The sequence below is a fragment of the Stegostoma tigrinum genome, chromosome 15, assembly GCF_030684315.1.
Source record: "Stegostoma tigrinum isolate sSteTig4 chromosome 15, sSteTig4.hap1, whole genome shotgun sequence".
Lineage (NCBI taxonomy): Eukaryota > Metazoa > Chordata > Chondrichthyes > Orectolobiformes > Stegostomatidae > Stegostoma > Stegostoma tigrinum.
The window spans coordinates 19553869-20707301 of record NC_081368.1 but is presented as its reverse complement, the minus strand read 5'-3'; the positions used below and the strand labels follow the sequence as shown (position 1 = coordinate 20707301).

At 42.1% G+C, this 1153433-nt stretch overlaps 4 protein-coding genes and 1 long non-coding RNA gene across 11 annotated transcripts; 3 read left to right on the top strand and 2 right to left on the bottom strand.

Moving 5' to 3' along the window:
* The first annotated feature begins 109178 nt into the window (after positions 1 to 109178).
* LOC125458607 (insulin receptor substrate 2-A-like) lies at positions 109179 to 182718 on the top strand. The gene is made up of 2 exons (XM_048544016.2): positions 109179 to 112800; positions 175407 to 182718. Exons 1-2 carry the CDS (start codon positions 109185 to 109187, stop codon positions 175409 to 175411), a joined length of 3621 nt encoding a protein of 1206 aa, XP_048399973.1. The 5' UTR covers positions 109179 to 109184; the 3' UTR covers positions 175412 to 182718.
* A 28790-nt stretch (positions 182719 to 211508) lies between these two features.
* Positions 211509 to 220407, top strand: LOC125458678 (uncharacterized). Its single transcript, XR_007248893.2, has 3 exons — positions 211509 to 211651; positions 212196 to 212323; positions 216038 to 220407. It is a non-coding gene; the product is annotated as an uncharacterized LOC125458678 (long non-coding RNA).
* On the bottom strand, positions 219067 to 470077 carry col4a5 (collagen, type IV, alpha 5 (Alport syndrome)). Of its 2 annotated transcripts, XM_059651364.1 has the most exons (53): positions 469942 to 470077; positions 469579 to 469731; positions 372017 to 372076; positions 356992 to 357081; positions 355041 to 355085; positions 353393 to 353437; positions 351380 to 351442; positions 351233 to 351286; positions 347950 to 347976; positions 347764 to 347844; positions 345024 to 345086; positions 344510 to 344545; positions 344373 to 344414; positions 342133 to 342222; positions 340753 to 340806; positions 340607 to 340666; positions 338498 to 338542; positions 337525 to 337578; positions 334891 to 334932; positions 331514 to 331604; positions 331377 to 331412; positions 329829 to 329993; positions 327828 to 327920; positions 326315 to 326404; positions 325705 to 325775; positions 325107 to 325298; positions 320520 to 320688; positions 318503 to 318595; positions 315695 to 315799; positions 309156 to 309253; positions 308289 to 308439; positions 306516 to 306629; positions 290545 to 290712; positions 286898 to 286987; positions 285940 to 286086; positions 280918 to 281016; positions 278691 to 278780; positions 276065 to 276204; positions 273541 to 273667; positions 272327 to 272407; positions 269513 to 269611; positions 266825 to 266875; positions 264849 to 265034; positions 251081 to 251214; positions 247515 to 247587; positions 245170 to 245241; positions 241059 to 241187; positions 240808 to 240906; positions 239009 to 239221; positions 235807 to 235984; positions 232318 to 232432; positions 222688 to 222860; positions 219067 to 220391 (listed from the first exon to the last, which is right to left on the bottom strand). In XM_059651364.1, exons 2-53 carry the CDS (start codon positions 469672 to 469674, stop codon positions 220310 to 220312), a joined length of 5061 nt encoding a protein of 1686 aa, XP_059507347.1. In that variant the 5' UTR covers positions 469675 to 469731; positions 469942 to 470077; the 3' UTR covers positions 219067 to 220309. The 2 variants fall into 2 exon arrangements, with proteins under 2 accessions (XP_059507347.1, XP_059507348.1); XM_059651365.1 differs by lacking the exons at positions 469579 to 469731; positions 469942 to 470077 and adding an exon at positions 417452 to 417505.
* A 92-nt stretch (positions 470078 to 470169) lies between these two features.
* On the top strand, positions 470170 to 864034 carry col4a6 (collagen, type IV, alpha 6). Of its 4 annotated transcripts, none has more exons than XM_048544120.2 (48): positions 470170 to 470380; positions 470827 to 470944; positions 471127 to 471175; positions 605086 to 605169; positions 713356 to 713490; positions 715050 to 715094; positions 716922 to 717038; positions 717972 to 718040; positions 721760 to 721795; positions 722900 to 722962; positions 724691 to 724726; positions 726855 to 726896; positions 734456 to 734557; positions 737758 to 737811; positions 738157 to 738219; positions 747882 to 747926; positions 755738 to 755791; positions 758234 to 758303; positions 762940 to 763050; positions 765894 to 766034; positions 769143 to 769244; positions 771471 to 771631; positions 773950 to 774022; positions 780751 to 780857; positions 781157 to 781340; positions 784385 to 784438; positions 787418 to 787489; positions 787979 to 788086; positions 792612 to 792833; positions 793584 to 793745; positions 802943 to 803113; positions 805427 to 805570; positions 806951 to 807064; positions 811395 to 811576; positions 814624 to 814687; positions 821353 to 821427; positions 825298 to 825405; positions 825884 to 825991; positions 827982 to 828053; positions 831738 to 831863; positions 834487 to 834603; positions 841711 to 841872; positions 843431 to 843529; positions 844853 to 844999; positions 847452 to 847568; positions 853344 to 853535; positions 854746 to 855032; positions 857674 to 864034. In XM_048544120.2, the coding sequence occupies exons 2-48, from the start codon at positions 470934 to 470936 to the stop codon at positions 857932 to 857934; spliced, it is 5118 nt and encodes a 1705-aa protein (XP_048400077.2). In that variant the 5' UTR covers positions 470170 to 470380; positions 470827 to 470933; the 3' UTR covers positions 857935 to 864034. The 4 variants fall into 4 exon arrangements, with proteins under 4 accessions (XP_048400077.2, XP_059507345.1, XP_059507346.1 ...); XM_059651362.1 differs by lacking the exon at positions 734456 to 734557 and adding an exon at positions 733792 to 733884; XM_059651361.1 differs by lacking the exon at positions 470170 to 470380 and adding an exon at positions 470513 to 470703.
* A 25195-nt stretch (positions 864035 to 889229) lies between these two features.
* eda (ectodysplasin A) lies at positions 889230 to 1128615 on the bottom strand. 3 transcript variants are annotated; one of them, XM_059651274.1, is made up of 8 exons: positions 1128152 to 1128615; positions 969609 to 969765; positions 933014 to 933037; positions 927903 to 928082; positions 918949 to 918983; positions 913711 to 913762; positions 904986 to 905116; positions 889230 to 890392 (listed from the first exon to the last, which is right to left on the bottom strand). In XM_059651274.1, exons 1-8 carry the CDS (start codon positions 1128452 to 1128454, stop codon positions 890147 to 890149), a joined length of 1128 nt encoding a protein of 375 aa, XP_059507257.1. In that variant the 5' UTR covers positions 1128455 to 1128615; the 3' UTR covers positions 889230 to 890146. The 3 variants fall into 3 exon arrangements, with proteins under 3 accessions (XP_059507257.1, XP_059507258.1, XP_059507259.1); XM_059651275.1 differs by having other exon boundaries at positions 904986 to 905107; XM_059651276.1 differs by having other exon boundaries at positions 969654 to 969765.
* Positions 1128616 to 1153433: the final 24818 nt, after the last annotated feature.

Genomic DNA, 1153433 nt, shown 5'->3' with positions numbered 1-1153433 from the left:
TGTCAGAATTTCCCTTTTGTGCCCCCCCCCCCCCCCCCAGTTATAAGTTCATGCTGCTGATGTTGCTTGTTTTTATGTAATTTAGGAAGTTTAATGCTTGTTCCTAAGTTTCTTTAAAAGAGTTCTGAGATTTTAATACAAGATTGAAGCTTTGACATTGCTGAGGAGATCACTGTGGATTGAAATTTTCAAGATGGATTTGCGGGCTGTTTGAAATAATAAGTGAAAATGTAGTGTGCATTGTTCAAAGGTCAGAGCTGTGGTATTGAGATGGGGTAGTAGTGTAAGCACCATGAATAGAAAGACTGACATTTTAAGAAGATATTTTGACATTATGATATCACATAGTTGCACCTTACTGACTAACAACACGGGAGGGCTTGTGGTCTGTGAGACCTTTTAGATAAAGGGAAGTTTTAATATTTACAATTGGACAAAGAATAGAGAGAGATATTGTACAGGTTGATACTCCTTTTCTTTCATTTCTAGGCTCTGGGCTCATAATTCAGTCCAGACTTAATTGTTAAATAGAGAACAAAGTTGTTCTTTTATAAGTTAATTTGAAACACAGTGACAACACTCAAGTTCATTGTCCACTCTATAGTGTCTTGTTATACTGACTGAGGGGGTCAAAAGTTAACTATGACTGATGTCTGCAAGGAGCCCTGTGATAAATGATGGGTAATTTCAATACCAGGTCCCTGTGCGTTGTGATCATAGGATTACACTCTCCTTATGTGATGTGAATTGGCACTGACCACACAGTCTGAGTTTGGGGTGGAGGTGGAGTGGGTTTCAATGGATCGTTGGTGTGAGAAATTCACACAGTTGCTATGAGGAATTGTTTATTGAGGTGGGTTTGGGCATAGTAGACAAATATCTTTGATTTGTACCTGAACTTGGGTCTAAGAATTCTTGATGCTGACCATAGCTTGTTCAAAAGTCACTTTTTAAAAATTCATTGATAACATTCCTTAACTTGATAAGGACAATATTCAGTGAAAGTATTTATGGGTAAATTTTTATCTTTAGGTCTCTTTAATAACACAGACATTTTTCACCCAACATATGAACTCCTTTTGGCTTTGTGCTAATATCTACTGTTAACTTCATATTTTTCCTAAAATGGGCTTTTGGCTAAACATTCAAAAGACAAACATTCTCTACCAGCCTGAGCCTACACTGCAACATAGTCCCCTAACTATCAAGGTCCACAGAGAGCTTCTCTACAAGATCAGTAAGGGCAGAAACTGATGATAAAATGTATTACGTCCAGTATGCCAGTGCAGCCTTTGACTAGCTGAGTAATAAAATGTTTGATGACAAAATCTCAAACCCGGAACCAAGCTTGTGGTCTACAGGGCAGCAATATTACCTGTCCTCTTGAGTGTGTCAGAGATATGGGCCATATCTTATGCTTTTTCTGCCTAGGTGTGAGTTGCAACAAGTATTTTGAAGGGTACTTTACCACAAGGTCCAGGGCATTTTCACATCTTACCAAACTTGTCTCATTAATTACAGAATTATGGTATTAGGGTGAGGTATCCCAATAACATCCCTCATGTTGAATTCCAGCCACAACTCTGAAACAGCTCCCCACTACCGGGATATACTGGAATTAATGACATCTGTCACATCCATGCCACCGTTAAAAGCTGGCTCAGCACCTGGACAAGAGCTGTCAGCCTGGAGATGCCCTGCACAGTTCTTGACATTTACCTTAGACATGGCAGAGGGAGGGAACTGAATGTGCTGCTCTGCAGACTGGGTCTTAAAGTGCCTAAAGGGTAGGGTGGCGCAGAGTTAGGGCTTCCTTTTTGCAAGACCAGCGCTAGAAACTACAGCACCAGACTATGCCAACCTTTTGTAAAGTTGCCACCTGGATGAGTTCAGTAGCAGCTGTCTGGAGGAATACTCAGCACTGTAGGAAGAAGGTCAATGCCTTTCTCCACTCTGCCAGTGCAAGTGCCATCAGCTCACACTCAGTCTATCTCTGCTACTGTATCAAGGCCCATGCCACTACAGCCTGCAACATCTTCCCTCATTGGCTGTCACCCACTGCACATGAGTTGATGCGAATCTAAAATGGAATCCTAAGATTTTATTCACATGTTGTTCTTTGTTTAATTGCTACAGCTACTTGGTCAGTTGAGCATTGAGCTTGCCAAAGTAAAATCACAGAAATTTTGAACAAAAATTTTAGTTCATTTGTATGTGTTAATGACTTCACATGTATAAACTGCACATTGGATTGGCTAAAGTCTGACAATTCACTCATTACTTTGTGCTGTATGTTTCAAGACGTATATCTGAACAAGTAACAGCAGACAATTCACTTCTCCTGCATATGACACAATCCACATGTATTTCTGTGTCAATTCCCAAAAATACTGACAAAAAGTAACAGTTCTCTCATGCCTGGTGTCATATGGCTTGTGCTTGCATCAGTTTCTATTCCTGTAGTTACATGTACACCCTTTGTAAAAATAGCAAATTACTAATTTCCAGCTGAGTAACTCCTCTAAATAATTTCCTCAGCAATATTAGTATTTGAACAAATGCAATAAATTTCCTTGGGGATTCTAATCAGCCACTGTAACTCTGCTTACATTTCTATCCAGAATTTCCACCAAACTTCCTCCAAAGTTATGGTTTCTTCTTACATGCGGGATTTGTAAGATGATTGGAAAGGCAGTGAGATTCCGCTTTTAATGAAATGAACCGTATCTTTGTCTCCCACATATATTTTGTTACAGTGCAGATTCAAATTAATATTTCAAATTCAGAACACTTTAGACACAGAAAGGAAAGAGCAAAAGAGTCAAAAACTGAAGCTGAACTTGCCAAGGAACAGACAGGTTCATCTCAAAACCATTTCTGTTTGAAGAACAAAAAGTTAGGTTAGACCTCGAGGACCATTTCCAATTATGATTGCCGAATCATGGAGGCTGTACTTACTGTGGAGGACCTTGCAATTGTCACTGTATTAATACTACAATAGATTGATGTGACAGTTAATTTGATAGAAAAGAGATCAAGTGAGGAATTTACCTTGGTTTCCTAATCATAAGAAGCAGAATAAATCTTGCAGCTTTTTCTTTAGCACATCCATCAGATCCATGTGTGATAGAACTAACAAGCTATTGTTTTTGGTAAATGATAAAATCCACCATATAGAACTCATTGTGGGTGTTTGTGTTCCTGAAAGCCTGCTCTAAGTTATGTTCAAGATTGAGGAGTATGGATTCATTTGTTGAGTGGATCCACAAGGGGTTTTCTTGACCTTGTTTGACTTCATTTGGTCTGCTAAGCATCACTACATTAAACTGGTAATTAACCTGTTCTATTGGGACAATTCTGCTAACTTGATAAGTGAGGAGCATTTTGATGGAGCAACTGATCTGAAATTCCCAAAATCTTTTCCTGATACATCATCTGAGTCATTGTCAATATATCTGTCAGATCTTTTCTTACTGTTGAACTCGGCAGCAATTACTCACAACACAGTAGTTTGATAGTTCACTTCAGTGTCATTAAGTGCCAATTTTTTAGTGTGGGAATACAGTAAAGTATAGAAAGGTGTGGCAGACTTCACTTATTATTGAACCAGTTGGTTACAAACAACTAAATCACAAATAAAATCAGAAATTGCAGGAAATACACAACCAGTCTGGCAGCATCTGTGGAGAGAAAGAAGAGTTAATGTTTCGGGTCCAGTGGCCGTCCTTCAGAATTGGCTGTTTTTCCACCAATTTCTGATTTTGATCACGAACAACTAGTAGCTTTCACATTTTTTTCTGGTATAAGCTAACAAAAAGGAAATTTCTTGATTTCAGTTTCACCTGGTATGATCTGGAATAATGCTACCCACTACATTATCATATGGAGAGGTTAGGAAGAAGCATGCAGTTGGTATGGTCCAGATGAGTTGCGCGGTAATTGCTGTCACATTTCTGATGGCTTTAAGTAAATAAATACGCCTCTAAAGGCTCTACAGTGTGATAACTGCAGAATCCCCTTCTGAACAGTTAAATGGAGTGGCAGACCAATGTTTCAGTCGTCTCAAGATGAGTGCCTTTGATATAAAGGTAAGAAGTAACAGAGGTTAGTCAATGGGCCAGAATCATACAGCACACTCATGACCTCACAGGAAATCCTTTGAGAGTGCAAACGACAATACTGGCAAATCACATAATGACCTTGAATATCCGGAAAAGGCCTGGTTATGAAGGATAAAACAGGAACTAATCTTCCTGCACTTCTTTAAGCATGTATTCACAATCCAGAGGAAGACTCATATTTGAATCAAAACATCAACTCTGTTTTTCTCCCTCCGCAGATGCTGCCAGACTTTGCTGAATATTTCCAGCACTTGTTATGTTTATTTCTAAAAAATTCCACATTGGATCCTTTGGTTTTACAAGTAACTTCACATTGGCATCTGTGCTTAAGCGCTTGATAGGGAAATCTCTGCCAGTCTTCTACTCCTGACTGATACCTAGTGAATTTGCTCTGAAATATACGCATATGATGAATAAGCCTTAAGGATGACTAGCAGCACCTGTGGAGTGATCTCACAGCACCATTCAGCAGAGCTGTGAAAGAACCTGAGGAAGAAAATTTAAACAAAAGAAATCAGGCATTTTAGCTGATACTCTAGCACTGAAAATTCTGCTGTTCTCCCTTAATTCACAGTATTATTGTTAATCTTTGCTTGGCAGAATCACTCCCTGAACCTGACCTTTACCAGACACAGCATGTTCCTGGAATTAAATGTATTTTTTCTAAACTGTAAAGGGACAATGAAGCAGGCTCTGTGGAACAGAATGCTGAAAAGAGCACAGCACTAAGGTACAAAGTGTTCTGATTGAGACAGTGTGGAGCATCAGTCACTGAAATCACTTCACACATTATATCATTATTGGGAGTTCATCTGGTCTTGTTATATATCTTTCTCAATGTCAAAAGCTCAGTGCCAAATAGTTCACAGTGATCATCAAGTGATGCTTCAACGTGTCAATCTCTTAAGCTGTCATATTCTTTGCATTTTACACACTGTTCATTCCTTTGGGAGTATTTGCATTTTCTTCATTCTGGTTGCTGTATTTTACATTCCTTTCCCTTTCATTTTATTCATTCCAGGATGCTGAACACGTTCAGGGCTAAATTTTACACTTGTTAAGTAGGTGATATTTTCAGAGCCATTGCAATGTTACTTTTCTCATTAACAATGAGGAGCTAAAACAGTATTTCCCCTCCATAACACAAGCCGCCTTGGATTTGGCTGTTGCTGCCACTGCTAAAGGCAAGTTTTGCAAAAAATAAACTTGAATATCTGAGGATCCATAAAATTTTTTTATAGCTATTTCAATACTTGCCCAAATGTCTCACTTATTGCATACAATTTATGGGATAACTCTGATCTCTTTTATTTTGCTAATTGAGCTAATTCAGCTGTTCCCATGGGGTGAAATAGACACTGGCATGGCAAATGAAATTTATCACAGAGAAGTGTGAAGTGATTCATTTTGTTGGAGAAGTGAGGAGAGGCAATATAAACTAAATGGTACAATTTTAAAGCAGGTGCAGTAACACATAAATCCGTATCCTTTGTACACAAATCTTTGAAGGTGCTAGAGCAAGGCAAGTTGCGAAGGCTGATAAAACAAAACACAAAGAATCTATGGCTTTATAAATAGATGAATAAAACGTGGAAGTTATGTTAAAACTTTAGAAGTCACTGGCAAGGTTTCAGCTGGAGTAGTGAAATGAATTTTCCCAGCCCTATAACAGCAAGGTTCAGAAGCAGAGGTGAGGAAAATAGGGCAGAGCCTTTTCAGAAAGACTCCACCAACCAGAGAAGATTCACATGGATCGTGGGACTTTGACTGAATGCCTGTATCACACAGGCACATAATTGGTTATATTAATTGTGGACCAAATTAGATTCCAGTTTTATAGCCTTGCCAGCATTCTGCCCCAATGGAGTGGGTTCATTAAAAAATGGCAATTGTTGCTCACGGCACCCAGGGACCTGGGTTCAATTCTAGCCTCAGGCAACTGTCTGTGTGGAGTTTGCATATTCTCCATGTCTGCAGACATTTCCTCCCACAGGTTTCCTCCCACAGTCCAAAGATGTGCAGATTAGGTAGAATTGGCCATGCTAAATTGCGTAGAGATGATTAGGCTGTGTTGATTGTCCATGGGTGATGAAAGGTTAGAGGGAGAGTGAAGGGGATGTGGATGTAGGTGGGATTCTTTTCAGAGGGTTGATGTGGACTTGATGGGTCAAATGGCCTGCTCCCACACTGTAGAGATTCCAAGATGGTATCATTCCTGAGGATGAAGTACAGTGGTTTCTGTTATGCTCCAATAGGCCTAACAGTGTAGGCACTAACAATTTTAACATCATGTTGAATCAATTTTGCAGTTTACAACCTCCAACCGGGCTTGTAGCAACAAAAGTATATTCACTGCCCACAACAGGAAGACATTGTTTTCTAGAAGATTACGGAGCCAACGTCGTTGCAAAGTTCCACACTTGGTCATGCCATCAGGTCCCAAACCAGAGTTTTGTAACGATCGCAAGACTTGGATACAATGGTAGAGTTTGTTAGAATTGTGTCAGAAATGGTGTGGACGCTGCCGGGAAGGTAAGGGTTTTTCCCACTTTAAAAAGCTTACCTCGAGCGGGAGCGGTCTTCATTTTCAGGAGGAGAGCGAGAGCCAGACAGAGAGAGCACCAGGAAGGTAAGGTTTTAAAAACTTACCATGAGCATTGGGGCCCTTCATTTTTGATTCAGCAGCAGGAGGAGCGGGAGCGTCGACCAGGTAGCTGCCGGGAAGGAGAGTCACTGTTTTAAAAACTTACGGTGAATAGGCGGAACGTACGTTGAGCAGGAGTGGACACGGGACTGGTGAGTGAGTGAGGTAATATATTTGTGTGATAACAAAGTGTGGAGCTGGATGAACACAGCAGGCCAAGCAACATCTCAGGAGCACAAAAGCTGACGTTTCGGGCCTAGCCCCTTCATCGGGCATTCTACAGCATCTGCAGTTCTTATTATCACTAATATATTTGTGTGGTTGCATTACCCGAAACACTACTCGGGTAGTGTCTCCCACCCATCCTCCTCCTCTAACCAAAAAAAAACGTTCTGTGTGCCTGATTGGTAAGGTAACTAGTTTATTTTTTATTCTTTATTTTTCAACAGTCTCTTTGGGAATTTAGAATAATGGGAACGGAGCTCAGGGCAGTTGAATGTTCCTCCTGCAGAATGTGGGAGGTAAGGGTCACCACTAGTGTCCCTGCTGACTACATCTGCGGGAAGTGCACCCACCTCCAGCTCCTTGAAAACCGCGTTAGGGAACTGGAGCTGGAGCTGGATGAACTTCGGATCATTCGGGAGGCAGAGGGGGTTATTGAGAGGATTCCTGGGAGGTAGTCACTCCTCAGGTACAAGAAAAAGGCAGATGGGTTACGGTCAGGGGACGGAAAGGGAAAGGGCTGGCAGTGCAGGGATCCCCTGTGGCCATTCCCCTCAACAATAAGTATACTGTTTTGGATACTGTTGTGGGGGATGACTTACCGGGGAAAGCAGTGGAGCACAGGTCTCTGGCACAGAGTCTGTCCCTGCTGCTCAGAAGGGAAGGGGGAAGAGGAGCAGAGCAGTAGTCATTGGCGACTCCATAATTAGGGGGACAGATAGGAGGTTCTGTGGGGACGAGAGTGTTGGCGTGTTGCCTCCCAGGTGCCAGGGTTCGTGATGTCTCTGATCGTGTTTTTGGGATCCTTAAAGGGGAGGGGGAGCAGCCCCAAGTCATGGTCCATATAGGCACGAACGACATAGGTAGGAAGAGAGATGGAGATTTAAGGCAGAAATTGAGGGAACTAGGATGGAAGCTGAGAGCTAGGACGAACAGAGTTGTTGTCTCTGGTTTGTTGCCCATGCCACGTGCTAGTGAGGCGAGGAATAGGGAGAGAGAGGAGTTGAACACGTGGCTACAGGGATGGTGCAGGATGGAGGGTTTTGGATTCTTGGATAATTGGGGCTCTTTCTGGGGTAGGTGGGACCTCTACAAGCAGGATGGTCTTCACCTGAACCAGAGGGGTACCAATATCCTTGCGGGAGGGGGAAATTTGCTAAGACTATTCGGGTGGGTTTAAACTAATTCAGCAGGGGGATGGAAACCAAAATTGTAGTTCCAGTATAGAAAAGGTTGAGAGTAGGGAGGTCCAAAATAAAGTTTCAGGGATGCAAGATGGCACCGGCAAGCAAGAAGTTGGATTGAAGTGTGTCTACTTCAATGCCAGGAGCGTCCGGAATAAGGTGGGTGAACTTGCAGCATGGGTTGGTACCTGGGGCTTCGATGTTGTGGCCATTTCGGAGACATGGATAGAGCAGGGACAGGAATGGTTGTTGCAGTTTCCGGAATTTAGATGTTTCAGTAAGAACAGAGAAGATGGTAAAAGAGGGGGAGGTGTGGCATTGTTGGTCAATGACAGTATTACAGTTGCAGAAAGGATGTTTGGGGACTCATCAACTGAGGCAGTATGGGCTGAGGTTAGAAACAGGAAAGGAGAGGTCACCCTGTTGGGAGTTTTCTATAGGCCTCCGAATAGTTCCAGATATGTAGAGGAAAGGATAGCAAAGATGATTCTCGATAGGAGTGAGAGAGACGGGGTAGTTGTCAAGGGGGACTTCAACTTTCCAAATATTGACTAGGAGCACTATAGTTCGAGTACTATAGATGGGTCAGTTTTTGTCCAGTGTGTGCAGGAGGGCTTCCTGACACAGTATGTAGATAGGCCAACAAGGGGTGAAGCCACATTAGATTTGGTACTGGGTAATGAGCCCAGCCAGGTGTTAGATTTGGACGTAGGTGAGCACTTTGGTGATAGCTTTTGTTCACTTTTGTTCATCCAGCTCCACACCTTGTTATTGCGTGTTCCTTCCTTGGCCAGGTGCGGAGGTGTGCCCAACTCTACTGGAGCTAACTTTCCTACCAACATGTCAGTATCTAAGCTGGTGGGAGGTGCAGGATGCAGCCTTGCCAAAGATTCATCTAAAACCTTGATACTCCCATTCTCAGAGGTCAAGGAGCTGGTTTCTTGGTGGGCTGACCATTTTGTCATGGTGGTGGTAGACATGCTGGCATTACTTACGATTCAAAAGAGAGAGATGGAGTTGCAGTTGAAGGTGATGCGTAATGGATGACACTGTCAGCAGAGTTAATGTAAGCTTTGTACTTAACTATGTTCCTTCTTTTTTGTTCTCTTTCCCCTTCTCTCCCCCCAACCCCCACCTCCCCAGAGTGTGGAGTTGTGGAGCAAATGGGCCGAGACCCGTGGCAGGCCGGAGACAGTGGACAGAGAGAGAACCGGAGTGAGCAGCTCACTCATGGGCCCCAGAACACTGTGAGCAGTGAGCCCTGGAGCAGTGCAGAAAAGAAGGCCCACAGCAGCACATGGGAAGCTGTCCCCAGAGCAGCACACAGGCAACAAGTCCTGGGCATGGGCCAGTGTGAGGGGACCACCATTACCTTAGAACACTGTAAGATTAACCCCTTGACATAACTCTTAGTATAACCCTATTTTTTAACTTACTTTCCATTCTGTAATTAATCAACTACTTTTATCCCTCTGTTGGATCCAAGAATTGTACCAAGGTATTTGTGCCTAAGATGTCACCATAAGAAGGCAGACATTGTAAATGATTTTCACTGTACTCCTACAATGGGGCACATGTAACAATAAAAGGATATTGTATTGTATTGTGATAATGGGAACTGCAGATGCTGGAGAATCCAAGATAATAAAATGTGAGGCTGGATGAACACAGCAGGGCCAGCAGCATCTCAGGAGCATAAAAGCTGACGTTTCGGGCCTAGGCCCTTCATCAGGGTATTGTTGGTGGGATATGAATGTCTCAGCTTCCCCCACAGGAATGGTCATGACCTTCTTCTGTGAGGACTGGGATTCTCCACATGAATGGTGTGAGAGCTTCATGTCCACTACCCGTGCACCCTTGTGGGCTCTCCACGCTCTGTTATGAACTATCTTCACCCAAAATAAGAAAGTGATTAGCGAGATTGAAGAAGGTGGTATAAATTTCGTGCTGGTGGGCTAAAGATAATGACGAGGCAGGACACAGACGATGCAGGGTTGGTGGTCTGGCAAGTTGTGGAGAGCTGAGTGAGTGAGGGAAGATTTACAGGCAATAGGCAGAGAATGAGCCTTCATCAATGCAGTAGAAGGTGGTCGAGTGACAGATGCAGCAGAGAAGGTTCTTATTACAGCACTGCTCACCTATTCTCTGTACCATGAAAACCTCACTGACCTTGCTTGCAACCTCAGACTAGGCTGGCAGGATCTGATGGTGTGGTCTCCTCTGCCAGTCCTCTGGGAAAAAGACAGTTCACCATCATGCCCTCAACCAGGACCTCCAGGTTCTTGTCAGAGAATTGTGGTGCCATCCTGCCCTTCCCTGATATGTCCAGAATCTGTCCTTGACCTAGCAGGCAGCTTTGGATTGCTTGTTCTCTTCTGTGTGCACAGCAGTCTTTTAAAGGGCAAGCTGTGCCAGATTTCAGTGGACAACCACTGAGTGGCAAGTTATTCTGGAAACAGTGCATGGGGCCAGAATTGGTCATGACAGATGCCATGGGGGCGAGGTAGCTAGTTAATGTGATGAGTTTTGGTGAGGTATGGCGTGGAAACTCACTAGGCCTCACAATGGAAAACCATCCAAATACTTAGTCAAAAGGTGTAAGATTTAGCCATCTGTAATTAGCACATCAAACAACGTTATCACTTTAAAGATCTAATTTAGATGAATTCTGAACTTCTTTAAAAACCAAAGGAACTGTGGATGCTGTAAATCAGAAACAAAAACAGAAATTACTGGAAAAGCTCAGCAGGTATGGCAGCATCTGTGGAGAGAAATCAAAGTTAATGTTTCAGGCCGAGTGACTCTTCCTTCTGAGGAAAGGTCACTTCACTCGGCCTAAAATGTTAATTCTGATTTCTGTTCGCAGATACTGCCAGACCTGCTGAGCTTTTCCAGTAATTTCTGAACTTCTTTAACTCGGCAGCATACAAACTAATTTGTACAATTTTTTCAAAGTTTAACACTTTAAGCCCTGGGTTATCATATGGGAGAATCAGTACTGCATCCTTCCAAGACCAGTACCTCTTTCTGGAACTCAGTGCACAAAACTAAACACTGTACTACAGATGGGATCTACTCAAATATCTGTAAAACTGAAACATCATGTCCTCACTTTAATATTTCAACTACTTGACAAAAACAAATATCAACCATCTTTATGATCCATATGTTTACCTTTTAGTGACTTTGGTACACAGACGCTTAAATCTCTATATAGATCTAAAACTCCTGGTCTCCCATCATCAAGAAAGTATTTTGATTCATCTTCCTCACAGCAAAAGCTTCCTATAATATATAGCATACATATTTGACCTGGAATATGTTAATATAATCACATCTATGACATATTAATCAGGTGAAGTCAGCCATTCAGCCCCTCAAGCCTGCTCCCCCATTCAGTAAGACCACGGCTCACCTGCTTACTCCACATTCCCATCTACCCATGATAACTTTTCACCCCTTGTCTATCAGAAGACACGTAGACTTTCAGTGTCTGTGTTAACCTGCATGGAAATAACATCACCCATCAATGTATTATTGTGTTTGAACAGATTGTAGGTTATCACATGTAACATATATAGGGCAAATTGCTACAAATTTATTTTCTTATTTTAGTTTAGATGTTGCAAACTCCGGAGACTATAGTTTCCTTGGTTACGAGGGATTAGCAAGAGGTTTTGCTTGAACAAATCATATTGCCGAGGGAGTCATATTGGGAATTACAGCTTGTGCATAGAGAGTGGGAGAACAAATCCAAGTGTGTAGGAGGTGTAAGTGTGGGCACAAAAGTGGGAGCATTGCTTCAAACTGGAAGTGTCATCAGGTAGTGTGTTACCTCCAGTATTGGCACCAACCTCAACACCTCTGACTGACAACTGCTTTCAGCTTGGAAGAAATACACAGAAATTGTTATCTTATACAGAAGGAATGTTCAATGTCCTGTACAAAAGTTAACAGTTACAAGTGCTCTTTTTGATTAAAACAGGCAAATAGGATTGAAATATCAAATCTCAAAATTTTTATCCTTTTATTTTATCATTTCACAGTTGTGAGTAATGACGGTTTTGAGATGATTTTGAGAAAATTTCACACTTGTTTCTGCTCTGAATTATGTGTTAATACTGCAAAATTTCTAGTTACTGAATGAACCAAATTTTTCTTCTTCATTTCCAATGAGCTGCAAGACCTCTTTTAAAAACAATTAATTTTGATATTCGAAGGAAACTGTTGACATTCTAACACAATACAAACATGGGAGTTTGCTGGAAGTAGAAGTCATATACTTAGAAAGGTTTAGAAAGGCACACACCAAACATTTAAAAAGCTTCAATGAAAGTTAATGCCGGTGCAGATCCAGATGGATAAATTCTTGTTCATTTTGGGAATCAAGAGTTATGGGGAAAACACAGGCAAGTGGATATGAGGATTGTCAGAACCGCCATAATCTTATTGAATGGCTCAAGGGGCTAAACAACCTACTCCTGTTCCTATTTCTTATGACCCATGGTCTTATTGTCTTATCTCCTGTAGAAGAGTACATAGGATTGTCCGGTGTCCATTTGGCTGCTGCAAAAATGGCATGTAAATTGTAAAAAGCTGAATGACTGGAGAATCACCAGTACAGAAGGCTATTTTTCGATCTCACTTTCACAATAAGAATCACATTGAGTTATCGGGAGAGGCTAAATAGGCTGGGGCTATTTCCTCTGGAGTATTGGAGGTTGAGAGGTGACCTTATAGAGGTTTATAAAATAATGAGGGGCATAAATAGGATGAATTACCAAGGTCTTTCTCCAGGGTAGGGGAGTTCAAAACTAGAGGGCATAGGTTTAAGGTGAGGAGAAAGATTTAAAAGGGACCTAAGGGGAAACATCTTCACAGTGTGGTGCATGTATGGAATGAACTGCCAGAGGAAGTGGTGGCAGCTGGTACAATTACAACATTGAAAAGGCATCTGGTACAGCCTGTTGGTCAACTATAGAGTTACCCCTGTGTATAAACACTGTAATAGGCTAAATTTATAAATCACTGAATTGCGTTGTGATTTGCCATGAGAAGTTTGTGTAATTTTTGAACTTCAAACTTACAGTACAGTAATATGACTTTTTGTTTTCAAGGACAGTGCACAGCAGTATACAATCAGGAAGATTTGGACTAGGAATATTCAATATTGACTCCAGGCACGAATATGTCTCATAGTATCAGGTTAATTATTGGCACAGAAATATCCTGTAAAACAGTATCAAATGTCCTCCCTCAGCTGTTAAATCAATGTAAACCAAGCTGAACACCAACCATAAAAAGAATTGAGCACAGGACAAAGGACAAAACTGCCAGATTGAATCTGTGGTAGGAGGTGAGAAAACTTAACACGAGGTTACATAAACCACCTTAGTGTTGTCTTCATTTATTTACCTGTTGGAGATGGATCTATCCAGAACAGTTTTGGTAGCAGTGATCACATCAGTTCTCATAGAAACAAAGACTCATCTTCACACTGGCTCTATGTGTTGTGCAGTTCTGCCACTGTGACAAATGGGATAGATTCAAAAGAGAAAAATCCATTCTAAGCTAAGCTTTCATGAGGTGCTGTGCACCTTCAGAAGCAGCGGAATTACATTCCACCACCATTTATAAATTCATGGTCTTGAAAAATTCTTCACTCTACCAGTATCATCACACTTAAGGGCCTTATATTGATTTAACGAGGAGTGCAGGAGAAGATGCCAACCTGGTGAAATGATAACACGGGAGTATGATATAGCAAAGCCTTTGGGGCCCCACAACATCTTGATGCTGAAGATACATGCTCCAAAACTAGCTCTGCCTAAGCCAAGCTATTCTGGTACAGCTGCAATACAAGCATTTTGCCCTGCAGTACAGAAAGTTGCTTAGGTGTGCTCTGCCCACAAAATGTAGAATGACCATAATTATTCTATTAGATTGTTAGACCCACCTACCGTTCACACTCACAGTGCTATTTTTGAACCCCTAAATATCAACATCCAGGGGGTCACAATTGACCAGAAACTAAGCTGGATGAGCCACGTAAATACTATGGCTATTAAAACAAGTCAGAAGCTGAGTATTCTGTGATGAGGGACTTTCTGATTCCACAAAGCCATTCAATAATGCACAAATGAAGATTGGAAGAATGTGATGGAATACTCAGTACTTGCCTAGGTGAGTTCCAAAAACACTCAAGACGCCAAACACTATCTGGAAAAAAGCAGCCACGTAATTGGTGATTCATACACCACCAGCATATCAAGTTGCATTGTGCGCCATCTAAGCACTAGAGCAACTCTGCCTGAAGAAGGCCACTGACATCCTGGTACCCAAGAAAAATCAGGCAATGTGCCTTAATGACTACCGCATGTTGACTCTGACATCCATCATTATGAAGCACTTTGAGAAGTTATTGGTGGCACATCAACTCTAGCCCCTCAGATTGCCTTGATCCATTACAATTCACCTATCATTCCATCCATCCCTTGGTTGATGCCATTTCCCTGGCCCTACACTCATGCCTGGAACATCTGGATAACAAGGCCATCTACATCGGTCTACTAGACATTGAATTTAGCCCTGCCTTCAGCACCATAATTCCATAAAAAACTCATCTCTAAACTCCGAGACTTAGGACTCTGTTCCTTCCTCTGAAACTGGATCCTCGACTTCCTAACCCATAGACTGCAATCAGTAATGATAGGCAACAACAACTCCTCCACTATAATCCTCCACACTGCTGCCCTGCAAGGCTTTGTACGCAGCCCCTTACTATACTTCTTATACATTTACGACAGTGCGGCCAAATACTGCTCGAACTCCATTTACAAGTTTGTTGATGGCACCACGTTAGTGGGACAAACCTTAGACAGTGATGATATGCAATACAGGAATGACATAGACATTTTAGTAACATGATGAAAAAACAACAATCTCTCCCTCAAAGTCAGCAAAATGAAGGAGCTGGTCATTGATTTCAGACGTGGAGTAGAGGGCACCCTCATGTATGTGTCAATGATACTGAGGTGGAGGTGATAGAGAACTTAAAGTTCCTGGGAGTAAAGGTCACCAACACTCCGTCTTGCTTCATCCATGTTGACACTACACTTAAGAAAGCACACCATTGCCTCTACTTCATCAAGAGGCTGAGGAGTTTTGGTATGTCCACAAAAGAATCTTACAATTTTTTTGTAGATGCACCATAGAAAGTGCCCTATCCAGATGCATCACAGCTTGATGTGGAAACTGATTTGCCTGAGAACACAAGAAACTGCAGAATGACCCAATCCATCATGAAAACCAGCCTTCATTCCATTTATTCCTTCTACACTTCCCGCTGCCTCAGGAAAGCAGCCAAAATAATCAAAGACCCCTCCCATACCGATTATATTCTCTTCCAAACTTTTCCATATGGCAAAAGATATAAAAGTTTGAAACACATTCCAATAAATTCAAAAAACAGTTTCTTCCTGGCTGTTATCAGACTTTTGAATGGATCTTTCATATATTAATGTTGAGCTTTCTCTGCATCTTCTCTGCAGTTGTGACACCATATTGTGCATTCCATTCTATTACCCCGATGTACTTATGTGTGGAATGATTTGTATGGATAGCACTGAGAACAATATTTTTGACTGCACCTTAATACTTGTTACAAAAATCAAATCTCCAATGCCTATTCAACAACATCTTTCAACTGTTATCACTGATGAAGGACAACAGGCACTACAGTCTCAGTAAGTTCAACTCTTGACATAGAACATATTGGCATCATAGTGGTTGCAGAGGCAGGTGTTCAAGAAGGCTCATCTCCATGCTCACAAAGATAGCTTGAGAAATAATTGCTGGCTGTTTTGTTTTCAGCGCTGCTCCCAATCAGAGGGCCTGCAGCTCTGGAACTTGGGTGACATAGATGCCGTGGAGAGTGGTTGAAGTTGGGACACTTCAAGATGGAAGTGCCCTCACTGGCTGCACAGCAGTAAAGTATTAACGCCTGAAGATCCATTGGGATGGAGGGAAAGCTCTTTCACTGGAGAAGATCAGCTGCAATTGTGATCTGTTATGCTCATGGGACTGTCAATGGGGAATGGAGAGTCTGCCTTTCATGGCTTTAGGCTTGCTGCACAGAGCATATGTACATAGATAAATATGAACATACAGGGTAGGGGCAAGAGTGCCGCTTAGCCCCTCAAGGTTGTTCTGCTGTTCAATGAATTCAATAAATTCCCACCTACCCCCAACAACCTTCAGCTATTTTTTTTAAATCAACAATCCATTTATCTTTATCTTAAAAATATTCAAGGACTTTGATTCCACCATCTTGAAGGGAAGAGAGTTTCAAAGGTTCACAGGTCCACAAGGAAAAAAAAATCCTTATCACTGGCTTAAGTGGGTGATTCCTATTATTTAAACATTCTCTCCCCATTGACCCTATCAATAACTCTCAGGATCTTACACGTAATAATCAAGTTATTTTTTACACTTCTAAACTCTAGCAGACACAAGCCTGACCTGCCCTCCCTCACACACTAGACATGCTACCCTTTCCAGGTTTTAGGTGAGTTTCTCTAAAATACTTCCAGTATATTTACATCCTTCCCTAAATAAGGCGACCAATAGTGTACACAATACTCCAGGTGTGGTCTCACCAGTGCCTGTACAGCTGAAGTACGACCTGCCAGTTTTCATATTCAACTCGCCTCATAATAAATTATAACATCTCATTAGTTTTCCTAATTGTTTGCTGTTCATTCATACTAGTGTTCAGTGATTCATGTACAAAGGCATGCAGATTCTTCTGGTATCACAGAGCTCTGTGATCTTTCACCAGCATGTTTTTTTTTAATCTTCCTACCAAAATGGACAACTTCATATGTTCCCACATTATGCTCCATTTACTAGATCTTTACACACTCACTTGACCTATCTATAATCACTATGTCTGCCTAATGGAGGCTGTCTCAAATTAGATGGTGATCTTTGTAAGCAGTGGGGTGCCTGCTCCAGAATAGCAATATGTCAGTAAGGCCATAAAAACATCTTGAATTGAGACCTTAACCATTATAATGGGCTGCTTCATATGTGAAAACAAAATCCAAACTACTTCCCAGTCCATCCTTGGTAAAGTTCCTCAGTGTTGGGAATACATCAACAAGCCAAGCCGATGAAGCTTTCCTTATCTTCCTAGCTCCACAAGAGCTGAATCTTGGCACAAATGATTCCACAAATGATGAGTGATTTTCATCTATACTGAGACATAACAGTTCCAATCTCAATGGTTTTGTTTCACTTCTACCCACTCCTTTGCAGTCCCTGACCTATTTCAGCAGTGTCCATCTTTCTCTATGGCTTGGCCAGATTTCAAAATCTGCCTGAACTCTGACTGACCTGTAACATCAAGAGCCTGCTCAAGGATATTAAAAGTCTTATCTCCCAGAAGATTCTGCTGTTGATTTTCCTTATACTGTAACAACATTGGTGTTACAAAGCCTTTGGGAAAAGAAAATCTAATGGTGGAGTTTAGTTAGTTTACATAGAGAAGATAACATATATCTGAGAATATAGGTGATGGTATATACGATACCCATCGATCAATTGTCATTAATTTTGTAACTTGGGGCACAACATCAGCTTCCACATTTCCAAATCAAAAACGTTGATCTGTCTTTCCTCTTTACAGATGCTAAAGTATGCAATGGATCACTTTTAAATGAAATTATTAAACTGGCTGTATATCAGCTAATAATGGCACATAACCTTAAAATGATCAATCAATGTGCTTGGAGCATGTAGATCAATTTATACACATTGCCTTCTCAAAATCATCCAATTCGTGTGGAATGCTGAACAGCAATGACAGCAGCATACATGTGCCAGGGAACCAGGAAAGACACAAAACAAAAAAAACAAAAGACCTGCGGATGCTGTAAATCAGGAACAAAAACAGAAATTGCTGGAAAAGCTCAGCAAGTCTGGCAGAATCTGTGATGAAAAAATCAGAGTTAATATTTCGGGTCCGGTGACCCTTACTCAGAACCAGTTCACAGGTTCACAAGAAGTAAATTCCTTATCCCTGACATAACTCCTAATATGTAAACATCCTCTCCACATCAATCCTATCAATAACCTTCAGGATCTTATACGTATTAATCAGGTTATCTCTTACACTTCCAAACTCTCGCAGACACAAGCCTAACCTGTCCACCCTCACTCATTAGACAGCCTACCCTTTCCAGTTTTAGGTGAGTTTCTCTAAAATACTTCCAGTGCGTTTACATTCTTCCCGAAATAAGGTGACCAGTAGTGTACGCAATACTCCAGGTGTGGAAGGGTCCTTCTGAGGAAGGGTCACTGGACCCGAAATGTTAACTCTGATTTTAAGACAAAACAAATTGAGACAAATGTCACCTAAGTCCTTGACGTCTTTGTCAATAAATGTATTTCTAAGCAACAACAGCGGTCTTCAAAATAAAACAAAGAAACAAAGAAACCTACAGCACAGGAACAGGCCCTTCGGCCCTCCAAGCCTGCGTCGATCAAGATCAAGATCAAGATCAAAATGCCTATGATCCGTTCAATAATTATACATAAATGGTTTATTTCATTTATAGTTTCTCCTGGTCTTTCAATTGCAGAGTGTGGTTAATATGAGTAACCGCTGGTTTCCAAGCAACACTCTTTACACATTGCCCTGGTTGAACTGTGCAAAAAAGAAGTTACTATCAGAGAAATTGTGGTAGCTTTCAGAGTAGCACGTGTTCACATGCGGAATGATTTGTGCGGTGTGTCTTACAAGCTGTTTTTCATTTTCCTTTAAGGATAAAGTTTTGAGTGTCTGTATTTGTGGTCTTTCTGCTACATCCATGACATTAAAGGCATTGTGTGCTTGGATAAATTCATCATGCAATAAAATACCAATACATACTCTCTTTGCTCTGATGGGTGCTTAGAAAGGGTATGAGATCTGAACCAAATTTGAACAGGGTATCCAACAGCCGTGTAAATTTTGCAAAGGGTGGAATTTTCCCCTTACTGGTGTGGTGAGAGTAATAGTGATTACAGTGACAAAATACAAACACAACAATAAAGCCACAATGATGCCACCCGAAGGTTGCAGGAACAGCAACTCATATTCCGCCTGGGAACCCTGCAGCCATATGGTATCAATGTGGACTTCACCAGTTTCAAAATCTCCCCTTCCCCCACTGCATCCCTAAACCAGCCCAGTTCATCCCCTCCCCCCACTGCACCACACAACCAGCCCAGCTCTTCCCCCCCACCCACTGCATCCCAAAACCAGTCCAACCTGTCTCTGCCTCCCTAACCGGTTCTTCCTCTCACCCATCCCTTCCTCCCACCCCAAGCCGCACCCCCAGCTACCTACTAACCTCATCCCACCTCCTTGACCTGTCCGTCTTCCCTGGACTGACCTATCCCCTCCCTACCTCCCCACCTACACCCTCTCCACCTATCTTCTTTACTCTCCATCTTCGGTCCGCCTCCCCCTCTCTCCCTATTTATTCCAGTTCCCTCCCCCCATCCCCCTCTCTGATGAAGGGTCCAGGCCCGAAACGTCAGCTTTTGTGCTCCTGAGATGCTGCTTGGCCTGCTGTGTTCATCCAGCCTCACATTTTATTATCTTGGAATCTCCAGCATCTGCAGTTCCCATTATCTCTAATAAAGTCAGATTTCTCAACATTGAGAAAATAATATCTATTGTTCCGCATGCTTTAAATGAATGCATTAAAATCCTGCCCTAAAGTGGTCACTGTTCTATTTGGCATCTGCTTAATGCTCCAACTCACCCTATCTACGTCGCACTTCCAGTTCTCTTGTTTCAGACTTCTGACATGTACATCTGCTTCCCAGTGACTGGAGGCTGCAGCTTTGCCACATGTTTGTTCTGGCAATCATTCCCATTAATTCCTCTCTAAAATGTCCCTGTGCGTTCCGTGGCCACCAACCTCTGCGAGCCATAGTTTGCACAACTCTCTTCTGGACAAACCACCAGCCTCACTACATTATCATGACTGCTCTTGGACCAAATGCTTCACTACTTCAGATCTTCAACACTTTCCTTTGGAGCCCAGGAATAACTACAACTTGTATGTTCCTGTCTAGTTGAGTGCAGGTACACCCTTGCATTTCATGCTTTTGTCATGAAATGAAGATATTGATCTTATGGCTTTTTGCTTGCTTTCTTAGCACACACTGACTTTAGTGCTGAGTTATAGGCTAACAACCTCTGCAGTTTAGCATACTCTTAGTGTAGACAGGCAGGCAGCTTGTAATAGTGGGGCTCACTAAACAAAGGTGGACATCTCATTCATTTAGTATTAATTTTGAGAGGTCTAGAATACAAGAACAGTGTTGTACTGCAGAGGCTGTATAAGTTTCTGGCCAGACTGCTTTTGAAATATTGTGAGAAGCTTTGGGCCCAACATCAAAGGAAGGATGTCTGATCTTAGAGGAATTCCAGAGGACATAAACATGAATGATCATGGGGATGAAGAGGTTGTCATATGAAGAGCTGTTGAGGACCTTGGACCCACAATTAACGGAGTTAGGAAGGGAGGGGGATCTCATTGAAAGTTACAGAATACTGACAGGCCTAGACAGAGAGGACATGGAAAAAATGTTTCCACTAGTAGGGTAGACTAGGACCCAAGGGCACAGCCTCAAAGTAAAGGGACGACTCTTTAGAACTGAGATGAGAAGGAATTTCTTTAGCTGGAAGGTGGTGAATCTGGGGGAGTTATTGCCACAGAGGACTGTGGAGACAGTCATATTTAAGACAGAGAAAGATCGGTTCTTGATTTTTGAGGGTGTCAAAGGCTACAGGGAGAAAGCAGGAGAATGTGGTGAGAAACATATCAGCCATGATCAGATAATGAAGCAGACTCAGTGGGCTGAATGGCCTAATTCCAACTCCTGTAGCTTATGGTCCTTATGCCATCATCCTACAGCAACATTAAAGCTATAGCATGTGCCAAGAGTTTATGTGGCTCTTATTTTAAGGGGGTTGGAGTATAAGAGTAAAGAAGTCTTACTGTAATTGTACAGGGTGTCAGTGAGACCACAACTGGAATACTGTGAGCAGTTTTAGTCCCCTTATATTATGAAACATATTGTTTCATTGGAGGCAGTTCAGAGAAAGTTCACTAAGATGATCCCTGATATGGAGGGATTGTCTTATGACCAAAAGCTAAACACATTGGGGCTATACTCACTGGAGTTTAGAAGAATGAGAGGTGATCTTCTTGAAACATATAGGATTCTTAACGGCTTGACAGGGTAAATGCTGAGAAGATATTTTCTTTGTGGATGAGTCTAGGATCCAGAGCAAAAGGTTGCCAATTTAAAACTGACATTGGAAATAATTTTTTTCTGACAGGATTATGAGTCTTTAGAACTCCTTGCCACAGAGAGCTGTGCGGGCAGAGTCTTTGTGACTGAGATAGATAGATTCTTGATAATTAGGGCACTCAAGGGTATTGGGGAAAAGGCAGGAGTGTAGACATTAGAAATGTCGCATCAGCATTGATCCTTCTAAGTGGCAGAACAGGCTCAAGGGGTAGAGTGGCCTACTCGTGTTTCTATTTCTTCTGTTCTTCTTCCTTTACTTCAAGAAAGTGGCTATTTAAGGGGAGAAACCCCTTAGTTGAGTGAAAGTCTACAGTCAGTGGATACCACCATAGTCAGTTAAAAGGTTATGCAACATTGTACTGGCTACATTCAGTCCTGCAGGTCAAATAAAGCAGTCCAGAGATTATGAGTAGTTCAGTGAGGTGCAATGAGGCAAAGGAAGGGACTGAGTATGGCAAAGAGATGGTGAGCTGTGCTGGGTGATCGAGTAGGAAATATAGAGGGTATCAAGAGTTAGTAATTTGGTAGGGTGAGATGGTTGGGAGCCCTTGAGTAGACACACTGCATATATTCTTAAGGGTTGTAGTCCATGAGCTTCAGTGAATACACATGCAGTGGCAGAGTTAAAGTGAGTGATGGCCTGGCGACATAGCAGAGGTAGCATGCATGGAAGATTATTGACTGTGTTCTGGCATTGCTTCACATTCTTTTTGATGTAGGACACAGCACTGATGTATGTTGTAATTGCTGTCCAAACCAGTTGGACCTATTTGTCTGCCTTGACAGTCAGCAGGACAAAGAACAGTCCTCATCTACATTATCCCATCCACCAGCACCTCTAGATCCATGTCCTGGAAGTAGGGATGTCGCTAGCCTTTCTCCTGAGATATTTTCCGGATTGAGCATCACAGTTGGGAAGGTAGTGTCTAGTTTGCAGCATCTGAGGTAATGTGTGGCTGAGCTTTAAATATGGCAGCAGAGAAGCATGAGTTGGAAGATCTACGCAGTGGAGAGCACTTTTGACTCCTTCAACATGTAATTTCTCAAGAAATGCACGCAACAACTTTGATGTATAGTTAAAACTTGGAATGCAGAAAACTGTGAGAAAAAAAAAGTCCTGGGTTATGGTGGACCAGGCATCATGAAACTCATTCACCGCCAGGCTTTGACTACAAATGGAAAAGTTCAACCATCAGTCTCAGAATAGGGGTTGGACCATTTAGAAAAAGAAAGATAAGGGGGAATTTTGTCACACAGAGGGTGCTGAATTTCTGGAATTGTCTTCACTATAGTTCTACAGAGACCTAGTCATTGAATATACATAGATCCATAGATTTCTAGATTAAAAACATCAAGGGGGATGGAGGTATTGAGGGAAAATGCATTAAAGCTAATGATCAGCCAATAATGTATTTGAATGGCAGAGTAGGCACAAAAGGCCAAATAGTCAACTACTGCTCTTATTTAATTCTCCAATATCACTTAACAGTAATTAACAAGCTTGATAATAAAAAAAATGAGTGATCTCCCCCTTTACCACTTTAACTATATGCATTGAGATGCTAAGGTCAATCGAGGAACTTTAGAATGGGCACTTTTTGGGTGCACTGTTGATACAAATTTCCTTTCCAGACCACCTTAACAATTTACATCAAGACCCACTTCAGTGCAAATCATACAGCAAATCATGTGGTCTTTCTAGTTATATGACAAATGTATTTTGTTATCAGTATTCATTATTATGAGCTCTGGTATGAAGGGCTGTCATGCTACAGTGTGAGCGTACCTACCCCTGGGTCACGTAGCCCAGGTTCAGGTCCCACTTACTCTGGAGGTGTATCATAACATATTTTAACACGTTGACATAAATATACCTAAAATGTAGTCACTATATAATGCATGTAGTTAAAATTTTCAAGGTCCCGTTCTCTTTATATAGCTATTATACACTGTAAATCACAGTGGGAACACAAAGTTTCTGCAGTATTCAGTGTCTCCTTAACGACGGGGCACCTGAAATAAAATCAAACTAACCAATTTTTATTGGACCTTGGAGATTCAGTACCACTGACACATATTTGTGCCAAACTCTGTCTATTTTTGTCTTTCCATGCAATTGCCCTCTGATGGTGATGAATTTGCTTCTGCACAATTGCATGGATACTAACAGTCTTCCACGTAAATGGTAGTATTGCAAGCTTGAGGCTAGACAGTGAAGTGCCGATTTCCTTCTGTCATTCCATTTAACCTCGGCTGTAACTCTTGCAACAGAAGTCCCGGCAGCAGGTGGCAATGGTGAGGGAGGATACTGAGGAGGGAAGCTGAAGCAGTTCTGCCAGCACTCCACAGCAGGTGGCAAAGACAAATGAAGGATCAAGGGGTGACATAGCTGATTCTCAGACTAGGATGCTAAATCCAAATAAAGTGATGGCATGATGTGTGAGCTAGCTATGATAAATTGTGGAATGTTACTTCTTTACGAAGTGTGCCAGGACCTCCAGCAGCAAGAAATGATAGTAATGGAGGTCACTGAGCAGGACAGCCACAGCAATTGTATTAGGACCTTCAAAAGCAGGTGGTGATTGTGAAGGAGGTCACTGTGCAGGTCAGCTAGAGCAGATAAACAGACTGTTCATGGAGAAAGGTATGGCGGGGGAAGGAAGCAAGATGGTCAAGGATAGAAGAGATAAAGAACTTACTCAAGGAGATGTAAACAAAAGGCATGATTGCTTGATTCCATTAAATACTGTGTCTTCTACGTTTAAATTCAATTTTCCTTCATGTTTATAATGACCAGATATCAGTGGAGTAAAGAATTCTGCTTAAAAATTTTTAGGTAGTCTGTGTGTTTAAATTTTACGTTGCACTTCAGCAGATATCTGTTACAGCAGATGAGGACTAGCTTGATCACAATGTAAGAAAATGACCTACAATTGCCTTAAGTTTTTCTTCAAATTAAAGTCAGTACTCAAACTGAATATTAAGAAGGGGGCTCAAGCTAATTCAAGCATCAATGCTTATACAAAAAACTGAAATGTATTGAAATGCGTCTCAATTTAAGTGTTGAGATGGTCTGGGAACGACTGACCACACCGTTACTTCTACTTCTGTCCACATCGGCATTCTCATACATGCACCCACTCCAGAGACAGTTTCCACCCTAGTAATATCTCCAGCTTAACACTAAGGCCCAGCCACAAGCCCTGTCGGGTATTCACCATCCTCTCAGTCCTCTCCCTCACTGAAGATGAATGGTCAATTCTTTGCAAAGGACTCAACTTCATTTCCCTTCACCCACCTGTTGACAAATTCTGCACACATCTAGACGTCTAACTCTTTTTCCTCTGCCACCGCCTCTGTGCCTATTTGTTCAAACAGGAATCCAACACACCCTCTGCTGATCACTTCTCCTGCCTCCAAAAAACCCCATCCTCCTGGACACCACCCTATAGCCTCCTATCTCCCTTGACCTCTTCATCCCCAACTGTTGTCGCAACATCGATCGTTCTAAATTCTCCACCCTTCTTACTCACTCTGACCTCTCCTCAACAGAATGCACAGCCCTCCGCTCCAACCCCAATCTCACCATTAAACCGTTCAGTTTCTCTACACCTGTAACACCCAAGAGGAGGGTCCAAAAGGCCTCTGTTTCTTCCTCTCCTGTATGCCCACCGATTCTCTTCCACTGACACTGTCATCCCCTTGGTGGGACTTATCCTCACCCTCAACAATTTTTCATTTAACTCTTCCCACTTCCTACAAACTAAAGGCGTGGCAATTAACACCCACATGGGTCTGGTTTATGCCTACTCCTTGGGAGGATATGTGGAACAGGCCCTCTTCCGCAGCTATACTGGAACCATGCCTCATGTCTTCCTTCACTACATTGATGACTGTATTTGTGCACCTCCTGGTCCTCTGAGGAGTTTGAACAGTTCATCAACTTCACCAACACCTTTCAACCCAACCTCAAATTCGTTTGGACCACCTCTGACACCTCCCTATCTCTCCTGGACCTCTCCTCCTCCATCTCCCGTAACTGATTTAGCATCAACACCCATATCAAACCCACTGACTCCCACAGCCACCTCAGCCGCACCTCCTCTCATCCTCCTGCAACGATATGATCCCATATTCCCAATTCCTCCACCTGCACTGCATCTGCTCCCAGAATGAAGCTTCTACTCCTAGATGCCCCAGATGTCCTCTTACTTCAAGGACCATAATTTCCCCTTTCCCATGATCCATTAGCCCTCAACCACATCTCCTGCATTTCCTGCACTTCTACTCTCAAAACCCCTCTCCCCAACAACAATATGGATAGAGTATCCTTGGTGGGGTGGTATGTGAGGACCAATCTCCAAATCGAGCACGTCACCCGCTGCCATTTTCACTACCTGCAATCCAACCCCATCACCAAAAACATATTTTCTTCCCCTCACCTATCTGATTTCCGTAGGGTCTGCTCACTCCGCGACTCCCTTGTCTGTTCCACACTCCTCATCAGGTACCTATCTCTGCAACTGCAGGAAATGCTACACCTGCCCCTACACCTCCTTTTACACCTCCATCGAAGGCCCCAAACAATTCCAAATCCAACAGAAATTCACCTGATTCCAAATCCCACAGAGATTCACCTGATTCCAAATCCAACAGAGATTATGTCTTTTAACCTGGTCTATTGCATCTGTTGCTCCCAATGTGAACTCCCCTGTATCAGAAAGACCAAACACAGACTCCATGGCTGATTCATGGAGCATCTGTGCTCTGTATGCTCCAGTCAACATCACCTTCTAGTTACCAGCCATTTCAACTCCCACTCCGTTGGTGACATGTCCATCCTGGGCCTCCTCCAATGTCACAATGAGACCACACATCAACTGGAGGAACAACATCTTCTAATCCATCTTAGGAGCTTATATCCCACTGGCCTCAACAAAGAATTCACCAGTTTCAAAATCTCTCCACCACTGGCTTCATCCTATGTCCAGCCCTCCTTCTCCAGCATCTGCAGTTCCCATTATCTCTGATCACAATTTTAACCTCACTGCGAAGCCTCTTCCAGGGATGCCTAACCTGAAGAAGTTACCCTCGTCCCTCCACATCAACCTCAGGGAATGTCTCTCCCACTGCAACTCTCTTGTACCTGTCCGTCTTCCCTGGACTGACCTATCCCCTCCCTACCTCCCCACCTATACTCTCGTCTCCACCTATCCTCTTTTCTCTCCATCTTTGGTCCGCCTCCCCCTCTCTCCCTATTTATTCCAGAACCCTCTCCCCATCCCCCTCTCTGATGAAGGGTCTAGGCCCGAAATGTCAGCTTTTGCGCTCCTGAGATGCTGCTTGGCCTGCTGTGTTCATCCAGCTCCACACTTGGTTATCTTAGATTCTACAGCATCTACAGCTCCCATTATCTGTGGGTCTTTGATGATGGTGGCTGCCTTTCCTTGGCAGCGAGCCATGTAAATAGATTCCATGGATGAAAGGTTGGCTTCTGTGATGGTCTGGGCTGTGCACATGATCTTCTGTAGTTTCTTATGGCCCTGGGCAGAGCAGTTGCCGTACCAGGCTGTTGTGCGCCTGGCCTGTATGCTTTCAATGGTGCCTCTGTAGAATTTGGTGAGGGACCTTATGGACAAGCCAAATTTCCTGAGCTGCCTGAGGAAGAAGAGGCTTTGATGTGCCTTCTTGACTATTGCATTTACATGGTTAAGATATCACTGGAAGGGGTACAGAGAAGGTTCACCAGGATGTTGCCTGGGATAGAGAAATTGAGCTCTAAGGACAGTTTAGATACGCTTTGATTGTTTTCTTTAGAACAGAGAAGACGGGGGGACATGATTGCAGCATAGAAGATTATGAGGGGTGAATAGAGAGCCACTTCTCCCCTTGGTTGAGGGGTCAGTTATGGGGGTAAAGGGCAGGAGATCCAAAGGCAATTTAAGAAAGAGCTTTTTCACTCAAAGGGTGGTCATGAGCTACCTGGGAGGCTAGTGGAGGCTAGAAACCTTACAACCTTTAAAAAATATTTGGACGAGCACTTGAAATATCATTACACTCAAGGATATGGAACAAGTGTAGGAAGTTGAGATTAGCATGCTTTTGGTGATAGTTATGTCAGTGCAGAATTGGTGGGCTGAAGGTCCTTTTCTGCACTGTATGACTCTGACAGTATTGCTTTGAATTTGCTAGTCCTTTGTTAATTCCTGTTTTTATAGTCTCCTAAATGAATGAAACATTTCATTGTCTACCACTGCAAGGTTTAAAATTACATTAACCAAATAAATTAATCTGTTGATAATGCACAAATATTGGTGCTCACTGTTGTTAAAAGTAAATTGTTTGAAAATACCTATCAATCATACATGCATATTAAGCCTGGAAATCAGGATGTTGCTGTCTTAATTACCTAACACATCCACAGCCTCTGTTGTATCTCTCTGATATCTGAGTTCAGCGGAAGCGTCACTGGATCTGAAACAGCAACTCTGATTTTTCTTTAAAGCTGCCTCCAGACCTGCTGAGCTTTTCTAGCAACTTTTGTATTTGTACTTGAAACCTATTTTTTATTAATGATCATCTTAAGACCTTTCCATCCACTCTGACTGGGCCCTTGTAGTCTTATGCATATTATTATGATCCCAGCTTATGTCACTACTGGAAAAAATTATTGTAGAATGAAATCTAGCTTGATGGATCATTTTTAAAAACTTAATGGGGCAATCATTTACTGAAACATAGGCACATTTTCTTTACAATAGGGCAAGCATTTATTACACAAATAAAAAGGAAACGCACCAAGTTATATAAATGTGGTACATGAATAGGAAAGATTTGGAGGGATATCAGCCAGGAGGAGGCAAGTGGGACTAGTTTAGTTTGGGAATATGTTCAGCATATATTGTTTGGACCGAAGGGCCTGTTTCTGTGTGTATGATTCTATGACTCCAGATAGCAAAAATAAGTATTGTCTACTCCCCAAAACTATTACTTCACAGTGATTCAAATCCAGAGGAATTACTTGCCTGTGGCAAACTTTTAGATTTGACTTAACTGTGTCACCTTAGCTCTATCCTGTGAACTGTGAAGTTTTTTTTATGTGAAAAATCACAATAATCACAAAGATTTCATTTTCTCAGTGTTTTAGTTACCCACCATTTCATAACCAAATACTCCTGGTCTGGAAGTTTTAAACACTCACACAAAGAATACTGAGTTTCATTGCACTATCCCGTACTCCTTCGTAGGAGATAAATTGCATTTGCCTCTGATCCAGTCAGGCATTCTCAAGAACGCCCTAAAATACTTCAGTATCCAGGTAAGATAAAATTACTCCTCGATTATTTTATACCAAAAGGAAGCTAATATTTTTCAATGTTTCCTGTCCCTGCTGAAAGCCCCATAATCCACAAGCCACAATGCATCCACAGTCGTCCATTAACACTTTAGGGGTTTAACAGTCATATGACTTTCATCAAAACTTCAAATAAATCTCTCGTCTGCCCACTCTGTTCCAAAGGAAGCAACCTTAACTTATTAAATCTTCCCTCATTCTTTCCACATTTCCTTTCTTCATAATTCTCTATACATTCTTGTAAAACTCTATTCCTTCTCTTGATCAATCACATTGTTCCCGGAACACAGAGAGTAAGTCATACTCACTACAATAACTGCAGTCAAACTAGTATCTTATGCACTTTTTGATTAGCATCCCTGCTGTTATATTCTAGGGCTTAGCTAAGAAAAGAAATTCTATATACCGTACCTTCTTAACTGGCCTGCTTCCTTGAGGGATCTGTGAACGTCCAATCCAGGGATGCTCTCTTCCTCTATCATTCTCAGAATTCTACAATTCTACTCCTTTGCCTTACCTTCCTCTGAACTAAATTCTATTTGCCATGTTTCTGCCCAGTTGATTAGTTCATTGATAACTTCATGTAGTGAGCAGTTTCCTTCCTCATGATCAACAATGTAGACAACTTTCATACGTTTGCTAACCTTTTAATGTTCCCAGTACATTTAAGTCTAAATCATTGAACACCAGTGGCTCAGTACTGAACTGAAGAAATACAGCTTTCCAATCAGAAAAACAGAATAGTCAATCATAACGCTATGCTTCCTGCTACTAAACCAATTTTGCTGAGTCAAAACTGGCCACTTTCCTTTGGTTCCTTGAGCTTTAAACCTACTCGTCCGTGTGTCATGTGGCACTTTGTCAAAAAGCTTTGTTAAAATGCATGTAGACTACATCAAGCACCCTATCTTCTTTGGCCCTCCTTGTTACTTTTGCAAAAACAAAATCACACAAATTAGTCGGAACTGATTTTACCTTAACAAATGCATGTTGACTGTACTTGGTTAATCAAGTCTTTCTTAAGTCTTTCTTTTGGGGTGGTATGGTGACTCAGTGGTTAGCATTGCTACCTCACAGTGCCAGGGACCTGGGTTCAATTCCAGCCTCAGGCAACTGTTTGTGTGGAGTTTGCACATTCTCCCCCTGTCTGCATGGGTTTCCTCCCACAGTCCAAAGATCTGCAGGTTAGGTGAATTGGCCATGCTAAATTGCCCATAGGACGTGTAGGTTAGAGATAATAGGAACTGCAGATGCTGGAGAATCTGAGATAACAAAGTGTAGAGCTGGATGAACACAGCAGGCCAAGCAGCATCTTAGGAGCAGAAAAACTGACATTTTGGGCCTAGACCCTTCATCAGATGTGTAGGTTAGGTTGGTTATAGGGGGGGAGTCTGGGTGGGATGCTCTGAGGTTCAGTGTGGATTTGGTGGGCTGAAGGGCCTGTTTCCACAGGGGTTCCATGATTCTATTCTAAATTACATTTGATATCATGTTTCAGAATTTTTCCAATATTTCACTCACCAAGGAGATTAGGCTGACAGGCCTATAACTTCATTGCTACACATTTTTAAGCAATAGGCCAATGTTAGAAGTTGCTTAATTCACATTCTTCCAGCCTTCTTAAGAACATTCACAGAATTCAAGTTATTTGCAAACAACTAGTCAATTGGTTTTTTTCTTTTGAGTGTTCACTTGCACACTCAACTGTTTGTTCCTGCAATGTAGATGAAGGAGAATCACCTCTCTCCTTTCTCCTTCACTTTTATTACAATTGTTGTGTGCTGGTTTTAGAAAGAAAGAAAGATGAAAGAAAAAAATTCTGCTTCAGTCTTTTACTATGGGCTGATAAAGAGCCTTCCTATCCAGCATGTGAACCGAAAAGTCGATTTGTCTCTTCAAATAGAACTTGTTCTTCTTTCTGAGTGCTACTTTCATCTCAGCTGGAAAATATGCATGCATGGGCATCAATGAGCATTTGGAAATGTCAGCTTTGATCCAGTTGGTAACTTTCTCGGTACAGAATTACAAGGTTCTGGTTTTAAATTCTACAACAGGGCTTGAGCAAAAAATCAAAGTTAATGGTCCAGGACAGTACTAAAGGACTGCTGCCCTGCCATCTGCCTTTAAAGTGAGACCCACTGTATCTGATTGGGATGGTGCAAAAGATGTCTGAGTACTGTCTCGAAGAAGAACAGTGGAGGTCTTGACCAATTCTTATCCCTCAACCAAATGACAGGAACAGATTATCTAGTTGTTATCATCACATTGCTGTTTGTGTGCACTTTAGCTCCTGTGTTTTTAACATTACAATTCTATCTACATTTCAAAATTACATCATTGGCTATAAAGTGCTTAAGACGGCCCATTGTCATAGGAAGTGATATAAAAATGCAAGCCTTTTTTTTCCAGATGTAGAATCTTCTAATGCAGTGTTGTGTACTACTACTCACTTTCTAAAATGACAAATTGAGCAAAATAATGGACAGCTGTCAAACTCATTCATATTTGCACATGAAGTAGCACCTTCAGAAATGAAACGGGGCAAAAGAGCAAAAATAATCAACTTTTTCCAGCTGTGTTGTCTCCAAATGTGAAGCATAAATCTTGCAATTCCACTTCACAGAAAGAAACTGAGAGAAGACATTCAATGTTAGTACCTGTAAGTGCTATTAGGATTTTTTTATATAAATTGCTCCAGAAAGGAGAGTTGCCGTAGAAACTAGTTGACAGCATAAAATTTAGACACTCTTCTGTTCATTTAGAGTGTCTGAAAAGATATTTCTTTTTGCTTAGGAGTGTCAGGATGATTTAAGGTTTATGCGAGATAATTGCACATGCCACTACTTGTTTCAGTTTTAGCTGAATGACATGGGAAACAATATATTCAAAACATCTGCACCCTGTGTCAGCTCTCTGGACTGCTTACATGTGAATCTTATCCGTCATCTCTTTCTGATCAAGATACAACAGGGCCTCTCACAAGATTAGCAAATCTGTAGCAAAAATTTATTTTTCTGGAGCTCTTAAAGATCTCATGCTTAGCCGCTCAACCTATATATTTCTCCTTGTTCACATATTCTGCAGGCATGGGATTTGCTCGCTGGCAAGACCCAACACACTTGTCCATTATTCTCCTTAAATGCTTCAATAATTTGGAATGAACCAATTTGAGTGTTTTAATCCCTTCCCGAGGCCCATAGCAGGCAATAGAGAGGTCTGGACATAAGTTGAAATTTTAAAAATTTGAAGGCCGATACCATCTGACAAGGAACACAGTAACTTCCAATTTTAAGAGATGTTCTTTGGGAATGCAGTCTGCTGAACTGCTTGAGTAGTGGGTTAGTTATTTAAAGAATGCCAATAAGGATGTGTGCCTAAAATAATGACATGCACTTAGATTTACTAGCCGTGGGACAGATTTAGAATACCTGGCAGCTAAAGGTGACAATAGCCAGTAAAGGCACTTAATTGCTGGGCACGAGAGTCAGGAGGAGCAGGTATGCTTCCCCACTAACTACTCCCATTCTTTCCAAGCCACGTCCCCACTGGCCAGCCCCAATCCAGTCTGATCGAGGAAATCTTTGTCAAAAAACACTCCCCATATCACCACTAGGATTCATTCAACCTCCTTCAATATTCTGAAGTCCCTCTCACCTCCCAAAAGAACACAGTCTGGTGTCATGGCCTCCACTCCTGTGCCTGTGCACCACCCTGTCAGGCTAGACCTCCAGGTCACTGCCCACAAAGTGGGTGCCAAAGAGGGCACCTGAGACACTGGTCAGTTTTGGGATATACTGGCAGTGGCCAGCTGTTCCAAGATTGGCACATGATTGATGGGGCTGGAATCAGGCAAGAAGGATGCCTTAGGGAACAGGTAGGCAGTACAGTAATTGAGTTTGATATGATATGGTGATAACATTTGCTGGTCTTATAACAGAAAATTCCTCCCAACAGCTCAACAAAATTTACACTTCAAAATGTCAGAAAAATGTCAGACTCAGCTTCTAGTGTTTCAATCCTGTAAGTTTAATGGTATGCATATATGTTGTCTTTGGTTGCTCATTTACTATTTATTTATTCTGAGGCTAACATTCCTTCTCCTGGGAATATTGTTCCCGTGGCGAGTGTTGTTGCCATGACAATTATTGTTGCTGTTCCATTTCCTTTTCTGGGGAATGACAGACCTTTGTGACTGGTCTTTTTGTATACCATGCTGGTGGTAAGTTCATATCTTCCTGATCAGCTGTCTGCAATGAAGGAATAGTTTCTCTACTTTTATGTAGATGTCTTCATTTGCAAGGATAGATCTGATTATTCACATTCACACATATAATTGAGGTGACAACTGCTCCCAAGTTGTTAATGCTACCACTTAGTTTGACTTTTGCTGAAAGCATTAAATGTTTGTACTCTGACTAGCCCTTCCATGGTCAGCTCAGGCAATGACTTGGCAGTATGTACAAAGTGAAATTTGGTTTTCTGTCTCTTTACTTTGTCACTCATACCTGCTACTACTTCTGACTCTTACACTATTTGGAAGAATATTTCAGGTGTGACATATATTAATCATTGAATTGGACTACTTTCTAGGCCTTTAGTTGGTGCATTTCTTCACTCAATGACTGCCTTGTACAAGTATGTGCTGGATTTGCTCAATTTATTTCTGAATCTTTGGAATCTTCATTGTTGTCTCAGTATTTTCATTTTACTGGGGATGGTGTGGAGATGATTTATGGTGTTGAATTTTTCAAGCCTTTATGAATTAGTTGAGTTGTTCACTCATGAATTGGGGCCCATTGTTACTCATCACAATGTCTGAAATGCTTGTGATGACTGAAGAGTAATTTTAGGCACTCTACAATCTCATTGATAGTTGTCAATGCCAACCAGTCTAATTCTCAGAGTCAGATTTTTTAAATCAGTTGTTAGATGTATTATGACCCACTTCTGTTGCCATCACATTCTGAGGTGGGACTTCAACCAGGATGTGATGACCCAGAGGGAGGAACATTATCACTGTGTCACAGACCTTAGTTGTTAGAACATTAGTCAGTGGTGACAAGACAGTAAGTTTCTGTATTGAGTGAAGTGGTCTACTTGAAGCTTCAACCAAGGCCTATCTGAGATGTCATGGGACATAACTGACTCTTTAGTTTGCTAGCTTGTTATTCATTGTAAGTACTCCACTGGCTGATTGATCTTTAATTTCATTTCTCATGTTCGGCCAGTCAAGCACTTTGTCTGCCTTCTTCAGAATAGACTCAATTTCTTTATGAATGGGCTCAGCATCTATTTTCTCACCTTCTAATGGATAACAATGCTGCAAACAAATAGTATTTGCAGTATTTGGGAGCAGAAAGAAATGGTTTGAAGAAGATAATGTGAAGTAGTTTGTGGTCAACGCCACTGTGTTATGACCACGTAAGGAGTGATGGGCTACAACAATGAATTTTAATTATTTTTAACAAAGCTATATTATACCAATTGGAATGTAGTACCAGTCAAATTTTAGAAAACTACTTAAAAATAAGAAAAAGGAATTTTATTGTTCAATGACTACAAGAAAAATACACACTCTTCTAACACTCACCAAAAATGGTGCAAAGTTTTAAAAGGGGAGAGTATCTTGTATGACAGGAAGATAAAAAAATTCAAAGTGCAAGTTCTTATAATCCTTGCATCTTTATAGATGAAGCTAAAATTATGGCTATTTTAACTGATTTAACTGTTTCCTCAGCAATAGCAAAATTTGTAAAATTCTTGAGATCTCAGCAAAGGGGTATTTCCATGACTTACTTAATCTCTGATGCTAGCTTTGAGATGCTGAAATGAAAAACAGCAAGATAGAGTCTCTTCTTTCTGTCTGCCTCTCTGCCAAGCAGCTTATAAAATACTGTCATTCATTTTGGCTTCACTGTCTTTTCAAGCTGGATAATTGCAAACACATCCAATATCTGAAACTTGCCAGACAAGTGGAAATTGAAACAGGAGATGCAAGTTTCTTCACAACAGACTGATTTGACTGGTTTCAATGTCTTGAGATAACATGGTAGCTTTAGTTCATACGATTTCATTTATCAATTAGTTTCCTAAACTTGTTTCAATCTGTGGTCTGGTGATTGCTGCAGCCATTTTTTATCCAGGTTTCTTTCTTTTTTAAAATCACACTAGTCCAAGAAGCATTCAAATCAGGTGTGGGATCTGAAAATGGATAGTTCATATTTTACTACTATTGCAACAACTGTAACTTTATCTCTCTCAAACAGGTAGACTAAAATTATTACAAAGAAAGATAATACCAAGTATTTTTACTCTATACGAGCTTAACTTTGTTCAGTTTGAGTTAATGCCCTGAATTTAAATGCAAATGGTATCATTGCTGCATATAGTACTACAAGTCCTGACCTACCAGCATCACGCTGCAAAGTAACTTCACAATACATACTGAACTATTGCAGCACTGGCATCTCTAGCATTTCATTTTAGTGACAGTTACTTCTTGTTCTGCGCCCCAATACCACTTCATATCCTCAGCACTGAACTTGTATAAAGTGGGGATTGAATCAGGAAAAACATATCAGATCATGTAGCCTAAAAAGGCTTGAGTTACTATTTTATTACACAAGCATTGTTATAACCATATAAAATTATCAGAAGAAATTGCGAAAAATCTTTCTTGAAGGATGCTTATTAAGAAATTTCTTAAAACCAGCCATATAATTTGCATAATTAGACTAAAGAAGTGTTTATTAAATATCACAATTTTTAAGTTTAAAAAAGATTTGTTGTGCAACTGAACATGATCTTTTAGGTGTGAAAACTTCCAATGAAGTGGCCTTATCCAAAAGGAAGACAAAAATGTAGGTTACTGTAGGCCAGTAAGCATACCATTTGTCATTGGGAAAGTGTTAGAGTATGTTAAGTGTTAGTGTATCGTATATAAAGGATGTAAAACAGAGCATTTATCAATACAAAAATAAGCAAAGTCAACTTGGTTTCATGAAGGGGAAATCATGCCTGGCAAATATATTAGAATTCTTTGAGGAGGTAACAAGCATGATAGATAATGAGGAACTAGACAAGGTAATATATTTGAACTTCCAAAAGCATTCAACAAGGAACCACATATAACACTCCTTAGTAAGACTAGAGCCCATGATGTTGGGGCAGAGTATAATAAGAGATAGAAGCTGGAGTAGGTCATTTGGCCTATTGAGCCTGCCCCACCATTCAATAAGAACATGGCTAATATATATATATATATAGATAATAGAACGGTACAGCACTATGCAGGCCCTTTGGCCCACAAATGTTGTGCAGAACTTTTACCCTAATCCTAAGGTCCATCTAACTTCCACCCCAACCTTATACTATCATCCATATGCCTATCAAATAGCCGCTTAAATGCCCCTAATGAGGCCGATTCCACTACCCTCTCCGGCAATGCATTCCACCTCCAGGCCATTCTCTGAGTAAAGAACCTACCTCTGACATCTCCCCTATATCTACCTCTACTCACTTTAAAACTATGCCCCCCTATAATAGCTACCTCCACCCGAGGAAAAAGTCTCTGGCTGTCCATTCTATCTATCTGTCCATGGTCTCAGCTCCTCCCACCTGCATTATCCCCATGACCCTTAATCCCCCCCACCATGCAAAAATCTGTCCAACATATTTAATGAAGCTGCCTCTACTGCTTCCTTGGGCAGAGATTTCCATAGATTCACCATTCTCAGGGAAAAGTAGTTCAGCCTTATCTCTGTTGTAAATCTATTCCCCTTAATATTGAGGCTACGTCCCCTAATCCTGGTCTCCCTCACCAGTCCTAAATGACCTACCCCGTATCCTTAAACTTACCTGAACTCTTCAGTCATTGGGAATATCCTTCCTGCACTTACCTCTCTAGTCCTGTTCTAAATTTACAGGTTCTTATGACACTCCCCTGACTTTGTTCTTTTATAGTCTACTGAAGATAGAACTACCCAAATCAGTCTCTCTTCATATGTCAGTACTACCACCCCAGGAATCAGTCTGGTATATCTTCATCGTACAGTTGGTCCCCAACAGTTCGGACCCCTCTTCTAAGGAGACATAGTCTAGTACTAGAAGGAGAGCAACATAGGATCACCAGATTAATTCCTGGAATGGGGTAATTGTTTTATGAGGATGAAGAGATTAAGGAATAAGGTCTGTATTCCTTCGTTCAAAGATGACGGTTGACCTCAATGAAACTTTAAAGTGTTGGACAGAATGTGGCAGAGTGTAGCCAAAGTATTTCTCCTGGCTCCTGAGTTAAAAATCAGAATATCATCTCAGGATAAAGAGGAAGCAATTTAAGGCTTAAGTGAGGAGGAACTGCTTCACTCAGAATATGTTGAATGTTTGGAATTCACCATCTCAGAGGCCTTTGTAGGCTCATTGATTGAGCATGTTGAACACAAGAAATGATCATTTACTGGAGACCAATGACATCAAGGTATTTGGGGATAGTGTGGGAAAGTGGAATTGAGCTGGATGATCAACCATGGTTTAATTCAAAAATGGATGAGCTTCAATCGGCTGAATGGCCAATTCCTAATACAGCATTCCTGTAACACTTGCAGTAGAAGCCCATGCATGAAGAATGATAATTGAGGTGCACACAAAGAACTTCACTTCTTTAGAACCACCGTCCTGTATGAAAGGCACCAACAGGAAAATTTAGAAAAAATACAAATTAATTACTGACAACAAAATCAGTTTCCCCCTCCAGGTTGGGTGTTTGAAGATTACATTAGCAATATGAGGATTAATATAAATAAAATGAGTTTGTCTGAAAAGCTTTAGTCTAATAACATGCTTTTGAAATGCTGCTTAAAATGTCACTCAGCCAACATTGTCTATCTCATATGCTGCAGGCTAGCACATCCCAAGGCACCGTTCATTCGCCAAACCATACATGCCTACACCAATGTGTGAGTGGTCACCAAGCAGCAATTGCCAAACAATGATGTCCCTTCGCAGTGGGGGAACACTTCAGCTGACAAGGACATTTGGCCCCGGATTTTTGGGTAAGTGTCCTCAAAGTGGATTTCGGGATACACAACAACACAGAGTCACTGAGCAGAGGCTGATGGCCAAGCTTGGTAACCCTTGAGGACGGCCTCAACCGAGATCTTGAGTTCATATTCCACTACAGGTGATTCCACCAGACTATACACACACACACACACACCCTCTCTCATTCACACACTGTCTGTCAAGTGCACACACACTCACTCTTTCTGTTTTTCTCTCTCTCTCACACACACACATTCACACACAAATGAATCTATGGGGTGAATTTGTATTTGCAGATATATTTTATTTTGTTCAAAAAGTACACAATTTGTAGACAGTCAATCAATGTGGCATTTTATAAATTCCTATTTTAGAAATAAAACCAGTTTGACTCCAAACCAAAACACACACAGATTCTAAACAAGACCTCACAACTAACATGCACTGACTGACCTAAAACGTCACCTCTTCTTTACATTGACAAAACCTTTAGATCTCTCAGGACAGTAACTTGAAAGGAATTCGGGGTTTTAACGATACATATTAATCAATTAAAACTTTCTAACTGATTTAAGATTCAACAGCATCTTATTTTTGTTTAGTACATCCTGATCAGTGTTGTGACTCTTTGGTCTTTTACTTATAAATTCTGTGCCTGATGCTATCTCTCTCACTAACACCTGAAGAAGGAGTGAGGCTCCGAAAACTTGTGTTTTCAAATAAACCTGTTGGACAATAACCTGGTGTCGTGTAATTTCTGAACTTAAAATTAATTCTAAAACTTAATTTTATGAGATACTCATTTTCTTACTTCCCTGAAATCCTCCCCTAACCAGCACATTGACTGTAATACAGTATGACAATATAACATTCTGCTGCAGTGATTCATGCACTGCACACAGCAGGGTGGTGAGTATTGATTTTTTTAAAATTCACTGCACTAACAAGCCTGTTTTTTATTTTGTGAGTAAAACCTCTCTGAGTCACAGCAACAATCAGCATTTTGGTTCTTCTTTCTGTTTCTTTTCCGGCCATGTGAGTTATCATTTGCCAACATGTACTCTTTCTGGTCTGAAAAAAAGACAATTCTGAAAGATGCTTTGTGTATCTGTAGAAATTTTTCAATTAGTATTAGTGCTATTGTGAAAAATTGATATTTTTACAACAAGCCTTAAATGATAGAAGGAACCTTATTATGAGCAATGATTTATGCCTGAAATACTGCTATGGACTATCTTACACAGAATTTAAAGCAAAGGGCTATTCATTTGTATACGGCCAGATAACAAAACCTTTTGATGCCTATTTGAAACTGAAATAAAATAAATACACATTTTTGCTATTAAATTATTGCTGCCAAAGGTATTTTCCAAGGGATAAACTTGCTTGACTTTGTCCTCACTAATCTACCCATTGCAGATGCACCTATCTATCTAGGCAGTTTTGATTCACGGTACAGATGAAGTCTTGTCTTTACATTGAATATACTCTCCATCATGTGGTGTGGCACAACCACTGTGTAAAGTGGGATAGGTTTCAAACAGAAACAGCAACTCGAAACTGGGCATCCACGAAGTGTTATGGGCCTTCAGCAGAATTAAAACAATCTGTAATTTCATGACTCACGTATGCCCCATTCTAGCATTGTCATCAGACTGGGAGATCAACCCTAGCACAAGGAAGAGTGCAGAAGGGGAACACCATTATGCTACCGAGAAATTAAATACCAGTCTCGAAAAGCTACAATACAGGACTTGCAGGCCAAACAGTAGAAGCAGCAGATGACAGACAAAAGTAACTAATCACACAACCAATAGATTAGACCCAAGGTGTGCAGTTCTGATACTTCTAGTCATGAACATTGGTGGACAATTAAACAAGTAACGTGAGAAGCTTCCCCAAATATCCCCATCCATGGGGGACTCCGCACTTTGGTGCACAAAACAAGGCCGAAGGTTTTGCTATCTTACGCTAGACATGCTGAGTTTAAAGAAAAAGCATATAATTATGCAAAGATGAGTGGCAGGTCAGGTCACTGATCAGTATATAACAAACAGCATATGAGGAGGGAAACAAAACTAGAATATGAGACAAAGCTAAGTAGGTGTGTAAACAAGGATTGCAAAGAGCTTTTACAGGCTTTTAAAAAGAAAAAGTGTAAGTGAATGTGGATTTTCTAGAGAGTGAGAATAGGGAGTTAACAGGAGGTAATAAGGAAACAGTGGATGAAATGAAGAAATATTTTACTTTATCTTCACTCTAATTGATACAAAAATAATTTCAGTGACAGATGCAAATCAGGAGGTGTTTGGGCGAGTGGAACTTAATGAGATTACTGTCATGAGGGAATGGCATTCGACAAGGTACTGCACAAAAGTCTGCTGCATGAGATAAAGGTGCACAATGTTATGGATAATGTATTAACATTGATAGAAGATTAGTTAACTAACAGAAGGTAAACAGTGTGGATAAATGTGTATTTTTCTGGTTCGTGATCAGTGACTAGTGGTGAGCCTCAGTGATCAATGTTGGGACTGCAATTGTTTACAATTTAGACTGATGATTTAGACTTGAGGACCAAGCGTAGTATGTCAAAGTTTGCAGAAGACACTAAAGTGAGTGACAGAGTAAAATGTGAAGAGATACTGAAAAGCTGCAGAGAGATATTGATAGGTTAAGTGAGTGGGTAAGGGTCTGGCAGATGGAGTACAATGTTGGTAAATGTGAGGTAATCCATCTGGTAGGAATAACAGCAAAATTAACTATTATTTAAATCGTAATAAATTGCAGCATATTGCTGTGTGGAGGAACCTGTGTATCTTCTTGAATCATAAAAAGTTGGTTTGCAGGTGCAGTAGGCAAATGGAATATTGTCCTTCATTGGTATTAAAAATGGGGAGGTTATGCTGCAGCTGTATAGGGTCTTGATGAGGCCACGTTAGGAGTACTGTGTACAGTCTTGGTCTCCTTATTTGAGAAAGGATTTACTGGCACTGGACGGGCTTCAGAGGAGGTTCACTATGTTGTTGCTGGAATTAAGAGGGTTACTTAAGGGGAAAGAATGAGTAGACTGGGACTATTCTCATTGGAGTTTAGAACAATGAGGGGATATTTTATAGAAACATATAAAATAATGAAGGGAATAGATAAGATAGAAGCAGGGAGGTTGTTTCCCCTGGTGGGTGAAACTAGAACAAGAGGGCATAGATTCAAAATAAGGGGGAGCAGATTTATGACTGAACTGAGGAAGAACTTCTTCTGCCAAAGGGTGGTGAATCTGTGGATTTCCCTGCCTAGTGAGGCAGTTGAGGCTAACTCATAGAATGTTTTTAAGGCAAAGGTAGGTAGAGTTTTAAAAAGTAAAAGAATTAAGGGTTACGGTCAGAGGGCAGGTAAGTGGAGCTGAGTCCATGAAAAGATCAGCCATGATCTTATTCAATGGCGAAGCAAGCTCAATGGGCCAGACGGCCTGATCCTGCTCCTATTTCTTATGCTCTTATGGTGGAAAGCTGCACATTGATGAGGTGATATTTTTAGATAGGGAGAGTGATAACAAGCCATAATCCCTGCTAATACACTTCTCTGGTATGATCTTGTCATGACGCCTGGAGCTCTGTTCAGAAATGCGACTTGTTGCTCCCAACATTGAGAAAGGCCTCACTTGGCTTCTCACTCAATTCTCTGTAATCTCTCGCCGCAGCCCACATCAATCAGGGTCCTGTAACATTCCACTGTCAGAAATTCTTCTCTCCAGGATGCCGATTAACTGGCATCTAATGTGACAGCACATTAGGAGAGGGTGAACTATTAATGCCCTTTGAAGACTGTGGGCCACAGCCAAAAAAAATGACTGTTTGAGCCCCAAGCATGCTGCCTGGCTGAAGTTGTTTTTACATAAAATGGCAGTAAGCTGAAATATTTCAGCAACACAGCAGGAAGCAAAACCTGTGGAAAGGGTAAATGGTAGATTAAATGAACAGAGCAATCACAATACAGAGGAAATGAATTAGCCAAAGTACTACTTTAAAAGTCAAGTACCATAATACAAATGACTTGATTTAGGAGAAAAACAATTATGTTCTTTAAACAGCAGCCCCAGCTAGGTTTGTGAATGCATAAGTACTAAATTAATAGGATGTGTGGGAGACAGAGATTTCATTTTTTATGCTGGTCATCTACTATTTTAGTCTCACACTGATTACAATGATTCCACAGTGAAGGTGCTGCAAAATGACACATTCAAGCAAAGTGCTGGAATGTGGGATTGCACACACCTTTCCCATAATATCACTCAATTACTCATCTCTACCACACAGCCATGAGGTAAGTGGTCCAGAAATTTGTTCATGCTGCAATTGAGCACCATGATTGATCCAAGCACCTGTATCATTGGACCTGAAGACTATTCAATATTACTGTTCAGTTCTGGGGACTTGAGACTGTTGAGCAGCGGGGAAGCAGGGAACTAAGAGCAGGGAAGTTGGGACAGAAAGCTGAATTAGGTGTGGGTAACCAAAAACAAAAATGGAACCACAAGGAAAGGGAAAGACATTGGGTCAAGGGAATCAACTGGGTCAACTGAGACGGAGAAAGTGAAAGAATTGGGATAAAAAGCTATTCTGATGGCTTGAGATTAGAATTTGGTGGGGAGTGCAGAAGGAGTGTCAGATTGGAGGGGTCATTGAGATGAGAAAGATACTGAACCTTGAAGACAGCTACTTTATTTAATTTTTCCAGTTTCTGTAAGTGATAATTTTTATTCATAAATCAAAGATCCTCATCAGCATGAACCAGTTAGGTTTTTTAATTCATTCATGGGGTTAGGGCTTTGCTGGCTAGGCAGCATTTATTGCCCATCCCCAGCAGGCCATTAAGAGTGAACCACATTGCTGTGGGTCTGGAGTCACATGTAGACCAGACCAGGTAAGGGTAGTAGTTTCCTTCCCTGAAGGACATTCGTGAATCAGATGGGGTTTTCCCACAATCGACAATGGATTCACGGGTGTCATCATTAGACTCCTAATTCCAGATATTAATTGAATTAAAATTACACCATCTGCTCTGGCAGGATTCAAACCTGGGTCCCCAGAACATTATTTGGGCCTCTGAATTAACAGTCCAGCAATGATACAACAAGGCCGTCACCTCCCCATACTCTATCCTTCCTACAAACAAGTGAAAGTGTCTGGAGAAGGAGGGACAAAAAGTTGCATTCTGATCAGCAGAAGGATCATCACTGGACAGAGACCAGTGAATTGCCTTCTGAAGGCTTTCCCTTCACCCATGATACCCTATCTTTCTTCCCTGTTTGTGTCCATCTGTGTATGTGTGTAAAGAGGGAGTTTATAAAGGGGAGGTTAGACTTTCCCTAGTACAGTTATATGCCAATGTTTCACAATTGTTTACTTTAGTCAAAATTTGTTTATTTGTAATAAGTAGTCATTTTTGTTAAGGGCAGAAATCTCCTTTGTATGTTCTGTCAACCTGGGTCTGAAAGGCAGGTAGATTGAGCAATTTTGCATACCTCATAAAATCTTCAATTTTTGCAGTGACTCCAGGAACAGAGGTGCTTGACTTCCAGTGCACTACCCCAGTGAGGCAAAACATTCAACCATCTGCCTGCCACAGAAGCATCTGCCCATGAATATATGCATAAGAATGAACATTACACAGTCTTTCTGGAGATCAAGTACCATTTTCACACTGAAAATAGCCTTCCATTATGTTACGCGAAACTATCACTGTGCTAAATAGGATAGGCTTTGACCTAGTAACTCAAAATTGGGCATCCAAGAGGCACTGTGGGCCATCAGGCAGCACCAGAATTGTACATCAACGCCAAGTGCAACCTCATGACCAACACATCCCCCAATCTTCCATTACCCATCAAGCCAGGAACAAACACTGGTTCAATGAAGGGTGCAGGAGGACATGTCAGGAGCAGCATTAGACATTTCCAAAAATGATGGGTCAATCTGGTGAACTATAAAACAGAACTGCTTCTGTGCCAAACAGCATAAGAAGTAAGTGCAAGACAGAACCTGGCAATTCCACATTGGATCAGATCTACTACTTGCAGATCTGCTACATCCAGTCATGAATGGTGAAGAAGGCAGCTCCACAAACTTCCAAATCCTTAACAATGGGGGAGCCCTGCACATTAGTGCAAAATATAACACTGAAGAAATCACAACAGTCCTCAGCCAGAAATGGTGAGTGGACAATCCAGTTTGGTCCCACTGGAGGTCCCCAACACCAAAGATGCAAGTCTTCAGCCAAATTGATACACACCACATAATATCAAGCAACGGCCGGAGTCATTGGATACTGCAAGGACTCTGGGATTGTCAGCACTCTGGCAATAGTACTGAAGACACATGCTCCAGATCTCACCATGTCGCTAAACAATTTGTTCCTGTCTTGCTACATTACTGGAATCCACCCAAATGCCTATATATGACCTGTACACAAAAAGCAGGATATCCAACCTGGCCAATTATGGCCCTATCAGTCTATTTGTAATCAACAGTAAAATGATGGAAGATGTCATTATCTGTGTTATCAAGCAGCACCTGTTTAGCAATAAGCTGAACAACTGCTCACTGACACCTAGTTTGGTTTGTTCCAATGCTACTCAGTTTCTAATCTCATGATAGCCTTAGTTTAAACATGGACTGAATTCTCACAGAATTTTAGAGGTAGTGTGAGAGTGACTGGTGTTGATACCAAGGCCATATTTGACTGAGTTTGGCATCAAGGAAACCTGGCAAAACTGGAGTCAACTGAAATGGGGGACGGGGGCTGCGGTTCAACTGGAAAGCGGTGAGCCTGTCAAATTTTCTGTCACAGAAAATGGTTGAGGCTGATTCATTGAATTTTCAAGAAGGGGATAATATAGTTCTTACGACGAAAGGGATCAAAGGAGATGGGAGAAAAGTGGAAAATGAGTACTGAAAGATGATCAACCAACCATGCTGATAGTGGAGCAGGCTCAAAGAACAGAATGGCCTATTCCGGGTCCTATTTTCCATGAAGACAGCTAGTGGTTACAGGGGATTTTCGTACCTCCACACCAGAGAGAGAGAGAGGAAGATTTTTTGATACTTTCAATTGCAGACTGAGTGATGCTGTGCTGAACTGGCCCCACAAAAACCATGGTCACTGGTAAGGAGCCAATCGGAAGTTTGTTGCTAAGTAATTGTGCCTGAGCTCAGAACCCACTGTCTCCAATGGTGTCTGACTTTGCTTTCTCTATTGTAACAAAAGGCGGCATCGCATACAACTAGCAATGTGTTCCAGTAAATGTGATTTTTAAAACTGCAGCCATTTCTTCACACAGTCTCCTTGACAGCAACATCAGTACTAAAATGCCCTGAACTAAATGTTGAAGTTACCCAACAGTCTGACCCCTGTGATTCAGAACTTGGGAGAAATTCTAGTACAACAAAGACAATCAGTTATATATGTGTATATATATATATATATATATATATATATATATATATATATGCTGGTGAACATTTTCATCACTGCTTATTTGGAAGGTGCGAAGTGACAGTTGAGTCTAACTACAAGCCATTTCAAAAAATTTCCTCTAGTCCCTACTAGCTGCTCCAAAATGTCTGCAAATAACATTAGTTGTGGAGATATAATCTGAATATAAAAAATAAGCAAGAAAACTAAATGTACATCGCTGGCCTGCTGGCAAAAGCAGTGCTCCCTTTGAAGAAAGTAGAGGATGTTATTGTGTGAGATAACAAAGTGTGGAGCTGGATGATGACATTTCTCAAATGCATAAAACAGCAGGTAAACATGGTCAAGAAATGATTAATCATTAACCCATCTGAAACATTGAACCTTATGGATAAGTGCCTTACTGAAATCAAATAAACTACCTGATAAGGTGCGACTCTCCAAGTGTTGCAAGAGGTCATGATGAAAGGAGAACCCTGACAGAATCAAGGACACTTCAAGAGCAAAGTTTAGAGCTGGATGAACGTAGCAGGCCCAGCAGCATCTCAGGAGCACAAAAGCTGACGTTTTGGGCCTAGACCCTTCATCAGAGAGGGGGACGGGGAGAGGGTGCTGAAATAAATAGGGAGAGAGGGGGAGGCGGACCGAAGATGGAGAGAAAAGAAGATAGATAGAGAGGAGAGTATAGGTGGAGAGGTAGGGAGGGGATCGGTCAGTCCAGGGAGGATGGACAGGTCAAGGAGGCGGGATGTGGGAGGAAGGGATAGGTGAGAGGGAGAACAGGTTAGGGAGGCAGGGACAAGCTGGGCTGGTTTTGGGATGCAGTGGCAGGAGGGGACGAGCTGGGCTGGTTTTGCGATGCAGTGAGGAAAGGGGAGATTTGGAAGCTTGTGAAATCCACATGGGAACCCTGCAGCTCAATGGTATCAAAGCGGAATATGAGTTGCTGTTCCTGCAACCTTCGGGTGGCATCATTGTGGCACTGCAGGAGGTCCATGATGGCCACGTCGTCTAAGGAATGGGAGGGGGAGTTAAAATGGTTTGCGACTGGGAGGTGCAGTTGTTTATTGCGAACCGAGCGGAGGTGTTCTGCAAAGCGGCCCCCAAGCCTTTGCTTGGTTTCCCCAATGTAGAGGAAGCCACACCAGGTACAGTGGATACAGCATACCACATTGGCAGATGTGCAGGTGAACATCTGCTTAATATGGAAAGTCATCTTGGGGCCTGGGATGGGGGTAAGGGAGGAGGTGCGGGGGCAAGTGTAGCACATCCTGCGGTTGCAGGGGAAGGTGCCGGGTATGGTGCGGTTGGAGGGGAGTGTGGTGCGGACAAGGGAGTCATGGAGAGAGTGGTCTCTCCGGAAGGCAGACAAGGGTGGGGATGGAAAAATGTCTTGGGTGTTGGGGTCGGATTGTAGATGGCGGGTGTCGGAGGATGATGCGTTGTATCCGGAGGTTGGTGGGTGGTATGTGAGGACGAGGGGTATCCTCTTAGGGCGGTTGTTGCGGGGGTGCGGTGTGACGGATGTGTTGCGGGAAATGCAGGAGATGCGGTCAAGGGCGTTCTTGACCAAGGGGGGAAAGTTGCGGTCCTTGAAGAACTTGAACATCTGGGATGTGCGGGAGTGGAATGCCACATCCTGAAGCAGATGCGACAGAGGTGAAGGAATTAGGAATAGGGGATGGAATTTTTGCAGGAGGGTGGGTGGGAGGAGGTGTATTCTAGGTAGCTGTGGGAGTCAGTGGGCTTGAAATGGACATCAGTTTCCAGCTGGTTACCTGAGATGGAGACTGAGAGGTCCAGGAAGGTGAGGGATGTGTTGGAGATGGCCCAGGTGAACTGATGGTTGGGGTGGAAGGTGTTGGTGAAATGGATGAACTGTTCGAGCTCGTCTTGGGAGCAAGAGGCGGCGCCGATACAGTCATCAATGTAATGGAGGAAGAGGTGATGTTTGGGGCCTGTGTAGGAGCGGAAGAGGGACTGTTCCACGTAACCTACAAAGAGGCAGGCATAACTTGGGCCCGTGCGGGTACCCATGGCCACCCCCTTTGTCTGTAGGAAGTGGGAGGAAGCAAAAGAGAAGTTGTTGAGGGTGAGGACAAGTTCGGCTAGGCAGATGAGGGTGTCGGTGGAGGGGGATTGGTTGGGCCTGTGGGACAGGAAGAAGCGGAGGGCCTTGAGGCCATCTGCATGAGGAATACAGGTGTATAGGAACTGGGCGTCCATGGTGAAAATGAGGTGTGGGGGGGCCAGGGAATTGGAAGTTCTGGAGGAGGTGGAGGGCATGGGTGGTGTCACGGACGTAGGTGGGGGGTTCCTGGACCAAGGGGGAGAAAATGGAGTCCAGATAGGTGGTGATGAGTTTGGTGGGGCAGAAACAGGCGGAGACAATAGGTTGACCAGGGCAGGCGGGTTTGTGGATTTTGGGAAGGAGATAGAAGCGGGCGGTGCGGGGTTGGGGAACAATGAGGTTGGAGGCTGTGGGTGGTGAGGTGCTGAGGTCATGAATGGTGTTGGAGATGATGGTTTGATGCTCAGGGGTGGGGCCATGATCAAGGGGGCAGTAGGAGGAGGTGTCAGAGAGTTGGCGTTTGGCCTCGGCGATGTAGAGGTCAGTGCGCCATACTACCACTGCGCCACCCTTGTCTGCAGGTTTGATGGTGAGGTTGGGGTTGGAGCGGAGGGAACGGAGGGCTGCCCGTTCTGCAGGGGAGAGGTTGGAGTGGGTGAGAGGGGTGGAGAGGTTGAGGCGGTTTTTGATGGTGAGGTTGGGATTGGAGCGGAGGGATTATCTCTGATTACACTTCAAGAGCATATCGAGTATACAGTGCTGAACTGACAGCTGAATATGGTGTATTACACTAAGGAAATTATCCACTATCCCTCAGAAATTTGCAGGAGAGATACAAAGGCACAATTGTGCAAGCCATAAAGGAATTGATTTAATCTAAGAAAGGCAAAAGAAATGTTCTTCTGCCCAAATATAAATGATGAAATCAAGGATTATATCAACTAGTAAAATGCGTGTAATGACGCCAACAACACATCACATCTGAGACAGCCTACGGATGAAATTGGGAGTAGACCTCTTCAGTGGCACACAAACCAGTTATTTCGTCACCAGAGACTTCTATTCCGACTACTGAAAGGAATACCAGCTGACTTTAACAAATACTAGTTTGAGGATGGAATGCCTAAAAGCAGTAACAGTAACAAATTGTAACAGTATTTCAGGCATCGTGATGACTGACAAAAAATCTCAATTCATAAATGAGCAATAAGCCATTTCATACAGGAAGAGAGATGTTTATGGTAGAAATGCAATATGGAACAAATGTGTGTCCTGGCTAGCCACAATATGTGACCGCGACCGTGACGCTCACACACTGTGGGCATCCTTTTTAAGGCCAGTTCAGTAATGACACAGTACAAGCCAGACTGTTGTTTTGCAAGGTCCTTATAAATTAAGATTTTTAAAAATTTGTTCAAGGCACTTGGGCGTTGCTGGCTAGGCTAACATTTATTGACCATCCTTAGTTGCCCAGTTAAGGTAAAGTTTAATGCAGAGAACTAGAAAATTATTCATTTTGGGAGGAAAAGTATAGAGAGGTGATATAAAATAACGGAGTTTAGGTTGCAAACATCAGAATGGCTGGCAAAGATGTCCACCATGTCAAAGCAGCACAAACACAGCTTTCTGTCTGTTCCCCTGACTGCCCTGCAAGCCTCTGTCCCACCCCTCACTGCTGTTGGCTGCTAGCTGGGAGACGACTGTCGCCATTCCCCATCCACTACCTTTCCAGGGGGCTACTGCTCCACACCATCATAACCCCAACCCCGACCACCCCAACCCTGCTGCTGCTGCATCTCTCTTTCCATCATTGCTCTGGTTGCAATCCTTCCACACCACCCCATCCTACCCCTGCACCCCTTTCTGCATCCCTCCAATCATCACTCCAGGATCTCTCAGAGTATGCCAGATACTATACCACATAGTGACAATAAACACAACCATAAAATAATGAGTAGAATTTTAAAGGGGATGCAGGAGCAAAGGGGCCTGGGCATAAATCATTGAAGGTGACAGGACAAGTTGAGAGATTGGTCAATAAAGCAACAGCGTCCTAAGCTTTACTAATAGGAGCATGGAGTATACAAGCAAAATATGTGAATAATTGTAAATGTACTGGTTTGCCTTCAATGTTTTCAGTTCAGACTGCTACACAGCTTATGAAAGCTGTGAAGGAGAGCAGAAAATATTCACAAGATAGGTCCCAGTGGTGAGGCATATGAGTTACATAAATAGATTGGACACACAGGAGATTTGACAGAGTTATTCAAATCATGAAGGATCTAAACAAAGCAGGCAGGAAAAGAAAACTCCTCCTAACTGTGGAAGGATTGAGAACCAGAGGAGACAGATTTAAAACAGTTAACAAAAGAAGCAATGGTGACATGAAGAAAAACATTTTCATGCAGTGTGTTGTTAGGATCTGGAAGGTTCTGCCTGACAGTGCGGTGGAGGCAGATTCAGTAAAGGCACTCAAGAGGGAATTGGATAGCTACCTGAAAAGAAAGCATGTGCCAAGCTTTAAGGAAAGGTTAGGAGAATGGAAGTACAGGTAGTTCTGCTATAACGCATGTTTTGTTAACGTGAATTGACTGCATTGAGATTGATGCATAGTGGATACTGTTTGGATAAAGCGAAATTGCTACTGCACAGATATAGCAATTTTCTACAGTGATTTCACTATAACACAATTTTCTACGGCGATATTCTATCATGTGAGGTCACACAAAAATGCAACGATCATGTTATAGGAGAACTACATGTACATATAACGTAGGAAATTAAATTCTGAGTGTTTCAAGCATTGGCTGGTCGCATATAGACAGTGCTTTGCCTTTGGTGTAACAGATGCAGTGATCCACCAGTCAAAGAACAGTTTTCATAGAACCCTTACAGTGTGGAAGCAGGCCATTTGGCCCATCCAGTTTATACCAACCCTCTGATGAGCATCCCACTCAGTCCCATCCCCTACACCATCCCTGTATTTCCTACCCTAGACACTATGGGCAATTTAGCATGGCCAATCCGCCTAACCTGCACATCTCTGGACTATCAGAGGAATCCGGAGCATCCAGGGAAAAACCGCACAGACACAGCAAACTCCAACAGACAGTCATCCAAGGCTGGAATCGAAACTGAGGCCTAGTGCCTGTGAGTGGGATCCTGAAGTAACCCAAAGATCCGCTGTTGCATGCTTCTGCACAAATCGTTCGTGAAAGTACACCAGTTTTGCATCCTTGACTAAAGATTTGAAATAGGGAATGACTACAGCAAAAGATTGAAAAGACTGATGCAAATTTGACAGAAACAAGTACACAGTGTTCCCCAGCAGTGACAAAACACAAGATAGCTGTCCACACAAACTACAAAGACCATTTGTTCCCAAGACAATGTGTCAACAACTTACATTCCCAAGGACAATCCCACAGTGGAACAAGATGCCAGAGCGAATGTTCACAGTTCCATCACTTGAAAACTTCAAGATCCATCTCTAGATTATTTACATTTATATGTTTTACATTATCAAAACTATCATTTCAGTAGATCATGTCTGGTTCAACTAGCTGACCATATAAATGCTGGTGCCATGCAGATGTTAGTCTGTCATGCCAAAGAAGTGGCTGAACTTTTGACTCCAAATCTAAATGATATCTGAAATAGGCTAGCAAGCCATTCAGTTCTATTGAAGAAGGTGGTGTGAGATTAATTAGAGATTGGCAGTAATTCCTGGCTTTAATTGTGATGCTCATATCGTACTGTTGGATAAAAATGAGCATACAAATTTCAGCTGATAATTCGCAGTCATAGCTTTCCACTGTCAGTTGTGATATCAAAGGATAAAGTACAAAGAACAGTGTGGGATATTTGTTGCATGGGAAAGAGTAAAAGCAGAGGTGAGTACTGCAAAACCACTATCATACATACCCTGTCAGGTTATTGTAGAATGGTCTGGCAGATGTCTTAGAGCAGCTTGCCTTTCCACCATCTCCCTCTAACTTATTGTCAGTGGTAAATGATGAATGAAAATGCAGAAGATATGGACAATAACTGCCTGTGTTAATGTGCAGTTAAAATTCAGACACTGTTACCTGCTGCAAGTTAGATGATACAACCATTAGAATTTATATTCATGAAAAGCAATCTTTAAGTCAATTATATGTCATGAATGATCCCAAATAGAGCGTGCAGAGACTGTGCAATAACAGTGACGGATTGGAACAAGCTAAATTATTGCCTTCATGCAAATCAGATAAGAAAAAGAAAGAAGGCACGACAAAAAAAATGCCAGTCTGCTGTAATCTTTTCAACTAAATATTGTTATTGTAAACCCTGAATAGGAATTTGCACATTTTTGTTGCACTTAAACGAGGTTGTCATTTATTTTCAAACTGAATACCAATACTTGAAGGTATTAAATGATATCATTCAAATTTTCTCAAATTTCTCTCAAGTATAAATGATGATGGCTCACAAATTGTTTTTGCCAGACATTCAATAAACTTCAGTATGATGATAAAAAAACTTGAGCCAAGGGTATCATCCTTCTACGCACTGATATCCAGAAAATGTTTAGCTCACTCTAAAATGTAGTGAAGTGAAACATATTTCTGGAAGTTTTGCACTTGATCCACTGAATGCATTTGTAGCCATAGTTATTTCAAACACACATTCTGGATGCCACAAGTGTATGAAGATTTATGGGAAAAGAAAACACAGAACTATGACATTAACTACATTTTATTTCGAAATAACAGCAAGCTTATTTAACCTGTAACTAATCTATTGAATGATGCAGAGGTGCCAGTGTTGGACTGGGGTGGACAAGGTCAGAAATCACACGACACCAGGTTACAATCCAACAGGTTTATTTGAAAATACTTTTTGAAAAGCTTTTGAAGCCTTGCTCCTTCTTCAGATGCTAGTGAGAGAGATAGTATCAGACACAGAATTTATAAGTAAAAGGCCAAATTTCGACACCATTGATGAGGATGTACGAAACAAACCCAAGATGCCGTTAAATCTTTAATCAGTTAGAAGGGTTTAATTGATTGATATGTACATGTAAATTCTCAAATTCCTTTCAAGTCACTGACCTGAGCGAACTAAAAGTTCTATCAGTGTAAAGAAGAAGTGACATTTTAGGTCAGGAAATTCATATTATGTATGAGGCCTTGTTTAGAATCTGTTTGTGTTTTGGTTTGGAGTTAGACTGGTTTTATTTCTAAAGTAGGAATTTATAAAACGTGACTTTGACTGACTGTCTACAAATTGTGTCATGTGCTTTTTGAATAAAGTGGTAAGGTGTGGAATGCCCTGCCTGCCAATGTAGTTAACTCAGCCACATTAGGGGCATTTAAACAGTCCTTGGATAAGCATATGGATAATGATGGGATAGTGTAGGGGGAGAGGCTTAGATTAGTTCACAGGATGGTGCAACATCGAGGGCCAAAGGGCCTGTTCTACGCTGTATTGTTCTATGTTCTATGAACAAAATACAATGTATCTGCAAATATAAATTCACCCCATATATTTATGTGTATGCGTGCATGAGAGTGTGTGTGTGTGTGTGTGTGTGTGTGTGTGTGTGAGAGAGTGACAGAGACAGAGTGTGTGTATGTGAGAGGAAGAGAGACAGTGTGTGTGCATGTGTATGTGTGTGTGATGGGGAGGGGGGGAGAGAGAGAGAGAGAAATATTGTACGTGTGGGACAGTGACTGAGTGTGTGTGGGTGAGGCGGTAGGAGAGTGTGTGCGTGTGTGTGTGCGTGCACGCGCGTGGTGTGACTCTTTGATCTAATTTGTAGAACACAGATTACTCCCTGGTGGTCTTTTGTCAGAATTATTGTAAATTGGTTGATAAACAGGAAGTTAATTGAGGAGTAAGTCCCTTGTTGGACCATGATTGTTCATGACACTACGTAACCAATAAGTAAATTGCTCTGTGAAGATTTACAACGTGATAATAGATAAAAGCGATCTGTCTAAATGAACCCTTTTGGGACCAAGGGAAAACCATTTGCCTCAAAAGTGACTGGTTTGATTGTTCAATGAACAGCAACAAAGAACATTAATTTTTGTGCAGTCCACCGGACTAAGGAATACAAACTAAGCACTGTTTTGCAATCATTAAGAAGTGAATGCTGTGAGAGTATGAAAACCTAAAATCAATGTCGTCCACCCATCACAGATGTTTAAGTAACAGTTAAACATGAAGCAAATTCAGTAGCCAAACAGTTTGCTTGTTCTAAAATTAAGCATTTCTAAACAGAACGTCATTGAGTTGCATTTTACTTTGGTTTAAGCAAGTAGGCGATATGCTGCCTTTGGATCAGTCAGTAGATTGTGGGTAAGTGCACTGTACCATTGAAAAGTTCTCTATGGGCAGCACACCTTGGAAAGGGAATGTAATGACATAGTGATAATGTGATAATGGCTCAGTAATTCAGAAACCTGGACTAATGTTCTAGGTCCATGGGCTCAATTCCCACTATGACAGATGATGAAATAGGCGATTTTTTGGATTGAATCCAATAAAAATTGTGCCTTAAAAAGGTTATCCGAATCATAGCTACGAAAATACAGTCACTTTTCTGAAAAAGCCTATCTGTATCGCTAATGCCCTTTAGGGAAGGAAATCTGGTCTTACCTGATTTAGTTTACATGTGACTCCAGACCTATAAATCTGTGGTTGACTCTTAGCTGCATTAAACTGATTAGCAAGCCACTCTGTTGCAGGATAATTAGGTGGAGCGATAAAAACAAGCCTAGCCAGCAAAACAAAGATCCCGAGAATGAATAAAAAATTTTCAGAAAGAATCTCCGAGTCTAAAGGAAATTTAGCAGAGTGAACATGAATTGCACCAGTTATGTGGAGTAAAGACATGTGGGAATGATACTGTTCAATATCAGAAATTATAGGGGAATTTAATAAAGATGTTCAAAATTTTGTGGTTCTGCAAAACACGATCCTCAGTCCAAGAATAAACATTCTCTTTGGGGTCATAAGCCATCAGACTCTGTACTCCAGAGAACAGTGGAGGCAGTGACATTGAATACTTTTAAGGCAAAGGCATATTTACTCACTTGTGTTCAAGAATCTAAAGTTATCAGGAATTGGAAGGAATGTGGAGTTGACTCAACAAATTAGACATAATCTTATGGAATGGCAGAGCAGGCTGAAGGAGCCAAATAGTCTATTCCTGCTCTAAATTTGTATGTTCGTACCTCTATGTAAAAAAAAATCATAGTGTTAGAAACTTAGAATACATTTTGATGATAACTATTTTAGTTAAGCATTTGATAAACTTTTCCTTGATAATTCACTAACAAAAATGAATGTATACTGATTATTTCTAACAATCATCCTGGTACAGTGGCTGGCGATCCAAGAGAAAAGAAAGATGTATGCATCTCTCTAACCATTATAGAAGGAATTGATCATTCTTCCAATGTATCTTCAGAGCGAATGCTTGACAGCTTTTGAAATTAACTTTAGGTCATTCACAATGCCTCACTGATACAGTTTGGAACCGAATTTTTAGACAGCATGAACTGTATACTGTACAAAAGATTTGCTTGAAAAGCAATATTTTTATGAAGAGAAGGGAAAAGTTCAATTTTGCAAGTAATGGGGGCAGTGAAATGATTAAATGCTTGTCTGCTTTACTGTACCGTGACTAATCTTTCAGGTGTATTACATTGGTTGAGAACACACTGAGATATGTTGAGGTAGTGAAAGGCATTATACAAACATAAGCCTTTCCTTTAATTTTACTCAAATTCTGTGAAGGTTTGTTGAAAAATATAGAAAGCAATTTGCATTGTAGTTAAACCATTACATGACAGAATTTTGGAAAAATGTAATTTTTTACTCAATTTTGTTAAATTTCATAATATGCAACAATGCCATTGTTACCACAATTAAATAAAAGTTGTTTACTCGGAACAAAAATCTTTGCATCTTCTAAAGGTTTGTTAACACAATTAAGAGAAATAGAATGAATTCAGAAACAGCATGGTTGCAATATATAAGTTTTCCCCATTGAAATTTTGAACTGAGCTTGTTCTGTTTAGTTTTTTGGAGGGTGTGGTGTTGGGAGCTGGGGTTGGCAATAATGGACTCAAAGTAGATACAACAGCATAAAATAGTTAACCCCAATGTTGCAGGTGGCACCATTTTGAAAGGAATCGACCAAAAGACACCCAAAAACTTCTCCTATTTCAAGTATGGATGTCAATTTACCCAACGATCTGAAGACTCTCAGAATAAAGGGCAGCTTCCCAAGCACTACTCTGTTCTTTACATTGTTCAAACCATAATAGCCAGCAGTTCATGTTCCATCCACTTCGTTGTCCTGCTTGTATCTTGGATTTGGGAACAGGATATCACAGTCATAAGATCTGCTGCAGACACAAAGAGTGGGAGTTCTGTAAAATAACCAGGAAAACAATAAAAAATTGAAGAACACATGCACAGATCACTGAAATGGACAGATGCAACTGTAAGATGCAATGAAAAAGTGTGAATTAATATATTCCAGGCAGAAAATAAGGAATTGGCTTTGACACTCAATGTAAAGATGTTGAAGGTTGAAGTCCAAATGCTGAGAAGCACGGTAATAAAAAAGCAATAGCATTGGGGTTATAATTAGAGCCATAGCATGATCAAAACCATAACAAATTTGGACCAGAGAAAATAAGCAATAATAATAAGCAGAGACAGATGAGTGGTGGCTGAAAGCAACTGCACTTTATCATGCATCGTGTACAAAGGTGATATTTCAGTGAGAAGAGTCAAGAGTGCAAGATAGCCTCAACATTACTGGAAGGTCTTGCCCTTGACGTGACTATCCCTGCAATCTACTTATGTTCTTTCTGAATGGTAAGAGGAACTCTCCTCCTCTTTACTGTTTGCAAGCTTGGCCTGCCTTAAGGAAAGGTGAGTATTGTGCTACTGTGTTGAAGATGTGCATAGAAATTAGATAGCAGATAGCCGTGTGCCTTGACAGATAGATTTCCAAAAATAACCTCCAAAAATGTTACTTACATAGTATAGTAAAAGTCGCCATCGTCACACAGGACCATAAAGTTGTCGTCTCATTAAAGTATCCTTTATTGTTACGTGTACTTAATTACAGAAGTACAGGAGTACAGTGAAATATTTTGCAATGTCTCCCGTTTTATGGTGCCAGCTTAGGTAAAAGTGCCTAGGCACAAATCTTAGATACAAAAAGAGGAATAAAAAGAAAAGTAGTTGCACAGTTTTACAGTGATTTGTAGTGTAAGTTAGTTAAAAGGCTAGACATTAATGTCAGATAAACAAGTTACAAACAAATATTACATTGCAGTTCCTCAGCGGACGGGCTTCTACACATGGTCTGACAGCTCACACCAGACCCCAGTCCAACAACCTTCCCCTCACCACTCCAAGCCTCCAGTCCGCTCTGCACCAGCTCTGAGCTGCTCCAAAATACATCTTCTCCAGAACTCCTTGCTCTTGCCAGCCTCCACTCTAAGATTCACCTCCAGGTAAGTCCAAGTCATCAGTCGAAAAAAGAAGCAGAAAGGAAGGGGAAAATGTAGATAATTTAAAGAAAAATAAAGAGAAAGAATGGGCAGAGCAGGGAAGCTCCAGCTGGAGCATCTTATTCTGCTGCCCACTTGCCAAATATTGTGAGCTCTAATTTGTGGTGGTTTGATCTGAGCATCACCATGCCTCAGATGAGGAGAGAAGTTGAGAAGCAAGGAACTTCATGGTAACCTCAGAGAGAATAGGAATCGAGCAGGCACTGTTAGCATCATTCTGCATCATAAACCAGCTGTCCAGCCAGCTGAGCTAAGCAGCCCCCAGGAGATTGCTACTGAAAGTCAGACTGAGAAGACGTCGCTGTAAAACTTGAAGACAAAGGAAAAATTGACTTAGGAAGCGAAGGATATTTATCATAGAACAAGTCATTATAGCACAGGAACAACTAAAACAAGATAAATAAATAATGATATTGCTAAATTAGGTGAGTATAAATGTGAGCAAAGAAAAAACGCGTAAGTATCTGGCATTAGGCAGTGCCTTGGGATGGTGGGCAACTTTTTTTCACTCTCGTGTAGTGGGTTACCAGGTAACTAAATAGTCCAAAGCTGGATGTGCATACGTCATCACACATGGGATAGATAATATTTGATGAGGTGAATAAGTGAGATCATTGAGTTTTTGCATACTTATCCACTGTTTAACCTTGGCCTTTATCTGGGCCTTTTAGAGATCCTCAAAATGCTTTCCACCTTTAGAGATGGTACTTCCCCACTTTGGGTGGTCTTGGACAAGTGGAGATACTGCAATTTTAAAGGTGGCTTTGAGAACATATGAATATGGAACAGGAGTAAGCTATTCAGCCCTTTGATAAACTGACGTTTTCCCAGTCACCATCAGTTCTGAGGAAGGGTCACCGGACCCAAAACTTTAACTCTGTTTTCTCCTCCACGGATGCTGCCAGACCTGCTGAGCTTTTCCAGCAACTTTGTTTTTTTTCAGCCCTTTGAGCTTGCTATTATATTCAAAAGTTCATTGTTAATCTGATTTTAACCCCAAGTCCATGTATACCCCTTTATGGATGATAACCTTTCAAGCCTTGCCGAGTTCCTCTTGAATCTGAGAGAAAAGATTTTGCCTAATCTCTGTTTTAAAAGGACTACCCCTGATTTTTAAGAAGGAATATTTAGTTCTTGATTCTCCGATAAGAGGTAAGATCCTCTCCAACCTACAAAGACACCTCAGGACCTTGCATTTCAATTAAGATGGTTACGACCATTCTAAAGCCTAGTATTGGCATAAGACAACCTATTCATTCTTGATAACAAAATGTGGAGGTGGATGAACACAGCAGGCCAAGCAGCATCTCAGGAGCACAAAAGCTGATGTTTTGGGCCTACATCCTTCATCAGAGAGCTCTGAGAACCATGCCTCCAGGAATTCCCATGCATGTCTATATTTGGCTTGGGCTGCTACAGTTACTTTGTCCCAGTTAAACAGATGACCTTCAGTGTCTGGAAGTACTGATATTAAGGAGAGGCTAGAGTTCAAAGTAAGTTGGGATATCTCACAAAGGCCAGTCAGGTGGCCACCAGCAGTGTGATCTGATTGAGACGTAAAAGATAATTAAAGGATTGGACATTCTGGAGGCAGGAAGCATGTTTCCGCTGATGGGGGAGTCCAGAACCAAAGGACACAGTTTAAAAATAAGGGATAGGCCATTTAGAACAGAGTTGAGGAGAAACTTCTTCACCCAGAGAGTGGTGGATATATGGAATGCTCTGCCCCAGAAGGCAGTGGAGGCCAAGTCTCTGGATACTTTCAAGAAAGAGATGGATAGAGCTCTTAAAGATAGTGAAATCAAGGGTTATGGGGATGAGGCAGGAACAGGATACTGATTGTGGATAATCAGCCATGATCATAATGAATGGTGGTGCTGGCTCGAAGGGCCGAATGGCCTACTCCTGCACCTATTGTCTATTGTCTATTGTGTGAGGAGGGTTGTGGCAAATAAGAAACTAATTGAATTCAAGAAGTGGTAGTTATTTATTTGCAAGGCTCTCCTGGATGCCCAAAGCATAAAGCAGAGCCCATCATTTTCCAACCCTATAACCTGATCTCCAACGTTTACTTACTGGTCTTGCAATGTGATGTATCCATGCCCTACTAGTATTAAAATAAATATCTGCAGTGATGGGAGATGGTCGTATTTGGCCCAAGGTAGTAACAGGCACAGGTCAATTACCACTTGACACCTGTCATATCATCTTGTCAAATACAGAGGATTTTCCTATAACACGTGCTCCGGCAATGCGAATTGGCTATAACGCGTTTGATAAACAGGGGAACATTATTTGTAAAACATGAACTTGTGTTGGCTCTAAAGCATGGACTCCAAGGCTAAATTGATGGTATAAGTAAAAAATGAAGTCCAGTTTAAAACAATGAGTGCTGTTAAAACATGCACCTTTGTGTGCAATACCTTTGCCCAGATTTTATTGCTTATTTAATATGTAAGAAATTTTGGACTTGCTCATCAAATCATTTATACTAAAAGTTGTCTGTTACAGCCTGCTCTTTTCCAGCTCTATTTTGAATATGTTACTCAGGTTTACAACACATTTTAATCCTACATTAACTTCAATGCCAATGGGCTACACAGTGAAAGAAAGGTCAGATTCCTCTGCTTCACTTATCTGCAAATCTATCCAGAAGTCTGTGCCGATGGAATGTCAGGTCAGATCAGCATTTAAATGGAGGAGGGAATTTTGCTAAAAACTGCCGACATGTCAATTTTGGGGAGTTTCATGGAAGATTGCTGGCTGTGAGGTCTATCTCTCTCAATTTTGCAATGCTCACTTCTTTTGGAACATGTTCACACTATCATACAATATTGACTATTGTTGGGATTTCTAGTGACATGAATTCTACTTAAAGACCAGCTGTCACTTGTTTGCAAATACAAGGTCAGATTTATAAATGTATTGCCTCTTTGCAGCATCACCTGTCTGATAAACTGTCATTATAACGGCAGCTATAAGAATGAAGCTACACAGATGAGGAAGAATTTTGAAAAATACAATTTTTATGTGTCCTTCATGCCCCTAGCCTTGTTTTCCCATTGGCCCCATTATGTATTTAGCACTGGATTGCAACGATCATGTTATAGCTGACACCTCTGCATCAATACAGACAACTAGGTAATGGATACAAATTTGTAAACACTCTCCCCAGCCATTTCATCCATACCAGCACCCTATTGGTTGGTATGGGAGCAAAGCTTATGCAGAGCCATTGGACAGAGTGATGGTACTGATCCAAGTTCCGCCATAGATTTTGAGGTATGAAAATTCAATCCCTGATTTAACAAACTTATGCCTGAATATATAATAAAATATGGGAGTTCATCAATGAAGTGATGGAAAGTGTGATAAAAAGTACTGTCAAGCAGCACTTCCCCAGCAATAACCTGCTCATTGATGCTCAGTTTGGGCTCCACTTGGGCCATCAGCTCCTGACCTCATCACAGACTTGGTTCAAACATGGACAGAAGTGCTGAATTCCATAGGTGAGTTGAGATCAAGGCCTCATTTAACAAAGTGAGGCATCAAAGGGCACTAGCAAAACTGGACTCAATGGGATTGAGGAGAAAAGTCTTCGCTGACACAGAGGAAGATAGTTATGATTGCTAGAGGACAGTCATCTCAGCTTGAGGACATCACTACAGGAGTTCCTCTGGGTAGTTAATCCCAATCATCTTCAGCTGCTTCATCAATGACCTTCACTCCATCATAAGATCAGGAGTGGGTATGTTCGCTGATGAGTGCACAACATTCAGCACCATATCGCAATTCCTCAGATACTGAAGCAGTTCATTTCCAAATGCACCAAAATCTGGACAATATCGAGGTGTGGGCTGGAAAGTGGTAAGTAACACTTGCGCCACAGGCAATTACTATCTCCAATGAGAAATAATCCACCCACTGCCCCTTAATATTCAATGGCATTACCATCACTGAATATCAACCTATCAACATTTTGGGGGGGTTACCACTGACCAAAAACTCACTGGACTCGTTATATAAATACTGTTCCACAAGAGTAGGCCAGTGACTAGGAATACTGCAGCAAGTAGCTCACCTCCTGACTCTCCACAGCCTGTCCACTATCCATAAGGTACAAATAGAGGAGTGTGATGGAACACTTCCCAGTGGTCTGGATGAGTGCAGTTCCAACTCTCAAGAGTGTTGTCACCATTCAGAACAAAGCACTCTACTCATTTGACATCACCTCCACCAATATCTACTCTCACTATCACCAATGCTCAGTAGCAGCAGTGTCTATTATCTACAAGGCGCACTGCAATAACTTGCCAAGGTTCATGAGAAAGCACCTTTCAGACCCACAACTACGTCTAAGTAGAAGGACAAGGGCAGCAGGTATGTGGGAACACCATCTGCAAGTACCCCTCCTTGCCGCTCACAATCCTGACTTTGAAATATATCATGGTTTCTTCATTGTCACTGGGTCAAAATTCTAGAAGTGCCTCCCTAACAACATCATAGGTCTACATACTGCAGCAGTTCAAGGAGGCAGCTCACCACCACCTTTTCAGGTGCAGCTAGGCCCAGGCAACAAATGTTGACCCAGCCAATGGCCACAGCTTAAAACACACACCAGTCTGTCTCTGATAGCATCTTTTAAGTGTCTGCAAATGTCCAACATTTTACTTCCTACAAACTAGGAGTTGGATTGCTGATTGTGTTTGTGGAATCAGACCTTTTTAGCAAACACCAATGGTTTTGGTGAAAAATGGTTCTGTAAAATCCCTACTATTTCCAAAACTTATTTCTTCTTAAGTTTTGGAACACAGTTTCTCTGGTTGTACCAGACTCCTCGTGAGTTTCAAAGGATTCTCCTCATTATACTGAGGAAAACAGGGAGGACTACATTTGCTTCAATTTTTTAATAGTTTGAACAAAATAATGGAGCCTCTTGTGTAGGTGTTTCAGCTCTTTATATTTTCATCATATGGGCCCGCAGCGCCGGAATTTCCTGCTTTTTTTTTAAAATGGAAAGTGCCTGCATAGCACAATGTGCCCTGGAAAATTTAGTACTTCCACGCTTTTTCCCGTTTAAAATAAAGTATTTCTGAGGCCGTCCATTTCTTTCCAAGTTTATCCCCTTAGCTCAAAACATTTCCTTCCATGTAGAGTACTCGTCACTCACAGTGTTCCTTCGGTGTGGAACACATGGTGAGCTTCTTCTGCACTGTTCTCTTCTTCACTTGGGTGAATTTTCTTTTATCCTTGATGACTGCATCTGTCTTCTTTTTTCCAAAGTGCCTCTGAGATCTGTAGAGAGGACCATGGCTTTTTTTGATGAATCAGTGGTTTATCCCAATGGATTTCAAAGCAGCTTCAAACTTCATTGCCAGATTCCTTTTTGTGAGACACTTTAAGAAGGATTTCGGGCTGTAGTGTTTAAAACAACAAGATTTTATTGAGGAAGTGTTCATGCTAGAATATAGCAGCTGCCAAAGCAGCTGATCTCACAAAATAAACTCCACTCATCAGAATACAAAAGATTGCTTCTGGGAGGAACTAACCAGTTTCTAAATTGCAAGCTAACTGTCATACGTACCTTCTCAAGTATCAACCTGATGTCTGATAACATATATATATTACATCTGAGATGCCTGAAAATAAATACCTATTCAGTTACTATGTAATAAACTTATTCTGTTTATCAGGATTGGGCCGAAGTACTGCCAAAGATGTTGTATGGGCATTTTTCCCAAAAGAATATCAATAACTGAGACTGATACCAGTAAGAAGGACTGGTGACAATGAATCAGCACAAAGTAACTCAGATGGTTCTGGTGGATATGACAAAAACATTGCAGCTTACTACCATCTTCTCAAGGACGTCCAGGAATGAACAATAAATACTGTACCCAGACGTGGCCACATTCCGTAAGTGAAAAAAAACACATACCATGTTTGCAGTGGTGTGAATTTCACAATATATACCAATGGTAACCTCTGGAAATTGTAGAAGAGATTCCATTATATCTTTGCCAGTACAACAGCAGGAAATACCCAAGATAATTGATAATGCAGTGTAGTATGATTCTTAAACACAACATTCCTAGTGCATGTTGTTTAGTACAGCAAAACCGAAAGAAATGCCTTTCATAACTTACACAGAATCCTTTAAGAGAGCAAACAGCATTAAATAATTTGGTATACTAGATTCTTGCAGCAGTAAGGCATAGTTCTAGATGCTTACTCATACAAGTATGTCATTACAAATAACAATTGTTAAGATTAGTAGAATAAATTATTCATCTTTTATTTGTAAATGCTGTGCTTTATTTAAATATCAATTTTATTTATATAGCAACCATCAATTACATCAGAAAAATGACTGCGTGGAGTTCATAAGCTCAATCGCTCCATCCTCAGAAGTGCCAAGTGGATGGATTGGACTAGACTGGACTGAACTGAACTGAACTGGAACTGAACTGAACTGGCTTTATTGTCACATGTACTCAAATGAGTACAGTGAAAAGTTTGTAAGTCTCCACTTACAGTGCCATCTTAGGCACAAAGGTGCTGAGGTACAGCTTCATCAGTTACAAGATTAGTTACAGTGTAACAAAGTCACTAACACACAGTGCCATGATAATAAAATGTGAGGCTGGATGAACACAGCAGGCCAAGCAGCATCTCAGGAGCACACAAGCTGACGTTTCGGGCCTAGACCCTTCATCAGAGAGGGGGATGGGGAGAGGGAACTGGAATAAATAGGGAGAGAGGGGGAGGCGGACCGAAGATGGAGAGTAAAGAAGATAGGTGGAGAGAGTATAGGTGGGGAGGTAGGGAGGGGATAGGTCAGTCCAGGGAAGACGGACAGGTCAAGGAGGTGGGATGAGGTTAGTAGGTAGCTGGGGGTGCGGCTTGGGGTGGGAGGAAGGGATGGGTGAGAGGAAGAACCGGTTAGGGAGGCAGAGACAGGTTGGACTGGTTTTGGGATGCAGTGGGTGGGGGGGAAGAGCTGGGCTGGTTGTGTGGTGCAGTGGGGGGAGGGGACGAACTGGGCTGGTTTAGGGATGCAGTAGGGGAAGGGGAGATTTTGAAAATGGTGAAGTCCACATTGATACCATATGGCTGCAGGGTTCCCAGGCGGAATATGAGTTGCTGTTCCTGAAAACCTTCGGGTGGCATCATTGTGGCACTGCAGGAGGCCCATGACGGACATGTCATCTAGAGAATGGGAGGGGGAGTGGAAATGGTTTGCGACTGGGAGGTGCAGTTGTTTGTTGCGAACTGAGCGGAGGTGTTCTGCAAAGTGCCATCTTAGATAGTATCTAAGTACAATCCTTTGTTACGGAATAGAAAACTGAAGAAAACAAAGTTACATTGCACCTGTTAACAGTATAACCATAGGTCAGAAGAACAAAAAGCAAAGTTTTAAAGACAATCATCACAGACTCTTTCCAAGGCCTCTCTGCAGGAGACCACTGCAGGGACCTCCATGTGGTCTGACTGCTGGCTAAAGCCTCACTCCGCATTGGGCCTTTGCCCTGGTTCCCATACCGGACTGCGTGTCACTGCTGTCCCCATTTGAGGCATGCTGGTCACTGGCATCCCCATTTCAGGCCACTGAAGAAAAATCACAGCAGGGAGGAAGAGAGAGAAGAAAATAAGGGAAAAGAACAGACAGAGTGGATAAGCTCCATCTGGAGTATCCTACTCCGCCACCATCTTACTGGAAGTATCAAATGATCCATTTGATCTTCTCTTCAGGCAGATCATAGACGCCAGGTTTCAGCAAATTTGAATCACTTCACTCAAGAAACAGCTTAAGGCATTGAATACAGAAAAGTCCATAAGTGTCTATAGAATCCTAATACTACTACTGAACATTTGTGCTCCAGAAATATTCAGCACCATTTGCAGCTCCTCAGATGCTGAAGCAGTCTGTGTCCATATGCAAAACCTGGACAACTTTCGCGCTTAAGCTGGTAAGTTGCAAGTAACATTCAGGCCACACAAGTGCCAGACAATGGCTACCAGAAACCAGAGAAAATCTAACAATCTCCCTTTGAAATTGAATGGCATTCCCAACATTGAATCTCCTGCTATCAACATCTTAGGTCCTAGCATTGGTCAGACACTAAGCTGGACCAGCCACATAAATACTGTGGCTACAGAAGTGGGAATTCATCTCCAGTCTCCCCAGAGCCTGTCTACCATCTAAGGCACAAGGCAAGAGTGCAATGGAATACTCACCATTTTCATCAACTAGCGCAGCTCTGTATGCACAAGAAGCTCCACACTGTTCAGGACAAAGCAAACTGCTCCACTGGTATCCCATCCACCATTTTATTCATTTACTCCGCTCACTGCCAATGCACATTAACAGCTGTGTGCGCAATCTACAAGGTACACCGTAGCACCTCACCCACATTCCTTTGCAACTTCCAAACCCACAATCACTACTACTTAGAAAAGCAGCAAAAGCATGAAAAATGACCAAACCTGTAATTGCTCTTCCATGCCACACATCATCCTGACTTGGAACTATATGCCACCCTAATGTTGCATGGTCAAAAGCCTGGAACTCTCTTCCTAATGGCACTGTGGATTTAATTACTATACCCCAAGGACTGTAGCTATTCAAGGCAGCAGCTCATGACCAGCTCCTCAAGCATAATTAAGCATGAGCAATAAATGCTCATTGAGCTACTGACACCAATATCCCATTAATGAACAATAAAACAAAATTTCACTGAGACATCTTAGCTCCTATACTCTTATAATAAATGCCAACATATCATTCGCTTTAATTGCTTACTGTAACTGCATGTTAACATTCAATAACTCATGAACAAGGACAGCTCAGTCCCTTTGAAGTTTAGCATGCCCCAGCCTCTTGCCAATAAATATTCTGTAGCTCTGTTTTTCCTACCAAACTGTATAACCTTATAGATCTCCAGATTATACTCCATCTGCCAAATTTTTGCCCACTTACTCAGCCTCTCTAAACTCCCTGGAAGTGTCTTTGCATCCTCCTCATAACTCCCACCATCTAGTTTTGTAACACCTAAAAACTTGGAAGTATTAAATTAATTCCCCATATACAAATCATTGATATAGATTGTGAATAGCTGAAACACAAGTGCTAATCATTCAGTGCCTGACAAGTTGCAGCCTGCCAATTTGAAAATGATTTGTTTTCTCCTACTCTTGGTTTTCTGTCTATTAACCAGTTCTCAAATCGTGACAGAATATTCTCTCTAGCCTCATGCACTTTAATTTCATTTAATAACCTCTTGTGTGGGAACGTATCAAAAGCCTTCTAAAAATCTAATTATACAAGTTGCCCTGAAGCCAATCACCATTCTGACTCAGAAACATATTGCCATTCCTTACCTGTTGTTAGATCAAAACCTGGAATTCCCTCCCAAAGGGCATTGTGGGGCAACCCATAGCAGGTGGACTACTGCGGTTCAAAAAGGCAGCTCACCACCATCTTCTCAAGGGCAACTAGAGATGGGCAATAAATGCTAGCCAGCCAGTAATGCCCATGTCCATGAGTGTCTAAAGATAAAAACACTTCCACCTGTTCACCTTAATCTATTTCCATTGTTACATCCTCAAAAACTTAACAACGTTGTCAACACATTATTTCCTTTTCATAGATCCATATTGACTCTGCCTAATCCAATCATTATTTTCAAAATGCCCAGTTCTTTATATGAACATATGAACAAAGAATAAGAATAGGCCACTCAGCCCTTTGAGCCTAGTCCACTATTCAATAACATCATGACTGATCTGATTTTAACCAAAACTCTATATTCCTGTCTATCCCTGATAATCTTTCATGTCTTTGATAATTGAGAATCTAACAACCTCTCCCTTAGAAATATTTTAAAATTCTGCTCTGGTACAAGAGGTTAGTAAATGAAATTAGAGCACACGGGATATCAAGGATTGAGAACTGGTTAATAGACAGAAAACCAAGAGTAGGAAAAGAATGGCAATTTTCAAATTGGCAGGCTGCAGCCTGGAGGGTACTGTAATTATTAGTGCTGGGGTTTCAGCTGTTCATTATCTATATCAACAATTTGGATGCAGGGAATAAACATGATATTTCCAAGTTTTCCTTTTGAGGAAGGGGATTCCAAAGACTCTGAACCCTATGAGAGAAAAAAATGTTTCCGTACCTCTGTTTTAAAAGGGCGCCCCTTATTTTTAAACTATGACATCCAGGTCTAGATTCTCACACAAGAAGAAACATGTTTTCATCATTCATTCGATCATTCCCTTGGAATCTTATCAATTAAAATTAAGTCACCTCTTAGTCTTCTACAATCCAGTGGATACAAGCTTAGCCTGATTAGCATTTCCTCACAAAGCAAGCCATTCATTTCCAGGCATTAGTCTAGCATACTTTCTTGGAAATGCTTCAATTGCATAAAAATCCTTCCACAAGTAGGGTGACCAGCAATGTATACATTACTCCAGATTCAATCTCTCCGATGCCCTGCAAAATGCAGCAAAGCCCTCCCCAATATTGCATTCAATTCCCCTCATAATAAAGCTTAACATTAACATGGAAACACAGAATTTAGGAGCAGAGGTAGGCCATTTGGTCCTTCAAACCTACTCTCCTATTGAACATGATCATGGCCAATTATTCAACTCTGTACCCAATTCCTGCTTTCTCCCCATATTCTTTGATCCCATTACTAAACCCTGGTAATTATAGACCAGTGAGCCTTACCTCAGTTGTTGGTAAAGTGTTGGAAAAGGTTATAAGGGATAGGATTTAAAATCATCTAGAAAAGAATAAATTGATTAGGGATAGTCAGCACGGTTTTGTGAAGGGAAGGTCGTGCCTCACAAACCCTATTGAGTTCTTTGAGAAGGTGGCCAAACAGGTAGATGAGAGTAAACCGGTTGATGTGGTGTATATGGATTTCAGCAAGGCGTTCGATAAGGTTCCCCACAATAGGCTATTGTACAAAATGCGGAGGAATGGAATTGTGGGAGATATAGCAGTTTGGATCGAAAATTGGCTTGCTGAAAGAAGACAGAGGGTGGTAGTTGATGGGAAATGTTCATCCTGGAGACCAGTTACTAGTGGTGTACCGCAAGGGTCAGCGTTGGGTCCACTGCTGTTTGTCATTTTTATAAATGACCTGGATGAGGGCGTAGAAGGATGGGTTAGTAAATTTGCAGATGACACTAAGGTCGGTGGAGTTGTGGATAGTGACAAAGGATGCTGTAGGTTGCAGAGAGACATAGATAAGCTGCACAGCTGGGCTGAGAGGTGGCAAATGGAGTTTAATGCAGACAAGTGTGAGGTGATGCACTTTGGTAGGAGTAGCCGGAAGGCAAAGTACAGGGCTAATGGTAAGATTCTTAGCAGTGTAGATGAGCAGAGAGATCTCGGTGTCCATGTACACAGATCCTTGAAAGTTGCTACCCAGGTTGACAGGGCTGTTAAGAAGGCATACAGTGTTTTAGCTTTTATTAATAGAGGGATCGAGTTCCGGAACCAAGAGGTTATGGTGAAGCTGTACAAAACTCTGGTGCGGCCGCACTTGGAGTATTGTGTACAGTTCTGGTCACCGCATTATAAGAAGGATGTGGAAGCTCTGGAAAAGGTGCAGAGGAGATTTACTAGGATGTTGCCTGGTATGGAGGGAAGGTCTTACGAGGAAAGGCTGAGGGACTTGAGGCTGTTTTCATTAGAGGGAAGAAGGTTGAGAGGTGACTTATTTGAAACATATAAAATAATCAGAGGGTTAGATAGGGTGGATAGGGAGAGCCTTTTTCCTAGGATGGTGACGGCGAGCACAAGGCGGCATAGCTTTAAATTGAGGGGTGAAAGATATAGGACAGATGTCAGAGGTAGTTTTTTTACTCAGAGAGTAGTAAGGGAATGGTACACTTTGCCTGCAACGGTAGTAGATTCGCCAACTTTAGGTACATTTAAGTCATCATTGGACAAGCATATGGATGTACATGGAATAGTGTAGGTTAGATGGGCTTGAGATCGGTATGACAGGTCGGCACAACATCGAGGGCTGAAGGGCCTGTACTGTGCTGGAATGTTCTATGTGCTATTAGTCCCAAGAACCACACCTACATATTTCTTAAAAGTCTGCAATGCTTTGGTCTCAGCGGCTTCCTGCGACATAGAATTCCACAGGTTCATCATTCATCTTCATCCTAGAAGTCCTAGCCACTATCCTTAGACTTAATTCTAGACTTCCCAGTCAATAAAAACATCCTTCCTACATCTACCCTCTGTATTCCTGTTATAATTCTATAAGTTTCCATGAGATGGCCCCTCAACTTGTTGTTTTCTCTCTGCCTTCCTTTTTAGATAGTGGGGTTACATTTGCCAACTTCCAATCCATGGGAATTGTTCCAGAATCTATAGAATTTTAGAACATAGCCACAAGCACATCTTCCACTTCCAGAGTCACTCATCTTAGTAGTTTGGTATGAAGGTTAACAGATGCTGGGGATTTATCTGCCTTTACTCCCAGTAATGTCCCCAACAATATTTTCCTACCAATATTAATTTCTTTCCATTCCTCCTTCCCATTCAGACCTGTGCTCTGCGATTTGTTTGGAATGCTATTTATGTGTTTTCTTTGTGAAGTCAGAGCTAAAATATGTATTTAATTGGTCTGCCATCTCTGCTCCCTATTCTAAATTCTTCTATTTCTGACTGCGAGGCATCTTTTTTGTCTCTATTAATCTTTTTCTTTCACATTTCTATACTAATTTTAGTATCAGTTTGTATGTTCCTTACAAGCTCAATCTCGCTCTATTTCAGATTCTTAATCAGTCTCCTTGTCTTCCTTTGCTGGAATCTAGACTGTTCCCAATCCTCAGGTCTGTTAACTTTTATAGCCAACTTGTCTGCCTCTTCCCTAGATTAATACTATCCCTAATTTCCTTTTTAGCCATGGTCTGACCATGTTTTCCATTTTGTTTTCATGCCAGACTGGAATGACTTTTGTAATTCATCCATGTGCTATTTAAATGTATACCATTGCTATCGACCATCATCCTTCTAAATTATGGTGCACAACTTGTTATAGCTAGCTTATGCCTCATACCCCATCGCAATTTCCTTTCTATAAAGTCAGGATCCTGGTCTCAGAAACAACTACTTCACTCTCCATCTTATTGAAGCATTCTATCTTGTGGTCACTCTTCCCTAACGGCCCTTATACACACAACCAGACAATCAATTATTTCTTCCTCATTCCACAATACCCTAACCAGGATGGGCTTTTCTTTAGTTGGTTCCTCAATGCATTGATTCACAAAACTATTGTATATACCCTCTAAGAATTCCTCATCTACATATTGCTACTGATTTGATTCACCAAATCTATATGCATAATTACAGCTGTACCTTTACTATTTGATCGTAAATTTCCTTTTTAATGGCCTCCTCAATATCTCTACTATATACATTCCCTACTATTGTTTTCTACCCCTTGGTGTTTCTAAGTTCATTATATACAGATTCTAATTGACCAGAACTAACGTCCTTCCTCATGATTGTCCATCTTTTAAAATCAGCAGTGCTACCCCAACTCCTTTCACTTTCATCTGACCTTTCTAAAAGCTGAAAACCCCTGGATATTTCACTTCTCAGTTTAGGTCACCCTGCAACCACATCCCTGTAAATCCCTGCCATTTCATAGCTGTTTAAATCCATTTGCACAGCTAATTCATATATTTTATTGCAAACACTCCTTGCATTAAGGCTCAAGTCTTTTTAGCATGATTAGTCTTGTTCATGTGGCCCTAATCAATTCTAGCCCTTGAATTCTCTGCCTATCACCTTCCTCATTTCCCATTCTAGATTTTTGTTTGAATCCTTATTTCCTTGTCATCTGACTGCCTACAGGTTCCCACCCCGCTGCCGTGTTCGTTTAAATCCTCTCTGACTGAACTTGCAAAAACATTCTGTAGGACATCAAGTCTGGTTCTGTCCAGGTACAGAACTGCTGCCTTGATTATAAGTAATCGAACATTGCCTGTACTTGGACCTTAAAGTTATAATGAATCACCGTCTCATTGCACTTGCGGTTTAATTTGTCATTTTCCCAAATCTTCAAGTTTAAACTTATTTCTGTCAGCATTTTAAGAGCGATGTATGTTTTTCATTTGAAACAGGTAGGCAGTTTTTGTCATTTCCCTTGTTTGGCATACACCTGAAAGAATACAGAATACACACACATGCCTATTGATGGTGCAAGTGAACCCCCCTGAAAAAAAAGAGCTCAGTTAACAACTTTAAATCTGAGATTGACAATTTATTGACAATTACCTTACGGTTTTATAGTCCAACAAAGGCATAAAAGGATACGCCAAAACAGGTCAATGAGTTAGGATACAGATTAGAGATAAACTAATTGAGGGGTTTGAACAGGGTCGAGGAGCTGAATAGCGAACCCTGTATGTCTTTCTTTCTAAATTTGGTTGCTTTTTTAAAAATTAACTTTCTTATATTTGTGCAGAATGAAATTTCAGTTAGTAACCCATTCAACAACTGGGGACTGTCAAGTCAACTCTATGGTTTAATAAATACCAGTGCTCCTGACCTGTCATACTGATCTGAAGCCCATCAAACCTACACTATTCCATGTACGCCCATATGCTTGTCCAATGATGACTTAGATATACTTAAAGTTGGCCTTCCTGTGTATGGTTATGTTTTCAAGCAGTTTAGTTTAGAACAAGCTACTTTCTTTAAAGTAGAACTCAGTTGAAATCCCATGTGCTAGGTGAAAAATTTAAAATTTGATATTTGTGGGTCTTTAGAGAGAGCTTAATTTCTGAGCTAGCCAAGATAAAGGAGAAGGGAAGAGTTGAGAAGTGCAAGTGTTCTGAGTTAAGGAACATTAGAACCATGAGAGTTTAGTCACAAGATAGCTAGCATCACAAGAATCTAGCAGCACTTAAGAGGCTTGTGACACTTACGATGAGCCATGAGTTTGCAATCATGAGGCATTAGGAGATTTGAAGGGACAACCTTAGAGCAAGTAAGAAGACAACCTAAGAAATTTCAACCCTTAGAAGAATTTTCGAAATGTTTGTCAGACCAAATGAGTTTATCTTCGTCTTTCTGATAACTATCTAATTGTTTTTGGGAGGGCGCAAATCAAATTTCAGAAGGAAATTTGAGCTAATAAATTTGATTTAGAATAAGCAACTGTACTCACTGTACCTTTAATATCTTTGAGAATATCAAAAGGTAGTACAGTAGTTAGCACTGCGTCAGAGACCCAGGTTTGAATCCAACCTTGGGCAACTGTCTGTGTGGAGTTTGCACATTCTCCCTGTGTCTGTGTGGATTTCTTCATGGTGCTCCAGTTTCTTCCCACAGTCTGACAATGTACAGATTAGGTGGAGTGACCATGCTAGAAATTTCCCCATAGTGTCCAGGGATATGCTAGGTGGGTTAGCATTTGGGGTTGCGGGGATGGTGTAAAAGGTTGAGGGAATGTGGGTTGGGGTGGGGTGCTCTTTAGAGGGTCAGTGCAGAGTTGATGGGCTGAATAGCCTCTTTTCTGCACTGTAGGCATTCTATGATTCTATGGCATCCTTGGAGTGTTTCCTTTGCCCTTCTGGTAATTGTTGCAGTGATGATGCTCTCAGAGTAGAGACCATATTTTGGATGTCTTCTGTCAAACATGCTGTGCATAGTTCACTCAATGCACCGAATTGACCATAACCAATGCATTAATGTTGGGGACGTTGACCTGACAGAGGTTACTAAGACTGGAGCACCTTTTCACTTTGAGATGCGGAGGATTTTGTGGAGGAATTGCTGTTGAAACCTTTTTGTGAATTTGAGCTGTCTGATATACATTGTCCATGTCGCCAACACATACAAAAGAACAGGTGACATTGTTCCCTGGAGACCACATGCTTGCACCCATAAAAATGCAATACCCTACTGACTCATGGGAATCTACTGCTCTAAGGTTCAAATTGAAGCAGAAGCAACTGCAAAGGCAGCAACCATCTCAGACAAGCTCAGATGGAGACCAAGTGTAAACAGTAAGATCATGTGAAAATCTGAGCATCCCACTTGTTTGCTACATCAAACATCAATTGCCCCACCTGCAACAGGGTATTTGAATCCAGCACTGGGCTTTTCAGTTTGAAGTTAGCACCTACAACATCAAAGTGGAAGGAAGTCATCCTTGGTCCTAAGAACTGCATAAGAAAAAGATTATTTTTAACATAACTACTTAATTTGAGTACACTTATTCATGCTCATGGTTTTTTATTTTTGTCAGCAAAATTCTTCTGTTTCCAACAATAAGCTTTAAAACTTAAAGGTTTTAAAGGAGCAATTAAGCAAATTTATTTCCTTTCCCTTTTTCATATTTCATATTTCATGACTTGCTTAAGGTCAAACAAGAAATAAGCACAACTAGAACTGCAACTCAAAAATTATCATCTCATCTGTACGCACATCTTAAAACATTTGATATTTGTAGGGCTTTAGAGAGAGCTTAATTTCTGAGCTAGCCAAGATAAAGGAGACGGGAAGAGTTGAGAAGTGCAAGTGTTCTGAGTTAAGGAACATTAGAACCATGAGAGTTTAGTCACAAGATAGCTAGCATCACAAGAATCTAGCAGCACTTAAGAGGCTTGTGACACTTACGATGAACCATGAGTTTGCAATCATGAGGCATTAGGAGATTTGAAGGGACATGTTCATGCGTAATCAATAGTCAAGAGTATAACATCTGATTGTGATTATTTGTAACAGTCTTTGGGACTACCGTCCAATCAATTAGTTTGATACTGACAATTTCAAATTTCAATGACAAAGCTGTTTGAATCATGCAACATGCTGACAATCCAATGGTTTAAAATATAATCATCAGCTTAAAAAAATTGATGATTTGCTTACTTGGTTCCAATCTCTTTACATGCCATAGTTGGAAAGATAAGCAGGCTGATAATCAACCATGTGTAAATCACACCATTAATGCTCCTTCTGATGTAAACTGGTACATGTAAAGGGGTTAGTATGTTCACATATAAGATCCTCCAGTAGTATGAGGAGCAAGCAGATCATGGCGCAGCTGATTTGATGCCATGCTGTCATTTTGGATTTTCACAGTTCATCCCACATCTTTGCTTAACCTCAAACAGCTGAACCGAACAATGGCTGAGGCTCATAATGTAGTTGGGAGGATATGGCATTTGAGGATGCTTTTACTGCTATTGATTAACTTTGCGAATGAACTACACTCTTTGTACAGCGCCTAGGTCATTGGAGCTGTACTCTTGGTATTACTTCTTCAGATATTTATCTACCTTCGTGTCCAATGTCTGCGCGTCTTGTACTCTCAAGCAGGAAAATAGTTCTTATATTGAAGCTAGACATCATTTTATGACAATAATATTGAATAATAATTAAACTCATACAATGACCTAATTTAACTGTTGAAAATTAAAAGAAAATCAAATTCCTTCAAAGCAGCTTCCTGTCAGGCTGGAACACCTTTGTGGGATACTGAAGGCACATGTAATAATGCAGCCTAGAAGAATTTATGCCTGTAATAGCCTACAAATATATGTGCTGCACTCAACTTATTATAGCTTGAAAAACATACCAATTAGGATAGGTCCAATAAATTTGTTTGAGCACTAGAGACTCATTGTTCATTTAAAATAGGCCATGCAAGACATATCCTATCAATTATGAGATAGTAGGAACTGCTGATGCTGGAGTCTGAGATAACAAGGTGTGGAGCTAGAGGAACACAGCAGGCCAGGCAGTATCAGAAGAGCAGGAAAGCTGATGTTTTGGGTCTGGACCCTTCTTCAGAATGATGTTTCTTTTGTTACAATTTGGCTTTACTTTTTTGACTCCTGGCAGGTCGTTGCTAGATTTATTTCCATCTATTTAATCATTTCATTACTGCTTTGTTGATTCGAACCAATTAAAGAGTGTTGATAGTGTCTCAAGGTTTTATATTATCCGTTTGCCTGCAGCAACCTGGTGTAGTATGATTCCCCAGCTAGTCTGCAGTTAAAGAGCAACAAGTTTCTGCTCAAGTAACATCATCCTAATTTGCATAAAATCATTACTTTGTTGGCATATTTCCATCTGGCCTGGAGCTCAACTGATCTGTCTACTTTTTTCTTTTTCTGCTTTTTTTCCCAATGTTTCCAGTTAGTAAGATTCATCCCAACTTCTTCAAATGGCTTCGGTGGAAGACATCTCCCGGGCCAGTGTGACAGTCTCGTCTCAGTTTGGAGGTCTTCTTCAGCATTGGCTTCCAGGTATTCCAGTGTCCCAACAGACGGTCATGTACAGGTTTGGCCGTCTCAGCCTGGTAAGGCAGTGTTCTTCTATGGAGGCTTCCAGTGGCCTGGCATGGTGGTCTCATCCCGGCTGCATCTTCCGGGTAGTCCGTTGTTCCTTATTCAGCTTTCCCCAAGCTCGGGAGCTGTTGCCTGAACTGCGAAGAACTTTGTCTTAATTTTACTTTTCAAAAAAAAATTAGTACGTTTGACTTCTGTTATTAATGTACGTGCTGTGGGAGGGCAGCTTATAAAACTTTTCACTGTATTTTTCATATTGAAAAAAATTCTATTTTACTGCCTAGTTTAACATTAAATGTAAGATGGGTGTGGTTGCATCTTAAGTGATTTGAACTCTACCTGTCCATGGGTATTTCCAGGGCCAAATAATTATACCTTCGGATATTTAAAATTTTTAAGGGCTGAAACTGGCCTATGCTAGTAAATTTGAACAAAATCAAAGTTGTTGGAAAAGCTCAGCAGGTCTGGCAGCATCTGTGAAGTAGAAAACAGAGTTAACGTTTTGGGTCCGGTGACCCTTCCTCAGAACTAGTAAATTGGAAGCTTGGGTATTCACTATCTTGGCTATTACAACCCCCTTCCATGGTGCTTTCGTTATTTCAAAGATGAAAAGGGTGAATGAATGGCTAATAGATAATCGTTGTCACTCATCCTTCTGGGAAACACACGCCACAACACCTAAACACTAAATAGCAAGGCACAGAGGTAAAAGAAATTCTGTGCTGATTCTCAATATTAAACTGATCCATCACTGACAATCAATGGCTTGCCAGTGACTGTTGTTTAGTCGCAATACAGCCAAGATATATATTCATTGTTTTGAAGACATTTAAGGAAAAGATCAGTTAAAACTTGATTTATCTTAACAATATTAAATAATTTGCCTTTAATCAGCAAGATACGTTTCATGCTATGCAAAGAAAAATATAAATAAGAGTAAAGATGCTATGTCATAGTTGAAACATGTTGGGAAGTAGTTAAAAATTTTATCAAATAGGTAAGTTTTGAGAAGGAGACAAAGAGGCAGTGTGGTAAAGGCAAGGAATTTTCAAAGCATTTCGAAAGGAAAAATATCAAACCTTGTGCTATTTTTACACTTCCAGTTGACCTTGATATCTGCATTTAATTGGCCTCAGAAAGGCACAACAATTAGACACTGTGGCCTTAAAGGGTATTCACTCCACCCGAGCAGCTGAATACATTGCGCATTCAATGTTATATCTTACGAAGCAAAGTATCTCCCAAAGGAACTTCCATAGCAATGCCATAAAAGAAGCTTCCCATTAAAATTTAAGATGTTGTACATTCCAGTACATATTACCATCTGACAGACTTTGTAAATTGCAGTAGTAGAATCACCCCAAATATCCTTAATCTACTTTTACTGTAGATCATGGTATAGCAGCTGACACTGCATTCAAAATAACCCAATTTTCTGAGTGCCAAAATGCATGTATAGGTGGCGAGGATGTCAAATCCCACCACTATTTTCAGCTCATAAGTGTATATTTAGAACTGCACTCATTGGGAAGCAGCCTTAACTTTTCAACTCAGAAATACTTGTGGAGGATTATACCTGTTTCGTTAGTTGAGATCAAGGAGGTGACATGGGCCATGATGCAAAGAAGATGTGCAAAAGTCTTAGTCCACACGGGGTAGACCGCACATGACAGGAATGGGTCCACCTGCAAAGTGAATGAAGTATAAAGCTGGCTTCAAGCTCAATACCATAATATTTGTGAACTGACCAAATAACTGTGCTGCAGCTTGTGTCTTATTTGAAAAACCATTGTGAGAATTATTTTGGAAAAACGAACCCATCCAAAAGTGGGTGCACAAGACCAAATGTACAATGATAAGGGAGAACACCAGCCAACCTGATCTTGAGACCATAACTGGGAATGAGTCCTCAAAAATCATTAGAATGGTTCCATTATCACCAGAAATGTCATATGTATGTGTACGTACACATTGTGGGCTAAATCAGATCCTGACCCCACTAAAGATTTCAGAATAGCCAATAATTAGTGCAGCCACTTTGTAGAACAAAGGTATCTAGCATTGCTCAGAGGCTGTCAAAAAGACATCGATGCCCAAATCTCCAGCGATTCATTATCGGACAGCTGCAAAATGTAAGTAACAATTATGTCACATCAGTAACACATACTTTGATATGGCCAGCAACTGAACTGTAGAATGGAAAGGTTTTGAGAACAGCCCAAGTGAAAACTAATCTGTATCAGATCTGAAGGTGATGAATTTAACGTATTTTAAAACGTTATCATTGTAGTTTAAACCATTTGTTGAGAATTATTCAATTGAATAAAACAACACGCTGATTTCATATGAATTACTGGTGTTTTGCTTTTTAATCACATGCCAAAATAGAGACCACTTACACCAGTAGTACTGGTTTACCTTTTATACTTGGCATATAAATGAAGACTTGTTTTTGAAAGGATATTTCAAAGCAGTAAAGTTCAAATTTAAAAACTGCAATCTATAGTAACAATAAATTTTTAACTTGCAAGATCAATTTTTACAAGATCAGTTCACCCAAAACTCTACGTTACACAACAGACATGCAACTACCTATCTGATTAATAATTGCAAGACCAAAAGCTGATTACTCAACAGGAAGCAAGCAACCTGTCTACAAATTAATTAGTGTGATTGACTAATACCTATTACATTACTGGTGGAAACGAACCCATTACACACAGAACAATCTTAGAATCGTACAAAAAAAAGGAGACAACACTGCACATGGTATCTTTGAATGAGGTACTCAATCAGTTCCACTCTCCTCATCTCCCTCCACTCCTCTGGAAATTTCTGAAAGTTGCTTTACCACCACGTTTTCAGGAAGTGCATTCCAGAACAATGAAATAAAGTGATAGCAAAACATACTATATGCAGAAAACTGGATCAGTGATAATGGGAACTGCAGATGCTGGAGAATCCAAGATAATAAAATGTGAGGCTGGATGAACACAGCAGGCCCAGCAGCATTTCAGGAACACATCTCCAGCACATCCCTCACCTTCCTGGATCTCTCAGTCTCCATCTCAGGCAACCAGCTTGTAACTGATGTCCATTTCAAGCCCACCGACTCCCACAGCTACCTAGAATACACCTCCTCCCACCCACCGTCCTGCAAAAATTCCATCCCCGAGTCCCAATTCCTCTGCCTCCGCCGCATCTGCTCCCATGATGAGACATTCCACTCCCGCACATCCCAGATGTTCACGTTCTTCAAGGACCGCAACTTTCCCCCCACAGTGGTCGAGAACGCCCTTGACCGCATCTCCCGCATTTCCCGCAACACATCCCTCACACCCCGCCCCCGCCACAACCACCCAAAGAGGATTCCCCTTGTTCTCACACACCACCCACCAACCTCCGGATACCACGCATCATCCTCCAACACTTCCGCCATCTACAATCCGACCCCACCACCCAAGACATTTTTCCATCCCCACCCCTGTCTGCTTTCCGGAGAGACCACTCTCTCCGTGACTCCCTTGTTCGCTCCACACTGCCCTCCAACCCCACCACACCCGGCACCTTCCCCTGCAACCGCAGGAAATGCTACACTTGCCCCCACACCTCCTCCCTCACCCCTATCCCAGGCCCCAAGATGACTTTCCACATTAAGCAGAGGTTCACCTGCACATCTGCCAATGTGGTATACTGCATCCATTGTACCCGGTGTGGCTTCCTCTACATTGGGGAAACCAAGAGGCGGCTTGGGGACCGCTTTGCAGAACACCTCCGCTCGGTTCGCAATAAACAACTGCGCCTCCCAGTCGCGAACCATTTCCACTCCCCCTCCCATTCTTTAGATGACATGTCCATCATGGGCCTCATGCAGTGCCACAATGATGCCACCTGAAGGTTGCAGGAACAGCAACTCATATTCCGCTTGGGAACCCTACAGCCCAAAGGTATCAATGTGGACTTCACCAGCTTCAAAATCTCCCCTTCCCCCACCACATCCCAAAACCAGCCCAGTTCGTCCCCTCCCCCCACTGCATCACACAACCAGCCCAGCTCTTCCCCTCCACCCACTGCATCCCAAAACCAGTCCAACCTGTCTCTGCCTCCCTAACCTGTTCTTCCTCTCACCCATCCCTTCCTCCCAACCCAAGCCGCATCTCCATCTCCTACCTACTAACCTCATCCCACCTCCTTGACCTGTCCGTCTTCCCTGGACTGACCTATCCCCTCCCTACCTCCCCACCTATACTCTCTCCACCTATCTTCTTTTCTCTCCATCTTCGGTCCGCCTCCCCCTCTCTCCCTATTTATTCCAGAACCCTCACCCCATCCCCCTCTCTGATGAAGGGTCTAGGCCCGAAACATCAGCTTTTGTGCTCCTGAGATGCTGCTGGGCCTGCTGTGTTCATCCAGCCTCACATTTTATTATATGCAGAAAACTGTTTGCATTGTAGTTTATTTACTTTGATCATTGTGCTATTCATCCTATTATCAACTAAAGAAATCAAATATATGAATCAAAAGAAACTCTGGTCTTACTTATCATTCACTGCCCACTGTCAACCTAAAATATATCTATCGTATTGAAGCAAAAAAAGTTTAAACTAAAACAAACAGCTCACATTGATTGCATCTCTAATGCCGTTTTGAGATTTGATGGAATATTCACAAGTAAAATGACAGGCAGGGGGCTTACAGTTAGCAGTAATTCACAAATTGCTAAACAGCCGGACATTTATCTGCTTCAGTTAACACATTAAACAAATTGTTTACAAACAATTACAGCTCATCTGTAAATCTTAGTATCCCTGCCATGGCAGGGTTGGCATTTCAGCTGTTGAGGTTGGTATACAAAACAGACAAGTAAAAATATGAAACTTTGATATTCTGTGCTCCAAAATCTTGCAATTTCATCAATACTACTGTTAGCAATGAACTAAAACAGAAAATGCTGCAAGAACTCAGCAGGCGTGGTAGCATCTGCGGAGAGAGAAGAACAGTTAACTTTCAAGTCCAACGTGACTCCTCTTCAGAACTGCAGTCATATCAGACTCAAAACATTAACTCTGTTTATCCTTTTAGTTCTAATGTTAAAGTAGATTTTGGACATTCTGCCTTCAAAATGACAGGAATATTGTTCTTGCAAGCTTCAAACAGTTTGGGAAATAAAATCATATTCTATCATGCACATCCAACTTTGAAGTCTAGCTCATAAAGCTAATGTAAATTCCATGTTAGCAAGTGGAATACCTACAAAAATGAAAAGGGGATTTGAAGAGTAGATATCTCTGCCGTGTATATTCACTCATTCTTAATACAATTGTATATCTCTTCATTGAAGCTTTTTGGCTGCCTGGTTGAAGATCTGTAACTACAAAAAAAACCTTTTATTAAGAATCTCCATCTCTCTAGAGAACTTCAGGTCAATCCATGTACAACTGCTCTGAAAATTCTGGATGTGAGTTTGCGCGCTGAGCTGGAAGGTTAGTTTTCAGATGTTTCGTCACCATTCTAGGTAACATCATCAGTGAGCCTCCGACGAAGCGCTGGTGTTATGTCCCGCTTTCTATTTATCTGGTTAGGTTTCCTTGGGTTGGTGATGTCATTTCCTGTTCAAGAACACTGACGATGTTACCTAGAATGTTGACGACACGTCTGAAAACTAACCTTCCAGCTCAGCAAGCAAATTCACATCCAGAACCTCAACCTGAGTTACAAATCTTCTCAAAACTCGCTGCTCTGAAAATGGTGTCCACATATTGTGTGAGAAATTGCATTTAGCAATTGAGTCAATCCTCAACTTCATAAAACAGTCAACAGTTTAAATGGTACACACAAACCAAAAATATACTAAAAGAAGAACAATTCACCCTACCTCCCAATGTTAATGACCCCTTTAAATCTGATCCTGGATCTGTGTTTGTACCTATGCCAAAAACATCAATTCTTCTTTGGCACGTTTGTGGACCCAAAGTTTTTTTTTGAAATGCATCCATTAATCTTGGAGACATAGTATGTACAACAAATAGACTAACAAAAGGAGGAAATATGTTACCACACCTTCCAAAAGTGTTAATTTATGTACACATTAAGAGTTATGTTCTCTAATTGTAATACAGGAAGGAAAATGTGAAAAAGAAAGATGTGTATTTATACAGTTACTTCCACAATCTTGGGTCTTCCCAAGCCATAGGTGTCAATGAAGCGTAGTAACTGTTGGAATACAGGAATTGTTGTAATTTTCTCTCTTTTTCCTGTGGGAATACATCTGGGCCCTCCAACAGGCTGTATTTAGTGGTTTAATTCAATGAACTCAGTATTCTCAAATTATATATCTCAATAAGACCACTTTAAATAACTTTAATAGTTGCTTGGTAGTGCAGAATTTGAATATTGCTCAGAAAAAGAGGCGTCAGTCAAAGAGAGCAAGTGTTTCCACTAAAATAGAATACAGCAGGTTACGTTGAACTCTCATGATTATCTGCTTTGAGTAACTAGGAATGAGCAATGAAGTAGCCTTACCAACTTCTAAACATACTCTAATTAGTTCAAAAATACTGCTTTCACTCATCGTTTTGCAATTAATGACTGGGAGTTTAAAAAAAGCATCAGGTATATGAAAAGCTGCACACGTGCACATATGACAAGGTTCTCCATGGTGAATTCTGAAGAAGAGTCAAAGGATTTAAAATGTTAACTCTGCTTTTTATCCATAGAGGCTGCCAGAACCACTGAGGTCCTCCAGCAATTACTATTTTAGTTTCAGACCTCTAGCATCCACAGCTCTTTGCTTAGTTTATCTCCATAGTGAGTTATTGATTATAAACTTCATTTGAACATTGACCTTTCTTGACTTGCCCACATGAGTTAGCCGACATCTTTTAATCATGCAATAAAAGCGCATGTAACAATTATTTATATAGCATATTATCATATGAGTAGGACACATAACTTGGTATGTAGCAATATTAAGGATAAGGATGGCAAGATTCAGATACGTTGCACGACAAGAGAAATTGTGAGCTTAGTCAAAAAGGAAAAGAAGGCCAATATTAGGTTTAGGAAACTAAAGTGGGAAAGAAAACTTGGAGAATGCAAAGATAGCAAGAGGGAGCTCAAACAAGGAATTAGAAGGGCTAAAAGGGGCCATGAAATGTCGTTGGCAAACAGAATTAAAGAAACTCCCAAGGCATTTTATGCATTTATATGGAGCAAAGGGGGTAGCTACAGAAAGGGTAGGTCGAGTCAAGGATAAAGGAAGGAATTTACGTGTGGAGCCGGAGGGTGTGTGTGAGGTCCTGAATGAATACTTTGCATCAGTATTCGTAAAGGAGAAGGACATGGTGAATGACAAGGCTCGGGAGGGGTACATTTTGAAAAACATTAAGGTGGATAAGTCACCAGGATCTGTTGGGATCTATCCCAGAATACTGGGGGACGAAGGTGGGGGAGATTTCTGGGGTCTTGTACGAAATCTTTGCATCCTTTTTAATCACAGGAGCGGTCCTAGGGGTTTGGAAAATAGCCAACATTGCTTCTCTGTTTAAGAAGGACAACAGGGATAATCAGGGAAATTACATGCAGGTGAGCCTTACATCAGTGGTAGGGAAATTATTGGAGAAGATTCTTAGGGATAGGATTTACTCACATTTGGAAAAATTATGCGCTTGTTAGTGATGGGCAGCACTGGGGAGGTCATGCCTCACAAAATTGAGTTTTTTGAGAACGTTAAGAAGATATGGGTAGAGTAGTTGATGTTATCAAAAAGACTTTAGCAAGGACTTTGATAAGTTCCCTCATTGCAGGCTGACATAAAAGTTGAAGTCACATTGGATTTGTGGTGAGGTGGTAAGATGGATACAGAACTGGCTTAGTCATAGAAGATAGAGAGTAGTGGTGGAAGAGTACTTTTTCTGACTGGAGATCTCTGACCAGTGGTAGTGCTGGAACCCCTCTCGTTTGCAAAATGTATAAATGCTCTGGAGGAGAATGTAAGTGGCATTATTAGTAAGTTTGTGAACAACACAAAGATTATGGAGCTGTGGAAAGTGAGATGATTGCCCATGGATATAGATATGCTGGAGACTTGAGCAGAGGAATGGCAGATGGATCTTAATGCTTACAAATGTAAAGTGATGCATTTTGGATAATTTAACACAGGAGGTAAGTATACAGTGAATGGCAGAACCCTTAGTAGCATAATCATACATTAGGATCAGGGTGTACAGGTCCATAGTGCCCCAAAAGTGGCACACAGTGGATAAGGTGGTCAAGAAGGCATATGGCGTGCTTGCTTTTGTCAGTCTGGACATAGAGTATAAAAATGAGCAAGTCATGTTGCAGCTGTATCTCGAACTTTAGTTACATTTGGAATATTATATATAGTTCTGTTCCCCACACTACCAGAAGGATGTGGAGGCTTTAGAGAGGATATAGAAAGAGTTTTGTCCAGTTTGGTAGGTATTAGTTATGAGGAAAGATTTAACAAACTTGGTTTGTTTTCACTCAAACGTTAAAGGAGAAGGGATGACCTGATAGGAGCTTACAAAATTATGCAAAAAATGATAGGGTAAGTTTAAAGGAGATGAGACAAGTTTTCTTTTACACAAAAAGGTGGTAAATGCCTAGAATGGGCTGCCAGAGGAGGTGAATACAATAGCAATGGTTCAGAAGCATCTTGACAGATACATGAATAGAGGGAGATGGATCGCATAGAGGCAGAAGGTTTTTCATTTCAAAAGGCATCATGCGTCAGTGCAGTCTTGGTGGGCCATAAGGCATGTTCTGTTCTATGTTTTCTGTTATTCCAAGACAACAAGGAACATTGGTGGCTGGGATTGGGGTGGGGTAAATGGCATTATGGTATTGTCCCTGAATTATTAATCCAAACACCCAGGTAAAGTTCTGGGGACCTGAGTTCAAATCCCACAATGGCAAATGGTAGAATTTGAATTCAATAAAAATCTTCAATTAAAAGTTTAAATGATGACCATGAAACCATTGTCAATTGTTGTAAAAATTCAACTGGTTCACTAATGTCCTTGAGGAAAGGAAAAGTGCCAAATCTGCCCGGTCTGGCCTACATGTGACTCCAGACTCACAGCAATGTGGCTGACTCTCTGGAGTAGCCTAGGAAGCCACTCAGTTCAAAGACAATGAGAGCTGGGCATCAATTGTTAACCCAGCCAGTGACTCCCACATTCTATTAATGATTTTTTAAAGTATGCATATTTCTGGACATTACAGTACAAGACCTGCTAATTTTGGAAGAATCATAGAATCCCTACAAGGTGGAAGCAGGCTATTCAGCCAATTGGGTCCACACTGCACGCACCCCACCCCCCCCCCCCCCCCACCCCCAAAACAGCATTCCTACCCTATCCCCGTAACCCTGCATTTCCCATGGCTAATCCACCTAGTCTGAACATCCCTGCACACGATGTCCAATTCAGCATGGCCAATCCGCCTTACTTACACATCTTTGGACTGTGGGCGGAAAGCGCAGCACCCAGAATAAACTCAGGAGGAGAATGTGAAAACTTCACATAGTCGCCCAAGGGTGGAATTGAATATTGGTCCCAGGTGCTGTAAGGCAGCAGTGTCAACCACTGAGCCACAATGCTACCCCACATACCATGAAAATATTATGTTTTTCAATAAAATCAGCAAATAGCTAATCACATGCCCTGCTCATGCATGTCTTTCATGAACAGAACAAGATAGTTCAATCCTGTCCATTATCATTTACATGTCTGCTCTTATAACTCCCCCTCCTTCAAGAACCACACAATAAGGTCCAATTTGTCTTTAATTCCACTCAACCAGCTTCAGTGTTCAATCAATCAAATTCTGCTGTATCTGCCACACAAAACACTTCTTTCATTCCCATATCAGTATTCTGAAGGGACCATTTCCAACATAACTGCAATGCCTATGCTTCAGTCATCCCCAGAGCCATCAAGCCCACCTTTGCTATAACATATTCCCATGCAATTGATAAAGACATAATACCTGCCCTTTTATCTTATCTCTTCGCATCATCTGAGACCACTAACAATCCTTCCAGGTGAAACAGTAGTACAAATATTAAAACACTGAACATAAAACACTGAAGGAGTAGGCCATTCAGACCTTTAGGTTTGCTTTGCCATTTAATACGATCATAGCTGATCATCCAAATTAGTATCCAGTTCCTGCTTTTTTTCCATATCTTTTGATTCAATTTTTCCTAAAACTGCGTCCTTCTTAAAATTCTCCAGTGTTTCAACCTCAACAGTTTCACCTGGCAGGGAATTCCACAGGCTCACCACTCTTTGGATGAAGAAATTCCTCATCTCTGTCCAAAAAGGTCTACCCCTTATCCTTAGCTGTGACTCCTAGCTTTGGATTTCCCAGTCAAGCAGGTCTTTTCTGCATCTACTCTGTCTAATGCCTGTTAGAATTTCATAGGTTTCTACAAGTTGCTCCCTCATTCTTCTAAAGTCCCATGGATATAATCCTAACTGATCCAGTGTCTCCCCATACATCAGTCCTCCCATCTTAGGAATCAGTCTGGTAAACTCTATTGCATTCCCTCAATAGTCAGAACATTCTTCTTCTGATTATGACCGAAATGGCTTATAATACTTCAGCTGTGGTCTTACTAATGCTCTATACAGTTGTAACACAACAGCCCTGTTTTTGTACTTGAATCCGCTTGCTATGAAGGCCAAAATACCATATGCCTTCTTTACCACCTGTTGCACTTACATAGTTACTTTCAGCAACTAGTGTACAAGGACACCCAGATTTCATTGCATCTCCCATTTTTCCAATCTATCCCCATTCAGAAAATAATATGCCTGCCTGTTTGTACAATCAAAGTGCATAACCTCATATTTATCCACATTATATTGCATTTGCAATATATTTCCCCACCTAACTTGTCCAAATTGTACTAAAGCTTCTCTGCACTCTTGTCAAGGCATACTCTCCCACATAACTTTGCGTCATCTGCAAACTTGGAGATATGACAGATAGTTTTCTCATCAAAATTGTTAATATATATTATGAATAGCTGGCATCCAAGCACTGACTCTGAAATACGCCGTTAGTTATTGCCTGCCAATTGAAAAACACCTATGTAATCCTACATTTTATTTACTGCCTGTAAACCCATTCTCAATCCAGTTCAGTAGAAGACCCCCCCCTCCTATGCACTTTAATTTTGCATGCTAATCTCTTATTTGGGACCTTATCAAAAGCCTTCTGAAAATCCATGTAAACTACATTCACTGACTCTCTCGGATCTACTCTACTAGTTACATTCTCAAAAAAATCCAGCAAATTCATCAAGCAGAACTTATCTTCAGAAATCCATGCTGATTATGTCCAATCCTGTCACTTTCTTTCAAGTTCTCTGCTCAATATATCTTTTATAATGGACTCCAGCATTTTCCTCATTTCCAATATCAAGTTAACTGGTCTATAATGTGTTGTTTTTCTCTTGCCTCCCTTCTTAAGTTGTGCAGTTATATTAGCTAGCCACCAATCTATAGCAATTGTACCAGAGTGTGCAGAATTTTAGAAGATGAACACTAGCATATCTGCTTTGTTTCGGGCTACCTGCTTAAGTACTCTGGGATGAAGGCCCTGGGGATTAATCTGCATTTAATCCTGTTAGTTTCCTCAATATCAATTCCTTATTAATTAATTTCTTGCAATTTCTCCATGCCAGTCAACCATGAGATTCCCAATATTTTTATGATTTTATTTGTGTCTTCCTTTGTGAAGACGGAACTAAAGCATGTATTTAATTGGTTAGTCACCTATTTCAGAACATCGGACATCGATGTCCATCTTTCTAATCTCTTTCTCTTCACATGCCTGTAGAGATTTTTACTATCGGTTTGTATGTTCTTTGCAAATTCACTCTCAAACCCTGTTTTCTCCCCAACATTCAGTCTCTTTGTCTAATTTTGCTGGAATATAAACTGTTCCCAATTCTCACATCAGTCGCTTTTTTTTGGCCAATTTGTGTGCGTATTTCTCAAAGTTAATAAAACTTCTAACTTTCCTTTTCAGATATGACTTCGTTTCCTGTTTTATTTTTATGCCAGACTGGAATGAAGTTTATCCACGTGCTCTTTAATTGTACTATATGCCATTGCTTACCTACTATCATTCCTTTAAATAATGACCCCCATTTACCTATAAATTTGTCAAATTTAGCATACTTCATTCGCTATTCACAATGTGGCTTCTTCTACATTGGGCAGATTAAATAAGGCAAAGATGGTCAGTTTAGAACATCTCTGTTCAGCTTGCAAGTGTGAGACTAAGCTTTGGTAGCTTGTTATTTTGAATGCACACTTTGCTCCAGGTTTGACTTTTCTATCTTGGCCTGTTACAATGTTCCAAAGATACTCAATGCAAGGTCAAAGAACAGTGTATTATCTTTTGACTGGGCATTTACAGGTGTTCTGAACTAAACACTGAGTTCAATAAGATTAGATCACAGGGTGGAATCTTAGGGGGTTTGAACGATGTGGCAAGATTTGTGACAGAATCAGACAAGAAATCCGATGAGACCTGCATTGATGTCAGGAACATCTTGTTGCATTTTTTATGTTTTTGCCAAAGGGTGAGGCGTGTTTCTCATGTGGCAGTTGAGAATTGCCAATTAAGGGGAGTATTGCTTAAGAAACATCTTGTTAATGCTGGAACTCACCTAATTAATATTCAATTCTCTATCTTACCAAACTGACGAAACAAGCCAGACATTGTTCAGCGATGTTAATACACACTTCTGAAGCAGTGAGAACTTTATCCGGGCTTCCCGGCTCAGAGACAGTGACACTTCCACTGCACCACAAGATCCCTGGGCTGCAGCACAGTCCAACGGGTCAAACAGCAACTCATGTTTTAGAATAGGATGTATCTCAGGGCTGTTCAATTGCTCTCTTGAGGTTCACTCACTTCGTGCCTAGTGGCATGCTCATACAGGCCATGAGAGGGTTGACGCTTCAGCCAGAGCCACAAGCTACCAGAACTGCTATGTTGATGTGGTCCTTAGACACACAGAATGCTTGTGAAGCTTATCAGTACGAATCTGTCTGGTATGCAGTATCTGAGATAACAAGGTGCAGAGCTGGATGAACACAGCAGGCCAAGCAGCAGAGGAGCAGGAAGGCTGACGTTTCGGGCCTGGACCCTTCTTCAGAAAATGTTCCTCTGATGCTCCTTGGCCTGCTGTGTTCATCCAGATCTACACCTTGTTATCTCAGATTTTCCAGCATCTGCAGTTCCCACTATCTCTGGAATGGAGTATGTCTTTATGTATAGCACACACCGAGGCATGAACCTAACACCTTCTCCATGTTCCAGCTGCCTGCTTGTCAAACACACTGCATGTGTAAACATCCAAATGGACATGTTGGAAACTGGATGGGGCCAGGCCTCGATCTACTCTATGGAATGCCACTAACATTCAGGAGGTTTCAACTGTATCTGTCAGAAGCATAGTCCACACACATTGCAGGGACTTGGTCACAGTCAGTCATCAGCTTCGGATATTCATCATCAAGAGATCTGCCCAAGTACAATCAAGGGATTTGGCAACGGTCCAAGCTTTAGGGCGAGCACCGCAGTCAGGAGGATACAATCCTTCAGCCTAGGAACTGCAAAGAGAGTGATCAGGAGTCAAGTCAATCAGATTTAAGGGCTGTTTGTTGAAACAGTCTAGGGTACATTCATTGCTTGTGTCCATCCATGGATCATTAAGATAGGTCTGAGGGGGACCTGAAGGGGCAGCAAGGTGGACAGAATCACTTCTAGAAGGGGTAGGGGGAGTGGCGACAAGGCTGAAAAGCAGAAGCATTTGTGGAGGTGGGAATAAGGATGGTAACTGGGAGGAGTGGGAAGGGAAACACAAGATGAGATATGGAAGGAGAAGTATGCAGAACAGAATCACATGGAAAAGGAGGCTGTGGGAGCATTTATCCAATGGCAGTGACCGCTGCCATGACCTCCAGAAGAGGAATGTGGAGGGTCGACATAATTTAGGTGTAATGCCAGGGTTCAGGGGAGGAAGAACATTTTCAGGGGTGTTTGTATATACGTGCTGATCATACTTGGCTTAATAATAACTGTGTCCACTTAGATTTGTATTACCTGCCAGACGTTACCATTCTCCAGTTGCACAATGCAACTGAGAAATGGCTTGGACAACATCCAGGGTGGAACAGTGCCAGTATTATTTTGATGGGTGAAAATGAGGGACCCACATCTGCTGGAATATTAGGACCCTGAAGGGCAAGTACATGGAGCACTGGTTTGCAAATAGCAGAGTAGGGAAGTTGTATTCCAATTATTAATGGCATTGGTGAGACCACATTTGGAGCACTATGCACAGTATTGATAACCTTGTTTACAGAAGGATGTAAATGTGTTGGAGGCAGTTCAGAGAATCTTTATTAGACAAATAACTGAAAAGGGAATGGTAGTTGGTGTCATATGAGGAGAGGTTGGACAGACAAGAAATGTTTGTGCTGGAGTTTATAAGATTAAGAGGTGACTTGATTGAAAAATAAGAGCTTGATGGATCTAGACAAGGTAGAGGGAGAGAAGATGTTTCCTTTTAGGGGAGAATCTAAAACTTGAGGTCACTGCTTAAAAATCATGACTGATGATATAGCTTTATTCTCTCAGAATCTTGAGGTTTGGGGATTCTTTGCCTGAAAAGGTGGCATTTTTAGGGCATAGGTAGATAGATTCCTGTTTAGTAAGAGAGTGACAGGTTATTGGGGAAGGCAGGAATATGAATTTGAGATTACATTTTCACAACATGTTAGTAGAAAGGTCCAGAGGACCAGCAGGCACCACCAGTCCCTACCTGCAGAGGAAAGGTCAGCAATGCAGAAGGAAGGGCAACACAGTGGCCCAATGGTTGGCACTGCTGCCTCACAGCACCAGGGACACAGGTTTGATTCCAGCCTTGGGTGACTGTGTGGAGTTTGTATGTTCTCCTCGTGTTTACATGGGTTTCTGCTGGGTGGTCCGGTTTCCTCCCACAGTTCAAAGACCTACATGTTAGATGGATTTGACATGCTAAATTACCCAGTGTGCAAGGATGTGTGGATTAGGTGGATTAGACATGGGAAGTGCAGCATTCAAAGGATAGAGTAGGGGGATGGGTCTGGCTGGGATGCTCTTTGGAGGGTTGATGTGAACTTGTTCAGCTGAATGGCTGTTTCCACATTATGGGGATTCTATAAAAAAACGTCAATGACTTTCTCTGTTCTGCCAGAGTAAATGCCACACTCGTTACCTCATGACTCGCTCTCTATGACTATATTTCTCACCAAGGCTCATGCTTCACCACCATCACAGTTGCCTGTAACATGCTGGGGTGAAGCAATGGCCTAGTGGTATTATCACTGGACTGTAAATCCAGAGACCCACAAAATGTTCTGGGCATCTGGGTTCACATCGCAGCGTGACAGATGGTGGGATTTGAATTCCATAAAAACCTGGAATTGAGATCATGATGAATCCATTGACAGTTGTCAGGGAAAACCCATCTGGTTCACTAATGTCCTTTAGGGAAGGAAACAGCCATCCTTACCTGGTCTAGATTATATGTGACTCCTAGCCCACAGCAATATGGTTGACTCTTAACTGCCCTCTGGGATGGATAATAAACGCTGGCCTAGCCAATAATGCCCTCATCCCATGAATGAATTAAAAAAGAATTCTTTCACTCTTTTTTTCCCTCAGCATCCTACTACTTGCACGCCCTTGGATGCCTTCTGCAATGTTTCCTTTGTTCTTTAGAACACCTCACCATCTTTCACCCACATGCACCAGCGTCAACAGCGATACCACCCACAATCATCTCATTCAATTCACCTCTTCTCACTAGAGGAGAAGCCTTGTGGAGAATGCCCAACATCCATATCCTCACCCCCTCTGAGGAGACAATCTAAGTGTTTGCAAGAGAAAACCGAGACTACTCCTGCAGAGATGCCAAGGCATCCATGGCCTGCCAAACAGGAAATTACCACTCTGCCTGCCACTGCCACTCTCTTATTAACCTCGCGATCATTCCCAATCTCTAAACATCAATTTCAACCACTGATCACAACACTTTCTCTATCTTTCATTTTGGAGGTCTCACAAGCTTCCAAATGATGGCTATGGAACAGCAGCTAGCTGCAGAGCTACAACCCTTCTGGACCTTTGAGGACAACAGTACCAAGGTCTGACAGGAAGAATCAGCAGGCTGCCTCATGCACCCCCCACCCCCAACCAATCCAAATATTCAAGAGTTCATTAAAGAATCTTGGTGATTTCTTTTATTCTGCATAGCAGCATCAAATATTAAATTGAACCATTTTAGTAAGCGAATAAACATATTTACACCAATGGAACAACTGGTGGAGTTGCAGGTTTGATTATTGATACATTCCTGTCACAGTCATAACACTAGGGGTAAAGAACTTTAGTTACATAGGTAGGTTGGAGAAGTTTGAGTCATAGCACGGAAACAGTCCAACCAGTCTATTCCGAACATAATTTCAAACTAAACTAATCTCACCTGCCTGCTCCTGGCCCACACACCTTAAGCCTTTCCTATTAATGAACTTATCCAAATGTCTTTTAAACATTGCAATTGTACCCACATCCACCACTGCTTCAGGAAATTCATTCCACTCGTGAATCACCACTCCAGTCTGTGTTGATTATCAATCTTTATGGTTATCACTGTGCCTTTATGGTAAGGTCTAATTATTTCTCATCTTATGCTCAACCCAGCAGTACAGTTACTGTTATAGATTTATACAGAAGAGAATCTTCAACCCATTGAGTCTGCGCCAATCTATCTACACTAACACCACACTAGGCCCATTGCCTTGAATGTTGTGATATTTCAAGTGCTCATTGAATCCCTACAGTATGGAAGCAGGCCATTCAGGTGATCAAGTACACACCAACCCTGCAAACAGCATCCCAACCAGACCTATTACCTTTCACTAATGCTGTAACCTTGCATTTCCCATGACTAATACACCTTGCCTATACTTCCCTGGACACAATGGGCAATTTAGAATGGCCAATCCACCTAAACTACACATCTTTGCACAGTGGGAGGAAATCCATGCAGACACGGGGAGAATGTGCAAACTCCTGAGGGTGGAATTTAACCCAGATCTCTGTCACTGTGATACTGCAATCCAAATCAGTGACCCACCATATCACCACACATACTTTTAATTTAAAAGTTGAGAGGTTTTCCAGAGTCTGACCACCCTCTGGGTGAGAGTTTTTCTTCAAATCCTGTAAACCTCCTATCCTTGATCTTAATGTTATGTCACTTGGTTATTATCCCTTCAACAGTGGCTTCCTATCCACCCTGTCCATGCTCCTCAATCTTGTAGACCTTAATCAATCAAGCTGTTAGCCACCCTGTACACAATTCTCACAAGTAATTTCTTGCCCTTATTTTTCATCTCTATCTAAACCGTTTACACAACCCAATCTCCTGAACTTCAGTCATTCCTCTCTATTATGCTTGTATCAGTGCTAGCTGATAAAGTCAGCCCTCCTTCACCTTATCCTACTTTCTCATCCTTTCTGCGTGTTCTGTGTCATTCAAGATTCCAGTTCCAATCCATGTCATCCTGCAATTACATCTCTGTCATGGTTATCAGATCATTTGTGCTTCTTTAAATCTGCTCTCAGTTCATCTGCTCTTCTTCAAATGTTTTCTACATTTAGACACAGCATTTTTAATTTTATCTTTTATTGTTTTGTCCGTTCAAGAAGGCTGAGAAGAGATTTAATATAGCATTTCAATAACATGCATAGTCTGGATAGAATACATAGGGAGAAACTTTCCATTTGTGGTAGGATCAAGAAACAGAGAGCACATATTTATGGTGATTGGTGAAAAGAAGTAATGGCAAAATTAGGCAGGTTCAATTGTAGCAGTCAAAAAAAATTAGGTCATCTTAAAAATGAAAGTGTGCTAAACTACAGGGAAAAAAACAAAGAGTGGCACTCGGTGAATTGTTCCTTTTAGATGGCCAGCACCCAGCCAGCTAGTTGAATGGCCTTGTTCTGTGCTCTACTTCATGATTTTAAGATTCTACAATTCAAGTTTTTCTCAGTTTTGACGAGAGGTCACAGCCTGATACACAGCCTGTTTCTTTCTCCACCAATGATGTTTGACTTGCTGAATATTGCCTGCACGTTGTTATTATTTCCAAGCAGAATTTATTTAATGGCCTTGCAGAACCACCATGAAGAAGTTTATCAAGATATCTTGCTGTTACTCATAAGCGCTAAATCTGAATGAGATACTTGGGTTATGGGAAGAGCCTATAATTTCAGAGAACACATCCACATTGTTCACCCCTTGTAACTTCCACTTTAAAATTTAAACAGATTTCTTTGAAAAAACTAAAAGGACTAAAAACTAACTTTGCTCACATATATAGAAAAATATGTTAAAAAAAACCAACGTAAAATATATGTGTGTGCTTTCAAGAAAGACAGTGGTTATGTGGAAACTAACTGCTTTTAGTATATATGCTTTAAACTTCACAAAACGCATAAACTCATTGAATTTTGACCAAATGTAATTTGCTTATCACCCATGTTATTTTGTCTTCTAGAAAATGTAAACCTTCTAACTGCAAGCAAAAGCCATAGCGCACAGGAAATCAACTTGGTCCATTGCATAGGAAAGGTGATAGTAAATCTACCTTCAGCCTGGTTTGATTTTCAAAAGAAAAATCTACAGTGGTGTAGAACAAGATTGCTCATTATTTAACCCCCTCAGCTCACCTTACACTCCATGTCTTTTTAGAAGAGAGAATCTTCTGGAAGACTTGAGCTGAAATTTGGCAAGAGAAAATCACTGTTATTAAATGAGAAGTGTTCCTTTTTTTTTGCAAACTGTCATGACAATGGCTTAATAACCCCAGAATACGGATATGATTGCAGATGTAAGTTCAGTGCCGATCTGGGGAGTGGGACAGTTAAATCTCACGCTTGTTGAGGTATCAATGAAACTTCAAAAGGGACTAAATTAAAAGGCATTACAAACAGAATGGTACCTTCCTGGGAATTTTCTCAGACTGAACTTTGGAAAAAAAGACAATAGTCTGGGCAAGAAACTTGTTTTTGCATCTTCCTCTTTCAAGGATACAGAAGAACAGGGGTTAAAAGCCAATTCAACACTTGTCTGTGTGTGCTAGTGGAAGTAGGTCAGATAGTGAGCTGAGTTCAAGTCCTTGCATGTTCTGAAGTTTATAGTTGTAGAACCACTTACTAATCACCCCTATGCTGCAGGTAAAGGACTCTCTTGCTCTGAATACTGCTAATCTCTCACTAAAAATAATAATCAAAAGAATTAGAATCAACTGCTCAATGATAAACTCTCCACCATCTATTCTTCATGATAAACATTCTGATAAACTTTTTTAAAATCACTTATCATTTCTGTTCACGTGTGTTGCATTAGTATTTAATTCTCCCATTTAGTAACCAATAAACTCACACTTTTGTTAACCCAAAAAATTTAGGTCAAATTGGCTCCTTTTACAAAATGAATTCATAGGTCTGGGAGAAAGGTACCAACAGGGAGGGAAACCTCCATAAACTAACTTTGTTAAATTAACCCATGACCAAATGAAGGGGCAGGTAAATAAAGAAGTCAATTCATCATGCCTTATCTCGAAACTTGAGAACTTGCAAGATCCCATCTGAAATCATAAGAACTTGGGAATCTTGCATAGGGTCTGGTTGAAAAATGTAATAGCAGTTATTACCCTGAGTAGAAACAGGTTCAGGGTGATGAAAAAAACAAAAGAATTTGAGGATATTGGTTTAGTGAACATTAACAACTGAACAGCGTTGTTCAGCCAACACTGAAAAATGCTGATAAACCTACGACAGCATCTTCTAGTCCCAAAACCACATTGCTTTCCCACCTCCACCCAAAATAAAAGTGGTCAATCAATAGCCACTTTAGGATTAATTGAGCACTTATTCTCCTCTATAGCAATTTTCCCAACTCCAAGAATACAAATAAGAATTGCCCCACTCATCTTCCCCCTAGTGGGAGGTGATAGCCTAATGCTATTGCTTGTCAGTTAATCCAGAGACCCAGGTAATGCTCTAGGGACATGGGTTCAAATCCCATCATGGCAGATGATGGAATTTGAATTCAATTTTAAAAATATGTATTTAAGGCTCTAATGATGACCATGAATCTATTGTCAATTCTCAGACAAACCCAACTGGTGCACCAATGTCCTTTAGAGAAGGAAACTGTCATTCTTACATGTGGCACCAGACCCACTGCAATGTGATTATCTCTTAACTGCCCTCTGGGCAATCAGGATGGGCAATAAGCGCTGGTTTAGCCAATGTCCTTATCCCATGAATGTATATTTTTAAAAAAACTTGTAAACCTGTGCAGGGAGCCAACTACTTTGTAAGATGAGAAAAGTGTGGCTGGGAGGAATCCCTGATTTGCAATTATTTTTACATGACTGAGGGACTAGTCATAGAGCAGGGTACAGGTTGACTGCTGAGAGTCAGATGCCTGCCCTTGCTTCTGACGACCCTGCCTCCCCTCTTCCTATCATCCCCCAACCACGGACCCATTCCAGAAACCTTGAGAAATCACTTACCTGACACCTTAGTCCTCACTGGCTTCTGGAAATTTCTCAGTGAAGATACCAGCCTCTGATTGGCCAGCAGCTATCACTGGGCCAGACTTCAGTCCAAGAGGACTCGATTTCAGGGAAAGGCCTACCACTGCCTTTAAACTGCCTGACTGGAGAAGAAATGGCAGACCCTGCTGTGAAGAGTCATCTTGCATGTTTCAACAAGTTATGAGCAAGTGATCTGACCAAAAACAGAAAATGCCACACCTAGTTTTCTGCCAAGATTATAGTGTCTAAGAGCTAAATGACAATAATTTCAATAATGAATATTTAAATTGTGGAGTTAGTTGTTCAAACAGGAACTATTCCAACACTCATGATTAGATTTGATAGGTAAATGAAGAAAACATGGTTGAACGGAACTGGACCGCAACATAGAGTTGCGGGAGGGGAAGGGGATCCTGAAATAAATGGGGAGAGAGGGGAAGGTGGATAGAAGATGGATAAAGGGGAAGGTGGGTAAGAGAAGATAGACAGGTTAAAGAGGTGGGGTTAGAGCCAGTGAAGGTGAAGGTAGGTGGGGAGTTCGGGAGGGGATATGTCAATCCAGGGAGGATGGATAGGTCAAGGAGGCAGGATGAAGTTAGAGTGTAGAGGATGGGGTTGGGGCTTGAGGTGGGAGGAATGGTTAGGGAGGCGGGGACTAGCTGGACTGGTTTTGGGATGTAGTCGGGGGAGGGGAGATTTTGAAGCTTGTGAAATCCACATTGATACCCTTGGGCTGCAGGGTTCCCAAGCGAAATATGAGATGCTGTTCCTGCATGTTTTGGATGGCGTCATCATGGCAAAGCGGTAGGCCCAGGATGGACATGTCGTCCAAGGAGTCTGCGGTGGGGGGGGGGGGGGGGGGGGAGGGGAGGTGAAATGGTTTGCCACAGGGAGTTGTAGTTGTTTGTTGCGAACTGAGTGTAGGTGTTCCACAAAGTGGTCCCCAAGCCTCTGGCTTTGCGGAACACCTACGCTCAGTTCGCAACAAACAACTACAACTCCCAGCCACGAACTATTTCAACTATCCCCCCACCACTCCTCGGACGACATGTCCGTCCTGGGCGTCCCGCATTGTGTATGTGTAATAGGGTAAAAGAGTGAAATACAAACATGCACAGACATGCACAAATGAAAAAGAAAGCAAAGATACATACACAGACTCAATTACTAAACATCAAACATAGAATTCCTTTAGAAGGCACAAGTCACTGCTTGTGAGTCTGCTTCACCGTGCAGGCCCATCTTCTTCTCGGTGCTGACTGACATCAGGAACACATCAATAAGCAAAATTTCAATTAATTGCCGGCTAAACAAAGTGCAGTGCAGCTCTGCATTGCACAGTTTTCCTAAAACCCAGCCTTCCACCTGCTGCCAAACTCCAGCATTTCTACTGAAGCCCATTTTGCAATGTTGCCAATGCCTAGTTCTGCCTCTATTTCTCTAAGATGCAGGGTAGAACCCCAAATGCTTTCCTATTAAAATCAAATATCCAACTCAATTGTTGCATCTTGTATGTTGTTTGAATTAAAAAAAGCTCACCATTAAAACAGTGAGGAATAAAACTTAAATTATAGTACATAAAATATAAATATTGACGACTCATTTCTGGTTTGCACAAATAATAGCAATGTTGTTAAATTCAACTCTCGGAACACAAAAAAATAACAGAATATGACTAAATAATAATGGAATTTTAATTGTTCAAATACTATCAGTTAGTGCTTCAGATATTATCTCTCCGTTTTCGCCATACTCCAATGTGTAGAAAACATTGAATCCTCTGAGTCAGGCAATGCCATGGGACATCTATTCGCAACATATCTAAAATCTTCATCTACCCTGTCAGCTTTTCCAATGAGTCAGGTGTTGCTGCAAAAATAATGGCAAGGATAATCATGCTAACTATTATTAATGCACTCATCAGAAAACTTCTGGTTGGCGCATTGCTTTGAGCAATTGAACTTCAAAACCCAGAAATTCCTCTCCATGATGTATTGCTCTTTCACAGGTCATGAAAAATGACATCACACTGTTTGACTCTCCATTCAAAAGTATTCAATGCTATGAACCTCCTGTATTGACATGATGACAGATTCTCCTGTTGTTTTCATGATCTACTGAGATGGTTCATGTATTAATCAGAAAGCTGCTTCTCAGGCATTGCCTTCTGGATGCTTTCACAGGTGTGCAAGAGGCATAGGGTGTCCGGTTCACACTTATAAAAGGTCTCTGACTTATTAACTATAAATCACAGTTTACAGCAACTGCTGGAGGAAAAATAGACTGGTTTCCTTTATGTTTAAAGCCACTTTTATTGCAGCAAACAGAGAGAGTTCCAAAGCTGGTGGAGGTCTGAAGGTTTTTCACAATATTATTCATAGCCCTAAGGAGTTTGGCTGCTTGAGAATTGATCAAATAGTTATTGGCACTCAGAGGGCTTTTTTCAATCAATAACTGATCATTAGTCCACAGGTGAATCAGCTACTTTCTGCCAGTGGAATCTCTAATTATATACACTCCTTGGTTTATCAGCACACTACTTTTCAACTATGCTTTCCATTTTATTTCTGTCTATAACAAGACTTTTTCCCCTTTCTATGTTCACACACGTGCTTGTGTGTGTGAGAGAGAGCAAGATCATGAGAAAGAGGGGAAGTGTATAAGATGGTTAGACTTTTAACTGATACTTATATATCAACAGTTCATGATTGTTCATCTGTAATGAGTGTCTATATATTATTTAATAAATACAGAAGTATGGGTCTGTGCTTCCTGTCAATCTGATCTGAAAAACATCAGGTAAATTGGAGAATATTGCACACTTCTATATAAGCTTTAACTTTCATGATAACTCTGGGAAAAGCAGGGCTTGATTTCCAGTGTAGTACACCAGAGAGGCGTAACAGCATTAAGAACGTTGTCATTGGCAAACAAGTGTTCACATAGCAGCTGTTGTATGATCTTTGTGAGACTTAAGCATTTGTAGATTGAAGAGGATGCTGTCTCTCATGTACTTAATCTTTGAATGCATTCAAGAGCATGGCCACAAAATTAATGGCAAACAGAACTAAAGTCTTTATACAACTTTGCTTTGTACCACTCACCGATAATAAGAAAGGTATCTGTTGGCGTGCCATTCTGCATCATGCTGGCCATCGGCCGGTCATGATTGAGCAAATAATGCTGATATTATTCTCAGGGCAACCATTTGTCCATTGCACCGTTTAAACTTTCATAATTTGCTATGTCATGTAGAAGTATTTGATTTGTTTGCATGATTTAAATTTTACATGCAACAAGGACCATGTCAATTATTTCTCATTTAGCACAAATTCAACACTGTGTTCCTGGCTATGCTGAGTCCGTAAGATCAGTCACAAGCTTGCTGAGAATAATCCTCGTGAAAGCTTTTTCCCAACGCACACCCAAGTGAAAATATCACCATGCTTGTCATAGATGGACTTGCCTCCTTTTAGTTTTTACAGGTGAGTTTTGGAAACATTTTTTTGGATACGATGTCCTGAATTCAGAATAAGCAGGATAGGTTAGTGAGCTTCCTAACCATACAAACCTATCCTTGAATATTTTGCATGGAATGTCATTGGCTCCCAGATATTTAACCACAGAAAGCAGCTTCATAATCGTGGTAACTTCAGCTTGAGATGGTTCAAGGGTAAGCTGTGCGGAATCTTGATTCAGGAACCTGGTAAACTGCTGTCTAGAGAGATAGAATCCCATTCTTACTCACTAGGAACTGACTGTTATAAAGTGGAGGTTGACCACTCCCTGTTTATGTCTAAGAGGCGTCATACTATTTTGGCACAACAGAAAAATCAGAGACCTTCATGGAGAGCCTTGAAGTCATATTTATCAGCTGCTTCTCGAAACTTTGCAGCCTGGCTCTCATCATTTGTTTTTCATATCTCTTAGTTTTGCCTGCAGTGTCTGTTTTGCTTAACAGTACCCGACTTCTCTTGCTGGAGACATTTGGTTTTAATCCAATAAATAGGTTTTGCTATCATCGTACACATCATCTAGTTGGATACATCTTGGTGTTTGTGTTCGATGGATCCAAGTGTCAGGGTTGCCACAGTGTGAGTGACATCACAATTTTTTTTTCAATAATTTCCAATGTCTATGTTAAATTGTGAAATGTCAGCAAGCTTTGCAGCTAAGTTTTGGTACCAGTTCCCATCTCTTGGTCAAGTCTTTTAGAATAATTAAATCAAGTGTCCTTTGTGGTTTGACTCTATCATAGCATTTTTTGATGTTAACTTTAAGGACATGATGCTTTTGACAAGCCAGGAGTCTGGCTATTCAGTCTCTAAGGCTGCAGGTACAATGCAAACATGTCCTTGATGTCTCTCTGTTGCAAAACAATATAGTCCAACATGTGCCAAAATTTATATCATATATACATTCAAGTTGCTTTCAGTTTGATAGCTTGTTGTTTTATCACTTTGCAAGGATATTAGTGATCGACTCATGGTACTTTCACTAAGTCCTTTTAGAAGCCAGTACGCAATAATCAGCAGTGCCTGAACACCAGCAACAACATGCAGAGATGATATCAAAGATCTATTTTTGATGACCTTAGCATAATCAGAGCAGCGCCTCACCAAAAAAAACTCATCATCTTTAATGACTTCAATGCCTGTGTTGGTACACACTGTAAGACATGGAGTGAAGTACTAGGACATCATAGTATTGGTAAACTGGCCAACATCATCTCTCTGCAGTGAGTCTGATTTTTCTATCTTAAACACAGGCAAGAAGTTTACAAAATGAAAGCAGCAGGATGGTGGTGTGGGGAATAGTGTGGGGCAGTAAAATTATGAGGATCTCTGTTGTTTTGGCTTCCTGACAGGTTCCATTGCCATGAAGTTTATCAATGGCAGAAAAGCCACGGTCTAAATATTCAAATGCCCTTTCAAAGATAATGATAGATGTTGTTGTCATTTTGTCAATCTACCCCGCTCAGATATGAAGCCAACAATTGAATGCTGTAGGTGTCATAGCAGCAGCCCAGGGAGGCAGGAGGCACTTTTTTGTTCAATTGGTGCGAAGTTTTCCTCTCCAACAATTTAGTCTTTAATAAATGTGTCTGCCCTACCTGGAGATTGCTGCAGGACATACCTTAGCAGGGTCATACTTCTTGTGACACTGATGAGGGTGCTGAGACATCCACCATTCGAATGGGTCAGCAACTCTAGAAGGCAAGTGCAAATTCATACATAATTACAAACATTCTCAAAATGTCTATTTAAATCCATGCTACATTGGTTCAATGTGTTCCCTGTTTTAAAAGGGGCAACAGTGCATAATCTTAAAGGTTCAAAGCAATACCATGAACATTGAAATAAAAACAGCATATGCCAGAAAATGCACCAGTCCAGTTGGCTTTCAAGAAGACATCTCAGATTTAGGGTAGAACCCTCAGTCAGAAGTGGACTCAAGACTCTACACAAAACAATAAAATTTATTCCCTCTTCCCAAATCCTGAGAGACATTGTTTTCAGTTCAGCAAAAATGATACTCTCTTTTTAAAGCAGTTTATTTAGAATGAATTTATCAATTAATTATCCTGATTTTGGTTTTAGGATATAATATAATATAATATTAGGATATTTCCAAAAAAGAATAAATAAAAAATTGTGTGGTCTTAGGCTTGTTTGACTCGGAATGTGCAATCACGGTTATTATGAGCAGTCAACAGATAAAGCCTTGTCATGAAGCACTTACTCCCACCATAAAAGGAAAATTGGAAGAAGTATAGTTATGGAGATGGCATTTCTATATTTCATAATATCTCCAGTGCAAATTACTTTTCAGCCTAACTACTCAGCCACATGGCCAGCATGCTCACTCAATTCAAAAGGGAATTAAATGATAAGTTGAACAAAAAGAATGTACAGGGCCAAAGGAAAAAGGCAAGAAAATAGCACTATGTGATAATGCTCATTTGGAGAGCTGGTGCACCCATGACTGGACAAATGGCCTTCTTCAGCACAATAATAATTCTGTGCATGGTTTACAGCCTATTTGCTTGCTTCCTGACCCAAGTAATTTGTAGCCCACCTGTTTGTTCCCTATCTCAGCCTATTTATTTGCCCACATATTTTACTAAACTGTGAAACAGAGAGTTGGAAGATGGGATCAAAACAAGGAAAAGCTAACTACGAAGAACAAAAGGGAATGAAATCTGAGGTATGGCAGTGAAGGAAATGTGGGGGAGAAAAACAGAAGTGGAAGAGGAAAACTACAAATGTGGCGGAAGAGACAAAAATAATTAAGTGATTAGCAAAAATGTATTTGCAGACTTGCTATCTTAAACACAGGGAAGAAGTTTACAAAATGAAGGCAGCAGGATGGTGGTGTGGGGAATAGTGTGGGGCAGTAAAATTATGAGGATCTCAGTTGGATTAGCTTCCTGACAGGTTCCATTGCCATGGAGTTTATCAATGGCAGAAAAGCCATTATCCTGAGCAAGAGGGACATTAGCTTTAGGTGAAATTTTCAAGTGCATAAAATTGTTTTTAAAACTAAATTATCAACAATTGTGAATGTACAAAACACAAAATATCTTCTAACAATTAAACTTTGGTATGCAAGCCCAATGAGATGCAATGGCTACACTCTAGTTGTCAAGACATCACCACTGAAAACCTGCTCTCTACCTATAAACACTTTGTCATCTCTTCACTTATACATTTGATAAAGCATTTCTCGCTTACCAACCAAGCAAAGTTTGGAGTCTTGCCACCAACTAGTACACTGGATTAGCACCTCCATTGTATGTGCTCGTAGCACTTAACTCTGTTCTGTGCTTTGGTCACATCCAGATCAGGACATGTGCTTGGAACAGGTTGCATATTCTAGACTATTTTCCCATTTTTCATGCATTCAGCTCCAATTCTTTATCCTTCAGTATCCACACAGTACACTACCTAGCCTACGCATTTGTCCTTGAAGTTTTCAGCTTACTCATTTCATGCTCCAGCTGTCCCACTAGTCTCAATCTTCAGCGTGGCAGCCCTGCATGAGTAAGAAAAAGAATGTTTGGCTTGAAGACATATTTTGTATTGCTAAGAGCACTGCACAGATCAGCTTTGAGACAATCACATTAAAATTGCACACCCCCAAACTCAAAGAACAATTTGCTGTGAGAAATACTAACACACATATTCATTGACTGTTCTTATTAAAAATCTTACATCTATTTACAAAAAACACTTGCTTGTTGTTGCGCCTTTGCCTCGATTTATAAATTCCTACATCCACAGTTATGGTGGAAACCATGTCTGGCACTCAGTAATTACATAATATTATCACCAGGTGGCAGTGTATTATTCCCTCTTTCATAACATTTTCGATTTTTCTTTCATTTCTATTTTTCCTTGGTAAATGAAATTTCTAAAATCCAGAAAGAGTTTAAACAAAGTTTAAAACCTACGTGTTCCACAATAACACAAATAACAATTGTTCTTTGAATTTCCTTTTATGTAATTCATACTTTTGATAAATGATCCTCTTGAAGGCTCACTTTCTTTGAACAGCTGAGTTTGAACTTGGTATTTTTGCCAGGAGAATTGATGCTATTAGGTAAGTGTTAAGCGTGCAGTCTGAGCATGTGGAGACTCCAGAACAGTCACAGCAGATTGGACATTAACAAATAGTAAAACCACTATTCAAGAATGAAAGCTGAGAGAAAACAGAACTACAGGTTAGTTAGAGATAATGGGAACTGCAGATTGTGGAGAATCCAAGATGATAAAGTGTGAATCTGGATGAACACAGCAGGCCAAGCAGCATCTCGGGAGCACAAAAGCTGACGTTTCGGGCCTAGACCCTTCATCAGAGACCGGTTAGTTAACCTGCCATCTATCATCATAAAAATGCTGCAATCTAATATTAAGGAACTCTTACATAGTATTTTGGTATTTTATACGAGAAACATATTTGCAGCTCAAAGGCTGAATTGCAGTGTCATTTCCATTTGAAATTTCATTATGTATATAAGTTTGCAGATGATACAAAGAGAGGTGCGAATACAAGCTGTGAAGAGGTCGCAGAGATACTGCAAAAGGATATAGAGAGGTCACATGAATGGATGACAAGGTAGCAGATGGAGCATAATGCAGAAACATGAGGTTGTTCACTTGGAAGTTAGAACAAAAAAAAGGCAGATGTTTTTAAGGTATGAAATTTATAAATATTGATTTTTAGAGGGTATTTTGTATTCTTGTACATGAAACATAAAGTGTTAGCACACAGGCACAGCAAATATTGAGAAAGCAAATTGCTTGTTGGGCTTTATTACTGCAGAATAGAGCACAAAATTAGGGAAGTTTTGGTTTAACTGTACAGTTCTTTAATGAGACTATACGTGGAGCACTGCATGCAATTTTGGTTTCCATACTTGATTGAGTACATCATTTCAACGGAGGGTGAGAGAGGGTTTGAGGAAACCTTTTTCACTCAGAGGATGGTGGAAATCTAGAATGCACTGAGGGTAGTAGAAGTGGGAAATCTCCCAACATTTAAAAAGTATGTGGATGAGCACTTGAAATGTTATAATATGCAAGGCCGTGGGCCAAGTGCTCGAATGTAGGATTAATGTAGATAGGTTGGCACTGACTCAAGGGACCAAAGGGCTTCTTCTACGGTGTATTACTCTCTGACTATGACTAGATTGAGTTATGGGCTGAGAACATTTTTGACCTATGATAACAGCTGAGTAAATTGGGCCTATTCACTGGCATTTCCAATGATAAACAAAGGTACAAAAATTGGCTTAGCAGGAGGAGACATAGAGTGGTGATAAAAGGTTGTTTGTGTGACTGGAGGCTGGTGTCGAGTAGCATGCCACAGGGATCTGTGCTGGCCTCCTTATTGTTCAGGATATATACAAAATATATAGATAAGAACTTGTGGGAGATGCCAAGTAATTTATAGATGACAAGAAGATTGGACAGGTGGTTAATAGTTAGAGGAAGAGTGTTTTAGGTTACTTGTATGGTAGGCACTGGGGTTGTTTCTCATTGTTGGGGCATCTGAAACATGGGATCACAGTATCAGGATAAGGGACCAGTCATTTAGAACTGAAACGATAAATTATTTCACTTCAAGGATTGTGACATTTTCAAATTCTTTACCTGAAGTTGTGGATGCCCTATCACTGAATATATTTAATGATGAAATCAGCAGATTTTGGTCTCTCAGAGAATCAAAGGATGTAGGGAGTGGACAAATAAGATTCTGGCCGAAGATCAGCCGCAGACATACCAAATAGCCAAGCAGGCTCATTGGGTCATATGGCCTTCTCATAGAATCACAGAATTCCTGCAGTGCAGGTAAAGGCCATGTGGCCCATCAAGTCTGCACCGAACCTCCAAACAGCATCCCAGCTAGACGCCAACTTATCCCCAAACCCCACATTTACTATTACTAATCTACCTAGCCTGCACGCCTCGGATACTGTGGACAATATACCATGGCCAATCCATCCAACTTGCACATCTTTGCATGCAAGAGGAAACTGCAGCACCCACAGGAAACCCTGTAGACACGGGGAGAACATGCAAACTCCATACAGGCAGTTATCCAAGGCTGGAATTGAACACAGTCTCTAGTGCTGTTAGGCAGAAGTGCTAACCACTGACTCACTATACTGCCCTTATCCTTGTTCCTATGCTTTTAAGTTTACAGGTGAGGGTTCGATAATCCCCTCCACTCTTCTTGTTAGTCATGAGGCTGTTGATCATAATTTGCAGATATGTCAAGGCTATGGAATTTTGCTTCGATCCAACAAGCTAAATGAACTACCTTGGCTAAATTGGTACCTCTTTCGAGTAAATATTTTGTGCTGCTTTCGGTATTCTCTTGTAAAGTCTTCAATGAACCAGGAAAAAGAGAATCCTGGTTTGTAGATTTTCCAAAAGTGAGATATAAGACAAAAAAAATTTACAAAATTTGCTGGTAATCCATTATTAATGGCTTTAGCGCTTTACAGCTGTTCAGATTTGGGCTTCCGGATCTGTTCTTAGCTGGTTCCGTGTTATACAATTAAGACCAGTTAATATGGTTACAAAATTTTATTTTTACGATTACTCCTAACAATCCTTGAGTAGACAGATATGCCTATAGATGGGTTCACAATCATAGGATTGTTATGGACTGGAACAAGCCCCCGTCAAAAAATGTGTCAAGGATGTAGCCTAGACCCTAACATTTATCTTACGTAGAGGTAAGCGTAATGCACTGTGCTCCAGATGTGATTTGACTGGTCAAACTACTCGATTTAGGCAAAAATCTCCTTTATTCTTACACCACAGTTAAAATACAAAGAAAATACTTGACATAACTTTCTTAAAGGATTTAATAAAATATTGTTTTAACTACTACTCATCAATATAGCAACATCGAATAAACACACTCTTGCTAAAGGCAAATTCAACAAAACAGATTTCCCTCACTTGTTATCTCCTCCAGTCCAGAAGGAACACCAATTGAATGAATCTAGTAACAGAGAGAGCTCAAGCTTTTGCAACAACTGAGATAGCTGTATCAAGCAGCTTCAACTCCAGAAACCTCAACTTTAACAACTGAAAGCAAAACTAAAACCCGGGTCTGTATGAACCTGGCTCCATCTGCTCATGTTTCGTTCATTTAATTTAAAACAAAATCCAAAGCTACTTACTCTGCTTTCCATGGAGCCTTTCCAGTTACAATACAGCCCTTCAAGAGAATCAAGACAAACAAATCCCTATTATATTATTACAGGATCAATTTGTTTACTTCTTTCTCACTTCACATTGTGTAAAGCTGAGTCTCTCTCTCGCAGGATTTGGCCAGAGGGTGAACTACTGCTGTACTCACTGTAAGTGGTAAACATCAAAGTGTGCCAGGAAGAAAACATCTTGCACTACTGTTTTCCTAAAAGCTTCATTCAGGTGATGTCAAACATCCAAGAATAATGCTTCATCAGTCTTTTTTTGGTGAAGATGGGCTAGCAGAAGGCAGAAGATATTGATCAGATAAATGTTTTGCTGACCTCGGTTAAGCTGAAACTGAAACTTCATGGAATGTGTCATCAAACTGGAGGAATCCTGAGAACACACTCTTACTCAATTGTTTACCGCTGTGTGACCACGGATCAAACTTGCTGGTTATGTGGCAAATACTTACTTCTCGTATGTATGTTGTAACAATTCTTGGCTATGGATTGTTTTTATCAATACCTCACATTTTTGTCATTGAATAAACAATTAAGTAATATCATGGAATACAACAAGTTGATATAAAGACTGCCTGTTTCACTGCTTGTCCTGAAACATGATTCCTTTTTTATGCGCATAGGATAATTAATCTGTTTTCATCTATCCACTGGTTAATTTCTCAGTTCACAGATGCTGCCAGACCTTCTGAGCTTTTCCAGCAACATCTGTGTTTGTTTAGCTTACAGCTGTCCTTGAGGTAAATGAGTGAAGCAGTGTTTCTGTTCTGTAGCATTTATGCACATGTTTTGGGAGTTAGAAATAAGGCCCTTGTTCAGTAAGGTAACAACCAATTTTTTTTATCAGTCACAGATCTGAAAAAAAGCATTCCAGAAGGTTTATCTTATTTTATCAACCCAGTGTTTCTTCTTTGTAAAAAAAATCTCGGGAATAATGGCGTATAAATAAGTGCTGTGCAAGACATATTTAAAGTTATCAATGAATCAATAATGTTACAACTCGTGTAAAGGTAACACCCATTCATACACCCTTTTCTCGATTAGTAGTAGGAAGCTAAAGCGTGAAAAAGATCAGAATAAGAGTATACAATAAGCTGTGGTTAGCAATGTAGATATGATTCATCGTCCTGATTTCTAATAGATCAAAGTACACAGGCAGAGAGGCGACAGCGTCTCCTTTTCATTGCATACACGCACCAAATGCTTAATCATCTTGATTTTTGGTGTAAACAACACATGCATGCGGAGGGGGCTGGGAGAAATCAGCACGCCTGCGCTTACACAGCTTTCTGGCAAATGCAGTTTTCTCAAAGGATTCCCTTCCGCGGAAAAGAAACGTGTTTGTCAACTACAATTCCCGGGAGGGCTTAGCACAGTGTATCGTCCTATTTATTCAGGCAATGCACCAAACAAAATTAAACCGAAATACATTATATAGAACAACTTTAGTAAAGCTATACATCCATAAAGGGACGGACGCTGAGATGGTGTGGTTACCTTTCAAGCCTATATGCTATGCCCCCACTTAATAGTTGGCTCTGCACTCCTCAACGCATTTGTTTACCTTTCATTCCCTCTATTAAAGTGAATCAGTCGTTGATGATATGAGAAATGGGTATGTGCTGGATGAATATGAATGAGGGAAGCTTTTTTAAAAAATCTGTATTTAAGCTTTAGCATCACCACTTGCCTGATGGCCAACAAGAAGTGAAATTGCACAATCAGAAACTCATTTACACAATACCTCACACTCATCAGCAAAGCTTTGCAAGTCCAACGAACTTGGCACAGGAAGAGGGAGAAGACACAGAGAAAGATACACGCCAGCCGCAGATCCCGCCCTCCTCTCAGGTCATTGGCGCGTCATGCGCCCTACGGAGACACCCCGCCTTTCCCCACACTTGATTGGCTTTCGACGCTTGAGTGGCAACGTACCTGGCGGAAGGCCTATTTTCAAGTGGTCGGTACGACTGTCCGTCAACGGCAGACTCCGCCCTCCCTCGTTAGCATAAGTGAGTATGGTCCGCTCCATTAAGTGTACGTCACAGGTTGTTTTTTTTACCGTGATTGAGAAAGGGGAGTGTGTGTTTCTGTGAGTGAGTGAGTGTGTATGTGTGTGGGGTTGGGAGGGGGGAGGGGTAAAATCGTTCCATTTAGATGTTTGTTTTCTTTACGGGCAAGTTGGAGAGATGTTTACGGAGCCAGAACCTTGACTGGAAGAAAGAGAGAGAAAAAAAACCCTTAGACAACCGCGCGGTGAAGAGGTGGCGGGGTTTCCTTCCATCCGCAGGCGGCGGCGGGGGTGGGGGTAGGGAGGGAAGCACCCGGTTACAATGGCGAGTTCGCCCAATTATTACCACCAGGAGCAGTTACTACTACACCGGCACTACAACAACGAAAATGACCGACGCGCCGGGGACACGGCTACGAGGAGAAGAACGACGACGGTCGCGGCGGCTAGGACGGTGGTAACAACAACAACAACAGCAGCAGCGGCGCCAGGATTATTACCAGCAGCGGCAGTATCGTCGTCAACGGTTAGAAGCGGACACGCGACGACGGAGCTGGCACAGCGCGAGATCCCGGTCGATCAGCACCCCCCGGCACGGCTCGAGCGGGCGCTTAACGTTACACAGCCTTGCAATGTGCGCGACGCCGCCGTCAGCAGTGGCGGCGGCGGCGACGGCGACCACAACAACAGCAGCAGCAGCGCGCGCGAGCCGGCGGTTTGCTCCACGCAGCGCGAGACGGTTGCCCCCGCGGGGCGCGAGGTCTCCGCGGCGCGAGGGGCGGCCAGCACCACCGCGACCGCCACCACCTCGACCACCATGGACTGTCACGAGGACGTGAGGAAATACGGCTACATGAGGAAGCAAAAGCACGGCCACAAGCGCTTCTTCGTGCTGAGGGGGCAGAGCCACTTGGGTCCGGCCAGGCTCGAGTACTACGACAGCGAGAAAAAATGGAGAAACCGATCGACCGCCCCCAAAAGGGTCATCCTGCTCTGTCAGTGCTTTACGGTCAGTAGGCGAGCTGATGCCAAAAGTAAATACCTCGTAGCTCTGTACACAAAAGATGAGTACTTCGCCATGGTGGCAGAGAATGACCAGGAACAAGAGAGCTGGTATTTGGCCATAAGTGAACTAATGAATGAAGGGAAGAAGGTACCGCTGGAGCCCGACGAAGTGGAGAACTATGGTAATTTAACTCCAGGCACCGTTTTCAAAGAAGTGTGGCAGATTAATGTGAAGCCCAAAGGGCTGGGGCAAACCAAGAACCTGACGGGGGTGTACAGGTTGTGTCTTTCCAGCAAGATGATTCATTTTGTTAAAATCAATTCTGACGTGCCTTCCGTGCATTTGCAGCTGATGAACATCAGGAGGTGTGGTCACTCTGAGAACTTTTTCTTTATTGAGGTTGGCCGTTCTGCCTCTATTGGCCCTGGTGAGTTGTGGATGCAGGTAGACGATTCAGTGGTGGCTCAAAACATGCATGAGACGATTTTAGAGACAATGAGAGCTTTGAAAGCTTTTACTGAGTTTCGTCCCAGAAGTAAAAGTCAATCCTCTGGGACAAACCCCATATCATTTTTGACTCGAAGGCATCTTGGTAATTTACCGCCAAGTCAGACTGGATTGCAAAGGCGTTCCAGGACTGAGAGCATGACTAGTGCCTCGGCCTCAAGGAGTGAAGCATATCGTTTTCGAACATCCAGTGAAGGTGAAGGTACCATGACACGACCCTTTGGATCTGTTACTGGAAGTTTAATCCACCTAAATTCTGCAAGGATGGGCTTAAGCAGGGGTGACGGAGGTGGAAGGTATGTAAAGCCGCCTTTTGGTCCCTCGAACCATAGTCGATCAGTATCTCTGCCTGTGACATACCTACCATCTACGACAAGCCCTGTAAGTGTTTCTTCCAGCAGTGGACATGGTTCTGCATCTGATCCTCTTACACGACCATCTAGTTCATCCATTTGTGGTTCTCCAAGTGATGGTGGATTTATTTCCTCTGATGAATATGGATCAAGTCCTGGGGACTTTAGATATTTCCGTGTACGGAGTAATACACCAGATTCACTTGGTAATACACCACCTATTCAAGAAGAAAATTGCTTGTGTGATTATATCTCAATGGACAAACATATAAATGCTGTAAATTACGAAGGCAGATCCAGAGATGATTATGTAGTTGCTGAGAAAGGGTACAGAAAGAGAACCCACTCTCTGACCAGTTCCGGTGCTGTGGTAATGCATCAAAAAACAACACAAACGACTTCGTCTTTAGATGAGTCTAATGTTGATTCAAATCGTGTGGTTATTAACAGCCAGTTATCCTGTTCTGCATCACCAAAGTTGACCTCTAATTCTTACCACAAAGATTGTAGTGACATTGAGATTGGGACATCAGTAAACCAAAGCCAAAACAAAGCAAGAGGTGATGGTTATATGCCAATGATGCCTGGTGTTGCATCTGCTAGCCATAATAGAAGCCAAGATTATATGCCAATGAATCTTAAAAGCATTTCTGGTCCGAAACAAATTAGTTCTTTGTCACCAAGTCAAATGGACTCCAGGGGATACATGGTGATGTCCCCCAGTGATAGCAGTTCTCCAGTGCGATGCATGTTTACAGAGTACAGTTCAAAACTAGGGAGCAACAATGAAAAATTATCTAGTGAATACATGGATATGTCCCAGAAAAACCTGAATACACAAAAATTATCCAATGATGGCTTCTATAACCTCAATAGCCCTGATGCTCCTAAATCCTACAGCTCGTATTATTCATTGCCTCGATCATTCAAAACTCCCTCAGAGGAAAATGGTGAACATGATGAGTATGTTCCTATGTGTTCGCCAGGAAAGTTGATATATGGAGAAACATCAGTGTTTACTGGCAGTGTTGGTAACAGTGATTTAGTTCATGATACTTCTCAATCTCCAAGGACACAAAACCAAGATGAGCGTGTTTTCCAAAAAGGAAAAGTTGAGAGACCCACGAGATTGTCCCTTGGCACGCCAGAAGTAAACACTTCACCAAAACTGTTTGAGCATAGTTTGCTGCCAGAGCCAAAAAGTCCAGGAGAATACATCAACATTGCTTTTAATGAAAAAGCTAGTAATACACCATATTCTCTATCAGCCGAAGGATCCCCATCTTCACTTGGCTCCAGTAGTGAACATAGACGGTCGCCGTTGTCAGACTACATGAGTGTTGATTTAGATGTACTGTCACCAAAGCCAGCTATTCTTTCCTCAAATCCTTTGACTAGTATGACCATTGCTTCAGGTTCTAGTATAACCAGAAGCCAGCCAAATGATGCTTACATCAGTGTTCCTCTTGGTGCCACATGTGTCAACACGCCTGCTGTGATGGATGATTACACAGAAATGACATTTAATTTGGCAGTAACAGCCTCTCATCCTACTTCACCAAAGTCAGACAATGTAGAGGTGACCAGTCCTACAGCCATTGTGAAGAGGTTGTGCATTATTGATCAATATCCCAATATAAATACATTTCCTATCTCTAAACCTCCTGATGCCAATCATGGTCCGAAGGTAATCCGTGCTGATCCACAGGGAAGAAGGCGGCACAGCTCAGAGACATTCTCATCTACACCCACAATGGCACCCTCTTCTCCTTTTTTTGCTGATGGTGGCAAAAGGCATAGTTCTGCTTCATTTGATAACGTTTGGCTTAAGCCAAATGACTGCCTTAGTGATGAGCATCGGAGTACCATGTGCAGAAATACATCTGCTGGATTTCAGAATGGATTGAACTATATTGCGTTGGACTTGAGGGAAGATCACGGATGTTGTGAATCAAATGGAAGTGTGCAGACTTCAGATCACCTCCAAGTTGCCAGCAGCACAGACTCTCGAGGTTACGCCAGCATAGACTTTACCAAATCAGATGGACTGAACTATGCATCTGCAACTGAAGGTTTGTTCTGTTTTTGTTCTTCCATATTTCGGGTGATCAAGGTACCAAGTTTTATGTGAGGTTAACAAAAATTAACTGGATATCAAAATGGTAGGTGGAGATTTCAAAGTGACTTGGCAGGTTGCAGGAAGTGAAAAGGTGGTTTGTAATCCTGGTGCACTTTAAACCTTATTTTAGAAAGTTAGAGCTATATTAGTGGGAGGGGCTAGTATCAAGAGAGATGAAACTAAATTTTGACTTTCTCCTATAATAACAACAGTTTCTTCCCTGTCACTATCCTTCTCTTGAATTAGTTTTCTGGAAGTGATGAATTAAACTTAGAGAAATTTTCTCTGAGAGTGTGTGTGTGTGTGTGTGTGTATTGTATCAATGAATGTACCACTTGCCCTGGGTTTAATGCAAGTTTGCATGACCAGTCATTTTTCTGCTGTGCGTAATTGCATACAAGTTTTGGTCAATAGACTCATTCTCCAATGACTAACCAAAAAGGCATTTGACTGAAATGGGAGGAAGAAGTTGTGTTTGTAGCCATATGTTTCACATAAACAAATGTAAAAGTATGGTCTTGAATGCAGATGGGAGGAGATTATGTTGCACTGTTTTTGTAATGCTGTATTTATTCAGGTTAAAATCAGTTGCAGTGTCATTTTGAATTTTTGACACATCAATATAGTTTTCCAGATACGAGCAGAGTTCTGATTAGTATAAATGACCAACTGAGATATCTGGGTAACTGCCAATTGCTACTAATGATGCTGTATCCCTGTTAACTTTAAAAGGAATTCATTGTCTGCTGAATTAATTGTTGTCTAGATCATGCTGAAAAAGCTGACTTGGTGATCTGTTTGCTTATTGATCCATGAGCTCAAACTGCATGAAGAGGTCATAAGCTGTGGATTTAGTGATAAATACAAAGAGAGCAAATGTTGCTCAGTTTCCCAACCTGTTGAAACAACAGTGCGCACTGAGTGAAAGAGGAGTGTTGTGAGTTGTCATGTATGGAGGTGATTCAGGTGAAATGTTCAGTTTTCTGTTTAAGAATTTTGAAAGTTTTCTTTCAATCTACTTTTGGGCACTTTATGGTAGACCATCTTTGTTCTAGTGTATAATTACACCTGTTCATAGGGCTGTTAAATACTTGACACTTCAGTATGTGTTTCTGTAGAAGGAAAGCAAATTATGAAGTCACTGTCATAAAGCTTGATGTGATATTGCTTTCTGAATGTGAGTATTACAGATTTAAAAATATCATTGTTGGAAGGCTGAATTTGATTTGAATGAGAGTAACTTTCCTACTTTCGGAATCTTGTATTCAGTAGTATTGTGTAATAGACACAAGTTAAACTGCATAATGGTTGAAGAAAGGGTGAATTTAAAAAGAATGTTTCCTTGTGAGAAATTATTACTTAAATGTGAAGATTTATTTCCTTTTTATTAGTACGTAGTAAAGCAAGTGATTGATTTATTCTCGCAATGTTGTTTATGGACAAGGGAAAGAAATATACATGTTAAGACATTTTGCTGCAATTGTACATGGCATTGGTGAGACCAAATCAGGAATATAGTGTAGAGTTTTGGTCTCAAATTTTCAGAAATGATAGTATTTGAGACAGTTTAAAGAAGGAACCAGTTGAATGATCTTATACTGAAGGGATTATCTTTTGAGAAAACTTCCATTCTTTTGGGTTTAAGCTTGAAATATATGAGGCTCCGAGAAGAATTTACAAGTTTGATGCCAGAAAAATAGCTTCCCCTTTTGAGGAGAGCAAGGAACTATAGAATACAGCTCATGTTCAAGGGCTCCTATTTAATACTAGGAGAAATTTTCTCTGTCAGTTGATGATTTGTTGTGGCCTTGACTGCCTTTAGTGGAAGAGAACATGTCACTGCTTTTAAGGCTGAATTAAGTTCTTGATTGCAACAAAATCAAAGTTGGGAGAGGAGGCAGCAAAGTGAGGTGAGATTTCAGTCAGATCAGTCATGGTCTTATGGAATAGCAGAGCGGACTTGAGGTGCTGGATGGCAACCTTCTGATAGTACTTCCAATGCTAGTATGCTCTTCATTGATTGTGGTAGAGAAACCTTTTTGATTTACTAGTCAACAGCACATTTATGCAATAGACCAAACATATTCACAACACAAAAGTAACATGCAGTTACATCTGACTAACATAAGTACTTAGCTCAAGACTGAAATATTGGGATGGATTATGTAGAGATTTGTCAAATGTTTTGGTGGTAAAGATGACCTTCCAAGGAGAAAAGGCTGGAGATCATTGTGCAGAGACTTGCTGAACAGACACCCAGGAATGTGGCTGTGACAATAAGAATGGGGAGCAAGGAGGCAACAAACGCCCAATAAGAACAGCCTGCAGGGAAGCCAAAAGGGCTCGGGTGGTTGGAGGAAACTGGGCATGATAATGAAGATAACAAAGTGTGGAGCTGGATGAACACAGCAGGCCAAGCAGTACCTTAGGAGCACAAAAGCTGAAGTTTTGGCCGTAGATCCTTTTCTGATGAGGGGTCTAAGCCCGAAACGTCAACTTTTGTGCTCTTAAGATGCTGCTTGGCCAGCTGTGTTCATCCAGCTCCACAGTTTGTTATTTTGGATTCTCCAGCATCTGCAGTTCCCATTATCTATGATAATGAAGATATTTGAACACTGATATGAGAATTCTTTTACATTGGAGGTGTCGGTCAGAAGGACAGGTCAACCAGAACACGTTACAGCAGAACCACACTTTGTGCAGAATACAAATAGGGAGCAAAATTTTTTGAAAGTGAAGTTCACTGTATCTGGAGTTAGGGAGTCTGAAGTTCATTAAATATTAATTTTTGATTGTTGAAATACAGTTCTACCTGAGCGTTACTGAATGGGTTTTGTATTTTGTAATTTTACTCAAAGAAATGAATTGTATCACATGATCTTTTGATGTACGAACTTAACTAATACTGTTATCATAGATTTGGCAAAAGAAAAAACATGATTAAAATACATCTGTGTGACACACTGATATCATAGATGTGAACATAATCTGATTTTTGAAACAGGAAGGCAATACAAATTGGACTGTTGTGGGACCTCTGTGGTTATGGCATTTTCTTTTATACTTAAGCACTCATCAGTTTTTGATTCTTGGTGGGTAAAGAGCGAGGTCACTAGCATATTGGTGACCAACCATATTGGTCCCCAGAATGTGCTGGTCATCAATCAAAGGTTGAGCAAGTTTCAGAACGGGGTATAAATATGGTTCTGTCTGTTCCCTCTGGTTGCCAACAATTTGTTATTCTTCCATCATATTTAACATGATTAATGTTAAACCAATGAATATGTTTCTCAAATTTACTTCATTGTTATGTTGTAATGAGTAGTTGTATCATTTTTTTAGCTTTCGTTTTCTAAACCTGTTGCTTGTTTTGAATTTAATAGATATCAAAATTTTGTTTGTGTCTTCATGTTGACCTGTCGTTTTGGCTGTGGCCAATTTTTCTATTGAGGTTTTGACTATTTTTTGGCTTGCAAAAAACTTACAAAAACATCTTTTTTAAATTAAGAAAAACTGTTGTCTTTAATGGGCTTTTTCCCTGAAATTAGAGTGGTGCTCGCTTCTCGGTCTGTTGATCCTTTTTTTTCACACTGATTCCCTCTTCCCAATGTGGGCTCTCCCTCATTTGACTAAGTGGGTATGCTGCTCTCCTTACTTCAAAACTGTTGAACTATGGTGATGTAGAGTGGAGAGCACTACTTGGAAGACCTTTCCAAAGTCCAGATCCATAGAGTTGAAGTAAGAGAAAAAAGTAAACCATAAGCACAAGTAACAGAAGTCACTGGGACTTTGCTGGCAGGATGGCTCAGGCTTACAGACTGCATATTGACTTTGTGCTGTGCTGCAGTTTGGTTAACTCCTAAATTTTTCAAATTGCAAAAATATTGTTTTATTAATTAAAAAAAATACTTTATATGCATACACAGTTGGTAAAGCAATGTCTTGCCCCTTACCTTTAAAACTATGCCCTCTTGTGATTGACTTCTCAACCAAGGGGGACAACTACTGACTATTCATACCCATCATAACGTTATACACCTCAGTCGTGTCCCCACTCAGACTTCTTTGCTTTAGAGACAACAACCCAAAAGCCTATCTAGTCTCTCCTTATAGCACAAATTTTCTATCCCAGGCAACATCTTAAGATTTTTCCACATCCTGTTTGCAGTTCCTTTTTCTTGCCCCTTTTTGTTCTTATGATTGCTGTCATAAGTTCCCTCCTGTGCTTCTGTATTCCTCTAGGGCTATAACTATCTTGCTCCGTTTGGATTTGCTAGAATCCCTACTCCTCTTCCTTATTGCAACCTGAATTCTCCTAGACATCCAGGGTTCTCTGAACTTATTGCTCCTATATTTCCCTCCGAAGGGTACATGTTGGAGCTGTCCTTTCCCCGGCTCCTTTTTGAATGCTCCCCACTGCTCTGTTGTGCGTTTATCCACCAGGAGCTGTTCCCAGTCTGCGGTGGCCAGATAGAGTCATATAGCATGGAAACAAGCCCTTTGGTTCAACTAGTTCATGCTGACCATGTTCCCAAATTTAACTAGCCCCCCTTGCCTGCAGTTAGTCCATAACGCTCCAAACCTTTCCTATTCATGTACTTATCCAAATGTTTTTAAAATGTTGTAACTGTACCTACATCTACCACTTTCTCTGGCAGTTCATTCTACACACAAACAACTTTGTTTTAAGAAAAAGGTTACCCCTCCCAACCCTTTTAAATCTTTCTCCTCTCACCTTAAAAATATGCCTCCTAATTTTGAACTTCCCCACCGAAGGGAAAAGACCTGATTTTATAAACCACTACAAGGTTGTCCCTCAACCTCCTACAATGCAGTGACAAAAGTCCCAGCCTTTCCAGACTCTGTCTTTTTTTTAATAACTCGAGCACTCCATTCCCAACAACATCCAGATAAACCTTCTCTGAACCCTCTTGAATTTAATAATACCCTTCCTGTCACAGGGTGACCAGAGCTGCACACAGTGCTCCAGAAGAGGCCTCATCAATGTCCTGTGCAACCTCAACATGACTCCTGCTTTATCTTAGTAAAATCTGTCTTTTCACCCAGTCCAAAGCCGTCTTTTGCAGGCCATCTTTTTTCCTTGTCCAGGTTGAGGTTAACCCTTTGCACTGGAAGACCAACGGGTTTTGGGCATGCCAAAGTACATCAGCCCAGTGAAAGACTGTCTTCCAGCCACTGTCACCATTTGTCTTGGTGTGCTTCTGGGAGCAGATGTATAGCACAGACCCCTGTGCTCAGGCTAAACCTTAACAAAATTCACTGAATCCCTCCCCTGACTTTCCTTGTATAGGCACATTCTTGGAGGAGATGTGTGGCAGACCCCCTCCCACAGCCACTTAAAGGGCAGCATGCAGTAGCTTAGAGTTTGGGCATGTAATAAAGAATCTGTCAGCTAGTGTGCCCTTCTTGCTGTCAGCCAAGCAACATCTTGGTGCTTATTGTAATGTTCTCGTGATTAGGTGTTTTGCTAAATGACCCTGACTGTTTGTTCTGGGAACAATGCAACGGAATCCACTGTCTCCTTTATCTGCAGAGTCTCGATGATGCTACATGCTGACCACTGCCTGATGGACTTGTAGTGAAAGGTGTTTTCCTTCACAGATTTTTGTACGAAGGACAGGTGATGTGGAAATGTCTAGCTACTTGGAATGTTCTTGGCAACAAGACCAGGCCCATTCTTCGTGACACCAGGGACATGTATAACCTCATTACACAGTGATACTTGTTATTTGTGTCCCGAGGGTCTGCACGCAGATTGTCGCAGCCACATAAAGGTGATAATCGGGATAAGGGTGGCATTGGGTACACTTCTGTCTGTGTCTCTCTTGCTTGCGCTCATGCTCATTTGCTCATCGAATTTCCCCCACCACCACCACCACCCAAAACGCACTGTTTATGTAGGAGGAGATCAGTCATTGAATGAGCTGGAAGCGTTACTGTGGTTGGTCATCGGTAACATGCAACAGAAGGCCAGGCTGCTCAGAGAGATGAGTATTAAATATTCATCAGAGATGGATAAATGGCTGTACAAGGGGGGAATCTGTCCATCTTTGACCTAGCCTTTATTTCATCTCTGTCCGCCACTGTGAGATTCCCCCACTAGTACATGACTTGACATTTTCCTACATAAAGCTCCATCTACAAAGTCTTTGTCAGCTCATTCCGCCTATTGATTATATCCTTGTAGATTTCTCATTTCCTCATCACAGCATGCCTTCCCCACAGTTGTCTATCCTCTGCAAATTTGGACAGACTGCCCCGTCGTCCAAGACAGTCGTATGAATGGTTAGTAATTGAGGCCCTAGAACTAATCCTTATGGCACTCCACCAGGGGCAAAAAAGCACCACTAATCCGAACTACCTTCTGTGCATTAACCAATCATCAATCCTGGATGGTGCAAGAACATTGCCCAATCTATCACTATTTAACTAATATCCTACCATTCTGTATTTTTTCCTACCAAAGTAGATAACTTATCTACATTCTTTTGTTGCATATCTGCCCACTCATTCAACTTGTTTAAGTAGCATTCCAACCACTATACAACCTTCTCATCACTCACAATTCCACCCAGCTTTTGTGGCATCACATTTGGAAATATTACATTTAACTGTTTCATCCAAGTCGTTGATACCTGTTATGAGCAGATGGGACCAAGCACTGATTCCTGTCATATCTTGCTAGTCTTCCACTGTCTTTAATTCGAAGACCTATTTTTTTCCTGCTCTGTTTCTCCCTACAAACCAATTCCCATTCCATACCAATACATTTCCCTCAATCCCAGTGCTTTACTTTTATCTGCTAACCTCTTTTATGTGGATCTTCATCAAAAACTTTCTGAATTGAAAGTACAAATGAAAGTGCAACGCCATCCCCAGAATCGATCCCAGTGCTTCAGATCTAAACCACCTCCTCCTACATCATGTCACTAGCCATGTACATGTCCATCTATTTTCCTATTCCTGATCTCGCTAGCATGTGGCTCCTGCAGTTATCCTCAAATTGCTACCTTTTGAGATCTTGCATTTTTAATTTATTTCCTAGTTCCGTATATTCTGCTTGCAGGACCTCAAGCTGCTTTTTACCTATACAGAGGGTTCTGCTATAATGCTGTGTTCCTGTGTAAAATTGCATTGTAGAACATCAAGCCTTAAAAATAACAGGGCCTATGGGAAAAGAGGGGTTAGGGCAGGCCACCAAAAAAATCACAATTACTCAAAAGCCTAACGCACAGAATAGTATTGTTTGAATAAATGTTTAATTCATATTTAATAATGAAATAAAAGTAAATCTAACACCTTATCTTGTAAAAATGTCAAGATGACTTGATGGAGAAGGAGACTTTGAGGTTACTCTGGTGTTAATGCAGGGGCTGAGGATCATCGCCTCCAAGTGCAGTTGTGGTTGCAGTGTTATAATTAATCCAGAAGTGGATTAGATTAGATTCCCTACAGTGTAGAAACAGGCCCTTCGGCCCAACAAGTCCACACTGCCCCTTGAAGCATCCCATCCAGATCCATCCCCCTATAACCCACACATCCCTGAACACAACAGGCAATTAGGTGGCCAATCCACCTAACCTGCACATCTTTGGACTGCGGGAGGAATCCAGAGCACCCGGAGGAAACCCACACAGACACGGGGAGAATGTGCAAACTCCACACACAGTTGCCCATTTTGCTGCTTTGCCCTTTTTCTTCTTTCATGAAGAAGTTGTTCCAAGGGTGCCAAATAAGATCGATCTTAACGAATTGCTACCCTGCTGCGTTCTGCATTATAATCGTTGTCCTCTAAGAGCTGGAACTGCTTCTCAATTTCCCTCTGGATAGAAGACAAAACAGAAGTGGAAAGCTCTTGTGGTGCTGCATCCTGGACGACTTCATCTTCATCTCCAGCTTCCACTTCCCCCTCAGCGACAAGTTATTGTAGATTAGCCGTAGAGAGGTCTTCACAGTTGGGCTTAGGTATCCTTGCTCTCCACTTCTTCATATCCAACTTGCTTTGCAAGATCAACATAATGTTCTTTGATTCTTCGGAGCTGCTCTGACTGATCAAGGGTTTTAAAATTTTGAATAAAATCTGGGAGAAGCTTCTGGCAAACTGCATGCAAGCAGTCCTCAGTGACATCACTGCAGGCCTCCTCGATAATGTCAATTGCATTCTTGATGGTAAATCTTTCATAAAATTGAAGTATACTGGACAAAGCCCACAAAATGATCATGTGGATTTCGATGTGTACTCCTCCGTGCACTGATGGAATCTTGTTACAGCTAGCACAAACTCGCGTTTTAAAAATAATAGTGTTCCCCTATTCATCAGACACGTTATAGCCAATTCGCTTGGCTGGAAAACACCTTCTAGCAGAACCTCCTTTGCTGTTGATACTAACATGACAACTTTTGGTTGTTCGCCCTCTAACTTCAAAATGTCCTGCAGCCACTCTGAGTTTCTTTACCCTGGCACCAGTGAGGAGCCATATCCTTCTGGTATTACATCTCTGATGTAGAAAAATGTGTTCCCCTCAGGATAGAATCATCTATCACTCTTACTTACCTACTGCCCATACATCAACAGTGTTCAAAACTGATAATCTGTTTGAGTGGACGAAGGACGTAGAGGATTCCTGCAGTACCTGCTAAATGATCTTGCCCTGTTTGCTATTTATCCATTCCTACCCTGCCTGTGCATTCTTACCTGCAGCTTAACCACCTCACTGTACTCACTTTCCATGAAGATCTTGATGTTGATGCTCTGTGGTGACTGTAACAACTGCTCCAAATCGAAAATGTGGATTTCCAGTTGCTGCAGCTGGACATGCCTCCTTTTCACATGGTTACTGAGGGCTCTTGTGACAATGTTTTCCCCACTGCTTCCCCTCTCTGAGTCAGGATGCAAATCCTGGGTTGAAGTCCCACCTCCTCTAGAGAGTTCTAATAACATCTCTGAACAGATTGATTAGAAAATACCACCCGAGCACTAGAAGTGTGCTCGACTTCCTAGGTGGCATGGGAGATGACTTTTGTATGACTGAACTGTCTTGCCGTGACTTGGCCTTAAATTACTCATTTGCTTTACCTAGTTTAAGGAGCATTAAATAAACAATAGGGACCTTGCCTTAGTGACTATTCTTTAACACGCTACCTAATTAAACTTAAGACCAATTTTTTTCTTTTAAAGACCAAGTAGTAGAAATATTCACTTGATCCTACTTACCAAAGCCACTGCTCTACTCACACCAGCTCCCAGTCTGTCTCAAACTTATGTTTTCATTGTGGTATCACTTTTTAGAGTGTTTCCTAAAAACATTTCCCTTGAGCAGTTTTTAAACTTCTAGCCCTCTTGTGGTTACCAATAACTTTCCTTTCTCTTTGATATTATTTTTTCTTTTTCCAAATGAGACCCACTTCCAGATTCAGGATCAGCTCAGCTGTTAAACCATTCTCCCTCAGTGCTGTTTTCAAACTGCCAAGTCACTTCTTATCTCTGGTATTTCATTCTTTGTTTGTCACTTATGTGTAGCTCCTTAAAGATAGTTCAAAGGTAGTGCTGTATTTCCGCTCCATTCACCATCTGTCACATTCTGTGAAAGAATTTTGACCAGGCCGACCAAGTAAAATCCTCTTATTTGCAATCTCTGTTAGTTATTTCCTGTTCACGTAATTCAGGTATTTAGTAACTTTATCTTAAATATTTCGTCACATTCTGCGGTGCAATTGTTAAGCAAATGAACTTTGTTATTCAGGTTAACTTTGTATTTTGGCATACTTTTAAGGGAATAACTTGACTGGAATATTATTGCAAACATGGATGCAATTGTATTTTTTTTGTTGAATGTGAAATGTTGTTACAGACTTAAATATTATATGTTTGGTATGTTGAAGATTGAGAGAAATTGTACTGTGTAAGTTGACTTTCTGCACCCAAGCGCATTTCTTGGAAGCTGTAGTTTATCAACTATGTCCCTCTATAGTAATGACAGACAGACAGATTTTTACTTGTATGTTTTATAACCAAATGACATTCTGAAGTGCTTTTCAGCCAATAAGATACTTTTGAAGTACAGTTTCTGCTGTAGTATAGGAAAGAAAGATACAGCCAGATTACATAAGTAACAAAAACTTGAAGATTTTATTTTGGTGATCTTGATTGAGGGTTGGAAATTAACCAGGCTAACCTACTTTTCTTCAAAATAAGACCCTTCACTTACATGTGAAATAACAGGTAGGACCTCTGTTTGAAATTTCATTTTGAAAAACAACAACTCTGACAGGACAGCATTCCTTCAATACTGCACTATGTTGTCAGCTTTGATTTTTGTGCTTTGCAATGGTACTTAAAATATTAAATGTATTACCAGGAAAATCATTTTATGAAGTTCAGTAGCTCAGATTTGATGCAGACTCTTCAGATATTTACACAATATAAGGTTACAGCAGCAGCAACACTGTCTTTTTCTATGACTGTGCAATTTTTGCTCTAATGCTAGCAGTTTATGATCTATGTAGCTTTGCTTTGTAAGGCCACTAGTCCTTGTTGGCAGATATTTGCTTCTTCAGAGGTGTTATTACACAGCTCCAAAGCAGGTAGGTCTTGAACCTTGGACTCCTGTCTCGGAAGTCGAGATCCTACCACCGCACCATAAAGGACCTTTGTATGTTGTCTAAAGAATAGTTTAAATTACAAACAACAGGAATGTTTGAAGCAGCACAGTATAGTGATTGGAGTCAAATTTCAGCTGGATTGGAAGAGTTCTATCAGGGGTACAATGGAACCAAAAGTTGATGAGCAAAACCAGTTGGACCATGGGTGATCTTTGAACAAGACGCTTCAAGTACAAGCTAAGAACATTACGTACTAGCAAAACCCATTTCCATGAATGAACGTAAAATAAAGAAATGGTTTTATAAAATGTACATTGTAAGACAGATGGATTCTTCAAGCAGGAACTGGGTCAACTACTGTGGGTTGAGGGTGGACGTGAAGAGGAGAGACTGGAGTAGCAGAAAATAAGAATAGAATGACAATCCTCGTTTAAAAAAAACTAAAAATCTGCTACCAGCATGTTAATAGTTAGCTCTTACTAAGAGTTGGAGTGGATTTTACCATGGACAGAGGTCGTGATAACACGACATGTGTGAGGTACAGGGCATGGCTTGAGTTATTGATTATTAAGGAAGTGGATGTTGACAAAATATGTCAGAAGTGGAGGTTGTAGAGGTATTGGATGAGATATTAAATTATTAGCCTGCCTTTCCAGCACACTATCCCTAAGTCACCACCAGGTTTATATTCCAGGTTGCAAAACAGCTGAGGCTAGAGATAGGGCAAGGGCTTGCCATAACCTTCCAAACTTCCCCAGGCATGGGGGAGCTACCAGAGGATAGAGAGTGACAAATGTGTCACCCTTATTCAATAAAAAGTGTAAGGGCAATCTTAGTAACTACAGTCTGGTTAGCTTAACATCAGTGTTGAGTGAGGATTTGAAAATAAAAGTTAGGTAGAAGTAATATTAAAGCCAGTTAAGGGGAATGCAATGGGTGTTACCTAGCTGGATTTTAAGAAAGCATTTAATATAATACCAACTTAAAGGTTGGTTAACAAAATTATGAATGTGGAGGTCAGTGAATGAGAAACATTGGTTTAAGGCCAAAAAACAGGCAAGTACAGTCAATGGTGGGTAGACAGTAGTCTTCCCCAGTGGCCAGTAGGACCATTGCTTTTTGTTTGATATACATTACTTTGATATCAGAACACAATAAAATTTCCACGTTTGCCAAGGAAACTAAAATTGAATGAGTGCTAAACAGTGAGGAAGATGCAAGTGAAGAGCAACAGAATATGGATTAATGGAATGGACAGACAGGGGACAGAGAAATGTGACATGGGCAATTTTGTCAGTCTGAATAGGGGTAGGCATTCAGAATACCCAGGGGTGATGGACAAATTTGCCCCTGAAAGGTCAGTTGCAGGCATCAAATTTCTTGTGCGCGCTCTCTCCTTCTCTCCTTCCTCCTTCACCACTGTGCTCTCCACCCCCCCCCCCCCCCCCCCAATCTGATCTCTCCCTTGTCCTTGGTCCTCAGTGCGCTCTCTGTTCTCAACTCCCTCTGTTTGCCTATCCTACCCCACCCTCTCACCTCTTGACCAACGTAACATCCATGAATACTCCCAGTTTAATGGACGACCTGATTTTTGTGAACACCCTGCCACTGTTTGTTGAAAATACAGTGAAGCATCCAGTGATGGCTAAAACCCAGGAGATTTTTGAGAGGAAAGGATGGGGTGATGACCCATAATGATGATGAGTTGTGATGAGTTCTTCCTTTCATAATGTAATATTTAGATTAAAATTTTTTTCTAAAAAATCTTAGCAGAGTCGTAACAGCTTTTTATGTCTGAATCGTTAATTCCCTTGCGAATGTTCATGGGAGGTTGACTCCGAATGAAGTCAGCTGGTGAATGCAGGTTAGAAGAGCAATGTCTTATTGTATCAATATGTGAGCTTTATTTTCCCATTTTCCCCTCTTTAAGTTTTGGACTTTATACAATGTAAATAAATTCTATGTACAGCTTTGGTTTGTGGCTTTATTCATGAACAAGAAATAGGGCGTCACTGGCTGGGTAACATGTATTGCCCATCCCTAATTGCCCAGAAGGCAGTTCAGAGTCACCCATGTTGCTGTGGGTCTGAAGTTACGTGTAGGCCAGACCAGGTAAGGATGGTAGTTTCCTTCCCTGAAGGCCATTTTAGTGACTGGGTTTTTCCGACAACTGACAATGGATTCATGTTTGTCGTTAGATTCTTAGTTTCAGATATTTCTTATTGAATTTAAATTTCACCTTCTGCCATATTGGGATTTGAACCTGGGTCTCTGGATTAACAGTCCAGCTGTAATACCACAAGACCATCCCCCGCCCCCCGTTAATAATTCAACAGAATTTGCAGCTGTTGTAGAAGTAGAGAAATGGGTTCAAGCAAAGAATATTTTCTTCTGGATAGACCGAGGAGCAAGAAAATGCAAAACTTTAGCATTTATTGTGTTTAACCAGTAGCGGGTATAGCTATGTTGTGACAACTCCAAATAGATGGTCGTTATAAAATGTGGATATAAAAATTTCTAATACAACATGTTAATGCGATAAAATGTATGCTTGTAATGTAGGTATAAATTGGGTAGAGATTTATATTCATAGACCTGAAGACTTGTATTATCGCACAAAGCATTATTGATCCAAATGTTCCATAGCATCCATGAAGAAAAAAATGTTTCACTGGAGTCAAATTGGCCAGAGTGGTGTTGACAGGGGCTCCTGGCTTCATAGGCCTGACACACAGACTGCTGGAAAGGCAGCAGGGTGTTGGCTGCAGCAATGGCAGAGCGAGGACTCCTGGCTGTAGTAGGCCTGGAGCGTTCACATTTTTCAGACGTCCCTGAGCAGTGCTTGAGACCTCGGCTAATGAAGACAAACTTTATTTAGGACTTTCTTTTCATCTTCTTATACCTCAATGGTGCTGGAATCTGACGACAGAACACTTTCTCTGTATCTCCCTATGTGACAATAAAGAATTCATCATTCAGCATTATAGTTTTACCAATTCTATAACAGTAAAATTTAAGTTTTATTCTGCAGAACCACTGACCTTTTTTAAAGTATTCTAGCTCAAACAATAATTGTCTACTTAATTAGTTGACATAAAACTATTCATTGGATTTTGTTGTATATTTATCTATCGGAGCAAGAGGTTGGCTAAGTGAACCAAGATAATCAAATCACTCAATCAATAAGGAAGCAGGAACGCTTAGCAGCAGTTGTCCTTTCTCCCCTCTTTAATTTTGGCTTCACTGTCAAAGAATTCTTGTTTTTACTCCTGTGTGTATTTGTATGTTGTCTGTCCCCCTCCCACCCCCCCCATGAATCCCTGCCTGCACATCCTTGTGTACTTGACTATTTCTGTGCTGTGTGTCTGAATATGACCTCCTAATGCTCCTGTGCACTGCGATTGTCTGCTTCAATGCAGATAAAGCCTGTCACACCCTTCTGAGAAATGTCACTGAAGTATTTGTATGCATGCTGTATTTTAATGTAGGTACAAAACATTCTTTTTCATCTTTAGACTAGTGTTGCCACAAGAAATATAAAATTCATATCCACAAGTGATTTTATATTACTAAATGATTGGATCACAGTAAGACCTTGCTTAGTAAATTTCGTGAAAATATAGCAACTGTCCAAGCTGCTCATCTCATTGTATCTGCCCTAAACATAGTTGATCATCCCACCTATATCCTTTAATGTCATTATTCTTAACTAATCTATCTATTTCTGTTTTGAACCTGGTTCTGTGATTGAGCTTCTGCAGCTTTCTGGCAAAGAGAATTTTAAAGACTCACCACCCTCTAAAGTGAAGAAATTCTTCCACACACCAGTCTTAAATGGCCTCCATATCCTAAAATTATGAACCTGTATCTAGGGTCACCAGCCAGCAAGAACACTCAGATATAGATGTTTTTGCTCTGCAAAAGTTTTAAGTTTCAGTCAGATCTCCTTTCATTCTTTGGAACTCTAGAGCCTGTGGACCCAGTTTCCTCGGCCTTTTAATAGAAAATCATACCATCCCAGGGATTAATCTGATGAACCAGCATTACATTTCTCCTTTGGCAAGTATAATTTCTTCCTTTTCAGAAAAGGCCGTAATTACATTACTTCAGATGATACCTCATCAAAGCTGTATACAACTGCAGCAAGATAGCTTTTGTTTTGTGCCCAAATCCCCTCAAAATGGACACCAACACAGTTTGCATTTCTAATTCCCGATTGCACCGGCATTCAGCTTTTAGCAGCTCATAGCCATGGACACCCATATCTTTTGCATTTCACAACCCCTCAACATTTAATAAATGCTCTGCTTTCTATATTTTCAACCAAACTGAATAATTTCACACCTACTCTGATTATATTCCGTCTGCTATATTCCAGCCAATTCATTTAGCTTGTCCAAATCATCTTGAAACCTTAATTGCATTTTCCTCACAACTTGTGTTCTTATCTAGTTTGGTGTCATCAATAAATTTGAAAACATTACAGTTGGTCCCGACCCCACATCCAAATCATTTGTATTGATTGAACATATTGGACCTGCGACTCACCCTTGTTGTACCCCACTAGCAACAACCTGCTATCCGAAGAATGGTCCATTTCAATTCATACTAATATATCGTCCCAACATCATGTGCTCCAATTTTCTTACTAATCATCCCTGTGTGACTTTATCTAAAACCTTCTGAAAATCCAAATAGACCACATCATTGTTACAGAGATAGTATGAACTGCAGATGCTGGAGAGTCTGAGAAAACACGGTGTGAAGCTGGATGAACGCAGCAGGCCAGGCAGCATCGGAAGAGCAGGAAAGTTTGACATTTCGACTTGAAACGTCAAACTTTCCTGCTCTGATGCTGCCTGGCCTGCTACATTCATCCAGCTTCACACTGTTATCTCAGACCACATCATTGGCTTTCTTTTGTCTATTTAAAAAGTAACATCTTCAAAAAACTCCAAGAATTTTATCAGCCTGATTTCCCTTTGATAAATCTCTGACTGTGCCCAATTTTGCCAATTCTTTACTAATTGTTCAGCTATCGTGCTATAATGGTTCTGTAGATATCCACTCCCCTCCTTCCTCCCTTCTTAAATAACCCAAACCCTCCTTAAATCATGGGGTTACGTTTGCTGCCTTCTTGCCAGAAGGAACCCTTCCACACTCTGTAAAATTTCAAGAAATAACCACAAATGCATTCACTATCTCTATTGCTGTTTCTGTCACTGCACTGGGATGAAGCTCATCTGGTCCAGGACAATTTATTAACCCTTAATTCAGCTAATTTTTCAAGTGCTATCTCTTTACAAATTTTTCAGCATTCAGTTGCACAAGCCCCTTGATCATGACTATTTCCACAAGACTTTCTTTATTTTCCATAAGGCAAACACAAAGTAACTGTTTTTTGTTTGCCTGCCGTGTTTCTGTTCACTATAATTTCTCCTGACCTCACCCATTATAGATTCTTATCTATCCTCACTAATTTTTTTCCTCACGTTTTGATAGGAGCTTTGACTATCTGCCTTTATGTTCCTTACTAGCTTGTGATCATATTCTCTTTTTTTTATTTCCCCCCTTTTTGTTCGTTCTCAGTTTCTTGGACCTTCTATTTTCTGGGTTCTAAGTGGCTCCAATCCTTAGGCTTACCATTATTTCAGGCATTTTTGATACGTTCTTTCCTTTAATCTAATATTGTTTTCAACCTCAAGTTTTAAAAAAAAACTGAAAGAAGTGTGCATACTGAAAATCAGAAACAAAGGCAGAAATTGCTGGAAAACCTCCGGTTGGTAGCATTTGTGGAGAAAAGCCAAAGTTAATGGAGTTCTGAAGAAGGGTCACTACAGCCGAAATGTTGTCTTTGATTTTTCTCCATAGATGTTACCAGACTTGAGATTTTCCACCATTTTCCGCTTTTGTTACAGTTTTCAAATTCTTGTGTTAACCATGGTTAACACACCTTTCCCTTAAAGAAATGTATTTCTTATGGACCTCGTAGCATTCCTTTAAAGACTTGGCATTGAGTGTCTACTGTAAAATCCCTTTGTATATTTTCCAAATCCACTTGAACCAACTTTTCCCTCATAGTTCCCTTTGCTCAGATTTAAGACCCGAATTTCAGAATTGACTGTCACGTTCAGACTTCAGAAATACAACATTTCTGCGTCTGGATTTGTTTAATGACCTGAAGAAGCTTTCAAGTGTTTCCTCCTACCTTCTCCACTAAACGTGGTTGGATCTAAAGAAAATTTTCTTCAGTTATTAATCTTTGCTAAAGTGCATCAGTAATTGACAGGCGGTTTTGAATAAGAACATCAAAATACATGTAGTTCTGCTTACTGAGAAGTCTTCATTCTCTTGATTTACATAATCCAAGAATCCAGTCTTCAACTTACTGTTTTAATGAAGAAATTACCAGTGGTAGCCACTCGTGGCATAGGAACAAGAAAGAGCATAAGACATAGGAGCTGAATTTAGCTGTTTGCTTATGACTAATATACATTTCTCAATCCCATTCCCCCGCCTTCTCCCCTTTCTAATCAAGAACCTACCTCTTTTGGTCTAAAAGACACTCAATGACTTGGCCTCCGCAGCAGCAATGTCTTCCACAGTGTTGCAATTTTCAGTTGATTTAATCTCAAAATTCCAGTGTTGCAATATGTTTTAAGTGAGCAAGTCCATACTGAAGGGTTCAGCTGTAATGCCTTTCCAATATAAGGGAAAGTAGTGATGTGATTATGTCGTTGGACTAGTAATCTATAAATTAAAACAGATTCTGTGGGGACACTGGCTCAAATCCCAACAGGGTGGCTGGTAGAACTTTAATAAAATCTGCAGTGCGAAGCTACAGTCAGTAGTGTCATGAAATTACTGTTGATTGCTATTTTAACAAAAAATCTTGATCACTAAAGTTCTGATGGAGAAGGAAATCTAGCATCCTTGCTTGGTCTGACCTCCTTTCAAAAATTAACACAAATCAGGAGTAATCAGCCCCTTAGGCTTGCTGTTATCATTCACTAAGATTGTGGCTTATCCGATTGTAACTTCAAATCTATATTTGTGCGTATCCCAATAACATTTCACCCCTTCACATATATCTACTTCTGCCTTAAAAATGTTCAAGGTCTTTGTTTTGCTTTTTATTCATTCGTGGGATATGGACGTTATTGGCCAGGTCAGTATTTATTGTCCATTCCTAATTGCCCAGAGGACAATTAGGTCAATCATATTGCTATGGGCTTTCAAAAGTTATTTACATTAAGTGCAGTTTAGTGGATAATCTTACAGGGAGAAGAAGAAAAGAAGATAGCTGTTTAAGGCCAATTTTACTTTTACTGAAACACCAGAGGTGGACTGTTCCCTTTTCATTCATTCACGGGATTTGGGCATTACTAGCTAGGCCAGCGTTTATTGCCATCCCTAATTGCCCAGAGGACAGTTATGAGACAGCCACATTGCCGTGGGTCTGGAGTTGCATGTAGGCCAGACCAGATAAGGATGACAGATTTGCTTCCCTAAAAGACATCAGTGACCAGATGGTTTTTTTTTCTGATAATTGGCTACAGTTTTGTGGCCATTATTAGACTCTTAATTTCAGATTTTACCTTTTGGTTGCGTTCAAAGTCTGACATCTGCCATGGCAGGATTCGAACTTGAGTCCCAAGGACATGAACTGGTTTCTGGATTAGTAGTCTACTGATGATATCATTAATAGGCCAACACCTCCCCTAATTCCACCACCATTTCAGGAAGTTTCACCGTCCTCTGAGAAAAGAAATTCATCTGTTCAAAATGATCCCTGACTTTTAAACAGTGACTCTAGTTCTAGATTCTCCCATTAAAGGAAACATTCGCACCATGTCTATCCTGTTCAGGTTAATCAGGATTTTATGTTTAATCAAATCACCTCTTACTGATACAAGTTTCACCTCATTGAAGCCTGGCTGTTCTGAGGAAGGGTCACTGGACCTGAAGCATTAACTGATTTTTCTTCACCGATGCTGGCAGATCTGCTGAGCTTTTCTAGCAACTTCTGTTTTTGTTCATGACTTTTAGCTTCTTCATTTCTTTCGGTTTCTACTTTTTGTACTCAACATTCTATCAGCTTTCCTATTTACTTTCTGCACATGCATACTAATGTTTTGTCATTCGTGAATGAAAACCCCAGATTCCTGTCCCCCTCTCATTTAGATAATATACTGTTTTGTTCTTCCTGTCATAATAGATAATTTTCCAATTTCTAAATTATTCTCCACTTGCCACGTTTTGACTGCTCACTTAATCTGTTATTTTGGGATGTTCTTGCATCCTCTTCACAATTTGCATTCTTGTCTATCTCATATCTTAAGCAAATTTGACAACTGTATTTTCATTGAAGTCATTTGTGTGAATTGTAAACAGTTGAGGTCCCAGCACTAATCCCTGTGGCTTACTACTCATTAGATCTTGTCAAAAAAAAACAAATAAAACTGTGGATGCTAGAAATCTGAAACAAAAACAGAAATTGCTTGAAAATCTCAGAAGAACTGTATAGGGATCCTGGATGTGAAACATTAACTGTGATTTCTGTTCATAGCTCAGCCAGATCTGCTGAGATTTTCCAGCAGTTTTTGTTTTTGTTGCATCTTGTCAGCTCAGGGGAAAAAAGCTATTAAGGTTACTCTTTTCTTCATATTAGCTGGCCGATCTTCTCTCTTGCCACTGTGCTACCTCGTACGCCATGAGCTTTTATTTTCTGCTGTTTCCTTTGTGGCACCTGATCAAGTAGAAATCCATTATTTCTGTTTTATCCATAGCATATGTTATCATCTTAAAGAACTTCAATAGACTGGTCAAACTTAATTTAAATTTCAACAAGTCATGTTGACTTTGCCTGGTCAACTTGAACTTATCCTGCGGTAGCTTCTGACATTTTCCCAATGACAGATGTTAAGCTAACTAGCCTGTAGTTTTCTCTCCCTTTTTGAATGAAAATGTTACATTTGCTAAAGAGAAAGTTCCCTTGATTTGGACCGTTGTAAAATTTAAAACCAACGTATCAATTATCTTAATTGTCTTTAACATTCCACATTAACCATGGATGCTGGGTCTATTTAAAATTTTCTTGCTTGTTGGAGTGTATCTGTTCTGTATGTTATGTAATACATTGACATTGCATCTCTACTGACCTACCCTTTCACCTAATTTGTCAATTAACTTTCTCGCCCCTGATTTTGTGCCCTCGTAATTGCCCTTATTTAAATTTTTAAAATGGTAGCCTGAGACCTAATATTTGTTTTCCAACTGAATGTAAAATTCAGTATTACAGTCATTGCTATCTTTGGTGCCTTCTCTATGAGATCATAAATTCAGTCTCATTGCATAATGTCAGGTCTTATGTAACTTTTCCAGTTGGCTCCAGAACATACTGTTCTAAAAAACTATTGTGAAAACATTCTATGAGCTCCTCATCTAGGTTACCTTTGCCTACCTAATTGGTATGTAGATTATGATCTCTCATAATTATCACTATCTTTCTGATAAATTCTTCCTTTATGGCCCGTTCTACTGTGGTTACTGTTTTGGGGTCGGTTCATCACTCCCACAAGGGACTTCTTTCCTTTACTATTTCTCATTCCAACAAAACCATTCCACATCTTGGTGTCCTGAACTTGGGTCATCCTATTCTTTGTGCTAAGATGACTGTAGATCCGCAGCAATATTATTGACTCTTAACTGCTTTCTGAAAAGACCTATCAAGCCACTCAATTCAAGGACAGTTAAAGAGGGGAACAAACAGTAACAATCACATTCTATGAAAGATTAAAAAGATCCTGCGGTCTTCGTCAAACCTGTATAGCCTCAATATCTGAGATAACAAAGTGTAGAGCTGGATGAACACAGCAGGCCAAGCAGCACCAGAGAAGCAGGAAAGTTTTGGGTCTGGACCCTTCAAGAAACATCAGCTTTCCTGCTCTTTTGATGTTCTTTGGCCTGCTGTGTTCATCCAGCTCTACACCTTGTTATTTCAGATTCTCCAGCATTGGCAGTTCCTGCTATCTCTAGCCTCAGTATCAGTCTGGTGAAGTTGTACTGCGTTTCTCCAGCTCAAATGTTTTATCCATTCTGAGTTTCATGCCCAGAACTATGCTTAACATCACTTGTAATGGAACATCTGCTCTTTAGATATTCTAGGATAATAGACTGCATTCTATTGTCCTTGTAAAATGATTCATTCTGTGACCCCTAGTTTAAAAAGATTTCAAGCCCAAGTTCTAATGCATTGTTAGAGATCAGTGTCAATTTGTAAGGGGCACCAAATTACAGCCTATTACGAGTGAGACTGGGGGGGTGGGGGAGTGCATTGAATTTCTCTAGTTCCAGTACTCAACATATCATAATATAAAAGTAATTGATTTACCTGGATCCTTACAGAGCCAGTTGTACCATTTTCTCTGTTTGAATTTGAAAAGATCCATTAGCTAAGTTTTTAGTTAATAAACACAAAGTTATACATTTGTGAAAGAAATGTATTAAAAATTGCAAAAATTGAATAATATGATAGTTTGATTTTAATTTAAATTTTCTGGACTTAATATGATTGTATAAATATTTGCATCTCTAAGGAACCAAATAACTCAAAACATACATGTACGTGAACAAGATAAAGGGAAAGAACAGGTTTCTCCTTGCAGTGTTTGACAAGGGTTAGGGGAAAAATAACACTTTAGTAAGCTTTAGTTCATGAAGATAGAACAATAAGGATTAGATTTCAGGGGCTGTTATTCTGACATTTCTGGACCCAAAGATGGATGTCAGCAAACATATGCAATTGTCTCTGGGACCTTCCCTGATGAAACTACTCTGGACCTGGAACATTGAATCTGCGTGCGCTTTCTCACCACAAATGCTGCAACACTCAATGAATTTCAGCAGCAATTTTTCTTTTTTTTTGATTTCCAACATCAGTTTTGTTTTGTCCTGTATCTAGCTAATTTGAATGTCCAGGATTCATTATTGTTCTTTGTCAAAATTTAACATGGGTAGTTGTATGGTTAAACGAAATTCAGTTAACTAAATAATTCATCACGAAATCATTTGGATAATGTGGATTTTTTTCAGGATATCAAGAGCCCAAAAATTATAGTTTGTCATGAAAATGAATATTGGGATCTGAATCCTAGAGCATAATAATAGTGACGTTGGTATTTGCCTTGTGAACTGTGCTGAAATAAAAACTAATCATGTTGAAGCTGCACAGCAAAGTTTTCTTTTTTCCAAATCCTGATAGATTACTGTTCCATGTGATTTTTTTTCAGCAAAACTGTAGACATTCTACTTGATCTTCTCTGGGGGCGGGGGCGAGAAAAAGAGTTGCTTCTTGGAATCAGATGACAATTTGACAATGAAAGAAGCTTCTACCTCCCCATCAGATTATAATTCATATTTTTTCAACAAGGAGATTACTGCTAATATCAAATGCCAAAAGTCCACGTTGGTTAATTCACTTGCATGCAATTTCTCACTAATCATTGTACTGTTAATTGCTCTTGGGTTGAGTTGCGTTGTGGTTGTAATACAGACCTAGTAATCTGGAGGCCTGGATAATTGTCCAGAAAATGTAAATTAAAATATCACAATGAGAATTTAATTTAATTTTTGAAAAATTATTTTAAAGTAGAGGCTGTTAACAGTTAAAACAACTGTGAAGTGTGTTGTTGCTGTAAAAAGCCACCTGGTTCCTTGATATCCTTTAAGAAATCAAATTTGGGTTATCTATGACTCCAGTGTCAAACTAATGTAGGGATTGGTTATCAACATAATGTGGATTAAACTAAAAGCTTTTTGATGAGGACTAGGAGACTATTTTGCTTTAAGAAACCTCGTGAAGAAGGTTGCCAGCTGTTGCCTTCTCGGAGACAATTTGGATGAGCAACAAATGCAGGTGTTGACTACAATATTATGTGCACCCGTTGTAGGAAAGATGTGAACGCATTGGAGAAAGTGCAGGAGCAATTTACAAGAAGGATTCCGTGATTGAGGGTAGAATGAAGACATTGAGACTGTTCCTCCTTGGAGAGGAGGAGGCTGGGAAGAGATTTGATGGCGGCTTTCAAAATCATGAACGGGCTGAATAGAGCAGATATGCAGAAACAGTTTCTGCTCACTAAAGAAAAAAGAACAAGAGTGCTAGATTTGAAGTGAAGTGTAAATGAAGCAAGGGTGATGTGAGGAGGAAAAGTTGTGTGTGGAATACATTGCCTGGAAGAGTGGTGGAGGCAGGCTTAATTGAGGAATTCAGGGGAGCATTGGGATGATTATGCCTGCAAACTATTTATATATAGGGTAAAGGTAGGAGATCTGCACTAGACAATAGACTGGTGCAGGCACAATAGGCCAAATGGCCTATTTCTACGCTGTAAAAATTGTGTGAAATTGCAGCCTTGCCAGCTATACATATATCCCTAGAATGAAGTTTTAAAAGAATTAACTGAGGCTTGAACTATACTTCATTAACTATTCTTCCTCCATTTTTCCCTATTTCCCCTTTTTTAGTCCAATAAAATTTACTCCGTAATTGTACTTCATGGAACGGGGCAATCAGAGCTGCTGATAATGCAGATTATAATCCACTTGATACATGAATAAGATAAAATGTTGTATAATATCCAATTGCAACTGGTATGTGGTTGATTACCATTTGGTAATATCGTGCCAAGACTGATAGGGTAATACTTGTGGATTGACCTAATGCCATTGTTATACTTTTTTAAAAAATGTTCATTGGATGTGGGCTTTGCTGGCTGGGCCAGCATTCATTGACCATCCTTAATTGCCTATGAAGATTTTGCTGCCCCACCTCCTTGAATCACTGCAGCCTGTGGCTTGTGGAAGCACCCACAGTGCTGTTGGGAAATTCCAGGTTCTTGACCCAAAACAGTGATCGTGAGGTCAGAATAAGGTGTGGATTGTAGGGAGCTTTTAGGTGGTAATGCTTCCATGTAACTGCTGCCCTCATTACCTCCAGTTGTTAGGGGTTATGTATTTTTCTAAGGATGTATCAAAGGAATCGTAATTTGCTGCAGTACATCTTGCACCTGGTACACACTGATCTCATTATACATCGTTGGTGAAGAGATGTATGTTGGAGGTAAATGGGACAGTTGAGTGCACTGCCTTGTCCTGGATGTTGTAGAGTTTGCTGAATGTTGTTGGCACTACAGTCATCAAGGTAGATAGTGGACTGCCTTTGAAGTTTAACAGCTGTTTATTCAATTGAATGAGAAAACTTCTTTGCTTTTTGTTACGTTTTGTGTTCCCATTATCTCTGGCTGCCTCTACGTGACAATTCATTTATATTCAGCACTGATAAATGTGAAGTAGTACAACTCAGGAAAAAAAAAGGGAGGTCACTTGTTAGTTGAAAACTGCAAGCATTGGTGGGGAGAGGATGAAAGGGACCTCAGTTTACAAATACATAAAAATTGCTGAAAGTCGAGCAAAGTTGTATGAAAACATTTCCTTTTAAAAAAAAAGTAGAAAATAGGGAAATCACATTTTAACCTTGGTTAAACCATACTTAAAATACGACATGTGGTTATGGTCACCATTATTACAAAATGATATAGAGAATTAGGATCTGGAGTAAATGCAGAGAAGGTTTACAAGAATAACAAATATTGGGAAAGAGTGGACAGTCTAGGTCTTTTATGACAAAACGCTGAGATTGACTGACCAGAGGCTTTTAAAATTATGAATTGGCTTTGAGAGATTGGAGTCAAGAAAAATCTTCTTTGTGGGGAAGAGTATAAAGAGAGGCCACTAATATGAGCTAGTCACTGAGAAATTATAATGGCATTTAGAAGAATCTTGTTTACACAATAAGTGACAGGAATATGCAACTCCAAAAGGGATTGATTAAACCAAAAGTATGATATATTTAAGTGGAAACTAGACAAGCATGTACTGGAGAAGGGAGTAACTGTTTACAGTGATTTAAATGAGGGGGGAAAAAGATGGGTGTAGGCTTAAATGTATCTATTTTAATTGGTATGGACTGGTTGGTCTGAATGGTATGTTTGTGCTAAATATCGTATGTATGCCTACAAGAATCACTCCTGTGAAACACGCATAATAGGGCCAACTTTCTGAAAGACAGCATTTTGATTCTGTGGAAGATTTTCACGTGATGTCAAGTGAAGAAATCTGCTTTTCATATAGCTTACACTTGTCGATGTTTGCAGAACAATTGAGTTATATCAGCATTGGCCAGCATTGGATGGGTGCTAATGAAGTTCGAGATGTACAGTCTGATGAGTGGCCGTCAACTCAAAATGTTGACTTTCTCAATCTACCGATGCTTCCAGATCCATTGAGTATTTCCGTCATTTTATTTTTATTTTTATTTTAGACTTCCAGCACTGCAGTTCTCTGCTTTCTAAAATGTGCTATCTTTGCAAGCCAGTGTAGCTCAAATCTGTTGAGCCTTAATCTTAATGGATCTGTTGAAACGAGTGGGTGAAAGAAGTAGGATGCTATTGGCATTTAAAAAGTGGATTACAAGAAGTTAGCCATGAGCCAACGGTCCGAATGAATGACCAGATGCTGTGTTTGGAAATGGTAGGCGACAAGAGTGTAAATAAGGTAAAGATCAGAGTAGAAGTCGATATATGAAGAGTTGCCCATTCTTTTCTCTGTGCAACACTCCTAGTACATAAGTTCTAATAAAGTAGATTACGCTTGAACAAATTATTTTTAAAATAATTTTGAGCATGCTGTCAAAATGGGAACACTCCAGTGATTGTTAGTCACCCTACCCCTCAAAGAAAAGCCCTGAGAGTATATGTAGCAGGTTTTTTTTGAAGCGGTTGGATTACTGAAATCTTTTGAAAGTGTTCTCTATGGCTCTGCCAATGATTAATCAAGACCAATACACTGAGTTTTAAACCTTCAACCTATTTCCAAAAAGTACATTAATTTTATTAATATTGTCATGTATTGTGTCATGGAACAAATAGTGTGAACCTGATTGTCACAAGATTTCAATGCTTGGAAACCAATTGGACAGTCTAATTGAGACAGTGTGGATGGAGGGAAACTGTTTTCATTGGCAAAAGGGTTGATTTTCAGAGGATAACGTCCTTGGCAGAAGAAGCAAAGATAGTGTGAAGAAAAACCCTTTTTATGCAATGCGTGTTTAAGATCCAGAAGTGCTTCCTAACGAGTTGATTGAGAAGATACAAAAGGGAAATTTAATATGCATCTGAAGAAAAGAATTATGTAAGAAGGGAAAAAGGAGGTGAAATGGGAACAAGCTGGCGTGGACCTGCGGCCTCCTGGTATATAACTGTTCAGTGAACCTAACTTATGCTCCTCATGGTATCAAATGATGTACTGTTGCCACTTTAAACCATCTACTGAATCAGCTGCTGCGAATTGCATCTAAGGTGACAAAGTTATTTGTTCTATTTTTTAATTTGATCTTTTCATTTTTTTTCTCTGGTTGAAATGGAATACTGTATTGAGAAGACTTGTAGCTCAGGTTGAGTTTCTGGATGTGAGTTTGCTCGTTGAGCTGCAAGGTTAGTTTTCAGACGTTTCGTCACCATTCTAGGTAACATCAGTGAGCCTCCGATGAAGCGCTGGTGTTATGTCCCGCTTTCTATTTATCTGTTTAGGTTTCCTTGGGTTGGTGATGTCATTTCCTGTTCTTTTTCTCAGAGGATATTAGATTGATTTGGAGCCAATGTGTTTGTTGATGGAGTTCCGGTTGGAATGCCATGCTTCTAGGAATTCTCGTGCGTGTCTCTGTTTGCCTTGTCCTCAGATGGATGTATTGTCCCACTCAAAGTGGTGTCCTTCCTCATCTGTATGTGAGGATACGAGTGATAGCGGGTCATGTCATTTTGTGGCTAGTTGGTGTTCATGTATCCTGGTGGCTAACTTTCAGCCTGTTTGTCCAATGTAGTGTTTGTCACAGTTCTTGCAAGGTATTTTGTAGATGACGTTCGTTTTGCTTGTTACGTCATCTATAAAATACCTTGCAAGAACTGTGACAAACACTACATTGGACAAACAGGCAGAAAGCTAGCCACCAGGATACACGAACACCAACTAGCCACAAAATGACATGACCCGCTATCACTCGTATCCTCACATACAGATGAGGAAGGACACCACTTTGAGTGGGACAATACATCCATCTGAGGACAAGCCAAACAGAGACATGCACGAGAATTCCTAGAAGCATGGCATTCCAACCGGAACTCCATCAACAAACACATTGGCTCCAAATCAATCTATCATCCTCTGAGAAAAAGAACAGGAAATAACATCACCAACACAGGTAATGACATCACCAACCCAAGGAAACCTAAACAGATAAATAGAAAGTGGGACATAACACCAGTGCTTCATCGGAGGCTCACTGATGTTACCTAGAATGGTGACGAAACGTCTGAAAACTAACCTTCCAGCTCAGCGAGCAAACTCACATCTGGAATACTATATGTGAGGATGTCTTTTGAGAAAATATGCTATACTATAAAATTACTCTCTTACTCTTGGAAGGGAGGATAGGAGTGTAGTTCCAGTTTTGTTATGCATGTTGCAGCCTGAAAATTAGTGCTATTGGGACTATGGCTGTGCTAAAACTTGGTGCAGCTGATTGACTGCACATTAGAAAGGAGGTGGTATTTTAGTACTAATACCACAGGATTTGTAACCCCGAGCACAGAAAACAATACAGGACAGAAACAGGCTTTTCAGGTCACCACATCTGCACCAACCATGATCAGATTCTAATCTGCCTGAACATGGCCTGTATCCCTTTATTCCTTGCCTGTTCGTTTGTCTGCCTAAATGCTTTTTAAAAATTGCCGTGGTATCTAGTTCCAGCACCTCCTTGACGGTGTATTCTGGGCACCTGCCACTGTCTGGGTAAAAAACTTGCATCACATACTTGCTTTAAACTTTCCGTCTCTCACCTTAAACACTCTGGGTGGGGGGCGGGGGGGTGACTCCAATTATCCACCCTGCCCATGTCCTTGTAATTTGATATACTTCTGTCAGATGGCAACCAGCCTCCAACCCCGTGGCAAAACCTCTTCTTGTAGCTAATACAATCCAATCTGGCTGCTCATCCTCCCTTTTCAGATATCTTGTGCCACTCGGAGACTGTCCACTCCATGATAGTAGTGTCCCCATTCCCTCCCTCCTTCCCTAACCATATCCAGAACAATATAATTGTTTGAGATGTGAATAGCCACCAGGGATTCCATTTCTGAAGAAGGGTCTAGGCCCGAAACATCAGCTTTCCTGCTCCTCTGCTGCTTGGCCTGCTGTGTTCATCCAGCTCCCCACCTTGTTATATCAGGGATTCCTGCACTGCCCTTCCTGGCAATCACCTATTTATCTGGCTGAACCTTTGGTGTGACCGCATCCCTGAAAATCCTCCTTCATGAGTCCAGCTGCCATTTCAACGAATCCTTGCAGTGTGAGAGAAGTTACAGGAGGACACATTTCCTGCAGGCTACGTTGTCAAGAGCATTTAACTTCTCCCTGATCTCCCACATCTAACAGGAGGAGCATACCACTCGACCAACTGCCATTGCAACCCTTCTTGTAACTGTTGGATGAAAAGCAAAGGTAAAGACCTTACGTTGTCTTACCTTTTAATGCTGCTCGCCTTCCTCAGCGAAGCCAGATACTCGCCAAAGTCAGGATTTTGACCTCGATATCAGTGCTTTGACTTCTTAGCCACGCTCCACAGAGCTTGTCTCCTTTTTTCAGGCTGCCAGTAAGGAAATTCTCCCAGAATCATCCTCAGTCAGTTCTCACTACTCCCCTTAGTTGGTTGCTCATGCCTCTCAGTTGTGAGCCGACTTCTCCCAGAATTTTTGCCCACTTCTCACTACTGCCCTCTGTTCTAATATTCTAGAGAAGCCGATTTAAATCACACTATGGCAGCTGGTCAAACTTTGTCATTGAGGAATGTCAAATCAGAGAATTTCTACATTGTGGATGTAGGCGATTTGGCTCCGGGTTCACAGTGATCCTCTGAAGAGCATCACCACCCCCACTGCTTGATTACCCACTGCTGGTTACCAACAACAGGCTCACTTTGTAGCAGGTGGCAAAGGCAAAGAATGTACCCTGGGTCGGGTAGTGCATTGTGTGTCACAAAAAGTAGCTTGATTGCAACACAACTAACCATAGTTAGACCATAGATGCTAGGTCTATGGAAGATTGTGAGGGCAAAAAATGTACTTGATCTTGTTCTCATCAGTCTGCCTGCAGCAGATACATTTGTCTATAGCTGTGTCAATAGTAGTGGCTAGCGAATAGTCCTTATGGAGACAAAGTTCTGTCTTCATGTTGAAGATATTCTTCATTCTATTGAGTGGGACTAAACTGTACTGAATGGGACAGAACTGCAAATTCAAGACTGTAGCCATAAGGTGCTATCGAACAGTCAGTGGTGTTCAATCACAATTTACAACTTCATGGCCCAGCCTATCTTGCACTCTACCATTATCACCAAACCAGGCGATTAATGCTGTTTCAATGGAGAATGCGGGGGTCATGACAGAAGCAGCACCAAGCTTAACAGTGTCAACCTGGTGAAGCCAAACAACAGAGGTAGCATTCAACAGATAGGGCCAAACCATTCCACAACCAGTGCATTCTATCGACACTGTAAGGTCCTGACCATCTAGTCCTGAATGGTAATGGACAGTTAAACAACCGACCATAGAGAGGAATATTTGTGAATCTCTACTATGGGGAAGCTCAGCATATTGTGCAAAGACAAAGCTGAAACTAAAGCATTTGCATCCATTTTTAGCCAGAAGTGCAGAATAGATTTCTATCTACACCATCTCCTGAGGTCTCAAGCATAGAGTTTCCAGTCAATTCAATTCATGCCATGTGATATCAGAAATCGGCTGAAGACTCTGGCAATGCAGCCTGAAAACACACCAGCAATAGTACTGAAGACTTGTGCTCTGCAACAAGTAGTATTCTTAACCAAGTTATTCCAAAACAACTACAACACTGCCATTTATCTGAAACTGAAAAACAAAAAACAGGACATTTCAGACCCTGACAGTTACTGTCTGAGTGATGGACTGAGTTGTTGACAGTACTACCAAGTGGTATTTGGATAAGAATAATCTGCTTATTGGCACTGTTTAGGTTCTGCCAAGGCCAATCAGCCCTTAATCCAAGTTTGGACAAGAGACCTGAACTCCATGGATGAGGTCAGAGTGACTGCCCTTGATATCAAGGCAGCATTTGACTAGCCGAACTGAAATCAGTGAGAGTAGAGTAGAAGTCTCAATTGATCAAAGCTATACGTACCAGCAAAGGCAGATAGATGTTGTTTTTGGAGGCCAGTGGTAAAGTCATAAAGCCATACAACATAGAAACTGACCCTTCAGTCCAACCAGTCCATGCCAAACATATTCTCAAACTAAACTAGTCCTACCTGCTTGCTCCTGGCCTATATCCATCCAAACCTTTTCCTAAACATGTACTGACCTAAATCTCTCAAACGTTTTAACGTGCCTGCGCCCACCATTTCCTCAGGAAGTTCATTCCACACATGTACCGCCCTCTGTGTTAAACCTTTGCCCCTCATGCCTTTTTAAATTTTTCTCCTCCTCACCATAAAAATATGCCCCCTAATTTTGAAATTCTTGCCTCCACCACCACCTCTGACAGCTTGTTCCATACAGGCACCACCCACTAGATGGAAAATGTTGCCCCTCAGGTCCCTTTTAAATCTTCCCCCTCTCACCTTAAATCCATGCCCTCGAGTTTGGACTCCCCTAACCTGGGGGAAAAAGACCTTGGCTATTCACCCTACCCACCCTCATCATGATTTTATAAATCTCTATAACGTCACCATTCAGCATCTATGCTCCAGGGAAAAACAAGCCGTAGCCTATTCAGCCCCACCATCAACTGTAGTGTGATGCCACTTTGCATAATATGGTGGGATTTGGAAAATATGTAATTCAATCTGAAACTAGGATTTTAAATATAAACAAGGGTACTTATAATGATAGCAAGAGGAGATTGGCACTGGTAGGTTGTTATTACTGGACAAGTCAGATTCCAGATTGAAATCTGGTTAAACAGATCACAGTTTTTCTTTTGGTCTTAAGGTGGTTTTTCATTGAAGTACAAGCATGCAATTTTGCAGGTCTGGTTTTGGCAAGTTTGTAACATAGAAAAAATGAAATACAATGGAATAGAGCAAACTGTTTACATAGAACACACTTAAAGATTTTGAAACATGTGGTAAAATAGCATTCATTTGCAATATTTGTAGTAGAGAGAATTTCCTCTATTACATGCTTTATTTAACAGTGGCTTCAATTTCGTGTTTTGAAAAACTGATATAGCCTTATCCTGAAACCTTTGGACAGCTGAGATTAGATTTTCTCCATTCAAGTAACTTTCAGAGTTATAGGCAAACACTTCTGGTCTGGAGCTTGCAAACTCATCCCCTTACACTGAGGTAACCTTTGGCAAAGCAGTTCTATACTATCTCCCTTTCTCTGGTGTTTTACACATCCAGCTTCAGCTAAGACTCCTGAAAATCCTGCCAGACTGAGACTAAACTTTATTTTTAACCAAACCGATGTGTGTTTCCCCTAATCAAAAGAAAGAAATCAATGTGACTTTCTAAACTGAAACCTAATGTACCACTGTTTATTTTATTGCTAGAAAAAAATTTTGTTGTGAACAAATTCCTATTACCTTCCCTGAGTGATCTCTTTGACAGTTTCTAAAAAAGATCACCATGTCTCCAGAAACTCCTATGAAATACCTCCCTCAGCAAGTTCATTCCACATGCTTACGATCCTCTGTGTAAAACATTTGCCCCTCATGTCTTTTTCAGTCGTTCTCCTCTCACATTAAAAATATGCCCCCTAATTTTGAAATCCCCATCCTGGTGGAAATTGTTCTCTAAGGTTTTAGAGTAGATTTGTAGCTTGGGTTGTGGATGTTGTAGTTAGTTGGCTAGCCGAGCTGTTTCGTTGTTTCACAGACTTTTTGTCATTGTGCTGGGTAACATTATCAGTGCATCCTCCAGTGAAGCACCTTTGTGTTTTCTAGCCTGTTATCTAAACTCTGGAGTCCGTTTGAGCTGGATTACTTCACCTCCAGTTTTCCTTTGCAGTGGAGTCTATGTGGGGTTGATCTCTGTTTGTTGATGGCTCTCTTCATGAAGTACCACTCTTCTAGGAATTCCTGTGCTTGTCTCTGCTTCGTTTGTTCCAGGATCTTGGTGTTCTCCCAGTCAAATTGGTGGTTCTCCTTATCCATGTGGATGGAGATGAGTGAGTTTTGGTCATGTCCAGTTGATGTCATATACCCTTGTTAATTTCCTTCCTGTTTGTCTTATGTAGTGTTTGTCACAGTCTCTGCAGTGAATCTTGTATATGACATTGGTCCTGTCCATAGTGAGTAATGGGTCTTTGGTTCGGATGAGCAGTCGTTGTAGAATTGATGTGAGTTTGTGTGCTACTCTGATCCCCAGTGGAGAAACTTGTTCTTGCCGCCACCACCTTCTCTGACAGCTTGTTCCATTCATGTACCATAAATCCATGGGTCACCAGTTGAAAATCCACATGCCTGAAACCACAATTGGAAAAAAATAAGCCTTGACAATAGATGGCCAATGGCTAATATTTAAACAATTGATGCTTGCTTAGCAAAAATATGCTCTCCATGAAAGGAAAAATACTCAACAGCAAAAGCGAGAGCCACGAGGTGAACAGCAGAAACTTATAATGGTATTATATCAAAGCAGGAGGCTTATGAGGTGGCCATAAAAAAAATGTAGGTCTGAGGATTGGGAAAGTAAAGGAATTCAGCAAAGAAGGATCAAGGAATTGAACGAGAATAGGTTATGAATGTAAAATAACAAGCACATAATTGTAGAAGTTTCTACAGATTATGTAAAAGGGAAATAATTAACAAAGACAAATGTAAGTCCCTTAGAGCCAGAGACAGGAGAATTTATAATGGGAACTAGAAATGAAGTAAAACTTAAGTTTGTTGTCTGTCATCAGAGGAAGACACATTAAGTTCTCCTTGAAATAATTAAGATCCAAGAGAGAAACTGAAAGAAATTAGTATTGGTTACAAAAAGTAGTATTAGAGAAATTAAAGGCACTGAGTTGACACCCCAGGATTCTCTGGACCTCACCAGAGTGTGAAAAGAGGTGGCTTCACAGATGGTGGATGCTTTGGTGATCATCTTGCAGAATTCAATTAATTCTGCAGCAGTGCCCCAGGGACCATTGCAAATGTTTGCACTGTTATAAAACAGGAATACCATCACCTGTAAGTTCCTATTCAAGCCATTCACTGTCCTAACACGGAAATACATTGCCTTTCCTTCACTGTTGCTGAATTTAAAATCCTGGAATTCCCTCCCTAAGGGCATTGTGGGTCTATCAACAGTACATCAGTACAAGAAGGCAGTTCACGATCGCCTTCTCAAGGGCAGCTAAGAATGGGCAATTAATGCTGGCCAGTCAGCGACACCCAAGTTCCACAAGAATTTAAAAAATGCTGTGCTGCAGAACAAACTTATTTGATCCTTATGATCCTCATCTCTATTTTATACCACTTTAGAAAAATGGTTAGCAAATGGATTTTTTGTCTCTAGGCAAAAATGTTCTCTTACTGCAGGATATGGAAAAACTTGGAGTGATCATCCTTAAATTGTTTTAAAATCAGAATCTAGTATTTTGTGATGATGGTATACAACAAGAGTGCATACCATCATCACATTGTTTCCTAACCTCTTGCTCTTCCCATTCCCAGCCTGCTGTCTAGCGCTAGAAGTGTGCACTCCTGAAGATAAGAATTTTTTGGGTCACAGTTGACAGCTGTTGCCCTCTTTGCACTCAACATACCAATGGGAATGAATAAAATAGACCATAAGCCAAATGAGTTAAAGCTGTGTGCAGTACTGCAATTGAAAACTGGTCATTTTAGTTAAGTGGTCAGTTTAGCACTGTAGATTGAACAAATATAGCTTAAAAGCTGGATGAAGAATTTACTGATTTATACCTAGCATTCATATGAGGAATTCTCAATTTGAGAGGTAGTGGAGAGTATTACAGTCACTGAGTAGTTCAAGAGCTAATTGACATTTGAATTCTGAATAAGTATTTCAATGAAAAGCTACAGTTGAATATAAATAGATTAGTTTGTTGTTTTATTTCATTAGCCTGAGAGAAGGGCTGCCTATTAAGTTAGACTGTTTGAATAAACATGACTGCTCTAAATGACAAGTGATTGCCTCATAAGCCACAAATTATGAATATTTAATATGTTGTGGCCTCATGCAAAATGCCAGAAATCTTATGTGGCTATAGGAGGGAAATGGCCAAATGTGGCCCAAATATTCCCTTGCCACACCTTACTGTCTTAGGACAGAGAATGTCAAGTCCCTTATGGTTAAATAATTATTTGCAGCTCTATTTGAAGTTTTACCTTCTTTTCTGCACCTTAAACTTTTGATCATGTATTGAATTTTAATCTTATTCAAAAATAGTGTGTAATTCTTATGGATTTAGGAAGGAAATTTATGGGATAAAGAGGGGCTCTTCAGACAAGTGATTGGGTGTCAATGATGGGAGAGATCCTTTAGTACTGTACTTTATATTAATATCCGAAAAGCTGCTGGCAATGATGAGCGTAATGAACGTGAGCAAACTGGGTTAAAATCAGTCAGTAAAATCCAACTGGTTTTTAGTATCAACACCCTTGGATCAGATTTTTAAGGCTATGTTTCAAAGAATGGCAAAACCCAAATTATAACAATTTGTATCAAAAGTTCTGCAATTGTGATAAACTGTAAATGCCACTTATATGGATAGTTTTAACTTGTCACAGTGTCACAAAATGAAATTCAAAACCAGTTTTAAATGCAGACCTGTAATAATACAATTCTACCAATCAAAATGGCAACTGTCATTCCACACCCATACCATCTCTTTCCACCATCCTAGCAAGTTTAGAGAATTGTTTTGCTTTCTAGCTGATCGCTGCTGGGCCTTTTCTGGAATCCTAAGGTTTTCCAAAATGTTTGTATGTTAGGAAGGAGAAGGTCTACCCAGTTGTTGCATCAATAACCTTGGTTTACTGGTGGCTTTAATGGAGCAAAAGAGCATATTCAGACAAAAATAATATTGTGCAATGGAGATTTTAGTTTAATAGCTAGATCAGCGTACACAGATAATAGGTGAACATGTCAGTTTTGCAACAAGGAATCTGTATGTCATGTAGTTCAAATATGGTCTGACTTGACTGGTAGTTTTTCTCCCAGGTTTTCTATCTATTTATTATTAGAAATGAAGATCTTCAGTTAATCAGCTTATCCATTTACATTGCCACTTCCCGGGAACTGTGGACCTGTATGCCTAAATCTCTCTGTCAGTGTACCTCAGGGTTCTGCCACTTACTGTGTACTTCTCTTCTGCGTTCCTAAATACATCACCTAGCATTCATCCAAATTAAATTCTACCTGCCATTTCTCTGCCTAAATCTCCAGCCTATCTTTATCCTGCTGTATCCTCTAACAATCCTCTTCACTATCCTCAGCTCCCCCCAAACTTGGTGTTGTCTACAAACTTACTAATCGAACCACCTACATTCTGTTCCACAGCATTTCTACATATCTGAAACAACAGGGGTCCCAGCATTGATCCCTGTGGAACATCACTGGTCACAGATATCTAGTCAGAAAAATGCCCTTCCATCGCTGCTTCCATTCTTCTATGACAGCCAGTTCTGTATCCATCTTACCAACTCACCACAGATCCCATGTGAATTCACCTTCTGTATCAGCCTGCCATGAGAGACATTGTCATAGGCCTTGCTCAGGTCTTTAAAGATGATACCCATTCCTCTGCCCTCATCCTTCATTTTTTGTCACTTCTTCAAAAAAGTCAATCAAGTTTGTGAAACATGACCTCCCCTGCAAATAGCCATGCTGCCTGTTGCTAACGAGTCCATATTTTTAAGGTTTTGGAGTAGATTTGTAGCTCGAGTTGTGGATGTTGTGGTTGGTTGGCTTGCCGAGCTGGTTTGCTGCTGTTCTGCAGCATTTCGTTACCCTGCTGGGTAACGTAATCAGTGTAGCCTCTGATGAAGCGCTATTGTGTTTTCCCGCTCGGTTTTTAAACTTTGGAGTCCATTGAGCTGGATTACCCCACTTCTGGTTTTCCTTCACAATGGAATGTATGTGGGGTTGAGTTCTGTGTGTTTGATGGTCCATGTTGATGTGAATTTACCCCCAAATACTGTGGCTCGGGTGTGTGGTTGCAAATGGAGTGTACCAGGAGAAGTAGAGGGTGCAAGAGAATGTGAATGTGACTTTATTTCAATAAAGAGAGAACAGCTTCAAACATAGTAATAAAAAAAACGCAACTAAGTGGGATCCAAGAAACCCCTTAATCACGGAGATAATTAATTGTTTGAAAATGAGTGTGGAAACTCTAGATTGTGTACATTCAGGAGTTACAAAAAGAGTTGATTCTGTAGCAGACACTTAATAATTAAATTTAGATCCAAGATGCAGTTTAAAAACAGCAGTAACTGCTGGGTTAAAATGTTGCAGCTTTGTGCGTATGCAATGGAAGTACATTAGCTGTGATTTCAATCACTCAGTTTAGAGAAAAAAAATTTCAACTTATGGGAGGTATTTTATACCCGTTTAAATACAGTGGTTTCTGGCACATTGCTGTTTTCTTGCAGCTTTCAGTTTAATTGAGCCTTGGTACTTTATTGAGTATGTGGATAAACAAAAACAAAGAACAAAGAAAATTACAGCATAGGAACAGGCCCTTCAGCCCTCCAAGCCTGCGCCGATCAAGATCCCCTGTCTAACCTGTCATCTATTTTCTAACGGTCTGTGTCCATTTGCTCCCTACCCATCCATGTACCTGTCCAAATATATCTTAAAAGACGCTGATGTGTCTGCGTCTACCACCTCTACTGGCAACGTGTTCCAGGCACCCACCACCCTCTGTGTAAAGAACTTTCCACACATATCTCCCTTAAACTTTCCTCTTCTCACTTTGAACTCATGACTCCTAGTAATTGAGTCCCCCACTCTAGGGGGGAGAAAAGCTTCTTGCTATCCACCCTGTCTATACCCCTCATGATTTTTTAGACCTCAATCAGGTCCCCCCTCAATCTCCGTCTTTCTAATGAACATAATCCTAATCTACTCAACCTTTCTTCATAGCCAGCACCCTCCATACCCAGCAACATCCTGGTGACCCTCCTCTGCACCCGCTCCAAAGCATCCACATCCTTTTGGTATTGTGGCGACCAGAACTGCACACAGTACTCCAAATGTGGCCGAACCAAAGTCCTATACAACTGCAACATGACCTGCCAACTCTTGTACTCAATACCCCACCCAATGCAGGAAGCCATGCCATATGCCTTTATGACCACCCTATTGACCTGCATTGTCACCTTCAGGGAACAATGGACCTGAACACCCAGGTCTCTCTGTTCATCAATTTTCCCTAGGACCTTTCCATATACTGTATAGTTCGCCCTTGAATTTGATCATCCAAAATGCAGCACCTCACATTTGCCTGGATTGAACTCCATCTGCCATTTATCTGCCCAACTCTCCAGTCTATCTATATTCTGCTGTAATCTCTGACAGTCCCCTTCACTATTTGCTACTCCACCAATCTTAGTGTCATCAGCAAGTTTGCTGATCAGACCACCTACACCTTCCTCCATATCATTTACATATATCACAAACAACTGTGGTCTCAGCGCAGATCCCTGTGGAACACCACTGGTCACAGGTCTCCAATTTGAGAAACTCCCTTCTACTACTACCCTCTGTCTCCTGTTGCCTAGCCAGTTTTTTATCCATCTAGCTAGCACATCCTGGACCCCATTTGACTTCACTTTCTCCATCAGCCTGCCATGGGGAACCTTATCAAACACATTACTGAAGTCCATGTATATGACATCTACAGCCTTTCCCTCATCAATCAACTTTGTCACGTCCTCAAAGAATTCTACTGAGTTGGTAAGACATGACCTTCCCTGCACAATACCATGTTGCCTATCAACAATAAGCCCATTTTCTTCCAAATGGGAATAGATCCTATCCCTCAGTATCTTCTCTAGTAGCTTCCCTACCACTGACGTCAGGCTCACCAGTCAGTAATTACCTGGATTATGGATTATCCTTGCTGCCCTTCTTAAACAAGGGGACAACATTAGCAAGTCTCCAGTCCTCCTGGGATCTCACCCATGTCTAAGGACACTGCAAAGATAATGGTTAAGGCCCTGGCTATTTCCTCTCTTGCTTCCCTCAGTATCCTGGGATAAATCCCGTCCGGACCTGGTGACTTGTCCACCTTAATGTCTTTTAGGATACCTCACAATTCCTCCTTCCTTATGTCAACTTGACCTAGAGTAAGCAAACATCTATCCCTAACCTCAACATCCGTCATGTCCCTCTCCTCTGTGAATACCGATGCAAAGTACTCGTTAAGAATGTCACCCATTTTCTCTGACTCAGCGCGTAACTTTCCTTCTTTGTCCTTAAGTGGGCCAATCCTTTCTCTAGTTACCCTCTTGCTCTTTATGTATGAATAAAATTTTCCTTAACCATGTTTGTCAGCAATATCACATGTCCTCTCTTAGCCCTCTTAATCCCTCGTTTCAGATTCGCTCTACATTCCCAATATTCTTGCAAAGCTTCGTCTGTCTTCAGTCGCCTCGACCTCATGTATGCTTCTAATTTCTTCTAATTCTGCGTGAGTTCAGTATCCAGTATGTCAACCCATATGCAAAAATATTGAGTATTTACCTTGAATCTGTGCCATCTGCCAGTGAAAAACATAATTTCATAAAAGTAAATAGTCCAAAATATTTTTTAAAAAACCAAAAGAACTGGGCATGCTGTAAATCAGGAACAAAAACCAAAGTCACTTGAAAAGCCCAGCAGGTCTGGCAGCATCTGTGAAGGAAAAAACAGAGTTAACGTTTCAAGCCCAGTAACCCTTCCTCAGATAATAAAATGTGAGGCTGGATGAACACAGCAGGCCCAGCAGCATCTCAGGAGCACAAAAGCTGACGTTTCGGGCCTAGACCCTTCATCAGAGAGGGGGATGGGGAGAGGGAACTGGAATAAATAGGGAGAGAGGGGGAGGCGGACCGAAGATGGAGAGAAAAGAAGATAGGTGGAGAGGAGAGTATAGGTGGGGAGGTAGGGAGGGGATAGGTCAGTCCAGGGAAGACGGACAGGTCAAGGAGGTGGGATGTGGTGGTAGGTAGGAGATGGAGGTGCGGCTTGGGGTAGGAGGAAGAACAGGTTAGGGAAGCAGAGACAGGTTGGACGGGTTTTGGGATGCAGTGGGTGGAGGTGAAGAGCTGGGCTGGTTGTGTGGTGCAGTGGGGGGAGGGGACGAACTGGGCTGGTTTTGGGATGTGGTGGGGGGAGGGGAGATTTTGAATCTGGTGAAGTCCACATTGATACCATTGGGCTGCAGGGTTCCCAAGCGGAATATGAGTTGCTGTTCCTGCAACCTTCGGATGGCATCATTGTGGCACTGCAGGAGGCCCATGATGGACATGTCAACTAAAGAATGGGAGGGGGAGTGGAAATGATTTGCGACTGGGAGGTGCAGTTGTTTATTGCGAACCGAGCGGAGGTGTTCTGCAAAGTGGTCCCCAAGCCTCCGCTTGGTTTCCCCAATGTAGAGGAAGCCACACCGGGTACAATGGATGCAGTATACCACGTTGGCAGATGTGCAGGTGAACCTCTGCTTAATGTGGAAAGTCATCTTGGGGCCTGGGATAGGGGTGAGGGAGGAGGTGTGGGGGCAGGTGTAGCATTTCCTGCGGTTGCAGGGGAAGTTGCCGGGTGTGGTGGGGTTGGAGGGCAGTGTGGAGCGAACAAGGGAGTCACTGAGAGAGTGGTCTCTCCAGAAAGCAGACAAGGGTGGGGATGGAAAAATGTCTTGAGTGGTGGGGTCAGATTGTAGATGGCAGAAGTGTCGAAGGATGATGCGTGGTATCCGGAGGTTGGTGGAGTGGTGTGAGAGAACAAGGGGGATCCTCTTGGGGTGGTTGTGGCGGGGTCGGGGTGTGAGGGATGTGTTGCGGGAAATGCGGGAGACGTGGTCAAGGGCGTTCTCGACCACTGTGGGGGGTAAGTTGCAGTCCTTGAAGAACTTGGACATCTGGGATGTGCGGGAGTGGAATGCATCATCGTGGGAGCAGATGCGGCGCAGGCGGAGGAATTGGGAATAGGGGATGGAATTTTTGCAGGAGGGTGGGTGGGTGGAGGTGTATTCTAGGTAGCTGTGGGAGGCGGTGGGCTTGAAATGGACATCAGTTACAAGCTGGTTGCCTGAGATTGAGACTGAGGTGTCCAGGAAGGTGAGGGATGTGCTGGAGATGGCCCAGGTGAACTGAAGGTTGGGGTGGAAGGTGTTGGTGAAGTGGATGAACTGTTCCCCCCACTGCACCACACAACCAGCCCAGCTCTTCACCTCCACCCACTGCATCCCAAAACCCGTCCAACCTGTCTCTGCTTCCCTAACCTGTTCTTCCTCTCACCCATCCCTTCCTCCCACCCCAAGCCGCACCTCTATCTCCTACCTACTAACCTCATCCCACCTCCTTGACCTGTCCGTCTTCCCTGGACTGACCTATCCCCTCCCGACCTCCCCACCTATACTCTCCTCTCCACCTATCTTCTTTTCTCTCCATCTTTGGTCCGCCTCCCCCTCTCTCCCTATTTATTCCAGAACCCTCACCCCATCCCCATCTCTGATGAAGGGTCTAGGCCCGAAATGTCAGCTTTTGTGCTCCTGAGATGCTGCTGGGCCTGCTGTGTTCATCCAGCCTCACATTTTATTATCTTGAATTCTCCAGCGTCTGCAGTTCCCATTATCACCCTTCCTCTGAACATTTTTAAAATTTGAACACCTGTATCAAACATCTCTTTTAATATCTCGGCTATTTCCAGAGAGCCTCCAGCTTTTCTCGTCTTTCTGTAAACAAATTCCTTCGTTCCTGGTGTTATGATCTCAGCTGATATTAGTACTGGGCAAGTCCAATCCTAGAGTAAAATCTGTCTTTATGGATCCTGTGTTTTGTTTCTTTGTTATTTTTATATGGTGGTCTTTCACTGAAACATGAGCATAAAAGGTAGCACGTTTGGTTTTTAAATATAAAATAGAAGCTTATTTGACAAAAGAATTTGGGAAAATAAAACAAACAAATATCTGAATACAATGCTGCAAATTAAAGTTCCATCTGTACCCCAACACCATCACTTAACAGTTTATTAAAAACCAAAGAAATTCCTTTCCTGTTAAACCAGTAGATTTGACTTGACATCTTTTCTCAGATCCAAACCAAAGAACTGTGAAACCATTTTTTTTGAATAATCTCACAACTGAAATCTTAATGTTTCTCGGCTCTTAAAAACCATTGCAGATTCCTAACCAAAAAACTCTTGGTCTGGAAGATTCACAAACTACACTGTTTCCCTGAGGCAACTTATTCCCTTACTGCTCTGAATAACCTCCTTTTTGCAAGGAAAGACCAAACTTTTGATCTCGGTCAGGTCTCTTTCGAACAGCCTAAAAGCGTTTGATTAAATTAAGGAAAAAAACTTGCTCATCCTAGATTCTATTAAAATATTGGGATTAATTTTTTTCTCTCAAGTTATAAACATGCATTAACTCCTTTTAACGTAGCAATACAGTTCCAGAAAAACTGATCCTGGTTCATTTTTAAACCCTTTCAGTAAAATAGACTAACACCCACATGTCACTAGTTTGAAATCCAGACTTTAAATTAAAGCAATGTTACGGTATATGAATAGCACACCTTTATCACACTGGTACATTTTGAGGGAATTAACATTTATTATGTATTTGGATAAAATGAGTGTCCATTGGTTGAAAAGAATCATGAACATGCATGATGGATTGGGTTCTACTGATGATCAGAAAGGAGAAAGATTTCGCTGTGATTGTTTACGGTTTTGAAAAATGTTTGGTCATTTAGTTGCATTTGAAAAAGAAATGACTTATTCAGGACAATTATTATGGCTCTGTACCAGGGAGGTCTTGTCTTGCAAATTTGAGTTTTTTTTGAGAAAGTGACAAAGATGATTGAGGATAGGGCAGTAGATATTGTTGACATGGACTTTACTAAAGCATTTGATATGCCTGCTCATGATAGGCTGATCCAGAAGACTAAGCCACATGGAATCCATAGTGAGTTTGCAAGTTAGATGCAAAATTGGTTTGAAGGCAGAGAGTAGTTGTTGAGTGTTTTTCTGACTGGAGGTCTCTAATCAGAAGTGTTCCACAAGGAGCAGTTTTGGAACTTGTGTTGTTTGTAATATATAAACAGGATTTGGATTAAATTGTAGGTAGTCTGATTAGTAAGTTTGCAGATGACATGAAACATGGTGGAGTTATGGATAGTGAGGAAGCTTGTCAAAGGATACAGCATGATATCATTTGGAAAGTTGGGTGGAGAAATGGCATATGGCATTTGATTGGGTATGTTGAGGTGATGTATTTTGAGAGGTTAAATGCAAGAGCAAAGTATATAGTAAATGGCGGGAGGGATCTTGGGGTCGAAGTCAATAGCTCCCTGAAAGTGACAATCAAGTAGACAAGGTGGCAGAGTTGTACGGCATGCTTGCCTTTTCAGTCAGGGCATTGAGTACAAAAGTTGGCAAGTCATGCTGCAGCTTTATAAGACTTTAGTTAAGTCACATTTGGAGTATGTGCTCATCTGGTTGCCATACTAGGAGAAGGATGTGGAAATTTGTAGAGGATGCAAAAGTAGTTTACCAGGCTATTGTCTGGATTGGTGCACATCACTTATAAAGAGAGGTTGGACAAATTTGAATTATTCCTGCTAGAGTGTCGGAGGCTGAGGGGCAACCTGATAGAAGTATATAAAATTATTAGAGGTCTGGATAGAGTGGATAATAGTTGTTTTCAGTGGTAGAAATGTCAAATATTTTGGGCATAGGATTAAGTTAAGGGCAGAAAGGTTTAAAGGAGATGTCTGAGGCACGTTTCTTTTTAAACTGAGTGGTGGTAGCTGCCTGGAATGCACTGCCAGCAAAGGTGTTGGAAGCGGATACGACAGCAACATTTAAGAGGCATTTGGACAGACTCATGAACAGGCAGTGAATGGAGGGAAATGAACTATGTGCAGGCAGCTGGAGTTAGTTTAGAATGGTATCGTGGTTCGGCACAGACGTAGTGACCTGAAGGGCCTTCTCTTGTGCCGTACTGTTCTATATTCCATTGCAAGATAACTCAAGTTTATTTGAAGTGGATGTCATGAATATTTGACGATGATAATTGTTTTTTGAACTGTACCTTCAGTAAAGAGCTCCCATTTAGAGTATGAGGACCAGTTTTTCAATACCTTATCATTCAGGAGACAGTGTTACACTGGAGCAAAGTAGATTAAAAATGATTTTGCTGGAATTTAAAGCCCTAAATTATAAGAACAGCCTGGAAAAAGAATAAATGGGCTTTCACTGGGTAAAACAAACCAACCTCTTATCTTAAAAATGATACAGAAAAATGGTTAATACAATTTTGTCATTAATCGTCATGAAATTATAGGGCATAAAATTAGCCCTCAACTAGTGAACATAATTCTAATTCATATGTAACATGTGCTCTGATTGATGTCATATTTGCTCGGTGTCAAAAAGGCAGCAATGAAACGAAAGTGGAGCTTATAGCCCTACATTTACCCATTAACACTCGCAATGTGGAGACACCATTTTAAAGATGACCTACTTTTGGGTGTCCAAAACACCCATCTATTTTAGGCAGTGGGCTTACTTTAATGTTGAAGTTGAAATCCTGTGATAGAAGTAGGACGCAGATTGTTATTCACAGAAAGAACTGGTCAGAGTCCCAGCAGCATCTGTAGTGAATGTAAATGAGGCCAGAATCTTGATAATACGGCCACGTCGGAAGTTAGCCCACTGAATCAACATAGACTCCAGCCACTGCTAGTTCACTAATTCCTTGCAAGAATAAGTTGAATGAGTCTTTTATTTTAAACATACAGAATTCTGAGGGGGCTTGACAGGTTCGATACTGAGTTGATGTTTGCATTAGTGAGGAAATCTCAACTAAGGGGCATAATTCCAGATTAATGGGATATTCATTTAAAACTGAGATGAGCAGGAATTTCTTCTCCAGGAAGATAGTGATTATTTGGAATTTTCTACCCTGGAGAATTGTGGAGGCTAGAACAATGAATGCATTGAAAGTCAACATAATGCTTTAAAATATGGGGGTGTTGAGGCTATAAGGAGCTGTTACAAACAGGAAGTTGAGGCCTTGGGCTGATCAGCCTGATCTTATCTTATAGAGTGGCTGTGCAGTGATGAGATGCTGAATGGCTTACTCCTGTACCTATTTATTACGTTCTTATAGCAGAGAGTGGGTTTAAATGTCATTTGAGGGGAAAGCAAGCCTGCCGTCTGATTTATAAACCATCTGAGAAATAAGCCTCAAGCTCTCAAGAAAGCACCATCTGTCCACAAAAGGCACCTTGACATTTTAGCTCAAAGTCCGAACTGAAGAACTTCTAGAGAAAAACATCTCTGGCAGCAGTATCAGTGGAAGAAAACGAGAGAAGGAGCAGTCTGTGCAAATTTGGAGAGATAATGTTTTAATTTATTGTTGTCTTTTAATTGGGATTATATAAATGGGACTTGTTTATTTGAATAACATTCCAGTAGGATTTAGGCCTCTTAGCGAGTAGTCAGTTGTCTAAGGGGGAATTGTTTGGTTTGTGAGCAAGTCTGTTAATTTGTTCACTGTTAGGGTTAAATAAATAAATTGTTACTTATAAAGTGGATATCAGCGATTTTTCTTTCATTTTACCACTCTTCTAACAGACTATAAACATGAGTCAAACTTCTCGAGTTGTTTCAGGTTTAAATATTAGAAGTGAATCTCTATTTCCTGCCAGAAAAAATTGGGGCTTGTGTTTCAGTTTATCAATCGGAGTGGTTTGCTTGCCCCTTCTCTGTAGAGTTCTGTTCAGTGTATTATTAAGGAGGAAACTTGTTTTGGCTATGTTAAGAATTTTAGATTGGCCCATCTGTAATTTATCCATGTGTTATGACACTGACTGAAGAATACAACTCCAGCTGGGAGCCAGAGTGGTCCGTTCGGCTTGTCAAGCTTTATTTGCCATTTGATAAGACTATAGCTGTTCTGATCGTAGCCTCAACTTACTTACTCTATCAAAAAATTTTCAAACATCACCTTGAGCATACTCGGAGACCCAGTTCAAAAGAGAATTCCGTAGACTAACAAGCCTTGGAAAAAGTTTCTTTTCAACGGAGTTCAAAAATTAGGGGTCTCCTTTTTAAGACAATGTTCCCTTGTTCCAGACTCCCCGAGAAAGGAAAGTATCCAGTCAACACCTACCTGCATTATTTTGTATGTTTCAATAACATCACATCTCACTTTCCTAAACACTAATGAATATAGGCCCAATCTGTCCAACTTTACCTCATTGGACAATTCATTCATCCCAAGATATGCTTGTTACATTGGAGAGAAGTGACTTTATAGGTTGAATGGTCTTTGAATGGTATCTTCCTGTTTCTCATCAAAGATTTTACATTCAAACATAAATGTTTATTTGGCCCTTCCTCTTGGTTTCTTTCTCAGGACGTTTTGCCTCTCTCTTCAATGTCATGAATGTACAGCCCTCTTTACTCCTATCCTTCTCGCTATATTCATCCACAGCACCACTCCCTCACCGTAGTTTAGATAGGCTTTTTATATTGATGAGCATTCATTATTGCAGAAATATGCTACTTTTAATGGATGTTTGGGAAGATATGTAGCACGATGACATAGCACTGAGGCCCACATCTTCTGATCAGGGTTGGAATTTCAGACGTAGAACATAGAACAGTACAGCACAAAACAGGCCCTTCAGCCCACAATGTTGTGCCGACCATTGATCCTCCTGTATGCACCCTCAAATTTCTGTGACCATATGCATGTCCAGCAGTCTCTTAAATGACCCCAATGACCTTGCTTCCACAACTGCTGCTGGCAATACATTCCATGCTCTCTCAACTCTCTGTGTAAAGAACCCGCCTCTGACATCCCTTCTATACTTACCTCCAACCAGCTTAAAACTATGACCCCTCGTGCTAGCCATTTCTGCCCTGGGAAATAGTCTCTGGCTATCAACTCTATCTATGCCTCTCATTATCTTGTATACCTCAATTAGGTCCCCTCTCCTCCTCCTTTTCTCCAATGAAAAGAGACCGAGCTCAGTCAACCTCTCTTCATAAGATAAGCCCTCCAGTCCAGGCAGCATCCTGGTAAACCTCCTCTGAACCCTCTCCAAAGCATCCACATCTTTCCTATAATAGGGCGCCCAGAACTGGACGCAGTATTCCAAGTGCGGTCTAACCAAAGTTTTATAGAGCTGCAACAAGATCTCACGACTCTTAAACTCAATCCCCCTGTTAATGAAAGCCAAAACACCATATGCTTTCTTAACAACCCTGTCCACTTGGGTGGCCATTTTAAGGGATCTATATATCTGCACACCAAGATCCCTCTGTTCCTCCACACTGCCAAGAATCCTATCCCTAATCCTGTACTCAGCTTTCAAATTCGACCTTCCAAAATGCATCACCTCACATTTATCCAGGTTGAACTCCATCTGCCACCTCTCAGCCCATCTCTGCATCCTGTCAATGTCCCGTTGCAGCCTACAACAGCCCTCTATACTGTCAACGACACCTCCGACCTTTGTGTCGTCTGCAAACTTGCTGACCCATCCTTCAATCCCCTCATCCAAGTCATTAATAAAAATTACAAACTGTAGAGGCCCAAGGACAGAGCCCTGTGGAACCCCACTCACCACTGGCTTCCAGGCAGAATATATTCCTTCTACTGCCACTCGCTGTCTTCTGTTGGCCAGCCAATTCTGTATCCAGACAGCTAAGTTCCCCTGTATCCCATTCCTCCTGACCTTCTGAATGAGCCTACCATGGGGAACCTTATCAAATGCCTTAGTGAAGTCCATATACACCACATCCACAGCTCGACCCTCATCAACTTTTCTAGTCACATCCTCAAAAAACTCTAAGGTTTGTAAGGCATGACCTACCCCTCACAAAGCCGTGTTGACTGTATTTGATCGAGCCATGCTCTTCCAGATGGTCATAAATCCTATCCCTCAGAATCCTTTCTAACACCTTGCAGACGACAGACGTGAGACTTACTGGTCTGTAATTGCCGGGGATTTGCCTATTTCCTTTCTTGAAGAGAGGAATTACCTTTGCCTCTCTCCAGTCCTCAGGTACGACTCCAGTGGAGAGCGAGGATGCAAAGATCTTCGCAAGTGGCGAAGCAATTGCATTTCTTGCTTCCCAAAGCAGCCGAAGACAAATCTGGTCCGGGCCTGGCAACTTGTCAATCTTAATGTTTGACAAGACGGTTGTCTTTGGAGAAGTTCTTGCAAACTTATGGGCCAGGAGGTTTCCCAGCTGAAGCACTCTAACCAAGGCCAGACAATTAGCTATGGAACAGATCAGCTTTTAAACTATCTTCCTTCTTCAGTGCTAGTTACAAACTTCTGAGACTTAAAGGTTTCAATGCCACTTTGACAACTGCTGAGAGAAGTTAAATGTGTAAGTGGGAGAGGGGGATAGAGTGGCAGATGGCAGATGGATTCACTAGAGATCATAAGACCGTAAGAAATATGAGCAAGCGTAGACCATTCAGCTGTACAAGTCTGACTCGACATTCAATAGGATCATAGCTGATCTGATGTTCATCACATCCACTTTTTTTTATTTTCGATTTGATCTGATTTATTTATGCCCTTCCCCCATATTTCTTGATTCCTCTGCTGATCAGAAAGCCATCAATTTCAGCCTTAAATATTTAAAAGGATTCTGTCTCTACAGCTCTCTGTGGCAAGGAGTTCGAAAGACATTCATTCCTCAAGGAGAAGAAATTTATTCTCATCTCAGTCTTAAATTGGCCTTCCTTAATTCTGAGACTGTGTGTTGCCTGGTCCTAAATCCTTCCATGAGAAGAAACATCCTCTCAACATTTACCCTATTAAGCCCCTTAAGAATCCTATATGTTTCAGTGAGATCATCCCTCATTCTTCCAAGCAAAGAGGGGGAATCTATCCATTGGAAGACAATCCCCCCCCCAATACTGGTGATGATCCTAGTGAACATTCTCTGAACTGCCTCCAATAAAATAATACTTTTCCTTAAATGCAGGGATCAAAAATGTTCTCAGTATTTCAGATTTGGTCTCACCAGCACCTAATGCAGTGGCAGTAAGATTTCCTTATTCTCATACTCCAACCTCCTTGAGAAACGGGCTAACACTATTAACCTTCTTGATTACCTGCTGCACATGTTTGCCACCTTTCTGTTGCAGCTTTCTGCAGTTCTTCTTCATTTAAATAATAGTCTATTCTTTTGTTTTCCTCTCCAAAATGACGAATTTCATGTCTTTCTGCCCAATTACTTTACAATATCTTGCTGAAAATTGATTGTATACCTCTCTCAATTTGCCTTTCTATCTATTTTCTGTTGTCTTCAAATTTAGCTGCTATACAAAAGAATAGTGTCAAGTAACTGTCCATTAGAAGTTTCATATTGAGAGAAATTCCCAAGGAATCATCTGTGTCAGGACTTCCACATATAACTCATGTCTAAACTGTTGCTAAAGACTCTCTTTCTGTGGGAAAGTTTGGACTCTGATTTTTGTCCTTGATCAAAACCAAATTGCAAATGAGACATGTGATAATGGGAACTGCAGATGCTGGAGAATCCAAGATAATAAAATGTGAGGCTGGATGAACACAGCAGGCCCAGCAGCATCTCAGGAGCACAAAAGCTTCTGAGATGCTGCTGGGCCTGCTGTGTTCATCCAGCCTCACATTTTATTATCTTGCAAATGAGACATTCACATTTATGTATAATTTGCTGCTAGACTGCAATGGGTGCTTGAAAGTGGAAAGTTTACTCTAGTTTAAGAAGGAATATATGATTTTAAAAATGTTATTACTTTAGTTAATTTGTAGTCCAGCAGAAAATGATAGTGAGTGTTTTGTCTTAAATTTGGGGTCCAGATTTTAACTATCAAAAAAGTAGATAATGCCTGAAACCATTATTACAAAGAATAGGAAGTTGTAGGTTGAGGTGTGTTGTATGGAAAATGAGCTATGTTTTTCTGAATATTGTATTAGGTTATAGGCTACACAGGTTCTCGAGGGCAATTAATATGCTGTGAAAAAATAAAATAAAAGTTGGTGCTGAAATTTTCATTCAAGTACAGTCTAGAGTTTGGGTGCTGTTTGAGTTGTCTGACATGCACTTGAGCGGTAAATCATTATAACAAGCTTCTGTTTCTCAGCTATACTGGAAAATATCCATTTGGAGATTCTCCTCATTGATATACAATAACTCCTGTTCAAATTCACAGATTCGTAGCCCTTGGGTATAGTATATTTGATAGACCAGAGTTTTCTACCTTTTCATATAAGTTCACAGGTGAAAAGTTCTATCGCAAACATGGTTTTAGATTTTTTTAAACAAATAACATTTGACTGATAGATATTTGTAAATATGTATACAATTAAATGTTTTTGTATTCTAAAAATTTACATAAATGTAACTAACATTGCATACGTATTTGCAAAGATGTTCAGTGTAGAGTTAACCTCACCAACTCTGGCAGGTCTACCTTTGGTGGGTATGACATGATTTGTCCTTGATTGAATTTTTCTTGGCATTCAAGGGGCTTTCAGGGTTGAATTTACTTGCTGCCCTTTATATTTTGAGCATTGGCAACAGAAGGATTTTGGTGACTTATTGCTCAATTAATTAAGGTTTAGGATCCAATTACGGCAAATCTTAGAAAGGCACATACTTGTTGCCTTTTGCAATAGGTTACATTATCAAAAAAGGAAGTCTTGCCACAGTTGCATAGGACATTAATGAGACTCCACCTATGGTACTATGTACGTCTTTGGCTCCCTGAAGAAGTATTTGAAACTTTGTAGAGAGGGTTCACTATGCTCATTCTTGGATTGAAGAGGCTACCTTATGAGGAAAGCTTGAGCAGGTTGGATCTGTACTTGACTATGAGGACAGTTGACAGGGTGGAAACTTAAAGGCTGCTTTTAAACTCAGCTGCCTAGTTTTAGATTTTCGTAAGTAAGGGAACAGAGTTTAAGATGCAGATAAGTATCTTCTGAGGATTATTAATCTGAAATTCTCTTCAAAGAGGACATTGGATGCTGGATCATTAAATGCATTCAAGGTTAAAGTAGACTTTTGATTGGCAAGATTTAAGGGTTATACGCAGAAAAATTGAATTGAAGCTGTTATCAGTTCAATCATGATTTTGTTGAATGATGGAGCAAGCTCAATGGATCGAATGGCCCACTTCTACTCTTATTTGTTATCTTGGCATTCTTTTCCCAGAGTTTAAATAGCTCCATTCTCCATTTCACATCTCCCACCCCCAAAATCTCTTGCCTCCTTCAGCGCTACAACTGAAATACCTTGCATTAGTCCACTTCTAGTGTGTTGCGAATCCTCACTTTTCACTGTCGCATCATTGGCATCTCTGTCTTTGAGCTGCAGAGGTCCTAAAGTTTGGAGTTTATTTCTCTGAAAGTTGATGATTTTATCCGATCCCCAACACCTAATCATTGGTTACATTTCCTAATATCTCTTTTATTGGGCCCTTGCTTAGAATTTTCTGTGATCATACTCTAATTCCTTGAGGTGTTTTATTCTGTTAAGGTTAGCTATAAATATTTTTATAAATGCTTCCATTTCAGTGCTTTGACTTGGAACAGTGGAGTTCGCTAATGTATTTTGATAAATGTCGATTGCTCAGTGAATTTCATTTTATTTGAACAAAAATATCTGATCTTTTAGCTATTGCTGCTTGTGATATTTTCATGTATGCAGATTGACTGCTGTGTTTCCTGCATTTCAATAGTTATTAAACTTCAGAAGTACGTAATTGATCATGAAGTACCTTAGAACTTCATGAAAGGCACCACATTAATGAAAATTACTTTCTTATTCCCTTGCCTCTAATTTTAAACCTACAGCCATAAGTTCGTATGGAGGACGTTATTCAATAGTACTGATGGGAGTGTAGAAGTTTACTAAACTAAGCCTGTTCTTCAACACAAATAATACTATTTCTCTATCCCCATTCTGGGCAAAAATTAAGCCACTGCTCATCAGTGACAATTAATAAATACTATGTGCGGTTTTCGAATAACACTTGTAAATTTGGTGACCAGATTGCAAGTGTTGGCTATAATACAGAACATTAATAGAAAATAAGTGTACATTGCAAATTCTTCTTGCCTTAGGTGATAAACAAAAATTTTTCACATCGAGACTGCTGCAGTAACACAAACTAGTTCAGTAAAAATTAATCTCCGCATGGTGAACTGTCAAATTTGCAGAACCCTTATTTTTCAAAGTGACATTTATTATCTGGGTTTTCTGAGTAGGACAGTTCCTGCTTAAGTGCAGGATCATGTGCTATTATTTGGTCAATCTTTCCTGCCTTGCAGTAAATTACTCAATCAAAACATCCTGTTTTATTGTACCAAATGTGTGGATTAGCCAGTTCAATGTCAACATACCAGCATATGAATGTCCCGTTTTGTTAGTTCAACATAAAATTTTAAGATCATGAACTTAATTCTGTCTGTACAGTATATGTTATGAAATCTGGTTATCATTGTTACCATTTATATAAAAAGCAAGTCTGGGAATAAAAGTATGCTATAGCAGTGACAACAGTTGGAACACATTTGGCCCAATCCAAAAACAAATTGAATCATCAAAGAGATGGCTGGAATCAGAAATATAAATGCCGTCATGCAGTAGAAGATGTGATTTAAGGTTGTGTTTTGAAAACACTTAGCCCTGAATCTTGATACCTTAACTGCAAAATGTGTATTCCACATATTGATGCCCTCATCTTGACAGAGTACCCAGTGTTGTTCATAAGACCATAAGATATATTGGAGCAAAGTTAGGCCATTCAGCTCATCTGTCTGCTCCAATACTCAATCACGTTTCTCAGCCCCATTCTCCTGCCTTCTCCCTGTAACCATTGATCCCTTTGCTAAGCAAGAATCTGTCTAAAATGCACTCAGTGACTTGGTTTCCAAAGCCTTCTGGGCCATGAGCTCCACAGATTGACCACATCACTAAATGTTAACCTTGAGAGAACCCTGAACTGAGAGTCCCAAGTCCCTTCACATTTCCAAAGCCTTTCCCGATTTAGACGTTAGACTATGTCTCCATTCTTCCAAGAAAAGTGCATAACCTTACACTTTGAGATAGCAAGACCTCCAGATACTGGAGTCAGAGTCAGTACAGTGTGGAGCTGGAGGAACACAGCAGGGTCAGGCAACATCAGAGGAGCAGGTAAGTCGATGTCTTTGGTCAGGATCCTTAATCACACTGCCATCTGCCACTTCTTCATTCACTCCTAGTCTGTGCAGTTTCTTCTACAGCCTCCTCACTTCCTCAATACTACCTGCCCCACCACCTATCTTGTGTCATCTGCAAACTTACCAAAAATGCCCTACATTTCTTCTTGCAGATTGTTAATGCACAATGTAAATAGTTGTCCCAAAACTGACGCCTGCGAAGTTCTACTTGTCACTAACTGCCATCCTGAAAAAAAATCTGTTTATCCCTACTCTCTGCTTTCTGCCAGTTAGCCAATCCTGTATCCATGCCAGTACCTTGCCGCAATACCATGGGCTCTTAGACTCATACAGCATGGAAACGGACCCTTCGGTCCTACCAGTTCATTCCAAACATAATCCCAAATTAAACTAGTCCCACCTGTCTGCTCCTGGCCCATATCTCTGCTTTCTTTTTCATATACTTATTCAAATGTCTTTTCAAAGTTGCAACTGTGCCCTCATCTACCGCTTCCTCTAGAAGTTCATTTCATTACATGAGCCGCCCTTTGTGTAATAAAAAAAATTGCACCCATGTCTTTTTTTAAATTCTCTCTCCTCTCACCTTAAACATGTGCCCTCTAGTCTTGAAATCCCCCCATCCTAGGGAAAAGACACCTACCATTAACCCTATCTATATCCCTCATGATTTTATAAACTTGTATGAGGTCACCCCTTAACCATCTCCTCTTGAATGAAGAAAGGTCCCAGCTTCTCCAGCCTTTCTTTGTAACTCAAACCTTCCATTCCAGGTGACGTCCTAGTAAATCTCTACTGAACCCTCCCCATCTTCATATTATACTTGCTATAACTGGACAACCAGAACTGGACACAGTATTCCAGAAAAGGCCCCACGATGTTCTATACAACCTCAACATGACTTCCTATACAGAAAGGACTTAGCAATGAAGGCAAATGTGTTTAACACCTTTTTAACCACCCTGTCTCTATTAAATGCAAGTTTCAAAGAATTATGTACCTGAACCCCTAGGTCACCCCACTACTCCAGGCTCTATCATTAATTGTATAAGACCTACCCCTTTTGTTATGCCACAATGCAGCTCTTGTCATACAGGAGGCTGCTAAATAAATCACCTTGCCAAAGGACATCCACTGGCTCTCCTTTGTCAGACTTGCTCATTACCACCTCAAAGTATTCTAACAGGTTAGTCAGATGTGACCTCCGCTTGATGAAGCCATGCTGACTCAACCCTATTTCACTATGCACTTAGAAGAACTCTGCAATCTCGTCCTTAAGAATGGAACCATTTTCATCTTATCAAAGTCCGTGGCCAGGCTAACTGGTCTGTAATTTCCTGTCTTCTGCCTCCCTCCCTTTTGAAACAGGGGTGTTACATAAGCCAATTTCCAGTCCTCTGGGACCCTTCCTTACTCCAGTGGTTCCTGAAAGATCATCAATATCTTCACGATCTCCTCAGCTCTCTCCTTCTGAAGTCTGGGGTGTAGTTCATCTGGCCCAGGTGTTTTATCAACCTGCAGACCTTTCAACTTCACCAGCGTTTGTACAGCGATGGCCACTGCACTCACCTCTGCGCCCCCCCCCCCCCCCCCCCCAAGTTTTGGTATGCTACGAGTCACTTCTATTGTGAAAACTAATGCCGAGTACCTCTTCCATTTTTTTGTTCCCATTGCTGTATCTCCAGCCTCATTTTCCAGTGGCCTAACATCCACTCTTGCCTCTTTTATCTGTCATATATCTTAAAAATCATTGCAAGAATTTTTTTAATGCTATTAGCCAGCTTACCCTCATCTACTCCCTTATTGCTTATTTTTAAAAATTATCCTCTGCTAGTTTTTAAAGAATTCCCAATCATCTAGTTTCCCACTAGTCATCGCCACTTTGTATGCTGCTGCTTTTGCTTTTTTTCTGTCCCTGACTTCCCTTGTCAGCCAAGGTTTGTCCTCCCCTTAGTATGTGTCTTCTTCCTTGGAATGCATTTCTACTACACTTCCTGCATTACTCCTAGGAACTTCTGATATTGCTGCTCCACTGTTTTGGCTGCTAGGCTCCCCTTCTAATCAACTCTGGCCAGTTCCTCCCTTGTGCCTTTGTACTTACCTTTATTCAAATGTAATACCATTGCATCTGATTCCTTTTATAGAACATTACAGCACAGTACAGGCCCTTCAGCCTTCGATGTTGTGCCGACCCGTCATACCAATCTGAAGCCCATCTAGCCTACACTATTCCATGTACGTCCATATGCTTGTCCAATAACTTAAATGTACTTAAAGTTGGTGAATCTACTACAGTTGCAGGCAAAGCATTCCATTCCCTTAGTACTGTCTTGAGTAAAGAAACTACCTCTGACATCTGTCCTATATCTTTCACCCCTCAATTTAAAGCTATGCCCCCTCATGCTCGCTGTCACCATCCTAGGAAAAAGGCTCTCCCAACCACCCTACCTAACCCTCTGATTATTTTTCTTGGGATCCACCATCAACATGATTTTCTCGTCTACCTGCAAACTGAAGGGCCCCATGATTATTATAATAGTTCTTTCTGTGCATACCTTTTGTATCTTGTGATTTATTTGCTGCCTGCTTCCTGACTACTGCTAGGCAGCCTATACATAACTTCCTTCAGGTCTTTGCTGCTTTGCGGTTCTTCTCTTTTTTGCGGTTTCTCAACTCTATCCATATAGATTTGTATACTTTCAGTATGTATTACTTTTTGCTGTTGGTTTAATTTCATTTCTTAGCAAGATAACCCTGCCTCCTACCCATCTGTCTGTCCTTTTGATAGGCTCCATATCCTAGGATTTTTAGTTCCCAACCCTGGTCCCCTTGCAGCTATGTCTTTGTGACACCCACAATATCATACTGACCAATTCCAATCTGTGCTACAAGTTCATTTACCTTTTTTTTGTACATTGCATGCATTTAAGTACACCGCCCCCTCAGTCCTGTGTTTTCATTCTTATTCTGGAAACTTTAATAACTTCTGCTGAGCCCTCCCTTCACTTCTGTCTCCTATCCCTCCCTCAACATTTTCCATGCAACACAACCCACCTCACCTGCTCTGCCACTATGTAGTTCAAAGCCGCATCCACAGCCGTAGTCGTGCGATTCGTCAAGATTCTAGTCCCAGTATGAGTCCGGTATAACCCATCCCTATCAGAACACCTTCCTCCTTCCCCAGTACTGTAGCCGATGTCCCACAAATTCAATCTGTTTCTCCCACATCAATCTTCGAGCCACATGTTTACTTCTTTGGTCTTGGTGACCCTATGCCTAATTTTCTTGTGGCTCAGGTAATAATCTGGAGATTACCACCTTTTTGGTTCTGCTTTCTAATTTAGCCCCTAACTGTTCATATTCCCTCAGAGCTTCTTCTTACCTATATCATTGGTACATACGTTGACCATGATATGGATTTGTTTCTCTTCCCTGAAAGTTTTTCTGCAGCCCATATGAGATATCCTGAACCCAGGCACCAGATAGGTAACACAGCCTTCAGGACCCTCAATCCTGGTACAGTGTCTATTCCCCTGACTATACGATCCCTGATAACAGTTACATTTCTTATTTTTCTGTTTGAATGGCTCCTTCGACTATGTTGCAATGGTCAGTTTCCTCATCCCTCGAAGGTCACTCTCGTCCACACGGAGAAAAACTTTGACACCTGTTAGATAAGCATGAAGGCTGAGTCTCCTTCAGCACTATTTCCTGGATCCCTTGACCTGCCTTGCTCGGTTGCAATCTTCTGTCCCTGACCGCTGACTGAATTAGAGGTAGTTAATCTAAAAGGTATGACAGACTCCTAAAACAACAGCATTCAGATCACTCTTTCCCCCTCCCTGATATGATAAAGTGTTCAAAGTTGAGAGTCCAGCTCATCAAGCACCAGCAGTTTCTGCAGATGTAGTTACTATGAACGACAGTGGGGTCCACCAGCTTCCACATCACACAGGTACAACACATCGCCTGGCCCTATATTTCTATTTAACTGATTCTTAATTTGATTTTTTTTAAAAATTCCTACTGATTGCTTAATTTTTAATGTGTAAATGTTGCCCTTATTTACCTTCAATCAGGAAGTAATTTGTAATAATCAAGTTCGTAGCAGTTATCAACCAATGAACTTGCAGGTTTTCCTGCGGCGGCATTCTTTTGTTTGTTTTGGGTTCCCAATCCTGAGCTTCAATTTATTCTGTAAAAGACCTTACAAACTACGAACCAAAAATGCAAACAAAAAGAAAACACCTCTTCCCCTCTGCACTCTGCACTGCCTCAAAATTCGCTGAACTATATACTCACTCAGTTGTGTCTCACTCCAGATGTGATCTCTCCTTCCTGACCATGCACAGTGTGTTTTCAACAGGTCCTTTTTTTAAATAGAGCAGAGGTAAACTGAGATGTTTAACGTTAGTTCAGCTTCAGTAGTAAGCAATCCTACTGAGGTCCTATTTAGGCTTGAGGTTAAGCCAATGATAATCATTCCTCGTCAACTAACTTCTTAATTTTTTTAACTAGATGGCTGAATTCTAAGCTTTTTAAAAAGTCTAAAAAGTGGGAAGAAAGCAAATTATCAGAGCAAAAGGCTAATTGAAGAAATGCTTGCTTTGATTTTAAAGTCCTACTTATGGACTTGAACACCTGTATTATATAAGTCAGAAACAATTTCTACAGATGTTTAGCCTGTCTTCTACATGAAGATCAAAGGTACAACTATATAATGTTTAACTGTTATTAATTGCCAACATAATGTGTTTATATTTTGTCTGTTTTAATACATCTTACTGCTAAAATATTCATTTCAACAATTTCAGGACTTTACATACTTTTATTTACAATGATAAAACTATACTTCAGCAGAAATTGAAATTTAGGGATGGAGGTGATGATGTGGTGCAGGATTAGTCCTTAACTTGTTGAATGAAGACTGTTATATATACTATTCTGTGTGTTGGCATGTTTAGAAATAGATAGCTCTGCTATGTCATGGAAATAAGAGAAAAAAAAATTAGTAGATAACTTAGTGGTTTACTAAATTTTTTACTTGGAGACCTGAAAGTTGCAGGGTGCTTCCTTCTCCAATGAAGTATAAACTGCTAAAGGTTAGTGAGCAGCTACAGCAAGTAATTTGGAAAGTTAACAATGTTGTTATTTATTATGAGTCAAATTGAATGAAAATACAAGGATGTTATGCTTCAATTGTATCGAGCAGTAGTGTGCTCACATCTAAGGTACAGTGTACATTGTTGGCCTCCTTATTTATAGAAGGATGCAGGTGCATTGGAAGTCATTCACAGAAGGCTTACTAGACTAATATCTAGAATTGTTTCATCTGGACTTTACAGAAGTAAGAGATAAGACTGGATCATGAGATTCTAAGGTGTTTGACAGGGTCAGTGTGAAAAAGCTTCCTCTTGTGGAAGAATCTAGGCATTGGGCGGGGTGGGGGGGTGGTCACTGTTTCAAAATGAGCAGTAACTCATTTAAGACAAGGAGAATTCACCCCCCCCCCCCCCCCCCCCACCCCGAGATGGTTGTGATGGTGGAAGCAGAGATCTTGTACTTTTAAGGCAGAGGTAGATAGTCTTGATAAGTCAAAGAATGAAAGGCTGTTGAGGATGAGCGGTGGAGTGATCAAATCAGCCATGACATTTGTTGCAAGGCAGAGAAGGCTCAAGGGGCTGAGTAGCCCCCAGGGAGACAATGGTGTAGTGGTATTATCGGTAGATCTATTAATCCAGAAACTCAGCTCATGTTCTGGGGAGTTGGGCTCGAATCCTGTCAGGGCAGATGATAGAATTTTAATTCATAATGTTTGGAAATGTTGATGGCACATAAGGGGTATGATCGAGAAGTTTTCAGACGGCATGAAGATAGATAAGGTGGTGAAAAGGATCAGGATAGCCTTAAATTATAGGAGGATATCAATGGACTGGCCAGGTGGACAGAGCAGCGACAAATGGGGAAAGTGAGATGTAATTTGCTTGGAAACTGCTAACAAGGCAAAGGGCTACACTATGAATGTTAGGACCTTTACCATATCTATAGATCCTGAAGGTTGCAAAGGTAATTAAGGTGGCTAAGAATACATATGGGATGCTTTGTTTATTAGGCGAGGCATCGAATTGTGAGCTGGCAGGTTATGGTGGAACTGTGTAAAACACTGTTTAGGCTACAGTTGAAATGGTGCGTGCTGTTTTTGTCACCACATAATAGGTGTGATTTCATTGTGCAAGAAAAGTTGCAGAGGAGATTTACCAGGATACAGATTGCTCAGGCCCTAAAGCCCTATGATGAAAGGCTGAGTAGGCTGGGTTTGCTTTCAATGGAGCAGCAAATGTTCAAAGAGGAGTTAATATAGTTGTAGTGGTTATAGAATGTGGTGGGGATAAATATGATTAATGAAGGCAACTTTCCATTAGTAGAGGGGTCAATAAATGGTGCATAGATTTAAGGTAAGAGGTAGAAGACCAAAAGGAGAGTTGAGACTTTTTTTGGTAGAGTGGTGGGAGTCTGGAATTTATTGCCTAAAACTGTAGCTTAGTTAGAAAGCCTCAATATTTAAGCAGTATTTAGATACTCTCTCACATTTCTGAGCCAAGATCTAGAAAATAGGATTAGCATAGTCAGATTTTTGATCAGTGTGGACATATGGGCCAAATGGCCATATTTTTGTGCTTTAAACAGAGTCTGTGGACAAATGTGTGTGGAACAGCTAGAGTAGTTGGGGGCAAAGATAATAAGGTGTTCCGTGTGAGTGAGTAAGTAGTATAGAGGGCGCTTGGTGTTAGTAGCATGGATGCGGTTTGGGCTTGGGGAGACCAAATGACCAAAAGATGTTGCATGCAAATTTGAAAATAGTGGACTATGAGTCTTGGTGGGAGATGGCTGTAATAGCAGAGAGAGAGAGTAAGTATACCGTCACAAAGAGGTGGTGGTGGTCATACCTTGGCAGAATTCAGAAGGTTATTGACCTTCTTACACACTCGGCCAAATGGCCGAGACTGCACTGAGCTGGATGGTAACCTCAGACCTGGCTGCCAAGGTCTGGTGTTACTGCCTCCAGTGCCAGTCTTGTCTCTGTAACAAGCAATCCAACAGGACCTCCAGGTGCTTGCTCATAAAGCAGGTGGCTAATTTCCCTTCACCTGCCAAGCCTGGGGAAAATGCCATCAACCATGCATGGTGGTTATGGACTGATGTACAAGCCTAGATGTGCAGTGGTCTTTTGAAGATGGTGCTAGCACCAGGGTTGTTAGTCTATTCAAAGTTCTCTGGGTGCAATGACTGATAGTTTGGCTGGTATCAGATGAGAGGGATACCATGAAGATTTATGTAATTACTGCATTGGATTTATGGACATTTGTGTGAGACAACTTGCTCGGTCTCACAGAGCCTCCATGAAACTCTTTTATTAGTCTGTATCAAATGGCAAATTAAAATATATAGGGCACTGCAGAACGTTTGAGTATTTTTCAGTGTTCCTTTTTAAATTGAAAATGTATTATTTTTATAATTTTACAATTGGAGATAATGGGAACTGCAGATGCTGGAGGATTCAAGATAACAAAGTGTGGAGCTGGATGAACACAGCAAGCCAGGCAGCATCTTAGGAGCACAAAAGCTGAGGTTTCGGGCCTAGACCCTTCTTTTCTGATGAAGGGTCTAGGCCCGAAATGTCAGCTTTTGTGCTCCTAAGATGCTGCTTGGCCTGCTGTGTTCATCCAGCTTCACACTTTGATACATTTTCAATGTTTGATTGGGAATTATGTAACTATGGGCTTTTCAATTGTTGAAAGGGAAAGGCAAAAACACCCATACACATTAAACTAAATTGCCTTTTATCTTATTTGTTATGATTAAACAATTCCTTGGTGATTGTAGGAGAGGGAGATGAAGAGGTTTAGGGAGGAATTCAAGAGTGTGAAGACTAGGTGTTTAATGAAATGGCAACCAGGGTGTGACAAAATAGACAAAAAGTGTTCTAGTGTAAATGTACCAGTGCGGGCGGTTAAAGTAGTGAACTGGGTGGTTGCAGGAGGCAAGGTCTTGAACATAGTTTTGCAAATTAATAACACTTATAAGTTTGAGACAATTGGTCAGCAAGGTGAAGGAACCACAGGTGATTGGAATTGAAACAGGATAGGACACCAGAAGTTATGGATGGACTGAGGTGTATTGAGACCAGAGGTTGCAAGGTTGACTGAGAACATTGTTTCCTTCAGACTAGATTATTTCAAAGGGGTAAATGAATATTTAACATCATAATAGAGACACAATGTTATGGATGAGGAACTAATCAGCATTTTTGATAGAGAATGAGAGATCAGCAGTTCAACTGTTGTAAATCTGTTGTTAAAAACAAACTGGAAGAACTGCAGGTACTGGAAGTCTGAAACAAAAATAGACATTGCTAGAATGTATCAGCAAGTCTGGCAACATCTGTGGAGAGAAATCAGAGTTAATGTTCTGAATCTAGTGACACTTAAGGACATAAATCTGTTGTGAAGAGCAGCTGAATTTGAGAGGGTTGCAGGTGAATAGTAAAATCAGCAGGAAAGGTATAGAGATTGCATTGGAAGTCGAAAACATTTTTTTCCTCTCCCACAATCTTTAGTTGGTGGCATCGTTGTTCATCCAGAACTGCTGAGCTAGTAATTTTTACTATATAGGCAAATAATGAGTCAAGAATGGTCGCACAGAGGTCTGTATTCAAGCAGAAGCAGACCGTGTCTTTCATTGACTTGATCAAGGAAAAGCATGGGACAAGAATAGCCCTTGAGGCATTGGCGCAGCGGCATGAAGCCAGACAGTATGTTCTGGTCACAGTTGGTTATGTAAAACTACTGTTTGTGTTAACTGTTCATAACTCCTTTGAGAAATTGTATTGTGTACTGCAGAGGTACTGAAGTCCACCGCATGTGGCACTAAGATCTGGAGTTCAGGTTTGAGTGTGTGTACTATTCATGTGGATGCAGTGTTATAATTGGCTTTAATGTGAATATATTTGGTAGAAAATCAAATATGCCTTTTCCACCCTTGATCAGTGTGGATTTTATGCCTTTCAAGCTCAAGAAGTCTGCTGATACTGTCCAAGGTTTTGTCTGTAAGCTTTGAGGTTGAAAAATTGTTTCTGATGCCCATAATTTTTGAGTAATATTTAATACCATTAGGAAAGAACCAGGACTGAGAATGTAAGCGTAAAACATTTTGGGATAAGTGTGTGACAATACTATTTCTTTGAGAGGCAGATTTTGTCCTTTCTCTTATTTGAAGAGAAGTTTTAAAACAGAGGTACAAAGTTGTCTATTTGAATCCAATTAAGTAACAATAGAAGCCACAAGAATGCGTGGGATCAAGCTCCCTGAGACCAGGAATTCTAATTTTAGTTTTTCTGCAGCAGTTGCTAGAGTCTTGAAGTTGGGTTTGGAAGCTGAAATACATCTCTTCTTGCTACTTTCTTTCTGTTTTCTCTCGATTGTTTTTCTTTCTGATTGTCTCAGGCAATTCTCCAATCTATTTTACAGAATTTCCCTTTGCCAAGGGTGTGGTTATGGGATGTTGCTATATTGGAACAGTTACTGTTTAGTAGTTAAATAATCAATTATTTTGTTACATTTTCCAGTAGAGTTAGGTTATTCCAAATTCTTCTTTTGTTGTACTTTAACAATAGTGCATGAATAATAAGTGTGTTTTGCTTCAAATATGGTTGTTTGACCAGTTGATTTGCATTCAGAATGCAACTCCTGGCACTTGGCTTTAAAATAATAAAACATTAGGGTGTAAGCTTTTTCAATATATTTTGAGTTCAGTCTGGTCCATAACAGGGGTAGCTAGATATTTTCTAATCAATCTGTTTTGGAGGATATTTTTAATCACAAGTTTTTGAGGCATGTGCAACTTGAACCCAGTATCCTGGCTCAGGTGAAGTGTAAATATGTTGTGTCAGGGATAAGAGGTGTTTATACCTAATAGTAATCGTATAATTGTAAAGGCTTGGAAAAAGTTATCCTGGGTCACGAGTGTGTATCACTTCCAAGCTAGTTTCATAACATGGGAAAATAATGTAAATGCTCTGCTTCAAAAGAAGGCAAGTATTTTCTGTTCTTTAACACAAGTAACATTTTGCAAAAACTCATTTTTGGAAATAAAACAAAGAACAGACTGCACTTACTGAGCAGCGCTTTGTAATCACTCTCTTGCCCAATTTGCGTTGGAAGAATATTACTCTTATTTTAGATTTTCATGGATTGGTCATACCTGGAATATGTTTTATGTTCAAATCAGACTAGAATATTGAATTGAACAAGGCAGAGTTTTCTACTGTACTTACATTTTTAGTATTAAATTTTAACTATGTAAATATTCTGTTTCCTGCAGACTAAATACATCAACGTGGTTTAAATCCGTGTCCACAGAGGAAAGGGCTGAATGCACCTTTTTTCCATGGTACCTACCATGCAGTTTTAGAACTCGCTAGATGGAATTGGTACTGTCTGAAACAGTCACCTTATTGCAAGAATACACACAGACCTACTTCCCGTGAGGACCAGTGGGAAAAGCCAACATGAATCTCAACAGAAACACAAATTGCTGCCTTTTTGGTACTTCCTTCAACAAAGACACCACTTCCTGCAAGTTTCAGCTGAGCAAAAAAGAAAAAGAGCCATAGCTAAAGTGAACCAATTTACTGAAGTGTTTTCAATTCAGTTGCATGTAAACAAGTAACATTTAAATGTTTTTTCCAGTACAGCTGTTCATAAAAATATCTGCTAAAAATCATCTTTAAAATGTTCCCCAGGTCAAACAATGAGCTTTTATTTTGACTAGTGCTATAAAGGTAATCAATTGGTGTCACTGCTACCCAACCCTGATGGAGCATGAAAAGTGTTTCACAAGTGGTTTGTATACAATGTTGCAACCAATCACGGAACATCTCTGTCCCATGGCATACTTTTAAATATATCCTGTTTCGCTCTGTATCCAGATTGAAGTATTTTGAAGTGGTAGCAATTTTAAAATTAACCCTTACAAAGGACTAGTGGGTTTACTAGTCCTTTAAATACCTGTATTGCACATTGGTTTTCCAAATGTGGGGTAATTGAGCAGAGCCCTGGAGCATTTAACCAGCTTTTGAGAAGGGTGTACATAGTCCATTGCATTCTTTAACTTGTGGTAAGTTTCAAGCGGTCATGTTACAATTGTGAGGCCAGCAGCCAAGTTGGCCAAATTGTGAAACCTCTAGTGTGAATACAGCATAGGCTGACATAAAGTTTACATTTTTACAGGCCAGTTACCGTCTCCACAAGGTTTCAAATGACAAAAAGTATTGGTATTCAAGTTTCATTTATTAAATATTTTGACACGTTCACTGCCGGTTATGCCTTGGTGAACTTCATTTTACAAGATACTTATTTTCTGTTTAAGAAGCTACTTCATTTTGCATTAAAAACCAAGTTTGTTGGGTCCTGATCTACATTATGTAAATGCAAATGAAAATCCACTTTGTGTTCCCAACTACCCAGCACCTCACAGGTAGAACTTATCCTGACTTGGATATACAAATTTTATTCTCCCAGAAGTGATCATTTGAACATGGCTTTAAAGTTTGAACATTAACGATTAGTGTTCGTTGGAGTTGTCCTTTGTAGGGTTAATTAACTTTTGTGACACATTGTATTTGTGATTTCATTGATACATCTCCATGTCCTCTTCTGCTCAGCTGCAGAGTGAACGATGCCAAAAATCCATCAATATGATTTTTCTTTTCCATGTCCCCTTCATTCTGTTTGCCCACAATGTACATCTCAAAGACTAAATTCGATCTGTGTGAGAGATGCCATTTTTGTTTTTTTGTCAGAAACAGTAGCTAGCCATTTTAAAGGTGCATTTTCTTTTACATTGGGTGTAGTTTTGGGCAGCTGAAGCTGCAGAAAATACTTCTGTATGTTTAAAACTAAAAGATGTGAGAAGACTTGAGCATTTATTTGTATGTATTCTGAGAAAGGAATAGTACAGATTAAGTACTTGTGCACAATGGACTATATTTATTCTAGATAAGGGAAATTAATTTTGGCTGCAAGTAAAATTTCACCCAAATTCTGTTGTAGCTTTCAAATACCGCTTAAGAAAGCACATCAGCAGTGCCCAAGTTTAATTGAAACACAAGTTAAGTGGACTGTTCTGAATTGAATCGTAAATGATGTGCTATGTCCAATACAGAAAATCCCACTTTTTAAAACCTGTGTTTTTCAGAAGGTACTAGATGTTGCTTATTTGGTTCATAACTTGTAAAATATTTCATGTCACATTTAATAGATCTATTTTGAGTTAATGACTTAAAAATTGTTTTCCTATCACTCATGCTCCTGTATCATTGAGACATGATGATTATTTCTATGAAGATCATGGAGTACGGTGCTGCCCTTAAGTAGTGTGTTGAACTATAAGGAAATATGAAATCCCCTGGCTGCTTTTCAAAGGTACGCTAGTGTTCATATGTAAGCAATCAGTAAAGCTCCCACCAAGTACAAGTTAATCCATGCTGTTGGGTGTAGTATTCATTTTGCACCGTTATTTGTAAACTTCTAGTTTATATGTACAAAAATCATGCAGCATTTTAAGTGTGGTTTCTGTAAAATTGTATGAAAACTTTGAAAATCAAATTAATCCAAGTTCTCAAAAGCTACAGGGCTAGATGTTAACAGAGCCAGTCTGTTTCCAAAGGGTTTTAAAATGGTGGATGGGACATTTTAGATATTCTCAGTCTGGTAGTTTTATTGGTACAGGATTCACTACCAACCTTGACTGGCTGCATTGAAAGCATAGACATTTTTCTCATCCTCCTCCACCCCAGCCGACACGTTTGAAATTTTTTCCATGAAGTTGGGCTAGTTTCTCAAGGACATATGGTTCTCGGCCCGTTAGTGGAACTGTTAAACCATAATCTGGATTCTGGAATTGTTTTGAAAGGTATGATTTGAAGGTCTTACCCATGTTTCCTCTGCATTCTGCACACTCATCTGGAAAAATGGATTCCTGGCCATTTGTTCATGATAATACAGTTGATAGATGGCTGCATTATGAATGCCTAGCTGAATTTAAGGCTTAGTATTTGATTAGTTCAGCAGCAGTCTGTTTTCACAGGTGGAAGTGGAGTCTGCTTTGATTAAAAGAAAGAACAAGTTGGCTTTCTTTTGAATTATTTCTTTCAATATTTGTTTATTTGGATAAAGTGAGCTGTTATTGCTATTTGTAAGCACAACAATTTTTTTCAAAGCAGATTTCTGAATGGGTGCTTTTTGTTACAGTGTACTTTAAAACGTACCATTCTATGTCTCATTAGTTCTGTAGTGTGTACTGAGTGAGTGGGCATGGAGGATATGGGGTCACATGGCAAAGTCAGGGGGAGAACTGGAGGGCTGAAGTAATTTTGGATAAAATGATATCCCAGTGAAGCAAGGTGAGCCTTCTAAACAGCCGGCTTCCAAAGGGATAGATCTGACTCACCCTGCCCCAACCTCCCTATAATGAAAATTGTGGTGAATGACTCATTTTAAAGACACCTTTTTTGAGTTGGGAAAGCTTAATGGAAATCTGACTCTTGGTTTCACAAAGTCTGATATGCATCAAATAAATACTTCTCCATAAGCAAACTACTGAAATACTGGAAATCTGAAATACCTGCAAATTCTGAAACAGCAGGTCTGACAACATCTGCAGATATAGAAACGCAGTTAACATTTCAGATTGTGACACTTCAATCCAACTACGAAAGTTTGAACTCTCAAACTTTGAAGTGATATGGGAGAAAGGTGGGAAATTTCAAAAGACTAGGCCTATTTACAAGAAACTAATTAGAGAATTCATGCAACAACGCTGAAACAATAGGTTATAGGGGAAGATAAGCACATTCATAGAGAAGGAACCACATGAGAAGAATATGGAATATAACCCTGACTCCCATTTTGTTTCCTTTATTTTGCTAGTGTCAAATCTCCTCTTCTTGTTTTCAGTCATACCTCTTCACTATCCTGCAATTTGCCACTGATCTGGATCCATCTTTTTGTTCCATTACCACTCCCTTTGGTTCTTCCCCAGAAATATTTTTGGCACTCGATCTTCTACCTTTCTACCTTATCACAGACATTCCTTTTTTTGGTTATTTTCCTACTTTTCCCCGTTTCATCTAGTAAAAGCTCTTGCAGTTGTAGGAATTCCTAGCTCTGATGAACGGCTATAATCTGAAGCATTAACTTAGTTGCCGTTTCCACAGATACTGCCAGACCTACTGAATGTTTCCAAGATTTTCTGTTTGAACGCCACATTCAGTTGTTTGTATCATAATCTTTGCTGTCAGTAGGCTATTTTCATTTTCAAATACTGTTCAGTTATACTGAACGCCAATCCTACTTGGGAGAGGAGGACATACAACGGAGGGTTTGAGATGCTGACTACTCATGGTGAAAGATAAGTCAGTTTATCATGCCACAGAGTTATAGGAACTTAGTTTGCTTATCTTTTTAACATTGTATATCCCCCGATTTACCCACCAAGTTCCACTGGAGGCTCATGGTCTTGCTGTCAGATGCTGTGTTGAATGCCTGGTAAACTGAATCACTTCCCCCTGATGTAGAGGAAGGCAGAAGTGGAAATCTGTTGGGTTCTTTTTGCACCTTAGAAATATATAATGCATGCATTTTTCCTGCTTGCTTGCTCCCTTTATTTAAGAATAGTAGTTAGGAAGGAAGATAATATTTATTTAAATTTATGTAGAAAACTATTTGGGTGATTGGCAAGGGATTAAGTAACTGGTTTCTATTCCATTTGCATGCAGAGAATTGGCTATCTTAATTTATCTACCTTTATTTCACTAGTTACAGTAATTGTTCAGACTGTATTGGTAGCCTGATATCTATTGAGACAAGTTAACCAGTTTGGTGGCTTTCTGTCATGAGGCATGTTTCAAAATACCATAATAAATTTTGATGCAACAATATTTATTGCAAGAGATACTCTCAAATAAGTAATCATTAAAGTGAAATGGTTTCTTCAGCCAATCAACTCTACTGTCACCAATTTCTAATGGTATTTTGGCTACACTTTCTGAATTATTTTAAAGGTGCACCCGTCTCTTCCCCAATTTCAGTACTCGCATTGTAATAAGTTTTCATGTGGGGATACTTTCAGAAATATTTAACTATTTTCACCTTCCTCTGATTATTATTATAACATCCTATTAAAGTTTTCTGTACCAAGCTTTACAGTTTAAATGGGAATGCACTCTTCGAATGAGTACTCTGGCGTCTTTATTATGTTCAGTGATTTTAAAATTCTCTTTTCAGGATTTCTTTGAGATGGCTTATATCTCTTACATTTCATTGAAATTGGCACATGTGAATGATTAAAGCAGATGATTTTAATGTATCTATTTTCTAACATTGGTGATTATGTGAACTCAAACTGATTGCTGCTGATCATACCTTTTACAGTCAGTAGGTGGAATAGTCTGAAAGCAGGTTAATTGCAGCAACTTCTCCATTAGGAAATTTGGATATTTCAAGCAATTTCCTTGGCCTGTGTTACACTGCCAGTCTGCACGATTCTTTTAAATTCACATCATTGTAATTAAAAAAAAAAATCACTTACTACAAATCATAAACAGCACGACTGTTGAAAGAAACAAAATTATGTCTCGGCCACAACTTGGAATAGAAAGTTGATCACCGACCACTTTTCCAATTTGAGCTTCTACCCTATTAAAAATGTTGTAAAGATGATATGCATCAATAAGGAATTCATATTATTGTATATTAAATGTGGCCCACGTTTAATTGACCAGTGAGGGTGATATCATACTTGAGAAAAGTTTCAATACTGCAGTACCCTGACACTTTTGTTTACTTTCTTAAACTCCTAGCCACACATGATGTATGCACTAAATAATTTTGAGACTGCGATGAGGCTGCATGATAGAGACAGACCTATGTTCTTGAGAGGTAATAAAGCTGGTTGTTATAATTAGAAAGTAGAGCAACAAAGTTGATTGTTATTTTCTCTGCATCACGTTACTGGTAACTTCTGCAAAAATATATTGGTACAAATAACTATAGTAGACTTGTACCCAGATAATGTAGTTCTGTGGTTTGTACCAGTAACTGCAGATGGTACCAGTAGTAACAAAGGTACGAAAATACGTGCTGGCTTCGTAACACAGACAACACTGTGTGAAATGCAGTAGATACACATTCTAGATATTGACCCATCCCAATGAGTACTTTGTGATTCAGTGATAATTATAGACACCAGATACTGCATGAATCTGGACTAGTAGAGATAGGAATACCACACTGTTAAGAGATCTTTACTGGTTTTCAAAAAAATAGTTGGAGGGTGATTCATGGGGTTCACGCTACACGTTCACTGTAAGCCCACAATAGTTCTAACTTGAGGATTTTGAAACCTATATAGTCTCCTAAATTTAGTATAGCTAGAGATAACATACTGGTACCAGTAGGTACTGAATGAAAAATGTAGCAGATCTATCTAGACTGATACATTTTGGTACTAATTTTTATTTTGGTTCTTTTTGATAGTTAAGAAATAGTCAACGTACGCTGAAACAGGACTACCAGCATCATCATGCAGTTTAGCTAATAATCACCTAGGTACTGAAGGCTACTAGTGTACGAAACTGAGCACTGACTACCTGTGTTATGATTTTATACAGTAACCTCAAAAGCCAACTTGTGGCTAAATGGGTATGGCATACACAATATGCAATTTTTTTCTTGATCTATTTGTAGCTTATGAGTTACTAAATTATTCAGTATTGTGCTGGAAGTCTATTTCTGGATAAGAATTTACATATCATTTGATAGGTACAGAAGAAATTATTTCGTAAAAGAAAATTAGTAGTGGAAGGCAACGTGAAAACAAATGAGGGCAGGTACCTGCATAGATGTTAAGGGAAAAAGTGTAAATGAAGAAGTTGGTTTGATTGGACTTTGATAAATATTTTGTATCTTTTTTTCATATTGATCAGTAGCTCTCAAAATTGTGCATGAAAAAGAAACTTTCATTGTCCCTTTTCTTTCCATTATGTTGGAAATTATACATACACTATGGAAAAGCAAGTGGGAGATATGGAGAGGAATGAAGTACAAATCTCAGTAATCACCAGGTCATTATTCATAAGTGATTCACAAAATTACTGTCACTGCTACAAAAAACACTTATTAAGGGGGAAAAAAAGGATAATTACGAACTATTGGCAGAGGTGGAAGTGGAGAATTCCTTTCCACAATTCCACACGCAGGTACCTTTCCTCATCTCATGCAAAGTAAAAGTTGCATCTTCCAGACAATAGTATGCTGCTGTATAATAAAGAAAAACAAAGGTGGAACAATTATATTCCTTCTGTAAATTAATTTGACAAATGGACATAGTTTTTTTGGCTGTACAGAGAAGCAGACGGTTGATGCTCTATATATTGCAGTTCCTGCACCACACATGACAGAAGGTTTAAAATATCTAATTTTATCTTGCTGTGTCTTCCACTGTAAATATTGTTTAGCAGTTAAATGTTAATCCACCATGTATGTGAATGGGAGACTGGCTTAGAGTTCTGTATAGTGTTTATATTTATCACAAATGCTTTCCATAGAGCTACATGCAATAAAATTGTGTTCATGTTATTGCCAATTGACCATGTTTTGTTCATTTTTACATTTTCACCGTTTCCACAGTTGAAGGTGAGAAGGGGTAACTTCACTCAAACCCCTCATGATAAGGAGTCAACCGTAACAGTTTGTACAATGGGTAGCTCTGAATAGCCTTCAGTATGCCCTGATCAGGTGTTAATATCCATCCTTTATTTGTTTCATAGCAAAAACCTCTCCGTCTCTGACATAGTTGGGGTCAAAACTTTCATTTTATGATGCAATTGTGTATTGCATTGAAATTTCATATGTCTGGATTTAACGCAACAAAGTTCTAAATATTCTGCAGCAAAATAACATGCAAAAAGAAATGGGCATTCCTGTATTGGTCATTTTCACTATCTGGGCATTAGACTGGTTTCTCTGCCACGTTATGATAAAACTAGGGATTAGAAAACAGCCACTGAGTCTGCTTCATCATTCAATGTGATTATAGCTGATCCAACTCCACTCTTCTGCCTTATTCAGTGTAACTCTTGATTCCCTTTCTGATTTAAAAAAAAATCTGCCTGTACCTGAATTTAACTAATGATCTCTCCTCTACAGCCCTCTTTGGTAAAAAAATTCACAAAATCACTACTGCTGAGAAGAAATTCTTCCTCATGGTCTTAAATGGACAACACCTTTTTCGGAAATTACGTCCTCCGGTTTTAGATTCTCCCTCAAGAGAAAATAATGTTCTGCATTGACTCTGTCAAGTCCCGTAAGAATTTTGTAAGCTTTGGGATGCTTGTGTTTAATTCTCCAATAGCAACAGAGCCAGCCTCCACTCTTAAGACTGCCCTCCATATCTGAGATCAGACTGGAGAATGTTTTCTGGACTGCCTCTAATATTATATCTTGCCTTAGATAAGGAATTATTCAGTGTTCCAATGCTGACTGGTGTGGTGTATAAGTTTAGCCAGACCTCCTTGGTTTTTATACTCCATTCTCTTAAAGGCCAACATTTCACTTAGTTTCCCTATTATCTGCTGAACTTGTACATAACCTTTTTGTGTTTTATGCACATGTCCCTACCAGCTTTGTACAACAAGTCTATCATCTCCATATTTTGATGCTCCCGTCCACAGCAATACCTTTTACTCTTACTCTTACATTGCAAACATTTCTGTCAGCTATTGTTCCCATCTTCATTACCCCAAGTTCATGAGGTGCAAATGTGAACATTTGCTACAAAACTGGCTTGTCTATTCATTGGTCTTAAGCTGACTGGTGCCAGTCCATCTAAAGATGAAACATCAGAAATAAATGCATGGCTTAAGTAGTGACAATAGAGTGCATAATAGTGATTTGCAGTAGAAAATTCCTATTTGTGTCAGTTATGTGATCACAGTGGGTGGTGGCAATATACAAATGACTTCTGCAGTGGTGACCAAGCAGATTTAACCACATATTATAGTACTGCTAAAGGTTCAAAACAATTCTTCCTAAATATTTAAGAAGTTGAGTTGAAGCATTTCTTGCACGGTATCATTTTGTAGCATGCCATTTGTGTTTATAGAACTGGTGTTTATAATCGCATAATTTCTCCTTGGCTTGTAGGAGAACGCACAGTAACAGCATGCTATCTAACAAACTTGGTTACCATCAAGGAACTGGTGTAATTTCCTGTAGAGACAAACGTCTTCTTTGTTTTAATACAAGCAGCAGGGTGAAGACTGGCCTCAAGTTCTGGAGAAACTGAAGTTACAACATCCTTTTTTCCTGCCTTCCACAGACAGCAATTGAACAAATAAAAGTCACAAAATCACTGGTTTGCTGACCTAAGCTGTTAGAAACCGGTCAGCTCCACAGCTTCAATTTTGATTTTAGTTTTTAAAAAAGAAGTTATCTTTCTTTGCATCCTAATCTTTAAGTCACATCCTATATAATTGATAGATTACCACAATCATTTGTCATTCTTCTGCATAGCCTTTTCTTTGTGTTAGTGACTCGCCTCATCTGGTTTTATTCCTAACCAATTATAGCCATAGAATCTCAGGCAAAAACTTTCTACGCCCACATTATTTTCTCTGATGTCTTTCTCCACACCTTGTCCCTCCTTCAAAAAAAATATAATTTTGAACTGCTCTTGTTTCTCATTCATGTGCTGTATTTAAGTAACATTTGAAAATGTGACAAAAGAAAGAATTGTGGATCCTGGAAATCAGAAACAAAAATTGCTGGAAAAAAACTTGACAGGCCTATCAGTGTATGTGCAGAGAAAGCAGAGTTAATGTTTTGAAAATGTGACAATAGTTTTTCTGTGCACTCACCGAGGGGGCTCAACTCTGCTGTCTGATTTGTCATGACTTGTCTATCATACAGTATTGGATGACAAATTTCCTCCAATCAATAATGGAACTACTGAAACAATTGGTTTTGTTCCCTGGCAGAAATTCCATTCTCCCCCTGCTCATCTCACTGGCCAATATCAGGGATTGAACTGACTATTCAAATACGGGCATGCCAACTCCAGCCACAAGACAAATTGAAATGTCCATTTTCACCAAATTCTTAAAATTTAATGGAAGAGAACCAATTAGTTCTGGAATGAAAGGCAATTGGCATGCTACAATTCAAGCCCATTTTGTGGCATAATGAGTTAGTGATTCCTGACCCTTTCTGATTTAAATATTCGTCACTGTATTGGGCAAACAGTGAAAAGTAAGTACTTGCAATCTGACCCCCACTACCAAAGATATTTTTTTTCCGTCCCATCCTTTATCTGCTTTCCAGAGAGACTACTCTCTCCGTGACTCCCTCGTCCGCTCCACACTTCCCACCACCCCCGGCACTTTTCCCTGCGACCACAAGAAGTGCTACACCTAACTCTAACCCTAACTTCCCACCTCAGCCCTATACCAGGTCCCAAGGAGACCTTCCACATCAAACAGATGTTCACCTGCACATCTGCTAATGCGGTATACTGTATCCACTGTTCCCGATGTGGCCTCCTCTATAGCGGGGAAACCAAGCAGATGCTTGGGACTGCTTTGTGGAACACCTATTCTCAGTTCACAACAAACAACTGCACCTCTCAGCCGTGAACCGTTTTAACTCCCCCTCCCACTCCTCAGACAACATGTCCATCCTGGACGTCCTGCAGTGACAAAACAATGCCACCCGAAGGTTGCAGGAGGTTCTGGAATGAAAGTTTCACTTGGGAACCTTGCAGCCCAATAGTATCAATATGGACTTAACAAGCTTCAAAATCTCCCCTCTCCCAACCACATCCTAAAACTAGCCCAACTTGTTCCCACCTCCCTAACCTGTCCTTCCTCCCACCTATCCTCTCCTACCTCAAACCCCACCCGATCTCCCACCTACCAGCCTCATCCCACTCCCTTGATCTGTCTGTCCTCCCCCCCCCCCCATTCCCCCCCTACACTCACCTTTACTGGCTCCACCCCTGCCTCTTTGACCTGCCTGTCTCCTCTCCATCTACCTTCTATTTGCTGCCCCCTTTCTCCCTATTTATTTCAGATTCCCCTTCCCCTCCCCCATTTATGAAGAAGGGTCTAGACCCAAAACGTCAGCTTTCCTGCACCTCTCCTGCATGGCCTGCTGTGTTCATCCAGCTCTACACCTTGTCATCTCAGATTCTCCAGCATCTGCAGTTCATACTATCTCTGAAACATTTTGCTCAGGCTATTGTCTTCCTGTTTTCTGTAAGATTTCACCCTCCTTTATCAAAAATGCTAACCCCTTGAAGACTGGAAACTTTCTCATCACTAACTAGAGTGTGCAATATTGTGCTCCTGAGATGCTGCTTGGCCTGCTGTGTTCATCCAGTTTCACACTTTATTATCTTGGATTCTCCAGCATCTGCAGTTCCCATTATCACTGTGCAATATTTGTCTGTGTTTAGATAGTGAGTTGCTTAAAAAGCTGTTTCATCACAGTAGTTAACACCTAACACAAGTTTCCTTGAGAATGCAGTTCTGAAGATTAGGAAGCAGAATACTGTCGATGCTGAAAATTTGAAATAAAAGCAGGAAGTATTATAAGTACTTGGGTCAGGTAGCATTTGTGGGGAGAGAAACAACCAATATTTCAGGCATGTGTTCTTTTACTAGAACTGGAAAAAGTTAGATTTTAATAGGTTTTGAACAGGAAATGGATGAAACAAAGCATTATAGAGCATAAGTCAGGAGGGATTGAATGAAAGAAGAGTTAGCCATTCAGGGTCAAAGGAAGTGGTGATGGAACAATAAAATAACAAATTATGCACCTAGAACAGGTATGCTGCTGACTGAAGACAAAATTAAAGGAAAACCAAACCCTGCAAAGAAAGGAAAACAAAAATGGGGCAGAGGTTATAATGGAACTACATTAACTCTAGAAGGCTGCAAATGCCTAGTTGAAAAGTGAGGTACTGTACATTAATAGAAACATAGGAGGCTATTCAGCCCTTCACGCCTGCTCTGTCATGCATCACAACCATGGCTCATAGTCCAACTCAAAGCCTAATCCTGCTTTCTCCCCATAACCTTGATCCTTTTTGCCCCAAGTGCTATATCTAGCCATCTCTTGAATACATTCATTGTTTTGGTATCAGCTACTTCCTGCGGTAATGAATTCCACACTCACCATTCTTTGGGTGAAGAAATGCCTCCTTGTTTCTGTCCTAAATTGTCTAACCTGAATCCTCAGATGGTGACACCTGGTTCTGGACACACCCTCCATCAGGAACATCCTCCCTGCATCTACCCTGTCTAGATTTTTATAAGCCTCTATGAGACCCCTCCCCCCTCATTTGTCTGAACTCGAGCGAAAACAATCCTAACCCAGTCAATCTGTCCTCATACATCAGTTCCACCAAACTCCAAATCAGCTTGGTAAACCTTTGTTGTTCTCCTTGAGAGCAAGACTACCCTTCCTTAGAAAAGGAGACCAGAACTGCGCACAATATTCTAGGTGTGGCCTCACCACAGCTCTGCACAACTGCCACTAACATTTCTCTGCTCCATACTCGAAACCTCTCAATGAATCTTACATGTTGTGATTCAGTTGGCAGAGGACAGAGATGCTGAGATGAAGTGGAAAGTTAAAATAACAAGTCATTGAAAACTTGGTATCATGCATGCAGGGTGGCCATGTTCCATTCATTAGAAGGTGCACTTGGCTGATTACTTGGAATTAGAAGGCTACACTTGGGATGGGGGGAGGTGGGCGGGCTGTCATGAGGAAAGACTGGACATGTCACTGTATCCATTTGAGTTTAGATTGAATGAAAAGTAATCATACTGAAATACAAGATCCTGAAGTAACTTGACTGAATGGATGCTAAAATGGTGTTTGTCCTTGTGGGAGAGGCAGACCTAGCAGAAGGTAGGGTCTACTATTTTATTTCCTCCTGCCCCGATCCTCATGAATCTGTGCAGCTGTCTTTTCCATCAAGGAATGGAGGCAAGTTGGAGGATTTTTAAGGCTAATTTGTCAGTCAGGAATATAAGGGTGTCAGAGTTTTTAGATTTTTTTTTAAATTGGTGACAAATGTGTCTCAATAGAAAAATACAAGTTTGTATATTATCCTGACTTTTATATGTTATGCTCTTTCTTTATTGTTGCTGCATGAAAATTCTGGAACCCCCTACTTAATGCTTAGTAACAGGGTGGCACAATGGCTGAGTGGTTACCATTGCTGCCTCGGCACCGAGTTTGATTCCACCTCAGGCGACTGTGTGGAGTTTGCGCATTGTCCCCGTGTCTGCCAGGTGCCCCAGTTTCTTCCCAAAGTCCAAAGATTTGTAAGTTAGGTGGATTGGCCATGCTAAATTGCCCATAGTGTTCGGGGGTGTGCATGTCATGTGGGTTAGGGTAGGAGAATGGGTCTACATGGGGTGCTCTTCGGAGGGTCAGTGTGGCCCCATTGGACCAAGTAGCTGGTTTCCACACTGTAGGGATTCTATGATTTAATGAACCTCACCACACATTGCAGTGATTCAAGAAGACAGCTAGCACCTACCTTCTCAAGTGTAATGAGAAGTAGACAATAAATGTTTGCTAATGTCCACATTGCAAAAATTGTAATGTGGCGAGTTCTGATGCAGAGTCGTACGATGCATACTTGTTTCAGAGCAATTATATATACCAGAGGGTAAAGGTGACTATTCTACAATGTAGCTGCCTTGTAATGCACTGAAATACATTCATACAGGGTGGTCTGTGAGAGGAAGGGTACTTTTCACTTTATTATCTTCACGGCTGTAACATTTGCCTTAAACTGAGAAGCTTATTTTCAACAAAATCTGCTTTAAAGTAAAGTTCAGCTGGCCTAAAGACTCAAAGGAAGCAAAGCAACAAGATTAATCTTAATTCTTACCAAATTTCCTAACTGTAGATGCATGTTATACTTGAATTAGGCTTTTGTGGTCTTACAGAAATATAGAGAAAAATATTCGTATGCATTTTCTTCACACACAACAAAGTTTTGTATTTATAATATTCTGGACATGTGTTCCTGGTCTCTATCACTGCAAATTGTTGTGTGCCCTGATGATGCTATCAATCCCGCCACCTATTGATATTAATTTGAATAGCAGCAGTGAATTGCTATGCTACTTAATTCTGTTGATGTAAAATCTGACATTAAAACTACAACTTCATGGTTATTCCAATGTTTATATTTTAGGTGTAGAATGAGCTATTTTTACAGAATCAAAGAATTATTTTGGTGCAAAAGGAGACCATTTGTATCATTATGCCTGCACTGGTTCTGTTATCTAGTGGCAATTTCCTGCCTTTTCCACTTACCCCTGCACTCCATTTCCATTCAAATAATTACCCAAAGTCCTTTTGAATCCCTCAGTTGAACCTACCTCTGCCACATTTCCAGCCAGTGCATTCTATGCCCTAGCTACGTATTGTATGAACAAGAATTTTCTCTCAACACCCTTGCATTGTTTGTACATCACTTTAATTCTCCGCCCTCTCATTCTTTGTCTTTTATGACATGAAACAGCTTCTCTCTATCTACTGTACCCACCCAGTTCATGATTTTGAAAACCTCTAACAAATCTTCTGTCAGTTGCCTTCTTTCGAGGGGAAACAGACCAGCTTCTTCAGTCAATCCTCATAACTGAAGTTTTTCATTCCTGGAACCATTCTTGTAATTAGTTTCTGAACACTCTCCAATGCATTCTCATCTTTTCTGTAATGGAGTGCCTATAACTGTACACAATACTTCAGCTGAGTGCCTTGTACTAGTTCAATATCACCTCCCTGCTCTTGCACTCTGTGGATCTATTAATAAAGCTGGGAACACTATGCTTTATTAATCACTTTCTTCACCTGTCCTCCACTTTCAATGATCTGTGCGCATATACATCTAGGACCCTTTGCTCCTGCAGCACCTTTAAAATTATCCTCCCTATTTCATGTTGTCTTTCAATGTTCTTCCTCACACTTGTCTGCTACCTGTGCTCCCACTTCACCAACTTGTCAGTGGCCTTTTGGAGTTCCACGCTGTCATCCTCACAGTTTACAATTCTTCTAATTCTAGTGTCATCTGCAAACTTTGAAGTTGTCAATTCCACCATGCTAATAGAAGGATGTTATTAAACTGGAAATGGGGCAACAAAGATCTAGAGTGGGTGGACACAAGCTGTTTTCACTTGTAAAGGAGAAAAGAATGAGAGGGCAAGGATTTAAAGTGTTGTGCAAACAATGCAAACGTCATAAGAGAATTTTTTTCCATACAATAAATAGGAAGGGCGTGGAATACACTGGCTAGAAATGTAGCTGAGGTAGGTTCAACTGAGGCATTCAGAAGAGCATTTGGTGTTTGTTTGGATAGAAATGAAGTGCAGGGATAAGTTGAAAAGGCAGGAGATTGCCACTAAATAATAGAACCAGTGCAGGCATAATAAGGAGAGGCTGGACAGGCTAGGACTTATTTCTCTGGGGTGTAGGAGGCTAAGGTGTGACCTTATAGAGGTTATAAAATCACGAGGGGAAATTGCCAATGTCTTTTCCCCAGAGTAGGGAAGTCTAAAACAAGAAAGCATAGAACAAAAACAGAAGTTGCTGAAAAAGCTTAGCAGGTCTGGCAGCATCTGTGAAGAGAAAATCAGAGTTAACGTTTCTGGTATGGTGACCCAGAATGTTAACTCTGGTTTTCTCGACTTTTCCAAAGGATGCTGCCAGACCTGCTGAGCTTTTCCAGCAGCTTCTGTTTTTGTTCCTGATTTACGGCATCCGCAGTTCTTTTTGGTTTTTACAATAAGGCATAGGTTTAAGGTGAAAAGGGAAAGATTTAAAACAGACCTGAAGGGAAACATTTTCACATGAAGCGGTGTGAATATGTAAAGGGCTGCCAGAGGAAGTGATTGAGGCAAGTACAATTACAACACATTAAAGACATTTGGACAGATACATAGATAGGAAAGGTTTAGTGGGATCTTGGCCAAATTGAGGTAAATGGGACTAGTTGGTTTTAGGAAATCAGGTCAGCATGGACGAGTTGGACTGGTGAGTCTGTTTCTGTGCTATGTGGCTTTATGATATTGCCGCAGGGCTGGTAATACAGCAACATAGGCCACTACTGTAGGGACATGGATTCAAATCAACTCAAGGCACTGGTCAGATTCAATAAAATTAGTAAATTCTGGAATTGATGACTCGCCTCAGTAATGGCAACAAAAACCACTATTGTTTGATTGTTCTAAAACTTTTTCTGGTTAGCAAATGTCCTTTAGAGAAGGAAATCTGCCATCCTACCTCAACTGAACTTAAAATTACTTGAGATCTGCAGCAATATTGGTGATTTCTGCAATAGCTCAGCAAGTTATCTGTTGAAGGGCAATTAGGAATGGATAACAAAAGCTAACCTTGAATTTAGCATAGCCTCCAAACATGGGTAGACAAAGATGGGCACATTGACACAGTTGGAATATCCATGTATTTCTACTTCTGTGAACCTCTTGTCCCAAATAAAATGGTCAAAGTATATACTCCAATATTCAATATGTACTCCTTTCTTTAGTTCATGTTATCCACTAGTCAGCAGCATCATGCCTTCAACAGTCCTACATCTTGTGATACTTAAAAATTGTATTAAACAAGATGCAACTAGTAGTCCGGCCTTGGCAAACTTCTCTCTGATAATCTTGTGAAGTGATAATTGTATCCTGTGTTCTGCACTCCACTTCAGCTTAGAGCACACAGGGAAGTCATTGAGTACTGGAACTCCCTTCCTGTTCCCATTTAGCAAATTGAGTCAATCTGATTCGGAAGTTACAGCTCAGCCAAGACTAATTTGATTGTAGATGGCATTGTGCCTGGAGTTAAGTAAGTCTAGCCAGATTAGTTTACATTAAAGGGAAACTGTTTTAGGATTAATTTTATCACTTGTCTTCAAAAAGTAATAAAATGGAATGCTTCATTTTTTAAAAGCCAGTTAATTGTGATAAGGGGAAAAATGTTCATTCATCCCCGTGGGAAAGTTGAGAAAGTATTGATAGTCTACAAATGAAACTTACTGTCATCAAAAGAACAGAACGAAGTGACTCAGAAGTGCTTATCAAATTAAACACTTTGTAGTTGGTTTATCTTTATAGTTACCTATTTTTCAGCATTGCTATACCTTATGAAGGGAATGACTGAATCACCTTAAGAGATCCTTGACCAGTTTTGTCAGAGTTTATTTACAAATGCAAACCAGCCATTGACTGAGGTTGCCGTAAAAGATTATCCTTCTCACCCCACTCAAGACGTGGTGACCCTTATGTTAGACCACGCCAGTCATCTCTCTCTAATGAGAGAGCAGCGGTATGGTCCAGAGATAATAGGAACTGCAGATGCTGGAGAATCTGAGATAACAAGGTGTAGAACTGGATGAACACAGCAGACCAAGTAGCATCATAGGAGCAGGAAGGCTGATGTTTCGGGCCTCGACCCGTCATCAGAAATGGAGGAGGGGAAGGGAGTTCTGAAATAAAGAGGGAGAGAAGGGGAGGTGGATCGAAGATGGATAGAGGAGAAGATAGGTGGAGAGGAGACAGACAAGTTAAAGAGGCTGGGATGGAACCAGTAGAGGTGAGTGTAGGGGAGGTAGGGAAGAGATAGGTCAGTCTAGGGAGGACAGGTCAAGGGGGTGGGATGAGGTTAGTAATTTGGAAATGGGGGTGCGGCTTGAGGTGGGAAGAGGGTATAGGTGAGAAGAAGAACAGGTTAGGGAGGTGGAGTCGAGCTGGGCGTTCTGTCTAGGGTGTTCTTGACCACTGCAGGGGGAATGTTGCGGTCTCTAACACCTCTCTCAACTTCCTGGACACCTCTGTCTCCATCTTGGGCAAATACCTAGAAACCGATATCCATTTCAAAACCACCAACTCCCACAACTACCTTGAACACATCTCCTCACACCCACCTTCCTGCAAAAAATGCTATCCCCTATTCCCAATTTCTTCGCCTCTGCCGCATCTGCTCCCAGGATGAGGCATTCCACTCCCATACATTCAGATGTCCTCGTTTTTCAAGGACCGCAACATCTGCCCCCCAACGCCCGCCGCAGTGGTCGAGAACGCCCTCAACTGTGTCTCCCGCATTTCCCGCAACTCATCCCTCACACGCCGTTCCCACAATAACAACCAAAAAAGAATCCCCCTCGTCCTCATGTCTCACCCCACCAATCTCTGGATCCAATGCATCATCCTCCGACACTTCTTCCATCTGCAATCTGACCCCACCACCAAAGACAATTATCCCTCCCCACCCTTGTCTGCTTTCCAGAGGGACCACTCTCTCCATGACTCCCTTGACCGCTCCACACTCCCCTCCAGCCCCACCACACCCAGCACTTTTCCCTGCAACCGCAGGAAGTGCTACACCTGCCATCCTCCCTTACCCCTATCCCAGGCCCCTAGAAGACATCCAACATCAAGCAGATGTTCACCTGCACATCTGCTAATGTGGTATACTGCATCCGCTGTACCCCTTGTGGCCTCCTCTACATAAGGGAAACCAAGCAGAGGCCTGGGGACTGCTTTGCAGAACATCTATGCTCGGTTCATGATAAACAACTACACCTCCCAGCCGCAAACCATTTCAACTCCCCATCCCATGCTTCAGATGACATGTCCTTCCTGTGCCTCCTGCAGTGCCACAGCGATGCCACCCGAAGGTTGCAGGAGCAGCAACTCATTGGGAACCCTGCAGCCCAATGGTATCAAGGTGGATTTCACAAGCTTGGGACCCTGTAGCCCAGTGGTATCAATGTGGATTTCACAAGCTTCAAAATCTTCCCTCCCCCTACCGCATCCCGAAATTAGCCCAGGTCCTCCCCGCCTCCCTAACCTGTTCTTCCTCACACCTATCCCCTCCTCCCACCCCAAGCCGCACCCCCATTTCCTACCTACTAACCTTATCCCGCCCCCTTGACCTGTCTGTCCTTCCTGGACTGACCTATCTCCTCCCTACCTCCCCACGTACACTCACCTTTACTGTCTCCATCCCCGCCTCTTTGTCTGTCTCCTCTCCATCTGTCTTCTCCTCTATCCATCTTCGATCCGCCTTCCCGTCTCTCCCTATTTATTTCGGAACCCTCTTGCCCTTCCCCATTACTGATGAAGGGTCTAGGCCCAAAACGTCAGCCTTCCTGCTCCTTTGATGCTGCCTGGCCTGCTGTGTTCATCCAGCTCTGCACCTTGTTATCTAGCCCTATGGTCCAGTAGAGCTTTGGCAACTTTTTCTCACGACATGCAGAAGGGTTCAGGTTCATTTTTATCTAAAATGACTTACTTCTGAATGCACAGAATATCATATTAATTGTATGTTGATGTGAAACAATTTAAGTGGTGCTCCAGTTTATGTAAATTCAACTTAATGTTGGAGTCTGGGCAAACTGGAGTGAAACTCCCAAGGAAATGGACTTTAACACAAACTTTATACCACAGAGGCTGCTTCACACCTGTTATATTTTTTTGTATTGACTTGTGCAAGATTCCTATCTACAGCTGGAAGGCTGTCATTAGTGATCACTAACTGGATCTTAAAGGCCAGATAGTCTTGTTCAAAATAAATCTTTGCACAAATGTTGATTTGATAATCTATTGTGCTATAATTATTTTGTTTGCTGGACATTTTCCATTTTAAATTGTTAGCTCTGTTTTACATTAAAACTGCTGAGTGTCTCTTGTGTACGGATGGTGTTAATGGGCAGCACAATCAAGGCAGCAGTGCAGAAAGTGTGCCCCTTCACTATGTCTTTAAAATATGCATTTCCATTTTTAGGTATGATCTTTCAAAAACCGCTGTTATTCCTGATAGAAAATCAAACACTCTTGAAATATAGTATTAAAAACACTTTTCTGAATTACTCAATTCCCCAAGAACAAAATTTTGACTTGGACTGCTTTTTGTTGTTCTATGATTAAATTTTATACAATGGTTTCACATTCCTCCCACCACCTTACTATCATCATGTCTTATTAAAATCCAAGTGACAAACTGCTTTGAATTTGTGTCACCGTAACTTTGGTGTACTAGAGAAAGGAAGTGCCCTGATAGTTTAGTGAAGTCGTGCAAATGCAGGATAATATGTGGATTAGCACTTTATAAGAACTGATAACACTTTCACCACATTAAGGGAATTGGCCAGAACCCATGGATGTATGGAGAGACATCTTTTAATCCTCTGCTAAGAACACAATACTCTGCATTGTAGGTATCGGCTTCTGCCTCCCTGGTCAACCACTCAATCACATCCAAATTCAAGATAATCTAGCTAAAGTACACATCGTCCCACCTTCTGTTATTAGCCAGCCAAATGTTAGAGTTGTACCTAAAGTTTTGCTACTCTCAACCCATTTGCTGCTGAAACTAATACCTTCAGTACTTCCAGACAATGCTGTCCTGATCAGGCACCAATCCTAAACTGTAAGCTGCTGCCCTTATTCTACCCCACACCCTGTTGTCCTAGCTGATGGTTTTAATTGTCAATTTTGTGTTCTCAACCCTTGCCTAGGATTTTCCATTTTGGAGCTGAAGGTTGTTGGTGGCCATCTTAGAGGGCATCACATCCACCATGACCTGCGCTGAGTTTTCCCAGAGCAATCATTTTCATCTCAATTCATACGCAAGTGATTTCGACAGCAACTTTGATGGCAAGTTGTATGTGGATGGCAGGCAGATATTCTCATCCGTCACCAGCACCTTTCAGGATCAAAGGTTCTGCTGCTATATTTCAAGGTCACCTGAACAACTTTCACACACTGCAATCTGGGAATTCCAGAACAGGTAATTGATTCCAACACCAATCCTATCACATGTCAAAAAATGGTTTTAATGCCTCATTCAAGTTTCTGCTGCAGACCACATGGACCAAAAATGTATTGAAAACAAACCATCCCAGTGGACCCACATGCAGTTAATTCAGAGCTTAGAGGTCTCTTCCCACCTTAAAATAACCACACCACATGAAGATAGAAGAACTTCCTTTTTAGTCCAAATACTAGTGCAAAATGAAAGTCTCCTGAGTCAAAGGTGTACTGAATAGAAGCGCAGTGACTTCCCAGCCAGCTGGCCCATAACAAAAAGAATGGTAAAAGAAACATGACTCAGTTCTCCCTGGAAGTGGACATCCATAAGGTTGTCATGCATCTCTCTAGTTTCTTGGACCGTTCTGTACCATCACAGAATGCTCATGGGAGATCTCTCGCTCCTCCATTTTGCCTGATCCCAAGACATTTTGCCAGGGGTGCAGCAAGTAACTACCATGGTAGACATTCTCCAGGGTATACTGCACCACCTGACTGGCCTAGGCCTCTGAATCTCATCATTGTCCTCATGGAAGCTTGAGCAATGTCTTGATTTCAGTATGTGGATTCTTGTCAGGATTGAGGGGTACCCCTTGTCATTGACTAACCTTTCTGTCTGTGCCAAGGATGCTGAAGGATGCAGTTACCTGTGAGTGTTTCAGATTCACGGTATTGTGACAGCTCCCTGGATAACGTTTGCAAACCTGCAACATCTGGTTGGTGTGGTCGTAAATGATCTGAATACTTGTGGAGTGGAAGCCTTTCCTATTCCAGACCATGGCTGGTGCTAATAGGGCACTTAAGTGGCAACATGTGCAAAATCAATTGCAGCCAGCATTGCACAAATCCTGCAATGACAACACAGATACTTGCCCTGACTCACAGCATCCAAGGGGAAATCAATAACTAGATTTGCCTTAGCAAACAGCGCATCATGTTTTTACTGAAGAAAGGTCTCGGCCCGAAACAACAGCTTTCCTGCTCCTCTGATGCTGCTTGGTCTGTTGTGTTCATCCAGCTCTACACGTTGTTATCTCAGATTCTCCAGCATCTGCAGTATCTACTATCTCTCGAGCATCATGATCTCCTCGATACATTCATGAGTGGATGCATGTCAGATTCCACAGAGGTCTCCAGTGTCATCCTAAAGTGATCCGCTGGGTATAGAAATAACTAGGATGTGATTTCTCCCAAGCCATGAACAGCTGGCAGATATTGGACACAACCCACCAGTATATCCGGAGACCTTGTTGACATTGACAGCCTGTCATAGGCTACAGGTTGCATCAAACCCTGTGAACTCTGTTTTAGGCCAACAAATTACAGCCCTAAAATGAAAAGTTTGGTGAAAGATTAAAACTTCCTTATGTTAATAAAGAGATTAATTTTTTACTGATGAATAAGCTATAAGTGTCAGAAGTTGACCCCATTGATCTTGCTATGCTGAAATAAACCTGTCTAATACATAGATATAGCTAGATCCATTTGGTAACCCACATACAATTTCTGGAGCCAAACATTACACTGATGATGCCAGAAATGAAGGAAATAAGGTTGTGCTCCAACTAAAAATATAAAATTAGTATAGCTCAGTCCTACACTGGTGCATTTACTTACAAAGACAGTAGAGGTGGATTTGTGTTAATTATTATACACTGTAATATTGACCAACTATTTGATCTCCTTCCTACTAAATCTAAACTTTTCTTTATCATGAGATAGTAAGAACTGCTGATGCTGGAGAATCTGAGATAACAAGGTGTAGAGCTGGATGAACACAGCAGGCCAAGAGCCTTCATTTTCTTTATCATTCTCGCCATTCCATGCCAAATAAGATTGTATATTTTATATTATTAGACTCATGTTGTCTGTCTAATGAGTAGATTTAAACTATAGTTTAAGTCAAGTTTCTGTATTCGGTTTAGAAAAGTTGCAGTTAATGTCACATCAAGGTGGAAACCCAACTTCTCCAAGCGTCAGAGATAATGGGAACTGCAGATGCTGGAGAATCCAAGATAATAAAGTGTGAAACTGGATGAACATAGCAGGCCAAGCAGCATCTCAGGAGCAGTCACATGTGTTTTTGCCATTCCCGTATGTCATCCATGAGCTGTGAATGATAAATGGATGCAAACACTTATTCTCCATGTCTCTGACCTTTGTTTGTGGTACCATCATAAGATATATTCCAATTGCTGGTGAAGATGGAAACTTGCCTGATTAACATTGGAGAGTGCAATCATTTTCAGAAGTAGAACACATTCTTTCACTATTAATATAGAGGTCAAGCAATGGCCACCACATTGACAGAAGTTGTCCTTTTACTGTGGGAAATGAATATGTAAATTTGTTTCTGTGACATTAGCTGCCAAGTCTTTCTGACAGTGGTGATTAGAATTGGACTTCAACAGCCTCCAACCTCAAAGAATAAAATTAGAATATAATCTAAGCAGAAATCAAAAACTTTTTCTTGATAAAATCTAAGGACATCAATCTTTTATATAGGCCACAATCCAGCAATGAAGTCTTTCAATTCCATCTCTCTCCTGCCATATATCTAATTATGAGACGGGAACCATTACATTATGTGCTCCACCTGTTTTAAGAAGCCCAAAGTTATGTTTTTTTTACAGGCAAAGAGTGAGGATGATAATTCATGGTGTGCCCTTTGTAATCTATTGTAAAACAGGACAGGTCACTGTGATATCCATGGGAACGTAAATTGTTAAAAATTGTAATTTCCTTTTAGCGGCATACAGTCCAATCAGTCCAACTAAACTAGTCCCATCTGCCTGCTCCTGGCCCATGTCCCTCCAAACCTTTCCGATTCATGCACTTATCCAAATCTCTTATAAACATTGCAATTGTACCCACATCCACCACTTCCTTAGAAGCTCAATCCACACATGAACCACCCTCTTGTGTAAAAATTTCATACCCATTTCTCTTTTAAACCTCTCGCCTCTCACCTTAAAAATGTCCCCCCACTCTTGAAATCCCCATCCTAGGGAAAAGACACCTACTATTAAATCTTTCTATGCCTCGTATTGTTTTACAAACAGCAACCAGGTCACCTCTTAATCCCTTAAACTGCGTTGAAAAAGGGTCCCAGCCTAGCCAACCTTACTTTATAACTCAAACTTTCCATATCCAGCAACATTCTTGTAAATCTTTTCTGAACCCTCTCCAACCTTATACTATCCTTCCTATAACTGGGTGATCAGAACTGGCCACAGTATTTCAGAAGAGACTTCACCGATGTTGTATACTGCCTCAACATGACTTCCCATCTCCTATACTCAAAGGACTGAGCAATGAAGGGAAGCATGCCAAATACCATTTTAACCACCCTGCCTATATGTGACACAATATTCAAAGAATTATGTACCTGCACCCTTTGGCCTCTGTGTTCTACAACACTACCCAAGGCCCTACCATTAATTGTATAAGCCCTACCCTTGTTTGTTGTACCAAAATGCAATACCTCACATTTACCCAGATTGAACTCCATTGGCCCATTTTATCCAGATCCCATCGTAATCCTAGAAGACCTTCTTCACTGTGTGTTTTTCCTTTGTAGAATTGGCGTTGCTGAGCTTTTAAAATGGCCGCCACAGCTCATGTGACTTACAATTTGGCCAAATGATTTGGAAGCTTCTGTAGTGGATGCAGAAGGACAGGAATAGAGATTTTTCTTACCTGCCATTGCATGGGTGGACTGGAAAACATTGAATTGAACAGATCAGAATGCTGCTCTCTGAGCCTGTCTCACTAAAAATAGAGACATTTCTATTCTCTTTATGCCCACTGAGCAACTAAAAGCAACTATCCATTTCCTAAAGCATGTTTAATGGATATGACGAAGCAGTAGAAACTCTTCCATTAACATAAATAACTCATTAATGACTGTCCATTATCCATTAACAACCAGTGTCACATGAGTTAAACACCTTTAGAATTTTGGAAAGTCTTAATCACTCAGACTGAGCCTTCAAATCAGATTTCAAAAAAAAACTGTGGAATCTGAAAATCAGAGTCAAAACCAAAATTACCAGAAAGGCTCAACAGATGTAGCAACATCTGTGGAGAGAAAGCAGAGTTAATGTTTAAGATCCAGTGATTTTTCTTCAGAAGAGGGGTCATTGGACTCAAAACATTAACTCTTCTTTCTCTCAACAGATGCTGCCAGATCTGCTGAGTTTATCTAGCAATTTCTGATTTTTTCTTTGAATCAGATTATTTTTAATACCACGGTAGAAAACAGATCTTCAGGTTGGTGTCCATGTTTGTCTGAACTAACTGCCGAAGTGAAAGTTGAAACCTCTTCTAAAGCTTTTTCTGAAGAATTTGAAATTCACCTGCAAAAGAAAACTAATCTTCATTCTAGTTCTGAGGAAGGGTCACTGGACCCGAAACCTTAACTCTGATTTCTCTCTACAGATGCTGCCAACCTGCTGAGCTTTTCCCACAATTTCTGCTTTTGTTCCTCATTCTAGTTACCTCACTAGAATGTATACTGTCCTCAACTTATCATATAGTATACATTTACTTTATTCACTCACAGGATGAGAGTATTGCTGGTTAGGCCAGCATTTATTGCTCATCCCAAGTTTCCCAGAGGGCAGTTAACAGTCAACCACATTGCTGTGGGTCTGGAGTCACATGTAAGTCAGACCAGGTAAGAATGGCAGTTTCCTTCCCTAAAGGGCATTAGTGAACCAGCTGGGTATTTTCTGCAATCAACCATTAGATTCTTTAATTCCAGGTATTTATCGAATTCAAATTCCACCATCTGCTGTGGCGGGATTCAAACCCAAGTCCCCACAACATTGCCTGGGTCTCTGGATTACCACTCCAGCGATAATACCACAAGGCCATTGACTCCCTGCATATTGTAGATTCTAACTTATTTAGTAAAGTTTAGTTTGTTTATTGAAAACCGTGAAATCTTATGGCTTTATTCTCTTTGATATTACTTAGGATCTCAAACTTTGTCAATTTTTTTAAAGTTGTTGGTGCATAACCAATAACATAAATTTGGTAGTTTTGACTGGGATCATAACACATTTGATTAACTCTTTTGTGGTAAATGAGAAATTTCTTTGAATTACATTCTTGATTACATTCTGGATAAGCATATGGACGTACATGGAATAGTGTAGGTTAGATGGGCTTCAGATCGGTATGACAGGTCGGCACAACATCGAGGGCCAAAGGGCCTGTACTGTGCTGTAATGTTCTATGTTCTATGTTCTATACGTTTGTAATTTTTTTATAAACTGGTGCCCCTTCATACTTAAACTCAACACTAATTTTTAATTCCTAGCCCAATTATGAAAACTTGTTTAGGCCAATTTCTCAAACTTTATTAGTAGCTTAATTTCTTGATCCCTGGGATCTCTCTGGCTACCTTCTGAGCAGTGATATTTTTCCTGTGATTACATGACTAAAGTCTAATCCTAGGAGATGATACAATCATTACAAACACAGTTCACTTCCCTACCTACTTCCAAATTTGTTTTATACAGCAGATTTGACCAGTGGAATTGCCAATTACTTTGAATCAAACCTTCTAACTTATCATATCTTGCAAATGCTTCTCTAGAAAACATAAAATGCTATTTGGTCTATTGAATCTAACCTGGCTCTTTGTGGAAGAGGAATCAGCTTATCATTCACCACCTCTCTCCCTGTATGCTGGAGGTTTTTTTTCTTCAACAATTATTTATCCAATTCCTTTCCAAAAGCTAGTGTTGATGTTGTATCCACCACTCCATCAAGCACTGCAATTCAAATTCTAACAATTCATTTTGCAAAAAAAAAATTCTCTTATTATCTCTGGTTCTTTTTTGTCAATCAGCTTAGGTTTGTATACTCTGGTTTTTAACACCACCTAGAGCTAACAGTTTTTCTTTATCTTCCACGTGTGAATCATTCAGGATTTTAAACACCAACATCCAGTCTTCCCTTCGCTTTTTCTATTCTTAGGAAAAGAACCCCAGCTTCTTAACTGACACAGGTAAAGGGAATCCATCATCTCTGGAATCAGTCTAGTAGTTCCTTCTCCACCGTCTCCAATAGCTTCATGTCTGAGCAAAAAGATTCTATACATTTCATTGCCTCATCCCTGCCTCCCTAACCTGTTTGTCCACTCCTTCCATCTCAAGCCCCACGCCCACCTCCTACCTACCAGCCTCATCCTGCCTCCTTGACCTGTTCGTCCTCCCTGGACTGACCTAACCCTGCTCTAACTCCCCACCTACACTCACCTTTACTGGCTCCATCCCCACCCCTTTGACCCGTTTGTCTCCTCTCCGCCTATCTGCTCCTTTATCCATCTTCCATCCTCCTCCCCCTCTCTCCCTACTTATTTCAGAAACCCCTTCCCCACCCCTCACTTTTTGAAGAAGTGTCCAGACCTGAAACATCAGCTTTCCTGCTCCCCTGAAGCTGCTTGGCCTGCTGTGTTTGTCCAGCTCCACACTTTGTTATCTTGATACATTTTATTGACTGTTCTATTACCCTGCCCTTTTATTTCCAATGATTTTTAGGCATGCATCCTCAGGAGCCTGGTTTTGCATTCTCTTTAAAATTGAACGATTTGTATAATTTCTCCTATTTTAATCTCATCAAAATGTATCACCTAATACTTTTGTGCATTAAATTTTACAGACTATGTACCTATTTGTCTAAAATGAAGAATTTGTTGCCCTTTATGACTTGCACTTTAGCTAATAACTGCTGGCCTTCTGGATAATGGTCAAAGCAAAGGGAACTTTCTGGAAGGTAAACTGTTTAAGAGGTATGCTATTTTTAATGTATTGCAGATTGAGAATTAGGGGAGGAAACTGCCCTCCTTACCTGATCTGGTCTACATGTGACTCCAGACCCACAGCAATGTGGTTGACTCTGATTTGTGTCTCAACTAGGATAGCAGATTTCCTTCCCTAAAGGATATTAGTGAACCAGATGGCTTTTCCCATCAATTGATGGTTGATTCCCAGACATCATTAGACTCTTAATTCCAGATTCTTACTGAATTTTAAAATTCCACCATCCGCCATGGCAGGATTCGAACCCAAGTCTCCAGAACATGAGCTGAGTCTCTGGATTAACTGTCCAATTTTAATACCACTAGGCCATCACTTCCTGCTTTAGTCCCTATCCCTTGATACCCTTACCTAATAAGGTCGATTCCAAGAAGGGAAACTTCATTTGGACCCCATTGTTGTGATTTTAATGAGGTCAGTCAGATGTGCATCGTAGAATATAAGGTCCCTGATTGGGGCTGTTAGCCTGGTTCAAACAGGGAGTCTTGGCTGACAGACATAAATAGGAATGTCTTGTGGTACAGTTGTATTGTCCCTAACTCTAGACGAGAAGATCGAGGTTCAAGCCCTACCTGCTGTAGAAATGTGCAATAACATGTGAACAGGAAAAATGGGTTATGTATAATCATGGGTGTTATGGTTCTGTTCACTGTAGGAGCTGGCTCTGAAGTAGCTGAGTCAGAGTCACATACCATGCACATGAAAATAAAGGGCAACTTGGTTATGGGATACTGGCCTTCATGGAGTTATCTCACCCAGTCTTTTTAACGTATTGCAAATTGAGAATTCCTCCAGAAGATTCCAGACCGTCACCAGCTTGTGTGATACTGTGTTTCCTGATTTCACGCCTAAGTGGTTTAGCTCTAATTTTAAGGTAGTGCTTCCTCAGTCTGGATTAAATGCCCTTCAACAGAAGAAACAGTTTCTCCATTCCATCAAATCCTTTTACATCAATTAAATTACCATTTAATCTAATCTCGAAGGAATACACAAGTCAAATGTATGCAACCTGGCTTCATAGCTCAACCCTTTAATCCTGGTGTCATTCGGTTGAATTAATACCACTTGGGGAGGTGTTGGCCTACAGGAATTATTGCTGAACTGTTAATCTAGAGATCCAGATAATTTTCTGGTGATCTGGATTCAAATCCCACCGTAGCAGGTGGTGGAATTTGAATTTAATAAAATAATTGACAACAATGAAGTTACATTAACTCTTTGGATATCCCCAGTTAAGTCAACAATTTCCTCTCTATGTGTGAGCTGTCCATGCGAATTTAAACTGCTGAATAATTGGACCAAATCAAGATTGGGCACATACAATTACACACATATAAATCAGATGATCTGGAATTGAGAATCAAATGATGACCATGAATTCATTGTCAATTGTTGGAAAAACCCACCTGGTTAACTAATGTCCTTTAGGGAAGGAAACTGCCCTCCTTACCTGATCTGGCCTACATGTGACTCCAGACCCACAGCAATGTGGTTGAGTCTGAAATGCCCTCTGGGCAATAAACTGCCTGGTCAGCGACACCCTCATCACATGAATGAATTTAAAAAGAAAACTCCAAAACCAGCATAGCATTCCTGAGGTGTGGTACCCAAAACTGAACTGTGCTTCAGATGACAGGAGTAGGATCTGCAATTTGAGAAGCGTAGGCCATTTTAAAATAAAAAAAGTTGGGATTCCTCATTGAATTTATACCCCGTTTTCATCACTTACATTAGAATTCATTTGAGAACAGGCTTAAATGCCAAGGTTGAATCAGATTAAATTGGAAGTATGGAATTTTCCAGATCTATTTTTCTAATTTGTTGTAAAGTTATTAGGTTACAAGCTTATTTAGTGTTTAAGTACTGTTCTCCTACTGACAACAATGAATTTACATTAACGCTTTAGATATTCCCAGTTAAGTCAATAATTAAGACATTCCCTCTTTACGTGTGAGCTGTCCATGCAAATTTATACTGCTGAATAGTTGGACAACATTAAGATTGGGCACATACAATTACACACATGTAAAGAATCACTCAATGGAGCATCCTTAGACATGGGTGAAGTCCCGGAGGACTGGAGACTTGCTAATGTTGTCCCCTTGTTTAAGAAGGGCAGCAAGGATAATCCAGGGATTGATCGACTGGTGAGCCTGACGTCAGTGGTAGGGAAGCTACTGGAGAAGATACTGAGGGATAGGATCTATTCCCATTTGGAAGAAAATGGGCTTATTGTTGATAGGCAACATGGTATTGTGCAGGGAAGGTCATGTCTTACCAACTCAGTAGAATTCTTTGAGGACGTGACAAAGTTGATTGATGAGGGAAAGGCTGTAGATGTCATATACATGGACTTCAGTAATGTGTTTGATAAGGTTCCCCATGGCAGGCTGATGGAGAAAGTGAAGTCAAATGGGGTCCAGGGTGTGCTAGCTAGATGGATAAAAAAAACTGGCTAGGCAACAGGAGACAGAGGGTAGTAGTAGAAGGGAGTTTCTCAAATTGGAGACCTGTGACCAGTGGTGTTCCACAGGGATCTGCGCTGAGACCACAGTTGTTTTTGATATATGTAAATGATATGGAGGAAGGTGTAGGTGGTCTGATCAGCAAACTTGCTGATGACACTAAGATTGGTGGAGTAGCAGATAGTGAAGGGGACTGTCAGAGATTACAGCAGAATATAGATAGACTGGAGAGTTGGGCAGATAAATGGCAGGTGGAGTTCAATCTGGGCAAATGCGAGGTGATGCATTTTGGACGATCAAAGTCAAGGGCGAACTATACAGTAAATGGAAAAGTCCTAGGGAAAATTGATGAACAGAGAGATCTGGGTGTTCTGGTCCTTTGTTCCCTAAAGGTGACAACGCAGGTCAATAGAGTGGTCAAGAAGGCATATGGCATGGTTTCCTTCATTGGACGGGGTATTAAGTACAAGAGTTGGCAGGTCATGTTGCAGTTGTATAGGACTTTGGTTTGGCCACATTTGGAGTACTGTGTGCAGTTCTGGTTGCCACATTACCAAAAGGATGTGGATGCTTTGGAGAGGGTGCAGAGGAGGGACACCAGGATGTTGCCTGGCATGGAGGGTGCTAGCTATGAAGAGAGGTTGAGTAGATTAGGATTATTTTCATTAGAAAGACGGAGATTGAGGGGGGGATCTGATTGAGGTCTACAAAATCATGAGGGGTATAGACAGGGCGGACAGCAAAAAGCTTTTTCCCAGAGTGGGGGATTCAATTACTAGGAGTCGTGCGTTCAAAGTGAGAGGAGGAAAGTTTAAGGGAGATATGCGTGGAAAGTTCTTTACACAGAGGGTGGTGGGTGCCTGGAACGCGTTGCCAGCGCAGGTGGTAGACACAGACACGTTAGCATCTTTTAAGATATATTTGGACAGGTACATGGATGGGTAGGGAGCAAATGGACACAGACCGTTAGAAAATAGATGACAGGTTAGACAGAGGATCTTGATTGGCGGAGGCTTGGAGGGCCGAAGGGCCTGTTCCTGTGCTGTAATTTTCTTTGTTCTTTGTTCTTCTTAAAAGAAGAATTTTTTAAAAAACTTTGCATGTGATTGATGCAACATTTTATTTGGTCAAAATAAATGCCAGGATAAAAAAAAATTCCCTTAAACTTAACTATTTTCCTCTGATTTTTGCGTATCTCTACAGACTACCCCAGAACATGAGTTCCACTCTATACAAACAAAAACAACTGACAAAGAGATGCATCAGAGCCAAAGGAGACCAACCGTAGCTGTCTCAGAGAAAAGCCCATTTGAGTGGCAATGTAGGATGATTAATAAATTTGGTTTCAATCAAATTCACATGCATTTCTGTCATTTCTGTGTCACTTCCACATTTTGATCACAAAGGTCTGAATACCCTACATCATTGGCCTTCAAGTTGCCTGGGTAACATATATACTTATTGACAATGACAACTGCATGCAACACATCAGGTACTGAGAACTTATAACAATTTAGAAGAGTGTTTTATTTTGCCTTCTTGCTTCAAATAATAAGGCATTTAGATTTCTTAAAAATTATCTCATGATTAGCAGTCTAAGGTTTGTGTTTAAAGATTTTATAATCACAGATAAGGGGGGAGAACAGAATTTATTTTAAACCTGCTCCAACTGCTGTAATTTAATCAGAAATCTTGTTTCTGAACACAAATAGACCAAATTACTGCCAGATTTTCACCAAAGTTAGAGCTCTGGAGAATATGAATGAGGAACGTATCCCAAGTTGTCAGGGGAGGTGAAAAGTGAAGGTCGTGCATTTCCTCAAAGAGAGAGGAAATGTCTGAAGATAATCATCTTGGATGATGCTTGGAGCTGGTTATATGAAAGTACTTCCAGAGACATGCGCAGAAATCTTCAGTCATGTTTTTGAGTAGGGTAGGCCTGTGTGCAAGAAAAACATTGAGCACAAGGCAGCAGAAGTTAACTAGTGTGGCATTAAAACACCAACAGTAATCTCCAATGATGGAACAGCGAGCAGCTATATCCTCTGGTGTGATACTGAGCCATATATGGTAGGATGTTATCTACGCTCATCTGAGTGAACATTAACAGGCTTTATTAAACATTGTTATTTACAAAGGGTTGTAAGAGACGGCATTTTTTGTATTTATTTCTCTATTTTCTAAGATCATGTAACTAAAGAAGCTGTACCTAGATACCTTTGAACCTAAGACAGCGCGGTAAATGGCAATATATAAACTTTTCACTGTACGCAAATTTGAGTACGTGACAATTCAACTTTACTGAATCAGTCTCCAGTTGCATGAAATCTGATGTTATAATAATGTAGCTCCTTTCACGTATGCTCAATGCTATTTCAAGATTAAGGGTACATTACAGAACAAAATGCACCCAGGTTTAATCACTAATCTAGAATTGTAACTGATCTTACCAGTGAAACTTCAGAAGTGCCGCAATTAACTCAGCACTTGGGCTAGAATGTTGAATCTGTAAGTCACAGATCTTTCTTGTGGTCACTAGCATCACCAAAACCCCTGCTGTAACAGAGCTGCGATGGATATGAGTCAACTGACAACATGAATTTGCATCTTCACCAACAGCAAAAAATGCTTTAATATAACACCAATTCACTTAGATTTAAGAGCTGCAAGACACTTCACAGATTAAATGTAACAAAGATTTTGAGCCTGGATGGTGGTAGTGTTTGCAGGAGGTTTCAGAGATACAGAGGGGCAATGCCATGATTGGTTTGAAATTCAAGGTTGAGAATTTTACATCTGAGGTGTAGATGACAGGAAGGTTAACATAGATATGTATACATGAAGTGAGAAGACAGCTGTGATTAAGTGATCAATTAGGATAGAGAGAGCAGAGTTTTAGGCAGGTTGAAGTTCATGGAGTTTGGTATTGAGAGGCCAACCAGGAAGGCATTAGAATATTGAAGATTGGAAGTGACCATACCTCGGATAAGGGTGCACAGCAGATGGATTCAGGCGGTGGTCTAGTTATGTACTGTTACAGGTTGGGGCAGATATTCATCCTGTCTGAACGTGAAGAACTTAGAGGAAAATTGAGCCAGAAGGATTGTATGCTTGTAGAGGACCCTGCCATGTTTTCATCAGACACTGAGTCTAGGCAATCCTTTATGCACAAGTAGAAATAATTCTGCTCGATAAACATTTTACATTAAGAACACCAAATGATTATTGGAAAATTTTAAAGATTTTTCTCAAAGAAAATATTTTTCTTTATGTTTAAATCCATATATTATACATTATTAGGAAACATCACTCAAGATATAGGGCATGGTGTGATACTGTACTTTGTGTTCAGACATGCAAAAATGTTTTTGTAACATTCCTTACAATTCTGCACAAGTTGCCATAGAGATCTGCTTGCTGAAACAAGTAAAGGCTAACCAATAATACTGTGACAAATCTGTGTGGGTGATGGTGAGAATAAGGGCCAGTGTGATTCATGTCATTGCACTTGTTCACTCAAATTACTCTGCACGTGATTTATTTTCTACCTTCTCTGCAAGGAATGAAATGTACATTATTTCCAAACAGCAACTGTTCTGTATAAAGTGATGAAAATTCTTTTGTTCCCTGACATTTTGGACTTTAGGTATAAACTAGAGCTAAGCTTGACAAAGTTATTTTACTTCTGTAAGTGAACGTCTTTGAGAGAAAGCCACATTCTCAAGGGCAACTAAGGGTGGTAAATAAACTTCGGACTTGCCAGCAAAGCTCACATCTCACAAATGGATAAAAACGAAATTATCCTAGCAGATCCAGAAATGCATTCACAAAAAATGTGTACATCCTCGCTCATACATAGAGTCAAATTGTTGTATAAGCTTTACTTTAAAGAGGACCATTTGCCTATACCATAAGATTTAGGAGGAGAAGCAAGTTATTCAACCCATTGAGCCTGCTCCAATGTTATCATGTCTGATCTGATAATCTTCAACTCCACTTTCCCTCTTTTGGGCCCATAATCCTTTATTCCTTTACTGATTAAAAACCTGTCTATCTCAGCCTTGAATATACTAATGACTCAGCGTCAATAACCTTTTACAGAAAAGAATTCTAGAGATTCACAATTCTCTGAGAGAAGGAATTCCTCCTCATCTTCGTATAAAATGGGCAACCCCCTATTTTGAAATTATGCTGTCAGGTCATGGACTCTCCCAAAAAGGAAACAAACCTTTTTGCATCTACCCTTCAAGTCCTCTATGAATTTTGTATCCTTCAGCAATTTTATCTCTTATTCTTCTAAACTCCAATGAGTACAGGCCCAACCTAGTCAATCTTTCTTCATGTAAAAGCCACTACGTACCTTAACCTAAATGCCTTACTGGACCTTCTTTGAAATACCTCCAATGCCAGTATATCTTTCCTTAGGTAAGGGTAGTATGATTAGTATTTCATGAGACAAAGTGAAATACTGGGGATAAGGGAATGCCAAAGTAAAAAATACAGAAAATACTGGAAATATTAAACAGATCAATCAGAACAATGGTGAGAAAAACAATTAAACTATTCAGATTGATGTACTATCATTAGAGATTTTCCATTTTTCTTATTTGTTCATGTGATCCAGATATCACTTGATTGACCAGGATTAATTGCTCTTGCGAAGATAGCGATGAAATACTGATGTCCTTGGGTTTAGGTACAACTATAGCACCGTTAGGAAGGGAGTTCCAAGACTTTAGCACAGAGAAAATGATGGAATCATGATATAATTGCAAGTGAGGATGATGTGTGACTTGGAGGGGAACTTTCAGGTGATGGTGTTCCCAAGCACCTTCTGGATTCTAGGGAGAATAGATGGAAGGTTTGAAAAGTCGAAGGACAGTTGATGAATTGTTGCATTGCATCATGCTGATTGTACATACTCCTGCCACTGTCAGTTGTTGATGAAGAGAGTCAGTGTTTGATGTGAATGTGGTGCCAATTAAATGGTTTGCTTTGTCCTGATGGTGCTAAGCTTCTTGAGTGGTGATGGAGTTGCATTGATCCAGACAAATGAGAAATTTTCCAGCATGCTCCTGAGTTGTGCCATTTAGCCGATGGATAAGCTTTGCAGAGATGACCTGAAATATTAACTATGTTTTGCCCCTCCACAAATACCTGATCTGCATGATAAAGTTGATCAGAAAAGCAATATGATATAACTTTGCGACTCCAAAATGAAAGTTTAAGCTCAAAGTGGTGATTGTGTGCCACAAATAAAGAGGTTTAGCAGGTACATGATTTGAAAGTATTTGTTTCTCACAAAATCATTGCGGAAAAGATGCTCACTATACTGTCAGCTGAGGCTGCGCTTTCTTCCACTTCTGGTATTAGTCGCTTTTGACAACTGTGCTAAACCTCCCGTAATGTGAAAAGAACACAGCATTTTCCTTTCACAATGTCTTCAAATTGCTGCGAGAGCTGACTCTGTCTTTATTGGTTTCATCCAGCTCATCAAAGCAATTTCTTTCATACAAAGATTAACTTCGCATTTGGCAGACTGGAGAAGAGGCTGAACAGTTTCCATCTTCACTGTCTCAGCCATATCCTCAGCATCTGTCAACAGGACAAGGTAACCAACTTTGAGGCCCTTGATTGTAATTGTTCAATTAACATACATTCACTACGAAATCACTGACATCTCCATCACGTCAGGTTGGACCACGCCATGTTGCACAGCATTGTGGTGACTTGGTTGCCAGGGCTGATAGATGATAGATAGGCCAAAACACATTGTTCAGCTGCCTTATCTACCCTGGGCTTTTCAGTGAGAGCTATAATCTACAGTTACTCAAGTGGGTAGTGTTGCCAATGTTTAGTTCTTCAATGGAAATGCATTGTGTCTTGTACATCGAAATGTTAGACTTCTGTGTCTTCTGAAGCATGTGGTCAATATACCCGTTTATCTTCTTCTGCTTTCATTCAGAGAAGGTGGGATAATTTTCAGCATGCTCCAGAACATGATCGCCAATCCAAAGTGAAGTGATAGCTATTAGCTGGAGTTAAACAGCCTTGTGTGGATAATAATTTATTGGGCTAGTTTACAGTTAATGTTGGTGATGTATTAACCATTGCCAGCATAAGGATTTTCAACAATAGTTAATTGAAATAGCTAATCAATTACTTGGAAAAGCCAATAGTAATTAACACCATAGAGTGCAATGCTTTTGGCCGCATAACCGTCGATTTGTGTTCAAGTAGCTGATCTCAGACTTGAAGCATTAGCTCTTATTCTATCCCCACCTGGTGACTACTTATACACTTCTTAAGATCTTTTTTTGCCACCAACAGTAATGTCATGCTTTTGCACTTCTGGAATAGTCAAATTTGCAGGTGAGTTCCGACTTCATTGATCCAAAGCTTCTCACTTACAATATGCCTAGCATGATGGTTCCAAAGGAAACTTAGCCCTAGAAAGCTGTACCGTGTGGAGCTCCATATATCTCCTTTGTCTTCTTTCTCCTTTCCAATTCTCATGCTGTTGAAATATGTGTAAACAAATGCGGCACAAATTTGCTAAGTGTGAAGCCGCCATAAGTGAACCGTGCACAATTAAAACCGAAGAATAATTTTTTAAATCATGATGCAGCCAATTCATCCTAATGTAGCAGGATACACTCAAAAAATATTCCTTACACAAAGGCTAAGTATCCCTGGAATGTGTTCACATCAAAACTGAATGTTAATAATCAAATAATTGGACACATCTCATGACTCGTTATCCATTGGAATGCATGAATGAGGTTGCTGAATTAGAATTCTGTGTTTGTGTCTACTCGTAGTCAACTGTATCAGAAGTTAAAACATAGACAAATCAATTGAATGTTGAAAAGGCCTTAGTTCTCTAAAACAAAATCATTTTCTGTGCTTACTGCAGGACAAAGTGCTGTTTCTTTTGAATGCGTGTTATTGGAGGCAAATGATATCATTCCACAAGAAAACTGAAAAACACTTTCTTCAGAAGTTTGCATTTCTGCTTTTCAACTTTTCAAGAACTTCTCTCTTGTAAGTGTTGATTCATACAATTTTGCAGACTCCTGTTACCATTCATTAACTTGGATAAAGTTCTATTTCTTACCAAGTGATAAAGAACGGGACCATTGCAAATGTTTGGCTCAGGGCTAAATCACAAAATGTAAAGAAATCTGCGCAGTAACACACCACAAAATTTAACCCTGAATGTAACAAGGTTTTGGTGTTGCTGGTAAGGTTTTTTTAAATCTTCTGAATGAGTCAGACAGATTACGCATTTACCAGAATTCCTTGGAGGGGTTTGCTTGAATACAGTTTATATTAAAGTCTTACTTTTCTGAGGCAATGCTGTTGATTGAGTAACTTGCTGATGGTGGAGACTCAGAAAATTTATCACTAAAAGGTATTCTGGAATTCTTTTTAAATGTGCTTTTTCTACTATTGGTAAACATAGATAAAAAGTCATTACCAGAATTGAAGGAGAAATAAATCAGACGTCAATGATTAAAGAATGTGCAGTTAGCCTCTTGTAGGTTTGAAAACTGTAAAAGCAGCTCTCTGATGAAGGGTCTAGGCTCGAAACGTCAGCTTTTGTGCTCCTGAGATGCTGCTAGGCCTGCTGTGTTCATCCAGCCTCACATTTTATTATCATAAACTAGATGTATCGAGTTTTTGTTATTGGCTCATGGGATGTTGGTATTGTTGGCTGAGCCAGCAATTATTGTCACCAAGAAACTGACAATTTATAAAATGAGATTTAACTTCTAGGTGAAAGAATGCATGACCAAATCTCACATTTTTTCAAGTTTTCATCACAACAAATGACTATAATGCACTGTAAACTTTTTCTGTAGGTAACTCATCTTCAAACTACAGAAAGGAATATTCATTTAGATTTAAGATGATGATAGGGTAGAAAAAGTACACCTGGAAAAGATGATAATGCCGCAAGATGGTGTACGTGTTCATAGTTCTGAAAACTCAAATTAAGACTTGTTCAGAGGTATTTGTTGAAATTGTGTGATTATCAGCTGGCTATGTTGCCTTGAATGACAATTGAAACCAAGACACCAGACTGTTTTACCACTATAGAGGAGACATCAGAGGGAGGTTCCTCACCCAGAGAGTTGTGAGCGCATGGAATAGTTAACCAGTGGTAGTCGTGGAAGCGGAGTCATTAGTGACCATTAAGTGACTGCTGGACCTGCACATGGACAGCAGTGAATTGAGGGGAATGTAGGTTAGGTTATTTTTGGATAAGGATTATTTGACGGCACAACATCGTGGGCTGAAGGGCCTGTACTGTGCTGTACTTTTCTATGTTCTATGTTCTATAATATTTGCCTGTCTTCAGCCAATTTAATATTCCATGTCATATCAAGAAATGGCTGAAAGCACTGGATGCCGAAATGTCATTGGGACAATATATTTACAAATCAGGATGGTGAGCAGCTTAGACAGGAATTTTCAGATGGTGATGTTCCCTTGCCTCTGCTGCCCATGACGTAGGAGGATCTGACACCGGGTTTGGAAGGTGATGGCTGAGTATCTTGGGTGAATTTCTGCAGTACATCTTGTGCATAGCGCAGACTAGAGTTTCTATGCCTTGTAACTACAGGTGGACTGCTTTGTCATTAGAGTCGTACAGTCATACAGCACAGAGACAGACCTTTCTGTCCACTGTGTCTACGCTGAGAAGTAAACACCAGACTATATTAATTCCATTTACCTGCTCTTGGTCCATAGCCTATTGTGCCGGAGTACTTTAAGCGCTCATACAGATGATTCTCAAAGATTGCATGAGTACCTGCTTCAACTGCAGTCTCAGGCAGTGCTTTCCACATATTTTCACCCAGAAGCTGGTATATATTTTTCCTCAGGTTTCCTGTGAACTGGGTAGGATCAAGGAAAACCCTAAGGCTTTCTATCGGTATGCCAGGAATAAGAGAATGACTAGAGTAAGATTAGGGCCAGTCAAGGACAGTAGTGGGAAGTTGTGCGTGGAGTCCAAAGAGATAGGAGAGGCGCTAAATGAATATTTTCGTCAGTATGCACACAGGAAAAAGACAATGTTGTCGAGGAGAATACTGAGATACAAGTTGTTAGACTAGATGGGGTTGAGGGTCATAAGGAGGTGGTATTGGCGGTTCTGAGAAGTGTGAAAATAGATAAGTCCCCTGGGCTGGATGAGATTTATCCTAGGATTCTGTGGGAAGCTAGGGAGGAGACTGCAGTGCCTTTGGCTTTGATCTTTATGTCATCATTGTCTACAGGAATAGTGCTAGAAGACTGGAGGATAGCAAATGTTGTCCCCTTGTTCAAGGAGGGGAGTAGAGACAACCTTGGTTATTATAGACCAGTGAGTCTTACTTCGGCTGTGGGTAAAGTGTTGGAAAGGACTATAAGAGATAGGATTTATAATCATCTAGAAAGGAATAATTTGATTAGGGATAGTCAACACGGTTTTGTGAAGGGTATGTCATGCCTCACAAACCTTGCTGAGTTCTTTGAAAAGGTGACTAAACAGGTGGATGAGGGTAAAGTGGTTAATGTGGTGTATGTGGATTTCAGTAAAGCGTTTGATAACGTTCCGCACGGTAGGCTATTGCAGAAAATACAGAGGCAGGGGATTGAGGGTGATTTAGTGGTTTGGATCAGAAATTTGGCTAGCTGGAAGAAGACAGAGGGTGGTGGTTGATGGGAAATGTTCACCCTGGAGTTCAGTTACTAGTGGCGTACCGCAAGGATCTGTTTTGGGGACACTGCTGTTTGTGATTTTGGTAAATGACCTAGATGAGGGCATAGAAGGATGGGTTAGTAAATTTGCGGATGATACTAAAAGTCGGTGAAGTTGCGCATAATGCGGAAGGATGTTGCAGGTTACAGAGGGATATAGATAAGCTGCAGAGCTGGGCTGAGAGGTGGCAAATGGAGTTTAATGTGAAAAAGTGTGAGGTGAAGGAGTAACAGGAATACAAAATACTGGGCTAGTGGTAAGATTCTTGGTAGTGTAGATGAGCAGAGAGATCTAGGTATCCATGTGTATAGATCCCTGCAAGTTGCCACCCAGGTTGATAGAGTTATTAAGACGGCATACGGTGTGTTAGGTTTTATTGTTAGAGTGATTGAGTTTCGGAGCCATGAGGTCATGTTGCAGCTGTATAAAACTCTAGTGCAGCCGCACTTGGAGTATTGCATATAGTCCTGGTCGCCGCTTTACAGGAGGAATGTGGAATCATTGGAAAGGGTGGAGAGGAGATTTATCAGGATGTTGCCTGGTATGGAGGGAAGGTCTTAAGAGGAAAGGCTGAGGGAGTTGAGGCTATTTTCATTAGAGAGAAGAAGGTTAAGAGGTGACTTAATAGAGACATTCCAGATGATCAGAGGGTCAGATATGGTGGACTGTGAGAGTCTTTTTTCCGAGGATGATGACGTCAGCTTGTACAAGGGGGCATAGCTACAAATTGAGGGGTGATTTTTTAGGACAGATGTCAGAGGTAGGTTCTTTACTCAGAGAGTAGTAAGAGCATGGAATACCCTGCCTGCAACAATAGTAGACTCAAACAGGTCTAACGGCATTTAAATGGTCGTTGGATAAACATACGGATGGTAATGGAATAGGGTAGGTTAGATGGGCTTCAGATTGGTTTCAAACGCCGGCGCAACATCAAGGGCCGAAGGGCCTGTACTGCGCTGTAATGTTCTATGATCTATTCTATGATCTAAAAATACCAATTTTTTTGTTAGTTTCTACAGATATCATAAGTTGAGCTCCTTTGAGACACTCAAATGGACCAAGGACAGAAAGGCCCAGTCGGAACAAGATGATGAACTAAAATGACAGAAGACTGAAAGCTGAGGAGGCCTGTGAATGAGCAAAGGTGTTCCCGAAAGTGATCAGTCTGTTTGTCTTCCTAATGTCTATGAGCAAACAACATGAGCAGCAAATACAGTAAACCAAGCTGAAAGAAACACAAGGAAATCGCAATTTATGCCGGGATGAATGTTTGCAATTTTGGATAGTGAGAAGAAGTGGCTAGCAGGTGCTGCACCTCCCGCAATTACATGAGTAGTCCCTCAGGAAAGGCAGAAGGTGACTGGGAGTGGATCAGGGTGTTGCAAAGGTAATTTGTAATTGTGAGAAGGAGGGGAAGATGTATTTGGTGGTGACATTACACTGCAGGTGACAAAATAGCAGCAGTTGATTCATTGAAGACATAGGCTGGTGGAGTGGGAAGCAATGTTCTCTCTAAGCTGCGTGCTTGTGCCGCAGACTGCCACTCCAATCAGTATAGGCACACCATTCATGGCCTTGGTTTCTCATTCAGGATGATGTTGACGTGCTCTGGCATCAGAGGCCCATCTTGTCAGTAAGAAAATTCAAAGGAATGCTGGTTGAAAGTGAGGTTAATGGGAACCCCATCATAATACTGGGAGGAGAAAGTGTGGTACTGGAAGAGTGTGAAATAGGATAGACATAGATGAGAGGCCTATCGACCAGAGTGTGAGTGGAACTCCCTCATTAAGGAGAAAGAAACACATACCAGAAGCACTAGCATAGAAGGATACATATTCATAAGAGGTTTTATTGGAGGTTAAAACTTTCCTGCAGAATTTTGATTGACATAACTTTACTCAATCTATGTAACACGAGTCAACATTTCCAATAATTTCAGATTTCCAATTGCAAATCCTTCTCTATAAATTTTATACTTGATCCAAAGATGGACATCTTGCTGAAGAATGGAATCCCCTGCCATGCTTGAAAATCTGATGTTTTATTGAAGCTATTGAAAGTGCATACACCACCATACGATAAAAGCCTGAATTGTATCTAGAGTTACAAACAGTCATAGGGAAATGCAAAATAGTTTAGTCAGTAACAATTAGAATGTAGAATTACTAAAATGTCAATCACAAGGCAATTCAAATTGAGAAAGCATGTTGTGGCTGTTGAAACAATTGTTTCCATAGCCACTACTAACAGCCTCAAGAGTGAACAGTTTATTTGGGGGGGATAAATAAATAGAGAATTTAAATCTCTTCATTCTAAATGCTCCAACTTGCTCCCCTTTCTCCTGTGAGATGTGCATGGTGTCAATGTAGCGAATCTACCTTCAACCCAGTCTATTAGCCAAATAAATGAAGATGACATAGGATAATATCCAGCTTTTGAGTGTACTCTTGCAAGCTTTATAGAGTTGGTTCCACACATTTAGCCTGATCAATCAACCGTACTCATAAATTATTCTCTTCACATTATAGATCTGCTGTTTTAGGATGCTGTAAAGCAGGTAAAAATTCAATAATATCATGCTCAATGATTCACCAATAATCTGAACAGCAGATGATGATGAAACATTTGACTAGGTTCCATTTGCAATTCCCCACCCACCCACCATCCCAGCCAACTTTCCAGTTTCTCCCAATAACATAGGTTAATTATCTTGAATAATAATCAGTTCCTTCCTGTGGGCATGTTTCTGCTGCAGACTATAATAAAACAACTTAATGTGGGTGACACATTAAAATATGAAGGGCTGAATTCACCCAGGCTTTAAGTTGCAAATACAGGAGAAGAAACACAGATGAGAACTGCAGTATGGTCTAAATATTGTTTTAGAATTCAAGGTGAAACAAAACAATAATCATGGGAAGCATTTTCATAGTAAATCTTTATTTGGTTTTTTTTTGTAAATCAGGCTTTTAAAACAGAAAGATTCACTACTTCAGGAAAACAATCCAGGAGAGTTGGGTATAAAGTTTGGTGATATTACATGCAATCAGCCTGAGGTTACTTGAACTGCATCATCCTCCTCAAAACACCATCCTAATAATTGGATATAAAGACATCCAGAATTATTTCCGCAACTTTTCAAGGGCTTTTAAAATTGAGTGGAGGAATATCTGTGGCTGTGCATTAGGCATGAATCACAGTCATAGTTGAGGCATCTCCTGTGGCTGCGATGAGGCGACATTTGGTCCTGTCTCATGTTAATGAGGAGCCTAATACCTGTTTTAAAGCTCCAGTGCCAAACTGGACAGTGTAATGTAGAACAGGAACCATTGTTCTAGAGACAGCAATATTCCGGTGATTTCAAATTGTTGACTATCAGTTAATTCTATTTCTGACCAAGCCCCAGCTCCATGCATCTTGGCAGAATCACAGAATTGCTTTGGTGCTGAAGAAGGCCATTCAGCTCATTGACTGTACTGCTTAGTACTGCTGCTGGCAAGTCAAAGGCCTGACATTCGATAATGTAAATTGGTAGACATACCTGAGGAGGTGTGCAAAGTGCTAGCAGCTTGTCCAAATAATGTGCAATTGAACTAAATTTCAGTCAATAACCATCAGTGCACCATCATTGGCCGGGTGCACAGGAATGAACCATAACGAATTTCTAGGTTACTGAAGAGAGGCAAAAGGTCTCCAACAGGCTACAGGCCAGTGGCTGTACAGCAACATTTTTAAGAGCTGGAAATATCAGTACAGCTGGGCAAGGACAGCATACAGCAGGCAGACTGTGAAACTGGCAGACAGACATGCACTGTACGTCTTGTGTTGTGGGACTTTGGATTACTACTGTCATTCATCAATACGCTGCAATTAATGAGGTTATTGGGGCACATGGTCTGTGAAGGTGGGTGATCATATACAGTTGGATGGGATGTGGGTGGGAATGGAAAACTAACTAATAACAGCTAAAACAAGAGAATAAAATTACTTTACAAGTCACTTTTCTAAGTTAATAAAAAGAATAGTTAGACAACGCAACTTTAAGTCAGTGTTTCCTTTATTTCAGATGTGTTTTTTCCTTTGTATTTTTTGTTTTATAAAGTTGTTTGGAACTGTCCTGGATAATATACAAGAAAGAACACTTTTGGAGAGAGACATATCTTTGCTGAAGTAAAATAAAAGAACCTTTGGTAACCTTTTTGTGTTTGCTGTACGGTAACAATGCTAGAAGGAAGGCAGAAAGCTAGCATAGAGTCAGGGTACGATTTGAATGCAAATGGTTTATAAACACAGTTTAGTCTCTCTTCACAGGCACTTTTTATGGCTAATCATTTTACATAATTTCAGACAATACAAAAAAGTATATTTAACATTTAAAGGCCCTTTAGAAAAGCTGTAATTATGTAGCACAGTGTATATTTTTTTCATATTAAAAACCCTGATCATAACTACAAATACAACTTTTTACAATTTCCAAAAAAAATTTATTAACTGAAATCTGCAGCCCATAATGTTTGAAAAGGACAAAGGGGTGGGAGGAAGGATAATTTTCAAATTGTCTTTAAAAAGCAAAAAAAAATCAGTAGTTTGATAGTAAAGTGGGAAATCTCGTAAAGTGAATCCAATATAAAATACTGCATTTTTCCACAATTCTGTTACTTTTAACAAAAATATGTAAAAATGCTAATTGAGCTGGTAATATGTGAAGCACAAATTGGTGATAACTGTGATGCTGAAATTCTTCAAGTGATTAAAGCCTGGATACATCATATACACATTTTTCAGTACTTACAAAAAAATCAAGGAAATAACAGGTTGATTATTAATTATTAATATTTAAGAACCTGGATGCAGTAGTTGGTTAGTAGCACCATGAGAAAAAGTTGCTTTCAAAAACAAACAGAAATATAATGTTGGTGTAAGCAGTCTTGTTGTTGTAATGTTTTCAGTGCATTACTCTTAAATTGAAGAAAGTGCCATTTCGGGGGGTCACCTCTTCCCACTCATAATCAGAAGAACAGGAGCACCACTGTTTCTCATTCCACAACACTGCAGTTTCTCGCTTGTTCCTTTCCAAAATGCACTGATTACTCTTTACATGAGGTACGTACAAATGTTATGTATGAACAGTTATTTTTTGTTTTTTTTTGTGTTTGTTTTTGCTTCGCACAGTAGCACCATTGTAAATGGAAGACAGAGCGCCCTACAGTTTTTACTTATTGAGCTGGATATTTTCTTCTCAGCCGATTTCTCTTGTTGTCTCAATGTCGGAAGCCAATGCATTACGTCCTTTTCATACATACTTGACAGCGGCTCACACGTGTTCGGAGTTCACCCGCTTTTAGAGTCTCGGGCTGCGGTTTACTGTTGTAAAAAAGAGAGAGAAGCAAAAACAAAATCTGGATTTAAGGAGAGGCACTGGCACAAAAAAAGTCACCCTTCGATACATCCCACCACTAACACAGCCACCTCTCCATAAGGCACTCCCACAAACTAGAAGACATGCCCTGAGATTTTGCAGGCCGTTCAGTTGCAGTCACAGTGAGGGGCGGGGGATGCAGATTATAACATCATATGATATCCATGCCAACTTGTTCAAATATGAACAAAACAGCTGAATTCAAGAGGTGAGAATAACTGTGCTCAAATTCAAGGCAGCGTATGATCATGTGTTGCACGAGTCCCTCGCAAATTTGACATTAAACCGAACTGGGAGAAGATGGTCCACAGGTTGGAGTCACACCCAGTACAAAGGAAGATGGTTGTGCTTGTTGGAGCTCAATCATCTCATTCCTAAAACATCACTGCAGGAGTCCTCTGGATGGTGAAGTTGGGCCCTAGGCCTAAAACTCCACAGCAGCTTCATTTATGACCTTCCCTCCAACATAAAGTTGAGTTTGAGAGTATTTGTTGATGATTGTATAGTGCTGAGTGCCGCTGCAATTTGTCAGACACTCAACTAATCTATGCTTGGGGGCAGCAAGACTTGGATACCCTTCATGCTGGGGCTGATAAATGGTGAGAAACATTTCCATCGCACAAGTGCCAGGTAATGATTATCTCCAACAAGAACGAATCTGATCGTCTCTAATTATCTGCAGTGCCATCACTTAATTTCCCACCATCAACATCCTGGGGCTTACAATTGACCAAAAACACAAGTGGACCAGCTACATAAATAACAATGGTACAAGATCAGGTTAGAGGCTACGAATTCTGACATGAATAACTCACTCACCTCCTGACTCCTCGAAAGCTGTCCATCATTTACAAGGCATAAATCAGGAATGTTATGAATATTCTCCACGTGCTTGGATGAGTGCAGCTCCAACAATATTCAAGAAGATCAGCATGACCCATTACAAAGGTTCCTACTTGATCAGTAACCATCCATCACCTGAAACATTCACTCCTTTACCATCTGTGCATAGTTCCAGCAGTGTGCACATCTACAGGATACACTGCAGCAATTCACACAGGCTCCTGTAATAGTATCATCCAAACTCTTGGCCTCCACCAGTTAGGAGGATAAAGCAGTAATGTATGAGAAGTCTCCACCCACAGTCTTTCCTCTGAGCCATCCTAACTTAAAATCACAGAATCACAGAATTCCTGCAGTGTGGAAGCAGGCTATTCAGCCCTTCAAGTCCACACTTACTTTCTGAAGAATATTCCACCTAGACCCACCCTGCTCCCCCACCACCACCACCAACATGATCCCTGTAACCCTGCGTTTCCCACGGTTAATCCATTTAGCCTGCACATTACGTCAATTTAGCATGGTCAATCCACCTAGCCTGCATGCCTTTGGACTGTTGGAGGAAACCAGAGCACCCAGAGGAAGCCCACACAGACATGGGGGATCACACAAACTCCTCACAGACAGTTGCCTGAGGTGTAATCGAACCTGGGTCTGTAGCACTGTGAGGCAGCAGTGCAAACCACTGGACCATTGTGTTATATTCCTGTTTCTTCATATTCAAAATCCTGAAACTCACTTCCTACTGGCACTGTGGGTGCCCCTCATCACATGGACTGCAGCAGTTCAAGAGTACAGTTCACCACCACCTTTTCAAGAGTAACTACAAATGGGCAACAATTGAGGACCTTACTCATGAATGAAAAAAACCAAGAAAGCATTCAGACATTGCAGGGTCAATTTTCCGGTCCATGCATGGACATGGGAGACAGTCGCTTGAGGGTTGGGGTGGGTGGTTTCAGCCAGCTTTGAGGAGCAGGGGCCATGCAGTAAACAAAGAAACATAGAAAACAGGAGCAGTAGGAGACGATTCAGCCATTCAGGCCTGCTCTACCATTCAATACGCTCACTTCTAGAGACAGTTTAATTTTACTCATGGCAGAAGGATCTCATTGTCAAGATTATTTGTCATGGGGAAAGTTGGGTGGAAAATCTAATCCATCTTCCAAATGTTAAACACTGTAGAGTCTAACATTTGCTGCCAATTTTTACATCTAAAGAGTGACCACTTAAGTGAGTTAACCAGAGGTTTCCTGGCAATATGGAAATACAACTTGACAAAATGCAGCAGCTTCGTTTACAAACAAAAAAACTCTCTCATAAACAGCAACAGTAAACTGTTTAGCAATTTGCACTCAAAGGTGCACGTAACTCATTGCTCCACGTTAAGGTATCTCTCACCTGAACATCTCCACTGTTTCAACTGTGGCGAGCCAGAAACTGTACGAGTTGGCATAATAGTTGCACGTGCCTCGACCGTGGCATTCGATGAATGGTGCAGATCGGAATTCCTCCAGGCAGGAACCAGGAGAAGCTAAAGCTTGGCCTGATCCTTCAGCACCAGCACTGGTGTGCTTGAATAGTAACAAAACCAAACAGAAGACATTTGTTTGACATTTCAACACATTTAATGGATAAGTGTCAGATTTGCTAATGTTATTAACCTTTGAATGATAGTTTGGGTGCAAGTTAGTCAGCCCAAATCCCCAATTAGGAGCCGCACCATCGGAAGAGTACCTGTTTGAGCTAAGCATAATGTTGGCGGGCATGAAAATTAGGTCCACTCAACTGCCTCACATGGGTGATGTGTTCCAACATGTTTGACAGGAGTTTGGCAGTTTAAACTTTGTCATTTCCAACTCCAACAACATGTAAAACAGGAGACCATAAGGATTGCAGATACTGGAAGCCAGAATCTATAGGTGTGAAGCTGGAAAAGCACAGTAGGTCAGACAGCATCCGAGGAGCAGGTAAGTCAATGTTTTGGGCCGAAACCCTTCATCTGTCCCCAGTCCTGACGAAGGCTTTTGGCCCAAAACATTGACTTACCTGCTTCTCAGATGCTGTCTGACCTGCTGTGTTTTTCCAACCTCATCCTATAAAGCAGGATCTGGTGATGGTGACGAAAAGAAATTCTGAAGCCTCAGCACGGTTTCTCATATAGGAAAGAGAATCAGCAGAAAGGTCCTCAAGTGGTGGGATCTTCATGTCTGGGCAGGGAGATGCATGTCAAAGTTAGGCCCACGGCTCCTGGAAGAAGATCTGAGGTTGCCTATGGGTCGGTCAAGTGCCAAGGCAGCTGGTTAAACAGTACACCTGAGCTCCCTAGGATTTTATATGTTAGGCCCTCCGGCCCTCACTTTGGAGGACAAGGTGGTTCACAGCTAGTGTGAGATTCAGAATGGTGCCTTTTCTTCCCTTTATTCATTCATGGGGTGAGGGTGTCGCTGGATAGGCAGCATTAATTGCCCATCCCTAATTGCCCAGAGGGCAGTTAAGGTCAACCACATTGCTGTGGGTCTGGAGTTACACGTAGGCCAGACCAGGTAAGGATGGCAGTTTTCTTTACTAAAGGACATTAGTGAACCAGATGGGTGTTTCCAACAATTGACAATGGATTCATGGTCATCACTAGACCCTTAATTCCAGACATTTATTGAATTCAAATTCCACTCTCTGCCATGGCAAGATTTGAACCCAGGACCCCAGAACATTATCTGGGTCTCTGGATTAGCAGTCCAGCGATATTACCACTAGGCCATCACCTCCCATAGCATGGATTTGATCCCTATTTCAATTGAGATTGAGCAGTAGCCTGCCTCCTCACCCAGCCCTGTTGCAAAGCCACTTAGCAACTCTCACATTTGAGGATCTCACAAAAAGAGTCCTAATCCTTCACGTCTATTGTCCCTCCAAACCCCATCCACTATCTATGCTTCCTCCATGCTCCCAAGCAAACTGGAAGAATGGGCATGCAAGACAAGGGGTTGGCAATGGAGCATTTGATGGGTAGGTAGGGGTGTGTGGGGCGCAGGGGGCATGTGGCCGTATGTTTGTAACAATTTTGCATAGGGCCTATGAGAGGGCATGGGGGTAGGTGGAGGGGTTGAGTTGATATTGTGTTGGTATGGAGGAGCAATGGATCAAACACCTTGAACATACCTTTGAAACGTTCTCAAATCCATGCTAAGGTCTATAATTCTTCTGAGGGGCTGTGAACCATGTTATGGAAAAGGGACCACTTTAATGAAGAGTGTGATTCTGATTATCTCAATGTTTAAACGGAAATTATATTAATGTGCTTCTTGCAATAAGACCATGACCATAAGACACAGGAGCAGAAACAGGATAATCAGCCCATCGTGTCTGTCCTGCCATTCAATGAGATCATGGCTGATCTGATGACCCTCATCTCCAGTTTCTTGCTTTTTTTCCAGAACCTTTTAATGTCTTACTGCATGGGATGAAGTTTTAGGAGAGTGACCATGTGGAGAGGTCAGAGTATGTCTCTAAAGTCAACAAGATTACATCAAACGAATCAAGCAGTGAACGTACACAGCTGACTGACTGTGAAATTACAAACATCCCTGGAGATTGGTCAAAGTAAAACAAATAGTGCAGCGCAGTTTCACAGCTGACGTCAGGAGACCTAAATATCAGAACAATACATAGCAGCCAGGAATGATCAGTGATTTCAGAGCCTAATGAGCTAGGCATTTGATTTTAAGACATATAAAACTTATATATGGTAATCTGTTAGTCTTTTTTGTAAGTCGACAACAGCACATAGGGCAAGGGTTTTTAAAGATGTTTTATTGAGATCTATCTCTTGATTAATTTTTAATATAAAAGATAGGTATTAAGTTATCCTACAGCAGTATTTTTGAGCAGTAAGATTATGCAAACGCTGAGTTTTTGAGGAAGTGAGTTGTGATTGTTTTTTGGGTATATTCTTGGTTTGTCGATTGTTTAAGGTGTAGAAATGGCTTTAATAGAGTGATGTGTTCTTCCTGTCGGATGTAGGAGATTAGGGAGATTATGTCTTCAGGAAGTGTGTTTGGATGCGAATCCTATCGGATTGCATGGATCGGTTGGAGCTCCAGTTAGTGGTAACAAGGGATTTACAGGAGCCGGGGCGGTACAATGGATGGCAGTTTCAGGAAGTCTGAAAAACTGCAGATACAGTCAGATAGATGGTTTACTGCTAGGAAAGGTAGGAGGGATAGGCAGGTAGTGCAGGAGTCTTCTGTGGCTACCTCCATCTCAAAAAGGATCTGAATAATGTCAGGGGTCAACTGACAGTGGAATATAGCACTGACAGCCAGATTTCTGGTACTGAGACTTGCTCTGCTGTAACATGGGCTATGTAGGTTCCAAGTAATCGATTGTGATAGGGGACTCTGTAGTCAGGGGCGCAAGCAGGTGTTTCTGTGGACAACACCGAGACATCAGAATAGTGAGTTGCCCTCCAACCCCCCCACCACTGCTGTCAAGATCAAGGATGTCTTGAAGAGATTGAAGAATATTCTCAATGGGGAGAGGGACCAGTAGGAGATCATTCTACGCATTGGTATAGGAAATTAGGTAGGAAGTTAAAAAGTAGGTCCTTGAGGGTAGTAATGTCTGGATTACTCCCGGTGCCATGAGCTAGTGATAGTAGAAGGATAGAGTAGATGAATGCATGGCTGAGGAGCTGGTGCAGAGGGCAGGGATTCACATTTTAGGACTATTGGGATCTCTTCTGTGGCAGAAATGACCTGTATAAGAAGGACACATTACACCCGCATTGGAAGATGACAAAGACCCTGGTGTGGAGATTTGCCAGTGCTACTCAGGAGGCTTTAAACTAGTAGGAGGTGGAGGGCATCCAAAGAGGTAGTGAGAGGAGAGATAAGTCTGAGGCTGACACTGCAGACAAGAAAAGTGAGTTAAATAGTCAAGGTAGGCAAGGTGGACAACAAGGTAAGGCTGATAAATTAAATTGCATTTATTTCAATGCAAGAGGCCTGACAGGTAAGGTGACAGGTAAGGCAGGTGAATTCGGGTTGGGAACATCGGACTGGGATATCATAGCTATTACAGAGATGTGGCTCAGAGAGAGGCAGAACTAGCAGCTTAATGTTCCAGGGTATAGTTGCTCTCAGAAGGATTGAAAGGGGGCAAGAGAGGAGGAAGAGTGAAGTTTTTGGTTAGGGATAACGTTAAAGCTGTACTTAGAGAGGACATAAAAACCGAAAGAGTTCTGAGGAACGTTAATTCCAATTTCTCTCCACGGATGCTGCCAGACCTTCTGAGCTTTTCGAGCAATTTCTGTTTTTGTTAGTGAAGATATTCCTGAGCGAATGTCCATTGAAGTTATATGGGTAGAACTTAAAAATAAGAAAGGGAAGATCACCTTATTGGGATTGCACAGTAGGCCCCCAAATAGTCAGCAGGAAACTGAGAAGCAAATATGTAAGGAGATCTCATTTATGTGGAAGAATAATAGAGTTGCAATGGTAGGACATTTTAACTTCCCAAACATAGACTGGGACTGCCATAGTGTTAAGGGTTTGGATGTAGAGGAATCTGTTAAGTGTGTACAAGAGTATTTTGTTATTTAGTATGTGCATATACTTAGTAGAGAGGGGGGCAAAACTTGACATTCTCTTGGGAAATAAGCAGAGCAAGTGACTGAGGTGTCAGTGGGGAGCACTTTGGGGTAAGTGATCCTAATTCTACTGGTTTTGAAATAATGATAGAAAAGGACAGACCTGATCTAAGAGTTAAGGTTCTAAAATAGAATAATACCAACTTTGATGCTATTAGGAAAGAACTTTCAAAAGTTGATTGCAAGAGGCTATTCACAGGTAAAGGGACACTTGGAAGCCTTTAAGAATGAGGTAACGAGAGTTCAGAGACAGTATGTTCCTGTTAGTATGAAGTGCAAGACTGCTAGGTGTAGGGAATGCTGGATGACTAGAGAAATTGAGGCTCCAGTCAAGAAAAGAGAGGCATATGTCAGGTATAGACAGCTGGGATCGAGTGAAAGCCTGGAGGAGTATAATGGCAGCAGGAGTATATTTAAGAGGATTATCAGGGAACTGAGGAGGGGAAAAGGGGGCATGTGAAATATTTGGCAAATAGGGTTAGGGAGAATCCAAGATATTCTACAAATACTTTAAAGGAAAAATAATAACTAGGGAGAAAATAGGGTCCCTTAAAGAGCAACTAAACCATTTGAGTGTGGAAAGTGCAGGAGATGAGTGAGAAACTTGTAGTGATTGTGACGAGGTCAGCCAGGTGGATCCCTGACTGGGGTTGTTAAATCTAGTCCAATCAGGGAGTCTCAGATCAGTGTCAAGGACTCTCCATGTGTAAATAAAGGGTGACCTGGTGATGGGATATCAGCCTCTGTCAAGTTACTTCAATACTAAATGAGTATTTCGCTTCAGTAGTTACTGTGGAGAAGGATGTGGAAGCGAGAGAATTTGGGGAAATAAATAGTGATGTCTTGAAAAGTGTCCATATTACAGAAGAGGAGGAGCTGATGTCTTAAGATGTATAAAGGTGGATAAATCCGTGGGACCTGATCAGGTGTACTCTAGAACTCTGTGGGAAGCTAGGAAAGTGATTGCTGGGCCTGTCACTGAGATATTTGTATCATCGATAGCCACAAGTGAGGTGCTGGAAGACTGGAGGGTGCTAATGTGGTGCCACTATGTAGGAAAGGTGTTACAGAAAAGCCAGGGAACTACAGACCAGTGAACCTTACATCAGTGGTGGGTAAGCTGTTTGAGGAGATTCTGAGGGACAGGATTTACATGCATTTGGAAAGGCAAGGACTGATTAGGGAGAGTCAACATAGTTTTGTATGTGAGAATACCATGCACTGATTTACAAATATGAGGTACAACTGAGCAACCCAATAGAAACTACTATACAGGTAATTTAATCAAACTCTTCCATGCTAGTATTTACCCTCCACCCAAGCTAGAATTAAACATGTGATAGAATTCTGTAAAATAACAATTCTAGTGCTTCAATGGATATGAGATTTACTGTGGTATAGTGAAGTCAAAGTATTATGCATGATTGTGTTGTACCGCATGTGAGATGCAGACTACACATGGAGCTGCCAGAGGAATTTTGATCTACACTATCTTCGAATGCCATGGGCATGGCATTCTCACATACAAAACCATGTTGACCCTGCTCCATCTTCCAAAGAGATCGTGGCTGACGTGATTATGTCCATAACAACACCTTCCCGCTTGCTGTTTCGAACCCAAGACTTCCTTGTTGATGAAAATCCAAATATATTTAAGGCTGAGTTGGACAATGACCTAGCCTCCCCTGCTCATTGTAAAATGTTAACAACATTCAGTGAAAGAATTCCTCATCATGTTAAATAGGAGACACCTTATTCTGAAACTATGCCTTCTAGTATTAGCTTCCCTTCTGAGAGAAACAGCATTTTATTTTAGGTCAGTATAATTTTGATTTTCTGTTGTATATTTTACATCTAACTTTCTACTTCTACAGAAAATCCTGTTTGAAATTTGGTTCCAATGCTATTTAGATGTAGAACAGGGATTAGTGTATATCACTTAAGCGTAAGGTCATAAAAAATATATCCAGTAGTAGCCCTCTGCAGGAAAAGATTCCAAGATTTACAATGCTCTGAAAGCAGAAATTCCTCCTCACCACTGTCTTAAATGTACAACCATTTATTCTGAGATGATATCTTCTGGCCGTAGACTCTCCCACAAGGGGAAACAACCCTTCCTGCATTTACGTTGCCAAGTCATCTAAGGACCTTCTATTTTTCAATAAGGTGACCTCTAATTCTTCCGTAATTCAATGTCTATAGGCCCAATTTACTCACTGCTCCTCATAAGACAGTCCCTCCATACCTGATTTTAGCCTTGTGAACCTTCTTTGGGCTGCCTCTAGCTTTCCTTAGCTAATGGGCCCAAGACGTTCCACAGAATTCCAGTTGTGGTCTGGCTAGTTTCTTATACAGCTTTAGCAAAACCGCCTTACATTTATACTCTATTCTCTTTGAAATGAAGGCCAACATTTGCTTTGCCTTCCCTATTAGCCCCTGAACTTTGATGCTAGCTTTATGTGGTTCACGGATAGGGACTTTTAAATCACTCTGCTTTGCGGCTTTCTGCAGTCTTTCTCCTTTTATGTATACTTAACTCCTCTGTTCTTTCTGCTAAAATGCATAACCTCACATTTTCCCAATTGATATACCATCAGTCAATTTTTTTCCCATTTGCTTAACCTATTTGTATCCCTCAGTAGACTCTTTGGGTTATCCTCACTAGTTGCCATCTCATGTCACCCACAAACCTGACCATTTAAAGTTTCTGAGAAGATCTGCAGCTTGGGTTGTGGATGAGGTTGTAGACTTGCTCGCCGAGCTAGTATGTTCGACTGCACACTTTTCATTACCCTGCTAGGAAACATTGTCACTGTGCCTCCGGCCATAGTATGTTCATTTTTCTCATCCAAACCATTAATATACGAAATAATTGTGGTCCCAGCATTGATCCCTCTGGCACTCTACCTTTAGCCATGCAATCTCTGACACAGGACAATCGCTACAGGCTTCCATTTTATAAACAATTTAATAAAGTGACGGAACAAACAAATTATTATCCTGTGAGCTGGTAACATGGTCCCAGAATAGCACTGAGACTGAGTGTCAAAGAGCTACACAGAAGCACAGCTACTAAAAGCAGAATTAGGAATGTTTAGAGCTGTTGAAACTGCTGCAAGTCACAAGAAGACACAGAAAAGGAAACAAAGACACAGGTTGCTGCTGGAAGAATAGGTAAGACACATCAGGTATAAGTCTTGACCCCCAGTGTCACCTGAACTGAAAGGCAATATGAAACCAAACTGTCATTTTTCTACTTGCTATCAGATCGTGACAGATTCAATTAACAAGCTGGCGCAGCTACACTCTTGTTACTGTTGGAGAGAGTCAGTTACAAAGCATATCAATCGCTTCAAAGAACAGAAACAAAAACATATTGCAAAAAATTTTAAAGCCTTGAAGGCCCACGTCAAACCTAAGGTGAATGCAACATATGAACAGAATGCGTTCAATAATAAGCTCCAAGTGAACAAGAACCCATTGATAGGTATATGACCACATTAACGTAGCTCACCGAATCCTCTGAATGTGGACAAGCAGAAGATCACCTCAGGCAAGAAATCATTCTATGACAGCATAACTGCTAAAAGAAAAGAATCTCTTGCTTAAAGAAAGAGGTATAAACACGTGCAGAAGCTCTGTGCTTGTAAATCAACAGCCACAAAGCATACATGCAAGAGCTGACAGGAATTGTCCACAATGTGGAAAAACAGCCCAGAACTGTGAGCTATTTTGATAAGCACCTCAGGCCTATCCACTATGTTGGACTTATCAAGGTCAACAATGTGGAGAAGTGCAACAAATGACCATAGAAGGACCAGCAAAAAGATCAAGGCCAAAGGACAAGTTACAAATATTGTGGAGGTCATCACATAAAACAGAAGAGAGCATGTTCAGTGCGGGTAAAATAGTGTTTTAACTGCAAGACAAGTTTTGAGGTAGGAAGACAGTAAGCCTATTGAGACAACTGCCACAGAGATGTCGGAAAACAATTCTGTCAAATCAAGCTTGGGTATGGGAGAGAGATGGATGAAGGTTCAATCTCAACTTATAGCAGGTTAACAGTGTTAAGTCTAAAGGAGATGAATGGTTTGAAATTTTTGTGAGAAAAACAGCAGAATCAGAGCAACAAGTAAATGTGAAATGCTAAACTCAGAGGAGGTGATGGCCTAGTGGTATTATCACTGGATTGTTAACCCAGAGACCTAGATGATGCTCTGGGGACCCGGGTTTGAATCCTGCCACGGCAGACAGTGGAATTTGAATTCAATAAGTATCTAGACCTTACAGTCTAGTGATGACCATCAATCCACTGTCGATTGTTAGGGGAAAAACCCATCTGGTTCACCAATGTCCTTGGGGGAAGGAAATCTGCTGTCCTTACCTGGTTTGGCCTACATGTGACTCCAGACCCACAGCAATGTGATTGACTCTTAACTGCCCTCTGGGCAATTAGGGATGGGTAATAAAGGCTGGCCTAGCTAGTAATGCCCACATCCTGTGAATGAATAAAGGCAAAAAGAAACTGGTGCTGGTGCTTCCTATGCCATAATGATCTTTGCAGACCCCCATGTAAAGTTACAACAGACAATGATTCAAAACTGAAACTGTCAAAAGTAAAGCTGAGGCCCTGTGAAGGAATAATACTCAACCGAGAGAACAGATTAATCTGAGAGTCCAATGCTGTGACATGACTGTGAGGCTTCATTGACTGACAAACAGGTGAACAAACAGCATCACACAGAAAGAGTCCAGCTGCAGGAGTACAAAGGGAATTGCTACCAAAATTAAAAACAAAAATGACAGTTAATGCAACTAAAAGAACAAGGTGTCTAGGCGACAGCATAAGTTGACAGCGTCAACTGGGAAGATTTTGAAATAAAACCAGAGCGCACACCGTTCTAACCAGTACACATTACAGCAAACATCAACAACCTGCATGCTGTAAAGAGACTGATAAAGGAGAGACTAACTCTAATAATGTATGGGGTTTTACTAATGCATGAGAACAGTTGGTTGGGTACTAGGTAAACTGAGTGACTCAACACAAAAGATAGTCTAAGCAAGTTTGTTTAATCTTGATTTTTGTGAAAAGGAGGAGGTTGGTTGGAAATTGTACGCTTCCTGACCTGTGATAGTTAAATGATTTCTGTCTTGAGGCACTCACTGCAGGCATTCACCTGCCAGCCACTCTAATAGCAAGAAAACACATGCAAGACTGTTGTCCTCCAAACTTGTAACACTAAACAATTATGGACAGCTTTAACGCCTGTCTGTCTCACAGTCTTTTATAAAAGATATGTTGATAATCCTGATAAAAGGGATAATTGAGGTAGATAGACAACCAAAGAAACACAAATAAAGGTCAAATCAATGCCTACCATCATGAAAGAGTATCCAATCCACAGTGAGCTCCATCCCTCCGGACATTGCGGGATCTGAATAGTCTGACTGTGAATGGCTATTACTAATGCTGGGGCTTCACACACACTGCACCTATAACAAGCAAAATCAAGATTAACATTTACATTACAGACAGTAGGAACTGCAGATGTTGGAGAATCTGAGATCACAAGGTGTAGATCTGGATGAACACAGCAGGTCAAGCAGCATCGGAGGACCATGAAAGCTGACATTTCAGGCCTAGACCCTTCATTAGAAATGGGGGAGGGGAAGGAGGTTTTGAAATAAATAGGGAGTGAGGGGGAGGCGGATAGAAGACGGATAGAGGAGAAGATAAGTGGAGAAGAGACAGACAGGTCAAAGAGGTGGGGATGGACCCAATAAAGGTGAGTGTAGGTGGGGAGGTAGGGAGGAGATAGGTCTGTCCAGGGAGGATGGTCAGGTCAAGAGGGCAGGATGAGGTCAGTAGGTAGGAGATGGGGTGGACTTTGAGGTGGGAGGACGGGATAGGTGGGAGGAAGGACAGGTTAGAAAGGCGGGGTCAAACTGGGCTGGTCTTGACATGCGGTAGGGGGAGGGGAGATTTTGAAGCTTGTGAAATCCATATTGATACTATTGGGCTGTAGGGTTCCCAAGCGAAATATGAGTTGCTGTTCCTGCAACCTTCGGGTGGCATCGTCGTGGCACTGCAGGAGGTCCAGTATGGCCATGTCGTCTGAGGAATGGAATGGGGAGTTGAAATGGTTCGTGACTGAGAGATTTCAGGAACAGCAACTCATATTCCGCTTGGGAACCCTGCAGCCCAATGGTATCAATGTGGATTTCACCAGCTTCAAAATCTCCCCTCCCCATACCACATCACAAAACCAGCCCAGCTCATTCCTGCCTCCCTAACCTGTCCTTCCTCCCACCTATCCCTTCCTCCCACCTCAAGCCCCACCCCCATCTCCTACCTACTAACCTCATTCTCCCCCCCACCCCACCCGAATGTCCGTCCTACCTGGACTGATCTATCTCCTCCCTACCTCCCCATCTACACTCACCTTTACTCACCTCCATCACTTGTCTGTCTCCTCTCCACCTATCTTCTCCTCTATCCATCTTCTATCCGCTTCCCCCTCTCTCCCTATTTATTTCAGAACCCCATTCCCCTCCCCCATTTCTGAAGAAGTGTCTAGGTCCGAAACATCAGCCTTCCTGCTCCTCTGATGCTGCTTGGCTTGCTATGTTCATCCAGCTCTACATTACATTACCTGTTTTCCTCTTTCTTAACTGTCTTTCTTTCTTTAGGTACAGCATGAAACCAAACTGGCCAACATGTTTGAATGGAAAATTAGGCATTTGCTTTGAATATTGGTATTTTTGAGCGAGGCAGAATAATGCCTGAAAATGTTCCTTGTGATCCGAAGTCCACATCAAAGTGGTATTCCAAATAAGGAAGAAAAGACTAATCTCAAGAATATTGGTGAACGTTGAACTTATGGTGAGTGATTCTAGAGCATGAGATGATGGCCCTGGTTTCTGATTTGGGAATATATAAAATAAGATGTGAATAAGTATTTGGACTTCAGAAGCTGAAAGGATCAAGCGAACAACATTTTGAATTTGGTAGGAAGGGGGTCAATAAATTGGCTGTGGGATAGCTCATTCCACCAAGGCCTTTGACAGTCTGAGACTGCAGATGGGGACAGAGCTGGAGTAAGGACGAAGAGGCACGTAGATCCGACTGGGAGCTCAGCAGAATATCTACTTAGCAGGAAGAAACTTCCCCTCATTCGAGTTCTAAAGGTTGGCCAGTAGATGGGTGCATGTAGTAGCTGGATGATGGTAGACATTAGCACGTCTGTCTGGGCTTTGTCAGTGTAAATCTGCAAGCTGACAGCTCATTCTCAGGTGATGTCACTGTGGGGAAATGTGAATTATTGTAGGAGGGGACCAAATATGGAGCAGATACAGAGTATTCTCACCAGATCAGATGTAAGGTGGCATTGGAATAGCAAGCAGCCAGCTAGATTCCTCTGGCCAGAGATCCATTCCATTTAGAGGGTCAGGTCATCTTAACATTTCAGTATTTAGAGTGCAGATCCCAAACAGGTATTAGATTTCAGCTTGCCAGTTTCAGGCTGCTGTATTGTCAATGGCATGGAACCATCCTGGCTGCCAGAAACGTAGGTCCATCAGAGATAATGGGAATATAGGTCCATCAGGTTGGCAAAGCCTGGAGGAGCAGCAGCCCCCACTCTTCATGCGGAGGTAAATGAATACACTTGCTCATCCTTTTCAGGTGTCTTTATATTTTCCTACCAGCGTGTAACAACATTTAAGCTACTTGGGATCTCACATACATTGTAGTCTGCTTACAGCCAGAAGGGTCTTGCTTATTTTGGGGAAGAGTTTTCAATGGTGTTTTTGAAATGTGAGATTTAGTTGGTAGACTGTAATAGTTTGTTTCTGGTCCTGACACGTTTTCAACATGAAGAATTATTTAACAGAGTTTAGAAATATTAGACTATTGAATGCATTACAACATTGGAGATAGCTAAGGTATTACATAACTGAGCTATGCAGAGCATGGTGATTCAGTCAACAATGTGTGTTGCATTAATCTTTGATTAGGTGACAACAACAGAACTATAAGTGCTCACAATGTGACTGGGTTAGAGAAGATAAAACACTGCAATTCCCAATTCTGGTCATTAACCAACAATTCCCAGTGAAATGTATGGAAATTGGATATAGATGCAGCAGGATTTCATTTATACTTATTCATGGGATGAGGCCAGCATTTATTACCCATCCCTGAAGAAGGCCAATTAGTGATGTATAATAAATGCTGGTCCAGCCAGTAATACCCTTTAGCATGGTTGATGTCCTGAGGAATCACCCATAGTGCTATGCATCAAAATGATGATCACCACAGTCAACAGCACTGTTAGCACACAGTGTAGTAGCTTCGCAGATGGAAGAATGGGTAATATCCCTAAACACATGGGAGTATTCTTCAGCATGAGTCAACACTTTCAGCGGAGGAAGGAAGATGATTGGATTCGGAAATGAGATACATTAATGGTATTGTTTGCCAAAGTACAAGGGAAGTAATCTAACAGTCTACCAAGTTGTGAACCTCAGCACTCTGTAAGAAGAATGACTCAGGGCTGTTCAGTTTAGAACAACATTAGTGGAGACTTTCATCAGTCCCAATCCTAGGGTGCATTAACTAAATGAAGAAATACACTTGAGTCTTATAAAACAGAAGAGGGAGGAATATCTTTTTAAAAAGGTTCATAAAAATTGTGGATCTTTATGATGGGTCTACATTGTATGCTGTATAGCATAACTATTCACGTCTTCCATACCATGCAGAAAATGATTGAATTAATATTAAAATAGTGAAGTGCACTACTATTTTGACCCATTATACATGGTATCTGTGAGCAGCTCAAACCAGTACAGGTATACAGGCTTACCTGCTAATGAAGGATCGGATGTTTTCCCCATTTACTGGGGCCATGCTCATTGGCATTGGCTGAGGCGTTGAGAGCCAGTAGGAGTAGTCATTCCTTGAGGCAAAGTTACAGACGTTGTTGATGTTACAGAACATAAATGGCATTGTACTGAAACGCCGCAGACAGCTCCCAGCAGTTCCTGAAACAACACAGTGTTGTAAATAGAAGAATACGGAACAAAAGCAGCCCATTCATCCCACAAAGCATTTTTCAGCTCTTTGGGCAAATTATTCTATTAGTCGTACTCCTCTGATCTTTCTGAATTGCTCAACAAATATTTATTTTTCAAGAATCCAATTCTCTTTTATGAGATATTCTTGAATCTACTTCCTTATTTTTACAGGAAATGCATTCCAAATCATAACAACGCACTGCTTAAAAACATAGTGATTTAAATCTGCGTCCTCTGGTTACTGACCAAGACCGCATTGTAACTGGTAAGTGAACATTCAACTCAAGAGGAAGTGGGATCCCTCATCAGTTTATCAGTTAGCTTTGTCCCCTGCATAGCTGATGGCTCTGGATGCTCTTTCACTTTGTATTTTTTTTCATTTCAACATTGCAGTCTTTCTCGTTTTAAACCTTTGTATTCAGCTATATTACTTTTCATCATCAGGTGTTTTTGCAAATGTTTATCTAATTGACCATACATTGGCTAGTCCTGCTAATGCTTGTTTCTCCTGCTTGGATCTGACCCATACTTTGGAACATATTCCTGAAAACTTCATGTTAAATTACTATGAATGTGTAATGATCTTACTGTGATATCCTCCTTAAATTCCATTAGATAGACCTAAATAAGAGCCCATTTGATGCAATAGCCTTTTTTCTGTACTACCTAGTTTCAGTTCTTATTATTTCAATCTTAAATGTTGTAATTAGAAACATTCAATATAACCTACAAGTACCCCTGAGGTTGTAGGCTTGCTCGCCGAGCCAGTGTGTTTGGTTGCAAACATTTTGTCACCCTGCTGGGTAACATTGTCAGTGCGCCTCCAGTGAAGCGTTGATGTTCTGTCCCGTTTGTTATTTATAGTCCTCAGTTTGCTGGGAGGGTTGGCATTCTTCTAGTTCTGTTTTTCAGTGGTTTGTATATTGGGCCCAGTTCAATGTGTTTGTTGATGGAGTTCCAGTTGGAATGCCAGGCCTCCAGGAATTCCCTGGCATGTCTCTGTTTGGCTTATGCTATTATGGATGTGTTGTCCCAGTCGAATTTGTGTCCTTCTTTGTCCGCATGTATTGAGACCAGTGAGAACTGGTTGTGTCTCTTTACAGCTAGTCGGTGTCCCTGTATCCTTATCATCAGTTTTCTTCCAGTTAGGCCTATGCAATGTCACAGTCCTCGCATGGTATTTTGCTTATTACGTTAGCTTTATTGGTTGTTGGTATGGGATCCGTTATGTTCATCGGTAGATGTCGCAGGATGGTTGCTGGTTTGTGGGCTATCCTGATACCTAGGGGTCTGAATAGTCTTGTGGTCATCTCTGATATGTCTCTGATGTACAGTAGGGTGGCCAGTGTATCTGGCCATGTTGTGTTTTCTTGTTGTGTTCTGTCACAGAGTTAACAGCAGATGGTGTTTTACAGTATTCCATTCCTTTTAAAAACCCCGTATAAGTGGTCCTGTTTTGCTTTGTGCAATTCCAGGTTTCTGCAGTGTATTATGCCTCATTTGAATAATGTCCTAATGCAGCTCCATTTATGGGTGTTGGGGTGATGCTGGTGTAATTAAGCATCTGGTCTGTTTGTGTGGTCCTTGCTCCCTCCGCAGTCTCCGAGGCTCTAGATATACCTTCCAGGCGAAGCAGTGATTTATCTGCACTTCTCTCAATCTAGCCTACTGTATTCACTGCTCACAACGTGTGTGGTTGCCTCTCCACCGGGGAGACGAAATGCAGACTGGAAGTGACCGCTTTGCAAAACACCCATGCTCTGTCCATAAAAATGTCCCTGAGATCCTAGTTACCTGCCACTTCTGTACACCCTTGTGCTCTCTGGCCAGCATTTCTGTCTCGTGACTACTGCAGTGCGGCTCAATACAAGCTGGAAGAACAACATCCCATTTTCCAATAGGTAACCATACAGCCTTCAGGACTCAATTTTGAGCTCAATAATTTTAGAACATGAACACTCTCTACTCTGTCCTTTATTCACCCTCATATCCCAGGCCCTGTCATATGACGTGGGCTACTTGGGCTACTTACAGCACAGCCAACCCATTTTCACATTCTCAGGGTCCCCATTAGCAGCTTTTCTTTCTCCTTGGTGTACTGTTATCCATGCTGTTGTCTCCTCCCTGAGCTCCATCTCTGCCTATTCACACACTCCCACCACACAAACACACACACACACCACTCCCCGCTACGTCCCCCACTCCCCTGCTCCCACTTCTTGACGCCTTCCTTTCTCACACCCTTTCTCAGTCCTTTGCTCACAGTATAACTTGAAACCGAGGCGACTAGTGAGGTAGTGAGTATCATCAGCTGAGGTTGAGGGGTGAGAAGCAGGAGAATCAATTGGAGGAGCAAATGGGTGTGTTGGGGAGGAAAGAAACAAGTGAGATGGGAAAAGGAAGTTGGAGATTCAGGGAGACATGTGGGAGGTGGGAGGATTGGGGAAATATGAAACAGTTAGCAACAAAAACAAAGTTGCTGGAAAAGCTCAGCAGGTCTGTCAGCATCTGTGAAGGAAAAAACAGATGTAACCTTTCGGATCTGGTGACCCTTTCTTGGGCACTGGACCCAAAATGTTAACTCTTGTTTTTTCCTTCTCAGATGCTGCTAGACCTGCTGAGCTTTTCCAGCAGCTTCTGTTTTTGTTCCTGATTCACAGCGTCTGCAGCTCATTTGGTTTTTCTTTAAGAAACAGTTGGCTCTTAGATGTACAGAAAAAAATTAGCAAGCTAATAAGAGTTAGCAAGTTTGTACAGGGACTTTAGGTCAGATAGGTTCAAGGCATTCAATAGGTCATTAATATTAAAATGACAAGTCAAGAACATTTCCAGCTGTTATTCAATTTTCTTTCAGGAAATGCTTTTTGTTGAACACGCTAATTTTATGGAACATGTTTTGTATACTGAAGGAGGGATAGAACTCCGCTCATTAAAACACAAAAGAAAGTGATAACATCCACTCATTGTCATATCCTATGACCTAACTCTTACCCAAATCTTGACCATGTGCTCTTTCATTCCCTTGTACATAAAGCAGAGAGTACCCATCATAGATGGTTAATGTTCCAGGAGGACATCGTGGCACGTCTGTTGACTGACTGTGTCGGGTAACCAAGAATCCATGAGCTACAGAAGGAGATCCAGGAAGGCCTGGCACTCCAGGAGTCCCATCTGGACCAGGTGGGCCTGGAAAACCTCTGTCACCTGTTTAAAGAACATACTGAAATCAGATACATTAGCTTGGCCGAGGTACTAATGCAACATTAATAAAGAGAAGCTTACGATTTCAGAAAGGTGCATGAATAAGACAATGGGGGTAGAATTTAACTAGGATCAAGATAAAAAGAAGGAAGTGTTAGCAATTCTAATGATTTGCACTGTTTAACACAGCGGTCAAAGTTATTTCCAGGCTGCAATATGCAAAACAAAATTGGATCTCTTATTGAAACTGAGAAGGCGATGGCCTAGACTATAAACCTGGATTGCCTAATGTTTTGGGGATCCGATTCAAATCCTATCATGACACATAGTGGAATTTGAATCCAACAAAATTCTGGCATTAAGAGTCTAATGATAACATGTAACCCTTGTCAATTGTCAGGAAAACACATTAGTTTCACTAACATCCTTCAGGGAAAGGACCCCACTGTCCTTACCTGCTATGGCCTACAAGTGACTGCAGAAACAAAACAGTGCAGCTTTCTTTTAACTGCCTTGTGACCAATTGGGGATGGACAATAAATGCTGACCTCGCCCAATGATGCCCGCATCCCATGAATTAATTAAAAATAACTTAGTGGTACACACCTTTGTAGGTAAGTTGTGTGACATTTAGATCCAAAGTTTAAACCTGGTTTGAGAGGTTTTGCCACTTTGGAATGTGATGAGACCATAGAAGATACTCTTATAAATGCGGATTTTTCTTACTTTGGCTTGTACTGAATTAGCTGGACTAACTTAGGTGATGTAGCATATAGACATGGATGAGGGAGGTCTGAGTATGAGCTGCATCCCTTTTCCTGATACCAATGATACCTGTTAACATTTTCATGGGAGGGGACTTTCTGAGGACAGTTCATTACCCATGATCAAATAGTCTGCTGATATTTTCGAGGCTGATATGTGATGAATAGTTGTTTGTTGCATGCAACTAAGTGTTCATTATATCCACTGTAACTAGATCAGAAGATTTGCATGAGAAGTACATGGCAGTAGTATGATTCAAACACAGAGAGTGCTGGAGAAACTCAGCAGGTCACACAGTGGAGAGAGAAACACACAATATTTTGAGTGGTATGACTCTTCTTTAGAATCAAGAAGAATCAAATTAGATTCAAAACATAGTTCTGTTCCTCTCTCCACAGATGCTGCCAGACTTGCTGAGTTTTTCTGGCATGCTCTGTGTTTGTTTCAGATTTCCAGAATTCACAGTATTTTGTCTTTATTACAGCAGTGTGATTGACTGGATTTGATATAGTAAGATCAGACCTATACTGCTGATTTCCATGCAGTGACTCATTGCCTCAGTTGGCCATGACAAAAAGATACTAAGCAGATACTAGTGTTTCCTTGTTTTAAAGGAAAGTGGAAGGACAAAACTTTACTAATTGCTGTAACTACTCATTTAATTCTGATTATAATCATCAAGGTGGTGGAGGAATGAGCATAGATGACCTACTCACCATTGGGGTTGAAATTTCTTCAAAATTACACCTAAATATTGGAAGGGAAAAGAGATCAGCCACCCCCCCTTTACGAATAAAGAGAAGAAAACATGCTTCTCTTCTTACCCGTATCCCCTGGAAAGCCTCTTTCTCCCTTTAGTCCACTTGGTCCATTAAACCCAGGAATTCCATCTTGACCTGGGTCACCAGGGGGTCCTGCTGGACCTAGACAAATGAGAAGACATTAAAGAAAGGAATGTAAACTTTTCAAACGCTACAATAACTGAACAGTTATTTTGAGCTGATGAAAGAGCTCTGCTGTAGTCATGGGGTCTGCACGTCAGCGAACAAATTTGTACAATTTGGTGATGCCTTACCTGGAGGCCCTGGCAGACCAATTGGACCAGGTAATCCTTTAGTGCCAGGCTGACCTGGTGGTCCTGGGTAACCCCGTTCTCCTTTGACAATTCGAGCTGGTACTTGTGGTCCAGGTGGACCAGGTAGACCTAAAACCAAAGACTGCAGGTTAAAGTGGGGAATTCCAAAGCAAGGATGTTCCTGTTCAATATTCTATTAGTTATCATTTTTCAGTGTCTTCCAGCATGCAGTGTCATTGGGTGTAACTTCTTTCTCAATTAGTTAGTGAACTTTTGAATTCAGAGTGGAGGCTTTTAAAACCCTATTTGTTCTTACAATGTGGCATCACTGGCCATATCATCAGTTACAGCTCATCCCTCATTGCCTGTGAAAAGGTTGCAATGATCACTGAAAACAAAAAAAAATGCTGGAGATCACAGCGGGTCAGGCAGACTCCATTGGGAGTAAGCAAGCAAATGTTTCGAGTCAAGATGAATCTTCATTAGAGCTCATCTAAACTCAAGATGTTAACTTGCTCTCCCTCCATGGATGCTACCTGACCCACTGTGATCTCCAGCATTTTTTATTTTCAGTACAGATTCCATCATCTGCAGTAATTTGCTCCTACGTTATGTAGCAATGGCTTTACCTGCTGTGTCAGGCCTTCTCAATTTCACTGGGTTTGCAAACAAACACGTGCATTGTTAGACGGAACATACCACTACGGGTTCTTTAAAGTCTGACCAAAATGATTATAAGAAGAGATATGCACTTGACATATCATTAATTAATTTGTTTAAAGTACTTTTACTAAATATTGTATTTAATAATTGTTAGTTTATGCTATATAAATTAAAGCTAAATGATTTGGTTAAACTACTGAGATATATATTAAACAAACAAGTCTTATATTGCCTTTCTGCTCGTCAGGCACTTGGGTGATGGTGGCTCTTGGAGCTCTATCTTAGATACCACAGCACTGGTCTTGTGAACTCCAGATGGATGGTTAAAAAGTCCATGTGGGACAAAGTCCCTGATATTAATACTATTCTGAATCCAAAGCTACATGCTGTATCACCACGTTGTCCTAGTTTCAATACTTTTCCAGACATTGTACAGAAAGCAAGTTGAAAACATCTCCAGGCGGTTCTGTGTTAATTGCATAAAAGAATGGTTCCCAGCGCCCCCTTACCCTCCACCCTCTGCCAAGGTCAGTGCAGTTCTTCCAGCCAAAACAGCTGTCTTTGCACTCAGCCTGCTTTCCACTTTCTTCAATTGATCATTGTCATGTCCAAATAACCACAATGATTAACCTTTAATAGCCTGGTTTGGGGATAGCATTTTTAAAGCCCAACACTACAACATGTTTAAAGTGTCTTCCTGGCCACTTGAAATGAAGGCAAGCTGCCTTTTGTGCTCCTTAACCACTCTCATCTGAGGCGATGGTAGAGTGGAGTTATTCACCCATGGTTCAGGTGTGTGTGCACGCCTGTGCGTCCTTTCTACGTTAAAACAATGAAACAAAAATTAGACAGCCTCCCCAAGCACCATGTTTAGCCTTTGATGGTGTCAGTGATTCTGTTTCATTTAAATGCCAGATATATTTGAAAAACTTGGTGAAATTGTTTCAGACATTTCAGACAGGAAACACAGAAATCTGAATTTCTGTGAATTTTTAGCTTTACAGTGTACATCTTTTGCACTTGGTGGGGCCATAGAGTCGTACAGCATGGAAACAGACCCTTTGGTCTAACTCATTGAAGCCGACCAGACATCCCAATCTCAGCTAGTCTTATTTGCCAGCATTTGAGCCATATGCCTCTTAACCCTTCCTTTTCATAGACCTAATCAGATGCCTTTTAAATGTTGTAATCATACCAGTCTCCATCACTTTCTCTAGCAGCTCGTTCCTTACACACCATCTTGTGCATGATAAAGTTACCCACCAGATCCTTTTAAAATCTTTTCCCTCTCACCTTAAACCTATGTCCTCTAGTTTTGGACTTTTATACTTAAGGAAAAAGACCTTGGCTATTCACCCTGTCTATGCCCCTCATGATTTTATCAACTTCTATAAGGTCACACCTCTGTTTCTGACACTCCAAGGAAAAATGCTCCTGCCTATTCAGCCTTTCCCGATAGTCCAAATCCTCCAATCCTTGTAAGCCTTTTCTACATCCTCTCCAGTTTACCAACATCCTTCTCATAGCAGGACGACCAGAATTGTACGCACTATTCTAAAGTGGCCTAAGCAATGTCCTATAGTGCCACAATATAATATCCCAACTCCAATACTCAATGGTATGACCAATGAAGGCAAGTGTGCCAAACGCTTTCTTCATCATCCTGTCTATCTGTGACTTCACTTTAAAGGAAGAATGCACCTGCACCTTTAGGTCTCTTTGCTTGGCAACATGCCGCAGGGCCAAACCATAAGGTGTCTAAGTTCTGCCTTGGTTGCCAAAATGCAATACCTCACATTTATCTAAATTGAATTGCGTCTGCCACTCCTCACCCATTGGCCCATGTGATCAAGGTTCCATTGTACTTTGAGATAATCTTCTTCATTGTTGACCACACCACCTATTTTGGTGTCATCTGCAAACCTATTAACCATAACTCCAATATTCACATCCAAATCAATTATATAAATGATGAAAAGAAGTGGATCCAGCACCAATCCTTGTGGCGCACCACTGGTCACAGGCCTCTGGTACCATAAAAATCACCTTCCATCACCACTCGCTGTCTATTACCTTCAAGTAAATTTTGTGTCCAATTGGCCAGCTCCCCCTGGATCCCACAGGATCTAACCTTACTAACCAGTTTACTGTGCAGAATGTTGTTGAACACTTTGCTGAAGTCAATAGAAGGGTCTACCACTCTGCCTTCATCAATCTGCTTTGCCATAATTCTTCCTTGAAGACAGCATTCACTGCTCTGCTCTCATCTACCTTTGTTGGTCATGTCCTCAAAAAACTCAAACAAATCAGTGGGACGTGATTTCCCATGCAAAAAGCCAACTTAACTATCCCTAATCAGTCCTTGCCTTTCCAAAAGCATGTAAATCCTGTCCGACAAAACCTCCTCCAAAACTTATCCACCACTGACGCCCAACCCAAAGCAATCCTGCTCCTCTGATGCAGCCTGGCCTGCTGTGTTCCTCCAGCTCCATGCCTTGTTATTTCAGACTCCAGCATCAGCAGTTCCTACTATCTCAGAGGTGCAGGGTCCCAATCATTTACAGGATATGAACATTGCCAGCTAGACCAGCATTTATTGCCCATCTCTAGTTGCTCACAGTTAGGATTCAATCACATTGCTGTGGATCTGGAGTTATATATAAACCAGACCAGATAAGGATAGCAGATTTCCTTCCCTACAAGACATTAGTGAACTAGATGAGATTTTCTGGCATTTAATGTAGCTTAATACCAGATATTTCTTGAATTAAAATTCCACCATCTGTGTTTACAGGATTCAAATCTAGGTCCCCAGAACAATATCTAGGCCTCTGGATTGATAGTTATTCATAATATCACTGGGCCTTGCCTTGCCTTGCCTCCCTCCCTTTTAATCACCTGTTTGTGACAAGATGCAAGGCAAGCATTATCACAAGAAATTTGGTCCTCATACCCAAAACAGTTAACACTACCCCATATTAGGTCATTTTAAAATGGGTTTAATTGTGAAACTGGTGAATGGATATCCAATGCTTTATACCTGTCTCAATAGGACAGATGCCAACAATTGTCCTTTGAAGAGATGGTGGAGATCATGTGTAAAAGTGACTTAGTGAAGCTAACCCCTCACTGATTATTGAATCCTCCTGGTCTTCAACCAATGGGATCCTGTTAGTCCATGGTCACAGGCAGAATAGAAGGGAGTTTTGGTGGGCTGCGTCACAGTTGGCTGATTATCCACCGCCCCTTTTCAGTCCAAAGTGCAAATAACCCCAATGGGTTCCAGGCAACTTTTATGTGCAGAGATCATTATTCTTTCATCATGCCATCTCTATTAAACATCACCAAATTTTAAACAGCTGCAGTTCCACAACTGTAACAGGTATGTTAACTTTCTGGAAGAACAGAAGAAAATCAAATCTGAATGTTTGAGAGAATCAAAACCTACCTCGAGGGCCAGGTGGGCCTAAATCACCCGGCAAACCCTTAGGACCGGGAGATCCAGGAGATCCTTTCATTCCTGTGAAGCAAATGAGAGCTTGGATAAAAACTAGCCTTCTGATGGAATAATTAATATATTGTATATTGTACATAAGTATGCACAGCATATCAATAGCCAATTACAGTGAGATGCTCAAGTTGGCTTCTGTGAACAGACAAGAAAATAAATCCTCCCAACTGTGACCATTGAAGTCTGGCAGGTCCTAGTTGTGTAAACCTTCACAGAGACTGTCTGTTATTCAACCACCATGTTGTTTCTAATTTTTAGAACTATATGCATTTAGAAATATAAAATATGAAACAGAATGTGCTGAAAACAATCAGTAGATCAGAAAACAACTGCAGAGGAAGAAACCGAGTTACGACCATTTGGTGCATCAGTCCTGATGAAGGTTTGCTGACCTGGAACTTTTGGCAGTTTAATGGAGGCAACAAGGATGTTGCCCGTCAGATGCCGGGCCAGCAATAGAAGACCCACCAACCAAATGCCAGTCAGGCATCTATGTAGGTAACAGTGGGCTTTCCCCAGGATCACTGACTCAAGGAGAGGCATGGGGTGGAGCTGGTGTCGGCAGCTGGTACTACATCTAACTGAGGCTCAGGATCACTCACAGACCCAGGTACATGTGAGTGATCGTAGAATGGGTATAATGGGGATTGGTAACAAGGAGAGTGGTGTGGCTGTCAATGGGCAGTCCCCTTCCCAATGCTGAGTGCTTCAATCAAGCACTTAGACCCTTTGGATGAGGATGCAACCCTGGAAGCCAGCAAGCAACTTCGTCAGGGGCTTGTCTTTTGGGCTTCCCCATGGTAAATTCCCTGCCTGTTACTGAATAAGTGCCAGATTGATGTCCCTAAGCATACATTAATTGCCTTCCATGGATATTCTGGGGCAGTACCCACTATTAGCCTCCCAACTATATAAAAGTCTCCCCTACCAGCTTACCACAGAGTAGAGTATTAACAACTGTGTCCCTCTCTCTACAGATCCTACCTAAACTATTGACAGCCTCCAGAATTTTCTGATTTTGTTTCAGATTTCCAACCTCTAATTTATTTTTCTTTAGCCCCGCTCAATAATGTGCAAGTTTTCAAATGAAAGACACTGGCAGCCCTGCAATTAGGAGCCATTTTATGAGCTGGTTGCTACGGGAGTACATACTGGAAATTCACGTAGTTGTGCCATAGCTGTTCCACAGTCATGGACAATATGTACCCAGCTTTTCTGCAAGAGCTATTGCTGACCAAAGCAGCCGATGGAGATTAGGCATAAAATTATTGCCACTACTTAATTCTACTTATCCCAATTCCAATCTTCAGGGTGTTTATTTATAACCATTTCACTGCACACTTACCATTCACCACAAAGAGCTTTATACTCTTAAAAAAAAACTTTTATTTGGTTCAAAATTCAGAAAGAATATTCATGTCACATATCAGATTTGGACCAGTTAAATGATTCAGATTAAATTGAGGCTAGCCACAATTCATCAATAGTGTGTGTGTGTGGATTTGATTTCCATTTCAGAATCTGAAGCACATAATATAGACTGATAGGTCATCGTAGTGCTGCACTGTCAATGGTGCTGTGTCTCAGATAAGATGAAATATACCCAGATTACACTCATAAAAGAGTGTAAAATATTCCCACTGCTGTAGTTTGAAAAGGAAGAGGGGAATCCTTCCCAGTAGCCTGGCCAATATTTATCATTCATCACCACATGGGATTCTTAGAATCTCATAGAATGACTGCCATGGCATTTCATAGCATTCCTTTAGTGTGGAAATAAACCAATCAGCACATCATGTCTTCACCGACCCTCCAAAGAGCATCCCACCCAGACCTACCTATTCCCATAACTCTGCATTTTCCATGGCCAATCCACTTAATATCTTTGGACTGTGGGAGGAAACTGGAGCACTGGAGGAAACCCACACAGACATGGGGAGAATGTTCAAACTGCACACAGATAGTTGGCCGAGGCTGGCATCAAACCCGGGTCCCTCGTGCTGTGAAGCAGCAGTGCCATCCACTGAGCCATCGTGTCGGGATTATCTTGTTAATATCTTTATGCTGATTCTTGTGTTCATGCAGTGTGCAAACTGGTTATCACTCTTCCTCGATTGCAAGGTGAAGATGATAATAGAGTGCCTGCAGCAGGTGGACCACCACAACTGGGGTGGTGTGTGCCAGGGAACCTTTCCATACCTTCAGGGACCTGGAGGCCCCATTGGGGTCAAACATTCTGCCCCAAATAAGGACAGGCAAGATACTGGAATCTTCACTCTTACCTGGAAAGCCTGGCAGGCCTGTTGAACCTGGGTCGCCTTTCAGCCCTGTGAAGCCTGGTTGTCCTGGGCTACCCTGGAATGAAGACAACAAACAGTTCTAACAATGGAAGAGATAAGCAGTTAAAATGGGCTGGATTTCTATCAATCCTTCGGACATGGGCTAGGAAGCAGGATGTGGAGGGGAAGATGGGGAAGTCGGGTACAATTATGAATGAGGGGTGGATTGCCCATCATCTTTTGTCTGCCAATTCTGAAGAAGGGTTATTGATCCTGAAAGATTAAGTCTTCTCTTTCTCCACAGATGCTATCAGACCTGCTGAGTTTTTCCAGTAATTTCTGATTTGGTATTTTCCATCTGCCATTGGATTTTACTGCTAGTAGCTTAAGCCTCTGTCACAATGATTGCCTGATGAATCATGGTGGACCTCCTGTGGATGTGGGAAGTGGAAACCTTGATCCTAATTCAGCACTCTTGGCACAGGCTGGGTGCGCTGAGCTGTGGCAATGTGTCAACCTTCCCTCAACAACATACCCACCTTCTATAAAGTCCTACTGACTTCTGCTTACCTGACCAGAAGGGGCCTGCTCCAAAGGTGACCTCTTGAATGAAGTGGGGTACAGCCCAAGGTCAGGTGATGCTCCTCAGCTACTGACCCTCATAATGGGCGGTAGCCCCTGAAGGTGGGCATTGGCCTTGAAAGGGATTGGAGCTTCACAACAATTGATTACTTGTCAGACGGCTGTACAATTGGGCCTGAGGAAACTACAAATGACCACAAAGGGACCATTCCCCAGCTTTTAGGCTTGTTTTTTGACTCCACTTTGCCTTACAAATTCTACATTGATGAAGTCAGAAGTTGCATTTATTAAATATAATTATGAATATATCCCATTCCTATCATCTGCTGTATTCAGAGCAGCTTATTTTCATGAAGGGAGCATAAACCAGGCATGATGCACCTCATTAATGTATGAAGAATTATTGCCCACTTGAACATCTAAATAAAAATTGGCCCTGTTGTATCAGGAATAAACAGAACTGTATAGTTGTGTGTAAGAGCATTTTTGAATATTATGAAAAAAGCTAAAGTAAAAAGGCCCTGTGGATGTGTTGATCAGACTGAGTGCAGACCATCTGACAGTGTAATAAGCATGCTTTAAACTGACTTTACACGAGAAAATGATATAACTCATGAAAGCTACCAAAGCTCTTGGTCTTTGGTTGCACTAATCATTTTCTTCACTTTATTAATTTCAATTTTCTGTATTAAAATTATTTCAACAGAAATACCACACCTGACTATATACAGCAGTAGACATGTGATATTAGGATATTGGTAAGTTTTCTAAGGATATTCAACAATTTTTCCATTGGGAAAGATTTTCAAATTCACAAAATACGGAACTGTGGCTACTCAGCCCATTGTGTCACTGCCAGCTCTCAGAATAAGCCATCCACTTTGAGGCAATTCCATCTTCTCCCTGTAATTCTGCACATTCTTGCATTTTGCGTAACAGTGTAAATTTCTTTGGAATGCTTCAACTGAACCTGCCTCCACCAAATGCTTAGGTAATGCATTCTAGATTTCAACTACTCCTTGCATGAGAGAGAAAAAAAATTCTTCTTATGGCACGTTTGTTTCGTTTAAAAATTACTTTAAATTTTTTTGTTCTTCACCACCTGCATGTGTAGAAAGTTTTTTTCCTATTTATTCTGTCCGGACTACTCATGATTCTGAAAATTTCAATCAAATCATCTCTCTGCTTCTTTTTTTCCAAGGTAAATAGTCTTACTTTGGAGAAGTTATCTTCATAACTGATTTTCCTCATTCTTGGAATCTTTCTTGTGAATATTTTTCGAATTCTCTCCAGTGCCATTCCATCTTTAGTAAAGTGCAGTGCCCAAAATGAGGCCAAATACTCATTCTATCAGCACTTTATATAAATTCAGCACACACTATGTTTTATTAATTGTGTTCTCAACATGTCCTTCCAACTTCAATGAGTTACATACATGTGCAAATGTCTTGTTGCTCCTTCACCAATTTCATTGGATCCTGTTGCTGTATAGGCAGTACTACAAATTTATGATCAATGTGCAATAATTTGCCCTCTGATATTTTCCCCCTTTCTGTGATGGAAGTTTATTTTAAATAATTTAGTGGTAGCATATTGAAGATTGTGAGAAGAGCAAGGGTAGTCTTGTTTCTCGCCTTGAACTGAAGTGAAAAGATATAAGTGGTCATTCTGAAGACTTTTCGGTAGATTTTGAGGGTGTATTTTAGAAAAAATTAGATATTTCTGTTTACTTCCATAACTGAATACTGCACTCCTATGTGCAGGAAGTAACTTGTTCTTCCCACTTAGCTCGATAGGAAAGATTGCACCACCTGAACTGTTCCTAATCTTACACTCACATTCTTCGGCAACTTGGCAATTCAGCCTTATTCTGAAACTTTGCTATTTTTTTATTCATGCGTGGGAGGTGGGCACAGTAAACTGGCATTCATTGCACATTCCTCATTGCCCTTGACATGCTGCAGTCCACTGGTCGTGGGTTGACTGACAATGCTATTAGGGAAGGAATTCCAGGATTTTGACCCAGCGATAGCGAAGGAACTGCGATATATTTCCGAGTTGGGATGGCGAATGGCTTGGAGGGGAATTTGCAGGCGGTGATCTTCCCATATATATGTTGCCCTTGTGCTTCTAGATGGAAGTAGTCATAGGTTTGGAAGGTGCTGTCTCAGGAACTTTGGTAAATTTCTGCAGTATACCTTGCAGATAGCACACTGCTGCTACTGAATGTCATGATGGAGGGAGTGAAAGTTTGAGGATGTGGTGCCAATCAAGCGGGCTGCTTTGTCCTAGATGGTGACAAACTTCTTGAGTGTCGTTCAGGGTGCACTCATCCAGACAAGTGGGGAGTATTCCATCACACACCTGACTTGTGCCTTGTAGATGGCGGACAGGTTTGGAGAGTGAAGTGATGTTAGTCACTGGAGTATTCCTAGTCTTTGTTCTGCTCTTGTAGTTACTGTGTTTACTGATGAGCCCAGTTGAATTTCTGGTCAACGGTAACCCCCAAGATGTTGATTGTGTGGGATTCAGTGATGGTAACCCATTGAATGGCAACAGGCAGTGTTAGACTATCTCTTATTGGAGATTGTCATTGCTTGGCATTTATGTGGCATGAATGTTATTTGCCATTTGTCTGACTAAGCCTGGCCATAGTCCAGGTCTTGCTACATTCGAAGATAGACTGCTCCAGTATCTGAGAAGTCCCTAGTGGGGCTTAACATTGCGCAAACAGCCAACATTCCCACTTCTGACTTTACAATGGAGAGCAACTGAAGATCATTGGGCCTAGGATGCCACCCTGAGGAACTCTCTGGAGCTGATATAACTGACCCACAACAACCACAATCATTGTAAAACAATGCTGTCAATCATTATTTTGTTGAAACTTATCACCTGCTTTTTGACCAAGAGTTGAAACAAAAGAATCTTACACAAAGTACAGTGATCATGGTTAAGAATGTATGCATATCAAATTCTTGACTTACTGGAAGTCCTGGTGGTCCAATTTCCCCTTTTAGGCCAGAGAACCCTGGTGGTCCTGGAAGACCAGGATTGCCTTTTTCTCCTTTGATACCACCAAATCCTGGTGGGCCTCGGGGACCCATTGAACCTTGTGGACCTTAAATCAGAAACAATGTCTTTAGATTTTAATATAGCTGCATCAACAGTCGTTCTTTAAGTTTCACTCTAGTCACATATTGGACAGCTATTTCACTAAGTTATGGTTACAGTTCCCAAATGTTAGGTACAAGATATGTAGATTGCATCTTTTTAAAAATCAAATCCACCATGCAGGAACTGTAAACTATTTGCACAGGGCACAGTTTTCCCCAATATTACCCCATTTCTTCTGAAAGGGCAGATTCTAGCTTATTTTATTGTATCAGCAATCCTTCATTCATTTACCCAATAGACCATTCTTCCTGTGCTAATGTAAAGTCATTGCAAAAGAGGAACAAAGGTCCAAGTCTGGCCTTTTTCCTGGTTAGTGTGTATTCTCCTGTAGGGAACGCTGCATTATGATAGTGAGATGGAATGCTGTGTGGCTTTTCAAATCCAGTGCTTCAGGCTGCTGAGGTCACTTACAACTGCCCATGAGATTACAGGGAATCGTGGAATGTCACAACACATTAAGAGATTGTTCAGCTCAAAGTTCATGGCTATGCTGGCTCTTCAAAACAGCCACAGTTCTCTTCACTCATAGCCATGCTAAACCTTCTCCTTCAACTACACATCTAATTCCCTTTTGAAGTTTTGAAAGAATGTGTTATAATATTCAACATTGTTAATTATACCTCTGTACATATAAATGTCACTTTCTCATGTAATTGCTTTATTGCAAGAACAGATGATTATCGGTGGGCCTGTAAGAATACAGGTACAGAAATAAAAGTGATATTATAATTGTGAACTTTGTCATGAAGTGTAAACAGTAGACGCTCCAGGTAAATAGGGTGCAGCTACAAAAATGTCTGATTTTATAACTAACATTCCTTTCCTTTACCCATCCCCGTATCCATTAAGTCCCAAAATAATTACAAATTTATTGTCTTTGCCTTGAATGTACGTAATAATGAGTATCCATGGCTCAATAGAATACAGAATTGCAAAGATTCACATCCTTTGATTGGAGATCAGATCTCTCGAACATCTATTGAAACGAATCACTGGGCCACACATGATTATGAACTCATGTCAGGCCTCATAAACAAAACGTTAGACCACACAAGTCACTATTACATCTTTAGCCATTATCCCTCTATCCTTGTTCCTAAACCTCCCCTCTCTATTTTTCCACTCGACCACAGTTATTTTCCCCCTCTTATTCTTTGTCCTTCCACCCCTTCATTTGGCTATCATACTTTCTCTCTTCAGACCTTTGCCCCAGTGCCAATCCATGGTGCTCTCTTTCTCTACCAAATTTTAGTTTTCAACTTTTAATAGAAGATTCAGAACGAATGCAATAAATCACACACCATCACAATGGTCCACATATTCAACACTGAAGCAGAACAGAGTACTTCAATGTGATATTTACTTGCAAAGAACATAATTACAATTCAAGTCAAGAATTCTTATCTCTTGGCACACTCTTCAATTCAGAGTAATGTTTATAATGAATCTGCCCAGATACTAAAAAAAAAGTAATGGGTAATATGTGCACCAATTAAGCATGACGAACAGTCTGTCCACTTTGCTGAACAGTGTGAACTACAATTTATTCTTTTCCACCTTGTATAGCGTGACCTCTTCAAAAGTACCCTGCACAACCAGAGTTAAAACAGTCTATTTCACAAAATTACAGTATCACTTATAATAGAAAGATCAAAACAGAAGTTATTTTTTATGAAATGTGTACACAGATGGTAAGACTTTGAGAAAGTCTTGTGTATTAGTCATATGTAAATATGTAAAAGGGATAATCACTCAAAAGTAAGAATTAAGGGCAAAACATATCCAGTGTTCTTTTCCCAGTGGGAAAATTATTGAAAAAAAACTCTTGATCCAAAGCACCTCAGCTAGTTCCATCCTTCCAAGTTTGTTGACTGACAGAAACAATATTGAGTCTACAGATGCTCTAATGCCTGGGGAAGTAAAATGAGTAACAGATTTCATGTGGTTGAGAACATCCAACTGAAGAGGCTTTTCACAACTGATGCAAGATGTTCTCGGGAGTCCTTCACCATTTCATAGGTCTTAAAAACTATGGCTGTGCAATTGGCAAATGAAAGCATAGCAGTATTGTAACAATTAAAACAGAATTTCTTTTATTCATATTTCAATGCTTCCAGTTCATTAATCATTGCTTCTCCTCATGATTCTCATCATTTTTGTGATTTCACTAAGGCTAACATGGTTAATTCCACCACTTTGAAAACACTCACAGCATGCCAAATAGCAAGCGCTTACAGAGTTAAAAAATCTAACCTTGAGGACCTGGGAAGAGTCAAAGTTAAGTAAGATCCAAGGCCATCGTTTGGCGAGTCAGTCACATCGCACAGTACCGAAAGAGAATGTTGGTTAGAAACTCCATTAGCCTGTTACAGGACTATTTCAAAAGCAAAAATTCTCTAGGTTTTAAGCACAGAGAGTAACATTTTTGCTTCATTTATCATGACAGGAACAAGATCAACCTATCCACGCCTTCTACAAGAATAAAGCTGGCCAATATTTTTTCTACGAAGGGAATTTGGAGCATTTTTAAGAAGATAGCAAAGACTAGTTTGAGCAGGAAAGTATTAAACAAGGTTAGTCAATAAAAATTACAGAGCCAATTATCTAAGGAATTTTAATTTTAGTCAACGTCTTTTAAAAAAGTGTGCAAATAAAGCAATGCTGAAACAGTAGCTTATAATATTATAATGTGAGAATTATACATAATATAAAGATTGGAATTGAAATTAGTGATAAAAGTAGGTATGCCAAATAACGTTGCAACCTTGATCAATGTATTTAAAGCTAGGGTAGATAGAGTTTTAGTCTTTTGGCAAATCAAGGGAAATCAAGGGAGAGGACATGAAAGTGGAGATAAAACCCAAAATCAGACATGATCATTTAGAATTGCAGGGAAAGATTTATGAGCCCAATGGTTTACTAGTGCTCCTACTTCTTGAGTTAAAAAAGATCAGCCTCAATTGTTGGGACCAAAATTCAATTAGTCTTATTGTTAACTTCCACTTTAAACATTTCCATTGAGTTGAATTTACTGTTGATGGCATTCCTGTATATTTCAAAAGGTTTGTGCTTGTATTAAAGTAGCAGAGTGAGGAATTTGCTGCTTTTGTAAATGAATATTGATCGCGGTTTCTACTTATAAAGCAATGGATACCAGCTGCACTGAATGCCAGCTATTACTGGGATTGACGGTGATTGGCAGCATTGGTCAATGCAGAGGGTCAGATCCATGTTTTGATATGATAATCAATGATGCGATATCCACACAGGCTATTGGTTGGATCAGGATGCTGTTTCTTCATGTTTATTGTGGCTCATTGCAGCACTTTTACCTTTCAGCCAGACTAGAAGAGAAAATGTTAGCTAACACTTCAGGCCAGTACTAAGGGAATGAACACTGTTGAAGGTGCCTCCTTTTGGATGGGGCATCAAACCAAAAGCCCATCTGCCCTCTTACCAGGATACCAGGGATCCCATAGCATTGTTCTGAACAACAGCGGTGTATCCTGATCTCCTGGTTAATATTTATCTGTCGGTGTTATGCTTAAAGGAGCATATGCAATTAACAAAATTGGCAAGAAACTTCCCTACATTTCCAATCCCCTGCCCCTGTCATTGTTACATATCTTTCCTAAAAGCATGATTGCTCATCAGGGCATGGTTCCCTGTGGCCTCATATCAGACTGCAATTGGTTTATGTGTGAGTTTTCAATAGGGAGACATCAAGGCTAAATTTCCAGGAGACAGTGCTGACCAACTCTCCCCTAATGCACCCACAGCACCAAATTGATTGGAGCACTCTAACGACTGTTGAAAGCAAGATTAATGCGGCAATTAAACAGCAGATTAAGGTGGGACAAATCAATGCCAAAGAAAATAGCTAGTGGGATACTCTCAGGATCAGATTGCCCACTTGTTTCACATCTTGTCTGATTTCGGAAATTAAATTTTATGACATCATAGAATCTCAGAATTGTTATGGTACAAAAGAAGGCTGTTTGACTTATCACGTCTGCACACGTCTCTAAAGTAACATTATAACTTAGAGTATTCCCTTGTCTTGTTCCCAAACCCCTGCACATTGTTTCTACTCAAACAATAATCTAATGCCTTCCTGAATGCCCCAATTAAACCTGTCTTCACCACACTTCCAGGCATGACAGTCCCAAACTACCCCAGTGAGAGAAACTTCTCACATTGCATTTTCTACTTTTACAAATTGCTTTAAATCTGTGCCCTCTTGTTCCCAATCCTTTTATGACTGGGGATAGTTTCGCCTCGACCCCTTACGTTTCTGAAAACCTCTAACAAGTCTGCACTTGGTTTTCTCCTCTCCAAGTAAAATATTCCCACCTTCTCCAAACTATCTTCTAAACTGAATTTTACTCCCTGAAACTATTCCTGTAATCTCCTCCACTCTTTCCAATGCATTCACATTCATTCAGCCTGGTGCTCAGAGCTGTACACACTACTTCAGCTGAAGTTTAACTTGTTTCTTGTACAAACGGATGTTTCCCTCGAGATTTCTTTCTTGGTTTTTCTCAGAGGCTGCCAAGTGACTCCAAGTCAGTGGATTTCTACAGCAGCTTTTAACTTTCAGCTTTTTGTCTTTTTTGCCAAACGTCCACTGCCCCACAGCCCCAAGACCCATACATTCACCACACATCAATATTATTGCTGACGAATCCATCTGTCTTACTGTCAAAGTGTCCTACCTTGCAGTCACTCACACTGACCTTGTTGCTATTCCATCAGAGTTCGTGCTGCCAGTTTTGCTAACTCAGTCTGGCTTTGGAATAAAATGTTCACAGGTTAGGACTGGGGTTAGGAATAAGATGAATTTCGTGCGGTAGTGGGCTTCACTTCTTTGAAGAAAAATGCCAATTTTGGTCGTGAAAACCATACACGGTTAATTTTCCAGAGTTGTGGGATCTGCTATAATGAGTTTCGTGAAGTGTACAGCTTGTCAAGAGCAGCCATGCTGCTTCTGTGCCTCCACGATTAAAGGTCACAGGATCAAAGATGTATAACAGGTAGTTCAGCAATTGATCCTAATGTCTATTTGGTACAAACAGGGTGGGTATAGGGGATCTAGAAGCTTTGCCAATTTTAATGGAAAATTCTAATTTAAATGACATAATGCAGGCTCCCACTCAATAGCTGACCAGATTTCAACTTTTTGCAACAGACTCATTTGTGTCTGTAAAATTAAAGATGGGCAGGGATGGTTAGGTTGTCTGATCCAAAGTTTAGCCTCCCACCTGCCCACGCCCTCTCCTCACCATTGATTCAAATCAAGATCTACGTTTTTGACTTTAAGCCTATTTCAAGAACACAGCCCAGCAGCGTTTTTTGTAAACCATTTCTTTGGGTGCACACTCAGTCAGTTGGCATACCGAAAAAAATGCAAGTCATCCTTTCCTGCACATTTTGCTCTGCCTTCACAGCTCATACCATTTATTTTTCACATTCTTCAGTGGTGCAATCTTATTTTGCTTAAAAATTAACGGAGAGGCACAAACTTTGTGTCTATTTAGGAACATAATATACAATGCCCTACTTTACAAGTTGGTGATTGGACTTCAAATTTTGTAGCATTAATTTTGGAGGAACAAATTTGTGTACTATTTGCAAACTGTGCAGGAATAGTCCAGCTCTTGCTTAAAAAGGAAATGAAAATTCATATTATAGTCAATTGTTTACTGTTATATACATTAATGCAGTTATAATCTCAACTCATCCAAGTTAATTATTGCTGAAAGATCTAACCTGGAGGACCTGAGGAGGATCAGGGTTCAACCAAAGGTCATCATTAGATGCGTCAGATATACCATATCACAAAACAAGACTGTTGGTTAGAAACTAAATACAAGCCAGTTAAAGGATCAAAGTACAACAGGAGTATTCTCAATTTTAGGGTAAAAGAAGGACCCAGCCATCCCCAATTTAATTTTTAAGATAGTGATTGAAAACACAACGTTCCATTCCATATTGAGAATTCTGCAACTTAAATCCTCTTCCTCAGCCAAAGATCTTCCCTTTAGGTTACTGAAGTGTGTCCAGCAGTACTCAGCTGAGTGGATGTCATGCTATGTGACTGTGCATGGTATATTGCACAGCATCGCTGTCCTCAGGAAATGGCCAACCACCAACCATCAGGTGAGAAGCTTAAGAGCAGCAGCACATAAAGGAGGTATAAGCGAAGCTTGAGGAAGTGAGGCTTTCTAAAAACTAGTTCATGGGTTACAGAAATCTCTGGCTAAGCCAGCACTTATTGTCTATTCAGCATTTGTGAAGGAATAGTGATATAGCTCCAAGTCAGGATGTTATTTGTAACTTGGAGGGAAATTTACAGGTGTGTGCGAAAATGCATCTACTGCTGTTGTTCTTCTTGCTGAGGTCATGGGTTTGGAAGATGCTGTTAGAGGAACCTTGATGAATTACTGTAGTGAATCATGTAGATGGCACATACTATTGCCACTGTGTGTCTGTAATGAAGGAAGTAAGTGTAGAAAATGATAGATAGCATCCCAGTCTCCTGGACAGTGTCAAGCTTCGAGTATTATTGGAGCTGCACCTATCCAGGAATGTGAAATGTATTCCCTCACACTCCTGTCTATGCCACGTAAGTCGTAAACAGGCAGTGGGGAGGAAGGAGCAGAATTTCTAGCCTCTGATTTGCTCTAGTAGCCATAGTATTTAAATGGCTGTTTAAGTTCAGTTTCTGATCAATGGGATCCTCCATGATGTTGCTAATGGGTACTTCAGAGATGGTAGTGCCATTTAGTGTCAAGTGATAGAGGACTAAATTCCCTCTTGCTTGAGGTGACCAGTGCCCAGCATTTCTGTGGCTGTAACATTACTTACTACTTGTCACATTAGGCCTGGATACTGACCAGATCTTGCTGCAAGTGAAACATGAGCTAGTTAAGTATCAGGGGAGTTATGAGTGGTGCCGAACATTGTGCAATCATCAGGAAATAAGACTGCTTCTGAGCTTAAATTTGAGGGAAGGTTCTTGATCAAGCACCTGAAGGTTTTAGCACCAAGGTCACGACTCTGAGGAACTCCTGGAGAAATGTCCTGGAGCTGAGCCGGGCCTCCAACAACCACGACTATTTTCCTTCGTGCCAGGTATAACTGCAACAATAGAAAGTTTTCTCTCGATTTGTATTAATTCTGAGATAGTACGAACTGCTGATGCTGGACAATCTGAGATAACAAGGTGTGGAGCTAGATGAACACAGCAGGCCAGGCACCATCGGAGGAGCAGGAAAGCTGACGTTTTGGGTCTGGACCCTTCTTCAGATTCCAATTTTGCTAGGGCTCCTTGAAGACATATTCTTTCAAATACTACCTTGATGCCACGGGCAGTGACTCTCACCTCCGGAGTTCAACTCCTTTGTCAATATTTGAAGAAAGGCTACAATGAGTGCAGGAGCTGAGTGAACCTGGCAGAACTCAATCTGAGCATCAGTGAGTAAACTTGTTGAGCAAGTGCTGCTTTGACAGTACTCTCAATGCTCCCTTCCGTTACTTTGCTGATGGTTGCAAGCAGGTTGATAGGATGGTAGGTGAACAACTTTGGATTTGTCCTGCTTTTTGTGTGCAAAACATACAGAGGTGATTTTCCACAATGCTGGACAAACACCAGTGTTGTAGCTATACTGAACTAACGTGGCTAGGGGTGTGGCAGGTTTTGGAGTATATGCCTTGGCTAGTCTTACAGGCACTGGCTCATAGGCTTGCAGAATACTGCAGTAATGAAGCCCCTTTTCTGCCGGTTGTGTCTGGATTTAACTTTGGTACCAGTAACCTCAACGCCAATTTTCCATGCACCAATAATTCCACACTTTATATCTTCCCTTTGCTACAGTCCTTCGCAGTGTCCACTTGGTCCCAATTCAAACATTAGAGCCTCACATAATGCATATTCCAAACCAAATTTATAAATAAATAAACACAAAATGAAACGTGTCACTCCAGTTCAATCTCTTGGTGCCTGTCTTCCATGTGGCTTTTGTTTACGTTACTACTCCTACAGGGCACTGTCCCAATGCTGCCACATAGCTAGTTGAAGGCTGCTGGCTCTCAGTGGGGAGATCAGATGTTCTTTGAGGAAGACCTTGAGAAGCAATGAGTCTCAGAGGTTTTGATTTCACATTGAAACATTTTAACATGGGTGGCAGTGGTCTGGGCTGGCAGACAGCGGCCAGGGACCTGGCAGAGCGGTAGGGCGGGATTTGAAATGCTTTCAGCCTGAGACGAGTGTGGGCTCATGCTCCAAGGAGCACCTCTGGCACAGCATCCCAGCAATCCCAGTGATCTGATACATGACATTTACTGTGACACCTTGCAAGTTCCTTTGAAAACTAGTACACATTGTCATGATGGCAGCAATCTGAGTGTGCATGGCAACAGGTTTAGCTGGTAGAGTGTACAAGCTCTGAGGTATGGAGGTAAGACTTGTAACAATGTGTAAAAGTGAGGTCCTGAAGATATGAATGTTTAATATGAGTCTTGATTGTTAAAAAATTGTTGGTAGGTGAATGAAATGAGCTGTGGATGACAGAATTGATCCCATTGGCGGAATATGGTATTCATTCACATGAAGTTTCTTCCAGCACTGCAGACACGTCCTCGGAACTGAATTCCCAGCAATCACCTCCTTGACAATTTGCTCCCGTTGGAAAATAAGTAGGGGTAATCAAAGATGCCCTGGCACTCAAGTCTGTACCAGAGCTTAGATCTTTCCTTCAACTGGTGAATAATTACGGCAAGCTCATATGTAATGTGGCATCCATCCTTGCACCCTTACGTCTGCTACTGAAAAAGGGTCAGCCTTGGAAATGGTCTCGTAGCCAAGATGTAGCCATTAGGGAAACAAAGAAGTAACCGTCATCGTTAAGTTGTTGGCATTGTATGATTCCAAGTGAGATCTGGTACTGACGTGCAATGCCTCCTCATATGGTATCGGGGTAGGGTTGGTTCACAGATGGCCCAAAGGAGATGAATGCCCAATCGCATATGGTCCCCAGGCTTTGCCTGATGCAGAGCGCAAATACGTTCAGACAAAGAAGGAAAGTTTGCCAGTCAGTTTTGGTGTGAGAAAGTCCCACTGATACTTTTACGGATATAAATTTGTAATAGTAACAGAACACATACACCTGTCAGGGTTACTTAAAGAGGGCAAGGCTGTGTCACCATAATTCAGGTCAAATTCAACGGTGGGCTATCATTCTAAGTGCATACAAGTACAAGTTAGAACAAATGCAGATGCCCTGAGCTGCCTACCCACTGGCAGATACCCTATCAGTGGTTCCACCAGTGGAAGAGTTCACTTTGATTTTAAACTTCCTGCATACCCTTCCGGTCACCGCTGAAAACATCAGACTGTGGATGTGAAGAGACCCAGTGCTGGCAAAACTAAAGCAGTCGGTACTGAGCAAAATGGCCATCGCAACCAGAGTTGAAACTTTTCTGGACCCGGCAAGGCCAGATCATTTTATTATGGGGGAGCAAGAGTGATTGTTGTGAGTAAAGGTCACTGCCAGATACTGGCTGAACTCCAAAACGGTCATGCAAGCATGTTCGAAATGAAGATGTTGGTGAGGCGTTGTGCCCGGTGGCCAGGATTGGATGTAGACATTGGCTGCATTGGTGGGGCAGTGCCCGGAGTCCCAAAAAAGGACAAAAATAACAGAAAGTAGCACCTCCCAAACTCACAGTAATGGCCGTATAAACCTTATAGATCACTATGCTGGCCCTTTCATGGGCTCAACATTCTTAGTCATTATGGACACCCGCTCGAAGTGGCTGGACATGCATAGAGTTCATTTATCAAATTATGGGGAGAACAATAGAAAAGCTGTGAGAATCTTTTCCAATACACAGGCTCCTGGAAGTGTTGGTCACTGACAGCAGGCCATCATTTACTAGCTGGGAATTCGAGTATTTCCGAAAGTTGAATCGCATTCGGCATGTAAGGACAGCTCCATACCATCCATCATCCAGTGTTCTGATGGAAACAGTAGTCCAAACTTTGAAGGCAGCATTAAAGAAACAGCGTATTGTTTCACTCGATATCAAACTGTTCATATTTGATTATCGGACCATCCCTCATGCACCTACAGGGATAGCTCCAGCTGGGTTGTCACTGGGGAGATGACTCTGCAGCAGGTGAAATCTGGCCTTCCCAGACCTGGGGCTAGGGGGTGGGGGAGGTGAAATGGCATCAAGAACGCCGATGCTGGACACAAGACTCCTCTAAGCAAGAGAGGCAGTTTACTTCAGGGGAGGTTTGCTGCAAAAACCATAGGAACGGTCCTGCATGGGTAAGTGGCATGGGTTGACATGAGATCAATTCCTTGTTGTGCAAACTTTGGGTAGGTGAGGCGGTCCTAAGCAAGCATGTGGACCCCTGTGAAACTGTAAACTCACAAACTGGTCAGGAGCAAAACATGCTCGGCCCTTCAGAACAGTTGGAAAGCCTGTCAGAACCCGTGGGCTCTCCCACTCCATCTAGCATCGAAGGTACCTCAAGAGTCTGAGATGGACTCAGCAGATGTTGGAGCCTTGATGCCTTTAAATGCCTGAAGAAGACAATAAATTTATTCCAAAACCCTCTGGGTGCAAGACGCAGGCTACAGTCAAGTACATGCCTCTTGTATCCGATGCTGAAGTGGATGAACCAGACCTGGTGTGTAAACACCCGAGGAGACGCTACAAGAACAAGAACAGGCCTACATAACTACAGAGCGGTTCTGATCACTCTGACAGCTGGCTCTGAGGAAGCCGGATCAGTGTCAAGTACTATGCACATGTAACTAAAAGGTGATTTGGTAATGCAATACCAGTTTCTGTGGAGTAATTTCAGAGGGCACCAAGAGATATCCCCCTTAAGCAGCCTTTGCACACCCCCACCCCCATTACACCACTAACCTGGCATCTTCTAAGGATGCCTACCCTGAAGAAGTTACCCTCCTCGAAAAAGCATTTCTGATGAAGGGTCTAGGCCCGAAACATCAGCCTTCTTACGCCTATGATGCTGCTTGGCCTGCTGTGTTCATCCAGCTCTACACCTTTTTATCCTGACATTGTATGTGTCTGGTAGCAGTCGCAGCTATTGCCTCGGAGATGGTGCTGATGTTTAATTGAGTTGATTGACCAGCAACTCTTGGCAAGGCAGCGCTTCCGCCACTCAGGTCCTTGATCACAGTGGAAAGCCCACAGCTGGCCTGTAAATTGCTTGATTGGCTCATGATGCAGTGGGCCTCCCAGAACAGAGGCATTGTGGGGCTTTCTGACCAGTTGCCAAGACACCCAATAACCCCAACAATGTTCCATCAATTGAACTTTGTGTGCAAAGCATGAGACATTCAAAAAAGGCTCCATTCTATACAGGATGGGAGCGGAAATTACCTGCCTGGACACTGTGGGAGCTAAAACCATATTCTTAAAACAGGTTAAAAGCATAATAGCACAACTTAAGAGCAAATAGTTTGAACAACTTACTGAAATGGAATGTCTCCCAATAAATTAATGAATTGAACAAAAATATTACTTTGAGGCTGGGTTCCCCTTTTCATATTAAGAAGATAAAACAAACAACATTTCACCTTAGATTGCAGGAACTGTAATGATGTTAGTCTATGGAAAGCCAGCCATTAAATGGAAGTAGATTTTAACTGCGTTATCATGCAACCAATATGCAGATGGAATTAACTTGCTCAGCAAATATTCACTGGATTCCCCCTGACCTACTATTTGATTCAGTTCTATTTCATTTATTAAATATGAGGAGATTTTACTCAGAAGCGAGGTTGAGCATGCTTGGCTATTTAATTTTTGTTTGTCTTTCCTACTTTCAATTCTGAGCTCCCTCTACTGTTTTCCAAGAAATCTTCAACCCAATCTTCAGAAAACATTGTCTCAGTGTGACATTTGCATTTTCCGAAACCAACTCCCCTGATTCTGCTCAATAAGAGCAGATTTAAATGTGGTTTGATGTCCACTGGGAATTTGTTCAAGATTCTGCAAACGTCTAATCCTTTCACTTCAGCAGACTGGGCTGAATCCTCAGGTTTAACTCCATTTCAATAGCAATATAAAACATGCTTCTCTGTCTAAAACCAGTGAATAAGGTTCTTTTAAACTTTGTAGAGATTCTCTGGTAGATCGGGATATGGTGCATAATTTTGAATTTTGTCTGATTGAGAGATCGACTTGCTGCCAGGTCCTCAGCACAAGGATGCAGCCTGGGAGAAGGATTGCAAAGGGCTGGGACAGGGTATGTTGGGGACAGGAAGCCAGGGCAGAAATGGAAGGTAGTCTGTGATCTGAAGCAGTTGGGGAATTAAAGCCCAGAGGCAAGTCTGGGTGTCATACTTCAAGGCAGATCCAAGGTAACAGGGGAGATTAAAAGCTAGGATCAGTTCAGATTGGAGATCTCCTGGTGAAGACCACATTTAAGATCTTTTGGCGGGGGGGTGTGGGTGTCAGGTTGTGGGGGGATTGGAAGAGGAAGGGACAACATCAGAAGGGAATGCAGAGAAATCAGTGAAGTTCGTTGACGGGGTGGGGGGGATTTTGAATGTGTCAGGAATGGGCAGATTGAAATTGTCATATGGGGGGGAATTTACGGAACATAAGAAACATTCCTGTTGGGTTTCAATTCCTGAATTTAGCTGGTTCGCCATGCAGCTCCCTCCAACCCTTCTCATAAATATCTCAAACTGTGTGCCTCTGCATTCTATTAATGCATATTTATAATTCTAATATAAATAGCAAGCTAAGACACTGCCCACAAATCTAATTATAAACACATCACACAATTAAATAAAATGAATTCTTAATCTGGTATTTCAACTTCAATCAAACCCTTAATCTTAAGCATTGAACAATCACCCCAGTTGCCTTTCATCTGCTTAAGGTGTCTTTTTCTCTGTATTTTGACTGAGAAAATATCCACTTCTTACAATAATGCCTAAGGCTTACTCAGTGTTCGGATACAGGTGCAAAAATAAAGCTCAAAACTGTACTACAATACTTAAGCAAACATCTTTCCTATTTTAGTCTAGACAAAGATTGATGTCCTGCCCTTGTACTGCCTCCAGCTCCACACAGTACTTTCCCCCCCACACCCTTGTCTTTTAGCTGGCATCTGCTAACTGAGATATTCAAAAACAAGAACTGTTGTATTAGAAGCTACAGAGGCCCAAAACATTTAGAATAAAATAAATGCACCACTGATCTGCCCAGAGACGGCGTAGTGCCCCCAGTGAGATGACCTGAATTGAGACTGAGCCAGCAAGTAAAGCGAGATGAAATGAGAGCATAACATTGTGAAGATGCTCTACCAGGATGATATAGAATAAACATAGACAAATGTGACCGTGTTTGGCATTAAGAATGTTCGATGATGAATGACACTGTGGTTTCTGTGAACTGTGACTCACATTAAGCAAGTGTATCCTACACATGCAGAAACAGCTGAATGAAAATAGTGCACAAATGTGTGAGACAAGGCGTTAAACTCATCTTCCACTTGTGAAAGAAATACCTTTCTTCTGATCTTACCTGTTCTTCCAGGCTGTCCTGGAGATCCGGGTGAACCTTTTGGGCCTTCCAATGGTCGTCCTGGTGGGCCAGGGGGACCTGGTGGGCCTTGCTGACCTGTGAATCCTGGGAATCCAGGATCACCTTTAAGACCTGGAGGTCCTGGACCTCCTGGACTACCTGGAACACCTGGATCTCCTTTTGGTCCTGTATGAGAACACATTAGATGGTGAGTGGCTTGAAATCATCCATTGAAATACATTTCACAAGTCAACAATTTCATAAGCAGTTTTTTTCTGATGATAACCAGCACGCTTTACATATTCAGATAATTTAGTTTAGAATTTTGATACATTTCAATTTATTTAATTATAGAGAATAGCAAATTTTGAGGAACAGAGAGAAAAAGTTAAAACTACTTCTGTAACTCTACAGTGTGCAGGTGATGATCATAAATCATGAAAATTTTGTTCTCCCAATTTATGTGTTCTGAACCTTTGTATTGGGAAGAACCCATGCCAATTTCTCTGGTATTCATTATACAAGTGTGAGGTGATGCACTTTGTAGGAACAAGTGTGAGGTGATGCACTTTGGCAGGACAAGGGTGAGGTGATGCACTTTGGTAGGACAAGTGTGAGGTGATGCACTTTGGTAGGAGTAACCGGAAGGCAAAGTACTGGGCTAATGGTAAGATTCTTAGTAGTGTAGATGAGCAGAGAGATCTCGGTGTCCATGTACACAGATCCTTGAAAGTTGCCACCCAGGTTGACAGGGCTGTTAAGAAGGCATACAGTGTTTTAGCTCTTATTAATAGAGGGATCGAGTTCCGGAACCAAGAGGTTATGCTGCAGATGTACGAAACTCTGGTGCGGCCGCACTTGGAGTATTGTGTACAGTTCTGGTCACCGCTTTATAAGAAGGATGTGGAAGCTTTGGAAAGGGTGCAGAGGAGATTTACTGGGATGTTGCCTGGTATGGAGGGAAGATCTTACGAGGAAAGGCTGAGGGACTTGAGGCTGTTTTCATTCGAGAGAAGAAGGTTGAGAGTTGACTTAATTGAAACATATAAAATAATCAGAGGGTTAGATAGGGTGGATAGGGAGAGCCTTTTTCCTAGGATGGTGACGGTGAGCACGAGGGGGCATAGCTTTAAACTGAGGGGTGAAAGATATAGGACAGATGTCAGAGGTAGTTTTTTTACTCAGAGAGTAGTAAGGGAATGGAATGCTTTGCCTGCAACGGTAGTAGATTCGCCAACTTTGGGTATATTTAAGGCGTCATTGGATAAGCATTTGGACGTACATGGAATAGTGTAGGTTAGATGGGCTTGAGATCGGTATGACAGGTCGGCACAACATCGAGGGCCGAAGGGCCTGTACTGTGCTGTAATGTTCTATGTTTTATGTTCTATATTTTGGTTAGATTCTGTTTGAACTGTTCGATTTCACTGCACATGAGTATTACTCTATGACATTTATTATTTGATAAAAATTCCCTTTTCAATATTCATTCGGTTGAAGCCTACAACTCACTGTCTCCTCATTACAGCCTGTTGTGAATAATACAACAGAACTCCGCAAAATGACCTTACAGTAGTCTCATGTTTGATCAGTGCTACTTCAGCTTTACTTTTAGCTGTCATTACAGATGCTTTCATTTTCCTGAATCAGCAGTATGCACTATGTAAAATGCATGATGCATGAGAGAGGCTAAAGGGCCATATTGAATTTCAGAGATCAGATTAATTTACAGCTTTGTTATTCACTTTTGAACACAGATATAGTTCTGCTTAATCAGCAGATTCTGCATTATGGCATTTATCACTACAGGCATAAAATTAACCTTTACTCTGATTATTGTTGGATTAAAAGGTAAATTCAATGGTAGTGAAATCTTTTAACTGAAAATTAGTAAGACTGTACAGTGCTGCTGATGTAAAATTAAAGTCATGTATCCTTCAATTACGAGTTGAAGATTTTTCTAATTTATTATTTACCTGGAATTCCTGGAGGACCAGGGGCTCCTGGGCGTCCTAGGCCTGGAGGACCTACAGAAAAAACTCACAATGATTAGGGCAGCGAAAAGAAACACTGGCAAAAATGAAAGTGCACTGTTGACCTTTTATAGTTTAGATTTTTCTTCAGTTGTGGACACACCAGAATCAAAAGCTGCTTTGAGGCATTGTGAACTTTAAAGGAAAACTGGCCTAATAGTGATTCTTTCAGGAACTCTAATTATCTGCTAAAATGGTATTTAACACCCTTTGAAATGTTCGATACCTAGAAAGTCACCACTTTGAGGGGGAGAGGTAGTTTTTTACATTTCATCTTCTTAAATCAGGCACCACAATCTTTGGAAGCTGCCCGGTAATCCACAAATGGTGTTCTGTACAAGAGGCGATTCAATAGAACATAGAACAATACAGCGCAGAACAGGCCCTTCGGCCCTCGATGTTGTGCCGCCCTGTGGACTAATCTAAGCCCATCCCCTTACACTATCCCATCATTATCCATACGCTTATCCAAGGATTGTTTAAATGCCCCTAATGTGGCTGAGTTAACTACATTGGCAGGCAGGGCGTTCCACGTCCTTACCACTGTCTGAGTAAAGAACCTGCCTCTGACATCTGTCTTAAATCTATCACCCCTCAGTTTGTAGCTATGCCCCCCTTGTACAAGCTGAAGTCATCATCCTTGGAAAAAGGGATGAAGCTCATCAAAACTGCATCAATGGAGCCCTCTTTGAAACATGCCAAAGCTGCCCTTTCAACAATTCTACTTGACATGTGTAATCCCCATGAATTTTTACCAAATTTCCCTGCAAACTAACAATGCACTCGCTTCTTTTCCTTGTAGGCATATTTGGATGAATGTGTCATAACGGTCAGAAATCACACGACACGGGCTGGACTATAACCTGGTGTTGTGTGATTTCTGACGTTGTCCACACCAGTCCAAAACCAGCACCTCCTCATCATAAGAACATAAGAACTAGGAGCAGGAGTAGGCCATCCGGCCCCTCGAGCCTACCCCGCCACTTAATAAGATCATGGCTGATCTTTGAGACTCAGCTCCACTTAGCCGCCCACTCACCATAACCCTTAATTCTTTTACTGTTCAAAAATTTATCTAGCTTTGCCTTAAAAACATTCAGCGAGGTAGCTTCAACCACTTCACTGGGCAGGGAATTCCACAGATTCACAACCCTTTGGGTGAAGAAGTTCTTCCTGACCTCAGTCCTACATCTGCTTCCCTTTATTTTGAGGCAATGCTCTCTCGTCCTAGTTTCACCTGCTACTGGAAACAACCTTGGTGCCTCCATTTTATATATTCCTTTCATAATCTTATAAATTTCTATAAGATCTCCCCTCATTCTTCTGAATTCCAATGAGTATAATCCCAAACTCCTCAAAATCCAACCCTCTCTACTCTGGAGTCAACTGAGTGAATCTGCTGTGCACCCCCTCCAATGCTAGTATATCTCCTCTCAAGTAAGGAGACCAAAACTGCACACAGTACTCCAGGTGTGGCCTCACCAGGGCCCTATACAGCTGCAGCATAGCCTCCCTGTTTTTAAACTCCATCCCTCTAGCAATGACAAACAAAATTCTATTTGCCCTTTTAATTACCTGCTGCACCTGCAATCCTACTTTTGGCGATTCATGCACAAGGACACCCAAGTCCCTCTGTACAGCAGCGTGCTGCAATTTTTTACCATTTAAAACACAGTCCATTTTGCCACCTCTGCATCATGTGTCATAATGGGCCAGTGTGTTTCCATATCCCACAGTCATGTTACCCAGTGAGAAGGTGTCCTTAAAGAGGAGGCTGGAAATTACAGGGGCATGAGTGGATGTACCACACATGGCCCCTCCCCACACTTGGAAGAAAGTTGTCAGCCATCTGACTCTGAAGACATAAAGGGCTGCCAGTGAGCTAAATAAGGTCCTTGAGGAATTTCATGCATGGAAGTCCCACTCTCTCTCATCAATTTGATTGCTGACAACTCCAACAGTGCCAACAATGCCAGAGCTGTGCAGTGGCGATTGTTAGGATTGCAGGCAGGCTCATGCAAGAAGTTACATGAATTCTGAAGGAAGGTAAACCTTTGAGTGGGATGAAATGGGAATTGAGCAAGTGAATTTTTTACAATGGATAGATAGGAAGCAAAGGAGGGTATTTACATCTTGGCTGGGATTGGCAAGGAAAATCTTCCAATGATAACATTCTACTCTTTCATACTGCCATTTTAATATCTTAAAAAAAAACCATGATTGCCCAACAACTGCCCACCTGAAAACGCCAACCATATTTTGGCATGGACAGAATAATATTATAGTCAGCTGGCCTGTTAACATTCTCAATTGACTCTTAGTTATTTCATTACATATGGTGGGTGGGCTACTGGTTTTGGGGCCCATTTATCCCTGGTATCAATGGGTTGAGGAGGCATTGGGTGGTAAGTTTCCCAGAAGTCCCTCCACAAACTCCTTTGCTTCTTTGTCCTTTCCAAAACTGCCAGCTTTTCATCAAGCCTTTGGTGATCAATTCTAATCCTTCTTCAAGGTCTGGTCAACCAATCTGTAAAGTACTGTAATATTTCTTGTATAAGTGCAAATTGTCATAGAATCACAACTTCTATTCACACTCAAATTAAATCCATTTGTTTTAGGAAGTAACCAAACCTGGATCTCCCTTCAGACCAGCTCGGCCTGGAATACCATCTCGGCCTGGTTGTCCTTTCTCTCCTGGAGAACCTGGAATTCCAGGAAGACTTGGCTCACCTGAAAACAAAATAATTTGACACAGCTATTACTAATCATGATCTTAGCAATGATTTTAGGCACTCTAAAATACGAACCAGAAATATGAATCAAATAACAAGTTTTATTCAAAATAATTTCATTTTCTTCTTGCCCACTCATTTTCTCCCCTCACCCCCATCCAGAGCCAATCTTCAGTCTAATGGATGTGTAGCCCCCTCCCAGTCCTGTACCAAAAATACTTTGTGCCTAGTTGCCAAGAGAGATTTATGAACACATTGCTGTCAACTGCCTTCAGATTTTCCCATTTTCCTTCAGCATGAGGGCCAAAGGGCCTGTACTGTGCTGTAATGTTCTATGACTGACTTCCCTCCAACTGCAGGAAATGATGGGAATCCATCCTGTGAACTTGGATGCCTGACGAAATTGTCCAGTGCCCTGAGCTTGATGGCTAAACAAGCCAATTCTGGAAGAGCAAAATCTGACACAAGTACCATACATCAAGGTGTCCCTTGCTGGAGGGGCAGAACAATCTCTGCTGGTGTCTTGTTTGCATGATTGAAATGTGCTTTGAAACTTCTGAAACCATAGTGAAGATGGAGGTGAATTACCGCTCACAGCTGGGGTTGCAAATTGGATTGACCATCAGCTATTGTTTTAGAATAGTCATTGCTGATGTTGAGGGCTTTTATGTCTCTTTTGAGATTTTTGAATTGAACTTAGGGGGCCCCACTAGTGCCATCGCACTAGCTACCTTCCGTATTCCATATCTTTGGACATAGAGGCATCTTCCAACTTCTGTGCATGCCAGGCTAGAAAATTGACTTCACTCAATTAGAACCAGCATGCAAAGCACACCTGTCTTAGAAATGGGTGTTTCATTGGTACTTTTGAGGTGAAGGTTTATAATTTATGGTTTGGGAACTTGGGTTCTGAGGTTGAGGTGAACGGGTTTTTGGTTTCAAGTTCTGTGGAGGTAATTTCTTTAGTGTCAGAAATTATTTTAGCAGAGGGTCAAAACAGCATTGCCAAGAAATTGTGTGAGTTATGCTAAAGGAATAGATAGTCTACCTGTCGAGATAATTTCTGGAAAGTTTACTAAATTGAGTTTTTCTGGCACAGAGGCCAAATGTCAGTAAGTAGTTTCAGTTCAGAAGATCTGCACCAGCACATGTGCTGTTTAGCAGCTTCAGAACAGTTAAAGCACCTGGAAAAAAGCTCTCTGATTTTCTGATGTAGAAAGTTGCCAAGAGTCTTATGACCTCATTGGTGGAGTCAGAAATTAAAGAGTGAAGATAAGAATGACATTGCACTGGGGTTGACAGTCTGTGAAGGACACCACTGGGGAAAAGGCTCAAATCTCTCTTTTTGCTATTTATGATAGGCTGTCTTTGGTTTTGTACATGTACAATAAACCTGTCTTCCTTAGTTGTAAGTACATTGGCAGCCTTTTGTGAATATCTTCAGTGGCTGAAAATACCAAATTAGAAAAATTAAACTTAAGTCCATTGAGCTAAGTTTCACTTAAGAATCTGACTTGTTCAGTATTACCATCAGCTGGGATCACAGGACTTTTGTCTTCCTAGGTGATATCAAGGATATGTGATAGATATAGGAGATTAAAGCTATTTGAGCTTTTTCACTTTGCAAGTGTAAGCTGTTCAGCTTTCCCTCATTTGATGATGTGCTGAGGGTGTAGGCCTTCTAGAAAAGCATCTTGTTCCTGTTTGTCAGTTTGCTGCTTTTCCATGCCTGCCATATTAGTCAGCCACAGTTTGTAGCTACTTTTCCAAGGTCTACTCAACTCTTCATCAGGAGACCAAGGTGCCTGTCACGGTGGATCCAAGGGAGTAAAATTTGATGACTGCCTCCAGTGATGTGTTGTTCAGTCTGATCATAAGAAGGTATACAATACCTGATCCCATAACTACAGTTTTCCTCACACTAATGTTGGAGGACAAAATGACACAAGCATGTGACAAATGATCCATGAATCTTCGGGAACGGTCTACTCTCTGAACAACCAATGTAATATCACTGGCATAAAGAAGTTCTCTGATTATGGCCTACTGCACTTGTGTCTCAGCTTTCAATCTGGACAGTTTGAGGAATTTCCCATTGACTGGGTTTGTAGAGATAAAATCTTTCCATGTTAACATAGAAAACCACAAGTCATGAAGACACAGAAAAAGATTCCAAACAGTGTAGGAGCCTAAGACTATATCACCCTATTGTTGATCTCAAAAGTCATAGGTAGCACTTTAAACTGAATGGTGCTGTGTTTGTTATCACAGAAGCAGCATGAGATTGCAAAGTTTGAGAGGACAGCCAATTTTCTCCATTCATATATAAAAGCCTGTTTTGCTCACTAAAAAGGGAGATGGAACATTCTATTACTCTGAAGTTTTCTTCTGCCATTCACCAGTCTCTGGTCATGATGTCGAGTAAGCTAACTGTTCCTAAGCCTCTTCTGATGTTACCCTTGAACACGTTGGTATGGGATATATATTTACATGGTAATCTGGCCACAATTATGGTACATAATCCATACATCATCATTTTATGGCACAGCATTTCAGAGTTCAAATGGGGGAATATTTTTCACTGGGTTATTAATTCTGAATCAGAATCAAACTGGCTTTAATGGTTTGTGCCCAATGCTGATAACCTGATTTATGATCGCTTCAACCTACATTTCCAAACTAAATGGATTACATTACATTGTCCTTAATGTACCTGGTGGACCAGGTGGTCCAATAAGGCCAGGAGGACCTGGGAAGCCATCAATTCCCTTGGGACCAGGAATTCCAGGTGTACCTGCAAAACAGAGAAAAAACAAAATGTGGTTTGCATTCGCATATTTGATTGGTCTATTTTATTTTTGACTAACACAAATGAGATTTCAAAAATTGATAAAGATAATTACCTCCAAAAATACAATCTCATACTTAACCAAAAAATATATACATTCCAGCAAATCCACTCTGCTATCAAAATTGCAATGATACTCTACGTCTTGCTATTTCAGACATACACATTGCTGTTCCTGCTGTTTAGGATAGAATTTTAATAGATTTATTGGAATTGGTAGGATGTATGGTGGAATTCAAACTCAAGTCTCAGTTTGCCACCTGGGTCTCAGGATTTCTTGTCAAGTGACAATACCACTACAGCATTGCCTCCCTGTTTTCACTACCATATGAATTCCTCCTTTAATCCTCCTTTTCCTTTCTTCTGGTCCTTCCAAAATCAAATGCCCTTGAATATTTGGGTGCTAGCCATGGTCACTTTGCAACCCTGTCTCTCTGATGGCGATGACATCATTCTTATTTACTTCTATTTATTCTGTTATCTCATCCATATTGTTCTGAAAGCTACATGCAGTAAAACTTTTGTTTTGCATGCTATACAGGCAGATTGTACCATATAAAGTACATCAGATAGCAGAACAGAGTGCAGAAATGCAATCAATAGAATTCAATAGAGCATTACCTGATTAGCTACCCTGTACTGTAATCTTCCTCCTTTCTGTTATGTGAATCAACACCCCTCGATCCATCACAATTACTTGGCTTAAGTCCCTCTCTACCTCCTAGTTAAACACTATTCGCCAACAGAATGGTCTCAACATAGTCAAATGTAAGCTGTCCCAACAGTACAGTTCCCTCTTTCCCCAGCATTGGTACTATGCTCCTGAATTCAAACACATGTCTCCTGCCACAAGTTTGAAGGTGCACCTTCAACTCTGCCATATTATTTACCTTATGCCAATTAGTTTACAGCTATTTCTTACAATCTTATTTCTTTTTGGTCAACTCCTCTAGCACCTGAATCTGCACCTACCCACAGGTCACATTGCAACTGATCTTCCAGCCCAACTGATGACACTTTGGTTGAGCACAATTAAAATATCAAATCCTTGGGGAAAGCAGTGTTTTTTTGGGACTTACCTGGGAATCCTGGTTGGCCAGAATCACCTTTAGGACCAGGTGCACCAGGCAATCCAGGAAGACCAGTGCCACCTGGAACACCCTTACCTCCAGGATTACCTGGGAAACCAGGAGCACCTGGTTCACCCTGGATGAAAAGAGAATGAGAGTGTGAGAAAATACAGTGAGGAGATATTAATTAATATCTGTATTCAGGAACACCAGGGTTTCAGATTAATATATCCAACTTTATAACAAGCACATTGAACTGTTCATGATTTTAAATCATGCACAGAACACACTGAATTTTCTATTGCATGTCAACTTTAAGTGTGAGAAGCATCCAGTTACTAAATAAATTATATAAGCTGCCATTCTAAACATGGGCAGTTTCCGGAAAGAGCATTTTGTATTCAGCTAAAGTGCTTTTGGTTCTAAATCTTTTGCTGGAGGTGAGAATGATAGAAGGATTTGAAGATTAAGAATGAAGTGTACAGTACAGACTTAGCATCACAAACTTAAATCACACCAAGCTAACCAGTATGTCTTTCCTGATATACTGCAATGACAATTCTTCATCCTCCTCCCTGTATACACATTAGAATTAAACATTTTCACATGAAAAAGACAGATGAATTCAAGAATTCACAAAAAGAATCTTGAATTTACATATGAGCTCCATATTTAACTTTTTTAATCACTTATGTTGCCTTAACCTCAGTGCCTGCCAGTAGCATAACCAAACCCATTTATATCCCTATCCTCTGGGTCCCAGTCTAAATCAGTCCCAAGGCTTTTCATGAAGAAAGGCTAACAGCAGGTGTGACTTCCATCACCACATTCAGTTTTTGCTTAAGCTGTTCTGCATTTTCCCGCTTACCCCACTTCTATGACACTTCGTTTTGGCTTGTCCTAGTAGCTTATGGTTCCTTCCCTCCTATTGGACAATCCCGAGGATGAAGAATTTATCAAATGAGGAATGGTTGATTACTCTGGTTCTGTAGTCACTGGGATTTAGAAAGATGAAGGGTATCTGAATGAAACTTCAAGAGTACTTTAAGGCCTGGACGGAGTGGATGTGGAGAAGGTGTTTCCACTAGTTGGAGAGACTCAAGAAGCATAGTTGAGTAGAACATCCAACTCTTCACGAAGTCTGTTGTAGACCTGTCCCGGAATTTAGAGGCTGGCTATTACACAAAGGGCAGCAAGATGGCACCATGAGGATACATAAACAAGGTTTGACCCAATAGAAGTCAAATGACACCAGGTTACAGTCCAACAGGCTTATTTGAAATCACAAGTTTTTGGAACACTATGTCACCTCACCTGATGAAGAAGCAATGCTCCGAAAGCTTATGATGTCAAATAAACCTGTTGGACTTTAACCTGGTGTCATGTGACTTCTGACCTTGTCCACGCCAGTCCAACACCGGTGCTTCCACATCATGACTCAATAGATACACAGAAGTGTGCACTGCTGCTCTGACACAGCTCTTGGGAGCCTAGTTTTTCACAGCCTCCTCTAAAAGCTGCAGAATTTGAACAGAACTGGGTTCCACTACAGTTTTGACTTTCTACAGCATGTATACTAGTGGAGTACCTTTGCTCTGATCAGAAGTTAAAAAGGCTTAAAAGTAAGGTGAAAGGAGAAAGGAATGAGAAGGAAAAATGGATAGAAGCTCTTTCAGGGCCCAACAACCCCCACCTCCAAGACAGACAATGAATCTGGAAAAAGGTCTGCCCAACTCATGAATATTAACTCTGAAAATTTTGGATGATCTTCACCAGCAGTCCAAATTCATCTTCATGGGCACAATTCCAACCATTGGTTTTGCCCAGCTCTACACTTTGCTCTGATAAACAAAAGAAGCTTTGAAAGACAATAATAGATCCTTGAACACAAAATAGTGACAGTAGTAACTCAATGGAAGTAACAAATACCAAGCTGACAACGCTGTACCCCACTTAACTGTGCAAAACTTTAACGTCATAATGTTAGGCCTAAGTTAGCATGGACCAGGAAACCTCAATGTCACAATTTGGGCAACTTGGGTATCTGCTTACTTCTGATTAACCAAAAGTGTCATCGCTGAATATTAGCTATCTTGATCCCCTTTTGGAAAGACACTATCCCTAAGCAAAATTCCATCTAATTTTCTTACTGGCTATAGGAGCCTTGGAGGCCTGTGTGTGGCAGTGAATTCTAGAACCAGAATTCAATGCCGCAATCATTGTGTCAATGACAATATTCATGTGCAGAACAGTGGAGTGGCTGCACGTGTGCACAGCCACACAGCTTAGAGGGAATACTGAGCCTAAATGGCCCTCAGTGCAAGGTAGTGGAACTCTCCAAGAAATGAAAACTTGTACTTAAACCAAGTGAATGGAGTTACAAATTGAATCACCCTCAGCAGCAACTAAAGCATTTTACTACTTATTTAAATGCAGGTTAAAGCCTATTACTTTATATTTGTTTTCAAATACAAATAAACAAAGGTTTCTTCACACTTAATTTGTTTCCACTCATCAGTCGTTAAAGTCTTACCTTTTGACCAGGAGGGCCTGGGGACCCTAGTTCTGGAATACCTGAATCACCTTTTTCACCCTTTAAGCCTGGACCACCTGGAGTACCTGGCTGACCTGGACGACCAGGACTTCCTGGAGTACCTTTACTACCTGGTGGACCTATCAGGTACAGAAATGAATGCAAAAGATGGATTTTCAACCTATTGATTTCATTACTAATATTGGCTGGATAAAACAGCAAAACATACACTGCTTTGGTATTAGCTCTATCTGATATGCTGCTTACATTTTTTATTTTAAAATGCTGGTGATGAGTCTTCAGGGAGAGATTTTAGAAGAAGGAAATGTGTGAGTTTCTTATTACCTGAATGATGCCATCTCATTACCAAGACCTCATGGGTCATGTACAAATACAAGTTAGATACACCATAAAGGTCCCTCCATTTGGCTATCCAACAGTGCAAGAATGGTAACATGTTTAAGACATTCCACCCACAAAGATCCCAGATTAAATTGCCAGCCCATGTTGAGATGGCTTATTTTAGCAACATCAGGAAATGAAAACTGACCAGAATGATGCCTACTAGAATTTTGCAAGTCGGATTAGCAACAGGATCAGTTACAATTATTCCTACGTCTCTTGGCTAGATATCGAAAAATAATAAAATCCACTTAGGTGAGGCAACCGACAAAAATTGCAGTCTTTGTGAGCTCATATCTATTGAAATTTTGAAGAATTGGGAGTCATAATAAAATTAAGACCGCCCCACTTTTTCTGCTGACTGTTGAATGCATCCTCTATTTTTCCATGTAGTCATGTACAATTTCTTCACTAGTCTCTAAGAAAAATGGCTAATTTAGAGCTCGTGCTGACTTGTTACTGGATGGGGATCAATCACATCTGTTTCATGGTACTGGTACCTGATGAATGTTAGGGACATTCTTTCCATCTGTTTGACACTAAAGTTCAAAAGAAACTACAACACAACACTAATTCAGTGACCATTCTAGCTCCAGATGTCAGGGCGCATATGAAGATAATAAAGCGTGAAGCTGGATGAACACAGCAGGTCAAGCAGCATCTCAGGAGCACAAAAGCTGACGTTTCGGGCCTAGACCCTTCATCAGAGAGGGGGATGGGGTGAGGGTTCTGGAATAAATAGGGGGAGAGGGGGAGGCGGACTGAAGATGGAGAGAAAAGAAGATAGGTGGAGAGGAGAATATAGGTGGGGAGGTAGGGAGGGGATAGTTCAGTCCAGGGAAGACGGACAGGTCAAGGAGGTGGGATGAGGTTAGTAGGTAGGAAATGGAGGTGCGGCTTGGGGTGGGAGGAAGGGATGGGTGAGAGGAAGAACAGGTTAGGGAGGCAGAGACAGGCTGGGCTGGTTTTGGGATGCAGTGGGTGGAGGGGAAGAGCTGGGCTGGTTGTGTGGTGCAGTGGGGGGAGGGTTCCCAAAACCAGCCCAGTTCGTCCCCTCCCCCCACTGCACCACACAACCAGCCCAGCTCTTCCCCTCCACCCACTGCATCCCAAAACCAGCCCAGCCTGTCTCTGCCTCCCTAACCTGTTCTTCCTCTCACCCATCCCTTCCTCCCACCCCAAGCCGCACCTCCATCTCCTACCTACTAACCTTATCCCACCTCCTTGACCTGTCCGTCTTCCCTGGAATGACCTATCCCCTCCCTACCTATGCTGTCCTCTCCACCTATCTTCTTTTCTCTCCATCTTCGGTCCACTTCCCCCTCTCTTCTTATTCATTCCAGAACCCTCACCCCATCCCTCTCTCTGATGAAGGGCCTAGGCCCGAAATGTCAGCTTTTGTGCTCCTGAGATGCTGCTTGGCCTGCTATGTTCATCCAGCTTCACACTTTATTATCTTGGATCCTCCAGCATCTGCAGTTTCCATTATCACACATATGAAGATTGCAGTTTCACATCATTGCTTTTCACTTATACTATTCCTGAAGGAAATTTATACTGCCTGTTTTCACTTCCAGACTCAAAGGTCAGGAATATACCTTTTAGACTGCTCCAAAATTTTGAGGAGTGTTGGGGTTTGCAGAGCTCCGTCTAACCCTGCAGAGGGTGTAGGCCCACTAGCCCCAGGGCAATAAGAGACCAAGCAAATGCATTTCTTCCTCTCTTTTCTATTCTCTTGTTGGTTGTACAATCCAAGAAAAAGTGTCTTGTACCAGAACCTGTGCATGATTTGTGGGACTTCTAGGAACAGCTTGAAGAAAGAAACTGACAATAAGCTGTGTTGCTTCATAGTTTCCACTACTACAATCTACAGGTCTCAGGGTTGCTGGCAGCTTCTAGTGGCCAGGAATATAACTGCGAGCCTCTAGTTGTAATGTCTTTACTTGTTCTGCTTTCCAGCATGCAGCACAACAGGAACCATGTTCATAGCATAGGAGAGGAAACCACAGTGTTCCTAGACCAGCAAATTGGCCTTATTTCATGCAAAGTCACAGAATGTATATTGTGCTAAATTAGCATGTTAATACCTCCATATTGGAGGGGCTTTTTATGCAAAATTCAATCATTATTGGAACCATAACATTGATCCATTTGGTGCCCTGTTGTGCTTTTTATTGGGATCGGTAAATGAAATGGCTTTGATTCAAGTCAGTTCTGAACTTACCTGGAAGACCCATTTCACCCATTGATCCTTTTGGTCCTGGTAGACCCGGAGATCCTGGTTGTCCTGGGTACCCCGGGTCTCCTTTGATCCCTGCAAAAGTAATGTATTAAAATATTTCATCATAAACATTATAAAAGTTCTTAAACAGAATTCGAACTATGAAAACTGTTTCCATTTATTTCATGACATGTAGAGAAATCTTACTCGTGCTAACTGTAAATACTTGTATTTAGCACAATGCATTATAATGCCAATGTTGCAGGGTTTGGTGCAGTATAGAGTTCCCCTTTCCTGAAGATAATTTGAATCTGAGGCCAGATAATGGTCATCTTCAAGACTCAAACATACATAATAAAAACACTTTATAGGTAGCAAATCTGGAAGTAAAAGGCACCGATTGTCATTCAATGTCTGTAAGCTTCATAGATAGTAAAATAAATATCGGGACATTTACATTAAAAGCTGAGGTAAGTTTTTTTTGGCAATAGTTATGATTCAATATGCCACCTAAAACTCAGTTACATATAATTAGCAAGACTGAAAGTTTTCAGGGGGTTTTATTAACAATATTCTGATACAAAAGGGAAAGTTCTCATAAGTTCAGGAAATTGCAATTAATTTCTGTTGGATGGAGTACAATCTTTGCCCCTTTTTGGTACAGTTCTGGATCTGGCACATCTCTTTCTACTCTAGGTTAAGACAGATGCTAAAGACACCAAATGCATTTGAAAGACTGATCCGACTCTCTCAAAGGAATGGAGCTTGGTGAAAGTACTACATCTTCCAGACACACTTTTCAACAAGTTTCTACCAGTTAATAATATCTGGATGCTGTAAGACACTGGAAATTTTTCCTCAGTAACATATTCCCCACCAGAGATTATATAAAATCTTGTTGGGAGTTGGGTTCATGAGTTAGAGGTGAAGAAGATGAGACAACACAAGTTCTTAGCTATTCTGAAGTTTAATGAACAGCTGAACACAAAAATTTCAGATGGTGAGCTAATAAATCACAAGATTAATAGTTCTTGGGAATGATAGAGCATACAACCTATTTTGAGTAGAGAATCCAGTTTTTATATTCAATTATTGTTTCAGTAAAATACTTAAATAGGATATCTGTCACTTATTAAAGTAATAAAGACCACAGTGTTTATGAGATGATTTTGTAACAATTAAGGGGTGAATTACCATTACCTGTGGGAAGGGACAGAAATCAGAGACCTCCGCACCATTCCTGGTGTGGACTACTGGCTCCGCCAAGGCCCTGTGGCGTCACCCCTGCACCGAGCATATCTGCCGTCTTAAAGACTGAATTCTGGTTACTGGGCCTTGATGTATACCTTATCCCAGCCCCTGCCATTGCCTAGTAGTCTTTTCTATACTGTTATAAACATTGGGCTGAAGCTAAAGATCCAATGTGTGCTTTCAATATTTATTGTCCCTTTGTGTTCATAACTAATTTCTTATATACGCAGTGATCGTCTTAATTATAATTGCATTTGGTCCCTTTATATCCCAAATATAGGTGTATTATGGTTATTGATTTTCTTCATCATTCATCTAGCTCTGTTTCAAGATTATAATACATTTTGTGCTGGAGTAGCTTTGTTAAAAGAAAAATCAATGGTTTGGGGCTACCAGTATAAAACATTCTTATCAAACATTACACTATTGTAGCTCTTTGTGACAGTTTGCAAAATAAAAGTTCAATGATGTAATTTTGGGTATGGATCCCTCTTATTATCCTTATGGCTACAAAAAGAGGAAAATCCATTCATGTAAGGAAGATTAATGAACCCTTATTATATTTTAAAATAATTCATTCATAGAAAATGACTCTAACCTTTTAACTACTTAACATGGATGGATTCTTTGACACCATTCATGACGAATTCCACAATGAACCTTCTGAGATTCTATTTTTAACCAGATAAGTATGGACACAAGAAGTTGCTGTCAGTATTTTAGGTTAATGTCAGTGAATGATAACAACTTGGCCATCATTATAACTATAAAACCCAGGCCATAGGAAATATGAAAATTCAATCGGGAAAAGGCGTGTTACTTGTTAATCCACAATGGAAAATTGAACAGACAAAACAAGCATCTTCACAACTGATTGAGCTCAGAGGACTTGGGTAGCCCCAATGTTGTCTCTTGTCTATTTCTTCCAATCATAATTCTCATATGCTCTGGAGAAAAAGTGGTGTTTTTTTGCCCTTACCCGGACCTCCTGGCAATCCTGGTAAACCATCTTGTCCTGGTGCTCCTGGGTCACCAGATAATCCTGTGAAACCCTTTGCGCCTGGAAGACCTGGTGGACCTTTAAAATAGAAGCAAAAATCAAAAATTTTCTCATGAATCCTTATAACTGTGTAACTGATTAATTAAGTCACCGTTTATCAGAGCCAGTTTTATTCTTAGAGAGATATTGAATGGGTGTATGTTAAAATTCTAACCAACTTCGTTATACATCATACCAATGACATTGACCACTTTCAAGAACTAGTGCAACACAGTTTGAATGAGGAACAATATTGCCCATTCTTCATTTAGGTCCAACAGCCTAAGGGAAGTGATGGTCTAGTGATATTATTGCTGTGACAGTTAATCCAGAGACCCAGAAAACATTCTGGGGACCTGGGCTCAAATCCCACCATGGCAGATGGTGGTTTGAATTCAATTTTTAAAAATCTGTAATTAACAATCTAATGATGACCATGAATCCATTATTGATTGTTGGGGTGAAAACCGATCTGGTTCACTAATGTCCTTTAGGGAAGGAAACTGGCATCCTTACCTGGACTGGGTTATATTTGACTCCAGACCTATGGGTGTGTCTGAACTGCCCTTTGGGCAATTAGGGATGGGCAATAAATGCCAGCAATGCTCTAATCCTGCTGATGAATAAAAATATGTGCTTCTAAGTGGAGCAGGGTACTGTCATATGCTTTCAGTTCATCAACAGAGGCTACTTACTCATTTCTTATCTGGCCTTTTCCACTTGAGACCCATGGCCTCAATTCTTTATCAGACAGTTTTCTCTAGTCAGATGATGCTGCACTAGTATTCCATACCAAGTGACATCTTTAATGGCATATGCTTAGACTCTCTGAAGCTATGGCCATCAACATAAGCAAGACTAGTGCCATGACTTGGAATGTTGTTATATCACTATCGATCAGCATTTACAATGTGATGCTGGAGATTGATAGTTTCACGTATCTAGGCTCTAGGAGATAAGGCTGGACAGCTTTCACTTTTTGTCTCAAGACATATCTTTTGAATCACCAAGCAGCACAAGAATACAATTTCTGAGGTCCTGGAATGTGCTAATTTCAACAGTATATTATGGTTGCTAAGCCAATGAGGTTTGTACTAGCTCAGCTACATTTGCTGGATGATTATGATTGTAAAGGCTAAACAGGTTGGAACTCTGTTCATTTGAGTTGAGAAGAATGAGAAGTGATCTTACTGAAACATTTAGAATCCGTAAAGGGCTTGTCAGGGTAAATGTTTAGAGGATGTTTCCTTCCATAGGAGAATCTCAGGCGAGAGGACACAGTCTTGGAATAAAGGGACACCAATGTAAGACTGAAATAAGGAGGGATTTCTTCTCTTAGAAGGTTGAGAGTCTTTGGAACTCCTTGTCACAGAGAGTTGTGGGGGCAAAGTTTTTGCATATACTTAAGGCTAGGATAGATAGATTCTTGATCAGATCAGGGTTACAGAAGAAAGGTAAGGAATGTTGGATCAGCCATGACCTTACTGAATGGCAGAGCAAGCTTAAGAGCCCAAGTGGCCTACTCCTGTTCCTATTTCCTATGGTCTCAAAAACAATGTCCTTGTATAGGGTGAACTGGCTGTTGTGTCACAACCTACCAGCGATCACATCTCCACGACAAGGACACCTGAAAGTGAGATAACAGGATGGATCTTGACACTGATAATTGGCAGATAGTCCCTGATGGCCATGATCTCTGGAATTGGACTGTTTAGAAGGGCATTGGAAGGGGTTAGGAGAAATGGAAGCTCAGCTGGCTGGGAACAGAAACTAGAGAAAATGGGAATCATATTTTGTGGGCCTTCTCTGCTCAGTTTGTTTCTCTGCAGTAATATGCTGGAACAAAACAAAACATTGTTTAGCCACAGCTGGAGTCTTGTGTGTAGCTCTGGTCACACGTTCCAGGTAGGGCATAAAGTGAGAGTACAGAGGAGATTTACAAAAGCGTTGCCAGGGCTCAAAAAGTGCAATTATGAGGAAAGGTTGGATGGGCTAAAGTAATTTTTCTTAGGACAGTAGGGGCTGAGGGGTGGCTTAATTGAGGTGGACAACATAATGAGGAGCCTGAATCGAGTAGACTAGAAAGACCTGTTTCTACGAAAAGAGAGGTCAATTATCAGAAAGCACACAGTAAAGTTTATGGTAGAAGGATTAGATGGGATACAAGGAAAATCCTTTTCACCTTGTGGGTGGCAGACGTCTGGAATTCACTGTCTGGATTGGTGGTCGGGGTAGAAACCCTCGATTCATTTACAAGGGACCTAGATCTGTATTGGAAGTTTTGTAACCTGTAACGCTACTGACCAGGTGCTCGAAAATGGGATTAGAATAGGCAACCTGTTAAGTCAGCCAGCAGAGTGGGCCATTTTTAACAAAATGGGCTGAATAACATCTTTCTAGGTTATACTTTTTCGATGGCTTTAAACAAAGCAAAGAAAACCAAGCCAGAGTGAGGTTCCTGAGACACACGAGGTGGTAGCTAATACAGAGTTAAACAAGAAGATGTAAAGCATCATCTCATAGGCAGGGGTCGGCCAACAATAGGTGCTTCGATGGTTCTATTTGGTAACAAACTTCTCTCCAATTTTTTTGGTTGCGAAAAGGTTTTGAAGGCAGAGTGCAACAAATGCCAGTGCCACCAACCTCCCACAAATGAACAAGATGAAAATGAAGGTCTGGAGGCTCATAAGCTGCAAGATTCTGAAGGGAAACACAAGAAATAAAGGCACAAAACAGGCACCAAACAGTGATGTTATTCTAGGCTATGGAATTCAAGAACACAATCTAATACTAAAATTTGTATTCAATCAGTTACCACAGGTCTATTTAACTATACCTCTATTGAGTAGGGAGGCATGGTTAAATGGACACTGACACGCCAAAGGAAATGGTTTCCTGATATTAAAATTATCCTTGAGGTAGAGAGTCACAGGCTCAAGAATGACCTTCTTAATGAAGAAATAGCACTCATGAAGAAGAATTAGAAAGCAAATAGGGTAATCATCCTTGCATAGATTTGAGAATGAGCTGTAATGTTATATTCCCATAGACTGTTGAGCAATTCAGGTCCCTGCTGAAATGTGCTGCACGACTGAACAAAGGGAGAGAAACAAAATCAGAGAATCTACACAAACAGCAGCAACAACCTACATTGCTATGTCTTGTTTCATGTAGTGTCCTTGCTGACTGAAGATTGCTATTCATGGTTTAAGCTCAATTATCACTTAAATGGCAAGGTGAGGAGAAACCAGGAGTATTGATGATGGTCATATATTTGAGTGGTTCACATCGAATTAAAATAGTTTGATTGGGGTCACAATATTTATGCAGTATTTGGATATTCACTTGCATTGTCATAGTCTCCAGGGCTAGAGGCAAAAAACTGGAATATAGGGTCAGTGTAGTCAGATCTTTGTGGATATGTGTAGACACGAAGAGCTGTAATGTCTACGAGTCATGTGGAGACAGGGCCCAAGGTTACAAAATCTGTAACAGCATCGCTTCATGTTGTGTGATGCCATATACACATCATGTGTGTAATAATGTTACTAACTCAATGCTTGTGTAATCTGAAACCTGACATTTAGTTCCAAATTCAGGAAGGGCAATCTAAAGGAAAGAGGAAGGATGGTTCTGAACATACTCAACAATATTAAGAAATAAATATACAGAAATCACCCAAACTCCAGAGGAAGAAATCAATCACCCCTGCTCCTGTTTGCAAACAAGTTACATGAGTCACGACCATTAAAGACAATTACAGTCTGTTATCCTGCAACTTCTGTCTTGAATTCTAACTAAGCAAGTGCAAATTACTTCACATGAATTTGTGACTGCTTAAGCTTGAAATTCTTAAAAAGAGTCCAAAAACTTACTTCTGATACTCATTTGCTTAAGTCTGATTCCTCCTGATCTTAGTTGGACGTCAAGATATGTACATGCTGCATTAGTGCCTTCATCAGTTCATGTTATTTGATAGGCATATACACATAACATTTTGTGTACAATGACATCACTAATGCAAAACTTTCATATTCCATGACTTGATTATTGGATCCAGATGATGGAATGGAAATAATTTGAGACACATTCCACATTTAGAAGTCAATAAGAGAGAATTTTTAAGTGTTGTTTCATACCTGTGACCCCAAAGGAGTAATGAAGGTGGTTCTGGAGGCACGATGATTAGTTTAATAAGTTAACACACTAAGTATTGCAAGTAATAGCCTCAAATTCAATGATCAACATACAGAAGACTCAATGAAGCAAGGTAAGAGCATTTGGAATTGAAGAAGAAATGAATGAAAACATGTATGAAATGTATGTCCATTAAGAGATTTAATATTGGCAAAGATGACAGACTCCAAAGCAAAATTTCCAAAGTGATGGATACATGAGTAACTTTGATAATGACTAGAGCTAATGTGATGTAATAGGTGCACTATATATCTGAATATCAGAAATCTGAAGAAGGGTCCCGACCCGAAACATCAGCTTTCCTGCTCCTCTGATACTGCCTGGCTAGCTGTGTTCCTCCAGCTCCACACTGTGTTATCTCAGTCTTCTCAACCTGTTTTGTAAGGTGTATTATAAGTTATGTATATTTGTGTATTGGAGCTTCCGGTACAGGGTCAAATGGACAGAAGTTTGGACACTGATTGCATTATGGATTTTAGGCAGCTGAGTTGTACCCACATAGATGCTGAAGAATTATGAAGAAATATGTAAAACACTGGAGGACAAACAAGGTGTGTGAAGTCAGATGTGGCATTCACAAACATTGCTTATATATTGATCTCATTTCAAGATAACATCTATCCGCATTTGTGGGCTAAATTTCTAAATTTGTATTCCAAAGAAATGTAAGGAGAGATATTTTTAAGCCTCTTTTCTCGCACTGGTTCCAAAGCTACACATGCCAGTTAAGTCCACACAGCAACTCCACGAAGGTAATTCACATACCTGGGATACCCCGCTCTCCTTTCTGTCCTGCAAAGATCTGGCCTGGGTCAATTGTTCCTGGGGCACCTGGAGGGCCAGGGTCACCTTTGTCACCTTTAATGCCAGGTCCGCCTGGGTTTCCAGATCTACCTGGGATACCCTCATTACCTGGAACAGGTAAAACAGACCTTTTTTTTATTAGAAAGCCTGGAAAATAAAGTTACTAATTACTAAATTTCAACAGTACTGCTAATTTAAAAACTCAAGTTTCTTGCAATAATGTGGCATATGAGAAAGTAGTAAATTATTAGGGAATGATTGAAGTTAAAGGCATTTGTTGGTATTATTTATGTCTATCCTCAACTCCACATGATGTGACATAGATACTGAATTGTACTTTCACAGTTTGAAGTGAAATTTTCTTCCTGTGAGTAGACGTGTTGACTTTCTTGGGAGTTTGAGATAACAAGCAAGAGCTTTCAGGTGCTGGATTGGGTCTGGAGGTGAAAGGAGATTAGTAAAGCCAGAAAGTGCTGGTATGCCAGGAAACCGTGCCTAGGGCAGTCATTGTTGCTGAGGGAAGTTCAGAGTGGGCAGTGAATTGGGCTTGCCAGGAGCCTTATCATGAGTAGATCATGGAGGCCTACTGGGTTTTCCAACGACGCTCTAGTTTCCCAATGGTATGCAGACGTGGTCGTGGCAGCTGTGAATTCAGAATTAGAACAAAATAACAGTGCTCCTGATATACCTTACAGGGTTTCCCTTCCTTCCAGAGTGTGGGTGAAGCCAAAGGCCGTCCCCTTGAAGAATTTCTGTACCATACCACAACCGTGCCACATGACTCACTTCCAAATGATGGTTTGGCTGCTTTATACGATCGTTAAACCAAAGCTTAAAACTGCTAATTATTGCAGCCAGCTGTTGCTTTGTATCCAACTCCAAAACTAACAAATTTCAGCACCAGTGTAGCCAGGCTCACCTTTTGGACCGATAAAACCTGGAGCACCTGGAAGACCAGGAGAACCCGGAGGACCTGGCGTTCCCATGACACCCATTTCACCTTTAGGACCTAGGAACAGAGAAGAAATTAAATATAAGCCTAAATTACAAAGCTGAAGAACATCACATAGATGTAATTTGGTCTGTAAAGCTATTAGTTTAAGTGTAGTGCAGGGATGGTAAACTGGGCAGCTGGATTCCATCATAATACTTGCCAGGAAATGCCATTAATGGCGTTTGGGTGCCCCATCCCAATTCTCTGCAGCATGCTTTTGGCATCTTTCACATTCCCACTTGCTCTTATATCATGAAAGTTGCCTGTTCCATATCATTCCTTACAGTTTGCACTTAAAGATTGTGTCAGAGGATGTCAGGTACTTTTGTGAAAGCTTTTAAAAAATAACCAGGTCAGTCAGTCCTTCCGATCAGAACTTTGATCTAACCCAGTACGTGTCAGACAGCATGGATGCCTGACCTGTTAACAGAAGATTGTTAACACTGTACTGGGTTTATGACAGGACATGTTAACATTGACAGCCACAGCCTACTTTTGATTAAGGATAATCAAGCACTGATTTCTGGAAACCGAGATGGATGTTTTTAAGCAGCTTAGAAGCATCCTGACTGGGGTCCCAAGTACAATGTAACATTCCTCCCAGAAAAAAAAGTGTGGAACAGCTCGGGGAATAAATTACCTTGGTGGACAATTAGTATGCATAATTACCAAAGCAGGAGTTTTTGGTTAGAAATCTGTAGGCAATTGAAAGTTGAAGCTGAGTTCTCAGATTTCTGAGTGTTCACATACAAAGACTTCACAGTTCATAAAAAAGATGTGGATCAAACTTAAATATTTGAGATAAAGGAGTAAACTCTCTGAATTTTGATCACTGTAAAGTGATGGCATTGTGAAACAGATGAAACTTTGCTTTGGTGTTTGTTTTAGGATCTTTTAGGAACTGTATTCCACATTTAGATAGTCTAGTTAGCTGTATCATTTTCCTTCTATATAATAAACTTCTGTTTTATCGTTAAGAAACATCTGTAGCCATGTATGTTTATGGCTCTGTGACTGACCACTACACTAACTAATATAACAAAAAAGACACTATATCCAGATTTCATTCTGGGGTCTGGCCTGATTAGTAGTAGCATCAACTGGTGATCTCAAAAGGATGTACCAGAAAAGTCCATGTGCATCCTATCAACCCCTTCCCAATATACCCGTCACACAACGAACTAAAAGGATCATCCCTTTCTCTTTGAATGGGTTGAGTGAAAGGCAAGAACTTACGATGAGATTAGGCAAGATTTCGGGAGCATAGAATGGGGAAGGAAACTGCAGGAGATGGGCACATTAGAAATATGGAGCTTATTCAAGGAAAAGCTCCTGTGTGTCCTAGATAAGTACGTCCCTGTCAGGCAGGGAGGAAGCTGTAGAGTGCGGGAAACGTGGTTTATGAAGGAGGTGGAATCTCTCTTCAAGAGGAAGAAGAAGGCTTATGTTAGGATGAGATGTGAAGGCTCAGTTAGGGCACTTGAGGGCTATAAGGTAGCCAGGAAAGACCGAACAAGAGAGCTCAGAAGAGCCAGGAGGAGACATGAGAAGTTGTTGGCAGATAGGATCAGGGTAAACCCTAAGGCTTTCTATAGGTATTTAAGGAATAAAAGAATGACGAAAGTAAGATTAGGCCCAATCAAGGATAGTAGTGGTAAGTTGTGTGTGGAGTCAGATGAGATAGGGGAAGTGCTAAAGGAATATTTTTCAACAGTATTCACTCTAGAAAATGACAATGTTGTCGAGGAGGATACTGAGATACAGGCTACTAGACTAGGTGGGATTGAGGTTGACAAGGAAGAGGTATTAGAAATCCTTCAGAAGGTGAAGATAGATAAGTCCCCTGGGCCAGATGGGATTTATCCTCGGATCCTCTGGAAAGCCAGGGAGGAGATTGCCGAGCCTTTGGCATTGATCTTTAACTCGTCATTGTCTACAGGAATAGTGCCAGATGACTGGAGGATAGCAAATGTGGTTTTCCTGTTCAAGAAGGGGAGTAGAGACAACCCTGGTAATTATAGACCAGTGAGCCTTACCTCAGTTGTTGGTAAAGTGCTGGAAAAGGTTATAAGGGATAGGATTTATAATCATCTAGAAAAGAATAAATTGATTAGGGATAGTCAGCACGGTTTTGTGAAGGGAAGGTTGTGCCTCACAAACCTTATTGAGTTCTTTGAGAAGGTGACCAAACAGTTAGATGAGAGTAAACCGGTTGATGTGGTGTATATGGATTTCAGCAAGGCGTTCGATAAGGTTCCCCACAATAGGCTATTGTACAAAATGCGGAAGAAGGGAATTGTGGGAGATATAACAGTTTGGACTGGAAATTGGCTTGCTGAAAGAAGACAGAGGGTGGTAGTTGATGGGAAATGTTCATCCTGGAGACCAGTTACTAGTGGTGTACCGCAAGGGTTGGTGTTGGGTCTACTGCTGTTTGTCATTTTTATAAATGACCTGGATGAGGGCGTAGAAGGATGGGTTAGTAAATTTGCAGATGACACTAAGGTCGGTGGAGTTGTGGATAGTGACGAAGGCTGCTGTAGGTTGCAGAGAGACATAGATAAGCTGCACAGCTGGGCTGAGAGGTGGCAAATCGAGTTTAATGCAGACAAGTGTGAGGTGATGCACTTTGGTAGGAGTAACCGGAAGGCAAAGTACAGGGCAAATGGTAAGATTCTTAGCAGTGTAGATGAGCAGAGAGATCTCGGTGTTCATGTACACAGATCCTTGAAAGTTGCCACAAGTTGACAGGGCTGTTAAGAAGGCATACAGTGTTTTAGCTTTTATTAATAGAAGGATCGAATTCTGGAACCAAGAGGTTATGGTGAAGCTGTACAAAACTCTGGTGCGGCCGCATTTGGAGTATTGTGTACAGTTCTGGTCACCGCATTGTAAGAAGGATGTGGAAGCTTTGGAAAGGGTGCAGAGGAGATTTACTAGGATGTTGCCTAGTATGGAGGGAAGGTCTTACGAGGAAAGGCTGAGGAACCTGAGGCAGTTTTCATTAGAGAGAAGAAGGTTGAGAGGTGACTTAATTGAAACATATAAAATAATCAGTGGTTTAGATAGGGTGGATAGGGAGAGCCTTTTTCCTAGGATGGTGACGGCGAGCACGAGGGGGCATAGCTTTAAATTGAGGGGCAAAAGATATAGGACAGATGCCAGAGGTAGTTTCTTTACTCAGAGAGTAGTAAGGGAATGGAACACTTTGCCTGCAACGGTAGTAGATTCGCCAACTTTAGGTACATTTAAGTCGTCATTGGACAAGCATATGGATGTACATGGAATAGCGTAGGTTAGATGGGCTTGAGATCGGTATGACAGGTCGGCACAACATCGAGGGCCGAAGGGCCTGTACTGTGCTGTAATGTTCTATGTTCTATGTTCTACGTACTCTACATCAGCAGGAAGAAAAATTCAATGACCCAACCACACCACCCAACTAAAATCTGAAGCACTGCTCAGCAAGAGAACTAGAAACAAAAAAAAGGCTTAGCTAAGGATGCATTTTTTGCAATGCAAAGCACGTCCAGCTTCAAAAGTTACTTCTCACCCTTAGCCTTGTGTCTTACCTGGTGGACCTGGTAACCCATCCCTTGCTGGTTGACCAGGTATTCCTGGAGAGCCAACTGGACCTGGACTGCCTGGGAATCCTGTGTTTCCTTTCTCACCAGGAGGGCCTGGGATATCTAGCCCTGGGGGACCAGGATCTCCCTTTTCACCAATACGACCTGGCAATCCTAGTTGACATCAAAGAACAGATCAGCACCAATCTACATAAGCAGTAAACTCATGCCATGACACCGTGAATTCAAAATTTCAGTGTTTAATTTGGATTCTGCTGAATATTTTCTTTACTAACTGATTCTATCTTGTGTTTTTTATTTTACGCACTGAAGACATTATTACCACTCAGTATTCCAACATTAATTAAGAGGCATCTTATCTATTTGCTAGATTCTGAATACTGTGGGCCCACTGTTGGTATTTTCTGCAATAACTCTTTCCATGTCCAATGTATTTCTAAGGAACTGAACCACGGCTGGGCTCCAAATTGATATCCTGTAGTAGATTCTGATAATGATTTGTTAATATAACAAGTAAGGATTCAGTCTTAGGTATACAATAATGAGTTTACCTATTCCACTCTTTCCATTCCAATAGGAAATAGCTTGGAAATAGACCATGTACACTCCAAACACATGTTTCCCTTGGATGCATGGCACCAATGGACTTACCAGCATATCAAAGAAAGATGTAACTATTATCTTTAGTTTCCATATGCATGAATACAAATATACACACAGATAATTATAGATTGATAATCCCAGTTGTGACATTTACTTTCTCCTCTGATGATTCAATTTGATATTGAAATGACGAAACAAATCTTTCGACTTGTTGCAGCCACTCAACGGAGGTCCACATGCTACAAGAAACTGCAGTGAGAAAACCTACACAGCTTCAGATAAACAAAGTAGCCGACATTCATTCACCCTGTCTTAAATTACTGATTAAGCAACACATTCTACATAAGTAACATCTTGATATGTAGCAAGATGCTGTTTCATCTGATCTTCCCCTTCCCATCTTTCCTGTGAGCACCGTTGGAGCTGTTTTCATGCTTATTGTGACACAGGAGAGCAGTGTTCTCCAATGAAATTTTTTCAACAAGTATCAGGGTCAGTCACTTCTAATGAATTGTAGAGTGAATCTGACAGATCAAGAAACAAGACGAAAGCTCAGCAGGTCTAGCAGCATCTGTAATGAGAAATTAGAGTTAATGCTTCAGGTCCGAGTCCCTTCTTCAGAATTGATGGTAGTTTGGAAAATGTTGGTTTATGTGCAGAAGCTAGAGTGTGGGGAGGGGGTAAGGAGTAAATGATAGGTGGGGAGAGATCCCAGAGAGAGAAGAATAGTTGGACAGACAAAGGAGTTGATAACGATCTGCTAGGAGGGTGAATAGCTGTTAGGGGAGATTGTTAGTGGCTAACATAGGTAGAGTGTAATGGCTTTGCAGAACAACTACGTTCTGCCCAAAAAAAGACCTTCCAGTTGCCTGCCACTTTAACAGACCACCCTGTTCCCAGGCCAACATCTCTGTCTCAGGCTTGCTGCAGTGTTCCAGCGAATCTCAACGCAAGCTGGAAGAACCATACCACATTTTCCACTTGGGAACCCTGCAGCTCTCCAGACTCAATACTCAATACTCGTCCTCACACTCAACAACTTCTCTTTTGACTCCTCCCACTTCCTACAGACTAAGGGGGTGGCCATGGGCACCCGCATGGGCCCCAGCTATGCCTGCCTCTTTGTAGGTTACGTGGAACAGTCCATCTTCCGCACCTACACAGGCCCCAAACCCCACCTCTTCCTCCGGTACATTGATGACTGTATCGGCGCCGCCTCTTGCTCCCCAGAGGAGCTCGAACAGTTCATCCACTTCACCAACACCTTCCACCCCAACCTTCAGTTCACCTGGGCCATCTCCAACACATCCCTCACCTTCCTGGACCTCTCAGTCTCCATCTCAGGCAACCAGCTTGTAACTGATGTCCATTTCAAGCCCACCGACTCCCACAGCTACCTAGAATACACCTCCTCCCACCCACCCTCCTGCAAAAACTCCATCCCCTATTCCCAATTCCTCCGCCTCCGCCGCATCTGCTCCCACGATAAGACATTCCACTCCCGCACATCCCAGATGTCCAAGTTCTTTAAGGACCGCAACTTCCCCCCCACGGTGATTGAGAACGCCCTTGACCGCGTCTCCCGCATTTCCCGCGACACATCCCTCACACCCTGCCCCCGCCACAACCGCCCCAAGAGGATCCCCCTCGTTCTCACACACCACCCTACCAACCTCCGGATACAACGCATTATCCTCCGACACTTCCGCCATTTACAATCCGACCCCACCACCCAAGACATTTTTCCATCCCCACCCCTGTCTGCTTTCCGGAGAGACCACTCTCTCCGTGACTCCCTTGTTCGCTCCACACTGCCCTCCAACCCCACCACACCCGGCACCTTCCCCTGCAACCGCAGGAAATGCTACACTTGTCCCCACACCTCCTCCCTCACCCCCATCCCAGGCCCCAAGATGACATTCCACATTAAGCAGAGGTTCACCTGCACATCTGCCAATGTGGTATACTGCATCCACTGTACCCGGTGCGGCTTTCTCTACATTGGGGAAACCAAGCGGAGGCTTGGGGACCGCTTTGCAGAACACCTCCGCTCAGTTCGCAACAAACAACTGCACCTCCCAGTCGCCAACCATTTCCACTCCCCCTCCCATTCTCTTGATGACATGTCCATCATGGGCCTCCTGCACTGCCACAATGATGCCACCCGAAGGTTGCAGGAACAGCAACTCATATTCCGCCTGGGAACCCTGCAGCCATATGGTATCAATGTGGACTTCACCAGTTTCAAAATCTCCCCTTCCCCCACTGCATCCCTAAACCAGCCCAGTTCATCCCCTCCCCCCACTGCACCACACAACCAGCCCAGCTCTTCCCCCCCACCCACTGCATCCCAAAACCAGTCCAACCTGTCTCTGCCTCCCTAACCGGTTCTTCCTCTCACCCATCCCTTCCTCCCACCCCCAGCCGCACCCCCAGCTACCTACTAACCTCATCCCACCTCCTTGACCTGTCCGTCTTCCCTGGACTGACCTATCCCCTCCCTACCTCCCCACCTACACCCTCTCCACCTATCTTCTTTGCTCTCCATCTTCGGTCCGCCTCCCCCTCTCTCCCTATTTATTCCAGTTCCCTCCCCCCATCCCCCTCTCTGATGAAGGGTCTAGGCCCGAAACGTCAGCTTTTGTGCTCCTGAGATGCTGCTTGGCCTGCTGTGTTCATCCAGCCTCACATTTTATCATCAATACTGAGTTCAATAATTTTAGGGCCTGAACTCTCCTACGTCCCAGGCCCCTACCCCACACACCAGGCACTGTTATCACAGACCCTGCCGTTACACATTCCTATTGTTAGCCATCAACAATCTCCATTAACAACTAATCATCCTCCTAACAGATCATTATCTCCTCCTTTGTCTGTGCATCTGTTCTCTCACTCTTTGGGTTCTAGCCCCACTTATTGTATACTTCTTAGCTCTTTTCCACACCCTATCTTCTGTACATAAACTAACAGTTTCCTAGTTACCATCAGTTCTGAGGAAGGGTCTTCTGGCTCAAAACGTCAACTCTTGATTTCTCTTCCCTGATGCTGCCAGAACTGCTGAGCTTTTCCTGTAATTTCTGTTTTTGTTTCTAATTTACAGCATCCGCAGTTCTTTTGGTTTTTATTTCGATCGAGAATAGGGCTTCCATCACTCTGCTCCAGCAATGGACATTATACCTGTTTTCGTGGAGCACGTGTGTGATGTTTCACATTCCTTTACCAGCCATCCTTATGAGTTCTCTAACGAAGGATTGATTCTCCAAACACAATGTCTTGGGAAGCGAGAAACTTTGAAAAACAGCACTTTGCATCTAGAAAGATAGCTTGCTTATTTTGAAGTCAGTGCTCAAAGGACTGCGGAGTAAGGTGCAACTCAGACTGAAACAAGATGTAATTAAGACGAAGGCAACAGGTTAACGTTCCCCCCCCCTCCAAAATAAATCCAATGGCAGACCATTAAACCGTAGCCACGTTACTGATGCAAGTACCTGGTTGACCTGAATGGATTCAAGATTCACCGTATTGGGCCGCCAGGGAGACGGGAGTCACCAAGCAGTTACAAGTTGCGTATAAGAGGAAAGCCAGTCATTAATTAGAAAAAAGAAACCAAGCAGGTTGAAGTTTGAATTCAAATACATGCAAATAAAACATTTTAGATGCCCGCAACTACTTAAAATAAATTCACTAAATCCCGAGTATCAATACTGATGTTTTACATTTTGAGAAAAATCAAACAACTTCATGTAGGGTTGCACACACAAACTGGCATTGCTCATGCGTTGTAGCTCAGTTGGTAGCAGTGTTGCCTCTGAGTCATAAGGGTCCCACAGTTCAAGTCCCACTCTGGAATTTAGAAACAAAATTCAAGGCTGATTCTCCAGTGCAATAAAGAGGGAGTGCTGCCCTGCCAGAGTTGCTGTTTTACAGATGCGACATTAGCCTGTGGCCCAGCCTTCATTCGCTGGTGCACACACAATACGGTATTATTGGGAGAAGATATTCTCCCAGTGACCCAGCCAAGATTAATTTCACAATCAACATCTCAAATTGGATTATCTGGACAGTGGCAAGTTTCCATTTGTGGAAGCTTATTGTGATAGTCATTTTCTGCATTTTGCACCGGCAGCGCAGTAGTTCAGTGGTTAGCACTGCTACCTCTCAGCAGTAGGGACCTGGGTTGAATTCCACCTTCAGGCAACTATCTATGTGGAATTTTCACATTCTTCCAGTGTCTATGTGAGCTTCCTCCAGATGCTCTGATTTTTTTTCCCACAGTCCAAAGATGTGCAGGTTAGTTGCAGGTTAATTCTCTCACTTTCTCTATGCCCCTCAATACCATCCCATGAATTATATATTCTTGAACTTTGTTTGCCCTCCTCAAATGCATTGTGCACAGTTTTCCAAACGGAACTCCAGTTTCCACTTTTCTGTCCACTCAGTTAAACCATGGATACTATTCTGGAGTTGACAGTTATCCTCTGGTTTGCCAATTTTTGTCTCAACAGGAAATGCACGGTTACAGGGATGGGTGGGAGGGGGCTGGGATGCTCTTTTGAGGGTCACTGTGCACATGATAAGCCGAATGGCCTGCTTCCAAACTGTAGGGATTCTATCATTCTATCAAAATGGTAACTACAATTCAAATGTACTCAATTAACTATAAAATGCCTTGACAAATTTTGTTACTGTGAATTACACAATATAAATACAAGTTGTCGTTGCTATAGTTAAAACCATAGAAATGTTAGGACACAGAAAGAAGCCATACAGCTCATCGTATCCATGAAGCGTGCCGCTCATTTAATCCCATCGTCCAGCCCTTGGTCTATAGCCTTGCAACGTACTGCACTTCAGATTCCGATCTAGGACCTTTTTAAGTGATTTGAGCGTTTCTGCCTCAACCATTCATCCAAGCAGTGAATTCCAGACACTCACCATCCACTGGGTATGAAGAATTTTCCTCATATTCCATCTAATCACCTTAAGTGTGCTCCCAATTAATTGACCTCTCTGTTAGAAGAAACAGTTCTTTCCTGTCTATTCTGTCTAGGCCTCTCATTATGTTGTACACTTTAATTAAGTCACCACTGCACAAAGGAAAATAACTCTAACCTATCAAATTTTTCCATGCAGTTGCAATTTTCAAGCCTTGACAAAGTTCTTGCGATTCTCTGTACTCTTTCCAGATCAATTATATCCTTCCTGTAATGCGATGCCAGAACTGTACAGAAGATTTCAGTTGTTGCCTAACCAGCATTTTACGCAGATCCAGAATTATACCCCCAGTCTTCATAATCTGTAAATCATTCCATATGCTTTCTTTAACACCTTATCCAGCTGAACTATCATTTGCAGCGGCCTGTATACATGCACTCCAAATTCTCTGACTTCCTCTACCCCTCTCAATACTGTCCCATTAATTATGTTTCTCTAGCTTTGTTTGCCCTCCTCAAAAGCATTACCTCACAGTTTTCCAGGCTGTATTCCACTTGCCACTTTTCTGTCCACTCAATTAAACCAGCAATACCATTCTGGAGTTGACAGCTATCCTCTGGTTTGCCAATTTTTGTCTCAACTGGAAGTTTCCCAATAATGTCTTCCATATCTCCCACATCATTAATATATACAATGAACAGGAAGGCTCCCCACACTTGTAAAAGTCGATGACATCATCAGTACTGCTTCTCTCTCCGATTCCGAACAGGAAAATTTATCAATATAACAAAGTGTTGAGCTGGATGAACACAGCAGGTCAGGCAGCAACTTAGGAGCACAAAAGCTGATGGTTCGGGCCTATCAGATGAAGGGTGTAGGCCCGAAACGTCAGCTTTCGTGCTCCTAAGATGCTGCCTGACCTGCTGTGTTCATCCAGCTCCACACTTTGTTATCTTGGATTCTCCAGCATCTGCAGTTCTCATTATCACTGATACAAATTTATCAACATATCAATTTTGCTTCCAATTTCCAACTTGCCCCCAACTTCACCCAGTCCATCTCTGACTCCCCCTTCCCTTTTTTGACATCTGTTTCCATTTCTGGGGATAGGCTGGTCACTAACATCCATTACAAATCCACCAACTCTCACAGTTACTAAGACTGTACATCCTCACACCCGACTTCCTGTAAGGAATCCATCTAATTTTTTCCAGTTTCTCTATTTTTGTCGCATCTTTTCTGATAATATCACCTTCCACAGGGGAGATTCAAAAATGCCCACCTTTTTCTGCAACCAAGGATGCCCCTCCACCTGGTTGACATGGCCCTTAGCCACGTTCAACCAATCTCTTGCACTTCTGCTCTCACCCCTTCCCTTCCCTCCCAGAATAATTGATAGGGTTGCCCAGTCCTCAACTACCACCCCAACAGCTACACATTCAAAGGATTGCTTGGACACTATTTTTACCACTTCTATTAGGATGAGACCATCAGACATATATTCCCCTTCTTGTCAGCGTTCCTCATGGAAAAGTTCCTCCAGGTCACACTGGTTAATTCCTCCTCCATTCCCAAAACCTCCCCATACCCCCATATCACCTTCCCATGCAATTGCAGAAGGTGTAATATCTGCTCATTTATCTCCTGCCTCCTCATTATCCACGACCCTAGACATACTTTCTCGGTGAAGCAGTGATTTACCTACAATCCAGTTTACTATATTTGCTGTTCACTGTGGTATCCTCTAATCTGGGAGATGAAACACACGCAGAGCACCTGCATTCTGTCTGCAAAAATGATGCCCAGCTTCGTATTGCTTGCCACTTCAGCACACCACCATGTTGCCTGGCCAACATTGCTGCTACAGACCAGTGGAGCCTCAGCACAAGCTCGAAGAAACATCTCATTTTGTGCTCGGGGGCTGTGCAGCTTCTAGTACTCAACACTGAGTTCAATAACTTTACAGGCTGATTTCAGCCTTCCAATTATTTACGCAAGCCACATCCGGTCCAGTTATGACATGGGTTGCTTTTAGCACAGTCACCCATTCTCACATACTCCGAGGCCTCTTATCACATTTTATGGGTTGCTTTCAGTGCAGCTCATCCATTCTCTCCTACTCTTAGCTCTTATTATAATTTCTTCAGCTTTTTTTTTTGTCTAGGCCCGCTATCCATAATTTCCAGTTAACATATCGCTTTTATCTCACTCTCTCCCTCTCTCTTTGGGCTTTATCTGCACCTATGTGCTCACATCTCCCTTTTCTCTCTCCCTCCCCAACATCAGGTTTGGCATAAATATCACTTTTTTCCGAGCTGCTAATAGTTCTGATGAAGAGTCACTGGACTGAAACATTAACTCTGCTCTCGTCCCATAGATACTGCCAGAGCTTCTGAGCACAGGCATTTCTCCTAAAACGCGATAGTTGTGATCTTGTGCGACGTTGCGCTAGAGAAAATCATGCTGTAGAAAAAAACTATACCTGTACAGCAGAAAGTTTGCGTTATCCAACCAGCGACCACTATTCATCAACCGTGTACAGCCAATTGATGAAACACACGTTATAGCAGAAATGCCTGTATCACCAGTAATTTCTGTTTCATAGAATCTTAGAATCCCTCCAGCATGGAAGCAGGCCATTTGGCCGATGGTGTCCACACAGACCCTTTGAAGAGCACCTCTCACCTTCCAAAGAACTGGTCCCAATGTCTCACAAGTCTGATCCCCACCCCTCAACCCCCAACACCAGCCTCCCAGGCACACATTCACTTGCTTTATTTCCATGCTTGATAGCATATGGGATTTGGAGTAATTCTGAGATTATTTCTTTAGATGTTCTGCTTTACAATCTTTTTTCCATACATTCTGCTTTCAAGTATGCATCCCCATTCCTACAAACGTCATATTGGTACCAACATGAGCCATGGCCTCTGTATGATTACAGTCTCTCAGAAGAATTTCCTGGGATCCTTGACCCTGGTACCATGGAGACCACACACCATACTGCAGTCATGTCTATATTAATGGAAATACCTCTCTGTGCCCCTAACTAGTGTGTCCCCAATTATGCCTGCTCTTTCGCTATTCTCATGAAGCAAGGCGTGGAATGCATTGCCGGAGACGGTAGTTGAGTCGGCTTCATTAGGGACATTTAAGCAGCTGTTAGATAGGCATATGGATGATAGTATAAGGTAGACCTTAGGTTTAGGGTAAAAGTTCAACAAAACATCATGAGCTGAAGGGCCTGTACTGTGCTGTATTGTTCTATGTTCTATGTTCTAAATCCTCAGGATAAATCAAATTACTTTGTTTGAAATACATTGCTCGCTCTGCAAAATAGCAGCCAATAATTTACACGAAGGTCCCCAATAAAACAGCAAATTTGGATGAATACTAGTTAATTTGTATTTTGTTCCAGTAGTGTTCATACAGAGAAAAACGTTGGCTAGGATAAATGGGAGAACTTTCATGAGAGCGTTATCACTTGAAGAGGCTGACAGGGTCGTGGGGGTGAGGTGCTGTCTGCTCCAATCCTTTTCTGTGCATTAGCTGATGGATAAGGATATCTACTGCAACACAGAGCCTAACCTTCCCCTACTCTCCCTCTCTGCAGAAAAGTGAATTACATTCTCCACGTCCATTATCACCACTTACTTTGTGTAAAAGTTTTGAACCCTTTCATGATATTGCAAAACCAGATCCACTTGATCAGTATTTTGTTGGTGGGCATAAAGTAATAAAGAGCTCATGTGAAGCTCCCCATCACTTTTGAGTTCAGCGAGCCAAAGGAAAATGACATGAAGCTAGTATCTGATGATGACTGTCTGACAAACCCCATTCACCCAACCACAACAGTATTGATACTTGAACATTTTTCTGCTATTGAACTAAACACTACAAATTAAGAGGAGCATGGAAAAGCAAACGGTTGGAGTTAGCAAGTGCAATATATCAGGTGTCCAGCTGAAGCCATGCATCCATGTGTACACTGTTGTTGGGAGAGCTCTTGTAGTAGTGTTGCTATCTCTGGATCAGGAGACCAAGTTTCAAGTCCCACCTGCTCCACAGGTATGCAAAAACATCTCTGAACAGGTTGATTAGAAAATTACACTCCTTTTGGTAGTCACATGCATTAATCATGCAGTGTACGCATCATTTAGAACTTTAGTAGGGATCTACTCTTTAAAAATGCTTGTACAAGGTGCAATGGGTTGTTACTGTTTGTTGATTCAGATTCTGTGGCTGTGCATCACCACATCATTCCGGCAAATTTTCTTAAATTCTTGACACATTGTTAAAAGGTCTCTGATTGTAACTGTAAACTACAACTAATTGGCATGTAGGTATCTTTACCATGCAACTTATATGTGAAAATAAAGAATTAATTCTGACATAACTGATATAATAACTTCAGCCATGCGCACAGATAAGCAAATGTCAGCTACAATACAATGATTTATGTACCAGGATTAAAAGTGTAGTGATTTTCATGTTTGGCAAACTTTATTCCTGAGTTCAGGTTCATGTAGACGTTTACAAAGACATCATACACATCCACCTCATGCAACAAGAGAGGCCATATTCTGCACATGGCTTTGAGATAGTGAAAATTCTCTTCTCTCTCCACACACAGAAGCAAAGTTTGCCAAACATCCCAGGACATGAATGCTCCATTATCACAATTAACTTTTAGAATTTAACATCTCATTCTTAGCAAAACACAATGATAGCAAATTATATCACAGACAAAATAGTAACAAACCAATTTCTCTTACTTGTTCCTATACAAAAATCTAGGAAACTGTGTGTCAGCTTGGGGAAACAGCACATTTTCCAAACAGCACTGGATAGGATAGTCTAATTCCCTAGTTCATAACACCTTCAAAATCACAGTTGCAGTTTCATATTATTCCTCTTTGACTGTCCCCAGGGCTGTTTGCAGCCTATGATAAGTAAGCTTTGCATATGAGAAGCTGGGAGAACACATCCTGAGTGGGTCACAGCCAGAGTGAGTGTATGTTTCAGGGAATCTGCAGCACAGTGGTAATTGAACTCGTAAGTGTTTCTTTTTTCTTTGAAGTTCAGTAGGCTAGTTAAAAGGTTAATGAGGTAGCTGACTCAGCTGATTGAGTGAGAGATAACTGTCAAACACCTGAAGTGGAAAAAGAGCCTCAATAGATATTGATTTGTATTAAAGCTTAATTAGAGTGATCCATCTTAGCTCAAGTTAAGAAGGGAGCTGTTGGAAGTGCGTGATCAGTAAGTTTCATGCTCAAACGTTCGGGACACAGCACATCCTGAGTGAGTCACAGTAAGAGTGAATATCCGCGTCTTGGAAGTTTGAGCATAGTGGAAATCCGGTGCAGTGGGACAGAAATCTGTAAAAGGTCTGTAAGATCTTTTTTATGGTTTATCATTTGTATAATATTCTAATACAATAAGGAACAGGGAAGGAGGTCCCTAGAGTCATTGATATTATTTAATATTGAGCACCTTCCAAAAAGTTTAATTAAAAGGGGCAAATCATTATCGGAGAGCTCAAAGCTGTGGAGTACTCCTCCTGCTCTTGGTGGGAACATTTCTGGTGCCTACGGCCAGCACCGCTAACGCTCCAGGTTTCAGAGCTGCATTAGTGGCTGGGTACACTGGGCCATCTGTGATATGCACTGTATCATGTAGAGAGGCGATCATACCACCAGCAGGATCTCCACAGGCAGGAAAGGCATGGGTAATCGCCATGCAGAGCGAGAGGATTAGGCAGGCAGTGCAGGAGTCTCCTGTGGCTCTTCCCTGCAAACACAGGTATACTGCTTTGGATAGTGTTGAGGAAAATGGTGTCTCGGGGAAAGCAGAAGCAGACAAATCTGTTGCACCACAGTTGGCTCTGCTGCACAGGGGCGGAGTAAAATGTGTGGGAATGAAATAGTCATGGGGAACTCAATTGTAAGGGGAACAGACAGGCTCTTCTGTTACCATGAATGAGAATCCAGTTTGCCATGTTGCCTCCCTGCTGCTAGGGTCAAAGATGCCTAAGATCGTCGACAAGACGTTCTGGAGGGGGAGGGTGAACAACCAGTGTTCATAGTACATATTGGTATAAATGACATAGGTTTTAAAAAATGGGATGAGGTCCTAAAAGCAGAATGCAGAGAGTTTAGGACATAAGTTGAAAAGCATGACCTCAAGGGTAGTGATTTCTACCAGTGCCGTATGCTAGTCAGAATTAAAATAACAGGATACATCATATATTGCTAGACTGTTCATGCAAGGATAAGGGTTTCAGATTCCTGGGGTATTGGGACTGGTTGCAGGGCAGGTGGGAGCAGTACAAACTGGATGGATCATATCTAGGTGAGACTGGGACTGATATCCTGAGGAAATATTTGCTAGAATGGTTGGGGAGGCTTTACACAAAAATGGTATGGGATGGGAACCAATTCAAGGAGTCAGAGGAAGGGAATCAAGGCCAGAAGCAAAAGACAAAAAGGGGAATAAGAAACGCAATCAGCAGAGAAATCAAGACCAGGGTGAAACAGGGCCACACTGACAAACCTTAGGAATAGGACAAGTTGTGTTAAATACAAGCTTTAAAGGCTTTGTGCCTTAATGTGTGGAACATTCGTAATGAAGTGGACTGAATTAATTGCGTAAATGAATGAAAACAGGTATGATAGAGTTGTTGATATGGAGACATGGCTGTAGGCTGACCAGGGATGAGAACTGGAACAGCAAGGGGTATTCACTATCTAGGAAGAATGGACAAAGCGGAAAAAGCAGCAGAGTTGCATTGTTGGTTAAAGAGGAATTTTAATGCAATAGTGTGGAAGGACATTAGCTCCGGCAATGTGGAATCCATGTGGATAGAGCTGAGAAACCTAAAAGGACAAAAACATTAGTGTGGATTGTACACAGACCCCAAAACTGTACAGGTGATGTTGGGAATGGCATTAAACAGAAAATTCGACACACGTGCAATAAAGGAACACTTGTAATTATGTGTAACTTAAAAAAGCTGCTCATAGATTGGGTTAATCAAATTAGTAACAATATCATAGAGGAAGAATTCCTAGAGTGTATATGGAATGTTTTTCTGGCCTAATACATTGAGGAACCAACTAGAGAACAAAGCATCCTAGACTGGGTGTGAAATAATAAAAAAAGGAAATAATTAACAATCTAATTGTATGAGGCTCCTTGGGGATGAGCAATCATTATATGACAGAATTCCTCATCAAGATAGAGAGTAATGTAGTTGATTCTGAGACTAAGATATTGAATGTAAAGACAGGGAAGTATAATAGGAGGTGCAAGTCAGCTATAATAGATTGGGGAACATGACTTAAAGAGGCGATGGTGGAAAGGCAATGACAAACTTTCAAAGAGCACAAGGGTGAATGTCAATAATTGTTCATTCTATCTCATACAAAAATAAAATGGGAAAGGTAGTCAAACCATGACTTACAAGGGAAATTAGAGAAGAGGCATACAAATTGGCCAGAAATAAACAACAGGTCGGAGGAGTGGGAACAGTTCAGAATTCAGCAGAGGAGCACAAAAGGATTGATTAAGAAAGGGAAACGAGGGCAAGGTTATGGAGAACATAAACACAGACTGTAAAAGTTTCTCTAAGTATTTGAAGAGAAAAATGTTGGCTCTTTGGCTCTGTGTTCATGAAGGAGGACACAAACAACAAACCAGAAATTTTGGGGAATACCAGGATCTTGTGGGAGGGAGGAACTGAAGGAAATCAGTAGGGAAATGTTGTTGGGGAAATTGTTGAAATCGGACACCAATAAATCCCCAGGGCCTGATCATTTACATCCCAGAGTATTGAAGGAAGTGGGCTGAGAAATATTGGATGCACTAGTAGTGGTCATCTTCCAAGATTTTGTAGACTCTGGAACAGTTCCTACAGACTGAAGGTAGCTAATCCTTCCATTTACAATGGAATTAGAAAGAAAACTGGGAATTATAAAACAATCAGCCTGACATCAGTAGTGGGAAAAATGCAGGAGTCCATGATAAACAATGAAATAGCAAAGCATTAAAAAAAAAGTAGCTAGATTTGACAGGCTCATCATGAATTTACAAAACAGAAATTATGCTTGGCACATCCACTGGAATTTTTTGAGGATATAACTAGGGGAATTAATGACGGGGAGCCAGTGGATGTGGTTTATTGGACCAGGAAGGCTTTTGACAAAGTCCCACATAAGAGATTAGTGTGTAAAATTAACGTGCATACAATGGGCACAGTGTACCGAGACGCATAAAGAGCTAGTTGGCAGGCAAGAAAGAAAGAATAGGAATAAATGGGTCTTTTTCGAATCGTACGCAGTGACTAGTGGCATACTACAGGGATCAGAACTAGGACCCCAGTTATTTACAGCATAAATTAATGATTTAGATGAGGGAACTAAATGTAATATCTCCAAATTTCTAGATGACCCAAAGCTGGGTGGGAAGGTGAGCTGTGAGAAGATAAAGAGATGCTTCAGTGTGATCTGGAAAGCTGGGTGAGTGAGCAAGTACATGCCAGATGCAGTATAATGTGGATAAATGTGAGGCTATCCACTTTGGTAGCAAATATAGGAAGTTGGATTATTATCTGAATGAATGCAAATTGAGAGAGGTGAATGTGCAGCAAGATCTGGGTGTCCTCATATAACCAATCACTGAAGATAAGCTTGTAGGCAGGCCTGGCAGTGAAGAAGACAAATGGTATGATGGCTTTCATAGCAAGAGGATTTGAATACAGATCTAGGGACGTCTTGCTCCAATTATACAGGACCTTGGTGAGAGCTCAATTAGGATATTGTGTTCAGTTTTTGTCTCCTTACAGGAATGTTCTTGCTATAGAAGGAATGTAGCGAAGGTTTACCAGATTGATTCCTGGGATAACAGTGCTGACAAGTTGGACAGGTTGAATTGGTTAGGATTTTATTGACCAAGTTCAGAAGTAAGCAGAGGCATCTCTGAGCCTATGTAACTTGCTACCACAGACAGCAGCTGAGGCTAAAACATTGTATGATTTCAAGAAGCAGTTGGATGTAGTACTTGGATCTATAGGGGGCAAAAGAGAGACCAGGCTGCGAGTTGGATGATTAGCCATGATCATATTAAATGGTGGAACAGGGTCAAAGGATCAAATGGTCTGCTCCTGCTCCTATTTTCTATGTTTCTGTTTCTTTTTCACACATCTTAAGATCTTGTCATTTTGCCAACAAATAGGAGTTAGGCTAACTGTAATGTGACATTTAGTGCCACTGAAAAACTAATGAAGCCAAATTTATTAAGGTCCTGAACTTCTTTGAGAGAGCCACTGGACACTAGCCGTAGATTTGGAGGATTTGGTTTCTTAACTAGTAAAGGGTCAGCTTTATGATGGTTAATCTACCCATAAGGTGTACTACTGAAATTCAAGGCTCCTTAGGCCACATCTTTGAAACTCACAACCACTACCATTTAGAAGGACAAGATCAGGAGACATATGGGAACACCACCACCTGCATGTTCCCCTCCAAGCCACTCACTATCCTGGCTTGGAAATATGTTTCTGGTCCTTCACTGATATGGAGTCAAAATTGTGAAACTTTCTCCCTAATAGCACTGTGGGTCTATGTACACAGATAGAAGCCAGCAATACAAGAAGGCAGCTTACCACAACCTATTCAGGGGAAACAAGGGATGACAAATGAATGCAAACAAGGGAGTGACACTCACATCCCATGGGAGCATTAAAAATCCTTGCACACCATTACATGGCTAATGGTTAATGCTAATCAGCATTCTAGCCTCTGATGATTAATAGTGGTGAGACATTCATTGAACCACTTCCATCCATGTGGCAGAGGTACACCCACAGTGCTGTCTGGGAGACTGTTCCAAGATTTTGATCCAAACATAATGAAGGAACAGTGTCGTAATTCCATGTTAAGATTGTGTATGGAGGAGGAAAATATGCAGATTGTAATGTTTGCATATGGCTGCTGCCCTTGTTTTTCTAAGAGGCCATGACTTTAGAAGATGCTGCCAAAGGAGTTTTGGTGAGTCGTTGCAGAGTTATCTTGTAAATGGTAAATGCTGCTGCAATTTAATGGAGGAAGTGACTGTTTAAGGTGTTTAGTGGGGTTCCAAACAAGGGAACTGCTCCTTTTTGAATGGCACTGACCTTCGTGAGTATTGATGGAGCTGCACTCATTTGCACAAGTCGAACGTCTTCCATCATATTTTCTATCGGTGCCTTGTAGATAGTGTACAGATTTTGTGTGTCAAGGTAGGGACGATCATACATAATGTAAAGATTACATGGTTGGTGCCACCTAAGTGAAGTAATTCCCTCAGAATGGGGAGGATTGCATTTAAATCTCGGGAGGGGAAGGTGGGGTTGAATGACATGCAACTATCAAAATTCATACCTGGTTGACCTGGAAGCCCAGGTGGGCCTTGTGGACCTGGGATGCCTCGTCCACCTATTCCAGGGGGTCCTACTGCTCCAGGAGGACCTGGAGGGCCAGTAAAACCTGGATCACCTGAGAAAGGGAAGAAAACAGTTACAAAACAACCTGGGATCTTCTGACAATCAACATGCATTCTCAAACTTCTCTCCAGCGCAAACTCCCAACGCTTCAAGCATTTTAATTTGCCCAAAGCTCATCTAAAGACAAAAGTGGCTGATGGTTTCTGATTGAGGTGGTTTCTTCTGATGCCCAGATAGGCAAAGCAGGTATAGCTTGTGTAATGTGGAAGCGAGTTACAATGAGTTGTTAGTCTATCCTTTCCACAGCTCCCTGTCTGGAAGATCCAGTTTTGGTGGATTTGGCATGGGTGATCCTGATCTGTCTCTCGTTCTTTCTGGGCCAATCTTTTCTGAGGCCATATACAGGCAGCTGGCATGTAAACAAAGGAAACAGTAGCAGAGGTCATTTGCAATTTTGAATGATGAAAGCCGGAGTTGACTATAATTATCCAATGTTCAGAAGTCAGTGTAATGACCTCGGATCAACAAGGGAGAAGAGACTGTACAACTTGACAGCCATATACAATTGGTAACATTATCAGATTTGTGATTTTGCTCCCTGGGCAGAACAATAAATATACCACCTTCCAGCCATGGCAAGTACAACATGTTTCTGTAGGCAGAATAGCATAATTTGTCAATTGATGCACAGGAGATCACTGCCTGCATGGTAAGACAATGGGGTCAGTAATAATCAATCTCAGAACGTTTGCAGTGTAGGTGGAAGTATAGCCCCTCAGTGTTGTACTGCAATGTGTCCCAGTTAAACAGAGGGATGCAAACAGCCTTTGCCATAAGGCAAAATTAATGATTGAATATAGGCAACAAAGAAGTAAATTAGATCACTGTAGCATCAATATTTTTGTTTGCTTCCTCTGCATTGACTACTTGAAACACTATGTGGTTCTTTAAAGATTACTGTACAACAACTTAAATGTACAGTTGGTCGTCCTTGGAAAGTATGTTGCAATGCACAGATAGCTGTCTGACTGTGCACCCTAGAGGAAAGTTTGGGCAGTAAAATCACTATGGCAGGAATCAAAATCTAATGAGTCATTCTCAGCTGTGTAAGATATTTACCATGTCATATCCTGGGATAGAAACTACATGCCATTGTGCAACATCTATTCACATAAATAAACTGCAGAGCCATATATCTTTCTAAAACTCATCTGAATTCACATTTAAAATTCTATCTGCATAATGAGTGGACTATGACGGCTAACATGTATAAAGGAGATGGCGGTTAGTTCTCACAAAGTATCAAACTGTTTCTGCAAATGGTAACATGACACATAAGGTATAAGCTGGACTGTAAATCACTGTTGGTCTCTTGTCTTTTCCTGCATGTCAATTGACAGAAAAGAACAATGTTGGGCAGCCGCATATTTACACAAAAGTTGAAAGAGCAACTCAGTGAATTAAAATCAAAGACATAGTCATGTGTGAAATAGTGAGCAGAATCCTATGCTCCATCATTCTGAGGGGTTATAATTGACCATGTCACTAATTCAGACTAAGAAAAAGTTGGTGAGCAACATTGCTGTAACTCATCAAGAAAATACCACAATGATCTCATCTGACACTCCCTAAGCTGCCTTTATAATATCTCTATAAAAGAAAACCCAGTCAGTTTGTGAGATTCTTTCAGACAACATGTCACGCACAGTACCTTTCGATCCAAATGTGCCATCTAATCCTGGTCTCCCTGGTTGGCCTGGTAATCCAGGATTTCCTGGATCACCTTTAGGACCTGGCAGCCCATTGATCCCCTGTGGACCAGGTGGACCCGGTGGTCCTGGAAGCCCAAAGCCAGGATCTCCCTGTTTGGAAATGGCAAGAGTCACAACATAGCTCTTATGAGTTACTTTTCTGCGTTTATTCATTTTACATCCAAAAACTACAGACACGGTATAAAGAAATGATTGTTCAACATCTAAAGCCCATGATCAAGTTCAATGGTGAAACATGCTCAAGGGATTTAAGGGGTCCTAATCCTCACATTGAAGATCTCACAGAGCATCAAGGGACTTGTCTTTAGAGGGAGTGTGTTTTTCAAGTATGTTCCTGTTGTCACAGCATGACGTAAGACCCTCAGTAAGATACATGTTGTATGGCTAGGTTCTAGGAATCTACTATTCAATATAAAACTTTACTCCTCTTAGTTCCTTACCCTCAGTCATGATTGGGGAACCTTGCTGCATCATCTCTCAAAACTGATATTGACACATTTTCCAATTCTTCAAGAGTATTTTTGGGAAATGTAGTAATTTGCTTAGAAATCAAATTATGGTGACAGCTGTGAATGACGCATGAAAATTAGTTTAAACCAAACAGGAAACCCCTCCAATAAACAATAAATGGCTGAATAAAGTACTGGGTTACATCTGAAAGCACAGAGTGCCAGACAATTTTGTAGTCCTGAAAGCACATACCTTTTTACATAAATTGACACTTCTAAGTGAAATCATTGCACTTAAGCACCAATACTGGGATTAGGTTCTGAACGTCAATTGTTGACCAAACTGTAAATACACACCTTTGGTCCCGGGATTCCTGGTTGACCTAGATTCCCATCACGGCCTGGTCTTCCTGGACCTCCTGGAGCACCTGGTGATCCTGGTAATCCTGGCAAACCTGTAGAAGTATAAATCAAGCAGATATAAACATCGAAATGGTTTTTACACAGTCTAATTTTTTTTATTACAACAAAAATGGTGCACCAAGATGTTGGATTTTGCTAATTAGACAAGTAGCTTGAATCAGAAATTTTGTAACTTGGCAGATCTGTCTTGATTAAAGTGGCTGCATCGAACCCAACCTCAACTCCTGGGGTTGGGATAGAGTTGGACCCATCGACTCTGGAAGAAGCGCCGGCCTCAGTTCTCTAGAAGTGCACTACCCACCATTCATATTTCCTCCATTCCTTGAGTTCATGTATATGACACTTTCATGGTCATTCATCCAATAGGCAGAAAATAATATCACTTTTTCCTAGATGCTAACAAATCTGATGAAGAGTCACCAGACTTGAAATGTTAACTCTGCATTCTTCCTATTGATGCTGCCAGAAGTGCTGAGTTTCACCAGTAATTTCTGTTTGAGGCAAAACAGGACCACTGCTTTGTCAATGGGTCTGTGAGACTTGGAATTCAGCCAAGCATTCATGATGAGGCCATCTGGGATGTGTTTCAGTCAAAACAAGATGGTCAGATGTTATCTGTGGAGAAATGCAAGTGTGGTGGAGCCGGCATATACCTGGTGCAGGGGTTCATGGAGTTGATAGACAGCTGATGAAAGGAGATGAGACGGGGAACATGGGTAAGGTATTTTGAATTCACCTTTCAAAGGTTACTGAATTTAGACTATGGTTCATGACTCCTCCAGGAGGCCATGAACCATATAACATGGGAATGTTGGACTGACTTTATAAAAACTGTAGTGGGGGCAGGAAATACCCACCCTCCTAATTAAGTATGTTAGGGCCGGGTACAGCTCACTACAAACTTCTTTCACCCAAGTTGTTGAAAACTGGGGGGTCAAGGAATAAGGGCGATAATCCCAGAATCAAGTTGTAGAGTCATACCCATCCAATCTGTCCATGATGACCATAATCCCAAATTAGACTAGCCCATCTGCCTGTTCTTGGCCCATATTCCTCCAAACCTTTCCTATTCATTTACTTATTAAAATGTCTTTTAAACGTTGTAACATCTACCACTTCCTCTGGAAATTTATTCCACACATGAACCACTCTCTTGTGTAAAAAAAATTGCCCCCATGTCTTTTTTAAATCTTTTTCCCCTCACCTTAAAAATAATACCCTAGTTTTAAATTCCCCCACCCAGGGAAAAAGATATTTGCCATTCACCATTTCTACACCTTCCATTACCTTATAAACCTCTCTGTAAGGTCACCTCTCAACCTCCTTTGCTCCAGGGAAAAAGTCCCAGCTTATCCAGCCTCTCCTTATAATTTAAATCCTCCATTCCCAGCAACATCCTGGTAAATCTCGTCTGAACCTTCCCTAGCTGAAGAATATCTTTCCTATAACAGACTGACCAAAACTGGACATAGTACTCCAAAAGAAGCCTCACCAAAGTCCCGTACAACATAACATCCCAATTCCTGTATTCAAAGGTCTCTCATTTTCTAAAACACTGCTCAAGGCCTTATGTTAATTGTATAAGTTTTGCCTTTGTTTGTTTTACCAAAATGTAATACTTCACATTTACTCAAATTAAACTCCATTCGCCCCTTTTCAGCCCATTGGCCCAAATGATCAAGATCTCTTTGTAACCTTAGATAATCTTCTTTACCGTCCACTACAGCACCAATCTTGGTGCCACCTACACACTAAAAAAAACCTAAACAATGAGTTCTGCCTGCTTTTTCTCCAAATGACTCTGCAAAATCTTGTTCAAGAACAGAATTTCTTACAAAAGAAATGGAAAAATTGGGAGTAACAGATATAATTTTACAGGTACTTTTAGTCAGGTCACTTCGGGCATGTCACAATTTCATGTCCTCTTTAGCCTCAACTTCAGTTACCAAACACCCTGAAGCCTTTTTAACAGCTATAGGCTGGTGCTAACCAGTATTCATCTCTCTGTAGAATGGCACTAAGTCTTTTTAAACTATTATAATCTGTAGATCTTTAGATAAAACCAATACAATAGTTTTATAAGCATAAACACGATTAATAAAACCAATTTTCCACATGTACAATCTTTTTAACACTGATGTTGCATCTACAATTATTTTGACTGGTTCCACATATATTTCATACAGTCTGTGATAAGTGACAATTTCAAACTTCCCACTCAAATGCAGTCTCATGAAAATAAAGAAAAACCTTTTGGTTTTTTTTGCATCAGAATGAGTGTTAAATGCAGCAAGTTTAGAGGCATCACAGATACATTGTGAGCATAAATGATAAAGCAGAGGCAGAATTGTTAAGAAGATCAAGTGGCAGAAACTTTGTACAAAACAGGTACAGGGCATCGCCCTTATGCAGAATGGACTGGAATGAACACAACCTGATACTTTAGCCACATCTAAATAGACTGGCTTTGAAATTCAGGCCACACAGCTTCCCACAGGAATGTGTTGAGGGGACTAAGATATAATCAGGAGTAGCCAACACCAATCTCTTTGAGAGGCAACAGGTAAACCTACCTTTAAAAACAAACAATCATTTTAATGACAGCTTCCAACAATGTCCTTTACAAAAGGCTAGATAGAGTCAATTATTCTGAAGTGTTAGGCCACCTAGTAACATAGGAAAAAGACCCTGTATTCGTTTCAGGCATAAACCCTAGATTCCTAAAGACTCTAAAGCGTGAAGCTGGATGAACACAGCAGGCCAAGCAGCATCTTAGGTGTACAAAAGCCGACGTTTCGGGCCTAGACCCTACATCAGAGAGGGGGATGGGGAGAGGGTTCTGGAATAAATAGGGAGAGAGGGGGAGGCAGACCGAAGATGGAGAGAAAAGAAGATAGGTGGAAAGGAGAGTATAGGTGGGGAGGTAGGGAGGGGATAGGTCAGACATGGGAAGGTGGACAGGTCAAGGAGGTGGGATGAGGTTAGTAGGTAGGAGATGGAGGTGCAGCTTGGGGTGGGAGGAAGGGATGGGTGAGAGGAAGAACAGGTTAGGGAGGCAGAGACATGCTGGGCTGGTTTTGGGATGCAGTTGGGGGGAGGGGATGAGCTGGACTGGTTGTGTGATGCAGTGGGGGGAGGGGACGAACTGGGCTGGTTTTGGGATGCGGTGGGGGAAGGGGAGATTTTGAAGCTGGTGAAGTCCACATTGATACCATTGGGCTGCAGGGTTCCCAGGCGGAATATGAGTTGCTGTTCCTGCAACCTTCGGGTGGCATCATTGTGGCACTGCAGGAGGCCCATGATGGACATGTCATCTAGAGAATGGGAGGGGGAGTTAAAATGGTTCGCGACTGGGAGGTGCAGTTGTTTATTGCGAACCGAGCGGAGGTGTTCTGCAAAGCGGTCCCCAAGCCTCCGCTTGGTTTCCCCAATGTAGAGGGAGCCACACCGGGTACAATGGATACAGTATACCACATTGGCAGATGTGCAGGTGAACCTCTGCTTAATATGGAAAGTCATCTTGGGGCCTGGGATGAGGGTGAGGGAGGAGGTGTGGGGGGCAAGTGTAGCATTTCCTGCGGTTGCAGGGGAAGGTGCCGGGTGTGGTGGGGTTGAAGGGCAGTGTGGAGCAAACAAGGGAGTCACGGAGAGAGTGGTCTCTACGGAAAGCAGACAGGGGTGGGGATGGAAAAATGTCTTGGGTGGTGGGGTCGGATTGTAGATGGCGGAAGTGTCAGAGGATGATGCGTGGTATCCGGAGGTTGGTGGGGTGGTGTGTGAGAACGAGAAGGATTCTCTTACGGCGGTTATGGCGGGGGCGGGGTGTGAGGGATGTGTTGCGGGAAATGCGGGAGATGCGGTCAAGGGCGCTCTTGACCACTGTGGGGGGAAAGTTGCGGGTCTTGAAGAACTTGGACATCTGGGATGTGCGGGAGTGGAATGCCTCATCCTGGGAGCAGATGCAGCGGAAGCGGAGGAATTGGGAATAGGGGATGGAATTTTTGTAGGAGGGTGAGTGGGAGGAGTGTATTCTAGGTAGCTGTGGGAGTTGGTGGGCTTGAAATGGACATCAGTTACAAGCTGGTTGCCTGAGATGGAGACTGAGGGGTCCAGGAAGGTGAAGGACGTGTTGGAGATGGCCCAGGTGAACTTGAGGTTGGGGTGGAAGGTGTTGGTGAAGTGGATGAACTGTTCGAGCTCCTCTGGGGAGCAAGAGGTGGCGCCGATACAGTCATCAATGTAATGGAGGAACAGGTGGGGTTTGGGGCCTGTGTAGGTGCGGAAGAGGACTGTTCCATGCAACCTACAAAGAGGCAGGCATAGCTGGGGCCCATGCGGATGCCCATGGCCACCCCCTTTGTCTGTAGGAAGTGGGAGGAATAGAAAGAGAAGTTGTTGAGGGTGTGGACGAGTTCAGCTAGGTGGATGAGGTTGTCGGTGGAGGGGGACTGGTCGGGCCTGCGGGACAGGAAGAAGCGGAGGGCTTTGAGGCAATCTGCATGCGGAATACAGGTGTATAGGGACTGGATGTCCATGGTGAAAATGGTGTTGGGGGCCAGGGAGTTGGAAGTTCTGGAGGAAGTGGAGGGCGTGGGTGGTGTCATGGACGTAGGTAGGGAGTTCCTGGACCAAAGGGGAGAAAATGGAGTCCAGATAGGTGGAGATGACTTCGGTGGGGCAGGAACAGGCTGAGACAATGGGTTGACCAGGGCAGGCAGGTTTGTGGATTTTGGGAAGGAGATAGAAACGGCCCATGCAGGGTTGGGGAATAATAAGGTTGGAGGCTGTGGGTGGGAGGTCCCCTGAGGTGCTGAGGTCATGAATGGTGTTGGAGATGATGGTTTGGTGCTCGGTGGTGGTGTCATGATCAAGGGGGCGGTAGGAGGAGGTGTCGGAGAGTTGGCGTTTGGCCTCAGTGATGTAGAGGTCAGTGCGCCATACTACCACTGCGCCTCCCTTGTCTGCGGGTTTGATGGTGAGGTTGGGGTTGGAGCGGAGGGAGCGGAGGGCTGCCTGTTCTGCGGGGGAGAGGCTGGAGTGGATGAGAAGGGTGGAGAGGCTGAGGCGGTTAATGTCTTGACGGCAGTTGGAGATGAAGAGGTCGAGGGAGGGTAGGAGGCCTGGGGGTGGTGTCCAGGAGGAGGACTTGTGTTGGAAGTGGGTGAAGGGGTCAATGGAGGGAGCGTTAGGCTCCCGGTTGAAGAAGTAAGCGTGGAGCCGAAGGCGGCGGAAAAACTGCTCTATGTCCAAACGTGACTGGTATTCGTTGATGTGTGGTTGTAGGGGGACAAAGGTGAGCCCCTTGCTTGGGACTGACCGTTCGTCCTCAGTCAGTGGGAGGTCTGGGGGGATGGTGAAGATTCGGCAGGGCTCAGTGTGGATGTCTCCTCTGGGCTTGCTGGCTGTGGAGGTTGTGGGCGGAGCGATGAGGTTGTCAGCCATGGGCGGGGTTCCGTCGGCGTTGGCTGTGGGCGGGGTTCCATCGGTGTCGGCTGTGGGCGGGGTTCCGTCGGTGTATCGTTTTGAAGGGATGGGATATTTCTGGCACTCAGCTAGCTGGCATATGTTGCCATATTGTACACTTAGGTGCACATTTTATGCAAATAAACAAAGTTTACCAGCCACATGGGTTTATCTGTTCTTGTCGGGGAGTCATCGAGTCATAGAGCACAGAAACAGACCCTTCGATGCAAGCAGTCCATGCCAACCCTATTCCCGAATCTGCCTGCGTTTACCCCATTTCCCTCCAAACCTTTCCTATTCATTTATTTTTAAACATTGTATCTGCATCCACGATTTCCTCTGGCAGTTCATTCCACACACTCTGTGTTTTAAAAAAAAAATGCCTCTCATGTCCTTTCTAAATCTTTCTCCTCTCACCTTAAAAATATAGCCCCTAGTTTTGAACTCCTCACCCTTGGGAAAAGACATTTGCTATTCGCCTTATAATCCATAATATCATTACAGTGGGCACAGGAGGTCATTCAGGCACATCAAGTCAGTGCCCTCTCTTTGTAGAACCTTCCAATCTGTCCCATTTCCCTGTTCTAGTCCTGTAAATTTATTTTGCATGAGTGCCAATTTGATTTTCCTCAGAAATAATTCATCTCCAACCACTCAGGCACTGAGACCCAGATCATTACCGCTTGTTGAAATAAAAATTCTTCTTCACGTGCCGCCCATGTATCTTGCCAAAACCCTTAAACCTGTGTCCTTTAGTCCTTGTACTGGCAACTGGTGTTAGTAACAGTACCCCAAAGGACAGGGATCTCGCGCTGTGACCTTGTCAACATCTCGACTAACCCTAAACAGTTAGCTGATGGCTGTGCATGGGCCTTGACAGGCTCAGAGTCACTGCTGCAATTGTTCACATGGGACATTTCAGTGATGTGGTAGAGTGCTAAATGAATGAAAGGTTTGTTTTTAATCACTATTTCAACTTCAAGATGCATTATCAGTGAATAGGAGCCTACCTTTTGGGCCTGATGGACCAGGGAATCCAATGCCTGGCACTCCCCTATCCCCTTTTGGTCCCTGAAGTCCTGGTAAACCAGGTTGCCCTGGTTGGCCTGGGTCACCTTTAGAAAGGAAAACAAATTTAGTATATTGTTGTAAACACGAGTGGCAGAGAACTTTACTAATTTTCTTTCCATCGTCCCTTTCACAATTTGAAGGATCACACGTGGCTACCAACAAATATCAGCACACCATTAGGGATTAATAAATAAGTAATTTTAACAGAGAGAATCTCATTACTCAGTGCAACCAAGTCCTTTCACAACTAACATGGCATAACTGTTCTCATATAATCCATTTTTTCTACTTATAATACCACTAATACAATCAAACATGGTGAACTGTTTTATCATATTTCTCTTGAAGAGGGTGACAGGTTTTGGAAGATTGACGGCCTTAAAATGTCGAGTGATTCTTTTGAGGTGGGCTTGGATAGCCAGCACCAATCTACTTTTTAAGCATGAGAAGCATAACAGCTAAAGCTGAGGCTCTCCTTTATCATGAACACACTGGTGCACGTACTTTCAATTATACTTTCCAATGTATTTAACACGGATATGTGTATTTACTAAATTCTGTACTGCAGTTTAATAACTCCATCTTCAAACAGGATGCTTCTAAATACAAGAGATTTGGCAATGATTGCAGTCAAGTCTCTCCAAAAGATCTCAGAATCTCAAAAACCAGTTAAGTGTTGATAGCAAAGGTATCACGTAAAATATTTGCTGGCTTCTGAGATCTTAATGACAGGGCAATAAATAAAATTTGTGATACGTCAAGGAGCAGGGGGCATGCCCCAGATTTGTATTAAGCAGAGTAGCCCAGTTGAACTACAACAAGCACACAGTTATATAGTAAAGCTGTGAAAAATGTCTTTACTTTTCCACTTTTTCACACCTTACAATGGTCTGACCTTGTACAGTAGAAGACGGTGTAAAAGTCAGGTCACAGCTCCAGGAAAACTCACTAAACTGTTCCTGCTCAGCTTTGGAGCACTGTGATACGGCAAAAGATGGTGAGCAGTATTTCCCCTGCTCCTGGCCCAAGTGGGCAATGTTGAATCAGTTGGGAAAATATGGCGAGATTGGAAAAATAAGATGTTCAATATGTCTGATTTTCCATCCAATGGTTTAACAGCAGGATGAGAATTTCTCCAGTGAGTGGCAAGAGAATCTCATTATTACCTATTGTATCATTTATCAGCAATTTCCCAATCTCCCAGGCAGCAGGGAGGAACTAGGTAGACTCATTATGGAAGCAGGTACCAGGCAAACCTAAACTTCCACCTTGGCCAACTATCCCCAACATCTAAGGGCACGTTCCATGGGTAGCAACTGAGCATATCCCACGTACAACCATTGGCACTGGTCTTGGACTGACCTTACCACTTCAACATAGCCTTAAACTGTGATTCCTGGTCATGAGGAACATATACTCTGCAGGAAGAAGGTGAATGATTGACCATGCAAGGCTGCATATACTCTGTCCAGTTGTGGTCATGTCTAAAAGTCTGACGGAAATGAACCTCAGTTAAGTCAAAGGATCTGCTGTCAATAAGGATTCACTGGCACTGTAGGTCAACAGCAACATGGTACATCAGCCCAGGGGCTTGGACACAGTCTATCAGTTGCTTGATGTGTTTAGAGCTAGGCTTTTTGTCCCATTTCAGCACATAAAGGGGGCCACAGTCAGTCTTGCATGGTCAATCATTCACCTTCTTCCTGCATTACTGGGTATTCCTTTGACAGTGGGCACCTGATAGGCCAAGGTGGCAACTTCTGACCAGGCTTGCAGGGTCAGGTGACATGGTCTCAACTGGTGGTCCCGAGGGAAGAAGATGGCCCTCCTATCCATGAGGACTTCCAGGGCCCTGTCAGTGAAATGGGATACCAACTTCACTTCCTCAGCTTGACCTTTAGTATTGTGCAGCAACACATTGACAATTGCAGTTCCTGGCTTGTAGCAACTGAACTCGTGCACAGTTGGCCTTTAAATATGAGTGGAAATCTCAGAAGCAGTGAAATATTTCTGCTGCTTGTTGAGTGTGAACGGCATGGGACCAGCATCATAGAGGTGTCATTAATGAGATGTGCAGCTGAGATCTATACAAGATAACTCACTAGGGTTCATGGAGGGAAACCCTCTGACACACTTGGCTGACTTCTGGTCAAATTCAGAGCGGCAAAACGGTCTGGCTCCAACAGCGTTACAAATGTTTCTTGGTGCGTTTACTTTCAGGACATGGGCATGACCATTTTGTGGCCAATCGCCGTCATTGCTGCCACATGCGCACTGCATCATATGCAGAAGATGATGCCATGCCATGTTCTGAATGCCCAACCACTCATTGCTGAGGTGAAATTCTTGTGGCCCGGCCTCATTGCCAGGGAGAATCCCTTCCCGGCAGTATTGGACAGGAAATGGGAACATTCTCTGCTCAAGCGACCATGGAACATGTCAGCGAGCCTTCTTCAATGTCAGAATAAGTAACTGTTCTTACTTGCTGGACTGGTTGCCTGCTTGACAAACTATTCAAGAGGTTAGGTTCAGAGTGGTTGACAAATTCGACCTTCCACTCCATTCTTCATTTTGCACCACAGAAGACCAATTGCTGTATCAACTTCACTTTGTCTCCAATCAAAGACATCTTTAACTAGCATAATCCCTCCTGGTTAATTTTTTTTAGCGAAGCATGTGCAAATGGCCACAAACCTGTTTGTTGTACAGACAGTATACAAGTTAAAGAAACAGCTGAAGCACCTTACCTGGGCGACCTGCCAGCCCAGGTTCACCCGGGAGCCCAGGAGCACCTCTTGGGCCAGGCTCAGAGACTGTTTGACCTGGATCACCTTTAGCACCTGGACAGAACAGCAAAGCATTAAAAATCATTTCCATAAATGCAAAGTGCAGTAGGACATCGTCAACTCTGCATGGAGTTAAAAGCATTAACAACTTATGATCTCTGAAGACGTGGGGGATACTGTCTCCATGAAAATTCAAGAAGGAAATTTGATTGGTACTTGATGATGGGGAACAGGGTTCTGGATAATAATAAGAGTATGGGGCTAACTGCTCTATCACTGAGCCAACATCGGCATGATAGTCCGAACGGTCTCAATATAAGTTGGGTGATCTCAGGTGAAGCTTTCAGAAAGTTGTACCAAGTTAAAGATGCTTGGCAAAAATATTGCTCTTTATGCAATAAATGATTTGTGTTTGGATTCAATGCCTGATAACATGGTGGATATTGATTCAAAAAGGCACTTGGAAAAAATAATTGAAAGAGAAAAAATTCAAAGATATAGAGAGACTATAGGGACGAGATTGACTCGTTTGTTCTTGGAAAGAGCTAGTGCAAACTTGACAGGTTAAACAGCCTCCTTCTACGGGGTAGTGAATCTGTGGAACTCATTGTTACGGAAGGCTGTGGAGACCAAGTCGTTATATGTACATCAGGCAGAGGTAGATGGGTTCTTGATCAGTAAGGGGATCAAAGGTTACAGGGAGAAGGCACGAGAATGGGATTGAGAGATATATCAGCCATGATTGAATGGTGGAGCAGGTTGGATGGGTTGAATGACTTAATTCTGTTCACATATCTTGTGGTCTTATGATATTGCACAATGATTTCATGAACTTAGTTAAGAATATCAAGTAAGTTGAATCCCAACACACACCAGTTACATTAGTTAGAATCATAGAATCCATACAGTGTGGAGACAGGCCCTTTGGCCCAACAAATCCATACTGACCCTCAGAGCATCCCACCCTGACTCATACCCCTATAAACCACTTAATCTATACATTCCTGAACATTGCAGGCAATTTAGCATTTATAATCCACCTAGCCTGCACATCTTTGGACTGTGGGAGAAAACCGGAGCACCCGGGGAAACCCACGCAGACAAGAGGAGAATGTGCAAACTCCACACAGTCAGTCACCCTAGGGTAGAATCAAACCCGTGCCCCCGGCGCTGTGAGGCAGCAGTGCTAACTACTGAGTCACCATGCCGTCAATATTTTAATACTGCATGATTCTTCAAAAGAGAGTTGAGGAGTTACAATTGGTTTAGTTTAAATGTTTAAAATGTTTTATTGATAAGTGATAGTTTGAGTACAGCACAATTGGGGTAGACAAAGTAGACATAATACCCATGACAGGTGAAAAGGTTAAATGGTGCTAGATCACAGGGGTAGAATAGCTTGGTCCTGTTGTAAGCAAGAACAATTTCTTCTTTATGCGATAAGGATGTTGAGTAAAGCATTTAAACCCTGAAGAGTTCCCTCCCTTTGTCCATCTTCCCATTCAGTTGCCCAAACACTAAGGGACAGCTGGGAACAGTGGCACCTTTATCACAGCTTCCTTTTCCCTCGGAAACCAGCTTATTGTAAGAACATTGCGTTCATTTTGCGAGTACAGGCTCCATCTTGTCTGGCACAGGAAAATCTTCATGAAGGCCTGTGTAACATCCACCTTGGGAACTTTGGACAATTGACTGTGTTTTACAAGTTCCTCAACTTGGCACAGGGTGAGAAACTGAAGGCTAGCAAACCAGAACCATTTAACACAATAACCAAAACAATTCCTCTCAAACTATTCTTTAATAAATACAGGATTTTCTTGCAGTACCTACCTTGAGAAGGAAATAACTTCACGGACTTCTTGCAACTGAACCCTGACTAGCCAAGCTATTTCTAAGCTATAAGCTCATTTTCCTAACCTTGTAATTGACACAATGCACAACATATAACAATGATGTTAATTACATAATTCTAACTTACCTGGAGCTCCAGGGGCTCCGGGACGGCCTGATACACCTTGAGCACCTTTCTCCCCTGGATAACCGGGTGGACCAAATCCTGGTGGTCCCGGGGGACCTCTCTCTCCTGGAAATCCGATGGGGCCTGGATCTCCAGGGGGTCCAATTGAACCTTTGAGGGCCAACCCACCCTAAAAAATTCCATGTACTCATTAACACTGACGTGAGGTAGAAGATTCCACATTCCACAACTAGCACATTCCTCAAAAACAGCAATCTGAACACCTACTTATTTGGAATTTTTTTAAAAATCATATAAAATTTCAATTAAAGTTAAAAATTATCCACCCTGTTACAAAAGCATGCTGATTATCTCTTCAAGTGTCTGTGATTATATCTCCCAATTAATGTTTCTCAAATTTTACCCTCTACTGACATTAAACAGAGCTTTGAAAGTATTTAGATATAGTAAGAGTGGCCATACATTGAGCACCAGATATGTCTCTAACATCTTTTTTACTATCATTATTCACCTCACAGATAAGATGAAATTCAATAACTGAGATGATCTTCATCTCAGGATCAGCAATGAGCACCAGCTACAAGATGGGCAGTAGAAACTCACCAGAGATCCTGTAACAGCATCTTCCAATCCCAAGACCACTTCCATTTGGAAGGACAAGGGCAGCAGATACATGGGAACACCACCACTTTCAAGTTCCCATTTAAGCCATTCACCATCCTGACTTGAAAATATGTTGCCTCAATTCATCAAAAATAAGACCATAAGACATCAGAGCAGAAGAAGTAGGCCTCTTGGCAAATTGTGTCTGCTTTGAAATTCAATGAAGTCATGGCTGATGTGATAATTCTCAACAACAACAACAGCAACAGCAAAAACAGAAGTTGCTGGAAAAGCTCAGCAGGCCTGGCAGCATCTGTGAAGAAAAAGTCAGAGTTAACGTTTCTGGTCCGATAACTCTTCCTCAGAACTTATGGTACCTGGAAAACGTCAGTTTATATGCTGAAAATAGGGGTGGGGTCGGGTAGGGAGTAAATGATAGGATAGAGTCTAAAGAGAGAGAAGACCAGTTGGACAGATGAAGGAGTTGGTAACGATCTGGCTGGGAGGGTAAACAGTTGTTAATGGGGACAGTTAATGACTAACAATAGGTAGTGTATAATGGCAGGCTATGTGATGACAAGGCCTGGTGTATGGGGCAGGGGGCTAGGACACGGGAGAGTTTAGACCCTAAAATTATTGAACTCAATATTGAGTCCGGAGGGCTGCAGGGTCCCCAAGCGGAAAATGAGGTGTTGTTCCTCCAGCTTGTGTTGAGCTTCGCTGGAACACAGCAGCAAGCCTGAGACAGAGATGTTGGCTAGGGGGCAGGGTGGTGTGTTGAAGTGGCAGGCAACAGGTAGCTCTGGGTCTTTTTTGCGAGCAGAACATAGATGTTCTGAGAAGCGGTCATCCAGCTTATGCTTTTCTCCCCCAGTGTGGAGGAGACGCCATTATGAGCAGCGAATGCAGTAAACTAGATTCTGGGAAGTACAATCTATTGCAATCTATTTCCTGCATATAAACTGATGTTTTCCCAGCTGATGTGCAGTATCCGCAGTTCTTTCAGTTTTTATTTAGTGATAATCCTCAACACCGCTTTCCTGCTTTATCCGCATAGCCCTTGATTCCCTTATTGATTAAAAATCTGTCAATCTCAGTCTTGAATATATTTAACAACCCAACCTCAAAGGTTCTTTGTAGTAAAGAATTCCATTGATTCACTACCTTCTGAGAGAAGAAATTCCTCCTCATCTCTGACTTAAATGGGTGATCCCTTACTTTATGATTATGTCCTATGGTCCTAGACTCTCTTGCGATGAGAAACAACCTTTCTGCTTCTAGCCTGTCAAGTACTCTAAGGATCTTCTTTTTTTCACTCATCTTCTAAATCCAATGGGTACAGGCCAAACATACTCAACCTCATATAACAATCCCTCCACACCAGGATCAACCTAGTGAAACATCTCTGTACTGCCTCCACTGCCAGTATAAATTTCTTTGAATGGGGGGTCCAAAACTGTTCACAGTATTATTGCTGCAGCTGACCAGTGCATTGTTTAGTTTTAGCAGAATCTTCTTATTTTTATACTCCCTTCCTTTCAATTCAAAGGTCAACAGTCCATTGCCTTCCCTATTACCTGATGCACATGGAGGTTAGCTTTTTGTGATCCATACATGAAGAACTCCAATTCCTTCTGTGCTGTAGCTTTCTACTGTCTTTTTTCATTTAAATAATGTTCAGTTCTTCAATTTTTCTTGTCAAAGTGCATACCCTTACATTTTTCCACATTATATTCCATTTGCAAGGTCTTTGTCTGCCACTTAACCTGTCTGCAATCCTTTATAGACCAGGTGGGCTCAATATTACATTTTTATGTCTATATACAAGTTGTGTAGGGTTTTTTGAAGTGCTTCTTGCTATGAGGCCAAGTTTTTCCACTTTACCTTACAAAGGGCACCCCATTAGCTATCTACATTGCACCTTTTCATTCAATTCAAGCCCCACCTTACCGCACACCATTCTTGGAACAATTGGCCACTGCCCCAATATCCTGAAATTGAATAGCGTTCCTGGCACCAGTGTTATCTTTAGAAGGCTTGTGCAAACCTGGACAAGCAGTGTCAGTCCAGAGCTGCTCTGCAGGGATCCTGACATTTACTCCAGACGGGAGAAATTCATCTCTCCATTTGGTAGCAGGGTCCTTCTGGATGAGTTGGTGCACAGAACGGATGTCCTCTTTCCCAAGAACCAGCAGGTGATATCAGAACATGCCAAGCTAGTCCCCAGTTGCCTCCTAAGTTAGTGCTATGTCAGCCACCTGAAGAGATATCCAGCAATGTCGGGGTAAGTTCCACCATCTCCTCTCTGATACCTCACACCGAATTGATCTCAGCTACTGTACTCACCTCCCAATGAGGCTCATTGCTGTCACCTATCCCATACCCTGACGCCACTAACCCTGTGTTGCTCTCTGTGCTGCCTACTCACTCAATCAGGGTAAATCCCCAAAGTAACATCTGTGCTATCCACTTTCATCTGCTATGATACCTGTTATTCCAGATGGAAACCGAATCCCTCTGCCTCTCATCAGGGAAGATGAGTCAAGTCAGATGGCAGGCTGCAGAGCAAATAGCTCCTCATCCTTTATCAGGAGAGCATCCTGAATTTGGCCACTTTCAATGGCTGACTGACTGTGAACAAGCCCCATGACTGGTATCCCTTGAATTATTTGGGAGACCCCTTGCCAAAGACTATCTCCCTTGACTTGACTGAGAGCTCTGACGACCAGTATATGCTTCTCAGCTTTGTGTCTGTGATCATGCATGGCAGTACATTAGTATTGTGTGCCTGGCTGAGGGGGAGAAACACAAAAAGACAGGACAAGGCAAAGCAATGCAGGGATGCTGTGTGTATCTGGGCAGGGTCACAGTGGGTGTACACTATGACTGTAAGGCAACAGCCAGGAGATGGCCCAATCCGTGAGATGGGTGCATGTCCTGAGCACAGCGCTGTTCTTACAACATTACATTGATAGTCGCTGGTGCAGCCTAAGGTGTGGCATTGAAGCCCAGAAATGGCCTGCAAGCGGATCTTAGAGGCTGCCACATGTCAGAACCAATATTGGTAAACACAGGGTATTTGTGGCCAGTATCCATGATGGACCATACTCTGAGATGTTGGCGTTCAGTGTCTAACATGGGCTTTGAAGCAAGTGGTGAATTGAAGATGCCAAGTACCCACTCTGACCTCCAAGAGGAGAGTTCTCAATCTCTACCTTCTTTGGCACATCTAGTAAATAGGAAGCTGAACATTAATGAGGCAAGTTATGGCATTAATAAGGCAAGCTGTAAAGCCCCTTGGTTGGTAACTCACGATTACCTCATGAGGAACTCACCTTACTGCTGACAGAGACATGAAAGACGATGCAATGTTTTTTGAGATAAGCCTCATTGGACTAATCAGACAATTCTGCTACATATCACCCATGTCATTCAGCCCTGATGAGATTCTACCCTTTGTGTCATCTGCACTACTTGCTTTCCTACTTTTTCCATGAGATGACATGGATTATGTGTTATCTATACTTTCACATATCTTCTGTATGTTGCAATGTCTCCCCCAGTCAAGAACAGCTTCAGCTTTGTTTCGAAGACATACAGAAGTTACCACGCCAGACAGAAGCACGTTCTGACTGTAGATTATTTGAACTCATGTCCTCTAGACTTCCCCAGTAGTATTAACATGAAATAATCTACCAAAATGGATTACATCAAGCTCCTTAGTTGTTTTATAGATCTCTACCAGGTTGGCCATAAGTTCACACTGTTGTAAACTAAATAACCAAGGTCCTTAAGCCTTTTTCAGTAGTTGAATTTCTTTAAGCCATTCTGGCAGCACCCTTGTGGATCTTTACCAAGACCTCTACAGAAATCCATCATGTAGGAGGATAGTCAAAAATACTCAATTATCCTCCCTTAACATAGCAGATCACTGTTAATCACTTTCGATAAGAAATGTACTAAAGTAGCAGAACAACTACTCACAGGTAATCCTTTAGGACCAGGTGGTCCAGGCAGACCATTTCTTCCTGGTGTGCCATCTAATCCTGGAAGTCCTGGAGGTCCTGGGAAACCAGGGCTCCCTCGATCACCTTTTGAGCCTGGAAAGCCGAAGCCATCTCCACGGTCACCTTTCGGGCCACGGGCTCCTGGAATACCAGGAGGGCCTGGCAAACCCTAAAAATGGGAGAGGCAGAAATTTCGCTATGAAGTAAGATTCTTCCATTAAGATCTGAAAATGCACTTTAATGGCCAGAAGGTTATTAACCAAAGCTTTAGTTCTTCAAAATGGATACTATTAAATTGAGGAAGTTTAAAACATGCATCCAAAATTAAAATCAAAGAAATCAAGGGAGAGGTGGAGCATAAGTGAAGCACAAAGGTGCAAATCCTTTTATTTTTTGAAGCCATAATAATTTTTATTGATCTTTGATTAGAGGTCTCTAGTTTAGCCTGGAGCCCATACTGTCAATTAGATCAGCCTCCCAATGGACATCTAATGTTACCAATATAGGCAATGGAGATCTACTCTACATCTTCTGACAAAATCTTTGATAATATGCATCCTTCCTGAAGCACTTACAGGCGGTCCCAAAGTTCCAATCGGACCAGGTAGTCCACGATCTCCTTTCATTCCTGGCAATCCTGGTTGACCTAAAATCCAAAAACAAATGTGCACTAGCTACTTTTTACGCAGTTTAAATAATCAAATAGACCTGAGGTGATGCATTCATCGAGAGATCCAGATTGCATAAACTCGAGTCATCGGTCAGTTTTCCTTCTAGCCAGCACAGTTTGAGAGACCACACAAAGGTGTCAAATTCCAAAACCTTACCAAAGGAGCTGAGAACACATTTGCATAGATTAGTGAGATTACCATAGCAGTTATTCTTATTTGGTCAGACTCCAATGGGTAGAATCAGAGGCATAAGGGCTCAGGAAAATTAGTATAAAGGTTAAGTCCGACTCTGTGATATACTAATGAGCCAATATATATATCACAGGAGGTGATACAATGTCACATGATCTCACTCTGTCCTGCAGCCTTGTGGCAAGAAGCAACCATCGTAAAGTCTTTCTTCAATAACCTTCATATTTCCTGACTTTATCAAACTTAGAAAATATTTTTCGGCAGCACAACTAAACCAAGAATATTATAATACTGCAAGTTCCTCATTGTCCTGGTGTCCTACCTGGAAGTCCATGTGGTCCAGGAGGTCCTGGTAGACCAGTAGCTCCATTGCCAGTACCAAAACAGTTAAAGCATGTGTCTCCCTTATCCCCTACCAAAGTCAAAGGGAGAAAGGCGGGTGTTAATAATGTGTAAACACTATTGAAACCTCCGGGTCTTAAAAATCTTCTATCACTTCATAGATAATTCTCTGAAATAAATGAAATCGTTAGTGTGTGAAATTTTCATACGTTGTTCTTTTGAACTATGAAGAACACCCTACAGTTAGATTAGAGATTCTGTATTTATGAAACTTGAGTTATTTGTAGAGATGTGTTTTGAACTACTGGATGAAACATATTTAGTTATTGGTGGTGTGATCAATTTGAGGTGGCATGTTAAAAGGATTTCAAAAGAAGCATGTTGCACACTATTAAAGGCCATTAGCACTAGATTTGCTAGATAGTCCTGCTAGCAAAACCTGTATGAACAAAAAGTCAACACAACATTGTTTTAATGTTTTAGATTCTGGTCCCTCTTCCTTAGTATCTGTATGATTTTTGAACAATGAACTTTAGAGATGGATGCACATATTATTAACAAATAGGCCCTTCATTTGATTTAAGTGTCAGCTAATTCAATGAGAGGAAGGAAGTACTTAATTTACAACATATACAAGTTGTGACTATTGTCCTAAATCATCAGCAAATACATAATCACACAATAGTTTATCAAAAGTAAATTGTAATTATCCAAACAAAACAAAAATAATTCCCAATATGGAATGGACAATCAAGCTCCAATCATGCGAAACTGTTTACAGTTACTGACCATAACGCAGTAAGATAACACATGCTCATAATGTCAAGGTAGTAATTCAATCCCTGTACTGGCCAACAACGTTGGTTTTCAAGCCAGCCCTTATTTCTGGTGGAAGTGGCAGCATCATAGCAATGTCACTGGACTAGTAATCCAGAAACCAATGGTAATATTCTGGGGACATGGGTCTGAATCCCACAATGGCATGTAACTGCGGCAGATAGTGAAATCTGAATTCAGTAAACAGCCAAACTAATGGCAATCATGTAATTGCTGTTGGTTATGTGGACTAGAACCTCTCGTTCACTAATATCCTTCAAGGAAGGAAATCAGTTATCTTCGTCTGGTCTGGCTGACATGTGACTCTAGACCCATAGAAATATGGTTGACTCAATTGCCCACTGGGAAACATGAGATGGCCAACAAGTCTAGCCGAGCCAGTGACACCTGCATCCCAGGTATTATCCACACATTTATTTCTAACACAGTAAAAACAGCAATAGCTTGATCACAATCAAGGGGCACAAATACCAATGTTCACAAATTCGAGGAATATAGCAATAGCCCATTGCTTGGGTATGCCTGTTTATACTTTTACTACATAATATCCAACTATGGATGGGTGTGGCCTCATGTGGTAATACAGTCTTTCTGTGGTAGAGACTTACCGATCAGGACAATGCAACATGTGGCAGAGACAATGGGAAAAGTCTTACCTTTCAGTCCTCTCTCTCCGGGGAAGCCAGGTGCTCCTGGTGACCCTGGTAATCCTGGCTGCCCTGGCTGACATTGCAACCCAACGCCAGGAACTAAATAAATTAAAGGATTGATTTGATAATACAGTTGCATTGAAAACTCATGAAGCTGACATTTAATACAGTTGTCAGCCAAATTTTTGCAAATCATTTTAGGATATAAACTGAATCCTACAAGTTGACTTAAAAGGAACTGTCTGGTAAAATGTGCAAATTGGTTTTGAGTCGCCAATTATGACATTATAAAAATTGCACACAGGCTCTAGAGAAGCTTCAAAATAAGATTTACAAGAATGATACAGATATGTGAATTTATACCCATCAAGAAAGTAAGAACAGGCTGACTTCTGAGGAACAGTCACTTGAACAGAAACATTAACTCTGATTTCTTTCAACAGACGCTGTCAGTCCTGCTGAGCTTTTCCAACAATTTCTATTTTTGGCAAGAAAAGGCTGGAATGTTAAAACACGAGGAATTACCAAAGACTGTAATTTAAAATTCTGATAAGTTTGACAGGGTGTTTGCAATTGCAGAGGACAGAAAACCCAGTGGCATTAATAAAAGATCATCATCAAGGAAACAAATTGGGAATTAATGTGGAATTTGCTACTACAGGGACTGATTGAAGTGAATAGAGGTGATGCATTTAAGGGGAAGCTGGATAACATAAGGGGAGAAGGCAATAGAGCAAAATGCTCACACAGTTATTTAAGGAATGGATTGAGGTTTAAATGGGTTATCAATGGTCCAGTTGAGCTAAATGTCATGTTTGTGTCCTGTATATTTTGTGAGTTCCATGCTGTTTGGTATGGCAGTTTTACGGGAGAATAGGCATCTCACAGTATAAGACGTGAATCACAGTGACTAGGTGGTTTTACCATAAGTTACAGGAAAGTTTGTAACTTGCAGCATACCCACTTCAGCAAATTTCTGATGTTTCACACTGTTTATCTCTGGCTGCATGTCTTGTTTTTAGACCTCACTCAAGCCTGGTTGGATGTTTTAGTGCAGCAGGTAATAGATCTGATGTTCCTTTCCTTTGGTCAACACTATTGTACTTCTTCAGTACATTTACGCAAATCTCTGGCTGAACTGTTAGTAGCCTTCAATGTTTCTTGGCACATTTATTCTTTGAACAAATTGCATACAGTAAGCTGTCCATTCTTCCTTCTCAAAAAGCATTGTCATATTTTTCCTGATGAAGAAGATTCATGACCAGCAATCAATGGAACATCAATACTTTCTGAAACTTTCCTCAGGTTTCTTCCACTTCAATCTTACATGTGGAACATGTCAACATAGGAACACAGGGCTTAGGAGCAGGAGTGAGTGGGCTATTTGGCTCTTCAAGCCTGCTCTGCCTTCAATAATATGGTAATTGACCTGTTGTTGTCTTAATACCATTTTCATATCTGCACCCCATAACCTTTGACTCATTTGTTTATCAAAAACATCATCCGTTTTGTTTAATTGGCAACAAAATCATCTCCTTGCCAGAAAGAAGTGTGTTCGAGCCTCACCGTGGGACTTGAGCATATCATCTAAACTGATGCTTCAGTGGAAGAATGAAGGGTTTTGCCCTGTCATGAGTCAGATGTGATGCTAAAGTGAAGCTCCAACTGCCAGCTTAAGTTTATTAAATGATCATGTGGGATTATTCAAAGAGGATAGAGTGTTTGAACAGCCAACATCATCCAAAAACTGGTCATGTATTTTCCAATCGTGGGACATTGTTCTGCATAAAATGGCTATTTCTTGTTTTGACTTTGACCACTGATCACATTCTTTCAAAATAACTAGTTGTAAGTTCCAATTGGATGCCCTGAGTATTCACTTATCTGAAAATAAACCTGTTGTCTTCCCCACAGGAAATATTCCTTTGTGTTGATCTGGTGCAGAACTTGTATAATTACTTATTCCAGCCCACGTGTGACTAATGATAAAGGTATTTGCAAGTTTACCTGAATGCCCTGGTTGACCGGGAGGCCCTGGAGGACCACTGGGGCCTGGGCGACCAATTGCTCCTTGTGGACCTGGCAGTGCAAATCCAGGAACGCCTTTGTCCCCTTTCTGACCTCTTTCACCTGGGAAACCCGGGGTGCCTGGTGGTCCCGGACTGGACTGACCTGGTATCAAAGGTGAGAAGGAAAGAAAACAGGTTTAATTTATATAAAAGCCATTACTAGGGACTTCTTAAGAGAAAAGAAAACTTTTTGTTTAAATAAGAACTAAACAGTTTCAGTAGACACAATGTCAAGAAAACTATTTACTTGGATTGTCTGCTAATGTTCGGGCAACGGGAAATTATCTTAAAAAAAGAGCAAGATTCCTCAGAAGGGAAATCAGGAACAAGATGAATCACTCATTGGCAGTCAGAAATCTGGACTCTTTTCCTCTAAAGGATACAGATATCAAGATATAAAGCTTACAAGAAAGGACAGGAAAGTGAACATAAGGAGTGTTGGATCAGCTATGCTCCTATCAAAAGGTGGGGCAGGTTTGAGGGGCTGAATGACCCACTTCTATTCCAACTTCTTACAGTCAAAAGGTTAAGAACATACAGAATAGACTATTCAGCCTTTTAAGCCTGCTGTATCATTCAATAATGATGGATGGTCTTCCATCTGAACACATTGTTGTTACACCATTCCCATGTCCCTTCATTTTCACAGTATCAAAAAAATCTTTTGATCTCCAACAGGAATATATTCAGCCACTAAATATCTAGCCTTCTGGGGTCTAAAATTCTAAACGTCTATAACCCTTTGTGCAAAGGAACTTATCCTCTTTTCAGGCTTAAATGTTGATTGCGACTCCAGTGCCAGTGATCTCAAGTTTGCAGCTAAGGGATCCACCTTCAGGTCATGGTATCAAGAAATGTAAAGTTGACAAAATGGAGTTAATGTCAATCAGTAGTGATCTAATTGGTTGGCAGAGCAGATTCTAGGAGATGAATGATTTACTCTTGCTCCTAGTGTTGTACTGATATCAATCTACATTCAGAACAGCAAATATTCCCATGCTCCTTGGAATGTGGTAATATGTAAAGCGGATTGTGCAAACATTTTCTCATCTCCTCTCTCAGTAGTGCTAGGTTCCTAACGGAAATTTAGGATTTGCAAATATACCCATCTGAATGGTCCTCTCAATGTACTTTATGGCTGAACAACAGATTATATTTTGTTTGTTGTTACTAAGTACTCACTGGAAAATATAAATTTTAGAAAAAATTCAGAATGTTTAGTGCTTGTATGGGAGGTAAGTTTTAAAGTCTCATCTTCCACCAGATCTGGGCATATCTTCATTTGGATCTCAGCTCCTGTGTACGGAATGGCATTTCTATGACTGGCAGGAATGATTTGGTCTATGTTTGTCAGAGTTGGTGTCATCAGCTTCTAGCTTATTCCTGTAAGGAATGTGATATCACAGTTTGCATGCACTCTTTTCAGTATGAATTGGGAAAGCAGGAGATTTTTTTAAGGAATGTCTCTATGATTACTGGGTCTCACCTGCAGCACCTGGTGGTCCTTGTACTCCTGGAAGTCCTGTAAGAAAAGAATCAATAGGATAGTACACAGTCATTTTGAAGGAAAACTTTCAATGGAAAGAATTTGCATTCTTTGTAGTACTAAAAATGTTTAATGACCTGGGGGACCTCGATCTCCTTTTTCTCCAGGAGAGCCTGGAAACCCTGGATCACCTTTTTGTCCACCTGTAACACCTGGTCGTGGAAATGTCTGTTAAAAAAAGACAATATTTTATTGCAATAATTAACAGTAGTATTACAAAAAGATCTAAGAATTTAGCACCCCAATGTCACCAGCTGGAGTGAACAATATCATGGGTTTATTGCAGCTAACGAGTTCCCCCTACAAATGTACATGAAAATTGTAGCTTGCTGCTTCTCAAAACGTTGATCAACTGTCTATTCTTCTGTGGTGAAGTATAAAATGCGGATTCAGTCAGCTTCTCACCTTTTCTATTGTACTATTCTTTCAGCCGTTTGGAAAGAAATTAATTCTCCGAGCTCTACTTGCTCCAACTTTACAAGAACTTGCATTGGTCCCCTGGGGTAGAGAGACTGTATGCACTTTCCATTGGTGTCGGGACAGAATGTGCATGATGTAAATGTTTTATTTTGATGTCTTTTGAGGTATCTTTCATTTACTCAGGGTGTCTCTGGCTAGGCCAGCATTCATTGCGTGTGCCTGGTTGCCACTGAGAAGGTGGTGGTGAACCCTACAGTCAGTGCTATAGGTATATTCACATTAAGGGGGAATTCCGGGATTTTGTCCCAATGACACTGAAGGAACAACATTATATTTTCAAGTCGAATGGCAGGTAGCTTGGGCGGGAACTTGTAGGAGGCAACGGTCTAGTGGCATTATTGATGGATTGTTATTCCAGAGTTACAGGTAATGTTCTGGAGACACTGGTTTAAACCCTATCACAGCAAGTGATGCAATTCAAAAAAAAATCTGGAGTTGTGTCGAATAGTCACCATGGATCCATTGCCGATTGTTGCAAAAACCCATTTGGTTCACTAATGCTCTTTAAGGAAAGAAACTGACATTCTTACCTGGTTTGGCCTACATGTGACTCCAGACCCACATCAATGTGGTTGACTCTTAACTGCTGCCTGGAATAGGCAATAGGTTCTGGCTTAGCCAGCGATACCCTCATCCCATAAATAACAAAACAAAAAGTGGTGTTCCCTGTATAAGTGCTATTCTTGTCCTTTAGATGGAAGTGTCCATCATTTTGGAAAAGGCTGTCTGAGTATTTTTGGTAAATTTTTGCAGTACATCTGGTGGATGATGCACACTGCTGCTACTGAGTATCAGTGGTGAAGGAAGTGGATGTTTGTGGATGAAATGCCAATCAAGTAGGCTGTTTTGTCTTGGATAGTTCGTTTGCACTTGGATTTTTGAGTGGGAGCTTTGTGAAGATAACTTTTTTTAATAGATCAGAATGTCATTTGGAACAGTGACCTAAGTGTCTAAGTTTTCAAGAAACCATGTCACTGCAGTCAAGTGCTTGACTGGACCCCTGTAGTGGTCGTGGGTGGAATGTTTGTATTGCTGAGTTAACAACTGATCAGAAAGCCATCAGCACAGCTTTTGAGTTCAGTTCAGAAGATTCAGGAATTCTGTTCAGAAGGAAGAACAATTTGCTCCTAACAGGCAAATCAAGCTTTCATTTTAGAGGAACTGGTCAGCCTAACTGAAGGGTTTTAGTTTGTGGAGAATTGTTGGAGCTGAGAATTCCATCAGAATGCTGAAAGGTTATTGCAGCAGACTTGGAAAGGATTCATACAACTGTCTCAGCATTCCATGGAAAAGGAGTGGGGATGAGTCATTTCAGTAAAATCTTAAAGAGCTGAGATAGCTGTGAAATCTCTCTGGAATTAAGAATCTGTAAAAGGATAGTGTTGTAGAACAGGCAGAAATGTTGTTTTGTCATTTGTGTTAGGAGTTTTCAAACCATCCTACGTAAATAACCTTGACCCTTTAAAATCTCTTTTGCAAAATAACTTATACTCTGTTGTTAAAGAATATTTGTAAAGTCTTGCGGATACTTCAGTGACTAATCACCATGGGAGAGAACTGCAAAAATTAACCATAGGATTGATCAAGCCAAGTTTCATTCTGTGATCTAACTTGTTCATATTACTACCAGCTAGAGTCATAACAATATTATCAATGAACCTTTTGTAGGTCAGACAGGTTGCAGCCTGTGTATCTATCCTGGGGAATGAACATAGTCTACGCAGCACTACTAGATGTGGTGCCAGACTAATTCACTCCTCTGTCCATAAATGGTGTTCACTGCCTCAGAGAAACACCTGACCTTGCTGCATTAAAAGTAGACCATTCTTCCCGCAATGTGATTTTATGTCAAATTGCAAGCAATTCTCTGCTGTTGGATTGTGACCCATTGGAGGAGAGGAGAATACATAACCCATTGCCGTGAACCAGATTAAAATCCAGATTCTAGACATGAAAAGGTACTTTGTTAGACCAGAACTCCTACTCTCTCATTTCTCTCTTTCTGTTTATATCACATCCTCAAAAATTAAAGTTTGCTCAGAGATAGTAGGAACTGCAGATTCTGGAGAATCTGAGATAACAAGGTGTACAGCTAGATGAACACAGCAGGCCAAGCAGCATCAGAGGAGCAGGAAGGCTGACATTTTGGGCCGAGAGCCTTCTTTTTCTGAAGAAGGGTCTAGACCCGAAACGTCAGCTTTCCTGCTCCTCTGGTGCTGCTTGGCCTGCTGTGTTCATCCATTTCTACACCTTGTTATCTCTAAAGCTTGCTCATCCTGGTTTATGCCACATTTTTACTCTGGAGCTTGGAGGTAGACCTCAGCAACTATCTCTGGCACTATAGGGACTGAACCCAACCCTTTCGTGATATCTGAATTATATTCTAGCCAAGTGGGCTCATTGGACCCATTTCTCCTGGAGTTAGTGTAACAGAATAGAGATATTTCATTTGCTGCTAAAATACTTGCACCAGTTGCCACTGATTCAAATTTATAACATAAAGACAATGGTGTCTCCTTGCATGAACTTGCACTACTCGAGACCTCAAATTGCCATGGAACAAGAGGCTTCCATCATTCAATGATGCAGAATGATAACAGAATGCTTTTAAATGTCAAAGGAAAAGGACATTCTAAAAATACTGATCTACTTAACCTTTGTCTAAAAACGTGCATTCCCTACCTTGTTTGAAATTAGTGCCTGATCAGTGACCTCTCTCTATTCTGTCAGAGTAGAATCCACACCAAAAATATACATTCTTATTTTGTCCAGTATCCACAAAACTCTATTTTGGATATAGCATGTAACCAATTCTTACCCGAAGGAAAACTTTTGTGAATTGATTAACTAGATCAATACTTGAGTTCAGTCGTAAAATATCAAATGTTATGATGGTATAAAAGGTTCTTTTCCTTCATTAAGCATGCAATGTAACTGGAAAGCAGATATTGGACATTCAAATTTGGATACTTACAATGCCCGGTGGACCAGGGAAACCTCGTTCTCCTTTCTGACCCTGTTTCCAGATTAAATAAGGTAAGGATATAAAAATTTCAATGGAAAACATTAGATTTTGTTTTATGAAATATCCACTCAGCAGCCATAGAAAAATGTTAAGGTTTCAAGTGTAAACTATTCTTCATTTAAAATAGATGAGATTATTCATCAATCCGTCGGTTCAGCTCTTTCTCAAATAGTCCATCAAACCATTAACTTATTCCAAATTGCTATTTCTTTCATTAGCCCAATTCTCCACTCCAATCCATTGTGTGTTCTGAATCAATTTCCCACTAAAGGAAGCTATTACTACAAAACAAATAATCCTTTTCCATTTCGGATATCAGTGTTATGGACCATGGCATTCAAGAATCAGCCAGTCAGAGAGTGAAGTTTAATTTAAATAGGCAGACCAGTGATTTCCCCCGCCCATCGCCTTTTGACAGAAATGTACTTCATTCCAGTGTTGGCCGCGAACCAATGAAGCCTGCTGAGCTTTGATTGAGTTATAGACATCCTTGATCAAGAATATCCAATTTTTCATGATTTCCTGATCTTTCGGAAATGAGCACAAGCTAATACTTCAGGTTACAATTTGAACAAAATATTTTAGTTTCATTTTGATTAAGGAGTTGCTTCAATAATCATCCAATTGCCAATCTGGTACCCACATTAACACATTCCATAATTTGTTTTAAAAGCCAAATGCTGATGTTTCAGGTTGAATCTAGGACTCAGCACATTGCGGAGCCATCAAATACATGCTGATTTTTTAAACTGCAGCAGGAATAGATGTCGGGTTGTGGCAAAATCAAACACAGAACTGTTACAGCACAGAAGGCGGCCAGTCAGACTGTCCTGGCATACAACAGGGACAAAACAAACAGCCAGCATTTCTGCTCTAGATGTCTATTTCACAACTTCTTTAGGAAAGTGCAAGTGAACTGGGGACAGACTGTGATAACTTCATGGTAATCAGCCTGAAATGCAGAGATTCAGACTGGCCAGTTAGGGAATTGCATCGCCCAGAAACAGCAACTGACCCAGAAGGATTAAGCTTCTTCAGGATATAAATAAACATATGGTCACAGTAACTTGTAACAACCAAGAATTCTGACATCAACATTCTGACAAACATGATTCTCCTGCTCCAAATATTACTCAATGAGAACATTGCTTAATGGCCTGTTGTGGTGATGTAAAGGTCTATGCAATGTTACTTAGGAACATAGAGGTTAGGAGATGTAGGCTATTTGGCCTTCAAGCCTGGTCCATGATTTAATAAGATCATGTCTGATCTGGTTGTGGTCTTAAATTTATTAGAGTGTCTGCCCCTTCCTCGGACCCTTATTTCCTTTGTCTATCAAAAATCAATTCAACTTTAGCAACGCCTTCAACAAGGTAGATTAGTTAGGCAGGGTAGATCACACTGGATCCAAGGAGAGCTAGCCATTTAGATACAAACCTGGATTGCTGGTAGGAGACAGAGGGTGGTGGTAGAGGGGTCAGTCTGGAGGCCTGTGACAAATGGTGTGCTACAAGAATTGATGTTGGGTCAGCTGTTGTTTGTCATTTACATAAACAATTTGGATGAGAATATAAGAAGCACCATTTCTAAACTTGTGCATGACACCAAATTTGGTGCATAATGGACAGTGAAGAAGGCTATCTAAGAGTATAATGGGAACTTGATCAACTGGGCCAGTGGGTCAAGGAATGGCAGATGGAGTTTAAAGTAGATAATGCGAGGTGTTGCATTTTGGTAAAACAAACCAGGGCAGGACTTACACAGTTAATGGTAGAGCCCCGGGGAGTGTTGTACCCACGGGTGCATAGTTCCTTGGAAGTGGCATCTTAGATAGACAGGTTGGTAAAGAAGGCACGATTGCATTCATCGTTCAGAGCATTGTGCAAGGGAGATGTGGTGTTCTGTTACAGATATACATTCACTGGTAAGGTCACATTTGGAATACTGCATATAATTCTGGACTTCCTGCTACAGGAAGGATGTTATTAAACTGGAAATGGCACAAAATTGATTTACAAGGACGTTACCAGGACTGGAAGGTTTGAGCATTAAAGAGAAGTTGCATAGGCTGGGATTTATTTCCATGGAGTATAGGAGGCTTAGAGGTAACTTTATAGACATTTATAAAATCATGTAGGACATACCTAAGTAGAATAGCCAAGGTCTTTTCCCTAGGGTAGGGGAGTCAAACCTAGAGGGCATATGTTTAAGGTGAGAGGCAAAAATTTGAAAGCGACCTGAGGGGCAACTTCTTCACACAGAGGGTGGTGTGTGTTTGAGCTGCCAAAAGAAGTGTAATAGGTGAGTACAATTACAACATTTAAAAGACATTTAGACAGGTCTATGGATAGGAAAGGCATAAGAGGGATATGGGCCAAAAGCAGGCAAATAGGACTAGTTGAGTTTAGGAAAACTGGTCGGCATGGATAAATTGGGCCGAAGGGCCTGTTTCTGTGCTATGTGACTCTGATCCATAAATTGGTCTTGGATAAATTTAAGTGCCCAGTATTCACTGCTTTCTCGGGAAGACAATTCCAGAGGCTAAAGATCTTCTTAGAGAAATAACTTCATTTTAAATCTTACCTTGGGTCCATCTCTACCTGGAATTCCTGATTGACCTGGATCCCCTGGGAGACCCTGCAAAACAAATGATAGAATCTCTTGACAACTGCTGTGCATCAACCTGGCAGCACCTAGTATGTCCCTGTTAGTAGGCAGATGAAGAACGGCGACTTTTCGCAAATATGTGAAGTTACCTTTGACACAAGTCATTAGGCAGAGGTTCTAGCAAGGTAGCCAGGACAGTCTGCTGAAATTTACTAGAACCGCAAAAGAATCTCATCACCAAATAAATCCAAGTGTTGTTGAAAAGGTTTTCATTGTCCAAAATTCTAATGGAGGCTGTTATGCTGAGAAAACTGCAGAGTTTGTGGAGTGAACAATGCTACACCATCCCAAACAATGTTTCCCCACTCCATCTTCAGCTCACGACCAGGCTGGAAGGTTAGAGGTGGGGTGCATACTAAGGATGTATGCTGCCTCCATTGGTATTTTAACTAGCCGCTGGGTGGGGAGGAGAGGCAAGCCTCATAGAGGTAGGCCATGTGCTGAGTGGCAACGGTTCTCCTGTCAGGCACTCTGTACTCTAGTGCAGGACACCTAGTGGCAAAAGAACTACTGTTGCCCATCCATCCCTCCACCTGGCCTCACGATTATTACCCTTCCTCCCCCATTCCCCGGCACACCTGCCAGACTGGTCCCAGCAAAGTCGTCCCACCTACCTGGTTGTCCAGATCCATTATGGTTCCTCACAAGCACTGCCGACTCTGATCAGCTGACAGCTCTTGTGGTTGGGACATCGTCACACATGATGCAACCCTGCCCACACCTCCCTACCTCCTGCCCTCCGTAAACACTGGACCATCATAAAACTTAGTCATGCCTCCTCCAACCAGTAAAAGTGCCAAGCTCTCATCCACCTCCCTAGCCAGTGGACACAGCCCCTGTGACAAATTGTGGCCACAGACTCAGCATTATTAGGTATATAAATACTTACATCAAATCCAGGGCCACCTGGCTCTCCATCTTTTCCTGGTTTACCCTGTTAAGGCAGAAGTAGAAGGTAGGTGTGCAGGAAACAAATATTTGAACATTGTCAACTGCACTAACCAGAGGAAGGTTAACCAAAGGTGCCTTGTTGTTACAATCTTATTTTTGACTAAGTTATATACAGAATTGTTTAGTGTTACTTAATGACAAATTGTAAAATGTAACGGCGTTTTGACTCTGAAATTTATTTATTTTCTTGAGAAGAAATTTTTCTTTGTTATATCTTTCCAGATTTATAATCTAGGGATGCTTTGTTACATTATAGTAGAAACCTGCTACTCCACAGTCGAGAAGAACTCCATCAGCATCTGCTGGAGAGCACATGTCAATGAACATCAAATATTGACATAAAATACAATGTGTCCAATTATTAACTCATCAAACTAGTGTGATCATGAACAAGGCGATGGAAAACATTGCCAACAGTCCTACCAAACAGCATTTACACAATAATAATCTGCTCACAAAAGCTCAGCTTGGATTCCATCAAGGCCACTCACCTCCTGGCCTTATTATAGCCTTAGTCCAAATATGGACAGAGGCACTGAACTCCATGGTGAGGTGAGGATGACTCCCCTTTAATTCAAGACAGAATTTGGCCAAATGTGGCATCAAGGAGCTCAAGGAAAACTGGAGTTTGATGAAAATAAAGGGGGAAATCGTTCATCTAGTTGGGGTCAAACTTAGCACAAAGCATGATCTTTTGCTGTTGGAAGCTAATGATCTATGCTCCAAGTCATCATGAGAAGGGTTCTTCAGGGTAGTGTCCTAGCCCGAACAGCTTTAGCTGCTTCAGCAATGAACTTCTCTCCTTTGAGGATGTTTATTAATCATTGCACAGTGCTCAGAGCTGTTCATGACTCCTCACTTACTGAAACATCACATGTACAAATGCAGCAAGACCTACATCATGTCCCGATTCATGCTGATTAAGGGTAAGGAACATTTGCAACACACAAGTGCCTGGCAATGATCACCTCCAAAAGAAAATCTAATCATCTTCCTTGGGACCACAACTATTCATGTTATACATTAACAATCTAGATGAAAGAACTGAGGGATTTGTTGCTAAGTTTGCAGATGACACAAGGATAGGTGCAGGGATAGGTAGTGTCGAGGATGCAGGGAGGTTACAGAAGGACTTGGACAGATTAGGAGAGCCTCAAAGAAGTAGCAGATGGAATACAGCGAGGGAAGATGTTACATTATGTACTTTGATAGGGAAAAAAGAGACATGGACTGTTTTCTAAATGGGGAACGACTTCAGAAATCTTCAGCAACACCAACCTCGTTCAGTATTTTCTAAAAGTTAACGCGCAAGTTCAGCTGAAAGTTAGGAAGGCAAATGCAATGTTAGTATTCATTTCAAGAGGCCTAGAATACAAGAGGAGGGATGTACTGCTGAGGCCGCATCAGTCTCTGATAAGGCTGCATTTGGAATGTTGTGAGCAGTTTTGGACTCCATATCTAAGGATGGATGTGTCGGCATTGGAGGGGCCCAGAGGAAGTTTTTAAGAATGATCCTGGGGATGCAGAACTTGCCATATGAGGAGCAGTTGAGGACTCTGGGTCCATAAGCAATGGAGTTGAGGAGAGGGTATTTGATTGGAACTTACAGAATACTGAGAGGCCTGGATAAAGTGGATGTGGAGAAGATGTTTCCATGCGTAGAAGAGACTAGGACCCAGGGGCACAGCCTCAGAGTAAAGGGGCAACCCTTTAGAACTGGGACGAGGAGGAATTTCTTCAGTAAGAGGGTGGTTAATCTATAGAACTCAGTGTTGCAGACTGCTGTGAAGGCCAGGTCATTGAGTCAGTTTAAGACAGAGAGAGATAGGTTCTTGGGATCAAGGATGACAGAGAGAAGGCAGGAGAATGGAGTTGAGAAACATATCAGTCATGGTTGAATGGTAGAGTAGACTCAATGGGCCAAATGTCCTAATACTGCTCCTATATCTTATTGAATAAAATTAGCCTGGATGAATTACACTAAATTCATTAGGCTAGAAACTGCTACTTAACTACCATCTGGAAAGCTCTTCATTTCCTTACTTACTCTCTTTCCGTTATCTCCTGGCTCACCCTTCTCGCCTTTGCTGCCAAAGCCAGGAGGGCCCTGTAACAAATAGAATAGGGACTGAGTGGCAATCTGACAGCACTGCTCCAAACGCATTCTGTCTAAGCTCTTTAGACTATACTTACAGGAGGGCCAGGAAAGCCAATCTCTCCAGGATCACCAGGTGGTCCCATCTCACCCTAGCAAAAACAAAACGGAAATGAAACTTGAGGAATTGTCCCATTAATGCATTATTATTGCTGGAAAGAAAGGCAGACATTCTCACATTCTGTGCAACTAATGGATTATTATTAAAGTGCAATCTCTAAGATATAGGAAACTTAGCAGCCAATTTAACCCACAGCGAAGCTCCACAGACAGCAAATTAATGAGCTGTTGCCTGGGGAGAAATTTTGGCTGGAGTACTAGGAAGACTCTTTGCTCTTCACCCAAAAGCTTCTGAATGGGACTCTACTGTTTCAAATCTAATGTTGATCTTGCTTTTTGTGCATCTTCATTGCAGCCGTAACTTTGTATTCTTCGCTCTGTTCAATCACCCTATGATCTTTGTATGTTATGATCTGCCTGTACTGCATGCAAAACAAAACTTTTCACTGTACTTACGCACATGTGACAATAGGAAATTAATCCAAAAAGCAAAATTGCATTTTTTACATCTACTTCAATGGGGTCTTTGTTAACTGAATGACAGCATCTCCAATAACTCCTCTGGCATGGTAGATAAAATATCAGAAGATTTTAATGCTCTCTGTGCTTTTTCTTTCTCTTCTCATTATATCAGAAACTAAATTGAAAGGGCTCATCCTGTTGTTAAAATTAGTAAATGTCTTCTGAATCTCAAATAGTGGCATTAGTCAGAAAGGCTCCAGTTCCATCTCTGAAAGATGTGTGCTGAAGGGGTGGCAACAGGATTCATAGTTTTGACTTTCACACTTCCTTTATTCATTCATGGGATGAGGGCATCGCTGGTTGGGAATATTTATTGCCATCCCTAATTGCCCAGAGGGCAGTTAAGAGTCAACCACATTGCTGCGGGTCTGGAGTCACATGGGCCAGACCAGGTCAGGATGGCAGTTTCCTTCCCTGAAGGACATTAGTGAATCAGATGAGTTTTTCTGACAATCAACAGTGGGTTCATGGCCATCATTAAATTCTTAATTACAGATATTTACTGAATTCAAATTCCACCATCTACCATGGCGAGATTTGAACTTGGGTCCCCAGGACACTATCTGGGTCTCTGGATTAACAGACAAGCGATAATACCATTAGGTCATCACCTCCTCTTCCTTCCATCATAAATTGGACATTAGGAGGTGGTGGGGAGTGTGGGATAGGGAGAGTCAGTTGAAGAAAGATGTTTGGGAGTAGGTCCTCTTTTTCACTCACTCTTGGATGAATTCTTTCAAATGTCTCACCTTAGGAAACAATCTAAAACACTGTATTGGGTGTCCTCTGCAGATAGGTTAAAGACTATAATCTATGGAAACTGATGAAACAGGCACCTTTTCTCCTTTCTGAAAATCGACGCCAGGGGAATTCAGCTGTTCCAACTGACCCGGGGGACCTGGGGGACCTTGAAGACCTGGATCACCCTGGAAAAGATGGATATATGATTATTGAGCAGAGTAATAGTTAAGGTCACATACCATGCTATTGATAGCCCTCCGTTACAGTGATGATTAATTAAAGGTACAGTACTCATGTTTGTCGAAGAATGTTTTCTGCAGGATTCTGAACACTGTGATAACAAGGTGTGCAGCTGGATAAACACAGCAGGCCAAGCAGCATCTTCGGAGCAGGAATGCTGGTGTTTCGGGCCTGGGAAGGGCCCAGGCCCGAAACGTCAGCTTTCCTGCTCCAGAGATGCTGCTTGGCCTGCTGTGTTCATCCAGCTCCACACCTTGTTATCTCGGATTCTCCAGCATCTGCAGTTCCTATTATTTCTGAAGACTGTGGTTTGGATTTTCATTGTCCAGACAGTCAATAGAGAAAATCCCTGGTTTGCCTGGCCCACTTCGGGGATGAAGTGGCTTTGGAGGGGCAAACTTGTTTTTTTTGGTTTGGAAGGAGGGGTGGGGCGGTGGTTTCTGCAGCCAGGGTCAATTCATTGGGAATGAATTCTAAAACTGAGCTGGCCTGTTTGTAAGCTCCACCTCAGCCTTGCAGGACCTGACCCAATTATAATGCAAAAACACCAACATTCCCTCATAACATCTCTGCACAAACTCCCTACACCCCATTCATGCCATTTCATGATTCTCCACGCTCCTCATGGACATTCACAACAGCCCCCATGCCAAACCATGCCAACCACCACTGCACCTCAACAGTCCCTCATACTCTCATGTCTGGCCATGGCTCTTCATGCCTAATTACTATGTCACATTGTAAAACAATAAATTATTTACTAACAATAGGTTGTGCAATAAAAAAGCTTCTCCATTCATTACTTCCCAGATTCTTCAAAATAAATTCCTTTCATACATGCCAACAAAAATGTATGTCATTCAGACCTTTTAAAGTATCAATAGCAGAACCTGTGCTCACTTAAAACCACTTAATTTCAATGCAATACAAGAAGTGTGCAATTAACAAAACAGATAAGAGATCCAACTGTTTCAATAGATTAATAGATGTCTGGGCTCTCAGCCAAGAAAGTACAACAAAGCTTGGTTGAGAGCTCAGATGTTCATTAGCCTCTTGAAACATGAGAGGCCCAGGAACAATATTGCTAGATTTAGAGCTCTTGCTCTCTGATTCACTCATCAATTTTACAATGTTTATTTACAATTTCTGTCCTTTCAATTGCTGCTGGATACTTTAAAGGCCCTAGATGATTGACGATTTTTTTAAAATTCATTCATTGGATGTGGGTCAGGAATGCAGGATGTGGGTTTGCAAGCCAGAATCCCCCAGAATCTTATAATGCCCTGCTGAGGATCAGAAAGCATGGCAATAGGGTCAGTAATCCTGGAGTTGAGACCCATCTGCCATTCTTAAAGTTGCCACTCTAGGGTTCTTTGCTTCTATATCATGTATGGTCAGTAAATGGGCATAGTGACATGGATGCATGAGATGCCATCGATCAGATTGGTGGTGAGCATTGCCTGGCAGTTATGGGGAGTTATATCTCTTGGCAAAAATCCAGGATAATGTTAATCTCAGCATCTAAACTTGCCCTTTGTCAACAATCATTGCTATTGACTTTGCATTCCCCCTCAATCCAGTGATGAAAGTCATCCTAACTGTAAGAAACTCATCCTTTGCATATGGACCCTTGTCTCATCATTAGCCACCTCTGTCGGCTCTCTGGCTTCAAACAATATGACTTCTCTCATGCTTGTCCCTGTTGGCTGGCTAATTTTCTCAGTTCATATTTTAAGTTTTCACCCTTTTTGTCTTCCAATCTCGAGTTACTCTTTATTACCAAGAGGAGACTTTTCATCTCTGACAACCCTATCCTCTTGCATTGTAACCACTTTAAAAAACAGTATTCTGAAAGCTCTTCTCCCTCCAGCCTGCCTTTACTCAGTTGGTCCGAATTCTCATATTCCTTATTTGATGCTCATTGCTTCCGTTCTCAGGCACCAAGGTCTTACATGAATAGGAAGTTACTGTCCAATAAAGCAAACACTGAACCAGACATAGGAAAGGACTGCAGCCACAGGCCACAACGTAAGGATATTAATACTGAAGATACCAAGTTACAGCTGCTAAAAGGAATAAATAAGCAGATTCTCACCTTCTCCCCTTTAGGTCCTTGGAAATTCAAGCCCATGTTCCCCTACAGCAAAATGGAGGAAAGGAGGAGCAGTGAGTCTTTGGATGCAAATCTTCTATTTAACAAACAAACAGTCTGTTTTCCTTCCGTGATCTTACCTTTGGACCAGGTGGACCAGGAGGGCCCGGATTACCCTGCAAAAGATGAAGTAGTTTCACATGAATTTGACAAGGTAAGGTTGTAATGGCTCCATTCTGACAAACAATGATCAATCCTGCAAGTAACCAAACCCTCCAGACAGACCTTGCCTTGCACCCACCTACTCCTACTCTGTCCTCTTCGATGCAGGCTCAAGATATCCCAATCTTTGTCACTTAAATGTTTGTGAACCTGATATGTTGAATAACCTACGCTCAGAAAGAGTTTTGAATTTGCCCATCTTTGCAATGGCTTTTGTTATATTTCTACAACTAGATTTCTTAGCATCATGGTGCCCATTGGATACATGCTGAGAATTGTAAACCCAAAAGAGTGGAGAGGAGACCTTTTATATTGCGTCTATGTTTGAGGTTCTGAGAAAATCAATGCAATTCTTCACTTGCGATGTGAGATGTGTACACTGGGGTGCGGGTGGGATGACAGCAATTGTCTGCCACATCGAACTTTACGTACCGGCTGACCGGCTGGACCAACAGGACCAGGATTACCTGGAGCTCCCACTGGGCCCTGGGGACCCTGTGAAAGACAGAAATTCATTAGCTTCATACTTAAGTCTTACGTCAAATCAAGCAATAGTTTAACTTATTAGCAATATGAACTTGTACAATGTCAACTTTAAACACTCGTGTCAGCCTTGCTACAGCTGCGTATTTTCAAATATGCAAATTGTAATATGTCCTTATGCCTTTTGTCACCTGCCAAACAAAAGCAGTTTGTTATTGAAATTTTCCTTTTTTAACAACAGCAGAGTTTTCTCCACTTCTTTTGGTGGACTTTGACGTTAAAAGATCTGCAACAACGTTGTGGTAAAGTTAAACCAGAAGTAGGGTTTATTTTACATTCTTAGATGCAGGGAACACTTGCAAACATGTATGTTGAGATGGGATTAGAAAGGTTAAAGAGATGATTCAATTAGTAACAATTCAAGTACAAAGCATTAGTGGAACACCAGTTCAGCAATGCCCTTGCTTTTAAGGGAGAGTCCAAAAGTCTAAAACTGGAGCCAAGAGTTTGGAATTCCTTTGTGGTTATGGCTGATTGCCTGTTTTCATCAGCAAGTTCTGTGGAAAGGAGTGTTGAGAAATCTTGATAATTTTAGAGAAAGAGCCTTCCCATGACGCAAGAAAAATGGCAAAAATATTTTTAAAATCTCCTCTTTGAGGCTCCTCCCTCACTAACTGCAACGCCAATCAGCCTCAGCTGGTGCAAAACTTGCCTTACTCAGGGCACTGGATAAAAGAGCAGCAGAGGTCACTGAAGTTACATCAGCGTGTTTAAAGCACCCTGCAGTTTCCACAGATATCACACCTGCTCTCCTCATTAGATTAGGTTAATTCTTAAAGGATGTAGAAAGCAAGTGAAACACTGATCAGGAAATATCCTGGATGATTTTAACTGCTTAGTCTCTATGTTGGGCTGATTGGCTTGCAATTGTCGTCTTCTCTCAATCTCAGAGCAACATCTCTTAGTGCCATTTAACTGATGGATGTTTTGGTGTGTGCTGGCGGCACAGTGGCTTGAAGGGTTGCCGGGCAGCAAATATACATTATGTAGAATTGATTGTACAAGCCACAAGCCCAGTCAGGCTCTCGAATGCAATCTATGGGCAGGTTTTGCCCTATGACTGCAGCTAACAATTGCAAATAAAGGAATCCTCACCATAATTGTTATATTCCAAAGATATCTGCCCTCAGGTCTCGGTCCTAAAATGATCACCCTTTTAATATTCCAATCTGACGAAAGGACATTGACTTTAAACCTTCATCTTTTTTCACTGTGCCCACTGTCCAAAGATGAGCAGGTTAGGTGGATTGGCCATGCTAAATTGCCCATAGAGTTCTGGGATGTGTGGATCAGGTAGTTGCAGGGGGATGGGTCTGGGTGGGATGCTCTGAGGGTCGGTGTGGACTTATTGGGCCGAATGGCCTGTTTTCACACAGAAGGGATTCTATGACTCTCTACTGTGAGATTTGCAGACTGTTTCCAGAATTTTCGATACATTATCATCTTAGATATGTAGCAAATAATTTCCCCATGTAGTTATTTTCTCTCTCCAGAATCTGTTGTAATTATACTCTCCAAGTAAAGGCAACAGCAACCAACAATACCCAGGACAGACAGAAGCCTGTGTGTAAATATGTTAATTCCACAGATGAATCAAGAATATAAGTCCCATTTTATCCAGAGCTAAATATTTCTGATTTATAAAAATTCTAATAGGTAGCTATTTTTGTTCAACCTGTCCCTGACAGACAGGACTTTATTGACCATCCCTGCACTAATAGCGGCAAAATTTTACTATGTTTTAAAAGCACTTTATCAGCCAAGTACAATATGCTTGCCTCCACAAGTGATCAAATATTAAAATTATTGACCTGGATAAGAGAAACCCATTCAAAATGATTTTTTTTCTCAGTCGTCTCATTTTTAAGAGCTATTTTTGTGGCGACATTTTACCTCATAACAAACCAGAAATCAATCACACAGTCTCACATCGATCAATCATATTTGTGTCCACTTAAACTCATGCAAACAAACAGGAAAAGTAACTTGACACTGATTCTAGCAAACAAAGACAGCAGGGTACAAAACTGGCTTGACGGTAGGAGGTTGTGCAGGATGTTGGTCAGACCACTTCTGGAGTACTGTGTGCAGTTCTGGTCACCCTGCTATAGAAAGAATATTATTGAATTGGAGAGAGTTCAGAGAAGATTTACCAGGATGTTGCTGAGAATGGAGGGTTTGAGTTATAAGGTAGGCTGGATAGGCTAGGGCATTTTTCACAGGGGCATGGGAGGTTGAGGGGTGATCTTATAGAGGTTTATAAAATCATAAGGAGCTTGGATAAGCTGAATAGTAAAGGACTTTTCCCTAGGATAGAGGAGTTCAAAACTAGAACAAATATTTTTAAGGTGAGAGGAGAAAGATTTAAAAGGGATTTGCTGAGTAACTTGCTCCACAAAGAGGATGGTTCGTATATGGAATGAGCTGCCAGAGAAAGCGGTACATACACATACAATTACAACATTTAAAAAATATGTGGACAAGTACATGAATAGGAAAGATTTAGAGGGATATGGGCCAAATGCAGGCAAGAAGGACTCGCTTAGTTTGGGAAACTTGGTTGGCATGGATGAGTTGGATTGAAGGGCCTGTATCCGTGCTGTTCTGACTCAATGACTCTGCTACTTACTGGTAAACCAGGGACACCGGGCAATCCTGGATCTCCTTTGTACCCAAAAACCTGCGGTGACAGCACCTCACCTGGTTCACCCTAGTTCAGGAGGAGGAGAAACACAGAAAGGAGAAATTGGACAAATAAGTATGAAACCATCACATAAAGAAGAAACAGATGAACAACTCATGTCTTAGAACTTACCTTTTGGCCTGGAAGCCCAGGGGGACCCTGAAAAACATTCACAGATTATTAAAATGCTCTTGAGACCTACCTCTCAACTGCCACAGAATTTAATTCAACCAACATTTTTCTTGGTGCTTATGCCTCACTGAAGAGTTTAACCAATACTTGGGTGTTACATCTTCAGGAAGCGTCCTTTCCCTCCCAGCTTTTGCCCTTTCTTTGTGGCAGGGATTGACTCTTGCTGGGTAGACACATTCACACCACCCAGACAGACAAATGAGCAGGCAGATCTATGTGTCTGCAGTTAACGGTTTGGGTCTTGCAATCCAATGTGGATTTATTGATCACATTCTGAGGAAAGCGGCAAGTCCAACAGTCAAAAGAACGGATAAATACTCAAGACTGTGATCTGAGGCAGTCCTGATGCATCTCCCAGTGACAGATACCAACGAGACACAGGAAGTCTATACATGGCTGATTTATTACTCAGAGACACAAAGATGATGGATGTACTGAGAAAGAAGCCTGATTACCACAAAAAAGATAAAGAAATATCTAGGCTGCATTTACTGTAGCTGGCAGAAGATACCTCCAAACAGGCTGGCAACAGGGTAGAGGAATGCTCAGCCGAACCACTCACATGTACACTCTTTATAAGAACCTTCCCACCATAGTTAAGAAGAGCAGACCAGGTGCACTATTCCCGTTGTGTGATCTGAGTTAATTTGGGGTTTGCTCCCAAAGTTGTCACAAGATTGTAATTCATAGTGCATTCCCAAAAGTAAGCTGGACAATCACCCAGCTGTTCAGTTGTTGATTGCAACCTTCCAATCTTGAATTATTGCTGGAGGAGGCACTATTTATCTAACGTTGTGCTGACAAACAGTGGTTGCGACGATGGAATAATTTCAACCAATTAGGGGTCACAAAAAAAAATTAAGATCACTGTTAAAGCATGATTTTCTTCCTCTTTAGAAGGAAGTAACAAGTCACCTTTCAAAACAAAATAGGCCTTGCCATATGACAATCATTATATGGAGACACCAGCTTACTATACTATTCATGATGAAGGTTCCTACCCCTATTCTTTTTAAATGTAGGAATGTACTGGGTCTGCTTGGTCCATTGTGATTGAGAAAAAAACACTTTCTGGTCTAGCTGTCTTGTAGTGAATAAAATATAGGCCCAATTTTCCAATAGGAAGAAAGTGTAGACTGAAGATGCACATCACCACCATGCATAAGTCCCCAACTCTGAGCTACAGTCACAGACTACAGTTTCCGACTTGTATGAGCTTATAATGGCGAACACACTCCAAGTGCAGAGAGGAAAATCTAAAACACAGTGAAGAGATATATGGATGGAATGGTCAGAATGGAAGATTGTGCATTGAGATGCATCATAAAGGATTGGTTCTGGAACTTCTACTGTTTTCCATCGCGAAAAGACTCTGAACTGGACCAACCATATGTGTATTGTGGTTAAAACAGCAGGTCAGAGGTTAGGAAATCTGCAGTGAGTAACTCATCCTACTGGAACCCAGTGATTGTCCACCATCTACAAGGCACAAGTTAGGAGTGTGATGGAATACTCTCTATTTGCCTAGATAAGTACAACACTCAAGAAGCTGTTTCGGACAAAATAAACTAACCGGTAGCCCATGCACCACCTTCAATTCTCACTTCCTTCATCCCCAATGCAGAGTGACAGCAATGTGTTCTGACTACAAGATACACACAGTAACTCACCAATACTCCTAAACACCACTTCCAAACCTGTGACATCTACTACCTAGATGGACCAGGGTAACCGATGCCTGGGAACACCACCAATTGTATGCTCCTCTCCCAGTCACAACCATCCAGGCATGGAACTATCTCACTGTTTGTCCACTCAGGGCAGGGCAATTAGGGATGGGTAATAAACACGGACCAAGCCAGGGCAATTAGGGATGGGTAATAAACACGGACCAAGCCAGGGCAATTAGGGATGGGTAATAAACACGGACCAAGCCAGGGCAATTAGGGATGGGTAATAAACACGGACCAAGCCTGGGCAATTAGGGATGGGTAATAAACACGGACCAAGCCAGGGCAATTAGGGATGGGTAATAAACACGGACCAAGCCAGGGCAATTAGGGATGGGTAATAAACACGGACCAAGCCAGGGCAATTAGGGATGGGTAATAAACACGGACCAAGCCAGGGCAATTAGGGATGGGTAATAAACACGGACCAAGCCAGGGCAATTAGGGATGGGTAATAAACACGGACCAAGCCAGGGCAATTAGGGATGGGTAATAAACACGGACCAAGCCAGGGCAATTAGGGATGGGTAATAACCACGGACCAAGCCTGTGACACTCAAACTCCTTGACCCAATTAAGAAAAAAACATTGACAGAGACGTCAAGAGAATGGTCCTGATTTTTGATGATGATACCAAATTAGGAAAGAGAGCAGAGACTAATGGAGAACATAGAAGGTTAGACGAAGACAGAGTCAATGTAGTGTGGAGCTGGAGGAACATAGTAGGTCAGGCAGCATGAGAGGAGCAGGAAAGTCAACGTTTCCGGTTTACACCCTTCATCAACCTGATGGCCCGTAAATGTCACCTTTTCTGCTCCTCTGATGCTGCTGGCCTATTGTGTTCCTCCAGCTCCACATTGTACTGACTTTGACTCCAGCATCTGCAGTCCTTGCTATCTCCTATAGATGAAGACAGAGCTTAGCAGAATGGTGTATGGATGGCAGATAAGAACACAAGAGAGCTGGAACAGGCCTTTCTGTCCTTAAAGCTCTGCCTGAAATAGAGCTGAGTTTCCTACTCCACCACTCCCTTCACCAAACCCCCCCAAATTAAAACAGCTGGACATATTATACCTAAAGGGAACATCATCTGAGACGCCTTGACCTGTTTGAATTTAAATTGGTCAATTGTTTCCCTGACTAATCCCAACTCCTGGCACACCCATCAACTGGGAATAAGACAAGAGTTAGGGGAATATGGCACTGACGTCTACAGTAATAGAAAAAGCAATAAAGCAAAAAAGCAATTCCCTGAAATATGACAAAAAGATTGAGAGGCTTTCAGCGAGACATAGTTGAATTAAGGGAGCCTAGACAAGTTTTTCAGTATCTCTGCACCTCTACTCGCCACTTAAGATAAATATTTCCTGTTCTCTAGGACAAACAGGATCAAAGTTAGGACCACCGGACATCATACGCAGCAAAACAAACAGATCAGCATCCACGTGCAGTTATGTCATTAAACAGTGTAGATCATGTTTGGATTCACTTACTGGACGGCCCTGTGACCCAGGAAAACCAGGACCACCTGAAAATCCTCGTTCGCCCTGAGCAACAGAAATAAAAATTCATGGACATTAGAAAATGCTTAAAAAAATCCAAAACAAAAAAATGGACAAAACAACTTGAGAAGAGGGTACCTTTGTTCCGTTGCAACCTGGGATGCCTGGAGGACCCGGAGGACCATCCTGACCTGGTAACCCCTGGAAAATAAAATGTAAAGTAAATAAATGGCATGTCACTAGTATATAAGAAAAGGGGGTGGGGTGGGGGTGGGGTATGCACAAAAAGAAGAAAAGGCCACATTTTTGGATTAAATTACATATTTTATTCCATGTTTTCCACTCAGGGATAAAATGGCTAGAAACTGAACATTGCCAATCAGGCCACATGGGGCAAAGGGACAAGCGAGGTCACATAAGTTTGAAAGGAGTTGTAGTTTATAATGAAAATAAGCTGCCTGAAATGCTTATTTGTTACTGCATGAGGCTGTAGTAGACTGAAAAGCCTTGGTTTACTTTATTCTTTCACAGGGTGTGGGCACTGCTAGCACATTGGTTGCCCATTGCGTTTTGAGGGCAGTTAAATGTTAACCACATTGCTATGGGCCTGGAGTCACATTTGGCCAGACCAGGGAAAGATGGCCGACTGCCCACTCTCGATGACATGAGTGAGCATGACAAACATGATGACAATACAGGATGGTCTCATAGTTACTCTTGCTGAGACCAACTTTCATTTTTTTGTCTGATTTATTATTAGAATTTACTTTTTAAAAATATATTTCTCCACACAACATGGGCATTGCCAGCTGGTCCAAGGTTTATTGCCCATCCCTCACGGCTCTTGGAAAGTTAGTCCTGAGCTACCTTCTTGAACTGCTAAAGGTCTTGGCGTGCAGGTCCAACCACAGTGCTGCTACAGAGAGAGTTCTAGGATTCTGAGAGCTCACCCCCTCCAACAGTCAAGGTAATGCCAACATAATTCCAAGTCAGGATACCTTGGAGGAGACCATTCCAGGGATGATGTATCTATGTTTCTCCTCCCTTGCCTTTCCAGGTGGTATGGGTCACAGTGGGACTTGCTGAAGTAGGGTTTGAACTCTGGGCATTATCTTTGGTGTCTAGATTACTAGTTCCCTCACCTTAACACTATGCCACTCTGTATCTCTAAATATCTGATATCTTTTGATGTATGTGGGCTCTTCTCAGGTAACCAAATTCATTGGGATAATCTCTTGATTTGTGCATTGCTGATTTAGGGCAAGTAAATGAAAGGGACAAATGTAATTTGCGTTACTATCCAACTGTGTACTTGCATTGTCAGGTGAGAAGGGAATGGGCTCAAGGGCCTTTCGGTAAAGCAGCCATCTGATACTGACTCATTTGGTTCACAAAACAGAACAAAAATAAGTTTGCTACGAAACGGAAGCCAAATTTGCCACTGCAAACGTTTGGAGCAAATTTTGGACATTTACACTCAAAAGGCATCTGAATTGGAAAGGTTTAGAGGGATATGGGCCAAATGGGACCGGATTAATATGAGATATCTGATCGGCATGGATAAGTTGGATTGAAGAGTCTGTTTCCTTGCTGTACAGCTCTATGACACTGAGTGATGGGATATAAGTGACTCCAACTCTTAGTTTCCTTTTGCTGTTACTCCCATATTTCCCATGAGAATCCTAAGTGATGGTCCCAGGTTCATCATTCTGCACAGTGCCAGAATTAAACAGGGTCAGCTGGGGAGTGTGTAAACTAGTCCAGAATGGGTTAGAGGTTAAAAAAATCAAAAGATAGCTGCATGGATGGAAAATTGAAAATCAGTCAGAATTGACAGCTTTGAAGTCCCAATAAACATGGCATGAAACAGTGTAGCTAATCTTCAGTTCAATACATTCAACAACATTTAACAGGGGAAGAATTAAAAGCACACCTGGACCCGAGGAGACACAGTAAAGGAAATTTCAAAGGATATGGAGGTAGCTATGAGCAGATTTCATTAAGTTTTATCTTAAAACTAATTTTAAAAAATGCTAAATTCAAAACACTCACATAAAATGTTACCAACGTTAAAAATCAATGAGAAAAGCACACAGTGAAACATTGCAAAAGTTTTCAAAAAGAGTTGCTGAAATAAGCATTAATACTTACTGGGACACCAGGGGTTCCGGGAAAGCCTGGAAGACCTGGAGGTCCCTGTCAAACCAGGAAACAAAGGTGAAGTGAACAGGATAATGATACACCGGGATCATTTTGATAACCAGCTTGTGAAGAGACAACAAATGAAGATTTGTAACCCGAATCACTAGGTTATGCAGTGCAGCATCCCCTCCAATCAGATGAAGACATGACCTTCATCTAGTAGTACCCTCTGCGATGGCATCACTGCCAGTGCTGGTTAGCTGCAAATGCAGCCACATTCCTGATACATGCTTAGCTTTCACATTGTGGGCAGACCCATCCACCCCCACCAACTCTCAAAGGGAGCACCATACTAACTCGATACAGACATTTGTAGAGTGCGTCCTCCTAGCTCAGACCAACATTTCACATGAAGGGGAGTCATTAGAGCCCAATTCAGCCCACTGGCAGATGGGGTACGCCTAGTTCACACTCTTATTTCACAAAAGGGAAGTAACAAGATTTCACTAATCAATCACCAAAGGACAACTCAAAGGATACGACAGCACATTCACAAAGAGGGTACAACAGAGGAGACGGCAATACATTTACTAAAGGGTAGGTCCAGTGTACACACCATCCACATGTGGGAAAGCAGAGTACTTATCCAGACATACAGAACATACCAGACCTTCACAAGCTTTGTAAATATCAAAGTCAATGTTCTCCCTTCAGAATGGTGACCTCTGTGTCATCGTCCTGACCTTCCATTCCCTGCCCTTCAGACAGTGTGGAGAACACTCCCCTGACATATCATCACTGAACTGCACTGTTTCAAATCTCCATGCAGGTCGGAGAGTCACTGACTCTTGGCCTCTGCCTGACAGGTCAGCTGAAGTGAGGAGTTCAGTCTGGTTTCATCTATCCATGAGTGACAGGCAATTAAAACAGCTCCAGCTTCACTCCACTGTGAACTTCATCTAATGACTGTGTAAAGAAGCTTGCATCATCGTGGACATTTTGTGACATTTTCCCAGATACGGTACAATGTTTGTGCGAGCAGCACAGAGGGTGTCTAACACTAGCAAGAAAACTGGATGGTAAAATATTAAACTGATAGTAAGCATACGGTACGTGGAACCACTACAACACACCAACAGGCAAGCAGCCCATTTCAAGAGCTTTCCCACGCTAAGAATCTTTCAATTCAAACAGAAACTACAGCCTTTCTTGAACAAAATGTGCTGCATGATCACTATGTGATAGAGGTTCACAAAAGAGGCTGACTTTGTGCTGGCTCATTCCAACACAGCAGATGTGGGCACTCGAGATACCTGGACCATCTTTCCTGTAATCAAAATGATCCCTACACACAGCAAGATACACACTTGTCAGTGTACTCAGCTGGTATTGGAGGTGTTTGGTGCGTGGTAGCAAACTACCTCTGGGCCACAAGGTCTGTTCAAGCCCCACCTAACAAGGAATTGTGTCATAAAATGTCTGAAAATGTTGATTAAAGAACTTTATATTTTCCAAACAATGGGTGGTGTAGTAACACAATGGAACTGTGGCATTGTTGATCACCACCCACATTGCATAACTGAGGTAATCTTTGATGTCAAAGTGTCTAATTTGGTACTGCTTGAGGGCCACCCTCTCCCAGGCCTGTGCCACTTACCCTTATTCCTTTAGGTCCTGGTAACCCAGGTGGTCCAGTGTCACCCTGAAGAAAAAAAGAGAGAAAATTGGAGTATTTCTTGGCCCACAGATTGAGGCATGTTACATGTCTTTAGCCAATCCAGGCAGGAATCAGGCTCAGTAGTCTGCTACCTATCAGAATCTGGGCCAATTGACATTGAGCTGGAAAAGTAGAGCAGGTCAGACAGCATCTGAGGAGTAAAGTCAATGTTTCAGGCCATAACCCTTGGTCAGGGAGGGAAGGTAGCTCGAAACAAGTGGATACAGGTGGGAGTTGTAGTGGTTGGTCAGTGGGAAGGGTGGAGTGGGTGGGTGAGGGTGGATGGAATGGGTTGGAGGAGGGAAAATTTTTGACACTGGTGAAGTCAATATTTAGGCAATTGGTCTGTAATCTGCCAAAAGACGAAATATGAGGTGTTGTTCCCCCAGTTTACGTTTGGCTTCACTTTGACAGTGGAGGAGGCCAAGGATGGACATGTCACCAGGGGAGTGGGAGGACGAGTTAAAGTGGATGGCAACTGAAGTGCAGGCCTCGTATCCTGATGACGCGACTTGAGCTCTCGGATGAAGAATGGCTACTGGCATGAGAGTCAGATGACTCCCAAGACCTGTAGGAATCAAGCATCTGTGCTCTGCCCCGAAACAACTTCAAAAGATGATCGGAAACATTAACAAGTTATCAGTTCAAATAATGGCTGTGCCTGAGTTAAAAATATAATAAGAACAAAAATCACAACTTCATTCATCCCCAGAGGTGTTCATTTGGTCAGACCTGAAATAACTCCACAGAGGCTGGTATCCCATCAGCAAGTCATCCTTTATTGACATGTGGACAGCCCTGGACACTGACCCAGCTCTCTCAGAGCCAGCTGTCAGCGTGAACAGAACCTCTGACTCTTCTGTTCGTATCTGTCAGCCAGGGCACCCTGATTGGAGCAGGTCAAGATTCCCATCAGGGAACTCATACTCAGGGAGGTCCACCTGGCTGATCTCATTCCAATCACTATAATACCAGACTCTTACATAACCATTAAACCCTGGTGTACCCACTGACATTGAAAGATCTCATTTGGGTTTTCAGGTAGAAAAGCATGAAGCAACTCAAACACCTCCAAGAGCTGGAACTTACCAACGACAATTAGTACAATGAGAAGAGGCCAGGGTTTTGAATAAATTTTACATGCCAGGAATATTGGGAATGTTATTAGAAGGTGGAAAACTCAGTTTGCTGTTGCATAGATAACACACGGAGTGAATGTTGTCCTATGCCGTGGTACCAAATGTAGGTGGTCAGGTTAGAGTGTTGGCTGTTACAAATCAAACAATTGACCAAAACTGAACACAAAATAGGATTTGCAACCCTTGAACAACACTGTAACAAGAATACAGATCACAAATAAATTGCATAGGTTTAAATGAACATTTCACTTTGGTTGCAGTAATGATGCACTGTAGCACACAGGGTGCCCACTGGTCAGATAGGGCAGCAAGTGTACCAGAGGACACGGTGTGCTCCCTTATCAAGGACACCCTGGTGTCGGCGTAACAACCAAAGACAGGCAGGCAGTCACTGCAACTATCCCCTCTGTTGCCTGACGAATCCTCCTTTCTACTACATCAATTTCACCAAATTTAACTATTTTATGCTGAAAAGCTCCTAGTGAGCAGTGTAAGGAAAAGTAAACTTTCAAAGGGTCCTCACGAATCTCAAGTAAAATATCATTGTGGGGTAGGGGTGGGGATTGAGGGGAGGGGGGGTAAGTGATGATGTACCCCAGCTCCTTTTGGTGCCCACCAATCAAACTGCGTATTTGTAAGACTGGCCTCAGTTGGAAACTTGAGCTTAAGAGATACAGTATGAGCCTCTCTAGAACCCCTCCAGGGCTGCTGAGAATGAAATGAGAGTGCAACAGTATATTCCTTCCTCCTACCTTTAGACCTCTTGGTCCAGGTGGCCCCTCCGGCCCTGGGAAACCAGGTAAACCCATGTGACCTTCCAGTCCTGGCAGACCCCTCACACCCTGATTAAAAGAAAGCATCATTGCAAGCATGAAATTCGCATTTGGCCACAACTGGAATCTGAAATACAATCAGTTAATCACACAACAAAACACCAGCTATTATTTAATTCAAAATTCCCTCCAAAGTTTGGAACTCATTCCAATTTCTGATTGCATTCGGCTGAGATAGTGGGGTTCAGGCAGTTCATGACGGGCTTGTTCACGGTGGCTGACTGCAGCAGCACATTTGGACAAGGTGAAATTACCACCAGTTGTTTCAAAGTGCTGCTGTGCGGCCTCATTCCAATTCATTGGGCAGTGTCCCTTTGCAGGAGAGAGTTGTGTGGAAGAGGAAGAATCCAGGAATTCTGCACAGCTTAATGCCTGGATACGAAATCTCCCACAGGAGATGGGTGTAGTGGGAAGGTCTGACTGCAGGTCTCCTTTAAGCCATGATGTGGACTGAGGGTGGACAAGGTCAGAAATCACACGACACCAGGGTATGGTCCAATAGGTTTATTTGAAAACACCAGCTTTCAGAGCTTCACTCTTCCTTCAGGTAAAGAAGGAACAAGGCTCCGAAAACTTGCGTTTTCAAATAAACCTGTTGGATGAGAGCTGGGTGTTGCATGATTTCTGACCTCCTTTATGCCATCGATCGCCTGGTTGCTAAGAGACAGCAGGGGCACATGACAACAAGCTGCTGAGCCTTCTCCATTCAAGGGAGGGGCGATGATTGAGAATTCACCTCAGGACGAGGAGAGGATGCAAACTGATCTGGTGAATACGTACTGCACTCTACCAAGGCATTTCAGACAAAACCGTGGGGTACAATCTTCCCTCAGGATTTAGAAAAAAAGCCCCTCTGCCAGGATTACTCTTCCCATCCCTTCCAAAGACCTCCTGTCTTCATGAACTTTCCTCAGATGCCCCACCTGGGGGTGAAGTTGAAGAGATGAGGCCGTGACTGATTCAGTGATGGCGATACCTGCGACTGAAGCCATGGTCACATTATGTGAGCTGGAGGTCGTCCGACAGGAAGGGTGGGCAAGTTAATGTCGAGGGTGAGGCTCAGCGGGGACGCAGAGGCACTGAGATCACCGAGGGTGAGAAATCATTCGGTTCAAAGGCTGAGAAAAGGAGTGTGAGAGAAAACCTCACGCTGGGGCTTGGGAGGATTCTGAACCAGAGGCCATTGGATGGAATAAGGTGGAGAAGTGTTTGGGGAGATACCAGGGTGTTACTTTAACTGATCAGATCCATGGTACCCATTTGGACAGACTAAGTTGTGGAAGGTGAACCAGATGGGCAAGAGACAACATGACTTCACAGAGATAGTATGGACTGCTGAAGCTGGAGTCAGAGATAATACAGCATGGAGCAGGAGGAACACAGCAGACCAGGCAGCATCAGAGGAAAGGAAAGTTGATGTTTCGGTTCAGGACCCTTCTTCAGAAAAACCACACAGGGTGGTTTCATCTTTGAAGGAGATTACTGCTGCATGACTGACATCTGGTGGAATATGTCTGCACTGCACTGTATTGGAGCCTGAGGGTTCAGGCTGTAAGATCACACCACTCAGCCGGGTACAATATTTCATAACAAACAATATAACGAAACACAAAGCAACAAGGAATTTTGAGAAAATGGCAGGAAACGGTGTTAAGCACAGTGATGAGTCAGTTTGTCAGCAAGTTGGCTATCCTGCCAAGTCTCTGCTCGTGATTCACTGCTGATGCAGTTCGATGGGCTGAAGGGCCTCCTCCATACCATAACAGTTCTGTGATTCCGTGACTTTCTGGGACAGACATGGTGGCAAACCTGACACAAACTGAGGATTAGCAAATTAACCTAGCAACAACAGGAAATCAGAACAAGGAAATGCCACGCACCTTCTCAAATATATGAAACAGGAAACTTTATCTAGTCTGGAGTCATATGACCAGGAAACGGTGGGTCATTGTGATTGTAGCATGGACCTCAGGGCCGGGTGAACTTACAGCAGGTGGTGAAGAAACAGTGATCCTCTCAGGGATCGTGCTCCTGATTCACCCTCTGCACTGGGACATCAACTTGATTGGCCTGGTCATATCTTGCTTTCCAGTGGACAAAAAAATGGTCATTTTGGTGGGACGGAGGGGCTCTCAGTGTGGAATGAGAGGCATTCACAGTGTGGAATGAGAAGCATTCTCAGTGTGGCATGAGAAGCATTCTCAGTGTGGCATGAGAAGCATTCTCAGTGTGGAATGAGAGGCATTCACAGTGTGGAATGAGAAGTATTCTTAGTGTGGAATGAGAAGCATTCTCAGTGTGGCATGAGAAGCATTCTCAGTGTGGAATGAGAGGCATTCTCAGTGTGGTATGAGACGGGCTGTCAGTGTGGTATGAGAGGGGGTTCTCAGTGTGGTATGAGAGGGGTTCTCAGTGTGGAAGGAGTGGGGGTCTTAGTGTGCAGTGAGAGGGGGTCTCAGTGTGGAGTGAGAGGGGTTCTCAGTGTGGAATCAGAGAGGTTCTCAGTGTGGAAAGAGTGGGGTTCTCAGTGTGGAATGAGAGGGGTTCTCACTGTGGAATGAGAGGGGCTCTCAGTGTGGAAGGAGTGGGGGGTTCTCAGTGTGGAGTTAGAGGGGTTCTCAGTGAGGAGTGAGAGGGGTTCTCAGTGTGGAATCAGAGAGGTTCTCTGTGTGGAAGAAGTGGGGTTCTCAGTGTGGAATGAGAGGGGCTCTCAGTGTGGAAGGAGTGGGGGTTCTCAGTGTGGAGTGAGTGGGTGTCTCAGTGTGGAGTGAGAGGGGTTCTCAGTGTGGAGTGAGAGGGGTTCTCAGTGTGCAAGGAGTGGGGTTCTCAGTGTGGAGTGAGAGGGGGTCTCAGTGTGGAAGGAGTGGGGGTCTTAGTGTGGAGTGAGAGGGAGCCTCAGTGTGGAGTGAGAGGGGCTCTCAGTGTGGAATGCGAGTGGCTCTCAGTGTGGAATGAGTGGTGTTCTCAGTGTGAAATGAGAGGGGTTCTCAGTGTGGAATACGAGCAGCTCTCAGTGTGGAATGCGAGTGGCTCTCAGTGTGGAATGAGTGGTGTTCTCAGTGTGAAATGAGAGGGGTTCTCAGTGTGGAATGAGTGGTGTTCTCAGTGTGGAATCAGAGGGGCTCTCAGAGTGTAATGAGTAGTGTTCTCATTGTGGAATGAGTGGTGTTCTCAGTGTGGAATGAATAGTGTTTTCACTGTGGAATGAGTGGTGTTCTCAGTGTGGAACGAGTGGTGTTCTCAGTGTGGAATGAGATGGGCTCTCTGTGCAGAATGAGAGGTGTTCTCAGTGTGGAATGAGTGGGGCTCTCATTGTGGAATGAGTGGTGTTCTCAGTGTGGAATGAGAGGGGTTCTCAGTGTGGAGTGAGAGGGGGTCTGAGTGTGGAATGAGAGGGGTTCTCAGTGTGGAATGAGAGGGGCTCTCAGTGTGGAAGGAGTGGGGGGTTCTCAGTGTGGAGTGAGAGGGGGTCTTAGTGTGGAGTGAGGGGGCTCAGTGTGGAAGGAGTGGGGGGTTCTCAGTGTGGAGTTAGAGGGGGTCTCAGTGTGGAATGAGAGGGGTTCTCAGTGTGGAGTGAGAGGGGCTCTCAGTGTCGAGTGAGAGGGGCTCTCAGTGTGCAATGAAAGGGGCTCTCAGTGTGGAAGGAGTGGCGGTTCTCATTGTGGAATGAGTGGTGTTCTCAGTGTGGAATGAGAGGGGTTCTCAGTGTGGAGTGAGAGGGGCTCTCAGTGTGGAATGAGAGGGGCTCTCAGTGTGGAAGGAGTGGCGGTTCTCAGTGTGGAGTGAGAGCGGTTCTCAGTGTGGAGTGAGAGGGGTTCTCAGTGTGGAGTTAGAGGGGGTCTCAGTGTGGAGTGAGAGAGGTTCTCAGTGTGGAAGGAGTGGGGTTCTCAGTGTGGACTGAGAGGGGTTCTCAATGTGGAATGAGAGGGGTTCTCCGTATGGAAGGAGCGGGGTTCTCAGTGTGGAATGAGAGGGGTTCTCAGTGTGGAGTGAGAGGGGTTCTCAGTGTGGAATGAGAGGGGCTCTCAGTGTGGAAGGAGTGGGGTTCTCAGTGTGGAATGAGAGTGGTTCTCAGTGTGGAATGACAGGGGTTCTCAGTGTGGAAGGAGTGGGGTTCTCAGTGTGGAAAGAGTGGGGTTCTCAGTGTGGAATGAGAGTGGTTCTCAGTGTGAAATGCGAGCGGCTCTCAGTGTGGAATACGAGCAGCTCTCAGTGTGGAATGCGAGTGGCTCTCAGTGTGGAATGAGTGGTGTTCTCACTGTGAAATGAGAGGGGTTCTCAGTGTGGAATGAGTAGTGTTCTCAGTATGGAATGAGAGGGGCTGTCAGTGTGGAATGAGAGTGGTTGTCAGTGTGGAATGACAGGGGTTCTCAGTGTGGAAGGAGTGGGGTTCTCAGTGTGGAAAGAGTGGGGTTCTCAGTGTGGAAAGAGTGGGGTTCTCAGTGTGGAATGAGAGTGGTTCTCAGTGTGAAATGCGAGCGGCTCTCAGTGTGGAATACGAGCAGCTCTCAGTGTGGAATGCGAGTGGCTCTCAGTGTGGAATGAGTGGTGTTCTCAGTGTGAAATGAGAGGGGTTCTCAGTGTGGAATGAGTAGTGTTCTCAGTATGGAATGAGAGGGGCTCTCAGTGTGGAATGAGTGGTGTTCTCAGTGTGGAATGAGATGGGCTCTCATTGCGGAATGAGAGGTGTTCTCAGTGCGGAATGAGATGGGCTCTCAGTGCGGAATGAGAGGTGTTCTCATTGTGGAATGAGTATTGGTCTCACTGTGGAATGAGTAGTGTTCTCAGTGTGGAATGAGAGGTGTTCTCAGTGTGGAATGAGTGGGGTTCTCATTGTGGAATGAGCGGGGTTCTTAGTGTGGTATGAGAGGGGTTCTCAGTGTGGAATGAGATGGGCTCTCAGGTGGAATGAGAGGTGTTCTCAGTGTGGAATGAGTGGGGTTCTCATTGTGGAATGAGAAACATTCTCAGTGTGGAATGAGAAGCATTCTCAGTGTGGCATGAGAAGCATTCTCAGTGTGGAATGAGAAGCATTCTCAGTGTGGTATGAGAGGGGGTTCTCAGTGTGGAAGGAGTAGGGTTCTCAGTGTGGAATGAGAGGGGCTCTCAGTGTGGAATGAGAGAGGTTCTCAATGTGGAATGAGAGGGGTTCTCAGTGTGGTATGAGAGGGGTTCTCAGTGTGGAAGGAGTGGGGTTCTCATTGTGGAATGAGAAACATTCTCAGTGTGGAATGAGAAGCATTCTCAGTGTGGCATGAGAAGCATTCTCAGTGTGGAATGAGAGGCATTCTCAGTGTGGTATGAGAGGGGGTTCTCAGTGTGGAAGGAGTAGGGTTCTCAGTGTGGAATGAGTGGGGTTCTCATTGTGGAATGAGAAACATTCTCAGTGTGGAATGAGAAGCATTCTCAGTGTGGCATGAGAAGCATTCTCAGTGTGGAATGAGAGGCATTCTCAGTGTGGTATGAGAGGGGGTTCTCAGTGTGGAAGGAGTAGGGTTCTCAGTGTGGAATGAGAGGGGCTCTCAGTGTGGAATGAGAGAGGTTCTCAATGTGGAATGAGAGGGGTTCTCAGTGTGGTATGAGAGGGGTTCTCAGTGTGGAAGGAGTGGTGGTTCTCAGTGTGGAATGAGAGAGGCTCTCAGTGTGGAGTGAGAGGGGTTCTCAGTGTGGAATGAGAGGGGTTCTCAGTGTGGAAGGAGTGGGGTTCTCAGTGTGGAATGAGAGGGGTTCTCACTGTGGAATGAGAGGGGCTCTCAGTGTGGAAGGAGTGGGGTTCTCAGTGTGGTATGAGAGGGGTTCTCACTGTGGAATGGGAGGGGCTCTCAGTGTGGAAGGAGTGGGGGGTTCTCAGTGTGGAGTTAGAGGGGGTCTCAGTGTGGAGTGAGAGGGGTTCTCAGTGTGGAATCAGAGAGGTTCTCAGTGTGGAAAGAGTGGGGTTCTCAGTGTGGAATGAGAGGGGTTCTCAGTGTGGAATGAGAGGGGCTCTCAGTGTGGAATGAGAGGGGCTCTCAGTGTGGAAGGAGTGGGGGGTTCTCAGTGTGGAGTTAGAGGGGGTCTCAGTGTGGAGTGAGAGGGGTTCTCAGTGTGGAATCAGAGAGGTTCTCAGTGTGGAAGAAGTGGGGTTCTCAGTGTGGAATGAGAGGGGCTCTCAGTGTGGAAGGAGTAGGGGTTCTCAGTGTGGAGTGAGTGGGTGTCTCAGTGTGGAGTGAGAGGGGTTCTCAGTGTGGAGTGAGAGGGGTTCTCAGTGTGGAAGGAGTGGGGGTCTTAGTGTGGAGTGAGAGGGAGCCTCAGTGTGGAATGCGAGTGGCTCTTAGTGTGGAATGAGTGGTGTTCTCAGTGTGAAATGAGAGGGGTTCTCAGTGTGGAATACGAGCAGCTCTCAGTGTGGAATGCGAGTATCTCTGTGTGGAATGAGTGGTGTTCTCAGTGTGAAATGAGAGGGGTTCTCATTGTGGAATGAGTAGTGTTCTCAGTATGGAATGAGAGGGGCTCTCAGTGTGGAATGAGTGGTGTTATCAGTGTGAAATGAGAGGGGTTCTCAGTGTAGAATACGAGCAGCTCTCAGTGTGGAATGTGAGTAGCTCTCAGTGTGGAATGAGTGGTGTTCTCAGTATGGAATGAGAGGGGCTCCCAGTGTGGAATGAGAAGGGCTCTCAGTGTTTAAGGAGTGGGGGGTTCTCAGTGTGGAGTTAGATGGCATCTTAGTGTGGAGTGAGGGGGCTCTCAATGTGGAAGGAATGGGGGGTTCTCAGTGTGGAGTTAGAGGGGGTCTCAGTGTGGAATGAGAGGGGTTCTCAGTGTGGAGTGAGAGGGGTTCTCAGTGTGGAATGAGAGGTGTTCTCAGTGTAGAATGAGAAGGGTTCTCAGTGTGGAATGAGAGGGGGTCTGAGTGAGGAAGGAGTGGTGGTTCTCAGTGTGGAGTGAGAGGGGGACTCAGTGTGGAATGAGAGGGGTTCTCAGTGTGGAGTTAGAGGGGGTCTCAGTGTGGAGTGAGAGAGGTTCTCAGTGTGGAAGGAGTGGGGTTCTCAGTGTGGACTGAGAGGGGTTCTCAGTGTGGAATGAGTGGGGTTCTCATTGTGGAATGAGTGGTGTTCTCAGTGTGGAATGAGAGGGGTTCTCAGTGTGGAGTGAGAGGGGTTCTCAGTGTGGAATGAGAGGGGTTCTCAGTGTGGAATGAGAGGGGCTCTCAGTGTGGAATGAGAGGGGCTCTCAGTGTGGAAGGAGTGGGGGGTTCTCAGTGTGGAGTTACAGGGGGTCTTAGTGTGGAGTGAGGGGGCTCTCAGTGTGGAAGGAGTGGGGGGTTCTCAGTGTGGAGATAGAGGGGGTCTTAGTGTGGAGTGAGGGGGCTCTCAGTGTGGAAGGAGTGGGGGGTTCTCAGTGTGGAGTGAGAGGGGGTCTCAGTGTGGAATGAGAGGGGTTCTCAGTGTGGAGTGAGAGGGGCTCTCAGTGTGGAATGAGAGGGGCTCTCAGTGTGGAATGAGAGGGGCTCTCAGTGTGGAAGGAGTGGCGGTTCTCAGTGTGGAGTGAGAGGGGGTCTCAGTGTGGAGTGAGAGGGGTTCTCAGTGTGGAGTTAGAGGGGGTCTCAGTGTGGAGTGAGAGAGGTTCTCAGTGTGGAAGGAGTGGGGTTCTCAGTGTGGACGGAGAGGGGTTCTCAGTGTGGAATGAGAGGGGTTCTCCGTATGGAAGGAGTGGGGTTCTCAGTGTGGAGTGAGAGGGGTTCTCAGTGTGGAATGAGAGGGGTTCTCCGTATGGAAGGAGTGGGGTTCTCAGTGTGGAATGAGAGTGGTTCTCAGTGTGGAATGACAGGGGTTCTCAGTGTGGAATGACAGGGGTTCTCAGTGTGGAAAGAGTGGGGTTCTCAGTGTGGAATGAGAGTGGTTCTCAGTGTGAAATGCGAGCGGCTCTCAGTGTGGAATGAGTGGTGTTCTCACTGTGAAATGAGAGGGGTTCTCAGTGTGGAAGGAGTGGGGGTCTTAGTGTGGAGTGAGAGGGAGCCTCAGTGTGGAGTGAGAGGGGCTCTCAGTGTGGAATGCGAGTGGCTCTCAGTGTGGAATGAGTGGTGTTCTCAGTGTGAAATGAGAGGGGTTCTCAGTGTGGAATACGAGCAGCTCTCAGTGTGGAATGCGAGGAGCTCTCAGTGTGGAATGAGTGGTGTTCTCAGTGTGAAATGAGAGGGGTTCTCATTGTGGAATGAGTAGTGTTCTCAGTATGGAATGAGAGGGGCTCTCAGTGCGGAATGAGAGGGGCTCTCAGTGTGTAATGAGTGGTGTTCTCAATGTGGAATGAGAAGTGTTCTCATTGTGGAATGAGTGGTGTTCTCAGTGTGGAATGAATAGTGTTCTCACTGTGGAATGAGTGGTGTTCTCAGTGTGGAATGAGTGGGGGGTTCTCATTGTGGAGTTAGAGGGCGTCTTAGTGTGGAGTGAGGGGGCTCTCAGTGTGAAAGGAGTGGGGGGTTCTCAGTGTGGACTGAGAGGGGTTCTCAGTGTGGAATGAGAGGGGTTCTCCGTATGGAAGGAGTGGGGTTCTCAGTGTGGAGTGAGAGGGGTTCTCAGTGTGGAGTGAGAGGGGTTCTCAGTGTGGAATGAGAGGGGCTCTCAGTGTGGAATGAGAGAGGTTCTCAGTGTGGAATGAGAGGGGTTCTCAGTGTGGAATGTGTGGGGTTCTCAGTGTGGAATGAGACTGGTTCTCAGTGTGAAATGCGAGCGGCTCTCAGTGTGGAATACGAGCAGCTCTCGGTGTGGAATGCGAGTGGCTCTCAGTGTGGAATGAGTGGTGTTCTCAGTGTGAAATGAGAGGGGTTCTCAGTGTGGAATGAGTAGTGTTCTCAGTATGGAATGAGAGGGGCTCTCAGTGTGGAATGAGAGGGGCTCTCAGTGTGTAATGAGTGGTGTTCTCAGTGTGGAATAAGTGGTGTTCTCAGTGTGGAATAAGTGGTGTTCTCAGTGTGAAATGAGATGGGCTCTCAGTGCGGAATGAGAGATGTTCTCAGTGTGGAATGAGATGGGCTCTCAGTGCGGAATGAGAGGTGTTCTCATTGTGTAATGAGTATTGGTCTCACTGTGGAATGAGTAGTGTTCTCAGAGTGGAATGAGTGGTGTTCTCAGTGTGGAATGAGATGGGCTCTCAGTGCGGAATGAGAGGTGTTCTCAGTGTGGAATGAGTGGGGTTCTCATTGTGGAATGAGTGGTGTTCTCAGTGTGAAATGAGTGATGTTCTCAGTGTGGAATGAGTGGTGTTCTCAGTGTGGAATGAGATGGGCTCTCAGGTGGAATGAGAGGTGTTCTCAGTGTGGAATGAGTGGGGTTCTCATTGTGGAATGAGCGGGGTTCTTAGTGTGGTATGAGAGGGGTTCTCAGTGTGGAATGAGATGGGCTCTCAGGTGGAATGAGAGGTGTTCTCAGTGTGGAATGAGTGGGGTTCTCATTGTGGAATGAGAAGCATTCTCAGTGTGGAATGAGAAGCATTCTCAGTGTGGCATGAGAAGCATTCTCAGTGTGGAATGAGAGGCATTCTCAGTGTGGTATGAGACGGGCTGTCAGTGTGGTATGAGAGGGGGTTCTCAGTGTGGAAGGAGTGGGGTTCTCAGTGTGGAATGAGAGGGGCTCTCAGTGTGGAATGAGAGAGGTTCTCATTGTAGAATGAGAGGGGTTCTCAGTGTGGTATGAGAGGGGTTCTCAGTGTGGAAGGAGTGGGGTTCTCAGTGTGGAAGGAGTGGGGGTTCTCAGTGTGGAATGAGAGGGGCTCTCAGTGTGGTATGAGAGGGTTTCTCAGTGTGGAAGGAGTGGGGTTCTCAGTGTGGAAGGAGTGGGGGTCTTAGTGTGCAGTGAGAGGGAGCCTCAGTGTGGAGTGAGAGGGGTTCTCAGTGTGGAATGAGAGGGGTTCTCAGTGTGGAAGGAGTGGGGTTCTCAGTGTGGAATGAGAGGGGTTCTCAGTGTGGAATGAGAGGGGCTCTCAGTGTGGAAGGAGTGGGGGGTTCTCAGTGTGGAGTTAGAGGGGGTCTCAGTGTGGAGTGAGAGGAGTTCTCAGTGTGGAATCAGAGAGGTTCTCAATGTGGAAAGAGTGGGCTTCTCAGTGTGGAATGAGAGGGGTTCTCAGTGTGGCATGAGAGGGGCTCTCAGTGTGGAAGGAGTGGGGGGTTCTTAGTGTGGAGTTAGAGGGGGTCTCAGTGTGGAGTGAGAGGGGTTCTCAGTGTGGAATCAGAGAGGTTCTCAGTGTGGAAGAAGTGGGGCTCTCAGTGTGGAAGGAGTGGGGGTTCTCAGTGTGGAGTGAGAGGGGTTCTCAGTGTGGAAGGAGTGGGGGTCTTAGTGTGGAGTGAGAGGGAGCCTCAGTGTGGAGTGAGAGGGGTTCTCAGTGTGGAATGCGAGTGGCTCTCAGTGTGGAATGAGTGGTGTTCTCAGTGTGAAATGAGAGGGGCTCTCAGTGTGGAATGAGTGGTGTTCTCAGTGTGAAATGAGAGGGGCTCTCAGTGTGGAATACGAGCAGCTCTCAGTGTGGAATGCGAGTTGCTCTCAGTGTGGAATGAGAAGTGTTCTCATTGTGGAATGAGTGGTGTTCTCAGTGTGGAATGAATAGTGTTCTCACTGTGGAATGAGTGGGGTTCTCATTGTGGAATGAGTGGTGTTCTCAGTGTGGAATGAGAGGGGTTCTCAGTGTGGAGTGAGAGGGGTTCTCAGTGTGGAATGAGAGGGGTACTCAGTGTGGAATGAGAGGGGCTCTCAGTGTGGAAGGAGTGGGGGGTTCTCAGTGTGGAGTTAGAGGGGGTCTCAGTGTGGAATGAGAGGTGTTCTCAGTGTAGAATGAGAAGGGTTCTCAGTGTGGAATCAGAGGGGCTCTCAGTGTGGAAGGGTTGGCGGTTCTCAGTGTGGAATGAGATGGGCTCTCAGTGCGGAATGAGAGGTGTTCTGTGTGGAATGAGTGGTGTTCTCAGTGTGGAATGAGATGGGCTCTCATTGCGGAATGAGAGGTGTTCTCAGTGCGGAATGAGATGGGCTCTCAGTGCGGAATGAGAGGTGTTCTCATTGTGGAATGAGTATTGGTCTCACTGTGGAATGAGTCGTGTTCTCAGTGTGGAATGAGTGGTGTTCTCAGTGTGGAATGAGATGGGCTCTCAGTGCGGAATGAGAGGTGTTCTCAGTGTGGAATGAGTGGGGTTCTCATTGTGGAATGAGCGGGGTTCACAGTGTGCAATGAGATGGGCTCTTGGTGGAATGAGAGGTGTTCTCAGTGTGGAATGAGTGGGGTTCTCATTGTGGAATGAGAAGCATTCTCAGTGTGGAATGAGAAGCATTCTCAGTGTGGCATGAGAAGCATTCTCAGTGTGGAATGAGAGGCATTCTCAGTGTGGTATGAGACGGGCTCTCAGTGTGGTATGTGAGGGGGTTCTCAGTGTGGAAGGAGTAGGGTTCTCAGTGTGGAATGAGAGGGGCTCTCAGTGTGGAATGAGAGAGGTTCTCAATGTGGAATGAGAGGGGTTCTCAGTGTGGTATGAGAGGGGTTCTCAGTGTGGAAGGAGTGGGGGTTCTCAGTGTGGAATGAGAGAGGCTCTCAGTGTGGAGTGAGCGGGGTTCTCAGTGTGGAATGAGAGGGGTTCTCAGTGTGGAAGGAGTGGGGTTCTCAGTGTGGAAGGAGTGGGGTTCTCAGTGTGGAATGAGAGGGGTTCTCACTGTGGAATGAGAGGGGCTCTCAGTGTGGAAGGAGTGGGGTTCTCATTGTGGTATGAGAGGGGTTCTCACTGTGGAATGAGAGGGGCTCTCAGTGTGGAAGGAGTGGGGGGTTCTCAGTGTGGAGTTAGAGGGGGTCTCAGTGTGGAGTGAGAGGGGTTCTCAGTGTGGAATCAGAGAGGTTCTCAGTGTGGAAGAAGTGGGGTTCTCAGTGTGGAATGAGAGTGGCTCTCAGTGTGGAAGGAGTGGGGGTTCTCAGTGTGGAGTGAGTGGGTGTCTCAATGTGGAGTGAGCGGGGTTCTCAGTGTGGAGTGAGAGGGGTTCTCAGTGTGGAAGGAGTGGGGGTCTTAGTGTGGAGTGAGAGGGAGCCTCACTGTGGAATGCGAGTGGCTCTCAGTGTGGAATGAGTGGTGTTCTCAGTGTGAAATGAGAGGGGTTCTCATTGTGGAATGACTAGTGTTGTCAGTGTGGAATGAGAGAGGCTGTCAGTGTGGAGTGAGAGGGGTTCTCAGTGTGGAATGAGAGGGGTTCTCAGTGTGGAAGGAGTGGGGTTCTCAGTGTGGAATGAGAGGGGTTCTCAGTGTGGAATGAGAGGGGCTCTCAGTGTGGAAGGAGTGGGGTTCTCAGTGTGGTATGAGAGGGGTTCTCACTGTGGAATGAGAGGGGCTCTCAGTGTGGAAGGAGTGGGGGGTTCTCGGTGTGGAGTTAGAGGGGGTCTCAGTGTGGAGTGAGAGGGGCTCTCAGTGTGGAATGCGAGTGGCTCTCAGTGTGGAATGAGTGGTGTTCTCAGTGTGAAATGAGAGGGGTTCTCAGTGTGGAATACGAGCAGCTCTCATTGTGGAATGCGAGTAGCTCTCAGTGTGGAATGAGTGGTGTTCTCAGTGTGAAATGAGAGGGGTTCTCATTGTGGAATGAGTAGTGTTCTCAATATGGAATGAGAGGGGCTCTCAGTGTGGAATGAGTGGTGTTCTCAGTGTGAAATGAGAGGGGTTCTCAGTGTGGAATACGAGCAGCTCTCAGTGTGGAATGCGAGTAGCTCTCAGTGTGGAATGAGTGGTGTTCTCAGTGTGGAATGAGTGGTGTTCTCAGTGTGGAATGAGATGGGCTCTCAGGTGGAATGAGAGGTGTTCTCAGTGTGGAATGAGTGGGGTTCTCATTGTGGAATGAGTGGGGCTCTCAGTGTGGAATGAGTAGTGTTCTCAGTGTGGAATGAGATGGGCTCTCAGTGCGGAATGAGAGGTGTTCTCAGTGTGGAATGAGTGGTGTTCTCAGTGTGGAATGAGTGGTGTTCTCAGTGTGGAATGAGATGGGCTCTCAGGTGGAATGAGAGGTATTCTCAGTGTGGAATGAGTGGGGTTCTCATTGTGGAATGAGTGGGGCTCTCAGTGTGGAATGAGTAGTGTTCTCATTGTGGAATGAGTGGTGTTCTCAGTGTGGAATGAGTGGTGTTCTCAGTGTGGAATGAGTAGTGTTCTCAGTGTGGAATGAGTAGTGTTCTCACTGTGGAATGTGTGGTGTTCTCAGTGTGAAATGAGTGGTGTTCGCAGTGTGGAATGAGTAGTGTTCTCATTGTGGAATGAGATGGGCTCTCAGTGTGGAATGAATAGTGTTCTCACTGTGGAATGAGTGGTGTTCTCAGTGTGGAATGAGTAGTGTTCTCAGTGTTGAATGAGTGGTGTTCTCAATGTGGAATGATTGGTGTTCTCAATGTGGAATGAGTGGTGTTCTCAGTGTGGAATGAGTGGTGTTCTCAATGTGGAATGAGTGGTGTTCTCAGTGTGGAATGAGTGGTGTTCTCAATGTGGAATGAGTGGTGTTCTCAATGTGGAATGAGTGGTGTTCTCACTGTGGAATGAGTGGTGTTCTCAATGTGGAATGAGTGGTGTTCTCAGTGTGGAATGAGTGGTGTTCTCAATGTGGAATGAGTGGTGTTCTCACTGTGGAATGAGAGGGGCTCTCAGTGTGGAATGAGTGGGGTTCTCAATGTGGAATGAGTAGTGTTCTCAGTGTGGAATGAATAGTGTTCTCACTGTGGAATGAGTGGTGTTCTCAGTGTGGAATGAGTAGTGTTCTCAGTGTTGAATGAGTGGTGTTCTCAATGTGGAATGATTGGTGTTCTCAATGTGGAATGAGTGGTGTTCTCAGTGTGGAATGAGTGGTGTTCTCAGCGTGGAATGAGAGGGGCGGGGACACAATCTAAATGAGCATTGCTTTGTGACAAAGAGGATCTCAGGTACTTTGCAGTTTCAGGAGTGAACCATCCTGCAGTCTGAGAATGGAGAACAACAAAAATGGCAGTACAGTCCGTGGCCCTACACACAAGGTTACTCTATTTATAGCAAATTCAAGTCCACACTTTTAGTCAGAGCTTTATTTCAGTTAACCCACTCCATCAAATTCATACTCCACTAATTACTGGCTCCCCATATTCATACAACTGATTGGCATCCAATATACTCACAGCCCACAAAGTGAAACTGCGGGTGATTTTCTGGTGATGGTAATTGGATGAAAAAAATCCAAGCGTGATTTGGTTAAAGAAAAATGTTCAGTCGTGTAACAGCACTTCTGGATGTAAACTAGAAAAGGTACACCTCTGAGAGCTCCTGCGGTGCAGTGTTAGTGTTCTTACCTCTGAGCCAGGTGGCCTGAGTTCACAATCCCACTTGCCCCAGAGGTGTGTAATAAGATTGCTGAACAGGTTGATTAGAATATATCTACACCTGTTTCCCACATTCCCTCGAGGCTCAGGCATGCCTTCGGATACATCTGGTGATAACACCATGGTGTACTGATTCACAATGAAGGGCAACCTTCCCCTGGTCCCATGCCAGTTCCGGCTGAGCTGGCAATGTAAATGCTCCACCTGATGGGCAAGGCTAGCGCCTGCAAGTTCAGGCCAACGCGCAAGGTTCTCAGTTGCTTAATCAGATGAAAGGCATGATGTCGGGGCTTAACATGAAGACAGCAGGTCAATATATAAACCTCCCTCAGCAGAAGGAAGCAGGAGATGACTGTGACCCTGAATTAGCTGGCACAATGGTGGCAAGCTGACTTTTACAACTCCACAATGTTTTGTCTGGAAGAAACTGCATCACAGGATACTGATGTGTTCATCTAACATTGCATCTTGATTGTCCCTTTCCACTATTCATTCAGTGGGGGCTGCTTTTCTGAAAAAGCATAACTGTTCAGGTCAGTGGGGCATTGTTTTCCTGGAAAGAGCCACCTCCAAACTCACTTTTACACACGTCTCCAGGGACAGGGTTTTAGAGACCTACCTTTTCACCTTTGACTCCACTACAGTCACAATTTGAGGCCGTTGCACACCCATGACAAGCCTGAAAAAGATAAACAACAGGACGTTTAATGACCATTACCACGGTATGCATAAAGGCTGTCCTTTCAATTCCATCAATTCCGTCTCCCTGGGGAATGAGCATCATCATTCATTGGTACAAATTGTTAACCAACTCCAATTAAACCAACCAGAAAACCTTCACTCACCTGTGAGTTAGGTTTCCTCGCTAATGCTGGCGTCTTTTTAACTTTGTATTTACAGCAACTGCCAGAGATTCCCTTTGTTATGACACACTTGGGAAAGCGTTCTGCTTCTCAAGCCCCACTACTTGCAGTCATAACAAAAGTTGTTGATTCAGACAAAGTTTGGAGACATCCCCACTTCCCTCTGGTGTAATTAACAGACACCACTCACAGGTTCCTGTACTTAACAAGAACCACTTTTTGTTACAAAGAAGTACAATGTAACCATAAGTAAACAGGTATGAACCATCAATAGAGTCATCCAGTCACAGAGCACTGAAACAGACCCATCAGTCCTACAAGTTCATGCTGACTATAACCCCAAATTAAACTAGTCCCACCTGCCTGCTTTTGGCCCATATCCCTCAGAACATTTCCTGTTCATCTACCTGTCCAAATGTCTTTCAACTGTTGTAACTGTACCTGCATTCACCACTTCTTCTGGCAGTGCATTCCACCCATGAATTTTGTGTAAAAAAGTTGCCCTTCAGGTCCCTTTTTAAATCTTTCTCCTCTCACCTTAAACATATGTCCCCGGTCTTGAAATCTCCCACCCTACGGAGAAAAAAAATCATATGCCATTCACCTTAGCTATTACCTCTCATGGTTTTATAAATCTTGATAATGTCACCTCTCAACCTGTTATGCTCCAGTGAAAAAATGTCCCAGCCTATCCAACCTCTCCTTATGACTCAAACTCTCCATTCCATTCAACAAATGATCCAATTAGTTAAAACTTTAAGATAATAAAATGTGAGGCTGGATGAACACAACAGGCCAAGCAGCATCTCAGGAGCACAAAAGCTGACGTTTCGGGCCTAGACCCTTCATCAGAGAGAGCTTAAAACTTTAGTTAAAACTTTACCTCCTTTTAAGACCCCTACATACACATGCACGCAGAGGGAAACAAAAAATCACTAGGTTTATGGGTGGAGGAAAAAATCGAGAAGCACAGTTCAATAGCACCAGTCCACAGGGCTCATTGTTCCATCTGATTTTCTGGGACTTTTTGTTCTTCAATGCCCTTGTCTGTTAGTTCTTTCAGTTCTTTTTCTGCACAAAGGAGAGGGTGATTTACATGTTAGCTACAAAGTTCATTAGCTACTGGTTAAGGGCAACAGCTTACAGCAGCTGATGGGAGGAAAATTTAGCTTCTGGTAAGTTTACTTCAGACAGAGAGAGAGGGGAGAGAGACATAACCTGCACTCCCAACAATCCAAAGGCTTCTCACTCTACCTTTCACACACAAAAGCTGTTTGGTTACTCAAGGACCAATCAAAGAATTGACATCAGGCTAGTGACCATGAGGGTCCACAACTGGTCACAGTTGCATAAACCAAACAGCTACTTGTTGCTGGACAAGTCACTCGTTGCACACACCACCCCTCCGCCCCCACCCCACCCCACCTTGCTGTCTGCAAATATCTTCCGTCACGACTTGAACAAATCAGCAGTGTAAACTCCCACATGCAATAAACTTCAAAAACTGATTTTTAAAATGCAGCATTTTCTTCCACAACCCCAGTTTTTAAAACAGTTTTTATTTCCATTTTTGTCCACAATCAAAGAACACAGAAAATAAATGATAGGGTTTTGTTGCAATCAATACAACGGTCTTTACATCTTAATAGGTTGACATTCAGGCAATAAATGTTTAAATGCAAAAAATAGTTTAACATTACAACTCGGTGCCTGAAGGAATCGAAATATTCATTTGTACTCTACCCCTTATACACTTTCCATCTCTCAAAAAGCTGGTGTTTCATCATAAGCCATTGGTGCCCAGGTGCTAGTACGATCAGATACCCAGGGCTCTGATTTTCATTACTGAGCCTGGCAGAGAGAGCTCAAGTAAAGCAAGACAGCAACACTGATTTAGTCTTTTCTCAATGTTAATGTTTATACACTAGCAGCCACTCAGGTCACAACTGGAAATTGCAAACAAGCAGAAAAAACATGCACTTGTACCGCACCTATCACTACCTCACTTTGTCCCAAAACACCTTTGAGCCAAAGAAGATACTTTGTGGTCAATGACCTTTGGAATGTAGAAACCATGGCAGTCAATTTGCACGCAGCAAGCTCCGTTCCAAAAACAGTTTGGCCAGATACTGTGTTTGTGTGATACTGTGGTTGAGGAATAAATTGTTGGCTGGGACACCAGAGAGAACTCCACTCCTCTTTGAAATACTGCAAAATCCAACATCATCAGCAAATGGGCCCTCTTCTTATTGTCTCATCTGAAAGACAGCACCTCCATTGGTGTGACACTTTGTCAGTGCCTAGACTGTGTGCTCAAGTCTCCAGAGTAGGACATGAACCTAGAGCTTCTTGGGCAGAGGTGATAGCGCTACCATGAAAGCCAATGCCGACTCTATCCTTGCCTCCCACTGGCACAGTAACAGATAAAGAACATTGAGTGAGACTGGTTAACAATTACAGGCTGTGGATCGATCTGGGATCACCCAGCTGGGAATAGAGTAGTACCACAGTGGAATCACACGCAGCATTGTCAAACCCATAATTTACCAAATAGGAGCAAGAAGAGGACGGTGACTGATCAACAACGTGAACTCTACATCCTCCTTCCATCCCCATATTCCTCAATGCGCTAAAGTCTACAGCTCTCTTTCTTGAAGGTATTTGAAACTAAGCACACGCAGCTCTTTCAGTTAGAGAATTCCAAAGATTCATTGCCGTCTGAGGAAGAAATGTCTCATCTCAATCCTAAATGGACCCCTACTTTTGAAATTTCCAGCTTGGAAACAGTTTCTCAGCATTAACTGCACCATAATGTTGTATCTTTCAATGAGACTGCCTCTCCAGAAGATGTAGGATCAGAATTAGGCCATTCAGTCCATTGAGTCTGGTCCATTATTCAGTAATGGCTGATAAACTTTCTTCACCGCTCTAAATTCCAGAGAATATAGCCTATTCAATTCAATCTCTCTCCAAAGCTCAATCATCTCACTCTAGAAATCAACTTTGTGAATCTTTGCTGCATTCCCTTTGGATGGGGAGACCAAAATTCACGTAGCATTCAAGGTGTAGTCTCACCAAAGCTTTAAATAACTGCAGCAAGATCTCCTTACCATTAAACTTGAATTGCATGCAATAAAGGCTGACATGTATTTGACTTCTTAATTGCTTTTTGAACCCCTAAGTTAACTTTGTGTGACTTTTGGTTCCCTTCGGTTAGCATCAAGTTCTTCCTAGCAAAGAGGATAATTTCACAATTTTCCAAATTATACAATCTGACAAGTTCATGCTTCTTCAAAAGGCCTGGGTATCTCTTGCAGCATCTTCACAATAGCCTCACAGCCTACTTTTTATCATTAGCCAACTTGGGCACATTGCAATGGGCCCTGTCAGTAAATTCACTGATTACAGATTGTGAATAACGAGTGATCCTTGCAAATCTGCATTGGTTATACACTGCCAGCCGAACGTGACCTCCTAATTCCTGCTCTGTTGTCTGTCTATTAGCAATCCTCATGTATTACCCTTAATCCCATGAACAAATCTGGTCATCAAATATCTTCTGAAAATTCAGTTACAAAACATCCTCAATCTGCCCTACTCATTAAACCTTTAAAAAACACTCTGAAAAGGTTTGTCAAAGATGAGATAAAAAAGTGTGGAGCTGGATGAACACAGCATGCCAAGCAGCATTTTCGGAGCACAAAAAGGCTGATGTTTTGGGCCTAGACCTGAAGATGATGCTTGGCCTGCTGTGTTCATCCAGCTCCATGCTTTTGTTACCTCAGATTCTCCAGCATCTGCAGTTCCCATCATCCCTTTATCAAAGATGATGCCCCTTTCGTAATACCATGCTGTATTGTTAGTGCCAGTTGTATTGTGTTCATTAGACAGGGATGTCCTGGCTGGGCAAGGAACTATTTTCTTTGTTTGGTCAGGTGAATTTGGGCTGATTGCTTAATGAAATGTCTTGTTTTTATTTCCCCAGTTATTCTCACTGATTGAGGAGGATGGTGCAAACAATTGTGCCCACCAGTGAACAGAGGGATCAGACTGCTCCTCATTAAAGTTCTCCTGTGACAGGCGTGGTAGCAGCATTGTGTTTCCGTTCATTCAGAGAGTCTCCCCTGTCTGGAGGAATAATGGTCATACATCTCTTGGCTGTCATGTCCTGGAGCGTGACTTGAACTTGGAGCTTCTAGCTCAGAGGCAGAGATGCGACCCAGTGCACTGCAAGATCCCCCTCACAGTTGATATAATATCATCAGTTAATTGAGATGAAGGCCCATCGATGGCAGTGCTCTTAGCCAATCTTGGAGTACCACAACACTCTGACAAGTGCTTTCATAACAACCCCAGCCATTCTGATAACCACTGATAATGGGAACTGCAGATGCTGGAGAATCCAAGATAACAAAGTGTGGAGCTGGATGAACACAGCAGGCCAAGCAGCATCTCAGGAGCACAAAAGCTGATGTTTCGGGCCGAGACCCTTCATCAGAGAGGGGATGGGGAGAGGGTTCTGGAAAAAATAGGAGAGAAGGGAAGGCGGACCGAAGATGGAGAGAAAAGAAGATAGGTGGAGAGGAGAGTATAGGTGGGGAGGTAGGGAGGGGATAGGTCAGTCCAGGGAAGACGGACAGGTCAAGGAGGTGGGATGAGGTTAGTAGGTAGGAAATGGAGTGCGGCTTGAGGTGGGAGGAAGGGATGGGTGAGAGGAAGAACAGGTTAGGGAGGCGGGGACAAGCTGGGCTGGTTTTGGGATGCAGTGTGGGGAGGGGAAGAACTGGGCTGGTTTTGGGATGCGGTGGGGCAAGGGGAGATTTTGAAGCTTGTGAAGTCCACATTGATACCATTGTGCTGCAGGGTTCCCAAGCAGAATATGAATTGCTGTTCCTGCAACCTTCAGGTGGCATCATTGTGGCACTGCAAGAGGCCCATGATGGACATGTCGTCTGAGGAATGGGAGGGGGAGTTAAAATCACCTGGGCCATCTCCAACACATCCCTCACTTTCCTGAACCTCTCAGTCTCCATTTCAAGCCCACCGACTCCCACAGCTACCTAGAATACGCCTCCTCCCACCCACCCTCTTGCAAAAATTCCATCCCCTATTCCCAATTCCTCCGCCTCCGCCGCATCTGCTCACAGGATGAGGCATTCCACTCCCGCACATCCCAGATGTTCACGTTCTTCAAGGACCGCAACTTTCCCCCCACAGTGGTCGAGAACGCTCTTGACCGCGTCTCCCGCATTTCCCGCAACACATCCCTCACACCCCGCCCCCGCCACAACCACCCCAAAAGGATCACCCTCGTTCTCACACACCACCCCACCAACCTCCAGAAACAACGCATCATCCTCCGACACTTCCGCCATCTACAATCCGACCCCACCACCCAAGACATTTTTCCATCCCCACCCCTGTCTGCTTTCCGGAGAGACCACTCTCTCCGTGACTCCCTTGTTCGCTCCACACTCCCGTCCAACCCCACCACACCCGGCACCTTCCCCTGCAACCGCAGGAAGTGCTACATTTGCCCCCACACCTCCTCCCTCACCCCCATCCCAGGCCCCAAGATGACTTTCCATATTAAGCAGATGTTCACCTGCACATCTGCCAATGTGGTATACTGTATCCATTGTACCCGGTGTGGCTTCCTCTACATTGGGGAAACCAAGCAGAGGCTTGGGGACCGCTTTGCAGAACACCTCCGCTCAGTTCGCAATAAACAACTGCACCTCCCAGTCGCGAACCATTTTAACTCCCCCTCCCATTCCTCAGACGACATGTCCATCATGGGCCTCCTGCAGTGCCACAAGGATGCCACCCAAAGGTTGTAGGAACAGCAACTCATATTCTGCTTGGGAACCCTGCAGCCCAATGGTATCAATGTGGACTTCACAAGCTTCAAATTCTCTCCTCCCCCCACTGCATCCCAAAACCAGCCCAGCTTGTCCCCGCCTCCCTAACCTGTTCTTCCTCTCACCCATCCCCTCCTCCCACCTCAAGCCGCACTTCCATTTCCTACCTACTCACCTCATCCCGCCCCCTTGACCCGTCCATCTTCCCTGGACTGACCTATCCCCTCCCTACCTCCCCACCTATACTCTCCTCTCCACCTATCTTCTTTTCTCTCCATCTTCGGTCCGCCTCCCCCTCTCTCCCTATTTATTCCAGTTCCCTCCCCCCATCCCCCTCTCTGATGAAGGGTCTAGGCCCGAAACGTCAGCTTTTGTGCTCCTGAGATGCTGCTTGGCCTGCTGTGTTCATCCAGCCCCACACTTTGTTATCCTGATAACCACTGACTTGGTTGGATTCAGACATATGCTCAGAAATAAAGGGTAGCATGTTAACCCAATGCTCCAGTGCTTTGTTCAAACTTAATGTTTTAAGTCAACATCTAAACATTAGTCACAGTGCACCGTCGCACAAACCCTTTTGCTGTCACTGTAGTGCAGATTTGACATTTATCTGTGCAAGTGGTACCACCTAGTGGTCACATGCCAAAGTGCAACATGACAGCATGATCAGAAATTGGTTCTCAACCTTAGCTTTGTGATCAGAGATAATGGGAACTGCAGATGCTGGGGAATGCGAGATAACAAAGTGTGGAGCTGGATGAACACAGCAGGCCAAGCAGCATCTTAGGAGCATAAAAGCTGACATTTCGGGCCTGGACCCTTCTTCAGAAAAGGGCCAAAGTGCCTATTCCTGTGTTGTATTGTTTTATATTGTATTCTCAAGGTCTCTGGGGTGTAAGTACATGCACAGTGCTGCCATTAAGGGAGTTCAAGGACTTTGTTTAAAACAGTAAAGGAATAACAGTGTAGTACTCAGTCAGGAAGGCTGGAAACATGAAAGACCCATGAGAAGACAAGAATACAAACAGGAGAGGGGAAAAGAGAAGATAGGGGATTTAGAATGTCTGAATTTTTAGCATGAGATGTTTCATGGCTTCAAAAGATTTTGTATTTATCTCTCTGAAATCTGAAAGAGTAGCTTTATCTTGTGCTTTAAGCCCACATTGAAATACTGGAGTAGCTCAGGCCATCATGTCTGCACATACACTGGCCCTGAGGCTGCTTGTTCCTTATCTGAAAGTAGACATTTTCAACCCCTTTTGTACTGTCACACTCCTTCAATTTACACCTGTACAAGCCAGGTTATCAAACTCTGCTCTCTAGTGCAATGCGTAAGGCCTCTCTCTCTTCCCATGCTCATTTTAAATAAGTGTCTTCTGACAAGTGATATCAAGGGCATGAGATTATTAACGTTGTCAGAATGTACTGGAATCGCATTATGTTACAACCATCAGCTGCGGGATTTTAACCCAAGCTACATGTTTGTTTTCCCGACAGTTCATTTCCTAGATGCATTCTCTGGTAGACATAACAACTTCTTATCTTTCCTTTTTCGGGTAGTCTGCAGCTTCGCTAGGATGACAACACTCAGCTTCTGTGAAATCTAAATGTCCAAGTATGCAATCACAGATAATCGCACTAATGTTGTACAGTTAACAGTAACATGGGGAAACTTTGCAGCAAAAGATTCATTTTATCATGTCCAGAGTAAATCTTGCTCCCATTACCTTCCTCCCAAACAACAACAAGCCACTGGTACGCTCAGGAAGTTAATAATTGCTCACCTGGACTAACAGAAGTGAGAGCTATAATTAAATGTAACATATTGAAAGAAGTAGTTAACCACAGCTGCCTGTATTTCTCCCACTGAATTCTATATCACAGAACAGGCTTGTTACTTCACCTGCTTTGTAGTTTCAATGGTCTTTGAAAGAAAAACAGGAAGAAAAAGAGACAAAAAGAATGAACGAGAACAAAAGAGGGAATGTAAGAGAAAGGAAGGGTACGGGAGAGAAAGAGAATGAAAGTGAGAAGCCAAGAGAAAGAAACAAAAGGAAAGGGAACTGCTCAGTTTAATCGAAGTGTTGTTATACAATGAACAATTGTATAAAGGTGATTCAGAGACAAAATTAAACGCACCTTTGATGATTGGAGAGAGTGCCTGATTCTGGCATTCTCTCCCTCTTTCTTGTTAAATACTCAAACTACAAATAGAAGACGTAGATAACGACCTATTCCTTCCCAAATATTGCTGTTGAGTGAGCTTTAGGATTTTTACAGTCTCAGCAGTGTTAGCTTTTTTCTAGTCCTGTGAATCTACATGCCCCCCCATCGCTGAGCACATTTAGACTATTTGTGAACTCCTGTGCTCCATGTGTAAGCCCTTTCAGACTTGCTGCAGTGGAAGTTGCTTTGCAAGGGTCGTGGACACACAAACACTGAAAACACATTAGATAACAGATGCATGTGCCCCTCCCTTTATTATCTCATGGCCCTCAATTGTTTACCATTTCCAGTTTTGGTAAAGGCTTTTTGTATTGGTCTGTGTTGTTTTTCTGTCATGTTCTGATTTCACCTTTGACAAGTCATTAATTTTTTTCATTTCAAAATCTAAGTTTCAGCTCATATCCATAAACAGTGCATCTACTCCAGGTCGGCCTCAAGTATTGACCCTTGATTACACTGAATTAGCTGGTTGGTCATGGGCAGAGCTAGCAACAGAAGTTTGTCAATTCTCCAGAAAGAACAGATCAGCCAGGATTCTTGCTCTCCCCTGCTATTAATGAAACTTGCTGAAATGTGCATGCTTTAACAAGTGAGGGAAGGACTGGTTGAATTGTGGAAGCCCCAATGATGAAATTGTCAAAGTATTCAATGTCCAGGCACATAAATAATGATGGGGCAAAAATACTGTAGCAGGCAAACTAAAGTCAGTTTTACTTTCAAACAATAATATTTTAAATTAATTTTTGTGAATGCACAGTATATTGATCCCTAGTAAAACAATTCCTTAATTTTAAGTTTTCACCCTTGTTATAAATCCCTCAACAGTCTTGCCTTCACTGTTGCTATATTCTCTTCCAGCACCACAAATGTTCCTGTCCAAAACAACCAGGGTGCCCTGTACATCAATGCAAGAAGCAAGGTTAAAGCATTTGAATCCACCTTCAGTTCCAAACATTAGGTCCATCTCAGCCCCGGGCTGTATTCCCCAGTTTCACGGATGCCAGACTTAATTTGATTCACTCCAGATGATATCATGAAACAGCTGAAGTAAAAGCAAAATACTGTGGATGCTGGAAACCTGAAGCAAACACAGAGACTACTGGAGAAACTCAGCAGGTCTGGCAGCAGATGTCGAGAGAGAAACAGAGTTAATGTTTCAAGCCTGATATGACACTCCCTCACAACTGAGTGGCTGATGTAATGGATACTGTGAAGTCTATGGGCCCTGTGAACATTCTGGCAGTAGCAGGCAAAACCTATGGTCAAGAATTGGTGGGTCCTCTAGCCAAGCCACAGTTACAATATTGGTATCTAGCTGGCAATGTGGAACATTGCCCAGGCAAGGCCTGCTCATGAAAAGCAAGACAAATCCAATTTGAGAATTACTCCCCATATCCATCTATTCTCAATCGGAGGTAAAACTGATGAATTGTTGAGTGAGTGATCGAGCTACATTTACTTAGTAACTTGCTCACAGAATCTCAGTTTGCCTAGCCAACAACATCCACATTGCATGAAAGAAAAACAAATCCTGAACGGATATTTGGTGGACAAACAGGAGGCTGGAAGAATGCAGCAGGCCTGGCAGCATCTGGAGGAAAGGAACAGTCAAAGTTTCAGGTATTACCTTTCCTCCAGATGGACATTTCTGTTTTTTCTGTTAGCAGTTCCTACAATCACTTGTGAAACTGCAGTCCAGTAGACAACTGCACATTCAGAAGGAGTACATGAAGTTCTTGAACAATGATCTGAACTACAAAATATGTCCAGCCAGCAGAGGGCGGTGCAAGATTCGTCTGAAAGTTTTCAACCAATTCCTATGTTCTGAGAGGGAAGTGTCCTCTAATATGATGAAATAATAAACGCCTCTGGCTATAACCAGAGCATTAGGACAACAAGATGTCCTGGCTTTGCGGGGACACTCCTGGACTCTTAATAAAGTTCCAGTTGTTTGTCTTGAAATGCAATTGTGTACAAATCTCTGTTCTAGTTTTTTATAGCTTTATGATCGCTGCCATGAGAAACACATCCTGTAGGTGGTTGTCCCAAGTTTTGCTTCAATAAATTCCTCATGTTGAGCATACTGCTGTGTTGTACGCTCAAAACATGGCATCAGAAATGCTCAGTGTCGTCAAGAGCTGAAAAAAATACAACTGTAGAACTGAAAAAGGCAAAAACAAAGATCACAATGAAAATAGTGCTTGGGTGAAAATGATGTGGAGGTGCCAGGGTTGGGCTGGAGTGGAGAAAGTCAGAAGTCGCACGACACCAGATTATAGTCCAACAGGTTTATTTGAAATCACAAGCTTTCACCTTGTGAAATCACCTGATGAAGGGACTTCGCTCTAAAGTCTTGTGATTTCAAATAAAGCTGTTGGATTATAACCTGGTGTCATGTGGCTTCTGACTGAGTGAGAATGGTTACAGCTTTTTCCCTACAAGCTCCTGTTCAAATGACTGAGGATATGAGGCAAAATTTGGAAATTTTCCTTGAATAATGGCAAAATTATGTAATAACCATGGAATTGCTGAACAAATCAGAACAAGTACAAGTTGCTACACTTTTATTGCTGTTGGGAAGTGATTGTTTAAAATGCATTCCACCTTAAATCTTCCCAAAAAGCAAACTAAAACACATGGTAGAAATTTTAAAAGCACTCGAGACACACTTTGAGCCCCAATTGAATGTTATATATGAGTAGCATGCATTCAAAACTAGGGAACAAAGTGAGAAATGAGTCTATTAATCAATAATTAACATAAATAACTCAGCTTGCACAGACTTGTGAATTTGCACAACTAAAAGATAAACTAATTAAAGGATTACATAGGGAATAAGGATCCAAAAGTGAAATAATGTCTACTAAGAGAAGACAAACTTGATTATGAATCAACAGCCTATTCATGGTAGAACAGACCAGGTCTTGCATGATGCTCCAGGCACACAGTTGAACAATCACAGATAAAGGGCAGGCTGCAAATACTGCAGAAGACATCATGCAAAAGTAAAGAACTATGCCCTTCTACTTACTTGGAAGTGACAGCAGAGTCTCACCACAAGCCACTACAAAGTTTTTCATCAAGCCACTGCTCTCTGCTCCAAAGTGTTTGGAAATAATCTTGGTCCAGTTACAGTGCTATTGTCTGGATGTTGCATACAAGCAACATGATGTATATTGCAGACATGATGTCAAGGAGCAGCCCTCCCAATGAAGAAACTGGATGATGACATGACAAAGTGTGAATGCTTCTGAATCCAATGTGAAAACACATTTTGTCATGCTCTTGAAGCCATCAACCACAGGGATCTTGGGGTTCAAGTCCATAGCTCCCTGACAGTGGCCATGCCAGTAGATTGTGAGGTAAAGAAAGTGTATGGCAAGCTTGCCTTTAATAGTTGGGGAACTGAATACAACAGTCAGGTTGTCACGTTGCAGCTTTATAAGACTTTGGTTAGGCCACGCTTACAGTACTGCATTCAATTCTGGTCACCACATTACAGGAAGGATGTGGAGGATTTGGAGAGGGTGCAGAAGAGGTTGACCAGCATGCTGCCTGGATTAGAGGGCATGAGCTGCAAGGAGAGGCTAGAAAACCTTGAGTTGTTATCTCTGGAGCAGTGGAGACTGAGGGGAGACTTGATAGAAGAGAGTAAAATTATGGGAGGGTACATGTGACATCGATTGTGAGGCAAACATATCAAACTTCATTTCAATAAAGCCTTGGTGTTGAAAAATCTTTTGTATTGTACATTTGAAATATCTGTCTCTCAACAATGACTTCAGAATGCATTAAATGTCTGCTATCAGCAATCCCACTAATTCTGCAGGACCAAAAGATGTTTGAATTAAATTTAGGTCTGTGCATGCAGTCTAGATCCACCACTTTGTCTTGTAGTCGGTATACTACGTTGCTTTATCCTGCAGCATTTCCAAAGCAAGTGTGAAAAGCACTTCCAGGTGAAAATGGGCGGCATGAGGGTGGGAGTGGGTGACACCCATAGAGAGTAGTTTCCTTAGGACTACAAGGGGAATTGACTTTGAAAGGCAGTGAAGTTGAGATTTGTGATCAGTTCTCTTAAAATGGAAAGGTTGTTGCATCCGAGCAGCTGCAAAGCGTGTTTGCGATGTGAGGAAGTATTAGACTCTAAAACCATAAGATGCACAAGCAGAGGTGGGCTTTTCGGTCCATCAGATCTGCTCCACCATTCTGTCATGGCCAATATGTAACCTCAGGGAGTCCTGGTTTTCACTTTTAAATATCTGGTCACCTTATGGGTCACTCTCCACTCGTACACTCTATATTTAGTCACTCATTTTCAGTTGTGTGCGTAAAAGAAAATAGCTATGACCTTCTTAAAACTATGCAGTAACTGCAAAATAGAGATTGCTGGTTGGTGTATCATTGGAGACATTGCTGATTTGCCAATAAAGAAAAGGACATCGTAATTCTGTCTCTTTCCTAATGACTTCTCACTCTACAGGTGACACCCTCTCCATTTCCCATTGTTCATTGCTCAATGTGAGAGCCTGAATATCGAGAATGGGAAAGTTATTCTATCACATTGTTACCAAGCTTCACATTGAACCACTAGATCATTGAACCATAAGTGGTGCTTGATTCTTGATCAATTCATTCAAATGCCTGGATTACTGAGGTCTGTAATTTACAGATTTGCATGACCTGAAAAAACCCAACACAGCAGGCCAAGCAGCATCAGAGGAGCAGGAAGGCTGACGTTTCGGGCTTGTACTCCCTTCACTGCCCTTCAGGTGCACTAGATACCAACCCAGCGTCAAGAAAATTGGAAGCATCAGTCAAGTTCTGGTTTTCCACAAAGTGGAGGATTTTCCACAAGGGGGTGCTGTAGGGTAAGTCAAGTGCACGATTCATTTCCCACAATTGACCCACGTTTGTGAACAGCTGAAGCATTTTAATCTACAGGAAAATGTACAGGAGAAATGAAAAGCTTTGTGAAGAATGAACCTTAGCACAGGAGACTCTTCGAGCTTTCTTGCAAGTCAAGATGAGTTGGAATCATTTGAATGCCCTGGGTCCCCCCACTTCACACCTCCCTGTTTCTAATAACAGGAGTACACATTGTTTTGCAAAGCCATGCCATCAAACTCTGGAAGAGAGTCTCTTTAAGCTGGGCAGCCACCTCCCAATGACCAGTTGACCAGTGCCCAGTCACAGAGTCATCCAGCATAGAAACCAGACTCTCCAGTCCAAACCACTCCACTCTGACCACGCTCCCAAACTAAACTCGTCCCACCAGCCAGTGCGTGGCCAATATCCCTCCAAACTTTCCCGACTCATGTATTTATCCTAATGTCTTATAAACGTAGTAACTGTACCTGCATTCACCGCTTCCTCTGGCAGTTCATTCCACACATGAACCACTCTTTGTGTAAAATGTTGTCCCTCGTCCTTTTTAAATCTCCTCTCACCTTAAAACTACCACCCCAGTTTTGAACTCGCACCCCCCCCCCCGGGAAAAGACCTTTGTCATTCACCTGATCTATGTCTTCATCATTTTATAAACCTCAGTAAGGTTATCCCTCAAAGTCCTACACTCCAGTGAGAAAAGTCTCAGCCTTTCCAGTCTATTTTTTGCATCTCAACCTCTCCGTTCCCGGCAACATTCTGATAAATCGTTTCTGAACTCTCTCCAGCTTAATAATATCCTCCCTATAACAGACCAGAACTGCACATTGTATTCCAGCAGAGGCCTCACCAACAACCTGTATGACCTTTCCATGATGTTCTAACACCTATACACAAAGGTCTGAGCAACGCCTTAAATACCCTGCCAATGTGTAACACAAATTTCAAAGTATCATGTACGTGAACCTCCGGGTCTCTGTGTTCTACAACACTACCCAGGGCCCTACCATTAATTGTACAAGTCTTCCAGCTGGCACTCTCCATGTTCAATATATCGTCACTCCAAGATTTTAAACAGAAACTCCCAGTTTTGCTTTGCACGTATCGAGTCTGATAGTGATACTGCCGGATAAGAAGGGATTTCCCTATCTGTTGTTTAAACCTGTTCTCCACTCCCCACTCAATCTTTGCCCAAAGCTCTTCCTTCTTACATCAAACATTACTGCGGACTATTGATTTTGAAAAGTACAAATAAACCTTAGTGCTATCTGCACTGAGACCAACTTGGTTGGCAAACCACCAGATAGCTGTCGGCAGAACCTCACAGGTACAGACTTCCACCCACTGCTAGTGCCTGGCACCCCGCCGACAGCCATAGGACAGCTTTAATTACCAGCTTGTACAGCTAAAGAGCAGAAAGCATGCAACACACTTTTAAAAAAAAAATCTAACAGCAGCGCAATTCAAAGTGCCAAGTATTTGTTACCATCACGACAGAATGAAACACATGCACTCGACCATTCTGTGACTGTAACGATGAATAGAACTGCGGTGGACTCGAGCTGGTACAACACTGGGTGGGGAGCTCCTTCCTGCTTGCGGGAGACACAAGGAATACTCATCTCAATTGCAAGACACTGCGGAATGCAGAAATGCTACTTCAACGAAACGTTTTTGTTTAATGTCACAAACAGAAGTGGCCGATTTCTACTCACTCGTTTGCGAGAGAAAGAGACACACCAATTTTTTTTGTTACGGGGGAAAGAATACCCCATGGTTGAACAGCTTTAAGTCAATACAGTTATACATTGCAATACCTTATGAGTGCACTAACATCAGTTATGAACACTGTTTTGCGTATGGTAGCCCTTCAGAACAAAGATGACACTTCCTTATGATAAGAACCCATGGGTGGAGTGTTTTAATATGAGAGGGCTTTTGTATTGCAGCTACTACATATTTCAGGGGGTCTACAGATTAGTAATCAATCTGCTGGGCTGTGATATTGTGGACCTTCTAAAACCATCGAGCTTAAAGTGGGACCTTGTGGTAAGATGGATTTGGAGTAGGACTTCTGAGCTCAGGGCTCATCTGCCCCTTCTGCTTTTCTTTCCATTTCTATTCTTCTCTCTGTTCTCATTTGCTTTTCTTTTTCTCCTCTGTTATCTTGTTGAAGAGCTTGGTCATGGTGACAGCATTGACCGTGAGTCGGCCCAACGTGGCAGTGGCATCAGAGAGAGTTGTGGTTCCTGGCAGCTTTTGCAATCGACAAAGTACTCCTAGCGCTGACTCAAAGCCGCAGCGGTGGAGTCGAGTGTGAGGGCCCAGCAGTATCCGCACCCAGTACAGATTCACGGGGGCGGTAGTGGGGGGGGTGCGTTCTTGGGCCCGGTATGAGACCATGCGGCATCAGCAGCAGCTGCATTGGCAAGGGGGGCCCACAGTGGGCTCACGGCAGCGGAGTCGAGCTTGGTCTGGTGCAGTACCCAGTGGCATCAGTGGTGGCTGCATTGGCGAGGTCCAGTGAGGGCTCATAGTGGGGACGGCACTGACAGAGGCAAGATGGCGCTGAGGAGTGGCCATTTTTATTCCAGCAGCAGGGTGGCAAAGTGACTATGCCTGGCCAATGGCCCATAACGTAGCACTTAACAAGAGGGGCTGTAAAGTTGAACCCTTTTATTTATTTCTTTATTCTTCTGCCTTTACATTCAAATGTTTTGGTTTATTTTTCTGTGTTTTAAGATGACACCAAAGAGTGGTGACGCTATACAACACTTTTCACTGTATTTTGTAACAAAATACAGGTGACAATAAATAAATCAATCTTAATCTGAAAGCAGACCGTTTGGCTCGGAGGTATGATGTTACACAGAAAACCTCCTCACCTACTTGCAATGCTCCTGTACACAGTCTTGTCCAATTAAACACACACCTAGAAAACGCAGACCAGATCCCTACCTTTTTATTAATCAATTGAAAGGTGTGCGATTTTGCAAAGCTGACCCTTTATAGTACGAATGCATCCCAAACTCATCAGTCTCAAATCAATCTCAAATGACTAGTAATTAGTGATTCTAGTTCAAAAGTTTCTCCTGCAACTTTGAAAATCATATAAAGATGATAGTAGGTTTAACACAGAAAGTTCATAATTCCAACTGCTACACTTGGACATACTCCTACTGTTTGATTGGGCCAGATCTTTTTCAAAAATAACGAGTTTACAGCAAACATCTCTTACCCTTATTAACAGCATGCTAAATTTGTACAGTAATACTTTAAAGGCAGAAAGCTAAGTCTGTTAATTAAGAACATAAATATATTTTTGCTAAATGTGAGCATTGTTACAGCAGTGTTCATCAATCTCTATGGTCTACAGTGGGAACAATGCAAACTGTCCAATCTCATTCCAACATATGGTCAATTATTATTCAATTTCAAAGCATCTCTAACTTTCTAACCCCTTGCAATATATTTCTGATGGCTCTGCTTGCTGTCACCCAAGAGCATGTGCACTAGCAGCAGGACCTCCCACGAACATTGAAACAAAGATCAACAAAAACTTGTTTTCTACATTTCTAGAATGGAAAAACTGAAAGAGTGCACCAGATAAGAGAAATGAAGTGTTAAAGGAAGTAATAAAAGTAGAAGTTTTATTCTAATTTTTAAAAGTTGGCTTCATATTGTTGAAAATAATTGGTAGGGTGTATGAAAAGTTGGCAATTATTATCAGAACACTGGTGCTAGAAAACATATCCATATTATTTGTTGATCAGAAATTGATGCGCTTGCTATATGTAAATGTGCAGTTAAAAATTTCTTTACAGATCCTAATGGGCCCATCCCACTTTGAAATGGAGCATTCTAACGAGCTTGTTTTCCTTGATGCATGTCTAAAACTCCAGGACATCTCAGCTCCAGGATATCTCTGCTGGAGTTCCTCAAGGTAGTCTCCTAGGCTCAACTGTCTTCTGTTGCTTCATCAACGACTTTCCATCCCTTATAAGGTAAGAAGTGGGGATGTTTGTTGTTGGCATCTATATCCCATGAATGAATTTTTAAAACATTTTCCTACTTTCTATCTCCCTTCCTTCTTAAATAAGGGGTTACAATTCCTGGTTTTTGTTCTAATGGCAACTTTGCTGAACATCTGGTAGCACATGAGCACCTTCTTTTAAGACTTTGAGAAGAAGGCCTCTGGACTCAGAGTCTTGCCAGAGTGCAGCTCCATCAGTTTGTCAAGTATCCCTTCCCATGTGATGGTAATTTCACAAAGTTTCTTTCTCCCTTCAACCTTCTTATTTACAGATATTATTGGAATGTTTTGTGCATCCTCCATAGTGACGTCAAATCAAAATATTTGTTCACTTTATTCACCATATCTTCGTTGCTTTAATGCATTGTTCTTCTCTGTGGTTTCCATTTCTTTCTCAATCCTTAAATCCCACGGTTTAAAAAGATAGTTGGTTAAAAACTAGGTGCATAAACTGGGCTCATTGTGAAGGAACGTAATGACAACAGAGCAGTGGACATTGTGTAAAAGGACTTCAGGGAAGGGTTCGACAAGATTCTGCATGGCAGACTGGTTAGCAAGGTTAGATCACATGGAATACAGGGAGAACGAACTGTTTGGTTCCAAAGTTGGTCGAAGGCAGGAGACAGAATGTCGTGGTGGAAGGTTGTTTTGCAGACTGGAGACCTATATCCAGCAGTGTGCCACAAGGATCAGAGCTGGATCCACTACTTTTCATCATTTATACAAATGATTTGGTTGGGGTCATAGAAGAGACGGTTTGCAGATGACACCAAAATTGCTGGTGTCGTGAACAATGAAAAAGGTTACCTCAGAGTACAACGGGGCCTTCATGGGCTGACGGGCCAAGGACTGGCAGATGGAGTTTAATATAGATAAATGTAAGGTATTGCATTTTCATAGGGCAATTGAAGGCAGGACGTATACATTTAATGGTAAGATCCTGGGGAGTGTTGCCAAATGAAGAGACCATGGGGTGCAGGTTCACAGATCATTGGAGGTACAGTCACAGTTAGACAGGATGGTGAAGAAGGTGTTTGGTACAATTGCCTTTTTCGGTCAATGCATTTAGTTCAGAGTTGGGAGGTCATGTTGTGGTTATACAGGACATTGGTTGGGTCACTTTTGGAACATTGTATTCAGTTCTGGTCTCCCTGCTATAGGAAAGATGCTGTGAAATTTGAATGAGTTCAGAAATGATTTACAAGGACGTTACTGTGATTGGAGGCTTTGAGCTACAGAGAGTGGCTGAGTTGACTGGGGCTATTTTCCCTGGAGACTTTGGAAGCTAAACAGTGACTGTATAGAAGTGTATAAAATATGACGGCCATGGACGGGGCGAATAACCATAGCCTTTCCCACAGGGTGAGGAGTCCAAAACTAGGGGGCATAGGTTTAAGGTGTGAGGGGAAAAATTTAAAAGGGACTTAAGGGACAACTTTTTCACACAGAGGGTGGTGCATGTATAGAATGAGTTGCCGGAGGAGGTGGTACAGGCTGGTACATTTGAAAGATATCTAGAAGGGTTTATGAATAGGAAGGGTTTAGAGGGATATGGGCCAAATGTTGGCAAATGAGACTAGAATAACTTAGGATATCTGGTCGGCATGGATGAGTTGTATTGAAGGGTGTGTTTCCATGCTGTACAGCTCTATGAACAAAAGTGCTACTAAACCCTTTGAGCCTTTCTACCACTCAATGGGATCATGGCTGATCTGTGGCCTAACTTCCCATACCTGCCTTTGGCCCTAATCCCTTAACACCTTTGCTTAACGAAAATACATTGATCCCAGATTTAAAATTAACAACTCATTCTGCACCCACTGTGGAAAAACATGAGGATATGTACTTTGAAAGGAAGAATAGAGGTATAGAATATTTTCTACATGCAGAAAGATTTTGAAAATCTGAAGCACAAAGAAACTTAGAAATTCTGATTGAGAATTCTCTTAAGGTTAACATGCAGGTTTGGTTGGCAGCTAGGATGACAAATGTTAGCATTTATTTTAAGCAAGCTATTATGCAAGAACAGAGATGTACTGCTGAGGGTGTACAAGACTCTGTTGGACCATGTTTGGAATGTTGTGGGCAATTTTGTATCTAAGGAAGGATGTGTCAGCCTTGGAGGGATCCAGAGGAGGTTTATATCCTGTGGATGAAGGGCTTATCATATGAGGAGCAGTTGAGGACTCTGGGTCTATACTTGATAGAGTTTAGAAGAATGAGATGGGGATCTAATTGAAACTTACAGAATACTGAGTGATCTGGATTGAATGGACATGAGAAGATGTTTCCACTAATAGGGAGAGACTGGCACCCAAAGGCAAAGATTCAGAGTTAAGGGACAACCATTTAAAACTGAGGTAAGAAGGAATTTCTTCAGCCTGAGGATAGGGAATCTGTGGAACTCATTGCTGCAGAAGGCTGTGGAGGTCAAGTCATTGAGTATCTTTAAGGCAGAGATAGATAGGTTCTTGGTTAGTAAGGGGATCAAAGTCTTCAGGGAGGATATAGGAGAATGGGTTTGAAAAACATATTAGCCATGATCGAACATCACAGACTTGATGGACCAACGGGCCTAATTGTTGTCCTATGGTCATGGTTTTATGGAATGAAGAGTCTTTAATGGAAGAAATAGACCAAGCTATCCAGTTTTCATCAAGGAATTTCATACAAAGTTCATACAAGAAACTAGTCTGTCAACGTAAAAGAAGATGGGAGTCAATTCTCTTCAACAACCCACTGATTGTGTTGGTGAATAGCACCACCAAGGGAGCCCAAAAAAGCAAATTTTAGGGCATGCCCACCTTTTTAATGTGAGAAATTCAATGCTCGAGCTGGTGGAATCTTGCACTTCTTTGCAAGTTAACTGCTCTATTTATTTTCCACTCTCATGAGCTAGAGAAATACAGAGAAATGTTAAGAAAATATCAAAACATCCAAGTAGTTTACAAGAAAATTCTACCCAATAACTGTGATCAGTGGAATTGTTCTCTGATATCATGTCTCACTCAATACGTCCTTAGATCTCCTACATGAAGACTCTGGAATAAAAGTAGTAACTTAGGCTCTTTTGTTGTTCAGAGGGAGATTAGACCAATTTCAATACAGATCAATCTTGAGAAGTATGAAGGTAACTGAGAGAAAAAATAAACAAATAAAGTAATATTCAGATAAGAGTTCCAATATTGCTGCAATAATACATTTATCGTGCTATTGTGCGATGGCTCTAAAGTTGAATAATCTGGCAAAACTGAAAATTTATGCTGTAAGTGAAAAACGCTGCTCATGCAAACCACAGGAGGCTGCTTCCATTGGCTGAACTGTGCCCAAGCATAACTCTGATTAGAGGGGAGTGAATTAGGATGGAGGAGACATTGCTTTGGGAAATAATTAATCAAGGTGCCCATTACATGTATCTCAAAATTTGCATTTCATCAGTTGGGAGAGTTGTATATTGAGATTTCTGCACCCAGAACATCTGTACCATATTTACGAGTCATGGTTCGGTGACTAGGCTAAGCCCAAAATAACCTGGCTGCTGGAGGTTAGATTGCAAAATAAAAGCCCTGACAACATCTGGGTTAGAGCACACAAAAGCACATGAACGGGGATAAACTGTCTACAAATAATATTCTGCTGAAGGTGATCAATTTCACTGAGGTCAAGAGTGATCAGCATTTCACCTGCGCAAGGACAGCCAGTATATTTCAGTCAATGTGTGAGAGTGGTGTGGGATGCAGAGGAGTGAGGAGTGCAGAGCATCAAAGTAAGGGCCTCCCATCTGTTCTGTATAAAACTGCAAATTTGATGATGGTATTTTTATTCACTCGTGGAACGTGGCTGTTGCTGGTTGGGCCAACATTTATGTCCTATTTGCCTTGAGAAGATGGTACTGAGCTACCATCTTGAACTATTGCAGTCTATGTACTGATGGTTGATTCATACTAGATGTCCCCCGCTTTTGAACTGAATCACTGAGCAGTTTTCACTCTCCCTCCTCCTACCACCGTAAAAATTTTAAAAGGCTGAAGAAAAAGGAGCAAATAAACTGTGACGGTAATCTAGCAAGTAATAAAGCAGACAGTAACAGCTTATTTTGATATATATATATATGTATAATATATTTTATATATATATATATATGATATATACATAAAATTGACGCCAAAATGAACACATGATCCTTAGCGAATGAGACAGGGAAAATAATAAGGGGGAACCAGGATATCGTAGAATCATTGAATAAATACTATGCATCAGTCTTCACAGAAGAGGATACTAACAACATTCAAGAGATATAAAATCATCAAGGAGCTAGAGTGGGGGAAGAAGAAATAGATGCAATAAGAATCACTAGAGAGAAAGTATAAGGGAAACAGGGCTAAAGGTCAGCAAATTCCCTGGACCTAATGGGATGCATCCTAGCATAGTTATGGAAGCAGTTACAGAGGACGTGCATGTACTGGTAGTAATCTTCCAGGAATCCTTGGATTCTGGATAAGTGCTGGAGTAAAGCTGCTAATGTAACACCCGTATTCAAAAAGGAAGGGAGATAAAAGACAAATAACTATAACACAGTTTAACAGCTGTGAAGAGGAAAATGTTAATGTCTAAAACAAAGGATGAAAGCAGAGTCAACAGGCTTCATAAATGGGAAATGGTTCCTGACAAATTTATTAGAATCCTTTGAAATTGAGGTTGATAGATAAGAAGAAACCAATAGAGGTAACATGTCATTCCTCTACATTGGGGAAACCAAGCGGAGGCTTGGGGACCGCTTTGCAGAACACCTCCGCTCGGTTCGCAATAAACAACTGCACCTCCCAGTCGCGAACCATTTTAACTCCCCCTCCCATTCTTCAGATGACATGTCCATCATGGGCCTCCTGCAGTGCCACAATGATGCCACCCGAAGGTTGCAGGAACAGCAACTCATATTCCGCTTGGGAACCCTGCAGCCCAATGGTACCAATGTGGACTTCACCAGATTCAAAATCTCCCCTTCCCCCACCGCATCCCAAAACCAGCCCAGTTCGTCCCCTCCCCCCACTGCATCACACAACCAGCCCAGCTCATCCCCTCCCCCCACTGCATCCCAAAACCAGCCCAGCCTGTCTCTGCCTCCCTAACCTGTTCTTCCTCTCACCCATCCCTTCCTCACACCTCAAGCCACACCTCCATTTCCTGCCTACTAACCTCATCCCATCTCCTTGACCTGTCCGTCTTCCCTGGACTGACCTATCCCCTCCTTACCTCCCCACCTATACTCTCCTCTCCACCTATCTTCTTTTCTCTCCAACTTCAGTCCACCTCCCCCTCTCTCCCTATTTATTCCAGAACCCTCTCCCCATCCCCCTCTCTGATGAAGGGTCTAGGCCCGAAACATCAGCTTTTGTGCTCCTGAGATGCTGCTTGGCCTGCTGTGTTCACCCAGCTTCACACTTTGTTATCTTGGATTCTCCAGCATCTGCAGTTCCCATTATCTCTGATGTTTTATAATATGAGGTTATGCACTTCGGTGGGAAAAAAATTAAAGACCTGAATATTGTTTAAATGGGGAAAGACTGCAAAGAGATATTGAGCTGAGGGATTTGGGAGTTCTGGTGCATAAATCACAAAAAAAGCTGGCACATACATCTAACAATAATTAGGAAGGCAACTGGAATGTTAGCCTTTTTCAAAGTAAATGGAATATAAAAATAGGCAAGTGCTGCTAAGTCTATATAAGGCACTAGTAAGATCACACATCAAGTACTGAGAACAGTTTTGGTCCCTTTATCTAAGGAAAGATATTCTGACATTGGAAGCAGTTCATAAAATGATCACCTGGTAGATTCTGGATATGAAGACAGTTTCTTTTAAGGCAAGGTTGAGTGATTTGGCCAATATTCATTGGAGTTTAGTACAATGAGAGGATATCTTATTGCAACATATAGGATTCTTATAGGCTTGAAATGGTAGATGCAAAAAGCTGTTTCCCTTTATGGGAGAGTCATATCGTCATATAATCTCAGAGGCAATTGACCATTTAATGCAGAGAAGAGGAGGAATTTGTCAACTCAGAATAGAACATATAGAACATAGAAAATTACAGCACAGTACAGACCCTTCGGCCCTCGATGTTGTGCCGACCTGTCATACCGATCTCAAGCCCATCTAACCTACACTATTCCATGTACATCCATATGCTTAGCCAATGACGACTTAAATGTACCTAAAGTTGGCAAATCTACTACCGTTGCAGGCAAAGCGTTCCATTCCATTACTACTATCTGAGTAAAGAAACTACCTCTGACATCTGTCCGAAATCTTTCACCCCTCAATTTAAAGCTATGCCCCCTCGTGCTCGCCAGCACCATCCTAGGAAAAAGGCTCTCCCTATCCACCCTATCTAAGCCTCTGATTATTTTATATGTTTCAATTAAGTCACCTCTCAACTAAGTCACCTCTCAACCTTCTTCTCTCTAATGAAAAAAGCCTCAAGTCCCTCAGCCTTTCCTCGTAAGACCTTCCCTTCATACCAGGCAACATCCTAGTAAATCTCCTCTGCACCCTTTCCAAAGCTTCCACATCCTTCTTATAATGCGGTGACCAGAACTGTACACAATACTCCAAGTGCGGCCGCACCAGAGTTTTGTACAGCTTCACCATAACCTCTTGGTTCCAGAACTCGATCCCTCTATTAATAAAAGCTAAAACACTGTATGCCTTCTTAACAGCTCTGTCAACCTGGGTGGCAACTTTCAAGGATCTGTGTACATGAACACCGAGATCTCTCTGCTCATCTACACTGCTAAGAGTCTTACCATTAGCCCTGTACTTTGCCTTCCGGTTACTCCTACCAAAGTGCATCACCTCACACTTGTCTGCATTGAACTCCATTTGCCACCTCTCAGCCCAGCTCTGCAGCTTATCTATGTCTCTCTGCAACCTACAGCATCCTTCGTCACTATCCATAATTCCACCGACCTTAGTGTCGTCTGCAAATTTACTAACCCATTCTTCTACGCCCTCATCCAGGTCATTTATAAAAATAACAAACAGCAGTGGACCCAACGCTGACCCTTGCGGTACACCACTTGTAACTGGTCTCCAGGATGAACATTTCTCATCAACTACCACCCTCTGTCTTCTTTCAGCAAGCCAATTTCCGATCCAAACTGCTATATCTCCCACAATTCCATTCCTCCGCATTTTGTACAATAGCCTATTGTGGGGAACCTTATCGAACGCCTTGCTGAAATCCATATACTCCACATCAACCAGTTTACTCTCATCTACCTGTTTGGTCACCTTCTCAAAGAACTCAATAAGGTTTGTGAGGCACGACCTTCCCTTCACAAAACCATGCTGACTATCCCTAATCAATTTATTCTTTTCTAGATGATTATAAATCCTATCTCTTATAACCTTTTCCAACACTTTACCAACAACTGAGGTAAGGCTCACTGGTCTATAATTACCAGGGTTGTCTCTACTCCCCTTCTTGAACAGGGGAACCACATTTGCTATCCTCCAGTCATCTGGCACTATTCCTGTAGACAATGACGAGTTAAAGATCAATGCCAAAGGCTCGGCAATCTCCTCCCTGGATTCCCCAGAGGATCCGAGGATAAATCCCTTCCGGCCCAGGGGACTTATCTATCTTCACCTTCTGAAGGATTTCTAATACCTCTTCCTTGTGAACCTCAATCCCACCTAGTCTAGTAGCCTGTATCTCAGTATTCTCCTTGACAACATTGTCGTTTTCTAGAGTGAATACTGTTGAAAAATATTCATTTAGCGCTTCCCCTATCTCATCTGACTCCACACACAACTTACCACGACTATCCTTGATTGGGCCTAATCTTACTTTTGTCATTCTTTTATTCCTTAAATACCTATAGAAAACCTTAGGGTTTACCCTGATCCTATCCGCCAACAACTTCTCATGCCTCCTCCTGGCTCTTCTGAGCTCTCTCTTTAGGTCTTTCCTGGCTAACTCGTAGCCCTCAAGTGCCCTAACTGAGCCTTCGCATCTCATCCTAACATAAGCCTTCTTCTTCCTCTTAACCAGAGATTCCACCTCCTTCATAAACCACGGCTCCCGCACTCTATAGCTTCCTCCCTGCCTGACAGGTACATACTTATCTAGGGCACACAGGAGCGTTTCCTTGAATAAGGTCCACATTTCTAATGTGCCCATCCCCTGCAGTTTCCTTCCCCATCCTACGCTCCCTAAATCTTGCCTAATCTCATCGTAATTGCCTTTCCCCCAGCTATAACTCTTGCCCAGTGGTATACACCTATCCCTTTCCATCACTAAAGTAAACATAACAGAATTGTGATCGCTATCACCAAAGTGCTCACCTACTTCCAAATCTAACACCTGGCCGGGCTCATTACCCAGTACCAAATCTAATGTGGCTTCAGCCCTTGTTGGCCTATCTACATACTGTGTCAGGAAGTCCTCCTGCACACTCTGGACAAAAACTGACCCATCTATAGTACTCGAACTATAGTGTTCCCAGTCAATATCTGGAAAGTTGAAGTCCCCCATAACAACTACCCTATCTCTCTCACACCTATCGAGAATCATCTTTGCTATCCTTTCCTCTACATATCTGGAACTATTTGGAGGCCTATAGAAAACACCCAACAGGGTGACCTCTCCTTTCCTGTTTCTAACCTCAGCCCATACTACCTCAGTTGACGAGTCCCCAAACATCCTTTCTGCAACTGTAATACTGTCCTTGACCAACAATGCCACACCTCCGCCCCTTTTACCATCTTCTCTGTTCTTACTGAAACATCTAAATTCCGGAACCTGCAACAACCATTCCTGTCCCTGATCTATCCATGTCTCCGAAATGGCCACAATATTGAAGTTCCAGGTACTAACCCATGCTCCAAGATCACCCACCTTATTCCGGACGCTCCTGGCATTGAAGCAGTGAATGTAGTGAATCAATGGAATTGTTTACTACAGAGAGCAGTCGGCTTGGATTGTTAAGTATGCTCAAGGCTGAGACAGACAGATTTTTCATCAGGAAGGGAATCAAGGGTTATGGGAAATGGTAGGGAAGTGGAGTTGAGGATAATCAGATCAGCCATGATATCATTGAATGGCAGAGCAGACATGATAGACCAAATGACATACATGTTATTGTTTTATGGCACCTCCACTTCAACTGAGAGCCAGTAATTTAACATTGGTTTGGGAGTAGAACCTGGGCTTTCCAACCGTGTAGCGATGCTGTGAATACAAGTATTTACTAAACTAACGCCTGGAATGGGCTGGAGTCTTTTGAAGCAAGGTTAGACAGGCTAGGCCTGTAACAGCTTGAGGTTAGAAGAGTAAGAGGTGGCTTGATTGAATCTACAAGATGCTGAGGGACCTTGATATGGTACAGGCTGGTGTCTGCACCTTTCTTCTGACTGACTTTTAGACATTTCAGATCAAACACATGGCTTTTCCATACACTTACCTTCCATCTGTTTTCTGTTTCTACAAGATTTCCTCTTAATTACTCAGGGCTTTCCCCCAGATCTGACTTTTTGGACTCTGCGAAACTAAGAACCCTTTTTGAGCTGACTAAACCTACACACTCTCTGACACTAATATGCACATCTTCCAGATGGTTTTGTCTTTCTGTGATACTGGATTCCTGATGCTAAGTAACAGGTTTTTTTAACCCTTATTTCTAATATACTGAACTGTTCTTCTCAGGTTTTACAGTAAGGCTGTCAGCCTTCATTAAAAATGCACATACCAGTAAAGTTCAGGCACCTTGGTAGCACTCACAGAAGAAATCCGAAATCAAACTAAAGCTATCAGCTAAACTTTCCCAGAAATCAGCTCAGTGTCATTTTCATCAAGTTTCATTGAGGGTTTCTCTTTACGGAAGCTTAACTGCTTTCTCATGCTATCGTTCCAAACTCTCCTCATTAACTAGGTATCATGCTCCTTTAGTGATCTGTTTCCCTCAGTCTCCCTCCAACACATCTGCCTCATTTAACCCCCTCCTCAGCTGTTGGTATGTCATGTAACCTGTCAGTTCTGAAAAACAGCCATTTTAGATTTGAAATGTTAACTCCACAGATGCTGCCAGACGTGTTGAGTTTTGCCAGCATTATTGGTGTTTATGTTGCGTAAACATGTCAGATCTAGTAATGCACTGTTTCTCCATCGATGCCAGGATGCTGCTGACTGTCGACGAGCACCTCCTGAATTACCTTCAATGCCCTTTTACCTCCACCCGTTATTAATGGAGTTGTCCTCTTCACAACTGTATTCCCCTCTGTATCACAGCATCCACCTGCATTCTCCACAATAAAGCTCCCTTCTTCCCTGCTGTAGCTATGGCATCTGATAATCTCCCTTGAGTTTTAGTGACCTTGGACTGTCCAAAACCTACCCCTGGCTGATACTTATACAACTCTCTGACTGTCTGCCCTCCACTTCTCTGGACTGGTTGCACTGGTCTTGACTTGGAGGACAGATGGTAGGTGGAAGGGTGAATGTAATATTGTTGCGCACCCCAGTGGAGCCAATATACCATCACCTGTCCCATCCAGAGGTATTTTACCACAGTGGAGAAGGTATCGGGCAACCCACTCGCCCTTATGCCTGGTGAATCCTTTAAGTGGCCAATTAATGCCATTCAAATTAATCAATTGACAAACAATTGCTGGAGTCTTCCCTGTGGCAGGGGAGGTTAGTGCCAAGGGTCCAACCCCGCAGATGAAACCTGGCACAATTCAGGCTGGGTTTGGGGATGTGTCTCCTTTCTCAGGGCCCTTAATGCTCATTAGTAGACTTGCATGGCAAAATATTTCTCTGCACCCATTTCTGCGATCCGACACGTACACCCCCAAACCTATCCCCACCGTGGCAGATCACATGTCCAAAGTGCTCTCCATGTGCTGTCAGCCGAGGAGCTTGCAAGGCCAATTGAAAGGATTGTTAAGGGTTAGCTCCATTGACATGACTCTCGAATCACATATAGACCAGATCGGGTAGGAAGATTGGGATGAAGCAGTTTCCTTTGGCAAAAATCTAATAATTTGTTCGATTGATGAACAACCACTTGAAAAGGGTGCCAGACTGCAGTTGACTTCATTGAAAACACTCTTTGTGCCCTTGAGAGAAATCAATGATAGAAAGTGGGAGAAAGAAAAAGACACAAAATGTGTCATTGAGAACAACACAGACTTATCACTTACCATTTAAGTAGCCTGACCACTGACAGATGCAGAAGTAGAAAGGACTTGGTTTGAGGTGATGGGGTGGAAGTGCAGAGATAGACAATAGGTATCATCCTTGTTGAGGATCAAAAAGGGCCAATTACATTCCTATTTTCACCACAGGCTAACAGATTTAACTACAACGTATTGAGAGAGAGTAAACTAACCTCCATTACTACACTGAAAAAGGCTTCCAGGCTGTATTCTTCAACTTTAAAAAGATTTTGTCTTTCTCTCTCTCTCTCTCTCTGTATGGGCAGCAGTTACTGTATCTGGGAATCTTTCCATTCCACATTCCTGACATTTATCTGTAGCTAGGTGACTATATTAAGCTACAGCTTTGGAACACAAGGAAGAACTCACTTGTTACCAGGCCCCACCACCACCCCTTCTCATGTGCTATAACTTCCTGAAGAAAGCCACCAGGAAACACTCAGGAAGCACACCCAGTGTGGATCCAACCCCAGCACAGTTGCTAGAGGGCAGGCTGCAGACCCTGGGATCACTTACTGACAGTATGAATGCACTGCTTGTCCAGAGGTACTCATCAGTAGCTCAACAATGGGAAAGGAGCGATTTCTCTTCCTCTTTTACACACTTGTACATAGACACAGCTGCAGAATCCGTGTAAAATCTCAAATCAACCAAAGCATTGGGAAATAACACATTATTTATCAAGGCTAAAACATTTTCATCCATGTCAAGTGTTTAGGATAAAAATGGAGCCCTATTGCACAATAAAATCCACCTGATTTCAATTTTATAAGGCCCTAAGATTAGTTTCCTTTCTCACCTTGCTTTCTTCCTCTCCTGAGAGATGTAGCTGGCTATGAACTGTAATTCCAAAGCTCCCTTTATATTCAAGGCTGACAGCGAATGTCTGCAGACAATGTGACCGTGACACTCACAGTACCAACAGACCTGACCTCTGGCCTTGCCCAGCAGTGAACACACTTACAACTTCCCCACTGAGATTACTAGATAGCAACCAAGGAATTGTACTGCAGCTCATCACTAACCACCCACTGACTGGAGAGTCCATATTTGGTTTGATAATGGTAATGTCACTGGGCTGGTAATCCAGAATCCTAGACCAGTGGCCTGGGAGCCAGGGTTCTAATCTCATTGTGGTAGATGATTGTAATTTGAATTCTATATTTTGGGTGGCTCAGTGGTTAGCACTGCAGCTTCACAGTGCCAGGGACCCAGGTTCGATTCCACCCTTGGGTGACTGTCTGTGTGGAGTTTGCACATTTTCCCTGTGTCTGTGTGGGTTTCCTCTGGGTGCTCCAGTTTCCTCCCACAGTCCAAAGATGTGCAGGCTAGGTGGATTGGCCATGCTAAATTACACATAGCGTTCAGGGGTGTGTAGATTAGATGAGGGGGGTTATGGGGGATGGGTCTGGGTGGGATGCTCTAAGGGTTGGTGTGGACTTGTTGGGCAGAAGGGCCTGTTTCCACACAAGCAGGGATTGTATGATTTGGATGGAAATCATAGCCTCAACATAAGTGCCGATGAACATAGAAACATATGATTAGGAGTAAGAGTAAGCCTCAATCTAGCTTTCCTAAGTACCCCTGATAGCCTTCAACGTGATTATTTAAGACTAATATAGTCATACAGCCTGGAAACAGATCCTTCCATACATGCCGAACATAATCTCAAACTAAACTTGTCTCCCCTGCCTGCCCCTCGCCCATATTTCTCCAAACCTCAATATCTTTTAAACATTGTAATTGTGCCCACATCCACCAATTCCTCAGGAAGTTCATTACACATGCAAACCACTGTCTCCGTAAAAAAAAATTGCCCCTCATGTATTTTTAAAATCTCTCTCCCCTCACCTTGAAAATGTGCCTCCTAGTCTTAAAATCCCATATCCTAGGGTAAAGGCACCTACCATTCACCCTATCTATACTCCTCATGATTTTATAAACTTGTATCAATTTTTCTCAACCTCCTATGCTCTAGTGAAAAAATCCCAGCCTATTCAGCAATTCCTTATAACTCAAACTTTCCCTGCCCGGTAATTTCCTGGAAAATCTCTTTTGAATCCTCTGCAGCTTAATAATATCCTTCCTATAACAGGGCGACCAGAACTGGATGCGGTATTCCAGAAGAGGTCTCATCAATATCCTGTTCAACCTCAACACATGAAGGAAGCTCTTCACATGAAGCACTATGCATCTTTGGAAGTTTCGACTACTACGGTTGTGTCCTTGCCAATATTCCATGTTCAGACAGATAAGTGTTTGGATCTGGAACAGCTAGAGTCCATGATGTTTGGATGGAAAGCTGGTACTGAAGTCAGGGATTGGCCTTGACTTTATGCAACAAGGAAATGTGCTCAAGGAGCTGTGCACACCAGGTGACCTACACTGGCGACCTATCTGCGATGTAGCCTGTGTGATATAACGAAGAGGCCATAAATAAACACTCCTCCCAGAATTTTCACACTCCTCCCAGAATACTCATGCTCATTCTGCGATAAAATGTACAGGTAATATTAATGTGCATTTCATATGGCACCTACTAAAATCACCCTCCATAAAAATAGCCTATTCACTAGAGATGCTGAGCATTGAAGACCAGAGATTTTATACCATCTGCAGTCAAGTTAAAGTTAGGGACTGCGAAGTAGGTTGTTAGGTCCCTTAAGCCTGCTCTGCTATTCAATTAGATCATTGCTTAGGCGGTTCTGTGAATGGGTTATCAGACCTGAAACGCTAATTCTGATTTTTTTCTTCACGGATGCTGCCAGACCTGCTGAACTTTTTCAGCAACTTCTGTTTTTGTTCATGGCTCAGACCTCTTTGTGTTTTGAATTCCATATTCCAGTCTACCCCCAAACACTTTTGATTCCCCTGCCTAATAAATCTTTCTATCTCCACTTAAAAATATTCAATGACTCCACCTCCCAAGGCAGTGTGTTTGGGGGAGGGAGGGACAAATTAGGTACTGCCGCTGGACTAGTAATCCAGACCTCGAGGCTAGCATTCTGCTATTGAATTCTACCATGACTGATGCTGAGATTCATAAGAACATAAGAACATAAGGACTAGGAGCAGGAGTAGGCCATCCAGCCCTCGAGCCTGCCCCGCCATTTAATAAGATCATGGCTGATCTTTTCGAGATTCAGCTCCACTTACCCGCCCATTCACCATAACCCTTAATTCCTTCACTATTCAAAAATTTATCTCGCCTTGCCTTAAACACATTCAGTGAGATAGCTTCAACCACTTCACTGGGCAGGGAATTCCACAGATTCACAACCCTTTGGGTGAAGAGGTTCCTTCTGACTTCAGTCCTACATCTGCTTCCCTTTATTTTGAGGCAAAGCCCTCTAGTCCTACTTTCACCAGCTAGCAGAAACGACCTCCCTGCCTCCACTTTATCTATTTCCTTCATAATCTTATATGTTTCCATAAAATCTCCCCTCATTCTTCTGAATTCCAATGAGTATAAGTCCAGCATACTCAGTCTCTCCTCACAATCCAACCCTGTCTACTCTGGAATCAACCAAGTGAATCTCCTCTGCACCCCCTCCAGTGCTCGTATATCTCTTCTCAAGTAAGGAGACCAAAACTGCACATAGTACCCCAGATGTGGCTTCACCAGGGACCCTATACAGCTGCACCTTAGCCTCCCTGTTTTTCAACTCCATCCCCCGAACAAATTCCATTTGCTTTTCAATTACCTGCTGCACCTGCAATCCCACCTTCAGCGATTCATGTACAAGGACACCCAAGTCCCTCTGCACAGCAACGTGCTGCAGATTTTTTACCAATTAAAACATAGTCCATTTTGCTGTTATTTGTACCAAAATGATGACCTCACACTTATCAACATTATACTCCATCTGCCAGACCTTTGCCCACTCAGACTATCTATATCCCTCTGCAGACTTGCATGTCTTCTGCAAACTTTGTTCTACCATTCACCTTACTGACGTCTGCAAATTTTGACACACCATACTTAGTCCCCAGCTCCAAATCATCTATGTAAATTGTAAACAATTCAGGTCTCAACGCTGATCCCTGAGGCACACCACTAACCACTGACCGCCAACCAGAAAAAAACACCCATTTACCCCTACTCTTTGCTTTCTACAGGTCAACCAATCCTGTATCCATGCCAATACATTACCTGTAATACTGTGCAACTTTATCTTATGTAACAGCCCATGGTGTGGCACCTTGTCAAATGCCTTCTGGGAATCCAGATACACCACATCCACAGGTTCCCCATTGTCCACCATGCAAGTAATGTTCTCAAAGAATTCTACCAAATTAGTTAAACATGAACCCATGCTGGGTGTTCCCAATGGGACAATTTACATCCAGATGTTTTGCTATTTCTTCCTTAATGATAGATTCAAGCGTTTTCCCCACGACCAAATTTAAGCTAACTGGCCTATAGTTATCTGCTTTTTGTCTACTTCCTTTTTTAAACGGTGGCATCACATTGGCTGTTTTCCAATCTGCAGGAACCATCCCGGAGTCTAGTGAATTTTGGTAAATAATTACTGGTGCATTTGCTATTTCCCCCATCACCTCTTTTATTACCCTGGGATGTATTTCATCAGGGCCAGGAGACTTGTCTACCTTTAGCCCCATTAGCTTGCCCAGCACTGCCTCCTTTGTGATAATGATAGTTTCTAGGTGCTCACCTGCTATATAACCTTCTTGCTATTAGCTTTTGACATGTTACTTGTGTTTTCTACTGTGAAGACCAACACGAAATAACTGTTTAATGTCTCAGCTATTTCCTCATTCCCAGTTATTAAATTGGCCTTCTCATCCTCTAAAGGACCAATGTTTACCTTCGCCATTCTTTTATGATTTACATACTTATAGAAACTTTTGCTGCCTGTTTTTATATTCTAAGCTTGTTTACTCTCATAACCTGTCTCACTTTTCTTTATCATTTTTTTCATGGCTTTCTGTTGGACTTTAAAGACTTCCCAGTCTACTAGTTCCCCACTACTCTTTGCTTTTTTGTATGTGTTTTATTCAATCTGATACTTTTCTTTATTTCCTTAGACATCCATGGCTGGCTCTCTCTTTTCCTACAGTTCTTCATCACTGAAATATACTTCTGCTGAGCACTGTGAAAAATCGTTTTGAAAGTCCTCCACTGTTCCTCAATTGACCCACCATGAAGTTTTTGCTCCCATTCTACCTTAGCTAACTCTGCTCTCATTCCTTCATAGTCTCCTTTGTTTAAGCACAGGACATAGGTACTGGATTTAACCTTCTCATGCTCCATCTGTATTTTAAATTCGACCATACAGTGATCGCTCCTTCCGAGAGGATCCCTAGCTGTGAGATCATTAATTATTCCTGTGTCATTACACAGGACTGGATCTAGGAGAGCGTGCTCCCTCGTAGGTTTCATTGCATATTGCTCAAGGAAATTATCACGGATGCATTCTATGAACCCCTGCTCAAGGCTGCCATGACCGCCCTGAATTCGAATTCAACAAAACACTGGACGAAGAAGCAAGCCAAATGGTGGCCATGTAACACTTCTGACTTTTGTTAAAAACCCATTTGGTTCGCTACAACTCATTACAACAGGATATCAGCTGTCTTTATCCAATGTGACCCACGTGTCAGTCTAGACCTACAGCATTGTCATAGAAGCCTACAGCATGGAAACAGGCCTTCAGCCCAACTTGCCCATGTCACCCAGTTTTCAGAATTAACCTAATTCCATTTGCCTGTGTTTGGTCCATATCCCTCTCTACCTGCCCCATTCAGGTACCTGTCTAAATGATACTCATCGTTCTCTGTGTATAAAAGACAGCCCCTCTGGGCCCTTTCTGAAGTGGATGACTCTCAACTGCCCTAGTCATAGATGGGCTATGTCCTAATCATCAATGCCCACATCCGGTGAATGAACTCAAAAACAAGTTTGAATCATAGAATCCTGACAGTGTGGAAACAGGTCATTCGGCCCAACAAGTTCACATCACCCCTCCGAAGACCATCCCACCCAGACTCATTGTCCTACCTCTGATTTCCCACGTCTAACCCATCTAACCTAAACATCCCTGGGCACTGCAGAGAAATTTACCCTGGCCAATCCACCTAGCCCACACATCTTTCGACTGTGGGAGGAAAATGGAGTACCCAGAGGAAACCCACGCAGACATGGGGAAAATGTGCAAACACCACACAGACAGTCGCTTGATGCTGGAATCAAACCTGGGTCCCTGGTACTATGAGGCAACAGCACTAACAAATGAGCCACTGTGCCACCAAATTCAAAGTTTTCCAACTACCATGGTAGGATTTGAATGCAGGTCCCCAGCACATTCCCTAGATCTCTGGGTCAACACTCTAGCAACAATACCATGAGGCCATCGCCTACGATAGAGAAGAACGTCCCCATTTCTTCTAAAAGGATGATCCTTGGTTTTTAAACAGCATTCCGCACTCACCTACAACAAACAAAATCTTTTCCACATCCACCCTGATAAGACCGTTCAAGATCTTATAGCTTTCAATCAAGTCACTCCTCACTCTTCTAAACTCCAATGGATTGGAGTTTCTCTAAACTCCAGCCTGTCCAATCTCTCTTCATAAGACAAGCCGTTCACTCCACGTATCAATCTAGAAAACCTCCTCTATTCTGCCTCCAAGAGAAGGCAGTGAAGCTGTCAGACATAACGTAAAATGTGGAGCCAAGAAATGCAGAAGAGGGGCAAGTGATTTCCTACCGCACAGCTATCTTTGCATATCTGCCCAGCAGGACAAATATGTACAGCTGACTCCAGTGGAGATAGAATGAACGGCAGAGTGCAAACAATGGAGCACTGTTTATTGAAAAGGCAGGGGTCTTTTTTTATATATATAAAATACTTTGCTTCTTCTCCTGCTCGAAAGGCAGGGAGCATATTCAGTGCACACAGTTTAAATAGATTAACATGACAGGAGATTAAGGGGAAAAAAAAGGTTTGCTGCATTCAAAAATAAGACATAAAAAGAAGCTGCTGTACGCTGCATTGCAACAAAGACAGTTTCCATGGCGATTATCTGTCCTGTGGATTTTAATTTGAGTTTGGTGTATCTGTGAAAAGCATGATTTGCTCGTTACAATGGGGAGAGAATGCTGGTGATTTTTTAGATATAATCAGGCTACTTTGTGCATTGGACAGGAAGAAGCATGGAGCTTTTGGAAGGAAATTAGGCAGAAAAAACCCAGAGGACGCACTGTATTATAATTTAATAGGGTTTGGACCTTGAGAATTTGTAAGTGTATTAAACTTAGTCAGCATTCAAGTCCTGCCTGAGCAGGATTTAAGGAATATTCACTAAGCTGTGAAAAGCAAATTATGAAGAAAATGACACACTCTTTGATCCCTGTTTGGTTCAGAGTCTTTGGTTTTCAGACGCTGCAGTGGTGGGGATGTCATACTACACTGTAGTGGCTCAGACTTGGGAGGGAACCCTGCAGCCTGGGATCCTGAATGCTACAGGACAGTATTGGTGACAGAATAGTCAGACACACGCGCACACTGTCTCTCTCTCTCTCTCTCTATCACACACACACACACACACACACACCTACAGTATGGGAGCAGGCCATTTGGCCTATCAAGTCCACACTGACTCTCCAAAGGGCATCACACACAGACCCACCCCCTACCCTATCCTGTAATCCTGCTTTTCTCATTGCTAATTCACCTAATCTACACATCCCTGGGCACTACAGAGCAAGTTAGCATGGCCAATCCACCTACTCTGCATATCTTTGGACTGTGGGAGGAAACCAGAGCACCCGGAGGAAACCCACCTAGACATGGGCAGGATGTGCAAACTCCACACAGACAGTTGCCTGAGGGTAGAATCAAACGCAGGTCCCTGGCGCTGTGAGGCAGCAGTGCCACGGGGTCCTCCGGTTTATAAATAGAAGCATTAAGTATGAAAGCAAGAAGAGATGTTATACCTGTGCAAATCATCGGTCAGACCACGTTTGGGGTATTGTGTTCAGTCTTGGGCACCTTATTTAAAGAAGAAAATTAAAGTTCCAGACAGAGCACAAAGGAGATTTACTAAAACGTAAATGAGGGATTTTAGATACAAGGAAAGATTAGAGACTTTGGGCTTATTCCCTTTGAAGCAGAGAAAATTAAGAGCTAACCTTATTGAGGTATTCAAAGTTATGAACAAATTTGACAGGGAAAAGATATACATGGCAGCACTACTGCCTCATAGCACCAAAGACCCGGGTTTGATTCCAGCTTCGGATGACTGTCAGTGTAGAGTTTTCACATTCTTGTTTTGTGTGTGTTTCCTCCCGGTGCTCTGGTTTTCTCCCAAAGCCCGAAGATGTGCAGGTTAAATGGATTGGCCGTGCCAGGAAATTGCTCCGTAGTGTCCCGGGATGTGCAGGCGAGGGGGATTAGCTATGGTAAATGTGGAATTATGGAAATAAGGTGGGATGTGGAATGCAGACTCAATGCCTCTACCTACATTGTAGGGATTGTATGATATTGCTTCCTCTAGTTGGTATGTTAGTAACTAGGGGGTCACAATATCAATCTCAAGACAGCAACAAGTGAGCTGAAAAGAAATCTTTTAACTCAGAGTCATTAGGATTTGGAATTTCCTCCTTGGGAGAGTAATGGAGGCAGATTCCACAGGAGGTTTCAAAGAGAGCTGGATAAATATTTGAAAGTGATGAATTTGGAGGGCTATGGAGATACGGCTGTAGAATGGGGCTAGCTAGGTATCTCCTTCAGGAGCCAGAATGGACACTATAGGTCGAATGGCCTCCTTCTGTGCTGTAAAGTTCTATGATCCTTTACTACAATCAAGTGGTTCGTTAATACACTTCAGCATTCCCAGAATACTTTTCCCAAGCCAAGAGTCTGATAAAACAATGTGGACCTCTTTCCCACTGCAATTCTCTGGTAATCTATTCGGCCCTGAAACTGCTACCGGCCCATCTTCTCTCCCACCTATCCGCTCCTCCCACATCAATAACCAATCCCCACCACTGCCTACCTGCAATCACCAATCAGAATCCCACCTACCTTCCCCAGCTTCACCCCTCCTCTCCCTATTTTATCTTGAAAGTCTCTTCCCCCTTCCCCATTTCTGAGGAAGGGTCCTGACCTGACACATCAGCTTGCCTGCTCCCCTGATGCTGCCTGGCCTGCTGTGCTCCTCCAGCTCCACAATGCTTTACCTGTCTAAAAACATGGCACTTTCAGAAAGTAACCCTGAACGATGATTAAAATGGTAATGAGTTAAGCTTTGATGCTGTTCAGCACCACCTTCCAATCCAAAACCCTTACCAATAATCAACAGCAGCACCTCACACCTAACTTTGTGGGTAGTCTGTTGCTTTTTAACAGCTGTGAACAGAATAAATAAAAGTGACAAGGGCTGAGATATGGATAAATAGTTAGAGCAGCAAAGGCTGTGAGAAGATTAGAATGCTGCAAACTGTTTAGAAATTACTTTAAATTAAAGCAAAATGAGAGACACTGATGTGGGGAAGGAGACTCGATAGCCAGAGACTTTTCCCCTGGGCAGGATTGACTGCCACAAGGGGTCTTAGTTTTAAGGTGTTAGGAGGAAGGTATAGAGGAGACGTCAGAGGGAGGTTCTTCACCCAGAGAGTTGTGAGCGCGTGGAATACTTTGCCAGTGGAAGTCATGGAAGCGGAGTCATTAGTGACATTTAAGCGACTGCTGGACATGCACATGGACAGCAGTGAATTGAGGGGACTGTAGTTTAGGTTATTTTATTTTTGGATTAGAATTATTCCACAGCACAACATTGTGGGCCGAAGGGCCTGTACGGCACTGTACTTTTCTATGTTCTATGTTCTATGAGACTGTTCACTATTCTGTGGTATTAGGGAAATGCAAGTTTTGAAGCAGTGAATGAGATGATGATAATTGACCTGTATGTTAACTCACTATGAAATAAAGCAGTTTGACAACTGGGATCTTAATTTATCTCAGCTAATAATTACATTAAGGGAGCTTGAAGTTGTACACATGCAAATGGGATGAATATTCAATTCAGATTACAAACTGGTAATGATGCCTCTGGATTAGGCTATTGTACACAATAGTAGAAAATACAGAAGCACAGTGACAGTCACCCAGTTTAGCTCTGAGGTGCAATTTAATTGCTAGAATGTATGGAACTGGACAGGGAGGGATGGAGAAAGAGTTGATTTCTCCAATATCAAAATTAAGTGGGTGAGGGTCAGTTTCTGGTCTCTTTCTCTCTCCTCAGTATGGTGGTCTTCAGCTGGCTTACTGTCTATTGACTCTCAGGGCCTCCATTAGTTAAGTTTGTAAATAATAATATCAAAAATAGGATTAATTGCACACCAGCCGACAGTCAACCACATTGCAGAGGACTGGAGTTACTTGGAGACCAGATGTGACAAAGTTGGCTTGATTCGCCCTCTGAAGGGGACAAATCAACCAGTGAATTTACATTTTAATTGAGAGGCCAACCAAGTTTGTTGTCATTTCTTGCCCACAAATTTGTTGAGCTCATTCTTTCGTCATGCTCTGGTAGGATTTCAACTCAAAGCCTCACATTACGAGTCCACTGCCATAGTCAGCAGGCTGTGAGGAGGGTCAGTTAGCTCATGTGGCTAAGTGGCTGGATTTCTTTTACCCAGCCTTTCCCCTTAACTCAAACCATCCATTCCTGGCAACGTCCTGGTAAATCTCTCAACGTAAAACAAAAACATATTCACAGGAATGGGTGGTGGATTACTCCATTTGAAAGGATGACAACTGAGTTTTGAAACTTATGTAGCAAACGTCTCACTCCAGCTGTCTCCATAATACACACAAATGTACATCACAGAATTGTTTGTTCATTACCATTCGCTGGACTTCCAGCAATGGTATGAATGGACAGCATCAAATCAGAAAATTTTTATCCATAATTTATTAGAGAAATGTACATTTACTGTAGACAAGCATCTCTTTTCAACTTAACCGTCAGGAAAATTAGACATAAAACTGCAAGAATTCTAGAGTGTAAAGAGCAAAAATATTCAACGTAACTGAAGTGATCTGCAATGCTGGATTTTTATTTCTTTATTTTTCTATTTTTTGACCCCTAAGAATTTGTTCTTAGGTATCTATAGTGCACCTTTGTATCTAAGACGACGCTGTAACACTGGCAACTTGTAAAGTTTTCACTGCATTCTTACCAATATATGTGACAACAAGAACAGAAAGAATGCAGTAAATCAGGAACAAAAACAAAGTTGCGGGAAAAGCTCAGCAGGTCCGGCAGCATCTGCGAAGAAAAAGTCAGAGTTAATGTTTTGGGTCTGGTGACCCTTCCTCAGAGCTGATATTTTTTTCACAGATGCTGCCAGACCTGCTGAGCTTTTCCAGCAACTTTGTGTGTGTGACAATAAAACTGAGTGAAATTCAAACACTTTTGAGTGTTCCACTTGAACATACTCCCACCCGAAAATATCCAATCCTACCTGTAACTTGTTCCACTCTCTGCACCTTTGTGCATTATTCTGATAAATGCACAGGAGGTGATGTGACCAAAGGCTTGGTAGAAGGGGTGGATTTTAAGGAAGTTTCTGAAAAAGGGCAGGGAGGTGGAGAGCTTCAGGGAGCGAATTCCACAGTGTGGGGTTTGGGCAGCTAAAAACACAGCTGCTAATAGTAAGGTGAGGGCAATGGAAATTACATTATAATGGTTGCTGGACGTGAAATTTTCGTAAGTAAAAGTACTCTTAAAGTATAACACAATTAAGGTAGCTCCTCAGTCATGTCTGTGCCCCTGCTGCGCAGCTATGTCACTCATGTTGAGTGGGTCTCAGAAATTGTGGTTTTAAGATGAGACATGTTAATATTGTAAGCCATCCACTCTAATAGCAGAGCTGAACTGATGTTCTTTTAATTTTTGAAGACAGGCTAAGTAGTAACTTCAGGCTCACTTTTATTTTGGTTTGCAAAGACGTTTCCCCCCCCCACCCCCGGTTTAATTCGATGTGGTCACTCTGGAGAATTGTGCAATGCCAGTTGCCCTCACCCACTAAGTATAGAAGAGAGTGAGACATTGTAGCACAGGAAAAAAATTCCAGATTCAAAGTGTCACACCGACATAACTGTACACAGAACCACTTTCATCACAAAGCAACGTGGGTCGAGTGAACGCCCCACTTAGTCTAACCCCTGGCTTTTAATCTAACCTGACAAGAATTCGAAGGTTAATTTTTTTGAAGCTACTCTATAAACAGTCATGACCTTGAGCAAATCACCACAGAAGAGTAGTTACACTTTCTACCCAGTTCTGCTTTATTGCCTATCTCAAGGATTCCTAAAGCAGATAACCAAGCTGAACAACTCAGCAATTTAGTTTCACATGCCTTTGGAAAATACTTTGCTCTGCATACTCAGTCGAAGGCCCAATGATGTCACCAGCGGTTTTGGTGCTAAAATCCCACCTATGTTCTTTGGTAAAGACATTACTGTGTTCTGGGGTATCAACTATCCTGTGATGCCTCAGACAAATGGTTGTTTTAGGTTAAATCGCAAGACCTGCAGACAAGGTGGAAACCAGCCAATTCTCTCAATACAACACCAAACTGAAACGTTGACTTCTGCTTCTCTCTCCAGGGATGCTGCCTGACCTGCGGAGTAGATTTGCAATCTCCTGCAAGATACTACTCACCATCAAGCAGTTACTGTGACTCAGTGGTCAGCTCTGCTGCTTCACAGCGCCAGGGACCCAGGTTTGATTCCAGCCTTGGGCAACTGTGTGGGGTTTGCACATTCTCCCTGTGTCTGTGTGGGTTTCCTCCAGGTGATCTGGTTTCCTCCCACAGTCCAAAGATGGGCAGGTTAGGTAGATTGGCCATGTTAAATTGCCCGTAGTGTTCATGGATGTGCAGACTAGGTGGAATAGCCGTGGGAAATGCACAATTACAGGGATAGGATAGGTCAGGTCTGGATGGGTTGCCCTTTAGAGCACGGGTGTTGACTCAAATGGGCTGAATGGCCTGCTTCCATGCTGATGGGATTCTATGATTCTTTGGACATTGCTTGATCAATTAAATCCAGACATCTCCACACTTACTCCAGTGTGAGCAGGAAGTTTTGCTTAATGCCCACTCTCTAACTCAGGGCTAACGACACTGAACATAGTACTCGCAGTAGAGGCTGAATGTGAGACCATTCCCACTTCGATGGCTCAGTTCCACACTGGACTGGCTGCATGAAGAGCTTGCACCAAAACCTGTAAGTGGCATTAGCATTGTATCAAATTTAATGCTTCTCACACCAGGCTGTTCTACAAAGGTACAACTTCTAAATATAATGTGCAGTGCCGGAGAGAGGCCCAGCTCAATATCAACCTGATTCCTGTACTTTGCAGGAGAATATGATCTCTGTAATGCTGCCAGAATTCGATTCCAGATACACAACAGAGATTTTTAATAATGTGCGTGTGAGCTCATGTGAATCCTGTCTAGACAAGTACAGCACAGGTGTGGGTTAATGTCAGCTTCATCAACAGCTGAGTTCTTATCAACACAACTCGCTTTGGTGATGTGTATCATTCTTTACAAGACAGTGTACAAATTAACCCTGTTCTGATTCACTCAAGCCAAGTTCCAGGCCATTCCCACAGATACTCTTCCAGCTGCTTCAATGGAAAACCTTTGTGGGCCAGACTGGCCTTGAATCGGTGCATGAAGTAAATTTTCCCAATAGTTCAGCAGGTGTTTCCTTATCCAACTGTGAACTAAACACACAAACCAAGAGATGTTTAGGCTTGATTAGCAATCTTTACCAGGTTAGGTCATCTCGCAGATGGAACGGTTAGGACAGTCGAAAATAGTTTAATTGATCCTGTCAAACAGTGTATCAAATTTTCCACTGAACGTTCCTGGGAAGTGTGTAGGTGATCTATTAAAATAGCCTTGGCTATGTTGCCCCTTACTCTCTGCAAGGGACAGTTCGATATTAGGCTGGATGGATGCAATTATCTTTTTTTTAAGGAGTTGAGGGCTTTCTGTCAGCACAGGCTAACCCTTCCGCGTACAGCAGCATCTCACACTGAAATCATCATTAGCAGATGTTCAAGAACAGTGCTGCAAGGAGACACATGATTTTTCTCTGGTGCATCGGGACATTTACTAAGTCTAACAATAGAACTGGGTTGTTTACAGACTGGGGTGATAAGTGTGTCTCACATCTTCGCACGGTAAAGCAGCTAATTTCTGCAGCATACCTCCCAAAAAAAAAATGGATCACTTGGAAATCACATTTTAAATCTGTTAAAACATGGGATTTTCTTTTGCTCTGACAATACCTGAGTCTTAGCGCCAACCAGGACTGTGGAGGTTAGGGCTGTAATCTTTAGAAAAGATCCAGCCATGATGGTAACAGCTGATCAGAAACCTGACCAATATTTCCACTGTAAATTGCACAGTAAATATTGCTTAACCAACATGAAATGTGCCAGGTGGTTATTTAAGATTTCCTGTCCTTTTTCATTTTGATTATTTATACATTTAATCATACTGTACTGCCAGACATCCAGGGACAGTTGACAAATGCCTCCAAAAAGCTCACTCGATGCAGTTTGTTTAACCTTTTATCCTTTTGATTTACACAGAACATTCCAGCACTGGTCAATTGTTTCAACATGAGCAAGCGAGCACTGCAGCTGTTAATGCCCCGATAGTTCTATACAAATTTTATTGAACTGAGCGCATCATTACATTTCCCGAAAACTAAGACATGCACGCAACCACTTGATTCATATATGTGAAGGCCAGAATATGAAGGGCCCAGCAGATTTGTAAACATATGTTTCTGCTACAGAAGATGGTTCAACCTTTGGTTTCTGTCCACCTTACACATTTTTATTTAAATCAATTTCTATCCATCCATATGACATTGGTTTATTGAATTGAAATGGAATCTGGTTCAATTAGATGTTCAATGGCCATTCTTTTGAATTTGAAAAAGACTCAAATCTTCTGCATTGGTTAGAGTGGTGGCATCCAATCAGTATTTGATACAATTGGGATTTCCTCTTAGTGTTGAACTGGAATGCTAGGGATTTTCTGGGCGACATTTGTTTGGTGAGAAAGACCTCCCTGGTAGAAATGCAACAATTCCCTCCCTGCTGCCTGGGTGGCACAGTGACTCAGTGACTAGCACTGCAGCCTCACAGCACCAGGGGCCCAGGTTCAATTTCAGCCTCAGGTGACTGTTTGTGTAGAATGTGCATATTCTCCGTGTGTCTACATGGGTTTCCATTAGCTGCTCTCGTTTCCTCTCACAGTCCAAAGGGGTGCAGGGTAGGTGGATTGGCCACGCTAAATTTCCCATTGTGTTCAGGGATGTGTAGATGAGGTGGATTGTAGGGGAATGGATCTGGGTGGGATGCTCTGAGGGTTGGTGATGGGCTGAAGGGCTTGTTTCCACACTGTAGGGATTCCATTCTATGACCTCAAGAATACTTGTGGTCAGCATCAAGCATTCTCAGGTAAGGTCACAAAGTGATCTGAATGTACCATTGCAGTATTCAGGAGTGAAAGGGTGCTTTATCAAGGTGAGCCATTAAACACATTTCCTGGCTGTTTCTTTAATTCACCTGCTCATTAAGGACTGTCAGGGCATCATTCAAAGAGCAGCATTCCCTGAGAGGACAGACCAACATTCATTCCTCAATTTACATTACTAAATAAAACACACAGAGAATCTTGCTGCCCTGTGGTCTATCACCCCACACTATCCGATCCTGCCAAAGCGTCATCCAATTAAGACCCCTGTTTGTTTTGTTACTTAATAAGCAGCCTTCAGGCTGTGAGCCTTCAGACACTGAACAGGGCGCTCCTTTTGACCATGTTATGTAGGCAGCTGACTGGTAAATAGAGGAAAAGGCACAAAGGTTAAAGAAAGAACAAAGAAAGAACAAAGAAACCTACAGCACAGGAACAGGCCCTTCGGCCCGCCAAGCCTGCGCCGATCAAGATCCATCTATTTTCTGATGGTCTGTGTCCATTTGCTCCCTGCCCATCCATGTACCAGTCCAAATATATCTTAAAAGACACTAACGTGTCTGCGTCTACCACTTCCGCTGGCAACGCGTTCCAGGCACCCACCACCCTCTGTGTAAAGAACTTTCCATGCATGTCTCCCTTAAACTTGCTTCCTCTCACTTTGAACTCATGACCCCTAGTAATTGAATCCCCCACTCTGGGGAGAAAGCTTCTTGCTATCCACCCTGTCTATACCCCTCATGATTTTGTAGACCTCGATCAGGTCCCGCCTCAAGTAGCCTATGCCTCGAATTGCTCAGTGTAGGTTTTTAAATGTGGAGCACCATCCCTGAAATCCACTTCTAGTTAATAACTGCTCTAAAATCTTTCTATTTGAAAGTTTTTGTTGCAAAGTGTAGGGGCCAAAGTTCCTCAGGAGTTCCACTGATCTCCTACAGCAGTGCGTCTGTTGCCTTTTGAGAGTTTCCAATTTACCTTGCAAGACACTGAACCTCTGCCCAATCCTTTACAAAGTTAACACCAGCAATGGAGAAGAGCTAAGAGCCATGATGTATCTGTGGGGGAACAGCATGCTCACTAAGTTGAGGTGTACTGATAATTGCATAAAGAGTTGTGGGTGTAAGAGCAGATTCCAAGATAGTGAAGCTTCCAAACCCCCCGTCCGCTAAATACAGTGGACTGCACAAGTCGTAATCACTTTCATCACAACAAATCCCCAAATTCCCACAATAATTTCACACAAGATCAAAACCCCATAAATTCAACTTTGATTGTACTTCAATGGGAAGACATTTGAAATACCTTCCACCATGTCATAAACTTTTACAAATTCCTGACTTCGGATTTGTGGATACTGTAACTGGGCAACACAGATGTCATTGGCAATGCATAAATCATCAAAATCACTTCAAGACAATCATCTCACCTGTAAGTGCCAGCACGAAGGAACAAGTGAAGTACCATATCAACAATCTGTCAGCTCTACTCAAATGAGTAATCACCCAGCCTAGAGAAATGGAAAGTGTTGTGGAGTTTATCAATTAATCATGCATGCATGCACCATATTTAGTCAAGGCAGCCCTTTGCTCCTGAGAGACATGTATTTCCTGGGACAGAACCGCACATTTTGCACTGTTCACATACAGCCCACATTCCATTCACTGTTGCATGACTTTCACTGTATCAACAATGTACCGCAGGCATCAGCAAGTTAAAAACTAACCCTTCAAGCCACATCATTTTTCTTCAGACCATCTTGTATTACCATAAAACTGGGCGATATGAGTGACACAACAGGAAACTTCCTATGTGAACACATTTGTAGTAAAATTGTTAATCATCGTGTTTATCACTGATAACAAAAGACTGCTAATGATCTCTCCACAGCAATTAATGACTCCACTCAGTGAACGGGAAACATCTACTACAGTTTTTGTGATACTCTTACTTGATCTAGTCAGTTTCATGGTGTTTGGTTTCAGAGGGGCTAAATTTGGCTTCCCTATCCCAACAGCTGATATAGAAATTGGTTTGGTGGTTTATAACTCTCTGTATTTGGACCTATATGGCAGTCATAAGAAACAAAGTGGCTAATATTAGGCCAGGGTGCCTTATCTGCCTGTTGGTAAAGGTCCTGTATAGGCAACTTGCACCTGGGCCTTAAACAAGCTTTTGGCCTTTTGAAAGTGCCACAACTTGTCTGATGTTTCCTTTGCAATATCATATTCATGGAATCCCTACAGTGTGGAAACAGGGCCTTTGGCCCAACAAGTCCACACCGAACCTTAAAGCATCCCACCCAGACTACCCCCCTGTAACACACCTAATCTATACCTCCCTGAACACTACAGGCAATTTAGCATGGCCAATCCACCTAAACTGCACATCTTTGGACTGTGGGAGGAAATCGGAGCACCTGGAGGAAACCCACACAGACACAGGGAGAATGTGCAAACTCCACACAGACAGTTGCCTGAGGTTGGAATCGAACCCAAGTTGTTGGCACTGTGAGGCTGCAGTGTTAACCACTAAGCCACCTTGCCACCCAAAATTACAAACAAGCTGTATTTCTTCTTGGGTTTTGTAGATTCATGCTGTTATTCTTTCTCTATCTACCTCCCTGCTTTTTGTTCTTTGTTTTAAAGTACTCAAGATTGGTTTAGCGGAGAATTGTAAGATTTTGTTCTTAAATTTACACTGACTCTCCAAAGAGCACCCCACTCAGACACAGAGAGAGCATGCAAACTCCATGCAGACAGTTGCCTAAGGCTGGAATTGAATCCCAGGACCCTACTGCTGTGAGGCTGCAGTGCGAACCACTAAGCTACCATACTGCCTCACTAAGGGACAACTCAACAGCAGTCTCAATATTCACAGCACCCCAGGTAAACAACTTTCTTTTGACCAACATGAGCTCTCATAACACTTTTGTGTGGATGGCTTATCTTCAAGGGCATTTCAATAGCCTGCTGAATTTCAGTGATTTTTCAGTAGTTTTAATAAGATGGCAGCGCAGTGGATTAGTGGTCAGTGCTGCTGCCTCACAGCATCAGGGACCTGGGTTCAATTCCAGCCTTGGGCAACTGTCTGTGTGGAGTTTGTATATTCTACCCATGTCTGTGTGGGTTTCCTCCAGGTAGTTTCTCCCCACTGTCCAAAGATCTGCAGGTTAGGTGGATTGGCCAGGCTGAATAGCCCATCATATCTAGGAATGTGTAGGTCAGATGGATTAACCATGGGAAATGTGAGCTGAGAGGGGTGAGTCTGGGTGGGATGCTCTTTGGAGAACCAGGTTGGACTGAGTGACCTGTTATCATGCTTTAGGGATTCCATGATGAGGGCGCAGATATCAAATCTGTGAAATGAGACTTATTAAGTCACCATATTTGGGCTGATGTAGCCAAATGCAGTCACTTACTCTGCAAAGAATTCCTTGAACAAAAACTTCATTACAAGCTCCTGAAGATGTTCTCCTTGGTGAGGAGATTGCCAAGTAAAATTGCTGACTAATATGTTGTGATATGTCTCATAATTCTGAAAAAAGACAGAGTTCAAAACAGTGTAATCGTTGTTGCAATTTAGGAAATTAAGACATTGCATCATTCCACAAACAGATAAAAGACCAGATACTTATTTTCTTGGCAGCCAGTTGAGGGATAACAATTGGCCAGGATAGTGGGGAGACCTTTCTCAAAGATTGATGTTATTCTTTTACATCTATCAGAGGAGTAGACAGGGCCTTGTATTTGTTGTCTCATCTAAAAGGCATCCCCTAACCACTATGTAGAATGTACTTGGTAGTGCACTGATCATGTACTTAAAGCTTTGGAGTGGAGTTTAAACTCAGAACCTTCTGACTGTAAAGACAGAGGGCTATTGATGGCTTCAAGTTAGTAAAGTTATCATGTGACTGAGCAATGGCAACAGCAGAGCTGATTTTTTTTGGGGTTCCACTCTATGGCCCTCTGTGTCCTTAGATAAAGAAAGAGATGGGTGGAGGTTGGAGCTCTCAATCTTGGCAATTCACTGACCGCTCATTAAGGGAAATGGATACAGGATGAGAGTTGGGTCAGAATATGGGCTACATTGGATTCTCACATCATGAAAGCATCAGTACCTTCGGGAGATCCAGAGAGAAAACTGGAAAGAAGACTTTTTTTTTAAAGAGTTACCAATGTCTTCCTTAGGCCACTATATCTTCTTATTATTGCGGCTCTTGAATAATTGCTCACAATTAAGTCGGCATGTAAAAGAAATAACATAAATGCCACAGCTTTGAGGCAGATAGTACAGACATGGAGTACTGACATTTAAAAGTATACAGAACATACTCACAACACATAGGATTGGCATAGCCTTTTGTCTGGAGTGAATTTGCCCTGCCCATAGCCTCAAGGCGGAATATAACAGCTCACTGGGCTAACCCAGAAACATTAATACTGACAACCCTCAGCAAAACAGAAACACAGAAACACAGAAATCTAATCTCGAGGAATGCCAATTATTTGCTTTCCTTTGATAAAAGGGAAAACAAGCAATCTTACAATAATCATGCACCTATTTTCCTTTCTTTCTAACTTTCTCTCCTTGAGATGCTGGGCTATAGCTCATGGGCTCTGGTAGCTACCAGTTTACTGGGTACCATAGTACCAGTTACTACATCAACCAGTTTAAGTTGGCGCGAGGGAAAATCCCAATTTGGCCAAGTTCCTAAGCCTGGTCATGCACTAGCAGGAAAGTGCACGTGGGACTGGGGAGAATCAGGCTGGGCTGCATTGACAGAATGGTTGAAAACCAGAGGTTAACAATTTAAGGTGATTAAGGTGGCGACACAAGAAAAAAAAATCCTTGCAGCAAGTGGTTAAGATTTTGCGTGTCCTATTTAACAGGATGGTGGAGCCAGATACAATCATGACTTTCAAAGGAGTACCAGATAATTATCTGAAGAGAAAGAATTTACAGCGCTATGAGGAAAGGGTGAGTGAGCCAGATTAGCTGAGTGGGTCTTGCAGAAAGCAGGCTTGGACACAGCAGGTGAGTGGTCTCATCCTTTGCTGTAAGCACTTGATGATATGTGATGGAATGTCCTGCAAATACCCAAATATGAAGAAAAGTCATTTGGGCTTAGTAAATAGGGATAACTAGCTCACATTTATATCACAGCATAGAAAGGGCTTTGAACTGAAATGCAATTGTGGACAATCGTCTTTCCAGGTCGGCTGTAGTCATGTGACCTCTATCATGTGACACACGCACTGCAGGGAGCCATCTTCTGGACAGTTCAATAAAGAAATCATTCACATAACACTGCTGCTCAGAACATGATGTCAGCAGTGCAGCTGAGACTTTTTTTTAAATTCACTCATGGCATGTGGTTATTGCTGCTTTAGCCAGCAATCATTGCCCATCTCTAATTGCCTTTGAACTGCTGCAATCCATTGGGTGTGTTAAAAAAAATACAGAGGGTGATGTATGAATGTGCAGGTTTAGACTTCTGAAAGCAGTTGTAAGCAACTGAAATAAACAAAATACAATGAAGAAACAGTAAGAAATTTGGCTGCACCTTTTTACTCTCCCAGATCCAGCAGGAAAGAACGTTGACATGAAGCAAAACTAGCAATTTTTCACAATGGGAAATTATAAAAAAAATTTGTTTAACGAGCCAGCCAAGTAACACATCGTTACACTCTTATCAATGTTGGAAAGACACTGTTTCAAAGTGTATTTCACCCTCAATCTCTCTGAAGAACAGAAATAAATAGGCAGTAAACATTTTGAAATTCTTGAAGACATGCTTTGAACCCAAAGTGAAAATAACTTACGAATGGGACCTGTTCATTACTACAAGCCAAGTGTGCTTTGTTCAATATGTGAGCTGATTAACTCCACTTGCAGAACCTTGTGAAGGATGCACAGTTGAAAGATGATTTAATTAGAGAGACCGGATTGTATTAGGTACAACAAAATCCTGCATTGAGAGTATATCTACTGATAAGAGTTCATTCTCAGGACAGCAATTGACACATGCAGAAATGCTGAGGTTGTAAATCAGCATCGAGAGAACCAACCAGTTCTTGACAGAATCTCTAGGCACAAAGGGGAAGCAATCACAGCCAAAAGGAAAGGATGTAAACACTGCAGAGGACAAAGGAGAAAAAGATGTGCAGCAAGACGAAAGCAGTGGCCTTATCACAAAGAACCAAATCATTTTACACACAGATGTATGTCCAAAAGGAAGAGCAAAAAGCAAGTACAGATGGCCACTGGGAGATATCAGTTGAAGATTTTGAGAAATCACTTGATGCCATACAACAGCTTGGTTCAATCAGGTTGATAGGTGATTTATGACTAGTGATTGTTGGAATGATGACCGCAGAAGGGGACATCAAGTCAACATTAAATGTCAGATAGATCCTAATGCTTTATGTAACATTATCACTTCACTGGCTTGTGTGAAGTTGCTCAATAGGGCTCAGAAAGTAAGGTTGAGATTCAACGATGGTACTATTCACAGGCTGAGAGGGCAGATTACCTTTGTGAGTCCAATGTGACAGCACGAGCAAAGATCTAGAATGCCAGATCATAGATGGTGAGTAAATGCCACTTACCTCAGCTAAAGCAAGTCTAAAGCAAGTCTGATGACCCTTAACACGCCAAAAGAGATTTGTAGTGTGTCACAGCGCACTCAATCATTGAACGTGAAACATATTCAAGATAATTACAAAGATCTATTCAGGCAGTTAAGGCTCTTTCAGGAGAATGTCATTTCGAAATAGACCAATTCAGCATCAGCCAAAAAAAGTTGCAGCTGCACGAAATGCTAGCACGAGGGGTCATAGTTTTAAGCTGGTTGGTGGAAAGTATAGAGGGGATGTCAGAGGCAGGTTCTTTACGCAGAGAGTTGTGAGAGCATGGAATGCGTTGCCAGCAGCAGTTGTGGAAGCAAGGTCATTGGGGTCATTTAAGAGACTGCTGGACATGCATATGGTCACAGAAATTTGAGGGTGCATACATGAGGATCAATGGTCGGCACAACATTGTGGGCTGAAGGGCCTGTTCTGTGCTGTACTGTTCTATGTTCTATGTCTATGCCCTCAAAACCAGCCTGAAAGGTAAAATGGAAGACCTCAAAAAGAAGGAATAGTCAAGAAAGTGATCACCCCTAACAGAATAGTGTAGCAGTGGTTAAAACTGGAATCTGACAGTAGAAACTGAACTAAAGTATTGAAATAAAACTCTGAAGATAGTAAACTACCCCATGCCAACCATCAACTAGCAATCAAAAAAATCTTCGCTAAATTTGATGCAAAGGATGGTTAATGGCAGGGGAAGCTGGATGAAAGCAGCTGTTTTTGAACCACATTCGAGATGACCTTTGGGAGATATTAATGGTTGTGTATGCTGTTTGGCATCTCCATGCTCTGGAGGAATATTAACATGTACAACAGTTGGTGATCTTCTAGAGTGGAAGCTGTAGTAGATGATCTGCTATTTTGTCGATGCGGAGACACGATGGAACAAGCAATTGTTAAAGCTAAACAAGAAAAGAAAACAGAGTTAAAGAATCCTGAAATCAAGTACATGGGTTATGTGCTGGCAGTAAAGGGTCTTTACATGGGTCCAAAAAAAGATGACAGCTGTGGCAGCAGTGCACAGACCAACAGATGTAAAAACATGACAACAATTTGGTGCGTCTCCAAGTATCTGGCAAGTCTTGTTCAATTTGTCACCCTAGTGTTAACCGTTGTGTGTGTCAACTACCAGCCAAGAATGTACAGTGATATTGGGTGTGCAACAAGAAACAGCATTCACAAAACCAAGCCAGTCACTACTGATATCACTACCAGTGTTGAAATACAACAATGTCAATAATTAAATCACCCTGCTGTGTGATGCCAGCAAGACAGGACTTGGATTAACATTAATCCTGGTTGCATTTGCAACCAGGGCATTAGCATTTGGAATGATGTCATGCTCAGGGCTAGAAAGAATGTCAGTCCATTGTCATTGTGGGTGACACAAACTGTCAGTCGAGTCTGACTGTATGCCACTTCAATGCACTAGCACCTTTCTCAATCTGCTAGGACCTGATCCGAAACATCTTCAAGGAATGTTATTTGGTTACAGAGATACCACCTGGGTCTGCCAGACAAGCAGGAAAAGCAGATGGACATTGGAGACATACTGTCAGGAATAGCTCTCCTGACGAATTTGACAACCCAGCAGAGACATTGAATATAGTCAGCAGCATGATGGTTCAGTGGTAGCTGCCACTATGGTGGCTCAATGGCTAGCACTGCTGCCTCACACTAGGCTCCACTAGGGTTCAATTCCACTTTTAGGTGTCAGACTGTGTACAGTTTGTACGTTCTCCCTGTGTCTGTGTGGGTTTCCTCCGGGTGCTTCAGTTTCCTCCCACAATCCGAAGATGTGCAGGTTAGATGGATGGGCCATGGGAAATCAGGGTTGTAGGGTAACAGGGCGGGTCTTGGTGGGATGCACTTCGGAGGGTCAATGCAGACTTTGTGCTCTGAATGGCCTAATTCCACACTGCAGGGATTCTGTAACAGACATACACCTTTCTCAAGTCAAGCAAACTACCCAACAAAATGCCAGTGTCCTAGTGTTCCAGAAAGTAGTGATAAAAGGATAGCCTAAAAGTATCAAAGACATGCCAATTACCATAAGGAGCATGCTGGGCTTACAGAGATTAATTGACAATCCAAATGGTATAATACACAAAAGAAATATAATTATTTTCCCTTTGGCTTTGAAAGAAGAGATGCTAAAACTCATCCATGGAGGCCACCAAGACATTGAGTCAATTTTGCAAGGCAGGAGATATGCTCTACTGGCCAAAGAGCAATGAATTCAAGGACTGCATCAACCTGTACTGGGCTGGCAACGGGTAATAAGTCAAAAAAGCTAAGATTTGCTGATGATATGTGACATCCCAGACAGATCATAGATGAAGCTTAGGAGTTCTTCAGTTTTGCAGGAACTGACTAGCCTCGCACAGGAAATTACTATTCTGATTACTGGGAGGAAAACCACTCATTCAACAATGATTACTGAGCTTGTCAAATGCCTGAAGGCACACTTAGCCATACTGGCCATCCAAACATTATGATGACCAACAACGGCCCTCATTGAAGAAATCAGATACATCCTAAATGAGCAATCCAACAAAACACTTCATCTCTACACTATTCCCAGTTAGATGAAAAGGCTGAGCCAGCAGTGAAAGTTGCCAGAATAACTACATAAAGTATCAAACAAATTGTACACAGATATACAGAAGGCAATCCTTGAATGAGGAAATGTGTTGGCGGAAGGTGTGGAATAAAGTCCTATCCAAATACTAATGTCATATTGCTCCCAAAGTGTTCTTCCAGTAACAAAAATGGATGTAGCAACAGGTCTGAATGACTAAATCAGGGTGAAAAATCAAGGTGAAATGGCAGAAACCAAATATAATGCAGAGAATATTGCTTAAATTTCTCTGGAGTACAGGAGAGCCAGTTAGGATACAACACTCAATACTTCCAACAGAGGGGCAGTCGATGCAATGGAATACCAGCAACTGCAAGTTCCCTTCCAAATAACACATCATCCTGATGTGGAACTATATCGTCATTCTTTCAGTGTTGTTGCGCTAAAATCCTGGAGCTCCCTCCCTAATGGCATTGTGGATGCCTTTTCAACCTAATTCTACAGAAGAATACTACAAGAAGGCAGCTTGCTAACGTCCTCTCCCAATTAGGGATGGGCGATAAATGCTGACCTGGCATCCCACAAACAAATAAGATGAAATGAAGCTTGAGCTCATTGCAACAGCATGTGATTCTTGACAGATATGCTGATGCACAAGAGGCCTTATTCGATTAGTGACCTCAACAAAATCTGATGAGATTGCTTCGGTGATGTTGTAAGTTGGATGAGACCCATTCATCAGGACCTTCATAACATGAAAACTCTTTTGCTGTTTTATTCAAAATTTGCCCAACCTCTTCGGGAGTTAGATGAACCAGAATTAACAACAATTTTCAAGGGAGTCGAGTTTGTGATCTCTTGCTCTGTGGGAAACATGCTTCTTTTAACCTCCCGTCATGCTTACAGCTTGTCAACTTTCTACTTAATACTTCGACTTCAATAAGCAGAGTTGAGTATTAAATGATATGTACACAATCTACATTAGCTGTTGTCACCTGACACGGTTACTTTAATCAACTGCTAGCAAGGCAATAGATCGCTTGTGTATGGTGTTTTCAATAAAATGATACACAGCCTTGCTGGCTAACTTCTATTTCTCCCAAAAACAAAAATAGCTTTGCCATTCAGTGTCTCACATCGCTGCCAAATTTAAGGGCCTGGAATATGCCCACACTCAATCTCCCTCTTCTCCAAAGACAACAAACTCAGCTCTGCACATCTATTTTTACTATAGATGCAGATTTTTTTTATGTTGTGCAAGGGCTAACTTTACTGTCCCAGCAAAAAGCGTATTGAGATTTTGGATTTCAGCCTGAAATAGGACTTGAGCCAACGTAAGGACTGAGCTACATCTGAAGGGTCCAGAAGCAGGTGGATCCAAAAATTCCTTGGGATTTGGGGCCGCCTTTAAAAACTGCTAATGAGTCATCAGAGCAAGTCCACAAAGGCTGATCCTGGAGAGGGGCTCGAATATGAGCTGGTGTACAGCTATAATATCTTCACAGTACCGAGAAACTTTCTTGGTGCCTGAGCTATTTATGTCTGGTCATTTACATTTTTAAGCCCAGTCAAAAATGGGAGCTTGTCATCAGCCACAGAGTTAAGGTATAAAAAAATACTGTTACTGATCTCTCCTAAATCTGACCAATAGAGCTCTGTCAAACAGCTGGAATGTCCAAAACGCTGCACAACATTTTAAAAAATTCATTAGTGGGATGTGGGCATCGCTGACTAGGCCAGCATTTAATGCCCATCCTAGTTACCCATGAAAAGATGCCATGCTGTGCAACCACGGCAGTCTGTTTGGTCCAGCCATTGTGCTACATTCCAAATGTAGAATCCTGTGAAGTCAGAAAGAGGATCAATAACCCATTATAACTTTTAACTAACTGCTTCAAAGGAAAACCTAAATTTAAATCATGGTTCAAGCCTCACCCAAGAGACTTTAAACACGTAATGAAGACTGACCCTCTCAGGTTTCAATGTAGGCCGTGCCACCCATCAGAAGAGATGGCTGAGGCCTGTGTGCCCTCAGTTTGGCACAAAAGAAGCCATACTTAAACATTAAACTTTAAAGAGAAGAACAGTGACTTTCTTCATAATCTGGCCAACATTAAACATTGAATCAAGACTGCAGAGACAAATTATTTATTTATGTATCTGGGGATTATTTCTTTGTGGGAGCTTAATAGAATCCCCTACAGTGTGGAATCAGGCCACTCGGCCCAACAAGCCAACACCGATTCTCTGAGGAGCATCCCATCCAGACCCATCCCCTTACCCTATATTTCTCATGGCTGGTGCACCTAACCTACATATATTTGGATACTACAGGACCATTTAACATGGCCAATCCAACTAATTTGCACATCTTTGGACCGTGGGAGGAAACCCTGGCACTCTGAGGCAGCATTGCTAACTACCGAACCACCATGCCGTTTGCTGCATGTCAAATTAGCTGACGTATTTCCACGAATTGCAACAGTGTGCAGAAGTACATAATTTGTTCTAATTGCTTTGGGCATCCTGAGGTTCTGAAAGGCACTAGATGAATGCAAGTTTTTTTCTAGTCTCTTCCTTTCCATTAGCCTTAATAATAAACCTTAATAATTAACAATGAAATGAATTATTGCAGACTCAGACCGTAGGCCAGGATAAATTCATTACGGATGCATCCAGCACCCTGGGGAGAGGGAAGACAGGCAGACATAATTAAACATAAACATCCAGCAGGAATTCAACTACTTCCAGATTAAAACCTCCTCCCACTCAAAGCTGGACAAAATAAAAACAGATTGTTACGCAGAACGGTCAAAGATTGCCTGTCAAAAATAAGAGAGATTTAACTCTGTCAGCAAAGAGTCACAGTTTAAACAGAATGCAGTTTTGCAAAAGCAATTGCTCTCTTCTAATTAAAGTAAATCTAGACACTTCTGTAATTGTTAACAAAAATGAACAATCATAATTACCAAAGCCACTCTGTTGTAGGGGGAACTGCAGAAGTATGAGATGTTGACCGGAGTTTGGATTTTATTCCCTCTCCTTTCTACGCAGGGCGGTCTAAACACTGGTCATCCTCCACTATGTGGACCAAGGTGGTCAATACCAATGTATAGCTTAGCAACACGTGTGGAGAGAGTCACAGCCATGCTAATCTCATTTTATTCATTAGCCACATTCTTTCATTGGGGCCCCATTGGAAATGGGAACTGAAACCAGGTTTTTCCCCTCCTTAGCAACGTTGTGCTAAAACCAACTGCACAGCCCTCAGCGTCACCCTGGCCAGATGTGAAGTCATCTGGCCCACGCCAAAGCTTGGATCTTTCAGACTGTTAAGTCACAGATCCTCTCAGCACAAAACAAGTTGAAGCGCTTTTGGTCAACTAATCTGACAAAATTTGGTTTCCACATCCAAAGATTCACTGAAGCAGAGGTAGATCTTTTGGCCCATCTAGATAACACTTTCCGTAGAGACCTACTATCCCTGGTTGCCAATTGCCCTGCATCCCCTCTCTCCTCTCACCACACACGTTCCATTCCAGAGAATAATTTTACTTCTCTTCAAGATGGTTCCTGCTCAGACCCTGTTTACAGCTTTCCATAAGTACGTGGTGCACTTTTATCTTGCACAACAATGAGATAACCCTTGAAATAATGGGAGACAGAGTGTTAAACATTGGCTGCTTATAGTATCAGCCAGTATGTTAAACGTTCAGAAACAATGCAGTCAGAGAGCTTAAAGCAAACTTCAGTCTTTTTCAAGTTATCTCCATCCACAATGCCGATACTGTGCTGTGTTTAATAGGTAGAGCTAATTTTATGGCCTGGTTGGTTAGTGGGGAAATAGATAACTCACGATGCAGTGGGCCAGACCAGAAAATCCCAGTTCCCCTGACTGGTGTTTGAGATATAAACTATGCTGGAAAATGTACAGGTAAGGATAAGGTATGTTTTGGCAGTGATAGTCCTCAGACAATATCACTCTACCAATAATCATGCCCACTGTCGAGATACCGAGAATTGTCCATACCCCAGCAGGTAGTAACCAGCAGCTTCACAGAAGGAGAGGGAGACCAGAAAAACCAGCATTAGGAGAAGTACATTACTTAGTCGAGCTACTCATTTAGTTCCCCTCATTTTCTTCCCCATCATTCCTAGAAAATGCACTGACTCTTGAATGATCTACAAACCAGTAGTTCAATTATTTTCTTCCCTCTCCCTGTAGATAAACAAAGTTTCAGACTGGTCTACCTCGTAGTCAGTTCCAGTATGAGAAGATTCTCATTCCACTTTTTCTCCATTCCATCTTGGAAGCAGTTCTGCAGGCAGGAGTTCCACTTTCCAGACATCCATGGCCTTCTGTGCCTGAATCAAGACCCTATTCTCCAGGAGGTCGGCAAACTATGTCGCCAAGGAGTAAGCAGTCGATGAAATGAATCCTGTCTGGGTCATTAGATGGCAACTGGAATCCTGGGAATATTTCCCTTCTGTTGCCAAGGGATACTGAAAGTCAACGGTAGAATTTTTTCCTTGAATCAGAGGAGGCAGAGGGGAGATTAACCCAAAGCATACAAAATTAGGGAGTGAGCAAGATTGAGTGGATTTAAGGCCCCAGTTCTGTTAGACGAACTCAACAACCAGGGAGCATAGATTTAAATGAATTCATGTAAGGTTTAGAGGAGAGGTAACACAGTGTGGAGCTGGAGGAGCACAGCAGGTCAGGCAGCAGCAGAGGAGCAGGAAAGCTGACGATTCAAGTCAAGACCCTTCTTCAGAAGAAGGGTCCTGACCTGAAATGCCAGCTTTCCTGTTCCTGTTAGCTGTGACTCCAGCATCTGCAGTTCTTGCTTTCTCAGGTTTAGAGGAGAAATTTGTTTTAACCAGAGGGTGCTGGAAATCTAGAACTTGCTGTCTGAAAGGATGGCTGAGGCATCACATTTAAAACATAACCTAACTATTATGATAAAAAAAGCATGAAAGTGCGATTGGATTGAATTGCTCATTCTCATCTGGCAAAGACACAATGGGCCAACTGGCTTCCTTGTGTGCAACACATTTTCAATGCAAGGTATACATTAGGCATTGATGGTTCAACAACACAAGATCAAGAACACTATGTGGATGTAGTTGTACTGCACCGAGTTACCTATGAATTCAGAATGAACAAATTTGTGTATTGCCATGTTTTTATTTGCAGGCATTAAGCACAAGCGCACAAAGCATGGATTATAGTATTGTTCTCAGACTATGTACTATCGTCTCTATTCCAGTCGATTCAGTTAATCCCCTCAAGGCAAGTGCTTCAAAAGTTTCTGTCTTTTTCCTCCTCCTTCCTGACTCAATTGATCATTTTGGACTGAATTAAAGCTATTCTAGTTCTAAGATTACAGAAGAGCCGGGGGTAAATATTAGTTTTGAAGGACTGTGTCTCAGTTTAAAGGGAGATACCTCAGGCTAGGTTTACATGCTGGGATTCATCTAGATTCATGGGTGGTCTGTGTATCTCCCTCTCCTCTGGGTTCAGAAAGCCACACAGGTCATAGCATTGAGACCACAATCCCTCCATTTCCGTTTTGCAAGCTGAATGCAAACTTTTGTGAGGCAATGTATACATTAATGATTGCGTACTTAATCCTTTAGTCCTTAACTACTTTGGTTAAACATTGCAGTACCAGACACACTGTTGCATAAGTGCTTCATACAATAAAAAGGAGCACCACCAGTAATCATGTAAATGATGAAGTCTGAAAAACACATATAAATAACTAGGAACGCTCCTTGGTTTAGAAGTCACTGCTGTTAAGATTCTGTCACACAAGCACCACTTAGACGTACATAACACATGGAATTACAAGACTTTTCGATCTACTCTAATCCACTAAACAAAGAATTGCCACAAACAAATCCTGGATGCATGTATTTACAATGTTCCAAGAAACAAGTTTACCTTTAATTTGTGGATAAATAGTGATGGGTTCCATTCTACGTTGAGTGGAGTTATCTAAAAATACTGGCTAAAGCTCTGGTAAAGAATTCTTAGCCAGTATTCCACACTCAGCCCAAATTTCTTATCTAAACTGATGACAGTCCTGATTAAGAGATAACAAGGTGTGAAGCTGGATGAACACAGCAGGCTGAGCAGCATCAGAGGAGCAGGAAGGCTGACGTTTCGGGCCTAGACCAGTTACTTGGCTATAAATTTATGTCAAAAACAAAGGCATCATGTCGCCTGTTATGCCATGATAAATATCACTATCTCACAGTTAACAAAAAGAGCATAAACTATGGTTTGACCAAACTGGTGAAATACAAATTTGCTTCCGTTCCTCTTCCAGTAGGTGGTGGCTTAGATTGGAAAAAGTTACTTTGCTGGTTACTCACACAGCTGGTCATTCTTTTTACATAAGGTTCACTGGGTCAGGGTATTCAGGAGATTTCTTGGTCTGTGTTGATTCATACTATATTGCACAGTGCAACATCATAAGGGAAATGCAGGTCAACCTCCCACTTTCCTCGCCTTCCATTTTTGCTCCTGATCACTAAGTCAGTGAGTCTGCTGCTGTATATGAATGTGGCTTTGTGTGTGTGTGTGTGTGTGTGTGTGTGTGTGTGTGTGTGTGCGTGTGTGTGTGTGTGTGTGTGTGTGCGCGCGTGTGTGTACTTTCATGTGCAGTTTTTGTGGGTACATGCAGATATTTGAGCCTGTGTGTGCAATAGTAAGTGTCTTTTCATGTGTACACGCTTGTGTTTAAGTGTATGTGTGTGTACTTATAGCCAGGTATGTAAGTTCATGAAACTAAGGATCTGGGGATACACACACATACATCAGATGAGAACAGTGTCACAATCAGGCCTTACCAGCAACCCTCTAATCAGCGAGGTTCGCACACAATAGGGCCTTTCATGCCTCCGGTGAGAAGATATACTGCTCTAAAGGAAGGCAGATCAGAGTGAAGCTGCAGTATTCTAGCTGATCTATGCTTCCTGAGTGCGAGAGCCAGGATTGACTCCATGAAGACCTGACGATAGACAGGTGGCTACTAAGACCACTGGAACTGTGCTCTTGCAGCAATCAGTGTCTTCAGGGAAGTAGAGAAAGTAGCCTGAGGAGAGGGGAAAAAAACTACCCATTTTGCAGAGCTGATGTAATCACCCTGCAGGCTCCAACAAGTCATCAGCACCTTCAAGTTACGCAAGTGATTCAAATCCAGTGCCAAAAAAAAGCGAAGCTGTTGATATCTGCAGGCTGCGTTCTGCACGTGAGGACAGAGTGAAGCAGTTTAGTCTCAGGCCTCTGCCTGAACAAGTTTCAGTGAAGCTAAGGAAATGAAATGCCAGCAACAATGAAACCAATCTATTCACACTTCAGGAGTTTCCAAATTTAACAGCTACTGCCGATTTTTAAAAATATTTCTTTTTCAAGTAATATGTCCCTTTACACCTATTGTAGGAGAATTAAACCAGGCCGAGCCAAATCCCGCTAGCCCATTTGTCAAAAATTTTCACACATTTTGATTAAAATATTGAAAACGAAATAAACCATTCCTCTTCAGCTCTAAATGTCGACAGCAAAAACAATGGCCAAGTCGGATGAAATGAGAAAACTTAAGATTGTAGAAAAATCTGGATTTTTCATTAAATTGAAGTAACACTTAGTTAATTATTTATGAGCGATCACACGAGTCATTCAGGAATTCCGAAAAACTTTCCACTTTATATTCTAATATCAGCAGATCTAACAGACTCCAAGATTGTTTGTCATTGTATATAACATGAAAATCATATTATAGAACATGAAGATCACTTCAGGGTTATTACATGATGAGAGGAAAAGTGACTAATGACATCTACAGCAGTAGAATAATAAAAGTATTGCACATTAGTTTACTTCAGAGGCTATTACAGATCCAGTCACAAATTTGAAAGTTGAATGCCTTTCTCTACTGGCACATTATTGCAATGTAGATCATCAAGGTACATCGCAACGACTCACTCAGGCTGTTAAATCAGAACCTCCTAAATTAACAACCTCTATCAACTGGAAGGATAAGTGCACCAGGCTAACCCTAATCTTCAGCACTCCAGCATCATTGTCAGGCCAAAATCCTAGAACTCCCTTACATGAGAGCAAGTTCACTGCATGGACTGCATGTCTTGGAATAACATAGGTGTGCAGCAGGGAAATGGGCCCTTTGGTCCAACTTGTCCATGCTGGCCAGATATCCTAAATTAACCTAGTTCCATTTTCCAGAATTTGGCCCATATCCCTTTAAACACTGAAAACAAAAAATGCTGGAAATTACAGTGGGTGAGGTAACAGCCATGGAGAAAGAGCAAGCTCAGGCTTGAGTCTAGATGACCCTTTGAAATTTGCTCCTTCCTCTAAACCCTTCCTAATCATGGACCCATCCAGATGCCTTTCAAATGTTGCGATGTTTCAAGGTGGTCTTCACCCATTACATTCTTGAGGACAACTAGGGATGCGGTAATAAATGCCGGCCTTGTCAGTGATGCTCACATCCCATGAATGAATAAATGAAATCAATTAATGTGAGACTCCAGTTGCATGAGGCCCAGGCTGTATATGGATGGCAGGCTTTCTGCTGTGCAGGAGATTAGTGAACCAGATGATGTTTTATGCCATCCTGACACCTGCAGACAGCTGTTCTGGTGTTAACCTCCAAATTAGTAGGCTTACTGACTCCAATTTGCAAGAGGTTATCTTTGGATGTGCAAACCCAGGTTACTAATGCAGTATCATACCTCAGAAATACCAGGCAATTGGCATTCTCAACTTTATCTGAAAGGGAGGTGTTTTCCTGGCATCCCAGATAACATACTTCCTTTCACAAATATCAGCAGTAACAAAACAGATTAACTGGTTGTTTTCACAGAGCTGGTTGTGGGTTAGTGCAAAATGGCTGCTTACCAGTGAATGTACTTTGATAATAATTCACTGTGAGAAACATTTCAGGTATTTCAGCAATGTGATAAACTGCTACATGAATGCAAACATTTTCTTTCTTCCACACTGATTAGAACAAAACACTTGTGAGAATATTCTGAACTAGAACGCTTTAGTGAACTTTTGATTTAGGGAAATTAGGGAACTACAATTGAGAAATGTACAAAGTCTTCAAAATATAATACACAGACAGAACAAACTGAGAGTGGACAGGTATAATATCAACTAATATCAACAAATGGCCTAAAAGATGTTTCAATCAACAAATTTTAACAAATATGCTGCTGATGTCTGCACCAAATTGTAACACACAAGGCATGCCGGATTTCAGCAGTGAGAAAAATGTCTTTTGTCAAATAAGACAACTTATCCATTTCAAATTAACATACAAGGTATGAATACCATAGCCTTTGATGGCTCATTTAGATTGGTTTTTGCCTGCATTCAACTTGTCAGCGCAGTAGACATCCTGAGATGAAAATTCAATGCATATTAGGTCAGTGAAGTGATAGCTCCATGCATATTTACTAGATGGCACCTAATTTTGGGAAGTAGAAGGAAATGTATGCTCAGGGCTCAATTGAAACAGGTAAATTGAGTAAAATCAAGTTTTTGAGATGAATGGTCTACTCCTGTTACTACATTCCTAAAATTACACAAAATTTTAGAATGAATGAATTGCACTTGTACTTTTGTGAAACTTTCTTCAAACAAATGCCGATGTGTTTCCTTCAACATAAAATATGGTTATGACTTGAATTATTGATAATGTTGCCTTAGAGGATTGCCAAGCACTCCAGCGTTAAATATCCTACCAACACCCACTGTCCCCTGTCTCCCTGCAGCAAACATCCTACCAACACCCACTGTCTCCCATCTCCCCATGGCAAATATGTTACCAACATCCACTGTCTCCCATCTCCCCATGGCAAATATGTTACCAACATCCACTGTCTCCCATCTCCCCATGGCAGAAGCCCAATCAATACCCACTGGCTTTTGTCACCCCATGAACAAATGCCCAAACAATACTCACTGACTCCTTGACATCCATTGACCAAAGATGAAGTCAATACACATTGACTTTATTCACACATAAATAATGAACACTTAGCTCAGAAATTGATGTGTCATGGGGTTCAGTGGTGCTCTATTCAAGGGACAGTCACCATCTTCAGGAGAGAGGAAGATCAAAAGCGTTAAATCTGACTGTTCTTTTATAAATTATAATTCATAAATTTCCTGACTGCAAACCTTCCTTGAGTTTGTGAAAAGATTACAGCATGCACTATTCCAGAGGAAAAACCACTTCAAAAGCTGTTGGTATATTTCTAACATATACACTCAAAACAGCTACTGAGCATTCAAGCACAGGTCTTGCCATCTCCATGAGCTATGCCCTTCTTTTTTCACCTTTAATTTTAACTCTCTATTCATCTGCATACCAAGAATGTTGCACCACTATATGATGCAGCTCCATGTGGAGGCAAAGAAAAGACCTTCCTGTCTTAAGTTTGCACAAGCAAAGCCTTCTTAGGAACTTCACATCCATCGTTGAATTTCCATCGACAGTCAACATCAGGATATGTCCATTTAGCAAACATAAGGAATTGAGTCATACGGCAGGCAAGTGCATGAGCTGGTGTGTTGAGGAGGGAATCAGACGGGTATCAGCAGGAGTATTATAACTGACCCCAGCATCTTGAGGCTAAGAAAGGAGGAAGGGAAAATCACTGAATACTTTGCTTCCACTGATCCCTGCTAGAGTGTGTGCATGCGTGGCTAACTTGATAAAGAAATGGAAAAGGAAGTGTGTCTGACTTTTTACACGAGGTTGTTCTTCCCTTTAAAAGGACCACTTGCACAAAAGTCCACCTTAGAAGGAGATGGGGCAAAGTTAAGGGGTTTGAGAAAACAATTATGGAGAGTGAAAACTTTGCTGCCAATGTTAAGGAAAAGGGGAACATTGCCCAAGGAACCAGAGGCAGAGGATTCAATGTGTGGAAAACAAAAGAGGTTTGCTAACTAAGCAGGAATGAAATTGGAGGCAATTGAAGATGAGGAAAATGATAATAAATTCAATATACTACAGGATGAGGAGGCACTACAGTTCAGGAATGACAGGAAAGTTTAAATTCTGTACGAAAGGTCTTGAGGTGAGTGCATTTTTTTGATTTGATTTGATTTATTATTGTCACATGTACCTAGGTGCAATGAAAAGTTCTGATTTGTGTGCATTACAGGCAAATCAAACCATGCAAAGTGCATCAGAGTGATAGATCAGAGTGAAGAATAAAATGTTATTCCTGGGGAGAAAGTACAAAAAGAACAGGATCAGCATTTAGATTTAAAATCTGAGAGGACAGCATCCCTGCTTCTAAGCCAGCAGCTTTGGGCTTGAATACAACTTCTAGCCATATTGGCCATGGTAACTGTATTCAGCAACGCGGTCAGCCAAATTGATTATCGAATCTTTAACTCCTTCTGATACACCTAAGGCAGGCACTAAGCAAGAAATAATCTCCTGGTCAGCCATTGTTAAGTGGAGTGGTGACCTTCCACATGCACAGACTTGTTACCAGAAAAAACTAGCTATGAAAACAAGCATAAGCATGTTCATAGCCTATCTCTATCCAACTAGGCAAGACAGCAGCATATCAGTTTGGAGGGACTCAAATGTGATGTGTTTCAAAAAAAAAGGAGGCAGGACATTTTCAAAACAATCTATAAAAGAATTTCTCCTCCCAAATCCTTCCTACAAAATTGAATCAGAGCCCTGTGACAGCGAACATAATTTTAAGTTTTTCATCTTATCAGTTAAAATCACATACCATTGTGACAGCAGCCAGGACCAAACAACAACTGGCTTAACCTATATTACCAGGCTCATGCTTGCTTTGTTCCTTGTTGAGATCGGGCCAATCATGAGGATGTGTGGGGGTCTGCATTTCTCTCTTCTTTGACATTGCAACCCCCACCCACTATCAATCCACCAACCAATTTTCTTCCCATCAGAAACAGTTAGCCAAGTCTGATTCCATTAATGTTGACAAAGGTCTTGACCTTTATAGGATTTCCTTCCATGGTCACATTATAAAACCTGACCTGCTTGAACAGCAAACATTCACAAAGCAATTCGAGAAAGTAAATAGAGGGCACCATAGAGAAGCAGCTCAGTGCGTTTGTGAAATGGTAAATTATATCTCATTCACAAGAAAGGGGTTCCTGCTGCCTGGGCAAACAGTCAAGAAAAAATTAGACGGTATTCCCACCTCCCATATGATTCAATCTCCTTATAACATACTTATTTACTTTCTGTTTTACGAAGTACATTTGAGCTGCTGAATGTTGCATCAGGTCTCCACAGTGGTAATATAGTGCTGTCATCCTACAGCATGTCACAAACTAGGGAAAGAAGCATCAAAGGGCCAGGCTGTTCTAAACAAGCAATTTAATTAAAACAAGATAGGCTTTCAATTAGAGATACAAAGTAAGGAAACACACTCTGTTAATCCTACGTGGAATCCATACTGTGCAGGAACATCACTGGTTACAGATGTATAAGTACTAATTGAAATGAAGAACAGCAGATTCCTAGCAAGTGTTCAGAGAGGCACAATAGAAAAAGAATGAAAGACTTTTTAAATTAGAGACTATATTCTTAAAAGTGTGTGATGGGACAATGCAACTTGAGGTTTATGTCCATAAATCTTTGAAGGTGGCAGGGCAAGTCATGAAGGCTGTTAACAAATGGAAAAGCATTGGGGATCCTAGGCATTAGAAACATAACTTTATAGATCACTGATTAGGTCTCATCAGGAGCACAGTGTCCTGTCTGAGGCAATGCACATTACAAAGGATGTCAAGGTCTCAGCAAATGAATTGTGGAGCTTCAATTATAGGGAATCTGGAATTTGTTTCTTTACAGTACAGAAGATTAAGGGGAGATTTGTAAGCAGTGCTCAGAATAATGAGGGTTTTAGAACCGTAAATGGTAAAACATTGCTTCATCTTCAAGACAGTCTGTAACCCAAAGGTAACAGATTTAATATAATTGGCAGAAGAATTTGAGGGCCAATTTTGTTTTAACTGAGTGAATTGATGTGATTCAGAATGCACTGCCTAAACAGGTAATTCAATTGTAACTTGCAAATGAGAACTGGATAAGTACCAAAGGTAGTAGGGCATGGGAAAAAGCAGGGCAGTGACATCAGCTTGATATCTCTTTTAAAGAGCAAGCCCAAAAGGTTAAACCATCTCCTGTGCCATAAGGTGTTGCTGAGGTTCCAACTAATATAGCAGCAGTTGGTGAACTATCATGCTTCAAATATAAATATGAAAACAAAAATAAAAACTGCTAATGGGTACAGGCACTGAGAACATTGGTTCCACACTAAGTGTTGAAGGGAACTCTGGATGTCAAGTCTAAGAAGCCTCATGACTTAAACTCTTGGGAGCCAATTTTCTGACAAGGTCATGTCCCTGATTTTAGGCCCATGTGGGCCTTCAAGCTCATTCATCAATGGCATAACCAGGGAGGTGACCTCCTATTTGATCTACTCCATGTTCTTATGAAGGACAAGGCTGGATGTTCCATTCGAGTGACAATGGCAATATCAGGTCATCAGCCTTCCTGGGAAAACTGGGTGCTTTTCAGGTGGGCAGTTCAGTAGGTGGAGGTACCCTCTGTTATCCTGCATTGAAATTCTCAAACAAACAGCTCTGATACTGATGGGGTCTTTGGGGTGCCAGTTAGGACCCCTCCCCACCACTGTTATGGCCTGTTATCCTTGCGACTCCATCATTGGGCTCTGGAGTCTCTGGGATCCTGCCTAGGTTGAACATGTGCAATAGGAAAACAGTCACTGATGGGTTTAGTGGCTCTGTGCTTGATTGAATAACTTCAGTGCAGATAACTGAAGTAGCGACCTGTGTGCTCAGCAGTGTCCACTTCTTCCTGTAGATTTGCCAACCTGACATTATTATTGATCTTGTGATTGGGCCTCAGGAACACAACTGGGGCACCTCAATGGCAGGCGAACAGCAACACTGTCGCAAACACAGCCCCTAAGTGAAGTTTTATTTGACAACCTGTCTCTTTGAAGAAGGCAGCCAAAATTGGTTGCTCACCTATCCATGTCTCCCAAAGGCAGAAATGCATTAATGTTGCATCACAATCCAACTCCCCTATATTTCCACTCCCATCCTAGTCCCCAACCAACTCCCCATAGTACTGGCAAAATTCAACCCTAGGAATAATGCTAAAATTGTGAAAGTGATTGTGCCTGGATGCTGTTAATAGCTCAAAGAGACAAATCAAACAGATGCACTAAACATATTGAGCTGACTACCTTGTCATTCAGCTAACTCAACTCAAAAGAAGGGCTGCTACAAATTTCAGTATCCCTGGGCTAGGGAGGTGGAGTTGTAGGGGAATAGAAACAGTCAAAGCTTCTTTTCCTGATTACTGGAACCTGCTGGCAAGTATGCTTGTGTACTGTTTGGAAAAGCACAGGAAGAGGCTACGTACTGTAGCAACGGTTAGCACCACCAGGATATGAAGGGAAACCCAGAAAATGAACACAAATAATCATTGTGGTAGAGGTCAGGGCCCAAAATCTGCCTGTGCAACCACTGAGGTAACACAAAGTAAAGAACAAGTTACTTAATAACAGCGGCTGCAAGGTCTTAATATTATGCTTCAGGGGCTCAGTGTGACAGTGAAAAGAGTAACATATTCAATATGATAATAGAGGAGTTCTTCAGACACCATACCTACAGCACTGTGTGTCTTCAAAGATATACGTACCAGTATCAAAGATGGCAGTAATACCACAAGGTCTATTTTCATTGGCTGCTTTTATTGGCTGGGAGACCAGCAGACCAATCTCAGCACCAGACGGCTCAAAGCACTGTTCTGATCTCAACCACAGCATACAGCTCAGAACTTTGAAACATTCATGCTGTTCACAGCTCCATGGAAAGTAACATTGTTCAGAGGCTTTTTTTTCCCCAAAACCACCGCATCTACCCACAGAACTTCTTTAGCTGCTCTTTAAAGAAGGAACATTTTATCATTTCAGAGACATTACTAGTGGTGCATCTGGGTGGGCTGCTTTTTAGAGGGACTGTGTATAGTCAATGTGCTGAATGGCCTGCTTTCACACTGTAGGGGTTCTATGATTAACCTATCTGGGCATTCTCAATGTACATATGAAAGTTGATTATATAGCTACAGATGATTTTAAAAAATATGCTAGCAGCAAGTATTTGAGAAATGATGGTGTCAAGGATGAAGCCTTAAGGGATTTTCTAGGTAAAGGTCCTACATGGGAATGGAATGACTTTTAGTTCACATTCAGATCGTTTGGATGTCAATGATAGGCTGTTACTGAAAAATAGGATTTCATTTCTATCTTGTTAGTCCATCCATTCCATTCCATTTTTCCAATGAACTAAAAGCTACATCTATGGCACTGACAGTACGCTATTTCTAACTTGCGTCAGATAGTCCAGCAATGTCTAATCTAACAGCCCAATTGCTCAATATTTTTAAAGAAGGGATAGTGTGAATGCAACTCAAATACTTCTGCGGGAATTAAAGTCTAAACAATCCAGCTGATTGCTGGTTAGGATGAGAAAAACAGAATGCAGGGTCTAGGCCTAAAACATCAGCCTTTCAGCTCCTCTGATGCTGCTTGGCCTACTGTGTTTATTCCTCTCTGCACCTGGTTATCTCAGAATGCACTGTGGCAGTTTCTATCTCATTTGTTTAGGTAATTTAACCACTAGGTGCCTCAGAGTACAATGTATAATTATGTCACCATGTTACAGGTGCATTGTGAGAGAACAGATTTCATAACCTTATAGTTTATTTTTAGAAACAGAATTAAGGCTAGGACAATTCCCCACAGATTCTGATTTCAGTATAACCAGAAACTTTACTGGATATCAAAAGTCTGACATGACTGAGGGAAACACGGGGTTAGGAAGATGGGCATGAATGAGTTAACTTCAGATACTACTCACACCACATAGCTGGACCTTGCAGTTACTAAGCAACAGAGAAGCTGACATAATAGTAATGGTGAGTAGCCATAGTTTGCAGACTTACTTCACAGGGAAGTGAGTTTCCACAGCTTACATTGCTGAACAGTGCATTTCTTTACAATAATTAACTTTTATTAGGATTGCTATTTGGCAATGAAATGGCAAACACAGAAGTTTCAACCTAATTTTAATCCGAGTGAAATCTTAGTTGAAATGTGAGTACCAAATATGTGGTATGCTACTGAGCAATAACTACTGTGTAAGTCCCTCATTCTACATCCAGTCCAACTGATCTCAGTGACAGGAATACTACAGCTGACATAAGCATCCCTGAAAAAAGTTAAGAAGTCACATTTGAGATTTTTGAACATGTTTTCACATAAATTGATTATCAAATTAACTGTAAATTAATAAATTGTCAATTGTAATTTTTGCTTTTTAAAAAAAAGTACTGTGCACAGCAGTTAAATGTCATGTGTTGTTTTTTCAAAGATAATAATAAATATCACGAGAATCAATAGAAAATCTCACGATGATCACCGGTTGCCTCTTGCTTAGAGACATCAACTCAGGGTCATAACTTTCTGTCTTGAGTCTTTATGTGACTGAATGGACCATTCCCAACCTGTAGATTTTTGGGCATATGGGGAAGATGTTCCATGAGGTCATGGGATCCTGAGTGAAAGATTCCCCTTTCTTCCCTTTTCTTTCCTCCTCTGCTGCTGCTCTGCCATCATCATTAAGACATGTGGACTCCAAGTTTGAAACTCCCAATTTTTATAATTGGTAGCAAGTTCCTCCCATGCATTAGTGAGAATGCTGTTGCATTTCTAGGACAGTTTTGGATGGTATTTGTAGCAGTTCCTTTGTCCTCCCTGGAATGTTGGTCATTTGAGAGTTGGACCTGTGGGGATCGGTGTCTAGTTCATTGTACATTGTTTTGCAGACATTTTACCCAAATATAAACCTGGCTTCAGGAGGGATATCAGAGTCTGTTTACTGGTCCTCCTGCTGAATCCAGAAAACTTGGGAGAGGCATTGCTGGTGGAACTTCTCTTATGTCTTAGTATGCATCTCTCTTGTTTTCCTTTTCCTTCAAAGTTTTTCCTTAAAAGCTATTTATCTGTAATATCTGTGAACCCCTAATAAGGATTTATACCAGAAAACCAAAATTTACATACTTTCTCAATAGATTCTGACTGACCTACTGAGTGTTTCTGATCACAACCAGCGCCTTGTTTGTTCGTTTGTTGTCAGTGAAACAAAGCAGCTTTAAGGTTTCTTTCTGGTCACCTCTTTCTGAATGTTTGCTTGGTCTGCCTTTCAGGAGATTGGAGAGATGCATGTGGGGGCAACTACAAAACATATGCTTCAAATTATAAGGGTGTCCTATTGTAACACTCTTAGGTTATGCTATTGTAGACTTAGATAATAAAGAGTCCACTGACCTGTGAAGGTTATTTAATGGATCAACTAGCACCACTGTTCCCCAGAGAAGATTTAAACTAGATCCACATTTTTCAAAACCATTCTCTACTCCCAATCATGTGCTGGACAATGTAACTATTGCACAAGGGTGTGAATGAAACTGACTGTGTCATTGCCAAGGTCAAATGGCAACTGGCATTCACCATTTAATCGTGCACATGAACAATAACCTATTAGCAATCTTACTTTCAAGGGAATGGTGATGAACTGAGAGAGAAGTGTAAAATAATTTTTAAAAAATTAAACAAGTTTACCTTTTGAATCGTCTCATCCTGACATTTATAGCTCTTGCAAAAGATGGGGGAGCATTTTCAGCTTCTTGCTTAGAAATTCATGAAAGTTTACAGTGCTACAAAAGACCCAAATCCCTCAGCAATTTAAATTGCAAATTTGGAAATTAGCATGAAGAATACATGTATGCTTCTGTGCAGGCTACCTATTATAAGAAGGGTGATATAGGAAGGCAGTCTTCTCTTTGCATTATATAGTATTCTGCAATCAAATTGGTTTGGGCTGGTGATTTTGGCACCTCATCTTCACCAGCTGTTTGCCGTTGGGCAAGGACTTTTGACAGAACATAATTAAAGACTAGACAAGTGATTTGTAGTCTAGACCAGATAATAACTGCCATTCTGCTACCAATCACAAATACGCTAGTTACCTTTTTCAAAAATCACATTCACTTTTGTTTACTGGACAAAACAATCACAGTTCTTTTTATGCGACTGAGTTGCCTGGTTATCTTAGTTCAGATCAGGGTTAACATGTTTTGCAATAAGAGGAGCTTTAGCAAAATCCAATAGAGCTTTTTAAAAAAATGAGCTTCACATTTCATGAGAGAGATTAAAAGACACATGCCCACTGGCCAGATGGAGACATTCAAGGTATCATGAAGAGGCTTTCTGTGCCCTGAAATAAATTTTGTTGCTTCTCCCTCTACTTTCCTCTGACTCATACTGTTATCTGAAGACGCAGACTAATGAACTTGTACTGCAATGGCAGGAATGCTGGTAGACAGAAATTTGTTATCTTGTCCAAACAGCAACTCATCAGGTAGAAGCCAGTGCAATGAGTGCCTGCAGGTTGTTTGTATGCAGTGACAAAAAAAGAACATTGTCTGTCCAAGATTGGATGTTGTGTTCCTTGGAGATGATCATGTTCAAAAGCATGGGTCGAGTTGCTGAAACTCCCTTCCTAACAGCACTGAGAGTGAGCCTACACGTCATGGAATGCCGAGGTTCATAGTGGTAGCTCACAAGCATCTTCGCAGGGGCAATTAGGGAGGGGCAATAAATGCTGGCCCAGTCAGCAACATTCACATCTCATGAATGAATAAATTTTAAAAACACAGTAATAGTATATATCTGTTAGTCCTGCTCTCATCGGAAATTGCATTATTGGTGACCTAGCCACCATCCAAAGAAATAAACCGATCTCGACCACAAGCTCTAAAACCAATAATACAGACCAGATTGCAAAATTGTACACAGCTCTTGCAAAAGCCCAGACCAGCTGTGGGAAATAAGATTGCTATGTTCTGCAAAATATGTGTTTATGTAACTGCTCTAAGGTTATGCTGACCACAACATACAGGGTTACAAAAACGTTACCAGAGCAATTCACTGATGTTTCAAGTTCTCATCACACTCACTGTGTGTCAGATCCTGATGTAATTGCTGTGAACCAGCTCAACGCCTTAAGCTCAGCATCTTTTTGGAGATGTTATAATCAACCTCAGCATACCCAGTGTCAGAACAGTGGAGTCAAGTAGAATTCCAGCTTTTGATTTCGACATAGCGACCAGTGCTGAATGTGCACTCGTGTGACGATTAAGTGCCAAAAGGTAGTGCAGAAGCCAACTCATCTCTCACTGCGCATTAAATGTATACAAATATCCTACATCATCTGATATTATATGTACTATTCCATAAATAATTTGTTTTCCTTCCCTAGAATCTGACACTTTCTACTTCTTATGGTTAACTTTATGTTTAGAGGAGGCATGGTGGCTCAATGGTTAGCACTGCAGCCTCACAGCGCCAGCGACCCGGGTTTGATTCCAGCCTCGGGCGACTGTCTGTGTGGAGTTTGCACATTCTCCCTATGTCTGTGCGGATGTGCTCCAGTTTCCTCCCACATGTGCAAGATAGGTGGATTGGCCATGCTAAAATTCCCATAATGTACAGGGACTTTTAGGTTAGGTGGGTTAGACATGAAAAATGTAGGGGTAGGGAAATGGGTCTGGGTGGGATGCTCTTTGGAAGGATGGTGTGGAATTGTTGGGCCAAATGGCTTGTTTCCACTGTAGGGGTTCTATGATTCATGTATGTATTAGGAGATGCTATACCAACATACTTCAACAAATGACCAAACTGCATGTGTCACCACAGTGCTGGACATTGACCTTTTGATAAATTTGGGACATATATAGCTATGCTTTAACTTACAGTCAGGCAACATCTGTTTTCCCTAATAAAAATCACTGAACTACGAACTATAGCTGGATCTCTGTTCAATTTTATTTTTTGTCCCCTAATTTAGGTACACTGAAGACAATGGTATCACTCCAGCTGCTGTTAGGCTATGATGAACTGATTTATCCAGAGGGCTTCTTACCTCACCATGGAGTACTCCCTAAATCACACATATAAATATACCAACAGAGAGCTGCTAAATCTATTAGAGCTGGCATAACCCTGTCTGTAATCAACAGACTGGAAATGTGTCATTGCATTGGGATTAAGGGAACAGTACTAGCCCAGATCTTCTCAGAAAAGGAGCTTTCATGAGAATGGTCCCAAGTGGAGGAAAATTGTTTTTGAAGTGTTGCAAGATGATCTTATTGAAAACATATTTGATCTGGAGATATGATTTGCTCCTCTGACGCTGCTTGGCCTGCTGTGTTTATCCAGCGCTACACCTTATTACCTCAGGTTCTCCAGCATCGGCAATTCCTATTATAACTGTAATGATTTGGAGAGGATGTGATCAGATTGATGCTGCAGGAAAGCTTCTCCTGGTGGGAGAGATTAAAACTCGGGACACAACGTAACAATGAGGGTCTCCCAATTAATAATGAAAAGGGGGAGAAATGTTGTCTATCAGAAGATGATCAGTCCACACAGCAGTGGAGGCAGGGTCTTTCGATGTTTTTAAGATACAGGTAGATAGAATGCATCTGAGGCTCAAAGGGTCTGGGTTAGAAGGAAAGTAGAGTTGAAGCCGTGATTAGTTTGGCCACAATCTGACTGAATGGTGAAGCATGCCAGAGGGCCGTGAGTGGCCTCTCCGTAATTCATATATTTGTATGATTGTATCTGAGGGGGGGAAGCTGGTATAAAGACCATTTTTACAACCATATTCTTTCTAGGCCATTGCAACAATTTGCCTCAAATCACATTGCATTCACAAAAGGAATTTATGCAAGACTTGCAAAATACCTTTTATTTCCAGTAAAAAATTGAGTTAACGCAGTGAGAAGCTCTGCTCTGTAGCTTGTGATTTGTCTTTTTTCCTCAACTGCATGTCAACATTCACTTGACCAAAGCCAAACCTCATTCAATGTGCTCATTCAAGACATAATAACTCTTAGACAATGATATCCCAGGAGTCAAACTGAATGATTATATGACTGTTTCAAACTTGTATGACAGGTGCTGAGCAGGATCGATAGGTTGATCACAGTTTCTCTTCCAAAGGCACAAGATGACAGAGATTGTTTTCAAAAAGGGAACCTGCCATTTTACACTTTGCCCAAAAGCATGCCAGCAGCACTTGCCTATCGTATGCCTGCCCCCACCGTTTTTTTCATCCATGATGGAGAAACCTTGGCCACCTCACTCATTTGTAGGGCCAACTGGGAATTTTAAGCGGTAATCATTGCTGCTGAATTTCACCCATAGCAGGAGTGATCAGCACCAAATGCCAAACCACTGGGTGAAACTCAGTGACATGGTAGCTGTGCCTAAGGTTCAGTTAGGGTTCCTGCGCAGGCAATCAGTGCCATCTTGAGTTCTCCGACAAGATACCACATACTTCCCCGTTTCTGCTGTCCTGCTGATCCAATGATGTGGACGTGCCAGTGTTGGACTGGAGTAGACAAGGTCAAAAATCACATAAAACTAGGATATAGTCCAAAAGATTTATTTGAAAACACAAGCTTTCACAGTCTCACTACTTCTCCAGACTCACACCTGAAGGAAGGAGAGAGACTCTGAAAGCATGTAGCTTCGAATAAACCCGTTGGACTATGACCTGGTAATTGAGTGATTTTTGACACTGTCGATCCCAGACCTTCAACTTCTCCCCTGTTCTTCCACCAGGGACCTGCCAGCTTAAATCTAGTGCGATGCCTGGTTTCTCTCCATTTGGGATTCTGTATCCACTACTTCAGGATAGTACCTGCAGTGGTGTCACTGCTGACTCACGACAGTGGCTGGTCATTTGGTAGAGCTGGAAGGCCCACTCAAATCAGTTAGGGGCCTAATATCATTAATAACTGCAGGATGAGGGAGACAAGTACAAATGGTCCCTATCGCTCGATCATCCTTCTAAAATTTGGCCTGAGATTCCTTTCATCTGTATTTTCTGCATTGCACATTGGTGAGACCCTATCTAGAATACTGTCTCTAGCTTTCATCTCTTTACTTAAGAAACAACTTCATTGCATTAGAAGCAGTTCAGAGAAAGTTTGCCCAATTGATTCCTGTGATGAGGGGAGTATTTCATGAGAGGTTTTCACAAATGAAAGCTAATGTTATTGAAACATAAGTGATTTTGAGGGAATGTGATGATGTAGATACAGAAAGAATGTCATAGAATCATAGAATCCTTACATAATCAAAGCAGGTCATTCAGCCCATCGAGTCCACATTGACCCTCTGAAGAGCACTCCATCCAGGCTCATCCCCTATCCTTTCTTTGCAACCCTGTATTTCCCATGGCTTATCCATCTAGCGTGTACATCCCTGGACACCATTGTTAATTTTGCATGGCCACAAGCAAATCTTTGTATTCCCCTTGTGGCGACAGACGAGAACATAGAACAGTTTAAAAACATAGGGTCTTTCATTTGAGATGGAAAGGAAGAAAAGCTTTTTCTGCCAGAAGGCTAGAAATAGGTGGAATTCCCTTTACCAGAGAGCATTGGAGCCTGGGTCTTCAAATGTTTTTAACCCATAGGTAAATAGATTCTTGACTAACAAAAGAATCAAGGAGATTTCGTGAAAAGGAAAGTGGATTTGCGGCCACAGTCAGCTCAGTCATAATCTTATTTAAAGGTATCATTGGCTGGAGGGGCATAATGGTTTAGTCCTGCTCCTAATTCACGTGTTTGTGTATTTGTATGAATGTATCTGAGGAGATGGTGTTGATATTAGAGACCATAAAGACAATCAAATTTTTTCCAGATCTTTGCAAAAATGCCCTTCATATAGTGCTGCACTGACATATTTATTTTTATAAATTCATTTGTATAGAGGAACCAGCAAATTTAGCTAATGTGATACAAGTATTTTCTCTCTAAGATCTGTTCAATGTTATGACCCCTTCTTGGATAAAATGTTTCTAAAATAGACAGGAGAAAGCAAAAATGCTAACAATTCAGCAGGTGTGGCTACTTGGAGCAACCAAGGTGAATCAAACCCAAATAACATTTGCCGTGATGATCTAACTATCAGAAAATTGCTAGTTCTTGGAGAATTTTGTGGAAAAGTAAATTAACTTTAGAACTTGAATTTTAAAGTCAACCGAACTGTTTTTGTGACAAAGATAATGGGAACTGCAGATGCTGGAGATTCCAAGATAATAAAATGTGAGGCTGGATGAACACAGCAGGCCAAGCAGCATCTCAGGAGCACAAAAGCTGACGTTTCGGGCCTAGACCCTTCATCATTGTGACAATGTGGTTTCTCTTTTGACTATGTGGAGCCAAGAAAGTGTCAATTCAAATCTTATTCTTATTGAAACACTTAATTACTTTATATTTTATAATTAGGTTACATGGAGCTCTTGACTTTTTAGAGCTTAAGGTATGAATTAGAATAAAAAATTGTGCACCTTTTCAACCAAATATCTTTGATCGATAGATACAAAGTGGCTAGATTTGCCTATCGGTCTTATTCAACAGCAGGGTTAACATATTTAGCATTAGTGAGTTTATGCCAACCTTAAAATAATGCCAACTTAAAACTCTTGTCTACATCTTAATCTTCAGTCATGGTACAATTGTCATTGTAAATGATTTATATTTCACATTTGTAATGTCCAGTATTTTCATTATTCATATCAGAAAATGAATATTGTACCGTTTAATGAGTAGATAGTTATGAATGGATTGCAGTTCAGAAATTTATTTATCCACACCTATTACTCAAATCTAGCTATCTCAGAAATCTGGTTTTGGAATATTTGGCATTGATGGCACAAGATTTCCTGCAAAGGTTTCTCACCATTCTCAAAGAGTGACTGATATCCGACGACAAGGGAAGGAAAGGGATCTACCATGAATACTCTTCTTTAAAGTGTGCTTCATTTCCTATTTTCTGTCTACTTAACTTTACAGCATAGGCGCCAAGTAGCATATTTTCACATTCTGCAAGTTGTAACTCATCCACAAAATCATGGTTTACCCCATTTGGAGATACACTATCACTCACAATCAACTGGGGCTTATACATCAGGCCATACCCTTCAAAAGATCTTCTGTAAGATCAAGATCGTCTATTAAGCAACTTAGGAAAGACCTTCTGTAACTTTACTTACCCATTCAATGGCTTACCTCCATCGTCCTTTAAATGCAACTCATGTAGTTGAGGTGGACAGGTTTGGACCAGGTGGATCTTGTTGACTTTGAGATCCTTGACTGGGGTTGACCTGGCCCAATCTGGAAAGCCCTGGCTAACTGATATAACCAGGAGACCGTTTTGTTTGGGATTGGGGAGAGGGAGCATGTGATGTCAACCGACACTCTCAATGCCTTTAGGGAGAGGTGGGCGCCACGTGGGTGGTGGAGAGCCTTATGTGACTCTCCAACTCTATTTTGGTTTGATCCCTACCCTCCCCTTCACTTTTTTGATGTGAGCATTGCTCATTTTGAGCTTTGCTTGTTGCAGGTTCTCTGGCCCCATGGGTGTTTTTCCTGGTTGTGGAAAAAAAAATCCAGGAGAGTTAGAATCTCATCAGTTCAGGGCCTGACTCTGAGCTGGCTGGCCATAGCCTGTGAACTGTGCACCAGTAAATAAAAGATGATTTACTGGAAGGATACCAGCCTCTGGGCAGTTATTTGGGTGGCAATGGGAGAAAATAGTATGCGTCTGAAGAAAATTCATTTGCAATCGTCACGTTGTACTAAACAGTTCTGACATCATGCCTTCATTTGGGAGGCTTGACTTGTTTGATCCTGCTGTTGAAGATTGGGCCCAGTATGTGAAAAGAAATGGGATACTTTTTCCAAACAAATGACATTGCAGCAAATGAAAAGCAATGACTAATCTTTTTGACTGCTTGTGGACCTGCAGCATTTTTGGTTGTAAGTGACTTAACTTTCTCAGAGGCACCAGACAGTAAAATCTTTCAAGAGTTGATGGAGTTAGAAAAGGAATATTATGATCAAACGTATCATCCTCCGACACTTGCGCCATCTACAATCCGACCCCACCACCCAAGATATTTTTCCATTCCCACCCTTGTCTGCTTTCTGGAGAGACCACACTCTTCGTGACTCCCTTGTTCACTCCACATTGCCCTCCAACCCCACCACACCCGGCACCTTCCCCTGCAACCGCAGGAAGTGCTACACTTGCCCCCACACCTCCTCCCTCACCCCTATCCCAGGCCCAAAGATGACTTTCTGTATTAAGCAGAGGTTCACCTGCACATCTGCCAACGTGGTATACTGTATCCATTGTACCCGGTGTGGCTTCCTCTACATTGGAGAAACTAAGCATAGGCTTGGGGACCACTTTGCAGAACACCTCTGCTCGGTTCGCAATAAACAACTGCACCTCCCAGTCATGAACCATTTCAACTCCCCCTCCCATTCTTCAGATGACATGTCCATCATGGGCCTCCTGCAGTGCCACAATGATGCCACCCGAAGTTTGCAGGATCAGCAACTCATATTCCGCTTGGGAACCCTGCAGCCCAATGGTATCAATGTGGACTTCACCAGATTCAAAATCTCCCCTTCCCCCACCGCATCCCAAAACCAGCCCAGTTCTTCCCCTCCCCCCACTGCATCACACAACCAGCCCAGCTCATCCCCTCCCCCCACTGCATCCCAAAACCAGCCCAGCCTGTCTCTGCCTCCCTAACCTGTTCTTCCTCTCACCCATCCCTTCCTCCCACCCCAAGCCACACCTCCATTTCCTACCTACTAACCTCATCCCACCTCCCTTGACCTGTCCATCTTCCCTGGACTGACCGATCCTCCCTACCTCCCCACCTATACTCTCCTCTCCACCTATCTTCTTTTCTCTCCATCTTTGGTCCGCCTCCCCCTCTCTCCCTATTTATTCCAGAACCCTCAGCCCATCCCCCTCTCTGATGAAGGGTCTAGGCCTGAAACATCAGCTTTTGTGCTCCTGAGATGCTGCTTGGCCTGCTATGTTCATCCAGCTTCACGCTTTATTATTATGACCCCAAACCTCCACTATTTCTGAGATGCTATCAGTTTTATTCAGCTGTTCCAGAACTGGGGAAATCCATGTCAGGATTTTTGACAAGGCTGGGATGATTGTGGTGGAGTTGTGGATAGTGCGGAAGCATGTTGCAGGCTACAGAGGGACATAGATAAGCTGCGGAGCTGGGCTGAGAGGTGGCAAATGGAGTTTAATGTGGAAAAGTGTGAGGTGATTCACTCTGGAAGGAGTATCAGGAATACAGAGTACTGGGCTAATGGTAAGATTCATGGTAGGGTGGATGAGCAAAGAGATCTTGGTGTCCGTGTGCTTAGACCCCTGCACATTGCCACCCAAGTTGACAGGGTTGTTAAGAAGGCATACAATGTGTTTGGCTTTATTGGTAGAGGGATTGAGTTTTGGAGCCATGAGGTCATGTTGCAGCTGTACAAAACTCTGGTGCGGCCGCACTTGGAGTATTGCATGCAGTTTTGGTTGCTGCATTATAGGAAGGATGTGGAAGCATTGGAAAGGGTGCAGAGGAGGTTTACCACTATGTTGTCTGGTCTGGAGCGAAGGTCTTACGAGGGAAGTTTGATGGGCTTGAGGCTGTTTTCGTTAGAGAGAAAAAGTTTAAGAAGTGACTTAATAGAGAGCTACAAGATAATCAGTGAATTAGATAAGGTGGACAGTGAGAGCCTTTTTCCTTGGATGGTGATGGCTAGCATGAGGGGACATAGCATTAAATTGAGGGGTGATAGATATACGGCAGACGTCAGAGGTAGGTTCTTTACTCAGAGAGTAGTAAGGACGTGGAATGCCCTGCCTCCAACAGTAGTAGACTCACCAACTTTAAGGGCATTTAAATGGTTGTTGGATAAACATATGGATGATAATGGAATCATGTAGGTTAGATGGGCTTTCATTTGGTTTCACAAGTCGGAGCGACATTGAGGGCCAAAGGGCCTGCACTGTGCTGTAATGTTCTATGTTCTATGTCAGAGGCATGTGATTTTGTGTTAACCCTGAGTGAGACACTGAGCGACCGTTTGGTATGTGAGATTAATGACGTAACAATGTAGAACTGCGGACTAGCTGAAGCCCAAATGGACTTCACACAGGATTCACAAATGGCTTCATCATGAGAAAATGTGGCAAATGGACCACAGGAACTACAGGGCCATCCGAGTGGAAGTGAACTCCCTCACCCATCCAACTGAGCTTGGGAACACCACTTGAGTGAAGGCAATCGCAGAGCCTCATGCAAGGGTCATCCTGAGCAGAGGGACCGTACACCAGCCCACAGCAGAATGCCACAACAAAGCCAAACCACGGCCAAGTGGCTAAAAAGTTCTTCAGGATCTGGGCCAGCAAGTCATTGTCATTGTTGCTGGTGTGTGGCTTTGAGACAGCAAACGAGTCCTATCAGGCCTGACCTGAGTGAGAAAACTCACAGGCCAGTACCCAGGAGAGTGCACACCCTGGAAATTCGCCCTGTATTTGGGTTGGAATAATTAAATTGCTTAGTGACATCCAAATTGGAACCGATTAAAATTAACGTTTGGTAAAACGGTCACCCAGTTCCCATGGAGGTCGATACTCGTACAGCTGTATGTGTGGTTGCAGAATCTGCCTTTAACAAGATTCACTCGGGATTCCAACCCTCAGGTTTGCGTGAGGTCTCAGCCAGCCTGAGAACATGCACCAGGGAGCTGTTGCAGATTAAGGGTACAACTTCAGTTCCAATCTCCTTCTCCTACGACAAGAATTACCACTGACGGTGGTAGGAGGCTCAGGCCCAAGGCAGCAGAATTGGTTGAGAAAGATTCACCATCAAGGACGGCATATTACTGTGGGGAGTAAGGGTGATTGTCCCGAGTCGCCACCAGATACTGGCTGAACTTCACAAAGGTCAACCAGAGGTTTCTGAAATGAAGATGCCAGCAAGAAGCTACATCTGATGGCCAGGTTTGGATGCCAACATATTGTTGTGGCAGTGCCCAGAGTGCCAGGAAGGACAGAAATTGCCACCATTGGCAACCCCACATTTGTAGAAATGGCCGGATAAACCCTGGACTCAGTTACACATTGACAATGCCAGTCCTTTCATGGGCTCAGTGTTCCTGATCATTGTCGGTGCCAAATCAAAGTGGTTGGACATGCAGAAAGTTCATTCTGGGATGATTATTGAGAAGCTGCGAGCGTCGTTCACCGAACACTGTCTCCCGGAAGTATTGGTCACAGACCATGGAACATTTTTTACCAGCAGGGAATGTGAATATTTCCTAAAGTCAAATGTCATTTGGCACATAAGGACAGTTCCATACCATCCATTGTCCAATGGACTAGCAGGAGGAGCAGTCCGAATGTTGACGGCAGGCTTAAGGAAGCAGCCTACCGCGTAAATTGATACTAAACTGTGTGGTTCCTGTTCAAGCATAGGGTCACTCCACACACAACAGTAGGGATAATTCCAGCAGTGTTGCTGATAGGGAGAAGACTCTGCACCAGGTTAAACCTGATATCCCAGATCTAGTAGGGAGGGTGAAATGGCAGCAGGAACACCAATGCTGGCCAAATGTCGCCTCTATGCGAGAGAGACAATTTAATTCAAGGGTCAAAGTGTGGTAGCTGAATCATGGAAATAGACCCATATGAGTATGAGGTGAGGTTGATGTGAGCTCAGGTCCCGTGACTTGCAAAGTTCAGGTAGGTGGTACAGTCCTGAATAAACACATGGATCACCTGAAAGCTGTTGCCTTGCAAACAGGGAAGGAGGAAAACACACCTGGCCTCTCAGAACAGCCAGAAGGCCTGTCAGAAACCACAGATTCTCCTCCTCCATCTAGTGTTGAAGAAACCTCAGAGTCCGAGACAGATACAGCCTCGATACCATTACCACTGGAAGAAGAGGAGGAATGTCTCCTGAGATGCTCCGGATGCAAGAGATGGGATACGGTCCAGTGTACTCCAACCACGTTAGAGTTCAAGTCCGAGGAACTAGACACGGGGCAAAAACCTCACAAGAAAAACTACAATAGAAAGGCCAGACCTACATGTCCAGACTTAGGGGAATGGGATGTAGTTGGATCTTGTTGACAATGTGACTCTTGATTGGGGTTGTTAACCTAGGCCAATCAGGAAAGCTTTGGCTAACCAATATAACCAGGTGAGTTATATTCTCTTAATTCATTCTACTGTAACTTGCAAATGTAAACATATTCTGCCATTCATATTCTACTCATGGCTGGTCATTTCATTGATCTCCAGAAAGCATTCATTCTTTTGTTGCCTGACCTGATGCTAATTGCCTCTTCACTTCATATTTCAATCATTTCATTTACCATTTTGTTGAGACCTTTTCATTCCAGGTTGTCACAATGATCATTAGTTTATTAGTAAAACTGATAGTGCTAAACATGTTGTCTATGTTAAACATTGCTGTTTGGTGAATACGAAAGAGAGAGCCAGAGCTCCAGTAGCTCATTTCCGCCACTTATCAGTGTCAATCCAAATGCAATTAACTCTTAAAAGCTGCAGTAAATTCTGACTTTTAAGTTAATAGTTTTTTTTTCCATTCAGACTTTCCTGGCAATTATACAAATGAAGTTGATGATGGAACTTGGATTTTGTATTTGATAAAGTATTTCTTAATTTAAAAAATAAATAACCAGGAGAGTTAGAGTCTCCTCAGTTCAGAGGACCAACAGTGAGCTGCCTGGCCACAGCCAGTGTATAGAGCACTAATAAATAAGGTATGATTTGGTGACGGGGCCTGGCCATTGTGCAGTTATTTCAGCATGGAGCAATGTCTTTAAAGTCTTCTTACAGACCAAGGTGCTGCAGCAGGTAAAGAATATCAGTATATTTATTGAGATGTGTATTTGAGTACAGTCTAGACTACTTGTTTTGGCAGTTCAATTTGAAAGGCATTACCCTCAAACCTACAACCTTTTAAAAATTTGGATGAATGGTACTGGTCACAGATAAGAAGCAATTTTGTTTCACAGCAGTCCTGATAAGAATAAGCTCAACCCATGCATAGCAACACTTCCACTAAATTGAATAGAAATGAGTGAAGGATCAGAGTAAGGTAATCAGGTGTTTTACTCCCCCTTGTCTAATTATGTGGCATTGTTGATGCAGGCTTCCACATACTTCCAGAATACAATAGCAATTCTCCATTTGAAATTTGGCACGCCATTGGATTATTCAGGAACTTTGTCAATGAGCCTCGGAGCATCCTTAGCCAACATAAACATACATCAGTATCCAGATGTGACTGCTGTATAGTGACCAGTGGCTGCAATTTAGAGGGCTCCACTGATTGGTCACACAGAAAACAAGTCATTTGGAAACCCTTCCACAATGTTTTGCTGTGGTCAATGTTGATAAGGGCTGAGTAGGACAAACACCCCCTCAGTTGGAGGAAGCCTTGACCTTCTAAAGCAGCGCCAGTGTCCAGTAGTGGGCATTGCCAGAACTGCAAGCAGATCCATAAAGTGCAGAGATAATGGGAACTGCAGATGCTGGAGATTCCAAGATAATAAAATGTGAGGCTGGATGAACACAGCAGGCCAAGCAGCATCTCAGGAGCACAAAAGCTGACGTTTCGGGCCTAGACCCTTCATCAGAGAGGGGGATGGGGGGAGGGAACTGGAATAAATAGGGAGAGAGGGGGAGGCGGACCGAAGATGGAGAGTAAAGAAGATAGGTGGAGAAGGTGTGGGTGGGGAGGTAGGGAGGGGATAGGTCAGTCCAGGGAAGACGGACAGGTCAAGGAGGTGGGATGAGGTTAGTAGGTAGCTGGGGGTGCGGCTTGGGGTGGGAGGAAGGGATGGGTGAGAGGAAGAACCGGTTAGGGAGGCAGAGACAGGTTGGACTGGTTTTGGGATGCAGTGGGTGGGGGGGAAGAGCTGGGCTGGTTGTGTGGTGCAGTGGGGGGAGGGGATGAACTGGGCTGGTTTAGGGATGCAGTGGGGGAAGGGGAGATTTTGAAACTGGTGAAGTCCACATTGATTGACCTGTCCGTCTTCCCTGGACTGACCTATCCCCTCCCTACCTCCCCACCCACACCTTCTCCACCTATCTTCTTTACTCTCCATCTTCGGTCCGCCTCCCCCTCTCTCCCTATTTATTCCAGTTCCCTCCCCCCATCCCCCTCTCTGATGAAGGGTCTAGGCCCGAAACGTCAGCTTTTGTGCTCCTGAGATGCTGCTTGGCCTGCTGTGTTCATCCAGCCTCACATTTTATTATCCATAAAGTGCAGCCCATGGATCTCGAGGGTGAAATATGCAAGAATGTATTGGACAAGGAAGGAAGCATCTTCGGGAGAGAGTGTTGGGGCATCACGATTGTGGGTTTTGCAGTGCAAGCAAAGAGGAAGGGAGATATACTAACTCCCAAGACGGGCATTCTTCCAGCATAGCACTCGACTTCTCGCAATTTTTAAAGTTTGGTTGCACGCTCACCCATGCCAATCATATTGTGGCGTGGCCATGGAAGTATTGGGGTCAGCTGAGTTTTCAACAAGCTCATTAGACTTTTAGTTATTTATTTGAATATATATGGCTGAATTGTGGCTGCGTTTTTGCTCTTCCCTTGGGTCAATGGCACCAAGTTCAGTTACAATATCTAACCAACTTTAATAAAGCAATCTTATGCAGCTGTATGAAACATTAGTTGGGCCACATTTGGAGTACCGTACTCAGTTCTGGTTGCCACACTACAGGAAGGATTTGCAGGCTTTGGAGAGGGTGCAAAAAAGATTTACCAGGATGTTTTCTGAATTGGAGTATATTAGCTGTATGGAGAGTTTGGACAAACTTGAATTTTGCCAGAGTGTCACAGATTAAGGGGGTGACCTGTTAAAAGTATATAAAATTAAGAGTGGCACAGATATGATAGATCGTCAGAGTCTTTTTTCCAGGGTGGAAAAATTAAAACTTGTGGGCATAGGCTTAAGGTGAGGGGGGACAAGTTTAAAAGAGATGTATGAGGAGGGTTTTTTTACACTAAGGGTGGAAGAATATGGACCACATGCAGGCAGATGAAATTACTTCAGAATGGCACCATGGTTCACACAGACATAGTAGGCCAAAGTGCCTGTTCCTCTACTGTACTGTTCTATGTTCTATGTTTTCTTAACAACACACAAAGCACATGAAGACCATAAATCTTGCAGAATGGTGGAATTACTGCAGTTCTCAAAGAGTTAATCAAGAGGTATGACAAACATGCACTTGGTCTATTTCAGACATCTTCATTTCACCTTGTCGTCTTCTCCCCATTCCATGAAGATACAATTGACTTCAGAATTCCCTCAGAGATTCTGAAATGATTCAACAAACCAATGCAGACAAACTTATCAAATGCCATCGTTGCATGAAAGAGATAAATGAACAGGATCACAAGCCGAAAAAAAGCATTGGAGTTTTGAATTTAATCCCCAGAAGATAACGTGTTCATTTGCTGTTGAATGTTTGCTTGTCTCCACGCAGACTTATTTGCACATGAACAAGCCGCATCAGCAAGGAGTATTATTTTTATATGTGAAGTCATGCACGAGCGGCAGTGTACTCACATTGAAAAGATAATGATTCATCCAACACACAATTGTGGTAAATGGGGGTATATTACCAATTTTTTTAGAAGTCTGTTCATTTATTGGATGTGGACTTTATTTCTCATTGCTAACTACATTTGAGATAGCGGTGGTGAGCTGTTTTCTTGAATTGCTGCAGTCCAAGTAAGGTAGGTACACCTACAATGCTGTTAGAAAGGGAATTCCAGAAATTTGACCCAAAACCTCTGAAGGAACTGCGATTTATCTCTAACTCAGTATGGTTTTTGGCATGGAGAGGAACTTGCAGGTGGTGGCAATCCCATCCATCTGTTGCCCTTGTCCTTGCAGGTGATAGAGGTTGTGGATATGGAGAGAACTGTTGATAGTGTCTTGGTGAGTTGTTGGAGCATCTAATAGGTGGCCCACACTGTTCGGAGGGAGTGAATGTTGAAGGTGATGGATGGGATATCCTGGTGAGAGTCAAGCTTTTCAAGTCTTGTTGGATCTGCACTCATTCAGGCAAGTGGGAAGTATTCCATCAAATTTCTGACTTAAGCCTTGTAAATATTGGCTGGCATTTGGGCCATTAGGAGTTCAGTTGCGCACTGGAGATTTTCCAGCCTCTGACTTGCTTTTGTAGCCACAGTCTTTAAAAGATTGGCCCAGTGCAGTTTCTGATCAATGTTAACACTCAAGTTGATGATTATGGGGATTCAACGGTGATAATGGCAAATGGTTAGATTCTGTCTTATTGGAGATGGTCAAAAATAGAAATGTTGTGCCATGAATGCTATTTACCACATATCCATCTAATTTTGGATATTGTTCAGGTCCAACTGCATATGGACAATGACTCATGCAGTACCCGAGGAGTCATAAACGATGCTGAACATTGTGTCATCATCAGAGAAACTCACCACCTCTGACCTTATGATAAATGAGAAGTAATTGATGAAGAAGCTGAAGATGGTTAGGGTCCCTGAGGAACTCCTGCAGTGATATCCTGGCACTGAGATGATCTCCATCAAACATAACCATCTTCCTTTGTGCTAGGTATGACTCCATCCAGTGCGGAACTCCCACTGACTTCAGTTTTGCCAGGGCTCCTTGGTGCCACACTCAGTCAAATATTGGCTTGATGGCAAGGACAGTCACTCTCACTTCATCTTGTGAGTTCAGTTCTTTAGGCAAAGTTTGGCCCAAGGCTACAACGAGATCCGGAGCTGACTGGCTCCAGAAGAACCTGAACTAAGCATCAACAAGTGGGTTATTGCTGGGTAAATGTCATTTGGTAGCATGTAGGTAACTCCATTACTTTGTTGATGATCATGACTAGACTGACAGATTGGTACTTGAAGGGGTTGGGTTTATCCTGTATTTCATAGGCAGGACATCCACGGGCAATTTTCCACACAGCTGTATTAATGCTAATGTTGTAGGTGTACTGGAGCAGCTTAGCTGGAGATGTAGCTTGTTTTGGAGTACAAGCTTTCAGTGCTATGGCTGCAATGCCATCAAAGCTGAAAGCCTTCGCAGTTGCACTTAATTTACTTCCAACTTTCTGGGAGTATATGTTTGTGCTGAGCGAATTATGACACAATAGCATTTGAAAACATAATTCACATTTGGCTCCTTAAGCTACTATTGAGTGATCACAGATCAGATGGCCCTGGCCTTAGGATCACATTTGAACATCTTAAACTCAGGACAATGCAGACAATGCAAGGATTCGCCAAATAGGAAAGGTAAATTTTTATTGCCTTCTGTTTTTTCACAAAGTAGTACAATCAGTATCATATCTTTGATATCAACACCTCAAAGTAGCAATTTGGGGTTTCTTTGATACATAGCAAGTTATTAAGACAACACATTTTAACACAGCACGGATGCAGATGTGTACATTTCAAATTATCACATTGAATTGGTCTTGGAGTCACTTGCCTCTATTTAACCCCTGGTGTTTTACAGTTTAACTTGCTCTCTTGTGACACAATTTGAGTTTCAAAGTTTGAAATCTTGAGTAATTTACTTTACTCAAGCACCAACTGTACAAACAATAATGCATGAGTAAAATCTTATCGTTACAGCTGATCATATGCAAAAAAGCTAATGTTGATTAGAATATCCTATAATATTACAGAGCATATAAATATATAAGGCTAAGAATCTCACTGATCAATATATCTCAAAAGGACATTGCAGCCATAATTTGAGAAAGGATACATCTAGACAAATATCACAATAATAGCAAGTAGTATATACATTTATATTTATGTTTAAAATAGTAAAATGTTCCAAGACACTACCATGGCATGTTGTTAGTCAACACCGAAGCTTGTAAGTAACCAAAAGCTTGTTCAAGGAGGGAGGTTTCAGACAACATCTTCAAGAAGAAGGCTGACAGCCAAAGCTATTCAGGGAGGAAATTTCATAGCTTAGTGCGTTGGCAGATGAATGCACAACTGTCATCAGCAAAGTGATGGAAATTGGGACTGTACAAACCAGGAGGAATGTAATTTTCCGGGAGAGGTATGGAGCTGGTCGAAGTTCCAAAGTCAGGGAGATGTGAAGTCAGGAGGAATTTGAACACATTGATGAGAATTCTGAATTCTAGGCATTGCCAGACCTGGGGCCAAAAGAAAGCTGAGCAGTGAAAGAAGAATAGGAGGTACAAGGTTGGCTCCAGACAGTTACCTTGTGAATGAGCAAAAGTCTATGGACAGCGCAAATTGGAGGCCCCGAGATAGCACACAGCCGGCCAAGCAGCATGTGTTAATGGCATGAGATTGATCTCAATCTGTTGCTCCTATTTCATCCTGAGCTGAGCTTCTGATCCCATCTCCAACTTAACACCAACAGTACCTACTTGCACTTCCATAATATTGAACATTTCCACTGTGCCTTGGCCTATCTTGTTATGTATTGGAATAGTGAGTTTCAGCAACAGCAGATGGGCCAAGGCACAGTGGAAATGTTCAATATTATGGAAGTGCAAGTAGGTATTGTTGGTGTTAAGTTGGAGATGGGGTCAGAAGCTCAGGTCAGGATGAAATAGGAGCACCAGATTGAGATCAATCTCATGGCATTAACACATGCTTGGATTAGGATCAAGGGCTGAATTGTGACACTGCTTGATTCAAAAGATTGCCAAATTTCATTGCCTGAGATCACATAGGGGTGTGTGTGGTATGAGAATGTTTAAATTATTAGATTAATAATCCAAGAGGCCTGGACTAATGTTCCAGTGACATGAGCACAAAATTGTTAGAGAAATTCCTTCTGACTCCTTAATGTCACTCAGTGAAGAGAATCTGTCATTTTGACCCAGTTCGGTCTACCTGTGTATCCAGGTCCACAGCACTGGGGTTGATTCTTAACTACCCTTCAAAATGGGCCACTAAATGCCCAATTGCATTCGCTTCTCAAGGGTAATCAGGGATTGGCAGTAGATGCTGACGTACGCAGTGATTCCCAGTTCTTGAATTAAATTTAAAAATGTTTACTGAGTAAAGATGTTTGTGGATATTACTGTCCATGAAAATGGAATGAAGTATAAAGCACCCTATGAAGAGAAGTTGGAAAATTCCCCTTCTCTCAAAAGACATCGTACTCTCAGTAGGTGATCACTGCAAAACTCAAATAGTTATTTCCTTAGTATCCATGTATTTAATGGAGCTACATTCCATGTAAGCAGGAACACCAAAATGTTAGGTAAGAGGTTCTTACCTTTTCATCTCAAAGTTGAGGAAGAATGAGATGAAAGGAGCTTTTAATCTTAAATACTGCAAACATTTTTTTTGATATAGTCAATTCTTATACACGCTTGGCATCCCATTAAGAAAGCTATGGCATTGATGCTCATGCTAGTAAAATTGTCAGATGATCAGCAAGGGGAATGACAGACCATAAAATCTGATCAAGAAAAGAATCCAGATATGTACACCATGATTATCATTAAAAAAACCAAAACGTCAGCCTTCCTGTTCCTCTGATGCTGCTTGGCCTGCTGTGTTCATCCAGCTCTACACCTTGTTATCTCAGATTCTCCAGCATCTGCAGTTCCTACTATCTCTGAAACAAGATAAGGGCTTAGTTGCATTGAATCAGAACATGACCCTAACGGCTCCCTGCATGATCATACAGATGGAAAAGGGGCAGCTCTGCTTTTCCTTTGAAGATTTCATGAATTTCAACAGTTTATCTTTAATTATGAGTGTAAGCTCAGACTGCAAGTTTCATGTACCTACATATGAACTTTCATCCTTCTTAGAAAAACCTTCAAACCAGACTAAAAACCTGAATCTAAAACAAAAAGTTCCTGTTTACTGGAACTAAGATCAATGTAATGAAAACAAGTTTAAGTGCTTGGCTCCCAAAAATAACTCGTATCAAATGTTTTTATTTTCACTAGTGATGGATTAACATTTTAAACATCCTCATTCCCTTTTCTAACACATTAGTTCAATCATTTCTTTCCCAGAAGTTATCTGTATCATGGTTGGGATTACAAACTTCAGTTGCTAGTTTTTCATTTCGAATTTCTCCTAACATCTTGCAATTAGCAATGTACTATTTTGACATTCTAGTCTGAATGGTCTAAACACTACATCTGCCGTGTGTTTACTCACCAAGTCACTGTCATCTAATTTATTAACCACTTGAGATATGGCAAATTAGGATTCCAGATTTGAGTGACTGCTTCCTGATTAGTACATGCAGTATGAATAATTTATACCATGTCTATGTTACTTGATGTTGGGAGATGTTTATTAAGAATATAAACACTTGTAAAGTATTTTTACCAGTATTGCTTGATGACCTTAAGCATATCATGTGCCATACAAATTAATGCACGTGGCTAAAATTGCATTTTCGTACCCACATCTGTTCCTGTTGCCTGACGCAGCACTTTGTTATAAAGGGGCAGATCAGAGTCCTACACTCCTGCTCTTTCTGGAGGTGCTTCCCTCCTTGATACCCTGGTCTGCTCTCCAACAGTCTCTCACTTTCGAACAAAACATCCATGCAAGGTCAGGATATATTACAACTGAGCTCTTACATCCTGCCTCTCACTGTCCAATGCTCCTAATGTGTCTTCTGGGTAAAATTATGGGCAAAACATAATGCCCCTCAAAGTGGTGGGTTTGGAAGCAGAGGTGAACAATTTGATTGAGAATGTGGGAAGGTGGGCTGGGGGGAGGAGGTGTGCACAGTGGATACCTGCCTCCAGCTGATTAAGTTTGGGGCAGGGAGTCTCAAGGATGGCCTTTTTGTCCAGTTGCTAATTGAAGCCCTTAAGTAGGAAACGATTGCTGCAGTTTAGCCACCTCATCCACTACTGGGGTAACCAATCAGAGGGCTAGCTACGTGAAGTAATCAATAAGCATAAGGTTACGGGGTGGGTTGGAAGGTGTCACTCTTCAAATACACTCATTGCTTGAACTAGGAACGTGAAATTAGGAAGACGGTAGGATGCTTGCTCAAAGCCACACTGTCCTTTCTCCACACTATACTATCCCGGCCAGCTTTCCCCTTCTGGTGATCCCTATTCTGTGCTCATTGACCAATGGCTTTGTTCTTTAGCCATTCTAGGCCTCTTCCTGAGTGCGGTACTGCCAGTACCCACTGCTTTGGAACCACAGCCAGTCAGAAGCCAGCAGATCTCAGCAGGCAGGATTTATGTGCCCAGGGCCCGGAGACCTAGACAAGACCCAAAGCTGGCCAATTACATGCCGGACAAGCACTCAATTCCATTGAGCCCTTCCCAGTGGAGGCAACATGGGGCTCACACCGCTTCTCCAACCTGTAGGTGAGACCCTTGTTGCCACTGAATTGAATTCAATTCCATCTTGTGATTTACTTGTAATGATTCCAATTTAGTACACTGTATTCACGTGTTCATGCTGTGATCTCCTCTCTAACAGAAGGCCAAATGCAGACAATGTGAATGCTTCCTGCAGTCTGTAGGTGTAACCCAAGTTTCCAATCATCTGTCATTTTAAATTTTCCGTCTCATTCCCACTTTGACTTCTTGGTCCTCACACATCTGGTATTGCTCTACTTAAGCTCGAAGTAAGAGCCTGAGGAGCTCATCTTTGACAGGTCACTTTACAGCCTTTTTGGCACTGAATGTTGGGTACAATAATTACAGAGTATAAATTCCCCTTTGCTGTTTATGCAGCTGTTAGTGAGGATTCTGTTTTTCCTATTTACAATTCCTTTGGACCAATCTTTTATTACTTTTTTTGCCTTACATCATCATCTTTTTTCTCATATCATCGCTCCAGCTCTCCATCCCTGTCCCAGACAGTGGCTTTTATTTTCTCCAACCTTTCCCTGCCTCTGAACTCACTTAAAAAAAGTTATATTCACTACTTTATCCAATTCTGATGTAAAGTCACAGTACTAAAACATCAACTCTATTTCTCTCTCCATATAGGATGCTGGGCCTGCGAAGCATTTCCAGTACACTTTGGTTTCTTCTTCACAAGTGCATTCACAATCATTGAGTCATAGAGTCATACAACTGTACAGCATGGAAGAAGACCCTTCAGTTCAACTTATCTGACCAGGAATCCTATATAAATCCAATCCCATTTGCCAACATTTCGCCCATATCCCTCTAAACCCTTCCAGATGCCTTTTAAATGTTGTAATTGTACCAGCCTCCACCTCTTCCACTGGCAACTCATTTCAGACACGCACCACCCTCTGCATGAAAAAGTTACCCCTTACGCCTCTTTTAAATCTTTCCCCTCTCACCTTAAACCCATGCCATCTAATTTTGGATTCCACCAATTGAGGGAAAAGACTTTGGCTAGTCACCCTATTCATTCCCCTCATGATTTTATAAACCTCTATCAGGTCACCCCTCAGCCTCTGACATGCCAGGGAAAATAGCCCCAGTCTATTCCGCTTCTCCCTAAAGCCTAAGCCACCAATCCTGGCAATATCCTTGTAAATCTTTTCTGAACTCTTTTCAAATTTCACAACATCCTTCCTATAGCAGGAGACCAGGATCGAATGTAGTATTCCAAAAGTGGCCTAACCAATGTCCTGTATAGCTGCAACATGACCTCCCAACTCCTATACTCCATGCACTGACTAATAAAATGAACAAAATAAGGAAACAGCAGGTCAGATGGATTCAAGCTTGATAAAAGAGGAAGGTTTTAAGGAGCAATGAAGGAGAGAGAATAAATAGATTTAGGGATGGAATTCCAAAGTTTAGGGCCAAGGGACTGGAAGGCACAGTTGCAAATGATGAAGGGATGTAAACTGGTGATGTGCAACAGTTCTGGGTTGGAGTCACAGCATTGCGAATTTTATTGTCTCGTGCTAAACACAGCAAGCTTTTCCAGGGAGGTCCTCTTTGATTAGGCCTCTACTATGCAACTTTCTGCTTGTTTGATTATGTCTAGTTTTTCTTAGATTTTTGCCCACACTCATGTGCAGGCATATTTGTGCATGCATCTCAATTGCCAACTTTGAGGGCAGACAATTTGAGTTCGCAACCACTGGCCAAGTTGCACTGGAAGTTTATATCAGCCTCTGCATTTTCAACTTGCTTCTGCTCAGCACTGCCCAATTATTATCTTAAGTTTGAGCTTTGGTATCTGAAATTTGAACATTTAGCAATTTTGACTAATGTTCTTGAATTGATTGTGCCAATTCTTTTCCATCATCCTGAATGCTTTAACTCAGTCCCATCAAAGCCTTCTCACTCCTGTCCTAACCAAACTTACCTAACCTTCATTCATAAATCATGATTCCTGATATCTGGAATCATTAAGAGCATTCACTTCTGTATTTCTGCATGGCCAGCAGAAACCTGTCCAATAACCAGGATTGCACATTGATGAAATGGGGAATTACATAAATTACTTAGGTTTCAAACGGCCAATTTTCGAGTTATTGAAATCATCAAACAATCTTTGACTAAGCAAAGCTTGAAATGAAATGATATGAAGTCTTCACCTGATAAAGGGGCAATGCTCTGAAAACGTCCAATTTCAAACAAACCTGTTGGACTTTAACCTGGTGTCATGTGACTTTTCATCTTTTTTATATTTCTGGTTAGTTTTCTGTCAATCCCTAAGTTTTCTCTCTTTATTTTCTTTTTAGTTATTCTTTGCCTTTTTTCACATTCTGTCTAACCTTTTGACCTGTCACAACTTTTTGAGGAATCATATGCTTTTTCATTCAATTTGAGACTATCTTTAACGTAAGCTGTTTGCCATGGATGGTATTTGCTTCCCTTAAAGTCGGTCATTCTCACTGGAATGCACCTTTCCGGAGTGTTGTGAAATATAGTCAGATAATGCTTTTGCGATGTTCATGAAGAGATAAACAGAAGCCAGGACACGAGAGAAAACTCCACTAATCATCTTCAAAATGGCGAACAGGGTATCTTGCACATCCATCCAAGAGAGCAGATGGATGCTTGATTTAATGTCACATTTGAGATGTGGCGTGCCCTCAGTATCACATTGGAGTGTCAGTTGGACTTTTTGTGCTTAAGAATTGGAGTGAGAACTGAACACAGATTCTTAGCTGAGACTGCTACCCACCGAGCTGATATCCCCAAACAGTTGACATTCTGTGTCGCTCTCCTCTTTAAATGCTGTTTAACACCCATCTGATCAACGATTTGGTCACATGCCCTGGTGTCACCTGGCATTGTGCCAAATTTTCTTCTGTCTGATTATGCTCCCACAAAATGCCTTAAAGTGTTTTAATATGACAAAAGCACAGAAGCAGTTTGGCTGTTCTTGAATAGCACTAAATCAAAGTTATGAGTGGCTACAGGTCCATTACTCCTGTTGTTAATGGTGAGAACAATTTCAGTTGATAAATTAAGAGCATTACAGAAGATGAACATTTGACAAATTTAATGTCTGTTGATTAAGAGTGGTTGTTTTTACAATGTACTGGTAACACTAGCCCAACTGGGTCAACCAGACTCTCAAGTCAGTGGTGCAACATCTCAGGAGCACAAAAGCTGACGTTTCGGGCCTAGACCCTTCATCAGAGAGGTCCAGGCCCGAAACGTCAGCTTTTGTGCTCCTGAGATGCTGCTTGGCCTGCTGTGTTCATCCAGCTCCACACTTTGTTATCTTGGATTCTCCAGCATCTGCAGTTCCCGTTATCACTCTCCAGTCAGTGGGGTTTTTTTTAAATATGCCAACACTAATGACCTCTTTCTATTGAAAAACTGACCTCTTCTTAAATGGACTGTACTTCTTCTTTCCCTCCAATTCCTCCACAATCAAAACTGCCACCATAAATATTTCAAAATGATCCCACAACTGATCTCTGAACAATAGTAACCCTGTAGCTGAAGGTAAAAGATAACCTTAAAGAGTTAGGAATTCAAATAACAAGCACAATGTAGATGCCAAAATTCTTCACCCTGAATATTCACTATCTCGGATGGTGGGAACACAATATTGCATTCCAGTCCATTCTCAAACAAAGATTTGTAATGCGTAACTATTTAATGTCACCTGTGTTTACAGAAAAGCAAAAAAACTGCTGCACGTCTGTAAAAGCACTGGATTGACCATATTGCATTGACAGCATTTTCACTGCACCCAACTTTCCCTCCCTAAGAGGCTTAGTAACAATGTACAGGTTAAAAAAAAACCTACTCAGACAGGTTATGGGACACCTCTGGAGCAGGTAAGACTTGAACCTAGGACTTACTGGCTTTGAGGGTAAGGACAATGTCACTGCACTACAAAAGCCCCATTAGCAGCAACTTATACATTTACTGATCCAAATCTTTACACTTGGAACGCACTATGTTAATTTGTTTCATTTTATACTATATCGGTTTAAAAAGTACTCCAATTTCCAACTAATTTGCAAAAACGTCTCATTGCTTAGCACCAAAGATTGACAAACTGGTTGATGTCTGGGATATTTTACACTTTAGATACATTGGCAAAACTTCCTGCTATGAAAAGAATTCTAATCACCCGTTCATTACTGCTGATTGCATTTTCACAAAATACAATATTGTGTTCTGGGGGGAATGCTATACGATCTAAAATACTGCAAATAGAACAAAAGTCAGTGAAAATTTTGATATAGTTAACGTTCAAAAGTACTTTACAGCAACTAACTTTTCCTCTCCTCTATGTCTTAGTACTGTATGTCTGCACATGGCCCATTCACATTGTCAGGATTGTTTGTGAGACATCCAGTGCGGAATAAGCCTAAATTTCCTTCATTTTTTGAAAAACTAAAGGCATTATCTCTTTTTTTCTGTCACTGACTACCCCCTCGAAATTGCTGAGTAATTATTTTCAATCATGCAGCCTTATCTGACACTATGATGAGTTTCCGAGCACATTTCAGCAGTACTGTGTAATGCCTATTTCTAGCTGTTTAATACTATTATATGCCACCTCTGCCTCAGGTCATCTGCTCCTGAAAGCTTTACATTTGTTAGTCTGGATCTGACTATTCCAATGCACTACTAACTGGTCTCCTATGTTCTTTCCTCACTAGACTCGAAGCAATCCAAAATTTAGCTATCCACGCTGACTCACGCCTAGTCCCAGTCACCTGTCGCCTTGGTACACTGCTGAACAATGCATGCATTTTATAAAGAATCACTGTTATTTTCAAATCTCTCCAGGGATTCACCTCCCTCATCTCTGCAATCTCCTCCAGCAATAAGACTCTGCTGAGAATTCTGTGCTCTACAAGTTCTGGACTCCTGAGCACCCTCAGTTTACTGCACCATGGTTGCTGGCCAAGCCTTCAGCTGTCAAGAGCTCAGTAAACCTTTCTACTTCTCCAGTTCTCCTTCCACTTTTAAGATGCTCCTTAAGATGCACCTCTTCGGTCAAGCTGAGGCCATCTCCCTCGGCTGCTCAGTGTCAGACTGTGTTTGCTAGCACTGCTGACAAGCGTCCTGGCTCCTTTTTAACTACATCAAAGGCGTTATACAAATGTAAGTTGCTGGTGCTACGACTGGATGCATCGCTCCGTTTAGAGACCGCGCAGGCAGCCGGCACACCGAGCACCGTGATGGGTGTAGAGACGAGGGAGAGGAATCTTTTGTCAATCGTACCTTTGCGTAAAACATTTTGGGAGTGGGGGGCAAAGCAATGGAAATAGCAATCGTGAAATGCAGAGGTTAATTGTCGCTTAGCACCTAACAGAACCGTCTCTTCCCCAAAACACTTTGCTGAAAAGTTTGTGTACCGATTTTAACTTTAGATGAAAGTGTACACAGGGTTTTATTCTCAAATCGGGGGGAAGAGTGTAGGCGTAGACAAAATACCGAGAGCTGGGCCGGCTGATAATGCTGGTACTCAGTTCCCAGCCACTGTTACAAGTTGCCACAAGTAAGACGGCAATATTAACGTTCTTCAGAGAATGCCAGAGGCACAGCTCACTGCCCCAGTCCTAATCACACCGGTCTTGCACTCAAAGACAGCGACCCTTAACACATCTCCGGCAGCCCGTAACAAAAATAGCGACTACAAATCTGCAGCTGCAGTTATGTTTCAATGAAAACAACTTTTTTTTTCTGGCCGCCGCTCTCGACTGCTTAGTTGTCTCAACGTAATGATTGTTGGAAGAACAACCCCAAAGGGGAAAAACGAACCTGAAAGAACACATTAAAACGTAATACTCACCGCTGCCTCGGAGTTCTGCACCAAAACTGTTAGAGCCGATAGCAGCAAAAATATCCGAGCACTAAGTTGGTCGATGGAGGAATATTCAAGCCTCATTTTTTCTCAGGCTCTCCTCTATGATCAACTGTTTGAAATTGCACATCCACACATGTTCTATTCGGAAATAGAGAGAGAAGGAATAATATTCCGCAAAGAGAGAGCTGGAGGCGGGGGGGTGGGGAGAGATTGACTGAGAACGTGCTGCTATAGCCTGTGTGTGTGTGTGTGTGTGTGTGTGTGTGTAAGGAAGTGTGAATGAAAAAGACAGAGAGAGAGAGACAGAGAGAGGGAGAGCGCAATAGTCAGTTACAGTATCACTCTCACCCCTCTATCTAACAGCCCAGGAACAGTCTCCTCGCTCTCCCTCTAATCGCCACAATCCGACAGAACTACTTCCTATACAAAATGTACCACTTCGCAATGGGGGAAAAATGAGAATGGCTTTAACCTGCTACGTTCAGAGTTGGTGGGGGGAGCCGAGACCAATAAATCTAAGCACCTCCAATGGGAACTACCGCCACGCCCCACCCGCCCTGACCCCTCCTATTGTTTCCTTTCGTCTCAGCCTTTTTCCTTTTTCCCCAAAAAACGTGAAAGAGGAGGAGTGGAAAAGTTAGCAAACTTTCTTTGAGGAACTATTTTACTTTAGCGGTTATGAATGCAAACCGCGCTTGCGAAAGGGATTGAGAGACATCACTGTACACTCCGGTGAATTAAGGGGTAAACAAGCACGTCGGTGCAAAATGTTAAAAAGGAGCAGAGAGTGAGTATCGTGTTTCATGTATATTGTCACATCGCTTCATTTAAATCACTTAGTCAGCCTGGTGGCGTGATTCAGATCCTGCTATAAATGCACTTGCCTGTGTTATTTTTTTCCTCTGGGAAGCTTGTAGTATTATTGATCGGGAGGGGGTTAATTGGAGTGGGGCTTTTATGACCAAGGGCTCTGAAAACTCCACCCCTTGCCCCTCGCACCTATCCTCGGCTTTTATGGATCAGATTGAAGGAGAGCGAACAGGGATTACCCTCAGTTGAGTTCTCAAAGCCGCCTGCATCTCCTCCGTTCCTAAGAATAAAAACACGAGGGTAGTGTTCATTCTTTAACGCACCGATTATTTTCCTGTTGTTTGCATTTTCAATCTTCTCACTCACTCTCTCTCTCTCTCTCCCTCTCTCCCTCCCTCCCCCCTACCCCACTCTCTCCCGAAGGCGGTGATCTTCCAGTGGTCTTTCAATGACACAGAGAAAGAGACCTGAAGCCCAATTGTGAAATTGCCCAGAGTACCGCTGATTTGTAGCAGAACAAACCCACCAGGATGACCGATTGGTGAGTGAGGAACTCTCAGCCTTAGAGTGAATTTAGTGTCGGATTGTTACTGAAGACACTGCAGCAGAAAACGCGACCGCACTTGTGACTGTGATATCAGACCCTTCGTGTCGGGTCTTAGCAACTGCTGGCGCAGAATGGTGCCTCTTTACTAAAAAAAAACGAACTGCTTTTTCTTTCAGGATCTTGCTTGTGGTGCTAGGCTCTCTGGCTGCTGATCTTGTCCAAGCGGTGAGTGGCTGGGGAGGTGTGCGCGCGTGTGTGTAAATGTTACTCGCTTTTAAAATTATTCAGTCACATTTTGGCCCCTCTGTATTCGGGGAACATAGACATGCCTTGTCTTTACAAACGTGCAAAAGGTTTCTCTTCAAAAAAAGCCCATGTAACTTGAGCTTCAAGGATTGTTGCTGCTATTAATGTTCATCATCTCGAATATCTACCCTACAGCAATCAGCTTGATCAAGGGAATTGCAAAATAATGGTTTACAGCTTTATGGTGTTTTCTCTTCAAAAATGAACAATTTTGAAAATAAAACCGCACGCGGAAGACTGTGCCCCCCGAACAATATGATGCAAATTAAGCTTAATTTAAAATTAATCATTTTTAAAACAATCGTCGCATGTTAAATGTGAATTGTGTATCTCAGTACTGATGTGCTGAGGAAGCTGGTCAGAACGTACGGTTTTGCCCTTTCAGCCTGAAACTAACGCAGACTCTTGTGTCAAATTCGAAGCTCAGGCTTGATTTGACCCACTGGCAGTAGCGGAGGGAGTCCGCTCTTGAAACGTACATTGCAACTGGATGTGGGGTTCAGCTTTCTGTTGAGCAGTCACTGACTGAACTCAGCACCAATTTAGTTGCTGAGCTCATGGCAGCACTTTGCAGGAACATGTGAATTTCAGGACCACATTGAATTGGAGACCTGGTGCAAGACACTGTTGAAACGTCTCAGTTTTCAAAGAGGGGGAGGAAAGTTGACGTTTTGCCTCGGGACCCTTCTTCATTTTCTGAAGAAGGGACCAGACCTGAAACGTTAACTTTCCTGTTCCACTGATGCTGCCTGGCCTGCTGTGTTCCTCCAGCTCCACACTGTTACCTCTGACTCCAGCATTGGCAGTTCTTACTGTCTCACAATGTTCCAAGACTCCTGGTTGCTCGACCTGGTCCAATACAAGGAGACTGTAAAGTGCCTTGTAAAGTAAACCTTCTCTGAACTGAGATAACAAAGTGTGGAGCTGGATGAACACAGCAGGCCAAGCAGCATCTCAGGAGCACAAAAGCTGACGTTTCAGGCCTAGACGCTTCATCTCTGAACTGGCATTCTCTGCTTCATGTGAGCAACGAATGGAAGTCTGTTTTGAGAAAAAAGTAGATTGCATCTGCCTATTAGAAAAACATTGAATCACCTGTCCATCATGTAGGCATCATGCACCCATTGAAACAAAGTGGGTGTGAAGACAAGGATAAATAAATACAAAAATGAACACACAAGTACTTTTCAGCATAAGTTACTGGTATACCTGACTGCCCCCCCCCCCCCCCCCCTCACCGACTGTTGGTTGTGGTGAGATATTTACTTTGGCACCAGTTGTTATTCAAGGTATTGTCAAAATGACCAATGTTTGGCTGTGAGCCATGGTGAATGATAACAGCTGATTTGGCAACGGGGTATAATTTCCAACAGAGTCACTGGATAGCAGTTAGGAATATTGGACATGATGCCTGATTTATACCCAACTTCTGGGACGTTATCTAATCCTAACCTTAACCTTAACTAACTGCTGTCTCCGTTCCAACACTTGGGATGATCAACTAATTTCAGACACATTGGGCTTACATTTTCTCAGACTGCGTGGCTCAAGTCAATAGTAGCAATTACATTTATTCATAGAGGTGGGCTCACTGTACTACCATATATTTGCAGTCAGATTTTTGTGTAAGCAGCCATTCAGTAAGAATCCACAGGAAAATAGGAAGGAACTTATTTTGTCTGAACTTGACATATTTTGTCACTATAAAAATTAGCCCTATTTAAGGATTATTGCGTTTGATTAATATTTGGGTCACACACCTCTGAATGAACAGAATGCACTGCTTATAAGATAATGCAGATAAAAGAAGAGTTACATGAACTGATTGTAGTCTATACAGGAAAAATATGTTATTGATGTGAAAGGTATTTGACGTACAAAATGCATTCTAATTAAAACTGAGTGCTGTAACTCGTACACATCAGGCTTGTAAATAAATGAGCTTTTGTACTTGTACACGGTTCCAAAATGTAGGCAAGTAAGCAGCTTCGTTGTCATATCTCTATAATTATTTAAATAAACTTTAAAAATAGACTTCAGTATCGGCATTAAAACTAAAGGCCTTCATTATATAAAATCTACAGCAGGTAGCAGATTATTCAGTTCAGTATATCTGTCATACTATTATTCTGTACATGAGCCTCCTCCCACCTCTTTTCATTGAACTTTAACTACTCCTTCTGTTCATTTCTTCATTGCGTTCTTATCTAGCTTTTAATTAACTGCATCTGTGCTCGTCACCTTAACCATCCTATTAAGTGCCAACCTCCACCTTCCCATCACTGCCTGGGTAAAGAGATTTTCCCTGAATTCCTTGTTCAATTTATTTATGATGTAAATATCTTGGATAGTGTCGGTCCAGACTATGATGACCAGCAAAAATTTCAAACAGATACTTGGTACAGATTTCAGTTGAATTAGAAATGATTCGAAGGTAATCATCTTATTCCTAGGCTCCTATGACAGATCAGATTTAAATTTTTGTCCCATCTGCCTCTTTTACTGACTTGTTTCAAGGGACCACCATTACTTCAACTGATTAGCACAGGAGTACCACAACCATGCCTGTTTATGACCTTGTTCAATCTTCACAGCCATGCTTTGTAAGACCAATTGGAGCTTAGAATGAAAGATGATGTTACTGACACATAAAAGATTGTGAGGTGAATTTGACAAGGGAGATGTTAAGAGGATGTTTCTCCTCATGAGGGAATCATTGTATAGGCTCATGCATGAGACAAGGAAGTATTCCATACCTAAATGTTTAGTTCATGTGGAAGAGGGTATGGAACTTAAAACAGATCTGTCATTGGAGACACAATTTCAAAATAAGAGTATCCCATTTAAGAGTGGGTTGAAGAGGAATTTATTCACTTAGAGCATCATTAACCTTTGAAGTTCTGTACCCTCAACAGCAATGGAGATTGAGTCATTGAATATATTCAAGGCTAGGTAGATTTGTATCTGCAGCAGAGTTGAGGGTGGCCAGTGGGAAAGTGAACTTGAGCCATTAAACAGATCAGCATTGTATTTTTCTGCTCTGATTTTTATTGTTCTTGGGTTGAAACTGGAATTAAAATCTTATATGATTTTTCCTTCCATAACCCATTGATAGTGAGGCCAGTTGTATCAATACCTCCTTCAGTGAGATCTGTCAACTCACTATAGACTGAGAACGAGACCTAGCACCTACTCATCACTCCGGCTAAGTTGAACAATGCTTTTACCAACTAAGCCATCGGAGGAGCTTCAGACAGAACTCAGAACCTGTTGGTTTGTCGTTCAAATCCCCAATTCCACTGAAACCTGAAACTCCATCCTAGGTATTCATTCTTTATCAGGCAAGCTACTTGAATTGCTGGATTAGTTTGGAACAGTACCATAACTTATTTTTCAGTGTCAGTTCTATATTTAATGAGAAGAGGAGCCGAATAAGTGATTAAGCTGATCACATGCAACAACTCCATGTGAGCTATATTGCAAAATGGTAATTTGTTTAGATTTAGAGAAGCTGCAAGTCCAGTTTGCCATTAACACAAACTCCCCTGGGTGATCCAGAAGTGCAGGAATTTCTATGTAGCCATATGAATTGCAATGAGCAATGGGAAACAGTTTGCAATTCATGCAAAAATAGAGATAATTTCTAAGGGAGTGGTTGGTAGGGTACAACCTAGTAGAATTTGGGAGAGAAGGCAGTGGGTTGTGTTACGAATCACTCTTTACATAGAGTAGTCGTCAGCAAATGTAGGGAAGAGACTACACATCTGGTCTGAGAATTTATGGAAATGGGAAAATGTAGGAAATGAAAACTTTTAAAAGTAACCAGTTTAAAAAGAAGTGGTAGTAATGAAAGAATGTGAATAAATTTGGTAAGATGTAGCAATGAGAAAATTGTCATTTGGTGATACGAGTGTTGCTAAAAAAAGGTGTTTTATCAAAGCTTATTATCTTCCCCTCAGCGGAAGATTTACAAGAATGCCAATGTAAAGGGGAACAATATTTTAAACTGTATGAGAGGAAGGTGATGAATCGTTTTTAAGTGGATTCTGATTGGAAGAGCCATTGTCATGGAAAACGCACTAGTTAGATGCTGACTGACAGTTAACTGCCAAACCTTGCTTTAATTTGATTTAAATTCAAGCAAAATATGTCAGGTAATTGTCGGTCATCATTTAATAGATGCATTTTCCTTGACAATCTCTTCCAACCAATGTCCATTTGCCAACTGATCAGCAATCTTTTCTCATACAGTATTAAAATGTCATTTGCTTTGACAATATATAAAAAGTACATATGCTAAGTAAAAGGAAGATTTAAACCAAGAAGACTGCAAAGAGATGGCTGCAGTTTAAAAAAAGTATTGGACTCATTGTGAATTGTATATAATATTGATTTTTCTTGGAGCAATGAGAGCAAATGCAGACTCTACGGAGCTGATTGGTTCTAAATGTGGAAACAATTGTTTGACGCCAATTGTTTTATTGCTACCTGACCAGGTGATACCTTGTTTGGGACCAGGACAACAGAGAAATATCTGCAAAACCTGCAAAGGGAAAACATTAACAATCTCTGTCTCTCTATCTCTCTCTCTCTTTCTCTCTGCCTCTCTCTCTCCCCCTTGATGTAATATACCACAAAGTCTGTGGTAACAGCTAATTGTCTTCCACTGACTTTTTTCTGCAATTCCCTTGTTGAAAAAATGATAATCACTTGAGTGATGTTGAAAGGGCCAAATTCCCAATCAGTGAATGAAAGAGAGCATCAGTGTGCAAGCAACCTTGGGTTATCTGCAGAGAACCAAAATGGAATTAGAAGAACCTAAAAGAAAATAACCTAGTGGTCCAACTTGGTGCCATTGAGCAGTGTTTCCCTGATTACCTCCCTTCCCCACCCTTAATTTCCACACCCTTTTACACTTTGTGTGTCTGTTTGTGGAAAGGAGAATATGAAAGGGGTAGAGTTGAAAATATGGAAACATATTAGTTAGCAAGTCATGTTTCTTGCCTGCCATTAGTTAAAAACAATCTTTGCAATAAATTGCTGTTTTATTGTTAAGTACGAAAGCCTGGGTGAATGTTATTTTTGGCCTGCGATCATCAGTCAGTAAACTGGGGACTTTGGATAGTTTCACAAAACTTTGCACATTTGTGATGACTCCAGGAACTGTGAGGTGCAATTCCCAACAGACCACTCCAGTAAATTATGAAAACTGGCATTCTTCTTATTGTCCAGATGAATGCTAGACAAAAATGCTTCAACAAATATAACAGTTTACAGTAATAATGAGGAAATAATAGATATGTAAGAGTCAATTTGAAGAAATGGACCATTGTATTTTTTTAAGTGCTATATAAGCAAAGATTCGTTCACTGAATATTAATTAGACTGATTCCTGGGTTTAGTATGTTATGACGAAGGTTTGCACAAATTGGGCTGATATTCATTGTAGTTTAGAAGAGTGAGACGTGATCTTATTGACACACACAAGATCCTCAGGGGATTTGACTGAGTGGGTGCTGAAAAGATATTTCCTCTTGTGCGAGAGACTAGAACTAAGGACATGATTTAAAATTAAGGGAGAGTGAGGAGGTATGTTCTTTCTCAGAGGATCTTGAGCCTATAGAATTTTTTTTCCCACTCTGAGTCATAGAGTCATACAGCACGGGAACAGACCTTTCAGTTCAATTCATTCATACTGACCAGACATCCCAGTCTGACCAAATCTCATTTGGCAGCATTTGGCCCATATCCCTCTAAATCCTTCCTGTTCATATACCCATACAGGTGCCTTTTAAATGCTGTAATTGTACCTGTTTCCATCACTTCCTCCGGCAGCTCGTTCCCCTCTGCATTACCCTCTGCATGAAAAAGTCACCCTTCAGGTCCTTTTGAAACCTTTCCTTTCCCTCCTTAAATGTATGCCCTCTAGTTTTGAACTCCTCCACCCCAGGAAAAAGAGTTTGGCTAATTACTTTATCCATGTCCTTCGTGATTTTATGAGCCTCTATTATGTCCCCCTACGGCCTCCGAGGCTCCAGGGAAAACAGCCCCAGCCTATCCGGCCACTACCTATTGATCAAACCCTCCAGACCTGGCAGCATCCTTGTAAGTCCTTTCTGGCCCCTCTCAAGTTTAACAACATCCTTCATCAAATATTTAGGAAGTAGGTTGACTCTTGGATAACAAGGGAATTGAAGGGTGTCAGGAATAGGCAGGAATGTGATTTGTACCACACGCAGAGCAGCATAGACCTCATCAAATGGTATGATCCTGATTTAAGCAGCTAAGTTACCTGCCCCAGCTCCTAATGCATATCATAATGTATGTTAAGATCTGTGATATTATATCAAATGAGTACAATGCACTTCTGACAATATAAGCCAATCTCCAGTGACATTGTACATAATGAAATAAGACAAAATGTAGTTCTGAGGGAAAGAAAACATTGAAGGTGGGGGTGATATAGTGCAAAGAATGAGAACTGATTCATTGAAATGTTGAGGACCCTTAAAGGGCTTAATCAGGTAAATACTGAGAGGATGTTTCCCTCATGGGAGAGCCGAGGGCCAGATGGCATAGTCTCAGAACCAAGGGGTGCCAATTTAAGACTAAGAAGAGGAGGAATTTTTTTCTCTGAGAAGATTGTGAGTCTTTGGAACTCCTTGCCACAGAGAGCTATGGGGCCAGAGTCCTGTGTATATTTAAGGCTAAGATAGATAGTTTCTTCATCAGTAAGGGAATCAAAGGTTATGGAGAAAGGGCAGGAAAGTGGATGTGAGAAATGTCAGCTCAGGAATGATCCACTAAATGTTGGAGCAGGTTCGGCGTGCTGAACATTCTGCTTCCATTCCTATATCTTATGGTCTTAAATAATAAGTTATGTCTCCATTATAAAATGTTATGTCCTGCTGCATTACACATTTTTGCAACTCTGCTATGCAGTTACTGGCAGGAGGGTACAATTACAGTATGACACATTTGCCAGGGCAGTTTTTACATGTTATAAATTGTAACAAGTTTACAGTCATTACACCGACCATATTTGTCCAAGCTAGGAGCATAAATTTTGTGTAGCTAATTTGCATACATTTCAGAATAAAGTGGCAGGTGTAAAAATTCAGACTGGGCATCAGTGCACAATCAGCAGGTTTTTTTTCTGTTCTGGCTGGTTAACTTTACTCTTCACTTCAGTGTGAACTAAATTGTAGAATAAGTCACTTGACCTTTTTTTCCAAATTGTTACATGGTGGATATTTTAGAGCATTGTGAGACATTGACATTGCTCTCAAAGATTCTGTTTGCTCTACTCTATTTCAACTTTTCTTCAAATTTTCACTTTTCATGAAGCTATTGGCCAGCTACCCACCAGCGCCTGTCTCTAAACTGAGACAAAATATGATGCAGTTTAGTCACCATGCATGCATTTTAGCCAATATCTAATATGGCCGCACAAGCAAACAGACATGAACTCACATATACGTGTGTATTGTAAACACACACACACACAAATATATTTTTTTTTGTTGATTAGAGATTTGAGGGCAAGTGAAGCATCTCTCCTGTCATTCTTTGGCAAAGATCAGGAAGCTAACATAGTCTAGATATCAACGTGATTCTGTTTCTATCCAATTGCTTCTGAACTCTATGCTTTTAAGTCAATATATCCCTGAACACCAATAGAGTGAAATGTTAGAACATTATGGTTAGTTAAACACCACACTGGGACTCAATCATAGCTTTCTCTTTGCCACAAAGGTTGAGTTGTAGAAAGCTTGCTTCTAAAACTGCTTTGCTGTTGACAGGAATTTACTTTGATTTTGGTTAATTTGATACACTTGCATGGACAAATGGCATGCCATTGAGATAGATTCTAATCTGTTAACATGCTGTTGGCTGACTGTTGCTCAACTTCAGTCTTGAAGCTGCTAACAGTCTTTCAGCACCTCACCTGAAAGACTATTTTCCAAATTTGTGCCTTGACATTAAGGGTAAAAAATGATTCTGTATTCTGATGCAATCCTCCAACAATTCTAATGGGAGACATTTGCTTGAAGTATGGATATGCTGACCTCAGCCATCACTGTGAGCTTCTGCTGGGCTTTGTAAGGGGCCAGAACTTCCAATTTTGAGAGTTTCCATGTTCAACTAGACTTCAAAAATACACCTACCCCATGCAAATCGAATTAGGATCTGAACTTTTGAAGATTAGATGCCCATAAGTCGTTTGTGGATGTGGGCTGTGTGAGTGGTTTGAAGCGGCCAGGCATCATGAATGATATAGACTGTAAACCAATTTCTCAAGCAGCTATCGCCAGTGAGCATGAAATCTTTGATAAAGTGAAGGCACTACAGGTTTGGTCTGCCCAACTAGTGGGAACCTCTGACAGCAGAACCATTGGCCACGCCTGGGTGCAAGAGCAGTTCTCACCCAGTAGAAAATCTCAGCTTTGAGAATTGCAAATGAACGTGGATGCGGTCATAGCTGACCTAATCCTGACCCTGCATTCACAAACATGCACATTCCACCAGGACTCATCACTTTGTGTTCAAGGCTGGGAAGCCTGACTGATTCCTTTTCTCCCTAACTCAAAGATGGTGCGTACTAGTTTGATCTGCTGTCATTACCATTGACATCAGTTAATCCAGAAGAAAGGGAAGTTCAAACCTGCCAGGGGCAGGGAACCAAGTGAGCCATTCAAAATGCCAGACCAATTTTGGTGAATTTGATTAGATTGCATCTTTACATTTGTGTTCCCTTTTCAGAAGATAACACTATGATAGATGAGGTGAATGCCATGATAAATTGAACCTGAGAACCAACAATGGAATGATTCAGATCAAGAAATACTTTATGGGTGAAACAATTACAGTTTTCGCTGTGACTGATGCTTGGCTAGGAGTGAATATGATTTTGTGTGGGCACGTAGCACTTTGTAAGCAGTCCTTGAACTCATTTAAGTGCTCAGCCATTGATGGGAACAATGTGTCAAGTAAACAGAAAAGCTAGACTCTAAACATTACTGAATCATTGGGACACTAGTGAAAAGTGGCATAAGCAGAAACCCAGCACCATGTAAATGAGCCTGTAGAATTAAACTACCAAGAAGACAAAGGCTGTTCCAATTTATCTGATTATGGAACCCTCTATTTTTTCCCCTACCTCATTGCTTAAGTCTGGGGAAGTCAAGCACAGCTTGGCAACAGTCAGAGTTTTGAGATACTCACTGTGTGTGACATATTGCAAGAGTTGAAGCAGCGAAAACTCATAGCTTACTAGATGGAGTACAGGTATACATCCTTGTCATTCTCAGTTAGGATTCATAAAGGCTTTGACTTGAGGGCCTATGTGATGTTGAGTGATGGGAATTCGTCACATGGTTATTTCTCCGTCAAATTAATGGCCAACTGGCTGGTTAGGTAGTATCATGTACCTTCCTGGCATAGGTGTTGTGTTACCATTCTGCAGTAGATGGTTGACTTGGCTCCAATCTTCCAACATGAAGATTGCCATCTTGGTACCTTAAATAGCAAAAAGGCCATGGTGGTCTCTTCATATTACTGAATGACATCATCATTGTAGAATAAGCATAATCTGCCATTGCCCTGCTCGACTGGATTTAATACAATACAAACCTTGATAATAGGTTTTGGCTAAGATCCATAACTGAAGTGAAAGATAACAAATCTGTTGGAAGTAATGATGCCTTTAAATTTCTATCCATTGCAGAACAGCATAACCAAATGCAGACTGCCTGAGATAAGCACACACAACACGCCTTTCGTTTGTTCTGTTGATCATTCAAGGAGGGTTTCATGTGAAAACAATAATATTCCACACCCATCAACTCTTCAGAATCTACAATTGTTCTGAGGTTTCTTGTTGTCAGTTGTTTTCTTTGATCCGCTCACAGTCACACAGCTGGGCTTGCTTATGGATCTCTCGCAATACAGTGCTGTCTGCAGGTGCACCTTAACTGTCTGCATGCCACACATTGCCATGCTACCATTTACTCCTGAGGCGAAATCTGGCAAGTACTGGTATGCAGATTAACACTTATTTGCCTCTTTTGTCTGTTTGCTTGTGAATATTGTTCAGCAAGGAAAGGAACACTGAATGTTTTGAATTCTCAATACCAGCTCTGAGCATCTCATAATACGTAGGTCACTTCTGCGCAGAAACTGCTCATGCACCAGTTTGGCATTACCTGTTTCCCCCAAAGCCATCCTGTGCCAAGCTGAATGACACTTTCAATAGTCATCAATTAATAATACTTCGGGCCGGTTTTGGGCTGCAGTTGGGGACTTCTTAGAATTGGATTCTCACTGGCTACCAGACAGAGAGATCCTTTGACTCAACTGCTGCAGTGCAACCATGAAAGAGCTGCATGATTACCAGCATCTATACATCTAGAATATGTAGCGATGGTGCCTAGTTCGTTTTGCCTAATATTTTACCTAATTCCAGGCTGGAAATGAATTGAGAAAGAAACAAGTGCATTTGGAATTTGTGATGAAGTTACCTTAATGTCAGGGTTTAAAACAAAGGGAAACAAGATGGTTTTGAACTGATAGATTATTATTTAAATGTGTCACATTCTCACTGGGATCCTGAAAGCGCAAGGTGGGCGGAAGTGACAGGGCTGACGCAGAAGGTCGGAGGAGGCGGTGGGAAGGTGCTGTGGTAGATTTCAGTACGGGCTGTAGAGCTTGAAGGTATTGGATGAAAGCACTTGAAAAATACTCTAAACCTTGAAGAAAAGGTATGGCAGATTAAAGGGGGCGGGGGGGAGTGGATTCTGCTGTTGGTAGCCATGCTCATGTAACCCTGCCTTGGTTTTTAGCATCTTCTGTGGATTTGCCATTTCCTCACTGTACACTACACTCCCTCCTAGATATGTGGCAAAGGAAGAGAGAGGATGAGGCTCCACCTCACTGTAGCCATGGGCCTGTTTGACTATGACAGCCTATGCCCTGTGTTAGGAAAGGGAGAGAAGCATTCTTCCTTGGTGAAAAGGGTAATGCTTATCCCCACCTGATTTTCCTTTACTCTTTGTCATTGGCTACGAACCAAGAGAAGGTCAAGTGAAGACTGCTGCCAGCAACAAAATTCTCTCCCTCTCTTAATTTGCCATATTCTTTAATGCTTAATTAGCCCGTTCAGAACATTTTTCAAAATATTTTCTCCAATTCTTGCAGGATCTTCAGCCCACATTGGTATCTAACTCAGTACTCTCCTTCCTCCTCTTCTGACCTTCTGCTGCAGCCCTGTCATTTTCTCCCTCCTTGTACTAGCAAAGTTCCAGTGGGAATGACTGACTGACTGTCATTTTGGTTGGTATAATGGAGGCAAATCCATCCTTCACTGTGCTGCCATCACACAGGAGAAGAATCATTGACTCTGTACTCCCAGCAGTTAATCTGTCTGAGGTTGGTAGGTAATACTAGAGGTTTTTTCAGAGATTGGGCCATATAACATTGCCATTGGCTCTCTGAGCTGCAATAACCTCGTGTTCGCCTGCCCAAAACTCATGAACTCATCCTGTGAATAAAGTCTGCTCATGAATGACTTCAGAGGATAGCAGAGACCTTCTGGAAAGCATGAGGGAAAATTGCATGGATTTGAAGAAGTAATCAAAGGATTATTAGATTAGATTAGATTCCCTAGTGTGGAAACAGGCCCTTCGGCCCAACAAGTCCACGCCGCCCCTTGAAGCATCCCACCCAGATGCATCCCCCTATAACCCACACACCCCTGACACTATGGGCAATTTTAGTATGGCCAATCCACCTGACCTGCACATCTTTGGACTGTGGGAGGAAACCGGAGCACCCGGAGGAAACCCACGCAGACACAGGGAGAACGTGCAAACTCCATACAGACAGTCGCCCGAGGCGGGAATTGAACCCGGGTCCCTGGCACTGTGAGGCTGCAGTGCTAACCACTGAGCCGGAAGTTAGCTGCAATTTGCTGGAAATGGTTTGATTGTTAAAGGTGTTGGGGGCTGAGCTGCAGAAATCTTTGAGCTCGTTTAGTGATCAGTGCCAAAGCAACTGGAATCAGGAGACTCACATTCCCAATCCAAGCTTTTGGCTTGAAATGAGATGGGAAAACCAAGGCTATCTTTTTAACTTTTTCTTTATAAAACTCTGAAATTTTGGGATATATAGCCTTTGAAACTGCATTTAAAGTGTAATTAAAAACCACGCCCGAGGATTCAAGAACCATCCAGATTAGTGCAGCCCTTCTCTGTTCTGTATGTAAGGATGTGGCCGGAGATGACAAAGCTTTAATTCGAAAAGCTATTATTTTCTCCAGTGAACCTGCAGTATTCCAGGTGCTGCAGGTGCTCAGCATAAGATGTCTATAAAGATCAGGTTTATAAAGGTATGAATGGGGCAAAAGAAGAGCATAACTGATTGAGAAGGACTGGAACCAGAGACAGTGTGAAGCTTCAATACATTTTTAGAAGTTTGGGATCAAAGAGCGGGGTATTTTGTGCTCCTCTGGGGGCTGCATGTAAAGTATGTGGGGTGATCAGCTTGCCACATTTCCACACACCTGCCAGGTCATCCAACAACCGCCCCCCCCACCCCACCAACCCTGGAGGGTGGGTGCGTACCTGCGCTTATCAGATGTAAATAAATTATTACTTAATTGACCTTTATAATAAGCTCATGCCAAAATATGGCTGGCAGAGGCAGTTGAATGGCAGTGGGCAGCAACAGTTTTTAAATGCCTACAAGTACAAAGGCAAGAAGGAAGGGGGCCCACTTCATCATGAGTGTTTTCTGCACACATAGGGGCAGTGACCCCTGCCCAAGAAGCTTCCTCACCTCTCCTTTGGTACACCTGCCCTAAAGCCCTGTGTATTACCCCTGCGTGGCAGCTTTGATTCTCTTCAGGCTGGCCGCCCTCTCCTCGGAATTTCTGCTGGGAATGATGGAGCTACCTGAGCCCTCATGTTGGCCAACAAGTCCCAAGAGAAGCACTTGTTCTAAAGTAAAAGCTGGAAGTCCCACAATTAGCCGAGTTAGCCCACCCACAACTTGTTACTTCTGCAATCTGGACTGCATTGGATGAGCTATCTGTTTTCCATTCCCCAATGTCTAAAATGTATTTCTTTACTCCCCCTTCATCTAAAACTATTGAATCAATTTGAATTTAACAATGGATGTGCTTTTCAGTTTTTGGGAGCTATTTAGTTACCAGACTTATTATTATTACGTATGACTTCCAGTCACATACCTCTTCATCAACCCATTAATGTGCTGTGTTCACTTCCCAATCACTATCTATAAAATGAACAAATTCTCTTGGCTCCTTTCTTCACTTTTTACTTGAATCCCTCACCTGGCTTTCTGTCTGTCTTTTACTCATTGATTTTATGTTTGTGCTTTTTCTTTCTCTTCTCTGAGTCACCACATCAATGGGAACTCAGAATGCCAATGTTCAGACATGTAACTGTTTCTCTGCTTCCTCTCTAGGAAGTGAACAACCTTCACCTCATATCCCGTGATGGGTTGGGAGGGATTTGGAAGTCAGTCTTCTGAAACCACTGACTTATTCACTGGAATTCAGTTTTGTGGATAACAGCAAGCTCCTGTACCTTACTCACGTTCTTATTAACTTGGCTCGGGCTGTGACAGTATTTGTTAATGCGGAATTCTTCAGCATGTAGGCTGTTGCTCACAAGAACATAAGATCCAGGAGGAACTGTAGATTATTCAGCCATTCAGCAAAATCATAGCTGATCATCAGTCTTTCTGTGCTATCCCCATATCCCCTACTCTCCTCAGTATCTATTGAGCCCTGTGTTGATTAAAGAACACAAGAATTATGAGCAACTCAATGACCACGACACTGTTCCAAATATTCACAATCCTTCAGATGAATACATTTTTGCCCATTTCTGTCTTAAATGGCCGACCCTGCGTCAGAGTTGCTCAAAGAGATTTTGTTTTAATCAGACTCAAACAGGTCAGCTTTCAGAGAAGCTTGAGAGCAGCTGACGCCTGTTAGATGTGAGTATTTAAGAGCTTGGCTCGACACATAATTCAATTAGTTGAAAACACAGGTGGTTTAGTGATGGCGGATGAGAGATGACAAGTCCCGGGGTGATTTGGTAGTAGGAAAACAGCTGGTTGGTTGTGTGTGATAACGCTTTTGGATATAACAAAACTAAAGGAAAAAAAAACCAAAAATGATAAAACATAAGACCTGGGCAATTGGATATAGTGTGATAGTTGGCCTATACAAAGGTCACCCTGTCACCAAGAGTGAGACCTGCCCAAGGCAGTGCCAGTGAAGACCGTGCCTAACTAGGCAACACCCATTTGCCAGAGATCTGCTTTTTGAGGCCTGTGCTTTTGTTCCTGATGAAAGGCCTGCAGTGGAATTGCTGGTGGTCTCTAAAGGCAAGTGCGTGCTCAAATTCATCAAAAAGGAGAGTTGCTACTGATATCTGTGTGAAGATTAAGTGAGAAGATCCAACAATGTGCTGGCAGCTATAAGAAAGGCAGCTGCAAAGGAAGATTAATCTGGACAAAACTGGTACACGTAAAATTCTCAAGCTTAAAAACAAAGAGTTAAGTTCTCAAAGGAAGGCACCGCAGGGACCAGAGTGTATTATTTCCCTTTCTGACTCCATTTTAATTAGGTCCTCTCCTCTTCCTATTCTCCTTGAATATTGTTCTTTTGGCACTGCCAACGCTGGACAATGCATATAATTTATTATTGTTTTATTAGTTAATTGGATGATCTAGGTGGTAACTTTGTTGAAATTAAAAAAAAGAGAGAACTAGATTCTTGTCTTTGGACACCTGGCTTACTATTGGGCATGGCTAAAGAGGCCAACAACAGACCTAGGCGATGGGCCATGTTCAGGCATCCTTGGAGAGGGAGCAGGCAAATGTTTCTTTAAAAGTAAGGAAACAAAGCAGACCTGGGTTCTGCATAGGCAGGTTGGAGGACTTTCTCTTTGGCCTACTCCTGGACCTTGTTTAGTTCAAAGCAGTGAGCCATGGAGATGGTTGTAATTCCTGACTATCTGCTTCTCTTCTGCTGCTACGTTCGTGCCTGAGTTTATTTTAGAGGGGGTATGTGGTGCCCAACAGCATATTTGATACTTTCAGAGAGAAGTTGGCACTATAGGGCCTGGCATGAATTACCTTTTCTCTCCAACCCTATTTAGATTTAGTCCCACCCTCGTTTTTGCACCTTTTGTTTGTCTTTTTATTGTTGCTACACCTCTCCTACACCTCAAATGTTTATCATTTGCTAATTGAGTGTTTTTAGTTTAATTGGTAGTAGGTTTCTTAAATTAAAAAAAAACTGACTTTTTACACACTGAGGGTTGATTTTGGTGCTGGGAATGATTCCAGAAAGAGAAGTGAAAATTTATCGTTGTATTACACTGTATATTTACATTGAAATTCTCTGAAAGTCTTTTGCCATATGGATATCAGTGTATATCAAAGAAAACCCTGTGTTGGGAAACATCTTCCTGGCATCTACCCTGTCAAAGATTACAAGGTGTAGCACTGGATGAACACAGCAGGTGAAGCAGCATCAGAGGAGCAGGAAAGATGACTTTTCGAGCCTAGACCCTTCTTCAGAAAAAATCAGCTCCCATTCTTGTACAGTCTATGGGATATGGATTGAGTTCATTAAATTTCGTATTAAAGGACAATCCCTTCACCCTAGGAATCAGATTTGCAACTGTTGATTTTACTTTGTCAAAGGTAAATATGTTCTTCCTGAGCCAAGGAGTACCAAACTGTATACTGGTGCGGTTTCATGAATGTTCTGTATAATTACTGTATGAACATACAAACAAAGAGCAGGTGTAGACTTTTTGGCCTCTTCTACTTGTTCCGCAGTTTAATGATTTCATGGGTGATCTGATTATAATGGCAAATCCACATTCCTGCACACCCTGATAACTTTTGCCTACCTTACTAAACAAGAATCTATCCACCTCTTCCTTAAAAGTGTTCAACGGTACTGTCTTTCCAGGAAGTGAGTTCCAAATTCATAACCTTCCATGAGCCAAACATTTCCCTCATCTTCGTTTTCAATGAGTGTCACCTTATTTTTATACAATAACCGCCAGTTATAAATTCTATCATAGCCCTCACTACGTCCATAGTATCAAAAGTCTTCAGGATCTCATATGTTTCAACTGAATCTTACTCTTATTCTTCGCAATTCCAGCGGATACAGACCTAACCAGTTCAATAAGGCACACTGCACACTCCCCTCCCACCCAATTCAAGGTAGTAGTCTAGTATTTTTCTTTCTGAGCCATTTTCAACACATTGGCATCCAATACTGTACACAGTACTCCAGGTGTAGTGGCACATATTCCCACTGAGTACAAACTTCCAACTTTTATATTAAGTTCCCTGTGCAATAAATTATTAAATTCTATTATCTTTCCAAATGATTTGCAGTACCTCTGTGTCAGCCTTTTGTGACTCATGCTGAAGGATGCTCAAATCCCTCAGCATCTGAGCTGTACAATCTCCCACCATCAACAGGAGTAAGTACACAGACAGCAAGCATTATGATGGATGACCTCAGGCAGAGTGAGGCAAGCTGGAGTATATCGAAAGAGTCCAGTCCAGAAGTAACAAAGGCATGGCTGAGTTTTTGCAGCACGTTCACTTAGGCAAGGACAGTGTCAGAGATGGACATAGATAGTTTTAGTGATGGTGTGGAAATGCAGCAAGAACTTCACCTGGAGTTCAAATGTGATGCTAAGGTTGCAAGCAATCTCTTTTGGTCACTGACAAGTTGTGGGGCAGACAGATAAAGACAGACAGAAAAGGGTTTATATCAGTGACCAAGGAAAATAGTCACTGTCATCCCATTATTGGAGGAAATGTCTGTTCATTTGGTACTGGCTGTCAGATGAGCATTGTGACGGTGTAAAGACAGTGGAGGGGCTGAAAGAGCTGGATGTCATCGCTATATGAGTGAACACTGACAGTTTGCATCTAGGGGATGTCAACAACGGGCATTATATAGATGCGAGATAGAAGGAGGGCATGAATAAATCCTTGGGATACGCCAGACTTAATGGTATGAGAGCTCACTGGTAAATTTGTTGTCAAGCCACGATGTGTGACAGAGATTGTTAGTACAAGCACGGCCTCATCTCTGTTTCAGGCAATGGCTGCTTCTGGCTTCATTGGCCTCAACAAAGTGTTTTGGATGATTGCATAAAAGGGATGATGCAGAACCCAAACTAAGAGCTTTAAATCAGAGCAGGGTGAATGATAAAAGGGAAGATTTCATTTGTGAGAGCTGCTAATCTTTTTTACCTGTTGACTGAAATTCTTGACTGATTTACCTGTGAGCTGCTACCTACTGTTAAATGCTGTTTTTATCCACTGGGAGAATTTGGTACCGTTTAGAAGTGTATTAGAAGTTTAGAAGTGAAATGTATTGCTGTCTACGTTGATTGTGATGGAATTTTCCAGCATGACTTTGGTTTTCTGTGTTCTGAAGTGAAAGTATTTCTTTACTCACTGTCGTCACTGGAGCAGTGAGATGAAGTGGGGGAGGACCTGCATGCTCATAAGGTGATGCCTCCCCATTGGCACATTGGGAAATCCGTAACCCAGTGAGTTGTGGGGCTCTGCCTGCTTTTATATCAGTTTCTATCTAATGTTTATTGAATCATGTCCTGAAACATGGATCTAACACATTGTCTAGAAGCCACAACATCACAGGTGACAAGGCAGCCTTCATATGTGGAATAATGTTACAGCGCAGGCCGGTTAGTTCAGAAGCTGTCTAAGATGATGGACATGCAGAAAACCAAATCCATTGGGAATAAAGTGGATTCATATGGTACACTTTTGATGAGAACTTAAGAGGTCAGTTTGTGAAGAGCAGGTTCTGCCACAAATGTTGCTGATGAAGTGATTTCCGGCATTGCTGTTGTTGTTTTTCGCATCTGTTCTCAAACTATGTTAACCACTGATCATCATATAAATCAAATGTTGTATGTTGCCCCTGTGTGATGCTGCCATCTTCTTCTGTCAAGAGTTAATGTCTCCCAGGATCAAGAATAAATATTTAAGGCCTTCATGTCGCACCTGCACACTTCCATGAAGCAAAACTCTGGTTTACTGACTCTGGTTAACACCTCCAAGAGAAAATCTTGAGGTGTGTGAGTGTCTCCAATCCTGTGTATGTTCCAGGGCCAGTGATGTTGCTTTGGCTTGATGAGCATGAAATCACTTAGGAGTTTTGCTTTTGGGAGGACTGGTACATTCACTATTTTGTCCTTCCATGAGATGCTAGGAATGCACTGCAAACCGCGAGGATAAAAGTTGTTGAGACTCCTTTCTTAATAGCTGTAAGTTTTCCATGTGTCGCAGTGATGCAGAAAGGAGGTGAGAATACAGAGAAGAGAGTAATGGAGGGAAAGTATAAAGAAACTTGTTCGAATATATTTCCTCATATATTACATTTTGGATATGGTTCCTGTTCACAATTACTTTATGTTTTCTTTCTCCTCTTACTTTTTATTGATGCTGAAGAATACTTTTCGAAAATGCAGCCTACTGTGTCTTGCACAAATAACCTGATCGAAAACAAAATTCACTTACTTAGCCTCCTTAACATAGTAAATTGCCCAAGGCGCTTCATAGAAACATTAATAAACAAAACATAATAAAGAGTTATAGAGTCATTGGCCAGATGACAAACAATTTTGTCTTAAGGAATCTTTTAAAGGACAAAAGCAAATTATGGGGTATAAGGAGTGAAATTCAGAGCTCTGGGCCTAAATAAGTAAAAGTGTGGCCATCAATAGAGTCATAGTATCATAATGGACTATAGCACAGAAGTCCTGTTTCCTGTGCTGGTCAAAAACAAGCACCAATAATATTAATCCCATTTTCCAGCACTTGGCCCATAGACTTGTATGCTTTGGCATCTCGAGTGCACATCTAAACATTTCTTAAATGTCATGAGGTCACTGTGCAAATGTCACTCTGCACCCTTACAGGCAGTGAGCTGCAGATTCCCACCACTCTCTGGGTGTAAAGTTTGTCCTCACATCCCCTCTAATCCTCTTGTCCCTTATGCTAAATCTGTGTTCCATGCTCATTGATCCCTCCATCGAAGAGAAGTATTCCTTCCTGCCTACTCCATCTCTGCCCCTCAAAATTTTCTATATCTTAACCGTGTATCCCCTTAGTCTCCTCTGTTCCAAGGAAAACAGCCCCAGTCTATCCAATCACTCTTCATGAATAAAACTCTTCAGCCCAGGCACCTTCTTAGTAAAGCAGCTCTGCATCCTCTGCAGTGCAATCACATACATCCTATAATGTGCATTTTAGAACTGCACAAAATGCTGTAGCTATGGTGTAACTAATGTTTTATACAGTTCCAGCACAACCTCCCTGCTCTTACTGTATGCCTCAGGTAATAAAGGCAAAAATCTGAAATGCCTCTGTGACCACTTTATCTATTTGCCCTGCAACTTTATGAGATTGATGAACATGCACACCATGGTCCCTCTGATCCTGCGTGTATCCCAGGGTCGTACTGTTCATTCTGTTTACCTTACTTTGTTTGTCCTGCTCAAGTGTATCACTGCACACTTATGGTAGATCATGGTGGACCAGGTGAATTGAATTAGCTTTATTGTCACATGTACTTGTATGAGTACAATGAAAAGTTCACAAATCGCCACATTGCAGCACCATCTTAGGCACAAAGGTACCTAGGTACAGCTTCTTGAATATAAATTCGTTGGAAAAAAGTTAGAAAATAAAGAAATAAAATGTCAGAGGTAGGTTCGTTACACTGAGAACGGTGAGCACATAGAATGCGCTGCTAGCAGTGATAGTGGAGTCAGATATATCAGAGACATTTAAGCGACTCTTGAATAGGCACATGGATGATAATATAATATAGGGTATGCCGCGTAGTTTGATCTTAGTAGGATAATAGGTCAGCACAACATCATGGGCTGAAGGGCATGTACATTGCTGTACTGTTCTATGTTCTATGTTCTATGTTCTATGTTCTATGTTCCATGTTCTAAAAATAAATAAATAAAATGGTGGAGCAGTTATAATTGGGAATATTCAAGAAAACAGATGGATGGAAATATGTTCAACGGTTATAAGGTTGGAGGAGATTAGAGGTATCGAGGAAACTGTGGGAGGCACCATGACCACCATTCCCTGGTTTCATCATATACGATCCTCCTGAAGGATTGCAAAGATCGCTGGATGACTATCATGAAAGTAGTCTCTGATAGATTAATTTCCTCCATTCCTGAGCTTCAATGCTGAGGACAGTCAGAGCAACCCTTCCTGTTACCTTGCTGAATCAATCTATATTAGATTCTACATTGTTGCCACAGCTCAATGGTGTACACACCACTGAGAAGCCAAGCAAGTCCCTTCATTCATTTTAAATGGTTTTAAATATTTTTACGGTACTTTCAGACAATGGCCACAGTTAATTTTTGGCAGACTCAAAATATGGAAGCCATTTTGTTTACTCTAGGAATAGTGTTTTAAACTTGAATAATTTTCTTTTGTTCATCCTATCTATTGACATAGCAACTATGAACCACTACAGTCGTTTTTATTATGGTAATCGCTATGTACATCTGTCACTGTAGCTTCACATTTTTTTTCACCGAAATTGTTGACTACAGTCTACATTACAAAGTGCTGTAGGTTAACTTATAAAATGTGAGTTGGAAGGTTGCTGAGCTTCCCAGCAAGATTGAAATTCTTGGCATACCTGCTATCTCTGTCTTCTGATGTTGTCCAGGTGTTCACCCTTCACACTGAAACATAGTGGAACAGGGGCTTGGGCCAGTCTGAGCTGACACAAAGAAGAGACAGAAAACAGATGCTGGTCACATTATTAATCTTATGTTCTGCAGGATATGCAGTGGCATGTGATACTTAATTTGCTTTTCCTGGGGTGACTCATGCTGTTGGCTGTATGTCAAAGTATTCCATAGCACCAGTGCCTTCAGCTACCTGGAGCGAGTGAACATTGTCACTTGAACCAACAATATTTGACTGTGGAGATCAATATAGCTGAGTCTGAATCAATCCTCATCCAATATTATTGTGTGTACTTATTATTAATAATGATTGGTGGAGTAGGCTCGACAAGCCAGATGGCCTACTTCTGCTTCTATTTCTTACGATCTTCTGTCGTGAACATGCAGCTTTTGGGAAAAGGCAGGGGCAAATCCTGACATTTTACTGCTGTCTGAACAATGGAAATTGGGGACCTTAGCACTGATTTACTTACAGAATTTGCACATCATTGGCTTGGCTTATCTTTCACCATCCTTTATGCCTCCCTAACTTGCACCAGTTGACAAAGTTATAAGTGATAACGCTCCACTGTACTGGCTCGAAATTATTGTATTGGGACCTTAATGGACCTCCTTCTCTTAGTACTTTCAGTAATGACAAATGAGTTTCCTTTAAAGACAATTTTCCCAGCTAGTGAACAGTTATTTAAATAGTTGTTGACCATGTGGTTTTGTTTGCCATGCAAAGTAATTAATTGCTGATATTTTCAAAATATAATTTTGCCAAAACTGAGATAGCTGGCAGAAGTTAACGTAACATAGTCATCATAAATCTGATAGGAAATTGAAGAGAAACTTTTTCATGCAGGGACTGGTCGAATGTCGAACCTGTTGCCAAATGGAATGGTGGAACCACAAACTATTGACAGATTTTAGTGGAATGGAAGTACGAGAAAAGGAAAGGAATAATATGTTGATGGATTGATGTGAGGAAAGGCAGGGGTGGTCATTAACTCCAGTGTGGGTCAATTGGACTGAGTGGTCTATTTCTGTGCTGTGAGTTATATGTAATTTTGTGTAATATTGATTCGTGGAAGAATGTTTGGAGTTTGGTGAGATGACAACCAATTGAATTGTTTGTTATTGCACTAGGAATTTGGCATATATCATGCAGGAATTCCCTCCCTAATTGCATTGTGGGATTACTTACAGTCGAAGGGCTGCAGCAGTTCAAGATGACAGCTTGTCACCACCTGCTCAAGAGTAACTAAGTACTACCCAGCCAGTGATGTCCATGTCCGATGAGTGAATTAAAAAGATGATCCTGTCTGAGTATATCTTTTCAACTGCTGGGTTGTGGTATTCTTGGGATTTACCCAAGTTCAATGTAGAAATGCTGAAAGGCGCATGTATGGTTTCTGCTGGTTTGTTCACGCTCAAAGTAAGACACATACAATGGTTTCACAACAAGCACCGAATTCAGGTGCCTGTTATGTTAGACAGATTTTCTCTTGGTTTGAAATTGTTGACAAGAATGGAAGCAGTTTAAAATGTAATATTCTAAAATAAGAAGTGAACTTCAGGAGCCCTGCATGATACTTCTCTATTCTTCGAAACATAAAATAAGCTCCAAGATTCTGGGTAAAGATCCTGTCTGTTGAGCAAAGTTACAGGTTAAGATTCCCACAGGAAGTGTGTTCCTCGTCTTAAGGTTTCCTGCCGTCACTCCGTGAACCCAGGATTTGTTGTAGTCACTGTTATTTTTAACTTGCGAAGAGGATGCTTGATGAGCAGTTCCAATTTGTTTATATTCCCACGGGTAAGGCTGACCTATCACCTCTACAATAGTCAGAAGTGAGATAATGTAACCATGTGCACTGGTCCTGCCCTCACTCATTCATTACAAGACTTCAAAACTGTCAAGCTTCTTATCTCCCATTGACTGTCTCCTTCTTCCAACGGTCTACTGTCTTGTTTAATCCAAGCTTGATGTCACCAATCCATTTCTTCTTCTAAGAATCATGTCTTCTGCTCATTTCAAGATGCCGGTGACATTTTGGAGCGTAAACCTTAGCACCAGATTTAAGTTAATTTGCTAATCGCTTGCATCATCTTCCCATTCCTTGTGATATTTTTTACATTAATCAATCATGCATGACTAACATGAAACTATTAATGCAGCATATTCATGACTTGTGCTGATAAAAATGCATCAAATTGTAATTGTCCCAAATGTGTGAGCTCTCACTTAGTTCCGCATTGCTGTGCTTTCCATCAGCTATTCTTACATTACAGCAAGAAAAAGCTGCAGGCCTTGATACGAACAAAGTACAGTTCTTTAGCAACAAGTTTCAGCTGGTGACTTTGACCTCCTGGTTATGCTGATGTTGGTGACCAGCATTACATTTTCTGCTGATAATCAAAGCACTGTTTTTTGATTTAACTTCCAAAAAGTGCATCAAATTCAGGAATCAGTGTGGGCATCAGCACATGTATCCAAGATAATAACTTACCTGCATTTATATATATTGTCTTCCAATAAAAATGGATAAGACACCCTGCAATCAGGGGCACTCCAGGAACAGTCTTTACCAGGTATGCTGTAACATAGTACAGAAAGAAACCTTTCAGTACAGCTTCTTTTGTATAGTTCCTGAATACATTAACAATTGGTGTATGGTTACATGAGTATCAATCATTTTGCCAAGTGACCACATTGCTCATTATCCATGCTCACATAGTGTGTGATGGCCAAGCATTAGCCTTAGAGAGCAAGACACGAGAACCTAATTTTGTCTTCATCTGACATCCACAGATGTATTCTTTTCTGCAGGAATGATTGGGCAGCAAAAGGAATAACTTTTTTTAGTCCTGTTTAAGTCAGAAATGTTGACTGCTTCTGATGACAATAAGGTGAACTGATTTGTCAGAAAACAGGCATCAAACTTGGCACTTTCCTGTCCTGTAGAGGTCAATTCCATGCTACGCAGCTCAGTTACAATTGAACTGTTTCACAGACTAGCTCCTTAAAACAGATGCTGTTTCCGTGTACAGCAGTCGGGGATTAACATTTTAAATTTCAATGCTTACAATAGCCAGAAGTTAGCAATCACAGCCGATGAATGCCTTGTTCAAAGCAATATTCGGTGAAAGAGAACTGCTATTATCCTAGCAATTGAATGGATAACCTACACCAGTACCTCTGTAAAGACAGATTTCTCCAAGTAGATAACTCACGTGGAAATGTTACTTGATCCAAACATCTGTTTGTTTCAGTCAACCATTGACAACTACCTACTCATTTACTAGCTTCAAGTTACTTACAATGGAACTTCTGTATTTGAATATAATGTGAGAAATTCTCCAGTCTGTTCATCAAAATGTCGGATAAACAAGAATAGCTAAATTTTACTCACATTCCTATTGCATAATCAGTCATGTGTGTATAGACAAGCCTAAGACAAATAACAAAGTGAAAGCTGACACAGTGTGGAGCTGGGGGAACACAGCCGGCCAGGCAGCATCGGAGGAAGAGGAAAGCTGACATTTCAGGTTGGGACCCTCCTTCAGAAATCTGAAACACCAGCCTTCCTGCTCCTCTGATGCTGTCTGACCTGCTGTGTTCCTCCAGTTCCACACTGTGTTATCTCTGATTCCAGCATTGGCAGTTCTTACTGTATCCACGTAAAGTAAAAGTATTATTTCTTGGGCTGTGAGATTGATGTATATCGGAAAGGAGGAGGTTAGTGTTAGTGGGCTGTGCAATGAAAGAGTGCTGCACAATACGTTGGCTTGTAAAAATTCAGCTGGACAACTAAAGAAGTGGATAATTCAAGTGTGGATCATGCAGGCATAGTGTCCCTACAGTGAGAAGCAGGCTATTCAGCCCATTGAGTCCATGCCAAACCTCCAAAGAGCATCCCACCCAGGCCCACCCACTACCCTGCCTCTGTAACCCTGCATTCCCCATGGCCAATCCAGCAACCCTCCACATCGCTGAATACTATGGGGAATTTAGCACGGCCAATCCACCTAACTTGCCCATCTTTGGACTGTGGGAGGAAACTACAGCACCCAAAGGAAACCTGCAGTTGCAGGAATAATGTGCAAAGTCCACACAGGTCACCTTAGGGTAGAGTCAAACCCGATTCCCTGGCGCTGTGAGGCTGCACTGCTAACCATTGAGAACCAAATTGTTTCTGATGAAATGAATAACAAGAATTGGAAAAGTCTTTTGACTTCTAACAGTAATTGAATGAAAACAGTGGCATAATACTCAAATATTTCCGGTTACGTTCTTAAAACATACAAAGCTATTTGACATCCCCATTACTCCAACGTGATTGGAAAGTGGAAGAACGTTACATTTAAATTGTACTTTTCAGTAACATTTCAAGTTTATTCTTCATATTCTTTTCTCATATTCCTCCGTTGTGCTCAGTCCTCCTCATCTCCATAATCTTCAACCCTTTGACCACACTGCATTCCTCCAACTCTGGTCTCTTATGTGTTCCTCATTTCTTTGACCTTATCGTTTGTGGTTTGCCTTTAACAGTCCAGGTTTTAAATTCTATAATTCCGTCCTTCAGTCACTGCTGTGCCATCTCTCTCTCTCTACTCAATTGTTGCTTTAAACATTCTGCTTTGATCGAACCTTTTGGTGACGCACCCTAAAGATTTCTTACTTGACTCAGTCTCAATTCTTCTGTTATTATGCTCCTCTGGAATGTGTTGCGATATTTTATTACTTAGTGCAGTTAGGCTCTGGTCATTGCTTTTGAACTGCTACTTATCTCAGCCTGAGTCAAGGAAAGACTCACATTTATGCTTGTGTTACAATCTGTGCCAATAATATCAACAGCTTGGGAGCCAGGAACCGTAGCAATATGGAGGTATTTGGGATGCAAATGGAATAGTCAACAATTAAACTGCTTAACATTGATATATAGCTGTAAATAATTGCAGGTAGCCCTTATGCTAAAATTAATCAAGCAGCAAATGTAATATTTTAGATTTTCTTGAGTTATAGAATTGAATCATTAATCCCAAGATGCAAAAGGCTTGAAAGTAATGACTTTGGAAATGGTTCAATGCATTTTCTAAAGCATTCAATTGATAGGACTGAGACAATAAATAACAATAATCAGTGTACTTAAAAGGTAGTTTCTAGTTCAAGTTCAGGAGGTAAATGGCTTGTTTTACATCTCTGCCCTGAGCTGTGTCCAGAAGATTACTCCTTCGGCCAGATGACATCAACTTTCCTAGCCTTGGGGGAATTGCTTCTTATCCACACATAAGTGACATTGTTGCTATCAGCTGAAGTGCCAGGATTGACATTATCAGGGCTCCAGTAGATTAGCACAGTACAATCTATACTGTTTCACCAGCAAAGAGCCTTTAGTTTAACTTCAGTTAAGGATCTTAAGGATCCCCAAAAGCTTATTAATGTTTTGCACAAGAAGAGTCGTTTGCCAAAATGAGGTAAAAATCAGCCAATATTGTCATGGGGTAATATTTTAATCTGAATATGTGACCTTCTTAGAGACATTGAGTCATACAGCGCGGAAACAGACCCTTCGGTCCAACCAGTCCATGCCAAACATAGTCACAAACTAAACTAGTCCTCCCTGCCTGCTTCCGGCCCATATCCCTTCCACCCTTTCCTGTTCATCTACTCGTCCAAATGTTGTAATTGTACCCACATCAACCAATTCCCCATGAAGTTCAGTTCACATGCGATGTGTAAACAAATTGCCCCTGGTGTCTCTGTTCGATCTCTCTCCTTTCATCTTAAAAAATGTGCCCCCTACTTTTGAAATCCCCCCAAACTAGGGAAAAAAAACAACTACCATCGACTCTATCCAAAGTCCTCATGATTTTATAAACTTGTATAAGGTCGCCTCTTAGCATTGTACTCTCCAGTGAAAAAGGTTCCAGCCTTTTGTTATAACTCAAACCTTCCCTACTTGCTAACATACTGGTAAATCTCTTCTGAACCCTTTCCAGCTTAACAATATCCTTCCTATGATTGGGCAGCCAAAACTGGACACAGTATTCCAGAAGAGGCCTCACCAACATCCCGTACAAAATTAACAAGACTTTTTAGTTCGGATACTCAAAGGATTGTGCAATGAAGGCAAGTGTGCCTAATGCCTTTTTGAGCAGTGGAGCCTGCAATCACCCAGGAATGGGTGTGGGATGTATGCGCTTAAAACAGGTAGTGAATGGATTAACAAGGATGAGCTTCACTTGATATTGTTGGCATTTAGGTGGAGCCTAGCCTCATTTCTTTGGATATTGTCATTGAGGGGGCTGCATGTGGATGATGTCTTGAATGTGTGAAAGATACTATATAAATGCAAACCTTTGCTTAACTGTGGACAGTGATCTTGGAGGACAGAAGCTGATTCAGCTGAATTTCTGGTCACAATTTTAGCAACAATGAAGACCATCAGCCCTTTAGCCTCAATGAAAGAAAGAGATGCTGTTATGTGTTCTCAGTGGGCAATATTCTTAAACTTGCCTTAGTAAAGAGAAAATTTCACAGTTTAGTTTTTAATGTTAAATAGCTTTTAAAGTGGCTTGATGAAACAGTTATGTTATTTTCAGTATTACATTACCAGCTACCATTGGCAACATTCCTGAATCTGGGAATAGCCCCACCTTCAATGACAACATGAAAAAGAAATTGCTGGGAAGACTCAGCATGTCTGGCAGCGTATGCTTCCCAGCAATTTCTGTTTTGGCTTCTGATTTCAGCACTCGCAGTTCTTTTGGTTTTTATTAATAATATCACCTTGTTGTCTTGAGAATTTCACATCACTGGATCTATAGCAAGCTCACAATATAGCTCAGGAAGGCCACAGTCAAAATATAAAATCACCATTGACAATTTAGATTAATGAGTTCACTAGAGGGTGGTCAAGCAGCAAGCAGGCTACTGAAGGGCAGATAAGGGAAGATACTCACAAAGAGTTGATCTTTAAAGGATTTATCTTAAGGAGAAGCTGTTGGCTTTATTGAGTGTTTAAGGGAGAGCACTGCAGAATTTGTGAGTTTTGCAGTTTAAGTCTGAGCCATTAACAGAGACAGCAAAGGATCCAACCCCTTGACTTAATAGGGATATACAAGATGATCAGAGGATTAGATAGGGTGGACAGTGAGAGCCTTCTTCCTCGGATGGTGATGGCTACCACGAGGGGACATAGTTTTAAATTGAGGAGTGATAGATATAGGACAGATGTCAGAGGTAGGTTTTTTACTCAGAGAGTAGTAAGGGCGTGGAATGCCCTGCCTGCAACAGTAGTAGACTCGCCAACTTTAAGGGCATTTAAATGGTCATTGGATAAACATATGGATGACAATGGAATAGTCTGGTCAGCACAACATCGAGGGCCGTAGGGCCTGTACTGCGCTGTTATGTTCCATGCTCTATGTTCTAATAGCTGCCCAGGCCAACTATAATTCAATTTCTGACACTGCGTTGCAGTGTAGATTCTGTATCCCCTATACCAGCATCTTTCAGAGATGGAGATTTGAGCTGTACACTGTTGGAATTAGAATGTCAATGAAAAGCACAGCATAAATTTCAGTGAAAAATGAAAAACTATATGGTAGGGTTCTGACTGGACATTGGGTTGTTTTGTTATTGTTGAAAACTTGAGCAGCGTATCTCCATTTCACTACTATGAATGTTGGAATGTGTTCCATTGCTGCCAGTTATTTGCTGATAGAGTGATCATGGCTGATTGTGATCCTTCAACTCCCAGGCAGATAAATGGAGGTCAAACCTAGGAAAGAGGACTTGGTTTTTGTTTTTGTCCCTATTTTCAGTCATTAAAAAAAAACGTAGCTATCACTAGCTGTGCCAGCATCTGTTGCCCATCCCCAATCCCTACAGTGTGGAATCAAGCCATTCAGCCCATCAAGCCCCCACTGACATGCCAAAGAGCATCCCACCCCATCTCTGTAACCCTGCATTCCCCATGGCTAACTCACCTAGCCTGCACATCCAAGGACTTTGTCGAGAATTTAACATGCCCAATCCCACTTCTTTGGAATGTGGGAGGAAACAAGAGGTCTCAGGAAATCCACACAGACCAGGGAGAATGTGAAAACACCAGACGGACAGTTGCCCGAGGGTAGAATCAAACCTGTGTACTGGCACTGTGAGGCAGCAGTGCTAACCACTGAGCCACCATGCTACCCAAATACCTAGAGGAAGTGGTGAGCTGCCTTCCTGAACTGCTGCAGTCCTTGGGATGTGGGGATACTTAACGCTGCTGTTAGGGAGGGAGTTTCAGGATTTGACCCAATGGGTAAATGACAGTATAGTTACAAGTCAGGGTGGTTTGTGCCCTAGAGGAAAACATGCAGGTGGAAGTTTTCCCACGCATCCATTGCCCTTGTCCTTTTAGAATCTGTGGGCTTGGAATGTCCTGTAAGAGGAGTTTTGATGAGTTGTTGCAGTGCATTTTGTACATGGTACACACAGTTGCACATGTGCATCAGTGGCGGAATGATGAATGTTTGTGGATGTAATACCAATCAAGCAGGTTGCTTTGTCTTGGATGGTGCCAAACTTTGAGAGCTGTTGGAGCAACACTCATCATGTCAAGTGCGTGGCATATTCCATCACACTCTTAACGTGTGCCTCGTGGATGATGGAAAGGTTTTGAAGAGTCAAGAGGTGTATTACTCGCAGAGGATTCATTGCCTCTGACCTGCTTGGTAGCCATTTTTTAAATATGGCTGAACCAGTTCAGTTTCTGTTCAATGGCAACCTCCAAGCTGTCGATAGTGGATTTCAGCAATGGACATATCATTGCATGGCATTGGTAATGGCTAGGCGCTCTTTTGTTGTGGATGCCCATTGCTTGGTACTTGTGTCACGTGTATTTGGACACAGCTTCGATATTTGAACAGTTACCTATGACAATGAACTTTGTGCAATCATCAACAAGTATCTCTACTTCTGACCATGTGAAGGGGAGAAAGTCATTGCTTAAGTCATACTAAGACGGTGAGGCCTAGGACATTAGCCTGAGGAACTACAGCAGAGATGTCTTGGAACTGAGATGACTGACACCCAACAATCACAACCATCTTCTTTTGTGCTAGATATGACTCCAACCTGTGGAGAGTTCTCACTGACTTCAGTTTTTTCTGGAGCTCCTTGGTGCTGCACTCAACCAAATGCCTATCATTATGTCAATGACAGTCGCCATCACTTCTCTTCTGGAATTCAGCCCTTTGGTCCATGTTTGGATCAAGGTATAATGAGCTCACAAACTGAGTGGTCATGGCAGAACCCAGACTGTCATAAAGTAAAGTTATTGATAACGCTTTTGATGACATCTTCCATCGTCCTGCTGATGATTGAGAGTAGGCTGATGAGGCAGTAATTGTCTAGGTTGGATGTGTCCTGCTTTTTATGTACAAGTCATACCTAGGTGATTATCCCCATTGTCAGGTAGGTACCACTATTGTAGCTGTACTGGAACAGTTTGGTCAGGGCATGGGTTGTCCTGGGGCACAGCCTTCAGTACTACAGCCAGAATATTGCCAAGACTTTGCAGTATCCAGTGCCTTCAGCTATTTCTTGATATTACATGGAGTGAACCAAATTGGCTGAAGGTTGACACCGTAGTGCTGGAGACCTCAGGGGAGGCCAAGATGAGTTGTCCATAGGCATTTCTTGTTGATGAAGTGTCATCCATCCTTGAGAATGGGATGTTGTGAAGCATCCTCTTCTGGTGAGTTATTGAGTTGTCTATCACCACTGATTACTGGATGTGACAGGACTTCAAAGCTTAAACCTAATCCATTATTTGCTGGATGTGTGAGCATTATCTATCACTTGCTGCTTCCATTGCTTATGCAAGTAGTCCTGTGTTGTAGCTTAAACAGGTTGACACCTAATTCTTAGCTCTGGATGATGTGGCTCCCAGTCCATCCTTACATGCTCTTCATTGAATCAGAGTTAATTAGGGGAGGCGATGGTCTCGTGGTATTATCACTGGACTGTTAATCCAGAGGCCCAGGTAATGTTCTGGGGACTCAGGTTCAAATCCCCCTGCAGCAGATGGTGGAATTTGAATTCAGTAAAATATCTGGAATTAAGGATACATTGATCACCATGAATCCATTGTTGCTTGTTGGGGGAAAAAACCCATTTGGTTCACTAATGTCCTATAGGGAAGGAAACTGCCATCCTAACCTGGTCTGGCCTACATGTGACTCCAAACCCACAGCAATGTGGTTGACTCTAAACTGCCCTCTGGGCAATAAATGCTGCCTAGCCAACGATGCCCTCATCACATTAATGAATTTTTTAAAAATTCCCTGGATTTGTTGGAACAATCGTGTAGATTGTATGCTTTGCTGTGAGGTTACAGATTATGGGTAAATACAATTCTACTGCTGCTGATTGCTCACAGCACTACAAGAATACCTAATCTTGAGTTGCTGGATCTATTTGAAATCTGTACCATTTAGCACCGTTGCTGTGCCACACAACTTGCTGGAGAATATCCTCAATGTGAAAGAGCGTATTTTATTAACAATGTCATGGACAACTGCATCAGTTACAGATAAATAGGTAAGTAAATGGTCAAGTAGATTTTCCCTCTTTTGATTGGTTTTTCCTCTCGTTCCCCAGCCTGGCAGCTAAGTTAGGACTCAGCCAATTTCATTAGTGGTGATGCTACTGACCCATTTCTTAGTGGTGGACTTTGGAGTCCCCAGTCAGGTATGTCCTCCAAGTGGTAAGCGCCACTCAACATGTAGAAGTAATTACCCATCAGCTGACGAGGAGTGGCTGGTGGTACTTTCCTTCAAGAACTGTTTTAGGGTGGCGCAGTGGCTCAGCGATTAGCACTACTGCCTAATATCGCTACGCCCCTGCCTTCAAGTCCACCCTCGGGCGATTGTCTGTGTGGAGTTTGCACATTCTCTCCCACAGTCCAAAGATGTGCAGGTTAGGTTGGTTGGCCATGCTAAATTGCCCGTAGTGTTCAGAAATGTGCAGGCTAGGTGGATTAGCCATGGGAAATGCAGAGCCACAGGGATAGGGTGGGTTTGAGTGGGCTGCTCTTCAGGCGATCGTAGAGTCATAGAGATATGCACCACGGAAACAGACCGTTTGGCCCAACTTGTCCATTGTCAACCAGATATCCTATATAAATCTAGTTCTATTTGACAGCATTTCCCTCATATCCCTGTAACACTTCCTATTCCTATAACCATCCAGATGCCTTTTCAATGTTGTAATCGTACCAGCCTCCACACTTCCTGTGGCAGCTCATTCCATACGTACACTACTCTGTGTGAAAAACTTTCCTCTTAGATCCCTATTAAATATTTTCCCTGTCACCTTAAACTTATGCCCTCTAGTTTTGGACTGCCCACACCTCCCCTTCCCCCCCCTCCCCCAATACGGGAATAGATCTTGCCTATTTACCCTATCCATGCTCCTCATGATTTTATAAGCCTCTATAAGTTTACCCCTGAGTCTCTGATGCTCCAGGGAAAATAGCGCCAGCCTATCCAGCCTTTCCCTGTAGCTCAAACCCTCCAGCCCTGGCAACGTCCTCATAAATCTTTCCTGAACCCTTTCAAGTTTCACAACATCCTTCCTTCCTGTAGGATGGAGACCAGAATTGCATGCAATACTCCAAAAGTAGCCAAACCAATGTCCTTTTTAGCCACAACATGACCTCCCAACTCCTATACTCAATGTACTGACCAATAAAGGCGAGTGAATCAAATGCCTTCTTCGCTATCCTATCTACCTGTGACTCCAATTTCAAGGAAAAATGAACCTGCACTCCAAGATCTCTTTGTGCCGCAACACTCCCCAGGACCTTACCATTAAGTGTATAAGTCCTGCCCTGATTTGTCTTTCCAAAATGCAGCACCTCACATTTATCTAAATGAAACTCCAAATGCCACTCCTCCACTCATTGGCCTGTCTGATGCGGGTCCCATTGTACTCTGACGTAACCTTCTTCGCTATCCACTACACCTCCAATTTTAATGTTACCTGCAAACTTACTAACCATAGCTCCTATGGTTAATGTGGACTTGATAGGCTGAATGGCCCGCTTCCACAGCGTAGGGATTCTGTGATTGAACCCAAGCAAAGATATCACTCCCTGGTGTAGTGCAGACTGGCTAAAGGAACCAAAGGCTGAATCCAGAAGCTGGATAATAGGTAAATACAAGCCAGCTGTAGCTGTTTTTATAATTTGGGGTCATTGACCGACAAGACTGATAGTTATCACTAGGGATTTAAATCAATACTGGCCAGTATCATAGAGACTGTTCTGAGCAGAGCTAAGATAGTTCTGGAGAGGTTTGCTGTTTCATTGAAGGACTTGGGGTTGACAGTGAGCTTTTTGTCAAACAAAATTCACTGGTAGAATCCTTCAAGAAAAGTAGATAGATTACTACCTGAGGGGCATCAAAGTTTTAAAGGGCTTTGTGGCCTAATTTGGTGCTATGTCTGTGGAGTGTATTGCCCAGATCCATGACACCTAAATTTGCTGCATCTGCTATTTCATGTATAATTGTGTCTCCTATGACTAAACCAGTTCTGTATCCATCTTGCCAGCTCACCCCTGACACCATGTGACTTCACCTTTTGTACCAGTCTGCCATAAGGGGTATTGCCAAAGGCTTTACGGAAGCCCATGTAGACAACATCACCTGCTTTTCCCTCAACAATCATCTTTATCACCCCCTCAAAAAATTTGATCAAGTTAGCAAGGCATGACCTCCCCCTTTTAAAACAATGCTGTTTATGGGTAATCAGTCTATTTGCTTCTGAAGGCTTATAGATCTTGCGCCTGAGAATCTTTTCCAATAGTTTCCCTATCACTACGTGAGGCTCACATGCCTGTTACCCTTTTTAAACAATAGAACAATGGTAGCTATTCATCAGTCACTTGGGGCCAAAAAGGATACAAGGATGTCTGTCACTACTCCAGCAATTTGTTCTCTTGCCTCCCTTATTATTCTGGGAGAGATCCCATTAGGACCCAGCGACTTATCTATCTTGATACTTTTTAAGGCATAAAACACCTCTTCATTTTTAATCGCAACTGGGCTTAGAAATTCGACATTCCCTATCCTGAGATCATCCTCTACCAATTACGTTTGTTTGGTGAATATCAATTCAAAGTATTCATTTAAGACCTCACCTACCTCTTCTGGTCCACACATATATTCCCTCTTTTGTCTTTGAGTGGACTAACCCTTTCCCTGGATACCCTCTTACTTTATATATGAGTGTAAAAAGCCGTGAGATTCTCCTTAATTCTGTTGAACATAGAACATAGAACATAGAAAAGTACAGCACAGTACAGGCCCTTCGGCCCACGATGTTGTGCTGTGGAATAATCCTAATCCAAAAATAAAATAACCTAACCTACATTCCCCTCAATTCACTGCTGTCCATGTGCATGTTCAGCAGTCTCTTAAATGTCACTAATGACTCTGCTTCCACGACTACCACTGGCAAACTGTTCCATGCACTCACAACTCTCTGGGTGAAGAACCTCCCTCTGATGTCTCCTCTATACCTTCCTCCTACACCCTAAAACTATGACCCCTCGTGGCAGTCAATCCTGCCCTGGGGAAAAGTCTCTGACTATCGACTCTATCCATGCCTCTCATTACCTTGGACACTTCGATCAGGTCACCTCTCTTCCTCCTTCTCTCCAGAGAGAAAAGAAACGATTGCTAACGATTTTTTGTGACTTTTAGCCGTTCTAATTCTTTGCTTAAGTTCTTTCTTACTTTCCTTTTATACTTCAAGGGCTTTGTCAATTCCCAACCTCCTAGACCTTGCATATGCTTCCTTTTCCTTTTGACCAAAGTCATAGCATCCCTGGTCATCCAAGGTAACTTGCTATGTCCATCCTTCATTCTCACAGGAGCATGCCACTCCTGAACTCTTATCATCTACCTTTTGAAATACACCCACATGTCCAATGTGGATTCACCCTCAAACATCCACCTCCAACCAACACTGTGTAATTCCTGCTAAAATTGTTGTAGTTCACCTTCCCCCTGTTTAACGCTTTCACATGAGGACTGCTGTTGTCCCTATCCATGAGTAACTTGAAACTCATGGTATTATGGCCACTTCTGCCAAAATGCTCCCCTCCTGAAACTTGACTTACCTGGCTGGGCTCATTTCACATAATGAGGCCCAGTATAACCCCCTTTTGCTGAGGAAGGGTCTAGGCCCAAAACATCAGCTTTTGTGCTCCTAAGGTGCTGCTTGGCCTGCTGTGTTCATCCAGCCCCACACTTTGTTGTCTTGGATTCTCCAGCATCTGCAGTTCCCATTATCTCTGACCCCAGTATAACCCCCTCTCTGGTTGGACTGATTACATTCTGTATCACTTATATATTATATATCATTTGAGGTTTGTCTGTTAATTGATTTGATTTTTGAACTAAAGTGAAAATCCAGTCTATTGTTCCTCCATTGGGCACAGCAGTAAATTTAGTTGTTTTGGCTTGTTCCTTTCAGTGAGAGTTCTAACAGTGATTACAGTTTGATAGAATGGATAAAGTGATGCCATTTCCTCCACATTGTTATACATTTATTGAATATCTGAAGTTGGCGATATGCATTAACAGCTCCCTACAAGCATGTGGCTTATTGCTGATATTGTGGTAAGGCAAGGCTCATTACTAAAATAATTTCAACCCAAATTAGACAGAATTTCCCAGAGGAACGTACTGCAAGACTGATGTTACAAGCCAGAATGAGAGTCTCCCTGCAAAGTTTGGTGACTTGGCTTCCCTGCCAATGTATTTCAACATTTCCGACTTTAGGTGTGCCTGCCTGTCTGCAGCGAATTTCCACAAGTTGTTTTGTAGTCATTAACAGTTTCCTTGAATGATGAAACTGTAATCTCAAGGGGAAGCCACTGAAAAGCAGGCAGCCTGCCTTTGTTTAATGTTGTTTAATTGGTAAGCAATTAGGGAGTGGTTTTCTCAGTGGTTAACCATGACCATACCACAGTTTCTGGTCATTTTGAGGGATGCTGTCATGTGTAGGTAAGAAAGGTGTGTGGAATTTGTAGCTGAGTAACAAAGCAAATTGGGAGAAAAATTTGCAAAATGTGTCTTTTAATAAAATCAAAAATATTCGCGAATTGATAATGCCCAGTAATGGGCATATAAACTGCGAGGTGAAATTGTAGGGCCAAAACCCCTATACAGACTGCACCAAGTTAGAAAGAAATATTCATTAGTTACTGTTAAGCTTGGGTTTTTAAAACCAAGAATGTGATTTACTCTGAACTAAAAACAAAATGTGCTGGAGAAACTCAGCAGGTCTGGGAGCATGTGTGGAGGGAGAGAGAAAGAGACAGTTAATTATTTGAGTTCAATATGTCTTATTGTTCACTTGTTGAGTCATTTTATGATTTCAGCAGAACAAGTGCATCAAAAGTTGAGCAGTAAGTCAGTGAGGTAAATTTTGTGATAAAATTAAAGATATTTTCCTGCCTTTTGCCTTTTTTGAAAACTTTCTTTGGAAAAAGAACCAGATAATTCTTGTTTCTCTTTTCCTTCATATTTTCTTTCATTAATGTCCATTTTGCCTTGTGTTGAAAGGTCCAGAGCTGCAGATTCATAAATGCTGCTCCTTATTACCATATTCATGGAACTTCACGTGGCAAGTTCTTGATATCTTCATTCTGGCTTGATATTCATTAATGTTTACAGCTCAGAAGGAGGCCATTGGGCTAATTGTGTCTGTGCCAGTTAACAATGAAGTGACTACATTAATCCCATTTTTCAGCTTTTAACCCATAGCCATAGATACTATCTGTGGCAATGCAGGTGAATATCTAAATGCTGCTTAAACGTCTCAAGAGTTTCTGGCACAATGATCCCTTTCAAGCAATGAGTTCCAGACTTCTATCATCCTCTTACTGAAAAAAATTCTCAACTCTCCTCTTAGCCTCCCACCTCCTATCATAAGTCTATGTCTCTGGTTATTGGTCCTTCTACTCATGGAAAAAGTGGCTTCTTAGCCACCCTATCTATGTTCCTCATCATCTTATAGACCTCAATCAAGTCCTCTCACAACCTTCGCTCCTGCAAGGGAAACAATCCAAGCCAATCCAATCTTTCATCATTGCTCAGACCCTCCAGCTCAGGCGGTATAAATCTTCTCTGCATCTTTTGTAATATATTACTGCATGCAGTGCACTGGTGGCCTAATCATCAATTATACAGTACCAGCATAACTTCACTGTTCTTGCATTGTGTGTCTCCACTAATACAGACAATTGTCCCATATGGCTTCTTAAGCACGTTAGCCACACTGCTGCTTTCAAACAGTTGTGGAAATGTACACCAAAGTGCCTCTGATCATCAGTACTTTCCAGGGTCCAACCATTCACAATGTAACTTTCCCCAAATGCATTCCCTCACACTTTTCTTGGCTGGATTTGATTTACCATTGTTCTGCCCATTTAACTAGTCCATTGATATCATCCTGCAGTTCACAGCCATTCTCCTGATGATTTACAGCCCTACTATTTTTTATGTGTCATCCATAGACCTCTTGATCATACCTTACAAACATTTAAGTCCAAATCATTAACATATACCACAACAGCAAGGATCCCAGCGCAGAGCCCTGAGGAAATCTATTGGAAACAGACTTCCAGTCACAGAAGTTTTATGCTACCATTAATCTCTGCTTCCTGCCAAAGAAAATACTTTGATTGTATAAAACAGATAATCTGTTCTTAAGGAAAAAGAAGCTTAATTTCTGAACCAGTTAAGTGTAATTGACAGTCAATATAAAACATGACGTAAATAAAATATAAATAAAACTGTAAGATATCAGAATGTAAAATGTGAAATGCTATTTTTGGCCAACTGGCTGATCAATGTTCTGTGAGGAAGGAAAGCTGGAGACTTTCCTTGGTTTGGCTTACATGTGAACCCAAATCCACAATCAGAATAATTGTTTCTCAGCTGCCTTCTGAAGTGGTAGAGTAAGTTAGTCAGTTGTATCAAGCTCAGTTTTTCAGGGGGAGGTGGGGGCCTGTTAGTTCAGTTGGCTGGACAGCTGGTTTACAAAAGCAAATACCAACTGCATGTATTCAATTCACACAATAGCTATGGCTACCGTGAAGGACTTTCCTTCTCAATCTCTCCTCTCGACTGAGGTAAGGAGACCCTCAGGTTAAGCCATTCATGTTTTCTAATGGGAGAGAAGACTACAGTCACTTCCCTTCACATTTCAGGGAAATTAGACAGGGGTAACAGATGTTGGTTTTGCCATGCCAATGATACCCACTTCCACAGAATGATTTTTTTAATATAAAAAATGTAACAAGATAATTTATCTATAATGATGAGATAATGAGTCATCACAGGAAGTCTACATGTACTGGAAAGTAAAGTGGTAGATTAGCTAATTTATTCATTATTTAAGGGCAATGAAATCAAATTGGAATTTAAACAAGGTACTTTCAGATACTTCCATTCAGCCAAAATCATTGAGTTTTTGATACATTTGCTGCATTATATAATGATTGGAACCAGGTGGATATTGTTGACTGTGAGATCCTTGATTGGAGTTTTTTAACCTGGGCTAATCAGGGAGCCCTGGATGACAGATATAAACAGGGGATTCTGAGTCTCCTGAGTTCAGAGACTGATTCCGGGCTGGCTGGTCACAGCAAGTGTACTGTGCACATGTAAGTAAAGGGTGACTTGGTGTTGGGATACCGGCCTCTGTGCAGTTATTTCAGGTAAACTTTTAACTTCCTCAGGGCAGCAATGATTTGATGTTGTTTTTTGGAGTAAGGCACTCCTGCTCCTTCCAACTCCATTAATCAAATCAGCCTATTTCCCCACCCCATTCCACCCCTATTCCAGGTTCAGGAGAGAAATCTCTTGATTCAGTTATATGTTGGGCTCATCTCTAGGGGTCAGTCAGGGACAAGAGACTGGGACCCCAATATTGTCTATTTCATGCCCAGAAAGGAGGTGATTTGTTGTCAGATGTGATAGTAAGACATTGTAAGCAATGATCTGCCACTACCATATTGTGATACTTCTGTTAGCTCCATATGAGATTTATGTCACATGGTACTGAAGAATTCAGTGACCTTTTATTGCAGCTCTTGGTGTTTACATATGTATATGCCAGTCACAGGCACTTGCATCAAGCTAATCAATTTGGATACACTGTAGCAAGTATGTCATGCTGCAAGAGGAGAGAACTCAGCAAGGTGGAGACTGGGAACTTTGTACCATCAAGTCACATGCCATTATATGATAACATTGTTATGAATCTATCCCTTAAACGTAGATTATACAGTTGCTGCAAGACATAACATAACATTGTCTGCTTTATTATCCCTTTCTTGCTTGCATTCCTAGGGAGGTCAGAAAAAAAATCCAACTGTTGTCGTTACTCTACAATAACATCTTGCAACATTGGTAAAGCAATGACCAAAAAGTTAGTTGTGCTCTGACTTATGACAAAGTACACATTCAAACTTATATACTGTGAATTCCACATACAAATGAAGCTCAAATACAGATGGGTAAACAGTTTTCCAGCAAAGAATGGATTCATACTTATTAAAGCTAGTAGATGGATCCTCTTCATTCTGTAGAATGAGTTAATCCCAATGGAATGCCAGGAATGTTAGCCTGCACACCTGCCTTTGTTTCAAGCAGTGCAAGACTGGGCAGTCTGACTGGATGAAAAGATTTTAGTAATTGATATTAGTGTGCTTTCAGCAAATTATTAATAGGAGAATGAATGAGGCTACTTTCACTTTGGTGCTCAGGCAGAAATGGTGATTTCTGATTTTTTTTTTCTGGTACAGTTTTAAGCTGTTACATTGCAAATGTAGGATGGCGAAGGCAGGGGCTGAGGTGAGCATTGCAGTAACAGAAGTTGGAGAGAGGCGGGAGGAAGGGACCCTTCATTATGAAACCCTTTTTTGCTGGGTTGCTGTCTTTTTCGGTTGAGGTTGAAGATGACTGTGAGAGAGAATAGGTATGTAGTGCTCTGACTCTCCTCCCTGTGGTGTTATCAGAGAACAGGTGATGGTAACATCTGCCAGAAACTCGCCTAGTTCCACCATCCTCATCCCAACACAAAATATCCCTACAGCTTGCAAGTATAGATACTTGTGTGACAGGCTACCATTTTAGTGTAAGTAGGCCTACTCTACTAATTCTATGGCTGAGTGATTGTTTTCAGAAAAGCAACAGCATTCAGTGGGGTGGACTGTTAATTAAATAATAACAGTAATTTTCATTCAAATCACTATTGGGACACCAATATGTCCCTTACCCCTGTTATTGTCTCTCCTGCTTTCTATTATTCAGCTGGTGTTGTATCCAATATTTGTCCTCATCGCCATGAGTTCAACTAATGGGAAAACATCCCATAATTAGTTCAAGCTGTAAGAGGAAAGCAATTTTTTTGTTGTTTTGTGCTCATCTTTCTTGTTGCAGAGGGTATGTCGTGCCAATACCAAAGTGGCTGCTTGAACATGTTTAGTTGGCTGCAATGATAGGACATGGACAGTGCCCCAGACCAACCTTCCTCTCCTTATTTTCATACTCACCTCTTCATCCAGTGAGTGGAGCCACAACCGAGGTTGTGGCAGAGGCAGCGAGAACTTTTTCTCTGGGTATGCCTCTGGGTCAACCGTTTTCCAATTCATTTCAGAGGCACCTCTTACTTGGATACTTTAGCAACACACACTTACAGGTCAGGTCTGCTAAACTGCAATGCCCGTTGTTTTCAGTGAGCTGGCATCCCATCAGCAAAACTGTTGTTTCTGTGTATGCTTGGTGCTGTGCCAGTTAGTGATGGCATTGGCAATAGACACAGCCTTCTCGTAGACATTTGTCAATATCTTTTGGAATTAGTGAGTTTTGAGAAGATTTGTAGCTCAGGTTGAGGATCTGGATGTGAGTTTGCTCGCTGAGCTGGAAGGTTAGTTTTCAGACATATCGTCACCATTCTAGGTAACATCATCAGTGAGCCTCCAATGAAGCGCTGGTGTTATGTCCGGTATTCTATTTATCTGTTTAGGTTTCCTTGGGTTGGTGATGTCATTTCCTGCATTGGTGATGTCATTTCCTGTTCTTTTTCTCAGAGGATGGTAGATTGGCTCCAAATCAATGTGTTTGTTGATGGAGTTCCGGTTGGAATGCCATGCCTCTAGGAATTCTCGCGTGTGTCTCTGTTTGGCTTGTCCTAGGATGGATGTTTTGTCCCAGTCAAAGTGGTGTCCTTCCTCATCTGTATGTAAGGATACGAGTGATAGTGGGTCATGTCGTTTTGTGGCTAGTTGATGTTCATGTATCCTGGTGGCTAGCTTTCTGCCTGTTTGTCCAATGTAGTGTTTGTCACAGTTTTTGCAAGGTATTTTGTGATGTCACAGTAGAGCGAACAATCAATGGGGAGCTTCAAACCAGCATCTACAGGAAAACAACACATACGGACCAAATACTGAACAACAGGAGCAACCATCCCAACACCCACAAATGAAGCTGCATTAGAACATTATTCCAACAAGCCACCACACACTGCAGCACAGAGGAACTACGCAGAGCAGAAGAAAATCACCTATACAGTGTATTCAAAAAGAACGGGTACCCAATGAACACAGTCCGCCAATTCCTCAGCAACAAACCCAAACAAACAGACAAAGCGGGCCCAGAAACCATAACCACTCTCCCCTACATCAAAGACATTTCGGAAATGACTGCCAGACTACTCGGACCTCTTGGCATCAGGGTAGCCCACAAACCCACCAACACACTAAAACAGCAGCTAATGAACTTAAAAGACCCTATACAGACAACAAGCAAAACGAACGTCATCTACAAAAACTTGCAAAAACTGTGACAACCACTACATTGGACAAACAGGCAGAAAGCTAGCCACCAGGATACGTGAACATCAACTAGCCACAAAACGACATGACTCACTATCACTCGTATCCTTACATACAGATAAGGAAGGACACCACTTTGATTGGGACAACACATCCATTCTAGGACAAGCCAAGCAGAGGGACACGCGAGAATTCCTAGAGGCATGGCATTCCAACCGGAACTCCATCAACAAACACATTGATTTGGAGCCAATCTACCATCCTCTGAGAAAAAGAACAGGAAATGACATCACCAATGCAGGAAATGACATCACCAACCCAAGGAAACCTAAACAGATAAATAGAATACCGGACATAACACCAGCGCTTCATTGGAGGCTCACTGATGATGTTACCTAGAATGGTGACGATACGTCTGAAAACTAACCTTCCAGCTCAGCGAGCAAACTCACATCCAGAACCTTTTAGAATCTAAGCACATCACATCATCAGTCTCTCCACATCCACAAAAGCTGCCACTTCCTCAAAACAAGTGAGAAGGTTGATCAGGCATGAAATTCCCCTCCTGAATTCATGTGGACTCTGTAGGTCACTGTTGTACAGATAATGCTCATGCTTACTGCTGACACAAATGTTTATTCATCTAATGAAACTGAGTGCCTAAAAATTCTATTTTCAAACTAGCTGTCCATTACTTCTATCTGAATCTTGTGCAAGCTTCCTGTGCATATATCTTCATGAAAAAGGAGGAGAGATATGCGGGTGACATGCAGGAATATTCCTGCCAACACTTATACTTGGTTATTGAGTTCAGGGTATAGGAGACAGTCTATGAAAATTGGGAGTTGACTCACTGAACAGAAAACAGGAGTTTCAGAAATCATTTGAGTGCTGTAATAGAAGCATAATGTTGAAATCTTTTTCTCTCTGACCTATGTCCTTCTGTTTCCTAAATCAACAAAATACTCAACCACCTGAAACTGTGGTAATTTAGTAATGGGTTCTGTATGGTAAGGGGAACACAGTTCTTTTCACAAATGCATTTTCTTTGAAAGCTCTGACACTAGACTTGTTTTTATGAGTGCAGCCTTTTTCCATTCTGAGCAGGTGGTTGATAGCAGGACAGCATTGTGAAAGCCACAGTGATGAGGCTTGTAGCAGCACTGACAATCCATCTCTTGAGGTGAATCATTGTGCTGCCAGTGTTAAAACTTTCCTCAATGCGGCGAGCAACTCACCTCCTGACTCCTCAAAGCCTGTCCACCATCTACAAGACACAAGTCAGGAATGTGATGGAATACTCCCCACTTGCCCGGACATGTACAACCCCAACAACATCCAAGAAGCTTGTCACTATCCAAGACAAAGCAACCCGCTTGATTGGCACCACACCCACAAGCATTCACTCTGTCCACCATTGATGCTCAGTAGCAGCAGTGTATGCTATCTACAAGATGCACTGCAGAAATTCAACAAAGATTCTCAGACTGCACCTTCCAAACCCACAACCACTTCCATCGAGAAGGAAAAGGGCATCGGATATATCACCTCCAAGTTCCCCTCCAAGTCACTCACCACTCTGACTTGGAAATATATTGCTGCTCCTTCACTGTTGCTGGGTCAAAATCCTGAAATTCCCTCCCTAATAGCACTATGGGTCAACCCACAGCAGGTGGACCGCAGCAGTTCAAGAAGTCAGTTCACCATCACCTTCTCAAGGGCATCTGGGACAGGCAAGAAATGCTGGCCAGCCAGCGATGCCCACATCCCACAAATAAATAGAAAAAAAAGTGTTGCTGTTGAAACATTACAGCTCCATTGTTGGGGTGTATTATAGTGTAAGTGGCATTGACATCCATGAGTGCAGCACCTCTGTCAAATGGAGACTAGATCGATAGTGAGCATCCTGTGATTGTGAGATAATAAAATGTGAGGCTGGATGAACACAGCAGGCCAAGCAGCATCTCAGGAGCACAAAAGCTGACGTTTCGGGCCTAGACCCTTCATCAGAGAGGGGGATGGAGAGAGGGAACTGGAATAAATAGGGAGCGAGGGGGAGGCGGACCGAAGATGGAGAGTAAAGAAGATAGGTGGAGAGAGTGTAGGTGGGGAGGTAGGGAGGGGATAGGTCAGTCCAGGGAAGACGGACAGGTCAAGGAGGTGGGATGAGGTTAGTAGGTAGCTGGGGGTGCGGCTTGGGGTGGGAGGAAGGGATGGGTGAGAGGAAGAACCGGTTAGGGAGGCAGAGACAGGTTGGACTGGTTTTGGGATGCAGTGGGTGGGGGGAAGAGCTGGGCTGGTTGTGTGGTGCAGTGGGGGGAGGGGACGAACTGGGCTGGTTTAGGGATGCAGTGGGGGAGGGGGAGATTTTGAAACTGGTGAAGTCCACATTGATCCGCTGGTCCAATGGTAGTGGGTAATCGTTGATACCCATTATCTCTGATCCTGTGATTGCGAATGGAGACGGAAGAAACAACAATGCAGATAAGTAATTTATCACAAAAATTACCTCTGTCTTTTATCGTGGCTAGTGCAAGGCATTAATCCCATTGTTTCAATATGATTCAGAAGTAGTTGATAAAAAGTGGGAGAAAGTAGTTGTGACTTGCCTTCAGAATGCATTTTCCCTCCCTCTGGTGACTAATAGTTGGTTGGTAAAGGAGTGACCGAATTCACGAAAACGTAAATAGCAAAGAATTCAAAACACTGCCTTGTTCTATCCTCCTAAAAGTGTACATTTTAATTTTTCATTTCTGAAGGAAGGGCAATCTTTGCAGTTTCAGAGAATTTGTCTCAAAACTTCATATTAATGATCTATTGAAACTGCTTATTATAAAGTGTCCACGAACCACATTTTGCTTCTGACTATTGGTGTTTTGGCTTTACCAGTCAAGTGAAATGGAACACTGGTGTTCTAATTCCAGCCTGTTGTATCTCTTAAATGATAATCAGGGGTAATAGTTGTAAACCTAAGTTGTCAATGAATAGATGGTGATATCACATTGTGTACAATTCTGAAAATAATTTAATTTCCCTACCAATTTCCTCCCTCCGCCGCTGAAATTGCTGGTTGACCCATGGTTCAATACAGCAACAAACTCTAACTTCCCTCTTCCACCTTGCTCAGATAACCACTATCCATGAGCTACTGACAAGGTGAAAGTAACCAGTCTAGTCAAGCATCCTTCTATTTTCCAGCTGCTGTTTCTGTGAATGAGAATTGTCATGTGGTTGATCAATTGTGGAGGCAATTTCTTTCAGCATGCAGCTGATTCAGGAATTACTTCAATTAACCCAAAGTTCATTTGAAATGTAAATTCCAATATTCCACAATGACGTAAATCTAATTCCATATCAGAGTCTCTAACCCAAATCCATCTGACTCTTTTGGCAGTAGCAGAGCTTCACGATAAAATGCAACACTTTTAAAAAGATAAGATTCCTTTCCATGCCCATGTGTCAGCCTGGACTGAACACATTTACCCATGAGCCAAAAGGATTTGAATTCCTGTTCAACTTCAGAATATTTTAAAAATTTGTTCATGCGTATGATTGATGAGGTGAAATTTCTTCATCCAGAAAGTGGTGAGACTGTGGAATTCTCTGCTACAGAAAGTGATTGAGGCCAAACCATTGAGTGTTTTCAAGAAAGCATTAGATATAGGTCTTGGGGCTAATGGTGTCAAAATGTATGGGAAGAGAAAAGGCATCAGGGAACTAAGTTGGTTGATCAGGTTGAACAGTGGAGGAGGCTCAAACGTCTGAATGGCCTACTCCTCCTGAATTCTGTGTTTTATATCTGCAGCCCCAGTCTTTCTAAGTGGTGGTGGTTGAAAATTTGGTGTTGTTGGAGCAACCTAAGTGAGGAGCTGTAATGCACTTTCTAAATGGTACATGCTGCTGCCCCTGTACATTGATGCTGATGGGAGTGAATGTTGAAAATTGTGGGCTGCTATGAGCTGGATGCTTCTTGAGTGTTGTTGAAATCACACACACCAAAAAAGTGGGGAATATTCCATCATGCTCCTGATTTGTGCCTTGTTGGTAGTGGACAGGCATTGAGGAGACAGGAAGTGAGTTACTTCCCGCAGGATTCCTAAATGCTGATTTGTACTTGTAGCAACAGTATTTAAATGGCTGGTCTAGTGCTATTTCTGATCAATTCTAAACCCCAGGATGTTGATAGCCAGGGATTCAAAGAAAATAATGCATTAACCATCCAGGGACAGTGGTTGGATTTTCTATTGTTGGAGATAGTCACTGTCTGGCACTTGTATGGTATGAATATTACCTGTCACTTGTCATTCCCAAGACTGAATACTGTCCAAGGCTTGCTGCATTTGCGCATGGACTGGCTCATTATCTGAGAAGTTGCGAACATTCATAGAGTCTGAACAGCATGGAAACAGGTCCCTTAGCCCATTGTGTCCAACAGGCATCTATCTATCTGTTCTATTCAATGTGCAATTCTCAGTGAATATTCTCACTTCTGACTTCATGGTGGAGGGAAAGTCATGATTGAAGTAACTGAAGGTGGTTGAGCCTAGGATCCAATCCCGAGGAGCTCCTGAAGAAATGTTGTGGAGTTGACATAACTGACCTCCAACAACTGCAACCATCTCCCTATGTGCCAGGCATGACTCCAATGAAATCAAACACAAAAATTGAGTCTGAAAGTCCACTGCAGGACCGACCGAGCACTACACTGGTAGGCAACTGCTCATTGTTTCACCTGCTGGTAAAGCTTTCTGCAGTATTTTGAAGAAGAGCAGTGTTGTTCTTCCTGGTGTCCTGCCCTATATTTATCTATCAATGAGCAACACAAAATCAGAACAGCTGATCATTATGATATGATCCCAGCTGATTTTATGACTGGACAAGTCAAAGTCCAGACTGAAATCTGGCTTCAAGGATCATATTTTGTTTATGAGATAACGAGGTGTGGAGCTGGATGAACACAGCAGGCCAGGCAGCATCTTAGGAGTACAAAAGCTGATGTTTCGGGCCTAGACCCTTCATCAGAAAAGGGCGATGGGGAGAGGATTCTGAAATAAATAGGGAGAGAGGGGAAGGCGGCCTGAAGATGCATGGATAGAAGATAGGTGAGGAGGAGAGTGTGGGTGGGGAGGTGGGGAGGGGATAGGTCAGTGTGGGAAGCATGGACAGGTCAAGGGGGAAGGATGAGGTTGGTCGGAAATGGAGGTGCGGCTTGAGGTGGGAGGAGGAGATAGGTGAGAGGAAGAACAGGTTAGGCAGGCGGGGACGAGTGGGCTGGTTTTGGGATGCAGTGGGGGGAGGGGAGATTTTGAAGCTGGTGAAATCCACATTGATACCATTGGGCTGCAGGGTTCCCAAGCAGAATATGAGTTGCTGTTCCTACAACCTACAGGTGGCATCATTATGACACTGCAGGAGACCGAGAATAGACATGTTGTCTAAGGAATGGGAGGGGGAGTTGAAATGGTTTGCGACTGGGCGGTGCAGTTGTTTATTGCGAACCGAGTGTAGGTGTTCTGCAAAGCGATCCCCAAGCCCGGTTTGGTTTCCCCATGTAGAGGAAGCCACACTGGGTCAAAATCTTCCCTCCCCCAACTGCGTCCCAAAACCCGCCTTGAAATCTCCCTCTCATCCCTCCTAAAAGAAGTCATAGCTACAGAAATACTTTCAAGTTAATCATTAAACCCCTTCAGACATACAGGCCAAAACTCACATGCTATTAGCTCAAATCCAAAGTCTTAAAATAAATGATGTAAAAATATAGATAAATTACTCAATTTACTTCACAGTTATCAGATTACTGTTTGTGGTAGCTTAGTGTGCTCATTTTGAATGTCCTGTTCCCTGTATTACAACATCAACTACACTTTAATATTATTTCAGTGCCATCAAAAAGCTTTGGAATGTTCTGAGGTCAGGAAGGGCTCGACGTAAGTATATTTTTCTTCAACTCTGCTGGGCAGTGTGTTTTTTTTCTGACTTTACAACTACAGAGGGAAAAAGTCTGAAAATCATCGCCAAGTTTGTACTTGAAGGACAGTGACAGGGTCAAAATACCACATGATTGGTGATGCGTCCAGAAAATCATAATAGGCAGTACCTTAGGAAGTGAGGCAAGAAAATTAAGGCATGGAGCAAAGTAAAATGAAACAACACCTGTTTGATGTCACTGGGTGCAGTATTATTCAATCAAGACCCAAGTTAGTTTAAGATGTGTGCCCCTGCATTTATGAATTGTGCATCTGGCCATGGTATAGCTGCATATTCCAAATGCTTTTAGGTATTGACTGCAGAAAGTAAGCCTACTACTGTGGTCTTGTATGATTCCCATTCTGTTCTTATTGTTTGCTTTGTAAGATGTAACATTACATGACTTCCTGACTTGATTCTGTTATTGTGATACAATTGACTGTCCTGTGGCAGCTTCGTATTAAAAAAATTGTCCTCACGGGGTTGAGAATAACAAACCTTGCCAGAATCCTATTCCAAACATATTTAAGGAGTGTAATTTTAATACCGTATTAAATAAAATGATAAAGCAGCACAAAGGAAATGGTTGAGAAAGATCAATGAGAATGAATCTCACTCCCAAGATGCATGTATTCAAGAAAGTTAGCTCACAGTAAAGAATAATTGATTGTGAGCTGATAGGTGCTTATTAAGTTGGAAATTAAGACTAGCCAGAGCAACTTGGCTCAGGATGCAGTAAAAAGCATTCATTGTTCATTGCCAGACTAGTCACTTCGTTTTGCAAATAAAAGGCAAGATATCAAACCTTTAAAAAGAGCACAGAAAGGAATAGAAAAGATTTGAGGTTGGGAGTGGTTGTAGCACATTCTTCATTTTAACTTGAGTCAAACTGACAACCCCAATCAGCAAACATTAGGTCATCAATTTCATGGGATACATGTTGTCATTAGAAATGTGGGCATGTTTTCTCAAAAATAAACCCTCTCCCACACCATGGCTGGTTATTCTCCCATTATAAAATCATTGTGCATCTTCAGCATGCAATGTCATGGCATCTTTACATTCTGGATTGAACTATTTCTTGCCTAGCACTACACAACAAGATTACTGTTCTAAGTAGTTTGCTTAGAAGCGTTTCTGTTGACATTTCTCTCTGTTGTTTGCAAAAGTTAATGGTGTGCCAGAAATGATCAAAGAGCAGGGCAAACAATGAACGAGTCTCGGAACCAGATTAACTATGTAAGCAATCAAGAAGGACCGTCTAATGGGAATTCTCTCTCTCTCTGATGAGATTAAATGGTGGTATATGAACCGTTGAGCTCTTTGTTTAAGACCAAGTATTTGTCATGCATTTCATTTCCAGATTGACTCTATTTGATTAAAGTAGACATTTATTTTTTTGAGGGAATGTTCTACGTTAGGGGAGAGTCACAGGAAAGACTAGAACCAGAAAACCTGGACAAAAACATCAATTTAGGCTTACATTACCCAGAATCTTTTAACTTCCATTGAGAAGCATTCACCCAGAAAATATTCAGCGACCTTAGTACAGCAAGATTTAAAAAAAATTAGTTGACTTTCGTTATTATGGACATGAGACAGGACACTTAGAATAAAGTGTGTTCCATCTGTTTATCACCTTTATTTCACGGAACCTGTAACAAACATCTCTCTCCCATCTCTGGATCTCATTCAGTGTTTTCTCCTTATGTGGTTTTTCTAACTAATTCTGTCGGCGCTAAACACCTCCCACCAATGTAATAGTTATGAAATCTTACTGAAACATAGAAGTTTCTTAGCGGGTGGTGACAGAATAGATGGAGAGAGTGGGAGAGTCCAGGACCAGAAGGGACAGAGTTAAGGGTTGCCATTTAAGACAGAGATGCGTCAGAACTTCTTATCTCATTGGGTAGCAAAACTATGGAATTCATTACTACAGAGGGCGCGGGGGGCTGTGTCTCGAAGTACTTTCAAGGGTGAGCTCGATCATTTTTTAATTGGTAAGGGAATCAGCATTGTGGTAAAAGACAGGAAAGTAGAGGTGAGGGCTATCAGTTAACAATGATCCCATTGAATGGTGGAGCAGATTCAATAGGCTGAATACTCTACTTCTGCTCCAATTACTTATGGTCAATGCTAATAAAATGTTGAAGTGCATAGCCAGAGCCAGAAAAACCTGTACTCTGATTGGAACTCACTGCAAGTACTACATTCAGTTCTGGTCACTGTGACACACTGCGGGCAGAGCCGTGACAATACTTCCTAATGCCAACTGCCTGAGTAATGAGGAGGTAGTACAGAACTTAAGCTTTTCATTTAGTTAGTCAGTGTCTGAGATAGATAGAGCTCTTAAAGATAGTGGAATCAAGGGTTATGGGGATAAGGCAGGAACAGGATACTGATTGTGGATGAGCAGCCATGATCATAATGAATGGTGGTGCTGGCTCAAAGGGCCAAATGGCCTACTCCTGCACCTAGTGTCTATTGTTTATATTATCTTATTGCAGCACATTATTCAGGGGGGTTAATTAACTCAGATGGTCAGAAGTGCGGGAACATAGGAGCTGGAGTAGGCCATTCAGCCCTGCAAGCCTATTCCACCATTCAGTAAGATCATGGCTGATCTATGGCCTAACTCCATTTACCTGCATTGGCCCTTTTCCTGTAAAACTTTCGCATAACAAAAATGATCTATCTCTGATGTAAAATTAACAACTGATCTGGCATCAACTTCTGTTCCTGGAAGAGGGTTTCAAACCTGTACCACCCTTCACGTGTAATTTGGAAGTGCCAGGTTGGACTGGGGTGGACAAAGTCAGAAGTCACACAATACGACATTAGTTATAGTCCATCAGGTTTATTTGAAATCACAATCTTTTGGAGTGCAGCCCCTTTGTCAAGTGAAGTGAGAGAGAAGGGCACACAGACACAGTATTTATAGGCAGAGGAATCAGGGTAGAGAGATCAACAGGTGATACAACTGGTGTGCGTGAAGTGTTAAATAATAAGTCTTTGCAGGTGACCAAGAGTATTAGACAATGAGTGTCAACAGCTGAATAACAAGAGAAGGGATGACCAAAGACCTCATACCCATGACATGCAGGACCAACATAGTTTACAAAATACCTTGCAATGACTGCAACAGACACTACATCGGCCAGACCAGAAAGAAACTAGTCATCAGGTTACACAAACACCAGTGAACAACAAATCGACACAACAAACCTTCCCTAATCTCAGTGTACTCAGACAATGAAGGTCGTTAAGTTAACTGGGACAACATGACCATCCTAGCTCAAGCCAACCACAGGAATTCCTGAAAGCCTGGTTTTCAACCCGTAAAGCAATTAATAAACATGTGGAATTGGACCCCATACACCAACACATGCAGAACAGAAGCGGAAATTACACACCCCAACTTAATAGACTGGATCATATAAATAACAAGCAGAGTAGAACAACATCGTTTCATCAGACGCCACATTGATGATGTTACCCAGTACGGTGAGGAAACGATTGTACGAAAACAAGCCAGCTCAGTGAGCAAGCCAACAACTCTGAAGGAATAACCTATAATCCAATTAAATGACACAGAGGCATAATTACAAAAAATTAAATGTAAGGTGGTGCTGGAGACAAACCAAATGGCTGGAATAACATGATAGGTATAAGAGTCGTATGTTGAGGGTCATTTATCAAGGTGATGTTGTCAAAACAGGACAGTTAGAAAGATTTTACAGATACAGACTGCTGAAGTGTTCCCAGATGTGCTTCCCAACATTCTCGTCAATGGTCTGACCCTAATTTCTAGACCATGCTCCCTAATTCTAGAATCTTCAACCAGTAGAAATAGTTTATCTTTATCTACCCTGTCTTTCCCTCTAAATATCTTGAAGACTTCAATCAGATCACCCCTTAACTTTCTGGTTTGTGATGCGATGTGACAATAGTTGAACTTAACGTTGAAGGTCTTCCCTTCTGAACCTTACCCTTCGACTGAGGTATGGTGGTTAGGTTCAATTTATCACCATTTGTCTTTCTCTGACAAAAGAGCTCTCTAGGACTATGACATTTTAACTTATTTTACAGCCAAAGATGTAAAAGAGATACATCTAGAATTACATTGGTTCTGACAATTCATTCCCTTTGCCTCATCTGCTGAAGATGTTGGCTACTTGTCAAGATGAAGCTCCTGAACACCTTCAGTTATCTTGGACAACATGCCTGGATGGTTGTTCTTGATTCTTCCGATGGCAGTCATGTTGTCTCATTAATATGGTCTCATTAATGCTGTTGCTGAAGTTAGGACTGCTATTAGATTCTCTGTAATCTAAAGGGAGAATTAAGGGGGAATTTATTCATGTCACCCCACTGTACAAAACCGCACATCATAACTAAGCCAATCAGGATGATTAGTGAGCAGCAAGGCCACATTCTGCACTGTTTTTGAGTACTGTATGAGAAAACAAGATAAGAAATAAAGAGGTGGGGTTTGAGGCCTGTGTTGGTGTGGAAGAGAGACTGTTCCATGTAACCTACAAAGAGGCAGGCATAACTTGGGCCCGTGCGGGTACCCATGGCCACCCGCTTTGTCTGTAGGAAGTGGGAGGAAGCAAAAGAGAAGTTGTTGAGGGTGAGGACAAGTTCGGCTAGGCGGATGAGGATGTTGGTGGAGGGGGATTGGTCGGGCCTGCGGGACAGAAAGAAGCGGAGGGCCTTGAGGCCATCTGCATGAGGAATACAGGTGAATAGGGACTGGACGCCCATGGTGAAAATGAGGTTTGGCAGCCAGGGAATTGGAAGTTCTGGAGGAGGTGGAGGGCGTGGGTGGTGTCACAGACGTAGATAGGGAGTTCCTGGACCAAAGGGGAGAAAATGGAGTCCAGATAGGTGGATACAGACAAAGGGGGTGGCCAAGGGTACCTGCATGGGCCCAAGCTATGCCTGCCTCTTTGAGGGTTACCTGGAACAGTCCCTTTTCCGCACCTACACAGGCCCCAAACCCCACCTCTTCCTCCGTTACATTGATGACTGTTTCGGTGCCCCCTCTTGCTCCCCAGAGGAGCTCGAACAGTTCATCCACTTCACCAACACCTTCCACCCCAACCTCAAGTTCACCTGGGCCATCTCCAACACATCCCTCACCTTCCTGGACCTCTCAGTCTCCATCTCAGGTAACCAGCCAGAAACTGATGTCCATTTTAAGCCCACTGACTCCCACAGCTACGTAGAATACACCTCCTCCCACGCACCCTCCTGCAAAAATTCCATCCCTTATTCCCAATTCCTCCGCCTCTGCCGCATTTGCTCACAGGATGAGGCATTCCACTCCCGCACATCTCAGATGTCCAAGTTCTTCAAGGACCCCAACTTTCCCCCTGCAATGGTCGAGAATGCCCTTGACCGCGTCTCCCGCATTTCCCGCAACACATCCCTCACACCCTGCCCCCGCCACAACCACCCCAAGAGGATCCCCCTCATTCTCTCACACCACCCACCAACCTCCGGATACAACGCATCATCCTCCGACACTTCTGCCACCTACAATCCGACCCCACCACCCAAGACATTTTTCCATCCCCACCCTTGTCTGCCTTCCGGAGAGACCACTCTCTCTGCGACTCCCTTGTCTGCTCCACACTCCCCTCCAACCCCACCACACCCGGCACCTTCCCTTGCAACCGCAGGAAGTGCTACACTTGCCCCCACACCACCTCCCTCACCCCCATCCCAGGCCCCAAGATGACCTTTCATAATAAGCAGGAGGGGAGTTAAAATGGTTCGCGACTGGGAGGTGCAATTGTTTGTTGCAAAACCAGCGGAGGTGTTCTGCAAAGCGGTCCCCAAGCCTCCGCTTGGTTTCCCCAATGTAGAGGATGCCACACCGGGTACAATGGATGCAATATACCACATTGGCAGATGTGCAATGGTCGAGAATGCCCTTGACCGCGTCTCCCGCATTTCCCGCAACACATCCCTCACACCCTGCCCCCGCCACAACCACCCCAAGAGGATCCCCCTCATTCTCTCACACCACCCACCAACCTCCGGATACAACGCATCATCCTCCGAAATTAGTACTTTAAAAATGCTTTTGAAGTTGTTCTTGTTTGACTTATGTCTTGAATTAATGGCCTCAAATGGCATTTGTATTAGATCTGATGGAAGAGAGGATCTCTTGTCTCTTCCCAGCATTTCATATTGACGGTTTGCACGTTTAGTACCTCAGTATGCACTTTACCTTTGGACTTAAATTCAAGAATATCTGCATATTTCTCTATTTCTAACAGTTGGAAATAGGAGACAGTGAATAATTGACCTGTGAGAGCAGCTCACTTTCCCACTTTAGAGAGAGAGAGCACTAGTCAAAAACAACAGGGGTAATTATTTCCAAGGTGGTGAGCTCTCTCCAAAGGCATGAGGGAGAGGACATTCTGGCACTATGACGTGAAATGCTGTTGAGTTAATAAACTTTTACAAGAGCTTTAATTTCTAACAGAGTTCTTGACAAGCCCAGTGTTACAGTCAAATCTTTATCTCTAAACTTTGTAAGCAAAATTATTTTTCAGCAATATTAAAAATAATTCAGAAAGGGCTCCAGAAATGTATTAAGTTCATTTTAGATATAACTCAGCCATCAAGAATGGTGCATTCATAACCAGGTCTAATAGATTGAGTATCAACTTATAAATCTTTCCAACATATATTAATGGCAGGTTGTAGCAACAGGAGAGACTCCTGGTCAAATATCCACAGAAGGCAACAACAAAGCACTACTGTAGCTAGCCAAGCATAACCACATGCCAATGCAGAAGCCATGGCTGCAACACCTTTACAGGGAATCAAACTTGAAGAGAGAGGGAGTTGAACCATTCACGCCATGTTTACTCCCCTTACTGTGTTAAGTTAATCATTTCAACCTATCTGTAGTAGAAGCTGTTCAGTTGGTCCTTAGGGTAATAGGAAAAAAAATCTTAAAGATTCCCATATCATAGCCAATGATTCATGCTGGATGTAGGTATTGCAGAAGCCAAGTGACAGCAGTGATACCTGCATTAGCACTCCACCATATCACTTCTTTCTTGCTTTTTCCTTAGAATGATTAATTATGCCTGATTGAACAAGTGTGGAAGTTGACCGTCCTCCTCTACCTCAATTTGGTGGCCATTCTCTTAAGTGTGTCACTGCTGTCTGTTAGCTCGATGGCTGTGATCAACAAGCATATTGAAGACTGAGATTGGTAGATTTTTGGGCACTAAAGGATTCAAAGAATCTGGACATTGTGCAGGACAGTTGATTAGATGTAGATGGTCAGGTATTATTGTGTTAAATAGCAGAGCAGGCCTGCTGGCTGTATAACATCTAATGCTGATAATTCTTTTGCTTTTATGCATATGAGTATATTACTGGCCTGTTGCCTTTGTTCAGTGCTGGGAAGAGCTCTAATAAACTTTTAATGATGAACACCACCTTGATTGCTCCTTCATTCCCAGTCTTGTCAATGATTGATGTCCTGTGGCAGCAGGTATAGAGTGGGTCACTGCTTCAGGATTCATGCCAACACCACTCTGGGACAACCATTTGGATGCATGTGGTCATGAACAGGAATAGTTACAATTAAATTTGTACCCTCTGCCACGCTTGTGAGATCAGGAATTCCAGCGATAACAAGGGAATTGAGAAAAATGTTCAAGTCATGATGGTATATGACTTGGCGGAGTATTTGGAAGCTAATGATGTTCCTATGTCTTTGGTGCACGTGTTGTTAAGGGAGAAGAGATGCAGGCTTGGGAAGTTGCAGATGCTTCAAATCTGTTTGCTTGATATAAACTGAACACATTTTAAAGAGATTGGTTTTTGCTAAATGGTTAAGGCTGTCTTGAGATTGGATAGAGATTGGCAAATGACCTGTTGCGCACACCTGGTAGAACGGGAGGAAACCTGGCACAGAAGTGCAAAGCATCTGGCAGTGATAACTCATGTTAAAATCCTAAATCACAAAGGAGGTAAAGGGATGAGTTCAAACTTGTTCCAGATAAGGATGCAGTTGGACTTCTACTTAATGTGGTGTTTGATATTGTTCTCCCCCACCAATTAACGCAATGAGTTCAGTGTAAGTGCACTAACTGGTACACTGTGAAACTATGTATATTTATCGCAAAACATAATTTTTGCAGTCAACTGAGTTCCCATGTTGCATCAGAGCCCTCATTCCTTTCACTGTCTGCACTATGGTCCACTCCATTCCTGTAACGTTTATGAAAAATCATGCTAAAGATACGCTCGTTCTTTTTGAAATGCAACTTAACCCTTTCTTGGCCTCTCACTCTCTTGATTATTAATACATGTACAATGGCTTATTGTCAATGAGATCCTAAAACAATGGTCTCTTTAAAGTTAGGCAAATCCCTAAAGAGATTGCAAACAGCGAGTAGAAGACAAAGTTAATTAAAAGCCATTAGATACTACAGAACTTGAATATTGCTGAAGAGGGAGACAGTGTTGTTGAAGTGTCTCGTTTTGCACTCGCAGGACAAATTCAAGAATGCCAAATTGCAAACATCCTAAACATTTTATACTACATGGAGAAAGGGTGCTTTCAATCAACACAGTTAACAAGAAGATTAACTTGGTGCTACTAAAAGCGGAGTTGTGATAATCTTTCTTTGCTGTGTAAGCTGTGTAATGAAGTTAAAATATCATGAGCTATGGGCCCCTCCACACTCATTTTGCAGAGGTAAAATGTGCACCAAGGCACCCAAATGACAGGTAATGTATATTTCCACATTATCTACACTTCTATACCTGCCAAATTGGAAAAAACTGCATAAATGCTCTAAACCCCTGTCCGTCACAAACATGGGTCCCTCTGCATATGAAAATGGCCAGACCTTGTGGCGAAGAAGCTCCTTTACACATTTGTTAGCAATTGATTACAGCTTGTGTCAATACTCTTAGGCAAACCTACTGCCACTAAAGGAATCTGCCAAGTGCACTTTGGAAAGCATTTTATTTTATGGTTGTCTGTCTCTGTGGCAGATAAGTTCATGCATTCTGCTGTTGTTCAAAAGGTTAGTGGTTTGAAACCACCCAGGGACGAAGGACCTCCTTTCTAGGGTGGCACACTGTAGGGATTCTATGAATTCTCTATAAAAAGAGGCATGACACATGAATTAACGTACAGATTAACAGCAGGAGTAAACTGCTGAAGCCTGTATCCCACTGAGTTAGAAATCATAGAATCCCTACAGTGTGGGAACAGGCCCTTTGACCCAACAAGTCCACACTAACCCTCAGAGCATCCCATCCAGACTCATCCTCCTATAACCCACCTAATCTACACATCCCTGAACGCTACAGGGAATTTAACATGGCCAATTCACCTTGCCTGCACACCTTTGGATGGTGGGAGGAAACTGGAGTACCCAGAGGAAACACTGGGAGAATATGCAAACTCCACACAGACAGTCGCCCGAGAGTGGAATCAAACCCAGGTACCTGGTGCTGTGAGGCAGCAATACTAACCACTGAGCCACCGTCCCGGCCTAGATCTTTCCTGGCCTGATAACCCCACATTCCTGCCTAATCCCAATCACCTTCCTTATCAAGAATCTATCTACCTCTGCCTTAAAAAGCATTCAAGGACTCTGCATCCACTGCCATTTCAGGAAAAGAATTCCAAAAACTCAAGACCCTCTGTGAGGAACACTCCCCCGATTCCAATTCTCAGATGTAGATGTGGATGTAGATAACAATGCTTCCTTATACGTTCCATGAATATTTTCTAGTGAAGTCGATGATTTTTTTTTCCACAATTCCCCCAATCCAGTAATTCCATAGCAATGTTGTAAAGTGAATGATGCTATCCACAATTTAAGTGTGAAGAACTTAAAAGACATTTAAAACTCCTAAAAGACACTTACGACTAATTTGATTGAGATTCCACAAAGAAGCATTTCGCGAATTGAAAGCTAATTTAAAGGCTGCAATCTTTGATAGACTATCTAGTTAGCTGATCGCAGTAGCAAACTAGGCTTGTTACTTGTTTTCAGAAGGTCTCTCCATAAAAGGTAAAGGTGACCCTCCTACCCTTGAGTATTATGCAGTCATTCTCACTAGAAGTTGCTGGGTGAGGAAAAGCTGGACTTTGACTTGGTCCTCAGTGTTCACAGTTGAGGAGAAATAAAGACTTGCATTTCTTTGCTTACACCTAACCCTAGGGTGTCCCAAACTGATTTTCAGCTAAGGACGCACTTTTGAAAGTTATTTTTGTAATGTAGGAAACACAGAAGTCAACATCAAACTTCCACAACCATAGATAAGCCCCAGATCCACAACTTTTAAGAGTTGGTTCATGGATAACTGTCAGCCAAAAGACTATGACAGCTCCATTAGTATTCTTCAGGCACTGCCCTGGGACTGTTAGGTCCACTTAAGAGAGTTGATAGGGCCTTGGCAGACTCTCTCACCCAAATGGTAAAGGGAGCAGGAAAGAACTGAGTTACAATCTCTATGCTGGCATGGGAGAAGTCACAACTTAGGGTGCATTCTGAATTCGCTAGCTTTCTACTCGGGCAAACTGGAAGTGGTGATATCTTAATGTCACCCCCATGGCAGGTCTGCATCCAATCGGTTGGGGGCATTCCTGGATTAATTCTGCTGGAAAGAAACACATTGAGCCAGATTTTCTGAGGAGTGGCAACCACAATCAGACGGCCATGCCACACAAGCTTCAACCCAAGCTACAAATCTACGCAAGAACCTTAAATGCCGTACCTACTTTTTTAGGTTATGTGTTACTGGCGGGAGATTCTAATCACAGATCCTGTGATTCAGAAATTCATTTAAATGCAGTTGCGCCTTCAGAGTGCAGCATAGTGAGAGTGGGCAAACCATGACTCCTTTCTCAATTCAGATGGTGTTGTATTCTGTATTTCAAGTGTCCAGCAACACAGACAGTCACTTTGACAGCTCCTGAGAAACAGAACGTTTGAAAGGTATGTGTGATCCTTGAATGCCTTGTGGGGAGGTTATGAGGTGGGTTGTGTGGTAGGGCACCAAGTGGGTGAAGCGCCAGGATGCAGAGTTGGAAACATGCCAAGTGGTAAGTCTTTCTGGTAAATCAGTGTGGGCAGGAGGTATATGGTCCACTGGGAAAGGGGACATGCAGTGTTGTGCTCTACAAGGGAGACAGAGGGTCCCAGGTCCCAGATAGCTGTGGGGACAGATGGGATTTCCCCTATGTGGAGAAGGGGTGTTGGATTGCAGTGGGAAGAGCAGTCTCCAGTCTGGTTCTGGGAGATTGTTAGAGGGTGTCATGACCCGGGGAAAAGGTCATTGTCTGATTCAGGGATCTGGGGATACAAAGGACAAAGAACAAAGAAAATTACAGCACAGGAACAGGCCCTTCGGCTCTCCAAGCCTGCGCTGATCGAGATCCTCTGTCTAAACCTGTCATCTATTTTCTAAGGGTCTGTGTCCATTCGCTCCTCGCCCATCCAGGTACCTGTCCAGATATATCTTAAAAGACGCTAATGTGTCTGCGTCTACCACCTCCGCTGGCAATGCATTCCAGGGACCCACCACCCTCTGCGTAAAGAACTTTCCACGCATATCTCCCTTAAACTTTCCTCCTCTCACTTTGAACTCATGACCCTAGTAATTGAGTCCCCCACTCTGGGGAAAAAGCTTCTTGCTATCCATCCTGTCTATACCCCTCATGATTTTGTAGACCTCAATCAGGTCCCCCCTCAATCTCCATCTTCCTAATGAAAATAATCCTAATCTACTCAACCTCCGTTCATAGCTAGTACCGTCCATACCAGGCAGCATCCTGGTGAACCTCCTCTGCACCCTCTCCAAAACGTCCACATCCTTTTAGTAATGTGGCGACCAGAACTGTACACAGTACAGGATGAAGTGGGGGGATTGATGTTGGGCCACTGGCAGGAGAAGGAGGTGTCAAGTCCAATGCTGGGGGATTTCCTAGGTCCTAATAGGAGGCAGAAGCAGGGTGTTGGCTCAGTATTGGGGGATGTAAGGATTCAGAGGAGGAAGTAAGGACTAAGGGAAGGTGTGTGAGGTACGTAGGGGTCTGTGTACTCTCTAATTCACTTGTCTTCTGCACAAATTGAGTGTGCAACAGTGACTTCCAAACTCAATAACCTGTACATCTGCTGCAAAGCTCAGAGGAGTCTTTGGTCTTGGAGGGTGTGGGGTTGTGGGTGGGGGTCAGTTTAACAGCTACCAAGGAATTAGGCTAAGTATTTAATTGTCCAACTTTTCCAGAGTAACAATTTACTTAACTGCAGCAGAACACTCTGAATCAATTCTCTGACTGAAATCGATACATTTGGAAGCATGGGGATACTGCCCATTGGAATCTTCAAACTCCCAGGTAATTTCCATGCAATCTGCTACATTAGGGATTCCTCGGGGTACCAATATGCAATCCCCACTAATGCTGCAGAGATGACTGGCCATTGGAAAATCCAGGCCATTGTAGAACTCACACTGGTGGAGAGCTCTTCAGAAATCCCTCGAGGGAATTAGGGAATTTTGGATTTGTATTCTGATCATCAGATTCCTTACCTGGATAGGCACCGGTGTTGCACATCTTTGGAAGCTGCTCATTCAATGTACATGCATGGCTTCGTCCCTACAATTTCATGGAATCAAGGAAATCAATCAAAACAGGGAATCCTTTCCTGCCGCCTTTCCAGCTGTGGAATACACTGACCAGAAGAGGAGAAAGGAAAATTAGAAATAACATAAAAATAATTCAAAAGGTTGTTGCAATTGTTTGTATAGACCAACATGAAGGGAGGAAAGCAAAGCACATGCTTCCCTATTTAAGCTGCTTTGCTAAATTGTGAAGCTGGTAACCAGGCAAAGAAAATCATTGATTGTGTGAGAACTGGTGTGTTAAGTGAGTTTGCTTTTTTCAGTGTGCTAGCTGACCTGAGAGTAATGTTGGGGGTCAGGCATTCAAAGGGCTACTTAGCTACTTAAACTGATTATTTCTGATTGGATAGAAATTCCACACAAGTAGACTGTAGGAGCCTTTGTACTTGTTGCTCTGATTAACTGGAACAGGTAGAGACTAGTTTATCCCCCTACACTGAATGTGGCAGGTGAATGCTTCATCATAAAGTAACTTGATTCAGAAGTTTTTGGAGGATTTTTTGACATGTCCAAGAACACCAAATTAGTGGATTACCATTACACACTAAAAGCACAGCACACTCGGCAGTCTCATTCCGTACGTAGATTTGTTCCACAGTCATAAAATGGCATGACTGTAACTGGTTATGTTTCTCCCCTCCTGACCCGCAGCCATGGGTTCATTTTAGGACATAGTTTGAAAGGCTCCTTCTGGTCTCCATTATGACACGCACAAGGCCATCCATGTGGTCGGCCATATTGAGTGTTCCGGTGGGATGCCAGGATGCGCTGACCAGCAAATATTGAATGCACATCCAATAATATTCAGTCAATTTAAATTAGTGTCTTGATAGGTCAGTGGTGATCATTTCAAAGCCTAAACTCCCCACTCAGAACCTACCAAGCTCCTTTAAGTGTTGGCAGATCATTTGGCATTACAGCCAAACCTAATCTTCTCTGTTACGGTGGGCAATTCTGAGTATTCATTAGAAATTAGACAGGGTTCCCTGCTGAGCACAGTTTGGCAGTGGCTGATGGGGCTGGACACTGGTGGATATCCAGGCATTAGATTTGGTGCAGCAAATGTCAAACAGCTTGTTAGCTGGGATTAAGGAACTGAGTTGTCAGAATCTGCAGACAGAGAATGAGAACCTTCATACTGGAGAACAGAAGGTAGAAATGCTGAGGATCCCACGGAACATAGAAAACATCATATTGAGTTTTCTCTGAATCACAATTTTTACATCCACACAAGATAATGTTGACTCATGCTGAAAGTATTGGGAGTGTTTGGGGTCTGCTGATGAAAAGACATTTAGATTTAATCGCTTTAACCCGAGGTTGGTGAATATAGAGAAAAACCTGCCAAGGAAGACAGTGGACATGATTATATCAACAAATTCGAGAGATCATTGGATCAACACAGAGCTGGTACAGGAGAATGATATGTATATTTTGAGATATCATCATTTTTAGGAGCTTATTGTGGTTGTTCAGTCCCTTGATACTGCTCTGTCATTCTAGATCATGACTGATCTTAATTTCGTATATTCCTGCATTATCCCCATATTCGTTGATATCTTAGTGATCAAAAATATCAATTACTGTTTCAAACATACTTAAAAACTGAGCTTCTACAGCTTCCTGTGGTCGACAATACTCATCTCCATCCAGAGGTTTTAGCTTTTTATTCTGAGATGGTGATTCCTAGTTCTTGACCCTGCAAACAGAACAAACACTTTTTGTCCATCTACTCTGTCTATACCTTGAGGATTCTTGTAAGTTCCGATGAGATTGCCTCTCATTCTTCTAAACTCTAGAGAATACGGACCTAGCCTCCTCAATCCCTCCTCATTCGAAATCCCAAGAATCAGTCAGGTGAATCTCTGCTGCCTTACCCAGATGGAAAGTGTATTCTTCCTCAGGCAAGGTGACCAGAATAGCACAAAATGCTGCCAGTTTGGCCTCAGCTCTGTTCTATGAAATTGATGCAAAACTTCCACCACTGGAGTTATTCATTAGGGGACACTGATGAAGGAAAGATGCAACTCACTTTTCAATGAATGAAGTCAGAAACAGCAAGACAGGGACCAGCAATGAAATGGGTCAGTAAATGCTAGCAATTGCCCTAGTACATAACATTTAGTGTCTGAGGATACAAGCTGTTCTGCAGACCACCCAGAAGATAGAGTAATCAGTCCAAAAGGTGATTGTCAAAGACTGGTTTATTTGTATATTTGTGTGTGTTACTGCAAGTCACATTTAAGAAATTGTTTAGAACTTAGAATTTCATGAGAAATGGAACCATCATACAGAAACAAACACATTTCATGTATGCATTTAATTAAAATATGAGGCCAATGCTAATAAATGGAAGTGGGAAAGCAAAAATGGAGAATATTCCATTTAATGAGAATGTAATTTTGGCCATCTTGGTATTTACTGTTAAAAGTTAAATTTCCTTTCCATGTTTAGAAAGTTCCAGAAGACAGAATTGAGACCCGTTTGTCTGGCCAAATTTATTAAATTCTGCAACAATGCCTGCAAATGGAATATAATCCCAGAAAGAGAAAACAGGCATCTATTTGTCTGATGTCAGTAATAGGGAATATACTAGAATGTATTATAAAGAGTTTAAGTACTGAGTCCTGAGAAAATTGTCATCTGATTGGGTGGATTCAACATGGATTTATGAAGGGGAAATCATGTTTGTAAAGCCAGTGGAGTACTTTGAAGATGTTGTGTGTGGCATTGGTAAGGGGAGTCCATTGTGTAGTGAGGTCAGCCAGGAGGTCCTCATAGAATATGAGCTCCCTGATTGGAGCTGTTAATCTGGTCTAATCAAGGAGCCCTGGCTGACAGATAAGAATAGGAGTGTCTGATATCCAGTTCACTCTGAGAGCTGGCTCTGAGCGAGCTGGAGCAGTGTCAAGGACTCTACGTATAATGAAGGGTGACTTGGTGCCGGGTTCACGGCCTTTGTGGAGTTATTTCCACCAAATACAGCTCCAAAACTCCATCTGAATATGTGGGACCAATGTCGCTTTTTCCAGCATTTGCAATGGTTCTAACTTTAAATCAGTTACAACCAATTTCAAGCCTTTTTTAATGAGTTTGGGCCTTCAATGTGTAATTGCTGAGAAGTTGCTGCTGGCTGGCAATAAATTGTTAATCTGCCTATCCGAGAAAGAGTTTATCATCAGAATTGGAGTTAAAGATGATTCTGCTTTGAAATCATATATTTGTAAGTTGACTGAAGTACTTGGCATTGCCTCGTAGTTCTTTTGAGTTTTTATTGTGTCGTCAGTCAGCTTTCGTAATGACAGCTTAAGTTACACAGACAGGGACAGAGTAAACTTTTAAATAGTAGATTAAAGGTTTTCCTCAGTTGTGATAATATCATGAAAGGCCCCTATGTCTTGTGGGGTGAGGCAAACCCGGTATTGTCACTGTTGGTGCACATACTTCTTTCATCTTTATTTAATCCAGATGTCGAGGCTTTGCCAGAATCAAAAACATGTCTGTTACATAGGACTGTGTACTGTCTGGAGGATGGAAGTAAGGGTGAAAAACATTCCCACATTTACAAAGAATATGTGGCAAAAGGTGATGAAACAATGAGAAGATTTGTGGCATATTAGGATGCAAGTTGTATCTTTATTCACATTGATCATACAGAACTTTATCTCTTCCTCAGACTTCCTCTCTTCCCACAGCTCATAAGGCTGTAAAAACCATAGCTTGGTGTCACCTAAGAATAACTTCTCAGCAATTGTTGTTTTCTCTCCTTTTTCGATATTGCCAATGGATTCCCTTTCAATTCATAAAAAGATGTGCTTTTCTGAGCATCGCTGTAACAGCTAAAGGAGGATGTCTTAGTGAAGGAATATCAGGAATGACCAAGCAGTTAGTCGGAACCATTAGCAACTGGATGGGCAATTGGACAAAAAATAACTGATTACCCATGCTCTTAAATGGCTGAGCAATTCCACTAGGCTCAAGAATGCATTTGTAGGACAACAAACAGACAGCCTTAGCCTGCTGTTGTGGTATAACAGAGACAACATCGCAAACTGAAGTGATTCAGCCAGATAATAATCATTTTGTGTCATTCATGAATTCCAGACTTTGACATTTGTTATGAAGAAACACAGCCATCCTTTTTGATAATCAATGAGATAAAATAGTTTAGTCTGAAGATCACTCCTGCGTATACAGTGGGGAACCCTTGCATCTGCCATTTGTGAGGTAAGTATTGGGACCTGTATGTTTATTAACAAAATAACCACAATTTTCTTTTAGAAAAGCTAATTAACCAAACAGGAAAATAACTGAAATCATTCGTAATTGAGTCTTGCAAGGTTTCTGGATGAGTACCAACTTTTTGCATCCCTTGTCATATTAGCCTTGATTTGCAAAAGCATCTATTTCAGAATGAAAAGGTAGGTATTTGTGGAAATTGTATCATAAGATATAAGTCTGGCCTCACAATTTGTCTAAGCCACAACTTCTTGCCATTAGATTGTGGAAAATCCACTGATGGTTTGCGGAATTGAAGTAACATTTGTTCTTAGGCTACCTAATTTTTTCTTTATTTTCTCCTCTTGCCGTCAGCGGCTCAGCTTTGATTTTGCCCTTCTGAAGATATTGACTCTTAATAGATCAAAATTGCTGACTGATCACCAGAAACCAGCTCTTGTGACAATTTATTTGAGGTTTTTTAATTCATTGATGGGGTGAGGGCATCACTGGATAGGCCAGTATTTATTGCCCATCCCTAATTGCCCAGAGTCAACCACATTGCTCTGGGTCTGGAATCACGTGTAGGCCAGACCAGGTAAGGATGGCAATTTAACAAAGTGTGGGGCTGGATGAACACAGCAGGCCAAGCAGCATCTCAGGAGCACAAAAGCTGACGTTTCGGGCCTAGTTAATAAAATGTGAGGCTGGATGAACACAGCAGGCCAAGCTGTCCCTGGGCCTAGGCCCGAAACGTCAGCTTTTGTGCTCCTGAGATGCTGCTTGGCTTGCTGTGTTCATACAGCTCCACACTTTGTTATCTTGGATTCTACAGCATCTGCAGTTCCCATTATCAAGGATGGCAATTTCCCTCCATAAAGATCATTAATGAACAAAACGGGGTGTTCCTGACAATCAGCAATTGATTCAAGATCATCACTGGACTCTTAATTCCAGAATTTCTTTTAGACTATGAATGTCAGCTCATGGGTGACGATCATAATCATGCCTGCGATACCCAAGATAGAGCACCACACAAAATATAGACTTGGAAACTCTTTTTGTATTCCCTCACCAAATATTTACCGAAAATTAGGTAGAGTATTCCAGTTCAGCTTAGCTAACAAAACAAAACCTGTCTAGCTCATAAAACTGTCAGTAGTAATTACTTTAAAACCTTTTTGTTTTGAACGCATCAGTACAGCAGCAAGAATGCAAAATTACTAGAGTCTATTTTCCAACCAATCAACACCCCACTTCTGGTTTCCTGTTGAAATGCAGGATTCCTGCAGCTGTCCTGATGAGTGCGTGCATAAAAGCTCCAGAATCATGTCTTGTTTTTTTCAATGGAAAGTTCTTTATTGCAGTAATTAATTTGCCAAAAGGGCTCTTAAACATGCTTTGGGGTCTTAATTTTCATTTATTTGCAGCGTAAGTATCAGAATCAATATCCCCGTGAATTTATCAGTGAGAACACCACCTGTATGAATGGTGATCTTAACTGTCTCCTTTGAATTTGCTTTATGCCCTAAATAAAGGGATGCAGCATATACAGGTTTCTGTTTCATTAATTGGGGTGCTACGTGAATGCACGAGCGCATGAATTTTGCATTATCACTGACAATTTTCAAATAAGTTGTCAAATTGTTGCATTGATTCAATAAAAGGGTCCCATTATAGTATTCAAACATGGAATTTTTTTTTGTCACATCTAAGACCACTGCAATAAGGTGGTTGTTTGCCAGTGATTGAAATGGAAGTATGCAGTGTTGAGAGGGACATGGGTGCATGATAATGAAGTTCGTTTGGTGTTGAAGGTCACTGCAGCTCTGCATTAGTTGATGCACCAATGGAAAATCTGTGAAAAATGACATGAGGAGGAACTAGGGAAACAGTCACATGCATCCACATACAGCTCTTTCATGGTTCATCACCCTTTTGCTGATGCACACCAGCATGATTGAAAATCTGTACATTCTTAACTAATATGCAAATGACACCATTGAATTGCAAATGATTGTGTTTGGGTCACAAATCAGGCTCAGAAGTGGACAAGCACAAAAGCATAAATAGATACTTCCTTTGAAGAAGGTAGTTATTTTCTAAATTCCTTTCCCCATATGACCATACAACAGGAAATAAAATGACAAAAGCGAGATGAAAGGTGCTCGGATAAGCTGAAGAGATAAAACTAGCTCCTGGCCAAGAATTTAGTGTTGCAGTCAAAGAACACCTGGTTTCCCCTAACCTGTTGCTACAGAGACAGCTGTTTTCATTCTTCTGTCTCAAAGTTAATGATAATGTTTCAACTACCCCGAGCACGGCCCATTTCTTCAAGATGTTTTGAAGTCCCAGTCTACGCTTGTGTCCTGTACCCTTTGTCTTGTTACCAACTACCGCCCCCTCATGCCCTTACCTGTATTAAATTTACCCTTTAATGTTACCCCCTCCCCCCACAAACATCAGAAAAGCAGAATGAATGTCCATTCATGAATTCTTTCACAAGTTCAATCTACCTTTCGTCAGTCAGCCTTAGTGACAATGTGCAAATCAGGAAGAAAGCCCTTATAAAAGAAAATAAATCAGAAGCAGTTGAACAAAAGCAGATAGGGAGAAACTGTTCTTATTGGTAATAAGATCAAGAACCAGCGGACACCCGATTTATTTTGATTGGGAATAGAACCAGGAAAAATGATGTGACGTAGATAGTGGATAAGATCTGGGAATGCACTCCCTGGAAGTAACGATGGAGGCATATTCGATCATGGTGTGCAAGGTAGAAGTGAGTAGTTAGCTGAAGAGGAAGATACACGCAGGAAAAATGCAAGGGGATTGGAACTATGGTAAATCTGGAAGTAAGCCTGCATGGATCTGACTGGCTGAATGGCCTCTTGTGCTGTAACCATTCTAGGATTCTACCTCTCACTTCCACACCCCAATTTCTTATCCCATCACCCTGTAACCAAGCAAAGATCACAACTTTTTCCTTTGGTGATAGACAACAATTTGTTAATGCTCTAGTAATGTTCTAATTACCATTGGATGCACATACGCCATTGGTCAGTTTGTTCAAGGAGCTGATACCCACCATTGTCAAGGCTGTTTTGGGCACAAAAGGGCTGTTGTGGAACTCGATAAAAACAACAATGTAGATATTTCTCCAGATGAATGTGAATGAATTCTGACCTGCTTATTGGAAGCCCAATGCAGTAAAAGATATAATAAATAAAATTCAAAACCAAGGTATTTTCACTGATTGGTTCTATGAAGGTGGGTGGCTATATACAGTTCTGATTACTCAGCTTTGATGGGCCAGATGGCCTATTTCTGCACTGTAGTGATTCTATTTTTCAATGATCTGGTCTGACAATGCCTCGATCTTGTAATTGTTTTCAGTTCTCTCAATGGCCTTCGTTTTGCCTGGGAAGAATGTCACTGATGGTGAGGTTTGTGGGAGGAGCAGGGTGCAGAAAGATCAGTATCTACATTGACAATGAAAGCATAAGATGTTGGAGTAGAAGTAAGCCTTTCAGCCCATCCATCCTGCTCCACCAATCAGTGAGGTCATGGCTGATCTGATAAACCCCAACTCTTCTTTACTGCCTTTTCTCCATAACCCTTGATTCCCTTACTGATTAAAATCCTGTGTACCTCAGCCTTGACTAAAATTAATAACCCAGTTTTAACAGCCTTTCACGGCAGTGAATTCCACAGAGTCACAACACTCAGAGAAGAAATTTGTCCTCATCTCTGTCATAAATGGGTAGACCTATATTCTGAGATTATGCTCTCTGGCCGTAGAGTCATGCAGCATGGAAACATACCCTTTGGTCCAACATGCCCATGCTGACCAGGTTTCATGCTGACTAGCCCCATTTGCCAGTGTTTGGCCCATTTCCCGCTAAACCTTTCCTATCCATGTATCAGCCCAAATATCTTTTAAATGTTGTAATTGTACCCATCTCTGCTATTTCCTCTGGCATGTCATTCCATACGTGTACCACCCTCTGTGTGAAAATGTTGCCCCTCAGGTCGCTTTTAAATCTTACCCCTCTCACCTTAAACCTATACCCTCTATCTTTGCACTACCTGAGAAAAGGATCTTGGCTATTCAGCTTATCCATGACCAACATGATTTTATAAACCTCTATTAGGTCACCCCACACAGCCTCTGATGCTGCAGGGTAAATGTTCCATGCCCATCCAGTCTCTCCTTATAACTCAAACCCTCTAGTCCCCCAGCAACATCCTTGTAATTTTTTTTCTGTACATTTTCTAGTTTAACAATATCCTTCCTATAGCAGGGTGACTAGAATTGGACGCAGTATTCCAAAATTGACCTCACCAATATCTTATTAAGCTGTGGCATGATGCCCCGACTTCTATACTCAGTTCTGTGACCAAAGAAGGCAAGCATGCCAAATGCCTTCTGTCCTTTATTCTTGAACAACGGAAATGTTCCTTTTCTCATCTATTCTGTCAAGACGTCTTAGAACCTTTAGAATTCTACTTGCTCAACCAAGATTTTGCTGCCATATCGGGCTAATGTGACCTGGAGTCAGATTTCTTTTCTTAAGGCTCCTCAGCAGCCCTCAGGACATTTCGTGATGTTAAAGGTGCTTACAAAAACACATTGTTATTTAAGGCCTCAAAAAAAAATCCTACCAGTTGATGTCTCACCTATTCTGGCCACAAGTTTGGCAGCACAAAGCAATAAGTGTCCCACTCCCTAGTCAGCCCAGCAAGGAAATATTGGTTGTGCATTTGGGTAACCAGGATGCTTTAATTGAAGCTCTTGGCTAGGAAGGATAGGAGAGTTTGTGGCAAGGAGAGTCCAAAATGTTCATATCTGTCCTTAAGAAGCATTCCACCACCATTGACCAGTTTTCCCTCTGCCTTCATCGTGGAGAAACTTGGTGATCTGTACGTTTCAGCTGAAATCACAGAGTTAAAATCGCAGTTGGGGGTTCTGATGTCATAATCTGATATGTGGCATGTATAAAGAGCCCCTTGGCTTTGGATGGGTGCCTTTCCTGCTACATTGTGGAACTGGCCAGCAACTGTTCACAAAGGCAGCACACACCACCTTCTCAAGGGCAACTAGAGATGGGCAAGAAATACTGGCCCAGTCAGTGATGCCCAATCTGTGAGTGAATTAAAAAAGTGGTTAAGATCAACCTCCTGGTTGCGTCAAGTAGCCTGGACTATTTTATTTCCCTGCTGCTCATTGTTGGGCTGAGTGGTCTATTTTTATACACTAAAGCTTCTGTGATTCTGGTCAGATTGGGTTAAAATCAAACGCATTTGGTCAACTGATGCTAAGGATGTTACGATGTGGAGGTGCTAGTGTTGGACTGGGGTAGACAGTCAGAAGTAACATAACACCAAGTCCAACAGGCTTATTTGAAATCATTAGCTTTCAAGTGCTGCTCCCTTGCCAGGTGACTTCAGATAAACCTGTTGGACTATGGCCTGGTGTTGTGTGACATCTGGCCAAGAATGTTAGATTGAAGAAAACTGAAATTTTTTAATTTGCTACTAATGTCCTCTCCTCCAACTTACACAAAAACACATCTCAACTTTTAAGTTGCATGTTCTCTTGGCAACTGGTGAAAGTGAGCGGGTTGGATGTGCCAATGTGACCTTGGCTTTAAAACAAAGCAAGGACAAGAAAGGTTATTAGGGAACAAATCGGTCTTAAAAGCCTGTACCACACCTAAAAGGAGGCCATTATTCAAAGGTTGGAAGGTAGGCTATTTGAAGCATACATTGCCAAGGAAACAGCTCTTTTGTTCATTTTAATATTTCTTGTAATTTGTGAGTTTTGATATGCAGCGGGTTTTTTTTGTCAAAGCAGCCTGGTGAGTTTTATGGTTAATTTTTAAAACTTCAAGGTGTCATTTTTTTGAACTGGCACTAGACTTGTAAATAAATCATTGAAGTTTTTAAAAATGAATGTAGGGCTTCCTCACTCACACCTAACCATCCTTCCTGCTCCAGAGATTTAAATGCTACAATCTGAACTACAGTTGACATCTTGCCTTATTGCATTTTATTCATACCTTAATATTTTTGGTTGCAAAGGGCAGTTATGTTCAATTCCTATTTACATCAGTATGCATATTGTTTTGGAGCTAAGGATGTGTTGCTTGCACTTAGTGCTCGAGGCACAGTTCTGTTGGGTCATTAGCATGGGCATAAGGCGTTTGTGCCAGAAGCTGTGCTATTACTCGGCATTCTTTTCACTTGAGCACTCTTTCCCAGTCACTCCCAGCTTTGGCTGTAATGACAATGCACCCCACAAGGAAGTGATGCAGCTTTGCTTTACATGATGTCAGCCTATCATGGTGTTTCACTCCATTCTCAGCCATGCTCCCAGTTATCAGTGTGATATCGGATGTTGCAATCGTGGAAATAAATGAGATTCGCATCCCTGTATCAGAAGAAACAGATGCATGTCAAATTGCACATCATAATCCTAAGGCCCATTTTCAGTGACTGTCAAGTTGTGCCCTCTTTCTGTGTCAATAAAGGCTACAGACTGCTGAGGAGACGATCTCTGGAAATTACTTCAAGCTGTGGTTTTGTTGATGAAGCTAAACGTTATCATTAAAAGGATGGGAACAGCAATGATTGCTTATTCAGGTAAGTTTAGGAAGTATTTTAATGTGATTATTTCTAAATGACTGAATATCATAAATCGGTTGTTTCTCAAACATGACCAACACTCTATTATGGAATTTGAACTGTCCAGCACAACAATTTTCACCGCTCCTACCCTCAGCAGCCTCTTTTGTTAATGTTGCAAAATTATAGAAACTTGAAAACATAGAAAATAGGAGCAGCTGAATCCTGTTTTCCTCCTGCACCCTGTTGTGGCATGTAATCTATGGAAACGCTATACCTCCAAGTACCTGCGTTAGTTCATCGCCTAATGTTTGAATGGTATATTTATTCTTGTTTGAAAGACTAATGGGATACCATAAAGCTCAGCTGTTCATAATGTATGTCAATGATTTAGATGTGCGGAACAAATGTAAAATTTCCAAATTTTTGGATGGTACGAAGCTAAGCAGGTGGTGGTGGTGGAAGAGGAGGTTGAGGTTAGTTGTGAATTATGTACAAACCACGCCAGCAACAACTAGTCCAGCTAATGGCACAGAGTGGGGGATAAAAATGCCCAAGTCTTATTGATTTGAACTCTTGAAAAGAGTTGATCCCAAGTGCCTGAGGAACACATAGTTTAGCAAGAAAATCATTGTAAAGTTGAACACATAAAGTAAAGCAGCAATCTCTGCTAGAGTGACCAACAGTCTTAATTATTTCACACCCTCTGTTCTTGAGGATTGTATCCATGTGGCATATCGTATGTTAAATTGTTTATTTTAAATAAAATTCAGGATGGAACATCAAATCTAAGGGAGGAATGTGCGTTATGAGGAAGATTTAAAATATTTTCAGGAGGATTTGGACAAGCTTACTGAGAACATTCCAGACGGAATGTAATGTGGAAAGGATTCCTTCCACAATAAGCTCAACGTACCTTGATGATTTTGAGCACTTTGCTATTGCTTTGGCCTGACAGTAGTTAACTCAGTCTGAGGATTGTACACAAAACCTTGCTGACCTTGCTAGACTCTGCAATTTACTGCTTGTCTATTCTCTGGACTTATAAAAAAAACCCGGTAATTTTACTGACCAACTCTCGTTCCTCGAAGGAGGTGGCTGTGAACAGACTCCTTGAACTGCTGCAGTCCTTGTGGACTCTGTGGCAATGCTACCTTGTTGCTGGAAGAACTGAGTTGATGCATTCCAGTGATTCCTTCGCTAAAAAAATTGCCCCAGGCTGCACTTCTGGCATCTGGCTCCTTTAATTCAGTACAACACACTGTCTCTTTGGTAGTGTGGCTCAGGTATGACAGGGTGAGTTTTTATCTGCTGGAACATCATCCAGCATTCCCCCATTTAAATGCAGTAATCTATTATTCAGTGATAGTTATTCCAGTTAGCTGTTCTTTTGTTTAACATTTCGGAACAAAGGACGATGCATCACATCCTATTTGTCGTCATGGCTTTTATCCAGCAATGCATTGATCTTGAATCTCTTGTAGAAAATGAGAGGACCACATCTCTGAATGGACTGTCAGGAGAAAGAATTATCAAAATGACAACTTTTATTGAGGGGAGAGGTAAGCTGTCTGAAACAGCTGATACAAACCTGTATCTACTTTAAAAGAGATAACAAGGTGGATAGTAAGGATAGCAGAGTCTAGCAAGGTCAGCAAGGTTTTGTGTACAATCCTCAGACTGAGTTAATTACTGTCAGGCCAAAGCAATAGCAAAGTGCTCAAAATCATCAAGGTACATTGAGCTTATTATGGAAAGAATCAGAGGAACATAGGAACAGAAGTAGGCCATTCTGTTCAGAGCCATCAAAACTGTTCTACCATTTACACTATCATGGCTGATCAAACCTATAATCCACACTATCCTTACACAGCAGGCCAAGCAGCATCAGAGGAACAGGAAAGCTGACGTTTCGGGTCTGGATCCTTCATCCGAAATGGAGGAGGGGAAGGGGTTTCTGAAATAAATAGGGAGAGAGGGGGAGACGGATAGGAGATGGATAGAGGATAAGATAGGTGGAGAGGAGACAGACAGGTCAAAGAGGTGAGGGTGGAGCAAATATAGGTGAGTGTAAGTGGGGAGCTGGGGAGGTAGATCAATCCAGGGAGGACGGACAGGTCAAGGGGGCGGGATGAGGGTAGTCGGTCGGAGATGGGGGTGTGGCTTGAGGTGGGAGGAGTTGGCAGGTGGGAGGAAGGACGGGTTAGGGCGGCGGGGACGAGCTGGGCTGGTTTTGGGATGTGGGTTTGGGGGGAAGGGGAGATTTTGAAGCTTGTGAAGACCACATTGATACCATTGGGCTGCAGGGTTCCCAAGTAAAATATGAAGTGCTGTTTCTGCAACCTTTGGGTGGCATCGTTGTGGCACTGCAGGAGGCCCATGATGGACATGTCATCTAAAGACTGGGAGGGGGAGTGGAAATGGTTTGCGACTGGGAGGTGCAGTTGTTTGTTGCGAACCGAACGTAGGTGTTCCACAAAGCGGTCCCCAAGCCTCCACTTGATTTCCCTGATGTAGAAGAGGCCTCATCGGGAACAGCAGATACAATATACCACATTATACCATTTATGGGCGGCATGGTGGCTCAGTGGTTAGCACTGCAGCCTCACAGCACCAGGGACCTAGGTTCAATTCCAGCTTTGCCACTGTCTGTGTGGAGTTTGCATCTTCTCCCTGTGTCTGCATGGGTTTCCTCCGGGTGCTCCGGTTTCCTCCTACAGCCCAAAGATCTGCAGGCTAGGTGGATTGGCATTGCTAAATTTTTCAGGTGATGTGTGGGTTATGGGGGTGGGTCTGGGTGGGATGCTCCAAGGGGCGGTTTGGACTTGTTGGGCTGAAGAGCCTGTTCCCACATTGTAGGTAATCTAATTAGCAGATGTGCAGGTGAACATCTGTTTACGTAGAAAGTCTTATTAGGGCCTGGGATGTGGGTGAGGGAGTAGGTGTAGGGGCAGGTGTAGCACTTCTTGTGGTTGCAGGTGAAAGTGCCAGGGGTAGTGGGGCTGGTGGGGAGTGTGGAGCGGACAAGGGAGTCAAGGAAGGAGTGGTCCCTCTGGAAAGCAGATAAGGGTGGGGAGGGAAAAATGTCTTTGGTGGTGGGGTTGGATTGCAGATGGTTGAATGGCCAGAGGATGATGCGATGGATTCAGAGGTTGGTGGGGTGGTATGTGAGGACGAGGGGGATCCTGTTTTGCTTGTTATTGTGGGGAAGGGTGTGAGGGATGAGTTGCAGGAACTGCAGGCGATGCGGTCGAGGTTGCAGCTAACTTCAAAAGGATCTTTTATCACATTAACTTGGAATTCATTCTGGGCATTAATACTAAATTTACAAAAAAATCTCGATTTTTAAAATTTTCTCAGCCAATTGTTCATTCCAGCTGGTCAAAAATGTAGTTGGATCAGTGGAGATGTTGGGACTGATGAGGCTATCATGTGCTCACTCTAGTGAACAGGCTTATCCATGTTGTGCGCAGGGAGCCTGGTTGATTCCTAAATCCACCCCTCTCACCCACTCCAACCTCTCCCCCGCAGAACAGGCAGCCCTCCGCTCCCTCCGCTCCAACCCCAACCTCACCATCAAACCCGCAGACAAGGGAGGCGCAGTGGTAGTATGGCGCACTGACCTCTACATCGCCGAGGCCAAACGCCAACTCTCTGACACCTCCTCCTACCGCACCCTCGATCATGACCCCACCCCCGAGCACCAAACCATCATCTCCAACACCATTCATGACCTCATCTCCTCAGGGGACCTCCCACCCACAGCCTCCAACCTCATTGTACCCCAACCCCGCACGGCCCGTTTCTATCTCCTTCCCAAAATCCACAAACCTGCCTGCCCTGGTCAACCCATTGTCTCAGCCTGTTCTTGCCCCACCGAACTCATCCCGACCTATCTGGACTCCATTCTCTCCCCTTTGGTCCAGGAACTCCCTACCTACGTCCGTGACACCACCCACGCCCTCCACCTCCTCCAGAACTTCCAATTCCCTGGCCCCCAACACTTCATTTTCACCATGGACATCCAGTCCCTATACACCTGTATTCCGCATGCAGATGGCCTCAAGGCCCTCCGCTTCTTCCTGTCCCGCAGGCCCGACCAGCCCCCCTCCACCAACACCCTCATCTGCCTAGCTGAACTCGTCCTCACCCTCAACAACTTCTCTTTCGATTCCTCCTACTTCCTACAGAAGCCTCTTTGTAGGTCACGTGGAACAGTCCCACTTCCGTACCTACACAGGCCCCAAACCCCACCTCTTCCTGTGTTACCTTGATGACTGTATCGGCGCCGCCTCTTGCTCCCCAGAGGAGCTCGAACAGTTCATCCACTTCACCAACAACTTCCACCCTAACCTTCAGTTCACTTGGGCCATCTCCAACACATCCCTCACCTTCCTGGACCTCTCAGTCTCCATCTCAGGCAACCAGCTTGTAACTGATGTCCATTTCAAGCCCACCGACTCCCACAGCTACCTAGAATACACCTCCTCCCACCCACCCTCCTGCAAAAATTCCATCTCCTATTCCCAATTCCTCTGCCTCCGCCGCATCTGCTCCCAGGATGAGGCATTCCACTCCTGCACATCCCAGATGTCCAAGTTCTTCAAGGACCGCAACTTTCCCCCCACAGTGGTCGAGAACGCCCTTGACCGCGTCTCCCGCATTTCCCGCAACACATCCCTCACACCCCGCCCCCGCCACAACCACCCAAACAGGATCCCCTTCGTTCTCACACACCACCCCACCAACCTCCAGATACAACGCATTATCCTCCGACACTTCTGCCACCTACAATCCGACCCCACCACCCAAGACATTTTTCCGTCCCCACCCTTGTCTGCTTTCCGGAGAGACCACTCTCTCCGTGACCTTCCCCTGCAACCGCAGGAAGTGCTACACTTGCCCCCACACCTCCTCCCTCACCCTCATCCCAGGCCCCAAGATGACTTTCCATATTAAGCAGAGGTTCACCTGCACATCTGCCAATGTGGCATACTGCATCCATTGTACCCGGTGTGGCTGACTCTACATTGGGGAAACCAAGCGGAGGCTTGGGGACCGCTTTGCAGAACACCTCTGCTCAGTTCGCAATAAACAACTGCACCTCCCAGTCGCAAACCATTTCCACTCTCCCTCCCATTCTTTAGATGACATGTCCGTCATGGGCCTCCTGCAGTGCCACAATGATGCCACCCGTAGGTTGCAGGAACAGCAACTCATATTCCACTGGGAACCCTGCAGCCCAATGGTATCAATGTGGACTTCACCAGCTTCAAAATCTCCCCTTCCCCCACCGCATCCCAAAACCAGCCCAGTTCACCCCCTCCCCCCACTGCACCACACAACCAGCCCAGCTCTTCCCCTCCACCCACTGCATCCCAAAACCAGTCCAGCCTGTCTCTGCCTCCCTAACCTGTTCTTCCTCTCACCCATACCTCCCTCCCACCCCAGGCCGCACCTCCATTTCCTACCTACTAACCTCATTCCACCTCCTTGACCTGTCCATCTTCCCTGGACTGACCTATCCCCTCCCTACCTCCTCACCTCTACTGTCCTCTCTACCCATCTTCTTTTCTCTCCATCTTCGGTCTGCCTCCACCTCTCTCCCTATGTATTCCAGAACCCTCACCCCATCCCCCTCTCTGATGAAGGATCTAGGCCCGAAACGTCAGCTTTTGTGCTCCTGAGATGCTGCTGGGCCTGCTGTGTTCATCCAGCTCCACTCTTTATTATCCTAAATGGAGGGATTCTTTTCCCTGGTTGCCTTAGGAGAGATAGGAGGAACAGCTGCCTATATATGATGACTTTGAAGGCTATGATAACAGATCCTTCTAAAGTAGATCAGCTGTTTCTGACAGCACATCCTGCCCCTCAAGAAAAGTTGTTATTTTGATAATACTTTCCTGTGACAGTCCATTCAGAGACATGGTCTTATCATTCTCTATTACAAGGTCAAGACCAAGACAATGATTATACAACTCTAGAAAAATGTTTTACCCACCTTCTCACCCCCTCTCAATTTGACTTAAACGTTACGATGTAAAGGCTAGAAACACTTGACAGCATCTCTGGAAAGAGAAACAGACGAAGTGGCCCTAATATGTGGCTGGGAGATTACGTGAGAGACTCTGGGTGGGTAGATCTTGCCATTCTTTCCCTGGCCTTTCTTAGTAACCTGCCACAAACTCCCATCAGCTGTCAGGAGTTGGAGTGAGTGGGGAAAGGGAGAGAAGTCATTTGAGCACGAACATGGAGCGGGGAGCCTCAGTGAGGCCTGTGGGGATCACCCAATGTAGCCTGTGGGAGATTTGGCTGCATTTCTGAGTGGCAGGGCAGTTTGGCTACAGCTTGGAGGACAGGGTGTAGCTATAATCAGGAGGGAATGATGGTTGTGTTCTTGAGGAGATCTGACTGTGATTCAGAGCTGGTTGCCAGCTGGGTTCAAGGTTGAATTAGCCCAGAGTTAGGATAGTCCAAGGCCTTCTTTCCTTTTACATGTCAATTCTGCGTTAAATACTTCATATCTTTGCATGACTTTGGAATGTGGGTCTTGATTGGATGAATCAATGTAGGTGAGTAAAAATTTGGGGCAGGGATTAGTTAATGTGTGGGCAATCTGAATGAATGGCCAAACTATCTAAGGTTGAAGGTCAGATTTTTGTGAGCAAAGTTAGAAACTTGAGTCAAGAAATTTACTGGCCTGGCAGACCAGTCTCCAAATAAAAGGCACAAAAGTCAGGATTGCTGGAAAAGCTCAGCAGGTCTGTGGAAGGGTAGTTTTCTCTGTTAACTCTGACTTCTGTCCACAGATGCTGCCAGACCTGCTGAGCTTTTCCAGCAATTCATGTTTTCGTTTCTGATTTACAGCTCCCACAGTTCTCTTGGCTTTTATTTCAAATAAAAGGCTTCCACATGCAGTCATTTTGTTCCAGGGAGGTGGGGGTAGAATGCGTGCGGCCCAGCGAATTCAGAAACTGTTCAGATATGACCAAAGAGGAATGTGAATGTCAACGCGCACTGGTTAGTAGGCCCTTGTCAGTTCAGGGACTGAGAAACAAAGGATTGTGGTACAGAGTTAGACCTTTCAACCTTTGAGCTTGCTCCCACATTAATTTGGATTATGGTTGATTTATGGTCCATTTTTACGTCTGTCTCCTCATAACCCTTGCCTCCCTTGCATCTAATATGGCCTCGAATAAAATCAATGACACAGCCTGCAGTTGTTTCTAGGATAGAGAATTCCACGTACATACTATGCTGTGAAAGAAAATAATTTGCCTCATCTTTGTTCTAGAAAGGAGACCTATTTCTCTTATTGTCTTGTTCTAGCCATCCCCAGAAAAGGAAACATTCTCCCCCTGTCCAGCCTATCGAGCTAATTTGGAACTTTCTCCATTTAGAGAGCAATTGGAGCAGAGTCATTGAATGTTTTAAGACTGAGTTTGATGAAGGGTAGGTTGGAGTGTAGGTTTGGGGTTACAATCAGATCAGTCATGTACTTCTTGAATGGCATAGCAAGCTCAAAGAGTAGATTGTCTACTCCTAAGCCTCTCTCATGTTTATATACCTTTTCTAGATCTCTGTATCTTAATAAGGTCACACTACGTTCTACTAAACTCCAACCGAGGACCAAGCTGTTTAATTTATCTTCATAAGATAATCTCTTTGCCATAAGAATGACTTGATCAAAACTTTTCCACTTTCTCTTTCCACTGTCTTTCAGAAGACCAACATTATCCTTGGTTACTTTATCCTCCTACTTAAATGCATATAGAAACTGAAATAACTCTGCAGAGGCTGGTATCCTGTTATCAACTTCCCTTTTATTTACACATGAACAGTCCTTGACTGCAATACAGCCTCATACACGATCAGGCACCAGAATGTCAGTACCATTGATACTCATGCTTCTTCTTATCCGTCGGTCAGGGCTTCCTGAATGGATCAGATTAACAGTCCCAATCAGGGAACTCACATTCTATGAGGCCCAGCTGGCGGACCTCTTACAATCACTACAGAAACGTTTACTATCTGTTTTTATACGATTTGGTTTATCGTAAACTACTTTCTCCATCTCTTTTTTTGCTAGTTCTTAAAGTAGCAGCGACCTTCTGACCAATTGAAAAAATTCATTGCCTTCACTTTCTTTCAGCAACCATAAGCAAATAAGCACGCTTGCGTCCATAATAGATTATCATTCACCAAATGTAAAAATCCCTGAAGCCCATGTATAATCTTCACACAACACAGATTGGGAATGGATGAGTGTGGCAAAAATGACAGACAAAAGCACATTCTTGTTAGCCCAGTTAGTCAGCCCCTTCTTTCTACTCTGTTGTGCTTCTTTATTTATACCTCCCTCTCTCCCTCCCTCCATGGCGATTAACCATGCTTTGGTGGAAGATGACGGTAGATAGGTTCTCAGAAAGGCTTGAAGCAAATTCAGAAAGCAGCTGAAAACCTCTTGTTAGGACGTACATACCCTATAGCTCTACATTCCTTATGTTATTGAAATTTGAGAGATAGAATTTGATGTGAAAAGATCTCTAGCTTCAGGGATTGAATGCTTCACTGTTTTGTGTCACAGTACCGAAAAAAAAACAAGTACAGTGTTGAACCTTGAAGATATTATAACATCCAAAAGAGTAACTGTTGTTACATTCCAGATTCCTTGCTATCAGATACTGTGCGGCCACAACTCTGCCCCTAGTACAAGTACTTGTCCCCAGTAATTAAATTTCCAAAACCCCATAAATTGCAATAGGATTTCTTGTTGATTGTGAACACCAACTGAAATTTGGATGTTGCCCTTAATACCGTGAACCATCCCAAGATGCTTTACTGGAGCATTATAGAAGAAAGATGTCACTGAGCCGCATGAGGAGTTGTTGGTCTGGAAAGGATTTGTCGAAGATGTAGGTTTTAAACAGTATCTTAAAGAAGGAAAGCAAGGTAAGAATAGCAAGGTGGAAAGATATGGGAAGGATATTTCAGGACATGGGGTTTATGTAAATGAAGGAATAGCCACCAGTGCTAAAGCAATTAAAATTAAGATTATGCAAGATAGACAGGAAAAACCTGCTGGGAGGAATTTGAATGATGATAAGTTTAAAATCAAGATGTTGCTTGACTGGGAATCTGTTTAGGTTAGTGAGAGATAAGAGCTAGTGGCACTTGTTTCAGAATATTGATTGCAGAGTTTGGAATAATTTCAGATTTGCAAACGGCAATTTGGAGTCATTGAGTCATTGGGTCATACAGCACAGAAACTAACCCGTTAGCCCAAATCGTTTGCACCTATCAGAGATCCCAATCTGCCCGAGTCCTATTTGCCAGTTTTTGGCCCATTTCCCTCTAAACACTTCCAATTTATATACTCATCCAGTTGCCTTTTAAATGTTGTAGTTGTACCTGTGCCCACCACTTGGGGCAGCACGGTGGCTCAGTGATTAGCAATGCAGCCCCACGGCGCCAGGGACCCAGGTTTGATTCCAGCCTCAGATAACTGTCTGTAAGGAGTTTGCACATTCTCCCTGTGTCTGCGTGGGTTTCCACCGGCTGCTCCGGTTTCCTCCCACAGTCCAAAGATGTGCGGGCGAGGTGTATCGGTCATGCTAAATTTCCCATAGTGTTCAGGGGTGTGTGGGTTATAGGGGAATGGGCCTGGGTGGGATGCTCCAAGGGGCAGTGTGGACTTGTTGGGCTGAAGGGCCTGTTTCCACACTGTAAGGAATCTAATCTAATCTACTTCTGGCAGCTGATTCCATATGTGCACCATCCTCTGCATGCAAGTGTTACCTCTCAGGTCCTTTATAAATCTTACCGTCTCACCTCAAACTTATGCCGTCTAGTTTTGGATGCCCAACCCTGGAGAAAGAGCTTGGCAATTCACCTTATCCGCTCATGATTTTATAAATCTCTATAAGGCCACGCCTCAGCCTCCAACACTGCAGGGAAAAAAAACCCAGCCTATTCAGTCTCTCCCTGTAATTCAAACCCTTCAGTTCTGACAATATCCTTGTCAAACTTTTCTGTAACTTCTCAACATCCTTCCCGTAGGAGAGTGACCAGACCAGTGACCAGTGTACGAAGTAGTCTACAAGTGTTTTGTACAGCCGCAACATGATCTGAGAATAGGCAAACATTCATTGGAATATTCTAAGCTAATGATAACAAGGCATGAATTATCATTTCAGCAACAGATGAGCTGAGACCGATATGGTTTCTGCAGCAAAACACATTTCCTGGCTGGTACTTTACGCTGGGACATGGTTCTCAACCCTCAGCATTAAAACCCTGCAGTCATTTAATCGTTATCAGGCTAGTTGAGCCTTTTGCTGCTATTGGTATTTAAGGACCTCAATTAACTTGGCACCTAAATCTTTGCAGGGAAACTTATGGCAGTAGAGTCAACACCAGGAATGTCAATTGTGGCAGGATGCTCAATTTTACAGCTCCTTCACTCTCCACTGCCTACCAACCCAGTTCCAGCACATTATAGAATCTCATCTTATGATTCTTCTAATTTCTAAATAAGCTCAGGGTCAACCTTTTCACAACAGTTATCGCTGTCTCTATGGTGACCAACCAGGTTCAACAGTTGCACCTTTGCAGCATACTAGTACATCATGCAGAAACTGGTGTGCATCATGAGTGATGATGAGATAACATAGCATTTGATTTATTGTGAGGAATACCAAGGGATATATGTTGCATTTCGAAAAGTGAGTGAGACATGAACCAGGCATGTAAAGGACAGTTAAGGTTGTCGTTAAGGTTTTTTTTCAAAATGCTATGAATATTTAGGTTGTTACATTCCAATGAATAAACTAAAGCGGCAAAAAATATGCAATCATATTGTACCTTTGATACAACAAAATATCCAAGTGCGTCACTGGAATCTTAACCTGGAAAAATCAGACAACAAGCCACTTAAGGAGTTACTAGGAACAGATGATGAAAGGAGGTGGATTTTAAGGGGTGGACAGCAAGAAGCTTTTTCCCAGAGTCGGAGACTCAGTTACTAGGGGTCACGATTTCAAGGTGAGAGGGGAAAAGTTTAAGGGAGATATGTGTGGAAAGTTCTTTACGCAGTGGGTGGTGGGTGCCTGGAATGCATTGCCAGAGGAGGTGGTAGAGGCGGGCACAATAGCGTCATTTAAGATGTATCTAGACAGATACATGAATGGGCAGGGAACAGAGGGATACAGATCCTTGGAAAATAGGCGACAGGTTTAAATAGAGGATGCGGATCGGGGCAGGCCTGGAGGGCTGAAGGGCCTGTTCCTGTGCTGTAATTTTCTCTGTTCTTTGAACATTTTAAATGAGGGGAGAGGATCAGTAAAGTGGATCAGAAAGTGAATTCCAAAGTTTGGGACCAAATGTAGCTAAATACATGGACTCCAGTGAGTGATCATTGAAGATCAGAGATGGCCAGAAGAGATGAAGTGCAGAAGTCCAAATAATTTGTCACACCAGAGGAAGTTATTGATAGACAGAGGTGAACAAGTTGAAAATATACACGATGATGTAAAATCAAGATTAAATGTACTTGAATCTTTGATGAAAACCTACATTTCTAGCTTTTGTAGAAAAGAAAAGAAATTGCTTCATTGGCAAATTTACAGCAAAAATACAGCAAAAAAACAAGCAAAGAAAACTATTCGGGAATCACTGACCTGTGCAATTCCACAGGCATCTGTGATAGATCCACTTTTTTATACTGTGCAAAGAAATTGTTAGTACTTGTAATATTCCAAAAGTTAGTTTCACTGGAAAAAGGGAGATTGAGAGGTGATAATATTCAGGTATTGCAAAAGATGAAAGAATTAGACGATAACGACACAAATGGGGGTTTTAAATTTCATTTGCAACCATGAGACAAGAACATAAGAAATGGGAGCAGGAGTAGGCCATCTGGCCCATCAAGCCTGCTTTGCCACTCAGTAAAATCATGGCTGATCTTTTCATAGTCTCACTGTCCATCACTAAAACGCTTAATTCCTTCACTGTTGAAAAATCTACCTTTGCCTTGAAAGCATTCAACATCAAACATTCAATGATATCGGTCATTAAAGCCACAAATATATTCCCAGATCTTTGTGTCAAACTCCCATCAGATTTTGTGTTGCATAAGTACTTGGATACTTTGGGTTTGTTTTCACTGGAATGTAGGAGGTTGAGGAGCAACCTGATGGAAGTTTATAAGATTGTGAATGGCATGGATCGAGTGGAAAGTGAGGGGCATTTTCCCAGAGTGGGGGTAAGGGTCAATTCCAGGAGACACAAGTTCAAGGTGCAAGGTGGTGGGTGGCAGGTAGGGGCAAATTTTAAAAGAGATATGTGAGGTACATTTTTCACGCAAGGAGTGGACAGTGCTTCGAATGCATTGCCAGAGGAGGTGGTGGAAGCAAACACAATAGCAGCATTTAAGAAGTACCTAGACAAATACGCGAATGGGAGGGGAATAGAGGCATAAGCATCCCGGAAGTGAAGACAATTTTGATATGAATGGGCAAAATAGGCCAGTGCAGGCTTGGATGGCCGAAGGGCCTGTTCTTGTGTCTTTCTTTATTCTTTGTGTTTTTTTAAGGTTGCTAAATTAATGACTCTAATTTTTACTGTAGGGAACCACAGAATGTAAACTCCGACGCAGCAGAGCAGTTGGGAATGCCACACAACAAACGTTGATCTCAATCAGTTCCCATTAGCAATTGACTGTGGTGTTGGTGATTCTTACAGGAGGCTTAGAAAGTGCATGGGAATGCTTTTCTAATGATTGTCTTCAATCAGAGCTTAGTAGTGTTAATTCATTGAGCTGCTCTTAAAAAAAGATTATTAACTTACACGAAAGATGCATTTTTAAAGGATACATTTAGGGAGAAGGCAAATCACGAGCTTGTGGAACCTCTTAACATATTTTTTGGTATATATTAAAAATATCCAGCAATTTTTATGTTGTTTTGGATTCAATTAAAGTTTACTTTGCAGTGAAGATTTTCCTGAAGAACTTGGAGATGATAGCGTAGTTGTAAAGTCATCGAGCTAATTATCCAGAGACTCAGGCTGATCATCTGGGAACGTAAGTTAAATTCCAGCCAAAGCAATTGATGGCATTTACATGAAATTAATAGTGACAGAATTGAAAGCCAGTCTGAGTTTATTGGTGGAGATGGAAGGCTGATGTTTCATGCCTAGACTCTTCTTCAGAAGAAGGGCCTAGGCCCTAAATGTCAGCCTTCCTGCTCCTCTGATGTTGCTTGGCCTGCTGTGCTCATCCAGCTCCACACTTTTGTTACTTCAGATTCTCCAGCATCTGCAGTTCCCACTATCTCTGAGTTTATTGGTCACCATTTTGGCCTGCCATCAATTGTTGTAAGTACCCATCTGGCTCACTTATGTCCTTTAAGGAAGGAAATCTGTTACTGTCTACCTGTCTGGTCTGCTTTGGACTCCAGATCCACAACAGTATGCCCTCTGAAATGCCCTAGTGAGCTTCATCATTCAAAAGCCCTTTAGAGTGGGCATCAAAAGCTGACCTTGTTGGCTGCACCAAAATGAAAGAATAGAAAACAAATTAGTACTTTTCATGACTACAGAACATCCCAAAGCAAATGTACTTTTGAAGTGTAATTGTTGTGTGATGTAAGCAAAGGCAGCTACTGCAATGTCCCTCAAACAGCTGTGAGATAAATGTGTGCATTGTTGAGTGTTCAATTTTAGCCAAAGTCTTTTTCAAACAGCACCAGCATCTTGGATGTCCTTAAATACTAGGGCTTGAAGCAAGATCTTCTGATTCAGAAGTAGTGTGCTACCATTTCAGAAAATCGAGCACCTAACATTGGATGGAAGAGAAACTAAAGGTACTGCAGATGCTGTAAATCAGGAACAAAAACAGAAGTTGCTGGAAAAGGTTGGCAGGTCTGGCAGCATCTGTGAAGAAAAAAAAAATCAGAATTAATGTTTTGCGTTCAGTGACCCTTCCTCAAAGGGAATTGGAGGGAATAGGCTTGAAGGGTGAAATGGACTAGTTCTGATACTCAGTAGATTTGCATATCCCTGTGTTGCCTAAATGTTTTTCCATTGCAATTTGGCAATTACAGCAGTGAGTTAGCCAAATGCTTGAAACTGTTCAGTACCATGTTCCAGTGACTCCAATTTTGTAACAGTTGTGGATTTTCCAACGTGGTACCAGAAAAGACCACATAAACGGATAATCTCAGGGAGGCTCTGCATGGTATACTTTATTGCCTTGAATTCGGCTACCACCCATTCAGCTGGCATCGACTGTCGCTCAATGACGTGTCAGTGTCAAATCCCGGGAAATTTTCCTGGAAAGGCGAATGGAAAACATTTGAATGAGGGAACAGTCACATGGGGCATTCTGAGGCATGCTGGCTCTGGTCAGGACTAGCACAAGCTAGAGATTTGGAAATTAAATGCATGGATGTGCCCAGTAAGGACAGGATCAGAATCTTTCTGATGTCCTCTCACGTTTGAATGGCCTGCCAGCTAAATACCTGAAGAATGATCTGATTGGTGAGAAACTGCACTGTATGTGATCTCGGAGACCACAAAACAGGGCAACTTTAAGGGAGGATAACAGAAAGCAGAAAAATGTTTTTGTCAAAAAGATTAAAAAGAACTGTATGCACGCGCAGTAGTGCAGACTTCTCCCAAGTGACATCCTGATGTTTTCTTTTACCTGAATTGATGCATGAAGTTAACCACTGTGACTAATTTGCTACATTCACTGGCCATGAATGGAACAAATGAAATAGAAAATAGTGATGATATCTTGATTTTCTTTTCCCTTGATGATTTTTCTTTATTTTGCTGAGATTTACATTCTCTTAGAGGGCAATTGTCACAAAGCAAGTTGGGTAATTTACAACCGAAGACTGAGAATTTCCCTGGAGAGGTTGTTAGTCTGCTGCCTTAGGACTGAGTTGAGAAATGTCTACACCTAGAGGGTTGTGAGTCTGTGGAATTCCCTGCCCAGTGAAGCAGTTGAGGCTATCTCATTGAATGGTTTTTAAGGCAAAGGTAGATTTTTGAACAATGACAGAATTAAGGGTTATGGTGAGTAGGTGGGTAAGTGGAGCTGAGCCTATGAAAAGCTCAGCCATGATCTGTTTTCAGGGCGGCACTGTGGCTCAGTGATTAGCTGCCTCACAGCACCGGGGACCCGGTTCCAATTCTACCCTCGGGCAACTGTCTGTATGGAGTTTGCACATGCTCCCCATGTCTGCATGGGTTTCCTCCGGGTGCTCCGCTTTCCTCCCACTCTCCAATGATGTGCAGGTTATGTGGATTGGCCATGCTAAATTACCCAGTGTTAAGGGATTGTGTAGATTAGGTGGGTTATAGGGGGAATGGGTCTGGGTGGGATGCTCTGTGGGCTGGTGGGGACTCGTTGGGCCGAAGGGCCTGTTTCCACACTGACGGGGTTCTATGATTCTTCATCTAATTGAAAGGTGGAGCAGGCTCGAGGGGTCAGATGGCCCACTCCTGCTCTTATTCCTTATGTTCCTTCCCCATGATTTTTTTCAGTGGATCACCAGAGGCCAGTGGGGAGTCCCGATTTACACACGCTGACAGTGTTACGGTTACAGAGTGGAAGCAACTCCAAGGAAATTCCCGACTGGACAGGATTTCCTGCAATAATGTAGTTCCTTCAATGAAGTTAATGAGATAGTTGGATAATAAACCAGGAAAACTTTGCATTGTACTCCTCTCCAGTGGGCACCCTTATGGGATCTTGACTGTTCCCAAAAAGACAGACAAAGGTGGAGCAACCTGGGCAGTAATAAGAAAATGAGGTAATCTCACATTCATCATTATTACCACCAAAGTGATATTGCCTGCAACACGACACTGCTGTTCAGTCCTGCTAAGGGCAAGTAGACAGCTGTATAAAATATCATTTTGCCCCCTCCAGCAGCAGGGTCTATTTCAGCATGATCAATTTACTCCTCACACCCTGTTAAGTTTAACTTGTTTTTTTTAAAAAAAGCCTGAATTGGCCCGCAAGCAGCCATTACGTCCGTTACTGTTTGCCATCCCTTGTTGGGTGGGCCGCCTGATGCAGTTGAGATTTTGACCGGGTGCATATGAACAGGAATTAGGAGTGGGAGTCGGCCATTCAGCCCCTTGAGCCAACTCTGCCTTTCAGAATGATCGTGGCCGATCTGACTGTATTCCTGCACGTGACACAGTCTTTCACCCCTTTTCTTAAGAAGAATCTATCTGCCTCAGCCTTAAAAAGATTCAAGAATTCTGCTTCCACTACCTTTTTAGTATGAGGCTTCCAAAGACTCAGAACCCTCCTACAGAACAAAAATAAAATGGCCTCACCGCTGACTTACATGGGTGTAAAACCCGATTTGCCCTCTTCAAATCAATCCTGTCAATTCAGTGCAGGATCTTGTGTTTCAGTGCCTGCCTCAACTATGCGAATGCGCTATGGGTGCGGAGTCTCATATAGCCCAGAACAGATAAGGATGACAGATTTCCTTCCGTAAAGGATATACTGAACTAGTTACCTATTTATGACAGTAACAGCGGTTACATGGTTGCCACGGGGCTAGGTTTTTAACTCCACATTTTAAAAAATTAATTCAAATTTCCCTATTTGTCAAGATGGATTTAAGCACTCACCCGCATAACATTTGACTGGAGATTTGGATTACTAGTTCAATGACAACATCACCATAATCACTGCACCCCCAAAGCTATTTAATGTGCAGTTTCAGTTTTGGTAAGGTGGTAACATGTTCCCTCTGAGTCAGAATTTCTGGATTCAAATCCCGCTCCTGGTCTTCACCTAAGAGTCAAGCTGACACTCCAGAGGAGTGTTGCACAGCTATTGGGGCTGGTGACTTATATTTGAGAACAATGCCCCATTTGCCTGCTTGGGTACATGTAAAAGATCCCATGGACCCAACAATATTTTTATGAAGAGAAAAGAACTTGCCTTGATGACCTAGCCAATATTTATCTCCCAATCAACGTCTCAAAAACCAAAATGCTCGTCATTATCGTGTTGCTGGTGGTGGCAGTTTGCCGTGTGCAAATTCTAGATCGTGTGATATTACCACAACAACTGACTTCAATGCTTCAAGTAATTACAAAGAGCTTTGAGACATTCAGTGGCTAACCAAAGCACCATCTAATTATAAGGCTTCTATGTGTTTTACCTTATTAAGTCTTTTGGGATCTGTGGTTGGAATATCGAGTGGGCAGCAAAACCTGCCATGCCATTTTTACTCTGCGATTTCACCGAAGTGACAAATCCCTGTCATTAATTGTTGACTAACTGTTGCAGTGTGAAAGGAAACAAATTCTGAGTCAAAGCAGAAGAGTTTAAAAGTGATGATCAAAGCTAGAAAGAAAAAAGTAGGGGTTAAAACATGTTCAAGAGCAGAAACAATGGAATACAGCAAAAGAATTCCAAAGAATTGGACCTAATGGCTGAATTCTGAGTAGACACAAATTGAAAAAAAAAACACCTTCAAGATATACATATGACTTGGTTGACAGGACTGGAAGGGTTGAGTTACGGGGAGAGGATGGATAGTCTGGGACTTTTTTCAGTGGAGTGTAGGAGATTGAGGGGTGATATTGTCGAGATTTTTGAAATCATGAGGGGTGTATATAAAATGAATGGCAGGTGTCTTTTCCCTAGGGCGTGGGATTGCAAGACTGGGGGTCTATTTTTAAGATGAGAGGAGAAAGATTTAAGAAGTTTGTGAGTGGCAACATTTTTCACACAAAGAGTGGGATCGTGTGTGAAATGAACTTCCACTAGAAGTGTTGGATGCAAGTACAGTTACCATTTTTAAAAAGACATTTGGATAAGTACATGAATAAGAAATGTTTGGAGGGATATGGGGCAAGCACATGCAAGTGGGACTAGTTTAATTTGGGATTGCAGTCGGCATGGACTGGTTGAACTGAAGGCTCTGTTTCTGTGCTGTCTGACTTTATGACTTGAAGCCATAAATGAATAAACCTTCAGAGCAATTGGGATAAATGAAAGTGATTTTTAGGGATCCTTGTAAATATCCAGTTGAACTTTCATGAACAAGTGCTGAACAAGTTTTCATGACAACTGTAACATGAGCAAACAGGAAAGGTATTTTGTCAATGAATAATGAGCTGAAATTAATCAAGAGTTTCCCACACCCAGAGTTTGCTATTAACAGAAAATGACTCCAGGACCCTTTGCATGTATCTGATTACAAACCAACCTGTAGCATGTGGCAAAAGTGAACCCATTCTTTGTTGTTTGACAAAGATTTTATGGAAAAGGACGGGCAAGAAACAAGTGTTTTGCCACCAAACCACTGTCTTAGAGCTGATTTTCATGCCTTTGAATTGCTCATGTTAGGATCCTAAAGCATATTTTCATGAAAGAGAAGTAGGGTCCTGACCTGAAATGTTGACTTTCCTACTGCACCGATGCTGCCTGACCTGCTGTGGTCCTCCAGCTCCACACTGCGTTGACACATATTTTCATGAGCTAAGAGGAGATTTTGGTGCTGCCATTTCTCTTGTGGTGTCTCGCTGGCAAGATCTTTTCCTGGGGAGGTGAAGTTAAATTCCGCCTGTTAAGGAATGGTGAGGTTGAAGCACTTAAAAGCAATTCATTGCGAGTAGTTCCTTACAAATTAAGATCAGCCTCACCTTATTTAACACAGACTCTGGGATCTGTTTTCTCATGTTTAAAAGTGAGTGTTTGCCTTTGTTGATTGTGAAAGACTTGCTGTCAAGACTAAGCAAAGAACATCTTTGTCGCCTGCATACTTGTGTTTCATGGAGAAACGTCTAAAGGCTAAGAAGAAGTGCAAATAATTTAAAGGCATTTGCAGAGTGGGCCTTGCTGTTTTTCCATGTCTAAGTACCATGAGGCTGCAGTCCCGGGGCAGTGACTGAAGCTGAAAATCAGAGGCACTGCGAGTCAATCCTATTCGACCTGTGGCTCAAGTGATATACTGTCTGTACTTTGGAGCGTTTGCGCACAGCATCTGAAGTAATTTCTGCCAGATATTCCCCTGACAACAATAAAAAAAACCAAAAAGATGATGGAGAAACGCAGCAGGTTTGGTAAGATCTGTGAAATGAGAAACAGAATTAACATTTTGAGTCCAGTTTGACTTTTCTTCAGACTGACTCTGAAACATGAACTCTGTTTCTCTCTCCACTAATGTTGCCAGACCTGCTGAGCTTCACTGCACTTCTTAATTTAATTTCAGATTTCAAGCATCCATGGTATTTTGTTCAAGTATTTGAAGTATTATTTTGCTGATATTTGATGTATTCTTCTGACCTGTACTGTGAATTCAGCAGACAACTTTCCAAAATGCCTGAGCAATAGCCAATGTCATTTTTCTGGGATTTATGCAAGATTATAAACTCAGAGAGTGGGGAACTCTGCTGAAAATTTAGCTCTGCAAGTTTTTAGAGATGGCGCCACAAATCATTGTGAATCTGTCAATGAGCCGGGCTTTTTGTAGGTTTGTGAGGTGATAAAAATCTGGAGAGTGAAAGTCAGCGTTGTATACTTAATAATTGTTTACCTAATGCGCTAAATAATGACTTTCACTGAATTTTCAGTTTCCACTACCACGCTCTTAAGACTTTTACTCCAAGCTCACAACAGACTCAATTTTCTGTCACCTTCACCCAAGCAACAAATCCCTGCTGATTTTCAAGGCTTCAAACTTCCCTGTGCTTTTGTAGCAGAGTTCATCAGCTCTCTCCTCCCAGTTGAGGGACAAGGCTTTTAAGCTGTTCAATAGTCTGAGACCACACAGATCAGTATTGCTCCCAGGAGACTCTTTGGTTATGTATTATTACAAAGTGAAAACACATGAGACTTCAACAAATAACTCATGAACATGAAAGCTCATGTGACATTTCAGCATCTCTTCATACCCTCACACTTATCCCATCGCCCCTCACCTTCCAAACACTACATTTTTTGTAGTACCCGCTCTGCTGAAGGGAGTGCCTCAAGTTGAGGTAATATGCAAAGCTGATGTTTATCAGTTCAGCTGCCAAGTCAAGTGAATAATATTCAGATGTGAAGACAGAACAAAGCCTAAATTCTCCGATCAGAATTTCCCAATTTGTTGTCATGGATTGATCAGAAATGCTGGCCCAGAAACATAGCACCCTACCTCAGGCTAGTTTGCGTCATTGCCAACCATTTATGATTTTGTTTCTGATTTACAGCTTCCGCAGTTGTTTGTATTTTTTACATTGCATCATACTCAGTTTCTTAGGAAGAGGTAATGTCAGTGAAGAATATCTGCCTCAAGCAGGATCAACAGTAAATTAAATATGAATGGATTAAGGTGGGAGCAAGGTGAGTAGAGCATGTCAATCCCTGATATTCAACTGTGATGGATTAACATCGAGGTATCTCGCTTGTCTTCAGCTATCCTCACATATCCATAGAAGATTGTCTGAAATAAGCATGTAATGGAGTGGAAATCCATCCAGAAAAGCTACTGAGCTCTGGGCAGTGCTTTCCTTGCTTATAGCTTGCTTTTTGCTGTAACTGTTACTCCCTTCACCCCGCCCTCCTACACACACACATACACACACACACACACACACACACACACACACACACACATATAAAACATGGAAGATGGGAAAGAAGTAGAAAAGATTGGAACATCCGAAATGATTGCTGAACTTATTGGTGCAGAGGGCTTTTTCGAGTAGCAAGGTAGCAGGGGGCATGAGGTCAGACAATGAAAGCCCCACAGTTCTGGACGTTAAAGCAGAGGTGGAGGTGGTTGAGTTATCAAAAGAATTTTGGTCCTGCCGATTTGTTTGAAGTGGAAACTAAAGACAAGAGTTTCAAGACCATAAACAGTGATGATTGTAGTGTTTGACTTTTTATTCTTATTTGTCAAAATTTTCTTTCCAAAGAACTTTTACTCAAGAATCTGTACCTATGCACCTTTGTACCTAAGGTGGCTCCATAAGTGAGGAGTTGTAAACTTTTCACTGTAGTCGTGTGCATATGTGCAGCAATAAAGCTAATTCAATTCAATTCAGTTCAGTTCAATTAAAGAATACTTCCCTTTAGCTGTCAGTTCTTCTTTTCTATATTCATTTCTGGGTGGTGTGTGTCGCTGGCTGGCTAGCATTTCTTGCCCATCCTTAGAAGTGGTACTGAGCTGCCTTCTTGAACCACTGCGGCTCATCAGCTGTAGGTTGACCTACAATGCCATTAGGGAGGGAATTCCAGGATTTTGACCCAGAGACAGTGAAGGAACAGCGATATATTTCCAAGTCAGGATGGTGAATGGCTTGGAGGGGAACTAGGAGGTGGTGGTATTCCCATATGTCTGCTGCCCTTGTCCTCCGAGATGGAAGTGGCCTTGGATTTGGAAGGTGCTGTCGGAGAATCTTTGGTGAATTTCTGCAGTGCATCTTGTAGATACTACACGCTGCTGCTACTGAGTGTCAGTGGTAGAGGGAGTGGATGCTTGTGAACGTAGTGTCAATCAAGTGGGCTGCTTTGTTCTGGATGGTGTCCAGCTTCTTAAATGTTGTTGGGCTGCAATCATCCAGGCAAGTGGGAAGTATTCCATCACACTCTTGACTTGTGCCTTGTAGATTGAAGACAGGCTCTGAGGAGACTGGAGGTAAATTATTCACCACAGTAGTCATAACTCCTGGCCAGTTCTTGTAGCTACTGTGTTTATGTGGTGAGTCTGACTGAGTTTCTGGTCAATAATAATGGCCAGGATGTTAATAGTGGGAGATTCAGTGAAGCTAAAACCATTGAATGTTCAGGGGCAGTGGTCAGATTGTTTCTTATTGGTGATAGTCATAGCCTGGCATTTGTGTGGCACATGTATCACTTGTGACTTGTCAGCCCTAGCCTGGATATTGTCCAGATCTTGTACATGTGAACATGGACTGCTTCAGTCTGTGAGAAGTCGCAAATGGTGCTGAACATTGTACAATCATCAATAAAAATCTCCATTTCTGACCTTATAATGGAGGGAAGGCCATTGATGAACCAGCTGAAGATGGTTAGACTAAGGACACGACTCTGAGGAACTCCTGCAGAGATGTCCTGGAGCTGAGGTGCTTGACCTCCAACAACCACGACCATCATCCTATGTGTCAGGTTTGACTCCAACCACTGGAGAGTGTGCCCCTGATACGTATTGATTCTTGCTTTGCTAGGGCTCCTTGATGCCACACTCAGTCAAATGCAGCCTTGATATCAAGGGCTGTCACTCTCACATCACCTCTGGAATTTAGCTCTTTTGTCCATGTTTGAACCGAGTTTATAATCAGGTCAGGAGCTGAGTGGTCCTGGTAAAACCCAAACTGAGTGTCACTGAGCAGGTCATTGCTGAGGAGGTGCTGCTTGATAGCACTCTAGATGCTGTAAACCATTGCTTTACTGACGACCGAGAGTAGACTGATGGGGTGGTAATTGACCGGGTTGGATTTGTCCTGCTTTTTGTGTACAGGACATACTTGGGCAATTTTCCACATTTTTGGGTCGATACCAGCATTGTAACTGTACTGGAACAGGTTAGCTCAGGGAGCGGCAAGTTCTAGAGAATGTCTTGAGTACTATTGCTGGTACGTTATCAGGGCCCATAGCCCTTGCAGTATCCAGTGTCTCCAACCGTTTCTTGATATCACGTGGAGTGAATCAAATTGGCTGAAGACTGGTATCTGTGATGCTGGGGACTACTGGAGGAGGCCGTGATGGATCATCCACCTGGCACTTCTGACTGAAGCTTGCTGCAAATGCGTCAGGCTTCCCTTTTGCACTGTTACTCTGGGCTCTTCCATTGTTGAGCATGGGGATATTTGTGAAGCCTCCTCCTCCAGTGAGTTTGTTTAAATGTCAACCACCATTTACAACTAGATGCGGCAGGACTGTAAAGCTGAGATCTGACTCATTGGTTGTAGGATCGCTTAGCTCTATCACTTGCTGCTTTCGCTGTTTGGCGTGCAAGTAGTCCTGTTTGGTGGCTTCGCCAGGTTGATACCTCATCTTCAGGTATGCATAGTGCTGCTCCTGGCACGCCCACCTGCACTCTCCGTTGAACGAAAGTTGATCCCCTGGCTTGATGGCAGTGGTTGAGTGGAGAATATGCCAGGCCACAAAGTTACAGATTATGCTGGAGTATAATTCTGCTGTCGATGGCCCACAGCACCTTTATGGATGCCTAACCTTGCATTGCTAGATCTGTGTGAAGCCTGTCCCATTTAGCTCGGTGATAGTGCTATGCAACTCGATGGAAGTTATTCTCGATGTGAAGTTGGGATTTCGTCTGGGACTGTACGATGGTCACTCTTACTGATACTGTCATGGACTCCTGACGTCATGGCTGGGAGGAGGGTTTCAATCTGTGGGCAAATTGCTGTCAGTCTGTTAAAATGGCCTGGAATGGGGCAAATTTCCCAATTCTGATTTCACCGTCTGTACAATTTCCTGCCAGGAACATCCCAATATATCTCCCTTTAATGTCACGATGACCAGGTATTTTACAAACCAGTTTGTTTGTTGAAGTGGAGGACTGCCTTTTTCCATGGCGTGCGTGTGAGTACTGGTGATGGAAAGAATAAACGTGAGCTCATATGACACTGCTTCAATCTCACAATGATCCATAGTACCCCCCAAACGAAGTATTATTTTTGATGATGCCTATTTGTTTTGCAGGGAGATGCAACAGCCAATTTGTGCGGAGCAAGATGTCACAAGCAGTGAATTGAACTTGTTGGATGGTTTGTTGGATGGGTAGGGGGAGGGGGAGGGGGAGGGGTTGTGCTGGTGATGGAGACTGCGCTTATCACGGCAAACCATACTCCACAATTCACCCAGTCTTCGCAATGTCGCATTCTGGCTGACCAGGCAAACTGGCAGGACTGAAGAAATCGCATTGAACTTGAAACATTAACTCCCCTGCTGTCTTCACAGATCCTGCCAGACCTGCCGAGTATCTCTAGCATTTTCTGTTTTTATTCCAGATTGCCAGCACCCACAGCATTTTGCATTTATATAAACAGGCTGGATCTCAGCCCTGAATCTAATCTGAGATGCAGTACTGTCGACTATGTATATCCTTCAGCCCAACACTGAAGCACCGTCCAACTTATGCTCTCAGACCCTCTAGCTGTACTTAAACCCACAACCACTTGACCTGCAGCTGCCTCTGAGTCAAGTCGACATTTGAGTCAGATCTTGCCTCACTGTTTGGTGTTGTCTCGCAAAAGTGCAAGGAAGGTTCAACAAATGCCTCAGTGAATGTCCTTTGACCTGCTATGATTTACAATTTCAGCACAGACATCCTGCTGTTGATGTCACATCAGCAGAAACTGAGGTTTCTTTATATAATTTCAAATAATTAAAACTCCTGCCAAAATCTCAGTCGGCAGCAGAAATTTTGGTCTTGTGAAGATTACGTACTTCTTTCCTCACTCTTGCTGCCTGCCCTGCGTTGCCTGGGAGCCTGAGCTTTTACTCACTGCTGCATTCACATCTTTCCCTGGAGAAAAAGGGAAGATTTCTAAATTTATTATTCTCATGAATATCCCAACATTTATTGTCCATTTCTTCTTGTGCTGTAGTGAGACTGCTTCAGAGAGTAGTTATGGATTAATGTGTTAATGTAGGATCAGAATCACACATTAGCCAAACTGTATGAAGGTATTAATTTTCATTCCTGAAAAGATATTGATGATACCTGTTAAGTTTTGCAAGGATCTGACAGCTTCATGATTACCATTACTCACACTAGAATTTTCACTTGCAGATTGTATTTTGGAGCTGAAAACAATTAAAGAGTCACAGTAGGGTTTGGACTCACCTTTTTTTTATTGCTTTAGCATTTTTGGCACGTTATTAGTTCAGCTCCCTAGACTGCTAGCGCTATGCCGTAACTATTGCACTGTCTTGGTGAAGGGAAACTATGCTGCGAGTGATTTGAGACGGTGAACTGTCGGGGCCAAATCAGAGACCTGCAGCTCTGTTAATTAAAATGTAAGAATATTTCACTTTAGTCTGAAACACACAGCGTAGCTTCTTCCTTTGGGATCCTGACCAAACAGCTTGTTGAAGGGGGATCATTATTTTTCTCAGGAACTTAAACCAACCAGAGAAAGTGTGGATACATTTGGTCTACGTTCACGAAACACAGTCAGTCATGCAGCTGTTCTGACTGTGGCTGTTCGCTGACACGAATTCAAGAGACTGCAGCACCTTGGGCTTGTGAGAGACCCCTGTAAAGTCAAGTGGAAAAAGTTGAGTTCATATGAGAATACTACACGGAATCAGTGCACAGCATGATGGAAGCTTGTGTTCAGACTCTTTTCCAAACCTTATCAAGGGTTCCAGTTGCTAAGGTACTTGACAGATCAGGCCTAAAATCTTAAGGATCTGGGCTCCTAAAGGTTGTAATGCTATTTGAGTGCCTAAGTGGAGCCCCAACCATCTGTTAACTAATTTGAAAGATATTTTCATTCATTGTGGGTATTTATTTAATTTTCTTCCCAGGCATATTACATTGGTCACCCATTATTACAACTGTCCAATTTTTATTTCCAGTGAAATGACTAACACCATAGGTGCGGCTGCTCTTGCATTGTTAGCCCTCTTTTGCAGCCAGTTGTTTCCTTTCATACTCTCCGAATTTGTGTCGGGCTGATTCAGTGATGTAGAGGCGGCTCTATTAACATATTTTGAAAAATGAAATACGCGTGTGAGATGTGGTGAGGTAGATCCATTGAAAAATGACACAAGGCTTGTTGATGTTGCATAAATCCACTTTCAGTTGTGATGCAGTTGCCCATATCTTCGTCCCTTCGTACTGCGGGGTCAATCTGAGGCACTGAGAGGAAGAATACTGTCGTCCTGAGAAGTATTGCTGAACAAAGAGATCTTGGAGTGTAGGTTCATAGTTGCTTGCAAGTGAAGTAGCAGGTAGACAGGATAGTTTTATTCTTTTATAGGATTTGTTTTGGTCAGTGCATTGGGTATAGGAGTTGGAATGTCATGTTACAACTGTATAGGGCATTTGTTCGGCCACTTTTGGAATACTGCGTGCAATTCTGGTCTCCCTCTGTAGGAAAAATGTTGTGAAACATGAAAGAGTTCAGATAAGATTTACAAAGATGTTGTCAGTGTTGGAGGGTTTGAGCTATAGGGAGAGGCTGAATAGGCTGGGGCTATTTTCCCTGGAGCAGTGGAGGCTGAGGAGCGACCTTCTCAAGGGTTATAAAATCATGAGGGGCATGGATCTCATAAATAGACAACGTCTGTTCCCCTGGGTAGGGGATTCCAAAACCAGAGGGCACAGGTTTAAGGCGAGACGGGAAAGATTTGAAAGGGAATTTAAAAGGCAGTGTTTTCACGCAGAGAGTGGTACTTGTATGGGATGAGCTGCCAGAGAAAGTGGTGGAGGCTGGTTTGATTACAACATTTAAAAGGCATCTTTATAGGTATATGAATAGGAAGGGTTTAGATGGACATGGGCTAAATGCTGGCAAATGGGATTAGATTGATTTAGGATACCAGATGACATGGACGAGTTGGACCAAACTGCTGTTTCCGTGTTGTACATCTCTGTGACTCTATGGCTGGAACCAATTTGTGTGAGCCAGTGCTGCCAGGTTCTAGCTCTAACGCTGCCTTTTAACCTGCAAGCTGCACCATCAGGCTATTTACAACAAGAACAAAAACAAAGTTGCTGGAAAAGCTCAGCAGTCGGACAGCATCTGTGAAGGAGAAAACAGAGTTGACGTTTCGAGTCCGGTGACCCTTCATCATAGAGAAAACGTCAACTCTGTTTTCCCTTTCACAGATGCTGCCAGACCTGCTGAGCTTTTCCAGCAACTTTGTTTTTGTTCTTGATTCACAGCATCTGCAGTTCTTTTGGTTTTTATCAGGCTATTTAAAGGTAGAAATAAATGATACCCCAGTACTTTGAACCGATATCATTTGCATCAACAAGTTCAATCTCATGAATTTGCCTTTGTCAACCTTGGCCCAGGAATAAAGTTCTGGATCTTGTCTATGTCCCATGGCAGAGCTTGTTATGAGACTGGCAGTCTTATGCACTATTGAGGGAATGCTGCTTTGGCAGAGATGTCATCTTTTGGATGATACGTTAAACCAAGATCACGTGTGCCTCTCCCAGATAAATACTGTGACAATACTTGATGAGGAGCAGATGAATTCTTCTGGCCAAAATGTGCCTTTCAATCAATTCCGATATAACAAACTATCTGTATTTTCGTATTACTGTGTGCGCAGGTTTGCTGTATGGAAATGGCTGCAATATTTCTGACATTAAAAGTGACCGTACTTCAAAAGTGTTTCATCAGCAGAAAAGCACCTTGGCGATGTTTCGAAGTTGTGGAAGGTGACAAACAAGCACAAATTAATTCCTTCTTATTCCTCTCATTTACAGATAGGGTGGTTAAGAAGGAATTTAGCACATTTGCTTTCATTGTTCACACATTTGAGTATACGAGTTGGGATGTTATGTTGAAGTTGCACAACACATTAGTGAGACCTTTCTGGAATATCATGTCCAGTTCTGGTCACCCAGTTATAGAAAGGTTGTTACCAAGCTGGAGAGGGTTTAGTCGAGATTTACCAGGATGTTTCTGGGCATGGAGGGTTTGAGTCACAAGGAGAGACTGGATAGGCTGGGATATTTTTCAATGGATTGTAGGAGATTGAGGGGTGACCTCGTAGAGCTTTATAAAGTCACAAGACGTATAGATAAGGTGAATGGCAGCTGTCTTTCTCTATGGTGGGTGATTTCAATACCAGGGGACATTTTTTAAGGTGAGAGAGGAGATTCAAAAAAACACAACGGCCAATTTTGTTTTAGACAGAGTGGTTCATGTGTGGAATGAACTTCCAGAGAAAATATATAAAAGACATTTAGACAAGTTAGTGAATAAAAAATGTTTGGAAGGATATGGTCCAATCATGGCAAGTCTCCAGTTGAGTTTGTGATTATGGTTGGCATAGACTGGTTGGACTGAAGGGTCTGTGCTGTAATAACTCTATTACTCTCAAAAACTACTGAAAAACATAATATTTTACGAATTCCCCGATGGCCAAGGTAGATTTTGCAACACTATATTTTGTTAAGTGCATTATTAGCTCTAGTCCTGTTTCTCCTGGGGCACTAGTTTTGTCTTATTTAGTGGCTACACACAGTTCTTGCCTCTTTCATTGATTGGCACGACCAAGGCTGGATCAGCAGTGGAAAGTCATGGTAGACAGGGGAATGCTGGGTGATCTTAAATGTGTGGCTGTTGTCCAAACAAATGCCTTATCCTAATGTACTGGAATCTTGGCAACACAAGTGCTGCATCTAAGAAAAAAAACAATGTCTAGTCTTTTAGCTTCCAGCAGTGCTCAACCTGTCCTTGATACTGGTCAGTGTTTTGAAGAATAATTGCCAAACCCAGAGTTATAAGCCAACTGGGCAAAGTTGAGCTAATTCTGGAAACAGAAAAGCATTGTAAAAATAGACAGCCTTTGAAGGATGGCCTCTTGTGTATTCAAAATAAACAAAATGAGAGAAAACCAGCAATACTGTTGGCTATAAGGCATTGTATAGTTTTCCCAAGAACAAGAGCTTTTTAAACCAATTAAGACAAATGAAAGGTCAGTTTTGGAAGTAAGCAGTTCCCATTTATGCCATTTGTTGAACTTGCCGATCTCAGGAACAGTTGTCAAAAGAATTGTTACATTTAACCATGATTTCCCTGTGATAAGAAAATCTGGCATGTGACCTTGATCTTGTAATCCTTGTGATCTGTGAGTGTGTGTGTGTGTGTGTGTGTGTGTGTGTGTGTGTGTGTGTGTGGGGGGGGGGGGGGAGGGTCAGGGGGCTGGGTGTTGGGGGAATGCGGGGGTGGGGGGGGGTAGTGGGTGCGCTGTAGGTTGGCGTAATTTATGAAGCCCTGTACAGCGTACAGTTTTCGCCTCTGTACTTAAGGATGAATATCACTGCATTAGAAATAGTTCAGAGAAGGTTTTCTCAACTGATGTACAGGATGAAGAGGTTGAATAGCTTGGGTCCTTACCCATCAGAGTTTAGAAGAGTGAAGGGTTATCTCATTGAAACATAAAATCCTGGAGAGACTTGCAGGGTGGATGCTGAGAGGATGCTTTGCCTTGTGGTGGAGTCAAAGGTTAGGGGATACAGATTAATAATCTTGAATCTCCCATTTAAAACTGAGATGAGAAGTGTTTTCTTTTCTCTAAGAGGATTGTTGGCCTGTTAAATTCCCTTCCCCCAAGATTATTTAAGGCTGAGTTAGATAGATTTTTGATCAACTGATTGGAAAGTGGAGTTAACGCCACAATCAGATCAGACATGATCAGACTGAATGGCGGAACATGCTCATGGGACTCAATGATATATTCCTGCTTTCATGTTTGGTATAACAAGGTGTAGAGCTGGATGAACACAGCAGGCCAAGCAGCATCAGAGGAGCAGGAAAGCTGACATTTCGTGTCTGGACCCTTCTTCAGAAATGGGCGAGGGGAAGGGGATTCTGAAATAAATAGGGAGAGAGGGGGTGGCAGATAGAAGATGGATAAAGGAGAAGATAGGTGAAGAGGAGACAGACAGATCAAAGAGGCGGGGTTGGAGCCAATAAAGGTGAGTGAAGGTGGAGAGTTAGGGAGGGGATAGGTCGGTCCAGGGAGGACGGGCAGGTAAAGGAGGCGGGATGAGGCTAGAAGTAAGAGATGCGGGTGGGGCTTGAGGTGAGAGGAGTGGATAGGTGGGAGGACAGGTTAGGGAGGCGGGTATGAGCTGGGCTGGTTTTAGGATGCAGTTGGGGGAGGGGAGATTTTGAAGCTTGTGAATTCCACGTTGATACCATTGGGCTGCAGCGTTTCCAAGTGAAATAGGAGATGCTGTTCCTGCAACCTTTGGGTTGCATCGTTGTGGCACTGCAGGAGGCCCAGGATGGAAATGTCGTCCAAGGAGTGGGAGGGGGAGTTGAAATGGTTCGCGACTGGGAGGTGCAGTTGTTTGTTGTGAACAAAGCGGAGGTGTTCTGCAAAGCGGTCCCGCTTGGTTTCCCCGATGTGGAAGAAGCCACATCGGGAACAGCGGATACAGTTTACCACATTAGCAGATGTGCAGATGAACATCTGTTTGTGGTGGAAGGTCTTCTTAGGGCCTGGGATGGGGGTAAGGAGGGAGGTGTACGGGCAGGTGTAGCACTTCCTGCGATTGCAGGGAAAAGTGTCGGGGCTGGTGGGGCCGGTTGGGAGTGTGGCGCAGGCAAAGCAGTGACGGAGAGAGTGGCCCCTCCGAAAGGGAGATAAGGGTGGGGAAGGAAAGATGTCTTTGGTGGGGGCGTCAGATTGCAGATGGCGGAAATATTGGAGGACGATGCGTTGGATCCGGAGGTTAGTGGGGTGGTACATGAGGACGAGGGGGAATTCTGTTTTGGTTATTATTGAGGGGAAGGGGTGTGAGGGATGAGTTGCGGGAAACGCAAGAGACATGGTCGAGGGCATTTTCGACCACTGTGAAGGGAATTTGTGGTCCTTGAAAAATGATGACATCTATGATGACCGAGAGTGGAATGCCTTATCTTGGGAGCAGATGTGATGGAGGTGAAGGATTTGGGAATAGGGCATGACCTTTTGGCAGGAAGGCGGGTGAGCAGAGGTGTATCCCAAGTAGCTGTGGGAATCGGTAGGCTTGAAATGGACAGCGGTTTTCAGGTGGCTGCCAGTGATATCGGTTTCCAGGTGGTTGGCCTGTCTGTCCTCCCTGGGCTGACCTATCCCCTCCCTAACTTCCACCTATACTCACTTTTACTGGCTCCAACCCCACCTCCTTGACTTGTCTGTCTCCTCTCCACCTATCTTCTCCTTTATCCATTTTCTATCCGCCTCCCCCATCTCCCTATTTATTTCGGAATCCCCTTCCCCTCCCCCGTTTCTGAATAAGGGTCTAGACCCGAAATGTCAGCTTTCCTGCTCCTCTGATGCCGCTTGGCCTGCTGTGTTCCTCCAGCTTCGCACCTTATTATCTCAGATTCTCCAGCATCTGCAGTTCCTACTACCTTCATATGTCGTATTATTGTATTGTCCTACCAGAGCCAAATGAATACACTCAGTGACCAGGATTACACATGGAAAATAGTAAGGACTCCTAATGTTCATAGAACTGCTGTTGGAGTCAGAAGAGAAAATATTTAACAAGTAAGAAACTAGTTGCAGGTCCTTTAATCCAATTTGTTGTATAATGTGCAAACCATTGGCCGATGACTTACGTTGAATTGATGTCAAAAGAGAATGTCTGGCGTTGATACACAATCCTCTGGCCCATTATCAAATATCACTGTGTTCTTCCTCCAGTACATTGATGACTGTATTGGCGCCGCCTCTTGCTCCCCAGAGGAGCTCGAACAGTTCATCCACTTCACCAACACCTTCCACCCCAACCTTCAGTTCACCTGGGCCATCTCCAGCACATCCCTCACCTTCCTGGACCGCTCAGTCTCCATCTCAGGCAACCAGCTTGTAACAGATGTCCATTTCAAGCCCACCGACTCCCACAGCTACCTAGAATACACCTCCTCCCACCTACCCTGCTGCAAAAATTCCATCCCCTATTCCCAATTCCTCCGCCTCCGCCGCATCTGCTCCCACGATAAGACATTCCACTCCCGCACATCCCAGATGTCCAAGTTCTTCAAGGACCGCAACTTTCCCCCCACAGTGATCGAGAACGCCCTTGACCGCGTCTCCCGCATTTCCCGCAACACATCCCTCACACCCCGCCCCCGCCACAACCGCCCAAAGAGGATCCCCCTCGTTCTCACACACCACCCCACCAACCTCCGGATACAACGCATCATCCTCCGACACTTCCGCCATCTACAATCCGACCCCACCACCCAAGAGATTTTTCCATCCCCACCCCTGTCTGCTTTCCGGAGAGACCACTCTCTCCGTGACTCCCTTGTTCGCTCCACACTGCCCTCCAACCCCACCACACCCGGCACCTTCCCTTGCAACTGCAGGAAATGCTACACTTGCCCCCACACCTCCTCCCTCACCCCTATCCCAGGCCTCAAGATGACATTCCACATTAAGCAGAGGTTCACCTGCACATCTGCCAATGTGGTATACTGCATCCACTGTACCCGGTGTGGCTTCCTCTACATTGGGGAAACCAAGCGGAGGCTTGGAGACCGCTTTGCAGAACACCTCCGCTCAGTTCGCAATAAACAACTGCACCTCCCAGTCGCAAACCATTTCCACTCCCCCTCCCATTCTTTAGACGACATGTCCATCATGGGCCTCCTGCACTGCCACAATGATGCCACCCGTAGGTTGCAGGAACAGCAACTCATATTCCGCCTGGGAACCCTGCAGCCTTATGGTATCAATGTGGACTTAACCAGTTTCAAAATCTCCCCTTCCCCCACCGCATCCCAAAACCAGCCCAGTTCGTCCCCTCCCGTCACTGCATCACACAACCAGCCCAGCTCTTCCCCTCCACCCACTGCATCCCAAAACCAGTCCAACCTGTCTCTGCCTCCCTAACCTGTTCTTCCTCTCACCCATCCCTTCCTCCCACCCCAAGCCGCACCCCCATCTACCTACTAACCTCATCCCACCTCCTTGACCTGTCCGTCTTCCCTGGACTGACCTATCCCCTCCCTACCTCCCCACCTATACTCTCTCCACCTATCTTCTTTTCTCTCCATCTTCGGTCCGCCTCCCCCTCTCTCCCTATTTATTCCAGAACCCTCACCCCATCCCCCTCTCTGATGAAGGGTCTAGGCCCGAAACGTCAGCTTTTATGCTCCTGAGATGCTGCTTGGCCTGCTGTGTTCATCCAGCCTCACATTTTATTATCTTGGATTCTCCAGCATCTGCAGTTCCCATTATCTCTCATCACTGTGTTATGGTTTGAGTAAGAAGTTAAGATTTTGTTCTGATTCACAGTGACCCTCTGAGACAATTGGGAAGGGCTTAAAGTCCTGCACAGGCCACATGGAGATGAATGGATCTCTCTGTGAAAGATGAAGCAGATTTGCTCTTTTAAGTCTGACCAAAGATTTTCCAGGTTCAGTGGTGTCAGTAAGTTCAATGTTAATTCACATTTTGTGGTCTCTTTCCCATTCACTTTTGTTCGACTGTACAATTCCAACTGAAGTAATCTGCCAAAGATTTTATTGTGATAGAGTTGTTGCCTGGGAGAGAGTTACAATCTGTAATCTAACTGAGGAGCTGAGTTACTTTCCCAGCAATCCCAGGCTCCTGAAGACTGCTTTTTGAGGCCAGTCTTTTTGGGATCTGGAGACGAGAAGATCTATCATGTTTATTGTCTTGTAGCGAGAGGGACTCGAGGGAGAGGGACTCGAGGTACAGTCGGATGTAAGGGCAGGGTGATGGCTTTCCGAAGCCACCTGTCTGCATCTTTCCCATACCTCCAGTTGCCTCCAGATTTAGACAATGGGAGGATCTCCCTTGCAACTTGTCAGGCAAGTCATAGCGGTTTCCCAATTAGGAAACCTTTCTTTCCCTAGATAGACAGGTATATGGGGAGGTGGCAAATGAAACTCATAAGTGGCAATTAATTGTTTGGGGGGGAGGGGTCAAGAATGTCTCCCATTGGCCTTCCTTGCCTATAACTTAATTGGCAGGGGAAGAAAAGACCAAGGATCTCTCCAAGCCCAACTTGTTCAATTATTTCGCCTTCTTGACATCTCTACGGAGGGGAAACTCATCCCCATTGGCCTCACCTCATCTCAACCTGAAATGAGATTATACTGCAGCATTTTGGCTTGCCTCTGCACCTTTTATAACATTGAGGTCTTTTTGTTTGACCTTGCCACATGAAGCCATGCTGGAGGAAATCTCTGCCAGAAGTGTTACAAAGGAAAAGTTGCCTAAACTTTGAAGACAAGCTTAGATTATTTTTTTGTTGCACAGATCTTTTTCCTGCATGCATTTAAGGATCAGTGTGACATCAACAATAATATAAATTGAGGAAGGTAAGGAATAGTCGGAGGAGAAAATCGTAAGAGTCATCATTTTGCCTTCTGTGATCCTGTTAGCTGATGATCATGGAGTTGTTCACTAATTGTAACAGTCAATCTTGTTTAATTAATTGGCATGAGGAAAAACACAAATCAAAATCATGTCTTTCTCCCAAACACAATATTATTACTTCATGTTGTGCCTCAAATTATTATATGATGGAACAGAATGTTGTTTTTTGATTCTTTCAGCATCTTGATCATTTCTACACTTGGTCTTCTCCAAGATAGGTTAAAATTGGATTTTTTTTTGACTGATCCCCTTAGAAGTTGGATAACTTCTTCATACTGTTATGACAAATCAAAGAAAAATCTTGGAAATTGTTTTGTGCTTTCAATCTGCTATAAATGGGAAACAGAACAAAAATTCTAATTAGGAGGCTTGTGCCATTTTGGACGAGCTCCTAACTGGTCTTTTAAGGCATGAATTACAAACAAGATCAGGATTGCAAAGACACATTTGGTTAAAAGCATTGGGTACTGAGCTACGCTGGTAAAATTCCATATTTGTGTAGTGGTGTGTGTTGCTTTGCCAATTTCAGCCAGGGCACTATTGATTACGATTACTTCAGGCAAAGAAGGAACTAAAATTAGCCATGTTTGGGCAGGGTTCCCACCTCAGATCACTATTTAATGATAACAAGGAAAGGGTGAATATTTGGGAGAACTCAAGATCGTGAGACCATTTAAACCCGCACCTGATAACTCAACCTGGGTACATTTCCAAAAGGCTGCTGTCAGAGCACCATTCAAACATATGGCATAACCTAAGGAGGAATGAGAAGAAAATTGAGGGCAAAACCACAGAAAATCTTTGTGGTCAGAGGGCAGTTGTTAGTAGTTTCTGTTGAATGAGTCTATATCTGGCGTGGTTTTGGTTTCCGGACCAAAGTTACACAGTTGTGTGTGTGGTGCCTTGAATCATCAGCCACACTGTAGCTTGTTTAAACTAACCACATGAAAAGAGTTTTGCATAATGGTCCAGTTAAACTTGAAAGAAGTTGCACTATAGAAATAATTTTGTGAGAACTTGTTGACTGGTGAAAATAGGGCAATCATTTAATGTTAATAGCAACTACTTTCAAACAATATTTTGCCATTAGTGAAAGATGGAAGTGTATTATTTTTCTTATTGCAAACTCTCCCTTCCCAAACAAAGGTCTCGGTTTAAACCAAGATAACAAAGTGTGGAGCTGGATGAACACAACAGGCCAAGCAGCATCTCAGGAGCACAAAGGCTGATGTCTTGGGCCTAGACCCTTCATCAGACCCTTCACCCTCTCTGATGAAGGGCCTAGGCCCGAAATGTCAGCTTTTGTGCTCCTGAGATGCTGCTTGGCCTGCTGTGTTCATCCAGCTTCACACTTTGTTATTTGGATTCTCCAGCATCTGCAGTTCCCATTATCACATCTCGGTTTAAACCAGTCAGGAATAGCTTTGCATGACCAAAAACATTGATAGGAATTTCCCAACCTCCACGGAGGCAGTTTTGGAGGTTGGCGAGGGTAAATTCAGAACATAGTGCATTTGGTCAGCCCTACCAGTGTGTTTTTGCCACGGCACAAATGTCTGCTTGCGAGTGAAATCACATGACTTTTTTATCGCAGTGACTACTGCCCAGGCAATGAATATGAGAATGTAGCTTGCTCATTGCCAGCATCATTGATGAAATCTGCCTTTGTCTATACCAGCGTCGGTGTGAAATAGAGCGAAATGTCATGGCTCCCTGAACTCTAACATTAAAACGGACAATGGTGGAGTACATTTCGTAGGTTAGGCAGCGCAAGTGGAGGGAGAAGCCAAGATTAAGTTAGTAACTTTCCTTCGGAACTGGAAGAATTTAGAGATTTAATGTTTATTCTTGCATCTTTGAGTTCTGATGGAAGATCAAAGACCTGAAGCAAGGGTCCAGACATTACGCATTCCTGCCAGGCATGTTTTTGGTGGGTGGGGTCAGAGGTGATGCCAATTCAGCACCCATCCCCAAGCATACCCACATAATATGAGTTGTGAGTGGGCACCAAAAGCAGCAGCCTGCTGGCCAGAAGTAAGTAAATAAGAGGGGTCAGTTGAATGTGTTAATGTGCTACCCATGCCCAAATACAGTTGGCGTAGATGGGTGGGCCACCCATTTTTTGGCAAGTATATTTTTTTGAAAATGGGATTAAATGGGGTACTGCACATCAAGGATCCAGAATACTGTAGGGGTATAACTCACTCTGAGATAATAGGAACTGCTGATGCCGGGGTCTGAGATAACATGGGAAATTTCGGAAGAAGGGTCTCCACCTGTAATGTCAGCTTTCCTGCTCCTCTGATGCGGCCTGGCCTGCTGTGTTCCTCCAGCTCCACACCTTGTTATCCAGAACGTAGTAGCTCCCCTTTATTCCTGCCCACCTCTATTGGAAATTCCCCACTTCCATTCCTTCTCCCCCCCCCCCCCCCCCCCCCCACCACCACCCAATCCTCCTCTTTAGCTCACACCTGCAGCGTGTGACTGCCTTCTTTCAGTGCTAGCAGCATTCGCTGCTAAGTAATGGACATGCTGGCACTGCATGAGTTTTAACTGGCAACTCTGAAAGGCAGGACTTCCACCCACTGAGAGTCAGGAGGCCTACTGTCATCTTGTTCATTTCACATGCAGGGTAACATCCCTGTGTGCTGAATTTGGTTTCAGTCAGTCATGTTTCTGCCTGATGTCTATTTGGTTTTTTTGAGCAGTGCATTCCTTCAGTAAGTGCAGTCCACCTTTTTGCAGCATTTCTGTTTTTTTTATTGCAGCATGATTCTGTCAGTGATGGTATGTCAGGTTGGAGGGATATGAAAATTAATAAAACTTCAACAGTGCAACACAACATCAACAGTGAATGAAGAAATTTGGCAACATATGTCTAACCGACTTTTTGCAAGTTGGGTCATCTCGACCCTGTGTTAATCCCACTGCCTGAGACTCAACTTCTGTTATCTTGGCTCTAACACCATACATATTAGTGGCTTCCTGACTAACATAAAGACACTCCTTATTTGAACATTGTTTTCCTCTGAGTTCGACAGGGAGTGATATGGAAGGTGAACTGTCAACATAAAAATTTTCCATTTCACCACCCCAGCACCAAATAATACACATCTACTGAAGTACTAATATGCGAGCGCAGAAAATATACTTTATATATATGTGTGCATGTTGCATCCGCGTTCTGGGAGAGTGACTCCACCTGTATCCCACATTTCCTGTTGCAATCTACAGCCACGCTTCCTGCTAACTGCAAAAGACTAAGCCTACCATTACATCTATCTGTTGAACAGCAGCAACCTTCTGGCCAGTTCCTACATGTGGGTTAGTGACTTATGACATGTTGCAGTGTCACTATCACAGCTATCGTGAAATAAATATAGATATCTTAATCAATTTCTCTGGACATGTTAGGACACACCTCTGGAGCAGTTTAGGCTTCAGCCCAGAAGTAGGGATATTATTTTTGGATCAGAAGACGTCCCTAAATGCGAGCTCTTTCAGAATTTGAACGTGGGATTGCTTCCATATTATTCTACAGCACATCTCAAAGCAAGAATCATATACCCCTTGAATAATGAGCCAAGCATTTGAGTAGTAGGTATATTCTGGTTCTAGGAAGACCAGATAGCAGTCACGAAGATCCAGTTAAATAAAAAGAGAAGTCTTCCTGGCTGCAGGTCTTAAAATAAATCTGATAGATTTATTTGGATGTGATAGACAGTTGCAAGTTATCAAAGATCAATATGAAAGCTGCTAAATTTGATCAAAGATAGGGTTATAATATTTTTGTTATGACTGAGATAACATTTTCCATTCGATCTTTTTCAGCAAAGCCTAATCAGTCACAACATAATTTCTCCTACTCTCTTCTCCCTTTGTCCTGATCCAACTTGATCTCTCTAACCTCGTCCAGTTTTACAAGCCTCCAAAAGTTCTGCATTCTCCTAAACACTGTCCACTTGTACATCTTCCACAAGGAATTTTAAATGATTATTGGCTTTGTGCTAAGATATATCCAAGTAAGGTAAGGTGCTTTGTAACATATGTAAACAAATGGCTCTCCAACATCTGTAGAATTTGGAAAATAATCATATTCACTTGATGAATTTGTTCGCATTGTGGGAAACAGCTTTGTTTTCCTGTGTCTTGTGTTTTATTTTGACATATACAAAGATGTATACCTTAGCCAGCAAGCTTTGTGTTGGAAAATCCTCTGGATGTTTGACTGCAAAATGAAGTTGCAGAGCTACACATTAAACTGGTTGAACTTCAAAGGGAAATAAAAGTATATCATGGGAAATCCTGCTCCAGTTCACCACTATCATTGAAGCTCATGAGTTAAGAGCAGTGATTTGTCGGACCCAGTTAAGCTCAAAGCATACTGAAAACAAAAGATGCTGGAAATCACAGCAGGTTAGCTAGTGTTCATGGGTAGAGCAAGCTAACAGAACTCTGATGAATTGACATCTAGACTTGAAACATTAGCTTGCTGTCTCTGCGTGAATTCTACCACCCACTGTGATTTCCAGCATTTTTTTTGTTTTCAGTACAGATTTTAACATCAGCAGTAATTTGCTCCTGAGCTCAAAAAAATAAGTTGTGCAATGGATCCTGATATTCAGTTAGCAAAAATTATATTTTTATTTTTGTCTGTATGAAGGAATTAGAGTTGTTTTTACGACCAGTACCCTTTACTTTGAATAAATCTATTGTGTAGCTATTGCCTAAAGCACAGTCTAGCGGTCTAGAGATGACATCCTGTCTCCCTTCTGCAAATCACTCCTTTCTTTGTTGATCCATCTTGTGCAAGGCACAAAATACATGGGGCTTTCTGTGGTGGGCGCTGTAAAGCTCTACTTGATTGATTCAAGCAGCAGAACCACTTCTTGAGTATTCCAGTAGCCTGCTGTATTGCAGCCTGGCTGAGCCATGAGCAGCATTGGAGATGTCCTCTGCCCCTGCGTGCGGATTACACTGGAAACAATAACCTGGTCTTCCGTAGCTTTCCCCTGACACCAAGGAGCCACCCTGGAGGTGATGAAGGGAGAGAACACTTTTTCAAACACTTTCTAAAGTCCATCAGACTGCATGAGGGTTTGAGTTATATTCTGTTGGCAAAATACAGAAATATGGATTTGGACTTGATCTGTACACACGACAGACTGTGTAGTAAATTCACACACTGATTTGTGAGTATTGCAAAATGTCTGCACTATAGTAAGGTGGGTGCACGAACCTCTGGAAGTCTACAACATAAAACATAGAACATTACAGCACAGTACACAGTACAGGCCCTTCGACTCACGATGTTGTGCCAACCTATTGTGCTACTAAGATCAAATGACCCTGCGTACCCTACATTATACTATCCTCCACGTGCCTATCCAAGAGTCGCTTAAAAGTCTCTAAAGTGTCTGACTGCACTACCACTGCCAGCTGTGCCCACGACTCTCTGTGTAAAGATGTAGAGACTTCCTGGGAGATCCAAGAAGTAAGGTTACAGTGTGAGCAGATAGTAGAGTGTGGCCACCACATAGGCTGACTAGAAGAGGATATCACGTAGGAGGAGGAATATCTGAGAGTGACATAACATTAGATACCTGTTTTCTGAAAAGCATTATGAAACACTCATTGTGGCCAGCACCTATGTCATAAGTATTATAACTTAAATAGAGTTGGTGTCAATGTTAAGAAATTTCATTACCTCTGGCAACTGGAGTGGTACTTGACACGTAAAGAATATTTACTAAAAGTAAAATTTGTTTCCAAACTAATGCCTCTAGATACCAAAGATATGTAGGAAAGGTATGACCCCTTGAGTACCTGCTGATGTCCCCTCCACACTCTGTCCATCTGCCCAACTCCTTCTTCTCCCTCCCACAAGCACATTATTTGGTTTGTCTGTGGGTGAACTTCTTTAAGCTGCCAAACATGGCACTTTGGAATAATTCCATCTCTAAAACTCTTTGACCGTTGCCAAGATCCATGGTAAAACTGATAAACTTTTGATAGCCATTCCTAATATCGCCTCCTTTGTTTGGCATCCATCCCTCATGTTCAAAATTCTGAGAGTTACGTTGGAATTTTGTTTCGAAATTAAAGGAACTACAAGTACAGATTGATAGAACAGGAAGAGGAGCTTGGATGGAGTAGAAAAGGTGCAGAGGAAGAAAGCAATTTTTCTGTTCAATCCCAACGCAGAATATTTATAGTCATAGAGGACATTAAACCAGGGGCCTGTTGACTTGAAGGAAGTGGATGCAGTCTCCAATACAAGGTAGCAACTTTCATTCAGAGAGCTGATAACATCACAAAAAGTAACATCAGATCATGTGATACCTAGAAAGAAAGACTAGATCTAAGATTGTGATGCAGGAATTTCTTCCTGCTCTGTACACAGTGTATATTGTTCAATAAACAGTTCGGGTTATCAAGACTTGCTTCATATCCATCTCCATGCACATCAGCAACAAGATCCAAGCACATCCCCAGCAACATGACAGGACTTGGAAAGTGGATTGTTTGTTAGACAGACGCAAAATATTCCATTTTGGAAGTAAAACTGGAAGATATGTAATAAAATGAAAATAAGAAAATTTAGCTTTTATTTAGCATCTTTTATAATCACCAGATGTCCCATGTGCTTTATTAGCCAATGCAGCACTATGTAGTCACTGGTGTAATGTATGGCATTTAGGAATCAATTTGCTCCTATAAAAAGCAATATGATAATGACCAAATCATTTGTTTTTATGATGCTGAGTGATGGACAAACATTGGCCAGGTATGACTCATTTGGTCTTATTTGAAAAAGAACCAGGGAAGCTTTGAGATCCACTTGAAAGAGCTCATGGAGTCCGCAAATTAACAATCCATTCAGAAGACAGCATCCTCCATGCTCCCTCTGTACTACACTGGCGTCCCAGAGGGAAAAACTGGTAAAACCACTGAAGGAGGCTCTCTGATCCGACTTATGTAGTGTACTTCAAAGTGGAGCAGCAGTATGATTAGTACATTTGTTTCCATTTGATATGGTTCTACATCAAGCATTATTGCACAAAATTAAAGCTCATGGAATAGGGTATCGTATTGGCGTGGATTGATGATTGCCTGGCTGAAAGGAAGTAGAGAATAGGCATAAATGGGTCTTTTTCAGGTTGGCACAATGTAATGAGCAGTGTCCCATAGAGATTAGTGCTGGGATCTCAATTGTTTACTATTTATATGGATTTACTTGGATTATGGAATGGAAGATATGTTTGCCAAATTTGCTGACAACACTCATAGAGTTACGTTATGAAGAATAGATAAGAAAGGTACAAAATGATAGAGATGAAGTGAGTGGGCAAAGTCTGACAAGTTGAGTGCAATTTGTGAAAATGTAAACTTGTCAGTTTTGGCAGGGGAAAAAGGAAACATCTAAATGGTGAGAGATTGCAGAACTCTCAGATGCAGAGGGACCTGGGTGTCCTCATTCATGAATCACAAAAGCTTAGTACAGATATACAAGAAGTAATGAAGCAAAGCAATTGAATGCTATCATTTATCACAAGAGGAATTGAATATAAAAGTAATGAGGTTATGATTCAGTTATACAGAGCATTGACAAGATTTAATCTGGAGTACCGTGCATAGGAAGTATTTAAGGAAGGATGTAAATTTGTTGGAGTTAGATCAGAGAAGGTTTGCCAGACTACTTGCTGCATTGGGCAAGTTGTCTTTGAGAAAAGGATAGACGGGCTAGGCTTGTATCTGCTGGAATTTTGATTTTATTGTCATGTGTATTTTACAGTAAGGGTACAATAAAATGCAGTGAAAAGCTTTCATTTGTCACCACAATACTAGCGCCATTTTGAATAATTTAAGAATAAAGAGAAAAAAGGAAGATTTAGCTTGAAGACAGACCATCGGTCCTGAGCCAGCTCATCACCATCAACAATGCCTGCGTCTCCATCCCAAAAATAAGGGGCAACTTCATTGAAATGTATGAGAACTTGGATCTTAACAGGGTAGATGTGTTGACCATGTTTCCTCTGATGAGGAAATCTAGAACTATGGGCTGTTGTGTAAAATTCATTTGGCACGTATTTAAAACAGAGATGAGATAATTGTTTTCCCTCCAAGAGGCTTATGAATCTTTGGAACTCTTGCAGAAAAGGTGGTAGAAGCAAAGGCCTTGAATATTTTAAAAACAATGGTAGATAGATTTTTGATAAGCAAAGGAGTGAAAGGTGATCAGGGCTAGGCCGAAAAGCAAATTTGAGATTGCAGTCAGGTCAGCCATGACCTTATTGAATGGGCAGAGCAGGTTTGAGGAGTTGAATGGCCAACTGGTGCTCATGATTCATGTGTGTGCAAATAATACTGTGCTTCCCTCCAAGGTTTGAGCCTTAATTTTTATATTCAACTGATTGAGTATGACTTGAGCCGGCCTCCTTATAAGATAAAGGCAAGAGCTCTACCAACTGAGCCATATCTGACACAGTAGTAGGGTGGTGTTTACCTGTGTGGAAAGAGAGAGAGAGAAACATGGGGGTGTTTATTTGACTTTCAACGCCTAAATAATATGAAACAGCAAAGAAAAAACCAAACGGGATGCTGGGCTCTATAACTGGAATATACTGCTCAGAAACATCCTAACTGATGTGTGCAGATGAGTTCAGATCTTTCACTAGGGTTTGTTCTGAGGAAGGGTGACTTGACCCAAAATGTTAACTCTGATTCCTCTCCACAGACGCTGCCAGACTCGCTTAGATTTTCCAGCAATTTCTGTTTTTGTGTCAAATCCTTAGGAATCATGCTGTCATCGAGGAACAACTGCACTATTGCATTATTTTACTGTCTTGTAACCCATATGATAAATCTCTGTTCCTCTTGGGGTAATCTAGCATTCATTCTTTCAGTCCTTAGCAGTCCCTTGCAGATGAGGACGACTCTCTTCCACCCTCAGGGTGAGCCCATAGGTGGCTGTACAGACCACTGCAGCCACCACAGGCTGTGTTACACTTGGGACAGAAGGTGGTCTCCGCAAGGGAAGTGTAGGGCATTCTTGTGGGAGCATGCTCCTTTTGCTGTTTTTGCCAAGCTTTTCCCCCACGGCAAGACATGAGGTGCCTGACACCTTCCCAGGAGCTCCTCCTCCACTTTGGAAGGTCTTGGGCCAGTGATTCCCAGGTATCCTTGGGAATGCTGCACTTCGTCATTGAGGCCTTGAGGTGCTTCCGCTGTCCACCTGGGGCTTGCCTGCCTTTTCAAAGCTGGGAGTGGAGCACCTGCTTGGGGAGCCTTGTGTCAGTAATCTAGCATGTGAGTCATGATTACAATACCTTTGGACCAGACTCTGCGTGTTGAAGGACTGTGTCAAGAATCCCATTGCAATAATTTTAGAAGTTATTATCATCGTAGTTCTTTTTCAAAGAGAGAGAAATAGATTGCAGTACTTTGAAACAACTGCACGACTTTGACAAAGGAAGAGCGCATAAGGTGAAGCCAAATGTTGTCAAATCGATAATCAACCTATATAACTGGTAGAAAGAGGATTGCCTATAGACTATAGTGACTTCACTGCTTTTGGATGGACCTGATCATCACTTTAGTTTCCAAGAAAATTTCTCATCCTGTCTGTTAGCTAAACATTTTGCCGCTGTCTTGATTCTCAAGTTGCTCCGTAATGTTCAAAAATGCTAAACAGAATAGTTTCCTAGCCTTCAAAAAAGGATTGTTTTTTCTGTTTCTCCAGGAATAAACACACCAGGTTCGCTCAGTCCTTCTTGAGGAGCTGTTTGTTAACTGTTTAAACCTAGCGTGAAAACATTCAAAGATAACAGGAACTGCAGATGCTGGAGAATCCGTGATAACAAAGTGTACAGCTGGATGAACACAGCAGGCCAAGCAGCATCTTAGGAGCAGGAGAGCTGACGTTTCGGGTCTGGACCCTTCATCAGAAAACCCATTTTTGATGAAGGGTCCAGGCCTGAAATGTCAGCTTTCCTGCTCCTCTGATGCTGCTTGGCCTGCTGTGTTCATCCAGCTCTACACCTTGTTATCTCATGAAAATATTCAACACCTTCAAACAGCATAACTGGCCCAAATGCATCATTGCGTTGATGAGCTTAAGTACGTTTATGATCTTCTGACACAACTGGTGACGTGATACCTTTAAAAAAACTCAAATCAGAAAAAACGGTGAAATAAGGCAATTTGCAACATTGGCCACAAAAGGGGAAACTTGTCTTAGTCGTAGTTTAATAAAAACCAAAAGAACTGCAGATCCTGTAAATCAGGAACAAAAACAAAGCTGCTGGAAAAGCTCAGCAGGCCTGGTAGCATCTATGAATAAAATATCAGAGTTAACGTTTCGGGTCCAGTGACCCTGACCTGAAATGTTAACTCTGATTTTTTTCTTCACTGATGCCGCCAGACCTGCTGAACTTTTCCAGCAGCTTTGTTTTTTGTTCCTGATTTACAGCATCTGCAGTTCTTTTGGTTTTTATTAAACTATTTTCCAGCAAATTAATTGTAGTTTACCTTTTCATACTCTTGGAACAGTCAAAAGCCTCACTCTACTCACAGCAAAACTCCTTGAATCTCAGGCTTGTCATATTTAACAAACCATTGCCAGTAGAGAGAGGGGAAATGGCACTTGGCTCTGAAGTTCTTTGTTGAAGTTTGGTGTGGGGATGGTGGTGTCCCTACCCTTGGACTGAGAGATCCAAGTTCAAATCCCGCCTACTCCAAAAGCGTGTAATAATATCTTCTTCACAGAGAAATTTGGGAACAAAAGGTTTCCTTTTCCAGTCAAAATCAATTCTCTGGTTGTATGGCTCATTGTCAGGCCACGGTGTGTCTTTATCCACTGTCCCAGCTGACCAGGATGGCCCCAGCTACAAGTTAGAAATCATGAGAACTCGCATAGTCTCCTAGGTACGCAATGCAATGGGTCAGTGTGAGGAATGAACTGTGACCTTTTACACTTGACTCTGTTTCCAATTTCAGCTACGTATGCCTGGATGAAAAGGATGGTAAAGAGGAGAAATAGATCAATGAGAGTCCTTGCAGGCAAATGAATGTGGAACAGATGTAGGTGATTCTGCCCATCAAGTCTGCTCTGTTATTCCGTGAGATCAAGGCTGATCTGTTCGTATTTTCAATTCCAAATTCCCATCTATTCCATATAATCTTTGATTCGCCTGATTTAACGGAATTCTATCCAGAGGCCTGGATTAATGCTCAAAAAACATGGGTTCAAATCCCACCAAATGTTAGGGAAATGTAAAATTCAGTTAAGTCTGGAATGAGGAGTTCCTCTCAGTAAGGATGATCATGAAAATTCCCAATTATTGCTAAAAAGCCATCTAGTCCACTCATGTCTTTCAAGACAGGCAGATCTACCATCATTACCCAATCTTGACTGTGGGTGACTTCAAACCCACTGCAACACGGTTGATTCTGAACTGTCCTCAGAAATGACTAAGCAAGCCCTGCAGTTGAGGGAATTAGTGATGGAAGATAAATACTGGTCTTGCCAGCAAGGCTCACATCTGAAGAATGAATATATTAAAAGGTCAACTCTAGCCGCAAACTCATCTGTAAAAAGAATATTCAAATTTGACTATCGCAATTGATTTGTCAATACAAAGTACCTTAGGTGTAGCGATCACTACTTCATAGCAAACTCAGAGGTATGCCCCAAAAGACAGGGAAGAGTGGAAGGAACGCTAACTCTGGGAAAATGTGAAGTTACCATAACCCTACCAGATCATAGAACTGCTGTCACACTACAGAGAGATGACTGGTGATAATTTAGCCTGAGGGTCATCATGCCTCAGGCAGGGGGAAATAGTTTGAGAAAGAGAAGCCTTCATGGTAACCTGAAACTGGCGCAGGAATTGAACCCATGCTGTTGGCATCACTACATCAAAAATTGGCCATCTGCCAACTGATCAAACCAACCCCTGAATTGTTAAAAAAAAATTGTTTATAAAATAGCATCAGCTACAAATTGCATTTTATTCAGAGTACTCAAGGTAAGTGGTCCCAAAATACTTGTCAAAGGTATAAAGAGAAAAGTTATCTATTTTACACAGTATTTTATTGAACTCTGCTTGGAACAGCTTTTGGGTTTGGCTGCAGTGCTTGCTGCAACAGTTCCTTAAGGCAATGCTAAGGTTATTTACTTTTTGTGGTTTGGGTGTAATAAAGGTGCTCATTTTTTCAAAGCAAAATCTGCACCTCCAGGTTATGAAGCTTTTGCTGACTACACCCCAAAGCTTATCAAATCTAACTAACCAAGCAGCTGGAAGGCTACTAGTCCACAACACGGTAGAGACTGCTGCTGTAAGGTATAAAAACATAATCTTGTGATAATTAACTCTCTGGGTGCGGTCCCCACATACTGATATACTTGGCACAGTTGACTGAATGGCAGCAAAGGAATATGTTCCTTTGTGTTGGAGCTTATTGGTTTTTTGCATCAACAGAATCTATCTTGGCTCAACCTCTAGCCTGTGAAGGGTAGCCAGTCTCCTGGTGCAGCACAGTTTAAAAGCTACAGTGGAGATAAATGCATATGCTAAAAGCACACAACACTTTTCACAATTTCTGGAACTCTCAAAGCACATTACAACCAACGCTGATGTATTTTTGAGTTGTAGTGACTGTTTTGTTTTTGTTCAATTGTGTGACCTGGCCATCACTGGCTGTGCTAACATTTTACTGCCCGTCTCTAATTGCCCATGAGAAGGTCGTGGGGAGCAGTGAGCTGCCTTCTTGAACTGATGTAGTCCCTGTGCTGTAGCTACACCCACAATGCTCTTAGGGAGGGAATTCCAGGATTTTGAACCATCAACAGCGAAGGAATGACGATATATTTCCAAGTCAGAATGGTGAGTGGGTTGGAAGGGAACATGTAGCTGGTGGTGTTCTTATGCAAATGGTGTCCTTATCCTTCTAGATTGTGGCAGTCATGAATTTGGAACGCACAGTTGAAGGATCTTTGGTGAATTTCTGTCGTACATCCTGCGGATAGTACTCACTGCTGCGACTGAGCATTGATGGTGGAGGGAGTAGATGTTTGCAGATTGGTGCCAATCAAGTTAGCTGCTTTGGCCTGGATGTGTTAAGCCTTTTGATTGTTGTTGGAGCTGCACCCATCCAGGAAAGTGGGGAATATTCCATTGTACTCCCGACTTGTACCTTGTAGATGATGACCCGGTTTTGGAAAGTCAGGAAGTGAGTTATTTACTAGCGTATTCCTAGCCTCTGACCTGCTTTTGTAGGCACCGTGTTTCAAGACTGATTGAGCTTCTGGTCAATGGTAAGCCTTGGGTTATTGTTAATGAGGTATTCAGTGATGGTAACATCATTCAATATCATGTGGCGGTGATTAGATTATCTCTTGTTATAGAGTCCATAAAACCCCTTCAGTGTGAAAACAGGTCATTCAGCCCAACAAGTCCACACTGAACCCTCGAATAGCATCCCAGTCAGACCCACTCCCCCACCCACCTCTGCCCCACCAATATCCCTAACAACCTTGCATTTCTCATGGTCAACGCACCTAACCTGCACATCCCTGAACACCATGGGTAATTCAGCAAGGCCAGTCTACCTAACTTTTATTGGATATGGTCATTGCCTGCCATTTGTGTGCGCAAATGTTACTTGCCAGTTGACAGCCCAAGCCTGAGTATTGTCTAGGTCCTGATGCATTTGAATATGGACTGCTTCAGTGTCTGAGAAATCATGAATGGTGCTGAACAGAGTGCAATCTTAGATCTCTATGACTCTGACATAATCATTGACAGAGCTTTCTATGTTTATGTGTGATAGTTAACCCTTTATTGTACAGTCTGGCTCTTGAACTCACCAGGAAATCCAATTGGACATCCTTGTGAAACGTCTTTTCCCAAAGAATAGTCTGAATGTGAAACGTACTATCACAAAATAGCTGAAGCAAATAGCATAGACACGTTTAAGGGGAAGCTAAACAGGCAGATGAGGGAAATAGAATAGACAGTAATGATAGAATTAAACAAGGAAAGGTAGGAAGAGCCTCAAGTAAAGCTAAATACTATCATGAATGGACAGGCTGAATGACCTGTCCAGGTCCCCTAACTGCTATGCAATTCTATGTAATTGATAACCCTTGACTCAGTAGTGAGAACACTACCCATTGATCCAAGATGGTGGCAGAGTAGGATGCTCCAGCAGGATTTCGTCAACTCCATCCGTTCATTTTCTTTTTTTAATCTCGTTCTTTTCTCTTGTGTATTTCTGTTCGTCTTCTGTCTTTTTTCTCTTCTGCCAACATCTGAAGCACACCAAGCAACATTCAGCAGCCCGGAGCAGGGACGGCGGCCAGTGGGCCTGGAGCGGAGTGAGGATGGAGCAGGGACAGTGGTCATGGAGGGGAGTGAGGATGGAGCAGGGACAGTGGTCGTGGAGCGGAGTGAGGATGGAGTAGGGACAGTGGGCCTGGAGAGGAGTGAGTATGGAGCAGGGACAGGGTGCCGAGAGCTGAGTGAGTATGGAGCAGGGACAGTGGGCCTAGAGTGGAGTGAAGATGGAACAGGGACAGTGGGCCTGGAGCGGAATGAGGATAAAGCAGAGACAGTGGACCTAGAGTGGAGTGAGTATGAAGCTGAAGTACAAAGGGATCTGGGAGTGCTAGTCTAGGACTCTCTAAAGGTTAACTTGCAGGTTGAGACTGTGATTAAGAAAGCGAATGTAATGTTGCCACTTATCTCAAGAGGGTTGGAATATAAAAGCAGCGATGTGCTTCTGAGACTTTATAAAGCTCTAGTCAGGCCCCATTTAGAATACTGTGTCCAATTTTGGGCCCCACACCTCAGGAAGGACATCCTGGCGCTGGAGTGTGTCTAGCGGAGATTCACACGCATGATCCCTGGAATGATAGGTCTAACATATAACGAACGACTGAGGATCCTGGGATTGTATTCATTAGAGTTTAGAAGGTTGAGGGGAGATCTAATAGAAACATACAAGATAATGCATGGCTTAGAAAGGGTGGATGCTGGGAAGTTGTATCCCTTAGGCGGGGAGACTAGGACGGTGGCCAGTGGGCCTGGAGTGGAGTGAGGATTGAGCAGGGACAGTGGGCCTGGAGCAGATTGAGAATGGAGCAGGGACAGTGGACCTGGAGCGGAGTGAGGACGGAGCAGGGACAGTGAGCCTGTGGCGGAGTGAGGACGGAGCAGGGACTGTGGGCCTGGAGTGGAGTGAGGACAGAGCAGGGACATTGGGCCTGGAGTGGAGTGAGGACGGAGCAGGGACAGGGAGCCTGTGGCGGAGTGAGGATGGAGCAGGGACAGTGGGCCTGGAGCAGAGTGAGGACGGAGCAGGGACATTGGGCCTGGAGTGGAGTGAGGACGAAGCAGGGACATTGGGCCTGGAGCGGAGTGAGGATGGAGCAGGGACAGTGGGCTTGGAGCAGAGTAAGGATGGAGCAGGGACATTGGGCCTGGAGTGGAGTGAGGACGAAGCAGGGACATTGGGCCTGGAGCGGAGTGAGGATGGAGCAGGGACAGTGGGCTTGGAGCAGAGTAAGGACAGAGCAGGGACATTGGGCCTGGAGTGGAGTGAGGACGAAGCAGGGACATTGGGCCTGGAGCAGAGTGAGGATGGAGCAGGACAGTGGGCCTAGAGCGGAGTGAGGATGGAGCAGGGACCGTGAGCCTGGAGCGGAGTGAGGATGGAGCAGGGACAGTGGGTCTGGAGCAGAGTGAGGATGGAGCAGGGACAGTGGGACTGGGGCAGAGTAAGGATGGAGCAGGGACAGTGGGTCTGGAGCAGAGTGAGGATGGAGCAGGGACAGTGGGTCTGGAGCGGAGTGAGGATGGAGCAGGGACAGTGGGTCTGAAGCAGAGTGAGGATTGAGCAGGGACAGTGGGTCTGAAGCAGAGTGAGGATTGAGCAGGGACAGTGGGTTTGGAGCAGAGCGAGGATGGAGCAGGGACAGTGGGTCTGGAGCAGAGTGAGGACGGAGCAGGGACAGTGGGCCTGGAGCAGATTGAGAATGGAGCAGGGACAGTGAGCCTGTGGCGGAGTAAGGATGGAGCAGGGACCGTGGGCCTGGAGTGGAGTGAGGACAGAGCAGGGACATTGGGCCTGGAGTGGAGTGAGGACGGAGCAGGGACAGGGAGCCTGTGGCGGAGTGAGGATGGAGCACGGACAGTGGGCCTGGAGCAGAGTGAGGATAGAGCAGGGACATTGGGCCTGGAGCAGAGGATGGAGCAGGGACATTGGGCCTGGAGCGGAGTGAGGATGGAGCAGGGACCGTGGGCCTGGAGCGGAGTGAGGATGGAGCAGGGACAGTGGGTCTGAAGCGGAGTGAGGATGGAGCAGGGACAGTGGGTCTGGAGCAGAATGAGGATGGAGCAGGGACAGTGGGTCTGGAGCGGACTGAGGACAGAGCAGGAAGAGCAGTCAGTGGCCCTGGAGTAGAGTGAGCATGGCAGCCAACAGACCCTGAATAAAGATGGCTGCTGGTTGGGAACTAGTGGACCCTGGTCAGACATGGAATCCCTTATAGAAAGACTGTAATGTCTATCTTTTTAGCTTTATTTCTTATTTTACTAACTTGTTCAATGTATATCTGTATTGTAGTGTAACTTATTTTCTTTATTTTCCCTAGTTTTTATGCCTAAAATTTGTACGGAGGTACTTTGTACCTCAGATAGTACAGTGTGTCAGCGACGTTATATGCTTTTCATGTACTCTGCTCTATTGTGACTTGAGTACATGTGACAATAAACCTAATTCTAATTCTAATTCAATGAACCATGGCTGAAGCAAAGTCTGTTGGCCACCCACCTAGACTCATAAATGAACATAATAACTTTAAGGAACGATGTTTAGTCAGTGCTCTGTGACAATACCAACCATATAAAGGTGTAAAGTGGGAAGTGGTGGAGGCTGATACAGTTACAGCATTTAAAAGGCACCTGGATGAGTACATGAATAGAAAGGGCTTAGAGAGATATGGGCCAAATGCTGGCAAAAGGGACTAGATTCATTTAGAATATCTGATCGGCATGGATGATTTGGACTGCAGGTTCTGTTTAAGTGCTGTGCAACTCTATGACTCTTAAGTAACTTATTTCAGATCTGTCCATTATGCCTTTCCAACATCTTCCAAGCATTATGATTTCTAGCATTCATATTTTTTTCTTACCCTCACTCCTTTGCTTTCTTTCATTCCATGGCGGTTCGTTTGAAAAAATGGTTTTTAGCCGTCAACCCATTTTTACTCTAAGCTGAAACTCTGCTTCTTCCCAGCCAGGCCTGCATTTCTGTTTACAGTGGTTGGGGCAGCGAAGGAGCTGCTATATTTGACCTTCAGGAATTCAAGCCTGAGAGATGAGGAGCATCACTGTCACCAGGACGAGCCATTATTAGAGTCATTTCTGGGCATCAGTGTACCAGCTATTCAGATCTTAAAAGATGTCAACAGTGAATTGCTAAGTATATTACAAACATGCAATAGGAAGTAGGGAGAGTCATGACACTGAAAGTCTGTTTCAGGCCTTCAGAAATGTAGATCAAATCATCTCTCATAAATCTCTGTGAGAATTCCTTGCACACCAGGGTTGCTATGGCTACAGAATGATATGTTTATGACGAGCGAAGAAATTGATCTGTGATCTAAAATCTAAGAATGATTACTTCGGGCATTACTTTTAAGATAGTATCTGAACTGTTTATTTTCACCAAGGTCTTAAGGATCTATAGCAGTGAAAGTGCATGCTCAGCATTTTGGATAAAAGGTCAGCAATGGGATCAAAGGCTCATCTGTGCAAAGGTTGTTTTGCTCTGTTTTGGGAAACTGGTGTCATGGTAGTTTGCAAAGAAAATGCTTACTCGACATTTATATTGGGGTCTTTACTTTTAAGCAGCACATGAAAACTTAATTTAGATTGGTCCACAGCAGCACAGTAAATCTTTCAAAGGAGCATTGACACTGGTGAAAATATTAAACGTGCATCTGCCGTTTATTAATAATTATCCCGGCAATGTCCTCTTGTTACAGTGTAAAAAGTGTCTCTTTATGTCTAAACAATGCACCATAAAGTTGCAGTATATCATTAGCTTTTTGGCAATATTTTTCTAAGAATTTCAATTGTTTTTCCTTGATTATTGCCACTCTCAGTGCAGTGAGAAATGAACTGCAAATTAATCCTGTCGAGCAGTAGGGTATGCATTCGGTTTGATCTTGTCTGCTCTTGCTTTCTGGTAATGAGCAGTTTTAGAGTGGGTGTCAGGTGAAAGCTATTGCCGTCTTACACTCACTCCCCTGCCTTGGTTTGTTGTGGTGGAGTGGCAATGTCCCTACCTCTGAACCAGGAGGCTCAGTTCAAGTCGCACTTGCTCCAGAGAATAACATCTCCCTGAGCAGATGATTAGGAAAATGCCCATTTCCCCTGCCTCAGGGACTGTTGCATTGCAGTGGTAGTGTCCCTACCTCAGTGCCAGGTTGCCTGGGTTCGAGTCCCACCTGTTGCAGAAGTGCATAACAACATCTCTGAACTGTTCCTTTAGGAAAATATTGTGCTGTGTTAGCCGAGTAAATGGGAATTAACTCACTAGAAAACAGCAGAACATTCCCCTGCTCCAACCCTGATGACAACAGCTAGCACCACACTGGCATATAAATTCCCAGCCCTCTCGAATGTTGAAATACTGATGTGCCTTGATACCACCCGGTCAAGAACACTGATTGAACCCGGAGCTGTGTCAGCCATACACAGTTTCCAAGCTGCTGGCCAAAGCAGCACTGGCCCAGAAGCCGCCCATGGGGAGGTTTATGGCTTTTTAAGATTCCTGGGATTCTCAGCGGCGTTGAAGATGAACACCATCGGAGCCTGGTGTGAAACTGAGTGACCTGATTTATTTATTGTCACGTGTATTTTGTTGCAAAATGCAGTGAAAATGTTGCGTAGTGTGACCACAATCCAAAACCATCTTAAAACACAGTGAAATAAACCAAAGCATTGACTATAAAGACTGAAGAATAAAGAAAAAGTATTCAACTTTACAGTCCTTCTTGTTAAGAGCTTGGCCATGGGTCATGGTCCCGGTGGCTAGGCACAAGCCCCCTTTGCCGTGCCAACGTTGCCACGCTTCAGCGCCACTTTGCCTCCACATGGCCACTCTGAATCCTCAGTGGATCTCACCAATGTAGACGTCACTGGCTACCACTTCAGCCCAAACCTGACTCTGCCACTGCCATTAGTCCACTTCAGACCCACCTTGCTGATGCTGCCAGGTCTCGTACTGGACCAAACTCACCTCCGCTACCACCTCCATGAATCTGCGCTGGACACAGGCACCGCCAGGAACCCAAACTTGCCTCCGCCCACAGCACCAGGACTGCCTCGTCAGTGCACACACCCGGTGGGAACTCACACTTGCCTCTGCCGCCACTTGGCTGTGCTGGGCCCACTTGCCCACTGCCATGAGTGCATGCCAGGCCTACCTGCTGATGATCGCCAGGAGCCCACGCTGGGATCTCTCACTGATGCTGCCGTCACAGCAACCACGCGGTTCAACAAGAGATTAGGAAAATAAAAGAGAAAAGAGAGAGAAAAAAAAACAAAAAGAAAAGTGGATGGAACAGATGAGCCCTGGGTTCAGAAGCCCTACTCCATCTCTACCTTATTCGAAAGAAACAGTGAATGACTTCAGGTGGATAGAAAATGGAGGCAGTGAACCCTGGGTGTCATACTTGAGGTAAGTGGCGCAGGTTGACGTGGATGGTCAGTACATTTGCTTTCCATTTGGTGAGTAAGGTTAATGTCTGATCTCTTTCTATTTCTCCATTGGGAAGGTGCAGCATCCAATTACTTTGCAACTGTGTGGCTCATGTGAGTTTAACCTTGAGAGTAATCATTAGGAAAAGGATTTTTTTCCAAAAGTTGCTGCCTATTTTTTTGCCTGTGTGGTGGTGAAGATGTTGGTTTTGACACAATTTATCTTTACAAGCGAAGAGTTCTTTGATAATGATCAAACACACACCTGCGAATGAGCTAACCTCTCTCTTACATTTAAAGTTTACGTTAATGGGGAAATCTCTTCTTCCTGTACTTGTATTGACAAGATTGTAACTCTGATCTCTAACCGTGTGACTGTACAAGAATCAGTGCTCCTGTATTGGGGAGCTTCTGAGAAATGCCCAGTGGGCCCCTCTGCAAAGTACGCGAGTGACTGTGTTACCTGAGAGGAAGGTAGGTGACTGCCTCTGTTTTCTGCTCTGGAGCAATCAGTGATGGAAACCTAAGTGGCACATGTCCAAGACTGGTGTAACTTCCAGGGTTGGCATCATTTATATTTTACTGGGCAGGTGCCAAAAAGATTTTTAAAACATCTTTTTTTGGCTCGTGTAACCTAGAGTTTCGAAGCACTCTACAACTGCCTATCATTTGTGAAGTTTACCTGAGGCTATTTCATTGTCCCTAACCAAGTGCTGGTTAAGGCACAATGGTAACATCCCTACCTCTGAGCTAGGAAGCCCAGGTTCAAATTCCACCTGTTTCAGAGGCATGTAATAGGTTGATTAGAAAATATCTTTAATCCTTTTTACAGCAGCGAACGATGATCACATACTGAAGCTCCAGTGTTAGTATGGTGATTGTAACAAAATGTGAAAGCTGGCTTCTTTCTGTTCCCCTAGTGGGCAGTTACTCACATTCAGGGAGACACTTCATGCACCTGCCTTCACTTCCAGCTCAAAGCCTAGCAGAACTGGATAGACCACAGCTAGTTGCTTTGCCAGACTGTCCAATGCCAGGGCCAATAGGAAAAAGCAACAGGAGCACAGTAGAGTAGCCTGACTTCGCTATCTGTGTTTGCATACTCAGGGAATGACAGCTGGAAGAGTTCCCCACAGTACGGCCAGCACCTGTTCAACTATAAATCAGCACCTTCAGGTGGCAGTGGGAGGAAGTGAAGGGGAAAAGAAGCTCTGGTTTAATCTATGAACAGTACACTATGGTGGACTGGGCCTCGGAGAGTAAATACGATCATGCTGCTTCCGGGCCAGGCCCATTTACGTCTACTGGCCTGCTGCAGCTTCAGGGCGAGTGCTGTTACTGATCTCAGTTTTTTGAGTGCAGCCCCACTGACAAATGGGCTACATCCTTTTCCTCCAGATCACATTTCCTGGCTGCTGCCAGGTTTTGTGCAGGGGGCATACATCAGTGGTATCTCTGTGTGTCAGCAGTGATTAAGCTGCCTGAAGTGAGCCTGAGATCAGAGTGCACTGTTACCTCAGAAAATTGCTGCTAGATTGACCCCACGCCGCAATCCCTCCTCCCTAATCAGTTGAATGATTAAAAGTGTCCATTGGGAATTACTTTCTGTGACCAAGGACTGTCCTCTTTTAAAAAAGTTCTTCTTTCCAGTTTTATCCGTTGAATTCCTGAAGCTGGGAAATTGTATAGTGGCATGGTTCTATGCATTGTGGTGTGGATGTCGACATAGGGTTATATTTGTTAACCTGTGGCTTTTGGTAAATGCCGTAATATTCTCAGGATTTCTTCCAACTTGCCAAGTTATTTGTTCACAGATGCATTCAGGACTGCGGAATCTCACTCAGCTGCCCAATCCTGCTATAGCGACAGAATCAGTGGATTCAGAGAGGCCCCATGAAATTCAGTAAGGTCATTTTTATTCTGGAGAGACTTAACTGTGAACATGTAGAGCAGTAGTTATTGTTGGGCCTGCTCAGCCATTCAGTCAGATCATGACTTATCTGACTATTCCACATTCCCATTTACCTCCAATAATCTTTCACCCCCTTGTTTACCAGGAAATGATACATATCTGCCTTTAAAATATTCGAGGTCTCTCTCTGTACTGCCTTTCAAAGACAGTTCCAAAGATTTACCATTCCTGATTAAAAAAAATTCTCATATCTCTGTCCTAAATAAATGACCTTTTACGTTAAGTAGTGGACCCTATAGTTCTGGATTCTCAAACAAGAAGAAGCATCTCCTTCACATGATTTAAGACCCCTCAGGATGGCATGCTTCGATCAAGTCATCTCTTACTGTTCTAGCGCTAGTGTACACAAGCCCAGCTTGGCCAACTTTTCCTCAAGACAACCAGCCCATTCCAGGAAGTTAGTTGAGTAAACATTCTCTGAATCACTTCCAATGTGTTTACATTTTTCATTTAAGAATAAGACCAGTACTGTTTATAAAATACCATGATCTGGATGTGCTGGTGTTGGACTGGGGTGGATAAGGTCAAAAATGACACGACACCAGATTATAGTCTTTGTCAGATGAAGGAGCTACTCTCCCGAAGCTTGCATTTTCAAATAATTTCTCCCGTGCTCCAAAGAAACTAGCCTGAGCCTCTCCTTAATATCTCTTCATGGCTAAAATGCTTTAAGAACATTGATAGATCTTGTGCTCATTCATCTAGTAAGCAACCCATCATGTGTTTGCATGTCATGTTCTCTACATGGTTAGCCCCCAGTCAGGAGTGGATTTATACCATTGACCGTGGACGAGACCCTTGAGGGTATGAGCTCATCCACATGCCTTCCTGCTGTGGGCTAAATCAGGGGAGAAGCTAGAAGGTGATGGGGTGCTCAGCCATCACCGCCCTTTAATAAATCCCCAGCCCCACAAAAAAATGCAACACAGGAGGAAGTGAAACTCCATCCCATGTTGTAGATTGTCCTATTTATCCAGTTCAGGTGAAGTGGTGACATTTTGGGCATTCCCAATGATTCAACTCAAATTAATATTTTTTACTTCATTGTCTCTTCAAATTCTGTCCATAGAAATATTCTAGTACTGGTTGCGTGAGGGCTAATTAGAGCAAAAATAGGAGTCAGCATTAATTAATAATTTGGATAGCAAACCCAGTTGTACATTAGGCAGGCCTTTGCAAGCCTTTGAATCAAAGGAACATTCATACAGTTAAAGGAATCAATCAGTCTTAATCTCAGTGTGATTCAGAATGGGTTTTGGAGGAGGAAAGGCTGGGTGGAGAAGGACATAATTCATAACCATAAGTAAATGTCAGATATCTGGCTAAATGTCACTAACCCTTTGCATGCTAAACAGGTGGTAATTTGAATGTTTGAAACAAGTTTGGATTGAAGTTGTGTGTAAGTGACAAAATTATGGATAAAATAATCCAAAGTGAACTGAGCCAGTGTCTTCAGGAAACTGCTTTTAACAACTTCTGTTCAGAGTATTTCTGAACCCATAGTTGGTCCATGGGAGCCCTCTTGCTGTCAATTCCAGGTGGTGGTGCTGAACCCTTAGGGAAGAAAAGTGATTTTATTCTTATGTTTCTATCACCACTTGAAGACAGTGCAACTCATGTGGCTGTATGGGACTCTGAGCCTGTGGAGGGCTTGGATTTGGTTTGGTGATATGGTTAACAACCTTAACAGGAATGCTGAAGGATCCCCAATCAAATCTTAAGACAAATGCTGTATCCAGTTACCATTGCTTACTAATGGAAAAGTATTTGACAATGCTGTCAATCAACCGGCTTGATTGGCCTCACATCCATATTCACTCCTTCCGACATCGATGCTCAGTAGCAGCACGGTGTACTACCTACAGGGTGTTCTGCAGAAATTCATAAAAGATCCTTAGAGCACCTTTCAAACACTTGGTCACTTCCATGTGGAAGGACAAGGACAGCAGATACATGGGAACAGAACAACCGACAAGTTCCCCTCCAAACCACCCACCATCCTGACCTGGAAACCCTTCACTGTTGCTGGGTTGAAATCCTGCAACCCACTCCCTTACAGCATTGTAGTTTTATCTGCAGCACATGGAAATCAGCAGTTCAGGAAGGTAGCTCATCATTATCTTCACAAGGCCAACTAGGGATGGGCAATAAATGCTGGCCGACCCAGTCGCACATCCCATGATTGTCAAAAAAAAATTATGTCACAAATGCTTAGTTTCAGTTTGTTTTCAAGAAATAGCAGGCACATAATTGTACTTGTGAAAATAAACTCACGTGTAGTTAAATATCAGTACATTTTGGGAGACGGTAGAGGGTTTGCAAATTGTGAATATCAGTCACAGAACTGGCTCCTTTCTAGCGAGGCTGCCCTTTGGGATACTTAACTTGCAACGTTAAACTAGCAGAGTCTGCTTTAGGATAGCATTGTGCAGCTTTATTTTTGTCACAGTCTTTCCCAGAACAATTTCTGGCTCAACTCTGTCTCACAGGCTTCACACTTGTTCATTCATCCTATATACGTTTACACTCTTGCCCTTTCTGAAGATACTGAGTCACAATACCTTGAGCAAATTGCATGTTATGTATGAATCTAGTCATTTGAATCTGGGCAGCTATTTGATCACGATACTGTTGTCATAGTCCTCAACCGTGTATCTGTGCTTTACAGTGGGGATCATACTGATTGCAATCAGCAATCAGTTGTGAGGAAGGGTCACTGGACCCGAAACGTTAACTCTGATATTTTTTCTTCACAGATGCTGCCAGACTTGCTGAGCTTTTCCGGCAACCTCTGGCTTTGCTCCTGATTTACAGCGTTTGCAGTTCATTCGGTTTTTATCAGAAAAAGTAAACCTGGCTGTTTTGTCCTTTCACATTCTTGTTCATGATCAAGTTGTTGGCACCAGCTGTCACAGCCCCGATATGCTGTTAGCTGAGAATTCAGCGCAGAAATCAGGCGAATGCAAACCATTCTGGTCTGATTATCTCGGCTCTGCAGAAACCTAGTGCGGTTACTCTGTCACTGAGGAATTTACAAAAAATAATGAAGTGCTGCAAAGGTGCACAGAAAAATCTACAGAAACTCTTAAGGTATGCTACGACTGGCCCATATTTATACCTTAACAATAAACAGATTATCCGGTTTTTATCTCATTGCCATGTATGCATGTTTGCTGTGGCCAAATTTTCTATTGTGCTTCCAACATTACAGCAGTGGAACCCTGTTTCAAAATTATTTAATTGCCTGTAAACCAATTTGTGAAGTGCTAAGGCAGTGAAGGTTACTGTACAAATGCAAGTTTGTTTCTTTGTGGAGTGACAGAAAGCGAGGTCAACAACTTGCATTTGATGTTGATGTGTTGATAAGAATTCTCAGCTCTACTGATCATGTTGTGATAACATCCCTTTGATTGAAGATGGGAGATAAGCACTTGATTGAGTTTGTTCTGCAGCTGAAGATGATGACCCAGGTAGAGTTTCTTGGATGGATTGAGTTGCCTGATGTCTCCATTACTTTGTAGGTTAACTTGACGGTCATAAATGTGAATGATTCGCAACCAGGCAGATTCTTTTTTGATTAAAGAAGGAATGTTGACCAGAATGTGTGGAGTCCACCAGTTGTTTGAGATATCAGACTGATCTGAACTGGCAGAAGGGATCCATGTAGTTCAGTGTAAGGCCATCTGAAACATAATGCTCATTCGTAACTTGCAATAGATGGTGACTCTTAAGGCAGAATTGTATGTTCTCGCTGTTGGTGAGCTTTAGAGTCAGGAGGCATTTAATTTGTTAGAATTGTGTTGTACCCAAACTTTACCCCCTTTCTGCTTCCATCACAATAAAGTTCCAATTGGAAAGGCTCATAGTTCACCTTCTCCTACCTTCAATTGAGATAGTCAATTAAGAGCCACTTAAGGCATCATCGTGACACCACTGGGGATGACTTAACTGCACGTGGGTCTTTCAGCATACAGAGTGCAGAAGGAATTTGTACATTCAAAGGCAGTCAGTGCCTGATCAAGGGATTGGACATCAGATATTGGGCACACGATGAGAGCAAGTCCACAGCTCTAGCCCCTGATGTCACCTTCCTCAAGGTGACTCCCAATGTGAAAAAAAACCCCCCCATGGCCTTCCCAAATATTACCTATCTTTGCCCTGTGTCCACTACAATTGTGGATCTTTGGATGGGTGTCCTTCCACTAATAGACATGGCCTGCTTTGGTGGGAAAGATGCCAACTGCTGAATGCCTGGTGGCCGTTGCTATGTGGGAGCTCATGCTATGGCATTTTGGTCATCTGATTTGCATCTGGTTCAGTGGGCTTTCCTTGGCGAAACCACCATAGGTCTCTTGCCAGCTTTCTAATTGACATTAAAAAAAATCCATTCTCAGCTTGTGGGTGTCATTGACAAAGCCAGCGTTTACTACCCATCAGGTAGTTGAGAGTCAACCACATTGCTGTGGTTCTGGAGTTACATGTAAAGCAGATCAGATTTTTTCCCTTGAGAGCACGGATGAACCAGATGGGTATTTCTGACAAAAGTTGCATAGTCATCATTAGCCTCCTAATTCCAGATTTTTAGCTAATTCAAATTCCACAACCTATCATGGCAAGATTTGAACCCACACCCCTAGAACATCAGAGATAACAAAGTGTGAAGCTGGATGAACACAGCAGGCCAAGCAGCATCTCAGGAGCTCCTGAGATGCTGCTTGGCCTGCTGCGTTCATCCAGCTTCACACTTTGTTATCTTGGATTCTCCAGCATCTGCAGTTCCCATTATCACCCCTAGAACATTACCTGGGTTTATGGATTAATAGCCAAGCGATAATACCACTAGGCCTCCCAGTTTGACAACTTGGGATTACAGGAAAAAAGAAGGAAAAACAAGGTGGCAAAATATTGAGATCCTAAAGAAGTATTTGCATATCATGGATGGCCTGCTATGTTTGAATGAGATGAATTCCTCCAAATCAGCGTTTTCTCCCTTAACCTTAAGAAGCAACTTTTGTTTTTATTCCCTTTACCCAAACTGAACTGTTTTGAGTTTGCTGTCATCTGCAACTTATCCACTTTATTGGCAGCGGATATTCCAGATTGTGTGTATTGTTTCAAAGCCTCTTGTGACATGGTGCTAGTGTCCCTACCTCTGAGCTAGGAGGCGTAGGTTCATATCCTATCTGCTACACAGGTGCATCATAACATTTCCAGATAGGTTGATTAGAAAAAGAAATGTGTATTGAATTGATACTGATTTTTCAGGATGATTTTAATTTTTTTTAACTGAGCATGTAAAATGAACAAACTTTGCACACACCAGGAACTTCAACTGGAACTTCTGTTTCTGAGTAGTTCGGTACAAAAGCAGCAGGTTCATTTAGAAGCCAACCATATTTTTACACTAAATGTGTTTCTATTTTTTTCGAAAATATACTTGCTGGTGAATGGTTGAGCTCACACTACTTGAAAGTTAAAACACCACATTAATTTCCTTTACAATATTCACCACAGGTGACTTTTTCTGCACATTTCCATATCTCACACTAGCCACCTTTTGAATTTTGTTGCCACTTTGATACAGAGACACTTGTGTTAGGATTTGACAATAGTGACACTGACACAGAGGGCGGAGCAGGCTAACTAGTGGTCTTTAAAGGGATTACTAGGGGCTACTTCTGACATTAAATGGGTCACTAGGTGTTGTTGATGAAAAAAAAACCAAGGTTTTCCATTAGTTACATATCTTTGCGTTTCCCCCACATCCTGGTGAAACTTGAACCAACAAAAAGTCTTCTTGAGGAGTCACCAAGTTATCTTCCATCACACTATGACTGAGTAGTGTCTCATGGCTAGGATTTCCCACTAGCAATTGCTATGTCATCACCATATTGCTCTCTACTTAAAACTCAGCTCAGGTACTTAAGTAAAAAGTAATCAGGGGCAAAAGAAAGACTAGTTCTTACATAGAAGCTTTTATGACCCTAGGATACCCCAAGAGTCCAGTCTAGCCAATGAAGAGCTTTTGAAATATTTGTTGCAACATAGGAAATTTGGCACCCTATAGGTGTGCAGCAACATCCCTTAACTGCTTATGAAAAGGGAATAAAATATTAAATGAGTGGAGATTGAAGGCTCAGTATTGACACCAGTGAGAATGAACTGTTTTTCTTTTAAATGGTACCATGGAATCATGTACGTCCATCTGTAAAGAGTAGACTGCTGCTTGGTTCATTGAGAAATGGTGGGGATTAACAAATAAAAAGATAAAGAGCCAAAGCAACTGATATAATAGTGGTATAGACTTGACAAGTGAAGAGATCTGTTTTTTTTCTTATTTTTGCACGGCGGGTCATTGCCTGAATTGGCTGGCAGTGCATTGTTGTAAAGGTGTTGCTAATAGCTTTATTGAAGATTGGCAAAATGCTTTCTATCCTGATCGCTATCATATCCCAAACACAAATATAAGTTGAAGATATCTTCGCTTTTCCATCAGGTATAACTGTGCAACAGCTGACTGATACTTTGTCTTAAATTTTGCTTCTTAGCCCGATTGTAACACTCATTGACCGGACAGCTCCATCGCCCACGTCAGCACAAATCAGCATCAAATTAGGATCTCTATGGCTTATTACTGTTGGGTGCAGTGCATTTAATAACTGAATCCTCAAGAGAGATGTAGTTGCAACATTAATTGGAATAAAAAATTGTTGAGCTAATGCTGACAGAAATCTTGTTTTGCTGTTTCAGGGGGCAAAGAATGCTTACACCGGGCCATGTGCGGGTCGAGACTGCAGTGGAGACTGCCAGTGTTTGCCAGAGAAGGGGGCAAGGGTGAGTGAGAAAAAATCATTTTGGAAAACAAAAGATCTGTTCCTGTTTTCATGGATTCCCAGAATGGATTAGGGTGGTCCACAAAGTCTTTTTGATGACAAGATAGTCCAGTTTCAATCTTACTGGGCAAGCGTCAATCAGGCCCAAACAAAAAGCTGTTTTGGTAAGATATTGGAACGTTGATAGCCGACCAGATAAAACTCCTGAACAGTCTGATCAGGCCTCAACATCAGACAGTTGACTGACACCTCAGTGTTGTGAGAAAGCTTCTTTGTTTTTGTGCTCTGTGCCGAACTTACACATTGAGCTACCAGGCTCTGAAATGTTGATGGACAGTTCAGAAAGAGATGGTGTAGTTGCACCTCCCAAATAGAGATGGCAACTGAGAAAAATGAAGGACACCTGTAAAACAGCCTGAAGGCAAAAGGCATCAGTGATCAAAAAAATCAAATTCCTCTTTATTGTGTTCAATTTAGAGACTTCGATTCTTACTTATTTCTCTGTAAAAATTTGAACTCAGTAGCCTCTTAAATACCATACCCAGAACAACCAAAGTATCCTTGCACAGGCGGTGAGCTTTTGTCAGGGAGAGGCAATGGCCCAGTGATATTATTACGAGACTATTAATCCATAAATTTAATTAATCTCCTAGGGACCAGAGTTGAAACCCTGCCATGGCAGATGAGGGAATTTGAATTCAGTAACATGTCCTGAATCAAGCATCCCCTGATGATGGTGATTGTCAGGGGAAAACCCATCTGGTTCACTAAACCTCTAAAAAAAACTGTTTTCTAATCAATTAATTCAGAGATTTCCTTGTATACCTTTGAAATAGGTGGCTCAAAACTAGTGTTACTGCCACTGAATCAAATGAGCTACTTGCTAAATCTCTATCCCAACCTGGTCCAGCTGCTCTGGTCTATATGTGCCTCCAGACCTATACCAATGTGGTTGACTTCCAAAATGCTGTCTGGAATGGCTCAGCTCACTTGTCAAAAATTGCTACAAAGTCTCAACAAAGAAATGAAGCTGGATGGACCACCTGTCATCGGCCTAGGCACCGGAATAGACAACAGCAAAATAGCCCTGTCAACGTTGCAGAGTCCTCCTTACTAATACCTAGGGGCTAATGCTAAGATCGGGAGAGCTGTATCACAGACCTGTGGAGCAATAGCTTGACCTAGCCAGATGAGCAATAGCCTGACCTAGCCATACTCAGAGAATCAATGTTACAGACCAAACAGAGTTGGTGGCTCAGTAGTATACAGTCAGGAGGGAGTTGCCTTGGGAGTCCTCAACATTAATTTTGAATGTGATGAAGTCTTATAGCATCAGGTCAAACACAGGTTTTCATGACTAAAGGCATAGTTTGAAAAAGTAAGCAAGTTATTACAATTTAATACTACAGTCTATAGTAGATAAACGACAGTGAATAGCTCTGGTGGCCAAATTGAAAGATCATTAAATGCATCAGAATATGTTCCAGGCAACTGTAGTTAAGAGGAACTATTTGTAATACTAGGTGTAATTTGACTTTGAATGTTTAGGGTTAAGGGGAGAAGGCAGGGGAAAGATACTGGCTAACTGGACATGTAGAATGTGGTGTGGGTATGATGGGCATAAATGGACACCTGTGCTGTAACAATACAGAATTGACAACTCCGGAGCAAAGAGGGATAAAGATTAAATTTAATGAAGATTTTTGAAATTGTTTATAATTTTGATTGTTTAACTGGAGAAAGGCAGCTTCCTTCACGTTGGGGAGTAAGTTGCAAGAGATAATTCATTTAAATTTGTCATAAATAGTTTGAGGAGAGAGGTCGAGGTTAATTTCTTTACACAGTGCATGACATATTTTAGAACATCAGCAACGGTTGAGACAGAGACAAGAAAAAAAGATTCAAGTTTGGAGCAGAAGAAGATGCAGGATAATGGGGAGCTCGTGGGGCCGTGGGAATAGTTTTGGCTTGTTCCTCCAAAAGGAGATGGGCTGAATGATTCCTTTCTCTTTTTCCCACTTTTAGAGTCATAGAAATGTACCGAAACAGACCCTTCGGTCTGACCTGTCCATGCCAACAAGATAGTTCCATTTGCCTTCTGTGGTTCAAATGGCCACTGGGCCTTGGGCTACAGGAAGTGCCAAACCAAGGAGAACTAGCCAATCCCATTCTTGCATGCATGCTGGCAACTCCTGGTAAAAGCCAGATAAAAATTACTTTCTTGATGGGTAAATAAAGAGTCAATGGTTGGTGGAGGAAATGTAACAACAGAATTAATTTTTAAAGCACACATACCGAGCCTGGGGAGGGGACAACTATTGTGAACAAACTTGCATGCAGTACATGGCAGTCTTTCTGTTAAGCTTATTTTTATTGCTGTCAGTTGGGTGCTTGTGCATTTATGAATTCTTTGAACACAGCCTCACTTTATAACCAAAGATCTCCAAGGTGCTGATGAAGAACGTTAGCCCTGACTAAGTGCCTGTGTCCTACCACAGTGACGTCAATGTCTATTGTAGAGCTTCTCCTCCTGTTCTGACTGAAGTCATGTAACTCGGTGCTTATGTACTTTCAGGACTACAAAGCAATGTGCCAGTAGTGGATTTTCCCACTGAACCTTTAACACTGGATGCCCCTGTAATACAATCTTTTACAAATAAAAGGAGCTACCAAACAGCCACAGCAGACACACTGGAAGCTTTGGTAAACAATAGGCTTCCCTTCACAGACAAGTAATTGTTCACTTCAGGCACTGATAGATAAAACAGTTGAGACCAGTAGTCTCAAAAAGAAGAGGAAGTGGGAGTGACGTACTTCCTCAGTGAAAACAGATAAACAGATCTTTCTTGAAAAGGTGTTATAAGAATTATTCACTAATGCCAAAAACATTTGACAAAGAAGAATACTGCTATGACATGACCTTAAGTGTCACAGTGGAGCTCGAACAGTGTCGTATCATATTCCATACTTTAGGACAGCTATTTGCATTGGGAATGTTATCCTTGACATTTTAGGTTCTGGCGGTTTGTATCGTAAAAATTTCTGCTTTATTCAAGTAATGATAGAAAAACAGTTACATTTAAAATAACCAGCGCTATAAGAGGCTTTGTTAAATTGGATAAGTTAAATCTAAGGGAATCTGTTGTATGTAACCACTGAGGTGGTTTAATATTAATATATACTGAATTGACTCACTCTTCATAACATGTTCTGATCAAATATAATGTACAGAGGATATTCTGAACTGAGCCCAAGTGTTTCACTATATCTGGGAGCACAGTTGACTTTGTTTCATGCTTGAGAACCTCCCAATTATTTTGTAATAAACATTAGAGTAAACTCCAAGAATGATCATTCAGGGAACCCCAGGTGGAGAAACTGAGAGTTACTGGAAGAAAGCAGAACGTCAAAAAGAAAATCCAAGAAATGAAACCACACAAGCAAGGCTGGATATCTGGTTTGAGTAAATGGAATCTTGTAGCATGGAAGAACAGCATGCGTTGCTCAGTGGTTAGCACTGCTACCTTCAGGCGACAGGGATCTGGGTTTGATTCCAGCCTCAGGTGACTATGTGGAGTTTGCATGTTCTCCCTGGGTCTCCCTGGGAAACCCTCACCTCCCTGGTGAGGGTTTCTGCCGGGTGCTCCAGTTTCCTTCCACTATCCAGAGATGTGCAGGTTGGGTGCAATGCCATGGGAATAGGGTCTGGGTGAGATGCTGTTCACAGGGTCAGTACAGACTTCAGGGACTGAATGGCTTTCATCTGTGCTGTGAGGATTCCATGATTTAAAGGAGAAAATTTGAACCGTTTGACCTCTGCTAGATCTTTAACAGAGCTATCCAAATACTCCCATTCCATTGCCTTTTCCCTAGTCGTGAAATCTCTTCTCTAAACACAGCTATAACCAAGTTTCTTCTGAAAGCTACTGTTGAATCTGCTTCCAAATCCAAGTAGTAGATGACTGATCATAACAATTTGCAGTGTAATGTTCTCTTCTAGTCATCTTCCACTTGGTTCTTTTGCCTATTTTGAAAAATTTGCGTTCATTGGTTATCAATCCTGCTGCCAATGGAAAATGTTTGACCTTATCTACTCCAGTAGAGCTAGTCTGGAAGAGTTACCACATTTCAGTCAAGGTGATAACAGGCACAACATCTCTGTGTTAGAGTCTTCTTGTTCATTATGTTGTGATCACTGCTGGAGAATAAGAAAGAGGACATAGGGTCAGGAGAGCGTCAAACTTAGGTGTTACCTGCTCCTGATCAAAGAGCTTATCAACACACTGAGCCCACTCAGAACTGAACAACGGCTGATTAGAGGCATTGTAACAGTGGATGTTGGCAGAACAACAGTCAGTTCTGCTATAACTCATGTTTCGGCAACACAAATTGTCTCTAAGACGATTGACGAATAGGGGAATGCTGTTTCTAAAACACAAACTTGCATTGGCCATAATGCAATTTGATTGGTGCGCGGAGTATGTGTAGACATCACATGATCATTTTGCGGGCTTTGCCTGACTGTGCACAATGTTAGCACATCTCCCATCAAGTCATCTTGACAATTTTTCAAGGTAAGATTTTAAATGCACTTTTATTGCATTGTTAGATAGAAATTAAACATTTATTCAAATGGTGCTATCCTATGTGCTTGGCTTTTGAGTGATTTTTGAGGATTTTCAGTGATTTTTTTTGGTGGTCTGCCCCTAACCCTGCTTTTTCCATAGGCCCTGTTATTTCTATGGTATGATTTTCTATAACATGATGCTGCACAGGAACGTAACTATCGCCTTATGGCAGAAACAGCTGTATAGCCAAAGCACAAGTTGGCAGCTTTGGGAATTAAGGCAATTTAAATATGACATATTGCTTAAAAATGAGAATGGTTACCTCACAGTGGATTGCGTATGTCCAAACCCAGCCATTGAAACTAAATTTATAATCAATGCAACATCTACCTTGCCTTCTCCATTTGTAAAGCTGGTTGCACTACTATCAGAGTTGCTGGCTTGGCTGAGTTCTAGCTTCCTAATGTGGAATGCACAATCTGCACGCACAGCCCTATATCCTTGCCTTGTACTAGTTTCACGGCTACAGACTAATCCTCCTACAAGGTATTCATTTGGCATTCTTTTCAAATTCAAACCACTTGTTTCAATACTGCAGCTCACACTTCACTCCCTCCTCCAGAATAAAGCTATCTGGCCCTCTACCTGTTGGCATCAGCATATAAAGGAGTAACACAAGGATAGTTGAACTTGTTCAGTGAATAGAGTCAGCTTTTTTTTAAACTGCAGACCTTGGATAATGTAAACCATAACCAATCCAGCCTGGCCTGGCAGATTTTAGTGACTTTAATTAACCTCAGGCTGGCACTGTATTCACATTATAGTGATCGCTCTTTCAATAATGATTGCCCTAGCTTTTAATGCTATTTTCTCTGCCTACAATGATAACCATGGGTAAGAGGAAACTAAAATTTGAGTCCAAAGCAGCTGAGGAATGCCTGCCACATCCACAAGAGTAATCGTGCACATAAATTCTACATTCCAGTTGATTTTAGGGCAGTAAAGTATTAAAGGAAAGATAGCATCATAGGTTTCTTTAAGGTTCTGTAGTCAGGGTGAGCGCCATTTAAAGGAGTCCATCGTCTAACAGTCTCAATTAGTTTTTAACAGAGAGCAGCAGTTACGAGAATTGAAGGAGGGGGTGGAGTGAGAAATTTGACTTTAGCATGTTGTAATACTACTGTAATACAGGCTACCCATAGAGAGCATAGGATTCTGAGAACACCCTTCAAATTGGATCTATTTGCGGGCAAGTTCTATGCAATTCTGCACAGTAATTCTTGTCTCACATTTGATTTTCCTCCTCTTCCTTCAGCCGTATGCGGGAGGTGTGCAAGTCACGTTTATACTTTGGCATGAATGTAATTTCATTTGTGGACTGGATAATGACTATTGTTAGCATCTGTTAGGTTCTGTTCATCAATGTGAAACACATTGCAGTTGAAGATAATAAGTTAAACCATATTGGATATTGATTTGTTAATTATACCTAGACAAACAAAGAGTAGTCAGCCAGCACTGAGGTAGTGAGATTGTTACGATGGCATTAATTATGACATATGGGGCAAGCAACAAAGGGTTCCCATCACAGCATACAGGTCTCTGTGTACAATTCACAAGTAATTTGGTAGTCTTCTAACAACAACAGAAGACTATGCAAGCTGACTACTTCAATTCTATCGTGCCCTGGTGCCCACTTTCTGGCAAGAGTTTACTGGTTAGCATTCAAGAGCAGCATGGTGCATGGTAGTGTCCCTACTTTTTGGTTTAAGACACATTTGCCTTGCAATGTATTGTAAGAAATCTGAACAGCAATATTCTTTGTGATCTTGTAGTACAGTGGTGGAATCCCTACCCCGAGCCAGAGGCCCACGTTCAAATTCCACCTACCACAGAGATGTGACATAACATGTTAGAACAAGTTGATTTAAAGAAAACTATTTTCTTTTCTAAGTGCCTGTAATTTAGTGGTTTGTAACTGTTTCAGCAGTGCACCTAGAAGTTGTATTGCCCAGTTCTTGGCCAGTGGAGATTTGCCATTTCAGCAAAGACCAGAAGGTGAATTTGAGTTCTTTTAGTCTATTACACATTACATCTTTGCAAAATGAGGTATGAGGCCAGCTTTATTGACATAGGTTAAACCCATTATAAATTGACACCCAGGAATGTGAGCTTCATTTGCATTTATAAGACCCTAAAACGTAGGAGCTGAAGCAAGACATCTGGCCTATTTACTTATCAGTGGCAATCAATTAGATGTGGCTGATCTGATAATTGTCAACTCTATTTACCTGACTTTTTTCCTGTAACTATTGATTCTGATTAAAAATCTGTCTGTCTCAGCCTTTAATATACTTAGCAAGCCAGCCTTGACAGCACTCAGTGGTAAATAATTCCACATATTCACACCGTCTGAGAGAATAAATTTTTCCTCACCTCTGTCTTAAGTAGGCACCCCCTAACTCTGAGATTATACCCCCTGGTCCAACACTCTCCCAAAAGGAAAAACAGTCTCTCTGCATCTACCCTGTCAAGTACCTTAAGATAAGTTTATGTTCCAATAAGGTCTCAATGTTCCAATAAGTTTAGGTCCAAACTAATTAGTTTCTGTTCTTAAGATGTCTGTACCTGGAATCAGCTTATTGAACCTTCTCTGGACCATCCCCAATGCCAGCGAATCTTTCATTGGATAAAGGTAGCAAAACTGTTTACAGTATTCCAGACCTGGTCTAATGCTGCCTTAGATAGTTTTAACGAGACATCCCATTTTTATCTTCCATTCTCTTCGAAATAAAGGCCAACATCTTATTTGTTTTCTCTGCAAGCTGCTGAACTTAGCTTATTGAAATTTATGCACAAGGACTCCCAAATTCCTATGTGCTATAGCATTCTTCAATCTTTCTCTATTTGTCCCACATAACTCAGACTTTCCCATTTTATACATTTATATAACAATTTTAACATGGAAATCCACCCCAAGGCATTTACAAAAACCATTGTTAGACAAAAGCTGACACTCAGAAAAAGACATTAGGGTCATCCAGTAAAATCTGCATCAAGGATGCAATTTGATAAGGGTCTTGAAGATGTTAAGGGAAGTGAATTGGCAAAGATATTTATGAAGAGAATTCCACAGTTTAGGGTCTGAAGGAATTGCCATAATGGTTGGACAAAGGAATCTTGGGATACACAAGAGGCCATGCTTGTGTACAGTTGACAGGCCTGATGTAATGCTGGAGAAAATTACAAATAGGGAGGGATGAAGCATAAAGGGATTTGAGCACAAGAATGAAAGAACAGAGAATTGGAAACGATGTTAGGTCAGAAGTGAGTGGAGTGTGATGTGGGATACATTATAGCTGAAAGAGATTTTAGATGATGGAAAGAGAGAAAACAAGGTTCGGAGCTGGATGAACACAGCAGGCCGAGCAGCATCAGAGGAGCAGGAAAGCTGATGTTTTGGGCCTGGATCCTTCTTCAGAAATGGCATTTCAAAAAGCCATTTCTGAAGAAAGGTCCGGACCTGAAACATCAACTGTCCTGTTCCTCTGATGCTGCTTGGCCTGTTGTGTTCATCCAGCTCCAAACCTTGTTATCTCAGATTCTCCAGCATCTGCAGTTCCTATTATCATAGATGATGGAAAGTTGGGAGGTCCACATTGAAATAATCAGATCTGGAGGTGACAAAGGCATGAATGAGAATTTAACCAGCAGATGCACAGAGGCAGGGTCAGAGACAGAAATTTCCTGTCAGTGTGATGAAGAGAACATGGATTTGGAAATTCAGCTCTGAGTCAAATTTGATGCTAAGGCTGTCAATGCTGTTTGAGTGTAGGATAAGGATAGAGAAGAATGGAATCAGGGACAAAAATGTGCAGTTAGTGGCAGGGACTAAAAGGATGTGTTTGTATTTCTGAGTGTTAACTGGGTGAAATTACAGTCTAGATCTTTCCAGTAGGTGACTGTGGGCTTCCTCAAATGTTAGCCAAATGTTGGCAGCAATGCAACATACAGGCAGGGCAGCAGCAATGAGTTAGGGCAAGGGTTATGACATTGCTTTCATATAAAAGCATGATCATTCATTGACATGATAGTGATGTTAAGTTGTTTGCTGTCAGCTGCTTGTAATTGTTTAAACAGGTATAGTGACTAATTGCATCCTGTTTTCTTTGGTAAACTGAATGCGGCTTAGAAATTTTCAAAATTCAAGGACAGCCAACAAATCTGGTTTTTCATTCAACCCACAGAAATGGTGCCTTTGAGTCAGCTGTCTGTGAAACTCAAGCAGCTTGTGGGAAAACAGATTGCTTTTTGATAAGTGCTGGGAAACTTTAAAAGAGTCCTGTAGGCCGTGCTGTGTAATTTTCAATAAATACTTGTTACTACTGATTTGCCCAAATGAAATAGCCACCCATTTAGAATCCCAAGTTTTGTCCAGACTGCTTAATTAAAGATACAATTTATAGACTGTGATTGTAAACCAAGCTGAGCCTTTTCTGCAATGTTGTATGTACCATCTTTCTGGTGAGGCGTTAGGACAGGGCTGCCATCTGCCCATTCCTCTAGTTTAAGGGGACATTAAAGGTCCTATGAAGCCATTAGGAGAAGACAGTCAAGTTCTTATTTGTAGGTCACCATTCTTTCCAGGCCTAGTAACACCAGAGCAATCACCAAGCAAACAAATACTGTGCAATAATAGAAATTGCAGTAGGTCTGTGGATAGAAATCAGAGCAGTTCGGAGTAATTTCAAGGGCCGAAGGGCTTGTACTGTGCTGTAACATTCTATGTTCTATGTTCTAACATTTTGTTAACTGACTTCTTCAGTCCTGAGGATGGTTCATGCCACCCGAAATATTGATTCTGATTTCTCTCCAGAAATGCTCAGCTTGTCTAGCAATTTCTGTTATTGTTTCTGATTTATAGCAACCTCAGTACATTTGGTTTTTAAACAAGTGCAGTGTCTGGGCGCTTTGTTTGCATGAATAGTGCTTACTCAGTTTCTAACTAATACATTGTAAATAAATGTGTTGAGCTGTTTCTGAGATGATGAACATGACCTAAATGCAAATCTTTTTTTCTTTATGAACTTTAGTATAGCTTTATGAACATTAATATAGCTTTAGGAACATTAAAATAGTTTTATGAACATGTAGGTAGCTGAATCATTCCATGATGCACTAAAGCCAAACTGTCACTTCCCATGGCTCTTATTATAACAAAGCTGTGAATTTTATGGTAATTTCTGTAAGGTGGTGCCAATAACAGCATCCATCTTGGGTCCAACTTACAGGCAGCTTACCTCCTTGTAAACTTTGAACCTCTAACTCTTCCCAACTTCTTCTCTTGAGTCAAGCTGTATGCAGTTCCGTACACACCAGATACTGCCCAATTTCTAACCCAAATGTTCTAACCATGCAATGGTTACGGCATGAAAGGAGGCTGTTCAGGTGGCTGTGCCCATGCCTGGTCTCTGTAAGTACAGCTCAATAATTCTCATTCCTCTGATCTTTACCCAAACCCTGACAATGTCCTCTTGCCAAGAGTTCTCCAGTTTTCTTTTGAAATCCTCCGTTGAATCTCTCTCCATCACACTCTGTAAATGTCAGATCCTAACTACTTGTCTCAAAATATGTTTTGCTCATGTCAGTCCCCTAGCGCTTTTTTCACCATACTCACCTCATACAAGTTTTCCCTGCTTCTGAAATGTTCCAACTCGAACAGTTTCTCATAAACTGTTTTACCCATACCTCTCATGTTTTTTTATTATTTTTTCATGGGATTTAGATTTCATCTGCCTAGACCAGTATTTATTGTCCATCCCTAATTGCCCAGAGAACAGCTAAGAACCAGCTGCATTGCTAAATGCCTCTATCAAGTCATCTTGGAAATTTCCCTTCTTCAAGAAGAACATCTCCAATTTCTCAAATCTATCCGAATAACTGAACTCTCCTATCCCTGGAACCACTCTTCTACGCCTTTTCTGCAGTCTCTCTAATATATATTGAAATAATGTGCATCAAATTTTGCATTTGTTATGTATTTTAACAGGAAATATATGCTTAGGTTTCAGTTATTTTGTTTTTTTTCTTTAGGATGATGCTTTGCCTTCAGAAAAGATAAATAGTGAATGTCATCAGCTATACCCCCAAGCTACTTCTTAGAGGTTGTCTTGCCTCAGTAAATTCATCTTGCACAGGTATCCTAGCTGAATCTTGTGCAAAATGTATTCTCATTTTTCTCATTTGCTCACTGTTTTGTTCATGGAAGGCGCTTCCCAAGCTGCAATGTCTGAATCATTTGGCTGTCATTTATTTTGAAAAAATATTGTGCCTAGATTTTTTAAAAATCATTTTCCAAATGATATGAAATTCTCTTAGGAAGGGTCACCAGATCCGAAACGTTATCACTGATTTCACTTCTCAGATGCTGCCAGACCTGCTGAGCTTTTCCAGCAATTTCTGTTTTTGTATAAAAATTCTCTGTCTCGTTGCCAGTGGCAGCAGTCCAAAGTATACAAACTACTCTCAATCTTAAGACAACTTTGGCATGTGGCTTGTTATGAACTAGTATCAAATGTGGCAATCACACATGAGTGCCAGGGTGAATGTATTCAAGTAACATTCTGCTGAGTTTGGGATTTTGGTATATTGTCATTCTAACACAGGAGCATTATGTTGCATTTCTTGCTATTTTCGATGGAGTTAAGATATTCATCACTCAGAATGGATTATCCTCCATAACGTAAGCAAATGGGGGACTTTTATTTATTTCGCACCGTTATCAGCTGAGGACCTCAAAGCTAATTAAGTACTTTAGCTACTGTTATGAACACAGAAAGTAGGAGCTTGTTTGCAAGTAGAAAATGTTCACAAACAGCAAAGAGATCATGATTGATCTGTTTCAGTGGTGGTGGTCGAGGGACAAAAACAGGCCAAGTAATAAAACTACTGCTGCTCATTTTTGAAATAGTGTCATGGGATTTCAAACATCCACCTCAGAGACTACACAAGGCAGCGTAGAGCCATAGAGGTAAGCAGCACAGAAACAGACCTTTCAGTCTTACTCGTCCATGCCGATCAGATATCCCAACTAAATTTTGTCTTATTTGTTAGCATTTGGTCCATTAAATCTCCATGCATATATTCATCTAGATGCCTTTTAAATGTTGTAAACGTACCAACCTCCACCACTTTCTCTGGCAGCTCATTCCACACGCGCACCATCCACTGCATGAAAAAGTTGCCCCTTAGGTCTCTTTTGTGTCTTTCCCCTCTCATCTTAAACCTATGCCCTCTAGTTTCGGATTCCCCCACCCCTATTTATTCTAACCATGCCCTTCATGATTTTATAACCTTTATAACGTCACGCCTCAGCCTCGAAGCTCCAGGGAAAATAACCCCATCCTGTTCACTCTCCCCCTATAGCTCAAACCCTCCAACCCTGGCAAGATCCTCGTAATTTTTTTCTGAAACATTTCAGGTTTCTCAACATCCTTACTGTAACAGGGAGACCAGAATTGAATGCAATACTCCAAAAGTGATTGAACCAATGTCCTGTGCAGCCGCAACATGACCTCCCAACTCCTAAAGACAATGCACTGACCAATAAAGGCAAGCATACCAAATTCCTTCTTCTCTATCCTATCTACCTGCAACTCCACTTTCAAGGAACAATGAACCTGTACTTCAAGGTCTCTTCATTCAGCAACATTCCCCAGGTCCTTAACATTAAGTGTATAAGTTCTGCCCTGATTTGCCTTGCCAAAATGCAACACCTCACATTTATCTCCATCTGCCATTCCTCAGCCCATTGGCCCATCTGATCCAGGTCCCATTGTACTCGAAGGTAATCTTCTTCGCTGTCCACTACACCTCCAATTTTAGTGTCATCTGCAAACTTATTCACCAAACATCCAAATCATTTATATGAATGATGAAAAGCAGTGGACCCAGCACTAATCCATGCGGCTCACAGCTGGTCACAGGCCTCCGGTCTGAAAAGAAGCCCTCCACCACAGTCTGTCTTCTACCTTTGAGCCAATTCTATATCCAAATAGTTAGTTCTCCCCGTATTCCCTGTGATCTATCCTTACTAACCAGTCTACTACCTTACTAAAGTTCAAGTAGATCACATCCACCACTCTGCCCTCATCAATCCTCTTCGTTACTTCTTCAGGAAAGCTTGAGAAATCATTTGTAAAATTTTACTCCTGATAGTGAAGTGCAGGAGTATTAGCCTACATCATGTCTTCATGTTTCTGATAGTGAATGCACAAACATCTAACTTGGATGTAAGGCTACCATCAACGGATCTTCAGATGACACCTCAAACTGCAGCCGCTGCCTGGGTATGGTGCACTCATTGTGCCATTCTTGTGCATTTTTTGGTTAGCTGCATCGACTTGGCACCAGAAACTACATTAACATCAGCCCTGTCAACTCTGCAAAGTCCTCCTTTGCAACATCTAGGGGACTGTCCCCCCTACCCCCTGACACTCCTCCATGTTGAACTTCAACTGGAACAGCATTGAGGGTGGCAAAGATACAGAATGTACTCTCAGTGAAGGTCTAGCACCAAAAGGGACTCAGTAGCACCACTGTTGACTGAGCTGGCTGAATCCTAAAGGACATAGCTGCTAGAGTGTGCTCAAAGCAATTGATGAGAAAACTAAAAAGAGGGGAAAATCTACTTAACTTCATCCTTACCAATCTACATGTTACAGACGTGGCTGACCATGACAGCACTAGTTGGAGTGACTGCTGTACAGTCCTCATGGAAATGAAGTCCTGGCTTCACACTGAGAATGACTTTCATTGTGTTATGCTGCACTACCATCATGAAAATGGACAGTCTTTGAATCACAGCAGATCTGAGCTCTACAGATCTGCCATCCCCAATTGTGAATGGTGGTGGGGAATTAACCAACTAATAGGAGGCGAAGGCGACACAAATATCCTGCTCCTGAACAATGGGGGAGCACAGCACATCAGTGCATAAGCCAAGGCTGTAGCATTCACATTCATTTTCAGCCAGAGTGCTGGCTTCCTCCTGAGGTTCCAGTGTCACAGATGCTAATATTCAATGACTCGGATTCATTCCACAAGATATCAAGAAATGCCTGAAGGCGCTGGATACTGCAAAAGCTACAGGGCCTGCCAACATTCTGGTAATAGCACTGAATACTTGTTTTCTACAACTTTCTGCACTCTGTCCTAGTACAGCTACAACATTGGCATCTATCCAAACAATGTGGAAGATTTCCCAGGCATATCCTGTACTCAACAAGAGGGATGACCCAAAGCTGGCTGATTAGCAGTCTGTCAGCACACTGAATTATCCATAAAATGATGAAAGGGGTTGCTGTCAGAGATATCAAGTGCCCTCGATGTTCAATAGCATTACCATCACTGAATTTCCTACTATCAACATCCTGGGACTCACTATTGACCAGAAGCTGAACTGGACTGGCCATATGAAGATTATAAGAGCAGGTCAGAGATTCGAAATTTTGTAGAGAGTAATTCAGCTCCTATCTGCCCAAAGCTTGTCCCCCATCTAGGGCACAAGTCAGGAGTGTGAAGAAATACTGCCCACTTGCCTGGATTGTTTCAGCTCCAACAAAGCTTAACAAAGAACCTTGGCACCATCCAGGACAGTGCACCCAATCATCTACTTTCAGCATTCATTTCCTTCACCACCAACATATGGTAGCAATAGTTTGTACCATCTACAAGATTCACTGCAGCAACTCACTAAGGCTCCTTTAACAGAACTTTCCAAACCTATGAACTCTACACTTGGAAGGGCAAGGGTGCCAGATGCAGAGGAATATCACCATCTGCATGTTTCTCTCCAAGCTCCACATCCTGACTTGGAAACATATCACTATTTCTTCATTGACGTGTTATGCCATGACTTCGCTGCTGGTAAAGCTGGCGCTGATGCTATAAGAAGATGTATATGTGAACATCACCTTCAATTGGCAATGCCTCTAAGCCATTGTTTTGGGGGAAAAAGACTGAGCCAAGCACCCTTTAATGGTAATTTAACCCATACCTAAATTAGGATCAGTGAAAAACTTATCATTCTGCTGTTTGACAGAACCAGGCACTACTGTAGTTAAAGAGATAATAGGAACTGCAGATGCTGGAGAATCTGAGATAACAAAGTGTGGAGCTGGAAGAACACAGCAGGCCAAGCAGCATCTTAGGAGAAGGAAAGCTGATGTTTCGGAACTAGACCTTTCATCAGAAATGGGGAAGGGGAAGAGGGTTCTGAAATAAATCAGGAAAGAGGGGGAGGTGGATCGAAGATGGATAGAGGAGAAGATAGGTGGAGAGGAGACAGACAAGTTAAAGAGGCGGGGATGGAGTCAGTAGAGGTGAGTATAGGTGGGGAGGTAGGGAGGAGATAGGTCAGTCCAGAGAGGATGGACAGGTAAAGGGAGCGGGATTAGGTTAGTAGGTAGGAAATGGGGGTGCGGCTTGAGATGGGAGGAGGGGATAGGTGAGAGGAAAAACAGGTTGGGGGGACAGGCATGAGTTGGGCTGGTTTTGGGATGTGGTGGCGGGGGGGAGATTTTGAAGCTTGATACCATTGGGCTGCAGGGTTCCCAAGCAGAATATGAGTTGCTGTTCCTGCAACCTTCGGGTGGCATCATTGTGGCACTGCAGGTGGCCCAGGATGGACATGTCATCTAAGGAATGGGAGGGGGAGTTGAAACGGTTCGTGACTGGGAGGTGCAGCTGTTTATTGCGATAAATCCGAGGTAAAGTTAATATTTTGTCATACTCAAGACAAATCCAATGGGTTTTCTAATCTACCAAGATGAAACATGATATTGCCTTCCTGTAATGAGCTTTCACAACATGTTTGCCCAGACATTTTGACGTGCCCTTCTGACACATTTTGAAAAAAAAAGAATAGAGCAAGATTGACCTCTTGTTTCAGTGCCTAAAGTACAAAATAGGACCATGCTAAAAATCACTGAAAAGTTGAATGAACTGGAAATCCAATCATGCCAGAATTGGGCTACAGCATATGCTGCGCAACTCTGCATAGGCCAGTTGGATGACTGTATCAAATTACTCTTTGAGCCTTGTTTGATTTCTTGCCAGTGGGATGCAGAAGCTAAGTGCAGCCCAAGAGGTAGCTCCTGGATCCAGGAAGTCCCAAAATCAGCCGGGTCAACAGCTGGTCAAGATGAACTGGCCTGGTAATGGCACAGGAGTCAATCAGGAGAAGGCTGGGTGATTATAAAATAAAAACACAAAGCGATAGAGAAACTCAGCAAATCTGGTAGATTTTGTGGAGAGAGAAAAGCAAAGTTAACATTTTGAGTTCCTTAACCCTTCTTTGGATCTGTTTCTCCAGCACTTCCTGTGTTTGTTTCAGATCTCCGGCATCCACAGTACATTGATGAGGAGGGTGAGTGGTTGTCATCACTGGCCTCTGTATATAGTGTGGACTCAAAGGACATCTTCCTGCTGCACAGTAAGCTAAACTAAAAGGCTTACAGTTTACATTGAAGGAGGCAGCATCCAGAGATCTCTCAAAGGGCCACTGGCCTGGTTCCTGAGGGCTTGAGAATGCTGACTGGCATATGCTGCAATAAATCACTAACGCATTTTGTAAGGGCACCTATGACAGTTGTTCTGTCCTTTTATTGAAAGGGCTTAATGCTTCTTTAAGGTATGGGTGCTGAGACCTATACAAGATCCTACAACAATATGCTGGACAGGGCTCATTAAGAACAAATTCGGCTTACTCCTAGCGATTGCAATATTCAATCCCTTCGTACGTAACTTGTACTCATCACAAGAACACATCAAAATTGCTGGGCCAACACTTTGTAAAACCTCATTGAAAAAGGTGATATTGTGCTTCATCTTGGTATGTTAGAAGATCTGCTGAATTTCTCATGAGCGTGGTCATGAGATATATCACAGTAACAGAATACTAATTTTACTCAGAATTTAATTGCAGTTGTGCCTGGTTCTGTCCTACAACAGAATGAGAAGTTTTTCACTGACTTAGCAATGGGTTAAAATATCTTTAAAAGATCTTTGGTTCAGGTACTCCTCAATGCAGTATGTGACAGAATGGAATTTGATCCAGTCAGAATGATTAGAAATTTAATCAGGTGGGTTGGGTGGGGTTTGGGATGTGTGGGGACAGGGAATCACATTGATTTAACAGAAGCTTCTCGTTCTGTGTGCACAGGGAATTAATTATGCAAGTGTGGACAAGAAAGCTAAGCAGCTATTCACTGAGCTGAAAGTCATAGAGTTCATTTAAAAAACACAGCTCTGCCAAAAGTGAAAATCCAGCACAAGGCTGTAGCAGCAGTGGAGCAGTCAGAAAATTGCATAGACAAGAATGTCCACTTCCACATTACTTGGAGTCATTATTTTGGATGTCTGATATTTCCAGTCCTTGCAAATTGTCTCCCCCAATTCAAGCTTCCTTTTCATCTCCAAAGTCCTGAAATATGCTATTGCCTGTCATTCCTGTAACATTGTGTTTGAATCTCTGCAAACGAGTTACTGCCCTGCCACACTATCAAATAAATGCTAAGCAAAATCCATAACAACGTCCTTTGTGGCAATGACAAAGATAAACTATTCTTTCCCATCACTCTGTACCTGCTTACAGCCAATTACAAGAATGAGATGCCACTTGATGTAAGAGGCCACTCAGCCAATGCAGCCTCCTCTACCATTCACAGAGATACTAAAATTCTAGAAGCTAGGTATTTGAATAATGGAGACTTTATGTATTAGCCATCGAAAGGGACTAATGGGCTAGATGCTTTATTAAAACTAGTTTAAGACTTGCCTTATCAATAAAGAGAGAATCATGGCTAGCTATACCACTATTTGTGAGTGGTCCCAGCTGCTTGTTTTGAAAACACACATTCATCTTGTGGCAGTGATGAGTTGAGTTCTTCCAGCTACCCCTAGTAATTCTCATGTACCTGTCAGATTCAGTTAACTGGTGCTGCTCAATGTATATACTGTGTATATTGTATGCTGAAGAGATTACCATATGTTCCATCTGTGAGGTTTTTGTCCACTCACTTAACCAGTCTGTGTCCCCCATGGACTCTTCATCTTATTCTCATGACTTTCTTTCCACTTGGGTCATCTGCAAACTTGACGATAATATACTCAATTTCTTTATCCAGGCCATTAATATATATTTATTGCCCGAATTAATTATTGGCCCCAGCACTGATCCCTGTGGCACTCTATGATAGATTACTATCTTCAAAATGCTCCCGTTATCCAAAGCCTCTATCATCTATTAATTACTCAATCCAGAATCCATGTTAATGTACTATTCTGATGCCGTTGCCTCAGCTTGTATTAAAGAGCCTGATTTATAGTACTTCATTGAATGCCTTTTAGAAATCATAGTCAGTTACATCTACTGGTCTCCCTTTATCGACCTTGTTTGTTACCTTCTCAAAGAAGTGTAATGAATTTTTCACACATAATTTCCTCTTCAAGAAACCACATTGGTTTTGTTTCATTATTTGTGTATCTATAAATTATCTGCTTTTGCATCCTTCATAATCGTACCTGATATTTTACCAAAAACAGAAGTTAAACCAACTGACTTATAGTTGCCAGTTTTTGTCTCTTTCTTTTGAATAAACGTGTTACATTGTTAGTTTTCCAAGCCTCTAGGATTTTTCTAGAATCTTGATTACTAGAATGCACTGGTAGCACATTACAACCAGTACATCCAGTCTATCTGTAGCTACTTCCTTTAAGGTTCCAGGATGCTTCTATTTAGGTTCAGGGGTCTAATCAGCCTTTAGCCCCATTTGTTTCCTTATCCTATTTCCTTTCGCCCTCTTTGGGCTTTTGTGTATATAGTATTTTTGGAATGCCGTCTACCATGAACCCTGCTGCAAAGTATTTGTTCAACTCCTCTGCCATTTACTGGTTCCCTATTATATTTCCCCAATCTCATACTCTAAGGGCCCTGAATTCACTTTGGCCTCTTTCTTCCTTTCATGTGCTTGAAGATGCTCTTAGTGTTCATTTTTATGTTACTTGCTAAATTTGCCGTCATGGTTTATTTTCTCCATTTTAATTATTTTATTGATCGTCTTTCATTGAATTTTAAGATTTTTCCAAATCTTTGATTCACGACTGACCTTTGAGTGTTGTTTCATTTAAGTTGATGCTCTTTCAACACAATCTTTTGTGTAAAACTAAAATTGCATTGCTAGGTTAGTTTTCTGAGGGGAAAAAAAGAACTTGCATTTATGTAGAGCCTGAGTATTTTCAAGATGTCCGAAAGCCAGTGACTTCAAAGCCATATCTCTTACTTAGATGAATGACCAATTAATCTGTTTCAATGGAATTGGTTCAGGTATGTTATTTTAAGAAGTGCATTTTGGAAAGTAAAATTGGGCAGGGTGTTATAACATGTGACAAATACCCAACTACCCTTTACTCATGTAGATGGGTGCAGTCCATGTCCATCAGCTCTCCAAACCTGAGGACTTCACAGGCAGTGTTTTTTGCGGTTTGGAGTTACGAAATGGGGGTTTCTGTAATTTGTACAAGTATTCAAAGGATTGAAAGACATGTTATTCTCTAAATTTTTTCATATGTCAATATCTAAGCCTTAATGCTCAAGCATTAGCATGTTTGGTTGCTTGAATAGGTGCAGTTTACTCTTTTGAAAAGGTCGCATTCCCCAGCCCCCAAAATGTACAGAATGTAACTTGGCTTGTCTGCCAAATAGCTAACGGCAGTTCATTAAGATTGTTTATCTTCACTCAAAAAGTTTTCTAAACTGATTATAAGCCTGGGCATGTGTGTCATACCAAGCTTGTATGAGGCGCAAGAGGCATTCAGAGATGTTGGCTTTGTATCGGATTAGAGGAGGGACTTATAATATCTAAACCCACAATTAAACAAATCCCTTTCACAATCCTTTGTGAATTTCCTCAATGAATTGACATTTGTTTGGGTATTGTTCCTCTGGCATTGGTATCTCACACAAATGGTTATTCTAAGTTCATGACTTGAAAAAGCCAGGGACAGGATAATTACTTTGCTGCAGCCTGAGTCTAGACATTGGCAGGAATTGAGCTGATGGGCTATATTTGCCAACAGCTGTCACTGTACAATAAGTGGGATTTCCCACTTCAGTAAGTGATGAACATTAATGCCTAACCAAATACAGAATATACATATTCAAACCCTACTCTATTGATTACAATATATAAATGCAAAGCATATTTGCCAACAATACTGATCAGCCTTGTGAATCAGAAATGCTTATATGTTCTTCCAGTGCTGCTAACGTCACTGGATTTCGAATATAATGTAAAAAGCAACTTGCCCGGTGCCAGCTCTACAAAGCATAGTTGACAGTTTTTTTTTTGACGAATTCAATATGTGGTAAATATTGGTCAATGTTGTGTAACTATTTTTCCCATAACCTTACCTGGAATAGATGAACTAAGAACATTTTTGTATTGCAGTGACAGCCACCAATATTATCTAAGGTGGAGAGTGAAATGGAAAATTGGCTGGAGTCTGTACTTTGTAGATCAGGTGTGTGCAAAATGGTATTTGCATGTTAAGCAACTTAACACAATCATGAAGTTGATTCCTCTCCAAGCCAAGTACCCACACAGATATACTTCTCAGCATGGCTACTGCCAAGATATTACCCAGATTTCTCCCCACAGGATCGTGTGCATTGACATTTATTGTAGTATTACTCTGATGACCCTGGCTGAAATTAGTTCTCTCCACACACACCAGAAAATTAACCTACGATGTTTTGATTTATCAGATTCACTTGTATGTTTGATTAGATTTTATGAAAACATGTTACTGCAGAATTGGAACTGAAGAGGCGAAGTTCTCTGCGCAAATTTGCCAAAATACCAGTATTCTCCTGTTGCACCTCTCCCATTCAAAACTCATAGTGTAGGTGTATAACAGATTAGGTACTGAGTAAAACTCCTTCTGTATGATGTGACTAGATTCAAGAAACTGGGGCTGATCTCCTGAGACAAGGGCTTGTTCAGAAGGTTGAAAGAAGTTCTGGCACAGGTTATCAAAATCTTGAGGTCTCTGGCCAGCTTGGAAAGGGAGAATCTGTTTCCATCAAAGAAAAAACAAGCATCAGAAGATTTGAGGGCATTGGCAAAAGAACCAAAGGGATCACGAGGGGGAAAATAAATATTTTTTAAAAGCAGGTAATTAGGTTCTGGAAGGCACTGTCTGAAAGTATGTTGGGGGTTGATTCAGTTGGGAATTGGGGCAGGGCACGAAGACAGAGTTTGTCGGGGAAATGTGCGGTTTGGGAGGTCGGGATGGGGGGAGACAAAAGACTACAGTCAGCTGTGTTGTTTTTGCCAAGAACTGATATGTACACAATAAGTTGAACTGGCTGTTTTTGTACTGTAACCATTTTAAGATTCTATAGCATGGTGCCAGGAACAGTAATTTATCAAATCCATCCAATCTCTTAAACCAAAGCATCCAAGCAAAACAAAGTTGAAAACACAAGATACAAATGTGCAAAGATCCTTAGAGTCACAGAGTGCTATAGTTGGAGAATACTGCAATTGGACAAGATCATACAATGCATGCATTAAATAGAAGTAACTTTGGATGAGAAAATTCTCAATTTTTCCCTGAGTTGTTTCAGTTTCACCTTGTCATGCAAGGTCTGTTATTGGAAGGATGTGCTGATAACCCGCCTAGACACATGATATTTGGAGTCAATTATCTGCATCTGCCCAAGAAAGGCATAGGCTTAAGGTGAGAGGGGAGAGATTTAAAAGAGAACTAAGGGCAACGTTTTCTTGCAGAGAGTGACGCAAGTATGGAGTGAGCTACCGGAAGAAGTGGTACAAATACAACATTTAAAAGGCTTGGTAAGGGTATATGAATAGGAAAGGTTTAGAGGCATAGCAGCCAAATGCTGGCAAATGTGACTAGATTAACTTAGGATAGCTGGTTGGCATGGATGAGTTTGACTGAAGGATCTGTTTCCATGCTACACATTTATCTGACACTGTGACTCTAAATGTCACCTCATGTGATCTCCTGAGCAATGCAGTATTGCCAGAGTTGTGCAACTAATTTTGCAGTATGGCAAACTTAACGTTTTTCTCTCTTGATTTATAATAACAGCAACAACAGTTTACTTCCTTTCTTCCAGCCTTTTCTAAACACTTTGATTCATGTGAGAGTGCAAACGACCTTGCCAGCCCTGAATAAAGGAAGCTCGAAAAGTGAATCTGCATCAGTTATTCAGCATGAGGGGCATCACAGCAGAGCCCATTACTGTCATCATACAATGGGCACATGTCCGTCTTTCTGAGTCCCTTCTAGAAGGCAGTAAGAAGTGGGACGTCTGTCTGAAGCTTTCACCAAATCAAAAGAGTCCATTGTAATCCACGTTCTACCTTCTCAAGGGCAGACTATCGAACCCGTACAGCATGGAAGTAGGCCAATTGGCCCATCAAGCCCACACTGACCCTCCAAAGAGCAGACCCACCTCCCTATACTATCCCTCTAATCCTACATTTCACCTGGCGAATCCACCTAGCCTGCATGCTGTGGGACAATTTAACATGATCAACCCACCTAACCTGCAAATCTTTGCACAGGGGAAGGAAACCAAAGCACCTGGAGGAAACTCACACAGGCACAAGGACAATGTGCAAACTCCACATAGACAAGTCGCTTAAGGTTGGAATCAAACTGGTCCCTGGTGCTCTGAGACAGCAATGCTAACCACTGAGCCACTGTGCCACCCTTTAATAAAGGGACAGTTAACTAAGCAAAACCAGAATATTCGGATCTGAAATTCCTAATACAGATAGGCATGAAACATTGTTCTTGTTAGTGATGCAGCAAACCCATACATTAATTCGGACAACTGTCTCTACTTGTTATTGATCCCCGGGCGCAAGAGAAACAACAGCAAAAATCTCAATGTCCGGAGGTCTCAGCCTCAACCACTTGTACTTTCACTGATGCTGGCCTGTGCACGTAACAGGATCAGTATCAACTGTGATGCCCCCTAATGATGAGTTGTGACTGGCAATACTTACCCAACAGAGTCTAACCAAAGTTGGAAGTAACTGAGGTAAACTCCAGAGAATGAACCCGGATGGTGAATTATTGCCTTTGGCCAGGAAGCAAAGCAAGCTCCCAGTTAAACTGGATTACAAGATGGATGGATTAAACAATCCATCAAAACCTCTACTTTTACAGTACAGTGTCTTTAAACAGCACAATGACTTAATTTGTATAATTTGTAGAATCGTAAGTATTCTATTATCATAACCGATTTGCCAGTTTGAAAATATATAATTTTCTGATTATGTTGTTTCCTGTTATGAATTTGTAGGTTGTTACTCAAAAACCTGTCAGCAATTTTGTCATTGCCATTTTTGGATTTTTCTGTGTGGATTTCACCAAACGTCTGTGAGATGAACCAGCATTATTTGGTCTGGTACCCATTGCCACCAGTCAATTCCTAAAGAATCTAAATGTCAAAGACAGTGGGAGAATTTTCTGTGTTTTTGCTATTTTCCCAGAATATCTAAGACTCTTCCATGACTGTTACAAAGGGCGATTCTGCCCACGAAACCACTTCCCCAAATGACACACTGAACGTGATTTCAAAGCTTCATCTTATCAGAGTTGACCTGAGTCACTGAAGGTGCTCAGTGACATCAATGGATCATCTAGATTTCTCTTCCCCCAGTAATATCCACCTCCACCCTCAGGATAACCTCTAGGACCTGCCTTACAATGCTGTAATGCTTTGAGCAGTGATTGTGAAGATTTCAGATCTGAATATAATTAGTTAATTGTTCCTTAACTAAAGAAGGGGCTCCTATTAACAGTAGCACAGTAAAGCAAGTAATTTGCTCATTCATGCTCATGACATCTTGGTGTTTTCCTCCTTAAGCCACTGTTCAGCCAATAATACGACTCTACAATCCCCTTTGCTGCTGGTTCAAGATCTTGGATCTCTCAACCTCGCAGCTTAGTGGGAGCTGCTCCACTCCACTGGCTGCAACAATTCAGAAAGAAAAGGCAACAAATTTGGGCCTTGTAGATGCTGCTCATGTCACTGAATTCATGAACACAATTTAGCTCCTGTATTAACACGGTGTAGAGCTGGATGAGCACAGCAGACCAAGCAGCATCTTAGGAGCAGAAAAGCTGACGTTTCAGGCCTAGACCCTTCATCACCATTTCTGATGAAGGGTCTAGTCCCGAAACATCAGCTTTTCTGCTCCTAAGATGCAGCTTGGCCTGCTGTGTTCATCCAGCTCCACACCTTGTTATCTCAGATTCTCCAGCATCTGCAGTGCCTTTTATCTCTTAACTCCAGTATTCTAGTGGGAGATGGCACTGAATTGATGAGACTGAATCAAGCAAATTGTGGAGGGAAAATTTTACATTGAAGCATGGTGAAAAATGTTACACTTTCCACATCAAATTAGTATACCTTCCTTTAGTAGCACATATGAAATATTGGCTAGAATCTTCTGTTCTGGTATAGAATTTTGATGGTGAGAGTGAGAGTGAGCATCATTTCTGCTTGGGTGTGGCTCAGCTTTTCTCACATGATTACGAGTTGGCACTGTGCTGCAACTAGAAGCATGGGATTTTCTCGCTCTTGATCCATTTTCTCTCTCCAAATCTGAACATATTTTCCCTGTCACCCTTTGAGTGGCACATAAATAGAGAAGACTGGCCAGGAATCATTCATGCATTTGTCCACGTGTCCACAAAATATTTTAGAGTAAACATCAAAATGAAAAATCGGCTACTTTACATTGAGAAAAATAGAGCCATTTGGGCTGTCTTCCAAATTTAATGAGCCACTTTTATCAGATTCATGGTTTCTGCCAATGTTAAATCAACCGGAGATGCCAAATGGATTGTTTGATATTTGCTAGGCTGCAAAGACACTAATAGACAATTTTAGAAGCTTACAATCAAATTTGAACCAACGTAGCAGTAGATGGCCACACTTGGCTTTCATTATCTTTGGCAAGTGACAATTTAGTCAAAGGCCTGGATTTTGCTTCCTCAATGGCAGATTCTGCTGGGAAATGTGTGTCTGCAGACTTCCCCCGACTGTTTATCCAAGATTTTGGTTAGTGATGTCTTAAAACTGAACGTCCTCAAGTGGGTGGGTGCTTCCTTTTGTTTGACAATGGCTTGGTGAAGCATCTGAGTGTATTTTGCTGTGTCAAAAACAGGATATTGTTCTTGGAAGAAAGTAAGATCAGGGTCAGCCTTACCTACGTTTCCTGTCTGGATTCATACATCCAAATTGGGTTAGCTATCAGCTAGCCATCATCAGCGCAGGCTAGCATGGGGAAAGCAACAAACACAACATAATGAACATGATGGCAAGTCTGGCACTGTAGGATCTGACCATTTTCAAAAGCAAAGAGTAGTCGACCCAACAGAGGCAACTGGTGACGTATTTCCACCAGTGATGCTGCCTTTGTTGACACAGAGAAAACATGATGTGATAATCTTTATTCCTTTAGACAAGGCAGAAGCACAATGATGTTCGCAAAATAAGAGCTGTCACCAAAAGGCATGTGGGAGAATAAGTGCAATCATTAAAAAATATCTGCAGCTGTGGAAATATCTTTTCACAGATTACCTGTTGCAATGGATAAAATTGTTCAATATGCTTAAAAAATAGTACATCTGGAAAGAGCATGCAAGCACTCAATGTAGCATTAAGCTTTTTGGCTGTTTAGATATGTTTAAGCAAGTGTTTATATTGTAACTGTGCAGGAAATCTTTTAGATATTGCAATGCATTTTTTTTAAAGAAAGGCACACAATTTCATTATGAACGATTGATTTCATTAACATGACAGTGTTTGATTCAAGCTGAAGCTCCTTTCATATTGCCTGTTACTGACTCTGCATTGTTGAGCATGGGATGAATGATGGTGGAAATGATGTTGATCTACTGTAACTTAATCAGGAGATGAACAAAAGCCCCACAGAATGATGAAAAATGTCTGCTTTTAGTTGTTCACTTCATTTCACAAAGTTTTCATTCAAGTAAGACAACGCCTTTGCAACTGCCTTGTTAAAGTGCCTGAAACTAATCCACTTTTCCATGAATATGGAAACACAGGTCTGTAAGGTGACAGGAGTATATTCTCAGCCCTTGCCCGGTCATTCTTTGGAAGCATTCATTTTAATCAGAAATTGATAGTTAGATTTTTTTTAACAATCTCCTTTATTGATACCTGATCAATAGGATTGCTGATAAGAACTAGATGCTAATGCATCTTAATCGTGCTTATTTTCATGTTAACATCCACCTGTTCTATGCTATAATTTTTCTTCCCCAATTCCAATAAGAACATTCAGAACCTTAAAAGTATTAGTTTTTGTTCTGGCTATTCTTTCTTTGACAGCTCATAATTTCTGAGGTTATTCTTAGACTCATTGCTCTCTTTTTAGCATGTGTTCCCTGTGCCAAACATTTTGGCGATTAATTACTGACTGAATAGCTTCCCAATTATCTACTTACCTATTGTGTTACTAAGTCACACAGTCCAGAAAGTCTTAATGTTGACACAGCAGCTGCTTTAGGGAGGGAAGGATCAAGCAAATTTTCACTTCCACTAATATTCAGACACTCACAGCATCTTGTGATACAGCAAAAGGCCAATCTGCTCACTTTGCTCATGCTGCATTTTGAAATTCTATTTGCTGAGTCTCAAACAGCTACCTTTTTCTTCTTATGGCTATTCCAAATGTTTCCTTTTCAAATTTTTAAAAATATTGAATCTCCTTCACTCAAAGAAATCTTCCCAATCGCCCCTCTGGTCCTCTTACTGCTTTCTAGAAACTCTTGAAAAAAAAAACACATTTCATGCTGTTCTAGATGGGTGAGATGTTGTAGTTTCTAATTGGAGTTTCTAGCCTCATTTTTGGGAGGATGAATGAGAGTTAAAAGAAATGAGCAATTAAATGATTTTCAATCTTTGAGGTCTGATTTGGGCAGAGGATCAGTTTGTTTTACTTGTGAGAGGGTTGGCAAGAGCATCTGTGTGCTTGTTAATATTAATCATATTATAGCAATGGTACCTGCCACAAGAGTTTTTAATTATGGATGGATTCGAGACAATTGATTAGTGTCCCAAATGCTGCCAATCGTTAACAGCGTGTTAACAAGGGCTAATGTTCTCAATTCACATTTGAATTAATGTTTCTAAGAGAACTGTTTCTTAATTGAAATTTGAAATTATTTTGCTTCATTTACATACCATTAATCGAGTTTCTTTCAAATTACACATAATGTTGCTTTTCTTACAGACATTTGTGGATAAGACCAGGTAGGGTGTTAGCATAAAGATTTTCAATACCTATTGTCTTGGGTCGATGCAGACATTTTCCGGAGGGAATTTCCAAGCTACACCTGCGACCTTTGACTGTAAACTCCTAGCCATGACCACCTGTCGTTTTGTTAGTGAAGTGCAATATTAGAAGAAGATCTTAAGTATTCAATACTGGACTTATTGTTGTACTTTACAAATTACCTAATTGCATTTAAATCCAGTTGATGAGAAATTAGCTTTTCATTAAGATTCAGGGCAGTCCCCAGCAGATTCTATTGCCTCACCTGCAAAAAGAATTTTACTTCAGCTGAAGGGCTTGTCGTGTCCTTTCAACATTGGAATGCATTCAACCTGCAAAAAGAAGTGGCATGCAACCAAATGTTTCTGGTACAGGCAGGTAAAGAAGAGCAAAATTCCAATCGAATGAAGTAATGCTTCCCTGCTTTGTTTCTAAGAATTGTTTGTATCATTTTTCTGTGCAAAAGGTCGCACTATAAAACAAGCATTCTCCAGAACTTCACTGTGGTAATGCAGTTTATGTGCATACTCAGTCATCTCACTTTTTATGAACGTAATTCCTTTACATAGTTCTCACTCACACCCCCCCCCACCCCCCAAGTCTCACTTCACTCCCCAGTCCTCACTCCATTCCACACCACTCCACTCCATTCCACTCCAACATTCTCTGTAGTTAGTCTTGCTGGGATTCAATTCCACAGGCTGTTGCTGACCTGAGTCCAAGGTACAAACCTTCATCTGAAGGTCTATGGCATCTCTCGCTCTCTGCCTGTGGGGGCTATGGCAGGATGGTCGTGTCAGCATCCAATGTACACATTGATTCACCTACCATCAGGTCAGATCAGAGATGAAAGCCCTTCATTCATTTCTGCCTTTGAAAACTTGGCTCATTGAAACCGGCTGCGGCTCCCATTTGCACCTCTGAGTTTTAAACTTTGTTTTACAGAAGCATAGAAAGTAGGAGCAGAAATAGGCCATTCAGCCTTTCAAGCCTGTACTTCCATTCAATATGATCATGGCTGATTATCCAATGCAGTAATCTGTTCCCATGTTCTCCCATACCCTTTGATCCCTGTAGCCTTAAGAACTACATCAAACTCCTTTTTGAAAACAGGAATGCGGTAGGCATTCTAACAAGACCAACATTTGTTGTTCATCTCTAATTGCCTTTGAACTAAGCAGTTCAGAGGCCACTTAAGAGTTATCCATATTGTTGTTGATGTGGAGTTGTATATAGGTCAGTCCAAATAAGAATGATAGACTCTTCTTTAAGGAATGTTAGTGAACTGGATTGATTTTTACAACAACCATGGGTGCTTGACATAATCATCATCACTGAGACTAATGTCATTTTCCAAATTATTTTGCTCACTGAATTTAAATTCTTCCAGCTACAACTGTGGGACATGAACCCACAGCACTTGTTAGATTGTCAGGATTGTTAGCCCTGAGTATTTCTCCTATAAAGTACCAGTGCAGTTTTTTTTTTAAATCACAGAATGTGCACTTTGCGAGCCATATAATCATTTATTGCCCATCCCTAACTGCCCTGGAGATAGTAGTTGTGATCTGGCTTCTTGAACCAAGACCGAAAGACATAGAAGCATATTTACATACTGTACTCCATCTGCGAGTTTTTTTGCACACTTGGTGAAATAGTCTATTTCCCTCTGCAGATTCTTCGTGTCACCCTCACCACTTGCCTTCTCACCTATTTTGTTTCATCCGCAAACCTGGCCAAAGTACCCTCATTTGTTAATATATGTATTGAAAATAATTATGGCCCTGATCCTGTGACACTCAAATAATTACAGGTTGCCATCCTGTAAATGCCACCTTATCTGAAATCACTGCCTTCCAACAGTCAGCCTGTACCTATACCAATATGATACCTGAAACACCATGAGCTCTTATCTTATTTAGTAGCCTAATGTTCAGTGCCTTATTATGGAGTGTAGGTAGACCCAAAGTGCTGTTAAGAAGGGAGCTCCAGGATTTTGATGCTACAACAGTGAAAAAAATATCTACATAGTTCCAGATCAAGATAGTGATCGGCTTTGAGAGCAACTTGCAGTCAGTGGTGATCCCATTAATCTGCTGCCTTTGTCCTTCTAGCTAATAAACATCACAGGTTTGGAATATGCCGTTTAAGAAGCTAATAATGTTGAGTTTCTTGAGTGTTGTTGAATCTCCAGCAGAGGAGGAAAAGGTTTGGCAGCTCATCAGCCTTTCCATACTAGAGGAGCTCAGCTGGTATCCTACCCTTTCCTTGGGTTTTCCTTGTTTCATGGACTTTTTCAGAGTGTTGTTGTACCTTGTGACCCATTTGATTTCTCCTCAGTGCTGATGCTGTTTTGATACCTCCGTACATCACATGATGATTATTATAATCACATTTTTAATTCTTCACATAGATTCTTCTAATACTTGTTCCAAAACTAAACTGCGTCGAACAGAGTGCTTTATTTTACTTTGCATAAAGATGGTAGGCTGTCTCAAAGTATTCTTTCCTTTTTAAGACTACTTCTTGGGATGTCAATGACCCCAGTTGCCCTTGAGGCAGTGGTGGTGAGCAGACAGTGACTGATGGTGCAGGTACTCATAAAGTGCTATTAACAAAGAGACTTCCAGGATTTTGATCTAGCAACCACCAAGCCATGTCCAAGTCAGGATGGTGTGTCTAAGTTTGTTAATGGCAGACAGGCTTCCAGCTGCAAGTATACAGTGATATCAGACGTGGAGCTGCTGGTCTATCCATGCAGCTAATAACCTTGCCCCTCTCAGTAGCAGAGGACCCAGTGAATTGCTGTTAAAGAAACTTGTAGCAATTCCAAAACAGCAGATTGTACAAAGCGCCATTGCCCAAAGCTTGACATGATCTTTGATGTTGAAATGGATCATGGGAAAGGTAAGGGGATGACTACCAAAGAGGATTAGAAAATGTTGAGGGTGAAATTTAAAAAGTGATCATGGAGGATATTTTCAATTTAAATTATAACGTCATTCACCCAATTCAGAGAGGATTAATAATGTCAAAAAGATTCATTTATGGAGAGAAATCAGAGTAAACATTTCTAAGCAAGTATCATTCTACCCAATTTGTTAACTCTGAATCCTGTCCACAGATGTTGTCAGACCAGCTGAACTTTTCTAGCAATTTCTGTTTTTGTTTCTGATTTATGGCATTCCACAGTTATTTTGTTTTGTTTTAAAGTCAGATTCGTTATTGTTTTCCGATGATTTTTGTGCACAATTTAAGTCAGCAGTATGTTTATTGATCTTTCAAATGTTTCTCAGTCAGCCTCAACAATTTATGTCCCGATATCACTGTATACATGCAGTTGGAAGCCTGTCTGCCATTTACAAACTGAGACAGTTTGGTGAATAGTTGGTTTGTGGATAGTGTGCAAACTCATCTTTATTCAATTTTTAAAAAATCTTCATGTTTCCCTTTCCATGATGATGATCCTTGTTGGGGATAATCCAGTACAATACAAAGAGATCACTCAGCCCATCAAGCTTATGCTGGATCTTTGAAAGAGGTATTCAGTTAGTCCCAAGCCCTGTTCTCTTTCCCTTTTCAACGTTCGTGCAATTATCTTGCTCTCCCTACACTTTCAGGTGATGCATTCCAGAATCATATCGCACAACCTCGTCCCAAATTTCTCCTTATCTCCAGTTTAAGTATTAACCTAGCTAGACATCAACTAATGGCTAGCTTTGAGTGAATGTAGATGGTGAGCATCAGCAGGCTTTTTTAAAATCAGGCAAACTATCACAACTGACAACACTGTATTGTGACAAATATACAGTCATGTCAAGTATTATTTCTTAATTCATTAACTGAAGACAAATGTTGACATTTTAAGAAGACAGTTTTTGACCAAAACGAGGGTAGAATCCTCCCAGTCTCTGAATTATGTGAGCATTTACCGCTGAGAAAGTTGGGAGGGTCGTGTGAGATGTCCAGCAAGGAGCTTCCTGACACTGAGTTAAAAGTCCAAGTGTTGAAAGGCAAGGTGTGATTCTCTTGAGTGAACGGTGAGAGGTTTATTTGTATGCACTGTTATCCTCATTATGTTGTAATCTCACTTCATTGACTTGGTATTTCCATCTCACCCTTGGTCTGCAGACGGCTGGCATGTGACTGGGTACACAACTGGACTTTAAAGATGGTGCCACTGCCAGGAATAATGGGATGTCCCATCAGTGCTTAGGACTTCAGTCCACAACAAGTGTGAGAATATGATGTGCAGAGCACCATAGGGGCATTGTGCATAGCTACTGTGGTGAGTTTTGAGAAGATAGCTTGAGAAAACCCTTTAGAGCTTGCAGAGAGAAACTCTCTGAAATTCACCAAGATTAGCATTTAGCCAATTTCTGGTAAAATTCAGACCAAGGATATTGATTGAAACTAAGAATGACTACCATAATTAGCAATACTGTGCCATCCACTTTCCATTCCATTGGGTTGGAAATCCAGCATCTATGTAGGCCTCACCAGAGACAAGGAACTCTTGGTCATGTGTAAACAGCTTTCTCCCTGTCCTATCAAAATGGAGGTATTCACAGGATTCCCCATGGAAGTGGATCATTCAGAAATTCATTGTGTGGATAAAGAGCCTTGACTGTGCTATTGTGAACTAAGTAAAACTACTGTTTGGAATTTACAATGGATTTTTGCTCACAGTGACAGAGAACTCAAACGATTAATCAAAACTTTGTCTATGGCTTGAACTTGGGCTTGCAGAATGCACCAGAAACTGAGGAAAAGCTGATCTCTACTTCCTTTCTAATATCATCTAAAATAGGACTGTATCTTGCTAAACTGGACCGTGGGAAGAGAATCGAGAGTTCTACAGAAAGACTTCTTCAATTTCAAGAAGAAGGCCATAACTATGACTTTAAAAATAACCTCAGCAAAGGATCAAAGTCTCCAGGTCTAATGAAGTGTTATTCTTCATTGTTTATTAAAATCTTGGCCAAAATTAATCTCTTGAATTCTGTGACTTTTTTTTGTACGGCTGGTTTGTGCACGTGTGTTTGCCCTGTTTCAGCATTTTTGACATTTTAACTGGTTTGGTTTGAGCAGAAGAAAACTAACCTCTTATTGTTTAATTCTAGAAATCCTGTCTGATTAATTCTTTATCATCCACATATAAACAGATGACTACATACTGAATTTAATTCAGAATCTTTGTTATTATAAAATGAGGACTGGGAAGAGAAGGGAACTGTTCACTGGTCATAACAGTGAATGCACATACATTTTCAATGTTTATTCTGGAAGCCAATTATAGTATTTGCAGAACATCTACATTTTGCTCACAAAAAAGTCCCTGAACTACCCTTTGCCTGCCACTTTAATGCACCACCCTATTCCCTGACCAACATGTCTGTCTCTGGCTTGCTGCAGTGTTCTAGCGAAGCTCAACAGAAGCTAGAAGAACAACGTCTCATTTTCCACTTAGGGACCCTGCAGCCCTCCGTACTCAATATTGAGTTCAGTAATTTTAGGGCCTAAACTCTCTGATGTCCCAGCCCCCTACCCACACACCAGGTCCTGTTACCACTGGCCTGCCATTGCACACTACCTGTTATTAGTCATTAATAGCCCCCATTAACAACTATTCACCCTTCCAGCCTGAACATTATCAACTCTTTGTCTGTCCAATTGCACTTCTCTCTCTTTAGGCTCTATCTCATCATTTACTCCCTACCCCGTACCTCCCCCCTATTTTCTGTGTAAAAGCTGACGCTTTCCCAGCCGCCATCAGTCCTGAGGAAGAGTCACCGGACCTGAAATGTTAGCTCTGTTTTTTCCTTCACAGGTGCTGCCAGACTTGCTGAACTTTTCCAGCAATTTCTGTTTTGGTTCCTCATTTACAGCATCCACCGTTGTTTCAGTTTTCGTTTTTTATTTCGTTCATTTTTTTATTTCGTGTTTTATTGTATTCTTATTGCTGCCTGGAGAGGTAACTTGGTAGACAGTGTCCTCCTTTGCTGATAGTGTATGACATGAAAGTATTCAAAGCTAATGTGAAAAGCACAGGATAATTCACAATGCTGTGCTGGCATCCACATAGCTATCTCAAAGTAGCCAAATGTCTTTGGTTCAAATGGAGTAGCAATGAGAGATCCACCTCATCAATATTATAATGTTGTGTAATACTCGTAACATGACAGTGCCACATGTAAAGAGTGCTTTAATAATACTTTGAAGAAAACAGATATTCATTGATTCACAGATTATTGACTTATTACGTACAGATATTGTAAACTCTCTGCCACTCTCAGTGCTCCTCCATGCGCTGTGCTGAGCTGAGTTAGTTAGCCGGCAATATGTAGTGTTTCTGGCAACCACAACCCAGATGTCTAACTTGCTTCAATCTGTCACCAATCACTCTCATTAGTAATTTGCTTTAGTCTGCAGACCTCATGGAAAGTATCTTTAGAAGCCCAGAGGTTTGCAGACCCCAGACTGATCTTAAAACCTATGCAAGAATGGAATGTTTAAATGGAGTGTGTGTAGAGATGTGTGACTGGAATATGTTTGTGAGGAATTTTCAAATGGAACATGTGTGTGGATGTGTGAATGCACTCAGTTTGGAGATTTATGAATGGAATTTATAAGGGAGAGATTTGAATGAATTTTGTGAGGATATATGACCGAATGGCTATTTTCATATTTGTATATGAAGTGCAAGCATCGTTGGACTAGTATTTACTACCGATTCCTTTTTGCCCTTGAGAAGGTGGTGGTGAGCTGCCTTCTTGAATAGCTGCAGTCCGTGTGGTGTAAATACACCATGATGCTGATTGAATGGGATTTGGACTCAGTGAGATTGAAGGAACTGTGACATATTCCCATGTTCAGATGCCAAGTGCGGCTTAAAGGAAAGCTCTCAGGTGGTGCTGTTTCCATCTCTCTATTGCCCTTTTCCTTTGAGGTGGTAGAGATTGTGGGTTTGGAAGGTTGGTTTGGTGCAATGGAGTTTGATTAAAAGGGTTTGATTAGGAATCTAAAATGCATGCAGGCTTTTACGTAAGTGAAAACATAGGCCGCTGATCTCTAAGTAAGTCAGAATTTGTGAGGCACAGCTCAAGGATCACTCAGATGCTGAAAGAAGGATGGCTGACATTTAAAAATATTCTGATACACTGTTGTCACTTGCAGGATTTCCTGTCAAAATGGGGGTGTTCTGGAAGTCCTCAGCATGTTCAGAATCCTGTAGGATTTGTTTGTTCAGCGCCATAGATGCTTGGTTTGTGAGAAAGGCAAACTACAGAGCAGCACATGGTTTCAGTCAGTATTGAGTTTTGTGATGACTATTGTGGCTTCTTGTAAACTAATTCATTTATGTTGTCAGTGTATTTTATAGCCAACAGAGGTAAACCAAGAGTAAAACGCGGCATATAGTTTGCCTCAGACTAAGTACTGCATCTGGTTGCTCTTCATTTAACCATTTCTGATACAATAAGCATGCAAAAAGCAAGCTCAGTGCACCACCCACTCGGATATGTATGTGTGTGGCACTTTTGTACTTTGATTCATAAAATAGACAGTTACCTGTATTGAAGATAATGGAGATTATTTTATTAACTGCAGAAGGGTGAAGTTGGTTTATTCTGATGGACTAGTACCAGTTTTACCAGTGCTGCCTTTTATGGTCTGAAAATGGCAATGAACTTAATTTTGACTCATCTTTTCCTTTCATCCCCATGCCCCACACCATATTTAGCAACTAGATGAGAAAACAGGCAACGTACTGTCACAGAGATAATAGGAACTGCAGGTGCTGGAGAACCAAGATAACAAAGTGTAGAGCTGGATGAACACAGCAAGCCAAGCAGCATCTGGGAAGCAGAAAAGCTGACGTTTCGGGCCTAGAGAAGGGTCTAGACCTGAAGCGTCAGCGTTTCTGCTCCTAAGATGCTGCTGGGCCTGCTGTGTTCATCCAGCTCTACACTTTGTTATCTAAGATATTGTCACACTTTACTGATACAACTCTGACTGTGAGTGGTCCTTTAATGTTTCTGCTCTGTCCTCAAAACTGCCTCCCCACCTCACATAAGCAGTTTGGAATCATAGGCTCAATAACAATATGCATGGGTAAACATGTGCATCCTCAGCCTGGGATGAGTCTGGGTGTGATACCTTACAGTATTTAGCCGTCCTGCTAATCATAACTTATAGTCCGAATATTTCTTCAATATCGGTTACTTTTCCTGAAAGTTCTAAGGACAAAGTATTTACCACTATGTACTCAGCAGTGTCAATGCAGACTGTCTTAGTTGTAATTGAATTATAATTGTCAGAAAATGTTCAGTTCTCCCTTTGAAGTGCATTTATTTCTTTTCTCTGGCCCTGTTCCGCTCCTTATATTTAAGCACTAGAGAGCAAAAGGTGGACAGCCCCAATAGGATACAAACTACTTTTTTTCAACTTACTTAGGTAAGTAAGTTGAACTTTGTACTTAAAGCCTTATTAAGGTCTTTCAGCTTTCACTTAAGATCTTATTCGGGGCAACCTATTAATGTGTGGAGTTACTGTTTGGTTTGCAGGTCCTCCTTTTTCATTCTTACTAACTTATTATCTGATGTAGACATAGTAATAATATCTTCTGTATTCATGTTCACATATGTGGAATTTGTACTCATATAGAAACAGATACAAGCAAATTACATTGATACTATTAATAATTTATAAATCCTCCTCTACATAAGGAAGGCATTAATTTCTTATACACCACAGCATTTAAGTTGTTGGAAGACAGTAGGCATAAGGTAGTGACATTTTCTTTTATGAAATAACCATTGCACACTTCTATACACAGAGGCTACAACCTCAAGCATAGCTTTAACAGACAGGGGAGATAACAACTGATGTGTTTCCGTCACAGATGTTCAAACCTGAAATACTTTAACCAGTCAGTTACATACTTTTACAATGCATCTCAGAGCTCGGTTGTTTAAATTTAATGATGGACATAGTGTTCATCGAAATAGCATCCCCTACATTTTTCCCTTTATGGTAACTCTTCAAAATATGGAGCCATAAGCGAGAGATTTCACATTCATTTGCAAATAACTTGCTATTATAAACTTTCCCCGCCCCTAGATAGCTGAGAATTTCTTATCAGACAGATTTAACACTGTTCTCTCTCTTTGGCCGCCTCACTTTCCCCACTGTTTTGTAGTTGCTCCTCACCTCGCCAACCTCCCTCCCAACATAAAGCTCTTCCCTCTTCTCTACCTGCAGCCTCCCTAGCTCTGTCTTCCATTCCTTAAAGTTTCACTTGCTCCCTCTGCTCCAGACCCAGCAGGCAGATCCCCTGCCTCAACTAACATGCCACTTTCCACTGCCTGTCCCCTCCCCAGCCTCAGTCCCTTATGGCCAAAGGCAGACCACCATCTCACTCCCCTGTCTCTCTTGCTTACTTACCCAACTCCCTGTCACTCCAGTTGGACAATCAGTTTCTTACACTTCCTGTCCATTCTACCTGTGGGACAACATTCCCCTGATGGTTAACTTTTGTGATTGAATTTTCCCAGGCATTTTCAGGATACTTACTGGGGGCGAATTTACCCCCATTTGAGCACTGGTGAACAAGTAGACTGGAGACAGGAAAAGGTGAAACTTACAACAAAGAAACAGAGCATTTAACCAAACCAATCTGTGCCAGCATTTACCCTCCATAGAAGCAAATAGTTCTATTGACAATTAGCCTCACGGCTACTCTCTTCTTGCATCCTGTTATTCATCACCATCCCTCTGCCGTTTGCACAGGTCTTGTCTGAATGTAAATGCAAGAGCAGCAACTCCTGATGAATTTGTCTGAGTGCTGCTGGGTATGTTAAGTGCTCTTCACCACCACCCTTCCTTTGCAGGTGTGCTCTGTGGGTGGTCTTTCTCTTTCAGTATCTCATCAATTATTATCCAGTGGTTTGAATGAGTAAGCAAATATGTAACGATAGCTGTTTAGTCAGGTTTGTATTAGCAGGAAAATCCAATTTAAATTCCATCCAACTGGTGATTTAGGGAATTTCACTCATAGAATCAATTCAATGACCTTAGTCCGAGCAAGTTAAAATGAATCACTTTAAAAATTGGAATCCCCTCCAAACTCCAGTGCGGACAGTCTTCTCTAAATCCACACTGTACCTTCCTCGTTTGTTCTGCCAATCAAAATTAAGGTCAAAGGCTTCTTAGTTAACATCATTGCTCTTCTGTTTTTCATAAGGTAATTATGTTATTGCCAAGGGTGGTGCGTTAGGCTCTCTCCAAAGGTAAATGCTTCACTGCCTACTTACATGCACTTTTCGCTGATGATTTTTTTTTCCACCATTAAGCATACAGATCCTGAAGGTTCTATGCTGACCTAATCTCAGGTTCCCAATCTCAGGAGCAGGAGAGTGACTGTTGACTTAAGACTTGAGCACCATCCTGGGTTATATGGACAAATGGAGAATACTTGTGAGAAATTCTCACTCCCAATCACTGGCACAAAGGCATTCCTCATAACTCAGGAAGTTAACCAATCTGTGGCTAAATCTAAGGCAGAATTTAATAGGTTCGTTATGATGTTGACAGCCACTATTTATAACACATTCTTCATATAGTTTTCCTTAATACAATATTTCTCATGCTTCTGAAATTTTTTTAAAAAATTTTTGTGAGAAAATCATTTTCAGGCCCTGATTGTAACAGCATTGCCTTTTTTAAAAAATACTGAAAGAATACTTCACTAATGTAGAAGTTAAGAAGGAAGCATACGTACCAGGGTTAATATATATTAGACCATATGTATCATGACCTAGAGTTACCTGCTGCATCTTGTTCAGATCTGCAAGAGTACTGACTGTACTAACTTTTGCCACATAATACGGATACTCAGGTTGCAACATAGGGGCAGCACTGAAAATGGTAATCAGGCACATTACAATTTATGGTTAATTGCAGCAATCACCTGCTTACAAAAATAAAATCCGAAAGAACTGCAGATGCTGTAAATCAGGAACAAAAACAGAAATTGCTGGAAAAGCTCAGCAGATCTTGCAGCATCTGTGAAGAAAACTCAGAGTTAACTTTTCGGGTTCGGTTCTGAGGAAGGGCTTTTGGACCCGAAAGGTTAACTGTGATTTTTCTTCACAGATTCTGCCAGACGTGTTGAGCTTTCCCAGCAACCTCTGCTTTTGTTCCTGTTTTAGCACCTGCTTACTCATGTATCAAACAGTTGCTTGGTGCACTGGTCAGCATTGCAAAAGGTAATGGTTCTGAAGAGATTATTATTTACATTACATTGGATCCACCTATTCTGCTGACATTACACACAGTGGATGAAAGACGTATCTGAACCAAGTTCTTTAGGTCCTAGTAACCACACCTGGACATTATACTTATTGGTATTGTGCAATAAACATTCTCCAGTAGATAATCTACATCCACAGGCATGATGAAAGCTCATTAGTGACAACTAGCTTCATCAAGGTACTACCTCTGCAATTTTCCCTGAACTCTAATCTTGCTCAGACACATGTTTGTGTGCTTTTTCACCCACTCTCTCAGCTGTAGGGAACCATTTTTGGCACTTGGCTCTCTCTGAGTCCCCACAGCTGTCAGGATGTTCCCAGAAACCTAACTCCAACATTTGGTTGTGTCCTAACTCCTAGAACTTCTGCATTGGTTCTAACAGCATGCAGATATGCAACAGCACTTGACTTATCACTGAATCCCTTGCACAGAATCAATGTAGTTCAGTTGCCTTCCCAATGCTACTGTTTAAAGCTGTAATACCCAATATGCAGTTTACTCTTTCCTATCCGTCTCTCACGTACTCATGACTTTTCGAACTGCTGTTTTGAGTGACTCTCCAGTGACATTTGAACTGACTTATTGTAAATGTTGCAATTGGCTCCCCCCCTATTTCTCGGCAGAATTGCATGTAACTAATAAATTAGAACAACCACATGGAATAACTCTCGGAAGTGTTTGTGCCTTGAATGTTATAATCTCACAGAATTCTGGCTTCCAGAGCACAGAAAGTACTTACTAAAGAAGTATTCCTCACACTTTATGGCAGTGGATCCTCTGCCACCGGTCTCTAGATGGGCTTATGACAAAGGAGAAAATGCTCAAGAGGCAGCGAACTACTTCAACCTATTCTTATCCAATACTAGTAATTGATAGAGGTAGTGAGTACTCCAAGGCACAAGAAATACCACTCATATGTATCAAACAGTTGTCTGATACATTGGACAACATTGCCAATCGTTACTTCTGTATTTATGTTGAATACTGTGATAACACTTCCCAATATTTTTTAACCAAATCATGACATTTGCACATTGTTGAAAAGGCCAGTGTGTAGCATCCATCCACGTTGTCCTTGAAAAACAGTGGTGATCTGCTGTCTTGAATCGTAGCAATCTATGAGCTGATGGTATTTTTGTTTCATCTGTCCCAGGTTGTGGGCATCGCTGGATAGGTCAGCATTTTTTGCCTGTTACATACGTGCAATACTGTTGTCAGGGGAGTTCCAGGTTTTTAACTGAGTGACGATGAAGGAACCAAATCAAGATGGTATTAAATTTGACTTGGAGACTGCTTAGATGTTCCGTGGTCCATTGGCTTAGCTTTTCTGGCTGGAAGAGCGTATGGATTTGTTGAGTTGCTGTATGTCTTCAAAGGCAAGAATTGTCAGTAATCTACATCACCATAATTTGATGGGCAAAATCACTGCATGATGAGAATGCAGTGATTTAAACTGCGAGTTGCAATTTGAGTGTGATTCCTGTACTGCTTATATGTTGACAGACATAAGGCTGCAATTAAAGAAATACCGGAATATTTTGAGGGTTTGGCACGGATAAGCAGTGATCTTGCAACGTTTTGTGTTGTGAAATCTTTGTATCATCTGCAAGTTACATGGTGCCCTTATCGTGCCAGGTACTTTAAGGTGTGTGGTTTTCTCCTGTTCCTTGTCCTAAACAGACAGTACACAGCTTTGGGCCCACGACGCTTGGCCACATCACAAGTAAGGTAATCTCAAGTGTGAAACCATTCAGCTCAATCAGTAGCACATCCATAACTAAGAGATAAAACAGAGTGCCACAAACTGCGCTGTCTGCCACTTGACCTTGGCTTCATGCTTTAACACTAGGTTTATCTATCCTTGATTCTCTCGCATCACTTCATTTCTCTCTCCGTGCAGATTAGCACTTTTTGCAAAGCAACTCGCAGAGTTTCAATAGGCTGGAAGAATCCCTGTCGCTTTCCCTGAACTACTACTTGACTTACTGACATACATAGCCACTTGCGTAAGGCACTGTGGTCACTGGTGCTCATAGAACTGTATTTCTGAAAGAAGCAGCCTTTTGAGGGCACTGGAAGAAAGAGTTGTAACATTAAAAAAAGATGTTTTTTCCCCTCGGTCAAAATTTAAAACCTTGTGAACATGAAAAGTATAAGTCGAGCTATGTGAGATTTAAGCAGGCAGATTCTTTTATGGTTTGAGAACATTGAGTAGGAATCATGATTAAGTCTCAGCATTCAACTGTTTTTACAAAAGTCCTCTGTTTCTTTGCCAGCATCTTGGTTGCTTTTGTGCATGGAATTGGCTGCTCATAAATCTTAATGTTTATTCATCGCTGGTGTCTTGCTTCAAGTGAAAAAAAATCAGCCAGGGTTCCTGATCGCAATCTGTGTGTGATGTCTATGCAAATGTGTGAATACCAGTGTTTATCAGAGGTTCCTTAAAATATGGAACCTTTGCTTTGTACATGAGTCGTTATACCAGAGGAGGAGAAAATAAAGAACGAGAGGACGTGGCCTGGGTTGGCGTGATCCAGCCATGAAGAGAAATGAGAAAGGCTGGGATCATTTTCTGCAGAGCAGAGAAAGCTGAGGAGGTGAGGTGTTGAGGGGGTTGGGGGGAGGTGGTGGTGAAGGGTAGATAGGGAGAAACCTTTTCGCTTAATAGAGGGGTCAGGCGCTAGAAGGCACCGTTTTAAGGTAAGGAACAAGAAGCCGAGAGAGCATTTCAGGATTTTATTTTCACTCAGGGGATGGTGGGTATCTGGAACTCACTGACTGACCCCTCAAGACAGTTAAGAAGGATCTGGATGAGCACTTGACTTTATGATTCTAAGAAGGTTCTCACTTCCAGGTAATCTTCTCATGTTCTGGATTGCCCTATACCCATCATCCCTGTTCAATGAGGGAACATGTTCCGACACTTCTCTGACAAGTCTCCATAAACTCTCTTTAAAAGGTTGTCTTGTTCAACACCCATTACTGAAGCTGACGGAATACTGAATCAAAGATACAGTACTGGAATAAAAATCATTCAGCTGACAAATTAATCCAAAACCCCATCTGCATTTTGAGCTGAACATAAAAGAGCCCGTGGTATTTTTACAAAACAGAGCAGGGGAGTATTTCCTAGTGTTCAAGCTTTATGTTTATTCCCTCAACCAGTATCATTGAAAGTGGTTATCTGATCATCTACCTCAGTATTTTTGCAGGGCCATTTGTGTAACATGGCTTTTCCATCTCCCACTTTACAGCACGGACTGTGAGAAAGTGCTTTGAGACATCCTCCATCAATTGCACCATTCACAGGAATGGGCTTGAAAACAAACTGAACATGAGTCCAGCTCCATTTATTTCTCATCTTCGTTATTCTTACCTCTACATCAGTAGATTTGGAATATCAACATCCTGGGGGTTATCATTGATTAGAAACTAAATTGTAGCAGCCTTACAAATATTGTGGCTACGAAAACAAGTCAGAGGCAGGGAATTCTGTAACAATTAATTCACCTTCTTTTTCCTCAATGCATGTTCACCAAACTGTGATGAAATACTTGAGTATTACAGCCTGTTTGATAGAGACCAGAAAGAGCACATTCAACATACACTCTGTTTACTACTGATGGAAAGTGGCAGATGTGTGTTCCTTTAAGAATGCAGCACAGCAACTTGCCAGTGGTCCTTAGACAGCACCTTCCAGTTCCATGACCCATATTACCTCGAAGGACAAGGGCAGAAAATGCATAGAGACTCTGTCACCTGCAAGTTCCCCACCAAGCCATGCACATTACTGACTTGGATCTGTATCACCATTCTTTCGTAATCACTAGGTCAAAATCCTGGATCTTCTTTACTAACTGCATCTACACGGAACGGACTGCTGCAGTGCAAGAAGGCAGCTCACCAGTACATTCTCCAGTGTAGTTAGGGGTAGGCCAATAAGCACTGGCTCTGCCAGCAATGTCCATGTCTGACAAATGAATGTAAAAAATAATTAACTGCCCACAAACATGTAGCTAAGGAGTGGAATATTCTTCCTGTAAGTGTTAATCTGTCTTGAATCTTTTGCCATATTCATCTGCTTTCTCCTACTATTCCTCAAGAGTCAATAGTGGCACAAACCTGCTTGCTGACCACTGGTGAATCTTTAACTACTTGCATTGTTAGCAAAAGTGACAATTGCCAAATGTTGCAACATGGCTGATCTCTGCCCCCTGCCACTGTTCTTCTGCTGCTGAAACTTGTGTCTATGCCTTTGTTTTCACCAGGCTTGAGGAAATGCCTTCCTGACCACTTCCAACATTCTACCTACTGTAAATTTGCGATCATCCAAAGATTTTCTTGTCCCAACTAGCCCAAATTTCTTTCACCCATCACCCCTCTACTTGCAAAGAGACAAACAAAGATTGCTGATACTGGAATCTACAACCAGGAGGCTGGAAGAACACAGCAAGCCAGGCAGCACCTGGAGGAGGAGAAGTCAACATTTCGGGTATTACCCTTCTTCAGGACTAGATGTGGGGACAGGGAGAGCTGCAGATAAAGAGAGAGTTGGGGGAGAGGGTATTGGAATGGTGGAGTTAACTCCCAAGCATCCCAGATGTCCTCCTATTTCAAACAGTACTCCACTACGCCTCCTCCATCCCCCACTCAAGGGCTCTAAAATACCCCTACCCCCCACAAACATGAAGATAGGGTCCCCCTTGTCTACACTTTCTACCCCACCATCCTCCATATCCAACATATCAGCCTTAAACACTTCTGCCAACTCCAATTAAACCCTACCACCCAGAGCATCTTCCAGTCCCCAATCATGTCTGCCTTCTGCAAGGACCATTCCCTTCATTACTCCTTTTTTTGCACCACACTCCCCACCAACCACTCCAACACCGCCCCTTCTCCCACCCCCACACAATCTCCTGGTACCTTCCGCTGCAACCATTAAAGATGCAACACCTGCTGACACACCACCTCCCTCACTTCGATCCAGGGCCCTAAACAGTCCTTCCAGGTGAGACAGAGTTTCACCTGCATCTCCTCCAACCCAGTCTTCTAGGTGACCATTTTGCCAAGTGCCTTTACCTGGCCAGAAATGGCCAGCCTAGCCTCCAGGTCACTGCCCATTTCAACTCCTCCCCCAACTCCCTGTCCAACAAATGGCAGGGCTGGAAGAACACAACTAGCCAGGCAGTATCTGGACAAAAGGAGAAGTCAACATTTCAGGCATTACCCATCTTCTCAATGTGCAGGTATGGGAAGCTGCAGATAAAAAGGTTGGGTAGTGGAATAGTGGTGATAGATGGACATCAGAAGTAGGTACAACCAGGTTGGTTGATGGGAGGGATGAATCCGCTTGGTAGCTGGAAGCGAGGGTCAGTAGGTGGAACAGAAGGGTGGAGTTGGGGCTGGAAAGGGAGCCAGAGAGTGGGTGGGAAGGTTACTTGAAATTGGAGAACTCAGTAGTACCCCTTTATTTCAGAAATGTATGCTCAAGTGACAACCCATGAAACTGACAGGAATTGCATGTTGTGCCATGGAGGATGTTATTGAGTTCATGTCTGGGAACAGAAGCAAAAAACATTCCTAATGGCTTTACATTGTTGGTCCTCCAAATACATTTACCAACTGTTATTGTATTTTTGAAATACAATGACACTATGGTATGAGAAGGACACGTGCTACGGACCAGAATCATAAATATCTATTACTTTAATAGTTATGGGAATAAAAGAAGGTGGTGGAGGGGTGAAGAGAAAAACCATTGGCTGTGTCATTGTCATTACTGGCCTTTTTGGGCTGTGCCATGCTGATAGCCAGTAGCCGTAACAATTAGTATTAAAGAATGGCAAAAGTATGATGTAATTTAGTTTGATTTTTTTCTTTTCTACATCCCTTCCTTATGGTTGTAATATGCAGATGTATATCACAGATATGCCTGTGAAAAGTGATTTTTCTTGCAGACACTCCAATTCCAAAGTAACCACAGCTGCTGTGATTGTAAAGGTGAAGTGATCCCACCCCAGTCATTGGTCAGTTCATTCTTTCTTGCACTGGGAGGACCTGCTGTGCAGGTAGCTTGCAGGGTTGCCTTAATTAGAGCACACTGGCGATGCTGCTCAAGAATGTTATTTCTGTAAGAATATGTATCTGCATGGACAGCGCAGAGATGAGTAACCCACTAATCTGCCAACAGGGATTGTGGTTACAGCTAATCGTGAGTAAGCTGTGACATTGGGTGAGGAAAGAAGTGCCAGTTAACTGCTGCGTTTGCGCAATGTGCTGCAGTAACACCTGCCGTCATCAGCTAGGTGAGAGTGGCAGGTCGACAGCTTATCATAGTGAAGTGTAGTCTTCCTGTTTTGCTCAATGTGGTTTCATAGCCTGAAACAGTTGACCAATATGGCTGAGTTTTCAGTGTTCTAAACGCAGTTCAACCAACCTACAGTTTTAGAAAAAATATTTTCCGGTCAACATGTTCAGAAATGTCATGACATACCTCTGAAGCAAGTGGGGCTTGAAGCCAGGTCCCCTGGTATGACCCCAGAGGAAGGAACACTACCACCCTGTAGTTCTTTAACAGAATTGTTTACTGGTAAATGATGAATAAAGGGAATTAAAATGCCGGGGCAGGAAGATAGGATTGACAACCTAATGGTGAACTGCCACAGGGAGGAATTCATTAACTGATTGGTTAATGGCCAACATCGGACAAACTTAGGATCAGAAAGATAGAAAAAAATGTACAGAATTATACTCCTGGCATTGAGATGCTCTAGTCAGCAAAGCACAGTAGATAATTAGGCAAGAACATTCATCTTAAAGGAATCATAAATTTCAAAAAAATAATGCTAATCAATTATTTTTCAAAGAAGCAAGAGTTAATAACTTGAAAAGACTAATGGCTCAGTTAACTGCTATGCCAGTAGAATTTCCACCAACTGGTTGCAATCCAAGAAAAAAACCAACACCTAACTTGCTTGTGGAATTTCAGTACATGCATGACAATGTTACCTCTGCTCTCTTGGAAGAGACTCTTCAAGCCTCACTTAATGCCTTTGGGAAGTACACTGAAGAATTGGTCTCACTCTCAATCACAAGTAGATCAAGTCCTGTACCAACCCATAACAGGTCAAGCTCTGATCCATCACTCCATTAAGGTTAATGGAGAAATCCTTCCAAACATGGAACATTTCTCCTCCTCATTTCTCCTACTCCTGTCATCTCAGGCTGATATTGATGCAGAGATTCAATGCCACATCTAATCTGCGAGTGGTACCTTCGGGTATCTCTGAATGAGAGTCCTTGTGCCTGTGCCTGTGACATCCGTGCCAGTACCAAGAGCCTTGTGTGCAAGGCAGTCATCCTCCCAATTCTTTGATATGGCTTTGCAACTTCGATTACATATGGACACGCTCTCAAAGCCCTTGAGAAGTTCTATCAATACTGCTTGAGATGGATTCAGATGCATGGATTGAGATGCATCAGCTGGTAGGACAGGGATTCTAACATCAGTAACCTTGAAGCAACTATTTGCACCAGCATTGATGTCATAATGACCTGAAACCAATTCAGTTGGGCCAGCCATATGCTTAGGATGCCTGAGTTTTGACTTCTTTTTGAAGCTCAAAAAAGGCAGTTGAATAAAAGGAGGTCAAAGGAAGATCTTTTCAAAGGCACTCTGAAAATTTCCCTCAAGAAATACAACGTAGAATACAATGGCTGGGAGATACTTGCACAAGAAGAAACTGACCTGGAAGAACCGGAGAAATGAATGCCAGGAAACTCAAGGTTGAGGACCAATTCCAACTTCTGGAAACACTTGTCATACGTGTGTTTGGAGATGTGGCTCTAGGATCGGGCTCATCAATCATGCAAGGACTCACAGAACCCATGAGCATCGACACAGAATTTCCTAGTGGGAAAATCATACTTGTTAGTGAGTGATTGCCCCCGATGACCGGTGGAATTAAGTAAGCGCTGCTTGTTTACATTACTCCTTTATGTTTGGCTCATTTCTTAGGCTCTCAGGTATTTTTCTGGCCACTGAAATGCAGGTTTAACTGTGAAGGAGATGGAAAGGATAAGTCATAACTTGAATAGTAAGGTAGCAGAACGGATCACTCACCATCCAATTTTCAGATCAATTGATTCCATTGAGTTTCAGAATTAGCTGGGTTTTAAAATAGTTGGTTGATCTCCTCCAAACTATAAAGATGAAATTGACACCCAAATCGTTGATATCACCACAGACCCCACATGGAAGAAGATGTGGGATTAAGAAAGGAAAGTTCATTATTCAAAACTTGCCATGTCTGGAATGCAATCTTGCCTTATGATCTTCATTAATCGACTTGCTGAGGGGTTTGGCAACAATGTGTAGGTTTGTAGACAGAAGAACATTGCCATTAAAGATCTCCAGTTTGACAGCGCATTTAAAATGCTAGATCAAACCAATCCATTCCCATGATAACTTGGCTACTGCCAAAGACCCATTATTACAATAATTGATAGCTGTCGTCACAATGGCAAGGAATAATATCAAGAGTCAAAGCCTGAGATGTTGAATGTGAGAAATGCTTCTTCACCCAAGGTACGTTCAACAGACAGCCTGAGAAGTCTAACCACAAGGAGTGTAACATCAATCATTTTTTTTTTGCCTGAGGCAAGTGAATTATCTTTCCAAATTTAAGAGGAGCTTTTATGAACTAGACTCCCCTGAAAGATATTATTTTCTATAATATTGTCTCTGTGGGTTGGTTTCCAAAATGATTCAGATGCTTTGTGTTCCGACCAATATGGAATTGAGCCATGTGCATTTGTAAGAATCTAGATTTAATCTCTAACTGGAATCATGGAACATTGCAGGTTAGAACTGAGCTTTATAGCCCACCAAATGTGAACTTTGTTTTTACTCTAATAAGATGCATAATTATTGACCCCTGCATTTTTCCAAACCCTTTGGTTCCCTTTTCATGTAATTAGGGACAATGGCTTATGACAGAAACTTCCAGTTTTTAATCATCCTCGTTGTAAAAGTAAATTTTCAAGCCTCTTTCAAGGTTTCTATGTGGTATTGAGGTATCAGCCAAAAGAATCACGTATGACACCAAAATTGGGCTCGCAGGGGTCTGGGTGAAAAGAAAGTCAGCGAAGACTCCAACCCGCTATATATACAATCACTCTGTGTTAGCTCGATGTAGCTTTGTGTGCACTAACAGAATTGTCTAGAAAGTATGCTCTGATGCTGCTTGGCCTGCTGTCTTCATCCAGCTCTACACGTTGTTATCTCAGATTCTCCAGCATCTGCAGTTCCTACCATCTCTGTCCAGCACAGAATTGTCTAGAAAGTATGCATCAAGTTTAGAAGCTGGCAGGATCAGGTCCAGTTGTTTTGGCCATCAGGTTGAATTGAAGGCCAACTCTTATTGTCATTTGAAATGAGGTGGGAGAAAAGACACTTAGAACATAGAACATTACGGCACAGAAAAGGGCCCTTCAACACACCATGTCTGTGCCGAACATATTGCCATTCTAAACTAATTCCATCTGCCTGCACGTGGTCTGCATCCCTTTATTTCCTGCCTGTCCATGTGTCTGTTTTAATGCCTCTTAAATGTTGCTATCATATCTACTTCACCCACCTCCCGGGCAGTGCATTCCAGGCACCTACCACCTCTGTGCAAAAAAAAACTTGTGTCTCATGTCTCCTTTAAACTTACCTCCTCCCACGTAGAAATTGTGTCCCCTGGTGTTTAACATTTCCACCCTGGAAAAAAGACTTCAACATTCCACCTTATCCATAATTTTATACACTTCTTTCCGGTCGCCCCTGAGCCTCTGAAGCTGTACTGAAAACAATCTGAGTTTATCCAAACTTTTCTTATAGCTAATACATTCCAATCCAGGCCACATTATGGTAAATCTTCTCCAAAGCCTCCACATCCTTCCTGTTGTGTGGCAACCAGAACTGCACATAGTACTCCAATTAAAATGTTATGCAGCTGCAGCATAATTTGCCAACCTCTATACTGTATGCCCGGACCGATGAAGGCAAGCATGCTGTACACCTTCTTTACCACCTTATCTACTTGCATTGTCACTTTCAGGGAACGATGGACCGGTACCTCAAGATCTCTTTACATATCCATTCTTCTAAGGGTGGGCCATCTGGGTGAGGTACTGGGGACAGAGTAGCAAAATTGCATTTTGCTGAATCAGCCTACTCAGTGTCGAAAACTCACTTGTTCTTTGTCTTTGATCTGAGCCTTTATTCTTAAGAATATACAACATGGAATGAGTGTCTTGCTTCCTTTTGTACTGGTGCTAGTATCTGACATTGGCTGCAGCCTGGTAGATAAACAAAGTAGCACAATTGTCCAGGCCCGAAATGTCAGCCTTCCTGCTCCTCTGAAGCTGCTTGGCCTGCTGTGTTCATCCATCTCCACACCTTGATATCTCAGATTCTCCAGCATCTGCAGTTCCTACCATCTCTCTCCACTACAATTGTACTTGGGATACACCAAGATCCTACATAATCTCATTTGGCATTTAAACAGCTAATGTTTCAGCGGCAGCAGTCCAGACCTCATCTAAAGTAATTACAGGAGAAAGCTCAAAAAGAAGGGTTAGCGTTCAAAGAGAACTTAATGATATCTCTAAGATATTCCACAAGATACTCACATGCATAATGAAGAGGTATTTTTGGTAGTGAAGACTGTAGCTCAAGAATCATCCTTTTGAATAGGGGGACAAAAATTACTTTCAACACCTCACCCAAAATATAAGAGGTGAGTGATAAGGCATAAGTATTTTGTATTTGTATTTGCAGTAGAATGCACAAAAAAATCTCAAGAGTAGTTGAATGAAAATTAAGAGGTGAGTGGATACTTAAAATAATTCTGATCATCAGTCAAACATACAAGAAAAATAATAAGGCTGCCCCAGACTTGATGCCTCTATCTTCAAATCATAAACAAAGTGACTCTGGAAATGGTGGATGTATCAGTTGTAATCTTCCAAAGTCACCTATGTTTTGCAAATCTCCCCTCTCCCCACTGTATCCCAAAACCAACCCAGCTTATCCCCGCCTCCCTAACTTGTTCTTTCTCTCACCTATCCCCTCCTCCCACCTCAAGCCGCACCTCCATTTCCTACCTACTAACCTCATCCTGCCCCCTTGACCTGTCCGTCCTCCCTGGACTGACCTATCCCCTCCCTACCTCTCCACCCATACTCTCCTCTCCACCTATCTACTCCTCTATCCATCTTCGATCCACCTCTCCCTCTCTCCCTATTTATTTCAGACTCCTCTCTCTATCCCCCTTTTCTGATGAAGTTGTCTAGGCTCAAAATGTCAGTTTTTGTGCCTAAGATGCTGCTTGGCCTGCTGTGTTCATCCAGCTCCACACGTTATTATTTTGCAAAGATCTTTATGGATTGGAGAACTTCAAACGTGACAGCTCTCTTCAAGAAAGGAGGCAACTTGAAAGCAAGAAACTGTGGGTCAGTTCACCAAATATCAGTCAGTTGTTGGGTAAATGCTAGAATCCTTTATTAAGGGTTGTAGCAGGGCATTTTTAAAGATAAAGTCACAATATAATCAAGAAAAGTCAGCAACGTTTTGTGAAAAGGTAATAATATTTGACAAATAAAGCACCTCAATGCCAACTGTGGATCATGGAATCAGAATGAAATGGAAGAGGATGGGGTGGGGTTCCATCTTATTGGCCGGTTTTCTCCCTTCCTCTTTTTCAAAGTGTTGATATATGCTTGAATACAGTTGTGTGTTAGCTGGCCAGTTTCCAGTTCTACTTGCTTAAACAGCTGTAGTTCAGGCGTGACCCTACAAAGTAAATGTCAGGCAGTGCAGTCCTAGACCCATTCCTGTCCATACTTGACATTCATAATTGGTAGAGATTTTTGGAAAATTAGATTCTGAAAGAGGATTTTTTTTGTCTCTTTCCATAGGTAGTAGCATTTGCCTCTTTCACGGTCCCAGTTGGTATTGGTAAATCAGTGAAGATCAAAGCTGAGACCTCCTTCTCAATATAGGCTGACATGGGGAAGTGCTTTTAATAGTTCGTTTTCTGGGGTTTCAGTCAATTTAATTACATAGTAATTATAACACAGAAGCAGACTATTCAGTCCATTAGACCTTCTAACTGTTTATGTTCCACATCAGCATTCCTCTTCCTGAAACTGCTCCTTCACCTAACTCTACTGGATAACCTTCAAATCCACCATAATGTTCAGGACGTCTATGGGTCACTTCTTGGCCTCGTTTTTAGCTTGTTCAAGGTTTCCAAAGGGTTTTGATAACATCTTTTTATTCTTTATTCCAGAGGCTGTTTATCCTTTTCATGGCGTAAAAATGAGAACTATATACAATGCTCCAATGAGGACATGTTCATTCCTATATGCAGGTTTCCAAATTTTAATTCCTGTAATTATAAAGTGGGCTTACTTGTGACAAATTGCACAATTCTAAATAAACTGTTATTACACATTCGAACTTTAAGAACAGAATTCCTGTACGTTGGTGAAAATACTAAATAAGCTCATGTTTCAGGTCGAGTTGGCTACAACAAATTCCACGGAAACAATTTTGAAAATAATGCAAAAGCGATTCGAATCTGAATGCAAGAGAGAAATATAACTTCAGTTGGGCAATAGAGAAATGCAATTAAATTTCCATTTTCAGCAAAAATTATTGCAGGGTGTGTTCCAACTCAGCTGAAATTAGTCATTATCAGACACCTCACATTTGATGCTGTTCTTGGCATGTCAATGATAATTTTGAGCAAAGAGCAATTGAATTGAAACAAGTCCGTTCCATACTTGAGTTTGTTTTTTGAACTGTGCCAAACATGGGTCTTAAACTATTGGAACCAAGATGTCACAGGTTTAATTTTAAACTCTGGGCCCAACAATATAATTTGCTCCATCCTTTTCCAATTCTTTCTAGTACACTACTGTCACTTCTCAGAATGCAATCCATAGAAACTAGCAAACCCCAATTCCAGAGATAATGGGAACTGCAGATGCTGGAGAATCCAAGATAACAAAGTGTGAAGCTGGATGAACACAGCAGGCCAAGCAACATCTCAGGAGCACAAAAGCTGACGTTTCGGGCCTAGACCCTTCATCAGAGCTCTGATGAAGGATCTAGGCCCGAAACATCAGCTTTTGTGCTCCTGAGATGCTGCTTGGCCTGCTGTGTTCATCCAGCTTCACACTTTGTTATCTTGGAAACCCCAATTCCAAATAGGTTTCTTCATGCAGTCATGGATAGTCAGTGTTAGTAGCTTTTAGCATTTTTGAGACTGATCCATATGTCACCGAATATCTATTTCCCTAAGCATGTGCAAGCTTCTCACAGATTGCACTCAGAGTGCCAATGTCAAGTTGGATGCTGCTCTCATCAAGGTGTAGATCTTGACTTTGTGTAAAACTGTAGAACAGGTGATGGTGAACCAGTATTGTTCTACATCTTGCCCAATGTTTATTTCCTACGACTTCAATGTTGGAAATTCAGAAAATCTGACACTAGCAATTTACAATTAAACCATGGCCAGCTGCGTTTTTGGGACCTTGCAAAATCTGGCAGCTCAATGGAGGCAGGAGCAGATTAGGGAAGATGATAAATGCTTTCACAGCACCCTCACATGTCAGGAGGACTGCAATGCTTCTCCATTGGATCCATTCCCAAGCTTCTAACCCATCAGACTGCGTCCCTCCCCACAAATAGAGATCAGGGATTGGTTTGCTCCATAATCCTCCATGCTTGACGGCTTTTTACAAAAAGATTGGTTTCTTTGCAGAGAAACTGTCAAGGCCCAAAGACAAATATTGTGGAGATAAAAATATGCAGCCTGGTGTTGGTTGGACTTCCTTTTTCCCTGTCTGTGACTGTGTCCCACCTGTGTAGCCTGTCCAGTTCATGCACTGTATAAACAGTTTTAGTTATGGATTGAACCATGATCATTCACAGTGGACATCAATTAGACCCACGATTTCGGGTTGACTTTTTTATGTTTTGTGCATTGTGTCTAGCAGAGCAGTCATTGTGGAGAGGCACTTTTAGTTATTAATATTTGCATGGAAGTGCTGGTGTCTGATATCCAGTTCAATAAAAATAAATAAGGCTCAAAGCTGTACATTTTGCACTCATTGGGACAATTCACAAGGAGACCCAATTTCAGGGGAAAATCAAGTTGTTTTGCATGAAAGGAAAGTAGTAACTGGTTTGCAAGTGGATTTTTATTCTTAGAGGCATTGTTGTGGAAAATAGACCAGATCGTGATTTAGAGCTTACTTTGAGAATTGTCCTGACGTGTGCAATGTAGAAAGCTTGGGAAAAATGTGTCTTTTATCAGCAATGTACTCTGTTCTGTAATACCAAATGCATGTCAGAATAAATAAGTTGAACAAAAGATTGAATTCAATAATGAATTAATGTGCTCTTGTGATGTAGTGATAGTGTCTGTACCTTTGAGCCAGAAGGCCTGGCTTCAAGTCCCAGCTACTTCAGAGGTGTGTAACAGCATTTCTGAACAGGCTGATTTTAAAAAAAAAACAATGAACTACTAAGATCTGGAAAACCATGGTGTCAATGCTTGTGGCACTAATACTGTATCTGTGCAGGCGTTGAACAAACCTGAGTAGCGTTAAACCATGCAGACCTGGAAGATTAGCTTCACCCAATGATACACCTGGAAAGTAGTCAACATTCTTTGACAGTGGGAAGAAGTGTTTTTGGTCTTCAAAGTAAGTAAAGAAAACTGTCAACAGTTTTACATGCTCAAAATGATTATTTGCAATTGATTTACTTTGCTTGTGTCTTGGGGGCTGGGGTGTAGTATGTGTGGTATGAGAGGGAAGGATTTGGATTCTTCACAATCAGTATTCACTACAGAATAAATGTTACAAACATGTAGTACTTGACATTGATGCATTTAGAGATTGCCTGGACAGGTCCAGTCTGCAGTTCAAGGAAAGTCTAACCATTGTTCCCAAACTGTTCACCTGTCAGCTAGTCAGTTTTTGTAGTTAAGAATTTATTGAACAACGCATCAGTGATTGTATTGCTTCTGTTAGTCAGAATTCTTTTTGGAGTCTTGTTTGTTTAATTTTGAATGCTGATTTGTTTTTGGTTGTTTTGAAAAGAAAAGACATTCCTTTTCAGGCAACATCAAGCATTTTGTACCTTGGAGAGCAAGTTAGATGCAGGATAAAGTTACCTCAGTTCTTCTTGAATAAACATTAGCACCAAGTACATCAAACCATTTATTTTGCATTAGTTTGAGCATTTCCATGTATTTTCCCTTGAAGGAGATTGCTAATTTAGTGTCGTTTTTTGCTATGTTCATGTCCCCTTGGAGGTTGGCACATGAGCTTGCAATGACACTCCATACAAGGAAAGCCATCCTATTTACTCAAAGGCTAACTCTATAGTGTCATGTTGATGGAGTGCTGCATTGCCATAAATGCTGTCTTTCAGCTGATACCTTAACCGGAGACCCCACCTGTCTGATTGGATGGAGAGGAAAAATTACATTGCATGAGTTGAAAACATGTGGGAAATATGCCGGATGATATTTATCTTGCAGTCAAAAAAACAAATAAAAAAATGAGTTCAACAACTTCAGAGCAGGGATACTATCCTCCATTTAGATAACATCCCCTACCCTCCCACCCTGCACTAATGTCATGTAACAGGGACTAGCTTTAATCAAAACTGACCAGCTTTCTCTTCTTCACTATCTACTAGCGAATCTCTTACTAACATCTGTTCTGGATCTATATCTTTACTATCCCTTTGCTTTTTGCTCTGGGTATCCTCACCATCTCTTCCTCTTCTTCCTCCTCCTCCCTTTCTCAACAACATACAATACAATGCCACACAGAACAGGAACAGGCCCTTCAGCCCACCAAGTCTGCACTGATTCCTAATCCTTATTTAGAAGCAGTACTATTATCCCTATACAGTTTCTATCTCTCTATTGGCCTCACGTTCATGTGTCTATGAAGATGTGCCTTAAACTTTGTTGACATGTCTGCTTGCACCACCACCACTGGCAGTACATTCCAGACATCCACCACCGTCTTTGTGAAAGTTTTTCCCTGCATTGCTCCCCTAAAATTTCCTTCTCACCTTCAACCTGTACCCTCTTATAGTTGACTTTCCACCCGAGGAAAAAGCCTGTGACCACCCACCCTATCTTTGCCTTATAATTTTGTAGCCCCCTCAGCCTCAAGCTCCATATTTCCAGTGAAATCATAACTAAAACCCTCTAGATCAGGCAACGTCCTGGTAAATCTTCTCTGCACCATTTTCAAAGTATCCACGTCCTTCTGGTAGTGTGGTGACCAGAACTGCACACAATATTCCAAATGTGGCCAAATTAATACTGTTGTTTTAATACTGCTGTAACATAACTTGCTAATTTTAATATTCGATTCCCCAGCCGATGAAGGAAAGCCTGCTCTATGCTTTTTTAACTACCTCATCCACCTGTGTTGCCACTCATGTGGATCTATGGACCTGTACGCTCAGATTCCTCTGTATGGCAATGCTCCTAAGGGTTCTGCCATTTATTGTGTGAACGGGATCTTCCAAAATGCTTCACCTCACATTTGTATGGATTAAACTCCACCTACCATTTCTTTGTCCAAATCTGCAGTCTGTTATATCCCACTGTCTCCTTTGACAATCTTCCTCACTATCTTCAACTCCTCCAATTTTGGTGTCATCCACAAACTTACTAATTAGACCACAAAACATCCAGATCATGACAAATTGACATGATAGCATTGAGTGGTTTGCATTGGCACAACAATGTCCTTTGCCATTTCAGTCCATTTTCCCACCTGATGTCCATTTTAATGGGGCTGGATGTTCCCGCACCATTGCTACTGCCTGAGATACAACAAAGAAGGACAAAGAACAACACAGCATAGGACCAGACCCTTCGGCCCTCCAAGCCTGTGCTGACACATTTTGCCCTTCCATACTAAAACTGTCTTCACTTACAGGATCCGTATCCCTCTTCTCCCTTCCTATTCATGTTGTTGTCCAGGTGTTTCTTGAATGTTGCTATTGCGTCTGCTTCTGCTATCTCCTCTGACAACACGTTCCAGGCACTCACCACCCTTTGTATGAAAAACGTGCCTCACCCCTCCTCACACCTTGACCCTGTGTCCCCTATAATTGACACTTACACCCTGGGAAAAAGCCTCATACTTTCCACTGCATCCATATCATTCACAATCTTATAAACTTCTATCGGGACACCCTTCAACCTCTTGAATTCCAATGAAAACAACACCAGTCTATTCAACCTTTCTTCATAACTAAAATCCCCCATACCAGGTAACATCCTGATAAATGTTCTCTGTACCCTCCCCAAAGCATTCACATCCTTCTGGTAGTATGCTGACCAGAACTGTGCACATTATTCCAAGTGTGGCCAAACTGAAGTTCAATAAAGCTGCAGCATTACTTGTCCATCTACATACTCAATGCAAAAACAGAAGTTACTGAAAAAGCTCAGCAGGTCTGGCAGCGTCTGTGAAGAAAAAGTCAGAGTTAACGTTTTGGGTCCGGTGGCCCTTCCTCAGGGCTGACCGACAGCATTAACTTTGATTTTTTTCTTCACAGATGCTGCTAGACCTGCTGAGCTTTTCTAGAAACTTCTGTTTCTTTTTCTGATTTACAGTATCCACAGTTCTTTCGGTTCTTGTACTCAGTGCCCCTTCTAATGAAGGCAAGCGTGCCATAAGCCTTTTACCACCTTATCTACCTGTGCTGCCACCTTTATTGATCTGTGGACCTGCACATCCAGATCCCTCTGCATATCAATACTGCTAAGGCCTCTGCCATTCACTGTATAATTTCCACCTGCACTTGACCTTCCAAATTGCATCACCTCACATTTGTCCAGATTAAACTCCATCTGCCATTTTTATGTCCATACCTCCAACTGATCTATATCCTGCTGTATCATCTGACAATCCTCCTCATTATCCACAATTCCAACAGTCTTTGTATCACCCACAAACTTACTAATTAGATCAGCTATGATTTTGCCCAGATTGTTTCTGTAGAACATGAACAGCAGAGGTCCCAGCACTGATCCCTGTGGAACACCAATAGTCACAGCCCTCCATTCCAAAAAGCATCAAGCCATCTCTACTCTCTGTTTCCTATGACCAAGCCAGCTATCTCAGCAGGGTGAACTCTAATTTAGGACTAAGGTAACAAGGTGTGGCGCTGGATGAACACAGCAGGACAGGCAGCAAAAGAGGAGAAGGGAAGCTTTTTCAGGAGAAGGGTCCAGACCCGAGACGTAATCTTTCCTGCTCCTCTGATGCTGCTTGGCTGGCTGTGTCCATCCAGCTCCACAGCTTGTTATCCAGCATCGGCAGTTCCTACTATCTCTAATTTAAGATTGTTCTGGATAGTTTAAATTATACGGGAGCTAAGGTGTGAATCCTTGCTCCTAGGTTAGTGTACAAAATTTGTGGTGTTCTCATTCTCTAAATGAGTCACCATGAAAATGAAGAGTTCTGCTTTGCTGTGTGACTTCAGTTTATTAGCTAAGTCTTCCCCAGAGCATTAGCCTGAGGCTCAGGATACTGGTCCAGTTGCTTTACTATTATGCGATTATCTCCTTTGACCATCCACCATTGCCCCTAATATTCAGCCTTGAAGATACCTTATCATGGTTTATAGGCCAGTATCTCCTATGTGTCTCATTTAGCCCTTCAATGAACCTTCCCAAATTGAATTGCATGCTTTCATGTTCACTGCTTGTGAAATGATGTTCCAAAGAAGCAAGCATTGAACAGGCCCAGTTGCTTTAGGCTACAGCGCTGACGTCTTAAGCAGATGTTTGAGTGTTTTGGTCCGGAGGCTGCCTGTCACTCCCAATCTGCCTGTTTCCAATTGGAACAAGTTTCTACAATTCTACGCATGGCTACTATTAAGTGGAGCAAAGGTTTTCCTGTAATTTTAGCACACCTTCACTGATTAAACTCGTAAATGCACCAAAATGAAATGTGTGTCTGACAAACAGGACAGTTGTAACGTTCTTGTGTCTTTTGCTAATCTTGACTCTTAAAACAAACATTTTAATCATGTGAAATGGCTTATTTCTGAATTATAGTGCTCATCATTTGATAAATTTGATAGATGACAATAAGTATGGAATTATAAACTCTACATCGAGCTAGTGTGTGCTTTGCAACTTTTTTACATGGAGGATGGTGTGTGTATGGAATGAGCTGCTAGAGGAAGTGTGAGCAGAAGGTAAAATTACAACATTGAAAAGACATTTGGACATGAGTAGGAAAGGTTTAGAGGGGTATGGACCAACTGCAGACAAGTGGAACTTGTTTAATTTTGGATACCTGATCAGCATGGACGAGTTGGACCAAAAGGTCTGTTTCCAAGCTGTATGACTACGACTCTATGACATGAGCCACCTAATCTAATTCCACCATCTGCTTGCTTCCTGTAGTCCTTAATATCATGTATTAGCTGTAAAACATTTTGGTACAACTGTCTTGAAATCATGATTGGTATTATTTAAATGCAATTTCATTGTCTTTCCTTCCTTGAAACTAAAGTTGTTCTGTATGAGTAAGAAAGGTTTGCCTGACCAAAGCTTCCTTAGGTACATAGATATTTGACTTTGCAGTGGATCAGAGTCAAATCTTGTAAGAAACCTAATGATCCAATTAGAAAAGCAGAATATCCTGGTTGATAGAAATTTGAAATAGAGGTAGAAAATTCCAGAAACATGCAGCAGGTCATGGCAGCTACCTGCACACCCTGCTCAAAACCTCTGTGATTTCGACCTTGTCTCAGTTCTGATGAGAGGTCACAGATCTGAAACCTTAACTCTTATTTCAAGCTGTGTAGATGCTGCCATACCAGCTGAACATTTGAAGCATTCGATAATACGATACCTTAATTATCATGTCCCACAGCAATTCTTGTGCATCGAATTACTTTGAAGTGTATTTAATCTTGCTGTGTGGGTGAACAGGGTGTACAAAGTTCCAAACCAGAGAGATAAATGTGCAGAGTTGGTGGTGTGTTGGTGCAGGTGGGAAAGCTGTCTGGGTTATCAGTGGAACATCCTATTTTTCCCTTGGATACCAGCACGGTGTTCTTCGTATCAAAAGCACTGGGCACCTTTCTCTCAAAGGGCAACAATTCTTTTCAATGCAGTATTGGACATACAAATCCCACCTATTCCCTCCTCCCAACTCAAGCCCCACCCCCTAACCTCATCCCGCCCCCTTGACCTGTCCATCCTCCCTGGACTGACCTATCTCCTCCCTAACTCACCACCTACACTCACCTTTACTGGCTCCATCCTCGCCTCTTTGACCTGTCTGTCTCTTCTCCACCTATCTTCTCCTCTATCCATCTTCCATCTGCCTCCCCCTCTCGCTTTTATTATTTCAGAACCCCCTTCCCTTCCTTCATTTCTGAAGAAGTGTCTAGGCCCGAAACGACAGCTTTCCTGTCCTCTGATGCTGCTTGACCTGCTGTGTTCATCCAGCTCTACACCTTGTTATCATAGGATATGTGCTGATATCCTGGAGCGGTGCCTTAAACAATCGAAATCAGAGCTGTCCCAGGCTGGCACAGCAATGACTCACACTTAAACACAATACCACTAACATGATGATCTGCTCCATGTTATTTTACAAAGTGCATAAGAATTTGGAGGGAGGATTACAAAAATACACAACGATGCAGTTGAAGAGGACCATCAGAGAGTGGTCACTTCAGATCGGTGATAGGCAGGCAGGGAGGAGTGTAGAGATGGCAGGAGAGAGGGTGATGATTCATTGAAAGGAAAAGAGACAGTAGGCCCAGGAAAGCTAGGACTCCTTGGAGCTGTTGAACAGGTAGTAAATTTTAGATGCCTATTTAGTAAGCAACACGACTGAGTTCATGGTTCCTGACGCTACTCTGGGAAAAGAGAGAGAGGCTGGAAGACAGATGTGAAAGGTGGTAGTAGTGGGTGACTCAGTAGTTTGAGGAATAGATAGTGTAGTTGACAGCCAAGATTGTGAGCCCAGTAAAGTTTCTTGGCCCCCAGCTATGGGGTTTTGAGACATAAACGAAAGGCTGGATAAAATTTTAGAAAGGGAGGGTGAACAACTTATAGTTGTGGTGTATGTGGAACCAACAACATAAGGAAGGGCAGCTTGAAGGACATCCATGATCAGTTTCAGGAGTTAGGGAGCAGGTTGAAATGCAAGACCTCCGGGGTATGATCTCAGAACTACTACCTGTGCCACAAACTTCACCCGTTAGGCAAAATTCAAGGAGGTAACTACATAGATGAGGGATGATCCCCCAAATATTGTGCTGACTTTTTGAACTAAAACTATGAATTGTAATTCGTAATGGAGCATAGATCCATGGTGATCTGACTCAGTAGAAAACCTGCAACCAAAGAAGGCACAGATAGCTTCTTTTCTTAGAGCATTCATGAATTTATTAATGTAACCCCACATGACCTGGGAGTTTTGTGAATTGTATAAGGTGTGTAAATTATCAGCAAGCCATTTTGATAGCACCTTCAAAAATGGTCGCCTCAACCAGTAAGAGAGTGAGGGCGGCATGGTTCACCACCACCTGCAAATTCCCCTCCCAGCCACTCAGTGTCTTGTCTTGGAAATAGGTCACCATTCCATCAGCGTTGCTGGTTAGAATCCTGGAGCTCCCTCCCTAAGAGCATTGTATCTACAGCACGTGTTTCAAGAGGGCAGCTCACCACCACCTTCTTAAGGGCAAGTAGGAACATGCAATAAATGCAAGCTCAACAAATGAGGCCCACATTCCAAGAACAAAATTTTTAAAAAACCCTTGAAATGGCCAGATGTGAAAACCATCTACCTGACACTTAAAAGGACTTGTGAACCGATTTGTATCTGTCCTGCTGTTCCTGATGGCACTCAGTATCTCAGATAGTGAAGGCTCCTCCACAGCAGTGGTGCCAGCATTGCTGTCATTCTCAGGGACTCTCCAGTACTGACTGGGCATTGCCTGAAGTTGTGTGCTTGGGTCCTGCTCACATTGTTTGGCTGAGATTGTGCTTATCCCATTCAGAACATGACTTCCGATGTTTACTGAACAACGTGTGAATTCACAGAGGAAGTGTTTGTTGTTCCAAGGTTGACAATTTTTTCTCTTTATATTTTAATTCATGAGAATTTACTGGCTGCTCCTGAAAGTTCTTACAAGGAACAACATTCATTCTACATTCTGGATCAGGTTTGTCACTAAGGTTCCTTCGGGAAAGTGAGATAGTGTCTTGAGCTTGTGAGTGCTATTAAACTGTGGGTCTCTACCCTGCCCAAGTTTCTTGCTCTCCAGTTTCTTAGCTTTCAGGTTGTAACTCAGATGCAACTTTCCCCCAATGTCTGTCTGAATGCCGCTGTTATTAGAGTCATACAGCACGGAAACAGACCCTTTGGCCTAACTCGTCTGTGCCCACCAGATTTCCTGAACTGAATTAGTTCCATTTGCCTGTGTTTGGTTCATTTCCCTCTCAATGTTTTCCTATTATGTACCTGTCCAAATATCTTCTCAATGGCATAATTCCTCAGCAGCTTAATCCATCCATGCACCACCCTCTCTGTGGCAAAAGTTGCCCCTCAGGTCCCTTTTAAATCTTTCCCGTCTTACCTTAAACCTATGCCCTCTAGCTTTAACACCTGCGCAAATTGATCCATTTCTTGGATTTGGCTTCTCTGCGGCTCATTCTGCTGGGGTACTAGAAATTAATGCCTTGAGTTTTTACATTTTCAAACATGTGCTATTCTGTAGCCATTTTTTTGAAAGTGAAGTCTTGCAGTAACACAACACTTCATCACATCTCTCAGGGGCAGAGCATTTGTGTAACACCTACCGCAATCTCCGCAAACCTGAAAACATTTCCATACCCTGTGTATTTTCAGCGTATAAACTGTGGCAAGCTGGGATATGTAGCAGCTCAGCTAGCTTCCACAAATCGGATTATGATAAATGACCATGATAAAGGATTAATTACAATCAAGTATGTGCTACAGAATTGTACCATGCTGTCTTTTATATCTATCTGGAAGAGAAGGCAAAAATTAACATCTCATCTGAAACATGGTTGGCCCTCAGTATAGCATTGCAGCCTGGATTTTGTGCTCAAATGTCTGGGAGGGGTGTTGAACTCACAAACTTCTGACTTGGAGGTGAAGTTGTGACTAATCAAAGACGTTTGACACCATAAAAATCCTCAATGCAATGTAATTCCCGGTCTAGTCATGCAAATAAATATCTTTTTGGGCTTGGAAAGGAGCTCTGGTCCATTTGAGCTGAACTATACATGCTGACTAGAGAGATCAAATATCTTTATTTATATCAACTTATGCATGTCTACTTCCATCTTTGCAAATCAAAAAATAGATGGTGCTATGCCAGTAACTTTCCAAAACAGTTTGTCATCATTCTATAAACTGAACATTGATTCCATCAGCCATTTAACAAATTACAAACATTAAGTAAGCTTCATTAATTTTTCAGTATGCAATATATTTCCAGTCTGTGTAATCTGGTACAGACAGACCCTTTTTGTCTCTCAAATCCCCCTGTACAAAAGGGTGAAGACAGCAGGCTTTAGAAGCCAATGGTGATTACCCTGAATTTGGTTCACTTCCTGCTTGCCAGCTTCAGAATGTCATTACCAGACAGATTCCCAAATTAGCCACTAGGCTGGGATTTGCAGGAACTCTTTGTCTGGAACTGTCTGTGGTATGAGGGGAAGAATTTTCTTGTCACACAGTGTGTTCATCAGGGACTGATGGGTGTTTAGAAGGAAGCATTTCTAGTCTAGCTCACAAATGCTGGCTTCTGATGATCAGCGATGTGAACACGCTGATCTAACACCCTTTCATTATAGTCCTACATGTGCAGTCTGTGCCAAGAATGCAAAAATAACAAGCTGCCAGCGCCCTGCTATGTTTTTTTTTATTCGTTTATGAGATGTGAGTGTCATTGGCAAGGCCAGCGGTATTGTCCACTCCAACTTGACATTTACAAGGTTGTGGTGAGCCTCCTTCTTGAACTACTGTAGTCTGTGTGGCGTAGGAACACCCACAGTCCTGTGAGAGAGGGAGTTCAGATTTTTGACCTGGCAACAGTGAAGGAATATTGATATTTTTCCAAGCCAGGATGGATCAGGTTTGTCACCAAGGTTCCTTCGGGAAAGTGAGATAGCGTCTTAAGCTTGTGAGTGCTATTAAACTGTGGGTCTCTACCCTGCCCAAGTTCATTGCTGTCCAGTTTCTTAGCTTTCAGGTTGTAAGTCAGCTGCAGCTTTCTCCCAATGTCTGTCTGAATACAGCTGTTACAGAGTCATACAGCATGGAAGCAGACCCGGCATGGAGGGGTAACTTGTCGCTACTGGTTTTCGCAGTACCTGCTGACTTTCTCCTTACTGATGCCACATTAACTTTGCAGCATGCATCCTGTATATGGTGCACACTGCTGCCGCTGTGAGCCAATGATGGAGGAAGTGGTTACTGTCATGATAGATGGGATGTAGATCATGTATCTGTTTTTCCTGGAGTAGAAAGAAGACTAACGGAGTAAACATTTGTTTCCTTTTTGGGGCCCATATCTTGAGGCATATCTCATGTTTGGGTGTTATTGTTGGAGAAGGCCATTGAGTTACAATCATAAAATAATGCAGCATATCAGGAGGCTGTTCAACCCATCATGCTCTTTGAAGACACTATCCCGTAAGTCTCAGGCCCCTCCTCTATCCTTTTTAAAGTATATCTCTACGTCCATTTTTGAAAATTACCTATTACTGATCCTGCACTACTTTTACAGCCGTAACAGAGATAATGGGAACAGCAGATGCTAGAGAATCCAAGATAATAAAGTGTGAAGCTGGATGAACGCAGCAGGCCAAGCAGCATCTCAGGAGCACAAAAGCTGACGTTTCGGGCCTAGACCCTTCAAAGGGTCTAGGCCCGAAACGTCAGCTTTTGTGCTCCTGAGATGCTGCTTGGCCTGCTGTGTTCATCCAGCCTCACATTTTATTATCTAAGGAACAAAGCAGCCAGGATTTCTATTTCTGTACTGTTTGTACATGTGTTGACGAATGTCAGATGAGACCAGTCTCAGCTGTGATGTTCCTCATGGTTGAAGACTGTTGCCATTATGCTTTCATTTGAAAAATAATTGCTTGAGTGAAATTCTTGAGAGTTGCTGATGCTGATAGAGCTGCAAGCCAGTTCGAATCCGTGGTTTTATCTGAGGAATTATCTGATGAGGGGTTGAGTATTCCCCCTCACTTTGCTCTTTGCTGCAGTTGTGCAGGGCACAACATATTCCCTGGAGCATCAGAGGCTGAGGGGTGACCTTTTAGAGGTTTATAAAATCAAGAGGGAGAAGATAAGGGTGAATAGCCTAGGTCTTTTTCCCAGGATAGGGGAGTCGAAATCTGGAGGGGAAAGATTTAACGGGGACCTGAGAGTATCTTTTTCACATAGTGGATAGTGTGTGTCTGGACTGAGCTGCCACAGGAAGTGGTGGCCGCTGGTACAATTACAGTACAATTGGGTGATGCATGCATGGAATGAAGTGGTGGAGGAAGATATAATGTGGCATTTAAAAGGCATCTGGTACATGAATAGGATGGGCTTAGAGGGATATGGGCAAATACTGGCAAATAGGATAAGGCCAATTTAGGGAACCCAATCAGCGTAGACAATTTAGACGGAAGGTTCTGTTTCCATGCTGTATAACTCTTTGACATAGCACCCAAGCACTTTACAGCATATCCCGTGGGGAGTGTACTGCAAGGCCACTCTCCCAGACTGATCCAAGCATCAAAACCTAATGCTTCACCAGATTCATTGTCTGCTCTACAGTAACTTTCGTTGAAGAAGGGACTGCAATGTATTTGTACTATGCTTCATTCAGAGGGTTGCATAACAGAGCCATCACACATGTTCAGAGAAGTGGCCCCTCTTTCCCGGTAACTTTCCTTGAAAAGCATTTAACCTTTGAAATGAAGCAGATGTATGAGAGCTCTCAAGGATTGAGGCATCATGGCTACCGAGAGGATACTGGCTCAGAATTCTGAGCTATGGCACCAGTGATCACGCACAACTTGCACATTGGTAATGTGTTGAGTCTGGTATGGCTTTTTTTCCGAACTGTGCAAACAATTTTTCTTCCCAAAGAGAATCCCACAATGGAACAAGCTGCCAAAGGAAATAGTCACAGCCCCATCAGTTGAAATCTCATGACCCATTTTAGGTTATTTCCATTTAAATGTTTTAATTACAAGAACTATCATTTGGGCATGTCATGTATAGCTTATCTTGGCCTACAGTTATAAACATTGGAGAACATAGATATTAATCTGTGATTCAAACACAACTAAAGCATCAGACCATAAGACATAGGAGTGGAAGTAAGCTCATTCGGTCCATCGAGTCCACTCCGCCATTTAAATCTTGGCTGATGGGCATTTCAACTCCACTTCCCAGCACTCTCCCCGCAGCCCTTGATTCCTTGTGAGATTAAGAATTTATCGATCTCTGCCTTGAAGACATTTAACGTCCCGGCCTCCACTGCACTCCATGGCAATGAATTCCACAAGCCCACCACACTCTGATTGAAGAAATGTCTCCTCATTTACGTTTTAAATTTATCCCCTCTAATTCTAAGGCTGTGCCCACGGGCCCTAGTCTCGCTGTGTAATGGAAACAACTTCCCAGCGTCCACCCTTTCTAAGCTGTACATTATCTTGTAAGTTTCTATTAGATCTCCCCTCAACCTTCTAAACTCTAATGAGTACAATCCCAGGATCCGTAGCCGTTTATCATACACTAAACCTACCATTCCAGGGATCATCCGTGTGAATCTCCGCTGGGCACACTCCAGCACCAGTATGTCCTTCCTGAGGTGTGGGGCCCAAAATTGGACACAGTATTCTAAATGGGGCCTAACTAGAGCTTTATAAAGAAGCACATCGCTGCTTTTATATTCCAACCCCGTTGAGATAAACGCCAACATTACATTTGCTTTCTTAATCACGGACTCTACCTGTAAGTGAATTTTTAGTGAATCCTGGCCCAACACTCCCAGATCCCTTTGTACTTCTGCTTTACGAAATTTTCTCACCGTTTAGAAAATAGTCCATGCCTGTATTCTTTTTTCCAAAGTGAAAAACCTCGCATTTGCTCACGTTGAATTTCATCAGCCATTTCCTGGACCACTCTCATAAACTGTCTAAGTCTTTCTGCAGCTTCCCCACCTCCTCAGTACGACCTGCCTGTCCACCTATCTTCGTATCATCGGCAAACTTCGCCAGAATGCCCCCAGTCCCTTCGTCCAGATCATTAATGTATAAAGTGAACAGCTGTGGCCCCAACATTGAACCCTGCGGGACACCACTAGTCACCAGTTGCCATTCCGAAAAAGAGCCTTTTATCCCAACTCTCTGCCTTCTGTCAGACAGCCAATCCTCAATCCAAGCCAGTAGCTTACCTCAAACACCATGAACCCTCACCTTGCTCAGCTGCCTCCCGTGAGGCACCTTATCAAAGGCCTGTTAGAAGTCTAGATAGATAACATCCACTGGGTTTCCCTGGTCTAACCTACTTGTTACCTCTTCAAAGAATTCTAACAGGTTTGTCAGTCATGACCTCCCCTTACTAAATCCGTGCTGACTTGTTCTAGTCTGACCCTGTACTTCCAAGAATTTAGAAATCTCATCTTTAACAATAGATCCTAGAATTTTACCAACAACCAAGGTTAGGCTAATCGACCTACCGTTTTCCATCTTTTGCCTTGATCCTTTCTTAAACAAGGGGGTTACAACAGCAATTTTCCAATTATCTGGGACTTTCCCTGACTCCAGTGACTTTTGAAAGATCACAACCAAAGCCTCCACTATTTCCTCAGCCACCTCCCTCAGAACTCGACGCATGTAGCCCATCGGGGCCAGGAGATTTATCAATTTTTAGACCTTTTAGCTTTTCTGGCACTTTCTCTTTTGTAATGCCTACCATACTCAACTCTTCCCCTGACTCTCCTTAATAGTTGACATACTACTCATGTCTTCCACACTGTGAAGACTGACGCAAAGTACTTATGAAGTTCTTCAGCTATTTCCTATCTCCCATCACTAGCCTTCCAGCATCAATTTGGAGCGGCCCAATGTCTACTTTTGCCTCTCGTTTGTTTCTTGTGTATTGAAAGAAAATTTTACTATCATTTCCAATATTACTAGCTAGCCTACCTTCATATTTGATCCTCTCCATCCTTATTTCTCTCTTTATTATCCTCTGTTTGTTTTTGTAGCCTTCCCAAGCTTCTGATTTTCCAGTGCTCTTGGCCACTTTATGGGCTGTCTCTTTTTCTTCGATACATTTCCTGACTTCCTTTGTCAGCCCTGGCTGTCTAATCCCACCCCGGACAATCTTTCTTTTCTTTGGGATGAACCTCTGTACTGTGTCCTCAATTACACCCAGAAACTCCTGCCATTGTTGCTCTACCGTCTTCCCCGCTAGGCTCTGCTTCCAGTCGATTTTCATCAATTCCTCTCTCATGCCCCTGTAATTACCTTTATTTAACTGTAACACCATTACATCTGATTTTGCCTTCTCTCTTTCAAACTGCAGACTGAACTCCACCATATTATGATCGCTGCCTCCTAAGTGTTCCCTTACTTTAAGATCTTTTATAAAGTCATGCTCATTACATAGCACTAAGTCCAGAATAGCCTGCTCTGTTGTGGGCTCTTATCACAAGCTGTCCCAAAAAGGCGTCCTGCAAACATTCCATGAATTCCCTTCCTTTGGATCCACCGGCAACATTATTCACCCAGTAAATAATGAGAATCCCCTTCCCCTCCCCCATTTCTGAAGAAGGGTCTCAACACAAAATGTCGGCTTTCCTGCTCCTCTGATGCTCCTTGGCCTGCTGTGTTCATCCAGCTCCACACCTTGTTATCTCATATGCTCCAGCATTGACAGTCCCCACTATCTTCTAAAGCATAAGCAGAATCCTTTTTATGATAAGGATGCTTGCACATTTGTAGTTAGATGTTAACAAACTATTCCGTTGAACATCCCAACATAGACAGGCCCAGCTCTGACTAAGTCTCAAGCTGTGGCATGCTGTGAGTTAAAATCAACTGCTCAATTCCTGAACGTTTCCATTATTAGCACCAGGCAGGGAATATCTTTCCAAACTCTCTCTGTAAAGCAATTCCATTCTGGCCTTTGCCAATATTTGGCTACTGTGTTGGACATCAAAGTGATGTTCCTTTTCTCCTTGAAATTTCATGAGATATTGCATCCTGAATTTTCAGCTTTTGATCACTATCACAATCACAGATAAGTGCCAGCACTGATTTTTGTTCAAAGGTAAAATTAAAAAAAAAGTTTTTCCTCCTCTTCCCCTTGAAATGTTTCCTTACTTCCCACCCTGAAAGCCCTGATTGGCTGAGATCCATTCCCATGGGCACCCAGCTGCACCCATGTCTCCTCAGTTATTTTCTGAACCTTGTTCGTGTGTGTAATGCGAGGGACAGACAGGGAATCCCAGCCTAAGAAAATAAGTGGCAGTGCAAAGGACAAAGTCAAGACTTCTGTTCTTGTTCTTCTGGACAGATGATTCACAAATCATTCTGATTCATGATGAGTAAACAGTGTCAAGAACTTGGCAGCCACACACACTGTCTGGCTTCAATGTGGTAAAATGCAATCATGCAGTGTTGCTTTACCTGCCTATCCACACGCAAGTTCGGATCAGATTTGTTGTTTTTACAGGAAAGGCACTTTCTGATGATAAACAGTAGAAATATGTGGAGCTCGTCAATTAAAAGATTTTTTTTACGCCTGGTCTTCTTTCTTGGTGTCTTTCTATGTTACACATCATCCCTGGTTAGATGGACAGCTTACCTGTACCTCATCAATAAGCATGAGAACAATGCAGTGAAATCTTTTTAGTTTCCCTTGTTGTGTGGAGAAGTTTGATCAGAAACTATAAGTACTCACTCATGTGATAATGGGAACTGCAGATTTTGTGGTCCTGAGATGCTGCTTGGCCTGCTGTGTTCATCCAGCTTCACACTTTGTTATCTAGTACTCACTCATGTTGCTGTTTTATGTTATAGATGAATCTTAGTAATGGCGAGTGAATTTGGAGTGTTGAGCTATATTGTTTTGCCTTACCAACATCATTAAGAAACTGGTTATGAGGTCATAAAGGGGAGGCAATGGCCTAGTGGCATTATTGCTGGACTGTTAATCCAGAGATTCCAGTAATATTGTGAAGAGCCAGGTTCAGATCTCTCCCTCCATGGCAGATGGTGGAATTTGAATTCAATATATATCTGGAATTAAGAATCAAATGATGATCATGAAACCCATCTGGTTCACTAATGTCTTATAGGGAAGGAAACTGCCACCCTCACCTGGCCAGACGCACAGTAATGTGGTTGACTCTTAACTGCCTTTTATAAGTCGGCAATAAATGCTGCCTGGCCAGTGACACCCTCATCCTGTGAATGAATTACAGAGGTGTATATGGCATAGAAACAGGCCATTTGCTGTAATAGTCCATGTTGGTTTTCATGCTCCATTGAACCTTCTCTCTGTCTTTCCATCAGTGCTTTCAGTATATGGGTCTATTCCTTTCTCCCTCACAAGTTTATCCAGATTCACCTTAAATGTATCCACATTCTCACTACTTTCTGTGTGAAGAAATTCCCTATTAAATATTTCAGTGACTAATCTGTTATGATGAGTTCCACAAGTAGTCACCTCCGAAGAGGTAATGCGCTCTGTTTATCCACTGTACTGTGTCAAAATCGTTTATGATTTTGAAAACATTTGAGATCACTGTCAACCTTCCTTTTTCAAGAGAAAAAAGCTAGGTCTAATCTTTCAGTTCTGATACCATCTTTGTAAATCTTTGTGCCTTCCTTTAAAGTGTTTCAATTTTTTTGCATCATTGAGAACTATGCACAGCAGTCCAAGTGTAGTTCAATGAGTGTTTGGTGTATAATCTGTCGATAATAGAAAACTTTCAATTCTTTCTTTTCAGTATTTTCAATTCAAGATGGTGGGTAGCTGTATCATTTCATTTTCACTCATACTTTCTTTAAAATATGTGACAGCATTTAATTTCATCCAACACATGTATGTTTGTCTTGTCTTCCTGAAGGCTGTTGCTACCCTTCCCATTCTTCGCTACGCATCTACTGACTTTGAAATTTTGCCTTGCACATGCGAGGCCGGGACATTATTGTGCATCAGAAAGGTCTTTATACCAATTCCCAAGAAAATTCAAAATGACATAAAGAACAGTGGATGCTGGAGAGTAAGTTCTAAATAGCTCTGGCTCCTCGCTTGACTCAATCACTGAGCTTTCCTCACAGTGTGGAAATGGTGAGTAGCTTGGAAGTGGAACTTACAGGTGGGTGTGTTCTTGTCTTTCTAGATGGTAGAGGTCTTGAGTTTGCAAGGTACTGTCTGGAGCAGTATTGGGCAATATGTGCAGTGCATCTTGTAGATGGTAAAAACTGCTTCTGTGAATCGTCATAGTGAGATTGAATGTTTGCAAATGTCGTGCCACTCCAGCACCCTGGACAGTGTGAAGCTTCTTGACTGTTGTTGGAGCTGCACTCATTCAGGCAAATGGGGAATTCTCCATCACAGGGACTTGTGTCTTGTGGATGGTGGGCAGGCTTAGGGGAGTCATGTGGTGAGTTATTCACTGCAGGGTTCACAGCCAATGCCCTGTTCTTGCTCACCACAGAATTTATATAACTATACGAAATGAGTTCCTGATCAATGGTAACCCACAGAATGTTTATAAGGTGTCATAGATTATCTGACCCAGGGTCGGGCACGATGGAATTACTCATCTTCCTTAAGGACTCAGCAGAAGCCACGGAAAGCAATCAGAAGAAGGAGCCCTCCGAATGAGCCATTCTTTCTGGGGAAGCTTAGCTCCATTGTGGTTTTAGCCGAACTCAGCTGCTTCTACATAGAGGGACACTCTGACCTTTGAACCTTCCTGATTCGCACATTTCATTTCCACAATAGAACATAGAACATTACAGCACAGTACAGGCCCTTCGGCCCTCGATGTTGTGCCGACCTGTCATACCGATCTCAAGCCCATCTAACCTACACCATTCCATGTATGTCCATATGCTTATCCAATGACGACTTAAATGTATCTAAAGTTGGCGAATCTGCTACCGTTGCAGGCAAAGCGTTCCATTCCCTTACTACTCTCTGAGTAAAGAAATTACCTCTGACATCTGTCCTATATCTTTCACCCCTCAATTTAAAGCTATGCCCCCTCGTGCTCGCCGTCACCATCCTAGGAAAAAGGCTCTCCCTATCCACCCTATCTAACCCTCTGATTATTTAATATGTTTCAATTAAGTCACCATTCAACCTTCTTCTCTCTAATGAAAACAGCCTCAAGTCCCTCAGCCTTTCCGCATAAGACCTTCCCTCCATACCAGGCAACATCCTAGTAAATCTCCTCTGCACCCTTTCCAATGCTTCCACATCCTTCTTATAATGCGGTGACCAGAACTGTACGCAATACTCCAAGTGCGGCCGCACCAGAGTTTTGTACAGCTGCAGCATAACCTCTTGGTTCCGGAACTCGATCCCTCTGTTAATAAAAGCTGAAACACTGTATGCCTTCTTAACAGCCCTGTCAACCTGGGTGGCAACTTTCAAGGATCTGTGTACATGGACACCAAGATCTCTCTGCTCATCTACACTACTAAGAATCTTACCATTAGCCCAGTACTTTGCCTTCCGGTTACTCCTACCAAAGTGCATCACCTCACACTTGTCTGCATTAAACCCCATTTGCCACCTCTCAGCCCAGCTCTGCAGCTTATCTATGTCTCTCTGCAACCTACAGCATCCTTCGTCACTATCCACAATTCCACCGACCTTAGTGTCGTCTGCAAATTTACTAACCCATTCTTCTACGCCCTCATCCAGGTCATTTATAAAAATGACAAACAGCAGTGGACCCAACACCGATCCTTGCGGTACACCACTTGTAACTGGTCTCCAGGATGAACATTTCCCATCAACTACCACCCTCTGTCTTCTTTCAGCAAGCCAATTTCCGATCCAAACTGCTATATCTCCCACAATTCCATTCTTCCGCATTTTGTACAATAGCCTACTGTGGGGAACCTTATCAAACGCCTTGCTGAAATCCATGTACACCGGCTTATTCTCATCCACCTGCTTGGTCACCTTCTCAAAGAATTCAATAAGGTTTGTGAGGCACAACCTTCCCTTCACAAAACCGTGCTGACTATCCCTAATCAATTTATTCTTTTCTAGATGATTATAAATCCTATCCCTTATAACCTTTTGCAACACTTTACCAACAACTGAGGTAAGGCTCACTGGTCTATAATTACCCGGGTTGCCTCTACTCCCCTTCTTGAACAGTGGAACCACATTTGTTATCCTCCAGTCGTCTGGCACTATTCCTGCAGACAATGATGAGTTAAAGATCAATGCCAAAGGCTCGGCAATCTCCTCCCTTGCTTACCAGAGGATCCGAGGATAAATCCCATCCTGCCCAAGGGACTTATCTATCTTCACCCTCTGTAGGATTTCTAATACCTCTTCCTTGTGAACCTCAACCCCACCTAGTCTAGTAGCCTGTATCTCAGTATTCTCCTCGACAACAGTGTCGTTTTCTAGAGTGAATACTGTTGAAAAATATTCATTTAGTGCTTCCCCTATCTCCTCTGACTCCACACACAACTTCCCACTACTATCCTTGATTTGCCCTAATCTTACTTTCGTCATTTTTTTATTCCTTAAATATCTATAGAAAGCCTTAGGGTTTACCCTGATCCTATCCGCCAACAACTTCACATGTCTCCTCCTGGCTCTTCTGAGCTCTCTCTTTAGGTCTTTCCTGGATAACTCATAGCCCTCAAGTGCCCTAACTGAGCCTTCACATCTCATCCTAACATAAGCCTTCTTCTTCCTCTTAACCAGAGATTCCACCTCCTTCGTAAACCATGGCTCCCATGCTTTACAGCTTCCTCCGTGCTTGACAGGTACGTACTTATCTAGGACACACAGGAGCTTTTCCTTGAATAAGCTCCACATTTCTAATGTGCCCATCCCCTGCAGTTTCCTTCCCCATTCTATGCTCCCTAAATCTTGCCTAATCTCATCGTAATTGTCTTTCCCCCAGCTATAACTCTTGCCCAGTGGTATATAACTATCCCTTTCCATCACTAAAGTAAACATAACAGAATTGTGATTGCTATCACGAAAGTGCTCACCTACTTCCAAATCTAACACCTGGCCGGGCTCATTACCCAGTACCAAATCTAATGTGGCTTCGCCCCTTGTTGGCCTATCTACATACTGTGTCAGGAAGCCCTCCTGTACACAGTGGACAAAAACTGACCCATCTATAGTACTCCAACAATAGTGTTCCCAGTCAATATTTGGAAAGTTGAAGTCCCCCATGACAACTACCCTATCTCTCTCACTCCTATCGAGAATCATCTTTGCTATCCTTTCCTCTACATATCTGGAACTATTTGGAGGCCTTTAGAAAATTCCCAACAGGGTGACCTCTCCTTTCCTGTTTCTAACCTCAGCCCATACTGCCTCAGTTGACGAGTCCCCAAACATCCTTTCTGCAACTGTAATACTGTCCTTGACCAACAATGCCACACCTCCCCACCTTTTACCATCTTCTCTGTTCTTACTGAAACATCTAAATCCCGGAAACTGCAACAACCATTCCTGTCCCTGATCTATCCATGTCTCCGAAATGGCCACAACATCGAAGTCCAAGGTACTAACCCATGCTGCAAGTTCACCCACCTTATTCCGGACGCTCCTGGCATTGAAGTAGACACACTTCAAACCAACTTCTCGCTTGCAGGTGCCATCTTGCGTCCCTGAAACTTTATTTCGGACCTCCCTACTCTCAACCTTTTCTATACTCAAACTACAATTTTGGTTCCCATCCCCCTGCTGAATTAGTTTAAACCCACCCGAACAGCCTTCGCAAATTTCCCCCCCAGGATATCGGTACCCCTCTGGTTCAGGTGAAGACCATCTTGCTTGTAGAGGTCCCACCTACCCCAGAAAGAGCCCCAATTATCCAAGACTCCAAAACCCTCCATCCTGCACCATCCCTGTAGCCACGTGTTCAACTCCTGTCTCTCCCTATTCCTCACCTCACTAGCACGTGGCACGGGCAACAAACCAGAGACAACAACTCTGTTCGTCCTAGCTCTCAGCTTCCATCCTAGTTCCCTGAATTTCTGCCTTAAATCCCGATCCCTCTTCCTACCTATGTCATTAGTGCCAATGTGGACCACGACTTGGGGCTGCTCCCCCTCCCCCTTAAGGATCCCAAAAACACGATCAGAGACATCACGCACCCTGGCACCTGGGAGGCAACACACCAACCGTGAGTCTCTCGTCCCCACAGAACCTCCTATCTGCCCCCATAATTATGGAGTCCCCAATGACTACTGCTCTGCTCCTCTTCCCCCTTCCCTTCTAAGCAGCAGGGACAGACTCTGTGCCAGAGAGCTGTGCCCCACTGCTTTCCCCTGGTAAGTCATCCCCCCCAACAGTATCCAAAAGGGTATACTTATTGTTGAGGGGAATGGCCACAGGGGATCCTTGCACTGCCCGCCGGTTCCCTATCCGTCCCCGACCGTAACCCATCTGCTTTTTCTTGTACCTGAGGAGTGGCTACCTCCCGCTAACTCCTTTCAATAACCCCCTCTGCCTCCCGAATGATCTGAAGTTCACCCAGCTCCAGCTCCAGTTCCCTAACGTGGTTTTCGAGGAGCTGGAGTTGGGTGCACTTCCCGCAGATGTAGTCAGCAGGGACACTAGTGGTGACCCTTACCTCCCACATTCTGCAGGAGGAACATTCAACTGCCCTGAGCTCCGTTCCCATTATTCTAAACTCCCAAAGAGACTGTTGAAAAATAAAGAATAAAAAATAAACTAGTTACCTTACCAATCAGGCACACAGAACGTTTTTTTTGGTTAGAGGAGGAGGATGGGTGGGAGACACTACCCGAGTAGTGTTTCGGGTAACGCAACCACACAAATATATTAGTGATAATAAGAACTGCAGATGCTGTAGAATGCCCGATGAAGGGGCTAGGCCCGAAACGTCAGCTTTTGTGCTCCTGAGATGTTGCTTGGCCTGCTGTGTTCATCCAGCTCCACACTTTGTTATCACACAAATATATTACCTCACTTACTCACCAGTCCCGTGTCCGCTCCTGCTCAGCGTACCTCCGCCTATTCACGAGGTAAGCTTTTTATAGAGTCAAAAACAGTGACTCACCGGCTTCCCGACAGGCTCCTGCTCCAAGCTCCCGCTCGCGCTGCTGCTGAACCAGAGGAAAGCTCAGTTATTGAGTCAAACGAGGAGCCGGTGCTACTCTGGATTTATATTGCTCTTATTGGCCCTGAAGGTTAACAGCCTTTTGAAAACAAAGCCTGAAAGTCATTGCAGTGTAGATGAAAATCTACCATTTAGGAAAGCTTCAGAGGCAGAAGGATCTGATCTGATAAATGAATCTTGAGTTGGTTCTGTTTCCAAGTGGCTTATCAGTGATTGTGAGTGCACAACAGAGGTCCAGGGCATTCTCTAAATGAAAAAATTCACTTCCAGTGAAAGGAATTTATTTAGTAAAGCTTATTATTATTAAAGATTATTAACAATTAAAGATAACCAATGTCTATTAATGTCTGCACTGTATTGATTAACATACTCTGAACCAGAGCAACTGTGGCAGTATATAGGTGGCTATTCAGAGCCAGTGTTCCCACTTCTGACTGCTGTCCAGCATCCTTCACTAAAAAGGGCAAGAGAATGAGGATTGACATTGATGCATCCCTCAGCTTTCAGCTGTATAGGACCCCAAGTTCTGGAATTCTCTTTTTAAACCTCTCATTGAGCCATAGTCATTGAGATGTATAGCATGTAAGCAGCACCTCCAGTCCAACCCATCCATGTCGACCAGATATCGCAAATTAATCTAGCCCCATTTGCCAGCATTTGGCCCATAACCCTGTAAACCCTTCCTATTCGTGTGCCCGTTCATATGCCTTTTAAATGTTGTAATTGTACCAGCTTCCACCACTTCTTCTGGCAGTTCATTCCACACATGCACCACCCCCTGTGTGATAAGTTGCCCGCTGGGTTCCTTTTAAAGCTTTCCCCTCTCACCTTAAACGTGTGACCTCTAGTTTGGACTCTGCTACCCTGGGGAAAAGACCTTGGCTATTCACCCTATCCATGCCCCTCATGATTTTATAAACTTGTGTAAGGTCACCCCCCGCCCCCCGCCCTCAGCCTTTGATGCTCCAGGAAAGTAGCCCCGGCCTATTCGGCCTCTCCCAATAGCTCTCCTCCCATCTCTGTCTCCATCATTAAGATCATTCTTAAAACCAAGCTACCTTGCCTAGCTAATTCATTTCCCTTTGTTCTAGGTCAGCCTTGTATGATTACTGTCCTGTAAGATGCCTCGAGATCTTTCCACTATGTTAAAGGCAGCATATAAATGTAAATGGAGTTATGTATGCCTGTGAATTGGGAAGATTGGAGAGGGAAGGAATGTGAAGAATCCTTTGAGAAGGTCTTTGCTGGGTACATAGGAGCCTGAGAATGTCATAGTAGTGTTTACAAATGCAGTTGGAAGAAGCCAGCTCTCATTCACTGCAGATGTACCTTTTGCAGCTGCTTATTGTAAACCAACCCTTTTTATTGATTGCTTGCTTTGATCAGTGTATACAGACTGGAGCAATTCCAACGATAATTTATTTGGATGACTGTATACATGTCACACGAAAGGCCATTTTCTGGGATTGCTGCTTTTCCGTTGATGCTGTTACAGTGAGTCAGCCATGCTCTCTGCTGTCACTTGTAAGTGCATTGGAAGCTTATACATTCAGTCCTTCCTCTTGAGACCTGAACGTAAAATTCCATGTTTGCTCTTTAATGAAGTAACTGAGAGAGTGCTGTGCTCCCCGTCTGGGAGAGACATTAAACCTGTCAGCCCTCTCAGATAAACATTTAAGATTCCCTGGCATTCTTTGAAAAAGAGCAGTAGAGTTTTCCCAAGCAGCTTTTAGTCTTCAATCAACATCATTAAAACAGTTTCTGAAACAACCTGACAAGGTAGTTCTGTTTTATGTCTCAAGGTCAGTATGCCTTTGAGAGACATGCTCATGATAATTGCTGTATTATAGCATGTGACCTGAGGGTATAAAGGCTCATACTCCATCTTACCATGGATCAGTTGACACATGACACACTACTGGAAATATGTTCTTGTATTGTAACCTAATAGTTTAATATTAGCCCAGATAGTTATGAGCCTAAGGTGTGTAAAATATGTACGTAATAGATAGCTGTAATAAGTGTCTGTTGGACTCAACATGATATTGGCATGGTGGCTCAATGGTTAGCACTGCTGCCTCACAGTACCAGGGACCTAGGTTTGATGCCAGCCTCAGGCAACTGTCTGCGCTGAGTTTGTACATTCTCCTTGTGTCTGCGTGTGTTCCCTCCAGGTGCTCCGGGTTTCCTCCCACAGTCCAAAGGTGTGCAGGCCAGGTGGATTGGCCATGCTAAATTGCCCATAGTATCCAGGGATAATTAGGTTAGACATGGGGAAATGCAGGGGTAGGGGAATGGGTCTGGGTGGGATGCTCTTTGGAGGTGCAGTGTGCTCTTGTTGGGCCGAATGGCCTGTTTCCATACTGTAGGGATTCTATGATTTGATCCACCTTCACATCAGGTAAATTTCAGCATTTCCAGGCTGAGGAATCTAGAATATGGGGAAGAAACCTCAGGATGAGGACCCTTCATTTAAGATTGAGATGTGGAGAATTTCTTTTCATTCAGAGTGTTGTGAATCATTGGAATTTTCTATCCCAGAGGAACCATAATTGAGTATTTTCAAGGTTTGAAGTAGGCAGGTTGTCTGCCTCTGAGGGAATCGAGGGAAGCGGGACAGGCAAGGTAGTGAAGTTCAGGCAGATAAATCAGCCATCATATCGAGTGTTGGAGCAGGCTCAGAAAAGCACATGATCTATACCTGCTCCTATCCCTTATGTTATTACACCATTGAATTTCTCAATAACCATTTTTGCTGTAGGCTTTCAGTGAGAAGCTTTATCATGATTTATTTTAATGCTTGGGACTGCATGACCAAGAATGGAAATCCCGGCTTTTAGTCTGTCTAGCCCAAGGGCATGGATGCAAATTGCAGTGCCCCTAATGCTGTAACCTGTTGAGATGTCATGACTCCCTGGGGTAGTAGGGATTTTCACAAGAGGATTCATGTTCTGTACCTGAAGGAATTTAGATGAATGAGGGACTAGTAGGATAGACTAGGACCTAAGGTCACAGCCTCAGAGTGAAGGGACAACCTTTTAGATCTGTGATAAGAAGGAATTTCTTCAGGCAGAGGTTGGTGATTCTGCGGAACTCATTCCTACAGAGCGCTGTGGAGGCCAAATCATTGAATGTATTTAAGACGGTGTTGGATCAGCTCTTGATTAGTAAGTGGGTTAAATGTTATGGGGAGAAGGCAAGAGAATGAGATTGAGAAACAATCAACCATGATTGAATGGTGGAGCATACTTGATGGGCCAAATGGCCTAATTCTACTTTAATATCTCATAGTCTAATTCATAATTAATATATTTGCCGTCCTTCAACTATATGAGACCTTCAAAAACATTTAGTTGAAGTGCTTAATTCTGCTCCTGTATCTTAGGATCTTATGGTTCACTGAAAACCAACAATTTCTGGAGTTGTTACAAGTGTGTAAAGGTGTAGTCAAACTAGCTAGATTTTCCAGAAGAATAAGCTTATGTTAAAAGTAAACACTCACCTGATTTCTGTACTCGACAAAAGAGTAACTGTTTTTTTCCAAACACCTTGTTTGTGATCAGTGACAATTAGGAAATAAGAATTGCGAAAATCAAATCCTTCACTCAACCAGCTGATTTCGAAGCGCGGTGACCACTACTAAGGCATATATATGTCTAATGTTCCCCTACCTTCCTGCAGTTATTAAAGATTCTAAAGAGATGTGCGCTGTGAGTTATTATTTTAGATTTGCCATTCAGGACTTCGAGTGATTTCAGTATTGCTTTGTGAGGTATGATCTCAGCCCGCAACCTTGCTAACCTCCCAGCTTAGGTTTAGCTGTATGTATATATTCTCAGTTGCTCTAAGAAATAGATACTGCACTACTTTTGGTTACTTGTTTTACAATATGGTTTTGATAAATGATTATCAACCTGAAACATTGTTTTGCTGTCTGTAGATGCTGCCAAACCTGCTGGGTAATGCTGACATTTTCTGTTTTAAAAACTATCTGGCTCACTGAGCTTCTGTTGCTATCTTTTCACAAGTACAAAGCTTTACGGAACCAAAATAAGGCAGAAAGATTGGGTCCATAGCGCTGTTGTTTTCTTTTTCCTTTTGAAGATATTTCATTGAAAAACTTAATGCTTCCACATCATAGCACAGAGATAAGTTTATTTTCAAAACAAACTTTAGGTCTCATGTTCACACTTTAGAAATTTCTGGGCAAGTCCCAGCAGAGCGAGACTATCTAATGTGAAAGGATGTGTTTCAGCCTTAAACCAGAGAGTGGCCGGCTCCTGCATTTGGGAAATAGTGCAAGTTGACATTCTCTTGCATGGTGTTGTGTTGTGGGGGTAGATTCAACTGGCAATGGACTATTAGCAAGTGAGAGGTTAGCTTGGTGTCAAAAACGTCTTGCACAAAAATGTGCATCCAAAATGTTTGCATAGTTAACTAGCTAACTGATGATAACGACTTGGCTTTCTCCTTGGCACTAGGTTAACTTCTTTGAATCCACATCAAATCTTGGGAATTTGTCATGAGAATTGTGATTTCTCACTCAAATTCAGCCTCAAGAGAGCCCTTAAATCTCTGGGTTTCTCAGTTGTTGCCATTCATGTGGGACACTAGATCAGAATAGGTTTCTCACTCTCCCTCTGCAGAACAATGAATGAATGATGATTTATCACATATATCTTAAGAGATACAGTGAAAAGTGTTCTGTTGGCACAATATGGTGCCATTTTGAGATACAAACGAGTGAAAAGGATATACATAAATAGTAGAGATAGTAGGAATGGCAGATGCTGGAGAATCTGAGATAACAAAGTGTAGAGCTGGATGAACAAAGCAGGCCAAGCAGCATCAGAGGAGCAGGAAGGCTGACATTTTGGGCCTAGACCCTTCTTCAGAAATGAAGAAGGGTCTGGGCCCGAAACGTCAGCCTTCCTGCTCCTCTGATGCTGCTTGGCCTTCTGTGTTCATCCAGCTCTCCACCTTGTTATCTCTACCTAAGTAGAATACACCTTCATTGCCCAGGATCCTAAATACGGCTGCAGGACTTATGCAGGGCCCGTGCTCTGAGCCTACCACAGCCTGGAGTTCCTGTTCCTTCAGCCCTGTAGCTGCTGCCTTGCTGCCAATTCCAGGAGTCTAGACATCAGTCCTACAAAGTCAGGTGCACCTGCACTGGTCACCGCCGACACTGCTCCAGCCTCCCACAATGTCAGGAAGATGACAAAAAGATGAAGAACAGAAAAAGGACAAAAAGGAGAGAGAAATGCAGCTGGCCTTGAGCAGATGAGCCGATCACGTCAGTGCTGTCTTCTTGAATATCGACATCCACACTCTCCACTACACCGCAGGGCTTGTTCTCTCCTCCATGCTGCAGTGACGTGATGTTGGACAGTGGACTCTGCAAGGACCTAATAATACTGCTGTCACCATTTACTATGCACTCACTCTCTGACTTTCCTCCAAGACACCACTCAGCAATTTTAAATATGTAAGTATCCTACACAGAGAGTTGGGAGAGGATAAGATAATGATGTGGCAGGAGTGTCCTATGACGAGAGATTGACAAAACCAAATCTGCATTCTATACGGTTTTGAGAGATGGTTTTGTTGAAACCAACAAGGTATTTCAAATGTTGAAGCAGGTAAGAGAATCCAGAACCATTGGACACAAGTTCAGAAGAAGGGGAAAGTCACATCAGAAGAGGTAGAGAATTTTGTGTTAACTCAGAGGGCTTTAAATTTTTGGAATGCTCTACCTTGGAAACCCAGTTGTTAAGTACTTATAAAGTTGAGATTGACAGACTTCTAAAAATCAAGGATGTAGAGGGATATACAGATAGCATGGGAAAAAGACAATGAAGTAAATGATCAGTCTTGGTCATATTGAACAACAGAGCATGCTCAACAAATGAATGGTGTACTCGTGTTCCTATGTTCCCGTGATCTAATAGGGTCCAGGATTCCACTGTACTAATGCGCTGTCTTTCTCTCTCTTTCTCTCATCCCTGCCACACTTAGCTGGCAGTCCTGTGGAGATTGACTTAAGTCTTTGGCCATGTTTTCAAAATCCTGCATATGTTTTCTATTTCTGCAAAACCATTGCTTTTCTTTACTCCACTAAATGATGATCCCTCATTTAGACACTGCCATCCTTCCCTCTCCATTCAGTTTTCTCCACAGCTCTCTGACCTAACAAAATAACTTGCCAAAGCACTTTTCTTTCATTGGAGTTTTCATTTCCCAATCTGCTGTTTACTTTTAATCCTTCTCCCTACTTAGCTTCTACTATCTTGCACTTTTCAATGTAATATACAATGAGCTGTGTTCCCGTATAAGGAGTGGTGTAGAAATGCAGATGGTTATCTATTAGTAGTGCCTTCGCTATTGTGTTTTCTACATTTATAACAATAACTAGACTGTCAGTACCAACTTGACTATTGAGTGCTTTTGGTAGTTGAGAAAGGAGTGATAGAAATACGAACCCTTTTAGAGAGTGGTAGTGCTACTGTATTGTTCACTAAGAGCAGGAATTTTCCCTCAAGTTGGGAAGTGCAAGTCTGGCCATTTCCTGAAGTCACGGTACTGGCTTCTGAAAATCAGCCCATTCACCTAGAATTTTCATTTTGCAGTGTTGCGGGCAGGCTAGAGTCAGGGCAGCTACCTCCCAATGCAAGTATGATGTCTAGTTAACTGCTCTGTTTGTTTTATTCAAATGCTCAATAGGGCTTCAATCAAAGATGTCTGTCTGTGATTTCAAAGATAGTTTCCATTCCAATAAATCTTTGGATCTCAAATCAATGTAAAAGCCAAATCATAGTGGCCAATTGTTCCATTTAAATCAGATTGCCAATACTCTTCATTGCAAAAGAGAATCTGATCCATTGAATAAAGTACGTTGGTAGATATGAACACTAACAGGATGTTTGCCAATATAATGATCAACAACCTTTTAAAGATAGAGCTGTATAATCAAATACTGCATTAAAAACATAGATCAGTCTTCATTTACCATTGCATTTTGACATTTTAAATTGGCAAGACCTTTTAAAATTGCTACAGCACAACACAGTTCTCCCAGTTCCCTCAGGTTCACAAACTGACCCACCTTGTGTGGTATCCACAGCCTTCAGGAACCCATGCACCTCAATTAGAAAATAAAGCAATAATAAGGAAAATTGTATTTAGAGAATGCATTGACATAGTGTACCCCACCCCACATGTCACCTTATAGCTGTGTCAGGCAGGCTGTTGTAGTGCAGTGGTAAACAGAACTTCAGCTTTCTCAGAGTTACGCCCACTATTGCTGAGTTACAGCACTCAGTCGAAACACATTCACATTCTTTTAGCATAACACAGAAACAGATTAAAACCTGTGACTTTTCTAATCATTAGGACATCACCAGGCTTCATACGGTTTTTTTTATCATTTAATATAATGTCACAACTTTATTTTGATAACTCAGCAAATTTTACATTAATATCCACACATATTTCTTGATTTTTAAGAGTTGCCTCTTGAGTTGTAAAATGGTCCAGTTGGCATGCCTAGATATTGGTTGGTGGATGTCTTCAGAAAAGAAAAGTAATCGAAGGGCAGCAAAATCACTCCTCTTTTGGGCCCAGTTCAGTTCGGGACTAAGATGTCATTGAGGCAATCAATAATGATATCACAGAACCTGACTTTGCGTGAGACTCCCACTCAGCGTTGGACAGTCACTTTGTCTCTTTAAATAAAGGTCCAGTTAAAAGTAGTATCAGAGATAATGGGAACTGCAGATGCTGGAGATTCCAAGATAATAAAATGTGAGGCTGGATGAACACAGCAGGCCAAGCAGCATCTCAGGAGCACAAAAGCTGACGTTTCGGGCCTAGACCCTTCATCAGAGAGGGGGATGGGGGGAGGGAACTGGAATAAATAGGGAGAGAGGGGGAGGCGGAAGGGTCTAGGCCCGAAACGTCAGCTTTTGTGCTCCTGAGATGCTGCTTGGCCTGCTGTGTTCATCCAGCCTCACATTTTATTATCCCAGTTAAAAGTAGTGCTAGATTGGACATGATTTTACCTTTCTTTAATCCTGATGAGCAAAAATGCCTTCACATCATCTAATTGTAGCGTCTGCCAGCATAAAGTCAGGGATTTTTCATTATTCATGCAGTCTAGCAGTGCTTTTTTGGGTTTTATCATCTGCCAGGCATTTCAGGAATCTTCAAATCTCTCCAAAGATATGATTCCAGTAAGAATACCATTCCTTCCAAGTCTTACATTCTCTGTTTAAAAATTTATAAACTTTTTTGCCCCTTGTGTTTCCTGCATATATATAACAATATTTTTCAGATTTATTTTCTTCAGCCACCTTAATTGGTCTGTCACCCAGTAGTTCATTTACAGCCTTTCAGCATGAGCCATCCTGGTAACGATACCTGTCATGTTTTGGGACCTCATTTCACTTTCAAGTGTGTTACCATTGTAATATCTGGAAATACATTACATATTTTAATGTTGTACTTTCTAAATCATATCACAGGGCCAATATGCAGTTTAACTGAGAGTACACCCTCTACAACCTGCACCAACTCAAATACAGCAGTTTGGATGAATGTACCTAATTACCTCTACATGTTAATTCACGTTTGTATGAAAATTAGACTCTCCTTCCAAAAGATCAAGACTGCTAGATGCTAATGATTAAGAATCCCACTGCATCAGTTCCTCAGGTCGGCCACCTTTAACTTGAAACTCTTACTTTTGAAGATTGTCACAAATTTGCTCATCAAGGTTTAAAAATAGCTTTCGAGAGTGGTTCACTTCATTGTTTCAGATGTCATTTTGAGATATCCCAGCAGACACCTGTATTTTGGTGGCATCATTCACTTTTACCTTTAAGACAGTTGTGGCTATCTTGAGGTCAATTTGCCATCCAGGTCTAATTGAGTCCTTTGTCAGGAAGGGCTGTAGATTCGATGCTTTGTTACTGAGTTACTTTATGTCAGAAAGGACTAAAGTAAGAGCAAAATATTGCTGACACTACAAATCTGAAACAAGCACAGAGTGCTGGAAAAATTCAACAAGTTTTGCAGTATCTGTGGAGAGAGAAACAGAGTTTACATTTTTATTCCAGCATGACAGTTCTTCAGAACTGAAGATTCTCTGCAGATTTCCTCCAGCATTCCCTGCGAGGTGGCTCAGTGGTTAGTACTGTTGCTTCAAAGCATGAGTGACTTGGGTTCAATTCTACCTTCGGACAACTGTCTGTGTGGGTTTCTGCTGGATGCTTTAGTTTCCTCTCACAGCTCAAAGGTGTGTACATTAGGTGGGTTGGCCATGTTAAATTACCGATAGTGTTTAGGGATGTTGACCAGAGGAAATGCAAGGTTTTGGGAGATGGCTCTGGGTGGAATGCTCCATGGAGATTCTGTGTGGACTTGTTGGGCCAAATGGCCTATTTCCACACTGTAGGGATTCATTTCCTGTCTCTGTGTCAGACAGGCTAGCCTCATAGCCTCTGCAGTACAGACAGCAGGATAAAATAAATCATCATGCCAGATGCAATAGATGTGAAACTGGAAAAAAACAATAGGTCAGGGAGCATCCAAAGAAAGGACTTCTTTGCTGTTGACATCCATGTATAGACAAAATGCTAAAAAGCAATGACTTCAAATCCACTTTTACCAACAATTATTTTCACAAATATAATTCCATTATGATGCTTGGTATGGGCATGCACTGAGGACTGGGTGAAATCTGATATCTCTCATGTCTGAATACTCTATTCACACTTGTAGTAAGGCTTATATATGATGTTCCAACCAGCACCTTTGGATGAGGAGGAGAAAATTGGTGAGGTGACATTCCATTTTGTTCAATTTATATTTAAATTAGCCTGTGCACACAACCAAAATCACAAAACTACATGCTGAGGTGGAGACCAGATAGTGAATCATGTGGACAAGACAAAATTACCACGCTGGAGAGCGTTTCGTGCAGACTTTTACAAGTCTGAAGCTCAGTAAGTGCACATCAAACATTCCCCTCATTCCTGCTTATTGTTAAAAGGCTTCCATTGGCAGTCAGTGATAATCTATTTTAAGATAACAAGGTGTAGAGCTGGATTTTTCTGAAGAAGGGTCTAGGCCTGAAACGTCAGCCTTCCTGCTCGTCTGATGCTGCTTGGTCTGCTGTGTTCATCCAGCTCTACACCTTATTATCTCAGATTCTCCAGCATCTGCAGTTCCTACTATATCTGAAGTAATCTATTGTAATACTATTTACATAATTACACAATTGTCCGAGTAATTTGAGTCATGTTTTGAAGTTCCCTCAGGTTGGCTTCAAACAGCGGGAGGAAGGTATGCATGGAAGAGGGATCATGTAGTCTTTTATGATGGTAATGGTGCTTTCGAGCAAAGGGCTTGATTTGGAATTGGCTGTCCCTCACAACTGGGTGATGCTAACAAAGAGAATTCAATGCTGGTCCAATGTGGTATGTGGCAGACTTTGCATAATTCTTGTTTGCTGAGGAAGGTGCTGCTGTCCTGGGAAATACTCCTGTTTAGGTATTTATCAGTCCCTCTAAATTTCAGATATAAAACCCCACGAGTATCTCCCTTTGTTGCCTGTCATTATCCAGCTCTTAGCTACTTGCTGTCAGGACCATGGTAGAGGTGCAAGTTGACTTCAGTGCAGGATTAATGTCCACATTGTGTTTAATAAAGCTGGTGAGCAGCAGGCACAAATTGTTACATTGGATTAAGATATGGTTGCATAAATGGAGACATGCGATCCAGGAAACAGTCATCCTCACTTGGTCTGGCCTGCATGTGATTCTAAACTCACAGCAACATGGTTGACACTTAACTTTCCTGTGGGCAATTAGGGATGGTCGATAAATGCTGGTGTAGAAAGTGATGTCCTTGTGGCATGAATGAATAAAACTAAAACCTCAGGTAAGGCCTGGAATCAGATTCCTGATTTAAGTAATCAGGTCGGGAAGAAGAGAAGTGTAATATTGTTTAAGGATAATCTTACAGTTCTAAATAGAAAGGATGCACTAGATGCTACCAGGACTGAATCAAGGCTTGAGTTGAGAAACAGAGTGGGTGTTGTCAAACTTTTTTTATAGAGCCGGCAAAGAGTGAGACGGAGATACAGGAGCAAATTTGTCCATGCATTTTAAAGGCATGTAACAAAAATAGAGTGGTAATATTAGGAGACTTTAGTTGTTTCAATATACACTGGGAACAAACTTAATGCTGGATTTAGATTTATTATCGCTTACATTTAAGAAATACAATGAGGAATGTTTCCTCGTGTGTTGTACACAAAAGTGTCGCCACACACCAGCACCATGTTGAAAAATTGAATATAATGCAAAATTTTACTGCAATAGCGTTCATTGTTCTCTGTTCTTCTTCTTGTTCTTCCTCCACTCCTTCTCCACTGCTCCTCTACTCCTCCTCCACTGCTCCTCCACTGCTCTTCCACTCCTCCTCCACTGCTCCTCTAGTCACTGCTTGACATGAGCCAGAGTCTCTGAAATGGGCTCCAGGGTCTCTACAGTGGGCTCTGGGGTCTCTATAACGGGCTCTAGAACCTCTATAATGGGCTCTGGTGTGTCTATAATGGGCTCTGGGGTCTCTATAATGGGCTCCGGGATCTCTATAATGGGCTGTGGAATCTCTATAACGTGCTCTGGGATTTCTATAACGGGCTGTGGAATCTCTATAATGGGCTCTGGGGTCTCTATAACATCATCCGGGGTCTGTATAACGGGCTCTAGAATCTCTATAATGGGCTCCAGGGTCTCTATAACGGGTCTGGGGGCCTCTATAACAGGCTCCGCGGTCTCTATAATGGTCTCTGGGGTCTCTATAACGTGCCCCGGGGTCTCTATAATGGGCTGTGGAATCTCTATAACGGGCTCTGGCGTCTCTATAACGTGCCCCGGGGTCTCTATAACAGGCCACCCATGCTGCTACAATTGCGACTGCAGCATCTGAGCTGGAGCCATGGGCTGGGGATGCGAAGGTTCCAGCCCTCACCTGCCATTCCCAAGCTTTAAAGCAAGGAAAATTAAAAAAAAACTTGCAAAAGCAAAAAGAAGACAAGAAAGAAGACAGAAAGAAAGCAGACGGGGGCTGACAAGCTCTGGGTTCAGCCCTGCTAGCCCGCTACCATTTTGAACAGGCTAAGGCTGGGGAATGGTTGAAATTCCTGATATATGTTCAAGGGAACTCTTTCATCCCAAGCCTACAGTGCAGCAAAGTAAGAAGCAGTGTTAGAACTGGTTTTGAGAAATGGAGTGTGAAGTGTGCTCATATAACCACAGAGACTGCAATATAATTCTGCTTGAAGTAGTAATGGAAAGGACTGAATGTGAAAAAAACTCATTGGGAAAGAGCTAATTTCAGTGATTGAAGCAGCCCCTAGGTCAGGTGGATTAAAACATAAATGGAGGGTAAAAGAATGATGAGGGTTTTTTAATTGATATTCATGTGATTTGAGTGTCGCTGGCTAGGCCAGCAATTACTGCCTGTCCCTTGAAAAGGTGGTGGTCAGATACTTGAATCATTGCACTCTATTTTGTGCTCCAGGTAGACCCACAATGCACTTAGGGAGGGAATTCCAGGATCTTGACCCAATGACACTGAAAAAGTAGTTATATATTTCCAAATGAGGATGGTGAGTGACTTAGGGGGGAACTTGCAGATAAAGGTGTTCCCATGTATCTGCTGCCCTTGTCCTCTTAGGTTCTCTCTTGTTGGAGCTGGTCATTGCCTGGCACTGTGTGGTGTGTACGTAACTTGCCACTTCTCAGCCCAAACTTGTATATTGTCTAGACCTTGCTAGACCTTGCTTGTATTTGGACTTGGACTGTTTCAGTGCCTATGGAGTCATTAATGATGCAATGTTCAGCAAATATCTCCGCTTCTATTCTTACAATGGAAGGAAGGTAATTGATGAAGCAGGTGAAGATGGTTGGTCCTCACACACTACCCTGACAAACCCCTGCGGAAATGTATTGGACCTTGGATGACTGACCTCCAACAGCCACAACCATCTTTCTATATGCCTACTATGGCTCCAAAACAGTGAAGTTTTTTCCCCTGATTCACATTGACTGCAGTTTTGCTAGGGCTCCATCATGCCACACTCAAGTGAAGCCTAGATGTCAAGGACTGCCACTCTCACCTAAACTCTGGAATTCAGCTCGGTTGACCATTCTTGAACCAATGCTATGATGAAGTCAGGGGCTTGATGATCCTGAGCAGAACATGAACTCAGCATCAGACAATGGGTTATTGCTAATCAATAAGCTTGATAGCACTAGGGATAACGTCTTCCAGCACTTTACTGATGGTGGAGAGATTGAAAACACGCACAGGTTATTTTGGGTTTGCAAGTAGAAGGATAGAATGTTACAGCTAAAAGAAAGCTAACCCTGTATAAATCACAGCTCTGCCTCAGCTGCAGTGTTGTATCCCATTCTGCCCATCACACTTTAGGGGTTAGTGAGGATTTAAGGAGAGTTTGCAAAAAGGTAAGTTTACTGTCCTTGGAATAGACAAGGTTAAAAAGTCACCGAATGAAGGTTGTCAGATGCCAAAAGGTTTTGATGGCTAGGGAAAAACAAATTCTTCTTGAGTGTAGGGCAATAACCAGATGTCATAGATTTAAAATCAGAAGAAAGAATCTATAGGGCAGATGGGGAGAGTCTTTTTCACTCAGTTGTTAGGATCTGCATTAAAAAGGTGGTGGAAACTAAATCCATGTGAAATTTTAAAAGGGAGTTAAAAATGAACCAGAGCATGAAAAAAAAAGCCGGTTTACGTGCAAAAAAGCAGGGATTTGCGAACTGAATACATCTGTTTTTTCAAAGTTCTGACAAATTAAATGGTGCACTTGTGTTCTGTAAGCTTTACAATTCTATAAAGTTGGCCGGGATTTCTGGTCCTGACTGCTGCTGGTTACTGGAAGTGAATTTTGGATGAGGGACAAGATCAAGTTGTAATTTGTTTTACAATCAATTTCCTTTCGTCTCTTTATGCTGGCTACAGTTTTTAAAAACATAGCACTACCTAATCACTGCTACTCGATTTAATCTGTTGCCCTTCCTTTTCATACAGGGTGGTGTCCTGGATTTCCTCTCAGTGTTCAGTTATGATTTACACTGCCTTGAGCAGTGCCTGCAACTGGCATTACGGTTTACAGTGTTATAATATACATGGGATGGTGCTAGTCCATTCACTGATCTGGACAGCCAGTTGAATAGATGGCCTCATCCCTATACCAGAAGCTGGAGTGTGCTAATGGCATATACTGATATAAAAAGAAAAGCTATTACTTTCTGTCAGCTGGTGAGTTCAAGCTACAATCAGGCCAGCAAGATGTTCTACTGGTACTGCCTTTGATAGATATTCATCGTTCTGTAAGGGACTGCCAGTTGCTATCATGCAGTTACACTAGTAACAGTGCATTTCCAGTTTCTTCTCTAATTATCCTTTGTTTATTAATTATACTGGATGTATCAGGAGGCTATTCTGCTATCAGGGAGAACTGGGGTACCTTAGGCCACAAGAAACTGCAGAAGGTTGTGAACACAGCCCAGTCCATTATGCAAACCGGCCTTCCATCCATCAGCTCTATCTATACTGCCCACCGCCTCAGGAAAGCAACCAGAGTAATCAAAGACCCCTCCCACCCCAGTTATACTCTCTTCCACCATCTCCTGTCAGGCAGAAAACAGAAAAACTTGAATACATGTAGAGTCATAGAATCATACAGCATAGAAACACATCCTTCAGTCCAAACAGTCCATACCAAACATAATCCCAAAGTAACGACATGCATCTGCCTGCACTTGGCTCATAGCCCTCTGAATCTTTCTTATTCACATGCTTATCCAAAGGTCTTTTAAATGTTGTAACTGCACTCGCGTCCACCACTTTCTGTGCAAATTCATTTCACACACGAACCACTCTGCGTAAAAAATGTTGCCCTTCATGTCCTTTTTAAATCTTTCTCTTCTCACCTTAAAAATATGTCCTCTAATTTTGAAATCCCTTACTCCAGGGAAAAGACACCTTGTTTGAATAGCTTCTTCCCTGCTATTATCAGACTTTTGAATGGACCTCTGAAACTTAAATTCTGATCTCCATCACCGCACCTTATCGGCAGCTGTAACACTGTGTTCTGCACTCTCTGTTCTGTTACGTTGATGCATGTTGTATTGTATGATCTTCCTCCTGTAGGTAAAACAGCACTTTTCACTGTATCTTGGTACATCTCACGACAATAAATCAATAAATTAATCAATTACAACAACCAAAGTGCTCCTTTCAACCAATATTCAGAGAGACAGTGTTGCAAAACAAGAGCCCTTCATAACTTCCAGAGATCTCTGTGCAGTCTAATCCTTGTTTGACACACACGTGCTGACATACTTGGCAGCCCACCAATTAACTACTGGGACCATAACTGATTCGGTTTACCTCACAAGACTCCCGAGGCTGAAGGAGATTATCAGCCACTTGCTCCTGTGACTGCTGTTAGCTAACTTAGCAAATTCAGAAATTGATGCTAAACCTGTCCAGATCTCTGTGACTCTGTTTTAAGGTGGGCCGTGAATTAACATGGAAGTAACAGTTTAACTTGACTTATAGACCTTGTCTGTCTTGAGTGCAAAGGGTGTGATTTTATGCGAGGATAAAGCATCAATGTGCTCAACTAAATGAATTGTTGGAAGCCTTATGTTTGAATGGAACATTGTTCCTTTTGATTTGTGTAGATGCAATCCTTTTTGAAGGTAGACTGATCACTGTTTTTCCCTCAAAGTCACAAGGTTATCTGGTCTTTAATTACTGAATATGAACAAATGTTATATTTGCTACCATATCAGAAACTCCAAATTAATCCATAAAGCACTCTGGGATGAGATAAGGTAGTATGTAAATATCCATTTTAATTAAGGGTTTGCATGTGATACATGTTTCTATGTAAATTCTTTAACTGGTTCAATTTGATAATGGGGGCGGTGGGTGTAAATCAAAGGTCAAAAATTAGGCTGCTTTGCTGGAATAAGTTTTAGTGTTCACTGTTGTTTGGACCAGGTTGGTTATTTCTGGTACAGTACTTGTGTAGATTGCAATGGATCATTTTCTAATGACGTTGCCATTATTTTGAGGCTGCTTATTTTAGATACTCTGAATAAACCCAATGATAGAGTGACACTATGAGCATTTTTAAGATATTGGCTGGTCAGTGCTGGCTCCAGAGCAAGCTAAAAGGGAGAAACTGACAAAGCTGAGAGAAAATAACCCAAGACGTTATGCAGAGATCTTGCACAGCAGCCAATATCAGACCCTTTCTAGTTGCATTTGAATATTGTTTGTTTGTTTATATCCTAACGGTGCTTCATTTTTAAAAATTCTACCCTGTGCATGAAATGTGCAATACTGAGTTGGAAATAGTTATACAACATTCACTTTGAGAATAGATAAGGGGGCAAGTTGTGCAATGATTAGTTAATTACATTGTCAACCATCTTGTGCTGTCGCGTGAATTAAAAATTACTGCCCAGTTTAGGCAGATTGCACATGAATGATCATGCAAAGGGTGAGTTGAGGTGTGTGGGGGTGGGGGCGTCATTTGATTCTGCCTGTTTGTGCCTTTTTCATTTGTTTCAAGTAAATCAAGTCTTCCATTTTTAGAATCACAGAGTTCCTACAGAGTAGAAGCAACCATTCGGCCTATCGAGTCCATCGTGACCCTCCAAAGCACAACCCCCAGCGTATCTCTGTAACCCTGCATTTCCCACGACCAATCCATCTAGCCCGCACATCTTTCAACTGTGAGAGGAAACCCACACAGATGTGAGGAGAATGTATAAAATCCACAGTAAAAGGAGAGACTAAAAAAAAGCTGCACCAAAAATGGTTGAATAAAACAGATTTGTTGACAAAGTCTGAACTCTGAAGTTACTCCGTATTTAAAATACTGGCCTAGAACCAGGAGCTCTTGGGGTGCAGTGAATGACATCCCTGCCTCTGAACCTAAATGAATTCAAGTCCCATTCCAGGACTTGATGGTAAGAACAAAGAGCAAAAGAGCCAAGAAAATTACAGCACAGGAATAGGACCTTTGGCCCTCCAAGCCTGTTCTGACATGCTGCCCGTCACAACTTAAAACCCCACGTATCCCTCTATTCCCATCTGATTCATGTCTTTGTCAAGACATCCTTTAAAAGTCACTGTAGTATCTGCACCCACTACCTCCCCCGGCAGCGGGTTCCAGGCACACGCCACCCTCTGTGTAAAAAATCAGCCTCACGCATCACTTTTAAACCTTGCCCCCCCCGCGCCTTAAACCCATGGTCCCTGGTAACTGACTCTTCCACCCTGGGAAAAAGCCTCTGACTGCCCAGTCTGTCCATGCCCTTCATGATGTTGTAGACCTCTATCAGATCACCCTGCAACCTCTATTACTCCAGTGAGAGCAACCCAAGTTTCTCCAACCTCTCCTCATAGTTACTGTCCTCCATACCAGGCAACATCCTGACAAATCTTTTCTGTACTCTCTCCAAAGCCACCACATCCTTTTGGTTGTGTGGCGACCAGAATTGAACACAATATTCCAAATGCAGCCCAACAAAAGTCCTATAAAGCTGCAACACTACCAGCCAATTTTTAAACTTAATGCCCTGGCCAATGAAGGCAAACATGCCATATGCCTTGTTGATGACCTTCTCCACCTGAAGGTTGCCACTTTCAGTGACCTGTGTACCTTCACCCCCAGATCCTTCTGCTTATCGGCACTCTTAAGGGTTCGGCCATGTGCTGTACATTTTCCATCTTGATTAGATGTTCCAAAATGCATTACCTCACATTTTTCTGGATTAACCTCTATCTGCCGTCTCTCTGCCCAAGTCACCAACCGATTCACATCCTGCTGTATCCTCTGATGGTCCACATTGCTATCCGCAATTCCACCAACCTTTATGTCATCCGCAAACTTACTTATCAAACCAGTTACATTTTCCTCCAAATCATTTATATATATTACAAATAGCAAAGGTCCCAACATTGACCCCTGAGGAACGCCACTAGTTACAGCCACCATTCAGAAACACACCCTTCAGTGATACCCTCTGTATTCTATGACTGAGCTAGTTTCATATCCGTCTTGAAATCTCACCTCTGACCCTGTGGTGACTTTACCTTCTGTATCAGCCTGCCATGAGTGACCTTGTCAAAGGCCTTACTGAAGTCTATGTAGATAACATCCACTGCCCTACTCTCATTGTTCATCTTCGTCACTTCCTCAAAAAACTCAATGAATGGTTAAGAAAGGTACATTCATAATATGGCCAAACAGGTTGGGAATCAGCTCACAAATCCTTCCAACACATACCTGAAGCTGGTGGTAACAGTGGGAAGGATTCCTGGTCAGCCAAGTGGTGGGAAGAAATGGGAGCCTCCAACATCACCATACCTCTAGGCTGCAGCATGCATGTAGAAGTGTTTGTTCCCACAGCAACCTGGTCGCCTCGGAGAGCCAATTCACTTTGTTGTTGGGGTAATTTTGGTGCCGAGGGCACTGATTTTGATACCAGTTTGTGTGGAGCGTGTGTTCTATAGTTTGGACCTGCCTTCAAGCAAAAAACCCGACAACAAGGAGTCATGGCACACATCTCCTATGGATAGCTCAGAGGAATTACTTCGCTCAGACGGTTGTAGGTCTTTGGAACTCGTTGCCACAGAGAGCTGTTGGTGCAGAGTCCTTGGATATACTTAAAACTGAAATAGATTTTTGATGAGTCAGAGAATCAAGCATTATGGACAAAGAACAGGAAAGAGGACAAGATGAATGTCGATCAACCATGATCCTATTGAATGGTGGAGCAGGTTGAAAGGGGTGAATGGCCTACTCCTGACCTTAATTTTGTTTTTGATATCACATCTGGTCAGATTTTAGGAATTCCATTTTCCTTTCCTTTCTATCTGTTTGATTCTTCTTAAGCCTCCTCCCACATAAATTCCTCTGGATGAGTAAACTTGATCAGCACCTGGCTGCTTTGAATTTTACAAGCTGGAGTTTATGACTACGTAAATCAGAGGACCTAATTATTGCACATTTCAACTTTTGTTTTCTTTATTCACGGCATTTCAGCATTGCTTACTGCCCAACCCTAATTGCCTAGAGAGCAATTCGGAGTAAACCACATTGCTGTGGGTCTGGAGTCATATGTAGACCAGACCAGGTAAGGAAGGCAGATTTCCTTCCCTAAAGGACAGTAGTGAACCAGATAGGTTTTTCCAACAATCTACAACGCTTTAATGGGCATTACTCTGTTCTCCTTTCTCATTGGGTAGAATTCTATTAATTCCCATTAGGTACAATTCCAGTGGATTGAAACATTTTCCATTTATTCACAAAAGATGACATTTTCTATCTAAGCACAGAAATGAAAGGCAACATTGAGATCTACATGTTATTTGTTGCTAAGTTGCTGCTGTAATACTTGGCATTAAAGCAATCATCACAGCCCAGCTTTTCCGTATGGTATGACCCCAACTGATGATAAAATTGGACAAGTCAGATCCAAGCGTGATGTCTCTTGAAGATAAGATGAAAGGTTGAGGCCTCTCCTGCTCTTCTGATGCTGCCTGACCTGTGGTGTTCCTCCAGCTCCACACTGTATTGACTCCAAGAGTGAAACTTGGCTTGATTGATGATATTTTATTTTTGCGTTATGTTCATTCTGATGGTCATCACTGAACCTATTCAAAAGAAGCTGCCAATGCACTTTTAAATGGAGATCATCATATTGAATTGATTTTATTGTCACATGTACTGAAATGAATACAGTGAAAACTTTACAATGTTGAGAGTGGAGGAAGAGTGGAACATGGTGTCACAGAGGGAATGATCCCTGCGAAATGCTGACAATGGTGGTGGGAGGAGAAGGTGTTATCCTACTGGAGGTGGCGGAAATAGTGGCTTGTGTACCTTTGGATGTGCATACTGATGTGATGAGAAATGAGGACCAGGGAGACCCTATTGGGCTTATGGGATGGGAGAGGCAGGGTGAGGGCAGAGGTGCGGGAGATGATTTGGGTATGTTTATGAGACCTTTCAACTGTGGTGGTGAGGAATCCTGACTTGGGAGAAAGGTGGACATTTCTGACGCTATACATTGTCACTTAGCTTGAATACCCAAGTTTCAGAAAAAACACATCAGCAGTCACAAATGTATAACCTTCATCATACTAGGAACAGAAGTTACATATTTTATAAATAGTTCATATAAAAAAATGTTTTTTTTTGCTTCTTCTAATTTAATGATGACAGAGATTGTGCTCTGAATATGTGCCCGTCACGAATACCCATCTGCAATTTAATGTGGGAGATAAACCAAATAAACCATTTCTTAGTCAAACTGGTTAAACATTTCTCAGCTTGTTCAAATATTTTGCATTCTACTACTGCTGCACACCCAAAGCTATGATTCATCTTCAGGTACAGTTCCATGCATGCTGGTTGGCCTCCCAAATCTCATTGAAAGAGGCCTATTTCAGAAACTAGTGTAACTCATCACTCTGGGGTCACATTGGTGTCAGTGATCCTGCCCCAGCCCTGTTGCCTGCATGTTCCAAACCGTTGGTTGGTCAGCAATTCTCAGGAATGGAATATCCAAGCTAACATCAGGAAGTCTAGTGGGAAAGTGAACCCAGTGAAGCCAGGAACCATGGTATCAACCGAATTGGGCACACAGTTGGATTTCCACAAGATGTTCAGCCAATGGACAGACCCACTGAAGCAATCATTATTTTCTATCCATTGGCTGTGAAATTCAACCATTGGATACAAATGTACAGATACTTCATACAGCTCTTTGATTTTCTTGTCTTTGTTTCGACAGGAGCATTAGTCCATTAAAAAAGACAGAAGCTTAACATTTTCAATGTCATAGGAGAGAGAGATCTCAGAACCAGTTAGGTGCCCATACTTCTGCATCCACAAACATCAGTCTAAAGTCACTAAAGACTTTTCAAGCTCTAGACAGGTTGAATGAAAATTGAGAGTTCTGAGGAATGGTCACACGACGCAAAACGTTAACTCTGGTCAAACCCACTGAGCATTTCCAGCAATTTCTGTTTCGTTTGTGAGTGAAGACTGAATCGATTTGTGTTGACCAAGCTGCCCAAGGACCTTTTCATCCATGATTCCTGAAATAAATAAATAACAGTTGTTAGATTAATTGCAATGTCTTTTAGAAACAATAATAGATTAACTTTGTTGTAGTTTTGATCAATTGCTCAGTTTGATCAATTTCTCTCTTTGGAAGCAAGTGCCATCATCCTGGGAACAATTCTGGTGAACCTGAATTACACTTGTTCAGTGGCAATGATATCTTCCCGAAGATAAGGAGACTGAAACTGTGTACCATACTCCAGGTGTGGAGTAACCAAACTCCTTTAAAATTGAAGTAAGGCTTCACTACTCCTGGACTAAAATCTTCTTGCAACAAAGGATAACATTCCATTAGCCTTCCTAAAGCTTGCTGCACCTACATGTTTGGGAATTGAGTGTCTCTATCGCTGAAGACTAACATTTAGGTGCATCGGCACTAGCAAAATTGCCAGTCCAACTTCCTGGTCACCACCCATTTCAACTCCTCACCCCATTGCCCGTCCGATATGTCTATCGTTGGCCTCCTCCAGTTTTGCAGTGACTCACAGCACAAATTTGAAGAACAACACGTTATCTTCCCCGGGCACCTTACAGCTGGAGGACTCAACATTGAGCTCTCCAAATTCAAATAACCTTCCAACCCATCCCCTCCTCCCCTTCCAGCCCTACTTCCATACTTCCATGCCACCTTCTGACCCTTCCCCCCCAGCCACCAACCAGATTCACCCTGCCAATCAGCCTATCAGATCATACCTGCTACCGGTGTCCACCTATCACTGCTATTCCATTACCCCCTTCTTTAACTGCCACTCCCACTACCTGCACATCCAATCCTGAAGAAGGGTTACACCTGAAATGTTAACTTCTCCTTTCCTCCCGATGCTGCTCGACTTGCTGTGTTCTTCCAGCCTCCCGTTTCACCATCTGGATTCCAGCATCCACAGATTTTTTTTTGCCTCTGACACTATGCCTTTGTCGAAAAAGATTTTGAACATGGTTGGAAGTGTCAATATTTCTGTCCTTGCTTCGCAACCTATTTTCACTTCATTTAGTCCTGACTTCTCATCTTTCCTGCATGCTAAACACAGTAGTAATTCCTCCCTCTCTCTGTTGATCCAATCCAATATTTCATGCTCCATCTCCTTAACTACAAAGTCTATATCAACCCTCTCTGTTGCGAAAACAGATATAAAATATTCATCACAACCAGGCCCATAGCTAATGCATTCACACACAAATTATCTTTCTGGTTTCTAATTAATTCAATGCTTTCTCTGCAGTTATTAAAAAAAAAACCTCTCTGATCCCCTGGTGCCCTTTTTGAATCCTGTGGTCAACTCCTACTCCACTGTTTCCAGAAAACAATTTTCCCATGTGCTTATCTCATTAACATTCGTGGGACACTGTTCTGCACAAATTGAGCTCAAAACAATAAAGGATGTTGTTTACTTCACAAAAAAAAATTCTTTGAAAGTAATTTCTCAGCTTTGCAGAACTTTGGGAGTGTACAAGGCTATATTCACACATGTATATTATGCCTTTAATTATAACGTGAAGGTGCCAGTTGGGCTGGGATGGACAAGGTCAAAAGTCACACAACACCAGGTTATAGTCCAACAGGTTTAGTTGAAATCACGGGTTTTCAAAGCACTGCTCCTTCATCCCAGACAATGACCATCTCCTACAGAGAACCTAATCATTAACTCTTGATAGTCATTTGTGTTTTTATTGCTGAATTTCCCTCAATCATTATCCTGGGGTTACCAGTGATAAGAAAATGACCTGGACCGGACTCTTAAATACTGTGGCTCTAAAAGCAGGCTAGAGCTAGGAAATTTGTGGCAAACAACTTGCCTCTGAACTTTGCAAAATTTGTCTTGCATCTAGAAGTGATAGATCAGGAGTGTGATGGAATACTCTGAACTTTCCTGGGTGAGTGCAGCTCCAACGACACTCAAGAAGCTTTACACTACGCAGGAAAAAGCAGCCCGCTTGATTGGTACACATCCTGAAAACATCCATCTCTTTACCACTGACATTCAGTAGCAGCAGTGTGTGCCTGCAGGTGGCACTAAAGCTCCAAAGACAGCACATTTCAAATCCATGACCACTACCACCTAGACAGACAAGAGCGCCAGTTACACAGAAGTACACCCACCTGCAAGGTACCCCTCCAAGTCACATACCAAGCTGACTTGGAAACATATCACCATTCCTATAGTATCATTAGGTTAGAACCCTGGACCTCTCTTCCTTACAGCACTGTGTCTGTCCCTACACCCCAAGGCTTGCAGTGTTTCAAGAAGAGAGCTTACCACCTTCTCTCAGGTGATTCAAGAAGGGTGACAAATACTGATTTTGCTAGTGATGTTCACATGATAATGTTTTACAAAAATATTGCCTGTTTTAGTTCTAGTATTTATTACCATCAAGGCCACCATTTATAAATTCAAGAATTTGCATTTATGTTGGACCAATCACATTGAGAGACTCCATATGGCATTTCACAGGAGCACCAAAAACAGGCGACCATAATCTTGGTCAACGAGATCAGTGTTAGACAGTGACATACAGGGCTAGTGAGGTAGACAGATGTAGGGAGAGAATTCCAGATCTTGGGGCCAAGATAGCTTAAGGCATAGTAACCAATGATGGAACAAAGGAATATGGAGAATGCACTGGAGACCAGAACTGGAGGAGCACAAGTATTTTAGAAAATTGTACAGCTAGAAGAAGATACACAGGTAAAGAAGTTTCAGACTATTGCCTGGAAGGAAGGGAAGGTCTTATGAGGAAAGGTTGAGAGAGCTAGGGCTTTTCTCTGTAGAATGATGAAGAATGAGAGGTGACTTGATAGAGGCATACAAAATGATCATAAGTATAGATAGAGTGGACAGCCAGAGACTTTTTCCTAGGGTAGAGGTAGCTATTGTGAGGGGGCATAGTTTTAAAGTGAGCGGAGGTAGATATAGGGGAGTCATCAGAGGTAGGCGCTTTACTCAGAGAGTGGTCAGGGTGTGGAATGACAAGGTATAGAATTTCTGTTGAAGGGTCTAGGCCCGAAACGTCAGCTTTCCTGGTCCTATGATGCTGCTTGGCCTGCTGTGCTCATCCAGCTCTACACCTTGCTATCTTGGATTCTCCAGCATTCTGCAGTTCCTACTATCTCTGGGGTGTGGAATGCATTGCTGGAGAGGGTAGTGGAGTCGACCTCATTCGGGGTATTTAAGCAGCTATTAGATAGGCATATGGATGATAGAATAAGGTAGGGGTGGAGGTTAGATAAACCTAAGGATTAGGGTAGAAGTTCGGCACATCTTGGGCCGAAGGGCCTGTACTGTGCTATACTGTTCTATGTTCTATAGAAATTTTTGATAACCACCATTTTATACAAATCACTCAAAGACAAAGTCATTTATCTCACCCATCCCTCACCCACTGTAGCCAACAGAAGATGATAGACTATTGGAAGAATGGGGTGTTTATTCTGACCTCGAACGAGGGAGCTGCAGTCAACGTGTGTTGAATTGGATGGAAGAATGTGAAATAAAATTGAACTAGCTTGAAATATTCCCTTCAGGGTAGTCCTCAAAATCCTCAAAAATCTAACCAAGCAAAACACACGCAGGGCTTGAAATGCAGCATTTTCAGTGACCGTCTATTATTGAAACTTCCAGACTGTTGTCAAAACACTCGCTGTCTGACACTTGCCCTCTGGCCTCAATTTCTGGTCTCACTTGTGGAACTTGAACACCAGCCAACACAACCTATCCCCACCTTTTGCACCCAGTCCCTTCCCCACAAATCTGCTGTCCAACTCCGGAGAATGGATTTCAGTGGCTTGTATGCTCATGACACTGCCACTGGAATAGATATACTTGTCAGTTATGGTTTGTTTGATTCCGTGGTGAAACTAAAGATAGAGTGGGCAACTTTACACTTTCTGATTTAACTGCTTGCTTTTCCATTAATCCAATTGCGAAGAGGATTCAGGCAATCAACTGTTGTCTGATTTACTTCTTAAATTCTTGGACAGAGCTTGTGGGGTGCAAATTTCAGCTGCAGATCATGTACTGAGATGCTGAGGAAAACAATTACAATAGAGTGATAATGAGCCAGCCATCACAAAGCACATATATTGCAATAACATACGAAGTTGCTAACATTATAATCTTTACATATAGAAGCCAGTATATCCCAGGATGTCCAGGATGATTTTATTCTGATCATTTGGGACTGACTTACCTGTCCCATGTCTAAATGCAAACGAAGTTGTTAGAACAAAGAACAGTACAAGCCTGCAGCAACACATGACACCTTCCTAAAATGAAAATCTTTTGCTTCTACATGGTCCATATCCCTATATTCCCTCCTTATTCATTTATCTGTCAAGATGCCTCCTAAATATTGCTGTTGTATCTTTATCCGCCATGTCCTCTGGCCATGTGTTCCAGGCACTTATCATTCTCTGTGTAAAAAAAAAACTTGCCTCTCACAACCCCTTCAAACCTTCCCCCTTTTACCTCAAACCTAGGTCCTCTAGTAATTGACATTTCTACGCTGGTGAGAAAGGACTTTGACTATCGGTTCTATCAATACCTGTTAACATTTTGTGAACTTCTGTCAGGTCGCCTGGCATCCTTTGACGTTCAAGCAAAAACAAACCAAGTTTGTCCAATCTCTCGTCTGGGCCAAAAAGCTCCCAACTAGGCAACATCCTGGTGAACCGTTTCTGTACCCTCTCCAAAGTCTCTACTTCCTTATGGCAGTGTGACGACCAGAACTGTACACAATATTCCAAAAGTTGCCTTTCTCAAGTTTTATACAGCTGCAACATGACTGGCCAATGTTAAACTTGACCAATGAAGGCAAGCGTGCTATATACGTTCTTGGTCACATCATCCACTTGTGTTGCCACTTTTAGGGAACTGTGCACCTGTACGCCTAACATCCCTGTGTATGTTGATACTACTAAGAGTTCTACCATTACTGTATTGTTCTCTCCTGCATTAGACTTTTCAAAATGCATGACCTTTTGTTTGTCTGCATTAAATTCCATCTGCCATTTCTCCACCTAAGTCTCCAGCCTATCTTTCACCTTCTGTATCCTATGATAATCCTCCTCACTAGCGAAGCTTCCCCAATCTTTGTGTCATTGCAAACTTACTAATCAGAACACCTACATTCCCTTCCAAATCATTTCTGTATATCTGAAACAAAACAGAGATCTCAGCGCTGATCCCTGTGGAACATCATTGGTCTCCAGTCAGAAGAACATTCTTCCATTGTTGCTCTCTGTCTTCTCTGACCAAGCCAGTTCCGTATTCATCTGACCAGTTCAAAATGAACCCATGTGATTTCATATTTTGTATCAGCCTGCCATGAGGGATTGTATTTTTAGCCCTGCTAAAGTCAATGCAGATACATTGCTGTGCTTTTTGCAATGTTTTTGCAGGCACATGGGGTATGGACGCTAGGGCAGTTGCTTGCTCCTCCTGCAGAATGTGGCAGTTGGCAGACGTGGCACACGTCTCCGCTGGCTACATCTGCGGGAAGTGCACCCAACTACAGCTCCTTGAAAACCGTGTTAGGGAAATGGAGCTGGATGAACTACGGATCATTTGGGAGGCAGAGGGGGTAATTGGGAGGAGTTACCGGGAGTTGGTCACTCCTAAGGCTCAGGACAAGGATAGATGGGTTACAGTTAGGGGGAGGAAAGGGGACAGACAGACAGTGCAGAGATCCCCTGTGGGCATTCCCCTCAGCAATAAGTATACCGTTTTGGATACTGCTGGGGGGGATGACCTACCAGAGGAAAGCCATAGTAGTCAGTTCTCTGGCACTGAGCCTGACACTGTGGCAAAGAAGGGAAGGGGGCAGAATAGAAAAGTACTTGTGCTAGGGGACTCGATAGTTAGGGGAATCGACAGGAGATTTTGTGGTCAAGATTGGGATTCCCGGAAGGTATGTTGCCTCCCTGGTGCCAGGGTCCGGGACGTCTCCGATCGGGTGTATAAGGTTCTAAAAGGGGAGGGCGAACAGCCAGAAATCGTGTTACATATTGGCACTAATGATATAGCCAGAAATAGGATTGAGGATATAAAAAGTGATTTCAGGGAGTTAGGATGGAAGCTGCAAAGCAGGACGAACAGAGTAGTGTTCTCTAGTTTACTACCTGTGCCACGAGATAGCGAGGTGAGGAACAGGGAGCAGGCGCAGCTTAACACGTGGCTACGCAGCTGGTGTAGGAGGGAGGGCTTCAGATATGTAGATAATTGGGATGCCTTCTGGGGAAGGTGGGACCTGTACAAGAAGGACGGGTTGCATCTGAACTGGAAGGGGACCAATGTCCTGGGTGGAAGGTTTGCTCGAGTAGTTCGAGAGGGTTTAAACTAGTATGGCAGGGGGGTGGGAACCTGAGCTGTATACCGGAGGTGAGAGTTGATGCAGGTGAGGCAGTAGCAAGAGGTAGACCAGCTAGTGGGAAGGATTTTCCTGGGAAGGAACCAAGGGATCAGTTAAAGTGTGTTTGCTTTAATGCAAGGAGTATCAGGAATAAAAGTGATGAACTTAGAGCATGGATCAATACCTGGTGCTATGATGTTGTGGCCATAACAGAGACATGGGTTTCTCATGGGCAGGAATGGTTGCTGGATGTTCCAGGGTTTAGAACATTTAAAAAGAATAGGGAGGGGGGAAAAAGAGGAGGGGGTGTAGCACTACTAATCAGAGAGAGTATCACAGCTACAGAAGCTTCCATTGTCGAGGAAGATCTGCCTACTGAGTCAGTGTGGGTGGAAATTAGGAACAGCAAGGGAGCAGTCACCTCGTTAGGGGTTTACTACAGGCCCCCCAATAGCAGCAGGGAGATTGAAGAAAGCATAGGTTGACAGATTTTGGAAAAGTGTGGACGCAGTAGGGTTGTTGTAATGGGTGACTTTAACTTTCCCAATATTGATTGGAACCTCCTTCGAGCAGAAGGTTTGAATGGAGTTGATTTTGTAAGGTGTGTTCAGGAGGGTTTCCTAACACAGTACGTTGACAGGCCGACAAGGGGAGAGGCCATTCTAGACTTGGTGCTCGGAAACGCGCCGGGGCAGGTATCAGATCTTGTGGTGAGAGAGCATTTTGGTGATAGTGACCATAACTGCCTCACATTCTACATAGCTATGGAGAAGGAGAGGATTAGGCAAAATGGGAGGATATTTAATTGGGGAAGAGGAAACTGTGATGCGATTAGACATGAGTTAGGAAGCATGGACTGGGAGAAATTGTTCCATGGTAAAGGCAGTATATACATGTGGAGACTGTTTAAGGAACAGTTGTTGCGAGTGATGAGTAAATATGTCCCTCTGAGACAGGCAAGAAGGGGTAAGATAAAAGAACCTTGGATGACAAGAGCGGTGGAGCTTCTTGTGAAAAGGAAGAAGGTAGCTTACATAAGGTGGAGGAAGCTAGGGGCAAGTTCAGCTAGAGACGATTACTCGCAGGCAAGGAAGGAGCTCAAAAATGGTCTGAGGAGAGCCAGGAGGGGGCACGAGAAAGGCTTGGCAGAACGAATTAGGGAGAACACAAAGGCATTTTACACTTATGTGAGGAATAAGAGAATGGTCAAAGAAAGAGTAGGGCCGATCAGGGATAGCATAGGGAACTTGTGTGTGGAGTCTGAGGAGGTAGGGGAAGCCCTAAATGAGTTTTTTGCTTCTGTCTTTACAAAAGAAACGAACTTTGTAGTGAATGAAACCTTTGAAGAGCAGGTGTGCATGCTGGAATGGATGGAGATAGAGGAAGCTGATGTGCTGAAAATTTTGTCAAACATTAAGATTGACAAGTCACCAGGCCCGGACCAGATTTGTCCTCGGCTGCTTTGGGAAGCAAGAAATGCAATTGCTTCGCCACTTGCGAGGATCTTCGCATCCTCGCTCTCCACTGGAGTTGTACCTGAGGACTGGAGAGAGGCAAATGTAATTCCTCTCTTCAAGAAAGGAAATAGGGAAATCCCCGGCAATTACAGACCAGTAAGTCTCACGTCTGTCGTCTGCAAGGTGTTAGAAAGGATTCTGAGGGATAGGATTTATGACCATCTGGAAGAGCGTGGCTTGATCAAATGCAGTCGACACGGCTTTGTGAGGGGCAGGTCATGCCTCACAAACCTTATTGAGTTCTTTGAGGATGTGACTAGAAAAGTTGATGAGGGTCGAGCTGTGGATGTGGTGTATATGGACTTCACTAAGGCATTTGATAAGGTTCCCCATGGTAGGCTCATTCAGAAGTTCAGGAGGAATGGGATACAGGGGAACTTAGCTGTCTGGATACAGAATTGGCTGGCCAACAGAAGGCAGCGAGTGGTAGTAGAAGGAAAATATTCTGCCTGGAAGTCAGTGGTGAGTGGGGTTCCACAAGGCTCTGTCCTTGGGCCTCTACTGTTTGTAATTTTTATTAATGACTTGGATGAGGGGATTGAAGGATGGGTCAGCAAGTTTGCAGACGACACGAAGGTTGGAGGTGTTGTTGACAGTATAGAGGGCTGTTGTAGGCTGCAGCGGGACATTGACAGGATGCAGAGATGGGCTGAGAGGTGGCAGATGGAGTTCAACCTGGATAAATGCGAGGTGATGCATTTTGGAAGGTCGAATTTGAAAGCTGAGTACAGGATTAAGGATAGGATTCTTGGCAGTGTGGAGGAACAGAGCGATCTTGGTGTGCAGATACATAGATCCCTTAAAATGGCCACCCAAGTGGACAGGGTTGTTAAGAAAGCATATGGTGTTTTGGCTTTCATTAACAGGGGAATTGAGTTTAAGAGTCGTGAGATCTTGTTGCAGCTCTATAAAACTTTGGTTAGACCGCACTTGGAATACTGCGAGATAATGAAATGTGAGGCTGGATGAACACAGCAGGCCAAGCAGCATCTCAGGAGCACAAAAGCTGACGTTTCGGGCCTAGACCCTTCTGAGATGCTGCTTGGCCTGCTGTGTTCATCCAGCCTCACATTTTATTATCTTGGAATTCTCCAGCATCTGCAGTTCCCATTATCCCTGATACTTGGAATACTGCGTCCAGTTCTGGTCGCCCTATTATAGGAAAGATGTGGATGCTTTGGAGAGGGTTCAGAGGAGGTTTACCAGGATGCTGCCTGGACTGGAGGGCTTATCTTATGAAGAGAGGTTAACTGAGCTCGGACTTTTTTCATTGGAGAAAAGGAGGAGGAGCGGGGACCTAATTGAGGTATACAAGATAATGAGAGGCATAGATAGAGTTGATAGCCAGAGACTATTTCCCAGGGCAGAAAAGGCTAAGACGAGGGGTCATAGTTTTAAGCTGGTTGGAGGAAAGTATAGAGGGGATGTCAGAGGCGGGTTCTTTACACAGAGAGTTGTGAGAGCATGGAATGCGTTGCCAGCAGCAGTTGTGGAAGCAAGGTCATTGGGGTCATTTATGAGACTGCTGGACATGCATATGGTCACAGAAACTTGAGGGTGCATACATGAGGATCAATGGTCGGCACAACATCGTGGGCTGAAGGGCCTGTTCTGTGCTGTACTGTTCTATGTTCTGTTACTGAGTTAGCATGCTAAAATATTGAGTAACAGTGTTAACCCTGGTATTACGTATTCAGCTGATAGCCCTCTATACATTGGACCTGGTTATTTTGTAAAACTTACATGAGGGTGCCGCAGGAATTAGCGCTTGAGCTGCAATTATTAGTAATATGTACTCATGACTTGTATAAGGAATACGTATGCACATAAACAGAAATGTGAAGGCAAGTAGTGAAAGCACAGGGCAGAATCCTACAGGGGGTATGAACAACATGAGCCATGGTGAGATGTATGGCAGGGTCAGGCAACAAGTAGAGATGCCCAGCTTGACAAGGAGATCATCTTGTTCTGTCTGTTCACAAGTGGCGTAGTGAGATTCTTGCAAGGCAACGATGAGATGCCCATTGGCATTAGCGATTGCTAAGCACCTTATTAACACCACAGCTCGGCTTATTAATAGCTTCCTGACTTAGCGAGCTCATCAATCAAAGCAGAATGTCGGGAGAACGCGACAAAGATGGATCAAGCACTTGGCAGGTTCAGCTCAGCATGTGCTCCACTTCATGATGGACACTGGGCAATAACGTTTCAGAGAATGCTCCCACGGGCACCCGTCATGCCACCTGTGCCACATCAACCTATACTGAGACCTTTCATGTCGTTTCTGCATTAAACTCGCCATTCTGGCAGGAAGAATTCTTTTTATGAAAGCATATTCTGTAAAAGTTGAGAGATTGCAAATGCTGAGAGTTTCGGATGTCCTAGTGCATGAATTGCAGAAGGTTAGTACACAGGTACAGCAAGTAATTAGGAAGGCTGGTTGATGGTTGTAACATATTGTCGGGGGAATTGAGTACAAAAGTAGGGCGGTAATGTTTGATTTATGTACAGGCCACTGGTGAAACCACATCTGGAATACTGTGTACAGTATTGGTCACCTTATTTAAGGAAGAATGTAAATGTTTTGGAACCAGTTGAGAGAAGGTTTACCGGACTGATTCCTGGACTGGGCAGGTAGTCTAATGAGGAAAGATTGGACAGGCTAGGATTGTATCCAGTGGAGGCTGGAAGAGAAAGAGGTGATCTGTTTGAACAGTGTAAGATTCTGAGGGACCTTGACAGCGTAGCTGTGGAGAGGATGCTTCCTGTTCTGGGAGAATCCAGAACTAGGGGCCATGGTTAAAAAATGAAGCAAATGTATTTTTCTCAGAGGTTCATGATTCTTTCAAATGATAAGTTTAAATATTTTTAAGGCAGAGGTAGAGAGATTCTTGATAAGCAAGGGGACAAAATTTTACAAGTACAGAGAGGAATGTGGATTTTATTGGATGGTGGAGCAGTCTCAAGGGGCTGAGTGGCCTACTTCTGTCCCTTGTTGTATGTTTGTATTTGTGTTTAATGAATTCATTTGTGTCATTTTCACATAGTGAATTGATGTCTCCTCTTTTTCACATGACCTCCCCCCCCACCGACTCCCCCAAAATCACAATTGCTTCCGCAGTTTCTAGGAGCTAGGAACACCTAAACCAGAGCAATTATAATATCTGTTGCAAAATAGCCTGTCAGTGATACAAGATCTTGCATGGCTGTTGTGCATTTGTACAGAGGCATGGCTTTGACATTGACAGACAATGTTGGATTATTCAGTGTTAAATACTGACACTTGTAAAATTTGACTTTACTGAAATAGCAGCACAGAACTGACAGAACAACCTAATAAAGAGGGAAACTCAAGAATCATGATGTATCAATGATAATGGGAACTGCAGATGCTGGAGAATCCGTGATAACAAAGTGTGGAGCTGGATGAACACAGCAGGCCCAGCAGCATCTCAGGAGCACAAAAGCTGACGTTTCAGGCCTAGACCGTTCATCAGAAAAGGGGGACCCCTTCCGAAATGCCAGCTTTTGAGCTCCTCTGATGTTGCTTGGCCTGCTGTGTTCATCCAGCTCCACACTTCGTTATCTATGATGCATCAATTACAGTGCAACATGTTAGTAGGATTCAGCGGACGCTGTGTAAAATGTTTTGTTGATTCAAATTTGAGGTCAAAACCCATTTCTGTGACAGTCTGTCATTGTCAGACTGGCCCACTCCAAACTATAATTGATTCATTATGTCACTGGGCAAACTCTCCTCTGGGCATGGAGGAGATTCTCCCAGAACAGGAAGCATCCTTTCCACATCTACGCTGTCAAGGTCCCTCAGAATCTTACACGATTCAAACAGATCACCTCTTTCTCTTCCAGCCTCCACTGGATACAATCTTAGCCTGTCCAATCTTTCAGCATTATGTATTCCACATGGATGAAAAGGTTCGAATTTCACTGCTGAGTAAGCCAGGACATGTACTTTGGAGCAGGAGGGAAAAACTGTCCAGCATTGCAGGTTTCAATGACCTGTCAGTGACTCCTACTGCCAAGAGCAATGCTGTGCCTAGTGGTTGCATTGGTACACTCTGTCAAATTGTCTGCTGGCTCATCCTGCCCACAGGAGGGTTGATGCGCTTGGCTCAGGTTTCGGGTGGTGGGGTGGAGGCTCCTGTGAAATGGCCTCAGTAAAGGAGGGGAGAATACGGACAGAATGGTCCTCTGCTATTACATCATGCACAATGTGGCTTCTTATGGAATTAATTTGTTCCCCTCGGTAAGCGTTTTTCTTTTATATCTAGGGTCAACCCGGACAGATTGGGCCCCAAGGGCGCAGTGGACCTCCAGGATTTCCTGGACCCGAGGGACTAAGAGGACCAAAAGGTGAAAAGGGTAACTCTGGTAACCCAGGAGCTGGAGGCATGAAAGGAGAAAAGGTGAGTCCAGGTCAATCTCTAGCATTGAATCATTGCTTGCTTTAAGTGTCATAGAGCCCCTACAGTGTGGAAGCAGGCATTCAACTCATTGGGTCCATACTAACCCTCTGAAGACCATCTCACCCAGATGAACCTCACCTACTCTATCCTTGTAATGCTGCATTTACTGCAGCTAATCCACGCAGCATGCACATCTCTGGGCGCTACCAGCAATTTAGCACGGCCAATCCATCTGGCCTGGGCATCTGTTGACTGTGGGAGGAAAGCAGCGTACCCAAAGGAAACCCACACAGACACAGGGAGGATGGGGAAACTTCACACATACAGTTGCCCGATGGTGGAATCAAACCCGAGTCCCGTGGCACTCTGAGGTGGCACTGAGGCGAACCACTGAGCCACCGTGCCTTAAATTGGAAAAGAAAGAGGGTGGAGAAGTTTGCTGGTTTGGTTCGACAGTTGGCGTGTGGTTGGGAATAACTAACAGTGAAAGCTTTGATTCTCTGTGCTTGTCGGAGGTATCCTGGAATAAAATCGCCACCTAAGCTGTGATTCCATGAAACTGAAAGAACTGCAGATGCTGTAAATCAGGAGCAAAAACAGAAGTTGCTGGAAAAGCTCAGTGGGTTTGGCAGCATCTGTGAAGGCAAAAATCAGACTTAACATTCGGAGAAAGGGCCATCAGACTTGAAATGTTAACCTTGATTGTTTTCTTCACAGATGCAGACAGACCTGCTGAGCTTTTCCAGCAACCTCTGTTTTTGTTCCTGTGATTCCGTGACCCCTGTCTACCAGATGAAGGGAGTGAGCCACATGATAAGCTCATTGCCATCAAACATCTCGACTCTCACATTTCTCTGACACAGCCTCTCAGTGCTGAGGGTGACTCCCAATGTCCATGTCTCTTCCCACCCTGAACGCTGGTCAATTTTATTACACTGATGACATTTTTGATGCCCATTAAATTGGAAAAAAAGAGAACCAGAAAATTGTTCCAAATACGCTACAGGTCAGTCAGTATCTGCCTAAAGAAACAAATTGTGTACAATTTAGAACTGGTCAGATGAGTGAATGTGAAACTGAGTTGACTGGGTTGCTGGATATTTCAAGAATTTTCAGTATACAGTCCAATCCCAGCTCTCCAGTTGCTCTTCCCAACTCCACTTCTTTTGTCAAAATGTACCCGAAAAGATTTTGCTGGGTTTGTAGTACCTAACTGGCCGGTAGGGGTCCTGCTGTGACAGTCTCTTCGTGTTTGAAAAGTGGTCAGTGTTATATTCTATATGAGCCAGGATAACGTGCACTAACACAATTCAGTCTCTTAATAGTGGGAAACATGTAATGCCTTTCATTTTGGAAGCTGTTTCAGTTCCACTCACAATTAGCCCCAGTGGAGTGACATATATTTAACACTGTCTCTCAATGGGCCCTGTTATATTAAGCCCCACTTCCATTATTTGTGCAGCCGGCTGGGATTACAGGCAGCTTCAGCTGTTAGTACCTTTTGGGATGAATGTCACTGTGCTGCAAGTTTTAACTTCTGATGTTTTCTGTTCTTGCAGGGTCCAATCGGTGTGCCAGGATTTGTCGGGATGAATGGGATTCCTGTAAGCACAATCTCCGAATTAAACATTTCCTAATCTACCTGCTCAGGCATGTTATGACACATGTCGGGAGCTAGCCTTGAACCCGGGTATCCTAGCTCAGAGGGTAGGAAACTACCACGGAGCCACAGGAGCCCACAATCCAATTGTTGAGTTATTCCATTGTTGTCGGTGATCACCTTTTGTAGGGACCATTTAATCGGGATCACTGAATTTGACAGCATGAAAGGCCATTCAGTCCATTATGGCGACGCCAGCTCTTTAAAGGATCTTGCTAAGTCATCTTGCTCCCCTCGCAGAGCCAGTGCCTGGGCTTAGAACCCCATCCCAATACTAATGCAGTCCACCATAAGATGAACATTGTAAAAAAAACTGCTCTCCATAACAAATATTGATGCCATTTTGTTTTTCAAATAAGCTTGTTTTTTTCTGCAGTAGAAATAAATGAGATACATTCTCCTCAGTCAGGTGGGAAAATGAAAGTTGGGGAAGTTGCTGAACAAAATTTTAAAAATAGTCTGTTTGAAAAGATATAACGTCACTTCACTCATGGGTGAGTTGATGAATCAACCATCCACTGCAGGCCTACCACCTCAATCCCTCTCCTGCCCCACCTCCACTTTGTTTCTGCCCGCCCCCACCCACCAATGTCACTGCCAATTCTACACCCCATGTTCGTTTTCAGACATGGTTCTTCCATGCCAGGTTTGACTTTTTGGGGAAAGGGATGACTCAGTATTTGAAACGTAGCTGGTGCCTTTCACTGCACTTACCTTAATATTGAACACGAATAGACAAGGCAAGATCTCAAACTCCCCCATCTCACTTTGTTGATCTCAGTATCATCTCCCCTGCTTCATGAAGCAGCAATGATAATAAAGCAGTTCATTACAGCAGAGAAGGAATTCATTTCCCGCTTCTGTGTTCTGTCCCATGCTGTAACTCTATTACCCTGATAATTTGTATTTCATTTCAAATAGATATCCTTTCCTTCTGCTTCCATCTGTCTTTCATGAAGTGCAATCCAAATTATGACAACTTGCTACAGATAAAGAAAATGATTTGCATTTCTCCCAGCATTTTGTTGCCAATGACCTTACCTCTGTGAGAAGAGAATCTCAAGCACTCAGAATGCTCCTGTCCCTAACTCCTGCCCCGTTGTGAAGATATACATGGAGCAATACCACCCTCTGCTGGAGGTCAGGGTGTAGCACAGCAGCTGAGAAGGAAAACCACGCAATCAGGCAATCCCTACAGTGTGGAAACAGCCTTTTGGACCAACAAATCCATACTGACCCTCAGAGCATCCCACCCAGACCCATTCCCCCTAAACCCACCTAACCTACACATCTCTGAATACTACGGGCAATTTAGCATGACCAGTCCACATAACCTGCTCATCTTTGGACCATGGACACTTTGGACATGGGGAGAATGTGCAAACTCCACACAGATAGCTGCCTGAGGGTGGAATAGAACCCAGGTCCCTGGCACTGTGAGGCAGCAGTGCTAACCACTGAGCCACTGTGCCACCCTACTTGCTACTTTAACAAAAAGACTAAAGCTACACAGCAGGTTGGGGAGCAGCTGTAAAGTGTAAAAGGAAATGTCATGCTTCCAGTGCTCCCTGCATCAGAATTACTAGCTCAACCTTCCAATTAGCAGGGGGACCAGGATTGTGCACAGCACTCCAAATGTGTCCATACTGATGGCCTGTTTGGCCATCATAATAGGAAAGTGACAAATCCATGTCCCAGGCACGCATTCAAAAAGATATGATCTCTTTTCCCTCTAAATTTCATTCTTGACAAACTGTTCTTTTTTCCGAAGGGTCACCCAGGTCAACAAGGTCCAAGAGGACGCCCAGGTCTTGACGGGTGCAATGGTACCATCGGAGATTCTGGTTTCCCTGGCAGTGCAGGTTATCCAGGATCCCCAGGACTCCCGGTAAGCAGAGGACACATTTCGGGATTTGTTGACTAGTTTTCTGGGAAGCCAGTATCCACTTTCAAAAATCGAGTTTATTTTGGCGCATTTGAAGAAAAGGCAGAAAGACCCACATTGATGAAGCGTTTTCCACAGCCACTGGCTGTCTCAAATTGCTTCGCACCAATGAAGGACGTTTTGAAGTGTAATCAGCTGTGTAATATAGGAAACAACTTGTACTCAGAAAATTCCCACAAACAATGAGCCAGCGATTCAATTGATTTGATCTATGATAAATATCGTCCAGGTCACCAGGGAAACTTCCTTCGTTGATCTTTATGATAGTGAACAAAATTGACTTTGATACAAATCCTCAGTTTAATATGTCTCCAAAAAGATGCCAACTTCTACAAAGCTCCCTCATTCCCACTCTGGATTGTCAGCCTAGATTTTTATGTTCAAGTGGTTAGAGTGCAGGACTAGGACTCACAACTTTTGAGATAGAAGCAATGGTGCTTGCTACCAGCTCAGGCACAGCTCGCACAAAGGGCAGTTAGTGGTTACAGTATCAATGAGCTGGTGGTGTGTTTGTTTCCTTACAGACCATAAATATAAGGACTAATTTATTGGACAAACAGAATGGAGCAATAGCTGTGTCAAACTTGTCCTCACTCAAAGGGAGTAGAATGTCACTGCATCGCGAGCACGAACTGGATGCTTGAATCATTACCCCTTTACCTTTGCTGTTTTAAAAACTTAACACAAACTTAAAAATATGTTTCTTATAATAGAATATGAACATATAACATACTTATTTTTGTTGGAGTCTGAGGTTTGTTCTCTGTTTGAGGTAATTTCACAGACGACTGTAGCCATTCTGCGGATCGCTCTGCATGCTGCTAAATAGCCACGAATAGCTTTGCTAACCATTGATTTCTATCTTGTTTACTTCAGGGTGAAACAGGTCTCAAAGGAGCTAAAGGAGAGCCAGTCCGTATCTCTGGAAACCGTGGTGAACTCAGGGTGAGTATGTCATACTGTTACTTTGATTCATTTTTCTGATAGAAGTGAGGAATATTAAGGTTAGGATGTTGAACTAAGAGAATGAACTGGGAATGAACTTCAAATCCACATCTCCAAAATTGCTCTTACTCACCGTGTCCACATGATGGCGAGCTTTGCAATTATATCAGACAGATCGATACTCCAATAAATGAGTGTACAGTGGAACATTGTACAGTTATGTTAAGAACTTGCACCATATCCTCACAGAAAGAAGAATTGCATTTGCATAGCACCTGATACAACTTTGGCATATCCCAAAGTCCTTTCCAGCCACTGGAGTAATTTGAAGTGTAGTCATGTTGCAAGAACAGCAGCCAATATGTACACAGCAAGATTTCACAAATAGCAGTGTGAACTACATCTCACAGCGGAGCTTGTATTCGTAATTAGAATCTCACATTACATTCCACACAGTATAATGTTAAGCTGGCTGTCACACCCATCTACTAGTGACCTTGTTGTCACAACCTTCTCTTCATATTTGAAATGTCACAATTAGATTGGCCGTGAAATTGGGTCAGATCTTACAAAAGCAAGTTACCGCCGATGCTGAAAATCAGAAATAGAAACAGAAGAAAGCTAGAAATGCTGTTTGGGTCTGGCAGTGTTTGTGGACAAAGGAACAGGAAATGGTTTTTCACCATTTTGTGATGATGTAACTTCCCACATAAACTCTTCAGGCAGGCTCCCCGTTGATTCTCTCAAACATTTCCAACACTGTCATTGACAGAGCTCTCAATCACATCCATCCTATTTTCCACACTTTACTCTCGCCTCTTCTTTTCCCTCGCAGAAACAAGAAACGTTCCCCTGTTCCTCATATCCCCCCCAACCCTCAGCACCCCCTCATTAGCCTCTGTATTCAACTGAACATTTTCTCCCACCTCCTTCACAAGTTGCTATCACCCAACATCTCCCCATCCCTTCCAGCATTTAGTTGAGACTATTCCTGCCTTATGGCCTGGTCCACTCCTCGGTCACCTCGAAAGATCACTCTCTTCTCCTGGCACCTTTCCATACAAACGCAGGAGAAGCAAAAACTGTCCTTTTGCTGCTTACTTCTTCCCCAGCCAGCCCCAAACACTCCTTCTGGATGTACTTCTTCCAATATTTATGTGTTGTATCCTCTGCTGACAGTGAGGTCTGCTGTACATTGGGGAGACCTAATACAGACTGAATGATCCCTCTTCGCAAGCAGGACCCTGAGCTTTGGGTGGCAAGCCATTTTAATTTTCCCCCTTGCTCTCGTGCTGACCTCTCTGTCCTCGACCTGCTGCTGTGTTCCGAAGGAGCTCAACACAAGCTCAAGTACAGGATAATAAAACCAAGGACTGTGGATGCTGGTGATCTAAAACAAAAATTGCTGAAGAAACACAGCAGATTTGGCAACATCTATGGAGAGAGAAACAGAGCTAACATTTTGCGTCCAGTGACGCTTCTTCAGAATAGACCCTCATCTTTCAACTCAGCACTCTACAGCCTTCAGAATTTGAGTTCTGAGGAAGGGTCACTGGACACGAAACATTAACTGTTTTTGACTTTCACAGATGCTGCTTGACCTGCTGACCTTTTCCAGCAATTTCTGTTTTTGTTCTGCATTTGAGATTTAGTTAACATCTCCAAAGTTGTAACCTCTGCCCCTATTTTGCTCCTTTTACTTTGAAAGCTTTGATTTTACTGTAGATTTTTTTTCTTGTTTTGATTCTGTTTTTTATCCTGCAATTCTTCATCATTCTATCATTTACACCTCCGCAAAGCATATCTTTTATTTATTCTTTACCTGCCCCATTTCCACTCCTTGTTATCATTTAATCTGTGTGGTCTCCCACAACAACACCAGCCCTTCATTTCGTTCTTTTTCCGATTGCCTCTTTACATTGCTTAAAGCCTATTACATGGCTAACCTTACGCATTCTAGTGAAGCTGAAGGGTTGGAAGGAATCTTCTACTTGCTGCAATATTGAGAATACGGGCAGGAGTGCACTAAGTGGAGAAAAATCCAAAGCTTTCTGCATACCCACCTCCACCAAATAAGTTCTAAGTTTCGTGGCCCATGATCACCTTTCAGCTGCCAGTTCAGGACCTCAGTCTGCCATTGCTGGGATTGAGCAAATTATAGTTTGGACTTCTGCCATCACCTCACAGCCTGATGGTTGCAGCCCTGTGGGCAGATTGTCACCTCAGTAGTTGAGGGATGCTCCCTTGATTAAGACAATCAGCACTTGTTTGAGGAACTTGGCACTGATTAGGGGTTGCCTGCTGAAAACCAATCCTTTCTTGTGTCTCCCTCTTGCCACCCACAATGCCCCCTGCCCTGGACCTAAGAAACCTCTCACTCTCCTCCCATATAAAGTTACCTTTGATCTGGGCCCTGTAGAGTCTTGAAACTGAGGGGATGTTCCTCTTCCATGGCATCCTCTGTGGGTGTGAGACCCACTAACCTCAAATTGGCTGGCAACTCTCACTGGCTGGCAATTCCATCCCCGGCATCTTGATTCAAGCTGAAGACCCAGAGGTGGCCTTGCTGTTGCCTGATTTGCTGGTCAGGGCTTCCTGACAAGAGGTAGCACTGATCTCCACTTGGCCTGTCACACCTCAACATGTTTCCACCCATTGACATCTGCTTCTCTCTCTACAGATGCTGCCAGACCTGCTGAGTAATTCCAGTGCTCGCTGTTTTCATTTCTGGTCAATACTAGTCTGCAGGTCAGGCAGGTTGGGTGGGTTAGATCCAAAGCACCATCTTATGGCAAGCTTTGCTTCATGGGTAATCCTGCAATTCTTCACCCAAACAGCACATACAGGGAAACTTCCATGTCAGTCCTGGCATTGAGCCCCAGGCTGTGAGGGTTGCATAGACTCACACCGTAGGGGTCAGCTAGCTCACTTGGCTAGAAGGCTGGCTTGCAATGCAAGAGTGATGTTAACAGCATGGGTTCAATTTCCACACCGTAGAACATAGGACATTACAGCGCAGTACAGGCCCTTTGGCCCTTGATGTTGTGCCGACCTGTGAAACAAATCTGAAGCCCATCTAACCTACACTGTTCCATTATCATCCATATGTTTATTCAGTGACCATTTAAATGCCCTTAAAGTTGGCGAGCCTACTACTGTTGCAGGCAGGGCATTCCATACCCTTACCACTCTCTAAAGCAGCTGAGGCCAGTATGAAATTCCCAATTTTCTCCCTTGGCTGAGGCTTGGTGATCCTCAGTTTAAACTCAGAACAAGTCCATCTCTCTCTGAGAGGGTCTGTGACAACTTTCCTTTTATCTCATCATATCTATTCACTTCCTGCCTTCGGCCAGAAACAGAATCAGAAGTTGCTGGAAAAGCTCAGCAGGTCTGGCAGCATCTGTGGAGAGCAAGCAAAGTTAACATTTTAGATCCAGTGACCCTTCCTCGGAATGGGTAGTAGCTGGGTAAAGGTTGTTAAGTGTGCTGGAGATAGGGTGGGGGGTGGGGAGGGGAAGGAATAAATGATAGGAGGAGATGGAGCCCAGAGAGAGAGAGAGAGAGAGAAAACAGTTGTGTAGACAAAGCATTGGGTAAAGGTCAGCCTTGCTGTAAATTGGAGTTGCTAATCATCCCCTATTTTGTTTGTTGATTAACACCGCATGCTAAATATAGAAATGTGTGTTTTGATTTGATTGTTCTCCCCAACTTTCCCACAGGGCGAGCCGGGCCTACCAGGTTTGGATGGAGTTCTTGTGAGTATCTCAGTGGGAAAATCGCAGGTGGCGGGACTGAAAGAAAAGCTTTTCCTTTGACTCATATTGCACACCCACCTTGTCTTCATTTTGCCTTTCTAATAGTCGCTGTGACTTTGATTATGGAATATTGCCCAGAAACTTCCAGGGTGCCCAGTCTGGTACACTTATCTCTTAACTGAAGTCATTAGAAGTGAAGAGCCGGAAGTCTGTCTACAGGTGGCCAAATTAACATTTCCAATTGGGATGACCTAGTTACTGGTTTAGTAATCTAGAGACCCAGGCCAACTCTCTGGTCAGAGTTCAAATCTTACAACAGTTGCCGATGAATTTAAATTCTCTGAACTCCTTCAACTGCACTAATAGTAATCAGGAAACTAAACACAATTGTCATTAAAAAAAACCAACTAGTTACTAATAACCTTTACAAAACTTCCTTTAGGCACAGAAATTAGTCACTTTGGTCTGGTCTTGTCTGGGTCTGTGCATGACTCGAGATTCTCAGCGCTATCTTTGAAATGGCCTGCAAAGTCACTCAATTCAAGGGATGGCCAACAAATGAAACAAGCAAAAAGTCAAATTTTAAAGTCACAAATGCTGACATTCCCTGTGCATCAGGCAGTCCCACATGTCACCAGATACATCAGTGATAGCATCAACACTCTGCCACTCTACTCTTAAAACATTTGCCCCATTCCTCTTACTGCATTGTTCCAGATGTGTCCACTTCCTGGTGGATGCTCCTAACATTATGCCCCTGAAGATTCAAACCAATAACAGTGCACGGCCTTACATATGATCGCGACTGAGTTACAACTCTGGCTGTGCTGATGATGAGGCTCCAGCAGGAGCTTGCAGCCTGACACTGAATATTTAAAGTGCAAAGACATTTCACTTGGAGAAAATGGTGGAGTTATTTCAATTGAAGGGCTCAATATGTCAAAAGGTGTGCAGGTCTAATCCTTCACCGGTCAATGTCTGAGTGATGTATCTTTGTGCTTTAAATATTCAGTGTCAGGTTGAAAGCCAGCACATAAACTTAAATCATTAGCCTGGCCTATCAGTTCAGGATTAATCTGGCCTGTTTCTCTTTTTGCCTTACAGGGTCCACCAGGTTTTCCTGGGCCAGATGGCTTTGTGGGACCCAGAGGACAGCCGGGCCTTCCAGTATGTATTCCTGTGTTTCATTTTGTCTATCTGAGTGGTCACTGGACAAAAACAAAGGTGCTGGAAAAGCTCAGCAGGTCTGGCAGCATCCGTGAAGTAGAAAACAGAGTTAACGATTCGGGTCTGGTGACCCTTCCTCATAACTCCAGTTCTGAGGAAGGGTCACCAGACCTGAAACGTCAACTCTGTTTTCTCCTTCACAGATGCTGCCAGACCTGCTGAGCTTTTCCAGCAACTTTGTTTTTGTTCTTGATTTCCAGCATCTGCAGTTCTTTTGGTTTTTATTGAGTGGTCACTGGGTGGATTTACTTATTGTCACGTGCATTTTGTTACAAAATACAATGAAAAATGTTGCTGTATAGTGTCACCGCTCTCCGGCACCATCTTAAAACACAGAAAAATAAACCAAAACATAGAATATAAAAGTTGTTGACTTGCTTGCCGAGCTGGCTTGTTCTCATTCTTATACAAACCCATACAGATCAAAACTAGAAATGACAGTACTCACCACAATGGAGCGGACAGCAAAAAATCCAAGCAGAGTAGAATACCATCGCTTCATCAAAGGCCCCACTGATGGCGTTACCCAGCATGGTGACAAAATGTTTAAACAAAATCAAGCCAGCTCGTCCAGCAAGTCGACAACCTCATCCACAACCTGAGCTGTAGATCTTTGCCAAAACTTTAAACATAGATTATAAAGGCAGAAGAACAAAATAAATAAAGAGGAGAGATAATGGGAACTGCAGACGCTGGAGAATCCAAGATAATAAAGTGTGAAGCTGGATGAACACAGCAGGCCAAGCAGCATCTCAGGAGCACAAAAGCTGACGTCTCAGGCCTAGACCCTTCATCAGAGAGGAAGTGTTCAACTTCACAGTTTTTCTTCTGAAGTGCTCCCATTTTTAAGTGCTGAAATCTCCTCTGCTCTTATGATCAAACAGATGATTACCTGCACATCACAGTTACCAGAATCTCTTGCACTATTCTTCTGACCTCAGGCACAAGTGTTTAAAGTGTTAGCAGGGAAGACTCAGGTGTTAAATTTTCAGGAACTGTCAACCAGGTCCCAGTGAGCAGTTGGCAGTGCATTAGCCTGTGGCGGACGTGGCACGGGTTGCTCTGATCTGAGCAGTTCTTTAAAAGCCTGGTGGTGCTCGCCCTAATGGTGACAATGTTTGCCATGATATCGTTGGAGCAGCACTAGCAACTGAGCAGGAAGATCCCAGGGTCAACCCTGGGGTCTCTGTGCAGCTGAGTTACAGTTACATTAATCCTGCTCTCACTGGGCTAGTGCAGATCACTCAGCACCTCAGAATAACTTGTACCATACCCCTGTGGCAGAGGAAGGTCGACCAAGAACTTTGGGCCCACTTGCTGCTTTGATCAAAGGCAGCAGTGAAAGGGGGTTATAAGTGACCCGAACACCTCTTGAAGAGCAAATCAGCTTGTGTCATTCTGTCGGATCACTATGCAGTAGACCCAATAATAACACCCAAGATAAGCATGTGTGTATAGATAGGAGGCCCTCATGGTTTAATCTCGTGTCAATGTACAAGTTCTTTGGTGGTGGTTGCAATATATAGGTCTACACCCAAGGCTTTACCCGACAATGCTAACATTAAAATTAGATATTTAGTGGTTTGCCAATGGGTTTTATGAGCAGCTTGTCCTTTTCTGGGTTATTTTCCAAAGAAAACAATTAATCTTTTTGATCTCTTTCTTCAGGGCCGACCTGGTCCCCCAGGCCTTCCAGGATTGAAAGTAAGTAGTGGCTCATGTTAATTTCTACTGTTCATTCCAGACTCTTTTAGAGGGACCATAATCCACACAGTGCCATACTTAACCCACGACAGGCCTCTATCACATTGACGTAGCTGTTACAATGAGGTCATGAGCAATGCCAGGTTCGTTGCAGGGAATCTCTATGTCCTTCTACACAAGCTTGACCATCCTTAGCTCCCAGCATGGTTGCCAAACCTCATCTCACTGTCATCACCCAGGAATGTTTCACCAGATCTCACCTGAGCTGATATGTGGGAAATCCCAAAATAGGCAATTCTTGTCTCCAGCTTCTTCTAGCCCCGCTGTAAGTAATTCATCTTAGCAGGCGAGTGGTGTGTCCCCTACAACACTGAGCAGAAGATCTGAATTAAAGGTTCTCTGAAACCTGCTCAAGATGGCCATTTGTTTGGGTTTGTGCTTGAAGGTCTGGCCTATACACTGGCTGACCACTGACAGGAACCAATTGGCTTTATATCTGGGTTTGTGTACCTTGGTATTTGCATGCACCTCTACCTGTTGCATTCATTGTCTGAAGTAGCATTAAATCAACTTTGATGTGGCAAACATGGGTTGATTTTCCTGTTTTCTAAATTCCATTTGAATGCCTCCACCTCTCACCCCTTTGTGTTTCTTTCTTAGTTGCAGTAAGTTTTTACACGTCGTAAACTACTATGGAAGTTTGAATGTGGTGATATGAACTACACACAATCACACACACAGACACAGACACACACACACACACACACACACACACACACACACACACAAAAACATTGATACTCACACACATGGCTGTAGCTGGCATCAGTGACCTCCAGCAGTAATCACCCTCATCTGGATGTTGTTATTGCCTATAAAGTGATACCTCGCTGTGAGAAACAGCTGTATTTCATGACCGAACCACTAGTGCTCCTTAAAAGTAATGGGAACGTTCACCCTGCTCTTGAAACACATAACTAAAATTAGTGAGCTGCTATGTCACCACTTTGTTAAATTTAGTTGGGATTACGATAGATTTCACGCTACTATTCTTCCTCCCTTACTGGGGCTGACAGCGCTGGTAGTTCAGTGTGGTATGAGGCGGCAGGATTGGGTTATACAGCCACACTCCTTGCACGTTCTGTATGTAAGGAGCTCTCAGTCTCACTGCTGACTTTCTGGTGTGCTGTCTGTAAAATATAAAAGTGGTGCAATGAGCCAGTTGAGGCCATTTTAAACATTTCATTCGATGACTTCAGAAAAAGATAACTGCTTATGGCCATTTTGTTGACGGATGTGGAGAAGTGTGAGGTGATACATTTTGAAAGGAAGAACAAGCAGAGACAAATATAAAGTAGATGGTGCAATTTAAAAGGTAGGCAAAAAATCTGAAGGTTTGAATCCTCAAAAGCTTTGAATCTACCAGAACAAGTTGTACAGGTATTTTTACAAATAGAGGCATAAAGACCAAAAGCAAAGAATTTGGGCTAAATATTTATAAATCACAGGTCAGGCCTCAAATGAAGTATTCTACCCAACTTGCAGATTCAAACTTACAGAATATTTTGGCACCGTAGAGAAACACTGCTTTCATTAGCAGATAGGACAGTAGCCAGATGCACAAGCTTAAGATAGTTGACCATCAGTGGGAAGATGAAGAGATGAAGATCAGCGGGAAGATGAAGAGATGAAGATCAGTGGGATGATGAAGAGTCTGTATTTTTATGTAGTGAATGTGCTATGATTGGGAATGCATTGCCTGAAAGGCTGGTCCAAACGGTTACAATAATGACGTTGAAAAAAATTACTATACAAAGACCCATGGAAAATTTAACAGTGTTACAGGGAAAGAGCAGGAAAGTGATCATTTATCTCAGTCTCAAAGAGCCAACATAGGTACAACGGGCCAAGTGGTAGTATTGTTCTGTTCTTTCCTCTGAGCATTAGAATTGCAGTTCTTGACAATACTGAGCAATATTGTGCAATGTAGCCACAGTGAGGGAGCTGCCTGACCGAACATCAAAGACTGTACCCACAGATGATGCTACAAAGGCCAACTTTAAATTTTCTTAGGGTGACAGCTTTTAAAAGACATTTCTTATAATTTCGAAAAATGTTTGTATTTCAGGGTAACATGGGACTGGGATTCCAAGGACAAAAAGGAGGAAAGGTAAGGGTGCAGAAAGGTATTGCATTATAAATACATTAATTAAAAACTTTTATAATATTTCAAGCAAAAACATCTGCATTTTCAGTATGTATTTCTCAGCGCCGAAATCTTTAATTCACACCAGGGAAGCTGTTGTAATGCAGAACGGTGTGTGGGAGAAGGAAAAGACACTCGATTATCCCAAAAGGACCTTTTTTAAACAGCAATTCCATTAACCTACCTTTTCATCTGAATCCATTTCCAATTCAGAAACACAGTCATTTGTCTGTTGAAACCATTGACACAATCCACAGCAAAGTCTACCCCAGGAAATGAATCCCACAAGTGAGTTACTCTCCTGATCAAGACATTTCTCCTAAATCTATTTTTGCTTTGATTGCCCTAATGATTTTAACTTGAGAGCACTGTTTTTGAATTAATCAATACGATGATCAGTTTGCCTAAGTAAATTTTGTTCTCTTCATAATCTTTGTGAATGTGACCTCAGGATCTGCTCAATTCTGAAGACATCAAAACCAGCTGCCAGGATATTTTCTCATAATTTAGATTAATAAATTAAGTTAATTTATATTGAAATTAATGCCCAGAATCATTTCACGCACTCAGCGTCCTTAAATGAAAGCAATATTTATCTGATAGGGTAACAAATGCTACACCAATTACAGGAGCTCTGACTAGAGCCTTCACAAACCTTTTTAGTTTTGTGTTTTGTTCTTCTGTTAAACCATGATAGTTTCTCATTTACATGTTCAAATTAAGTGAAGCGCTATAATGAAATATTCCTCCACTCATCTCATTCCTGATCAACATGCTGCATCACTCTATTTCTCATGCACTCCCTGTTTTAGTGCTTTTCTCTGTTAGAAAGGCGTTGAAACTTACAATAATTGAACTGCATCTTCCAGCAGTTGTTTCAGTGATAGTAGGAACTGCAGATGCTGGAGAATCTGAGATAACAAGGTGTAGAAAAAGAAGGGTCTAGGCCCAAAACATCAGCTCTCCTGCTCCTCTGATGCTGCTTGGCCTGTTGTGGTCATCCAGCTCTACACCATGTTATCTCTTCCAGCAGTTGGCCCAGTTAGATTGACGGATCTAAATCTAAGTTATGACCTCTGGTTATTTCAGATGACATGACCGAGAATGTGACATGGGAATTTCCTGAATAAGTCTATCTCCCTTTGATGCCATGATAGAAGCTTACAGAATGATCCTTCAGTCTACAATGTTGTAACACAGTGAAATGATTGACCAATCACAAAAGGAATGAGTGTTGATTCGGTTGGTGGGGGTGTGGGGAGAAGAGTGGGGGAGTTCAGGAACTCACCTGCCTTCCATGGTTAAGTCCATAGTGAGAAGACTTCTGTGTAGCCTTTCTGCCTGACTGACTGTCGAGGCTCTTAAAGCCTCATCTCACTGCCACTGTTATTTAGCCAGCCCGGGTGGCGTGCTTCCTGTTGCCAATTAGGAATTTAATTCCCTTTGCTACTCTCAGAGGTCAGGCTGGCAGGCATGGGAGGTAAAGAGAGAGTGTGGGAGATCTGGTTGGGGGGCAGAAGGCGACTGTCAAGAACCGGATCAGTGGGGGAAGGGAGTGTGGGAGATTGGGTCGGGGGAGGGGAGTGTGAGAGATTGGATCAATGGAGGAAGGGAGTATGGGAGACTGGGTCAATGGGGGAAGGGAGTGTGGGAGATTGGTCAATGGGGGAAGGGAGTGTGGGAGATTGGGTCAGGGGGGAGGGGAGTATGGGAGATTGGGTCAGGGGGGAGGGGAGTATGGGAGATTGGGTCAGGGGAGGGGAGTGTGGGATATTGGGTTGGGGGGAAGGGGAGTGTGGGATATTGGGTCAGCGGGGAAGGGGAGTGTGGGATATTGGGTCAGTGGGGAAGGGGAGTATGGGATATTGGGTCAGTAGGGGAGGGGAGTGTGGGATATTGGTTCGGGGGGAGGGGATTGTGGGATATTGGGCCAGTGGGGGAGGGGAGTGTGGAATATTGGGTCAGTGGGGAAGGGGAGTGTGGGAGATTGGGTCAATGGGGGGAGGGGAGTGTGGGATATTGGGTCAGACGAGGGGACTGTGGAGGTTGGGTCAGAGGGGGAGGCGAGTGTAGGAGATTGGGTCAGTGGGGGAGGGGAATGTGGGAGATTAGGTTGGGGGGAGGGGAGTGTGGGATATTGGGTCAATGGGGGAGGGGAGTGTGGGAGATTGGGTTAATGAGGGAAGGGAGTATGGGAGATTGGGATAGAGGGGGAGGGGAGTGTGGGATATTGGGCCAGCAGGGAAGGGGAGTGTGGGAGAATGAGTCGGGGAGGGTGTGTGACAGAATGAGTCGGGGAGGGGAGTGTGGGAGATTGTTTCAGAGGGGGAGGGGAGTGTGGGAAATTGTTTCAGTGGGGGAGGGGATTGTGGGAGATTGGGTCAGTGGGGAAGGGAGTGTCAGAGATTGGGTCAGAGGGGGAAGGGAGTGTGGGTGATTGAGTCAGTGGAGGAATGTGGGAGATCGGGCCAATGGGGAACAGAAAGTAGTGCATGAGATCGGTTTAGATGGGTGTGAGGTAGGGAAGGGAGTTTGGCCAATCAGTTTAGCAAGGCGGTGGGGATGGGAGCACCAGTTTCAATGGCAGACATGTACTCCTCGCTGCCATTATTGAACCTTGCCCCCTTCCTTCTCCCCTCACTTTTCTTGACCAGCCATTATTTGAAAGTCATTAATTGAAGAAACCAAAATTTTTTTGAGAAGGATTTGTTGGGTATTCTGGCCCGTAAAATGATAAGGCGCTGGTGGTGATGAAGTGGAACATTTCCCCATTGCAATCACCCACTGCTCAAATTGGCTGATCCCACATGAGGTACAACACAGTTCAACAGAAAATAGAACTCTCTTCGTTATAATTTTGACAGTAACATCAGAGGGGAATCCCTTTATTGCACTAGTGAGACTTAGTCTAGATTTCCTCACCAGCTTTTGTGTGTAAGATTACCAATGTAACATCAGGGCTCTTGTGGCACCGTGGTCATGTCCCTGGGCCAGAAGGCTGGCGCTCAAGTCTTACCTGTCACTGTATAACTGAGTAAGTTGGTTAAAAATATCCGTTAGGGTTGTGTTCAATTGGTGCAAAACTGGGGTTGGTTTTGTAGTGTGGTCACTTGAAGCTGATTCATGCAAACTTATTTCACAAAATACCCTTAGAGCCTATAAACAGAGGAGACATCCACTGCAGCAGATGGGTTGGGATCAATTCTGTCCTTGAAGATTGAACAAACACCATCTCACTCAATCCCCAATGATTTATATCTTCAAACTGGCCTTTTTCTAAATCGCTGCTGCCTCCTTCACTATTGGGAATGTTAAACACTTTAAGAATAATTTCAGACTAAGTCCATTCACTTTTTGTGAATTACCTGGGCTAGATTCTTATTTCTTATTAACCCTCGGGTGAACATTATATCTTCAATTGAACTGCAGTATTACAAATCTCCAGTCAGAGGCGCTGCAGAACTGGTGGCATTTTAGCTCAGCAGTGCCACCTATAGATTCTAAATGTTACTACTGCCTTGACTGATTTTAAAAATCCATTAACTCAAATGAGAACAATTTAATTTTAAAGATCAAAGATCAATGAAAATTACAGCACAGGAACAGGCCCTTTGACCCTCCAAGCCTGCACTGATCCAGATCCTTTATCTAAACCTGTCGCCTATTTTCCAAGGATCTGTATCCCTCTGCTCCCTGCCCATTCATGTATCTGTCTAGGTACATTTTAAATGATGCTATCATGCCCGCCTCTACCACCTCCGCTGGTGTTCCAGGCACCCACCACCCTCTGTGTAAAGAACTTTCCCCGCATACCTCCTTTAAACATTTCCCCTCTCACCTTGAAATCGTGACCCCTCGTAATGGAGTCCCCCACTCTGGGAAAAAGCTTCTTGCTATCCTCCCTGTCTATACCTCTCATGATTTTGTTGACCTCAATCAGCTCCCCCCTCAACCTTTGCCTTTCTAATGTACATAATCCTAATCTACACAACCTCTCTTCATAGCTAGCGCCTTCCATACCAGGCAACATCCTGGTGAACCTCCTCTGCACCCTCTTCAAAGTATCCACATCCTTTTGGTAATGTGGTGACCAGAACTGTACACAGTACTCCAAATGTGGCCAAACCAAAGTCCTATACAACAGTAACATGACCTGCCAATTCTTGTATTCAGTACGCCATCTGATAAATAAAAGCATGCCGTATGCCTTCTTGACCACTCTATTGACCTGTGTTGTCACCTTCAGGGTACAATGGACCTGAACACCCAGATCTCTCTGTGCATCCAGCTCCTAAAATTGCAGATATCACAACTGAGTTTATCCTGAGCATTTTTTCAACAAGGTGATATTCTTTTTAAAAATAGAATGGGGTTGGCTGCAACTTAGAAGTGTCAGGGAGTAGACAGGGTCCAAATCAAAATGCTGAGCAACGAAGGTTAGCTGTATCAGTCAAGTCAACAGAAGGGGGAAAAAATTGTACTGAAAATGCAGATGCCTATATGAAACATTGAAACAGAGCAACTGTGCCCTTGCTGTCTGTGCTGTTTGGATGTAGTTTTAATAAGCAGCTAGCTACAATGGCTGGATCCCTAACCACCCTAACCAATGTCTCACTGACTTCATTTTCATTTGCTTTTTAAACAGATAGTGTGTGTATGTGTTGAGACCCTTCAAGCTGCACTGACCGCATAATCGCCTTGCCACTGGCTCTCCGCTGTGATTACAATCATCGTTTTTAATGGTGTGATCCTCACGTTGTGAACAAGGCTTGGCAGCTCTTGGCCTTTAGTGTATCTGTCAGGAGGGAGAAGGTGAAATGTTCAAAAGGTGAAAGGCAGCATGAAAGGCTGTGAGCTGTCCCAGTAAATTGTGTCACTGTGAAGGCAGTGTTAAGAACAGAGTGACCCAGAACCTGATCCTGCTTGAATGTCCCTCAGTGCAGTGATGCTGCTCTAAATTATCATTATTTTAATTTGGACTCCCCATCTCACCCAAACACTTAGCATATTTTGTGGGTTATTATGGGTCGTGTAATTCCAATCTTTTTAAAGCTCCTACAGTTCTGGATGATGCCAAGCAAGACAAGGAAAGAAAATGAAGCTGAATACCAGCTCTGTACAATTGTTAAACATTAACAGGAGTTGCCTGGGCATTGGTAGAACTAGATTAGCAGTAGAGCTGATGTGACCCAGGAAGGTCAGTGGGAATGGGAAGATGGGTTTCAAGAAAAATTTCAGTTGGCTAGGGCATAAGAAGAGCCAGCTGGACACACTGGGCTTTCAGTGGAGGAGCTCTAGATGAACTAGAAGGGAGTTAAAATCTTCAGTGATTATCACAAGACAGTGTGCTTGTAAGGTAAGGACAGGCTCTTCATTTGTGATTAATGGCCTGAAAGTAGCCAATTTCACAAGAAGCTTAGATACTGGCTGATACCCATGATTGCATAAGCCAGCTAAAGTCACTACTTCAGGAGATCAGGAGAGGAAAGAAGTTCGGGAGAACTATAACATTGTGCTGGTGGTAGTTGAACCAGACATCTGCTGCCAATAGCTGCCAAGCTCCCTTTGGACTGATGACTTTAGAATGTATTGTGCTTCCATCAACATCACATGCTCCGTGTCCCAATGTGTTGTTATTTTTGACATGATAGATGTAATGCGCTGAATCACCCACTTCCCAAAGTCTACCTTACCTTCTGCCTTTCATGCTCAGCTCAATTAACACACTACACCATTCTGCTGCTGAAATCTCAATCGCTGTATGTAACTCCTCTCAATTGTAGGGGTTGGCCCCTTGTGACAGGATCCAGATTACCACATCAGAGATCTCAATTCCTTTTTCCATGGGAAAAAAAGGAATTGTTGGCCTTTTCCCTCCTGTTTGCATTCTCACGTTGTTCTGATCTTGACTTGTTGTACTATCTGCTGTTCTTTATCTCATCCTTTCCTTTCCTTATCTCTCCATTCATTTCCTTATCTCTGTATCCAAAACTCCCTTTCCCTCTGTTGCCAATGGGCTTTTAAAGCTGAGCCTTGCCATCATATAATTCCCAAAATTTGTTTGATTTCAGCTTTGCCTCTCTTCCCTTTTACCACTGCGGCATCTTGCCCATGAGCCTTTGATTTCTTTCCATTTGGACAACTTTGTTTTTGATGCCGTTCGGATAGGATCCTGCTTAGAGGGCCAGGCCGATCCCTGCACCAGCACAAATTAACCTGATTATTAATCACGCATTTTTCAAATGCTATGTATGGAAACATTTGTCAAATATGTCTGGAAAATAAACATACGTAGCCTTTCCACCATGTTTTTCTGAGAGGGGTTCTTATTATTTTGCTCTGCCTTTTCCCACTTGTTTTTATTTCCCTGTTTGGGGAGTATCCTCCCCTCTCTCTCACTCTGCCCAGCATGAGATTAACTCATGTTCAGTCTCTGTCAGTGAACGTGTGATACCATGCCGACAAAAAGTTGAGACCAATGGATGGCACTTTTACTAGCCCCTATTTCTGCATTGAAAAGAGTGACCTTTATTAATACTCTACACCCTCCTGAAGATCCCAAGGAGGTAGTGAATTCAATATGTCGGTAGTCACTGTGGCAATTTATACTGTATACCACTTTCTGATAGTCCACTAGACTACCTTCGATATTTTTACGTGGCACATCTGTTTCTGAACCATCTTGTTTACCACTGTTACTTTTTTCCAAAAAATATCTTTCCCTCTGGTGGTTGGAAGGTGAAAATAGTTAACTTTACAAAATTGTTACTTTTATCTGTAATACACTGCAACTGTTTCTGACACTAACCATAACTGACTTTTGCCCCCTCCTCCCTCCTTCCACCCTCCCTGAACTCAGGGTGATGTAGGCCTTCCAGGCCTTCCCGGCTGCCCAGGAACTATCCCACAGGGCTCAGGGCCTGGGCTAAACTTCTCAATCGTAGGAGAGAAGGTAACACTTGGGAGCGAGCTGTGAACTGAGTGGATGGTAGTCCTGGAGGAAATGGGGCTTGTTGGACACTATTCCTCTCCTAATTTAGGAGATTTAGTCATACATTCCTTCATTATAAATAATGTAGCATTGTATCCTTCTCTGTTGGTCATTAGTCAGTGAGTGTACTATCTGACCTGGTTAAGGAGCTATGAGCACTTCCAATTCATAACATTCTGAATAGAGTGTGTTTTACAGAATTTCTTTTCAACAGAGGCCTGCTGGCCTAAAGAGCTAATGTCATTTTTGAATATGTGATCAATGGATGACATTACTGTGTATAAGAAAACTGAAATTTTGATAGTTTCATTAGAGATCTGATCCTAATAAATAACATGCCCTTACGTGGAGCAAAACAAGGCCAGTTAAGAGTTGACAGACATTGGATATGACCCATTCCAACCCAAAGCAACAATGGTCCCCTTCAGTTCAGTGCCCCATTTCCTACCAGGATTATCACTGTCACAGGTAACGTTTGTTTTGTTTGATTCAAAAAAAAATTTAAGCTTCCTTCCTGATTGCTACACCTCAGGGAGATGTGGGTCTGCCTGGTCCTCCAGGCCCACCACCTGCCACCGGGCAACTTGAGTTTGGTGGACAACCTGGATTTCCAAAAGGGGACAGAGGTGAAAAGGTTTGTGGAACAAAAATAGAGGTCGGTCGCGGCTGGGAAGGGTAATTGACATCTCAGTGTAAATTTAGACACTCCGTCCTGAAACAAGTCCAGACATTTTTTTGGATGAAATGTTATTGGCAGTCCTTGCTATATTAAGACATGGAAGTGCTGATTATACTCACTACAATGCCCGCTAGACAACAAAAATCTCTTTGTTTTGCATCAGTATTCCATCTTAAGAGTCAGAAGTAGAAGGTGTTAGATGCAGTTGTAAGCTCCCTCAGCCTTGGTCTGATTCTCTGAGTTGTTTCCTCAATGCTGATTCCCAACTCTGGCCCATTCTATGGCTTCAATGAGTGAGATTCTCAATTATGGATAGGTTATGGACTTTCCCACGAGGTGAGACTTTGTCTTGTCGTATTTCACTTAGAAACATGACAGTCATGTCACTTCTCTACCCTGCAATTTGAAAAAGCAACCTTTGAAGCAGCTTAGACTAAAAACTTTGTAATTACAATTCCCAGTTTCAGACACCTTTCCTGACACTGATGTGACAATGTTGTATGCTGGTTACAGAACCTCTTAAACATATCAGCATACAAATTAGAAGTATGCCATTCAGCCTCTCAAATCTGCTCAATTACATGATTTGATTATAGCCTCAATTCCATATTCTCACCTAAGCTTGTACCCTATTCCATTCACTCTTCATGAATCAGTTCGTAATGCAGCTGTAACCCATTATCCCTTTATCTGTGCTTCTAAACAGAATTGCTGGTTCGTATTTCTGAGTTTTCCATTCACAACCTGCCTTTTGAGGATTATTATCTGACACTTTGTGTCATCCTACTTCAAATCATTGCAAACTACCAACTGCAGTATGAAACAAGAAGATCCTGATATCCATAACACAAAAGGGCCAGGTCAAAATATGTTAGGCCATTTACTTTCTCTGCCATTTCCTGTGGAAAATTGCCTGAATTCCTCCCAGCAAACACTTATGAAGAATACAGACACTGGATCTCCCCACACTGATGGATTGAAGGGGAAGATGGACAATAATATGAGGGAGAAAGGGGTGGAAGGAAATGCTAATTGGGTCAGATGGTGTCAAGTGGGAGCACGTTTGTATGTGACGTAGATGTGAAATTAGACCTGTTGGCCTCAGTATCTATTTCTATGTGGCATATTTCTAGCTAATTCCACATAGCAGCCCCAAGAGTGGGCAAAACAATCTAATCTTCAACTAAATGTTGTTAAGTAAGACTGCTGAAATGCAAAGAGACTTGGGAAATCTAGGCCAGGATTCTCTCAAGGTAAACTTGCAGGTTGAGTCTGGAAGGCAAATGCAATGTTGGCATTTATTTTGAAAGGACTTGAGTATAAAAGCAGGGATGTACTACTGAGGCTTTATAAGGCTCTGGTCAGGCCACATTTGGAGTATTGTGTGCAGTTTTGGGCACCATATCTCAGGAAGGATGTACTGGCCCTGGAGTGGATTCAGAGGAGGTTCACGAGAATGGTCTCAGGAATGGAAAGTTTAACATATGAGGAACATTTGAGGACTCTGGGATGATACACTGGCATTTAGAAGGATGAGGTGGGATCTAACTGAAACTTTCAGAATACTGAATGGCATGGACAAAGTGGATGTTGGGAAGATGCTTCCATTGGTTGGAGAGTCTAGGACCCGAGGGCACAGCCTTAGTTAAAGGGAAGACCTTTCATAACGGAGATAAGGAGAAACTTCTTCAGCCAGAGAGTGGTGAATTTATGGAATTCACTGCCACAGAAGCCTGCGGAGGCCAGGTCATTGAGTACAGTTAAGACTGAGATAGATAGGTTCTTGATTATCAAGGAGTGCAAGGGTTGTGGGGAGAAAGCAGGAGAATGGGGTTGAGGAACTTAACAGCCATGATTGAATGGCGGAACAGACTCGATGGGCTGAATGGCCTAATTTCTGTTCCTATGTCTTATGCTTTAAAACCATTGTTCAAATGGTGGAATTGGAGAGAAGGTCAGTATTTTGTACAGAAAGGACTGCAGTTGTGTGTACTTTGGAAATGTGCAGCTTCCCGAAGAAGGCCAGATGAAGAGCTGCCAAGCGCTTCCTTCCCATGAAGTTTGAATGGGACACTTCAAATGTGAGTACGTGGCCTTCTGCTGAAATGCTGAATCAAGAGGAATGTGATGTGAACGTTGAGGCTACAGAAGGAGTAATTGATTTAAAAACTCAATTTGTGGGTAACTCAGGAATTGCTGAATTCTGTAGGCGGTACCTGACAATCATTTATTGTAAATACAGTCGATACAATGTCATGTGGAAACATATTGTCAGGAATGGACACTGTGACATGGGCATATTTTAAATTTTCTCCCTTTGGATGCTGCTTAAACTTTAAATGACAATCCAGTCTGGCTGGACAGATGATTCAGGGGGTAATAATGAAGCTATTGACACTATTGACACTCAGGAAGGATATAGGTACTGTACAAGAGCAGAGCAAGGTGATATAATAAGAAAAGGGATGGATTTTTGAAATAACATTGCTGAAATTGCTTTAGGACTTGAAAAATCTCCAGCCTGAAATGACTGCTCTCTCATAAGAGAAAGAGGACCAGTGATGATTGAACCTGAGGGTCACCATACCTCAAGTGAGGGATGAGGTTGAAAGGGTCGGACCTTTGTGGTTATCTCAGCTAGTGTAGGAATTAAATCTGCATTATTGGCAAAACTATGCATCGCAAATAAGCTGTCCAGTTAACTGATGTCTGGTTAGGATATGTAACATAAATCACTACGGGATTGAGCAGTGCAAATACCTTAACAAGAAATAAGTGACAAATATAATACAATGTAATTATGCATATCTTTTCTGAATGAGGGGAAAATTCTGGACAAGTAATGTTGCTGCCTACGTATCTGTTACTCATAGAAGCTGTGGTGAATTGTTGAATACTAGACAAGAAAGATAATTTACACACATTAAATAGGCCATTTGGTAAAAATGTTTGTGTTCATTAGTAAATGTTGATTTTGTTGAGTATTGACAATGATGGCTTCTGTTTCTTGTAGATAGATATTGTGATATTGAGGTTTTGAGATTGGTGAGTTGGGGAAGGTAGTTGTTTGGAAGAAAGGTCTTTGAGCAGGTTTTACAGTTCTGAGCATCATTTGAGATGATCAGTATCATAATGTTTGGTCTCCTCTCTCACAGGGTGATAAAGGATTACCTGGTCCTCTTGGAAGACCTGGATTGCGTGGCCCTCCGGTAAATGTTTCATTCAGTCGTCCATGTGGGGTTTGTGGTGCTCCGTACCATCAGTACATCACTCGCAAACTGGGAGGGGGAGAGAAGGGAGGTGAATGTTGTAAATGTCTCTCACCCTCTGTGATTCTGTCCCAGATCTCCATTTCAGATGTGATAGCTCTCTGCTGCAAGTACTGGTGACTTTCATGTGTCTCCCCCTCCTGGGTCACTTCAATGGCACAGATATTCGGCTCATCATATCTGTACCATTCATCAAACACCAATGTGTTTTTACGGTTTAATATGATGAGTGTCTATCAAAGTGAAATCTAACCTGAAGTAACTGTTACCTTGCTTCTTTTCCAGGGATATACAGATGGAATTAGACCAAAAGGAGAGAAAGGAATCCCTGGTCTCCCAGGCCCGAGGGTATGGAGCAACATTTTAACTAAATTGCCAATTGTCATGTATTCTCATTCTGCTGAGCTTAAGGGGAGGGGATGAAAGATGTTACTTATTGGCAGCGTATCATTGCAAAAGAAATCAGTGTGTGTTGATATCTATTGAAAGAACCTCAACAATCATTAAGTAAAAGGGAAGAACAGTACTGACACCGATGGTTTTGTGCTCCTGAGATGCTGCTTGGCCTGCTGTGTTCATCCAGCCTCACATTTTATTATCTTGGAATCTCCAGCATCTGCAGTTCCCATTATCTCTGACACCGATGGCCCAGCTTTCTGAATTAGTACTTGCAGTGTGGTGCTTCACCCACCAAGAGTGTATACAGAACCCCTCCAGTGTCAAAGCAGACCATTGGCCCATCAACCCTCCAAATAGCATCCTATCCCCAAACCTATAACCCAGCTAATCCACCTAACTTATACACTTCGGCTATTTAGTGTGGCCAGTGCACCAAACCTGAACATCTTTGGACTGTGGGAGGGAACTGGAGCACCTGGAAGAAACCCACTCAGATATGGGAAGAAGGTGCAGACTCCACCTAGACAGTTGCCTGAGGGAGGAAGCAAACCCGGATCCCTGGCGTTGTGAGGCAGCAGTGCTAACCACTGAGCCACTGTGCCACCCAGATTTCCATATTCTCCATAAGTCTCCATCATGGACAGCATGTTAATTTTCCAATACATCCCCTCCAGCAGGCATGCTGGCATTTAGAAAGTTGACTCTCTTTCTTTTCATCATTCATTCATGGGATGAGGGCATTCCTGGTCAGGCAGCATTTATTGCCCATCCCTAATAGCCTAGAGAGCAGTTGAGTCAACCACATTGCTGTGAGTCTGGAGTCACATGCAGGCCAGACCAGGTAAGGATGGCTGTTCCCTCCCTAAAGAACGTTAGTGAATCAGATGGCTTTTTCTGACAATTGACAATTGAGAATGGAATTGTGGTAGGGAAGGCAATGGCCTGGTGGTATTATCACTCGACAATTAATCCAGAAACCACCTAATGTTCTGGGGACCTGGGTTCGAACCCCACCACAGCAGATATGGAATTTGAATTCAGTAATTAGAAAACAAAAGTCTTGCATAAAGAATCTACTGAGCACCATTGCTGATTGTTGGAAAAATCCATCTGGTTCACAAATGTCCTTCAGGCATGGAAATCAGCCACTCTCACCTGGTCTGGCCTACATGTGACTCCAGACCCACAGCAATGCAGTTGATTCTCAATTGCTCTCTGAAATGGCGTAGCAAACAAGTTGTACCAATCGTTACAAAGTCTCAAAGAAATGAAACCAGACATGTAACCTGGCAACGACCTAAGCACCGGAAAAGACAATGGCAGAAACAGTCCTGCTGACCCTGCGATGTCTCCGCACTAACATCTGGGGGCTAGTGCCAAAATTGGAAGAACTGCCTCACAGACTAGTGAAGCAACAGTCTGACATTGTCGTACTCACAGAATCATACCTTACGGACAATGTCCCATACACGACCATCACTGTCTCAGTTGCAGGACAGACCCAGAAGAGGTAGCAGCACAGTGGGATACCATCAGGAAGGAGTTGCCCCTGGGTGTCCTCAATATTTACTCCGGGCCTCATGAAGTTTGATGGCTTCAGGGTAAACAAGGACAAGGAAACCTCCTGCTGATTACCACATACTGTCCTCCCTCAGCTGATAACTGAGTGCTCCTCCATGGTGAACAACATTTAGAAGAAGCACTGAGGATGGCAAGGGCACAAAATGTACTCTGGGTGGGGGTCCTCAGTGTCCACCACCAAGAGTGGCTCAGTAGCAGCACAACTAATCGAGCTGTTCGGGTCCTAAAAGATGCAGCTGCTAGACTGGGTCTGCAGTAGGTGGTGAAGGAACCAACAAGAGGGAAAAACACACTTGACCTCACCCTGACCAATCTGCCAGCTGCAGTTGCATCTCTCTATGACAGTATCAGTAACAGTGACCATTGCACAGCCCTTGTGGAGATGGAATCCCGCCTTCACAGTGAGAATACCACTCATCATGTTGTGTGGCACTATCACCGTGCTAAATGGGACAGACTTCACACCGATCTAGCAACTCAAGATTAGGCATCCATGAGGTGCTGTGGGCCATCAACATCAGCAGAATTGTACTTCAGCACAACCTGTAACCTCATGGCCCGGCATGTCCTCCACCCAACCATTACCATCATGCCAGGGGATCAACTCTGGTTTAACGGAGAGTGCAGGACGGTGTGCCAGGGGCAGCACCAGGCATACCTGAAGATGAGGTATCAACCTGGCGAAGCCACCAAACAACCATACGGCCACCTGCATGCCAAATTGCAAAAGCAGCAAGAGATGGCCAGAGCTAAGCAATCCCACAACCAACGGATCAGATCTAAGCTCTGCAGTCCTGCCACATCTGGACAAATCAAACAGCTCACTAGAGGAGGACACTCCTCAAATATCCTCATCCTCAATGAGGAGGAGCCCAGCATATCAGTGCAAAAGTTAAGGCTGAAGCATTTGCAGCAATCTTCAGTCAGAAGTGCCGAGTGGATGATCCATCTCGGCCTCCTCCAGTGGTCCCCAGCATCACAGATACCAGTCTTCAGCCAATTTGATTCACTCCACATGATATCAAGAAACGGTTGGAGACACTGGATACTGCAAAGGCTACTGGCCCTGACAACATGCCAGCAACAGTACTGAAGACTTGTGCTCCAGAACTTGGTGCTCCCCAAGCCAAGCTGTTCCAGTACAGTTACAACACTGGCATCTATGCAGCAATGTGGAAAATTGCCCAAATATTTCCTGTACACAAAAAGCAGGACAAATCCAACCCGGCCAATTACCACCCCATCAGTCTCCTCTCAGTCATCAATAAAACAATGGAAGGTGCCATCAACAGTGCAATCGAGCAGCACCTCCTCAGCAATAACCTGCTCAGTGACACTCAGTTTGGGTTCTGCCAGGGCCACTCAGCTCCTGACCTCATTACAGCCTTGGTTCAAACATGGACAAAAGAGCTGAATTTCAGAGATGAGGTGAGAGTGACAGCCCTTGATATCAAGGCTGTATGTGATCAAGTGTAGCATCAAGGAGTCGTAGCAAAGCTAGAATCAATGTGTATCGAGGGCAAACTCTCCAGTGTTTGGAGTCATATTTGACACTTGGGAAGATGGTCATACTTGTTGGAGGTCAGTCATCTCAGTCCCAGGACATCTCTGCAGGAGCTCTTCAGTGTAGTGTCCTAGGCCCAACCATCTTCAGCTGGTTCATCAATGACCTTCCCTCCATCATGAGGTCAGAAATGGAGATGTTCGCCAATAATTGTACAGAGCTCAGCACCATTTGTGACTCCTCAGAGACTGAAGCAGTCCATGTTCACATGCAACAAGATCTGGACAATATCCAGGCTTGAGCTGACAACTAGCAAATGACATTTGCACCACACAAATGCCAGGCTATGACCATCACCAATAAGAAACAATTTTACCCCTTGACATTCAATGGTGTCACCATCACTGAATCCCCTACTATCAACATCCTGAGTGTTGTCATTGACCAGAAACCCATCTAGACTCACCACATTAACACAGTGGCTACAAAAGCAGGCTAGGAGCTGGGAATACTGCGGCGAGTAACTCTCCTCCTGACTCCTCAAAGCCTGTCCACCATCTACAAGGCACAAGTCAGGAGTGTGATGGAATACTCCTCACTTGCCTGGATGAGTGCAGCTCCAGAAACACTCAAGAAGCTTGACACCATCCAGGACAAAGCAGCTGCTTGATTGGCACTATATCCACAAACATTCACTCCCTCCAACGCCACCGCTCAGTTGCAGCAGTGTCTACTATCTACAAGATGCACTGCAGAAATTCACAAAAAAATCCTCAGACAGCAACTTCCAAAACCAAGACCACTTCCATGTAGAAGGACAAGGGCATCAGACATATGGGAATACCACCACCTGCAAGTTCCCCTCCAAGCCACTCACCATCCTGACCTGGAAATATATTGTTGTTCCTTCACTGTTGCTGGGTCCAGATCCTGGAATTGCCTCCCTAATAGCACTGTGGGTCAACCCACAGCAGGTGGTTCAAGAAGACAGCTCACCACCACCTTCTCAAGGGTAACTAGGGATGGGCAAGAAATGCTGGCCAACCAGCGATGCCCACATCCCACAAATAAGTAGAAAAAAAGGCCATCATTAGATTCTTTTTTCATGACATTTATTGAGGTCAATTCCACCATCTGTCACAGTGGGATTCTGGGTCCCCAGAACATTACCTGGGTCTCTGGACTAACAGTCCAGTGATAATATCACTAGGCCATCGCTTCCCCGATAGCTGATGCTTGCTGTACCACTGGACTAAATAAACAGATGTAGTAACACAGACATAAATGGTTCTCACTGCTCTGACTCCCATTCTCACGGAGAGAGAGGAAAATGGCATTTGGAGGTAGCTTGACTGTAAAGAGGCGCCATCATAGACTTTGCACGTTAGAATGATGGCAGTTTTAAATCTGTTGGAAATACCATTGAAATAGGAATTTTAATGTGGGAATCCCCAGAGGAACTCTGCAGGAGCATAATCAAAGACAACTTGACTACCACCCAAAACAGTAGATTTTGAGATAGAAAGTGGCAGGCTTTGGTGAGGATCTTAAAGAGGAGAGAGAATTGGACAAATTTAAGGAAAGAATCCCTGAACTTAGCATGTAGATTCCTGAAAATCATCCAGATTCAAAACATGTCCACAGGTCTGATGGCCTTCTTTGGAATTCACAAGAAGAAGTTACAATATAATGTAAACATAGATTCATTCATTGAGCTATATAGGATTATGAGTACCTCTCAACTAATTTCCCTCAGCCTGAGCTATGTAAAGCCAGATTCAAACACAGTAAACAGGCCTGCTGACTGACCCAACTAAAGTTTTGGAATGAGTTTAGGTTATTAGCTTACTCCTGATACTTATTTTCAATTAGGTTTTAGCTAGAGTATAATTTTCCCAGATACTAAAAGGAACTGGGTGAAATTTATCAATAACTACACCCCCAGCAAATGGGGATAGGAGTAGGGTTCACTGAGCATTTAATGCAGAAAACTAAATGAACCAATTTTTTAGAATGAAAACACATACAATTTGGTGCTTAAATGAGAAGTATAAATTGTGAAACTGGATAAATTCTGAAGGAATAGCTAATCGTTAGTTATGAAAGAATCCAAGCATCAAACATGTTATAGATGTGAGTTATTTTAAAATAAGGATGTCCATCAGGAAGGTAATTAATAAAAACAAATATTGCTGGAGAAACTCAGCAGGTCTGGCAACATCAGGGAGAGAAAGCAGAGTTAACATTTTGAATCCAGTGACCCTTGTACAAAACAACGTTCCAAAGGTGGAGGTCCTGATAAAATAATGAGCCTTGGTGCCAAATACTCTTTTGTGTGATTGCAGTTTTAATTATAAGGGCTGGCATTGTGTGGTTATGTGCCAGTGTAATAGTGCAGAGACTGGAGAACCATCTTCTCTGTGTGTGTATTTCTCATCGGCAAATTCGCATTGCTGTGTAGGAAATGAAAAAATGTTGTGTTTGCATTGTTGGCTTTGCTGCCTGTCAAAAAACTTATCTTGCTCTAAATTTAATTTGAAAATAGCTTTGAACCGAATTTGCCTGTACAGTATCAACCCTATGCGTTTAGATCCTTATTCCTTCACAAGGCTGCAGATCATGTAGGTTCAAGAGATGATGAAGCAGTGCTATTTTGTAGTCTAACAATATTATTCACAAAAGTGAAGCAGATTTGACTACACTGCATCTCTGGAAATATTTCAAACCAAAGGGATGGCTCTTTTGTCCCAGATTTCTCTTGGTAAAAGAAGACTTTGACAAAGATCGTACTGCATTCATATTGCATGGAACATTTAGATCTGATAAAGTTTAGCTTGGATAGTGTTAAGGCTTGTCACCTGTTATCCTTTATTGCCTTTGAGAATGTAGACGAATTAGATAGAAATTACAAGTTGGAAACAAGCCATTCTGCTCCACCAGATCATGTTTGGTGTTTACCCTCTAAATGGTGTCCATTCCCACTCCATTATCATAGATAATAAAATGTGAGGCTGGATGAACACAGCAGGCCCAGCAGCATCCCAGGAGCACAAAAGCTGACGTTTCAGGCCTAGACCCTTCATCAGAAAGGATGCTGCTGGGCCTGCTGTGTTCACCCAGCCTCACATTTTATTATCTTGGATTCTCCAGCATCTGCAGTTCCCATTATCACTCCATTATCATGTCTGGTTATTTTCATTTCATTGAAAAAGTATTTAGGATGTCTTGTGGGGCACTGGCTACCTCGGATCCGAGAGCTACAGGTTCAGGTCCTCCTCCAAGACTTGATGGCCAAAGAAGGTGCATTCATAATGTGGCCAAACAAGTCGTGTCAGCTTGTAACATTCCTGGTCAACCATGTGATGGAAAGGAATTGGAGCCTTTACTGTCCAGACTGCAATGTGAATGCGAAAGTTAGATAATTATGTAAAAGTGAATCTTGCCGTAGCAACTCAGGCTCATGAGATAACAAGGTGTAGAGCAGGATGAACACAGCAGGCCAAGCAACATCTTAGGAGCAGAAAAGCTGACATTTCAGGCCTAGACCCTTCATCAGAAACCTCCTGGGTGTAAAAGGCTTTGCTGGCCCACATAAATTTGATTTGGTTGGTCTGTTACTTCCATCCACGAGATATTGATTAACACTTCCAAAATGTTTTCCTGTGGTGACTTCATTCTGAGGCTTGAAAACTGTTCAAGCAACAGTTTTCCTCACTGGGAAAAGCAACAGCCCTGTGCTTAAGCCAAAGAGGTGTCTGAAAAATCTGAATAAATTGAATCCTAAACACTGACTGTGACTCAAAATCCCGATAATAGACTTGACACCATCTCCTAGACCCTGTCTACAAATGTTCATGGTTTGCCCCAGAATATTCAGGATGAAGTGCAGCACCTCAGTAAGTGTACAGAGGAGATCTACAGTTCACTTTCATTTGCATCATGAATTCTGATTCTCTGTTCCACAGTTTTACAACCCCACTGGGTGAAAAAGGCTTTGCCCACCCACCTAAACTTAATTTGGTTGGTCTGTTACTTCCATCGACGAGATATTGATTAGCACTTCTAAAATGTTTTCCTGTGGTGACTTCATTTTGAGGTTTGAAAATTGTCATGACCCACTAAGTGAGAACTGAGTGGAGTGGAGGAGTTCCTGTGAGATCCAGCATATTAGGGTGGGAGGTACACCTGTCAGGGTCAGGGTCTGTCTGTTAAAATGAGACAACAGCTGTGAGAACTCAGAGATCCAGGATAGTCATTGGTGCTTGAGAACTTCTTGACCTCAAAATTCCCGCTCAGGATCTTCACTTAGGGTCCCAGCCTTCACTTTAGGAAGCTCCGTAATAGATCTTTATGACATAGAAATAGCCTGTTTTTATCCATTCTCTTCTTTCCTATTGTAAAATCCTTCATCAAATCACTGCATTATCTATTCTGTCGTACAGCAACACACCCCAGTTTAAGTCTTGTTCAGTGATAATACTTGCACAGTTTGGAATTTGGTCTTAATTTTAGGCATCCAAAACATCTGATCTTTTGGCCTTTGAGACTGCAAAGAAAACAGCATCCATTTATATTCTCCAGCTTTCCTTCCCATATGACAATTAGATAAGATCATAGATAGAATACTATTCACAGCTCATTATGCACATCCAGGATGACCCAGTCAGAAGAGTTCAATATTTTTGTTACATGGTAAGTATTGAAAATCTACATGCAAATAGACTGACGATCTTGAGTATATGCATGCTTAAGGGACAGGAAGGAGATTGCAGATGGTAGTCGAAGGCAAAATCAGTGCACAGGCAGTGACAATATTTTGATTTGATCTGCTTCTTTCTACTCTGTACCAATGCTGCAGTCAGTCCCTCTTTACTTCCAAAACTGCACTGTGAAATACATTTGCTTTAGTGCTTTTTCTTTCGTTGAAATTTTAATTGATTCCTTTCTTTGATTCTTTTAACTGTTCAAGAATATACTTTCTTTTCTGCATCTATTCCCCGATGAAAGTTCCTTGATTTGACTCCCACAACCCCATGCCCATTATTGTTCATCCAAATGTTTGTAGCTGCAGTCAAGTTGCAAGAAACCAGTCCGGGAGTCCCAGGAGCATAGTTGGGGAGTTGTACAGATCTAAGTCAAGGGCCCAGACACTCATCATTCATTGCATAAGAGGGTGGGCCGTGGTCACTCTGGTGTGTCCATCCATTAAATGTCATTAAAAGGTGGGTAGGGGGAGATGGTGATGTTATCAGAGTCCGCTTCTGTGGGAAAGAAATTGGGGAATGTTGGGGTTGGAGTCAGAGAGCAGTGATGCAGAGGGGAATGACGATACTGAAGGAGGCCAGTTTAATACGTAGTGGGGGGGAATATGTCACAACATAGGAAAGAAAGGGGTCACACAAGAGAATTGGATCATCAATGGTTAACAACACCATGGCTTTAAAGGAGTGAGGGTGTCAATGTGCTATACGTCTGTCATGTCAACTTTATATAGCTGGGGCAGGGAGGGACAGTGGGAGGTGGGCAGATGTTGATCTATGTAGACAGGTTGAGTGGGACTTGGAAAGATGCAAAGCCTTTGGGGTTGACAGGGAGAGCTACCACAAAGGAAATCCTGGTTGGAGTCATACCTGGCAGAAAGGAAGATGGTTGTGATTGTTGGAGGTCTGTCATCTCTGCTCCAGACATCTGTGCAGAAGTTCCTCAAGGTAATTTCCGTTGTCATAAATTGCTTCATTAATTACCTGCATCCTTCCATAAGATCAGAACTGGGGATGTTCACCGATGATTACACAACATTCAGGACTCTCATAACTCCTAAGTGGCTCAAGAAGCCCAAGAAGTAATATTTACCTTTTTAATTGGTTGTTTGTCTGTGTTTAAGAACTTGTTCATGTTCAGGGCAGGGAAGTAATTGCTGAAGCAACAATTACGTGAGGTCACTGCTACCCAAGACGTACCAGAAAAATTTAGTTGTACAGGGACTCAAATTTCCCACATTATGAATGAATGGATTTGGAAAGAAAGGTGAGAAAATGGTGCATTCTGAGGATGGTGGTATGTAGCAGGGGTGTCTTTAAGAACGATAATTTGATGGTGCTGATCTGAGACCATGGAGGTGAATTGGACGTCGATGTTGCAAACAGTTGAACTCCATCTGACACAGTGGTTGAGGTTGGAGGATGGAACTGGCAGCAAAGGCAGAGAGTTTCAGGTGGAGGTTGAGAAAAATGGCTTTAGATTTCCTAATGTTTAACTGAAGCAAATGGTGCTTCACCAAAAATCACGTCATGCCTGAGATCACAGAATAATTTGGGTCAAATAACGGCAGCAATTCCCTCATTATAGATGTGGGAACTTGTGCCATGTCTTCATTTGGCGTGATTTAGGCATCATGTAAATGGAAAACAGAGATCATAGATAGATCTTGACGGACTCTAGAGGTAGGGCGCAATGCTGCATGAAGTACCTGAACAGTTTACTAACATGTGGGTTATGTATTGATGCATTCTTTATTCTTTCACAGGGATCTTTTGGCTCAGATGGATCACCTGGAATTCCAGGAAGGAAGGTAAGTGTCCTTGAAGTCTTCTGCAAATTGCTGGATTAATATCTTAAAAGACTGACCATTGCACTCATTCATACATGTACCTGTTTGTACTTAGCTGTCTACTATTCAAAGCTAGATAAATGTAAAAGGCTATTATTAATCATGTCAGCATTTGCAATTGAATGAGAAATAACAAGTTGTAGAGCTAGATGAACACAGCAGACCCAAAACGTCAGCCTTCCTGCTCCTATGATGCTGCTTGGCCTGCTGTGTTCATCTGGATCTACACCTTCAGAGATAATGGGAACTGCAGATGCTGGAGAATTCCAAGATAATAAAATGTGAGGCTGGATGAACACAGCAGGCCAAGCAGCATCTCAGGAGCACAAAAGCTGACGTTTCGGGCCTAGACCCTTCATCAGAGAGGGGGATGGGGAGAGGGAACTGGAATAAATAGGGAGAGAGGGGGAGGCGGACCAAAGATGGAGAGTAAAGAAGATAGGTGGAGAGAGTATAGGTGGGGAAGTAGGGAGGGGATAGGTCAGTCCAGGGAAGACGGACAGGTCAAGGAGGTAGGATGAGGTTAGTAGGTAGATGGGGGTGCGGCTTGGGGTGGGAGGAAGGGATGGGTGAGAGGAAGAACCGGTTAGGGAGGCAGAGACAGGTTGGACTGGTTTTGGGATGCAGTGGGTGGGGGGGAAGAGATGGGCTGGTTGTGTGGTGCAGTGGGGGGAGGGGACGAACTGGGCTGGTTTAGGGATGCAGTTGGGGAAGGGGAGATTTTGAAACTGGTGAAGTCCACATTGATACCATATGGCTGCAGGGTTCCCAGGCGGAATATGAGTTGCTGTTCCTGCAACCTTCGGGTGGCATCATTGTGGCACTGCAGGAGGCCCATGATGGACATGTCATCTAAAGAATGGGAGGGGGAGTGGTAATGGTTTGCGACTGGGAGGTGCAGTTGTTTGTTGCGAACTGAGCGGAGGTGTTCTGCAAAGCGGTCTCCAAGCCTCCGCTTGGTTTCCCCAATGTAGAGGAAGCCACATCGGGTACAGTGGATGCAGTATACCACATTGGCAGATGTGCAGGTGAACCTCTGCTTAATGTGGAATGTCATCTTGGGGCCTGGGATAGGGGTGAGGGAGGAGGTGCCGGGGCAAGTGTAGCATTTCCTGCGGTTGCAGGGGAAGGTGCCGGGTGCGGTGGGATTGGAGGGCAGTGTGGAGCGAACAAGGGAGTCACGGAGAGAGTGGTCTCTCCGGAAAACAGACAGGGGTGGGGATGGAAAAAAGTCTTTGGTGGTGGGGTCGGATTGTAAATGGCGGAAGTGTCGGAGGATGATGCGTTGTATCCGGAGGTTGGTAGGGTGGTGTGTGAGAACGAGGGGGATCCTCTTTGGGCGGTTGTAGCGGGGTCGGGGTGTGAGGGATGTGTTGCGGAAAATGCGGGAGACGCGGTCAAGGGCGTTCTCGATCACTGTGGGGGGAAATTTGCGGTCCTTGAAGAACTTGGACATCTGGGATGTGCGGGAGTGGAATGTCTTATCATGGGAGCAGATGCGGCGGAAGCGCAGGAATTGGGAATAGGGGATGGAATTTTTGCAGGAGGGTGGGTGGGAGGAGGTGTATTCTACACCTTGTTATCTCGGATTCTCCAGCACCTGCAGTTCCTGTTATCTCTGATGCAATTGAATGAGTTGTGTATACCACTCAGAATAGGTGAATGACTACTTGTAAAACTTCCTCTCCATGTTATGATCTAAAATTTTATTATTCCTCCCTGACCATTTATTCCCCACCCCCATTGACAATGTCACATTGCTAACATGATTAGAACCACTAAGTAAGATCTGCGACTGCTATACCATTGGAACCATATGGCTTTTTTCTAAAGAAGTTAAGCAACATAAAAAATAATTCATTTTGTAAGGTTCTGAACATTTGTAAAATTCAATTTCCTACAAAATTGCAGATGATTGTCATACCTTTCTTTCATGGCTAAAGACATAAAGGAAAAAAGTAGCTAGTCCAGCAAACCTGTCCTGAACTGACATGGTATAATTCAACATGAGTATACCAAGCATTCCTTCCCAGGCACAGTCATGAGAGATGGAAAAATATCAGGTTCAAGAAGATAAATGGGCCTATTTGGGAAAATAATCAACAAAATTCCTCTCAGATCTAAATCAAACAAAGCAGGCTCAAAATATCGCAATGACCACAAAGTATGAACCTAACATTGCACCAGCCTTTAGCATGTAGTCATATTTGCCAAATGAAGGAAGCCATCTAAGAATTATTACAGTGAAGCCATGCTCACTCCATAGAGTCATAGAGTCCTACAGTACAGAAACAGACCCCTTAATCCAACCAATCCATGCTGAACATAATCCGAAACCAAACTAGTCCAACCTGCCTGCTCCTGGCCCATATCCCTCCAAGCATTTCCTATTCATGTATCTATCCATTTTCTATTCCTGTTTAAAAGACATTAAACATTATAACTGTAACTGCGCCCACCGCTTTCTCAGGAAGTTCATTCCACATGCAAACCACCCTCTTCCGTAAAATATTTGCCTCATATCTTTTTAAAATTTCTCTCCTCTCACCTTAAAAATGTGATCACTAGTCTTGAAATTCCCCCATCCTTGGGAAAAGACAACTATCATTAACTCTATCTGTACCTCTCATTATTTTATAAACTTCTATCAGGACGCCACTCAACCTCCTATGCTCCAGTGAAAAATGTCCCAGCCTATCCAGCCTTTCTTCATAACTCAAACCTTCCATACCCGACAACATCCTGGTAAATCTCTTCTGAACCCTCTCCAGCTTAATAATATCCTTCCTATAACTGGGGGACCAGAACTGGACACAGAATTACAGAAGAGCCCTCACCAATGTCCTGTACAACCTTAACATGACTTTCCAACTTCCATACTCAAAGTACTGATCAATGTAGGCAAGCAAGCCAAACGTCTTTGTAACCATTCTGCCCATATGTGACGCAAACTTCAAAGAATTACGTATCTGCACCACTAGGTTCCTCTGTTCTACAACTCTGCCCAAGGCTCTACCATTAATTGTATAACCCCATCCCTGTTTGTTGTAGCAAAATGCAATACCTCGCATTTACACAAATTGAATTCCATCGACTATTTTTCAGCCTATTTACCCACTCGATCAAGATCATTTTGCAATCATAGAAAACCTTCTTCACTATCTAATATGCCACCAATTTTACTATTTCTTCTATACTCTCATCTAAATCATTTATATATAAATGACAAACTAAAGAGGTCCAAGCACTGATCCCTGTCGGACACCACTGGTCACAGGACTGGAGCCCAAAAAGCAACCCTCCACCATTACTCTCAGTCTCCTGTCGTTAGTCCAATTATGTGTCCAATTGGTGAGCTCGCCAAGAATCCCATGTGACCCAACTTTACAAATTAGCCTACCATATGGAACCTTGTCAAAGGTTTTATTAAAATCCAAGTAAACAATGTCTAATGCTGTGCCATCATCAATCTTTTTGGTAACTTCCTCAAAACATGCAATCAAGTTTGTGAGACATGATTTTCTTCACACAAAACCATGCTGACTATGCTTAATCAATTTTTGCCTATGTAATCACTTCTACCAATGTACCCCCAACTGAAGCCAGACTCACAGGTCTACCGTTCCCCATTCTCTCCTTGCAGGCTTTCTAAAACAAATGTACAACATTAGCCACCCTTCAGTCATCAGGCACCTCATCTGTAGTTATAGATGATGAAAATATTTCTGTAAGATTATTAGATTAGATTCCCTACAGTGTGGAAACAGGCTCTTCAGCCCAACAAGTCCACACTGCCCTTTGAAGCATCCCACCCAGACCCATCCCCCTATAACCCACACACCCCTGAACACTATGGGCAATTTAGCATGGCCGGTCCACCTAACCTGCACATCTTTGGACTGTGGGAGGAAACCCACACAGACACGGGGAGAACGTGCGAACTCCACACAGACAGTCGCCCGAGGCTGGAATCGAACCTGGGTCCCTGGAGCTGTGAGGCTGCAGTGCTAACCACTGAGCCACTGTGCCGCCCTAAAGGGGTCTCCAAATTCCCTCCCTTACTTTCCACAACATTCCGGGATACATTAGATCCAGTCCTGGAGATTTATCCACCTTTAAGTTCTCGAAGACCTCCCAGACTTACTCTTCTTCAATGTAAACTGTTTTTAAAACATCAAAGTTTATTTGTCTGCATTCTCTGGACTCCATTTATTTCTCCACAGTGAAAATTGATGCAAAATATTTGTTTAGTATCTCTCCCACCTTCTGGGGTTCAACACAAAGACGACCTCCTTGATCTTTAAGAGGTCCAATCCTCTCCCTAATTACTCTCTTTCTCTTAATGTATTTGTAGAATCTCTTTGGATTATCCTTAACCTTATCTACCAATGTTATCTCACATCCCCTCTTTGCCTTCCTGAATTTCTCTCTTAAGAATGCCCCATACTCTTTGTATTCAAGAGCCTGTAATTCATTCCAAGCAACAGTAAAATACTGCCAGAAAAAATATTCTTCTGCCATCTATGTTAGCGTCCTTTTCTATTTGTTTCTGGGATGTGGATGTTGCCAGCTATGCTATCATTTGCTATCCATCTCTAATGGCCCCGGAGAAGGTTGTGGTGAATTAGCTGTTTGAACCATTGCAGTGTTGTTAGTGAGGGAGTTCCAGGACTTTGACTCTGTTATAAAGAAGGAACGGCAATATAGCTCCAGGTAAGGATGATTTGTGACTTGGACAGGCACTTGCAGGTCTGCTTTTCATGTGCCTTGCCCTTCTAGACAGTAAAGGTCATGGGTTTAGAAGGTGTTGTCAAATGAGATTGTGTGAACATATAAACAAAGAGCACTCGGCTTCTTGAGCCTACTCTGTCAACTGCATGTTTTGGACAAAAAGATTAATGCTGTCTTACCATTCAGTGAATTAGCTGGCTGTATTTATGCGCTCCTTATTACCTGAAATGAACTGGTTTCAATTGCTTCTTTAATTAAATAAGCCCAACTGCTCCTCTAGTGAATACCTTATTAAAACCCTACAAAAGACAGGGAACTAAAACACTCAAGCTATAGATTTCGATTAACTGTTATTAGCAAACAAAATTATATTTGAACAAGAAATAACACAGTGTGAAGCTGGATGAGCACAGTGAGCCATGCAGCATCAGAGGAACAGGAAAGCTTGACGTTTCAGGTCAGGACCCTTCTTCAGAAATGGTGGAGGGGAAGGGGATTCTGAAATAAATAGGGAGGCGGATTGAAGATGGATAGAGGAGAATATAGCGTGAGAGGAGACAGACAGGTTAGCGGGATTAGACCCAGTGAAGGTAAACGTAGGTGGGGAGTTGGGGCGTAATAGGTCAAATCGAGGGAGGATGGACAGGTCGGGGGGGCAGGATGAGGTTAGTGGGTAGGGGATGGGGGTGGGGTTTGAGGTGTGAGGAATGGTTAGGGAGGCAGGGACTAGCTGGGCTGGTTTTGGGATGTGGTCGAGGGAAGGGAGATTTTGAAGCTTGTGAAATCCACATTGATACCCTTGAGCTGCAGAGTTCCCAAGCGAAATATGAGATGCTGTTCCTGCATCTTTCGGCTGGCATCATTGTGGCAGTGCAGGAGGCCCAGGATGGACATGTCATCCGAGGAGTTGGGGGGGTGGAATTGAAATGGTTTGCGACTGGGAGGTGTAGTTGTTTGTTGTGAACTGAGTGTAGGTGTTCCGCAGAGTGGTCCCCAAGCCTCCGCTTGGTTTCCCCGATGTAGGGGAGGCGACAATGGGAACAGCGGATACAGTATATAACATTGACAGATGTGCAGGTGAACATCTGTTTGATGCGAAAAGTCTGGGCCTGGGATCGGGCTGAGGGGGGAGGTATGGGGCAGGTGTAGCACTTGCTTCAGTTGCAGGGAAAAGTGCCGGGGGTGGTGGGGCTGGAGGGGAGTGTGGAGCAGACAAGGGAGTCACGGAGAGAGTGGTCCCTCTGGAAAGCACATAAGGGTGGGGAGGGAAAAATGTCTTTGGTGGTAGGGTCGGATTGCAGATGGTGGAAATGTCAGAGGATGTTGCGTTGGATTTGGCGGTTGGCTGGGTGGTACGTGAGGACGAGGAGAATTCTGTTTTGCTTATTATTGCAGATGGGGGCTGTGAGGGATGAGGGCATTTTTGATCACTGTGGAGGGGAAGTTGCGATTCTTGAAAAAAGAGGACATCTGGGATGTTTGGGAGTGGAATGCCTCATCTCGGTAGCAGATGCAGTGGAGGCGAAGGAATTGGGAATAGGGGATGGCATTTTTACAGGAAGGTGGGTGAGAGGAGGAATATTCCAGGTAGTTGTGGGAGTCAGTAGGTTTAAAATGGATATCGGTTTCCAGGTGGATGCCAGAGATGGAGATAGAGAGGCCCAGGAAGGAGAGAGAGGTGTCAGAGATGGTTCAGGTATTTTAAGGTTGGGGTGGAAGGTGTTGGTGAAGTGGATGAACTGTTCAAGTTCCTCGTGGGAACACGAGGCAGCGCCGAATCAGTCATCAATGTAATGGAGGAAGAGATGGAGAATAGGGCCAGTGTAGCTTTGGAAGAGGGATTGTTCCACGTAACCTGCAAAGAGGCAGATATAGCTTGGGCCCATGCGGGTACCCATGGCCACCCGCTTTGTCTGTAGGAAGTGGGAGGAATTAAAGGAGAAGTTGTTGAGGGTGAGGACGAGTTCGGATAAGCGGATGAAGGTGTCAATGGAGGGGGGTGCTGGTCGGGCCTGCAGGACAGGATGGAGCGGAAAGCTTTTCGGCCGTTGGCATGGGAAATGCAGGTGTATAGGGACTGGATGTCCAGAGTGAAAATGAGGTGTTGCGGACTGGGGAATTGGAAGTTCTGGAGGAGGTGGAGGGCGTGGGTGGTGTCACGGACATAGGTACGGACCAAAGGGTGAGAAAATGGAGTCCAGATAGGTGGAGATGAGTTCGGTGGGGCAGGAGCAGGCAGAGACAATGGGTCGACGGGGGCAGGCAGGTTTGTGGATTTTGGGAAGGAGATAGAAACGGGCGGTGGGGGGTTGGGGGATGATGAAGTTAGAGGCTGTGGGTTGGAGGTCACCTGAGGTGATGAGGTTGTGGATGGTTTGGGAGATGGTGGTTTGGTGCTCAGGGGTGGGGCCATGATCCAGGGGACGGTAGGAGGAGGTGTCGGAGAGTTGGCGTCTGGCCTCAGTAATGTCAAGGTTAGTGCGCCATACTACAACTGCGCCTCCCTTGTCCGCGGGTTTATTGATGAGGTTGGGGTGGGAGTGTAGGGAGGGGAGGGCTGCACCCCCCACCAACTACCAACATTCAGACCTAGGCTGAGTTGCTGCAGTGCATCATGCAATTAGTACACACTGCTTCAGTTTGAAGGGTTGCTGGTACTCTTTTAGTGTTTTTCATCAAGATTTAGTTGGAAACTGACTTCATGGGTGGAATTTTAAGCGCCAAATCCCTGAAGCCAACCGTATAAACATTGCTTTGGACAAATCCTTCTCAATTTTCTTTTCTCTATTTTAAGATCAAATTCACATCTGTCAATCTTTTCTCATCAGTTAATGTTTTTACTCTTGAAGCTGGTTTCCTTGTTGCTCCTCTATGAAACCTCTTCCATGGTGGTGGTGCTCCTAACACGTGTGTGTCGATATCCTCTTTGTTTTCACCTTGCAAATCCAATAAGCCCTGAGCACACCACACTCTAACGTGAAAGTGTTTCAATCGGGTTGACAAGTTGTTGAATTTAATTTGCAAATCAAAATGTTTTGAAGGGCCAACCAGGTTTCCCTGGAACAATTGGAAGAGATGGTTTCCCAGGAATGAAGGTAGGTTTTGAACATATTTCAAAAATAAATCAATGGAAATAATGTATTTTCTGCTTGACTGTTGCAAGCCTTAATGGTGAAGATGTGTAGACGATGAATTAATCTCTTGAGTGACATGCTTCAATTCATGTTTCTGTTTCAATGGAATGAAGCTTTCTGCGTTTGTCAGTTATATGGCACATGTTTCAGGGCAGGCAACCTTTGAAGAGAAGGGCTGTTTTATTCCCCTTCAGTTTCCGGTTCTCTCCCCTTGCTCTAAGGTGCCTCTATCAATTACACATCCTTCACATGTGAAGCCAGAGCTAGATGATATTCAACAATGAGATTGTCATTGTCAAGCCAATTCCTATCTTTGCACAATATTTGTAACATAACCTACTTTAGCAAGGGTCACTGCATAGCAATCAAGAGCAGTAAGAAGAGGTTTTTCACTTTCTAAGTTAATTTAGGACTCCTGTTAATATAGTACAGCCCATTTGTCAAGTTTGGAATGTTTCAGTTAACTTGTAGAGCACCATATTGGAGCCTTGATGCATTGCCTAACATGAGGCACAGAATTTGGTTTCCTACCTTAGTGGGGCTTCTGATCCTAGCTGAATACATATGAGAGAAGCACAAAATTATATGAAGAACTTATCCACAAGTAGTAAGGTGAACAGCTGTTGGAAATTACATCTCCAGTCTGCTGACTAGCATTTTGTGCTGGCTGCTTCAAAGCACTTCTTCCTGGCTGCAAGTAGTCCAATTCCTGACAAAATCAAGAAGGGAAATACATGAAGCAATTGCAGTTTATGATCAGATAAAGAAACCCAACAGCTGAACTAAGCCATCAAGAACAAAATAGCAAAGATAAAAATTGGAGTTGGCATTTGATTGGGAATCCCACATTGTGGGCAATACACCATGGTGTTGGGCTTAGCAGTGGCTCTATAGGTTGTTTGAAGAATTTCTGAGGTGAAATAGCTTAAAGGTTTTGATGTTTGAACAGATGGTAAGGTTTAAAGATGTCCCAGGACCTGAAATTCCTCATTAACTCCCTCTGATAAGCTGGTGGGAAAAGTTGAGAGAGAAATTTCATCTATAGTGTTGCATGTTTGGACCACATTAATAACTTAATATTATGACAGGTTGGACTACATTGCCTACTCAACAATGATCTGAAGTGTGCTTAGAAATAAGACATTATGGGAATTTGTGCAATAGATTCCACTGTTCTATTCATAATTGCCTATAATCTCTACAATATCAAAATGCATGTACAGAATTGTCTGGCAGAACAGACTTTGACTATCGCTGAGAAAAGGAGGTATGCTGCCAAAGCTTTTTTGTCTTCTACTCATCAGGGCAGATTCACAAGAATGTCAAACCACAAAAGAAACAACAATTTCTACATGAGAAGATGGTGCTGATTGAATGGCAAATGGATTCTGATTGGTTGAGACGTTACCAAGCAGAATTCACCACAGAATAGTTGACCATCGTAGAGGTAGTAAAAATTGCCGATGCTGGAGCCAGAGATAACACAGTGTGGAGCTGGAGGAACACAGCAGGCCAGGCAGCACCAGAGGAGCAGGAAAGTTGACGTTTCGGGTCAGGGCCTTTCTTCAGAAATGGGGAAGGGGAAGGGAACTCAGAAATAGATAGAGAGAGGGGGGGTTAGGGCTGGGGAAGGGATGTGGGATGGTGGTAGGTGAGTGCAGGTAGGCAGTGGTGGGGAGTTGACCACCATGGTTTTATTTGGTTGACAAAGTTGCAATGCTTTGTCACATTCTCCCTGTTTCCAAGGACCGGGCCCAATGTATGAATGTATGTAGCTTCTCAGAAGCATAAATGAGCTACTTTGCAAAGTAATCTTGCATAGTTTTTAATGTAGCCCTTAGCAAAACCATTTTCTTCAGTAAACGTTGTCCAATTGCAGAGTCACACTTAAAGTTGGACGGTGTCTTTAAGTTTCACATATACGGATTTGATTAATGTGGCAGTAGTCTGTCAGATACGAAGAACCGAAAAGCTGGTGTTTGATAACAATCCACTTGTCTTTGGTATGTACAGCCCATATATTTGGTATTGATCCAGCACTGAAATTTATGCACAACATTACTCATTTGTGCAGTAAGCAGAACCTCATTTTGTCTTGATGGCATCCTGTTAGTAGATGATCCATTGATATTGCTACAGCATAGGAGAAGAGTCAACTTATTAAACAATCACTGGTTCGAATTGAAAGAGAAGTTCAGGGATTAATTAGTCAGTTGCCAACCAGTCAGCAACCTTTTCTCATGGCAGATAAATCACTGTTCCCTTTGAAATTTAGTGTTCTTGAGATTTTGCCCTGATGAATGCAAGCTGAACAGTTTCAACAGCAAATCTCTTTCTCAGCGGTGCTCAAAACGAATGTATGTTTTAATGTAACATCTAATGATATTGTTTTCTGCTTTACAGGGTGACCAGGGTGATGTGGGTCCACCAGGACCCCCAGCTTACATAGATGGAGGTGGTGCTCTTGTTAAAGGTACAGACTAACTAATGATTCATTTTATTAATGATCAAAATTTCTATGGACAGTATAAAACTTTATCTTCATTGTGCAATGTCGTGAGAAATAACAAGATCCTATTGCATTCCAGTCCATTTCTCATGTGCTCCCCTTGAAGTATTTAATCTTATTTTGGTGTCTGAGCAACATATATTTCCTGTGAATTTCCAACATAATTCTCTGTTTTAAAAAAATAGACAGGACCAGGACTGCAGGAGAGTGCAATTGCTGCTCCATCTCAGTGAAGGAAGGTACCTGATTGTGGTTAACTTTTCCATAGATATTTATTCCTTCTCCTTCCTTTGGTGCCTCCCCACTGCCTACTGGCAGTTGGAAAATAATATTGGGAGTGAACTGTGGAATTTCCTCTTAATTATTCTGAATGGATTTTTGTCACAAAGCATTTTCACTGGCACCTGAGTCTTACATTATTTTGACTAAAATAAATATGGCCCTCTAAGTAAAATTTCCACTTACTGTCACTAAGTATGAAAATACTGGGTGGGAGCGTGTGAAGTCAGTGTGAAATGGACTTGAAGTTGGAAAAACATTTTGCAGTTATATAAAACCCTTGTTAGGCTGCATTTGTGTGCAGTTTTGGTTACCACACTACTGAAAGGATGTGGAGTCTTTGGAGAGAGTACAAAAAAGGTTCACCAGGATGTGGCCTGGTCTCAAGAGCATTAGCTGTGAGGAAAGGTTAAAAAGACTAGGATTGTTTTCACTGGAGAGATGGAGGCTGAGAGGAAACCTGATAAAGGTCTACAAAATTATGGGAGGTATAGATAGAGTGGGGCGGTTAGAGGCATTTGAAGTTTCAATTATAAGGGTGCACAGGTTCAAGGTAAGAGGGAGAAAATTGAGGGAGATGTGTGAGGGAAATTTTTCACGCGGAGAATGGTCACAGCCTGGAATGCACTGCCAGTGGAGGTGGTGGAAGTGGGCACATTGAAGACATTGAAGAGGCACCTAGATGGGTACCTGAATAGGGAGGGAAGAGAGGGATATGGATCAAAAATGTCAGGTTTGATTTTAGATCAATTAGGGCATAATGGTCGGCACAGGCTTGCATGGCCTAAGGGCCTGTTTCTGTGCTGTACTTTTTCGTTTGTTCATTTGTTCAAGTGAATCAGAAGCCTGTTATACACTGTCAACAGCTATTATTTTAGATTGATTAGGGCAATATTGTCAAGATTTTTAATTTTAAGCCAAGTAAACACAACAGAAATTAGAGAATGGGTTTCCAGGTCGATGTTGAAGTGTAGCTCTATGAACTTCAGTAGAAAAATGGTCAGGCAGAGTGAAATATTAACTGCTTGACACCACAAACCTGTTTTACACTTGACATTGTAGAACAGTTTCACCTGATTTGTTTTTTGAGCTGAAGGAAAGCCTGGCCTGGCCAAGAGACAGGATAATTTGACTAAAACTTGCATTTGTCCAGCATCTGAAATAAAATTAAATGTTAAAGAGCCTCTAAGGGAGTCTTATCAGAAAAGATTTGACACTGAGCCACATAATGCCTTATTGGGGCAGCTGGTGAGCATTGTCATCAAATTCATGGGAAGGAAGAGAAGAGGTGGAAAGATTTAGGGAGGGACTTTCAAAGCTTAGATAGAGCCTTGACAACTGAAGGTTCAATTGTTAAAGGAAAGTGGCAATAATTTGATGTGCACAAGAGATAAGAATTGGGGGAGTGCAAAGATGTCTGAGGATTTCAGGATGAGATGAGTTTCCAGCAATAGAAATGATGTGGAGGTGCCAGTATTGGACTGGGGTGGACAAGGTCAGAAATCACATGACACCAGGTTAGAGTCCAACAGGTTTATTTGAAAACATGAGCTTTTGGACCCTTACTCACAGATAGTGAGAGAGGTAGTTTGAGTACAAGATCAAAGGGTCACACCATTGATGAGGATGTATTAAACAAACCTAGGATGCTGTTTAGTTTTCTGTCAGGTTTTATTTCTAAAGTAGGAATTTATAGATCGCCACGTTGACTGACTGTCTGTAAATAGTGCACTTTTTGAACAAAATGGAATGTCTCTGCAAATGCAAATTCATCCTATAGATTCACGTGTGTGTGTGTGTGTGTGTGTGTGTGTGTGTGTGTGTGTGTGTGTGTGTGTGTGTGTGTGTTGGTGGGGGGGGGTGGTGGCGTACAGGGAGTGGGGAAGGAGATTTAGATAGAAAGGATGAGAATTTTAGGTTCAGAACCAACTGATGCCCCTGATGGCAAATGCTGCATTATTGCCTAACATTAATGTGATCCTAGCTGATGATAATATGAACAGATCATATTCCAGGATGAAAGCTGACTTGATAAATCAAATATTCATCTTTTACAGTTGGTTTATATGGTGAATAATTACTGAAACTTTTTCACATGAAGCTGCAGACCTTCTTTAAAAACAGAATATAAATTTATTATACAAAAGAAAAAAAATAAACAAAGCTATATTTATTGATTTTTATTCATTTATGGGATGAGGGTATTGTTGACTTGGCCAGCAAAAATTACCTGGAAGGCAGTTCAGAGTCAACTACATTGCTGTGCGTCTGGAGTCACATGTAGGCCTGACCAGGTAAGGATGGCAGTTTCCTTTCCTAAAGGGCATTATGAACCAGATTTTTTTTTTCCTGACAATTGATTCATTCTCATCATTAGATTCATAATTCCAGGTTTTTATTCAATTCGCAATCCATCATCTGCCACAGTGGGATTTGAACCCAAATCCCCAGAACATTATTCTATTCATTCATGGGATGAGGGCATCGCTGATCAGGAAGCATTTATTGCCCATCTCCCTAATTACCCAGAGGGCAGTTCAGAGCCAACCACATTGCTGTGGGTCTGGAGTCGCATGAAGGCCAGACCCAGTAAGGGAGGCAGTTCCCTATCTTAGAAGATATTGGTAAACCAGATGGGTTTTTCCCAACAATCAACAATGGGTTCATGGTCATCATTAGATTCTTAATTCCATATATTGAATTGAAATTTCACCATCTGCTGTGGCAGGATTTGAACCTGGGTGCCTCAGCACATTGCCTGGGCCTCTGGCTTAACAGTCCAGCAATAACACCACAAGGCTATCACCTACATGCACTACCATTAGAGAGATCTTAACGCAAATATCAAAATAAAGTTTCAGTCTGTTACCCAACGCCATCTGTTACTGAGACTCTACGCCAAAGAAATATCACTCTAATTTTACCTTTTTAGATCTTTACTCAACTGAGGTTCTTTTTCAGGTTTCCAGGTTCTTTCCCATGGACTGTTGAGACTTTTTTTACAATTTCTTTCTGAGGTTGTTGACATAAAACTTGTACAATTTTGATGGCCAAACCTTTCTCAGTTTTAACAATTTGAAAATTTCTTTCCAAACTCCCCTGGCTTACAAGCCCTCTGCTGATATGATTGGTTCCCTGGAACTGAACTGAATAACCTGCTTATAAACTCAACTTCTCATTCAGTAGCTCAGTGGCTAGTACTGCTGCCCTCACATGACCCTCACATGAGGGTGACTGCCTGTGTGGACTTTGCACGTTCTCCCCTGTGTCTTCTTCCTGACAGATGTGCAGGTTAAGTGGACTGACCATCGAAAATGCAGAGATAAGGGAGATGAGTGGATCCGGGTCAGATGCTCATTGGAGGGCTGATGTGTACTTAATGGGCCCAATGGCCTGCTTCCAAACTGTGGGGATACTATGATTCTTCTGAACTGAAATCAAACTGACTGCCATAATGTGTTTGTCAGAACCCTAGCAGCTTAACCATTTTATTCATTAATGCCACAGGAATAAGCCAGGCAGCTGGTTGAGGTCATATATTTTCTTAGAATTGAGGTTGTTATTCCAGAATGACTTTCTGACATTTTATAAAATAAATCTTTCACAGCGCTATCCAAAATCCCTCTGTTTCTATTTTTTAAAATGCACTTTCCAAAGATGAGAATATTCTACATTAGAGATCCTTCATAACAATACACTTTAGTGCTGTTGGTTCTAACAAAGCCATGCAGATCAGACTGGTTGGCTTATTTGATCACTGGTCGTGCTGGGAAATTCTAATGCCAGATTTAATGATATCAATTGAAGATGAAGGAAGTTAAAAAAATGCAGGACCCCCTCCTGATCAGACTAAGTGAGTCCTGCTGTGCAGAACTGCCATATCGGACTTGGTGTAGCCTAACTGCTCCATTGTTAAATCGTCAATATTCATTCAGTGCTTGTTGAGCCTCAAGTGTACAGGAGTAGAGAATATCTGCTATTCAATCAAGCATATCAAAACCAGAATCATCTCAGAGTGATGGCTTGAAAAGTTTGAAGGAAAAGCCTCAGAGATGGATAGAAATCTAAATATTCTGTTTTGTAATTGAGGAATCTTGGTCCAAAGTACTTAAGTAGTTAATTGACATTCCTGACAGCACAGCAGGAATCTTACTGTTCAGAAAGCATGCACCAAAGCGTTGTCAGAAACCTCATTTAACCTTATTTGTGCCATAGATTTTGGAAAGATAAAATATGCACAGCTCACAGAGATGTGTTCAGGTGTGCTGAGGCTCCTCAAGGCTATGATATGAACCTTGACCATTGTCTTTTGTACTTGCAGGTCCTCCTGGAGATTCAGGTTCACCAGGATTCCCAGGTCTTCCGGGAATCCAAGGTTTACCAGGTCCACCAGGATTGCCAGGACGTTTCGGCTCTCCAGCGCAAACTCAAGGTATGACTGGGATTTTCCCTTTCCAGTGTGGTGTCAGCAATTGTGAGGAAGTTGGAAAGTATAGACAGATTGGAGAAAAATCAGAATTTCAATTCAAGAAGTTGTGGGGAAAGCGAATAATTCAAGTTATAGAATGGGTTTCATTGTACTTGGATGTGGACGGAGAAGGCAATTCAATGTAGAAAGGTGGGGCCTCACAGACAACAGGACGGGGCTGGGAACCCCAACAGCTAGCATGTGTTCTCATAGGTCACCCTGGCCACGACATGGAAACGGTCTAGGGCAATCAAGGACATTGGAATTTCCAGTGCTATGGGCGAAAGTGAGGATGGTAAATATAACAAGAAAGAGCTGAATGGAAACCAGGAGCAGTTGAAAGGTTAGTTGTCTGATAATGCATTTTGATTAAGTTTGAATGTCTGAGACCATAGGGTCTTCATTTTCCTGCAGCTGAACAGATTTCTGTTATCCTCTGGGTCCTAGAGACCTGGGGTGTGTTTCTTCTTTCTTCAACCAGCTGCAGTGAACATGTCAACAATGTCCTCAGTAGATTGTTCTCTGGAATTGAGTCAAGAAAGAGCACCCTCTGAGGTGACAGACTCAGAGCTGGTGGTGGTGGGGGGCACAGGTGAAAGCTTTGCCAGTGAATCTTCATGAGGTCGAGTCAATGACTTCATCTTTAGAGGATGAAGCACAGCTGAGGGACTGTGGTGCCAGTGTCTTCTCAGCAAATGCTCCCTGGATGCTGCTTGTATCTGAATAAGGGAAAAGAAGGAATGAGTTATCCAAGTGGGATAAACACTCATGCCGATTAAGGATGAATTAGCGCTGGTGATAATGAGTGGCACAGCACAATGTAGCTTGGTCAGCCACTGCAGTTTCTCCCTTAGTTGTGCTCTTCCCTGGCATTGTGTTATGCTTGACCCCTTGACCCCAAAGAGAGAGATTGAGTATGAAGTGATAGAAGAAAGCTTGTGGTGATTCACAAGCGGGAGAAGTGACGATGTGTCTGCAATAAGGCAATACAGAGAGCAGGAAAATTTAGCAGTTTGGGAGGACGAGGTGGCCAAGAGCTGTTGAGTGGATATGATACATGCAACAGTGAGAGTTGGAGCCTATGAGCCCTAGAGAGAAGTCAGTGCACTGGCAGAGTTTGAAGGAGCATTGGTCCTGTGAGCATGACAGAGAAGAGGGAAGATTATCCTTCCGAAGTGCAGAAGATCATTTATCTGCTTTCTGCACCTCCGGGTGTCCTCCCTCACCCAGGATACAGCAGTGATGTTAGGGCTATCTGTGTCTAGGCTTGCCGTGTCCGGTGGTGTGGCACCCTGTGGCAGTCCACAGGAAAGACGAGGGATCTTTCTTTCGCCAGCTCTTCTGGGTCCCTCTCTGTGAAGCTTTCCTTTCTGTACTGTAACAGTCCAGCACCACAAGGTGAAGGGAGGTCCTTGTTTTGCAGCATTTGAACTGATGTGCTGATGGGCTTTAAGTACAGGCCAGTGATGCTTCACACTAGAAGGTCCCAGAATGTGTTAAGGAATTCTGCCTTTCCTGCTGAGCAATTGCACAAGAAGGGCACCTACCAGTCCCTTGAGTCATCGTTCTGGTTGTAAATATTGTATGTGTGAGCTGGCTGTAGGTATGTGGGAACCTATCACTACAAGGAGAGATAATTCTGCTGATGCAGAACAAGGAGAGACAGGAGAACAGAAGAACTGCAAGGATTAGATGCATTTTTTAATTAGAAGCATCAGCCAACATTAAGACTTTAAGTAAGTCATAGCCAAGAGCACAAAGGCCACTCAGTTGTAGAGTTAATGGAATGAAAAGCAGAGGATTCCGTGAGAACTTATTGCAAACCGCCTGGTTGATACCAGTTGACCAGTGTTGACAAGTCGGACAGTCCCAAAGAGTTTCTGCACCATTGGTAGTTGGGGCAGCGTAGTGGCTCAGTGGTTAACACTGCTGCTGTGCCCGGGTTCAATTCCCATCTTGGGTGACTGTCTGTATGGAGTTCTCTCTGTGTGTGTATTTCCTCCGGGTGCTGCACTTTCCTCCCACAGTCCAAAGATGTGCAGGTTAGCTGGATTGGCCATGGGAACTGCAGAGTTACAGCAATAGGACAGGGGGTTAGGATGCTCTTTGGAGGGTCAGAGTGGAATTGTTGGGCTGAATATCCTGCATCCTATAATAAATGCCTCAGGGGATAGCTGATAACTCACCACCCCCAAAGGATCCCTAAACCACAACCTCAAAAGATACTGGGCCTACTCTGAGGATCTCTGCTACTTCACCTCTCTTGCAACTCCACCCCCAACCATATCTGCAGGGATGTTTCAGTTCACTGAAGAGCTACACTAGCTATCCAAAAGAAATACACTGTGTCTAGACTTGACCTTACCTGGTCTATTCTGAACACTCTGGGTTCTACACTCCAGGTTCTCCAAAATCCTGTTGCATTGAGGTAGCATAATCTTCCAAATGGCCCTTCTTGAATCCCCAATCCCGTGAAAATGAGAAAGGCCAGGATGGGACTTGCTATTCCCAACAAATTGTGGCATCTTCACCACAATGGAGAGGTGCTATCAGGGATTTCATTTTATTTTAAAACTCTGAACTTGAGTTCATTTTTCCTTCAATGTGCAAACCATTAAAGATTCCACAGTTGCATCTATTGAATTGACGACCTGTCATTATGTTGATTTAAAAATGCTGATTGTTGTTTATCAGTAAGGGTATAATGATGGAGGCAGGCCAGGTTTGATATATCATGACACTGTGGCTGTAAAGAGACTACCACCATTGGGCATAGTAAGTGTTCAGTTTTTGTCTCTGTTGACTAGGTTCCAAGGGTTTACCAGGATTTCCAGGAATTAAAGGACCTACAGGCGAAAAAGGTTCACCAGGAAGAATGATATTCTCACAACCAGGACCACAGGGTCCACCAGGTTTACCAGGCCCACCTGGACCTCCTGGTCCACCAGGTATGTAACAAAGTAGAAATCATACGTACAAATTGTGAATTTACATGTTGTTTCTTGCTGGGAATATTATCCAATTGTTTTGAGCAAAGCAGCTGAATCCCTCCTTATGTTTGGGAAGCAATTCATGGCACCATGGACTTGGATCCCCAAACTGAATCTCAGTCACTATGCCATTCCATCTGTGAGGGGGTTTCCCCGTTAATTCTTGTACAGTGAGGCAGTTGGCTAAGTTAGTAACTTCTCTCCTTTCTCCTCACTGGGAAATCTAGATAAAGAGCCATGACAGTTATTCAGATTGAAAAGAGTTGAAGGGAGTACAACATATTCAAGAAGCACTGGTTAGGTTGCTTCCAATTTATGTTTGGTGCTCAAACTCAATGCTTTTGCGATCTAGGCAGGGAATGTTTGCTCTCTTGCTTCCACCAATACCGTGAGCCACAGTTCGACTTTGTAAAGATATGAGTGGGCCAGCTTTGTGTAAGTTGGAACTTATCACAGTAAAGAGAGACAATTCCGTTGATGCCGAACAAGGAGAGACAGGAGGACAAAGAAATGCAAGGACTGGATGTATCATTTAATTGAAAACCTTATCCACTCTAGATATGCCGTAGCTAAGTGTATGATTAGGAGAGACCACTAGATAGTCATTGTGGAGAAAAGGTCCCACCTTTGTATTGAGGACAATCTCCGTGGTGTTATGCGACACCAGCGTACAAAATGGACTAGATTTTGAACTGCTCTAGCAACTCAAGGCTGGGCAGCCGTGAGGTGCAGTGGGCCATCAGCAGCAGCAGAGTTGTGTTCCAACACAATCTGCAACCCCATGGCTCAGCACATCCCACAACCTACCTTTACCACCAAGCTATGGGTCAGCTGTGGTTCAGTGAAGAGCGCAGGACGGCCTTCCAGTAATGTGAGTATGATTATATCAGGCTGTTGCTTGATTGTGTCAAAATTGTGTTATATCTTGGATGGTAGTTTTGAATTTATTCTTTTTTCAGGTAAATGTTATGATCTCGCATATCAGTAACAGAGGTTTTTGCAGTGGAACTGAGTGGAAAATTTGCCAAAGATCTCAGTGCACCAACCATCTCTTCCCCCATACTTTTTTACACCATCAGTAAAATTCTGCCTTGACTTCCCCACCTTAGTTTTCAATGGGCTCATAACCCTCTGACATTCAGCCATAGAACTACAAAATATCTTAGATTTCATTCAGGGCTGTTTGTAAGGCTTTTGAATTCTCCAACTTTCTTTCCTGTTCCAGTACCACCTAAGCCACCCTACAATGTCATCTTTCCACTGTCTTCCTGCTCCTGAAGATACTGTCTGTCAAACCCCTCTTGTGTTGAGTCTTCTGCCTCTTCATAGGATGAAAAGCTGTGTTGCACTGAGCTGCTACCACTAGAGGGTGAATAAATGTGATATAAATTTGTATATTGAAAAAATATTATTGCCAAGACTGTATTTTAGTCAAGTATAAGGTGAAATGTTTATAAGTGAATGAACTCACATTTTACATTGTGCTGTCTTACTGACTTCTTGTATTGTATTATTATTAGTGTTTGTTCAATGAATTTACTTTCTAGTCTGTGATAGACCCACAGAATGTATGGATAATGGGAATCAGAAAGGTATTAACTGGCTTGGAATATTGATATGAATCCTAAGTCTGGCAATAGTACCAAAAAGAACTCAAATTTGCTTCCCTAAATAATCTGCATTTGTGAAACTTTTGACGTTGTTATAAGTTTGTTGACTGGATCTTATGTAAATGATCTGTGTCTCATGTAAAAGTGAGAAACTAGTTCTGAAATATATATAGCAACTTGGATTCTAAGGTAGTGATGCAGTAATTTGTGAAGTGAGCATGAATTTGCATCCTTGTGATATACTATAGGTAACATTTTTTTAAAGAGCATATCTAACGACAAAGGGTCGCTAACTTGCAAGAGCAAGATCTTCGTTGTTTTCATTAGTCAGTCAGTGCATAAAATTCCTGAATGATGCACAACGCTCATATTTTAGAACTTTGAAGTTCAAAGCTGAAGAAAAGTAGGTCTGTGTATTTCTAAAGCACTTTTCACATCATCAAGGTATCCCGATATGTTTCACAAGCAACAAAGTTTATTTGAAAAATAACAAAAGAACCACAAATGCTGGAAATCAGAAACAGAAATTGCTGCAAAAGCTCAGCAGGTCTGGCAGCATCTGAGAAGAGAAATCAGAGGTAATGTTTCAGGTCCAGCGACCCTTCTTCAGGACACTTTATTTGAAGACTAGAATCAGTAGGAAAGATGGCAAAAACAGCAAAATCCTGGAAGCAGCCGTGAGGACAATGACCAGAGAGTTTAGTGGCAATACTGAAAGGAAAGTGGAAGACCAGGTCACCACACAGACCATCAAAGAGCACATGAGGTTTCTGACCTTGAGTGAGCCTTCAGATTTTAAAGTCTAAGTTAAAAGTTGATGCAAAGCTCACCGTCAGCTCTGTAACGATAGGCTTGATCAATGTTCTCTTTAAATCTTAGAAAATGTGGCCTGTTGGCAGACATGATACATTTTAAAAGGTTTCCAGGCACACATGGAGTACCTTACAGGGAACAGCTTCTGAGAGACATGTATGGTAATCTCTGGGTTGCAATATTGTGCTGTGGAGTGGAAAGAGCCACGACTTGAGCCATGGCTGATACCCAGGCAACTGTGGCCAAACAGAGGGAATGTCTTTTACCATTGTAGTACTAGCTTTTGTGTGGGGAACCGTACACGTAATATTATCATTCCTTATTTCATTCTGTCAAGTTGCTTCTTCAGCAACTATAGGTTTGGCTGAATGCTATGGCTCCTTGGACAGTTTGGCAGGCAGAGATCCTCCTAGTCCTGCATTACCTTTCCCATGAAGCCCTCCCCCTCATTATTCCAGCCCTATTTAAAAAAATGAAAGGAAAGAGCTTTAGAGCCCTTGGTATCATGTTTTAACCCTTAACAGCAATTAACAGTGCTTTAAATAAAAGCAGGTAATAAGGGGTTGTAAAATGTAACCATCTTTTATTTTCAATCCCTGTGCTGGAGCTGTATTACCAACCTCAGTGTATTCTATTCAACCAGGTCCTTCAGATAGTCGGACCAGAGTCAGTGGACCAATTGGACCTCCGGGATTGCCTGGACCAGCCGGACCACCAGGATTCAGGGGAAGCAAAGGATATAAGGGTGAGTAAATGGGTGGGACTGTCCTTGTCTGTGAGTAAGTTTTGTTCATTCAGTGCTCTGATTCAGACCTCCTCCCAAATACTGATTACCCGTTCTCACAGCCACAAGCAGCCCTTGTAAGAAAGTATCTTCAAAGTGTTGTCTCTGTTGGAATCAAGAAGAGATGGCAGCCAACTTGCTCATATTCAGATCTCACAAACACCAACAACACAATGAGTGGCTCATCTGTGATGTTGCTTGATGTGGCAATTAGCCAGGATTCTTGGAATAGAGCTATGGATTCCCTAGCATTCACTGAGATAGCTATATATAGGACCTCAGTTTAACATCTCAACTGCAGGACAGCACCTCTGACAGTGCACTATTTCAATACTCCGTTGGTATGTCGAATTTTAAATTCAGTGGAACTTCCACATCAAACCTTCTGATTCAGGTCAGAATGCTAGCTTATGAACTAATGCCGCTGAGGTTTTGTTGCATTTAGGTCTCACTAAGGCTTCCCAAGCCTCTGCACCATTGTTGCCAAGAGCATTCAGCCCCATTTCACTAGTTTTGTTGTTTTTTCCTTCAGCACCCATTTGGAACTGGAATTAGAGAAGCTTCTTGATGTTGGAGTTTCTAAAGAACTAAAAGCCGTGTTTTTCATGTTAATAGTGAAATGTTGGTGTTGTTAGACATTTTTTTCATCCATCCCCCCCATCATTTGTTCTTTCAATTTTTCATATTTCTGTAGAATACATGCACAAGGGGTATGTGGGGAAAGAAAGGTGGGTGTTAGTGGTTAACGTGTTTCAGATGATGCTTCAGAATGTGAGTTGAAACCCACAGACTAATGAAAACTGTGACGCATTACCTGTCAGTGACTTGGGAAATGGAAAGTCAAAATGCAACAAACACTCAACAGGTCAAACAGCATTTAAAAAGACAGAAAAATAAAATTAATGTTTCAAGTTGACGGCATTTCATTCTAAAGGTGATTGACCTAAATCATTAGCACTCTCACAACATGTCTCTCTCTCTGTCCCCTTGTCTCTCTTTCTCTCTCACACTCTTTCTCTCTCTCTCTCCCTCTCTCTCTCCCTTTCTCCCTATTTCGCTCCCTCTCTCTCCCTCTGCAGATGTTACCAGGACATTGTTTTTTTTTCATTTCCACTCCTAGCATTCACTTTATTTTGGAGCAAACAGCTTCCTATCGGTTTGCGGGAAATTGCAAAGGAAGGATAACATTAATCTCAGTTGTAATTCTGAGATGAATTGCTAGCTATTTCTGCAGTGCCAGTTGTTTGTAGATCAGTCTTGTTAATCCAAGTGATGGGGGAGTTGCAGTGCAGCAGAGACCCAGGTTCAGTGAAGAACTGTAGGCCACACTTCCACTATACCCCTGCCCCACCTAGTCCCCAGAACCCCTCAAGCAAACATTATATTAATTGTCATCAGCATCATAACGTGAGCCATAATTGGGTAGTGATTGGAGTTGGGCCAAGATGGCCACCCAGTGTCTTTCCTGGCTTGGAATAGTTCAGTGGTGGGAGTCCCCAACCAGGACTCACCCAACTGAGTGTGAACTCCAGAGTTCAAAACCCTCAAAGCATCTAATTCCAGCCAATGTCATTGTTTCTCAGAGAACAAGAAGTGACTAATAGCTGCCAAGGCCTGACCTGAAGCTGAACAGGAGTATCAGTACGTCATCATATTGTGGTGGTTTGGTGTGTAAGGCACTGGGAAAAAAAAGTCACATTTTATTATGTGGTGTAACTTTGTTGAGTGCCCTTCTGATGTATGAACATTGCTGAGAGTTTGTATGAGGACTTGCCCTGGGAATGAGTCGATTTTCAGCTGCACTCTGTCATTGAAGGGCACCCAAAATGTTCATAGATTCATAGAATCATAGAATCCCTCCAGTGTGGAAACAGGCCATTCGGTCCATCAAGTCCACACCAATCTTTCGAAGAGTGTCATACCCAGACCCACCTACCCCCACCCTATCCTTGAAACCATGCATTTCCCAAACAACCTAACCTGCACATCTTTATGTCTTTGTTATATCTTTTACATCTTCTGATGAAATTCCACTGACACTGTCCTGATCATAGGCAAGAGCTTTCTCCCATTCACCGTCTAACATCCAGAATGAGGCCGAAGATCTCTGCTCACCTACAATCCTCAGCAATTTCAATAATGATTCTCTTAAGGCTTAACGTGGATATTTGTGCTTCCTTGTATCAGGTGAGCCTGGTGCTTGCGCGTGCAGTGGAGTAATAACTGGGAATGGAATTCCAGGACCTCCCGGCCCTCCTGGTGAACCAGGAAAGCCTGGCTTCAATAGTGGCAAAGGCCAGTGTGGTGACCCAGGACCCCCAGGACCTCCGGGGCAAAGAGGCCCTCCAGTAAGTAGCACTATCCTTTCACAGCCATGCATTGATCATTGTTAACAATGTCAGAAAATGAGACAAAAAGCGATTTTGTCTACAGTGTGTTCTATCATGAACTGTGCCTAGTTTCTTTAGTTCTCTGAGTTAGACAGAACTCCCTGTCCCACATCCCGTCTTTGGTGATATCTGTCTTTTTGAGGTAGGCCTCTTTTTGCTTCCACAGCGCCGGCAAACTATGAAGAAGAATTTCTTGACAGCACCCCTAAAGTTAGCTTCCACTGTTTAGAAGCTGCTTATTCACTGTCACCATGCATGAATTGCAGTTCTCTAACCTGTTGCCCAGGTGAGACCTACTCAGTTGGCTCAGATCAGGGTCGAAACCTGGCATGTTTGATCGATCTGGCTCAGTGTCCCACCAATTAGCCCACATATTCAGTGATCCATTCCTGGATCTCACAGCCACGTGAGCCAAAGAAAAGTTCATTAATCCTATACATGCATTTGATAAAATGCATGGATTCACCATATAAGTACCGTGGCTACCAGAGTAGGCCAAAGTTTAGGAAATCTTGCAGCGAGTAGCTCACCTCCTGACACCCAAACCCTGTCCACCACCTACAAGGCACAAGTCAGGGGTGTGTTGGAGTATTCCCCACTTGCCTGGATGAGTGCAGCCCCAGTGACACTCAGGAAGTTTGACACCACCCGGGACAAAGTAGTCTGCTTGATTGGCACCACATCCACAAGCATCCACTCCCTCCGCACCAACGCTCAGTGGCAGCAGTATATACTACTTACAAGATGCACTGCAGAAATTCACCAAAGATTCTTAGACAGAACCAAATATTTATTACCTTAATTCTCTTAATTTCCTTAATTTTCTTAATTCCAGATATTTATTGAATTCAAATTCTATCAACGCCATGGTGTGACTTGAACCCAGGTCTCCAAATTATTACCAGGGTCACTGGATTAAAGTCTAGACCATCACCTTCCCTCTCCTGAATATTCAGGATTATGAGGCAAGGCTGCCGAATAATTCAAATTCTGTAATAAGTGGAGGGAACTGGAGAAGTAATGTGACATTGACTATCATTTTATCTTTCTTACACATGATTTGATAAGCTCTAATCCTTTAAAATGAGAAGCTTTGATCCACTTTCTACATTATGTTCCAACAAAGAAAGAGCTAATGTAAATGCTGATCTGCGGAGGTGGACAGCAGTTCTCTTGGAAAACACATGTGGTCTGTTTGTGCTTTTTTTGTGTTCACTCATGGGATGTGAGCATCTGTGGCTGGGCCAGCATTTATTGCCCATCCCTAGGTGCCCTTGAGAAAGTGCTGATGAATTGTATTCTTGAACTGCTGCAGTCTCTGTGTTGGAAGTAGACCAACAATTCTATTAGGGTGCAAATTGCAGGAATCATGATGTATTTCTAAGTCAGGTTGGTGAGTGGCTTGGAGTGGAAGTTACAGGTGGTGGTGTTTGCAAGTATGTGCTGCCCTGGTCCTTCTAGGTGGAAGTGTTGTGGGTTTGAAAGGTGCTGTCTCAAGATCTTAGGTGAATCTCTGCAGTGTAGCTTGTTGATGGTACACACTGCTGCTACTGAGCAGTGTTGAACGCTGTTCCTAGTTTTCTTCAGAAGCAAATTAACAAACACAACCAATAAATGAGAACAAAATTGTCTTTTTATGCCTAAAAGATTCCAGTGTTCTATTCTGTAAAAGTCAAATTAAATCATGAGTTTTTCACTTCTGGACAGTTTCTGGAGTTGGGCGAAGCAATAGCATATGGTTAATAGAATAGCTGGTTGATGGAAGGCCAGTTGAAGTATCCCTTTATATTAAATGCTGGTTATAAATATGGGCAAGCAGACAGAATGTCAAGAAAGGAGGGAGGAAACCTTTACTTCTCTTTGATTTAGACTGTAATCAGTGAAAAGCACAGTATTTCTTGTGTTGCAGATTGTGACACATTCTGAAAGACGACTGCATAAGCACAGGCAGCACTCTGGTATCTCAACCAAGGGGCTAGTCTTCATTCCTGAGCACCTGAGTGACAGTAGGCAGATCAACCATGGGAATCAGAGGTTTCACAGAGAAGCATGTGAGCATGTGGAAACTCACCAGTTGACTAGAGTACATGAAGGGTTAGATACTCACTGTGCATCAAGTGTAGAAATGTAAACCCAATCCTTATAAATTGTGTTGTAATTTACGAAAGAAGCTTCTCCCCTGATGAGACCAAAATGCAGACAATTGAAATACGGCCTTATTTCACAGATTGCCTGACTGCAGATGGAGAATGCTGACCTTTCCTTTTAACTCATAGGGCATTTCAGGCGTGCCAGGAGGATTAGGTCCGAAAGGACAGAAGGGAGACTCATCAGTAACATCTGCAAAAGGTATGAATTACACTTGACCATCGCTGCATGCAATCCCCTTTCAACCTAAAGCACAGACAGCTCAGATTTCTATTGCAACCAATTTGCTTTTTGGACTTGATATTTATTTCTAAATGACGGAAAAATGAGTCTGTGTGGCATGTTTTTCCATTCTTGTGTCTAGACATAATGTGGGATGCAATACTTTGTGGAAGATCAGGTCCTTTAGGCCTGAACATATTGAATGCTGCTTCTGCCAGCCCAGCCTACTCAGTGCAGACCAGCCTCTGTTCGCCATTGTGCAGTGTCTTTACTCATTAAATCACTAGGGAAATCAGTTACTTCACAGAATTCGACAGTGCCAGGGAAATTATAAAGGACTTCTCCAATAATTGCATTTTTGACAGCTGTCTTACTTGGTTGCCTGCATCATGCATGTAAGGAGTTGAGCATGGCCATTCATGTCTTTAGAAAAGCAAGAATGTACTCCAAAGAATGACGGAAACGTCAAAGTTATGGAACCTGTCTCCCTAGAATGGAGCTTTCTCTTGCCCATAGAACCATTTGGAGAAGTGCAGGGAGATCTTCCAGTGTCCTACCAACATTCTTCTATCAATCACCATTGTATGAACCATGGTGACATAATTTGCCATTCAGTAGCAGCAAACAAATTTCAAAGCCTATCATAGCAGATGACAAGTTTTGAGATGTTTCTCAGAGACAGCATTAAGAACTTCATAATTTATTTTTCCTTCCCTGTGCCAATACTGTCTTCCAGAGAATACAGTACGCTTCCAGTCTGATCAGGCAACAGTTCTTCAACAAATGAGCCAGAGCTGTTTCCTGTACTGGAGAGCACATATTTATCAATTCAGCCATTGGGTAGACCTTCCAATGAATAGCAATCTCCAGTTACCATCCCTTGTGTAGCAGATTGCGACACATTCTGAAAGACGACTGCATAAGCACAGGCAGCACTCTGGTATCTTAACCAAGGGGCTAGTCTTCATTCCTGAGCACCTTAGTGACAGTAGGCTGATGAACCATGGGGAATCAGAGGTTTGACAGAGAAGCAGGGAAAAGTAACTGCTCTGCTTTTGTAAGCTCACCACAGTCATCACAACTGTACAGCAGGTCAAGAGAACGTGGTGTCAAGGTGTGGTTAGAGATAATGAGAACTGCAGATGCTGGAGAATCCGAGATAACAAAGTGTGGAGCTGGATGAACACAGCAGGCCAAGCAGCATCCTAGGATCACAAAAGCTTATGTTTCGGGCCGAGAATCTTCATCAGAAAAGACGGATGGGGAGAGGGTGCTGAAATATCTCCTCATCCGCCTTTTCTGATGAAGGGTCTAGGCCTGAAACATCAGCTCTTGTGCTCTTAAGATACTGCTTGGCCTGCTGTGTTCATCCAGCTCCAAACTTTGTTCTCAAGGTGTGGTTAGACAGGTGCAGTCAGACAGGTAGGAGATTCAGTTTTGTGAGGGGAACAGACAGGAAATTCTATAAATGCAGAAGAGACACCAGGATGGTGTGTGACCTCCCAGGTGCTGGGGTCTAGGATATCTCTGAGCAGCTGAGAACATTCTGAAGGGGGAGGGTGACCAGCTAGAGGTCATTTTGCATATTGGTGTGAATGACATAGATGGACAAAGGGATGGAGTACTACAAACTGAGTATAGGGATTTAGGCAAGAAATTAAAAAGCAGAACCTCAAGGGTAGTGATCTCCAGATTACTCCCAGTGCCATGTGCCAGTGAGGCTCAGAATAGAAAGAAAAGCCAGATGATTACATGGCTGAGGGGCTGGTGTAGGGGGTAGGGTTTTCAGTTCTTGAATCATTGGGATCACTTCTGGGGTAGAGCTGACCTGTACAAGAGGGATAAGTTGCATTTGAACTGGAGGAGGTCCAATATCCTTGTGGGAAGATTACCTAGTGTTACCTGGGAGGGTTTAAACTAACTTGGCAGGCATTGTTTGACTCTAAATAAGGGAGGGGCCATCGAGAAGTCAGGGGAAAATGGAATAGCCATTGAGAGCGAGTTTACTGTTCAGGATAGCCAGAGGCACAGTAAAGGGAGGGAAAAGACTTCTGGTGTAAAGTGCATTCATTTTAATGCACAGCTCAGAGTATGGATCAGCTCTGGGGACTGGAATATTATAGCCATCACAGAAATATGGCTGAGAGAAGGGCAGGACTGGCAGCTCAATGTTCCAGCATACAGAAGCTACAGGCGTGACAGAAGTACAAGCAAGCGAGGAAGGGGAGTTGCCCTTTCAATAATGGAAAACATGACAACAGTACTTAGAGAGGATTGACCCCAAATAGCCAGCGGGTACTAGAGGGGTAGATGTGTAGGCAGATTGCAGATACCTGTCAGAATAATAGGGGAGTATTGATTGGAGATTTTAACTTCCCCTGTATTCACTGAGCCATCCAGAGTGTAAATGGTCTGGATGGGGTGGAATTTGTCAAATATGTCCAAGAAAGTTTCCTAACTCAATATGTAGAGGGCCCTACTTGGGAGTGTGCAACACTGGGCCTCCTGTTAGGAAACAAGGTCGGGCAAGTGACTGAAGTGTCTGTCGGAGAGCACTTTGGGTCCAGTGACCATAAATCTCTTAGTTTTAACATTGTTATGGAAAAAGATAGGACAGATTCACAGGTTAAGGTGCTAAATTGGAGCAGGACCAATTTTGGCAGGATCAAGCAGAGTCTGTTTAAAAGGAACAACTGGCAAATGGGAGGCTTTTCAAAGTGTGATATCAAGAGTGCAGGGATAGTATGTCCCTGGTAGAGTGAAGGGAAAAGCTGCCAGGGTTAAGGATCCCTGGGTGATGAGGGATATCGAGGCTCTGGTCAGGAAAAATAAGGCATACATTGGGTTTAAGCGATCAATCTCAAGTGAATCAAGATGGCTAAAGAAAGTGTAGGAGTGCACTTAGGAGGGAAATCAGAACAGCAAAAAGAGTGTATGAGATGGATTTGGCAGATAAGGTTAAAGATAATCCCAAAAGCTTGTACAGCTATATTAAGAGTAAAAGTATGGCTAGGAAGAGAATAGGTCCCCTTAAAGATCAGCATGGCTGTCTATTTGTGGAACCACAGGAGATGGGGAAGATATTTAATGGATATTTCTCCTCAGTGTTTACTGAGGAGAGAATGATGGATGCTAAGGAAATAAGGGAAACAAGTGGGGAAGTTTTAGACTGCATACATATTACCAGAGAGGAGGTGTTTGCAGCCTTAAAGCACATCAGGGTGGCTAGAACCCCTGGGCCTAATGAAGTCCAGCCTCGGATGTTGTGAGAGGCTAAGGAAGAAATTGCAGAGGCCCTTGCAGAGATTTTTGCTTCATCTTTAGCCACTGGTGGAATTCTGGAAGACTGGAGGGTGGCTAATGTTGTTCCACTGTTTAAGAAAGGTAAGAAACTATAGACCAGTGAGCCTGACATCAGTGGTAGGCAAGTTATTGGAGAGGATTCAGAGTGACAAGAACAAAAAGATCAACCAACATTTGGAAAGCCAAGGTCTGATTAAGGATAATCAACATGGATTTGTGCGGGGATGTTGTGTCTGACAAATCTTTTAGAGTTTCTCAGAGGGGTAACCACGCGGATAGCTGAGTGTAGGGCAGACGATGTGCCTAAAAGAACTTTAGTAAGGCCTTTGACAAGGTGCTGCACAGCCAGTTAGTTATAAAGGTTAGGTTGTATGGGATCCAGGGAAAGCTAGCCAATCGGATTCAAAATTGGCTCGATGTTAGGAAGTAGACAGTGATAGTTGAAGGTTGTTTTCTGGTGGCCTGTGTTTAGTGGTGTGCCACAGCAGGTGGTGCCAGGATCTTTGTTATTTGTTATTTACATAAATGATCTGGATGTGAATGTGCAAGGCATGATTAGTAAGCTTGCAGATGATACAAAATGTGGAGATATTGTTGATAGCGAGGAAGCTTATCAAAAATTACAGAGGGATCTTGATCAGATGCGGAAGTGGACTGAAGATTGGCAAATGCAATTCAATACAGATATATGTGGAGTGTTGTACTTTGGAAAGTCAAACCAAGATAGGACTTAAAGAGCAAATGGTAAGGTCCTGAGGAGTGTTGTGGAACAGAGGGACCTAGGAATACTCATACATAGTTTGGTGAAAGCAGCATCACAGGTAGACTGGGTGGTGAAGAAGGCATTTAGCATGATGGTCTTCATGAGTTAGAGCATTGAGTATAGGAGTTGGAACGTTATGTTACAGTTGTATAAATCGTTGGTGAGGCCGCACTGGAGTATTGTGTACAGTTTTGGTCACCCCTTTATAGGAAAGACATAGTTAAACTAGAAAGTGTGCAAATAAGATTTATAAGGATGTTACCAGGTCTAGTAGGCCTGAGCTCAAGGGAGAGGCTGGCAAGGATAGGACTTTATTCCTTGGAACATAGGAGAATGAGGGGTGACCTTATTGAGGTGTATAAAATCATGGGGGATGCAGATAGGCTGCATGTATATAGTCTTTTTCCCAGGGATGGGGAATTGAAGACTAGAGGGTGTAGGTTTAAGGTGAGTGGGGAAAGATTTAAGAAGGACCTGAAGGACAACTTCTTCACACAGATAGTGGTGCGTATATGGAATGGGCTGCTGGAGAAAGTGGTTGAGGCAAGTACAAAAGCAACATTTAAAGAACATTTGGATAGGTACATGGATGGGAAGGATTTAGAGGGATATGGACCAAATGCGGGCAATTGGAACTTGTTGAGTGGGCACCATGGTCAGCATGGACCAGTTTGGGCCAAAGGGCCAGTTTCCATGTGCATTGCTCTATGATTGTATGACTATAACCCAAACACTTGCATTTGTCAGCAGAAATCACAGCACCACAATGAATAAAGAATACTACTCGACCCAAGTTGAACTTAAGTCCAAATATATTCTCAGACTTGTTTCACCGCAATGTCAGTACACCTTCTGAATTACTTCAGGGTTCATGTCTCCACAATGCTGTCTGTTAATCATTTCTTTTTGTGTGAGGAAAACTCCTTTCATCAGTCCTAATGTAATGTCTTCCACTTGCAGCCCGTCTAACCCTCTGCATAGCTTTAGATCAGTTACAGTGCTTGATTCTGAGATCCATTCAGTTAGCATCATTCAGAAAGCAAACCTGGGATGTGCCTTGTCACTCAGCTTAGTATCATTTACCAGCCAGTCCTTTTATCACAGTATCTCACAGTTCAGGTATCTGAAGAGTGAACTCATGAATTCAGTATTGAAGTTCAAACGTACTTCTCACAACTACTGAAGGGGGATGGGCAAGGGTCAGCAGGTCTGGCAGTGTCTGTGCAGAGAGAAATAGAATAAACTTTTCACGAGTGATATGACCCTTCTGCATAAACAATGTAGAAGCTACAATCTAGATGGTCGGTTAAGAAGATTGAAGTAAAAACAGGAATGCAGCGATTACTCCAAATGGATAAACAGGGGCAGAATGCATACAGGCAGACTGACAATATCAGCTGATGGTGAAAAGCTTCATAATTCGCTTGTGGCTGTGCTGCTGATGTCACTGGATACCATGCGCAATGACATTGGTGCCAGAACATGCACAGACTGCACCACCTTCAATTCATAGTAATTCTTTTTTAGAAGAGACAGCCAAAGTTCAGTCGGGAAATGATCGAATCCATTGATTATTTCGGATCCACTTGATTGCTCGAACAGCATGAGCGCAACTGCATTACTGGGGGATAACATATGCACAGGTCGCAGCAAAATGACACCCTCATCCGTGAAAAACTGCAAATGTCTCCGCATCGTGCACTCCATTGCTGGGTAGATGTCACATAGCGACACTGTGTTCCTGGACGTGCACGCATTGCTCCAGTCGACATCCACAAACCAAAAAAAGGAAATGCTAGAAATATTCAGCAAATCATGTACAAAGGATGGCACAGTGGCTCAGTGGTTAGCACTGCAGCCTCACAGTGCAAGGGACCTGGGTTTGATTCCAGCCTTAGGCGAGTGTCTGTGTGGAGTCTGCACATTCTCCCTGTGTCTGTGTGGGTTTCCTCCAGGTGCTCCGGTTTTCTCCCACAGTCGAAAGATGTGCAGGCTCGGTGGATTGGCCATGCCAAATTGCCTGTAGTGTTCAGGGGTGTGTGGGTTATCAGGGGATGGGTCTGGGTGGGATGCTTCAAGGTCAGTGTGGACTTGTTGGGCTGAAGGGCCTGTTTCCACAGTATAAGTAATCTTAAAAGAAAACTGGATAAATAGAGTGAATGCTGCAGGCTGGTGACAGTTCATTACAACAGGACAATTTTAGAGTAACGGAAATTTTTAACCAATTAATCAAGTGTAAAAACAAAAGACAAGGGGGAGGATAGGTAGAGGGCAGGAGTGATTAAGTGACAAGAGAGATGATGGTGTGATGTAAAAGATTCAGCAAAGACAGAGCCAATTCTGAGAAAGAGTTCATTGACCAGAAAACCTGTTTCTTTACACATGGACTTGCTTAGTATTTCAGTTATTTTCTTGTTTTCTGTCAGATTGCTAACATTACCAAAACCTAGCAAACTCCTCTGAAATCCTTTCAATTGTGATTCCATCAGAAGCTTTCTCTCATTTAATGTGAACGGGCAAATGTTTCTGCTAAGGGTTGAAACAAAGACATTTCAAACAAACGTATTAAACATTTGAACGTGGCAGCATAATTTCAGTATCATATATTAGACACTAAAAGAATAATAACTCTGTTTTGAAGGGCAAAAGGGAGATCCTGGTAATCCAGGGCCAAGGGGACCTTCAGGCACTCCAGGAAAACCAGGAAATGATGGCTTCCCAGGTTTAGCCGGACGTCCGGGTGAACCTGTAAGTATCATTAGAGCTTGATGTTGCTTGCCATGCAGCATGTTTTATTGCCGATGAAGGAAAGTGATTGAGCATTTCTAAGAATTTTTGACCCATTCATACCTATTATTACGCAGCTTTGTAGGAAAAGAGTTATATTTACAATTCTGTTCCAGTCACGCCACTTCTTCACTGATTTGTTCGCTGTCTTTTCCACTGATCCAAAAGATTGATTTGTGTCATGAGCTACACTGCATTTGACTGTGAAGGAAGTATACAATTTCACTATGATACCCGCTCATGGTGTTCATATTACTCAGGGTGACAGCGGAACAGGCATTCGTGGTGTTAAAGGTTTCCCAGGCAGTCCTGGTCGAAAGGGTCCTCCAGGTGAGATGGGTCCACCAGGCATCGGATTCCCAGGCCCACCAGGTTTCCAGGGTCCTCCAGGTGATCCAGGAGTTGATGGAATACCAGGACCTCCAGGATTACCAGGGGCACCAGGTATGGAGTGTAGTACAACTTGATATTCATTTGTTTGTAGTCTGACTGCGAAAATTCAACTCAGTTGTTGGTATGTGCAACTGTATGTGCTATGGTTTGTCATCAATGAAATGATCAAGCAGCTTTAAAATGTTGCACAGATTTCTTTGATAACACTCTGGTGATTAACATATATGAAACCATAATGCAATAAGATACATGGTCAACAACAACATATGTGAATTTCATGGTAACTTGTGCTGGAGTGTGCGTCAATTTAAGTTGTATCTGTGGTCTGTGAAGTAGTTTTTATGTGATGGTTATAAATTAGCAATTTAATGAGTGCTGTTGTTCTTGTTACAATGTACAACATCCATTAAGTGCAGTGGAAATTGAGTACATTCCAGTTTAAATCTCTTGCAATCCACCTGGAATCCAACAGAATTCAGATGCCTTGGCTTCGGGTGGTAATCACTGTCAGACAGCAAGTTTTCTGGGAGCATGGCCAGCCCCTAGTTAAGTTTGGATAAAGTGTTTGAGCACAGGAAAGATCTGCGCTTTAGACCAGCCCCAAGACTGGCAAGTGGCATTCAGAGCCCAGAAATAGTGCAGGGATCCAAAAAGTTGGAGTCCCTCTCATTTCCCAATGTTTATCAGTGACTCCTGCCATGTGTGTATCTGGAATCCTGGCAGACCACCCTGAAGAAGTTTGGATCCATAACATCTTTTCCTATAAGCTAATTTGATATTATATTGTCTCTTAAGCAAGTAACAGATCATTTGGCCCATACTTGTGTCTATGCTTCACACAAGCCATCTTATATTTTCCTTCATCTAATCCCATCAATGTTTCTTCAAATTTATTTTTCTTCTTTTGTGTTTAGCCATTATCCCTTCAATGCACCCAGGTTATTCACCTCAGTTTTTCCTTGCACTACTGTGTTCTACATTCCAAGTATTGTTTGATTGAGAAGGTTCCTCCTGAATTCCCTAATGAATTTAGGTGTGGCCTCTTGTCTCTAGTCTGGTCTCACCCATAAGTAGAAATATGTTACCAATGTCTACTCCATTAAACCTTTTCATAAACTTGAAGACATCTGTTAGTTCATTGTGCAGTCTTTTGAGCTCCAATCTGCTCACTCATTTTTCTAAGGAAGAACTTTACAGTTTTAGTACCATTTTCATATAGTTTCATTATACATATTCCAAATATTTCCATAGGATCGCCTCTCATTCTTGAAGCTCCAATGGGTATAAGTCTGACCTGCTCAACCTTTCTTCATAAATCAACTCAGTCATCCATCAATCAACCAATGAATTTTCTCTGAGCTGTTTCTAATGATTCTCTGCAAATAAAGTCACCAACATTGTATATAGTACTCCAGGTGTGATCTCATCAATGCCATGTAAAATTAGAGTATGACTTGCTTCTATCTTATTCTGTCTGTCTTGCAATAAAGACCAACATTCCATCTGCCTTCTTAATTATTTTTCATACCGGCATGCAAACGTCTTTGTGATTCCAGGCATCTAGAAACCTCTGTAATGCAATTGGCCACATGGTGGCTCAGTGATTAGCACTGCTGCCTCACAGCACCAGCGACCTGGGTTTGATTCCACCCTTGTGTCACTGTCTGTGTGGAGTTTGCACATTCTCCTTGTGTCTGCGTGGGTTTCCTTTGGGTGCTCTCATTGCCTCCCACAGTCCAAAGATGTGCAGGCTAGGTGGATTGGCCATGCTAAATTGCCCATGACATTCACGGATGTGTAGATTAGGGAGATAGATTTGGGCAGCATGCTCCGAGGGTCAGTGTGGACTTGTTGGTCGACAGTGCCTGTTTCCATGCTGTAGGTGTTCTATGATCTATGAGCACTCTACAGACAGCCATAATATTCAGCTTCCCTATTCTCCCTGCCAATGAGGACAACCTCACATTTTCCTATAAACAACCCATTTGATAAAGTTCTTCCAAATAAGCTAACCCACCTATGTACTTTTGTAGACTCTATGCATTCTCGTCACAATTTCCTTTTCAATCTATCTTTATGTCATCCGCAAATTTGGCTGCAATACAGTTGGTCCTGTCATCCAATCACTAACGTAGAATGGAAAGCTGAGGCCACAGTACTGATTCTTGCAGCAATTCCTAATTCCAGTTTGCCACTTCAGAATAATCTGTTATCCCCTCCCTGTTTTGCATTAGTTTGCTAACCCTCTCTATGCTAATATATCTCCCACGCTATGATCCATTTTCTTATGTGGTTTCCTTAGCTATGTCACTTTACCGACTACTTTTTGGAAATCCAAATGGGCTATTTCAACTGGTTCCCTTTTATCTACCCTGCTTGTTGCAGCCTCAAAGAACTCTAATAAAATCGTCAAACACAATTTACCATTCACTCATTCGACTCAATTCTTCCTGATTGCATTATTATTTTCCAAAGGTTTTGCTGTTATTTCCTAAAACATTTACTTTCTCCATGGAATTTTCCCAATTCCAGATGTTAGGCGTTGCCCTCTTTTCTGAAATTGAAATGCCCCATTTGTTGTTCGTTTGACTTTTCAACTGTGAGAGCCTGGAAAGGAAGTCTATTTCTGTCCTCACCCAATATCCAACTGCACATGCACACCTCCCAGAAGAGACCACTGAACAGTTGATAGGAAAGTGGTCCTGGCTGATATTGTTCACTGTCAGTTGTAGCACCTAAATGCAATACTGGCTCTGATCAGCTAACGAAGACCAGACAAACTTTAAAATTCCCTGAACTATATGAGTCAAAGATGGGTGGACGTGATTTAAGTTCCAGTTGTGATTCATTTTGACCAGCATTAGATTTAAGAGGGAATGCACTTCAATTTCCATGTTTGCTATGAATCTGATTCAGTTTGGTTTGGAGAGTATTAAGCAACTTGTATTTTTTGGTGAGTGACAAGGATTGGTAAAGAACCACTAAAGTGAATGAGTTACCTGTTCATTCCTATCGGAAGAGAGAAATCAATCACAGTTCCACTGTTGTTTGTGCCCCTCCTGACTGATTTCACAACCTTTGCATGGACACTACAGGTGACTGTTGCTGCGGGGAAACCGCTGGTGAAGGCGACCTTCATACAGAGGGAGGTGAGAGGCCATAATCCTCACAAAAAGGTTACCATGGCAATGATGGCAGGAGCCCCCAAACCCTTACATCATTGCCAAAAGACTTCCGTACCATAGTTTGCATGTTACAGCTGTGCACTGCAGTAGTAACTCACGTTAAATGGAAATTAATTGCACCAACATTATTTCACTGTCTTCTTTCATGCATGCTATTAGTGCACACTGTTATACAGACAATTAAATCATTATGTTGTATCTGGGAAAACATCAATCTATAAATTAATTTTAGTTGCAATATTACTGGTCTGTCGTGAAATAGGTGATTTTCTCATTTGCGTAAAATTCAAACAAAGTTGACCAATCCCTTGCTAGACCAAATAAAAACTTAAAGAACTGCAGATGCTGCACATCAGAAACAAAAGCAGAAACTGCTGGAAAAGCTCAGCAGATCTGGCAGCATCAGTGAAGAGAAATCAGCGTTAATGTTTTGGGTCAAGTGACCCTTCTTCATCTTGGTAGACCTTTGCTAGATCAGTTAGTTTTTGTAAATAAAATCAAGCCCTTCTACTTTTCTGTTGTCCAGTTCCAAAGATGCTGAATTAAGTTTGGGGTACCTTGGGATACCTTTGGAGTAAGGAAATTTTGTATTTGGATCCACCTACTCCTGTTTCACTTCAGCAACTATTTGTTCTGTATGTGTATAGACCATGGGAGTGCTTAATCCCCTGGTTGTCATGTGCCTGAGGTGCTGGTGTTGCAGTGTTCTCAGGACTTGTTAATTTTTCTTTCAATTGCTGCTCAAACTGGATGATCCCAATCTGAAGATTTAAGACTAGAGTTTCCCATGGGCTTTGAGACCTTAATGTCTGGATGAAATGAACTTCCAAGTGTTATATCAATCCTCAGCCAATTAGTTAAGTTTGAAATTAGACACGGATGTTTTACTTGATGCCAGGCTTGATCATACATACCATGTGTTTGCCAGTATTCTAGCAGTCTTTCTTTTATAGGTGTTCTAGGTACTTAATTAGATAATATCCTTCATCTGTGTATTTTAACAACATCATTAACTCATGATTAACTCACACCAAGCCCACATTTACTAGAAGTTGCCTGCTGGGTGATTGTCCCTGAAATAGCCTCCCTATTTGGTGACCTTACAGTTCACTATCCTATTGGATGCAGGCTCGCAATGTTGCTACTATAACTGCAGGGTCGGCAGCTCCATAGTCCTTGCAGCCCTACAATGAAAGGTAGCTTCGGGATAAAAGTAACACGTCAACATTCTCCAAGACACAGATTTAAAGTTACAATTCCTTGGCGTCAAGCAATTTCCATTCTCTTGTGAAGGAAAGGAAACCCCTCCAAGTTCATCATTGAGGCTGCAATAGTACTTTTTTTTTCTGCATCCCTCTACTTGGAGTATGGAGCCTCTGTCTTTGATAGCACACACAACGTACTCCCATCGCCATACCCATGGCAAAATGCTACTGAGGCTGTGAGACCAGATCCATCTGGATCATCATCATCTTGGTATATGCCCATCACCCTGGTGCAAGCAGATGACCTAAACCCTGCCTACCCATGAAAATCTTGGCCAGTGGCAACACTGCAGTGGAGAGTCATCCTGACACTTATCCCCATCTCCTATTCCTCCAACCCCAACACCACACCTGCTGTTAGTGAATGGGAAAAATCCAAACCTTATGTTTAATCCACCCCTGAAGGAGCGCGGGGAGTGAAGACCTTCTGAAACTTATAGGACTTGAGATAGAAACTTGATAAACCAGTGAATCAAGACACCACTTACAAATAGAAGGCAAGCTGTTAACAGCTCAGCCTGACTTTGGAGTGGCATGTCTTGTGACAGAGCACCACCATATCCTCACTTGAACACTTTACAGCATGGCATACTATATGATAGTGAGCAGTTGGTGATTTGTCACTCGATTCCATCCCATCCTCATCTGAAGGCAGTTGTACTGCTTTCCAAAGTCACAGGCTTACTGTATAACTGAAGTCAGATCACTCAGTTTAAAGCAAGGCTCTTTTTATTCGGCATGTCTGAATATTGTACCTTCTGGTGACCTAGCGATCATTTGTGTCTCACCAATCCGTGGCAAGTCACTTCTTTAACAACCAAGTAGATGAATGTATGTGTGTATGATACACAATTAATCTCGTAATTATTCCTGCCAAAGCGCATATGTTGAATAAAGGTGAAAAACAGTGAACCAGTTATTGTTCAAAGAAGAGTAGTGAGGTCATCTGTATTCAAATCTTTCTGACAAAGTGTTCCATTATAAGTTCCCGTGTCAACATTGATAATGAAAGTTGCTGATGTGAATTTGTCACATTGTAATTACATACTCCTGCACATGAAAATGCTACTGCAGCGCAAAGGGCTTGGCCATGTAAATACAGTATGACAGGAGACAGTTTTTGTTCCAAATATTAACATCAAAAATATTAAAATGATGGTAGAATAGACAGTGCTAAAATTGAGGATACCACATTTACAAGCCTAGGGCAAATTATTCCCCATACCGTAATCTTAGCCTTATTCCTATTCTTGCTTTACCAAAATCTAAGTGGAAAACTATCTAGACTATATTTTTCTCCTGTTCGTAGCTTTCTATTGAGGATATAAATTAGCACACTAGTCACACATTCACTCATTCACTCTGAACTGTATCACTGTGATATCTCTTCCTGTAGTTAATGCAAATACTGTGTGCAAATGGTATTCACAGTCATGAAACAGCCATGAGCACAGATTTGCTTCGTTGTCGAAGATGGCTTAGAGTATTTTAATACACTGTCAATGTATCTGTGTGGGTCTGTGAGTTTATGTATGCATGTATCTGCATGCATATGTGTATATGTATGTCTTTGTGTATATGTGTATTTTTGTGGATATTTTGTGCATTTATGTGTGAGCTTTGAAACTATTTTGAATAGTAAATATTTCTGATTTCCTTATTCAATGTGATTTTGCAGGAATCACTCTGCCCTGTGTGATCCCAGGCAATGTAGGTTTGATGGGTAGACCTGGAGTAACAGGACGCCCAGGTAAGCGCTTTCTGTATAACATTGGCATGTTGTATAACTGTGGTGTTTCCCAGAGCAACCCGTCTTTGATAACTGTGGTAATGACTATGCGAATGAGGCAACTTCTTGCCAACTTGGTCTTCATGTTATTTTGTTCAAATTTTCAGTTCTGACAGAGAAGTTTGCCATGATGCAGTTTGCTCATTTAACCCCCTTGCATAATGCAACCTGCTTAGGAAGAAAATTCATCTGCAAAAGGATTGCCCTGAGCCGTATTTCCTTCTGGAAGTGAATCACTGCAGGCCCTGACTGCAGTGTGGCCTTAGGACACCACTTCACTGAGAGGTGTGAGGAATCTGCTATGTAGCACCAAGGATTTCAGCACCTTTGCAGTTAAAGGATAGAACTTGGAGTATATCTTAAGTCATAATTTCTAGGAAATATATCTTACAAGAAATGTTTTTCCAATTTGAATTTTGAGGTCATGCTTCATTTTCACATGATTTGTAGGTCCAAAAGGCCGACCTGGCTTCCCAGGTAGTCCAGGACGACCAGGATCTGATGGACCAAAAGGACCCCCTGGAGATCCAGGCTTACTGGGACAATCAGGCCGCCCAGGTATGTGCTTGCCTATCAAACAGAATAAGCAGTATTTTCAAATATGCATGGCTGTTGGTGATCTGTACGCGTATATAGGTGGAAATTTACTGATTTCTTTCTTATTCATTCATGGGATTAGGGTCTCACTGGCTCAGCCAGCATTTATTAGCCAGCCCTAGTTGCCCAGGGAGCAGTTAAGTGTCAACTACATTGCTGTGCGTCTGGAGTCATATGTAGGCCAGACCGTGTAAGAATGGCAGTTTCCTTCTCCAAAGGACATTTTTTTGGACAGTTGTGTACCTAAGACTTTATAGTCTATATCTACACAGTCAGTTTCATGAGATGAATTAATTTTCAAAATTAATAATAACACCATGAGTTAATGATAATTAATTGTGCTTTAAGGACAAGTTGTGGATACCTATGAGAAAGAGTTAATAAATTTACGGCTATATAATTATATTCTTTTATACATTGAGATCACATCTTCTAATATTCAACAATTGTTTCATGGTCATCATTAGACTCTTAATTCCAGATTTTTGTTGAATTCAAGTTATGCCATTTTACCATGGCAGGATTTCAATCCGTGTCACTAGAACATTGCCTGGGTCTCTGGATTAACAGTCTGTGATAATACCACTAGGCCTTTGGCTCCTCCCTCTGTTTCTTGGTGGTTGGGGTAAAGAAAAATGTTGGCAGGGACAGGTGGGTCCATGCAAATGAGATTGTAGTACAGACTGACATTATTATCAGTAGCCGTTAGTGTTGACCTTTACTTTGGACAGTGAGCATATTTTACAGACTGAACGGTACTGGTAGAATCACAATCCCAACCAACGTTTGGCTCAATTCTGTCATGAAGTTTGTCCTGCGACAGCCATTTCATCAGTTGTGTCCCTCCCAGGAGACAGCCAGTTAAGAAGTTGCCTCCAGGAGTCCCATCCATTTGAGTCCCATGATAGGTAGACCATGGGGATAGGTGTTTGGCAGTTCCACTGGGAGAGTACACCCCTCTGACTCCATAACTGGGTAGGCAGTAGACCGTGCCGGTGGCTGTGCCCTAGTTAGTCACACCTGTATGCAATAGCATGTGGTTTCCAGACAGCAAGACAAGCAGTGACAACTCTAAAATACTACAGCACGGATTTAGAAAAAGTAACAAATATCCTGTCCAGTGCTCTTTACTGGTTGCAGCTCAAATTAGAGATAATTTGATGGAAACTTTGTGGATGTAGCCCGGATCATTAAATTGCTCAGTGTGATTTTCACTCGCTCCCCAATGTAGAACACAAGAGATGAAGTGATTTTGGAATGAGTTAAACAAATCCCAACCCAGAAACTTTTGTGTTGGCCAGATATCTGAGTGCCTGTCATTGGAAAGAAATCTCCTGTTCTATATTTATCCACTGGCTCCATCAGTGAATCTGCAATGTATTAGTAGGAACAGGAGCACAGGTCTTGAACAACAGAGGGCAGAGAGTCGAAAGGTGAAGGCTCATGTATGGGAATGCAGTTCCAACTCTTCCCTGGCTGATGGGAAAGATTTCCAGTTTTGGAAATCTGCAGCCTCTGTCAAGTGGAAGTTTCCATATTCAAGCGCAAACCCTGCTGCAGCCTGCTAATCACCTAGAGGATACATCTGTAAATAACACTTTATAGTCCAGATGCAGTAACATGTTTTTCTGGTTGGACTGAGGGTCTATTTCCATGCTGTATGATTGAATTCCCCTGTATCGCCATGCTGGGACTGAAACATTCAAAGTAGCTTATGCCAATGCACTAGGGATGCTGATTTCTTTTTAACCGTGCAAAAATGTTGCTGAAGGGGAAAGTGACAGCTTCAATGGATCGTAAGGGGGTAAAGTGAAAGATTTAAGTTCTGGAATATTCTGAACCATGTCCCATTGGAAAACAGTTTAACTTTTGGCAGAATTCACTTATGGCATCCTTTATTGTTTTGGACTCTACTGTGATTCCATTGTTAAACTATCGATGATAGTGATTCTAAGAATTTCTCATTTACAACCAACCTGCTACTGATATAACGATTGAGATTGAGAACAGGTTTAAATCAGCAATGTGGAAATTTTGTTTTCTTAGGACTTATTGGTTAGATGCCTTTCAGTCCTGATGAGGAGATATTAGGAGGCAACTCTAAAAGCCCCATTTGTAAATATTGTGTTAGGTGAGACTCTTCATGTGTTCCTGCCTCAGAACTGATCTAGCCAAAGGCAGAACCTCTATGGCAGCAGTCTGACCTGGATAGGCAATTGATGGGTGAACTAGAGGAAGGGTGATGAGATCTTCTTATCACCAGAGGGTTCCCAAGCTGAGGTCAGTGCCCATTGTCCAAATGGAGGTGGTTTCCCAGTCCCCATTGTCCAAATGGAGGTGGTTTCCCAGCGTCTGGCCAGGTGGTGCTCAGTGCCACCTGTGACTTGTCCCAACTACTCTCTCCTGGGGCATGTCAACAACAATTCCAAAGGCCACTCTTCACTCTGATGACCCAATGGCTGCCTGTTGACTGGAGGCAGACAGCCAATCAAATCAATTATTGAAGCAATTCATAGCCAATTGTGCCTCTCCTGACATCTCACTGCTGTTTGGACTGTTGCCGCTGTGTTGAGACTCTATGCTTTGGGTCTCACTGTTTTTCCAACTGAATGTCAGTGTTCAACCCCTTTGCCCTGTTCAAGGGAATGTGTTTGAGGTGAAGTTATCTAGTGAACATGATGGCATTGGTCCTTGCTACTTTTTGAACTGTTGACAATGGTCTTGCTTCTGCTGTTGTCCATCATCAGTGTTGGAAGGCAGAATCTTGTAACCTGCTCTCATGTCATGGTGAGGAATGGCAATGAGTAGGTTGAAGCTGAGTGAAATATGACATTGGTGAAGTGATTTCCAGGAAACTGACAGTCATCTCTCAATCAGTGAATGCACTGTCTGAGAGAAAAAGGCTTTGCAGAACAGTCTGGCTATGGCAGGAGCTCTTCAGTTTTACCGCAGGCAAATTTCCTACCACCGTGATCCAAGCACGAGGCTGACAGGTAGAGAAACAAGTACCCTTTCTAGGAAAGTAAGAAAGTGAAAGAAATTCAGAATGGCCTATTTAATTGTGTTAACAATTCCAAGAGATGTACCTTTTCTCCTCGGAACATGCCCAGGGGAATCCTGGAAAAGAGCGGGATGGAAGGGCATCCAGATTCAATGTTAATTTCAGGGAGTTTAACTTTATACGACATACACACCCACCTTCTCTAGGCTGTGAAAACTCTGCCCACGTCCTCTGCCTGAGGAACTCATTTGGTTTCTCTCCATGAGCACAGACAATTGCAGGCAACATCAGAAATCCTACCTTGTCCATGGCATGAATTTATCTCAAAGGAATGCTTGGAATCCTCAGATGGCTTTTTCCTATTCATTCATCTAGGAGAGAGAGTTGAATTGAGGATATAAGTTTTGATCAAAAGCATTTTTGCTTTATGACGTATCACAGAATTATGTAGTACAGAAGAGGCTCTTTGGCCCATCATACCATTTGAAGTGGATGCTATGCAATTATGGCCTCAATCTTTGAGGATCTTCCAAAATGTTTGACCACATATTTGGCTCCTACCACTGCCTGTCTCTTAACTAAAATTGGCAGATAATCACAGTCTCTTCATTTTTTGATTCATACACTGAAGGAAGTAGTTTTTCAATATTTGTCTCAGAATGAGATTCTCGAGTGTTGGACTAACCAACATTTTTGCACGGTGAATTTTTTCCTTATTTATTCATAGGGTGAGGGCATCACTGGCTATGCCAGCATGGGCACCCATCCTTAATGGCCCAGAGGCAGTTTAAGAGTCAACCTTATTGTTATCGGGTTGGCCACACTAGCTAAGGATTTCTGTTATTTTGCTTATAGGGCATCAGTGAACAAGTTGGGCTTATACAACAATGAACAGTGGATTCATGATCATCATTAGACTCTTAATTCCAGAGTTTTTTATTGAATTCAAATTTCACCGCCTGCTGTGGTGGGATTTGAACCAGGGTTCCCAGAACAATACCCGAATCTCTGGATTAATAGTCTAATGATAATGCCCCTTGGCCATCACCTCCCCACCACATTACTAGATTGAAGTATTATGCCTCCAAGTTTCCGATAAGTGCTGCAGTTGTCACAAGATCATCTTGTGTTGTAAAGGGTAGCAAATTTACCTCTGAACCAGAGGCTCTGTGATCAAGTCTCAACCAAGGATTAGTGGTCACAAACGGCGCATTCATAACATGGCCGATCAGGCTGAGAATCGGCCCAAAGAATCCTACCAACACATTCTGAAGGCAGGTGGTATGAGTAGGGAAGACTCAAGGTCAGCCATTTCGTGGAAAGATACTGAAGTCTCAACCATCACCATCTGAAGCCTCCAGACTGCGTGTTAAACAGAGTGTTACCGCAGCATCCGGACTCCTTTTGTGATCTGTAACACACCACCACTCTCACTCATTTCTCACAAGCTTCTACTTTACTTAACTCTGGCCTGAAACTTTACAGGTTTTCCTGGGCCGCCTGGTGATCAAGGACGGTCTGGCCTCCCTGGACTGGATGGAAATGAAGGGTCTCCTGGAAAAATGGGTGCCCCAGGATTCCCAGGCCAAAAAGGACGCCCAGGTGATGTGTATGGTGCGGAAAGAGGTGCTCCAGGACAACCAGGTCCACCTGGAAAACCAGGATTGAAAGGGATTCCCGGAGATTCCGGGTTTCCAGGAGCCAAAGGTAAGGTTTGTTTTGTTGATGAAGCTTCAAACTTAAAACTAATCTTGCCTCAAGAGCTTCAACTATTATTGCAACATCTTTGGAGATTTGGTCTGTCTGAGTTCTTGTGCAGGTAACTCACAATCAGTTATAAGTTACAACTGATTATAAATTGGCCCAGGCTTATTCTTGTGCCTGAAGTAGGTCACGTGCCAGGAGCACAAGCCAGACTTCTGAGGCCCTGAATTTCCCCTTGTCTGTTTCTCCCCCTCTATTCCTCCCCTTCTGTATCTCACACCATTTTTTCCGAACAACAAGTTGACCTTTGGCCACATTACACAATTTAGGGAAACTATGGAAACCAGTCAGCATCTAGAGATAGCTCACTGATTGCCTGCCCCATTTATTTGGACTGGCAATGGCCTCTCAGTTTAGTTTTGGAAAAGGTGGACGTTAGTTTTGTGAGTGAGCATGGTCTTACAGAGAGCAGAAGGAATTTTCTACCTACGTCCTTGTGATCATTTGCTCAGAAGGGTTGTAACAAATTAGAAACAGCCTTTAGAAACTCCTTGAACAGACTGAAAACACTGGGGACAAAATTGATCAACCTCAACCCATTTGCCTTGTGTGACTTCCTTTCTTGAGCTACACATTCTACAATGAAACTTTGCATGATAAGATAATTTTTACATCAAATTTTTCTCGCAGATTAGAGTTAAGCTTTGAACTTAGTCCGTTTCTTTTAAAATCAAAAGCATTTTTTTTCCCCAGGTGTTGACGGTAGGCCAGGCTTTCCAAGTCGAAAAGGTGAAAGGGGAAATCCTGGCTTTCCTGGCCTTCAGGGCTTGCCAGGACCTCCAGGCCCAAGTGGACCAGGTGCCATACCTGGTTTACCAGGAGAAATGGGAAGGCCTGGTGAGCTTGGACAACCAGGTAAGTCACTGAATGACTGGCTGAAAATGAAGCAGAGTAATCAGGCTCGACTCCCATAAACAGTTGTAAGAGGCAGGCTAACAATGATCAAATCTCTTGTAATCCAGTTGAATGGAATAACGAAAAATTGGAATGTGTGAGGACTAAACCCGTATAATTGTAGCTTATACGGTCTGCTGCTTTGGGATCAAAGGTCGGAGTTTTGCAAGCAAAATGCACATCGTCATGTTTCATGATGAATTAATACATGGTTCTGAATTAATTTTCAGGTCTGCAGCTTCAGTTCCAGTTATATAGTTTAGTTATCACCTCTACGTGTTGTTTGTGAGCTCCATTGAAAGCAACAGGATGCAATTTTAAAATGCCTATTCCAAGAAGAATCAGTCCCTGATCTCAAATTCTAAAACCTCAGATACTTTCCACATAAGTTTATCTGCTTTTCTTTTATTCCATTTCCTTCTGATGCCAACTTACAAGCTGGCCTGCCTGGAGTCATTTTTTCAACTGGCAGAAGGAGACAGGTTTCTCCATCTGTTTCTTGGTGTTTGCCCCTAGTATTGCTTTGCATTGGATGGCTCCTGGAGTTTGGTAACCATTTTGCGCTGCACTCTGATTGAAACAGGGTGAGAGCCTTCGTAGGGGAATCTTGAATTGGGGGAAGTATTGTTTCAGATTAAGGGGTTGTCTGCTTCAGATGCAGATAGAGAGCAATATTTCCTTTGAGGGTGTGAATCTGTACGGTCTGTATTCACCCCTATTTCTTATGCTGTAATATTAACTATCTTTTCCAGGCCAGAAAATCTAGAGGGAACCAGAATTGTGCTGACAGGATTTCACCATGTATCTTCCTTACAGTTGGAGAACAGGGCAGAATACAGAATAACCAGGTCAATCTAAAACCAAGTGTCATTCATCATGTGGAAGAGCAGAATGACTTGGGCTAGCCAGCACTGTAGTCAGTGATAGAGTATCCTAGATTATTCATTCATCATTCTCTGATTGGGATATTCAAAGAGTTCTGGTTACAAATTTTCTTCACGTTTATTACATTTGAAAGGCATCTGAATGGATATATGAGTAGGAAGGACTTAGAGGGTCTGGGCTAAGTGCTAGCAAATGGGGCTAGATTAGTTTAGGATATTTGGTCAGCATGGACAAGTTGAACTGAAGGGTCTGTTTTCATGATATATGACTCTGTGACTCTAAGTACTCAGTATTTTTCCATGATCTATGTATAGAAGTCATTAATGAAATAGTGTGTAGTAAACTGTGTCAAGAATGTTAGAGATAATGGGAACTGCAGATGCTGGAGATTCCAAGATAATAAAATGTGAGGCTGGATGAACACAGCAGGCCAAGCAGCATCTCAGGAGCACAAAAGCTGACGTTTCGGGCCTAGAAACGTCAGCTTTTGTGCTCCTGAGATGCTGCTTGGCCTGCTGTGTTCATCCAGCCTCACATTTTATTATCTGTGTCAAGAATGTTGTTTTTTTTCCCCTCTTTTGCTGCTTGTGATGGAATTTGAATGCTTCAGCATGGGTATTGGTCATGGCCAATAAATTGTTGCTGCCACTTATCTGCCTGAAAAGAGAACATTGCAATCACTGACAACACTGGGGCTTGCACTTGCTGCTTACTGGTCAGGAGTCAGGATTGCAATCATTTGAGATGATGGTTCACTTGGTTTGTTTTGTTTTAGACGGAGGGGATCAGTTTGTCATCTCTTGATATATTTTAAGGGGAAATTCTTCCTTTTTTTTAATCTTTCTGTTCATCTGTTCACACATGTTATATTTTTCCATGCTTCTGTTCCATTCATCACCCACCAACTTTCCACATCTGGTCTCAATCGAATTGGGTGTGGTTACTGCATGTAGGCTGCCAAGGTGAGAGGGAGCTGCCTGCAGCAATAAGCAAAATGGCCTAACACTCCTGCTTTATCAAGCTTTGGTTGTTGCTGTAATTATTCTGCTTGCAGAGTGGAGCCTGCTTATTATACTTCAATTGTCCATTCGAAATATTTCAAGAGGTACATTCTCTGCCTCTTTTCATGTACTGAAAAGCTTGCTGGAGTTGGCTGAGAAATTGCAGTTTTAAAATGACAGCTTAGGATGGGGAAGAAGAGACTCAGAGCTAATGACGTTACCAAGAAAAAAAGTTGCAAAGAAATTTTCTGTCATTACTGTTGGATAATTGGATTAAAAAAACACATTTATATTCTGATTAAAAGAAAAAGAATTCAAGGAAAGGAACTGGGACTTGGTGCCTTACCAATGACGATCTTAACCTGACTACAAGGGTATGGAGATACTCTCATCCTGTTTATGACATCAACAAAATTAGCTTGATTCTTCAAAACTGAACTGAAAGTTGCGGCATCGTTTTGATTTTTTTAAGCAATTTGCAAATTCATAATACTTCAAAATTCTCCCCCCAAACAATGAGCAGGCTCCACTGTAAATGTGCTTGTGGCTGAAGCTATACCAGTGGGTGGTCAACCACAGCAGTGAGCATACAGTTAATGTTACCACCAGACTATTGATGTGATGCTTGTTTTCAAACTGTTCTAGCTTCTTAACATAACAGCTTAAATATTCGTGGTAGTGGTAGAGTTGTCTGGTATGGTGATATTCACACTCGTTCGTACAAACAAGTTGTCACTTTTATGATTTCAAAATCCATTCTTCATAGCTATTTGATGCACAAAATTTTTGCAGAGTAACAACAGTCGAGTGTGATTTTTTTTTTACTACTGGGCAGGTGATTACCACCTTGGCTCAGGCAGTGGTTCTCATGTGTAAGCCAGTAATGCATTCAATACAACATATCTTTCGTTACTTTTTGAGACTGTTTAGTGTTCCCTCAGTATTTTAATCTGGCTAACGTGGTTGAACTTGACACAAAGGATGAGGCTCTGAGCATAATTCCTGCTATCAGTGGTGCACAGCACGAAAGTACAATCTCCACTGCTCTTGTTCTGAAGTGTAATGATGAATTTTACAAATGTAAGTGCCTGACCAAGGGAATTGTTATTCTTAATGTGTGAAGTTGTACAGTGAGTGTTGCTATGTGAGTGAACACTGTCCTGTCTCCTCCAATATTCTTGATTCTCTTTTGCATTGTGTTGCAAAAAAGATTTTGTGTGCCACAGCTTCCTCACCCAGGATACAAATGACTCCCTTAATGATCAAGTTGAATGAAACTCACCACAGAGAAGGATCAAATCTGGATATTTGACATCAACTATGTTAATGCAAAATGCTAGTGCGGCCTCATTTGGAATATTGCGTGCAGTTCTGATTGCCCCATTACATGAAGAATGGGGAAGCATTGGAAAAAGTATAGAGGAGATTTACCAGGATGTTGCCTGGTCTGGAGCGCAGGCCCTATGAAGAAAGGCTGAGGGACTTGGGTCTGTTCTCATTGGAGAGAAGGAGGCTAAGAGGGGATTTAATAGAAACATACAAGATGATCAGAGGATTAGATCGAAAGTCTTTTTCCGAGGATGATGACTTCAGCTTGTACAAGGGGGCATAGCTACAAATTGAGGGGTGATAGATTTAAGACAGATGTCAGAGGCAGGTTCTTTACTCAGAGAGTGGTAAGGACATGGAACGCCCTGCCTGCCAACGTAGTTAACTCAGCCACGTTAGGAACATTTAAACAGTCCTTGGATAAGCATATGGATAATGATGGGATAGTGTAGGGGGAGGGGCTTAGATTAGTTCACAGGTTGCCGCAACATCGAGGGCCAAAGGACCTATTCTGCGCTGTATTGTTCTATGTTCTATGTTCTGTATACCAACAGAATTAGTATAGACCTTTGTACATTATTAGAAGAGTATGAAACTGAAGAGGATTTTGTTTCTTTGACATCTCTGTGTGTTTTCTAAATTTACATTCCTAGAAGAGACCTGGGAGAGCATATTAGATATGCAGGCGTATAAACATTTAGCAGCATATTTCACATTTCTGAACTTTGCCTTATCTTAAACAGCAAGTCAGAAAACCATCCTTTTAATTGTATATTGAAACAAATAAAGAGCATTAAACTGCAGGACTACACCCCCAGTGTAGATACAGGCAAAGCATTGTGGCTGTGGTGTTGTAAACCTACCACAAACAGATATAACACTGAGGTAGTAACTACTGCAGTTGCTGGAGTCAGAGATAACACAGTGTGGAGCTGGAGGCACACAGCAGGCCTGGCAGCATCAGAGGAGCAGGAAAGCTGATGTTTCGGGTCGGGAACCCTTCTTCAGAAATGAAGTGGGGTCCTGACCCAAAACATCAGCTTTCCTGTTCCTCTGATGCTGCCTGGCCTGCTGTGCTCCTCCAGCTCCACACTTTGTCATAACCAACCAGTATAAACATGTTTTCCATTTGATCTAATAATTTAAAACCTGCGTGTACAATACCCCATTTTATAATGTTTGAACAAGTTCTTAAAATTTATTTTACAAAATTAGATTCACACCCACAATGTGAATGCGATATATCACCAGCTAACATGATTTTAGTGACTCCCCTTATTCCACTTCGGGTATGAGGTGGGACTACCACTTTAGTTCTCATGCACTAAGTTCAATAGACCAATGGCTATTTTTCCTCTTGGTTGGGCTCTTTTTCAGGGAAGAATATTCTGAATGGACCTAATCCTGTGATTAGTAAATGTTTGATAGATGTACATTGCCAAATTCCTGGCAAGATAGTAACTGGTTTGAAGAAACTCTTGTCTCCTTATTTCAGGGATACAAAATTGGCACCAGAACTTTGCTACCACCCTATATACCTTTGTGGTATGTAACAGATCCCACTAGAAGTTCGAATTGCAATGGCTACATGCCTTTTCACATGGATATTGTAGCCTGGAGCTGTGGGTAGTGATGGTTGAGGCTCCAACTTTACTTGCATTTCATGGCCAACCAGGAATCCATCCTGCCCTTACCATCTGCTAGTGGTGTGTTTTGGAAGGTTGATGATCAAACTGTTAGGTTACATTATAAATGCACTTTACGTGGCCAGCGAGCTTTGGGTTTGGATTTAAACCCAGAGCTTCCAGCTCAGAGATTGGGGCAATACCCTCTGCCACCACAAGACCTTAATCACCTTTGACACGTACTTCCTACAATAAGACATGCTGACTCAGCATTATTTTACCAAGCACTTCTGAGTTCTCTGCAATCTCATCCTTAACAATGGATGCTAAAATTTTACCAGTGACCCCCAAGATCAGGCTAAACAGCCTATAGTTTTCTTCCTTCTGCCTCTTTCCCTTCTTAAGCAGGAGTGTTACATTAGCCATTTCCTTTCCCTCTGGGACACTCCGTGGCTGCAGTGATGCCTGAAAGATCACACCAATGTCTCTATGATCTCCTCAACTATTCCCTTTAGAAATCTAGATTGTAGTCCATCTGGTCCAGGTGATTTATCTACCTTCAGACCTTTCGGCCTCCTCAGCACCTTCTCCTTCATTATAGCCACAGCTCCGTGACTCCCTAAAAATTATGGCGTACTGCTGGAGTCCTCCTCTGTGAAAACTGATGCACTGGTCAAATGTCCACTGGCCTCTCTCTTACCTATTAGACATCTAAAAATAGTTATTGCAATCTCCTATTATATCACGAACAAGTTCACACCCATTTTATCTTCTCCATGCTTTTTTTTGTTGTCCTCTTCAGGTTTAAAGGCTTCCCAATCCTCTGGCTTCCCACTAATCTTCACCACATTGTATGCAATTCTTCTGCTTTTATACGGTCCCTGACTTCCCCTATCAGCCATGGTTGCCTCATCCTCCACTTTGTGTATTTTTTCTTCCCAGGGATGCATTTCTGCTGAGCCTCCTGATTTACCCCTCAGTCTGCATTGACTGGGCCACTTCTGATAGTTGTCTCCTTATCTGCTGTGCTCAAAGTTAGATTGCTGAGCCTTTCCATATTCCCTGTCCGCTATTATTTGTTTTGGAAGCTTTAATAATCTCTGGTGAGCCATCCCACTTTAATTTTTTTCCATAATTTTCAGTGCAACTAAGCCTCTACTATTTGGTTTGAAGCCCGACCAGTTATCATGTATGAGGAAGACCTGATAAGGACTTGCCACCTGCCCTGAGCACTTGTTGATATTCCTTATTTCTGTGTACTGGTATTTACAATCTGTCAATCACTTTTGGCCAGTGACTATGGACAACTACTCATGAAATCAAGACAATTGTTGCACACTTGCCTGCCTTCCAAGGTTAGTTTATTATTATTTCTAAGGACAAAACTCATTTTCCCAAACAGTGCACTGACAAGAAGGTCCATGTGCCCACATAAATCTTTGACTTCCATTCAATGGACCATCATAATCGTGGTGCAAGCTGCTCAAAGATGTCTTGTGGTGCAATAGTAGTGTCCATGCCCCTTGGCCAGATGGCCTGGGTTCACATCCCATCTGCCCTAGAGATGTGTCAGAATAGGTTGAATTTTTTTTTAAGTATTTGTTTGGGTGCTCCTCTGGTACAGTTAGAGTAGAGCACCTGTGCTCTATTTGCGATAAATGACAACAGCTTCCAATCGCAAACCATTTCAACTCCCCCTCCCATGCCCTATCTAGCCTGGACCACCTCCAGTATCACAAAGACACACCCAGAACTGGAGGAGCAGCACCTCACATTCTGCGTTGGAAGCCTACAGCCCAGTGGCCTAAACGTGGATTTTACCAGTTTCAAAATCTCCTCACCCCCAGTCTGTTCCCATGACTAAACCCCCCCTCTCATCCCCACTTCCTTGACCTGACACAACCTGCCCATCCTCTCTCCCACCTATCTGCCCCTCCCACCTCAATGACCAATCCCCACCACTGCCTACCTGCACTCACCTACCACCATCCCACCTATCTTCCCAACTCCATTCCTCCTCTTGCTATTTATTTCTGAGCTCCCTTCCCCCTCCCCGTTTCTGAAGAAGGATTCTGACCTGAAACGTCACCTTTCCTGCTCCTCTGATGCTGCCTGGCCTGCTGTGTTCCTCCAGCTCCTCACTTTGTTATCTCTGACTCCAGCATCTGCAGTTCTTGCTACCTCTGGGTTAGATAGCCAGGGCTCAAGTCCCACCTCCTCCCGAGGTGGGGAGAAACACTTTTGAACAGCTTGTTTGAAATTGTCGACTAGTTTGTTGCTGATAGATTTGTATTGGCTTGTTGCTGACACTGTGGGAGGTGATTAATATCAAGGCAAGTTTGGGTTTTGTGAAGGATCAATATTGTTTGTGAAGGAAAATATTGCACTAACTTGTGTAATTTATTTGAATGATCCAGCACAGTAATCCCTTTGTTGAAAAATTTTGTTTTATTCTCTCATAGTTAGGCTAAAATACTATTTCCAATTTCTTTTAGGCTCAACCTTTGGTACTGAGCATTTGAGAAGCAACCAACACTTGGTCTGAAATATGACCAGGCATTAGTCTAGCTTTCTGTTTGTATCTGCAGAGAGGTAATTGAATGTAATGTTTTGTGTTCCTGCCCTGTTGCTGCATTGAGTTGATGGGCTGACAAGTTAAGAAATTTGTCAGTCCAGGATAAATTTCTTCTCTAAAATAGATTTAATTTCAAGATTTATAATTAACCTAGCTGAAACCCATTTCCAATTCAAGCTCTTAAAAGTAATAACATCTTACCCTGAATATAACAATATATGCTAATCATGAACACATGCAATAAATGCTGCTAAATGCACTTTTTTTGTAGGCAATATATTTCCTTGAGTTTCTTGAGCTTGTCACTTCATATGATAACTAAATGCTATTTCCTTTGAAAAGTGCCACTGAATGAAATGTTGAACCAGTGTTCTCCCATCTTCCTCCAGCATGTGACTCTTCAGAAATTTAATTTTCATTCTATTTCTTACTCTGTATTTTCAAGAAAAAACTTTAGGATTCATTTTCTGTATTTGTCTTTACTTACCTCAAGAGACGAGTCATTGCTAGGGCTTAGGGAAGCAAGTATGTATTCATTGTGTGGCAGATATTTTGAATGTGGGTCAGGCATTATATAGTGATAATGGGAACTGCAGATGCTGGAGAATCCAAGATAATAAAATGTGGGGCTGGATGGACACAGCAGGCCAAGCAGCATCTCAGGAGCACAAAAGCTGACGTTTCGGGCCTAGACCCTGCTCTCTGATGAAGGGTCTAGGCCCGAAACGTCAGCTTTTGTGCTCCTGAGATGCTGCTGGGCCTGCTGTGTTCATCCAGCCTCACATTTTATTATCAGCATTATATAGGCATGCTGCTCCTTTACTGCTTCTCATTGTCACATGCTCAAATATACAGTATAGCACTGAGGAATAGCATGGGGTGAAATTCTGTGCCATAAAAGCCCAATTACACCCATATATCTGCTATTTATTAGGTACCTCAACGGATATATACTTGGGTGTACTTGTGATTCTAGCATTGCTTCAACTTAAACTTGAAGTGGCGAGTATGAACTGTAACCAAATAGACCAAAAGATGTCATGTTTGATCCCAGTCTGTGCTGAGTTATCTCATGTTATCAGAGGTTGTGGTCAGAGCAAGCGACTGCCCTGTTCCTGAGAAAGTAGAGGTCAGCCACAGTTTCTGTGTGCATTGAAATGGACGACTTGCTGTCTGGGTTTAACAAAGGGAATGTCAGCAGTATGAGGTGTTGGTGGATGGTTGTTGTCTGTGATGTTGTACTCTGAGTTCATGGGAGTATGGCCCAACAACTAAGAGTATTTAGTGGCATGGTTTGAAAGGAAAGAAAACAAAAGACTTACATTTTGATATTGTCTTTCACTACCTTAGGACATTTTTGATGAGAATTAAATGTTGTACTCTGAGTTCATGGGAGTATGGCCCAACAACTAAGAGTATTTAGTGGCATGGTTTGAAAGGAAAGAAAACAAAAGACTTACATTTTGATATTGTCTTTCACTACCTCAGGACATTTTTGACGAGAATTAAATGCTCAGTTGAACACAATTTAAAACAATCAGTGCAGAGCGAGTGGATTTTGTCACCCCAGCAAATGCTAACCAGTTAAACCAGAAAGTAAAAAGAAAAACGCTGTCTACCTTAGTTGCTTATTCGCTTTGCAGTAGTTGAAAAAATGTTGAAAATAGTTGAAAATGTTGCATCTTTTCCACATTTTGTTATCCTCATGTCTTGAAATTGAAAGGTTAATGATCTTATCTGCAGGTTTCCCCGGACCAAAAGGTTCAGTTGGAGATCGTGGACCCCCAGGTCCTGCGGGTATGAAGGGATTTCCAGGAATTCCAGGAGATCGAGGTCTCCCTGGATCACCAGGTCGCCCTGGTGTTCCAGGAGAGCCTGGTCGTACAGCTCAATTTAATCGATATGGATTGAAAGGTATACAATTTTTATTTCTGCTGTGACAGATTTATCATTAATTGTAGCAGTATTATTTGTGATTTAACAAATACTTGCGAGGTGTTAATTAAAATTTAGACTTTGAGGGTGTAAAAACTTTGACTCTTGTGGCAAAACAAAACAGTGAAGGTCAGCACAATTTTGGCTACCCATCTTACAGCTCAAAGGACGAAGAAATTCGGATTGCGTGAGAGGGGAGTGACACCAGCTTTATCATGACTCTGAGTGACATGAAAACTCAATCTAAACCTACAATTGCCCCAAATGTTTGAGCCCTTTAGTGTTTGTTTTACCTTTGGGGCTATATGGGTGGTGTGAAGCTTTGTGATTGTCCTGAGTCTGACTGTGCACATGGCTTGGAGAAGATATAGGCATCTGTACTGATGTCAGGGCTAAATGGACCAAGGTTTACTGGTTGAGGAAGCCTTCCTCCACTTTACACAGAGTTCATTTGGATTGCATGCATGATTTACATTAACAGCACAGCACTGGTGTAAGGCGTTTTCATTTCTGCACCAATAGTGCCTTTCACTATCAGTGCTGTGAGTTTAAAAGCTGCTGGAGCACTTGTACTTTAATGGAAGCAATAATCTTTTCAAAAGAACTGCTCAATGTTCATGTGGGTACAATTGCTGACACCAATTTCTATCTTCAAATCACAGCCGGGAATCAGATATCCATTGAAGCCTGTGTTTCTTTTTCCAACACTTCACTGAGAATTGATTGGATCGAGAAATCAGGCTGGGGCAAATTGCTTCAATTCTACCACTAAACCTGTTGAGATCGTTACAGACTAAAGGACAGAAATTGACTTATTATTGAAGAACATCACCATCCTGATGAACTAGCTTGCAAGTCACTTTACTGCAATATCATAAAACACAATGATTTTATGTTTTTTATGATACAGCCCCTGAATATCGTGAGTACAAAGTAGCCTGAGTTTCAGTTCAAAAATGGTACAAATATTGGCACATGGCTAGAGTAACAAATATCTACAGCAACGTGGATGGTAGCTAGATGAATGGAAATACTCACCTGGATAACAGGGCTTTTATCCACTGAGACTGAAGTTAAAGTACTGAAAAACTCAAAAGCTTTTCATTTAAGTGAGCTTTACATGCTGGCAGCTTTGCTGCACAAGTTTTTCAGTGGAAGCATAAGGAAGCTGTCAGTGTCTGTATGTGGTTCTAGATACATCCTTTGAAGAGTTGGACAACAGGCTCACAACTGCCTGACATATATATATTTAGCTGAGATGTGAAACTGTACAGAGTGACATGATTCCATCAGACAGCTAATAGTTACCATTATGCATAGGATAAGATGTTTTTTTTAATTCATTCATGGGATGAACGTATGACTGGCTAGGCAGCATTTGTTGCCCATCCTTAATTACCCAGAGGGCAGTTAAGAGGCAGCCACATTTGCTATGGGTTTGGAGTCACATGTAGGCCAGACAAGGTAAAGATGGCAGTTTCCTTCCCAAAATGACATTAGCGAACCAAATGGGTTTTCCTGATAATTGACAATGGTTTCATGGTCATCGTTAGATTCTTAATTCTGGATATTTTATTGAACTCAAATGCCACCATCTGCCGTAGCAGGATTTGAACCTGGGCCCCAGAACATTATCTGGGTCTCTGGATTAACAGTCCAGCGATAATACCACTAGGCCATCACCTTCCCTTTTTTTTAAGGTGTCTCATATGTTCATATTTTTGCCGTGTTGCAGCAAAGAAATTGTACAAAAGGAAAGAGAGCATGTTTTGGATTTGATGTACTGTCTACTTTGTGCGGTTTTCTGTGTCTTCTTGACCCTTTCTCGGGTTTGTACCTCGTTTGTGGAAAAAAGCATGGATGAAGTAGCTTTTCCTTGTTCCATGCTTTCTAGTGCTGTCACCTTTGTTGTTCGTGCGATTTTATGTTGAGCTGATAAAAACAACCAGCTTACTTGGCCAAGATCCATTTTCTCAGCGAGTCTATTTACAAAGGTACATATATTTGTACTTTACAGTTTAATTTTCATCCGTCATGAAAACTGACGTCTGTGTGCCTGTGTCCTCATTCTCCACAAGCATTCCATTTTTATGTGTTTGCATGGAACAGATGAAAAGTTTACCATCGTTGCGTGCCTCCACAGTTGGGCACTGTATGTCTCTTGTTGGCTCAATACTTCCTGACCATATTGTTTCTGTTTTAATATTTACTATCTTTCCATTTCACTGAGTAGAGTTTGGCCACAGATTGAAGTTTATATTGCATGTTCTTTTCTATCTTGATTTACCACAGGCGAGAAAGGCTCTCCTGGCGTAGTTGGCTTCCCAGGCATTCCTGGTTTACAAGGTCGGCCAGGGTTTGATGGAAACAAAGGAGAAATGGGTAGCCCAGGTAGACCAGGCTTCCCTGGTTCCCAAGGCAGGAAAGGAATAAAAGGTGAGCTGCAATTCCAAAGCAGATTTGTCCTTCTTCTAAGTGGATGCCATTTCCATCAGCTTGTTTCAGGTAGATAAATTAATAAGCCTTTTGGCTGGGACTGCCTTAAATGACAAATAAGAATGGCATACAATGTAAGATGCAACATACTTGTAGCTTGTATTGTGTGTGCGTAAAGCAGAATCTGAAGGGGTGATTTTAACTCCATCTGACTCGTGGAAACTGGTTGAAGTACCCAGATTATTTGGTCACCTAGCCTGAGTTCTTGTTCCTTATTTTAAGATGTTATTTTGATTGGGCGTATGGTGCATGGGACATCGAGCAGTATCCTTCTTGAAATCTGTGGATGGTTCTTCAATGGTGTTACAGGCAATGTTTAATCATAGAATCTCTACAGTGTAGAAGCAGACCATTTAGTCCATCAAGTCCACACTGGCCTTCTGAAGAGCATCCCACCTAGCCCTACTCCACCCTACCTTATCCCTATAACTTTACATTTCCCGTGGCAAACCCACCTAGCCTGAACATCCCCAAACACTGTTGGCAACTTAGCATGGGCAATCCAACTAACCTGCAGGGTTTTGGACTGTGGGAGTAAACTGGAGCGCACAGAAGAAACCCATGCAGAGACAGGAAGAATTTGGAAACTCCACACAGTCACCCAAGGAGAATGTGCAAACTCCAAACAGGCAGTTACCTGGGTCCTTGATGCTGTGAAACAGCAGTGCTAACTAATACAGCCTTCTCCTGCTTTGCAGTTCCTCTCCACTCCACTACTCCCACTCCTAGCATTCCCACATGCTTGGCTATCAATTGGCAGCATCCTTAGTTCAGACAGTGTGCTCCTACCCATTGATGGCGAAGAGGCTCACAGCATTGAGACCTAGGAGGTAAAACTTGCAGGCCTCTAACAAGCAACAAAACCTTCCAGTTTTCTTTGTTTTCCCATGATTGAGTACAGTGGTCAATTGTAGCCTGTTTCTGTAATGGTGTCTGAGTGGAGCTCAACAAATTTTTCACCAAATGTGAATAAAGCATTTATAATTAAAAGGTTCAGTCTACGTCAAGCGCAACATCCACTCATTAAGCTAATAGAGAAACATGTATATCATAAACCAATTTCAAATACAATTTTATTTGATTGGCACAAACCAATGTTCAGATGTGTAATAATTTCTTTGACAATATTTGGACCAGTTCCGGACCATTTGATAATTGAAGCCATTCTAACAATGCCCAGCTTATACGGAAAATTGTTCTCTGTGCTTTGGATACATTTAATGTCTTAGATTTCACGTGAATAATTTTTATGAGACAGTTAAATTCCCATTCATGTGTGCAATTGGCTGTTTACTACTTGATGCCTTTGTTCTCCTTCAGGTGATAGGGGTGACATTGGATTCCCCGGGCCTCCACCTCCTTTTAGAGGTGGCTTTCCAGGACCAAGAGGTGACCCTGGTAATCCTGGGAATCCAGGCTTCCCTGGGATGAGAGGTAATCTGTTTTAAATTTTAATATTTTTACCATCTTGTCTGATTTTGATCGGATGTAGCATTTTGATGGTAGATGCATGCGGTACTTGAATACCTGCTGTGGCTTCATTTTATAGTTGCACCTTTCTTGGATCCATCAACATGCAGTCGGCCAGCACACGGCTATTCATACAGGCCCCAGAAATCCACGTTAGGGCCTCAGGCCTCCAGTACATCTTTGATGTGCTTGAGCCTGTTGTGCATCCAGACTGAGGAGAGCAGCTATCGGTTTGGGGTGTGGAAGGAAGATCGGGTAACTGGGGCTGTGGGAGTGGGTGATGACCATTGAGATGTGGAGTTAGGGTTGGGGGACGCACATCTGTTTCTCCTGGCTTCACGTAATCATAGAGAATTACAGCATGGAAAGAGGCCTTTTTGATCTGTTGTGTCTTAATTCAGGAAGTCCCTCCTTAATGGCATTGTGGGTCAATGCACAGTAGGTAGAATGAAGTGTTTCAAGAAGGTAACTCACCACCATCACCTCAAAGGCAACCAGGGTCGGACAATAAATGCTGGGCCAGCCAGCAACATCCAGATCCCAAAAATGATTAAAAAAAAAAATCAGTAACCTGTCCACTCAGTCCCTTTATCCAGCCATTGGCCCACGGCTTCATTTGCTTCAGCACTTCAAATGTTCATCTAAATACTTCTTAAATGTTGTGATGGTTCCTGCTTCTATCATCCCTTTGGGCAGTGAGTTGCAGATACCCAGCCAAGATTTTCTTAAAAACCCCCAGGCCCCTAAAATTGATGTCACTGTCTATGCCAGCATTTATTGTCCATCCCTAATTTAAAACTTGCTGTGTAAATCAGATCAGATAAGGATTAGTGAACCAGATGGGTTTTTCCTACAACCAACATTGTTAGAGTTTTAAATCTAGATATTTATTGAACTCAAATTCCATCACCTGCCATGGCAGGATTTGAACCCAGGTCTCTGGAACATTGCTTGAGTCTCTGACTCAAAAGTCCAGCAATAATATCCCTGGGCCATCAACTTCCCTGTGATTGCTACCTATCAATGCCACTCATAATTTTGTACACCTTAAACAGGTTCCCCCCTTCAGCCTTCCCTGGTCTCAGAAAAAGAAAATAACTGGGCCTATCTAAAGTGTGGTGAGGAAATACTGTCCACTATTTCGGCTGTGACCTAACTAGCATCTCGTACAGCTCCATTGTAACCTCCTTGCCTGTGAATTCGATACTTATAACTTATAAAGGCAAGTATCCCATACACTTTCTTAATGATATTAACCACCTGTCATGTTATCTTCAAGGATCCATGGACGTGCACAGCAAGGGCCCTCTGATCCTCTATACTTCCAAAGGTCCTACCATTCATCGTGTACTCTTCTGCCTTGTTAGTCCTTCAAAATATATCACCTCCCACTTTCCCCCATTAAATTCCATTTATCATTGTTCTGCCCGTCTGACCAGCCCATCTGTATCATCCTCTAGCTTAAGGCTTTCCTCCTTGCTACTTACCACACGTGCCACCAATTTTCATGTCATCTGTGAAAGTACTGACCAGACCCCCTCAGGATTAAGGTGAAATCTGAAATGGTACACTATCACATGTAAAAATGTAGAAAAATCATAATAAAGCCAAAAAATAACAGGATTTGCTACTTGCCTTTACCTGGAACAAGTGTCATGCACTGACAAGTGCTCAGGGAGAACAGTGAGAATTACGTCTGATAAGAAGGCTGAAACGAGTGATAAATCACGTAAAAACATTCAGAGAGATTACGCAGACAATTAATGAATGTATTCACGTATTGTGCCAACTGCATCCTCCTCAGAAGTACTTCAATAATTAGATTTTCTCTAACACAATGTCCAGTTATAGATATTTAATTTTAACCGGATATCTTTACTTATGTGGTCAACGTCTTGAAATAGCTTCAAAGTAAGATGACAACCCTGGAATTAATTTTGGACACCATGATCCCTAAGGGGTTCTTTCTGGAAGGATTAAATATTGGTTTACGCATTTGTACTCATCATTTAATCTTGTGATTTGCTGGTTTAATTAAATGGACAAGGTATAATACTTTAGCTAGTCTGTTGTTATTCTGGCATAAACTCTGTAAAATCTTCATAAAATCAGATGACACCATTTAATCCTTCTTTGTTATAAAATATTGATGGTGTTTGGAGATCTACACTAGTACTATATTTGGATTAAAATGACTATCATTTACCAATGACCTCCCAGATCTGTGTCAAGTGACCTTTCCCATGAGGTGCACACACGACAGGCAGCCACCCTATTGACACTTCAGTAATGAAGCTATTCTCATCAAACTGTTGCCTCTTCAGCTCAGAACACGGTGTCAGAAATAGAACTGAAATTGATTGTGTAAAAATTCACAGCTGCTGGCAGGATGACAAAAGAATGTTCAGAGTGAAATCTGCTATAAGCAACTCAAATAAATGAAAGTATCACAAAAGAACAGCATACATTTGAAACACAGGTAAGAGATAATGGCAGCAAATTTACTCCCCCAGGTCCAGTCAAACTGAAAGGTGGCCTGAAGCAAAATTGTCAATTTTCCCATGCACAATGACTAATTTACAAAATAACAACATATATGTTTAAAAATCCAGAGCATTTACATATTGCTATATGCTAATCACTATTAAGAAGAGACTATTTCATGGTTCTCACTTTGAATCTTCTCTTTGAAGAATGGAGTGAGCCATCTGCAGAAATTTGATTTGATTTAATTTATTGTAGTCATATGCACCTAAGTACAGTGTAAAGCTTTGTTTTGTGAGCAGTACAGGCAGATCATAGTAAACAGATCAGACGGTGTTTAGACAGTGAGGTATATGAGGTTACAGCTGCACAGGAGGTGCACAAAGCAGGATTAGCATCAGCAAGATCAACATTGTTTGAAGTTAGAGAGCCCATTCAGTGGCCTCATAATGGCAGGGAAAAAAACCGTACCTGAAATATTTGGTGCATGTGTTCAATCTTCTGTATCTTCTGTCTGACAGGAATACTGAGCTATGGCTCTTTTTGCTCATTTCCTTCTCTACACCAGTGGACACAGAATTGACAGTGACACTGAAGATGTAGTAGAAAGGTCTTATTGTCTCTTTCTGACCTATTATAAACATTGCAGAAAATACCCAAATTTAGGTCAATGTCTGGACTGTTATTCGTCATCCAGGTCTATTGACGTGAGCTAAACTTAACACGCATGGGACAGGGTTCCAGTTGGTAGTGTTTTTTATCACACAATTTACATAAAATTGACATAACAAGCATGCAAGGTTGCAGAATTTCAAGCACAAACTCAGGTCATTACAAGCTGAGTTTCTGAAAACTTTTTCCCCAATTTAATATCTTTTCATAGGAACGGGCCATGTTCACGAAATGGATCATATTCCCACCAGTGGGGTTTTCTGCTAATTGCACTCACTCACGGGCCTTCTAGGAGACTTGGGAATCTTTTGAATGTAGTGACAAAAATGAGCACTCTTTGTAATGTTTTTAAGTTTTTTTTATTTAATGCAATATGAAGCTGACAAGTGCACTCCCAATCTGAGCAGCAAATATTTTAACTATTCTCATTTAACCAAGGTGGTAGCAGAGTATGGCTCCTGAGCCAGAGTCCGTCTGCTCTGACTGATTTTCTTTTCTTTTTTTTCTCTTTTCTTGGTTTTTCATCATCTCCTATTTTCCTTACTTACCTCCTGACCTTGGATGGCGTTTGTCAGTGGACTTCACTGACCTTCAGTGAACCCAGTGCAGAGGATCGTAGGCCCGTCACAGACCTTTAGCATTCATAAAACTGGCACTGTGTGGTGTGACATTGTACACTTTTCATTGTACTTGTGTACCCCGCACTTGAGTACACATGACCAAGTAACCTAAATCTAAATTTAAATCCAAATCTATTTGAAGTCAGCTTACTCGCAAAGTTTTGATGACTACCATTAAAAAATATTTTATTGTAAACCCGATATTGCATGCATTTACCAAGATGCTCCAATTTACCATTCTTGAATATATTTTAAAGCACTTTTTATTTTAAGAAAAAGAACAGTTTTAAACTGTTGCTCAGTTCTACTTGTCCGTGACAAAGTTTACATTTTGTGATATGAAAGTGAGCTTGAGAGAAGATTGGGAGGGGTAAATGTTTTTAAGAATATTTGCTTTAAATGTATAGAATTTTATTTACACATTGCACCCATTTTTCCAATTTCACTGAAAGTGGAGACATGATCTCACGGAATTCATTTTAAATGCTAAAACGAACACTGTATTTGCTTTCAAACAGGAGACAAAGGTTTTCCAGGGTCACTTGGTCGCCCTGGACTCCCAGGACCAAGAGGCCGTTCTGGGTTCGGGAAAGGTAGACCAGGTGATCCGGGGCCTCCAGGGTATTCTGGACCACCAGGACAACCAGGGCTGAAGGGCTCCTTTGGCATTATTGGATTCCCTGGATCGACAGGAGAATTGGTAGGGATCCTGTTCAATCTGTGTCACTTCTTTGCCAAAGAAACTTGCTCATTTTCTATCCTCCAATTGTAAAGGCAGTCAGTCAGGCTGAATTAGGTGGATAATGGGGGCAAGAAAATGCTCTTGTTTACATAACATCACAAACCTCTGGCATCTCAAAGCACTTTACAATCAATTAAATACTTTTTTAGAAGTGTAGTCATTGAGGTAATGCAAAAAAAAATAGCAATTGATTCCTGCACAGCCAGCAGTCTGATACTGTAATGTGATATTGACTAGAAAATCTGACATTGTATTATCTTGTAGCAGATACTGAGGATGACTTCCTGACTCTTCTTCAAAATAGTACCATCTAGTACCATAGTAAATAGTTTACATCTACCTGAGGGCCAATGGGGCTTTGGTGTAATGTATCAGTCAAAACCAATAACACCACCAGCAAAGCAACACTCCCTCAGTATTACGCTGGAGAGTTAGCACAGATTCTGCGCTCAAATCTCCAGAGTGGGCCTTAAACTCTCAACTTTGTGATTCAAAGACAAATGCTACAAAAGTGACCACAGCTAAAATCATCCTTTGAATCAATGATCATTCTTTGTATGTGAATTCAGCAGGCAGATACCTATAAGCTGTAGGAGACATAGAGATATTCGCTCTTATTTGACATCTATTAGGAGTTGCTGACCTGGAGCAGAGCCTCTGATTTTCATCTTGGCACAGACCAGGAATCAAATCTGGGATCATTTTGAACAGTTTCATTCCATCAGGAATGAACTTACACACCAACCTAGTTTACTACTGTAACTAGTGTTTTACAATTGATTAAAAAAACAAGTAGAACATAACTCATCTGGAGATGACAGCAACATACTCATTCCACATAGTCATCTGTAGTTTCTGAAGGTTATGTTTATTTCGGTACATTTTGATTGAAATCAGCAATCCCAGTGATTGTGGATTGTGGAATTTCATACTCAAATTAGGTCCAGAGCAAATCAGGTTTCTGTGACGATTTGCATAGGTTCTGCCCACAAAATAAATTATAACAGTAATTTAATTCACCATTATTGCTGGATTCCAATAATTCTGTCAACTTCTAAACCTTTGCCCTTAAAGTGATCTTTTAGTCACAATGACACCAAAAAATACAATTTAAAAGCTTTGAATTATTTATGATTTATTAAAAAAAACTATGGTTCTGAAGGGTTTTAAAAATCATGCTCAGTCACTTAAAATGGTGTTATGGTGCTCAGTTGGAGGATTGACATTGATTAAAAATGTTGATGTTTTTAAGTGCTATTAATTAAACTGAACCAGGTTAGCACTCTTTAATGTATCAAAAAATATTGTTGAAGCCAAAGACAATTTTAAAAAAATTAAGATGCAGCCCAATTTTACATTTGGTGATATGTAAATGATGATGTGTGCTCCTATTACCAGAAGCAGAAGCTTTACCTCAGAATAGTCAGAATACATATGTAAAAATAAGTTTGATTTGTTTGCTAAACTGCATTAAGTACTAATGTATGCATGTGCAGTTTAGGAAAATATATTGAGCTTACCTGAAGATCTCTACAAACGATAGATAGAAATGATTGATTTTGAAATATTTTCCTCAAAGCATTTGAAGGATTCATATTGCCTTCAAAATAATGCAAATTTACTTCATGAAAAAATTATTAACCTTCTGAATATGGAGATGTTCCTAAGTGAAGTTTTACCATGTGACATTGAATTTGTCTTTGACATTCTGCACCGATAGTTGATTCTATATTGTCCTGATTAATTTGATTCTCTGAGGTCAAGACAACAGGATTTGACCCTTCTTTAGGGCTCCATTAATGTAGCTCTTGCTTCGGTTGTGAATAGCCCATAGTTGTTACTTGTTGTCTAACCTTTCTCGTTATTGGGAAATACCTTTTACATTGACTTGGCTGAGTGTATCCCGCTAACCTTTCGAACTGGAGCACTGAATTGATCTAAGTGATCTTGTCCCACTCATTCCATATCAGAAACTTGAGAAAGTGCACAGCCAGCACTGTGAGCTTCACAAGTGGCCTAGTGGTATTATTGCTAGAGTATTAACCCAGAGACCCAGGTAATGTTCTTAGGATTTGGGCTCGAAATCCATCATGGTAAAATTTGAATTCAATAAAAGTCTGGAAATACAACTCTAATTGTTTTACCAATGTCCTTTGGGGAAAGAAATTGCTGTCCTTACCTGGTCTGGCCTACGAGTGACTCCAGACCCACAGTAATGTGGTAGACTCTTAACTACCCTCTGGGCAATTAGGGATGGGCAATATCTGCTGGCTACCCTGTGAATTTTTCATTTAGTGGTGCAGAATGGTGGTGGTGGTGTGTTTGAGACTGGGTGATTAGCAAAGAAGAGGGTTCAAACCTGCATCCATTCAGTCAATAAGATTGCAAGATGAACAGAACTCCATCATGCCAAGATAACATCACTCAGTAAGATTCAGAAGTCAGCAGAGTGTAGAAGGGAGCTTGTATCATCACACAACAGTGCTGTAGCACACTTCACATTATTATACTGACTAATTGGTTGACTGTTAATTATTTTGTTTGATTTTAACTTCGTTGTTATGTAAACTCAACGACAAAAGTACAGGAGTACAATGAAAAGTGTACAAGGCACCATCCTATGTACAAGTACCTGGGCACAGAATCATAAAAACAAGATAGATAGAAAGAACAAAGTTAAAAGTTAAACATTGCAGTAATTATAGCATAGCATAAAACATATGAAATAAGGTTGAAAGTTACACATTGCAGACCTTCTTAGCTTTAAGTAGAAATTAAGGAAATAATGCTGGAAGTTCAAATATTACAGTCTTTCTTAGTCATGGTGGGATCGCGTCAAGATGGAAGATGAATGGTGGTCATTATAAGATGCATTATGGATAATTAAAACAATTCCTCAGGTTTGTCAGTAGTTTGACATGGTAAAACTATGTTGGAATGTGGATTAGATGTCATGAATCTTGAATACCCACCTGGAGCTCACTGTACAATATTTTATTTAACAGGGTAATGTTGGTCTACCAGGTCCTCCTGGGTACCCTGGTGAATGGGGTCTTGTTGGTCCAAAAGGTAAGAAGTTGGCCAGCTCTGCTTCGCTCCAGTTTCTCTTTGCTGTGGGACAATTGTTCATTGCACTGTATGGTCTCTTCAAGGTCACCGTGAAGCTGCTCCTGTGCACGACATTGGTTGTGTCATAGCCTGTTTGTTTCTTCCATGCTAAATCCTGGATTGCTGTGCTGTTACAAACCCATGCAGATTAGAATGAAGATTGCTCCTTACCCATTGCTACTTCCATGAATTAAACATTTGACTCCTTACTGGAATTTTTGCTATAATTGATATAACAAATTTCAAATGTACATTTGTTTTGCTCAACTCTCAATTTAAGAAACAAATCAAACAGCGCTTGGTAATACCAGCCTCTGTGAGTTACTTGTGTTCCACTGATCCGTGGGATTGGCAATTCAGTGGTAAATAGAATCAAACCTGTGACTCACCATTCTATGAGGTCACAAATTTAACAACATGGGAGGAAACTGCGTCTCTGTTTATTTTGAAGGAGTTGGAGGAACATCAGTTGACTGCAATATTGTTCAGCAAAGTGGTTTTAAAACATCTAAATTACTGTAGGTTTATAGAGACAAATAGAATCGTAAAAGAAATAAAATATGCCGCAATTGTATAAATCATTTGTTCAGCCCCAGTTGGAGTACTTTGGATCAGTCCGGGTACCACACTGCAGAATGGCCCTAGAAAGTCAAAGAGGACCTTCACCAGAATGTTACAATAGATGAACTTGAAATGTTAACAATGTTCTCCTTGAAACAGAGAAGGTGAAGAGGTAACCTAATAGAGGTTTTCAAGATGATGGGACAGAGATAAAGAGGAATAAAAACAGAAGTCGCTGGAAAAGCTCAGCAGGTCTGGCAGCATCAGAGAAAATCAGAGTGGACGTTTCGGGTCCGGTGACCCTTCCTCAGAACTGTGTGAGAGATGAGGAGGAATTTCTTCTCTGAGTGTAGTGAATCATTACCTCAAAAGGATATCAAGACTAGGACATTAAACATACTCATGGCTGGGATAGATTTTTAATCAGTAAAGGAACCAAAGATTGTGAGGGAAAAGGCAAAGTAGAATTGTTGATTATTAGATCAGCAATTATCTCATTGAATGGCAGAACAGACTGAATGAGTGGAAGCCTATTCCTACATCTTATGGTCTTATAGTGGTATATTTGGGAGGGCAGGTGAAATAATTCCACAGAGGCTGGTATGCCACCACCAAGTCACCCTTTATTTAGATATGGAAAATCCTTGACATTGATCCAGCTCCCTCAGAGTAGCTCTCAGAGTGAGCAGAACTTCTGACACTCCCTGACTGAATCAGGTTAACAGCCCTCAACAGGGGACAGATATTCTGTGAGGTCCGCCTGACTAACCTCATTACAGCCACAGCAGGTACACTTGATCAACTGCCAAGCCACACACTGCATCTGACATCCTGTGTATAGGAGTTCCGTGACTCTGCCTCTTACTTACAACTCTAAGTAGCTGGTTATGCACAAGTGTGCAGTTTGTCAGTTTCGGCAAGAATGTGACCTTCCAATGAAACCTGGGAATGACAGATGAGGCAGAGGATCCGAATAACTCAATACAATGATACCTTGGAATACAGAGATCTGGAAGGTGTGTGCAACATCCAGGATACTGCCGTAACACAAAGGTGCCAACTTTGTCTGGTGGCAAAAGTAGCAGAGATGTCCAAAATGCAAAATTCTGCTCCTGAACACATTATCTCCCATTTTCATCAGGGAAAGAATGGGAGCAGGGAATGTTTCACACCTGTATGTTTTACAGTAGTAACAGACCATGTAAATCATCAGTTGTCTCCACTGAAGTAGGCTTTTGGTAGCTTTAGAGTGTGAAGTCCAAAGTATGCTGATGAAATCTGAAAAGAGAGGATCTGAACATGGTGGGTTTATTTAGATAGTCAGGGTACCTCTTTTGAGAGATAAAGTACTCCTTTCTATTTGGTGCCAGGATACTTTTTGTAGAGGTTGGGTGCTCTTTGGGGAAGACTTGAGGAGATAAGGTGGCTTTTGGACCTGTTAAACAAAGACATAAATGCACATTAAAATTGAATAAACATGTTACTGTCAAACTCATTGCAACTGCCAATTCAATTGCCAAATAACATATAAAATAAAACTGTCACATGGAACCTGTCAAAAGGATCAGGAGGAAACTGTCAAAATCACCTAGCAAAGGAAACTGCCAATGCATTTAAAAAACCCATTTATAAAATCACATCTGGGAGGGTTAAAATGGAAAGGTTGCTTGCTGCTGCACTGTGACTGTTCACAAATTCCTGAGGTCTCCATTTTTGGATTACTGCTACAGGACTGATTCACAACCATCCATTCTCACAGTAGGGTCCCAGCTATTTCACAGTTTGCTAATTACAAGTATTTTCACATGCTTTGAAATCAGACGATAAGAAACTGCTAATTCTTATAAATGATTGTGCATTTGAATTAAATGAGTTGAAGGCCTCGTGCAAGTTGAAGGAATGTGAATATAGTAATTATGAACGAAACCAGGAGTTACAGATCAGAATAAGGCTATTCAGCCCATCAGTCTGTTCCAACATTCAACCCTGGCTAATATGTTTCTGAACCCCATTCTCCTGCCCTCTCCCTATAATCTTGATCCCCTTAATAATCAAGAAACTGTCTGTCTCTGCCTTAAATACTGCTCAAAGAGTTCTAACAAATCTGAAAAGCATGCCCTCCCCTTGATGACGACACACTGATTCAGCCCTATTTTAATGTGCACTTCCAAGCACTCCACAATCTCATCCTTATTAATTGACTCTTAAAATCTTGCCAACGACTGAGGTCGGGCTAATCGGCTGATAGTTTTCAGTCCTCTGCCTCTGTCCCTCCCTTCTGAAACAGGGGAAACATTAGCTATTTTCCAGACCATTCCTAAAAGATCGGCACAAATGCCTCTACAGTGTCCTCAGCTATCACCTTCAGAACTCTGGGGTATAGTTTATTTAGCCTGGGAGATTTATCGACCTTGTGAACTTTCAGCTTCCCAGCACCTTCCCCTTAGCGATGGCCATAGCATTCACCTCTGACCCCAAATCTCATGAAGTTCTGGTATGCTGCTGATGTCTCCTACTGTGATGCAAACTACCTATTCAGTTCCTCCACAATTTCTTTGTTTGCTATTATTACTTGTTTAGCCTCATTTTCCAGTGGTCCAGTGTCCATTGTTGCCTTTGTCTTACCTTTTATAGATCCAGAAAAAAGCTCTTGCAATCCCTTTTTATGTTACTCGCTACAGAGCTCTCATATTCCAACTTTTCCTCACTTACTTGCTGTTTTTTCTTTGTGGTCCTCTAATGCTTTTTAAAGGCTTCCCACTAAACTTTAAAACATTGTATGCATTTCCTTTAGTCCAATATCCAATAGACAACCATTTTCATGTGGACAGTCACCTTAATTTCTCTGCACCAACACCCCAATTCCCCTCCTTTCCATTCGTACCTACCTCTCTCTGAATTGACTGCTGTCAGAGCCAACCCTGACTTTATAACTAAACCTGCTAACATGGGTGGTACTGTTGTTATTTGGCATACTGACCTCTACATTGCAGAGATTGAGCATCAGTGTTTGGGCTCTTCCTTCCTTTCTCTCTCAGACCATGACTGTTCTGTTGAACATCAGGCTATTATGTCCACAATGATCACTAATCTCATTTCAATTAGTAATCTCTTCACTCCACCCTGTCCCCAACTACCTCCAAGTTCATTGACCCCCAACCCAGCACAGCCCGTTTTTACCTCCTTCCCAAAATCCACAAACAGATTTACCTGGCCCTACCCATTGTTTCTGCCTACTCGTGCCCCACAGAACTCATCTCTTTCTACTTCTTGTTCTCCCCTTGTCCAGTTCTTTTCCATGTACATCTACAATTCCTCTGACACTTTATGTCACTTTACTTCAGAATTTCCAGCTTGTGGCCTCCTGCTGCCTTTTCACCACAGATGTGCAATCCCTTTAACATTCATCCCCTATCAGATAGTCTCAGAGTTCTCTGCCTCTTTCTGGAAAAAAGGCCTGAACTGTCCCCATCCCCCACCACCCTCTTCTGCCTGGCTGAGCTTACCCTCACTGTGAACAATGTTTCTTTGAACTCCTCTCACATACTTCAGGTGAAAGGTGTGGCCACATGTACCTGCATGGGGGTGGAACATTCTATGTTCCAGTCCTGCTCTGGCCCCCACCCACAACTCTTTGTCCACTACATCGATGATATCATCAGTGCTGCTTCCTTCCCTTATCCAAATGTGTAAAAATTTATCAATTTTGTTTCCAATTTCCACCCTGCTTTCACCTTCACTCGGTCCATCTCTGATGCCTCCCTTCCCTCCCTTGACATCTCTGTTCCATTCCGGGATGGGCTGGCCACCAATGTCAAGTACAAATTCACTGACTCCCACAGTTACCCGGATTATACATCCTTAAACTTCTCTTCCTGTAAAGACTCCATTCCATTCTCCCAGATTCTCTGCCTGTGGCTCATCTGTTCTGATGGTGCCAACTTCGACAAGGTGCCTTCCAAATGCCCACCTTCCTCCTCAATTGAGGATTCCCCACCACAACAGCTGACAGGGCCCCAGCCGTGTCCCACCCATCTCCCACAGTTTGGCCAACACCCGTTTCTTCCCTTCTACAATACTGATAGTGCACCCTTTGTCCTCACCTACCATCTCCACCAGCACCCACATCCAAAGGATCAACATCCATCACTTCCAGTGGGATGCCACCACCAGTTACACTTCCCATGTCAGCCTTCTGCAGGGATCGTTTCCTCCAGGACACCCTGGCCAGTTCTCCTTCACACTCAACACGATCCCACAGCCTCATGGCACATTCCCCTGCAATCGCAGAAGGTGAAACACCTGTTCACTTACTTCCTCCTTTTCCACTGCCCAAGGCCCCAGTCACACCTTCCAGGTGAAGCAGTGAGTTACCTGGATTTGTATTCTCTGTTCACTATCGGATCTCCATTGAGAGACAAAAGGCAGACTAGGTGAATACTTTGTGGGACACCACGTTCTGCCCGCAAAAAGGACCCTGATCTTCCAGTTGCCTGCTATTTCAGCACCCCACCTCCTTTCCTGGCTCAACGTCTCTGTCTCAGGTTTGCTGCAGTGCTTGAGCAAAACAAGCTGGAAGAACAGCATCTCATTTTCTGCTTGGGAACCCTGCAGCTTTCAGGACTCAATGCAGAGTTCAATAATTCTAGGGCTTGAGCACTTTCTCTCATGTCCTTGCTCAACTCCCACACCCTAGACCTTGTCAGCACATAGTCAGTTACCAAAGCCAACCCATTGTCAGCTACTAATAGTCCCTATACACGGCTATTCATTCTACCTGGCTGAACGTCACCCATTCCTTTGTCTGCCCAACTACTGTTCTCTCTTTCTGGGCTTTATCTCCACCCTTCTCCCCAGCCCATCTCCAGCATATATACCAATCTTTCTGCAGCTACCATTAGTTCTGAAGAATGGTCACAGCACCCAAAATGTAAATTCTGTTTTCTGTCCACAGATGCAGCCAGACCTGTTGGGTTTTTCTAGCAATTTGTACTTTTGTCTGTGAGGCATTTTTAAAGGGTAGGATTTCATCTCTCTCTGTGCTCCCAACCCTGGAGCAAAATCAGGGCTCACCGAGGCAAATGACCAGTTACCTGCGACATAATTGAAGATTTCACAAAGTATAAGCCCCATCATTAGTTATAGAACATTGTAGTAAAACATGCCATGACAGCAGGTTCCCTGTTGGAATACCTCCATATGAGATGGCTGGGAGATAAAAAGTCTATTCTTTTTCACAGGTAGGTCCAGACTCAAAGCTCATTTATGTAATGGCATTGGCAAAAACCCAAGTGAAAGGTGAGGACATTGGTTTCACTGGAAGAATTGTTGAGACTTGGAGACCTCAACCTGAAAACGTGTTGGAAGCAGATTGCTTAATCAATTTTAAAAGGAGTTGGAAATATATTCGAGGGCGAAGATTTCATTGGGCAGTAGGCAAGATGCAAGGATTTGTGAGAATAAACATTACTGTTCTTTTAAAGAACCAGCACAGGCACTTTGAACTGAATTGACTCCTGTGTTGTTAACTTTTATGATTCTATGATGACCACAACAGGGTGAGATTAATATCAGTAGAATGGCATTATGTTTTTAACTTCAGTTATGGTTGAGGTTTATTAAGTATGTGTTGCAGTTTTGACAGTCCAATCATATTAATTTAGGATATCTGGTCGGCATGGATGAGTTGGACTAAAGGGTCAGTTACAATGCTTTACAGCTCTATGACCCTATTGCATTATATCTTTGAAGTAATCACAAACCTTTTGAGCCTTTCTAAATTCTTTCTTACAGTGGTTGAGATGGTAAGAATAACTTCTGGTGGAATTATTACATCACTGATTCATTTCTTGTTTCCTTCAGTGGCTCAAGTCTTGCAGCAGTGGAGCATCTTGTATGATGTTAGACTGTTTGCTGTAGACTTCAGTGCAAATGTTTTGAATCTAAAAGCTTGCAATAAAGTCTATGCAATCCCAGTGTTTATCATATTGGTGAAATTCCTCTATTAAAATATGAGGGTTCATTATTATATACACCTCACGGAAGATTGTCTTTTGCTGATACAGGTGAACCTGGTGATCGACTAGCTGTGCCAGGCCTAGTAGGAAGAAAAGGAGAACGTGGGCAACCAGGGTATCCAGGTGAGGTAACTGGTGTTTTTCTCACATGAGATGCACATTATCTTGCATTCAGTGTCCCTGTTGCTACTCTGCTGAAGGTGGAGCCTATCAAGCCTTTTGACATCAGTGACCTGACTGGATAATGGGAGTGGGACTTTGGGTAGCAGTAGGCTGGTGGGATTTGTCACCAGCAGAAAACCCAGCAGTCCATGTGTGCACAGCAAGTTCTCACAGATAACAGCGTGATAATGACCAGATAATCTGTTTACATGGTTGGGGGATGAATATTAGTCAGGATGTCATAGTCTTGTCATCCCTGATATCAACTTAGTGAACCTCAGCTGCATTTCCTCTATGTCAAGAATGGCCTCTCTTAGGTAGAGAGATCAAAGCTGCCTTAATACTCTAGGTGTGGTCTCATCAAAGCCCTGTACAACTATAATAACACATCCCGACTTCTGAATTGAAATCCTCTTGAGGTGAAGGCCTTTTTATTTGATCATTTGTGGGAAGTGGGCGTAACTGGATGGCCAGCATTTCTTGCTCATCCCCAATTCCCCTCAAGAAGGTGATGGTGAGCTGCTTTCTTGAACCACTGCAGGCCACCTGCTGTTGGTTGACCCACAATGCCATTAGGGAGGGAATTCCAAGACTTTGACCCAGTGACAGAGAAGGAACAGCGATATATTTCCATGTCAGGATGGTGGGTGGCTTCGCAGGGGGATGCTTGAAAGTGGTGGTATTCCCATATATCTGCTGCCACAATCCTTCTGGATGGAGTGGTCATGAGTTTGGAAGATTCTGTCTGTAGATCTTTGGTGAATTTTTGCAGTGCATCTTGTAGATCATATACACTGCTACTACTACAGTGGTTGAGGGAGTGGATGCTTGTGGATGTAGTGCCAATCAAATGGGCTGCTTTGTCCTGGATGGTGTCAAGCTCTTGTGTTGCATTCATCCAGGCAAGTGGGCAGTATTCCATCACACTCCTGACTTGTGCCTTGTTGATGGTGGACAGGCTTTGGGGAGTCAACAGCATAAGACCATAAGACCATCAGACATAGGATTGGAAGTAAGGACATTTGGCCCATCAAGTCCACTCTGCCATTTAATCATGGCTGATGGGCATTTCAACTCCACTTACCTGCACTCTCCCCGTAGCCCTTAATTCCTTGTGAGATCAAGAAATTATAATCTCTGCCTTAAAGACGTTTAATGTCCCGGCCTCCACTGCGCTCCGTGGCAATGAATTCCACAGGCCCACCACTCTCTGGCTGAAGAAATGTCTCCTCATTTCCATTCTAAATTTACCCCCTCTAATTCTAAGGCTGTGCCCATGGGTCCTAGTCTCCCCGTCTAACAGAAACAACCCCCCAGCGTCCACCCTTTCTAAGCCGTGCATTATCTTGTACGTTTCTATCAGATCTCCCCTCAACCTTCTAAACTCTAATGAGTACAATCCCAGGATCCTCAGCCGTTCATCATATATTAGGCCTACCTTTTTAGGGATCATCCGTGTGAATCTCCGCTGGACACGCTCCAGGGCCAGTATGTTCTTCCTGAAGTGTGAAGCCCAAAATTGGACACAGTGTTCTAAATGGGGCCGAATTACAGCTTTATAAAGTATCAGAAGCACATCACTGCTTTTATATTCCAACTCCCTTGAAATAAGTGACAACATTGCATTCGCTTTCTTAATCACGGACTCTACCTGCAAATTAACCTTTAGAGAATCCTGGACCAACACTCCCAGATCCCTTTGTACTTCGGCTTTATGAATTTTCTCATCGTTTAGAAAATAGTCCATGCTTGTATTCTTTTTTCCAATGTGCAAGACCTCGCACTTGCTCATGTTGAATTCCATCAGCCATTTCCTGGACCACTCTCCTAAACTGTCTCAATCTTTCTGCAGCCTCCCCACCTCCTCAGTACTACCTGCCTGACCACCTAACTTCGTATCATCGGCAAACTTCACCAGAATGCCCCCAGTCCCTTCATCCAGATCATTAATATATAAAGTGAACAGCTGCGGCCCCAACACTGAACCCTGCGGGACACCACTCGTCACCGGTTGCTATTCCGACAAAGTGCCTTTTATCCCAACTCTCTGCCTTCCGTCAGACAGCCAATCCTCAATCCAAGCCAGTAGCTTACCTCGAACACCATGGGCCCTCACCTTACTGAGCAGCCACTCAGCAAGAGGTACTATTGTACCATTTGATCTCCTAAATGCTTGCTACATTTGCCTGTTTACTTTCAGTGACTGATGTACAAGGACATCCAGATTCCTTTGTATAACTACATTTCCAAGTATATCGCCATTTAAATAATACTTTCTTTTTGTTTTTCACACCAAAGTCATAACTTCACATTTAAACACATTGTATTGCATATACCTTGTGTTTGTTTGCTCACTCAACTTGTCTAAATCAGTTTGAAGGCTCTTTGCTACATACTCCTCACAGCTCACCAGACCTACCAATCTTGTGTTGTCAGCAAACTTGGAAATGTTGCATATGGTTTCCTCATCCAAGTCATATCTATAAATTGTAAATAGCTGGGGCCCAAGCACTGATTGTTTCAGACCCAACTGGTCACTTCCCGCCACCTGGGAAAATGACAATTTGTTCCCACTCTCAGTCCATACCAATATATTACCCCTTATCCTTTCTGCTTACATTTAGTTCCTAATTTTGTTGAGGGACGTTAGCAAAAGCCTTCTGAAAATCAAATGCATCACATCTGCTGGTTCTCTCTCATCTATTCTAGTCATATCCTCAAAAAAAATCTCCAGTAGATTTGTTAAGCGTGATTTGCCTTTCATAAACCCATGCTGGTTTTGTCCAATCCCATTAATGCTTTCAAGTGTTCTGTCATTGCACCTTTTATAACAGACTCGATAGTATTTTTTCGAGTACTGATGTTAGGCTAACTGATCTGTAATTATCTGTTTTTTCTCTACCTTCTTAAGTAGTCTGATTACATTTTCCACACTACAACCTGCAGGAACTGCTCCAGAGTCTGTAGAACATTGGAAGATAGCCACCAATGCATCCAATATTTCCAGGGCTACTTCCTGAAGTACTCTGTAGATTGTCAGGCCCTGGTGATATGTTGGTCTTTAGTTGCATCAATTTCCCAACACCATTTCCCTTCTAATATTGATTTCCTTCACTTCCACCCTTTTACTAAATCCTTGGTCCCCTAACATTTCTGGGAGGTTATACATGTCCTCTTTTAGGAAGACAGAAACAAAGTATGTGTTCAATTCTTCTGCCATTTCTCTATTCCCCATTATAATTTCCCCAGCTTCTGACTGTAAGAGATCTACATTTGCCTCAATCTTCTCTTTGCATCTTTATAAAAGCTTTTATGACGAGTTTCTGTGTTTGCTGCAGTTTTACTCTCGTACTCTATTTTGTCTCTCTTGATCAAAACATTTATCCTTGTTTGCTGAATTCTGAAATGCTCCCAATGCTCAGTCTTGCTTCTTTTTCTGATTCTCAGTTAAGAGCAGATAATGCCCAGAGGTTGTTAGCATTATTTACAACTTTTCTCAACTGTTCTCTGGAGCGTACAAAAATTGTTGGGCAGGAAAATACTGGTCGCTGTGTATAACGTTACTTCATTCATGCAAAAAATATTCCCTCCTCACCCAGAGACATGAAATCCACTGGAAGAGATAGAGTGCAAAGTTTTAAAAAGACCAGGCCAATTGGAGGAGAGAAATCTTGAAAATACTTCCTGACTCCCCTTAGCTGATAAAAACTAATCCAAGACAGCACGTTAATCCTGACTTCTGTTCATAGCATCAAGTTGTTCCTCCCAATCATTGGAAGTTATTCTTATATTTTAGATGCTTAATCTTGCTGTTCCTTTCTAAAATTTCAGGTGAAAGAGGGCAGACTGGTTTGCGTGGTGATCCTGGTCTCTCGGGTAGCCCTGGGCCTCCTGGACTTAAAGGATTACCAGGTGAAAGAGGTCGACTGGCTGGCCAAGGTGAGAATCTTATAAAATATTGTTTGACCATGGAAGTGTGGCATAGAGGAGATCATTCACCTCAACAGATCAGCATCATTTCTTCGACAGAATCTATCAGTCTTATCCTGTTCCCCTTACTATCTCCATCTGATGTCATATATCGACTTATTTTCTCCTCTCCTAACATTGTTTGATGAAAGGCGCCTTCTTTGTGCAGAATAGCTGAAGACTGAAGGAAATCAAGCTCATGACCTATTGTTCAGATGTCACAGACATGTACAATTTCAAATGGGCATGTCATTGGCTGTGGTACTGTTCTGATGTTTGTTCTGTGCCTGCTCAGTAGGATTGCTTCAGTGAGTATAAACTGATCTGCGTGATCACGAGGTTTCCCAAGGTGCAATGTTTCTCAGCTTCATCAAAGCCACAGCGATAAGGACGTTTCAAAAAATATTATTTTGTAATCATCTCACCAATCTGTTTCTTCTGTGCGTAGGTGCTCCAGGGCTGCAAGGGCCATCTGGGAATTCAGGTTATCAGGGACCTCGAGGATATCCAGGTCCCCCAGGACCTCCAGGTCGACCTTATCAACCAGGACAGAAAGGTGCCGACCATAACTATCTTACTCTTACACTTTGATATCAGAAGGATTGTAGTCAATTAAAAAGACAAGTCATCCTATTTATGTTAGTCTCATACCCAGATCCTGGGTCAGGGTGCAGACAAATCATTGCATTGTCAACTTCTTTTCACATTCCATATTACTCTCCTCGCTGCATTGGTCATCAATTCACCTCTCATGGATGTGAACCCAAAGACTGCACTGTATTCTGATCACTCCAAGCTTGAGATTGGTTTATGTATTCTTCAAAGAGTAATAATACTGATTCTCTCCATCCTATCAGATCTGTTAGGATACCCTTTCCTCTTTCAGGTCCCTGCTGTGTCTCTGACAGGCTGTAGAGACAGGCTGTACCTGCAACTTAAGGGGATTTCCCACTCGTGGATCTAAAGCAGATCTTTCCATGCTACTGGTGTGTGTCTGCCTTGCGCACATATTCGATATAACGATGGGGATAGACTGAAATGTACATCGCTATGGCTGCCTGCAGCTGATTCTGGGGCAAGGAGAGTCCATGACATTGAGAAGCAGTCGAAAAATCACTACCCACCATCAAGTTAACATAGAACATACAACAGTACAGCAGAGTACAGGCCCTTTGGCCCATAAAGCTGTGCTGACCTATTATCCAACTCTAAGGTCAAACTACCCTGCATAACCTACATTTCCTACATTGTAGTTGTCCTGTGACATGTCCACAGACTGTCTAACTTGCAGGAGTCTAAGCACAAACCTCAACACACAATCACTTTAAGGATCTCTTTGTGGAGGTGATCAAGGGAAACAACAGGGAAATTGAATGAGGAGCCTGGGAATGCAGCCTCTCATCTCCTTACCATTCTCATTTTGCACCCACTGAGGTGCCAGTTTTGGACTGGCGTGGACAAAGTCTGAAGTCACACGACACCAGTTTATAGTCCAACAGGTTTGTTTGAAATTACAAGCTTTTGGAGATTGAAGACTTCACCTGGTGACTTAACTACATGTAACATTCAATACATTAGATTTTCCACCAGATAACTTTCCAACTCCCTCTTAATGTTACTGATACTTCAACCTCAGTCACAGCCCATTCCAAAACTTCTACCAGCTCCATTCATTTCTCCCTTCTGCATTTTCTTCCATATCCCTTGGTGTCATTCATTGAACCATAATATAGTTTCTCAGATGTCAGTTTAAGGATCTTAAATGTCTGGCGTACTTTCTTCCAATATCCCTTAATTTGACTTCATTTCCATCAAACCTTCCTTCGCCCAATATTCTTTGTGAGATAAAACCTACTTAACTGGATGCATCATCCTCGGTACAGCAACTGCTCTACCCAGGACTGTCAGGAACTACCAAGAGTTGTTGACAAAGTCCAGTCCATCGTGCAAACCAACTTTCCATCCACTGGAGATAACACGGTGTGAAGCTGGATGAACACAGCAGGCCAAGCAGCATCAGAGGAGCAGGAAAGTTTGACGTTTCGGGTCGGGTCCCTTCTTCAGAATTGGCTCTATTTACACATCTCGCTGCCTCGGAAAGGCAGCCAACATAATGAAAGACCCCTCCCATCCCAGTGATAATCTCTTCCAACCTCTACCACTGGAGCAGAAGATAGAAAACTTAAACACGTTCAAGACCAGCATTTTCTCTGCCGTTTTTAGATTTCTGAATGGACCACTCAGATTTCAAATCTAATGTTGATCTTGCTTTTGTGCACGTTTTTTGCAGCCATAACTTTGTATTCTTCATTCTGTTCAATGATCTTTGTATGTTTTGCCTGTGCTGTACTTAGGTACATGTGACAATTTTTAATAAATCAAATCAAATAGGTTTTTGATACTATTATAGTGCATCTGGCACTTTACTGGGGCTCATTGATGCTTGAGCAAAGGGTATCTGGTCGTGTAGCATTAAGTAACTATTAGTGGTTTGGCGTTAATTTAGTTCGCTGTATCAATAATAACATTTGGTTTTGTTCCACCAGGACTCCCAGGCTCTCCAGGACTAGATGGTTTGAATGGTTTGCCTGGACCTAAAGGACCCAGAGGAACACCAGGTACTTAGTAATAGGAGCTTCATTAAATTCTGTTTGGGATTAAGATATTGCCTGATCCCTATAAGACCATAAGACCTGGATGGCACGGTGGCTCAGTGGTTAGCACTGCAGCCTCACAGCACCAGGGGCCCAGGTTCATTTCCAGCCTCAGGCTACTGGTTGTATGAGTTTGCACATTCTCCCCATGTCTGTGTGGGTTTCCTTCACGTGCTTTGGTTTCCTCCCACAGGCCAAAGATGTGCAGACTAGGTGGATCAGCCATGCTAAATTATCTATAGTGTATACAGGTGTGGAGCCTTTTGGGGAATGGGTCTGGGTGGGATGCTGCAAGGGGTGGTGTGGACTTGTTGGGCCAAAGGGCCTGTTTCCATACTGTAGGGAATCTAATCATTTAGGAGCAGAAGTAGGAATCCTAGCACACGTTGACCTAAAGTTTCTTATTGAGGCATAGAGAGTGCATTTCTACTCTTCCTGGTCCCATAAGAAGTTTTTTATTTATGAAAAGGAAAAGATTTTGTCTTGTTATGGCCCAGTTTCTGCTACTTTTGGACTGAAGCAAGACATGATTGGCTGATTTTAATTGTCAATTTAGTCAATTTTAGTCAGGCAATTAGTGTCAAAATCATCACCTTTGTTTGGTTTCTGAATATGAAGTCATAAGAAAAGTAATGCAATTTTTTAAACATATTGTATAATGTTCGCTGTGAATTCATTTAATGGACTGACTCAAAGCAATGACACTCAATGAAAACTATTCACAAAAATCTAAAGACCTCTGTGAACTTGCTCCTTCCCAAAGACATGTTTAATGTTGTGTTAAAAACATCAGCAGCAGTGAAGTCAACAAGCAGACTCAGCAACCAATCAGATTAAACTGTTCTCACAAGCAAAACTCACTGATCCCTTTTACATCCGATTTTAAATTTTACAGACAGAGAATGAAATAACTAGTGCGTACGCATGGGATTGAACTGAAGTGTAAAGTAGATAAACTGTAAATACAGAGATAGTGGGAACTGCAGATGCTGGAGAATCTGAGATAACAAGGTGTAGAGCTGGATGAACACAGCAGGCCAAGCAGCGTCAGAGGAGCAGGAAAGTTGGCATTTCGGGCCAAGACCCTCCTTCAGAAAAAGAAGGGTCTAGGTCTGAAACGTCTGCCTTGCTGCTCCTCTGATGCTGCTTGGCCTGCTGTGTTCATCCAGCTCTACACCTTGTTATCGCAAACTGTAAATACAATACTGTTTTTTTAAAGTGAAGTTTCTTAAAACATTAGCAAAATTTTACATTCAGTAAATTGGAAATTCTACCTTTAGAAGGCCTGAGTGCAAGATCCATCTGTCCTGGAAATGTGCCATAGCATGTCTAGCTTGGTTGATTAAAATAAGAATTAAGCTTTCACAGCCACTAAGACTGTTCATTAATAATTATGAAACCTGGAGACATTGAAAATATGAGCAGGAGTAGGCCATTCAGCCCTTTGAAGCTGCTCCAATACCCCAATTTAATATCGTCATAACCAATCATTCAATTCAGTATCCTGTTCCCACTTCCTCTCTCATTAAAGATCCAGTTACACTTTTGTGAAAAACGGATCCAGGATTTTAAAGGGATTTGACAGTGAGACCAAGAGTGCAAGAATAGGAGCTCTCATCTCTTCATTAAGTTCCAGATGATAGCATTTTTTTCCTTTATTCATAAGATATAACTGGCTAGGCTAGCATTTATAGTGCAGAGGATTGCTAAGGGTCCATTACGTTGCAGTGGGTCTGGAGTCACAGGAAGGCCAGAGATCAGCTAAGGAGGCCAGATATTTTTTTCCCCTAAGAATCATTGGTAAATCAGATCACTTTTGCAACTATCAGCAGTGGTTACATGGTTACCATTAGTCTAGCTTTTAATTACAGATTTTCATTGATTTAACTCTCACCTTCTGTCACATAGGTTGAAAACCAATGTTTCCACAACATTAAGATAATAAAATGTGAGGCTGGATGAACACAGCAGGCCCAGCAGCATCTCAGGAGCACAAAAGCTGACGTTTCGGGCCTAGACCCTCCTCTGACGAAGGGTCTAGGCCCGAAACATCAGCTTTTGTGCTCCTGAGATGCTGCTGGGCCTGCTGTGTTCATCCAGCCTCACATTTTATTATCTTGAATTCTCCAGCATCTGCAGTTCCCATTATCACTGATACAGTTTCCACAACATTATTGGGCATTATAGAGTAATAGAGTAATAGAGCTGTACAGCATGGAAACAGACCCGTTGGCCCAACTTGTCCATATATCCTACATTAATCTAGTTCCATTTGCCAGCATTTGGCTCATTTCCTTCTAAATCTTTCCTATTAATATACCCATTCAGATCCCTTTTAACTCTTGTAATTTCATCAGCCTCCACTACTTCCTCTGGCATCTCATTCCATACATGCACCACTCTCTGCATGAAAAAATTGCCCTTAGGTCGCTTTTAAATCTTTCCCCTCTCACCTTAAATCTATGCCCTCTAGTTTTGGACTCCACCATACTGGGGAAAAGACCTTGCCTACTTACCCTGTCTATGATCCTCATGATTTTATAAATCTCTATAAGGTCACCCCTCAGCCTCCCGTGCTCCAGGGAAAACAGCTCCATCCTATTCAGCCTGTCCGTATACCTGAAACCGTACAACCCTGGCAATGTCCTCGTAAATCTTTTCTAAACCCTTTCATGTTTCATAACATCCTTCTTACAGCAGGGAGACTAGAATTGTGTGCAGCATTCCAAAAGTGTCACACTGTCACCCCTCAGGATCTTATGTATTTCAATAAGATCACCTTTGAATTTCTAAACTCCATTAACTACAGGTCTAACTTGTCAAATCTTTCCTTCTAAGATAACCTCTTCATTCTAGGAACTAGAATATTGTTTCTATGCTGAACTACTTTTATTGCATTTATATGCTTTATTGAGTGAGGAGACCAAAACTGTGAGGAGTACTCCAATATGGCCTCACCAAAGCCCTGTAGAAGTACAGCAAAACCTACCATTGTAATAAATAACAATATTCCATTTGCCACCCTAATCATTTGCTGTATCTTTTTTTTTGTAGAATATGGATAGCCCCAGTTAGGCCTATCCCTAATTGCCCTGGAGAAGGTGGTGGCCATCTGCCTTTTTGAACCACTTCAATTCTTGTAGCTTAGGGACACCCACAAATCTGTTAGGAAGGAAGTTCCAAGGTTCGACACAGACACCATGAAGTAGCAGTTATCTATTTCCCAGTCTCTTTGCAAGCTTCTTATTTCTCATTCGTGTACCGGGCACCCAGATCCCTCTGTACTGCAAAGTTCTGCAATCTTTGTCCATTTAAATAATATACTCCTTTCTCATTGCTCCAACCAAAGTGGATCCATGCACATTTTCCACATTACACCATCATTACTGTTGCAAATTCGGTCCAAAACGCTTTACAGATTCTATTTAGGAGACCATAAATAAAGCGTGAATAGGTTGTAAATGGAGCAGGGAATTCTTTCTGCTTTAATTCCACTGTAACGTTTGTCAATTTCTCCAAGGGCTGCTCCCTTGAGTTTCCACCACCCAATAGCTTTTGATGTGGCAGTGATGCAAGGGTCACTTTGAGGATATTCCCAGAAATTGTCCCGATAGCAAATGAATATTTATCTTCTGATGCTCTGTTTAGGTGCTGCTTTGGCGGCAGTGCCAGGGCCTCCTGGTTTTCCTGGGTTAAAAGGTGAATACGGTGCACCAGGCATTGGTGTCGGGGCACCAGGATATCCTGGACAAAAGGGACCTCGAGGAGATCCAGGTAATTTAGAAAAAATAGACTGTTACTTATTCACTACTATTTTACAGGATGTTGTGCTGGCAGGCCTGGTGACAAACTTGGTAATTTTCTTTCTGACAATAGTGATAACTGCATCATTGCAAGGAATTTGTACCTCAGTATTTTTACTGCAGTGTTTCACTGTGTATCAGAAGGCATGATGTTTCTTGTGGAATTTGTTTGCATGTTACATTTGTGAAAAAATATCCCGTTGTATGGAGACTCATTGGGTTGAATCTTGACAGGCAGTGGGAAAATGGGGGTTCTCGAGTTTTGGTCAGGGAATACAAATGTTCAGATTTCTCCATGTACTTTGCAAGTTTGAGTTGAGCTCACAGCTTTTTTTTTGACAAGTTCTCCACTTGTCTACATTAGCCTAAACACACCCAGCTTCCCTCTGAGCAGAGAGCACTCCACGTGAGGCTACAGTTGCATTTACATCACTCGGTGCTGCTCGTGGGAGACGTGCTTCTGATAACCCATTGATGAAAGAAATATAAAAATCGGCCTTCACTTGAAATTGATTTATTCGTGGACTGAAACATTACAGTCATTTATCTCCTGACTCTGTTTTAATTCTGAGTCAGTAAATGTCTCTCTTATCTGTGCTGAAGTAACCAACCAATCGAGTAACCATCCACGCTTTCATTTATACGTATTTATTGACCATCACATGTGTCAACTGAGTTTATGACAGTAAGATTAGGGTATGGGCAATTGTGTAGGGAGGTGCTCACAATCATCTCATCCGAACTCAACCCACACTTCTTTGGTGCTTACGATTCCACCCAATGAATTTAATATTGCAATATCTACAATTCTATCATAAATTGTGTCAATGTCTGCTCCGTTGTTACCTGTGGCCAGCCAGTAATTAAAATCTATCAAAGGAGATATAGGTATTTTGCTCCCAGGACAGGCAATGAGAAAAGTGAACCAGTGTTATTGTTGCTGATTTTTATTCATTGACTCCTCGTGCTAAATAAGGACATGAGTGAGAAAGGAATAGAAAGTTGTGCAGATCTATTGAGATGAGGTAGGGATATAGAGCGTAAATACTAACGTAGATGAGTTGGGCTGAAGCCCTCCTGCTGCTGTACTATGATTGCAATGTAATTCTGTGAAAGGGCAGTGGGTAAGGGTAAGTGATTATATCTATATTTCACTGTCCAAGAGGCCAAATGTGGCACACGTGGACATGTTATTGTAGAAACTGCTCATTCACGCTCTGGTATAAACAGTGTGTCATGGGTAGAACAAAGACATAAAGAGGAGATGGTCATTTTTACCCCTGGCTTTTTACCCCTTGAACTTTAAGTTATCACTATCATTTATATCCAAAGGTCCTAAACTACAAAATTACTTGTTGACTGAGTGACATTTACATCTTATTGCTGCTGTACATGGATGAAATATGTCACAGCTACGCTATATATTATAGCATAGTATATTTTGGCCATTGACCATTAAAGTGAAATTCATATGCTGGTAGTATAGCTAGTTGGTGCAAAAATTAGTGCTATGTAGTGGTTAAAATTCTCTAATCTTAAAGGATAGTCCAAGGTAGAGAAATCCCTCCCAAGTAGGAATAGAAAATTATAATTCAGGAACTGGGTAAATATGGCAATAAGTTTAATTTGGTTCTCATAGACAGAAGCTTATGTGACCAAATTGGCTTCCGATTTCACACCCTACCTATTCTTCTGTTCACTCACAGGATGTTGGTGATGTTGGCTAGGCCAGCATTTATGGCCTATCTTTATTTGCTCTTGAGAAAGTGGTGGTGAGCAATTTGTGTTGCTATTGTATTTCCTGCCAGCCAGGCATATTAATATTGCCTCAATGTACCACTCGGGTTTAAGGCGTGTTTCTCCAGAACTGAAAGTGGAGGACATGCCTATCTTGTGTTCCATGTTGAACTTTTTAGGACCAGGCAATGAATCCTTCAGGAACACTCAATTACGCTTCCACATCAAAACTATAGTAGCCCCAACACAGTATGTTGGGCACCTGGAGGAAAGGTTGAGCAGAATTTCAATGCCATCCCACACATTCTACCTCTTTGAGCGCTGGTCAGAGTACAAAGGTGGCAGATACAATTACTGCACATTATTGCCACCAGTGGAACTCCCTGTGGCCATTTATTTCAGACAGAGACTCAGCAATATTAAGTCCCTTCCTATTTCTGTACTTACTTGCTCAGATTACGCCAGCTGAACACAAAGAAAATGTAGGGCCATTAAGTTAAGTGAAGTGCTGAAGAACAAGATGTTTAGCGAATGCCCATGAAGAGGGTAGTGTGTGATGCAGGGAGAGATGAGGAGAGAAGCTGATTTCAATGGACACAATCATAGTTCTGAAAAAGAATCAAAACAGACTTGAAATGTTAACTCTCTCCACAGATGTAGCCAGGCACGCTGACTTTCTGTTTGTTTCAGATTTCCAGCAGCTGCCGTAGTTTGCACAACCATACCTTTGTACCATTTTACAAACTGCCACTGTTTTATGTTGTTTAAGAAAAATGGTGAAAAGAGATTAAGTCGATTGTTTATAATTGTCAGTCAAATCAATTGATCTAATCCATGACTCCTTATTCCTCCATTAGGCCGTGCTGGGTCATTGGGTCCTCCAGGGAAACCAGGTGCTCCAGGAATTACCATCCCTTCAAACATTCCTGGTAAGCCAGGTGATGTTGGTCCTCCTGGATATGATGGTGAACAAGGTAAGATATTGCTCACTTCACAAAAAATTATTCACAAAGATGGTAAATCTTTCCTGTCAGTTTGCGGGTGTATGTGAAAAATCAACACAATCAGTGAGTTTGTGTTCAGCAATTATTCCAGGTGCAATTTAGTTGCTAACCTCAACCATAGACACATGAGCTATCATTTTTGCTTATTTCATATTAACAAGCTTGTGTTTATACGGCATCTTTGAAAAGATCTATAAAGAGAAAACTGATATTAAACCAAAGGACCAAAGTTTAGAGCTGTAAAGCGATTGCTTGCCGAAAGTGATAAGTTGGCTGCAGGCTCTCAAAGTGGATGAGAGACGAGAGGATGTAGAGGCAGCAAAATAATGAAGTCCAATTTCGAACAACAAAAATGACCAAATTGAACTTTGTTCAGTCCATGTTTCAGGCATCCTTGGTGGTCACCTCAAACAGGCATTCAGCCCATTATATAAGTGAGTGGCTTGGCATCTAGCTATCCCTGTTCAAAACTTGGTTGCAACAAATAAGCGTAGGCCTTCAGTGCACAGGATTAGGCAGTTATTATAACCTAAACAATGACAACTTACTAAATATTATGTGTTTGTTTTATTTTTTAATTTAAATATCTTCCTGTGGAGCCAGGAGAGATGGGTTAGGTCCCCAACTTTGCAATCATCATGATTCTGTCCTCTTACTTGCTAATGCCTGCTCCAACCACCCACATGGACATACCTTTGAGTCATTGTTTTAGATTAGATTCCCTACAGAGTGGAAATAGGCCCTTCGGCCCAACAAGTCCACACCGCCCCTTGAAGCATCCCCCCCAGACCTATCCCCCTATAACCCACACACCCCTGAACACTACGGGCAATTTAGCATGGCCAATCCACCTAACCTGCACACCTTTGGACTGTGGGAGGAAACCAGAGGAAACCCATGCAGACACGGGGAGAATGTGCAAACTCCACACAGACAGTCGCCCGAGACAGGAATCGAACCCGGGTCCTGGTGCTGTGAGGCTGCAGTGCTAACCACTGAGCCACCGTGCCGTCCATAGTTGATCGCAATGCACAGACTTTGATAACATTTACAGTTCTGCTCAGGCTCTCACTACATGACATTCTATGAGCTGTTTTGACCTGATGTCAAGCTTCCTTTGTATTGTTGGAGTAACACCTGTCCAGGTAAATGGAGAGTATTCCATCACATTCCTGACTTGTGCCTCATAGATGATGGATGGGCACAGAGGAGTCAGGAGGCCCGCAATGTCAGCTTTTGTGGTCCTGAGATGCTGCTTGGCCTGCTGTGTTCATCCAGCTCCACACTTTGTTATCTTGGATTCTCCAGCATCTGCAGTTCCCATTATCTCAGGTACTCACAGCAGGTTGCTTAGCCTTCGATATGCCATCATAGTGACAACTTTTGAATGGTTGGTTCAGTTCAGCATCTTAACTCTGTGTCTAACATTGCATTGCCTTCCTTACTATAAACTGAACCTACATGGTAACCTTAAGAGAATCCTGAACTAGAATTCCACGTCTTTGTGCTTCAGTTTCCCGAAGCCTTTCCTGTTCAGAAAATACACCTGAAGTCTTCTTACCAAAGTGCATAACCTCACATCTTTCCACATTGTGTTCCATCTGCCATCTCTCCCTTCGCCCACTCTCCTGGTCTGTCCAAGTCCTTCTGTGGCCCTCTTGCTTCCTCAACACTACCTTGTTCCTGCACCTATCTTTGTGTCATCTGCAAACTCAGTAATAATGCCCTCAGTTCCTTCGTCCAGATTATTAATGTGCAATGTAAATTGTTGTGGGCCCAACACTCACCCGTGTGGACTGGCTGCCATCCTGAGAAAAGTTCCCTGCATTCTGCCAGTCGGCCAATCCTCTCTCCATGCCAGAACCATGTCCTAACATTCAGCGTTGTCCTGTGCAGCATCTTGTCAGAGGCTTTGTGGAAATCCAGGCAGATCATGTTCACTGCTTCTCCTTTGTCTAACTTGCTTGTTTCCTCCTCAAAGAATTCTAACAGATTTGCCAACCATGATCTCCCTTGGACAAAGCTGTGATAACTCAGCCCTATTTTACCAGGCACTTCCAAGTACTACGCCATCTCATCCTTAATAAAGGAAACTAAAATCTTACCAACAACTGAGGTCAGGCTACCTGGCCTACAGTTTCCTGTTTTCTGTCTCCCTCCCTTCTTAAACAGAGGTGTTACATTGGGCATTTTCCAGGGCTTTGGGACTCTCCCTGATTCCAGTGATTCCTGAAAGATCACCACCAATGTCTCTATATTTTCCTTAGCTATTTCCTTCAGAATTCTGAGGGGTAGTCCATCTGGCCCGAGTGATTTATCTGCCTTCAGACCTTTCAGCTTCCCAGCACCTTCTCTTCAGTGATGGTCACTATACTCACCTCTGTTCCCCGACTCTCCTGAAGTCTGGCATGCTGCAGGTATCTTCTACTGTCTATGGTTAGATTTGTGCTTGTTGGAAATGATCGCTGCCTGTGCTTATACAAACATAGCTGATCTAATTTCAACCTCATCTCTACATTCCTGTATGCCCTTCGAAATCAATGATCTATGCACTTTTGCCCATGCAAATGCAAGGTTTTGCACTTTGGAAAAGAGAATACAGGCATGGACTATTTTCTAAACGGTGAGAAAATTCATGAAGCCGAAGTACAAAGGAATCTGGGAGTGCTAGTCTAGGATTCTCTAAAGGTTAACTTGCAGGTTGAGTCCGTGATTAAGAAAGCAAGTGTAATGTTGTCACTTATCTCAAGAGGGTTGGAATATAAAAGCAGCGATGTGCTTCTGAGACTTTATGAAGTGATAGTTAGGCCCCACTTAGAACACTGTGTCCAATTTTGGGACCCACAACTCAGCAAGGACATACTAGCCCTGGAGCGTGTTCAGCGGAGATTCACATGGATGATCCCTGGAATGGTAGGATTAACGTATGATGAACGGCTAAGGATCCTGGGATTGTATTCATTAGAGTTTAGAAGGTTGAGGGGAGATCTAATAGAAACTTACAAGATAATGCATGGCTTAGAAAGGGTGGACGCTGGGAGGTTGTTTCCGTTAGGCGGGGAGACTAGGACCTGTGGGCACAGCCTTAGAATTAGAGAGGGTAAATTTAGAACAGAAATGAGGAGACATTTCTTCAGCCAGAGGGTGGTGGGTCTGTGGAATTCATTGCCACAGAGCGCAGTGGAGGCCGGGACGTTAAATGTCTTCGAGGCAGAGATTGATAATTTCTTGATCTCGCAAGGAATTAAGGGCTATGGGGAGAGTGCGGGTAAGTGGAGTTGAAATGCCCATCAGCCATGATTAAATGGCGGAGTGGACTTGATGGGCTGAATGGCCTTACTTCCACTCCTATGTCTTGTGGCCTTAAAATGATAGGGGATATGATGGCCTCATGGTATTACTGTTAGCCTATTAACCTAAAGACCCAGGTAATGTTTTGGGGACCTAGGTTTAGTTACTAACATGGCAGATGGTGGAATTTAAATTCAGCAAAAATCTAGAATTAAGAGTCGACTGATAACCACGAAACCATTGCTGATTATTGGAAAAACATACCTGGTTCACCAATGTCCCTTAGGGAAAGAAATTTCTGTCCTTATCTGGCCTGGCCTCCCTGTGCATGAATAAAACAAAAAAAAAGTTGAAGATTCTTCATCCACCGCTTTGTGAGGAAGGAAATTCCAAAGGCTCACAACACTCTGAAAAAAAAGTTTCCTCATCTTTGTTTTAAATGGGTGCCCCCTTATTTTTAAGCTATGACCATTAGCTCTAGATTGTCCCATGTGGCATTCTCTTATTATGTGGCGCAAGTGTACACTGAGCATGAGCCTGGTTATTGTCCATGTCTGTCTGCATATGGACACTGTCTGCTTCAGTATTTGAGGGAGTGATGAATAATCTGCAGTCATCAAAGAACAGATAACTTCTGGCCTATTGAAGGAGGCCTAATGAACTCCTTCAACAGAGCTGAACCCAACCTTACGGCTGAGATGATTGACCTCAAATAATCACAATCATCTTCCTTTGTGCTGGGCATGTCTTCAGCCAACGGAGAGCTCGCCCCTTATTTCCTGTAATTTCCAGTTCTCTTAGGGCTCATTGATGCCACAATCTGTCGAATGCTGCCTCGATATCAAAGGCACTCTCACTTCATCACTGGAGTTCAGTCTTACAATTGGAAAGTTCTCACCATTGTCACTATCTTGTAATGAGATATATGATTCGAGATATCTTGGGTAGACTTGCTTACAGATATTAATCTAGCCAATTTATACCATGTTCTGAAAGATACTAACATGACACCTGACTGAACAGCAACAGGTTTATCACAGATGTGCTGAGCAAAATGGCCCTCAATACAGACATCTTTCCATTTGTATATATCACAATGTGAAGTAAACAGTGTGAAATAATGGATATGTATACGTAACAGTGTGAAGTAACAATTAGTCACATCATTATTTTAATGCTTATTTTCAATGTAGGCAACACTTTTCATAAATCGCATTCACCTTCAATGAGTCAATTCTCTGTAATCTCACCACCTATCTCCCTATGGAAACTGGCTGTTCTGAAATTACATGTTTACACCTCAGTGCTTTCCCTAATAGGCAAATTATTTTTGTCTTGATTTTTGAAACAAATTGATGCAAATAAAAAGGTATTGGAAAATATTTACATCATTCATATTTACATCCGAAAAGAGATTAAGTGGAAGTTAGTTTCAGCCTCCATCGTTTCTGTGAGACTGTTATGTTTATCCGCCCATCTATTTTCATACCACCTATTCACTTTTTCTTGAGATTGCTGGCCATATCATGGTGATGTGATTGTGAAAAGGATTGAATTTCCTTTTTAATTCTCCCACTATAATGCTGTACTTGCAGCAGGACTTCATCTGAAACCCTGTTTGCAGGGGTAAAAGCTTGAGGTGGTAGAGCACAATAAAGAAATCAAAGGAAATCCATCCAAATTAACATTAGTTCACCGAGCAGTGATCCAGGCACTTGAGATTTCAAATAAACCTGTTGGGCTACAACCTGGTGACGTGTGACTTCTGACTTTGTTCACCCCAGTCCAACCCTGGCACCTCCACATCATAACATTAGCTCGCTGAAAATATTGCAGGGAGACTTTCCTCCAGTAGATGGCAGTCTATCCCTTGCTGTTCAATAACATTGTCATTGCTCAGTCCCCATAATGAATGACCTCGGGGCCACCATTGGCCAGAATCTGAATGGCATCAGACATGTAAATATAACAGCCATTCAGCAGCTGAGAATTCTGGAGCAAGTAAGTCAGCTCCTGACTGTCCAAAGCCTGTTTACCTTCCACAGAATTCAAGCTTAGAGTATGATGGAATACTCCCCAATTGCCTGGATCAGTGCAGCTCCAACAGCACTCAAGAACCGTAATACCACTTAGGACAAAGCAGCCCTACTTGATAAGTATCCCACCCATCACCTTAAGCATTTACCCCCTCTACCACCAGTAACATAAGTGTGTATCATTTACAAGTTGCACTGTTTCCACTGGCCAAGCTTCCTTTGACACCTGCGTCCAAACCCAAGGATGCTACCACCTAGAAGGACAAAGGGAAATGCATAGGAATGCATCACTTGAGGATGTGATGGCCTAGTAGCATTATTGCTTGATCATTACTCTAATAATCTAGGCTATAATCCATAGACCCAGGTAATGCTGTGGATACCTGGGTATGAATTCTGCCATGGAAGATGGTGGAATTTAAATTCCAGAACACAAATCTGGAATTGAGAGTCTAATGATGATCATGAAACTGTTGTTGATGATTGTAAAAACCCATCTGGTTCAGTAATGTCCTTTAGGCAATGTAACTGTCCTTACCTGGTCTGGCCTACGTTTGGCCCACAGCACTCTTAACTGTCCTCTGGGCAGTAAGGGATGGGCATAAAGACTGGCCTGGCCAACAATGTCCTCATCCCATGAATGATTTTTTTAATGAAGGTCATCTCCAAGTTACACATCATTCTGGCTTGGAACTATATTGTTGCTCCTTCATTGTGGTTGGGTCATAATCCTGACATTCCCTTCCTAATTGCACTGGATGTCTCCTTACACCACATGGGCTTCAACAGTTTAGGAAGGCAACTTACCACCATCTTCTCAAGGCCAATTACACATAGCAATAGCTGTTGACCTTACCAATCCAGCTCATGTCGGACAAAGGAGGCATGATACTTCATTTTACTTCTTCCCTTGTCCCTCCACTCCCAATAATCCCGGACCTTCTTGCCCATCAAGACTCAGCTGAGCATTGAATAACTTCAATGGCCAAATTGCTGCTGTTTTTTCTATTCTGCAGACGTCTGAGAGAGGAAAAGATCTCCTCAACTCTAACTTGAATATGTGAATATGTGACCTCTCATTCTTAAACTGTTGGCCTTGGTTCTAGTTTCTCCAACAATGGGCAAACATCCTGTCAGAACCCACCTTGTCAACTCTCCCAGGATCTTATGTGTTTCAGTTAGATGTGCCACACTTGTTTGACTTAAATTGACATCATTATCCAGGGGCTTGGTGATAATGATGGTGACTTTGTCTTGGAGTATTACATGAGAAAATGTGCCGCAGCCTTTATCCTAACCTGCATCAAATCTTGGTCAACCATTACCCTTAGGCCCTAATACCTTCAATTTAAAATAATCACCTCCATGTTTGCATGTGTTTTGGTGCTCTCCCTCCAATATTTTTTCACTTCTGCAATCTTGTGAAACCACTGCATGGATCCAGTTCCAGCCTCTTCTGTTTTCCCCACATCCTTCACCTCACTGTTGACAATTGTGTTTTCAGCTGCCTTGGACCCAAGATCTGGATCTTGCTGCCTAACCTTTACCCTTCTTTTCTGCTTTTATCTCTCGGGAGATTGAGTTAGTTGGTGCCTCTTACAATTTGGAAATACATATCATTGGTTCAGGTAGCATTGTTTCAAAAAGCTGGTTATGAGATCCATTGCTTATCCTGAATGGTTTGTTGAACAATTACTGAAAAATTTGAATCATTCATGTTGATGCTGACTTATTTTCATACACTTTGCAGGTCCTCCAGGTCCACTTGGTCCTCCTGGGCCACCAGGCTTGGGTTTTGAAAGAGGAGATCCTGGTGATCCTGGTTTTTCCGGTATCCCTGGGTCACAAGGTGCAAGGGGGAACGTTGGGTCTCCTGGACTGCCAGGAGTTCCTGGTCGTCCTGGATTGAAAGGTGACTTTTATCCACCTTAATTAAACATTGCATGAGTTACAACAAAGGGTTCAGTGTCCATTGAAAAATAAATATATATATGACACTATCTCGGCCCACCTTCTGTACCTCCCTGATCAGTGTCTGTAATGCTTCACAATCCCTTGAATTGTTTCTCTCTGATAGAGAGAGAGTGACGGCAGTACTACATGAGGGACTCAGACGCAGCATTCTTGATTTGTGTTTTAGTCATGATGTAGATTAGGAGAAAGGATAGTTTGTTCTAAAAATGGCCCCTTCATTCATTTGTCAACTTCCTCCTTTAATCTCCTATTTTCAATTTCATACGTTGCCAAATTTATGTAACATGCAGCTCTTACTTGTCTCAAGTGAGCACTTATCGTTTTTATATTTGTAATGGATATTTTCTAATTGTGAGTTCTTTGCATTTGAATGTTAATTTGATATGCTGCAAACTATATTCTCCAGAGAAACTCCCTAATGGTACATTCGGCAAAAATATTGCCTGATGTAGAAATAAGCTGAGTACCTCCAAAGGTTGATTTCCACGTCCAATGGTGTTAGGTGGGCAGCAGTGGACTGTACCATTTGATCGTGACTCCATTCGAAAGGGCTTGAAAATGTCAGTAAATGATCCTTTTTGTTTTGATTGCTGTCACGTGACCTGCCCAGTACTGTCAACATATAGATATTACGATGTGATGACTTGAGATGTTCTCATCATTGAATAGCTTGTTGACAACCAATACCTGTGGGTGGTGACCAGATCAGTAGAGTGTTGGAAGTCATAGTTAGAGTGGAATCATTCTGAACTATAAAACTTCTGCCTAATGTCACTCCTGAACCCTGACATTAAGGTTATTCCCTCTTATTCCTGAGTTTCCCAGCAAAGAAAATTGTTTCTCGTTGTCTGCCCTTTCAGTCCATTAATCATCTTAAGTGCTTCAGATGATCACTCCTTAACTTCTGTGCTCAAAACAACAGGAGCCAGTCTCCTAGTTGTCTGGGTTGGAGATCTGCAGATATGAAAATAGATTGGACAGGCTAAAGAGGGAGGAGGATTTCCACTGAGGTCTTTCAGAGGGAGGACAGACTACAGTTGTTTTCCTTACAGCTAAGCAGACTGAGAGGGTAGACAAAGCATAGGAAGGGAAGACAGGGAATGACTGTTACCCCTGATGGAGGGGGCAGGAGCTTTAGAGGGAATGCGGGAAAATGTGTTTTCAGCCAGAGGGTGGTGGGAATCTGAATTCACTGTCTGTAAGGGTGGTAGAGGCAGAAACACACATAACATTTAAGAATTATTGAGATGTACACTTATCAGGTAAGTGTACCTTGCTACATTACTTGTTTAGGCACACTGTGAAGAGAAGACCAAGGCTACAATATGATCAAGTGGTGTGGAAAGGATGGAAGGGTACCCTTTATTTTGATGAAGCTTTACAACAATAGTAATATTTTGAAATTCTTTATTAGGGTGATGTGGATGGCTAATAAGTTGGGTGTTGGCTGGCAATGATAAACAAAGTAATAATGAATAATAAAATTCTGTGTTTAGGTGAAAGGCCAGAACCAGGCAGAATGGGATTTCCAGGAACAGATGGCCCTCCTGGTGATCCAGGATACCCAGGGCCCAAGGGGGATCTTGGTGCTCCAGGTAAGAGATGACATTATTTCAGTGACTTATATGGAGAGCTTTCTCTGTGGGAATCTGATATTTATGGCAAACCCCTTTCAATTAATAATGTATAATCCTGAGAGATTGGCAATTTGGTCAAGTACCATAACATAATTTCTTCAAATTGGGAACTTTACACAGTCAGAAGGCACACAACACCAGGTTATAGTCCAACAGGTTCGTTTGAATTCACAAGCTTTTTGAACCCTGCTCCTTCATCACCCATTGAGGAGACAGTGCAAAGAATCAGAGGTGAGGGCAAAGTAGAGTGAGGGGAAGGAATCTAAATGAAAATGGAATTGGGGCCCTCATGCTTCCCAGCTACAGAACTGGCTGGGAAGCAGCTGCCTTGTCAAATGAAGGCGGGAAGTTAATTAAAGGCCGTTAATTAAGAGCCATTTTCATGACGTGTCTACATTTTGCCACAGCCCCGTCAACCCCCATGACAAAGCCACCAGAACAGGAGCTTGACAACAGGAAAAGCAGGCTCCGATGTCCCAGAGAGGTTTCTTTCCAACCTCAAACCACCTGCAGGTGGCGCCAAAGTCTGTCTCAGCTCCTCCTGTCTCTCCCGCTGATTGAAGCTTCACACCTCTGATTGGCCCAGCACCATCTTGAGTCCAACTATTGCCCTGAATTGGGGGGCCTGGGAGCTACCGCGGGTAGAATGGCTGAGCCGATCCCACTGTCAGCAAGTTCAGGGCTGGGACCCCCTTTGCCTCAGATGTTGGGGCCCTGAAACCTAGATTAAAACTCAGCCAAAAGATTTGAGGGATTGCCTAAAGTGGCTCCAGGTTCCAACGGAGTTTAGAAGAGTAACAGATGATTCGACTGAAATGTATTGAACACTCAGGGGGTTTGACGGACTGCGAGTTGAGAGACTATGTCATTCCCCCCACTCAGCTAAACATTGTAGAGCTACAGGCCCAACGCTCTAAATAAAGGGTCAGCCATTTAGTCGTAAGGTGGGGAGAAAGCTCTTCTGTCAGAGAGTTACAAATATTTTGAATTTTCTACTTCAAAGAGCTGTGGGCATATGTTCCAGACCTGTATTGATAGATTCTTGGATACAGTGCAAATCAAAGGATTTGAGGAAAGGGTGGGAAACTAGACTTAGCATAACGGTTCAGGCATGATCTTATTGACTGGCAGAGCAGGTTTGCGGCGTTATATATGACCTATCCTTCTCATTTCTCATGATCTGACTGTGTTCTGCTTTTAAAACATTCCTTTTCAACTGATATACAGCTGTTCTCTTTCTTTACACGGTAAATAATCAATGAATTACCATCTTCTGTGCAGGTTTTCCGGGACAAAAAGGCTTAATGGGACCAGTATCAGAAGTTATACCAACACCGCCAATCCCAGGTCCCTCAGGTCTCCATGGGTCTGAGGGGATACCTGGTCTCCTGGGGAACCCAGGCAACCCTGGTTATGTGGGATTTCCAGGTAAGCTTGACTGATGTCAGATTGCATGTTTTCAATGTCACTGCATTAGTTCTATTTCACAGTCAATCAAATTGTTTTCGATTTTAAAAAAAAGGCTCAGGGTTACAGTACAAAAGACACTTGAGTCAACAACATGAAAATTGTAAAGAAAATGAAATAATTGCAGATGTTGTGGTGAAGTTCCCTGCCTCGGTTTGAACTTTTAAAAACCCTTTTTGAGCGTATGAGGTAGGGAGGCTGAGTGAAGTAAGGTTTGCCTTCGGAGTAAGGGTGGATCACCTGTCTGGTCAGGAATCTACTAATGAGTTGAAAATTGGGCAGTTTCTGTACTGAGCAAGCTTCCCTCTGCTACAGCTCTGCCCAGAAAAGAGAAATTTGCCCCAGATTCTAACAAAAGACAAAATATGAGGCGTGGTGAAAATATGAGGAGAAGAATTTTTTTAGGACTGCATGCTTGGAGCACAGGACCATATTAATGTGACAATAATGTCCGAGAATAGGTACAGAGCATTTTTCACAGCTTCCCAACTTGCAGATGTGAAAACATTACTGTTTCTATAGTGAGCCATTAAAAACTGCATTTAAAACAAAATTGCCAATTAGTGGCTATTTTAGACATTTATAATCCTCTCCCTTTCATATTGTATTTTTTGCTCCTGGAAATCTGAAAGGAAGTTAGGATTTTTTTTCCCCCATAATCCTTCCCAGGTTCCGTAGGAACAAGCTTGATGCAGGGCAGAACTGACTCAACCCATTCCTAATTCTGGGAGAACAACACAGAAATGGGTTAATACCTTTAGAGGCCTGGCAGTACTGGACAACCAACCCATATAATGAAGTGATTATTTATTAGAATAGAAACAGGCCATTCAGCCCAACAGGTCCACACTGCCCCTCTGAAGAGCATCCCACCCCACTCCCCTACCTCTACATTTCCCTTGTCTAACCCACCTAACCTAAACATCCCTGGGCACCATGGGCAACTTAGCATGGCCAATCCACCTACCCTGCACATCTTTGGACTGTGGGAGGAAACCAGAGCACCTAGAGCAAACCAATGCAGAGAATGTGCAAACTCCACACAGACAGTTGCCTGAGGCTGGAATTGAACCTGGGTCCCTGGTGCTGTGAGGCAGCAGTGTTAACCACTGGGCCACTGTGTTGCCATATTATTTGGGGATGGATTAAGTTCTGTCCAGAACCACACCCCCACCCCGAATTATTAGTTCCAACAAGTGCCTGACAGAAGCTGTCCAGGGAGGAAGTGATCCAGTGGTATTATCACTGGGCAGTTAATTCAGACTTGGGTTCAAATCCTGCTGCAGCTGATGGTGTAACTTGAATTCAAATCAAAGGAAAAAAATCTAGGATTAAGAGTCTAATGATAACGGTGAAACCATGGTTGGTTGTCAGGAAAATCCCACCCGGATTACTGGTGCCCTTTAGGGAAGAAAACTGCTATCGTTGCATGGTTTGGCCTTCTTGTGTCTCTGCACCCACAGCAATGTGGTTGACTGTTAATTGCCATCTGGGCATTTAGGGATGGGCAATAAATGTTGGCCTCGCTGGTGACACCCTCATCTGTGAATGAATGAAATAAAATCAGGTGATCTTAGCTGTCACAAAATTTCCAACCAAACCCTGCCAGAACTGGAGTGTCAGTGTGGTTGCCAACACTCCTGTTGTCGAAGGGTTTTCCTTCCCTATGGCTCTGGCTGATTTTTAACAAAATGGAAATGCAGTCTCTCAGAGGTGCCACAAGGTAGATATGTTTCCCCCTCTGCCAGTGGGCCTGCGGTCTCTGACGCCCTCCGCCCATCATCATTGTTAGTTGGTAAATCCAGAAACGGTCTCTTAATTTTTCCATCTTTGGGGAGATCGCACACCTTGACAGTCAGAGCAAAGTTACAAGCCGAATCTGGCCCTGGCTCACGACTTTAGGGCAACATTTTCCTCAACTCCCCCATGTTAATGAAGGCACCTGCCAGAATTTGTTCTCACTTGTTGGAACAGTATAAAGGGGATAACAATTTACCCCATTCTCTGGCCATTATGTTGTGGATACGTGAGGATTCATCTGGCAGAATGTAAATGTTCTAAACATATAAATAACTTGAGGTGAATTATTCTATTCTGTTTTCCCTCATTAGCACAGAAGAGCATTGTTGCTCAAACAACACCTTTGTCCGGTTCCTCTCCTAAGTAGTTATTGTGCAAACCAGGTCTTTGAACACTGGTGTGATTATCTTCCAGTTGTGATTTGCATTGTTGTGTAGCCATAAGTGTGTCTGAGTGCAGTGCCACAACAGGACACCTCAAAGTAGCTCTACTTTGATACCAGCTTGAGACTATCGTTTGCTGCTGCATTCAGCCTCCCTGTGAAAACTGCGAGCGCCCACATTGTTGGAGTTAGATCGATGATAAATATTCCCTGTCTTTGTTATTAATTTAGGTGTCAAAGGTCAGCCTGGAAAACCAGGGAGAGTGGGACCAAATGGTTTACCTGGCCCTCCAGGTCTGATAGGAGACCCAGGCTTGAAGGGATATCCTGGACCACCTGGATTAGAAGGTAAGCCAAATATGGAAACAATTTAAAGCTAGCTATCTGTAAACTCAACAGAGTGGCACTATTGTAACTCTTGGAATATCTTCATCAAGTTTGAAGAGATAAGGATGCAGAATTACACTTTTAGGAAATGTTTTTCATGTTGTTGTCAATATAGAACAGATATTCTATTCATTTTGAGATTGCTTTGTACACTAGCTGCCTGAACATCAGTGCAACTTGTGGAAAATGATCAAGCTCTTCATTATGCTATTATGTTTAAATATTATTTCTATAACGTTTGACAATCTGTCACATGAAGGGGGATTAGGACTAGCTTGATCCTGTTGAGAGCTTCGAGCTAGTGAGAGGCTCCTGACTGCTGGTTATACTACCAGAATTGCCAAAGGATCCAATCAGATGGACAATGGTGGAAGAGAAATTATGGGATGGGGGCTGTGAGCAAGCGAGAAGGGTGAGCCCTGAGGGCAAGGACAGCTTTCATGTCCCGTCCCCAAAATATGGATCCCCCCAATCCCGAAGAAGCTCATAAGTAACCCTGTCAAAGTTTACTTGTGTAGCCTCCATTATGGTGAGCTGCCCACCCAGCACTGAGTAAAAATCAATTGCCTACTTCAGGGCTTTAACTGGTGACAGGGTAATAAAGTTGTCCACAGGAGAGTTAGTAAGGTGATGGGCTTCCTACCTGCCATCTTTCTGCCAGGTGAACCACGTGTCCCTGTACTATTCACCTCTGCCTGCAAACCCACCATGAGGCAGAACATTGAAACTCATCTATGTCTTCAGCTCCCTGGTCCTCAACTCTAGAACTCTCTTCCTAAAGCTCTGCGGTGTCTCCAGCATTAAAATGCTTCTCAAAAACCATCCTTTTTTTAATCATTTGATTGATAATACTAATACCTCTTTCTCTAACGCCTTGAGAGATTTTCCCTGTCTGCAGTTATCCAGCTGAAGCCTAAACAGTATTTTTTATAAAGGTTTGGCACATTTCCCTTGCATTGGTAAATGATTTGGCTTTACTTATAAAGCCGAGAAATCTGTCTACTTCTTTATAGCCTTATCTACTTGCCCTAGCCATGCATAAATTCCTCCACTGACATTTCACTGTACTATTTTAGTTTATACTGCTCCTTGTAAGTCTACCTTTCGAAATACACCACTTCTCACTTCTCCATGCTAAATTAAATCCTTCGTCTATTCTTCTTTGTCCAATGCGATGTGTGCCTTGCTGAACTGGGCCAGCATTTAATTCCCTTCCTTAGTTACCCATGAGATACTGGTGGTAGGTCATTTTCTTGAAGTGCTGCTGTCGATTTTGTGTAGGTACAACACCCACAGTGTTGTTGAGAATGGAGTTCCAGAGTTTTGGCTTGGTGATAGTGAAGTAATGGCCATATATTTCTAAGTCAGCATGGTGTACAGTTGAAGGGGAGATTGCAGGTGGTACATCTCCCATGTATATGGAAAAGGTTGCACAATTGGACCGTGCTGTTGAAAGACTCTTAGTGAGTCGCTGCAGTGTGTTTTGTAGAAACAGGAGCCACTGTGTACCTGTTATGGAGATGTCAGGCAAGTAGACTGCTTTGTTGTAAAGGCTGTCAAAGTGTTAGAGCTGCACTCATCTGAGAAATGGAGCATATTCTATCATATTCCTGCCTTGTAACTTCTAAGTAATAGACAATCTTTGGGAAAATAGGTTATTTCATTTGGAGCAGAAGAGACTTAGGGGTCACATGGCTGAGATGTATAAAATTGAGAGGCATTGGGAAAAAATATCCTTGTTGAGGTTGGTTGGCTCACCGAGCTGATTTGTTGTTCCGCGGACGTTTCGTTACCATGCTTGGTAACATCCTCAGTGCAGCGGTGGTGTGTTTTCCCGCCTGGCTTTTAAACTCTGGGGTCCGTTACAATGGATGGCCTTACTTCCGGGTTTCCTCCGTAGTGGAATGTATATGGGGTCGAGTTCAATGTCTTTATTATTAGCCTGCTTTGTGGAGTGCCAGGCTTCCAGGAATTCTTGTGCTTGTCTTTGCCCAGCCTGTGCCAGGATCTTGGTGTTGTCCCAGTCAAAGTCATAATTGTCCTTGTCCATGTGGATTGAGATGAATGAGTATTGGTTGTGTATTTTTGTAGCCAGTTAGTGTTCATGTTCTCTTGTTGTTAGTTTCCTTCCTGTTTGTCTGATGTAGTGCGTCTGGCAGTCTCTGTAGGGGATCTTGTAGATGACATTAGTCCTGTCCATGGCGGGGAGTGGGTCTTTAGTTCGGGTGAGCACTTGTCGTAGGGTTGATGTGGGTTTGTGTGCCACTCTGATGCCCAGCGGCCGTAGAAGTCTTGTGGTGAGTTCCTGATGTAGAGCAGTATGATGAGTGTGTCGTGTGAGTAGAATCATTCTGATGCTGTTCCTGTAGGCATCTCCTAACCCAGTTCTTTGGATAACCATTATCCTTGAACACTCAAAAGTGTTCTTTCCCTTGGTGGAGAGATCAATGACTAGGGATCTTAGGTTTAAGATTAGGGACAAGAGTTTAGAGGGAATGTGGGAATTTTATTTTTTCACCCATAGGATGGTGGGGATCTGGAACTCGCTGTCTTTAAGGGTAACATTTGAGAAATGGTTTGATGTGAGCTGATAGACAAAGCAAATGGACAAAACTGTGGCAGATGGAGTCCAATGTGAACAACTGTGAACTTTTCCATTTTAGACTGAAAAAAGGATAGAACAGGGTACTTTCTAGATGATATGAAGTTAAGCACAGTGGATGTCCAAAGAGAGGTCACAAATAGGTAACAAAAATAACCAAGCAAGCTAAGAGAATGCTGGCCTTTATAGTTAGAGGATTGGAGTACAAAGGCAAAGATATTACACTGCAGTTACACAAAAACCTGGTTGGCCCCCATTTTAAGTACTGTGAGCAGATCCAGGCAACACAACTTTGGAAAGATATATTGGCCTTGGAGGGAGTTCACATAGGTTTCCAAGAATGATTCCTACACTTCAGCAGTTGTTATGAGGAAAAAAAATACACAAATTAGGCCAATTTTTTCTCGAATTTAGAAGGGCAAGGAGTGATTGATCAAAGCCTTAAAGGTATTAACCGGAAAAGCCCAGATAAAGATAAATTATTCCCACTGGTTAGGGATTCTAGAATCAGGAGGTATTGTCTGAGAACTAGGATCAGACCATTCAGGAGAGATATTAGCAAGTGCTTCTATACACAAAGGATGGTAGATGTTTGGAAATTTCTGCCACAAGTGGCAATGGATGCTGGATCAGTTGTTAATTTCAAATCTGAGATTTTTTTTTGTTAAGCAAAGGTGTTAGGGTAGATGGTCAAAGACCATATTGAGTTATCAGATCAGCCATGGATAACTCAAGGGGCTGAATGGCCTACTGCTGTTCTTATGTTTCTATATGTATTTGTGATGCCAAGGCTGCGGGCCAAATACTGGCATATGAGATTAGAATAGTTAGGTGATTGTTTTGACTAGTGTAGACATGATGGGCCAAAGAGCCTTTTACTTTGCTGTAGATTTCTGTGCCTCTATCACTGTGATTTATGAATTACTTGATCATTGCCTAGCATTTCTGTAGTACAAATTTTAACTGCCAATTATCAGGTTTGTGAGGGCAGCATGAAACAGGCAGATATGCTCGAACAGGTTGATGCTTGGAAGGAGGATGTGCTAGAAATTTTGAAAAACATGAGGATAGATAAGTCCCCTGGGCCAGATGGGACATACCTTTGGTTTCTTCAGGAATCGAAGGAAGCGTTTGCTGACCCTTTGGCGATGATCTTTGCATCTTCACTGTCCACTGGATTAGTACCAGATGATTGGAGGCTGGCAAATGACATTCCCTTGTTCAAGAAAGGGAATTGGTCTAATCCTGGGAATTATAGACCAGTTGGTCTTACTTCTGTAGTGGGCAATTTATTGGAGAGGATTGTAAGAGATAGTATTTATAATTATTTGGAAAAGCACAGTTTGGTTAGAAATAGTCAGCATGGTTTTGTGAGGGGCAGGTCATACCTCACAAGCCTTATTAAATTCTTTGAAGATGTGACATAACACATGATGAAGGCAAAGCAGTGGATGTGGTCTATATGGATTTTGGCAAGGCATTTGATAAGGTCCCCCATGGTAGGCTCATTTAGAAAGTAAAGAGGCATGAGATACAGGGAAAGTTGGCTGTCTGGATATAAAACTGGCCATCCAATAGAAGGCAGAGGGTAGTATTAGATAGAAATTTTTCAGCCTGGAGCTTGGTGACCAGTGGTGATCTGCAGGGATCTGCTCTGGCACCTCTGCTCTTTGTGTTCTTTGTCAATGATTTGGATGAGGAAGCAGAAGGGCTAGTAAGTTCACCGATGACACGAAGGTTGGTGGAGTTGTGGACAGCATGGAGGGCTGTTGTAGGTTGTTGCAGGACATTGACAGGATGCAGAGCTGGGCAAAGATGTGGCAGATGCAATTCAACCCAGAAAAGTGTGAAGTGATTCATTTTGGAAGGTCGAATTTGAATGCAGAATACATAGTTAATGACTGGATTCTTGGCACTGTGGAGGAACAGAGGGATCTTGGGGTCTACTTCCATAGATGCCTCAATGTTGCTACCCAAGTTGGTCGGGTTGTAAAAAAGGTGTATAGTGTGTTGGCCTTCATTGGCAGGGGAATTGAGTTTAAGAGCAGCAAAGTTATGCTGCAGCTCTATAAAACTCTGGTTAGACCAAGCTTGGAATACTATGTTCAGTTCTGGTCACCTCATTATAGGAAGGATGTGGAATCTTTAGATAGGGTGCAGAACAGATTTACCAGGATGCTGCCCGGTCTGGAGAGCAGGTCTTACTTGGAAAGGTTGAGGGAGCTTGGGCTTTTTTCATTAGAGCGAAGAAGGATGAGAGCTGACTTGATAGAGGTGTACTAGATGATGAGAGGCATGGATAGATTGGATAGCCAGAGACTTTTTCCCAGGGCAAAAATGACTATTATGAGGGGGCATAATTTTAAGGTGATTGGAGGAAGGTATAGGGGAGATGTCAGAGGTAGGCTCTTTACACAGAGAGTGGTGGGCATGTGGAATGTGCTGCCAGCTGTGGTAGTGGAGTTAGGTACTTTAGACACTTTTTAAAGCAATTCTTGGATAGGCACATGGATGACAGTATAATGTCGGGTATGCAGGGTAGTTTAATCTAAGTAGGATAATAAATTGGCACAACATCGTGGGCCGAAGAGCCTGCACTGTGCTGTACTATTCTACGTTCTAAGTTCTATCTTTCTTTGTGGAGCGCTTTTCCCAATTCCCAATGACTCGAGTTTTGCTCGGCTCCTTGGTCACATGGTTGACTTTCACCTCACCCTAAAACTCAACTGTTTTATCCATGTTAGGACCAAGGATATTTTACATGTACTCGATGAAACCACAGATTAATGCCCAATAGACAGTACCTTCAACAGAGTTTAACAGATTTTCCAGTTGACACTGTGTTCTCAAGTCTCTGACATGAAATCTGAATTTTCGTCTGCCTGACTCCGAGACTGGAGCACTCCCATTGCGCTCCTGCTTGCAGACAGGATAAAACGGAAAGAAATTACTGCCATTAGTCTGGATTTGAGTTCTGACATTCGTGCGGAGTTTGCATTAACTGGAACTTACATTAACTTCAGTAACTGCCAAAATCACAGCGGTATCCACAAAATGCACACAAGACATTTGAAAAACCACAGAAGACTTCTTTCTCGCTAATTATTTCTCCTTCCCCAACCAACCCCCAACAGGTAGCCCTGGGAAGCCAGGAACAGCAGGACTTCCAGGAATGCCAGCTCGTAGTGTGAATGTTGGCTACACACTAGTAAAACACAGTCAATCCGATACAGTGCCACCCTGCCCATTGGGAATGAACAGACTGTGGGAAGGATACAGCTTACTGTTTGTGGAAGGTCAAGAAAAGAGTCATGACCAAGATTTGGGTGAGTGCACGGATACTATGCCCCAGACTACCCCATATATCCAGAGATGCTGCTAGAGTCATTATATCATTCCGGTTTTGCCTAAACAGCCTGCCAGTTTAATTAAATATCTCGCTGCACCAAACCATTTCCTCTAAGTAGATTGGGTGTCTCAGTTTTTGCACTTTTCCTTTTCATCAGCAATAAACTGGCCGTTTGAGAAGAGACCACTGGGTGAAATTTCATTCTTCTACTGGTAAACACCCACCATATTGCATCACACTGCATGCAGTGGACCTGTGCACCCCTTAACCTATTATCGTCTACAGGAGATACTTTGTCCAGTGTCTACAATTCCATTGCTGATGAATCGTTTTTAACAGTCTAGAGAGTAGTTTCCAACTCCAGCTGAACTTACTCTGGGAGATGTCATTAGGTGACATCCCACCTTCAACTGTCTCTCCCTCAGTTGCCTGCAATTGGTTGCCAAATGTACCAATCCCATGGATTTTCAATATGTCCTGTTTTGAATTTTGAGAATCTGGTAATCCTAAAAACTGTGAAAACCAGAAACACATCAATATCATGACATAAAGTATGAAACCTCAGTGAGGCACTGTGAAAAAGCTGCTTTATATGCCTCTGACATCAATATCCACATGAACCCAGTGAACTGTGGCTTTAACTCATCATATCTGAATTCTTGTAGTTTGTGGTCAAGTACCATGTATGAATCAATTCCACAGACAGAGATCTCAACAAGCATAATTTATTGCAAAAAAATTAACAGCAATAACAGGAAAAAAAACACCATTGAAAAGCAAGAATTGACCATTTGTCACTTGAACATCCTCCTCTGATTGGTCTAGTCTCTGCTGCTGTCTGGGGAAGAGAATTCCATACCGTAACAATCCTAAACAAACAGAATTCTCCTCATCTCTGTCTTAAATGGGAGATATCTAATTTCTAAACTGTGTCCCTAAATACACTACATGGAGTGGAGTTCCCCATGCCGAAGACAGTACCTTATCTGGAAGAAATAGGGCCTGAACTTACCTGATTACTGACTATGTTGTAGAAGATAATCATTTATGGCGAGGAATGAGGTTCATGTCATATACAATGGGTGGATAAATTATTGTACCAGTGATCATGTGATATATTCTTGAAACCATGTAAGAGAATGCACACTATGTAGTGTTAAAATAATCTTGTGTTTGCCCTTCTGCAGGAATGGCTGGCTCATGCTTGCCTCGATTCACCACTATGCCTTTCCTCTACTGTAATGTGGATGAGGTGTGCCACTACGCAAACAGGAACGACAAGTCTTATTGGCTTTCTACAACTGCCCCAATCCCTATGATGCCCGTCTCCAACCAGCAGATCCAACGCTACATCAGTCGCTGCTCAGTCTGTGAGGTGCCATCACAGGCTATTGCCGTGCACAGCCAGGACATAACCATTCCACAGTGTCCTGAAGGCTGGCGGAGTCTGTGGATCGGTTACTCTTTCCTCATGGTTAGTGCTAATTTCTTTTGGCGGTGATTGTTCTTGCCAGTGGCACTTCACTCGTGTTAAACAAGGTGCTGGAGGAATAGAGGGTTTGAGTCAGCAACAGCAAGTAGTAGGCCAGCCCAGGAGTTAGCTCCTGAGGAGGCAAGACATTCTTCCAACTCTGCTGAGGGGGCCAGAGATGAGCAAATCAGGAGCCCAGATACAAGTTATCAGCTCACATGAAATCTATCCCAGTTTCTTCCTCTTTCCCACCTATTGGGCAGATTGTGTATTGCATTATTGAAGTGTTCATTCTTCATATAGATAATGAGTGTCAGCAAGTCATTTATCTTGGATCCAGAATCAAACTCTGCCATGTTTTGTGCTCGTCTGTCTTGTATTTTACTGTTGTCCTTACACACCCACAAGGTTTGGAAGAAAGGAAGAGATGAATCAAGAAATACACATTACAGGCAACACTAAACTTTGAATTTTAAAGGGTGAAAGAGGAACTGTGGAGGTGATAAGGTTATGTTGTTTGAAAGAATGAGTTTGAATATTTAAAATCAGGAGCAGATATTGCTAAAATACCATTTGCTAGTTTACACACCAAAGATAGCTGCCTCCCTGCTTAGAAGTCACATTGGAGCTGTAGAGAACCTTGGTCATGCCACAGCTGTGTGCAGTTCTGGTCACCATACAATAGGAAGGATGTGACTGCACTGGAGAGGATGCAGAGGAGATTCACCAGGATGTTGCTTGGTTTGGAGCATTTCAGCGATGAAGAGAGATTGGACAAGTGCAGTTAACAAAAAAAAAGCCTGAAAGAACTGCAGATGCTGTAAATCAGGAACAAAAACAAAGTTGCTGGAAAAGCTTAGCAGCACCTGTGAAGGAAAAAAACAGAGTTAATGTTTTGGGTCCAGTGACCCTTCCTCAGAAGTTCAGCTTGTTTTCTTTGGGACAGACAAGATTGAGATGTATAAGATTACAAGGGGCAGAGATAGAATAGAAAACAGCTGTCCCCCTTAGTTGAGGGATTAATAACAAAGGGACATAATTTTAAAGTGAAAGGCAGGGGGTTTAGAGGTGAACGTTTTTTCACCCAGAACTTAATGAGAGTCTGGAATGTACTGCCTGGGAAGGTAGTTGAGGCAGGAAACTTCAACTTTTAAAAAGTACTCGGATGAGCACTTGAAATGTCATAGTTTTTATGGCTGTGGGCCTAATGCGGCAAAGTGGGACTAGTGTAGGTAACAGTATATTTTAAATGGTACAGACTCGATCGGTTGAAGGGCCTGTTCTGTACTGTATGATTCTTCCCTAGTGTAATGCTAAGGGTATGCTTGAGCTCGCTTGGTCAGTTCACTCCATTGTAAATGTTTTTGCTTGCCATGTCTTCAGTTAGCGTGACGTTTCATGCAGCTGTTGATCAATTGGGGGCCAACAGCTCTGCAGACTCTGTGCTGCCAATGAGAAGTGGTGGCCAATACTAGTACTGCACCCAAGGTCAACGGTGGGCCTGGACCTCCAGGATCTCCAGGCAGGCCCCAAGAAGGGTCCTGTGCAGGACAAGTAAAGGAGGCAGGGTTTTGGGACATGTTAGACAGGGATGGGTGGCCGGGGGGTTGCTGAGCGCGGAAAAGCATAACCAACGGGCACTGTCGGCTTTCAGTTAGCACCAAGACAGAAAGGAGGCAACCCATTTCACTGGGCAGCAGTTTGTAGGGACAAACCTGCTGTCTCCGCATTGGACACGCGCCTGCCTGTTAAATCTAAACAACACTGGGATGAAACCTCTCGGTAGGGATTAATCCAGCATGCTTGCCTTCATTGGTCAGTGTGTTGAATATAGGAATTGAGCTGTCATGATGCGGCTATACATGATATTGGTGAGACCACTTTTGGAATACTGCATTAAGTTCTGGTCACCCTGCTGTAGGAAAGATATTGTTAAACTTGAAAGGGTTCTGAAAAAATTTACAAGGATGTTGCCGGGTTTGGAAGGTTTGAGCTATAGGGAGAGGCTGAGTAGGCTGGGGTTATTTTTTCCTGGAGCTTTGGAGGTTTATAAAACCATGAGGGGCATGGATATGGTGAATAGCTAAGGTCTCTTTTCCAGAGTGGAGGAAATAGACAGTGTTGGTTTAAGGTAAGAGAGGAAAGATTTAAAAGAGACCGAAGGGGCAACATTTTCAAGCCAAAGATGGTGCATGTATGGAAGAAGCTGCCAGACGATATGGTGGAGATGTGTACAATTACAACATTTAAAATGCATCTGGATGGCTACATGAACAGGAAGGATTTTGAGAGTTATGGCCCAAATGCTGGCAAATGGGACTAGTTCAGTTTAAGACAGCTGGTTGGTGCGGATGAGTTGGACTGGAGGGTCTGTTTCTGGCACTGGTTGCCCCTCAGATGCTTCAATCAAGTCATGGTGGATTAACACTTATAAAATTGCAGCAGTAGAGGGGAAGAGGGAGATAGGCAACTGGTGCAGCATCGATAGTCGAGCAGCTATGATTCCAGTCTGCCTTTCCATTCTGTGGGTGGTCAATAACACCAAGCCTCATCAGTGTGCTTTAGAGGTGGCGGTCATCACTCAAAGGATGCAGTCGCTTGAAATATCTCTGTTTTCACTCACTTGGACTCTTTCTGTTTACAGCACACAGCTGCTGGTGCTGAAGGTGGGGGCCAGTCTCTTGTGTCGCCAGGCTCCTGCCTGGAGGACTTCCGCTCCACCCCCTTCATCGAATGCAATGGCGCCCGCGGCACATGCCACTACTTTGCCAACAAGTACAGCTTCTGGCTGACCATCGTGGAGGAGGGCCAGCAGTTTGTGGAGTTGCCACCCTCGGAGACACTGAAAGCGGGTCAGCTGCGCACCCGGGTCAGTCGCTGTCAAGTCTGCATCAAGTATTTGTAGCAACTGGCTGGCTCAAAGCTGCCTGAGAGGCGTGACTGTTGTTCTGCTGACAGACACAGAGGTCTTTCTTATGAATCAACAGCCAGCTTTACAAACTTTGTATATTAGGAAGAGACAGTCTCAAAAACAGATTGTATTTTTAAATAAAAGGCATAACTTGATTCCTACAACTATGCAAAGCTCCCCTGCACCCCACTCGTGTACCCGTCTCCCTTTTTTTGATTAATCTGTTGAGCTTCCACTGAGCAAATAATAGACTGCCTAAAGTCGTTATTCACTGGGCCTGCTCAAACCTATTTAGGTGCAGTTTATTTTCAGTAGCTCCTGTAAGATTGATCAGGCTGATACTATGCCTGAGTGCAGTATGGGTGGAGTTCACCACACTGTAAAAAAGGTGCAGGATGTTCTGTGTTCATTCGTGTATAGTAAAGCTGGGGATGCCTCTTCAGCTTCTCATGTACTTCTGATGGGTTGTGCCACTCTGTATGCCACCCCCCACTTGCCACCTCTTCCACAGGCATTTTTAAAATTTGGGCATGGAGTTGAGTTCTTTTTTTAACACATCTCTGCCAGTTGTTTTTGTTCATATGCCTAACAGTTCAGTGCAAACTATGAATCCTCCTATAAATTATTCAAGGTATTATCACACATGGTACCCTTCCCCAAGTTGGCATCATGCTAAAGCATTTTCTTCTCTGCCATTACATTGCAACTTACCTCCATTGTAGCTTCCCTACTCTAAGCTGTGTCCCAAAAGGCTGGCGTTGGGATTGGGACAGAAGATGGTAAGCTTTAAGGCAAGGAAAACCATTTTACAAGTTTAGTCATGAAGAGCTGTAATAATGTTACTCAAGCACCAAAAACAATGACAAAGAAGACAAGGCATATTTCAAAAATATTTTTGTTTATTGAATTCCTTCTTGGAAAGTACAATGTTAATAAAAGAAAAAAATAAAACAACCTGTTTAATTGTCAAAAAGAATGAATTTGATCAATTTAGATTGGGAGTCGCATGCGTCTTTAATGATCGCATGTGATTCACGACGAGAAGTTGCAGACATGGAGACAGGGCATAGGAATGCTGAACAAAAGAGGTCTGACAGTACAGAAAGTGGGTTAATGTCAATGTTATCTACTGAACATAAACTGGCCTATGTTTCAAAGGCTTATATATATACTGTAAATACATTAGTTTGCTTGATCGTGGAACTTGATTTTAAAAGTTGTGCACTGATCCCCCTTCCCCATCCCAATTACAAAAAAAACTAAAATTTACTGTCCTGAAATAGGAATACTTTCTGTAATTCTCACAGAAAAAGTATTGTTTTAATTATTCATTGTGCAAGATATTTTTCCGCAATACCAACTTGTGTACGGGATTAGGTTTAAAGCTATCGCGTGCACTTCTTAGATCATGAGCCACATTTGAAAAGGGCTGGAGAAGGAATAGCAGGAAACAAAAAATATTGTGGAAGGTTCATGTTTACTTGTCACAAAGGTGCTCTTTTTGCAGTTCACGGCTACCTCAGAAAGTGAAATTGTTGCCTAACTTTCTCTGCTACCACAGAATAGGTTTGACATAGATGCAGTCACTGAAATCAATAAACGCATGTGTACCTGCACTGATATATCTAACTGGCTTTCATTCATGTTCGCACAATGGAGCTTCTATTTTTGCTTCTGCTGTTTATAAAACAAACTTCTCATTGTCAAGTGGAGAGGTCATAAGTAACAACTCTACCAAAGACTGTTAGTGGCAATTAATTAGCAGATTTATTACCTTTAACTGGCAGATGTAGCGAATTTTGTCAATTGCCATTAATTGTTAGCCCAGAATTCTTTGACACAGAATTAAGTCCATCTTCTCCTCTCTTTACTCACAGGTCTAATTGGTTTTGGCACAGACAGACCCACATTTGGTACACTTAACTGCTGTATTCACTGTTAATCATTACATAATAGAATCACATAAATCCCCAGGTACACTCACTAAATGTGTTGCACTGGTTCAAATTTCAATATTTAGCAATTGATACCAAAAAAAGAATAGAAACATGGTGAACTTGCGTTCTGTTATTGATTAGAGTATAACAGCCGGTCAATACAGAGGTGCCAACTGACAGGGAGGACTTTGTTTTCCTATTTGCTTAGAGAAGAGATTTGGCAATCTTAGATGAGAGCTTAGAAAGGATCTGGTGCTTAGTATATAGATCAAATCCAATAAAAAGGGGTCTGTCACACCATAACCTACAAATGCCAGAACTTTTGTTTCTTCAATCTAACACTGAGGAACTTTTGTTGAGTTGGTTGCATGTAACATCAGCTTGAGCCATTTTTGTCACAATGCAAACTGCAGTGATTTATTGTCAGTCCTTCGCATTGCAGTGCAGGGTTGAATGGCTCCTGAACTTCATATGCTATCAACTTAATGAACCACTGATCACTTCACTATTTACAAACCAAAAAAGCTTTGGGTCCCCAGACATTTTACTGAGTGCAGAAACTGGCTTCACTGAAGTAGTTTTTAGTACTACAGTTTTGTCTTTAATCAAGAATAAGTGATAAAGAAATGTCAGCGATAGAAAAGACAATTAGGCTCAGGCTGAAGTTCAGCTGAAAAAGGACCTTTATGAAAAGCTCTGTTTTTGAATTGAGTAGCCATTCAAATGCACAGTATTGTAGGATGCAGAGTTGCGATATTTTGCCATTTTCAAAAGCCAACTGAGAACATAAGAGGTCTGGTAAGGATTTAAATCATGGCTTAAGTTCTGAGAGTAGAATTTCCAAATCCTCAAATGACTTAAGAGAAAATTGGAAAATTGTGTGCACTTCAAAACCAGACAGTGGCAAACTCTTATTGTGCCAAAGAAAAACAACATTTTTAAAACCCACAAGTGTTTGTATTCAAAATGGTGCTATTTTACATTGCTTCATTGCACTTAGAAAATTCAATCCATTTACTTATGGCAGAGCATCATGTGTTCAGTATGTAATCTCTTGAACATGCTTCTGGGTCCATGAAAACTTCAATCATCACCCCAATTTGGGAAGAATTGTACATTTCAGAATTTGGATGAATTGCTTTTAATTGTATTCTTGTCATTGTATCTGGATATGATTTATTTCTGATTTTAAAGAAAATAATTCCAAATTTCAACTCCTATTTTTGTTGTTGTTGCTTAATGCTTAGTCACAAAGAATTATTGCTGGCAGGTTTGTATTTTAAATGGCTTTTGGTACTATTGAAATTTAAAATTTAAATATTTATACTAAAAAAAACTCTGAAGCTGTAGAAATTTAATTAATAATTGTTTGAACAAATAACCGAATTTTAAGTGCTTGTAAGGCAACATTGCTTTCACGAGACCAGCGATGTTGCAGAGATATATAAACTGCCAAATGAATGTATACAATAAATTCATGTATTCTTGTCAAAAAAACTCTGTAAAATCTCCTCTGTCTGCTGACTGTAAGGTACTAGCCTAAAATATACTTGAGTTAGTCCCAACTGAGATCTTGGAGGATATGGGCAAAAAATGCAACATTTTCCTAAATTTGGCATTAATTGGCAGCTCTGCTCCAAGTGGAAAGGGAGAGATAAATCACTGGGTTTTGAAGTCCTTTCCTGCGACTGGCATGAAGGCATCTGGCTGGAACTGAATATGGAAAGCTCAACCAAGCTGGAAACACTTGAAACAAGAGGTTGTCAACTCTCCAGTCTGGAATGATTGTGTTCATGCAGTTTCTGGATTTTGAAATTTTCTGGATTATACGATACTGGAAGGTCTAGTCACCAAGTGTGAGATCAGAAAACAATGTAGATGGAAATATTTGCATAAACCAAAACAATGATTAAAACAATCATATTCCTTATTCAAACAACTTTCATGGTTTTACTCCCAAAGTATTGCACTAAAATGATGCCTATGACATTGAACAAATGCTCAAAACATTTTCAAATAATATATTTTTTCTGAAAAACAGATTTTTGGATTAGAGAGATTAGATTACCAATTTGGGGAAAGTATTTCTTAAATGAAAAACCAGTAGTGACTAGTAGATCAAATAGTTATTTTATGTGTTGTATGTTCCATACAATATCCCCCATCCGAATGAGCCAGAAAGTTAAGGAGTGAATTAGAAATGCCTCCATTACCGTACAACATAAACATACATTCGTACTAAATTGGCATCATCTGAGGTAACACACAAAGGAAGACTTTTCCCTTGTGCAGGTGGAAACAACAGTAATCTCCTTCTCCTTAGCAAAAGTCATGCTCTGAGGAAGAATAGGTTGGTCATAGCTCTTCAGGCTTTTGTTCTGTTCAGGTATTTTTTATGCATAGGTGCACAGAAGTACTGAATTTACCTTATACTCTCATTTCTTTTTATTATACTGAGCAAAATGGGGTCTAAAACTTGATGAAAAAATTTGACTAAACTATCTTTTATATGCTTTTTGGTAGTCTTTGTTTTGCCGATGCAAAAGTAGCTCATTACCTTACCTATTTGTCTCTGATTGGAAATGATTTGCTCAATGAGCTGCCTGCTCTATAGCTGAAAGAAATCTGAGCTGAAGGAAGATTGATGTTCTTCCCAGTTTTGGAAGTCTATGAGAAAATTCAACACTGACCAGGATTCCATTGGTGCTGTTCTAGTCAGGTCTAGAGTATGATTCTAAGGTAAAACAAGATATAAGTAATTTTGCTGGAGAGACAAGAGCAAACCTGATGAAAATACCCATTAAATAATTTTTTGATTGTTCAAATTTGCAAGAAATTCTGTATGATTCCTTTGGAAAAACCAAAATCTCCCAAAAATAATTGCTCAACATGCAAAGTTGTTATAAAGAATTGGAATCAGTAAGATTTGATAGTATAAAATAAAACAATTTTTCTCTCCCTTTTCTTTGTGCAGCTCTCAATTCCATTCAGTTAAAAATATGTTGGCCCTTTATCAGAAATCTACAGTTCTAATACAATCATGTAGTACCTCTTCACATAAACAACACTGGAACTAATTAGAACACACTGGAGAGATAACTGGCTAGGCTCAGATGTCATATTTGCAATGGCTTCCAGAGATTCTGCAGTGACAGACTTTCTTGTGTGCAAATTTGGTGATTGCCCTTTGTGATGATTTGGACGAAAGCCAGCATCTATGGATGTCGCTATATTTTTTCTCTTGGCGCTAATAGTCATCATCTTAACAGTACCTAGTCTCTATGCTGAAAGTACAACCTGCTCCCGTGACTCCTGTTTGAGTGCTTAATTTTCTGCCAGATCTCTTACATTTTCTTAAATGAATATTATTAATGGACTTTTTTTTGCAGCCACGTATTTATTAAGCAGATGATTGCCAAAATCTGTTCTTCCCATGTTGAACTTATTGGAGCCATAAATGGGGTATGTATTGTGAATGTCCTGGACCCTAATTCTTGGCTCTGGGTGGTGCTACAGTTGTACCAGGAGTGGGTGTGTGTCCATTTTAGTAACATTCCAATAAATCATTATACTTTCTTCTTATGCTTAGTACCATTTTGCTTTTCCCTTCACTTTTTAGCTCTCTGATTTTTCTTTCCCTGCACTCCTCACAGGAAATAGTCCGCCTTGTTTTTGCTGTACTCATGAAATGGCATAAATTGAGAAACAACCTCGGAAGTCCTTAAGTAGGGGATTTCAGTCAGAATGTTGCAGTGTGTAATTCAAGATCTCCTGGCATACGGGTGTAGCTTTTTAGAGTGCATTGTCTAACTGGAAACATACAACAGGCGTTCTAAAGCGCCAGCCTTTAAAAAGAAAAGCCAGATCTGAAAAAAAAGCTTGGTTCTTGTCTGCATCAGCCAATTTGCTTTTCTATTGATGTTGCCCTTCCACTGCACTCTTTCATTTTTGCACACCGAGTGTAGTTGCTAGGAGATTGAATCAAATAATGTGTTCGCCTCAGTAAATTTTGTGTTCTATGCAATCCTTTAAACAATCATCGTGTTTTAATTATTTAACAACTGTGTGGAGATAACTGAATAATTGATGGGCTGTATTAGGTTTGAAGGATTGAACCAGTGTACTAATTCTGAATAATAAACTTTTCATCAACTTTACATTTTGGTGGACTGTTTTGTTCATTTAATCATTGCACATAAATAATTTTAAGTGTGGGGCCAGGAGCTAAGGACGGAATATTTGGGTCACACTGTGTCCTTTTTACGGACGTTTAAAGGAAACTGAAAAAATCCAATATGGCAGAAAAGATGGGCAAGCTTATTCCAGGTTGGATATGTGCACATGGGCTCTTCCAGGGTATTGAATTCCTTTTGCACATGCAAAATGATGTCACAGGCTGAGGATCTCCTTGCAAAATTTGCTGCAATTGAATATGCCTTGTGCTGAAGTTATAGGTGATATCACCTCCAAACACCATCTTCTTGGTGGTGGAAGTTACACCGTTGAGAGATGCTGCAGAAGAAGTCTTCAAGGCCATACATACAGATGTAATGTGAATTGTGGAAGGAGTGAGTGTTTAGGCTTTGTATATGTGGTATTAATCACATAGAACACTTTTTATCTAGATAGCATCAAATATCATCAATGTCATTGCAACTACAGATAAGTCGTTGAAGTTCCATTTGTCTTGTGCTTTGTATGAGTTAGGAGGTGAACTATTCCTTACAGATTATACAACTTCCAAATAGCTCCAGTGCCTTAAGAGATTTCTACGTCTAGCCAGCTACATTTTTGGCCACTGATCCCAGCTAAGTCTTAATCTGGTAGCATCCATCTACCAAAGGAAGGAGCAGGAACTAGTTTGACACCTACATAGTGTTGGGAAAATATATTTATACTCAAAGACCATGGAGGACAGGAATAAGAAACTGTATGGAGGTTCTGGATTAATAAAGCGTTTACCAAGGTTTTGCAGTGACGTGAGATTTCTCTCATTATGCACCAATAATATGAGGTGAGGTGTAATGTGATTCATCTGATATTACTGAAAGGACAGTTAACTTTGGAAAGGAGACAGAGCTTTTAAGAGAGAAAGAAAAATAGGTTTATGGCTTTAATTGCTGCACAACTTAGTTTGATGACGTGGTCTATGTAATGAGTTATGCCTACTAACATTCTGGTGATGTTGGACTCTGTTTTTACAAAGACACCTCGGTGCGTCAGTAGAAGGGAAATACATCCAATGTGTGCAGTAAGCAAATCTGCCTTCTAAATAAAGTAAAAAGAAACTTTACAAGGACGAATTGCATGGATCTCATTAGCCTCATTAACCCTGAGGTTGAACTGTTATTTTTATAAAGATATAGAGACAGTCTAACTGACTTTCCATCTGAATTAAAGTCTATTCTGAATAATTTCCCTCAGTCTACGGCAGTCAGCATTCCATTGACATGAACAGAAAACTCAGGGAATTGAGAGACATCATCCTATTTTGATCTTTAGACCTATAGGGATGTTACACTGCTCTCCCCCCACCCGACTTTTTGCCTTTTAAAAAATACATCATCTCTGCAGAGCTGAGATAACACGGTGTGAAGCTGGATGAGCACAGCAGGCCTGAAATGTCAACTTTCCTGCTCCTCTGATGCTGCTCGGCCTGCTGTATTCATTGAGCTTCACACTGTGTTTTCTTAGATTCTCCAGCATCAGCAGTTCCTATTATCTCTGCGGAGCTGTATTAGTTTGTTTATCACATGCATGTTTTTAGACTCAGGGGATGTAGTTTAATTCTGGATTTTGACTTAGTCATTAATCAGCTTTTCCATTTATTTAAAGAATGAGTTTGCTTATAATAAATGAGTTATTCTTATATTTATTAGAGAAACCTGTTAGAAGTTTCTTTTATTTTGGATAACTTTAATAAAGGTAAGCAATTTGACTATTTTGGTGATTGAATCCTAGCTTTTTCATTTATAGAATGACTCAGAGTAGTGGGATTTTATTACAGCTCATTTTCCTGATCAAAGTGATGGCAGTAGGCTAATATAACATGCTCAATTCAGCATAAGCTTTTCCACAGAGTGGCCCTGACCAGGTGGAAATTTATTCTTTTACAAGAACCTTTCTAAAATTAGCACTGTAACTAGAACATGCATCTATACATATTCAATTAACACAGCATTTACGATGTTGATATTGATGATTATTGAGTTGGTGTTGAATGTCAAGGGAAGCTGTTTTGGCTTCATTGTTGAAAATGTTCATTGTCCTGCAGTAACATGATACAAGACGTGATAATGGGAACTGCAGATGCTGGAGAATCCAAGATAACAAAGTGTGGAGCTGAATGATACAAGACATATTGTTTTTTGTTGTAAATGTTTGTGGTTCTGAGGAAGGAACCTAAAACGTGAATCTTTCTCTCCTCGCTATGGGTCATGCCTAAATTGCTTAGCCTTTATTATTTCACTATCCCCCTTTTGTACCTTCATTCTTATATAGGTTGTAAAACAATTCCCAACAGTCCCTCAATGAAATCTTACTGGCCAAGAGGTTCTATTGCACATACCAGTTAGTAGCGACATGGTTTAGATCCCTTTTCATCTTATTATTTGTGATTGGGAAGACTGTACTAATAAATGAGCCTCACTACTCCACAAGTAAGAAATATGAACAAAGAACAAAGAAACCTACAGCACGGGAACAGGCCCTTCAGCCCTCCAAGCCGGCGCCGATCAAGATCCTCTGTCTAACCTGTCATCTATTTTCTAATGGCTTGTGTCCATTTGCTCCCTGCCCATCCATGTACCTGTCTAAATATATCTTAAAAGACGCTAACGTGTCTGCATCTACCACCTCTGCTGGCACCGTGTTCCAGGCACCCAACACCCTCTGAACTTTCCACGCGTATCTCCCCTAAACTTTCCTCCTCTCACTTTGAACTCATAGCCCCTAGTAATTGAGTCCTCCACTCTGGGGAAAAGCTTTTTGCTATCCAACCTGTCTATACCCCTCATGATTTTGTAGACCTCAATTAGGTCCCCCCTCAATCTCTGTCTTTCTAATGAAAATAATCCTAATCTACTCAACCTCTCTTCATAGATAGGACACACCATACCAGGCAACATCCTGGTGAACCTCCTCTGCACCGTCTCCAAAGCATCCGCATCCTTTTTGTAATGTGGCGACCAGAACTGTACACAGAATGGTTCAGAAACAACTCCGCTAAATTGAAATATGGGTAACTACATAGGGATAAGCTTAGACTTGGCTGTAATGGAGGGGAGAGGTGCAAAAGAGATAGTTGAGGAAGAATGATACACATTTGAGAAAATAGTTCATGACTCAGAGTAAATATCTATATTATATATATATACAAAATATAGAGAAGAATGTTAGGAATGTTAAACTGTATATAGCTGCCCAAGAATGTTAAGGATAATGTCACATAGAAAAAAAAATACAATGCAGCAAAGATTAATGGTAAACCAAAGGATTAGAGAAGTTGAAAAGCCAAAAGATGACTGGAAGAAAATAATAGAGAAGAAAATAAACTATGAGGAAAGCTAGCAAGTAATTTTAAAGCAGTCAGTAAGAGCTTCTTTAAAGGTACAAGGAAGAGAGAGGTCAAAGTGAATATAGGCATCTTAGAGAATGAAGGTGGGGAAGCAATAATGAGGAACTAGAAAATGGCAGAGGAGTTAGCTAGTGGTAGTAATCTTCTAAGACTATCTAGATTTTGTAGAAGTCCCGGAGTTTTGGAAAACTGTCACTGTAACAGCATTATATAAAAAGGGAGGTAGACAAAAACAAACAGATAGATACCTATAGACCAGTTAGCATAACATGTGTCATTGGGAAAATGTTCAAGTCTATTATGAAGAATGTTAAGCATTTAGAATAAGATGACATAATCAGAGTCAGCATGAACTCGAGAGAGAAATCATACCTCATGAATTTATTAGAATTCTCTGAGGAGATGTCAGACAGGATAAAAGGCAACCAGCAGTAATAATATATTTAGACTTTCAAAACCATATTTGATAAGGCACTCACACAAGGTTTTTAAATAAATTTAAAACCCATGGTTTATTCATAGTATATTAACAGATAATGTTTGGCTATCTAACTGGAGACAAGAGAGTTGTGAGAAAGGGAACATTATCATGATGGTGACCCATAAATAGTGGAGTGACACAGGTATCAGTGCTGGGGACATAATTCTTTATAATATCTACCAATCACTCAGGGAGGGAAATGAATGTACTATTGCTAAGTTTGCAGATGACACAGAAGTAGATGGGAAGGCTAGTAGTGAGGATGCTATCAAAAGTCCACACAGCAATAGAGACAAGTTAATTGAATGACCAAAGATTTGCCAGATGGAATATATTGTGGGAAAATGAGAGGTTATAGAGTTTGGCAGGAAAATAGAGGAGCTGAATATTATTTAAATGAAGAAAGTCATACAAAAGCTAGAAGCCAATTTCAGTGGGAATACAAATGGACTGTTGGCCTTTATTTCAAAGGGAATGCTGTATAAAAATAGGAACGTTTTGCTAAAAATATTCAAGTCACTGGTGTTGAGAAGTTGGGTGGATTTGGAGGCAGGATGTTAGAATTGGTCTTTGTAAAATATTGATGTTTGTAAAATGCTAGGGGGGAAAGCAATGCATGGTGCCTTTAAACGATGATGTCCTTTTTCTGTGCTTAGAGATTCAAAAAGGATGTCTGTGGGGAGCAGGTTGTGGGTTTATAGGTGCACAGAGATTACTTGAATCAAAACATTTGTATCAAAAGTCTATACAATTAGCAAGCCAAGCAGCAGTTTTGTTTTGTTACCAAGACAACAAGCTTTGAATTTCACCAATCAATTTGAACCAGGCACATAGAATACCAAAATCAAATTAAATAGAAATCTGATTGTTTTGACAGCATAGGACCAATATTAGTGTAGGAAATTGATATGCCATAAAGGGTATAAAAGAAAATGGCAGTTGGGCAATGACAGGAGAGCTAACTGCTAGAGATAACAGCTCACAGCTCTCAGAGGAAGCATCATCTATTCACAATGGTACCACGGCACTCCTAGCCAAAATTCCTGACCAGAAGAATTGATAAGAGAAAGCATTCCTGACAGATGAATCAACAAAAAAGATACAGAACATTCCAGAAGATGTAATCTGGCTGAAATTTTGATAGACTAAATTCTATTCTTTTATTATTTAAGCGTATTTATTTGAATAGCATATCATTAGACTCTTACATTATTCGGGAATAGTTAGGAGTTAGAAGGGATTTGTACGGTTTGTTAAAAGTTTAGTTAATTTGTTCACTGTTGGAATTAGATAAGTAAAGTGTAACTTGTTGGTTGTGAAATGAATAACAGGGATTTATTTGATTTAACCACTAGAAGTTGCTGAAAGGCAGGTTACACTCATTCTCACAGTCTGTTTCACAGACTATAGGGCGAGATGCTTCTCTTCGGGTGTTTCTGGGGCGCGGAGTTAACCTCCACTTACATTAGTCAGACCATGGCTAGAGTTCTCTGAATAGATTCGGTCCCCATAACTAAAGAAAGATATATTGGCATTGGCGTTAGTACAGAAAGAGTTTATTAGGTTGAATCTGGATATGGAGGGATTTTATGATGAAATTTTGAGTAAGATGGGCTTGCACTTATTGGAGGTTAGAAGAACGAGAGGAAATCTTATTGAAATATAGAATTCTTAGAGGAGTAATAGTGTAGAGGCTGAGAGCATAGTTCCAGTGAAAGGTCACTGAACCCAAAATGTTCAGTCTGTTTACATTCCACAGATTCAGCCAGACCTGCTGAGATTCTCCAGAAGTTTCTGTTTTTGTTTTAGATGCTGAAAGGTCATACCCCTTTAAGATAAAGGTATAAACCAATAGATTTTTCAAGTTGTAAAGTTCTCCTGGTATTTCAACTGCACAGTAGTATCTGACTTCTGCGCCAGTTTACAATTCAAAATGGAAAAAATATGCCTTCCTTTACAAACTGAAAACTTGTCGTCATTCAACTTACGACCTTGCACAATATCTTAAACTCAGCCAATAGTGCCGTTGGATGTAATTTGTGGTCTGCAAGAATGGGCAGTTGAAAAATTTGACCCTCAGCAAATCTCCAAATTCCCAGACAGCAAATTGCCTCTGACAATAATGTATTGCTTTTGCTGAAACCAACACTTCAGAGAAAGAAGGAATGGAATTGTCAGAGTAATGCATGATCATGTCAGAAAAATATGGCTACAACTTCTAAGAATGTAACTATCCATTTATGGGTCTTTGCAATGCCTTTACCCATATCTTGACTTGTTTTATTTGATTTGATTTATTTATTGTTACATCTGTTGCTACAAAATACAGTGAAAAGTGTGGTAAAGTGTCGCCACTGCCCTGCACCACCTTAAAACACAGAATAATAGACCGACCAGGAATATAAAAACAGAAAAATAAAGATATAATGTGCAATTCTACGTTCTTTCTTGTTAGGTGCTCTCATCTTAATCCTATGCCTTCTAGTTTTGGACTCCCCTTCCCTGGGAAAAGAAATCTTAGCTCCAGATCCCATCCATGCCCCTCATGACTTTATAAACCTCTAGAAGGTCACCCCTCAGCTTCCGTCACTCCAGAGAAGATAGCCCCAGCCTATTCAGGATCGTGTCAAATGTCTTCTTCACCACCCTGTCTACCTGTGACTCCACTTTCAAGGAACAATGTACCCGCAATCAAAGGTCTCTTTGTTTGACACTACCTGGGGCCCTAAAATTAATGTATAAGCCCTGCCCAGGTTTGCCTCACCAAAATGCAAAAACTCACATTTGTCTAAATTAAACTTCATCTGCTACTCCTCCACCCAATGGTCCATTTGATCAAGGTGCCGTTGTATTCTGAGGTAATCTTCTTCACTGTGTGTGAAGAACTGAACCAACAATTTTAGTGTCATCTGCAAACTTATTAACCATGCCTCCTATGTTCATATCCAAACAATTTATGTCAATGGTGAAAAGAGTGCGCCTAGCACTGACCCTTGTGGCACACTGCTGGTCATCAGCTTCCGGTCTGAAGAGCAATCCTTGACCACTATCCTCTGTCTCCTACCTTCACGCCAATTTTGTATCCAATTGGCTAATACCCCCTGGATTCCATGTGATCTAACCTTACTAACCAGTCAATCATGCCAAAACTTGTCAAATGCTTTGCTAAATTCCATACAGACAACATCCGCTGCTCTGCATTCATCAATCTTCTTTGCCACCTCTTCAAAAAACTCAATCAAGTTAGTGAGACACGATTTCCCACACACAAGGCCATGTTGGCTGTCCCTAATCAGTTCCTGCCTTTCCAAATGCATGTAAATCCTGTCCCTTAGAATCCCCTATCCATTACTGATGTAAGGCCCCCAGGCCTATAGTTCCCTGGCTTCTCTTTACAGCCTTTCTTAAATAATGGTACCCCATTAGCCAATCTCCCGTCTTTCGGCATTACACCTGTGGCTGCTGTTGATGCAAATATCTCAGCACGGGGACCATTGTCTTCCCTGGCTTCCTACAAAGTTCTGCGAAACAATTGATCAGGAACTAATGGATGTGTGGAGTCTTAGATACATTATAATCACTGAGCCACTGTCTTTCTTGTGATTTTATGAAAATGGTGCCAATTAATTTTCATACAAAGCACAGGGAATTCCTTTATAAGTGAACATCTTAAAAGAAGCTGTTGTGATTCTGAGTCACTTTGCACCCTGCCTCAAGAACAGCATAAGGAAAGAAAATTAATTCCACATAGTCTTTTTCATTCTTTATTCATTAACGGGATCAGAGCGTCGCTGGCTAGACAGCATTTATCGCGCATCCCTAATTGCCCTGAGGGCAGTTCAGAGTCAACCACACATTGCTGTGGGTCTGGAGAAGATGTATCCAGGGTGAGTAACAAGAGATTGCAGACTATAACTCATCTTGGCAATTAAAATGATTCACAAGACTTTCAAATTTGATTACATTATGCTTTTACATCCCAACCATACAAAATCCAGTCTTTTGTCTGCAACAATAAAAGAGAGCTTTGAATTTACATGGCATTGTATATACACACACTTCAAGAAGTCCCAATTTTACAACCAATGCGATATTTTTAAACTGTGATAACTGTTGTAATGGAAGCACAGTAGTCAAATTGTGGGATAATAGTGACAAAGAGAATTACCATGGTCATCTCTTTTAGGTGGTGATTATGGGTTAAACCATGGCATAATGGTATTATGCATTGTCATAATTTTGTTGTTCCATCCAGCAGAACATACCTACTTTATAGACACTTGCCCCTCCTGTGGCTTATGCGCTCTAATGTCCTTTTTGAATTTCCAAGATCTGTGTGTACTCTTGCGTACACACAAGTAACATATTCAGCATGTCTTATGTGTATATTATGTGCATATGTTGTACAATGATCACAGATGGTTTATGATATACAACCAAAACTATTTCATGCCATTATTGTTCATTTTGGACCAGATAATTTCGACTCCGTATTTCTCCTTTCTCTCCTGGTTGAGCCTGGGCTCAACTTAAGGATTATGGGAGTGTGTTTATTGACACAGATGCAGACAATATCAACAGTTAATGTTCTTACATTCTCTATGATCTCGTTTGCAATGGTTCAATGTTTATTTGCACAAGAGGTACCAAGTGTTTATGCTTTCTGCTACAAATAGAAAGTAATTAACCTCATCTCCACCTTAAAAAAGGAGACATCTTATTGTTAAACTGTTTCCTTGTAGCAGTCACCCTCACAAGGGGAAGCATTCACACCAGTAAGTCTCCTCAGGATCATATATGGTTCAATAAGATTACTTGATGAAAAAGGGGGTTTCAAGCTGGAGCAGTCCATCAAACTTAAGTTCAGACAAACTTTCTATCCAATTTTCACATTTGTTAACCTGGATATCATTTCATGCATATTCTATTCCCCATTCATCTAATGTGAATCACCACTGGGTTGGAGTTTTCAAGTTGAGGGGTAATATCCCCCAGATTTCTATTTTATAAAATGAGAGAGCATCTCATATTTGTGGGGAGATGCCAATAGTGTGGAGCCATACTTCCATTTGGACAGTTATTTCACAGATGGAGCAGATGGATGGAAGCAAACAACATCCCCTCTTCCACAGTGGTGAGCTGCTGTATCCTGATATTTAAAGATCCCAATAGCCCCGTTGACAGCTACTGTCAAACTGTCAGTACATAAGCTACAGTACAGCGGAGATTCACACGGATGATCTCTGGAATGGTAGGTTTAACGTATGATGAACGGCTAAGGATCCTGGGATTGTACTCATTAGAGTTTAGAAGGTTGAGGGGAGATCTAATAGAAACTTACAAGATAATGTATGGTTTAGAAGAGGTGGACGCTAGGAAGTTGTTTCCGTTAGGCAGGGAGACTAGGACCCGTGGGCACAGCCTTAAAATTAGAGGGGGTAAATTTAAAACTGAAATGAGATGACATTTCTTCAGCCAGAGAGTGGTGGGCTTGTGGAATTCATTGCCACGGAGTGCAGTGGAGGCCGGGACGGTGGATGCCTTCAAGGCAGAGATCAATAAATTCTTGATCTCAGAAGGAATCAAGGGTTACGGGGAGAGTGCAGGGAAGTGGAGTTGAAATGCCCATCAGCCATGATTTAAATGGCGAAGTGAACTTGATGGGCCGAATGGCCTTGCTTGCACTCCTACGTCTTATGGTCTTATGCTGGGTTGCTGGAATGGTAAGGTGTCAGATGGTAGGGGACTTAGGGTGTCGGGTACATAGCGTTTCAGCTGAGTAAGGGTATGGTACAAAGGGTTAGAATACCAGTTAAATAAAGGTAGGGTGCCAGGTAAAATGGTTCCAGGTGGATAGGTGCCAGGCAGGTAGGCAACCAGATAGGTAAGATGTTAACTGCGGTGGGTGTATCAGGAATAGGATGCTAGATGTGTACGGGTTAGGCTATCAGGTAAGAAGGATGACATCTGGGCAGGAGTGAGGAGGAGGTGGGTGGGGAGATTGCCAAGTTGGAAGGTATCAATTACGTAAAGTGCCAGGGTGAAAGGCGACAAGGGGTCCAGTTAACTGATGCTGCATTTAGGGCAGGCCTGGGCAGGTGGAATAAATCGGGTCTAGGTGGGTGAAAAGGAGTGTGTTAGGGTGGGTGGGTGTGAGCCCAGAGGTGTTGGGTCATGGTTTGGGGGTTTTAAAGCGTCCATGGGGAGTGCAGTGGTGGGCCATCAGGTAAGTATGCAGGTCTGTGGATTGGATACTCAGGAGTTGCAGAATTTTTTAATATTCTAACTTTTCCTGAGCATGGGCAGCACGGGGGCTCATTGGTTAACATTCTGCCTCACAACGCCAAGCACCTGGGTTTGATTCCATGTTCAGGTGACTGTCTGTGCAGAGTTTCCACATTCTCCTCATATCAGTGTGGGTTTCCTCTGGGTGCTCCGGTTTCCTCGCACAGTCCAAAGATGTGCAGGTTAGATGGATTGGCCAGGCTAAATTCCCGTAGTGTCTCGAGATGTGCAGGCTAGGTAGATTAGCCATGGAAAATGCAGGGTTACAGGGACAGGGTGGGGTTGGGGTAGGGGATGGTCATCCAGTGTTTTTAATCAACCTGTTCAAAAATGTGGTTATACACCTCTGGAGCGGATGGAACTTGACTGCAGGGTTTCTGCATCAGAGGTAGGGATACTACCACTGTGTCACATGACCCCTTGTTTCACATGAGCCTCCACAGTCTCTTACTAAACAAAATGACCAATTTAGTGCCAATTTATGAGAAATTTTGTGCAATAATAATTGAATGCAACTGCCAGATCTTTGTTCAATGGAACATGGTTGGATCACTGTATTTTCCAGAGAGGTGGGAAAAGACAGCATGGATTCATTGAAGCTCACATTCAATTTGAGAAGCCTTCCTACATTCTCTAGAGTCTCTCCAGGGCTAACCCGTGTGAATCTAGTCAGGTGAACACAGCCTCTCCACAAACAAGCTAAATTTTGCAGCCAGTGATTGATATTGTTTTGATTACTGCTAGTGATGACCAGACTACAACTTAAACTGTGTCTCGGCCAATTCATGCAAACGGCAGTTAATTGAGACATTCACTGAACAAAAGAGATGGATTAGGTAACAGCAGATTCTATCTCTATTATAAAAATTATACCCATACATCATCCCAATTTCATTGAAATGCTAAATAAAAACCAAAAGGACTGCAGATGCTGTAAATTAGAAACAAAAGCAGAAGTTACTGGAAAAGCTCAGCAGGTGTGGCTGCATCTGTAGAGGAGAAATCAGAGTTTCGGGTCCAGTGACCCTTCCTCAGCACCTTGAAATACTGATACCTACTGGAACACTATTTAATGAACACTAATAACTCTCAGAAACTTATCTGATCATTTTTCCTTTACATGTATGCATATGTCATTCAACAGTGGACAACATAGCAGCCACTCATAACCTAGACATTTCTTGTAAAGCTGTGTGCTGGTTGGACATTTTAAAGCATAACTCAATGCGAATATCTGTCCAATAACTGGCATCAGGGTAGTGTAACAAACAGATTCTGAAGATGATCTTGAAGAAGGGTCACTGAACCCGACATTAACTCTGCTTTCTCTCCATAGACGTTGCCAGGCCTGCTGAGTTTCTGATTTCCAGCATCCACGGTTCTTTGTTCTGGGTATTTGTTGAGGTTCCTTCTTTATTTCCTTCTTATTTTTCCAACTTTATCCATTTCAGGGTTGAGGATTTAATCCAACTCATTTATTCAAAAAATGCGATCCGTTCATCTAGTTTGGGTCAAGATGCTCTGACATGTCGATAAGGAAATATGAAACCACAAGCAGAGACTACTCACAAGCCTAGGATAAAAGGGTCGAGTTTACAGATAAATTTCAACTGAGTTTAGGTCTATTGTTACAATATCAGTTTGCTTTAAATTTCTTCTTACATCTTTGACGGCTTAATTTTAAGTTCTTCATCTCTTTTGGGGAATTAAGTGAATTAGAGAGGTAATTAATTAGTTCCAATTGTACATAAATGTTTGAAACGAATGGCCTGATAGGCACATTGGCTCTTATTATCTGTGATTCATGTGTTCTGCATCCCCTAAGAAGGTTGGCAGTACATCTTTGGCTGTTGGTGGCCAAAAGTGTGGGTAGAATGACAGAATTAAACTAAAATATCCAGGGACAGTTACTGTTTCTGACTCAGAAGTTTTTGGCTTCAAGTCCCACCACAGGACTTCAGCACAAATAATGAAAGCCGAGACTGTAGTGCAGTTTACAGAGAGTGCTACACTGCAGAAGGTGGGGTCTTTCAGATGAGAAGTTAAAGCAAGGTTTCATCTGTCCTTTCAAATACAGGTGAAAGAATCCATAACACTGTTACAAAGGCTAGTAGAGGATTTATCCCCAGAGGCCTGGCCAATAGTTATCCCCCAATTAACATCACAAAAATGGATTTTCGGTTCATTATTGCATTGTTGTCTGAGATTTTGTGGTACAAAACTACATTACAAACTTCACAAGTGCATCATTGGTGGCAAAGCATGAAAGATGTCAGAATTCCTTGGCACACGTTTAAAGCAAAAGCATTATCGTGCTTGGAAGAGCAAAAATGGAAATCTCCAGTTCGCCAACATGACTCAGAGGACACCAAGGGATAAATGAGGAGACCAGGCAACTCAATTGAATTTCTCTAAGCAGATGGCCATGATTGGTGATTGCATCTTCAGCAGCCATGGCCCTAAATTTAAGAATTCCCCCTTTCCCTTCTCTGCCTATCTAGTACCTTGCATCCTCAGCTTAAAATTTGCCTCTTTGACCAAGTTTTTCATTACATACCTTAACACTTCCTTATGTCGCGTGATATCAAATTTTATTGATGTTCCTGTGAATTGTACTGCAGCATTTTACCACCAATCAACACTCAGTCTGAAGATAGTGTTCTGTTTTGTTTAAAAAAGCACAAGGAGGCATCTGATCCTTGGAAAGGTTGGAAAGAGCAAACACAAGATTGATCCTGAGAACATTGAAAAATTCACAAGCTCAGGAATGTAATGAGCTGACCAGAAGTAGGTCTTTTCTTAAGCTAGTAGGTGATTTGGAAAAATGGAACACTATCTTAAGTTAAACTATGATTGAAGGAGAATGGAAGCAAGATGTAAATTGGTAAAGGCGAAGTTTTGGGATTCATGTCGAAAAATGTATTTGGATTATATCTTCCACATGGAGGCAAAATCTCTTGAATAATGAAATGTTACTTGGAATTGAACATTTCTAGGTGAAGATGAGTTATATGAGAAGAATAGCCTCTTTCACTTCCACTGTCATCAGTCGCTGTCTAAAAGCAAAGTTTGAGCAAATTTGAAACGTGTGGTGTTTGTGAGTGTTTCTTGATGAGTAGCTACCACTGTTAATCCAGATCTTTAGCATGTCATGCTGCAAGAGGACTCTGTAAGATGGAAAATTGCCACCTCATGAACATGGCTGTGAAAGTGATATTGTGTATTAGCCGTAAAACCTAACACAACAAAACGCACCAGTCAGAATATTATTTTAGCCTTCACTTAAAAAAAAGGCTACATTTGCAAAGATTGCATGCAATTATATATCCCTATTTTCAAAGTCAAAGTCCAACAACTTCTGGCTTTGTTCCATAGAAATACTGATTGGTGGGGCAGGTTGAGCAAGTACATGCCAGATAAATGACAGCAGATATATTCAGAACAGTGGTGGGAAAACTGTTTCTAATTCGAATGAAACTATGAACACCAAATTTCTTGTAAGAGGCAGAATAATAATTTTGCTTCACTTTAGATTAGATTAGATTCCCTACAGTGTGGAAACAGGGCTTTCGGCCCAACAAATCCACACTGCCCCTCGAAGCATCCCACCCAGACCCAGCCCCCTGTAACCCACACATCCATGAACACTATGGGCAATTTACTTCCATGGCCAATCCACCTAGCCCGCACATCTTTGGACTGTGGGAGGAAACCGGAGCACCCGGAGGAAACCCACACAGACACGGGGAGAATGTGCAAACTCTACACAGACAGTCACCCGAGGCGGGAATTGAACCTGGGTCCCTGGCACTGTGAGGCTGCAGTGTTAACCACTGAGCCACCATGCTGCCCTGAAAATTCAGGAAAATGCAGGTTAGAAAGGCACTAAAGGGAACATCCATCATTTCAATCTCGAAGGGAAAAAAAGTTAATATCCTCTGAAGCGAATACACAAGGTCCAAAGGCATTGTTTAATGAGGACGAGTGGAATTCCTGTAATAGCCTAATTATTCCTTCACCAAGATTGTTTGAACAAAGTATCTCTGTTTGGCTGGAAGTGTAATCATGTTGAAATATCCTTTCTGTTCTGCCATACTCATGTGATCTGTAGGCAAACTCACTTTAAGACCTCCTGTTGAACACATTACTGTGCTGTGTACTCTTAGCATGTTGTCACCAGTGAAGCTGAGGTGAGTGGTTGGAGCTCTGAAGCACAGCTATAGCCAGAGAGACACAGGGGTTTGCAAAGCTGTGCACTGCCACCATAAGAAACAACCCAAAAGTAAAGTTGAGATCCTATGATAGATTGATGCTCACTCCAACAAGAAAAATTGCCTGAGAGCCCAATGCTATGACAAGACTGAAGATCTGCAATGCCAGGTATTGGACATTAAGGTACACTCAAGAACCTTAGCAGAAACAAATTGGAAGCTCAGACTAATAACCCTAAATATTATAGAAGAGATTTACCAGTACAGTGACCGATGTACACACAAGCTGCTATATCAAATGATACACACACAAACTACACAAGGCGGAAAGTTTGACTACAGAGACAAAGATGAAACTTGATGCTGAAGTTACAAAAGGATTTCCTTGTCTGACACAGCTAAGGCAACGAAAGAAATAGGTGTCTTGGAACAGTGAAAGTCCGCAGAATCAGCTGAGAAGATTTTTAATCTGAGCCAGAGAACGATTTTTTGCAACCAGCAGAACATTAAAGAAAAAGCAGATACTTGGCATGCTTTCTATCAGAAGGCGCAAACACTTTAAAGACAAGTGCGCAATGCATGTAAATAAACACCTGGTGCGGCTAGTTGGAATAATAACAGTTGTTCAAGCATAAGAACCATCATTTATTTAATAGTAATAGTAATAGGCTTAATAAATTGAGCAAGTCAAGAACTTGTCGTCATTTATAGTTACATTGGCCATTAAAGGTTAGGCCAGAAATTAACATTAGGAGATCGGATTCTGGACCTTCCAATGGACTAACAGCAATACGTTCATAAATACATGGTGGTAGTGTTACGAAATTAAGAAAGAATAAAAAGAATGTAACATTTTCTTTTAAGGAATCTGTGAAAACATTTTCAATACAACACAAGATCTAGAAGGGTAATTTAGCCGTAAGGTCAAACAGATGTTTAACTAGTTTTGGAATAATGAAGGGAATGCTGGAAGTTAGGCAAAAGTCATCTCCAGATTGCCGGCAAGATTATTAGTACATTGTAATTGAAAACTGCCTTGCTGAAAACAATAGGATAAATCCATATTTTAAAACTGAATATTAGTAACCTGGAATGGGGATGGGGAATCTTTCCTCAGTTAAGAAATTGTATTCATTTATGAAAAACAGATTTAAGATTTTGCTGAACACAGATAATAGTTTACTCTGGTTAGGAATAAAAGTGGGAAAAGATTCAGAAGTAGTAGATGAATTCACTTGATTCTTTCCTTCAGTCTTAGGACAAGTCCAACCTGGCCAATTACAGCCCCATCAGTCTACTCTCAACCATCAGTAAAGTGAAGAAACGTGTCATCAACAGTGCTATCTAGCAGCACCTGTTCAGCAATAATCTGCCCAGTGATGCCCAGTTTGGGTTCTGCCAGGGCCACTCAGCTCCTGACCTTGATTCAAACATGGGCAAAAGAGCTGAATTCCAGAGTTGAGGTGACAGCCCTTGATATCAAGGCTGCATTCAAATGAGTGTGGCATTAAAGATCCCTAGCAAAACAGGAATCTATGGGTATCAGGGAGCAAATCTCCAATGGTTGGAGTCATACCTGACACATAGGAAGATGGTCGTGGTTGTTGGAGGTCAGTCATCTTAGCTCCAGGGCAGCTCTGCAGGAGTTCCTCAGGATAGTCTCCTGGGCCCAACCATTTTCAGCTGCCTCAGCAATGACCTTCCCTCCATCATAAGGTCAGAATTGGGGATGTGTGCCGATGATTGTACAGATTTCAGCACCATTCGGGACTTCTCAGACCTAAAGCAGTCCACATCCAAATGCAAAAAGATCTGGACAATATCCAGACTTGGGCTGATACGTGGCAAATATCATTTGGGCCACACAATTGCCAGACTCCAACCATCACCAATAAGAGACAATCTAACCACCACCCTTCAACAGTCAATGGTGTTACTATCACTGATCCCCCACTATCAACATCCTGGGGGTTATTATTGATGAGAAACTCACCTGGGTTCACCACATAAATTCAGTGGCTACAAGAGCAGGTCAGAGGCTAGGAATACTGTGGCGAGCAATTCACCTCCTGACTCCCCAGAGCCTGTCCAACATCTACAAGGCACAAATCAGGAGCATGATGGAATATTCCCCACTTTCCTCAACGAGTGCAGTCCCAACAACACTCAAGAAGCTTGACACCATCCAGGACAAAACAGCCCACTTGAGTGGCACCACATCCACATTCACTCCCTCCACCACCAACGCTCAGTTGTAGCAGTGTGTACTATCTATAAAGTGCACTGCAGAAATTCACCAAAGATCCTTAGATAGCACCTTCCAACCCCACAACCATTTCCAACTAGAAGGACAAGGGCAGCAGATACATGGGAACATCTTCAGCTTCAAGTTCACCTCCAAGCCACACATCACCCTGACTTGATCACTTATTACTGTTTGTTCACTGTTGCTGGGTCAACATCCTGGAATTCCCTCCCTAATGGCATTGTGGGTCAACCCACAGCAGGTGGTCTGCGGGGTTCAAGAAGGCAGCTCACCACCACCTTCTCAACAGCAACTAGGGATAGGCAAGAAGTGCTAGCCAGCCAGCGATGCCCACCCGCCCACAAAGTAAATAAGCATATTTTAAAAAGTATTGGCAAAAAGGATGTGGTGAAATCAACAAGTTCAACTCTAATACTGGCCCCATTATGTGATGGAGTCTGACCTGGTCAGAAAAATGTTTGAGATTAATTAAAATAATTAAATGAGATCGGCATATTTCAAAGGACATGTACAGCTTTAATAATCATTATATGCACTCAATTTTTAAACAGTTTTGGCAACTTAGTGTACAACATGTGAGCTGCTGGTCCAAACATTTAAATTGTTGTGCAATTAATAAAAAAATATATACAATACAAATAAATTACGTCAAAGACTAAAGAACACACCTCAGCACTGACCCATTTCCACACAAACTTATCCCATCATTGGAACGAGATGGCTCCCTTGGCCAATTTGGTTGCTCAAGGATTAACATTCCAGAACATCTAAATTTAAATCATTATATCATTGAGGCACATTATTATTACTTAAACAATATATTTACAATAAAATACAATACAGAAGCAGGAGCAAAACAGGACTAAGATGCAATGGAACTGGAAATCATCAAGAGTGCAAGAAGCCCTCTATAACCCTGACCTTCAACGTTGAACAGTATCATATCCTGGATAGCATCATGTCCTGGACCATTTCACCTCAGTCCAATTTATCCCCTTTTAAAACTAAAATCTCTCATTATTACAAGACATTTCTCAGTTTCAAAACAAGAGCCATTTTGACAATACCGATTGTTGTAATTTGCTTGTGAGTGCAGGATGACATAATAAGGCCAACACAGGTGTTGATTACTATAGGATACACAATGTAACAGGACACTAGAGGAAGAAAAAACATCAGTAGATCAAGGGAGACTTCAGAACAATGAAAATCATACATGGCAGGTTTGTCATTTGAGGACAGACTGGGTTGATACAGGTCTGTATTCACTGAAGTTTAAGTGAATGAGAAGGGATCTCGCTGAAGCCTATAAACTTCTGACAGAGCTGGACAGACAGGATGGATGGTTTATGTTTCCACTGACTGGAAAGTCCAGAACAAGGAATAATCGTCTCACTATACATGGTAAACCATTTTGGATTGAGCTTAGGAGAATTTTTTCACTAAAGGCTGGTGCAATTCTCTGTAGAAATCAAATCACTGAATATATTTCAGAAAAAGTACAGGTAATATTTCTAAAGGGTAAAGTGTCAAAGGGGTATGGGGAGAGATTGTGAGAATGGCATAGAATTACGGGATAAGTTGTGGTCATGTTGAATGGATTGATGGTCAAAATAGCCCATTCCTACGGTTCTACGTTTATGCAGCTTTAGTGGTTGAGAGCTATCTTAATTTCTTTCCCTTTCACTTTTCTCTCCATGTTCAGCCATTTTTGCCTCAGGGTATTGTTAACTGTCTGCCCAAATGGGCAAGAACTACTGGAACGTTAACTGAGTCCCTCCTGCCCGCTTGCAGCAGATTATCAATGAGTCTAGGACCAGAGGGCATACGCTCAGAATTGTGGAGTACCGACTTAAAACTGAGATGAGAATTTCCTGTCTGAGATGGTTGAGTATCTTCAGAACTCCTTTTCATAGACAGCAGTGGGACAGGGTCTTTGTATTTATTTAAGGGTGAGACAGATAAGATTCCTGAGCGGTAGTGCAATGAGGGGCTACAGTGAAAGGACAGCAAAGTGGATACGGGGAATGTCAGATCAGCTATGATCCTTCTGAATTGGATGGCCTACTCCTGTTTCTATTTCTTATGGTATTATGATCAGTAATGATTCATGTGGAAACCTATAGCGACTCTTCATTTTCTGTAGCCAACCCGGACATAGCTGTCAAATGTCTTGCTTGCCTTGGTGGAACGATAACAAGATCAGTAAGAGTTTCAGACTGAAGTTTGATTGGTTAGTATGACTGGTTTTATAGCAGGCTTTGTCTTACCAACTGAAATATCAGGAAAGAGCATATATTTAAGAAATAATCATAACAGGTATAGAGCTTTACTATTTATTCACACATACTTCGGTTTATTCATAAATTTTGTCTGCAGTGTCTCACCTTCACAAGGCTGAAATGCTATTTTGTGAGAGAGAAAGCATAAACGTTGACAATTTGGGCCTATCAGATTAGAAGCTAGGTAGTTTTGGTTATCACCACATCCATCCTTACAACCTTATTACTGACACTTCTTTTCAGGTTGAAAAGGTTTAGTTTGCACCACTCCACCCTGCCCAGTTTCATCTCTTTTGTTTTAATTCAAATAATATCAAGCATTTCAAAAGATGGCTGATTCATCAAGCAAATCACCAACAAACAATGTAGTTTTGACCTATCCAGTATCACAGTATCTGCAGCACATCAGCATTTCAGATCTTTATTGCATAGTATTTTCATCTCCATCATTTCCTGACACAGTACAGATTTAATAATGGGATTGTCTCACTGCCCATCAATCAGTTCACTGCAAGCTGCCACTTCCCAATCTATCACAAAATGTCAGAATTGTGCATATGTTCCAGAAAGGGGAAAGTTTAGGCATTCAAACTGCACCAGATTACAGGCATCCTAAACATGTCAAATAGATCTATATTCTCATTCTCAGAAACTAGATGATCAGTGCAGGCACGATTGGTAGAACTTGTGCACCATAAAAATTCTGCGATTAACTAATCCAATTTGTGACTCTATGCAAGTTAAAGACTTAACAGGATTCAAGCCTGGCATGAATGCCTATATGATAGAACATGTTCATTATCATTATATCAGCAATACTTTTTCAAACACAAGTTTTTGCAATAATGGAGATTTATTGCATTTTAATTCATTGGCACTAATTTTTAAAATCTGGTTTTGGAAATGACAAATAGGATTTTTTTTCTAATGGAGTGCAAAATTACCATAGAACCTTAATGTATGGGTTGGTTTCAAGCCAACTATTTAACAGGTCCAAAGCTGCAGTTGCAAATCATGCCACAAGTTTTAACACAAATGTTTGTGAGGGAATTAGAAGTTACTTTTGTAGCTGTTTTTTCCTTCACAGATGCTGCCAGATCTGCTGAGCTTTTCCAGCAAATTTATTTTTGTCCCTGATTTACAGCATCCGCAGTTCTTTCGGTTTTTATCTGAATTTGTAGTTAGCTTTGTTATGATCGCTAGAAATGAGATAAAGACTATTCCTAAACCAATTTAACATTGCATACACATATAATCCAAACTTTCTCCTGCGTCCAGACTGGAGTTAAAAATTGATCCCAGGTGAAATGAAGGGTCTAGGCCCGAAACGTCAGCTTTTGTGCTCCTGAGATGCTGCTTGACCTGCTGTGTTCATCCAGCTTCACACTTTATTATCTTGAAATGATGGCCTACCGCTCAGAGTTTATGGATTCTGCATAAAATTAAATTACTGTGAAAATGTTGTCCAAGCAAACATTGAAAGAATGCAAAAAAACTCTGCTTTCTCTCCACAGATGCTACCAGATCTGCTGAGTTTTCCCTGTTTTCTGTTACTGAAAGAATGCAATTATGTTGGGAGATTGTTTACCTAGACACCAATTCCCTACCAGCTCAAAAGATCTGAGTCTTCAGAATACTGATTTATGTTCTCCCAGAAGAAGCTGCCTGTTTCATTGAGATCACTCAGTGTTTTCTCCCTCTGGCTTCCCATTTTTAAACTGCCTCGACCTCAGATAATGGTCTGCAATTTGCAGTGGTGACAATAGCAAGGCTGTCAGTGATCATTGTCACAATTGCATGCAACTTGCAGCAACTTCTGCCATTGTCACATGAGCAGTTAAATGCAGAGATCCCTAAGCTGCTGTCAATGACGACAGGATGAACTGTCAGAAGGATTTCAAGGTAGAATCAATGGCAAATCACATGTCTGTCACCAACTTAACTGTTTACAATATTTACAACTGCAGTCAAATTCTCTCAGAATTTTTAGGAATGTAGATTTTTTGAAGAGAAGTATTAACTAAGTTTGTTTTCTGATTTTTATTTTACTTTCTTAATTCGATGCACAAGTTTCGATCTATGTTTTCCTTTCTATACAATTCTTTCAATGAGATTTTTATTTCCTAACTTTTACACCTGGTTTTGGTGTCTGCAAAATACTTTAATCTGATTGATTGATCAGAGATAGAAGGAACTGCAGATGCTGGAGAATCTGAGATGACAAGGTGTAGAGCTGGATGAACACAGCAGGTCAAGCAGCATCATAGGAGCAGGAAAGCTGATGTTTTGGGCCTAGACTCTTCTTCAGAAAAGGGTCTTCTTCTGAAAAAGGGTCTAGGCCCAAACCGTCAGCTCTCCTGCTCCTATGATGCTGCTTGGCCTGCAGATTGATTGATCAGCCTGCTCTCTTGAACCTGCTAAAAACTTTGTGGGCAGTTTTGCTTTGAGGGCAGTGGCAAGCTGTGTTAACTGAAAATTGAAAAATTCAATGCCACATACAAACGGAACTATTCACCCTGTTTCTAGCAATGCGGTACACAAGACCAAGTACAGAGTCAGTTTCATACCCATCAGCGAAACTGTGTGACAGATCGTTACCTACTGTGTTTCCTTCGAAGTAAAAGGGAAAGCACTACTTCCACCATGATGATGTTCCGTATTAAGGAATCCCTTAAGTGCACTGCTTAAATAGACTCCATCCCTCTTGTGGTTGCATGGAAAGCCATCTTTTATATAGTTATAACAGAGGCTTGTTAAGGAGTCGTATCATAAATGGGGCAAGAGTTTCAGCTTGGTGTTTGGTATTAAACCTACAGCTGATTACCAATCCCCCCCCCCCCCCCCAACTCCCTCAATCAATGGTCCTCCATGTTGAACACCAACTGGAGGAAGCACTGGGAAAGTAGTAGGGGAGGGGATGACATGACTTCAATGCCCATCAACAAGAATGGCTTGAGTGCACCACTTCTGCAGAACTTGCCAAGTCCTAAATGACAAAGCTGGGTCTGCAACCGGTGGTGAGGAAACTAACAAGAGGGAAAATCTATTTGACCTCATCTTACCCAATCTGCGTGCTGCAGATATGTCTATCCATGACAGTATGAGTAGAGTGGTCACCTCACAGTCCTTATAGAGATGGTGTCCCGACTTCACATTAACAATAAATTCCATGGTGTTGTGTATGGGACCATTGCCATGCGATGTGGGATGGATTTTGAGCAGATCTAGCAACTCAAGAGTGGGTGTTCATGAGGTGCTGCAGGCCATCATAGCAGTGGAATGGTATTCAACCATAATCTGTAACTGCATGACCTAGCATAGCCCCATTCTACTATCCCCATCAAGCCAGGGGGTCAACCATGGTTTAGTGAGGAGTGCAGGTGGGTATGCCAGGAGCAGCATCAAGGATACCGCAAATGAGGTTTCAACTTGCTGAAGCTAAAACATTTGTGTTCCAAACAGCATAAGCAGCAAGTGATAGATGGAACTATGTGATCCCACAACCAAATGATCAGGTCTAAATTCTGCAGTTCTGTCACATCCAGTTGTAAATAGTGACAGACAATTAAGGAACTCACTGGAGGGAACCCACCACAAATATCTCCGTGCACAAAGTGAAGGAGCTGAGCAAATCATGCCAATGGAAAGGTTGAAATGAGAGGTTTATCAAATCATGAGGTGCACAGATAATGTGAATAGCAAAGGTCTTTTCCCTAGGGTGGTGGAATTCAAAACTAGAGGGCATATTTTAAGATCCAAGCATAAAGATTTAAAAGGGACCTGAGGGGCAACTTTTTTTTTTACACAGAGTATGGTTCATATCTGGAATGAACTGCCAAACAAAGTGGTAGATGCAAATACAGTTACAACATTTAAAAGACATTTGGATAGGTACATGAATAGGAAATGTTTGAAGGGAAACAAAAACTGAAAGAACTGTCGATGTTGTAAATCAGGAACAAAATCGCAAGTTGCTGGAAGCCCAGCAGGTCTGGCAGTGTCTGTGAAGCAAAAAAACAGAGTTACGTTTCAGGTCTGGTGACCCTTCCTCAGAATTGGGCGCCAAACCCAAAATGTTAATGCTAATATTTTCTTCACAGATGCTGCCAGACCTGCTGAGCTTCCAGCAACTTCTGTTTTTATTCAAGGTTCAGAGGGATGTGGGCTGAATGCAGGCAAGTAGGACAAGTTTAGTCTGGGAAATTTGCTTAGCATGGACAAGTTGGATCAAAGGGTCTGTCTTCTTGCTGTATGGCTCCATGACTGTATGAAGTGCTGAAGTGGATGACCTGCCTTGCTCTCTACCTTGAGATCTCCAGATTCACAGATGTGAGTCCTCAGCCATCGATATAGCGTAATATTAAGAAATAACTGAAGGCATTGAACCCTGAAAAGTTTAGGGGCCCTGACAACATTCTGATATTAATACTGAAGTTTGTTCCCCTGAACGAAGCATGCACATTGTCAAGCTGTTCTAGTACAATTAAAACACTGGAATCTACTCAACAATGTGTAAAGTTGTCCTGGTATGTCCTGGCCAAAAAAAAGCAGGCCGATTATCGCCCTATCCGTGTTCCGAGTAAGATTATGGAAGGTGTCATTGCCATTCCTGTTTAAGAGGCACCTGTAAAAGAAAAACCTGCTCAGTGACGCCCAGCTTGGGTTCTACCAGGGCCACTCAGCTCCTGACTTCATTCAGCCTTGGTTCAAACATGGACAAAAGAGTTGAATTCCAGAAGGGAATTCAGAGCGACTGCATTTGGCATCAAAGCAGCATCCAAATGAGTGTGGCATTGAGGACTTGAGCAAAATTGGAGTAAGTCGTAAACTGGGGAAAAGTCTCTGCTGGTTGGAGTCATACCACACACAATGGAAGGTGATTGTGGTGGTTGGAGTCAATCATCTCAGCTACAGGACTTCTTTTCTGGAGTTCCTCAGGGTACTGTTCTAGTCCCAACCATTTTCATCCTAAGTTCAGAATTGGGGATACTCATGGATGATTGTTCAATGTTCAGCACCAATTGTGGCTCCTCGGGTACTGAAGCAATCCATGCCGAAATTCAGTGGGACCCTGATAACCTGGACTCATGAATCAAGTAAATTTGTGCCAGTTAATGATCACTGCCAATGAGAAAGAATCTAACCATTGCCATTTGATGTTTAATGGCATTAACCAGCTATATAAACATAGTGGTTACAAGAATAACTCAGATGCTAGGAATTCCAACAAGTAGCTCACCTCCTGACTAACAACTGTAAGGTTTAGGAGCGCTGGATGGATAGAGCTTGAACAATACTTAAGATGCTAGTGATCAGGACTAGTAGCCTGGCTGACTGGCACCCAATCAATCACTTTGAATATTCACTCCCTTCACCACTGACATACAGTGGGCAGCAGTATATATCATCCACAAGATGCTCTACAATAACACACCAAGCCAGTTCTGACATCATCTCCGAAAACCTCTGCCACCTTGAAGGAAAAGACAGTGTAAGCATGGGGACACCATTACCTGCAAGTTCACCTTGAAGTCATACACCATCCTGACTTAGAACCATAATACTGTTCCCTCACTTTTGCTGAGCCAAAATCCTGGAACTCCTTTTCTAACTGCACCTTAGATATCTCTACACCCCAGCAAATGTCCCAGTAAGCTCAAGAATTTACCTTACTGCTCCTTTTCCAGGGCAGTTAGGGATCGGCAATAAATGCTGGTCCATGCTGATGCTGACAGCCAATAAATGAATAATGAAGGAAGTAAACTGGTATTGTTGCACAGATAATGGGAACTGCAGATGCTGGAGATACAGCAACTCATATTCCGCCTGGGAACCCTGCAGCCATATGGTATCAATGTGGACTTCACCAGTTTCAAAATCTCCCCTTCCCCCACTGCATCCCTAAACCAGCCCAGTTCATCCCCTCCCCCCACTGCACCACACAACCAGCCCAGCTCTTCCCCCCCACCCACTGCATCCCAAAACCAGTCCAACCTGTCTCTGCCTCCCTAACCGGTTCTTCCTCTCACCCATCCCTTCCTCCCACCCCAAGCCGCACCCCCAGCTACCTACTAACCTCATCCCACCTCCTTGACCTGTCCGTCTTCCCTGGACTGACCTATCCCCTCCCTACCTCCCCACCCACACCTTCTCCACCTATCTTCTTTACTCTCCATCTTCGGTCCGCCTCCCCCTCTCTCCCTATTTATTCCAGTTCCCTCCCCCCCATCCCCCTCTCTGATGAAGGGTCTAGGCCCGAAACGTCAGCTTTTGTGCTCCTGAGATGCTGCTTGGCCTGCTGTGTTCATCCAGCCTCACATTTTATTATATTGTTGCACAGATGTTCATCCTGATTTGCAAATCCTGATAGTAAGCTGAAAATCTGCCTTCATGTATTTTTACAATTGCATATTTGTACGGAAAGCTTTACTGAACATTTTCTCACCAGTGCACTTGAATTAACACTCCTCCAATTTAAATTCCTTGTAAGAAAAAAATACTTATATGAGATGGTGCAAAACAGCAAGCAGGAGGGTATTTCATAATGCAGAACTGGCATGGTAAACCTCAACTGCACTCCAACAGTGCTCATCCTCGTTCATGCAGCATTTTAATGGATTTCCTCTAGGTTTCAGTATTCAACTGTTTCTTCCATATTTCTGACTACATATTGAGGTTGATCAGAGGACAAGACATTATTATTTCTCTCTACTTATCCATATAAAGAACACCGCTCTTCCCTCCCTCCAGTTTCCATTGTGATTGCAACAAAAAACAAAAGCTGCAATGTCAATGCCAGTTGAATAATTTGCATTACTCCAGCCTCCGGAGGAGACAGGGACCGGAGGAATCCAACTGATTAGAAATGCAGTGTTAAACTCATCAGGAAAAATAGACGACAGAGTTTGCTACAAGGGTGACAGACTTGTGCACGTCCTGCTGATTTCCAAATACAAGTAAGTTACGCTTGTTCACACAAGTACGCGTCAGGAAAAAGGGAAACTATTTGATTTGGGTAAATAAAAGAAATTTGACTCCAAGCTCCCTATGGTCCTAAACTCTTTATCCCTCCACCCAAACACCGCACTCCCAATTTCATCCTTGGATGAATTCTTTCAGGGTACGTTCTTGTCATTTTTCTTTGCCTGTGCACTGTGCAGTCCCGATTCTATGGAGAGTCGCTTAGTCGCACCGCCCCAAAGAAAGTTGTATGTTGACTCATGTTAACGACCGTATCTTCGTACGTCATCTTGACTGTGATCTTCTGTCTCGCCTTGAGTAGGCAGACTCCTGCAGTGTAGCAAGTATTGAATTTTGACTTGCGGTTCTCAATGCTGCGCGTGCACTGTAAGAATGGCTTATCATCCACCAGCACCTCGTAGCTTGCAAAATCCGTGAAGTTTATGTAATAAACCTAAAATGAAAAAAAAGTAAAACGTGAGTTTTTTTTGTCTATTCAGTTAATGGGTAAGGTTTCTCAATTGTTACATTTTTCCAGTCTAAATTCTCCTTTCTAGTCAATCATAAATAATTTTATATTTTTGAAGGTGCATTGGAGAAGAATGGATATTTTCTGCTTCTGTAGCTGAAGGAAATGTACAACAATGTTCAATAAAAGCAATGAGATCTCAGTAAATTGTACAGGGTGTTGAGTGACCTGTGTTGAGTGAAATAAAAGCAGTACTATTGACGAAAACATGTTGGATTTATCAGCTATCTCTGTACATAACCACATTTAACAAGAACTGTTTTAATTGAGGAGAGCAAAGAAACAGCTGCTCAGAAATTAATCAAAACTGAAAAGAAAGAACTCTGTTTCCCCTTAAGTAGACCATCTGATTTCTGATTCATTCAAGAAGGTGAGCATATGGTTTCCTCGCAGATATCCCACTCCCAGAGACAGCAAATAATGTTTTGGAAACACATTTTACACTTGCTAGCTGGAAATCCATTTCCATGCTAGTTCATCCTCTCAATAGAAAATGTTGAAATACAATGTGCATGCATCTCTGTCCTTGATCATTATTCTTAAAAAAAACCAGCTTGACTGCTATTGTAAAGCTCACCTGCAACTGCGTGATAGTTAAAACATCTCCAAAGCAAGTGGAACATTTCTTCTCAACACTCAGGCCTATAACTTTGGCCATTAGGAAGCACAGATGGCAAAGGTTTTGTTTGGTAGGAAGTTTGATGTCTGTCTCTCTCCTTACATTGTGCTTAACAAACTGAGCCATGTCAGAATAGAATACTTTTCACTTAATTTTACAGTTTTTTTAAGTAAAGGATTTTTTTTCTTTGTGGGCATTTCCACATCTTGGAACACAGCATGAAGCTGTCTGAATTCAGATAAAATGACTGAAGTCAGTTCAGCAACACAGCAGTTCTGTGCAGTTCAGACATGGTAGTCAGTCACCACTTATGCATGTTAGTGCGTGCAACACACCAGAATCGTCATCTGGGTTTTAAATCTTTAGAAATGTACAACTTGTGCACAAGTAAATACATTCACAACTAACAATCGCTCAGACAGTTTCAGTGCGTTAGATTAGATTCCCTACAGTGTGGAAACAGGCCCTTCAGCCCAACAAGTGCACACTGCCCCTTGAAGCATCCCACCCAGACTCACCCCCCTATGACCCGCACACCCCTGAACGCTACGGGCAATTTAGCATGGCCAATCCACCTAGCCTGCACATCTTTGGACTGTGGGAGAAAACCGGAGCACACGGAGGAAACCCACACAGACACAGGGAGAATGTGCAAACTCCACACAGACAGTCGACCGAGGCTGGAATTGAACACGGGTCCCTGGCGCTGTGAGGCTGCAGTGCTAACCACTGAGCCGCCCCTAATTTGTACGTTAACACAAAACCAAATCAAAATCAGAGTCAAACAATTTCACAAATCCTGTTTCCACCTTTTTTGCTCATAACATTGACCACCTTATTTTCAATGCTATATGTTACCGCAAGTAGCTCGAAGACCAAACATAACTTGGTTTTATATGGTGGCCAACATGCAAAGAAAGAAAACATCGATAGAAAATAGACAGAGAAGTGGATGCTGAGTCATGGCAGCAAAGAGATCAAAAGTTTGAACAAAAAGATGGATTTTTGGAAACTAAAGGATGTGGTAAACAGTGACTTAAGCAGGAGTTTACAAGTTATAGAGTCATACAGCATGGAAACAGACTCTTCAGTCCAAATTGTGCATGTCAACCAAGTTTCCCACACAAAATTAATTCTGCTTGCCTGTGTTTGACCCATATCTTTCTAAATCGTTCTTATTCTTGTACCTGTCCAAATGTCTGTTAAACATTGTAACTGTTCCTGCATCTACCCCTGACACTTTATTCCATGTATGAACCACCCTGTGTGAAAATGTTGTCTACCAGGTCCCTTTTAAATCTTTCTCCTCTTACCTTAAAAATATCGCCCCCAGTTTTGAACTCTCCCCAATCCTAGGGACCAGAACTCCAGAGCAAGAGGCCAAGACCATCAAATGTTCTCTCATCAAATTTTGTCCTTCGGCTTATTCCTCAGAGCACCTCCCCTTAACACCTTCGGCCCTGGAACTTTCTCTTCAAGCTCTTTTGCTCAAAGGTCTGAAAACTTTGTTAAAATTGGGAAAACTACTGGTTAACTTCCTTTTTTACTGCATGAACTCCATCAAGTCCCACTACCAGAATTGCTCTCCATTGGCATATATCCCATTGAAAATCTGATGGCAACACTGAAAAGCACATTTTCACGTCTCTGTCAATTATCTTTCATGAGAAGTATTGATAAAATGTGCCTATAACCACTCTCTCTCCTTGCCAATCCTTTTCTTGCCTGGTGCCTTGCTCCAAGTATGTTTGTGCCCTGTGCTGGTAAATTCTTGGGAGATTATTGAGTGAAGCTCAGGAATATAAAGAGCATAGAGGAATGCCAAGAGCTCATCGGGAAAACTGCGTGTATCAACCCGCGTCCTACCAGTGAATCACTTGAGTGTTGCCATGTGCTAACCCTCTGCATCCGAGAGGATCTGACATTTTTGAACTTCAAACATTGTGTGCAAGTTTTGCCAGATCAAATGGTGCTTGTATTGAATTTAAAGACTTACTAAAATAAATATTAGCCTGAGCTCTGACTATTTTACAGCAAGCTCTTAAATCATAAATCCAAAAGAACACAAATATGTTATGAAAAACAGATTACAGGAAGATCAAACAGTGTATGCAGATCAGCTAGGCATAAATTTGTTTCTTTCTTCTTTAGTTCCAAGCTTAATCTTTGCAAAGTTTGCCAACATTCTCTGCTGTTGCTGTTTTCAATTTAAACAGTGTAGTTTGACACCATCTCATCCACTGCTGATGATAAATACAGCAGTCAGTTACAATATAGCACACTTTCCCTGCTCTTCCTTCTAGGTTCTTCTGTCTTGGCTCAAAGGTGTGTGTTAGCAGCCAGCTGGGCTGCAATGTTGTTTGTAATTTAAGAGTACATTATCTTCTCCTCCGCCTTTTGTTTTAAATCTGTGCTTTTTTCTCATCTACTGCTATGACAGAAAACAGGCCACAAGATCGACAGGTCAATTAATGTATCAGTTTTTAAATTCATGCCTCTGCCCGTGCCATTTTAGCTTAACATTTCTGACTTTTCACTCATGTAGTGACTTTTAACATAGCAAAACATTCAATGGCCCTTCAGTGAAGATTTGTCAAACAAAATGTGACTTTAAGTCAGGTGATCAAAAGCTTGACCTAAGAGGTAGGCTTTGAGGACCGTTACAGGAGGGTAGTGAGTTAGAGGGGCTTACAGTGGGGCTTCCAGAGCTTTGGACCTGGACCCCTAGGTTGCTCACGTGACTAGAAAGAGAGGACTGCCGAGATCTCACAATATTGTCGGCCTGGAGGAGATGATAAAGGTAGGGAAATCCTGAAAGCATTGACCGTTTCATGTGGTATACTGGGGGGTTATAATTGTGGCTTTATAGTGCCACATTTTTTCTGTTAAACCATGCTAATGACTTTGACATGAATTCTTCATAGATACCATAGCCATCGAAATCTTACCATGCAAACATTTACACTTTGAGTGAGCATTATGATCTCTATTTATTGTTTGCAAGGTTTCTGCAAAATGGGCCGATCTAACTGCTCCAACGGGAGCAGATGTAATGTGTGAAGCTCATGCTGGGACATCTGTAAGTACATTTGGTGTCAGAGATATTTGAGGAGCAGCTGCAGGAGCTTGTGTTCCTACTTAAACTGAAGTTCTGTTGAGTTGCCAGCAACTCTTTGTGATCTTAGTCCAGTCCTAGACTCTTAAAGGCATTGATGGCACAACCATATATCTTTGTTTTTGGCAAAGGTGTTTGATATATTATAAACTAGGGGGGCTGTATTCCAGTGAGAAATCTCCTTAAAATGGTTACAGTAACTGCATTGGGAGATTAAGCCTTTTGGGGTGCTCTCACAGGAGGGGTTCTTCACAGCCTTTCTTATGTGGCTGCTCTGAACACTTCAGCTCATCCTAGACCTCCACTCTTTCGCAGATTATGATTACAGTCAGTGGAATGGGCCAGGTTAGCACAGCAGATAACTATCCTGTTGGGCTTCTGCCAGAGTGATATTTTGGCCATGTACTGCATGCCAGTAACCCTCATCAGCTACAGTTCTGTATTTGCTAAAATCAACGAGAAAAGTTTTCTCTTCAGTTTATTAAATAGGGTCGGAATAATCCATCACTTCAGTGGTTAGTGTGCAGGGTTAGTGTGCATGGCTACTGTACAGAGTGTGCAGTTGTAGGACATGCAGAAACTGCTAACAGTGACAAGCCACGTAAAGCATTCTAAATTGAATTGAGTTATGACCTATTTCACTATGCCAGAGTCACTGCCCAGACAGGACATTCTCCCCACTTCCATTCCCTTCGTGATGCAGAATATGTAGGTAAAATGAAGCTGTCTTAGTTGGAATCAGCAATTAGCACTGACTGGGAGTACAGGAGATAATACAATAGTGCATTTATTTATTACACCATTGAGAATGCTGGATCATATTTTTGTCACGGGAGTTCCAGAACTTAGTGAATTATATATTCCCTGTCGCACACACCAAGAAATTTCTATGTTTGTTATTCTCGCTTGATGTATGTACATCTAACCTATAACTTATATTTAAACTTGTATAGCTGCTTGGATTAAATAAAAAAGGACCATCCCAAATGTTTCACCTTGCAAGAAACCTTGTCTATGATAATATTTTAGACTATTATTATTGTTTAATAGACCGATATCCATATGCTGAATTAGGCAGCAAAGATTTTCAGAGATTTACAAAGGTTTTTTACAGTTTAGCACCAACTAGTTTCTGCCTTGCCCTTATGGATCTACTTCCTATCCAGAATCCAATTACAAATTGGGTAAGAACTTAACCCTTTGTTGCGATGTAAATAAACTCATCATCAAATTCACCTATCACCCAGTGAACAAATTACAAGAAATAAGCACTTGAACGTGAAGTCATCTGCTCTGAAGCAACTCTGGAGTTGTCCTTGTACATTTAAAGGGGCCTAGATTTCTAACTTTGACAATCTTATGAAACCCCTATCCCTCATTTTCCAGACTCTGTAGTGTGACTTACTGAGGTTAAATATTTAACTCCTAACAAAAGCATAATATTGTGGATGTTGGAAATCTGAAATATGAACAGCAAGTATTGGAACCATTCAACAGTTCTGGCAACATCTGTGAAGACAGAAAGAGTTAATGTCTTGAATCAAACATTACTTGTTACAGTAGAGATGTAGAAATGTGATGGGTGTTATTCTGTTGCAAAAGAGCACAGAACCAAATAAAACCATAAAGAAGATCAAGGATAGATTAGAGGGTGGAAGAAAGAAAATCACATGGATGTCACCTAATAGAAGGCAAAGAGACTGGTTTGTTTATAGTAAATTGTCTTTCCAGAGTGTCAATGGCAGACAAAACCATAAATTCAAATACCAAAAACATGAAACTAAAATACTAAATGGCAATTGTGTTTTGAGGATTTATGATAAGATATTATTATATGGAAATTTGAGGTCTAAAGTGAACTGTACTAAGTTCGATTAGTATTCCTATCCTGTAAGAGTTTCGAAGGGAAGTAAGTACTTCGTGTCATTTTTGAGTTCTGTGTGTGGTGCTGATTAATCTGGAAATTTGTTTTGATGGGTTTAAATTAAGTTGTTAAAACCTCTTGAGGTGAACAGTTCAGCACTTTGGTAAACAAACATTATTAGAGGGAAAGAAATCAGGCCACTGCCCAGCAACAAGCTGTTGTCGGACTTAGGGAGACAGAAACAGAAAGTCTCCATTAGAAAGAGAGACTGATTGAGAGGGTTAGTGAGCATGCATATTTATTTCAGTAAGTATGCAGGCTTCTACCAGAGAGATCAGGTCTTTAGTAGCAAAGGTACTAATAGCTTGGCAGATTCCAAAGCAGACCAGGTTGAATGGAAGTTCTAACTGGTTTAATGTTAATGATTGAAATCTCCTGAAACAGAAAGCTGTGGAAGAGAATTTAAAGAAATCCATGTTAAGAAATAGATGGCCTGTGTTCGAGGTTTGTTTTTAAGGGTCTCAGGAAGACAAATTAACTAAAGAAGACAGCATTGAATTGAAAGCAGAGGCTTGCAAGAAAGAAAACAACAGACATGTAGACTGAACAAGGAACTTTAAAGAGGAAACAGAGTTAACATTCATGGCAGTTTCAGTATTGAGAAGGTTGTGGTTAGGTACAATTACAATTTTTAAAAGGTATCTAGATGGGTATACGAATAGGAAGGGTTTAAAGGGATATGGGCCAAATGCTAGCAAAAAGACATAGATTAATTTAAGATATCTGGTTGGCATGGACTAGTAAGACAGAAAGGTCTGTTTCCAGCTTTACATCTCCATGACTCCATGAATCTAAGTGTTGAATTTTTATTTCTGATACTTGTAATAAGAGACCTTCAAGCATTTCTTTGTAATTAACTTCAATCTCCTTTTGTTAAAAGTACATTGGCAGCCTCTTGTGGATATGAGGCTGAGCACCATCATAAGTAAATCTCGAAAATAAAGTCTGTTATCAATTAAATCGCATTTCACTTTGGGATCTAACTTGTCCAGTATTACCATCAGCTGGGATCATAACACTTGGCAAAAAAAAATCTCACCAGAGGGCAGAACTTGTAGTTTGAGGTCATGGATCCATATTGAGTCTGGAAGGTTGTAACTACTTGTTGTCTCACACCATATTCAAAGCCTTTTGGTAAATGGGCCAGGAAGCCTTTTTTGTCAGGCCATATTAAAGTGTAGGCATGTATGCGAATAGCTGATATTAATTTTAAAAAAGCCATGCCTTACATAAAACAACCTTACTTTTTTGTGTCAACAAAATGTGAGGCTGGATGAACACAGCAGGCCAAGCAGCATCTCAGGACCACAAAAGCTGATGTTTCGGGCCTAGACCCTTCATCAGAGAGGGGGATGGGGTGAGTGTTCTGGAATAAATAGGGAGAGAGGGGGAGGCGGACCGAAGATGGAGAGAAAAGAAGATAGGTGGAGAGAGTATAGGTGGGGAGGTAGGGAGGGGACAGGTCAGTCCAGGGAAGACGGACAGGTCAAGGAGGTGGGATGAGGTTAGTAGGTAGGAGATGGGGATGCGGCTTGGGGTGGGAGGAAGGGATGGGTGAGAGGAAGAACAGGTTAGGGAGGCAGAGACAGGTTGGACTGGTTTCGGGATGCAGTGGGTGGAGGGGAAGAGCTGGGCTGGTTGTGTGGTGCAGTGGGGGGAGGGGACGAGCTGGGCTGGTTTAGGGATGCTTTAGGGATTTACTTTTTTGTGTATTTTCTTTTAAAAATGATTCAAGAAAAAGGTCATTTCAGTTCTCCCACTGGGCAATGTGCCACGGAATCCTGAGACTGAAAGTTGGTCAGTTAATTCCAGTGACGCTCTCCCATTCATCAGCAGCTGACCATGGGGCCAATCCACCGTCTTTCAGCAAAGTACAGTTTGAATTACACTACATTGATCTTTTAGGGATTATTTTGATCGTTTTGAAGATGTTAAACATATTTCTGGATTATGTCTAGCTTCTGATGAGGATCAAGGTCAATATTATGCCCAGATCAGCCTGGCAATGAGTTGTCCATTGTTTCCTATTGGCTGCATTATTTCCATCACTGGCCAAATCTCATTCAGAACGCACTGGCTTCTGGTATAAAACAAACATGAGCTCTGTCTCACTATGCTTTCCAACAAAACAAGTGCAGTTTGAGAAAAAAATAACTTCTGGAAGCCATCTGAGTCATGGCTCTTTACTCTATTGCTATACTCTTATCTACTCCAAAAGAATTTGTTCATTAGGTAGCAGACTAGTGATGTGATTTGCCATTGAATGTCTTTCTTGTAAATGTACTATTCTAATGAAAATTAATGATTAGGCCATTCTACCTCCTTCAGTGAACAATGGAGTTTTTTTTTTGTTTTGATTTTATCTTCTCATAGATGTCAAACATAGTTGATCCTTCATTACTGTCTCAAGGCATTACAAATCTACATGATGCCAGATTATTGAATTGCTAAAACATTCGTTATCAAGCCAATGAATTTCACTTAGTTTTGATTGTCAAATGCATTGCCTTTTGAACAGGTGGTTTACAAAGGTCCATGGTAGCATTTAAGAGCAGAGAATCATATTGATGTGCCAGTCAATGTTCCATTCTCAACAAAATGCATGATAAATAGATGATGTATTTGATCTAACTCACTATCAAATGAATTAGATAATTTCATGTGCTGTCTGTGTAAACTGTGTGTAAACCGGCTTCCAACCCAAGCAACACTTCAATGTTAGCAACATGGGTCTCTTACCAGACTCATAAACTCATGTTAGTCATGATGAAGTTGAATCTATCGGATTATTAGAAAAATAATTTCCAATTTCCCAATGTCCTCTCAGGAAGGAAATCTGCCACCTTCACCTTATATGGCCTAAATGTGTAATCTGAACCAGCAATGTCTTAGCAGCTCTCTGACTGTCACTCAGTTGTTTCAAAGCCCACTTTAAATAACTCACAGAGCTTTACCAACTGCACATGGGTTGTGAACAGTCAAGAAGATGGCTAATCATGACTACATTCCAAAGGAAAAATAGAAATGGAAACTAATGTAGCTGACCTTGCCAACAATGTAGCCACTTACTGGAATAAAGATTCTACAATTACATTAAGGACAAAGTGGTAACTTGGTAGAGATTAGGACCCTTAAAGATCAGCAAGACCTCCTATGTGTGGAACCGCAGGAGGTGGGGGAGAGACGAAAAAGAAGTTTGCATCGGGGTTACAGTGGACAAGGATATAGAAGAGTGGGGAATAAATAGCGACATTTTGAAAAATGTCCATATCACAGAGAGAGGAGCGGAACTTCCTAAAACGCATAAAGGTGGATAAATCCCCAGGACCTGATCAGGTGTACCCTAGAACTCTGTGGGAAGCCACGGAAGTGATTGCTGGGCCTCAAGCCAAGATATTTGTATCATCGGTAGGCACAGGTGAGGTGCCAGAAGACTGGAGGTTGGCTAACATGGTGCCACTATTTAAGAAAGGTGGTAAGGAAAAGCCAGGGTACTATGGGCCAGCGAGCCTGACGTCAGTGGTGGGCAAATTATTGGAGGGAATCCTGAGGGACAGGATTTACATATATTTGGAAAGGCAGGGATTGATTAGGAATAGTCAACATGGCTGTGTGCATGGAAATTGAGTCTCATTAACTTGATTGAGTTTTTTGAAGAAGTAAGAAAAGATTGAGGAGGGCAGGATGGTGGACATGATCTATTTGGCACTCAGTAAGGCGTTCAACAAGGTTCCTCATGGTAGGCTGGTTAGATTACATGGAATACAGGGAGAACTAGCCATTATGATACAGAACTGTCTTGAAGGAAGTAGACAGAGGGTGGTGGTGGAGGGTTGCTTTTCAGACTGGAGGCCTGTGACCAGTGGTGTACAACAAGGAACAGTGCTGAGTCCATTGCTTTTCATCATTTACATAAACGATTTGGATGTGAACATAGCAGGTATGGTTAGCAAGTTTGCAGATGACACCAAAATTGGAGGTGTAGTGAACAGTGAGGAATGTTACCTCAGAATACAATGGGATCTTGATCAAATGGGCCAATGGGCCAAGGAATAGCAGATGGAGTTTAATTTAGATAAATGTAAGGTAAGGCATTTTGGTAAGACAAATCAGGGCAGGACTTATACAGTTCATGGTAACGTCCTGGGGAGTGTTGCTGAACAAAGAGACTTTGGAGTGGAGGTTCATTGTTTCTTGAAAGCAGAGTCCCAGATAGACAGGAGAGTGAAAAAGGTGCTTGGTATGCTTGCCTTTATTGATCAACGCATTGAGCATACGAGTTGGGAGGTCATGTTGCAACTGTATGGGACATTGGTTCAGCCACTTTTGTAATACTGCATACAATTCTGGTCTCCCTGCTGTAAGAAGGATGTCGTGAAACTCAAAAGGGTTCAGAAAGGATGTACAAGGATGTTACCAGGGTTGGAGGGTTTGAGACATAGGGACAGGCTGAATAGGCTGGGACTATTTTTCCTGGAGAGTTGGAGGCTGAGGGGTGTCCTTACAGAGGTATAAAATCATGAAGGACATGGATAGGGTAAATAGATAAGGTCTTTTCCTTGCAGTGGGGGAGTCCAAAACTATAGGGCATAGGTTTAATATGAGAGTGGAAAGATTTAAAAGGGACCTAATGGGCAATTTTTTCAAGCAATGGGTACTGAGTGTTTGGAGTGAGCTGCCAGAGGAAGTGGTGGAGGCTGGTACAATTACAACGTTTAAAAGGCATCTGGATAGGTATATGAATAAAAGGGTTTAGAGGGGTACGGGCCAAATGTTGACAAATGGGGCAAGATTTATTGAGGACATCTGGTCAGTGTGGACGAGTTGAACTGAAGGGTCTATTTCTACTCTATACATCTCTATGAGTCTATGATATAGGCAATCCACTGGCAAAGTGCTTGGGGAATATCCTGGTTTCAGGAAAAGCATCACGTCAATGCAGGATTTGTTTTATAAATCGTTTAATGTACATTTTCCTCCATTTTCCATGATTGGCTCCTCAAACTGCACGGTAAATAAAGGAAGATAAAAAAGTGTTGAAAAAGCGAGAAACTTAACTGATTCACTTTGTGTATCCAGTGAGCACCTGATCATCACAAAACAGTAAAACTCCTGATCTCAGCCAGAGCACAAGTGTTGGCCTCAGAAACCACAGGATTGGCCTGCATCTGATCATTATCATAGGATCAAAACTGACAGTGGACATGTGAATTGATCCTACAGTCAACTAACGTATTCACCTGTGAATTACGATCCCTGGGAGATACCACACTTGGCTGTCAAGAGTTTACTTCCTCAGGGTGGGAAGAAAATCAATAATGGGAAAGTGTAATCAGGGAAGCATTCAAAATTTACCTTTACATCTTAAAATTTGTGCCTTATTTTTATTTGCAAGTTACAGGATTAAAAAATACCCTCAAAGTTTAAATGCAAAATATTAGGCAGTTATCAATAATTAATTCTAAAACACTCCAGAGGCCACCAAGCTAGGCAAGCATTTATTCCCAAATTCTTCAATCAGTCTGGTTGGACATGTTATGATACATTGCAGGAACAAGTGTGACTTGAAGCCAAATCTTCAAGATCAGAGGCAGGGAGACCATCACTGTGCCAGAAGAACCCTTCTGAACGTGGTTATAATACAGAAAACACAGACAAATGGGGTAAACAGCTGATTTTATTTTTTAAAAAAGCAAGGTAAAATAGACAAATAATTTGCTTGCACTCTCTGGGAGATGGTTTCACTGCTGAAGTCAATAAGGTGACAGGAGAGTGAACAGGGAGGAAGAGGGCTCTTGTGGCACAACAGAAGCATCTCTAACTCAGAGCTGTAAAATCCAGGTTCAAGCCCTACCTACTTCAAATGTGTGCCATGACAAAGCTTCAGGGCTTGGTTTAAAAACAGGATGAATGAGGAGGATGCTGACTATTGAAATAGATTCTCAAGCTGCTGGCTGACAACCAGTTTTCAAGAAACAATCTTCAGAGATTGCAATTCATGATAAATTTAAAAATTCTTACGTTGTAAACTTCTGAATGGAGACCCAGCGTTCTGCTGTTCCCCACTGATTACTTGTGGTGCCAATCCAATTACTCAAATCAGGCACTTTGGAAAACAGTGATAATGGGAACTGCAGATGTTGGAAAATCCAAGATAACAAAGTGTGAAGCTGGATGAACACAGCAGGCCAAGCAGCATCTCAGGAGCATAAAAGCTGATGTTTCGGGCCTAGATACTTTGTTACTTTGAAAAACAGTAATTGTTGCCTGTAACAAGTCCACTCTAACCAAAGTTGACCTACACTGAATTCCATTGAAACAATGCTTCACTTTAGATTTTTTTTATCCTCATTTTCAAATCAATCCATGGGTTTGCTTTTCTCTATCTCTGCAACACCCCAAAAAAAGCCCGCAGATATCAGCATTCCTCCAGTTTTAGATGCTATTGTATCTTTGATTTGATTTATCATTGTCACATATACCTAAATACAGTGAAAAGTTTTGCTTTGTGTGCAATACAGGCAGATCATAACATACAATGATCATAGGGTGACTGAACAGAGCAAAGAATCCAAAGTTGTGGCTGTAAAGTAAGATCAATATTAGATTTGAAATTTGAGAGATGCATTAAAAGTCTGACAACAGCAGGGGAGAATCTCCAGTTGTGATCACTGCGTAACCTTCAGCTGTGCCTTCAGCTCCTAGCTCTGGAATTCCCTTCCTGAAACTCTCTACCTCTCTTGAAACCTAACCTTAACTTTAAGAAATTACTTAGCCCTACCTTTTTAACTCAGCTTTTAGTTATCTGTTCTATTACCTGCTAATGAAGCTTGGTGCCGTACCTTATTTGACAACATTCTTGCCCAGTTGGACATTTTACTATGTTAATGAGGGGTATATGAATGTGAGTTATTGTTGGGAAAATAAAGGCTTGGAAACTGAATGTTCTTACAATCATAAGTGATATAAGAAAGGACTGATGGTGAAGGCCTCCCTTATTAATTAAAGTGGCAAAATCTGCTTGGGGAGACTATCTGCATGGACTGGCAGCACCTGCAGAGAGAAACAGGTGGAACATTTCAAATATTTTTTCGGTTCGGATGAAGGGTTGTTATCAACCTGATACATTAGCACTGTCCCTCTCCACAGAAAGTGCTGAACCTGCTAAGTATTTCCAGCATTTTGTGGTTTGATTTTAGATTTCCGGCATCTGCAGTATTTGCTTTTGTAGGATCGTAAAAACAATGGACAAAAAAATGGAAACAAAAGCTAACATATGTTTTTATTGAAAAGTAATTACTAAAAGCTCAATTCTTCCCAGAAAAGGTGAAGATTAGAAAACAAAATACTGGGACATTGGAAATTGTCCCCATAAGAATACAAAATGAAAATAGAAGCTAAGTATTTGCTCATTTCTTGGCCATTTCCTTATTATTCACTGTTAACTCCCCATTCTCAATCTCTAGAGGAGCAACACTCACTTTACTTACTCTTTTCCTTTTAAGTACCTGTATAAACTCTTACTATCCATTTTACATTTCCAGCTTGCATCCTCTTGTGCTTTAATTTCGTTCTTCTGCGCAAACTTCTAGCAATTCTCTGCTGCTCTTTATACGCTGTCTAATCAACTGATCTTCTCCAGTACAGTTGTCTCTTTTTTTGACTAAGTTTGATGCTTTTGTTGACTTCTTTAGTTAACCATCATGTGGGTCCTCCGCTTAGAACTTTTTTAATAGTCCGAATATATTTATTATGAGCATTCTGAGTTATCAACTTAAAACTCTGCCATGCTTCCTTATTGATCTACTCCTTTGCTCAATATCCCAGTTCACTTCTGCTAGCTCAGCTTACATGCCAACACAGCTCACTTATTTAAATTTAAAACCTAGTCTTAGACCCAACGTTCTCCCATTCAAACTGAACAGAAATTTCAATCATACTTGTCATGTATTTTTCAATCATAATTATGGTTCGTTCCTCTGCTCTGCCATCACTAATTAGTTCTGTCATCTTCCATAATAACCAGAATAGTATATCTTGCACAAACACAAACAGAAGTTGCTGAAAAAGCTCAGCAGGTCTGCCAGCATTTGGGAGGGCAGATCAGAGGAAAAGTTTCAGATCAGGTGACTCTTCCTCAGAATTCTTCCTTCCTCATCCAGGTTACTCTACCAATCCAAATTTCTCGTTGATATAAACAGTAAAATCACCCATATTGTTTCTGACCCTTTCACATAGCACATAATATTGAGTTGTATAGTTCAGCCTATATTGCAGCTACTGTTAGGGAGCCTACAGACTACTCACTCTTCTTTAATTAGCTTTATTTTCCAAGTTCCTTCTTGCCATTCTATGATCCTGATTTCCCAAATTACTATTTTATTTTCTTGCCTTGACTCCACCCCTTGATTTGCTATAACTGCCCAGGTTTAAACTTAAGACATGTACAAGTTTCCAGGAGACAGTATTTTCATGTTTATAGATATACGTAGCTTCTCACTAGCAAAGTGAGCTACAATGTAATCCCAACTAATAATCTTAAATGGGTCATTACCAGAATCCGTAGCACACTTGGGATTGTTCATTAAGTGCAAGGGTGTAATGTTAGAGATTCTGAGATGTGCAAGTATGGGCTGATTGAGGGTTTCGGAGTAAAAAATGCTTTCAGAGGCAACAGCGATGATTGTTTCAAAATTGGTGTGTTTGTACAGAACCACAGGATCCAATTTCTTTGTTTTGAATTGACTGTGGCTCATCATTTATTAGGAACTAATGATTTTGACAGCTGGATAACAGGTACCAAGCAACAACTACCCACCACGTCCCAGCAGCTAGTCATTAGGGACAAGACCGTACTCACTTCTACCTGACTATAGATGAAGTAGGTGCCATCCACGAGTACCTCCAGCTGTCCACTTCGGCTGTGCAACCGGAAGACCTTGTGGCTCAGTGAAGATCGGACCCAGTCAGCCAGAACACCACCTATGAGATCTCAGCGTGAGAAGGGCAGTCACTCAATATATGGAAAAATATTCAGAGAAGTTCTACAGCAAAAAAACACAAACAGCTCACACACACACACACACATTCTCATTGTTTCAATGATGAACAGCACTTCAATTCCTGTAAATTTCACCACATCTTCATTTTAAATTAAAATGCAATTGTCCCTTACTTGAAATGCACGTATCTATGTCCAACATTAAATAAGAACAGAGTATCTAATTCTCCTAAATAATATCACTTTCAGTATTGATGCTCTTTCTGTAGATTATTTTGAGTGTGAGGTTGTGAATTAGTGCACAATGACAGTTTTATTGTTTTTCCCCGAGCTATTTAAGAATTGATTTGCACTTATTCAAACAAAATACAATTCCTGCGAAGAAACTGGTATCCTTTTGAGTCCAACCTGGATTTGACAAGTTTCCTGAAATGAAAGTACTAAGTTGAAATCCATTGATTTTAGTTAATTTTCAAACAGCAAATCTGCACGGTTCAAACAGATGTGTAAAAATAACTCTTTGACTCCCTTAGTAAATCAGTTACACCCTAACATTTTTCTGAAGAAGGGTCCCGATCTGAAATGTCAGCTTTCCTGCTCCTATGATGCTGCCTGGCCTGCTGTGTTCCTCCAGCTCTACACTGTGTTATCTCTGACTCCAACATCAGCAGTTCTTACTACACCTTATCACTTTGCTGCTTTGGCTCTAAACTAAACTTCAACTGCCTTTTAAATCCTGTACAAATATGATGAAAGATTAAAGGACTTCCCTCAATATATTGTTAAGCCCAGTTTTCGACATACTGTCAAAAGCAATGGTTACTTATTTTTTTTTTGGTCGTTCAGCAGATTAAAACAAGAAAATTAATCGGGTATAATAAAAATAAACTTTTTTCTGTCACATCAGTCAACGTTTTGTGGTCTGTATGATTACTTTAGGATTACTTTTGGAAACTGAAACATGCCAGAATGATTTAGTAGTTATCTGGCAAACACTTTAAAAAACATGTCATTTTGATTTGATCAGCTGGCTCAAGCTTTTAATTTCTTGACTTTTAAATGGCTTTGGAAAGGTAATTCCCTCCATTGCTTTTCCAGAACCGACTAGGTGAATATGAATAGAATAACCACCATACTAAAATATTGGTTTGTTCAAAGTTTATTTTTCAACAGTCATTTGGGTATTGCCGATTTGCAACTTATAGTCACATCTAAAAATCTTGTTAATGTTATCACTTGATTTAGAAGACATGTTGTAATGAGAGATCACAGTCAGTTTTTTTTTGCCAATCAACCATAGAGTTTAAGATCGAGCAAACAGTAGAAACACTCAGTAAGGTAGCAGCATCTGTGGAAAACGCACAGGCCACTGGAAAGGACCGAGGGACCAGAAATGACAATATGAAACAAAGTCCTGTCAACTCTGTAAGGTCCTCTTCGCTTGTATCTGTGGGCTTGTGCCAAAATTGGGTGAGCTGTTCCTTAGACTAATCAAGCAACAACTTGGCATAGTCACATTTACTATATCTTAACTTACACACAATGTTCCAGACCCTGCCGTCACTATGTCTGGGTATGTCCTATCCCATGGCAAAGTCAGACCTACCAGACCTGGCAGCATAGCAGTATACAGGAAGGAAGGCATTGCCTTGGGAGTTCTCAATATTGACTCTGGATCGCATCTAGTTGAATGACATCTGGTAAAACTTGAAAAGAAAACATCCTGCTGGTTTCCACTTACTGCCTCCCCTGGCTAATTTGTCAGGACTCCTCCATGTTGAACACCAATTGGAAGAAGCATTGAACATCGTAACAGCACAACTTCAAAGTCCATCACTAAGAGTGGCTCGGTAGCACCACTACAGGGCATATCTACGAGGCAGGATCTGTGCCAAGTGACAGGGGAACCAAAAGGAGGGAAATACTTAGTTGACCACATCCTCACAAATCTACCTGCTGCAGATGCATCCGTCATGATGATATTTGTAGGAACAACCACCGCACATTCTTATTCTGGTGAACTTCCATCTTCACTTTGATGATATTGCCCATTATGTTGTGTGGCATTACCAACATGATAAATGTAACAGACTTTAAATAGATCTAATAACTCAAAACCAGCATTCATGAAGCACTGTGGGCCATCAACAAAAGCAAAATTTTACTCAATCACAACCTGTAATCTCATGGTCAGCCGTGTCTCCCATACTTCAATTACCATTCAGTCAGGATGAGAAATGAGGGAGGGCATACCAGGAGCAGCACCAGGTGTATCTAAGAATGAGGTGTCAACCTGGAGAAGTTACAACGCTTGTGTGTCAAAACAATGGAAGCAGTTTGCAACAGGCAGGGCTAAGTGATCCCATACACAATCGATAGATCTAAGCTCCAAAGTCCTGCCACATCCTGTTATGAATGTTGGTGAATCATTACACACTAACAGAAGGAGGATGTTGCAAACATATTCCCATCTTCAATGATGGGGGATGCCAACACATTAGTGCAAAAGGTAAGAATGAAATATTTGCATCTATTTTTAGCTAAAGGTGCCAAACGGCTGATCTGTCTCAGCCTCTTCTGCATCACACTTCTCAATCTTCAGTGAATTTAATAAATACCACCTTATACCAAGAAATAGATGAAGGGACTGGAGCATAGCAGAGGCACGTTCAACCATGGAATGGCTGCAGCACCGAATGGCATCATTTGGTGTGTCATAAAAACCGAAAGAACTGCAAATGCTGAAAATCAGAAACTAAAAGGGAAGTGGGTGGAATAGCTCAGCTGGTCAGGCAGCATCTGTGAAAAGAAATCAGAGTTAATGTTTCGGGATGAGTGACCCTTTCTCAGGCCCATTCTGAGAAAGGTCACCACGCCTAAAACATTAACTCTGATTTCTCTTCATAGATGCTGCTAGGCTTGCTGAGCTCTTCCAGCAATTTCTGCTTTTGCATTTGGTATATCATGCCTGAATCAGTTCTCTGACAAATCCATTTACATACTTCTCTTCTTGCCTTCTCCCCACAGCCTTGTGTGTTTTTCCTTTCACATAATACAAATGAAATGCGACTGAAATGCCTCCATTGAACTGGCCACCATTCCACTCTCAAGCATTGTATTCAAGATCCGACTACTCGTTCTGTCTGAGCTTCATTCTGAAGGTCTAAGCATGCCAACTGTCTTACTGTAACATTCTTTTCCAGTTTCTCCCAACCCTGCCACAGAAAGCTTGCAGGGTTCCATGCAGTGGCTTGAGAAATTAGAGGGAACCTAGCTATTGAGCATCCTCAGCATTTTCTGTTCTTATTTCAGATTTCAAACCTCCACAGCATTTTGCATTTTACCTGGGCTTCCAACTCAGACTGCAAAATCTACGGTCTCTACCCTCGTCTCTAATCCCCACCCTCTTCAGATTCAGTTGGATAAATGGTGAATGCAATCATTCAGTCAGGATTTATTTTTGACAAGTGAAAAAACACAAGAAATTTACCACGCTGTCTACAGTAGCCAGGTTTTAAATCCTATAAGTCTGATTAGCACTGCAACCATTTTACATCAGCTGCAAAAATAACTTTTATTTACTCAGCAGTCGCTAACTGGTTTAAGGAGATCAATTTGTCATCAGATCATCTGATACCTTTTGTTGACAGATTTATTGCAATTGGAACATAAGCATCAACTGGACATATCAGTATAGATTCTTTTTTAATTGTTCAGGAGAATGGAGATCTGTGGTTGTAGACATGCTCACTGAGCCAGTGGGTTTAGTTGCAGACATTGCATCAGCCTGCTGGGTAACATCGTCAGTGCGCCTCTGGTGATGTGTTAGTGTTCTGTCCTGCTTGTTATTTATATGTCTCAGTTTGCTGGGGTGGTTGGCATGACTTCTGGTTCTGTTTTTCTGTGGTTTGTATATCAGATCCAGTTCAATATGTTTGCTGATGGAGTTCTGGTTGGAAAGCCTGGCCTCCAGGAATTCCCTGGCATGTCTCTGTTTGGCTCATGCTATTATGGACGTGTTGTCCTGGTTGAATTTGTGTTCTTCTTTGTCTTTGTGAACTGAGGCCAGTGAGAATTAGCTGTGACTCTTGGTGGCTAGTTGGTGTTCATGTATTTTTATTATCAGCTTTCTTCCAGTTTGGCCGATATAAAGCTTCTCACAGTCCTTGCATGGTATTTTGAATATTACATCAGTTTTATTGGTTGTGGGCATGGGATAGTTTATGTTCATCAGTAGCTGTCACAGGTGTTGATTCGTTTGTGGGCGACCCTGATACCTAAGGGTCTGAATAGTCTTGTGGTCATCTTTGATGTATAGTAGGGTGACGTGTTGTGTCTTCTCGTTGAGGTTTGTTGTGGAGATAATAGTAGATTGTGCTTTTTGGGTATCCATTCCTTTTTAAAGTTCTGTATAAGTGCTCCTGTTCTGTTTTGTGCAATTCCACACTGCTTTAGTGTGTTTGAATAACGTCTGATGCAGCTCCATTTATGGGTGTTTCAGGTGTAATTAGGTATCTGGTCCTCGCGTGTGGTCTTTCTGTATACGTTAGTCTGGAGTTCCCTGTGATTCTTATGTCTCATTATGTCTAGGAATGGTGGTCGGTTATTGTTCTCTTCCTCTTTTGTGGGTTTTATTTCGATGAGGATGTTGCTTATGTGTCGGTAGGTTTGTTCTCGTCTTGTTCATCTGATAATCATGAAGGTGTTATTTACCTAGCAGACCCAGAGTTTGAGTTATATAGTGCGGAGTGCTGTCTGGTCTAACCTTTACATTACTGCTTCTACACTCAGTCCTGATATTGGGGATCCCATTGGTGCTCTGTTGATTGGTTTGAATATACGCTTGTGGAAGGTGAAGTGGGTTGTGAGGCACAGATCCAGCAGTTTCAGGCTGCTGTCCTTGTTGATGCTGTTGGTGTCATGAGGTGCCTGCCTTCCTGATCTGTCCAACAGTGTGACAATTGTCTCTTTGGTTAGACCGATGATTATGGATGTAAATAGTGCTATTATGTTGAAGGATTTTGTTATCTCGTCCTCATTTATCCTGGTGTCCTTGATGGTGTTGAGCAATTTCTGGGAGGAGTGATTGAGTGGGTACTGTTGTCTACTGAGGACTTCAGTTTCCGTTATAGTTCTTTGGCTAGTCTCTACGTTGGTGTGCCTGATAGAGAGACAATGGGTCTGAGGTGGACCCCTGGCTTGGGAGTCCATAGAAGTGAGGTGTGGTGGATCCCTCTGGCTTTATTTTTTTATAGTCTGTCTTGCTGATTGCCCCTAGTTGCATAATTTCTTCAAGGTTTGCTTGATCTGGTTCTCTAACTGTGGTGTTGGGTCAGGGGACTTCAGCAAGACAGAGCAGGGTGCCGACATGTCTGCAACCAAACCCACTGGTTTGGTGATCAAGTCTAAAACCTCATCCACAACCTTCAAATCTTCTCAAAAACTTTAAATGGAGATCTAGAGGAAAACCTTTAAATTAAAATTTTTCCAAGTTCAATATTCAGACAATGGGTTCGTTAGGATAAATTATAGAATTGTTATGGTGTGGAAGGAGGCTATTCATTCCTGCCCACTTCTATTACCTAGAACTAATCTCCTGTCTTTTCCCCAATATTCTTGCACATCATTTCTATCCAGGCAACCATGTAATGCCCTCTCGAATGTTTGATTGAACCTGCCTACAGCACACTCTCAGGCAGGACATCCCATATCTCAAATACTCGCTGTGTGGAAAAAGTTTGTCCAGCCTGCTCATGATTTTGAAAGCTTCTATCAAATCTTCTCCTCAACTTTTATTCTCTCCAGGGAGAGCAGTCCTAGTTTCTTTCACCTACATCATAACTGAAGTTTCTCATTCCGAAAACTATCCTTGTCAATCTCAAGTTGCATAATATACGGCATTTTTTTATGTTCAATAATGTTGCAAACACACTTTACAAGGCCCAATCAAGATAATAGGCAACAAATCAAAGATGGTGATCTACAGTGAGGTGACTGAAGATTTATTTGAGGAAGGGGGTTTGAAAGAAGGTCTTAAGAGGTAGAGCAGTAGAAGGATTCAGGGGGAAAAAGAACAGAACTGAAGCAAAATGATCTCAGGAGAGGTTGTTGGCTAAAGGAGATACCAGAAATAGTGAGGGTTCAAAGCATGTATTGATTTCAACATGGCAATAAAACTGGTCGTTTGAAGGCCTTGAGGGAATCGAGAGCCTATGCCGGTCAACATTGACCTTGATGAGACCTTGTATGGGGCACAATACTGGCAACATTGTGTGCCAGTGTAGATGTGCTGATGTTGATGGAGTGTGGAAGATAGATGGCCATCCAGAACAACATTGAAATAGTCAAGGCTGGTTGTGACGATTAATGTCCCAGCAGCAGATGAGCTGAGAAAAGGCTTCAAATAGGTGACGCAAGAGTTGTAAGTTAGGAATGATTTACTACGTAAGAAAAGTGCATGGCATTCTTGTCAGGGCATTCATTAGGTTGAAGTCACGTTCTTGGTGTTTCATGGCACATGGAGATTAGAAAAGTCTATTGACTTCAAGCCTGAGAGAGTAGTTGGGGAGTGGGGTGGATTAACAGCAGGAGAATAGTTCTCAAAAGTAGTATCTGAATCTTCCAAGTGTTTAACTAGAGAAAAATGCAGCTCATCCAAGGTGACTTCCAGCGAAGCACAATAACGAGAAAGACACTGTTACACAGGAGGTGCACGGGTTTTTGCATGGTCTTGGAAATATACGTATGAAGCTGATGATATGTCTGAGTAGGAGAATAATTTTACTAAAGGGCAGCAATTAGAGCAGAGACCAAGTATAGCAGAAAATTGTATGAATAGGTAAGGACTGATAAGGACAGAACTAAGTGAGGGTAATCTCTCCATATTGACCTGTGTTGGGCCTGTCCAAACAGCTTTTCCACATGAACTTCTGAAAGGAGATGCCTTTAAGCTATGGTACCCATATCCCTGTGGATACTGGAGGTATATCTGAGAGTCGGTATGCAAGAAAAATTGCCTTATGGTGGATTTAACAGTCAATGGAAACAATGAATCATTTTTATTCTTAATTTCTTTAATTAATTGCTTTCTCATTTGGCATATGTGAAGAAATAAAAAAATTAGGATATTTCCCAGTGATATTTTTGCTAAGTGCAAGGAAATATGGCATAGTCCAGGGTAGGCTGGAGTTTTTAACCCGGGGGCCAGGTCTCTGCTATTGGGCACCAGAAATCCTTTGGCTCGCCTTTTGAGATTCCTAGCCTGGGTTGGCAGTCTCCATTGAGGACTCGACATCTTTCAAACCTCTTGGGTCACCAAGAACAATGGATGCTGAGACCATCACCTACAGGAGCAGTGGAGCAAGCCATCTTCTGCTGTCTTAATGGAATGATGCAGGATTCCGAGAAAACTGTGTGCCTCTGAGTAGACTATTTTGGAGAAGCAGGACTGTCTTGTCTGCTGCCATTTGGAGCCTCTACTTCCAGACAGTAGCCTGGTTCTTCCAGCAGCTGAAGAAGGTTCCATGTTCCCAATATGATTAATTGCTAACCACAGGACTTTTTTAGAAGCTTAATTCAGTTGAGTAACAAATGCAGATTTTTCATAGATGTTTTAAAAAAAACTTACCTTTCACACCAAAGCAATAGAAAATATATGTTATTTAAATCTCTACTTATGAAATACCTCATTTACATTTTATATTAAATTGTACATGAATGAAGGGGTACTGTCCTGATGATAGAAGTTCAATTGATTTACATGCAGCCATAACATAATAACCTGAACAGCAATATTCAAACAAACGCTTGCATGCATTTTGCAACTCTAATGGAAATAAAAATCTTCTTGTAGGCTTCAGAAACAGAATTTGGTAAGTACTGGGGTTGTTAGTGGACATTAAGAGATGACAAAACTTTGGCCAGAAAGGTGGTTTTGGAGAAGATTTTTAAAAAAGCAAGGAAGTATGGGTAAACCTTTATCAAACACTAGTTTGGCTGTGAGTGGAGTATTGCGGAGTTTTGGATATCACACTGAAGGAAGAATAGGATAGCCTTAGAAAGAGTGCAAATATACACTGGAATCGGTTCAGGGATGAGGCACTATTTGGACAGATGGATGAAGCTAACGATGTTCACCTTAGCATAGAAAAGTGGAAAATAGAGTAGAGAAATTTGTAAACCTTCTCTATGATTATCAAGGCTTTAGACAGTACATCAGGACTAACTATTTACATTTCAAGAAGGATTGAGAACGAGAGAACACAGAATTAACAGGTGAATAGCAAATTCAAATACAGGTGAAGTGAGGAGAAACATTTTCATGAAGTTAGGTAGTTATCTGGAATGCACAGGGCTATGGGGAAATGGTGATGTTTAGGACAAGCAGGATTGATCCTGCAGAAAGCAACAGGGACTTAACAGCTGGAATGACCTCCTATGCTGGAGCCATTTGATGAAAAGTCACTAGGGTTATATCGTTTTAAATCATATAATGCAAAAAGAGATGATTAACACTGAACTGGCAGCTTTTATAATGCCTTTAAAATATGAACATTGTTGATAATTTCTTGAATTTAAATCTTACCTTGTTTGACTTGAATGACTGAATCATGCCCCTGGAGGTGCACTACTGCCATCTGCAAGCAATAATGCAAATATTACACGTGGAATAGCAAACCAGCGAATGAACCAAGAACATTAACACTAAGAGTTGTAATGACAGCCTCACATAAAACATCAAATCATTTAAGATAAAGTTGATAAAAATGAAAATGAACAATGGACTAATTAGTACTGCAAACAGGAACATTCACCTGTATTTCTCAGGGCTAATATCTGGGTTATGTTCAACTACAATGCGTTAACTCAAAGGACTACCACACCATCAGTTCATTCGATATTTTCTGGCAACAGAATACTAATGAAAAGCTAATCTTTTATTTTAGGTGCTAATAAACCACTGCGTATTTCCAGTACTTTGTGCTTGTATCTCATGTTTCAGATTTTCACAATGTTTTCCTTGTCTCAAAGTTATAGCATGATTTCTGCACGGCCTGTTTAGAACACTGGTCAGAAATTTGCATCTGATAATGTACAATGCACACAATGCTGTAGTAAAATAACTGCACTGGGAATGTTCTCCTAACTCCAGCTTCATACACTGAATGTTAGATTTTCAATATTTGTCAGAATCAACAAGCATGTTCATTAAAGATTCGGAAATCAAGGAAAGTAGATGGAGTTAAAATACAATCAGCCATATCTCCTTGAATTGCACAAGCCTAAGGGCCCAAATAGCTTTAGCTACTATATTTTGCCAATGGATCCATGACCATGCAAAATCATCACTATGTTTCATGATGCACTCTAGTTCACTAAGTGCAATTCTTTAAAAGCTGACCTGCCATCTGAATGAAGGTCATAAAATCAATACATTTACAGAATTCACTTTGATTCTTGAATCCCACTTCCTACTGATGGCACTGACTCTTGCTGATGTATGATTTCACCAAAACCATATCCACATCTAATATCTGGTGATAAATCTGATAATACCACTGGCAAGGAGGTCATGGGATAGCAGTGATTATTGGACACCCAGGATAATTCACCCCACTTCTCTGTTCAGAAACAGTACATGGAAATCTTCCCAATCTCTAAACGATGCAGGGATTGGTGAGAAATTCTGAACAATCACGTGAGATCGGAAGTAAGATGCTTTCCCACCATTGAGAGTATAAAGTCCCATTTTCCAATCAAATGTAGAATGGTGAGATGAGTTTCTCCTTAGTGAACAGCGAGTGGCCTATTTGCAAGTGTTAGCAAGAACTAGCATCAGATCATTACATCATCTTGCCTTAATGATAAATGGCTTCCCGTTCTCCCAGCAGCTGCACAGAAACCAGTCGGTGAGAATTACCAACATGAAAGCCGCAACGTTAACTGGCAGCTCCATCAACTCCACTGACCTCCACCAATCAACATTTCAGGGAACTCTCCATGGGTAGTGAACACACATAATCCATCTTCATGAGCAGGACCTCCAGATCCCCATCAGCAAAACTGGATGACAATTACCATCTATCTGACTTGTCTTGGGTAAATGACATGAACCGTCCAGGGCAGCTGCGGACTGCACATGCTTGACTGGGTGCACACCTGGCCTGTAAAGATGGTGCTGGCACCTGGAATATGCCAGCCTGCAGCGAATGAAACAAGATGAAGTCTGACTCGCCATCGGGGTACGGTGCATAGTTAATAAGGCAAGTTTGGGAAGATAGCACAAGAAAACTCACTAAGACTCACGGACAGAAATCCTCCATGAAATCAGCAAAAACAACACTTTGCTGATTCTGGTAAGATTCAGACAAACATGCCTGATAAGACTATCTATACCCCCAACTACTGATCCACCATTACCCTCCAGCTCTTTCATCTACTGCACATTTGAGGCAAACTTCTGCTTCAAAAGTTGCTAAGAACTTCTGGGATACTGTGTTCAGTTCTGGTCACCCTGTGATAGGAAGGATACTATCAAGCTGGAGAGGATTCGGAAAAGATTTACCAAGATGTTGGCAGAATGGAAGGTTTGAATTACAGGGAGAAGCTGGATAGTTTGAGACATTTTTCACTGGAGCATAGGAGGTTGAGGGGTGACCTTTTGAGGTTTTTTTAAAATCACAAAGGCTATAGATATGGTGAATGGCAAATGTCTTTTCCCTATGGTGGGGGAGTTCAAAACAAGAGGGCAGTTTTATAAGGTGGGAGGAGAAAGATTTAAAAAGGATATGGGGGCATTTTTTTTTACACAGCGTGGTTCGTGTGTGGAATGAACTTCCAGATGAAGTGGTGGATGAGGATACTGCCTACACCATTGAAAAGACATTTGGACAAGTACATGAATAAGAAATGTTTGCAGGGATATGGGCCAAGCACAGGCAGGTGGGACTACTTTAGCTTGGGTACTGTGGTCAGCACGGACTGTTTGGTCCAAAGGGTCTGTTTCTGTACTGTACGACTGTGTAAGTGTATAACACGCTCCTCTGAGTTTCCAATCATGTGTCTCTATGTCTATGCATGTGTTAAGTTATTTCACTAACTTAACAGCTCCTTGTAGTTCCAAATCCTCTCCCCAGTCACTGCTTCTGAGGGATTTTCCACACTGATCTGTGCCCTGAACTGTCCAGAGCTATTGTACAGGTAGCCAGAATCTGGAAAGTACAATTCGCAAATACTGATGTTCAGTTCCAAGAGCAACTGTTGGCTTCTATATCCTCACTGAACAATGCTTAAACTTGTGTTTAAATTGTGGCGGTCAACAAGTTATTCAACTAACAGTGTGATATCACTGACCTCAATCCTTTCCTTGTTTTACATTCACCCACTGAATCTACTCCAACTCTTGTGACAACAATCCAGTTAATCTCACTCCCAATTGTTTCCTTACATCACTACAAATGATTCATCTTCAACTATTTATCCAATAAGAATCTCTATTGAATGCCCAGCATGCATTCCAAATCCTAAACACCCTTTGTCAAAGGAGTTTCTCAACATATTGCTCACTGAAATCTTTTGCAGGAGATTGCATGCATCTATTTTAACAATTATGTTTTGTAATTGCTGTTGGCTGTGTTTACGCAGGAATCCCAGCAGAAAAATGGAGGTAAAAAATGCCTCACACATGGCAAAAGTGTCTTTACAGCACTGCTTGTGGGCCATGAAGAGCCGGAATGATTACTCTGGCTTACAAACTTATCTCTGCAGCTACTCCCACGATTTATGATCTCCTTCCCAGTTTGTCAACACCTACTTCTCAGATGGTTTCCTAGCTGACAATTTGGCCAACTAAGAGGCAGGAACTTGACCAGAAGAAAATGACAAAACAACGTCCTACAGTTGAATTCTTCAGGATAAACGGGAAACATTTACTCCCAATAGATCTTCATCCATTGCCCAACAACCCCGCTCACAGCTTTCTTTATTAGCTTGAGTAGGTCCTGGGGACACCTTAATCCTGAAGGCTATTCCCATAATGAGATGGTCTCATTCAGCACACTGGCACTTTTCTAGTCTGTACAACTCACCACATTTTCATCTGCTGTGTTTTTTCTCTCAGAATCAGCCATTGATTCTCTCAGCATTGGTGTGGTCTGTAGCAATGTAACCCACTCCTAGGCCATGCTTCATCCCTTCTGTGCAAGTGCTGACCCATTATAAAAAATAAGAGGAGCTGCTGGTGCTCACACACAGGCTCTAAGCCACAGCCTGGGAGCATGCATTAGAGAAAGCCTACACCTCTTCCCAGCTCAGGTAAGTGGAACGAACAGGGTAGACGAACTACCCTGCCCTGAATTGAATTGCAATAGGACAGTCATTCTGCACCACCGCCCCCCCTACCCCTGCATTTGATACCAGCATTTGCCTTCCACGAGTTTAAAAGATGTACTTACCTTGCCCCCACCTCTGCAATTCCTTCACCACCACCCAACCCTGACCCCATCTCTTATCCAATTTAAGACTGAATGCTGACATAGGTCCTGCCTCAGCTCTGGAAATGCATTCACATCCTCATGTCTCTGTGGGAAGAAGTTACCCCTCCTCTCGACTGTAAACCTCTTGTGTGTTATATTCCTATTTTCTCATTTCAAATCTTGGAAAAAGTGGAACATTCCACAATTATCAGTCTTCTGGAAATGACTTGGATTTTATTCTTTGGATTTTGAAGGTCAATCTTTGGTGGGCTTTGGAAGCTCAAGTATTGAACATGTTCAAGCTGGAAATTTTCTGGCTAATAATGACATTAAGTGATATATAGATAGTGGGGGAAACAAATGGCAGGAGGCAGATGATTAATCGTGGTCTACATTAATAATGGAGCAGGTTCAATGGGCCAAATGGCCTAATCCTTTTGCAGTGCTCTTATCCTCTCACCATTTTATGATCCATCTAATCATCACTACAAAGAGACATTCATTTTTTTTTACATTTTGTAATAGAATCCTGACAGTGTGCAAAGTGGCCATTTTGCCTCCAAAGAGCATTCCATCCAGACCCAGCCTATCCCCATAATTACCCTGGCCAATCCACCTAACCTGCCCATCTTTGGGCAATGGGAAGAAACCAGAGGACCCAGTAGTAACAGACATGGTGGGTGGGAAAATGAAAACTCCACACAGGCAGAAACTTAATCCTGGGATAACAAGGTGTGAAGCTAGACGAACACAGCAGGCCAAGCAGCATCAGAGGAGCAGGATCTGCAGTTCCTACTATCTCTGGAATTGAACCCTCGTCCCCAGCACCATGAGACAGCTGTGCTAAACACTGAGTCACCATTCCACTTCTCTTGCTGCAATCTGTACTTCCTCATAACATCTGGAATCACAGTCAATTTGCCTTGTTAAAATATTAAAGTTGAATTAACATAGAGTTCTGACTGATTTCGATGGGTCTCTCACCCAATATATTGCAGGCCTCAATCACTTCAGACAATCTGAGACCCATTTTCAAAGAGATGTAGCCCTGGTAAGTAAAAAGGAGTAGCAAAAGCAGGTTGAAGTGTCTTAAATGTATCTGATGTGCTTACCTTGTAAGTGCCTCTCAGTGAAAAGCCAGGGACTTAATTTGAGACTGAGTCTAGATGTGGTCATTGCCTAGCACTGCTAAATTCTTAGAACTCTGCTGTTCTAAATTATCTTGCACCAAAATCAAAGGAGATTAATTCAGAAACCTTTATAAATGGTTGAATTTCTCAATGTTCTCCTTCTAGAGTAAAAGCCAACTAAACATACACGATAATTACACGTTAACATTGCATACTTACTGGTGGCCGACTGTCTGCAGCTTTGTCTGACGTACCTGAAAGATAAAGTTAGTCAGCAATGAAAATAAAAATTGCGACTGGCAATATATCTTTGAATTGTCCTCTCCGAAATTAGTGTGCTTATTCTTAATATTGTTGAAGTATTCATGTTATTGCCGAGATTGACTTTCTTCCAGTGGAAATGGAACACTAAAGCAGTTCAAATTCCCACCGTGATTTACTGCTGATAGCCAGCCATTCCCAATTTTCACTGACACTTTCTTCAAATATGTCAGTATGATAGAGGATTCCATTGGGGTTCAAATGCAATCCTTGCCCCAGTCTGAGGAAAGAAGTCACTGTGAACTCTTGCCAAGTAAAGACCAGAAACAGAAAAGACTATTCAAACAGAGGGTTTTCTTTATCTCCCCTCTGAATTTACCTTTGAGAGGCCAGGAGGAGCAAAAGCACTCCCCTGGCACTGATTTTGATAGTCTAGTCCCTTCAAGACTCCAACTCACCATCCCAACTCCTGTTCTACTGGGTGACACCACCAAAATTCCAGTGCCAACATATACCAAAGTGTGGGTGGATGACTGGGGTGGGGGTGGGGGTGGTCACCCAAATTTCTGCAGGTGCAGGCCGCACCTCCCCCCACAACCCTCCACCCAATCCTGTTCACCAGCAGCAAATTAACATTATTTCCACTTTATTCAGCCAGAAATGTGTCTCAGAGGAAAAGAATATGATCTTGAATGATAATGCAAAAAGCAATATATTCAGTTAACAAGTTTTAAAAATTCATTTTAGAAATTAAGTATGATTGAAGGAATTAGTTTATCCATTCACAAGGACCTCAAACAGCCTCACAGTATTAATTTGATTCATAAATAATTAATGCTATTGCCTCCACTATTCAACACAGAAATTAATGTTATGTTTGATCACTTGAAAGGATGATACTAGCCCAATATTAGGAATTCACCACTTTAGACAATAATCATATCTTAAGAGGATGTGAATTTTATTTTAAATAATGTTTTAAATTCATCATTTTGATAATGTTTATTCTGTTACATTAGTCCAGAACAATGCTTCTTTGTTGTTTTGTTGCAAAGCTGAATAATCCAGGTTTCCCGCAAACTCTTCAATTCTCACATTCAATACCTGAATGTTTGCAGCTGGGCCGATGAATTGACGGCAACACGTGGAAATAAATATGGGATAACAAGATATAGACCTGAATGAATACAGCAGGCCAATCAGCATCAGAGGAGCAGGAAAGCTGATGTATCAGGTCTGGACCCTTCTTCAGAAATGGAAATAAGTATGTATGCCCTCACAGCCATTTCAGGGATGTGGTACCAAATGCGAGGACTTAGACATTTCAGCGTATTTGTCATTTTGGCAAGATGGGAAGTGAGGAAAAGCCAGTGGTGTAGCTCTGTTAATTAAAGATACCATTAGTACAGTTGTGAGAGATTACCCTCGTGCAGAAGATCATGGCTCACTTAGATCTATTTTTGATTGACAACTGAGTCAAAGGTTATGTGGGTAGTCAGGAGAATGAAGTTATGGTTGTTATCAGATTTGTCATGACCTTAATGAATGGTTATGTAGGGCCAAGACACTTAATGGCCCACTGCTGCTTCCAGGTCTTTTGTTCTTGTCTGGGGGAACAATCTTGACTTGTTGTTATCCAGCCTTGGAAACTTCCTTTGTGGTTAGATGGCAATTTCACAATGAATTAACAGGCACAAATGATAATGCTGCAAATTCAAATTGAAATCACCTTGCCAACTTTAAATGGCAAAGATACTCATTAAACAACTATGACTGCTGTCAGTTATTGCAACTTTAACAAAGTGTTATGCCAGGTTTGCAGTTGACATTATTTTGAATGCCAAGTCTAATGTCTACAGCGTGTTACTGTTCAACTGTCAGAGGTTATTTTGTCAGAGATCACACAGCATGTGAGAAGTCTTTTAATTTGACAACAGAATTCAGCAGAAAATAAGCCGAGTTTGACTTCTTGGGCACCAATATGTGACAATGTGCACTTCAATTAGCTCTCTGTAAGAATAGCCTTTTTAATTTTGGAAACTTCATCAAATATGTCAAGGCCTTAGACAGGGAACAGAGGAACTTTGTCGGATTGTCTCCAGAAGTGACCGGAGAAAGGGAGGCTGTTCACTTCAGAGCACAGCATGTGAAACAGCAAGTTAGAGGTGCTCAAAATTCTGAATGGTTACTGTACAACAAACAAGAAAAAAATGCTTCCTGTGATACAGGGTCACTAATAAAGAAGTCACAGGTTTACAATTACGGGCAGGTAAATCATAGGCTGAATCAGGAGTTCTTTCTTCATTTTGACAGGGAGTTGTTACATGAAAAAAGCAGTGGAAGTAGATTCAATCATAATCTTTAAAAGGATTGAAAAGAATACAAGAGGTTCCTCAAATTCATAAATATATGCTCATGTATTCTGAAATTTAATGCTTAACATAGAAGCAGAAGAACATGAATAGGCCATTCAGTCCCTCAAGCCCGCTATGCCACTCAATGGGATCATGACTGATCTGTGGCACAACTCCATATACCTTGTTTTTGGTCCATCTCCCTTAACACCTTTGCTTAAGGAGAAATTATCTATCTCTGATATAAAATTAACAACGCATCCACTGCAGTTTTGTGCAAGAATGTTCCAAACATCTACCACCCTTGTATGTCAGTGATTCATAACACCTCTGCTGTACAATCTGGCCCCAATTCTCAGGTTATGCCCTGTAGTTCTCAAATTTCCAACAGGAGGAAATAGATTGTCTTTATCTGCCCTGTTTCTTCCTCCTAACATACTGGGGAGGCGATGGCCTAGTAGTATTATCGCTGTACTGTTAATCCAGAGACCCACATAATGTTCTGGGGACCCAGGGTCAAATCCTGCTGCAGAATTTGAATTCAATAAACACCTAGACTTAAGAATCTAATGATGACCATGAATTGATTGTTGGGGAAAAATCCATCTGGTTCTTTAGGGGAGGGAATGGCCTGGCCTACATGTGACCCCAGACTCACAGTGATGAGGCAGACACTGAACTGCTCCCTGGGCAATTAGGGATTGACAATAAATGCTGCCTAGCCAGTGATTGCCTCATTCCATGAACGAATGAAGGGGTGAAAAGACTTCAAGGCTTTGATCAGATTGTCCCCTAACCTTCTCAATTCCATCTACTACTTTTTATGGAGCTGTTAGGACCAGGTAGAGTTACACAGAGTGTACAGTGGGGTTGGGCCAAATAGCCTTCTCCTTCTGTCTTCTACTTTTCTACAATTCGAAGAGCAAAGTGAAAAGATATTAAGTTTACAATAAAAAAATCTAATAATTGTAACACTGTGTCCTTCACAAAAATCACATCATATTTAACTTGCCCTTCTTTCATAGGTTGTTCTGTATAAATCAGGTCGAAACTAGTGACTGGTTTTCCAAAGTAGCTCTCTCTCATACAAACACAATGAAGCTCTTTAAAGAAAGTTATTCCCATTGGAAACATTCTGAAATCTAACCTTAGTCCACAGAAATGACCCTAAATACCAAGACCCCTGCCAGCCTTGAATAGCACTGTATCTGATTTCATTCTGCCATTCCAAGATCTATGATCTTGGTGAGATTAAACAGTATATACTTCCAATCACATTCTCAGCTAGAATCTCCATTGATTTTGTGGACTAAACCAGCCCCGTTACATTATATAAACATATAAATTAAGAACGGAAGTAGGCCATTCAGCCCCTTAGGATTCTACATGGGATGAGAGTGTCATTGGCTAGGTCAGCATTTTTTGCCTATCCCTAATTGCCCAGAGGGCAGTTAAGGGTCAATCACATTGCTGTGAGTCTAGAGTCACATGTAGGCCAGGCCAAGGATGGTAGCTTCCTTCCCTGAAGGTCACCAGTGAACCACATGGGTTTTTCCTGACAATCAACAATGGATTCACAGTTATTACTAGACTCTTAATTCCAGATTTTGTGTTGAATTCAAATTCCAACAAGACAGGATTCAAACCTGGGTTCCCCAGAGCACTACCTGCATCTCTGGATTAACAGTCCAGTGAGAATACCACTAGGCCACCGCTTCCCCCACTCTACCATTTGATAAGCTCATGATCTGATGGTGGCATCAATTCCATTTTAATTCTGTTGTAAGTCAAGAATCCATTGAATGCAGCCTTCAAAATATTCAATGATCCTGCCTCAGCTACACCATCAAGAACAGTTCCAACGAACAGCGACGCCTGCAGAAAAAAAAGAAATTCTCCTCATCTCCATTTTAAAGTAGACACCTCATATTTTTTAACTGTATTTCTCAATTCTATACTCTTCCCACAAGAAGAAACATCTTCTCAGCAGCCACCATGTCCTGTCCCCTAAGGATATATGTTCCAATGAGATTGCCTCTCATTCTTCTAAACTTTCATGGATACAGGCCCAAACTGTTAAACCTAACATCATAAGGTAACCCCTTCATCTGAAAAGTCAATCGAGTGAACCTTTTCTCATGTTACTACACCCTTACTAAGTAAAGAGACCAAAACTATACACAGTAGATGCTCAATACAACTGTTGTAAAATATTTCTACTTCTGCAGTTCATTGTCCTTGCGATAAACACGAGCGTTACATTTGCTTTCCTACTCACTTGTTGCAACTTGCATACTCTTCTAATTTTGTGATTGATGTTGCAAAACATCCAGATCCCTCTATACAATTGTTATTCAGTATTTGTCAATTTAAATCATTATATTTTCTTATTCCTCCTGTCAAAGTGAATGATTTCAATTTTCTCAATTTATACTTCATCTTACAATTTTTTCCCACTCATTTCACTGACATCAATCCCATTGTAGCACCTCAGAAGGGTAAGAGTAATGTGGGCTGTGGTGAAATGCAGGGAAGAATCCAGTGATATTGAGGCCCATCTCAACATCAAGATCATCTTACTCCATCTTTTATGCTTTTCATAAGCAGTGTGGTGATATTCTTGCAAGGCAGTGATGAGATGTCAAACGGACAGTCACTATTGCTTGTTAAGTGCCTTGTTAACAGCCCAACTCATCCTGTGCACACTTCCATCTTACCTAACTCACCAAAATAAACATTGGGAAAATAACAACTTGCCACTTTCACCAAATGATCTCAGTATTAGAAGCCAGGCACCAACATCTCAAAGCACACTCCACAGGCATGAGCTGTACACAAGCTTGTTACGTCCCAGCTTTTAAGATTCCTCACAGCTCATCCCTGGTTTGTTTGCAGGTCACTTCTGGACTTCAACGCAGTATTTGCAAGCTGTACCCAGGAACGATCACTGTAAAGCTGCAACAAGGAGACTGTACACTCAGGGAAGGATATGCACCAAGCTCAAGGAGCAGGGATAGATTGAGAGTGAGTTTTTTTATTCATTTGTGGGATGTGGGCATTGCTGGCTGGGCCAGAAATTATTTCCCATCCCTAGTTGCCTTTGAGAAGGTGGTGGTGAGTTGCCTTTTTGAACTGCTGCAGTCCACCTGTTTTTATTTGACTCACAATGCCCTTAGGAAGGGAATTCCAGGAATTTGACCCAGAAAAAGTGAATGTTATGGACAGAGGTAATGGCACTTACCCTGGAAAAGTGGAGAATGTCAGTGACTTTCTTTCTGCAGTACTAGGCATTCCTCTAGACAGCTGAGACTGTTTTAATGCGGTTCACAACCTCAAACCAGGCTGGCATGGTCTGGTATCTCCTGGTCCTGGGGAAGAGGAAGTCCAGGCCTCTATACCAATCATCCAGCAGGAGCTTGCCTGCCATTTCTGGGGTAAATGTCAGGAACCGTGCAGAGAACTGTGCTCTGGACTCATAGTGCTGGTTCAGGGTCATGATGGGGTTTTAAAGATGGCACAGCCAGTGGGATTCTGGGCTGTCCATCAAGTGGCGAGTTGTTGTGGGAAAGAGCACTTATTAACATGGAGTGGAAGTTGGATGTGAGAGGCATCCTCAGATATGGTAGGTGATTAATCAAGTGAGTTTGTTAAGATATAGTGTGAGAACTTGCTAAGCAGCACTTCGATAATTTCACCCAGAAAAAAACTCAATGGAATTTGAACCTCGACAAAAGAAAAGCAAGATTTGGTCCATGACTTTTTTTTCACAATTTGCTTCCCAACTTACATTTTGTCATCAGTGAATTTGGCAACAACACACTCAGTCCCATCGTTAAGCCATTTGCGTACATTGTAAATAGTTAAAGCCCTTGAACAGATCACTGTGGCATCCTGCTAGTATACCTAAAACTGAACCACTTTGCTTTCCTCTCTGCTTCCTCTTTGCCAACTTATGCTCTCTTCATGACACGTTTGCTGTACATCATGAACTCATATTTTGAGTAAGTGAGAATCCTGTGTCATACCTTGCCATGAAAAATAGCAAGGACTTTGACAAATAACTAATCTCAGATTGGGAAATACTGTTTTATATATATTCATTCACAGTGTGTGCGTGTCACCAGCAGAGCCAGCAGTGTTTGTGCATCACACAGCCTCTCTAAGGTTCCTCCTTTAGCACATACCAATTGATATGCTGATGTACTAGTTTCTGGTTTTGGAAGTTGATGCCATTTGCGAACATTGGACGTCTGCATGCTGAAAAGAAGAATTTAGCACGGATTGCCTGCAGTGCCATGAAGGAGGGGATCCAGGATTTTGATTCAGTGACAGTGAAAGAACTGTGATATATTTCCAAGTCAGGATGGTGAGTAGCTTGGAGTGAAATTTTCAGGTGGCGGTGTTCCCATGTATCCTTTGCCTTTATCCTTCTGAGTGCAGGTGATCACGGGTTTAGCTGCTGCTGTCTGAAAAACCATAGTGAACTTCTGCAGTATATCTTGTAGACACTACACATTGCTGCAATTGAAAATCAGTGGTGAAATGACTAAGTATTTGTGGATCTGGTCCAAATCAAGCAGGTGCTTTGTCCTGAATGGTGTCGAAGTAGCATGTCATTGAACGACAATGGGTGTTGGTTAGAGTCTCTCTTGTTGGAGATGGCACTTGATTGGTGCAAAAGGTAAGTGGGGTGTATTCCATCACATGCCTGACTTGTGTGTTCTAGATGGTGGGCAGGTTTTAGAGAGTCAGGAGCTGAGTCATTTGTTATAGGATTCCTAGCCTCTGGTCTGTTCTTGTCACCATGGTATTTACATGTTTAGTTCAGTTCAGCTTCTAGTCAATGGTATCTCACAGGATGTGGGTGGAATAATTGACAATGATGTCATTGAACGTCACTGGGTGATGGTTAGAGTCTCTCTTGTTGGAGATGGCACTTGAGTGGTGCAAAAGCTGTTTGCCACTTGTCAGCCCAAACCCGGATATTGTCCAGGTCTTGCTGATTTGCTTCAGTATCTGGGGAGTCATGAATAGCACTGCACATTATGCAATCGTCAGTGGATGATTCTACTTTTGACATTATCATGGACGAAAGCAATTGATGAAAAAGCTGAAGATTGTTCATATATCGTGAATACATTAGGATGTGGAAAATAAAGAAGCAGCAGGGTTCAACTGCTCAAGTGTTTAGATGTCAGGTGAGGACAATGCCTGACTATGATAGCCCCTATTATCAAAGAGTTTGCCTGCACTGTACCTGTTAAAACAACACAACAGCTTTAAGGCACATTGTGAATGCAGTCCAGGGTGGCTCCTTTACCTACATTCCCTGTATATATTTTTGTTTTATACTTCATGCCTCTACAATGGAATTCCCATTCCAAGAGAGTATGGAATCAAATCAACCCACGTTCTGCAGTAGCAGATCGCCACATCAATGTAATAATGCTATGAACAGAAATTGTTGGTCAAACTTCATTGTTTTATTCACAAATGTGAACACTTCAACATGTCCCTTACTGCATCCAGGCCATTCATGGTGCTGCAACAACAGCTTCCCATCGAGGTAAGTGAATGCCAAAAGGCACTTGACTTGACTATAACCTTTGCACCTTAGATAAAACATTGCTGGTCAAAGTCTGCCAGGAAAGAATCCAGTTTGAGTCAGGGAATTGAAAGATTATAAGTCCTGATATTAATTTATTTAAAATTGAATGAAGAGGTTGGAGTGCACATTTGTTCAACGATCTCTGGATGATTAGCTATTCAGAGTTGAATATAGCTAAGAAATGGAAAGGAAGCGATGTTGAGGGGAACCATTTAGTGCACTCTGCTTATTGTTAAGTAATGTGATCACATGTCCAAGTATTATCTTTTCACTGAGCTGTTTTTTGAAGAGATGTACCCTTTCCCGGTAATCTGGTGCATACACGTACCTTATATCAAGGTGCAACTGAGAAGAAAATTCACGTTTAAATTTGTTCGGTAATATTTTCAATGGTTACAATCTGTGATCTAGCATTTTCTCCCACGGTATTATTAGGGAGGTGGCAATGAAGTGGTGTGGGATTGAACAAGCTCTGAGATTATCCCAATGTTTGGAGGAATTTTCTAAAAAAGATCATCATAAAGTAATTAATGCACTCAGAAATCTACTGAAATATCACTCTGGTGCACCTACTTAGCTTGAAAAGAAATCAGTGGATACAAACAGCAATATACAAAGTACTGAGTAAAAGCCGTAAGAACACGGGATGCTGTAAATCAGAAACAAAACCAGAAGTTGCTGGAAAAGCTCAACAGGTCTGACAGCATCTGTGAAGAAAAAAAAATCAGAGTTATCACTTCGGGTCCGGTGAGCCTTCCTACAATATGTTTTGAGGAAGTGTCACTGGACCCGAAACGTTAACTCTGATATTTTCTTCACATGTGCTGCCAGATTTTCTGAGCTTTTCCAGCGACTTCTGTTTTTGTACAAAGTACTGAGCCGCTTCGAGGTTTACATACCATCGGACACAAAGACAGACATAAATGATTGCTCAGATCTAATTCACTTACCTGGTGGTCCTGGAGGCCCTGGAGGTCCTGGCTGGCCAGGTGGACCGGGTGGCCCTGGTGCTGCCAACACGGCTGTTCCTGGTATGCCAGGGATTCCTGGGATTCCTGGAGGGCCTTGGGGTCCTGGTGGACCCGGAGGGCCCTGGGGACCTTGTGGACCAGGGGGACCCATTTTCTTGCCTGTGAGGTAAGTCAAACAGAGAATGGCATCAAACACCAATTCCAGGGAGTGGGTGACTAGCAGGCAAACTTCAGGTGACTTGGTTGGATTATGAAAGCATCAATTGCACCTTGCCTTTCTTAAAAATGATATGGTGGTTGTCATACAGTTCAGTAATGCTTCAAATCAACAGAGGAATACTAAGAAGCTCCTAGTTACGGATTCTATTGAATGGCAGAGCAGGCCTGAGCAGCCAGACAGCCAACTCCTGTTTCTTATGGCCCTATGGTAATTTTACAATTATATTTCAGGTAAGGATTCCTATGGAGATTTTTATTATTTTGATGAGTTGATTGAAGGCGACTTCCAGTTTGTCTTTGGCTTCAGGAAGAGGTGACATTCAACAAACCATAACCAAAAGGGAACAAATATTTCCCATCAATGTCCCTACACTCCCCCACCCATCCATATTACCCAGGTGTGAACATCTTTTACCAATCTTAACAGTGGAGATTGCTGAAGAATTTCCATGATGTGTGTTCTTGAACCACTTGAGATTTCTGAAGAACACAGAACTTAAAGTCATAAGCATCACATACTGTGTTCCCAGTTTTAAATTTACAGCTGTGAATGAATGTTCTCCACCACCACCACTGCATCCCCATCAAAAAAACCATAGTACATGTCATGGATGATAATTTTTACAAATTAATGAAGGACAAAATAAATGTAACTGGGATTTGGGAACTGATGGTTTGCTGTCACAGAGAAATAAGGTTAACTTAAGGCAAGGTGAATAGATTGAAGTGAAACAAATGAGTAACAACTAAAATTAAATAGAGTACATCAGAAAAGTCTCATTTCAATACACTTGTACAAACTGAATGGATTTCAATACTGTAATTTATATTTGTGACCAAAGTGTCTCTGTGTTCTACAATCAAGCAAACATTTGAGTTAGTTTATTTGTGATCCGTTGTCAAGTAGTGTCTTTTCAGCTGTCCTTTCGCTTGGTGCCCTCAGCGGTCTACACTGGGAGGTTTCTTGGTGTTCATTCACTGATTTATGCTGGAGCTCATATCTGTCCATGGCATCGATGAGACTGCATTATTGCTTGGCGTCGGGCGTTCCCTGGGATTTTGGGATGTTCTGCTTCTGACTTTGAATGCTCCTGCCATCAATTGAATGGCCTGGGCGTTTTACTGGGTGAGGAGTTCACCGTCATTGTCACCACATTGTGAAATCATACCGAGGTTGTACAGAGAAGTGAGTCACTCCTCATACTGCTGAACACCACCCTTATTAACTATTTACACTCAATACATAATTGGGGTTAGGAGTGAGCATTCTTCAAAGCCTGCAGCCTCAATTCTACTTCCCAGTGTGTCTTAGCAGGTATCATTGATGATTTGTGCTATTTATTGCCAGAATGAGACTTACCTATTATCCTATAGTCACCCTACCTTCTAACCATCTTGGAATATGTTTCAAAATCTGAAATTTCTGGAGAAACTCAGCAAATCTGGCAGCACATTTAGGAAGAAAGCACAGTCAATGTTTCGGGTTCAGTGACCTTTCTTCAGAAGGGCCTGGAGCTAGGAAAAGCTTGGTATATATGCTGACCATGTGGTTTTCTGAAGAAGGGTCTAGGCCCGAAACGTCAGCCTTCCTGCTCCTCTGATGCTGCTTGGCCTGCTGCGTTCATCCAGCTCTACACCTTGTTATCTCAGATTTTCCAGCATCTGCAGTTCCTACTGTCTCTGAAACAATTTTAACCCCCAAATTGGTCGCCCAGCCTGCATTTTGTCCACATTGTGAGCAGTGAATATGGCGAAAATGGCAACTTAAGATCCTTTGGGTATGGATGTTGGTGGGCGGGTTGGCAAGGACCAGGGCGACCCTACAGGTATTGTAGGAGGGAAGAGAAAGGGTGAGGGTAACAGTGTGGAAAATGTGCTGGACATAGCTGAAGGTCCTGTCAAACATGATGGTTGAGGAAAAAAGTGGACATTTCCAAGGCCTCCCTGGTGAAAGCAGTATCATCAGAACAGATGCAATGGGCATGGAGAAACTGGGAGAAAGGGATGGAATCTTTACAGGAAGCAGAGTGTGAGGATGTATAACTGTGGAAGTTGCTGGGTTTGTGGTGGTTATTGGTGGTCAGTTCATCCCCAGAAATGGAATCAGAGATGTTGAGGAAGGGAAGGGAGGGGTGAGAAATGATGGTGAAGATGAAAGCAGGGTTGGGAGCGAAATTGAAATTGGAAGTGAAATTGATGAATTGTCTTTTTCTGGAAGAGGCAGGAAAGCAACACTGATGGTGCATTTATGTATTGGAGAAAGAATTATGGGCGGAGGCTGTAGGAGATTTGGAACAAAGCTTGGTTTCCATTCTTGGGAATAAACTGGCCACTCTGCCAACAATTCTCAATTTGTATTTCAGGTTTACAGCATCAATAGCCAGTTGCTTTCGTCCGCCATTCAATCCATATAGTTCGTGCTGACATAGCAGATCTCAGGCACACCTACAGCACAGGCCCTGCGGTCAGCTTTAAGGATCCTGTACTCAAGGAACAGGTTTGGAAAGCATCCGGATTCTCACTTCTCATCAGCAAACTTCACCAGAAAGTGCATGCATTGATTAGATTAGATTAGATTAGATTCCCTCCAGTGTGGAAACAGGCCCTTCGGCCCAACAAGTCCACACCGCCCCTTGGAGCATCCCACCCAGACCTATAACCCTATAACCCACACATCCCTGAACACTATGGGCAATTTGGCATGGCCAATCCACCTAGCCTGCACATCTTTGGGCTGTGGGAGGAAACTGGAGCTCCTGGAGGAAACCCACGCAGGCACGGGGAGAACGTGCAAACTCCGCACAGACAGTTACCCGAGGCTGGAATCGAATCCGAGTCCCTGGTGCTGTGAGGTTGCAGTGCTAACCACTGAGCCACCGTGCCGCCTGATGTTGGGCTAGGACAGAAGTCAGTTTGGGTTATAATGATGCATAATTGTACAACTGCTTTTACTCTCACTGCCTCAGCTTGCACGCAAAGACAAACAATTTGTACAAGGGTTCTGCTCTGGCAAACTAGTATCCATGGTACCAAGCCAGAGTATGAGTCAATCCCCTAGGGTGTGGAAAAAAAAATATTTGTAAAAGAAACTGCCCGCAAATGGATTGCAGGGCAGTGAAAGGCTGTAACATTCTCATTCTTTTGCCTAAATTACAATGGGGTCAGAGGGCATCAAAATCCTCAGTGGAAAACAGTGACATATAAAAATATCATTTTCATCAATAAAGGGCTCCAACACGTCTTGGCATGTTAACACGAAGCACAAGCAGACAGTCATACATGGAATTTTTATACACTACCAAAGTGAATGTCCCAATCTCTGAATCCTAACATAAGGAGGTTTCTCCTGGCCACTACCTTATACCTTTTGATATGGCCCCTAGTTATTGATCTATGAACTATTTGGATCAATCAGCCTCCATTAAACCTATCACAGTCTTTCAAAATTTGAAACACCGCCTTCATATTACCCGTAATGTAATGCTTCGATTATTCCATAGTCTTCTTCATATGTGTATTTCCTTATCAAAGGCAGTGCCCAGTAACTCAGCACTGTGTCTTTTTGAAAGCATACATCTAGTGTGCTGCCCAATACCATGGCCCATCAGGGCTGGCAACATTCCAGAATTTGCAAAGGAATCTCTTGGATACAGCTGTGTGAACCCTGAGGAAAAGCCATAGCAATATTAAAATTATATATTTTTTGTCAGCTTCTTTGAACATTTCTCTTTAAAACCATTTAAAATTGAGGTAAAAACAGTTGGTCAGCTCCTAGTCAAGCATCAAGCTGGATTATGAATTTTTTCGATTTCTAACTGGAAATTCATCACAAGAATGGAGATAATAGCTAATTAATGGCTAGAGTGTGGGCCAAGTCATGAGAAGTCACCCTCAGGAATACAATGCATCACAGTTAGCAAAACTATGGAAAACACTGTGGCTTTATATAAATATATCATTCCTGCATTAAATCATAAAAATACAACCCAGAGAGATACCACTTGGTTCATTGGGATGTGGCAGCTTTTTGGAATGTCTATCCAATTTGTCCCCTTCTCTTTCCCTATAGCTGATTACATATTCCCCTTCAACTGCATATATCTCAGTATCATGAGAATTATCATTGGACTGCTTCTCCCACCTATTCAGGCAGTGTATTCCAAATCACGTAAAATATCTTCATTTTTTTTTCTAACCTTTTATGAAGTAAGTTAAATCTGTATCAGAGATAACAGGAACTGCAGATGCTGGAGAATCCAAGATAACAAGATGTAAAGCTTGATGAACACAGCAGGCCAAGCACCATCTTAGGAGCAGGAAAGCTGACGTTTTGGGCCTAGACCCTTCATCAGAAAATTTTCTGATGAAGGGTCTAGGCCTAAAACGTCAGCTTTCCTGCTCCTAAGATGGTGCTTGGCCTGCTGTGTTCATCAAGCTCTACAGCTTGTTATCTAAGGTAAATTTGTAGCTTCTGGTTGCTGAAACGTTCTGTCATTAGAAAGTGCGCTTCCTTATTTGCTCTACCGCAACCTTTCAAGACTTTAAATAAATTTATGAGAACTCTCCTTAACCTTCTCTGCATTTATAATTTGTACCTCCCATAAAATAAATCTAGGGTTTCATTCATCAATTTGTTGTTACATTCCCTCTTGTATTCACTGCAACACAAGAGGATGTCTCAGCATAGTTTAATGTTAGCAGGTATGATTTGGCCATTCTTGTGAATAATGGGTGGGACAAGCATGGTGTGGATCAAGAACTGCAGAGTTTGAGTAATGAAGAATATTTGACAGTCATGCCAACTTTAATTATCATTGGGTCCACATTATAAGAGAAATTGACTTTGTAAGGAAGTAATCTTTTAATATTACCTTTTCCTTTTCCTTTGCTTTTACCTAGAAGGGGGAGAAAAGCATAAGTCAGAAAGCAAACTTTTGGTTATTGACCATCTTTCCTTCATTAAAAGAATTACTTTGTCAAAAGTACTTTATTGGCTGCAAAATACTTTGAGACATTCCATAGTCATCAAAGGAGCTACAACTTTTTTTTAACTGAAGTTACAGTAATGCTGCATTTGTTTAGAACTTGTGAAGGAGATAAATTAAGTCCATCACACCTGTGCCTAAGCTGACAAGCTGTTCAATATCATTAAGAATACAGAAAATGCTAATACACAGCAAAAGAAGGAACGTCTACAATGTTTATTAACATCTCCAAGTGTGGACTTTGTGCAGGTTTTTTAAGTAAATAGATCATTAGGCATAGATAAACTCAAGAGTCATTCACTCAGTAGCTAAGTGACAGTTTGACGCAAATGTCTGGACCGCAGTGTTTTAGGTAGCCAAGATGTGGAGGTGCTGGTTTTGGACTGAGGCATACAAAGTCAGAAGTCATACGACACCAGGTTAAAGCCCAACAGATTTATTTGAAATCACAAGCTTTCTGAGCTCTGAAACCTGTTGGACTATAACTTGATGTTATGTGATTCTTGACTTGGGTAGTCAACAGGGAGAAGCCAGGAGGAATACAATGAAAACCAGGCAGTGTGGAGTTCTGAGCTAAGATTTTCTTCTGTTACAATTTACAGTAATTATAAATATACCAGTGAAGAATTTGGTATTGTAAAAACAGAACCAAATTACAGAAAGTCCTGTTCTAGAAACAGCAGAAGAAATCTTTACAACTACATTAATTATATTACAATATCGAGCAACTCAAGAAATTCTGAGAAGCAAAGGAAATACCACAGATGGTGAGCATCAGAAAGATCTGCTTTTGATTCAAAGTCAATTTTCTTTTACAGTTAATATCCAAAATGACAGACCTAGGTTGGTCTGTGCAAGCCTGTTCAGAGAATTCATCCAATGCTTAAAGTTGAAATAACTGGGGTAATTAAGAGAACAATGGCACTAAAAAAAAGATGAGTTGAAATGATATTAATCTTCCCCATACAGCTAAACGCCATAAGATACTGGTACAGAATAATGCCATTTGATCCATTGTGTATTCTCTGCCATTCAATCATGGCTGATAAGTTTGATTGACTGATTGATTTGTTGTCAAATGTGCCAAAATACAGTGAAAAGCTTTGTTTATGAGCGGTACAGGCAGATCATAGTAAGCAAAGGATGTACAGATCAAAAAGATTTAGATAGAGACATACAGGTTACAATGCGTAGGTCGTGTGCTAGGCAAGATCAACGTTAGCAAGATCAGTGTTATCTGAGGCTAGAGACTTCATTCATCATTCTACTAATGGACAGGAAGAAGCTGTCCTGAACCAGCTGGTGTATATATTTAAGCTTCTGTATCTTCTGCCTGACAGAAGAGATTGTAGGAGATCATTACGGGGCTGCAATGGGTCCTTAATGATTTTGAGATAATGGGAACTGCAGATGCTGGAGAATCCAAGATAATAAAATGTGAGGCTGGATGAACACAGCAGGCCAAGCAGCATCTCAGGAGCACAAAACCTGACGTTTCGGGCCTAGACCCTTCATCAGAGATGATGATGGGGTCTAGGCCCGAAACGTCAGCTTTTGTGCTCCTGAGATGCTGCTTGGCCTGCTGTGTTCATCCAGCCTCACATTTTATTACCTTAATGATTTTGGCAGGTTTTCCATGGCAGCAAGCTGTGTAAATGCAGTCCATGGATGGATGGTTGGCTTCTGTGAATGATCTGGGCAGTACATATCATTTTCTGTAGCTTCTTAACAATCCTGGGCAGAGAGGTTGCAGTACCGAGCCATTATGCACCCAGACAGTATGCTTTCAATGATGCATCCGTAGAAGTTGGTGAGGGACTTTATGGATAAGCCAAATTTCCTGAGCTGCCTGAAGAAGAACAGGCATTGTTGTGCCTCCTTGACTGTTGCATCTACGTGGGAAATTCAGGGCAGATTGTTGGTTATTGTCACCCCGAGGAACTTGATGCTCTTCACCCTCGCAACCTCAGTTCTGTTGATGTAGATGAGAGCATGTTCTCCTCCTTTCTTTCTGAAGCCCATTTTTTCTCAACCCCACTCTCCTGCCTTCTCCATATAACCTTTGATCCCCACACTAATCATGAACCTATCTATCTCTGACTTCAACACACTCAATGACTTGGCCTCCACAGGCTTCTGTGGCAATGAGTTCCACAGATTTACCAACCCTGGCTGAAGAAATGCTCCCTCATCTCAGTTCAAAAGGGTTGTCCCTTCACTCTGAGGCTGTGTACTCATGACCTAGTCTCGCCTACTAGTGGAAACATCTTCTCCACATCTACTCTGTCCAGGCGTCTCAATATTCTGTAAGTTTCAATGAGATCCCTCCTCATCCTTCTAAACTCCATCAAGTACAGACCTAGAGACATCAACTGCTCCTCATATGACAAGCCCTTCATCTCCTGTGATCATTCTTGTGAACGTTCTCTGGAACGCCTCCAGGGCTAGCATATCCTTCCTTATTTCACAGATCTGTGGGCGGATCGGGGAACCACAGCTTCGCAAGGGTGTTTTGACCCTGGAGCGAGTTCAATGCAGGTTTACAAGGTTGAGATCTGACCCTCAGGGATTAGGTTATGAGGAGAGATTAGACAATTTTGGCCTTTTGTCTGTAGAATTTAGAAGGATAGGGGGTGAACTAATCAAGGTTTAGGATTTTAACAGGGAAAGATACCGGATGAAGTTTCTAGAACTAGGAGGCACAGTCCTTAAATTAGAACCAGGCCATTCAGGAGAGATGTTAGAAAGCACTAAGTGAACTCTCCTCCCCAAATGGTGTTTGATGCTACTTCAATTACTAAATTTAAATCTGGGATAGAGAATTTTTTTATTAGGCTAAAGTATCAAGAGATAGAGGCCAAGGCAGGCATTTGAAATTGGGCCACAGATCAGCCATGATCTTCTTGAATAACGGAGCAAGCCCGATGGACTGAATGGCCTACTCCTGTTCCTAGCATTACACAGGGGTACTCAGTCTTCGGTATAACAAGATTAAAAACAAAAGTTACAAAACGTCTTACCCACCTCTGAAGAAGCTAATATAACACATAATATTATATATGGTCTTGGTCAAATAATGATACATCTGTCAGCATTGTTGGGCAGAATTATTGCAAAAGTCAGCAAGTCTGTTGACTCCAATACTGCACCTTTTGGCTGGTGAACAGGGAACTAAAGAACTGCGAAAGCTGGAAACTGAAATGAAAACAGAAGTTTCTGGAGAAACTCAGCAGGTCTGGCAGCATCTCTGGAGAGAAAGCAATGTTGCTCTCCAGGGATACTGCCAGACCTGCTGAGTTTCTCCAGCAATTTCTGTTTTTCTTGCAGAATGCAAGGAGCCTTTCTCACGAACATTTGCTTGTACAGTGGTTACGAGAGGACTCATTCAAACCTCGGGACTCATAAACCTTTCAGCTAACGCAATACTTGTACATACTGCGATTGATTGGTCGTTTGTTTCCATACTGGTGATGTATCTACCAAATACCATCCAGTACTTCACACAGCTGTTGATTCCACAGGCCAGAATTATACTTCTCTCACTTGCAAGTTGGAAGGCAGAAGGTGGTCATAAAATCTAGTTTGTTTTGCCAGCAGCAGAGGTGGCACTTGGCAGTCTGTCCGGCAGTGGGAAAATTAAATAGGCAATTAGTCCCTGCTTAAGGGTTTCATCCACTCAGCCCTGGGATTTAAAAGGTGACAAATACCTAGTTCAAAGTGTTTTCCAACATGGGCTGGTTGCGGGCAAGGCAGTTGGATTTCACCTTAAGAACCATCTGATGACATCATCAGCGGGGGGGGGAGCATTCCCCACAGGTCAGTTTCCATTCAACCCTGGCCTTTCCTTCCACCCACCAGTAGAACATCAGGGAGACCTCAGGCTCACCAGCTGGTCTGAACACAGCACAGTTTAACCACTCAGTCCACAAGTGCAATGGTGACAGTGGCCGTGGCTCTTGGCTGGCCCGCCAGCACAGGAGAGCTGCCAATCTCTGATTGGCCTGCTGATCTCAGAGAAGGGACTTCCTGTTCCTTTGGGACAGAAATCCTCCCTAACCTTTCTTAATTAGCAACAAAGAGTACACTGATAACTGTTAACTTGTTATTGCCAACTGGGAAGGTATTCTGCATACACACTCAGCCTGTTAAGATGGCTGCTGGCTCATGCATGGAATCTCCCATCAAGATGGGTGGATGCATGTTGCCGCCAGGCCAGTATCTTTTACGGTATTGTTTACTATCCAACAATATTTTTCCTTTCAGTTATTAGGGCAACTGAGGCAACCAGTTGAAAAGGCTAAAGCCTTTAAGGTTCCTACACCACATGGTGGGCTCAGTAATAGGTGTGGAACTCTGTGTCCTTTGGTCAGAATTTTGAGCCCCACAAAGGGTGTCAAGATATTTTTCTTAAATAAACTCCATTATTAGGAGATAATGGGAACTGCAGATGCTGCAGAATCCAAGATAATAAAGTGTGAAGCTGGATGAACACAGCAGGCCAAGCAGCATCTCAGGAGCACAAAAGCCTTCATCAGAGAGGCTGATGAAGGGTCTAGGCCCGAAACGTCGGCTTTTGTGCTCCTGAGATGCTGCTTGGCCTGCTGTGTTCATCCAGCTTCACACTTTATTATCCATTATTAGGAACTTGGTTTCCACGACTGGTGCTCACCCAAGCTACTTAGTTGCCATGGACAAAAAATATTAACCAGTCATGTAATTCAAAACAGTCTTGCATTTACTCACTGAATATGTATCTGAAAAACAGTACTGCTTTCATGTGAGAAGACAACTGGAGTAGGTACACAGGAGGACCACGAGCTGCAAGATCCCCTTCAAGTCACACACATCTTGACTTAGAACTAGAGACAGCAGGAACTGCAGATGCTGGAGGAATCTGAGATAACACGGTGTAGAGCTGGATGAACACAGCGGGCCAAGCAGCATCAGAGGAGCAGGAGAGCTGACATTTCGGGTCTGGACCCTTCTGTAGAAATGGGCAGAGAACTATACCATTGTCCCTTCATTATCACCAGGTCAAAATTCTGAAACTTCTTTCTAAAAGCATTGTGCGTGCCTCTACATGCCAAAGACTGTAACAGTTGAAGAAAGTAGCTCACCGCCCCTTTCTCAATGGCAATTAGGGCAGGGGAATAAATATCGGCCCAGCTAGCAACTGCCACATCCCATGAATAATAATTGTCAGCCTTTTTCCTTCAATAAATCCCTCCAATAAATCCACAGTCAAATTTTGAACATTGAAGAAAGATACTTTAGCATGGTTACAATTGCAAATGTTTTGTTCCCTCAGTAAGTGATTTTATTGCAAAGCACCCAGCTATATGCTCGCAAAAGGAAAATCCTCATTCCTGCGAAAAAGGGGAGCTGTATTGAAAAACATTCTCACTATAGGCAGTGACAAGCTCTGACAACACCACTGCATCTGCACTTGGGGAGGAAGTGCTGCTTCTAAGGTTGAGGAACAAATAAACAGTATCACTGGTGTATCTGTCTTTCTCCTGGGGGCTGGGGTGTGAGGGTGGGCTGTGGAACTTGGTGAAGTTGTAGCACGAGTAAAAACTAGTCCCTGATGTGAGACCTAGAGATTGAATGTGGTTTAACAATTTGACCCAAGTAGCTGATTTACACCCAGCCTCTTTCTTCCCTCCAACCTCGCCATGGGGCAGAAGGACCAACTGTGAGTTTTTTAACAACCTCCAAACCACAATGCACTAAGTCAGCAAAACAAATCAGAACTGAGTTTTGCACCATCCTGGCTCCTATGGCTTAGCACACATCAGGTAATGCAATTACTTGCTAAGCTATCAAATGAGTTGAAGCCTGTTCTTTCGTTCCATCTGGCGACTAAATTGATATTTATGTAGCTTTTAGTAAAATGTGAAAAAAAGCATTTTCCACCCCTGCTGGCAACATTTACAATACAAGTGCTCACTCTGGCCACTCCTCGGCTTTTACTTTGAGAGGCACATGCAACTACTTGTAGTTGAACAGTTTCTCAATTCAACATGCATACAGCAAGAGCTGTAGCCCCTGGGTTCAGTGCTCTTGGATGAACTACGACTCCATTGAACCCCCCAGAGGGAGGCAAAAGATCTACTTGCAATAGTTTGAAGAAAAGCACACCAAGCTTGTTCAGGCAGATCGGCTAAAAGTTAGCCCTTGACCAACATCAGAAAAAATGGCCAACTGGCCCAAGGTGCTTTTGCTAAAAAGGCTCCCCCAAACCCTGGCACTATTCCCCCACGCCTGCCACCATTTATCTTTTCTTAAGTTCTCTTTTGGAAGTTATTTTGAATATGCTTCCCTTTCAGGCACTGTATTCTACATCACAACAACTTCCTGTATGAAAAAATAAAATCCCTCAAACTGAAGATCTGGGGGTGTGAGCTGGGGACAGCAATTGTCACTGTGGAACTTGAACCAAGTTGTAATAGCTACACAGATGTGCTCTAGCTCTAACCGTTCCCACTGAGAAGTGTTGTAAAAATTCAAGCCTCAAAATGAGGTCATGGGTGGAGCAAGTTTCGAAAGCCCTGGGTGAGAACTTTTGCCTATCATCGCAACATGCATCCTCTGATGATCAACCTTTTGACACTGTTAATAGTTTTTCAATAAGGTGTCAAAACTAAGCATGATTTTGAAAAGGCCTATCAAATTATAATGCCTGGGGAACGCCAATGTACACTTCCATCCAGTTTGTTAAACTACCATTCATCAAAGGTCTCTGATCCTTAGCCAGTTTCATAAACATACACACTTCTTTAATCTGATAGGCTTTGCTTGTAAACCTAAATTTTGTCAAATGCCTTTTGAAAATTCTTGTGCGCATAGCAATTAGGCTACCCTCATCAACCGTCTCAGTTACTTCAAAGAAATTCAGTCTGGGGGGATTGAGCTGTAGGGAAAAAAACTGAATAGGCTGGGGCATTCTTTCCCGCAGCTGAGGAGTGACCTTATTAGAGGTGTATAAAATCATGAGGGGCATGGATAGGGTGAATAGCCAAGAAATTTCTCCTACGGTCGGGGAGTCCAAAACTAGAAGACATAGGTTTAAGCTGAGAGGGGAAGATATAAGAAGCGAACTGACGGGTAATGTTATCATGCAGAAGGTAAGCTATGCTTGGAACAAGCTACCAGGCAGTGGTAGAAGCAGATGCAATTGCAACATCTGGTCTATGAATAGGAAGGATTTAAGACAGATATGGGCCAAATGCTGGTAAATGGGACTCAGGCTGATTGGGATGCCTGGTCAGCGTGGACGATTTGGACCGAAGGATCTGTTTCTGTGTCGTATGATTCTTTCTGTTAACGAATTCATGTCAACTTCCACAAACTACAGTCTTCAAGTGTCATTTGATGCTGTTCCGGATTATTGAGTTAAATGCTTCCACACCACCCATACAGACTGACTGTCACATAGATACTGGGTTATCCCTTTATTCTCTATTGATTATATTTTGTTTGATTCACTCATGTAATACATGTGTATCTCAAGTATCTAGCATTTGTTGCTCATCTCTAACTGCCCTTGATAAGGTAGGACAGTCATCTGCTTGAACTACCACAGTCCATCTGGATGTAGGCAGACTGACAATGCTGTTAGGGAGTAAGTTCCCAGGTAAAGCAAAGTAATGGCAAAAAAAAAACTTGCAGGTAATGATACTCCCATGTTGTTCCTGTTCTTCCAGATGGAAAGAAGCCATAGGCTTGGAAAGTGCTATCAAAGGAGCTTTGGTGAATTGTTTAAGTGCATCTTGAAGATGGTACACATGGCTGCTACTGTGTTCCAGTGGTGGAGAGTGAAACTTTCAGCCAGCAGATGGAACCCCAATCCAGTAGGCTGTTTTATCCTGGTGTGTAGTGTTGAGTGTCTTCACTATTTTTGGAAATTGACTCATCCAGGACAGTGGAGAGTATATTATCATACTCTTGAATTGTGGATAGGCTTTGGGGAACCAAGAGATGAGCTATTCAAAACACAATTGCCAGTATTCGTACAGGTAATAGTGACCTTTCTGATCAATGTTAGTCTCTCGGATGTTGGTGGTGAGCGTCACAGAGGCATGGAATTAAAACAGCCCCGAAACAGACCATTTGGTCAACCAGTCCATGCTGACTATAATTCCAAATGAACCTAGTCCCACCTGCCTGCACTTGGCCCATACCTATCCAAACATTTTGCATTAATGTACTTATCAAAATGTCTTTTAGACTCTGTAGTTTTACCCAAATCCACCACTTCTTCTGCAAGTTCATTTCACAAAGGAACCACTGTGTAAAAAAGTTGCCCCTCATTTCCATTTTAAATCTTTCTGTACTCATTTTAACAATATGCTCCCTAGCCTTGAAACCCCCCATGCTAGGGAAAAGACACCTGTCATTCACCTTACCTATAGCCCTCAAGATTTTAAAAACATTATAAGGTCACCCCTCAACCGCCAATAACAAAAGTTTCAGCCTTTCTAGCCTCTCCCTATAACTCAAACCCTCCATTCCAGGCAACCTTCTGATAAATCTTCTCTGAACCCTCTCCAGCTTGGTAATATTCTTCCAATAACAGGGCGAAAAGAACTGGATACAATACTCGAGAAGAGACTTCATCAATATCCTGTACAACCTCAACATGACATCCCAATTCCTCTACTCAAAAGTCTGAGCAGTCTCAAATTGGCTTCACTGTTCAATAAGATCATGGTTGATCTGGCGTGGTCTTAACTTCACTTTTCTGTCTGCCCTCAATAACCCATGAGCCCTTGTCTGTCAAAAATCCAACTAACTTCACCTTGAATAAATTGGAAGACCCCAGCCATCGCTATTTTAGGGGGTGAGAATTCCACATTCAAAGAAGCCCTTCAGTTTGGAATCAGTCAATGAACTTTCTCTGAACTGCTTCTGAAGCATTTATTTTTCAAATAAGGTGACCCAAACTGTACACGGTACACCAGGTTTAGTTCCCCCTGATGTCCTGTACAACTGCAATACAACATTCCTACTTTTATATACCAACCGTCTGGTAATAATTGCCAACTTTCCACTTGCCTTTGTAATTACATTCTGCACCTGCACTGTGATTCATGCATAAAGACATCCGCATTCCTCTGTACACCAGGTTTTGAAAGCTCTGTCCACATATTACTTTGCTATTCTTCCTGCCAAAATTGACAAAGTTTACATCTGTCCACACTGTGCTCATTTGACAAACTTTTGCCCACTTATTTGACACATCTATACCTCTTTGCAGACTCTCTAGAACATAGAACTGTACAGCACAGGAACGAGCCCTTCAGCCCATGATGTTGTGCCCAACATGATGCCAAATGAAACTAATCCCTTCTGCATGCCCTTGGTCCACATCCCTCTTTGCCGTGCACATTCATGTGTTTATCTAAAAATCCCTTAAATGCCCTTATTGTACGTGTCACCACCACCATCCCTGGCAGTGTATTCCAGACTTCTACCAGTGTCTGTGTAAAACGCCTGCCCCTCATGTCTCCTTTGAACTTTACCCCTCTAACCTTAAATGCATGCCCCATAGTATTAGACCTGCAAACTCTGGGAAAAACGTTCTGACAATCAACCCTATCTATGCATTCATTATTTTATAGGCCTCCATTAAGTCGCTGCTCAACCTCCATCACTCCAGAGGAAATAACCCAAATTTTTCTAGCCTCTCCTTACAGCTCATACCCTCTAATTCAGGCAGCATCCTGGTAAACCTCTTCTGCACCCTCTCCAAAGCCTCCACATCCTGTAATGTGGTGACCAGAACTGAACACAATGTTCTAAGTGTGTGGTCGAACTAAAAAGCCTTGTTCATCTTGATAACTTACTTTCCTCCTAATTGTACTGGCATTGGCAAACATACCTACCACACATCCAAATCATTGATTCATAATGGGCAGCACGGTGGCTCAGTGGTTAGCATTGCTGCCTCACAACATCAGGCACCCAGTTCAATTTCACCCTTGGCGACTATGTGGAGTTTGCATGTTCTCCCCATGTCTGCGCTGGTTTCCTCCCAGAGTCCAAAGATGCACAAGTTGGGTGGACTGGCCATGCTAAATTTCCCATAGTGTCAAGGGATGTGCACTTTAGGTGGGTTAGTCTCAGGAAATGCAGGGTTACAGGGATATGGTAGGTGGATGGGTCTGGACGGGATGCTTTTCAGAGGGTCAGTGTGGTCTTGATGGGTCAAATGACCTGTTTCCACACTGTGGGGATTCTATGACTGTCAACACTCGAAGAACTAATATTGATCTTTATGGCGCTCCACTAGTTACAACTGACCAATCAAAGAAATAAATATTGATCCATACTGTCTTCCTGAGGACAAGTATGCGAAAATGTCTTTTTAACCACACTCTCTATGTGAGACGGAAACTTCAGAGAATTATATACCTGAAACTCTAGGTCCTTCTGTTCTACAGCACTACCCAAGGTCCTAACATTAATTGTACAAGTCCTATTCTTGTTTGTTGTACCAAAATGCAGTACCTCCCATTTATCCAGATTGAACTGTGTCTGCCATTCTTCAGCTCAATACACTACTACTCTCCTTCTTCCTTTATCAATTCCCCAGGCTCACTCAAGAGCACCAACACTACCTTTATTCCTAATTATATACTTTTAGAAACTCTCACTGTACGTTTTTATATTAATAGCTATCTTTCCCTCATGTTCTTCTTTTTGCCTATGTTAACCTTTTGGTAATTTTTTTCTCATTCCAATCCTTTGAGATACCACTCATCTTTGCAGATTTTTACAGTGCTTCTTACAATGTAATATTATCCTTAACTTTATCAGTTAGCCATAGATGGTGTGTTCTCCTCATAGTGCTTTCTTTCTCACTTTGTATCATTTTAAATATCCCTTAAAAACCTGCCACTACAATGTGACCGATCAAACTTTTAATCCAGTTTCCAAATTCATCTCAGCCATCTCTGTCTTCATACGCTCACAGTCACTTCTATTCAGATTTAAATCACCCATCATGGGTCCACATTTGTCCTTTTCAAACTGAACATGAAATTCTATCACATTAAGACTGCTGTCATTTAGAGTCCCTGTTATCATGCGGTTACGGATTAATCCTGTCCCATCAAACATTATTAGATCAGAGATAACTCACTCTGATGGCTCTAGAGCGTACTGGTTTATAAAATTGTCCCAAAGTCACAATGAACTTATTTTCCAGGCTACCTTAAACAATTTGATATCTAGATTAAATTCAGCCATGACTTTTTTCTGTTCTTATTCATTGATGGGATGTGGACATCACTGGCTAAGCCAATATTTATTGGTCATCCTTCAATGCTCTTAGGAAAATAGTGGTGGATTGCCTTCTTCAAGCAGTGCAGTTTATTTGGTATAGTTACACCAGCAATGTGTTGAGGGAGGGGCATCATGAATTTTGACCCAGGGGCAGTCAAGGAATGATGATATTTTCCAAGTCAAGTTGGTGAGTGATTTGATGGGGAATTTGCAGATGGACCCATACTTTTGCTGTCCTCATTTTTCTAAATGGTAGGGCTCATAAGCTTGCAAAATGTTATTCTAAGATGTCTTGGGGTAGTTCTATAGTGCATGTTATGGATGGTACATGCTGCTGCTCCTGAAGACAGGCTGAATGATTGTGGGCATCCATGTGGACTGCCTTGTCCTGAATGGTGTCAAGCTTCTTGTGTGCTACTGGAGCTAATGGGAAGTATTCCATCACACTCCTGACTTGTGTTTTGTTGATGATAGATAGGCAGTGGTGAGTCACAAAGTGAGATACTCATTGCAAAATTCTTAGCCTCTGACCTGCTCTTGTATTGACAATCCAATTCAGTTTCTGATGAAACTTTACTATGATAACTGAGTATGGTTATACATCAGCTATGAGCTCTTTATTTCTTCACATATGCTCTTTTCAGTGTAACTACTGTTAGGGGACCTATAAACCACTCCCATAAATGATCGTTTACCTTTACTATTTCATATTAGATTAGATTCCCTACCGTGTGGAAACAGTCCCTTTGGCCCAACAAGACCACACTGCCTCTTGCAGCATCCCATCCAGACCCATCCCCCTTTAACCCACACACCCCGAACACTACGGGCAATTTAGCATGGCCAATCCACCTAGCCTGCACATCTTTGGACTGTGGGAAGAAATTGGAGCAGCCGGTGGAAACCCATGCAGACGCAGGGAGAATGTGAAACTCCACACAGACAGTCGCCCGAGGCTGGAATCGAACCTGGGTCCCTGGTGCTATGAGGTTGCAGTGCTAACCACTGAGCCACCGTGCCGCCCTAAATTGCCCTATATCTACCCAAATTGATTGTCCAGCTTGACCTTTCAGGTTAAGGTCATTTCATTCTACGAAACTAATGCCATCCTCATTTAGTAATCTGCTATATTTACTTTGCTTTTAGCAATTTTGATATGTAAAATATCCTTAAACATTCAGGTCTAGAAATGGCTAGCACGAGGGGTCATAGTTTTAAGCTGGTTGGTGGAAAGTATCGAGGGGATGTCAGAGGCAGGTTCTTTACGCAGAGAGTTGTGAGAGCATGGAATGCGTTGCCAGCAGCAGTTGTGGAAGCAAGGTCATTGGGGTCATTTAAGAGACTGCTGGACATGTATATGGTCACAGAAATTTGAGGGTGCATACATGAGGATCAATGGTTGGCACAACATTGTGGGCTGAAGGGCCTGTTCTGTGCTGTACTGTTCTATGTTCTATGTTCTATGTTCTAGACTTGGTCAACTTCTCACAATGTCTCTGTTATCAGATCTAACATATTTATCTCTACCTGTATGAACAGCTCATTTCAGGTTTTGTGTCCAATAAGATACAAGACTGTAAATTCTCACAGAGTATAGAGGTGAAGAGCACAGAATAAAGGCTCTTCAGCAATTTATATGTCTCTACACTTATCTGTTAATCTACTTTTAAGTTTGTTTCTTCTGTCCATTCCTGTCACACTCTGGCAATCTGCATCCAATTTTTGCCCTCCTTTGCTATTTTGTTTTCCTTGAAATTAGGAAATCTCTCCTCACTTAATCTCTTATTGTCACAATTTAGCTTACAGACCTCTCCGTAGGTCTATTTTATCGATTCACCAGAACACTGGTGTCAGAACTGTTCAAGTGTTGGCCATCTGAACTATACAGTTCCCACCTTCCCTAGTACTCATGCCAGTGCCTAGAAATTGAAACTCATTTCTGCCACATCAATCTTAGTGATACCCATTCATCCCTCCAAACGTTTTCACTTATGTCTATTTGTTCCTGTCTCAGGATTCAGCACTGGCAATGACATTGCACATCAAGGGAAAGTGGTCAAATTCTCTCTTGTTGGAGGTGGTCATTACCTGGCACTTTTGGGGTAGAAATGTTGTTCATCATTTGTCATTCCCAAAGCCTCATGTAGTCTAGATCTTTCCGCATGCAAGGCACAGACTGCTTCAGTGTCTAAGATATCACAAATAGTAATGAATAATGTGAAATTGACAGCAAACATCGCTTCTTCAGATCTTACAATGGGAGGGACAGTCGTTGGTACAGCAACTGAAGATGTTTGGACCTAAAGACACTACTCTGAAGTACTCCGCAGCCCCTCCAGAGGCTTGAAAGCAAATACCAACAAGTACAAACAACAAGTTTCCAACAAGCACAGCCATTTGTGTTAGATATGACATGAAACATGGAACTAGCAACAGCAACTCCTGGCATTCGGTAACAATCCCACAGCTAAGAAGAATTAGAAGACTTGGTCATTATTTCACTGGACCTGGTGATTTTACTTTAAGTACTACCAAATCTTTGACGAATTCTCCTTTGTTTATTTTCATCCTAACATCAAAACTGAGATAGGTGTTTGTAAGGCATTGCTGACTGTAAATAAACTGCTGTGTTACTCATGTTACATACGTGACTGCACTTCAAACATACTTCATTGGTGGTAAATAACTTTAGGACATCCAGAAAGGTAAATAAACACAAGTTCTCATGTCACGAACTGGAAGGTGGATAACTTTTCCAGGAAGCTAAATGTACTCAAGTATCAAGAATGGCTGTAGCACATTTACCAGTTTGCAGCATTGAAGCTTTATCCTTGATTTTGTGAAAAAAATAATCAGACAAAATCCACAGTTCAGATAACAAGGTGTAGAGCTGGATGAACACAGCAGGCCAAGCAGCATCAGAGGAGCAGGAAAGCTGATGTTTCGGGCCTAAACCCTTGATGCTCATTTCTGAAGAAGGGTCTGGGCTCGAAGCATCAGCCTTCCTGCTCTGATGCTGCTTGGCCTGCTGTGTTCATCCAGCTCTACACGTTGTTATCTCAGATTCTACAGCATCTGCAGTTCCTACTATCTCCAAAATCCACAGTTGAACTGGAACCAATTTTCCCTTCTCTCTTCTCCTTCCTCCATCCCCTTAGATCATTGCCTTATGCTGAGCAATTGTCCACAACCGTTCAACTTGCACACAGTTGCCTTTTTTTCCTGTGCAAGTCTAGGTGACAAACATTGACAGGCTACTCAAGCCTGTTGGAATTCTATCGCTTCACAGTTCTGACGATACATCCTAAAACTGAAACATTAACTCTGTTTCTCTCTCAAATTTCCAGGTGCTGCCAGAAATGCAGAGTATCTCCAGCACTCTGTTTTATTTCAGACTTCCAGCAACAGCGAAACTTTGCTTTTGATGCAACCATGGAATTAGTTGTCAAAGAATCCAGTGTATCCTCAGCAGATGTTCACGTGACATGAATTTTTTTCTCAAGTCTTCACTGGGCAGTGAGCAGAAGAATGAAATCTAAGCAATATTTTTCCACAAGCATGGCTAAAGCGAACTGCTGACCCAATACTGACCTGACTCACATTGACTACCTCAGCACAGGTTGGGAATTGACCCTGGAAGTTTGTTATCTCTACAACTAGGGTTTCTTTGCAGAACAGGATGCTTCATAGAAAGGCAGCGATCCAATGGAAGGAGAAAGTGAAGTCGAAAGACGACGAAATTGTGGTCAAAAAGTAAAAGCCAGGGAAGAAGGCATGGAAAGGATGCGGGGAGGATTAGCGTGGGTGAAGAGGACAGTGCCTGATATATGACTGGATGCAAATTAATCCATGATTGTTGGAATGGCGCATGGTCAGATTGGGAAACCTGAGTGCAGGAGGTCAGCAAGGCTTTGGAGAGATTTAAAAGAGATGATACCAATCTAATTCTCAAATCATAGCAGGCAATTAGGATATAATTAGTACAATTGAGAAGATGACAATAGTTAGCTTTAGACTATGAAAGCACAATGTGAAGAGTTTGTAAAAGTCATCCCGTTAAAAAACTATATGCTAGAATTTTGGTGGTGTAAGGGGATGAGGGCATGGATGGAAATAGGTAACGATACAGAACCAAAGGAATCCAGGACTACCAGACAGGACAAAACTGAGCTTAGAACATGCAGCATCAGCAAGGTTCTGTGCTTTGTATGTTGTGGCAGCTGCAAAGATTTGTGGAGTCAAAGGCAAAGGAAATATGGCAGTAAAGGAAGCAGTAAAGAAGAGTTAGATCTTGCTAGAATTTAAGATGAATTTTGGCTCAATAATGTGCTAAATGTTGAATAGAGTTGCAGCATTCCTGGGTTGTCTAAGGATAGGAGTGAGGCAGAATTGTATACCATGTCTGTAAGGTAATCTCTTGTAATAGAAACAATAAACCATTCTTTTTCAACATTTATGTCAACTCATAAATGGGTTGCTGACAGAGAATAAATAGCAACAGGGGCAGGGCTAAGGATGGAACAGTGAAATCCATCAGACGCTGATTTTATAGGCGGAAAGAAAAAGACCATTGAAAGAGTTCATGTGTCTACATCATGACACATTAAAGTGACATTATGAGAAGAGCAGTGTCAGGAGTTGAGACTAAGGGGGGGCATATGCTCCTTCAGCAAGGAATAGAAATTTTAAACAACCAGTTAAATATGCATGTAATGAAAGCCTTAGCAGGTTTTTATTGGTTGTTTGCGGGAGGATTCTGTGCCTTTCTTTCCTGTGGTTCACAAAGCTTCCCAAATTGCAGCATTTGGTTTTTCAGTCACTGGTGTAAACTAAGTTTGTTTCCCTGGTGTCTTTGTCAAAAGACAGTCATGCAAACCAAAATAAAGCATCTGTAAACTGCCCAGGTGCTGAGAGTGCAGCGAAAGGTATTTATATGGTACCGCAGTAAATGGCTGTGTGAAAATTTTCTCCTGCTGCATTTGTATCATTAGTGATCAGACAGGAAGACAATCACAGGATCTGGGTATCACTGACTAGGTCATTTACACCCTGCAATGACCTGCCTTCTAGGACAGCTGAGTTCTGTTCGTGAAGGACTTACAGGGGATTTTGACCCAGTGATAGTGAAAGAATGGCAAAACAGTTCTAAGTCAGAATGGCGTTTGGCTTGAAGTGGAATTTGTAGGTGGCCAGTGATCACGTATATCTGACACATTTGTTCTTCAAAGTATACCATGCAAATCACTGTGTTGTCTCACATTAACCCTACATCTGACTGATATTCCTCTGTCGACGTAATCTGTCCCATTTCCTGTTCATTAAGGCAACAGACATCAAAATTAGGCAATTTTTTAATATTCTAAATTGGCGAGCCTCAGCACTGCAGCACTTCATCGAGGGCCGAAGAGCCTGTTTTGTGCTGTATTGTTCACTGTTCAGATTAGTGGTTGGATTTTTGCGTCCACCAACTTTCAAAAATGGTGTGTGGGGCCCAAATGTGTGACATTGAGAGCAAGAATTAGGATCAGGAATTGGCTATTTGGCTCCTCAAGCCTGTTCAGAGAATTAAAACATCATCTTTGATTTGATTGTGGCCTCAGCTCTATTTTCTTCTCCATTTCCCATAACCTTGAACCCCTTGTTGATCAGAAATCCTTGCAGTATTGTGCATGTATCCACATTGCATGGAATGCAACAATTCAAGAAGACAGCTTAATATCAAAATCTCCAGCCCAATGAGGAACAGATGCTGGCTGAGCCAACAGTGTTCATGTCCTATAAAGGAATAATAAAACTGAATCTCCACTGTTGTCTGGTGAAGAGAATTCCTCAGACTCATGAAACTCAGGGGAGAAAAAAAGCCTTCTCATCTCAGGCTGAAATGAGAGACTCTTAATGTTTTAAACCACAATCCCTAGTTGTCGATTCCCTAACAAAGGGAAACATTGTCTCAGTATCTACAGTATCAAGTCCCCCTCTGGATCTTATGTTTCAATAAGATCACCTCCCATTCTTCGAAACTCCAATGGCATATAGACCCAACTTGCTCAATCTTTTCTCATAAATCCTTCGCTCCAAAAATCAGAATGAACTCTGACATTTTTTTATAATTTATAATTTCAGAATTTTAGAGTCCCTACTGTGGGGATGCAGGCAATTTGGCCCACCAAGTCCACACTGTCCCTCCGAACAGTATCCCACCCAGACCCATCCACCTACCCCTATATCTCCCAAGGCCAAACCACCTAACCTGCACATCTTCAGACTGTGGGAAGAAACTGGAGCAGCCGATGGAAACCTGTTGTAGACTTGGGGAGAATGTGCATAATTTTCCAAGCAACTGAAATCCACCACCTCACACCACCTCCTCCCCCCGCCGCCCACCGCCACCCCATCACCCCCCATTCAGAACAGCTCCCTCCTTTCCAGTGCTGGTACCAATGTCCATGAATTAAAACCCATTTCTCTCACACCAGTTTTAAAGCCATGCGTTTACTTCTTTAATCCTGTTGACCCTGAGCCAACTTGCTCATGGTTCAGGCGGTAATTTGGAGGCCATTAGCTTTTTGTTTCATTCTGTCTTTTTTTTTAAATTTAGCCTCTAGCTGCTCATATTCCCTCAGCAGAAGCTCTTTTCTGTTTCTACCTACATCATTGGTACCTACGTGGACTATGAAAATGGGATGTTTCTCCATCCAACTCCAGGTTCCTCCGCAGCTCAGTGAAGATATCCTGAACCTGGGCACCAGCTAGGAAAGACACTCTTCAGGGCTGTCAATCCTGGCCACAGAAAACAGTGTTTACTTCCCTGTCTAAACTATCCCTGATTACAAGTACATTTCTCAAACATAAATCAGAAGACCCCAAAATACAATAATTCAGTTAGAAACGAATGATTTGTTTTGTTATTCATTGTGTTATTAATGGATGGTGACAGCTTTGCAGCTGTTTCTTATTTTCTGTGTCAGAGCAGTTTATTTAAGCTACTTATTTAGGCTCAGTTTATATGGAGAAATATACATGAAGGACAATCGCACTATACAGCAGGGCAGGCAAAGCAGTTGTCATTATCACACTAAGACAAGTCACTGTGGATCTGTGAAAATTCCAGTTATGTGTTCATCTTTACACTGAGTTTGTAGCAATAAGGTTACTGTTATGGTGTGGTACATAGAATTCAAGAGGCACAAAGAGAGCCCAAATCCAGTCATTCTTTATTCTGGGTACCCAGATGTCTAGTGAAAATGTGCAATTTCAGTGAAAAATCGCTTCTATTTCATTTTTTGATATATTCAGTTAGAAAGTAGTCAAATCAATTTGCATTACAGAAGCATCAACCTGGGCGTGCATTACCTAGGACCTTTTAATTTTCATGGGGAAGCATTCAGTCAGAAAATATCTTTAATATATATCCCAAGTAATTGTGGACCCAACACTGATGACTGTGATACATCACTTCCTATAGATTGCCGGTCCAAAAATATCCCATAATCCTAATTCCATCTCCAATTAGTTACAAATCCTCTATTCACACTAATAATTTACCTCTAACTCTATGAGCTCTTACCTAATTAAACAGCCTAATGTGTGGCAACTTATTAACTGCATTCTGAAAAATGAAATACTGTACATCCATTGTTTCCCCTTTATCTATCCTGCTTGATACTTCCTCAAAGACTTCCAGCAGATTTACCAGGCATGGGTTTCCCTCCACGTTGTCTGACTGCTTAGTCATATTGTATATTTTTAATGCTTTTTGTTACATTCTTTGTAATAGATTCTTTTCCATTTTTCCAATTTCAGACATTCAGCACGGTGGCTCAGTGGTTAGCACTGCTGCTTTTCAGCGCCAGGGACCCAGGTTCAATTCCACTCTCAGGCGTCTGTGTGGAGTTTGCACATTCTCCCCGCGTCTGCAAGGGTTTCCTCCGGGTGCTCCAGTTTCCTCCCACAGTCCAAAGATATGCAGGCTAGGTGGATTAGCCCATAGTGTCCAGGGATGTATAGATTAGGTGGGTTATGGAGGGATGGGTCTGAGTGCGATGCTCTGAGGGTTGGTGTGGACTTGTGAGGGTAAAAGGCCTGTTTCTACACCGCAGGGATTCTGTGATGAGTAACCTAACTCAACTAAACTCTGCCAATTCCTTGGCCAAAAGTGCAAAAGACCTATCCACAGTGAACAATGAAGACAGCATCAATGTCATAGTCATAGAGATGTACAGCATGTAAAAAGACCCTTTGGTCCAACTTGTCCATGCCGACCAGCTACCCTAACATAATCTAGTTCTACTTGCCTGTGTTTGGCTCACATGCCTCTAAACCCTTCCTGTTCAGATGCCTTTTAAATGTTGTAATTTCAACCAGTCATCACCACTTCCTCTGGCAGCTCATTCCATACATGCACCACGCTCTGCATGAAAACGTTGCCCCTTAGGTTCCTTTTAAATCCTTCCCCTCTCACTTTATACCCATACCTTTGATTTTAGGACTCCCCTACTTTGGGGAAAAGATCTTGACTATTCACCCTATCCATGCCTATCATGATTTTATAAACCTCTGTAAGGTCATCACTCAGTCTCCGACCCTCCAGGAAAAATAGTCCCAGGTTAGTAGCTTCTCCCTATAGCTCAAACTCGTCAACTCTGGCAACATCCTTGTAAATCTTTTCTGAACTCTTTCAAGTTTTACATCTTTACTGTAGCAGGGAGACCAGAATTGCACACAGTATCCCAAAAGTGGCCTAACCAATGTCCTGTACAGCCACAACATGACCTCCCAACTCCTATACTCAATGCACTGACCAATAATGGCAAGCGTACCAACACCTTCTTTGCTACTCTGACTACCTATGACTCCACCTTCAAGGGACTATCAACCTGCACTCTAAGTTCTCTTTGTTCAGCAACACTCCCCAAGACCTTACCATTAAATGTAGAAGACCTGCCCCAATTTGCCCAATCAAAATGCAGCACCTCACATTTATCTAGATTACACTCCAGCTGCCACTCCTCACCCATTGGATCAAAGTACTATTGTACTCTGTGATAACCTTTTTCGCTGTCCGCTATGCCACCAATTTTGGTGTCACCTGCAAACCTACTAATCATACCTCCTATGTTCACATCAAAATTATTTATCTAAACGACAAAAAGCAGTGGACCCAGCACTCGTGGCACACCGCTGGTCACAAGGCTCCAGTCTGAAAAGGAGTTCTCCACAGTCCTCTGTCTCCTACCTTCTAGCCAATTTTGTGTCTTGCGCTTCAGCAAAGATCTCCTGCAATTTAATCAAAATTGATTCAACTGTGTCTAAAGCTGGATGGAGGCAGAATGAGATAGAACAGAGGAGTGTAAACTTTCACTGAATCAGACCTGCAGACATTTCTACGTGAAAGATGACGGATTGAGAGAATGCTGGCAGTCCAAGAGAGGAGACATCAGTGAAATGCTCTGTAAACCATGTGGAAATTAAGCATTAGGAGGGCCAAATCTTTTAATTCGAAACTGGCAGGTCAACTACAAAAATATTCATTGCCCCAAGAAACAGTTCAACTTTTAATTTTAAGATCATGCTCCCTGTTTGAAATTTCCTCATTAGTAATTGTTGATTTGACCAGATCCATTGATCATTTTGTAAAGACTTTGATTCAAACAATCAAAATGCTAAAAATGAATAGCACACTTAACATTTGTTTGAAATCATGGTCCTGTGGCAGGGGCACAAGTGGCACAAAATACTTTGCCTAAGGAGCAGTGACACCCAACAAATATTGTAAGAAACTCCAATGCATGGAGAAAAAAAAATGCTCAAGCTATGTTCCCACCATCAGAAACAACCTGCTTCATCATGGAAGGAATGTGCACTCTCTGGCTAATCTTTTAGCTATTCAACAACAATTTTCAATTTGCAAACTGCCATGCTTAAGTTTATGATTGGATTAAACAGATTATTTTAAAAAGGAGAACAAAATGTTTTTATAAATTCTTTTGATTAAAGCCACATGCCCTGTTCAATTTTCATGCAAAGGAAAGTAATTCAATACACATTTGGAAACTTTATTCAATTCTCTAATTCAAAACACTACTCCTGACACAAATATAATACCAGAGTATGAGACTCTGGCATGGGCAGAGTGACTTCTTAGTGAATAAATATAATTCAAAAGAAGACTTCATTATCACGGCAGTTCAAGCATAGCACTCAGCCTTTTCAATGGGCTCTGAGCCATGATGCGTTGCAGTCATCCTCCCAATATTCTCGGGCAGCCTACTGCTTGTTTTTCTGCATCCCTTCATAGAGTTGTTGTTGCGTGTGTTCTCACTCATCACCTATGAGCCTGTGGATTATTAACAGAGATTTGGGCTGTCAACTCTCTGGATTGTCCTGGAGTCTTCAGGAATTAATGGCTAATCATTGGGTGCTGCTGCAAGCAAGTCAAAATGAAACATCATATGGGAAATTAAGAAAGACTGGGACTTTTCACTGGAGCATAGGAGGTTGAGGGTTGGCCTTATTGAGGTTCATAAAATCATGAGGGGCATTGATAAGGTAGATGACAAGGATCTTTTCCCTAGTGTAAGTGAGACGAGATGTCGGGCAATCTTTTTTCACAGGGTATGGTTAGTGTTTGGAGTGAACTGCCAGAGAAAGTGGTGGATTCAGAAACAGTTACAACATTTAAAAGACATTTGGATAAGTACATGATTATGAAAGGTTTGGAGGGATATCAGCCAAATGCAGACAGGTGGGACTAGTCTGGTTTGGGAACATCATCAGTGTGGACTTGTTGGACTGAAGGGTATATTTCCTTGGCATATGACTCTATGACTCTGAAAATATATACATCTTTCATTTCTTGAACACCTTTCTTTTGTTCAATGTAAAAATATTGCAAAGATAAGGTGGTTTAATTGAGCAAAAATTGGTGGAAGGAAACCTTCAGGAATATGATTAACCAGAGACAGCAACCGTAACCAATAGAATTAAGTGACTCTCGAGAAGGAAGTGCATTTCTCAAACAGGTTAGTGAGTGATCCGGACCACCCAGTATGTCTCAACTAAAGCTGTTTACTGTCAGTTTACAGCACATGTAATTGTAAAAGTTCCACAAATACCCCTGACTTCCTTACTCTCCTCGCTCTAACTAACTATGAATCATTCAAGGAGGCAAAAATATTAAACTGGGTTTGCAGTGTTTTCCTCCACAGTCTCACAAAAAATGACACATGAGAAAGACAGCCACCTCCCACCCAACTACACCGCAATCCTCCTCTGTTTTTGCTAAAGTTACGCAAAACTATGAATAAACGATCCTTGGAACAAATGAGATTGATGAGAATGTTGATCATGACAGATAAGGTAGACATAGATGAGCTGTTCCCATCAGTTGAGGATCTCTGATGAAGGGTCTAGGCCCGAAACGTCAGCTTTTGTGCTCCTGAGATGCTGCTGGGCCTGCTGTGTTCATCCATCCTCACATTGTATTATTTTAAGATCTAGGCATATACCGGTTTTAAGTTTTTGAGCAGGAGGTGTAGGGAAATGTGAGAAAACTTTTTAAAAATAAAAACATATTCCAAATTCTCTGCCTATCAGGGTCCTGGAACAGACAAAAATATTAACAACATTAAAAGGAAACTAGATGGGTATTTTGGAAAAATAAACAGACAGATATACTGGGATAGAATAAAGGAATGTGACTACTTTTTGAGTTTTTTCTTGACAAGGAGCCAGCAAGGCTTCAATCAGCCTAAAGGCTTTTTCCTGGGCCGTAATAACTCTATGACTCTATATTCTCTTCTGGTTCCATACACTTTCACTGTGTAGAACTAGTGAATTAGCAATATCTGCATCCAGCTCAATTCTTACTAGGATATTGTGGAACATCTCATTTTCATCAATTCATCCACCCTCATTCCTCCAAAAATTCAAGCTTTGAATCAAACTATAAATGAAGAAAGTTGTGAAAGGTGCTATTTCTACAATCCACTAATGACTGTAGAAGTGTCACAGTATGTCATTCCTCCAAATGTTTGTGCAGAACTATAAAAGTTTTCTTGGGCACAAATTTTCAAATTCCTCCACTTGGTTGACTGGGGGATGATTACACACCCAGAATTCATCTTCTTATTTTTGTTTTCGTTTTCTGAAGATGCTGGCTCATGTTTGAGTGCTTGATCAAGGCTTCAATAAAGTTCCCGGTAGCTCACCCAAGTAGCCACTCATCATATTCAGGTCTGCAGTGAGGTAAACTACCACATGTAACATTCAATGACAGGACCATATAAAGGTTTTCTTAAACAACTGGTCATTCTGCATTGCTACCATACAAAACTGTGGGCTTCATTTTTGTATACAGCTCAATATAAGCTCAGCAATTGCTTCATCAAGAAAAGCTACTGAATAGCAATGTCCCCGGGCTAGGTGTTGGAAAAATGACCCAGAAAGTTCATAATTTTTTCTTTACTTCAGTAGCCTAAATGTAACGATGAGGTTGGATTGGATTATTAGCCTTCAAGTGTATCCAATACACCTGGTAACAGCTGGGAAGAGATGGAGAGAGTCCTGGTTAGCCAGCACATGTGGAAGGCAAAGACATGTGCACTATTTCAGCAAAAATAATCTAAAGGAGAAATCCAGTTAAAGTCCATAGTCACCAAGGCTGTCTTAGCCTATGCTAACTAAAGAGAAGGAGTGATAGCTGTGGGCACTGAAGTCAGTGTTAACTTCTGCCACTGAGGCAACTCGGTTAGGTAGACACTGAAATTGAACCTTGGTTCACCTAGTACATATATCTGAAGTCATAGAGTTAAACAGCACGGAAACAGAGCCTTCGGACCAACTCGTCTTCACCAACCAGATATTGTAAACTGATCTAGCCCTCTTTGCCAGCATTTTGGCCATTTCCTTCTAAACCTTTCCTGTTTGTGTACCCATCCAGAAGCCTTTTAAATGCTGTACAATGAACAATACAGCACAGAACAGGCCTGCTGGCCCTCCAAGCCTGCACAAACACATTTCGCCCATACAAATTAAAACAGTGTGAGGCTGGATGAACACAGCAGGCCAAGCAGCATCTCAGGAGCACAAAAGCTGACGTTTCGGGCCTAGACCCTTCATCAGAGAGGGGGATGGGGGGAGGGAACTGGAATAAATAGGGAGAGAGGGGGAGGCGGACCGAAGATGGAGAGCAAAGAAGATAGGTGGAGAGGGTGTAGGTGGGGAGGTAGGGAGGGGATAGGTCAGTCCAGGGAAGACGGACAGGTCAAGGAGGTGGGATGAGGTTAGTAGGTAGCTGGGGGTGCGGCTGGGGGTGGGAGGAAGGGATGGGTGAGAGGAAGAACCGGTTAGGGAGGCAGAGACAGGTTGGACTGGTTTTGGGATGCAGTGGGTGGGGGGGAAGAGCTGGGCTGGTTGTGTGGTGCAGTGGGGGGAGGGGATGAACTGGGCTGGTTTAGGGATGCAGTGGGGGAAGGGGAGATTTTGAAACTGGTGAAGTCCACATTGATACCATATGGCTGCAGGGTTCCCAGGCGGAATATGAGTTGCTGTTCCTGCAACCTTCGGGTGGCATCATTGTGGCAGTGCAGGAGGCCCATGATGGACATGTCATCAAGAGAATGGGAGGGGGAGTGGAAATGGTTTGCGACTGGGAGGTGCAGTCTACTAACCTCATCCCACCTCCTTGACCTGTCCGTCTTCCCTGGACTGACCTATCCCCTCCCTACCTCCCCACCTACACCCTCTCCACCTATCTTCTTTGCTCTCCATCTTCGGTCCGCCTCCCCCTCTCTCCCTATTTATTCCAGTTCCCTCCCCCCATCCCCCTCTCTGATGAAGGGTCTAGGCCCGAAACGTCAGCTTTTGTGCTCCTGAGATGCTGCTTGGCCTGCTGTGTTCATCCAGCCTCACATTTTATTATCTTGGAATCTCCAGCATCTGCAGTTCCCATTATCTCTCAAATTAAAACAGTCTTCACTTACAGGATCCATTTACCTCTATTCCCTTCCCGTTCATGTATTCATCCAAGTGCTTCTTGATTGCTACTACTGTTTCCTCAACTTCCTTTATCAGTGCATTCCAGGCACTCACCACCCTGTATGTGAAAAACTTGCCTTGTACATGTCTTTTAAACTACACCCCTACCTTGCCATGTTGAACCTGTGTCCCTTAGTAATTGACCCCTCCACCCCTGGGAAAAAAACCTCATGCTTTCTACACAATCTTATAAACTTCTACCATGCTGCCCCTCAACCTCCTGTGTTCCAGTGAAAACAAACCCAGTCTATCCAACCTTTTTCATTGCTAAAATCCACCATCCCAGGCAACATCCTGGTAGACCTTTTCTGTCCTCTCTCCAAAGCATCTGTCTGGTAGCGTGGTGCCAGAATTGTATATGGTAACTGTGCCAGCCTCCACCACCTCCTCTACTAGCTCATTTCATACACTCACTACCCTCTGTGTGAAAGAATTATCCTTCAGGTCCCTTTTAAATCTTTCCTGTCTCACCTTAAACCCATGCACTCTAGTTTTAGGCTCTCCTATTCTGGGAAAAAGATCTTGTCTCTTCACCTTATCCATGTCCTTCATGATTTTATAAATTTCTACATGACCTTCTTGGTCTTAAGTGTTTTTTCTTTCCCCCAGAGTGAATCTACAGGGCGTAAGCTGATTTTCCCCTTTACTGGGTATGTGTGTATTAGGCTAGTTGCAGGGATAAACATTTACGTTTTCATGTCTAAAGTAAGAACTACATTTAAAATATGAGAAAAGAGAATCATTTTAATTACTAGCAAATATTTTTCTTCGGCTAAAAAGTCTAAATGTTTAAGGTTATTTTAAAGCTGAAATCATGCTTCTTAAAAAATGAATATACTCCATCTATTGTGTGTACATGTAGACACATGGAGAATCAATTTGTTGATTTTTAAGGCATGTAAAGTCATAGTAAAATATAAATCCATCACTTCAATCAGAGGAATTGGCAATCTTCCATCTCTTGGATATCATTCCAAAAGCTAGAGGTGTTTAAAATGGTAAAGGCTAGAGTTAGAAAAAGCAATCTCTTCTGATGAGGGCAATCCAGAGCAACAGCACAATTTTAAAAAGCTGGAGATAGAATATTTTGGAGTGAAATAAGGAGATACTTTATTCCATGCAAAGGTTAATGGAAATGTGCAACTTAATAGCCAAAAGAAAGTCTGTAGGAATTTTCAAAATTGAAATTGGCACATTTTTGAGCAAGAGTGCCAAAGTATATGGGAAAATAAAACGAGCAAAATGAGTTTTGAGGGAAAGACCAGGCATGAGAATGGTGGAACTTTCTTGGATAGTGAATAGCATTCGATGTTCTAAGATTAAATGGCGACATTTCATGTTTAAATTATCAGTGAGGGACGGAATATTCCCAAGTTCTGTTGTAAGGCTATCGAAACATTCTAAGTCTGCTGACACAAGGGTGAAGCTGCAGTGTTGGCATATGACTCATGGTCAGTTGGTGGTATGGCTTTAAGAGACATGCCCAAAACTGTATCACTGCATTGTCTCAGATCAGCTGAAGCATGACAATCGTAATGGGCTCCCATCCTGAAACCAGCTCCTTCACTGAGGTCAAAACATTGAATGTTTTCAAGAAGGAGTAAGATCTGGTTCTTAGGGCTAAACAGGTCAAAGGATATGGGGAGGAAGTGGGAACAAGTTGGACGATCAGCCATGATCATACTAAATGGCAAAGCAGGATTGAAGGGTTGAATGGCCTACTCCTGCCCCTTGGTTTTGTGGTTTCTATGTTTCCATTTCTTTCACCAATAGACCACCCTGTAAGCTCCAAGGTAACCCGACTGGGTGAATTTTTCAGGTTCCCTGATGCTAAATTCCCCTGTTTGCTGCTGGGTAAATACCAGTTGTGAGGTGATGAGGCCTTTAAATGGGAATTAGTTACCTTTAGTAACATCATCCCTGGATATGTCCTATCTCACTTGCAGGATCGACCCACAGAGGTGGGGGCACAGTGCTATACAGTCGGGAGGAAGTTGCCCTCAGCACTGACTCTGCACACCATGAAGTCTCATGGGTTCGGGTCAGCATGGCTAAGGAAACTTCCTGCAGTACAATCCTCCATTGGCTGAAGAATCAGTACTTATGATCTTATCGTCTACTCCTCCATGTTGAACAACACTTGGAGGAAGCTCTGAAGCACTGTACTCTGGGTGGGGATTTCAATGCAACACCACTGATTGAGCTGGTGTGGCTGCTAGACTGGGTCTGCAGTACGTCGTGAGGGAAACAACAAGCGAGGAAAACAGATTTGACGTCATTCTCACCAATCTGCCAGCTGCAGGTAGATCTGGCCATGACAGTAATGGGCAAGAGTGACCACTGTACAGTCCTTGTGAAGATGAAGTCCAAATAAGCTCCCTATGTAAGCACAGCAGACATACCTGTTCTTGTGCTCCCACTCTGCTTTGGCAACCTCAACATGGATCAAACATAACTTCCAAGTAAAACAGTAGGTTAAATCTTTCCTTTCCATTGCATAGGCTTGTGTTGCAGTCTCCTCTATATTTGAGAGACTGAACATTGGTTGGGTCATCATATTGTAGAACATCTGCATTCAGTGCAAAAGCGGAACCCAGGTTCAGTTTCTTTGTCACTTTAATTCCCCATTCAACTCCCTCTGCTTCCTGTATTGTTCTAATGAATCTCAATGTCAGTAAGAAGAATGGTATTAAACTCATCCTTTCCACTACTCAGAGTTAACAATTTCAGGTTATGATGTCAAATCCTAGTTTTTCTTCTGGCTTCTATTCGACGGCAGCTGCTGGTAATGATTCTGCATTTTTCTTTTCCATCTCCTCAAGATACATCTCTCATTTTCTTGTCCCTTGCACCCACCACCTCTTCGTCATTCAATCTATCCTGTCTTTTCACAAATCTTCCCTTTGGTCCTTTTCCTTACCCTCTCCCACTTCCCCTCTTAAGTACTTGTAACAAAACTGCTACATTACTAACCCTTTCCAGTTTTGATGAAAGGTCATGGACCCAAGCTTTGCTTCCAGCTCCAAACAGACTGCCAAATATTTCCCAAGCTTTCCGCCTTTTTTTTGAGCCCATGGGTTCCAGTTGGCTTTTCTCAGGCAGGGCATTGAGTGCTATGTTATAATTAAAAACAAAAAAACATAAAGAAGGGGAAGATGGCTCCTCAGGCCTGCTCTGCCATTTAATAAGACCATGGCTGATCTTTTATTTTCAATCCATCGCTCTGTCCTTTCCTCCATATCCCCAGACCCCCTGAGAGATCAAAAATCCATTGATCTCAGTCTTGAATATAACTAACTCACAAGATTTACAAGCCTTGGAGTGAAGGTCTCCTCATTATATTCTAAATGATCAACCCCCTTACCTTGAGAGAGCATTCTCATGTTCAAGATTCCCTAAATACAGGAAACAATGATTCAGTGTCGCTCTGTCAACCCCTTTTTAATCTTGGCAAAATACTGCAGATGCTAGAGATCTGAAAAAAAATCAGAGAATGCAGGAAACTCAGCAGGCCTAGCAGTATCTGTGGAGAGAGAAAGAGAGTTAACATTTCAAATCCAAAATGATTACTTCAGAACTGAAGAAGGGTCATACTGGACTTGAAACATTAACTCTGTTTCTTTTTGCCATTTGTCAGTCTTCAATCCCATCAGTTTCCCCAATACGATTTCCACACTGTGCTGATTTCTTCCAGTTCCTCCCTCTACACCATGTGTTCCCCAACATTTTTAGACATTATTTGTGTCCTCCTTGGTGAAAATGAGCTAAAGTATGTAGTTAGTTTGTTCCCATTATAACTTTCCCTGTTTCTGATAAGGGGCCTACATTTGTCTTGACTATTTTTTTCATATATCTGCAGAAGCTTTTACATTGAGTTTGTTTGTTCCCTGCAAGACTACTCATATTATATTTTGACCCCTTAACCAATCCCTTTGAAATCCTTTGCTGAAACCTAATCTGTTCCCAATCATCAGGTCTACTCTTTTGGCCCACTTGCATGCCCATACCTGGGTTAAATACTATTCCTAGCTTTCCTTGATAGCTGTGACTGGGCCATCTTGCTTGTTTCATTCTCTGACCATGCATAAGTGAACAATTTTGCAGTTCGTCTGCATGTTCCTTAAGCGTTGCCACTATCAACCATTTTAGTAATGCTCCCCAATTTATCATAGCTATCTCACACCTAATACCATCATAGTTTCCCCTCTCTAGATTCAGCACTCCAATATCAAAATCAATTATTCATTCTCCAAACAAATGAAGAACTCCATCATATTATGGTCACTCTTGCCCAAGGAGCCTCACACATTACAAAATACTCAGTGTAGGATGACTTGACCTTCAGTTTGTTCTTTGACGTATTGTCCCAGAAGACCATCCCATCCACACTCCAGGAATTCCTCCTCCTTGGATTGTCACTGACTTGGTTTGACCAATCCATTTGCAGATTAAAGTCACCCATATTACAGCTGTATCCTTCTTGCTTGTGGCTCTAATTTCCTGGTTAATGCCTTCCCCAATGTTACCACTCCAGTTTAGGTGTCAATATAGAATCCCCATTATCATTTTATGCCCCTTGGTGTTTTTAAGCTCTACCAATGCAGATTCCACTTCACCAGAGCTAATATCTATTCTCACTATTGCATTAATACCTTCTTTAACCCCACCTCCCTTTTCTCTGTTGTCTGTCCATCTTAAAAACTGAATACTTCAGGTAGCAATCCCGAAATCACTACTTTTGAGGTCCTCCTTTTTAACTGGTCCCTATATTATGCTTTCAGGACCTCAGCCGTGTTCTTATCTATGTGATTGGTTCCAATGTGTTCACCTTCCCACTGCAGAATGTCCTGCAGCCACTCTGAGAAATCTGTGCTTAATTAAACAAGTTCAAGGTAATATCAAATGTAAAGAACTAGCACATAATTGCATAAAAATCAATGGTATTTCAGAGGAGTGAACAGAGTATTATGGAGAAAAATGATGAAAAAATTAATAAGGATGGAGAGTGTATGAGTGGAAGCAGATTGAAACAATGTCTATGCTTATTTTAAAACTGAAAAGTTAATAAAACAAGCTGTTATCCCAATCAAAGTGAGTCTGTGGGGATTAACAATGGAAAATATGGAGATGACAAATTAATCAAACAGGTATTCGGCATTGGTCGTCACCAAAAAGGAGAAAAGTAGCATTCCAGACGTAGCTGTACATCAGGAAATGGAAGAGAAGCAGAAAATCAAGAATATTACACTCACCAGAAAAGCGTTACTGAGCAAATAATTGGAGCTGCAGCCCAAATTGATTTTTTTGCTAGTGTCATAAAGGGAGTGGCTCGTGATATAGTTGCTGTGCTGTTTTCAATGCTCCAAAACCCACCAGTTTTGTGGAGAGTTCCACTAGGTTAGATAATAGTAAATGTAACTACATTACTCAACATAGGAGGAAGACAGAAAGCAGGAAACTACAGGTCAGTAAGTTTAACATCTGTCATTGGGAAGATGCCAGAACCTATTATTAAAAACATTAAAGCAGGGCACTTATAAAAAGTTGAGGTAATCAGGCAGTGAACATGACTAGAGTTCTTTGAGGAAGTATCATGTGTTGAAGGGGAATCGGTGAATGTGCCATAATGTAACTTAGACTTCTAGAAGAAAACTTAATATCTTAATCACAACAGATTGCAGAGTTCTGAGATGCACAGGGATTTGCTCCTAGTACATGAATGGTAAAAGCTTAGAACGCAGGCACAGCAAGTAATTAGGAAAGCAAATAGAATAATTGATTATTGAGAGAGGAATTGAATGCTAAAGCAGAGAGATTATACTTCAGTTAAACATCTGAGACCACATTTGGATGATCATGAACAATACTGGTCCCCTTGTTTAAGAAAGAATGCAAATGCACTTCACAGCAGGCTAACCAGACTAATATCTGAAATGAATGGGCTGTTTTACGATGAAAGTTTGGAAAAGCTAAGATTGCATCCACTGCTGTTTAGAAGATTTTAAGAGGTGACTTGATTAAAATGCAAGATCCTGCGGGGTACTGACAAGGTCGATGTGGAGAGGATGTTTCCTTTTGTGGGTGATCCCAGAGCTGAGAGTCACTATTTTCGATAAAAAAAGTGGTCATTCTCTAAAGAAGAAATGAGATGAGAAGAATTTTTCATTTTGTACTGAGGGACAAATCTTCAGGACTCTGTTCCTGGAAAGGCTGTGGAAGCCTTTAAGGCAGGGATAGATAGCCCACTTGATAAGAAAGAGGAAGAAAGGTTATTAGGGGTATGCAGGAACTCAGTATACTCCTTAGCCCCTCAGATATATCTTCCATTCAATAACACTACAACTGATCTGATTACTTAAGTTCTAAGGAAGGAGCAAGACTCCGAAAGCTTGTCATTTCAAGTAAACGTGCTGGACCAAAACCCAGTGTTGTGTGACTTCTGACTCTGTCCAGCCCAATCCAACACCGGCATCTCTACAATATGCTCTAAGACTTGCATAGCATGTAGGCCTGGGCTGATAAATGGCACACAACATTCACGTGGCGCAACTGCAGATATTCACCATTTTCAACCTTGAAATTAACAAATGTATAGTTTGTAATGTCTTGGGTCCAAATTCATGAACAGCCTTCGCAAAAGCCGAGGTCAAATCAAACATCAGTTTATTTCTGACTTCCCAGTTAAGGCAAAAGAGGGAAAACGGGGCCAAATTCAGAGGAATACCAAGCATGCCAAATCAGTTAAATGTAGGATCTCACACAGTCAAACTTTTGGGGTTAGATGATGATCTGCAGTTCTTACCCTATCTAAGAATGAAACAACAATATCATACAATCAAGAGTTTCACTGCATGGAAAGAGGCCCAATGGCTCATTGTGTCCACATCAGTCATCAAACACCAATCTGCTGTAGTTTCATTTCCCAGACTTGGAAGATATTAGAAAGCAATACTCAGAAAAGGAAGTCACGTTCTCTCGGAAGCATTTGGACTTTATAGAAATGATGAGTTGCTGGGGATAAAGTAACTACTTACTGCAAGTGTAAACACTCTGCATGTTGGCATTGTGAGAAAATATTTACCACAAAGGGTCAGCCACTTCTTCTACTCCATGGAATCACTATCGCAATGGTCTGATATTCCAGTGTCAGCGTGATGAAGGAGACACCATGTGGTCAGAATAACTAACAGCATCTTTGAAACTAAATCGCTGGTTTATAAATTAGACTCAGAAAACCCAGTTGACTCTTGCCTGATATGTGGACTGTGAATTCTTCCTTTGGCAAGTAGTTACTTAAATCCTTCTCTTCTCCCCTCTTTGACTTAAACATGGTAAAAACCTAGTGAAATATGCACAGAGAATTCTAGAGAAACACAGAAGCGAAGAAGAGCTGTAGCACATTTGAAACATTAACTCTATTTCTCTTTCTAGGCCTGCTGAGTTTCTCCAGTGTTTTTCTGTGTTTGCATCAGACTCCCAGAATCGGCAATATTTTGCTTTTATTATAAGTATAATGCCTGAAAATTTCAAACATTCTGCAGGAAGGTCTTTAAAGTCAGGTGACTGTGGTCACCATTAATGCACATGGAGTGTCAGCATACCTTGTATGAGCAAGTAAAAAGGGAATAATGCTATCATTACACATTTGCATAGTTTGATCTATGACAGCACAGTCTGTAATGAGTAACAGGGTAATTTCTGTTGAGATGATAGCAGAACAATGCAAATCAGCAGTAACCGAGTGAAATAAGGCAATCTGCATGAAACATTAGGACTTCACTGTGTTATGAGACAGTGGCACATCAAATTATTATGACAGAAAAACATGAACATGGCACCCAATTTTTGAAGGCCTCAAGAGTAGATCCTTGGAAGATAAACCTGGTAGGAAGGCTAGGTAATAAGCTGAGTCCTACCTATGCTGTGTCCTAGACTCCCATTCCGGTTTGGAGTGAAATTTCTGGATTTGGGGGTTTACATAGAGGCACAGAAAATACAGTAGACCATTCAGCCCTTCAAACCTGCTCTGCCATTCATTATGATCAGGGCTGATCATCCAACTCATTAGCCCATTCTCGCTTTTCCCCAATATCCTTTGATTCCTTTAGCCCCAGGTGCTATATCTAACTTTTCAATGAAATCATATGATGTTTTCACCTGAGCTGCTTTCTGTGGTGGAGAATTCTGTCGGCTCACCACTCTCTGGGTGAAGAAATTTCGCCTCATCTCAGTCCTAAATAGTTCACTCTGTATCTTTAGACTGTGATCCCTGGTTTCGGGTTCCCCTACCTTCAGGAACATCCTTCCTGCTATTACCTTGTCAAATCCTGTGAGAATTTTACAAGTTTCCGTGAGGATCCCCCCCATTCTTCTGACTCCAGCAAATATATTCCTAACCAATCCAGCCTCTCCTCATACATCAGAACTGCCATCCCAGAAATCAGTCTGGTAAGCCTTTGCTGCATTCCCTCTATAGCAAGAACATTCCTCCTCAAGTAAGGAGGCCAAAACTGCACTCAATACTCCAGGTGTGGCCTCACTGGGAATTGGGTTATCGCAGCAAGACATCCCTGCTCCATTAGAATAGAATCCCTACTGTGTGGAAACAGGGCACGCAGCCCAAATAGTCCACACTGATCTTCTGAAGAGTATCCCACCCAGGCCCAACTCCCTACCCCATCCCTGTAACCTTGGATTCGCATGGCTAGCCCACCTAACACTCCTCTGAACACTATGGGTAATTTAGCATGACCAATCCATCTAACTTGTACCTCTTTGGACTGTGGGGAAAAAACTGGAGCACCCGGATGCAACTCATGCAGATACAGCAAGAACGTGCAAACTCCACACAGACAGCCACCTGAGGGTGAAATCGAACCTGGGTCCCTGGGTGCTAGGCAGCAGTGCACCCCCTGAGCCACCATGCCACCTCTTTAGTGTCTGTCCAGCCCCCAAATGAAGAAGGTCAATGTGCTGGACTGTGGTGTAGTTCCAGGGGGGACAGCATGAATCCTTACTTCCTATTTTACTCTCTGTTTGCAAGTATGTTAGATCATGGACAATTTCTGAACATTTCTACTTCAGAATAGTTTCTTGCCCTGTATTGTTACCAGACCCAGCAGTCTATTCCTTCTCTTCAGACATCCAATTAGAGTGCTGAAGGAATTGGTCTCAGATGCACTTCAGAAAGATCTTACTGTGACTTTGATATGGTTGAATTGCTGTGAATAACCTGCTAACTGGATACTGCCTGACCATGAATGTCCTTGTGAGGTTGGACAGTGCTAATAATGTATGGACACTATCATCCTTCATTGTAAATTAGGCATGAAAATGTACCAATGTGTAGAATGTGCTGGGCATACACAGAATAGGAAGAGTCCCAAAGAACAATTATTCAGAATTAAACGAGCAAACTTAAAACAACCCTTGATTTAAAACCAGTGACATAGAAATTGGTGGAAAAATAAGCACACCTGTTTGCAGATAGCTCAGGATAATAAGGTAGCTTAAGATGGTTGAGGCATTAGAGATGTTCTTAACAAACTCTGAGAAACAGTTAAAAACCAAAAGAACCGCAGATGCTGTAAATCAGGAAAGAAAACAAAGGTGCTGGAAAAACTCAGCAGGTCTGGCAGCATCTGTGAAGGAGAAAACAGAGTTAACGTTTCAGGGCCTGTGACCATTCCCCCAGTGAAGCCCAACGCAATCTGGAGGAACAACACCTCATTTTCCACTTGGGGACCCTACAGCCCTCCGGACTCAATACTGAATTCAATAATTTTAAGGCCTAAACTCTCCCATGTCCCAGCTCCCCACCCGGCACACCAGGCCTTATTACCACATAGCCTGCCACTACACACCCCACTGTTGTTAGTCACTCACAATCCCCATTAAAAACTACTCACCCTCCCAGCCTCATCGTTAGCAATTCCTTTGTCTGTCCAACTGCCTTTCTCTCTCTTCGGGCTCTATCCTATCATTTACTCCCTATTCCACCCCCTCCCTATTTTCTGCATATAAACTGACTTTTTCCCAACCACTATCAGTTCTGAGGAAGGGTCACCAGACCTGAAACATTAACTCTGTTTTCTCCTCCACAGATGCTGCCAGACCTGCTGAGCTTTTCCAGCAACTTTGTTTTTGTTCTTAGAAACAGTTCACAGTGATGCTTAACAACAGTAAAACATGATCAAAATGATATTTTCATTAACTCTAAATCAAACTGCTACTAGAGATTTTTTTTTCTCTTAGAGATTTGCAAGTCTTTTGAATTTCCTTCGATAACATCCACAAGTGGATACAGAATCTTTATATATGTTTAAGGCAGCCACAGAAAGACGCGTGATTACCAAGGGCATGAAAGATTATTGGAGAGATGTAGGAAGATGGAGCAAAGAATAAAATCAGATCAGTGATGATCCTATTGAATGGCAGTGCAAGCTCAAAAGTGTTGCGTATCTCAATCTTGTTCCTTATTTGTATGTTCAAAGTTCCTCTAACCAGAAACTGTAATTACTATGAGAAGTGATCTCTCTACTTTGTTGACATGTGGTTTGTGGTCATATTATTGCTTGATGCTTGAGTGAATTGTTACATCATGAAATATAAGCTTTGATCAACTAAATAACATAATCTTCTGACTTCTTTAGCTGCCAGGTGCAAGAATTACTGGTCTATCAGCAATACCACAATGGTCATTACAACATGGAATGTTACCTACAAGTAGCTGAGATCACACACTATTTGAAAGGAAAAGCCTGCTTAGTATCTAAAAAGGACAAATACAAAACAATACGGAGAAAGACAGAACAAATGATAATACAACAAATAACTACATTTCTCAAACCAGCAAGCCTGTTCTACAGATTGGACTGTGTAACTGTCCATTTTGCATGCAAACAGTAAACAAAGGATCTTGCTAATGATGTAGATTGGGAAATACAAAGGTTTAAAGTGAATGCTCAACCAAACAGCATATTCTTAAAATTTTACAGTTCACAGATCATCCATAAAACATGAAAGCAGCATAAAATGTACATTCAGTATTTATTATTTCTTGCATTGCAAGTTTAATACAGGACTCATTGGAAAAACTTTAAATGTCTCCAGATAGTTCACAGGTTATAGCTTTACTTTAAAGCAAAATCCATACCTGTACCCACGTTCACACCTCTATCCCCTTTAACTGCTTGTTCACCTCTCTCTCCTGGCTCTTTGTTTTGACTTCGCTTCGTCCGATGAACCACTTCTGCCCGATCTTCATGATGAAGTGCTTGACTATCTGTGGTGTAGTAATTTAACTCAGGCATCTGGAGAAAGAAGAATCAGAGTGACATAATGAGTAAAATTTTGAAGACTTTGTTGTGCAGGGTGTTTTTTGCAAGTGTGATTATTCTTTTCCACCACTGCCTTGGCAGACAACCCTGAACTGTCATGCTTACAAACTAGATTTCATCTTCATCCCAACCTGCTGGAACTCAAGTACATTGGCAATGATGATCACTAGCAACTGGGAGTGTCAGTACATATTATTCTGCTCCAAGCCCTCCAATTCATAAGACTCAAAAGGTGAGGTAATGGCCTAATGGTATTATCGCTGGGCTGTCAATCCAGAGGCCCAGATAACATTCTGGGGATCTGGGTTCAAATCCTGTCATGGCAGATGGTGGGATTTGAATTCAATTAAATATCTAGAATTAAGAATCCAACAGTGACCATGAATCCATTGTTGATTGTCAGGAAAAACCCATCTGGTTCACTAATATCCTTTGGGGAAGGAAACTGCGATCCTTACCTGGTCTGGCCTACATGTAACTGCAGACCGATAGCAAGGTGGTTGACTCTGAGCTGCCCTCTGGATGGGTAATAACTGCTGCCTGGCCAGTGACACCCTCACACCAGTAATGAATAAAAAGATATCTTGACTTCCCAAAACCTACTAAAGACTCCAATCTCTCCCACCACACAACTTACCTAATCCTACACCTTGTCACAAAGAATATCTCCACTTGCCCAATGCTCAAAGTCAAAGTTCAAACAAACTTTTCTTCCTTTAGTTGGTATTACTAGCTTCACAGGTCCTCAAACTGCAACCTAGAAACATAAGGTGCCAATTTAGGGCAGCATGGTGGCTCTGTGATTAGCACTGCTGCCTCACAGCACCAGGGATCCGGGTTCGATTTCATCCTTGGGTGACTGTCTGCATGGAGCTTCTGCATTCTCCCCCAAGTCTGCGTGGGCTTCCTCTGGGTGCTCCAGTTTCCTTCCAGAATCCAAGGCTGTGGATGTTAGGTGTGTTGTCCATAGTGTCCAGGGATGTGCAAGCTTGGGAAATGCAGGGTTATAGGGATGGGGTGGGTCTGGATGGGATGTTCTTCGGAAGGTCCATGCAGACTCATTGGACCAAATGGCCTATTTCTAAACCGAAAGTTTGTATGAGTCTGACTTGAGGAATGTGACCTCAAGATCTCAAATTCACCCACTGTAATGAATTCTAAATTCATTTCTTTCTATCTTCTGCTGGTGTTTAATCTGATGACTTCCTCCAACACTTCCGCCATCTACAATCCGACCGCACCACCCAAGACATTTTTCCATCCCCACCCCTGTCTGCTTTCCGGAGAGACCACTCTCTCCGTGACTCCCTTGTTCGCTCCACACTGCCCTCCAACCCCACCACACCCGGCACCTTCCCCTGCAACCGCAGGAAATGCTACACTTGCCCCCACACCTCCTCCCTCACCCCTATCCCAGGCCCCAAGATGACATTCCACATTAAGCAGAGGTTCACCTGCACATCTGCCAATGTGGTATACTGCATCCACTGTACCTGGTGTGGCTTCCTCTACATTGGGGAAACCAAGCGGAGGCTTGGAGACCGCTTTGCAGAACACCTCCGCTCAGTTCGCAACAAACAACTGCACCTCCCAGTCGCAAACCATTTCCACTCCCCCTCCCATTCTTTAGATGACATGTCCATCATGGGCCTCCTGCACTGCCACAATGATGCCACCCGAAGGTTGCAGGAACAGCAACTCATATTCCGCCTGGGAACCCTGCAGCCTAATGGTATCAATGTGGACTTCACCAGTTTCAAAATCTCCCCTTCCCCAACTGCATCCCTAAACCAGCCCAGTTCGTCCCCTCCCCCCACTGCACCACACAACCAGCCCAGCTCTTCCCCCCCACCCACTGCATCCCAAAACCAGTCCAACCTGTCTCTGCCTCCCTAACCGGTTCTTCCTGTCACCCATCCCTTCCTCCCACCCCAAGCCGCACCCCCATCTACCTACTAACCTCATCCCACCTCCTTGACCTGTCCGTCTTCCCTGGACTGACCTATCCCTTCCCTACCTCCCCACCTATACTCTCTCCACCTATCTTCTTTACTCTCCATCTTCGGTCTGCCTCCCCCTCTCTCCCTATTTATTCCAGTTCCCTCTCCCCATCCCCCTCTCTGATGAAGGGTCTAGGCCCGAAATGTCAGTTTTTGTGCTCCTGAGATGCTGCTTGGCCTGCTGTGTTCATCCAGCCTCACATTTCATTATCTTGGAATTCTCCAGCATCTGCAGTTCCCATTATCTCTAATCTGATGACTAACAGTTTCTGTGTTCACCTCTGCACTTGCCCATATTGATAATAGCATTTACCTCATCCTTGACTTCTAGGTCTGTTGGAAACACAATTTGTAACTGAATTTGGACAACGAGACAGGAGCCTCTGCTTTAATTGTTGCACTCTTTTGCATCTGGTTGTATGATTAATCATTAACCACAACTGCTCTTGTGTCTCTGGAATCTACCCACTACTCTGAACAATTGTGCTGCCCTGCCACTTCACTCCTTCTCTTCCTTCCTATCCTTAGATTTCTTTGGTGTTAGTTAACGCAGGTAACTGAGGTTTTGCCTGGCAGCTGGTGAGGCCCAAATCTCCTTTGTACGCCCAGTGGGAACCATTAGGGTAAAGGGTCATAGAGTCAATAAGCAGACTCTTCGGTCCAACCAATCCATGCTGAACACAATCCCAAACTAAACTAGTCTCACCTGCTTGTTCCTGGCCCATTTCCCTCCAAACCTTTCCTATTCACGTACTTATCCAAATGCCTTTTAAACGTTGTGACTCTACCCACATTCACCACTTCCTCTAGAAGTTCATTCCACACAAACCACACTCTATGCAAAAATACTGTCTCTCGTGTCTTTTTTAATCTAAACTTTTAAATAAAATTTAGTCTCCTCTCACCTCAAAAATATGCCCCTTAGTCTTGAAATCCCCCATCCTAGGGAAAGGACAACTGTCATTAATTCTATCTATTCCCCTGATGATTTTATAGACTTCCATCGGGTCGCCTCTCATTCCCAACACTCCAGCCTTTCTTTATAACTCAGACCTTCCATACCCAGCAACATGCTGGCAAAACTCCTCTGAAGGTTGAAAGTCTGCCACTGAAAGGTGGTAACCAAACACTGGGGCTGGTGACTCTCCAATGCAGGCAATATGAGTAGATGGGATAGTAGATGATGCTAATTCAGTCAGGTTGGCTGAGGGGCTCAGGTGACTGATGTGGGAGGGTCAGATGGGGTAGTGGGGTTGGGGTGAAGGTGAAAATTAGAGATGGATGTCATGACAACGAGGGCAGGGCAGCTACAGGGTGGCTCTTGCTGAGCCTTTCATTTCTTTGACATTGGGTCACTGGGTGACCTTGAATGCGGACTGACCCTCCCTCCAAATCTCACCCTGCGAATGGCTTCATTGCTTGGCAACTGGGCCACCCACTGCTGAATAATAAGTGCCTGGATAGTGTCCTCAAGTTGGTCCATTTTCCTCAAGCAAAGGCTGTCCACAAACTATGTTACCACAGGCTTAATCTCAATAGAGGTGCCAAGTTAGAGGAAATCCCAAACTGCATTAGCCTTACCCTGTTTAAATGGACCCTGCCTCCAGACTTACTACGGACAAAGGTATTAACTCACTGGCAATCAGCTTCACTCTCACCACAATCCGTGATCCATCTGTCATAATTCTCCCATTAACTCCCCTCCCTCTCTGCTTCAAGGCAGTTTTTATTTCCCATCAGAGCGTATGGTAATAATTTTCCTGTTTCATATTCAAATACCTTATCCTCAATATTCCAATTCCACAAAAAGATTCCAGATTGCTACAATTTGCCAGTCGAGTTGAAAAGTGTTAATTCAGCACAGATTGTATAATAAACCAAACAGCACCAGGCATGTGTGAAACAATTACTTGCTGCTTTAACCATCTGAACCCTGATACACAGCCTTCTACATGCAGGACAGAATGTGTCTTAAAATGGATTGCAAAGCAACCCATTTTCAAATGTTTGATTCTCAATTGGCAATGCTTGTCAATATTATGGATGACCATCTCAGCAGTCAAGACCACCACAAGGCTATTTGCTACCCAGGGTGAGCCTTCTTCTCTTCTCCAATACTCCAGGACACATTTGTCGAAGTGACTAGGCAGTGGTGAGGTGAAAGCAGGGTCATAAAGGGAAACAAATTTCTGGAACCCAGGGATGAGTTTAGAAAATGAGGTAACATGGGGATTCACTTTCTATGGGATGAGATCAAGCAGTAAATAAATTTGTAAATGACATATATGATAAATATATAAAAAGGTTGCAAATTATTTAAGTTGTTTTGATAAATTTGAATGATAAAATGTGTTGTATTGTTATGCCTGAGGAGTGAGCAAGCTTTCTGTAATCCCGCTACTCTATGGGTAAAAACATAAAGTTAATAGTTTTATCCAGTTGCCTACAGGGGCAATCAAATGCTTTTGCTGTATTAAGTTTAAAATAAAAAGGCTTCGGTTTCTTCAATAATATTAATATTAAAGACTAAAATATTATAATAATTATTAATTTATTCAAAAATAAAACTTATTCCATGAAGATGCAAAACTGGCTCAGACACTAAGTTTGTAAAATGAAAATGTAAATACATACTCGTCTAAATAGCCCGAAATACACACAAAAATAAACTAACACATATACACTTTGTGTAAAGGACTGTTTTCTACAGGGATTCGTTTTGAAGAAAAAAATACTCTTTTGGCAATTTAGTCTTAGTTCTTGTAAGCATAAAGGTAAGGTTTGAAACAAAAACAGATAGTGCAGAAAAAACTCAGTAGGTCGAGCAGCCTCTATGGACAGAGAGCAGTGATGCTTCTTCAGAACAGATTTGAGATGTTCAAACAGACATTTTGGTTTATGCAGACGTGTGTCAATGAACATTCAAGTTGCCTGAGAGTTGCCAGGGTTGTCTCTGGGGTCTTAGCAATTGTTGTTTGTTCAGGAAGCACAGCACTGAAAAGTTTTTTTCAGTCACATTTTAAGAGGACAATCAGATTTCACACCAAGAAACAAGGTAAATGAGCTGAGCAGCCTGTTCCCCAATTGAAAAATCCAACCATCTCCAAGCCAGTAAAACATTATCTACACAGTGCAGCCATAAAAACCAGCTGTTATAAACAACAGTCAGGTGTTTTCCATGAAATGAGTTAAAGACCAGAATGTGACTGGTACCACGTGCAGTCCAAGAAACGCCTTGTTAAAACAAAGGTCAAAGTCTCTGTTAAAACAAAAACCCAAGCATCTCCACAATTGTTTAGATTCAAGCCCACAAAAAAATTAAATATGAAGCCAGTACAACCATATTGCAAAGTCAAATGTTCCCAGTAAAGCACCCACTGAACAAACTACAGGCACTGAGCAGCACCACACTACTTTATTAGTATCCCGACTAACAGTCCAATGTCTCATACAACACTGGAAAATGATATTGGAACGATGGACCTGATGCTCAACATTTTGCAATAAGTTATATAAATGTACGCTTAAAATATTCAATTCTGATCACTGTGCATATGTGAATGATCCAGACATTTCACTGAATTTATAAATTGCTAAACAGAAACATGATATCCAAAATTATTGTCTTGCACTTATTGGGGCTGAATGCAAGAAAATCAGTTTTAGAAATGAAACGTAAGGCTTGACTGTTTGGAATATAGTTGGCATGGAGATGCAGCAGCAACAGTCAATTGTCAATCTTGGTTCACCAATTACATTTAAACCTAGTAGGGATTGCATGTTTCCACAATGTCTTCCTCATTGTAAAAACGTATATGTTTTGCTTACAAAGCACAGGGTCCATGTGTGAATATGTGTAGATTCTATCGAACATAAATGTAGCAAACTGCAAGCATGATTGAATCATGACTTGGTGTCTGATGCAATTTTTAAACACCATCAGGATTATCCAACAGCAGAATCACATCTAATGATGGACACTGTGACCTGAGGTTTGCAAGCCCAGAGTGGTTCAGCATTGCCACCACATTACTTGCTGCAGATTGTCAAAGGTGTTGTGATTGTAATGGGGTTAGCCAGGTGGATATTATAGAATATAAGTTCCCTGATTAGGGCCATTAATCCGATCCATTCAGGGAGCCCTGGCTGACAGATATAAACAGGAGTGTCAGACATCCTGTTTACCCTGAGAGCTGGTTCTGAGACAGCTGGATCAGAGTCAATGAGACTCCTTGTGTAAATTATGGGTGATTTAGTGATGGGACACAGGTCTTTGTGGAGTTATTTCAAAAGGGATGTGTTTTTGGCTAACAGTCTGCCACTCACTGGGATATACAGCTTACATATGCAGCATCACGAAGAAATTGAAACTCATATACCACAATATCATGATTTTCTGCCAAATATATTTTTAAAAACTTACAACATGATGCAGATTCTGGAGAAATACGAGCCTTCAACATTTAGGAAACATTTGTTGTGCAGTGATGCTGGCCTTCAGTGGAACTGAAATTATTTCAATGAGTAATAGACAGCTGCCTTCATATTGGAAACTCAAACCTCTTGCTGTGTGACAACACCCAAGCATTGAGTGGGGCTATTTTATCACGAGTCACAGTGAGAATAGAAGTAATGTGTGACTGAGAATGAGAACACTTGATGGGAATGCGAGAAACAAATCTAACTTGATTGCAAGATAATAAAATGTGAAGCTGGATGAACACAGCAGGCCCAGCAGCATCTCAGGAGCACAAGAGCTGACATTTCGGGCCTAGACCCTTCATCAGAGAGGGGGATGGGATGAGGGTTCTGGAATAAATAGGGACAGAGGGGGAGGTTGCACATGTGCACTGCAGTGGGATGAGGGTTTACTGCTCATGCTGGTTCATGAATAGAATTCAAACGCCACCAATGAACTCATAGCTCACTAAAATCCCAGCCAGAGTACTCCAGAAGTTTCATTTAAGGAGGTTTGGAGTTGATTGGCCAACACTGTGTTGAATGTGAAGTTACGTGGTAACATCTCACAATCACAGGAACTGGGAATTTTTCTGCACTTGTTACTGGCAACTCATAGTACAACGGATTAGTTTAAAATGTTGAGTTGGATTCTAATCATTTATGAGTTTTTTTTGCCACCCTTATTGCTCTAACTGACTGCCAAGTTTAGTTAGTAGTCATGATGTCCCTAATAGACTACATCATATTGCATTATGTTAGATATGGAATGACACCAAGTAACTGTGCATTCACACAAGGCACTAAAATAACATAAAGCTTTGCAAGCTTAGGAGCTGTAAAACAGAAGTGAACCCTTAAAGGAGCATGTTGCCAATATATCTAAAACAATGAGTTTGCCCTCAGGTTGTCCATTATGGTATTTATGTGAGCAATCTAAAAAGTGAAACACACTCAGCATGTTGTGGTTTATTTCAGAATTACTACAAACTAAAGAACTGGCGTTTACAAGTAAAATCATTTGCACAGCAAGAAAATAAATGTGCTTTAAATCAACCTTGGATCAGCGAGATTAGAGGAAAAGAAAATCCCACCGGGTAGCAACAAAAATGTTAGATATGTTCAGCAGGTCACGCAACTACTGTGAAAAGAGGGGAGAGAAACTGTGTGAATTTTAACCCCCCCCCCCCAAAAAACAGGTGGAATTGCATTTGGAGAGATGTGAGCATTTTAAAAATCTCAATCTCAAACCTAACCCCAACCCCAGTTCTTGGGTTTAACAGTGACAGATCACAGGACAATTAATGATCTCTCTCCGAGGGGTTGGCCTTTTAAATACTACAATGTGGTTGGGAACTTTCTTTGTAAATTTATCCCAGGCATCAGAATAGCTGTGATCTAATGTGAGGAGAGCACAACTTGAGGGTAAGTGCCGTTAGCACTGCTCGTGGGTCAGTAGAAGCAGGAGTGCTTCACATAGCTCCCCTCCAAAAGCTGCCAAACCCAAGATCACATACTCCTCTGGAAGTGGTTCCCCCAAACCACCCACCTCCCCAAACAGGGGACTGATGCTAACCCCCCACTACATCATGGAATATAAATGTTGCAGGCCATTGAACGAAAGAACTGTCAAGCGCGGTAATAAAGAATGAATGAGGAGATGGTGATGGCACACTAACAATGGGTTGGCAATCCAGAGGTCCAGACAATGCTGTGAATACTTTGGCTCAAATCCTACTTCAGAAGCTGGTGGAATTTAAATTAATGTCATAAATGCAGAACTTTAAACCAAGGGGCCATAATAGTGACCGTGACACCTGTCACTGGTCTACATTTTAAAAAATCCAAATGTTTTGCTGATTATTTTTTGGGAAAGAAACCTATCATCCTTAACATTTCTGGCACAAGACCCACACCAATTACCTTCTGAAATAACCCAGCAAACCATTCTGTTCAAGAGCAACTTGGGATAGACAACAAACGCTGCCTGTACCAGATGCACACATCTTGTGAAAGAATGAAAACATCTCGATTATCTTTGGGGATATGAAGCAATTTTATTAACTTTCCCTCGAGAAATTAAATCATTTTAATAACTGGTGTAGAAGCTATCAGAGAATAAGATTAAACATGTATACGGCCCAATGGATTTAATGAGTTTCTCTTGCTTTTTGTTTCTTTATGCTATCAGACTTGATTGCTATAATTGCCAGGATTAGCCTCTGAAATATTAAATGCAATGTATTAAATACACAAAGCAATTTTCTGAGAGTTTATTCCAGTTTTTGTGTCTTGTTTCTCAGGCCACCTTAGGTCTAGATTATGGGAATAAGTAAATGTTGTAGGTTGTGGGAAATCCTTACCTGAACAGACAGTGGATTTGATACTTATGAGAAAGTAGATGTGCAAACATGGTCTGTATTTGTGAGGGGGTGGGGAGCTGGAGGCAGAGAAGACCCAGAAATCCTGAAAATGTGGAGATTCAGCCAAATTCAACACCAGAATCTTATCATCTTTCTTTTGAACAAAACACAATACCTTCCACCGCATCCTCAAATTCACCTGGACCATTTCTGACATCTCCCTCCCCTTCCTGGACTTCTCTGTCTCCATCTCCAGCAATTGATTCATCCACTGAAATCCACTGACTCCCACAATTACCTCAACTGCACCTCCTCTCACTCACCCTCCTGCAATAATTCAATCCCATATTCAATTCCTCTACCTTCGCTGCTCCCAGGATGAGGCGTTCTAATCTAGTACTTCCCAGATATGCTCCTACTTTAGAGACTATAGTTTCTCCTTCTCTGTTATTAAGGATGCCCTCAACAGCATCTCCCCCATTTCCCAAGCTTCTGCTCTAAACCCTCCCTGCCCAACAACAAGGATAGAGCCCCCTTGGTTCTCATATACTACACCACCAACCTCCGAAAACAACTCATCATACTCCAACATTTGTGCCACTTACAATCAGACCCCACCACTCCCTGCCACTCGCCGCTTTCTGCAGGAACCATTCACTCTGCCACTCCCTTGTCAGCTCCACAGTCCCCACCAACCCCTCCACCACCCCCAGTACCTTGGCCTGCAACCACAGGAAGTGCTATACTGCCCCGACATCTCCCTTCTCACCTCCATTCAAAGACCCCAAACAATCCTTCCAAATCCAGCAGAGATTTACCAGCAAGATAACAAGGTGTACAGCTGGATGAACACAGCAGGCCAAGCAGTATCTTAGGAGGAGGAAAGCTGACGTTTCGGGCCTAGACTCTTCATCTAACCTCATCTACTATATCCATTGCTCCCAATTTGGTCTCCTCTATATCGATAAGACCAAACGCAGACTCGGGGATCAGTTTGCAGAGCATCTGTGCTCTGCACACACCAACCATCCTGACCTTCCAGTTGCCCTTCACTTTAACTCCTCCTCCCACTCCCCTGGTGACATGTCCATCCTTGGCTCCTCCACTGTCAGAGTGAGGCCAAATGTAAACTGGAACAGCAACACCTCATATTTCGCCTTGGGAACTTAAAGCCCAATGGCCTGAATATTGACTTCACCAGCTTCAAAATCTTTCCTCCCCCACTATGTCCATCTTTGTGCTCACCTATCCACTCTACCCTTCCCACTGAGTGACCATAATACCCCCTAACTGTTTCACCAGTTTCAAAATCTCTCCACCCCCAACCTGTCCACCTTTCTACTGGCCTGTCCGCTCCACCCTTCCCACTGACCAATGACAATAACCCCTGACATGCATCCATTTATCTCCATTCGCCAATCCAACTCCCAGCTCCACCCCCTCCGTCTATTTATTTTTGACCCCCCTCCTCCTCCCCAGGTTTCAGCGAGGGGTTTCAGCCCGAAACATTGACTTTCTTGCTCCCCAGATGCTGTCCAACTGGCTGTGCTTTTCCAGCTGCACATTTATTGACACTGGGTATTATGTTGCTTCCCAATCAGCATCCAGCTTGATTGAATGATTGATTGATTGTTGTCACATGTACAGAGATACAGTGAAAGCACTGTTTTCTGTGCTATACAAGCAAATCATACCATTCAAAGCACATCGGAGTGGCAGAACAGAGTGCAGTGTTACAGCTGCAGAGATGGTGCAAAGAAAGAATAGAATTTTCTTTTGACAGGTCTGTTCAAAAGCCTGTTAACAGAGGGGAGAAGCTGTTTTTGAAAGTCCAAAAATGCAGGTGATATTATAATAACATCGCTGTCAGAATAACAGGATAGAGTTGCCTCATGTCAGGGAACACCCAATATCTGGCACAGTTAAAACAGAAACAAGAACACCCACAAATTCACCTTATACCATCCACCTCTGCTTCCATTTCTCACTTGATGTGTTGGGATTAAAACCGCACTTTATACAAGCTAATGATTAGTCAGGGAAAAAAAGAGTACAATCCAATTGCAAACTCCATCTAAAAGGGTGGCATTTTCAGAATAAATAGATTAGAATAGACCATGGTGAGAAATGTTGTGAACAAATAGCTACAAGTTACCTTTAAGTCAGCTACTTATTAATAAATCTCACAAACAATCAAGTACTGAAACAATGATTTAAACTTTGTTGTTTGTAGCAACTAAAATAAGACCCCACAAGGGAGCAAATTAAGTCTCACAATCCAACCTGGCTATTACCCAATTAATGGTGGAATCTCGCCAGGATTCCAATCAAAGGTCACGAAAACAGTAGTTGCTGGAAAAGCTTTGCAGGTCTGGCAGCATGTGTGGAGAAAAATGTCAGAGTTCACACTTCGGATCCAGTGACCCTTCCTCAGTGCTGCCAGACCTGCTGAGCTTTTCCAGCAACTTCTGTTCTTGTTCCTGATTTACAGCATCGGCCGTTCTTTCTGCTTTTATTTTTCACTCAAAGGTGTCTGTCTCTGTGTGTTCAGGGTTCAATCCTTATGCAAAGCTGGTCTCCGAAGTTCTGCTATACATGGAGATCTGGTGTTTGATTCTTATACAGATTTTCGTCTTTTCATATCATTATTGATCATTCTTTGAGTTCTTTCATCCAAATTACTGCAGGTCTGCAGTTTGCTCTCGTATCAAAAGTAGCTTCTTTGCTCCTTGTTCCATTTAGCCTTAACTATCTGTTCGAAGACTCAGCTTTCCTGTGGTTAACTCCTTAAATCCTTCTGCAGGGCAATCAGTTATCCTTGTGGAAATAAAGCACCCAGCTTATCAAGCAGGTGTCAAAGCAGTTTTGTTTCTGTAATCTTGGCAAGACATGGCTAGTTACTTTCGGTCTCTATGTAACAGCTTGTTTTTGTGTTTTAACAGCTTATTCAGATAGAGTTATTGCTTCGTCTTTTGAGTACAACAGTTTACCTTTTGTTGATTCTTTCAATCCGTGTGCAGTTATTAAAGTTCTGAAGTCTATAATATCACGGAAAGCTGCCATAAATGAAGTTGCAAGTAATTTCAGACAGGTATTACTATCTGTAACTATTCAATCAATTTGGAGTACATTATTTAAAGAATTTCCTTCAGAAACCAGCATATGACATTGGATCCACAAAATAATTTGCTAGCTTCATAAGAACATTACGCAACAGGGCAGATGTAGACCATACGGTCCCTCAACCAGAACCATGTAGTTCACAATAACGTGATTCCTATCCACCACGAAAGAGACAGGAAATAACTTCTTCAAGTTTGCTGATGACATAAAGCTCGGTGGAAATGGAAGCTATGAGGACACACGGAGACAGTAAAGAGATGTTGACAGGAAAACTGAATGAGCAACACAGTAGCAAGTGAAGTAGAAAAGATGTTGTGAAACTTGAAAAGGTTCAGAAAAAATTTACAAGGATGCTGCTAGGGTTAGAGGGTCTGTTATAGGCTGGGGCTGTTTTCCCTGGAGCGTCAGAGGTTGAGGGGAGACCTTATAGAAATTTACAAAATCACGATGCACAGAAATGAGGTGAATAGCAAGGGTGTTTTCCTCAGGGTAGGGGAGTCCAAAACTAGAGGGCATAGGTTTAAGGTGAGAGGGGAAAGCTTTAAAAGGAACCTAAGGGCCAGCTTTTCACGCAGAGACTAGTGCGTGCATGGAATGAGCTGCCAGAGGAAGTGGTAGGAGTGCGTACAATTATAACAGTTAAGAGGCATCTGGATGGGTACATGAATAGGAAGGGTTTAGAGGGATGTGGGCTAAATGTTGGCAAATGGGATTAGATTCATTTAGGATATCTGGTTGGCATGGACAAGTTGGACTGAAGGGTCTGTTTCTGCGTTTTACAGCTCCATGACTCCATGACTCAAATAGCATTCATCAATTAGGAAAGATAAAGCATGTTGACCTTTATTAAAAGAGGATTAGATTACAAGGAAACAAAGTTTTGCTATAATTGAGAGAGGCTTTGGTGAGATTACAACTGGAAAATTGGGTGTAATTTTGTCTACACATTTGAGGAAGCATATACATGTCTTGGGGGAAGTACAGTGAAAGATCACTAGATTGGTTCCTAGAATGAAAGGATTGTCTTATGAAAAGAGATTGAGTAAATTATGTCCACAATTTAGAATTTAAAAAGATGTGATCTCGTTGAAACATACAAAATTCTGAATGGGGCTCAACAGAATAGACATTTAAAGGTTGCTCTCCCTGACTGCTGAATTATCTCAGACTTAGAAGAGCAGAAATGTTTTCATTCAAAGACACAAAGGGATGTGAAACCTTGGAATTCTCTCCTGTTTGGAGTTGTGGATATGTTTCTGTATATGTTCATGACCAGATAGAGAATGTTTTGGCTAGTCACAGAATAAGGGATATGGAGAGAGGGTGGGAAAGTAGAGTTGAAGCCAAGATTAGTCATAATTAAACTGAATGGTGGTGCAAGCTTGGCAGGTTACACGGTCTACTCCTGTTCCTACTTATGTTCTAGCAAATGTCAGAAAAAGAACTGGGAAAATGAGAGAGAAAAAGAATTCTTAAAAAAAAATCCAGGACATATAGGGTTGTTTCTTCAAATGACTAGGATAATGTTTATAGTTTCATTACTGCCATGTCTGAATTTGATAATGCATTTTGGTAACAATTTCTAAATTTAGCCCAATATCTGACAGTTGATAAATCACACCTGAAACTCCCTGCATCTAACAAGCAGCAAAGACAAAAAAATCATGTAAAGGCATCATGAGAAAGGTCAGCTTTCTTCCCCACACAATTTGGTAAAGCTGTCCCGAAGTATTGTAAGTCATTTTAATTTTCCTGACACCAAAGCATCTCCCTCTAAATGAATTCTCTGAAAACCAAGCAAGTTTAATGATGCAGAGGAAAGGGGCAGGATAGATTTGAACATTAAGGTGCTCTATTGTGCATCAGCTGAAATCTATGTCTTCCCAGGAAGGACTTTCTTGTATGTGGTTATCCCTACATGAGGCAACATGCCCAGGTTCGAATCCCATCTGAATCTGGAGCTATGCATGAACAGATTGAGAATATTTATAGGTTCACATGTGTTGGTATATGTATCAATGATGTTTCTTTTGACTGGCCTCATCCTGGTTCAGCAAGTAAATGCTCTACAAAATGGGAAACTGAATAAATGTGTGTACTTGTTCTCTGTTGTGGCAACAGTTTTCAGGCAGGCAACTTGTGTGTGTATATATGCACTTGAAGGTTTCCTAAAGTGCACTGAACAGCCCAACAAATGCAAAAAGGTTGCATCAAAATGATTAAACAGAGTCCAAGTAAGCAGTGCGGAAGTCCATATGCATTCCTCACTATCATTTGCCCCCTACTCTTTCCCATTTATGTGGTTAGATTGCCAGCTGCTGTTTCTTAGTACATCTGCACTGCCCTCCAGCTGCAACTTGGTGGGCTTTTCTGTATAGTGCTGACCGTGGCTGCCCAAACACAGTCATATTCAGATCACTGCCCCCAGCATAAGATTGCTGAGCTGATTACTAGGTGGGGCTGGATTCAAACTACCAGGTAAATTCAAGTACTATGAAACTAATTACATACCACAAAGGGTTTGTAACAAGAGCTGTGGAAATGTTGTACCTTACTCTTTGGAAAGAAATACAGTCCTGTATTTAAATAGCACCTTTTAGAGCCTTCCACATTCCAAAGCAGTTCACAAAAGTGCTTCACAGTGAATGAAGAATTTTGGAACAAAGAACTGCAGTGCTAGAGGAAATACAACAACAAGCCCACAAACAACATCAAAGTGCATTAACCAGATTACATGCTTTTACTTACGTCAAGTGAGAGTTAAAGTCAGAATTCACACGACAACAGGTTATGGACCAACAGGCTTATTTGAAATCACAAGCTTTCGTACTTCTGCTCCTTTGTCAGGTGAAAGTTTGTGATGTAAAAAAAACCTGTTGGACTATAACCTGGTGTCGTGTGATTTCTGACCTCGTCCACCATGATGCAACATTGGCACCTCCACATCGTAACTGAGGGTCAAATATTGGACAGCAATTCCATTTTCATTTAAGAGACTGCTGGACATGTATATGGTCACAGAAATTTGAGGGTGCTTACATGAGGATCAATGGTCGGCACAACATTGTGGGCTGAAGGGCCTGTTCTGTGCTGTACTGTTCTATGTTCTATGTTCTATGTTCTAATTCAAGAGGAATTCTCCTGTTCTTATTGTGCAGATAGTGTCAGGATCTATTCAGCACAAACAAAGAGGAGGTAGTGATAAATTCCCCATGTAGCCTTCTAAAGACATGGTCGAACATCCAGACAAAAGGCAGTACCATCACTTCTTTGCAATGAACAACACCCAGTAGACACAAGCTAATAAACAGAGAACAGTGTGTGAATAGAACTAATAATGTCCGAGCATCTCTGGGATCTCCTCATCAGAACTTCCATTTTCAAACTAGGGTTTATCATCCCAGTATTTGATAAGAACTATCTCCAGCAAAGTGTTATGATTTATAAAACAAAGTGGATTTGATTCCTCCTCTAAGAATTCTGCCACATAGTAGTGGTGAATAACACACATACATGAAAATTAGCAAACTGCTGCCAATTGAAAGGCCATAAAATAGTACAGAACAGAGACGGAGCAAAAGTGATAAAGGTATTCATTGTGAAGGGTTTGGACGGAAGTTCACATGTATAATATGTTAATACACAAGGTAAGATCACATAGGGTTATGGGTAATTTATTAGCTTGATTAGAGGATTAGATAACCAACAGAAAGCAGAGATAGTAGGAACAGCTGATGCTGGAGAATCTGAGATAACAAGGTGCAGAGCTGGATGAACACAGCAGGCCAAGCAGCTTCAGAGGAGCAGGAAAGCTGACGTTTCAGGTCTAAACCCTTCTTCAGAAAGCAGAGATTCAGGATAGATGGAGCTTTTTCGGGTTGACAAGGTGCAACCAGTTAGCTAAAATCAGGCCTGGATCTCATTGAATGAAATGCACTTAACCTTTAACAGCTGCGGCAGAACTTAGTTTCTAATTTTTCTTTTTAAAAAAGACACATTTCAGGAATTTCAGACCAATCCAAAAATCCTTGCTGTCTTTAGCATTTATACATTCTGTGTAGATACATAAAAGCTCAGAATATAAGAACGAGGTGCAGGAGTAAGCAATTTAACCCTTCGAGCCTCTCTGCTGTTCAATGCGATCATGGCTAATCCTGTCTCAGCTTTGGACCCCATCTATTTACAATTTATATTCATGACTTAGATGCAGGCATAGAAGATACTAAAGCCAAATTTTCAGATGACGCCGAAAAAGGCGGGAAGCAAATTTCAGCAATAGGACATTTACAAGTGGATATGTGTAGGCTTTTGAACGGGCCAAAATCCAGCAGATGAAGTTTAACATGAATAAATTCAAATTTACCCATTTTGGTCAGAAGAATACAAAGGCAACTTCTTATTTACATGGAAAGAAATCTCAGAGTACTTTGGTGCAGAGGGATCTGGGTGTCCTTGTGCATGAATCACAGAAAACGTGTATGCGGATACAGCAAATAAGGAAGGCAAATGAAATTTTGGCATTCATCACAAAAAGAATACAGTATGAAAGTAGGGAAGTGGTGCTGCAACTGTATAAGGTATTAGTGAGACTGCACCTGGAGTACTGCATACAGTCTTGATTCCATTACTTGAGGTAAGACATAGTTGTAATTGAGGCAATTCAGAGGAGATTCAATAGATTGATTCCAGAGATAAGGGGTGTGTCTTACAAAGAGAGATTGAACAGTTTAGGCCTCGGGAGTTCAGAAGAACAATAGAACATCTAATTCATGGATATAAGATGCTAAAAGAGTTGATGAGATCAACATAGAAGGAAAGCTTCCTCTTGTGGAGCAACCTTGAATGAGAGGTCATAGTTTTAGGATAGCAGATTTAACACAGAAATGAGGAGAAATTACTTATAGCAAAGGGTCATTACACTGCAGAATTCACCATTCCAGCATGCAGTGCGTGCTGAGGCATTGTCTAAACTTAAGGAGGAAATAGGCAAACTTTTAATCAGTAATAGGCTGAAGGCTTTTGGGGAGTGAGTAGAAAAGTGAAGTTGAGGTTGAGATGTGATCAGTCATGATCATATTGAATGGCAGAGCAGGCATGACGGGTTAAATTGTTTACTCCTGCGTCTTGTTCTTATATTCTATGTTCTCATGTGTCTCCATAAAATATGTAAATGCAAAGGAGAACAAGGATTTTTGTATTGGACTGCATCGTAGGGACATTGCTGACATGTGCTTTCCAAGAAGAAAGTAAAAGAAATTCTGCTGCAGTCATTCAGGCCCTGGTCCTGAATTTACTTGGGTGCTCTTGTCATTGTCTGGTTTTAGAGTTGGCTAGCAGAGTAGCAAACTTCTTTGGATCGATGACTTTGTTCTCCATTACAATGATGTGTCTTGTCAGACATGTGACCTAAGAAACCACATCTGATTGCTTGAGTGCGCACTGAAGTATTTTTCTACTGCCAAAGTATAACCAAGTGCATAGTTTGACAATGTTACATTGATTAATTGGGAGGCTGGCAAGAAAACAGATTTAACGTTGAAAAAATGCAGACTTTACTTTGGCTGAGCATACTATACTTGGTGGCACAATCTATTTGTGTAGCTACATAATTTCAGTTGACATGATGAGGCTCAATGAATCATGCACATAGAAGAGACAAGGGGCATTCAGCCAAATCAGTTCACTTGAGTGTTTATGTTCCAGAATAGCTTCCTCTAGCTCATTCTCTAGTTCCTAAGTACAATGACTTGCTTTCTCCCTTTTAGTTTGATTCCTTCATTAGATGCAGCCATTGCTGTCTTGGCCAACATTTGCTGCCCAATCCGAGGTGCCCTTGAGAAGGTGGAAGTGTGCTGTCCTCTTCAACTGCTGCAGTCTATTTGTTGCAGGCACAACAAAGAACTGTGCTTCAGAACGAAGTTCCCGAAACCTCACCCAGCGAAAGTAATAGAACAACAATGTAGTTCCAAGCTTGGCTGCATACCAAATGAGTTGCTTCGTCATGTATAGTGCTGAGATTCTTGAATGCATTTATAGCTGGACTTATCCAGGCAAGTTCACGCTGCTGACTTGTGCCTTGTAGATGGCAGATTTTGTGCAGAAATGGTTAGAACGCAATCAAAGCCTGGAATCAAATATTAATGGATATAGGACTTGATGAAAAGACAGGTAGGAAGGAGGGTTTTGTGGGTTGGAATATGTTTGAAAGCAAGAAATGGCTTTGGATCGTAAGATATAGATACCATATGGCTGGAGTAAGAAATAAATAAAAGACGACACTGGTGGGAGTAGATTATAAGCCTGACAGTAGCCATGCAAAGGACAGCAAATGAATCAGGAGATCACAGATTCCCTACAGTGCAGATAGGAGTCATTCAGCCCATCAGGTCTGCTCTGACCTTCTGAAGGTTCCTCTCCCCTACCCTATCCCTATAACCCTGGATTTCCCATGGCTAATACCAAGTCTGCACATCCCTGGAGAATACAGGGCAATTTAGCATGGCCAATCCAGCAAACCTACATACTTTTGGACTGTGGGAGAAAACTGACACACCTGGCAGAAGCCTATGCAGACATGTGCAAGCTCTATACAGACAGTCGCCCGAGGGTGGAATCTGAGCCTGGGTCCCTATGCCACACAACCCAGTAAAACCTGCTAAGTACAAATATTTCCTCTTCACCTCTAGGTTTCAGTTCTATTGCTGTATTTGGAAGATAGCTACAATGAGATCAGGAGCAGAATGGCCCCAGCAGTACCCAATCTGAGGATTGGTGAGCAAGCATAACTGCTGTATGAGTACCACTTGATGGCACTGTAAATAACTAATCCCATGACTGACTTGATGATCATGAATGGACTGCAGGGGCAATAAATGGTTGGGTTGGATCTGCCTTCCCTCATATGTTTATAGAGTTCTCCACTGATTGTATATGAGAATATAACTTAGGAACACATTAAGGCCAGTAGACTATTTAATGACCTCCAATGACTTCTGAGGTGGTAAGTTCCAAAGATGTACACCCCTCTGGGAAAAAAATAATTCTCCTCATTTTGACCCTAAAGGCTGATGTCTAATGTTAAAATAGAGGCCGTCATTCTGGGCTAGCCCACAGGAGGAAACATTATCTCCGTGACCACCTTGTCTCGATACTATCGTCTCAACCACTCCCTGCAGTTGTCCGTGTTCTCATCAGTTGCTGCATAAAGATGAATTTTTTCTTAATTTTCCAGTGTGCTGTATCATTGGTACAATAATGAAAATACTTCAGGAGGTGGATCAAACTGAGATTTTGACCCAGTCTGTACTCATGATAAGACCAGACGAGTGAAAAAGACAGCTTCTGGGGGAGTGAAGGTAAACAAAGGAAATATTTACAAAGCAAAAGACCAGAACAAATTTTTAAAAATCGAATGGTGAACTAAGTAATTAAAATAGAGCTGCTGGGCCAGGTGATGTGTTGTAACTGCATGATGTGGGAGCTAATGGAGACCATTGTAGTTCAATAATGATCACATCCGTAGGAAGTGCTGGTTCAGAGTTAATGAGCTTTGAACACTGCACCATGTCACACAAAGGGAGAATAACCTGGATGCTGTGTTTCAGGATGCAATCACACCCACTGGGGTAACTACCTCGAAGTCGGTCAGTGGCCAGGGACAGGAGGATGTGACTACTAGCGAGCCAGGGAGAGGGATCCAGGAGGCAGTGCTGAAGGAGCCTTGGCCCTTGAGCCTGTCTAACAGGTTTGAGATTCTTGCACCCTGTGTGGATGAGAGTGGGGGGGCTGTCGAGAGATGAGCAAACTGACCATAGCAACATGTTGCAGGCAACTACTCAAGAGGAGGCGAAAACAGAAAAGTAGTTCTAATTGGGGATGGTATAGTTAGCGGAATAGAAACTGTTCTCTATGGCCTGGATCGAGAGTCTTGAATACTGTGATGCCTGCTTGGTGCCCGGGTTCAGGATATCTCATCTGGGCTGCAGAGGAATTTGGAGTGGGAGGGGAAAGATCCATTATTGTGGTTTATGCAGGTACCAATGATACAGGTAGAAACAAGAAAGAGGTTCTGCTGACGGAATGTAAGCATCTAGGAGCTAAATTAAAAAGCATAACTGTAAAAGTAGTCATCTCTGGATAACTACCTTTGTCACGGGTAAATTGTCACAGGGCCAACAAGACTTAAAAAAGGTAAATGTGGCACTCAAGGACTGGTGTGGGAGAAATGGGATTGAATTCATGGGATGTTGGCACAAGTACTGGGAAAGCAGGGAGCTGTTCCAATGGGACAAGCTCCATCTGAGTCATGCCGGGACCAGAATCCTGGCAAATCGCAAAATTAGGACTGTGGGCAGGGCTTTAATTTAGATACGGGAGTAGTAGGAGGGTGAATGCTGGGGTGGGGGGTGTCAATTGCATGGAAAGCTGCAGAAACATTTAAAGAGGGAGAGGACTCAGCAGTGATTATTAAAGTACCCAGAACAAATAATTGAACAGTGATAATGGAAAGGGTTAGGAATCTAACTTCAGGCACAGCAGTTTAAGAGGACAACTATGAGAAGGGATGGACAGCTCGCGGTACAGCCTCAGAGACAGTAGGAACTGCTGATGCTGGAGTTTGAGATAACAAGGTGTATAGCTGGATGAACACAGCAGGCCAGGCAGCATCAGAGGAGCAGGAAAGATGACATTTTGAATATGGAGCCTTCTTCTGAAGAAGGGTCCAGACACGAAACATCAGCTTTCCTGTTCCTCCGATGCTGCCTGACCTGCTGTGTTCATCCAGCTCTATACCTCATGGTAGAGAACAGGTAATTCTGCATTTGGTGGTGTGTAATGAGGCAGACTTGATTAGGGAGCACAAGGTGAAGGTACCCCTAGGGGACAGTAACAATAATATGATAGACTTCACCCAGCAGTTTGAGAGAGAGAGAGAGAGAGAGAAGAAGCTGGAGTCAGATGTAACAGGATTAGAAATGAGTAAAGATAACTGTAAAGACCATGAGGGAGGAGCTGGTGCGAGTTGATTGGAAGGTGAGATTAATAGAGAAGACGGTGGAGCAGCAATGGCAGGATTTTACTCAGGACGCAGCAGGAATTCGTCCAAGAAAGAAGAAACATAGTAAGGGAAAGTTGAGGCAACCATGTCTGACAAGGCAACTGGATGGGATGACCTTCTAACAAATCAGTTAGACATCTTTGTAGAATTAATGAGCAAGTTAGACAAGCGAGAGCCAGTGGATGTGATCTATTTGAAATTGCAGAAAGCCCTTGACAAGATGGTGCACACACCGCTGTGTAATAAGATAGCAGCCCAAGGTGTTAGAGACAGATACTGGCATAGATAGAGGATTGGTTAAATGGCAGAAGGCAGAGAGTAGGAATAAAGGAGTCACAGAGAAGATTCCACTAATGTGAGACACTAGGACCTGAGGGCACAGCATCTGCTTGAATGGACAACCTCTTAGAACTGAGATGAGGAGGAATTTCTTTAGCCAGAGGGTGCTGAATCTGTGAAACTCATGGCCTCCACAGCCTTCTGTGGCAAAGTCACTGAATATATTTAACACAGAGATAAGTTGCTTCTTAATTGGTAAGAGGATGAAGGGTTACGAGGAAAAGGCAGGAGAATGGAGTTGAGAAAAATATCAGCCTTGATCGAATGGCAGAGCAGGCGCAACAGGGCGAACGGCCTAATTTTACTCCTATAGGTTATGGTTTTATGGATTCATGTCATAGTCTCACACTGACTGCTGTTCCCTCCGCATTCCCACTGGCTGAAAAAGACATGGGAAGGTTGTGGTTGGTTCACTCGCTGAGCTGGTTCGTTAGTTCACAGGCATTTCATTACCCTGCTGGGTAACATCATCAGTGCAGACTCCAATGAAGTATCCCTCACAACAAGTGGGGACTGAGCTTTTATGTATGAATCACGGCTCATGCCCACCAGTGCCAGAATTTTAACTCAACAGATTAAGAGACCTGCTGGAAGTAAAACTAGACAGGCTAGAGTGCCAGGAATGGCCCGGCTAATTTATTTTGTTTCATATTTATGAGGATTCCTTCTGGGCCAAAAGCTGTGTAATGACTCTTAAGAGTCCTCTAAGGAGTTCTGGAGTCTCCCCAGCCCTGGCACCAATTTCAAAAACCCTTACAGTCCTTTCCCATTCCAACATCATTAACATTAGGATTGCTAATGAAACCTCAGAGTTGAAAATAGCCTTGTCCTTGTGCTCAATGCTCCTCTGGTATTTTCTTCCAGCCCCAATCTCAACTTTCCATGTTAAAATCAGCCTCAATGAAAATGTATTCCCACATAGTGGAAAGCAGTTGGCTAAGATTCTGTCATTGTGAAAGATGATATCAGAATCATACCACAGTGGAAAAAGTGTTGCAACACATCATCCACAGCAAATGCTGTTTCCATACTCACTTGACTTCAGAAGGAAAAAAATAATTTCTCATGCAAAAACTGTTATACAGAAATGGAAGTGATAGCTTCAGAGGTCATGAATGAATTAGTGATCATCTTTCAAAATATTAGCAAAATGTGCAAGGCAGTCTTTAGAATGTGTTCCCACTGTTTAAAAAAGGAGGACAGAAAATAACAGGGAACAAAAGACTGCTAACCTGACATCAGTCGTCAGGGAAATACTACAGCATCTTATAAAGGATGTGATTGCAAGATATTAAGAAAACAATTGATTGGACAGAGTCAATGTCGACTTATGATGGAAACATCACATTCAATAAACCTGAGAGGTTTTATTTTGAGAATGCTACTAGCAGAGTCACTAAGGGAGAAACTGTGAGTGTGGTGTATTTTAATTTTTAGAACGTTTTTTAATTCTCACACTGCATGGGGTTTGGAGAAAACACTAATATAGATTAAGGATTAGTAACCAGGTAGAAAACCATACATATAGGCATGATTTTTCAGGTTGGGAGACTGAGACTATTGGGGTACCACATGGATCAGTGCAATGACACAGCCTACATCCATGATTTAGACACAAAGGTCAATTAGAATATTCCCAAGTTTGCAGATGATACAATACATGGTGGGGATGTGAGTTGTGAGGAAGATGCAAAGAGGCTTCAAAGGAATTTAGACAGGCCGTGTGAATGGGGAAGAGCTTGGCAGGTAGAATACAATATGGTTCCATGAAAGGTTATTCACTCTGGTAGAAGGCGTGGAAGTGCAGATTATCTCTTGAATGATGGGAGATTGGCAAGCGTTGATGGCCAAAGGAACCTGGGTGTCCTAGTCCATATATTACTGATATCTAGCATGCAGGTGCAGCAAGCAATTTGGAAGGAAAATGGTGTGTTAGTCTTTATTGCAAGAGCCTATATTGAATATAGGAGCAAAGGAATCTTACTTCAACTGTTTTGAACAGTAGTGAGATTGCACCTGAAGAACCATGTGCACTTCTGGTGCCATTTCCTCAGGAAGGATAGATCATCCATAGGGCGAGTGCACGGGAATTCACCAAACTGATTTTTGGAATGTTGGGACTGTTTGAAGAGGAGAACTTGAGGGGACTGGGCCTGTATTCTCTGGAGTTGAGAAGGGGCGAGACGTGATCTCATGGAAACCTGCAAAATTCGTAAAGGAATAGAGAGTAGATGGAGAAAGGATGTTTCTTTTGGCAGTGGAGTCTAATCAGTCTCAGGCTGTGAAGGTGCCAGGGTTGGACTGGGGTGGACAAGGTCAGAAATCACACAGTACCGGGTTATAGGCCAAGAGGGCACTGCTCCTTCATCAGGTGAACTTGTTGTGAGTATAAATCTAGTGTCATGTGATTCTGACTCAGTCTCAGATTAAAACATAAACCATTTAAGTCTGAGATGAGGAGGAACTTCATCACTCAGAGTGTGGTGAATCTTTGGAACTTTTTAATCTCGAGGGCTCCGGAACTCAGTAATCAAGTACATTCAAGACACAGATTGAAAAGATTTCTAGTTATTAATTACATCAATGGACATGGGGATTGTGCAGGAATATAGCCTTGATCTAGAATGGTGGAATAGGCTTGGGGAACTGAATGGCCTATTCCTGCACCTCTGTTCCTAATTCTCTCAATGATCATTGGCAACATCAAAGTCTCCATAAATACTTAAAACAGCTAATGAAATGGAGTCCAGGGATCTCAGTATAATTTTATTATAAACTACTCAATAGAGAAGGGGAGGCACAATGGGCTGAATGGCCTCCTTCTGTACCATATTAATTCTGTGATGTATTGTTTACAATACAAACACAAACCATTTGGTCTAATACATTCATGCTCGTATTTAAGCTCCACATGAGCTTCCCTCCACCCTTTTTAATCGAGCCTATTTCATAGCTACACTATATCTCGGGCTACCTCAGAAGACAAACCATGTAGCTATGATAACTGACGATTCACCATACTAGAAAACCCAACTTGGGGCTTTCATCACTATTTCACTTCAGTTCTGACATAATAGGAACTGCAGATGCTGGAGAATCTGAGATAACATGGTGTAGAGCTGTATGAACCCAGCAGGCCAATCAGTATCAGAGGAGCAGGAAGGCTGCTGTTTTGGGTCTAGACCCTTCTTCAGAAATGCAGTCTAGGCCCAAAACGTTAGCTTTCCCGCACCTATGATGCTGCTTGGCCTGCTGTGTTCATCCAGCTCTACACCTTGTTATCTCTCTTCACGTCAGTTCTACCTCATTCCACCACTTGATGGAAAAGTAAAATTGTTGCTTACTTCTCCAGAAAATAGTGACTGACCTGAGCGGGGTTTTTCCAAATATGCCACAGTTTGATAGAATAGCTTTGAGATTTTTCCACTAGTGAGGTCGACTAGACAGGATATCATAAATGTAAGATTGCCACCAATAAATCTGATCAAAATTTCTGGTAAAGATGTCTTTACCCAGAGACTGCTTACAACATGAAACTTAGTGAATAGCTAAGGTGAAAAGCATAGGTACAGTTGAGAATGCATGAAGGCAAAAAGAAGAATATGTTGATGGAGTGTGAGTAAACATATGGACTGCATCAATACTACCTCGAACCTATTGGCTGAATGGCTTGTTTCTGTGCTTTGTTTTGTGCTTATCTATTCGTAGGAAAGAAGCGCTATTGCAGAAGCCAGTATTTACTGGCCACCTCTTAATGTGCTTGAGAAGGTAATAATGAGCAACCATAGTGCCTTATTAGGACCTTTCAGAGGGCAATTAATTCCAAACTGGCCAGATCAGATAGAGATGGAGGATTTTCATTCATAAAAAAATATTAATTCATCACATGGATATTTTCATGAACAGAGTAGCTCTGTGGTCACCACGATTGATTCTAGCCTCTCAGTCGCCATTTCTATAATTGATTGAAATTAATGCACAAATAGTTGAGGTGGGAATTGAACATGTCAATAATTACATAATAGTCATTTGGTAATGTTAAACTTGAGTACCATTGAAAACGTTTTGTCTAAGCTTTTTGTCTTGTACTTAACAGGACAATTTGTAAGAGATACCAACCTTTTTATATTTTATGAGAAGTGAGTGCTGTTTGTTTGGTAAGTACACTTTGATTAGTAATGGTATTACCATGGAGAACAAGCCAGGTAGATAAATTGACAATGAGGTTGTCTGTTAACTGGCAAGTTTTTACTAAACTAGACAGGTTGATTCTAAATGCTGATGCCAACACCTAACAAAATACAGCACAGAAAGGCTGCCACCAGTTTTATTGAGCTAAAAAAAAGGCACAATATGTGTAGATAACAAAGTGTGAAGCAGGATAAACACAGCAGGCCAAGCAGCATCTCACCTGCTGTGTTCATCCAGCTTCACACTTTGTTAACTGGGATTCTCCAGCATCTGCAGTTCCCATTATCTCTGAACACAATATGTGTACTTTTTCTTCCTGTCTGCAAAAATCATGGCCCTGTGTATTAGTATATGACACACATTGCACCTGTTTCTACTTAAAGAAGGTAACAGTGATTCTCTCCAATTTCTCACGGCAATGCCTTGAGAAATCAGAATCCATCTGCCTAATTTAAACTTCACTAAAACTTGCGAGTTAACTGTCAATCATCTTCCAAGTTGGGAATTTTCTATGGCAACATGTCTATCAATAAGAGTCAACTTGCCAACCAGTCGCCACTCTCTTCTGAGATTTATTTCTGCAATACTCAAATTATATAATGTTAGACTTCGTAGTCTGTGCGTATAAATTACTAGTGTTAATATAACCACAATAGGGTTGAACTTCTACTCTCTGCTATACTGGACCAATACCAAAATATTTGCTATTTTGCTGAATGTCACTGTTTACACCCATTCCAATGAGATATCTGTAAATATTTTCGAACTAAAACTACTTGATATGACTTTCATAACTATTTCATGCTTGTAATTTTGAAGAAACAATTACTTTTCTTTGGATTTGGCTTCCTTTCATTCTGATCTTTTCTCTCTATCCATTAGCCAAAACAGTGGCCAATGCTTTCGGGCAATAACAGCTTGCTATTTAAAATTTTTATTAGATTTTGGCCTGGTTATTATCGCCAGACTGACTTGAGTACATCTAGATTAGATGCAGCAGCATCTGGATATGCCTAGGATGTAACTGAAAACATTTGTTACTGTTCCCAGTAATGGACACCTGGAACTGTCATGATTTATTCCACATAATGAGGAACAATTGGACACAAAAACTTAGACATGTGGAATACGCCTCAACTGTGCTTAACAGCAGAAGACAGAGTACCAATGTGCAAATAATTGGAAGAGTCCAATGAAAGGTACTGCCTTGGGAAAGTACTTCAGGCAAGTGCTTATTGCAGACCACAGATCTTATTCAATGCCAAACAGAGGTGTAGGTATCCCTTTCATGATACTTTCTCAAATTTATGCATCATTCTTTGACTGGTATAGTGAGATTGAGCCTTTTACTTTCTGGTATTTTACATTCTGAGTAGTAGTGTTAACAACAGTGGAGTAGGCAATTAGCTAGAAAGTTTACCTCTATTTCCATTCCTCACCAGGGACACCATGCAGCTCGAATAAGCACAGCGGCAACAGTACTTTTAAGAAAAGCTGAAGATGTCAGAGTTGAGAAACAAACATAAAATACTGAATGTTCTCACAATGAATGCTTACGTTTGAAATTGAAGATCTTGCTAATCTCTCTATGTGCAACAAACTGTATCAATTTAAGAAGAATGTCAGCAAATTAGTGACATCTTCTAGAATCAAGCCACCATCAATGTCAAAGTAAAATTGCCCATTTGTGCCTGATTATGGATAACATGAGAATTGTATTGCCTCCCACAGGGATCAAAGGTGAGCATGTTCTGTGCCCATTTAATTTTGTACATAAGAGTACAAGGATTTCCACGTCCTCCCCTTACCCCAGTTGACTTTATGAATCTAAATGCAAAATACAGGTAAAGCTCAATGCTCTGACACTCACTCATCTCCCAGTTGATTAGGTACTAACTTTTCCAGCAATTTCTGCTTTTGTTTCTGATTTACAGCATCCGCAGTTTTTTCTGTTTTTATTCAGGTTAGTATTTAATCTAACCAGACTGTTTAATCTAACCATTATGATGTAATAATTTAATAGAAATGATTGCTTTGATAGATAAAATCTTGCACGTTGCATTTCAACAGCTTGTACTTTCACCACAAAAGTGTAATCTGCCATAAACATTCAACACCCATTAATTAAAAGTTGCAGTTTGATTGTTCAAACACCTTCCACATATCCAGAAGTGCTGCTCAATTTTGTGAGAAATAACGAGAACTGGAGAAGCGGTTTTGACATTTGTAGTGTAATTCATCACGTAACTCCCATGTTAAAGAACAAAAAATTCACCTGAATAAAAACAGGAAAAACTGTGGATGCTGTAAATCTGAAACAAAAGCAGAAATTGCTGGAAAAGTTCAGCAGGTCTGGAAGTGTCTGCAGAGAGAAATGAGAGTTTAGCATTTCAGGTTCAGTGACTCTTCCTCAGAACAATTTGCCTTCTTTTTGTGCGATGTTAAATTCCTTCATTGCATGGCCACAATATTGACAAGATGTTGGGAGTAGGAAAGAGGCTTTGCCTCAAAATATTTGGGAGTGGTTTACTGTTTATTTATGTTTTACCATTAGAAGCATGAATCCTAAAAAAATGTTAACTGTCAAACTATGATCTATTGAGGCAAAATCAAAAACAGAAGTTGCTAGAACGCTCAGCAGGTCCGTCAGCATCTGTCAAGAGGAATCAGAGTTAACGTTTTGGGTCCGGTGACCCTTCCTCAGATGCTGCCAGACCTGCTGAGTTTTTCCCAACAACTTCTGTTTTTGTTTCTGATCGACAACATCCCTAATTCTTTCAGTTTTTATCTGTTGAGATAGAGTAGTTTTCAGAGGAGAGCAACAGCTGGATTGAATGTGTTCATGTTAACCAGCACCTCTGATACTTCAGCACAGAGATGCACTGAACATATGAAGAAGGCTCCAGATTTTATCTGTGGATAATTAGCGTATCTGAGCACTGGGTAACAGCAGAAGAATAATAACAATCTGCACTTTTAGTCCAAAGAAAGGATTGGGAGTTTAAAAAAAGCAATGTGTGCATCAGCTAGAAATTATGATTTCATGACTTTTGATGGGCTTTCCACAGGAAAGGAAAGATTTGTAGGAAAATGGACAAGAGCCGAGCAATGCACATAACAGCTTGGCAAAACCCACTATACTCGCTGTCAAAGAGCAGCCACTTAGAGAGAAGTACTAAAAGGTGACTTGACCTGGCAGCATCCTTCATACTATGTGTCAGCACAAGTCAGAGCCCTCAGGAAGCAGAATTAAAACATAATGTGGTAGGAATGCAATATGTGTTGAGAAGACAAGCAAGAACAAGAGGTGTGAAAAAATATGGAGAAAACACAGGGTAACATCAGTGAGAGTATCAACGTGAAGCCAAAAAAGACAATATGGCAGGAATAACTTTACATACTTGTGTACATTAAAATGTTAGTTACCTAGATTTGGCAATAGTTAATCATGAGTACTTTACAAGATGTTTAAAATTCAGGTCTTTATTAGAAAGAAAATTTATTGAAAATCAGTCATTTCTTGCTGATGACTACGAACTTAGCTGAAGATCAATGTGTGAGCTGGTCACTAAAGTGTTTATGGTATCTTTCCAGCAAATACCTCAGTCAATTTGCTGCCTTCAGGGCCGGTGGAGAAGAAAGGGAGCCTTGTTTAATTCAAGTATGGGATGTGGGCGTCATTGTCTAGGACAGCACTTCTTGCCCATCCCTTGGAAGGAGATGGTTAGCTGACTTTCTGAACCATTGCAGTCCACGGGTTGTAGAGCAATCATAGCAATGCATCCTTTAAACATTTGCGGCCTTGCCTGCGCACACTTATCCCATGGGTCTATGCACTGCATTCGGCATGTCAATGCCATTCACAACATTCACTTCCTGGTCCAAAAGAGGCTGCTGTGTGTTGATCTTGGAAATCATCACAGAAGACAAAAACGTTAGCTGGAACGCTGTACCAGTGTTCAGTTTCAGGCTTGAACCAAGAAAAAAAGTAGAAATAGTGACATTTTGCCAAACCAGGATGGTGCATGGCTGGGAGAGGAACATGCAGGTAGATGATATCCCCATGCATGTGCTGTCCTTGTCTTTCTGGATAGTAATGGTTGTAAGTTTAGACGGTGCTGTCGAATGAGCCCTAGCGATTTTCTGCAGAACATCTTGTAGACGCTGTAGCTGCTGAGTCTTGATGGTGGAGGAATTGGATGATTGCGGATGGGATACCAATCAAATCGGCTGCTTTGCCCTGGACGGTGTTGAGTTTCTTGAGCATTGTTGGAATTTCAATTATCCAAGCAAGTGGAGAATATTCCATCACAAACCTGACTTGTGTCTTAAATAAAAACCGAAAGAACACGCAGATGCTGTAAATCAGGGAACACAAACAGAAGTTGCTGGAAAACCTCAGCAGGTCTAGCAGCAACTGGGTAGGAAAAAACAGAGTTAACGTTTCGGGTCCAGTGGCCCTTCCTCAAAACTTTGAGGGTGGGCAGACTTTGAAGAGACAGGAGGTGAATTACTCAACACAGGATTCCTAGCGTCTGATCTGTTCTTATACACACAGAATATTCACATGACAAGTACATTTCAATTTCTGGCTAATGGAAACCCCCAGGATGTTGACAGAGGGGGATTCAGCTAAAGTAATGTCATTAAAAATCCAGCGGTGAAGTTAGATTCTCTCTTGCTTGAGGCAGTCATTGTTTGGTACTTGTGTGGAGTGACTGTTATTTGCTTCTTGTCAGCCCAAGTCAGCCTTGAAAGGCTGAGCAGTGGAGGGTTTAGAGAATGTATGTCACAGGAGATGACCATTCCTGCAGTCATACGCAGATCCCCATCGACTGCCAACTTTTCCTGCTGAACATCAAAGTTCAATTGTCATCAAACAATGAATTCCCTGTTATGTTATGCTCCAGTTCTTTCCCCTGATGGCTGGCATTCAGCACTAAGGGTGCTGCCCCAGTCAGAAAACCTGGGCACTTTCATAGGAAAATGCAACGTTCACCGACTTGGAAAGCCTACAAATGGAAAATAGTGAAACAAACTTTTGAGATCTTTTCTTCATGAAGATTGCAGTCAGGGAGAACAAAAACAGTGCAACAATAGCCCACTGCCCAGCAACCTAGGTGGCATCTTGGAAAAGTACACGAAATTGGCCAGACCCCACGCCTTTGAATGTGTTGCGTTGCATATGACTGTTCACATTTCGTCATCATATGGCTCCTCACCAATGATTTATTCAATGCCCAGCCAACAAATTACTTTCTGTCAAAAGATTTTGCTGTTTCACGTTGCAAACTACTGAAAAATTCTGTGCACTTTTCCTGTGATGTTTAGCACAAAACGTTGCAGTAAGTGGGTTCAGCATGCTACCACAAGAACTGTCTTCTAATGCAAGCTTTCCAGTGCTCAACAGAACTCCCTTTCCTTGGCTCCTTTCCTGACATAATTGTTGCACAGGTACCTTCAACCCTTCCAGTATCTGGCCCAAGGATTCTTCCTCAGCCAAGGCAGAAATCATCAGTGAAGAATGACTGCTCTTTAATAAATTGCATCTCACTGACATACATCTACTTTTTCTTCATGACAGTGCTCATGTTATCTGATTAATCCAGACATGAACAGCATGAAAATGAAGTGAGATCATTCATTGATGGATTGAACAGGGTCACGAAAACATGCAGTAATACCATTGTTACCAACCCACAAACATAGCTTCACCTTTCACATGTGAGTCAGAAGGTTGTTGGCCCAAATTACATGAGAGATTCTTTAGTGTATTCTCTAGGATCAAAAGTGACGAACAATACTAAGGGAGTGCCACACTGCTGGAGGCATCATCTTTCAGATTAGTTATTAACAGCAGCCTTGTCTGACTTTTGAGGTTGTTGTGGAAATGTCCACAGCATTTTATGAAGAAGAGTTCTCCCAGTCTCATGTTTATCCTTTGGCAAACATCACTAAAAATATTAATGCCAATGTGACCCCCTTTTCTGTTTGTGCCACCCTTTGTTACCCATTTGGTTTCTTCCATTCACTACATTGCAACAGTGATGAGAATTTAATGGAATGAAAAGTGCTTTATAATGGCAGGAGGTTGACAGAGCGGGACTTCTTAGATGTTGAAAATAAAATTCTGAAAGTTCAGTCAGCTGCACAATGTTTGTACACATGATAGATATCTAACTATTAAACTTGAATGACTGCAGAAAAAATTTACTAGGATGCTATCTGAACTGGAAGGTATGAGTTATAAGGAGGGGGTGGGTAGGCTGGGACCTTTTTCTTTGGAGCGTAGGAGACCGAGGGGTGATCTAATAGAGATCTATAAAACGATGAGAGGCAACAGCTTTTCCCCATCTGGGAGACAGCAGATGCTGGAAGTCAGAGATGATAAAATGTGGAGCTGGAAAATAACCGCAGGTCAGGAGGAGCAGGAAAGTCGACGTTTCAGTTCGATGTTCCAGATGAAGGGTCCAGGCCTGAAACATCATCTTTCCTGCTTCTCTGATACTGTTTAACCTTCCAGGCTTCTTGAGCTCTACATTTTATCGACTCTGACTTCCAACATATGCAGTCCTTGCTATCTCCTAGTTGCTGAAAAACACAGGTGAAGCCTCTTCCAAGGATGTCCACCTTGAAGAAGTTTACCTCCTACCTCCAAAGAGATCTCAATGAGTCACTCTTCCACTATAACTCCCTGGTTATCTCCTCTGCCCTGAAGCTCTGACTACATCTTGAAACAAACCCGCTACTACAGCCACATCTCTTTCCTCAGTACCAGCCAACACAGCCGGCATATCTGTCATGGACTCCTAAGTCCTGAAGAAGGGTCCAGATCCGAAACGTCACCTTTGCTGCTCCTCCAGTGCTGTCTGACCTACTGTGCTTCTTCAGCTCCATGTTTTATCACCTTTTCCCCACGGTAGGGAGATCTAAAACATGAAGGCAGAGGTTTAAGGTGAGACGGGAGAAATGCAAAAGAGCCCAGAGAGACAAATTTTCGCCCAGAGGGTGGTGAGTGTCTGGAACGGACTTCCAAAGGTGGTGGTGGAAGTCAGTACAATTTTCTCGTTTAAGAAACATTTGGACAGATACATGGATGGGAAGGTATGGTGGGATATGGGCCAAACACATGTAAATGGGACTAGGTTAATTGTGAAAACTGGGCAGGATGGACATGTTGGGCCAAAGGGCCTGTTTCCATACTGTAACCCTGTATGGCTCTATGATTCTAAAAAGTAAGAGACAGGCAGAAGTGGACACTGGGCGACTGGAAAATGAGGCAGGAGAAGTAGCAACAGGAACTAATGACATTGGGTTTAAGTGAAGGAACTAAACAGGTACTTTGCATTAATTTTCACAGTGTACGGCACCGGCAGCATACCAGACTCTAAGAAAGTCGAGGTCAGAGGTGAGTGTAGTGGCCCTCAGTACATAGAAGGTGCTGGGGAAGCTGCAAGGTCTGGAGATGGATAAACAACCTGGAACAGATGGACTAGAAACTCAGTATTCTGACCCATTTAGCATGGTGACAGTGCCACACAACACGATGGAGGTTATTCTCAATGTGAAAGCAGCACTTCAACTCCACAAGGACTGTGTGGTGGTCTTTCTTACCAATACTGTCATGGATAGAAGCAACTGGAGCTGGCAGAGTGGTAAGGATGAGGTCAAGTATGTTTTTCTCACTTGTTGGTTCCCTCACGACCTGCTGTAGAGTCAATCTTGCTGCTATGTTCTTCAGGAATCAATCAGCTTGATCAGTAGTGCTGCTGCCAAGCCTGTCTGGGTGGTGGACATTGAAATCCCCCACCCAGAGTACAGTTTGCACCTTCATCACCCATAATGCTTACTGCAAGCATTCCTTGGAAGGGTTCCAGAGGAGATTTACAAGAATGATCCCAGAGATGAATGGTTCATCATGTGAGGAGCATTTGAAGACACTGGGTTTGTATTCGATGGAGTTCAGAAGGATGACGAGGATCAGATCGAAACTTACAGAATACTGAGAGGCCCTGATAAAGTGGACATAGAGGAGACATTTCCATTAGTAACAGAGACTTGAACCTAAGGGCACAGCCTCAGAGCAAAAAGATGACCCTTCAGAGCTGAGGGGAAAAGGGATTTCTTTAGCCAGAGCATGGTGAATCTGTAGAACCCACTGCTACAGAAGGCTGCAGAGGATAAATTATTGAATGTCTTTAGGACAGAGACAAATAAGTTCTTAATTTAACAAGGTTGCAGTGAGAATGGGGTTGAGATACACATCAACTATGATTGAATGGTGGAACTGACTCAATGGGCTGAATGGCCTAATTCTGCATCTATATCTTATGGTCTTTTAGAATGGCTTCACCATATCTTTCAGGGCAGAATATCTCTTCTACTTTTCTAAATGGGACCATAGGATAGAATCATAAAAAATGGGTGCAAGGCCATTCAGCTCTTCAAACCTGGTCTTCACCATTCAGTATGATCATGGCTGATAATCAAACTCAGTATCCTGTTTTCACTTTCTCCCCATATCCTTTGATCCCTCAGCATGATATCCAACTCCATCTTGAAAATATTCAGTGCTCTTTTCTATGGCAGAGAATTCCACAGGTTCCCCACTGTCAGGATGAAGACATTTCTTCTCATCTCAATCCTGTGTGGCTTAGCCTGTGCCCTTAGCCTGTGACCCCTGTCAACAGCACGCTGTCCATTAAAAACAGATTAAAAGATCTAAAGTTATCAGAATGGAAGGAAATTAATTTGACTTGTTTTTTTTTAAAGAATTAAAACCAGAGGTTTGGCAAAGTTTCAGTGGGGTGGTGCTGCTGCATTTCCAGATGAGGCTGTTTGGAACAGATAAACTGCATGAAAAAGCGTGGGCAATAGAGAAGAGCGAGAGAGTTAGAACGTTCGTGCCAAACTTCAGATAAAGATTAAAATAGCCTCAAGAGATTTTTAAATATTTATTTGCTCTTGACAAGACAGCATTTACTGCCCAACCCTAGCAAATCCAATTTCATTAACATTCAAGATTGCCATACAAAGCTGAAATGATGTGTAGGATGAGGAGGGCGTGGAGAAGGGAGTTGTAGGCTCTGTTCTATGAAGGACCATTGTAAACTAGTTGAGTTTTTGAAATCATTGTGCAAACTTGCATGAACATTTTGTTTGATCTCAGTCTGTAATTTGAGAGATTTTACTGAAGTCAATATTCCATATTGCCCCCGTCAAACTTCAACCCTTATGTTGCCAGTGTAATACCACAGCCACTAGGCCACAGTACCTAGGCCCAGGGGCAAAGTCCCAAACAGTTCACCTCATCTGGATCCAAGCAGGGTTTTTTTTTCTGCCAGGTTGCTGTGCTCTCACTGTTCCTCTTGCAAGCAGTTCTTACCATTGTGAGAAAATATAACGCTATTGTATCCCTGCAGAAAGGAAAAGTAGCAGAATCAGAAGATATGGTTTCCAGTTCTGCTCAATGATAAATATTGGACTTGTTGAGAAATGTTTGGTTCTAATTTTTTTCCAATCCCAATTTTTTTTTTGAAGAAGGGTCTAGGCCTGAAACGTCAGCTTTCCTGCTCCTCTGACGCTGCCTGGCCTGCAGTGTTCATCCAGCTCCACACCTTGTTATCCCAGCTTATCCAGCCTTTCTTTATAACTCAGATCTTCCATACCAGGCAACATCCTGGTAAATCTCTTCTGAGCTCTTTCCAGCTTAATAATATTCTTCTGTAATTGGGCAACCAGAACTGGCAAATTATTGGGTCTGTTATATGTCAAAGGCAACAACTTAGGATTTTATATTGGAAGTACAGGAATGGATGAATATACCAGAGTTTTATTTCATTACCATTTGGAATATTCTTGCTTTAAAATCCTTTTCCAGGAGATTAAATGGGTAATAATACAGTCTATGACTGTATAAATTACTAAATGCTGCTGAAAAGGATGGCACCAATGGAGTCAAGAGTCCTTTCTTGTTCATTCTATATGTTCCAAAGAAAATTAGCAATTTTGTGGTGATTATTGCATTAACCAGGTTTGACAGTGATTGATCACCCCTCCATTTTCTTCATCAAAATGAGTCACTGGCCAGCAGAAATATTTCAACAGAAAAAAATTCATGAAAAAGGTTGGTCCAAAAATTGTAGGCATCGTAAAGAGCAGATGTATTTGGAAGGCTGATGGGCGAAGAGATGAGCTGATATTTGAGGTAAAACTCAGTTATGTCACCATTCTAATTCTGCACTTTCAAGTTCAGTGGTGAGCTCTTCAGGAAACTTTCCCCTTCATACCTTCTAAAGGCCTCATCTGGAACTGGTTTGAGTTCTTTTGAGGGATTCCAAAAGGTTTGCTTTACTGTGTGCTATTGGACCTCTGTAGGCATCAACTGTGCCTAAATGAGTCCATTCCCAAAGTTTTAGAAATAACACTTGGAATGACCTCTAATCTATACAGTGTTGTTTTCTTGTAGCCCAGCAATTAGCTGGAAGTGTTTTCATCTATAAAGGCCAAAAAAATCAAGCTGACCATCTCACCCTGCTTCAACACCTTCTTAAATTCAGTAAACCTTTTGCTAGTGAATTATGATTCAGACGGTTTAGGAAAAATGTGCATTTTTCTTGTTTTATTTTCTTCCTTCTGTCTGAAAGGTGAATTTCCACAGTTCGATACGGGAGTGAACAGACACTGACTGTCTGCAGGAAGCTATTTTTCCCCAAAGTGTTGAGAATTTTGGATCATTATTAGCCAGGATGTAATGCTTCTTTTATTATGAATTAAAGAGGGTTGTTTGCATTTCACTCACTAATTGCAACAGAGTTCCAGGTAAAGGCAGTGATGATGAAATCCAAGGAGATAATAAAGACGGATAATGCTGGAATCAAAAGCAGGAAAGTCAATGTTTTGGATCTGGACCCTTCATCAGGACTGATGATGGGTCCAGACCCAAAACGTCGTCTTTCCTGCTCCTCCAATGCTGTCTGACCGGCTGTGCTTCTTCAGCTCTACATTTTATTGATAATGATGAAGTCCTTTTGTATATCTACACAACATGACAGCACAGAAAAAAAACTTTTCTTTCTCTTTCATACCTTTGTACAACATTTTTATAGCACCTGCTTCTACACCTTGAACACTCAACACTGTGCACCACATAGAAGTAGCAACTGGGTAATAATCTCATTCAGTCAACTCTTCCAATTTCTGATTGAAGTCTGACACAACCCACTCCTGTTCTAATGTCAATGCATTGACCAATTGAGTCAAATGTATTATTTACCCTTATTTAAAACTTAATCCTTTTTATAAATGTTAGAAAACTATAACCAATTCAATACATTTTGGTTTATTTTAAAGTGTTCCAATCTGGATTTATGTACAGGCCATCAACTATAGCCTTCCATTTTCAATGTTAATTGATGTGCATCTGGGTTACATTATTGTTTGTGTGCCCAAGCTGCCTATTTGTGTCAGATTGCTCAACATAAATGTTATACTTTGCCTAATAAATATTATTAAAAAGTAAAAACAGAAACCTCTGACCTAGAAACAGAAGCATGTTGGATAATAAAGATGCTTTACCCAATTCTATCGACCAAATTCTTTCCCAGCATATTAACCTCATTTCCCTTCTATTCCTTCAAAGCATTACTCTGAAGGGTACTTCTCCTGAGCCTCTGTTATCTTCCCCTTGCACAGTGATAAATTTGTCATCCCAATCACACTTCTATGTGTACTTTCTGGAAATCACAATACATAACTAAAAAAAAACCTCATCTCTCGATTTTCTATTTATGTATTCTTTATCAGAACCCTGCTGATTACTTTTTTACTTACAAAGCATGTGATTTTACAACAAATATATTAGTTGCTCCTGCTAATAATGCAGCACTTAGCAAGTATGAAAACAACCACTTTTTCACTGATTTTTAGATTCTTTCAGTACACACTGTGCCCAGGAATATTTTTTCCAACTCCCCTATGCCTTTATACAAGCACAATTTCCATAAAAGCTGTAGAATGTAAATTAGAATGAATCCTGGCTGATATTATTTCATTTTTAATATCTGAAACAAGTAGACGTAATATTAACATTTAAGAACATCATGTTTTTGATCCGTTTGTGAGCAATTTACAGAACTCAACTTTGAAGAAGGGTCACTAGACTCAAAACATTAACTCTGCTTTGTCTCCACAGATGCTATCAGACCATTGTGTCTTTGCAGCAATTTCTGTTTTTGTTTCTGAAATCCAGCATCCACATTTCTCTCTTTTTTAAAATCCTTTCTTGTACATTCAATCCCTCTCATAATACACGTCACATTCCATTTGCCTTCTTAATTGCTTCCTAAAACCGTTGTACTACCTTTGTATGAACATGTTCTAGAATGTAGATTGCTCTGCATTTCTGAATTCTGCAGTCGTTCTCCATTTAACTAATGCTCGGCTTTTTTTGTTCTTCTTGCCAAAGAGAATAACTTCACATTTTCCCACAATATACTCCATTGGTCATTTTCTTTTTGCCGAATCAACTTAACTAAATCCATCTGCAACCTCTTCTATCATCCCCTCAACATTTGTCTATCTTTGTGTCACTAGCAAATTTAGCTAGCATGCCTCTGCTCCCCTCATCTAAGTCATTGATACAAACTGTGAAAGGCTGAGACCCCTATGGTACCCCAGTCATCATATCTCGTGAGCCAGAAAAGGACCATCTATATATACTCTGTTTCCTCAAGTCAGCCAGCTCCTGCTTTACATCATGACTTTTTTTTGATGTGATACCTTTCTTTCTGGAACGCCAAGTACAGTACATCCACAGGCTCCCCTTTACCCACAGTGTTTCAAGATATTTCTATTCAAACTGCGCAGCGATGTCATTACATATCACTGGAGCAGGTAGAGTCACTAAACTTTCAAAAAACTCCAAGAAACTGGTTAAATATGACTTCCATTTGAGAAAACTGTGCTGACTCCTGATTATCTTGAGTTTATCTTTAAATGCCTCGCTCTTTGATAACCAATTCGAGCACCTTCTTAATGACAGAGGTCAAGCTAACTGGCCTATTGCTCCCTGTTTTCTGACTCCCTCGCTTCTCGAATAGAAGAGTTATGTTTGCTACTTTCCAACATGATGGAAACTTTGGTGGATGAATTATGAGGAGAAGCTGGCGAAGGATCTAAGAAATGGATTAGCAAGATATTTAAAAATGAAAAAAAGTAGCATTGGTCCTCTAGAAAATGAGAATGGAGATTTAAAAGTAGAAATTAAAGAAAAAGCAGATAGAATGGTTGATAGAGTTTAGGGGATTTTGCAAAAAAAACACCAACACATCAACTTCCTTGTTAGTCATCTCAGGTACGACTCCAGGATGAAGTTAGTTAGTATCTGGGATCTTGTCAACCCACAGCTCCATCAGTTTGCTCAGCAACACTTCCCTGGTGATATCAGTTTCATTACATTCCTTGAGAGATAATGGGAACTGCAGATGCTGGAGATTCCAAGATAATAAAATGTGAGGCTGGATGAACACAGCAGGCCAAGCAGCATCTCAGGAGCACAAAAGCTGACGTTTCGGGCCTAGACCCTTCATCAGAGAGGGGGATGGGGGGAGGGAACTGGAATAAATAGGGAGAGAGGGGGAGGCGGACCGAAGATGGAGAGTAAAGAAGATAGGTGGAGAGGGTGTAGGTGGGGAGGTAGGGAGGGGATAGGTCAGTCCAGGGAAGACGGACAGGTCAAGGAGGTGGGATGAGGTTAGTAGGTAGCTGGGGGTGCGGCTTGGGGTGGGAGGAAGGGATGGGTGAGAGGAAGAACCGGTTAGGGAGGCAGAGACAGGTTGGACTGGTTTTGGGATGCAGTGGGTGGGGGGGAAGAGCTGGGCTGGTTGTGTGGTGCAGTGGGGGGAGGGGATGAACTGGGCTGGTTGAGGGATGCAGTGGGGGAAGGGGAGATTTTGAAACTGGTGAAGTCCACATTGATACCATATGGCTGCAGGGTTCCCAGGCGGAATATGAGTTGCTGTTCCTGCAACCTTCGGGTGGCATCATTGTGGCAGTGCAGGAGGCCCATGATGGACATGTCATCAAGAGAATGGGAGGGGGAGTGGAAATGGTTTGCGACTGGGAGGTGCAGTTGTTTGTTGCGAACTGAGCGGAGGTGTTCTGCAAAGCGGTCCCCAAGCCTCCGCTTGGTTTCCCCAATGTAGAGAAAGCCGCACCGGGTACAGTGGATGCAGTATACCACATTGGCAGATGTGCAGGTGAACCTCTGCTTAATGTGGAATGTCATCTTGGGGCCTGGGATGGGGGTGAGGGAGGAGGTGTGGGGACAAGTGTAGCATTTCCTGCGGTTGCAGGGGAAGGTGCCGGGTGTGGTGGGGTTGGAGGGCAGTGTGGAGCGAACAAGGGAGTCACGGAGAGAGTGGTCTCTCCGGAAAGCAGACAGGGGTGGGGATGGAAAAATGTCTTGGGTGGTGGGGTCGGATTGTAAATGGCGGAAGTGTCGGAGGATAATGCGTTGTATCCGGAGGTTGGTAGGGTGGTGTGTGAGAACGAGGGGGATCCTCTTGGGGCGGTTGTGGCGGGGGCGGGGTGTGAGGGATGTGTCGCGGGAAATGCGGGAGACGCGGTCAAGGGCGTTCTCAATCACCGTGGGGGGGAAGTTGCGGTCCTTAAAGAACTTGGACATCTGGGATGTGCGGGAGTGGAATGTCTTATCGTGGGAGCAGATGCGGCGGAGGCGGAGGAATTGGGAATAGGGGATGGAATTTTTGCAGGAGGGTGGGTGGGAGGAGGTGTATTCTAGGTAGCTGTGGGAGTCGGTGGGCTTGTAATGGACATCAGTTACAAGCTGGTTGCCTGAGATGGAGACTGAGAGGTCCAGGAAGGTGAGGGATGTGCTGGAGATGGCCCAGGTGAACTGAAGGTTGGGGTGGAAGGTGTTGGTGAAGTGGATGAACTGTTCGAGCTCCTCTGGGGAGCAAGAGGCGGCGCCGATACAGTCATCAATGTACCGGAGGAAGAGGTGGGGTTTGGGGCCTGTGTAGGTGCGGAAGATGGACTGTTCCACGTAACCTACAAAGAGGCAGGCATAGCTGGGGCCCATGCGGGTGCCCATGGCCACCCCCTTAGTCTGTAGGAAGTGGGAGGAGTCAAAAGAGAAGTTGTTGAGTGTGAGGACGAGTTCCGCTAGGCGGATGAGAGTGTCGGTGGAGGGGGCCTGGTCGGGCCTGCGGGACAGGAAGAAGCGGAGGGCCTTGAGGCCATCTCCATGCGGACCCATCGTCTCAGCCTGCTCCTGCCCCACCGAACTCATCTCCACCTATCTGGACTCCATTTTCTCCCCTTTGGTCCAGGAACTCCCCACCTATGTCCGTGACACCACCCACGCCCTCCACCTCCTCCAGGACTTCCAATTCCCTGGCCCCCAACACCTCATATTCACCATGGACGTCCAGTCCCTGTACACCTGCATTCCGCATGGAGATGGCCTCAAGGCCCTCCGCTTCTTCCTGTCCCTCAGGCCCGACCAGGCCCCCTCCACCGACACTCTCATCCGCCTAGCGGAACTCGTCCTCACACTCAACAACTTCTCTTTTGACTCCTCCCACTTCCTACAGACTAAGGGGGTGGCCATGGGCACCCGCATGGGCCCCAGCTATGCCTGCCTCTTTGTAGGTTACGTGGAACAGTCCATCTTCCGCACCTACACAGGCCCCAAACCCCACCTCTTCCTCCGGTACATTGATGACTGTATCGGCGCCGCCTCTTGCTCCCCAGAGGAGCTCGAACAGTTCATCCACTTCACCAACACCTTCCACCCCAACCTTCAGTTCACCTGGGCCATCTCCAGCACATCCCTCACCTTCCTGGACCTCTCAGTCTCCATCTCAGGCAACCAGCTTGTAACTGATGTCCATTACAAGCCCACCGACTCCCACAGCTACCTAGAATACACCTCCTCCCACCCACCCTCCTGCAAAAATTCCATCCCCTATTCCCAATTCCTCCGCCTCCGCCGCATCTGCTCCCACGATAAGACATTCCACTCCCGCACATCCCAGATGTCCAAGTTCTTTAAGGACCGCAACTTCCCCCCCACGGTGATTGAGAACGCCCTTGACCGCGTCTCCCGCATTTCCCGCGACACATCCCTCACACCCCGCCCCCGCCACAACCGCCCCAAGAGGATCCCCCTCGTTCTCACACACCACCCTACCAACCTCCGGATACAACGCATTATCCTCCGACACTTCCGCCATTTACAATCCGACCCCACCACCCAAGACATTTTTCCATCCCCACCCCTGTCTGCTTTCCGGAGAGACCACTCTCTCCGTGACTCCCTTGTTCGCTCCACACTGCCCTCCAACCCCACCACACCCGGCACCTTCCCCTGCAACCGCAGGAAATGCTACACTTGTCCCCACACCTCCTCCCTCACCCCCATCCCAGGCCCCAAGATGACATTCCACATTAAGCAGAGGTTCACCTGCACATCTGCCAATGTGGTATACTGCATCCACTGTACCCGGTGCGGCTTTCTCTACATTGGGGAAACCAAGCGGAGGCTTGGGGACCGCTTTGCAGAACACCTCCGCTCAGTTCGCAACAAACAACTGCACCTCCCAGTCGCAAACCATTTCCACTCCCCCTCCCATTCTCTTGATGACATGTCCATCATGGGCCTCCTGCACTGCCACAATGATGCCACCCGAAGGTTGCAGGAACAGCAACTCATATTCCGCCTGGGAACCCTGCAGCCATATGGTATCAATGTGGACTTCACCAGTTTCAAAATCTCCCCTTCCCCCACTGCATCCCTCAACCAGCCCAGTTCATCCCCTCCCCCCACTGCACCACACAACCAGCCCAGCTCTTCCCCCCCACCCACTGCATCCCAAAACCAGTCCAACCTGTCTCTGCCTCCCTAACCGGTTCTTCCTCTCACCCATCCCTTCCTCCCACCCCAAGCCGCACCCCCAGCTACCTACTAACCTCATCCCACCTCCTTGACCTGTCCGTCTTCCCTGGACTGACCTATCCCCTCCCTACCTCCCCACCTACACCCTCTCCACCTATCTTCTTTACTCTCCATCTTCGGTCCGCCTCCCCCTCTCTCCCTATTTATTCCAGTTCCCTCCCCCCATCCCCCTCTCTGATGAAGGGTTTCGGCCCGAAACGTCAGCTTTTGTGCTCCTGAGATGCTGCTTGGCCTGCTGTGTTCATCCAGCCTCACATTTTATTATCATTACATTCCTTTCTCCCTTCCATATCCTGAGATACAGCCATTACTGGAGTATTGTTTTTAATCTTTATACTGACGCCAGAAGCAGAACATTTGTTTATTTCATCTGCAGTTTCTTATTTTATACTTAAAAAAATCTCCATTCTCATTCGCTAGAGGACAATTGCTACTTTTCTTTTCCATGTTTAAGTACCTGGCTAGTCTTTTGTTAGAGATAATGGGAACTCCAGATGCTGGAGAATCCGAGGTAACAAAGTGTGAAGCTGGATGAACACAGCAGGCCAAGCAGCATCTTAGGAGCACAAAAGCTGACGTTTCGGGCCGAGACCCTTCATTAGAGGTTTACCCTGATGTTATTAATTAATCCTGTTATATTACACAATACCAAGTCTAACATAATGTGCTCTCAGCTGTTTCCAGAGTGCGCCGTTCTAAGAAATTGTTTCAAAAGCACCTCACGAATGGTTTAGAAAATCTCTGATTTTCATTTCCCAGAACTCTACCGTCTTCTCCTGCCTTAATTCAACTTTGAATTGCTACATCGATCCAAGTCTGATCCTTTACTCTGAAGAAGGGTCGAGGCCCGAAACGTCAGCTTTTGTGCTGCTAAGATGCTGCTTGGCCTGCTGTGTTCACACTTTGTTACCCTTTGTTAGATTCTTAGCCAACTTCTCTTATTCCAGTTTCTTTCTCCTGACTAATCTTGTCGTCTTTCTCTGTTGTTCTTTATAGTTAGTCCAATCCTCTCAGCCATTACTCACTGTTGTGCAACTGTATTTTTTTCCATTAAGCTTGATATTTTTCTTAGCTTCTTCAGTAAACCATGGATTGTGGATTATCCCCATATAATTTTCATTTATAACAGCAACTCTGGGTATTTTCAAATATCCTTTACTCATTTGATCTATCCTCATTGTCTATTATCTCAGTTCAGCTAGTTCAGGTTTCATGTCCACATAGCTGCCCTTCTTTAAGCTTGAAATATTAATCTTACACCCACTCTGCTCTTTTCAAACTGGATGTAAAATTCAATCATATTGTGGTCACTGTTGCCCAAAATTACCTTTACCCCGGTCTTATTAATTAATCCTGTTATATTACACAATACCAAGTCTAACATAATGTGCTTTCAGCTGTTTCCAGAGTGCACCGTTCTAAGAAATTGTTTCAAAAGCACCTCATGAATGGTTCAGAAAATCTCTGATTTTCATTTCCCAGAACTCTACCGTCTTCTCCTGCCTTAATTCAACTTTGAATTGCTATATTGATCAAGCCTGATCCTTTACTCCATTGTCCTGAGCGTGGTTCAGGTTTTAATCTAACACAATGGTACAGTCCCACATTTCCCAATACAGGGTGGCAAAGTGGCTCAGTGGTTAACACTGCTGCCTCACAGCGCCAGGGACCTGGGTTCAATTCCACCCTCGGGCGACTGTCTGTGTGGAGTCTGCATATTCTCCCCGTGTCTGCGTGGGTTTCCTCCGGGTGCTTCGGCTTCCTTCCACAATCCAAAGATGTGCTGGGTAGGTGGATTGGCTGTACTAAGTTGCATGTAATGTTCAGGGATGTGTAGGTGAGGTGGATGATGGGGGGAATTGGTCTAGGTGACCTGTTTCTACACTGTAGGGATTCTACAGACCAAGAATTCCGATTTAATATTTGGTCTATGAGGTGCACGCTGATCTTTGCTACTGAAGTACAGGGGTATTCTAACATGACCACAGCAGCCTTGCAAAAGGGATCAGTGCAGAAGGAGGCCATTCAGTCCACTGAATCTGTACTAACCCTCCAAACAGCCAGACCTATACACTTAACCCGCACATCCTTGAACTGTGGGACCAAAATGGAGGAAGCACACACAGACATGGGGAGGTCATGGAAACTCCACCTAGACAGCTTTCAAGGCTTGAATCAATCCAGGTGTCAGGCACTGTAAGGCCGCAGTGCCAACTGCTGAGTTACATGCCATACAAACTGAAGGTGAACAATCAGGAAAATGTTAAAGAACTTCAGGCAAAGTTCCAATTTCTCACCTTATTCAAAGGTTCTTTTCTGAAATGTGTGCCATGTGCACAATGGATGAACATAGCAATGGATTTTTTTATGGTCCCACTCCAGTCCTCCAAATTTATGTTACAGTCTGGCTGGAAGCCAATAATATTTTTAAAGTTGGCAAAATTTGAGATGCCGCAAATTCAGTAACAAAAGAGCGCCACAAGTCTTCACATTTTTGAATAAATAAAATTAACCAAATGGATAGAAAAAAAAGGATTTCATCACAGTGTCAACTTAACTGATGATTGTTTGGATCAAATATTTTGCTGGCACACAGCCAGGAATCTTTCAAATAAAGAATAGGGCAGGAGGGAAACCAGTGCCTGCAGGGCAGTATCACATCACAAAACTGTTCCCTCCAGAGAGAAATTTAAGTACTGGCAAGTAAAGCAAAAGAATATTTTCTTTTAAATGAATTAAATAATATTGGATTTAGAAATGAGCTTTGCTTGGCAGTCCCAGCTCTCAGTCGCTAAAATTCACACAACACAAAGACCTTCTGAGTAATTCTTCGATAAATGCACACACCTCCAGGCATTAATTTGAATCTGATTTCACTACAATTTTTAAAAAAATGGCAGTTCTGTTTTTGAGAAAAAAGTTTAATCACAGTTTGTACAAACAAATGTCAAAGATTATAATGATCTCAGCTACTCTTAATAATTAGTCCAAGGCAGAAACACAGATGTACCAACCATTTTCGTGTTCTGTTATCAGTGGGTCACTTTCTACGCCCAATTGAGATCCCAAATTGTATTTGTGAAAAAGCTGCAAGTTTGAGCTTTGTTTACACTATTGCAATCCGATTTTAGAGGTCGTGACCAAAGCAGGTAATATGAACACAAAGTGCTCAAGGACTTTTTCTGGGCCGTGGAGTGTCATTTGGGAAATGAACAGGAAGATGGGGAAATAACATTAATTGACCAATTTATTTTAAATCAGGTAGGCACTTCCCCTGCCCACACAGATTATCAGGACACACATGGTAAAAGAAAGAGTAATGGAGTGTTCTTTGGCTTGGCTAACAACCTGTAACATTAGCCATTAAGCATCAACTCAGAGGAGGACTGAGAGATAAACTTTGCTCTCATAACCATGTCCACCTAACATAAATCAATCGAATAAAAACATTTAGTCAACTTTAACAGATGTACAGTCCTCCCTCCAGGATTCTCCTCTTCAAATTTAACCCAGATGATGCTTAATGTTCAGTTGGTAAAAGGCGCTTTTTGACCACACCACTTGCTGAGTTCAATAATCCAGCCATTATTTTGCCTGTTAAAAACCATAGAAAACGAATGACCACAGAAGCTGCTGAGTCATCTTAATATATCAAATTAGATCGCTGACATTCTTCAAAGGGAATCTGCTTTCACACCTAATGAGGCCTGCATCTGATTTGGTAAAAAGCCCTTGCTTCTTAATAGCCTCTAATTTAGTTTCAAAGATGCAACTTCTCTCGGTAACTCAAATTGGCCAAATCACCAGACCACGAATGACTTTCTCAGTAAAATGAGACAACTATTGGTGGCTTAACCAGAGGGTCATCATGCCTCAGGCTAGAAGAGAAGTTGAGAAGGGTGTTCCTTCACAGTAACCTTAAGCAGTGTAGGAATTGAACCCATGCTTCTGGTATTGCTCTGCATTACAAATCAGCTATCCAAGCAACTCAACCAACCTCTGGGTAAGTACTGACAGTGATTACATAAAAACAGATAATAGCTGTAGAAGTAGGTCATTCAACCAATGAGCTCACTCCAACATACTTGCGGCCAATTTCCTATCTCAACGTTGTACTTCTACTCACCAAGAGAAAGTGCAATAATTCCATTCTTTACTTCCTGCCTGTTAATCAATTGGCCTTAAGCTTCTAAACAGGAAGTGGCAAAATTTAAAGTCCACTCTGAAAAAGCTACATCACAGCCAATTGCACATTTGGTATGCCATTCAACAACTTTCTCTTTTTTTTTCCAAACTCCTATGCAGATGAGTTTTCAATTAAGGATGAATCATATCAGCATAGTGCTTTCTTCAGGAACTGTTTGGTTTCTGAAATGAGTTGCTGAAGTTTGTCTCAGGTCCTTTCTGGAAGCATAATATTTTGATTCACTGAATGAAACAATAAACAGAAAAAAACAACAAAAACATTTCATAAAAAAGCAACCAAACTTAAATAATCCCCTTTGTAGCTGCGATCCATGATATCCATTGTTGGCGCAGTACAATATTACAGCCCCCAATAGCTTTGTACAACATAATATTGCACCAAGACCTGTAAAAACATAAAACCTAGGAACAGAATTTGGCCATTTTGCGCATGGAGTCTGCTACTGCATTTACTGAGATAATGGCTGATCTGATTATCCTTAATTTCACTTTACTGCCTTTTCCCCATAACTCTTGATTCCCTTACCAATTAAAAATCTGTCTGTCTCTGCCTTGAATAAACTTAATGACCCTGCCTCAATAGCACTCCATGGTGAAAAAATAATCCACAGATTCACAACCCTCTGAAAGAAGGATTTCCTCTCCATCTCTTTCTTAAAGTGTGACCCCTCATTCTGTGATTATGTTCTCTGAACATAACAGGGGTACCAATCTTTCCACATCTACCCCACCTTAAATTCTCTAAGAATCTTATACACTTCAATAACGTCGCCTCTCATTCTTCTGCATTACAACAAGTACAGGCTCAATCTATTCCATCTCTTCTCATAAATCAGCCCTTTCGTAACTGATATCAGCCTAGTAAATCTTCTCTGGACTGCCTATCATTTCTTAGTTGGATGCTTACAACTGTTCATAGTATTCCAGGTGTGGTCTGACTAGCATTTTGTACAGTCTTAGCAAAACCTCTCTCCTTTTAAGTTCCTTTTCATACGAAATAAAGGCCAGCATTCCATTTACCTTCTCTTACTATTAAACTTAGATGCCAGCTTTTTGTCATTCATTGGTAAGGACTGCAAATTGCTCTGTTCTATAGCTTTCTGCAGTCTTTTTCCATTTAAATAATATTCAGCTCTGCTATTCTTCCTGCTGAAGTACACAAACTAAAATTTCCCAACATGCTGCTCATTCTGTCAAGTTTTTTCCCACTCACTTAACGTGCCTATATCCTTTTGCAAACGCTTTGCGTCATTGTCACCACTTGCCTTCCTACCTATTTTTGTGTCATTGCAAACTTAGCTATAGTATACTGACTGTTCTCATCTGAGTCATTAATGTGTATTGTAAGTAACTGTGACCCCAGCACTGATTCCTGTGGCACACCACTAGTTACAGATTGCCAGTCCAAAAATACCCCGTTACCATAACTCTCTGCATTCCGATAGTTAGCCAATTCTATACCAATGCTAATATACTACCCCCAACACAATGGGCTCCTATCTTATTATGTAGTCTAATGTGTGGTACCTTATTACATGCCTCCTGAAAATCCAAATATATTACACCCACTATCTTTCCTTTATCTATCCTGCATGTTAGCTCCTTAACCAGTTCTAGTAAATTTGTCAGGCACAAATTTCCCTTCATAAAGCCGTGCTGACTCAGCTTGATTAGACTATGCATTTCTGAATACTTGGCTATTGCATCCTCCATAATATACTCTAGCATTTTACCAAAAGCAAACTTTAAGCTAACTGGCCTATGGTACCTGATTTTTTAATCTCCTAACTTTTTAAAATAAGATGTAGCGTTGGCAGTTTTCCGATTCTCCGGGACTTTTTAAGAATCTACCAGCGTATCCACTATTTGTGTGGCTACATGGCACAATACCCTAGGATGTATCCCATTAGATCCAAGAAGTTTATCGGTCTTCAGCCCCCTTCGTTACCCAAGCACATTTTCTCGAGTGATAGTTAATGTATTTACTTCCTATCCTTTTGCCCTTTGAATATCTAGTAATTTTGGAATGCTCTTGGTGTCTTGTATTGTGAAAATGGATGCAAAGGATTTTTATTCAACTTGTGACGATGCTGTCACTTTAAAACGATTATTTTCTCCCTGTTTTTTTAAGGGGAGGTTGTAAAGGCAGAGGAGCCTAAGAGAATAGGGAGTAACAGTTTAACAATGGAAGGAGAGTGGCCAGTTCTCCCAGTTCAGGCTTTTTCAATTTTTTTTAGCTGTAGCAGTCACAATATGTTGTGAGTAGCAGAAGCGTTGCAAGAATCACTAAAGGATTCCTCTGAATTTCACTGAAATCTCTCTCTGGATGTCATTCCCTACTGCCCATAAGAACTGGCGTTTGAATTTACTTTTTTTGCCAAGGTAAGTGTTTATGGGGTGTTACTATACTGGAACCATTAATGCTGCATTGGGTTGGCTAGGTTTTCCAAAAGTTGTCACTCTAAATTCCGTTTTTGTCCGTGTCTCAACTGTAGTGTTTAAATAAATTTTGTTTTGCTTAAAGCTGAGTGGTTTGACCAGTTGCATCACACCTGGAACACCCACTTCACATCTGCCATTAAAATAAGAAAAAAATTATGGGCTATTTTGCGGGGCATCTGGCCTGGTCCATTACAAACTCCTCTGACCCCTTCCTGGGTCTATTCACTGGGTGTCCCACAATGGCCAAATTTCTCTCCTTTCATCAACACCTTTACATGCTCAGGGCTCATGAACTTCCTCTTCTCCTTCCTGCTTACCTTACACACATCTGTCTTTCATCGCTTCCCAAAAGCATTGCCTTTGCATGGTTCCTTTGCCCCTAACCAACCTACTGCTTTCTCATGTGCTTTCTCATGTTGCCACCTGCATATTGAACATCAATCTGATGTATCTCTGGTGTGTGTCTCTGCATATGTGCTATCGCTGAGGCTGCTTGCTTTTTATCACTAAGGAAGGTTCGTCAACTCCTTGTCGATGATAATACTGCTTCATTTACTTCACTGCATAGCAGGTTCTTACACACAGCTCTCTTATGTAGTGTCTAAGACCTCATTCTTCAATTGCTCTTTCTAGTGTGGTCTTACTGGTGTCAGAGTCATGAGTTATATCATTATGCCTTACATGAATCTTACTATGCCCAAGTTTCTCTCACTTGTCTATATTTTTCCATAGGTTTTCTTCTAACTTACTTACATAGCCTTTAGAATCAAAGTTATTATTAATATCATTATCATTATTATCACTGCTATTACCATATATACCTCTCAACCCCTCAAAGCCCAAATCTCTCAATTTGAGACAATTGACAACTCAAACTGGAAAGCCTGTTCTGCTTTGCTTGAGTTCAGTACTTCAATGATAATGCTGCACCATGTCTGCCATGCTGCATCACTCTGTACAGCATCCAATGAGGTACAGATATGGCTATATTCCTATACCCCGGTGTAATCATTGCCTGGTCTCATTTCTTCACTTAAGCATCTTCAATGCTTTCTTGTTCCTCTTGAATGTTCCTTCAGACTCTTTGACAATATAAGATCTCAGTTGACCATGGCTTCTTAATTCCTGTCCCTTAACCAGGCTTTCTGGCCTGGCCTTAATATTCATCGTGTGTCCAGAGTTATATTCCCTCTGCTGCTTTGTGTTATGGCTTTTCTCTAGTCATTTTAACCTTTCAACTCCTCAAAAAGGCATGTTTGATTTAAAGTTGTGATTACAAACTGATACATCTATTTTTGACCTGCTTCCCACTAACAATTCCATGGTCATGGAGCCTTTTCAATGGTGTTATGCTGTAATTGACTCGAGTTAATATCCAGTCTGGGCTCTTATGCAGTGATTTCAGAGTCATGGCCACTCTTTCTACCCCTATGTTCTGCTCCATCATTCATTGATACAATGACTGAACTGATTATATCCTCAACTCTGCCTTCCTGTCTTCCTCTAAACACCTTTGATGCATCCCCAGCTCTACCCTTATGACATGAGGCAATATAATTAATGAAGCAACTGAAAATGGTTGGGCCTAGGGCACTACCCCTGAGGAACTCCTGTTGTGGTGCTCTGGACCTAAGATGACTTGTTTCCAACAATAGTTTGACTCCAACCATTCTGACGTGAAACTTTGCTTCAGTTTCTTTATGCCACATCGTCACTGTCACCTCTCTTTGCAACAGGTTTACTAGCAGATAGGAGCTTTAAAGTCACACAGCACTCACCCATGGCTCCGGTACATTTGACACTCTGTATAGATGTATACAGAATATAAACTCACTCACTTTGAGTGTATCAGTGCAGCTATTGTAGTGTTTCTCACTCAATAATAAACCTTAAAACTTATGATAAACATTTTGGTAAAACTTAAAATAAATCTAAAAAATTTTGTTTTAAATGGTTGGAATAATTGTACTGTTTTTCTAGCTGTTAGATTTCATTGTTGTAATGAAATCAGAACTGTCAGCAATTTCCATCATTTCTACACTGAAACTGAGAGAAACTTCAGAAGTCTTAAGAAAACTTGAATTTGCTGTCAGTGACTATATTCCAGAGGACACAGCTCTCTCAAAATCTCCCCACCCTCTTTTAAACGGCAAAAAATGAAAAGCAATTGAACTGCTAAGAATTTCAATTTTATCAATGTTGAAAGCCTTTGAACATGTCACATCTTTTTATGTCACATCTTGTTGAACAATGTTCTACTGGGCATTTAACTGCATACTACTTGAATAACTATAGCTAAAACCCTCATTAATCCTGAAAAGCTTTTTTTTAAATATTTGTCAAATTTCTCCAATATGAAAAGAAATTCACATTTAAAAAAATAACTTTTTCCAGAGGTTCTACCTTTATTTTTGCTTCTATCTTAAACCAGTCATAATGATTATTTCTCTTTTCCGAGAAATAAGGAAGGGTTTCAGTGGTCAGAGATAATGGGAACTGCAGATGCTGGAGAATCCAAGATAACAAAGTGTGGGGCTGGATTAACACAGCAGGCCAAGCTGCATCTTAGGAGCACAAAAGCTGATGTTTTGGGCCTAGATCCTTCATCAGAAAAGGGATTATGAGGGATTCAGTGGTCTTGACATTCTGGTTTGCTTAGAGTAGGTTCTTCCATGTTTACCTTCATGCTGACATTATTGCCACTGCTGCTGTCAGCTTATCTCATGGGTGACAGTTTTAAACAACTGTTGAGGAAGAGTGGAAACAGGCAACAGAAGTGTCTAGATTTTGTGGTGAGCTTTGTTCAGGATTGGTGGTTAAAACCCTTGCTTCACTGTTGAATGAGAAGCTCAATTAATCTCTCACTTAGAAACAGTTTCCCTAATCTGCAAATAATTTTCACAAGAACTAAATACAGCGTTCCTATTTTGGAAACTATATTTCAAGTGGGATGGGGAATGAAAAGTGATGATAGCTTTAGAAAGGGATGTTATTAACACAACAGTTGGCCATGCAATTTGTGATTTGTTAAAATGTGATTCAAAGTATGTTTTGGGAGCAAGAATTAATCTGCAAAACCACAGAGGCCCAAACAACTTTAATAACTGCAAAACATGAGGATCTCATAATTAATATTTCCACCCACCCTCTACTCTCAGGTCTCTGATTTTCCACTTATTCCCACAAGTTGCTTGTAATAAAGTGCTTCTCAGTATTAAGACTGATCTGTTGCCACAACAACATCTTGTTGACATTTGAACATATGTTCCACAATTAAGTCTTATGTCTCATCAATGTAACTTTACTAGGTACACTTGCAATAACATCTCCATATCTCAGCATGTGACCTAAGTGCATAAAGATCTCATACTCCATTTTAACAGGGTTCACTTGAAGCATGAAATGCTACTAAATATATGCTCCTCAGTGGTAACATGATAATTTAGTGTCAGCCCAGACATTGGATATGTGAGAAAAATAGAATGTTCATATATGAAAGCTAGTTGTAATAAAGTCTATCGGATGCCTCATAATCATGATATCCACATCTGTATTCACATGTTACAACAGATCATGTAAGCATTGCTGCATCAGATAAAATACCATGCTGCAGGCAAAACCCACATCATGGTTAGCAACAGTAGCCACCTATAAAAATCAACAGGGAATAATAAAGGAACACAGATACAATAAAGGCATAAAATGAAAGGAGAGAGCAGAAAGAGACATAAATAGAAATAAGCAAACACTGCAATACAACCTCCTAAAAACGCACAGACCTATGTACTGAAAAGTAGAAGGCAAACACTTATTTAAGAATTGAACATTTAGATATACCTTTACTAAATTCTACCCATTCTAACAATGGATGCAGTTCTATTTTATAGGTCAAGTGAGAGCTGATCAACAAAGGGGCTCTGAAAATCTTGCTTGTTATTGGCAGGCAGTGCTTTTACAAAATTAAAAACAAAAGAACTGCACAGATGCTAGAAATCAGAAACAAAAACAGAAGTTGCTGGAAAATCACAGCAGGCCTGACAGCATGTGTGGAGACAGAAAGCAGTGTTAACATTTCGGGTCCAACAACTCTTCTTCAGAACTGTTCATACAGGTGCCCAAGATGGTACAACATTATAACACTGGCAACAAGGAAAGTATCCCAAAAGGCATAAACACGGAGAAATCAAATAAGTTCAAGTGAATGGCAAATTTCAGAAGATAACTAAGCTTTCTAAATTGTTAATCTCACACAGTGTGGATGGCATTGGAAGCTTTTATAAACATTAATATGACATGATCTGCAGAGGCAGAAGAGCAAAGGCCAGGAGCTAAAGTTGACATGGGTGTCAGTGTGAACATATTACCAAATGAATCCTGAAAGACAAGTACCATACCAAGTGGTGCTCCATTATACAATCTGCAACAGATCGTCTCAAGCAATACCACAGTAGTGGCCCACTGGCTCAGTGGTTAGCACTGCTGCCTCAGAGCACCAGGGACCCAGGTTCAGTTCCACGCTTGGGTGGCTGTCTGTGTGGAGTTTGCACATTCTCCCCATGTCTGTGTGGGTTTCCTCTGGGTGCTCTGGCTTCCTCCCACAGTCCAAAGATGTGCAGGTTAGGTGGATTAGCCATGCTAAATTTCCCCTAGTGTTCAGGGATGTGGAGTTTAGGGGGATGGGACAGGTGGGATGCTCGGAGGGTTGGTGTGGACTAGTTAGGCTGAATGGCCTGTTTCCACACTGTAGGGATTCTGTAAAATAAATCTAGACCACATGTGATGAATCAGATCAGTCAATGATCTACAATGAAGTGATTTTGAAGTCAGATATAAGCCAAGCACCAGGATGAATACATACGTCATGCTGAGCAGATTATTGAACCCACATAAAGACCAAGATATTCCACTTAATCTACATGTTCATGTTCTTTATTACAAATTTCGAGACATTCTTAAAGTTGATCTGTTACACTTTGGCTAGACCCACTGAAAAAAGTGGCATACAGCAAGAAGAATTGCAAAGTAACATTATTCAGGGATGTTCTGGCGTTGTGAAAGGACTTCATGAGAAGATTTATCAATTTTGTCCAAACAGAGATGATCTTGATATTTCACGACAAAAGTGATATTCGAATGCAAACAAGTCATAATACAAAAAGCCTTGCGTCAAGATATCATGTCCACATTAGCTCAAGGACACATGAGTATTGAATGTACCAGATGGTTCGCACATGAATCAGAGTACTGGCCAAAAATGAATACATACACTAAATGCCTTGTAAACGTATGTGAGGTGTACCAGATGTGTCAACAGCAGCAGAGGGAGCTTTGACAGGTCCATATGGTATTCCAGCAACTCACTGGGCAAAAATAGCCACAAACCTATTCATTGTATATGAGGAATGCTTTATCTTCATGACAGATTATTTCTCCGAATTTCCCACTGTTTGACAAGTCAGCACTGCAAAGAGTGCAACTACCACTGAAATGATCAGCATTATTTTCTGTTTATTCGGTATCCCAGGTCAGATAATATCTGGCAATGGCCTATAATACACTGGCAAGCCATTTAATGACATGTATTGTAAATAGGGAGTGACCATATTACACTGTCGCTTCACATGCTTAATCTATTACATATCCTGAAGAAGGGCCACTGGAGTCATCTCTGCTTCCTATCTACAGATGCTGCCAGACCTGATGAGTTTTTCCAGCAATTTCAGTTTTTGGTTCTGATTTGCAGCATCCGTAATTCTTTATTTTACGAGGATGCATGCTACAGCCTGTCATTTAAGTGTTGAGGGAAAAACTAAGAATTTCAGATTGCATTGCTATATTTTCACAGTTGCAGCAAGTAATCAGAAAGGCTAAGGGAATGTTGACCCTGTTACAAGAGGGCTGGAGTAGGGAAGACTTATTTCAACTGTTTGAGGCATTGGTGCGACCACTTCTTAAGTATTGTAAGCAGTTGGGGTCCTTTTATTTAAGGAATAACATCATTTCATTACAGGCAGTTCAGGGAAGATTCATGAAGATGATCTTGGACATGGAAGGTTTGCCTTATGAGCAAATGGCCGACTCCTGTTCCTATCTCTTATGGTCTTATTTTCATGTAACATCAAGAGAGGAGGGATTACTATCCTTACCACAACTTATACTTGGAAGCCAAATGCCCACAAATTAATTGTCTAACAATTTTGAGACACAGGACGCACTTCTTCAAAGACAGAGAAGAATGAAAGTGATACAAAACAAGTGAGCAGGTAGAAAACTGCCAACATTACACAAGGCAAGAAGTGCAAGTTAGAAACAGAAATATAAACACTTGTAAAGCAGCAAAGATTTCTAAAATATGCAACCAGCTCATCATACAAAGTCATCACTTATCATAGCACTAAATTATGAAAGAAGCCAGCTCGGACCAATGTACAACACACCACTCATGCACAAATAGAATGAGAAAAGTCACTCTTGATAGTGACAATTGTGCCATAATATAGTCTGACAGCAACTTGCAGTAAACTGAGAACAATATAGACTTCTCCAGGTAGGTGTATAATCACCAAGTCAGGATGTTTTGTCACCTTCCAAGTTTTCAGAAGTGTTACATTGAAGTTTGAAATGTTAAGATTGTAAGTCTCTTGTTTACCAGTTATAATAATCAATATATAACAATAACTGACAAGACATAGTTATGTACATCCATCTATACTTATTTAAGTCATTTTCTATGTACTAAGAGTGATAATGTGTTATGTCTCACAGTCGCTATGCCAGTTTACCTTTAAAGAGAAGCTCATGATATCACTATTACAGCAAAGCATATGACCTGAGGGTAGAATGGTCCCATTCTCCAACTTGACTAAGATTCTGTGATGCATGACATTCTACCAGAAGCATGCCCCTCAGTTATAATCTGTTTAATGTTAGCTCAGGCATTGATGTCTATGAAGAATGCAGTATTTACATACAATTTATAAGCTAGTCACTGGGCTAGTTAGTAGCTAGACATTTTGTTTTAAAGTTTCTTTTACAATGAGTTCCAGGTAACAAAACATTTCATCACCTGTAAGTTATTATGGAGTTTTTGTCAATGTGTTTCTTCATTCTTACATAATTTGCCAATTAAGAACTATTAAACATTACCTTATCCTCCTTTGCCAAGTGTTGACTAATTTTTATATATCTTACAGCAATACATCTAATTGCAATAACCTTTAATCATAGATTGTGTTATTAGTGGAAATAAAAGCCTACATGTCATTATTACATCATTTAGCAACAGCACAGACAATATATTCATTTCTCTTTCGATTCTTCATTCCTAGGTGATTTTCATGGCTTTGGTTTCTTTTACTATTTGTAAGAAGTTGTCAACATTTTGGCGTTGTTGTTCAGACTTTGCTAATTTTCCAGGTTGGCACAGCTGCCAGTGAGCAGCAAGTGGAACTCTGCAATCAAGGTCAGAAATATTATTTCTGACTCTGACCAGAAAAGAAAATACACTTACATTTAGATACTATCTACTCTGGAAATTCCTGGACAGATGCCTCCTGTTATGAAACTTTAAAGGCCTTGCTCAAGAATCTTCACAGTGGTGTAGATTATCATCGAGTCTATACCTGACTTTGCAGCAGCTAGTATTCCACATTTAAACATCCAGCAGCACAACTTTGACAGCTATTGTGAAAGGATAAGAGTGTAAGGTAACAGTGGGGGTAAGGGTGGCAGGTGGCAGGTACCAGGTTGGTAGGGGATGGGGCTCGGAGCGGAATGTTTTGACAAGTGGTGAATGTGTTTACTGTTTACCCAACATTTACAGTAGGCTTTTAATCTCTTAACTGTGTATCTGTTAAGCTTAAGTGAGTTGGAATCAGTTGAAATCTCCTATTCAAGAGACTCTTATAAAGGGTTCCAGATGCTTCTTCAATTTCCCCAGCAACTAACCAGCTGAGTTGGGATTTCCGCTCCAATCCAATGTGCCATAACTATCTGTCCATTGTAATTTCTGAGCTAATATCATGCTGGAAAGCCTGTAAAGACTGTTCCATGACTCAAAGTGTATTGCTGTTAAGATTCTTGCAAATTCTGATGTTAAATATGACTTCTTTACTCAGAGCAATTAGTGTTCCCAAACCAAAGAGGAGTTCAGCAAAGGTGAAATTTGTTTCAGTTGATTTAAATTGTTGGGTCTTTGGTCACAACTATTCCATAATTTGACAGAACAAAATGGATAATTTTGTTATCCACCTGTCAACATCCTGTGAAGTCTCTTACTTGACTTTGAAAGATACTAATCTTGATCATAGCCAGAAAGCATTGCTAAGGCTGAGTACTGAAAAAAAAAAGTTTCATCCTGCTTCATGCATGTAATAGCTGGTATTGATATTTAATGAAAACAAAACCCAATGGACTTCATAGAAGTCCAAAGTAAAAATAAGACCATAAGACATAAGACATAGGAGTGGAAGTAAGGCCATTCGGCCCATCACGTCCACTCCGCCATTTAAATCATGGCTGATGGGCATTTCAACTCCACTTCCCTGCACTCTCACCGTAACCCTTGATTCCTTCTGAGATCAAGAATTTATCAATCTCTGCCTTGAAGGGATCCAACATTCCAGCCTCCACTGCACTCCTTGGCAATGAATTCCACAAGCCCGCCACTCTTTGGCTGAAGAAATGTCGTCTCATTTCAGTTTTAAATTTACCCCCTCTAATTTTAAGGCTGTGCCCACGGGTCCTAGTCTCCCCGCCTAATGGAAACAACTTCCTAGCGTCCACCTCTTCTAAACCATACATTATCTTGTAAGTTTCTATTAGATCTCCCCTCAACCTTCTAAACTCTAATGAGTACAATCCCAGGATCCTTAGCCGTTCATCATATGTTAAACCTACCGTTCCAGGGATCATCCGTGTGAATCTCCGCTGGACATGCTCCAGGGCTCGTAGGTCCTTCCTGAGGTGTGGAGCCCAAAATTGGGCACAGTATTCTAAATAGAGCGCCTAACTAGAGATTTATAAAGCCTCAGAAGCACATCGCTGCTTTTATATTCCAACCCTCTTGAGATAAATGACAACATTACATTCGCTTTCTTAATTACGGACTCTACCTGCAAGTTAACCTTGAGAGAATCCTGGACCAACACTTCCAGATCCCTTTGCACATCTGATTTGCGAATTTTCTCACCGTTTAGAAAATAATCCCTGCCTGTATTCTTTTTTCCAAAGTGCAAAACCTCACATTTACTCACGTTGAATTCCATCAGCCATTTCCTGGACCACTCTCCTAAACTGTCTAAATCTTTCTGCAGCTTCCCCACCTCCTCAGGACTACCTGCCTGTCCACCTATCTTCGTATCATCGGGAAACTTCGCCAGAATGTCCCCAGTCCCTTCATCCAGATCATTAATATATAAGGTGAACAGCTGTGGCCCCAACACTGAACCCTGTGGGACACCACTCGTCACCGGTTGCTATTCCGAGAAAGAGCCTTTTGTCCCAACTCTCTGCCTTCTGTCAGACAGCCAATCCTCAATCCAAGCCAGTAGCTCACCTAGAACACCATGGGCCCTCACCTTGCTCAGCAGCCTCCTGTGAGGCACCGTATCAAAGGCCTTTTGGAAGTTGAGATAGATAACATCTACTGGGTTTCCCTGGTCTAACCTACTTGTTACCTCTTCGAAGAATTCTAACAGGTTTGTCAGGCACGACCTCCCCTTACTAAATCCATGCTGACTTGTTCTAATCTGACCCTGCACTTCCAGGAATTTAGAAATCTCATCCTTGACAATGGATTCTAGAATTTTACCAACTACCAAGGTTAGGCAAATTGGCCTATAATTTTCCATCTTTTGCCTTGATCCTTTCTTAAACAGAGGGGTTACAACAGCAATTTCCCAATCGTCTGGGACTTTCCCTGACTCAGTGACTTTTGAAAGATCACGACCAAAGCCTCCGCTATTTCCTCAGCCACCTCCCTCAGAAATCTAGGATGTAGCCCATCGGGCTTTTCGCTAGAACACTGGTTCCAGATCGGTTCAGGTGGAGACTGTCCCAACGGTACAGATTCCCCCGGTTCCAAAACGGATGCCAATGCCCCATGAAATGGAATCCCTCTTTCCCACACCAATCCCTTAGCCATGTGTTTACTCCCCTAACTTTCTTTTCCCTATGCCAATTAACACGTGGCTCGGGCAGTGATCCGGAGACTATGACCCTTGAGGACCTGTACTTCAATTTCTTTCCTAGTGCTTCATAATCCCTGAACAGGTCCTCTACCTTAGCTTTGTCTACGTTGTTAGTCCCAACATGGACCACAACAACTGGATCCTCCCCCTCCCGCTCCAATATCCTTTCAACCCGGTCGGAGATGTCCCGCACCCTGGCACCGGGCAGGCAACACACCATGCGGGACTCCCGATCCGGCTTGCATAGGATCCTATCTGTCCCCCTAATTATAGAATCCCCTATAACAACTACCTGTCTTTTTGCTCCCCCCTCTTGAATGGCCTTCTGCACCATGGTCCCGTGGTCAGCTGGCTCATCCTGTCCACAGTCCTTTTCCTCATCCATACAGGGAAGCAAGAATCTCATACCTGTTGGTCAAGGTCAAGGGCTGAGGCTCCTGCACTCCTGAACTCAGAATCCCCCTACTGCCTCACTTACAGTCACACCTTGTCCCTGAACACTTTCTGAATTTGAGTTATTTAATCGACCGGGTGTGACTGCCTCCTGAAACAAAGTGTCCAGGTAACTCTCCCCCTCCCGGATGTGCCGCAGAGTTTGAAGCTCAGATTCCAGATCGTTTACTCTGATCCGGAGTTCTTCCAACAACCAACAACAATACATTCCCAGTCAAAGGGATGACCCAAAATTGGCTCAAGATGCATTTCAAGATTAACCTGAAAAATAACAAATTCTCACAAGGGTCTCCAAAATAGACAACTTTACTGTGAACTTAAGGTTGCTCCTGGCATGTGAGAACAAGTTGCTTACTTTGATGTTTAATTTAGTTGTTAGGTATTTACCACATTCCTAGTCTTGTAGTTGAGAATCAAAACTTAAGCAAATGAAGCCCTGAGGGGTGAATCTGAATGAGGGAGACTCAAACATTGTGGGTGTACTTCTCACCTGGTGGCACAAGCTCCTGGAAAAAATTCGAAGTTTCACATTTCAATTCATTGCTTCCTTCACTGAATCATAATCTTACACAAATATTATCCACAAGTGAAAATCAGAGAGGTTTGGATTTTGAACACCACATCCACATAAACATTAGATTAGATTCCCTACAGTGTGGAAACAGGCCCTTTGGCCCAACAAGTCCACACTGCCCCTTGGAGCATCCCACCCAGACCCATCCCCCATAACACACACACCCCTGGACACTATGGGCAATTTAGCTGATCCATCTAGCCTGCACATCTTTGGATTGTGGGAGGAAACCAGAGCATCCAGAGGAAACCCACGCAGACACAGGGAGAATGTGCAAACTCCGCACAGTTACCCAAGGCTGGAATCGAACCCAGGTCCCTGGTGCTGTGAGGCTGCAGTGCTAACCACTGAGCCACTGTGCCATCACAAGCATCAACTGAGTTTGCAAAAGACCTTCTCCAGATCCAGTTTGTCTTCAGCCTAGGCTTAGAGGTGACAAAATAAGTGGTGGAGTCGTGGGCAGTGAGTAAGTTTGTCAAAAGGAAACAGGATAGAGATTGGTTAGAAAACTGAGGGGAGAAATGGGCAGATGGACATTAATATAAACATGAATGAGGCGATGCCTTTCGAAAGGTCAAATACAAGAGGAAATTACTTAGATAATGGCAATACGCTTAGGGACACTGAAATACAGAGGGATCTTGGGGTCCAAGTCCATAGCTCCCTGAAAGTGGCAACACAAGTGGATAAGGTGTTGAAGAAGGCATTCAGCATGCTTGCCTTCATTGGTCAGGGCATCGAGTAAAAAAGTTAACATGTCATTTTGCAGGTGTTCAAAACTTCAGTTAGGCCACATTTGGAGTATTACGGACAGTTCTGTTCACCACACTATACGAAGGATATAGAGGTTTAGGAAAGAGTGCGGAAGAGGCTTACCGGGATGTTGCCTGGATCAGAGTGTAATAGGAAAAGGAGAGGGTGGGCAAATTTGGATTGTTTTCATTGAAGTGTCGAAAGCTGAAGGGCAACCTGATAGAAGTATATAAAACTACGAGAGGCATGGTTTGGGTTGATAATCGGTGTCTTTTTCCCAGAGTGGAAAAGTCAAATACTAGGGGACACAGGTTAAAGGTGAAAGGGGGAAGTTTAAAGAAGATATCCAAGGCAAGTTTTCTTGCACAGAAGGTTGTAAGTGCCGGAACGCAATGACAGCGGATGTAATGGAAGCAGATATGAAGACATTTACAGAGACACACAAACAGGCAGGGAAAAGAGGGATATGAGTTATGTTTCAGGCAAATGGGATTTGTTCAGAGTGGCATCATGGTCAGTACAAACATGGTGGGCCAAAAGGCCTGTTTCTGTGCCACACTGTTCTATGCAAGTTGCCTCTGCAAAATCATCCTATGATGGACTATACAAATGTCAAATGTCATTGAATATTTGCTCTGGAGAACCACACTGCTCTAGTTTGTACTCTACTGACCTCTTTGATCAACTTGATTTGGCACCTTTCATCTTCAAACATTGGTACCCTATATCAAATTTTACCTTTCCACTTATCTATACCTTAACCAATGTCACTCCTTTGCCCACATCTTCTGCTAAATGTACGAAGCACAAACGTTTCCGTCTGTGATTGCTGCCTCTGAATAAACAAAAACAGACATCCTTAGCTGTTAAGTTTTCATAGATTTCTGGTTTGTGGAAAAATACCAAGTAGTTTTGACATAATTTTAAGGGGCAATAAAGGCTGTATTAAAGTATGAGTGACAAATAAACAGAGGGGCACCTATACCCTCCTCCCACCTCAAACCCCCATTTCCTACCTACTAAACTGATCCCGCCCCCTTGACCTGTCCGTCCTCCCTGCCTTCCCACCTACACTCACCTCCACCGGCTCCATCCCTGCCTCTTTAACTTGTCCGTCTCCTCTCCACCTATCTTCTCCTCTATCCATCTTCGGTCTGCCTCCCCCTCTCTCCCTATTTATTGCAGAACCCTCTCCCCCTTCCCCATTTCTGATGAAGGGTCTAGGCCCAAAACGTCAGCTTTTGTGCTCCTAAGATGCTGCTGGGCCTGCTGTGTTCATCCAGCTCCACACTTTGTTATCTCAGATTCTCCAGCATCTGCAGTTCCTATTATCTCAGAAAGAAAGGGGCTGAGACACACAGAGAGCAGAAGTCAGAGAAGAGTGTGAAAACAGCAGGGGACTCACATACAGAGCCTGGGGAGCAACCAACAAATATTCGACTGAACACTTATCTGACCTCATTTAGACTATTTAAATTATTTTCCCATAGGAAGCCTTCATTATGTTACAGAAATGCTTTGAGATCCATAGCAGTGTTTGATTGAATATGTATGTGATATTTTGTAGGTGGCCTGTTCTCTGTATTGATTCTATGCTTGCCATCTGCAGGCTTGTTTTATAACTACAACATTTCACTCATCATCAATAACATCATGCTGGAATTATTTGAATTTATTAAGTATTTAATCATCTGTGAGTGTTATACACAAAGCCAGAGCTTGGAATGCTATCCATTGCTCCACAATGCCTTAGATTTCCTGGAATACTATCCCATCATCATTTCCATTACTCTGCTGCCATGAAAATGAATTATTTTTAAAAATGACATCATTGTAGATGACCTTGCTATCAAAAAGCCTCTTCACTATCTACTCATTTAACCTCACTGGAATTTTTTTTCCCACCACAAGTTCGTTCAAATGCATTATATGTCACATGACAAAACCTGACAGTCCCAAAAATAAGTGCAAAAACATGCTGCGGAAGGAACACCCTTCTGTCTGGGCCTCAAACATCAGCTTTTCTGCTCCTCTGATGCTACTTGGCCTGCTGCATTCATCCAGCTCTGGACCTTGTTATCTCAGATTCTCCAGCATCTGCAGTTCTTACTATCTCCATTGCCTAAGTCTACATTTACCTAGAAGCTCTGGATCAATTATGATGAGTTTTCTTTAGTAGATATAAATCGGCTTGCTTGTTGCTGAATCTTTGACAGGGATGCTCTGCATCCACCAAGGGAAAGAACAAATATTGAACAGCTTTCTAGATTGTATTCAATGCAGGTCTTCCACAGTGATGTAACTGTTTTTTCATTTTCATGGCAGCAGAGTTATGAGAATGATAATGTACTAAAATTCCAGGAAAACTGAGACATTGTGGAGCAATGGTAGCAGCTCAGGCTCTGGGTTTGAGTGCCACTCCACGACTTGATTGTCACGGAAAGTGAAAGCAGGATGTGTTCAAAAGATTGATAATCAACCTGCAAATCATTCCAATGAGCTTCTGCTGCCCATAGGTGAGCCAGCCAAGGAGAGATAACAAGGTTCTGGATGTGAGTTTGCTTGCTGAGCTGGAAGGTTAGTTTTCAGATGCTTCATCACCATTCCAGGTAACATCATCAGTGAGCCTCCGACGAAACGCTGGTGTTATGTCCCGCTTTCTATTTATCTGTTTAGGTTTCCTTGGGTTGGTGATGTCATTTCCTGTGTTGGTGATGTCATTTCCTGTTCTATTTCTCAGGGGATGGTAGATTGGCTCCAAATCAATGTGTTTGTTGATGGAGTTCCGGTTGGAATGCCATGCTTCTAGGAATTCTCATGCGTGTCTCTGTTTGGCTTGTCCTAGGATGGATGTGTTGTCCACCAATGCGGGAAATGACATCATCAACCCAAGGAAACCTAAACAGATAAATAGAAAGCGGGACATAACACCAGCGCTTCATCAGAGGCTCACTGATGATGTTACCTAGAATAGTGACAAAATGTCTGAAAACTAACCTTCCAGCTCAGCGAGCAAACTCACATCCAGAAACGTCAACCTGAGCTACAAATCTTCTCAAAGCTCGACAACAAGGTGTAGAGCTGGATAAACACAGCAGGCCAAGCAGCATCAGAGGAGCAGGAAGGCTGACGTTTCGGGTTGAGACCCTTCTTCAGAAATGGGGGAGGGGAAGGGGATTCTGAAATAAATAGGGAGAGAGGGGGAGGTGGATAGAAGATGGATAAAGGAGAAGATAGGTGGAGAGGAGACAGACAGGTCAAAGAGGCAGGGCTGGAGCCAGTGAAGGTGAATGTAGGTGGGGAGTTAAGGAGGGGACAGGTCAAGGAGGCGGGATGAAGTTGGTGGATAGGAGAAGGAGGTGGGAGGAATGGTTAGAGAGGCGGGGACTAGCTGGGCTGGTTTTGGGATGCGGACGGGGGAGGGGAGCTTTTGAAAATTGTGAAGTCCACATTTATATCCTTGGGCTACAGGGTTCCCAAGTGAAACACGAGAAGCTGTTCCTGCAGCTTTCGGGTGGTGTCATTGTAGAAATGCAGGAAGCCCAGGACGGACATGTCGGCCAAGGAGTGGGAGGGGGAGCGGAAATGGTTCGCGACTGGGAGGTGTAGTTGTTTGTTGCGAACTGAGCGTAGGTGTTCCACAAAGCAGTCCCCAAGCCTCTGCTCGGTTCCCCCAATATACAGGGGGCCACAAAGGGAACAGCGAACACAGTATATATTCCTACTATCTCAGCCAGGGAGAGAACCAGCTTACGACTGGAGATCCCTTCAATTCTACTTCCAGGGACTGTTAACTTTGATCAGTCATCTCCCACATTTGGATTTTCCTGAGCAATTTGGAGGCCTTGGGACAAATCCACTCACAATTCCCGCATATTGCAAATGTTAATATCCGAGTTCTCAGCCAAACCTCATTGCAAATTTTTGTTTCAGAACCTAGATGACTATTAGATTGTCGAATTGCTATATCCAAACTTGACTGACAGTTTTGGCTGCCTGATCTCTAACAATTTCACAATCATTGTTTACATAAGATTAAGTGGTTTCCAGTGCTTTGTGCTTCCAAGTCTTGAAATTTTAAAGATCTGGATGATTAACACTTTTTTTACCCTACAGTTAAAAGGAGATGGTTTACGCTTTTATATATCCAACTGCCACTATAAGGTTCACTGCATTTATATAGTGAACAGTGGATGAATCGACACAGAAATGCCAAATTTTGGCACTGGGGCATGAGGAGGATCTTTTGAATTTACTTGCCAAAAGGCTCCCTCACATAGACTGTGGTTCATGGCATCTCTGTGGTCTTATTAACAATGAGTCTTTAAAAACCAGGTCTAATACCATGAAAGTTGCAGAGGAAAAGACTATGCCTTTCTCCACAAAGATGCCAGCCAGGTTGGAAGTGCTAGTTGGCAACTGTATAGGACCTGCTGAAGGGCTAAACTTGTTGATCATATTCGACAGCTGCATAATTTTGAATGAGTCCAATCAGCATTCTTGTACATGCCGAAGTCAGCACAATCAACTGTAGTTGTTTTTCTATGCCTAGGTGTTTGTTACATTGTAGAAGAGACAGAGTTTCATTCCAAATCACTGGGCTTCATCTTGGACCGGGACTGCAAACAGTGCCAGGAACAAACTTGGCTTCCAGACCAGGCTTCGACTGATGGGCTCGCGATGGACAAAAGGCTCAGTGTCTTTTTCAAGCTGTAGAGATGGATTAACATGGCAGGCCAGGCAGCATCAGAGGAGCAGGAAAGATTTCTTATTGTCTTTTCCCTCTCTTTTTCATTCACTTACTAAATGTTCCTTTATTGCTGGGTAATAAACAAAGATGAAAAATGCTCATATTTAAGAAAATTGCTATCGTGGAGCCTTCTCTTAACTAAATTTAACCAAATCCGAAAAGAACCGCTTGGATACACTCTGTGATCCAAGGCTTTTTTTGGCGACAAGGATGGGATTTGGGAAAATTTGTAAGAGAAGTGAAAAGCAATCTAATGCCCCAGAGATCTTCTATATTCCAGGGGGAAATGCAGCAAACTCTGGATTCAGGTCTGCGGCAAATTGCTGTTTTGGGGTCTTTTAACTACGTTTAACTGAATCCAAAAGAACCGCCTGGATACACCCTCTGATCCAAGACAGCAACCCAAACCAACTCATACATTGAAAAGGTAATCCTGAAAATCATAAGATTTGGGAATCTTGAATCAGGTCCTGGCTGCCCTTTTTGAAGGGCTGCCAAGTTGTCCTGACTCAGTTAAAATCTAGCCTCTCAACCCCAGATGCCAGCTGATGTGCCGAGTGTTCACAGTATTTTCTACTTATGCCTTATTAAGTACGTTATAAGCTCATCCTGCCACCTTCAAACAATCACACATAAGCAGTTTCAGGCCTCTGTGCTCTTGTAATGCATGTACACAAGCTTGACCACATGGTGATGATGCCAGAAATACACAGTCAGGTGAGCCTGCCCAGGGACACTTGAATGCCAGGAAAATTCCAGGCATTCTAGGGGGAACTGGTGTCATAATTTCAATGAAAGAAACACAGAAGCTTTCACAAAATGCACTAGCCTGCACTGCTCTTTCAGGCATTTGTTTGGAACTTCAAATCCGATGTAATTCCCCCACCTAACCTGGGCACAATAGGAAATAGCAAAGGTAGATGTTAATGAAGGACAACAATTCCTCATTATTAGATGGAAAAATACATTAGACTTCAAAAGAGAGTTCTGACAACCTAATATATTTTTCTTTCAGAGATAATGGGAACTGCAGATGCTGGAGAATCCAAGATAATAAAATGTGAGGCTGGATGAACACAGCAGGCCAAGCAGCATCTTAGGAGCACAAAAGCTGATGTTTCGGGCCTAGACCCTTCATCAGAAAAGGGGGATGGGGAGAGGGTTCTGAGAAAAATAAGGAGAGAGGGGGAGGCGGATTGAACATGGATGGAGGAGAAGATAGGTGGAAAGGAGAGTATAAGGTGGGGAAGTAGGGAGGGGATAGGTCAGTCCGGGGAGGACGGACAGGTCAAGGGCGGGATGAGGTTAGTAGGTAGGAAATGGAGGTGCGGCTTGAGGTGGGAAGAAGGGATAGGTGAGGGGAAGAAGAGGTTAGGGAGGCAGGCAGAGACAGGTTGGACTGGTTTTGGGATGCATTGGGGGGAGAGGAGATTTTGAAGCTGGTGAAATCCACATTGATACCATTGGGCTGCAGGGTTCCCAAGCAGAATATGAGTTGCTGTTCCTGCAACCTACAGGTGGCATCATTATGGCACTGCAGGAGGCCCATGATGGACATGTTGTCTAAGGAATGGGAGGGGAAGTTAAAATGGTTTGCAACTGGGAGGTGCAGTTGTTTATTGTGAACCGAGCGGAGGTGTTCTGCAAAGCGGTCCCCAAGCATCTGCTTGGTTTCCCCAATGTAGAGGATGCCACACTGGGTACAGCGGATGCAGTATACCACATTGGCGGATGTGCAGGTGAACATCTGCTTAATGCGGAAAGTCATCCTGGGGCCTTTGGTGGGGGTGAGGGATGAGGCGTGGGGGCAAGTGTCGCACTTTCTGCGGTTGCAGGGGAAGGTGCCAGGTGTGGTGGGGTTGGAGGGGAGCGTGGAGCGGACAAGGGAGTTGTGGAGTGAGTGCATCTCTGGAAGGCAGACAAGGGTGAGGTGGGAAAAATGTCTTTGGTGGTGGGGTCGGATTGTAGATGGCGTAAGTGTCAGAGGATGATGCGTTGTATCCGGAGGTTGGTGGGGTGGTATGTGAGGGCTAGGGGGATTCTCTTTTGATGGTTACTGCAGGGGCGGGATGTGAGGGATGAGTTGCAAGAAATGCGGGAGACACGGTCGAGGGCGTTCTCGACCACCACAGGAGGGGGAAGTTGCAGTCCTTGAAGAACGAGGACATCTGGGATGTATGGGAGTGGAATGCCTCATCCTGGGAGCAGATGCGGTGGAAGTTCGTGTCTTCTCTCCTACAATGTCATGTCCAGACATCCTCTTATGCATACTGATATCTGGAAATGAACACGGGGTGTTGGCAATCTCCAACCTTAGGAGGTGACAAGTGCCAGTTATTGCCTAACAATGATCCAAGCATTCTTTCTAGCTGGGTTCAACCTAGTACAGCTAGATGAACAAGCCCTGCTCATGGTGTTCAGACTCATTGTTAAATTAATTCAACCCAGCTGGTGAATGACAAAGATCTTCATCTTTATATATTCTGACACCACATGGTGCATTCATTTACTGAGCCAACAGGGAGTCTTTACAACTTAAAACTTAATATAAAAGGACACTTAAAGGTAATTTATCTGCCAGTACTAAACCTTTTGATCACTGAGACCACAGCAATAAACCTTTGAATAGTATACCAAATTTTTCTTGCTCCCGCTTGTCATTTGGACGACTTCCAAACATTAAAAACAAGGTGGGCTCCTTCTTTTCCACAGGAGGACCAGCTCAAACTGCTCCACCAAGACTGCACATTCTGAGGCAAGATATTTTCCACACAGCTTTATTAGTAATAGTCTGTAAACAACAAAAGAGCGAAAAGCTTAAGATCTGATGCATGTTGAGCTTTTGAAAGCCTTTAGATTTGGTCTCAGAATTGTCAATGCTCAAGTTTTCTATGTCAAAGCAGCAAAAAAATTTCGACAGTTAACAGATCAATTATGGTTTGTAAAGTGATCATTGCTAAAAAATACACCACTATTTGAGACAACTAAAACGGCAAAAACTAACACCATGAAGGAACAAATAAACAACCAAGCAATCAATTTTTTCACTCTCAAAAGCTTCCTATTGAGACAGTGAGTGTCCCAAGACTGAATGAAATAAATCTCATAAGTATTTCTCCATAGAGCTGCATTTTGCTTTATCAGGTAAGTGAGTGTACACTGTAAAAGATAACAATCACACAGTTTGGGGCAAAAGAAACCCCTAAACATATTTTAAATTATGTTTTGTCTCTTGAGAATCCCCAATTTTACAGTGTGGTGGTAGCACATTGGTAATAGCACTGTACTAGTTATTCAGGACCTCATTGCTGATGGTGAAATTTAAATTCAATAAAAATCTTGAATAAAAGGCTATCAGGTTCACTAACTTTCTTAGGAAAGGAAGTCTGCCAGCCCTATCTGGTCTGTCAAACATGTGACTTCAAACACACAGCAAAGTAGTTGAGTAATAACTGCCCTCCAGACAATTAGAAAGGGCAATAAATGCTGGTCTAGGTAGAAATGTCCACAGCCCACAAAACACTCTGCCAGATCCCAAGCCATGGGATACTTGATCTAAAGCTCTGTGAGGGAAAAGGATGATATGTTTTGATGTTGCTTCTTCGCATTTTTCTTGCTGTGCCTCTTGATGGACACAGTGCTCTGGATCTTCACAGAAGGCCTTCTTATAGAAACATAGAAGATAGGCACAGGAGGAGGCCATTCAGCCCTTCAAAATTGCTCACCATTCTTCACGATCATGCCTGATCGCCCAATTCAATTGCTTAATTCTGTTTCTCCCCATAATCTTTGATCTCATTCATCCTAAGTGCTATATTTAGTTGCCTCTTAAATACATTCAATGTTTTAGTATCAACTACTTCCTATGGTAATGAATGCCACAGGCTCACCTTTCATTGGGTGAAGAAATGTCTCCTCTTCTCCGTCCTAAATCATCTACTCTGAATCCTCATACTGTGACTCTTGGTTCAGGACACACCCACCATTGGGATCATCATTCCTGCATCTACCTTGTCCCGCCCAGTTAGAATTTTATAAGTCTCCATGAGATCCCACTCATTTGTCTGAACTCCCGCAAAAATAAGTGAGTCAATCTCTCCTTATACTGTCAGTCCCACCATCCACGGAATTAGCCTGGTAAACCTTCACTGCACACCCTTGAGAGCAACAGCATCCTTCCTTAGAAAAGGAGACCAAAACTGCACACAATATTATAGGTGTGGTCTCACCAAGGCCCTGTACAACTGCAACAACACATCCCTGCTCCTGTACTTGAAACCTCTCGCAATGAAGGCCAATATATCATTTGCCTTGTTTACCGCCTGCTGCACCTGCATGTTTACCTTCAGCGACTGGTGGTCATGGACACCCAGGACCCGCTGCACGCTTCCCTCTCCCAATTTACGGCCATTCAGGTAGTGAATAACCTCACATTTATCTAGATTATACTGCGTCTGCCATTGACTTGCCCACTCACCCAACCTGTCGAGATCATGCTGAAGGATCTCTGCATCTTCGTCACAGTTCACCCTCCGACCCAACTTGGTATCATCTGCGAACTTGGAGATGCTACATTTTGTTCCCTCACTGAAATCATTAATATATATTGTGAATAGCTGGGGTCCCAGCCCCGACCCCTGTGGCACCCCACAAGTTGAATTTGAAAAGGACACATTAATTCCAACTTCTTGTTTCCTCTCTCCCAAGTAGTTTCCAATCCATCTTCCCCTAATCCCATGTGCTTTAATTTCTTATGTAGGATGCGGTCAAATGCTTTCTTAAAGTCCAAATATACTACATTGACTAGCTGTCACTTGTCAACTCTACTAGTTACATCTTCATAAATCTTCCAATAGATTTTTCATGTATCATTCCCCCGTCATAAATCCATGCTGACTCTGTCTGATCCTGCCACTCCTTTCTAAATGGTCTGCTATAAAATCCTTGACGATGGATTCCAGAACTTTCTAAAACCATCTATAATTGCCTGTTTTCTCTCCACCTCCATTTTTGAATATTGGAGTGACATTAGCCACCCTCTATTCTGCAGGGACACAATACATCCACTATTTCTGAAACTACTTCTTTAAGTACTCTAGGATGTAGATTATCAGGCCCAGGGAATTAATTGGCCTTCAATCCCGACAATTTTCCAGCATCATTTCTCTATTAATACTGATCTCTCCAAACTCTTCCCTTTCACTAAATCTTGCATTCTCCAACAATTCTGGTATCCGATTTGTGTCTTCTTTTGTGAAGACAGAACCAAAGTATGTATTCAGTTCCTCAGCTATTTCCTTGCCCCCTATTAGATATTACCCGTTTCTTGTCTGTCAGGTACCTACATTTGTCTTTACTAATCTCTTTCTCTTCACATACCTATAGAAGCTTCGAGCATTAGTCTTTATGTTCCCTGCAAGCTGACCTTTGTACTCAATGTTCCCCTTATTAATTAATCCTGCCTTGGCTGAATTCTAAACTGCTCCCAATCCTCAGATTTATCATTTTTCCTGACCAATCTGTCTGATTCTTCTTTGGATCGGATACTCTCTCTTATTTCCTTCGTAACCCATGAATTGGCCCTCCTACCCATTTTGCTTTAGTGACAGTCAGGAATAAACAGTTGTTGCAGTTCCTTCATGCATTCCTTGAATGTTTGCTATTGCCTATCCACTGTCACCCCTTAAAGTAGCTCTCCCCACTCTCTCAAGGCCAACTTATACCTCATATCCTCGTGGTTGCCTTTATTAGGGTTCAGCACCCTAGTCTCCAAATCAACAACCTCACTCTCCACCATGATAATAAATTCTATCATCTTATGGTCGCTCATCCCCATGAGGTCTCGCACAGCTAGGTATGCAATGGTTCCCTTCTCATTACACAGCACCCAATCTAAGATGGCCTGCTCTCACAAGGAATCAAGGGCTACAGGGAGAGTGCAGAGAAGTGGAGTTGAAATGCCCATCAGCCATGATTAAATGGCACAGTGGTTTCGATGGGCCGAATGGCCTTACTTCCACTCCTATGTCTTATGGTCTCTCTATGTGGTTCCCCCACATATTGGTCAAGAAAACTATCCCATCTACACTCCAGGAATTCCTCCTGCATGGCTTTGTGGCTAATTTAGTTTGCCCAATCTATGTACAGACTAAACTCCCCCATGATAACAAGCATCTCTAATGTCCTGTTTAATGCCATTCTTGACATCACCACTGCAGTTTAGGGGTCGATACATGAAACCTACTAATGTTTTTTGCACCTTGGTATTTCTCAACTCTAGCCATACAGGCTCGACATTGTCACAGCTAATATTCTTTCTCACATACTGTGTTAATTTAATCTTTAACCAACAATGCCACTCTACCAACTTTTCCTTTTTGCCTACCCTTCCTAAATACTGAATGCTCAGGGCCATTCAGTGTCCATCCCTGGTCACCTTGCAGCCATGACTCCGTAATCCCAATTATATTATACTCATTTACATCTATTTGTGCAATTAGTTCATCCACCTGGTTGCAGATGCAAGGTCACCAGAAACATGAAGAAGACTGCAAGTAAGCACCAATTAGATAAAAGCCAATCAAGCTGAAATAATAACTGTTTTTCTCCATGGATGCCAGCTGATCTGTTGAGAGTTTCCAGCATTTGTAGTTCTTAGTTCAGATTTCAAACATCTACAGCATTTAGCTTTGGGGCAAATGAATAATTAGGGGTAAATTAGTTATGGTATGCTTCATTTTGGTGGGAGAGGAAAAATGTGTTGAACAAGTGTTGAATAAAATATCCTAAGCAAGTACAGCAAATGGTAGATGGAGTTTAATTCAGATAAATGCAAGGTGTGGCATTTTGGAACACAAGCCAAGGCAGGACTTACAGAGTTAATGGTAGGGCCCTGGGGTGTGTTGTCAAGCAGGGAGATCTCGGGGTGCAGGTATATAGTTCCTTAAACTTAGTGTCACAACTACACAGATGGTGAGGAAGGTATTTGGCACATTTGCCTTCAGAGCACCAAGTACAGGAGCTGGGACTTCATGATACAGCTGCACAAGAGTTTGGTAAGATCACATTTGGAGGACTGTGTACAAATCTGCTCACCCTACTATAGGAAGCATGTTATTAAACTGGAAAGGGTGCGAAAAATATTGATAAGGATGCTTTCAAGACTGGAGGGTTTGAGTTATAAAGAGAGGATAGACAGGCTGGGGCACTTTTCCCCTAGACCGAAGGAAGCTGAGGGGAGATATTATTGCAGTTTACAAAATTATAAGGGACAAAGATAAGGTGAATAGCCAAGGTCTTTTCCTTAGGTTAGGGGACTCCAAAACTAGAAGGCATAGAGTTAAGGTGAGAGGTGAAAAATTAAAAAGGGACCTGAGGGGCACCTTTATCACACAAGGGTAATGCATATTTGGAATGAGCTGCCAGAAGAAGTGGTAGAGGTAGGTACAATTACAACATTTAAAAGACATTCTGACAGTAACATGGATAGGAGAGATGTATAATGATATGGGCCAAACACAGGCAAATAGGGCTAGTTCAGTTTATGAACCCTGGCCAGCATGAATGAGTTGGGGCTAAGAGCTTATTCCAGTGATGTATGGCTCTATGATGAGCAATGTTACAAATAATTAACGAGAAGTCTTTAAATGCCAGTCATGAAGTATACAACTCAAATTATGCATGACTGCATATCACCCAATCAAATTAAAAAATCAAATTAATGAAAATTATAACTCAATAATTCAACTTCAAGGATCTAATTTTTAAATTGGCAGGCATTAACTAATGGGGTGCCACAGGGATTGGTGCTGGGGCCTCAGTTATTTCCAATATATATTAATGAATTCAATGAGGGAACAAAATGCAACATCTCCAAGTTTGCAAATGATGCCAAGTTGGATGGGAGGATGAACTGTGACAAGGATGCAGAGATCATCCAGCATGATCTCAGCAGGTTGGGTGAGTGGACAAATCAAAGGCAGACGCAGTATGATTTGGATAAATTCACTTTGGAAGCAAAAACAAGGCAGATTATTATCTGAACGGCTGTAAATTGGGAGAGGGGAGTGTGCCATGGGACCAGTCACTGAAGGTAAGCATGCAGGTGGTAAAGAAGGCAGTGGTATATTGGCCTTTATAGCGAGAGGTTTCAAGAACAGGAGCAAGGATGTGCTGTTGCAGTTGTACAGGGCCTAGGTGAGACCACACCTGGAATATTGTGTGCAATTTCGGTCTCCTTTTCTAAGGAAGAATGTTCTTGTTCTTAAGGAAGCGCAGAAAAGGCTGGTTCCAGGATGGTGGATCTGACATGTGAGGAAAGATTGACTAGGTTGGGATTGTTTTTGCTCAAATTCTTACGCATGAGGGGGGGATCTCATAGAGACTTATAAAATTTGAACAGGATTGCACAAGGTAGACGCAGGAATGATGTTCCCAATGGTAGGTGTGTCCTGAACCAAGAGCACAGTATGAGGACTCAGGGTAGATGATTTAGGGCAGAGAAGAGGAGACATTGCTTCACCCAAAGACTGGTGAGCCTGTGGGATTCACAACCACAGGAAGTATTTTAGCCCATAACGTTTGGAGGTAACAAGGACGACAGATGCTGGAAGTCAGATTTGATTAAATGTGAAGCCGGAGGAGCACAGCAGGTCAGACTGCATCCAAGGAGCAGGAAAGTTAATGTTTTGGGTCAGGATACTTCATCAGAACTGGGAAGGCAAGTGGGGTGATGATTGGTGGATAGAGGTAGGGGGTTGTAGAGATCAGTCCATGAGAAGAATGGGATGGATAGGCAAGAAGGAAGATGGCCAGATTGTGCCAAATCAACCAGGCGGGGATGAGGAGGAGGGCTGGGCATGAGATGAGGCCGGGCTGGGAAGATTTTGAAACTGGTGAATTCTATTTTGAGGCCATAAGCTCCCGAGGTGGGATATAAAGTGTTATTTCTCCTTTTATGTGTGGCCTTACTGTGACAGTGGAGTCGGCCCAGGAGGGACATGTCACCACGGGACTGAGGGGAGTGGAGCAAGAGTTGAAATGGCTGGCGACCAGAAGATGGTGTTGACTGGAGCGTACAGAACACAGATGCGCATGAATCAATCACCGAGTCTGCACTTGGTCTCTCCAACGTACAGGAGACCACATTGGGAGCAACAGATCCAACAGACCAGGTTAGAAGACATACAGGTGAATCCCTGTCAGATTTAGAATGATTGTTTGGGGCCAAAACATTATGTTTTCAAGAAGGAGGTAGATATAACTCTTGTGGCTTAAGTGATATGGGCTAGGCAGGGGAGTGGGGTGGGGGTGGGTTTAGTGTATTGAGCTCAATGATTAGCCACGATCATACTAAATGGTGGAGCAGGATCGAGGGATTGAATGGCCGGCACCTGCTCCCATCTTCTATGTTTCAAAAGACTCCACCACCATTCTGTCCCTACATACATCCTGCATGGTTCAGCAAGGCTTCTCTCTGTTTGGGCCCATTCAAAGGCAGTTCATCAGAGTCAGCTTACTCAGCAATGGTTTTCTCTCCTACCCCTGCAGTGTTTTCTCATTGGCCTTTTCTTTCTTCTCTCACTTGTAAACTACCATTCGCAGATCCATTATCGGTGCTCTTTTACTGTCTGAACTGGCAGCATTCAGCTCTGCCACTCCATTTCCAGCATTATGCAGTCCATTCAGTATCAAGTCCCAGTTCAGCAAAACAGTAAGCACTAACGTAGCATTGTCATACAATCGTACAGCATGGAAATAGACCTTTCATTCCAACTAGTCCATGCTGACACGTTTCCAAACTAAACTAGTCCCACCTGCCTGCATTTGGCCCAAATCCCTTCAAATCTTTCCTATTCATGTATTTATCTAAATGGTTTTTAAACATTATAACTGTACCTGCAGGCACCACTTCCTCTGGCAGTTCATTCAACACACGTACTGCTCCCAGTATTAAAAGGTTGGCCCTAGTCCTTTATAAAATCTTTCTCCTCTCATCTTAAAATTATACCCCCTACTTTTGAACTCTCCCACCTTCAGGTGGATAGCAAAGGTATTTTCCCTATCCGTGCCCCTCATGAATTTATAAATCTCTGTAAGGTCACTCCTCAGCCTCCTACACTCCAGTGAAAAAAAAATCCCAGCTTATCCAGAGATAACCAAGTATGGAGCTGGATGAACACAGCATCTTAGGAGCATAAAAGCTAACGTTTCAGGCCTAAGCCATTCATCAGAAAAAGATGATCTGATCTCGGATTCTCCAGCATTTGCAGTTCCCATTATCTCTGATACAATTTTAACCCCAGCTTATCTAGCCTATTTCTGTAACTCAAAATCTCCATTCCTGGCATCATCCTGGTAATTCTTTTCTGAACCCTCTCCAGTTTAATAATATCCTTCCTATAACATAGTGACTAGAACTGTCCACAGTATTCCAGAAGAGGCCTCACCAACATCCTGTACAACTTCAATGTGACTTTCCAACTCCAATACTCAAAGGTCTAAGCACTTAAGGCAAGCATACTAAATGCCTTCTTAACCACGCTGTCTACCTGCAATGCAAATTTCATCCCCATTGAATACTCCTGGGACAGGGACAAAAACGGTTCCAGAAGATGTTTCCCTGCTCATTTCAGGTAAAGATAAAACTCCCCTCTCAAGCACATTTGAGATAGGGACAGTGTGGGGATAAAATATAAGCCTCCTTGGCTCATCAAAGGGTTCCAAAATCAGAACATAGGAAAAATAAAACAGCCCTCTTCCTGGGGCACCAAACCGAAAACTATTACAAACTCAAAAGGCAAAATGGAAACCTACACTGCAGAGGCAATGAACTAAATCAGAATATCATTGTCCAGGGTGATAATGCACTGCAATGCCCTCAGCGCCCAGTGGTCTTGAAAGGGCTCGAACATGCCAGTAAACACTGCGTGCTCCCCCTCTCCAGGGACAACTGAACCAGGCATAACCTGAAGAGTGGCAGGGAGACAGTCAGGAATGACGACCCCCTCTTTGTCTCACTGCCTGGAACTGTTAATGGCCATCTTGACCAGACCCAGGAACAAAGCCATGGGAAGGCTTGTAGACTTGCCCACCCCTTCCTGTGCTGGGTGCCCAGGGATTAGGAGCTGGGTTGGGGGAGAGTGGTGAAGTGCAGCCCCTTCAAATAGCTTAAAAAGAGGCTGCAGATGAATGCACTCAGCATGCACATGAATGCACTCAGCATGCACATGGAAGACGATCTCCTCCAGGCCACAAAACATGCAAACTTGCTCTGTCTCCTGTCGCACAGGCCCACCACATGCACCACTTTCCACCCCAGATTTCCAATGCAGGAGGGGAGGACCCCTTTGAAGGGAGCCATCCACTGGGGATCTCCACTGCTGGATGGCAAAACATGACATCAAGGCATGTCTGGGTGGCGGGTGTAGGCACAGCAGTGGGAGTGTGTGCAGCATCAACTGTTACAAATAGCAGCTCCCCGTCATTCGGAAGGGCACTGGGAGGATATCACTGAGATGGCTCAGATTGTGGGGCACGATGTCGTCATGGGGCAAGTGTCATGTTCCGGACAGACAGGGCTCAGATCGTCCAGAAGCCCACCACATATCTGAGCTGCCCCGAATGCATGCAAGGCATCAGGCCCAAATGCCTTGTCCACCAGGCTCGGTCACAAACTGGAGGTGGACTGATGCCCACTCGGTCAACTGTTCTGGTGTCATCCAGCCCACTCCTCTGCCGTCTCAGCGTGTCCTCGACTCTGGACAGCCCCTGCATCCCAAGCTCTCTCCTCCCTCGGCCATTATAAACTGTGCTCAAGGAGGAAGCTCAAAGATAGCTCGGTGGTTAGCACTGTTGTCTCACAGCACCAGGGACCCCGGTTCGATTCCGCCTTCGGGCAACTGTCTGTGTGGAGTTTACACATTCTCCCCATGTCTGCGTGGATTTCCCCTGGGTGTTCCAGTTTCCTCCCACAGTCCAAAGATGTGCAGGTCAGGTGGATTGGCCATGCTAAATTGCCTGTAGTGTTCAGGGATGTGTAGCTTAGGCAGGTTATAGGGGGTTGGGGCTGGATGGAATGCTGAGGGTCGGTGTGGATTTTTTGGGCCAAAGGGCCTGTTTCCACACTGTAGGGATTTTTTTTCCATGAGCTGCTGATGCTGGAGTCAGAGATAACACAGAGTGGAGCTGAAAGAGCACAGCAGGACAGGCAGCACCAGAGGATCAGGAAAGCTAACGTTTCGGGTGGGAATGTGAAAATCTGAAGAAGGGTCCAGACCCGAAAAATCTGCATTCCTGCACCTCTGATGCTGTCTGGCCTGCCGCGCTCCTCCAGCTCCACACTGTGTTAGAGAGACGGAAGCTGTTCCTGGGCAGAGCGTCCCTGACAACAGCTGCCACTCCCATATTGGGAAGTATTCCGGCACAAGCCAGCCGTGTCCCAGGCTGTGATCAGCCCCAGCTGGAAGACAGGCAATTCCCGGGAGACAACCAGAGACCCAAGACCACTCCATGAACGGGGACTGCGTGTCGTCATGGGGGCCATGCGCCTGATGGAAGAAACATGTCATCACCTTGAAGGAGGCTTGACAGAAAGGTACGGGCACAGGGTCTGAAGGTGGAAAGTTGCTACCCGAGGATCTGAATGCACACCAGCGCCTGGCCACTCTCCTCAGGTGAGAGACTCAGAACACAAAGCAGCAACCCAGTGTTGTCTGTTGTCTCAGAAAAATTCAATGGGTTTTATCGGGATGGTGGTGACAAAGCCAAGGGAAGGACCAAGTGACCAGCTGGGACCACAACATGGAGGCCACAAACTGGTTGATGACTAATATTCATGCCCTGTAAGGTAACAATCGGAGTAGCGCTGAAAAGTTTTGTGAGGTGAGCAGTCACCTTGGCCTCCAACTTGTATTAATTTGCCGGTCAGGGTTCCTCTGGAGGGGAAAGACGGACTCCCAGGTGGATGAGGTGAGTGGTACTCCACATGAAGCACTGGAGTTCGTCCAGCTGGAAATCCAGCTGCTACAGGCCGACCAAAAGTCCCGAACAATTGCTCCAGTTGCAGAGGACACCCCAAGAGTAGCCCTCTGACACTTGTGCATCCTGCGCAGACCAGCTCGGTCTGCCAACCTGAGAAGCGTGTATGCCGGAAGAACGACTTCCAGCTCCAACCCACGCAGCGCTAAACCCGAAAGCTGCTTACACAAGGGGTTCAGGAGTGGCTCCATGCAGAAAGAGTAAAGCTGGCTGTAACAGGAGGTTGGCCCTGACACACACTTCTCCCAAGATGTAGGGGCACCATCAGTGATCCATTAACCTTCATTAGGGACTCTACAGCAGTTGGATCCAGGTGACAAAGTGCATCCCCAACCCAAAAGCTCAGAGTCCCAAGCAGATACTCATGACCCACTGTGTCAATCACCTTTTCCTGATCAAGGGAGGAGAAAGGTGCTCAACAGACCAGCCTTCTGGGAATAATGGATCCTATCCCAGATCAGGTGGATGGTGACGTGGATACCCCAGCCTGGAAGAGTGCAGGACCGCTCTCAGTGGATCACGTGGTCCAGCGCAGTGCCAAGGCGAGTGGAAAGTGCCCTGACAAAGATTTTGTAGTTTGTGCTGAGGAGGTAGACTGGACACCAGTTCTTTAACAAATGGAGATCCTCTCCTTAGGCGACAGAGTGGTGACTGTCCTGTGCCAAGAAAGGGCCATCGTTCCGGTTGCGACACATTCCTCCAGGACCCGTGCACAGTCACACCCCAGGACAGCCCAGTATGCCCTGAAGAACTCCAAGGTCAGCTCATCTAGCACCGGGGACTTGGCCCTGGAAAGGCAGCTGAGGGCACCAGTCAGCTCCTCCAAGCTCAGAGGGACATTGAGCTTCTCGGCACCCTCAGGATTGACCCGCAGCAGGTCCTCCCACAGAACATGGTGAACTTCCTTGCTGGGTGGGTCCAGGGAGAAGGCAGCCCTATAACAGGCCCTCATATGGGCTCTGATGCCTTCTGGATCTGGAGCTGCTGGTGGACCTCGCGCCTTTTTTCCAGTGAGTAGATGAGGGAGCTGCGGTCGAGATCCCAAAGGAACCAGACCCATGGCTTCACATGTGCACCCTGGGACCTGCCAGGATGCAGATCCTGAAATATAGCCTTCTTCTCGTTGTACACCACCCACAGGGACGGACCCACATCGGGCTGACCGAGACATGACTCCACATTGAGCAGCTCCTTCTTGAAACTCTCCATCTTGAATTTCCAAATCTCCTTCGGTCCCCTTCCTGCGTTTGCATGACAGAGCCTTGCCCACATCCCACAAAAGCCTCAGGGACGGGAAGCTGCCTTGCTTTCTTCTCCAGCCGGTTCAGAAGTGATGAAATCAGTCCTGGAACCGCTCATCCTCCAGCAGCAGGTTGTGAAAGTGCCAGTGCGCTGACCTCCCCCATCACTGAATGGAATGACGTCTGACCCGACCAGGTTGTGATCAGAGAATGCCCCTGCCGCATGGAGGCTGTCAGAACACAGGAGGCGTATACTCTGGACATGCAGAGACGGTCAATTCTGAACACTCCAACTCCAGGCCTCACAAAGGCTAAGGCAATGGAATTGGAATCAAGCTGGGGATTTTAGCAGATGTCTACCAAGTCAAAAGGTCCTAACCGAGTACCTCAACTTCGTCAGCAATGCTGGGCTCTTCGGGGTACTGACATGGTCCTGCCTCTTGAGGGTACAGTTGAAATCTCTCCCGAGAAGGATGAGTTCACCCTCACCGATGGAGCTAAGAAGAGGTGACACTTCCTCAATGATGATCATCTTCTTGGGTCCCATCTGCCACCACCATTCGTTAAAACAATAAAACCCAGTTTAGTGAGGGACTCTATTTTTCTCCTCCATTCCTTTAAGATACAGCAAAGGAATCTCTGGCACTGCTGCTTCATGTTCCTGTCCATTCCCGGGACTGCCAATAGCCGCCAGGCAGACATGACCAGTACTAGTTGACGTTCCATTGGTCCATAGCCAACCAGACTCTGTTTCAGTGACCAAGCACTGCTTGCAATAGGTCCTGTCATTCCCCAGTGGCAATGAGAGGGACCCTCGCCCACGAGCACCTTGTCTAACTTGGCAGTGCTCGTGACTCTTCTAGCAGACCCCTGAACACACCGCCCCTGTCGTGAGGGGTAGGGCAACGATGCCAGCAATGGCCACTTGGGTGTTGGCAGCGTCCTTCCAGGCAGGGTAGTTCCTCCAGAGATACCCCACTGCTTAGCAGGCATGGCACCACACACCATCTGCCAAACAAAACACCCGGTGAGCAGCACTCTTGTGCTCAAAAATGAAGGTGCCTTGCGTGACCTTATCCCAGGGTCAGGCAGCTGAAAACCTGTCACCGGAAGGAGACGTGTCTCAGGTGGGCCTCCTGCAGACCGAGCAGTAGTGGGACCATGCCTGGCCTGGCCTGACCTCCCTGAGCTGGTAGAGGTGGGGAAGAAGGAGCTCAGATGGAACAAAAGGGTGAAGCTAAAATGGCCCCCTGAGCAACTACCTCCAGAGGGCTGGCAGGCATCGACAGCAAGCCCCTTCTCTAGGCCGAGGTGTCCCCTCTGCTCAGGCTTCAGGAAGAGCACTTTGGATGCAGTGACATTGGTGGGGGCACTGACTACCCCCATCCAGGCCACTGCGCATGCCTGAATGGTCACATCGGGGTGAATGTAGCATTTCACCCCCAAGTTGTTCAGTTTAATAATAAAGGGTAACGACGTCCCGGGATTTTGGGGGGGTGGTGAGAAATGCAGAAGTTGTAACCAGCCCCATGTAGGAACACCTGGACCCAACAGGATGTTGTTGTTTGATAGGATCCCATGGTCACCATTGCACCCCCCCACCCCCGTCCCCACGTTCCCCCCCCCCCCCCCCCCCGACTAAACCAGGGCCACCACCAGCAGCACGACCATCCCTAACACAAACCACAGAAAAAGAATCTGACAAAGCCTGGTTCAGCCCTGTCAGCCCGGACAGTGCCATGTCCCAAACAACACCTCCCCAAAACCAACAGTCACTGGCAGATGGTATAGGCCACAATCTGGAAGTAATAACAGGGAGAGGGCCCAGGCTCCTAACAATTCCAGGCCACAGACTTCAGAATACAGTCACTCACAAATAAGTGTTCAGACTCTAAGCTGTTAGTGTCCAGGCCTGAATCCTCCTACTAAAGACAAAGTCCAAGCCCCAGGAAACAAGCCTCCCCAGCTGCAGACAGAATAGGAAAGCCCAGGCTTCAGGAACCGATATTCCAAGACCCTGGCTGGGTAGAAATACAGGCCCCCAGACTCCTGACAGGGCAGCAGTCAGTCTGTCAGTGAGTCACAGGCATGAGTCCTTCCAGCTGACTGCAGCACCCAAGGCCCAAGGCTCCACGCTCCAATCAGCAGCAGCTCCTCTCCGGAGCATCAGGTCAGTCCAGCAGTCTTCAACTCAGCGAGGAGAAACGCAGGCCACCCGGCTTCCAAAGGCAGTGGCAATGGCAGCAAAGACTCCCTGATTCAAATGCTTCCAGGCAGGCAGGCAGGCTCCAGTACCAGAGGTCCCGGGCTCTAGGCCTCAACCAACTCCATCTGGTCTCGGTTGGAACAGGTGTTGCCACTTCAGCCTCCAAGTGCCAATGACAGCAGCAGAGTATAGACTCCCAAAACACTGCCCTCTACAGGGAGAACTACCTGCCATCATCACTCCCTATCTGCCACGATAAAGCCAATTTTCTATTCAAATGGCAAGCTCATCCTGAATCCCTTTCAATCTAACTTTACTAATTAGTCTACCACACAGAACTCTCTCAAAATCTATACTGAAGTCCAAGTAGACAACGTGTATTGCTTTGCCCTCGTCAATCTTTTTGGTTACTTCCTCAAAAAAACACTCAATCAAGTTTGTGAGATACACCTTTTCCTTACAAAATATCCCACATTTCACAAGAGAAAAACAAGGCAAAATTTGTCACTGAGCCACGTATGGAAACCTTATGTCTGATAACCAAGACATCGGTCAAACAATAGGTTTTAAAGAACAATAGAGATGTTATAGACTAACATGTAATCTAATTTCACTCCAAAATGCATGAATATTATTGCCTTTCAAGCTAGTATCTGGTTTCCTTGCGAAGTATTTAAGGATATGCTTCACAAACTATTCATCTCAAAGGATTCCACATTCTGAATGACTGTCCAGATAAAACCTTTTTGTCAAACCTCTCTTTTAATTTTTTTTATTTCTGGCATCTCATTACTGTCTCACCAACCACTACTTACCCTATCATGACACATTTTTAAATCTTAAAAGCCTCTATTTGGTGAACAAAGAAGAAACTTGAACAATGGCTGAACCGTATTAGCTGTAAACTGAGATACAGCTGAGCTAACGAAATATTGACAGACATTATCTGCCACACAATAACCAAGGACAAATCTTAAATTGGGTGGGAACAGAAGGCAGGATTGGAGCGCTTGTGAGATAAGACATAATTAGACAGCAACAAGTGACAGGCATGGTTAAATGACACCCCACTAAACTTTAAACCAACTGCAAACAAGGGGCAAAGGCTTCCCTGAAGGAATACATCAGGAAGATGCATATGTACGAATCGTGAAGGAAACTGTAGACAAAAAGAACATAAGAACTAAACTACATTCACCTGCTTCACTGCAGTCAGCCAGAATGGGAAGTCATTTCAAACTTCAGCAGACTTTGAGTGAGCATGACCATCTAGCTACTTGTTCCCAGGGCATGCTTAGTCATGTTCTTCATTTAATTCCTATTGTATCAGTCACACAAGGACAATCTCTGAGAGATAGTGTATCTGTGTGTTTTTGTTAAAATGGACTAAGGTCCAACTGAACGTACAAGCGTAGCAGAGCTTTGGATGACCATGGGCTTACACTGGAAGGAGTATGGGAAACCAGCCAGAATTGCACTGGAATGATGTGGAGATGCCAAGTGCTGGGCTTGGGTGGCAAGGTCAGAAATCACACGACATCAGGTTATAATCCAACAGGTTTATGTGACGACACCTGAAGAAGGAATGAGACTCCAAAAGCTTATGTCTTCAAATAAACCCATTGGACTATAACCTGGTGTTATGTGATTTTTGACCTTGCACTGAAAGAGTCAAATCTACAAATAAAGGAGGGAGCAAGCACTGCAGCAGAAGGTGTTCAGAGGTAGGGACAATTTTGGCTGAGATTTAACGGTAATAGCACAAACATACGATTGGAAGCTCATTCTGGGATCAAATGTGACACCAAGGCTATAAACAAGCAAGGGTGGAGCTAGGAACCTAATTAAAATCTTAATCTTAATAAATAATTCGTATCTATATTTCTCATTCGTTCCTCAGAACTAAGAAAGGGTCACTCGTTCTGAAACATTAACTCTAACGTCTCTCCACAGACACTGCCAAACGCACTGAACTTTTCCAGCAATTTCTGTTTTTGTTTCTGATTTACGGCATTCTGCAGCTTTTTCAGTTCTAATTTCTCTAATCTCGCTTTGTAACTTCCAACTCCACATCCAAGGCAACAAATGGTTGAATCAATATGGCACCATTCCCAGGCAATTCTGCATTTTTCTCGAAGTGTTCCTAAAACCTCGCAACAATCCAACTCCCTTATAACTGAGGCGATAAGGAAATAAGTGATAATGGGAACTGCAGATGCTGGAGAATCCAAGATAACAAAGTGTGAAGCTGGATGAACACAGCAGGCCAAGCAGCATCTCAGGAGCACAATGAAATAATGTAGCATTTCCTCATCTGAAGGCTATGTTACATATAGAAACATAAATTGCTAACTTTAATGGTCTAGATTTTGCTCACCATAGTGAAGCAACAAGGCACTCCATTCCCCTTGAAGGCAGCTGTTAACACAACTTTCATAGGCTTGGCAGAGTATTTCTCTACCCTGATCTAATTTCTAGCATTGTGCCCTCTACAGGAGATCTCTGGCATGTGTGAGTACAGCATGTCTCTTCAACAAACAGTGTGGAAACAGGCCTTTTGGCCCAACAAGTCCACACCAACCCTCAGAGCATCCCACCCAGACCCATCCCCCTATAACCCACCTAATCTACACATCCCTGAACACTACGGGGAATTTAGCATGGCCATTCCACCTAGCCTGCACATCTTTGGACTGTGGGAGGAAACCAGAGCACCCAGAGGAAACCCATGCAGACATGGGGAGAATGCGCAAACTCCACACAGACAGTTGCCCATGGGTAGAACCGAATCCGGGTCCCTGGTGCTGTGAGGCTGCAGTGCTAACCACTGAGCCACCCTGCTGCCCTTGAACACACCTTCACATCTTGAACACACTGACACATGGAACTATAAAGCACCATGAAGGTTTAAATGCTCTGTACAGGGGAAAGTGGTTTGGGAAATACATGAAGTAATTACGGACAGACAAAAAAAAAGTCAAGTATTGCTGAAAAAAAGGACACATTTTGTTGAAGCTTTTCATGTTTCACTCATCAGGATAATTTATAAGAATACCATTAAAGGGGAGAACCAATATTTACATTGTATTAGAGGTACAGCAAGTGGACTCTGATTAGTATAAGTATAATCATGGAAAATGCAACAGTTAATGATAATTGACAGTTAACTGTAGGCAGGTTGACTGATTGGTTCAGGGATTTGCCAGGAAAAATGACCTAATGAATGTCTGTGACCTACTTTATTGAAATGGGCACAGTGTGTGCAAATTTTCTTTTTTTCTGCAATGATCATGGCCTTATGTATTAATATTTGTAGCTTTCACTGCTTGCAAGTACATTACGCAGCAAGCCTGACTGATAATCCTAAACTCTTGTCACGTAATTCTTCACACACAGCATTATCCAGTAAAAATGTGTGCAATAATCATAATGATAAAGCTAAATGGAGGACACAACATTTAAAAATAAAATCTGAGCACTCCCCAAGGCAATAAACAAGACATCTTTTATTTCTAGGACTCTTTGAAACTCAGTGCTGTAAAATGTGCTTCCTATTCAAAGTTATTTTTTTATTTTGGAGAGGTTATCATTCTTATTATCTCTTATATTCAATTTAATGTTATTCATCTTCATGAGGTGTTTCACTAGTTTATCACTGTATTGTTTCTGAATAAGGCTATTTTTGCGAAGTAATTAATCAGCTTTAATGATGGAGTTGTGCCTGAGTTTGCTTTGCTCCTTATCCAACAAATGATTGGAGCTTATGTTGCTTCCTTATCTCATTTACTCCCTAACCATGAGTTAGATTACATTAAGCCACAGTTCCTGCATCAACAACTAATTAGAGCCTTACAGGAAACACGGACAGCACTGAAGAGAGAATTGTCACTGAGAGAAAAGACTGGATAGGTTGATGCTCTGGAGCAGACAAGACTGAGGGGAGGCTGAACAGGTTGTGTAAAGGTATAAGGGATCGAGATGGGGTGATCGTAATGAGTTTCTGTTGTCTGTTGTCATATAGGCACTAACCAGCTGGCATTGGTTTGGCTGTGTGTTCTGGGAGGAGCTGAGAAGTGTAATGAAATTCTCTTTATGTATCCAATTTATACTGCTCAAGCCAGCAATCTGTGAATATTGTAACATTCAGGCAATAAGCAATTCTAGGGGCCTGCTACATTTAACTAAAATAATGGTGACATTTAATGCTGTCTAAAAACCATTGCTGGGGCTTGTTGAGGGTATCTGAACAGCAGTTCAAGGTGACATGCATTTAAAGTCATAAAATCATACAGCGTGGAAACAGACCCTTCGGTCCAACCAGTTCAAGTCAACCATATTCCCAAATTAAACTAGTCCCACCTGCCTGTGCCTGGTCCATATTCCTCTCAAAACACTCTTATTCATGTACTTACCTAAACTTCTTTTAAATGTACCTGTGTCCACCACTTCTGGAATTCATCCCACACACAAACCATTCTCTGTAAAAAAATAGTACCTGTTGTGTACTTGTTAAGAATCTTTATCCTCTCACCTTAAAAATATGCTCTCCAGTCTTGAAATCCCCCACCCTAAGGACCTTAATAAGGTCATTTGGAGAGAAGGACAGTGTGTACATTGGTGTATGTGGGGGAGTGAAGTAGGGTTCACAGTAAACAGTGCAGTGTTTAGCTGGACTGTTGAAATGCAACTATGTTTGACTGGTTCTGCGTGCTGTGGCTCAACAAGTCATCCAAATAATAGTTGGCTAAGAAGAAACACAACGCATGTTGAAGAAACTTAGCAGATCTAACATCATTTATGGAGAGAGAAACAGGATTAACATTTTGAGGCTCTTCTCCACAACTGTCCTATCAGGCTCAAAATGATACCAGGATAAAAGAGCACAGGATCAGGGGCTCAGCACAAATGAGTGACAATTAAGAAAACTATAAATCCTTTGCTTGGTAACAGATGTTAATTTGAAGGTCTATTATAGATTACTTTCAGATAAATAGGAGAAATATTTCCAGGTTAGAAACAAAAAGACCACTAGTAAAGTTAAAAAATATATCAAATTGAGAACTAAGTAATTTAAATATAGATGCTGGGCCAGTCGATGTTTTGTAATTGTATGATGTGGGAGCTGGTGGAGCCTATTGTGGTTCATAGTGGCCACATCATTAGCAAGTTTTGGTTTCTTGAGGAACTCCAGCTCAAAGTCAAAGAGTTGGAGTCTGAGCTTCAAACACTGCGACACATCAGGGAGGGGGAGAGTTAACTGGACACTGTGTTTCAGGAGGCAGTCACATGCCTTAGATTAACAGCCTCAATCTGGTCAGTGGTCAGGGACAGGAAGGTGTGATTACGAACAAGGTAGGTAGGAGGATCCAGGAGGCAGTGCTGAAGAAGCCTCAGCACTTGAGCCTGTCTAACAAGTTTGACATTCTTGCTCACTGTGTGGATGAGAGTGGGAGCTGTAGGGAGGATGAGCAAACTGACCATAGCACCATGGGACTGGGAGCCATGCAATTCAGAAAAACATAGTTCTATTCAGGGATCGTATATTCAGGGAAATTGACAACGTTGGCTACTGCCAGGATCAAGAGTCCTGAAGGTTGTATTGCCTGCGTGGTGCCTGGGTTCAGGATATCTCATCAGCGTTGCGTAGAAACTTGGAGTGGGAGGGGAAAGATCCCATTGGTTTGGTTCACGTAGGTACAAATGATTTTGGTAGGAAGAGGAACGAGGTTCTGCTGAGGGAATATGAACAGCTAGGCGCTAAACTAAAAACCATAATCAAAAAGTTAATTATTTCTGGATTACTACCTGAGCCATCTAATTAGCACGGGGTCAACAAGTAAAGAGGTAAATGTGTGGCTCCAAGATTAGTGTGGGAGAAATGGGCACAAATTCCTGGGATATTGGCACCAGTACTGGGGAAGGAGGGAATATGTTCCACCTGAACTATGCTTGGACCAGTGCATAACCAGGGCTGGAAGACACTGGCAGCATACCAGAACTTCAGAGAGTCAGGGAGCAAAGATGAGCATAGTGACTGTTGCTCAGGAGAAGGTGCTGGGGATGCTGAAAGTGAATAAACTACCTAGAATGGATGGACAACACCCCAGGGTTCTGAAGGAGACAGCTGAGGAGACTGTAAAGGCATTGGTAATGATCTTTCAGGAATCACTGGAGGCAGGGAGGGACCCAGAGAACTTGTAAATACCTAATGTAACACCCCTGATTAAGAAGGGAGGAAGGCAAAAGACAATTAGCTTGATCTCAATCATTGCTAAGGTTTTACAGTCCATTATTAAGGATGAGGTTTCAGAGTGCTTGGAAATGCATGGTAAAATAGGACTGAGTCAGTATGTCTTCATCAGGGTGAGGCCATGCCTAGTAAGTCTGATAGAAATCTTTGAGGAGGTAATCAGCAAGCTAGGCAAAGAAGAGCCAGTGGATGTGATCTATTTGGGTTTCCAGTGGGCCTATGACAAGGTGGTGCAAAGGAGGCTGCTACATAAGATTAGAGTCCATGGAGTTAGGGGCAAGGAATTGGCATGGATAGAGGATTGGTTGACTGGCAGAAGACAGAGACAAGGGATAAAGGGGTCTTTTTAAGGATGGCAGCTGTTGACTAATGGAGTTCTGCAGGGGTCAGTATTGGCACTGCATTACTGATCTGAATGAAAGAACTGACAGCATTCTTGCTAAATTTCATTTTACTCACTCATGAGAGGTGGGCATTGCTAGCTGGGCAAGCATTTATTGCCTGTTCCTAGCTGCACCTTGAAAAGGTGGTAGTGAGCTGCTTTCTTGCTGTAGACCCACAATGCCCTGAGGAAGGGAATTTCAGGATTTTGATCCAGTGACAGTGAAAGAACGACAATATATTTCCAAGTCAGGCTGGTGAGGGACTTGGAGGGAAACTGGCAGGTGGCTGTGTTCCCATGTATCTGCTGCCTTTGGCCTTCTGGATGGAACTGATCATGGGTTTGAAACTGCTACCTATGGATTGTTGGTGAATTTCTGCAGTGTATTTGTAGACAGTACACATTGCTACTGCTGAGTGTCAGTGGAAAGAGTAGTTGCTTGTGGAGGGAGTAGCTGCTGCTGGATTATGGTGCCAACCAATTAAGTTGCAGATGTCGCAAAGTTAGGTGAAAGGATGGGTAGTTTTGATGAATCAGGAGGCTACAGAAGGACTTGGGCAGACTAAAAGCGTGTGCAAGAAGATGCAGGTAGAATGCAATGTGGGAAATTTTGAGGTGATGCACTTTGGGAGGAAGAAGAGGTGTAGGCTATTTTCTAAGTGGGGAAAGGCTTCAGAAAGCTGAAGCACAAAGGGAATTGGAAATCCTAGTTCAGGACTCTCTTAAGGTTAACAGCCAGGTTCAGCTGAATGGTAATAAATTAGGTTTATTGTCACATGTACTAGAGTTACAAAAAAACAGGAGTACAAGTTTGGAAGTCACCAACACATGGCATCATCTTAGGTACAAATCTTAGGTACATAAAACAGAGAGAATAAAGAAAAAAGTTACACTATATTACAGATATACATTGTATAAATTAGGAAAATAAGAAATAAAGCTAAAAAAGATAGACAGTTGGCAGTTAAGAAACAAATACAATGTTAGCATTCATTTTGAGATGGCTAGGATACAAGAACAGGGATGCACTGCTTAAGTTGTAAAAGGTTTTGGTCAAATCACATTTGGAATATTGACAGCAGTTTTGGGCTCTATATCTAAGGAAGGATGTGCTGGCCTTGGAAGGAGTCCAGAGGAGAATTACAAGAATGAACTTGGAAATGAAGGGCTTGTCACATGAGGAGCAGTTGAGGACTCTGGGCCTGTACTCATTCTAGTTCGGAAGGATAGAGGATCTCATTGAAACTTACAGAATACTGAGAGGCCTTGATGGAGTGGATATGGGGAAAACGTTTCAATTGGTAGGAGAGACTAAGACTTGATAGCACAACCTCAGAGTGAAGGGATGACCCTTTAGAAATGAGGAGGGGTTTCATCAGCCTGACAATGGTGAATCTGTGGAACTCATTGTAACAGAGAGCTGTGGAGGCCAATTCATTGAGTGTATTTAAGACAGTAATACATTCTAGATTAGTCAGGCGATCAAAGGTTACAGGGAGAAGGTAGGAGAATGGGGGTCAGAACCATATGAGGCATGATCGAATGGTGCAGCAGACACAATAGGGCAAATGCCTAATTCTGCTCCTGTCTTTTTTGGTCCTATGGTCTAGTCATTCAGGGAGTCCATAAGAGAATAGTTTGAGCAAGTTTAAAGACCGGATGGTCAGAAGTGAAGAGATGTGATCCCTTGTGAACTTCTAATGAGAGTTGGTGACCCACCATGTCACTATCTGGGAACTACTGCTGAGAAATCACTCGCAATTGATTGAATTGCATCTCCTATTTGCTGTGCTCTGATGTTAGAAAAGAAGTTCTAAATATACTGCAAATTTTATTATTGTTCTAACTTTTTGTTGTAAAGTTTATTTGTTCAAACATAGTAGAATCTTGCAACTTTATTCTTTTAACAATACCTGGATGCCATAATTTATCAACTTTAAAAACTATGTTACCGTTCCCTAGTCAGATCATAATATAAATTTTGTCTTGTGGTCTGGGTTCAGAACAGAAGCAATCATTGGCTGATTAGGAAAAAAAATTAAGAAGAAAGAACAAACTCCCATTTACATACATTAGTGTTTGTTATTTTCTCAGGATGTCCTGAAGTGCTTTACAGCCAAGAAGATACTTTTGAAGTCAAATCACTGTTGATATGTGGGAAAAACAGTAGCCAATTTTCAGACATCAAGGCTCAGTTTCAGTAAATGTAGGTCAAGGGAGAGCACTTCACTTTGAAATAGTTGCACTGGGTCTTTTACATCTATGTCTGAGGATAGATAAGGCCTTGGTTTGACATGCCATTCGAAAAGTGCCATCCCCAACAAGATTGCACTGCTTGGTCCTGCATTTAGTTAAAAGTTACACAAAATGAGCTTATAATCCAACAGGTTTATTTGAAATCACAAGCTTTTGGACCACTGTTCCTTCGTCAGGTAAGTGGTCCTGCACCGGCTGTGTTAATTTCAATCTTTTTCGAGTATCTTTTGGAATTTAAACCCACAACCTTTTGGACTCAGATGTGACAGAACTTATGAAGCTCAACAACCTATCACTGTTGCTGAAATCTTTTAGTGCAATAAATGTGCCATAGTATTATTGTGGTTAGATCTCACTGCACTTTGGCATTAATTCAAGAAGTGTTCCACAATTATTGTGTCGAAGATGACTGACAATATGATTTTATGTACACGGATATGAACTAGCTTGTAGGGTGTGATAAATACACCAACAGGAAATTAAACTTTGTTTTAATAAAAAAGCATTAATAGTGACAAGTACAAGTATGATTACATTCACAAAGTAGCTTTCATTTCTCTGCATCTTGTTTAAACATCATATTTCACAGAAATTGATCCCACTGCAATATGCTTTAAGGGAAATTTTCTACTCAAACCCCCTCTATTGAATCCACCTGTCATTTTCAAACTTACACACAGTTACTTTTCTAATTTAATAAGAAGCCTACAGCTTCAGGCAAGAAACTCCAGTTATGTGGCTTTGTGAACTCTTCAGTTTGAATTATTCACAAACCACATAAAATAAAAATTCTGATCATCTTCAGCAGCTGGAGGGATTTAACAACCTTTGACTTCAAGCAATACAGCACAAACTAATACAGTGAGGCAGCCGACAAAGGAGATTTTAAATGTTGTTTGGGTTTTTTTTACAGCAAACAAAATTTTTATATTAATCATTACAAACTTATTTGTGTTAACGTTTTGTTGGCAAAACTTGCTGCTTCACTTAACAGCAGCTTAATAAACATCCCAAGGCACTGCACAGATGTGTTATCAAAGCAATTTTGACAGTCATGTAAGGGGGTCATAAGGTGTGTAATCAGAAGCTTGGTGAAAGAGGCAAGTTTTATGCAGGGCCTTAAAGGCAGACAAAGCATAGAAGAGGTTTGGGGAGATGGGGCAGAGGCAGTTAAATCAGATGGTCAGATGAAATCCTCAACTGTTTTATTGAAAGGGGGCTGGCAAGGCAGATACAAAGATATGAGTTAGTCTAGAGAAGAAAAAAAGAAGCCTACATTATCTTTGCATGTCAAGATGACCTTGGAATAACGAACACCTAAGCAGTGAGATGGGAGTTGTTATTCCAATTCGGAAAATGATGACCTGCTTCTCACTTGACAGATACTGCCTGGCTTACTGAGTATTTGCAGCATTTCTCTGCATTTCAGAAATCCAGCATTCAGTATTATGCTCTTCAGAGGTGATGCTCTGTTATGTCTCTCAAGATTAAAATGCTTCTGTAAAGAATCATGAAAGATCCAGCATTATTGCAATTCACAGACAGAATTCAAAAAAATAGCTGGCCACAGAATCCATCAAGCCTGTTCTGCCACTCAGTGCAATCAGGATTGATCTTGGGCTCGAACTCCACATTTCTGTCCACTTTCCAGATTCTGTGATTCCTAGAGAGACCAAATATCTGACAGTCCCAGCCTTAAAATATACTCAACAATGGAGAACAAACGGCGTCTGGAGTAAAGATTTTCAATTATTTACAGTGTTATTTCTGCTCTTTTCACTCTGAAATAATCAGTCTCTCATGAGACTATGGCCCATCCCTCCATCCAAGTTTTAGATTTCTCAACAAGGGGAAACATTCTCCCAGTGCCTACCTTACTAAGCCCCTTCACTAGACTTGTTTGTTTCACCTGAATCACCTCTCAATCTTTGGAACTACAGCAAATACAGAACCAATTTAATGTAAAAAAAAAATGATCTGTGGATACTAGAAATTTGAAACAATCAAAATCAGAAATTGCTGGAGGCAGTCAACAGATCTGGCAGCGTCTCATCACAGATACTGGCAGATCTGCTGACCCCCCTCAGCAATTTCTGTTTTTGTATGTACATAGAGCCAATTTAGCCTGCATCTCATCACAAGACACCACCTCATGAAGGAAATAACTAAATGAAGCTTTGTTTCACTTTCTCCAAATATGAGAGACCAAAACAGTATATTAGATATGCTATCAATGCCCAGCGCAATTCAAGTCCCTTATTCCTGTATTCCAATCCCCATGCAATAAATGCCAACATACCATTTTTCTTCTAAACTGCTTGCTATATCTACATGGAGTCATAGAGTCAGACAGCACAGAAACAGACCCTTTGGACTAACTAGTCCATGCTGAACATTATCACAAATTAAACTAGTCCCACCTACCTGCTCCTACCTATCCAAGTGACTTTTAAACATTGTAACTGTAAGCTAACTTTCTGCAGTCGCTTATGGAAGGATTACCCAGAAGTTGCAGTTAGTGAAAATATTATGTAATTCTGACGAACAAAGCACCAAAAAGATGAGCAAAACATTATTTTCCAACAGAAAAATCGGCATCCAGGGAAAACATTATAATGTCTCTCAGCTCTCAGATAAAACAAACTATACAGACAAACAAAGCAAAAGTAATTGTGTGTGACAGGATTTCACTAACTGTACTGAGATGAAAGTTAATCTTAGAGCTGTTGGGTGAGACAGAAATCCTGGCTTGTGGACCAGTGTCTTGTGATCTTTGAACAAATGAAATAAGCATTAGCTTAATGACGCATCTTTCACAGTACAGCAGATTCTCAGTCCTCATGCCAACCAGATTATGAATTGGAATCCTACAATGCACTTAATGTTGAAACCACAAATCTGTGACTCAGATGGGAATGCTACCAAAAGAGCAAAGCAGACATTGGACAGCATGAGAGAACACAATCAACTTTTCAATGAAATAGAGACAGTCATTAACTTTGTTTCAGTTGCTGTTAAATCATCTCAACTTGAAACATATTGCATTTTCCATAGTGACTTAGGATTACCCTGAATTCAATTGTAGGTCATGCTTTTGCAGGTTGTGGAGGACATACTCTGCAATTTTAAAGAAAACATCAAAATCAGGACTTGTTACTCGTATTTAAATTGGAATACTTTGTCTAAGAAAGATATAATTACAATCTTCAAAAACAACTCAGATTTGTGAGTTTTCCTGGTGACACTAATTGTCGTATAATAAGTGTAACTTGTGAGGATCTTATTTAACAAAGGCTGAACAAAACCGAAACAGTTTAGAAGCACAATACTGTAAGTAGACTGAGATAACGACACTCCTCATTCATTCAGTATTCAGGCCACCAACTGCTTCCCAATCATTCTCTTGACTTTTCATTGTACCATCGTCCCAATTTGACCAGTTGTATTCCAGCAATTATTCAAAAAAAGTCTGGGCACAAAAATTGAATCTTGCTTTATATAACGTGGAAATTAGTAAAAATATTCTGCGGTTGTTAGATGGAAACTGTGTGTTTGTAAAATGATCTCTAATTACAGTACAAAGCATGAGGCACTTTCCATTCTTTTATTTTGTTTTTAAGTCTCACTTTTTGGCTCAAAAGACAAACATCTCCGTCAGTATCAGCCACAACAAACACTTAATGCCTAACTATATTTAAACTCCACTATCCTAATGTTACACATCATCAGAAAAATGCCATGATACTGGCTTGCAAAAGAATGGCACAGTGGTTCAATAGTTAGCACTGCTGCCTCACTGTGCCAGGGACCCAAGTTCAATTCCAGCCTCGAGTGGCTGTCTGTGTGGAGTTTGCACATTCTCCCTGTGTTTGCTTGGGTTTCCATTGGATGCTCTGGTTTCCTCCCACAGTTGACCAGCTTAAGTGGATCGGCAATGGTAAATTGTCCACAGTACTTAGGGATTTGCAGGCTAGGTGTATTAGCCATGATGCTAAGTGGAAGGGTACCTTGATAACTGTTGCAATTAGTACAGTCATCCATGGTCTTGGACAGTCTTGGATGTTCTTCCTGTCTCTGCGTGGGTTTCCTCTAAGTGCTCCAGTTTCTTCCCACAATCCAAAAATTAGGGTTACGTGGATTTGCCACGCTAAATTGTCTGTCGTGACCAAGGGTGAGCAGGCAAGGTAGATCAACCATGGTAAATGCAGCGTGATCGGGATAGAGGTTTGAGTGGGATGTGCTTTGGAGGGTCAGTGCAGACTTAATGGGCCTAATGGACTACTTTTGCACAATGATGATTCGATTGCACGTTCTTTGCTCACCCATAAAATCTCTGTACTTATGTTTGTCTGTGTCTGCATATGTGTATAGGGGTTTACAGAGGGGTAGAGTTTCAATTAGAAGGATAAGTTGTTACACTATACTTCATTTGCCTGCGATTATAACTGATTTATTTGTAATAAATAGTATTACTTATTCAGCACAGAAACCTAGTGATGTACTCTATTGAACTAAGTTTGTGAGTAAGGTAAATTGGGGACTTTGAGCAATTTCATCAAACATTTAGTTTTTGTGACAGGAGCAACTGGGCTCTAGTTCAAATGCACTTTCACAAAATAGTTGTGATCATTTATGAAGCATGGGGAATAGTAAGCAAAAACCTCGGGGCCAGTTAGCCTAATATCTGTCTGAGGGACATATGAGAAACTATTATTAAGAAATTTATAAATGGATATGGATAGGTTAGGTGAATGGCCAAAATTTAGCAGAAGTTTAATGTGATAAATCTGAGGTTATTCATTTTGGTACGAAGAATAAAAGGGCAACTTATTATCTAAATGGGGAGAAACTTCAGAGAGTTTTGCTGCAGAAAGATCTGGGTATCCTCTTGCAACAGTCACAGAAAACCAGTTTGCAGATATGGGAGGCAACAAGGAAGGCAAATAGAATTTGTATTTATTGTTAAAGGAATAGAATATCAAAGAAATGAAGTGTCGCTGCAATTATACGAGGCACTACTGAGACCACACCTGGAGTACTGCACATAATATGAGTCTTCTTAGTTGAGAAGGGACAGAGTTGTACTGGATGTAGTTCAGAGAGGGTCACGAGGTTCATTCCAGAGTTGAGGGAGTTTGACTTCTGAAGAAGAGACTGATTATGCTTATACTTTCTGGAGTTTAAAAGAATGAGAGGAGATCTAATTACGGTGAAGGAGATCCTAAAGAGAATAGACAAAGTAGATGTAGAGAAAAGGTTCTTCATGTGGGATAAGTGGAACGGGAGGTCACAGTTTTAGGATAAGGAGTGGCAGATTTAAAACAGAAATTATGTCTCTCAAAGGAAGAAGATTTACCTGACCATCACCTGGAAAGGGCAGCTTGTCATATGAGGAAAGGTTGGACAGTCTACGTTTATATTCACCGTAGTTCAGAAAGGTAAGGCATAGCCCATTTGAAGAAGATAAAACCAGAGGGCTCTGGAAAAGGTAGACTGAAGAAGGATGTTTTCATGTAACGAAGAGCTAGAAGTCACTGTTTAAAAATAAGGCATTGCCCAGTTAAAATAGCAAGGTGTAAATGTTGTCTCAGAGAGGTTGCTTGCCTTTTGTATATCTAAGGCAGAAATAGGTAGATTCTAATATTTCTAAGGCAGGAGTAGGTAGGTTCTTGGTAAGCAAAGCAGCATATGATTTATCAGAGGTATACAAGAAACATACAATCAGACCAGCCATGGCCTTATTAACTGGTGGAGCAGCCTTGAGGGGCTGAGCTGCCTAATATTGCTCTTCGTTCTTATATTCAAATACTTGTCATTGGCAAACATTTCAAAAGGTATTTCAAAACAGAAGCTATTTCGGAACATCTCAAGTCATCACACGTGGGCTGGCTCATAAAATGAACAAAGTTGATTTATGTACAAACACATACAGAATTGGTAAAGTTCAACTACATTTTGATGGCAGACTGCCATCGGGTTAGGTTTTAAGCTCGTGTGATAGAGAATGGGAACTAAAGCATAAGCCTTGATGGGTCAGATTCAGATTAGGAAATGGGAGGCAGAACATTAGTAAGTGATGCAGTCATTGACTCAAAAAGACAAAAGAAACAAGAATCACACTACCACGAGTATACTACAGGCTCCCAAATAGTGACAGGCAGTCAGAATAGTACAGATGTAATCAAATTACTGCCTGCAGGAATAAGAGGGCAATTATAGTAGGTGACTTTAACTTTCTTAATATCAACTGGATTTCAAACAATATAAGAGTCAGGAAGGGTGAAAGATTCATGCTCTGTGTCCAGGACTTTTTCTTCAAACAACGTGTGACAAGCTCAATGACAAGAGATACAATTCTGGATTTCGCTTTGAAAAATGAGGATGAGCAAGTGGATAAAGTGACAATGAGCAACCATATTGAGGACCACAATTTGATTAGATTTAGTATTATTACGGAAAAGGATAGGCATAAATTAGGAGTAAAAGTTTTAAACAAAGGGAAGGCAAATTTTACAAAGCTGAAGCGATTTGGCTGAGGTGGACCGGACTGCTAAAGGAGAAATCAGTGTAACGGAGGCACTAAAAAGTGACATCTCTGGGGACAAGACAGACATGCTGCCTCCCATAATAAAAATGGTACTGCCAAATCTAGATGCCTATGTTTGTCTAGAATAATAGAGGGGAAGATGAAACAGAAAAAGAAAAAAATCTCACCACTGCAGATAGCCTCGGGGAGTACAGTAATCAATAAAAAAACAAAGTGATGTCCTGAAAAAATATTAACTTGCAAGATGAAGGAAAACCCAGCGAAGTTTTACCAGTACATAAACAGGAAGAGGAAAGTTTAGGACTGATCAAAGATGAAGGGAACTTGTGTGAAGATGCAGAGGGCTTGGGAAGAATTTTAATATTTTTGTGTCCATATTCACAAAGGAAAGGCGTGATGTGAATTTGTAATCAGAGAGGAGCAGTGTGAAATATTGGACAAAATAATCACACCAGAAGAGACAGAGAGGAAATGTCCAGGGGAGTTGGAAATCTTGAAAACGGCAAAGTCGCCAGGGTGGATGGATTGTTCCCTGGAATGCTGAAGGAGGTCAGAGAGGTCCTTTTCGATCACCTATCCCAAATCCCCCAATGATCATCTCAGTGGCGCTACTGAGCAAAACACAGATGAGGTTGTGGGAGGAGACAGTGGTGTGTTGGTAATATCATGGGGCCAGGCTAATGTTCTGGGGCACGTGTTTGAATCCCACCATGGTAAATGGTAAAATTTGTATTCATTGGAACAAATCTGGAACAGAAAGATAACCAATGGTGACGCTGCAACTAGTTTAACTGCTGTTTAAAAAAAACCATCAGGTTCACTCACGTACTTTAGGGAAGGAAATCTGGCATCTTTACATGGGCTGCCCTACATGTGACTCCAAGCTCACAGCATTATGGCTAAATTTTAAATTCCATATGGACAATTAGGGCTAGCCTATTTCACTTGGAAATTTGCACAACCACGTTTTGCATGATTACAACACCATTGCGTTTCAAAAAACCTCTGGAAAAGACCAGGGAAACAGATTTGTGTACCAGTAACAGTGACCGTTACACAGAGTGGGGACATACAGGGGAAATTGATTTCTTTATTGAGCTTACTTCAGTGGTTATTGACTTAGTGTGTTCACCCTGCCGCAGGCTATCCAGTAAGGTCATGCACCAGGTTAACTTTTGTGCATTAGGAAATAAAGGCTGTAAAATGGATGTCAATTTTTTTCAGTAGGACAACTAATGAAGTCAAATAAGGATGGAAAGAAAACAGCCCATAGACACAAAACAAATTGAGAACACAAATAAATTCTCCATTCCATATGCAAGCTCCACTTGTTTGATTATGATAAGCATTACATTTGGAGTGCAAAATGTACTCTAGGAGGGGGATTCAATGTCCACCACCAAGTGTGGCTCAGCAGTAGCACTACTGTTTGAGCTGGTCGGGTCCTAAACAATGTGGCTGCTTGACTGGGTCTGCAGGAGGTGGTGAGGGAACCAATAAGAGGGAGAAACATTTCTGATTTCATCCTTACCAATCTGCCGGATGCAGATTCACCTGTCTATGACAGCCTTGGTAAGAGTGACCACCGCACCGTCCTTTTGAAGACAAAGTCCCACCTTTACATTGAGAATTATCTTATTGTGTCACGAGGCACTATTACTCTGCTAAATGGGACAGAATTTGAAAAGATCTAGCAACTCAGGGCTGGGCATCCTGGAGGCGTTGTGGGCCATCAACAGCAGCAGAATTATACTCTGACACAACCTACAGTCTCATGATGTAGCATATCCCCCAATCAAGCCAAGGTATCAACCCTGATTCAATGGAAATTGCAGGAGGGGCATGCCAGTAGCAGCAGCAGGCAGATCTGAGGATGATTTGTCAACTTGATGAAGCTACCAAACAGGACTACTCACATGTCAAAACACCATAAGCAACAATTAATAGAGAGAGCTAAGCAATCCCACAACTGGTGGATCAGATTTAAGCTCTGCAGTTCTCCTACATCCAGTCTTGAATAGGTGTGGAAAATTAAACAACTCATTGGAGGAGGAGGCTCCACAAATACCCCCATCCTCAAATCATGGATCAGAGCAAAAGACAAAGCTGTAACATTCTCAGCAGTCTTCAGCCAGAAGTGCTGAGTGGATCATCCATCGCGGCCTCCTCCAGTGGTCCCCAGCATCACAGATAGCAGTCTTCAGTCAATTCGATTCACTCCTTGTGACGTCATTAAATTATTGCGTAGTGTGAAGGCCATGGGCCCTGACAATGTTGTGACAATAGTACTGAAGTCTAGTGCTCCAGATCTGGCCAAGCTGTTCTAGTACAGTTACAACACTGACATCTACCTGACAATGTGGGAAATTGGCCACGTATGCCCTGTACATAAAAAGCAAGACAAATACAATCCAGCCAATTACTATACAATCAGTCTACTTCTGACCATCAGTAAAGTGATGGCAGGTATCAAAGGTGCTATGACGCTGCATCTGCTCAGCAATAACTTGCTCAGTGACACCTGGTGTGGGTTCCACCAGGGCCACGCAGCTCCTGACCTAATTATAGCCTTGGTTCAAACATGAACAAAAGAGCTAAATTCCAGAGGTGAGGTGAGAGTGACAGCCCTTGACTTCAAGGCTGCATTTGACTGAGTGTGGCATCAAGGAGGCTTGGCAAAACTGGGATCAATGGGTATTAGGAGGAAAATTCTCCAATGATTGGAGAAATACTTGGCACATAGGATGATGATTGTAATTGTTCAAGATCAGTCATCTCAGCTCCAAGACTTCACTGCAGGAGTTCCTCAGACTTGTGTCCTTGGCCCAACCATCTTTAGCTGGTTCATCAATGATAAGCTGAGAAGTGGGGATGTTTGCCGATCATATTAAGCACTATTCATGACTCCTCAGAAATTGAAGCAGTCCATGTTCAAATGCAACAAGATCTGGACATTACCCAGGCCTAGGCTGAAAAGTGGCAAGTAATATTCAAGCCATACAAATATCACGCAGTGGCCATCTCCAATAAGAGACAATCTAACCACTGCCCCTTGACACTCAGTGGTGTTACCATCACTGAATACATAGCCATCAACATCCTGGGGGTTATCAATTGACCTAAAACTCATCTGGGCTCACCACATAAACAGAGGTGCTACATGAACAGGTGATGAGGCTAAGAATACTGTAGCGAGTAGCTCATCTCCTGACTCCCCTGAGCCTGTCCATGATCTACAAATCACAAGTTAGGAGTGTGGTGGGATACTCCCCACTTACCTGGATGGGTTCAGCTTCAACAACATCAGCTTCATACCATCCAGGACAAAGCAGCCCAATTGATTGGCAACATATCCACAAGCATACAGGACGTTAGATGCCTTCAAGGCAGAGATTGACAAATTCTTGATCTCACAAGGAATCAAGGGCTATGGGGACAGTGCAGGGAAGTGGAGTTGAAATGCCCATCAGCCATGATTTAAATGGTGGAGTGGACTTGATGGGCCGAATGGCCTTACTTCCAATCCTATGTCTTATGGCTTAAGCATTAACTCCCTCCACCACAGACATTCAGTAGCAGTAGTGTGTATGATCTACAAAGTTCCACCTTTACACTGAGAATTATCTCATTCTGTTATGGGGCACTAACACTGCAGAAATTCAAAGATCCTCAGGCAGCACCTTCCAAATTCATGACCACTTTGATCTGGAAGGACAACGGGGATTGGTGGGGGCAGATTAATGATATCACCACCACTGGCACGTTTCCCTCCAAGCCACTCATCATCCTGACTTGGAAATATACTGTCTTTCCTTCACTTTTGCTGTGTCAAAATTCTGGAATTCCATCCTGAAGGACATTGTGGGTTTATCTACTGCATCTAGATTGCAGCGGTTCAAGAAGGCAGCTGACCACTACCTTCTCAAGGGCAACCAGGTTCAGGCAATAAACCTCTCAACCTCAAGTCACAACAGTATTCCTAGTAATCTTTCTTGAGTAACTGTGAGTGTTTACAAAGTTCCTCCTTTCCATTTACTCCCTGTTTTTCTCCTGTAATGGGGCTGCTTTGTCTGTCTTCTATTGTGAAGGCAGATATAAATGTTTGTTCAAAGTATCTACAATTTCCACAATTCCCATTGCTGATTCCCTAGCCTAATTCTTTATGAGAATAAAGCTTATTTTAGCTACTTTTTGCCTTTTAAGTTATGTTTTGAAGCTTTTGATGTTTGTTTTTATACTTCTTACTACTTTCCTTGCACAATCTTCATTTTGTTTTAAAGTCATCCTACGCTGGCTTCTATAATGTTCCCAGTCTTCTGGGCTAGCATTATTCTTTGCAGTATCACATGTTCTTTTCTTTGATACCACCATCTGCCTCCTTAGTTGGCCATGGATGGTGCATCCCTCCTGTGTAGTTTCTCTTATTACATGGCAGTTATCTTTATTCAGAGTCATGAACTATCTGCTTAAATGCATGCCACTGTTTTTCTACCATTTGACCTTTTACTAATTTCCTAGTTCATTTCAGCCAACTCGATCGTCATAACCTTGTAATTATCTTTAAGGTTAAATCATGAGATATTGAAGAGATTATTAAATATTTACAGAACAGAAACATGTAAGTCCAACAGATCTCTGCTTATGTTTACACACTCACTTATTCCCTGTTTGCCTCCCACATTCTAATCACTCTCTGCAAAAAATGGTTTCTCCTGAACTCCTTTTGAATTCAACAGTTACTTCATAATTGTCCCTAGTTCTGACCTTGTTGTTTACCATATTAAGCTTTTTGACAATCTTTGAAGATATCGACTAGGCCACCATTCAGTTTCCTCTTTTCTTAGGCCTGTTCAATCTCCTTGGGAAAATATAATCTCTCGGTTTTGGTATCATGTTAGAATTGATTTTTTTAAATATCATCTCTAATGCCTCTATATTGTTTAATAGTATAGATACGAAAAATGTTCAGCTGTGGTCTGACTAAAATAAGTATTAGCGCTGCATTTCAATTCTAACCCTCTAGGACTGTAATCCAGTTCTTTCACTGTTTTTCTTTACCTGGTCTTATTAATTTGCAAGGCTATTTTTTAGTCATTTGTGTATCTCGATCCCTGAATTTCACTGATCCTCTCCCCTGTTAAATCACTGACCAAATCACTAAGTGTGCTTGTTCCTTATTCCTCCTATGGAAATGGAGTCTCTCTCACTTACATACAGGGAGTTTAATTTATTAATTGAACATGTACTCAGCCAGTTTAGTCAGTTTTCATATTTTGTTGCTGTCTGCCTCAGTACTAACTACACCTCCGTAAATTGATGGCCAATGTTGAAATTATATGTTCAATTCCAATGCCCAAATCAAAGAGACCAGGAGCTACATTCTGCAGCTCGAGAGCATCTCTAACATATTATTTACACTTATCAACTTTCACCTGTCAGAACATATTATCATAATAAAAACCTTAAAAAAGTAAAATCAAGAAAAGCATCAGCTATGCTTTATTGTGGGGACAGAAGGTGAATCATTACGCTGAATTTTATGGTTTTGAGCAGTTGTTTTAATGAAAAACATATGTTCTACACAAACTTATTCAACTGCTATACCCATGGTGATTGAATATAACCTTCAAGAAACAGGTTTTATATTTACAACCAGTACTGCTTCTAATATAGCCTACACAATAAATTATTCACATGAATGTATATGAAGCATATTTCCAAACCCCATAAACATTAATAGCACAAACAACTGGCTCAATTCTATTGTCCTTAAGTTTTTGTGCCAGAGTTGACTGTATTTGCAAAATTATGAAAAAAGATTCCATTCATTGCAAGGCCTATGATAATAAAAGGTGAAAGGCATGTTTTTCTATTAATTTGGGGAATGTGGGTGTCGTTGGCTGGCCTTGAGAAGGTGGTGGTGAATTGACTTCTTGGACCACTGCAGTCGGCCTGCTGTAGGTTGGCCCACAATACTACTAGGGAGGGAATTCCAGGGTATAGACCCAATGACAAGTCAGGATGGTGAGTGGCTTAGAGGTGACCTTGAAGGTGGTGGTTTTCCCAGATATCCGCTGCCCTTGTCCTTCTAGATGGAAGTGGTAGCGAGTTCGGAATGAGCTGTTTCAGGATCTTTGGTGATTTCTGCAGTAGATAGTACACACTACTGCTACTGAGTGTCAGTGGTGGAGGGAATGGATGCTTGTGGATGTAGTGCCAAACGAGTGTGCTGCTTTGCCCTGGATGGTGTCAAGTTTCTTGAGTGTTGTTGGGGCTGCATTCATCCAGGCAAGTGGGGAGCATTCCATCACACTCCTGACTTCCTTCCTGCCTTGTAGATGGTGGACAGGATTTGAATAGTCAGGAGGTGAATTGTTCACCACAGTATTCCTAGCCTCTGACCTGCTCTTGTAGCCACTGTGTTTATGTGGTGATCCCAGTCCAGTTTCTGGTCAATGGTAACACCCAGAATGTTTATAGTGGGAGATTCGATGATGGTAACACCTTTAAATGTCAAGGGGCAGTGGTTAATTAGATTGTCTCTTATTGGTGATGGTCATAGCCTGGCATTTGTGTGGCATGAATGTCACTTGCCGCTTGTCAGCCCAGGCCTGGATATTGTCCAGATCTTGTTGCATGTGAACATGGACTGCTTCAGTATCTGAGGAGTCACAAATGGTGCTGAGCACATTGTGCAATCATCAGCAAACATCCCCATTTCTGACCTTATGATGGAGGGAAGGTCATTGTAAAGCAACTGAAGATGGTTGGGCCAAGGACACTAGCCTGAGGAGCTCCTGCAGAGATGTCCTGGAGCTGAGGTGATTGACCTCCAACAACCACAACCATTTTCCTATATGACTCCAACCACTGAAGATTTTGCCTCTGATACCCATTGACTCTATTTTTGCTAGGGCTCATTGATACCACACTTGGGTCGAAAGCAGCCTTATTGTCAAGGGCTGTCACTCTCACCTCTGGAATTCAGCTCCTTTGTCCATGTTTGAATCGAGGCTATAATGAGGTGGGGGCTGAGTGGCCCTGGCCGAACCCAAGCTGGGCGTCACTGAGCAGGTTATTGCTGAGGACGTGCTACTCGATAGCACTATTGATGACAGCTTCCATCACTTTGCTGATGATTGAGTGGAGACTGATGGGGTGGTAATTGGTCGGATTGGGTTTGTCCTGCTTTTTGCGTACAGGACATACTTGGGCAATTTTTCACATTGTCGGGTAGATGCCAGTGTTGTAACTGTACAGGAACAGCTTGGCTAGGGGAGCAGACATGTTCTTGAGAACAAGTCTTCAATACTATTGCCAGAATGTTGTCAGGGCCCATAGCCTTTGCAGTATCCAGTGCCTCCAACTATTTCTTGATATCACATGGAGTGAATCGAATTGGCTGAAGACTGGTATCTGTGATAGTGGGGAGCACTGGAGGAGGCCGAGATGGGTCATCCACTCGGCACTTGTGACTGAAGATTGCTGTGAATGTTTCAGCTGTATCTTCTGCACTATCGTGCTAGACTCTTACATCATTGAGGATGGGGATATTTATGGAGTCTCCTCCTCCAGGGAGTTGTTTAGTTGTCTGCCACCATTCATGATGGGATGTGGCAGGACGGCAGAGCTTAGGTCTGATCTGTTGGTTGTGGGAACGCTTAGCTCTGTCTATCACTCGATGCTTTCTGTATTCAGCATACCAGTAGTCCTGTTTCACCACGTTGATATCTCATCTTCAGATATGCCTGATGCTGCTCCTGTTCTGCCCTCCTCCACTCTCCATGAAACCAGTGTTGATCCCTTGGTTTGACTGTAATGGTTGAGTGGGGGATATTCCAAGCCATGAGATTACAGATTGTGCTGAAGTTACTGTTGATGGCTCACAGTGCCTCATGGTTGCCCAGTCCTGAGTCGCTGCAGCTGTGCAAAATCTGTCCCATTTAGCCACGGTGATAGTGCACACAGCACAATGGAAGTTATTTTCAATGTGAAAGCAGGACTTTGTCTCCACAAGGACTGTGGTTTGATCACCCTTACACTAACTTAGACCGATGCAACCAAAGCTGGCAAATGAGTAAGGATGTGGACAAGTGTGTTTTTCCCTCTTGTTGGTTCCCTCACCACCTGCTGCAGACTCAGTCTAGCAGCAATGTCCTTTAGGACCCGAACAGCTCGATCAGTAGTACTGCTGCTGAGCCACTCTTGGTGGTGTACATTGAAATCCCTCACCCACAGTACACTTGTCATCCTCTGTGCTTTCTCTAAGTGTTGTTCAACATGGAGGGATGTTGATAGTGGTACCTGGGTCATAGTCATACTCAGAGAATCATACCTTACCGATAATAGCAGGCTGTTGCTTAACTTGTCTGTGAGACAGCTCTCCCAATTTGTTAGTCAGGAGGATTTTGCATGGTTGACAGGACTGTTTCTGCCATTGTGTTTTCCCGTGCCTAGGTCGCTGCCGGGTTATGCATCCAGTTTCATGTCTTTGAGACTTTCCAGTGATTGGTACAACCGAGTGGCTTGCTACGCCAATTCAGCAGGTCAATTGAGAGACAACCACATTGCTGTGGGTCTGGAGTCACATGTAAGCTAGACCAGGTGAGGGTGCAAGATTTCCTTCCCTTAAGGACATGAGTGAACCTGATGGGTTTTTCCCAATAATCAGCAATGATTTCAGTTGATTCTGAATTCAAGACCTTTTTTTCTCCTTCTTTTAATTACTGAATTCAAATTCCCCATCTGCCGTGGTGGGATTCGAACCCAGGTCCCCAAAGCATTAGCTGGGTTTCCGGATTAATAAAAACCAAAAGAACTGCAGATGCTTTAAATCAGGAACCAAAACAAAGTTGCTGGAGAAGCTCAGCAGGTCTGGCAGCATCTGTGAAGGAAAAAACACAGTTAACGTTTCAGTTCCGGAGACCCTTCCTTAGAACCACTGGACCCGAAACGTTAACTCTGTTTTTGCCTCCACAGATTCTGCCAGACCTGCTGAGCTTCGCCAGCAACTTTGCTTTTGTTCTGGATTAATAGTCTCAGCAATAATACTACTAGGCCATCGCATACCCCTTCTTCAACTTTATACTTACATTTCTTCTCACCGCTTTACTCAAAGTGGAAACATGCTGTTTTCCATTGTATTATTGTGGTTAATCATTTTTTTCATTTTTACATCTTGATTTGTCATCTCATCCATAATTGGCAATTCTCACACTGCAGCAAACCTTCAATACTGTACTAATGAGCATTTTGTTGATTTTTGTGGTCTGAATGGAAATGAACATCAAATCTGCTGAATTAGATACTACGTGCTACCCACTAATCTATTACTGATACTTCAATCAATTAAAAGTTAAATCAGTTTGCTGGACGAGTTTGTTTATGCTGATGACTCAGCTCCTCATCTGTTTCAAGTTGCATGTGTTCATTCTTCTGTCTTGTGTTCTATTTGGCAATAAAGTTTTTTTTTATATTAACCATTCTTGTTCTGTAGATACCAGCATTTATTATCCTTTCTTAAATGTGCTTGAACTGACAAGACCATTTCAAAGGGCAGTAAAGAATCAATTATACCTGTGGATCTGGGACAATATGTACACCATACCAGATAAGGCAGACATTAATAACCTACACTCATTCAAGAGGCTTTCACAGCCATCTGACATCTCAAAGTAGTTTACAACCAATTTCAGTTTTGAGTTGCAGCCACTGTTGTATTATAGGAAATGTCATTGCCAATTTTTGCATTGCAAGCTCCCACAGAGTGATAGTGCTTAGATAACTTTTTTTGATGACAATAGTGAGATAAATAGTGGTGTGGAAACTAGGGCTAAGTAAGTGCCTTAAGTAGGAAACAGACAGAGAGGCACGGAGGTTTAGAGAGGGAATAGGCAGTTAAAGAAATGGCTGTCAGTGATGGAGAGATTAAAATTTGAGATTCTTAAGGCCTGAAATTTGAGATTCCTTTGGGGGTTTTGTAGCTGAGTTGCAAGAGAGACAGACAGACAGGAAGAAGGAGGAGAGTGCGCAGCATGGTGGCTCAGTGGTTAACTTGCTACCTCACAGTGCCATGGACCCAGGTTCGATTCTAACGTTGGGTGACCATGTGTCAGGAGTTTGCACATTCTCCCGGTATTTGTGTGGGCTTCCTCCAGGTGTTCTGGTTTCTCCCGCAGTTGAAAGATATGCAAGTTAGGTGGATTGGTAATGCTGAATCGTCTAGTGATGTTCAGGCCAGGTGGATTAGCCGTGGGAAATGCAGGGTCCTGGGAATAGGGTGGGTGGCGGTGCAGGTTTGAGTGGGATGCCCTTCAGACAGTTGGTATAGACTTGATGTGCTGGATGGCCTGCTCCATGTTGTAGGAATTCTGTGATTCTCGACAGGAAGGGGCAGGGCACTGGAGGGATTTGAAAATAAGGATAAGAACCTTAAAATAAGTATCTTGCTTAGCCAGAAACCAATGTAAGTTAGTGAGAACAAGTGAATGGAAATCTGTGCAGGTTAAGAAATGGCTTGCTAAGTTTTGTAAACATCAGTCGCTACCTTATACCCGATCCGATTGAGGTCCCAAGTTTTAACCTTCTAAGGGAAAATCCAGTTAATGCTCAACTGCCAAAAGATGTGACCACTTACTCCATAAATGTGGCATGAAGAACAATTTAAATGGTAACTGTAGTCATCCAAATCAAATTGTCAACCATGCCCGGGGAGATCCATTCCCAACCATTTACATCAGTTGAAGCCATTGAATGGATTGCTAACTTTGATATTAAATAATAACTGTGCCCAGCCACATGAGTAAAAGTAAACAAAAAAGGAAGGAAATGACTCAAAAGACAAAGTCAGAACGTGCATGTCTTTCATCATTTCAACAACAAAAAGACAAAGGTTAAAAGTGGACATGTAATGCTGCATGAGTATTGAGGTCATTTGCTCAATTGGCGTCTGTCATTCAACTTTTTAATAAAAAGTATAATTAGCCACATGTAGATTTCTTACTAACCACATTCAGCTATATTTAGACGATGTTGCTCCTGTAGGTGTATTATCTCACTAAGTAGTATGCAAAAGTAATCTCCGTTCTGTGCAATGACCAGTCATATTGGTTTTGAGGAAGGGTGAGCAGACCCGAAATGTTAACTCTGTTTTTGCCTTCACAGAGACTGCCATACCTGCTGAGCCATTCCAGAAACTTTGTTTGTTTTCCTGATTCACAGCATCTGCAGTTCTTTCAGTTTTGAACCCGTCATACTAACTTATTTTTAAAAAACTACCATATCAAACCAAATTCAGGCGAGATGTGAGTGTTTATAAAGGAGTGTGAATTTCCATTCCCTGAAAACAGATAAAATATAATTCAAATGTGCAAGTCGAGACTTGTAACTGCTAAACTCCGAACTCTCAGCAATTGAAAAAAATCACACAAAATTTCACATTTTAAGCAAAACGGTTTTACTGATGAAAGAAAATGAACAAGCATTTTTAATTTAACACCACTTCTCATATACAGGCATAATTTAAACCAAGATTCTGAACAGAAGGCTCCCTGTCCTACTTTGGGCTTTGAAAGTGAAGTATTTTTATGTTAGTTTTTTGATTGTCCATTCAAATCTCTCAGAACCAAACCAGCGAGTGTCTCAACTCCGAAAGACTGAATGTTTTCTTCTCCTTTTCCAAGTTATCTGCCGAAGTGAGGGGCTTCCTGATGGGCCTTTACTCTTCATTCCAGCAGTGACAGGTTAACTCCCAGCCTTCTCCAAGAAGGAACTGGGTGGGATGTTCTTTGGAGAGTTAGCACAGACTCGATGGGCCAAATGGCCTGTTGCTGCACTGTACTGGATTCTATGATATGAAGCTGTTGCTAACATTGACTGACTAATGCAGCCGAGATATATGGAAACAAAAAAACTTCTCAACTCCCCTCAGCCCATCTCTGTAGCAACACAGTATATGTGGTCTGTCTCGGGATAGAAATACAAATTGATCTTCTTGAATTTTAAATCTGCCCTTTGATCTGGAAAGTATATGGGTGCTTTAAAACTTTTTCTTTTAACTGAATGCTTTCGACTCTTGGCAGCATCTTTGAAGGAAAAAACAGAGTTAACGCTTCAGGTCTGGTGACCCTTCCTCAGAATTGGACCTGAAACGTTAACGCTGATATTTTCCTCACAGATGCTGCATGACCTGCTGAGCTTTTCTGGAACCTTCTGTTTTTGTTTCTGATTCACAGCATCCGCTGTTCTTTCAGTTTGTCTTTTGCTTTCAAACCTTTCTTTGTTCTGGAGAAATTACATGACTAACATAAATTTCCCATGATTTAGATCTTAACTTTGAATTTTGTCCGAAGAAGCTGACAGGTTGTCCGTCTCCTCAAAAAATAGTCAGAAAGCCGCTATAATTTTCAGTAACTATTGAATGCTGAATGCTGAATACCTATCATTCCAGCCACACAATAAGACTTCCCCTTTGATCTACAATTCTTAGTCTATCAATAAAACTATCCAGACCAAGACTTATTTGCATTTTTATAATTACAGTTACATAATGATCTTTTGAGCAAGGTGGCACACAGAAACATTATTGGATGGTTGTTTCTCACACATCCTGCCTTACATTCATTCAGCAATATCCATAAGGGGTTACAGGTGTTGAAAATGCTCAGCTTTGGAAAGTGAAAGAGTTAATAAAGCGAGTTAAATGATTCTTCTTTAGACCAGGCAGGAAACCTGCAATGCAGGGAGCCCAAGAAGGATGAAAGCTTCTGGGGGGGCATTCACAGGAGTTGGGAAGAGGGGACGCTGCCGAGAGATACCCTTCCCTGACCACCCCGCGCCATGATCCTGCAACTCACCTGTTGATCAGGTCCCATTGTAATCCTGATAATTTAACAACCGACTCAAACGAGCAGACAAATATCTTAAGTCTGGGATTTGGCTTCATGAGCACCATGAAAATGAAATCTGATTTTATTTAAACTGTACTGTTTCATGGGATGCAGATGTCGCTGGCAAAACCAACACTTGTTGCTTGCCCCTAATTGCTCGTGAGCCAAGAGGCTTGCTAGGCCACTTCAGAGCCCACTATAGAGTGGATGTGGAGTCACATGCATACCAGACTAAGGAAGCATCAACACGGTGTGGAACTGAAGGAACACACCAGCTCAGGCAGCACCAGGGGAACAGGAAAGCTCTGTTTGAAGTTCTGATGAAGGATCCCGACCTGAAACTTCGACTTCCATGCTCCTCTGACATTGCCTGGCCTGCTGTGTTCCTCCAGCTCCACACTGCGTCATCTCCGACTCCAGCATCGGCTGTTCTTGCTATCACTGAGGAAGTGTGACAGATTTTCTTTCCTAAAGGGTATTGATGAACCTTAACACGGCTTCTTAACACAAATATAAGATGATTTTGTCGTCACCATTATGAAGTAGTGTTGTCTTCCAGATTTATTAATTATTGTAGTTCAACAGCTACTATGATAGGATTCGAATGTAGTTGCTCAGGAACATCAGGCCTGGGATTATTAAGCCAATGATATTACAACTGCACCTTCCTCTCTCTCAGAGCCTGGCAATTTAATTTGCTTAATTGCCAAGTTCTGCGCACAAGCCACAAAAGACCGAGTGAGTCATTGGACCCCTGACCATAGTACACATTAAGTTGTTCAAAAATTATTCAACAAAATTAAGAATGTACTCAGGAAAACTAAGTAGTCAAAGCATGCAAGTTCAAAATATCAAGGTAGTTTTAGCTTTGTTCATCTCATAGGAACACAGGAACAGGAGTTGGCCATTCAGCCCTTGAGCCAGTGTCCCCTATTAAATGCGATCATGGCTGATCTGGGACCAAACTGCACATACCTGCCTTTGGCCCGTATACCTTAATAGCTTTGCTTAAGAAAAGTGTATCTGTCTCAGATTTAAAATGAGCAACTGATCCAGCATTCTTTGCCCTTTTTGAGAAGAGATTTCCAAACATCTACCACTCTTTCTTGTGCAGAAGTCCTTCCTAACATCTCTCCTCAAGGGTTTGACTCTAATTATCAGTCTGTGCCCCCTTGTTCCAGAATTTCCAATCAGTGGAAATAGTTTATCTTTATCTAACTGTTAATATCTTGAAGACTTCAGTCAGTTCATCCTTTAACATTCCAAATTCTAGAGAAAACAAGCCTAATTTGTATAATTTCTTCCTAAAACTCCTGAAGTCCACGTATTGTTCTTGTAAACCTGCACTGTCCTCCCTCCAAGACCAATATATCTTTCATACGGTGTTGAGCCCTGATCTGCTCAAAGTACTCCAAGTAGGTTCTAACCAGGGTTTTGTAAAAGCACAGCATAATTTAATATTTTATTATTCATTCATTTGTGAGATGTGGGCATCGCTGGCTGGGCCAGCATTTATTGCCTGCCCCTAGTTGCTCTTGAGAAGGTGGTGGTCAATTGCCTTCTTGAACTGATGCAGTCCACCTGCTGTTGGTTGGCTCACAATGCTGTATGGGAGGGAATTCCAGGATTTTGATCCAGCGACAGTGAAGAAATGGCTATATATTTTCACGTCAAGATGGTGAGTGACTTGGAAGGGAACTTCAAGTTGATGATAGTCCCCTATATCTGCTGTCCTTGTCCTTCTAGATGGAAGTGGTCACAAGTTTGGAAGATGCAGTCTGCAGATCTTTGGTGAATTTCTACAGTGCATCTTGTTGATGGTACACACTGCTGCTACTCAGCATTGGTGGTGGAGGGAGTGCATGCTTGTGGATGTGATGCCAGTCGAGCGAGCTGCTTTGTCCTGGGGGGTGTCAAGCTTCTTGAGTCTTGTTGGGGCTGCACTCATCCAGGCAAGTGGGGGCTATTCCATCACACTCCTGACTTGTGCCTTGTAAATGGTGAACAGGCTTTCAGGAGTCAGGAGGTGCATTACTTACCACAGTATTCCTAGCCTCTGACCTGCTCTTGTAGCCACTACGTTTATGTGATGAGTCAGTTGATTTTCTGGTCAATGATAACCCCCAGGATGTTGATAGTTAGGGATTCAAGGGAATAACTCAGGGATATCTTTTGTATTCTTATATTCCAGTCCTCTAGATATGAATGCAAGCATTCGATTAGCTTTCTTGATTATTTTCTATGGCTTTTCATGACATTTCGAAGGTCTATGCACCTGAACGCCACAAACCTCTTTGGATGAACTTCATACCATCTGGAAAGTACCCTGATCTATCCTTTTCTGGTCCAACATGGAGAATCTCACACTTCCCCAAATGTTTATATGTACCCCAGATCACAATACAATACTAAAATTAGGCCTGAACAAAAAACACTGCATTACTTTTGCCATTTTGTGTTAAAGATGGAGGTGAAAAATGTAATCATATCAGGCATGATACTACATCATAATCTGGGAAAGCCATTCAAAGTATTGGATTTATGACAGCTAATTGATACAAGTGTCAATGAGTTCATTCATTCATTGTGCAGCTCAGACACCATGAGCTGGAATTCTAATTCAGTCTCTTCATTGACAATGCATAATAGCAGCCAATCACATGGGGGCACTCTTCCACTATCGCAATTACAAATGAAATTTTACATCAAAGAAAGAGAATGTTTCGAAGATAAGGTCATTACAATCAACTGTCTGGGGACTAGACAGAAGGAAGCTTTTTGACCCAGTGAGTCCATGTTGCCTCCCTGCTACAGCAGTTGGTTAATCATCCTGTCTTTCCCTGCAACCTATAATTTCCTTTCCTTGTGATGATTCATCAATTCCCTTGAAAAGTCTCAAATGCACCTGCCCCATCACACTCTCTGGCACAGCATTCCAGATTCTAGCACTCGCAAAGTTAACAATGTTTTCCCCGATAGCACTGTTGGTTCTTTTTTCAATCGTCTTAAATCAGTGCCCTCTGGCTCCACCAATTGGAACGTTTTGTCCCTTTAATCTCTGCTGAGACCCGTCACGGTTTTGAACACTTCCATCAATTCTCCTCTCAAGCCTTCACTTCCCCAGAGAACAAAGCAGCTTTCTCCAATCTTCAAATGTAGCTGATGTCCCTCACCTCTGGAACTGTGTAACTTGTGTGTATAATTTTTTCATCTTCTCTCAAGCCTTCACTACCTTAGGACAAAGAACAATACAGCACAGTTACAGATCCTGCTCTCCAAACCTGCACCAACACATTTTCCTATTCCATATTAAAACTGTCTTCACTTAGGGGATCCGTATCTGTCTATTCCCTTACTACTCATGTATTTGTCCAGGTGCTTCTTGAATGCTGCTACAGTGTCTGCATGCACCACCTCCTCTGGCAAAAAATTCCAGGTACTCACCACCCGCTGTGTGAAAAACCTGCCTCGCGTATCTCTTTTAAACACCCCTCCCTCACAGCTTGAATCTGAGTCCCCCAGTAATTGTTTCAGAGATAGTAGGAACTGCAGATGCTGGAGAATCTGAGATAACAAGGTGTAGGGCTGGATGAACACAGCAAGACAAGCAGCATCAGAGGAGCAGGAAAGCTGACTTGTCAGGCCTAGACGCTTCTTCAGAAATGGGTCTGAGGAAGGGTTTAGGCCCAAAACGTCAGCTTTCCTGCTCCTCTGATGCAGCTTGGCCTGCTGTGTTCATCCAGCCCTACACCTTGTTAACCCATAGCAATTGATATTGCCACCTTGGGAAAAAGCCTCATACTTTCCACTCTATCCATGCCATTTATAATCTTATAAACTTCTATCAGGTTACCCCTCAACCTCCTGTGTTCCAGTGAAAATAAAACCCAGTCTATCCAACCTTTCTGTGTAGCTAAAATTCCCCACACCAGGCAACATCCTGGTAAACCTTTTCAGCACCCTCTCCAGGGCATCCACATCCATCTCATAGTTTGGTGACCAGAACCATAGGCAATAATCCAAGTGTAGCCTAACTAAAGTTCTATAAAGATGTAGAATCACTTGTCTATCCATACATTCAAGGGCATGCTTGCCTTCACTGGAAAGGGCACAAGTCTTTTTTCACTACCATACCTACCTGTGCTGCATCCTTCAGTGATCTGCGGACTTTTACACCTAAATCCCTCGGCATATCAATACTCTTAAGGGTTCTGCCATTCACTGTATAACCTACGCCTGTACTTGACCTTTCAAAATGCATCATCTTCCTAAAGTGCCTTGTCCAGAATTGGACGGAACTCTGGTTGAGGTTGAGTCAGAGTTTTGTAAAAGCTCATCACATTTTCCTTCCTCTGCTTCTAGTTTATAATGTTGTGTTACACAGGCTTCATCTTCGACCATTTTTGTAGCCATGTCCAATGATTTGTGCTCATATAGCCCTAGATCCCATTGCTTTGTGCCTGCTTTAGAACTGTCCCTTTCATGTTACCTTTCATTGCTTGTTCACTTCACAGTTTTCTACATTACATTTCAGACATCACACATCCTGCCATTCCATCAGACTATTTTCTTTTGCAGTCTAAAACTTGTCAAATTTTGCAAATTGTGCCCTGAGCACCTGAGCAAAGTTTGTCAATATACATTCAAAATGAAACCTGGTCCTAATATGAACTCCTAGACATTCCACTGTATATCCTCTGTCAATATGAAACATAACCAAACACGCCAACTCTCCATTTCCAGTAAAATAAACAGCTTCATACCCATGCTGCCAGTAGCCCTCTTATACTATGGACTGCAGATTTACTGAAAGCCTTTCTGTAATACCTTCAAAAAATGCCTTTTGGAAGTTTGTGTACACACAGTTACCCTCATCAACCATCTCTGCAATCTCTTACAAAATCTCACACGTTAGTTAGACTTGATTTGTCTTTAACACATCTATATAGACTGTCCTTCAATAATCCATGCTTATTCAAAAAATTTAGTTTTGACCCCATCATTATTTTTAAATGCTTTCCCACCACTGAGGATAAACCGATCACCAGGCAGTTGGTGGTTTTACACATCTTTTTTTGAACATTGACAAATGTTAAGGCAATCTCCAGACCTCTACCACCACCTCATATCTAAGCAAGGTTCAAAGATTTTGGTCAGTATTCCCATCCCTATTTTGCTGTATAAAGTTCTGAAAGGATTGTTATTGGAGACTGCATTAGGTTCTACCCAATTTGCTCACAGTCCTGGTTGGAGAACGAGCAGTCTTGTATGAAATCCTGATGGAGACAGACATGTTCTCTCTAGCTCTCTGTGAGTATACCTAACTACTCAATCAGACAATGTAACATGTGCAAATTGTTTTCATGCAATAAATTACATCTTATACATCCCAACTCTGAATTCAGATGGGCCCTTAGACTCAATATTGAAAGGAGAATTGGAGATAGCACTGTATCCAAACTACAACATGGTTTATTTGCAACATACAACAACTTTTTTACTTAGCCTGTCATTTACACCTGTTGATTTATATTTCATGTTCATAAATAATAAATAATTGCACTTTGGCCAGTTAAGAACTGTACATAGCTTACAACATATAGATAGGGCCTGGTGGCACATTTATATTATCCCTACTTTGAGGCCACCTGTCTCGCGTTTAAGTCCCACCTGCTCCAAAAGTATGTCTGAATAGGCTGATCCTGTTCTCTGCAGACTGATTAGTTCTCTAATCCTATGGCTTGCTTAAACATTTGTACATATATCTAATGACAGACAATTGCTTTTTGGCAAAGTCAAAAAATACCTCAATCACCAATGTAATCTCATTCCTTGCTCGTGGTTTGTCTCATGGTTTCTCAAAAATAGGATGCATGTCAATTCTACACTATTCATGCAAGGTCAAAGATGGCATAGCAACAAGTCAATTCTGTACTAGAGTACTGGTGTATACATAAAAAGATACGTGCTAAAATTTCCATGACAATTACCAAGCATTATCCAAGGTGGAAAAGTGAGGATTTTGTGATGTCAGGCACTAAGCATCATTCAAAGGTCTTGACTTACATAGTCTTGCACTGGGTGTGAATTAGAACTATTAGTTTTCTATGGGTGAGAGAGGGAATGAGATGGGGTTTCATACATATGTCTTTCTCCCATCAAGAGGTACGATGAGCAGACATCTCCAAAAAAATCCTGGCCTTGCTAGATTTCTCTGAATAAGATCAGTTTACAGTTTCTATCATTTTATTGAATCCAGCTGGGTTTTATGACTAATCATTAAAGTATTCTCACTTTGGTTTAACTTCTCTTCTAACTGCTACATTTTGCACTTTGACTCCAATCTTCCACTACTGCATTGCTGTAGTCTCAGAGCTTCCAGAGATGGTGTACCAATGTTCCCCTTCGTGGTGTTGATTCAGTAAGAGTACTTCACTTATGACAGCAGCTCACTGGTGGCTTGTCCAAATAGCCATTCTTGATGCACAAGAAGCAGCAACTGCATTTGTGTAGCATCTTTAACTTAGGAAAACGTTCCATGTCATTTCACAGGAATGTTTGACAACAAACCGCGATTTTAGGTCACACAAGGTGATAGTTGGGGAGATAGCTAAGATGTAGGCTTGAAGAAGAGTTTTAGAGGATGAGAGCATGTTAGAAAGTAGAGAAATTTGAGAAAAGACTAAATTCCAGAACTTAATGTCCAAGCACTTGAAGCACAGGCACGGATGGCAGCACAATTAAAATCAGGGCAACTCTAGAAGAGTACAGATATCTGAGGATTATGGAGCCATAACGAAAACATTCGCAAAGCTTGTTTCATCAGGAGCCAATGTAAGTGGTGAGTCCAGGAGTTATAGGTGAGCTAGATTTGATATGTGATAGGTTCTCAGGAGTTGAGTTTTGGATAACTTCAGGTTTGTGAAGGGTAGAATGAGGGAGGCCAGCTAGGAGAGCCCTTGAATTGTTCAGTCTAGAAGAAACAAAGGCATGAGTATTTGGGCAGCGGAACACTGAGCCGGGGAAGCTGGGCAACAATGTTGGTGGAAATGGACAGCCAAAGCAGGTCTCTTTGACCAAATCTGAAGCAAAATGTTTCCTTCTTTGGCTTGGTGTCTGTTCTTTTTGATTATTCAGAACGAGCTGGAAATCCTCTAAAGATTTAGCAGTATCTGTGAAGGGAGAAACAGAGATAACATTCACATCAGTGATTTCGCCTCAAGAATTTATCTTTTTGTCTGTTTATCTGCTCTGCCCAATTCCATTTGTGCAAAGTAGCCAGAGTTCAGTGAGCCCCCTGAAGAAAGAGCATGCCTAATGTTCAGGCTGGGTATGGCTGACACCGACAATGTAACAGTCTGCTAATATTCAGAAAGGAATGTTGAAAAGCAAAAGGATATTGAAGATAAAAGTGCTGGCCTCAATAACCTCATGACGTCCCAAAGTACTTATCAGCTGTTCAAATTTTAATTCAGGATGCAGGATAGCTTGGAAACAGCAAAAACCCACAAACAGATGATGAAATAATACTACAAGATAAGTTAAAGCCAAAAGAACTGCAGATGCTGTAAATCAGAGACAAAAATAGAAATTGCTGGAAAGGGTCAGCAGATCTGGCAGCATCCGTGGAGAGAAATCAGAGTTAAAGTTTTGGGTCAAGTGACTCTTCCCCAGAACTCAAAGGGTCACTCAACATTAACTCGACTTCTCTCCACAGATGCTGTCAAATTTGCTGAGCCTTTCCAGCAATTTCTATTTTTGACAAAGTAAGTTGTTTTTAGTAATATTGATTGAGTGATAAATACCAGTTAGAATACAAGGATGGTTGAATTTGAATCCCATTTGGGAGACTTCCTTTGATGCAGTGAAAGTATCTTTACCCTGGGGTCAGGAAGCCTGGGTTCAAGGCCCACCTGCCTCAGAACTGTACATTAACGTCCCTAAACAGGTGAATTCAAAGCTACAAAAAATAGAATCCTCCTGATCTTTGAATGGAGGTAAAGAATCGTTTAAATCCATTTGAGGGAAACATTAGAGCTGCAATTTAACTTATCACTGAGACATTCATTAAGAACAGATGCACAGTTGTGGATTAATCCACTTCACAGGAATTCTATGAACAGAAAATATGGTGGGGGGAAATCAAGTCAAAACTAAATAAGCAATGGATAAATTTTCAAAATTTTACTGAGCCAGAACTTGTAGATATAAAAGTTATCTGAGATGAACTACTAATTTGACCTTTCAAATGCAAACAGTCTTTATCCCAACTGGAGGAAAAAGTCCAAACGTTTTCCAATATCATACAGTATTTGAATATTTAAAGCCCCTGTGGTTTTATTTCTAACATTTATCACCCCCTGTCTTGGTGGGGAACACCATGGTATGGTGTGGTGAAAGGCGAACATGTAATTGGCTTTGAACTGACAGACTTGTTCAGCGAGTTAAACACATTAATAAATGTCGAAATTAGTTAACTCAAAATCATTGCATTGCTCTGTAAGGCAAGCTAATCCCATTAGTAACCAAACGGTCACCAACATTTGGTGCCTCCAAGTATGCTTTTGAAAACCATCTCTCAACAGACATTTTTGTACCTTTCTGCATTGTCACTAATCAAGTTGTTAACCATTGTGCTTCAAGATAAATGCAGTCTAATTTGAGAAGAACTACAATAGCTGAAACAGATGCACAACGAAGAAGGAAGCACAGAACATAGACTGAAACTATCTATCCCATTTCTTGGTTTGCCTTCAAGTTGTCTTCAACTGTTTCTTTGTACAATTGTATTCCATTAAGCGGTTGTGAAAAATGTTGTGTAAATGTAAGCATTTCTTTCTATTACAATTCTAGCAAATAATCCACAATCAAAACATTAGCTTGCCCTTGGAAGAGGGTGCTGCTGGTTAGACCATCATTTATTGCCCATCCCTAATTGCCTAGAGGGCAGTTAAGAATTAGTCACATTTCTATGCGTCTGGAGTCACATGTGGCCAGATATGTTAAGGATGGCATTTTCCTTCCAGTTCTGAAGAAGGGTAATACCCTAAATAGCGATTGTTCCTTTCCTCCAGATGCTGCCTGGTGTAACAGTTGTTGTGTTTTTTCCCATTTGTCTACCTTGGATTCCAACATCTGCAGTTTATTTTGTCTCTAGCCAAGTTTTCTTCCCTAATGGACATTAGTGAACCAGATGGGTATTTCCCCACAGACAATCAACAATGGACTCATGGCCATCATTAGACTCTTGATTCCGGATTATTATTGAATTCGAATTCCACTCTCTGCCAAGGCACGACTTGAACCTGGGTACAGTGAGCATTACCTGGGTCTCTGCATTAACAGTCCAGTGAAATATTCCACAAGGCCATCCCAATATTCATTGAAACAAGTAAAAAGGATGGGCCATTCAGCCCCAAACTACTCCACCATTCTACAACAAAAATAGAAAATTGCTAGAAAGGTTTAGCAGATCTGGCAGCATCTCTGGAAAGAAATCCGAGTTAACATTTGGGTTGAGTCACCCCGCTCAAATTTTCCAGTAATTTCTATTTTGTCTCTGATTTGCAGCATCCACAGTTCTTTTGATTTATCCATCATTTTATAACATGGTTTATCATCCAACTCATTGGTATTTTGACATGCAATCCCCACATCTCTAGCTGTTCATAATATCTAGAAATATGTCAACCTTTAATACGGACCTATTCAACAACTAGCCTTTCATTGCTCTTTGAACAAGAGAATGCCAAATTTTCACTCCCTAATGAGTGAGAAATTGTCATCTCAGTTCAAAATCCTGTTTCTTGTTTGAGACTGCAGCCCCGATTCCAGAACCTTCCCCTGAGAGTCTGAAACTTGGACACTGGCACAAGATGGCTTCTTGATGCAAGTTAGCACAACAAAATGGCTTCTAGGCTGTGAACTGTTAATTCTGCTAGAGCTGCATAAATAACTAACCCTCAAACCGCTGCAAAGAAAGATTAGCAGACAATGCGCCTTTTAGAATACAACAGTAACTTGATAAAATAGAGCTGTACTAACTGCTTTAACTGAGCTTCAAGTGCAGGCGCAGTAGCTCTCTGTAGCAGGATAAAAGTGACCTAAGCACTGTGACATAAGTTGTTTACCAGTTAATATCAAAGGACCTAGTAACTGCCAATGAAGCAATATTACATATTAATTGGTAATTGTTTGAATATACTGTGCGATCATGCCTCGTACCCTGCTTTAAGAAAAGTATAAAAATGTCTTTGTATTAAGCCGTTGTGTGCAGCTCCTCCGAGGAATATGAAAGTGCTTAACTTCTGTGTTTCCAGATGCTCTGTACCCATCCGTATGAAGAAATAAACAGTAAAGCTTTAAACAGCCAGACCACTGCCAGTGCTCACTGACCGACTGCGGAACTGAGAGACCCCACTGGGGGTTGAGATTTTCACCCCCACCACCAATGCCAGGGAAAAGATTTTTTTTCAGCACCCACTCTGTCCAGTGCCTGATTGTAAGTTTCTAATTTTCAAAGTTTCTACTTTCGTCTAACCTCCAGACAATACAGGTATGGTCACCTCAACTTCTCTTCACAGGATAGTCCTGCTAGTCCAAGAATTGGTCTCATGAAGTTCTGCTGCACTGCCTCTAAAGTACATATTTCCTCGGGTGGGGGGGGGCAAAACTGCACACCACACTCCAAAAGCCAGACTGCTCAGTCCATCCTTTGCAACCTTTCTTCACAAGAAACAAAGGACAAAATACACCTCTTAAAACCACTGTAATTGTCACACCAACCCCCTTTAGAAAAGGACAATCACTATACAAAGATGACAAAGTGTTGAGCTGGATGAACACAGCAGGCCAAGCAGCATCTTAGGAGAAGGAAAGCTGACGTTTCGGAACTAGACCCTTCATCAGAAATGGGGAAGGGGAAGAGGGTTCTGAAATAAATCGGGAGAGAGGGGGAGGTGGATCGAAGATGGATAGAGGAGAAGATAGGTGGCGAGGAGACAGACAAGTTAAAGAGGTGGGGATGGAGACAGTAAAGGAGAGTGTAGGTGGGGAGGTAGGGAGGAGATGGGTCAATCCAGGGAAGACGGACAGATCAAGGGGGCGGGATGAGGTTAGTAGGTAGGAAATGGGGGTGCGGCTTGAGGTGGGAGGAGGTGATAGGTGAGAGGAAGAACAGGTTAGGGAGGCAGGGACGAGCTGGGCTGGTAAAAAGATAGCTTCATTTTTAAAAACCTTTAGCCTTATGCTATTCATGCACTACAATACATATACATTATATTGATTCTAAGTCATTGCAAATATTCACTACTGCAGTCCATTTCAGTCTTTTACTCTTGCCGCCAAACGCCTCCATCTTCTTTCATCAAAATCGCAAAATGTGTCAGCAATCACATTTTCTCGTCTTGCCATGTGCATAATTTTCAAATTGGATGGCTGCAATAATAAGCTCCATTTAAACAGAGTGGAATTTTCATCCTTAAATTTTCCAAAAACCTTAATGGGCTCTACTCACTATATTCAACTGTCTCAGATACATTGCTGGCGATATAAATGTTGAAATGTTGCAACGCCAACATGAAACTCAAGGTCTCCTTCTCACTTGTAGAATATTTCTGTTGATAATTATTAATTTTCTGGAAATATACCCGATAGGTCTTTCTATCTTCTCATCATTATCTTGCAAGATACACCAACAACACCCACGTCACTCACAGTGACAGCCACCTTGAATGGCTTTGCCTAATTAGATGTGGCTAACACGAGGGCAATGGTTAACATGTCTTTCTGGCAGTCAACAAGTCAGTCAGCGGAACAAGTGGAATGCTGTAAGGCAGACAGGAATAAGACCTTCCACATCCAGCTTTACGACCCAGCAAATGCAGAAAGCAGAGCAAGCACATTGCGAAATTTTGTATGAAATTCCAATAAAAACTACTCAATCCCAGAAATCGTAGTACTTCCACGTTCATCGATGGCGTGGAAAACTCTCCACTAATCTTTGTTTTGCACATCATGTCCTGCCATCGGTCCATTGCTAAAGACATGGCTCAGGAACAGGGCGTGGGCTTCCGCGAACTCACTCTTAGCCAGATTTATTACCAAGCCTACCTCCCAACGTTGACTGAATGATTCCAATAGATGCTCCAAAATGTTCCTTCTATGTGTAGCTAAAAATCACCAGATCATCAATGTACACCACATAATCGGGCAATCCAGAAATGATTTTATCAGCTAGTCTTTGAAATGGCTGATATATTTTTCATTACAAATGCATCCTTCGCTCTTTCAGATAAAGGTACAAGTATCCTCTGAGTAAGGCCAATTTAGAAATGTAAGTTGCTTGAATTATCTTCTCAAAACAATCTTCTAAACATGGAATAGAATATAAAAATCAAACTTTGTAACTACATTGACTTTGTGATAGTTCTCACATAGGTATCATCTAGTACTGGCACCATTACAATGGGTGAGCTCCAGCCTCTAAAACTCACTTTGATTATATTGTCTTTGAGCATTTGTTCAATCTCCCTTTGAGCCTGTGCCAACTTTAGAGGGTTAAGTCTATAACAATGTTGCTTAATTGGAACTGCATTCTAAACTACACCATACAAAATCAGATTGTTACTTCCCAGCTTATTCCCACACATCTCCCCATGTGAGTGTAGTAACTCTTTAAGGTCATTTCAATTTTAGTCTGGAAGGAAACTCAATGAGTTTCCCAAATTTTTGAGAACTTACTCATTCACCAAACTAAATTGGACAATGGGCAATTCAAGATCATCTGAACTTGGTTCTTCATTCTGTGTTGTAATCGGTACCATATTCTCCTTTTGATTTGCTTCCCTATTAAAGTACCGTTCAAAAACATTCACATGACCTACTCAGTGAGATTTCTTTCAATCTGCAGTCTTATCAAAAAATTCACTGCATTCAGTATCCTTCCAATTTGATAACCTTGCCGTTAAAGGTTCATCTACTACTGGAAGTAACACGAACACTTTATCTCCTCTAGTGAAACTACAAATTTTTGGTTTCTTGTCTGCTTCCTGTTTCATCACATGCTGTGCTACTTTCAAATGCTAGCTAGCAAGCGCACCCGCTCTATTTAATCTTTCACTAAAATTTGACCCGTAGTCCAGAAATGTGGTCTCTGAATTTTAACTCACTAATTTCTCCTTAATTAATTTCAGTGATCCTCTCAGCTCATGCTCAAAAACTAATTCAAATTAACTGAATTTAGTTCATTCATTAGGTGCATCCCGAATTGCAAAATAAACAAATGGAATTCCTCTATCCTCATCCTCTAGAAAGTCTTGAATATAAGCCCTCAACATGGTATTTAAAGTTTGATGCCACTATTCTAATGCTACTTGCAATTCTGGATGGTACACAGTGCATTTGAATTGTTTTATTCCTAAGCTATCCATAACTTACTTAAATAACTTTAATGTAAAATTTGACCCTTCATCTGATAGTATTTCTGTGGGTAGTCTACATCTAGTAAAACATTTGAATGACTCATCTACAATTCTTTCAGCCATAATACTGCAAAATGGAATGGCCCCTGGAAATCCAGTAAGCTCATCCATTATGGTCAAACACTGATTACCACTTTTTGTTTTAGGTAGGTATCCTACATGATCAATTAAGATTCTTGTAAAAGGCTACATAAATGCAGGAATGGGTATTAAGGGCATTGCTTTTATCACTGCGTGAGGTTTTCTAATTACCAGACATGTATGACATGTCCAGCAAAAGTCAATCATATCCTAATGCCGTCCAGGCCGGTTGAAATGTTTTTGTATTTTGGCTCAAGTTTTCCTTACTCCCAAATGACCTCTTACTGGTAATTCATGTGCTACCCATATCAGCTCCTTTCTATAACCCACCCATAATACAACTTGAGGAACTTCTGCTCATTTCTCATTTACCTGAATGTGTGATGGTCTCCATTTCCTTATCACAACTTCATTTGTAAGATAGTAACATGGGATACACTCAGATTCTTCTGTACATGCTTTTTGATACAACTGTTTTAGTTTTTCCTCTTTCTGTTGTAGTTCAGCTAATTTCTCTGAACTAAAATATCCACTTTGCCCTTCACCTGTTCTTATTTCTTCTCAAGTAATTTAGCACACATATTTTCTGATAATTGAACTTCAACTTCGTTATCTTTATTCTTTGATTTGTCCTTCTGTTTCCGTCCGTGGATTTGTGGCCTTGTTTACCACAGAGTCAGGAAAAGTCCCAGGGTATACATCCTGTAACATCTCAGTTGCCTGGTGTTCAGCTGGCTTTTCGATGACAGTAGGCCTCACTCCCACCCCTGATTGAGCTACATCATTATCAACTGTCTTTCTGGAACTGGGAGTTTCTCTATTACTGCTAATATCACCACCACTTTTCACCAGGCACTCCAACCTCACTTTGTATAATGGAACACTGCTCTTCTGACCATGAATTCCACATATTAACACTTTTATTCTGGCAATGCTCCTTCTGAATTATATACCTCCTCATCTCTCACTATCAAAATTGATGCTCCCGTATCGCTTAAAATCTTAATTTCATTACCTATTCCTCTTAGCATAAATGTACATTTCTTTTGCATATTTTTAGGTTCCACTGTGCTTTCTTTTACCTCTTCAACAAAATTCATGAGCTTATCCTGTTTTCCCACATCTGTCTTCCCAGTGCTTTTTCTAAACTACCAATGATAAGACTTTGCGCAGACTACTTTCTGACAGTGAAAACATCTGAGCATTTTAACTTCTTTACCCCTCATGTATTTCCTTTTTATCATGTGGCAAGCTATCTGTACTATCAACAGTGAGATCACCTTTTCCCATACCACCTGTGGATTTCTCTTTTCCCCAATTTCTATGCCTTATAGTTTGAAATTAATGTTGGAAGTCAAACTTTGATTTATGAACCTACTCGTAAACATCTCCCATTTCCGTTGCTAATCTTGCAGCTTTGACTCTCTGCTATTCCACGAGTTCTCACTCCTTCAGGAAGTGAATTTTTGAACTCCTCTAAAATAAGCATCTCTCTAAGACGTTGATAGGTGGTTATGAGTATCAAAAATAGATCAAAATTACTTCATTGCACATTTGACCAAGTTCCCTTGTTAGATTCCTGTAACGTTGTCCGCAGGCCTCTGGCACTAGCTCATTTGTACTTAAGATAGCTTCTTTCACCTCATCAGACTCCCCAGATACTCCTCTCATATGGTGATGCAAATACCTCACTAGCTCTACTACAAACTTTGTTTGGATTAACAGTAGCTTCATGGTCACCGGCCATTTCATTTGTTTAGCCAATTTCTCAAATTAAATGAAAAATGCTTCTACTTCCTTCTCATCGAACTTAGGCAATGCTTAGGCATATTTAAGTAGATCCTCCCCAGGCCTTAGGCTATGATCTGATTGTTCTCCATCACCGTCCTCATCACTACTTCTAGCCTTCACCTTTACCTCCGTCATTTTAAGTCAACTGAGTTTTCAGTTCCAACTTCTGCAGTTTAAAAACTCTTTCTTTCTTCTGCTACAGCCTTCCTTTCCTTTACTTTCTCTTCTACTTTTAACTGTAGTTTGAATTGTTTCATTTCCTTTTCTCTTTGTTTTTTGTTTTGCCAGGGCTTTTCTTTCTTTCTCTTTTTCCCTTGTCATTGCCTCTAATTCAAGTTGCTTCATTTGCCAAACTTCAATTGCAATCGCCAATACATTCCTGGCACATAAATGTAGAGCTGTTGCTGCAATTCTTTCCCCTTTCCTCAAAGGCAACTCCAACTTCAACTTGTTTGCCAATCCTGAAAGCTCCGCCTTGCTCACTTTCTGAAAACACCCAAAGTGACTTCTTCCACCCCCAGGAAGCTCTTAGCAATGGAAAGAGTCATTATTGCACAAGCTCACTCTGTTTAAACCAATCAAATACAACACTCAAAGTAAAATAAAATACCAACACTCACCACCTTTTTGAGTCCAAAATCCTAAACCCAACCTGGAATTAGAGATTTTGATCCCAGAGAAGCCCCCAGTCTGTTGTGAATTAGGGCACACCACCTCAAAATATATTAAGAAAATAGTCGAGACCCAAACTTCTCTTATTTTAAAAGTTGCAATGCCTTACATTCCAGATACAATTTGATTGGGAAAACTACCAGATTTAAAGCATAACACACTTTAAAATGCAACAAAAGAAAGAAGGAATTGAAATAACTTAACTCTATTGGAAAATGTAACAGAAAAACAGATACAGCAACTATTACCAATTAATCATTCCAAGTAGTAACATCTCATAAACACACCCTTGGCAAAGGCAAATTCGGTAAAATAGATTGTCTCACATGTAATTCTAGCAGCAGGAAGATAACCACAGCTTTTAGCTGTAACAGAGGCAGGAATAGAGCTTCCACATCCAGCTTTATGACCCAGCAATGGCAGAAAACTAAAAGTCAAAGTCCTGGTTCCGTGGGGGCTTGAGTCCATCCATTCAGGCTGCTTCCATTGTTCCAATTTTTAAAAAAACCGCAAGGCCTGTTTACTCTACTGGCTTTGAGCAGATTGCTCAGAGCTTCTGTCTCAGTCTTTCTTCCCAAAAAAAAGGACAAAATACATCTCTTAAAGCCACAGTACTGTCGTAACACATATTTATACCAGTTATATGTTGTAACTCTACCTGCGTCTACCACTTCTTCTGGCATTTCATTCCACAAACAAACCACACTGTGTGAAGAAGTTGCTCCCCAGGCCCCTTACAAATTTTTCTCCTTCACACCTTAAAAATATTTCTCTAGTTTTGAACTCACCCAGCCTAGGGAAAAGACCCTTGTCATTCACCTTATCGATGCCCCTCATGATTTTATAAACTTCTATAACCACTCAACCTCCTTTGCGCCAGTAAAAAATGTCCCAGTCTATTCAGTCTATCCTTATGACTAAAACGCTCCAGCCCCAGCAACATCCTGGAAAATCTTTTTGGAACCCTCTCCAATTTAATAATATCCTTCCTTTGACAGGGTGATCAGAACTGTACACAGTACTCCAAAAGTGGCTTCACTAGCATTCTCTTCAACCTCAAAATGACACCACAACTTCTATACCCAATGGTCTGGACAAATCTCCTTGGTAACCAAGATCCTATCTAGTCCTGCTTTAACCTTTTTTTTCCAAAAAGGTTCTGCATCCAATGCATTTTGAGAAAAGGACTCACAACCCTCTGACTGAAAAAAATGTTTCCTCACCTCTGACCTAAATAGGCAATCCCTTATTTTTATACTATAACCCACAGATCATTCCCCGTCTTTGAGGAAAATTTGAAGAAAAATTAAAACCCTCTTCTCCACTTTTTGCATCAACTTAGCACTGCTTTCTTCAAATAAATAAATTTCAAATACTTAGCTCGTGGGATTAGACTTATTGTTGGTGCCCACTCAAAGATAACTTAAACAATCTTGGTAAATCATAATAAATGTTGTCATAGTAAGTGTTTGACTAACGAAACAGATTTCCAGCACTTAAATTATAAATATTAAGGCTTTCTGAATAGCTATTTGATGACCAGGATCTGCAAGCAATTTTATATGGTATTTAGAAAACAACTGTCGCAATAATAATTCACTTTCTTAAACAAGATACAATGCTGGAGAAGCACATGAAATGAACATGTCATATGAAAGTAACAACAGCCTAGCTGAGTAGACTAGCCAACGGCAATAAGATGATTCGCCTTAACTATTCAAATACTCCTCTATTTAAAGGTAATTACTTTCAAAAATGCAGTAATTTTGACACAGTATGTAGACAGGCCAACAACGGGCAAAGCCACATTAGATTTGGTTCTGGGTAATGAGCCTGGCCAGGTGTTAGATTTGGAAGTAGGTGAGCATTTTGGTGATAGTGATCACAATTCTGTTATGTTTACTTTAGTGATGGAAAGGGATAGTTATATACCACTGGGCAAGAGTTATAGCTGGGGGAAAGGCAATTACGATGAGATTAGGCAAGATTTAGGGAGCATAGGATAGGGAAGGAAGCTGCAGGGGATGGGCACATTAGAAATGTGGAGCTTATTCAAGGAAAAGCTCCTGTGTGTCCTAGATAAGTATGTACCTGTCAGGCAGGGAGGAAGCTGTAGAGTGCGGGAGCCGTGGTTTACGAAGGAGGCGGAATCTCTGGTCAAGAGGAAGAAGAAGGCTTATGTTAGGATGAGATGTGAAGGCTCAGTTAGGGCACTTGAGGGCTACGAGGTAGCCAGGAAAGACCTAAAGAGAGAGCTCAGAAGAGCCAGGAGGAGACATGAGAAGTTGTTGGCGGATAGGATCAGGGTAAACCCTACGGCTTTCTATAGGTATTTAAGGAATAAAAGAATGACGAAAATAAGATTAGGCCCAATCAAGGATAGTAGTGGTAAGTTGTGTATGGAGTCAGATGAGATGGGGAAGCACTAAATGAATATTTTTCAACAGTATTCACTCTAGAAAACGACAATGTTGTTGAGGAGAATACTGAGATACAGGCTACTAGACTAGGTGGGACTGAGGTTCACAAGGAAGAGGTATTAGAAATCCTTCAGAGGGTGAAGATAGATAAGTCCCCTGGGCCGGATGGGATTTATTCTCGGATCCTCTGGGAAGCCAGGGAGGAGACTGCCGAGCCTTTGGCATTGATCTTTAACTCGTCATTGTCTACAGGAATAGTGCCAGATGACTGGAGGATAGCTAATGTGTTTCCCCTGTTCAAGAAGGGGAGTAGAGACAACCCTGGTAATTATAGGCCAGTGAGCCTTAACTCAGTTGTTGGTAAAATGTTGGAAAAGGTTATAAGGGATAGGATTTATAATCATCGAGAAAAGAATAAATTAATTAGGGATAGTCAGCACGGTTTTGTGAAGGGAAGGTCGTGACACAAACTTTATTGAGTTCTTTGAGAAGGTGACCAAACAGGTAGATGAAAGTAAACCGGTTGATGTGGTGTATATGGATTTCAGCAAGGCGTTTGATAAGGTTCCCCAAGGTAGGCTATTGCACAAAATGCGGAGTAATGGAATTGTGGGAGACATAGCAGTTTGGATCAGAAATTGGCTTGCTGAAAGAAGACAGAGGGTGGTAGTTGACAGGAAATGTTCATCCTGGAGACCAGTTTCTAGTGGTGTAGCGCAAGGGTCAGTGTTGGGTCCACTGCTGTTTGTCATTTTTATAAATGACCTGGATGAGGGCGTAGAAGGATGGGTCAGTAAATTTGCAGACGATACTAAGGTCGGTGGAGTTGTGGATAGTGACGAAGGATGCTGTAGGTTGCAGAGAGACATAGATAAGCTGCAGATCTGGGCTGAGAGGTGGCAAATCGAGTTTAATGCAGACAAGTGTGAGGTGATGCACTTTGGTAGGAGTAACCGGAAGGCAAAGTACAGAGCTAATGGTAAGATTCTTAGTAGTGTAGATGAGCAGAGAGATCTCGATGTCCATGTACACAGATCCTTGAAAGTTGCCACCCAGGTTGACAGGGCTGTTAAGAAGGCATACAGTGTTTTAGCTTTTATTAATAGAGGGATCGAGTTCCGGAACCAAGAGGTTATGCTGCAGCTGTACAAAACTCTGGTGCGGCCGCACTTGGAGTATTGTGTACAGTTCTGGTCACCGCATTATAAGAAGGATGTGGAAGCTTTGGAAAGGGTGCAGAGGAGATTTACTAGGATGTTGCCTGGTATGGAGGGAAGATTTTACGAGGAAAGGCTGAGGGACTTGAGGCTGTTTTCATTAGAGAGAAGGTTGAGAGGTGACTTAATTGAAACATATAAAATAATCAGAGGGTTAGATAGGGTGGATAGGGAAAGCCTTTTTCCTAGGATGGTGACGGCGAGCACGAGGGGGCATAGCTTTAAATTGAGGGGTGAAAGATATAGGACAGATGCCAGAGGTAGTTTCTTTACTCAGCGAGTAGTAAGGGAATGGAACGCTTTGCCTGCAATGGTAGTAGATTCGCCAACTTTGGGTACATTTAAGGCGTCATTGGATAAGCATATGGACGTACATGGAATAGTGTAGGTTAGATGGGCTTGAGATCGGTATGACAGGTCGGCACAACATCGAGGGCCAAAGGGCCTGTATTGTGCTGTAATGTTCTATGTTCTATGTTTTGTTACAGCAATAGTATACATTGGTTTCACAGCATGCAACATGTCAGCAGTGATGCAATAGGTATGATGACTAGTATGCTCAATTTGGTGCTGGTCCATATGCATAATTGTTCTTTGCAGCGATGTCTAAATTTGTTTCATTTCAATATTCAGAGTTTGAAGATTTTCCTTTTTGCGTGGCTAATGTGTGATTTTCTCGCATGGTTATAAATGCTCTTACAGGGTCAGACGTTCAGCAGACCAAGAATGGAGGACAGGCATTTGTGAACTTAATGTTTCCTTGATAACTTCATGATTTTCTTGTTATCAGGTGAAATCAGGCAGGCAGGATTTAGTAAAGGATGGGTTGAAAATCTTCCAATGCCATTCTGCTCAGTGATAACCAAAGAGATTGAAAATATAAAAGCTGTGTTGATTGCAAGCTCAGTTATCTATACTGTGCAGTAAGCATAAAACAATGAAATAGCTGAAGGGGAACTCTCAGAGTTAATTTTGAGAGTTTTCCTTGGCTATCTGCATAGTCCTTTTTGTCACAAATCTTTTAAAAGTGCTCACAGGCACTGTTCAAATGGGCCAAATGACTTCAAGTTGTGTGATTATTTTTAAAAGGTTACTACAGAACAATGAATATTCGCTCATGAGTTGCCAACCCACTGACCACAGAATCACAGAACTGTTTCCATGCAGAGGAAAGCCAATTGACCCATTGACATTCCAGTGCAGGCACAATCTTTTGTCATTTCCCCATATCCCTAAAAATTATTCGTCTCCAAATAATCCTCCAATGCCCTCTTGAATGCCTCAGTTGAACGTGCCTTCATCACATTTCTAAGCAGTGCATTCCAGGGCAAAGGGTTTGCCCTCAAGTTATATTGCCTAACTTTGAAAATTATTAACAGATCTTCTGAATCTTCTAATAAAAAGATACCCTTCTCAATGCTGAGATCATTTTTGTGAGGACTTTCTGTATCCTTTCCACAGTTTAATATTCTTCATCCAATTTCAGGATTTAAATCTCCTGTGCAAAGAAATGTGAGATTACATAACTGTGGCCTAACCAACGATTTGTACAAGATTAGCATAATTACTATGCTGTTAGATCTTCTTAATACCCAAAATTCTTTGTACTTTTCAAAGCAGTTGTCACTGCCACTTGTTGTTTAAGATGTGTTTTGAACTCCAGTAAGTTCCTCCTTCCTTCCTCCTTTTAAAATGTTACCATTTGAGTGACAATAGACAATAGTTGCTGGAGTAGGCCATTCGGCCCTTCGAGCCAGTACCACCATTCATTATGATCATGGCTGATTATCCACAATCAGTATCCTGTTCGTGCCTTATCCCCATAACCCTTGATTCCACTATCTTTAAGAGCTCTATCTATCTCTTTCTTGAAAGTGTCCAGAGAGTTGGCCTTCTGGGGCAGAGCATTCCATATATCCACCACTCTCTGGGTGAAGAAGTTTTTCCTCAACTCTGTTCTGAATGGCCTACCCCTTATTTTTAAACTGTGTCCTCTGGTTCTGAACTCACCCATCAGCAGAAACATACTTCCTGCCTCCAGAGTGTCCAATCCCTTAATAATCTTATGCGCCTCAATCAGATCCCCTCTCATCCTTCTAAACTCAAGTGTATACAAGCCCAGTCGCTCCAATCTTTCAACATATGATAGTCCCGCCATTCCGGGAATTGACCTCGTGAACCTACGCTGCACTCCTACAATAGCAAGAATGTCCTTCCTCAAATTTGGAGACAAAAACTGCACACAATACTCCAGGTGCAGTCTCACCAGGGCCCTGTACAGCTGCCGAAGGACCTCTTTGCTCCCATACTCAATTCCTCTTGTTATGAAGGCCAGCATGCTATTAGCTTTCTTCACTGCCTGCTGTACCGGCATCCTTGCTTTCATTGACTGATGTACAAGAACACCTAGATCTTGCTGTGCTTCACCTTTACCTAACTTGACTCCATTGAGATAGTAATCTGCCTTCCTGTTCTTGCCACCAAAATGTATAACCGCACATTTATCCACATTAAACTGCATCTGCCATGCATCCGTCCACTCACCTAGCCTGTCCAAGTCACCCTGTATTCTCATAACATCCTCATCACATTTCACACTGCCACCCAAATTTGTGTCATCGGCAAATTTGCTAATATTACTTTTAATGCCTTCGTCTATATCATTAATATATATTGTAAACAGCTGTGTGTTAATGTTTTATTAAATTGGTCCTTCCAAATTTTAATCACTTCACAATCCTCCATGTTAAATTTTGACCGATATTCTTCAGTCAGTCGGCTATTTAAGTCCTTCAGAAGTTACCTTAAGCTTTTTCACAGTAATATCATTCTCTCTCTCTGTTTTGTATCCTAACAAAAAACTCAAAGATTCGAAGATGCTGCTGAACCAAATATACTTTCCAATATTAAAATTCAAGCAACCTCTTCAGCAACCTAACAAATGCTATTTAGCACAGTAAATAAAGTTATACAGCTGTATTCCCACACTCTCTGCATACCCCTTGATGCCTTTAATATTTAAACATTTATCAATCTACTTCTTGAATACATTCAGTGACTTTTCTTCCACCACCCTCTGTGATAGGGAATTCTATGGGCTGATGACTCTCCGAGTGAAGAAATGAAAACCAAAAGAACTGCAAATGCTGTAAATCAGGAACAAAAACAAAGTTGCTGGAAAAACTCAGCAGGTCTGGCAGCATCTGTAAAGGAGAAAACAGAGCTAATGTTTCGGGTCCAGTGACCCTTCCTTAGAACAGTTCTTTACGCTGTTTTCTTCTTCACCGACGCTGCCAGACCTGCTGAGATTTTCCAGCAACTTTGCTTTTGTTCCTGAGTGAAAACATGTTTCCTCATCTGAGTTCTAAATGGTTGGCTTCATATCCTGAGGCTGTGACCCCAGTCCAAGGTTCCCAGACAGGGAAAACATTCTCCCTTCATTTAGCCTATTGCGCTCGGATAGAATTTTATATGATTTATGCAGAGCCTTTTCTCATTCTTCTACACTCTAGCAAATACAGGCACAATTAAACCAATATTTCCTCATACAACAGTAATGCTGTCCGTAGAATCAGCCTAGTAAACCTCCACTGCACTTCCCTGTATGGCTGGTATATCCTTTCTTATGGAGGGAGGCCAAAACTGCATGCAGTACTCCTGGTGCAGACCTGCCAAGCCCCTGTATTACTGCAGTAAGACAACCCTACTTCTGAACTCAAATCCTTTTCCAAAGAAGGCTGATATTTCATTTGTCTTCCAAACTGGTTGTTGAACTCGGCTGTTTACCTTAATTAACTGATGTACAAGGTCACCCTTTACAAGATTCTTTTGTACATACATTTTCCCCAGTACAATCATCACATACATTGTACTCTGCCTTTCTGATCTTCAGTCCAAAGTGTGCAATTATCCACATCAAAATGCATCGGCTATGTGTTAGCCCAAACACTCAATTTGTCTAGGTCACCATGCAGCTTCCTTACATCCTTCTCACAACTCTCAATCCCATCTAATTGTGTCAGTAGTATATTTGGGATTATTGCATTTGGTTGCCTGATCCAAGTCATTCATGGTTACCAGGGGTCCAAGCGCTGATCCCTATGATACACCACCAGTTGCTGCCTGCCACCAAATTTTGTACACTTGCCCCTGTAATCACCAGCCTCCTTAATGTTCCAAATACATCACTTCACTGGTTCTCCCTTATCTAGTCTAGTGGTTACGCCCTCAAAGGACTCCAGAAGTGTAGTCAATCATGTATTCCCTTTCATATGTCCGTTGCTGACTTTGTTTAATGCTGTCAGTGCTTTCCAAGTGTTCTGTTATAATTCTCTAACATTCTCCCTACAACTGATGTCAGGGGTAACTGGTCTCTAAGTCAGCTGTTTTCTGTCTCCTTTTTCAAATAGTGGGGTCATATTTTCAATAGTCCAATCTGCAGGAACTTCTCTAGTCTTTAGTATTTGAAAATGACCACATACCGTAATAATTGTGGCTCCAGCACCAATCCCTCTGGCACTCCACTCATTACAGGTTGCCATTCTGAAAATGCCTTCCATGTTCCAACTCTCCGTCCTCTGTTAGTTATTCAATTCTCTATCTATGTTAATACACCACCTTCAACACCATGAGCTCCGATTTTATCAAATAATCTAACTATTTGGTTCCTTATCATACAACAGCTGCAAATCCAAATACATTACATCAACAGCTTCCCCCCTTATCTATCCCTCATATTACCTCCCCAAAGATTATTAATAGATTTGTCAAGCGTGATTTCCCCTTTATGAAGCTGACTCTGTGGATCATACCATGTATTTCTAAGTATTCTGTTGTTACATCCTTTATTGTAGTCTCTGATCTTTTTCCAACAACAAATGTTAAGCTACTTAGCCTATCTGTATTTTTGCCTCCTTACATTTTTAAGTAATAGAGTTACATTATAGGGAGGGGGAGCAAGTGGTACAGATTGTGAGGGTGCCCAAAGACTACGGGAGCAGTAATAGTGGTAAAGAAGAAATGGAAATGTAAAATCGGTGCATATGTTAGTCATACAAAGGAGAAAAGCATCTGCTTTGCTGACAGCAAAGCCAACAAGACAGAATAAGTCAGAGGGCAGAGCGAGGGTGGGGGATTTAAACAAAATTGAGTACACCCACACATGGCCAAGTCATGTTTGAATCCTAAATGAAGGCTCAGACAATTACGTGGCTAGCTGTAACATGACTTTCATGTTGGGAATGCATGCCACCTTGTTCTGTTTGGAATGAAAAGTGAATCGAGTATGGCACGTAAAAGAGGCAATCTATATTCCTTCTAATTTCGTTTGCTTCCACGTGGATTTCAGAGGTCCAGTGAAGTTCTGATGAAGAGTCACCAGATTCAAATCATTGCCTGCTTTCACCCCACAAATACTGACAGACCTGCTGAGTTTCACCAGCAATTCCTGTTTTTTGTCTCTGTTACAATGCCCAGCATAGCAATGCAGTGCAGAACTAGTTCTTAATCTGCAGTATTCTACTTCTTGTTCAATACAAACTCCCCAGTTAAACTAGTAAGTAATTTTGCCCTAACTCATTATACAAAACAGGCCCTACATTTCAAGAGGATGGTGTCAGCACAGCCATCACATGACATGATGGCAGATTCAATTTAGCAGCACTCACAACAGAAGGTAGGAAAGGGGAGGCTATGGCCTCAGTATTATCACTCGACAACAATCCCAGAGACTGGGAACTTGGTTCTGACAAAGGGTCACCAGATCCAAAACGTTAGCTCTGATTTCTCTTCACAGATACTGCCAGGCCTGGTGGACTTTTCCAGCAACATCTGTTTTTGTTCCTGATTTCCAGCATCCACAGTTCTTTTGGCTTTTAATCTGGTTTCAAATCCTGCCGTAGTAGATGATAGAATTTGAGTTCGACTTAATTTAAAAATCTGGAATTATTAGTCGAATGTGAAACCATTGTCTATTATCAGGAAAAACATACCTGGTTCACTAATGTCCTTCAGGCAAAGAAATCTGACATTCTATCTAGTCTGGCTTACAGGTGACCCCCAACCCACAGCGATGTGTTTAATTCTTAACTGCCCTACAAGCAATTGAGGATTGATGAAAAATGGTGGCCCAGTCCACATTCCATGATTCAGTAAAAAGGGAAATTTGTAAATAAAAACTAGAAATATTTCTGAAGGAGGGTCTAGACCTGAAACGTCAGCCTTTCTGCTCCTCTGATGCTGCTTGGCCTGCTGTGTTCATCCAGCTCTACACCTTGTTATCTCCACTTGAAATATGTTATTAGGAAAATGGCAGCATTTTTGTGGTCATCAGTTACGTGAGTGCTGGCATCCTTTTACAGTACCAAAGTAAATGAAGTGCTGTGTGTCAATCCAGTCAGCAAAGGTCAACAGATTAGTTAAACATTTGTGAGGATTGTCAGAAGACCTGAAGCAGACAGAGAGTCATTTTTCCCTGCAAAGATTTATTTAAACGACAGTGGAATTTCTTATGCTAACCAAATGGGAAAGCCATTTTTATTTCAGGTAATATCTTGTCTCCTTGCAAAGAGGCTGAAGCAATTTCAAATATATATGCCATATTTTCTCAAAATTAAAAAAAGGGCAACCCAGTTATTACATATATTATGCAGCTTAACATCACTCCAAGTACACAGCAGTCAGCTTCAATCTTTGAGAATGTATCTTCCAAATTTTGATTTACACGGTGCACATTGCATTCAGAGGAAATGAGTTGATGACTAAACATTTCTCACAACCCTGCCCCAGTTCAAGTTGTCAAAATCACCTTTAAGCATAAAGTGGATGGATTTTTGTGAACACTTTTTTATACTACAAAGGGAATAACAGTGTTATTCACTTGTGTCTCACTCACTCAAAATTGCTGCCATCTACTTTAAGGTTCAAAACTACCTAAAGCATCATTTAACCACACCCACTGCTAGAGCAGCATTGTGATTGTAACAGGCAGTAAATGCCCTATACCTGCGTTGAGATTACCAAAACAGAGCTTCACTGGGATCAAGGAGGGGGCACTGGATGTACTGCACCAATTGGCTATTTGAGGCACCTCCAATAAGTAGCTAATGGGATAGTGACAAATTACAAATAACTGCTGGGGTGCGGCATTTTGACCTGACGTGATAATTCAGCACAACAGATTTTCCCTTGGGCTGCCTTTGTTCACGCAACAAAAGTAATCTGTACCAGAGAGTGTGCACTTTAGTTGCTTTTACTATGTTTGCCTTCCCTGTTGTTTAATGTTTGCTTTGGCAGCTCCCTGGAGAATCAGAGAAGAACTATCCTGCCAGAACTATGCACAGTAAACATCATCCAGAACAACGTAGCCCCATCAGCATTAAACATGCCCCACCTTCACCTCAGGCACACTGCAACTTCCTTTTATAAGAACAAGGAATGCTGCAGCAATTCACCAATGTTTCCCAAACCTTGATCTCTGGTTCTGAGAAGGACAAGGGCAGTGAATGCACTGGAACACCACGATCTCCAAATTCACTTGCCTTAAAAATATATTGCCATTCCAGCATTTTTACTGAGTCAAAATCTTAGAATTCCTGTCCTACTAGCTCTGTGGGTATATCAAAACCAACATATGGAAAATACTATCAGGGATAACGGGAACTGCAGATGCTGGAGAATCCGAGATAACAAAATGTGGAGCTGGATGAACGCACCAGGCCAAGCAGCATCTCAGGAGCACAAAAGCTGATGTTTCGGGCCTAGACCCTTCATCAGAAAAGAGGGAGGGAGAGAGGGTTCTGAAATAAATAGGCAGAGACGGGGAGGCGGTTTGAAGACGGATAGAGGAGAAGATAGGTGGAGAGGAGAGAGACAAGTTAAAGAGATGGGGATGGAGCCAGTAGAGGTGAGTGTAGGTGGGGAGTCAGGGAGGAGATTGGTCAGCCCAGGGAGGATGGACAGGTCAAGGGGGTGGGATGAAGTTAGTAGGTAGATGGGGGTGCGGCTTGAGGTGGGAGGATGGGATAGGTGAGAGGAAGAACAGGTTAGGGAGATGGGGACAAGCTGGGCCGGTTTTGGGATGCAATAGGGGGAAGGGAGATTTTGAAGCTTGTGAAATCCCCATTGATACCATTGGGCTGCAGGGTTCCCAAGCGGAATACGAGTTGCTGTTCCTGCAACCTTCAGGTAACATCGTTGTGGCGCTGAAGGAGGCCCAGGATGGACATGTTGTCTAAGGAATGGGAGGGGGAGTTGAAATGGTTCGCGACTGGGAGGTGCAGTTGTTTATCGCGAACCGAGCGTAGGTGTTCTGTAAAGTGATCCCCAAGCCTCCGCTTGGTTTCCCCGATGTAGAGGGTACAGTGGATGCAGAATACCACATTGGCAGATGTGCAGGTGAACAACTGCTTGATGTGGAAAGTCTTCTTGGGGCCTGGGATGGGGATAAGGGTGGAGGTGTGGGGGCAGGTGTAGCACTTCCTGCGGTTGGAGGGGAAAGTGCTGGGTGTGGTGGGTTTGGAGGGGAGTGTGGAGTGAACAAGGGTGTCACGGAGACAATTGTCCCTCCGGAAAGCATGCCTTTGGCAGTGGGGTCAGATTGCAGCTTGGCCTGCTGTGTTCATCCAGCTCTACACTTTGTTATATGGAGAATACTAATGGGAGAATGTGGTAGGTTGGCTTTTCAGGAAGAATTAGGGAAGGTAAATAAGTGGCTATATCAGGAAATGAACTGAAGAAGTTTGTCTCCCTTAGTATTTAAAAGTTGCCCCGCTGGTCAAGACATTAAATCCTGGCCATATTCACCAATATAGTGTGTTTAATATAAAAATGCACCCAAGGCATGAGAGAAAAGGTAAACTTGGGTAAAAGGTTAAGAATCTGAGTTTTAAGGTCGCTTTTGTAGATGCAAATTTGGAAGAGTTTAGAAACAGGACACCTAGAGCACCAGAGATTTGTACAAAACAGAAATTTATTGTCACGTGTACGTTTACATGAAAATTAAAGTTAGAAGTTTTATAAGTCACCCTCGTTTCCCCCCTTAGTGCCAACAATGACAGGAGTCGTGCATAATAATAACATAAAAGTAAAATTGAGACAAAGTTCACCACAGTTCTCCTGGGCTCGGAGAAAGCCAATTAAGGAAGGATAGCATACCCTGATGACAAAGCCGGGACAAGACTGCCAGACCAGGCTGCTGGAATCCTGGGCTGGAAGCCTCTGAAAAAGGCTGCCCTGCCGGGCTGAGACTGCCACTCCTGGACTACAGGAATACCTAGATGCCAAAGAGGAAGAAGGCCTCCACACCAGGAGACCACCAGGCTAGGCTGAGATTGCCACTTGGCCAAGCGGGATAGAATTCAGTTTGGAGCATGAAGACATCACTAAGAGATTGGCTGAAGCAAAGGGCAGTGAAAGGCAACAATAGAAGGGCAAGTCAACAAAGTGCACAGATAGAGGATGATATTGTCAGCTCCTCTCAGGTCAATGCCAACAGTCAAACTTTTCCATACAAAAACACTGGCACCAAAGTAGATATCTGTAGCCTTATCTAATTTCTTTTTCTGCTGAATCCATTAGAAAAGAACAAAGGTTGACAACACAACTGAAAGTCTCAGCCACTGCCAAATTTAAAGATGATGCAGAACACTGGCTAACTATAAATTTTCTAATGAACTTGAATGTCATTGTCAAGTCATGACAAAAACATTAAGGCATCGTAATGCAGAAATGATTTGCAAGGATGATTCCGGGAATGAGGGACTTCAACTACGACGATTGATTGGAGAAGTTTGAATTTTTCTTGTTGGAGAAGGCCGGGAAGGGATTTTCAAAGTCATGAGCAACAGATAGAGTAGAGAGAGGGAGAAGCTGTTCTTGCTCGTAAAAGGAAGAACAAGAAGAGGGCACAAAAGAAGAAAGGATCGTGTGAGAAATACAGCTTTCCACTCTGCAAGCAGACAGGATACAGAATATACTACCTGGAAATGTGTTGGAAGGTGGTTCAATTGACACATTCAAGAGAGCATTGCAAGGTTTTTTTGGACAGGAATAGGCCTCCACAACCTCCCATGATAGCAATTTCCACAGGCTGACCATCTTCCGAGTGGTAGATGTTTTCTCATTTCAGTCCTAAATGTATCCTGAGACAGTGATTCCTGGTTCTAGTCTCCCCAACCATGGGAAACATCCCTTCAGCATCCAGTCTGTCGAGACTGCATTAGAACCGTATATGTTTCAATCACATCCCCTCTCATTCTTCTGAACTCCTGTGAATACAGGCCCAGTCAAAGCAAACATCCTGTTACCAAGGCTGCACCATCCTGGTGTCGAGCTAGTGACCCTGCACTGCTCTCCCTCTATGGCGAGAATATCCTCTCTTAGTTAGGGAGATGAATATCACGCTTCACTGCACACGATGCTACAGTTGTGGGCTTGCCAAAGCTGTCTCTAACTGCAGTAAGGCATCCCTACTTCTGAATTCACATCATTTTGCAATGAAACTATGGTACCATTTGCCTTCCTACTTCCTTGCTGCACCTCATGCAATTGTCATAGAATCCCTGCAGTGTGGAAACAGGCCCTTTGGTCCAACAAGTCCACTCTGACCCTCAGAGCATTCAACCCAAACCCATCCACCTATAACCCACCTAATCTACACATCCCTGAACACTATGGGTGCTTTATCATGGCCAATCCACCTAGCCTGCACATCTTTGGACTATGAGAGGAAACCAGAGCACCCAAAGGAAACCCACGCAGACACGGGGAGAACGTGCAAACTCCACACAAACAGTGTGGAATGGAGGGTGGAATCGAACCCGGGTCCCTGGTGCTGTGAGACAGCAGTGCTAACCACTAAGCCACTGCGCCACACCTGCCTATCTATTTTCATTGGCCGGTATTCAGGGACACCCAGAACCCTTTGTACATCCACATTTGTCAATATATTACCATTTATATAGCACTCTACGTTTTTGCTTTCTAACGCTGAAGTGCGTAACTTCACATTTATACACATTATACTGCATCTGCCATTTGCCACACTATCCATTTGTCTAGATTGCCCTGAAACATTCTGGAATCTCTTACGGAGAGGGAGATTAGCTAAACTCCTCTGATAATTAAACCAAAACACAAGCCCCCAGTCTGTTATGATGAGAGTAGAGGTTCTCTTCTAATAATTATACCCAAAACACCTAGAGAAGCTCGCCTTTCTCCTCATAATCTGTTAAAAGAGTGATTAAAAGAAAGAAAATCCCTTGTCTCCTTTAGAAGTAACAAGAAACAATTTATTTATTTATTCCTAACAATGAACAAATTGACAGAATTACTAACAAACTGAACAATTCCCACCTAAGTACTACCTAGTCCCTAACTTGTCTAAATTCTACTGGAATGCAATTCAAATAAACACAAGTCTGACTTATAACAAACCCAAGTAATAAGACAACGATAAAGTAAACCTTGATGAGGTTGCTGACTTGCCAAACTGGCTTGTTCTCGTTCAGACGTTTCGTCATCATGCTGGGTGACATTATCTGTGGAGCCACCAATGAAGCAATGTTATTCCACTCCACTTGGAATTTATACTGTCTGGTTTGATATGGTGAGTACTCTCATTTCAGGTTTTGATCTGTATGGGTTTGTAAATGGAATCCAAGTCTATATGTTTGTTGATTGCATTACGGGTGGAAAGCCATGCCTCTAGGAATTCCTGTGCGTGTCTGGGTTTGGCTTGGGCTACTATGGTTACCTTGACCATTTAAACTGATGGCTTTCATTGTCTGAGTGTACCGATATTAAGGAGAGTTTGTCGTGCTGTTTTGCTGCTAGCTGATGCCCATGTATTCTGATGGCTAGTTTCGGTCCTGTCTGTCCGATGCTATGTTTGTGGCAGTTGTTGCATGGTATTTTGTAAACCATGTTGGTTCTGTTGTGGGAATGGGGTCTTTAATCCTTGTAAGTGTTTGTTGTAGAATGACTTTGGGCTTATGGGCTACCAGGATTCCTCGTGGTCTTAGGAGTCTTGTTGTCAGTTATGATAGGCTCTTTGATGTAGGGCAGTGTGACCTGTGTGTTAGGGCGTACTGTATCCTCCTGACGTTATCTGTCTGTTAGGCATCTGCAGAATGAAGTTGCAGGAATATCTCTTTTTCGCGAGTATTTTGTATAGGTGCTCTTCTTCTTTTCTGCGTAGTTCTAGGGTGTTGCAAATTGTTCTGGCCCATTTAAATAGTGTCCTAATGCAGCTTTATTTGTGGGTGTTGGGGTGGTTTCTGTGGACCATATACAAACCTATACAGATCGAAAACTGGAAATGGCAGTACTCACCATAACAGACCAGACAGTATAAATTCCATGCGGAGCAGAACAACATCGCTTCATTGGAGGCTCCACTGATGATGTCACCTAGCATGGTGACGAAACATCTGAATGAGAACAAGCCAGCTCGGCGAGCAAGTCAACAACCTCACCCACAAACTGAGCTACAAATCTTTGCCCAAATATTAAAACTTAATTTCTCCAATTTTGCACAGTCTTCTGGAACACTCTGCCTTCTCCAGCCTTTCTCCTGTTGACCTCATGTCACAAATATCTTTCCCTGATTCTGCTGTCAGGGATGTTTTTCTCTGCAATTGCTTCTGTGAGGACTTTAAGCTAGAAATGCTGTGCATTTAATCCGATAGTGCTTTCTCGGAGAGCTAAAAAGGTGTTGTCTCTTGACAGTTGGCTCTCCTCAACTTTACAAATGCCCTCATCTTTACGCCTGTAGGATTCGTTCAATGTTGTCAACACCACTTGTTTAAATTTGATAGATTTTTGGTATCTAAGGGCTTGGTTTAAATTGATTGGCCAAATTTGAAAAGATTTACTGTCTTGGTGAAAATGCTGCTTGGCTGTTCGATTCAGAATGTTTCCATTTGGACACTCTGTGCACAACTGCTTGCGAACTTCCAAGCATAGATAAAGCACAATCTCTTACAGGGACCATGCACTGTTCTTCCCACTATCAGTTTTTAACCAATCAATTCTAACTTCGTAATTTCCAATTCATGAATTCTCTACACAATTTTGTAACACATCCTTTTCACCACACACAACATCACCTAGTCCTGTGTTGTCAGCAAACATGGAAATATTGCATTTGGTTCCCATATCTAAAACATTTATATATGCAAATCATGAATAGCTGGGGTTCAAGCACTGATCCCTGCGGTACACCACTCATCACTGCCTGTCTTCAATATCCATTCTGTTTAATGGGTATTCCCAAGCTAGGTGCTGGGGGTCCTCTACCTCACTCAATAACCTTGTTGTCTGAATACTGCCAAAGTGTTGGTTCACGGCCTTTCCATCTCAAAATGTCAACAGTGTGGAATACGTTCATGTTTCTTCATTTCTCAGGAAAGGAATAAGATTAGGCAAACAGTTACTCTGGTTTCCATAAAGCTAAAAAGAACTATAGTTAAAATAAGCTTATTAATCAATTCGTTTATTATCATTTATGGAGATGTGAGAAATATGGGACAGGTTGTTGTATACTTATATTGTCTTTGAATTCATAACACAGGGGGCAGGCTAATGCTCTGGGGACGTGGGTTCAGATCACAAAATGAAGCTGATGGAATTTAAATCCAATTTTCAAAACCAAATGGTTCACTAATGTCCATTTGGGAATGATAACTGCTATCCTTACCTGATTTGGGCTACAGATGACTCCAGACCCAGAGCAACGTGTCCATTTTTAAATGCCCACTAGGCAATTAGGCATGGACAACAAATCCTGGCCTTGACAGTGGTGCCTACATCTGATGATGGAACATTAAAATGATGACTTCCACATGCACCTACTTGGAAGTAGCAGCTTACATCATTGATTTATGGCACTCTAACTGAACATTTGTTATCTATTTGTCAACTCATCACCTGAACATTGCCAGATCGTGCACTGTATTATAGCCTGCAGTCCAAGTAGTGCAATGAAAGTCATATTTTGCAAGTTGTTGTCTGTACTGACTGTGGTTTCAAAACCTTAATTTGTGATATATCCATAACTGAAAGGGAACCAAACTCCAAGCTCCCAGGTGCAGAGTCGGTGACACCAGATGCTGCTAACATTACTACTGTTCAGTACAGGTTGCTGTATCCTATTCACCAACAGACACATGCACAGTGCCACCGATATCATTATTATGCTCATGATACCAATGGCTGCTCTATCCATCTTGCCACCTGCCTGTGGTGTTCAGTTCACTACCCCACCACTCTGCTGTGAACTTGGTTCGCTATCCCGTTGCCCATCCTCCATCCACTCCTTTGTGCACATCTGTCACTATCTCAGCTGACGTTATGTAGATTATATTTTTAATAGTTTTTTTTAATATGGCGAGATAGTCTTTCACTGAAACACAAGCATGCAATGCTACACATTTGGTCTTTACAATAAAACAGAAGCTTATTACAGAAAATAAATGAAGATGAAATAGAATATTAATATAACAACATTTGTGATTTCAAAACATGTTAAAAATTACAACCCCATCTATTCCAACATCTATTCCAAGGGTGGATGCTGGGAAGTTGTTTCCATTAGGCAGGGAGACTAGGACCCATGGGCACAGCCTTAGAATTAGAGGGGGTAAATTTAAAATGGAAATGAGGAGGCATTTCTTCAGCCAGAGAGAGGTGGGCCTGTGGAATTCATTGCCACGGAGTGCAGTGGAGGCCAGGACGTTAAATGCCTTCAAGGCAGAGATCGATAAATTCTTGATCTCACAAGAAATCAAGGGCTACGGGGAGATTGCAGGGAAGTGGAGTTGAAATGCCCATCAGCCATGATTTAAATGGCAGAGTGGACTCGATGGGCCGAATGGCCTTACTTCCACTCCTATGTCTTATGGTCTTATCATCTTAACACTACCAACTTACCAGTACTCAAATAACAGAAAGAGTTCTCTTCTCTACCACAGCAATAGGCTTGATTTGACTGTTTTAAATCTCTCACCTCGAGAGCCTTTTCATGCATTACTCACACTACTGAGCCTAAACTTTCCTAGCTTTGAATAACCCCTTCAAGGTTCTATGCAAACATTTCCCATCTTGAACTTTCAAACTAAAACTAACACACTGAGGTAACCTAGTTCACAACAGTTAGGTAATAATTCCTTTCTCCAGGAGGAACTGTCCTTAGATCAAACTTCAAGTAAAACCTCTGTGAAGTGAAACCAAAAACTTTTCAATCGATGGGAAAGTTAAACAAAAAAAAACTATCTTTCTGATCTGCTAAACTGACAGCAAGCTAACGGTTTCCAAATAAAAACAGACATCACTGGAAAAGCTCAGCAAGTCTTACAGAATCTGTGAAAAAAAGTCAGAGTTAACGTTTAGGGTCCAGTGACCCCTCGTCAGAACAGAGACAAGTTCTGAAGAAGGGTCATCAGATCTGAAACATTAACTGATTTTTCATCACAGATGCTGCCAGACCTGCTGAGCTTTTCCAGTGAATTCTGTTTTTGCTCCTGATTTATAGCATCTATTGTTTTTCCAGTTATTATTATTTCCAATTATTATTTCAAGCTTTCTAAAGATTTTAAAATGTTGAAATGGTTTACATTTAAGACTGATGCCTTTTTGGTTCATTTATATGTTAATCATTAGATGTTTCACAATATTCACAAAAGGAGCAGGCATGGAAGCAAACCTCTAAAATGACTTTCTGATTTGTTTGTCACTTTGAACTGGAGAAAATCTGAATCAAAAGTTGAAAGAAGTGAATATTCTGTCCTGGAACAGTCACATCTGTTGGAAGTTTTAGCCTGTAAATGGTTTTCTTCAACGAATGTGAGAGACTCAGGCACTTAATGACAGCTTATGCTGGAAAAGTTCTATAATCAGAGATGATGCCCTAATGGTAATATCGCTAGACTAGAGATCAAGGTAATGCCCTGGGGACTATCGTTCCAATCCCATCTCAGCAGATGTTGGTATTCGAATTCAATAAATATCAACAACCCTTATGTTATCTAGTTTGCTATTTCAGTAATTAACACTGTTACTGCTCAATAAGTCTTACCATCTGAATGATTTCCCAACAGATTTTCTCCTATGTTGCTCTCTCACTATTTGGAGGTCTATGGAAGAATATCCCAAACAGTACAAACTTCCCGCTTTATTGCTTCTCAACTCAAGCAAATGGATTCTGCCTTTGCTGCCTCAAATATAGTCTGTCTTACCAACACTACAATGTTTTCACAAAGCAGTACTGCCACCCTGCCTTTTTTTTAATCTTATCATGTCTGATCACTTTGTTTCCTTGAACAGTAAATGCTCACTTCTCATTTTTAAGCCACTCTTTTATTGCTATCACTATATAATATTCCTACAATGTTTTGTGCCTATATGTCAGCAGCTTTATTCAGCACACCTTAGTACATTTGCTTATGTATATTGTAAGCCTGCCTTTATGTTCATTGTAGTATCCTGCAGTTTGCTATGGAATTTGATCAACTTGTGCATCCCACCATTCCTTTCTACAGGATTATTCAAAAATATTCTCTTTTGCACAATTCTTCTACTCCAAATGCTGGTACTCATCGCTCTTCGAAATTAGTTTAGATTGGGTTGAGGTGCAGCCCATTCTTTTCTACAACATGCCCCTACTCAATGCATTAATACTCCTTATTGACTTATTTCTATTTTTGCCAGTGCGCAACATTTGGAGTAATTGTTACCATTGTGATCCCACTTATTAGCATGTTGCCCAGCTTCTAAAGTCTGACCATAGGCCCTCTGTACATGGACTCACTTTGATATTGTCTCAGGCGTACCACATCTTTAAGCTCACTCCCATCCCTTTATTATGCAAATGCAAACTGCTCTCCTGTATTAGTATGGTTTGAAGGAATTTTCAGAGGGCACATGAGAGCAGTAACTACAGGGCACAATATTGGAGCTGGAAGCGGCAACATCCTCTCCACAGTGCCCTAACCATGTGGCTCACCGTGATAGTTACAAAAATATGCATCTGTTCTCCCAACTATAGAATTTCCTATACTTATTACATTTCTATTCATTGGTCTTTCCTTCTGCACTGTCCATTGTGTCCATGGTCTGGACTGCATTTGTTCAAGGTTTTGTTACTCCCAGTTATCTCCAATGTTCATTAGGCTGGTAGCAGGTATGGATGGACTGGCATATGAGGAGAGGTCCAGCAGATTGGGACTGTCTTCACTGGAATATAGAAGAATGAAAGGCAAACTTGTTGAAGCATACAAGATTATCAGAGGAATTGACAAAGTTGCTTCTCCTTGCAGGAAAGTCCAGGTCAGAGGGCATAAAGAATCAGGGGTTGTACACTTACGACATACATGAATTGGAATTTCTTCTCCCGGGGGTCATAAATCTTTGGAATAATTTGCCACAGAACTCTGTTGACTTTGGGTCATTAAGTATAATCAAAGTTGAGAAAGATAGATTTTTAATCAGTAAGTGTTACTGGGAAGAGGCAGGAAAGTTAAAGAATATCCAATCCATCATGATTTAATTCAATGGTGGAGCAGATTCAATGGGGTGAATGCAAGATAACAAAGTGTGGAGCTGGACGAACACAGCAGGCCAAGCAGCATCTCAGGAGCACAAAAGCTGACGTTTCGGGCCTAGACCCTTCATCAGAGAGGGGGATAGGGAGAGGGTTCTGAAATAAATAGGGAGAGAGGGGGAGGCAGACCGAAGATGGATAGAGGAGAAGATAGGTGGAGTGGAGAGTATAGGTGGGGAGGTGGGGAGGGGATAGGTCAGTCCAGGGAGGACAGACAGGTCAAGGAGGTGGGATGATGTTAGTAGGTAGGAAATGGAGGTGCGGTTTGAGGTGGGAGGAGGGGAAGAACAGGTTAGGGAGGCGGGGACAAGCTGGGCTGGTTTTGGGATGCAGTGGGGGGAGGGGACGAGCTGGGCTGGTTTTGGGATGCAGTGGCGGAGGGGGAGATTTTGAAGCTTGTGAAGTCCACATTGATACCATTGGGCTGTAGGGTTCCCAAGCGTAATATGAGTTGCTGTTCCTACAACCTTCGGGTGGCATCGTTGTGGCACTGCAGGAGGCCCATGATGGACATGTCGTCTGAGGAATGGGAGGGGGAGTTAAAATGGTTTGCGACTGGGAGGTGCAGTTGTTTGTTGCGAACCGAGTGGAGGTGTTCTGCAAAGCGGTCCCCAAGCCTCCGCTTAGTTCTGGTTCTATTTCTTTTGGTCCTATGATCCGTTACTCTTGTGTGTTCCTTCAAACCAAAAAATCACAGATTTGTTTAGCTCTCTTGACGTATAAAATTTTTCGAAATGCTTCACACAATGGTTATCATACAGAGTTTAACTCCAAGCAATTTATGGCAATACTCGGTAACATTTTAACCAAACCTTTGGTTAAATTTTGGGAAATCTATTTTGACGAAGGGGTGGATAGTGAGAGGGAGCAGATGGAACAGCGACTTCAAGAGCTTGGAGCCTGAGTGGCTGAAGACACAGCTGCCCATTATGAGCATCAGAGATACACAGAAGTTTTGAATTTGTGGAATGTAAGGCTGGAGAATTTGGAGACAGGGATTTTTTTTTAAATTGTTCACTCACGTGAAGTCACTCACCAGCAGGTTCAGCATTTATTGCCCAGAGAGGGCAAGGGTCATCTAGATGCATGTGTAGGTAAGAGGCAAAATGAGGAATAAATAGACAAGTCCTGATGAAGACAGTAAACATGAAATGTTGACTTTCCTGCCTTTCTGATGTTGCCTGACCTGCTGTGTTCCCCCAGGTCCACACTGTATTGACTCTGACTCCAGCATCTGCAGCTCTAGCTACCTCCTAGGTTTTACAACAATTAATTCATGGTCATTGCTGAATTTACAGTTGTTTGAATATGTCTACAGACGTCGGAATTTGTCAACTTGGAAGGGCTGGTGTAACACAGCAACGGTAGAAATTCCTTAAATATATTCAATCCAACTAGGAAGGAGATATTGTTGGACCTGGTGCCAGGAAATGAGGTGGGATAAGAGGACACGGTGTCGTTTAGGTAAACAGTTGGATAAAAGTGTTCCACAGGGCTTTGTCCTTGAGCCTCTACTGTTTGTAATTTTTATTAATAACTTGGATGAGGGGATTGAAGGATGGGTCAGCAAGTTTGCAGACGACACGAAAGTTGGAGGTGTCGTTGACAGTATAGAGGGCTGTTGTAGGCTGCAGCAGGACATTGACAGGATGCAGAGATGGGCTGAGAGGTGGCAGATGGCGTTCAACCTGGATAAATGCGAGGTGATGCATTTTGGAAGGTCGAATTTGAAAGCTGAGTACAGGATTAAGGATACGATTCTTGGCAGTGTGGAGGAACAGAGGGATCTTGGTGTGCAGATACATAGATCCCTTAAAATGGCCACCCAAGTGGACAGGGTTGTTAAGAAAGCATATGGTGTTTTGGCTTTCATTAACAGGGGGATTGAGTTTAAGAGTCGTGAGATCTTGTTGCAGCTCTATAAAACTTTGGTTAGACCGCACTTGGAATTCTGCGTCCAGTTCTGGTCGCCCTATTATAGGAAAGATGTGCATGCTTTGGAGAGGGTTCAGAGGAGGTTTACCAGGATGCTGCCTGGACTGGAGGGTTTATCTTATGAAGAGAGGTTGACTGAGCTCAGACTTTTTTCATTGGAGAAAAGGAGGAGGAGAGGGGACCTAATTGAGATATACAAGATAATGAGAGGCATAGATAGAGTTGATAGCCAGAGACTAATTCCCAGGGCAGAAGTGGCTAAGACGAGGGGTCATAGTTTTAAGCTGGTTGGAGGAAAGTATAGAGGGGATGTCAGAGGCGGGTTCTTTACACAGAGAGTTGTGAGAGCATGGAACCCGTTGCCAGCAGCAGTTGTGGAAGCAAGGTCATTGGGGGCATTTAAGAGACTGCTGGACATGCATATGGTCACAGAAATTTGAGGGTGCATACATGAGGATCAATGGTCGGCACAACATCGTGGGCTGAAGGGCCTGTTCTGTGCTGTACTGTTCTATGTTCTATGTTCTAAAAGTGATCACAATATCACAAGGTTTAGTTCATTAAGGGAAGAAATAGATAAGCAATTTCAAATAGAACCTCTAAATTGGATAAAGGCTATTTCAGTGGATGAGAAGGGGTATAGCCAGAGTATATTAGAACCTGAGACAGGTAGTAAAACGGGCATGATACAATGGGTGGGAATAGTAATGGGCCATTCTAATGTTGTGAAATAACACAAATATAGAGCTGAACTAAAAATAGAGGACACTGAAAATACTCAGAAGGTCAGGCAGTACCTGTGAAGAGAAAAACACACAGTTAACATTTCAGGTCAATAACCTTTCATCAGAAAGCAGTGTTTTGCTTTACCAACACTGAACTCTTACCTCTTGATCAATTGTGCATAATTCTTCAAATACGAAATTGAAGAAGGAAGTCCAACACTCAGTGTTAATCATCTCAAATTTGAAATAATATGAATAATGATGAAAATGAGTAAAAGTGATTAGAATCTGCAGACTAAGTCTGATACCATCTGACAGCAAAGTGATGAAAGCAAGCTTACTCCAAGTTTGGGTCCTGTGTCTGAGCACAAAAATGCCCACAGGAAGATCCTAACATAATTGTAGTCTTGTTTGGAACATGGATAATACGGCAAATCTCAAACAGGAGATCAGATTGGCTGCCCTTGATATCAGGGAAAATGTTCTGCTGGGTTGGAGTCATAACTGGCAAAAATAAAAAAGATGGTTGTTGGTAATTAATCAATTCAGCTCTGGGACATCTGAGCAGGTCCACTTCAGGGTATTTTCCTAGACCCAAGCACCTTCAATTGCTTTAAGATAGAGGGAAGGTCATTGTTAAGGTCAGAAGTGTAGATGTTCGCTGATGATCACACAATGTCTAGCACTATTCACAACTCCTTATATACTGAAGCAGTCATTGTACAGATGCAGCAAGACCTGGAAAATATCCAGGCTTGGTACACAAGTGGGAAGGAATATTGGTGCCACACAAGTGCCAGGCAATGACCATCCCCAGCAAGAGAATTCAATCATCAACCTTGACATTTAATGAATTACTATCACTGAGCACCCCACTTCCAGGGAGTTACCATTGACCAGCAATTGAGTTGATCACAGCAGGTAAATATAGTGGCTACGAAGGTTGGCATTGGCTAGGAATCCTGCATTATTAACCTACTGACTTCCTACAGCCTGTCTACCATCAAGAAGGTAGAAGTCAGAAGTGCAAGATAACAAAGTGTGAGGCTGGATGAACACAGCAGGCCAAGCAGCATCTCAGGAGCACAAAAGCTGACGTTTCGGGCCTAGACCCTGCTCTCTGATGAAGGGTCTAGGCCCGAAACGTCAGCTTTTGTGCTCCTGAGATGCTGCTTGGCCTGCTGTGTTCATCCAGCCTCACATTTTGTTATCTTGGAACTCTCCAGCATCTGCAGTTCCCATTATCTCAGAAGTCAGAAGTGCGATGGGGTAATTAACAATTGCCTGGATGAGTACAGCTCCAACAACACTCAAGAAGCCTGTTACTATTGGGAAATCATGCCTTACTAACGTGATTGATTTTTTCAAAGAATTGACAAAAAGGGCTGATGAAGGCAGAGCAGTGGATGTTGTCTACATCTACGACAACAGATAATGGTTATAGCTGTCTGGATCACGCAGAACAATTACTCAAGTGTTTATTTCAGCATTTAAAATGTAGTTCGGAGCCATTCTTTTGGTTTAAGGCATCATCTGAATCCCCTCAGGGTAGTATGCTTTGTTTCACCCTCCTTTGTATCCATTGCTTGTTACTTAATGTTGCACTGATACCTCAATTACCAAGGAGACTGGCTTGTCTCTCCAAATAGGCATGTCTTTTCCTTCATAAAATTACACTGAATAGAAGTTTTTCTTTTGTGAGGCTGAAACTCATTCACTGACGAACAGGAAATTAACCAATCTTCCCTGTCACTTCTTAGTCCCTATTGAGGTTTGTTTTACAAAAGTAATTGTCTGCCTGCCCCTCAACATATTGCCAGGGGCAACACAATGCTATTCTGAAGCCAGGATTTTAGCAAGGGAAGTACATAATACGGCTGATTGAAAGTGAGTAAAAACACAAAAGAAAGGAGAGACAATAATGTGTGAACGTAAATCTCACCACTTTATAGTGCAATGTATTGGCACTCTCACCCATTTTGTTAGAACATAACAGCAAAAAAAATGGTCGAGAATAATTTCTCAGTAATTGCTATTTATGATTGCACTGACAAACCTATTTCCCTCTTGCAAATGATCAGGTTTTATCAAATCATCGCTTTAAAACATTAACCTCCAAGCTGCTACTATATTTCAGCAAGATCCAGAGCCTATTTCAGCTCATCTGCTGTTGAATACCTCACTCGTGTGCTACCTCTAAACTTCACCCAACACGTATGGTCAATATAGTATCAGAGATAATGGGAACTGCAGATGCTGGAGAGTTCCAAGATAACAAAATGTGAGGCTGGATGAACACAGCAGGCCAAGCAGCATCTCAGGAGCACAAAAGCTGACGTTTCGGGCCTAGACCCTTCATCCGAGAGCAGGGTCTAGGCCCGAAACATCAGCTTTTGTGCTCCTGAGATGCTGCTTGGCCTGCTGTGTTCATCCAGCCTCACATTCTATTATCTTACGTATGGTCAATATCCCAGGTTCCACTTTGGAAACTTAAGATCATTCAAAGCCCGCACTAGGTCTCCTTCATCCATCAATCCAGTGAAGCAATGCATCAGACTTTGTAATCTTCAATCTTGTTTACAAATCTCTCTTTGGCATCTCCCTTCCTATCCCTAACCTCCACCAGTGTTCCCAAGATATGTGTGCTTCTCCAATTTTGATATTCTTGCAGATGCCTGATTTTAACCACCCAACCATTACCTTTAGTTGCCAAGGCTCTAAGTCTCAATCTGTACACCTTTTAGAAGATACAATCAAAATCTGTGTTGATCAAACTTTTAATCATTATTCCTAATATCTCCTCAGGTGGTTTGGTGTTAAAAGTTTATTTGATAATGTTCCTGGGAAGTAGCTAAAGATATTTTATGATACTACCAGGCACTACCTAAATACAAAATGCCATTGTCATTTGCTTTGTCTCTTGAAAATATAAACTATACATCTTTTAAAAAGTTAACAGTGCATTTATGTGGATCATCAAAGTGGTTAAAAAGTACATAGACTGTTAATTTTTCACACATTTAATCAGTATATGTCTACCATAAATTTTACAAATTAAAACAATTACCACATACTTTGCAGCAGTTCACAAAGGTAGCTCAATTCATGATGGATAGCAAATGCCAGAGAAGCCCACATCTCTTAAATTGAGAAGAATTTGTCTTTAGGCTTTCTTTACTTATTAAAAAAAATGTTCGGGCATTTCACAAACAAAGAATTTGCATTTCTATACAAAAAACAGAAATTGCCAGAAAAGCTCAGCAGGTCTGGCAGTATCTGTGCAGACAAGTCAGAGTTAACATTTTGGATCTCATGACCCTAATGATCTAGTGATGGTAGCCAGAAAAAGGATGGCTTTTATACCAAAGATGGGTGGCCTAGGGGAGCGTAGAGTACACAATACGTGGAGGCAAGAACTCAAAGAGAGGAAAAATCATTTGGACAGACAAAAGGAGTGTTAAAGGTCAATCAGGGAGAATGAATAGCTGCTGATGGGGACTACAATCCGACTGACTCCCACATTTACCATGACTACACATCCTCACATCCTGCTTCCTGTAAAGCTTCTATTCCAATCTCGCAGTTCCTCGGTGTCATCTGTTCTTATGATGTCAACTTCAACAAGGAAGCCTCGGAAACACCCACCTGCTTCCACAACTGAGGACTCCCCAGCACCTTAATTGACAGGGCCCTCGCGCGTTTGTCTGACCCATCTCCCGCACCTCAGCCCTCACCCCCTCACTTCTCTCCCACAACAGCGATAGAATCCCCTTTGTCCTCAGCTACCATCCCACCAGAATCCACATCCACATGATCATCAGCCACTATTTCTGTCACCTCCAGAGGAAAGCTACCAAACATATTTCCCTCCCCTCTCCTCCCCTCTCTTAACAGCCTTCCCTGGTTCACTCCTCCTTCAGTCCCAACAACCTCTGCAAGATCCCCAACAGCCTCATGGTATCTTCCCTTGCAACTCCATTAACAGAATGAGGGCATTTCTGGCTGTGCAGCATTTATTACTCATCCCTAATTGCCCAGAGGGCCGTCGAAAGTCAACCGCATCACTGTGGGTCCAGAGTCACATGTCGGTCAGATAACGTAAGGGTAACATTTTCCTTCCCTAAAGGGCTTTAGTGAACAAATGCAGTAAGTGTAACACCTGTCAATTTACTTCCTTCTTCCTTACCATCCCCAGGTCCCAAACTTACCCTCCAGGTGAAATAGCACTTTATCTGCACTCCACACAAACTAATCTATTGTACCTGCTGCTAACAATGTGGTCTCCTCTACATTGGAGAAACAAACTGGAAAACAGACCCTGCGATTCCAATTGCTTGTCACTTCAACACACCAGCAGTGTGCAGTGCTCCAGTGAAGCTCAGCACAAGCTGGAAGAAGAGCAGGTCATTTTCTGTTTGAGGACCATGCTTAAAAACTGGACTTAAACATTGAGTTCAACAATTTTTAGGCTTAAGCACTTTTTCCCAGGCTTTCTATTGCCACACACCAGGACACAACATGGGCTGCTACCACACACTTCTCATTGTCCACTACTAATAGTCCCCAGTAGCAGCTATTCATTCTTCCGGGCTGACTGCTATCCACCCCTTTGTTTGTTTAATTTATTTCTCTCTCTCTTTGGACCCTATCGATAATTCTCTTCCCTCCTCCCACCCCATCTTTTGTTTAAAAACCATCCCAGCTACCATCAGTTCAGAACAAGAGTCACTGGACCTGAAACGCAAACTCAAACCCTTCCAGTGCCTCAAACGTTTGTTAATACAGCCTTAAATAAGTATGAAATGCCTTTGGTTTGTTTTGTTGGAAAGAGTCAAATTCCAATGTTGCTTGTTTCTCCATATAGTACTGTGCAGAACAGAAGTGTTTTAGTGACTATATGTAAAAAAGATATTTTTATACGAAAAAAGTTAACTGATTTCTCTCCACAGATGCTGCCAGGCCTGCTGAGATTTTCCACACATTTCTGTTTTCTTTCCCCAAGATTTCTAGCAACCACAGTTCTTTTAGTTTTGTGCATTTCTAAAGTACAGTCTACAAACTCAGATGTTCCAAGGTGCTTCACATCCAATTAAGTTCATCTGTAGGGCAATCACTTCTGCAATATAAGTGCAAGGTCAGGTTCCACTGACAATAACTCAATCAATGATCAAAGAAAAAAGTGAATAAATGGGTAGTACTGTACAACCAACTTATTCCAAATCTCTGTTCATTCTATTGGTTCTAGTTTTCTGGGACTGTTTCAACTTTTACTTTTGAGATCCTTGATCAATATTTACTCGTTTTTCTGGTCGGACTGCATGCAGAGTGAACAAGACTCTCACCTTCATTTAACTTTCCCATGCATTAATCAAAAAGTGATTACATGATATCGAACATTTCAACACAGAAATAACAATCAGTGCAAACGAACCATCTGTCTAATAACACCAGTACTCACTCGCGCATTCAAATAAACAATCACGCTTGCTGCCTTCAATATTTTTCATCAGATATTTATCTAATCTCCTCACGTTCATACCTGTTTAGCCATTGGGTAACTTACAATCTATTTTTTTCTGTAACCACATTCTTCCAGAGAGTTAAAACTCTAGCACTCTTACTAGTAAGGTTAAACACCAGACTTTACACCAACCGCATCTATGTATTAACACAAGCACATGCAGATATATGGAAATGTTTTCATAGAGACCAAAACAAAATTATTAAACATTCTTTTCACGATTTCTCATCACTTTTGGATATTCTAAAGTATTGTGATATCATTGGCATGTTGACTACTAATTGTGGTGACAAGTCACTTCAAAACAATTAGCAAGTTATTACAGGCACATAATGCTTGTCTAGTGCCTACACATTAGTAGGATTAGCGCTGAATGTATTCTCCCCAATGGGAGTTCCTGGGTTTGATATCACTAAAAAATTTTGAGCAATTTCCACTGCAGAGAAAGCACTCAGCACCATTATCACAACATTGCGATACAGAACAAAACATGTTACTGCCAGTTAACCGGTTACTGTCATGGAAAAGCAATTGACAAGAAGCACTGTACTGAGCAATACTGTGTTTGCAAATGTCGCATGAAGTTGTCTGTACATATCTATTAAAAAGGGTATGGAGGATAAAGGATTAGGAGAAAAGCTCTTTTAGCAAACCAGCACTACAAGATGGGTCTGTTACACTGTAAAATTCTATGGTTATGTTTTGAACCTCAATAAGTAGTGAACAATGCACTGTGTTACTCTGAAAAGCAATACTGCATGCATTTCAGTGACACTGTTTCTCCCAAATGCAAACTATTTTATCTACAGCACTTTTCTTATGCATTAAACTTTACAAGCTACTGAATCTGTAATTACAGACTGTATTTGTAATTCTATATCAGATGATTACACCAGTTCAGCTTTAATGCACAGAAATAGTGAGACTTACAGTCTTATAGTATTATTACTGAGTCCTTACATTGGATTGAGTCTTTGTTCCCTCACACTCTCTCAAATTTCTCATTGGTACTCAGTGAACTCTTCAACCTTCAGTGATAAAGAACAGTTCCTTAGTATTTGTAAAAATACAAGTGACAATGAGTTACCATGTTGTTCCATTCACCACACCGTTCGGACTACAAAAGGTAGCTGTTCTTCCATATCGCCCACCACTGAAAGGTTATGTTTCAGATTTGAGTCCACATACTAAGTGATAGGCAGTTAATGTAGCCAAGTTCGTTCTCAGTGTCTGTCAATGTGCATTTTCCAGCAGCAATAACCTTAGCTGATTAGGTCCAATGTAGAATGTACCATGTAGACAAACCCCTATGTCTGCTGTGGATTACTGCGTGTATTGAAGGATCATGGAAGCTGCTCAATAAGCCAACGTCACACCAACATTATGCCAAAAGCTAGAAAGATATCGTGGGGCAGGACTGCATCTCAGACTGCAGTACACAGCAGGCAACATTAAAATCTGCCAGTGGGTGACTTCAGTTCCAATGGAGTGCTCTTTCACACCCTTTCCAAGTCTTCACATTGAGCTAAACCGCTAGATCACCCCTCATCTACGGAATCAGCAACGTTAAAATAATCTTGTGTTGATTGTTCACCCAATGCCCTTCTCAAGGGCAATAAAGAATGGGCAATAAACACTAACCACGTCCTATTAAACAACGAAGGTGTTTTCCTCCATTAACTCGTTTAAAGAAACGCAAGTTATTTCTATTTAGCATAAGCGCTCAATCACCAAAAAGTTCACCAAGAAGTCAGTCAAATATCTACTGGAAGGCTGTTGCGGTGCAGTGATAATGTCCCTACCTCTAAGGTAGAAGACCTGCACTCAGGTCTCACCTCCTCCATTTCTGGATAATTTGATTAAAAATATCTAAAATAAATGTAGATTCTGATGGAGACAGCGACTTTGCGAAAGAAAGCAAACGTGTGATTGAAAAATCGCTCTGCAGACAGAATAAACAGCGATATTTAACCCATTCGTTCAAAGCACACATGCTTATTAAGTCGCCCCATCGCATATCCGAAAAGAAAACACTTTAACTACTGGCTCAATGAATATACGGTACATATTGGTTATGCAAGTTACACTGTAGCAATAAATGGGTTGGAGGGCAAATAGGGGCTGGCTGGACGTTAGGGAAGTTTAACCAGGGAATCGTTTACAGCTCCAAGACAGTGTGAGATGTCTTGGGGAGGTGGTCTATAAGGGAGAGACCTTCCGAGCCCCACTCACCCAGTCAGCGGCAGCAGCTGACGGCGTTTCCAGCAAATGCTCGCCCGGCTCCAGCGGCAGAAACGAAGCATCCGCTAAACCCTCGGCTGAACCGTCGCTGCTGCTCTGCGGCCTCAGCTCCCGTTTCACCTCGGAGCGCAGATCCAAGTAACAGAGCAGCGTGACCAGGTGCAGGCACAACGACAGGGCGAAGAACCCCAGGTACATCCCGAGGTTAGTACACTGCTTCCTGCAGTTGTTGCAGGCGGAGGGCAGCTCTTTCTCGTAGTTTGATAACTTGCCCTCGAAACTTTTCGATGACATCTTTTTCCTGGTGGGGATCAATCCAGATCTTAAAAGCAGTGCTCCCTTTCCTCACTGAACCATATTCAATCGTCCATTTCTTAGCCAAAGCCCAACGCAGAGAAAAAAGACATCCAGTCAGTTGATTGTAAACAGCACCAGCTTCCTGCACTGAAGAGGGTCTGGTGTAAATGCCTTCTGAGACAGTGAAACCAAGGTTTTACATTCTAGCTGCCAATCAAACCTGTAAGTCCCACCTCAAGGAGACGAGCTTCTCTTCAATTGGTTAACTGATACGCCCATCATTGAGCATCGGGCTGAATTCGTTACAAAAAGAACAGAAAATGTTGCAAATCTCTGAGCAACATCTCCGGAGAAGTTCGGGTCAGACGAGGCAAAGTCCTGTTCGACAAGAATATTTCGGCGTCCGCTCTGCTTAGCGTCTCTTCTTGCGATGAACCCAATAAAACATTTTTTTCAAAGAATGGTCTCCTTTCCCCTGACTGTTTGGTTATTATTTACCCCTGTCATCATTTGGATCTCTTCCCCCCCACCGTCTTTGCAGAACAAACGTAAAACTAAATTTCAGAACAAATAAAGTCCCACCCCACCCGCAGAAATAGGAGATTATAAATTGTCACCCCACCATCAAAAGTGCAGTTGCGTGACAGTATTTGTGATGCAAGTCCGCACGTTTTATCGTCACTTTTTGCTTCGCCCTCGCCGTGTTCCTTTAAACTTTATTCTTCACAGTATGTCCAGGATTCAAACTTTCAGACTTAACTTGGGTTAGTCCCTTAAATTACACTGCCTCACGGTTACAGAAACTTCTCCTCCTTCTCCTTGTATTTTACAAAGTAAGTTCAATTATTATTTCCTAAATTATGTTTTAACAAAACAGCAGCATTTTGTCATTCTTTCCTACCAAGTTTTAGGCTTTGCTTTGGAAAATACAGAGAAAGATGTTTAAACGATAAAAGAAACAACAACCGGGAGTTTGCTTCTCTCTCATTCGTGACAGCCAGCACTTTCAGCTTCTGGAAGAAGCCTTTGAAAGTTGTACTTTTCGGACAGCAGCGAGGCATTTCTCTTGGTATATGGAGCGTAGCTCCTGTCATGAGGTTAAGGATTGAAGTACTACGACTGGATTCAAACAAACTGATCAAAGCTGATGTGTTACTCTATTGAAGTTGCTGGCTTTCAGGTGAAACCACATTTCGAGGCCTCATCTCCCTCATAAAAGATCCAATGACACTAATTCACTGTTTCCAAAAACAGCAGGGGTATTATAGATATAATTGGAACTGCAGATGCTGGAGAATCCGAAATAGCAAAGTGTGGAGCAGGATGAACACAGCAGGCCAAGCAGCATGTCAGGAGCAGAAAAGCTGACGTTTCAGGCCAGGACCCTTCATCAGAAACCTGGTGAACAGGCCAACCATTACTCCTGCTAAGAAAAGCAAATTATCTCCCCATGAACATATGGCTGCTGCGCTTTCTGCATTACAACCATAAGGCCAAAGAAGACATGGGAACACAAGTAGGCCATTCAGCCCATGGAGTTTGCTCCCTCTTCCAATGAGAGCTGGCTGATCTGATTGTCCTCAACTCCACTTTCCTGCCTTTACTTCACAACCCTTGATTCCCTCACTGATTAAAAAAAATCTGTTTCAGCCTTGAATATACTTAAGGGCCCAGCCTCTCTGCAGTGAGTAGTTAAACAGATTCTTAGCTCTTTTCTTCCCATCTGTGGCATGAATGTGTGACCCCTTATTTTGAGATATATCCCCTCGGCTTAGATTCTCCCACAAAGAGAAAAATATTTCTACGTCTGCCCTGTCAAGTCCTCTCTTGTATGTTTCAGTCAGACCACTTTTCATTCTTCAATATTTCAATACATGCATACTAATCTACTTAACCTCTCCTCATATGACAAGGGGCCCAAAACTGTTATGTGGTCTGGCTACTGCCTTGTATAGTTTTAGCAAAGCTTCCTTATATTTATACTCGATTCCTTTTGAAGTAAAGGCAACATTCTTTTTGTCTTTATTAGTACCTGCTGAACTCGATGCTAATTTTTGCGATTAGTGGATGAGTGTTTCCAAATCCCTCTGTTCTGTAGCTTTCTGTAGTCTTTCTCCATCAATTATTTGATTGGCCGTAAAGTGTTTTGGAAAATCCTGAAGTCATAAAAGGTACTAAAGTAGCAAGGGCTGTGTTCTGCTACCAACAGTCGTAGAGCCATAGAGATGTACAGTACAGAAGCAAACCCTTTGGTTCACCTCATCCATGCCAACCAGCTATCTTAAATTAATCTAGTCCCATTTGCAAACATTTGACCAATATCCCTCTAAACCCTTCCTCTTCACCTGCCCATCCAGATACCTTTTAAATGATATAATTGTACCAGCCTCCACCACTTCCTCTGGCAGTTCATTCCATATAGTTTTCTCTTTTCAGCAGTCATAACCTCAGGTCATTGACAGATGGTTTGTATTAATATATCAGATACAGTGGAAAACCTCTCAGCCCAGCTCTCCTGAGATTCAAGGCCAAGATGTGGCAAGCCCTCGGAGAATTGTTCTTACTGACTAGTGTTGCATGAACGTTGCATTCTGGGAAACATGTGCAGCAGCCAATGGTGAAATTGGCAGAGGATGATCTTTTGAATGCAGAGACTAGTGTGGTGGAAAGTAAGGAGAAGAGGAACCCTAGCATTGTTCTCGGAAGGAAGGAAATGGATGAGGGCAGAACTGTGGGAGATGGGTTAGACATGGCTGGAGGTCCTGTCAACTCCAATGGGGTATTCGTCATTGTGGAAATAGGAGGTCATGCCAGAGGCAGCCCAGTGGAAGACGGCATTGTCAGAACAGATGGAAGGGAAAATCTAGGAGAATAGAATAGATTCTTGCAGGAAGCAGGGTGTGAAGAGATCCAGTCAAGTTAACTGTGAGAGTCGGACTTTTAATGGATATTGGTAGACAGTCTATCCTCAGAAATGAAGACGACAGATGAATTGAACAGGTAGTTTGCATCAGTCTTTAGCATAGAGAATGCAAGTAACGTCCCGAAAGCAACTGGAAATCGGAAAATGGTAAGAAAAGAGGATATCAAAAAAACTATAACAGCAGGAGAGTAGCACCGAGCAAATATTTGGAACTGTGAGCCGACAAGTGCCTGGGTCCTTACTGACTTCATCCTGGAATCTCAAAAAACTTGACAAGAGAGATAACTGCTGCGCTGGTTTTAGCTTTCTCCAAGTTCCTAGATTTGATGAAGGTCCCATTCAATTGGAAAGTGACTCGCCAAATGCTTAAATTCAAAGGGAAAGAGAACAAAAGCAGGGAACTATGGGCTCTATCACTTAATAATCTGATGAAAGGAAAATATTAGAAGCTATTCTTAAAGATGTTATGGCGGGGCTCTTCACAAAATTCAAGGTAATTGGGAAGAACGGTTTTGTAAAATTTTGAGTCATGCTTAGCCAATTTATTTGAACTTCTTGACTAAGCAACATCTATTAAGAAACTGATGGATGTATTGTACTTAGACTTCTGTAAGATATTTGGTATGTGCTGCATCAAAGGTTAATAGAGAAAATAAAAGTTAATGGTATAAGGGTAACGTATTCACCTGGATAGAAGTTTGGGTAGCTAATGGGAAACAGAGTAGGCATAAATGGGTCTTTTTCTAGTTGGTAAAATATAATGTGTCTTTGCCACAAATGAGGCCTCAATTACAATTTAAATAAATTATTTTGATGAAAGGACCTAAGGTGCGGTTTGCTGATGACACAAGGGATAGGTAGGAAAGTAAGTTCTGAAAAGAAGATTTCAAAGGGATATAGATAGATTAAGTAGGTAAGAAAAGATATGGCAAATGCTGAATAATATTGGGAAAATGTGGATTATTTATTTTTCCAGGAAGACTAAGAAAATAGCATTTCATCGAAGTGGTGAGAAGTGCAGAGCTCGAAGTTGCACAAAGGATCTAGGTGTCCTAGTGCATAAATCATAAACAGTTAGCATGCGGGTAAAATAAGTAATTACTAAAGCTAAAAATAAAACAAAAGAACTGCGGATGCTGGAAATCAGAAACAACAACATAAGTTACTGGAAAAATTCAGCAGGTGTGGCAGCATCTGTGGACAGAAAGTAGAGTTAACTTTTCAAGTCCAGGAAACTTCTTCAGAATGAGTCCAGTGTTCTGAAGAAGAATCTCTAGACCTGAAACTTTAATTCTGTTTCCTACCCACCAATGCCGCCAGACCTACTGAGTTTTTCCAGTAATTTTTGTTGCTGTTTCTAATTAGGAAAGCTAATAGAATGTTGTTACTTATTCTGAAGGGAATTAAGTACAAAGGAAGGAAGGATATGGTTCGGTTATACAGGACATTGGTAATAGCACATCTGGAGTGATGTGTATCGAATTGACCTCCTTTCTTGAGGAAGGATGCAGATGCATTGGAATCAGACTAGGGAAGATTGACTAGGTCACTACATACAATGGCTGGGTTGTCTTATGAGAAAAGATGGGACATGCAAGGCATGTATCCATTAGAGTTTAGAAGAATAAGAGATGAGTCGGTTGCAAGCTCATTAAAAATCCTGTTTTAATAACACCTTCAGTGGCTTGCTTAACAATGCTCCTGCAAAACATTTTGGAATATTTTATGCTGTTAAAGTTGTTAAATATATGTAAGTTCTTGCTGTTATTCTGCAGTATTACACTTACCCTGACGTCCCTTTTGCACAGAATAAGAACTGGTACACATTATAAATGTGTATTTTTAGAACATTTCACAGAATTATTGTGGTGCTCAAGGAGGCCGTTCCACCGTGACTGTAATAATGCACTATTCATACTGTGTTTAAACAACAATCCCACTTTCACTTTTAAATCATAAGCATGGCGACTTCAATAAAGTTTCCATTTAGAGTCATAAAATCGTACAGCACGGAGACATCCAAACTAGTCCAACTGGTCCATGCTGACCAAAATGTCCATCCACGCTAACCCCATTTCCCTGCATTTGACCCATATCCTTTTAAAACTTTCTTTCCCATGTACTCATCCAAATTTGTCCACCCCAACGACTTCTGCTGGCAGCTCATTCTGCATGCGTACCACCCTCGGTATAAAAAAAGTTGCCTCTCAGATTCCTGTGTATTCTTTACCCTTTTAATTTAAACTGATGCCCTCTAGGCCACAATTTCCCAATCCTGGGAAGAAGACTCAGCTCATTCACCCTATTGATGCCTCTCATGATCTTATATATTTCTATAAGGACCCTCTCAGTCTCGTACACTCTGAAGAAAAATAGTCCTAGCTTGTCCAACCTCTCCCTATAACTCAGACCTTTGAGTCCTGGCAATATCCTTGCAAAATTCTTCTGCACTCTAATAACATCTTCCCTGCAGCAAAGTGACCAAAACTGAACAATACTCCAAGTGCAGCCTCACTAACGATCTGTACAACTGCAACATAGCTTCACAACTACTATACTCAATGCCCTGACTGATGCACGCCAGTGTGCCAAAACCCTTCTTCACTGCCCTGTCTACCTGTGACTCCACTTTCAGAGAGCTATGCATCTGAAGTCCAAGGTCCCTCTGTTCCACCTCACTCCTTAAGGCCCTACCATTCACCATAAAACTCCTACCCTGATTTGACCATCCAAAATGCAACACCTCACACTTATCTATAAACACCATTTGCCATTTCTCGGCCTACTTCCCCAGGTAATCAAGATCCTGCTGCAATTTCTGATGACCTTCCTCACTGTCCACAATACTGCCTATTTTGGTATCATCACAAACTTTACTAACATTGCCTTGTACCTTCTCATCCAAATCATTAATATAGATAACAAACAGCAATGGGCCCAGCATCAACCACTGAGGCACACCACTGGTCACAGGCCTTCAGTCTGACTAGCATCCTTCCACTGTTACTTTCTGCTTCGTACCATCAAGCCAATTGTGTATCCAACTTGCCAATTCTCCTGAAATTCCGTATGATCTAAGCTTCCAGAACATCCTACTGTATGGGCACAACATTCGGCATCCTCTTCTGGGACCTCATCTCTGGCTAATAATGCTGCAAACATAAGAACCACAGTTTATTGTCTAGCCTCTTGCAGGTTTCTTGGATATATCAGATCAGGACCAGGAAATTTATCCACCTTCATACATTCTAATACTTCCAACACCTCCTTTACTGTGATATGGACTGTTCCCAAGATATTGCCACTAACTTCCCCAAGTTTTCAAGTCTTCATGTCTTTCTCCACAGTAAACATGCAGGAGATATATTCATTGAGGATCTCATCCACTTCCTGTGGTTCCACGCTTATATGTCCACTCTGGCCCTTGAGGCATCCCATTCTCTCTCTAGTTATACAGTTTCCTTTAATAAACTTTAAAAATCTCTTAGAATTTGCCCTAATCTTCTCAACCAAAGCTATCTTGTGCCTCCTTTTCATCCTCCTGATTTCCTTGTTTAGTAAACTGCTGAATTTACTACATACCTCTAGGGATTCCCTTCATCCCAGCTGCCTGTTCCTGAGCTATGTTTCCTTTTTTCTGGTCAAAGCCTCTTGTCATCCAGGGTTTCCTACTCCTGTCGACTTTGCCCTTCACCCTCACAGGAGTGAATGTAAGGCTGTATTTTTGTGAATTACAGCACCAAATGTGGCTCAAAAAGCATGAACAGTCTGCTTGCCTCAGTCTCAAGTCCCCCAGAAACTCAGAAATGTCTAAACGCCAAAATCTTTTGCAAGACTGTTGGAAGGAAGACTACAATGATTTGGCTACCACAGTAAAAGGAAATATATAATTCCACCTTTTAAGGAATTCCACTTTGCTTTATTTTTATTCATTCATGGGATGTAAGCTTCAATGTTGGGCTAACATCTAATGCCTATCCTCAGTTGCCCTGGAGAAGGTGGTGGTGAGCTGCATTTGCAATGTAACTACACCCAGTGATGTTAAGGAGGGAGTTTCGGGATTTTGACCTTGTGACAATGAAGAGACTGTGATATATTTCCACGTCAGGTTGGTGAGCAGCTTGGAGAGAAACTTTCTGATGATAGTTCCCACGTATCTGCTGTCCTTGTCCTTCGAGATGGCAGTGGTTGGGGTTTTGGAGGGTGCTGTCTAAGCACATGAATCAAGGTTTTAGCAGAAACTGATTGAAGACACTGTGGTGACTACAATATTATGGAGATTTAATTAGGCAGTCTCACTAATGTAAGGCTATATTGGTGTGAAATACAGCATAAAATGTGGCTCTAAAGATGTGAGCAGTCTGCTTGCTTCGGCTTTAAATAGACGCCAGGAAAGAGGATGGAGTCAGAGACTAGGGAAGCGGAGTTTGTGCCAGGGACAGAAGAGAATGGCTTTATGCAAGCAAATTTCTAATGGCAAAAAGAATAAAATATTACCGTGGCTTACTTGCAATGCACCACCTTGAAACTGGTTATGCAGTGGCAAACTAAAAAGCTAATAACAGGCAGAATGATCATTGATGCACAGATGCTCAGAAGAAACATGAAGAAACACAGACAACTGGCCTTTTCTTCTTAGGCAGTCCTTCGGGATCAGTGATAAATTGCTTCCACTGTCCTTCAGTGAATTCTGAGATGGGGATGATAAGTCCAATGCAAGGAAGGAGCTCAAAAATGGTCTGAGGAGAGCCAGGAGGGGGCACGAGAAAGGCTTGGCAGAAGAAATCCGGGAAAACACAAAGGCATTTTACACTTACGTGAGGAATAAGAGAATGGTCAAAGAAAGAGTAGGGCCGATCAGGGATAGCATAGGGAACTTGTGTGTGGAGCCTGAGGAGGTAGGGGAAGCCCTAAATGAGTTTTTTGCTTCTGTCTTTACGAAAGAAACCAACTTTGTAGTGAATGAAACCTTTGAAGGGCAGGTGTGCATGCTGGAATGGATAGAGATAGACGAAGCTGATGTGCTGAAAATTTTGTCAAACATTAAGATTGACAAGTCGCCAGGCCCGGATCAGATTTGTCCTCGGCTGCTTTGGGAAGCGAGAAATGCAATTGCTTCGCCACTTGCGAAGATCTTTGCATCCTCGCTCTCCACTGGAGTCGTACCTGAGGACTGGAGAGAGGCAAATGTAATTCCTCTCTTCAAGAAAGGAAATAGGGAAATCCCCGGCAATTATAGACCGGTAAGTCTCACGTCTGTCGTCTGCAAGGTGTTAGAAAGGATTCTGAGGGATAAGATTTATGACCATCTGGAAGAGCATGGCTTGATCAAATACAGTCAACACGGCTTTGTGAGGGGTAGGTCATGCCTTACAAACCTTATCGAGTTTTTTGAGGATGTGACTAGAAAGGTTGATGAGGGTCGAGCTGTGGATGTGGTGTATATGGACTTCAGTAAGGCATTCGATAAGGTTCCCCATGGTAGGCTCATTCAGAAGGTCAGGAGGAATGGGATACAGGGGAACTTAGCTGCTTGGATACAGAATTGGCTGGCCAACAGAAGACAGCGAGTGGTAGTAGAAGGAAAATATTCTGCCTGGAAGTCAGTGGTGAGTGGAGTTCCAAAGGGCTCTGTCCTTGGGCCTCTATTGTTTGTAATTTTTATCAATGACTTGGACGAGGGAATTGAAGGACGGGTCAGCAAGTTTGCAGACGACACAAAGGTCGGAGGTGTCGTTGACAGTGTAGAGGGCTGTTGTAGGCTGCAGCGGGACATTGACAGGATGCAGAGATGGGCCGAGAGGTGGCAGATGGAGTTCAACCTGGATAAATGCGAGGTGATGCATTTTGGAAGGTCGAATTTGAAAGCTGAGTACAGGATTAAGGGTAGGATTCTTGGCAGCGTGGAGGAACAGAGGGATCTTGGTGTGCAGATACATAGATCCCTTAAAATGGCCACCCAAGTGGACAGGGTTGTTAAGAAAGCATATGGTGTTTTGGCTTTCATTAACAGGGGGATTGAGTTTAAGAGTCGTGAGATCTTGTTGCAGCTCTATAAAACTTTGGTTAGACCGCACTTGGAATACTGCGTCCAGTTCTGGGCGCCCTATTATAGGAAAGATGTGGATGCTTTGGAGAGGGTTCAGAGGAGGTTTACCAGGATGCTGCCTGGACTGGAGGGCTTATCTTATGAAGAGAGGTTGACTGAGCTCGGTCTCTTTTCATTGGAGAAAAGGAGGAGGAGAGGGGACCTAATTGAGGTATACAAGATAATGAGAGGCATAGATAGAGTTGATAGCCAGAGACTATTTCCCAGGGCAGAAATGGCTAAGACGAGGGGTCATAGTTTTAAGCTGGTTGGTGGAAAGTATCGAGGGGATGTCAGAGGCAGGTTCTTTACGCAGAGAGTTGTGAGAGCATGGAATGCGTTGCCAGCAGCAGTTGTGGAAGCAAGGTCATTGGGGTCATTTAAGAGACTGCTGGACATGTATGTGGTCACAGAAATTTGAGGGTGCATACATGAGGATCAATGGTCGGCACAACATTGTGGGCTGAAGGGCCTGTTCTGTGCTGTACTGTTCTATGTTCTATGTTCTATGTTCTATAATCTGCAGCCTCTGTCAAATGTGAGTCAAGCGGGTTTGAAGAGGTGGCTAGGTGTGTCGTTTGAAGGTTTGTATGCTCCCTCCCTTGGCTCAACAGAATCGCTGCCCATGCCCAATGAAGTTTCCCAGTGTTGTCATTGCCTGCCCTGGTCACCATTTTCCATTTGGTTCAGCTACAAGACGAAGACCCTCAGGTGTTGGAGGAGATGTTTGAATTCTTCAGCGATGTTTTTGAATCAAACCTAAAATGTCCCACTGTCCACTCAGGAGTGTCCCACGATGAGCCAGTTTTGAGTAGAACTGTTGCTTCCTGAGTGTGGTGTCAGGCGTAAGATAAACAAACCTCTTGCTGCTAGAATAACAAGTTTTAAAGAGAACATTGACGTTGAGCCACCTTTCTTGTTGCCAGATTTGGAGGATCTTTCAAGAGCACTACTTCCAATAACATGAGGGGCTCATTGTATGTTGAACAATTCCAAGTCAATCAATTAACATAGACGACTAATGAAACACACATCTTATTTTTCACAAACCATTAATGCAGTCACCAAAATTCAACAGCATGTTAACTGTACGGACAGGCGATAAACACAGGAACATGCCAAAATTCAACAGCATGTTAACTGTAAACACAGGAACATGCCTGTGTTTACAGTTAACATGCTGTTGAATTTTGGTGAATGTACGAATGGGGATGCTTTAAAAGGCTGTTAAATGACACACGTAGTGTTGGATGCTGTTTTTATTGTCACATTCCCTGGATGTTTCAAAGGAAATATCCAACATCACTTTAATGAAGGGAAAGTCAGGAAGCAGCAATTTGCATTCCTGCAGTATTTCCATTCAATGTTGGGATCCCTGAGGTTTGTACATTGTGTCAGACATCTGTGGAGTTCCAGCAGCTTCTGAATTCCATTTACCACAACTATTATTCTCATTGATTCTACATGTGAGGCTGCTAAATCAATGCCTGTATTTGAAAAATAATATGTTTTTCTTTATGCAGTAGTTCCACACTCCTCTGGGACTGAAGTGAAATCTTCAACTTCAAAAGGACCCTAAATATCTAATGGTGAGGATTTATTTTTTAACTGTCTTGTGGGATCAATTTGAAACTCAATTCCAGTGGTGAAACATCAGCATACTACACACTAAATCTTGAGTAAAATTTCTCGTTGAGGAAACATATGGGGTGAATGGCTGCTTGGGGAAGATCCTGGAAGGTGGCTGGCATTTTGTTGAGTGATAATGGGAACTGCAGATGCTGGAGAATCCAAATAACAAAGTGTGAAGCTGGATGAACACAGCAGGCCAAGCAGCATCTCAGGAGCACAAAAGCTGACGTTTCGTGTCTAGACCCTTCATCAGAGAGGGGGATGGGGTGAGGGTTCTGGAATAAATAGGGAGAGAGGGGGAGGCAGACCGAAGATGGAGAGAAAAGAAGATAGGTGGAGAGTAGAGCATAGGTGGGGAGGTAGGGAGGGGATAGGTCAGTCTAGGGAAGACAGACAGGTCAAGGAGGTGGGATGAGGTTAGTAGGTAGGAAATGGAGGTGCGGCTTGGGGTGGGAGGAAGGGATGGGTGAGAGGAAGAACAGGTTAGGGAGGCAGAGACAGGCTGGGCTGGTTTTGGGATGCAGTGGGTGGAGGGGAAGAGCTGGGCTGGTTGTGTGGTGCAGTGGGGGGAGGGGACGAACTGGGCTGGTTTTGGGATGTGGTGGGGGAAGGGAAGATTTTGAAGCTGGTGAAGTCCACATTGATACCATTGGGCTGCAGGGTTCCCAAGCGGAATATGAGTTGCTGTTCCTGCAACCTTCAGGTGGCATCATTGTGGCACTGCAGGAGGCCCACGATGGACATGTCAACTAAAGAATAGGAGGGGGAGTGGAAATGGTTCGCGACTGGGAGGTGCAGTTGTTTATTGCGAACCGAGCGGAGGTGTTCTGCAAAGCGGTCCCCAAGCCTCCGCTTGGTTTCCCCAATGTAGAGGAAGCCACACCGGGTACAATGGATACAGTGTACCACATTGGCAGATGTGCAGGTGAACCTCTGCTTAATATGGAAAGTCATCTTGGGGCCTGGGATGGGTGTGAGGAAGGAGGTGTGGGGGCAAGTGTAACTTCCTGCAGTTGCAGGGGAAGGTGCCGGGTGTGGTGGGGTTGGAGGGCAGTGTGGAGGGAACAAGGGAGTCACGGAGAGAGTGGTCTCTCCGGAAAGCAGACAGGGGTGGGGATGGAAAAAAGTCTTTGGTGGTGGGGTCGGATTGTAGATGGCGGAAGTGTCGGAGGATGATGCGTGGTATCCGGAGGTTGTGGGGTGGTGTGTGAGAACAAGGGGGATCCTCTTTGGGCGGTTGTGGCGGGGGTGGGGTGTGAGGGATGTGTAGCGGGAAATGCGGGAGACGCGGTCAAGGGCGTTCTTGACCACTGTGGGGGAAAGTTGCAGTCCTTGAAGAACTTGGACATCTGGGATGTGCGGGAGTGGAATGCCTCATCGTGGGAGCAGATGTAGTGGAGGCAGAGGAATTGGGAATAGGGAACGGAATTTTTGCAGGAGGGTGGGTGGGAGGAGGTGTATTCTAGGTAGCTGTGGGAGTCAGTGGGCTTGAAATGGACATCAGTTACAAGCTGGTTGCCTGAGATGGAGACTGAGAGGTTCAGGAAGGTGTGGGATGTGCTGGAGATGGCCCAGGTGAACTGAAGGTTGGGGTGCAAGGTGTTGGTGAACTGGATGAACTGTTTGAGCTCCTCTGGGGAGCAAGAGGCAGCGCCGATACAGTCATCAATGTACCGGAGGAAGAGGTGCGGTTTGGGGCCTGTGTAGTTGCGGAAGAGGGACTGTTCCACGTATCCTACAAAGAGGCAGGCATTGCTGGTGCCCATGTGGGTTCCCATGGCCACCCCCTTAGTCTGTAGGAAGTGGGAGGAATCGAAAGAGAAGTTGTTGAGGGTGTGGAAGAGTTCGCCTAGGCGGATGAGGGTGTTGGTGGAGGTTACGTGGAACAGTCCCTCTTCCGCACCTACACAGGTCCTAAACCCCACCTCTTCCTCCGTTACAATGATGACTGTATCGGCACCGCCTCTTTTATCCCAAGAGGAGCTCGAACAGTTCATCCACTTCACCAATACTTTCCACCCCAACCTTCAGTTCTACTGGGCCATCTCCAGCAAATCCCTCACTTTCCTGTACCTCTCAGTCTCCATCTCAGGCAACCAGCTTGTAACTGATGTCCATTTCAAGCCCACTGACTCCCACAGCTACCTAGAATACACCTCCTCCCACCCACCCTCCTGCAAAAATTCCGTCCCCTATTCCCAATTCCTCTGCCTCCGCCACATCTGCTCCCACGATGAGGCATTTCACTCCCGCACATCCCAGATGTCCAAGTTCTTCAAGGACCGCAACTTTCCCCCCACAGTGGTCGAGAACGCCCTTGACCGCGTCTCCTGCATTTCCCGCTACACATCCCTCACACCCCGCCCCCGCCACAACCGCCCAAAGAGGATCCCCCTTGTTCTCACACACCACCGCACCAACCTCTGGATACAACGCATCATCCTCCGACACTTCCGCCATCTACAATCCGACCCCACCACCCAAGACATTTTTCCATCCCCACCCTTGTCTGCTTTCCGGAGAGACCACTCTCTCAGTGACTCCCTTGTTCACTCCACACTGCCCTCCAACCCCACCACACCCGGCACCTTCCCCTGCAATTGCAGGAAGTGCTACACTTGCCCCCACACCTCCTTCCTCACACCCATCCCAGGCCCCAAGATGACTTTCCATATTAAGCAGAGGTTCACCTGCACATCTGCCAATGTGGTATACTGTATCCATTGTACCCAGTGTGGCTTCCTCTACATTGGGGAAACCAAGCGGCGGCTTGGGGACCGCTTTGCAGAACACCTCCGCTCGGTTCGCAATAAACAACTGCACCTCCCAGTCGCAAACCATTTCCACTCCCCCTCCCATTCTTTAGTTGACATGTCCATCATGGGCCTCCTGCAGTGCCACAATGATGCCACCTGAAGGTTGCAGGAACAGCAACTCATATTCCGCTTGGGAACCCTGCAGCCCAATGGTATCAATGTGGACTTCACCAGCTTCAAAATCTTCCCTTCCCCCACCGCATCCCAAAACCAGCCCAGTTCGTCCCCTCCCCCCACTGCACCACACAACCAGCCCAGCTCTTCCCCTCCACCCGCTGCATCCCAAAACCAGCCCAGCCTGTCTCTGCCTCCCTAACTTGTTCTTCCTCTCACCCATCCCTTCCTCCCACCCCAAGCCGCACCTCCATTTCCTACCTACTAACCTCATCCCACCTCCTTGACCTGTCCGTCTTCCCTGGACTGACCTATCCCTTCCCTACCTGCCCACCTATACTCTACTCTCCACCTATCTTCTTTTCTCTCCATCTTCCGTCCGCCTCCCCTTCTCTCCCTATTTATTCCAGAACCCTCACCCCATTCCCCCTCTCTGATGAAGGGTCTAGACCCGAAACGTCAGCTTTTGTGCTCCTGAGATGCTGCTTGGCCTGCTGTGTTCATCCAGCTTCACACTTTATTATCTGGCATTTTGTTGAGCTGCTTCAGAGTAGCGTTCAGCACTGTAGGCAGAGAGGGAGGAATTAATGCGGGTGAAGGAAGAGAGGTGAATAGAAAAAGTATGTTTACTTTGTTCTTTTTGGTGCTGTCATATATGACTAAGTGACCTTGCCAACTGGGGGAGGGCTTGGATTCCTATCCAATTGGGCACTCACCTGTCAGACACGCCAGGCTTCTCTGGAACTTTAGTGAAATTGATTGAGGTGGTCTCAATGGTAGATGCATCCACAAGGCACATGCACATTTTCATTGGCTGTGCCATCACTAGGGTAAGCCCCCTCTTTTAGAAGGGGTGAACCCTTCAACTCAAGTACTTCCCTTGAGGGAAAGACTAGAATTAGGGAGGACAGTTCAAAATAAGAGGCCCCCCATTTACAACAGGGATTTGGTTCATTCCACGATAAGATGTGGGTTCCATTAAATAGGCCAGCATTTACAAACCATTTAACTGTCCAAGATGTTGATGAATTGCCTTTATAAATCTTTGACGTCTATATAGTTTAGGCACACTACCATTCATGAAAAGATGTGGCAGGACCACAGACCTTAGATCAGATCTTAGTCTTCAATACATGTTGCTCATGCCATTTGGCATTCAAGTCATCCCATGTTACAGCTTGACCAGGTCGCCACTCACAGAATCTGCAGTACAGGAGAAACTCTTCAGCATATTAAGTCTGCATTGACATAATCTGCTCTAAATCTACATTAATCCCACTTCTCAGCATTTGGACCATAACCTTGAGAGTTATGACATTTCATGTACCCATCCGAGTACTTTTCAAAGGTAGTGCGATTTCCTGCCTTAACTACTATGTCTTCTAGTGCTTTCGAGATTCCCACAACCCTGTGAGTGAAGAAGAATCCTCAAATTCCCTCTAAACCTCCAGCCTTTCACCTTAAAATTCAATTCCCTTGTTATTGTCTCTTCAACTAAGGCAGAACAACTGGTTTCTATCTATCCTGTCCATGCCCTTCATAATTTTAAATACCTCAATCAGGTCCCCTTCAGCCTTCTTTTCTCGAAAGAAAACAACCTGAGTTTACCCAACCTTTTTGCAGCTACGCTGCTCTAAACCAGGTGATATTGTGGTGAATCTCTTTTGCACCCTCTCCACTGCAAGCATATCCTTCCTTCAGTGTGGTGACCAGAACTGCACACAGTATTCTAGCTGGTGCCTAAGCAGAGTTTTGGGTAGATCCAACATAACTTCCCTGCTCTAATAATCTGTGCTATGACTGATAATGGCAACTGCCCTATATGCCTTCTCATCGACCCTATTAACCTCTCCTGCCAGCTTCAGGGATCTATGGACTAGCGACCCAAGATCCATCTATTTCTTTGAGTTATCTTATTGCCCTGTCATTCATTGAGCACTCCCTTATCTTGATACTTCTTCCAAAAAGAATCTCTCCAAAGTTATTAGAGTTAAATTCCCTCTGCCCCTCATCTGCCCATCTGACCAATCTGTTTATATCCTTGGGTAACCTTAAGATCTTATTCCTCACTGTCAATCACACATCAGTTTCATGCCATCCACAAACTTAGTTGCCATCACCCCCATATGTTCTTTCATTTGTTTATGTATATCACATACAATAAAGGACCCAGCACTCCCTGTGGCACACTGCTGGATGCCAGTCGCCAGTCACACAATCAGGCCTCTAACTGCACTTTGTGTCTCCAAACACTTGAGATAATGTTGGCTAAAGTTGCCAAGATAGGCTGGATCCTATGTGCTTTTACCTTCTTTATGAGTGTCTGATGTAGGATCTTGTCAGAAGCTTCACTGAACTTAAGCAAAATTCTCCTAGATACCATCAGTTACTGGACCTGAACATTAACTTAGATCTCTTTCCACAGATGTTGCCAGACCTCTGAGGGTAGCACAATGGCTCTGTGGTGAGCTCTGCTGCCTCACACCACCAGGAGCCTGGGTTCAACTCCCCTTCAGGCAACTGTCTGTGTGGAGTTTACGCATTCTCCCCACGTCTGCATGGCTTTCCTCCAGGTGTTCCGGTTTTCTCCCACAGCCAAAAGATGTGCAGGCTAGGTGGATTGACCATGATAAAGTGCCCAAAATGTTCAGGGGTGTGGAGATTAAATGGGTCTGGCTGGAATGCTTTGAAGGTCAGTATGGACTTGTTGGACTGAAGGACCTGTTTCCACACTGTAGGGATTCTGTGGATCATTCTATGGAGATTTTCTAGAAGTTTCTGATTTACAGCATCTGTAGGTTTTTTGATGTCTGTGTTTGAGTCAGTGCTTCAGCAATTGATGTCAGAGTTTGGGTCAGTGTTTAAGTGAAGTATGTCTGTGTTTGTGTCAGTGTTTCAGTGATAGCTGTTTGTGTTCGATGTGCCGAGGACTCTGAAAGTTTGCATAGGGATACAGATAGTTTAGGTGAGTGGACAAGGACTGGCAGATGAAATTCAATGTTGATAGATGTGAAGTCATCCGTTTTGGTAGGAGTAACAGTAAAAGGGACTGTTACTTGAACGGTAAAAAATTGCAGCACACTGCTGTGCAGAGGGGCCTGGGTGTCCTTGTGCATGAATTGCAGAAGGTTGGTTTACAGGTGCAGCAGGTAATTAAGAAGGCAAATGGAATTTTGTCTTTCATTGCTGAAGGGATTGAGTTTAAAAGTAAGAGGGTGATGTTGCTTCTGCATAAGGTGTTGGTGAGGCTGCAGCTGGAGTACTGCATACAGTTTTGGTCTCTGGATGTGAGTTTGCTCGCTGAGCTGGACAGTTCATTTTCAGACGTTTCGTCACTATTCTAGGTAGCATCAACAGTGAGCCTCCGATGAAGCGCTGGTGTTATGTCCCGCTTTCTATTTATCTGTTTAGGTTTCCTTGGGTTGGTGATGTCATTTCCTGCATTGGTGATGTCATTTCCTGTTCTTTTTCTCAGAGGGTGGTAGATGGGCTCCAAGTCAATGTGTTTGTTGATGGAGTTCCGGTTGGAATGCCATGCTTCTAAGAATTCCTGTGCATGTCTCTGTTTGGCTTGTCCTAGGATGGATGTGTTGTCCCAATCAAAGTGGTGTCCTTCCTAATCTGTACTTAAGGATACGAGTGATAGTGGGTCATGTTGTTTTGTGGCTAGTTGATGTTCATCTCAGCTCAACGAGCAAACTCATATCCAGAACCTCAACCTGAGCTACAAATCTTCTCAAAACTCGCTAGTTTTGGCCTCCTTACTTAAGAAAGGATCTCCTGGTACTGGAGAGAGTGCAGAGGAGATTTTCTAGGTTGATTTCTGAGATAATAGGGTTGGCTTTTGAGGAGAGGCCGAACAGACTGTGATAATATTCATTAGAATTGAGAAGAAAGAAGTGTATATCTGATAAAAATGTATAAGATTATGAAAGGAATAGATATGCCAGAAGCAGGGAGGTTGTTTCCACTGGTGGGTGAACATTGAACACGGGAACACAGCCTCAAAATGAGGGGGAACAGATTTAGGACTGAAATGAGCAGGAGCCTCTTCACCCAAAGGGTTGTGAATCGATGGAATTCCCTGCTCAGGAAAGCAGCTGAGGTTTCCTCATTGAATGATTTTAAAGCTAAGACAGTTCATTTGTTGAATAATAAAGGAATTAAATGTTATGGTAAGAGGGTGGATAAGTGGAACTGAGGCCATGAAAGGATTAGCCATGATTTGATTGAATATCAGAATGGGCTCGAAGGGCCAGATGATCCACTCCTGCTCCTGGGTCTTATGTGTTTATGTTTGAGTCAGTGTTTCAGTGAGTGATGTCAGAGTTTGGGTCAGTGATTCAGTGGATATCAGAGTTTGAATCAGTGTTTCGGTGACTGATGTCAGAGTGTGCGTATGTATTTCAGTGACTGATGTCAGAGATTTCGTCACTGTTTCAGTGTTTGATGTCAGAGTTTAGGTCAGTGTTTAGTTGATTGCTTTCAGAGTTTGGGTCATTGTTTCCGTGATTGATGTCCGATTTTGGGTCACTGTTTCGATGATTGATGTCACAGATTGGGTCAGTGTTTCAGTGACAGATGTCAGAGGTTGTGTCAGTGTTTCAGTGATTGATGTCAGAGTTTGCGTCAATGTGCCAGTGAATGACATCAGTTTTGGTCACTGTTTCAGTGATTGATGTCAGAGTTTGGATCAGTGATTCAGTGGTTGATGTCCGAATTTGTGTCAGTGAATTTTTGTTTGATGTTAGAGCTGGGTCAGTGTTTCAATGATTGATTTCAGACTTTGGGTCAGTGTTTCAGTTTATGATATCAGAGTTATGGTCAGTGTTTCGGATATTGATGTCAGAATTTGCAATATTTGTTCAGTGATTCATGTCAGAGTTTGAGTCATTGTTTCAGTGATTGATGTCAGAGTTTGTGTCAGTGTTTTAGAACATAGAACACAGAACATAGAACAGTACAGCACAGAACAGGCCCTTCAGCCCACAATGTTGTGCCGACCATTGATCCTCATGTATGCACCCTCAAATTTCTGTGACCATATGCATGTCCAGCAGTCTCTTAAATGACCCCAATGACCTTGCTTCCACAACTGCTGCTGCTGGCAACGCATTCCATGCTCTCACAACTCTCTGTGTTTTGGTGATTGATGTCACATTTGGGTCAGTGTTTCCGTGATTGATCTCACTGGTTGGGTCAGTGTTTCAGCGATTGATATCAGAGTTTGGGTCAATGTTTCAATGATTGATATCAGAGTTTGGGTCAATGTTTCAATGATTGATATCAGAGTTTGTGTCTGTTTTTCGGTGTTTGATGTTAGAGTTTGTGTCAGTATTTCAGTGATTGATTTGGGAGTTTGTGTCAATGTTTCAGTGACTGATGTTTGATTTTGGGTCAATGTTTCAGTGATTGATGTCAGAGTTTGTGTCAATGTTTCAGTGACTGATGTTTGATTTGGGTCAATGTTTCAGAGATTGATATCAGAGTTTGCATCAGTGTTTCAGTGATTGATAACGGAGTGTGCCTCAGTGTTTCAGTGAATAATGTCTGAATTTGGGTCAGTGTTTCAGTGCCTGATATCAGTGCTTTTGTCAGTGTTTCAGTGATTGATGTCGGAGTTTGGGTCAGTGTTTCAGTGAATAATGTCATAGTTTTGATCTGTGTTTCAGTGATGTATGTCAGAGTTTGGGACTGTGTTTCAGTGAGTGATGTTAGAGCTTGGGTTAGTTTTTCGCTGATTGATGACTTAGTTTGGGTTTGTTTTTCAGTGATTGGTGTCAGAGTTTGGGTCAGTGTTTCAGTGACTGATGTCGTAGTTTGGGTAAGTGTTTCAGTTGTTGATATCAGAATTTGTGTCAGTGTTTTGGTGAATATTGTCAGATTTCTGGTCAGGGTGTCAGTTGTTGATGTCAGAGTTTCGGTCAATGTTTCAATGACTGATATCAGAGCTTGTATCAGTGTTTCACTGTTTGATTTAAGAGTTTGGGTCTGTGTTTCGGTGTTTGATGTCAGAGTTTGTGTCAGCATTTCAGTTACTGATGTCAGAGTTTGGATCAGTGTTTTATTGAATAATGTCAGAACTTGAGTCAGTGTTTCAGTGAACAATGTCAGAGTTTGGGTCAGTGTTACAGTAACTGATGTCAGAGTTTGGGTCAGTGTTTCGGTGATTGATGTCAGAGTTTGGGTCATTGTTTCAGTGACTGATGTCAGAGTTTGCGTCAATGTTTCACGGTTTGATGTCGGGGTTTGTGTCAGCGTTTCAGTGATTGATGTCAGAATTTGGATCAGTGTTAAAGTGACTGATGTCGGAGTTTGTTTCAGTGTTTCAGTAATTGATGTCAGAGTTTGTTTCAGTGTTTCAGTGATTGATGCCAGAGATTGGGTCAGTGTTTCACTGTCTGATGTCAGAGTTTGGGTCTGTGTCTTGGTGTTTGATGTCGGAGTTTGTGTCAGCGTTTCAGTGACTGATGTCAGAATTTGGGTCATTGTTTCGGTGATTGATGTCAGAGTTTCAGTTCATATGTCAGCAACTGATGTCAGAATTTGGTTTAGAATTTTGGAGATTAATGTCCAAGTTTGGCACTGCATTTGAGTGACTGAAGTGAAGAGTTTGGGTCAGTGTGTCAGTCTGTGACATCTGAGTTCGGATCATTGTTTCAGTGATTGATGTCGGGATTTGGGTTAGTCTTTCAGAGATTGATGTCAGAGATTGGGTGCGTTTTTTGGTAAATTATGTTAGAGTTTGGGTCAGATTTTCAGGGTGTAATGTCACTGTTTGGATCATGGTTTCAGTGATTGTGGACGAAGCTTGGATCAGTGTTTCAGTGAATAATGTCAGTGTAATGGTCAGAGTTTCAGTGATTGATGTCAGAGTTTGGGACATTGTTTCAGTGATTGATGTCAGATATTGGTTGTGTGTTTCAGTGAATTTTATCAGAGTTCGGGTCAGTATTTCAGGGATTGATATCCAAGTTTGGGTCAATGTTTCAGTGATTGATATCAGAGTTTGTCTCAGTGTTTCAGTGAATAATGTCAAAGTTTGGGTCAGTGTTTTGGTGATTGATGTCACAGTTTCAGTTCATATGCCAGTGACTGATGTCAGAATTTGGTTTAGAATTTTGGACATTAGTGTCCTAGTTTGGTTCTGCATATGAGTGACTGATGTCAGACTTTGGGTCATTGTTTCAGTGATTGATGTCGGGTTTTGTGTCAGTGTTTCAGTAACTGATGTCAGAGTTTGTGTCAGTGTTTCAGTAACTGATGTCAGAGTTTGTGTCAGTGTTTCAGTAACTGATGTCAGAGTTTGGGTCAGTGTTTCAGTGATTCATGTCAGAGTTTATGTTCAGTTTTTGAATTCGGAGTTTGTGTCAGTGTTTCAGTGACTGATGTTGGAGTTTGGGTCAGTGTTTCGGTGATTGATGTCAGAGTTCGGGTCAGTGTTGCAGTGTTTATGTTGGAGATTTGGTCAGTGTTTCAGTGATTGATTGCACAGTTTGGGTCAGTGTTTTCAGTGACTGATACCAGAGTTAGGGTCAGTGTTTCAGTGACTGATGTCAGAGTTAGGGTCAGTGTTTCACTGTTTGATGTCAGAGTTAGGGTCAGTGTTTCAGTGATTGATATCAGAGGTTGGTTGTGTGTTTTGGTGAATTTTATCAGATTTCGGGTCAGTATTTTAGTGATTGATATCCGGGTTTGTGTCATTGTTTCAGTGATTGATGTCAGAGTTAGGGTCAGTGTTTACAGTGAATAATGTCAAAATTTGGATCAATGTTTCAGTGATTGATATCACAGTTTGGGTCAGTGTTTTGGTGATTGATGTCAGAGTTTTGGTTCATATGTCAGCAACTGATATGAGAATTTGCCTTAGAATTTCACAGATTAATGTCCGAGTTTGCATTTGCATTTTTTGCATTTCAGTGACTGATGTCAGAGTTTGGGTCAATGTTTCAGTGATTGATGTCAGAGTTTGGGTCAATGTTTCAGTGACTGATGTCAGAGTTTGGGTCAATGTTTCAGTGATTGATGTCAGAGTTTGGGTCAGTGTTTCACTGTTTGATGTCAGAGTTAGGGTCAGTGTTTCACTGTTTGATGTCAGAGTTTGGGTCAGTGTTTCACTGTTTCATGTCAGAGTTTGGGTCAAAGTTTCCGTGATTGATATCAGAGTTTGCATTAGTGTTTCAGTAACTGATGCCAGAGTTTGTGTCAGTGTTTCACTGTTTGATGTCAGAGTTAGGGTCAGTATTTCACTGTTTCATGTCAGAGTTTGGGTCAAAGTTTCCGTGATTGATATCAGAGTTTGCATCAGTGTTTCAGTAACTGATGTCAGAGTTTGTGTCAGTGTTTCACTGTTTGATGTCAGAGTTAGGGTCAGTGTTTCACTGTTTGATGTCAGAGTTAGGGTCAGTGTTTCAGTGACCGATGTCAGAGTTTGGGTCGGTGTTTCACTGTTTCATGTCAGAGTTTGGGTCAAAGTTTCAGTGATTGATATCAGAGTTTGCGTCAGTGTTTCAGTAACTGATGTCAGAGTTTGTGTCGGTGTTTCACTGTTTGATGTCAGAGTTAGGGTCAGTGTTTCAGTGACTGATGTCAGAGTTTGGGTCAGTGTTTCACTGTTTCATGTCAGAGTTTGTGTCAGCGTTTCACTGTTTGATGTCAGAGTTTGGGTCAGTGTTTCACTGTTTGATGCCAGAGCTAGGGTCAGTGTTTCAGTGTTTCATGTCAGAGTTAGGGTCAGTGTTTCAGTGACTGATGTCAGAGTTTGGGTCAGTGTTTCAGTGACTGATGTCAGAGTTTGGGTCAGTGTTTCACTGTTTGATGCCAGAGTTAGGGTCAGTGTTTCATTGTTTCATGTCAGAGTTAGGGTCAGTGTTTCATTGTTTCATGTCAGAGTTTGGGTCAAAGTTTCAGTGATTGAGATCAGAGTTAGCGTCAGTGTTTCACTGTTTGATGTCAGAGTTAGGGTCAGTGTTTCAGTGACTGATGTCAGAGTTAGGGTCAGTGTTTCACTGTTTGATGTCAGAGTTAGGGTCAGTGTTTCAGTGACTGATGCCAGAGTTTGGGTCAGTATTTCAGGGATTGATATCCGAGTTTGGGTCAGTGTCTCGGTGATTGAAGTCTGAGCTTGTGTCAGTGTTTCAGTGATTCATGTCAGAGTTTGTGTCTGACGTTCAGTTTTTGAATTTGGAGTTTGTGTCAGCGTTTCAGTGACGAATGTTGGAGTTTGGGTCAGTGTTTCGATGATTGATGTCAGAGTTCGGGTCAGTGTTTTGGAGATTGATGTCAGAGTTTCGGTTCATATGTCAGCAACTGATTTCAGAATTTGGTTTAGAATTTCGCAGATTAATATACAAGTTTGGGTCTGCATTTGAGTGACTGATGTCAGAGTTTGGGTCAGTGTTTCAGTTATTGATGTCGGATTTTGTGTCAGTGTTTCAGTGATTGTGTCAGAGTTTGGGTCAGTGTTTCACTGGTTGAAGTCAGAGTACGAGATAGGCTTGGCAGAACGGATTAGGGAGAACACAAAGGCATTTTACACTTATGTGAGGAATAAGAGAATGGTCAAAGAAAGAGTAGGGCCGATCAGGGATAGCATAGGGAACTTGTGTGTGGAGCCTGAGGAGGTAGGGGAAGCCCTAAATGAGTTTTTTGCTTCCGTCTTTACGAAAGAAACAAACTTTGTAGTGAATGAAACCTTTGAGGAGCAGGTGTGCATACTGGAATGGATAGAGATAGAGGAAGCTGATGTGCTGAAAATTTTGTCAAACATTAAGATTGACAAGTCGCCAGGCCTGGACCAGATTTGTCCTCGGCTGCTTTGGGAAATGAGAAATGCAATTGCTTCGCCACTCGCGAAGATCTTTGCATCCTCGCTCTCCACTGGAGTGGTACCTGAGAACTAGAGAGAGACAAATGTAATTCCTCTCTTCAAGAAAGGAAATAGGGAAATCCCCGGCAATTATAGACCGGTAAGTCTCACGTCTGTCGTCTGCAAGGTGTTAGAAAGGATTCTGAGGGATAGGATTTATGACCATCTGGAAGAGCATGGCTTGATTAAATACAGTCAACACGGCTTTGTGAGGGACAGGTCATGCCTCACAAACCTTATCGAGTTCTTTGAGGATGTGACTAGAAAAGTTGATGAGGGTCGAGCTGTGGGTATGGTGTATATGGACTTCACTAAGGCATTTGATAAGGTTCCCCATGGTAGGCTTATTCAAAAGGTCAGGAGGAATGGGATACAGGGGAACTTAGCTGTCTGGATACAAATTGGCTGGCCAACAGAAGACAGCGAGTGGTAGTAGAAGGAAAATATTCTGCCTGGAAGTCAGTGGTGAGTGGTGTTCCACAGGGATCTGTCCTTGGGCCTCTACTGTTTGTAATTTTTATTAATGACTTGGATGAGGGGATTGAAGGATGGGTCAGCAAGTTTGCAGACGACACGAAAGTTGGAGGTGTCGTTGACAGCATAGAGGGCTGTTGTAGGCCGCAGCGGGACATTGACAGGATGCAGAGATGGGCTGAGAGGTGGCAGATGGAGTTCAACCTGGATAAATGCGAGGTGTGCAGATACATAGATCCCTTAAAATGGCCACCCAAGTGGACAGTGTTGTTAAGAAGGCATATGGTGTTTTGGCTTTCATTAACGGGGGATTGAGTTTAAGAGTCGTGAGATCTTGTTGCAGCTCTATAAAACTTTGGTTAGACCGCACTTGGAAGACTGCGTCCAGTTCTGGTCGCCCTATTATAGGAAAGATGTGGATGCTTGGAGAGGGTTCAGAGGAGGTTTACCAGGATGCTGCCTGGACTGGAGGGCTTATCTTATGAAGAGAGGTTGACTGAGCTCGGACTCTTTTCATTGGAGAAAAGGAGGAGGAGAGGGGACCTAATTGAGTTATACAAGATAATAAGAGACATAGATAGAGTTGATAGCCAGAGACTATTTCCCAGGGCAGAAAAGGCTAAGACGAGGGGTCATAGTTTTAATCTGGTTGGAGGAAAGTATAGAAGGGATGTCAGAGGCAGGTTCTTTACACAGAGTTGTGAGAGCATGGAATGCGTTGCCAGCAGCAGTTGTGGAAGCAAGTTCATTGGGGACATTTAAGAGACTGCTGGACATGCATATGGTCACAGAAATTTGAGGGTGCATACATGAGGATCAATGGTCGGCACAACATTGTGGACTGAAGGGCCTGTTCTGTGCCGTACTGTTCTATGTTCTATGTTCTATGTGTCAGCGTTTCAGTGACTGATATCAGAGTTTGCGTCTGTGTTTCGTGTTTGATGTCAGAGTTAGGATCAGTGTTTCAGTGACTGATGCCGGAGATTAGGTCAGTGCTTCAGTGGTTGAAGTCAGAGTTTGTGTCAGTGTTTCAGTGATTGATGTCAGAATTCAGTTCATAT

Coding starts and splice junctions, on each gene's coding strand:
- LOC125458607 (XM_048544016.2), top strand. CDS start 109,185: ATGGCGAGTTCGCCCAATTATTACCACCAGGAGCAGTTACTACTACAC.
- col4a5 (XM_059651364.1), bottom strand. CDS start 469,674: ATGAGGCTTGAATATTCCTCCATCGACCAACTTAGTGCTCGGATATTT. Junction 338,543..340,606: donor CAGGAGATAACGGAAAGAGA/GTAAGTAAGGAA, acceptor CTGCCTTAACAG/GGTAAACCAGGAAAAGATGG. Junction 290,713..306,515: donor TGGGCTTCCAGGTCAACCAG/GTATGAATTTTG, acceptor GATGTCAACTAG/GATTGCCAGGTCGTATTGGT.
- col4a6 (XM_048544120.2), top strand. Junction 788,087..792,611: donor GGGACAATCAGGCCGCCCAG/GTATGTGCTTGC, acceptor GAAACTTTACAG/GTTTTCCTGGGCCGCCTGGT. Junction 814,688..821,352: donor GGGTCTTGTTGGTCCAAAAG/GTAAGAAGTTGG, acceptor TTGCTGATACAG/GTGAACCTGGTGATCGACTA.
- eda (XM_059651274.1), bottom strand. CDS start 1,128,454: ATGTCATCGAAAAGTTTCGAGGGCAAGTTATCAAACTACGAGAAAGAG. Junction 969,766..1,128,151: donor CAGCTGCTGCCGCTGACTGG/GTGAGTGGGGCT, acceptor TTCTTTCTCCAG/ATGCCTGAGTTAAATTACTA. Junction 918,984..927,902: donor AGGGCCTCCAGGACCACCAG/GTAAGTGAATTA, acceptor TTTATCTTTCAG/GTACGTCAGACAAAGCTGCA.